The sequence below is a fragment of the Ictidomys tridecemlineatus genome, chromosome 3 (genome assembly GCF_052094955.1).
Source record: "Ictidomys tridecemlineatus isolate mIctTri1 chromosome 3, mIctTri1.hap1, whole genome shotgun sequence".
In the NCBI taxonomy this organism is placed as follows: domain Eukaryota; kingdom Metazoa; phylum Chordata; class Mammalia; order Rodentia; family Sciuridae; genus Ictidomys; species Ictidomys tridecemlineatus.
Window position 1 is genome coordinate 1,261,884 of NC_135479.1, and position 1,115,438 is coordinate 2,377,321.

The 1,115,438-nt window shown below is 54.7% G+C and overlaps 29 protein-coding genes, 14 long non-coding RNA genes and 1 other non-coding gene across 124 annotated transcripts in view; 23 read left to right on the forward strand and 21 right to left on the reverse strand.

Moving 5' to 3' along the window:
* Nucleotides 1-711: 711 nt before the first annotated feature.
* Nucleotides 712-4,258, reverse strand: Mrpl12 (mitochondrial ribosomal protein L12). Its single transcript, XM_005332659.5, has 5 exons — nucleotides 4,074-4,258; nucleotides 3,446-3,632; nucleotides 2,959-3,042; nucleotides 1,246-1,383; nucleotides 712-1,104 (listed from the first exon to the last, which is right to left on the reverse strand). Exons 1-5 carry the CDS (start codon nucleotides 4,145-4,147, stop codon nucleotides 988-990), a joined length of 600 nt encoding a protein of 199 aa, XP_005332716.1. The 5' UTR covers nucleotides 4,148-4,258; the 3' UTR covers nucleotides 712-987.
* Nucleotides 4,259-4,827: 569 nt separating this feature from the next.
* On the reverse strand, nucleotides 4,828-20,438 carry Hgs (hepatocyte growth factor-regulated tyrosine kinase substrate). 3 transcript variants are annotated; one of them, XM_005332657.5, is made up of 22 exons: nucleotides 20,305-20,438; nucleotides 18,980-19,064; nucleotides 18,601-18,676; nucleotides 18,058-18,150; nucleotides 16,462-16,585; nucleotides 15,677-15,729; nucleotides 15,021-15,089; nucleotides 14,046-14,170; nucleotides 11,574-11,652; nucleotides 11,405-11,503; nucleotides 11,147-11,242; nucleotides 10,369-10,407; nucleotides 10,151-10,294; nucleotides 9,996-10,055; nucleotides 9,235-9,442; nucleotides 8,643-8,815; nucleotides 8,427-8,567; nucleotides 8,150-8,324; nucleotides 6,110-6,243; nucleotides 5,914-6,033; nucleotides 5,707-5,793; nucleotides 4,828-5,393 (listed from the first exon to the last, which is right to left on the reverse strand). In XM_005332657.5, exons 1-22 carry the CDS (start codon nucleotides 20,339-20,341, stop codon nucleotides 5,283-5,285), a joined length of 2,328 nt encoding a protein of 775 aa, XP_005332714.2. In that variant the 5' UTR covers nucleotides 20,342-20,438; the 3' UTR covers nucleotides 4,828-5,282. The 3 variants fall into 3 exon arrangements, with proteins under 3 accessions (XP_005332714.2, XP_005332713.2, XP_021586960.2); XM_005332656.5 differs by having other exon boundaries at nucleotides 9,235-9,445; XM_021731285.3 differs by lacking the exon at nucleotides 20,305-20,438 and adding an exon at nucleotides 19,706-20,190 and having other exon boundaries at nucleotides 9,235-9,445.
* Nucleotides 20,424-23,382, forward strand: Arl16 (ARF like GTPase 16). The gene is made up of 5 exons (XM_005332658.5): nucleotides 20,424-20,715; nucleotides 20,805-20,863; nucleotides 21,227-21,340; nucleotides 21,934-22,049; nucleotides 22,196-23,382. The coding sequence occupies exons 1-5, from the start codon at nucleotides 20,655-20,657 to the stop codon at nucleotides 22,365-22,367; spliced, it is 522 nt and encodes a 173-aa protein (XP_005332715.2). The 5' UTR covers nucleotides 20,424-20,654; the 3' UTR covers nucleotides 22,368-23,382.
* Nucleotides 23,383-28,863: 5,481 nt separating this feature from the next.
* Nucleotides 28,864-34,742, reverse strand: Ccdc137 (coiled-coil domain containing 137). Its single transcript, XM_005332654.5, has 6 exons — nucleotides 34,453-34,742; nucleotides 33,994-34,127; nucleotides 31,949-32,171; nucleotides 30,738-30,820; nucleotides 30,430-30,509; nucleotides 28,864-30,231 (listed from the first exon to the last, which is right to left on the reverse strand). Exons 1-6 carry the CDS (start codon nucleotides 34,578-34,580, stop codon nucleotides 30,016-30,018), a joined length of 864 nt encoding a protein of 287 aa, XP_005332711.1. The 5' UTR covers nucleotides 34,581-34,742; the 3' UTR covers nucleotides 28,864-30,015.
* On the forward strand, nucleotides 34,691-36,112 carry Oxld1 (oxidoreductase like domain containing 1). Its single transcript, XM_005332734.5, has 2 exons — nucleotides 34,691-34,815; nucleotides 35,557-36,112. The coding sequence occupies exons 1-2, from the start codon at nucleotides 34,756-34,758 to the stop codon at nucleotides 35,929-35,931; spliced, it is 435 nt and encodes a 144-aa protein (XP_005332791.2). The 5' UTR covers nucleotides 34,691-34,755; the 3' UTR covers nucleotides 35,932-36,112.
* Nucleotides 36,113-38,704: 2,592 nt separating this feature from the next.
* On the forward strand, nucleotides 38,705-42,740 carry Pde6g (phosphodiesterase 6G). Its single transcript, XM_021731283.3, has 4 exons — nucleotides 38,705-38,941; nucleotides 40,749-41,010; nucleotides 41,861-41,901; nucleotides 42,232-42,740. The coding sequence occupies exons 2-4, from the start codon at nucleotides 40,865-40,867 to the stop codon at nucleotides 42,306-42,308; spliced, it is 264 nt and encodes an 87-aa protein (XP_021586958.1). The 5' UTR covers nucleotides 38,705-38,941; nucleotides 40,749-40,864; the 3' UTR covers nucleotides 42,309-42,740.
* A 695-nt stretch (nucleotides 42,741-43,435) lies between these two features.
* Tspan10 (tetraspanin 10) lies at nucleotides 43,436-47,970 on the reverse strand. Its single transcript, XM_005332733.4, has 3 exons — nucleotides 47,783-47,970; nucleotides 45,805-46,442; nucleotides 43,436-44,245 (listed from the first exon to the last, which is right to left on the reverse strand). The coding sequence occupies exons 1-3, from the start codon at nucleotides 47,816-47,818 to the stop codon at nucleotides 43,918-43,920; spliced, it is 1,002 nt and encodes a 333-aa protein (XP_005332790.2). The 5' UTR covers nucleotides 47,819-47,970; the 3' UTR covers nucleotides 43,436-43,917.
* A 4,001-nt stretch (nucleotides 47,971-51,971) lies between these two features.
* Nucleotides 51,972-99,898, forward strand: Nploc4 (NPL4 homolog, ubiquitin recognition factor). 2 transcript variants are annotated; one of them, XM_078041435.1, is made up of 17 exons: nucleotides 51,972-52,196; nucleotides 55,497-55,577; nucleotides 58,624-58,736; nucleotides 63,015-63,191; nucleotides 65,172-65,220; nucleotides 66,458-66,552; nucleotides 68,577-68,700; nucleotides 69,455-69,634; nucleotides 71,200-71,286; nucleotides 74,058-74,129; nucleotides 74,507-74,633; nucleotides 78,431-78,591; nucleotides 91,127-91,198; nucleotides 93,915-94,010; nucleotides 94,998-95,114; nucleotides 96,264-96,366; nucleotides 97,550-99,898. In XM_078041435.1, exons 1-17 carry the CDS (start codon nucleotides 52,182-52,184, stop codon nucleotides 97,705-97,707), a joined length of 1,827 nt encoding a protein of 608 aa, XP_077897561.1. In that variant the 5' UTR covers nucleotides 51,972-52,181; the 3' UTR covers nucleotides 97,708-99,898. The 2 variants fall into 2 exon arrangements, with proteins under 2 accessions (XP_077897561.1, XP_040124280.1); XM_040268346.2 differs by lacking the exons at nucleotides 51,972-52,196; nucleotides 58,624-58,736.
* Nucleotides 60,529-60,600, reverse strand: Trnat-ggu (transfer RNA threonine (anticodon GGU)). Its single transcript has one exon. It is a non-coding gene; the product is annotated as a tRNA-Thr (tRNA).
* A 2,795-nt stretch (nucleotides 99,899-102,693) lies between the features above and the next one.
* Nucleotides 102,694-112,354, forward strand: Faap100 (FA core complex associated protein 100). 2 transcript variants are annotated; one of them, XM_040268347.2, is made up of 10 exons: nucleotides 102,694-102,927; nucleotides 103,041-103,159; nucleotides 103,761-104,716; nucleotides 105,563-105,713; nucleotides 106,511-107,283; nucleotides 108,061-108,197; nucleotides 109,120-109,236; nucleotides 110,994-111,080; nucleotides 111,396-111,531; nucleotides 111,754-112,354. In XM_040268347.2, exons 1-9 carry the CDS (start codon nucleotides 102,763-102,765, stop codon nucleotides 111,525-111,527), a joined length of 2,637 nt encoding a protein of 878 aa, XP_040124281.1. In that variant the 5' UTR covers nucleotides 102,694-102,762; the 3' UTR covers nucleotides 111,528-111,531; nucleotides 111,754-112,354. The 2 variants fall into 2 exon arrangements, 1 of the variants encoding a protein (XP_040124281.1); XR_013435785.1 differs by lacking the exons at nucleotides 108,061-108,197; nucleotides 111,396-111,531; nucleotides 111,754-112,354 and having other exon boundaries at nucleotides 110,994-111,029.
* Fscn2 (fascin actin-bundling protein 2, retinal) lies at nucleotides 110,702-121,951 on the reverse strand. The gene is made up of 5 exons (XM_005332651.4): nucleotides 120,485-121,951; nucleotides 115,305-115,461; nucleotides 114,916-115,037; nucleotides 114,400-114,567; nucleotides 110,702-114,299 (listed from the first exon to the last, which is right to left on the reverse strand). Exons 1-5 carry the CDS (start codon nucleotides 121,308-121,310, stop codon nucleotides 114,094-114,096), a joined length of 1,479 nt encoding a protein of 492 aa, XP_005332708.1. The 5' UTR covers nucleotides 121,311-121,951; the 3' UTR covers nucleotides 110,702-114,093.
* Nucleotides 121,952-132,418: 10,467 nt separating this feature from the next.
* On the forward strand, nucleotides 132,419-135,309 carry Actg1 (actin gamma 1). The gene is made up of 6 exons (XM_078041436.1): nucleotides 132,419-132,578; nucleotides 132,907-133,035; nucleotides 133,111-133,350; nucleotides 133,614-134,052; nucleotides 134,136-134,317; nucleotides 134,464-135,309. The coding sequence occupies exons 2-6, from the start codon at nucleotides 132,913-132,915 to the stop codon at nucleotides 134,605-134,607; spliced, it is 1,128 nt and encodes a 375-aa protein (XP_077897562.1). The 5' UTR covers nucleotides 132,419-132,578; nucleotides 132,907-132,912; the 3' UTR covers nucleotides 134,608-135,309.
* A 13,535-nt stretch (nucleotides 135,310-148,844) lies between these two features.
* LOC144375926 (uncharacterized) lies at nucleotides 148,845-150,175 on the reverse strand. The gene is made up of 2 exons (XR_013435786.1): nucleotides 149,330-150,175; nucleotides 148,845-149,240 (listed from the first exon to the last, which is right to left on the reverse strand). It is a non-coding gene; the product is annotated as an uncharacterized LOC144375926 (long non-coding RNA).
* Nucleotides 150,176-167,662: 17,487 nt separating this feature from the next.
* Nucleotides 167,663-226,742, reverse strand: Bahcc1 (BAH domain and coiled-coil containing 1). Of its 13 annotated transcripts, none has more exons than XM_078041445.1 (29): nucleotides 226,551-226,742; nucleotides 222,278-222,675; nucleotides 199,869-200,048; nucleotides 191,239-191,361; nucleotides 186,920-188,647; nucleotides 186,568-186,676; nucleotides 186,302-186,385; nucleotides 186,132-186,229; nucleotides 185,772-185,930; nucleotides 185,294-185,538; nucleotides 184,824-185,154; nucleotides 183,248-184,048; nucleotides 179,630-179,832; nucleotides 179,380-179,516; nucleotides 178,830-178,958; nucleotides 176,451-176,568; nucleotides 175,792-176,066; nucleotides 174,950-175,128; nucleotides 174,564-174,865; nucleotides 174,336-174,443; nucleotides 174,125-174,266; nucleotides 173,945-174,059; nucleotides 173,788-173,863; nucleotides 173,557-173,665; nucleotides 172,875-172,994; nucleotides 172,583-172,759; nucleotides 171,243-172,417; nucleotides 170,336-170,572; nucleotides 167,663-169,893 (listed from the first exon to the last, which is right to left on the reverse strand). In XM_078041445.1, the coding sequence occupies exons 2-29, from the start codon at nucleotides 222,453-222,455 to the stop codon at nucleotides 169,687-169,689; spliced, it is 7,845 nt and encodes a 2,614-aa protein (XP_077897571.1). In that variant the 5' UTR covers nucleotides 222,456-222,675; nucleotides 226,551-226,742; the 3' UTR covers nucleotides 167,663-169,686. The 13 variants fall into 13 exon arrangements, with proteins under 13 accessions (XP_077897571.1, XP_077897566.1, XP_077897568.1 ...); XM_078041440.1 differs by having other exon boundaries at nucleotides 179,630-179,829; nucleotides 186,039-186,229; XM_078041442.1 differs by having other exon boundaries at nucleotides 175,792-176,003; nucleotides 186,039-186,229.
* Nucleotides 223,596-226,280, forward strand: LOC144375927 (uncharacterized). Its single transcript, XR_013435787.1, has 2 exons — nucleotides 223,596-225,312; nucleotides 225,508-226,280. It is a non-coding gene; the product is annotated as an uncharacterized LOC144375927 (long non-coding RNA).
* Nucleotides 226,743-227,948: 1,206 nt separating the features above from the next.
* LOC144375928 (uncharacterized) lies at nucleotides 227,949-234,966 on the forward strand. The gene is made up of 2 exons (XR_013435788.1): nucleotides 227,949-228,364; nucleotides 234,669-234,966. It is a non-coding gene; the product is annotated as an uncharacterized LOC144375928 (long non-coding RNA).
* A 23,413-nt stretch (nucleotides 234,967-258,379) lies between these two features.
* Nucleotides 258,380-268,912, forward strand: LOC110598858 (uncharacterized). The gene is made up of 4 exons (XM_078040980.1): nucleotides 258,380-258,445; nucleotides 259,238-259,295; nucleotides 262,134-263,143; nucleotides 265,538-268,912. The coding sequence occupies exons 1-4, from the start codon at nucleotides 258,380-258,382 to the stop codon at nucleotides 265,541-265,543; spliced, it is 1,140 nt and encodes a 379-aa protein (XP_077897106.1). The 3' UTR covers nucleotides 265,544-268,912.
* Nucleotides 268,913-291,166: 22,254 nt separating this feature from the next.
* Nucleotides 291,167-293,318, reverse strand: LOC144375929 (uncharacterized). Its single transcript, XR_013435789.1, has 3 exons — nucleotides 293,202-293,318; nucleotides 292,158-292,226; nucleotides 291,167-291,532 (listed from the first exon to the last, which is right to left on the reverse strand). It is a non-coding gene; the product is annotated as an uncharacterized LOC144375929 (long non-coding RNA).
* Nucleotides 293,319-295,617: 2,299 nt separating this feature from the next.
* Nucleotides 295,618-296,790, reverse strand: LOC144375931 (uncharacterized). The gene is made up of 2 exons (XR_013435794.1): nucleotides 296,524-296,790; nucleotides 295,618-296,004 (listed from the first exon to the last, which is right to left on the reverse strand). It is a non-coding gene; the product is annotated as an uncharacterized LOC144375931 (long non-coding RNA).
* Nucleotides 296,791-296,867: 77 nt separating this feature from the next.
* Nucleotides 296,868-308,279, forward strand: LOC144375930 (uncharacterized). Of its 4 annotated transcripts, none has more exons than XR_013435791.1 (3): nucleotides 296,868-297,183; nucleotides 301,147-301,354; nucleotides 302,607-308,279. It is a non-coding gene; the product is annotated as an uncharacterized LOC144375930 (long non-coding RNA). The 4 variants fall into 4 exon arrangements; XR_013435793.1 differs by lacking the exon at nucleotides 296,868-297,183 and having other exon boundaries at nucleotides 298,308-301,354; nucleotides 302,607-306,858; nucleotides 307,379-308,279; XR_013435792.1 differs by lacking the exon at nucleotides 296,868-297,183 and having other exon boundaries at nucleotides 298,308-301,354; nucleotides 302,607-303,248; nucleotides 303,389-308,279.
* Nucleotides 308,280-311,326: 3,047 nt separating this feature from the next.
* Slc38a10 (solute carrier family 38 member 10) lies at nucleotides 311,327-352,366 on the forward strand. Of its 7 annotated transcripts, none has more exons than XM_078041451.1 (18): nucleotides 311,327-311,634; nucleotides 315,158-315,275; nucleotides 319,438-319,483; nucleotides 320,536-320,629; nucleotides 322,312-322,455; nucleotides 323,742-323,866; nucleotides 326,636-326,738; nucleotides 327,607-327,789; nucleotides 330,438-330,549; nucleotides 331,394-331,500; nucleotides 340,692-340,848; nucleotides 345,871-346,038; nucleotides 346,353-346,820; nucleotides 347,356-347,475; nucleotides 347,748-347,792; nucleotides 348,553-348,576; nucleotides 350,430-350,603; nucleotides 350,796-352,366. In XM_078041451.1, the coding sequence occupies exons 1-18, from the start codon at nucleotides 311,536-311,538 to the stop codon at nucleotides 351,893-351,895; spliced, it is 3,387 nt and encodes a 1,128-aa protein (XP_077897577.1). In that variant the 5' UTR covers nucleotides 311,327-311,535; the 3' UTR covers nucleotides 351,896-352,366. The 7 variants fall into 7 exon arrangements, with proteins under 7 accessions (XP_077897577.1, XP_077897578.1, XP_077897579.1 ...); XM_078041452.1 differs by having other exon boundaries at nucleotides 350,799-352,366; XM_078041453.1 differs by lacking the exon at nucleotides 347,748-347,792.
* Nucleotides 352,367-354,759: 2,393 nt separating this feature from the next.
* Nucleotides 354,760-357,186, reverse strand: Ndufaf8 (NADH:ubiquinone oxidoreductase complex assembly factor 8). Its single transcript, XM_005332647.5, has 3 exons — nucleotides 357,027-357,186; nucleotides 356,808-356,918; nucleotides 354,760-355,006 (listed from the first exon to the last, which is right to left on the reverse strand). Exons 1-3 carry the CDS (start codon nucleotides 357,108-357,110, stop codon nucleotides 354,977-354,979), a joined length of 225 nt encoding a protein of 74 aa, XP_005332704.1. The 5' UTR covers nucleotides 357,111-357,186; the 3' UTR covers nucleotides 354,760-354,976.
* A 101-nt stretch (nucleotides 357,187-357,287) lies between these two features.
* Tepsin (TEPSIN adaptor related protein complex 4 accessory protein) lies at nucleotides 357,288-365,031 on the forward strand. 2 transcript variants are annotated; one of them, XM_005332646.5, is made up of 13 exons: nucleotides 357,288-357,474; nucleotides 358,661-358,733; nucleotides 359,109-359,200; nucleotides 359,355-359,448; nucleotides 360,159-360,226; nucleotides 360,423-360,501; nucleotides 360,632-360,703; nucleotides 361,664-361,852; nucleotides 362,058-362,232; nucleotides 362,391-362,504; nucleotides 362,580-362,658; nucleotides 362,778-362,912; nucleotides 363,647-365,031. In XM_005332646.5, the coding sequence occupies exons 1-13, from the start codon at nucleotides 357,427-357,429 to the stop codon at nucleotides 364,136-364,138; spliced, it is 1,710 nt and encodes a 569-aa protein (XP_005332703.2). In that variant the 5' UTR covers nucleotides 357,288-357,426; the 3' UTR covers nucleotides 364,139-365,031. The 2 variants fall into 2 exon arrangements, with proteins under 2 accessions (XP_005332703.2, XP_077897583.1); XM_078041457.1 differs by lacking the exon at nucleotides 360,632-360,703.
* A 3,684-nt stretch (nucleotides 365,032-368,715) lies between these two features.
* Cep131 (centrosomal protein 131) lies at nucleotides 368,716-393,031 on the forward strand. Of its 5 annotated transcripts, none has more exons than XM_078041470.1 (26): nucleotides 368,717-368,894; nucleotides 370,645-370,837; nucleotides 376,922-377,016; nucleotides 377,969-378,083; nucleotides 378,285-378,406; nucleotides 378,999-379,112; nucleotides 380,011-380,169; nucleotides 383,191-383,308; nucleotides 383,640-383,756; nucleotides 383,918-384,077; nucleotides 384,446-384,540; nucleotides 385,082-385,249; nucleotides 385,568-385,741; nucleotides 386,401-386,526; nucleotides 386,715-386,840; nucleotides 387,600-387,716; nucleotides 388,286-388,388; nucleotides 388,987-389,188; nucleotides 390,184-390,291; nucleotides 390,404-390,521; nucleotides 390,628-390,702; nucleotides 391,305-391,447; nucleotides 391,570-391,747; nucleotides 391,824-391,987; nucleotides 392,637-392,697; nucleotides 392,773-393,031. In XM_078041470.1, exons 2-26 carry the CDS (start codon nucleotides 370,652-370,654, stop codon nucleotides 392,845-392,847), a joined length of 3,219 nt encoding a protein of 1,072 aa, XP_077897596.1. In that variant the 5' UTR covers nucleotides 368,717-368,894; nucleotides 370,645-370,651; the 3' UTR covers nucleotides 392,848-393,031. The 5 variants fall into 5 exon arrangements, with proteins under 5 accessions (XP_077897601.1, XP_077897596.1, XP_077897595.1 ...); XM_078041469.1 differs by having other exon boundaries at nucleotides 368,717-368,875; XM_078041474.1 differs by having other exon boundaries at nucleotides 368,717-368,875; nucleotides 370,762-370,837.
* Nucleotides 393,032-395,635: 2,604 nt separating this feature from the next.
* Nucleotides 395,636-400,058, reverse strand: Pvalef (parvalbumin like EF-hand containing). The gene is made up of 3 exons (XM_078041477.1): nucleotides 398,276-400,058; nucleotides 397,895-398,030; nucleotides 395,636-397,657 (listed from the first exon to the last, which is right to left on the reverse strand). The coding sequence occupies exons 1-3, from the start codon at nucleotides 398,379-398,381 to the stop codon at nucleotides 397,468-397,470; spliced, it is 432 nt and encodes a 143-aa protein (XP_077897603.1). The 5' UTR covers nucleotides 398,382-400,058; the 3' UTR covers nucleotides 395,636-397,467.
* Nucleotides 400,059-410,689: 10,631 nt separating this feature from the next.
* Aatk (apoptosis associated tyrosine kinase) lies at nucleotides 410,690-444,001 on the forward strand. Of its 7 annotated transcripts, none has more exons than XM_078041460.1 (15): nucleotides 410,726-410,853; nucleotides 427,212-427,320; nucleotides 428,260-428,393; nucleotides 430,958-431,105; nucleotides 433,256-433,335; nucleotides 433,593-433,711; nucleotides 433,815-433,902; nucleotides 434,898-435,031; nucleotides 436,377-436,461; nucleotides 436,533-436,654; nucleotides 438,349-438,498; nucleotides 438,812-441,368; nucleotides 441,454-441,595; nucleotides 441,688-441,894; nucleotides 442,024-442,680. In XM_078041460.1, the coding sequence occupies exons 3-15, from the start codon at nucleotides 428,349-428,351 to the stop codon at nucleotides 442,119-442,121; spliced, it is 3,975 nt and encodes a 1,324-aa protein (XP_077897586.1). In that variant the 5' UTR covers nucleotides 410,726-410,853; nucleotides 427,212-427,320; nucleotides 428,260-428,348; the 3' UTR covers nucleotides 442,122-442,680. The 7 variants fall into 7 exon arrangements, with proteins under 7 accessions (XP_077897584.1, XP_077897585.1, XP_077897589.1 ...); XM_078041461.1 differs by lacking the exon at nucleotides 410,726-410,853 and adding an exon at nucleotides 416,243-416,257; XM_078041458.1 differs by lacking the exon at nucleotides 427,212-427,320 and having other exon boundaries at nucleotides 410,690-410,853.
* On the reverse strand, nucleotides 412,294-417,084 carry LOC120883986 (uncharacterized). Its single transcript, XR_013435800.1, has 2 exons — nucleotides 413,476-417,084; nucleotides 412,294-413,365 (listed from the first exon to the last, which is right to left on the reverse strand). It is a non-coding gene; the product is annotated as an uncharacterized LOC120883986 (long non-coding RNA).
* On the reverse strand, nucleotides 443,641-508,770 carry Baiap2 (BAR/IMD domain containing adaptor protein 2). Of its 3 annotated transcripts, XM_078041476.1 has the most exons (15): nucleotides 508,597-508,770; nucleotides 493,677-493,752; nucleotides 490,889-490,975; nucleotides 472,935-472,996; nucleotides 472,186-472,257; nucleotides 471,489-471,626; nucleotides 457,834-457,986; nucleotides 455,322-455,546; nucleotides 454,946-455,147; nucleotides 454,445-454,646; nucleotides 453,398-453,466; nucleotides 452,775-452,937; nucleotides 451,477-451,511; nucleotides 448,955-449,000; nucleotides 443,641-445,018 (listed from the first exon to the last, which is right to left on the reverse strand). In XM_078041476.1, exons 1-14 carry the CDS (start codon nucleotides 508,648-508,650, stop codon nucleotides 448,973-448,975), a joined length of 1,566 nt encoding a protein of 521 aa, XP_077897602.1. In that variant the 5' UTR covers nucleotides 508,651-508,770; the 3' UTR covers nucleotides 443,641-445,018; nucleotides 448,955-448,972. The 3 variants fall into 3 exon arrangements, with proteins under 3 accessions (XP_077897602.1, XP_005332698.1, XP_005332699.1); XM_005332641.5 differs by lacking the exon at nucleotides 448,955-449,000; XM_005332642.5 differs by lacking the exons at nucleotides 443,641-445,018; nucleotides 448,955-449,000 and adding an exon at nucleotides 449,513-451,071.
* On the forward strand, nucleotides 467,585-468,183 carry LOC101956388 (cytochrome c, somatic). The gene has a single exon (XM_040268364.2). It carries the CDS (start codon nucleotides 467,659-467,661, stop codon nucleotides 467,977-467,979), a length of 321 nt encoding a protein of 106 aa, XP_040124298.2. The 5' UTR covers nucleotides 467,585-467,658; the 3' UTR covers nucleotides 467,980-468,183.
* Nucleotides 508,771-509,154: 384 nt separating the features above from the next.
* LOC144375933 (uncharacterized) lies at nucleotides 509,155-523,244 on the forward strand. The gene is made up of 2 exons (XR_013435795.1): nucleotides 509,155-509,335; nucleotides 510,045-523,244. It is a non-coding gene; the product is annotated as an uncharacterized LOC144375933 (long non-coding RNA).
* A 7,256-nt stretch (nucleotides 523,245-530,500) lies between these two features.
* On the reverse strand, nucleotides 530,501-536,301 carry Chmp6 (charged multivesicular body protein 6). The gene is made up of 8 exons (XM_005332639.5): nucleotides 536,142-536,301; nucleotides 534,729-534,838; nucleotides 534,556-534,643; nucleotides 534,127-534,213; nucleotides 533,379-533,444; nucleotides 533,106-533,186; nucleotides 532,014-532,068; nucleotides 530,501-531,449 (listed from the first exon to the last, which is right to left on the reverse strand). Exons 1-8 carry the CDS (start codon nucleotides 536,202-536,204, stop codon nucleotides 531,394-531,396), a joined length of 606 nt encoding a protein of 201 aa, XP_005332696.1. The 5' UTR covers nucleotides 536,205-536,301; the 3' UTR covers nucleotides 530,501-531,393.
* On the forward strand, nucleotides 536,279-546,440 carry LOC144375934 (uncharacterized). 4 transcript variants are annotated; one of them, XR_013435796.1, is made up of 2 exons: nucleotides 536,279-536,849; nucleotides 539,456-546,440. It is a non-coding gene; the product is annotated as an uncharacterized LOC144375934 (long non-coding RNA). The 4 variants fall into 4 exon arrangements; XR_013435797.1 differs by having other exon boundaries at nucleotides 539,471-546,440; XR_013435799.1 differs by having other exon boundaries at nucleotides 536,279-536,749.
* Nucleotides 546,441-547,559: 1,119 nt separating this feature from the next.
* Rptor (regulatory associated protein of MTOR complex 1) lies at nucleotides 547,560-877,066 on the reverse strand. 5 transcript variants are annotated; one of them, XM_005332637.5, is made up of 34 exons: nucleotides 876,072-877,066; nucleotides 814,383-814,485; nucleotides 803,201-803,283; nucleotides 745,343-745,501; nucleotides 720,142-720,288; nucleotides 706,205-706,380; nucleotides 674,904-674,963; nucleotides 655,929-656,029; nucleotides 655,228-655,372; nucleotides 641,660-641,735; nucleotides 634,563-634,664; nucleotides 628,090-628,173; nucleotides 626,484-626,594; nucleotides 603,887-603,961; nucleotides 601,031-601,096; nucleotides 600,455-600,646; nucleotides 596,662-596,802; nucleotides 595,961-596,078; nucleotides 595,006-595,146; nucleotides 594,424-594,582; nucleotides 586,653-586,771; nucleotides 577,327-577,430; nucleotides 576,568-576,751; nucleotides 575,101-575,211; nucleotides 566,110-566,215; nucleotides 563,167-563,281; nucleotides 562,113-562,237; nucleotides 559,541-559,645; nucleotides 555,826-555,932; nucleotides 553,945-554,072; nucleotides 551,681-551,767; nucleotides 550,715-550,831; nucleotides 550,191-550,320; nucleotides 547,560-549,643 (listed from the first exon to the last, which is right to left on the reverse strand). In XM_005332637.5, the coding sequence occupies exons 1-34, from the start codon at nucleotides 876,231-876,233 to the stop codon at nucleotides 549,575-549,577; spliced, it is 4,008 nt and encodes a 1,335-aa protein (XP_005332694.1). In that variant the 5' UTR covers nucleotides 876,234-877,066; the 3' UTR covers nucleotides 547,560-549,574. The 5 variants fall into 5 exon arrangements, with proteins under 5 accessions (XP_005332694.1, XP_077897591.1, XP_077897592.1 ...); XM_078041465.1 differs by lacking the exon at nucleotides 600,455-600,646; XM_078041466.1 differs by lacking the exons at nucleotides 706,205-706,380; nucleotides 720,142-720,288; nucleotides 745,343-745,501; ... (1 more) ...; nucleotides 814,383-814,485; nucleotides 876,072-877,066 and adding an exon at nucleotides 675,132-675,306.
* On the forward strand, nucleotides 607,368-609,349 carry LOC144375936 (uncharacterized). Its single transcript, XR_013435802.1, has 2 exons — nucleotides 607,368-608,482; nucleotides 608,660-609,349. It is a non-coding gene; the product is annotated as an uncharacterized LOC144375936 (long non-coding RNA).
* LOC144375935 (uncharacterized) lies at nucleotides 650,063-653,373 on the forward strand. The gene is made up of 2 exons (XR_013435801.1): nucleotides 650,063-650,438; nucleotides 653,141-653,373. It is a non-coding gene; the product is annotated as an uncharacterized LOC144375935 (long non-coding RNA).
* A 4,415-nt stretch (nucleotides 877,067-881,481) lies between the features above and the next one.
* Nucleotides 881,482-887,171, reverse strand: LOC144375937 (uncharacterized). The gene is made up of 2 exons (XR_013435803.1): nucleotides 886,807-887,171; nucleotides 881,482-881,705 (listed from the first exon to the last, which is right to left on the reverse strand). It is a non-coding gene; the product is annotated as an uncharacterized LOC144375937 (long non-coding RNA).
* LOC120883990 (uncharacterized) lies at nucleotides 881,616-894,472 on the forward strand. Of its 2 annotated transcripts, none has more exons than XR_005726134.2 (3): nucleotides 881,616-881,737; nucleotides 885,444-886,006; nucleotides 889,393-894,472. It is a non-coding gene; the product is annotated as an uncharacterized LOC120883990 (long non-coding RNA). The 2 variants fall into 2 exon arrangements; XR_013435804.1 differs by lacking the exon at nucleotides 889,393-894,472 and adding an exon at nucleotides 886,102-886,302.
* Nucleotides 894,473-921,658: 27,186 nt separating this feature from the next.
* Nucleotides 921,659-931,054, forward strand: Nptx1 (neuronal pentraxin 1). Its single transcript, XM_005332636.4, has 5 exons — nucleotides 921,659-922,369; nucleotides 922,652-922,859; nucleotides 924,786-925,030; nucleotides 926,169-926,348; nucleotides 927,019-931,054. The coding sequence occupies exons 1-5, from the start codon at nucleotides 921,926-921,928 to the stop codon at nucleotides 927,238-927,240; spliced, it is 1,299 nt and encodes a 432-aa protein (XP_005332693.1). The 5' UTR covers nucleotides 921,659-921,925; the 3' UTR covers nucleotides 927,241-931,054.
* A 23,231-nt stretch (nucleotides 931,055-954,285) lies between these two features.
* Endov (endonuclease V) lies at nucleotides 954,286-968,722 on the reverse strand. Of its 30 annotated transcripts, none has more exons than XR_013435823.1 (12): nucleotides 968,599-968,722; nucleotides 968,294-968,465; nucleotides 965,837-965,971; nucleotides 965,579-965,618; nucleotides 964,650-964,762; nucleotides 963,356-963,424; nucleotides 962,972-963,100; nucleotides 960,636-960,709; nucleotides 960,335-960,441; nucleotides 959,596-959,817; nucleotides 954,974-955,048; nucleotides 954,286-954,626 (listed from the first exon to the last, which is right to left on the reverse strand). XR_013435823.1 is itself a non-coding variant. In XM_078041489.1 (11 exons), the coding sequence occupies exons 1-10, from the start codon at nucleotides 968,652-968,654 to the stop codon at nucleotides 959,621-959,623; spliced, it is 1,092 nt and encodes a 363-aa protein (XP_077897615.1). In that variant the 5' UTR covers nucleotides 968,655-968,722; the 3' UTR covers nucleotides 954,702-955,048; nucleotides 959,596-959,620. The 30 variants fall into 30 exon arrangements, 11 of the variants coding, with proteins under 11 accessions (XP_077897615.1, XP_077897614.1, XP_077897612.1 ...); XR_013435819.1 differs by having other exon boundaries at nucleotides 958,481-959,817; XR_013435822.1 differs by lacking the exon at nucleotides 954,286-954,626 and adding an exon at nucleotides 954,702-954,841.
* On the forward strand, nucleotides 968,699-978,630 carry LOC144375938 (uncharacterized). The gene is made up of 3 exons (XR_013435824.1): nucleotides 968,699-968,910; nucleotides 977,573-977,734; nucleotides 978,476-978,630. It is a non-coding gene; the product is annotated as an uncharacterized LOC144375938 (long non-coding RNA).
* On the reverse strand, nucleotides 971,302-1,062,800 carry Rnf213 (ring finger protein 213). 3 transcript variants are annotated; one of them, XM_078041480.1, is made up of 67 exons: nucleotides 1,062,677-1,062,800; nucleotides 1,059,281-1,059,424; nucleotides 1,053,059-1,053,222; nucleotides 1,050,956-1,051,381; nucleotides 1,049,991-1,050,163; nucleotides 1,049,413-1,049,568; nucleotides 1,048,774-1,048,979; nucleotides 1,045,915-1,046,198; nucleotides 1,044,949-1,045,208; nucleotides 1,043,456-1,043,653; nucleotides 1,040,341-1,040,563; nucleotides 1,039,685-1,039,740; nucleotides 1,037,937-1,038,090; nucleotides 1,035,279-1,035,440; nucleotides 1,032,215-1,032,304; nucleotides 1,031,482-1,031,604; nucleotides 1,027,313-1,027,493; nucleotides 1,025,900-1,026,073; nucleotides 1,025,572-1,025,721; nucleotides 1,021,883-1,022,469; nucleotides 1,020,956-1,021,121; nucleotides 1,019,856-1,020,073; nucleotides 1,018,870-1,019,010; nucleotides 1,018,596-1,018,760; nucleotides 1,016,664-1,017,819; nucleotides 1,015,756-1,015,949; nucleotides 1,015,397-1,015,552; nucleotides 1,011,183-1,014,794; nucleotides 1,009,479-1,009,615; nucleotides 1,008,857-1,008,952; nucleotides 1,007,864-1,007,982; nucleotides 1,006,872-1,006,991; nucleotides 1,006,345-1,006,472; nucleotides 1,005,859-1,005,997; nucleotides 1,005,492-1,005,630; nucleotides 1,003,161-1,003,352; nucleotides 1,002,265-1,002,410; nucleotides 1,001,050-1,001,204; nucleotides 999,521-999,733; nucleotides 999,192-999,373; nucleotides 998,524-998,644; nucleotides 995,221-995,321; nucleotides 994,927-995,109; nucleotides 994,082-994,251; nucleotides 993,891-993,990; nucleotides 991,760-991,871; nucleotides 990,725-990,938; nucleotides 990,363-990,553; nucleotides 989,322-989,444; nucleotides 988,343-988,450; nucleotides 987,514-987,756; nucleotides 987,127-987,208; nucleotides 986,233-986,267; nucleotides 984,870-984,964; nucleotides 983,179-983,338; nucleotides 982,434-982,614; nucleotides 981,289-981,380; nucleotides 980,504-980,755; nucleotides 978,059-978,191; nucleotides 977,632-977,715; nucleotides 977,160-977,340; nucleotides 976,755-976,956; nucleotides 975,600-975,677; nucleotides 974,907-975,101; nucleotides 974,430-974,519; nucleotides 974,167-974,345; nucleotides 971,302-972,139 (listed from the first exon to the last, which is right to left on the reverse strand). In XM_078041480.1, the coding sequence occupies exons 2-67, from the start codon at nucleotides 1,059,375-1,059,377 to the stop codon at nucleotides 971,986-971,988; spliced, it is 15,297 nt and encodes a 5,098-aa protein (XP_077897606.1). In that variant the 5' UTR covers nucleotides 1,059,378-1,059,424; nucleotides 1,062,677-1,062,800; the 3' UTR covers nucleotides 971,302-971,985. The 3 variants fall into 3 exon arrangements, with proteins under 3 accessions (XP_077897606.1, XP_077897605.1, XP_077897604.1); XM_078041479.1 differs by having other exon boundaries at nucleotides 987,514-987,753; nucleotides 1,005,859-1,006,003; XM_078041478.1 differs by having other exon boundaries at nucleotides 1,005,859-1,006,003.
* Nucleotides 1,062,801-1,077,897: 15,097 nt separating this feature from the next.
* Slc26a11 (solute carrier family 26 member 11) lies at nucleotides 1,077,898-1,096,757 on the reverse strand. Of its 3 annotated transcripts, none has more exons than XM_078041495.1 (18): nucleotides 1,096,642-1,096,757; nucleotides 1,095,362-1,095,597; nucleotides 1,094,646-1,094,838; nucleotides 1,094,256-1,094,341; nucleotides 1,092,421-1,092,500; nucleotides 1,091,498-1,091,640; nucleotides 1,087,977-1,088,152; nucleotides 1,087,550-1,087,622; nucleotides 1,084,606-1,084,656; nucleotides 1,082,646-1,082,706; nucleotides 1,082,104-1,082,159; nucleotides 1,081,761-1,081,901; nucleotides 1,080,759-1,080,886; nucleotides 1,080,409-1,080,508; nucleotides 1,080,031-1,080,164; nucleotides 1,079,612-1,079,684; nucleotides 1,078,725-1,078,834; nucleotides 1,077,898-1,078,042 (listed from the first exon to the last, which is right to left on the reverse strand). In XM_078041495.1, the coding sequence occupies exons 2-17, from the start codon at nucleotides 1,095,593-1,095,595 to the stop codon at nucleotides 1,078,743-1,078,745; spliced, it is 1,821 nt and encodes a 606-aa protein (XP_077897621.1). In that variant the 5' UTR covers nucleotides 1,095,596-1,095,597; nucleotides 1,096,642-1,096,757; the 3' UTR covers nucleotides 1,077,898-1,078,042; nucleotides 1,078,725-1,078,742. The 3 variants fall into 3 exon arrangements, with proteins under 3 accessions (XP_077897621.1, XP_077897620.1, XP_005332692.2); XM_078041494.1 differs by lacking the exon at nucleotides 1,077,898-1,078,042 and adding an exon at nucleotides 1,078,044-1,078,425; XM_005332635.5 differs by lacking the exon at nucleotides 1,077,898-1,078,042 and having other exon boundaries at nucleotides 1,078,044-1,078,834.
* An 8-nt stretch (nucleotides 1,096,758-1,096,765) lies between these two features.
* Nucleotides 1,096,766-1,105,321, forward strand: Sgsh (N-sulfoglucosamine sulfohydrolase). The gene is made up of 8 exons (XM_005332634.5): nucleotides 1,096,766-1,096,898; nucleotides 1,099,020-1,099,180; nucleotides 1,100,699-1,100,804; nucleotides 1,101,048-1,101,198; nucleotides 1,101,492-1,101,648; nucleotides 1,101,941-1,102,022; nucleotides 1,103,215-1,103,418; nucleotides 1,104,092-1,105,321. Exons 1-8 carry the CDS (start codon nucleotides 1,096,811-1,096,813, stop codon nucleotides 1,104,649-1,104,651), a joined length of 1,509 nt encoding a protein of 502 aa, XP_005332691.2. The 5' UTR covers nucleotides 1,096,766-1,096,810; the 3' UTR covers nucleotides 1,104,652-1,105,321.
* Nucleotides 1,105,322-1,105,505: 184 nt separating this feature from the next.
* Card14 (caspase recruitment domain family member 14) overlaps nucleotides 1,105,506-1,115,438 on the reverse strand; it is a 24,354-nt gene continuing 14,421 nt past the window's right edge. The window contains exons 12-21 of one of the 2 annotated variants that reach the window (XM_078041493.1): nucleotides 1,114,205-1,114,265; nucleotides 1,113,789-1,113,978; nucleotides 1,112,098-1,112,224; nucleotides 1,111,596-1,111,833; nucleotides 1,110,700-1,110,763; nucleotides 1,110,050-1,110,158; nucleotides 1,109,014-1,109,187; nucleotides 1,107,325-1,107,446; nucleotides 1,106,863-1,106,978; nucleotides 1,105,506-1,106,273 (exon numbers count right to left, since the gene is read on the reverse strand). In XM_078041493.1, the coding sequence (XP_077897619.1) occupies nucleotides 1,106,066-1,106,273; nucleotides 1,106,863-1,106,978; nucleotides 1,107,325-1,107,446; nucleotides 1,109,014-1,109,187; nucleotides 1,110,050-1,110,158; nucleotides 1,110,700-1,110,763; nucleotides 1,111,596-1,111,833; nucleotides 1,112,098-1,112,224; nucleotides 1,113,789-1,113,978; nucleotides 1,114,205-1,114,265 (1,409 nt within the window). In that variant the 3' untranslated portion in view covers nucleotides 1,105,506-1,106,065. Of the gene's footprint in view, nucleotides 1,106,274-1,106,862; nucleotides 1,106,979-1,107,324; nucleotides 1,107,447-1,109,013; nucleotides 1,109,188-1,110,049; nucleotides 1,110,159-1,110,699; nucleotides 1,110,764-1,111,595; nucleotides 1,111,834-1,112,097; nucleotides 1,112,225-1,113,788; nucleotides 1,113,982-1,114,204; nucleotides 1,114,266-1,115,438 lie in introns of both variants that reach the window. The other variant, XM_078041492.1, reaches the window with a different exon arrangement.

The following is a 1,115,438-nucleotide window of genomic DNA, read 5'->3' on the forward strand; positions in this document are numbered from 1 at the left end:
CACTCAGTGCCTTCCCCAGGGTCAGCAGCGTGTCTATTTGCACCCAGGCCCAGGGTAGCTCACCTTGGCTGAGGTGAAGCCAGAGATGTGCTGCTGGATACTCATTAACCTGAGGAACTGCCAGGGTCAGAGGGAGACTCCAGGTGGAGGCTGGCAGGGCAGCAAGGACACTGAAGGCCCTTGTTAGGAAGGCTGGACAGAGCCTGTCAGGCACTCACACCAAGTGGGCAGAGCTGGGTGTGCCTCCCAGGGGCCCCTTGCCTAACACTATGTTCCCCAAAGGGGGCGCTCTACAATCCTACAGCCTCTTGCTAACAGGAAGTGGAAGTCAGCCTATCTAGGGCCAGAGAAGGACACTCACTGTCCCTCTCCTAGTCTTGCTGAACATGGGATTGTCTGAGAAAAGGAGGCCAAGGGTCCTCAGAGCAAGGCCCCTGGCCATTACAGCCAGCTACACAGCAAAGGCACTAAGGGGCCTGCAGCCAGAGGGTGGGCCAGGCCTGTCCAACAGCAGCCACTGTTCCTAGTTTGGCCAGGGTACTGCCAGGCCCCTTAACCCAGGCCTCTGCACATAGGGAGCTGAGGAATATCTGCAGACACTCAGACCTCCTGGTGGAGGGGCGAAGGGGCAGGACCAGTCCTGGCAAAGTTCCGATCACACCACCCCAGGGGCCCTTCGTACCACCCACCCTGGGCACACTACTCCGCACACCCAAGCCTCAACAGTGTATTTTTCTCAGCAGCCACCAGAAGAACTCCTGTAATCCCGTACCTTCTGAGGTGGCCTCTTGTGCTCTGCACAGGCAGTGGCTTCCCTCCCCCCACCACAGCAGGTCCATCTTGTCCCCCCCAGACAGACTGCCACTAGGGCCAGTAACTCCAGCCCCCTGGAATCTCCATCTGGGAGCCTGGTGCTGGGGGTGGAGAGGGCAGGCAGGGCCTCGCCGGGTCCCAGGGACCCCAGTCCATAAGTCCTCAGAGGTGGGGCTATTCCAGAACCACCGTGCCGCCCACAGCTTCCAGGGCGGCCTTGATCTTCTCTGCCTCAGCTTTGGCCACGTTAGCTTTGATTTCCTGAGGCAGGGACTCCACCAGCTTCTTGGCCTGCCAGAGACAGACAGCAAAGTCAAGAGATTCGTGAGCCCTAGGCCACCATACCCAAGCCCACGTTGGAAGGGACCACCCCAGGTTAACTGTCAGCTTATGCTGGTCCCAGGGAAGAGGGTTCAGGCACAGGAAGCCCACCTGGACGAGGTTTATGCCCTGGATGTAGTTCTTGATCTCTTTGATCAGTTTCACTTTGTCTACCGGCTTTGCCTCTGTCAAGCGGACAGTGAAATGTGTCCGTTCTTTCTGTTTCGGGAGATCTTCCTCCTCTGCTACCTTAGGAAGCAGAAGAAAGCAGGCAAGGTAAGAAAGGACGGGGCGAAGGTGGAGCAGCTTCTCCTGGCTACCCCATGGGAAGTGCAGGTGAGCGAGGACAGGCACATTGCCAGCTTCCAGCCCCAGCAAAGTCTGGGTCGTGAGTAGACTGCCTCCGGGGGTCTTGTGACCAACCGATGCATTTCCTCCAGCACAGGCTAGTCAGGGTTCACACCTGGCTCCTTCACCTACAAACACTCCATTCCCTATGGGCCACTCTGAAGCCTGCCTCCCAGGCCGGCAGAACCCCATATCCTGTAAAAATCCTCCTCCTGAGACAGGGTGAGCAACAACAAACTGCACTGTGGTTGTGCAAGGTTCCAGGGAAGTAGTACCAGTCCCGTCCCCAGCCATGCAGGGGCAGGTGCCGATGATGAGCTGACTGCGTTGACCTCGACCTTCACCCAGCAAGACTATGGGGTAGATGGGCAATGGTGTTCCTGAGGTGACACACAAATAGCCAGGGCCACCATGAGCACCACAGTGTGAGATGCCCTAGTTTGGGCCTGCTGCCAGGTCATCAACAGCACTCTGTCCATTCTCAAAAGTACTCCAGTTTGGACAATGGATTATATGACAATCCTACCCTTGCGTTAGGTGTCGGGCCTGAATCTGGCAGCCTTCTGGGTGTTCACAAGTGTTGTAGATGGAACCCAGGGTCGCCAGCATGCCAGGCAGGTGCTCCACTACCACCTGCACCTCCAGCTAACAAGCCTTTAAGACACTTCCCAGGTCTGAGGTGGGAGTGTGAGGACGGCCCCCGTGGAATCACCACCCATCCTGAGTGTGGGGTGTTCTGTAGGACCTGGCCTGGTGCAGACCAAGGGACCTGAGGGTAGGGACCCAGATGAAAGAGGCTTACCCCCAAGCCAGCCATCAAAGGCTGGGTTTGGGCTCCTTTCAGAAATACAAACTTGCTCCCAGCTGCCCAGGGGACAGAGCAGCCTGTTACCTGCCCTTTGCCCCCTCTAGCTCCCACTCGGACAGAAAGTCATGCTTTTGCCTGGGAGCCCTCCTATCTGGCCTCTCCTCTGGAGTAGGTGGGGTTAGAGGAATATGCCAACATGGCGGGCTGGGAAGCACACTTGTGACAATTTACCAATCTCCCAAAAGAGGCCAAGACAAGGCAGCCCCCAGGCCTCACCAATCTGTCATCTGAGCTGAGTCTCCCCCTTACCTTCAGGAGTTCATTGAGCTTTGAGATCTCCAGGAATGCTTGGACCTTTTCTTTTAACTCCCTTCAATTTTCCGTGATGTTCCCTCCTAATCAAGGACTTCCTTGAAATTTTATAAACTTCTTCCCTAGTTTTTTCCATAGCACTTGCCCCATTTTACCGAGTGACACAAACATTCTTGGCAGGGAAGTCCCTGGGTGTGCAGGGAAGCCCACAGTGGGAACCTGCAGAGGTGTAGGGCACAGGGGATGGCAGCTACAGGACCCGAGATAGGACAAGAAAACTGTGCCACATAGTATGAGACAGGAGGTGAGCTGGGCATACAGAAGGCTTTTCTGTCCAGAACCTGGCCTGGTCTTACCTCAGGGGCTGCTGCAGCAGGGAGAGCCCCAGGTATCATGCCACCAGTCGGCATGAGGCCGACATCCTGGATCTTCAAGGTTTTCTGCGGGGACAGAGAACAGTCTCAGTAGATGGCTGTTAAACTCCAATTGTACTAATCGGGGGAAAGCCTAGCTTAGTCCTTGGACCTGGGGAAGCACCTCTGGGGATTGAGCCCAGAGCCCTGCACATGCTAGACAAGTGCTCTATCACTGAGCCACACCCCCAGCCCTTTTTAAAAATTTAAGACAAGGTCTTGCTAAGTTGCCCAGCCTGGCCTTGCTAAGTTGCCCAGCCTGGCCTTGAACTTGAGATCCACTCGCCTCAGGAGTAGGTGGGGTTAGAGGAATATGCCAACATGGCGGGCTGGGAAGCACACTTGTGACAATTTACCAAACTCCCAAAAGAGACCAGAGACAGGGCAGCCCCCAGGCCTCACGAGTCTGTGGTCTGAGTCTCCCGGTTACCTTCAGGAGTTCATTGAGGTCTGAGATCTCCAGGAGCGTGAGGCTGGCGATGTCCTGGACGAGTTGCTGGATCTTGGGCGGGTACTCCTTGGGAGCGTTATCCAGGGGTGCCCCCGCCAGCGCCTCACCCCTTCGGTGGCTGCTGCTCCTCATCTGTCGCACGGCACAGACACCTGGCACCTGTGGTCTAGTCGCCCCATGCAAACAGGGTCAGCCCGGGAAGGGAAGGGGGTGCGCAAAGACATGCAAGCAGGTCCTCCAACACCGGGGCGGGAGACCACCTCGATCCTTGGGCACAGCCAGGGGTGGGCGGCTTCCGAGCCACCTCGGGTTCCTCTGGGGAACCCCAGTTATTTTGTGCAGTGACTCCACCCGGAACGGCGGGTTTCTGGGCGAGCAAACTCCGTCACCTGGCCCAGGCATTTCGTTACAAGAACCCTTCCTGAACGTGGGCCCGCGGCTGGCCGCCACCCACACTGACTGCACCCTGGGGACCAGGACGCCAAGGTCGCCTAGGGCCGAGCGGACCCCGCGGCCAGGCCCAGGAGGGTGGCCGCGCGCCCACCGTCCCTTTGCCCGATCGGCCCCACCGTCCGGCCCAGTGATGGCGCCCAGGGCCCTGCAATACCTGGCGAGACGGAGCGCGGAGGCCCGAAGCCCGAGGGGCGGTCCCCACAGGCGGCGGGCGGCCGCCGGTAACATCGCTCCGGGAGCGGGAAGGTCACACGCGGCTCTGCGCGGAGGCGACGCTCTAGCCACGAGCAGGCGAGCTGGGCGGCCGCTCTAGCCCAGAGGCCTCCAGGCATTCGAGCTGGACCGGGCCGCTCTAGCCTCGGCGGCCCCGAGATTACCCACAAGGCGGCGCGCTGCGCCGCGCAGGCGCAGGCTGCCACTTTTCCCCCGCAGGGGACCGGGAGAGTCGTGCTGCGTTCTCTGAGATCCCGTGCCTGACCGCCGGGGTCTTCCGAGAGGTAAGGGACGCCGCATGAGACTCGCCTCAGAGCCCACCCACAGCGGGCCGCAGCTCCGGCCGTGGCTCCTGCGCCGCAACCAAAACCCAGCTTGTTCCACTTGCTCCACTTCCGCTATGGCGTTGAAGGTGGGACCTCCAGGAAGGAGGCATAAGGGCTCTTCCCGAGTGGGTCGCCGCTTCAGCACCTGTTGAATGCCCCTGCCACGTGATGCCCTGCGCCGTTGGGACGCCCCAGAGTCCCCATCTACAATAAAGCTAAGGCCTCCCAATTTCCAGAACCGTAAGAAATAAATTGTTTTTACTAACTGTCCGGCCTCAGGAATTTTGCTATAGCCACAGTAAGCACACGGAAGCACTGCCCAGCTGCCACTGGGGCTGATCCAGGGCATGTTGGCCACCAAACAGCAAGTACTTTTTGAAATATATTTTATTTTCTGTTCTGCGTTGGAGGACAGCTGAAAAGCAGAGAAGCCAGAGAGCCTGAAACCCTCACCCTGCTGAGAAGTGGGGGACCAGGCCTGGATAGCTCACTGCCAGCTCAGAGTGAGACCAGAGCGGGCTGCATCAGGGCTAAGGGTCCCCACTCCAGCCACCTCTTGCAGGTTCCAACACACAGAGCTGAGGACTCCCGAGGAAGGTCCTTTTCCTACCCCCTCCCGTCCCCGAGGCCCAGCCCTGGGGAAAGAAGTCAGAGACCAAAACAGGACCAAAGCTGGGAGCCAGTGGCAGAAGCCTGGGCTGAGGGCAAGGACGAGGACTGGGGCTAGAAGGGTCACACGAAGCAAGGGAGACAGCTAGTTAGACACAGGTGGTTTCGGTTGAACTGTAGTGTTACTGTGGATGGTCTGAATCTCCAGCCCAGGGTCAGTCGAAGGAGATGAGCTGGGCCTCACTGCCCTGTGCAGGAGGCCCCTGTGCAGGGGGCTGCTGAGCCACAGGGGGCTGCTGCTGGGGAGGGCCACCCGAGGGCACCATCTGTGGGGCAGAAGAGGAGAGAGACCTGAGTCACAGTTCCCAGGGGCTGCACTGCAGCACAAGGTGGACTGCAGAAGCCATCAGCATGGTGCATGGAGCCCCAAAGCTCCAGCTTTCACACAGCTCCACGGGTCTGCTGTCTACATGTGAACCTGTCTCCTTGGCTTTTACGTCCTCGTGTGTCTGACGAGAGGGACCCTAAGCATGACCTTGTCTCCCCACGGGATTGCAGCATAGGATGGCCCTACAGCAGTCAGGCTCTCATCCCTAACCCATCAGGCAACACAGGGGAGGTGGACAGGGAAGGGCTCACCTGCTGGTACACAGGCTGCTGTCCTGCGATGTAGGGCTGCTGGGGTGGCAGGGATGCATCTTGGCTGGGGAGGGTGGTCATAAGATTCTGTGGAGAGTAAGATGAAGCCAGACACTGGGAGAGTAGCACCGTGCCCAGATGTTGGGCCTCTTGGCTTGCAGCAATCCAAAGCCCAACACCAGGAGCGTCCTGCCCAGTGCACCATACCTGCATGTTGTATGGCTGGTAGCCCATGGACACTGACTGGCTTCCCATGTAGCCCATGGTGCCTGGCTGTGGAGGCTGGGAGATGGCTGGGAGGCTCTGCGGGGCCTGGGAGGCCACGTTCTGTGGAAGGAAGTGGTACAATGGGGAATGGGCAGGACCTGGGCCCAGCTGGGAGGGGAGCAGTCTTGTCACATACCTGGTAGCCTGGGGTGGGAGTGGGCTGGTAGGATGAGTAGGCTGGACTCCCAGTGGGCCCCGCCTGGGCCTGGGGGGCTGCCTGTGCCCCAGGGGCCCCTGCTGGGTACATGTAGGCACTCACCATGCTAGGATCTGTGACAAATAAGATAGATGAGTGACGAGGGCAGGGAGGCTGGACTCCCTCTTCTGAGGTTTTCTTTCTTTTCTGGATGGGGATACTGGAGATTGAACCCAGAGGCGCTTCACCACTGAGCCACATCCCCAGCTTTTTTTTTTTTTTTTTTTTGAGACAGGGTCTTTCTAAGTTGCTTTGGACCTTGCTAAATTGCTGAGGCTCGTCTTGAACTTGCAATCCTCTTGCCTTGGCCTCCCAAGTCACTGAGATTACACGTATGTGCCACTATGCCCAGCTCCTTTTCACTTTTTGAGACAGGGTCTCACAAAGTTGCCCAGGCTGGCTTTGAACTTGCGATCCTCCTGCCTCAGCCTCTTGAGTGGCTGGGATTACAGGTATGTGTTACTGTGCCTGGCTCTAAGATTTTTTGTTGTGATTTTTTAGAACTTCATTATCTTCATATTTTCAAAAGAGGACACTAAAGCCAACAAGGATGGGAGATGGTTCTAAAATAGAATTAAATAAATTAGCCAGACTGTATTTGAAATGAGAGACAGTCACACTGCAGGAGGTAGGGGGAGCTGATCCTAGAGCATTGAGCCCAGAACCTTGACACCCTGACCTCAGGTCACAGACAACAGGAACTACAGATAATCAGCAGTCCAGCCTTCTGTGTATCATGGGAACAAGCAAATAGATAACTATGTTGAAAACAAAGAAGAAACCCCACACTGTTGGATGGGGGACACTGGGATAAGCTTCTGGTCTCTGTATGGCATGAGAACGTGGGTCTCTGTATGGCATGAGGACGTGTTCACATGCCACACGGCACACACACTTCCAAGTTCATCAGCCAACAGGACTGAGAAGCAGAAGCACACCCAGAAGCCAGACCATGGCTTGTAAAAGCCACTTTCCACTAGAAGGAAGCAGGCTGTCCAAGAATGGACGGGTCAAGCAGAGTATCGAGTTGACCTGCCTCAAAGTCATAGGAGCCAGCCCAGGGCTTCCACAGGCCACCCAAGCTGGTGTGAGCAAAACCAACAGCGATAATGAAGGATTGTCTTCTGAAGGAGGAGCCAGTGAACCCATCTGACATAAAGAACAGGAATGGAGAGGGAAAAGCCCCTCCTTCCACTGGAAAGTCAACAGCACAATTAGGCACTGTCTGCCAAAGGTCAAAAAGAGCCACTGTGACGCACACCTGCAGTCCCAGATACTCAGCGGCTGTGGCAGGAGGATCGCTTGAGCCCAGGAGTTTGTGGCCAGGCCACGTAGCACAACAAGACCTTGTCTCAAACAAGCAGTCATACATTCAGGCAAAATTTAGCAAGAACTACTGAGGTGAGGCAGAAAGATTAAGGAGTACAGATATCTGCAGGTGTTCATCTCCCTCCTCAGACACCTGCTGACAGAGGAATAGACACTGTCTGCAGAGATGCATCCAGAGGCGTCAAGTGGCCATGCTGGGACAAAGCAACACACTGTGTCCCCCACCTGACAGCTCCCTCCATGCCAGAAGTGCGGCCCAGAGCACCTTCAGGCAGAACACACCTGCATGGTGCAGTCTGCTCACAGGCCAGGGCCAAACAGCCCATGTCTGAGGGATGAATGTCCTGGAGGAGCCGTACAGGGCTTACATGCAGTGAGTTGTCACTAACGCCTTCTGTAATGCCCTCCCAGCCTATGAGCGCACGCCCTAGTGTCAGCAAACATGTCTGGGTGAAGAGATCGCCTGCCCTTTACTGTCAAAGCAACTGAGGGCGTGCACATGCGGAGGAAGGAAAAAGCAGAAGAGAAAATGTTCATGTTTAGGAAATCTAAAAAATTATTTGTATCATTCTCTCAACTTTCTGTTTAAGTTGGGCTAAAATAAAACCAAAAAAAAGCTGTGGTCTGGGGCCACCTCTGCCCTGTGGGTACCTGTCGTGGTGCCAGGCATGCTGGGGTAAGGGCTGGCAGCTGGGGCTGCCTGACTCATGTACACGCTGTGCATGGGGGAACCCTCCACTGAGCCTGCTGGACTGAAGGTGCCAGGGAAGCTGGTCGGGCCCGAAGGTTGGTAGAGCACGCCCCCGGCTGTGGGCATGGCCTGGAGCTGGGGACAAAGAAGACATGTGATGAGAGAGGGCCTCAACCAGCGAGGGTGGGGGCAGATGTGCATGGGTATAGGGCAGGGGGCAGGTGGGGTGGCACATGCCTGGGCATAGGGCAGGGGGAAGGCAGGCATCTGGGCACGCATCTGGACAGTCTGCTTCTGCTGCTCCAGGCGCATCTGCCGCTCCTTCTCCTGCTCCTGTAGGCGCTGGATGGCCAGCTGCCTCTGCACCTCCAGATACTCCTGTGGCAGCCACACGGGCGGGTGTCAGGCAGGCCCAGGACCCCCCCCACCCCCACGTGGGGCCAGCCACTGCACCTGCTTCTTCTGTCGCATGATCTCTAGCTTCTGGGCTAGCTGGATCTGGCGCTGGCGCTCAGCCTCTTCAGCTGCCCGGCGTAGCTTCTCGCGGTGTTCCTCACGCAGGGCACTCAGTGCACCCCGGGCATCACGGATCTGTGCCAGCTTGTCCTGTAGCCCCTCATAATACACTGTTGGCAAAGGGTAGAATGGCCCTGACCACTACAGCATAGGGGCAGCCCTGTCAGCATGGGCTACTTCACTGGTAAATGCTGGGCCCCTGCATTTCCAGCTGATCTCAGCAATCAGCAAGGCACAGCCCAGCCCACCTCCCTAGGGGCTGCAGGCCCTGGGCTTCTGGGCTGGAGGGGACAGACAGTCCTGTGCTTGGCAGAGTACAGCAAGGCAGAGCCCTTCACTGCACTGCGGCCACTTCCCATCGCAGCCCCATGATGGAGCCCATGGCCTCAGGGAAAGACAGGAGAGGAGCGCTAGCTCTCCTGGGGCAGGTTCTGTGTCCAGCAGAGGACAGGGCTGAGCACGCAGCGCTGCTCCAGACACCCACCACCCGAGAGCTGACAACCCTGAGGTCCAAGGCGCGGGCACCTACACCTGCGCTCATCCAGCTGGTTGAGCAGCTCGAGCAGCTGCGGGTGCATGCTGGTGAGGGACTGGAAGAGTGACAGCACGGCCGAGTCGTTGGTGATGCTGCGGCCCCGCACGTGATTGCTCTTCATGCGGTTGACAAAGGTGGTGACAGCATTCTGCAGGGCCTTTAGGAATTGCTCATGGCTCTCTTCTGACCCTCCATTCTGGTACTGCTGTTGGGGACAAGGCAGACAGCTGAGCATGGCCATGATGCTGAGTAGGCCATCCTCCCTTGGGCACCGGCCAGTCTATAAGGCCTCAGCAAACCCCCTGCGGAGGTGGCACACGGGCATCTGGACAATGTCTGTTGTGCTCAGAGCCTGGAGCAGACCATTAACTGGGTCTCCAATCTGCTCTACCAGGCAGGCAACCTTAGCATCCCTGGTCTACAGACAAAGCAATGAGGCCCAAGGCTGGGCTTTTGTCCACCTGCTCAGGGACAGTCAGGTTGGAGCTGGCTGGGAGCCCCTGCCCTGGTAACATGGGCCTGGTCTGACTCAAGGCAGAGAAAGCCCAGAAGCCCCAAGGAGAGGGAGGAACTCCTCTGGGTAGGCCTGGGCTGCTCAGAATATGGGGTTCATGTTAGGTCCACACAGAGTAGACAGGTTCTCTTCTGAGAAGCCACATAGGCATAGCACGGCAGGGTCAGAGCGGTCACTGGGACTGCCGGTTACAATGGGCCCTGCAGTGTGTTCCCGGGCCCTGGAGGGAGGCATAACTTACCTCACTAAAGGGGCCACTAGAGGGAGTTATGGGCTGAGAATCTGTCTCCGGAAGGGGAGCCTGTAAGAGACCAGAGGGTTAAGGGGGCCTCCATCCAGCCTGCCCTGGACACAACCCCCGGAGACAGGCACCAGGAGTGCAGAGTGGCCTCTCACCTCAGCCACACTGGCAGGGGCTGCATGCCCCTCCCCAGGCTGGGTGGCTGGCTCCGTTAGAGGCACAGGCGCAGATGGCGTGGGGCTCTTCCGAGCCTCCTCCTGCTTCTTCTCCCAGTAATTCCGGTTAAGGTACCGCGCAAGCTGCATGGCAATAAAGGGGTCACTTTCATAGTCTGGCAAGTGTGAGAGGACAGCATGAGATGCAGGGCCCTTACCTCAGGGTCGATGTCTTCAGCCAGCGGCGCTGATGAGTTCTGGGGAGACATAGAGAGGCCTGAGGGGTCACAGTCAAGAGGAGTAGCACACGGCTCCCAAGTGACCCAGGCAGGGGCCTGGGTGGTGCCACATGGCCCTGACCCTGAGTCCCCACGCTATGCCTGCTTGGTGCTGATAGCCATGGCTTCACAGGCTCCCCGTGGTACAGGCGCCAGGGCCACCTTCTCCTCTCTGGGGTGGCACCACCTTAAAGTCTTAGAAAGGCTCTGACCTTGCCACCACTGGGCTCTGCAACATTGCTAGAAGCAGCACAAGAGGCACCTAGCTGGCACTCCCATGAATTCCCAGGGCCAGGCCAGAACAGGGATGGCCCACTTGGCCCTCACACAGCACTGCCTGGGCCCTGTCGACAGCAGGAAGGAGGAAGCGCCACAGCCGGTCAGTGGTAGGGTTGCTACTGGCCCAGAGGCCCAGCTGTGGCCCAGACCCACCAGAGCCCAAAGCTTGCACGTGACTTCCCTGACCTGCTGCAGCCTGCCTGATGAAGAGTGAGGCTTGGCTAGAGGAGCAAGGTGGCCCTGTGACCAAGGGCTTCAATGCTTGAGGGTGCACAGACGTGTGAAGGGACAGGGTCTAACCTGTGGGGCCTTTGTTCATATCCTCAGCCCCACAGGGAAGCCCCGAGCCAGGACAGCCAGGCCCTTGGTGTCCTCCCACCTGCCTCCCACCTCCCTTGAGCAGCATCAAGCCACCTGGCTGGGCACACAGCAGACTCACCACGGGTGAGGAGTACAGGCTGCCAGCTGGGGGTGCCGACGACGCCAGCGGGGTGGGATCTGCCTTGGGATGTGCGCTGTATGTTGACTTCTGTCTCTGAAGCAGAATGGGGAAATAGTGTCACTGGGCGAGCACAAGGCACAGCAAGAGGGGTGGGCACTGCACACACCTGTGGCCCCCAGGCACAGTGCGGGGCACAGCCTAGCACCTCTAGGGAAACTGGAGGTCCCCTCCTGAAGGCTGACTCCCACCACTCACCAGCCTCTCCTTCTCCTCCGCCTCTGACTGTGACAGGGCCAGTGCCAGCTGCAGTTCCTCCTCCTCCTGCAGAGCAGTCTCATCCCGCTTAGGGGGTAGCTGAGGACAGCAGGGCAGGTGAGGGAGGCCCAGGGGAGGGGCGTGGGGGGACTGTGGGTGGACTGGGTACCTGCGACTGCTGTGACAGGGGGCTGGTCAGGTATTCCGGGGGCAGCTCAGTGGTAGAGGTTGACTTTCCTTCTGCTTTCCTGGAGGCAAGATGGGATGCTACAGGTGACCGTCCACTGACACCTGCCCCATCCCCACCAAAGTTGTCAACTACCCAGAGCTTCCTACACACTGTTCCCATGAAGTGAGGACAGGGATCCCACAGGCACATGTAGCCCAATGGCCATGCTCCAGGGAACAGCAGGAGCAGTTGTGGACCCTGAGCCAGCCACAGGGCACCAGTAGGCATAAGTCATAGTCCCTCTCCTGGAAATGGTGACTCAAAATCCCACCTGGCCAGAACACCTGGAACTGCCCTCGGTGTCCTACCTGTGACCAGCAGCAGGCCTCATCCCCAGCAGGTTCTGGGAAAGGCTACAAGACCTTTCATGATCACAGAGCCAGACCAGGCCTTTTCTAGAATTCGACCTGGAGCATGCAGACCTTCTCCAGAGCAAGTGGTGGCTGAGGGCCACAGACTTGCAGTGCATTCAGAATTCCCACAGCAAGGGCTGGGGTTGTGGCTCAGTGGTACAGCGCTTGCCTCGCATGGGTGAGGCACTGGGTTCAATTCTTAGCACCACATAAAATAAATAAATAAAGTAAAGGTGTTGAGTCTGTGTGCAACTAAAAAATTTTTAAAAAATAAGATAAAGAATTCCAACAGCACATGCAGACCCCTCTCCAGAGTGAGCAGGTCCATGTGGACCAAAGAGGGGAGGAGAGGGAAGGGTGAGCAGAGTCAGACAAGTGTGGAGCCCTGAGCCCTCCAGTAGAGGACACTGGTCGGGCTCATGTGGGCTCTTGCCAGTCACCAGGTAACAGAGCTTTCAGGTTGTTGTGGTTGGGTCTGAACTGTCCCGAGACTGCTGTGCTGAAGGCTTGGGCCCCATGCAGCAGTGACCAGATCTAGGGGCTCTTACCTCATCAATGGATTAACCCATTTAGAGTCCATTTTTCTCCTTTTTGTCAGAGCTGGGGATTGAATCAAGGTTCTCCAACACTGAGCTACTAGCCTGGAATTTGTGAGCCTCCTGCCTCAGCCTCCCAAGTTGCAGGCATTACAGGTGTGTGCAACTGTGTCTAGCTGGATTCACAATTTAACAGGCTACTGGGAGATGGTGGAAACTTTAGCAGGTGAGGCCCAGGAGGAGGAAGTAGATCACTGGGGTTATGCCCGAGGTGAGATTTCTGTCCCCAATTACTTTCTCTCTCTCTCTGCTTCCTAGTTGCCATGAGGTGAGCAGCTTTGCTCCACCTCATGCTCCCTACCAGGCTGCTCTGTCACACAAGCCTAAGACAATGGAGCTGGCCATCATGGACCCAATCTCTAAAACCCTGAGCCAAAATACATCTTCCCTAAGTTGGTTTTTTCCCTCAGGAATTTTGTCACAGTGGCAGAAACCCGACAAACACGGGAAGCGATCTCCAGATCCAACACACTAAGTGTCAAGGTCCACAGGACCGGGGGCAGACTCAGACAGGGTCTCCATCTCATTCCTGGGGTTCCTGCCAAAAATGCAGGTCCTGGCCAGGCACAGTAGCACACGCCTATTAGTGACTAGGAGAGTTAAGACAGGAGCCTCCAAGGCCAGCTTGGGCAATGGAGCATGATGCTGCCTCAAAACAAGAAGGGAGGGATGTAGCTCAGTAGTTGAACAAACTTGGGTTCAACCCCCCAGTATCACCAAAAAAACAAAACAAAACAAAAAACCTATAGACCCTGAGAGAAAGTAAACTCAGACCCAGAGACATGAGACAGGCCATGATGGCTGGCACTGCAGAAGCATCTGTGTCAGGGACGGCAGGGGCTGAACGTTCTAGGTCAGGGGTGGGGAGGTACAAGGACACATGGAGTGTGCTCTGTGGGCACCAGGGGTGCTTTCAGGGTGATGGCAAAACTGAACCACCTCAGCAGAGTAGGTTTAGTGCCACAGCAAGGTCAGATGTCCCCACTGAGAGCAAGGCTGACCTGCCTCAGAGAAAATCCTCCTCAGGAGACATGTGGGAGCGCTTAGGTACAAAGGGACACGTGGGCCACAATTCACTGCAGATATGTGAACACGTGCACACACAAGCAACAGGAGGGAGGGAGAACACAGGCTGCACAGACCTGGCCATGAGCCCACAGCCGAGGAACACAGGCAAAGGCACCTGCTCCCGGGTTCTTCTGACTACACCTGCAACTTTTCACCACACCTGCAACTTTTCCAAGTTTTATCCCCAAAAGTTGAAGTACAAATAAACCAAAAACAAAAATAAGCAACTGGCCTGCTGGGGTAGTGTCAGGTGGCTCTGGGGCCCCGCCTGCCCACCTGGCCTAGGGCCTGCCCCTCCCGCCCTCTGGCTGGCATTCCCTGTCCACCTAGGCCTTGAGCTGGGGCACTCAGCCAGAGGCGGGCAGGCAGCCTGCAGAGCCCATGAGGGGACTCACTTGTTCAGCTGCTCGTAGCAGGGCTCACAAACGCGCACCTCCTTCTCAATGCCGAACTTGGGGATGGTGGAGTACTTGGAGGAGCACTTGCCGCAGAAGATCTGCCCGCATGCCCGGCAGTGGTGCTGCGAGTAGGGTGGGGTGGGCCTGGTTATAGGGCTGGGGCATCTGCCACACCAACTGGCCAGAACCACCCTGGACAACACTGAGGCTGGGCCTCAGTCTGGGAGCAGAGAAGAGATAAGGACAAGCAAAACAAATGCCTGGGAGGACATGAAGCCCCTGGAGAAACATTTTCAAGAGACTCAACTTGAGTCACAAGTTTGGGGAATATAAGGGAATTAAAAACAAAGGTCAGCCAGGAGCGGTGGTGCACTCCTATCATTGCAGCGGCTCGGGAGGCTGAGGCAGGAGGATCCCGAGTTTAAAGCCAGCCTCAGCAACAGTGAGGCACTAAGCAACTCAGTGAGTCCCTGTCTCTAAGTAAACTACAAAATAGAGCTGGGATGTGGCCAAGTGCCTCTGAGTTAAAAAAAAAAAAAATCACAAAGGTCAACAGAAAGGGTGCAGGGATCCTGAGGAACACGAGCTCTGAGTGCAGCATGTTGCTCTGGGATGGCTCCTCAGACCTCTGCACCCCTCAGGCCAGCCTCAGGGGTCTTGTGGGAAGGGAGAACACAGCCTCACGTAGCAGAGTGCACATGGGCTGTCACCTGAAGCACTGAGTCAGTCACTCAGCCCTGGCCAGGTCTGTGGCTCTAGGCCTAAGCCTTCTATAAGGCCAACTTTGGCTGAGGGCACTGACCATCTACTACATGGTTGCCAAAACCACCACATTTCAGCAGAAAGGACAGGACTGTCACAATGGGGCAGTGGCTTCAGTGATGACAGGTGACCTGATGTCTGTCCGGCTATGTGAGAAGTTAGCAGGGGCTCGGCCACAGGGCCCCTTTACCCCTTAGGGCAGGCACTCACCTTGCGGGTCACCACCCCAAATTGCACTCTGCACCGGTGGCATTCCTCAGCGTCCACCCAATCAGGTGCCTATGGGGACAGTAAAACTTAGGACCACACCCCCAGTCCCCATCAAGCTCCCAGAGGTGGCAGATCCTTCCCCCAGGTCCCACGGACAGGAAAAGGAACAAAAGATCTGTGGGGCCAGAGCAGCTGTACCCGTCTGACCCCTCCTAGTGGCCCGAGCCATAGGGCCCAGGGCTGAGCTGCTTCAGATGGGAAGCCCCCAATTGGACTTCTTTCTTTGCCAAAGGTATGGCAGTGACACTTCCACAGGTTTCTAGCTCTCCTAATATGTTTTCTCTTCTTCTCTGCAGAGCTGGAGGTGGTACCAGGGCTTTGTGCATGGAAGGGAGCACTCTCCCACTGAGCTCATCCTGTGCCCTGCGCATTTATGTTAAGTACCCAACAGCTACATTCCAATGACACCATGAACGCAGCCCTGTCCCCACCTCATCTTGCAGAGTCACAGCCACATCTTGTCCTCAAGGAATGCCTATATTCCCAGTTCTGGCCCACCCACGCCCAAACAAGACGAGGAGGCCTTCCCTGCCTGGCCAAGCCCCCTGCCCGCTTCCCCAACTCCAAGCCCTGGCCATGCCCCGCCCAGGACTCACTCTCTCCGCAGCAAACATGGCATCACTTTCCTTGAATTCCGGGAAAACGTGTCCTGAGAAAGGAGACTGCAGTCACCCTCAGGTCCCATCCTGATTTAGCTGCTTTCTGACTTCTTCAGACAAAACCACCAGAAGACGCCCAAAGCCCTCAGAACCCTGAGCCCACACCTCTACATGCATTCTCAAACCACTGCCCCGCTCTCCAGGGCCACAACAGCCAGAGCGATGCAGACGAGGGGCCCTGACACACCTCAGCAGCCACAGCCCAACCTGAACCCCACCAGTGACTTGCTGCCATACACAGGGCCATGACCAATCCTGGCCTAGCTCTCCTCTGGGTATGTGTCACTGTTTTGTCCTTCAGTAGCCAAGTGAGCTCTGACCCCAGGGCCTCAGAAGCCAATAGTTTTTGTTTCCCTATTATGCCCAGTCTTGGCACCTAGGGCAGTCGCCTACAAGGTCTTCCTTGGCCACTCATCCAGCACTGGCCCCCAGGACCACATCACTTCCCAAAATGTGGTTGTCTTTTTATCCTGGGGTGGTATGTCCCCAGGAAGGCAGGAGCTTGTGGAAGCCCACTCTCCCTCCATGGGGGCTCTCTGTGGAGTTCCCAGAACACTATCCTCCTTGCTTCCAATGTCAGCCACTCGGTGAGAACTGGCCTATCCTCTTTTGCCCTGCATCTATGGGTCCAGCTGGTTTGACTCTGCCCAGGAGGGTAGCCCTATGGCTTCTGGAGCAATGTTTCCGCCTTGGACGGGATCCCATCCCCTGCCCCAACTCACCCTCCACCTTCATGATCTGGTAGGTGTCCTGGACCACTTTGTACTTGGGCTCGTTCCGGAAGGCATGGGCCCAGGCTTGGATCAGGTATAGGATCTTGTTGCGGACGTTCACTTCCACTTGCCTCTGTAAGGCAGGGAAGAGTGGGGAAGGTCTTAGGATATTTGCACTGCCACAGGTCTCAGTGAGAGGAGTAGCTGCCCTGAGCAGACAGGACTGGCATAGAGGTGGCGGGGGTTCTGGGTGAGATGTACAGGACAGGCACCATCCTGTGCCCAGGTTCCTTGAGCAAACACTTGCTCAGGCCATGACTCTTTAAACCCTATAAATGCCCCAAGTCTGAGAGCCTATAGCTTCCCTCTCCCCACAGACCCAGACTAGCCATGGAAATCACTGGCTCCTACAGTCTCAAACAGCTTGAGTCAACTAGGCCCAGCCACAAAGTACTGCCTCAGGACCAAGAATAGAGGCTGCTCTTGCTTCCAGTCATAGCCTGGGAAATGCAGCGGGTATTGCCCAGGAAACTTCTCCACACACAGTAGAGAGACACCATCGCCACTCAGTGAGCACACAGCCAGGCCTCAAGTCTGGTGCTCTCTCAGGGAGGCTATGACATCTGACACTGAGGACAAAGGGTAGAAAGCTGCTTCCAAGAGACACAGTGATAGCATCCACACTGGGACTCAAGGATCTCTCCACAACCTGGTCCTCCAGCAGCCACTCCCTCCCCATCACCACCTTGACTCCCCAGTAGAGGGGCAGACCAGCAGAGGACCCCCACAGTACAAACAGAACACAGCAGCCACATGAGGACACCTCCCCTCCTCCAACCAGGACCACATAAGAAACTGGCCAGGGTACAGTAACGGCCTCACAAAAGCCCAGCTGTCAGCGTGGACATGCAGGTGAGCTCTGGGAAGCATGGGTCCAGGATGGGGTCTCCTATGAGACAAGGCCAGGCCCTGGGTCACAGCAGAGGAGGAGCAGCCTTACCTTGATGGGATGTCCTTTCACCTCCAACAACAGCCATATCACCCCCACTCTGCATCACTATCCACATCACAATCCCTACAGGTGGGCCTGGGGACAACCTCCCAGGGGTCTGAAAAACTTTCCCTTCTCTCCCAAAGGAGGGTATGAAACCCACCCTCTCCAGGGAGCTCCTTCCACTGCTGTCTGCCCTTCTGATTCTCCCCATGGACACAGCTACACACCTGTGTCTCCCCTGCTCAGATCTCGCCCATCCCCACATGGCTGCCGCCCTAAGCCTCCTCTCCAGGCTTCTGCTCATACAAAGCGCCGCCACCACCATCACTGCCATTCAAGACTCAGCTCCAAGCCCTGGCTCTGACAGGCCTCCCCGGGCATCTCAAGAAAACCAGGAGTCAGCCCTGTGCTCCAGACACGACTGGACTTCAATCCAGAGCCTGTGTCTTCCCAGGTCTGAGCCTAAGCGCGAGCAGTACTGGGACTGCCGCTGCTTGCTTCACACCTGCTGCTGCACCCAGTGCTGTCCCTGTCATAGATGCCCAATAAGCACCAGGAAAAGTGGAGTGACCTGCCCCCAATCCTGACTCATGGTTCCTGGGGACGCCTACCTTCAGCAGCTCCTTCAACTCTTCCATGGTCTGCTTGTTAGCTACCTCGTCATGAACTGTCTGGCCACAGTTCTTTACCACAGATTCCATGACCTGCAGACCCCAAGAAAGGGAAAGGTCAGGCCAATGATCAAGGAAGTGTCCCCTCCTCTTCCTGGATGTACCCACCTCCCCATGGGAATGCAGGCCTCCAAAAGGCCTCTCAAGACCACCCAGGCTGCCAGGAACCCTAAGCAGCAGCTTCACAGACAGGCAGCAAACCCACATACCATGACCCCTACATGGCTTGCGACCACGAACTGAAATTGAGAGCTGACCCTCAGGGCTCATGTACCAACTACATCCAGAGTACCAGTGGCATCATTTCTTCCCCTGTCACCCCTCAGGGTGACCAAGCTCAGTGACACTGCACACAATTGCGCTCAAGGCTAGAAAGGACTTCACCTGTTGCTGTGTGCCCAGAAAGGGGACAAGGCTGCCTGATGCTGGGGGTGGGGACCCTCAAGGCTGGAGGCCAGAGAATAGCAGCAAGGGTCTAGTTACCTCCAGGGCATACAAGGCTACATGTGGATTTTTATCATTGACTTTCTTCTTGATGGAATTAACAGCATACTTTGCTCTGAAAGAAAAAGACCATAGGTAGCAACAGAGAGGCGGGGGGAAACACTTTCATAAGAAAGTTAGGGATATCTGCCTACTGCTTTGGTCCCCAGAAACTCTAAGCAAACATTAACACAACCATGTATCCCTATGTTGCATGGGAAATCTCCTAATTGTTCAAAAACATCAGAACTCCCAGCATGTGGACCATGTGATTGCCCACATGAGGTCTCATGTGGTCAGCTGAATCCTGGAGGATCAGTGGGCACTCAGGGTTGTGCAGGGCTGCACCCGTTTTACAGGACAGACTCTTATCACTTACTGTGTGTCCCCCTGACGGATCAGGTCACAGATCTGTAGGATGGACTCCCAGTCGGTCTCCAGTAGGAGCTGGCTGGTGGCTTTGTCTGAGGGAAAGAGATGTCATTCAGGATTTGGTCTGTGATTCCCTAGGCAGCCCTTAGGCTCAGCAAAAAGGAAGAGAACTTGCCTCTTCCCTTTTACACATGTGGACTGAATGGAAAACCACATGAAAATCCTTCCAGAGCACACCATGGAAGGACCATCCTTCCCAAACAAGATGCAAATGGAACGCTGTGACATGCTTGTTACACATCAGGTGCCATTTCAAACACTTGATTCAACCAATTCCCACACAACCCCCTGAGCTAGGCACTACCTATGTTCCTGCAGACAGAGAAAACCAAGCAGGCAGAGGGTATAGCTTGCCACACACACACAGCAAGGATTCATTCTGAAATGCAAAGCTCTGCTGCTCCTCAGAAGACTCAGTCCTTCAGAATCCCTGTCATTCAGATATTTTAACCCTTCAACTAGATATTAGCTGAACAAGCCTTGGGGAGACATGTAACATGAACTCCAGTCCTCTACAAGGGCTCTGAGGAAGGCACAACTGACTCCCAAGGGCTCTACAGCTGACACCTCCTCGGACAAAGGCTCTCTGAGGAGCTACCACTCAACGACCGCATCACCTTCCCCAGCAGAGGGGTCCACTTGGGGACTGATTCAGCAAGCTTCTGATTCCAACCTTGAAGCGCTGAACCATCCCGTAAGCAGGTGATGCCGGGCCTGCCTGTCCCACGGGCAAGGAAAGTTCCATCTGAGGTTTCCGCCAAAAGCACGCTTCACAAGGAGGCAGCCTGGAGCCGATCGTGACAGCACCCGGGCGCCTGTCCCCAGACACAGAGCGTTTTCACCAGGAGAAAGGGCCATGCACATTAAACACACTCCCTTCTGAAGCTGGCTCTCTCCAGGAGGCTCGGATGGCTCAGCTGGCGCCTCCACCGGGGCGGAAAGGCCTTCCTGAACCCGGGGACGCTTTCAGGGCCGGCGGACAAACGGGCCTGGAAAGGTTCCGGGAGGACACCACCGGCTCCACCCTTGGGGCCGACATGCGGTCACAGGCCCCGCGTGAGGTCTGGCTCCGTCACCCACAGACTCGGCCCGGTCGGCCCCGCGCTGGCCAAAGGGGACCCAAGGCAGGCCCCGCGCCCACCCTCGCGGCGCCGCGCTCGCTGGAGCCCAGGGACGCGCCCGGCCACACCCGAAGCCCGCAGCCGGGAGCCACGGGAGGGCAGCGCCCGGCTGCCTTCGGGCCCTGGGGGCCGCGCAGGGCGGGCGCGTTACCTAGGAGACGCTCGAAGGTGCCGCTGCCTCGCCCCATGGCGACCCCGCTCTGGACCGACGCCGCGGGCGCTCCCCCTCCGCAAGCTGGCGCGCCCCCACTTCCGCTTCCGCCTTCCTGCCCCGGCGCGCGCACCCGCACGTCGCCGCACGCTCCCGGGAGCCGCGAGGAGGCCAGGCCTTCCGGGGCCGCGGACGCTGGGCGCTGATTGGGCCGCGTTCGCGGCGGCGGCGGCGGCGAACCCCGAGAACCAAGGACCAGCCCGCAGGCGAGGCCTATCCAATGGGAGCGGGGCGGAGGCGGGCCCGCCGCCGTCCGGTGCGGAGCCGCGGTTGCCTGGCGCAGGGTCTGGATGTGTCTGCTGCTGGGGGCCGCGGGCGTCGGGAAGACGCTGCTGGTGAAACGCCTGCAGAATATCCTTCCGCCGTGGGGTGGGCGGGGGCTCCGCGTGGCCCGGGGCCGGGACTCCGCCTGGCGCCGCCCTCTCCTTGACCCCACGCACAGCTGAGCTCCCGCGAGTGGCGGGGCGACCTGGGGGAGCCCCCGCCGACGCTGCCCACGGTAGGTGTCGGCCGCCGCAGGACGGACTGAAGCCGGTCACCTTTGCGGCTGACAAAGCCCACGGGCCCCGCAGAGTGAAGCCGCGGTCGGTGTTGGCGACAGCCTTCGGGATTCCCCACTCGATGAGCGGAGCCTGTCGGGGCCCTCCTTGGGGCGGGCACGTTTCCTCCCCCCTCCGGAGGGACCGCAGTCGCCATCGCCACCTGCGCGGACCCCCCTTGTGGGCTCTGGGTCCTCAGAAGCGCCTTCTCCCAGCTGGTGGCTGGCTGGGCCTCGAGCCTGCGGGTAACGCTGGCGCACTGCTATCGGGGTTTCACGCAGGACGGCGCCTGCATTACTCGTGTGTGATGGTTTTTCCTACAGATGGGTACCAACCTTACTGACATCGTGGCCCAGAGAAAGATTACCATCCGGGAGCTTGGGGGGTGCATGGGCCCCATCTGGTCCAGTTACTACGGAAACTGCCATTCACTGCTGGTGGGTCAGCATGCTTTAAACTTCTTTAGAGCCCTCCGGTCCCTGACCCCACTTGGCATGGAACAGGATTTGGGTTCTTAGGCGGCTGTGCTAGTCAAGGAAGCAGGGCACCAATCTTCTCTCTGGTGTTTGTGCCCCAAAAATGACATTAGAGCATAGGATGGGCTTGCTGAGGCCGAGTCTATTCTCTTTTCTGTCCCTGGCTGTGTTCTACATTTACATCTGATTTATACACTTCTCTGGTTGGTCCCATCCTGTGCCCTAAATTCCAGGATAGGGAACTGATGATCCCAACAATACAGATTTCCATGTAGACAAAAACAGAAATGAATGACATCCAGTTATCTGTGTTACAGCTCATTTGCCTCTGCTTCTTCCTATTCCCAAAGCTCTCTGTTTAAAAGCCACTGTGGTGGACAGGATGTGGCACAGGGGTAGAGCACTTGCCTAGCACAGTTGAGGCCCTGGGCCCAATCCCCAGTACTGGGGAGAAAAGTCGTGGTGCTCTATGTATGCCTGTAATTCCCAGATGAGGAGGTGTGGCCTCAAATGTCTTCAAAGCAGGGTGTGACTGTGCTTTCCTTCTTCCCCAGTTCATGATGGATGCTTCCAACCCCACCCAACTCTCTGCATCCTGTGTACAGCTCTTGGGTCTCCTTTCTTCAGAACAACTTGCAGAAGCATCAGTCCTGATACTCTTCAATAAGATGTACGGGTTTACTTGCTGACAGGGAACATGGTGCGGGTCCCATGGAGTAGCTGCCTTAGTGCATGTTTGTTAGTGAAGAGGTGCACCTGGGGGACAGGCAGGTTTTTGGCAGCCATCATTCTAACAAGGCAATTCTTTAACTACAGCGACCTTCCCTGTTACATGACCATTGAGGAGATTAAGTCATTAATGAGGCTCCCAGACATCATTGCTTGTGCCAAGCAGAACATTACCACGTTGGAAATCAGCGCCCGGAAAGGCACTGGGTTGGCCAAGGTGTTGCACTGGCTCCAGGATGAGCACCGAAGCAGCAGGTGACCACAGGGTGGAGAATTGTGCAAGAGGCAGAGGATGGCATTGTTGGGCCTCCACTGGAATGTTCTTATGGGTTCAACAAGGAGCCTCACACGATAGGGCTCTATGTGGAGATGCAGCAGTGGGTCAGCTGAGGCACACGAAACTAGAAGCTCTTGACGACTGGAAGAAAAGACTGTGTCCACGACTGGGAGAAGAGGACTGCCCTGCTGCTGTCCTGGATGGTGCTGTGACACAGTTTCCTGCCACCAGGAAATCTGCTTGCCCCAGGGTATTTGGACTGCATAGTGCCACTGAGACCTAGACCTTGTCTGCAGTAGAAGCTCCAGGCTTCTAGTTTCTCACCCCCGACCATGTCCCTTAAGACCACAAGGCATGGTGGATGAAGTGAGCCCAAGTCAGAAGTGAGCTTGGTTCACTTGTTCAGCAGGTGGCTATTGCTCTGAGGTGCCCAGAGCAAGCATAGGTTCTTTCCTAGGCAGGAGGCAAGGAGGGGATGGAGGCCTGGGGTCTTGGTGTGCTGCTGGGGCCTGTCACCTCAGCCAAGCCAGCTTGTGTGAGAATGCTTACTGTGCTGATTGGTGTGTCCGTGTGTTCTGAGGCTTCTTAAAACAAATGACTACCAACTGGGGGAGCTTAAGCCACAGAAATTTGTTCTCACGGTTCGGAGGCCACAAGTCCAAAGTAAAGGTGTCAACTGGTTCCTTCTGAAGTGCTGAGGGCAGTGTCCATTCCTTTCCTCTTTTCTCTAGTACTGCTGCAGTCCTTGGCCTTCTGTGGGTTGGTTGTGGACTACCCCTCTGTCTTCCTCTCCTGGGTCACTGTTCTCTCTTCTTTACGATGTCTGTAATTGGAAATCTGGGATGATACATAAGCCACCTGCAAAGAACCTTTTTCCAAATAAGGTCATGTTTGCTTGTTCTGGGTCTATGACCTGGCCATACCTTTGGGGTCCACCACTCTACCTACAATGATTGAATAAAACTCATTCTGAGTGAGGTTGTGAGTTTTATAAAAATGGCTTTGTCTGCTAATTCTTCAAGCCCCTGTAGCCACAGAAGGAACCCAGGGACCTGCCGTCTCCTCCTTGGTAAAGCCATGGGAACAGATGGGGGCCTCGGCCTCTGCACAATTCCAGTTGTTCACTCTGTTGGAGAGAGATCATTATTCAGATGAAGGGCTATGACCAGGTAGGGTAATCTCAGTGACTCAGAAGGCAGAGGCAAGAGGATCACAAATTTGAGACCAACCTCAGCAACTTGGTGAGATCTGGTCCTTAAAGTATTCAGGGCCATACTTTGGGTTCTCATGCTGTGGGCCATGATGGCAGGTCCTGGCAGAAGATAGCTACATTTTCATCTGCCATGTGACACTTCCCAAAGGGCCTCACCATACTCAGCTGGTGCCAGTATTGTGCCCTTAAAATCTCCAGAACAGTTTTATGAATGAACCTCTTCTTTTTTTTTTTTTTTTTAAGAGAGTGAGAGAGGGGAGAGAGAGAATTTTTAATATTTATTTTTTAGTTCTCGGCGGACACAACATCTTTGTTGGTATGTGGTGCTGAGGATCGAACCCGGGCCGCACGCATACCAGGCGAGCGCGCTACCGCTTGAGCCACATCCCCAGCCCCATAAACCTCTTCTTAAGTAGTCTGCCTGAGGTATTTCCTTATAGCATCAAAAACTAATGGAGTCCAAGTTGGGTTCACAGGACTTAGGCAAAGCCTAGTTAAAATCACCAAGTATTAGAGGAATCTCTTCAAAGTGAAATTTGTCCATTCTTTAGCTGAGGGTGTGAGGATCCTCGATGTGGTAGGAGCACTAGTGGTGAGTTCTGGCCTCCGCCAGGCAGCCCCTGTGGCCAGAGGCCCCTCAGTCCTTCCAGACCTTCACGGTACCAACCCATAGCTCTCACTTAGGCTCAACATGGGTTTTGCAGCAGCATTTTAGAAATAGGCTGGGGCCAGGAGGTCGGCCAAGGAGCTCATGAATAGTCCCCACAGGTCCTGTGTGCTCTGCAGCTAATGGTCTAGCATAGGGGGACTGTCACCTTGGCCAGTAATCAACCAGCCCACCAGTTGGTAGAGGGCAGTGAAACTGCGGCCACTCTACATCCCCCCACCAGTATAAGAATCTTCTGAGCAGATGAGCGTGGCCTGAGTTGTGAGGTATCACTGAAAAGAAGTAGGGCTTTTGCCTCATTTCTGCCATAGAGCATGAGAATGTGGGCCAGAGAGGCCAGGTTGGTACCTGTTACTCAGATGGGTGGTGTGAAGCCTCCAGGTCACCAAACTTGAAGCTCCTGCTTCATATCTTGCTCACGTTGTCACATCATCTTAAATGCTTCTTTAAATGTGTGGTGTTTCTTAAATGTGTGGTGATGCACGCCTGCAATCCCAGCTACTTGGGAGGGTGAGGTAGGGTATAGCAGGTTTGAGGCCAGCCTGGGCAACTTAGCGAAGCCCTGTGTCAGAATTCTCAAAAGGGCTGAGCGTGTATCTCTGGTGGAGCACCTCTGGTTTTAATCTATAGTCCCTTAAGTCAGAGGATGCTCCTTTGGCTGGGCAGGAGGGCCACCGCTGAAGAGCTCCTCAGGCACAAGAGGCGTCCTGTGTTTCAGCAGTCTGTGCTCCTGGCCAGTGCTGAGTTTCAGGCTGGCCAAGTGTGGGGGCCACTCCAAATGCACGCCAAATTAAGTCCTGATGCACCACGGGGATCGGAAAGATCACAGCAGTCTGGCGGGGTAGTGCCATGACTGGGGATTCGGTCTTTTCCCTGGCTCAGATAATAAAGTGTGGCCCGGGAGTGGCCCTGGGAGTAGGCGGCACCCAGAGGGGTTGAGCTACACTCACCAGTTCCCTTGGAATCCTTGCCCTTGCCTCATTTGAATGGCTTCTTCCCAATAAAAGGGTTCAGTAAGTGCTAGTTCTACTTGCTCTGGCACACTCTCGCTCTCCCCTGCCCCCGCCCCTGCTCTCTCTCTCTTTCCATGGACCCCTAAGGTCAGAGGAGCTGTCACAGGACCCAAAGAAAAAGGTATTTCTGTCTCTGTGGTTATGTGGTGCAGCCCAGTTCCCCTGGAGCGACCTGAGTGTACAGTCGGGAAACGCAACAGCAGAGCCCCACTCCACAGGGCCTAGCACTGTAGCAGTTGTGTCCGCCGAAAACTAAAAAATAAATATTAAAAAATTCTCTCTCTCTTAAAAAAAAAAAATGAGCCACCCACTGTTTAGCTCACAGAGGGTGACAGTGAACTGCTGAATGTGGGGGGTCCCACCAGGCCCTTTGAGGGGCCCATTGTAGCTTTGTGGGCCTCGGCCCCAGGTGTGTGCCAGCACCTCCTCCAGAGCTGGCTAAAGAGATCACTGCCTACCATCCTGTGCATGCAAAGCCTCCAGGAAGCAGGCAGGCATGGTGGCACATCCCCGTAACCCCAGCTTTTGTGGAGGCTAGACAGGATGATTGCAGCCCTAGAGTTCCAGACCACTTGGAACAACAGAGCAAGTTTCTGTCTCAAAAACATAAAGGAAAAATGACTGGCCCCACCCCCAGAACTTGTCACTCGGGGACTGGGATGTGCCCACATGTGATCAATTTCTAGCCAGTTCCCCACAGCTGCTGCTCCTACCGGCTCTGCACTCCTGGCAACCCCTGCATTGCTTCTTCCTGCCACTGCTTTGGCTGGCCAGCACCTCTTGGACCTGCCAAGTCCCACTGGCCTCTTACAAGCACTGGCCTCCTACAAGCACTCCGGGTCCAGCTCTGAAGCCCCACCCTCCATGTTTTCATTAACTTGAGACTCCCAGGCAGGCACGCCCTCATCTCCACTCAAAGGCCAGTGTGAGAAGCCCAGGTGAGCCAGGGCTTCAGGCCTCAGTGTTGACAAGTAGCGTGTGACGGGAACCTTCCTTTCCTACCTCCCACAGATTCCTGGGATGGTACTACAGAGCAGAAGAGACTCAGGGCGTGGGGACCAAACCTGGACTTGGGGGTCAGGCTGCTTTTGGCAGTGAACTTCCTTCTCCCACCCAGCACATACCCCTGCCCTGGGGATTGAGCCCCAGCCCAGCCCTTTTACGAAAACATTGACAGGGCTGGGGATATAGCTCAGTTGATAAATGCTTGCCATGCACAAGGCCCTGGGTTCAATCCCCAGCACCACACAGAAATAAAATCAAAACAAAACAAAAAACCATTATGACAGGGTCTTGGGGCTGGGGTTGTGGCTTAGTGGTAGAGTGCTTGCCTAGCATGTGTGAAGCACTAGGTTTGAGCCTCAGCACCACATAAAAAATAAATAAAATTAAGATATTGTGTCCAGGGGCTGGGGATGTGGCTCAAGCGGTAGCGCGCTCGCCTGGTATGCGTGCGACCCAGGTTCGATCCTCAGCACCACATACCAACAAAGATGTTGTGTCCGCCGAGAACTAAGAAATAAATATTAAAAATTCTCTCTCTCTCTCTCGCTTTAAAAAAAAAAAAAGATATTGTGTCCATCTACAACTAAAAAAAAAAACAAAAACAAAAACAAAAAAACCACCACAGGGTCTGGCTAAGTTGCCAAGGCTGGCCTCAAACTTGCATCCTCCTGCCATGGTGTCAAACTGATACATGCTCCTCTACAGACCTTGGGAATGAAAGAGGTGTAGTGGCCAGATTTACAAAACCATTAGCTCCCAATGGGGTGTCCTGTGAGGTGGGTGAGGATGGAGAGCGTTCACCCTAGCTGTTCTTGCCCTGGGGCTTGAGGGACTCTGGTCTCAAGCTGTTCTGGGTCCAGGCACATTCCAATGGCTCAAGCTGCCCCCCAACCATGGAGGACTGCACCACACAGGACAGCTGTGGGTCCTCAGTACTCAGCAGAGGACGGCATGATTGCTGGACGCAGCACTGACTTCAAGACATCTGACAGAATTGACTGCTGGGGGAAATCAGGGTGGAGAAAACAGGGTCCCGGGAGGCCTGGGTGCTGAACACAGAGAGACCAACCCCACCCGTGGGAGGTAGGTGGCCGCAGAAGCTCGTCTCTGAACTTCACCTCTCCCGTGGACCATCTGCCCTGGACTGACGTAGGTCCAGCCCTCGATCCCCAGAGATGCTGGGAGAGAAGGGCAAGTTGGGAAGGGAAGCTAGTGAGATGAGCTCCCTGGCTGCGCAGTCGGAGTGTGCTTCCTGGACGCGTCTGCTTTTGTCCCCTACCCAGGCTTTGCACACATTCAGTTCAGGGGACTCCCCTCTGCCAGGGTTAAGGACAGGAATTCAGACTTGGCTGCATCTGGCCATGGCTGGGAGGCCCCACACAGCCCCTCCACAGGCACTGGAACAGAGGTGTGCCTCTTGGATGCCAGGAGGGAGGGGCCAGCAGAGAGGAGGGTTCAAGCATCACATCAGACCCAGAACCGGAACAGCTGTGATTTTGTCCTGCACTAGAGGAAGCCCCAAAGGGGACTGCCCCCAAGCCTCCCAAGATGGCACTAGTTGAGAAGCCAAAGCAGCACTGAACACCAGAGTGATCTGTCCAAAGCACATTTGGGGGAACTCAGTGCTGCAGCTCATCCTGGAGATAGCAAGAAAAGGGGTCCTCTGCCTGTGTCTGCAGCCAGGGGAGGTTCAAGGTGCTCCAACTTTCAGCCAGGACACAGTGGGGGGCTGGGAGACCCCATGGCTACCCTGCATTTCCCACTCCCTCCAGACCTTGGATTTCCACGTAGACACCATGGGGCAACCAACAAGCCAGTACAAACAGCCCCCAAGGGATGCTGCACAGGGCATGGTGGCACACCTGTGATCCCAGAGACTCGGGAACTCAGGCAGGAGGATCTCAAGTTCAGGGCTGGTTTGGGCAACTGAGACCATGTCTTAAAATAAAACTTCTTTTTTTTTTTAAAGGCCTGGGAATACAGCTCAATGGTAGAGAATCCCTAGGTTCAATCCCAGTATCGTACCCCAAAAGTGGCAATGCCACCACCAGGCTGCCAGCAGGAGTACTCAGGCAAAGACCAGGCCCCAGGCTGATACAGGCAAGCAGTGCCAACTTTCTGCTGCACAGAAAGCAAGGAGAGCAGAAATACCGCCAGACACCGGACAGAGAGCCAGCCCCCAGACAGCCTGGCCCAGCCTGGCCTAGGTGTGGGGAGCAAGATTCTGTTAAGGTCTCTGAGAGAGGAAGGCTTAAGGAAGCAGAGAGGAGATAGAGTGCCTAATCCAAGACAGTGGCTATAAGAGGGCCCATCACATACATTAGGCGGAAGGTCACACTGCTTCCTGTAGACTCGGAAGCCTGTGTCTTCAACAGGACTGTGCCTGGCACTAGCGTCCTGATGCAAACTAGGAAATCAGGTGGCAAACAGTCTGACTTGTGCTTCTCTGGACTGCCCCAGGCCATCAGTGCTGCCAGGTGTATCTCCAAACAGAGCCACCCACTCCTAATCACCCTTACATGGTATGGGGATACCAGTGAGTTGTCACAAGGTGGCAAAACCACTCAAGAAGGCAATAGCTCAATTTCCAAGAAAATAAAACTTTAATACAAATAAACTTCATTCTGGAAAATGCAAGCCGGGGAAGGGCAACACATAACCAACGCAGCTCATCCTGGAGATAGCAAGAAAAGGGGTCCTCTGCCTTCTCAAGTTCTCCTGGGCCAACACGGCCTCTGCTGAGCTCTCTGAACCACTTCTCCAGGGGCAGACAGGGAGGTGTGCAGCTGGGAAGGACTGCTCACTTCCCCACAGGGTGCCACAAGGTGCTAGGAAGAAACCCAGGGCCTCACATATGCTAGGCAAGCACTCTGTCTCTGAGCCACACCCTCAGTCCAGACTTGGGTTTTAAGTCTCTCCCAATATACACCATCTGTAGCTGACAGCCAGGTATTCCCTCCTTGGATGCCAGCAGGAGATTCAAACCTGGCAAGATCCTGCCCCACATGGGAGCTCTCACCAGTCCTGCTCTCTAATCAGAGTCTGGGCCCTCTCTCGAGGCCAACTCCATTTCCCAAAGACCTGTTACGTGGCTCAGAAACCTGCTCCCACTCTCCTGACACATGGGCAGTCACCTGTCTCCAAACCACAGCTGAGCTGGGGCTCCCCCGCCTCTGTGAGGAGCATTAAGTGGGCTGGGGTCCTGATCCCTACAGACCCTGTAGGGTGGTCTAGGCGCTGCCTGTCAGCCCTGCCCCAGGGTCTGCCTGCTGCTTGCTCAGGCTGGCCCCTGCCTGTGTGGTGCTGATGAATCCACCAGAGCCTCTTACACTCTGAGCTGACCTGAATCAGCAGTTTCAATGAGTAACAGGTGTTTAGAGGCAGGTCATGGGATTGGGCCCACCCTTAAGTGGCCCTGGGTCATCTCAGGCTGGACTGTTGTATTTCAGAATGAAGCTAGGCTCAGGAGCACAATGAGACCTGGCTCACTGGCTGGGTCTCAACCAGGTACCAGCGCCAATCTAGGGGTCAATCCTGTGATCACCCCACTGGTGGTCAATACTGAAAGGACAGTCCTTAGGGGGAAGAACAAGAAAAGACCTAAAGACTCTCCTGCAAGGCCAGCCGGCATGCAGGCCTGTCCAGAGAAATCCGTCTGTGTGGCCTGCCTCTGCCTAGGTGCAGCACCCGCAAGGCAGCTTTCAGGGTTCACATAGGCTCTGGATCTCTCCATCATGGCTGTGCCCCAAGTATCCTCTGGGTGTGGCTAGGCAGCTTTGGAGGCAATGTGCTCTGCTTTTGCTGCTGCTGCTTCAGAGCTCTGTAGGCCTGCACAGCCCGATCCCGCTCCTCCTGCATGATTCGTTGCCGGGCCAGCGAGATGGTCAGGGGCTGGGTCACATTGCTGGGGATCAAAAGCTTCCTCAGCATCAGTGACTTCTGGCCAGGCTGAGGAAGAGAAGGCAGGCTGAGGTGCAGGCTCAGAAGATGGCAAAGGCCACACCTGGTCCAACACCTCCAAACCCGGTATAGAGTCCTGAATGAGGCCCCCCATCAGCCAGCACCCACAGGTCCTGGCTCTCATTCCCAGGAAGCCCTCAGGCAAATCCAGCAACTCCTCCTCTCCGTGTACCTGGTTCCCCGTACCTGGTCTCTGGTTTCACTCCTCCTGGGCTTGGCGGTCAGCTCTGGGGGCTGCAAGACGACCTCTCCAAACTTTACCGTATCTGGAGAAGCAGAGTGGACAAAGGCCTGCTGCCCACACAACCACCACAGCCTTTGTGCCCTGCCCTATCCTACAGGCCAGGACACAGAACATGGGCTTGTTCACTGGCCCGCTCCCTGGCTGTGAACCCCACAGGAGAGCATGGGCCCACCAAGAGGGCTGGTGCAAAGAGCAGGCCCAGGCCCACCCTGTTGGGAGCACCGTGGACATGGCCATTGGGAAGCGATACCTTGCAGCAGCTCCTGCTCCAGCCTATCTGCTGCCCTTGCCTCCTTCTTCTGCCGGGCTTTGTCCAGTCGTCGTCTCTGGAAACTGGGAAGAAAGCAGGATGCTGCAGAGTTCCTAACCTCTCAGTCTGCCTGAGAATACAGAGGGCACCCTGTCCTTGAGGGGGGTGCCTGGTGGCAGAGCTGAGACCTAACCCCAGATGGCCACTCCTTGCTCCCATTCCCCTCCTCGCCTCCAATCCACAGTCACCAACAGAGCCTGTTTTGCACCCACCAGGCCTCTCAGGGATTTCAACAGTGGTTCTCAGCCACAAGGAATCTTGACCATGTCTGCAGACATTATGGATTGTCATATTGTTTGGGGGTGGGGGTAGGGACACTGCTGAACACCCTACAATGCACAGGACAGCAGCTCTGAAGAGAAGCATGCTGCCCTGAGTGTCAGCTATGCTGTTAGGTCCAAAAGACAGGAAAGTGGCAACATCAGACAAAGCACCTCATTGCGACCCTGAATTTATGGCTTCGGAACAGTTGTGTAGATCACTGAAGCTTCAGGCTGTATCTGGGCTGTTTTCTGTGATGTAATTTTTTTTGGCTAAAGTGACTACAAGAATCATGAGAATTCAGAAGCAGAAAAACTCTACAAAACCAGAAACAATCTAACTACCCTTTGTAGCTTTTGGAGAAGACTCAAACAGATGTGACTTGCTGGATATGGTGGTACACACCCCGCTGCAGTCCCAGCTACTCAGAAGGCGAGGCGGGAAGAGCCCTTGGGCTCACAAGTTTAAGACCAGCCAAAACCAAAGGTGGTCCTCCTGGTACCAGCAAAGAGGGAAAATAGACAGCTGCAGAAATATTTTCTTAACTTCAACAAAAGCTGGAGTTGGTTCATTTGGAAAAGCTATGGTTATACCTCTCACAGGCAGGCGTGGGGTGGGGGAGCTGGCCCTGGACCTGGCCTGGCTATTGGACCCCTCTGATGCTTTTCCAGAGAAAGGTAAAGATAAAGCAAAGATCTTAGAGTCCAGAGTTCTCTCCCCCAGGTTAAGAAATTGCTATGACCAGGGCTTTAACTCCTGAAATTATGGTCAGGTGGGCAGGGGCTGACCTTGGCAATGAAGCGCTGCCACTGCAGAACAATTGTTGGAACCCATAGCCCCGCCTCCCTGGTGCCTCCAGGTGACCCTGACCCCACCATCCCTCAACTCACGATTTCTTCCGATCAGACTTCTCCTTCTTGGAAGCCACCTGCACTTCTGGATGACGGCTGGCCTGATTCTTACTGAGGAACATCACATGCTGGGCTTCTTGCTCCATGCGCTGGATATAAGCCCCATCAGACTCCCCCTTCCTCTGCTTGAACTTGGGGACAACAATGTCTGGTTCTGTTCCCCTTGCTTCCTTCTCTAAAGTCCTCCTGAAGGCCACCTGAGCTGAGGACAAAGGGAGACACCAGAGGAGCATGGCATGAGGGTCAGGAGGCCCAGGCTCACTTCATCTTCCAAGGTCACAGGAAGGGAAAACAGCCAGAAGACCTAAAATGCCCAGCTTGGCCATCCCTAGGAATACAACCCCATAGCCTGCTGGTACAGGTCAGACCCCACCACAGCACAGGTGAAGAAAGTCAGAGACAACTTCTACATCCACTCAAAGCTGACTGGTTGAAGGAACTACCCTGAAACAAGTCCAGGAGAGCTATGTGCAGAGATGCAGAGAGATACATACAATCCTTTGTAAATGAGTGCAGGCCATAAAATGTACAGCATGAAGGCAAAGATGTGTGGATAGATGGATATATGTTTCCAGGGGTTATACAGAAAATGAACAGTGGTTCCCTTCAAGGGGAGCCAAGGCCACACTTCACTCATACCTTTTGCAGAGCTGTTTGACTTTACTGTGTGGTGTGAGTGTGCATATATATTATGTGCATAACAAGAAACTTGTACATGAATATTTGCTTTCACAGCACAGGGTCTTACACATGCTCAGCAAATGTGCTATTGGTAACCTATAATACCAGCTTTAATTTATAAATTTATGCTTGTTTGTTGTGTGGTGCTGGGGATAAAACCCAGGGCCTTGTAATTGCATTGTTCTACCACTGAACTATATCTTAAATATATCCCCAGCCCTATTTATTTATTTATTTATTTTTGAGACACATTTTGCTGTGTTGCTTGAGGTGGCTTCAAACCCATGATCCTTCTGTCTCAGCTTCCCAAATAGCTGGGATTACAGGTGTATACATTTGGCCTGAGTTTACGTATTAAAAATAATCTAACAGCTAGGTGCAGTGTGCACACCTGTAATCCCAGCTACTGAAGAGGCTAAGGTAGAAGGATCACAAATTCAAGGCCTGCCTTGGTGACTTAGCAATATCATGTCTTAAACAAAATACAAAAAAGACTGGGGACATAGCTCAGTGGTAAGGTGCTTGCCTAGAGTATGCAAGGTCCTGGATCAATGTAGTGCAGCACAGTTCAAAATGTGCCATCCTGGGCTGGGGATGTAACTCAGTGGTGGAGCACTTGCCTACTGTGAGACCCTGGGGTGGTTCCCAGCACTACAAAAGTAACTGTCATCCTCCACTTGGGCCAGTATTTCCTCTACCTGCCCCCCTTTCCTAACTTTTTATTTCACCATCCTGTGGTGAAAAGTCCAAAGTTTACATACAAATTCTAAAACAGCACTACTGTAAAATCAGTCCTGTGTCTGGGAAAACAAATGTGTATATACATAAGATACAGCCGGGCTCCCGTGCATTCCTGTAATCCCAGCTGCTGGAGAGCCTGAGACAGGAGGACCCAGAGTTTAAAGTCAGCCTCAGCAACTTAGCAAGGCCCTAAGCAACTCAGCGAGAACCTGTCTGTATATAAAATACAAAAAGGACTGGGAATGTGGCTCAGTGGTTGAGTATCTCTGATTTCAATTCCCAGTACCAAAGAAAAGAAAGAAAAAAAAAGAAAATCTCACCGGTTACTGCAGTTTAAAACTCTCTGATAGATCTCCATCACTTTTAGGAAGAAAAATATCAACACTCCCTCCCATGGCTCTTGAGGTTCCCTGAACCCGCCAGGGATCCTCTCAAGCCTCTTCTGGAGCCACACTACCACCAACACAGGCCTTTGCTCGGTCCTCCTGCCCAGAGCACTGCGTCTGGGTGAATTTCCTGACAGCAAGGCTCACACCTACTTGGGACAGCTGGGCGACCTCAGTCCTAAAGCCTGTCGCCACCCAGCAGGGGCCTGTACATACCCTCCTTTCTCCTCTTCTTGTTGCTGAGAGGGTTTTTCATCTCCTGTCGGCTCCTCATAATCTCTCGGAGGCGGAAAGGGATTTCCTGTTCATCCTGGTTCTTGGGCTTGCAATTTACCACCTTCTCTCCTTTGCTGGGAAGGAGAATCCGGGGGTGAGGCCCGCACCAGGAGCAGCCTAAGCAGAATCAAAGAAAGGGAGGCCGGGCCTGTGGAAGGAGTGGCCCGGACACCGGGAGAGAGCCCACGCTCCCACCCCCGCCGAGGCTGTCCGGTGTGGAAGGCCCACAGCCGGCCTCGGAGCGGGAACGAGGCCCGTGCGAAGCCAGGCGCTCACGCCCACTCCCCGACGGACGTTCCCGGAGCCGAGCCCAGCCGGCACCCAGGACCCCGGCCCGGCCGCCAGGGGGCGCGCGTGAAAGCTCGTTGACTGGGTCCCCTCCCGCGTCTCGGCACCCACCCACGCTGTCCCGGCCGCAAGGCCGAGTGCTGCTGCTGCTGCCCGCGCCGCTGCGTCTGCGGCCGCCCTCGACCGCCAAACCTCGCCGACCCCGCTAAAGCCGCGGCTCGGCGTTCCGCTCCCTCCATCGCTGCTCCGGGCACTTAACGAGTGAAGCCACTTCCGCTCTCCTTACAGCCCCGCCTCACGAGCACCTCTTCCGCTTCCTGCGCGCAATCCCACGCTCATTGGAGCGGCGCGGCTTCCTGGTGCGCTGGGATTGGCCCGCGCGGCCGCCGCTCACGTCTCAGCCCGGCCGCCGCAATGCTGCTTTGGACCGTAGCGCCCGGAGGTCGCTCGCTGAGCGTCACCGTCCGCCGCTGGGCAAGTACCGGCGGGCGGGCGGGCAAATGGGACCGAGGGCTCTGGCGGGGCCGGCCGCGGAGCCCCCCGCCCCGGTCTGGAGAGGCCGGTTAGCCGTCCCGCGCGTCTGCTGAGCGCCCGCTGTTTGGAGCCCTCTGGGTCCTGGGGCTTGGCGAGGGGGAGCTGAGGCGCCTGCAGGAGGAGCTAGTAAACGGGTGTAGACTGCCCACGTAGGGTGCCAGGCAGTGACCTGGGCCTCGGGAGGAGACCGACCGAGGGCTGGGGCGGTGGAGCGGGGAGGCCGCCCGTGGGGCCCTGAGGACAGGGTGACCGAGAGCCTGGCTTCTCGGGTGACAGAACCGGCACGAGACTGATCAGGACGTTCTATCAGGAGGGGCACGGCACACGGGTTGAAGGAGGAGAGGCATCCGTGTGGCCAGGAGCTTGGGGTCTCCCCATTCCAGTCCAGGACTTCTCAGCTAGTGGTCTGAGCTGGGGTCACCACCCCTGCCCTGTCTACTGGAGTGCACACCAGATGCGGATCTCTGAGCTCAGTCCTCACACCAACCATTCTGTCAGGCTTAGGTATGGGAAAACTGAGTCTAGAAAGGTGAAATAATTTGTCTGAGGTCATGCAGAAAGTGGGGAAGTTAAGAAGGACATGGAGCCAGGAAAGTGACAGGAAAGCTGAAAGCCCCCCAGACCTGGGGACAGTGAGGCCTTACCAACTTCCTGCACAGTCATGCTTATCTGCATCCACAGGGTGTGGGCTGCATCCTTCACAGGCGCCATGCCCGAGTGGGAGCCAATGATGGCCACAGAAAGCTGGAGACCGGCCTTGTGGAGGGGGGCTCCCAAGCATGTGCAGAAGACCCCAAACAGCCCAAGGCCTCCCTACTCCTTGGGGGCCCCTCAGGACCCCCATACTCTCTGCCACCTGAACTCCAGCTTCCCACAAACTGCTGCATGAGTGGCTGCCCCAACTGCGTGTGGGTAGAGTATGCAGAGGCCCTGCTGCGGCATTACCAGGATGGTGGGGAGCGGGCCCTGGCTGCCCTGGAGGAGCACGTGGCCGATGAGAACCTCAAGGCCTTCCTCAGGATGGAAATCCAGCTCCGCACACGACGTGGGGACTGAGTCAGCCTGGCCAAGACACCCTTACCCTGGACAGAGGCCAGTCCATCCGCTTCTGTCCAGGAAGCAGCAGTGATTGTTGTTCACACCTCCTGTCTGGGTTTGATGTATCTGACGGGCTCAGGAGGAACTCTTTTATTGACTTTACCTGAGAATAAATAAAATCTCTCTAGTGGTTGAACAAGAGACTTTTGTATTTTTCCTAAGGCCTACATTGCCTTCTCAAAGAAAGCAGGTGCAATCAGGTGTGTTGGTGCACACCTGTAATCCCAGCCACTTGGGAGGCTGAGGCAAGAGCATCAAAAGTTCAAGACAGCATGGGCAATTTAGCAAGGTCCTGTCTCAAAAGAAAAAACATGGGCTGGGGATGTGGCTCAAGCGGTAGCGCACTCGCCTGGCATGCGTGCAGCCCGGGTTTGATCCTCAGCACCACATACAAACAAAGATATTGTGTCCACCGAAAACTAAAAAATAAATATTAAAAATTCTCTCTCGTTGAAAAAAAAAATTTAAAAAAAAGAAAAAACAAAGAGTTGGGTTTTCGGCCCAGTGGTGAGTATCCTGGGATTGTCCCAGTGCTGCAAACACAAGAAGAAAGCAGTGTGTGTGTTGGTACTGCACCTCTGTCAAGCAACACAGGCTTTCCAGCATGCAGGGTTAAGAAAAGACCCCATCAACTTGAATGTCCAAGTGACAGGCTCCCTCTGAGTTCCAGTATCCCCCAAGTCCTGCTGAAGACCAACTCTGGTTAACACTCCCAAGTGCAGCAGCAGAAGGGCCACTTGGGCTTGTGAGGGACTGTGATCAAATCCTTGCAGGCAGCCCATCCCTCCATCCACTCTTAGTCCCCTGCTGGGTCCTACCAGGTAGAGACTGTGGACACCCACAGGAGCCTGAGCTCTGCTTGGAACTAGTCCTTCCAAATCCACTAGGTTGAGGCTGCCAAAGTAGTTGAGAGGCCTGGGGCATTAATTCCAATGCCAGCTGCCTGGCACCAGCCTGGTTCTTAGCCACAATCCTAGCCATTGGACTTTGGCCCATGTATAGGGTTTGATCTTGGGGTCCTAACTGACCATTTCCCTCCCCATTCCATAGAACTTTCCCCACCCCAACCTCTCCCACCAGCAGTTCCAATTTCCATGTTGTCAGTGGCCAGGTTAGAACTGGGCTTGAGTGTCTATGCTTATCATTTAGGGAAAGCTGGGATTATACAGTAGCTGCACGGAAGGAAGTCTTTTCCATATCCCAGCTTCATATAGGAATCTGTGGCAATAGGACTGTGAGGCCACAAGGTGGGGTGCCTCACTAGAGGGTGATTAGACACTGTGGGTTCAGGCTATTGTCTTGAACAGCTGATGCACACCATCCAATAGCACTGAGTCCTTGCTGGGCTCGAGAAACGTGAGTGCAATGACTATTAGATCCTAAACCTGGCAAATATGTGGTCTAACCCAGCCTTATATGGAATGAGAAATGGCCCAGAAAAAGAAACAAGTTGCCCAGAAACAGGGCAGTGCTGTGGGATTTGGTGGCCCTACAGTAGTGCACAACATAGAGGGGGTTTGTCTCCAAAATAGAGACAAAAGAAGTCTTCTGCTGGGCACAGTGGCCCATGCCTATAATCCCAGCCACTCAGGAAGCTGAGGCAGGAGAATGGCAAGTTCAGCCTGGACATCTTGGCAAGACCCTGTTTCAAAATTAAAAAAAACAAAGGCTGGGGTTGTGGCTCAGTGGTAGAGCACTTGCCTACAATGCATGAGGCACTGGGTTTGATCCCCGGCACCACAAACAAATAAACAAAATAAAGGTATTGTGTCCATATACAACTAAAAAAATATTTAAAAAAGAAAAAAAATAAGGCTTGAGATATAGCTCAGTAGTAAAGCACTTGCCTGGCACAAGGCCCTGGGTTGGATACCAAGTACTAAAAAAAAAAAAAAAAGTGTTTGGAGGGGGAAATGGCATGGTGGTGCTTGCCTATAGTCCCGTCTACTCAGGAGGCTGAAAAAATAATGACTGGACTGAGATGTAGTAGCGCATATATATGTATATATCTATTGAATGATGAGGTCTTTTTTTATTTTTCACTGTGCACACATGTAAGTATGAGTACATACATCCTACCCTGCAGGTTATACAAAACCAGCCTCATTCTGGAATTACAGTGATGGTCTAATCAGACCACACAGTGAGACATCCCCAAAGAGAAGTCACTGGCCTTGCCCCTCACAGTGAGGCCAGCCCTCTCCTGGAGAACTGGCTCCAACATTGTCTTCATCTTTCCATCTACAGGTACCTACCTGCTGGGCATCTGTGAAGTGCCCAGCACTAGACTGTCCCCCAGGACTAGTAGAAATCCACCTGGCCTGCTCCACTCCAGTGTGAAGACAAAAGATAACAAAAACCATCCAAATAAGCACAAGATGTTTGAGGAAGGACAGTTCTAGCCAAAACAGGCATCTGGTCCAGCTTGAGGGGCTGCCCTGAGAAGTGACCCTGGACACAGAGATCCAGAGGCCCAGCAAGAAGCACCAGGGGAAGGGGAGAGGCACAGGAACTGCATCACCCAGGAGTAGGGCAGTGATCCTGGGTCAAGAGGCAGGAGTAAAGGGTAAGACCAAAGAAGTGGAGACAGGCCAGGCCAGGCCACATAGGCATTGGGGGCCTGAAGGCAGGTTCTTCAGAGATTGGTGGCCTGAGCCAGATCCAGAGCCATCTGTAAGACAGGCAGGTGGCGTTTGGAGGTGGAGTCTCACCCATAGGCTGCTCAGGACCACACTTCGCCTCCTGGTCTCTGGCCATCTTTTAGGCCCTTAACTGCTCCTAAGTGTCTCTGTCCACCCCTGGTATCCTGGGCAGGATCTCTTTCTCAGGGCTCCAGGCTCATTAGTGGGTGTCAGAGAGAGGAGTCTTAATCCGATCAAAGGCAGCAGGATAAGTGGCTGGACCAGCACCCTGCTGAGCCAGGTTCAGCCCTGGCACCTGTGGCTCCCTGAGACCTTACCGGCACCTGGTGAGTACTGACACACCCAGCTGCTTTTCCTGGCAATCAGGCATCTGCCCATCTGCCCTGGGGTCGGGAGAGATGATGGGCCTTCACCCGCATGGCTGAGGTCTGTGTCTTCAGGAGTCATGCCCCTTTCCCCTTGTCCTTCAGAGAAGATACCCACCAATGTCAAATGGTGGTGCCAGTGTTCCTGAGTCCAGTGATGGTCTGGGAGCTGCAGTTCCCATGTGACCAACCAGCTGGCTGGCACCAACCACAGCCTAAGCCGCCTGGGGCCACTCAGACAGCATTGCCATGGGAACAGCATTTGAGAGTTGGAGATCCCTTTGGGCCCAGAGCTGCCCATGGCCTGGGCTGGCGAGGTGGTCTGCCTGGGCCTGTGCTGTCTGGAAAGTGAGGGATGGGTACCACAAAGGTCACGCAACCAGAATCACCAGGCTTCTGAGCCCTGCTTTCTCCCAGGCTGGTGCTGGCCCCAAGGACAAGGCCTCGTGGAGGGAAAGAAGGGCCCCTGGGATTGGGTGGACCCTGCCAAGCCCTCAAAACAAGGCCATGGTCAGCCTTAGCCCTAGAGCTCCAGAAAGCAGCCAGCAGTAGCCCAAGGCTGCAGTCAGGTACTCCAACCCAAAAGATGGGGGAGCAGGAAAGGGGACCCCATAAGGTAGTCCCTGGGGCACCTGGGGTCATGGGCAGTGTCCTCTGTCTGTGCCACGTGCACAGCCTCAGCTCCTCTGGCCCTGTGTGGGACTTTGCAGTTCCATGGGAGATTAGGAGTTTCTCTCTGGTGCTAATAGGCTTAGAGAAAGCCAAGGTGCCCCTGGCCAAGGTCACAGGGGCCTGGATAGCAGCTCTGGGGAGGGGTATCGTCAGCCTTCAAGGACATCGTTCATCAAGGCACAGCAGCAGAGGCCAGCTCAGCCACGCCAGAGCCAGGGCGACACTGACCCAGAGGAGGCCTCTAGCCAGTGGAAGTGGCCAGCCTCACTGAGCTGGTGAGGCCTCGGCTTGTCCCTCCATGTAATAGAGCCAGGAGGCGCGGGATCTGGTTCCGAGATGGCCCCTTCTCCAAGGGAACCCCTGTCCTCCCATTTTGTGAGCCATTGTTTATCAGCTCCCTGTCACAACCCCAAGGGCTGACAATAAACACAGAAAAAGCCCACAGGTGACCCTAGTCAGTCACGGGTTCGCATTGACACATCAGGAATTTGGGCTTACACATGATGTAAAGAAATAAACCAGGGCCTGAGGCACAGAGTGACTGTAGGGTAGGCCTTCCTGAGAGGGAACTGGAGCCCTTGAGGGCAGCCTGGGGCAATTTGTCAGGAAGGAAAGGCCAGCGGACAGTGTGGCCAGAGCAAAGACTGGTGAGCCTAATGGGAAAGGCTTGGAAGAAGGGCTCATGGGGTTGCATCCCAGTCCTAGCAGGAGCCCCCAGAAGGCCTTCCACAGGATGACGTGGCTGGATTCCGTCACTGAGCAAAGGGGAGGGACACAGGCCTCAAGTGTCTCTAGAGCCACCTGCAGAGACCAAGGCAGTAAGGGGTCCTGGTTTGGGACACGGAGGGGCCAGGAGGACAGACTGGTTGTGGGGGCTGGATGAGTGAGACCAGCAGCACCAGGGAGACAGGGAGACAGCCTGAGTTATGGGTAGCAGTGGGGGCCTCTGGCAGGGCCCGTGGGAAATGAAAGTTCTGGGGGTACACCTAAATGGAGCTGAAGGTGTTCCCAGGGCGGGGCTGCTGTCCTGGGCACACCGAAGGGTGGCAGGTAGTGCCGTCTCAACTTCTCTGTTCTGTGGTTGTGACCCCAACAGAACAGGAGAGTTGACCAGAACCCCTGCCTGGTCTGACCTCAGCCACTCAGGAGTCCAGGTCACTCTGAGGAAATCCAGAAGCCAAGGGTCACTGTAGTGTCTCTGCCAGCCTCGCCATGAACCTGGAGCCACCCAAGGCCGAGATCCAGCCACCCACGAGGGTGGTTGGAGGACCTGTTACCCCCAGGAAAGGACCACCCAGATTTAAGCAGCGGCAAACCAGGCAGTTTAAGAGCAAGCCACCCAAGAAGGGCATCCAAGGGTAAGCAGAGCTGGAGGGGTCTCAGAAAGCGGTCCCCCAGGCTGCCCAGGTTGGGGAGATAGGGGCTAGGGAGAGGCTCAGCCACCTAGTTACTGGGGACAGGCAGTTTCCAAGGCTCTGAGCAAGCCAGAAATTCAGCCACTGCCTCACCTCAGGGATGTGTGTGCACCCCTCCGCCACACTCTCTAGGCACACACAATCATGTCACATCCCACGTGCACACCGAGAAGGGCTGCTTTTCATTGTGCAAGGAAGGCTGGCACTTAATGCTCACGGTTCTGGAGGCTGAAAGTTTTCCTGGCAGAGTTGCTCCCTCAAATCAGCCTCTGGGTAAGGGCCCCGGGGCTACATCACAGTATGGTGGATGCTGTCATGGCAAGGCTGCCAGTGATAGGGACAGATCCCATGGTGAGATGGGACACCAGGCTCCTCTGTTCTGCAGAGTTACGGCCTATTAATCCCACTGACCTAATCCCCGTCCACTCGGCCCCTCTTAAAGACCTACCACCTCTCAATACCTAATTCTGGGGACCCAGCCTCCAGCGCCCAGCCTTCAAGCACAAGCCACATCCCAACCACACCAGCACACTTGGACACACTGCCCTCTGCCCACCCAAAGGTCCCCATGCTATGCTCTTGCCAAGGCACACACCCGACCCCTCAGCTCACTCCCTCTTTGCTGGGCCACAGCCTGTGTTTGTGGAAGGGACTCCTCAGGCCCAGCGCAGCAATGGGAGGTTGGGGAGGAGACCCACATCTCTGCCCACTGTGCTCCCAGTCTGGACCTGGTCTCCTGGGAGGGCTGGGTCCTGACCTGGGACCACTGTCCCTGACTGTTCTGTCCTTGCAGGTTTGGGGATGACATCCCTGGAATGGAAGGCCTGGGAACAGGTATCCCCGTGGCTAGTGTTACGCTGAGGGTCTTCCCAGGTCCCCCCAAGGCATGCCTGGGGCCCACAGGCCCAGCAACCCCAGCTTCCCCCAGCTTCTTACCTAGGGCACTGTCCCCCTGGCCTGCCTCTGTCTCTTACCCCAACATCAAGCTTCAGTTCCCACTGAGTGGGGCTGTTCCCATGGGGGGAGCACATTTACCAGGCCTGAGGATGCAAGATCCTTGCTGCCCCTCCCCCTCAGCTGTCCACGAGGGCGTGTGGGAAATCAGGGAGATGGGGTGGGGGATTCCTGGGCTAGGGATCCTCTTTGACCACATGCTTCCTGCAGACATCACGGTCATCTGCCCATGGGAAGCCTTCAACCATCTGGAGCTGCACGAACTGGCCCAGTACGGCATCATCTAGCCAGACCTTCTGGGGTCCTGGACTCTGCATGGCCTGCTGGAGCCCTGCTCAGGATCCCTGCAGGGGGCCCCCAGCACAGCAGGCACCTGGCCTCCAGGCAGGGTGATCTTAGGCCCTGGATGCTAGTTGCCAGGAGCCCCCCTCCCCAGGACACCCTGCTGACCTCTTGTTGACCCTGGCCCACCCCCAAGCCTTCACCTCCTCCTGACTGGAACAGAGAGAGAACCCACACGTGTATGTCCCCCACCGTCAGCCCCCTGTGCTGCTTTGTGCAGGTGAGGAGGCCCCCCCTCAGCTCTTCCACCTGGCATGGGTGGGCCATGGTGGGAGTCCTGCTTTGCAATGAGAGAATGAGGCCCTTCATCATCAGCCTTTCCAAAATGACCCACCCTCCTTGTCTCCATACCATAATAAAATGAGCATGTCCCTGCTTGCCTGGGGCACCTGTTTTGTTAGGTCAGACCCCAGGGTGAGGGCTTCAAGGGCAGGAATGCACGGAGGAAGGCTCAAGGCAGGGGTGGGGCAGGAGGGGCTGGCCTGGTGGAGAGGGTAAAAACCAGAGACAACCTGTCCCACTGAACCTCGGCCTGGATGCCTCAGACTCATAAGCCATGCTTTGTCCCTCGATTACTCCAGGGACCATAGTCAGTGACGCATGTGGGTGGTCAGAGCAGGCCTCAGCAAGAAGGAGGGGGTGGACAGAGCCCCTGGCATCAGACACCATGAGGCAGGAGCTCTGTCTCCACCTCACACGGGAGGAAACCCAGGCCCCCAGTCTACACTGGGGCTGTGCCCACACACCTAGCACACATCCAGGGTGAGCTGGGGCTTCTACCCAGAGCACAGCAGCCAGGGCCACACAGCAGGACCCATGCTGGCACTCGTGCCCCAGAGGCTGGATGGTTGCACTGGGTGCCTCCTCGGGGGGGCTGAGGGTCGTGAGGCCCCTCCTGCAGCAGTGGCCAGATGAGGCTCACAGAGCGCCCTCTGTGATTCCTCCTGCAGGACATCAGACGCGGGTTTCACTGCCCCTGGAGATGAAGCCAGGGCAGGGCTGACAGAGAGGCTGGGGACTTCCCATTTTGACCAGGTGGTGGCTCCACATATAGAAGTCCTCAGGCAGACACTTGAGATTGGCAGTTTACTGAATGAATCACACCTCAGCAAGTGGCTTATCCTCCCCTAAAACAGACTTCTGGCAGAAGCCCGGCCTCACCCTCAGGTCAGGGAAGTGCTTGCAGTGAGCGGGTGGGGTCTGGGGGCGGAGCACGGGCAAGGCCCTGTGGAGTGGAAGAAGGGTGGGAGAGGCAAGAACACCCACCAGCCAGAGGCAGACGCGCCAGACATCAGCCACCGCAGCCTTTGCCAGGAGCAGGTGATTTAGGTGGGTCTTTGGGCAGCCAGAGCTCAGTTGGGCAGGTGGCCAGTCTATCTGGCCCTTGGGATGACCGGTGGCAGAGGCCAGAGGCCTGTGGGGCAGTGGCCTGGCAGGGGAGGAGGGGTGTTTCTCTGACCCCCAACCCTGCAGGTGAGAGAAGCCTGGAGCCCTGTCTATACCACAGCCTCTCCTCGGCTCTGCCTGGCGGGGAGGCCACACAGGAACCTGTGCTCACAGGGGACCAGCCTCCACAGCCTCCACTGTCTTGTGAGCAGCCAGGGCCTTCAGCAGCCAGGTGGCCAGCAGGAGCTCAGCTCCCTGGACCACCACGATGGCAATGGCACAGCCGCCCAGGGCCTGGATGTTCCTGTGCAGCCACTGCAGCATCGCAGGCCCGCAGCCCTCCAGGTGCACAACTTGCCCGGCCGCGTCCTCGTCCAGGCGCAGTGCCCCCAGACCACACTGGGTGTTCACCAAAGCCCTGTCTTCCCAGGGATGGATGCAGCAGGACGCAGGGAGGCTGCAGGCCTGCGTCCCAGGAGAGTCGCAATTAAAGGACCTGTAAGGTGCACCAAGCTCAGTCCTGAGCAGGTCATCTCCTGCGGGCTTTCAAACTCATGTCCACACACACAGGCACTCACACAGGAATGCAGGCCTGCATGGGAACACATACATGCACACACATGTGCACACACATGTGCACACACACACACACACACACTTGCACATGCACATACAACACCAGCTTCCCGGGCCCCTGTGCCTGACAGCCCTCTGCTCTTGCAGGCAGGCCTAGTGGCTGTCCGGCTGGAGGGGACTGTTCAGTGAGAAGGCGGAATGGACAGATAGTGTTTGAGGAGGTGAGACTTCCCTCCGCAGGCTGTGAGCTCATCTGAACAGGCAGGGTTGAAGCACAAGGTGGACAGAGTCCACCAGAGGCTTTCAGAACAGTGTGCACATCTCACGGGAAGTGGCAGCACTGAGCAGTGACAAGGGATGGGGACTGAGGGGAGCCTAAGGTGGTTGGGGATCACTACTGCAGGGGGTCTTGTGGCCATCTGACCTGGGTATCTCAGGGAGGACAGGCACTCTTCAGGGTGTCTGTGCACTGGGGGAAGCTGACAAAATAGATACCCAGGAGCAGTGCACAAAACTCTGCATTGAGCCTGGGGTGCAACTCTGTGGCTGGGCACTTGTCTTGCATGTGCATGGTCCTGGGTTCCATTCCCAGCAATATACACAAAAAGTAGTGCATCCTGTCCCCAGACAGTTTTTTTTTTTAATTTTTAATATTTATTTTGCAGTTCTCGGCGGACACAACACCTTTTTGTTGGTATGTGGTGCTGAGGATTGAACCCGGGTCGCACGCATGCCAGGCGAGCACGCTACCGCTTGAGCCACATCCCCAGCCCCAGTTGTTTTGTTTTTGTTTTTTGTGGTACTGGGGATTGAATGCAGAGGTGCTCTGTGAGCCAGATCCTCAGCACTTTTTATATTGAGACAGAGTCTCACTGAAGTTGCTGAATTGGCCTTTAACTTGAGCTCCTCTTGCCTCAGCCTCCTTAGTCACTGGGATTATAGGCCTTTGCCACTGCACCCAGCACAATGTTTAATCTCTCTCTCTCTCTCTCTCTCTCTCTCTCTCTCTCTCTCACACACACACACACACACACACACACACACACACACACAGAGGAGGAAAAGCTGTGGAGTCATAAGCTAGGGTGACATCCTGAGTTAACCTGAAAGTTACTTTCTTTTGATGTTGGGACAGCCAACTGTTGAAAAAAAGTGAAGTCTGTTGGTGTGGTTTCTCCATAAGAACCCTGTTTGTGCAAAGCCCTGTCTGGACCAGGGCTAAGGAGGCCCAGTGAGCCAGTGGCCCAGAGACCCTCAGGTGCCCCTGCACTTCACAGCGGGGGTGCACATTCATGTGTGAACTTATTTGGAGGTGAGTGTGTGCCTGAGGACACATGAGTGCATATGCTTATACACTTGTAAAGCCCAGGAGTGCGCCCTGTGAACCTGTGAGTGTGTGCACACAGTGTGGGCAATGTGAACACATGTAGGTGAGTGTGAGCCCGCCGGCCGTGCCCCTTCTGCCCCGCCAGGACTCACAGATTCTGCTGCCAGTCCTGGTAGGATGCCACCCCGCAGCACCGCAGCCCCAGCTGGACTTGGTCAAGGAGGAAGCGCAGGTCCGGGCTGTCCTGGTAGTGGGTGATGGCCACATGCAGGGTGTGCTCCAGGCTGTCCTGCAGTGGGCCCCAGAGGGCTGCCACCAGGGCCCCAGCCAGGGCCTCGAGCACCAGGAAGAAGAGGACAGCCCCGCAGAAGCAGCGCAGGAAACAGCTGTTCTCGCAGAGGGCGCCCAGGCAGCCGAGCAGGCTCACCGTGCTGACTGCCAGTGCCCCCAGCACCAGCCCCAGCACGGGGTCTGGGGGCACGATACCCCCCCAACCGCCCCCCAGAGACCCCTTGACAGCCAGGCCCCAGAGTCCCACAGCCAGGGCCAGCAGGGCTAGCAAGGAGAAGAGGAAGTTGGAGAGAAAGGTCAGATACTTGAGGCAGCTGTACCCAGTGGGGAGGGAGGGGGCTGGGCCTCCCCCCAGGCCTTTCTTCCAGCCTTGGTGCTTGGCCCCGGAAGGACAGCGGCAGCGACTCCAGGCCCCCACCTGGTCCTCCCTAGGTGGAACAGTGTGGCTTGTGGTGGGTGGTCTGTTTGTGAGGAGGGGAGGCTCCCAGTGGGCAGCATCCTGCAGAGGGAAGAGGAGCTCATGATGGTCAGCCGGGGTGAGGCCTCAGCAGCAGGAGTCAGGGAGGACCAGGAAGCTGGATGGTGGAGGGCGCGGGAGAGAAGAGGCATGGGGGCCTTTGGGCTTGTCCTGCTGGGCTGGGCAGTAGAAGGGACAGCAAGGGTCCTGGTCTGCTGCTGGTGTGGGCCCAGCCTCCTTTAGAACAGAGCCATGACCATATCCTAAAAGGTCTGCAGTAAAGATTCACCAGGGTGGTGCTCAATAAATGCACTTTCTCCCCTTCCCTGCATACCTGTGCAATTCAGGGGCTGACTTGGGCCTTGCCCGGGCCTGACCTTTGTAAGTCAGGCACATGGCAGGCAAGGCTGTTTTCTCTGTGTTTGAAACAGATCTGTTCAGGTCAGCAGTGACTTTGTGTAGTCACAAAGGGGGCTTCCTCACCCAGGCCAAGAAAGGCAGGCCCGAAGAGAGGGGCTGGTCCGAGTGGCTGCCCTCCTGCCTCCCCCTCTGAAATCAGTTCTTACATCCCAGGATCTATAAGGTGGCTTCATCAGCTGAACCCTCACCAAGTGTGAATGCTAGATGGGCCCTGTGGTAGAAGATGCAGGAAGGGACAGGCCAGGGTCCTGTCTGCCTGGTTCCCAGGGCAGGGAGAAAGGTAGTCAGGAAACTGGGAAGGTCATCTGTAAGAGGCAGTGCCTTCCAAGGGGACACTTGGCCTTCTAGCAGGGTGCTCAGCCAAGCAGGCAGGCATGAGAGGGGCTTCCTAGCCTGTCTGCTGGGTGAGGGAAGCCCCTCAAGTGTCCAGTTCTGCCGGTGAGAACTAAGAAGCTGTGGCCCGGAGCCTGGACCGGGATCCCATGCCAAACGGTGCTACCAGGGCGAAGCTGTCTGACTGCACTGAGACCTTGTGTACTCAAACTCGAGCGGAGCTGAAGGGAATCATCACCCCCTCCCCGGGGTCCCTGCAGATCAGTAGGAGCAAAGAGACAGGGTGCTAGAGCCCAGCTGGCCAGACTGGTGCTCTCTGAGGCAGTGGGCATCCACAATTGGCTTCAAGGAATCTTTGTCTTCCCCTTCTGCTATGCGCTGGGCCAGACTTGCCCCCAGGTGCACAAGACCTGCCAGAGGCTGGCATCAGACTGAGAGAACCACAGCAGTGGGCAGGGAGCTGGCACCTGATTAGCGAAGCCCCCAACCCCAATTTCGGCAGCTTGTCCTCTGGCATCTGTCCAAAAAAGGTCTCCGCACACAAGGCCGGGTGGGTTGGGAGCTGGGCCACCCTGCTAGGGGATTCAGGGGGAAGCTTTCCACCTCAGAGGCCATGGGCACTGGCTTACCTGGGACAGCAAGGGGCTCCTTTCCCCTTCTTCCATCCCCTATGCCAGGAGAAAAACCCTTCAGCACGGAGCTAGCCCAGGCGGCTGGCCCTGCGGTGCCACTGTGCTCCAGGGCTACGCTGCAAGCTGTGGAGTCCAGGGACTCGGGAGCTGTGAGCCCCACGCGCTTGCCAGAGTCACAGTGGGATCATGTGACGAGTCACACTCTAGAGTTAGGGCGGCCCCTGCTTGTGCAGGGGTAGATGGTCTTTCTTCTTGGCCCTGAATCCTTTTTTTTTTTTTTTTTTTTTTGGTGTGGGGGATTAAACCCAGGGACTTGTGAACCCAAGGCAAGCACTCTACCAACTGAGCTATATCTCCAGCCCTTGGCCCTGAATTCTTGGCCTGGCTTTACAGATCCCCCCAGCTCTTCACAGGTGCCTGATGAGTACAGCTGCTGGGGTGTGTGCCTCGGGGCTCTGGCCCAGGGCCCTTTTTTTTTCATGGGTTTCAGTTTTGCAGTTTCACTGGCTGCTTCCTCAGCTCCCCAGGAGATCAGACCCACAGAAATTGGTTCACCAGGGGGCTGGGATGTGGCTCAAGCGGTAGCGCGCTCGCCTAGCATGCGTGCGGCCCGGGTTCGATCCTCAGCAGCACCACATACCAACAAAGATGTTGTGTCCGCCGAGAACTAAGAAAAAATAAATAAATGTTAAAATTCTCTCTCTCTCTCTCTCTCTCTCTCTCTCTCTCTCTCTCTGTCCCCCTCTCTCACTTTCTCTTTAAAAAAAAAAAAAAAAATAGAAATTGGTTCACCAATCCCAGGGGACCACCAGAGTCTAAGTGCCAATTTATTTCCCCAGCATATGCACTGCAAGGAAGGAAGAGCCACCTGTCAGTTACCTTCTTCTCGGTTGTAAGGTACCAGGTTTGCAGTTCCACCCTCTGAGCCTCTCAGGAGCAGGACTTTGTCAGGGTCATTGTTGGGTCCTTGCACCTGGGATAAGCCTGGCCACATATTCACCAGGTGGACAAAAGTATATTCTGGGCTGGGGATGTGGCTCAAGCGGTAGCGCGCTCGCCTGGCATGCGTGCAGCCCGGGGTTCGATCCTCAGCACCACACACAAAGATGTTGTGTCCGCCGAGAACTAAAAAATAAATATTAAAAAAATTCTCTCTCTCTCTCTCTCTCTCTCTCTCTCTCTTTAAAAAAAAAAAGTATATTCTGAGGCTCTCAAGACTGGATCCCCACTCACCACCAGCTCTAGGATTCCCTGGGCTTTCTGGGGTGTGGGATCATGATGGTCCCACAGGTCCTCTGGAAGCCTCAGGGGAGGGGTGTCAAGGTGCTTCTATGGCAGGAGGAAGGGTGGCCTGCGGACCTCTTGCACATCCCGAGCCCCCCACCCCACCATGGGCTTCTCTCTTTGCCATTCAAGGCTCCTCTTCTCTTGGAGCTTCAGAGCCACATTGTTCTTTTTTGAAGTACTGGGGATTGAACCCAGGGTCCACCGCCATTGCCCTTGGTCATCACTTTATAATCCAGCCAAATGGACTGTTTGCTGGCTCCATTGGCTGCACCTGGGTGCCTTGACCTTGGTCATCCCTGAAGTACCCTTCTTGCACTGTCATGATTGGCAAGAGCTCTCCCATGTTCTCAGCCAGCTTTAGACTACCTCCTCCATGTAGGCCTCCTCTGCAGTCCAGGGAGCAGTAGTCTGCCCTCCAGTCACACATTTCATTCTTTTTCATTTTTTGGTATTTGAAATTGAACCCAGGGGTGCTTAACCATTGAGCCACATTATTTTTATTTTTTAATTTTGAGATAGGGGGCTGGGGATGTGGCTCAAGCGGTAGCGCGCTCGCCTGGCATGCGTGCGGCCCGGGTTTGATCCTCAGCACCACATACAAACAAAGATGTTGTGTCCACCAATAACTAAAAAAATTAATAAATAAATAAATATTTTAAAAAAAAATTTTGAGATAGGGTCTTGCTAAATTGCTTAGGGCCTTGCTAAGTTGCTGAGACTAGCCTTGAATTTGTTCTTCTCCTGCCTCAGCCTGTCAAGATGCTGAGATGACAGGTGTGTGCCACCAAGCCTGGCTCCAGTCACATTTTATATAATTCCACTATGTAAAACATTTACTGTCGGGTTCAGGTATGGCTCAGTGGTAGAACACTTGCTTAGCATGTACAAAGACCTGGGTTCCATCCTCAGCTCTGCTAAATAAATAAATAAATAACTAATAAACAAACAAACACATAAATAAATAAGAGTTCTTGACATGCTATGACATGGATGAAGCTTAAAAACACTGTAAATTACATAGGCTGTGTGCAGTGGTGCATGCCTGTAATCCCAGAGGCTCAGGAGGTGGAGGTAGGAGGATCGCAAGTTCAAAGCGAGCCTCAGCGATTTAGGGAGGTGCTAAGCAACTCAGTGAGACCCTGTTTCTAATAAAATACAAAATAGGGCTGGGGATGTGGCTCAGCGGCTAAGTGCCCCTGAGTTCAATCCCCGGTACCCCGCCCCTCCCAATTTATAACTGACAGGAGAAAGTGGGAAGTAGACATGGAAGGAGAGGTCAGACAGATTCTAGGTGGTTGAGAAAGTGGAGAATCACAACATCATTTAAACAAGATGGACTTTATTCAAAATGTGCTCAAAATCATTCTCTGTGTTGAGCTGGGCTGTGGCTCAGCAGTAGAGCAAGATTGTCTAGTATGTGCGAGGCCCTGGGTTCCATCCCCAACACCTAAAAAAACCCTATTATTTGTGTTAAGACTTGGCATAGCGCTGTGTCAAGCACCTCACCAGATGTGTCCTCCATCTTGACAACCCACACATCTAGAGCCCGCAAAGCTGCTCCCCCAGCAGGAATCCCAACAAACTCAATGACTGGGCTCTGGCTGGTGTTTCAGTGGGTCACTCTCAGGCAGTCCTCTCATTCCCTCAGTGCTTATTCTGGGTCCAGCCACCTTTGGACCTTGGCTGCCACCACAGGGCATTAGCCTTCTGCCCCTTCCTTAGTGTCCAATCTCCATTCAACCTCCAGAAGAGCCTCAAAAATGTAACAGAAAGCAAGTCTCTCAGCCCTCCAAAGGCTTCCCACCATGCCTAGAATAGAATCGACGCCTTCCTATGTCTGGCAAAGCTCTTCCTGATATGCCTCCCCTCAACCCCACTGCCTGCTGCCTCACTGGCCCTCTTTGTCCTGGATCCCCCAAGGGCACCTCAGGCTGCTTCACGTGTGCTTTCCCCTCCTCCCACACTGCTCTCCCTTCAGACTCCTGCCAGCATACTTTGTCGGGGACTCTGCTCAAACCTCCCCTTCTGGGAGGTCTTTCTTGATCTTCTGTTTTCTTTTCCTTTGGATGCTGGTGATTGAACACAGGGACTTGAATAGACACTCTTCCACTGAACTACACTCCCAGCCCTGCCCATCTTATTTCAAATAGCTGGGCACTGTCCCCAGTCTGCTCTGCTTTGGTAGTATTGCAACCTGACATTACAGATGGGCACGGTGATCTGCCTGCTGGTAAGTTCTACCAGGACAGAGGTCTATCTCCTTTCTGCTCTATCACCAGTGTAAAAGTCACACCACACACCGGGAAAGCAATCGGCACATTTTTGTGGATTTGATGAATCAGCCAAATATCTGCTGAAGTGGAAGTTGGAGAACACGTTATCAACACTGACATCGCGATAATAATGACTGTATCAAGGAAATTAAGAGGTGGGTGTGGGGAGGAATGGAGAATACAGTTTAATTTTCAAATAAGTACGATCTGAAATTGAACAATGAGGTTAAAAGGAAAGACTTTTCAAAAGCTCCCAGAGACTCGTAACTTTTTTTTCCTTCTCCATAATCATACAGGAGATTAGCTACAAAATTCGCAGGGCCCAGGACATCTGAAAGTTAAGTGTCAAAACGGAGCAGCGAAGAATCGGCCGGTGGACCGCACTGAAGCGGGTCCTGGAACATCTACATGAACTAAAATGCGGTTTAAATTCTGGGCAGCGCTGCTTCCCTCCGTCGAACCCACCGAGGGTTATTCTGGCGTGAGATTTCCGGCGCGCGTCTCTTCCGGGTCTTTACCGTGCCGCCCGCACTGACGTCTCTCAGACACCTGCTGCGTCGAGCCGCCGGGCCTCGGCGGTGCGGCCTGCGCCTGCGCGCGGCCGTGGTGGGGGCCGGAACTCGGTTTCGGCCCTGAGCGCCCGGCGGAGCTGATTAGGCGACGCACCGGACGCCGGCGACTGGCTGAGCCGGGCGGCGAAGCTGGAGCGACGGTGGCGGCGGCTGCGGGAGGCCGGGGCCGGGGCCGGGGCTGAGGCCGGGGCTGCGAGGCCCTTGGGACGGCAGGGGGCGGCGGCGGCGGCCCGGGGCCCGAGCGCGGAGGCCGGAGCGGCCGCCATGTCCGAGAGCATCGTGAGTGCAGCGGGCGGGAGCTGCCGGGATGAGGCAGCAGATTTGCCGGCGCCGCGGCGGGGCCCTCCGCGCCCGCGCTCGGCGTCCGGCCGGCCCTGTCCTGGCCACCGGGGAAGGCCAGCGGGCGCAGGCGCTCCGGAGACCCGGCCGGCGCCGGCGCGACTCCGCGGCCTGCGGGTGCGCCCCTCCTGCCGTCGCCGGGCCCCTCGGGGAGAGCCGGGCCCAAGGCGGCGGCGGGGAGCGCCCAGGGCCTGGCTGCCCGGCGCCGGGCGGACTCGGCCGCCCGCTTAACAGGAGTGAGAAAAAAGGGTGATCGCCAGGCTCCTCTTCCTCTGAAAGTGCAAAATGTCAGTGCAAATTCGAGGGAAAAAACCAAAGAGACCGTCGCTGGTTCACTCGGGGAGTTTGCCCTCCAGCGTAGACGTGGGCAGGGAGGTACAGTCCGGTGGGACAGTTGTGGAGCATTCGGAATTTCTGGGGTGGCAAAGCAGAGTTCAGCCTTCAGCCCTGGGAAGCCTCGCAGCTGTGCCGGGTGTCCTGAGGCGCTTCGCTTCTTCTTTCTGGATGTCTTGGTCTCTGGGAAAATTCAGCTTTTGCATTTAAGGCTTTTCTCTAAGGGTTGCCTCTCCGTCCTTACGGCTCGCTTTAGGGCTCCCTGTCCCCTCGGTGTTTCCCTGCTTGCAGATGGTGCATGAATTCGTGTTCCAAGAGAAACCTCAGAAACACTCCTTTTAAAAATAAAGTTTTACTGTCATTGGTGACTTGCCTAGAAATAGGTTAGGGTTAACAGATCTACTTTCAAACTTTCTATTTAGTTTAATAAAATTTTTTTTACTGAGTCAAAGCAACCTTGTACAGGCAAGACCATTTTCCACTAGTGAATGTAGGCTGGACTCCCACAGATAGCTTTGTGTGTCTGTAATAGAATCTTTCAGGTTGTGAGGGATTAAAGTTGACCTTTCTTCTGACATTGAGTTTAGAAGTTTAAAAACTTTTTTTTTTTTTTTTTTTTAATTCAAAGGGAAGTCTCTTGAAAATCCCTGTGGGGATAATGAGTTTTATGAAGATTTTTGGGCTGATTTTTTATCTTTTTTGAAATTTTTTTTATGATACTGGGGATTGAACCCAGTGGCGCTTTACCACTGAACTACAGTCCCTGCACTTTTTATATTAGTTTGAGACAGGGTCTTGTTATGTTGTCCAGGCTGGCCTCAAACTTATGATCTTGCTGCCTTGATCTCCTGAGTCACTGAGCTTATATGTGTTCATCAACACACCTGGCTCATTTTCTTTTTTTTGACACAAAATCTATCTCTGTTGCCAAGACTGGTCTCAAACTCTTGGATTCAGGTGATACTCAGCCTCCTCAGCAAATGGGACTATATGCATGTGCCACTAAGTCCAGCCTAATTTTCTCACAAATATGGAAACCTAAGTTACTAAGAGGCTGTGGCCAGGTCTGTCTCTTCTCTGTATTTGCTTTGTAGCTGTCAGGGTCTAAGCCAGTATATTCCTCAGTACAAGTTATGCTTGTTTTTTGTTAAACCCAAATGCTGCAAAGACAAATTAAAGTTATTAAAAAATGAGAAGGTCATTCTGTATAGGAGAATCTATGTTATTATTAATTAGTTCGAGTGGAATAGACAAAGTCCTAGTCCAAAGACTTTAATCCACTGATGTTTTATAGGGTATCCTTGGAACTCTTTTTTTGAACAATGTCTTTTGACTTTTTCATCTGCAACAGTTTATTTATTTATTTATTTTTTTAAGTACAGTGACTGCTGAGAGGAGAGAGGAAAGAATACAAGGTTTGCGTTTTCTGGCATGTTCCTATGTCTCCCCTCCCACCCCTCAGGGTTTGGCAAGAGCTGCCCTGTTTGCAGCAGGGCATGCCAGTTCGTGCTCCCTAACTAGAATGGGAGCTGGCACAGTGGCAGCATAATGTACCCTCAGAAGGGCTTGATAACATAAAAATCAAGTCCTAGAAAGTAATGCCCTTGTCCAGTAGCTGTGCAGTCCTTCTATCCTTTTCCAGTTTGCTATGAAAATGTTTTTAAAAACCTAAAGTTTGGGGCTGGGGTTGTGGCTCAGAAGTAAAACGCTTGCCTAATATGCATGAAGCACTGGGTTTGATCCTCAGCACCACATAAAAATAAAAGATATTGTGTCCACCTATAATTAAAAAGTAAATATTAAAAACCCCCCAAAGTTTACAGTGGTGTTTAAGGTCTTAATTTCTTTAACTTCACTCTTTTTGTTAAATAAATTAGGCTTTCTGTGATTCTTGTATATGTCAGCCTAATGTCTATGCATATAACAAAGTGAGATTCCAGTTATTTGCTGGGTGTGGTGGCACATGCCTAAATCCCAGCAGCTTAGGAGGCTGAGGCAGGAGGATGGAAAGTTCAAAGTCAGCCTCAGCAACCACGAGGTGCTAAGCAACTTAGTGAGATCCTGTCTCTAAATGAAATACAAAATAGGGCTGGGGAGTGGCTCAGTGGCAGTGCTTTTGCCTCATATGTGTGAGACACTGAGTTTGACCCTCAGCACCACATAAATATTTAAAATAAAAGTAACATATCCCCCCGCCAAAAAATAAAAAAGAATCCAGTCATTCATAATTTGTGGTGGGTCTTTTGAGTTTTTGGGATCCTCCTGGGACTTTGATCCTTGCTGGGATCACACCCAGCTCTTTCATGTCATTCTGTGCCAATGCAGAAGTATGTGTGCCTCCTGGGCTGGGGCTGGGGTTGGGGCTTAGTGGTAGAGCGCTCGCCTGGCACATGCGAGGCACTGGGTTTGGTCCTCAGCACCACATAAAAATAAATAAAATAATGGTGTTATTAAAAAAAAAAAAAGACAGTGTGACAGGAGCTGGGGCTCAGACTAGAGCACTTGCCTGGCGTGTGTGAGGAAGTGGGTTTGATTCTCAGTACCATGTATAAATAAATAAAAAGTCTATCAATAATTAAAGAAATATTAAAAAAAAAAGAAGTGTGTGTGCCTCCTAAGTTTGAGGAGAGAGAAGATTTCAGATGTACCTTTATAAATAAAGATTAAATATTGAACTTGTATTTTGGGGGGTGAAACTCTAAGGATTTCTCTTAGACTGCTGAATGTGTTAATGAACCTCATCCCTCTGCTTCCTCCTAGGAAGATTTGAATTGGGTATTGAGGGGATGGCAGGATTTGGTTTTCAGTTTCAATGACCCCAATGTTGAAAAACTGCAAATGTAAGTTTTGGTAATAAATCAGGCCTCACTAGGCTGTGCACTAACCATCTTGTGTCATTTATAACAGATAATCCGTGTCCAGTCTCCAGATGGGGTCAAGCGGATCACAGCAACGAAGAGAGAAACAGCTGCAACATTTTTGAAAAAGGTGTGAGCATTTACCTTAAGCTGCCACCCAGAGCACTCAGGCTGAGCATTTACCTTTCAAGGTCCAAGGTCTTGTTCATTGTTCACCCCCAATTGTTCCCACCTGTGTTTTCTCTTTTCCACATTTCCTCTCTTTCTTAAGCTTTTTTTTTTTTTTTTTTTTTTTTTTTAAAGAAGGCGGCTTGCTAAGTTGTTCAGATTGGCCTCAAACTTATGATTCTCCTGCCTCAGCCTCCTGATTTGCTGGGATTATAGTAGTATACCACTGCTATAATACACAACTTGGTCACAACTGATCACTGCTTAAAATGTAGGACCAAAAGCCAAAGTATTTTGCAAATAATATTTATGAAAGTGAATATTTGGAGGGGAATTGTTAAAGGGTAATTGTTTAAAATGTGTAGAATGATTCTATTCTGTGTTGTCCTTCAGGGCTGGGGTTGTGGCTCAGCGGTAAAGCGCTTGCCTCACCGTGCAAGACTCTGGGTTCGATCCTTAGCACCACATAAAAATAAATAAGTGAAATAAAGATATTGTGTCCAACTGCAACTAAAAAAAAAAAAAAATTGTAGAATGATTCCACTGTGTTTCAGGGAAATTAAAGGCATATACATTTCTGTATAAGCATAGAAAGTGAGTGATGTGAAACATCTGGATGTGATTCCAGCAAGGATCGAAGTCCTAGGAGGATCCGAAGTTTAAGGCCACCCTGGGCAATTTATCACGACGCTGTCTCAAAATAGAAAGGGGCTGCTCTGCCAGGTGTGGTGGCGCATGCCTGTAATCCCAGCGGCTCAGGAGATTGAGACAGGAGGATCGTGAGTTCAAAGCCAGCTCAGCAATGGCAAAATGCTAAGCAACTCTGTGAGACCCTGTTTCTAAGTAAAATATAAAATAGGGTTGGGAATGTGGCTCAGTGATCCAGTGCCCCAAGTTCAATCCTCAGTAACCTCTCCCCCCCAAAAAAGAAAACCCCAAAAGGGACCCGGGTCTTTTTTATTTTGAGATGGGGTCTTATTATAAAAGAGCAAGCTCAGTGGTAGAGTGCTTGCCTAGCATACACATGGTCCTGGATTCAATGTATGTGTGGTACTGGGGATTGAACCCAGGGTCTTATGCATGGTGAGCAAGTGCTCCACCACTGAGCTATATCCCCAGCCCTTTTTTATTTTTTATTTTGAGATAGGGTCTTGCTAAGTTGCCCAGGCCAGCCTCAAACTTGAGATCCTCCTGCCTCAGCCTCGCAAGTAGCTAGGATTATAGGTGCTTGCCACCATGCCTGTCCTAATTAAGTTTATACCACTAATTCCATCTTAAAAGCCAGGTACAGGGCAGGGGTTGTGGCTCAGCGGTGAAGCGTGTGCATAGTGTGTGCAAGGCTCTACATTCAATCCTCAGCACCATATAAAAATAAATAAGTAAAGTTATTGTGTCCAACTACAACTAAAAAATAAATATTAAAAAAAAAAAAAAAAAAGGCCAGGATCAGCAGCATGCATGAGGCAGGAAGATTAATTGAGTCTAGGAGCTGCGGCCAGCCTGGTCAATATAGCTCTCATCTGGGGTGGGGGGGGTGGGGGGGGTGGGGGGGTGGGGGGGTGGTAGGTTAGCGTATTGTAGGATGTTAGTTGTTGGTAAAGAGCAACAGGCAGAACAAGTATTAATTGTGGACAAGACTATAGCTGACTTGGAGAAGCCTGTGTAACTCCTACCTGGAGTCACTCCTGACCTGCATCATTTTTTGTCAGAATTTCTGTGATGAGTCTTTTTTTAACCAGGCACATCATTTTGTTTAGTGGGATAGTTCCATGGGGTAATTCTGAGTTATCCTCATAATCCCCATCCTGCTTGCTTTTCCTGTGTACTCTCCAGGTCTGCTTCTGTCTGATGTTTCTCCTCAGCCTGATCTATCTGGACGTGCTGGTGGCACCCTGAGGTTTTGTTGACCTATAGTTGTTTCCATTTTACCTTGTTTGAGGGTTGTTTTCACCAGATGGAGAATTCTGATTTACCAGGCTTTTATTTCCCCATTTGAAGATGTTCCATCATTTTCTGGTCTCCACTGGTTTCTGGGATTCATTGGTTTGTCTTTGACGTACCCAGTAAAGATTTTCTTTATATTTATCTTACTTTGGTTTTCTGAACATCCTGGATTTGTTGTTTGATGTTTTTTAACTTCGGTTTTTGGCCATTCTCCTTCTCTCTTTTTTGTTGCCATTGGGGATTTAGCCCGAGGTGTTTTACCACTGAGCTACATCCCCCTGGGTGCCACCTTGCCTGGTGACCACTTTCTCTTGAACTTCTCTGCCTTATCCTCACTCTTCTCCTGGTGGTCATCTGTGACTGTCCTGTGGCTGCCTCAAGTTCTGTTTGGTTTTCTTTCAATTACATCTTCAGATCATGTAGTTTTATGTCACCTCTAGAAAGGTTCCTTTCTCTTTTTGTGTCCCCACTTATCCAAGTCTGCCCCATCTGATGGTAAGATCCCTGATGGCAGGGAGGGACCTTGCCTTTTTAAATTCAGTGTTGTGTTCTCAGCACCCAGAACTCTAGCCCAGGAAGGAGGACTGTTTCATATTCGTTGAATGAATGGATGAATGTTCCCAGTATCTCACAAAATGCCTGGCTTAGTGGATATATCTTACTGAATTCGCAGTATTTTGCATTCTTATTTTCTCTCTGTAGTTTGGTTTCACAACTGAATTGAGTTTTTATAGTTGATTCAGAAGTAGAAATTAATCTCTTCACTCATGGCCGTGACTCTTGCTTGTTTCAAGCTCTTTTTTTGGTATTAGGCATTGAATCCAGGGGTGCTTGACCATTGAGCCACACCCCCAGCCCTTTTTATATTTTCTTTTGAGACAGGGCTTACTGAATTGTTGAGGCTGAGCTTGAACTTTAAGTTTTCCTCCCTCAGCCTCCTGGTTGCCGGGATTATAGGTATACACTGCTGTATCAGACTCTTCAGTGGTGTTTGATGGATGGGGTTGCGTATAGTGAAATTGAAACATTTTACTAAATCTCTGTTGTTTTGGGGCTTGTTGTAGGTTGCAAAGGAGTTTGGCTTCCAAAACAATGGCTTCTCAGTGTACATCAATAGAAACAAGACTGGGGAGATAACGGCATCGTCCAGCAAATCCCTCCACTTGCTAAAAATCAAGTAAGTGCTCACCTAGGAGAACACAGGGAATGGGAGGAATCGCCACCTCTGATCGACCTGGGGCTGCCCAGATCTTGCCTATCTCCTCACTACTTCAGTTAAGGTCCCGCTAATTGCTAGCACTAGAGGTGGTTGTGTTGCTCTGCAGGTGTGAAGCACTCAGACTGGGTCGCCTGTTGAGCGGGTTTGTTATTGCTTTGGGTTTTTTTGAGATAGGGTCCCTCTGACTTGTTCAAATTGGCCTTAAACTTGCCATCCTTTTACCTCAGCTTCTCAAGTAGCTGCAGTCACAGGCATCATCCCCTGCTCTGGGCTCTGTTGAGCTGATGTGGTTGAGCAGGTTCTGGTTGTGTGTCACCAAGGAGAGGGTTATAGTCTTGGATTCCTGTCCACACTCAGCTGCCTGTCCAGAGGGAAGGACCTTGGAGGCAGCTGTGTGTGGCAGTTACACCTCACCAGCCTGCTTGCTGGTTTAGAGGACCTCATCCATGATTGATTGATTGATTGATTGATTGATTGATTTCTTTCTAACGTTCTTTTAGTTATAGATGGACACAATACCTTTATTTATTTAACTATCCATCCATCTATCTATCTATCTATTTATTTATTTAATGTGGTGCTGAGGATCGAATCCAGTGCCTCACATGTGCTAGGCAAGCACTCTGCCACTGAGCCACAGCCCTAGTCCCCTCATCCGTGTTTCTAATGGTGGTCTTGACTTTCTTGAGGCTCTGTGTTGATCTTTCTCCACTGTCTTCTGGCTCCGTTTCTGGTGCTCAGAGTGCACTGTGATTCTAACCGGAGTTCCTTTCTAGCTTGCTGTTTTTTTTTTTGGACAGTATTCGGGATTGAACCCAGGGGCACTTCACCATCAAGCTACATTCCTGGCTTTTAAATTTTATTTTGAGACAGGGTTTTGCTAAGTTGCTGAAAAGCTTTCCTTCAATTTGTAATCCTCCTGTCTCAGCCTCCCACATATGTGGAATCACAGGTGTGGGCACCACCATGTTCAGCTCCTTCCAACTGCTTTTGAACTGGAGATTTCACTTAGGGGCACTTGACCACTGAATCATACCCTCAACCGTCAACCTTTAGAATCTTGCTGTGTTGCTCAGGGCCTTGGTAAGTGGCTGAGGCTGGCTTTAAACTTGAGATCCTCCTGCTTCAGTCTCCAGAGTTGCTGGGATTACAGGCATGTGCCACTGTAACTGGCTATTTAAATGTAAAACTTGAAAAAAAAATTCTTAAGTTGACAAAAAAAATTGTACACACTTATGAAATGTATGGTTTTAGTGTATATATACATTGTATCATTCAATTCAAGGTAAGTATGTGTAGTTTCTCAAATATGGATGATTTCTTTATGATCAGAACTTTTAAAATACCTTCTTCTGGTTTTTTGACCAACCTTTCCCCATCCCTCCCTCCTGCTCTTCCCCAGAGTCTGGTAACCATTATTCTACTGTCCACTTCTACAAGATCAGCTTTTTGTGTGTGGTGGGGAGGGACTGGAAATTGAGTCCAGGGCCTCACACATGCTAGGCAAATGCTCTGCGACAGCTACAGTCCCAGCTCCAAGACCAACTTGTTATAATATGCAACATTTTAAACGTATGTAAAAGTAAACAGAATACATGGAGGAATCCATAGTCCCCTCCCTCAGCTTGATGGACAATTAATTCATGGCCACTTTTGTCCTACCTGTTCTACTGTCCACCTCCCATATCTTTCATTGTTTGGTGTTTCTACCTCCTCCCCTTTTATTATTATTATTATTATTATTCTTTTTTAATGGTGCTGGGGATTGAACCCAGGGCCTCTTGCACACCAGGCAAGCATTTTACCACTGAGCTACATCCCTGCCCCTCCCCTTTTTATTATTTAATTAGGTGCTGGAAGCCTAGGGCAGCATGTGTTGATGTGTTTGGGCTTGTTCAAATTGGCCTCAAACTTTCCATCCTTTTACCTCAGCCTCTCTTTGGGTGGGCACCATCACACGCAGGTCAAGATGGAGGGTGCTGCAGCTACTCTGGGGTAGCCCTTTTTATTTTTTATCTTGAGACAGGGTCTTACCTTTTTAAAAACAAAAAAACCCAGGATCTTCTTGTTGCCCAGGCTGGCCCTAAACTCTTGGGCTGAAACGATCTTCCTGCTGACCTCCGGAGCGCTGGGACTGTAGCTGGAGTCCCCCGTGCCTGGCCGTCCTCACTTCTGTTTCAAAGTCTGGTTTCCTTCCCCTCTGTCTGTAGGTATTGAATGCTCAGGGCCATGCTGTCCACAACTCCTTCCGGAAAATTTCTCTTTTGCTCTTTGCGTTTTGCTTCTGCATGTTGCGATTCAAGCACTGAGTCCTTGGCCTACCTCTCAGTCTTTGTGCTGTCGTCTCTGCCCATCCTTGCTCAGAGTGCTTGTTTCTTTTGTGTCTGTGGGGTTTTAGTTTTAGAGGTTATATTTGACCAAACTTCATCTTGGGGAATTCTAAGGGTTTAATGGCTCTTTTACAGAGAAGGCTCCTGTTTATTTTTGTGGGCACAAGGGGAGCTGTGGAGCCAGGACTCCTCACAACTCTTACCATTGGGTTTTGGCCTAGGTTTCTTCCAGGATGCATGGCCCACTACCCCTGGGACCCTTGGAGGTGGCTTTTTCCATACTGTGTGGAGGGAGGCAGGCAAGATTTCTCTTTGTGTTTTGAGCCTGTGGCTTTCCCCAGTTGTTCAGATGTCCTTCTGATTTCACATGGAAGTTTCAGGCTCAGCAGCCCACCTGGGACAGGGAGGCTCATGGCCTGTCTGAGTTCCTGATCACAGCCTTGGCCCTGCGGCAGCTCTGAATTGTATCTCCTGGTTTTGTTAGCTGTACTGCTGGATTTTGGACCCCTGGGGATTTCCTTTACTTTCTTTAGAGCTCAGTTGGTTTTTAGGGTATATTTGTTAAAATTTACCTCAAGTCTGGGCCAGGACTTTGTAGCTGGAGGCTGTTTAGGACTTCTTAATGTGCTGTTAGAAACAGAAATCTCTGATTACAAGTTGGTAGTTTTGTCACCCTTGAGTTATAGAGCAAAGCCAAGGCCAGAGTGGCTCCCTTGTGTTTTGCAGTGCACGAATCCTCTGGGTTAGCTCTCCTGGCCACTGCTCTCCCTTCAGGTTGCTCCTCAGTGCTGTGGTGGGCCATCCTGTCAGTCGCCTTTCCTGTCCTCTTAGACAGCTAAGTATCTGCTAGGTGGTTCATGCAGCCTCTCTTCAGGGCTGGCCCTGTTTCAGTGCTGTGCGGCACCTTGGTCCACGTGACCTGCAGAGCTTCTGTGAACAGCCTGTGAGTTGAAATGCTCACTGGTCTCTGTTCAGCTTCCACAGATGACCATGTGTGTCTGACCATTACACACAGAGTGACAGCATACCAGCCATTACTATAGAAAATGAGGCTTATAGCAGCAGCCTTGGGAGCAGACTTAAAATAGCTGCTTCTGGGAGCCACCCCTGTGGGAGGGGAGGCACATGGCATCTGTTTGTGGACATCTATGGGCGGCAGAAGTGTCCCTCATGTTATAGGGAGTGTAAAGAAGTCATCTGAAGTCACGATCGGATAGGAGCATCTTTTATGAGGGGTGTTGGGTGAAAAGAGTATGATGTGAATGTGGTGCCCTCTTGAAGAGCAGTGACCTTGCCTCCAGTTCTGCGTGCATGTTGAGCTGGCACATGGTGTGCGGGGCCCTAACAGAGGGTTGAGGGTGAAAAGGGATGTGGGGGCTGCATGGAACAAATATGAGGAGCTGCCTAAGGCCTGGGTGACCACAGTGTTGACTCCATTCTTGTGTGTAAAGTCACACACAAGATGTGTATATGTCACCGCTTCTAAAATAAAGTGGTAAGTAAAATTATATTACAGCGGTCCTACTGCTGAAGCATGTAGAGAATTTGGCTGGGTGTGATGGTGCACGTCTGTAATCCCAGCAGTTTGGGAGGCTGAGGTAGGAGGATTGTGAGTCAAAGCCAGCTTGAGTAATTGTATGAGGTTTTTAAGCAACTTTGCAAGACCCTGTCTCTAAATAAAATATAAAAAGGGCTGGGGATGTGGTTGAGTGTCCCTGGGTTCAATCTCCAGTACCAAAAAAAAAAAAAAAAAAATTATGGTCTCTTACTTTTGGAAATTTTGTGATGTAGGAGTTCAGGACAGTGACAATTGCCTTTTGAAGAGGTCAGAGTTTGCACATCCAGGTTGATGTGCACAGCCCAGGTGGTGTACAGGATGGCTTCCACTTTTTGTTTTTTTGAACAGACATGGCGATTTGTTGTTCCTGTTTCCCTCGAGCCTTGCTGGACCCTCATCTGAAATGGAGACGTCAACCTCACTAAGGTTAAAAGGCTTTGGAGCCCCCAACGTGGTGGAGGATGAGATTGATCAGTACCTCAGCAAGCAGGATGGGAAGATTTACAGAAGCCGGGACCCACAGCTGTAAGTGCTCTGTGGAGCCCCCACCATGGTCTACTGGGTCATTAAAGGAAATGCTGCTGATAACATGTCCTGTGTGTGTGTGTATCTGGTAGGAGGTTTTGAATTTGACCATGTATTTTCAGATTAAAGTTTACTTCATATTATCTTTTTAGCTTTTCATCAGTTGAAACTTCAGAATATGTTCCATGTAAATTTTTTGGGGGGGATTGAACTCGGGGGCACTTGACCACTGAGCCATATTCCCAGCCCTATTTTGTATTTTACTTAGATTTGCTTAGTGCCTCGCTTTTTTTAGTTTTTTTTTTTTTTGTATATGGACACAATACCTTTATTTATTTTTTATGAGGTGCTGAGGATTGAACCCAGGGCCTCACCTGCGTCAGGTAAGCACTCTACCACTGAGTCCTTGCCCCAGCCCTTCAGTGAACTCTTTAAATGTATCACCCTGTAAATGTGATGGGGTGCTGATACTGAAATAGATGTTGAGGTTCCAGGTGCTGCATTAGCAGCTTTTGTGTGTGTGTTTTTTTTTTTTTTTTTTTAAATTTTTTTAGTTGTATAGGGACACAATAGCTTTATTTTATTTATTTATTTTTTTAAGAGAGAGATAATTTTATTTTATTTTATTTTTTTTTAGTTTTCGGCGGATACAACATCTTTGTTTGTATGTGGTGCTAAGGATTGAACCTGGGCTGCACGCATGCCAGGCGAGCGCACTACTGCTTGAGCCACATCCCCAGCCACACAATACCTTTATTTATTTATATTTTATGTGGTGCTGAGGATTGAAACCAGTGCCTCACACATGCGAGGCGAGTGCTCTACCACTGAGCCACAACCCAGCCTGCTTTTGTGTCTTATGTGAAAGAGTCACCAATGTTGCTCAGTTGCAGTTGTCCTGGAGCTACTGATGCCCATAGCCTGGGCAGTACACCCCTTCCGGTTCCTCCCAGGGTCCAGTGCTCACTCCCTTAGGATCTGGGCCCTCATGGCTTTGTTCAAGATCTTTTATCGTATGTGCCTGCAGTATGTTAATTCTGACCTGTCATCAGTAAGAATGTGTTTTGGGAGTAGAATGAAACGGGCATTATTACTTTATGTATGTATGTGACTGTATGACCAATGTGATTCTACAGTATGTATAGTCAGAAAAATGAGAAGTTATATCTCACCTATGTATGATATATCAAAATATGTAAGTGCATTCCTCTGTCACGTATAACTAACTAAAAAAAAATATATGTTGTTGGGAGACACTGAAGCCTTCTCCATTCTGAGATGCAGAGCTCATTTGCATTGAAGGATTGTGACCCCTTTAGTGGAATTGGCTTTGCCCCCATGAGGCAGTTTGGCTTTCCCAGCCGCCTCACCACAGCCTCCTAAATAAGCACATCTTTGCGTTGTATTACATGTGTTGAGCTTCTGAGGTCTCTTTGACTGTAAGTGTCCAGAACTCTGGGACCATACATCCTTTGTGTTTCCAAATGTGCATGAGGTGGGTATTTTACCAACTTGGGTTAATGCACCACTTTTAGGGTTTTTGCCATATTTGTGTAGTACTAGTTTTCTTCTTATTAACATTTTTATTGACTTAAGTTGACTTTAAATCCTTTTGTGTGTGTGTTTGTGTATGCAAGTGCATGTGTACTTGTTTGTGTCCTAGGGATTGAATCCTGGGCTTTCTACATGCCAAGTATTACTTTCATTTTTGGTTAGTGCTGTTTTAAATGGTTAGATTCCATGAAATTACAGATTTGTTCTGCTGGTTGTTTTTTTTCTAATAGCACATAAAAACTCATAGTAAACTATTACAAGTATTCATGTTTTAGAATTAAAACATGAATTTAGGAATTACTTAAAGTAATCCCTACTGGGTGGGGCAGCATTTTATTGAAGTGTGGTACACATTTTGGATGTAAAGCATGTGGGAGGAAGTAACCTGCACACTGCTGTGCCTTTCTCTGCCTCTGCTCTCCTCAGGTGCCGCCACGGCCCCCTGGGAAAATGTGTGCACTGCGTCCCACTGGAGGTGAGTTGCCAGCTGACCAGTGACAGCAGTGCTGTCCAAGCAGTTCTTGCTCTCGAGTGTTGTGGTTCAAAGACATATCTGTTACTGTCCTGGGCCTGCTGTGTCCACTTGAGCAGGCAGCACAAAGAGGCTGAACCTATATTTATGGGAGTGACCTTCAGTGGGGATTATGAATGGCTAGCGCTTATGTGTTGCTGTGATGAAAGGGCAGCAGGTACAGGAGCTCCTGGACAATCCTTTTAAAATCTGACACAGAGCTGGCTGTCGGTTTGTGCCTGTCATGGTTTTGATTTACCATGCCCTGAGTCTCACATCTCCCTGTTGCGTCCTGGCGAGATGGAGAGTTACCATAATAATGCTGACTGGTGATGTCCTGCACTGCACTCGGAGCAGCAAGGCCAGCCTGAAGTTCCTCTGGCTCCATCTCATGGCTATCTTCTGGGTCCTTTGGGAGTGGAGAGAATCAAACCCAGGGCTTCGGTATTATACTACTGCATTATATCTCCAGCCCCCTTGTGGCTTTTCATTTTGCAAAATTTTCCTAAAATTTATCTGGTTTAAAAGAATTTTGTGTTCTATTTTTAATTTTTTTAAAAAAATTTACACTGTGGGCTGGGGTTGTGGTTCAGTGGTAGAGCACACACCTTGCACGTGTGAGGCATTGGGTTCGATCCTCAGCACCACATAAAAATAAATAAAGGTATTGTGTCCATCTACAACCAAAACAAAGTTTAAAAAAAAGAAAAAAGAAAAATTGCACTGTACCACTGGGTTACAATCCCAGCCCCGTTATTTTTAAAATCAGGGTCTCTCTGAGTTGCCCAGGCTGGCTTTGAACTTGTGATTCTCCTACCTCAGCCTCCTGAGTTGCTGGGAGTGCAGACCGGCACCACCATGCCTGGTGTATTTAGTGAGTTAACGAAGGTTCATTCTATTTTTAACTTTTGTGGTTTTGGAGAGTAAACCTGGGGCCTTATGCACGTTAGGCAAGTGCTCTACATCTAGGCCATATCCCCACCCCTAGAAGTTCCTTTTAATATTGAAAAGATAACTAGCACATAGAGAAGTTTGGTTCTTACCTAGAACAAGTGAGGACCCAGCTCCTGACCCCCTCCCTGCCCAGTGTGGACCCTGACTGCAGAAGCCTTGCTCCCCCTTCTGCCTCCGTGTGCAGTGGGCCCTTGCCGCCCCTGCCCTGGCTGGTGTGTGACTGGTTGCTTCTCATGTGCTCTGGCAGCCGTTTGACGAGGACTACCTGAACCACCTGGAGCCCCCAGTGAAGCACATGTCCTTCCACGCCTACATCCGGAAGCTGACAGGAGGAGCCGACAAGTAAGTAGCCAGCCTGGCCCCAGCATAATGTTCTTTTCTGTGTCTGTCCAAGTTGTTGCATATAGCCACTGGGTCTGGGGATGAGAAAGCGAAGATCAGGGCAGGGCATGAACCATGGGACTGTTGAATTTTGTTGATTGTACAAGTGGGCATGAAGAGTCTGACCCTCTTCTACATGTCCACTGTTCTCAGAGCGTGGGGCAGACACCTGGCTGGTGGTGGATCCTGCCACCGATCTTGCCATGTGCACAGCAACCTGTGGGTTCGGGTGAGTGGTGGGGGTAGCCTGTTGTGCCTGTGGGTCTGGTCACTGTCTGCTTTTCAGAGAGATGGCCATGCTGTGGTAGTCTTGGCTCACCCACTTCGGCCTGTCAGCCTTTTCATCAGGTCCTGTCTCAGCTTCATTTTCAGAGCTGCAACAGGGACTGATGCGTCAAGGTTGTCTAAGGGCTGTATTCTGGTGCTGCAGGAGTTGTGGTCCACTGGCTTGGCCCGGCGGACAGGTGGGTAGCTGCAGTGGCCAGAAAGGGGTGAACTGAGAGCATTTTGATTTCTTTTAGCCTACATTGGTGCTCATTTGTGCAGCTCCCTCTGTACACTTCTGCACCACAGCGGGGTGCAGTGGACCACAAAGATGGCCTCGTCATTCCTGTCAGTGTGATAACAGGTTGTGTTGGCTGAGCCCAAGTCAGCAACATTTTGTGAAGAATATTCCATTTGCCTGATAGTAGCTTTTTTCTGAAAACCTGCTGACATCCTAAAATGACTTGTTAAAAAGTGTTAGGCCAGGCAATAAAATCCACCACAAATACACTTTGCCTGTCAGTGGGAAAGCTGTGGGCTTCCTCTACTAGGGTTTGGGTGGAGATTTACCGAGATGAGTGGAGCTGCTCAGCCTTTGTCAGTTTGGGTCAAGGAACGCAGCCTCCTTGGGCACGCCTATAGGGCTGCTTAGCTGCTGAGACATCAGGTGTGCTCTTGGCTTGTGATAGGAGAGTGATACGTAACCTGGCAGTGCGTATATTACCTAGCAATTCCGCAAGGTGGATGTATTTCAGAAATTGTGAATGCCAGTTGGGTGTGGTGGCACACACCTGTAATCCCAGCCACTCAGGACGCTGAGGCAGGAGGTCAGCCTGGGAAACAGGGAAACCCTATCTCAAAATAAAACAAAAAAAAGATCTGGGCCTGGGGTTGCGACTCAGTGGTAGAACGCTTGCCTAGCATGTGTGAGGCACTGGGTTTGATTCTTAGCACCGCATATAAATAAATTAAAAAATAAAAAGGTCTGTTGACAACTAAAAAAAAATCTGTGGATGTAGCTCAGTGACAGAGTGCCCCACCCCTGGGTTCAGTCTCCAGTACCACATACACAAAAAAGAACACTAAACATGCAGTTTTTGTAAAAAAGAAAGTATCACACTGTACACTTTAAATACACGTATAACTTTTTGTCAGTTATATCTCGGTAAAGCTGGGGGGAAGAGGTAAAGAAATTTTAGATCATTTGTGAATGGGAAGACAGTCCTGACTTACACAGATTCACCCCGGGTTCAGGGCAGGGTCTAGGACTTCTCACTGACAAACTTCCAAAAGTAGTTTTTTTTTTTTTTTTCCCTTTCCAACTAATAGCAGAGTGAAGGGATCACTGTGCTGTACTCTAATCGTGTTTTTCCTGAGTCAGAAGTTTTTGCAGCTGTATAAAATACTGGGCTGGTTATGTCCCGGCTGCTGCTAAGCTGATGGAGCTGCCCTGAGTGGCACAGGTTAAATCGACAGCCGCTTGGCCATTATTGAAAACCTCATGGTTGTTAGGGTAGCTTCTCTACAGGAAGAGAGCTTTGTGTCCCAGTGCAGGACAAGCTGGGCTTAGGCAACTTGCACTGGAGTTTTGACGGCTCGTTCTTCTGCATGCTTGGCCCCGGGGAGTGCTGTTCAGCAGGTGTGAGGAAGCTGGCTCCCATGCCCTTCCTGTCTCTGCCAGCCGTCACCACCATCAGTTTAACTCAGTTGCTGTCCCTCAGGGGGAAGTTTGTTGCCCTGGAGAACATCAGCTGCAAGATCAAGTCCGGGTGTGAGGGACACCTCCCATGGCCCAACGGCATCTGTACCAAGTGCCAGCCCAGTGCCATCACGCTGAACAGACAGGTGAGATGGCTTGTCCCGAGCTTGATTTTTGTGGCTGTGATGTGGACGTCCCCTGGGAGAGAGTCTTCCATTGGCAGATCCTCAGGCATTGCTGACTCGTCCTTCAGCCTTCTCGTGGGGGTCCTGAGCTGAGGATGTCATCTGTAGAACTTCTAGCTTGTGGCCTTGGTGCAGGAGCTTCATTCTGTTTTGTGGGCTCCTGTATTCGTGGAATGTTTTGGAAATTTTGTTAAATGCTTAGTGACTTTGCCTCTTAAGAACCTGTTCTGTGGAGGTGTGGGGGCTGGTGAGAGAGCTTCCTGAGACCGCATAGGGAACCTTTGCAGGTTCTGGGGCGAACCTGGCTCAGGAGTGCCGTATTGGCCATGTAGCTCAGCACAGTGTCCTGAGAGTGGCCCGTGCATCTGTCCCTACCACTTCTGCCCACGTCTAGCCCCTCACAGAGGGCCATGTCTCCTGACTCTGGAAACCAACCTCCTTTCCTCCTCTCCAAAACCATTTTTTACTTTTTGTCCTAGAGATTGTTAAAACCTCCTTTTTTAGGTGAAATCTCAGTGAGATTAATTTAAATTTATTGACTGGTAGTGTGCCCCCTACCCTTACCCTGGGAAGATCAGGTTCTTAGAACTTGGGTTTTGTTTTTTGTTGGTTTATCTTTTAAAGAACTATGTTAAAAAAATATTTTGGGATGGTTTGATTTAGAAAAGCAGGTTTTGGTGGACTGTTTTAATTTCGCCCCATGTTAACTCTACAGAAATACAGGCATGTGGACAATATCATGTTTGAGAATCATACCGTTGCTGACCGCTTTCTTGACTTCTGGAGGAAGACGGGGAACCAGCACTTTGGGTACTTGTATGGACGGTACACGGAGCACAAGGATATTCCCCTGGGCATCAGGGCTGAGGTGGCTGCAATTTATGAACCTCCTCAGGTACAGTGTGCAGGGTCTCAGTCCCTGAGGGCCATGGGCTTATGTCTGAGTGCTGTGCGGATGACACTTTGCAGAGGTGGCGACTTTCCCCATGTGCCTTGTTACTGGTACGCCCTGCCTCTTCACATGCACGCATGCTTGCTTCACTTTCTGAGTTACTGGAGAGAGAGACTACACCCCAGGTACCTTTCGGCCATGGGTGCTCTCTGATGCAGTGAGTCGGTAGCAACTGAAGCAGGTGGAAGCAATCACAGGCTTGACCTGCAACGCGTTGCAGGTGTGCATTTGCTGTAGCTCTTCTATCTTGTTCTGTTTCACCCCTGTTCAGGTGGCCATCCTCTGAGTGATAGGCCAGTTTCAGAGTGACCAAAATAACTGAAAACTTACCATCAAGATAGGGCTACAAAAGGTTTGAGATTTTATTAAACAAAATTTGCAGGGCTGGGAGGTTGGGGCTCAGTGGCAGAGCGCTTGCCTAGCATGCATGAGGCACTGGGTTCAATCCTCAGCACCATATAAAAATAAAATAAAGGTATTGTGCCCACCTGTAACAATAACAACAACAAAATGTTAAAAAACAAACAACAAAAGTTGGAAATAAAACAAAACCATTTGCACAGTTACAAAGTCAGCTTTACAGAATGGTATATTCCCCTTTACCTGGTTCTCTGCCTCCTTTTGGTCTGACTTCTAAAGTTTGACCTTTTTTTTTTTCCCCGTTGTACTGGGCGTTGAACCCCTAGGTGCTCTACCACTGAGCTGCATCTCTAACCTATTTTCTTCTTAGACAGAGCCTCGCTAGGTTGTTCAGGCAACTTGCCACTGTCCATCTTACCATTGTCCTGCCTCAACCTCCTGAGTCTGTGACTATAGACATATGTACCCTTCACCCGGCTGAATTTGACTTTTTCATGTAAGCAGGTGCACAGGTATGCAGGCTTGTGCTGTGCCCCTTGATTTCTCTGTGTGCCCCGTCTGCTGCCTGCTGTTTTCACCTCTCTCCTTGTCAGCCTACCTTCTGAGCCTCCTAACCCAGGGCAGATGCCTGGCAGTCATTGCTGGGATGCATGTTTCAAGGTCTGCAAATGGGACCTGGAACTGCAGAGAGTGTATTTCCTGTGGTGTGTGTCTGCTGTGCTGTGGTCCAGACTGACCCTTTGACTTGGGGTCATCCCCGGCATGCTTGCGTGTCCCTGTGCTGATCCAGGGGTGAATGCATCTTATAGCTGCAGTCTTGTCTGTCAGCAGAACCTATCTCTGGCAGAGCTGCTTATGAGACAATAACTTTATTCTCCAGTGAAGGGATCTCTCAGACAGCATGGACAGCTTTCCTGTATCCTGAACACACCTGATTCAGGACTTGGTGGCACTCCCAGCATTCAGGCCACACCAGGATTCAGCACATCACAGCCTCAGGACAGAAGGGGAATGGGTTTTGTTCTTCAGTGCTATACATCTCCAGGGAGGAGACAAGCATGCCTGTGACCTCAAAGGTGGACACGAATGGGGGTGCTGCTCTTTCAGCCTGTCCTCTGACTCCATCTTCTCCTTGTGATTCCCAATAGATTGGCACACAGAACAGCCTGGAGCTCCTTGAGGACCCGAAAGCTGAGGTGGTTGATGAGATTGCTGCCAAATTGGGCCTAAGGAAGGTACCTTCTGTCAACCAGGTGGCCTTTGGGGGAGCCTATGCCCTCTGCTGGGGAATCTAGGTGGGTGGGGTGGCCAGGCCAGATCTGGGATGCACTGTCCTCACCTGTACAAGATCAGGTGCAGGCTTGACCCATTTGGAAGCTTGCTTGTGTTCCTTGGATGCTGATAGCTTTTGTGATCATCTCACTTAGAGTGAAGTAGGGACATTCCCTTGTGCCTAAAAGTGTGACCGCAGCACAGAAGCCATCTTCAGCTCTGTCAGCCACACTGCCTGGGGGCCACTGCTTGGGAGCTGCATAGCTGTACTGCGTGTGCCTCTGAGGGGTGCCTGCCCCTCTTGGTGTGGCTGTCCTTGTCCTTGCACTTTTTGTCCATTAGCCTGTGATTCCTGCACCTGATTCTGGAGTCTACTTATTTTCCAGGACAATTAGAGGGCAGGAGGGGACTTTTCTTCCAGAGTCTGTTGATTTGGTTTGGCTTACACTCCTGATAAAGTTCCCAGGAAAGTGGGGTTTACAGACACACTGGGCAGTGCATTTGAGGTCATCTTGGAAGTTCAGTCTTAGTAGCCATGTCAGGGTTATGCTTTATCCCTAGTCAGTTTGGACAGTGAGAAATAATCTGGATTATTTTATCGTTCTACAGATACGTGGGAAGTCTGGAAATGTAATTTAAAGCCTAGGAAAATTACAAGGTTACAGGGCACTTAGGTCCTACAGCTTCCAATGGGAGACAGTTTCTTTCTTTTTTTTTTTTTTTAATATTTATTTTTTAGTTGTATTTGGACGCAATACCTTAATTTTATTTATTTTTATGTGGTGCTGAGGATCGAACCCAGGGCCCTGCATGTGCTATACACACGCTGTACCACTGAGCCACAACCCCAGCCCAGGAGACAGTTTCTTAATGTAGTGTTAGGGTCTGGTTCAAATTCTGGAAATTTCTTTTATTCAGAAGAGAAACTGGCCCAGTGAGTTGACCTGTGTTTGTCGTAATCTGTTGTTCATAACATCATGATAAGAGAAAATGTCAGGGGCTAAGGTTGTGGCTCAGAAATAGAGCGGTCACCTACCATGTGTGAGGCACTGAGTTCAATCCCCAGCATCACATAAAAATAAAAAAAATAAAGATATTGTGTCCACCTGTAACTAAAAAATAATTAAAAAAGGGGGAAATGTCAAAAGTTAAGTGTGTTTCTCAAAACACACTTGCTCTTACTAACTTTAGCGTAATTTCAGCTGCTTTATGTACTGCCTGGTCACCCTCTACATCTCCATTGCTTTTTTTTGCTTTGGAGCAAAAGCAATGAAGACATAACTGAACTTTTCATTGTTATTCCTTGGGGTATTTTGGGGCATTCTGATGATGGTGACAGTCCCTGGTGCACCCAATGGCCATGCTGAGGAAGGTGGCAGGCACCTCTCACTTGTCCCAGGGGTAGAGGCAGATACTGTGCCTGGCCTCTGGCACTGCTCAGACAGCCTCTCTTAGGCTTGCAACTCAGGAGGCTAGGTGTTATTGCTGTAGGACATGTGGAAACTGTACCCTCCCCAAACTCTGGGATTGACCTTTTGGGGTCCCTGGTGGCCGATTTTCAGATGCTGGGCCTGTCCTAGATCTTGGGCACAGGAGTGCAGTCCCCTTTGTGGTGCCCTCTAGTTCTTTTTTTTTTTTTTTTTTTTTTTTTTTAGAGAGAGAGAGAGAATTTTTTTAATGTTTATTTTTTAGTTTTCGGCGAACACAGCATCTTTGTTTGTATGTGGTGCTGAGGATCGAACCCAGGCTGCACGCATGCCAGGCGAGCGCGCTACCACATGAGCCACATCCCCAGCCCCTGCTCTCTAGTTCTTTACAGAGTGTCCTTGTCCTTTTCCCCTTACAGAGGAGTCTAGCCCCAGAAGCTGCACAGTGCTTCTCCTTGTCTGTCTGCTTTGGAGCATGAACTGTTTTACCCCACCCTGTTGGTCTCCTTCATACTGGGTTCTTGCACAGTGCTGGGCACAGTTGGTGCTGAGCATAATCCTCCACCCCACCCTGCCCTTTTTTCTTTTTTCTTTTTTTTTGTAGTGCTGGGGATCAAATTCAGGGCATGTGCTCACTACACCACTGAGTTATGCCCCTCAGCCCAGCAGAACCTTTTTTTTTTTTTTTTAATTTTCTTTTTTAATTTTTTTTTTTTAGAAAGAGTGAGAGAGAGGGAGAGATAGAGAGATTTTTTTTTTAAAAGAGAGAGTGAGAGAGAGAGAGAGAATTTTTAATATTTATTTTTTAGTTCTCGGCAGAACACAACATCTTTGTTGGTATGTGGTGCTGAGGATTGAACCCGGGCCGCACGCATGGCAGGCGAGCGCGCTACCGCTTGAGCCACATCCCCAGCCCCCCTTTTTTTTAAAAATATTTTTTTTAGTTATAGTTGTTAATGGACCTTTATTTTGTTTATTTATTTTCATGTGTTGCTAAGGATTGAACCCAGTGCCTCACATGTGCTGGGCAAGCGTTCTACCACTGAGCCCCAACTCTAGTCCCCCAGCAGAACTTTTTTAACACATAAAGAATTGAAGTCTTCATTTGCCCAACCAGTTTCTGCTAAGTGGGTTGTGGAAGCTGTGGTGTGGCCTTGGTAGCTTGGTTGGGGAGCCCTTTACAGAGTTGGCCCCGGGTGAGGGAAGTAAGGCTCCTGACCGGAGACCTCTTGTGTTTGTTGGGCGGGGCCAGGAGTCTTCTTTGTCTGTGACGTAGACCTTCTGAGACACTTTGCTGTTTTGTTAAGGTTGGCTGGATATTCACAGACCTCGTCTCAGAAGATACCCGAAAGGGTACAGTCCGATACAGTCGGAATAAGGTGAGGAGACTGGGATGTTGGCTAGCCTCACCGACCTGTACAGGCAGTGCTGACTCACGTTTCGGGGTCTCTGAACAGCGCCTGTGAGCTTCTAAGTCAAGCAGTTTTCAAGATAACCTTGATAAGTCAAGGCCAGGTCTGTGGGCTCTGCCTGTAGAGCCAAACCCACTCCCTGTGCAGACCTCTCTGGGTGGGTCCTAGTGCTTCAGGCTTTTCTGGTAGTTTTGAAGGAGCCACAGTGGCCAGAAATCATGGGGGTGTGTTGTTGTGGTTTTGGAGATGCTTAGTTTTTGGCATCTGTTATTCTCTAAAGAAGAGACGATCCCTTTTGACGTGAAGCTGTAAGGTCTGCTTACATGCTGCTCCTCTCATTTTAGGACACTTACTTCCTGAGCTCAGAAGAGTGCATCACTGCAGGAGACTTCCAGAATAAACACCCCAACGCCTGCCGGCTGTCTCCTGATGGGCACTTCGGGTCCAAGTTTGTGACTGCAGTGGCCACAGGTGTGAATGGGACAGAGTAATGTTGTCAGTGCTACTGCCCTGGTAATGCATTTTGACCTTCTCTCCAGCTGCTTTTTATCCCTAACTTAGTTGTCACAGGGTTCTGAATAGACCTGAGGGGCATAGATTCCTCCTGTTGTTTCATGGTAACAATTCCGAACTAGCAGCAGCATCTGCAGAACTGACAAAGCCCTGGAACCTCAGCACAGCTTTCCTCCTGTCCAGTGCTCTCCTTACAAGTCCAGGTTTACTTTTGTTTGTTTTTGCAATGCTGGGGGTGACCCCAGACCTTGCATGTGCTAGGCAAGTGCTCTGCCACTGTGCTATATCACCAGACACTTTTATTTCATTTCAAGATAGGGTCTCACAGTTTCCAGGCCCAGCCTTGTGAGTCACTGGTGTTACTGGCGTGCACTACTGTGCCTTGCTTTTGGTCTGAGTTAAGCCTACTGTTGATCCTGTGAAGACCTGCTCTCTGCCCTCAAAGAGGTGTGATAATCCAGTTTTTTTTAGTAACTACCCTTTTCCTGGTTCTATAGAAGCACCCCCATGTCAGACACCCAGCCTGTATGACATGTAGGGAAGGAACTAGTCCGGTTTCCATTACCATGGACCTTTGGTAGGAAGATTGCGCACTGTCAGAATTTTGTTGTTTTGCATCACTGGGTGGAGCACTGAGTTTCGCACATGGTAGGCAAGTGCTTCATGGCTGACCTGAACCTCATCTTATCACTGACAGAATTTTTAAGCTTTGCTATATGTAATGCCACATTATGTGGGGCACTGTGATGCATGCCCGTGAATCAGCAATTTGGGAATTTGAGGCAGGCTGGGAGATTGCAAGTTTGAGGCCAGCTTCAGGAACTTACTGAGACTCTCTCTCAAAATAAAAAATAAAAAAGGCTGGGGATGTGGCTCAGTGGTTAAGTACCTATGGACTCAATTCCCAGAACACACACAGAAAAGTCCCACACCTGCATTTTTTTATAAATTTTTGCTGTGGTCAAGTGCTGAAGGGAAGGATTGAGATTTTTGGCTGGGATTGAAGGAGACGGAAGGCCCACAGGGAGTCCTTTCTCATGGCAGGGGCTCTGGTAACTGCTGAGCAGAAAGTGGAGTGTGGCCAGATTTTTTTTTTTTTTTTTTTGATACTAGGCATTGCGCTCAGGGGTGCTTAACCACTGAGCCATATCCCCAGCCCTTTAATGTATTTTTTTAAAAAATATTTATTTTTTTGTTTTAGTTGGATATAGTACCTTTTATTTATTTTTATGTGGTGATGAGGATCGAATCCGGGACCTTGCATGTGCTAGGTGAGCACTCTACTGCTGAGCCACAACCCCAGCCCCTAATGTATTTTATTTAGAGACAGGGTCTCACTGAGTTGCTGAGACTGGCTTTGGACTCGCAATCCTGCCTCAGTCTCCTGAGCCCCTGAGATTACAGGTGTGCACCACTGCGCCCAGCAGCAACTGGTAATTTTCTTAAAATTATGGGGTCTGCCACCTTCAATTATAGAGGGACACCTCTTGTTTGGAGTTTGGAAACCATGACATTTTTGCTTTAGGAGTTGGCACTTACAGAAAGTACTGGAACCATGAGGCAGTGACCATATCAGTTACAGTGAACTCCACAGGCAGCATCCTTTTGCATCTGGGTGTTGCATCATCCCTTTGGGGCACTCCAGAGGGGTGTGGCTGTCTGTGGCACTGCAGATCTTCTCCTAAAGTGTGCTCCTTACCTTACTTTGGGGTCTCTTGGCCAGAGGGCAAGTGGGGACCCTGTGGAGCTGCTGGAAAATGCACCCTTGCTAGACAGCTGGGCGAGAGCCTCCCAGAAGCTGAGCCCCTGTGGCGCAGGGCTGGTGTTTCTGCAGCTGGAGCCCAGGCCCCCTTGACTCTGCCTGCTCTTCCTCCCCTTCCTTCAGTTGTACACAGCCTCTGGTGGACTGGCAGTGTGCTCAGTGAACCCCCAGGAGTATGTGGAAAGTGCCTAATTGGAGCCCAAATCTGAGTTTCAAACTGAGTTCATCATTTAGCATATACTTGGCTCCTGGGCTGTGAAGATTATGGACTCAGTTTCAGAAAGCAAAAATGCACCTGAAGTTCAAGAGCAGCTCATGTCCTTCTACCTCTGCCCCTTTTCTGGCCCTATGGTCCGTCCTGCCCGGGATGCAGGCAAGGATAGCCAGCCTCCTGACCTGCAGACATGGAGGGACATGCACTTGGTGCTGCTCTGTGGGGAAGGGGTGGTTTGTCGTCCTTTCTGGGAAATGGCCTTTGGATGCCACTCATGGACTGATGCTGCTTTTTAAATAGGCATTTGAGTTTTACAAATTCAGCTTTCCATTCTCATTCTCAAAAGGACAGGTTTTTGTTTTTTTTTTTTCCTTTAATGACCTACCACATGGTAACGATTGTAAAAAACAATGTGGGTCCACAGTAGCGCATAAGGTGGCTCCTCAACACTCCTCATCCCTCGCCTCTATGCTTCCTGAACCAGTGCTTTGTCTTTGTACAACCAGACACACTATACAGCTGAGCCTGTGTGCTGCTGAGATGTTAGGGAATGAGAGAAAGTTCTAGATTCAGTGGGGCCTTTGGAAACTCAGCATTTCACTACCAGATCTGGTTGGCCTGCTGGGTGTGAAGGTGAACAGATAGCAGCCTGCCTTGTCTGCTTGCTGGGGGCTGGCTCTGCCCGTGCCTTCCACCTTTTCCAATTGCCTGGTCATCAGGTCTGGTTTCTGATACATGTTTGAAAGCTAGATGGACTGAATTTCTGTTCTCTCATCAGTAAATTACTCTTCTTTGTTAAATTGAAATAGAAATACTGAGAGATTTGTATTCTCCAGAATTTTTTTTTAAGAGAGAGAGAGAGAGAATATGAATTTTAATATTTATTTTTTTAGTTTTTGGCAGACACAACTTCTTTCTTTGTATGTGGTGCTGAGGATCAAACCTAGGCCGCACGCATGCCAGGCGAGCACGCTACCTCATGAGCCACATCCCCAGCCCCATAGCCCTGATTCTTGGAGCACATCTGGTGGCAGAGGTCTGCCCCAGGCCCAGCTCTTCATTGCCTTGCCCACCCCCGGACATTAAAGATCTGGGTTAGCTGGCTGGGTTCTTTCTTCTTACCGGCTGTTTGTGCTCCATGTTTCTAACTTTAAGGTTCTGTGGAGTAGAGCTAGGGAGGGAGGGAGGGAAAGAGGGAAACATTGGAGGGTAGTGCAGGGGCCATGAGTGTAGGGGCCATATGTCCACCATGCCTCCTTACATGAAAGGCAGTGCTTAGGACATTAACCTTGTGTTGCCGTGCAGGTCTCTGTAAGGCAGAGACTGCTGCATGTGCAGCGTGGGTGCAGGGTTGCTCTGAAGGCCGGTTCTGTATTGTTCCTACACCTGGTACCCTGCCCACCCCAGGTGAGTTCACCTCCTGCCCAGTCCCTTCATTCCGGCACTGAAGCATGTGGAATGCAGAGCTATGTTCATTAATCCCACTGTTGATAAAAAACCAAGAGCCTGTGTGCTTGATAACACTAAGTACAACTTTGGGGGTGGCTATTGGGGATCATTAACGTTCAGTGCCTGTATTTCTGACGAACTGACAGGTGTGGTAGTGCCTGTGAGGCTGGGCAGCTGTGGAGGAATGTGCTGAGTCTGGTGCGTCAGCCACTGCCAAGTTTCCTGGAACAGACTCCCCAGCATCTGCTTCCTCTGGGTCGGCAGAGAGCAGGCATGGACTAATTCTGTATCTCCTTTAGAAGATTCTCTTTGAAGCTCTGTCTCTTGCAGGTGGTCCCGACAACCAGGTCCACTTTGAGGGGTATCAGGTATCCAATCAGTGCATGGCCCTAGTCCGCGATGAATGTCTGCTGCCGTGCAAGGATGCCCCTGAGCTCGGCTACGCCAAGGAGTCCAGTAGTGAGCAGTACGTGCCTGATGTTTTCTATAAGGTAAGATGCAGTAGTACAAAAGGAATTTGTGCACACAGGGCTCTGAGCCTGCCTGGACTCTGCTCATCTTGTAGCCTTCTGATGGTATCCGTCACTGGTCAGCCGTGATGGCCTGGAGTTCCACTTGTGGATTGAGGCTTCTGTTGCGTTTTTGGGGGTTGTTTTTAGTTACTCAGGCTTGGTGAGGCATTTAATTTGGAGTGGAACCACACAACACCAAACCAGACTATGGCAGCTGGGGTGTCAGTGTCTAGCCATGAGAAGGTGGTGAAAGAAGCTTTGGGTCTCTTTCTGCCCTCTGGAGACTTCCATCATGTGTACCTTGGCTACTTCAAATCCCACAGTGCATGCTGGTCATCTTCTTTCAGTCTCTTTTCTCTGATTCATTTTGGACAGTTGGTGTTGTTTTCAGATTCATGGATCTCTACTTTTGCAACGTCTGATCTGCTGTTGCCATCTAGGTTGTCTCAGGCAGGGTGGTTTCCCTTGACTGTCTCTCTCTCTCTTTTTTTGGTACTAGGATTGAACCCAGGGATGCTTCACCACTGAGCCACAACCCCAGCCCACCCGCAGCCCTTTTGATAATTTATGTTGAGACAGGGACTCAATGAGTTGCTTAGGGCCTCGCTAAGTTGTTGAGGCTGTCCTTGAACTAGCCATCCTCCTGCCTCAGGCTCCTGAGCTGCTGGGATTGCAGGTATGCGCCATAGTGCCTGGCTTCCCTTGCTGTTTTTGATGTTTCCCTATTACCACCTCCTCTGAACACACAGATGTCATTGTGACGACTGTTCCGGCATCCTCATCTACCACTGCTGTTGCCTGTCACTTTGGAGCAGCTCCCCTGCCCTTTCTCCTAGGCAGTTGCCGCTCTCAGGCTTGCCGCAGCTCTCCGTGTTCAGTCTCTGGTTGTGTGCTCTGTGGGCCACTCTGCCCTCTTTGTGGGGGTATTCATTGTCCTTATGTATGAAGGAGCCAGAGATTCCAGGGCCTCTTCCTGCAGCTGGGGCTCTGCTCTGCACTGTGGAGAAGTAGGTGGTAGCTGTCATCTCCATTCCCATGACAGGTGGCTGACTCAGTCTGACTTGACTGTTTGTTTTTTGGTTAAAGCCACCAATTTTTTTTTTTTATTGGTGCTTCATAGTTATGGCAAAATGAACCCCAACATTTTTTATAATTATACCAGTATGGAATGTAATCTGCTCTAATCCAGTCCCCTAGTGCTTCCCCTTCCCTCCCTCCTCCCTCTCCTGTTCTCTTACCTCCATTCTACTTGTCTGTCTTCTTTATGTTTACAGTTTTTCTTTAAATCAGTGCGGTACAGATATGCATAAAGGTGAAATTCATTGTGGTGTGTTCAGATACACACACAGGATGGTTTGGTTGATTGCATTCCTTCCTTTTCCCATTCCTCCTTTCTCCTCCTCATTCCCCTTTCTGTACTCCATGTATTTCTTCTTTTTTCTCATGGGATGCCCCTGCCTTTCCCCCTTATTTTGGAATAGCTTCTGCTTATGAGAGAAAGTCTTGGATCCTTCACTCTGTATCTGGCTCAGTTCACTTAGCATGATGCTCTCTAGAGACTTGGTTTTGGTGAGGCCCACTTTCCCTGCCATCAGAAGTGGGGCCCTAAGGTTTCCACTTAGAGGCATACAGGTTCTCAGGTGACTTGTAAGGTGCCAGCCCACCTTAAGGCTTTATCTCCTTGGCCTGAAGAGGCTGTTGGACGTGCAGTCTGTCCTTTAGAAGCCTGAGGTTTGTCTGGGTGCAGAGGTGCACACCTGTAATTCAAGTGGCTCAGGAGGCAGGAGGATTGCAAGTTCAAAGCAAGCCTCAGCAATTTAGTGAGGTCCTAAGCAACTTAGTGAGACCCTGTCTCAAAAATAAAGAAATAAAGAATTGAAAAAAAAAAAACCAAAAACTGTTAAGAATGTAGTTCAATGGCTAAATACCCCTGTTCAATCCCTGGTACCAAAAAAAGAAAAAGTGAAAGTTTGGGTTTGGCTCCTGCTTCATGAAGCCAAAATGGTGAGCATCCTGCCCTATGCACCCTAAGATTTTGCTGACATCTTAGAGAATGGCGGCATGATTGAAAACCCTGTGTCTTTGACCTTTTCACAATAGCCCTATGCAGCAGCCACAATGTCTGCATTTCCTGAGGTGGCCGCCGCCAAGAGTGGGGAGAGGGCTTCTGTCTCATTGCCATCGGCCCCTCCTGGTGGTGGTTCCTCATCTGCAGTGTCTCCACGCAGGCTCTGAGCGGGCTGTGGCCTTGAGGAACCCTGCTCACAAGGAAAGCCCCTTCAGTGCCTCTCTAGTTCCTAGCCGTGTCTGAGGTCCCTTCTGTTGAAGGAAAATCCCTCTGTGAGCATGCTCTCCTCTCTGCCATTAGTCATTTCCACAAGTCACACGGGCGGGGTTCCAGACCCTGTTTGTCGCCCAGTTCTCCTAACCCAGCTCCAGTGCCATGCTGTCTCATCATCAGTGACTCTGGCTGTTTTGCATACCCGGCTCCCTGCTTCCCCCCTCTGCTACTCCAGGGGCTTGATTCTCCTCACCCCAGTGTTTCAGAGCCAGCCTTCCAGGTTGCTCCAGAGGGGACGTCCTCCTCCAAGCCTCGCTGGGCCTCCCAGGGCCTTCTCTGCCTCCAACCCTCTCAGATGTTGCACTGGTGTTCTCCAGTGTCTCCAAGGCTTCAGGGTCTCTCTGAGGAGGCTTTGATCCTTGTCGTTCCGGATCCTTCCCAGGTGGTGGGAGGCAGGCAGCTTTGCTTTGCAGCTTTGCCTTTGGTGGTGCAGCCCTGGGTTTCTGTGCGTGCAGCCATGCCATTCATGTGCTGAAGCCTTGTTTCTCCCTTTCTCTTCTCTTTGGCTTATCTGCTCCCTGTGATTCCCCACACAGTGTCAACAGCAGTTGCTGCCAGCTTTTTATCTTAAAGACTACTTTTTTTTTTATGCGGTGTTGAGGATCGAACCCAGCGCCCATGTATGCCAGGTGAGCGCATTACCGCTTGAGCCACATCCCCAGCCCCAAAGAACTACTTTTTAGGGTTTTGTCTTTTAACTGAGTTTGCTCTGGGACTATTTTTTTTTTTTTTTTTTTTTAGTTTTAGGTGGTCACAATATCTTTATTTTATTTTTTAAGTGGTGCTGAGAATCAAACCCAGTTCTTCACGCATGCTAGGCGAGCGCACTGCAACTTGAGCCTGGGGCTGTTTTTTTTAATACATTTTGGAAATCTGCTCCCCCACCCCCAGTATTGGGAATTGAACCCAGTGCTTTACCACTGAGCTGCATCTCTAGTCTTTCTATATTTTATTTTGAAACAGGGTCTCACTAAATTCTTGAGGCTGACCTCAAACTTGCAATCCTCCTGCCTCAGCTTCCTGAGAAGCTAGGCAAATGCAGTCCTCCTGAGTCACACCAGCCCTCATTGTGCATTTCTTGCACTTAAGAATTGAGCTCTCTGGGCTGGGGATGTGGCTCAAGCGGTAGTGCGCTCGCCTGGCATGTGTGCGGCCCGGGTTCGATCCTCAGCACCACATACAAACAAAGATGTTGTGTTCGCTGAAAACTAAAAAATAAATATTAAAATTCTCTCTCTCTCTTCTCTCTGTCTCTCTTTAAGAAAAAAAAGAATTGAGCTCTCTTTGTCTTGAAATGTGGTATTCTCTTAGTCACCCTGCTGCTTTCATAGAGTGCTTATCTGCCCACTCGTGAGAGCAGACAAAAAGGGAATTCCAAATTTTTTATAGTCCTTTAGGGTTTGGAACACTCATTCATCAGGGAACATCAGTCTGAGCAATGAGAATTATGAATTATAAAAGTAGACATTTTTAGAGCACACTATACGGATACGGCCACATCAATGATTATAGCAGCACAATTCACAATAGCTAGACTGTGGAACCAACCTAGATGCCCTTCAATAGATGAGTGGATAAAAAAATTGTGGCAGCTATACACAATGGAGTATTATGCAGCACTAAGAAACGACAAAATCATAGAATTTGCAGGGAAATGGATGGCATTAGAGCAGATTATGCTAAGTGAAGCTAGCCAAGCCCTAAAAAACAAATGTCAAATGTCTTCTTTGATATAAAGAGAGCCACTAAGAATAGAACAGGAAGGAAGAGCATGAGGAAAAGACCAACAGTAAACTAAGACGAATGGGGGGAGAGAAAGGAAGAGAGAAGGGAAAACATATGGAAATGGTAGGAGACCTTCAGTGATACACAAAATAATAAGAGGTTATGAGGGGCAAGGGGGTGGGGGGAAAAAAAGGGGAGAGAATTGAACAACAGCAGAGGAGGTAGAGAGGGATGTTGGGAGGGGAGGGGAGGGGAGGGGGGATAGTAGGGGATAGGAAAGGTAGCAGAATACAACAGTCACTAATATGCCATTATGTAAAAATGTGAGTATGTAACAGAAGTGAGTCTGTATTATGTATTTGGGGAGTTCAAAACCCAATTGAGTTGAATGTATGAAAGATGATATGTCTTGAGCTCTGTAATGTTTTGAACAACCAATAAAAAAAAAAAAAAAAATTTGAAAAAAAAAAAAAAAGTAGACATTTTTAAGTAAGTCTTCTAGTCCTCCTGTGGACTTTGCAGTTGGCTTTAAAATGTGTGTTGTAAGCGAGACCTGCACCAACTGGATATAGCTGAACATTTAGTAACAAGAGGACATTGGTGCATAGTGCATGCGTGGCAGAGTCCTGTGCGGCACTGGAGGCCTGAGATGTGGCTGCAACTCCTGGTGTGAGTTAAAATGAACTGGTAGAGTATAATCCCATTTTACCTTTTTTTTTTTTTTTTTTTAAAGAGAGAGAGAGAGAATTTGAGCAGGCTGAGGTTCTGTGTGGCCACCACCTCAGGGAGCAGGAGCCTTTACTTCTTTTTTTTTTTTTTATTTTTTTTATTTTTTTGAGAGAGAGAATTTTTTTTATTTATTTTTTAGTTTTTGGCGGACACAACATCTTTGTATGTGGTGCTGAGGATCGAACCCGGGCCACACACATGCCAGGCGAGCACGTTACCGCTTGAGCCACATCCCCAGCCCCAACCTTTTTTTTTTTTTTTTCTTTTTTGCAGTGCCGGGAATGGTGGTACCCAGGGCCTCTTGCATGCTAAGCAAATGGTTTACTGCTGAGCTACACACCAGCCTCCAGTTTTCCTTGTTTTGGAAGATGTGTGGGGATTTATATATGTGTGCACACACTTTTCTACATGGTGTCACACCAGGTGGAAGTAGGGGTATTTGTGTGCACCTCTGCCCTCTGTCCTCTGCAGCCACTGAAACAGGAAGAGGAGAGGTGGGACACAGAGCTGATGCTGAAGGAGGACTTTGAAGGCCTAGGGGTGCAGCACCCCATGTGTGCTCTTTGAAAATAGGTGTGCACGAGGCTGTAAGTAGACATGGCTTTCCATGAGGACTGAGGGCTGCTGACACTCAGCTCTGACACTCAGGCTGCGGCTTCCCTGTGTTCCATTCTTCCTTTCCTCCCCATGGGAGTTCTTGTCATTGGAAACTGGCTGCACACATTCATTATGGACACTTGTTCCTCTGCAGAAAAGTAGAACATATTTTTAGCACAGTCTCTCATTTCTTTTTGTGTCCTTAAATTAAGAAGAAAAAGAAAAAAATTGTAGTTCTGCAGGATAAATGAATACATTTATTAGTAAATTCAGAATGCATTTAATTAGTGGAGTATTGATGGCTACTTGAATTATTTCTGGTTATTGTTACTAAGTGGCCAGTCTCACCCTGATGCACATGTCCTCAAAGCAGAATTCCTGGGTACTAGGCTTCTTGAGTTTTTATTTTTGTATTTTTGTTTTGTTTTTGCAGTACTGAGGATTGAACCCGGCGTCACCCAACCCTGAACTATATTCACAGTTATTTTTATTTATTTATTTATTTATTTTTTAATATTTATTTTTTAGTTTTAGGTGGACACAACATCTTTATTATATTTTTATGTGGTGCTGAGAATCGAACCCCATGCCTCTCGCATGCTAGGCAAACGCGCTACCACTTGAGCCACATCCTCAGCCCTTCTGTTGTTTTTTTTTTTTTAATATTTTCTTAGTTGTAGATGGCCACAATATCTTTATTTATTTATTTTTTATGTGGTGCTGGATAGAACCCATTGCCTCACACCTGCGAGGCAGGCGCTCTACCATTGAGCCTCAGCCCCAGCCCTTCATTTTCTATCTTGAGGCAGTCTCAAATAAGTCACTGAGGCTGGCCTTGAACTTGAAGTCCTCCTGGTTCAGCTTTCTGAGTAGTTGGGATTACAGGTGTGCACCACTGTGCCTGCCTAGAGGTTTCTGAGTTTTGACAGATGTTCTGCCTTGCCTTTGAAAAAGTCATACTGGGACTGGGGATTTAGCTCAGTGGTAGAGTGACTACCTCGCATGTGTGAGGCACTGGGTTCGTTCCTCTGCACCACATAAAAATAAATAAGGATACTGTGTAGTCATCTACAACTAAAAAAAAAAAAAAGTCATACTAGTTTTTTCTTTCTTCTTTTTTTTTTGTACCAGGTATTGAACTCAGGGGCACTCGATCACTGAGCCACATCCCCAGCCCTATTTTGTATTTTATTTAAAGACAGGGTCTCACTGAGTTGTTTAGTGTCTCACCATTGCTGAGGCTGGCTTTGAACTCATAATCCTCCTGTCTCAGCCTCCTGAGCCACTGGGATTACAGATGTGTGTCACTGTACCCTGCTTCTTCGTTTTTTAAAAATTTTTCTAGTTTTAGTATTTCTTTTTGTAATTAGGGGAAAAAAAAAAAGAACTCTTAGATCCCAGTTCTAAGTACACACATAGGTGTGTTATACGCCTGTAATAGCAGCTGCTCTGGTGACACATGAGCTGGATGGTTGCAGCAGATGGTCCTTTTAGGCAGGACACCTGGCCTCAAGAATTGCTTAGATCAGGAGGGGGGTTATTGCTCCACATACCCACCTTGAGGACTTTGGCTGCAGGGCCTCACGCAGGCCCCAGGCTGGTATGGGGGTGGTTTTCTTGGTGTGGCTGAGACTTCTTTCCTGTTTGTTTGCCAAGTGCAAACAAAACTCACCCCAGTTTTAGACCAGACATACAACCAGGTATGAAGTATTTGACTGTTTCCTGCCTTTCTCTGTAAAGATGAGCTGTTAGATCCCTAGACCACACAATCTGCTGCTTCATGCAGCTGCTCACTAAGGGAAAGCTTGATTCAGTGCCTCTTATTTTGCATTATGTCCCAATCCTAAAATTGCAGGTGTAATGCACAAAGGTTCATCTTTTCCTTTTGAATGCTCAGCTGCTCTGCTTCCAGGACCAGTGTCTCGAGGTACTTTATAGGCACACCCATCCAGCCACTCATTGCCGTGTTAGCAGCCCATCCCTGGTGGAAGGCAGTAGCCTGAGGGCAGTGCTGGGGCTCTGGTGGCATGGCGCTGGAGAATTGCCCCCACCAGAACTGTTGGCTGGAGACCACATGTGGTGCGGCAACCTGGCCCCTGTATTCTCTGCACAGGAGCCCACCTTGTACCTGCGTGTCTCCAGTGGTCTTAGAGCTGGAGCTACCTAGGGTGTGGCGGGTCTGGCGGTCCTCCTGCGCCTCGGCTCCAGGAGTGTTCTTTCCAGGCACTGTGGTGTGTGTGTGTGTGTGTGTGTGTGTGTGTGTGTGTGTGTGTGCGCGTGTGTGTGTGTGTGCGCGTGTGTGTGCGCGCGCGCTGAACATGCTACACAAGAGATGGCTCAGGCTCTGGAGCTTTGTTCTGACTCCTCGAGATGTAAGAGTGTGCCCTCCACCTGCATCTGTACTAGTGGCTTGGGCAGTGCCTCATGTCCTGCTGGCTTCACTGGGAGGTCATTCTGCCTTCCTGCGATCATTTCCATGGGAGGCTTTCCCTGAGCATGGTGGAGACAAGAAGAGGCCATCTCCCCTGGCCCTCTTTCCCCTGCCAGGTCTGGAGCAGAGGTGCCCTAGGCCCCTAGGCCACTAGGCCAGGGGTCACTTGTTAGTGAACTTGCAGGAACCATCCAAGAACAAGTGACAATGATTCACCCTTGAAAGGGGACTGGCTTTCAGTTCTGTTGTGACATGGTGATTTTGTTGACTTCTTTTAAAAGGGTCCATTTTCTTTTCCTTTAAGCAATCATCTGGCTTTGGTGAAAACAAGCTGGCAGACCCAAGAGCTGGGTGGTGTCTAGCCCAAGGATCTGCCTGCAGCTTGGCAGATCCACACAGCTTCTTCCTCAGGTTGCCACTCTTCACTGTGGCCCCCAGTGAGCTGAGAGACTTCAGAGGCACAGCCCCTGCTTGGGTGCAGATGTTGTCCCTGGGGCTGTCAATGCTGACTGTGAGCAGCTGAACTGGATTCCTTTCCTTCCCTCACCCTAGAGAGTTCCCTGGAGCTGGGGTGTTAGTCTGCTGCTGTTCAGCTCCATGGACCATAGTGAAGGTTGGCTTCTCCCTCGGGCCTGTGTCACCAACAGCACTCCGTAGCACAGACACGTATTACTGCAGAAGACCACCTGGGTCTGTGAATAGGGAATACCCAGGAAGTACTGTGCACTGTTTGGGGAGCCTCAGAGCCAGTGAGAATAGACAGGACTCCTGGCACTGGGAAGACTGCTATAGCAGAGAGCAGCAGCCTTCAATCGAAGTGGGCAGGCTGACAGGTCAGGAGTGCGATCAGGGTGGAGTTCAGTAGGGTGGATGAAGTGTCAGTTGAATCAGCCTTGTGGGTCAGGACTATCATTGCAGACAGGCAGCACTGAGACCTGGAAGCTTAGGCAAGAGATGTGGGTCAGTGATGCCAATCTCATGGCTGTCTTCATAAAATGTCCAGATCAAAGGCTGGAATCTTTGAGGTGAAGGAGACGGCATGTCAGCCACCCCTGAGAATGCTGCCCAGCAAGGGCCAGCCACAGAAGGGCCAAAGGTGATTTCCCAGTAGGAGGGGACAGTGCTAAGGTCGGGAGCCCTGAAAGCTGTGCTGAAGTTCCATGTGTTATGGGAGGACATTGTTCTTTCTATGAAAGGGGATGTCCTCAGGCTGGCAGCTTCCTAGTAGGATGCAGGTTGATGTAGCATCTGCTGGGAACAGTGTCTGATGAACTGTCCTAAACTGGTTATTTGTATGTGCTCCTAACTTCTGGGACAAATTCCTGGAGCTGATGTTACTTTGACAGATGCCACCATTTATTTAAACGGTTCTGTGCATTCTCTTGAGATTTCCTTCAGGAAGGTAGCGCTTTACCTGTTCTGGCCGGGCTGCCTGTCAGCAAGGCCTTTCTCGTTAGTTTGTAGTCTCTGCTGGCTTACTCTCAGGGAGTCCAGTGTTCGCCAGCTGTCTTCATTGTGAGCCTCCTCTTCCTGTGCTAGGTATTTATAAGATGATTCATCATTTTTTGCATTAATTTGTGAGGTCTCTGTATATTGACTGTTTGTCATGTCACAAACACATGCCAGGTTTTTATGTTCTTCATATTTTATATTTAGAGGAGCTGAAATATTGTTTGACTTCAAAAATACCTTAATCTTTTCATCATCATTTTGGCCTTGGAACTGGGTAGTAATCCCAGTTGCTTGAGAGACTGAGACAGGAGGATCACAAATTCATGGCCGGTCTAGGCAACTTAGTGAGACTGTGTCTCAAAATTTAGAAATAAATAAATAATAATAGCTGGGAATGTGGCTTGGTGGTAGAGCACCCCTGGGTCCAATCCTCAGCACCATAAGTTAATTAAAAACAAAAACAAAACAAAAACGAAACAGGAGCTAGGGCTATAGCTCTGTGTGTTTATGTACAACTAAATAAATATTTTAAAAAAACAAAACACCTCTGCCTGTGTTTTCATACATTCAAAGTAATTTGTCACCTTAAAGTTCTGTCTTTATTCATGTCTTCTTTTAGTGCTGCTATGGTTTAATTTTATTTCAAGACCACTTATGTTGTTTGTTGCAAGGGGGGAGTCTATTTTCCATTTCTCCAGATATTTGTGCACCTAACCCTGGACCATAGCACCAAGTCTCCCTAGGTTTTGACAGTGACGTAGTTGTGGTCTAGGAGGAGGCTTTTGTGATCCCTGATATCTCTTCTTTCTTTCCCCCTCCATGCCATTGGAAGTGGCATGAGTGCTGTTAGTGCTAGAGCCTGAGGCTTCAGATCCACATGAGCAGGAGTCAGGTCAGAGTGTGCCTGCCCTTAAAGCACCAGAGTTGGGTGAGGAACGGAGAGGGGTGTGGCTGAGAGGCCTGGCTATCAGTGTGAATGAACTTGCTCTGGAGCTTTCCTCTTGCTCTGCTGGCTGCCAGGTCTTGGGTATGACTAGCCCCTCGATCCTCAGGATTTGCTAGGCACAGTGGCCGTGCCTGTGATGCCTGCAGTTGCGAGGGCCAGGTGGACCTGTGCACATGGCATCCAGACTGGAGCAGGCATGGTGAGTGCCTGAGAAACTCCAGCTGTTGCTTCCATGTGACTCTGACACCTGTGCTGAGAACTTCCAGGTCAAGGGCTGATTCCACTTGTCCCCTTCTGCCTTGTTCTTAGCAGAGAAGCCTCACACTGGGGACTTTGCCATATCCTCTAAGGGGAGGCCCACAAAGCCCAGGTGCCTTGGGCTCACGCAGCCCTGCTTCCAGACATGATGTGAGGCTGGTGGTGAAGCAGCAAGGAGCCACGATTTCTGACTTGCCTCGTGTCTTGCTGCAGGTGGAATCGGAACTACTGACACTTTGGCAGCTACTAGACTCAGAATCAAGATGGCTTCCTCCTCATATGTTTCCTGACATTTGCTAACGCCATAAAAAGTGATTGCCATCAAGAGTGGTGTGTAGGGCTAGTGATTGTCTGGAAGAAACATTTGAGTGAAGACTTGGGGAAGATAGAAGTTACCTGTTTTTCCCCAGGGAAGAAAGGGAGATAGATACAGTACCTTTATTTTCTTAGGGGGAAAAAGGTACAGTTGGGTAGTTAAATTTGAATGAGAATTAGCATGACACACAAAAAAGAGAGGGCATTTAACAAGAGGATTCCCTAGAGGGGAGATTCAAGTGAACAGGTGCTGCAAGAATGTTTCTGCATATTATCATTTAATTAGATTTGAAGATGAATTCCAAATGGACTAATTATGTGTGAGTTGTTCAGATTATTTCTTGTAGGGGCAAGCATGTATTTTTGGAAATCGTAATTTAGTTTGATTGGACTTGATTCCTGCCTCTGCATGGGCATAGGATCCTGCTCCTCAGGCCCACACTTTTGGGGCCTGTCATAGCTGTAGGCTGCCTCAACTACACAGCTGCCATGTGGGGAGGGGCAAGGGGTCCTTCCCCAGGTTGGTGGGTCCACAGTCGCTTCAGCTTCAGGGGACTTGCAGAACCCAGCCCATGTTTGCAGGAAGGTGGCATTTGTCAGGGTAGGGAACAGCCTACTCAGAAAGTGCGGAATGGAGTTGGGCTAATGCTTACTCAGTAGTGGACTGGTTAGAAGTGTTTGGCCCCTTGCTCTGGAGGGGAAGGGCAAGTCCTTCAGCGGCAAACAAGGAACGGGGTCATTTGGGCAGTGACATCCTGTTAGGGAGATGAGCTTGGTTTGACTGAAGAACAGCTTGTGATGATTGTCTAAAGACAGCACAGTTCTCCATGTCCCCAGAACGTGCACATGTGCTAGTAGTGACTTCACAGCATACCTTGGGGACATATCACCACTTGAGGATGCACCTTGGCAACCAGTTCATGTCTGAGTCTCCATAGATGTAGACTTTTATGTAAAACCCATGATTGAAAATTATGGATGTATAATTTATATATGGCTCAACGAGTGATTTGCATAACATTAAGTGATGATTTAGAATGAAAATATGATCCTCTTATAAAATCTATAATAGAAAGCATGGGGAATGTACTTGGAGAGCTCTGTTGGAGCTCAGCATGTCTGACATAAATCATATCTAGTTGTCATCTTATGATTAATGAACATATGCTGGCCATTTTTCCCCATAATTAAACTTTATGTCCCGCTCATCTGACAAAGCAAAACACCTACTTTGACAGGTAGGTGGCGGGGGTCTTCCATGTCTGCATATTTTGTGTATGTGTACTTATTTGAGCTTGCTTATGTTTTATTAACGTGTGGGTACTCAGTTTCCACAGATTCTGGTTTTCAGAGGCATGAGTAAAAATTTTGAGTTGGCCTTCAGATTGTGTGACTGTGGTTTAGAGGGTGGAATGCACAGGTCAGCCTGCTGCCACCATCTCTCAGCTGGGCCTGGTGCTAGGCTAAGCCCCGCAGAGGGAGTGGGCCACGTGCTCTCCTGTGGAGGTGCCTGTGGCCAGAAGCGTAGCTGACCTCAAGTCCTGGCAAAGAGCACTCTATCTCAGTGCCGGGAGCAGCGGCAGCCACGGCATGACTGTTTGCCATCTGCTTTTCATGCACTTCAGCAAGAGTCAGGTGGTTTAAAAGGTGAGAGATGTTTTTGAAGGAGCACTGTCGCTGTCACCTTCACTCAGTAGCCACGCACCTTTGACTATTGCAGGACATCGACAAGTTTGGCAACGAGATCACCCAGCTGGCCCGCCCCCTGCCTGTGGAGTATCTGATCATAGACGTAAGTCCTCCCCACTGGTCCTGCACGGTGACCCTGCTGGCACCCAGGAGGTCAGGACTCTGGGGAAGGGGAGGGCCTAGCCACTCGCTCTGCCCTGTAGTGCTGGGGATGTCTGTTCTATCCTTGAGCCCCCAGGGTTCCTTGGACATTCACAATTTTAAGGACTTTTTTTGTTGTTGTTTCAGGTTTTTTATGTCCTTGAAAACAACCTAGTTAACTTTCTGGGTACCGTAGTTCAGAGGACCTCCCACCCCCTACCCCAGGGCTCACTAAAAGGCCTAGTCCAGTATTGCCACAGATGCTGCATGGCTGGTGGTTGCCTGCTCTGCAGCATGTGCAGGTGCTGCCCTGGTGGGAATACACTGCCACAGGCTCAGTGCCCTGGGGGCTGATCTTTCCACGCCTTTTTTGTTTTTGTCTTAATTTTTATTATTGATGGACCTTTATTTATTTGTTTACATGTCGTGCTGAGAATTGAACCCAGTGCAAGCGCTCCGCCACTGAGCCATGACCCCAGCCCCTCCAAACTGGTTTTACGAACACCTGTGACTGAATGTTCTTGAGCAGAGAGGGTCATAATGGTTTCCTGGGAGGAATTGCAGAAGCCAAGGGAGGCTGGCTCTACTGCATCTTCCCAGAGCCCCTCCTTCTCTCTGGAGGCATCACATGGTCACAGAGATGGCTATGCCATCAGCCACAGGGCAGCAAGTGCCACAGAGCAAAGCCCATGTTTGAGCACCTGGCTGCCTGCCAGAGCTCTGTCTGGGGGGGTGGTGTGGGGGGGCTATGCTGCTGCCGTACCAGGATCTGTGCGGGCTGCATTGGATTTGGGATGGGCATGTGAGTCAGGCAGTAAAACATCATTGCATTTGAAGCAGAGGGTCCCCTGAGCCAAACCTATTGATGCTCCATTCCATTGACAGCTCTCGAGAACATATTTATTACTCAGGCCATAAAGGCATCTGTTTTTTAGACTACCTGGGGTATAATTAAGATGAAAACAGATTGATGGCACATACTGTTAGGAGGAGTTGGCATGATTTAGTACTTCTTCCTAAGGCTTTCTCCCTTGCCACACCTCTCTACCCTGCTTTCCTTTCACATAGGAAGTTAAAGACTTGCCAGTGTGTTCTCTTCTAGCACCGCTTAGTTGCTGTGGAGCATGCTGCCCCGTGATTTCTAAGTCCTCTGTCCCTGGGGAAATGAGACTTAGAATCCCTTGAGAACTGGTGCCCATAAAAGTACATGTGGCTCCTGGGCAGGTCTGTAGGCCCTGGATGCTGTTCTTGAACCCAAGCAAGGGGCAGCTGTTGCAGGCAGGGAAAGTGAGAGCCAGCACTTTCTGGGCCTCTGTGCAGGTATCAGACATTGTCCAATTGATGACTCCACAACGGTCTGGGAAGGGAGAGGGCTTTAGCACAGGATAGGGTGGGATGTGGGATGGTCACACAGGGCTGAGTAGACTTTGGTCCTGTCACTGTGCAAAGGCCACTCACAAGGCTGGCACCTAGCCTCTCTTGATGTGCTAGTTTATTGAGTGGTGGGTGCTCTTCAGTCCCTCTCCACTCTTGCTGCTGCCTTCCCAAAAGGAGGGACCCGAGTGGTCCAGGCTGTTGTCTCGCAGCGTGGACACTGCCCACTCTTAGAGCTGATTGCAGCTAGGGCTGAGTACTCCTCCCCTCATCTCTGCCTCCCAGAGGAGCACGTGCCACTATGGCCCAGCACTGCGCCTTGGGCCCCTGCTGTACAAGCTTGTCTGCAAGGACCGGCCAGCTTGGGTTAGGGCACTACCAGTGGCTCCACCTGCCTTCCAGAGTGTGGATGCTGGTACAGCCAAACCAGAAACAGCTCCCTGCCTTTGCTGATGCCAGAAAACAGAAGAGAGCAATGTTTTTATTCTGTAGAAGTAGTCCTCCAGGAGCCAGAATAGCTACCCTGGATCTGGAAGGTGTTGGCCCAGTGCTGCTAGAGTCACGTGCAGAGGGAACTGCATCAGCCAGAGGAGGGTTATTACTCACACTGGATGCTCTCCCAGGGAGGGCATTTGCTAGGGGGAGTGACGCCTATGTCCACCTCAGCTTCTGCACAGTCACCACTGTACCTGGCTTCTACTGATTCAGATGCCCTCTGCTATTCCTAAGGGATGTCAGAACCAAATGGAAGACTTGGCTTACCTTTAGTGGAAGCTCTCCACTCCAGCCAGCTCATCTCCAAGGGAGAGGGGGGCTGTGATTGTCACCTGCCTGGAAAGCCCATGGGCTTTTTAGGCTGGCTTCCCAGTGGGCTGTTATCAGGAGGTCATTTTCTCAGTCCCAGCACTGGTTGACCCAACACAAGCCTCCAGGTCTGGTAAGTAAAGTTTGCGACTCCTGAGACAGCCTTCTGCCCTCTCTCTGCTGAGTTCTGTTACCCTGGACCAGGGCAGAGCACGCGTAGCAGCAGGAGTCTGACCAGTCTTGGTGCAGCAGTTAGGTGTCCGTGCCACAGAGACAGGCACTGCCCAGATGTGTGCACTTTAAACGTTGCTTCTCTTGATTCCTCAGTGCCAGTTTTCAGATTTCCCAAGAAGCACTGACGCCAACAGTGAACTTTCCCTCAGTACGAAGCTTGCAGGACTCTGGGGAGCAATGTGTGGGACATGCTGAGGGCTGGGACTGGTTGGAGGTTCGCACCATCTTTAGCACAGTTCATCACAGTTTGTGTTTTTGTTCATTAGATCACAACAACCTTCCCCAAGGATCCAGTTTACACTTTTTCTATTTCACAAAATCCATTTCCTATTGAAAACCGGGATGTGCTGGGTGAGACACAGGTAAGCTCATTGTCTCAGAAGCTGCATTTAGTGACCTGTTTGTCCAGCGACAGTCTTGCTTTACTGGAGTGTGCTGTGCTTGCAGCTTCTTTTTGTGTCCTGTATCAGGCCCTGTGCAGGGCATAGAGGTCAGGGCGCTCGCTCTAGCAAGGTGCTAGTTAGCCTTGAATCCTGGGCCTACAGACTTGCCAGGAATACCTTCTCAGTCTTGTCACTTTGTGTCCTCTGCTAATGGCTTCCTCTGGTTTGTGGGTTACAGAGCCAAACAGTGGAAGTGGTCTGCTTCCCTGCTGATCTGTCTGCCCCCAGCCCCGACACATTCCTCAGGCTCTGTCAGGGCTGGGTGGGTTGCACTGGGGCCTGGCATGTTGCTTGTGTCATGCTGGCCCTCTGCTCCCGCCACCTGCACAGTCTGAGTACTCACAGTTGTTCTTACACAGGGGGAGTATCTGTACCAAAGTTTTCTTTTAATGTGCCTTCTTTGGCAAAGCTGCTTCTGATACTGTGGTTGCTTATTGTCCATCTGCCCCAGGAACGGACATGGGATGCATGTCAGGGCGCAGAGCTGGTTTCCGGGCTGTCTTCTCAGGCTCCCATTCTCTGTCCTGCTGCCCTCCTCATTTCTCTTCCTTACTCTGCTGGTCCAGCTTAGGGGTGCCGCCAGACAGAAAGGGCCATATGGTCTCCTGCCTACCCCAGTGGGCCTTCCCTCAGCCCTCTTTCACCCTGAGGTAGAGGGATGGATTCCATCTGTCCATCTGTGTGTCCTTGCTTGGACAGTCTACATACCTCCTCACACCACGGAGGGTCAGGTGCTCACCTGCAGCTGTCTGTGTCCCTTTGTGCCCTCTCAGTAGTTCTGGAAGAGAGGTGGGATGTCTCAGTGTGTGCAGGGGTGGGGGGTGGGGCTGGTTCCTCCCAGGTCTGGCTGTGAGGACTGTCATGAGATCCCTGCATCTTTCCTTCTCTCCATCACTCTCGGTCTAGGACTTCCACAGTCTGGCCACCTATTTGTCCCAGAATACTTCATCTGTGTTCTTGGACACCATCTCGGATTTCCACCTGCTGCTGTTTCTGGTCACCAATGAAGTCATGCCTCTACAGGTAGGGCTTACTCAAGAGACGTCCCTCGTCCCACTTTCCTTCCTCAAGCCAGAGAGTGGGGGATTTGGGGCAAAGCTTGATGTGCAGGGTCATCTCCCCCTGGGAATTTTGTTGGCTGGGACCACTTGGAGAGCAAGGTGAATATGTTCTATCCTCTGGCCTACGGTCCTGGGGGTACCATGGTTAAGGCAGCCCTCAGTCCCGTAGCTTTAGAATCTCAGTCTGCTCGTTACGGACCCCTCCCTGCCTCCTGAGTCAACGTCGGCTTGTTGCCTTGGCCCAGAAGGCTGACCAGCTCCGAAGCCCTGCCAAAGAGGAGGTAGATGTTGAGCAGACAACAGTGCTCCCAAAGGGGTGGGCAACAAGTCCTGCCAGAGGCCTCAGCATGTGCCACACATTTTGGCCTCCTGTAACATTTTCTTCTCTGCCTGAGACCCCCCAGGAACACAAGGAAGGAGGGAGGAATCTTTCTGAGCTCAGTAGCGCTGACTCTGCACCTTCCCCACCGTGACAGCGGCACTCTCCCTCCCAGGGCTTGTCTTTGGCGGTCAGCCTTAGCTGTTGTTACATGCTGCCCCATTTATCTTGTGTGTCTTCCCACTGTCCCTTCCCCTCTCAGAATCCCACTGTACCTCTTCTCTCAGGGTCAGCCCTGCCATCTGAGACCAGGGGTGACAGGTGAAGCTCCCTCTGTATTGGGCCACCCTGCTTGTAAACTGTTTTGAAGTTGACTCTGGAGGTACTGAGAGCCCTTAAAGGCTTTATCAACCTCTCAGCACAGCAGCTACTTTAACTCTCTGTGCGCTGACCCTGGAAACCTAGGATATAGCACACAGTTTCCAGACAGATGGAGAAGAGAGGAGGACTGGTCCCAGTCTAGGACCAGGGACAGGAGTTTCTGTCATCTGGGCTGTCAGCCCATGGCCGAGGGAGCACAGGAGCCCCAAGGGGTACTTTGGGAAAACGTGAGTTCTAGCTTACTTTAGCACATGGATTTATAGACCTGAGCAGCAGTCTGTGTTTCATAATGATCGTCTATGTGATTTTTAAAAATTCCCTCTGAAATGTTGTGTTTATGTTAGAGAAACCTGTTAGTGAGAGTGTAACCCCATTGCAGAGCAAGGTGGACCTTCCTTTGGCTTTTTGCAGGACAGCATCAGCCTTCTGCTGGAGGCGGTGAGGACCAGGAATGAGGAGCTGGCACAGACGTGGAAGAAGTCCGAGCAGTGGGCCACTATTGAGCAACTTTGCAGTAAGTGTCCTATGCTCTACCCTTATGCCCTGGGCTCATGGCCCTGGGTGCACACTGGGGGTTGTGGTATAAGTAAAGGGACAGACACATGGCTGTGTTCATTGATGTAATAACATAATGTTGTCCAGGTCAGACCCCAGGTGTATATAGCAGATGCACCCAGCTGTAGGTGTCCCAGGAGCCTCCATTTGGAAAAGATCTGTCTGAACATCTAACATGTCCTTGCCGTTCTTATGGGACACTTGGCACTACCCCTCATACTTCGATGGTATAAAAAGAAACCCAACTCCCACAGCAGCAGGTGACAGGGTTTGGATTCATTACCTGGAGCAGCTTGTGCTCCTTGTGTTCAGTACTCACTCTCCTAAAAAAGTTGAGTATGCGATTGTCCAATCCTGTGTCTAGGACTGGTAATGGAATGATAGTGTACATTCACAAGAGCTTCACAAAACATGAGATAGCAGGCGGGCTCAGGGGCACACAACGTGATCCCAGCAACTTGGGAGGTCAATAGGAGGATTTCAAGTTCTGGGCCAGTCTCAGCAACTTAGTGAAAAATAAAATGAAGGGCTGGGGTTGTGGCTCAGTGGTAGAGCGCTTGCCTAGCAGACGTGAGGCACTGATTTGATCCTCAGCACCATATAAAAATAAAGATATTGTGTCTAAATACAACTAAAAATATATTTTTAAAAGTTATTAAAAAATAAATAAAAAGGACTGGGGAGATGTGTTCAGTGTCTCTGGGTTCACTCCCCCATACCCTTCCCCCCCCCAAAAAAAGTAGGTCCAGGTGTAAGTCCTGGGAAGCCCAACATGCACTCACCCTTGACCAGCCTTTCCTCAGCTAGGCTTTTGCCAGGAAAGGTGAAAACAGGTCTATAAGAGAGCAGGATGCTCATGGTAGCTTTGTCCTAACAACTCAGAACTGGACACCACCCAGATGTCTACAGTGGGCATGATGGTCCTCACAGAGGAGTGCTTTTCAGCAACAGAAGGAAACCATACCCACAGGTGCAGAGAAGGGCAGGTGTTTGCTGGCTGTGTGCACCATAGTTGCAGGATGGCAGCCTTGGTGCAAGGAGTAGGCATGTTCAAACTACCCTGCCCACAGTATAGAGCTCAGGCCAGGCAGAGTACCCATTCTGCAGAAGTGCTGAGTGCTTGCTTCTCTTCCCACCTACAGGCACCGTTGGTGTGCAGCTCCCGGGCCTCCATGAGTATGGTGCCGTTGGAGGTTCTGCACATGCCGCCACCTCTGCCATGTGGGCCTGTCAGCACTGCACCTTCATGAACCAGCCAGGAACTGGCCACTGCGAGATGTGCAGCCTCCCCAGGACCTAGGGCTCCGGCCCTCTGCTGGGTGGGACTGGGCCAGCCTAGCCCTCCAAAGCCAGGAGCTCAAGGTGTGCCCCGCAAGGCTCAGAGCTGGCAGCCCTGAGGGGTGGGGCCCGCCACCCTGGCACCCAGGGAAGCTTCTTGACACCAATCCCAGAGAGGGAGCTCAGCTAATGTGCTAGGGCTGAGTAAAAGCCGACTGGAAACAGTGTCCCTGCCTGAGAACACCACGCACGCCTCACCCGTCAACAGCCCCCCGCCGTGGAAGGATTGGGCACCTCCAAATAATCACTTGAAATCGGTGGTGCAGGGAGGGTTGCTGCTGCCACCCAGCTTTCTTTTCCTTCCTCTTCGATGCTTTCTGTTCTGTCCCCGCTTGATTTTTTTTTTTTTTTTTGGTTGGGAGTGCCTGGCTACCTCTGTTCTGTTGCTCTGGAGCAGAGGTCCTGCCTGTGCCGGCCACAGCCTCCTGCTCAGCCTGCAGGCTAGTGCGCTTTCTCATCTCGTACCAGGAGGAAGTTTAGAGTCTGTGCTGGTTGCAATAACAGTTTTCAGCAATTCCTTCCCAGAAGACTTTTATTTATTGTTTTTAAGATAAAACTGCACAACAGGGATATGAGAGAGACTAGTTTCCACTTCTTTCCCTCCTTCAGCGCAGCCCCTCCTGGGAGTTCAGTTGGTAGTGGACGGGTCCCACTGTCAGTCCTCCTATGAAGCAAACCTCAGTGCCTGAGACTTTTCTACCAAGTCACACAGCTGTGGCAGCTGGCGATATGGGCAGCTGAGCAGGAGCAGAGTGGTGGCCCTTGCCTGGTGGGCAATCCCTCTAGATAGCCTGGATGGGTGAACACCAGGGCCCCGATTCCCTCCCACAGCACCATTCCTCTACCCATAGCCTTGCCAGGCCTTGGTCTGGAATAGTGCTTTGGCCATTGAAACAGGACCTCTGTGGAGCCTGGAAAGTTGATAGCATGCACACAGTGTAAGGACCAGGCAATCCACAAGAGTCCTAATGGTCTCTAAGTGTCCTCCACAATAGGACTGGGGCACAGGCCTACCCCAGGCGAGCCGAGGGCATCTTGATGCCTCTTTGCCTTAACAAGAGCCAAATTAGCTGTGCTGCACCCAGGGAAAGGCCGGCCCAGCCAGACTTCCTGGAGGCTTGTGTGTCTGTTGCCTAGAGGGACACACCTACACAGCCCTCCCCATTCTTGGTCATGTAGACAGAATGCTTGCCTGCTGGGCTCTCTCATGGCAGGGCTGTGACCAGAACCCTCAGGTATACCTGGCATGGCATCCCCCCTGGAAGGCCCAGGTTTCTTCTGATCTTGGAGCCACAAGCCCATTAGGTTGGCCTGGCTACAGCAGGGCTGTAAAGCAAGCAGTCTCCCCCCATCTGCCACACATTATAGAGGTGTGGAGGGTCATCTGGTCTGCCTCCTAGGAGCTGTCTTGGCTGGGGCTTTGCCTTCCCTGTCTTACCTGGTCCCTGAGGTCAGCTGTATAGCCAAATGGCCTGGCTGGCTGCTTACCTGTCTCTAGGGCCATTCACACCAGTGGTGTTGCCCAGCCTGGGCAGGTACTGGACAGCACAGACTTGTGGAGACTCACTGCCCCAACACCTGTGTTCCTCTCCACTTGCTCTCATCTTTATCCACCAAGCTAATTTCCTTTTCTCAACCAATAGTTTTTCTCACTCTGCAGTTCTGGCATCCATGCAATCCATGTTTTCTTTTTGTCTTTTAGCTAAAGAAAGTGTTGTGATTTCGCTGCTTATGGTTTTGAGTTACTCTGTTCAATAATGCACTTTATTTTATCGTCCAAAGAGAGTCAAGCTCATGCTGCTGGCTTGGGGTGAGCCCTGCTGAGAGCACAGGCCTGGGAGGCCCAGGCACCACCTCCTGCTCAGGAGTGACCCCCGCCCATCTTGCATTCCTGTGGACATCCCCTCATGTCACCAGGCACCACATTCCAGAGGGGTGCCTGAGCACACACCTTCCCAGGCGAACACAGTGGGTGCCTGGGTCCCCTCTTGGCCCTGGTCAGTCCTGCCTACCCCAGCCCACCCCCAGCCAGTCTGTTCCTGGGACATAGGTGCTCTGCTTTGGGCTCACAGGTGTGCATCACCTGGGTTTGGACTAGCATTACCCTGACCCCAGCCCTGCAGTGGAACCTAATAAAAAGCGCCTGAAGCGACTGCCCGCTCCCAGCGTGTCCTTCCTGTGCGCTGAAAGTTGTCCACAGGCCCTGTCTGGTGTCTAATCTGGGTAAGGTGATTAGATGACTTGCCTCCAAGACTCTCATTGATGTGTTTGGGCCATTTCAAGCTGGGATCCAATTTCCCTGGCCCATTGCTCTGCTGCAGGGCTCCCGGGCACTGTTCTTCCAAGTTCGTATATGGGTGGAAGGGAGCTGTCCGGCCTCCCTGAGATGCCTTTTCTGCCTGTGAGTCTGTAAGTCCTGGACAGGCAGATGAGGCCAAGAAGGAGGTGAAAGTGTCCAGGCAACCTAACTGCACAGGTGCAGTGAGGAGCAGGGCTGGAGCTTACTGCTGTCTCCCAGGGACAGCCAGAGAGGTCTGGCTTGCTCCTGACCGGTATCAGCCTGCTTCCACAGCTCAGCACCACTCAGTCCTCAAGGCAGGGACTCATCTGCATCCTGGGAAGCCACTAAAAAACAGCAGCTGTAGGGGCTGGGGTTGTGGCTCAGTGGTAGATTGCTTGCCTCACATGTGTGAGGCACTGGGTTTGATTCTCCGCACCACATAAAAATAAATGAATAAAATAAAGGTCCATCGACATTAAAAAATATTTAAAAAAATAGCTGTGTCTGAAAGGGCTGCTCCCAGTAGGTGACCCAGCTGCCTTTGAGCAGCTGAGTGGTGCTGAGTGCTCATCATCCACAGCTCCCTGGTGTTGCTGGAGCTGCCACGCTCAGCCCTCGGTAGGGCTTGGGCTGTTCAGTATGACCCAGCAGCTGGCCTTCACAAAGGGCCTAGAAAGCCCGAGTAAGAGGGACTGGAAGTCCAGATGCCTTTGTCCTCCAGGTGCTGCAGGCCAGGAGGCTCTGGGAGGCGCCTTCCTCCCTATCCTCACCTAAAGAAGTGAGATTGAACTGCTTGGAAGTATAACTGGGGACTCGGGCACCCAAAGTCCCGGTCCCCACCCTGCAGGTTTTTGCACCTCTGCCATAATCTGCAGCTTCCACACACCATGGTTTCTCTTCCCACATCTGCCCCTGTAATTCTTCTTTCTTTTTTTTTTTTTAAGAGAAGGCACTTCTTATTTATTTATTTACAATTTTTTTTAAGAGAGAGGGAGAGAATTTTTTAATATTTTTCAGTTCTCGGTGGATACATCTTTGTTTGTATGTGGTGCTGAGGATCGAACCTGGGCCGCACGCGCTACCGCTTGAGCCACATCCTCAGCCCTGCCCCTGTAATTCCTGAGCTCCACTATGCTTGTCCTTTGTGAGGCCACAGTGCCCTAGTTTGGCAGGGTCACTGACCTCCAGTGACAGGTTCTGCAGTAAGGGGTGTGTGCACCTTCCACTCCCCTGGCAGAGCCCCCCCCCCCCCCCAGCTAGGGCATGGCCTTGGGCCCTTCCCTCATGCCTTTCTCACCCCAGGCACCCAGTGCTCAGGTCTACTCTCTGTTTAGACTGGAGGGAGCCAGGAGCTGGCCAGCCCCAAAGCCAGAGGAGTGACATACCATGAGGCCTGCTGGCTCGCCCACCTCCCATATTCACTTCCTCCCCACCTTCTCTATAGGCGTGTTTTCTCCTATTTTGGAAGCCACCTGGTTATCCTGAGGCATGTGTGAGCTGGTGACTGACAAGAACCAGGGTCAGGCTTGGAAGGTTAGACCTGGTGATCAGAAGACCCCCAAGGGATACTTGTGTGCTCTGGGGGAAATTCAGAGTGACAGGCTGCTGAGGAGTGCTCTCACTCTACCCCACCCCCATCCTTCCCCTCAACAAGGGAAGCATTTCCAGGCAAAATGCCATCAGACCAGCCCAGGAGTGCAGAGTGAGCTGAGAACCCTCACCTGGTTAGCACCTGGCACAGATACACTCGGAGCTAGCCCACCCCCTACTCACTGGGGGGGTCTGGACTGGCCACTGGTCATGTTGGCAGGTACACCGGGACTGGGTCATGTTCCAGCCTGGCACACATTCTGGACATTCTCCAGCTGGACCTTTTACATATCAGGCCTGCTGTGCCCCAGATGGCTCCTTTACTTCCGAGTGTCTGGCCTTGAGACCTTTCTGATGAAATAATAGTAACTACTACTACTATTATTATTTAATAAGAGCTATGGTCTTGCTGTGCTACTAAGTCTGAACCCCAAACTCCTGCCTCAGCCTCCTGAGTAGGGGGAAGCCCAGTCTCTGCCTGGCTTCAGGTGGAGGATCCTGGTCTTTCACTTGGGGAATTCGTGTAGAGCTGCTCTCTTCTGGAGCAAGTGGAAAGAACTGCCAGGAGGGAAAGTGAAGATGTCCCCTGGCCTCCCCCTTGCTTCCTCCCCCAATCTCAGCGGGTCATTTCCTTTGCGGTGCTCTGACCCTAACTCAGAAATCCCTTTGGCTTACCTACGTCCCCACGTGTTCAAGCGTTGCGCTTGTCTGGCTCAAAGCCCCTAGTGTCCTGAGAACCGGGTCTTGCGTGGTGCTACTCAATGAGCAGAGGGAAGAGACCCAGCCCCTGACAGAGGGCGCCGGCGTCGTGGCGAGAGGTGGCGCTGATCCCACCCTCTCGCTTGCTGGACTCCTCGTTGCCTCCCAAGTCCTAGAGATTCCAAAGCCCGTTGACACTGCGCGCGGGAGAGCCGGCAGCGGCCACTCCTCCGCGGCGCGGCGCGTCGGAAGGGCCCCAGCTCTCCAGGAGCTCCCCGCTGCGCGCAGCCCGGCCCCGCCCCCGCAGCAGGCCCGCCTCCGGGCCGGCCCCGCCCCCGCAATGCCGCTTTACGGCGGAGGCCGCGCCACGCCGTGGGCGGCCGTAAAGCGCCCCCAGGCGGCACCGCCCCCGCCGGGCTCCGCGCTGGTCGCCCGCCCGCTCGAACAATGGCTGGCGGTACGCCCCGCGTCCACTACCTGGCGGGCTTCAGCTGCCCGCTGGGCGGCCTGGCGGCGGGAAAACCCCGCGTGCTGTGCCACGAGGCGGACGTCTTCCTGTCCACCGGGAGCGAGTTCGTCTACGTGTACGACCAGGAGGGCGGGCTGCTGACCGTGAGCGCCGGGCCGCGGGCGGGCGGGCGGGCGGCGGGCGGGGCTCGGGTCCGCTCAGCAGCGAGACCCCGCCAGGCGTGCGCCTGGCCTGACCACACTCCCCTGGCGTCCAGGCGGTGTACCGGTTCCCGGACCAGGTGTGGCACCTGCAGCTGCTGGCCCCTCGCAGGGCGCTCTACGTCCTGTGCGCCCGGAGGGGCATCTACTGCCTGTCGCTGGACACCCCCAGCAGGTGAGGGGTGGGCGTGGCCCCGTGCGTCCCTATCCGCCGTGGGGCCACCGTGGCCTGCACGGTATCTACTTGTTCACACATTCCCCTGTGATCTCCGAGGACTTTATTCCTGGATGGGTCCAGAGGGACGGCCCACCATCGCTGCGCTGGAGACGGAGGGCTGTGCGGGGCGTGAAGTCTCGGCGGGTTTTTGCCACACTTGCAGCCCCTCACACCCAGCACCTGTGCTGCCGTGTTCTCCAGGAGCTCCTGCTGGCAGGGAGTCCTTAGCTAGTGGGTCCAGGAGGCACCTCCGCAGCCGGCCAGCAGGCCTGCTGTTGGTCTGGTGGCTCTGGCCCCGACCCTGAGAAGCAGATGTGCTGGCTGCTGCTGTGTGAGGTAGAAAGGCAGCTTGTGCAGCCATCTGAAATGTCAAATGTGTCCTGAGCCGTCCGTGGGAGTTGGGAGGTTGTGTGGCCAATGGCCTGTTGAAGGGCTGACAGTCATCACTGTGGAGACCCTTCGGCACTCCCTGTGAAGACCCCTGCCCAGCCTGTTCCCAGGCGCGTTTTCGTGAACAGTCTACCTGGTCCATCCTGACTGGTCCCATTGTTCCCGGAAGGTCTGTGAGCCAGGCCAACAAGGACAGTGAAGAGGATGAACTCCCTTACCCTGTGATGCCCGTGGACCCGGATGCCTGCGTCCTCCCCGATGCCACACTCTGTGCGTTCATTGTGCTGGACGACATGCTTGTTGCCCTGGCGCAGGGCCCCACCCAGTGGAAGATGCAGCTGTTTGAGCACCCCTGTTTAGGGGAAGACCCCCAGCCTGGGGGCCAGATCGGTGAGGTGGAGTTGTCCACCTATACCCCCGAAATTGGTATCCCAGGAAAGCCCACAGCCCCCCACTTCCTGCCAGTGCTGTGCTGTATGTCACTGCCAGGCTCCAGAGCACCACATGGTCACCCCCAGGCCTGTGGGGGCTTCACACTGGAGGAGGCCCTCTTTGGGCTACTCTTTGGAGCTGATGCCACCCTCTTGGAGTCGCCTGTGATTCTCTGTGGTCTTCCTGATGGCCAGCTCTGCTGTGTGGCCCTGAGGGCCTTGGTCACCTCTAGGTCAGCCCCTGGTGACCCCAAGGCCCTTGTCAGGATCCTCCATCACCTGGAGGAGCCTGTTGTCTTCATTGGGGCTTTGAAGACAGAGCCACAGACTGAGGAGGCTGTGGAGAGTGAGCTGTCCAGTATGGAGGTCCACTCTGACTGCCTTGTAGCCCTTGGTCACCATGGCAGGACTCTGGCCATTAAGGCCAGCTTTGACAAGTCGGGGAATCTGGTGCCAGAGCTTCAAGAGTACTTCCTCCCGGGGCCAGTGCTCTGTGCTGCCTGTGGTGGGGGTGGCCGCATATACCACAGTACCCCCTCGGACCTCCGCGTTGTGGATTTGGCTCAAGGAAGCATCCCCTTGGACCCTCAGCAGCCCAACAGAGCCCCTGGAAGCCTGCCGCCCACACTGTGCCCAACCAGCTTGAGTGTCTGCAGTGTCCTGACTGTCTCTGTGTCACCCAGGGCACCTGCAGGTATGAGTGGCTGTTCAAATGTGGAGACCAAAGCTGTCAGGGGCTCCCTCTTGGCACTCTCCCTACGGGTTGGCCTGTCCTCTTCTGTTTTCTCATCGGCCACAGCCTGCTGGCATGGGGCCAAGGAGCAGCATGTGTATCTCCTTCCGGGACTTGAACAGGCCACTGCTTTGCCTGGATGGACTATCATCCCTCACTAGAGTGGCTGCTCAGAGCATGTGGCAGTGCAAGAGCACCTGTGGCGGGTCTCAGAGCAGGTCATGCCTGCATGCGTCTTCTGAGGGCAGGAACACACTTTCAAGCCTGCATGTGCTTATGGGCTGCTCCAGCGAAGGCAGGGCTCTTGAGCTAGGGAGTGTTTTAGCTGTGTGTGCCCAGTGTTGGCCAGAGCGGTGTTGGGGCAGGCCAGCCTCAGCAGAGGCAGCCTTTGTCTCCTGTGGTGGCCCTGGCTGTCTGGAAGCCCCATGAGGATGGAGAGGACGGGGACCTGGCCTCCATGGAGTACTTGTATTTGAGAAGCTCAGAACAGCCTTGCTCTTTATGGTCTGTTGAGGGCAGACTGTGCCCAGAAGACATGGCCGCACACAGCGTCCTCCTGTAGCCCTCTTTTTTTTTCTATTCACGTCTAACAGAACCAGATGCTGCCACGGTGCCACCTCTGTGTTGGGCTGATAGCCCATCTCAGGGAGGCCTGTCAAATATGTCAAAGACCCATGGGCAGCATCTCCCTCCTTGGGACAGTGCCTTGGCGCTCTGCCAGTGCTTGTCTTGGCACCTGGGACAAACACTTCTGAATGTCCTCGCAGCTGCCAACCACTGAGCAGCCCTATTTGTGTCCATTGTCAGGTGAAACTGAGCTCCTGGCTCTGTCTGCCAAAGGGCGCCTGATGAGCTGCAGCCTGAGCCCCAAGAGTCCTGGTCCCACCAGAATGACTTCAGCAAGTGCAGACCGGAAAATCAAGGAACTGCTCTCCGGCATCGGTGATGTGTCTGAGAGGTGAGCAGTGATCTCCGGCTCAGTAGAGCTGGCGTTGCATCCTGAGCAGAATGTCCTTCACTGGCTGTGGTCTGTGCGGACCACTGTGGATCCCAGAAGAGAGACCTAGAGGTTCACACGAGACCCTTCTTCTCAGGTAGGGCCCCGCTCCTTTTCCCCGCTAGGGGGCACAGGAGACCCCACCACTTCCTTAGCCCACAGACTCCCCTTCTCAGAGGACTCTGCCTTCCTGCTCTTAGCAAAGGCCACCATTACTGCCAGCCCAGGGGATGTAGGAGAGTACACTCCAGCTCCATCAGGCTCCTCTTGTCTTCCCCTGGCTCCTCTGGTCCTAGAGCATATCCCATAGGCTCCAGGTCCCTGTGCCCTCCATTCCTCCCTGCCCCTGTCACTGTGGAGCCCTGGAAAGGAGACAGGCTGATTAGGAACATCTGGGGCAGCTGAGGACAGTGCCAGGTAACCCCCATCTGTAGTTGTGACCCTGAGTGTCTGATGTGGGTGGAAACTTCTTCGAACCAGGGGCTGGCCCAGCCCCACCGAGCACTGCCCAGCCCCTGACCTGCTCCATCATGTGCCTTGCCTCCTGTGGCCGAGAGGAGGGGGGGCAGCTTCCATGGGGTCTTGGTGTGGGCGGGACGAGGCGAGATGCTCTCCAGGCCTCACTCCTTAGGCTTGGCTCACACCCTCGCTCTGCCAGCTGTGGAAGCAGGTTCTGTCCCTCCCCCTCTGAAGTCCAGGGGCTTGGCTCCCTGTGGTCTTCTCCTCCCTTCCCTGAGCACCACATCTGCCCTTTGCAGAGTGTCCTTTCTGAAGAAGGCAGTTGATCAACGGAACAAGGCCCTGACGAGCCTCAATGAGGCCATGAACGTGAGCTGTGCCCTACTGTCCAGCCGGGAGGGCCCCCGGCCTATCTCATGTACCACCACCACCTCCTGGAGCCACCTGCCCCTGCAGGATGTGCTGACAGCTACCTGCCTGCTACAGAACAGCGGTGACTTCAGCCTGGACCGGGGCTGGACCTTGTGCATTCAGGTGCTCACCAGTTCCTCAGCCCTTGACCTGGACGCAGCTGGCTCAGCTGTCACCTACACCATCCCTGTAGACAGGCTTGGCCCTGGCAGTCAGCGGGAGGTGACACTGCCCCTGGGCCCTACTGAGAGCGGTGTGCTTGACCTACCTGTGACCGTGTCCTGCGCACTCTTCTACAGCCTCAGGGAGGTGGTGGGCGGGGCCTTGGCCCCCTCAGACCCCCTGGAGGACCCCTTTCTGGAGGAGCATGCCCTCGACCTCCTTCCTGAGCAGGAGGGCATCTGCCTGCCTCTGAGCAGGCTTACAGTGGACATGCTGCGGTGCCTGCGCTTTCCTGGCCTGGCCTCACCCCACACACAGGCGCCCTGCCTGCTCAGCCCGGCCCGCGACCCTGTGGACACTTTCCTGGAAGCCTGCTGTGGGCCTAGCAGTGAGCCGACTGGCCCTGCCTCCCTGCGGGCCAAGTACTTGCCCCCATCGGTGGCCTCCATCAAGGTGTCAGCTGAGCTGCTCAGGACTGCCCTGGAGGATGCTCACTCAGGTTTGTGGCACCAACTGGCTTCACCTTGGCCTCGGGGCCTCTCCCCGTCCCCCCCACGCTGCACCCCATAGCTGGCCTGTTCCACCTGCGCTGCCACTGCATTTCTCTGTTAAATTGGGCTTCTTGAACCCTGCCTGTGGAAGCCCGGCCTGAACAGAGAGTCGGAGGCCTCACCAGGGAAATTTTGCATGGCAAGCATCCAGGGACCGGCCGGCCCAGCCCCCAAGCCCATGGCCCAGCCCCTAAGCCCATGGCCCAGCCCCCAAGCCCATGGCCCAGCCCCCAAGCCCATGGTCCAGCCCCCAAGCCTATGGCCCAGCTTGGCAGGACTGTCTGGGCCCTGTGTCTGCTTTGCGTTGCCACCGGGTGTGTGAACCCTTCACTGTGGTGCTGGATCTTCTGTCAGGATGGTGCCCTGTGTCACTGCTGCCGCTCTGCTGCTGGTGGGGGGCTGGCAGCCTCTGGGGCTGGCCTGCACAGGGAGGGAGTGGCAGCCACCCCCACTGGATGCATCCCTGCAGCAGAGCTGCCTGCTCTCAGGGCCACACCTGGGCACTGGCGGGCTTCCTCCATGGTGGAGTTCTGACTCCGTCAGCTGCACCACTTTGCCACCACCCCTTGGAAAGCTGCTTCTTGGGGAGCTATCCTGGCTCTCTGCTTGGGGTGAGCTGCAGAAAACTGGGACACTTAGATGGCACTGAGAAGGGGACATTGCAGGAAGCCACCCAGGTGTTAGCAGGGCCCACCTGAGCTCCTGATGGTGCTTCTGCCCTCCAGGTGTCCCCCTTTGCAGTGCCACCTTGCAGTGGCTGCTTGCTGAGAATGCTGCTGTAGACATCGTGAAGGCCCGGGCATTGTCTTCCGTCCAGGGGGTGGCCCCCAATGGCACTGACATCCACCTCATCATCCGTGAGGCAAGCAGGGGGTCAGTTCACCTGTCCGTGGGGAATCGGCCTGACTGCTAGCAACTCTCAGAAGGGGGTCCCTGGACCAGTGGTGCTGGGAAGTTCAAGAGGAATCGGACTCCTGATTCCCCTAGGAGAAGCTGAGCCGCAGACCAAGAGGATGCCCAGCGCTTCTCTCTCACACCCTGCTCCCCCACCTGCTGGACTCACTTCCAGCAGACCCTCTGGTGCTACTTGCCACTGTCAGAAGCTGTTGCTGAGTGGTTTGGGGTGCCCTTAGAATCAAATTGATCCATTCCCCCAGACATTGCCTCCTTGCTGCCCACTACTCAGCCCCTTCAGGCCAAGGCTGGACCGGCATCTAGGTCAGAGCATCCCTGCAACCTGAGGCTGGGGTCAGGCAATAGCTCTGTCCCGTGGAGGGGTGCTCACAGCCCTGTGGAGGAGCCTGCAGTGACCCAGGCTCCAGGTCTTGCCCCACATCTGTGTCTGGAGAGCTGGTTCCTGAAGGGCACTTGGTGGTGGCAAAGACTCCGCACCTGATCCTGCTGTCAGAGGTGGGCTGTGGCACCCAGTGTGGGTGTGGGAGTGTGGCCTGCTCTACAGTGGACTTTCAAGAGCATGGGCATGGCCCAGATGTACAGGGCCTGGGCACAGCTCCACAGTGATGTGGTTTCCACAGTCTGGATCCTGAGGGTCTTCTTGGACGTGTTCTTCTCAGACAACCAAGTATCTTGCTATCAGTTCTTGGCTGTCCCCAGGCCAGGGCCCTTCTGACCCTACCCCTACCCACCTTCAGGGTGTAGAGTGGTGCCCAGGCAGGGAGTTGGGGCCGCCCAGGTCTTCCCTTGCTGGCAGCTTGGGAGGCTCTGTTAGCCTGAGCCCTCCAGGGCAACACAGGGGCTGCCAGCAAGACCTGTCTGTGTTGCAGGTGGCTGTGACTGACCTGTGCCCAGCGGGGCCCATCCAGGCTGTGGAGATCCAAGTGGAGAGCTCCTCCCTGGCAGACATGTGCAGAGCACATCACGCCATTGTTGGGCGCATGCAGGTACAGTGGGTGGTGTGGGCTGGGGAGGGAGGCTCTGAGGGCTGCAGGTGGGCTGTGGAGACTGGCTGAGCTACCACGGCTGCAGGTCATGGGGTCTGTGACCACCACTGCCTCTGCTGGCAGACGCAGTGCTGTAGAGACATGTGAGTGAGCGCTTCCTCGCAGACAGGCCACTTTGCTGTGCCATCAGCCCCATGTCACCCCAAATCCAAAGCCCACCTGCACCATGCATGCATGGCTGCTAGGGCATCCTGAGGCTTCCTGTCCTCCCCTGTTCACAGGGCTGCGTGGACTGGCACACTGTGGGCATGGGTCCCAGGATAAGGCATCTGCCCGTGCCCGGGAGAGTGAGCAGCCTTAAGGGTTTGCTGGGCAGAAGCACATGCTCTGGTGCTGTGCCCAGGCCAGCAGCTTCCAGGTCTGAGAAGCTCCCATGTTCCCATTGAGTCTAACCAGTGCCCAGAGCAGGGTGGCCTCAGTCCAGAGCCTGTGGCCCCTGTCCCCCTGTCCCAGCTCTGTTCAGAGACTGCAGTGTCCTCAGTAAGCCCGTCCTGAAGTGGGTTCTCAACTCTGGCCTCTGTGGGCCTCTCGGGAACCTGTCACCCCGACCTGCTACCTGACAGCAGCTGGGACCCAGTGTGCCAAGGTGCACTATGAGCCAGGCAGGAGGCATTAGCTGCCCTCAGAGCTCCAAAGGTCAGCCCTGGTGATCTCAGCATGTGGCTCCAGTGGCCAGTGCTGTGCCATGACCCCAGAGCCCACCCCATGCAGCAGGCCATGGTGCAGGCACAGCGTCTGCTTTAGTGCTGGAGTCAGTCCTGACACCATGACCAGGAAGAGTGGCCTCCAGGCAGTGCGCCACCGTCAGAGAAGGCGCTTCCCAGTGTTGATCTGGCCCCTGAGAACGTTGTCACCACCTCCAGACTTCCCCATCAAGGACAGTCATTGGGGTTAGAGCCACCCCGATGAGTTTGTCTTGGTCATGTGAAAGGTCCCCATCTCAAAACTCACATTCAGAGGTCCTGGGGTTAGGACTTCCACGTGTGGATCTGGGGAGCCACATGCTGTCCCTGGGTGGGACCTCAGTGTTGTGGTGGCAGTGTGCCAGCCTCCACACCCATAGGTTAGAGCTCTCAGGACTCCGCCCAGAGGGACAGCTCCCACTGCAGGCCAGCACTGCCTGGGGTGCTCCCGGTGGAGGCTCTACCGTGGGCCTCGCTCACCCCTGGAGAGGGCAGCAGGGGCCTCGCTGTCTAGGTCACTCAGGCCTGTAGCAAGCTGGGCTCCTGCAGAAAGCGGGAGTTGGCGACCAGCCCCTCGGCCCACTGAGTGAAAGGGCAGCCGGGTCAAGTTGGGCACTGGCCGAGGTGCAGCAGCAGCAGGCTCCACAGTCTGTCTGGTTCAGGGACAGAGCCGGCAGAGGGGGACCCTGGGTGTGAGCACAGCAAAGCTCTTTAGGGATGAGTGGAGAGGAAGGACCAAGTCGAAATTTATTGTCAGTAACTGATCACCAGGTGGGGCCCACGTGCCGCTGCTCTGAGAGGAGAGTCCCGGCAGGTGGGAAACAAAGAGTAGGGGAAGAGCCCACACAGGTGGTCAGAGTCAGCAGAGCAGGAGACTGTGCTGGAGGGCTGGGGGCAGCCAGAGGAGAGCTCACCCTTCTCTGATGGTCACGAGGGCCTGCTGGTGCAGACACCTTCCTCAGGACAGACAGTGGGCACCACCTGCCACATCCCCACTCCCACTGTCTCCCCCAGGCAATGGTCAGGGAGCAGGCTGCCCAGAGCTCCAGCCCACCCGACCTCCGCATGCAGTATCTTCGCCAGATCCATGCTAACCATGAGGTGAGCACCTGTGCAGGGCTGTCCCACCAACCTGGGCATCAAAGAGTGACCCTGGCAGGGCCCCTGTGCAGACAGATGCTCAGCAGTTGCCCAGCCTGGTGGGGCTGGCCTCATCCTCAAGTGTAGGCTTGACCCTGGGCAGGGCAGCGTGGTGGGGTCACGCCTCTCTCCTGCCTGCCTGGCTCCACCTGTTCCCCTAACCACGCCTGCCTGGCTGTGCTGTGTTCTTGGACCACCCACCACCTCCCAGGGAGGGGTCCCAGGGAGGGGTCTCAGGGAGAGGCAGAGGGCCTGAGCCATGCTGCTTGCCCCTAGGCACTGCTGCGGGAAGTGCAGGCCCTGCGTGACCGTCTGTGCACGGAGGATGAAGCCAGCTCCTGCGCCACAGCGCAGAGGCTCCTGCAGGTGTACAAGCAGCTGCGCAGCCCCAGCCTCGTCCTGCTGTGACCAGGTGGGCCCAGGCCTCCACCCCACTGCCTTCAGCCCTCTCCAGCAGCCAAAAGACCCTTGGTGGTTGCTCAGAGAAAGACTTAGAATACCACGGGTGACTGTCCCAGCCCTGCATATGACCTGGCCAAAGGCACCAGAAAGTGGAGGAAGTTGGTGGGAGGCAGTCCAGGGGAGCCCGAACCCCTGGCCTCCACCAACTCACTCCTTCCCTTTCTCCCAACAGCTGCTGGCCGCACTCTGCCACACTGCTGGGCACTTTCCACCCCAAGCACTGAGGCTCCCCTGGCAGCATCCTGTCTACTGAAGTTCTGGACCCCCAAGCGGCAGTCCATGAGGGACACAGGGCTTCTGGGCTTGGGACTTGGGTGGGTTCATGACTTGTTGCTGCTATTCCCCCCCACACACCCCGGGAGCACCAGCTGCCCCTCTGGTGCCACCAGGTGGGAGGGTACTCCTGCAACCAAAGCACAGAGATGTGGGGCTCCTGCAGGTGCCAGTGGCTCCTTGCTACACTGATGAAGGGCTTTCAGGGTGGCCCGTGGCCAGGATGCTCAACAGTGAGGTACCGTGCCTGAGCTGCACTGTGTGCTGCTTTTAGGGTCACGTGGGGCCAGGGGCTGCAACCCAGCATCCCCATTCCCATCCCCACCTCTTCGTTCAGCTGGGCAGTGCCCAGCCACTGGTGCTGTTTTTGCTCTGGGGTGGAGTGGCTATGTGTCTAGACGTCTGTGGAGCGAGCCACTCCTGCTGGGAGCACTGTCGGTGATATGCACAGCAGGTGCTGTGAGGTGCTTTGCTGACAAGTGACCCTTGTGTTGAGCTCAGCTGGTGTTGGCTGGTTTTTTTACCCCCTCCCCACCCTCCAACAAGTATGCACCCCCAGCTCTGCTGGACTCCTGCCAGAGCTGCTTTCTCCGTGGCCCTGGGGCTGGTAGGAGGCCCCTGAACTGGGGGACTCTCCAAGGAAGGGCACCCTCTGCAGCACCTGGGAGCCCTCAACCAGGCTGCTCAACTGAGGGTCTGCTCTGTGGTGCCTCTGGGTGGGCCAAGAGGGGTCCACAGGAGGGAGGCTGAGGTTGGAGGCGCCTGCCTGTATGAGAGCCCGGAGTCTCCACCAGATCTGGCTCTGGTAACAAGCTGGGGTGTGTAGGGAGAGCCACCTGCTCCAGGGCTGATGAGGGCTGGCCTTCTAGGGGGCTCTGGCCTGGCCTGCCCAGGCTTGTCTGCAGCTGTCCCAACAGGACAGGCAGAAGCCTCTGGCTCCAACCCTTGTCCAGTGCTCTTGTCCATGTCTTGCAAGGATGAAGAGGCCAGTCCAGCCCCCAGGATGTGCAGGGCCTGTGTTCACCTGCCTTGGAGAAGGGTGACGTGACCTAGGCTGTGCTGGCTTCTGTCTGTTCGACTTGACACCTCCCAGGCCTCCCTGGCCATCGCAGGCTGTGGGGATCCCAGAGCTGACAGGTCTGGACTGTCTGCGAGGCTCACTTCCCCAGACACCCCCTACCTCCGTCTCAGGAGCCAGAGCAGATGTCCCAAGAGACCACTGTCTCAGAGCAGTGATGCCATCTGCCTTGGCAGCCTCAGCTGGGCATAACACACAGACCCAGAATGAGATGCCCGGCCAAGGGGGTTTGGTGTGCCATCCTTGTAGAGCCAGGGCAATGCCCCACACCGCTGTGCAGGTCGAGGCCACCTCCCCGTCAGGCTGCCCTGCAGGGGTGTTCTTCAGGAGGAGTGCCCTGAGGCATCAGTGCTGTTTAGTTATGTGGAGAGGACAGTGGGACCAAAGCCACATGGTTCCAGGCTGACTGACAGTGGGGGACACCACAGACCATGGGGTACATGGAGTCTACCTACCCTCCTGGCCACTTAGCTTCCCCATGTGTGGCCCTGCCAGGGTTAACTGATCTGCCCAACACTTGCCCCAGGGATAGTCCCTCTGGACCTGGACAAGGGCAGACCCTTGTTCCTGGAACTGGGCAGATCCCAGTCCACGACTCCTCCCCTAGGACTCTGCTTGGTTCCTTTCTCTTTGGCCTGCATGTCCTCACTTCCCAGAGCCTGAGCCCCCGCTCCCAGGGGACCCTATCCTCGGTCCAGACTCCTACCCCTCGTTGGGCATCACCTGTCCTTGGGCAATGGACTCATTGGAGGACACTCCAGGCCCCAGAGAAGGGCAGGGACTGCCCAGGTCAGCTGCGGAGGTTTGGGGTGTGTCTCCTGAAGGAGGATCTGTGTGCCTAGACACGGAGGCACCTGGGGCAGGTGCGGAAACCAGAGGAGGCCCAGGGTGGTGGCTGTGCAGGTGATGGGGCTCTCTCTGGATTCCCAGCCATGGCCCTTTCCCTGAGATGGATGGGGAAGAGAGGGTGAGTGGCCCCCTGCAGGAAGTTGTCCCTGGACAGAGGATGCAGGGAGGGACTGCAGCGGGCCAGGGACAAAAGCGCCAGTGCTCAGCAACTTGGGCCAGCGACCCTGCCCCGCAACCCTTCTGACCCCCCAGGGGGCACCCGGAGCTCACAGCAGTTGTCAGACAGGCGGCTTAGAACGCGCCCGCTGATCCTCAGTACTCCCAGAGCGCGACCGCGGAGGGCACATCGGCGTCTGCGCGGAGCAGGCCCGAGGCGCCGCCGCGCAGGTACTTGCCGCTGCGCGCACGAATGGCCAGGCGGCCACGCTCGCAGAACTCGAAGAGAAAGTCCTCGGCGCTCTCGCCGTCGCTGCACACGCTGCCGTGGCTGCCGGTGTACCAGAACCCGCCGCCGCGGCCTGGGGCGGGGACGGGGCGTCGGCGTGGTCCACCCCCCACGCAACCCCCCATGCCTGTGCGCCCGCGAACCGGGTGTGTGCCCCACTCACTCCTGCGCACCTCGGATCTGATAGGCGCCGTCGCTGAAGCTCAGGTGGAAGACGTCGTAGACAGAGCGGTTGGTGTCCAACTGGTTGGAGCCTCGGCGGTGGCAGACGAAGCCGTCCAGGCCGCGCAGCACCAGGATGGGCCGGTTGATGAGCTTGAGGATGAACTCCTCGTCCTCGCCTGCAGGAGAGGGCGCTGTGGAGCTGCCCTCCCAGCCCCTTCCCTGTCCAGGCACAGTCCTGCCCGGATCTGCCATTGCCTGGTGCGCAGCCTTGGCAAGGTGCCTAATGCCGTGGAATCTAGGAGTCTCCAATTGTGCAAGGAGTCGAGGAGGTTCCCAGGGTTCCCAAAGGTGCGATGGAGAAAACCAGACCCTCTGGGAGCTAACTGTCCCCTGGTGGATTACCCAGATTAGGATGGTTTGCCCTGGCAGCAGCAGCTCCCCTGAGAGAGGGGAGAGGGCCTGTGTGCAGGCACCGGCCTGGGTGGAGAGCCTGCCCCCAGCACCTAGGAGGCAGGGATGCTCACCCACAAAGTCACTGATGGCTGCCAACTGCCCGTTCTTCTTCATGCACACATAGCGCCCATTGCTGGCTTTGAGTGCCACCCGCCGGCCACGCCACTCCACCTCAAACATGGTACTGGCAGAACTGAAGGGAACAGGGCAAGGTCCCCTCAGTGGCAAGAAATGGGGGTGCAGGCCTCCCCTTCTTCCTCAGGTTCCAGGGCCCTCCACTGACACCACCATTAAGAGCTGCCCCATCCAGAAGGCGTTCTTCCCTGACTGGGCTCCAACAGTGGTCCTCAGGTTGAGGTAGCAATGATGGTTGGTGCAGTGTGGTGGAGGTGATGGTGGTGGCAGCCATGGTGGTGACCTTAGTGGAGGTGACGGTGTGATGGGGATGGGGGACACTCACACTTGTGTGGCTGTGGCCTGAATGCCCCCATGGGTGACCAAGGTCCAGTAGCCTCCAGTGCTGGAATAGAAGGTACACTTCTTTGTGTCCTGATCAATTTGCATCAAGAAGGTCTCGTGGTCTAGCTCTTCATCCTGATTGGCTGAGACATTGACCCCTAGAGGGAGGAGATGGGGAAGTCCCTCACAACTCTCCTGGGGGGCAGGGGCTGAAGAGGCATGCTGGGGCACCCCCAAAGCCAGAGAGTCTCATCTAGAACCTCTGGATTTGGGAAGATCTGGAAAGCTCCTGCCAGGACCATGAGGCCCGGACTGCTCCCCCGCAGGGCCCCAAGCTCTTCCCAAGGAAGAGAGTCCTTTCGTGCCGGCAAATCTCCCACTCCGCTAATCAGCGGGTAATCTGCTTGCTCCAGCTCTCTTGACCCAGGACTTACGCCAACTTCTATTTATAGCTCATTTCTAAGCTGCCAGGTGGGCACAGCAGGGTTTTTGCCCTACCCTATGTATGGACCCAGGTCACTTCCAGTGCCGAGGGACCAGGAAGACCCCCATACGCACATATGCTTGGTCTCCCAGGAGCCCTAGAGGTGGGGTTCCCAGAGAGGGTGGAAGGGGCCACTCTCTGGGCTGGCAACAGCCCAGGCCCGAAGCCTCCCCGGGATCTGCCCACCCATGGCATCTCCAGCTCCCTCCCTGAATACTGCATCCCAGTTTCCATGGCGACTGGGCACTCAGTGGTATGACAGGCTGCAGGCCCCACGAGGCCCAGGGGTTCCAGTGTGGGCAGCTAGGGAATGGGAGGAATAGTGGACAGAGCCCTACCCAGTCCGGCCCCTGGGAGGAAGGGCATCAAACAGCAACTCCTAGGGTAGAGCCTGGGTCTGCTCCCTTCATTGGTGTCCAGAGGCCACCCCTGGGCCAGGTGCTACTCACACTCAGGTCACAACTCTGGTGCAGAGAAGCAACTGGAAGGGGCCTAGCATCTTTGCCACTGTCCCCACCACCACCAGCTCCCTCATCCCAGCCACAGATACTGAACTGAATGGGCAGCACCTCTGTCCCTGAGCTTCTCCTGGCCTGGGACTGACTGTGAGCCAAACATGGCCCTTGTCCTCACATGCCTGGGCTTGGTGAGCAGAGGACGAGGATATCTAGTGAGAGGTATGAGCCACTGTGGGACGGTGACAACTGGCCTCCCTGCGGGGACTGAGAAAGAAGCCAGGTCAAAGGACTGGCCAGGCAGGTCGAGTGGCCCACTGCGGCTGTCTCCCAGGCCAGGGGTCCCACGTCATTCCACGCACCACATTTAGGCAGGATGCTGTCCGACATCTTTCTGGACACACAGTCACCTGCTTCTAGGAAGCTGACCTCACAGTGGGAGGGACACAGAGTTCAGGTTGGTATGGGGGATGTTGTCTTACCCTACTCGGGGGATTGGTTGAGCCAAGCAGTGTTCAGTCCTGACCAATGAATGTAAATGGGGTATCTGCTAGGATTTAGGGGAGATATTTTACTCCTAAGAAAACAAGAAGGGCCAGTGATGCTTTTTTCTCTGGATTTTGTCTTGTCTGGATATGAGGCCTGGAGTTGCAGCAGCTATTTTATGAACAAAGTCAGCATTGAGTCAGGAGAGTGATTCGACAAGGAGGTGAGAACCAAGGCCCTCGGTGGTACCACAGAACTGACCATGGTGCCCTTCCAGGAGTTGCACCTTCCCTGAGGCCTCTGGACAGTCACGTCTGGACAGACACCAGGCAGTCTGGTCTTCCTGCCGTGCTACCCACCAGCACTGCCATACCAGTGAGGGCAGACAGACTGGCTGGCAGGCTGATGGAGGAGGGAGGGGAGACCTCAGAAGAGAGAAGAGCACACTGGGTGCTCTCACACCCCTCCAGGGCGAGGAGACAGCCCAGGGATCTGCCTGGCCAAGGCCCCGCTCTGCCGCCACTCCAGGACATCAACCGACAGGAGATGGGGCAGAGCTCACGGCTGCCCTGCCTGGAAGTCGGGCACCCGCTCCCCAGGCCTCTCCTTCCCCGCAGCCTGCTTCCTCCCACCACCGGTGCCCAAGACCATCTGACCCTCTGCGGGCCAGGCCAGGTAGCCTCAGCCTTACTGCAAGGTACCTACCTCCCATTCCCAAGGTGCGAGGGAAGCAGGTGGTGGTCCTTGGTAGGGGATCCCCTCAAACAGCAGTCAGATCCAGGTGGTGAAGAGACTAACATGACCCACGTGGCCACCATCTCTAAACCTCCACCACCACCACACCATCACCTCCACCACCACACCATCACCTCCACCACCACCACACCATCACCTCCACCACCATCACCTCCACCACCATTACCACCACACCATCACCTCCACCACCATCACCATCACCTCCACCATCACCATCACCTCCACCACCACATCATCACCTCCACCACCACACCATCACCTCCACCACCATCACCACCACCACACCATCACCTCCACCACCACACCATCACCTCCACCACCACACCATCACCTCCACCACCATCACCTCCACCACCATTACCACCACACCATCACCTCCACCACCATCACCATCACCTCCACCATCACCATCACCTCCACCACCACATCATCACCTCCACCACCACACCATCACCTCCACCACCATCACCACCACCACACCATCACCTCCACCACCACACCATCACCTCCACCACCACCACACCATCACCTCCACCACCATCACCTCCACCACCATTACCACCACACCATCACCTCCACCACCATCACCATCACCTCCACCATCACCATCACCTCCACCACCACATCATCACCTCCACCACCACACCATCACCTCCACCACCATCACCACCACCACACCATCACCTCCACCACCACACCATCACCTCCACCACCACACCATCACCTCCACCACCATCACCTCCACCACCATTACCACCACACCATCACCTCCACCACCATCACCATCACCTCCACCATCACCATCACCTCCACCACCACATCATCACCTCCACCACCACACCATCACCTCCACCACCATCACCACCACCACACCATCACCTCCACCACCACACCATCACCTCCACCACCATCACCATCACCTCCACCACCATCACCTCCACCACCATTACCACCACACCATCACCTCCACCACCACACCATCACCTCCACCACCACCACACCATCACCTCCACCACCATCACCTCCACCACCATTACCACCACACCATCACCTCCACCACCATCACCATCACCTCCACCATCACCATCACCTCCACCACCACATCATCACCTCCACCACCACACCATCACCTCCACCACCATCACCACCACCACACCATCACCTCCACCACCACACCATCACCTCCACCACCATCACCATCACCTCCACCTCCTCCACCACCACACCATCACCTCCACCACCATCACCACCACACCATCACCTCCACCACCATCACCATCACCTCCACCATCACCATCACCTCCACCACCACATCATCACCTCCACCACCACACCATCACCTCCACCACCATCACCATCACCTCCACTTCCTCCACCACCATCACCATCACCTCCACCACCACCACCATCACCATCACCTCCACCACCACACCATCACCTCCACCACCACCACCATCACCTCCACCACCATCACCATCACCTCCACCTCCTCCACCACCATCACCATCACCTCCACCACCATCACCATCACCTCCACCACCATCACCATCACCTCCACCACCATCTCCACCACACCATCACCTCCACCGTCCCTCCAGCATCACAATTTCATCTGTACCTCCACCGCCACCAATTCCACTTCCACCAACCCTCCATATGATTATCACCATCAAACCTCCACCTCTACTATCTCTCTACCATCACCTCCACATTCACCAAGCTTCCATATCTTCTCCACCGTACTCACCTTCACCACCACACCGTCACTAACATCACTGCCACCCCCATACCATGCTATCAATATCAGCACCAGTGTTGTCACCCCCCATGAGCCTCTTTCACAAGCGTCACTCACAAGCACTTGGTGCCCAGCACCTCCGTTGGATCCACAGGACACCCCCTCCACCCAGCTCCCAGGTAACTCACATTGCTGATTAAGGCCTGCAAGAATCTGGGCCTTGATGAAGGACAGGCAGGAAGGAAGGACCATCACTGTGTGTCCACCCGGCCACATGCCAGGACCAGGCGCCTCTAATGAGCATTGATGTTCTCACTGGCCTGAGGGCTCTGAGTGCAGCCCCAGCCCCCTGGGCATGGCTGACTTCTGCCATCTGGGCCAGGGAGCCAGTGCCCAAAGCCCTAAGGTAAGGCAGGTGCCCAGGGAGGCTGACATCCACAGGGTAGGGACTCGATGGGCACATGGTAGCTGCCCTTGCCTGGGGAGTGCTGGCCTGGAAGGACCTGAGTGGGTAGAAGCAGCTCTCCCCATCTCACCTCTTGTCCTGACCTCAGAGCCGCAGATCTGGGCATGCCCGGCCACTCGGGGATACGTGGAGCGGGAGCCCACGTTGGAGCAACGGCGATGGCTGGCCCGGGCCAGGGCCTTGCTCTCAGCAGCATGGTACCATTCCGAGACCCTTAGCTTCCTCGCAGGAAGTGGGGACTGCTGTGTTCACCCCACAGGCTGCTAGGGGCTGTCACATGAGATAGGTGACCAGTGTCTGGGAAATGGGGGAGCCACTGGAGCGGAGATGGGCTGTCCCACCAAGGAGCCAGGCCTGGGGCACGGCAGTGTGCCCCTGTACCCACTAGCACTGAAGGTGACCAGACCCCATTCCTGGGGCTGCCGAGGCTCCCCCTGGCCAGGCCTGCGGAGGTGCCGACCCCTCTACACTGTGCTGTCTTCTTGCCCTGCCCTGGCCCCTCCCCAGTTTCCTTCAAAGTTCAGACAGTGGGATGATGGGCCGAAGGGGAGTGGCAGGGCCTCCGTGGCCTCTTGTCCACCCATCCTCACAGCCCCAGGCTGGGCACGGCTCACCCCCTGCCCACACCTCTCTAATCTTGGAGTCAGCAGCTGCCCGACTGCTAAGACAGTCTCCGGCTGCCCGGGATAAAGGGCTGCTTGTTAGCCCTAGGCCCACTGCCCCGCCATATGCCAGTGTCCACCAGTCACACAGGAGCCCATCAGACACGCACTGGGCGGCCAGCCGCTGTGCCTACCTTGCCGCACAGAGACGTAGCGGTGGTTGGCGGCCACCAGCACCACCTGCGGGTGACTCTCCTCCAGGTCAAAGAGCTCATCCTTGCTGGGCCGCGTGTTGCGTCCAGCCTTCAGCGTGCCAGCAGGCCCTGTGGGTGCCAGGTAGCGGCCATCACAGTCCTTGAAGGCCAGCTTGCCCGCCTTGAACTCCAGTGTGTAGCAGGCTTGGGCCTCGGGCTCCCTGACCAGGCGGCCGTCACTGCGCAGGTAGCGGCTGTCGCTGGACTTGAGGCAGTACCGCCGGCTCTGGAAGATGAGGGTGAGCAGCGCCTCCACCCCCCAGGGCATGTCGCCGTCCGCTGCCATCTCGTCCTCCTGCGGGCACAGGTGCACATAGCGCCTACGGCTCACACTCAGCAGGTGGGCCTGTGGGTGGATGGCCAGGTGCACAGTCCACAGCTCAGCCGTGGTGATGGTTGTGGCAAAGCAGGACAGCTGGTCCTCAGTGCCTCCGAAGAAGCGGCCATGTGGCTCCGACTGGAGCACCCAGCGCCCATCCGGCTGGGGCAACACCAGGAAGCGGCAGTCAGGGCCCGGCCGCTCTGCTCCACAGCCCACGCGCCCGTCCTCTTCTGCTGACAGGTAGCGGCCCAGGTGGCTGCTGCGGAACAGCACGGCCGGGCCCTGCCCCGGGTCGGGCTCCAGCACCCACATCTGCTTCCTCTTGAGGCTGGGTGCCGAGGCATTGACCTTGAAGCCAAAGCTCTCCGCTGTCAGGTAGCGGTCAGTATCATTGACCAGGCCAAACTGGATCTTGAGCACCTGGTGCAGGCCGTTGGTGGGCATCTTCCAGGCAGGCTAGGCCTTGCAGGATGGGGAAGCTCCCTCTGAGTGCTCACGGGTCCTGGGGCCTCCCAGAGGCCCAGCTCTGCTCCACTGGCCTTCGGCCCCCAGGGCCTGCTGTCGTCATGGACCCCACTACCTGCTGCAGCACTGTCTGACCAGTGGCTCGGCCACCCAGGCAGCTCTTACGTGGCCAGTGGGCAGCAGAGGGCGGGTGGGGAGGACGGATCAGGAATGTGCCGGCTTAGTGGCGGTTCATTACCCCAGCCTGGACTGCAGCCTTTCCTGGCTGACACGGGGCTGGAGCAGTGCCTGGCAGGACTGGACACAGGCTCCCCCACCTTATCTTCTCCCACGGCTGCTAGGGCCCAAGTCCAGGGCCCTGTGCCCGTACCTCTTGGCCTCTCACCTTCCTGCTGCCACCTCAAGGCCCCTCGGACTTGCAGCGAGTGCTCCCAGCCGCGCAGCTCCTTCCCAAAGCAGAAAGGGCACCAGTGGAAGCCCACGGCACAGGCGCAACCCGATCGCAGCCCCCGCCGCAAGGCCACCAGATCCTCGGCAGGATCCAGTTACTGCTCCTCTGACTCTTGCTGCCAGGAGCCCAGAGCCCCCCCAGGCAGGCTCCCCACCCAGTGGCCTGCAGCGCGTCCTGGGCTGCCCTGCTCTCACCCCAGCCTGCAGTCCTGGGGCCCGGCCCTCCCTTTGGGTGGCCTGGAGGTGGCAGGGCCAGCACAGGCGCACTGCCCCCGGGGAAGGCCTGGCTCGGGAGGAGCAGCCCGCACCAGGGAGCCAGTCTCCCTTAGGGAGGAATGTTCGAGCAGCTCCCCTGTCCTGTGTTCAGTGGCCCCGCCTGTGTGGCTTCCATGTGCCCTGGGCAGGTCTTGGAGCCATGAGGCTGCTCCCTCCCTCCTCATGTGGCCTCCCACAGACCTGCAGGGTGGCCTTGGGGACCCTGTGACTGCCACTTGAATCACCAGGGTGACGGGTCTTTAGAGACTCTGTTCCCTTGGTGTCTGGCCAGCGGGGGACCCATGGGCTGGCCCTGCTCAGCCAGGCCTGTCTCCTGCACCTGCCTCAAGGGCCAGGTGCCAAGGAAGGAACCCGAGCTGCCCACCCTGGGCCGGGTCCAGACCTGGTGTCCTCTTCCTTATGACAGCGTGTGACCCTCAGGTCTCCCTGGGGACCAGGAACAGAGTGGTGAGGACTTCCAGCCACGGTGCCCAGTCCCTCCACTGTCCTCCTGGCCCTGCATCCCTCGAGTGGCCATTGTGGCTCCACACAGGGCAGCCAGGCACAGCAGTCCACTGTTAGGGCGTCAGGGGTGGTTCACAGAGGGACTGTCAAGTGCAAATCCTGCTGTCTGCACCCTCCCTGCAGGCCAACTTGGCCATCTCGAGGCCCTGGCTGTGTGGCCAGGCATCCCCCCCCATGCCCACACCCCAGCCTCCCCTCAGGTCCCAAGGGTACAGCTTGGTCCGTGTGTGTGTGGCATGGGGAAGCCATGTCCACTGTGTCCTCCAGGCGTGGACACTGGCTGCTCCTCCGCAGTCCCTGGCCTCAGCCAGGTGCAAAGGGAACTGGGAGGCCTGTCCTCCTGATGGACAGGAAGGCCTCATCGGCACTGACAGGTGCTGGCAGGCCCTCGAGCATCGGGGGAAGAAGCCCGGTGGCCAGGCACTAAGCAGCTTGGCTCTGGGCAGCCTCTGGATGGCAGGGCCAGAAGCGGCAGTGGCTCCTCCGTTATGTGGCCCACAGCTTCAGAAGGGGTGGGGCTATTGGCACAGATCCAGGTGTGCTAGCCAAGGGGACCGCTGGGTCCCAGGGGAGGGGCACTTCCATAGAGGGAAGCAGTTGGCCAGGTCCTCCACACCAGCCTTCACACAGCCCCAAGGCTCTGGTCAGCTCCTGGATAGGGGAGAGCTTCCTTCTGGGTCCCAGCAAGGTTTCAGGCACACAGTAGGTGCTCACACGCAGTAGTGCCTGAGACTGTTCAACATGGGGTCTGTTTCTTGTGCAGTGGGCTGAGCCTCTGCAGAAAGACGTGGCGTTGGACATGCATGTCTCTGTGTGTCGAGATGCCCTGAGGTGGGGGCTGGGCCTAGCTGTCACCTGCTAATCCGGTTCAGCCCCTGGAGACGCTGCTGTGGGCCCCACCTTAGAACCCCCTCAGTGCTGCTCAAGGTGATCAGATTGTGCACTGCTCAAGGGCACCTCTTTTTAAAAAAAAATATATTTATTTTTTAGTTGTAGATGGTCACAATACTTTTATTTCTTATGTGGTGCTGAGCATTGAACCAGGGCCTCTCACATGCAAGACAAGTGCTCTACCGCTGAGCCACAACCCCAGCCCTCAAGGGCACCTCTGTATAGGGTGCCAGTCACAGCCCAGATGTACCCTGCACTCAGGAGCCCACCGCAGGCCTGGCCTGGGTCCTCCGGCTTCCCTTCACAGCACCCCCACCAGGAGCGCACACATGTGTCTGCCCCGAGGCCTGTCCTGGCTGGGCTCTGGAGATGTCCAAATTTACCGGCATTTGGGAGCCCCGTTCACCACCTACCTCTAAGCCCAGAAGGAAGACAGTGGCCCAAGTGTGTGGCCACAGGTGGCTGCTGCACTGAGCCTGGACACAGAAGGTCAGGCCACCTGATGTCCCATCTTAAATGTCTGTCTTGAGGGAGGGGCACCTCTCCCTGATGGGTGCTAGGAGGTCATTTGGGTGGGTGGCGCCCCCACCCCCTACTACAGTGAGCAGCTGGTGGTGGGTGGGTGTGGTCAATGGACCCTCCAGAAGGTAGGGACCGCTTCAGCTGTCGGATCCCCTGGCGGACAAGGCCAGGCCTGAGCCTCAGCCCTGCCCCTCAGTGAGGGTCCAGCTGGGCTAGGAGCAGAGAGCTTTGCTGCCCCCAGGCCTCTGGTGCCCACCCTGGAGCTTTCAGGAAACCCGTTCTTTCCCGGGAGGCTGGGAGGTGAGCTGCCCTGTCACTCTAGGGTCTCCCTTCTCCTCCCCTCCCTGGGACCAGCAGAGGACAGACACTCACCACCTCATTTGGACTGCCAGCCTACACAACCAGAGCCCAGCTGGGCCCCTGCCAGCAGGCTGCCTGAAGCCATGGCGACCAGCACGTGCACCAGGCTGGGTGCCCGGGCAACGCTGATGCTGTTGGTGTGAGCTGGCGCAGGCCTGTGTGTGCTGGGAAGGGGCGGTGCCCTCCTCCGCTGGCCTGGAGCCCCGGAAGCTGGGAAGTGCGGCTGGCCAGGAGCCTTTTTGCTGAGGGTGGCCTTTCACAGCCCCAGGGCCCTCCCTGCAGAGACCAGGGAGAGCCCAGCTCCCCACCCACTTCCCAGGCCCTGCCTCCGCTGCTCTGGATGGCCTCTCTGCCCTGACCCATGGTCAGCCCCTGCTGGACCTTTGGTATCCCCTTGGCCTTCTGTCCCCAGGCTCTGACTTCTTCACCCCTGGGTCCTGTCACCTCTACCCTGCCGCCGGGGTCTGGCTTGGCAGGAGCCCAGGGCGGCTCCAGGGCTGCTCCTGAAGCAGCCGCCTGCTTGTGGCCTCATGATTTTTTCATGGCTGAGCTCTCTGCACCCACAGTTCTACTTACAGGGCCAGCACGGGCCAGGCTTCTCTGACTCTGGCCTGGGTAGGTTTACTGAGGCTGAAGGCCTGGTTTAGAGTGACAGGTTTGCTCGGCAGGGGGGTCTGTGTGGGAATGAAGAATATGGGGAGGGGGCTCCCCAGACTCCCAAGCTGCACACCCACCGTGCAGTGTGCACATCCTCCCCTCCACCCCACACCCCCTGGCAGGGCAGCTCAAGGAAAGAGCTGCTTTGCAGGGTGTAGTTCAGTGGTAGAGCCCAAGGCCCTGGTCTCCATCCCAGCATTGCTCACAGAAGCTACTCAAGGATCTGTTACTGACCCCCCCCCTTCAAGCAAGAGCTTTGCAGTCTCCTGTAAAACCACCAGGTTGCCATGGGGAAGAGCACCTGCAGAGGTCAGGAAACGGGGAGGGGAGACCAGAGGCCTCTGGGTTCTGCTAGAAAACCTGAGGCCCCAGCAAAGCTAAGGGTCTCCAGAAGGAGCACAAGGGAAGGAATGCGGGTGTCTCAGCAAGCCCAGCCACCCATGTCACCGGGTGATCCTTCAGTGCAACCCTAGGACCTGCTGCATACGTTACTGGGCGGGAGGGGGCATTCACAGGGGTAGTAAGCATAAGCCCCTGGCTGCATGAGGCATGAGTGAGGACCAGATCCCCAGCCAGAGGAACATGGTTGTTCCTCCCCATCGGGTGTCACAGACACAGAAGTGCACAGCACAGGTGTGCCTACACCCACTGTGCACAGCCATGAGCTCGAAGCTGTGCCCAGGCAGTGCAGCCCCTGTGCATCTGCACACATGAGCACACACACAGGCACGCTCACACAGGCACAGATAGGGCCAGACACAGAGTGCCTCCTCCATCTGCAGAGGCTCAGCTCACCCACCAGAGCCAGACTCCCATCTCAGACCGACTGGCACTTAGCAAGCACCTGCTGTGTGCCAGAAACCGGCTGGGACAAGACAGACATGAACCATTCACTGGAAAAGGGTGACAAAGGTCCTGAGCCTGGTCACTGTCATGATCTGTCATGGTGCCCATGGCGTGTGCCTCATTTCTCAGCTCCACATGTGTGCGCTGGTCTGCTTTCCAAGAAAGTCTCATCACCTACAGTTAATGTCATAAACAGTCCAGAGAACACTGAGGCCTGGGGAATTAAAAACATGAGAGTTTATGACAATAAAATGCAATACATGATTCCGGAGAAAAGGCAACATTGCAGAGATAAGGCTGTCACTGAAGCACAGGCTGCAGAGGGAGCCCTGCTGGACTGAGGTCCACCTGCCTGACTTAGATGCCTGTGCCGTTATTTAGATGGCACAATGCCTTGTTAGGGAGAACTGAACTGCTAAGGGCGTCCTGCCTGCAGCCTACTCCCTTATGGCTCAGAAACAGAGACAAAGAGAATGATTAAGTGTTGCAAAATGTTTAAAACCAGATAAGTCTGGAATTATTTCCAAACAATAAGGTTAAAACTATAATAAATGAAATGAAAAATTCCACCAGTAGGCTAGAGGTCAAGGGGAAAGCCTTCCCCCAAAAAAGACAAGGGGGGAGAAGAAAACCCAGCAGCTGGGTCTGGGTGGGAGCTGAGCGCCCTGAGCCCCGCCCCTCCAGTCCACCTTTCCCTGCTGTGCCACCGGAAATAGTGGTCATCAGGTGCCCTCTGCTGGAGGGCAGAGCGGCCTGAATGACCCCGTGGTGCCCCTAAGGCTGAGCTTCCTGTGCCAGCCGCACACACACCGGGCCGGGCCAGCCGCTATGCCCTGGAGCTCCTCAGTGGGCGCTCGGCTGACCCCGGCCCCTCCTTCTCCGGCGTCAGCACTGGCTGAGGTCACAGCCGCTGCCTGCCGCTCCCCCTGACACCTTGCTTCGGTCACCCGGGTGGCAGGTGGCGACTCAGCGGCCAGCCAGGAGCGCAGCCCCGCCCCAGCCATGCCAGTGGCCGCGGGGTCCCTGCTCCACGCCTGGCTGCCCCGCGGCGATGGCGGGACCGGCCCACCCGGGAATGACACCCGCCAGCCCCAGCTGGGTCCTCCTCAGGGCCCATGGCGGGGGCGCCATCTGCTGGCCCCTGGCTGCAGTCTCGTGCTCTGGGAAGCATCTCAACTCCCAGTCTGTGCCCGATGGGAGAGCTGTGGGCAGAGTGCCTGCGAGCCCAGTGCCCACTGGCCGCGGACAGGCCCCAGGTGCCTGATCCCAGGAAGCAGAGGTGAAGCTCGAGCAGATGGCCCGAGCCCGGGCTGTGCTCGCCTGCACCTCGTCTGGCCGACAGCCAAGGGTGCGGGAGAGGGGACGAGGGCCAGGGGCAGCGGGCTGCAGCAGCGGTGGCCCTCAGGGGGCACCAGGCCTCAGGGCCCCAGTTTGCGCCTTTTCTGGCAGGCGCACGCACAACCCCCGCCGCCCATGGATTTTGCTGGTGGTAGCCACCAGTCCTCCAGGAACAGCCGTTTCCCCAGGTGTCCTCAAAGGGAGCAGCTGAGAGATTGAGATGGAGGACCAAGATCCCGCCAGTGGGGCAGCCCCCGAGGACATGCCGCCGGTGCTGCCCCGCAAACCCCGCACAGTCCCGGTATAAGTTACCGAGGGCAGCCTCGGCTGCAGGCAGACGGAGGGCTCACCCAGGCCTCTATCTGCATCATGCAGGCCAGACCCTCTGGAGCTGAGGGCATTACTGTCCACCCCTGCCTGCAGGGCCCGCCTGGCCACATCCCTTGAGGTTTCCAAGTGGGTGAGATCTGTGCTGGGACAGGGGAAGGGGCAGCCCAGGCCAGTGCGCTCCGAGTGACCTCAGCCTGGCCCCCACCTCCCAACACTGTGCCCATCAGCGGCAGCCCTTGGGCTGGTGGCCAGTGGCTACAGGGCATTCAGAGCAGCACCCTTCCTTGCCTTGCTCAGCCTGGTGCTAGGCATCCTAGCAGGTGTGGGGTGCCTAGTCTAGCTTTGCTGTCTCCTTGGGAGAGCTCCACGTAGCCCATGCCAGAGTAGGATGTCAGAAAGGTCAACCGTGAGCCTCCTGAATCCCTCCACCCATGTCCCCTGCAATCCAGCCTGCCTGTGTGACTGGCTGAGCAGAACCACCCCTGCGGGCCAGGAAGAGGGTCCCTGGGAAGAGTCAAGCCTGGGACTCCTCTTCCAGCCCAAGAACCACACCCTCCCTGTGCAGCCAGGGGTCAGGAAGGGGTTCTGCTGCACCTGCCCCCCCACTCCCTTGTCTCCCCAGCCCCTCGGCCTGACTTCCTCTTCATCAGCCTCCACCTGGGCTTCTCACCCACATATTGGCACTGTTTTGGGTACAGACCCCAGTTTCACCAAGGACAGGGCTGCTGTGCCCCCAAGAAGTACTGCGGGAAGGAGTGGGGACACAGAAGCACCACGGGATGGTACAGGGCCTGTAGGGAGGAGGGAGCCAATGGGAAGGGCTTAGGGGCCAGAGGGCAGTGAGCAGGGTACAGTGGTGTGTGGAGGCAGTGACTGGCCAGGGAGGAGCTGGGTTCTGAGTCCCCACAGGGAGATTGATTGTGGAGAAACAGGGGTAGGTGGCAGGGCCCAGCCTGCTGTGGGAGGAACAGGTACAGACAGAAAAGGCAAGTCAAGAAGCGGGGCAAGAGGTTGAGTGTGAGTGTGTGTGTGTGCACGCGCGCGCACACGCGTGCTGGCTTCTGTCGTGAATCCAATACTGAAAGTGGAGAATGTGGGGTTCAGCCGTTGGAGGCTGGGCCTCCTGTTGTGGCCCGCAGTTATGCGGATACCACGTATGGATAGTGCTTGCCTCTGGGGCGAGGACTGGGAAAGGGACAAGGTGACTTCCTCCCAATCATTCTGTGTAGTACCTACTTACCAAGTGCACGCAGCAACTAAGTGAGGAGTGAACAATTTTAGGGCAACTGAGGCGCTCTGTGAGGCCAACAGAGAAACAGGGCCCCAGGAGTGAACCATCCTCTTTGGGGGCGGCAGCTGACCCTGGAGGTGTGACCCTGCAAGCAGCCTGAGGAGCTGGCTCTGTTCCAGGCTCAGGTCTGACGTGGAGGTGCTAAGTGCCAACTCACCACTGAGAACACAGAGCCTGGGGACAGCAAGGCTGGAGGCTTGGGGAGGGTTCTCGGGGTCACCTGATGGCCTCTGTGCAGACCTCTCACCATGCAGGAAGACCCCCTGCCTCAAGCCCCTGATGGGCCACACATGCTCACGGAGCTGAGGTGTCCTGACTCCCAGCCCAGGGTTCTTCTAGAGCCTTCTTGGATCCTGTGGCATCAGTGTGGAGATGGGACCCCTGGATAAACTCCAATGGGCATTCTGTCCTCCAAGGCCTGGACTCAGACTTCATGTGGGGTGCCCACAGAGCCCTCCATAACCTCTGACCTCCAACGAGGTGACGTGCCCTGTCTGGCTCACTTCTTTGAGCCAAGAGCCTGTTAAGCAGTCTCAGAGCCTCCACAGGTGGCTGGAACAGAGGCCCAGCCCAGGCCTCCTGGCCCTGGACAGACAGACACACAACATCCACTCAACTCTCAGCCTCCAGAATGCAGAGACCTCCAGCGGCAGGACCCTCTGGGCTTCAGTCTGAGCAGTCCTGGCCGGAGAATGGAGCCCCTGCTGGACCCAGGGGCAGAAGTGAGTGACCATGGCCTTGTCCACCAGGGCAGCCCTTGGGGTCACTGTTCCAAACAGGCAGAGCCCACTCCAGGAAGTGCCCTGGTCCCTATTAGCGCTGTGAGAGGACCCTGGAAAGGCTTTAGGAAACAGGAGCAAAGGCCTGCAAGAACTGGAAGTCAGTCAAGAGCAGATAAAGGCCAACTTCCTGGGTTTTCAAAAACTTATTTTATTGAGGAAAAACTGAAGATTTACAGGAGAGTTGCAAAGGCAGAGTGACTGCCCCAGCTGGGAGTTAACAATGGACTTACTCTTCAACGCCAGGCTTCACTTGGTCTCCCAGCTCCTCCAGTGTCTTCCCTATTGAGCCGTTGCACGGGGTGGAAGAAGGAAAGGCACTCACCAAGAGGCAAAGGCTGGAGGTGGCATCTCATTACCAAGTTCCCTGCTGTCTGCCCAACAAGAAACCAGCCAACTGGGAGGTGGTTAGAGGTGCCAGCACGGGGTGAGTGCTGGGCACCGGGTAGGGCGGAGGTGGCCTGGAGTCCAGGGAGAATCCCTGAAGGCTGAGCCCGTGCAGAGGAACACAAAGGAAGGACAGACGCAGCAGGCCCTGCCTGGGCTGTCCCACCTTTGCCACACTCCCTGGGGTGGCCACCTCCCAGGCCACTGCTTTCTCATCCACCACATGGGTGAAATATGAAATGAGTTACTGCAAGTTCACAATAGAAAGCCACTAAAATCAGCACTGAACTACAAAAATAAATCACAACGTTTCTCTGAGCCCATCTTCCTCCCCACAATGGGAAGACACACCCACTTCTGGCAGAAGTGGAATTGCTGCCCGGGGCCTCCCAGCTCACTGAAGCCAGGGGCTGCCACATCTACAAGGTCCCGTCCCCAGACGGTCCAGCTCCAGTAGGGGTAGGGGATTCCAGCACCACCTCTTCCAGAGCACAGTCCAGAACGGGCCGGCGTGAACTTGGGCGAGGTCTCTGCCAAGCTACAAAACAAAAAAATCAGTGCACACACCGCACCTCCCTCCCTGGCTAGGTGCGGGCCCTCAGCTTGCAGACCTTCCCGCTCCCGCTCCGCTGAGGGTCGCGGGCACTCGCAGGGCTGGGGGCTGTCTGCCCACTCTTGGGCTTCCCCGCCGACGCCCTTTGTCCCGCGGGCCAATGGGCGGCCTGCTTGACTAAATAAGGCGAGGAGCAGTCGGGTGCCCCGTCCGTTACGTCCGCCCGGTGACTCAGGGTGGCCGCGGACCTCCAGGCGACGGGCGGGGCACGGGCCGACTTTGCCAAATATGGCCGCGCGGCGAGCCTCCACCTCCCCCTCTCCCGCCCTCCCGCACACCTGGGCCACACCTGGGCTCCGCAGCGGGGCGCGCCCGGGAGAGAGGAAGGGAGGGGCAGGCGGCCCCGCAGGGAACGGCCAGTGCCCGACCCCTAGCCGCCCGCAGGTGGGCAGAGGGCGGGCGTGGCGGGGCAGAGGTCGCCTGGAGCCGCGCCAGCACATGCGCAAAGGTGTCCGGCAGGAGGCGGGGGTCCGAGGCCACGCAGGTGCTCCCCGGCCGAACTTGAGGCTACCTCCCACCTCCCCATGGCTCTGGTGTGACACTGCATATTAGGTCCCCGTCAGTGAAAGGCCTCAGCGCGGGTCAGCAGGCGCGCGGCTCTGCCCGGCAACCCGAGTCAGAGTGGGTTTCCTGGAAATCCACCCCGCGTCCTCCCGTGGGTGGGGCACACTTTGTAGTCTTGCAGGTGCCCCTGGAAAATCTGAGGGTTCGCACACTCAAAAGCCTCCCTGCTAGGCATAGTGGCCGTCCGCGAGGGTCTTCCGGCCAGCGGTGAGCCGCACTGCTGGGGGGGGGGGGACACGAGTCGACCTTGCAGGGCCGAAGTGGCCCAGAGACAGCGAGTGTGGAACCTTCCTGGGGAGCCCGACCCCGCCCCCTACCTGTCCGGGTCCGGCCGAGCGCCCCGTGACCTTGAGCTAGTCCCCCCGCGCCACTGCCGGCTCCTCCCCCAGCGCTCTCCCCTGCCGCCAGGCTGGTTAATTCTACCCGAAACCACTCCAGAAGCTTACGAATAAGCCCGCAGAAACCACAGGGCCCGCTCCCCCTCCCGGGACAACCAAGGGCACGCGCCGGCAGGTGCGCCAGGGCGCTGCCAAAGGTGACAGGTTCCCCGACCTGGGTTCCTAGGGTCGATACGCTCTGTGCCCAAGCCCACTCCGGTTCCGACCTCAGGTCTTGCCTAGCAACGGAGGGAGGCCGACAGTTAGAAAGTCAGGGTTCCTTCCTCGCCTCATTTCCCCGGAATGTCCACAGGTGACCAAAACGAAACAAAGCGCCCGCCACACCACCTCCTACGAGGAAGAGGGGTGGCGAGACCCCAATCCTGGGCGGCGTCCGCGTCTCGGGCCCGCGGGACCTGCGGCCTGGGCGCCCCCTCCTCCAGCGGAGGGCCGCTGTGGTCGCGCAGCGCCGGGACGGGCGGCCCCTCCTAGCGACCACGACGGGCGCCGGCTCCGCGGGCCTGGGGACGCCCACCCACTACCCCCAAGGGCGCCGGCCTTCGCGACCCAGGCCCTCCGGGGACCCAGCTGGGGAAGCTCGCGGGGGCGTCAGGGGCTCAAGGGCCCCCGCGGGCCCGGAGCCGCAGGGACTCACCCCAGCTCGGGGCGCGGCCCGCCCGGGACCCAGCAGTTTCGGTGCGCAGCCAGCCCTCCCCGCGGTGCGGCAGTCCCGGGGCGGGGCCTGCCGGTCCTCCGCGCCGCGCCCTCCCCGCGACCCCCGGAGGCCAGCCCGGCCCGCGCAGGGTCGCGGGCGCGCGGGGGCGGCGCGGGCGGGGCGGTTGGCGGCGGCGGCGCGGGCCGGGCCGGGGCCCCACGTGTCCCAGGCAGGCGGGCCAATGGGCGCCCGGCTTTCGGAAAGATCGCCATATATGGACATGTTCTGGGGCCGCGCGCGCCCCGCGCTCGCTTAAGTACCGGCGGGGGAGGCCGCGCTGGGTCTCACTCGCTGCCGCCGGCCCGCGCTCCGCGTTCTCTCGCTGCTCCGCCGTCCGTCCTCCGCCGGTAAGCGGCCCGCGTCCCCGCGTCCCCGCGCCCCGCGTCCCCGCGCCCCGACCCCGCTCCCGCTCCCGCTCCTCCGAGGGCCTGCTCGCCGTCCGGGAGTCCCAGCGGCTCCGCCCGCGGGAACAAAGGCGCGGGCCAGGCCGGCGCCCGCGGGCGGGGCGGGGCGGGGCGGCGCAGTGCGGACCCTCGGTGCCGCCGCCGGTTGTGGACGGTTGCTGCTCCCCGGCTCCCGCCCTGCGAGTCTGGGGCGGAAAGCCGACTGTCCTCCTTTGGGGAGGGGCCGTTCTTGAGCGCGAGGGTCCCCTGAATGAGTCACATCTCTGAGCAGATCGCCATGGAAGAGGAAATCGCCGCGCTCGTCATTGACAATGGGTCCGGCATGTGCAAAGCTGGCTTTGCCGGCGACGACGCCCCCCGGGCCGTGTTCCCCTCCATCGTGGGGCGCCCCCGCCACCAGGTGAGTCGAGGCCCCCGGTCCTCCCTTGTGCACCCTGTGCGCGGCAGGACGGAAGCCTGACGCCTTCCCTTGCAGGGCGTGATGGTGGGCATGGGCCAGAAGGACTCGTACGTGGGTGACGAGGCCCAGAGCAAGCGTGGCATCCTGACCCTGAAGTACCCCATCGAGCACGGCATCGTCACCAACTGGGACGACATGGAGAAGATCTGGCACCATACCTTCTACAATGAGCTGCGCGTGGCTCCCGAGGAGCACCCGGTGCTGCTGACGGAGGCCCCCCTGAACCCCAAGGCCAACAGAGAGAAGATGACTCAGGTAGGGCAGAGCCCGGCCGGCGCCCTGTTCACAGTCATTTTCTGTTGAGCCTCATTTCCTGACGGTCAAGTGTCTCTTTGCTGTTCCAGGCTTCTGTTCCTCTCCTGGCATTTCCTCCCTGAGGCCTCCAGGTTTCTTGTGTGTTTCTGCCTGCGTTCTGTTCTTTTTCCACACATCACATTTGTGGCATGCGGCATGTAGTGTGTGGGCAGGGGTGGCCTTGGGTTCCTGCCTCTGACTGAGCTGCTCCTTGTCCCCCCCAGATCATGTTCGAGACCTTCAACACACCGGCCATGTATGTGGCCATCCAGGCTGTGCTGTCCCTGTACGCCTCTGGGCGCACCACTGGCATTGTCATGGACTCTGGTGACGGGGTCACCCACACGGTGCCCATCTACGAGGGCTACGCCCTTCCCCACGCCATCCTGCGTCTGGACCTGGCTGGCCGGGACCTGACAGACTACCTCATGAAGATCCTGACAGAGCGCGGCTACAGCTTCACCACCACGGCCGAGCGGGAGATCGTGCGAGACATCAAGGAGAAGTTGTGCTACGTTGCCCTGGACTTCGAGCAGGAGATGGCCACTGCTGCATCCTCCTCCTCCCTGGAGAAGAGCTACGAGCTGCCCGATGGGCAGGTGATCACCATCGGCAACGAGCGGTTCCGGTGTCCAGAGGCACTCTTCCAGCCCTCTTTCCTGGGTAGGTGTCTGGATGGGGCACAGAGTTCAGGGCCTTGCCACCTGGAAGTCTTCAGGCTGCTAAGGGAGAGCTTTGTTCCCTAGGTATGGAATCTTCCGGCATCCATGAGACCACCTTCAACTCCATCATGAAGTGTGATGTCGACATCCGCAAAGACCTCTATGCCAACACCGTGCTGTCGGGCGGCACCACCATGTACCCAGGCATCGCTGACAGGATGCAGAAGGAGATCACAGCCCTGGCCCCCAGCACCATGAAGATCAAGGTGGGCGTTCACCTAGCCTGCACAGGCCTGGCCTGGCGGGGTTAGGGCTGGGCTCTTGTGGAAAGGGTAGCTGCTCTGGTGTGGCCCCAGGATGTAGGGAGCAGTGTGACATTCGGGGTGCTCACTGTTGTCCTTTCCCTCCACAGATCATCGCGCCCCCTGAGCGCAAGTACTCTGTGTGGATCGGGGGCTCCATCCTGGCCTCACTGTCCACCTTCCAGCAGATGTGGATCAGCAAGCAGGAGTATGACGAGTCGGGCCCCTCCATTGTCCACCGCAAATGCTTCTAGATGGACTGAGCAGGTGCCAGGCACCTGCTGCATGAGCTGAATCTGAAGTATAAATTTGCTCTGGCAAATGTATACACCTCATGCTAGCCTCATGAAACTGGAATAAGCCTTTGAAAAGAAATTGTCCTTGAAGCTTGTATCTGATGTCAGCACTGGAACGTAGAACTCGTTGCTGATTTTGACCTTGTATTCAAGTTAACTGTTCCCTTGGTATATGTTTAATGCCCTGTGCATATCTTTGATTTAAGCCTTTAGTCCATGTGGCTCGGTCACCTGGTACCTGAGGTGAGAGCGTGCATAAAGGAGAAGTTCATGGCTTAGGGAATCTGAGACCACAGCAGTGATCTGTGCAGGGTATTCATGTGTCGGCTGACAGACTTCCAGGATTGCTCGGGCTGGCAAGAGTTCCTGGGCCAGCTGTCACTTGCCGGTCTAACAGGGTGGGAAAGTCCGAGCCTTAGGACCCAGTTTCCGTTCTTACCAATGTTCTCCCGCCTGACCACCATTGGTTATGACTTGCCTTGAGTTGGAAACGGTTTGCATTTACATCTGTAAATTTATTCATTTTAATTTATGTAAGGTTTTTTGTACTCAATTCTTTACCAGATGACAAAACTTTTGGTTTTCTACTGTTATGTGAGAACATTAGGCCCCAGCAACACTTAATTGAGTAAGGAAAAATAAAGTGCTACAGTACACTGAGGGTCTGCTCCTGTGCTGGTGTGTGGGGCAGGTGGACAGTGGCCTGGGAGGCTGGGCTGGGCTGGGCTGCGCTGCGCTGCGCCGTGCCGGGCACTCAACCTCCCTCAAGCCAGAGATGGAGCCTCTGCTCTGGAGTGGAACTCCCCTCTGGAGATGTCTGATCCCTAACCGCAGAGACTGCTTGCCACCAAGAGGTACCTGAGCAGCAAGGAGTGGTGCCTTCTGAGGGCTCGGTCCTCGGTCCCCAGGTGGTGGGGCTGAAACAGGGTGGAGGTTGCTTCTGGCTGGCCAAGCAGACATCATGGGGTCACTGCTGGACGTGCTAGTTGTCCAAGAGGGATGGCTCTGACTGGCCTGCAAATTGGGCCTTGAAGGAGTCTGATCCCAGTTGAAGCCCAGGTAAGAGCAGCAAAATGTCCTTCTAGGGCAGAGCTGCCAACCTGGGGTTGGGGTTTAGGGTAGCCATGTACTTATCAACCCCCTGAGTTCAATCTCTAGCACCAGGAAAAAAAAAATTTGATTGCAATTAGAGGTGGTGAGTGGACGTGTAAATAGTCGGGATGGCGACTTCTATGTATTTTTTTACCACAGTAAAACCATATCACAGGTGCACATCTGGGGACATTTCCCAAGCACAAAAAGGCCTGCTCCTGGGGAGCCCTAGGAGTGGGAATCTGGATGAGGCAGGAGGGGTCAAGTCCAGTGGGTGCTGGACCTGCTGGGAGCTCCCTGGCCTGGTTCCTTCCCACTCCAGGAACCTCTGGTTCCAGGTTGTAAATGCCACTTGGCCTTGGCGGGTCCTGTCCCCTGCTCCAGTGCAGGTGGACCTCATGGGTCTCCTGACTCTTGAGGCCAGGTCACACCAGCTTCAGATTAGACCATCACGGTTGACCCTTAATTCGCCCTTATGGTATGGCCAAAGCCTGCCTGGCATTAGGGGGTGTATGGAAGCCACCAAGGCCAAGAGAGACCTGGGCCCAGTGTCACTCCCCTCTCCTGGCACCAGGGTGGCTCAACATGTGTTCCTAGGTGATGGGGAGATCTCAGAGTCAGAGAGGGACCTGTGTGCCCCAAAGGGACAGAGAGACTCCCACCCTGGCTCTGCATAGCCTGAGACTGACCCCCTCCGTCCAGATTTCAGATGCAACCTCGGCAGTTCTGCCAGGACTGGTGCCAAGAGGTTGATGCCCCCAGCATCGCAGCCAGCCTGTCACACCCCATGGCAGCATTCAAAGACCGTGGTGCCCGCTCCACCTTACAGACATCACATCTAATGATTCTTTTTTTTTTTTATTCTTGCATTGAGGATGGAAGCCAGGTCCTTGCACATGCCAGGCAAGCGCTCTACACTGAGATGCTCCCCAGTCCCCTCACTTTTTTTTTGGTATCAGTGATTGAACCTGGGGTACTTAACCACTGAGCCACAACCCCAGCCCTTTTAATATACCCTAATTAGGGACAGGGCCTCGCTGAGTTGCTTAGGCCTCCCTAAGTTGCCAAGGCTGGCTTTGAACTCATGATCCTCCTGCCTCCGCCTTCCCAGCAGCTGGGATTGCAGGAAGGTACCACTGCACCTGCCAGAGGGCAGATCTTTGTTCTAGAGAGTTCCTCCACTCTAGACCTTGCTGAGGGCACCCTTGAGGTGCAGTTCGACTGTCTTAACACTTGATATTCTTTCTAAACTTACAGCCAGTTCTGGCTTTCAATGTCTTCAGTGATCAGCCTGATTCAGGTTTAACATATTATTATTTTTATTTTTATTTTATTTTATTTTTTTAAAGAGTGAGAGAGGAGAGAGAGAGAGAGAGAGAGAGAGAGAGAGAGAGAGAGGAGAGAGAGAGAAATTTTTTTTAATATTTATTTTTTAGTTCTCGGCGGACACAACATCTTTGTTGGTATGTGGTGCTGAGGATCGAACCCGGGCCGCACGCATGCCAGGCGAGCACGCTACCGCTTGAGCCACATCCCCAGCCCCCATATTATTATTTTTAAATTGTTCAGTTATAGATCTTTATTTTGTTTGTTTATTTTTATGTGGTGCTGAGGATCAAACCCAGGCCTCATGAGTGCAAGGCAAGTGCTCTGCCACTGAGCCCCAGCCCCAGCCCGGGTTTAATTATTTTTAACAAGAATATGACTGGGTAGTCAGGCACAGTGGCACATCCTATAATGCCAGCAACTCTGGAGCCTGAGGCAGGAGGATTGCAAGTTCAAGGCCAGCCTGGGCAATTTAGCAAGCTAGGCTTTCAAGACAAAATAAAGGGCTGGGGTTGTAGCTCAGGGTTTTTTTTTGCCTCGCACATAGGAGGCCCTGGGTTGCCTAAAAATACATAAATAAATAAAGGTGTGTGTCCATCTACAACTAAAAATGTTTAAAAAAATAAAAAGAGGCTGGGGAGATAGCTTAGTGGTAAAGCACCTGCCTTGCATGAATGGGGCCTTGAGTTCAATCTCCATCACCACATAAAAAATAAACAACAATAAAAAATATTTTAAAAAAGAAAATAAAATAAATTTTAAAAAGGGAGTGCTGGGGAGGTAGCGCATTGGCTGAGATTCCCTGGGTTCAATTCCCTGGACCCTGAAGAGAAAGAACAAGAAGGAGCAGCCTGGGGCCCAGTGCCAAGCCAGGGCTGGGTCAGCAGCCACTGGCGCGTGTCATGGAGGCCGGCACGTGGCAGCTCGGCCTGTCTCCCATCCTCCTCCATGTGTCAGAACACCTCTGCAAAGAGGGCTGGGAGGATGGTCCACACAGAAGGACAGCGCTGGCCTCTCCCTGCTTGTAGACAGAGGAGCCTGCAGTGGCCCATGGATCAGGTCTGCCCAGCTCCCTGCTGGAGGCTCCCACAGAGACTCCATCCCAAGCAGTCCCCGAATCTCTACCCTGTCTCTGGCTTTGCGTTTCTAGAATGTCACACAAACGGAATCGCACACTGGGTAGTGTTTCCAGCTGGCTGACTTCCCTTGGCGAGGTGCGTTCCCAATCCCTGGGGCTCTGCCTAGGTGCCATGCCGCTGGCGTGCCTTTCCTGGCTAACTGGGACCCTTGGAATGGAGGGCCCCGCCAGCTCACTTGCCTATGGAACAATGTCTTGTTTCCTTGGTTTTCATTGATTATGAATGAACATGGTGACTGAGGTTTTTGTGTGAACATAAGTTTTCAAATCACTTGGGTAAAATATCTATGTGTATAATTCCTGGGTTGGACGGTAGGATACGTCTATCGTTGTAAGAAATTGCCGGATTGTCTTCCAAAGTGGCCTACCATTTCATTCCCACCAGCAGTGCGCGAGAGTTCCCAGTGTTCCGCATCCCTGAGCGCTATTGGCATTGGCGTGGTGGGCAAGTTCTTTAAAATCTGTGGCAAAGGGGCTGCGGCTGGGGCTCACAGTAGCACATTTACCTGGTCTGTGTGAGGCACTGGGTTCGATTCTCAGCACTACATATAAATAAATAAATTAATTAAATAAAGGTCTATCAACAATTAAAAAATAAAAAAAAATCTGGGGCTGGGGATTGTGGCTCAGAGGTAGAGCGCTTGCATAGCATGCGAGAGGCACTATGTTCGATCCTCCTGGGTTTGATCCTCAGCACCACATTTAAAAAATAAAATAAATAAATAAAGATAGTGTGTCCACCTACAATTAAAAAATGTTTAAAAAAATCTGTGGCAAAATGCACATAATCTAGAATCTTCCACCTCAACCACCTTAGAGTGTGCTCCAAGTGCTATTAAGTACTCTCCTCCGGTCCTGCAACCAACCTTGGAACCCTTCCTCACGCCAGACCCAAAGCCTGTGCCCTTAAACACAAGCCCTCCCCCACTCCCCGGCACCGCTGTCCTTCCGGCCTCTGGCTTCCTCTGCTCTAGGCAGGGTCCTGTGGACTATGCAGGGTTGGCTCTTTGTGTCAGTGGACTCTGTCACATTCCACGACTGAAACACTCAGGGTCACTCCAGGTGAACTGAGGGCACAGGGTCACCACACAGAGACAGAGAGACCTTTTCCTGTGGGTCCTGTGACGGCTCCTCTGACCTTAGGGGTCTGTGGAGAGAGAGAGGAGAATGTGCTGACCCCTTTTATTGGGGAGAAGCCATTCAAATGAGGCAGGGGGTCAGGTTTGGGGGGCTGAGTCCAGCTTCCTGATGTCCACTGTCAGCAGGTTGACTGACATCTAGGAAGGCCACACCCAAGGGCAGAGCAAGAGAAGGGGACACACAAAGGGCGTTTCCATGGAACACTCTATCCCAAACAGGGCAAGGGGTAGGAGGATTAGGAAAGCACAGGTGAGTGAAGCTCTGCCCCAGGTGTGCCTCCTCAGACAACTGGCCTTGCTGTCCGAGTGGGGGAGAAGACCGAGTCCCCAGTCACGGCACTAATGGCCCTACCGCGCCACACGGCAGTGATCTTTCAGATCCTGATGCATCAGGACTGGTCACTCAGTGTGGCCCCCACAGGACCCGTTTCACTGAGCACATCTAGGGGTGTGTCTCAATTTCTCCTCCACCTCTGCTGGGGACAGAGTGAGCCGCTGGACAAGCACTCTGCCAGTGAGATGCACGAGCCCATTTCCCTTTTGTTTTTAACTATTTTTTTCAGTTGTAGATGGACACAATACCTTTATTTAATTTATTTATTTGTAGGTGGTGCTGGGGGTTGAACCGGGTGCCTCACACATGGGAGGCAAGTGTTCTGCCACTGAGCCCCGGCCCAGCCCAGTTGTACCTTTTTTTTTTTTTTTTTTTTTTTTAGTTCTCGGCGGACACAACATCTTTGTTGGTATGTGGTGCTGAGGATCGAACCCGGGCCGCACGCATGCCAGGCGAGCGCGCTACCGCTTGAGCCACATCCCCAGCCCCTAGTTGTACCTTTTTATGTGTGGGTTGGCACAGTCTGGATCTTCTAATTGTGAAATGTTTGTTCTAGTCTTTTGCCCATTGTGATGTGTGTTTTAATGTGTCCACTTGACTGGGCTAAGAGCTGCCCAGTAGCTCGCAGCACATTATTTCTGGGTGTTTCTGGAAGAGATGGCATTTACTAAGAAGACTGATTTCCCTAATGGGGTGGCATCATTCAATCCTTGAGGGCCAGATGGGATGAGAACCTGGAGGAAGGGAGGACTCCTGCCTTCAGGTCTGCTGACCAGGCTGGACTGACTGCCCCACCAGCTCTCCAGGGTGTCCGGCTCGAAGATGGCCACCCATAGGACGTTTGGTGTGAATAAGCTACACCCCCAGCCTTTTACACTTTATTTTGAGACAGGGTCTCAGTAAGTTCCTGAGGCTGCTGCAAACATGCAAAGTTAAAATTTGTTGAAGTGTAATGACTTTTTTTTTAGAAAGAGAGGAGAGAGAGAGAGAGAGAGAGAGGGAATTTTTTAATATTCATTTTTTAGTTTTCGGCGGACACAACATCTTTTTTGTTGGTATGTGGTGCTGAGGATCGAACCCGGGCCGCACGCATGCCAGGCGAGCTCACTACTGCTTGAGCCACATCCCTAGCCCCGACTTTTTTTTTTTTTTTAATGAGGTCTCACTGTGCTGCCCAGGCTGTCCTCAGACTCCTGAGCTCAAGCAACCCTCCCGCCTCAGCCTACAGAGTGCAGACCACAAGGGTGTGACCCACACCCTGGCTCAATTGCCTTTTATCATTTGTGTTTTTTGTGTCCTATAGTAAGACCTTCACAATGTCCTCCAATGTTTTCTCAGAGGTTTTATAGCTGTAACTTTTCATTTAGATGTATGACTTGGTTCAAGTTTTGTGTTTGTTTTTTTTTTTTGGTGGTACTGAGGATTGAACCCAGGGCCTTGTACATGCCAGACAAGTGCTCTACCAACTGATCTATGTCCCCAGCCCCTCCGTTAAAGTTAATGAGTGTGAGGTAAAATTCTGGGTCAGGAAGGTGTCATTTGCCTAATGCAGAAGTCCCTTTGTCCCAGCACCATCTGCTGAAAAGGTTTCCTGATCCCTATCAGCCAGTCAGGCCTGTGGTGTAGCTCCCGGTGGACGGTGGGCTCCGCCCCCTTCCAGAAGAGACCTAGGACTGCATCTGTGGGCCTGTTCTTTCCCGCCCATCTGTGTCTTTATGCGAGGCTGATAGCACTCGGGCTTCACATCAGATCCTGAAATAAGGTAGTGTACATCTTCCAACTTTGTTCTTCTTAATATAATTTCATAAGCCAGGTGCAGCGGTGCACACCTGTCACCCCTGCTACTCAGGAGACCAAGGCAGGAGGATCCTGAGTTCAAGGCCAGCCTGGGTGACTTGACAAGACCGGGTCTCAAAATAAAGAATCTTGTCAGCTGTTCTAAGTCCTCTGCATTTCATGTAAATTTTAGAATCAGCCTGTCATTTCCTATAAACGAGAGCTTCCTGGGATTTTGATTAGAGTACAGTAAGCCTACAGTGGGCGTGAAGGACCGACATCCCAACCAGACCGACCCTCCAGACAGGGAGCATGGCAGTCCCTGGCCCACCCAGCCTCCCCAGCTTGCGGCAGCAAGGCCTGCGGTGTTGGGTTGAGGGTAAGGAGACCTTTTCCTCCTAGCTGCTCGAGGCTTCTTGCTGAGTTAGTTTTCTGGTGCACCTAATATCATGGCGGCTAGCACAGAGGGTAAAGAGGAGGGCTGGGGTTGGCTCACAGCTGGAAGGTCTCAGCCCCTGGCCAGCGGCCCCTCTGCTCTGCTGTGGCAGCACAGTGCCCCGGGGGGTGGGAGTGATGGAGCAAGCGCTCAGCTGGAGGCAGCCAGGAGCAGGGAGAGCAAGAGGAGGGCCCAGGCCCCAAGGTCCCCTTCAACAGCATGCCCCATGTGACTGGGGGGCTTCCGGCTCAGTGTCCACCAAGGCTACGGAACAAGCGTTCCACAAATGGCCTTTGGGGACACTTTCCTGAACCCCAGCACTCTGTAGTTCTCCTCCTCCTTCATTTTTCCTTTCTTCAGTTCTGAGGATCCAGCCCCAGGGTTGCTCCATCAGTGAGCTGCATCGGCTGCCCTCTCTATTTCTATTCTGAGCCGGGGTCTCCTTGCTGAGGCTGGCCTTACGCTGGCAATACGCCTGCCTCCGCGCCTCCCAGGAGTGTGCCACCGTGCCTGGTTCTTAGGCTTCACTTTTTAAAATATTTACTTTTTAGTTATAGTTGGCCACCATACCTTTATTTTATTTATTTTTATATGGTGCTGAGGATCGAACCCAGGGCCTCCTGCGTGCTAGGCAAGCGCTCTACGGCTGACCACGACCCCTGCCCCAGTTCTTAAGCGTTTTATGACAGGTTTTCAAAGCTTTCAGATGTCACGTCATGTGGTCTTATCTGTCTTTATCCTTCTTGGGCTTTATCAAGTTCTTGAATCTGAGGGTTTATGGTTTCTCCACAGTAATTGTCTTCAAACGCCTCTCTGTCTTCTGTCCTGGAATTGCAGCCGTGTGTCAGCCGGCGCCAGTGGCTTCTTGCTGTGGTTCAGTTTGGATACTTTCTGTTACTGTGTTTCAAGTTTGCTGATCTTGGGTTTGCTTATCTAATCAACGGTGAAGTACATAGAGTTGATTTTTAATTTCAGATTTGTTAGTCTTAAAAGTTTCCTTTGGCTTCCTTGATATCATTCCTCTCTCTTCATTGTGTTCATATTTCATTTTATTTTTTAAATTTTTTCATTTTACTTTTTAGTTATGATAGGACTTTATTTTTATTTATTTACACGTGGTGCTGAGAATCAAACCCGCGCCTCACACCACTGAGCTACCTATTTTAAATTCATGAACATAGATTCCGATTCATAGGCAGCTTGTGTATGATATAACATGTCTGTGAACATAGACTCTCCTTCAGGGCTACGTGACACTGGGACCTTCCATACACTTAGGCTGGCTAATTTCTCCCCAGACTGATTGTGCAACCAGTCTGCTTTCAGTAACTAATACCTCATAAGGTTTTGCCAAGAGAGCCACAAGTCCCTCCTGCCCTCTCCGACGTTTCCCTGACTCGTTGAATGTTCTCTGTAGGATGCCGGCCCAGGTTCACCTACCCACATCCATTGCTGTCACACCTTTGTGCTTCGACCACCTCGCCATGATGACAGGCGTCAGGTCCCCACTCCCTCCACCATCCTCAGGAGAGAGGACCTAAAACAAAGTTCCTGGGCCATGGGCTGTGGTCATTTCCTGGCTGTTCATGTACATGTTGCCATATCCCCCCCAGAAGTTGGGCCAGTGGGTGCTTCGAGCGGGCATGAGGAATTCTCCTCACTGAAAGACCATTCCTAGCTCACGAGGCTAAACCAGTCTCCTAGTGTAAACCCGAGGAACACGCCAGGTGTGGTGGCGTGCCCTGTGATCCCAGCCGCTCAGATGGCTGAAGCAGAAGGGTTACATGTTTGAGGCCAGCCTGGGCAACTTAGAGAGAACCTGTCTCAACATAAAAAATAAAAAGGGCTGGGGGTGCAGCTCAGTATAGAGCACCCCTGGCTCAATCCCCAGCACCAGCACTGAAAAAAAAAAAAATAGAATGCAAGACACTTCCCCTGCGTCCCTTGGGACCTGGGTCATGGCTCAGGCTCCCCCAGACAGGAGCACCCGTCCCCAACCTTGACTTGAAAGCACATGAGGCCAACACACCAAGCAGGAGAGAACACCAAGCTCTGGCTCTGGCCATGGGCCGCGGCAGGGCTGAGGGCAGGCATGGCAGCAGGGTGGCAGCAGGTACAGTGTATGTCTGGAGTCCTGGGCCAGTGGCACCCCTGCCCTAGATGAGGTGGCTGAGCCAGTGGCAGCAGCAAGGCAGGTCTCGTCTGTCCAGCTTTTTGGCAGGACCATGGAATACACCACCTGACCCAGAGTTCCCTCCCCTGGGTGACCAGTGAGGCCCCCAGCATCTTGTCTTGCCACCCATGGTGGGCAGCCTGTCACCCACCTGGTATTCCACCCCATCTCTTTCTAGCCTGCGGACTCCACTCTGTTGGGGCTGCCAAGCCCTAGGTAACGGAGCAAGGTAGGTCAGTGCCAGCCCTGACAGCTGGGGTCTCGCTGGCTCAGCACCCCTCACAGCATGGGTGGGCAGCTGCTCTGGCCAAGGAGCCCTGTGGGGATGCACTGCAGGGGCCTCTTGGGGGTATCCTTCCCCAAAGGGGGAACAGTGTGACTCAATGAGTCCCTTCCTCCCCCCCCTTTTTTTTTAAGTTTTAAAGAAAACTCTTTAAAGATATAAAGAGAAGAGGCTTATTTTGGATCATGGTTCCGGCCCAAGGTTGCAGAGCTGCCTCTGGTGATGAACTTCTTGCTAGACCCAAGATGGTGCAGGGTGAGAGACGAGGGCCTCCTGTCCTTTCCATCTTCCATGTCTATGGAGGTGTGTGGAGTTCCTGCAGCACCTTGCGAATCATGAGGACAAAAGCTCACCTGCTGGGGACATTGCTGCAGAAAGACTGAAGGGTCTGTGCCCCAGTGGGGACAACCCACCTTTAGATTGCTGGCTAAATGAGAAAAATAAGACCGTGAGCTGAATCCCCTGTCATCTGGGTGATTCAAGCTCTGTCCCAGCTGGTGCTGCCCTCCCACCTGGATGCTCCTGGACAAGCTGGGATAAATGCAAGTGTGTGCATCGTGCTTCCTGCTGACCCAGGCCCGAATAACCAAGGGAGAAAAGATGGATTTGGGGACAAGATCAGGTGGCCCGCTTAGGCCACTGGAGACTCAGATCTCTCCTCAGAAGGTGGGCAGGAGCCCAAGGAAGTAGGTACCCTGTGCCAAGGACACTCCAGTCAGGGGTCCTCCTTGCTCTTCATCCTCTCTGCTAGGGCCCAAATCTCTCAGTACAACTAAATTTTGAAATCCTTCCTGTCACTGTCTGGAGATTCAAAGTCTCAATGGAAACGTCTGATCTGCTGAGCGCGGCTCAGCTGCCGGGTGGGCCGTCTTATTCGCCCGTTTGGATTCAGAAGCAGGGCTTGCGTTGCTGGCCTCCAACCACCGGAAGGTGCAGGCACAGTTTGCTCAGGACTCCGCATTGTTCTGTTCTGGTGCTGGGCATGGATCCCGGAACTCATGCACACCCCAGCCCGGGGCTCCAGTTTCTCGGCTCCGCCCATCGCAGGCACCAGCTTTGCTCCCGCGGGCCCTGGCCGTGGTGAAGTTACTGCCGCACCTCCGGACCCCACCGACGCGCCGAGCTGCTCCGGAGGAACAAAAGCCCAGAGCTCGGCGCCGATCCGCGGTCGGAGGGAAGCGCGTTCTGATTGGGCGGGCCCGGCTCGGCTGCACCAATCACGCGGGAGGAGGCGGCACCGGTCCCGCCGGCCTGCGCTGGTGCCGGGCAGGCTCGCTCGGGCTGAGGCTCCGCCGCCCCGTGGGGCGCGGGGTGCGGCTGGTCCCGGGCCGCCCCAGCCATCTGGTGCTTGTGTTCCAGGAAGTCGCGAGCCGCGCTGGGAGCGGACCCAGACCCGCTGCAGGATGTCCCGGCGCTGCCGTGCGCTAGCTGTGCCATCACCCCCCAGCCGCCGCGCCTGTTCCCGGGTGCTGGCACGTCTGCCTCGCTGGCGGCTTTGGGGACCCCCGAGTTAACCTGTGTACAGACCTTGCCCCCAGAGCTGGCCTCCCGCGCTGCAGACCTGGGTGGCGCCCACTGCCCACTGCAGGGCGGGCCGGCTCCAGGGTGCGGGAAGCGCCCAGAGGATACTCAGGAGGGCCAAGAGTTCTCTGCGCAGAGGGAACCGCACCTGCAGCGGACCCCGGGAGGCCTCAGGAGGGTGAAGGAGATGAGAACCTGCAGAACCTGGGCGGGGCAGGGGTGGGGAGGAGGTAGAGCTCTGACCCAGGGCTCTGACCCCCAGTGCAGGACTTCCCAGCTGTCCATTGCAAAGAAAAGGGGTGTAGCCCCGGGATTTCCTCTTTCCCCCAGTCCTGGTGTTATAGCCAGCTCCTGCTGGATGTGTGCTACATCTCATCCAGCTTATTATTTTCTTTTTCTTGGTCTGGACCATATTCTAATCAGGTATCATAAGGTAACCCACGGGGACAAATGGGTGAGGTCTTCAGTCAGGTCCGGGTAGAAAGAGAAGGCCCCACGGCTCAGCTCGGGGACACTGGTCTCTAGTCACCGGGGCCTTGAGCCTGCCTCTCCTCTGGGCCCACTCATCTCCACCCTACTGAGTGAGACCTCCACCTTCACCTCAACAAACTGGAACTTCGCCTGACACTTGGGTGTGTCTTGCTCAGTTCTTTGTTCGGGACACCAAGGACCTGGAGCCCAGCTGGACACCTTGACAGTACACTGACACCATTGCACCAGGGGTGGTGGTAGGTATGGCCCAGGCCAAGCCTAGGAGCATTCCAGAGCTGGGGACATAGGCCTTCAGCTCAGGGCACCCATGCCATCAGCCATCTGAGGGTCAGGAGATAACTTTTCAGCTCTCTGCCCCACACAACCTCTGTGGTAATGAAATAAGCCATCTTGCCCATTTTTAAAGATAAATTGGCCAGGTATAGTGGCTCATGCCTTTAAAAATCCCAGAAATTTTGGAGGCTGTGACAGAGGATCACAAGCTCAAGGTCAGTCTGTGCTGAGAGCCACATCCGAGTAGGAATGGCACATGGCATTTGTGCCAGAATGGAGTGGTTGAGAGGTGAAGCCAGCGAGCCATTGAGATGATGATGGTTATATTAAGCAGTGTATTCAATTGTATATTAGACCCCTGCAGTCCCCCTGGGCCCGCTACTTTGGAGTTCTCGGGATTCCTGGAGAGTTGGTTGGGGAAGTGCGGTCTTTTCTGGAAGGGCTGCGTGGGTGGTGTTCGTGGGAGTTCAGGCAATAAAGGAGTTCCTGTTTTGAACCTACAAGTCCCTCCTGGCGGATTGGTTATTTTGTGCCCAGCCAGACTGCGGCAAGTCTGGGTAACTTAATGAGAGACACCCTATCTCAACATTTTTAAAAAGGACTGGAGATGTAGCTTAGCGGTGGGATGTCCCTGGGTTCAATCCCCAATACTGGAAATGAAAATACATGCATACATACATACTTACATACATTAATATAAAGCATGTTGGAGCCATACTGACTCACCTGTCATCCAAGACACGTGGGCACAGGAGGATGGCAAACTTGAGCACAGACTGGGCGACTTAGCAAGACTGTATTTCAAAATAAAAATAAGGTCTGAGGATGTGGCTCAATGATAAAAGCACTTGCCTAACATGTGCAAAGCCCTGGGTCCTATCCCTGACTCTGGGAGGGGAAAAATAAAAAAATCTCAAGGGGCGGAGAGGAGCAGATGGAGCTGTTCCTGGCTGCTCTGGCTTCCTCTGGCTGACCACATGGTGCCTGCGGGCCCCTCAATGGAGGTAGTGAGTCCAGCTGCCCAAACTCACTGGGTGCCCCCTGGTCAGTCTCAGAGCCAGGCTCCTCCCAGTTGATTTCTCAGGAATGTCAAATACTGCACTGGGGAAAGAGACTGGGAAGAAGCACAGCAGGCAGGGAGGTGGTAGGCTGTCCTGGCCTGGGAGCATCTCGGGTCCCACCCTTTGCCAGAGTTCCTGAGCTCTAGTGACCTGGCGTCATAGCAAGGCTGAGCCAAGCCTGAGGTCTGCTGCTCTCCATTCCTTAGCAGACACTTGGCACAGCCCTGTGCAGCCAGACTGTGCTACTGAGACTGTGCCCTCTCTCCTAGGATGACTCCCAGCATCGCCATGAGCACTTGCCATTACACCTGCGGGATTTTTTGGCAGCACAGGGGATGAACCCAGGGCCTGGAGAGACTGGTCTGCCACTGAACTACACCTCCAGCTCTTTCTATTTTAATTGTGAGACAGAGTCTCACAAAGTTGCCCAGACTGGTCTTGAACTTGCGATCCTCCTGCCTCAGTCTCTCAAGTCTCTGGGCTGGGACTGTTTGAATTTTCATTTCTTTGGCTTTGGAGGCTTCTTCTTCTTCTTCTTTTTTTTTTTTTGTACTGGGAATTGAACTCAGGGGTGCTTAACCACTGTGCCACTTCCCCAGCCCTTTTTTATATATTTTATGTAGAGATAGGATCTCACCGAGTTGCAAGTGCCTTGCTAAGTTGATGAGGCTGGATTTGAACTCGCAATCCTCCCATCTCAGCCCTCTTTTCCTTCTTTGGGGGCCACTATTTTATATGGAAGTGCCCCCATCTGCTTTCCCTGCTGACTGGACCCTCTGGTATTTTGGGAATGGAAACCTGACACAGTGTGGCCCAGTTTGCTGCTGCAGCAGTGGCCCTGCTATGGGGTTGGAAGGTGACCCCACGCTCAGGTGGCATGTTGCAGTGGATTTATAACCACTGCTCCACAAATACTCCTCTGGAGCTTCCCTGGGGCAAGGCAGGATACAGCAGGAAAGGAAAAGGGCCCAAAGAACCTGGAGCCTGGCTGAGGGAAGGACAGTGAGAGACAAGCCACCTGGGCACCGGGCAAGGTGACACCTGCAGGAGAACCAGAGGGAGGTACCCGGAGAGGACAGCAGGACTGTGGTGACTGGGATGGGTGAAAGCAAATTAAAGAGAATACAAAAAGAAAAGAGGGGAGGCAGACCTCAAGGTCAGGGAAGCTTTATTAAACAATGGAGGGGCACATTTTCAAGGGAAGATAGGGATGGCCACAACAAGGGTCTGAGTCTCCTAGGGTTTGGCAGGGCCTGGTCACAGGAGGAAGGCTGTTGGCAGCTGGTGGCTGGCTCATTTAGGGTGGGGCAGAAGGGCAGGTAGGGGAATTGTAGATAAGGGAAGTTCCCTGGGGCCTGTTCCCCTTTCTCCCTGGGTATAGTTATTTTCCATATCCTCCAAGGGGGTCCTGGGAGTAGGGAGAAGGTAAACCCGGAGTGGCAAACATCCTGGGGTGAGCACAGCTGGCTTACTCCTGGAGGCCCGGAGGCCAGAGACAGCACCGGGAGGCAGGCAGGTGGGCCTGGTTTCCCAGGTCTCTGTGGGTGCTGGGTGGATTGGTTGACATCTTTCAGCAGGGCAAGGCAGGCAGGTGAGCAGGATTCCCCACCTGATGCCCAGGCATCTACAAGCTTACCTACAGCCCAGCTCTGGTCCATGGGTCTGCCTGCCCCTGCCAGCGCTCCACAACACTTGGGGTTCCCGACCTGCGTGTCCAGACCAGTGAGGTTTAATAAGGTCCCTTATGGCCCACAGCAACAGGGAGGGGAGGGAAGGACGGTGTGGTGGTGAGTGTGTGGTGGGGGTCTTCACTTGGCGCTGGTAGGAGGTAGTGGGCCTGCTGGTGCTGGGTCCCTGCTGTCTCTCGTGCGTGCTCCAGAAGTGCAGCCGCCTTTACTGCACTGGGGGGCAAAGTGCCCGCATTCAGCTGGGCTCCCTAAGGCTCAGCCTCCATCTTCTCCCTCTGAGCAGAGTCGCGACTACAGCGGGTGGCCCTTCCCCAGGCTTCAGCTAACCCTGGCTTCTCGGGGAGGCCCCACCCAGTCTCAAGGCCACAGTCCGGGCTGAGTCAACTCGACCTCCGGCCCTCCCCGGGGCGAGGCCGACTAGCGTCTCGGGCCGCAGGGACTGCGCGGCGGCCTGGCGCTTTTGTCCTGCGATGACGCCGCGCTCGCCGAAGGCCGCCGCCGCAGGTCGCGGGCGCCGAGGCCGTGCCTCGTGGATTCTGCGCCTCGCTTTTGTACGGAGACGGTCATTTTCACAGTAACGCCAGTTCCGCGGCAATCAAAATGCTCCCTACTCCGGGTGCGGGTCAGGGGTGGGGGGACAGCAGGACCCCCGGGGCAAGACGCCGCCGGTCTTCGAACGCAGGCGCCGAGACACGCCTAGGAGGGGGCAGACTCTGCAGCCCACAGGCGGAGGGCGGACCGCGCAGGCCCCAGTGCGCATGCGCTCATCTTCCGCCGCGCTCCCATTGGGCATTCGTCCGCTGCCCCGTGATTGGCTCTGGCGGCCGCGCTCTCGGCCAATGGGTGCACTGCTGTTGTCGTTGGGAGGATCTGACCGCGTGGAGAGCTGCGCTAGCCGCTTGGGAGCGCCGTGGGAAGGGTGGTGAGGCTCTGGCTGGGATCCTGGCGGCCCTCGGCGGTACACCCGTGCACCCAAGCGCGGTGTGCGAGTCGTGGAGCCCTGCCCCGGGGCCAGACCGCTCCGCCTCGTCGGGCTCACGGTGATGCCTGGCCTCCTGCACTCTCTCCCAGCTTGCATCCTGCCAGTGCTTGTGGAAAAAGTGTCACCAAAAATCAGCAATGGCCATCGCTCAGATATTTGTCTAATTTGTAAATTATTTCAACGGATGTGTTGTTCGTAATGAAAATGTTAGTGCTTTATTATAACAGCTGTAAATCCGGAAAGCAAGTGTTGATGAGGATGTGGACAAACTGAAACCCTCGTGCAACGCACGCCATGAGAAACAGTTTGACTGTTCACAAAGAGCTAAGCATAGAGTGGCTGTGTGACACAGCAGTTCCATTCCTGGGTACACACTCAAGGGACTCCGTTGGAGTCCTGGATACTGGTCTTCCCTATATGCACTGCGGATATTCATAACAGGAAAAGGTGGAACTGACCCGCAAGTCTGCCCACCGAGGAATGGATATAAACAAATGTGGAGTATACACACAAACGAAATGGCCTTAACAAGGGAGGAAATGCCGACGCGCACTGCCACTAGATGACTCGGAAAGCCTTATGAAGGACACTACTGAACTGACATCTAGAATAGGAAAAGTCATAGAAAGTAGATTAGAGGTTGCAAGGGCTGGGGCGTGGGGGTGGGAAGTTCTTGGGTAAGGAGCACAAAGTTTCTGAGATGATGAAAAGTTGTGCCTATGGATAGTAATGGGGTGTACAACAAACACCGTGAATGTACTTAATGCCCTTGAATTGTACACGTAAAGGCACGCAACACACACACTGCACACACACACACAATTTGAAAATGAATGATGTCGTATACCCAGGACACGGAACTGTACATTTTAAACGGCTACAGGCTTTACAGCCGTCACACTGGGAGCAGTGTGTGCTTCAAGTCTCTGCTCCAAGCAGGCTCTGGGTGTGGCAGGATTTCGTTCCCGGAAGGGGTGATCACTTCGGGGTGAGCCAGGGAGTTGCTTCCTTTCAAGAGAATGGGTAGCAGCTATTGGGTGTGAGCTCCACCGCTGAGACTGAGCTGTGGGCCAGGGCAGGATGCCTCCCTACGTGAGGAGGCGGGGTCCATTACAGAGGGAGGACAAGGCTGCCGAAGGCCTGGACTTCCTCAGGTCACAAAGCTCCAAGGGATGGGGATAAAACCAGGCCGAGCTCCTGGCCTGCTGCTCCCCAGCTCGCGGCCCGGTGCTCCCAGCTCCTACCATCACCTAACGTGACCCTCCCAGCCCCCCCTCCCAACTTCTAACGTGCGGCTCGCTTTTCGGCCAGGAGACCTTTCCTGGCCCCGCCTCTTCGGGACCCTAGTGAGGTCGCTCCGGAGACCTCTTGCTTCTCCTGCCCCCCGCGCCTGCTCGCTCCTGAGTTCCTAAGTAGCCCACGCCCCAATCAGGAACCCGGCCTCACTAGACGTCTGGTCCGGAGGCCAGTCCGCCTGCTCTTCACCAGCTCGCTATACCGAATGAGACCGCTGGAGGGCGCCCCCGCACTGCGCCTACCAGCCGGCCGGTTGGCTCCCGCGGGAGGACCTCTGAGTCGGGCGCTGGAAGTTGATCTCCTGGTTCACGCCAGAATTGTAATCGAAGAGCCAGAGCGGGAGGCTACAGAGTCGAATTTAGACCCAAGCTGGACTCACTTGGTGGCCACGGTAAGTCCTAGACTGCACGAAAGCTCACCAAGTCACCAGATTGGGGAGAAAACAGAGAAACAGTGCTGTAAACTAAGTATACACTGTTCATTTCTCCCAGCACTTACTTGTGGACTGCTTTGGTGTCCACCCCTCCATGGGCAACTGGAGTTATGTCTGACATGCATGAGTGAGTGAGTGCTTCAGGGTGCTTGCCCGGTGGCTCAAGCATCCTTTCTCACCATTTGGCTCACCCCAACCCTGCATACCTAAACACCTTACTCAAAGGCAGAGGTGTCTCCTCGCTGGTGACTTCCAAACAAGAACTTACAGCACCACTGCCCCTTTCCCCACCACTCCTGCCTCTCCGCACTCATCCCCCCTGCAGTATGTCGTCCTGCAGCAGCTGAACCTGGTAGCCAGGAAAGAGATCAGCACCCACATGGGTCTTCTGGCCACAGACAGGACACCTGCAGAGGCTGTACAGCACTTCTCCCAGTGGCAGACAGTGGCACTTTCTAGTCCTGGTCCCCAGATATTTTCTGGACCCTCAGCCAGCCCCTGACCTCATGCTGGCCAATGCCCCTCTCAGTCTCCCAGCCTGGGGTTCGTGAGCTGCAGATGAAGGCCCCCTCTGACCATTCTATCTGCCCTGGGAGCTTGCCGAGGAGAGTCCGAGGTGACCCAGTAATGGCTACTTGACATCAAGGGACAGACCTGGTCTCACTGTCCAGGGTAACAGAATAAGGATAGCTGTTTGGCTAAATGGTGGCCAGTGGTGGCCATGATGGGGAGCTTGGCCTGCTCCCCTGTCCCACCCTAGCAGCAGTGTGAAGAGTTGCCCTTGGCCCTGGGTTTTGGGGAAAAGCATCTGAGGAGGTTGCTTTGCTGCCTTTGCATTGGGTCCGGGCCTAGGAGCCACTTGAGTGGGAGGGATGCAGCTGCAGATGCCAGGCTCCCAGGCAGTGGCTGTCCCTGGTCAGTGGGGTCCCAGCAGCAGGCATCTACATCATTCTCAGCCTGTCTGAGGGGAAGCTTCTGCTCCAGGTGGGTAACCCTGGCCCTGGCTATCACTCCTGTGATCGGCCGCCTTTTTCCTCTGCCGCCTCCCTCCCAGCTTCCAGAGGCCTCCATGTGATCCTTTGGAAGAAGCCTGGTGCCCTGAAAGATTTAAGGAGGTAGGCAGCTGAGAGGCCTAGCACTGAGTGCCCCCTGGATGGAAGGGCACCAGTCCCCACCCAGTCTCCTCCTATACCAACCACCTCTGGTAATGTGCCCTCCCTTTTGTCTCACAGAGGGTCCCCTGCCCACACACAGCAGGGGAAAGGGAGTATGTCTGAACCTCAGAGCGGGGAAGACACCCCTCACAGACCCAGCCATGCTGCCCTGACTCTGCCCCCTCTTCCTTCCCACTCACCCAGCTCCTAGCCACCCTGATGGGGCCTGTTTAATTGATTCAATTTGTTCAGCAGTAAAAACACTCCACAGATGTCAGCCTCCCAGCACCCCATCCCTGGGGAGCTGCAGACACCTGCCAAGGCCCGAGGGCTGGGAGTCCTTCCAGGGGCCACTAGCCCATGCTGCTGAGGAGGCCCTGGTCCCCGTGCTGCTTGCTGGGAGCTGCAGTAGGTGGCCCAGTGCCCCAGAGCTGAGGATAACCCTGTGGCTGGGGGCATGCTCCACCCGGAGGTATCCCGAATGCTGACTGCATTCAAACATCATTCTCATGGAACTGGGTGCTTTTACAGACTCCCAGATCTGGAAAGGTGGCCTTGGAGCTGACCCTGATTTTGGCCAAGCTGCCATCTCAGGCCCTGGGCCATCATCAGAGCTCACTCTTCTCCACCAAAGCCCCCCGGACTTGGAGGCTTTTCCAGGTAAATCAGTGTTGGCAGGGGGACTGAGGATTCCCAGTCCCTGACCTCCTTGGCTGCACACCCCCATGGGGAGATTGGGAGCCTAGGTCCAGCTGGCAGCACTGCCATCTACAGCTTCGCTGGGAAATGCTTCAGGCAGTTTCCAAGGGAAGGTGGTGGACTCTGAGGTCAGCAGATCCAGATCTGAACCCTTGACCCTCCAGCCCAGCCCAGAGCCCTTTCTCCATGTGAGGGCCCCTGGCCTCTGGGGCCACCACTTTCCACCCCAGAGGGAGGCCACTGCCATTGATTGATGGAAAGGATGATTGCAGAGGGGATGATTTAGGGAGAGTTTGCACAGCTGGCCAGGGTGAAGCAGGGGTTCTGCCCCATTCCCATCCAGCCCATCTGGGAGAAGTAGCCTCCCCACTCCTGATTAGAAGAAACGCTCACCCTGAAGACAGGCTCAGGTTGGAAAAACTTGGAAACCGCGTCTCTCCTGCTAGACAATCTCCTATGTGCCCTCTCTCTGGAAAAACCCAGAGCCTTCTATCATTAAGGTTAGATTTTAGAAAGATCCGAAGCTCATGTGGTAGGGGCAGTTCTTCGCCACAATTCCCAGAAGACAGGGATAAAACCAGGGTAAGGAAACCAGGGACAGAGAATGCAAGGGCTTGTCCAAGGTCAGGGCCCGCGCCGTTCGCGTTTCAGGAAGCTAGTTCTCGCTGGCGAGTGCGGGCTAGCCGGGGTGCGGGAGACGCGCGCAGGCAGACCCCAGCCCGGAGGGCGTCGGCGCGGGCGCAGAGAACAAAAGAGCGCTCCGCCCCCGTCCCGCCGGCCGGGCCCGGCCAGGTCCGGCCAATCGACGCGGCCGCGGCAGCCAAAGCTCGATGATTGGCTGAGCGTCAGCCAATCATGCACCCAGGCTGCGAGCCCGTGCGGCCCCACGTGGGGCGGTGCGCGCGGATACGGGTTGCGGCGCGCGTGGATCGGCCGCGCGCAGCGCGCTCGGAGGCTCGGGCCGACTCGGGCCGCCTCCAGCGTTCCCGCCGCCTCGGGGCCCGCGGGCAGTGCTGCGGCTTCCAGAGCGCCGGTGGAGCGCTGAGCCTCCTGCTCACAGGCGCGGCCGGCGTGGTGGCCGTGGTGGTCGCTCCCTGCACGCTTGGGAGACGGGCGCCCAGGGACCGCGGAACAAGGGGAAGGAAGCGGAGCGCCGTCTGGGCTTGGCCTGGAGGCCGAAGCGGGTGGCTTGGAAGGAAGGAACACGCTGCCCTGCTGTTCTCCGTGGAGGGATCAGTTCATTCATTGATGGAGTTGGTTATTGACACCTCCTCCTCTGATGCCCTGGGGACACAAATAGCAGTGGCCCCCGCGGAGGCTTGGGGGCTAGCCCCCCCCTCCCCCGCTTCCATTAGTCTCCCCTCCAAACTACTCCAAGTGGAACATGCAAGAATGTTTTTGATATGGGCAATTGACACGGTCTTACATTTTTATGGCACCCTCAGACAGGGCCGAATAAATGGAAAATACATGGGCTTAAGGAGAGGCCTGCAATACCCAGGGCCAGCGACAAAGGGGAGCTGTTATCCCCCAGACCTGAAGGACAGCTGCAGCAGAAGAAGCCCCTCTCTGGGAGCTGTGACCTTGGAGAGGGGACACTGTGACCTGGCAGGAAGGAGCCTGTTTTCCTATATGGACCTCATTTTCCTCCTGACTGCTGAGGCTCCCCATTGGCTGGATCTAGGAAGGAAAAGCAAGGCCCACTGGTATGGTGCCTGCAGTCAGCCTCTGGGGCCCAGGGCAGGTGGCTGGGGCAGGGCAGTGGGAGGGTGACCAGCACTGAAGTGTGAATAAAAGCCTCCTAGGACCCGTTGCTGTTTAGTTTTCTTTTGTGGGAGACAACTTGCCACGCAAGTGGGAAGAGAGATGTGTGTCCTCTGCCAGGGCCTGGAGATGGGCTGGTTGGGGCTAGGCTGAGTCCCTCCCTGGTGCAGAGCCTCTGGAGCCTCCCTTGACCAAGGGGGCATTCTCTGGAGGGTTCCTCATCCCTGTCAGTGAGGAGTCACAACAGGAGCCAGAGCAGTGGATGAGGAGGACCTCGGGCCTGTCAGTGCCCTGGACGATGCTGTCCAGACTGCTCCTCCTCCAGGTGGCCCTCTTGGATGTTCCATGTTCATTAGACGCTCAGCTTGTGTCACCAGGCACTATGGGACCAGAAGTCCCAGGGCAAGGGTGGATTCTGCTCATGTTGTTCCTCCACAGGGCCTGCCTTTTCAGCACGTAAGGAGGAAGCACCACCAGTTTGCTTGCACGAAGCCTGACGTGAGGGCTTCCCTCCAAGGCAGGGGACATTTATTACCTCAGCAAGGCTTTTCGGAGAGGTCTTTCTGCACCAGGCTGGGCTCAATCCCAAGGAGGAAAGGATGTGTGCAGTCCAGGGTGGGAGAGTGCAGTGGTCTAGCAGTGCAGCCACACACATGTCCAGGCTGCAGCGTCTGGAGCCCTGAGTGGTCAGGAGGGGGAGGGCTTTCAAAAAGGGGACAAGGAGAGGAGGGCGCACTAGAGGTGGCTTTGAAGGGCAGGTAGGAGTCGGGTGGTGGAAAAGGTGTGAAAGGCAGGGGTGAGGAAGTGACATCAGGGGCTCCAGCCTTGTGGCCTCAGTGGGGTCTGGTGGTGTGCACAGCTGTCCTTGGCCACATGGGAGCCAGGGACCCTGGCAAGCCACCCTCACCCTCCACACCTGTCACATGGTGATGATAACGGGCCTCTTGGGCAGGCTGAAAGGGCACACAGCCATGTGCATGGTACAGTGCCTTGAGCTTGGTGGTCACAGGCTCTACAAGCACACGGGAGCCGTCAGTGTCTGCTGTGGGCAGGGAGGTGGGTGCAGACGACCTGTGTGCAGACAGTAGGGTTCCAGGGAGGATGGCCCTCAGGGACATCATTCGGCAGAGATCACTAGACAGTCAGCCACCCTGTCCTGCAGCACCCAGAGGTGGCCTCAGAATCCACAGTGTGTTCTCCAGGCAGTCCCTGCTGCAACAGCACATAGATGACCTGTTTGCCATCCCTGGATGGACCTGTCAGAGCTTGGGATCTGGTGGCCTGGAATCAGAAGTGCTGGTTCTGGACCCTGAGGCTCCAAGTCTAAGTCTTCTCTGTTTCCTGGTTGGAAATGCATCCTGCTGGTGGGCAAAGTGCACCTAGAAGGGGCAAAGAAGGCTTCAGAAATCTGTGCTTAAGAGGAGCAGCCTCTTAGCCAGGTGTGGTGGTGCACGCCTATAATCCCAGCACTTGGGAGGCTGAGGCAGGAGGATTGTGAGTTCAAAGCCAGCCTCAGCAAAAGCAAGGTGCTAAGCAACTCAGTGAGACCTGTCTCTAAATACAACACATCATAGGGCTGGGGGTGTGGCTCTGGGATAAAGTGCCTCTGAGTTCAATTCTCAGTATCCTCCCCCTCCAAAAAAAAGAGAGCAGCCTCTGGCTTGGGGGTTCAGGGTGTGCAGGTGCTCTGCACAGCTGGGACAGCCCCACATGCTTCAGGCAGGCAGGGAGGTCCTGTCAAGGTCAAAGAGAGAGGATGGACCAGAAGAAGTGGCCAGAGCTCAGGAACAGAGGGCTCAGCCAGGGGAAAGCAATGCACAGCCACCTCAAGGAAGCTGACCTCAAGGCAGAAACCAGGCCTGCGCTAGGCAGAAAGGGACTGGAGGGAGGAGGGCTGGACGGGGGTGGAGGCCATACTCTGCATCCCACACTAAGCCCCATTTCTTTCATTTTTACTTTTTCCATAGTTGTGCTGAGGGTGGGACTCGGGCCTTGTGCATGCCAGATGCCTCGGATTCTACACCCCTGGCCCTCTCTCCTCATTTTAAAAATTCATTTTGAGGTAAGTGCACCAATTCTAAATTTAGAGATGGATGGACTTTTACACCCGTGGGAATTCCATTATCATCCGAGCCCCAGCCCCCAGGGGCTCCCTTGTGACCCCCTATCCCCGGGGCAGGATGCCCCCACTCCTAACCTGTGGGTCGGTTTTGCCTGGCCGCCACAACCGCACTAAGGAAGCGCCCTGCCTGGCCTCCTGGAAGCTCGCCTCTCTTGCTGGGCTACGGGGTCCTGGGCCTCTGCAGGTCTGGGGTGTGCCCTGCACTGCTGTGCATCTCCGCCCCGGGATGTGGCTCAGCATATCCACCCTGCTAACAGACACAGTGCTGTGGACGCTCCGGCTGCCTCTGGGTCTGTGTGGTGTCGGTGGCCAGGGAGGCGACGGTCCAGCTGGAGTGCAGACTGCCCTCTCTCCAGGAGGCTGTCCTGGCAGCATGAGGGGCTTCTGAGGTCCCCACACCCATGCCAGCACTTGGGACTGTCTGTCCCTTCCTGTTGGCCATGTGGGGGCCAGGCCACAGGCTCTGCCCTTGATTCCCAAGGCCCCTGTGGACGGGGTGCCCAGCTGCTGCCAGCCCTGGCTGCTTCTGGAGTTCTGGTCTTGAAGTTCTGGAGTTCAAGTCTGAAGCCGGAGTTCAGAAGGCGCCATGCGGAGGTGTGGGCTGCAGGAAGGCCTCCACGCTCGGAGCTGCAGCTGGAGGTCAGGGCTGGGCAGGGGCAGGAGAGGGCAGCAGAGGGGGCTGGAGCCCGTGTGACGCTGGGGAGCTGTGAGGCTCGTGGGGCGATGCCTAGGGTGGGAGTGCTGTGAGGTTTAGGGGGCGATGCCCAGGGTGGGGGGCTGTGAGGCTCAGGGGGTATGCCCAGAGTGGGGGGCTGTGAGGTTTAGGGGGTGATGCCCAGGGTGGGGGGCTGTGAGGTTTAGGGGGTATGCCCAGGGTGGGGGGCTGTGAGGTTATTGGGGGGCGATGCCCAGGGTGGAGGTGCTGTGATGTTTAGGGGGGCGATGCCCCGGGTGGGGGGCTCTGAGGTTTAGGGGGGGATGCCCAGGTGGGGGTGCTGTGAGGCTCAGGGGGTGATGCCTAGGGTGGGGGGCTGTGAGGTTTAGGGGGGCGATGCCCAGGGTGGGGGGCTCTGAGGTTTAGGGGGCGATGCCCAGGTGGGGGTGCTGTGAGGCTCAGGGGGGGATGCCCAGGGTGGGGGTGCTGTGAGGCTCAGGGGGGGATGCCCAGGGTGGGGGGCTCTGAGGTTTAGGGGGGGATGCCCAGGTGGGGGTGCTGTGAGGCTCAGGGGGGGATGCCTAGGTGGGGGTGCTGTGAGGCTCAGGGGGGATGCCCAGAGTGGGGGGCTGTGAGGTTTAGGGGGGTGATGCTCAGGGTGGGGGGCTCTGAGGTTTAAGGGGGGATGCCCAGGGTGGGGGGCTGTGAGGTTATGGGGGGATGCCCAGGGTGGAGGTGCTGTGATGTTTAGGGGGGCGATGCCCCGGGTGGGGGGCTCTGAGGTTTAGGGGGGGATGCCCAGGTGGGGGTGCTGTGAGGCTCAGGGGGTGATGCCTAGGGTGGGGGGCTGTGAGGTTTAGGGGGGCGATGCCCAGGGTGGGGGGCTCTGAGGTTTAGGGGGCGATGCCCAGGTGGGGGTGCTGTGAGGCTCAGGGGGGATGCCCAGAGTGGGGGGCTGTGAGGTTTAGGGGGCGATGCCCAGGTGGGGGTGCTGTGAGGCTCAGGGGGGCGATGCCCAGGGTGGGGGGCTGTGAGGCTCAGGGGGGGATGCCCAGGGTGGGGGGCTGTGAGGTTTAGGGGGGGATGCCCAGGGTGGGGGTGCTGTGAGGCTCAGGGGGGCGATGCCCAGGGTGGGGGGCTGTGAGGCTCAGGGGGGGATACCCAGGGTGGGGGGCTCTGAGGTTTAGGGGGAGATGCCCAGGTGGGGGTGCTGTGAGGCTCAGGGGGGATGCCCAGGGTGGGGGTGCTGTGAGGCTCAGGGGGGGATGCCCAGGTCGGGTGCTGTGAGGCTCACCTGGAGCACTCACTGGCACCTGCTATGCCATCCTGGAGCTGGATACTGGGGACACCGTGGTGAACACTGTGGCCCGTCCTCAGGTTAATGTCGCCCTGGGGGCAGCAGTTGGATGCATAACCACAGCTATGCCAGGCCCTTTGTGCCAGGAGAGGGAGGGCCTGCCGTGGGCTTGACATCCAACTGGCGATTTCAGCCTCAGAGACCAGAGTGCCCTGGGGGCTCCTGAGTCCAGTGCTAAGGCAGCCCCAGCGGAATGACAGTGGGGCTCTGGACAGAGGGAGAGGGCGTGGGAGAGGTGGGTGTGGACAGGCAGGGCTAGTAATAGAGAGCTGTGGAGCGAGGCCAGACTGAATTACGCCCCAGGCATCAGCCATGATCAGATGTAGGCACCACAGAGACTCTACAGAAGTATGGTCACTCCATAGTCACCAGGACCTGTCTGGTAGCTCTGTTGTTCCTCATGTGGTTTCCTTCTCAGGACCTAAGGTGGCTGCTCAGGCTCCAGCTATTTCACCGACAATACAACCAGCTGGAGGGGAGAAAGGGCACAGTCCTATGTATTAGGACACGTCCGCTGTGCGTGGCATCGCATCCAGTCTCTCGGCCAGAACTCAGTCACGTGACTGCCTGTAGCTGCAAGGGAAGCTGGGGAACGTGACTTGCATTCTGGATGGCCGTGTGCCCACGTGGAGTTGGGGTCTGTTACTGGGAACAAAGGACAGGGCAGGCACCGGCCCTCTGTGGTTGGAGAGGAAGGGCTGATTTCAAGGTGGAGGTGCCCTCCCTGGGGCGTACCCTCACCCTGGCACCCTTCTCTCTTCACTACCATAGATAGGAAACCAGGTCCAGTGGGCCAGGGCTGGCCCAGAGATCCCCAGCCAGGAGGCAGCCCAAGAGCAGCGGCAGGACTAGGGCAGCTCGGAGCTCCAGCCCTGGGGGCCCAGGGGTCCCTCCTCCCTCCCCACTCCCTCCTTCTCTCTGGCCCCTCCGCGGCCGGCTGTCCATGCCACCTCTTTACGTGGGGCGCGGGTGTGGCCACAGAGGTCTTCCCATCTTCTCTGTGCACTGCGGGCAGGGCAGGGCCCGTGGCCAGGAAGGCCACGCTCTGGGAGATCCGAGTGCCCAGCACTGGCAGCCCTCCGGCCACCCAGCAACAGCGGGCAGAGAGAGACAGAGAAGGTCTCTCCCGGCCTCAGCCTCCTCCCCACTGCCAGTCAGGGTCTGCGCCTTACCCCCAGTGGCAGCTGCGCTTTCTGCCTTCCTGCTGTGACACCTGCGCTGGAACTCACAGAAGGGCACATTCCATGAGAATAAAACCAGACACTCGGAGGGGGATGGTGCAGGCAGAGGCGAAGCCGGCCTGGCCATGCGCACCCCCTGCCCAGGTGCTAGGAGGCTGAGGCGGGAGGGTCAAGGAGCTGACAACCTTGAGACCCGTCTGGACATCAGAGGGAGACCCTGTCTCAAAAACTAAGGTAACTCGCAAACAAAAAAGAGAGAGAAGGAAAGAAAACAACAGAAGCAAAAACTATGAAATCCTGCTCCTGTCCTGTTGATGGGGTGCCTGCAGGACCCGGGCGGGCCTCACACAGCAGCTTCCCGGCTGCCCGCCCCCCCGCCCTCTGCCTTCAGGAGGCAGGGTCTTGCTACCCTGCCCGGCTGGCCCCCCACTCCTGGGCTCACGAGAGCCACCGTCTCCCCAGCAGCAGAGAGGACAGGCCTGCCCACTCCCGTGGACGTTCCCCATGCTCAGAACCCTTGTGCACACGCGTCTCCCTGCAGGGGCCTCACTCTCGCCGGGTCCCGGACTCTGCTGAGCAGCTGGCTGTCACTCGTGGGGTGGGACCTCAGCCATCAGGAAGTACCCGTGTGTGGCTGTGGGGTCTCCTTCAGACTCCCAGAGGTTTTGCAGGACCCAGAAGCCCAGAGGTGCTCAGGGTGTGGCTCGCCATGGCCACAGCAGGCTGTCGTGGTTTGTAAGACGGAGGAGTCACAGGCCCCTGGCACCAGGGCTGGCACCCCAAGGGTCTTTGGTCCTGATGGAATACTGACTGAAACACGTTCAGCCAAAAAGAAAGTCACCCCCAAAATGACTAGGGTCAGCTCTGGCCTCTGGGCCTCTGAGGACTTAGCTGTCTGAGTCCTGTCTGTCTGTCCAGCTGTCCCTGGGTCTCTGACTCTGTGTTGGCTTCTTTCCTTACATGGCAGGGGATGCGACCCAGACAGGGCCAGGCTGCCTCATCCCAGCCTTGAAAGGAACGAGGTTCTCCCACAGGCCAGCTGTGTGGCTGCCGGATTTGGTCTTGGGCAGCAGCTCTACCAGCACCCTGTGGATTGGGTGAGGTAGATTCCTGCCTGGGGGAGGGGGTCTGTAACCATTAGAAGTAGACAGAAGGGGGTTGGGGCGTGGCTCAGTGGCAGAGCACTTGCCTAGCAGGTGCAGGGTCCTGGGTTCAGTCCCAGCACCCCCCACAGACACACGAAGTGGCTAGGAGGTTCCAGAGCAGACCAGCTTCAGCAGTGACCCCGCCCCAGCCCCATGTGACCACATGCTCACCCTTAGCTCATGTCCTATATTCCTGGGCACCTGGCCTGACACTGTGCAGCTGTCCAGAGGTCAGCATTACTGTCCCCCAGTCCCAGGTGTTGACCCTGGCCACTTGACATGACGGTGCCCACCGTCCATGCATGCCCATCTTCCAAGTTCTGGTGAGGCTTTGCCAATATCGGCAGGTGTGGAGCACTCCTGGGCACTACCCACTGCAGCCCATCTGATGGCCCACGGCGGGCAGGGGGAGGAAAGAGGAAATAGAAACCTCTGGCCCAGGCAAGAAGTGATGCATGGGGTGCCCTCCTTTAGTTCTGAGTGGTCAGAAGACACTGGGTCTTCACAGCTCCTCAGGACTGGGCCAGCGCTGGCTTCACCATGCTGCCAGCTCATCTGGGCAAAGCTGTGCATGGAGGTTCTTTCCCTGATGGGTTACCCCAACCTTTATTTCCGAGGGAGCCTGTGGCTCCTGGCTTCCCAGGGTCATTAGCACATCAGAGAGGAAGCTCCTGAGGTCCCCACTTCCGCCCATGGCCCCTGCCTAGCTAAGGGCCAGCCTGGCAGCTGGTGATCTTCCTCCCATTCCCTGCAATGGCTTGATGGTTATGGCTCCCAGTCCCTGGACTGGCACGTTGTCCTCCTGTGGGTGCGCCGCTGCAGACCAGCACAGGTCTGATGCAGGACGGGAGGTGGAGTCCAGGACCCTGTTGTGATAGTGGGAGGCTCCGATTCCTCCAGCTCTACCTCTGGCTCCAGCTCTTTGCCCCACCTCAGAATGGTCAGCCCTGGAGCCTGGACACCAGGCCAGGGTGGGATGGAGAAGGGTCACAGCTCAGCTCCTTGCTGGACCTGTACTTGGAAATGCGCTCCTTAGTGGCAGGGGTGGGGTGGGGTTTCCTGGGCAGGCCTCGCTTGTCCAGGCCCATGGCCTGTTCAGATCCAGAACTGAGACGACTCCTGGTGAGGACAAGGTGAGGACATTCTGCCCACACCACAGTGGAGGGAGTCCAAAACCGCCAGCAGCCCCACAGCTGGAATTCAAGGTCTGTTCTCACTCCTGACATCTGCACTGGGGACCCGAGTTAGCCATGGGCACGGGGTCCTGGGCATGATCGTCCTGCCTGACCCCTGCAAGCCCTGAGCAAGCTCCGGGCTGGCTAGCTGGGTCATGTGCCCTGACTAGTAAGAACTTAACTGGCAGTTGGGCCTCTGGTGATGCTCACATGGGCCTGCCAGCTGGGCGCAGCCCAAGATGTTTTCCAACTGAATCCTGCCTGACTCTTGTCTGCCATGTTCTCCTTCCTAGTCCCTTGTGTCTGACTAGATGGCCAGGCACTACTGGAGCTCTGCACTGACCTTCACCTTGGACATGAAGACAGCTGCTCGACGTTTGTATCCTGGGAGGGTGGTGCTATAAAGGGGGCTATATGGCTCAGCCTTGCACTTGGGATATTGCTGACATTCTACAAAGAGCTATCTGTAAATGTGGCTGCTGCCTCCTTGGTCGGCAGGCTAAAGGACTTCTGAGGGGCCATGAATTTGTGGTGAGGGAGGGTCAACATGACAGAAGTGGGCTCCAGAGGCCTCCAGGGTCTTCAGCATCTGTCTGGCCTCTTTTGAGTGCACCCTTTCTGCTGGGTGATAGGCAGCTCGTGTACCTGCTTACTGGCTGTGGACAGCTGGGTTTCAGGGTTGCCAGATTTAGCAAATAAAATACAAGATGTCAGGTTATGTTTAAACTTCAGATAAAGAACGAATCATTTTTTAGGGTGAGTATGTTCTAAATATTCCATGGAACACACGTGCCACAAATTTGTGTGAAATTAAACGGAATCTGGTAGTCCCGTAACCTATTCAGCCACGCCACCTGGGAGTTCCGCCTCGGTCACTGCCCGAGCCCAGCGCCAAGCGGAGACTAGAGCCATCACCGCGGGAAACAGCTACTAAACACCCAGGTTTGCAACTGTGCTCACCAGGCTCCCTCCAAAAAGCGGGGTTAGCCCGTGGGATCCTAGGGACAGACTCTCATTGGCTCATCCTGGGTCATGTGATCACCCAAAGCCAATCACTGTGGTGCAGGGGCGGAGATACCGGGATGAGCCTGATGGCTCATGCGACCGGAGCAGCCTGGTGGTTCACGAGAAGCCGGAGCCATGCGGGTGCAGAGTGGTCCCCCAGCTGGTCGGTCCAGCATAGAGAAGCCTTTCCCCGCAGCATGAGGGACTCAGGAGCAGTGGCCTTGGGTGCCTTTTGAGGGCTTTGACACTTTGTAGCCCTGCTCGGCTGGAGGAGCAGCGGTTTTCCTGCTGGTCCTCCAGATTTGCCACTCGCCCTCCAGTGGCCCAGGCTGCCTGGGCACTGTGCGGCTGGCCTGCTCTTGTCTGTGGGCATGTGCCCCCTTCTCACCCTCCTCCCACCCTCTACGTGGCCTTTCCCTCTTGGCTTGCCCAGACCATCCCTGCAGGCTCCAGAAAAAGGGAGCCATTGTGGGGCCGTGGAGGGAGCACTGAGGCCTGGCACCTGCGGTGCAGCCGTGCAGCGGTGTCACCGCCCTGCTGGCCAGAGCTTGTCTCTGTTGTTTTGTTTGCAGCGCTGGGATTGAACTTAGGGCCTCTCAGGGTAGGCCAGCACCCCCGGGAGCTGCATCCCAAGCCTGTTTCTTATAAACCAGAACAGATTCCTGATAAGGGGCATGATCATAAACCTGTTAGAGGCTCACGCGTAGCGAGGGTGGTTTTGACTTCCCCTCTCAGCGAAGTACTGTGAGGGGGCCTTCAGACCATCCCACGGCTCTGGGGAGGGTGGCTCGAACCGTGGGGCAGGGTGGGTCTGGGAGGCCTCTGCATCAGCCTGGGGAGGACAGAGGGATGGATGGCTGAGAAACAAGCAGTGTCCATGTGGTGAGGGATCGCATGGCTGGGGTTGAGAACATGTGCCCTGCTCTGAGGGGACAGGGGTGTGGCGGGTCTGTTGGGCTGGCTGGCCAAGACCAGGGTGTTTGCAGCAGGCTGGAGCTGGTCTCCAGCTTCTTCACGTGAGCATGGCAGGTTGCACTGCTGACACCCAGGGGTCTCTCAACAGGGCTGGTTGCATGCACGCCCCATGTACCCCAGGAGCAGGCACTCAGTGAAGCCCTCCGTCCCCGAGCCACGGCCTGGGGAATCCACAGTTCCCTGGTCCCTGCGGAGCTGTGCAGCAAGCCAGGACCCTGACCTAACAGCAGGGTGGGGGCTGGCTCTCCCAACGAGGCCCAGGCCTTGCTGTATCCCCGCGGCCTGGAGGCCGAGGAGAGTGGAGGAGGAGGCACCAGGGGGGCCGTCTCTCCCTGCCCTGGCCTCAAGTGGAGTGGGTGGGTCCTGCCCATATTGGTTCGGAAGTCCCTTAGGCTGCCTGGTCTTAGGGTCGGTGAGCAATGGAGAGTCGAGGTCTCCAGTTCACAAGTGAGGACACTGAGGCCAGGGTCATCAGGGAAGCGTTAGGTGGTACCGGGGCCTAGTCTGGAAGCCAGATAGATGCCAAGTCAGCTGCGTGCCCTGCCCACCTCTTCCCTGGAGTCCAGGCAGGCGAAGGATGGCATTATTGGGGCCTCTTGGTTTCCCTGGTGCAGTCAAGAGGGGGTGTTACTGAGTAGGGGACTTGACCTTGAATGACCCACAGCCTGACCGTCTACCTGGAGCTTGTCCACTCAGGCTGGCCTCTTGTCACTGTCCCAGGCAGGTTGGAGCAGGTGGCCTTTGGTGGGGTACACAGGGTGCAGGTGCCGGGGAAGGGCACAGAAAGCCCGAGGCCAGGTCTCTGACCCTCATGGAACGGAGGGGGCTTGGCAGGTTGGGACAGGGAGCCTGAGAGGGGTTCTCCTGGAGCACCACTGCTCTGACCTTTGCAGCCCGCACCCGGAGGCCCGGGAGTGGCCTTCTCTGGCTGGCTGGGTGCTGGAGCCAGCTCCCCCACATCTGGCCTGGTCTGAGCCTCGCTGCCTCGCCAGCCCTGCAACCTGGCCTGGACCAGCAATTAAAGCCCCCTCGTCCCCGATTGGTCTGTGGTATTAAAAACGAATTGCGATCGGCGGGGCTGTCATTTCTACCTGATGAAACATCAGTCTATTGATCCCACTCACCCAGGGCCATCATTTATCTTGTTTCAGCATTTCGCATAATGCCTCGTTTGTCTTGATCAAAGTGTACTCTTACATGTTTAACCCTCAGGAATCCGCAGCCCTGTCCTTCCCCTGACGCCCTGCCCTTGGCCCCGGGCCCCATTCTGGGGCAGGAGGTTCTGGAAGGCCAGGACCACCTGCCTGAGATGAGGAGGGAGGAGGAAAGGGCAGGGATGGAGCAGAGGGTGGGAGGGGAGGGCACAGATGTTGGGGACGAGGGGGCGGAGGCCAGGGTGGGGATGGCCATGGGGCTGGGCTGTGTGTCCTCTTCCTGGGTTCACCAGACTCCTGCGGACCTCCTCAGAGAAGGTGAACCCTCGAGATGGGTCCTGCTTGGTTGGGCTGCCCAGTGGTCACCTGCCCGAGGCTCATCCCCCCTGCTCACATTCCCAGGCCCCTTGGTGGCCTTCAGCCAGGCCTCCTCCTCCCCCCAGTTTCCAGCCCTCAGCCCACCAGGCCTCTGGCCCAGCCTGTGCCCCATCTGCCTACTTAGGGTCCTTCTCTGGGTCCCAGCAGGGCAGGAGTGGAGGAAGGGCGGCCTCAGCCAGGGCGGGCCTGTGTGCACACGGCACAGCTCCACTGCCCAGCCACCTGGCCCCCCAGGGACCCCCACCCAGCGGCCTGGCCCTGGAGAGTGCTAGGCTTCCTTGGGTCTGTAGCCCCCTGGGTGGGGTTGTCCACAGCTGGGGTGTGTGCTGTACCCCATTCCCAGTGCACCCCGATCTCGGGCCTGCCTCTGGGGCTGCACAGTCCCGGGGAACAGTCAGGACTGCCGCCTTGGGATGCTGAGTGCGTGCTCCTTGCCCCCCGAGGCGGTGCCCCGTCCCGTCTGCAGTACTCATTCCCGTTGTCCAGGGCGCTGAGTGGGCTTTGGGGAACCTCCCTCACCCATCTTGTTCCCCTCCCAGGGGTGCCCACTCTGGCCATGTCGGCGGGTTCAAGTCCATGCTGGTCACACGCGCCCTTCCTGGCTGGGCTCAGCGCCCTGCGGGCTCCACTCAGGCTAACACAGAGGCAGGCGGGGACACCCTGCCCAGGTTCCCCATCGCAGGCCTGGATGTGTCCGCTGAGCCTCCAGGAGTGCCAGGGTCTCTGGGAAATCACTGTGACACACACACACACACACACACACACACACACACACACATACACAGTCATGATCCGGACCACAGAAAACCTGTACAATAGTTCATATATTTATTCTTAAGCAAGTTATCAATAAAAAATTTAATACTAAAATGCCTTTACATAGTTTGCTGTTCATAAAACTTTTTGTTTGTTTTATTTTTAGTGTTTACATTGAAAAAAAAAATCCAACCATCCTCTTAGTTACACATTTACAAGGATCGTGCTTTAGCCACGTTTAGCCACGGTGGGGAGGGGTCGCGCCAGTCGCACACACACGGAGAGAAAGGAAAGAGAGAAAGAGGTGGACACAGGAGAGCCCCGCGGGCGGGCGGGAGGGGAGCTTCACAGGCAGGAGGGAGGCCCTCCCGAGCTGCCACTTCTCGCCCTGGGGCTGAGCAGCCTGGACCCTAGAGCCAGCCGCCGGTGCCTTCCTTCTCTGGACACTCGGACTGCCTGGCCTCCCGCGGGACCTTGTGAGCACTTCCCCAACCACCACTAGGAGTGAGAGACTGCACCCGCGTGGAGACGCTGGGGGAGGGGAGCGGGAAGCTGGGTGCCGGGGGCCCTGTACAACAGCCCCGCAGAGCCACCAAGAGCATGGGGTGGGGGTGGGGTGGGGGGGACAGGCAGCAGCTGGGGAAACAAGGCTGGGGCTGGGCTCCTGGCCGGCCGGAGCCAAGGAAGGGGCGGAGAGGGCCTGACTGGGATGTGGGTGTCCACCCACACCCTTCCTTCTGGGAGCCTTCCTGCAGCTCCCAATGGGGTGAGGAATTGGTGACCAGACCTGGGGAGCATGTGTCCCCCAACACAGTTCTGAGACAAGGGCCTCTGGCAGGGCCTGGGGGGGCAGGGTGTGGGCACAGGAGATGCTTGTTCCGTGCCCCAGGCATGATCCTGCCAGGCCAGGAAGTCTGTCCTGCCAAGTGGCCACAGAAAGACCCAGAAACCCTACGGGGTGGAGCAGGCAGGGGGCTGCGGGTCAGAAGAGAGGAGAAGGGGAGGGTCCTTCCCCCCACCCCAGGGCCTCCACAGGGCTCTCCACCATCTGTGCCTGAGCAGGCCAGTGAGGTTGGCCATGGTTGTGGGCCACGGGGAGGCACCTGGAGGGGAAGGGTGTCTTTCACACCCCCCGCCTGGTGGTGAGAAGGGGGTCGGGGCTGACCAAGCCCTGCTCCCTGTGACAAACTGGCCATGTGAACGGAAATCAGAAACGACCGGGAATATTTAGGTCATAAAATAAAGACAGCGCCTTTTCTTTTCATATCTTAAAACACTTGTTCGCTTTTGTTTTGTTTTAAGCAGAGGTAAGGTACGCCTGGCCACTGCCCTCCTGGGTGGGGGGCTACGGAGCCTGCTTTCGTCTCCTGGCCCGGAATCCTTTCTTTCCAGGGGGACCCTCATTGCCACCCCCAACCCCGATTCTTCCTTTACCTAACAGATGTCTCGAAAGGAAATGAACTCCAGTGTGACTTCTGTCTACAGTCGGCCCTGAAGAGATCACAGGGTGCAACAGGTCCCGCCCGACCTGTCCCGGGGTCCCTGTCCCGGGATCTCTGCCCCCAGTCCCAGCTACCTCTGTTGACACCAGCGCCCCCTCGGGGACTCAGCTAGGCTGAGGAGAACAGCGCATTTCCATAGAAAACTCCAGAACAAAATCCCTGCACACGCTCGCGCGGACACACACAGACACAGACACACGCACACACAGACACACCCTCGTCACGCCAGTGGGGGGAAAATCCTTTTCCACTTTTTTCCATAAAACTTCCCCGCAGAAATACAATATTTACATAGAGAAATAAATAGACGACACACCTGATTTCTGCTTTCCCTGGTGGGACAGTCGGAGGTATAGGAAATATGGCTTGGATACGAATCTCGAGAACTGCCGATGCGGGAAAGCAGAGTGGCCAGGGGCCTGGGGCCAGCCTGACCCTCCACAGCAGATGGACGGGACTGGGGTCCACGCCTAAGAGCGCTCTTTCCAGGGAGAATCACGGAAAAGCCTTGGGTGGGTTTGCATATTGGCTCAGCCCGACCTCGGGGCTCCTCGCTTGGCCCAGCGGGCAGCTCAGCACAGGATGGGCACGCCCTCCGCCGTCACCAGGCGCCCGGTGGTGGGGTCGTAGGTGCCCGCCAGGTAGTAGAGGTCCTGCCGGTCCTGGCACTTGCGGCTCCGGGCCATCTGCTCGTACTGCTCCCGGGCCACCACCTGGCACTTGTGGGAGATGGTCTGCACGTCGTTCTCGTCCTCGTGGCTGGACTGGTACAGCGCGTTCTGCCGGGCGGGGCGCATGGCGTCGGGGCCGGCCTCAGCCCGCGCCCCACCACCCGGAGGGACCCTGTGCTCGGGAAGGGTCACAGAAGAGCTTTCACAGAGGCCGGGAGCCTGCGCTGGGGACCCCATGCTGTGAGACCCCCAAGGGGGCTCCTCCACAGGCCTGGAAGCTCCACTCTTCTCCAGGTGTGGGTCAGGGGCACGGGAGGGGGGACGGAGGGCGGGGGCTGCCGGGAGTCCTGAGAGTGAGCTGCTGGGTGCCAGGTGCTGAGGGGTCCCAGAGCCCTCGGGAGGCAGGACCCGGGTGCACCAGGGGACAAGGCAGGTGCCCCCCAAGGCTCCCAGGGCTCCCAGCAGGCAGGCACCCCAGAGGCCGCTCCGCTGGCCCTAGCTGCTGAGACACTGCCCCCACCGTGCCTGCTTCACCCCCACAGACCCTCACCTTCCCATCACTCTGCCGCTTCCCCAGCTTGGTCTCCTCGGGGTGGTAGAACCACTTGACCTTCACCACCATGTTGCTGCCCCAAGATTCCCACATGCTCTCGATGCGGCCAATGTAGGGCAGGTTGGGCCTCCCGGCCGACAGGAAGACGGCACAGTCCCCAATGCGCAGCACCTCCTTGCCCCGGACGATGGCCTTGTAGAACAGCTTCCGGGCCTTTCCCTTCATGCCACGTCTCTGCAGGGGGACAGCCAGAGGCAGCAGGTGAGGAGTGCCCAGGAGAGGAGAACAGGTCTAGTGAGAGCAGGAGGAACAGTGTGGCCTCTGGGTGTGGCCCCAGGGCTCCTGGGAGGGCAGAAATGCCCACACTGTGCTGCCAGGCACAGACCCTGGTCCTGGGAGTGGACCACGCCCGGGTTTGCCCTGCACACTGGGTCGGGACAGGAAGACTGCAGTGATCCCGATGGCAGAACGGGGGCAGAGTGGAGCACCTGTGTTCAGCACAGCACTATCCACAGCACAGCACTGTCCACAAGTGCAAAGGGCCCCATGGACAGCCCCAGGCACCCACGAGCAAGTTCAGGTACCAGGAACGTCCACGTGGTGCCACCTCCTGCAGCCCCCCAAAGCTGGACCCCAGTCCCCACCAACTACTCAGAAAAAGCCCCCAGAACTACCCAGGGACATGGCCCAGGGGAAGCAGGGCACAGGCACCTGCTGGGCCGAGGCGCAGAGTCATTGGTAGGACAGCATAGGCAAGGACAAAGGCAGCTGCCCCGTCCAAAGGAGGCCCAGCTACCCCAGAGCCGCACTCGGGTGTGGACAGGAAAAGGAACAGGAACCCAGTTTCTTTGGGGACAGGAGCTCCTCTGCTGGCCCTGGGCCCTGGGGAGAGGAGCCCGCCTACCTGTGTGGGGTTCCCCGACCACTTCCAGAGCTGCCGGGCAGGCAGGAAGGCTGAGATCTTTGGCCGGTTCTCCACGGAGGGCAGCCGCTGCCCCCGGGAAAGCTCTTTGGCTTTGGAGAAGCTCAAGGCCTCCTTGCGCTTAAGCTTGGATTTGCCACCACTGGGGCCGGTGCCCGCACCTGCACTGGCCACCGTGGCCCTGGACAGGAAACAGCGCTGTGCGTGGGCATGGGGGCTGCCCCCCTTGGAGCGCAGGGCCTCGGGCTGGGCCAGGAGGGCGGGCACGGGGTGGGTGAGACAGGTCTGCAGCAGCAGGGCCGGGTCCTCCCCGTCAGAGCTGTAGGAGGAATCCTCGTTGTCTGAGGAGCAGAGGCTGGAGGTGGACATGGAGCCTGAGGAGGAGGATGTGGACGAGCCGGACGAGGAGGAGGACATGGACAGGCGGGTGAGGAAGCGGGAGGGCATGCCGGCGGCCAGCCCCGGCCCGTCCTCGTCCTCGTCCGAGTAGGAGCTGGGGCAGTCGCTGTCGCAGGGCAGTGGGTACTCGGCTTGCCCTGCGTACTTGCGCAGAGCCAGCCCCATGGGCAGCGGGTGGGCGGGTGCCCTCCCCTTCTTGTCCTTGCCCATGAGGGCCGGGTGTGCATAGCTGGGGCTGGGCAGAGGGCGCCCCAGCTTGGGGCCGAAGTCCTTGTCACCCACGAGCAGCGCCTTGCAGTTCTTGTTCTTGGGGGAGGTCACACCTTCGTGGTCCAGCTTGACCAGGAACTCGCTGCCTGCCCGCCGCCGCCCGCCCTTCTCGGCCTCCGCCCGCTCAGACTTCTTGGCCCGTAGCAACTTGTGGGCTCCCCCGGGCAGGCCTGACCCAGACCCGCTGACAAAGGGTGCGTAGGAGCTGGCCAGGCTGCTGAAGGAGTCGGCGCGGAAGCCGTTGCCGAACACAGGGGCGGCCGCGGTGTGTGTGGGGAACAGGGCCTCGCGGGCCCGCAGCTTCTTGGCGCTGTGGAGCTGGAAGAGGTTCTGCAGCACCCCTGGCCCTTTGCTGCCCGCCGCCGCCGCCTTGCGCTTGGTCTGCGCCACCGCTGACCAGCTCAGCAGGGGGCTGCCCCTGTGGCCTAGGAAGTGGTCCGAGGCCCCCGTGGGGGACTTGGCACCTGAGGTTAGGAGGTCTGCTTTGCCTGGGGGGGAAGCCAGGTAGGGTCAGCGGCACCAGCTGGGTCCCCGGGTGGCCTCCACCTGCCCCTCCCCAGCCCGACCAGGCTGCCCCGGGGGTGCTCCCCCTCCCGGGCTGCCCACCCCCACGAGGGCCTCCCTGCCCTGGGCTCTTGCAGTCCTGCAAATACCAGCTTTGTCTTTGACGATGGATTTCTTCCCAGGGGTCTTTGTGGCTTCGGGGCCATCCTGTGCTTTAGGGGAGAGGCTGGGGGTGGGGGCCTCACTGGAGGGGGGGGCCTCGTTGGCTGCCTTCTTGGTCCTCCGGCAGCTGCTGGACACCAGCAAGGCTGGAGAGGGCTCTGTGCCTGCAGAACGGGCAGAAGGGCTCAGTGGGGCCCGAGGGGCACCCCCTCCTCCCTTCCTCCTCTCTGGGAGCTGAGGTAGAGCTGGCCGGGGAGCGGGAGCATGCAGGGTGCTCACACTGGATCTTGAAGTCCGGAGGCAGCAACCTGATGTTGGAGACAGCAATGTGGCCTGTGTCCCCATCGTCAAACTCCACGACCACGGAGTCCAGGTCTTCCTCCTCGTCGCTGGAGGCACCTGCCGAGGGGGCACCGCCTGAGCACGTGGCAGGAGGGACAGCGGGTGGGGGGGGTGCTGAGCGGGACGTTGCTACTCTCCAGTCCCCGCTGGCCCCGGAGTTGCCACTGGGGCGTGGCTGGCAGGTGTCAGGCCACTCCACCCCAGGGCATGCACCTGTGCAGGTGCACACACACCTCTAGCCAAGTCACCTGGGAGGAGGCCCCTTCCAGGAGAGTCCCGCAGGCCTCCGCCCACTCCTCTGAGGAGCCTCCAGCCATCCTGCCCTGGCACCAGAGGTCTGCCTCGGGAGAGCTGGTGTGTGCACAATGGATCTGGGGACCCAGCACTGGGCTCTGAGTCCGTCCTCCCAGCCCTCGGCCTGGCTGGAGATGGGCACCTCTCTGCCCAGGCCCTCCTGGCTTCTCATGGCCCCTGGGAGCTGCTCCTGTCGTGTGGCTCTAAGCAGAGGCCCAGGTGTGCCTCTCCGTCCTCCCCGGCATGAAGTTCTGTATGGGTGGGGTCCCCAGGTCCACAGGGTCTCAGAGGGAGCCTGGCCCAGGTGCTTCTTGGACATGCTTACCTCGGACCACGTTGCCTGGGTACAGGCAGCGAGACTTCTGGCTCCAGTAGGCACACACCCGGGTGCCAGGCGGGAGGTACCGGCTGGATTGTGGCCTGACGTCCAGAACCTGCAGCGAGTGGTGGTGGGCAGAGGAGAGTGGCCTGTGAGCAGGTGGGGCCTGGCCACAGGGGCTCTCTCCAGGCCCAGGGTAACCCCCAAGGCTGTCCCCCAGGCGGGCGCCTCGCTCACCGCCTCCTGCAGTAGTTGTTCCAGCGAGTAGATCCGCTGCCGATTGCCTCTCTCGCCCTCGATGACGATGCTGTAGCTGAGGGTATGGGAGAGCGTGAGGGGCCTGTGGGGGACTTGCAGCTGTAGCCCTCTCCCTCCCGTCCACACCGGGCCTCACATGTCGGGGGGCTGCAGGGTCCTGACGCTGCCCGCGTATAGCAGGCTGTCCTCCTTGGGGATGAGCACAGGCAGCCCGTCTTGCAGGTCCTCCTTGTGGATGGTGCAGGATCGAGCTGTGGGGGAGAGCGTCAGCACCAGCCCACCCCCCCCCAGCCTGGTGCCCGTCCCGCCTACTCACCCAGGGCAGTGCTCTGCTCCACACTCAGGGGGCTGCTGGCCTCCTCCTCCTCCTCCTCCGAGAAGCTGCTGTCTCGGGCGAACTTGAAGTCGTGTTCCGCAGCGAAGGTGTCCAGCAGCCGGCTCACCGCTCGGCCCTGAGCCTGGGGGCCAGAGGAGTCAGGCAGGGCAGGAGAGGCCGGGCCCGGCTCCCAGGCTGGGCGGGCTGCTACCTGGGTGCCGACAGCCTTGCTCTTCACCTTGCCCAGCTTCCTGCCCTTTCCTAGGATGGCCTTGGCGTTGCGGGCAGACAGGGCGATGGACAGGGCCCCGTTCTTCCTCTGTGGAGGGGGGGCGGAAGAGAGGGGCAGTGGTAAGGGCGGCAATGCCCAGCTGGCTGGCTTGGACGCCTGGGGTCAGGGAGCAGCGAGCCGCAGAAGTCCCCTCCCGGCTGGCCTCACCCGCAGCACGGGCTGCAGCAGTGTGCTCTTGCGCGTGGCTCTCTGCAGACGCTCACTGGCCAGCTTGCTGCCTTCCTCGCGGCAGGTGAAGGCCTGGGCGGGACTGAAGAGGGTGTCCCTGGTGGCAGTGGCACCTGGCTCTGCCCGCAGGCCGTTGTCGGCCTTACCCTTGGACTTCCTCTTGCCCGGTGCACCTGGGGGTCGCCGGCCTGGGGCCCGCTCCATTTTGGCGCCCACCTTGGCCTTCACTGTCCGTCGCTTGATCTTGACTTCGCCCTCGGGGCTGGACAGGCGGCAGGCCCCTGTGGGAGGGAGGGAGGCCGTCCTGGTTCTGGCTGTGGGTGCAGCCCTGCTGCCCGCTGCCCGCTGGCCTGGCCTCCTGTTACCTGGCAAGCCCTGCCGCTCCTTCTTCTTCTTGGCCTTCTGGTTGGCTTCCATCTTGACCACGGAAGAGGGCGAGGGCCCCAGCACCGCTGCCCCACACCCCGGGTGCAGCACCAGCCCGGGCTCCGTGGGGGCCCCCGCCGTCTCCAGGAGGGCCTGGCAGTCCTCACTGTCATAGCCGCTGCCTGGGGACAGCAAAGGGGGCTGAGCCTTGCCATCTGGGGGTGGGAGGGGGGCCGTGGGGACTGGAGGTGCAGCCTGTCGTGAACTCCCTCTGGGCTGCTCCGGGTGGAACCGGGGACCCAGCCCTCAAGCTGAGGGTGTTTGGTGGGGGAGGGGAAGGGGTTTTCTTTCTACAGCCCCAATTTGCATGGCTGGGCCCCTCCCTAGGCAGCCGTCCCCTCTGTCCCCTCTCTGCATCCTGGGGGCCCAGATGGCCAGCTTCCTGCCCCCCCCAACAGCAGGGCTTCCCTTTGTTCTCCGCAGCCCCTGGCCCTGGGGGAGGGGCTGGGAGGGAGGAAGTGTCTGTTTTTCCAGGCTCCTGGTCCTGGACACACGGCTGCTGGGGAGATAACCCCTGGGCGGACGCTGCAGGATGGAGGCCCGGGAGGGCAGAGGCTATTTTTAACCCCCATTTCCAGGATGTATCCAAGGGCCTCTTTCCTCCACAGGGAGAGCCGCTGAGCTCTGCCCTGGCCAGGAGGGCTCCTTCCCAGAGGTCCCAGTGAGAGGCCCTCCCAGGTCTGCCAGCTCCATGAGCCCTGACCTGGCTCTGGCAGTGCCCACGCCCCTGTCCCCCGCCTCCAGGCCTGGAGACCTGGCTGTGACCTTGCCCACCAGCAACGTGCCTGCTTCGTGTGCCGTGGCCCCCACTGGCATCTCCCTGCCGCCGTCACCGCCGGGCTGTGAGTGCCGGGCTGCCCTGGACACCTTGGCACTCTTGGCTCGGGACAGCTTCTTCCGGATGCGCCCACCTGGGGCAGCCTCCTTTCGCTGGAAGGGGCCGAGGCCACTGGGCAGACCCTTGCTCTTGACCTTCGGCTTCAGCTGGGCCACCTGGTGGGCCACAGAGGACCCCAGCTCACCCTGAGTGTTGCTCTTCCTGCACCGCACCTTCTCCTGAGGACGAGGAGGCCGTGGCTACACCCTGGCCCACTGTGGCCACAGCCTCCAGGCCTTTGGGCTTGCCTCTGCCAACGCTGGGCTGAAGGCAGCGCCCCAGTGGCACTGCCCTCCTTCCCCACTGAGTGGCCCCTCCTCAGCATCCTATTCAGGGGCCCTGGGGGTGCTGGGTGAAGGAGATTGGGCCCAGCAGAAGGGCCAGCACCAGGCAGGCACCCGGTGAACCCTGCATTCAGAGCCTCCCCAGAGGGTGCTCGGCCTGTCTGCAGGGGCCACCCCTGCTGGAGGACGGAGGGCATCAGGAGCAGTGGGCGTTCCAGTGTCCCTGTCCCCATGTCAACATGGCTCAGGTCCATCTTGGGGGACAGGCTGGGGACTCACCCCGGAGGACGGCTGCAGGCCCACATAGACGCTGTCCTCCAGCTTGCTCCGCTTCTTCCTGGGCTCCTCGCGGCCTCGAAGCTCTGCACACAGTAGGCTTAGGCTGGCCCTCACTGCCCTGGGGGCACAGGCAGTGGTGGGCAAGGTGGGCACAGGCATGGGCACAGCAGCTCTGCCCAGGAGCCTAAGCCTTGTTCCCACCGTCCCTGTGTGCCTAGGACAGCCCCCTGTGCCTTCCAGGATGGGTCTCTGTCGGGGGTCAGAGTCTGGGCCAGTACTGAGCTCTTCTGGACACTTGACTCCCCACCAATATGCTCTGCCTCCTGACCACAGGCCCTTGGCGATCGGGGCACCTCAGTGCCTGCACCTGCTCCCTGCAGGGCTGTGATAAGTGGGGTGCTTCTTCACCCCACCCCATCCTTCTACCCTGCTGGGGAGAAAGCTCTCAGTGGTGTCCAGTCTTAACCACTGGTGAGGCCCAGCCCCCAAGAGGAAGCCCAGCCCCCAGGAGCCAGGGCTGTGCAGCTACCTGGCCCCTGGTGACTGGGGCAGTGGACTCAGTCTTTCCACCTGGAAATCGGGACAGTAACACGGTTACTGCAAGGTTGGGGTGGGGAGCACACGAGTCCAGGCCTGGCCTTGGGCAAGTGTCCAAGGCCAGGCCCTACCAGAGCTGGGACAGAAGGCACTGGGACAGCTTCCTGAGGTCAGGGTCCATTTCAGAAGGGGTGGGTGGGGCAACAGCCACATAAACACACACTCTCCCTCCAAGTCCCCTGGGGCCCCCACAGGCTCAGCCCTCCCAGGGGGTCTTGCGGAGGAAGCTGAACCCCACCGTCCACCTCCCAGAGGGGCTGTGTCTTCACCTCCCCAGGGCCTGCAGCTGCGCGGCCTCCTCCAGGCGGGGAGCTGGGCTGGGCTGACCCAGGATCAGTGCCGCAGGAGACAGGCTCAATGCTCCCCACCACCCCACGTGCCTGGGGAAACTGGGGTGCTGTTTGCCTGCCCGCAGTTGGACAGGGGCTGGGGGCTCTGCAGCCCGTCAACCCTGCCCTGCCCACAGGGTGCAGAAGGGAGTGTGGCTGCTCGTGACACTGGGTCGCAGACGGGGACTGAGAGGCTGACCCAGTCTGGCCTCATGGGGCCAGACGTCCCTCGTCACCTTCCTGTCCAGCAAGGAGGCCGGGCCTCTGTTGGCTGAGAAGGCCAGGCAGGAAGCCCTGCAGTGAGATCCTCCTAGCCCCCAGCTTCCTGCCCACCCTGCTTGACCCTCCCACTTCCGGCAGGGCAGAGGGCCCATCCCCTGGGCCCAACTGCTGGCTGCAGCCTCGAGTCTTGTAGCGTGTGGAGGGAGAGTGGGGACAGAAGCCGGAGGTGGGGGAGAGGCAGAGACCTGCTCTCTGGGCTGGGTTTCCTTCCCGGCCCTGAGGCTGCGGCTTCTTGGGTCAGCAATGCTGTCCTGAGGTCAAAGTTTCAGGCTGGGGTTGCAGTGAAGCAGGGCGGGGAGAAGCTGCCAGGCCTGCCATGCCTCTGTACGGGCTCCACGACAGAGACCCTGGCCAGGGCCTGGCCTCCAGTGGCCCTTCCTGCCCAGCAGCCCCAGGGTGCCTGCTGGTTCTCAAAGGGAGACCCCCACTGGGAGACACCTGGGCAGGGAGGGACCACCGGGCAATGCCCAGCCATATGGTGGACCCCCTCCTGCAGCCCACGCACACTCCCCGCCCCGTAACCTTCTCTGCATTTGCTAATGTTTTGTGACATAAAGCCCTGAGATTAATTTTTTGCCTCTGTCTTAATTGAAGGAACCATTTAGTGCCGATTTAACTATTATTACCAAATCATCGGGATTGATGCGGTGCACAAGCGCGCGCGCCAATCGCGTTCTGAGGAGCTCGGAGGATTTATGTAAATGGGCCTGCCGGGAGAGGCAATTTGTAGCCGAGAAGGACAATTATGCCCGGCCCGGGAGTGCGGCGTCGACAGCGCCGGGCGGGTAATGGATAATAACCTCCGTGGCGGCGTGAGCAGCAGCGCAGCGTGACCACGACTTTATACAGTGCAGATAAAGAGCCGTTTACGCCACGCCGCCTCACACACGGGGCCAGGTCCTGGGGCCGGTGTGGCCGAACATGGGGGCCGGGGCTTCCCGAGGGTGGCAAGGACACGGGGGCTGCAGCGGGTGTCTGCACTGGCAGTGCCCGCCCCAGTGGGGCTCTGTCCCCAGGACCCTGTCCTCGAGTCCTGGAAGGGCCGTGCTGGGCCTTCAGATAAGGTGTGAAGGGCAGCTGCAGCCCAGGCAGCAGGGACAGACAGCCCTGCTGTCCAGGCCGTGAGCGCCAGCCCAGCCCTGCCCACCCTGTTCCCAACCCCCACACTCACTTGGCCTTCTTGCCCTCGCTCCTGGCCAGCGGGCCCCCGGGACGCAGGGCAGACAGCGAGCTGGAGTGTCTGCGCTTTCTGGGGCGGCCAGGCCCCCGCCGCGCAGGGCTCCGAGAGCTCTCCTCTCTCCTGGGGGCCAGAGGAGAGCTGTCAGAGGCTGCCCACCCTGCTGCCCACCCTGCAGCTCTGGCTGCAGAACCCGGCCCCTCCCGGCTCTGGGCTCCAGCTGTCCGGCCCCCAGGGCCCTGCAGGCTAACCTCTGCTCCTGGAGCCCCACTCCCAGCCAGACCGCCTTGGCACTGGCCCCCTCTCCTCGGCACCCTGTGGACTGGTCTCTGGGAGACAGCCTGCTCTGTCTCAAGTCTCACCCCCAGGTCCCAGGGCTATCACCACCACTGAGGAGCCTCGGGACCCCAGCTTCCTGGAGACCCTGGTGAGGCCCCTATCCAAAGGCAGCCAGCATGGCCTGGCTGGAATCTGCATCTGCCCCAGGTGCCACCCCAGTGTGAGGCCCTTGGGGGTGGGCGCCGCAGCTCCAGCCCCCACGTACTCATGGTCATGCCGTCGCTGCAGGCGCGCCAGCTCTCGCTGCTTCTCCTTGTAGCGCCGTTGCAGCTCTGCCAGCTGCATGCGCATCTCCACCTCCTGTGTGTCCAGCTGGTCGATGGCAGCCTTCAAGGGGCAGACCTGTGTGCAGGGGCACAGGGGCCTGAGAGCCGGGCCAGAGCCTTAGGGCAGGGCTGGTGGGCAGTGCCTGCCCTGTCATGGCACTGGCTGTGTGCCCTCGAACGGCCACTCACAGGCTTGGTCTTGGGGGTCCAGGTGTCCTTGCGCTGTAGGATCTGCATGCGGGGGGTGAGCCTGGGGCCACCAGGGTCCGCAGCAGGGGGCTGGGCTGAGGAGAAGGAGCTGTCTGGGCTGGCGGCTTCTACCAGGGACCAGGCGGTAGCCAGTGTGGCCAGGTGCTGCAGGTTGAAGGCTAGCACGTCCTCATCCTCTTCTGCTGGGGGGACAGGAGGGTCAGTAAGGGTACACACTGCCCTGAAAGAGACTCCTGATGTCAGTCCCCACTGCAGCACAGCCCCAGCCCCTGGAGGGCCCAGTCCTGAAGTGAGGACTAAGGACCAGGGCCAGGCCACAGGGAAGGTGCCTGGGCCCCAGCAGCTCAGGTGGGGAGAAGCCCCTGTGCAGGGCCAGATGGCCGGGGGCCCGAGGCTCCTGCCCTGGGGGAAGGACCCACACTGGGGAGGGCAACTGCTGCCCAGAGCCGACTGTGGTGCGGCCGGCAGCGGCGTCTCTCAGGACACAGAGCCAGCACGGCACTGCCACAGCCAAGTTCACTCCGGGGCAGACCCACACGGCTGAGCTGGGCTCGTCACGGTGGCTCCAGGGACTAGCTCACCACCTCCAGGAGGTACCCACTGCTCTCCCCTGCGTCCATGCGCCTGTCCACCCTCCTGCCAGCTTGACGGAGACCCCAGGAGCAGCTGCAGGGTGGTGGCAGTCATGGGAGGGGGGATGGCAATTCCCTTATTCCTCGTGAACAGGGCGGCCAGGCCTGGCGGGGGGGTTCGGGGGGACAGAGCAGGCCCTGGCCCGGGAAGGGTGCAGCTTCCTGCTCTGTCTCTCTTCCTGGAGGCCCCCACAGTTCCTCCAGTCCTGCCCCCAGCACTCCCTGCACCTCTCCAGGCCCCGAGGCAGGCTGGGCTGTGCCCGGCCCTTCCTCCCAGCCCACCTGGCACAGCAGACTGCAAGCTCTGGCCCGGGGTAGGCAGCAGTGGGCATGGCTGACCACAGTAAGGGAGAAGGCATAGAGGTTCACCTGGGGACCAGAGTGGGGGCCGAGCCGGGTGTCACAGGTTACCTCACCAGTGACAGCGCGACCAGGGAAACCCTGGAGTCAGGGCCAGGGAGGGACAGTCCAGTGTGCAGTCAGAGCTGGAGCTGGTGTATGTTTGGTACTTCAGAAAGCAATGACAGGAGCCAGGTGTGGTGGCACATGCCTGTCATCCCAGTGGCCCTGGAGGCTAAGGCAGGAGGATTGCAAGTTCAAGGCCAGCCTCAGCAACTTAGAGAGACGCTAAGTAACTTAGCAAGATCCTGTCTCAAAATAGAAAATAAAAAGGCTGGGGATGTGGCTCAGTGGTACAGCAACCCTGGGTTCAATCTCGGTACCAAAAACAAATAAATCATTGAGTATCAATGACAGGGACACATTGACAGCACACAGGAACTGGCCAAAGGGCTCCTCCGGCCAAACCTGGGCCATCTGGTCATCAGAATAAAGAGAGACCATCATGGATTGTAGTTGGCTGCAAAGACAGAACCTGCCAGCCGCGCTGCAGTCAGCAGAGCAGACAGGAGTGCGTGCCGAGGAGCTGTCACAGGGTCCCCAGGGTCTCTCCACCTAGAGCTCCGAACGGCAAGGGGCAGGTGGGGGGCCCACCCTGCGGGTCAGAGCAGACACAGCCGAGGGGACCTCCCGGGAGGGCACAGCTGTGCCCTGTTGAGGGCACCGGAACCCGACCACAAAGGGACGGGCGGGTTCTCGTCTTCAGGATCAGGGATGCCCCGTGCGGGGCGAGGAGGCAGGGAGCCCAGAAGACAGGGTGAGTCTACTGCAGACCTGGGGCCAAGCTGCTGGGGCTGCCCAGAGGGGCAGCTGCCAGACTCCCAGACCTCCAGACACAGTCAAGGCCAGTGGGAGGAGGGCTGGGGACTTCCCTCAGTGGGCAGTAGCAGAGGTCCATCGACAAGCCCCTTTCAGCCACAAGCCCTGGTCGCCTGCCCCTGGGGGTCACTGTGAGCCACCAGAGCCTCTCTGCTCCTCCCCTGCGCTTTCTCCGGGTGCCCTCGAGGCCACAGGTGTGCAGCCCTCACTGGCCTCACACAGATGGATCTGCAGGCCTCGGAAGCAGGGGGCCTGAACTACCCTGGGGTCTCCCCGGGGTCCGGGCCCCACGGGTCCCTCTGAATCCTGCTCTGTGGTGCAGAATGAAACTCATCAGGTTCATTTCAGCCAAAGTGGTCCCTGTACTTGTAAGGAACAGTTACCGCTGGACATGGCTCAGGAAGAGCCCATCGAAGGGATGGGCGGAGGGGGTGTGGCTGCTGCAGGGTGGCTGGGGCAGCCTGCACTCCACCACCCTGACTGCAGGAGACCTGGCCTGACAGTCCGCGCCTGCGCTGGCCTGCGAAACTTGGCCTCCTACGCAGAACACGTGCTCTGCATGTATTTACTCAATGAATGGGCCCTGGTCCAGCTGGCAGCCACAGCGTGCGCGCGCGCACACACACACACACACACACGTACACACACAAGTGCACACGTGCGCCACAGTCACTTGGTGCCCCTTAAGCCATCCCCTCAACTGCTACGGGATGCTCACCCGGGAGTCTCTGGCACTTGGCTTACCCTGGGTGACCCTGCTGTATGTGGCCAGGAGGCCCAGCGAGGTCTCCCTGGGGGTCCGGCTGGGAGTCCACTCCAGCAGGAGCAGAGGGCCCTGGAAGGGCCGCTGGGTACACCTCCAGGGCAGGCGTGTCCCCTGCCCAGGTCACAGCCAGAGTGGTTGCCAGGCCAGGCCTCCCTGCAGCCACACGCCGCCGAGAGGGACAGAGGCCTTGGGGGAAATCGGCTTTACAGGGACACTCACTCCTCCCCACACAGCACAAGAGGCACATGGGCGTGGGGAGCCTTGTGCTCCAGGAAAACCAGGGCTTTGTGAGGCCCTTCTACAGACATCCTGCAGCACCGTGCCTGGCTGGGGTGCTCCCCCCAGGAGGGACTTCCTCTGGGGTCAAAGGGGAAGATGGCACTTCTCTGGCAGGAAGAGGAAGTGGACTACTGGGGGCCGGAGGGGACCATGTGGGGTCCTGACAAGGTGGGGGCAGAGCTGGGACCTGCCAAGCCGAGGCTGGCCCTTGGGCATCTGAGGTGGTCAGGCCCCAGCCTGGCAGCGGGCCGCAGTCTCAGCTCACCCTGCTGGCCCACCGCCCTGCGCTGCACACTCTGGGGTCCTGGGTGGCTGGTGAGCCCAGGGGCTCCTTGTCCTGTGGTTGCCTGGAGCAGGAATGCCTGCTGACTCAGCGCGGAGGCTCAGACCTGGTGGTCCAGCCAACCCCTGCCTGGTGCTATGTCCCCTGGGCCTGGGAGGAGAGGCAGACGTTTCCCACACTGGCCACACCAGGCCCGGGGCCAGGAGCCATGGAGCTGAGTGGCGGGGGTCCCACGGAGGGGGAGGTTGGAGCTGACTGCCCCTTTCCTGTCACCAGGCCTCCTGGGTCTGACCATGTCCCAGGGGAAATGCAGACAGCACACACGAGTGCTGCCCTCCTCCTCGGAAACCACATGGAGGGTGGCCTGGTCCCCAGGGCCAGGCTCGGGGGCCCTGGGGGAGGCTGCAGGCAGAGCTCACCTGGCGTGGCCCGCTGGCTGCTCTGTCGCTGGGCCTCCAGGTCTGCCAGCTCGCTGAGCAGGGCGATTCCATGAATCCCTGAGCTACGGGGCAGGGTGGCGGTGCTGGGGGGCCCAGAGGTCTCGGCGGGGAGAGGGTCCAGCAGGCTCAGGCTGGGCAGGTCCCCCAGGTCCACAGTGGCGGCCACCAAGGCATCTAGCCCCAGCAGTGCTCTGGGTGGGTGGCTGCTGCTGGGAGCCCCCCAGTCCTCCTCGGAGTCCTCCACACCTCCCTCCTGCAGCTGGGCCTCTTCCGGGGCAAGCCCCAGGCCCTCCTCGTCCTCCTCCAGGGCACCAGGGCTCCCTGCTTGCTGCTGCAGGGCTTGAGGGGAGGCCCCCAGTGGGGGTCCCTGCACCCCCTCCTCTCTGGTCCTCTCTGCTTGCGCCCTTCCCTGAGTAGAATCAGCCTGGCCAGTGGCCTCAGGGGCTCCTCCCTCGAGGAGGGCCCCAAATTGCAGTTCTTGCAGCCCTTCAAGTGGGCTGGGGTCCTCTGCCTTCCCTGGGGGTCCCCGCTCAGCAGGGTGGGGTGTGGCGGCACGGTCCTGGGTGGCCTCCCCGGCCCCTGAGAGCAGCCCAGACTCCTCCAGGCCCCTGGGGCTGCAGGGGGGTGGCTCCCTGGGCAGGAACGTCCTCGCAGGCTCAGCCCCTGGGGCGGCAGTTTGCATAGTTTCGGGGTCCGGGAGGTCCGAGGAGCGCCCTCCCGAGGGCAGGGAGGCAGGGAAGCCCAGGCCAGGCGTGGGGCGCAGGTATCCTGGAGGCAGGTCTGCGAAAGAGGGAACAGGTCAGGAGAGGCAGGGGCAGGAGGTGAGGCTCTGCCTGCCACAGGACGGGGCGACCCTGCTGGGGGTCCCCGCCAGCCAGCGCTCTGGGCCTGAGGCAGGGCCTGGGCACAGCGGCCTGGGGGGCGGCAGGAGGAGAGCCCCAGGGCATCTCTGGAGGGTACAGTGTGGCCAGCCAGGAAGGGGCTTAAGCATGATGCCTGAATCAGGGCTCTCCCCGGACAGAGCCGGCAGGCGCGGAGGCATGGCGCCCACTAACTCCCTAAGAACAACACAAAACCTCTTGGGCTCAGTCTCCTCACTGTGGAACTGGGAGGGGTTTTATGTCCCACACGGGTTTCCAGAGCTCGGTTCTCAGCCTGATCCAGAGAACCACGTGGCGGCTGGGGAATGGTGGACACAGGCCCTCCTTGCTCAGACCCAAGCTGGGCTGCTGGTCGCCGTTGGCTGAGGTGCCCAGCTTTGCTGAGGCCCAGGCTCAGGGCTGGGGACAGGTCCTGGTCTGGAATCCCCAAGGGCCCTGCCACCTTATCAGCTCCCAGAGCTGGCCGCCAGGCCTGACCTTCCCCCAGCCCCCACTGCCAAGGGCAGGGAGGGAGGCAGCGGGGACCCGTCCAGAGCCAGGTGAAAAGGAGGAAGGAGGGGCAGGTGGCATTCCCCAGCGCCCGACGGGGGCTTGGGTTGGTGACAGGCAGACCCTGTCATCACCTCTGCCTGTCCAGGAGCGGGTGGGGCCAGGATGGTGCTGCCCAAGCTCACCTGGTTCCAATGTGGTGAGGTGGGCTCCGGCCCGCCGGCCCTCCCCACTCTTGTCTTCGGCGCTGGGCACCTTGGAGCTGGGCCCTGGGCTGCGGGCAGGGCAGACGGATAAAGTGCAGGGGGCGCTGGGGCCAGGTGGTGGTGTGGGACAGCTGGTAGGGGGCTTCAGGGTGGGTGAGTGGCAGCAGGGCGGCAGCTTGACCGGGCCTGCAGCGGCAGGTGAGGGGCCGCTCTTGGCCATGGGGGTTAAGGCAACTGGCTTGTGGGTGGACTTCAGGGCCTTCTCCTGGGTGGGCTCTTCGAGCTCCAGGTGGTGGTCCTCAGGCTTCCGCTGTTGAGTTGGGGAAGAGGGTCAGCCAGGTGGCCCCTCTGCACCTGTGCATCCTCTGTTGCCAGGAGGCGTGGAGGGGCTCCTGGGGCCAGCCAGGGAGGGGGAAATTGCCCACTGACTGTGGCCGTCAAGGTGGTACCTGGAAATGGGCAGCCCGCTGCAGCTCTAGGGCCTGGGCAGCCCGCTGCTGCTGCTGCTGCTGTTGCTGCTGTTGCTGCTGCTGCTGCTGCTGCTGTTGCTGCTGCTGCAGGGCGTAAATCTCCTGCTGCCGCAGCAGCTGAGAACGGGAGTACACGGGGAGCTGGCCCGGGTGCTGCATGTGGGAGGTGGGGCCCCGGCTCCCGTACATGGGGGGCCACAGTGAGGCCTGGTCCATGACGTCAGCTGTAGGCAGGGCCAGAGGGCAGTCAGCCCCAGCCGGGCAGGGGGGCCCTACCCCGCTCTTCCCCTCCCTCTCAGTCCTCCCAGCCCACCCAGTCCCCAGATGATCCACCTCAAAGTCCCACCTGGGTCTTGCCAGGCACCTGCCTCACCCTCTCCCGCTCCCCAGAGACTGTCCCCGACCAGGCCCTCTGCCAACAGCCCCAGGTGCAAACAGCCAGGCCCCAGGCCCTTACCAAGCGCGTGAGGGGTGGCGTGGGGCGTGGGCTCCGAGGGCAGGATGAGGAGCTGTGTGGGGGCATCCTGGGGGAGGGGGAACACGGAGGGCACCGAGCCGGGCACAGAGGTGGGGAAGCCAGGGGGCAGGTTCTGGTGCAGGGCAGGGTGCCCGAGGCCTGGGGAGCAGAGGTCATGGGATGAGTGGGGGCCCCTGTCACTCTCAGACATCCCTCCTTTGGAGGTCCAGCCCCAGGCCAGCCCCCACTTGCCCTCAGAGCACTGACCATAGGAATGTCCCCCCATCCATAAAGAGGGGCTGCGGGTGCGGGGCAGCCAGGGGGGGTGGGCGGGGTGGGGATGGGGGGCTGGGTCCCCACCCAGCTGGCCACCCTGCATCACGAGGTGGGGGGCCAGTTCTCCAGGGCAGCCGCTTGAGGGGTGAATCCGGGCAAATTCCACGAGGTCTTTGTTGTCCCTGTAAGATCACCAGAATCAGCCCTGTCACCTGGCTGACCCTGCCCTGCTCCCCGACCCCGTGGCCATCAACCTGGAAGGGAGCTGGAGGTTGGAGGTGACAGGTGGCCCCCGGTCCTGGGCCTGGTGCCGGAGGCCTCCATTCCCAGCAGCGGCCCTGTTGGCAGCGGGAGTGAGCAGAGCCCTCCAGGAAAGGCTCTGGTGGGTGTGGGACCCTGCCCAGGACAAGGCCACTGTCGACGTCCTGGCCACCATGCCCCTTCTCCCTCGAGGGCTCTGGGCGGGCAGGCCCACCTGGGAGGCACCCCACCCCGGCCAGGACCACAGCCCGACTCTTACTGTAGCAGCAGCTCGCGGCCAGCCAGCCCCAGGCGGTCATCACACAGCCGCGTCCTCTCCTCCTCACCCTCCAGGTCCAGGGCGTGTGTGGCACGGGGGCCCCCTCCAGCTGCACAGGGTCGGGAGGGCAGAAGGGTGAGAGGGGGCACCACTGCCGGCAGAGGCAGGCACCACCCTGTGTTGAGCTGGGAGCTGAGGCGCCAAGGGGGGCTCCCTGGCTCCGGGGGCTGTGGAGGACCTTCCAGGGGAGGGCGTGGGGGGCCAACCGGACGCCCAGGCAGAGGCAGGGCCAGCTGGTCTTGGACACCCTGGGTGCTGGGCCGGTTGTCTCCCGGCCTGTGAAGGGCCATACCTTTGAAGGCGGGGGCGGCCCGGCCCTGCCGCCCGCTGTTGGTGTTGTAGGTGGTCTCCGGCCGACTCACTGTGTCCTTCTGTCGGGCCAAGGCCACCGCGATGCCCACAGGCGGCTGCCGCACCTCCCCGTCTACCTGCGCGGCCTCGTGTTCCCGGCTCCGGGCACAGTCGGGCCTGTCCACTGCGCCTGGGCCCTTGGAGGCGGGGAACTTTGTCTCCTGCTGGACACAGCTGGCCTTGAGGCCGCCCAGACCCACGAAGGGCGCCTTCTGGCCCACAGCCAGCGCGTGGCTGCTGTACTTGAGCAGGTTCTTCATGGCCGAGACCTCGTCGGGCGGGGCAGGCAGCTCCTGAGACAGGAGGGCCGCCTGCTGCAGGCCACTGCCGAAGGGGTCCAGGTAGGCACTGCCCTGGCGCTCTTCACTGATGGGCATGGTGGTGCCCTGACCGGCCTGGACACTCCACGGGGGCAGGTGGGGACCGCCGTAGCCCAGAGAGGCCAGTTCCAGGGACTTGCGCTTGACCTCAGGCCCGCTGCCCCCCTGCTCCACCTCAGGGGTGGCCAAGTGCTGCTGATGCCGGATCCGGGCCACCTTCTGGGCCCCCGGGGGTGCTGCGGGGGCCTCCTTGTTGGCAGCTTTGTCTAAAGTGCAGCAGGCCTGGGCGGCCTTCCCACCCAGCAGGTCCTGATTACCGGGCCGGGCACAGTCCTGCGAGGGGGCGGGCAACTCAAAGTAGCCGCTCTTGTCCAGACCACCCTTGGGGAGTCCAGGGAAGGAGGCCTCGGGGCGGCTGCTGAGGTACTCCAGGCCCTTTAGCCGGGGGTTGAGGGCCGCCTCGAAGCCCCCAGGCCGCCGCTCGCCCTTGCCCTCGGCCTTCAGGTGAGTGTAGGAGACTCCGTAGGGCGCAGTGTGGTCGGGGACCAGGGCCCCATCCAGGTGCCGGTCCTTGCCCTCACCTGCCACAGCACAGGCCTCGGCCGCCTGGAAGGGGCGGCTCTTGTCGGCCAGGTGTCCCACAGAAGGCACGAAGGTGGGCCCGCTGGCCTTTAGGTCCCGGGAGACTTTGTCCTGCAGCGGGCAGAGCCCGTCGGGGCCCGTGTGCAGCTGCAGGCAGGGGAAGGACCCAGCAGCTGTGCTGAGGGGTGGGGGGGGCCCGGTAGGTAGGCCAGAGGGCACCGTGTAGGACACCGCGTGGTGCAGCATCTGTCGCCGCTCCAGGCACTCGCTGAAGGCCGGCCCGGGCTCCGGGGGGCCCACCACCTCCTTGGCCCGTCCCGAAGCTGTCACCCCTGCACCGGGCCGGCCTAGCATGCCCCCAGCGCAGCTGGCCAGTGCGGCCTTGCCCATGTCACCATTGAGCACCTTGGTGTTGAGGAGGCAGGAGGTGAGGTGCTTGGGGCGGCCCTCACAGGAGCCCCGGGGCCCAGGGCCGCCCTCCTTGCAGGGCCCGTCCACCGGCATGGGGGGCACCAGCTTGTGCCTCTCTTTGCCGCCATCCTCCTCCACTGGCCGCTCCCTGCCCTCCACTGCCTTGCTGGCCTTCTCTTTGCCCAGCTCTTTCGACGTGAGGAAGCGGTCAAACTCCCTGGGGCCCTTCGACGGGGGGCCGGCCTCGCCCCGCTCTCGGCTACAGGGGTGGGCAGGAGCAGCGCGGGCCACGGGGAAGCTGTGGTTGGAGGGCAGGAGCGTGGGCTGGGGGGGCAAGTTGCGCAGGTAGAAGTTATCTGCGAGCAGAAGGAGCTGAGGTCAGTGGTGTAGGGACCCAGACTCCCCAAGACGTCGGCTGCAGGAGTCCCTTGGTCCCCCTTGGCACCCATCAAGGTCACCCTGCAGGAAGGTTTCTGCCTCCACTTTTTAAAAACTCGTGGTGAAAATAAATAATGAGATTCGCCTTCAAAGTGTACAGTTCAGGGGCCTAAGCACATTCAGAGCTGCCCAGCCGTCTCCACCAGCCACCTCCACAGTCTCTCCTCAAACCGAAGCCCTCTCCCCACGAGGCACAACTCCTGGCTCTGCCCACTCAGGCCCAGCACCCTAGAGCTGCCCCGGCAGGGCCCCCCCCTGACTCCTGTCTGCCCGACCCTGTGCCCTGGAGACTTTCAGAGTGGGGGTGGGTGGAAGGAGGGTGAGTCTCCAGGACAGTGAGTGGCCCTGGGGAGCTCAACGCAGGGTGAGCTTGGGGCAGGCGAGGTGTACCTGTGAGGTGAGCCACCACAGAGCCAGCTGGCCAGGCACCGGGTGAGAGGGTGGCCTTGCAGCCCAGGGTCTAGTACTGTGGGTGGCCCCGGGTGTGAGCCTGCCTGCAGCCCCCAAGTGTCCCCAGGTGCCGTGTGTCCTGGGAGGAGCAAGGCTGAGGGTGTGAGAAGGCAGGATGGGCTGGGTGGGGGAGCCGCCTGGCCCCTGGACAGCTCGCTGCATCCCTGGGGCTGGTGGACACGGGTGAGGAGGGCTGAAGGAAGGAAAGTGGCCCCCCCATCCACACACCCCCAGCTCGGGGCCCAGCCAGTCTGGCCCTAGTGCCAGGCTCCTCTGTGGTCCATGGACTCGCAGCCCAGCTGGGGCCTCTGGGCCTGGGGCAAACCCTCCGCTCTTGACCAACCCTGGGGCCGTGCCCAGCAACCTGGGCCAGACCTCTGCCTCTGGGGGACCCTGGGGGCTGCCCCTTCCCTGGCCCAGCTGGGTGGGTGGGCGGCAGGGTGAAGCCCTGAGCTGAGGCACAGACGGAACCCGCCAACCCGTCCTCGGTCACTCGAGTCCTGCCAATTTCCTGCTAACTGGAGACAAGGGAAGAGGTAGCCCAGGAGAGACCTGATCAGCTCAGGTTCCAAAGCCAAACACCGTCCTTTGGATGAGGCTCCACCACGACATTTTGAAAGCCCCTAGGGCCAGTGGCTGCCTCCACATCAGCCGGCCCACTGCCCCTGGAGTCCCTGGGCCCTGGCTCAGGGGTGGGGCTTCTGGGGCTGAGTCCAGACACCTGCCTGCCCCTAACAGACTTTTGTCAAAACAGCTGCAGTCCCCCAGAGCTGATAGGAGCACGGGGGAGCTGGCCGGCTCTGCTGCCCACAGAACAGCCCCCTCAGGCGTGGCCAGATCCTCCGGGCCCTAGTCAGTCTGCAGGTGCCCACAGTAGTTTGGACGGAGTCCAGACAAGCAGGACTCTCCCTGAGTCTGGGGTCTGTGGCAGAAGGTACTGAGGGGCAGCAGGAGGCTCTCTGCACCCTGGGTTGACCAGACACCTCCAGGGCCTGCTGGCTTCTCTGCCTCACTGGGCCCCCCAGGGACGTGGTAAACTGTGCCTGTCCTCTGTGGACGGGCTGCCTCACCACTGATGGGCCATGAGTGTCCAGCGACCCAGCACCCAGGCTCTCTAGATCTAAGCTGAAGTCACCCCCCACAGCCTGGGCCAGGAACTGGGGTCATCTGAGACCATCTGCCCTCCCCTGACCCAACCCATTCCTGATGCCACCGACTCCAGCCCTGTGGGACTCCACATCTGCACTCAGGTCCTACCGCATGTAGGTCATTTTAAAGGTGGCCACTAGCCCAACACCTGCCCAGGCTCCAGGGACCACTCTGGTGTGCCCATGGTGCGGGGGGGGGGGGCGTCCTAAATGTAAAGGAAATGGCCCTCCGGAAACCCCAACCTGGAGACAGGGGGTGAAGCCTCTGGACCTGCCCTGCCCCCTCCGGCCAGGCCCCCTCTGCTGCAGGCTCCTGATTTGTGGTCCCTGCCTGAGCTGTGCCTGCCCTTTGTCATACCCAGGGCCCACTGGCTCCGTCTTGCCAGCAAAGACCCAAACTCAGCAGCCCTCTTTGGTGGCATCTGCTGCCACAGGGTAGGCAGCCCATCTTCTGTCCACAGGCCAGGGCTCTGCTCTGACCTTACCCAGTGGCCACTGTCAGCAGCCCTGCTCTGGCCTAGGCCTTGCAAGTGTGTGGGGCAATGTGGGCTTCTATGGGCTCCCCTGTCCCTCACTGAGGACATCCTCCTCTGGGCTACCTTGGGTCCCCACAGCTGGCGGAGAGTGCAGGGCACAGCCAGGTAGGCAGGAGGTGGCAGCCAGGCCCCACAGTTGCTTCCCGGGAGCTGAGCTGAGCCTGCTGACTCTCCCCGTGCGCCCCAGCCTGGGAACCCCACCTGCCCCTGGTGGTGGTCCTAGACCCAGGGTTTACACCCTCCAGGGGCCCGGCTAGGCTGGATGCCTCCTGAGGGCACCCCTGGGCTGGCTGCCCTGGCGTGTGCCTGGAAGCTTGCCACCCCCCACCCCTTGGGATGCCCTGCACCCCATGCTAGGCCCCCCGTGCCACTTGCCTTTTTGGGTTCCATAGAAACGATGCTGCCCGTAGAGAACATTGCTGTTTCCATGGTGATCCAAGTGGCTCACGGGTAGGAAGGTGGATGCCAGACTCCCCGAAAACCTGGGGTATGCTGGAGCTAGAGAGGCAAAGGCCCTGGCTGGAGAGGCAGCTCCTGGACCCCTGGCCCACACCGCCCTGACCTCAGAGAGGAGAGATGCCCGTGGGCGACACAGGAGCCACGCCCTGCCGAGCCCTGCACACAGCTGCCTGTGGGAACCCACCCATCCATACATCTTGTTAGCTCAACTCCACGCTCGCCCGCCCTCCCGCGCACACAAACTGAATTGCTGATGGGCTGGGGAGGGGGAGGCTGGAGAAGGGCGCCTCTGCTTCTCTTCCAGGAGCACTGGGTGCTGCAGGAGCTTCCGGGCAGGGCAACACACTCAGGAGGGGGCCAGATGCCTACAGAGCTCCTGGCCAAGGGAGAGCCAGGGCCAGTCCCGGCAACCTGCCTGCACCATCCACAGGACCGACCAGCAGGTAGTCTGGGGCCCAGCTCTGCTGCGCCAGAGCCCTCTGGGCAACCCACACCGCTGGGTGGTGCACAGGTGTCTCCACAGGAGGGAACTGTCCACCCGGCCCACCTCTTCATGTCCTGCCATCTACAAGGGGAGCTGGTCTCAGTAGCAACAGCACTGACCCCAGAAGAACCCCAGCCCTACCTGGGGACTTTGAGTCACCCCTGGCCTGAGGGGTCCAGCCCACTAGGACACCTGACGTTCTGAAGGATGGCCCCTGCCCAAGCACAGGAAGCTAGCCACAGCTGCAGCCGTCCCACCCTGCTGGCCTTGGGCCTCGGCGGCTCTGTTCACCTGGACACATACTCTACCCTCCCACACAGGTGAGGTCCCAGCCTGCAGGAGAGACCCCAGCCTGCAGGAGAGACAGTACTGAGCAGCGGCCTGGGGTGTCCTCCCCAGGCCCCTTGGAAAGACCCAGAGCTGGAGGCCCAGAGCCACCAGCAGTCATCGGGAATGTCTGCTTATGGCTGGTCCTTCCAGGTCCACAGGGGACACAGGGGACCTGGGCTGGGTGGCATTCATCAGACTCATACCCACCAGGCCCCTGCCCAGCTCTCCCTGCCCACTGCCGTCACCTTGGCAGCCTCTAGGACTGGGGCCTAGGTCTCCTCCAGCCTGGCTCAGGCCCCAGGGCCAGGTGTCCAGCTTCCCCTGACCAGACGCTGATGCTATTTGTTACACGGCGTGTGGGGGTTCCTGAAGCAGACCAGGCTGGGTCTGTCTCCCATGCTGGACTGGATGTCCTCAGGGTGGAGTGTCAGAGGGCTGGCCATGAGGCAGAGGCCCTGGAGCCTGCTGTGAGCCTCAGCTTCTTGGAGGTGGCCCTGCAGGCTGAGGCCAGGGGAGCCCTGGGCAGAGTGTGAGCTGGAGGCTTGGAGCGCCAGCCCCACGCACCCTGCCAGCGGCTCCTCCCACGCACAGAAGAGCTGCCCGGGAGGGAGGGCGGGCTCTGCTCACTCTCAACACTGCACACCTCCCCACGGAGGGCAGGACCCAAGTTCTCGAGAGCTTCCTAGCACTGCCTGGCTTCCCGGGGATTTCCCTGGAGGGGCAGGGAGAGGGGGCTGGACACCTGTTCTAGGTCTGTCACTCAGGATTCTGCCACCCACTAGTTAAAAGGGTGCCCTGAGCCTCATGCCCCAGGGACCCAGGCACCAGGACCCCCTCTGGGTGTGAACTTACTGACAAGTCCTGCAGCAGCGGCTTCACTTGACCTTGCTTTACTTTGTTTCCCGACTTTATTTCTGTCTATTTTTTTCCTGGTACTGGGAACCCAAGGGCCCTCTGCCACTGAACTACCCCAGAACATTTTTAAAAAATATCTATTTTTCAGTTTTTGGTGGACACACGATCTTTATTTTATTCCGAGAATCGAACCCAGTGCCTCATGCATGCTAGGTGAGCACGCTACCACTTGAGCCACATCCCCAGCGTCCCCCCAGCTCATTTAAAAAATATATATTTAAATTTTTGTTTTGGTGCTGGGCATTGAACCCAGGGGCTCTCTACCACGAAGTTACACCCCCATGGCTTCTTCCACTTTTTGAGACAGGGCCTCACTCAGTGGCTGAGGTTGGCCTTGAACTTGGGATCCTCCTGCCTCCCGGGTTGGTGGGTGCAGGCGTGACCCACGGCCCCTGGCTCCTGATCTTCTATCATAGCGCCCGCTGCTGTTCAGCAGACTCCACAGACTCCACAGAACACTCAGACACGCTGTGTGGGAAGTCAGAGCTGCAGGTCGGCTCTCCAGTCCCATGTCTGTCCCCACGTCCTCAAAAGGCTGGCCATCTGCCCTGCCAGAGGCTGAGCTACCTGGCTGTTGGGGCTGATGGAGGCCAGCAGGGCCTGGACACTCTATCTCAGCACTGGGGAACCTCTGAATGGCTGGCCACCGGGAAGAGGCCAAGAGGCAGCCCTGGGCAGGCTGAGGCCGAGGAGTGGCCAAGCCAGGTGGGTGGGCTCTGGGTGGGACAGGGAGGGTCAGGACCTTGGAGGCAGAGCTGTGGCCTGTTCAGGTGGGACAGGGCACTCCAGGACCCACAGGGGCAAGGCTGCCCTGTCTGTGGCCCCCCACCCCCACGGGCACTGTGCCCGCTGGGCACTGGGCGGTAGCTGGTGGGACCCAGCCCTGGTGATGCCCTGGGCGTTCTCTGACTCTGTGGGTCCAGGTGAACCCTGTCTTGGAGGCTGCTGAGGGAGGTCTGGGAGCACAGGACCTGGGGACCATGCCCCACCCCTGGCCTGGCCCTGCAGCCGCCAGGACTGCTGAGGACAAGCTCAGGCTGAGGGCTGGCCTGCCGGCCTGCTGTGGGGGACACATCTGCAGCAGATGTCTCCCAGATGAAGCTCAGCCCCTGGAAGGCTCGACAGAGCCCAGGACGGGTGGGAGTGGACGAGCAGCAGGCCAGGGCCTGGGGGGCTGGTTAAGCCAGCGCAGCTGTCCCCCCGTCACTGGCTGCTGTTAAATGTTTTACGGGCCTCGTTCTGGTAAACAGAAGTCTGTAAATTCCTCCTTCCCAGACGCAGTTTCCCAGGCGTGGACCTCCCTGTGCCCCCTGGGGGGTCTGGCCGCCCGCTGCTCGGCTCTTGGGGAGTAGCTCTCAGCTGGCCAGGAGCAGGCTCCTTCCTGCCCAGGCCTGTGGGGGCAGTGTGAGGGTGGCTGGCCCCCTGCCCCCCTGCACTCTGGGCCTCAGCTGGAGGTGTCCAGGCCAGGGAGCGGGGGCCTGGCCAGCTCCCAACCTCTAGCCTGCCTCAAGCCCCAACCTCGGAGGACCCAGATGGGAACTGGGGTAAAGGGGAGGAGGAAGGGGTGGCAGGGCAGGAAGGAGAAAAGCTGGGGCTGGGCAGGGAGCCCCGGGGCGGGGGACGAGAGGGACAGGGAGAAGAGGTCTGTCCTGCCCCGTGAGAAAGCCCTTTTCTTTTCCCCAAAACACTGCATATTCTCTGAACTGAGGAAGAAAATAAAAAACGGTTTTTGCGAATCAGAGCAGCTGCTCGGAGACCAGGCGGAAGGCTGGGGTGGCCGGGCAGGGAGACAACTCGGGAGACCGTGCCCCCGGTGGGGTGGCCCAGGAGCAGAGGGCCACACACTCAGGCCCGTGCTCGCGCCCGGGACGGAGCTGCTGGTTGAGGCCCAGGGCTTCCCTCCCCGAGCTGTCCTCCCTTGAGGCTGCAGCCGCTGCCGTCTCCCCAGAGGAATGGTGGCAAGCCTGCCGCCCCCGCCACCTTGGAGTCCCCGGCCATCTTGGGGAAGGAGCCTGGAGGGGCAGTGGAGGTGTCCCCAAGGTCACCTATCCTGACCTGTCTGCTCCTGCACTGCTGCGAGGCCAGAGCCCAGTCCCGGGACACAGAGGCCCAGGGGAGAAGGGGCTGAAGGACAGAAGGGCAGGAGGGCAGCTGGGGAAGGCAGGTGCGGTGGCTTGGGGTCGGGGCCCCTGCTGACCACCCAGAAGGGGCAGGTGGGCCTGGGGGAGCCTGGGCGATGGCCCCTGTTTCTTGTGACTTGGCAGGGTCTTTCTGTCACTCAGGATTCTGCCACCTGCTTCAGTGTCCCACGCTACCTCAGTGCTGGCCCTCTCCCAGCGACCTCCCACCTACTCCAGGTCACGGTGTGCGTCCCTGCAGTCTGTTCCACGACAGGGGTCAGGAGGGGGCGAGGCTGTCCTCAGAGGCAGCACAGCTGACCAGCAGGAGGGCTGGGGCGGCGAGCCTGCAGGCTGCTGGCCATCCACTCGTTGGCGCCTGCAGATGGCCCTGGAGCAGCTCCTCCCCAGGTCCCCCTGCCCAGCTGGTCAGACCCCCAGGAGACGTCAAAGTCCAGCCTCTGGTGTTGGGGGGCCGCCTGAGACCCCTTGGGGTTGGAGCACCTGCTCCTGGGCTGCTGGGGCTGAGAGGAACGGTCAGCGCCAGGGGAAGGAGCCAGGCTGGCATGGTTGGGCACCTCAGGCCCGAGAGCAGCGCAGGCCAGCTGGGTTGGCCGGGCTGGGGTCCGGGGCCACCACTTAGGCTGGGGAGGGAACTGAGAATCCTCAAAGATCAGAGCCAAGAGCAACCCGGGTGAGGGCCCCCAAACTCTGAGCAGCATCCTGGACGGCAGCTCCGCCACCCGCCTTCCACTCCGCCTCACACCTGGGACCTGCTGGCCAGCGCGCACCGTACAGGGGCACTGCTGGGGAGACCCTCCCTCAGACTCCAGGATACCAACCCAGGGAGACACCCCACAAACGACAGCCACCACAAGAGGGAAGGATGGCACTGCCGCGGGCCCTGGCTGCGTGTCCAGCCGTCTGAATGGCTGTTCCGACCCCTGGGTCCACAGAGGGAGACTGAGACTTTGGTCCAATGTGTCCCCGGGCTGTGAAGACCCCTCTCTTAAACATCTGCTCTGCAAGGGGCCCTGAGACCGTGTGGCCGCCCAGGTGTGGGCAGGGGCCATGGGTGGGCTTCCTGGCCCCAGAGCCACCTCCACACAGACCAGAGACGGGGCCAAGACTCGGGCTCTGGGACCAGACACCAGGAGGGGCTGCAGCCACGGCGGGGGTCTGGAGGCGGCTCCCCGTGCCCCTCTACCCTCGCTCTCCCCAGAGCTCCCAGTGGCCACCTTCCCCAACTGGCCAGGCCCTCCCTGTGGGCATGGGCTGGGGTTGGAGGGACAAGGAGGGGCTGGGGCCAGGGGACATTCTCACATGGAGGAAGCCAGCCAGAGAGGAAGGCTGCCCCGGAGAAGGGCCCAGCAGGGGCAGCCACCAGTGTGCCCGTCCAGGGGCGGGCGAGGGGCCACAGGAAACTCGGGCCCACCAAGGTGGGAGGACATGGGTGGACCTCTGTCTCTCTCAAAGACATGCTCTGGAACCCACTCACTCCCCAAGTCCTGGCAAGTCCTGAGGCCTCAGAGGGGACAGAGGGGACAGAGGGACAGCTGGCAGGATGCAGGAGGCTGTGGGATCCGGAACAACGGGGCATGCTCGTGGGCTTCTGCCTGTGGCCCCTGCCTCCGCTGGAACCTGGCCAGGCGCCTGTGGAGAAGGGGCCACTAGGGCAGGGGTGGCTCTGACCAAGAGGCAGACAGCCAGCACTGGCATGTGCCCATGGCCCCCTCCAGGTGGCACGAGAGACCGAGAGTGGCCTGGTGTAGAGCTCCTTGGTTCCTGCCCCCAGCACCCCCAGGAACAGAATCTCCTTTCATCGCCCGTGGGTGGTCCCAGGCAGGCGGCGGGCAGGGCGGGAGGGACTCACTGACAATAGGGCCAGCTGTGCTGCACCCACACCCGCTCTGACCCGCCCAGCACAGGCGGGGGACAGGGCTCGCCCCTGCCTCCGGCCAGTTCCGCTACCCACCCCACCCCGTGCCCAGAGCCGTCCACCTCTGTGAAAACCCTGGTCTTGGGTGATCTGTGGGGCTAGGAGGCCTGGGGGCTGAACCAGCGGGCTCTGCCCCAGGCCAGATGTTCTGGGGCGGCTCCTTCAACCACGGGGTGTCTCCCTGCACCCCCAGCTGTTCCAGGGACACAGGAAGCCCCGGCCCCCGCTCTAGCAGCTGCCCTGCAGATGGCATGGGGGGGGGTCTTCCGGCTGGCTGAGGGCCCCCCCGGCCTACAGTAGGGGGCACCTGAGGCTACCTCCCAGAGTCCCACTTGCCTGGCCCTCCCTGGCCTTCCTGCTCTTGACAGAGACCCCAGGGCCAGAGAGGGCAGGAAGAACTGTTTGCCAGCACCTGCTCCCTGCCTGTCCTGGGGGTCATGGAAGGAAGTGGGGGCCAGGCCAGGCCTCAGAGTAGACCGCCCAGGCAGCCCACTGTGCTGGCCAGGCCCTGCTCTTCGGCAGAGTCGCGTGCCCCCTGCCCGCCTTGCCCCCCGCCCTCCTGAACACACACGGCTGAGAAACAGGCCCCGGCACGCGGGAGCCAGCTGGCACCCAGTCAAACTAGCAGCCAGGCGTGCCGCCAGGGCAGCCAGCCAGACTGCCCCTCGCTGGCCCCGCCCGCCGGCCTCGGCCTCCCAGAGCAGCTCACAGCCGCCTGCACCACGTGGCTCTGGGGGAGCAGAGGGCAGGGGAACCCCCACCGGGAGGGGATCCCGGGGCTGGGAGCTTCGCTGAAGGCAGAAGGGGGACATGGAGAGGGCAGACCAAGGCACGGCCTGGAAGGTCTACGTAAGATCCCCGGGTGACCAGGACTCTCTCCTGTCCTGTTCTCAAGTAGAACCCGGCAGGACGACTGCCTACCCCACGCCAGTCTGCAGCACTGCCTGGTGCCCTGGAGCACGGGGGCAGCTCGGGGGCAGCTCGGGGCACACCCTGCTTCTCCTGGTGTGAACCCACCCCAGCTCACCCTGACCATGCTGATGGTGGAGACGGAACCTTAGAGGCAGCGTGGGGGGACCCCTCCGCTGGCAGAGGGGGGCTGCTGGTCTGAGACAGAGCCTTCTTGGTGTGCTGCTGAGGATGGGCCCACGGCGGGGCTGAGTGTGGGGGTTTGCCCGGCAGCCCCAGCCTCAGCCGTTGGCACAGGGGAAGTGAGCGCGGCCGTTGTGGGCGCCATCTGAAGGCTGTACCCACCCCGCTCTGAGCACCTCCAGGGACAGAAGGGGGCTCAGGACAGGTGGTGCTACCCACCAACGGCCTCCCTGCTGGTAGGGTTCCCAGGGGTGGGATGGAGAGGAAGCGGAGCACCTGCCCCGAGTGCAGGGCCTGGGTGGGCTGCCCCACTCCTGGGCCAGGGGATGCTGTTGGTGTGGGGAGGGGAAACACTGGACAGGGAGTGCCCACGTGCCTCAGTGGCCCTGGTTCTGTTGAGGGGTCCCTGCCTGCTCCCTCTCTCACCCTTTTCCCTCCCACAGACATCCTGGGAGGTGGATGCTGTGGCCAGGAGGTGCCCAGCAGACAAAAAAGCCTGGAAGGCGAGGGGTGGGTGGGGTGGGGGGCTGGGATGAATGATGCCTGCAGCGTCTGGGCCTCCGCCTGGCCAGGGAGTCTGCTGGGATAGCCAGGGCTGGAAGCAGGAGTGCCGGTGAGGTTTGGCCAAGGACATGATTGTGCCCACTTGGTCCTCAGGACCCCTCTGGCCTCTCCTCCACCCGAGAAGGGAGCTGCTCCTTATCGCCTGCCCAACATGTGCACTCCGAGCGGCGCCTAAAGCCCAGATTATTTTAACAACTGTCCCTCACTCGTCACCTGTCCTGTTTGGAAAACAGCCCCTTTCTTGTCGCACAAAGAGAGGTCTCTCTGGCTTCCAGCAGTGCCGGGCGCTAATCTCCCTGCCTGGAACACAGGCGGGCGGCGGCGCGATGTGTGGGTCCGCAGCGCTCTGTAAACACGAGGCCCGAGCGCAGCAGTCATTGAGTTACGGCAGTGCCCGTGCCAGGAGCAAGAGCCCTGCGTGCCCGCTGCCAACTGCAATTACCTCCCGCGTGCCAGCCAGGGGGCTTAACCCTTCCCATGCTGCGGCGGAAGGCACGGCTGAGTGGACACCAAGTGCTCCTGGGTGGGGGACGGTGGGGCCCGGGCCACTGCACAACAAGGTGTGAGGCAGACCCTGGGGAGCGAGGTCAGGCACACCCCACCTGGGAAAGGCCTCAGGAGCCCCGGGGTCCTCCCAGGCCTCCAGGGGCCCTCCCGCCAGCAGAGTGAGAGCCACAGGTACTCACCAGGCACCGACTGCAGGCCCAGAGCCGGGAGGCTGCGGCCTGGAAGGGGCTCTGTCCTCAGCAGGGCCCCGGGTGGCAGCCTGTGCCTGCTGACAACTCTCTCCTCCCTGCCCCTCCCTCCCAGCTGGCACATCTGGAGCCCACACCTCCGCAAGTCTGAGGAGTGGGTGTAGCCACGGCGGAGGGCACAGCCCGGTCCAGCCGCCCAGCTGCCGTGCACATTTCCTCAGCTCTGGAGCCTCCCTGGCCAGCCCCCACCTCTCCCTCTCTGCCCATCTGGAACACACATCTGGCCAGGACCGGTGCCTAGCAGGGCCACCCCCCTTTCCAACCAATTACCACCTCCCCAAGGGGCTTCCTTGGCGGGAGGCAGCCTCCACCAGCCGGGCTCCCGGGTGCTGCTGGGGCCCAGGACTTACCCTCATGGGAGTGAGAGAACCAGACCTGGGCCGGGGCGGGGTGGGAGCCTCGGTAGGCCTGCTCGGAGGGGGCGGAGGGGGCGCCGCCAGGGTGCGCGGCAGCTGCGGAGCCCAGGCTGCTGGTGAGGAAGCTGCCCATGAAAGAGGAGGCCGGAGAATGCCCCATCAGACGGCTGCTGGCTGTGGACACAGAGGCAGAGTGAGTCTGGGCAGTGGTTCCAGGTGCGCTCTGGGCAGGGCAGGGCAGGGCAGCACCACCCAGGACCCTCCTCCACGGGCCCTCCTCAGGCCCCAAGACCCCCCGGGCTTGTCTTCTATATCCAAATCAGAGGAGGAACGCCCCTCAAGGGCCCCGACATCTCCTGGGTTCCTCAGCCTCCCTGTCCTCGGGGGCCCTAGGACTGACACCCTCCTGGGACTGGAAAGCCTTTGCTGCTGATCCCAGCACCACCGGTGTCACCAACAAGAACCCCTGCACCACCAACCACCACCACCACCACTCTACCTGCACACCACCACCACCATAAACAACCACACCACCACCACCGTCACCACCAACCACGCCACTTCCACCAACACCACCAACACCACCACCTCCACCACTCTACCTGCACACCACCACCACCATAAACAACCACACCACCACCAACCACGCCACCTCCACCACCACCACTTCTACCTCCACACCACCACCACCATAAACAACCACACCACCACCAACCACGCCATCTCCACCACCGTCACCACCAACCACGCCACCTCCACCACCGTCACCACCAACCACGTCACCTCCACCACCAACACCAACACCACCACCTCCACCACTGTCACCACTACCACCTCCACACCACCACCCATACCACCTCCACCACCACCACCAACCACGCCACCTCCACCACCAACCACACCACCTCCACCACTGTCACCACTACCACCACTACCACCTCCACCAGTGTCACCACTACCACCTCCACCAGTGTCACCAACAAGAACCCCTGCACCACCAACCACCACCACCACCACTTCTCCCTCCACACCACCACCACCATAAACAACCACACCACCACCAATCACACCACCACCACCACCACCACTTCTACCTCCACACCACCACCACCATAAACAACCACACTATTTCCACCAGTGTCACCAACAAGAACCCCTGCACCACCAACCACCACCACCACTCTACCTCCACACCACCACTCATACCACCTCCACCACCACCACCAACCACGCCACTTCCACCACCACCACCACCACCAACCACGCCACCTCCACCACCACCACCAACCACGCCACCTCCACCACCACCACCAGCACCACCACCAACCACGCCACCTCCACCACTGTCACTACCAACCACGTCACCTCCACCACCAACCACACCACCTCCACCACTGTCATCACCAACCACGCCACCTCCACCAACACCACCAACACCACCACCAACCACGCCACCTCCACCACTGTCACCACCAACACCACCACCAACCACGCCACCTCCACCACCACCAACAACCATGCCACCTCCACCACCACCACCAACCACGCCACCTCCACCACCACCACCAACCACGCCACCTCCACCACCACCACCAACCACGCCACCTCCACCACACCACTAACCACACTACTTCCACCACTGTCACCACCACCAACCACACCACCTCCACCACCACCAATAATGACCACACCACCTCCACCACCACCACCAACCACACCTCCTCCACCACAGTCACCAACAACAACCATACCTCCTCCACGACCACCAACCACACCACCTCCAAGAACCATACCACCTCCTCCACCACCACCAACAACCACACCTCCTCTACCAACAACCACACCACCTCCACCAATAACAACCACATCACCTCCACCAACAACAACCACCACACCACCTCCACCAACAACAACCACACCACCTCTACTACCAACAACAACCACACCACCTCCACCACCACCCATAACGACCACACCTCCTCCACCATCATCTCTAACATCATCATCACCAACCACACCACCTCCACCACCACCACTTACATAACCACATACCACCACCGTCAATCACCCCTCCACCACTCCACCACCACCATCACTGGCCAGGTGCTGGGTAGAGTGCACTGAGCACTCAGGGCCTATGGGGAATAAGCTGCCCTGCAGGCCTTCCTAGATGTTCCCAGGCCACAGCAGTGGGCATCCCAAGGATCTCCACTGCGGATGCACCTGGCAGAAGGCTTTTGTCCATTCCTCTGCGGAAGGGCTCAGGTAATGCACTGGGACAAGCTCAGTAGGGGCCCAGGCAAAGTCCTCAGGCCAGCCCTGGGGGCACAGAGGTCTCCACCCTCTCATGGGCAGCAGGGCCTTTCTCCAAAGTGGGGGTCTTTATCCTTCTCCTCAGTCCAGTTAACTGACTAGTTAGACAGGGGTGTCCCAGTCCCAGGGGAGCAAGGGGAGTAACTGTGACACCTGGAAGATGGAGGTGGGGAGGGAAGAGAGAGGACAGAACTCTATGGGTCAGCTCTTAATGTCCCCTGAGGGCTGCTCAGGGTCAAGCCCTGGCCAGGCTGGCATGGAGCATCAGACAGCATTTGTCTGGGCTTAGGCAGTGGCCAGAGGCTTCCTGGGCCCGGCCAGCACTTGGCATGGCCCTGGGAAGCTGGGAGCTCTGCAGATGGAGAACCACCGCTGGCCCTGGGCCAGCTTCCAGAGTGCACCTGCCAGCCTGCAGCGTCCCTGCCCCTGGTCACCAGTGACCCTACTCCCTCTGTCCAAGTCCGGCGGCCAGGACGAGGCTGAGTCTCCCTGGTCGTCTCTCTCGGCTGCTGCTCCCGCACACACACAACACACATGCAGAGAGTGCTCTGCAAGCAGGAACACTCGGTGGGTGGTCTAGGCTGCAGCCCCCACCCCGGCAGGGTACCCTGGCACCTTGCCACCTCTGTCCCTGGGCAGCGAGCCTGGCTTGAGCTGTCCCAGGATTGAGAGGGGCGTGAGGTGGAGGGTAGGCCCTGGCAGAGTTGCAGGGACTCTGGGCACTGGGAGGTGGCAGGCCGGCCCAAGGTGAGTCAGGGCAGCTGCTTCCCGCCCAGGAGGCAGGGGAGTTGGTGAATTGGTGATGCCTCATCCCGCCTGGCTTGGTCTCGGGAGCTTCCCAGACACAGGGTGACTCAGCAGGGAGGCAGCCGGGCCAGGAGAGAGGGTGCCCCACGGGACCCTGGCTCTGTGCTTCTCCAGCTCCCCGCCCAGGGCAGCCCAGCAGCTGAGGGGCCTCTCCCAGTCACAGCCTCCGAGGAAGGGTCTGTGAACGTGGGTGGGGAGGGGGCTTCTGAGTGCAGAGAGGAAGAGCAGGCCCTAGGTGCCTGGGAGCCAGGGACTTCCCAGACCACAGGCCTGGGATGGCCAGGGGCCCCAGCCAGACCACAGGCGTGTCCAGCCAGGGGAGGGGACTCAGGGCTGGGAAGGGAAGTGTGGCCTCCCTGCCCTGCTCCAGGGACCCTGGGGGGGCATGCCTGTTGGATGAGTGTGGCCGCCCAGCTGCAGCGCTCTGCCCCGCCCAGGCCCGCCCCAAGTCCCCCGGGCCTTCCCACCCCCGGCCCTCCCAGGGAAGCCCCGCCCACCCCTTCCTCCCCAGGATGGTGGGAAGCCACCGAGTCCAAAAGTCAGGTCTGGAGAAAAAATCGCTCCAGGACCTGGGCCTGGGAACCCTGCACCTTGAGCTCTCCCACACTTCAGGCAGGCAGGGGGCGGACAGAGTCCCCCAGGGCTTCGACCTAGGGAAACTGAGGCACAGCAGTGCTCTCCCCAGGCTCTGAGGGGCACAGGAAACAAACCAACTGCCCACAGCCCCAGGGGCCATCCGGTGGGCCTGCTCAGGAGGGCTGGGCCCCCAAGCCAGAGTCCAGGAGTGGAGTCTCATCATGTCTGCACCCAGGAGATGGATCTGGGTCCTGGGAGGGGCTCTTGCTAACCCTCTGTTCCTGTGCCACCCAGGAGGGGGTCCCACTGCTGGGGGACCTTGGGGGACAGCCCTGCAGGCCCACCAGCCCTCCACCCGGGCTCCACGAGGGAGGGAACATGCCAGGGACAGGCTGCAGATGGCTGCATGTCACTTCCTGCTATGGCAGGAGACCCACAGGGAGCCCCTGGAGACTAGGTGCCCCCGTGCTCCACACCAGCCTGTCTCCCAACTTGGGGACCCTCTAGGGGAGTCTCTTTACAACTGGCTTCTGTGAACCCATTAAGGCAGGGAGCCCTGCCCCAGAACCTGGTGGCTGAGGGGTGGTGCCAGGCGGGGCCATCTGTGGGGGACCAGCACTCCTTTCTCCTCTTCCTGCTGAGGAAGGCTGGTCCCCTGTCCCCACCACACAGCGGGCTCCATTTCACTAGAGTAGGTTCAAGAATGAGGCACAAGAAAGGAGCCACCGAGACCCACTGCCCTCCGCTTGAGGGTTTCTGGGACCCACTCTCCAGTGTCACAGCAGGTGTCCCTGCGCCCCAATCCCAGGCACAGGCAACCTTGGCACTGAGTCTGCTGTCAGAGCCTCAGAAGTCCCCACACAGAGCCTGTCCCCGGGAGACCTGGCCCATGAGGGCGGCCACTGCCAAGGGCTCTCACTGCCCAGCCAGCAGGCCCACACCTCAGGACACCTGGACAGGAGCACCCAGCCCTGCCGGTCCCCTCCACCCACACTGGCCCTCTCTGACAGGGTGATGTCCCACTGCCCTGGGCCTGCGAGCAGATTCTGCAGCCCTACCAGATGGGCACTCTCCTGGTGGGCAGCAAGCCCCCTTAGGGTGGGGACAAGGACTGCTGGCTCCATATGACTGCCCAGCCCCTGGGCAGCCTGGGACAGGGCATCTGCACCCGTATTGTCACCTCTAGCTTTAAGAACTTGGGTGGTGGCAGCATGCCCAACCAGCAGAGCCAGGGGCTGCCACCTCCCCAGCCCCCTCCTCCTGGTCAGGGGCCAACCCCATACAGAGCCGGTGCAGGGGCTGCCTGGGAGCCTGGTGCGCGGGGCCTGGCCAGGGCCAGAGCTTGGGCCAACTCTGGCCGGGAACTGGGCTGAAGGCTCCTTCCTGTCGGCCAAATCCTTGCCGACCGAGTGCGGTCCAGGAGGGGACGGCCAGAGCCCTATGCAGTGGAAAGGACTGAGGGGCTGAGCTCCTCTGGCCAGGACCCAGGACCCGGCGCCCATGGTGTCGACACCTCCTGCCGACTCAGGGCCACCAGGTCCCAGATCCCACGTCACCACAGGACTGATAAGGGAGCAGGACCCGGGTGTGAGCCAGGTTAAGTGGACCTGTGTCCTCCAGGAGGTGTCCTGGCCCACTGAGTCTGCCCAGGGCCACTGCCTTGGGTTCTCCCTCACTCATCACAGAGGTCACGCAGGGGGCTCTCCCCAGAAGGGGAGGCCACCGAGGCAGCCATCTGTGCAACACATCAGCCCCACCAAGTGACCCTACTGCCCAGCTCGCAGCCCTGGTTACGAGGCAGGCTCCGCTGCCCGCTCCAGCCACCTCGGCTCTGCCCAGGACACCATGGAGGCCTGGCCCGGGCGCCAGGCTGGCTGAGAGAACGGCTCCAGAAGCCAGCAAGCCGGAGGGCCGGCTGACCGGCCTGGGCCCCATACCTGGAGGCCCTGCTGTCCCAGACCCCAGGCAAGCCCACCTGCACGGGAGACAGGTCCCACCTGGACCCTGGCTACTGCCAGCAACAGGAGGGCTGGGAGAACCGCAGGGCAGAGCGGGGCTGGGGTCCCTGGGCAGCCCGGGAATCTCCATGACCCTTCCGCCAGGCCCTAGACCAGAGGCCCACTGTGTGGAGCAGCTGCCCACAGGAGGTGGCCACAGCAGCAGCAGCTGAGCCAGAGGCGCCCCACGTGGCCCCGCAGGACTGGTGGGGGCCAGGCCTTCCTCCCGCCCACCTGCTTGCCAAGCCCATGGGCCCAGCCGAGGTGGCCAACAGAGGCTGGGTGGCTGGAGGGTGCAGGTGGGGCTCCCGCCTGGGAGCCAGGTGCCAGCCCAGAGCCCCCAGGTCGGCCTCCTGGGTCAGACTGGTTGTCCAGAGCCCTGCCCAGGGGCCTGTGGGGACCCAGCCACCAAGCAGGGCAGGGGCTTTGCCTGTCCAGGGGGCCCTTCTGCCAGGCTGCTGGCTCCGCAGGCAGATGGGTGGGGCCGAGCTCCAGGACAAGCTCTTGCTCTGAGTTCCGTGAGCCACTGACACAGCACCCTCCTTTCTGGAAACTGTGAAATGGGTTGTAAAAAAAAAAAAAAAACACGCGCTCACTGAGATGGCGGCAGCTCCTGAGAAGCAAGTCCCTTCCCAGGCTCTCTAGCTCCTGTTGCTTCCGGAAGCCCAGCTGACGGGCTGCTGGCAAGGGCCTTCCTGGCTCTGTGTCTGGCGGCTGCACCCGCCACCAGCGCCAGCTCCCACCCTCCCTCTCACACCCGCGCAGGCTCCCCTCTCCCCCCAGCGCCAGCTCCCGCCCTCCCTCCCTCTCACACCGCGCAGGCTCCCCTCTCCCCCCAGCCTCCCCATCTCTCTGAAAGGTTGTTCAGGCCCTGGGGACACCCAGCTCTGTCAGACCCAGGGGAGCTGTCCCTAGTTCTCCCAGGGGACACCAGGAGCCACGAGAGACTGGAGGTGTGGCAGCCCGGATGAGTGGCACTGAAAGTGCCAAGCGCCTCGGGGAGCAGAGGGGGAGAGGAGGAAGGACAGACACCCCTCGCCCTGCCCCACATTCCTCTCATTCCAGGGGATGGAGGGAGGACTTCCACGTGGGGCCTCCTCCTGGACACTGAATGTAGGGGGAAAGGCTAGGTCCAGCCGGCTCGGAGGCCGGGGGCGGCATCTGACCATCTGGCTGCCCAGGAGGAGGGGGAGAGGCCACAGGTGAGGCCAGGCCCTGGTGGAAGGGCCACTCTGACCCTCACCTCAGACCAGGAAACTGGAGGCTGCTGTGGGGGAGGCCGGGGAGGCCGTGACACATATCAGGCCAGGAGAGCATGTGCATGGGCCTTGAATCCCAGGGACAGCCCAGGGACACCCCGACACCACCAGAGCCCACTAGCAGCCCTAGCACAAGACCCCATGGGGAGTGTGTGCTGTAGGAGTAGGCAGGGCCAGGGTGGCACGGGCTGGTCTGAGCCAATCAGGAGGCTGAGGCAGGAGGATTGCAAGCTCGAAGCCAGCCTGGGCAACTGAGTGAAACCCTGTCACAAAAATAAGTAAATAAAAAGGACAGGGTGTAGTTCCGTGGTAGAGCGCCCCTGGTTCAATCCCCAGCACCAAATAAAACAAAGCAAATAAAAATCCCATCCCTGGGGCTGGGGATGTGGCTCAAGCAGTAACGCGCCCGCCTGGCACGCGTGTGGCGCTGGGCTGTCCTCAGCACCACTAAATTAAAAAATAAAGATGTTGGGTCCGCCGAAAACTGAAAAATAAATATTTTTAAAATCCCATCCCTGGGCAGGAACTGTGTGTGGACTCTCATGGAGTGTGTCTCAAGAGTGCACGCTTGTCTCTGGGTGTGTCTGTGACTAGGTGTATGTGCATGGCTCTAAGGTGTGCAACAGGCTCTGGCTGGACACACAGCTAGGGCCTGAGGCCATGGGTGCAAGCCTTAGCTGACTCCACTCTTGGGCATGAGGGCACGTGGGCTGGGCAGGTTCTTGAAGAAGCTACTGCCCAAGGGTCAGGCCTCCACCAGAATAATCCCCTTACTGGCTGGGCGAGCACTGGCAAGGCTCCTGGCCGTCTGCCCCCCTGTCCACCTGCAATGGGGGCAGGTCCAGGCCCACTCCTGTCTCAAGTCTACCCCAGCTTGCAGCCCAAGACCCCAGCCCTGCCTGCCTGAGGGCCAGCGCCCCAGCCCTGCCTCTCAGCCACCTCTCTGGGCAGGAAGTGGCCTCTGGTGTCTGGTGTATTCTGGAGAGCTGGCCGGGTGGCCCCTGGCCCATCTCCCCTCCCACATGGAAAGCAGGATGGGCCTTCCCCAGAATGAAAGCCCTCTCAGGCCCCCATAGGGGCAGGCTTGGTGGGACCCATGAACCCTCCATCTCTGGGCAGTCCCACCCTGAGTCTACGCCACAGCCACAGGTGTCAGTCCACGCAGCAGTGCTCAACCCGCATCTGGCTGCACTGAGCCACTGCTGCCACCACAGCCACCCTCCCCAGCTCCCTACAGGTGGCCGGAGGAGGGAGGCTGAGCAGAGCCCAGGGAGGGAGGAACAGGAGAGGGAGGGAGGCGGGAGGCAGGAAGGCCTGGAACAGCGGGTGGGGGTGGGGAGGCCAAGAATGTGGACCAGTGGGCGTGGGACACGGGTGGGCGGAGGACACAGCCGTCACTGGGAAGCCCCTCCGTCGGCCCAGGACACCCTCCAAACTCCCCCTGGCCCAAAGGAAGCCCCTCTCAGCCACAATAGGAAAGCCCTGTGGTTGCTGGGCCACTCAGCCCAGCCAGCGTGGAAATGACCGGAGGCAACGATGACAGGGGACAGGCCAACCACCTCTGCCCAGAACTAATAAAAGAAAAGGAAAATCACATCGACGCCTGGTTCTTATTAAAAGAGTAAATTTAGCTTTTGGCGAGGGTAGGGGAGCAGGGGGGCCAAGGCTACCCACTGGGGCGGCCCTGGATGCCCTCCACCTTCCAGAGTGACTCAGAGTGTCCCCAGGGCGGGTAGGTGGGGCACAGGGGCCGCCTGTCTTCTCTTCCTTGGTCATCCCGTCCTTGTGTCCCTTGCTCCCTCCCCTGAGCAGGCAGGTGTGGGAAGGTGGCGGGGGCGGGTCAGCCCCTTCCCAAGACCCACCCCCACAGCTGGGCAAGCACCCTACAGGCCAGTGCACACACTGTCCTTCCCACTGCCCAGAGGAGGGCCAGCAGCTGGGTGTGGGCCATGCCAACCAGACGCCAGGTCCCACCTGCATCAGGAACACCTGTGCACACGCACACGCACACGCCGGGCACCCCACCAGGCACACCCAGGCTCGCGGACTCACAGATACACAAGTGTGGGCTCACACATGCCCGGTGCAGGTCCCCTCAGAGACCGGCTGGAGGCTCTGGTGCAGCTGTGGGCACCCACAACACTCTCTTGCACGCATAGGACGTTCCATCTGTCAGACGGACCACCCACAGCGCACGGACCCCCGCCCCCAGCCCACTGTGGGGATGTTGGCCACACTCAGTGGAGGACCAGAGCCTGGGCAGCCTGAGGAGTCAAGAAAGTGGAGACAGGTGCAGGCCAGGGGCCACCTGGGGGCGGGCTCCCTGCCCTCCTCAGTGCCCTCCTTGCAGGTCCATGCAGCCTGGCCTGCCTGAAGGTGTGGGGCCTGCAGTCCTTCCTCACAGGCCTAGCACCTGGACTGCAATCACGGCCAGCGCTGGGCTTTGTGATGGCTCTGAGGGCAGTCATGCTCCAGACCCCGGGTACACAAGCAGCTCCTCCCCCACCGACCCCACCTGGGGTACCCCCCTGGGCCATGACCCCAGAGCAGCCCCCTGGCCCAGGCCTCCTTGGTGGTCACCCAGCCTGGCCACACAGGCACCCGCGGGACAGACCCTGGCTTGGGTCTGCTGCGCTCATGGTAGGCACCATTCCCAGGAGGGGGTCAGCTGCCACCCTGGGCTGGGAGAGCTCCCTGGCCACTGGGAGGTCTCACACCAGCTCCGGGGCAGGACCAGCACCAACGACTGACTCCCAGAATAGGCAGGTTGAGGGGTGGGAGCAGCCCAGTGGGGTGAAGGGGCACTCCAGGTCATGCTGCCAGGAGCAGCGTCCTGGCCTCGTTCCCCAGATAACTGCTTCAGGAACAGTTGGCTCAGTCACCCAGCAACTCACACTCCAGGGCTGCCCTTTCAAGGGGACTCGTCACCCTTCCAGACTTTCTTTCTCAATGACTCGCTCACCCCCAGCCCGGCCGCCCCTGAGAAGTGCTGCCTGGCCCCCTTCCCTGTGAAGCTCCCCCTGGAACTCCCCACCACCCGGGACCCTGCGCTCAGCACCCAGCTGTACACACAAGGGGCAGAACAGGAACCTGAGGGGGGTCCAGGCTGGCCCAGGGAGCAAGAACCTTACCCCTGGATGAGCAGGGGAGAGGCGGAAGGGCTGGGAAGGAAACACAAAGGCGCAAGTTAGGGTCAGGGTTAGCCTTGTGGCCTGGGGAGCGGGGTACCCTGGGCCAGGTGGCCAGAGGGAAACTGAGGCAGTGGCTGCCCGAGTCTAGCACTCCTGGACCGGAGCCTGGGCTGGCCGAAGGTGGGCTGGGGGAGCACCCTGGTGGACCTGACCCCACTTGAGCAGGCAGCCGGCACAGAACAGCTGGAGAAAGTGCTGCCCACACCAGAGGGCACACCCCCTGGTCATCCAAGCCACAGAGCCAGCCCTGAGCATTGTCCAGGGAGTGAAATTCAGTCCCCGTGCCTTCATTAGAGAGCCTCTGAATGCCCACACTGTGACAGGTCACCCCCTCGCCCTAGGCCAGCCTGGGATGGGAAGAAGCCATGGGTGGCCACCGCTCTGACCCAGGGCCCTGGCCCTCCACTCACAGTGGTCACAAGGATCCTCAAGCTCTTTGGGGGCCAACTTGCTCCCCCCTCAAGTGGTACAGTTGGGAACCCGCTCCCACAGAGGGTAAGGTGCTGCTGGGCTTAGGGTGGACACCATGCCCTGGGGCCAGGGGATGCCCTGCACGTGTCAGGGGGCCCCACATGGAGGGGACACCCAGAATGGAGGCCTGGGGCAGCAGCGATGCAGAGTTTGGAGGAGAAGAGGGGAGGACATGGAGGAGCAGGATATGCAGGGCAGCCTGGCCACACCCAGGGCCTGAACTGGAAGGGACAGAGGTGGAGAGTGAGGGGGGTTTCCAGTGAGCTCCAGGCTTGGCCTGGCCACAGGATTCCCAAAGGTGCCCAGCCAGTAGCCAGAAGGCAGGGTGGGCAGTTACAGCCACGGAGAAGCAAGGTGGCCCCCAGTTCACCCCAGATGCACTCCTTCACAGACTGGCAAAGTGAGGGGCCACCCGCAGGGCAGTCAGACAGGCTGGGCCAGTGTGCCATGCTGTGGAGTGGCCCTGTGGGCAGACCTGAGGCCCACGACAGCCGGGGACCTCCCGGTTAACCTGAAGATGCCCGCAGCCCCGGCCAACACGGGTCCCACATTCTTGACCCACAGAAGCCGTGAAGTTAGCATCTGCTGAATCTGGGAGATCTGACAAATGGCCACAGCTAACGAACACAAGGAGATGAGACCGGACACGTGGCTTACAGCATCACCACGAGCTCTGAGCAGAGGGAGCCTCGGGAAGGCAAGGGGAGGCCCTGTGGGAGGGGAGACGGTGGCACAGGGGACACGGCCTGCCTCTGCACAAGTGAGAAATGCAGATTGTGGCAGGAAGCCTCCCATGTCCTGCTCCGCTGTCCCAAGTCCCTGAGTCCTGAGTGCTGTGTGGAAAAGTGGCCCCCGCCTGCCAGGGCACAGGCACCTCCCTGTCTAGGCATCTGGGGGTACCCCACAGTTAACCTCAAAGGAGCTAACGCTCAGAGGAGCGCTCCCTGGTCCACTGCCCACCTCAGGGCCCAGTTGGCAGCCTGGACTTGTGCTGAGCATTCCCCATGATTCTGCACCTGGGCGGAGGCCGTGGAGCCCGTGTGTGGTTTCCGGTTTTCTGTGGTTTCAGCTGTGTGCACGTGGACGGGGGATCTCTCCGGGTTGGCCTGAAGATGCATTACAATTCAATTTAGATTTAATTTTAATATTAATTTAAAGCCAATTAAAAGCTTATTTTTAGGATACCCAAAGGGACGCAACAAGTCTCAAAAAGGGGAATGGCTTCCAGGCAAACTGCCCATGGGGTGCCCTGCTGGCCTGAGGTGGCCGTGGCGCAGAGCAGAGCAGAGCTGCGGATGGAGGGGCCGTGGAGTCTGGCTTCTCCTTCCCACACAGGGCAAGGCGGCCAGGCGGCCGGGCGCCCAGGGCTGGCTCACCGGCCAGGGACACAGGGGTCTGCTCTCACTGCTCCTAAGTCTCACCGTGCCCACACTTGAGGCCCAGCTCCACCTCCTACCTGCCCAGACCTGCTGGACTGGGGGACAAAGTGACCTAGGCCCCGTCAGGCTAAGTGCCAAAGCTTTCTTGATCAGGGCCAGCCGTGGGCACAGGGACAGGAACAGGGAAAGCTAAAAGGGAAGAGTGGCCCATTCCTGGAGGGGCAGGGCCGTGAGGAGCTCGTGGGAAGGACCTCACCGAGATGAGCATCTGGGGGTGGAGATGCAGGCTGGGACCGGCCCAAGCTCTGGGGACGACGGGCAGGACCTGCTGAGAGCCAGCAGGGCCGACTGGAAGGCCACTGCCGGAGGGCTGAGGTGGGGGGCCTCGCAGGGGGCCATATCCCCCACCAGCCACCACCCAGGCCACCAGCACCATGGCTCCTTGGTGCAGGCAGAGGAGAGGAAGGAAGGGGGAAGGAAGGTGGGCACCGACCCACCCTCAGACCTCCGAGACCCTGCCTCCCTGCTTTGCTCAGGATCCTCTGCCTCCACTGCTGAGGAAGGAGCCAGCCCCAGACATGACCCTCCCATCCAGAGTCCAGGTCCTTCCTAGGGTCCTCGAGCCCACTAGTCCTCCCCAAGCCTCACTCTCAGTGGCCAGGACTGACCACAGCTCTGAGCCCTGCTGCCTGGAGGGGCAGGGTCTGGGTGCTGCTCCCTCAGGCCCTATGGGGCACCCCCACCATGAGCCAGACCCTCAGCCTGCAGCAGGGAGGTGCAGGGCCGCATCTGCCCCAGGACGCAGAGGAGCCAGGTCTGACTCCCCGGCTCCCCTTCCCCAGGGGACAGCCCCGCCCTCCTGCCCTGGGGACCTACCCCAGGCCATCTGCTGGTGTCCCTGACAGCCCCCTTCAACTGCACTGCCAGGGGCTCTAGGAGTGTAGACTACCCCACCCCAGAGCAGGGCCAGGGCCCCTCTGCCATTGCATGGCTCAGGAGGAGCGAGGACAGGGGGTGGTGAGGAGGCTCCACCTCTGCACTCAAGTTTCCCAGTTCTGTGGCCACAGCAGGTTCCAAAGCCTCAGCGCCTGGAGACAGACACCAAAGAGAGGGTCCCCTCTAGCTCCTCGGAGTGACACAGGGTCAAGGGGTGCCCAGGCTACCTGTGTGGGCCCAGCTAGCTCACGTGGGCTCTTGGATCAGATCCCGTGGCAGGGAAGGCCAGCAGTGCCCACAAGGGGCAGGCACCGCACCGCCCTCTTCAGGCTGGTGAGCGCTTGAGGCGGTGGCCAGCACGTAGTGATGTCAGAGGGCAGGGAGGGCGAGTGCCCAGACCTGGACCCTTCGTCCTGCGTTCTCACGGTCCCCTGTTGGTCACGCACAGCAGATGCACACTTGGCCCCTTGTCGGCCAGACCTCTGCCCCTGTCCCCTGCAGACACCCCACGACCTCTCCAGGAGGGACTGCTCTCTCCCAGGGCCCCTCCTCACCTGCCGGCACCCTGTGGCCCAGATGAAGTCACTGGCTTTTGTCCCTGATCCTAGGTGCCCGCTCCCACTGGACCCCAGCATGAGATGGACAGACCCGGTCCTGGCCACCCCACCAGGGGCAGTCCAGCAGTGGGGTGGGGCCGTGTCTCTCCAGGAACAGTCCCTTCCGGCTTTCCAGCTTGGGCCTCTGGGCTGGCTGCACCCCGTCTCCAGCACCCCACAACCTGCTCCCACACCTCTTAAAGTAGCATGTGACCTGTGCAGACAACCGAAGGGTTCTGAGGAAGAGGGGGTGCTGGCTCAGCCCCCTGCCTGGGGAAGACCAGCAGAGGATGCCGCCGGGTGGGGCTCCTCACGCCACGGTGGGGGCAGGCACCTCCGTCTTCAATGAAAGGACTGCATCAGGCTCCAATTCAGAGCCGGGTGGTGGCCCCCTTCTCCTCTAACTCAGGTTCCCTGGCTGTCGTTCATCTTCCTCTTTTTCAGTAGGGGAAAAACCAAACAGGCCTCACCTGAAGGTTCTCTGCCTGTGGCTCTTGGTGGCTTGGGGCAGAGGGAGCCCAGCCAATGGTGTGGCCCAGCCCTGGGAGCTATGAAAGGACAGGACTCAGACTGTCCAGACTCAGGACCCGGCCACTCCACAGGAGAGCTGGCCCAATGTGGGGGAAGGGCACGGGTCTAAGCACCCTGGTCAGGCTGACTGGTCAGTGGCCCCTGCAAGGCCTCATGAGACAGTCCTGTAGAGGCAATAGGGGTCAGGGGTCAGGAGGGAGGCAGGAGGAGGGCAGGCCCAGGAGGTTGTGCTTCCCAGGAAAGCTCCAGTGCACATCAGACATGAGGGTAGAGAGGTGGCCATGTGGACGGTGGTGGGAGGGATGCGTTCAGGGTCAGGAGGCCTGAGGCCTGGGCCCCATGCCCAGGGCCCCAGCCCGGCCCTTCCCAGCGCAGCCCAGCTGCTGCGTTCCACCTGCGTCAGCATCACCTGAGGGCTCAAAACAATGTGCCCCCAGACCCCTGGACCCACTGTGGATCAGAATTCTGGGCAGGGCCCAGGCACTGTGGCTTCAGGGGCCACCCAGGCGGGGTGCTGGGGTGTGGCCCCAGGAGAGGCTGGGCCAGGGGACAGAGAAAGTGTCTGGGGACAGATGAGATGGGAACATAGGTGGCTGGACATGTGACAGAAGGAGTAGGGTGGCTAAGAGTGTGGATCTTTCAAGGACAACAGAAAGAAAAGGGCAGGGTGGCAGACAGTGGCCAGGAGCAAGGGCCATGACATGATAGCTGAGGTTTGGGGCAGGGGACCAGGGTTGAGGAGCAGGGGGAGGGAAGCCGAGCCGAGGGCTGGGTGGGGTGGAGGGACTCTGCGTCAGTGGCAGGGCCTGGGGAGGGTGCAGGCTAGCTAGGGTGGGAAGCCGGCCAGGCACCTGGGGAGGGACGGCTCACCCAAGGGGTATGGTCTGGACGTGACACAGGACATCTCAGAGGTCACTAGGGATGGGGAAGTCCAAGGCACACTGTGGGAGCGGGCAGCCTGTCGGCCCGGGGGAGATCCTGGGCCTTGCCCTAGATGGTCACTGAAGGCCCGCAGCTCCGCTCCCTCCAGCAGGCACCAGGAGCCAAGGGCAGAGCGGTGATGAGGAAGACCTGGAGGAACAGGCCCCTCCCTGGCTCTGGACAGCCTGGCTCTGCCAGGGCTGGGGGAACGTGGGTGAGCCTGCATGTGAGCGCGGGCAGCCACGGACAGCCACCTCTGTCACTGTGAGCACATGTGAGCTTCCGCAGCTCACTGCTGGCTGTGACAGGGGTGATGACGGCCAGGGACGCCGGGACGTCGGGGTCAAGGTCTGCAGGTGTGCCTTTGCTCCATCAAGGGGGTGCAGTGTGGCATCTGCAACATGGCCCCTTCCCCACCCCGGCCATGGTTCCCCACCCAGAGCTTGGTCCTTGGTTTTTCTTGTCCCCAGCTGTCCTCCTTGGCCTGCCCTCTTCGGTCCTGAACCCACTCACCCCCACCTCGTCCAGCTCTGCTCCCAGCATGCAGACCAAAGGGCTCAGTCTTGTCTGGCTCTGGGTGGAGGGGTCATGCTGCTCCTTCCCTGGACCCGCTGGCAAAAGGACAGGGAAAGCAAGCCCTGGACACCAAGGAAGGACAGGTGGGAAGGGGGTCCAAGCAGGACCAGGCTTTTCCAGGGGACGATGGCAGGCAGTGTGCTTCCTATTGAATATGCTAAGGATTCTTGATGGGCAGGGCAGGGGACCCCACGAAAGCACTGCTCCCCAGGTCACCCTCTGCCTCAGACCCAGCAGCTGCCCGGGGCCTCCATGGGAGGCACCGCCACTGTCCGCTGCCCTCCCTCATTTCTGGAATTTTCCCTTAGGAAACCAAGTCCCTGCACTGAGTGAGGGCGGGCTGCTCCAGCCTGCAGCGGGCCCAGGGGAAGCCGCAATGCCCCGCGGGCCTCAGGGCCTCTTCTGGCAAAGACAGTGGAGGCTTTGTTGGGGGAGGGCCCAGCCCACCTGTCTGCTCCCCTGGGTCGGAATGAAGACCAGCGCTGGTGGCTGGTCCGATCTGGAACCTAATCACAGGGACAGCTGCAGCCACAGCCCGCCATGCTGCCCTCCGGCTCCCAGGTTGGGGGCTGCACGCCTTCCTGCCAGGCCGAGGCCCACCGCAGACCCGGTGCGGACCTGGTAACAGGGCCTGACGCCCCCTGCCCCACGCCGACCACCACCTCTCCTGATCCCACCCGGCCCCCACCTGTCCCCAGAGCCTGCGGTGGCAGCTGCTCGCAGGGCCACGGGCGGCAGTGATATTATATATTACGACAAACAGGGGCAGCCCACTGACAAATAGGCCTGCGTGGTCTAAACGGTATATTATCCCATAAAAACGTCAGCAGGCAGAGCAACGGAGCCAAAGCCGAGCGCCGCCCCACGCCCAGGGCCCCAGCCGGGCCCTTCCCAGCGCAGCCCGGCTGCTGGTCCACTTCCCAGACACTGCACACTGGTTGTGATTTTTGTTGTTTTGCTTGTTGCTCTGTGTCTGTGGTGGGGGGAAATGAGGTCCCAGAGGTTAATGGGGAAGAGTGAACCCAGGGGGGCTGCTCCCTGCCGGCGGGCGGGACGCCCAGCAGAGCAAGCCATCCTCTGGCCTCAGACAGGGCACGTACGTTGCACACGGAAGCCCTTCGCAGTGTGTCTGCAAAGCAAGGAGAGAGACCTTCTGGGCCTCCAAGGAGTGCACTGGGCAGGAGGCTGCCCAGGAGCTGAGGGTTTCAGAACCTCCTCTGACAGGTGAGGACCAGCTGGCCAGCCTCCAGAGGGGCTTGAGGCTGCCTGTCCTGGGGCCGGCTTCTTTGGAAATCTCCGCCTCATTGGGGGGATGCTGGTAGTAAAACAGGTAGTTACTCTGTTTGAAGATATTAGGTGTGTAAGGTGCGTGCCAGGCGGGGGAAGGCCTCACCAGGGACGGCCCTCTGCCACCAAGTAGAGCCCCTGCACCCCTTCCATGACAGTCCCCTCACCCTGTTCCCAGGGTGAGCCCGTCACAGACTGAGCTCAGGGGTGAGAGACAAGCAAGCAGCAGCTGCCACAGCGTCCAGGACATGGGGTCGGGGGCAGCTCTCAGTCCAGGGGGACAGGTGGGGCCCAGAGGCCTCAGAGGGGAAAGGGCAAGGGGGCTCCAGGGATAACAACCAAGGTCCCTTTCGCCTGCCTGCCCGGAAAGCACTTATTCCCAGCGGCACTGGCCGAATTCTATCTGTGCTTGGGAATTCCCATAGCCAGGGCCTGGAAGGTCCCAGCCTGGAACCCTGGAGTTAGACCAAAGCATGCTGGGAAATGTAGTCCTTAGGGAGTCGGGAGGGCCAGCAGAGACGTGCCAGAATCTTTAGTTAGGGAACAGCCCAGGAACTGGAGAGAGCAAAGGGGACTACCCTGACCCCAATTTAAAGAGTGGAAGTTTAAGATTCCTGGGAAAAGCTGCATTTAAACATCTGCTGCCTGATTCTAGCCTCAGATAATGCCCACAGTGGTTTTTCTGAACAAGAAGTCCTGAAGCTCTTATTTTGATGGTGAGACCTGGGAACTCCCCAGGGAGGAGGGACCCTGACCACATTGCCCAAGGTGAAAGAAGCGTCCCGAGTCCCTCATTCCTGTTCTCCTTTGGCTGCAAGACACACACAGAGAGAGAGAGAGTGGGGAGCATGACAGGAGAGGGTGCCCACAGACTGGGTGCTACCTGCTAGCCTGGGCCTCCAGGAGAGGCTGCCGTGCATCCTGAGTGCTTGCCCATTATTTACGCTCACAGCCTGCTCTGATGACATATGTAAGTTGACAGCGAACATCCTATCAACTTGCTGGAGTGTATCTTGATTGTTAAAACACACTCTTAAAGGTGTACCATCATTTATCAAATTAAAATAGCCGCACCTTGCTTGTTCCTTCTCTGTCTTCCGATGAACCCCTGGCAGTCTTCCTCTTCCTCTGGCCTCCCGGGGCATCTTGCCCTAGCACTGGGCTCTGTTCCTCAAGGGAGAATGCCCCCGCAGCCGGGGACCCTGTCCTCGGCACCCCCTCCCCACCCTGCCCTGGGCCAGGGCAAGCCCACTAATCGCCAAGAAGTGACAAACGCCAGAAGCCCCACCAATTAAATTTAAACTCATGCAAAGCTCAGTGGCTAGTAAATTATTATTTTTATTAGCTTGAACCAAGTTCCCGTAAGAGAGAAAGTCAACTTGCTCCCATGAATGGCTCTTGTATAATTTATTTAACTCTGTGCTCTTTGCCAAAGCCTGGAATATTTTTAGCTCGTTCTGTTGTTGGATTTGGCTTTTTTATGTGTGTTTCTGAAGGGTATTTTTAGCCTCATCCATGTTATTCTAACAACCTCCGATGCGTTTTGTCCTGTCTGTGCGGGCTGCTGAACCCTGTCTCGCAGGGAGAAGAGGGGGATTTCTAAGAATAACCGTGGAGTGTTTGGGGGTGCATGTGTTCGGGGAGAGGTGCTGTGTGCCAGTGCTACTCCCTGCCCCCCCTCCCTAACTCACTCTATTGCTCACATGACCTGGATATTCCTATAGAACACCCTGGTGTCCTTATAGGAATAATCAGACATGGTGGCAGCACAGGAGAAAAAACCCACATTCCAAAAACGGCTGCAGCGGGGTGGGCGCGGCCACCGCAGCCGGCCCTGTCCTCAGCTGCCAGATTCCCGGAGCCCCGCGGCTCCGCTGGGCAGGGTGGCAGCTTTGCTGTCTAGCTCTGTCACTGATGGAGCAGGGTGGGTAGAGGCTTCAGAAAGTAGCTCTTTTCACACCTACTTAATGTTGGTAACTGCCGCAGAGACACTCCATCGTGTCATAGAGTTAATGAGGTATTTACGAAAATGTATTTTTTTTCTTTACCAAAAAAAAAAAAACAAAACACCCCACGTGATGAGGAAGGGGGAACCTTTGATGGGGTCTTTTCACACTAGGAAATTATTTTTTTCTCTACGGGGCGAGGCGGGGTTTTTGGTGGTTTTGATTTTACTTATTTAATTTCCAGGCGGGTCACCTCCGGGGAGCAACCCCAGCCCAGGGCACCTGGCTGTCCAGGCCTGGGCAATTCACACCCCAAAGACAAGAGAAGGGGCAGGAGGGGAATCCAAGATTATTCAAACCAAGATGTGAAAGAGCCCAATGCCTGAGTCCCTGCCCAAGGGGACAGGACAGGAGCCTACCCTGCTTTAAGGGGGAGGGGCAAGGCAAAATAGGGCTCTCTGGGTTTCTCCCTGGGCCTGGGCTGCCCTCTGTGCAGCAAAGGCGAGGTCCCCAATTGCTGCAGGCAGTAACCGTTGAGAAATCTTGGGTTGGATTTTGTTGACTCCCCTACCCTTGTTTTGCCCCCCTCCCCCCACTTCACAGCTTTGCCTCCGGACCATCTGTATTAGAGACAAAATCTAACACTGCACTAAAAATAATGGTTCCAAACATTTTAATTGCACTCTTGGTGACAAGGTGACTGGAACAGCACTTTACCATAAAACCCTACAGCCTGAGGGTAAAGCCACCAGCACTTTCATGTTTGGAAAAACAAGGGAAGGAGCCCAACAGCCCAGTATCCCCCTGGAGTCCCGCAGGCTGACAACGTGAAAGTGCTGAGTGGGAAGGGAGGAAGGTAGACAGCCGGGAGACCCTCAGTCCAGCCTGCGTGGCCCTGCCAGGCCAGGCACGGGGGGGGGGGGGGGGGGGGAAGGCAGACCAGCGGAGGCAAGGCCTGCGTCCCTGATGGCTGAACTCTCTGCCAGGGGGAGCTGGGCACACTTCCCCAGCATTTTTCATCTTCCTGTGCGGCTGGTGCAGGGAGAGCGGGCTGGGCTGCTGCATCCCTGGCCTGCAGAACGGGGCCACCCAAGGAAGCGGAAGAAAGTCCACCAAACTGGCCATTTGGAAATCCACACATGAGATGCAAAAACAAATTGTGTAACTTCATTACACATTTTTTTCCCCTCCTAGATGCTATGTAGATGAAGAGTAAAGCAAAGGGATACCGAGTGTAACTCCTTTTCTAAAAATACAAGTATCGAAATTTTTAAACCAGCACCATATCCGGGCTCTCGGCGACTGCGAGTTTGGCTGCACGCTGCACAGCCAGGCTTCCCACCACAAACAGGTCGGACATCTCCAAGCACAATTGGTCCCTCCAGTCCCCAAAGGAGTGGAAACTGGGCCTCCAGGAACAGCGGACATGTGGCCCTCTAGCCCCTAAAAAGGAAGCCCTGAGAGACCTCCAGCGCCCTCTAGGGCCCCCCCACCCCCCTGTGCATGGGGGACGCAAGAAGGATTTGGGGTCAAGCAACGGCAACAGACAACACAGGACACAGGCCAGCAGGCCCAGTGCAATCTCTCACAACCCTCTGCAGCCTGCACTCCAAGAACCACGTGGTTAAACTTAGAATGAGCAAGACAAAGGTCCAGGCCACCCCACCACACTCCCACCTGACTGGGTGTTGCCTAGGTCTGGAAATAAGGGCAGGAAGGGGAAATGGCGGCTGACCAGGAGATGGCCAGGCTGTGGGTTGGTAGATGGGGTCAGGAAGCAGCAGTGACCTGAAGTGATGGGGAACAGGGAGTAGCCTGGTCTCCCCAGGCTTCACAGCCTGGACTGACCTGGGCGCTGCTATGAAAGCCTTGGTGTCAGGAGCCTGTCCTCTCTGGTACTGTGACCTGCCAGGCTAGAGGGCACTGCATATTGGAGGGGGAGGGCAAATGCTCCCTTCCCATCCCCCATCCCCAAGGTTCAGCCTCCCCACCCCCCAGCAGGGGCCACAGCCTGCAGCCAGAAGCAGGGGCTGGTAGGAAAGCTGGGGAACTGTCCTTCCTTCACCACAATCCCCTCTCTAGCTGCCCCAGTGGGCCTGAGCTGGGTGGACAGTATCTCAGCACAGGGGCAGGAAGGGACACTTAGTAACCACAGGGACAGCAGGAAGGTGTTTTTAAATCACCAATTGCTCAGGCGAGTCCTTTTTCTCTTTCCAGTTATAAATCTAGAGGAAGGAAAAGGGAGAGAAAGAAAGAAGAGAAAGGAGAGAAAAGGGCAGCCTGGAGGAAGGCTCTAGCAGGACAGCAAGTGGCCAGTGCCAGGCTGACCCGGCAGGGAGCCCTGAGCCCGCAGCTTTGAATATCCTCTGGCTGTTAATGCTGGAAGCCCGTTAGTAATTAAGCAATTTCGAGATTTTTTTTTTTAAGGAAATGTACGTTTTGCTTTTTGACTGCCCTCCCTTCCGACGTTTCCCTTCTAGCCCCATCTCTGCCATCCGTTTTAATCCACACACTAATTGTAATCCCATTAAAGCAGATATAATTTTATTAGTATTCACAGTTCATCAAGCTACAATAATAACTGTTACTGCCAATTTTTTTTTAAATCAGCAAACAACATTTCTGATGTTTAGAACAAACTGTAAACAAAAGCAAGCCTCCCTGTGTGGTGACCCTGAGTGTCCCCCAAGCAGCCCCTAGCACTTTCACAAACTCCGCAGGAGAGGGCCAGTGACCTCCGTGGAGTGAGGCGCGGAGCTCCAACGCCCTTCCCCTACGTCCTCCCTGGTCTTTAATATCGGCGACCCGGGGTCTCCAAAGGCCTGTGGGCTCTGGCAAGGGACAGAAGCGTGGACGCCCCGCCCGGCTGCACCAGTGCCGCCCTAGGTTCTCTCCTCTTGGCGCAAACTCGCCGCGCGCACTCGCCTGCACCGAAATCCCCAGCGTAGCGCGGCGCGGCGCGGCTGCCCTCCACGGGCGCGGGCTGCTCAGCTGGCCGCACTCTGGCCACGCTTTGTCCGGCTTTAGCGGGATACCAGAGGCACTTGTTAAAGCAAATGCATCCCCTGCAAACCCATTCTCGCCCTGACACTTCAAGGCTTTATATAGAAACAGGATTTGATCGTCTTACACCAGCAGTCCCCATTAGCGCTCGCCCCGCGCACACCGCCCTAATCCGCGGGCCAGGCGCGCCCAGGCCCCCTCCCCCAGCTACACAGCCGTTTTGTTCCGCAGAAAGCTCTTCGCTGTCCCAGCCCCAGAGCGTCCCAAGGAGGTGAATGCAGAATGCAGAAAAGAGGTTTCCGCGGAATTTAGTTGTGCAGGAAGGGGTGGGGGAGGGTGCCCAGAAGCGGAAGGCTTTATTTTTATCGGGCTAGCGGGCTGCCCTCTCTCGAAGACCCCGGGGGAGACCCCGGAAAAGGACGCTGTAAACTGAGGACCCAGCTCCTGAACTAGCCGGACTCGTGGCCCTCTCGGCGGAGGGCAGGGAAATGAAACCAAAGCTTCGCGAGCTGCTCGGAGGAGCGGAGGGGCGGACACCCATTCGACTCTCGAACTCGAACGATCCCACTCCCTCTGAGCCTTCCGTCCCGCACCCGCCCAGACGGGACACTGACCTGTGTGTGAAGCCATGGGCAGCGGCGATGGGAAGTACTTCCCGGGCTGGAAATGCGCGGGGGGCTGAGTGGCGGGCCCGGCCGGAGCGAGACGCGCGGCGGCGGCGGCGCTGCGGTGGCCCAGGCTCCCGCGCTCTGAAAGCAGATGAGGCGGCGGCGCGAAGTCGCGGCCATCCATGCCGGGCCCGGGCCCCGGCCCCGACCCGCTGCTGCCTCCCGGGAGCAGCGCGGCCGGGGCCCGGGGGCGGCTCGGCGCGCGGGTGGCGCGCGGGCGGCGCGGAGGAGGCGTCTGGGGTCACCGGCGGCTGGGGCAGCGGGGCCCGTCAGCACGCGGGCGGACTGGGCTTCTCGGCTGGCGGCCGCACATCGAGCTGGCGGCCGCCGTGCAGGTCCATGGTCTGTGAAGGCAAACAGAGAGACTTGGTGAATCGGGGGCTCGGCTCGCCCGGGGGTCCCCGCCCCACCCGTCTCCCTCCCCCCGCCCTGGCCGGAGCGGTGGCCAGGCCCGGCGGCGGGGGACCCGAGCGCTCCGCGCGTCTCTTCTGCCGCACACGCGCGCGCGCCGGGCCACCCGGGCCGCCCAGCGCCAGGGTCCCCGCGCATACACGCACCATCCCGACCACGTTTGGCCTGGAGGAGCCAGGGGCAACCCGGCCGCGCTGCGCGCCACTTCCCCTTCGCGTCCCCGCGCTTCCCTGCGGCTAGGGCGCCGTGTTGAAGAGGCTGCTGGCTCCACTGGGTGATAAAAACCCAAATCTGCGAAGCCATCACGCACACTCGCGCGCGCACTCACATACACACACACACACACACACACACACACACACACACACGCACGCACACCCTCTCCCCTCCCCCGCTGCCCAAAGGTGTCTCGGAGGAAAAGGCCTGGGGTCCAAGCTCTCATTTTTCCTCTCTCCCATCATTCCGAGGTCCAGCTTTTACTGCATTCCGCTTAACCGAATAACCATGCTAATTAAGCGAGTAATTTTATTGATTGTAACTCAAGAGTTTTTTTTTATAATCTTCCTTTTCTCCCCTCTCCCATCCCCCCATGCGTCTTTCAGTCCGTTCTTTTGAATCTGTCGCCCCCCTAACCCAACGGGACGGCCCCCGCCCCCCGACACAGTGCCAGGATCCCAAGCCAGCTCGCCGGAGCCGCGGGCTCCCGCATCACCTGGGCCGCCGCGCCGCAGTGCCCGGCCTGCTGTCCCCAGCCGGGAGCTTCCTGGCGAGGCTGGAACAATCACCCCGCCCCCCAATCAAATTCGCCCAGGATCTTCCTCTGCGGATTGGGGGCTTTGGGGGGATGCTTTGAGAGTCGGAAATTGTTTTCTTTCAGGCTCCCAAATCGGCCACGACATTTCTCCATTCAGTGTCTGCCTGTCCAGGATCGCCCAGCTAAGGTCGGTCTCCGCGTGGCCCGGCGGCCCAGGGATGCGGGATGTACGGCACCGGATTTGGCCCAGCAGCTGGGGAGGATGGGTCCGGCCCAGAGCGGCCTTCACCCACGCTCAAGTCCCCGCAGACCCCGGACCTCCATGGTCCACCCACCCCCACCCTCGGCAAGGCCGACTATAAATGACCCTCGCCTGTCTTCTCTTCCACTCCCACCCACCAAGAAGCATCTACTTCCAGGCGAAATTGGGGACAATTTCAGACAAGGCAGTAAAGCAACGGAGCAAGCGATGTTAAGTGTGCACTACCCAGGGCATGCTACCAAAGGTTCTCCCCTTCTCCATTCCTCATATTTCTTTTTATTTCCTAAACACACATTGTTTTAATGTTTGGTATCACCTCCAACAGAAGGGATATGGACAAGCTCAATACTCTTTAGTTGTGAACTTTGCAGAAAACCTCGTGGTGGTTTTTTTTTTTTTTTAATAAGCCGTCCCACCATGACAACAAAGCGATTAAGATGTTTTCCATTTCGTAAATACCATTTTAAATTGCTGTATTTTATGCTTCGAGTTCTACAACGTCTTATTTGCAGACTATTTTGTGTCTGATTTAATCTATAACCGAAAACATAATGTATTAAGTGAATACATATTTGCTCAGCTGATAAGCTTTTTTAATATTTATTCGGAGAGCTTTTGCATTGTAAATAAACGGACTACACAAAGAGTTCTCTTTGTCTCGAAACTGCATACAAAGGGGTTTGGGGCTCCCTTCCCTCTAGGGATCGTCACTCTCCCCGGGTCCAACAAATAACTCGGCTCTCTGTCGCCCAGGCCGGCAAGCTAGCACCAGGCCGCCAGGACCCGGAGAGCGCAGGGCCAAGGGGCTGCTAGCTCCGGGGTCAGAGAAGGGTATGTCCTGGCCCTGCAACAGGCTTGTGAGCTCTGGCCCTGGTCGGCGCCTCTCGAGCCCCGGAGGGCGCCAGGAGGGACAAAGGGAAAGAAGGAAGGGGAGGGAGGTCAGGAACCTGCGGCTTCAAAGGCACAAGGGCCGGAGAGGGGTCGGGGGCTGTGCGTGCGGAGGTGCTAGGCTTTCCACCAGCCTCTGGGGAGTCGTGTGTGTTGAGCTTTTGTTTTGTGGGTGTCCCCCCCCCCCAGTATGAAATTTCAAAGTTGTGGAGAAAACGCAAGCCGCTGGCGATTCTCGGGACGCGGGCTCCTCTACGAAGCAGTAATTTTACTCTTCCACCCCCTGCGGGCGGATCGCGGACTCGATTGTTCCTTTCTCACCTACCCGCTCGATATTTTACGCAAACAGGGGGCAGATTAGGTCGCCGGTACGTGCCGCTGCGATTCTTACTGGACTCGGGGAGACTTTTCTTTGTGTAACCTCCTCCCGGGGAGGGATTGCACCGCGTCTCCTTGTCTGCCAGCGACTGGCTCGCGGAGCCTGGGGAACTAGAGCCAGCCAGGAACCGGACGCGGATGGCAGCCATCGCGGCCAGGGCTCAGAGTCCTGCGGCCCCGGAACTGTGGCGCCGCCACCCGCCGAGTCCCGGAGCTCCAAACCCACCCCCCGCCCAACCTCAGGACAGGCCACCGCAGAGGACGGCGAAGACTGCGCCGCAGCCCCAGGTAGGGTTGGATCAAGCAGAAAACCCAGCGAAAGCGGTAGTATGCCGAGGGCCCCCGCTCCTCCCAGAGAATCGCTGACGAGGGCATTTCGGAAAGAACTGAACCTCGGTACACCTCCCCAGGGTGGCAGGGCGTGACCCCCGGAGCCTTGGTTCCCCTCTTCCCGCGGCCTGACGCTTGTCTCCCGCGCTTCAGGATCCCGGGTTTCTTCAGGTTTGCTTTGTTTTCAACTGTGCATCTAAAAACCCGCTCTTGCTTTGGCCGCCTGCTGGGGATCAGGGCTTGGGCCGGTCTGCCTATCTCAGAACCCATCTCCCTCGCGCCAGCGAGCGCCCCGTGGCCTGCAGGCCAGGCCGGCACCAGGAGCGCACCGAGTTCGGGCAGTGCTACAAAACCCGCTCCCTGCGAAACGGCCGCGCCCACCCCCTCGGGAGACGAGTGAGAGTTGGGGTCGCGTCGGATCCCCGCGCCCAGGGACGCACCGGCCGGTGGACCCAGCCACGCGACTCGTAGTCCAAGCCCACGCGCTGCCCGGAACGCATGCAGTGAAAACGTCCGGCTGTTCTGGTGCCCATCCGCTACCCCCACTCCTCCCGGGAAATTTTTTTTTTTTTCTGAAATGAATTAGACTTTTGAAAGTGAAACCCGAAAATCTCCCCTCCTCAGCCCCTTGCTGCAGCCGGGAAAGCCCCTCTGAACAGCAGCGGTGGCCGCCACGAGCCGGCCAGTTCCTTGTGCCGCGGAGCAACCGGGCGGAGCCCATATAGACTACTCGGGCAAGTGTAGTAAGATGCAAGAGCAAATAATTGGGGTTGCTCGTGGTTCCTCCAGAGCTGGGCGCTTGCTGAGTGTCTACCCGCAGCCACCCGCGGGGCACTCGGCAGACACAACCTGGCAGTCCCTGTCCTGTCTCGATTATTTATTTTTAATGCTGGATGTCGATCGAGACAACAAGCGCTCAGAGCAAAGCAAGGACGCATCACGGGGGGAATTTTAAACCGATCGATAAGATTTTTCAGAGGAAAAAAATAGCACTCATATATAAGTCCATCTTTTAGGAAAAAAGCCTTCTCAACATTATAACGGATTTTTTAAAAAAGGGAAAATATAATAATATTTCTTAACATCACAATCCTGAATTTATCTTGCCAAAAATGTAAATCCCCAAAGCCAAAATAAAAAATAAAATAATAAAAATACAAAAACAAAAAAAAATGAAAGCAATTTCAGTTACTTACTGGAGGCTGTTTCCTGGATACAATTGAATGCAATACAATTAAATCAGTAAATGTGACTTTGTTTTGTATTCCTATTGGTATTTTCAATGTGCTGACTGTTGCACTGTAAATGCACCGCTTCCACAACAACGACTCTAGCGAGCCCATCCAGAGCGGCTCTCAAACCTGCAGCCCGGCGCGGCGAGCCACGGGCCCTGCATACTAATAAGCTCGTGCCACTCAGCCTGGAGCAGCCAGCGCGCTGATTGGACGTGCGGCCCTCCACGGCCGGGAGCTTGTGCCACTCATTCGGCGTAAACAGGCCTCCCAATAGGCTGGCGCCGGGCCAGGGTGCTGCCAATCAGGGAGCAGCAGGGCTACTACCAAGCCCGATGGCGCCTAATTCAAGCCCGGCGACTGCGCAGCTCCTTTGCGCAGATCATTGCTGCTGAATGGGAATGTGGCGGCGCTGGGCGGGAGAGGGAGCAGGGACGAGTGAGAGCGCGTGTCCAGGCCCAGGGGGAGGCTTTTTTTTTTTTTTTTTTTTCAAATCCGCAGGTCTAACGCTTGGTTTCTGTGTACAAAATGCCAGGAGAAGAAACAGCAACGCCCCTTAAAGCAGATGCCCTTTTTCATACTTGGGATCTGTCTGGCAGGTGGCAGGACCTAGGTGCAGGTAGGCCCCACCTCCAAGCCCAGAGGCCTTCTCGGATTTCCCAGACCTTCCACCACTCTGAGACTGCCGCCGCTCTAGCTAAAGCCCAGGAATGCGTGCACACCCGCGGCTCGAGCTGCACGGGCACCACCCTGTCCTCTCCCGGCCTCAGACTCGGGGAGATGAGTTCTTCCTCTCCCACCACCTATTTGCAAGCGCTCAATTTTTATCTCCCTGTGCCACACCTGTCAACGGAGCAGCAATCAAAATGAAAATCGAGGATTTGTTGCTAAGACAAGGATTATTCATTCTTCTGATTCTATGTTTTAAGGTCCTTTCACCTGATAATTTGGGGTGGGGATCTCGGTGTGAAAACCGTGCATAGCATTTCTCTGTGCCACTCTCCTGCACATCTGTTAAATTCTCACAATGGAAAGCAGCCACCGAACTATTCTCTTTATTGAATTCATATTCAAACCACTTTTTAAAATATTTTGCAAGCAAATATTTCATTTAGAATTTGATTTCCTATCCAAATGGTATTTATTCTCGAGGAATCGAGGTGATGCCTTAGTGGCGATGAATACATTATTTTTACTCCTCTTTCTCCGTATGAAAAAGGATATATAAACGAGATGCCAGCCGACTCATTCACACGCATGAGAATTTTTCCACGGTTTCATTCCGGCTGGGAGCTGAAGGAGTTAAACCTGAGGCCGGTTGTCTGGTTTCTTTCCCCGCCCCCCCCCGCCCGCTCCCCCGGGACTGCTGGGATTGGTTGGCACTTGGCCATCAGGCTGTCAATCACCGAGTGTAAACAAGGCGCTGATTGGCTGTTGTCCAGTCCGCACTGGGCCTCCTGAAAAAAGCAATTACTGGCTCCGCGGTTTCAAGGCGGCCCCAGGCCGCTTGATGAAAGGAGATAAGCTGGGGACTGTTTCCAGGATCCCCGCGGGCCGACCCCGGCAGCCCGGGAGCGGAGGTGCGGCGGAGAGCCCGTGGATCAAAGGAATCCGCAGAGAAAGGGGAAAGCGGGCAGACGGACGAGCCGGCCTTGCCCCCCGCGGGCCGCGCTGGCCCGGGGTGGGGGCCGCGGGCGGGGACTCCGGGATTTCCCGCCCGCCGGGCACCAGGCCTCTGCGGGCTCCCACTTCGGGCACTTGGCCTGGAGGAACTCCAGGTAAGCCCAGGCTTCGCGGGCCGGGCTAGGGGCGCAGAACGAGGCTCGCGAGCCTGCGCAGCCGGCCCGGGACCCCGGTTCGGCTGCAGGACCCCCGCGGCCTGGGACCCTGACCAGCACGGGCTGCCGCCCTCGGAAGCGCGGCGCCGCAGCCGCTCCGCCGGGGCGCGCGGGCGGGCGGAGAGGCGCAAGGCATCAATCCCGTAGAGCGCCCGAGATCCGATTAGCGCGCGTCTATTCATTAGGCCGGGGGCGATTGAATTAGGTCCCCGGGCGCAGGTCTGGGCTGGGGGCGGCGGCGTCTGGCTCGGGCGCGGGTGGGGGAGCGCGGACCACCGCGCTCCTGGTGGCTTCGGGAGCACCAGACGGCCAGCAGCGGCACGGGAGTATCCGGGGGAGACGCGGTCGTACCGGGTCCCGCCCGGAGGCCTCTGCGGAGGCTGCCCGCCTCCCACGCACACCGAGGAGAGGCGGCCCGGCTCCGGAGAAACTGTTCCCGGGGGGAGCGGTCGGAGACCCGCGTTTCCAGCCCTCGGGAGGGACGGGCGCGGGATGGAAGCGCGCGGCGCCCAGAATCCTGGGTCCTCGCAGGGCGCCCGTCTCAGACTGCGCTTTCCTGCGCTCCTTTGAAAGCCGAGCTTTTCACCAGTTTCTCCACGGAGTTTGTTTTCCAATCCAGGAGCCTTTTCTTCTTAAAAATTAATTCGCAAAACCCTACTTTAAGAAAAAAAAACATATGTAGGAGAAAAATATTGAATCCAACAGAGAAGACATCTTAGCGACCAGGGGTGTTCCTGAAATTGCTCCCCGAGTGCGCCGCCACCGCTCCGCAGGGTCTGAAAAGGGGCTTCGCCTCCAACCACCCTGTGAGGGAGGGGTGGACCCCCAGCTCTCTGAGGCTCTACTCCCCTCCAGAGTGCGTTGAGAAGCCAGCTGTAAAGGCCTCTGGGACCCCCAAACCATACCCCCCACAGGCAGGATATGATTTAGGGGTCCTGGAACCTGGCTGATAGGCAGGCTGTGGGCCCCAGTCGCAGTAAATACCTACTGCCCAGGAGGTGGATGATCGCAGGAGAGCACGGATGTGGGTCCTCTCTGCCCTAAGTTTTGGGTTTAGTTCCTTGTGCATGGCAGCTTCCCCGGATTCCTAAATAGTGGGTGGGGGCTGCTTCAGAATCCCCCAGTGCTGTCTCTTGTCTCTCCTGTGTCTCCTCCCAGAAGGAAGTTGCCCACGTGGGGAGGTCCTGGATGCCTTTCCGACCTTGCAGCCCCCTGCGTATTTCCCCCCCACCTCTGCAGCCCTATTCTGCAGCATTCACTTAAAACAAATTTAGTGGGCTTCCCCCCCCCCTTCCTCTCTCAATACTGTTTCAAAACAGTTGTAACAGCAAATAGCTGCAGACGGGCCTGGGCCTCTGCTGGATGTGGCCAGCGGCTGGCAGCTGCCCAGCGCAGGCACCCAGCCCTGGGCAGCTCTGCAGAACAAAATAAGCTCCCGTGTTCCCCTCCCAAGGCTTGGAGTCGCGCTGCCCAGGCATGTTTGGCTGGGCTCGATATCTGCATAGAGGATGCCTCCTTGGTGGCCCTCTGACTCTCCTGCTGTCCATAGCTAACAAATGTTTTTAATTTTAGACGAACATACTGGGATCTGCAGATCCGCCTTTTACAGGAAGAGGGCCAGGAGGGGCAAAGAGAGAAGATATTAAGCCTGAAGTCAGTTTTTTTTATTGTTGTTGTTGTTGTTGTAGATGGACACAATAATTTATTATTATGTGATGCTGAGGATTGAACCTAATGCCTCACACATGCTAGGCAAGTGCTCTACCCCTGAACTACAACCCCAACCCTGATACCAGTCTTGATGCTAGAGTGTCTAAACCAGTTCTTAGTGGACCTGGGCCCTAAGACACCCAGCCCCTGGCCCACCTGAAATCCTAGAAGCATCCTCAGCCCTCAGATCCATTCCTCCCAACAGAAGCCTCAGCCATTTCTGAAAGCCTGGTGGACACCATTCAGGGTTTCCTCTGGCTTGGGGAGAAGATGAATGGACGCCATGCATAGCCAGCTGTGCCCTGACACCGGGGCATGGCCACTCCCTGAATGCTGTTCTCACGTGTGCACACATGAACATTCATGCAATTTTGAGAGCATGCTCTTTTTGTTTTTTGGTACCAGGGACTGAACTCAGGGGCACCACTGAGCCACATCCCAGCCCTTTTTGTATTTTATTTATAGAGACAGGTTCTCACTGAGTTGCTTAGGGCCTTGCTAAGTTTCTGAGGCTGGCCTTGAACTCACAATCCTCCTGCCTCAGCTCCCAAGCCTCTGGGATTACAGGTGTGCACCATCACACCTGGTGAGTGTGCTCCCTTGATATGCACACATTCATGAGTGCTCACACATCACCCCATCCCCGCGTGTACACAAACCCACTCTGGCACATGTGGGTCTCACACAGTGTGTGACACTCCCACATGCACATGGGTATAAAACACAAAGGCAAGGCAGGCCTGGGATGTAGCTCAGTGGTGGAGTGCTTGCCTAACACGCCTGAGGCCCTGGTTCCATCCCCAGCGTCAGGAAACAAAACAAACGAGCAGGCAGAGACACTTCTACATCACATCCCAACACAGGGCACACTGCATGAGCAGAAGCAGTCCTGAGCCCTGCTGTTACAGCCACCGCTTGCGGCCTGTCACCCCCAAGCCTGTCCTGTAGGCCCTGCAGCACTCCTGCCCTGACTCTCCCTGACACTAGCAGCAAATCTAGATTTCCCAGCTCCCAAATGACCGAGGTCCCAACTGATCTGAAATCATCAAATAAATAATCATTTTTTAATATAAGGGGCTGGGGATGTCAGGCAAAATATAAAATCATGAATTATCCACTGCTCCAAATAAATGCCTTACTGGGGCCAGAGAGCAGCAGGGCCATGCTGCTGGGTAACTGTACGTTGGGTGTCCATTGTTCCCTGGGCCATTAGTCAAAGGGCAAATTAGAAACAATATCTTTCTTTTTTGGGGGGAGGTGGGTGGTACTGGAGATTGAATTCAGGGCCACTTGACCACTAAGCCACATCAGCCATATTTTTTGTATTTTATTTAGAGACAGGGTCTCCCTAAGTTGCTTAGCACCTCACTTTTGCTGAGGCTGGCTTTGAACTCATGATCCTCCTGTCTCAGCCTCCAGAGCTACTGGGATGACAGACGTGTGCCACCACGCCTCATATAGAAACAATTTCTTGAAGACAAAAACTGACTCTTAGTTCTTCCTAGCAGAGGTGCAGGGGGGGTGGCCCAAAGACCAGACCTGAGACTAGGGCCAGGGTGCTGCAGGCTGGCACGTGGAGGGGCAGACTGGGGGCCCTGGGACCTAGGTCTGAACTTCTTCAGCCTGTGAACACCTGCAGGTTGGACCCGGGCTGGGGCAGGAAGGGTGGGCTAAGGCCTGGACTCTCCCTCATGGGAGGAAAGCTGTACCCCACCCTACTCAGAGTCAGGATTCCAAGGAGAGCTCAGGATGAAGAATTTGCTCCTTTCTCTTCAAATAAGAGGGGTTAAAAAAAAAAAAGTCAACTACAGTTGCGAGGAACTGCCCTGGCTAGAGGAGTATGTCTTGGGCCCTTCCTGTCCACCGTGGGGGAGGCCTCCTCATCGGGACCTTTGGCTGCACAGTGTGGGGAAGCTCCCGCTCCTGTGCTGCAGACTCCCTGAAGCCCTCCCACGTGGGATCTTGGAGGTGCTGCTTGGAGGCTTGTGGGCGGGGGCGGCCTTCCCCTGCCAGGTCTGCTTTGGAACTTGAGTTGGTAGGCAGACTAATTTGGGTGGGACAGGAGGGTGAGGGTGCCCGAGACCCCCAAGAGCAGGGGGCTGCCTCCCCAAAGAACAAAGCTTTCAGTCCCGGCACTATTTAGCTGGGCCCAGAGGCCAGGTGTCAGGGGAAGGGGCTGTCGGCAGGATGCTGAGTCAAGGCCACAAAGAGGGAACTGTCCCAGGGCCAGGCCTGGCTGGGCAAGTCCTCTGTCACACAGCCCATCTCTCCTGAGGATCAGTCCCAGCTCCAGACTAAGCAAGGCCTAGCCTCAGTCAGTGCCCATTGAGACCCCGGGACCATCAGGGAAGCACAGGTTGTACCTCTAAGACCTCAGGACCCCGTTGTAAGTTTTAAACAGCAAGGAGAGCAGCGAGGTTGAGACCTGAAGTCCGATGAACAGCTTCCCCAGCCAGGGCCACCTCTGCTGCCCACGGCCTCTGCTTCCTCCTCTGAGGGAGGCTTCGCTTCTGTTGCTGATTTTGTCCAACCAGGTCAGGAGGCTGCCTGGCCCCCTCCCCTTGCAGGGAAGGTGCTTGTTAAACAGAGTTGTAATTTGTGGCTAAATATAACCCAGTGTGTTCACACGGAAAGTATAATTCAGGGTGCTGGTCGTACGAGGTTATCAGCGAGGAGACCCATCTGGGTTAGATTAAAGTGATTTTCATAAAGGGCAGAAGCACCATTGCCAGGCTTCTCTCTGCCTTTTTATTAGCGGCAGTATGGTTGTTATTACTACTAGAGGGGATCAAGGAAGGTGGGGAGATGCCCCGGACCCCAGGGCTGAAGAGCTAAGTGGCCCCTGCACCGGAGCAAGGAGACTTGTGTCCCCACAGGCAGTTCCTTCTGTTGAATCTGAAGGTGGCCCGGAGGGGAGAGGGCAGGCTCTCCGAAAATGGGGGAATGGCCTTGGGGGACTTCCTGAATAAGGAATGATGGATTCTCCTGGCAGGAGTCTGACCTAAACACCCTTCAATCTTGGCAGTAAGGAAAGTCCCCTGAGGACAGGAGCCAGACCCAGGAGGGAAAGCCCCATGACCCAATATACAGGAACAGGTGAGGACAGCTGGGTGGCTGCAGCGACCCTGCTGGGACAAGTGCCTGGGCAGGGCCTGATGCAGGCGGTCTGTGGTCTTTCCAGGCACGCCCCCAGGCAGAACTGGTCCTCAGGCCCCCCCTTCCAGAGCCCCTGCCCTGCAGCTGGCCACACCAGGCCTGGCTGGGGAAGGAGTGCAGGGAACTGGTTGCAGGGTGCCGGGTCTTGGGTGTGCTTATTGGGGTCACTATCAGGTTATGTCTTGCAGGACCTCCTCTGATGGAGCCCAGCTGGCTTAGGCAGGGTCCCAGCTGTTCACCAGGGCCAGGAGCAGAACCTCTAGGGCCAGGCAGCCCATGATCTAGGGAGACAGAGCTCCCGCTTCCCTTACTTCACCCCAGTTCCTCTGGCTTCCTTGACAGCCCAGGCAGCCAGTGGAACAGCACCCTGCCCTCCTCACCCCACCCACAGTGGCAGGAGGCCTGCCTCCCCTGGATTCCTTCAGTGCTCCATACTGGGAAAACCCCAGCCAGGCCAGACTCCCCCGCCCAGTACGGCTGCCCCAGTAGAGGGCCCTATTGTGTTGGGTGCTACACATGGGAACTGGTCCCACAGGGTCACAGGCCAAACCTCAGGCTCTACTCTCCTGCTGTTTCCAGAACTCCTCATTCCCATCCAGCCCAGCTTCCTGCCCTTGAGACAGCCCACAATCTTTCTGCCCTGGGGCACCCCCCCCCACTTGTATCCCCAGTGTCTGATGGGCCATAGGTCCCCTCCATGGAAAGAAATCAGGCTGGTAAGAGGGAAGACAGATGCCTCCTTTTCCTTCCCCTTATGTCTGGGGGGATTTGAGTCTTTGGCCTGGTTACCTTCTGCATTTACAGACCACAAATAAGTGGTTCCTATCAAAGTTCCCACAGAGCAGCCAGGGCCTGTGGCAGAGCCTGGAGAGCCCTCTCTTCCAGTTACCAGAGGGGCATTAGGGACATGGTCACATAACCATCCCACCCATGACTCCCACCTGCCCTGGAGCATGGCCACTGCCTCTTTTGTTAACGGGACCGTTGATATCTTAAATTAAAAATAACTCAATAGGACCTTTTTTTCTGATCTGCACAAATACATATTCAACCCCCATCCATGGGGTGTGGACACCTCTGCAGGCGGCACTTCCCCATCCAGGAGGGTTTTCAGAAGTGTTCCAAAGGAAGACTCCCAGAAAACTCCCTCTTCTAGCAGTCCGAGCAGGGGGAGAGGGACACTTGCCACTTCCGCAGGCCTTTTCAAGCACATCCCACTGAGCGGGCGAAGCTCTGCGTCTTCCCCCAGGGTCCATCACAGTGTGCCACCGCTAGCCAGACCGGCCGCTGCCTGATTCGCTGAGCAGTGCAGGGCAACAAAATGCGGGAGGCAGATGTGCTTCCCCAAGAAATTGTTTGCCTTTTTTTTTTTTTTTAGGCTGATTTTTCAGTGCAGAAAGTCTCCTGGAGCAGGTGGTATAAAATCAAAGCCCCTACATCCAAGCCAGACACAAAAGCGCCCTGAAGTACCCGGACCCGCGTCCGGAGAAGCGCACACACCCGCCGATGCCGTGTCTCGGCGGCCGCGGGCTCTGCATCCCCACCTGCTCCGTTCCGCCTGTCCCCGAGAACCAGGAGGCGGCCGGAGGCGCCATAATGGCAAATTTATGGCCTGGGTGACGTGCTTTCCTCTCCCACAATGGGGCCCCGTGACATTAAACAGAAAATTGATGAGAGGGGAGCGGAATCTAATCTCTTTCCCTCCGCGCCGCCTCTTCTCGCTTTTCGGGGAGGGGGCTAGGGCCGGGAGGAAGAGTGGTTCGCGCCAGAAGCGCCTTCCCCCAGATCCACGCTCCCGGCCGGCCGCAGTGGGGTGGTGACCGCCACCCTCGTCGCGGGGCCCCCATCCCTCCGCAAACGCATTTCGAGAGGAATCTCGGGACCTGGTAGCTGCGACGCACCGACTCAGGACCCCAGGCCCAGGCACGCGGCAGCCCCTGTTCCCCTCCCCAGTTCCGGGAGCGCCCCCACCGCGCGGGGGGTGGGGGGGTGGGGAGGACCCCGGCCGCCCAGCCCCCATGTGGGAAAAGATGGCAAGTGACTCGGGCGCACCAGGGGTGGCTGCGAGCTCTGGTCCCCTCCGCCGGCTGCTCGGCTCCCCTGCGACGCGCCCGGCGCCTCCTGGCACCGAACCCGCCGCGCTGCGTCCTTAAAGGCGCCGCCTGCTCTGCCCGCCTTTGTCCGCGCCTCTGGGAAGGTCATGAGGCGGAGAGTGAGGGGCAGCGGCGGTGCCTGGCGCAAAGCGCATCTCCCATGCATAGCGCATCTCCCATGCACAGCGCATCCCGGACCACAGGCGCGGGGCTCCAGGAAAACCTGACCCAACCGTCTCTGCGCCCCCCTGCCCCATGTCCCAGGTCTTGTCACACACACTGTGCTGGAGCACACAGCCCACTTAAACGCTGGGCCTTGGATAAGTGGGGGATCAGGAGGGTGTGCTTCTCAGGGCAGGATAGAGAGAGCCCCTGGGGACCTCTTGGGAAAAGATCATCCCCAGAGCCCCAAGGGCATCTAGAGGCCATGAACAAAGTCCAGCTTGGGGCCTGATGAGGCTCCTGGAGTGAGGCTTCTGCCCCTCCTGCCTCCACCTTTCTGGCCTATATGACATTGGTGGTGCCTGTGTGCCAGATTCTGCCCGGACACTCAGACTCTAGGCAGCCTGGGTTGGTGGTGTTGCCCATTTCACAGATGAGCACACTGAGGGGTGAATGGCTTGCTTGTTTGCTCACCTGGGGCCTAGACACTTGGGCCCTGAGTTATTCTATAAAAACCAAGATGAGGATTGATTGGCCTTTGGGTCCAAGCAGCCCCCAAAACCTTTGGAGTTGGGACTTCCACCTTGAAATGTGGGTCACCTATAGCACCTGCAGAAGGGGGTGCTTGGGCCCTGTCCTTCCTGGGCAGCAGGTCCGCAGGCCCCAGCCAGCTGGCCTGTTTCTCAGTCCTGCCATGAGGTGTCGTGAGGCCAGTCTGACTCTGCAGCTCGGAGGAACTGCTGATGCGTGGGGAGAGCCAGGAAGGTCAGGTTGCCCTGGGACCAAGAAATCACCTCCATCAGGCTGGATGCAAACCTCCACTTCTAGGTTCAAAAACCAGCTGTAAACTGCAGCAGCTTCCCATGAAGCAGGATGAACCAGAGGCAGCTGCCAGTCCCATTCAGGCAGGACCCGTCCCCCCACCCCCAGCCCTGCCCTCTCCGGTGGCAGCCTCCTTGTGAATGTCTAGGCACCCAGCAGCTGAGCCTGGCTGGGGTGGGGGTGGGGTGGGGTGGGCCCCCTCGGGATGTCTGACCCAGAGCCTCTGATGTCAGGCCCACTGGGGGAGGGGACGCAGCTGGGGACAGCAGAGAATGGGGTCCTTGTGCCACTGTTGTCAGGCCCAGGGCTTCCATGAACACAGCTTTGTCCGCACCCACACCCCGTGGTGACCACGGGACAGGACTGGGGGATCAGCGGGCCTCAGAACAAGAGCTGCAAGCGTTTTTTTTGGCTTTTTGGCCAAAGTTAACCCTTAAATGGGTGTTGGATTCGCTCTCCCCAGCCATGTGCCTGGCACCTGGAAGCCGGTGGCCGGAGGGCATGCAGAGGGGCTTCAGGCCCAAGGTTTGAAATACATTCAACATGTTTTTTTTTTTTTCCCCCTATCAAAATGGCTGCAGTCATTGGAGGAAATGAGAGGGTGCCTGGGTGAGAGGATCTGGTAGGGTGATTCTGATAGCACGTGGCCTCCCACACAGGTTCTGCTTCCACCGCAGTCCTAGCTGGCAACAGAAGTCTAGAGACAACTCCCCAGGGGTCTTCCAGAGGAGGAGGCCCCATCTGTCAACCCACCAGGGACTCTGGGCTGGGTGCAGGTGAGGCTAAGTGGAGGATCTTGCAGGAACTCCAGAGCAGTTGGGTGTGGGTGGGTCACAGACCCTGGGAGCAGGAAGGGCGGACAGGAAAGGGCCATTTGTGGGCCCCAGGACTTGGCTGGCAGCAGTGGGGTCTGCAGAGGCAGTGGGGTCTTCCCAGTACCAAGTGGATGTTGGGGGTGGCAGTGGGATCGCCAGGACACTGGGAGCCCAAGGCACTCCTCAGACTGCAGCCTCTGGGCCTGCCCACTCCCCTCAGCCCACGGTCCAAGAAGTACACCTGGGCAGTGGCACAGTGGTGGGTCTCCTCTTCTTCTTTGTGATTCTATATATAAAATCTATTTCTCAGATTTCCCTTTTGAATGGTATTCGTTTTGTAATCAAAAACAAAACAACCGTAAGCAGCACCCTGAACAGGTCTGCAGGGCAGAGTTTAGCGGCTTGCTGCACAGTAGGTCCAGTCACCCAACCCCAGGGCCACTCCTGCCCTGAAGGCCCCTCGAGCAATCGCAGAGAAGGGTCCCTCAGTTTTCCCCACACACCCTGGGAGTCGCCAGAGGAGTACAGGCGGCACCTGGAAGTCCTCCTGTTTTCTGAACACCCAGAGGGAGGTGCCCCAGGGGCTGGCATTGCTGCCCAGGAGAGGCCCATGGGCCCTGGGGAAGGCAGCCCAGCAACTCAGGAATGTGCCATGATAAGCCAAAGGCACGGGGCACCAGCAAGAGCAGGGCATACGGGGCCTGTTCCCCCAGGCTGTGGCTGGGCTTCCCTAGCGCTCTAGAGGCTGGGAGAGGCTCACAGGGATGCCCCAGAGACTCAGAGCCCTGGCCCTGAGGTGTGGCTGGTCTGCGGTGGGGGGTAGGTTAAGGCCTACCAGTCTCTGCTAGCTTCAGGGCAAGGTTGCACTCCTGCCCCCCCACACCAGGGGCAGTGCGATGAAAACCCGCCCCCAAGTCCGCCCTGTCCCTACCCCAGGATTGGGGCCATGGAGGACTTCTAGCAGAGGTGGGTAGGAGGTGGGCTCCAGGGGTCTCCAGCTCACTATAACTGGGTGTGGGGGCCTGGAGTCCCGAGTGTGGACAGTACAGGCCTAGGAGCCTCAGGGCCCAGGGAGGGCAGGAAAGTTTCCCCAACATGATTGAAGAAGGAGCCAACAGGGCAGGGGCCACTGGCACCCTCCCAGGAGCCCCGCACCCTTCCATGGACAAGAGGAAGAGCCAGGCATGGCAGGCACAGCTGTCCTGGTAAATGACTTGGGAAGGCACAGCTCTGGGGCCAGCATACACAGGAGGGAACCAGGATCAGCCATGGCAGTCCCCATCCCCAGCAAGGACTTCCCAGCATGAAGCAGAGGGGCTGACAGACAGGAACCAGGCCAGCCAACCCTAAGCCTATAAGCTCCAAGAAGTATGGGGCTTGGGCATGCCTCAGAGGGCCACCGATGATTCAGGTGGTTCAGGATGACCGGCACCGAGTCTGATGCCTGCCAAGTGCTGTGGGCCTGCCCTGAGCTCAGCCGTGGTGTCCCCCAATGCCACCACCTCGATCACTGCTCCCACCTGTGGGTCCCACTAACTCACATTGCCCTGAGCAGTGCCAACACCTGGTCAATGGGGCAAAGGAGGCAGTGCCCTGCTGTGTGGGACAAGCACACCAACCACTGGGCATGTGGGGGACCCAAGATGTCCTCACCAGGAGCTAGGCAGTAGCATGGGCAGCCACCCATCAGGTATAGATGGGGTTCCTGCAGGCTCTTGGGGCTTGACCCCCCACTCCTGCCTTTTCTGCATTCCCACCCGGGAGTCCTCTGGCCCAGGGATGTGAGGCCTATCTATCTGCATGGTGCCCACTGTGGTCCCTCAGCTCAAAGCGGGACTATAACAAACACAGCTGTTACTCTCATTCTTTTTCCTGCCTTTTGGTAATTTAAGCCCTTCTTTGTCTTAGAGACTGTCTTAGGGTTATGCAGAGAGAGAGAGAGAGAGAACCAACAGGGATAGGCCCACACCTGTATCTACATCTATGTCAAGAGATTCTTTAGAAGGAATTGGTTCACATGGTCACAGTCAAGTCCCAAGCCGTGCCCTGGGCAGGAGGCTGATGGTGCAGTTTGAGGCTGAGGGCAGTGCGTGTTCCAGTTCAGCCAGGAGGAGGAAGTCCTCCTACTCTTAGGAAGACCGGCATTTGCCTCCCATTTGGGTCTTTTTTCCAATGGATTGGATGAGGCCCACCCACTTGGGAAGGAGTGTCTGCTTCACTGAGTCCACATCCGCCAGCCAGGTCCTAACCCCATCCAGAACACCCTCAAAAACACCAGAATTAGGTTTGAGCAGACACCCAGTCAAGTTGACACAAAATTGACCCTTGTGGGTGCATTCCACTGGAAGGGGAGCCCGTGGTCCCTGCTCCTCACTGGCACTTGGAACTGTACTCAGCTCCTCCTTCCTGAGGGTGGGAAGCCTCCTGTAGCCTAAGGCTTGTTCCCGATGGCTGGGGGCCACCAGTGTTCATCTGACTGTGGGTCATTTCTTCACCCTCTGGGTCCAGAAGGTCCCTGTCCAAATGTGTTGCCCCTTTTAAAAATTGTGTTGATGTGTCTTCTTGTTGATTTGGGGGCTCTTGACACGTTGCGGACACAGATCTTGGCTAGTCACCTCTCTACACCCCTGTCGAGAGGCGCGTTGTTTGGGCTTAGACTTCACTCAGAGGCTTCTCTCAGTTGGCGTTTCTTTCTTTCTTTTTTCCCTAGAAATTGAGCCCAGAATTGTTCTGCCTCTGAGCTACATATGAGGCCTTTTCTATTCTTTTTTTCATATATATATATATATATATATATATATATATATATTTTTTTTTTTTTTAGTTGTAGTTGGACACAATACCTTTATTTTATTTATTTATTTTTATGTGGTGCGGGGGTTCAAACCCAGGGCCTCACATGTGCTAGGCGAGCGCTCTGCCGCTGAGCCCCAGCCCCGCCCCCTTTTTATTCTTAAGTCAAGGCCTCCCATCCTAAGCTGCCCCCCTGGCCTGGAAATTGCAGCCCTGCCTTGGCCTCCTGTCACCGGGATCACAAGGTGTGCAGCATCAGGCCTGGCTCCAAGTTGTTCATTTTCACTGTTGGATTGTTTTGCAGTGATGGTGACTGAACCCAGGGCCTCAAGCATGCTAGGCAGGAGCTGCACCCTGAGCCTTGTCCCCAGCCCTCTCACTCGTGTTTGAGACAGGGCCTTGTGAGATGCCCAGGCTGGCCTGGGACTTGTGAGCTCCTGCCTCAGCCTCCTGAGTCGCTGGGATTATAGGTGTGCACCACTGCGCTCAGCTTCAAATTCTTAATCCTAATGAAGTCCAGTCTTTCCTTTTATGGTTAGTAACCTTGGCATCCTACATCAGAAATCTTTGCTGACCACAATGTCTTGAAGATTCTCCTGTTTTATTCTAGAAGCTCTGGGGTTTATTTTTCACCATTTGGTATATGATGCACTTTGATTAATTTTTGTATACACTGTGACAGAGGATCAAGGGTCGGCCTTCCTGTCAGGTCCAGCTGGCCTGCCCCCTTCCTGCTGCACTGCTGTGGCCTTTGTTATAAATCAGTGGGTTGGGGGAGGGGCAGCTGGCTTTCTGAACCCACCCTCCCATCCTTGGCCTATTGGACGGTTCCTGTGCCAGTCACTGGGGCCTTTGCTGGCCACTCAAAGCCCACCCAGAGGTTTAAGCAGAGGGGCCCTTGAGGTGGGGCTTCAAGGGCCCTCCTGGGCAGTATCCACTGCTTGCTCTCCCAGGGTACAGCTTCCTGTCCTGACTGCAGCGCTTCAAGGGCCCACCTCAAAGACCCTGAGGGGCTGTGGATAAGGGCAGGGGCAGCTCTCAGGGAAGGACACATCTGGCCAGCCCCCAGCTCACAGCAGCCCTTTACAGAGGACCCTCTGGCTCAGCTGCCACATGGGCTTCCAGGGCCATTGCAGGCCCAGAGAGCGCGCATGGAGCAAGGACACCACATGGAGCCCCACACTGAGCTTGCACATTAGTGGGGCCTGGGACAGATGGTGTCAGGCAGCATGGCCCAGGGCCACCTGGGTGGGGCTGTTTGAAACGGGGTGACACTGAGCAGAGCAGAGGGGAATGAGGAGCAGACGTGCAGGTAGCTCCTTTCAGGAGGACCTGCAGGGCCCGGGCCCAGGGCTTCCAGCCAGAAGGTGGCCAAGGCCTCCTGCAGGGGTGGGAGAGGTGGAGCAGGGAAGGTCTCAGAGTGCAGGGCCAGCAGAGGAGGCCACAGCAGAGGCCCTTGGATCTGGTGCTGTGGTGGATGCTGGTGACCTGCCCAGGCCCTGGTGTCTGCTCCACCCCTCCCCCTTTCAGAGTGACTGAGTGCACAGGGCTGACCCCTCTCCAACCACAGCCTGTGGCCACTGAGCACCAGGTTATAGCCCCAAGGTCCACTCCCTGCCAGGCCAGCTAGCCCAACCTCCTGACCCTCAGGAGGCCTTAACCTAGGCTGGCCGGACTCTGCCCCATTGCCACGGGCCGTTGCCTAGGTGTTCCTGGCTGGTCCTCCTGGCCATCCAAGCTCCCTGAGATCTCCTCTAGCACTGGAAGGAGATGGCCTTGTCCTAGGTCTCATTCCTGTCACCCGGCCAGGCCACACAGTCCCAGGAGCACACATCTTCCCCCATCCCACGTTCTCCCCAATGAGGAGCCTCCATTGGCAATCACGGCCAAGCCGTGCAGCCAGTGTCCCGGCTGTCACAGCAAATGACCACAGACTGGCCAGCTTAGATGACCAGTAGGTCCAGCCAGGCCTCCCGGGCCTGCCCCTCCCCGCACTCCTGTTCCTGTTCCTTGGTCTCTGTCTCACTCCTCCCTCTGTCTCCCTTTGATTTTTTCCATATTCTTCCTGAAAATTTTATATGGTCAGATGAGGAAATTGAACCAAGAAATTATAACGGGCCACGTTTGAATTCCAGTCCATTTCACTTCACCTAACCACGAGAGACTGTCTGCCTCGGCCTCTGAGTCAGGACTTCCCCTGGGTGCGTGTGTTGGGGGCTCTCTGACTGCCCTGCCAACGAGAACCGCTGGCTTGTCATGCAACCTTCAGAAACGCGTTCCTCAGGCCAGGGTTGCGACTCAGTGGTAGGGTGCTCACCCAGCGCATAGGAGGCCCTGGCTCCAACCCCCAGGGCTGCTAGACAAGTGAATGCATTCATAATGTGTCACTGGATGGCCCCAGAAAGGACCAGCAGCTTGGTGGGCTCCTGAGCATCCTGCACCCACACCATCCCAGCCTCAGCCCAGCACACTCAGCCTCCTGATGGATGGTGGGCCTGTCCCCTTCTCCAGTGTGGCCCCCTCCCCCGCCACCTCTCTCCACACTGCCACGGGCTGTTGCCTGGGCGTTCAGGGCTGGTCCTCCTGGCCTTCTGGGCTCAGGGACGGGAGCACAGAGGGCTGGGAGGGTGGCCCACTGCTTCTTCCCAGGCTGAGGTGCAGAATGAAATTGGTCCAACTGCATCTGTTGAAAAGCAGCCCCCTGGCCGTCCTGCTGTGCCCTCTCACCAGCCCTGGGCCAGCTCTGCACTGTGCCACTAAGGAGCGGCAGTCACTCTTCCAAGTCTCCGTGACTGTGGGCAGAGCCCTGGGCAGCCTGCCCTCCAGCACTGTGCCCCCTGGCTCTGCAGCCATGTATCTGGCAAAGTGTGGCTCAAGTGGGTGGGAGCCCCAGGGTGCCAGTCTGGTTCAGCCTGGCAGAGGCCGAACCCCTCTGCACCTGTCCTCAGGCATCATATACACCTCCGGGCTTTAATTCTGGTTTCTGGAATCTTCCTTCTTGTCATTTCCATCCCCCTCCCACTGTGTGTCCCCCAGAGTGGCCTGGACCTGAGGATAGGGGCCCTGGAGAGTCAGGGCAGGTGTCCATGTGTCTAGACACCCAGGTGTCCGGGGATCCATTGCAGAGCAGGAGCTGGACTGCAGATCCCCAGACTCTCTCAGGGTCTGATTTATGGCTCATTTCTAGGTGAGGTCATCCTGGATTTAGGTCGGACACTAACTCCAATGACAAATGTCCTCATTAGAGAAAGACAAAAGCTATTTGAGACTCACCCACACTAAAGGAAAACTACGTGAAGAGGAGGCAGAGGGCTGGGCTGGGGCTCCGTGGCAGAGCACTTGCCTGGCATGTGTGAGGCACTGGGTTCGATTCTCAGCACTGCATATAAATAAATAAAGTCCATTGACAACTAATAACAAAAAAGACGTAGGCAGAGACCAGAGGTGCACCCCCCCCGCCCCGGGGAATGCTTGGGCCACTGGAGCTGGGAGGACAAGGAAGGAGCCCCTAGGAGCCTCAGAGGAAGGGGGCTCTGTGGCACCTCGATTCTGGACTTCTGGGCTTCAGAACGATAAGAGAATAAACTTTTATAGTTTTAAGTCACCAAATTTGTGGACACGTGTCATAGGGGGGTCTGGGAAAGTAATACAATACTCAAAGGTGTGGGCTGGGCTGGGGCTCAGTAAAGAGCGTTGCCTAGCACATGTGAGGTGCTGGGTTCGATCCTCAGCACCACACAGAAAGAAGATAAAGGCATTGTGCCCTCCTATAACTAAAAAATAAATATTAAAAAAGTGGGGCTGGGGCTGGGTCTCAGTGGTTAAGTGCTCACCTAGCATGTGCGGGGCCCTGGGTTCAATCCTCAGCACCACATATAAAGAAATAAAAGTATGGTGTCCAACTACAACTAAAAAAAAAAAGTTAAAAGGTGCCAGCATCATCGCCCACGCCTGTAATCCCAGGGGCTCAGGAGGCTGAGGCAGGAGGACCACAAACTCAAGGCCAGCTGAGTAACTAAGCAGACAGACCCTGTCTCAAAACAAAATACAAAGGGTTGGGGGTGTAATTCTGTGGTAAAGCCCCCCTGGGTTCCACCCCAGAACCTCAAAAACAAACAAATAAACGATAAATTCAAAAGATATAAAAGATTCTTTTTTTTTTTTAATATTTATATTTTAGTTCTCGACAGACACAACATCTTTGTTGGTATGTGGTGCTGAGGATCGAACCCTGGCCGCACCATGCCAGGCGAGCGCACTACCGCTCGAGCCACATCCCCAGCCCCAGACATAAAAGATTCTAAAGTGAAAAACCATCGGCACTGGCTCCCGCGCCCTGCTGCCCCCCAAGCACACACACATCAGCACAGAAGGCCAGAGAGGGCGCTGGGCGTGGTCGGCGTAGCCCTGCCTGCGCGTGGCTCCTGTCCTTTGACTCGGGACCTGAGGATCTTTATGCCACTCAGGCACCGTCACCTCACTCCTCTAAGTACGCGGTGCGGTGCTGCGTTAGCTCAGCGATCTCTCCCTGGTCCGGCTCCTCTGCTCCAGGTGCAGGGACAGATTCCAGTGCAGGTGTGGTGGACAGGTGGTCCCTGTGAGTGCCCTTCCTCTGCATCTGGGCGTCCTGGTGAGAAACCCCTGCACCTGCTGGGGTGCTGGTTAGGAGCGCTTCACTTGGGGAGGAATGTTGCCGGATGCCTCCCAGAAGGTCGTCCACTCCCACGCTCCCCAGCAGGCAAGCCAGCTCACAGGAAGGAGAATGGGGGTCCCCGAGCACCAGGCAGGCCCCAGGGGTGTGGCTAGCGCAGCATGGCCTCTGCTTTCTGGCTTCCTGCAGTCTGGGGCAAGCTTGGCCCTGGAGGAGCTGCCGGAGAGCTCGGCCGGGTTGGGCGTGGGCTCGGTGCTCTCCCCGGGCATGTTGATGGACATGCAATTAACCCGCCTGTGGTTATGTTGGCAATTGAACTGGAACAGGAAGTTAGCACGGGAACCAGGGCCTTTCAAGTGTTGACAAATTCACCGAGCTCCTGCACCTGTGGGCGGGGAGCTGTGCTCCTGCCTCCACGAGGGAGCCAGGGAGCGGCATGTCTGCTCCAGCCTGGGAGGACTGGCCCTTTCCAGCCCTTTCCCTGAGCCCCAGGGCCCAGCAGCCACACCTGGGCAGAAGCTGAGGCCCGTCCAGTGTAGACCCTGGTGCGTGGCTCCACATCTCTGTGGGTCTCTGTTTCCCCACGTTGCTCATGGGAGATGGTCTGCATGAGCAGCTCAGCATCATCTGATTACCTTCTTGAATTCCAGATGCTGGGCTCAGTCTGATGCTGCAAAACCCTGATGAGGATGCCGGCCATCCCCTGGCAGGAGCGAGTCGTGGGACCCGTGTTCTTCAGGAATGGCGGTACCTAGCAAGCCCACCTGCAGCCTGGGGAGTCTGAAACAGGGCCTGTGCGTGTGGGACCAGGAGCACCCTCCACGTTCCGCCCTGGACAGGTGGGTTTTGCTGGCTTGTTTTGGCAGCACTGGGGGTTGAACCTGACCCTCGAGTGTGCTGGACAAGAATCCCACCACCGAACCACGTCTCAAGCTCCCTGCGCCTCTTACAATTTTTATTTTGAAACAGGGTCTCCCTCAGTTGCCCAGGCTGGCTTGAACTGGGTCCTCCTTCCTCCGCCTACTGAGTAGCCAGGGTGTGTGCCACTGTGCCAGCTCCAGGACAGGTTTTTAAATGGCCTGATGCCTGGCGAAGCCTGAGTAGCAGTCCCCAAGAGGGGATGCCTGTGGGGCACCAGTGGAGGTTGGGGCTGAAGTTCAGCTCCTCATCATACTGGCAGGAGCCTGGGAGGTCCCGGCTGTAGCTCAGGCCACGCAGCTCTCACACTGAGGACGGCCCTGGACTGGCCCACCCAGCTGACCTCTCAGCCAGCACACTCTGGAGGGGCCCTGGCTACTGTGGAGTGAGCAGACATGTCCCTGAGCAGGGCTCCTGCCGTCCTGCTGAGTGCCTCATCTGGGGTGAGCTCATCCCCCGAGCCCTCTGGGGCCACTGTGGCCAGCACTCCTTCCAGCACCTCTGCCTGTGGCTGCCCGCTCTGTCCTTCGGGTCCCGACCCCTCCATGCCTATGCACTCAGTCTCCAGCCTGGTGTCCAGGAAGCCACAGCTGCAAGCCTGGGGCCTGTTACACACAGACTCCACCCCGCCCGGGTGAGACATGTCCCCTGCAAGACGTATTGAAGTGCCAGCCCCACAGCTGCGACTTGGCCTTACTTGGAAACAGGGTGTTTGGAGTATGAGTGGGCTAGGACAGCCTGGCTGCCCGTGGTGACGCTGGCCACAGATCTGGGCCATGCAGGTAGTGTTAGAACCCCTGCCCTGTCAGTGACAGGGGAGAGCAGTTTGCACACAGAGGAGAGAGGGCTGTGGACGATGGAGGCAGAGATGGAGCCCTGTGTCTGCAGCTGAGGGCCACAAGGACCACCAGCACCCAGAAGCTGGAGCGAGCCTGGACCCCAGCAGCCCACCCTGCACATGCCCTGGTCTCCAGAGCCAGGAAAAATACATGTCCATTGTTCAACCCAAGGTTTGTGGTCATCGGTCCAGTGGCCCCAGAAAGGTCATACCACCTCCTCCCTGCTCCAGGGACCCACCTCATGGGCTCTTGGGTAGCGGCAGTCGGCAGGAAGTGTTGGAGCTGAGCGCTCAGGAAGTGACCTCAGGACAAGGGGGCAGGCTTCTCCTTTAGAAAGGGAGCCTCCAGGGTGGAAAGGAGTTTGGAGTCAACTCCACGACGTGGGCTAAGGCTGCCGCGTTGGTGTGAACTCGGTTTCCAGTACTGACAGCCTCAGAGTGGATGTGGCGTTGAGTCCAGCTCCTGTCCAGAGACGCACAGCTGGCCCAGAGCCCAATCCTGGCTCCTGGGTCCAGCCTTCACTCACAGGAGCGTGGGCCCTTCCGGAAAGACGGAGCCCGGGGCTGGGGCAGCGCCTGCATTCTGAGCCTGGCCCGGTTGGTTGTGCCAGAAGGAGGTCAGGAAGTGCCCGAGAACAACAGAGACCACAGGGTCGTTGGTAAGGAGGAAGACAGAGGGCTTCCCTCTGGCCAGACCTGGGACGGACGGCCTGAGCAGCACCAGCCGTCACGGACGGCCATCTTTATTTACGACATAAATAATTCACGATGAAGATAAATGATTGAATACGTGATTGGGGGGAAAGCTGACTCGTAAATGTGGAAGGAATAATGGGATCAGAAAACTTCCATTTGGCAACCGGCATATTAATAATTGATTCAGGGAGGAATCAACAGCGGATGCTCCGACTGCTGGTGAAAGGTCGGAGGAAACAGGCTATTTACTTGGCCTCCAAGAGTCTGCTCTGAGAGCACTCACTAATTATTACTTAGTAATTAGTAAGTTCAAAATACTAATTAATTAACTGCACCATAGAGGAACCTGGCAGGTGTCACCTTGAGCCAAGTGGCAAAAGCATTCCAACTGGGCTTGCTGGGCGCTGCTGACCTCAGTTTGCCCATCTGCTCAACAGGCTTCCTCCTGGATTCCAAACCACTGACCCCAACTGTGGAATCAGTGTGGAACAAAATATTTGAAGGACAAAGTCACAAACGAAGATTTGAATTCTAGGTCATAGGACGGGAGAGAAGCATGGAAACAGACGGACACAGGGGCCGGGCCGGGCTCTGGGCCCACAGGAGAACTCGGGTCTGTGGCACAGGGTGGTGTCCTACGACAGCAAGGTCTGAGTCGATGGTCCTGCTGCCGAGTCTGTGGGATCTGGTCCATGCTGTAGGAAACCCACCGTCTCAGGGCACAATGGGCGTCTTGTCAGCAACGTGCTCTCAAGTGGGTCAGAAAACAGGGTGACAAGGTGCGCTGCCGCGTGGCACGTGGGGCGCAGAGGCTCCTTTCACTGCTCCAGCAAACTTTCCATACGTTGGAAGTCATACCAAAGAGTAAAGCTAAAAACAAAACCGGGATCAGAACGTGAAAAGATGAGCCACAGACCAGGAGAAGGTACCCAGGAACCACACTCCAGACCAGGGGCGAGGGTCCGAGATACACGGAAAGCTCTTAAAGCTCCAGGATAGGGCTGGGCTGTAGCTCAGGGGTGGAGCGCTTGCCTAACACGTGTGACGCCCTGGGTTCCATCCTCAGCACCACAGAAAGATAAATGAATGAAATAAAGGTATCGTGTCCATCTACGACTACCAAAACCCCTCCATGGTAAAAAAGCAAGCAATTCGGTTAGAAAATGAGCAAAGACACGAGCAAACATTTCATTAGAGAGGTTATACAGATGGCAAATCAGCACTTGAGAGGATGTTCAGCATCATCAGTTGTCAGAAAAGTGGAAATGGAAACCACGGCACCATGTCAGCACACATACCGATCAGAACGGCTAACGTAAAAATAGTCGCAAAACCCATTGCTTTGGGGGATGTGGAGAAACCGGACCAGTCATGCACTTCTGGTAGGTAGGTAACCTGATCCCATCTCTCCAGGAAGGAGTTTAGCAGCTTCCTACAAAAATAAGCACAACCACCAAACAACCTCACAATCACATTCTTGGGAATTTATCCCAGAGAAGTGAAGTTCACACAAAATCCCCAACAAAAATGTCCACTGCGGCTTCACAACAGCTGGACCTGGGGAACAACCCAGACGGCCTTCTGTGGGTGGACGGTGGAGGGACCTCCATGGCTCGAGGCTGCTGGGCCAGAGGGAGGAGCTGGTGTGGTGGCACATGCCTGTTATCCCAGCCACTCGGGAGGCTGAGGAGAAAGATCACAAGTTAGAGGCCAGCCTCGGCCACGAGGTGAGAGCCCAGCAGCTTGGTGAGATCTTGTCTCGATAGAAATAGATGAATAAAAATGACTCGTGATGTGACAATAAAGCCATAAAGCACCCCTGGGACCCCTGGGATCCATCTTTAGTTAAAAAAAAAAGGAAGGGGAGGAGGAGGGAGAAACTACAGAATCTAGATGAATCTCAAGACACCAGGACAAAAGCCAGTCCCCAAAGGTCACATACTGTACGAGGTCACACCCTTGAAACGACAGTCATAGATACGGAGAGGGTCACCGGGGGCTGGGGAGGGCTGGGAGTGAACGTGACAATGGAGGGGTCCTCTTGGTGCCGGGGACCTCCCGTCCCAGCTGTGCCCACATCAGCGACTGCTGGGAGGTTGGCCTTGAGAGATTGCAGGATTGCCTTTGGGGGAAGCCGGGGGAAGGGTACGGGAGCCTCTCCCCCTCACTTCTGACGACTGGGCGTGAATGTATGATTATTTCAAAACAAAAAGCTTAGCAGAGCCCGGGGCAGTGGTGCACGCCTGTGATCCCAGTGGCTAGGGAGGCTGAGAAGGAGGATCCTGTGTTCAAAGCCAGCCTCAGCAATGGCAAAGCGCTAAGCAACTCAGTGAGACCCTGTCTCTAAAAATAATAATAATAACACGAAATAGGGCTGGGGAATGTGGCTCAGTGGTTGAGTGTCCCTGAGTTCAATCTCTGGTACCAAAATAATAATCATACTTAATTAATTAAAATAAAAAAGCTTAACAGAAAAAGAATCATGGCAAGCTTGTGCACCTATCCACCGTGTGTGTGATCTTATGTGATTGCTAAATCACATTGTCTTTATGGCACGCCTTGGCACACACTTTAAAACTATAAGTGAATGTAAAAGGATAAGAGTCTCTGAATTGGGAAGTCCAGGGCCGGGACTGCATTCAGCAAATCCCCAGGTGGGTTGGCAGATGGAGGCCCAGGAGAACTGCAGGCCTCTCCTCCAGCCCTGGCCTCTGCTGGGCACTGCCTCTTTGCCGTTTCTCCCTGGTCCTGGGGCATGACCCTGACCCTGCACCCTGCCTTGGGGGAATCTAGAAGCCAAAGCCGGGCATGGCTCTTGTGCTGCCACAGGCCAGCAGGGGACTAGATGAGGCTCATGAGTCCAGGAAGCGAGGCCAGGGCCCCAGGCTCAGGGGATGAGGACCCATGGCCACCCTGCGCATCTCCCTCAGACCCCAGGGCTGCCTTTCCTCCAGTGGGAGCCCTGTGCCCCACCCAGCCAGCCAGCGTCCACCCCGCCCGGGATGAGGCAGGCTCTGTGTATTGGAAACGAAGCAGGTGAGCAGAGGCCCAGCCTGGAGGGGGCCGTGGCCACCTCACCCCGAGGCCCTCTCAGGGGTGGGAAAAAGGAAGGTTCTACTGATGTTGCTCACAGTCAGTCCCCCAGGAACCCCATGTGACTCACTCAAGGGAATACCCTCTGAGCCTCCTGGGCCCCCGTGAGTGGCCGCTTGCCCTGGCCAGGAATCAGAGTTTGAAACGGGTTTTCCTGGAGATAATCCGCACAGGGACAGAAATCCCTCGCCCTGGGATTCTGGCCAAGGGAAAGGAATTTGGAAGACATTCCCCTCTAGCAGCAGTTTGGAAATAAAACGTGTTCACAGATTCTCTGGCACCCCTCCCACGGGTGGGTCTGTGTCCCCTCCCCTGGCATCGGGGCTGGCTTTGGTGGCTGGGGTCCCAGCTGAAAGCTGATGACCAGGGTCAGACTCGTGGGTGGAGGAGCTTGCGGAGGACGCCAGCCCCCGGGCCACGCGAGTCCTTGCCAGTGGCCGAGGCTTCCTGCAGATGGGGCAAAGACAGGCCGTCCCTGCTGGGCCCCGTCCAGGCTCCTGACCACAGAATGTGTCAGCACAATAAAGTGATGGCTGAGCCACCAGCTCGTGACTCAGCACTAGTGGTGGGGCAAGGACTGCCTCCCAGGGTGCCACCTGCAGACCTTGGGCTCCTGCCACCCGATCCCAGGAGTGACCCTGCTTCCTTCCTGCTGGACCCTCCCCCAAACCAAACCGGATGCTTTTCTGCTAACTGCAGGAGTCCTGCATGTCCAAGTGGGGGTGGCCAAAGGGCCAGGAAGGGGCCAACGGGGCTGCAAGTTCTCAGCCCAGTGACGTGGCTGCGGTCCCACCCCACGGCAGTCACCCAGAGAGACAGGTGGAGAGGGCAGGGGGTGCAGGGCCTGTCAGAGGCCCCTGGGGGACCCACTACCGAGATCAAAGAGAGAGGGAGAGGGGTCTGCACGTCCCTGAAGGCGCAGGTGCTGGGACTCCGTCCCCAGCCGTGGAGGTGGGCCTCCAGGAGGCGACTCCAGAGGGAGGCCAGGCCTCAGTGGATCCACGAGAAGTCACCCCACAGGCAGCCTCCGACCGGCCAGGAAGCCCTGGAGGCCGTGTGGCCGTACTTCTCCCCGTAATCGTTGCACCCAGGATTTTTTAAAACATATTTTTGTAGTTGTCGATAGACCTTTATTTTTTAAATTTATTCACAGGCGGCGCTGAGAACCGACCCAGCGCCGCACACCTGCCAGGCAAATGCGCGTCCGCTGAGCCCCGGCCCCAGCCCTGTGCACCCAGTTTTTTGAATCCAAAATTTGTTTTAAAATCTTTCCCCACATCATCCTCCGGGGTGCGATGCTGGTCCTCAGGCCAGGAAAGGCAAAGAGGCCTTGGGCCTGCCAGGGACTCCTGCAGGCGCCTGAGCCCAGCCGCCAGCCTCCAGCCTGCACGTCCCAGTGCTGGGGGGCTGCTCAGAGGCCAAGGTGCCTGAGGACCGCGCCTCAGATGAGGAAACCAAACAGCCGGGCAGTCTTTGGCTGCAGCCCACGGCGGAGGATTAGCATTTGAAAATCTGTGCTTTGTAATGCAGCCGTAGTAAATTTTGTCAAGCGGTATTTTGACTATATGCACAATCTACAGCAACCAGTGTGTTCACCTTATTGTTTTTCAGACTGGAACATGTTTGCTGAACTGTCACAAAGAAATGATGTGCGTGGCTTTGGACTATTTGATCTTGACATAGATAGATCAGTGAGTATCCCCAGCATCCTAATCTTGGACCAAAGACAGTTTAGTAATAAATAACTACTAGCACAGTTAAACAAAACAAACAAAAAGCTTCACATAATGTCCACACCCCACTTCTTTGCAAAGATATTTGACATAAAATCTGTGATGAATATGTGGTAAAACACGGCCTGCTCTTGAACTTCTCAGCCTCCAGAACCTCGAGCAAAATAAACCATTTTCTTTATAAATTACTCAGCCTTGGGTATTTTGTTATAGCAACAGAAGAGGGACTAAGGTAGGGGAACAGGAGAGAGCCAAGTCAGTGAAGAAAAGAAGCAGCTGGGTGCACTGGCTCACGCCTGTCATCCCAGCGGCTCGGGAGGCTGAGGCAGGAGAATCTCGTGTTCACAGCCAGCCTCAGCAAAAGCAAGGCACTAAGCAACTCAGTGAAATTCTGTCTCTAAAAAAAGCACAAAATAGGGCTGGAGATGTGGCTCAGTGGTTGAGTGCCCCTGAGTTCCGTCTCTGGTGCCTAAAAGGAAAAGAAAAGAGAAAGAAAAAAAGCAGAAATAGTTAAGGAGTCACCCGGGGGATGGAGGCCCAAGTGCAGAACAAGGGGAGGGGGTGGCAGAGTCAGGTGGCCACAGACCCAGAGCGGCTCCAGCTGTGTCCTCTGGCCTCCCACAAGAGCCCCCTGAACTTCTGCTACCTCCTTGGTGTCAAGAAGACTGCCAGAACAGAGCGCGCGCGGGCGCTTCCCGTTTTCATAGCCTCTGACTGAGGAGTCTGCGGCAGCGCCTGTTGATCTCAGGATGGAAACCGAGGGCCTGCATTTGGAGGTCTTCGGGGGTTTTCTTCCACTTTTCTAGTGATTCGTTCTATTATATTTTACAAGAGCCTGAGCCTGCGATGGACTAGGGCAAAACAAAACCGAACCTTTCCAGATGTGTCACCGCGAAGGGGGCACCTTGGCCGGCTTGTTGGGGGTGGAGGTGGGAGTTACTGGGGAGCAGAGGACACTCTGCTTACAAGATGGGGTGGGGCCAGTTGAGAGACAGACGGCAGGGTGCGGCAGAGAGCTCACCGATGGGCAGGGGAGGAGGGATGGGACAGTGACCACCAGGCCAGGCTGGCCGAGGAGCCGACGCTCGCACAGGCAAGATGGTCGTCTGTAAGTCAGGAGAAGCTGGCACCGAGGCACGGGCCTGTAGGCCCACGTTCCAGGAGGCTGGGCGGGAGGATCGCAAGCTCCAGACCAGCCGGGCCACTTGGTGAGACCCCGTCTCAGGGTAAAAGATGAAGAAAGGTCTGGAGATGTGGCTCAGTGGTAGAGCCCCGCGTTCAATCCCCTCTACGGGGGGGAAATAGTAAAAAAAATAACAAGAAGCTCGGACCAAACATCACGAACGAAATAAAGGAAATACAGATAATTTCCTAGAGAACAGATGCTAAGATCGGCGCTAGAAGAAGCAGGAAACGTGGTCCAGATCTACCCTGGAAATGTCCCCGGGCCCAGTTGGTTGTCGGGCAGCTCTAGCAGACTCTCGGGGGTAGTGCCATGTTGCACAAACTGCTTGAAAGAACAGAGGAGGTGGGGCTCTTCCACAAACCAAAATCTGTGTCCCAGGCCCTTTATGAAGACAGACGCGGAAGCCCTAGCAACCTGCCGGGTTCTGTCCGGTGGCAGCTCCGCGTACAGCCAGGCTCAGGGGCCACGCCTGCCATCGGGGCTCAGGAGGCTGGGCGGGGGGACCTCCAGCTCCTCAGCAACAGAGACCCTGAGACCCTGAAAATGACCGGGGACGCAGCTCAGTGGCAGAAACCCCGGCATTCAATCTCCAGTACCGCCCCCCACACCAAGAGCCTGATGCATTCTTTTTAATTTATTGTTTTCCAATAAACCTACTTAAGATTCCACATTTTCAAATTTTTCCTTTGGGCTAGGACATAGATTTTGAGACTTAGGACTATACCCCTCCTTCCCTCCCTCCACCCCTTCCTTCCTCTGGTTCAACCCTAACCCAGGGGCTCCCCACCGACTGTATTTTGGGGAGAGGGTCTTGCCAACGTCAAGGCTGGCCTCTCTCTGGCCATCCTCCTGCCTCAGCTGGGATCACGGTGGTGCCTCTCACCCGGCTGGTTCAGCTCTTTACTGAAGCTTGGTTTGTGGACCTCAGAGTGCACCGACTCTGCCTTTTAGTCTTTCTTTCTCTCCTGTCCTGCCCCCTGGGCTGGGACGGGAACCCGGGGCTCCCACAGGCTGGGCAGGGTCTCTTCCCGGGCCGTAGCCAGCCCAGGGAGCCCATTGTCAAAGCATCCCCTGCCTCCTCCTAGTAACCGGCACCTGGTTCCCGGAACAGGACCTGTGTGGGGCCCCTCTCCACCTCTTGTCAGTGTTGGGGCTCCTGCGTGCTTTCTTTCTGGTGGGCATGTGGGTGGCAGAGACTGCTCAACCTGGCATCAGCCATATGGCAGTGGTGGGTGGGCCGTGCTGGGCCGCGACAGAGTCGGCACCAGGCCCCAGATCCTCCACCTCTTGGTTTGCTTTGGGGAACAGAAGGACATCAGCTCTGCCCTTGGGCCAGGTGAGGACCTGGTGGTCCCTGCAGGCTTCCCTCTCAGACCCAGAGGATCCAGGGCAAGAGGAGTGTGCCCCATCCTGGCACAGGTGCGAGGAGCCTGCCCCGGGCCTGGCAGCACAGTCCCTGGCACCCGTGTCCAGCCAGCCAGCCGGAGCAGAGCAACCCCTATTGGCCTGGACCCCTGGTGGCACCTAGTGGAGTCGGTGGACGGCTTCTCTACAGGATTACAAGGGGAACTCATCATGCTGAAACACAGTGACCAAAGAATCCGTATGATTTTTGTATGTATTTTGTATGCCTGTTTAAGTCTATCACAAAATGCTGAGGGAGACGTGACGTGCTTTATTGACACACACTGAATAACTACCAAAAATGTGGAGGGCTGATGGACAGACAGAGTATCTCGAGGTCCCTGCATCAATTGCAGGGTGATTTGGAAATGAGCGCCTGTTCAGCCATCCCAGGCTCATCCCAGAGGGAGACGACGGCTTTTTAATGAGAGATCCGTGAAAACAGTGTGGCCCTCCCTGTCCACAGAAGCCCCTGGCCCAGCTCTGCCCATGAACTGCACCTCTGGGGTCTCTCCAGGGACCACGTCAGGGGTGCCGGTCTTAGAGCAGTCGCTTGGGTTTAGGACTAACCTAACTGGAGTTGGAGTTAGGTTAACTAACAGACGGAGTCGGTCATCAACAGCAGATCTCCAGAGACACTTAACCAGGAGCCACACCCAACCCCTTTTTACACTTTATGTAGAGACAGGGTCTTGCCATGTTGCTCAGGGCCTCGCTAAGTTGCTGAGGCCGGCTTTGAACTTGCGATCCTCCTGCCTCAGCCTCCCGAGCCACTGGGATTACAGGTGTGTGCAATTGTACCCAGCAAGATGTCGACTTTTCGGGGCTGGGATTGTGGCTCAGCGGAAGAGCCCTCGCCTAGCCCTCGCGAGACCTGGGTTCGATTCTCAGCACCACATAAAAATAAAGGCATTTACAAAAAAGCTTCTCTCTCTCTCTTTAAAAAAAAGAAAGTGCTGACTTCTCACCCGTGCCCAGTGTGTGCCTCTGAAGGCAGGACTAACCCATTAGCACGTTGTGATTACCAGTGCCTTAGACATCCCCTGCAGTCCAGCTCTGGGGTCTATCGCATGTTTTCTTGCTGTCCCTGTTCCCTGCAAGAGCCCGATTCCCTGCTTTCATCAGATACATCAGGTTGCCTGTTACCCGTGGTTGAAGGCTTACATCACACTCTATTTATCTAGTGGTGAGTTAATTAATTAATTATTTCGTGGGGCTGGGGCTGGGGCTGGAACCGGGGCTTCATGCATGCTAAGCAAGCCCTCTACTGCTGAGCCCCACCCAGGCTTTACAGCTGAGATTTTTACTGTCGCCAGGCATGGTGGTGCACGGAGGCTCAGGCAGGAGGATTGTGAGTGAGTTCAAAGCCAACCTCAGCAACTCAGTGAGGCCCTAAGCAATCCAGCAAGACCCTGTCTCTAAATAAAATACAAAATAGGGCTGGGGATGTAGCTCAGTGGTTGGTTGTCTCTGAGTTCAATTCTGAGTTCAGAAACATTGGTTTATCATCATCTTGAATTCACCTCTTCGTCCCCCTGTCTAGAGGTAATTCAGACCTGTGCAATCCCGTGGATGAGACACGGACCCTCGGAGCTTTGTTTCCCTGCTCCCCACGGCCGCCCATGCTGGGGCCATCTGGCTCCACCTCTCCGACTGCTGAGCGTGTTTTCAGGCGTGTGTCTTCTGATGAAAACGTCTCGCCAGCCCGCGTGGCCCTGGTCTCCCTCTTGGGTTTACTTATTTATCTATTTTTTGCTGGAGTACCTGATCAAGCAATTGCTTGAGCTGGTATTTGTTGGAGATAAACTCCCTGCATACTTGGCACAACCAAGAACAGTGTTTGTTTTTCTTCATCACTGAATGGCTATGAGCCTGGCACAGAATTACAGGCTTGGAAGTGTCCCTCAGAGCCCTGAAGGGGCCCCTCCACCGCTTTTGAATTCCAGGAGGCAGCCCCTCGGGCTGGGCTCTTCCTGTCTTCCTCTGAAGGTACCTGTTTCCCCCACGGGGAACTTTTGTCTTTCTCCCTGGCCTTTTAAAATAGAAAATAAGTAAATGAATGAATGAATAAAAGGTGAGCAGGGCTGGGGTGTGGCTTCCTGGGGAGGCCCCGGGGCCATCCTGGAGTCCCTCGGCCTTGCTCCTTAACAGCCTGCCTCTTCCCTCTCCCCGGGTGGCTCTCGACCTGGGGCCCCTCTCTCGCTTCACCTTTCACTCTGTGCTCTGGAGAATCGTCACCTTCCAGCCCGCCGGGATGCTGGGTGGTGGTGGTGGTTATTTATTTAATCCGTCAGTTGTAGTTGGACACAATATCTTTATTTATTCATGTTTATGTGGTGCTGGGGATCAGACCCAGGGCCCCCCCAGCCCCCCCAGAGGAATACTGTCTTTACATACGTAGAAGACGTAGGATCATAGCGGCCATGGCTTGAGTGGAGCCAGTCCACTCCTTGGTCTAATTGGGCAGTTTTTGCTTTAAAACCATGATTTTTGCTTTCCGGAACTGGGGATTGAACCCAGGGTGCTCACCACTAAGCCGCATCCCTAGCCCTATTTTGTATTTTATTAGAGACAAGGTCTCACTGAGTTGCTCAGCATCTCTCTAAATTGCTGAGGCTGGCTTTGAATTTGAGATCCTCCTGCCTTGGCCTCCTGAGCCACTGGGATTACAGGCGTGTGCCACTGTGCCTGGCCCCTTGCTGCGGCTGGGGTTGTGGCTCAGCAGTAGAGCACTTGCCTCCAACGTGTGAGGCACTGGGTTCACTCCTCAGCACCACATAAAAATAAATAAATAAAATACAGGTATTGTGTCTAACTACAACTAAAAAAATATATTTAAAAAAAGAAAAAAAAGGGGGGGGCACTTGCTAAGTTGCTGAGGCTGGCCTTGAATTTGAGATCCTTCTGCCTCAGCCTCCACGGCACTGGGATTACTGTTGTACACCACTGTGCCCAGCTAACACCCAGTTTTTATTTCCCAGGATATCTAGCTGACTCGGGGCTGGGCTGCAGCTCAGTGGTAGAGCACTGGCCTAGTGTGCATGAGGCTCTGCGTATGATCTGTAGACACACACACGCACACACACACACACACACAGAAAAAAAAGAAGAGCAAGCGAGATCCAGCTGACTTTTGGAAAGTTTTTTTTTTTTTTAATTACACATGTACACATTATCTTTATTTTGTTTATTTATTTTCCTGTGGTGCTGAGGATGGAACCCAGGGCCTCACATGTGAGAGGCAAGTGTTCTGCCACTGAGCCACAACCTCGGCCTTTGGAGACTTTCTTATTAAATTGTTCTAATTTTCTCACACAAACATGATTTTACTGTGTTTTTAAATGTCTATTATATTCTCGAAAATTTTTGAATGACTCATAAAATCATAAGGAAGAAAGCAAAAAATCATGTGGGCATTCACTTCCCCTTATTCTTTTATTATGTTTTCTTCTTTTTTTTTTTTTAAAGAGAGAGTGAGAGAGGAGAGAGAGAGAGAGAGAGAGAGAGAGAGAGAGAGAGAGAGAGAGAGAGAGAGTTTTTTTTTTTAATATTTATTTTTTAGTTCTCGGCGGACACAACATCTTTGTTGGTATGTGGTGCTGAGGATCGAACCCGGGCCGCACGCATGCCAGGCGAGCGCGCTACCACTTGAGCCACATCCCCAGCCCTGTTTTCTTCTTATTTTCGATTTTTTCTCTTTTGGCCTTGGGGTTGAACCCAGGGCCTTATGCATGCTGAACACATACTGTACCGCTGAGCTACACCTCTGGTCCCAGGTCCTTGATTTTTTCAGAACAATCTTCTTTTCTCCTAAGATATCAGTGGTGTGTTTGGAAATGTGGGGGTTCAGGGGCAGCAGCAGCATCCCCCTGGGTGGGAGGAAGGATGTTCCTCACAGCCACCCAGGGTCCCAGAGCTGTCGACTGCATTGCCACCCTCAGTGTGGCTTCTGTAAGTGATTGTCCCCGCTGGCATCGTGGGGTGGGGGAGCCACAAAGGCTCCCAGGAGCTCAAGTGTGTCTGAAACCAGCACTTACGCCACATTTACCGTAAAGGACCCTGGGAATGTAATGCAGCCAGGGCCCCATGAGAAGGGGCAGCAGCTCTTGGTGGCAGCTAGGTGTCTGTCTGTCTGACCTCTCGCCTTCAGATACCCAGAAGCACCCACGCTTCTTACACCATGTGAAAAGGGTCTCACAGGGAGAAAACCCAGCCCAAAGCCTGGCACTGCTAGGATATGTGAAGCCTCTCACTGGGTCCAGATGCCTGTCCCCTGGTCCAAAGGACAGCCCACGATGTGTCCAACGATCTGCTCCCCTCCTCTGCAAGCTGATCCTTACTCTGAACCCTGCCACAGGCTGAGCCCTCTTATTTGGCTGGGCTGTCATTGTGGCAGGACTCAAAGCAATAACTAACTCTTCTCTTTCTGTTTGAGGTAGAAACAGTGGCTCTTCCCACCTGGGTGCACACCCCTGGGGTACTTGTCTTTCTCATGACACTCTGGCAAGGCCGCAAGAGTCAGCCCACCACACCCACATTCTGGCTCTTTCCCACCCCTCGTCTGGCTTGCTCCATCATCCTCAACTCAACGGCTACATCAATGCACATAGCCTAGGGTGGCCCTGGGCCCTGCATGCCGACTTCTGTATCAGGGCTGGCATCTTAGTCAGCTGTCACCACAATGCTGTTTAGTGCACTACACAAAGTGGCTTAAAACAACAACGCTGATTCTCACACCCACAGGCCTACGGGCTGGCCGAGCTTCGCCAAGCCAGTGTGGACCCTGGCTACTGGACACAGGGTAGGCTAAGATCTGCTCTGGACTCTACTCTTTTACTGATAACAAATAACTTCCTATTAATTAGCATCTTGTCTGTTCTCCATTCCTCCATGGGTGCAGTCTTCTCATGGTGGACTCCAGGCATTCAAGAGAACAAGGCCAAATTGGACAGCAAATTCCAAACCTTTGCCCCCACTTCACAATGGGTAAGAGCACACTGGCCAGAGCCAGCCACTCTGCCAAGCCCAACGCTGCCTTCCCAAAGGCCACAGGAAGGAGGTGGACGTAAAATTCAGGAACTGTGAGCAAGAGTCAGGCACAGTGTTGCACAACTGTAATCCCAGCCACTTGGTAGGCTGAGGCAGGAGGATCTGAAGTTCAAGGACAGCCCGGGCAACTTAGCGAGACCCTGTTTCAAAATAAAAGAGAACGATTCTGGGGTGTAGCTCAGAGTGCCCCTAGGTTCAATGCCCAGGACTGTGAAAGAGAGAAAGAGCTGGGACTAAAGATCTAACTAAGACAGATATTTTACTTATTCACTTATTGGTACTGGGAACTGAACCCAGGAGCACCCTAACACTCAGCAACATCCCAGCCCTTTTGAGTCGGGTCTTGCTAACTTGCTGAGGCTGGTCTAGAACTTGCAATTCTCTTGACTCAGCCTCCTGAGTCATTGGGATGAAAAGAGGACGTCGCTATGCCCTGCAGATCTAAGTTTAATTGCCCAGACGTAATAGAACTTGGCATAACACCCTAAGCAGAAGGGAAATGGGTTTCTTTTGAGAACTGTAGCTGGGTTCCAATCTGGCCTTGGTGGCTGTGGTCACCTGGGGCCTGGCTGATCGTGGTCTTGCTGTCCTCCTGAGGCTTCCAGGGTGGCCTTGGGTGTTGCCACCTGGGCTCTCCTGGGAGGGAGCAGCTGTGGAGGGGTGTGGGCCAAGTACAGAGGCGGATCTGTTTCCTCAGTTGGGCGCTGGCCACATGGCCACAGTCTTTGCAAGGTAACCTGGCAAGTGTGGTCTAGCCCCCTGGGGAGGGAGGGACCTGGTGCCAGTGGGAGCCTGGGAGCTCAGTCTGACCTACAGGTTTGGGTGCTTCTCCCCAGCGGCGATTCTAGCTTGTGCTCCTCTTTGTATGAGGTTCTCTGTGTCTATCAGCAAGTGGTCAGTTGCCTTGAGGTGTGTGGTCGGCCCTTGTAGGCTGCTGGAGTGACCAGTGCGGTATTTGAGGACAGGGGAACCCCTGTTCTTCAGGAGTTATTTGCCAGTGAGGTTTCTTCTCCGTCCACCGCCTCTTCCTGAGCACAGCCAGGGGTGAGGCTGAATCCCCTCAGACACCCCTGCCCATCACCCAGCAGCCAACCCAGGGCCCTCTGCTGTGGCGCCGTCTCTGAGCAGGTGCCCTCACAGCTACCATCCCTGTTGGAAATCTTCCCTCTGTGTCCTAAGGCTGTGGCTTCCTCTCTCCGGCCACAGCAAGGCCCCCACCCATTTCCCCAGGCACCCTTCTGTTGTCTAGTTATAATGGATTTTAAATTTTTTCTATCATTTACGGGGATTGAAGGTGGGAAGGGAGACTGTTAAGAATTGTCTAGACACTATCTTGATTCAATTCCTCTGCAGTCTCTAAATGCATTCGAGTCTCAGGCCTTATATGCTTAATCCCTCGGAGCTGCATCTTCAAGACCATATTGATGGGGGTCTGTGGATTGCAACCAGGCTGGGACAGGTGTGGCTGCTGCCAGGTACTCACTACATTCTGGACTGCTGTCAGCCTTTTGGAGCCTGATTGGGTGCTCACCTTGGGAACTCCCTTATGGAGGAACATTAAGGTGGAGACTTAGAGGGGCACCAGGGACTGTCTAGTGACTTTGACAGGGAACTGGTGACTTTAATGTCAACAGTGCAGGGGACTTGAGAATTCTCAGGTCCAGTGCTGCAGGTCTTGGGATGTTTGTCACCAGCCTGTCTCCCTTAGTGCTGTCTCCTGTACCATGATGCAGCTTACTTATGTCCAGGATTCAGCTCACCCAGGACACAGGCATCAGGCCCCACAGGGGAGGCCCCTCACAATGTCTGCACCCAGTAGTGTCAATCTGAACCAACCAAATGGCCCTGCTTCCATTTCTGTCTTGGTTTATGACTTTGTTGGGGCTAAAGTTTGCAGGATGCTGGAATAATCAGTGCTACCAACCAAGGAAAAAGATTGAAAAAACACCTTTCCTGAGGCCTGGGACCACTGGACACCCACAGGTTGTGGATTCTCCTTCTCATGGAACTAAAAGTGTGTCTGCTACTTTCCAGAAGATGCACAGGACAGGCAATGACCAAAGCCCTCTGTCTGGAAACAGGAGAGACTGCTTATGCAGGTTTCTGTTAGAGAAGTCACAACTCAGTCTTGGGGGTTTATCTCCACCCACGCTGCCCATCGCTGTCTGCCAGGGATGGGCGAGGGTACTGGTGAGGCCCTACCTTCATCCCCTTGTCCAGGGTCTGTGCTGCTGCAGGGAGGACAGAGCAGCAGGCTGCGCAGCCTGGCTGTGGTCCACTTGGGTCTGAGTCCCTGGGTAATGGCTCAGATTCCTGACATTTCCTTCCAAGCTCAGAGGGTTGGGGTCGCTGCTCAGGAGAACCTGAGGTAGCAGTCACCAATTCCAGGGCCCCTTGTAAGGCTCAGGACCTGAGAACCTCTAAAACCCTCGGCCCCCAGACTCCCGGGTGCTCAGAACGCCGGGCACCCTCCTTCCCTCCGAGGCGGAGGTGGCATCTCCTGCATTTCCCTTTGCACGTCCTCAAAGTCATGGGCGCCGCAGGGTGCGCCGCAGGCACATTAGGCTGTCCTAAGCCAAGCCCTCTTAAGCCTCTGGACTGACCCTGTTCAAGACGCCGTCCCGCTCCCGCAGCTGCGACGTCATCCCCTCCCACGTCCCTCCTGGTTCAGGAGCGCCTTCCAATAGTGAAGGGGTATTCAGAAACGCAGAAGCCCGCTGCGGCCACATTCCCGCACTCGCTCAGCGGTGCACAGCCACCAGGGCCTCTGCACCAGGGTCCAGCAGCGCTCGCGGGACCGAGGGTGGCAGCCGCAGCACCGCCCATCGCCACGCCTTCGATCCCTCCCATTGGCCAAACTGCTCACCGACTGCCCTCCCGCACGATCCTATTGGCCCGCGCCCGAGGCCCAGACAAAGGGAGCGACCGAGGCGGGAGGCGATTGGGCGGGGTCCGAGCGCGGGCCCGCGCAGACTGCGGCGCGAGTGCGCCCGAGAGATTCGGGCGGGGGCGGGCTGCTCTCGCGGAGGCGGGGCTGCAGGGGCGGGGCCCCCACGTGGGTGGGGCCCGACGCCCCCGGAGGGCGGCGGCCGCGGGGCGCGGGAATCCTGCCCGCGCGCCCGCCCCTCCGCCCTGCACCCCTCCCGCCCCGGGGCTTCTGCCCGGGCCACGGCCGCTGCCGCCGCCGCCTCATCTTCCCTGAGGGCTTCGCGTCGGTCTCCGCAGCCTAACCGTCCGGAACGCTGGAGCCCGGACGCACAAGGCCGCGCCCGAGCTCGGACCTGCAGCCGGAACCGCAGCCCCGCTCCTGGAAGCACCGCTCCCGAGCCTCGGAGTGCCCTCCGGACACGCTGGGCCGCGGGGATCCCCTACACCGATCGCGGAACAAGAGGTGGCTTCCCGGGCGCTAGGAATGGGTGCCGCGCCGGCCACGGCTGGCCGGATCTCTGGCTCCCCGCGCTCCTGGAGAGTTGGCTCCGCGGGAGTGCGTCGCCGGGGAGGGAGGGACAGGCCGTGGGGCGGCCAGCCTGGCGGGGAGTGGCTTCTGGGGGCCCCCTCACTAGCGGAGGGCCCGCGAGGCCGCCCTCGGAGTGCCTCCAGGTACGTGCGCTTTCCTTGTTTCTCGCGCGCCCAGAGCGCGCTCCGGGAGGGAACGAATAAAACCCCGGCTGATGTGTAAGAGCCTTCGCTGCAAACATGTCTTTTTGCTGGGTGCAGAGAAGGCGGCGGGACGCGGGGTAGACTCCAGCTCCGAGTTTCTGGAGCTTCCACCGCCGCGCTCCTCCACCCTCACCTGAGGTTCGGAGCTGGGCCCCTTTGGGAATGCGTGTCCTCTTTTTCCCGATCCCTTTTAATTGGCCAAGGACACCATGTGTCCTGCCTCGGCCTCTGAGCAGGGAGTACCAGGCTTTGTTTCCGCAGTCGTCCCATACCCCACCCTCTGGAAATCCGGATTCTAGAGCTGGGACGCTCAGGGAATTTGGGGGGTGGGGAACGGGGGAAGCTCGAGATGGGTGAGACTCAACCTTGACTCCTATAGGGCGGGCAGCTCCTCTTGTCCTGGAAGGAGCCTCTCCTGACCCGCACGACTCTCAGAGTTAGGCGAGGTCCTTGGGCTTTGGCTTCTTTTTTTTTTTTTTTTTTTTTTGGTCAGGCGGCGGGTGGCCGGCCTGCAGCAGGCTCCTTCCCCTCCCCCATGCCCACTTCAAACAAAAGAAACCCTTGGAGAGTAGTTTCAGGGGTAGAACTCTTCTGAATGTGGACCTGCACTTCTCCCCGCCCACGTTCTTAGGAACGGGGTTTTTACAACAAAGGGGAAGATTGGGGAGCGTTGAAGGAAAAGGGCCGCTTTTATTTCGGGTTTCTTAAGAAAGAGAATTCAGCCCGGCCTGGTGGCGCACGTCTGAAATTCCAGCTACTCGGGAGGCTGAGGACGGAGGATGGAAAGTCGAAGTCGGCCTCGACAACGCAGCGAAACCCTGTCTGAAAATAAAAAGAGAAAGGCGGGGGATGTACCTCACTGGTGGAGCGGTGGAGCACGAGGCCCTGGGTTCAATCCCCACTACTAAAAATAAAAGAATTCACTTACTCTTTCTCCCCCTCAAAAAATTAGACTCAACTGAGCGAGAACCTTCCCCTATTTCCTTACCTGATTAATTGGACTTTAGATGATGTTTTCTTGGAGCGATTTTGTTAGAAGGCTATTTCAGAAGCTATGTAGGAAATTGGAAAATTGGCTTCCAACCGGTGGGATTAAAAACCCCCATGCAGTGAAATGTGTCTTTGGCTGTTTTGCAGAAGATTGAAAATTAAGGGATTTGATGGTTGTGTGTAGGGGGGTGGTTGTGTCCTCCCCTCCCCCAATAGATTAGAACAAAAGGCCGGGCGGAGGGGGCCGATGGGCTGTGGGTTGCAAAGCCCCCCAGCGAATGGAGCACGGTATTAAAGTCCCTCTTTTCCGGAGTCCCCGCGCACACCCTGATATCTTTTCCAAGGTGGGTGGAAAAGAAGGTGACGCCTCCTCCCAGAGTCGGGTTGGGCCCTGTGCTTGGCCCTAGCGGCAGGGACCCTTCACCCGTTCGTTCCAAGTAGTGGTTTCTGGGCTGAGGAGGAAGGGCCCGGGCTTCGCAAAGTCCCCTCTTCGGGGCATAGCACATGGTTTCTATGGCCACCCTCTGAGGACAAGGGCTACAGGCGAAAACCGCTGTGTCTCTTCCAGGCCCTGCGTGGCACTCGGGGCGCAGACCCGCGTCCACCAAAGCCCTAGACCTCATTTCCCTCGAAATAAAACCCAACAAGCTGTAAAGGGTCCCTACTCCAGTGGAAAGGTCCTCAGATTTATGGTTCCCGATTTCCCCACACTCTAATTATCCCGATTTTTAGTTGACTTATTGATGGTGACCAATAAAATGATTTTACATTTTGGATTTTTTTCCCCAAAAGTGAAAAATGCAAGTTTTCTTCTGTTACCCGCTTGGGCGGATCTTTTTCCGCGCTGCAAGAAAAGAAACACGGTCTCCCTCTGCCAGGGGCCTGGCCGCCCTCACCGCTCCCCGCCTGGTCAATGGCCGTGTTAGGGGAAATGATTTTTTTCCTTCTCTCGCGCAAGGGCACCTACGGGACCCCTCCCTGGGAGCCCTGCCCGTGCGGTGCGGGCCGCTTGGGCTCCGAGCCCCACTGAAGGGTCGTGGCGCTCACCCAGCGGCGGAGCGGGCTTCCCCAGGATTCCCGCCCCAGTCCGGTCACCCCTCATCCCTAGCCCTCCCCGGGCGACACGGGGCGCGCGCCTGGGCGTTGCGGGGTCCGCAGACCGACCCCTCGGCGCGGCCTGGCGGCCCCATCCCCCATTCTCCCTTTGTTCGCCTCTCTGGACGCTGAGTTGGAGGTGGCAGGAAAAAAATAATTAGATGGAAATCAAAGATTAGACGGGGTGCGCCGGCGGTCTGCGCGAAGCCGGCCGACACTCCGCTGCCGCCTCGTAAATCTTTTTCGCAGGCCTGACAAAGCCGAGTCTTCCAGTTCCCTGGGAACTCAGAAACTTATCGATCACCTCCTGCCGGCCCCCAGACACCCCTCTTCCGGAGCGAGGGCGGAGAGCCCGTGATGACCCAGACTTTTGGCCAGCCCAGGACGCCCCCAGGCCCAAGCCCCGAGTTACTTAATTCTCAGAAACGGACGAAGGTATGGGAAGGAGAGCGGGAGACCTGGACAGCAAGTGGCCCAGGGGCCCACCCTCATCCAAAGCAGGACAACAAGCGTCTCCACCCTGTTTGTAAAACCAAATAAATATTAGGGTGCCAGTTTCTCCCGTTTCAAAGTACGTGAGGAGGTGGGGAGTTAGGAGAAGGGTGAGGGGCGGATTAACCCCTGGCTGGCGACTCCTTTGTCTGGCCTGGACACTGCGGCGCGCTGGAGCGGGGAGCGGACTTCCAGGCGCCTGGCCCCGCAGGTGTGCGGCGCGCCGGGCTCTGCTGCAGCTCGGTGCGGGTCCCCGCCTAGGTGTCTGAGATTGCTCAGCCCACGTGCGACCCACTCGCGACTGCACCCAGATACCTCCCCGCGTGCAGCCGGGGAGAGCTTGAAGTCTTGTGACGTTCAGATTTTTTAAAACTGGAATTAATTGGGAAACCAGTAGGCTCGTCCCACTGTAGATTAGAGGTGGGGTGCCTTTTTTTTTTAAATTATATCTTGTTGTGGCAGTTGTTTCTGACCTTTCTTACTATTAAAAGAAATGTTGCCACATTTAATTTTTGTTGCCATGAGATATGGAGAGGGTAGCCCAACATTTTGAAGTAATTTGATAAGCCTTCAAGTAGCAAATCTGAAAGGGAGGCTGGCGGCCCAGGTATAGTTTCTTTATAACCTGAATTTACAATGAAAGCATTCTCCTTTATGGATATAATAGATTAGATTTCACAACTTAATTCTCCGCAATGGCTCGGTTTAAGGGAGCCCCGGCTGATTTTATTACGCCAAGCCAAATTGGATGTTTGTGGTCTTAACGAAAAGCGATTGTGACATAAAATATGTAATTTTAAAGTAAAAAACAACGGGTTCGACCCCGTCTCCTCCCCGTCTCCGTCCTTCCTGCTAGCCCCCAATCCCCCGGTTTGGGAAATGCCAAGAACTACTGGTGTTCGTCCACGTCTCCCAGGGACACTGGAGCCCAGGCGGGCGGGGGCTGGGAGGCCTGGCCGGCCGCGAGCACGCGGAACGGCTTCGGGCCCGCGGCTGTGCGTCGCCCGGAACGTTGGCGCTAGCCCCGGGTCTGTCCACTCCGGCGACCGCAGGGGTTCCCCTCGTCGGCGCACGGGGACAAGGAGGCTCGCTCTCACCAGGCGTCTCTGGCTCTGCGTGGTGCAAAATAGCTGCATCCCCGCCAGCAGCGACTACCGGACTCCCAGCACCCACCGTGTGCCGCGCCCGAGCCGGTCAGGCCTGCCCTGCGCGGCCCATGGGGAGTGGGCGTTGGCGCAAGGAACTTCCCAGGCCCAGCCACCCCGTTTCTGAGCGCCCGGAGCCCGCCCTCTCAAGCCTCGGCCTGACAAGGACCAGGGTCTGAGTGGCCCCGCCCGGGTCTGGCCCGCAGCGCCCACGGCCCACTCAGCCATCACTTCTGATTAAGGTCGGCCCTGTTCCCCAGACCGCCGCGTCCCCTCCCATTTTGGCGTGCTTTATTGAGGACTGATTTTGTCCCCCCAGAAGCGGAGGGTGGAAAGCAGCATGGGCGTAGTTGACCCCTGCCCCTGGCCACTCAGACCAGGCCTGAGACCCCTGCTACGACGCTGGGAGCCAGGCCTGGTGTCCCTGGCCCTCCACAGCCGCAGGGACAGCCCGGAGTCCCGCGCGGGGAGGACACAAGCAGGCCGTGCGTGGCCCGCGGGCTGCGGGCTAGCGCCTTAAATTAAATCTTCGCAGCGCCTGACCTTGTTTTTTCCGCGGGCGGATAACGGCAGCAGCTGTTTTTTCCAGAATTCCTGCTGCTGGGGGAGGGGCGTTATTATTTTTTTTTTTTGGTTGTCACCGTCTCCTGGAAACATTCCCTGGCCTCAGAAAAGTGTAACAATAGCCCAGCGGATTTCAGGAGGAAGCCCTCTCCCCTGCTTTCTCCAGGGACTCTGCCCTCAGGCTGCAGTGGGCCCTCCTCCCCTGCTGGACCCAGCCTCCTCCTTGGCCCTCAGAACCCACCTTGGGATTCCCAGGCCCACTTTGCCCGTGGAGCCTGGCCCTGGTCACTCTGGGTCACAACTCTGAACCAACCTGGGAGATGGAGGGAAGTGGGTGGTGTCTTCCAGTCAGAGTGCCCTGCCCCAAGCCCACTCCAGGTGACCCTTCACCAGGGCCCTCTTTAAGGCACTTCCCCAGCACTTCCCCTCCCGGGAAGCCTGCCCCTGTTTGCTTGGGGGTCAGCACTGGCCCAGAGGCAGTTGGAGATTAAGCATCTTGGCATGGGGCAAGTGGAGGAGGGGGCCTGAGAGGACTCTGGCCGGCTTTTGTTCCCTCTCTGCTGGACCCCTCCCTGGGCCACTGCTGGCCTCTGCACACAGCTCCCCAGTTCAGCAGTGTTGCTGCCTACCCCACTGGAGGTCTGGGCAGTGGGTTCAAGTGGGGGACAGCCGCTGGCCCCTCTTCAGTGGGGGGAAGTCAGCAGCCCTAGTGCTAACCACAGACTCAAGGAGCCCCCATTTCTGGTTGGTGCACCCCCCTGAGGATGCCAGCACATCTATCTTTTGGAAGGAGGGACTGGCTCTCTTGGCCTTCTCCCGGCCGGGCAGGGTGGGCAGCCTCCTCCTCCAGTGCCTGTGAGCCCCAGCCACGGGACTGCTCTGCAGCCAGCTCTCAGCACAGCCCAGCAGCCACACGGGAACTTGCCCCAGTGGGACAAGGAGCCCAAAAAAAGTGATCGTGCCCTGAAGGTGCTCTGGGAAGCCAGGCTGGCCGGCCACTCTGCAGTGCAGCTGGCCTGGGCCTCCTGGGCATCAGACAGGGCACGTGTGCGTGAGTGTGAGTGTGTTGGGGGTTGCAGGGAGCTCAGGCCCACATTTCTATCCTACCTGCATGGGTGCTTGGTCAGGAAGGGGAGGCCAGCAGGTCTCGGCCACTCCCTTGGGCCTCTTCGTGTCCAGGAGTCCCCAGGATCTTCTGACCCGTTAGCACCAGAAGCAGCTCCACCTGGGAGCCTTCAGGACCTGCCCTGCCCTGTAGTGTTCGCTGGCTGGGCCTCACCCTGCCGGGGGATTTATTGACACTGTGTCATGCCAGGCCCGCCCGGAGGGCAGGAGTCGAACTTCCGTCTCTGGGCCATTGTGGCTGCAGGGGCCAAACTTCATTAATGGCTGTTACACAATAAAATATGTAAAATGACCCCTACTTGTGATTTTAGAAATGCAGTTTGTTAAATTTACATTTTTTAAGTACTTCTGGAGCTTGATGGGGATGGCTACCGCCTGGCTGGGGGGTAGGCCCAAAGCCCCTTCCTTTGGAGGGACCAGAGATGAGATGAACCTGGGTAGCAGGGACCAGCAGCCCTGGCCTACGGCTGGCGGGAGATGACTGTCACGGGCTGCCTTTAAAAGCAGCATAGAAAGACCCCTCAGTGGCCTTGTCCTCTAGGCCTGACCGCTACTGTGGGAGCTGACGGAAGCATTCCTGAGCCACACATCCGCAAGCCAGCTGGGCAGGACTGTCCCCTAGGGACCCGGGACCTTGGGCACAGTGGGTTGCCTCCCATTGTGGGCTTCTGGGCAGGTTCCTTAGGTCAGGAAGCAGCTGGATGCCCCCCACCCTCAGGAGCTCTCCACTAGATCCTGCCCCAGGGCAGGCAGCCCCTCGTGCCTGGCCTTGCGACTCCCCTCTTCCATGGATTGATTCTGGGTCTTTTCAGCCTCCAGAGAGTACTGGGTGCCATATGTAACACCAAGGCCCAAGGGCCCAGACAGCCGCTGTGGGTGTCCCCTGGGTCTCCTCCTGCACCTGGCGTCTGCCTCTCTGAGTCCACCAACTGAGCACCGTGCCCAGGCCACTCCCTGATGCCTTGGCAGGGAGGGAGCAACACCCTCTGCCCCTTCCCCAGCTACACACAGACTCGGGGTACAGCAAGAAGCAACCTCGGCCTGCCGGAGCAGAAAGAAGCCCACTGCAGGATGCAGAGGGGAGAAGCCTCCGGGAGAGTCCAGCCGCACCAGGAGGGATCGGCTATGCACCTCAGAACAGGGTGGTTGAGGATGGGGTGGAGCTCAGGGTAGGGTGCTGGCCTAGCCTGAGCTGCATCCGGTGCCGGGCTCCATCCCGATCAGGCACCGGAGAGCAAAGCGCGTGAGGCACTGCCTCGTGGAACTTCCTGAAGACCCTGGAAACGGCCCGGCCATGGCCACCACAGCATCTGCAGTCACCCTGGCTTCAGACCCAGCTGGAGCTTGTCTTCAGTGTGTGTGCATACACACGTACACACGCACACCTGCACGCACACCATCAGAGCCAGAGCTCCCCACCTCCCCCTGCCTGCAGACGCAGTGGAGCCCTGGAGAACTGGTACCAAGGCCCTTCATGCCACTCTGCAGGGCCACCTCTGAACCCCTCTTCAGGTCACTGCCAGCCAGTGGCCTTGGCCTGTCTGACCCTGGAGCTCCTGAGGGGGATTCTCTGCTGCCGCCCTCCCCCTTCCACCCTGGGCCTTGCCTCCCTCCCCTCTTATTCTGGGAGCCTCCTCCTGCTGAGTTAATTGGCAAACTTTCCCAGAAGTAAACTTGAGGATGGAAATTAATAATTTTCCTGGTGTTGCACTCCTTCTAATCAGGCCAGCTGGGAGGAGGAGGCTGGGTGCACAAAGGACCCCAGAAAAGCCATCAGCACCAACGAGATCTGCCAGGGTCCAGCCCCCCCCGCCCCCATTTAGCAGCTCTGCAGCCCCAGTGCTGGAGACAGGGACATCAGGGTGGGTCACCAGGGAAGGGTCTGAGCCATCCTCACACCCCTCGTCCCCAGGCCAGGCAGCCAGTTCTGGTGGCCACGTGGCGTGGGCCCCCCAGGTCCTCTGAGGTGCTTCCAGCCAGAACCTGTCACTCACTGGGAGGGGGAGGGAGGCCAGTGGGGCCAGGGAGGAGCCTGGGAGGAGCCTGGGAGGCAGGAGGAGGGCCACTTCCTGGCCCCTCTCGGAGCCCCTCCGTCCTGCTGGTCCTCCCGGCTCAGGCTCAGAGGTGCATGGTGTTGGTGGCCTCACTCCGCCCCAGGTCCCCATTCTGAAGCTCTGGCCTTGTCACAGGCCTTTCTATGTGCGTGGCAGGAAATGGGTGGGGGTGGAGGCCAAGGGTACTGGCCTCTGTGGCCCTGGGAGTGACAGCTGGGTCCCCGACAGGCCCGTGCCACACTCGGCTGCCTTATCAGCTCCTGGCCTTCGGAACCTTTGAGATGGGTCCTCGGAGGCCTCGAGGAAAGTCCAGAAGCCGCGGCCTCCCGGAGTCCAGCATGGGAGATGGGTGTGACCGCCAAGAACCCCAGGTGGTCCACCAGGTGGGCCCCGTCCATCCCACACCCCGGGCTGGGCTTCCGGCTGCCTGGGGGCGGCTCTGCAGGCGGGGTGAGCCGGTGGAGGTGGCTGAGTCGGTCATCTTTCCCTGTTCACGACGCTCACTGCCCACTTCAGCAAAGCTAACTCCCCGGAAGCTTCCCAGGGGGCCAGAGATGAGAGCAAACCCAAAGGGGGACTGACGGGGGACCGACGGGCCAAGGAGGCAAGAGGGATTCCTGCTGCCCTGGGTGACAGCTCAGGCAGCCACCCCATTCCACACTGGCAATGTGACGGTGTCCCTGGAGGTGCTAGGGCATGCTCAGGGGCAGGGCCAAGATGGCACAGGGGTGGGGAGGGCATGGCCTCTGTGGGCTCCAGGTCAGCACCACAGCCAGCACGTGCCACCTCAGACTCTTGGCCAGGCCCTGTCCACCTGGGCAGTGCTGACCCCTCCCAGGGCCTGGCGGCTGTGGAACTGCTTTGTCCCTCAGCCACAGGGACATAGGGTAGGGTGGAAAGGGAAGACTGTCACTGGCTAGTACCTGAACTCGGATATTTATAACAATAGCACTCTGGGGCCCCATGGCTAGGATGCCATGGAAATGACATTACACAGTGTGGATTTGTGTTTACACAAATTTTATTTGTATGATTTCCTGTTAAACCTCAAATAAATGTTTCCTTATGTGAAAAAGAGAAATAATGTTACAAATGAAAATATGAAGCCCAGAGAGGGTCAGTAATCTGCCCAAGGCTACACAGCAGGATTTGAACCAGATCTGTCTATCTGAGACACACCCTTGTCTAAGTTAATGTTTTGTGGATTAATTATAAGTCATCATCCCATCTGACAGGGCCCTCCTCCTGCCCAGGACAGTGCCTGTGGCTCTTGGCTGGGCAGCTGACCTGGCTTGCTAGGTTAGACAGGCTGGAGAGGCAGCTTCTGGGGGCCAGGAGCTCCTACCTCACCCCACAGCTGTGGGGTCTGGATCGGGCCAGGGCACTGGGGTGGCTCTGCTCAGATGTCCCTAGGAAGAAGCATGTCCTGCCTGGTTAGACCTGCCTCCTGATGGTTCCCCTGTAGCACAAGCTGGGGACCTGGGGGGACTTCAGGCTGCCCCCCTTCTCCCGCTGGGCCATGGGTGGTGACAGGCCTCTGCGCAGGTCTGGGTGCCGTGCCGACCTCAGGAGAGCTCCGGAGGATGCTTCTGGACCACACGGACATTTTGCAGGTGGCAGTCACCCCAGTGAGACCCCAGGGTCTGAGGACACCCTGTCTCCTGGGTTGGGGACCCCGGCCTCCTCCCAGCACAGCTCTGGTCCTGTCCACATGTCTCAAGGCCACCTGGTCCTGGCCTCCTGGCTCACTGCCCTCCACCAGGTTTCATCCATGTCAGGTCCACACTGCAGAGAGCCCAGAGAGCCCTGAGCCGCCCTGAACGGGGCCTGAGCTGTCCTCAGGCGCGGTCCTGCCCCGCCCAGGCTGGGGATGGCTTCCCAGGCCACATCACTGGGCACACTGAAAAGGTGCCACTGGCCTGCGGGGACACCCGAGAGCTGAGGTGAGCAGGGCCAGGAAGGCACGATGCCAACAGGTGCCCGAGCCAGCCCCAGCGGCCGGGCTTCTCCAGAGTCGGCCGTGGACTCCATCGGGCTCGGGAATCAGCTCCCGGGAGGTTTTCCTGAAGTGGAATTTGGGCCTGCGCTTGCTCGCTGACTGTGCGGCTGGGCTGGGACGCGCTCCCACCTGCTCCGGCTCTGAAGGCAGCAGGTCCCAGGTGGCTCTGGGGCAGGCGAGGGCCAGGGTGTGCAGCCCCCTCTCCACAGAGCGCTCTGCCTCTCTCTGCCCGCCACGGCCCAGCAGGGCCTCCCCACGCTGCGCTCCCAGCCTGTGGGCACTCCACTCTGTCCTTCAGCGAGGCCTCCCCAGGCCCGTCCCGGGTCTGCTTGGTGGGCAGGTTTGCCAGGCCCTCACGGTCCCAACCACGTGCCCACCTGCAGCAGCACCCCACTGGGCCTGTGGAGCCAGCACGCCCGTGGACAGCTGTGACAGCCCCAGACTGCACTGCCAGGTGCCCCCCTACCGCATGGCCCACCCTGGGACTCCAACCTGGGGAATCTGGGACGCGTCCCTTTGTCCTCTGAGCACTTCCAGCTCAGAGGGAGGGAGAGGGCTGGTCCCACCTTCTTCCAGCACCCACCTGGACCTCAGGGCCACCCCGTGCGGGGGGGGGGGTTCAGCAGGGACCCATCCCATTTTCCTTGGGGCTGGTTCCTGACAGGTCCTCTCAGGAGCCCCGGGCCGAGCCCCCAAGTCTGGGTCTGAGGGTCGCTGGGGATCAGATCCCTGGAGGAGCTACAGGGCACCTGCGTGTCCTGGCCTGGCCCGGCCCCACCCCACCTCCAGGCCAGCACGGGTCCCCTCTTCTCCCTGCCTGCCCCCAGCTAGCTCAGGTGCCCCCTGCAGGGGCCGAGTCCACAAGAGGGTCTGATGTGCCTCTGGCGTGGGAGCCCGGCTGCACAGGCCTGGGGTGGGACAGGGCCAGTAAAACGGAGTTTCGTACACAGGTGGTGTGGCCCTCCGCAGGACTGTCCAGACGTTTCCTGGGCCCGACATGAAGGCCCTGCGCTTAGAGGAGATGCCACTGCACCTAGGTGTGAAGTCCCATGGTGCCAGCCACTCACAAGCGTTGACAATGGCCAGGTGCAGTGGCCACGCCTGTCATCCCAGTGGCTTGGGAGGCTGAGGCAGAAGAATTGCAAGCTCAAGGTCGGCTAAGCCCTAAGCAACCTAGCAATACCTCGACTGTAAAGAAAGAAGAGGGCTTGGGTGTGGCTCCGTGGCAGAGCACCCCTGGATTCAAGCCCCAGGCCCCACAGCCAGCAGATGTGTGTGTCTGGTTGTGTGTTTTGTGGTGCCACCGAGGGAAACCAGGGCCTCGCCCTTGCTAGACCAGTGCTCTGTCACTGAGCCGCAACCCCAGCCCCAGGAATTGTGAATAAAGGGAAGAGAGAGATGAGAGGAAAAGGGCAGACGGGGCAAGACTCAACAGGCAGAAGGACACTTATTTGTATAGAATCATAAACATACTCCTTGACCACTGTCCAGAAATGGACTCCGGCTCACTTAGGCCATGAGTAGGTACTTGGGCTTTCAGTGGGGAGGGGACTGGCCCCGTCTCCATGGTAACAGCCCCAGAGTGGACCCTGGATGATCTCCCAGGCCAGACATTCAAATTCCAGGGAAGGATCCCCGATGACCTCGCTCTGTCTAAGGCTGTGGCCCGTGGCCCGTCCCTCAAAACACCCCTGTCCCTGGGCCGTGGAACCCGGGCCTTACAGGTGCTTCTCCACACGAGCCTGTCACACGCAGGATGCTGTCAGCGCAGTCACACCTACAGAACCTTCCAGCTCCACCTGCAGCACGCTGCAGAACGCCAGCCGTGTCCCTTTGTGACCACGTGGCAGTGATCGGTGGCTAGCTGCTGCCACCCAGCATCTCGAGGACCATGGACATGTCAGTAGCCCAAGAGGTCAAAATTCAAAGGACAGTTTTCCTGCAGCCATGGCACTTTGCAGCCCGTGGAGCTGAGAATCACTGAGTGGAACCATCTCCTCGGGGTCGGTCTGTGCAGTTACCATCTTTCTTATTTCATAGGAGAGAGTGGGGGCCTCATGGATAGAAGACGTGTGCCCAGGTCCACCCAGGGAGTGGGGGCCAGTCCTGGTCTGTGTCCCCGGCCAAAGGAGAGAGGTGGGCCTGACTCCCACCCAGGGCTCCTGCTGACCGGATGCCAGGACATCACCAGGGTCAAAGCCCACAAGCCCGGCGCCCACCCCCACCTCGTGGCTCTCTCAGGATGGCGTGGGGACGCTCTGCTGACCCGGGGCTGGCCTCAGCGAGCTGCTGGCATCCCTGCCTTTCATGTTGGCCAAATGCAAACCTCTGACGAAGGGGCAGCCAGGCCAGCAGCACGGGTGGGCAGAGATGGGCTCCAGGCTGACACAGGTGTCCCTGGACCACACAGCTCCACTCCCGGGCTCCCGGGCCCCCCTTGGCTCTGGAGCCTGCCTCAGGGACAGCACTGTCCCTGTGCTGCTGGGGACAGACACCTACTTCCTGTGAGGAGGACCAGTCAGCCCTCTGTGGAGAGGCCCCTGGGGCTCTCTGGTTTTCAGAGTGTAGGCTGGACACAGATGTGCCTTAGCTGCTGGTCTTAGAGTTGCTGCCCAGCCCAGTCCTGGACGGGGCCCCCTGCCCCTGGAGGTCCTCATCAGCCTGGAGAAGACCCCAGCTCCCCCAGAGCTCCAGGGGGCCCAGGAGGCCCTGCTCGCCCCGGGGGTCTGCCTGTTCAGTTTACTTTTCAATTAAATGACAGAGACCTTCACCAAAAAGTGACGTGGCCTCGTGGGGGGCAGGGTCCACGTCCAGCTCCAGACCTGGACCTGCAGTCTTCTGTGCGGCCTTGGCTTCCCCTGAGTTCCAGCCGATCCACCTGATCCCTCCCTGCCAGAGTCAAAGCAGGTGGGGGCACCTGCTCCTCAGGCCCCAGGCTGGGGCTGCCCCAGGCCCAATCCTGCCTCCCGAGGCCCTGCTGGCCTCCCCTCTGGGGCCTCTCCTGGTCCACTCCTGGGCACATCCACCCACAGCATGGGGCCCTGGGCAGTCCCCAAGACCATAAGCACCCCTTCATCTGTGTGTCCATGAGCAGTGGCCAGTGGGCCCAGGGCAAGGGCTGGTGTTCCTCTGGAAACGACGGCTGGGCTGGAGCCAGGAGCACTGCCCCTGCCAGACCAGAGGAGCCACTGGATGGCTGTGCTGAACCCTGGCCGGGAGGGCTCTGAGGGCACCTGCTGGTGGGACCTGGGCAGGCTTTCTGGGCCCCGTGGGGTGGAAATGTCTAACTCGACTCCCTGTCATCCGGACCTCGCCTTCCTCCCATCAGGGACGATGACCCCTGGGCACCATGTGCCCAGAGAACAGGAGCTGGGCTCCTGGAGGGAGCAGGCCGGCACCCTTGGCCCTGGACGCTCGCCGGCTGACACCCCTGACCTGTTGGCTGTGGTGGCCTTGTTCCCTGGGCTGGGAGACGTTGCTCTTTGCTCTGCTGGAACATGCTCCTGTCCTCCTCTCCCTGCAGGCCCGCTGGTCCCCAGGATGCTGGCTGTCCTCGTGCAGGGTCTCCTGGGCAGGTCCTCCCCACTGCTACCAGGACCCTGCCCTCACCTCCCCAAGGTCAGAAAAGGTAGACAGTGGGGGTGGCAGTGGCCACCAGGCACTGCCCCACACTGGACTCCAGAGGAGGGTCCCCAAGGACAAGGGGGACCTCCACCTCCCACGGGCCCCTCCACCAGGGAGGCCAAGAGAGACTGGTTCCTGGGCCCAGGACACCTGCCCCTGTGATCCAGGTAGGCAGGAGGAGGGAGCCAGGTCTTGGGGGGTGTGAAGGAACCGTCTAGAGGTAAGAACCTGAGACTCAGAGAGCTGGTGCCAGGGCCGGAAGCCACGCAGCCAACAGGCAGCCGAGGCAGGTGGCAATCTTGAGCCTCAGCCGCTCAGGTGCGCCAGTGGGAGGTGGAGCCCAAAAAGAGCACCTGAATTCCAGGTTCCCCCCGGGAGAGGTGGTTGCTGCTTCAGAGCCAGGGAGAGCACCCAAGGGCCCAGACACTGGGCCTGGAGGCCTGTGTGGGTGTGGGAGGAGGGCTGCCACCAGACACCTGCCCGCCCCAGGCCTGGGCGGGGCTTTCCATCCCCAGTCTCACTTCTCCTGGGGCCCAACCAGGTGAGTCACCCAGCCTGCCACCTGACAGACAGGAATTACCAGTGGGAAGGACGGAGGAGGATCTCCGAGGGGCCTAGAGGGCTCCTTCCCCTGAGCCCAGCCAGACCCCTCGCCCCCATCCCTCTCCCTGCTCCAGCCAGGTCCCTGCACTGTGGGAAATGGGGGACACCCCAAGCCCTCCCTGTCCAGGCCTGATTTCTGCAAACCCACCTAGTACCCACCCGACAGCCCCCTGTGACCTCACGGGCTTTGTAACCTGCTCTTGTTCAGGCTGGTCGCCAGAGCCGCTGGCTGGTGCCGGGGTTTGGGTCTCCTGCTGCACCCGGCAGCGTGAATCACGGGTTCTGGGGTTTCTTGGGGCCGTGTGAAGATCCCGTCAGGCACACCCAGCCTGGAGAACGTCTTTCGGGAACTGTGGACCTCAGAGAGGGCCTCGAGTCCCCTGGGATAACTGGGGATGCGACTGCCCCAAGGTCAGCCCCAGAGCAGGAGGCCAGGACCTGGCGCAGCGCCCAGAGCCCCCACCCTTGGACAGGCAGCAGGGTCCCACTGCCCCATGGCAGTGAGCAGGGCAGGCACAGCCCCCCACTGTCATCAGACACTCTCCCCATCTCCAAGCCCCTCCTGCATTGAGACCCCTCCTCCTCTGAGACCCCTCCCAGCCAGGTGGCCTGGGGTGACCTGGAACAGCCTTTGGCCTGTGCCTTGGTCTGCCCCTTTGGGTGCCTTCCAGCTGCGGAGGCCTCCTGACCTCTCCTGGCTCCCAGGCCTCTTCAGGACCCCAGGTGGAGACCCTGCCCCTTGTCCCCAGCTCTACAAACCTCGGGGGATGCACATCTTGCCTAGGAGCCCGGTGTCCATCAGGAAAGGTGACTGCAGCCCAGCAGGGAAATGCAGACCCGGCCAAGGGTGCTGACCAGCTGCCCGCCCTGTCCGTCTGCCATGCCTGGGCACAGGGAGTAGGCTGTCCCCCTGCCCTCCTGTCCTCTCTCACCCAAGCCCTCCCTCAGGTGGCTGCTTCGTTCGCCCCCCAGGGCCATGCTCTCTCCCTGGGCTCTGCCTCTGCCCCGAGACGCCAGGCTCCTTAACAAGGAGGGGACCCCTGGAGCAGAGGGCTGAGCTCAGCCGGGTCAGGTGACTGGGCTTGGGTCTGCTCCTTGCCTTGAGCAGGGCTACGGGTGGCGAGGAGGGACGGTTACCCAGGGCTCCTCAGTGCTGGACCTCGCCTGCCCCCTTGCTCACCCTCCTGACAGGTGGATGCTGTTCCATCCCCAGTGGACAGATGAGGGACGGAGGCTCAGAGTGAGGGGCCTGTCTGTCTGCCCAGGCCCTGCAGCCGGGGAGGGTGGAGCTGAGCCTCGGGGGTCGGGGGCAGCCTGGCCCAGACTCTCCAAGCAGCCCTGCCACAGCGTCTGGGAGGAGCAGGGGACAGGTCAGTCTTTTTCTTTGCGAAATGGTGGCCCAGGCATGGCACTCCTGGGCCAGGGGAGCCATTGCTCAATGGGGACAGGGCCTCGGCTGGGAAGCCTGGGTGGACAGGGTGTTGGCCGAGCAGCATGGCACGTGCCGCATGGGTGCTCCGTGCTCGACCTGTGCACTCCAGAATGCTCCGAGGGGCCGGGCGCGGTGGTGCACCCCTGTGATCCCAGCAGCGGGAGACTGAGGCAGGAGGATCACAGGTTCAAGGCCAGCCTCAGCAACTTTGCAAGACCCTGTCTCAAAATTTAGTAAAAATTGTAAAAGGGGCCGGGGATGTGGCTCCATGGTGAGGCGCCCTGGGCTCAATGCCCGGCACCAAACATAAAAGTTTCGAACGGCTAGTTTGACGTGGCGTATATTTTACTACCATAAAAAAGGAGGAGCAGCATGGAGGACAACCAGCTCCCAGGCCCCTGCTCGGCCTCACAGTCAGTGCTGCTTCGGCAGACCCACTGCCCACCCCACCTCTCGCTCACACTGGACGGGCGAAGGCCAGCCTCAGTGCAAACAGCTGTTCACGGTTCTCCCCATGCCCCGTCCAGGGCAGGGGTGACCGCCTGACCTCTGCCTGCTTCCAAGGGCCACCCCGGCTGCCAAGGAGGCCTCGGGCCCCGGGAGGATGCTGGTGGAAGCGACCCTCAGCGTGGCCAAGCCTGAAGGCTCCTCCTGCCCTGGAAGGGCGTCTTCTCCTCAGTCACTGCCTGCTGTGTGGCGCTGGGTCCTGCTGCCCTCTTCCTAGGCCCTGAGTCTGCGTGAGCTTCCCCAGAGTCTGTGGGAGGAACCAATCTCCAGATGTGGAGGTGAGGCCCACCGACTCGCAAGGCCCCCAGAGACCTGGTTCTTCTCCCTGCCAGGTGCCACGTGCCTGTGGGTCCAGCACTGGCGATCCCGGGGCCGGTCGTTACCCCACCAGCTTTATTCTACAGCAGAGCACAGACCTCCTCCAGGGACCAGCCGTCCCCCCGCTGTGCGGCCTTGGGACAGACAGCTAACATCTCTGAGACTCACTTAAGGGTCTCGACTTGAGATCATCCTGGATTAGCGAGGGCCCTAAACCAACCACAGGTGTCCTTATAGAAGTCAAAAGAGGAGGCACCTGCAGGGGGGAAGGCCATGGGAGATGGGGCAAGGATCGGAGTCACAATGCCAGAAACAGTGAGCACCAAGAATGGCCAGCCACCACAGGAGTGGGATAGGCAGGACTTGACCCTCCTAGGAGGCCAGGAGAACCAGCCTTGCTACACCGTGAGGCTAGTCTCCCGTTCCCACAACTGTGAGAGAATGAACGTCTGCATTTTAAGCCACCAACTCTGTGGTCAGTTGCTACGGGCCCAGGTCCCTTGCTCGGCCATCACTGTCGGCACCAGCCCCGACCACAGCTCAGATCAGGGACTCAGTGCCACTGGGGGGCTGTGGTGGAGGCCATGCACCCCCGAGGTCTGGGGCTCTGGCTTCCTTCCATAGCTGGTGGGAGTGCTGCCCACCCTGGGTGGCTAGGTGCTGGGCTCTTGGACAGCCTGGCCACCTCAGCTGCCCCAGTCATGGCGCGATGCTAGGCCATCCCTAAAACCCAGTGAGGGGCTGCTGACCGCACACGAGGCCTACAGAGGTGATACTGATTGTTGGCCCCCTTCCGGCCCCTGGACACACCACTGGACTTCCAGGCCAAGTTCCTGGGTCACTGCAGGGCCTCCCTCACTCCAAGGGGAGGGGTCAGGGCCACCAGCTGCTCCAGCAGTCCACAGCTGTGTCCTGCTGTCCCTGTGCCTGTGGCCAGCACTGTGCGGGCCCGTGTCCAGCACAACAGGCCTTCCATGTGCAGATACAGGCCGAGACTTGCAGTGGGCCTGCAGCGTCTGGGGTCCTCTGTGAGCCTTGGTTTCCTCTTTGGCTGCATGGGGAACGTCCTTAGCTCACTGGAGCATTACAGGAATCGCTCTACCAAGAGGCCCGTCTTGCTGTTGCCATAGCGGACATGACAATATCCCAGGGAGGGCTGCCGACCAACACACCATGTTGGGATGGGGTGGTCCTGCGGGGGAGAGGACAGAGGGCACCTCAGCCTATGCAGCCCCACTCCCTGGCTAACTCTCCCAGGCCTGGGCCTGCTGTGACATGAGGGCTGTCCCTTCCTGCTCTGTCCCCAGAGTGGGGTAGGGGGTCCAGAGAGGGTTGCCCTTCCTCTGTCCGTCCTCTTAATCCTGCAGTTCTTGCCCCAACAGGAAACAGGCCCTGGCGGCGGCAGCCTGGCCTCGGCCGGCCGGGGCACCCAGTTCGCACAGGGCTGCCTGTCCCGGGGTGTGGAACCGATTTATTCGGTAGCTTTGTGCTGATTAGTTGCAGGTGAGTGGATGCCACGTGGTTTGTGTTGTAACAATATTTTGGGACAATTAGATTGAAACCACATTGCTGGCGGCCTGCTGGCGGCTGGCCGCTCCCTGCACTCCCCCTGCCCTCTGCGGCTCCTGGCTGGCCCGGCCACCCCACCCCAGGGCCCCATCCTCACACCCCCAGCCCCTTCCTGGCCTCCTGCTGACCCGAGCCTCCAGTTGCTGTGGAAGGCAGCTGCAGGGAGAGTTCCCGGGCAGGTGGGGAAGGCCTGGGGCTCCGGTGGGCTCTGGGCTCGGAGGTCAGCCCCCAGCATCCTCCAGCTTGTCTCCTGTCCACCCCCAGAAGAGTCCCTGAGCCCCCTCCCCAGCAACAGCCCCATCACTCCACTGCCTCTGCTAGGCGTCTGCACCCTGGACCTGAGAGGGCAGGGAAGGCCAGGTCCACTCCCCGAGCCCAGCACACGCCATGGCAGAGAGGCCTGGAGAGTGACCTGCTTCCCCCACCCCTGTGGGAGAGGTCAGGGGCACAGAGTCCATCTGTCCTGTGAGGGAGGAGGTCCTGGAGCCAGGCCTGGCTCGGGGACGAATGTGCTGGGAGTGGGTAGCTCAGGGCACCTGAGCACAGGGCAGAGTGGAACCCGGGACCTGTCCTCAGGGCCCTGCGGCAGCCTGGACAGGAGTCCCATGAGCCCACTCTGAGCCTATGGCCCAGTGTGGGGCAGGGCACGGGATGAGGGGCAGGGGGCCCCAGGGCCTGGGCCCCGGGGACTCACACCCTGCCCTTCCCTCCCAGAGCTCAGGTCACGGAAGGCCACCAGCCCCGGCCTGGCCTTTCTGGGACAGGCCCTGGTGGGGTGAGGGCCAGGCTCCTGCAGGGAGGCCCCCTGGGGTCCTGGCTGCTCTGGGCTCTACTTCTCAGTCCCCCTCAAGGGCGTCCCTGAGGGCTGGCTCCCCTCGCCAGCCAGACCCCTTCCCCAGGCACCCAGGACCCCTCAGGCCTGCCAAGGGAGGCCAGCCGGGCCTGGGGAACGTGGTGCCTGGAGGACGCCCTGGAGGACGCCCTGGAGGACCCCCTGGAGGACCCCCTGGAGGACCCCCTGGAGGACCCCGTGGAGGACCCCGTGGAGGACCCCCTGGAGGACCCCGTGGAGGACCCCCTGGAGGACCCCGTGGAGGACCCCGTGGAGGACCCCCTGGAGGACCCCCTGGAGGACGCCCTGGAGGACGCCCTGGAGGACCCCCTGGAGGACCCCCTGGAGGACCCCCTGGAGGACGCCCTGGAGGACGCCCTGGAGAACCCCGTGGAGGACCCCCTGGAGGACCCCCTGGAGGACCCCCTGGAGGACCCCCTGGAGGACGCCCTGGAGGACGCCCTGGAGGACCCCTGGAGGACGCCCTGGAGGACGCCCTGGATGACCCCCTGGAGGACGCCCTGGAGGACGCCCTGGATGACCCCCTGGAGGACCCCCTGGAGGACGCCCTGGAGGACGCCCTGGATGACCCCCTGGAGGACGCCCTGGAGGACGCCCTGGAGGACGCCCTGGAGGACGCCCTGGAGGACCCCCTGGAGGACGCCCTGGAGGACCCCTGGAGGACCCCCTGGAGGACCCCGTGGAGGACCCCGTGGAGGACCCCCTGGAGAACCCCGTGGAGGACCCCCTGGAGAACCCCGTGGAGGACGCCCTGGAGGACGCCCTGGAGGACCCCCTGGAGGACGCCCTGGAGGACCCCTGGAGGACCCCGTGGAGGACCCCCTGGAGAACCCCGTGGAGGACCCCCTGGAGAACCCCGTGGAGGACCCCCTGGAGGATCCCCTGGAGGACCCCCTGGAGGACCCCGTGGAGGACCCCCTGGAGGACGCCCTGGAGGACCCCCTGGAGGACCCCGTGGAGGACCCCGTGGAGGACCCCCTGGAGAACCCCGTGGAGGACGCCCTGGAGGATCCCCTGGAGGACGCCCTGGAGGACCCCCTGGAGGACCCCCTGGAGGACCCCCTGGAGGACGCCCTGGAGGACCCCGTGGAGGACGCCCTGGAGGACCCTCTGGAGGACGCCCTGGAGGACCCCCTGGAGGACCCCCTGGAGGACCCCCTGGAGGACGCCCTGGAGGACGCCCTGGAGGACCCCGTGGAGGACGCCCTGGAGGACCCCCTGGAGGACGCCCTGGAGGACCCCGTGGAGGACCCCCTGGAGGACTCCCTGGAGGACCCCCTGGAGGACCCCCTGGAGGACCCCCTGGAGGACCCCCTGGAGGACGCCCTGGATGACCCCCTGGAGGACGCCCTGGAGGACTCCCTGGAGGACTCCCTGGAGGACCCCCTGGAGGACCCCCTGGAGGACTCCCTGGAGGACCCCCTGGAGGACCCCCTGGAGGACCCCCTGGAGGACCCCCTGGAGGACGCCCTGGATGACCCCCTGGAGGACGCCCTGGAGGACGCCCTGGATGACCCCCTGGAGGACGCCCTGGAGGACTCCCTGGAGGACCCCCTGGAGGACCCCCTGGAGGACCCCCTGGAGGACCCCCTGGAGGACCCCCTGGAGGACGCCCTGGATGACCCCCTGGAGGACGCCCTGGAGGACGCCCTGGATGACCCCCTGGAGGACGCCCTGGAGGACTCCCTGGAGGACCCCCTGGAGGACCCCCTGGAGGACCCCTGGAGGACTCCCTGGAGGATGCCCTGGAGGACGCCCTGGAGGACCCCCTGGAGGACCCCCTGGATGACCCCGTGGAGGACGCCCTGGAGGACGCCCTGGAGGACGCCCTGGAGGACCCCGTGGAGGACGCCCTGGAGGACCCCGTGGAGGACGCCCTGGAGGACCCCCTGGAGGACCCCCGGGGCAAGGCCCCAGCTCCTGGGTCTCCAGCCTGACTCTGGGTGCTCCTTAGAGCTGCCCGTCCCTGGTGCCTCCTGGGCACTGATGCCTCCAGTGCTTGGACGCTACCTGGAGTCCTGCTTGCTGTCCCCTGGTTCAGGGTCCCCTGGTTCGGCCGCTGTCCCTACCCGGGTCCGCAGCTCTCTCTGCCCTGCTTCCAAGCCAGCTGGGCAGCGTCTTCTTGTTCAGACTCTTGCCTCGTGGCCTGGTGGGTCCAGGGGCTGAAGTCTCAGGGGTGGGGGACGGTGGGCAGGGCTGGGGCACAGTGAGGGCCGAGGGCTCCTGCCACTGAACCCAGCACGGCCAGCCCAGCCCCCTCCCTCGTCCCCCGTCACTGCCTCCTGCCTGGGAGCCCCCAGCTCCATCTTGGCTTTGGGGACAGGCTTGGGCCACGGAGGCCACTCTGCCCTCTGGGCCTCTCCTCTCAGTGACAAGGGAGGCTGGAGAGCTCTGTCCTGATCCAGGAGAGAGAGGTGGCAGGGAGACGCCTCTGACCATGTGCTGGCTGGGAGGGGACCTCAAGCCCCCCTTCCTGAGGAACCAAGCTCCCCTCCTGGAAGGTACAGTCACGTGGCTGGTGGACGTGGCCTGTGCCCAGCCAACTCCAGCCTGCCGTGCCCAATGGCCCAGGATCCAAGCCCTCATCCAGGTAAGGACATGATGCCCAGGCAGACAAGACTGGGGGCCCTGGCCGGTTCTGGTGCTGTCTTGTCCTTGGGGGACCATGGGGGCAGGCAGTGCTGCCCCCCCGAGCCCCACACGGCGGGACCCAGGAGACACACTGACAAAAGACACCACGAGGTAGCCGGGCTCTGCTGGCCCTGCCGAGGGCCTGTGAGCAGGCCCAGGCCCACCCATGATGGTGAGGAGGTGGGCTGAGCCAGGACCTCCCTGCTCTGGCCTTAGGGAGGGGGTCTCTGAGGCCCTGAAGCTCCAGAGATTCCCCACGGCCCCCACCAGCCTCACAGGCAGACCGGGCGGTCTGCAGGGGCCCTGCTGAGTGACGGGGTGCTGGGCCAGAGGGAGGCCCTGGGGACTGCCCACCTCGGGCACCTGGGTGAAACCTGGCGAGGCAGACGCAGCCTGTGCCTCTCCTGCCCGGCAATAGGACAAAAGAGCTGCAGTGACCCCTCAGCGGGCGTCCAGGTGGCTTCCCATGGCCCAGGCACATGGACGGCCTCCAGCCAAGAGGTCAGGGCAGATCCTCAGAGGAGAGTGAGGAGCGCAGACCTGCCCCAGGCTCCAGGAGCAGGGCCTCAGCCCAGGTGCCCCAGGCCTGGCCACAGCCGCCTGCCCCAGGGCCTGCTCCCAGCTGAGGCACCTGGCCCAGGACAGCGCAGCTGTCAGTCACACTGTCCCCAGAGGAGCAGACACGCTGGGTGCCCCAGGTGGCCCCACACTCTCCTGGGAGAACCGGGGAGCAGGAGAGGAGGCCTTCTGGCTCAGCTGCCAGGGTCCTCCTGGGAAACAGGTCCCCTTTGTCCAGGGCTTGCTTGGGACAAAGGTCTTCCCACCACATCTGGCCAGGGCCACCAGTGCCCCAGGGGCTTCCAGGGGCAGGTGACTAAATGGTGCCGGCTGGAGGACCCCCTGGAGGGTTCAGAGGGGAACGGGAGGCTGGGAGAGGGTGGAAGGCCGGGACACCGCTGTGAAGGGGCGGAAGGCACAAGGATCCCTGGGAGCCCACACGTGCCCAGTGGAGGACCTTCCTCAGCCCCTCTCCGGTCAGGCTGCCCATCACAGGGCCTCCCCCCGGCCGGAGGAGCACGGCGCAGCGTGGCCAGTCAGAGCAGGCTGAGCTTCGGTCACGTGACTGGGTCTGCGCCTGCTGCTGAGCTGCCTGCAGAGGGGCACTGGCTACCTCCGTGGGTCTGGGGGCAGCCAGGACAAGACCCAGAGACCCTTGGGGACAACCTAGAGTAGAACCCCCTTCTCCCAAGCATGGCTTCCATTTCTGCATAAGGGGGTCCCCGGGGTCCTGGGAGTTGTACCCAGAAAGACCCCAGCCTGGGTGAAGAGAGGATGTGGGCCAGGCCACTGTGGCTGCCGGGGGGACACCTGGATGGGGCTGTGCCTGCCACTTCTCAAAGAGGAAACACTGTGGGGTGACAAGTAGGGGTCCTTGAAGTGGGGGACAGTGGCTCTTTCTGGGAGCAGGCAGGGGAATAGGGTCAGGAACCAGGGCCACCCCCCACTGCTGTAAAACAGGACAGGGCTGGGGAAGAGAGCAATGGACACGAGAGCCCCTGGGCAGCGGGTCCTGGGGAGGCTGGGGCACACGGGTGCTGGCACTGGTGGGTGGAGTGTGGCCCCCAACAGCCCTGCTTCATCCCCTATCTGCAAACAGACCTAACGTGGGCACTAACTGTGCAGCAGAGGACCCGGGGAAGGACCTGCACCGAGCACTCCTGGCTGGCCTGGGGCTAAGGGTGGTGCTGTCAGGGGAGACCCAGGCCCCTGAGGATTGGCCTCAGGGGTTTGGGGAAAGACCAGACCTGTGGGCTTCCTCCCAGATATGCCCAGAGACTTTGAGGAAATGGATCTGCCTGGGGCTGAGAAAGAAGGTGCCCAACCGCCTTTGCTAAGACCTGGCTCACTCTTACAGTCTAACCTGTGTCCTTCCTGCTGCCCTTGTCTCCAAGGCCTCGACTTGACAGGAAGGTGCTCTCTGGATGTCCTTTCAGTTGTAGTAACTGCCGTCTCCCCAGGCCAGCCCTCCCCATCATGTTGGGGGAGGACAGACAGGGATTGGGGGTGGAGGAGGGGAAGGTGAGTAGGGACAGGGCAGAGGAGGCCAGAGTGGGACCACTTGGCTGAGTGCACCTGGGAAACAGGGGAGGTCTCAGCAGGGCTCCTGGGCACAGACAAGGGGCCCTGGGTGGCTCTGGTGCCACCCTGTCCACACAGGTCTCCCAGGGGTCCTGGCTGCCCACACCTTTGCAAGCCCAGGGCACTCCAGGGTCACAGTAAGGCACTGTCCAGGGACCTGAGGCCAGAGCTGGGTTCCAGAAGAGGCAGAGGCCAGGCTAGCCCTTGGCCTGAGGGCCATGGGCGGCTGTCGGGTGGTCTCCGCTGCCCTGAGTGCTGGCTGCTTTTGCTCTGCACCTCTGCTCAGGGCCGCACCCGAGGGTGGAGGGGCAGGTGGGGGAGAGGGAAGCAGGCCTGGACTCCAGGAACGGAGTTGAGGCCTCCAACAGGCCAGGGCACGGCTTGGGCACCATGGGAGCTGGCCTCTTGAACAGCAGCCCAGGCCTGGAGGGACTCTGCCGCTGTCTCCCCCAGGGAACAGTCAGGGGAGGGGCAGCCCCCAGCTGGCTCCACTGTCCCCTTCCTGCCACATGAGCTTACACTCCTGGGCATGGTCACTATGGCCCTGGGGCGGTGCATAGTTGTGTGGGGGAGAAAGGGCCAGACTTGGGGGCCCCAGCCCTGGGGCAGGCAACCGAGGCCCCCTGGTCAGATGGGACCTCGCTAGGTCTCCCTTCATCTGGCCTCCACTTCCGGTCGCGGTTGCCCTCTGGCTTGTTTGGACCTTCCGGGCCTCTGGACCTGGGGAGCCTTGCAGGGACGGAGACCCTGCTGCAGGTGCACACAGGGGCGGCTGAGCCCCTGAGGGTTGGAGGCCTCAGCAGCAGCAAGACTGGCCCTGGGCATGGCATTGGCCCCATGTGGACAGTGATGTCCACTCTCCACAACCTCCACAAGCCCTGGAGACAGCCTCGGGCCTGGAGAGAAGGGAGTTGGCAGGCTGGGAAGGCTGCACCCCTTTGGAAACTCCTAAGAGTAAGTGGGGCTCAAACATCCTGACGGGGGGTAAAATGCAAGGTTTTGGGTGCAGTGGCACATGCCTGCAATCCCAGTGGCTCTGGAGGCTGAGGCAGGAGGAGCTCAAGTTCAAAGCCAGCCTCAACAAAAGTGAGGCCCTTAGCAACTCAGTGAGACCCTGTCTCTAAATAAAATACAAAATGCGGCTGGGGTGTGGCTCAGTGTCGAGGGCCCCTGAGTTCAACCCCCAGTTCTCAGGGGAAAAAAAAATGTAAGGCCCTGGGTTCCATCCTCAGTACCAGAAGGAGACGAGAAAAGGAAACTAAGCCCACCCAGCGCTTGACGCAGCCATTCCAAAGCTCGGCAAGCCCACACTCGGCGTCCCAACCGCTTTCACATCAGTAGTGTCCCACCACAGCGAGTGCTATAACGGCAGGACAGCTGAGCCACAGGGTCTGGTGGCATCAATGAGGACAGAGCTGTGGACACACAGACAACAGGGCTGAGCCCTAGGATGGTCACCCAGAGCCACAGAAGGCAGACTGTCCCACGTGGTTCAGATTGTGTGAAACACTAGAGGAGGGACAGTGGCCTACGGAGACGGTGATGGAGGCAGACCCCTGGCTGCCTGGGCAGCGACTGAGCAGAGAGGAGCTGCAGGAGCCCTGTGGGGGTGGTGGGCGCTCCGTGTCTCACTGAGCCGCGCCCGCGTCTGGTCTGCACACACTTGTCGGAACTCATTGCGCTGAGCCGTTAAAATGGGTGCACTTTCTCGTTTCTGAAGTCTGATTAAGCAGATCAGAACTAAAAACCAACAAGGTCCTAATGTCACCCATCAGATGACCAAAGTCAAAATGACTGATCATATCCCGCTTTGCCAAGGAGGCGGGGAAGCAGACCCTCATCCTTGGGCAGGAGGGAGGTGTGATTTGGCAAACTGCGGCGCAGCCTGGCAGAACCAATCAGCGTCTGCACCATGCGTACCTTTTAACCGGTGCTTCCTCTCCTAGGGATTGTATCTTCCAGACATGTGTGTAAAAGTGTTACCGCTGTTGACCGGTGCCTAGGCCGAGAAACCTCTCACCCGAGTCTTGTAGAGTGGCGGCTGCACTAGTTGCGTTTAAGTAGCCGACGGGTGCCCACTTTACCCTCCAGAAAGAAAGAGAAAGACGCACCTCAAACAGACATAGGGTGCGTAGAGAGGTGCTTACCTCGGTGCAGAATATCTCGGTATGGGACCTCCAATATGTTACCGCTGTTGACCGGTGACGAGTTCTTGCTCCCCGATGTTGAAGAATAACACCAAAGAAGCACGCCGAGGCAAGGTCAGAGTAGAAATTAGAAATTTATTAAAGGACAGAAGAAAAAGACTTCTCCCGGAGGAAGAAGGGGACCCAGAAGGTGGAATCCGTGGAAGTGCAGTTGTCTCCCCTTTTTATAGTTCTTTCAGTGATGGAATGTAGGTTGGAAGGCCTGAGGGGTGGGACACAGGTGGGCCAAAGAAGTCCTCTGAGCAGCAAGAACTTCATTATCACTTCTTTGTGATGGGCTATCTCCAAATCTGCTGGGGGCTATTCGTTAACACTTCTTCCAGGTGGACTTTGGCCTAGGGCCTTTTCAGGACTTCATTAACATTCCATGAGTTGTCCTGTTTTCCCTGAGTCATTCCCAGCATGGCCTCCATTTTAGATTTCACTGGATATTAGACCCAATTTACCTAACTACACTAACTACCTAACTTTAAATCTGGCTTCAAAAGCACAGAGATGAACTAGTGTGTGCAAGACCCTGGGTTCCACCCCCTGCACCTCAATTGAAGAAGTGATAGGGAAACATTCTTTGCAACAGTATTTGCTTTGTTGAAAAATCAGAAGCACGAGGCTGGGTTGGGGCTCAGTGGTAGCACACTTGCCTGGCGTGTGTGAGGCACTGGGTTCGATTCTCAGCACTGCATATAAATAAAATAAAAATAAGGTCTATCAACAAATAAAGAAATATTTTTAAAAAATCAGAAGCAACTCAATGTCCAACAGTAAGACACTGGCTAAGTATGCATAAGCCAACCGTGTTGGTCAGCCCCCTGTCTCTGTGACAAAATCCCTGAGATAATGGACTTACAAAGAGGAAAGGTTTATTTTGGCTCAGTTCATGGTCTCTGCTTTGCTCTGGGCCTGTGGCACCGCAGTCCATCATAGCAGGAGTGCATGGTGGAGGAGGCTACTCACCTTATGGCAGCTGGGGAGTGAAAGGGAGAGACAGGAAAGAACCGGGGTCCTAACCCCTCTTTGAGGGGCATGACCCTGACCTAAATCCCTCCCACTAGGCCCCACCGCCCACAGATCCACCACCTCTCAGTAGCTCCACAGCATGGTCTTCACGGGACGGTGGACGTTTGGACCCAACCTAGAGCCCAGGCCTTGTCCCAGGTTGCTGGGGACTGCAGCTCTGAGAACCTGGTTCTGGGGTGCCCCGTGTCCTCAATGCCAGGCTGCTGCCTACGGAACGCCGCATGGCACAGACGTGCCAGGGAGCACCCGTAAGTCAGAAAGGTGCCCCAGGAACCTCCGTGCCCACCATGGGCCAGTGTGGGTGCACATGCCCAGAGCCCAGCACCTCTGGAGGCAGAGGCAGGAAGATGGAAGTTCAAGGTCAGCCTACACAGGCAAAACCCTGCCTCAAAATAAAAACAAAAAGCTCAGCCAGGCACAGCAGCACACACCTGTGATCCCAGCAGCTCCGGAGGCTGAGGCAGAGGATGGAAAGTTTAAGGATAGGCTGGACGACTTAGCAAGACCCTGTGTCGAAATAAAAAAGAAATAAAAAGGCCTGGAGCCAGGCGCGGTGGCACACACCTGTAATCCCAGCAGCTCAGGAGGCTGAGACAGGAGGATCCTGAGCTCAAAGTCAGCCTCAGCAATGGTGAGGCGCTGAGCAGCTCAGGGAGACCCTGTCTCTAATAAAATCCAAAATAGGGTTGGGAGGTGGCCCAGTGGTCAAGAGCCCCTGAGTTCAATCCCTGGTACCAAAAAAAAAAAAAAAAAAGCTCTCAGTGAAAGAGCACCTGCCTAGCACAAACCAGAGAGGCCCTGGGCTCCATGTGTCACTGTGTCGCTGTGGAAGACGGGCAGGTGAGGCCAGGTACAAGGAAGCAGAAGAGAGCCAAGCTGGGAGGAGCAGGCAGAGCCGGGTTAGCGGGTTTCCAGGGCTCTGGAGTGCCTGGGGGGTGGCCAGCGCCCTGCAGAGCTGCTCTCTGCTCCCCGTCCCTCTGTGCTCTTGGACTGGTTGACTCTGTGTGACCTTGGATTTTATAATTATAAAAATATTTTCTGAAGGAGGTGTGACCTTGATCTTCAGTCAAAGGCAGGTGGGTGGGGCCTCTGAATCGCAGCCCCGGTCAGGCAGGCTGGGGGCGGGGAGCCCACAGTCCAGCCTCCAGCAAGGGAAGGCTGGGAGGGGAAGGGGTCCCACGCTCAAGGGCAGGTGGAGGTAGGGGATTTCTGGCGGCCTCCTCCACTCCAGCTTTCCTCCCTGGGAGGCGGACCTTGTCCAGGACGCTGGCCCCTCTTGCTGCAGGCAGCGCCTCTACCCAAACACTGGCAGCCTGGGATTGTTAAGCAAATTGACTGGTGGGGCCCTGAGCCCAGCTAATTCCAGTGTCTTAATGAGCGGGGAGATGAGGTTTTATTCATCACTGGGGCTTTAAAAATTGCAGTAAAGTGGCCCACTTTATAAAGAAAAAATCAATCGCAAAAAGAAAACAGGAGTATGTAAATGGACGGGGTGACAAAAAGCGGACCAATTACCCCCAAAACGAGACGCAGTTATGGCTCCATTAACTCAATTATATTTTCAAAAGGATTTCTTACGAGGCCCCCACCCCACCCCACCCGCACACGCCTGTAATTTTTACATCAACTTCAAGCCATTAAGTTGCATTAAATTATTTTGTGGGAGAGAGAGGTATGTTTGGGAAGAGAACGCTCCAGGCATCCTTGTCCAGCCCCCCAGGGAACAAGGCAGGTGCAGGCAGGAGGGCCCCGGCCCGGCCCGTGGTGGGGTCCCGGGGACAGGCTCTCTTGTCCAGTCCTGAAGGTCCCAGGGCGCTAGGGACTGCAAGCTGCTGTGGGCCAATCCTTCTCTCCCCAACCCCCCATGCCCAAGGCCCTGCAAACGCTGGCCCACACTGGAGTCCCTGATCTTGCTGGCGTCCTGAGGTCTTCCTTTGTCTCATTGGAGTTAGAAAGCTCAGTTTTCTGAGAAACGAGAAAGTAAACATATTTAAAATAAGAGACACCCAAATTGGGGACCAAACGGGGACACGCTCCATGCCTTTCTTCCTGCAGCCCGGACACCCTGGAAACCCAGGATCCTGTACACATTGGACATGACGTCCCTTCAGCCCTCTCCACGTGCAGGGCAGGTCCTGAACTGTCTTGTGTGGCGTGCCTGGCCTGCGGGGGGCGGCTGAGACCTGCTTTCCAGGTCAGCTGTTCCCTGGGAGCCAGAGGCCTGCCCTACATAAGCCTGCGCCGGGGTCACAGGGGAGCCAGTGCTTAATGTCACAGAGCCCAGGCGGAGTGGAGGAAGAGGAGGAGAGGCGGGCACAGAGCAGGAAGTGGGGAGAGGGGGATGGGCAGACAAAGAGCATCTTTGGTCAGCCAGGGGACGCAGGTCTGCTAGTGGTGGACAAATGGAGGGGTGGAGACCTGGGCAGGCAGTGGGTTGGAGGTGACCCGGGGCACCAGCTAGGGCCCCCCCAAGGGCTCTGGCGTGGAGAACCAGGACTGGCAGGCTGCAGGGTCAAACCACAAGACAGAGGACGGGAAAGGTGGATGGGCAACACAGAGGCAGCAAAAGGACCCACTCAGACAGGCTAACCTGGTGGGGTTGCCGATGGGTTCTGGGAGGTCCCCTCAGCGTCCAGAGGGTCCCTCCACTGGCCAGAGGCTGTGGGAGAGAAGAAATGCCAAGAAAAAAGCTGAGACTGTGGCTCAGCGGTAGAGCGCTTGCCTGGCACCTGCGAGGCCCTGAGTTCCATCCTCAGCTCCACATTAAAAAAATAAAATAAAGGTATTGTGTCCAACCACAACTAAAAAACACATATTAAAAAAGAAATGCCAAGAGGAATCCCCTCTGTCCGGCACCCAGATAATGGCCTCTTGGGCTGCCAGTGAGCTTCGCCCTCCCAGTCCCGTGGCCCCACGAGCACCTGAGCTTGCTGAGCCCAGGCAGCTGCAGGACGAGATCGGCCCAGCCCTGGATTGGGAGCTTGGGGCAGGGGACGGGTGGGATGGTCGAAGAGGACCACAGGGTTCGAGACCAGGATGCACAGAACCTCCCGCCGCCCACTCAGCCCCTCGGGAGCCTCAGGTGGACCGTGAGGCTTCTGGGCATGGCCTGGGTGGGGTGAGCAGACAGAGGAGAGGTGCCACCAGCTTGGCCGTCATCTCTGGATCTCCAGTCCTCCTTTCCTTGGCCGTAAAATGGACTGACAAGAGAACAGTTGGGCTCGGGTGGGAGACTGGAAGACACAGGCCCCACTTCCCCTCCACTGTCCTGAGGAGTGGACTGCAGGAGGCCTCCTGTCTCTTGTCCACAGTGGGCGGCCTCAGGGGCCCCTCGGGGGTTCCCGGGCCTCCTAGTACTGGGGAGATGCAGGGTCACCTTGGAGGAGGTGGCTCTCGGCCAGGGAGCCACAGCCTGCCCCGTGGACTCTGCTTCCCGCCTGCTCCCGCCCCACGGGCTGGCTCAGCGCGCTCCTCAAGGTGGGGAGGGTGTCCTTGAAGGCTCCAGCCGCCCCACACCCAGGTCTGGGCACCAAGGTCACCGCCAGCTGGGGTGCTGCCCAGGAAGGGGGAGGGTGGCTGGGCCGTTATGTCTGAGGGAGGAGGGAGGCAGAGGAGGGAAATAAAAAGAGATTACATTTTTTAAAAGGTACTCTAGCTGTCAGCTGACACCATCCCTGGTCTCCATCCGTTTTACAGCCTGACGGGATCGGGCAGCTGGGCCCCGTCTGTCGGAGGCGGAGGGCGGGGCCAGGAGCCAAGCCCCCGGGGCGGCCCAGCCATCAGGGCCTCTCCCGGGCTTGGCTTCCCCAGGGGCTGCCCGGGCAGCAGGAGCCCAGCCCCACGCAGGGCGGGTGCTCAGTGCAGGTGAGACCCCTGGGTGGAGGGGGAGCTGCCCCCGCGGGCGGCCACTCTCGCTGCCCATCTATCCCCCTGACAGGTCAATTTTCTCTCGTGTTTTACAGGAGCTTTCAGGGCAGGAAAAGTGATCGGGCAGCTGATTTATGTCCTCACCTGGTCTTTGTTCACCAGCCTTTGCTCCAGCCCCCCACACTGCTGCAGGGCCAGAGGACATCTCCTGAGGGGGGTCCCACTCTCACACCTCCTCCAGCAACCGCTGACCACCAGAACTCGGGCTGGCCCCGCTGAGATGGGGACATCCTTGAAGGCATCATCCCCGTGTTTTCTATGAAGGGTGCCCAGGCTGGTGGGGGTGCCCAGGCTGGTGGGGGTGCCCAGGCTGGTGGGGGTGCCCAGGCAGGTGGGGGTCCCTGGCTGGTGGGGGTGCCTAGGCTGGTGGGGGTCCCTGGCTGGTGGGCTTGCTCAGGCAGGTGGGGGTGCCCAGGCAGGTGGGGGTGCCCAGGCTGGTGGGGGTGCCCAGGCTGGTGGGGGTGCCCAGGCTGGTGGGGGTCCCTGGCTGGTGGGGGTGCCCAGGCTGGTGGGGGTCCCTGGCTGGTGGGGGTGCCCAGGCTGGTGGGGGTCCCTGGCTGGTGGGGTTGCTCAGGCAGGTGGGGGTGCCCAGGCTGGTGGGGGTGCCCAGGCTGGTGGGGGTGCCCAGGCTTGTGGGGGTCCCTGGCTGGTGGGGGTGCCCAGGCTGGTGGGGGTCCCTGGCTGGTGGGGGTGCCCAGGCTGGTGGGGGTGCCCAGGCTGGTGGGGGTGCCCAGGCTTGTGGGGGTCCCTGGCTGGTGGGGGTGCCCAGGCTGGTGGGGGTCCCTGGCTGCAAAGGCCCCACCTGAGGCTGAGGCCCGGGCCCAGGAACCAGCCTCGCCTGAGGGGCAGCTGTCCCCGAGGAGGGAACTGATTGCCCAGGACGACTTTTCTTTTTGAGCTCAGAGTTCTTGTCTGATGTTGCGCCAAGTCCTTTTATTACCTCTGCGGACAGGGGTGGGGGGGCCACGGGGAGACACCTGCACCCCCTTTCGCCCGCAGGATGGAGTGGCTAGAGGCCTTAGCCTCCACTTCCTGGGGCTACCTCCCGAGAGAGGACCCTCCTCTTTGTAGCTGGTGGCTCTAAGCTTTTGGGGAGTGGCAAAGAGCATGTTCAGAAAACTTCCCGCAGACCATCCTGGTGCGACAGCTGGGCTCCGCACAGCCCCAGCTCTGTCCCTCTTCTGCCAGGTGCTGTCCCCAACCCCTTTCAGGATTCTGGGAACCTGGGCTTTGGTCCCCTGGACCTCCCCCAGCAGGCGGTGGGCGCTGTCACAGACTCAGGTGCTAACCAGGGCCATACTGCAGCCACCAGACAGGTGACACTCACTGCAGCCCCCTTTCCCTGGAGCCTTGGCTCCCGCTGGAGCAAATGTGCCACAGCCCAGGGGCTGGGAGCCACCCTGAGAGAGGCCGAGTCCTGGCCCCCAGCAAGGATCCCCGCAACGTGGGGCCACGTGGGGAAGTCTGCCTGCCAGGAGAGACCCCACTCTGGGGCACTGGGCTCTGCCCTGGAGCCTGGCAGGAGCCACAACCTGATCTTGGCTGGAGGAGTACCCCCTCAGCTCTGTAGCCCCTGCTGCCCAGAAGCTGGGCTCTGCTCTCCTGCAGCCAGGATGCAGTGTGACCCAGACCTTGGCTGGCAGACACCAGGTCCCTGGGTGAGGGGTTGGCAGAGTCCTGGTGGTGTGGCTCTGGGAGCACTGGCCAGGCTGTGCCACCAAAAGATGGCTGATGCTCTGCCCCTTCAGAAGGTCCTTTTCCTGAGCTCCACCTTCAGCTGCTTCTCAGCTCGAGAAATAAGGGTCTTTCTTTTTTTTTTTTTTGGTGCCAGGATTGAACTCGGGGGCACTCGACCCCTGAGCCACATCCCCAGCCCTGTTTCATATTGTATTTAGAGACAGGGTCTCTCCGAGTTGCTTAGCGCCTCCCTCTTGCTGAGGCTGGCTCTGAACTCAGCCCCTGGAGCCGCTGGGATGACAGGCGGCTACCCTCTTCTAATCTCAACCTTTTCATGTCCTCGCTTTCTTCTTTCTCTCAAGGAGCTGGGGGTGGGACCCTGGGACCCCAGGCGCTTGCATGCTAGGCAAGTTCTCTACCAGTGAACGACGCCCCAGGACCCAATCTCAGGGATTGTTTTATTCTTTATTTTTTAATTTATTTTTTGGTACTGGGACTGAACCCAGGGACACTTAACCACTGAGTCACCGCCCCAGCCCACTCCTTAACTTTTTTGAGACAGGGACTCCCTAAACTACTGCGGCTGGCTTTGAATTTGTGATCCTCCTGCCTCAGCTTCCCAAGCTGCTGGATCACAGGCGTGGGCCACCTCGCCCAACCCACTTTTTATTTTTGTGGTGATGCTGGCAATTGAACCCAGGGCCCTGTGCAGGCTTCAATCTTTTTGATGAAGAGAGCAGGATTGCTTTCTGTTGTCAAAGACTGGCTGGAAGCTGTGGTTGATGTAAGTTCCAGCAGAATGAAGTTGACAGGGTTGAAACTCAGGGTTCTCCCTAGAAAAGACTTCAGTCATGATCACACCCACCAATTCACCCATTTATCTATCCCTCCATCCTTCCACCCACCAACCCCTCTATTCACCTGTGCCTCCATCCACCTGTCTACATAACATCTGTGCACGCATCCACCCACCCATACATACATCTACATAGTTGCACACTTACCCACCAACACACCCATCTGCATGCTATCCACCGACTGCCCCCTTCCATCCACCCATCTATCCATCCATTCCTTCATTTATTCACCTACCTATCCATCACCCACTTACCTATCCATCCTGCTCTCTAGCCATGCATCCATCCACCCATCCACACACCCATCCATCCTCTCTTCCATAATTCTACCTCTCCATACACTCATCCATTCTTTATTCCCCCTCCTGTCCATTCACTCACCTGTTCACTCACCCATTCACCTACCCGTCCGTTCCCCTTTCTGTCCACCACCTCCCTACCACCTGCCCACCTTCTTTTTGGAGTACTGACACGTTCTGTCCTGAGCTCACTGACCTCCTGTCTGTCACGGTGGAAGAGACAGATGTCCTATAACTGCCAGAGCTCTGGGCACCTGGGCAGGGCACCTGTGACCCAGGGGGGGGGGACGAGCCGTCCAGGGAGTCTTCCAGGAGGTGTTTAGAGAGGGATAAGAGTGAAGAGCCCGTTAAGTGGAGGGTCAGGTTAGGGTTAGAGGGAAGCAGGGCCTGGTTTCTTCAAGGTGCCGGGCTCCAGAGGGCCAGAGGACAGTGCTGGGCCTGGAGCCTGGCAGGAACTGGGCGGGGCAGTGGGCGGCAGCTGGAGCTCACTCCTGGGTGGCAAGAAGGGAGGGGGGTGGTGGGGCTCCTTGTGGGGCTGTTGCTGCTTCACCAGGGCAGGAGGGTTGGGAGGAGGTTTGTGATGAAGAGGGCAGGGCCACCAGTGTGGCACCCCTAATCCTGGGCCCTAAGGGAGCTTCCCAGCCCTGCACGTGTCCCTCCATGACTCTGCCTTCTCCCAGCCGCTCTCCTCACCCCTGAGCCGTATCTGACATTTGTAGGTCGACTCTTGGCCAAGAAACAAGTCTGGCTTCCTGGGTGGTGCCCATTACAGTTGCAGAAGGTGCAGACTGAGAAAGTGCCCTTGGCGTGAATGCTGCTGTGGAATTCTTATCAGATTCATCTCTGCACTTGCTTTGTAAGAGGGGTCTGGGGGGTGCTGGAGCAGGCCCTTCAGAGCTGCCATGCGCCTCATAGGGTCCCTCGAGGCCACGTCTGCCTGCAGAGTCCTCAGTGCCTGGACTTCAGGGACCAGCTGCAAGGTGGTCACCATGCGAGGTTGGGTCATCGAGGGCCCCAGGGGCCACCCTTCCTGTTGGAAATGGAAATTGCCCTGATGGAAGCACAGAGGCCGGCAGGTGCCCTGTGTCCCTTCCTGGGTCAGCCGACTGACCACCTGCCCCCTGCCCTGGGGTGAGAGGGAAGGAGGGGAGGAGAGGGCAGCCCCAGGCTCCTTTCGTGTCCTGCTGTCCTCACTGGGAAGCAGGGAAGAGCAGCTCTGTGCAATGCACACACATGGAGGAGCCAAGTAAAAACAGTCGGCTCTGGGAGGGGGTGGCCGGGGGCTAGCGGAGCACACCCTCGGTCCCATCAGAGACAAAGAAGCAAAGGAGTCGGTTCCTCTGGTGCAGTTCATGCACCGCGTTGGTAAGGAGGACACTGTGCTTACGCTGACTGCAAAATGCTGGTGGGTGTTGTCCCAGGTTTGGCCCCTGTTTGCGTTCTGAGCGGGCGTTGTACAACACAGAGATGAACAGCGAAAGCCATGCTGATCATTTAAATGTTTCTTTCTTTCTTTCTTTTTTTTTTTTTGTGGTGCTGGAGACGGAAACCACACCCTCGTGCATGCTGGGCAAGTGCTCTGCCACTGAGCTGCCCCCAGCCCTTCTTTATTTTATAATGATGTATTTGGCCAATAAAAAGAACCGTGGAGCCGTCCTGGTGGTGGACGCCTGTTACCACCGCAACTCAGGAGGCTGATGCAGGATTGCAAGTTCAAGGCCAGCCTCAGTAACTTACGAAGCCCTGTCTCAAATTTTAAAAAAGTAGGGGCTGGGGATGTGGCTCAAGCGGTAGCGTGCTCGCCTAGGATGCGTGCGGCCCGGGTTCGATCCTCAGCACCACATACCAACAAAGATGTTGTGTCCGCCGAGAACTAAGAAAAAATAAATAAATGTTAAAATTCTCTCTCTCTCTCTCTGTCCCCCCCCACCTCTCACTCTCTCTTTAAAAAAAAAAAAAAAAAAAAAAAAAAAAAAAATTTTAAAAAAGTAAATAAGAGGCGGTGGGGAGCTGGGGAAGCGGCTCAGTGGTAGAGCAGCCCTGGGTTCAACCCCCAATACAAAAAACAAAACAGGCAAGTGGAGAGACGTGGAAAGAAGGGAAAAGCTTTAGACTTAGACACTTTTGATGGCATTTTTTTCTGCCTTTAGAACAAGGCACCCCAAATTCTCATCTTGCACTGGCCCCACAGACAACACAGCAGGCCCGGCAGGTGGCCGAGCAGACTCCTCCTTCCCGGGGGTTTGCAGTGCGGAGCTAGGAAAGCCAGGCCTGGCACCTCTTGGGAATCGCCTCTTGGGGCAACTCCCACACATGGCCTTGAAATGGCCAGTTTAGGACTCTGTCAGTTGAGAGTAACCTTATGGCTCGGTTCCCAGGGCCAGAAGTCCCTTTCAAGACCTCCTGCTGGGGGCAGCTCCTGAGGCTCTGTCCTTCCCCACAGGCCTTCCCACCTTTCCTCGGCCTCTGCTGCTGCTGAGCACAGGACATTGTCTGTGGGGCCACAGGGAAGGAAGAGAAGTGGGCCTGGCACTGGGGCTGGACAAAGAGGCGGACAAGGGCAGGATGATCTCTGACTCCTAAGCCTCTCCCTGCCCAGCATGGAGGCAGAGAAGGCCCTCTCTCTGGGACAGCACCCCAGCGGGCAGCATCAAGGGCAGCAGGCCTGGGGGCTCACACTGGGGAGGCGGCAGAGCCTGGGCCCAGGGCCGCCCTGGCCTGGCCTCTGGGATGAAGGCAGTTGGCACCCGCGCTCCCCAGCCTTTGGCTGCAACCTTCCTGCTCCCCAGGCCTGTCTGTCTTCTTCGGAGTGAAAGCCTACGCAACCGTGGCCTGCGGGTGTGACCTGGAGGTCCTGGCCCGGCCTGGTCCTAGAACCAGCCTCTCTTGCCCACTGGGCACCCACCGCCTCAGCCTTCTCTCCCTGCCGGCTCCACTCTGCCCCCGGGGAGAACCTGCCTGCCTCCCTCCCCTGCTCACTGCCCCATCACTCCTCAGCTGTCAGGGGCCTTCATCACCAGGCGGCATCTGATCTGCCTGGGCCTCTGCACAGCTGGGAAGGCTCTCTGGAGCCCAGGCATGCTGCATACCTGCATATCTCCCTGGGGCCACTGTCCTGCCCAGCTGCAGGGTAGCCAAGGGCACAGGGACGGGGTGGGGGGGCTGCAGCTGCTGGAAGGAGGATCTGGACACAGCCCAACTGTGCCCCAGGACTCCCAGCTGTGTCCCTTTGATTCTCTACCCCCTCCCCATTGTAGCTTATCCCACAGCCTCACAGAGGGAAAACAGGGATTTCTGTCTCCAGGATCCAGGCCCTTGAAGGAGCTGAGTTCTAATCAGCAAAGAGGCCCAAGAATCCCCATGCAAGGCAGGGCTCTCTGAGGTCCAGTCACTTCTGACCTTGTGGGTCACAGTCTTTCCTGGAGTTAAGCCCCACTTGGGTGCACCTTTTTGGGGAGACTGGTAACATTCCTCCTGATCTGCTGCTGGGAGTAGCCAGCCCTAGAGTGGTCTCCCTGTCTTTAGTATCAGCAACTCCAGTGGCTGCCTGCGGAGGACACCCACACCACAGGCTTCCTGAGCAAGGCCAGGGTGTGGGCAAGTGAGGGGTTGGGGGCATTGCTGCCTCTCCCTTCCGCAGTAAGAAATTGAAAGTCTTTGGGGTGTCTCATGCTGGCCAGCCGGGGTGCACATATCCTACCCTCTACCCTCTGCCTGTGATGTGGCCTGAGCAGCCTGAGGTCTCAGCTGTCGTCCTGGGTGAGGCCTTGTGCTCCCCTCACTGGCCTTCCTGGACACAGGATCCCTGGACAGGGCAGGGCAAGCTGAGTGTGTGCTGGTCTCAGCCTGGATCTGCCCAAGGCTGAGGCTGGGCAGAAGGTGGCCATGGTGCTGCCTGGCCCAGAGAAGACTGAGGCCTGTACCCTACAGAGACCCTGTGCCCCTTGGTGGTCAGTGCCAGCCTGGGTGGGGTCAGCTGGGCTCTGGTGCGAGGACACCAGGAGAAGGAAATGAGATGGAGAACGTGCTCAGAAATGACCGCTTCTGTTCTTGTGCCTCCATGACCTGCCTCCTGCCCAAACATGTAGGGTGACCACGAGTGAATTTCCCAGGGGCCTGCAGGGGAACCTGCCAGAGCCCGGGAGAGGCCTGTGCGAGCTGGCTGGCCGCTGTGTGTGCGTCTCCTTGTATGCCCTCCACCTGTGTCCAGGCACAGAAATTTGAGAAAAGGGACAAAATGATGGAGGAGAGCAGGTTCTCATCTTGTGGAACTCTCGACTGGAGGCTCATGGGAAGTCCCTCCAGGTGGCCGACATGATAACCTGCAGCTCTTATCTGAGCAGCAGACATCTGTGAAGGTCATACTGTCTGGCCAGCCCCCCTCCCCGTGCTGCTGTCTGGGGCCAGGTGGGGCCCACCACCCTCAGACCCCACCCTGGAGGGCCTGGGGACACACATTTGCTGCGGGACCACTGCACCCCCCTGGGCCCGGCAAGGGCTCACATCCTGAGACCTGGGCAAAGGGAGCCCTGGCGAGGGGCCCAGCTGCCCTTTCTCTTGGAGGTCTGCAGAGGGCTGGCCCCAAGGCACCAGTTTAGCACGCAGGGGCTCAGCAGTGTGTTCAGTGTGTCCTAAAGCCCTGGCCTCCACAGGGCAGTGTAGGATGGACACTGCTGAAGGGCCAACCCTAAGTGTGGGGGTTAGGTGGAAGTGGCCCAGTGGTGTTGAAGTCACAGTGACCTGTGACCTGCTCAACACCTGGCCATACCCTTAGGAGTTTTGTGGCCTTAAGTGCATGACTTCGGTTTCCCCTGTGTAGAACGGAGACGGTCATGGCTGGGGGTCATCGCTGGCTGCCTCTGTCAGGAACCCAAAGCAACAGTGACTTGAAAACCGAGGTCTGCTCTGGTGGTGGGGTGCGGGGGCCCAGGCCGAAGCGGGTGCCTCCGTCCTCAAGCCCAAGCTTCCTTTCGGCCGTGCAGTGCCTCAGAGCTTCCGCCGCAGGGGGAGAGACACATGATGAGCAGGTGAGGGGGCAGACAGCAGGGGGAGGGGGACGTGCCCGGGAAGACCTCGGCCAGGGCAGTGCGGGAGGGGGGTCAGCGCTGCCCTTCTCCACAGATGGAGAGGCAAGGGTGGCAGGGCAGGAGGGCTGGGAAGCTGTGCTCCGTGGAGGCCACAGCCAGTCCCCAGGCCTGGGGAGGGACCTTCCGGAAGGAGTATGGCTGCAGCAGAACAACAGGTGAAGGTGCCGGGAAGGTGAGGGCAGACTGTGCTGCAAGGGCCTGGGCTGAGGAAGGCCATGAGCTGCCCCTCTGGCTGCTGCGTGCTGGCAAGACCGGGGCCCAGCAGGACAGCACTACAGCAATACAGTCTGGGAGAGAAGCCATTGTCCTGGTTAGCTTCCATCACCATACAAGAGACCTGAGTTGGTCAACTTTAAAGGAGGAAGGTTTTTACTGGCTCATGGATTTGGAGTGGCGGTCCAGGGTCCCTTGGCCCTATTGTTTTGCAGTAACCCAGAATGTCCTGGTAGGGAGTCCATGGGAGAGGACACCGGTTCATCTGGTAGTGGCAGGGAGAGGAAGAGGAGGAGGGGACTCGCATCCCAGTGTTCCCTTCAAGACCACACCCCCAACACCTAACCTCCTCCCACAGGCCCCTGCCTAAAGGTCTCACTCTCTCCCAGAGCACAGGCTGGTGGCCAAGCCTTCCACACTGGGGCCTTTGGGGGACACTTAAAATCCAGGCTCCAGCAGCAATGATGACCCAGGGTGGGGCAGAGACATGAGGGATGTTCAGAATCACAGGCATCTGAACATGGACTCACCAGCATTTCCTGACAGATCGGATAAAGGGTGGGACTGGGAAGAAGTCCAGGATGGTTTGATAGAAGCAGCCTTTGCACCTGCATTTCAGGCAGCAGGAATGAGGAAAGTGGGGAGGTAAAATGGCTCTCCGGCTGTCCACCCAAGCCCCTCGCTCACGTTGGTCGGGTCTCAGTCACATAGCCTGCCTACCCTCTGCCTGGCTGCCCTGCTCTCCTCCCACCCTTTGGTGAAGCCCGGGGCAGTCACTGGGTCTCTCTACAGATGCTCACCTGATCCTCCTAGAAAGACCCTGCCCTGTCTTGAGATCAGCCTGCCCCTGTGCTTCTCGGCATCTCAGAGACCCCAAGAGCAACCAAACAAAGCACCAGTGTCCTGGAGCTTGTCTCAGTGAGGGACCCCAGATTGGCTGGCCAACAACCAACACAAGCTCATTCTCTTCTGGTTCCAGGGCCAGGAGTCCAACAACGAGGTCAGCAGGGCCATGCTGTCTCCTGTCTCTTGAGAGGGGTCCTTCCTGACCTGCCCATCTTCTGATGACCTTGATGTTCCCCGGTGTGTGGCTGTCTCACTCCAGTCTCTGTGCTGTCACATGGTTTCTTCTCACTGGATTCAGGGCCCACTGGACATCCAGGATGCTCTCACCTCCAGATCCTCACCTTAATTACATGGGCAGATGAGGTGCATTCTGGGGCTCCATGTAGACCTATGTTTGGGGGGGCCACTGTTGACCCACTATATAAGGGAATCCCCAAGCACTGTTACCTGCCTGACAAACCCCTTCGTAGCACTCAGAACCCCTCACATCTGAGTTTGCTCATCTCCCCGCCTGCTCCTGAGGGCGTGAGCTCCAGGAGAAGGCCTGGCCTGGCTTCCTGCCCCTTCTGGCCTCATGCCAGGGCCCAGTGCACCCCTGTGCCCATGCAGCTCACCAGTTTCCTGAGCGCCTGGCTCCCAGGGATACTCGCCCTTCCTCAGTGCACAGCCCTGGTCCTGGCTGGAGCTATGGAGACCTGTGACTCCTGCAGAAGTGTGGCTGGCCCTTGTCCAGCAGCTCCACAATGAGGCTGGAACAGGAGAGACTGGGGACATGGTGAGGATGCTGCTTGCCTGCCCTGCGACAAGGGCCAGGAGCAGGGTGGGCCACAGGCAGAGGGCCCAGAGATGGTACGATTGCACAGTGGCAGCAGCGTTCTCAGAACTGGGGAGCAGCCGGACTCTCTCCATCCTCAGGGACAATGAGGCCAGCAAAGGTGAGGTGCCTACCTGCAAGTCTCCCCAAGAACGGGACTGAGCCTGCAGCTCCTGGATGCCAGTGGCCATCCAGCAAAGCAGGCAGGAAGGAGCCCAGAGGAGCCGGTGGGCGTCTGGTGGGCTTCTCCGCCTGTGGCACCTGCGGGAGGGAGGCTGCATCTTGCACAGCGTGCATCTCGCACAGCGTGCTTCCTGTGGCTCCCAGGGGCAGGGCTGCTCTGATGCTGTGAACTTGGCTCCGGGTGAGTGTGCAGTTGGGTTGGCCTCAGGGGTGGCGGGGTGGTCAGGGCACCCAGAGCCAAGGCCGGCAGTGTGAGAAAGGCATGAGGACTCGCGGTGGGGCTGGGTGCTGAGCGAGGCTGTGGCAGGTGCAGAGCTGTGGGTGGCCTGCATGTGAGCCGTGGCATGGTCCTGGGACCTGCGTGCGCCAGCACACGCGGGGCGAGGGTCCTGGGGTTGCTAGCACAAAGTGCTACGGACAGCGGGGAGCGGGGCTTGACACAACAGAAGGCATCTCAGGGCTCCGCGGGCCAGATGTCCAGTCCAGGTGGCTTCTCCTGCGCTGTGAGGCAGTAGGAGTTTGCTCTCTGCCTTCATCTGCCCGTGGCTCAGCCCCATGTGAATGTCTCCAAATCTCCCCTTCTGATGAGGACCCGCCCTACTCCATAAGGACCTCAGCCTGACCAATGACATCTGTAGAGGTCACGTTCTGAGGGACCAGGGCTGGGACTCTGGGGGGAAGGTAACCCTTGCATGTAGGGGCAGGTGTCCTGGGAGTTTCTTAGCAGGGCCTGCCCTGGCGCGCTGCAGCCTTCCTGGGCAGGTATCTAGGGGTGGGCCCTGGGGCCTCAGGGGCAGGGGAGCCTGCTCAGACTTGGCCACTTACTAGTGGCCATTTCTCACTTCCTTGTGGAAAATTCCCTTTGGTCTTTCCATCCTGGGTCGCCTCAGTGAGATTCCTGGGGATGGCAGAATGGTCCCCAAGAACAGGACCGAGCCTGGGCTCCTGGACCCCAGCTGAAGGGTGGAGGTGTGGTGGGGTCTTCCCACCTCTGGGAAAGGTGGAGGGTAAGCTGGGGCTGGGAAGGGCTTCCTGGGTGCCCTTCTTAGGTCCTAGACCCACAAAGAGGGATCCCCAACTCCTCCCTTGGCCCGTCTGGTCTCCCCTAGGGCTGGTGTCTCCCTGCCTCTGCACACAGCCCTGCCTTGGGCCGTCTTGAGGGAGGTGGGGAGGGCTGGTGGAGGCTGCCTGGCCTCCTGGGAAGACTGGGGGAAGCTGTCTGGCCTAGGATGGGCTGGGAGGAGGCAGGCCTGGCCTCTTGGGAGGACTGTTAGAGGATGGCCTCCCAGGGCTCCTGCCTCCTCTGTCTCCCTGAACCCTAGGGGTGGGCGTGCTGGAGGGCTGGCCTCCCATGTGTTTTGGCAGTGCCACCACCAGCAGTTTTTCCAACTGAGGGTCTCGTGGCCCCTGGCTGTAGCGAGAGGCCTCTAGAGGTAGGACACCCAGCAGAGAAGGTGTCCAGGCCCCTAGGCCCTGCTGACCCCTAGCGAGTCTTCCAGGCCTGCTCCACCCAGGTGCCTCCTCTCTTGTCAGGATGGCAGCATGCAGGTGTCCACCTGCCCAGCACCCCCTGGTCCTCAGACCCCCAGCCCTCCTCCCAGAAGGAGAGACACCAGGGGCATTAAGCCTCAACTCCCAGCTTGGGCTCCCCACACCTGGCCCACCTGGCTGCCCCCACCCCACCCAGCCCCAACTCTGCTCCCTGTCCCTTCCTCATGCTTCATCCTAAAGCATCTAGACAGGGCAGGGCCAAGGACTGGCTAAGCCAGGTCCTTGTCCTCCTTGGTTTGGGGGAAGTCCTGACAGAGAAGGAGGAGACCCACCCCGCTGGCCACACTGGGGGCGGCCTGAGCTAGCTCCTTCTCCCTTTCCCAAAAGGGCCAATGAATTGAACTGACAGGAGCCCTTCAAACCACACAAGGGGTGGGAACAGGGCAGCTGGGTCGGACCCCTCATCCCTCATGCCCCTACTCAGAACACGCAGGCCAGGGCCAGTGTGGGGACTGCACCCTGAGACTCCCTGAGCCTGTCTGTCCCCAGGCTGCCCCTGGGATGTGGCCCTTGGCATTGGTCCTGGTTGGTCCCAAGACCCTCTATGTGGGAGGAGTGGACTGACTCAGCACCCAGGGACTGGCCCCAGCAGCTTCCCGTCCAGCCATAGCCTCCAGGGCTGCCGATGCTAGATTAGATCCATTCTTGCCTGCTGGGCCTGCGGCAAGCTTTATGGCTCTGGGTTTATAGAAAGAGTGGGAAGCAAGGCCGGCTGGACAGAGGCCACCAGGCCTGGGACCCCCATCCCTTCAGATGTCACCCTGTGTTGGGTGGCCTCAGAGTTCTGCTGGAGCACAGAAGACTGGAAGGGAAGGGTTCCTAGAGGAAGGGGCGGGGCCTGAGGGGGGGGCTCTTGACCCCTCCTTGCTGGGGATGAAACCCAGGCCCAGCACAAGGCTCCAGGACCCCACAGTACCAGCCCACAGTCCATCCTGGCCTCTAAGTATGGCTCCAGCTTGAATTTGGAGACAGATGGAGGTGGAGGTCAGCCCACGGGAGGGCCGCTCTCACTGGACTTCACAGAAAGCCTCAAGGTCTCAGCTGTCCAAGTGACCTGGCCCAGGCCTGTCCACCGCTGATGCTCCTGGAGCGCCGGTCTCCTCTCCCAGGCATTCTTCCTGGACGTGGGCCATGGCCCTGTGTGGACTTAACGGCAGGCCAGCCTCTGTGTTTCTTTGGTGGGACACTTGAAAAGCCACAGTCACTCTGGGGACTGCACTCTTGTGAGTGGGTCGAGGATGGAGGCGTGTGAGTGGAGAAGGGCCCCGGCATGTCCTCGCCCTACTCTTCCTTAAACTGTGTCTTCAGCATTTAGGCAGAGAAGGGCCCGGGGAGTGACTGCAATGCGGGAGGGGTGTCTTGCGGATGGGGCCATACAGGGCAGATCTCAGAGGGAGGCGGTGAGTACCTCATTGTGGAAGTCACGAACATGGGTGGGGAGAAGGCTGGCCAGACAGACCTGAGGCCTGGGCCTCCCAGGTGCTTGGAGGGGTTGGTGTGAACTGTGTCTTTCAGTGCAGGTGGCTGACCCAGGAAGGAATGGAGACAGGGATGTATGGTGCGGTCACCCAGCGCACTGGGGCACACACACATCTTTTCTAGCTGTTATCTACAGACGGAACCTGGGAGCAGAAGTTTGGCAAAGGCTGCAGACACATAACGCCCAAGTCTGGCCTCCAACTCCGGCCTCCAACTCCATCCTTCACTGAGGGGAATCAGAGATCAGGGAGACCAGGCTGATTCCAGCCAGGAGGACCCAGAAAGCAAGGAGGTGCTCAAAGAATGGAGGGATGGAAGAACACAGGAACCACAGAGGGGTTCTGCAACCCAAATCTGGGTAATTCCAGCATCAAAACAGTGTTAGTTGTTTCACATGCATGAGGCCTGGGTTTGATGCCCAGCACTGAGGAAAAAAAGTCAGCACAAATTATAACCCATTGAATAAAATAGGAACCATGAATCTATACTGATATAGTTATATTAATTAATTAAAAGCTTGGTAAGAAACAAGATATGTCATTTCAAAGTACCTCCCCAGAAACCACTCATTAATTCTAGAAGAGAAAGAGGTAGATTTGCAGGGAGAGACCCCATCAGCGATGGGATGTGCAGAAGTCGTGCGTCACCAGATGGGACGGTGAAACAGCACCACCTCATAACCCACATCTCATCCTGGGGGGGTTGGCAGAATCATGGCCCCCTAAAGACGTGCACCCCTTAATCTTGGAGCCTGTATGTGACCTCATGTGGCAAAAGGGAACTGTGTAGGTGTGATTAAGGCCACAGACCTTGAGATAGGAGATTATCCCAGATAATCTGATGGACCCATCTAATCACATGAATCCTTAAAATCGAAGGGCTTTCTCCTGCTGGGTGGGAGATGCAGCACGAAGGGACCTGACTCTCCTCCCTGCGTCCCTGGCTTTGAAGATGGAGGAAGTGGGCTGTGAGCCAGGGAGGGCAGCAGCCCTGGAAAGGGCTGGCAAGAAGCGGGCTTTGGCCCGGCAATCAAGGATGCAAGTCCTGCCACTCACCAACACGCAGACCCACCCTGGAGCCTCCAGATAGGAAGGTGGCCCGCTGGTAGCCTGAACTCCGTCCAGCGAGGTCTGTGCTGGACTCCTAACCCCCAGAGCTAAGAAATAAAAAGTGGGCATCAAGCAACTGGATTTGTGGTAATCTGTTACACCAGCAATGAAAAATTAGTGGAGACATCAGACAAACCCCAATTAAGGACCACGGGGTTGCTTATCTAGAACATAGAAATAATGCCTCAAAATTCATAAGGATGAACAGCTAAAAAGAAAAATGGAGAGCTGGAGTTATGGCTCAGTGGTAGAGCCCTTTCCTAGCACATGTGAAGCACTGGGTTCAATCCTCAGCGCCACATAAAAATAAATAAATGAACCAGGCACGGTGGCACACGCCTGTAATCCCAGTGGCTTGGGAGGCTGAGACTGGAGGATCACAAGTTCAAAGCCAGCCTTAGCAATGGCAAGGTGCTAAGCAACTCAGTGAGTTGCTTTCACAGAAGAAATGTGAACAGAAAACAAAAATATGAATAGATGATTAACCTCATTTGTAATTAGGGAAGAGAAATTAAAGCCTCAGTGAGACTACATTTTATTTACCAGATTGGCCAAGCTGATGATATCAAATGTTGGGGACAACATAGAGCAGAGCGTCCACAATCCACAGCCTTCAGGCCAACTGGGCCAACTGCTGTTTTGTAAATAAAGTTTTATTGGAGCAGACACACCCACTTGTTGTGTATTGTTCAGGACTGCTTTAGTGCTGAAGTGGCAGAACTTAACAGTTTTAATAGAAACAGCGAGGTCAAGGAAGCAGGAAATACTCACCAACTGACACTTAACAGGAAGTTTGCCAGCCTCCAATGCAAACCAGGAAGGACTCTTACAGCTGCTTTCAAGAGCAATTTGGCAATTACTAGTAAAGATATACATGGGTTTGAATCTGCAATCCACCTTCTAGGTATTTACCCTGGAGAACTTCTAACATGTAGACACTGAGGTGACAAGCACAACAATACTCAGTACATCACTGTTTATAATGGCAAACAACTGAAAACAACTCAGTGCCCTTGGCAGGAGAATGGATTTATATTCTGGGCTACTTAAACAATGGCATCCATAGAGCAGAAAGAATGACTTACCCCCACCACACTGTGGTGATGGTGATGGTGAGTCTTATAAACAACGTTGAATGAGATAGTTGCAGAATGTATACAATATGATTCCATTTAGTATACAAGTAAAAAAATGCAAAAATGCTTGATCCCAATATACTATTGAGTTAATTAGGCTATAGCTTTGGCTTCATGAAACAGAATCCAAAATAACAGCAGCTTAAACCAGACAGTCTTTCTACCTTATGGAGCAGTCCAGAGACAGTAGCCTGCACAGGTATGATGGCTCTGCCCCACGGTGTCCAGGAACCCAGGCTCCACCTAGCTCCACTCCTGCCGTGGTCTCAACCTGGCCCCCATGGTCTGTGGTCCAAACAGCACATGAAAGAAGGGACAAATTCCTCCTTCTGAGGATTGACCTAGGAGTTGCAGCTGTCATTTTTGCTCACTTCCTGTTGGCTGGAACTTAGTCACATGGTCGCCCTTACTTGCAAGAGAGGCTGGGGACTGTTTTCCTCATTCTAGGCAGCCACATGTGCAGGCCAAATCCCTATTAAATTGGAATAAATAACAATAAAGACACAAGCAATAATCTTCCCCATAATTGTTCAGTAGTATATCCGTATGTGGTAAACTTTAAAGAAAAGTAATGATAAAATCTGGATAATGATGATTCCAGAGTGTTAGGGAAAAGGGAACTGGGGAGGAACTCAAAGGGAACATTTGAGTTCCTAGTGACCCCGCTCTTAAGCTCTTAAAGCTGAAGTCCCCACAGGTATTATTATTCATTACAACCTGTGTTAAGTTTCACATCTTGGGGCTGGGGTTGTGGCTCAGTGGTAGAGTGCTCGCCTAGCATGTGTGAGGCCCTGGATTCGATCCTCAGCACCATATAAAAATAAATAAATAAAGATATTGTGTCCAACTAAAAAATAATAGATACTAAAAAAAGTTTCACATCCTGAACATGAAATTTCATAAAAATTACATAATTAATCAAAAGTAGTTTATATACTGTATGATATTTGCATAAAATAAATGAGTGCAGGCATTTATTATTTTGATTTTGTACTCAGTTACTCTTAATCCTGTCATCTCCTCCTCTTCTCTTGAAGGTGGGACAGGGCATTACTTAGTGGCTGCACTGCCTGGTGCCTGAAGAGCCTCTCATTTAAGACACAAGACCCTGCATTTGCCTGCAGACGTGGCCAAGAGCTTCCCCAGCAACCTGCAATTCTCATGTGCAATTTCAGCTCAGAGGACTGGTGGGCATCACCAGATATCAGGATTTATTATGTGTCAGGGCCCTCCTTTCTTCTCTCACCTCCCCAACATCCATTTCTATAGGAAGAATTTTCATTTGTCCAAGCCCCAGCCTAGAGGCCACCCGCTCTGGAAGCTCTCCCAGATTTCTCTGGTCATAGTCTTTCCATCTCTTCCTCTCACATTTCCTTTGCTCCTTTTCATATTAGGCGGTTAGATTCCTCCCACTACTGCAGGGGCCATTCTGCAGACTCCACGTCCTGCTTCTGTCTTAGCTAAGTCTCCTCCTGCCTGTAGCGGAGTGGACCAACTCCTCGGTGCTGAAGTGGCACCCCTTTCTCCAGAGAAAAGTCTTAACTGGGCATTTCTGAAAATTTCTCCAGAAATCTTCACCATGGCTGATTTTAGGATTGTCAACAAGAGTCTCTGCAAAAGAGTTTAATGTAGATAAACTTCCTTTTTTCGTGTTGCCCTGTTTTACTTGGCTACTGGCTGAGAAGAACTCAGCACTCCAGGTGCTGGACACCCTCTTACTAGTTTTTCACAACCGTATGTATCTAGTATAGTAGTTTGTACAAATGTGCAAACTAGGCCTCTGGCCTTGAGCTGGGCTTCACAGAGATGTCTACATTTCTAGGATAAGAGAAGTTACCAATTGGGCTCCATGGTAACAGCTGGTAGGGCGAGGAAAGAGAGGGGAGAAGAAGCTCTCCCCTTCTCAGGTGTTGTCCTTGAAGGGCTACCTTGCCCAGAATAGTAAAAGAAAAAGATGCTTTTATGTGAACTTCTGGAGACTGTAAACTTCTGAGCCCCTCCCCTTATATGCTGGGTATAAAACTCTGAAACTCCCTGAACTCGGGGTTCAGGTTATTGATTGATTACAGCAAAAGCTGTGCCCTCTGAACCTGGCTGCAGCCAAATAAAAGGGTTTCCTGCTCTCTTCCGTGCCTCACCTCATCTGTCCCTACAACAGTGCCTGGGCATCTCATTTGTAAAATGCAGGGCTATTTCTCCGAACAAGATTCGCACTACCCTAAAATCAGTCCTAAGGGCTAAGGGCTGACGATGAACGCTAGAAACCCCGCTCCTCTTCGCAGGGCGCAGCGACCCCCTTTCTCTCCAGCCCTAATTGCCCTTCGGCATGAAGCTCCCAGGGGAGGAACCCCTGGCCCTCCAGCCCCATTAGTATCGGAGGAGGAGCCGACCTGGTTAGCGCCGGCTAAGTACCAGGAAGGAACCGGGCTAGCGCGCCGGCACCGCCCCTCCCGGGTACGCTTGCCTCTCATTGGCGCACACCACCCCGAGGCCCGCCCCATCGTACAAGCCCCGCCCCATCCCTCTGAACTTCCGGGACCGCCTCTCACTGGCTCGGGTCCCCCCGTGCCCCGCCTTCGCTACCGTCACTTCCGGGCAGGGAGTGCGCGGAAGGCGGAAGTGTGTGTGCTGGGGCCGGCGTAGCGGGCTGAGGTGTAGCTCCAGAGCCGCTGGCTCTTCCGGGTCGGCGCCGCGGGCCGCGAGAGCGAGCGCAGGACTATGGCTGGGAGGCGGCCGCGCGGCCTGGCGGGGTCTGGAGGCTGACTGCGCGCCCCCGCCCCGACACTCAGGATGACAGCGGCCGGCGCCTCCAACTGGGGGCTGGTCACGAACGTGGTGAACAGCATCGTGGGCGTCAGCGTGCTCACCATGCCCTTCTGCTTTAAGCAGGTGAGCCGGGCCGCCGACGTGCGAGCCGCCCGCAGGCCGCGCCGCGCCCGCTCCGGGCTGCGCCGACGCCAGGGCAAGGCCCCGGCGCGGAGAGGTGGGTGTCACCGCGGAGTGACTGCCACGTGGAGGACAGCGCCGGGTCTGCGTGGCTCCCGCTCGCAGCTTGCGCCGGCGGGCGGGCGGGCGGGCTCCCGGGAGGCCTCGCCCTCCCGGGGCCGTTAACCGTGCGCTGGCCCCGGTCCCGCTGCCGGGAGGTCCTGGCCGCTGGCCACGCCAAAGAGGCAGGCAGTGAACATGCGATGGGGCGCTGAGCGCTTGCCTGGCCTGTGTGCGACACTGGGTTCCCTTCTCAGCGCCACGTATAAATAAGTGAATAAAGTAAAGGTCCAGCAACAACTAAAAAACACATATTAAAAAGAAATGAGGCGGGCATTTTGGAGCCGGAGGTGGTGCCGGTAGTTGTTTTAGGTAAGCACTTCGTGTGCTCTTTTGGATGAAAACATCAAAAAAAAAAGTTGCGATCCAGGAATTTTCCGTCCTGCACACAGAGCTCTGCAGCTTTTTCGTGTGGGTTGTTAGTCTAACATTGTTGGCCAGTGTGGGCGGGAGGACAGAACTGCGATGTCACCAGAGTCCCTGGCTGGGGCATCCCAGTACTGTGTTACCCCAGGGTGCTTCCGGAATTCCTGCCTCTCCCAGTGTCCGCAGCAGAACTGTTGGGGATAGCGGTGGCTGTGAAATGCCTCCGTGGTTGAGACTAGGGCCCAGGTGATTCTTGTGTCCCCAGATTTGGAACACCTGCTGCGTGTTGGGTATTAGGCCGCTGCCAGAGGATGAGGTCAGCAGAGGCCTGCCTGGGAAGAGCTTGGAAGTTTAGCGGGGATCCTCTGTGCTAGCAGAGAATGAGAAACAGTCACACGTGTCCTGAGTGCCAGCCAGGTGCTTCCTCTGGACTCATCATCTTCTTCAGCAGAAGCCAACATGCTACTTGGAGAGGGGTGTGTTTAGTGTTTGGCAGCTCTGTCATTAAAAAACTTGCATTAGTGTTTCTTTTTCTCACTCAGTAATTCCGGCATTTACACACACATGCACACATATAAACATTTTGTTGAGGGCTGGGGATGTGGCTCAAGCGGTGGCGCGCTCGCCTGGCATGTGTGTGGCCCGGGTTCGATCCTCAGCACCACATACCAACAAAGATGTTGTGTCTGCCGAGAACTAAAAAATAAATATTAAAAATTCTCTCTCTATCTCTCTCTCCCTCCTCTCTCACTCTCTCTTTAAAAAAATTTTTTTTGTTGAAGTTTAATGTATAGAAAACTGTATATGCTTCAGGTATACTCAGTGAACTTTTATAAAGTCAGCAAACACAGTGATTCGCTTTGCATTGAAGAATGCCATAGTGCTAGCATCCTTGCCAGTCACTCCTGCCCACTACATAGGCCACCACCTGCCTCTGGTGCAGGAGGTTCCATTGCCTGCTTTCTGCTGACATTAGATGGAGTTGGTGTGTTTATTTCAGGATCTGGTAGTATTCTGTCATATGGAAATAGAGTTTGTCCTACCTTTGCAAGTGTTTATGGTGTTTCCTGTTTGGAGCCCTTAGGAACAGTTACCCAGGCTCTGTTGAGTGTTTGGGTGTGTACCTGGGTAGAACATCAGGGTCACAAGATGTGTGTGTGCAGTTCTAGTGGATGCTGCTGAGAGTTTCCAGGGCACATCGATGTTCTAGTGTTCACTCCTGCCAGCAGGTGTCTGAGGTCCAAGTGTTCCACATTCTGCAGTATTTGATATCCTGTCTCTTTTCCATTTGAGCCATTCTGATGAGAGGGTGGTGACATCACATTGTGTGTGCATTTATTTATTTTTTTGTGGTGCTGACAATTGGACCCAGGGCCTTGCACATACTGGGCAAGTGCTCTACCACTGAGTCCCAGCTCTTGATTTTTAAAATTTTGACACAGTGTCTCATTAAGTTGCCCAAGATGGCCTGGGACTTGCCATCTTTCTGTCTCCCCTGAGTAGCTGGGATTACAGGCATGTGCCACCATGCCTGGTTCATTTGTGTTTTTAAAATAGATAGACTTATATATTTTTTTTTAGGGGGGGGAGGAGAGAAAGAATTTTAATATTTATTTTTTTCAGTTTTCGGCGGACACAACATCTTTGTTTGTATGTGGTGCTGAGGATCGAACCCGGGCCGCATGCATGCCAGGCGAGCGCACTACCTCTTGAGCCACATCCCCAGTCCCGACTTATATTTTTTTATATTTATTTTTTAGTTTTAGGAGACACAATATTTTTATGTGGTGCTGAGGATCGAACCCTAGTGCCTCAGCATGCTAGGCAAGCACTCTACTTCTGAGCCAGAACCCCAGCCCCTAGATTTATATATATATATATTTATATATATATATATATATATTTTAATTTTTTTAAATCGATGATGGACCTTTATTTTAATCATTTATCTGTATGCGGTGCTGAGAATCGAACCAAGTGCCACATATGCGAGGCAAGCACTCTACCACTGAGCCAGAACCCCAGCTGGGATTTACATTTTTAAGTAATTTTAGGTTTATGACCAACTGAGTGGGAAGTACAGGGAGTTCCTGTAGGCCTGACCCCTTAACGCCTTGTCCCACATAGAGGTGCTGATGTTTTAAGAGTCCATTATTAAGGGATAGTTTACATGCAGTGAAACTTACCTATTTTAGGGTGTGATTCCTTGGGTTTTGATGTTTGTGTACTGTCATGTAGCCACACAACCAAGTTCCATCACCTCACAAAGTGACCTCTGTCCCTCTGCTGTCCACAATCTCCCATCCTCAACCCCTGTGACCTGCACAACTTGCTCAGGTTGTACCTTTCTTAAATGTCCTATAAATGTCACCACAGTCCATTTCCTTTGGGTCTAGCTTCTTTGCGTTGGCATGGTGCATGCAGGATACATTCATGTCAAAAGGGGTACAGTGGTTCCTTTTTTACTGCTGAATAATGTTCCTTTGCATGGATGGACCACAATTTCTTTATTATTGAAGGTCACCCAGGTAACTTTCCAGTTTTGGGATTATGGTTACACCTGCTGTAAAGATATAGGTTTGTTCAAGGACATGTTTTCATTTCTCTGGGGGAGTTACCTAGGAGTTTAGTTGCAGAGTCACATGGGAAGTGTCTGTTTAACTTATAAGAAAGTCACACATGTCATCTCTAATCTCTCAGAAGGTGTTTACCACTTATAGTTGTTGATCCAAGTAGCTAACACGTGGTGAATGTGACGTGTGTGCAGAGAATTGGGGAACCAGCTAGCTGTTGGCAATACCTAGCTGTCCGGTAGGACTTGAGGAAGGGGAAGATTCACATGCAGAATTCCCCTGCTTCAGGGCAACATCCCTCTCAGTAAGAGGAGACTGTGGTGGAGCCTCCCTGTGGGCAGAGAGTGCTGTGTGAACCCTGATGCTGTGTGTGAGGTGGAGGTGCTGGGGAGGATCTGCTTTGTGATGTCTCTGTCTCCACTCTCCAGTGTGGCATTGTCCTGGGTGCCCTGCTCTTGGTCTTCTGCTCCTGGATGACGCATCAGTCATGCATGTTCTTGGTGAAGTCTGCCAGCCTGAGCAAACGGAGAACCTACGCCGGCCTGGGTGAGTACTGGCTCTTGGAGTAGTTGGTTCAACACAGGGGCTGGGTTGAAGTCACTGGCTGGCCTTCTCTGTGCTTAAGCCCTTTCTCAAGAAGCATGACATTCTACCTCTGGGGCTGTGGGGTCTTATTCCTTTGATTTGGTTGTTTTTCTTCCATTTTGTTTCTTAAATTAATTATTATTGTTGCTATTTTTTGCTGTACTGGAGATTGAACCCAGGGGTGCTCTACCACTGGGCTCTATCTTTAGCTCTTTATTTTTTATTCTGAGACAGTCTTGCTTAGTTGTTCAGGTTGGCCTTGAACCTGTGATTCCCCTTGCCTTAGCCTCCTTACCGTGGGGATAAAAGGTGTACTCCACTATGCCCAGCTCTACTTTATTCTTAATGAGTTTCTTGGACAGCAGTGTTCTTTCTTATTTTAAAATTTAATGCAATTTAAAATAAAAGTGTTAATAGAATCACCTGCTTCGTATTGAAGTGATAGGGAAAGGTTGAGGTGTCAGGTCTCCCCTAGTGCTCTTCTGCACCCCCACTCTGAGCAGGTGATGTATGTACCCTCCTCTCCAAGTCTGGTAGGGATAGCTATGCTCACCCTCTTTAGGGCTGCCTGGCTGTGTCACTCCCCTTACCCAGAAGCCTTCCTTGGAGCTGTCGAAAGGGATTCTCCTGAACTCCCCACCTGGAAGTCTATGGAGGATCTTGTTCTGAGCTTTGGCTGTATCTGGGATTAGACGGACAAAGACGATAGGCTTTGTCTGTCTCCTGGTTCCCTTGCTGCGGTTTTGTTTCCTGTTTTCCTGTAGTTTTTTCTTCCTTTAATGTGACTTTAGTCAGAAGGAGTGAAGGCTATGCTCTCCATTTCAGTTTGGACTCTTAATACTTTGGCTTTGAGGGCACTGCCCTCACTTTCCTGTCTGCTTGCCTAGTCTGGTGTATTCAGCCAGGGTAGTGTGTGTTCTGTTCTCTCCAGGTCTCCCTGCCTGCCTTGGCTCCCTCCTCTCAGCTCTGGGGGCACAGGGAGGAGACCCGTGAGAGGAAACGGTGCAGAGTTACAGGGCTGAAGAAAGTAGACCCCTCTGGACATGCACAGTGAACTTGGGCACAGCCTCTTGTTTCCTCCCAGCCTGCCTTGCACTGGCACTGGGACACTAGTATTTGTTTCTGACTCCAGAACCCAGGGACCCCTTCCTTCTCTTCTGCTCTTGAGGATAGTGGCACTCAGTCTTTCGTTGTCATTGAGTATGTATGAGTTATTGGTGAAACTTGACCCATACTGAGAGGGCCTAACTGCTAGGGATGAAGTATGTCCCTTCCTGGTCTGCACACCTGTGACTGGTGTGATGCTTGTCCCCACTGAGGTCTTCCTCTGCATTTTATAGCAGAGACTGCAGCTCAGTACTCATACTGTATCCTGAAAGAAGTTGTGGGGCCCTCGGCTGGGAAGGTCATGGCTTTTGATAACTGGCTGGCTGATTATTCTTCGAAAGTTCCTGAGAAGTCAAACTGGTTTGACAAGATGTGAAAGATTGAAAGAAAATTGAGCAGTGCTGTGTGCTGGCCACCTGGGCTCCAGCCTTAACCACGTGGGCGACTGCTGCCCAGCTCGTCCTACTGCATGTGGACACCCTCCTTCAAGCCTCGATTCATTTCGGAAAATATACAGGCATCAGAATCAATTGTTTAGATGCCATGACTCCCATGAAACTTTCCGAGCCCTGGACGTTGCCCTGAGTTATGGCCAAATCCTGGCACGGGTGGTCTGGGCTGGAAGCTGCTTCTGCTGCAGCAGGGACCTCTGAGTTCTTGGTTGTGAGCAACCGGTGTTGCTGGTGCCGTGTCACACACATTCCATGGCCTTTGGGCTTCCTGGGCTTGTGCTGTGTGGCTTGGGAAACAGGGCTGTCAAACTGAGCTTTCAGACCCGTTCCACCCTTGGCCTTCTCCTGCTGTGTGCTGCTGGCCCTGTGTCCCATGCAGCAGTTGGATCCCCAATACCATTCCTCCCCTGGTTCCAGGAGGAGCTGTGTTGAAGTCACTGGCTGGCCTTCTCTGCCTTGTATGTGTTGTCCTTTTTTTTATGGGGGTTATTGGGGATTGAGCTCAGGTGCACTCCACCACTGAGCCACACCCCCAGCCCTATGTTGTGTTGTATTTAGAGACAGGTCTCACTGAGTTGCTTAGCCCCTCACTTTTGCTGAAGCTGGCTTTGAGCTCATTATCCTCCTGCCTCAGCCTCCCAAGCCACTGGGATTACAGGTGTGTGTGGCGTGTTGTTCTGTTTTGAACAGCACCCCTTCTTTGCCCCGTGTGTGCCCCCATCTTGCACAGCACCCCCTTCTCTCCCTTGCTGCTGCTGGGTTTTGCAAGCAGGAGAGGGTGGGAATCAGCTCCGCTGGGCAGCCTGTGGTGCTGGGGAGGAAAAGGTGGCCCTGTTTCTCAGGGTCCAATGAAGGCAGGAGACAGGCAAGTGGAAAGCCTGGGTGCTTCCCTGGTGCCAGAGCCAGCTGGCCTCCTTGTCCCCATATGGCCTGCCCTGGATGGAGGAGGGGGCCCATGAGTGTGGGGAAGGGTGTGCCCACCCACACTGAGGTGGTTCTTGGACACCTGCAGACACTGGGGTGTGGGTGAGCCTGGGGGAAAGAAGAGAGAAGAGGGGCGGCTGCAGTGACAGGGCCTGGTTTTGGCATGGCCCTGCTTGGAGTCATGTTCTAGGAGCCAGAAGAGAGCTCTGCCTCTCACTCCTTCTCTGATTTCCTGTGGGCTTTCCACTCTCCCATGTCTGGATGCAGGCATGTTCTGGAACTTTTCTGCAGCAGGGCATTCCAGTGTGAAGCATCCTGTAGACTCAGCTTTCTTTTAAAGAATTGGGGATGGGCAGGTACCATCACTTCCACCTGTGGGACTAGAGATTCTGTGTCCTGCCAGCTGGTGCTTAGGTCTTGATCAGCATTCTGGATTCTGGGTAGGGATCAGGCTCAGGCTTTGGCTTTTGTTAGATGCACTTGAAGGGTGCCAGCTGAGTTTGGAAAAGGCCAGAGTGACCCCTGGAGGCAGAAGCCTTCTCTGCTCTCAGGCTGGGCCTTTCCCAAATAAATTAAAATGACGGGATCATTCATACCCAACAGGCTGCATGTTTCCTGCTTTCAGACCTTGCCAGGGGGCCTCCGACCCCCTGTGAAGGAAATGAGCAGGAAGCTGGGGCTGCTGACATGGATGAAGCCATCCTGTCACATGCACCCGCTTTGGGCTGCTCCTTGGAGACCAGAACTTCCCCTTCCCCTCATCTGACTGGACCATAGGGAAATTGATGATGACCAGATCACCATCAGGGTCCTGGGAGGGACCTTGCCAAGTCAGCAATTTCTCATTTCTAAAATGATTCTGGGGTCAGGAAGAAAGACAGAGGCTCCGTTTGTGGTAGGGTGCCCTGTGCTGTGGCAGTGCCCACTGTTCATCAGTGCAGCATTCTGGCTGTTCACTTGGACACGGGCAAGCCCCAGAACTCTCCTCTCCTCCCTTGGTCCCCAGAGTGACATGCTCATAAGATTGTGTTTCCTTCTGCAAGTCACGATGAAGGGTGAAGACAAAAGCCCTCCCTCCTGTGCTGCAGGCTTGGAGATCGGCCTTCTGGCCAAGGGCTGGACCTGCGGGGTGCCTGCAAGCCCTGGAGACCTTTCCTCTGTGCCCTCTGTATTGGCCCTGTTCTAGGCAGGCCTCCTCATGGTCGCCATATGCTGGGAACCTCTGCTTTGTGGGGACTTTTCTCTCTCTTTTTAAAAAAATATTGTCATGTGGGGCTGGGGTTGTGGCTCAGTGGTAGCGTGCTTGCCTCTCAGGTGCGAGGCCCTGGGTTCGTTCCTTAGCACCCACATAGATAAATAAAATAAAGATATTGTGTTCAACTACAACTAAAAATATATATATTTAAAAACAACAACAACATTGTCATGTGAAAAAACAACCTGCCTTTTGTCTCCCTTGCTTTCTTTTTGTCTCTTGTGGTTTTGTTTATGGAGGGTGGATCCCCAGAATACCTGGGGCCAGAATTTGAAAGTATCCCCCTTAGATCCGTAACACATAAGACCAGTGGGTTTGGGTCACATGGTCTCACTGCCCTGCTGCTTACCGTTGGACTGAGCGCTTTTCTTCTCTTTGGTGCTAGCGTTCCACGCCTATGGGAAGGCCGGGAAGATGCTGGTGGAGACCAGGTAAGCCGTGAAGCTACACCCACCTTCTCTTTCCTTCCTCATTACCTGCAGCTGCAGATGCTGCAGATGTAGGAGGTGAATGGCCTGTTTCACATGTGGATTGGTTTATAACTTAGTCAAAAGTCTAATGTGTCTTATTCTGAAAGTGATTGCTGCAAGGTTGAAAGCCTTACACAAGTCTTACCAAGAAGTCCATAAAGCTGGAAAACTTGGAACCCAGTAGAATAGCTCTCCCTCCACTGTCAATAAGGGTCAGTGCTGTTCCCTCACCTGTAATCCAGCACTGCTGCAGATAGGCGGATTAAACTGAGGCATGTTTTTTTCATTTGGACTAAAATTTTATGAGATGAAACTGTGCTGGGAAATTGCAATTTTATTTGTATGCTTATTTTTTGGTACTGGGAAATTGTACTTTTAGCTTTCTAAATTAGGGAATTGTAAACTTTCGGGACAAGGCCTCCCTTTTTTGGGAGCAGATCATCGTTCTTTTTTTTGATGCTGGGGATTGAACTCAGAGGCACTGACCACTGAGCCACATCCCCAGCCCAATTGTATTTTATTTAGAGACGGGTCTCACTGAGTTGCTTAGTGCCTTGTCGTTGCTCAGGCTGGCTTTGAACTCACGATCCTCTTGTCTCAGCCTCTGAGCTGCTGGGATTACAGGTGTGCGCCACTGTGCCCTGCTAGATCATTGTTCTTTTAACTTGTCTTACGTCATGATGCATTTCTGCACAGCTAAAAGAACTTTGAGACCCTCCTGATGAGAGAAAAATACAGTACCACACAGAGAAGTTCACTGTTTTTCAGTCTTCACTCCAAGTACAAGAGAGTGCACCCCACTCATGCCCAAGTCCTGTGAACTTGGACATTTGAAATTGCACTCTCATCCCACCAGCCTATGCAGTCCTGGGTCAGCACAGCCCAGGGAACAGGGTTCCTGGCCTTCAGTCCTGTCCTCAGGACTTGCAGGCACCTGCTCCCTGCTTCAGTCATGACAAGATGTCCCACTCCTTCAAAATATTGTTTCAAACCCACGGTTTCCTTTGTTGCAGCATGATTGGGCTGATGCTAGGAACATGCATCGCCTTCTATGTGGTGATCGGTGACCTGGGGTCTAACTTCTTCGCTCGGCTGTTTGGGTTTCAGGTAAGGGCATCCTCATTTCTTCTGGTCTGTTGGCCTGCTGGAGGTTGTCTGTGGCACCTCGGTGTCAGATCACTCCCACTAGCCAGCTGAGATCGGTATGCTTGGCTGGGAGATGCTCCCTGGGCCCTGAGTCCACTGATGCTCCCTGAGCTGGAGCTCGAGGCCTTGCTGCGGTAGCCTCTGTGGAGGTGGCGGAGAGGCAGGACCAGCAGCTGCCGTGCTGCCCATGGCTATAGGCATGAGTGGGGAGGATGGGCAGTGGGACATCTCACACCAAGGTACAGCGCAGAGCAGGTGAAGTGGCCAGGCCCTTGTTGGCCACTGTGCTCAGGTATCGGTTAGAGTGGCCACACTGGGAGCTCTGTCTTTACCCTGCTGAGGTGGACGTGAGGGCACTGCTGCCAGGGCTGTTGGACTCATGCTTTGTGCAGTCTGGGGGATTCCGTGTGGCATCCTCCAAGCTTGGTGTTCCTGCCCCTGAGGGTCCCATCTGTGAACTGGGCCCCTCACATACCTCTCTACTTCCCTGATGGCAGCAAAGCTGTAGCCAGAAGCACATGATTTCGCATAAAGGGTCTTTTCTATGGAGAGTTCTTCATGTTTGGATGCCAGTGGGGTAGAAAAGGATTTCAGTTTGCAAAGATTATGGCTGGGGGGAGCAGTCCTCTGCATGAGTGGAATGTGCCAGACTTACACATTGCCAAGAACATTCCAGTGAGTGAGTGTGGCCCTGGTCTGTGCCCTGAGCATGTCTTCCCAGTTGATTTTCTACTTCCCAAGTCTCACCATGGACTCTGTAGACGTAGTTCTGCCTGTAGGACAGAAGGGGACCGTCTTTGTACCACCAGCTGCACCTCAGGTCCAGACGTCTCACTGATCCTGTGGGATGCACAGGAGAGACAGTGGTGGCTGCTGCTGCCTGGCAATGCTTCCCAGCAGGCCAATGTGTGCAGCACCTGTCCATCTCATCCCCCTTAGTGGGTTGTCGAGGTCACTCTGCATGTGTGACACTCCCATGCTGAGAGGCATGGGGCTGTGATAGGTGTGCAGGTGTTTGGAGCTGGGAGAATGTGCTGAGAGATGTTTTCAGAAAGTCTTGGCAGAGCCCCTACCACCCCTGGCTGGCTGCCGGCAGCTCTGAAGCTGGGTAAGCATGTATCAGCTACAGCTAAGTGACATGTCAGGTACTCCAGACCCTTGCAGGTTCTGCTAAAGTAAACAGTCTGCACTTTTGCCATTGATTTTTCTGGATCAGTATTTCAAGAGTCCTAGCCTCCTTGAAGCAAGGTTGGCTTTGAGTTGGCTTTGAGTTGGCTGGAGAAGCAACCTGTGGTAGGTTCTCTGGGTTTCTGCCAGCCTGGGTGCTAGGCTCCCACCACCTTCCTTCCCTGTGTGAAGTAGGGAACAGCTTTTTCTTTTTCTTTTTCTTTCTCTCTGTCTCTCTTTTTTTTTTTTTTTTTTCCAGCTCTGGCTGATCTCATTCTGGGGTGGACTGTATCCCATGGTGTTCAGAAATGTGCACTGAGCCACACTGCCCAGTGACCTTGAGGGTCACTTCTGGAGCCTCACCACCTTCTGCTTTGGATGCTGTTGGTCCCCTAGGCCCCATGGTGTTCCCCATACCCTTGCTAGTGAGTGAGCTCAGGGCTGCAACCCAGGAGACCCTGCTGATTCCTTTCTAGGTGACCGGCACCTTCCGTGTGTTCCTGCTCTTCGTGGTGTCCCTGTGCATTGTGCTCCCGCTCAGCCTACAGAGGAACATGATGGCCTCCATCCAGTCCTTCAGTGCCATGGCTCTCATCTTCTACACTGTCTTCATGTTTGTGGTGAGAGCCTTGTGCCCTGTGGAAGGGCTCAGTCACATGCCCAGACCTGGTTTATCTGCGAGTGCCTCTTGGGGAACCATGGGGAATTGGCTCCAAGCCTGAGAAATGTGTTAGAAAGATCAGAATGTGCATGAAGCCCACAGGTCTCCTGGCCAGTGAGCACTTTCAGCAGGAGTGGCTCTGAGACTGGTGTTCCTTCACCCAGCCTCTGGGGACTCAGGTGTAGCACCTGCATAGTTTCGTTTATTTTCTTTCTTTCTTTTTTTTTTTTTTTTTAATGACGCTGGGGATTGGATCCAGGGCTTTGTGCATGCTGGGTAAATGCTCTCCACTAAGCTACATCCCCGGCTCTATGTCTGCATTTTTTATGGAAAGACCTTTCATGTGGGATTTGTGATCCAGAGCATGGAAATTCAGTTTTTTTGTCCCATGGTGGCAAGTTATTGTTTTTTTTTTTAATATTTATTTATTTATTAGTTATTGGCGGACACAACATCTTTGTATGTGGTGCTGGAGGATCGAACCTGGGCCGCATGCACGCCAGGGCTACCGCTTGAGCGCGCTACCACTTGAGCCACATCCCCAGCCCAAGTTATTGTTTTTTTAAGTGAGCATTTTGGTGGACTAGGCTGGAAGATAAAGTGTAGCACTGACACTGAGGATAGGGAGGCTTCCCTGGGAGAGCCTGCCCTGTGAGTTCCTTGGGACCTGAGCTATTCACAGCAAAATTAGAATGGATTCTTCCTGAGGGAAGAGACCTGGTGTTTTCACAGGCAGCTTGCACTGGAGCAGCTGCAGGTTATTGGCTGGAGCTGCAGTTTTCTGGCATTTCACAGCTCTCTGAGGACTGGTCTAGCAGTCCTTGCCTTTCAGATAGCTGCCCCTCAGTTGGTTGAGCTCTTGAAAGATGCCTGTGCTCAGCATGATCCAGGGCCAGGGAAGGACCTTTCCATATTGAGGAGTCTGTCCTCTGTAATTTGATGGGCACTGGGACTGGGCAGGGTGAGTGAGCAAGGTTGTGCTTCTCTCTGGGCTGAGTGGCCCTTGTAGAAAGTGGCTCAGATGTGAGCAGGGAATGGGAATCCTAGCAGCTGGATGCATTCCTTTGGCAGTGTCCAGCCAACCTGTGGCATGAACCAGAGTGTTCTAGGGCAGGAGGCAGAGAGCCCGGGAAGGCGTGGGGTCCTCCAGCCGCAGAGTGGAATGGGAAGGGCCGCGTGCCTCCTGCCTCAGGAGGTCGGCCAAAGGAGGCTGCTCCTGACCTGTGCCTTGCTCTCTCCTTGCAGATTGTGCTGTCATCCCTCAAGCATGGCCTTTTTGGTGGGCAGTGGCTGCAGCGGGTCAGCTACGTCCGTTGGGAGGGTGTCTTCCGCTGCATCCCCATCTTTGGCATGTCTTTCGCCTGCCAATCGTGAGTACTGCTGGGGTGGGGGGGGGGGAGGGTGCAGACAGCCGTGCCCAGTGCCTGTCTTTGTCAACCACATGGAGCTAAAGAGCACTGTCTTGTTCCAGTGTGACCTGTGAGTTCTGTGTGACCCCGAGAGACTCTTGCTTGGACTGGCTGGCTGGAGCGCCTGCTTTGCCAGATCCTGGGAGAGGAAAGCTGGCTGTGGGTGCGGCAGCAGCACAGCCATCTGATTGCACAGAGTCCTGAGTGTTTTGCCAGAATTTAGCTGCTGTTCTGAGAATGTTGAGAGGAAATTGCCCAAACATTGAGTTCAGGCTGCTGCTGGGACATCTCCGGTCTTGTGTGTGCGCAGGCGGGCAGGCTCACTCTGGCACTTGGGGCTCTGTGAATGCAGATCAGGCTGCTCCGCCATCGCAGCGGCAGTACCTTCTCTACCAGGGTGGCAAGAGCTAGTGATTCATGCCTGGACGGGAGCAGTAACCGGCTGAAAAGAGAGGCGTAAATCCGGTGCGGACGGGAAAAGACCATCAGCGTGCAGGGGGCTGGCAGAGTGGGCCCCCCCATAGCAGCAGTGGGCATGTATTATGCCAATCGTAAACTAATGTGACAGATAAAATTTGCTCACACTGCTGTGTTTACACCCACATACGAGATCCAAATCGTCATTTCCCACTTACCATCTCTCTCTTGGCAGCTCGGTTTCCGCCAGAACGTGCTCCAGCCTTGCTGTTTAATGTCCCCATTATCGTTGGTGACAGAAGTTGCATTCTTGCACTGTGTACCTAGTTACCAGTTGTCCTTTCTGTCTATGTGTTTGGGTTGTTTTAAACCTAAGCCTGTGGTCTGGCCGCTTCAGTGGTGTCCACATAGCAGCCAGTGCACATCTGTTGGGTTTGATTCTCAGGCGAGTTGTGGATTGGGAGGGGGATCACAGGCAGCTACGTGCAGGTTTGTCCTCCTCCCAGAAGGGCCTAGGGCCAAAGACTTGTCCTCTTGAATACTCGAATGTTCGCCAGGTGCAGTGACAGGGTCTCTTCAATCTCAGGAAACTCTGCAGCCAGGAGCCTGTCTCTGTTGGTCTTGTTTTCAGATTCACTGTGTGGTCCTTCTGGCCTCACACAGAGAATGCTGGCTGATGCAGAACTGTCATCCTGTGCCCAGAGAGGTGGCTGTGTTAGCATTGATCATAGGAGGCCTGGGGAGGACAGACTCCCTGGAGACCTGGGTCCCAGTCCCAATAGTGGGGACAGCTGTGATGGAGGCTACTCTGTGAGGTGGGTGGTCTGGGAATACCTTTGGGTGCCAGGAGTGGTGCTCAGAGCCACGCCCTCCAGGGGAGCATGGGAATGTTGTGGAGGGGGCTGGGAGGTCTATGTCTCTGACCTTTCTTCTGTCCAGTCCAGGGGATAGTCCAGGGGTCCCTGGGAATGCAGGTTAGAGGAGAGCCTGTGACTTGGCCTCTCCACCCTGTCCATCCCCAGGTGTCCCTCCTTGTAGCTGCTGCAGCTTCCTTCCAGTAGTTCTCTGAGTGTATTGGGGGTCAGGGGCAAGCATGCATCATGGGTCTCTGGTGCTGATCCCCACAGGCTGGGTTCCTGGTGTGGTCCGGCTCTGGGCAGATGGTGAGCACTGAGAAGCTGGTTACAGGACACAGTCTTCCCCAGAGCTTTGGGGCTGGGGCTTTTGGTATCTCCCTTTGGCTTTCTGCTGGTGCCTGGGCATGTGGCTGCCAGTTCCTGCCTATCCTGACTGCTGTGGTGGCCTGTGTTGAGGTGACCTGAGGGACAGTGTGCTGTGAGCCTGGGTGAACAGCCTCACCGGGCTGGGCCTTCCCACCTGTTTGTTTTCGTCTGCTCTTCGATCTGGCTCGGGTGTTCTTTTTTGTTTTTCTTTCACTTTTAAAAGGCAGTTTTGTTATTTGGCTCAAGTGACCTTGTGCTTATCTACTTAGTAGCTGCTGATTTTCTGCATCCTGACCTCGTGTCCTTTGTGCCTTGAGCCTAGGTTGCCCTAGAGGGCACCACTGGACTCCCTCTTGAGCCTGCGTCAACCCTTGTGCCCTTACTGAGACTGCTCCCAGCATAGCTCCCACCTCCCTGTGGCCCCGTCTCCTCCTTTCTGTCTTGGCTCCCACCCCTCGCAGGCATCCTGTCCCCTGAGCTTTCCTCAGTGCTGCCTCATGTCCTCAGAGTGCAGTTGCAGAACCTGTGTGGGGCTGTCGTCCCCTGCCCAGCAGTGACTGGGTCCCTCCCATCTGCCCAGTAGCACCACACTCCTGGCACCAGGTATGAGACAGGAGCCAGTGTTCTCATCACACAGATAAGAGGCTGCCAGCTGGGCAGTGTGTCTGTGTTGTCCCCTCTCTGCCCATTCCACTCCCACCTGGCCAGAGTGCTGGGGGGGCTACAACTGCCAGGCTTGTTCCATTGGACTCTCCCTTCCCTGAGGTGTGTCTGAGCAGCTGCCTTCATCCTCAGTGCCATGCTCTCCACAGTGGGCATCTTGTATCCCCACGACACAGATGGCCTTGGCTCTGTAGTACTTGTGAGCTATCCATGTGGAACATGTTCTGGGGGCTGGTCTGGGGGCCATCACGGTGCTGCCACTGCTGTGTCGTGAGACCCGCTGGCTTTAGGGTGGTGAGTCCGTGTGTGATGAGTGCCATGTGAAGAGGTACTAGTGGCCAGGCTGCAGAAGAGGTCCTGGGAGCTGGCTGCCAGGGCGGGTGAGGCTGTGCAGAGCCTGCTTTAAGAACCTCTTGTCTCCACACAGCCAGGTCCTGCCTACCTATGACAGCCTGGACGAACCGTCAGTGAAGACCATGAGTTCCATATTTGCCTCCTCTCTCAATGTGGTCACCACCTTCTATGTCATGGTAGGACCCTGTTTGTGCCTCTCCTCTCCTGGGTCGCATCAGGTCTCTAGCCCTCGAGACCCTTCATTTTGCAGAGGTGTCACTCTCCCATTCCATGTCCGGGGGTGCACTGCTCATGTAGCCACCCAAAACAGGTCCTCTTCTCAACCCCGGTCATTACTGGGCTGGTCGTGCTAGGCCCTTCACCCCAGGCTGCGTTGACATCTCCCAGTCTGAGGAACCCAGCACCTCAGCAGCAGAGCTGCCCAGACTGCTCTAGTAGAGGGACTCTGCTTACCCTCTCCCAGAAGGTGGGGTGTGTCCACTAAAGAGAAATGAGGAGGTATCAAATAGTAGGAGAGAATACCTCAAGTCCCAATCTGTAAATGCAGTCACTGTTAGCATTTTGGTAAATTTTTCTTGCAGTCTTATTGCTCCAATTTCTCCAAGTAGGAGAAGGTTGTAGCCTCTTTCTTTTGCTTTTGTGCTTCTAGTGTTGCTCTAGGTAACTAGGGATGGTCCCTGGCAAGCATCGTCCACTCCTGCGTCTACTTCTGTAGAGGACCATGGTTCCCTGGTTGTGTTTTGGACCCAGATTACGAGTGCGTCCTCTGAAGGGTCTGGGAGCACTCTGGTGCCTGCCTTCCACCCAGGCAGCTCCGTTTTCTCCTCCCTGGGACCCTCTTGGGAAGCTGTGTTGGACTCCTCATTTAGCATTTTAAGATGCCCTCTGATTGTCAGAGGGGGACGTTTACAGAGGAGGAGCCAAGTGGCCTTTTTGTCCCTGGCAGGCCCTCTCTTGCACCAGCTTCTTTGGGAAGGGGCGTGAGGGCATTCTGGGAGCAGCCCTTCTCCCCACACTCTGCCATGTTGCTGTTTCCTCTGACAGGTGGGGTTTTTTGGGTACGTCAGCTTCACTGAGGCTACTGCAGGCAACGTATTGATGCACTTCCCCTCCAACCTGGTGACAGAGATGATCCGCGTGGGCTTCGTGATGTCGGTGGCTGTGGGCTTCCCCATGATGATCCTGCCGTGCAGGCAGGCCTTGAACACGCTGCTTTTTGAGCAGCAGGTATGGTTCTTGGGGTGTCCTCCACTGCTTGTGCTCATCCTGCTTTCGTAGGTGGTGGGAGGGGGGCTTTTCCTAGTTAAAAGTAAGCAGGCTTCATTGGAAACAGTGCTGAGCATGTGCTTAACCATTCCAGCCCCTAGGAGGCAATTTTTAAGCCAACTCTGGAAGAAAGAGGACCAAAGACGGGCCTTTGGGGTCAAACCAGGTGTGCCAGAAGCTTAGGTTGGCCTCTGATTTCCCAGCATGGATACTGTCATCAGAATTAGCAGGAATAGAAGCAGCTTTTGTTTCTGAGCAGTCCTGGGGAGGGATGGAGGAACCAGATGACCGCAAGTGTTGACAAAGACTGGAGGCAGGGCTGGGCTTGTGATACTGCTTTTTCACTTTTGGGTGACTTGGGAAATCTTAACAATTAAAAGGTTTCTGCACTGCTGTGTGTGTATTCAAGATAGCTGCCTAGGCCTTTACAAGAAAATTTCTCATACAGGTTTGAAACAGAAAGGCTTTCTTGGTTCCCCACTGCTATTGCGTGTCAAAGACATTCTTAGGATACTTGGGCCCAGGTCATTTGGGCTTGGGCCCCTCTCCAGAGTGTCTACAGGAGCCTTGCACCATCTTGGCTTCCCACCTACTTGTCCAGAGGTGCTTAGCTAAACGGTCTGCACCGAGTGAAAGCTTCTCTGTGGCAGCATATTCTGCCCTAGGTCTTTGGGCCCCACCTGTCTTGTCAGCTGGGACTCCTGGTGGCCAGGGACACAAGGTCACTTAAACTACTATGGCAAGGGGTTGTTTAGTGGTCCCAGAGAATCCAGGGGAGAGTCCAGCAGGCAGACTGGGAAGGGCAGCTGGCACAGGGCTCCCTGCCCGTGAAGGCCAGGGACATGGTTGTGGCAGAGCTGCAGCTCTTGTCTCCTTGTGGACTCTGACATCAGCAATGGCAGAGGCCTAGTCCAGAGACCAAGTGCCCTTCATGTGCTGGCACTCTGGTCTGCCTCTGTTAGCATTCAGGCACCTGTAGCCAAACAAGGCAGAGGTTAGGACTCAGGCTCTTGCAGGGCAAAGGTGAGGCTTGCTCATCTGGCTGTGGAGTCCTCCCTGGCTCACCCCACCCTGCTTCCACCTGTGGGTTGCTGAAGTCCATCTCTCTGATGGAAACATGTATTCTGTATTGCAATAGCATTTGTGCATTTGCATACATTTTATCATTTTTTTTGTAAAGTTAAAAAAAATCAATAGTGGCATGAAAGGCAGTATCAAGGAAGAAAGTTCACCTGCAGCCTTCCCGTACGTAGTACTGAGTAGCTGCTGCCCCACCTCGTGGGTCTGATGACAGAAGCCCAGCACCATCCCTCCAGCTCCTTGTCCCTCTATCTTCTGTGGGTGTGTAGGCAGCTTTTCTCTGAGAATCCTTGGAAACCTCGGCACCTGCACCCTGTGATGGATGGTTCCCAGCCTTTTCCCCTTGACCCCCTTGGGTAACTGGCTTATGAATGTGCACACGGTTCCCCTACTTCCCCTTTTCTTGGAGTATTTCTTAGCGTATTCTTGGTAAATCTGTAGTACTGGGACTCCTGGGCTATAGACCTTAAAACCTTGGACAAATTGTCGCACCAGAGTAGAAATTGTGGCTCTAGCCCTCTTTCAGTTCATCCTGTGTCAGTCTATTCTGAAAATTGGTGCTTTGAAATTCTAGTTCTGAAAGGTTCTGCAGTTGTTTCTAGCCCAGAGATCAGCATGGTTAGCCCTTCCTGTGTGTTAACTCATTGGGTCCTCACCGAAGCTTGATGAGATGTTTCTCTTGGCAGGGGGAACCTGAGGCAGGTGAGTGGCAGAGCCAGGATCTGAACCAGGTAGTCTGGAGCTCCTGGACGTGATTCTAAGGCCAGCTGCCTCTGCCTGTGCCACTCCACCTGGAAAGTGTTCAGTGTTCTGCATGCATGAGGCCGAGTGCAGGGGGCTCTGCCACTTTATACAACGCCCCCTTTTTTTTCTTCTTCTTCCCGGACTTTGAAATTGTTATTTGCTCATTACGGACCATTCAGAGATGACGGTAACTCAGCCAGGTGCATGGGGGCCTCTGCCTGAGCTCTGCAGCCTGCATTTGGGAGATGCCGGCTGCTTCCCTGCGGACCAAGTGTTGTCTGCACTTAGTGTTTGTTTTGATAATCTCTCTTGGCTTTGCTCCGAAAGTGAAAAGGAAAACGGAAGGACTTGACACTATGGTCTCTAGGCCAAATTTTAGTTTTTTTTTTTGTTTGTTTTTTGTTTTTTTTTGTTTTTTTTTTTTTTAAGAGAGAGTGAGAGAGGAGAGAGAGAGAGAGAGAGAGAGAATTTTTAATATTTATTTTTTAGTTCTCGGCGGACACAACATCTTTGTTGGTATGTGGTGCTGAGGATCGAACCCAGGCCGCACGCATGCCAGGCGAGCGCGCTACCGCTTGAGCCACATCCCCAGCCCTAGGCCAAATTTTAGGATGGGTGGTCAGCACCTGGGTGGAGAGCTCTTCAGCCATGCTGCAGGGCTTACCTGCCAGTAGCTCCCTTTGCCCAGCGTGGAGCCTGGTGCGTTTGTCAGAGCCCAGTACAGCATTGCTCCTCAGGAGAGTGAGGAGATCCACCCTTTCAAACCTTTTATTTCCTCCATATAGCAAAAAGACGGGACCTTTGCTGCTGGAGGCTATATGCCGCCTCTCCGGTTTAAGGCACTCACCCTCTCTGTCGTGTTTGGAACCATGGTTGGTGGCATCATGATCCCCAATGGTAGGTAAGGTGGGCGGCCCCTCCTTTCTCTCCACTTCTACTCCATTTTTGACGTTCCACACAAGGTCCAGGTGTCCCTGCCCTGTGTCTTGGCATTCAGCCCAGGCTCCCAGCTCCCATGCCGTCCTCTGGTCTCCTACTAGCCCAGAAACTCCCAGGCTATTTTTTCCCTTGGCCCACAGAGAAGCAGGGGATAGCGTTGGCAGCCGGATGGAGCAGCAAATGTGTGTTGACACCAAGCAGTTCGGCACCTGGGCAGAGACTCAGAGCTGGGACATGGGCCCAGTTTGTGAAGTGCATGGCTGTAAAGCTGCTGCTTCCTTACTGTCACTGTTGACTCCCAACTTGTCAACACAGTACCCAGGGGAAGGTCGGAGGCCCAAAGCAGCACTTTCAGTGTCTAGATGCACCCACTACCTCACAGACATGGTGGGTGGCGCTTGTCACCAGATAGGAACTTGCAGGTGCCCGCCCCAGAAGCCACCTGTTCAGCTTTTTGCTGGGACTCTACCTGGCCAGCACACTTCTGCCCCTGGCTTTTGTTGTGTGCTAGGACTAGTCACTGAGTCACCTGTGAAATTGCCGGCAGTATGACCTAGGCCATGTGGAGTCAACAACTGATTTTGGTAGGAAATTCCAGATGACTGGCCCTTTAGAGACTGGCAGCCAGAGCAGCCTGGTGAATTGAGCCTGGTTTGTGGAGACCTCGGGGCACAGTGGCTGCCTGGCTCCTCACTGACACTTAGCCTTCACCTTAATGCTGCCCACCTGTGCGCCGGCTGGGCGTGCAGTCTCTCCCCACCATGCTCCTTCTGGCTCACCCCTGCTGTTGCATCTGTTCCAGTGGAGACTATCTTGGGTCTCACGGGGGCCACGATGGGGAGCCTCATCTGCTTCATCTGTCCAGCTCTGATCTACAAGAAGGCCCACAAGAACGCCCTCTCCTCCCAGGTGAGTGTGTGGCCAGCCAGGCTGGCTTGGGAGAGGAGGTGGCGGTGCAGAGCCCCTCTCAGTGTTCAGATGGGTTCTGTTGACTGGTTTTGTTTCCTAGCACAAGGGGAACTTGGTCAAGGAGGCAGTTGGGCAGTAGTACAGTCAGGCTGAGCAGCCTCTGTCCTCAGTGTCCATGTGCATCCCATGCTTCCCAGAGTTTACCTTCCTGCCTGAGAGCTGGGGCTTCACTGCTTCTCCCCACTATGTGTTTCCATGTTCTCAAGGCAGCATGCACGTGGGGGTGCTTGTGTGTGCGTGCTCATGCTTTTTCCTCCTGTGGTGCTGGAATCAAACCCGCACACATGCTAGGCAAGTCCACTACAGGACTCTGCACCCAGGCCCCGGTTTTGCTAAAGCCCCTTCCAGGCTGCTTGCACAGCTGTGGTGTGAACCTCAGAGCTGTTGCCAGGAGGAGCTGCTCCCCAGGCTGCCTTCCAGGGACGGTCCATGGCCCAGGCTCCCAGGAGCCTGTCTCCAGCCTTGTGCTGCAGGTCAGCTGTTGTGGGCATTTCAGCCTGTGCAGGAATGTGTCTGTAGGAAGCATCTGGACACGGGATCTCGGGGCCTTTTGCCCGAGTGCTTGATGACCTCTCGCTCCCACCTTTCCACCTTCCTCTTTCTTGGCTTCCCTGGAGTGAATGTGAACATTTTTTATGGTTTGGAAGCTACTGGCTTTTCCTGTGGACTCATGCTTTTTCCCTCTTGATGGGGTCGCTGAGCTCTTCCTGACCCATGTGTATTGGTAGGTATTCAGCTTGACCCACCTTTGCAAAGGGTGCCCAGTCACAGAACCACCTTCCAGGTCAGGTAGAGAACATTCTGGCACCCAAAACTTCCCTCGGGCACCTCTTGACCATCCACCCTCACAGTCCAGAGGTTGCTGCTGTCTTCTGTTGATGTTTTGGAATAATTTTTTTCTGTTTTCAAATTGATAGCCTCATGGTGTGTGTCCCTGGGCGTGGGCCCTGTGCTCAGCCTTCCGTCTGAGCTCACCCCTGGGCCTGCCGAGGAGCTCGCTGCCCGCGGCTGTGTGCTTTCCTTTCTGTGCCATCACCGCTGTCCACTCACTTGGCAGGACAGGAAGCTGCTAGCCTGCTGTGCCAAGTGTTTCTTCCAGTGCCCATGGGTGTGTGGCTTGTTGTACACTTGGGAGGGCGTCCTAGGTGTGGCCTTGGCTCTGCCAAGTGGACTTGTTTTCCACAGTGGCTCCTCCAGTAGCACAGAGAGTCCCCTACACTTCCCATCTCTCTCCCTTTTTGAGAGCTGCCCTTCTGAAGGGTGGGTGTGGGTGTGGAGGTCCCTGCCTGACTGATGACCTCATGTACCTTTCCATGGGCTGTGAGCCACGTGGGTGTTGCCTTTTGTGACTTCCTTTCAAGTCTTGGTTTTTTCTCCTACTGAGTTGTCTTTTTCTTATTGATTTGTAGGAGTTTAAACAGATTCTGGCTTGGGGTTGTGGCTCAGCAGTAGAGTGTTCACCTAGCAGGTGCAAGGCCTTGGGTTTGATCCTCAGCACCACATTAAATAATAATAATAATAATAATAACAACAACAATAACAATGATAATAAATTTAAAAAAACAGGTTCTAGATGTAAATCCTTTTTTAAAAAAAAAAAAACATATTTGGGGCTGGGGTTGTGGCTTAGCAGTAGAGCCCTTGCCTAGCATGTGTGGGGCCCTGGGTTCGATCCTCAGCACCACATAAAAATAAATAATTAAATAAAGAAATTGTGTACCTCTATGACTAAAAATCTTTTGTTGTTGTTGTTGTAGATGGACACAATACTTTTATTTATTTATTTATTTTTTAAAGATAGAGAATTTTTTAATATTTTTTAGTTTTCGGCGGACACACATCTTTGTTTGTATGTGGTGCTGAGGATTGAACCCGGGCCGCACGCATGCCAGGCGAGTGCGCTACCGCTTGAGCCACATCCCCAGCCCCACAATACCTTTATTTTATTTATTTTTTTCGTGCTGAGGCTGGAACCCAGGCCTCACACTTGCAAGGCGAGTGCTCAACCACTCAGCCCCAGCCCCAGCCCCCTGCCTTTTTTTTTTTTTGCTTTTTTTGGTGGTGTTTTTGGTACCAAGGATTGAACTCAGGGGCACTTGACGGCTGAGTCACACTCCAGCCCTATTTTGTATTTAATCTAGAGACAGGATCTCACTGAGTTGTTCAGTGCCTCACTGTTGCTGAAGCTGGCTTTGAACTCATGATCTTCCTGTCTCAGCCTCCCAAGCCACTGGGATTACAGGTGTGGGCCACAGTGCCTGGTGCCTTTTTGCTTTTGTAGGACATCTTTTGTGAACAGAAGTTCTGCATTTTAGGGTGGTCCAGTGTGTGCATCTCTTTTTCCCCTTGGTGCTTTTTGATTCTTGCCTGCCCTACCTACCCCACGGTCCTGAAAACAGCTATGCTCTGGAGGCTCACATCTACACCTGTGCCCCACGGGGATCAGTGGGTGTGGGGCAGGCCGTGTGGCCCTGCCCTTGCCCTGTGTGTGTGGCCCTCAGCCCCCCTCCAGTGAGGCTGCCAGAGTCTCTCTGTCCTGAGCAGCACTGCCCACTTCAGGACTGCAGCTGTGCAGGGTGTGTCCATGGTGGGCAGTTGGAGTCCTCCTGCTGTATTCCTCTATAAAATGTTCTTTCCTATAGTTGGCTCTTTGTTTGCCCTACTAAATCTTAGAATGGCCTATCAGCTTCCTCGAAAATGACCTGTTGAAATTTTCATGGGGGTTGCATTGAAGGGTTGAAATCATTCTTCAGTGCACAAAATTTTCTGATTTCTACTTTCACCCATGGCTTCTTTAGCTTTCCAAACCTTCAGGATTTCCTAGTAATTTTGTTTCCTGCTTTCAAGCTTAGTCCCAGTGTGGTTGGGTAGTACACTACAGAGAATGCCAGTCCTTCTTGGTGAGGTCACTTCTGAGGCCTGCAGCGGCTGCGGCTCAGCGTCTCGCGGCTGTGTGTACCGCCCCTGGCTTCAGTCGAGGTTTCTCACAGGTGTTTAGGTTCACCTGTGTGTGGCTTATCACTTAGGTGAAGGTGTTGCCTCTTAGTGTGTCATTGGAACACACGGGTTCTGGTTGGTTGTATCTTCTGCCAACCTGACACTTCCCTTGTGAAGGTCCTAGTGTCCGTGGAGCTCCCGTGAGCCGGCCTTGTGGCTGCCCTAGCCCCACTTTACAGGTGGTCACTTGTTTACCTTCCTGTGTCCTCTCTTTGCCCTTCTGAGTTGAAGCCATGTCTCTGGCAATGGTGTGTTACTGGGTTTTGTTTTGTTAATAGGAGTCTGTTAGTAGGAGTGTTTAAGACCATTTACAGTACGATAACTCATTTTGGGAAGAAGCTTCTGTCCTACTCTTTGTTTTTTCTGTTTATTTTCCCATTTCTTTGTTTTGATCAGTCAGGCATGTAAAGCATTTACTCTTTTCCCGTTGTGGGTGCACTCTAACCTAGTGGTCACACTAGATACCACAAATCCTCAGCTTGGTCCACTGTGAATTTCTTTTTTTAGCCACTTCCCAGACAAGGTGCATGTGTCTCAGTAATTTCACCCTATTTGCCCTCGCAGGCCTTTGGTGCTTCTGTTCTTACTATTACCCATTTTTTAAAAAAATATATTTTTTTAGATATTGAGGGATCTGTGTTTTATTCATTTATTCAAATGCGGTGCTGAGAATTGAACCCAGCTTCTCACACATGCCAGGCAAGTGCTCTACCGCTGAGCCACAATCCCAGCCCTATTACCTGTGTTTCAAGTCCTGCCCGTTACTGTTGTTGCCAGTGTGGACAGTTCTTAGGTGGCTCAGCTTGGAGTTGGCGATGGGTGGTGGTGTGAGAGCAGTACGCACCTGGTAGAAATCCTGCTTCACGTTTTGAGTTCACTCTCTCCAGCTGGCGTTGCCTGGTGTGTTCTCCTGTGCTGCTGGGCAGCGGCCGTGGCAGTGAGCCCCGCCTCAGCAGGGCCCTGCTGATGCTGTGCTGTGCTACTCAGCTGGGGTACTAGCAGGCCAGAAGAATTTCATGCAGATGGACTTAGGGTGGTTTCATGGTGGTTGGGTTCATCAAGATGTGATCCCACTGTGTATTGAGGAGCACGCGTGGTCAGTCTTGATGCCCGTGTTCCTCTTTGGTCTCTTGATGTTTGTCGTCTGGCCCTGTCTTCTGGTGTGCTTGGAATTTTGTAGTCATCAAGGCCTGCAGAAGCTGAGGGGTGTGACTTCCGTCCATCAGATAGCTGAGGTGGCCCTGTTCTGCTTGCCCCGCCCCAGGGTCTCAACCCTGAGCTGGCCCTGCTGGTTGCTCTCATTCTCCTGCACGCGCTCCTTCTTCTGTCCTTGCTTGGTTCTTGGCTCAGCTGGTAGCCGCACGTGCCTCCAGGAGAGTGGCAGAAGGTGGCGTGGCAGCTTCTCTGGGGCTTCTTTCTCCGCATCCCGACCTCCTCCCATGAGTCTGCCTGAGTCCGTTGCCGCCCTGCACCGCCCTCACTGTGGCGCCACTGGCCCCGGGTGCCATGGGCAGTCAGCCTGGCTTGTCTGGGTGCTCTCCTGCTCTCTGGGTCTCGGCCCCTGGGGCTGAGCTGCTGCGGCTCTTCCCCAGTGCTTCAGTTGGGTGGCTTTTGGCTTTGTCTGGCTTCTGTGGCTAAGTGGGAAGACCACTTGAATACCAACTCTTGTGTCTGGGCTTGAGGCAGAAGGTCCTTAGTGAGTTTGAGGAAGGTAGCCCGTTGCCTGTCAGACTGTAGCTGTTGTCCCAGTTTTTAAGTAAGTCAAACTTTCTTTTCTTTTTTTTTGAAAAAAAAGTTACAAAGACCTTCCCCATGCCAGTAGTATTTTTAAGATTCTTTTATCATTTTGTCTAACAGTTTTGTGATTTCATTGTTTTTCATTTAAATTTTTGACCCATCTTTGTTTTATTTTGGTGTGAGAAGCAGATTACGTACTTTTTTCTAGATGGTGCCTAGCTATAGAACTGGGTTTATCCAAGTGGTCCTTCTTGGGTGAAAGGTTAACACTCTCACATGTCAAACCCTGGTGTACGCACAGTAGGACCCCGCCACGCCCGTGTCGACTGCCACAGCTGCCCACAGCTGCCGCACTGCGTTCCCTCCCACCTGTCCTGTTGCAGACCTTGTTTGAATCAGCTGATCTGATGAACAGAAGCCAGTCCCCCTGTTTTTGGTCTAGTTGGAATTAATTCATTGATGCTTTAGGTTAATGTAGGAGAATCAGTGTCTTTGTGCTTCATCAGATCTGCACTCTGTACCAGGAGCTGCCCTCTTCAGCAGCTGGGGTGAATTCAGGGTGTCCGCATGCCCCCACAGGGCCACCACAGGCTGCCCTCTTGCCCCCGCCTTCCTCCCTGACTGCTTGTCTCCTGTCATGGGCCCTGAGCTGGGATGGCTCTCAGTTGGCTCTCCTAACCAGTTCTTTTATGTGTAAGGAAGCTGCACATGTTCATGAATTTGTTTTTTACCTATTTACCTTAATGAACTCTCACTGGATCTCTTGGATTTTTTTACCTGCAGCTAATGACAATTTACCTCCTTTTTCCCATCGTCCCATGACCGTGTCTGCCTGCGTCACGCGTGCCTTCCTCACTCAGTGGGGATGTCTTCTAGTGTGTGTTCAGCCCAGTGCTCTTGGCTTGGTATAGGAGCAAGCGCAGATGGGCCCAGCTCCACGTGCACATGGACGCTCGCACACAAGGTGTTGTGCCAGAGACTACTGGGCCTGTTTCACTGCATTTCTTAAACTCTAGAATGTGCTGCACTGCCCAAACTTCTTTTTGGCCAAGTTGGAAAGATGCTGAGGTTCTGTTCTCCCAGGGAGCTGCCTGCCAGCCACCATTCTGTCTGGAATGGGCCAATGGACCAGCTGACTGGGGTGTGCCAGAGTTTTTATGTTGTGAGGGATGTGTGTTTGGAACCCCAGTCCCCCATGGGGCCAGACTCTCGATTCCCTTGAGCTCTGTATCTGCTTTGGTGCTTATTCTCTGCACAGGTGTGTGCATTGTGGATAGCTGACCAGCGTGCAAAGGAAGGAGTGTTGTGAGACTGTTCCCAGAAGAGTAATTAGAAAGCATAAAAACAGCCAAGTAAACTAACCCTGTGTGTCCTTATGAATTTCATTTTTTTGTCTTAGAAAATCAGAGTTCTTTTCAATCTTAAATGAGGGCAGCCCCAGTTCAGCTGGTGGACCCAACTCAGGGCTGCCCTGAAGCCAGCTGGCGGGGGGCGTGGGGGGGGCAGGAGCTAGAGGGAATACGCTTAGGAGGACGGTCCCTAGGGCAAGGAAGGCCAGCCCAGGGAGGCAGAGGAGGGACAGCCAGAGGGCCCCAGGGCAGGAAGTCCTGCTCTTGGAGAGGTGCCAGTACACATTGCCCTGCAGAGAGAGGTGGCCATTGTGGCTGGGCCTGAACCCTGACCCAGATGGCCTTGGGTTCCACAGGGCTACAGAGTGGCCAGAACCCCAGGCTCCAGGCGCTTGGTCCATCACTGAAGGGCAGAGTGCAATTTGTGTGGTGTCCACACAGTAGAAGTGAACGTTTCATCCCCCCAGAGGTCGTCTCTGCACCCAGTCCGCCCCTCTCAGCTGGAGCCGCCGTCACTCCCTTGAAGACTGTGGCCCCAGTCAAGGCCCTGCATTTCCAGGCCTGAGCAGAACTTCCAAGATGGATCTGCACCTCTCCCAGCTGGCTCTGTGGCTGTGTAAAGAGGTGTCGCTGCCAGAATCTCAGTCAGCAGGGTGCTCTGAGGAGACGGCTGGCAGGCCAGGCCCGCTTATCCACTGGGTCCCCTGCTTCAAAAGCAGCTTTTCTGTCATGCACTAGGCTGTGTCTCCTGGCACAGTGCTGGAGGCTGGACTGGGCATCTAGAGGCCAGGTTGGGTTCCTCCCTGAGCCTGAGGCCGCACTCGGCCGGCGGCTCCCTCCCCAGGTTTCCAGTTGTTCCGTCCCTGCTGAATGTTAGAGCTCAGAGCTTCATTCTCTTTCTTATTCAGGAGTCCCAAGGGAACCATGATGGCTCCTCTGCAAATGGTCAGCAGTTAGACCTCACATTTCAGAGCCAGGACCTTCCGTCCTTGCTATCCTTTGCCTGACATCTTTTTCTTTTAGACTGGGAGTTGAACCCAGGAGCACTTAACCCACTGAGCACATCCCCAGCCATGTTTTATATTTTATTTAGAGACAGGGTCTCACCGAATTGCTTAGGGCCTCACTAATTTACTGAGGCTGGCTTTGAACTTGAAATCCTCCTGCCTCAGCCTCCTGAGCCACTGGAATTACAGGTGTGTGCCACTGCACACATCTTTTCTCTGCCATCCAGGAGAGGCTGCAACTGGAGGGCAGGGAGCCTTGATTTAGGACAGGCTATGCAGGCAGGGTGGAGGGGTCGCAAGGCCTGCTGTCTGATGTCTTCAGTGTCCTGCTGGCCTAGGTTACCCACTGGCAGCTGCTGCTCATGTGGACTGTTGCCACTCTTCCCTGCAGGGAGCTGGTGGTCTCAGGAGGTGGATATTTCCTCCTTTTTATTATCCTAAGAAGACCCAGCTCACTGTCAGGTGACATCTTTGTCTGTAAATGTTTTTGCAGATATTCATGCAACAGCTGAGGCTGGGTCTTCACAGACTTTTAGGAAAACACTTTGGGCCCAATGGGTTCAGGAGCTTTAATCTCTGTGCATGGTAGAGCTTCTGAGTTCTCAGTGCCAGGGACCCAGTTCAGATAGCATCCCCTTGGCACCTGGGCAGCCCTGCTATTACCTGACAGGCTGGCTGGCTGCAGTCCTGCCGTGGGGCTCGTGGGCTCCCCAAGAGCTCTGCACATCCATGAGGCAGGCTGGGACTGGCCCCCTGTGCTCCAGGGCATCCGTGAATTGGGAGCAGCTCAGGGTGTCTGGTGGCGGAGAAGCGAGTGGACTTTTCCCTGAGGTATCTCCTCTGAGTTGGTCATGATCCTGCTTCAGAGTCTTCTTTCCCCGTGGGAATCTGCCTTCTGTGATTGCCAGACCCAGGTGGCCTCACCACTGCTGAGCTGCTGTTCTTTCAGGCAGCCGGCCCTTCAGAAGAGGACTGGAGTTAGGGCTCTTGAGACCTCAGGCAGTTGATGAGTGAGGGTCCCTTCAGCTGGACAGGAAGGCCACTCTCTGGCCTCTGTTGCAGAACCATCATAGCAGGAGTTTCTTCCCCTGGAGGGCTGAGGCAGGTCAGCATTAGCAGCACCCACTGGTGAGGTGGCACAGGTACGCAGGCAGAGAGCTGGCCCAGCAGGTGCCTGTTTTGCAACAGGAGTTGGAATTGGGTGAGGAGGAGTTGGTGGGACTGAAGGCCTTAGAGTCAACCGTGGGTCCTTCAGGAGGAGGCAGGGCCCCTTGAATGCAGCTCATGGGGACACTGACGGGTACCATCACACAACTGAGAAAGGAGGTGCTGTCTTTCCAAGTCTGGCCTGGCAGGGTTTCCCACCTTGCCAGCTCTGGGCATGTTTAGCCTACTGTTGGGCATCAGATGTGGGTGATGTTGGGGGACAGTGTGTCCATACCTGTGTGGCCTGCATCCTTGGTACAGGGCCCACTCTATGGGGGTTGTGCAGGAGTGTGTACCTTGAGGATGATAGGTTTAAGAGACACCTGGCTTGGGCAGGTGTCCTGAGATCCTTGCTCCTGTTCCATGGTGGTCAGGAGGCTGGATCAAGGCTTGGGTCTCTGCCTCCATCGCACGTGTAGCACCCCTGCTTTCCCGAGGCTCCTCTCATGCCTGTAGCTCTCCAAAGTGTTCCCACTCCACCCTCATGCTCCAGCCCTTCCACCCTGCCGAGGCAGCTCCACAGGCCTGACTCATGACCCAGCTGACAGGACCCATGGGCACCCAGACCACCTGGGTTGACGAGGGAGTCGTGGCTGGTCAGTGTCCCGTCACAGCCCCTGATGTCCTCTGGTTTGCGGGAGGCAGGCTGTCTCCCCTGGATGTCACTGTCGGGACCCGTGCCTACCTGTGCTGCCCTCCCAGAGGGCTGCTCCATACCACTGTCCTCCCTCCTTCCTCCCTTGCTCCATCCCTGGGCTTCCACTGCAAGAGGAAGTTTTCACAGCAGTGTGTGGGGACTGCCGTGACGCCTCCTGTCTTGGGGTTTTTCATCCAGGTGGTGCTGTGGGTCGGCCTGGGCATCTTGGTGGTCAGCACACTCACCACCCTGTCCGTGAGCGAGGAGGCCCCTGTGGACTTGGCAAAGGAAGCTCCTGGTAGCCGACATGGGGAGGTCGAGGGAGCTAAGAAGGCGGAGGTGGCCCGGCTCTCAGGTATGCGTCCAGGTCCCAGCCCCAGCCCACTGAGCCTTCTCGCGACCAGTGGCCACTGCATCGTCTCAGGGTCACGGGCTGCCTCTCAGCTCTGCTCGGGGTGTTTTACGTCTCCAGCAGCAGCCTCCATCCAGTGGGTGATAGACCTGGCAGAGGGCTGCTGTCTGGGACTCACAGACCTGGCCTGTGAAGGCCTCCTTCCACAGAGGCTGGCCCGTGTGCAGGGGCACTGAGACCCAGCACCTGGCTCCTGGGTGCGCTGGCAGGTGTGTAAATCCGTGGGGGTGCTCATGTTTGTTCATTTATTTTGAGGATGTAAATTTTGAGCCACTTTTTCCTCAGTAGAGTGAGCAATTGTGTCTCAGCTTTGTTTCCTGTTACTTATTGTGTATCAGTCATCGACAGCACTGCATCCCACACTGCCCACCAGCTGCAGGTCCCCGCAGAGTCCTGGTGGTGCTCTCAGCCCCATCTGTGGCCACATCACGTGGGGGTGCAGGGGTGTTTCATTATGGCACGTGGAGTACCCAGAAGTGTCTGGGCCAGTCTCTGACCCCCAGGCTTTCCCAGACACAGGTGGGAGGGGTAACGCAGGGAGGGCCCACAGGCTGGCAGACCCCACCCAGCTCCATGCCTGCCCAGCAGCTCCAGGTGGCATTGGGGGTGCTAGCAGGTGGGTGTTCCCTGTGCTGGTCTTCCTTCTGGGGCTTGTGTCCCTGAAGCCAGGTGCCACACCAAGGTGCATCTGTGGGTGGTCAGTCAAGAGACTTGGGTCCATACACCAGGTTTCTGTCCAGCCTGTAGCTCTGAGGAGGCTGTGCTGGGGGAGCAGTGCTCTCCGTGTTGGTGGATTCCAGGTCACCATGAGGATGCCTGTCCTTAGTGGACAGAAGACACAGGTCCGTTGAAGGGACCCCGGCAACCCGGCATGCCCACTGGCCTGCCCAGGCACTTGGAGGTGTAGCTTCAGCACAAGCCCAAGATGGCCCATTCCTGCATTCTGGGATACCTTTCCTGGGCTTCCGTAGCCCTTCCCCAGCATTGTCACCTTGTAAAACTGTCCTGGGAGCTCCCCTGGCCCTCTGCTCTGGACAGCCCTGTGCAAGGAACAGCTTCAGGAGCTTTCTTCTGTCTTCCTTGGTTGGCAGATGCAGGTGAGAAGGTTCTTCCGTCCCAGTTCCTTGCAGTCAAGAGGCTGAGAAGCAGACACGGCCTGCTAGGCAGGTGCCGAGGGAGGGCAGGCTGGGCCCAGAGAAGCCAAGCGTCGTGTTAAGCAGCCACAGGTTGCTGTGCACCACCTTGCCTCAGTGGTGACGACTAGACTGGGAGGAGGTGCACTAGAGGAGGTGGCTGGTGCGTGCCCACCCCTGTGGGTAGCCTGGGAAAGGCCAGTCTGAAGCTATCTGAGCTGTTGGGTATAAAGCAGGTGCTGATGCCCAGGGGATCTAGTGATGGGGGGTCCTGGCGACCAGAGCTGAATTCTGGTCTGCAGGGTCCCTGGGGAACTTGATGCCATGCTTTTCCCGGTTCAGTGCAGGCCTGCCTGGTGATGAGCTTCTTGGTTGGTCAGCACTGGGCTCCTGTCCTGTGGAGCTGTGTTGTCTCTGGTTGGGGACAGTGTCTGCATCTTGTCATTACGTGCTGCATGCTCACTTGAGGCCCTCCACCACCCCTTCTTCATTTCTTCCCTGAGACTAATGCGTGGCCCCTCAGAGCCTCATGCCCGCAACTCCCGTCTTCTAGCCGCCAGTCACCCCTGTACCGAAGGGCTGCCTCCTTGGGCATAGCTGAGGGCCTGGAAACTTCACCAGCCTGTGCCCATGAGCTGCACCATCAGCATGAACAGAGCGTCTGGCCTTCTGATGTTGAGGAGACCACCGATGGAACCTGCCTGCTCTGCTGAGAGCCCTTCCATGGACTCAGTCCTGCCTTCACGGGGGACACAGGGGACTGGCAGGTGCAGCCCAGGCCTCACAGAGGCCCTTGGCAAACATGGCTGTGTCCCTGAAAAGGCTCATGGAGACAATTAAGAAAAGCTGATGAGGCCATTTGCCTGTCTGGAAGCCCTCTGAGGGTCTGGGGTGCGTAGGGGTCCTGGGGTGTTGCAGCTCTTCCTTGAACCCGGCCATGTGCCCATCGAGCTACCCTCTCACCTTCCCCGCTCATGCACACTGGCCATAGTCTTGGCCCACAACCTGGTGCCTGCGCCTGTCCCCTCTCCCCAGCAGTGGGGAGGCTGTGTGCCTTGTGGGAAGAGGAGGTGGGCCTGCACTTCAGCCTGCTTGCAGCCACAGCTGCCTACCTGTGGGCGACCTCGGCCCGAGTGGGCCACACATGTGTACCTTCAGCTGGCGGGATCTCTCTCACTCCATCATTGTTTGTTCCTGATGGTCTTCCATAACCTCCACTGCTGCCCACACCCTGGGGGTGGGAGAGCCTCTGAGCACCTTTGACATCAGGGCGAGACCTGCTGTCACATGTTCCTCTGCTCTCTCCTTAACCGGGCAGTGCTTCCTTGTCCCCACTGAGCAGGTTCTAAAAGTCCTTGTTCTGACCCAGCTGGATCAGACTATTTATTCCTCTAATCCCAGCTACTTGGGAGTTTGGAGCAGGCGGGTCACAAGTTCAAGAGCAACCTGAGCAACTTAGTGAGATCCTGTCTGGTGATGTAACGCAGTGCCAGCTCCTGACCTGGGCTACCTTGCTGCCTCTGAAGATTGACCCTTCCCATTGGTCACCTGGCAGACACCCTGCTTGTAAAGAAAAGCGTGAGGGTCCAGCATCCCTCTCCTTGCTGGCACCCCAACATTGCACTGCTGGCCCTGGGCACCAGCCTAGGCCTCTGAGCATCAGGAGTCGGCCCTCTGACCCTGCGGCTCATGTAGCAGCCACATCCAGAGGCGGGTTTTTAAGGTTTTTTTAGTTTTTAGTTTTAGGTGGACACAATATCTTTATTTTTATGTGGTGTTGAGGGTCAAACCCAGCGCCCTGCGCACGCCAGGCAAGCACGCTACCGCCTGAGCCACATCCCCAGCCCATGGTTTTTAATTTTTTTTTAAAGAGAGAGACAGAGAAAGACAGAGAATTTTAATATTTATTTTTTAGTTACCAGCAGACACAGTGTCTTTATTTGTATGTGGTGCTGAGGTTAGAACCCGGGCCGCATGCATGCCAGGTGAGCGTGCTACCACTTGAGCCACATCCCCAGCCCAGGGTTTTTTTTAATATTTATTTTTTACTTGTAGTTGGACACAATACTTTTATTTTTATTTATTTATTTTCATGTGGTGCTGAGGATCGAACCCAGGGCCTCGCACATGCTAGGCGAGCGCTCTACCGCTGAGCCACAGCCCCAGCCCCAGAAGGCTGGGTAGCAGGTTAGCACAGTCACAGTGAGGAGGGCAGCAGTGGGGTAGGCTGGCTCTGAGCAGAACTGGTGGAGCCTGTCCCCACTCCATGCAGAGGCCTTGGGTCCCGAGTCTCCAATGTGGCTCTGGTGGGAGCTCGTCCGTGGGCTGCAGGGATAGCCGCACCATTACAGAGGGGATACTTTCCATGTGTACTGACCACAGGACACAGTGGTGGTGCCCAGAGGCAGAACGCTCCAGCCCTGTGGAGCTCCTCCCAGAGCCCCAGTCAGTGACCAAGCTGACTGTCTGCTCAGCCTGAGGACAAACAGGTTTGTCTCCTGCTAGAAAGCCACTGCTCAGGGGCACCTGTTCTGGGGAGAGTGGGCTTCTCTTTGTTTTACTGTCCCTCCTCCCAGCCCTTTATCAACTCTGCACTCTGCTGGAAGCCCCTTTTTTGAATTTTTCTTATAGATGTAGATGAACAGCATGCCTTTATTTTTTTTAATGTGGTGCTGAGGATTGAACCCAGTACCTTCCACGTGCACGGCAAGCACTTTGCCACTGCTACAGCCCCAGCCCTGGAAGCTCCCCTTGGCCTGTGGTTCTTCCTGTTCATGCACAGGGCTTCTGCCAGGGAGCTAATTGTGTGCTGGGGACTGGTGCGTTGTCACCTGCCTGAGTTTGTCACCTGGTGGCGCTGTAGAGCTTTCTGAGAGGCATTCCAGCACAGGAGGTGCCAGCCTCCAGTTTGTTAAGGACTCTTGAGCCCCAAATGGACGGTACCTTTACACCTGGCTCATGTGTGTCCAGTTCTGCTTCCCTTGACTGTCAGTCGGCTGCCACGTGAGGCTGATGTGGAGCTAAGGCGGCTCCCCATTTTCCCCTCCGATGGGCCCATGGGCGAATCCTCTCATGGGTCCCTGGGCCACAGCACAGCACCCATGCGCCCAGGGCCCATGGCACACTTTTACTTCCTTTTCCTGATAATTCTGGTCGGGGATGGGGCACAGAGGTGGCCCTGGGCCTCTGGGAGGAAGGGGTTCTGATTTCCAGAGTTGTTTTCCCCTAGTTGGTTCTTTGGATTCTGCCATGCTCGCCTAAAACATAGAAAGTGGCCATTTTAGGTGGAGGTGGTTCCTCCTGGGCTCTGTTGGACCCCTCTCGGTGGCCTGCTGGCCCCTGCACTGTGGCTTGCAGTGGGATGCAGCGCTAGGACAATAAAGAGCTTTCCTTGTGCTGTTGTCCTTTTGAAGTGAGTTTCCCCCACCAGCAGTAAGATGTTCACAGGATTGCAGGTTAGCACTCCTCATTTTTCCCTTAGAGGAAGGGTAGGGGAGTTTGGGCAGGTCATCCTGCAAAGGGGACCCTCTGTAGACAGCCCATCCATGGGTTCATGCTGCCACCTGGTGGTCATGGCCGAGCATTACACGGAGTGGTCTGTGCCATTAGGTGTAAATTGCATTTTGACATATTTTTGCTATGAATACACATGAAAAATGACAGTTTTCTTTGCTATTTAGATGTTAATGATTGAGCTGGGAAAAATGGCTGCCGAGGCTCTGGCACTCGACTGGGAAATATGGTCATGATCCCAGAGAGCCACCTGCCACCCTGTGCTGATTGACAGGCAGCTGGGTGGAGGGTGGTTCAGCTTGCTGTGCTATGTTTACAGTCCAGGATCCCCCAGTGAACATGGCCGAGGATGGCCGGGAGAAGCCAAAGCTGCCCGAGGAGAAGGAGGACCTGGAGCAGGCCCAGATTAAAGGTCCCGTGAATGTGCCTGGAGAGGAAGATGCCAAGGAGAAGCAAGAGGCCGCACAACTTGATCGCCCTGGTCAAGGTGGGGGGCACTGGCCACTGGGAACAGAGTGGGACTCCAGGCCTCGTGGAGGGACACTAAAGACTGCGCGCTTCCCCGGGCCCAGCCTTAGGTCCTGCGTCTGCACTCTTGGTCTCTCCATTCTCTGCTTGCCACTGCTTCCCTCGTAGCTTTCCAGAGTGGTGTCAGACCTTGGCTGACGTGGCGGGCTAGCAAGGGGGTGGTGCTGTTGGGTGCTTCACCCTGATGAGAACTGGAACCAGTTCAGGTTCCCTGGGAAGTGAAAGTGGGTACCGCTTGCTCAGCTTGACCCCCCAACCTCCCTGTCCTTTCAGGCATTGCTGTCCCCATGGGTGAGGCCCACCGCCATGAGCCTCCTGTGCCTCATGACAAGGTGGTGGTGGATGAAGATCAAGACCGAGAAGGGCCAGGAGAGAACAAGTTGCCTTCCAGACGCACGGATGGAGGGGCTCCTGAAGGCAAGGGGCAGATGGCGCTGCCCCTGCCTGAATCAGAGAGAGAGAGGAGGGAGCCTGAGAGGGGAGAGGCAGGGAGAAGACCTGAACAGGCCCAGGTCCTGGAGGAAGCAGGTGGTCTTCCCGAAAGTCTCCAGAAGCTTCCAGAAGGAAACGACCAACCAGATGTCCAGCCTAGGAAGGACGAGTATGGGCCAGGCAACAGAGATGTGCACCCAGGGCCCCAGGCTGTGATCTCTGCAGATCAGAAGGTCCTGGCCGCAGCTGGAGGGGAGCCTGCACGAGGTGCTGTGGGGCACACGGAGAAGCCTGCAGAGAGTGGCCCTGGTGGGTGTCAGCCAGCTTACCTTGGGGAGTTCCCGCGGGGTGGGCTTGGGAATGGGCAGGAGGGATTGATTACTCTCTCTCATTTCACAAGATCAGCGTGTGAATGTAACAGCCCCTTCAGCAGCTGGTGGGGAAGGAAGAATCTGGTGGCTTGACAGCTACTATAGTGTCTGTCACACAGTTGTTTGCAGACCACTAAATGTCAGGTGCCACGCTGTTCTGGTGTGTCTGGGTGCACACTGGGGACGGCTCGGGAGCGCTTGACAGGTAACACATTGTTAAGTGCCCGTCTAAGAGCTAGTTAGGACGCGGCTTGCATTTTAATTGGCAAAGGTAGTTAACATTGGCTCACTGCCACAAGCCTATGAGATTGTTAAATATTTTTTTATTACTTCCCTGGTAATCATCAGGTTGAATATAAACTGCTGACAGGCTGGGGGGAGCCACGTCGGGGAATCGTTTTAGGAAACATCTGCTGCCTCCTTTGTCCCCCACCCCTAGCATTTTGCAAAACCTGAGCCTCCTGTATGTGCAGGTGGGAAGGCGCCCCTCCTAGCGCAGAGGCCAGTTCCTGGGGCCGGCCTGCAGCCAGAGCCTCGTGAGCAGAGGGATGCAGAACGCCCAGGTGGAGACCAAGCGGGCAGCAAGCTGGAGGGTAAGGCCTGAGCATCAATCAGTCCCCCCAGTTCCCCAGGGTAAGGATGGGGAGAGGTTGGGGTGGTCCCCGGAGCCCATCAGGTCCCAGCTTCTGCTCACCTCCATTTCTCTAAGGAAGTGCCCTCTGCAGCCCTCTTCTGTCTCCCCCTTGGGGCTTTCTCCTGGCCCTTCTATGAAGAAGTGCTTTTTTATCTCCCTTCTCCCCTTCAAAAAGAACCTGCGTACGTAGTGCCTCGTGGCTTGAAATTGCCCTTTTATTTTACCTTAAAGCCGGCAGGTCGCTGCTTCCAGCACTCAGGGTTGGAGCCATCCAGGGTGGGTGTTAGCATACCCAGGTGTGAAGACTCGCTTTAAGGCTGTGCTTTGCCTGGGGCTGCCTTGTGGGGTTGTGACCCTGTGGTCCTCGCAGGGTCCCTTCCTGCCCATCTCGTGCTGTAAAGGACTGTCTCCTGCTCCCTAAAGCTTGGCCATGCCTTTCCTGGCTTTGAACCCTACCTACCTCATCCTAAGTGCTCTCTGGCAGAGGAGGAGGTGGTGGCCCCCAGTGGCCTGCTAGTGATGGCCCCTCTTGCTGACTTTGGTGAGGGACAGGCTTCTGTGCCACGTTGCCTCCTAGGCCGGCCAACTCACGTCACCATTCCCTCAGGACACAGCTGGGAGGTTGGCCCCACTGTCCTTGGGGACGGCAGGCAGCGGGTTGCTCAGCTCTCCTGGGCCGGCCTGGCACCAGCCTCAGCTGCTCTGGACATGGTGCTGCCTCGTGCTCCAGGGCCACCCTCAGGGTGGGGGGGAGAGCAGCTTTGCGCTCTGCTGGGTGCCAGCAGGCCCTGTGGCAGAAGTCCTGGAAGGCAGAGCTGGGCGCATGGTGGGTTTCTGCAGGTGTGGAGTTGCTCAGAAGGCTTTCCTTTGCTGTGGCTCTTGCCTCTCTGTTGGTTTGGCTGTGCTCATTGGTTCCAGTTTCTATGCTCTGTCATCTAAACCTATCTGATGCTTTGGTTTTTTTCTTTCTGAAAAGAGACTTTTCACAGTTTCCTATTCTGCCTTTCTTCCATATGCCTCTCAACGGGACGAACAGCTGAAATTAAAAAGATAGTAGCAGGTAGGACCTGAAGGAGTGTGTTGGGATGCAGTGCGCTCGCGGAGGGCCTCGTGCGGGTGGCGTCGGCTGGGGAGCCCACCAAGCTGGGCCCAACACCCAGTGCTGTCGGAGACTCTTTCTTCTCAGCCCTGCTGTGGCTCTGCTGTCCTCAGAGGACCACTGAATGGCTTCTGTGAGATGGGTGTGTCATGCATTCCACACGGGGCTCCACATGTGGGCAGCCACAGCCCTCTGCCTGGTCCCATTGGTTTTGGTGTGCTCTGGCTGGGTGGTCTTACCCCTCCAGTGTCTGACTTGTGTCCCGTGGGGCTTCTGCAGCATCAAGGGCCTCTTTCCTCCTTGCCCTGTCCCTCCCAGCAGAGTCCAGGGTTGGTCCTCCAGGTCCTCCAGGCATGGGGGGGGGGGCTGCACTCTTGGAACCCACCCTAGGGGCAGGAGGTTGTCAGCAGAAGTGGGACTTCATGTGACCATCATGACTTGAGACAGCCAGGGTGACGTGAGACTTGTGGCTGAGGTGGCTGGTCTGTAACCCATGGGGACAGCTCCCTGAAGGGAGGTATGTGGGCGCCACTCTGTATTACGTGGCCTTCCCTCTGGGCAGATAGTAGGGGCTGCCCCTCGTCCTCAGCCTCGGCATCCTTGCCACTGGCCCACAGGAGATCAGGGCAAAGCCTAGGGCTGTGTCCAGGGAACCCTCAGTGCCCCTGGAAGGATGCTGCCCTGAACTGCTGCAGCCGGTCACCATGTCACTCTTGGGGAGGATGGCCTGCCGCCAGTCTGTGAGGCACACCGGACCCTTGCTGGGCATTCTTCCGTCTGATGTGAGGGATTCCCCTGGCAGCCCTAACCCGTCATCTTTCAGAGATTCTCAATTTTAGTACTTGTGAAAATTTCACAAACCACAGGTGCCTGCTCCCCACAAGTGACCCTGTGCTGAAGGGTTTGCAGAAAAAAGCCAGCTCCCTGCTGACCCCATGAGTGGTGGTTGCTGGTGATGCCTGGCTCTGCATACGAACAGGGCGCAGGTGCAAGTGGACGTTTGGAGCCTCCCTCCCCTCCTGTCTGTGCTATCCCATGGCTGGCCACTTCCGTCTGAGGGTGTGTGCTCCCTTACGTGCCAGGGCTGCTGTGTGTCCAGGACAGCTATGTGCTGGCCACTGGCCTATGCCTCACTGGGTCTGGCCCCCATGCTCTTCTTAAAGGAAAACTGTGTTTATTCTCACCTTGGAGGAAACTTTTTAAAGTACCAATATATTTTTTTAAAAATATTTTAGTTTTCGGTGGACACAACATCTTTATTTGTATGTGGTGCTGAGGATCGAACCCGGCGCCCCGCACATGGCAGGCAAGCATACTACCGCTTGAGCCACATCCCCAGCCCCACCAATATTCTTTTTAAAAAGCTAGCTTGTCTCTTATTTTCTTAGGTGATTGGCTTAGAACAACAGTGTGAACAATGGGGAAACCACCCACCCCAGATAACTGCTGATCTTCTGATCTTCCCAGACTTAATTTGGTTTTTCTCTGGGCGCATTTTTTTTCAGCAAGTACCAGGCAGGGAGCTGGGCGCTGCAGTTGTGTCTGAACCACAACAGTGGGGGGCTAACTGGTTGGATGGCCCTGGCCACCAGGGTGTGGCTGTGGGTGGGAGCTGGCACCCAGCTAGTGATGGGCGGGTTTCTAGGCCTCCTTGTAACTCTCACTGGCGGAACCCTCACTGCACTGGTGCGGTTGAGGTGAAGGCGGCCTGGCCCTCCACTGCAGCTCTGGGCCTTGAGGTGCGTCATGCTGGCAGCCCACCAGGTGTCTGGCAGCCCAGCGTCCTGATTGTGTGCTGTGTGTGTCCCCACCAGAAGCCGGCAGGGCAGAGATGCTGGACCACGCTGTCCTGCTGCAGGTGATCAAAGAGCAGCAAGTGCAGCAGAAGCGCCTGCTGGACCAGCAGGAGAAGCTGCTGGCCGTGATCGAGGAGCAGCACAAGGAGATCCACCAGCAGAGGCAGGAGGATGAGGACAAGTCCAGGCCTGGTAGGCTGGCCCTGGCAGGGGGAGGGCATTAGGCATCTGGGGCTGGACCTGAGGCTTGCTGGCCTGAAATCTAGAGGGCGAGTTTAATTTGATTTGTAATTCTTAACTTCTCGCAGTCTGTTCTTTTTAGTCCCTGCATTAGCAGCTTGTATTCGTTTCTATGGCCCAAACTAACATCAGCTTTACTTGCAGAAGACATGCAGCCAGAGCCTGGAGTAGGTGTACCCAAAGGTCAGGATAAGGAGGCCCGAGATGGGCCTGCGGGGAAGATGGAAAATGCCCCTCCACAGCCCTTGAAGCCTGCACTTGGAGCTCCAGGGGATCGCCGAGCTCCACCCCGGGAACTGGGCCAGCACTCCCCAGAGAAACCCGAGGGGGCAGCGGGCAGAGACCCAGCTGGTCCTCCTGGTGGAGGACCTGACACAGAGCCGCAGGGAGCCCGGGCCAAGCTGAGAGAGGAACAGAAAGGTGCCGTGCCCGAGGTGGCCCAGGCTGTGAAAGAGCCTAAGGTGGCCCAAGACTTGGAACCAGCGCCCAAGCCACACCCTGCCGGGGCCCCCGGGAGCCCAGAAGAGCATCTTGCTGGGGAGGTCTTCAGGCAAAGCCAGGACACCTTTGGCGGAGGTTCCCAAGAAAGGAAAAAAACTGGACAGGAAGCAGCAGCCACTGGGGCCAACACACAGGAGGAGGCTGACCGGCCCATGGTAGGGGCAGTTGTAGAGGCTGGGGACCCTCATATGAAGTCCAGGCAGTTGAGCCGAGACCTGGGACCTGCCGTGGACCCCCCTGGCAGGCCAGCAGGAGTGGACCCTCAGCCCCAAGCCATGCTAGGTCAGAAGGAACCCCAGCCCATCTCTGAGGGGGTCCAAGGTGGTCACCTGGAGGCAAAAAAGGAGCCCCCTGGTGGGGACCAGGTACCTGCTCCTCATGAGCAGCCAAGAGCTGGGGAAGATACTGCCAACCAGGAGCCCAAGCAGAGGCCAGACCCTGAGCCCAGCCCCAGGATAGTTGCTCCTGCGGCTGAGAGGCCAGACAATCCCAAACCCAACCGAGACCTGAAGCTGCAAGCTGACTCTGACCTTCGGAGGCGGCGACGGGATCTTGCCCCACATCCCAAGGGGGAGCCAGCCCCAAAGGATGGGGTCATCATCAGCTTTAACCCCCTCCCTGATGTCCAGGTGAACGATCTTCGCAGTGCCCTGGATACCCAGCTCCGCCAGGCAGCAGGGGGCGCACTGCAGGTGGTTCACAGCCGGCAAATCAAACAGTTGCCTCTGGAGGAGGCCAGCTAGTGTCTAGCCGTGCGTCCCTGGTGAGTGTGAGGTCACACTTGTTTCTTCCCAGGTATTTGTCTGAGCCCCTTAGCAAGCGCTGGGAAGGCCTGAAGGACCGCCTTGTCTGCGGCATTCTCCCTGCTTTCTCAGGGCCTCTAGGCCTTTGCAGCTGTGGGCTCTGGCTGTCCTCAAGAGGAAGAGGGTCTCACCTGTGGCCTGCTGTGCCTAGTCAAGCAGTGCTGATCCCACTCTTGGCCTCTGTGACACCTGCATTCTACCATGGCCTCTGTTCTTCCAGGGGCTCCTCCCTGAGCATGCTGAGGCCTCCCCACTGGCAGGCAAAGCCCTTGGGGTGAGCCTTGGCCAGCGGTAGGGTGTAGCTGATCTGAGCTTCCTGTCAATCATCCACACACTTCATGGCCTGTTCTTTGAAATTAATTAATGATGAGATTTTTTTAAAAAATAAAATCCCCACTGATAACTGAAGAATCAAGTTGGCATTGAGTCACGTGAAGGAAAATCCAGTCAGGATTTGATGGGCCTGGGGTCTTGGAGGGGAGGTGCCCCACCCAGACATCACAGGACCCGCACGCTCATGGGGCAGGTGCAGCCCCAGAGGCTGCCTCGTGCTTGTGGCACGTGTATGCCCTCAACCAGAGCAACCTAGTGTGCCTTGCCAGCTGTGGAGTGGCACTGTTGCACCAGGTGCTATTGCCTGCAGTGGGCTCGCGGCCAGGCCTAGGGCTGCCTCGGCCATCATTCCTTTTCCACCCTTACCAGTGTGGCCACCAGGGCCTTGCGGCTGGGAATTCCGGCAGGGAGGTGTGGGTTTAGTTCTGTGCCTTTAACACTCCTGGCCTCGGGGGGGAGGGGGAGGCACTTGAGGAATGCAGGGACAAGGAGCCTGGCTTGTCTTTGGGTCATGGAAGCACCATATCTGTACCTGGCCTTGGAAGCCTGGGGAGTAGGGCTGTGTGGTGCCACCCTGCACCTGCTGAAGTCCTTAGATTTTACTGTGATCTTTTAACTTACGTCATTGGGCAGCCTGATGGCTAGAAAATGAATAGGAGTGGAGTTTCTGCAGGCCAGGCTGGGACTCCTGCTGAACGCTGCTCAAGAAGGGTGTGGATCCCAGGTCACCTCCCACCTTTCGTTCCTCACAATTCCAGATCAGCTGTGGCGTGGTGAAGCACCCTCTGGGTGACCCTGGGATCAAGCTCCACGGGTTAAGATTGCTGGGGTGCGAGTTTTCTCTTGCATCTTACCTTCACCCAGTTTTTTTTCCCTTGCTGGACGTCATACCATTCCCCCCCTGCCCCCGCCCTCCTTAGAGTCAGGGCCATCTACCCCAGTGGATGGAGGTCATGACTGGGCATGTCACAGCTGCCACTGCCCTCACCTGCCCCCTCAACACTTTCCTCCTGGCTGTCCATCTGCCCCTTCCAGTCAGCAGCCCTCCACAGGTAAGGACAGGAACTTCTTCCCCAAGAAACTGCAGACCTCTGGGTGGAGCTCTGCACAGGGCTCTGACTCCTCGGCACCAACCCCATCTGGGTCACATGACTGCTGGGAGCAGCCAGTAGTTCTGGCCAGAACTCTCAGACTGGGTCATCAATGAGCCACCCACCAAGTCAGTTGCTGCCCTTGGCAGACCACAGGGCAGTGGTGCCTACCTAGAGCAGGGACAGTGCTGCCTAGTCAGTGTACAGCACCCTGAGCTAGGGCAGGAGCCCAGAAGCATTTGGCTTTACAGAACTCCAGCTCTCCCTCGGGAACCAAGACTTCTGCCTGGGCATAACCTGAGCCTGCCACGAGAGCACCGAGGCGGTCCTCGAAGAGGGGCTTGGGTTACGAGTCACCCCCATGGCAGGAACACAGCTCTTGGGAGCTCAGGTGGTGCCTAGGTGTACATGCTCCTACCTTGCCACCTGCTAGGAGGGCAGCAAGAGGGCCCTCATAAGACACCATTGACACTGGACTTCCAGCCCCCAGAATGAGAAAGGGTTTTTATAAACTGCTGAGTCTCTGGTATTCTTTTATGGCAGCCACACAGAGCACGCCTGAAACAGTACAAGCCTAGACAGGTCATGTGAGCAGCAGCAGTCACCATTCCATCTGAGAAAGGACACTTGAGAAGTTAGTGTTTATGAGATGTGTGGCTGCCCTGTCCCAACACCCCAGCAGCAGCGGAGAGTCATGCCAGCACAATGTCCCTCTCTGGACAAGACCCAGCCTCTCTAAAGCCTTGGCACAGTGGCCACTACACCCTCTTGGAAGCCACATCTTGAAGTGGAAGGAGTTTCAGCACTTTCAGCTTTGAAATAAGGTCTAGATGCAAGGCAGAGCACAGACTTGAGTTCACAGGAGGCAGTGCCAAAGGGCCCATCCTGGCTCTGCTCTGCCCCAGGGCCCTGAGGGGTGCAAGCTGTGACAAGGACAGCATGCCTCCTATGCCCAGCAAGTGAACAGGATGGTCCCCCACAGTGATGCTCAGGCCTGTGGCTTCCCTGTGGCCTCAGGAGTGCCAGAGTTACACTTCAGACCTTTCAGAAAGGTCCCCATGAGATGGGATGGGGAACCCATGAAGGGTTGGAAAAGGCTTGTGCTCAAGAGCACCTTGGGCTCAGGTACTCGGCAGCTGCAGTCAGAACCGCCCTCTTCCTAAGTCCAATCATCTGCAGAGTGGGTCCCCTTGTGCCTCTGGACTGTTATCTCTGGTGTGTTCTGGGCACTGGCTATCAGGTTCAGGGGCTTCCTTCACTACTCAGGTTAAATGCATCTGGGGAGAAGGTTCTTAAGTGGGGACCTGGTGTCAGTGTTCCATGGCTTCTTGGGGGAGGCAAGGCCCACAGGCCACTCACTCTGTACAATAAAGCTGAAGCTGCAGGATTCAATAGTCTTTGTTGCTGGCTTGATTACATCTTAACCTAACCCAGATCCTTACATATAATAAGTTCCTGCCCACCCAAGGTTCAACCTGTTGAGAAGAAACATGCTCCAACACCCAAGAACTTCGCTGCTCCCACCCCTTCTAGCCCAAGAGTGTTCGCTGTGTGCCATCCAGTGGTGGTGGACGGAGGTCAGAGTGTAGGGTCCTTCCTAGGAACTTCCCTTCAAGGTTCTCTTGGCCTGAAAGATAAAAGCGTTTTGTCTGAGTGGCTTTTTTCCAAACTAGATATGGATCAAAAGTAACAAACCCACCACAATAAAAGCCATATTTTACCAAATACCTTATGGGTGCTGGGGGAGCTGGCTGGAGCTCACTCCAGGGCTGGGTGTCCAGTTCAGCTGTTCACAGTGACCCTGACGGCCAGCACAGACCTCACTTGCCTACCCCTGAGCAGCACCTGCACCAGACCCCACCAGGCCCACACACATCTGGTCTCTCCCCCACACACGGGCAACAGCAGTGGGAGACTATTCTCACTAGGTTCAGAGAGGGTGAAGTCACTTGTCCAGGTCACAGGGAGGGCTCCAAGGATGCAGCAGGAATTTGAGCCCAATGACCTTTCCACCTCATGTAGAACCCTGTAAAAGTGCCTTGGATCACCGGGAGGAGAGGCCCGAACCAGCTTATCGGCAGGTTTCCTCACTGTGAGAAACAACTGGGGGCCCCAGCCCAAGTGAGTGAGGGCACATGCAGGGACTGCTGTGGGGAGGCCTTTACCTGACCTTGGCAAAAGAGTGTGTGGGGGGGGTCACAGATGGCCGACAACCTAAGGGTTAGCTCTTGACCAGCCACAGAGACCTACAAACAGCAGGAGCACGCCATTCTTCATCTAACACAGAGCTGCCACAAAGCTGCCTTTCCCCTCTGAAGGGCAGTGAGGCTGGGAAGCTGCCGAGAGGAACAAAGGACGACTGCTGGTGAGTGACTGGCCTCTGGATGGGCAGCTAGTCCAGGGGCCACATGGTGGGGCTAAGCCATAAGAACTAAAAGAAGAGAGAGTTCCCTAAGCCTTCCAAAAAGGAGAACAGGAACCAGATTCCTCGTCCACTGCCATTCTGCCTAGGGCAGTCCTGAAACATCAAGAAGTTGCTTGGGATTCACTGAATCCTGTGAGTCTTAGCCAGCTATGGTTTTTTTTGGCCCAATTCCCTGCATTAATAGCTTCCAGTAAACAAGTAATCACTGGCATCATGACTCACCTCAGACCCCAGACTGAATTAGGGGTACCTAAGGTATATGCAACCCCAGAATAATGATGGCACAAGACCCTTGTGGTTAAAGCCCTTTTGGGCCCCGTGTAGTAGTGCCTGTAATCCCAGTTGCTAAGGAGGCTGAGGCAGAGGATTGTGAGTCTAAAGCCAGCCTCAGCAACTTAGCAAGGTGCTGTCTCTAAAGTAAAAAAATGCCAAAAAAAGGGCTAGGGGCGTGGCTCAGGGATTAAGTGCCCTGGGTTCAATCCCCAGTACAAAAAATTAAAAATAAATAAACAACAAAAGCCCCATTGGCAGGTGACAGCTTCCCAGTCCTGTTCTGGAACATTCACCGTGGCCCAGTCCACCAGCCTCCACGAACCCCACTTTCACCAGGGCCTTGGTCTTTCCCCTTAAAGTATGTGGCTATTTGTACAGGACTTTTATTGCATAAAGACCCATGGCACGGACCAGAAGATGCTGAGGCCCAGAAACAGGAAGGACGCAGGTGGAGGAGTCAGAGACAGACCAAATCTCGGACCAAGAACTGACCAGGACTCCTTGTGGAATGGTCAGCGATGAAGGGGGCGCGGGGCAGCGGCCACAAGCGCGTGCTGCAAACAGGACGCGGAGCGCGGCGCTGGGGTCCCTTCGGGCAGGACGGCCCTGGGTGACATGCCAACGCGAGTTGGCGCGAGCGCCTTCCACCGGTCACCGCCGGTCCTCCCCGCGGCCTGAGGGAGAGAACCCGACCCTGGGGCGGGTTGGGGCTGGGGTCGCGCCCACCTACCGCGGCCGCAAAGCAGCTCCGCAGGGCCTCGAACTCCCGCGCGCAGACGTCCTTGCTCAGGCGGCCGCCGGGGGCCGTGGAGGCCTGCACGCACCTGCCGTACGCTGCGGCCTGCAAGGGGAGGGCGCCGTCGGGGGCCTGACCGCAGCCATCGCCCCCCGCCACCGCCCGCGCGGCCCTTCTGGCCCCACAGGCACGGCCCCGCCCTCGGCTCCTTACCTCGGCCCCGCAGGCCGCCAAGCGCTCGGGGAAGGCGCGGAGGCGGCTCCGCACGCGCCCCCACACCGCTCCGTTCGCCGACATGAGCGGCTCTTCCGGGCACCTGAGGGCGCCGCCATCTTAAGCCCGCCCTCTTCCGGCGTCCAGCTGTAAATCGGTCGGCGCTTCCGTGCTTAGCTGGCCCACTCTTCCAGGTTGGAGGCCTAGAGCCCCTGCAGTTGGCTCTGGTCCTTGTCTGTCTGTGGTCTGGGACTGCGGGTTGGTTCAGACTCAAATTGCTCACGAAGCCGACCTTAGGGCCCGCCTCCCGAGAGCGATTGGCTAGCGGGGCCAGAGCCGCGCGGTGATTGGAGGACCCGGGCCTGGCGGAAGCGGGGCAGGCGGGGAGGTGACTTGGACCATGGCTGCCGCGCCGCCACTGCGGGACCGCCTGAGCTTCCTGCACCGGGTGAGTGAGGCCGGCTCGCTCCGCCGACGCCGGGCGCCCGGGGACCTTCCTGGGACCACGGGAAAGGACTGTTGAGCAGCAGGAGAGAAGGACTGAGCTCTCCCTGATCGCGGAGGATGAGGGGGCGGCGGGCGGGCGACCTCCTTCACCCGGAGGCCGCGGCGCTCCGGACGGCCCCTTGCCTAGGGAGCCTCAGGTCCTGGAGATGTCGCGTGCGGGAGATGCAGACATCTCCAGGCGACAGAGGGGAAGCTAGAGGCTTGGGTAGTGGATGCTCAGGGAGAGGTCAGGAGCCTGTGACCAGCCATTGTCCGGAACGCTGCGTCGTCCTTTGACAGCCCTGGGCCCTAGAGCACCGGGTAGTCCGGGGACGCGCGCCTCGGGCTGCTAGAAAGGTCCGGTCTCCCGCGCAGAGCCCCGGACGGGACGCTTCTGTGCAAGCTCTCCTGTAGTCCTGCAGACCCCTTCCCTCCAAGTCCCCTTGGGCGTGATGGGCAAATAGCATGGTGTGACTGTGTGTGTGTGTGTACAAGCGCTCGCGCTCACAGCCTGTTGTAACACACGTTGCACGATTTTACGTATAGTCCTGACACATGACTGCCATTCAGGTCACTGGCACCAGACATGATTCCAGTGCTTATCATTTAAAATAACTCCCAACTTGTAAGTAAGTGAATAAATAAACAAATTAAATAGCCCCCAACTTTTCCATTCTGGGTAGATACTGGATAACATGACAACATGTTAGTTTTCAACAACAGACTGGTATGATTACAAGTCAGCACATGAAAAGCAAACATGTCTGTTGATGTGTGAGCATAAAACCTAAAACTTCAGTTAGTTGTTCTCAGGAATATGGAGAGTGAATGCTTCTGATTCTTTGAACCTGTGCTCAGGAGAACTAGCAGCATTCACATTCTCTACGTAGAATGTTCTGGGCATTTTGCTCTTGCTAGTCAATAAGCAGAGGTATTATTTAAAACCATCTCACATGTCAGTAAGAAGGTTGGGAGCTGGGCCTCGTCTTGACCCAAGAAGAGAACCATCATTCCTTTCTCTCCTCCCTGTGGCCTGGGGGTCGGTTCTGGTCCCTCTTAGCTAGGTGAGGCCTATTTCTAACACCTCTGGTGACTGTGGGCCCACATGTGTAAGATGGCAATGTGTCACAGCTCTTGTTCCCTTTCAGCTCCCAATTCTCCTAAAGGGCACCTCTGATGATGATGTCCCGTGTCCAGGCTACCTGTTTGAAGAGATTGCTAGTATCCTTCCTCCATGTTCCTGGTGAGGGGGAGAGTGGATGGCAGGGGCCCTTTGTGGCTTTGAGGTTACTAGGGTTTCTGCTCTCCTGTGGGCATCCACAGCTCCTTCATCATAGGATCCAGGGATGGCAGGTCCAAGAACTGCAATACAGGAGACCCTGGAAGCCCAGCACTCCTGAAACCAGGGCCTACAGTCAGTGCCGCTAGGAAGCACACCCTGAGAAGGCCATTGGTAACAGGAGGTTGGGTTTCTCTCCTCAGCCAGTGCATCCTGATGCAACGTGTGTTACAACAGGCCGTGAGCGCGAGCGCTTGTACACACACACACACACACACACACACACAGGTTCCTTCCCTAACCTGACCGCATTCCAGAAATCTCCCATGAATCCCTGGGCAGCAGCCAGTGCCTACTGGAATACCTCCTGAACCGCCTGGACAGCAGCTCTGGCCACGTCAAGCTCAAGGTGAGTCCTTGAGTGGCAGCAGTCAGGCCCCAGTTCCCACTGTGGGTGGCAAGGCTGGAGGGGAAGACATGTAGCCAGGGTGTCTGGTAGCTGGGCTCTGCCCTGAGCATCCCATGCCAGAACCCTCAGCACTCTGTACCTGCGGACTCCCCAGGTGCTGAAGATCTTGCTCTACCTGTGCAGCCACGGTTCCTCCTCCTTCCTGCTGATCCTCAAACGCAACTCTGCCCTCATCCAGGAAGCCACAGGTACGTGGAGCCAGCACAGACTTGCTGGGGGAAGCCAGGGTGGGATGGCAGGGAGAAGGATTGTCAATTGATTGACTGTTAAGGGGTGAAAAGGGGAATTTGTTTGCATTGGAGGTATTGAAGGTACGGGCTAAGGGTTCTCCACAGGCAGCTGTAAGCCCTCATGGGATGAGGTTGAGTAGGTGAGGGGTGCTGTCATGCCCTGAGACAGGAGAGCTTGGGGGTGACCGAGTCTGGTTTTCTAGGACCTCTGCTTTTTAGCAGAGGGAGCCTGGCACAGCCCAAGGCTGGGCGCGAGTGGGGCTGAAACAAGCAGGGCCTTTCAGGCCGTGATACAGACCTGGGTTGCACATCCAGTCCCTGCAAGGCCTCTTGTGTTGCATCTGGCTGGAGGAGACTGGGCCTAAGGCAGCAGTGAGGGGTGAAGCAGTGACTTGGCAGGAGGGGAGGCATGGGTACCTGAGGAGACAGCAGCCACCACAGTGGTAGATAAGGGGCCACCACTGTCGGGTAGGTGAGGAGGGTGCTGGGGATCTGCTTGGGTGTGGCCTGCATAGGTCCTGAGGAGGGACTCCTTGCTGGCCATGCCGGTAGGGATGGGGCGTCCGTAGCCCACAGCTTGGGAGGAATGGGCTTTAAGAGCCATACTCTACAGGTGGTCAGCAGTGCCCAGGCTCAGCCACCCCTTGTTGGCTTTCTCTGCCTTCTAGTTTTTGCAGGGCCCCCGGATCCTCTCCACGGGAACAGCTTGTACCAGAAGGTGCGGGCAGCTGCCCAGGTGAGCCCAGGATCAGGGTCACTCTGAACTTGTACCAGAGCACCCACAGGGTGTTTGCCGTTCTCCTGCCACATGGGACTCCAGGCTCTGCTCCTTGCTGCCAGCCTCCAGCCCCTGTGTCTAGCAGAGCTGACAGGAATGGGGGGCCAGAGCAGCAGGCCCATGTGGACGCTGAGCGCCCTGCCTCCTCCTCCAGGACCTGGGCAGCACCTTGTTCTCTGACGCCATGTTGCCGCTGCCTCCCTCCCAGCCTCCCCGGGGCCTGGCTCCAGCAGGTACTCGTCATGGAGATCACGTTCAGCCTGTCACTGGGTTTCTTCCTCTGGAGTATTCTAAACTTGGTTGCTTGTGTGGTGGGGCTAAGGGTGGGGTTGGCTGGTCACTGACTCAAGGGTCCTCCCATAGGCATGGGCTCCCAGTCCAGGCCTCAGGGCACCCTCCAGGGTTTTGGCTACAGCAAGGAGCAAGCCCAGGCAGGTAAGAGGGTGGGGCTCTGGGGCCCCTAGCATGTTGGGGGAGCAGGGAATAGGAGGGCAGTGGGAGCAGGCCCCTGTGCCTCCCCTGCTAACCCCAGCCCCACCTTGGTGGACCCTTTCCTGGCATGGACCCCTTTGGCATCTTTCTGCCTAGCCAAGAGGAGAGCAGCAGGGCCGGGGCCACACTGGCTTTGTGGGCAGGGGAGAGAAGTCAGGCTGGGAGGTCAGGGTCTGGCCAGCAACAGCAGCAGGGGCTCAGTCCCCTGATGGGACTGAGGGCTGAGGGCAGTGGCCCGCAAGGTGGAAACAGCTGTCACCTGTGCGAGTGGTGCAGGGAGCAGTGCCTGCAGATGCCTGCGGCCCGGGATCTGTGAAGCCTGTGCTGCTGTGCAAGGCATCTCAGCTGGCCCCTGGTGCTGGCATCTGCTGGACTCTAACAGACCATCCTGGTTGCAGCTCTGGGGGTTCCTGCTGATGCTTCATTTGGCTATGGCCTACACAGAGGCAGAGGAGAGGGACTCCCTGCTGGCCCTGGGGGCAGGGCGGGGCTGGCTAGAGCACAGAGCCTGGGAGGGAAAGGGCCTTGAAAGCCAGGTTCTGTGGGTTTTTCTGCTTTAGCCCAAGAAAGAAAAGGGCGGCCCCTCCTGGCATCAGTCCTAGCATCCCTCAAGCAAAGGGCCCAAAACATTTTTGCTTCTTGGGACAAGCCTGTTGGATGCCCTTGCCCCAAGCTCCTGTAAGCTGAGGGTGTCCAGGACCATGGTCCTGGGAACTGCTGAAATGGAATATGCTGGAAGCTTCCAGGGAGCTGGGGTCCCACTAGGAACCTCTGCTCCTACCTGCAGCATGTGTCCTGTCTTCTTCAGCCCTGAGCAGGGAGCAGCCCTGGCCCCTCCGTGCTGGAGAATGTGGGGACCAGGGGGCAGTCTGGGGCTCATATGGCTCCCTTCTGTGGGCATAGGCTCTGCCAGCGAGGCCCTCTTCTCCACCATCCAGAGGGCTGCAGAGGTGGTGGCTAATGCCGTGCGCCCTGGAGCCCAGAAACCCCCACCCTGGGGAGAGACCTACCAGCCTGCCGTGACTCCTGCAGTCAGCCATGGCCTGCCCACCCCTGGGAACCAGCTCTCTGGAGCCCTCCCAGGTGTCCGAGGTACTGAGGCAAGGACTCCTGCTCTCGGGTCAGGCGGCTGCTCCTGTGTGCTGGGGCCTGGGGCTTTGGGGGTGTGGAGGCAGGTGGCAGTGCTTTTTCACTTGGGGGAAGGGACAGATAGGAAGCAGAGCTGCCCCCCCCACACACACACACCACCACCTGGAACAAAGCCTCTGAGGGTCACAACTGCCATCTTTTCTTGCAGCCACCAGACACCAGCCTGGGCAGGCCGGAGGGGGCTGGGATGAGCTGGACAGCAGCCCCAGCTCCCAGAACTCCTCCCAGAACAGTGACCTGAGCAGGGCCTCAGACTTGGGCAGTAGGTCTGGTAGTGACAGCCAGTCAGGGGCCAGCCGGGAGCCAGGCGACCTGGCAGAAAGGTGAGCAGGATCAGCTAGGGGAGGGGACATGTGGCCTCCATTCCCAGAGGGGTCTTCCCCAGGGCTCCTGCTGTCCAGGCCTCACCCCAGCTTAGGGAGGGGGAAGGGCCGTCCCCCTCCACCAGAGCTAGAGCTGCCTGAGTACTTTCCCTTCCCAGGGCGGAGGCTGTGGCCGCCAGTGACTGCCAGCAAGAGCTGAGCCTGGTGAAGACCTTGGTGCAGGGGCCACGCACCTTCCTGAGCCGGGAGGAGGCCCAGCACTTCCTCAAAGAGTGAGTTGACACCCCACCCCACCCCCACCAGCTAGGCCTGCAGGGGGACACCCAGCCATCCCCTCCTGCCCACAGGTGCGGGCTGCTCAACTGTGAGGCTGTGCTGGAGCTGCTCCTCCACCGCCTGGGCGGGGCTGGCGAGCACGAGCAGATGGTGAGAGGGCTGTGGGGCCACGGGGGCGGGGGCACGGGGAGCCAGGGGGCTGTGTGCACAGGGCTCAGCCTGGGGGTTGGGTGTGCTGTTGGGTGCTGACCCTGCCTCCTGCCTCCCAGAGGGCCCTGAGTGCCATCGCCTCCCTCGGCTGTGCTGACCTCCTTCCCCTGGAGCACGTCCTCCTCCTCTCCCAGTCAAGGTTGCAGGAACTCAGCAGGGGAAGCCCTGGACCTGTGACCAGCAAGGCCACCAAGGTGGGCAGCAACTGGGGCCACTGGCAGTGTCCCTCTCCTGGACACATGCCCCACAAGCCCCTTCTTGGTGGGCAGTGCTGGCAGAGGAAATGGAACAGGGTCCCTGCTGTCCCCTGCGCCCTGTGCTGGCTGCACCATGCTTGGGGCACGGTCACATCCCAGAACCCCAGCCCTCAGCCTCAGCGCCTGGCTCACTCTTCTTCCTCCCTCCCTCCTCGCAGCCTCACAGCCAGGGGAGCCTCCTCCAACTCCAGCCCTGGTCTGTGTCCACTTCCCCAGTGTTCTGAGTGCTGCTGGCCCCTCCCAGCCAGGCCTGGCCCCTCCATCGTCCTGGTCCCCATTTTTTCCCATTCTGTGGCTGCTGGGAGTACAGCTGCTCGTCACCCAGCCCCATCTCCGTCTGCCACTGCTGCCCGCTGACGGGCTCCAGTCACAGTGCTGAGTGAGCCTGGGCTGCACATTGCTGTGGGTGCATTTCATGTCCACCTGTTGGGGTGACCAGACATGCTGAAAACTGGCTCTTCAGTTTCCCTGGTGGTGCCCAGGAAGTTCTGAGGACAGGAATGTCTATCTGCATGGCAGTGACATAGGGAGGGCAGCGATGACAACAGGCTCCTGCCCAAGCTGGCCCAGCCTTCTAGGCAGTGTGCTAAGAAGGACATGTGGGGAGGGACCAGCTGTCCCCCAGGACTCCTGGAGCTGTGCAGGAACCTCCACTTCCTCTCTTCCTCCAGATCCTGAGGCACCTGGAGGCCTCCTGTGGACAGCAGCCCCCTGCTCCCAGGTCCTGCACCGAGCCTGGCCCCGCAGCGACCCTGGCAGGCCCATCGGACTTGCTGACTGGCCCCTCTGGCCCCTCGCCTCCCCCGGGGGGCCAGGCCTTCCTCCAACCGCTGAGCTCCACCCCAGCCTTGCCTAGGAGCCCTGTGCCCTCCCCACCCCTGGACTCCTGTCCCCTCCCAATCCCTGGAGACACCAATGAGGCTGAAACTTCTCTGGCAGTGTCTAGAGAGCAGGGCCCAGACACCCCAAACAGAGGCCCCAGTCGCTGTCGTGGCTCCTTGTTTGCTGGCATGGAGCTGGTGGCCTGCCCCCACCTGGGTGGCACCAGGGCTTCTATAGAGGCGCCCCACCCAGCCCAGCCTCCCCAGGCATGGGCCCAGAAGGCAGTGGTTGCAGAGCCTGTGGGCTCCGAGCCCTCAGCTTTCCCGTTCTTAAATGTGTGACCAGGTGGACCTGGCATCTGGTTTCCTTGTTCTCAGCTGGTGGCTCCCAGGACCCTGTGGCCTTCTGCCCGTCAAGGCATGGTTCTCCTAGGGGTCTGCTGGCAGTTTCCTTGCACCTTTCTGGCCTCTCACCCTCACCCACTGGGGCCTTGGTGTGGACAGCCACTAATGGAGCCTGTGCGGCACCTCTGCATGCCCCAGACCAGCCAGGACAGGGCGCACGTGCTGAAGAGCAGGTTTTTCTGGTGCCCCCATGAGTCATCTGTGACACCTGCCCTCCAGGCCAGTTCCCCAGCCATGCCTCTGCAGGATAGGACCCACACATGCCTTCTCAAGGGTCTGGGTGGCTGGGGGCCACCTGTTGTCTTGGGGTTTTGGCCAGTGCATCTGCAAATTAATGCTTCCTGAAGGCTACTGGCCAGTCTCCAGGCAACCTGACCAGAGAAGAGGACCCCAGGGCTATCTCAGTCTTGTCCATCTGCCTCCTTGGCTGGATGCTGGCGACTTGGGCTTGAATTCCTGTGGTGGCAGACAGGGTTTCAGGTGCTGGCCTTGGGGTCCAGAAGCAGCCCTGCCTTCAGAGTTAAGGGTTGAACTTGGGAGCAGCAGCTTGGTTCTTACTTTGTTTTGGTCCCGACCTCAGATCCTTCTCAGGCCACAGTGGCCAGAGCCCACTGCCTTGTGGGATTGGGTGCTGGTGAGGCTGGTGTGGTGCCCATGGGTGCAGCAGGCCTGGTTCCTGGGTGCCCTGCCCCAGGCCCGTGCTGCTCCCCTTGGCCCCAGCTGCCTCCTGCAGACTGCATAGGAGAAGTGGAGTGCTCCTGCCCACCCCACGAGAGCTGCCAGAGTGCTGGGGTCTACACTCTGAATAAAAACACTACTGTTTATATGCAGTTGGGCCACTTTTCCCCCTTTCTTCTGCATGTGTACATTTTAGTGAAGACACCATTAGTAAGAACACACTTTGAGGATTTCTTTTTTTGGGGGGTTATCAGGGATCAAATTCAGGGGTACTCAACCACTGAACCACATCCCCAGCCCTTATTTATATTTTATTTAAAGACAGGGTCTCCCTGAGTTGCTTAAGTTGCTGAGGCTGGCTTTGAACTCGCCATCCTCCTGCCTCAGCCTTCCGAGCTATTGGGATTACAGGTGTGCATCACCCCGTCCCGCTCACTCTGAGGATTTCTTAGGCCCCATCTTGCCACTAACCTTACTGTGTCCATTCACACCTCGATCCTGGTGGTGGTCACATCACTCTGCCCGGGATGCGAGGGCCAGCAGAGGAGATGAGTACGAGCACCGACGGAGGGATCCCTGCTTCTGAACCAGAGACCTGCAGGCTTCAGGTGACCTGTCAAGTCTCAGCCGGGGTGGAACCCAGGGACTCGCCTGCCAAGCAAGTGCTCTACCACTGAGCTGTGCCCCAGGTCCCGCTGCTGGGTTTTTTAAGATATAGTGACAAACAGTGAAAATCAAAGGAGTTAGAATAACAGGTGATCTTGAATAAGAACACACCAGTAACTGATCTCAGCACATGTGAGGCTGGTGTTGGCAACAAGGTAGATGCTGACCAATGGACCAGCACATGTGGACCATCCGTCTTCTGCAAAAGTGACTGGCCCTGAAGAAGGGGCAGCCTTTAAGACAGTGCTAAACAGCAGACATCTGCATGTGGAAAAAGGAGTAAAAAGCAAATCTTGGCCCATACCTCACACCTTACCTGTAGCTTAAATGGAGCCATAGGTCTCAACATGAAGCAAAACTGTCAAGCTTCCAGAAGAAAACAGAAGTTTCTGTGGTTTGGTTAAGCAATAGTGTTATGAGATAGAAAAAGGACTTTATTACTAAAGTTAAAAAAAAAAACTTGGGGCTGGGGTTGTGGCTCAGCAGTAGAGCACTCAGTGTGTGCAAGGCCCTGGGTTCGATTCTCAGCACCACATAAAAATAAAATAAAGGCATTGTGTACATAAAATAAATAAATATTTGAAAAAAGAATGATTAAAAAAAAAACTCTTCAGCCAGGTGTTGTGGTACACACCTGTAATCCTAGCTACTTGGGAGGTTAAGGCGAAGGAACCCAGGCAATTTAGCAAGACCCCCAGCAACTTAAACCCTGTTTCAAAATAAAAGGGCTGGGGTTGTGGGTCAGTGGCAGAGCACTTGCCTTGCATACATGAGGGTTCAATTTCTACTACCTACCATAAAAACAAAAACAAAACTTTTCTTTTGACAGTTAAGGGAATGAACAGAGACAGAGAAGATATTTTCAGGTCACTTGTCTCCTATGAAGGACTGATACAAAGACCTTGTAAGGAACACTCAAAATTGAGAAAAAGGACTCACATTACAAAGTGAACAGAATGTGAACAGATAGGTCCCCAAAGGATCTGTGTGAACACAAGGCGCACGTGTTGGAGTGGATTCTCGACGCCCCTGATCATCAGGAAGGGTCCTGAAGGCTGTGTGGGCTCCCACGACCTGCCTGTCACTGGGACTGTAGAGGAGGAACCCTGGCAGCACGGGGCCCAGAGGACTGCAGGAGTGTGGAGCTGCAAGCTTGTGGAACATTCTGGTAGCTTACAAGCACCCAGTACTGGACCCACAAGCCCCTCCCAGCACTCACCCAAACAGAAGCCACCTCCACTCAGTCTGAGCAAGTCTAGAGCCCCTGCTTCAGTGGCAGTGCTGGGATTGAGGCTGGGTCCTAAGGTTGAAGAACAAGGTGACAGCGGGGCTTGCCTGAGGCTTGAGCACTGCTGCCAGGAGCAGGGAGCCAGCCGTCCTGGGAGAACCACGCCCAAGGCTACACCATGACCTTGAAGCTGTGCGACCATAGGGCCTGAGGGCGGGGAGGGTTTGGCAGTGAGGAGGTATAGTTCTAAATCAGCTTTTCATCACCGTGACAAATACCCAAGAATAACAACCTCTGTTGTAGCTCAGCTTCAGAGCTCTCCACCCATGGCTGGCTGGCTGCAGTGTGTTGGGCCTGAGGAGAGGGAGGAGAGGGAGTGCGAGGGAGGGAGCAGGAGCCCCAGCAAAAAGTACCCTTGCAGGGCACACATCCAGTGACGTGATGTACAGCCTTGCTACAGCCCAGTAGTCTACTAAACACCCATCAGTGTGAGCTCTGACCTCCTGATCCCGTGACCCCCTGAAGGCCCACCTCAGGACACTGCAGCACTGAGGACCACACCTTCAGCACACCAGCTTGGAGGACATTCCGATCCACCACAAACACACACACACACACACATACACACACACACACACACATACACGTGTGGGTGGAAGAGTGTTTTGCACCTGGGTTGCAGAGGTGGTTGCACAACTCACACTGCCAACACCATGAATTTTACTCTGTATAAACCAACTCTTCTATTTTATTTACTTATTTATTGCAGTCCTGGGGAATGAACCCAGGCAAACAACCACTGAGCTACATTCGCAGCCCTTTTTGGTTTTTATTTTGAGACACGGCCTCATTAAGTTTTCCAGGCTGGCCTTGAACTTGTAATACTCTTCCCTCAGCTTCCCGAGTCCCCGGGATTACAGGCCTGCACCATTATTGCTCCCAGCTTCAAACCTCTTTTCTTTTCTTTTTTTTTAATTTTGAGACAGGGTCTCTCTAAATTGCTCAGGGCCTTGCTAAGATGCTGAGGCTGGCCTCTATTTGCAATCTTCTTGCCTCAGCCTCCCCAGCATCTGGGATTACAGGCATGGTCTACGTGCCCCGTTCAAACCTTTTTTAAAAGAATAAAATAATAAAGGTGTTTAAGGGGAAAAAAAGGTGGGGGTGGAGGTTATAGCTCAGTGGTAGAACGCTTGTCTAGCATGTGTGAGGGTTCGATTCTCAGCACCGCCTATAAATAAAATAAAGGTTAATCAACGACAACAACAACAATAAAAAATATATATACCTGTAATCCCAGCGGCTAGGGAGGCCGAGGCAGGAGTTCAAAGCCAGCCTCCGCAATTTAGCGAGGAGCTAACTCAGTGAGACCCTGTCTCTAAATAAAATACAACATAGGGCTGGGATGGGGCTCAGTGGGCAAGTGCCCCTGAGTTCAGTCCCTGGTACCAAAAAAAAAAATTATATATATATATATATTAATATAAAAGGTACATGGAGAGGCCAGCACTATGTTGTTACTGTAATACAACTTTTGTTGAAGAGGGCATCCGATCTATATGTCCAGGGTTCCCTGGGCAGAGTCAGGAGAGCCAGAGCGGGGCGAGGGCTCTGACCACGCAGCACCGGGACGCACTCCCGGCCTAACGCGCGCCTTCCGTGCACCGGGGACGGAGCCGGGTCCGGGGTGGGATCAAGAGGCGCGTTGGTTCCGACCGCTCCGCCCACGCGTTGGCCCCGCCCCAGAAGCTCCGCCCTCTTCCGGCCTCATCCAATCGGCAGCCCGCCGCCGTCGCGGGCCCCCAGCTCTCCGCCGCTCCTCCCACGCTGGAACCTCCCGAAGGACAGCCCAGTGGTCCAATGAGGTCCCGAGAATTCCAAAGCGGGAGGCCAGAAGACCAATCCGAAAGCGACGCTGGCAGGAAAGGCGGGCCGGGTGACGGGCAGGGGAGGCGGTGCCCGAGTGGTTGCTAGCCGCTGCCCCTCGCCCGCCCTCACGGCGCTTCATTGTCACCCGCCCGGGGGCACCGCTGGGGACCGCGGGGCGCCGGGTCGCCCGCCCGGCCGAGTCCGCGGGCCCCGCGCCCCAGGCCCAGCTCGCGCAGGTGAGGGGTGTCCGCGCAGGTGAGTCTCGCCCTGCAGGTGAGACTGGACTGGTGCCCCCGGGCGGCCCTCTCCCGCCCTCCCCAGAGGGCGACGTGGAGTACGGCCGGGGGTCTCAGGACCCCGCCTGATGCCCAGGGGAACCTGGGAGACGGGAGCGGCCCGGGGAGAAGCGGAGGGCGCCGCACTGCGCCAGGGCCCTACCCCTGCGCGTCCCCGCGTCCCCGCGTCCCCCCCCCCCCGGACCGGGGCCAGGCGGGACGCTGGACCTGACCCCTCAGGCCCCGCGAGGAACACCTTTCCACCCGGGGTGCGGTTGGCCTCCCAGGCCTCCCTTCATCCTGCCGGAGGTTTCCATGGAGAGGCTGTGTTTACCCCGGGAGCCTCGCTGGCTGCACGTGTGGCTGGGACAGCAGGGTCCGCTGTGTCCAGCTGGGCGTGGCCAGTGCCGAGGAGAGGGGGGGTGTTAAATTTCACCGGCAAGCAGGAAACGCAGAGCTGAGGCCACTGACCAGGCCAGTGGCAGGTCTGCCGCTAGAAAACGGGGGACCGGCTCCCAGACTGGGGCTGGCCAACTGTGGGGTAGCACCCAGGCAGCACTGACCCACAATAGCTCTGTGCCCTTGGCACACCGGATGCAGTGACAGGGACTGTGATCACATGTAACATTTGGGTCCTCATTCCCTCAGCACTCACCACTTGAGCCCTTTCTGTGTGTCAGGTACTGTGCCTACAAGGTTCCTGTCCTCTCAAGAGAGTCACCCAATTCAGAAAACAATCTTGTGTGGTGTTTGAAGAGGAAGCAGGACATGGGAAAGAAGAGGGTTGGGGTGGTAGACAAGGTCAGGTAGGCAGAAGGGCCAGCAGGTGCAGAGATGCTGGGATGGGCCAGCTGAGCATGAGAGTGGGCGAGGGTGGGGGTGTGTCAGGGAGCAGGGTCAGATCTGGGGTGTTTGATTCTCTGTGCCTGGAAAACTGTTCCCACCAGGATATAATGCCAGCTGGGAGTGTTCTGAAACTGATGTGGAGGGAGCCAAGAGGCCAGAGGTGGTTCCCAGGCAAGAGGGTGGATGGGAAAGAGAAGCTGGGGCTGAGCCCTGGGGGCTTCCAACTCAGAGGAGACTAAGAGCAGCCTACATGAAAAGGGGTGGCAGGGTGCCCCGAAAGCACAAGAGCAGCTGCCTCATCCAAGAGTTCAGGGAGTGCCCAGGGGCTCTGAGGGGGTCTTGGCTAGAACTTGGGGACCCTGAGCTTATTGTCCTAGGACTTTCAAGACCAAATCCTGCTGGAGTAACTTGGGTTGTTGAGTGCACACCCTATGCTAGCTTCAGGTCACACCTTGTGGTGCCCACGCAGAGGCACTTCTAAAATTCCCATTTCACTGAAGAAAGTGGCTCAGACAAGTGGAGTGCCTAGCTCAGGATCATGGTGCTGGTAGTAAATGATAGTAAATGGTAGAGCTCTGCCACTTACTACCAGCACCATGATCTTGAGCAAGGCACTCCACTTGTCTGAGCCACTTTCTTGCAGTAATATGCTGCCCACCTGCCTATCACCCAGAGGCACCTGCTCAGCCCTGTACGGGCATGGGGTTTAGAACAGCCCCCTTGTATTCCTGTTGAGGGGCTCACCTGCCAGTGAGGAGGGTGGCAGGTCCCTGGAGGGTTTGGTGGCAGGTGGACCCAGGTGTTCTGAGCTGGCAAGACTCTGCTGCACATGGTGTTTGCAGTTTTTTCGGGTGTCTCACTATATCTCTTGTTTCCCTCTTAAGGTCTGTCATGTCCACCATGAAAGGCTCACGGGTCACTAGTGGTACCCCTGAGGGCAGCCCGGAAGGTGTGGACCTGAGTCTGACTGGCCTCCCTCTGCCCATGTCCCGGCGTCCTAGCAGTGCCTCTACAGCCAAGCCCGTCACCCGCTCCATCTCTGTGGCCACAGGCGGCACAATGAGGAGGAGGGCTCTGGTGAGTGCAGCGTGGGGCCCTGGGTCCTGTTGTCATGGGTGGCATCTGGCCCCAGGGCAGTTCTGTGCAGTTCTTGGCCATTTCCAAGCAGGCATGGTCCAGGCCGTGCACACCTGGGAGCTGACCCACAGGAGGACACAGTGGCCAACTGGCCTGAGGCAGAGCCCACATCCTAGCACCAGGCCCTGTCCCTCCTGCTCTGCTGCCCTTGGATTTGCTTGGAATCTTAATCAACAAGGTTGACCTGTGGGGAGGGTGCCATGCTCCTGTGACCCCGGAGAACCCTGGATGGGCTCCAGTGTACTGGGCAGGGGTGCTCCTCCTGCACCTGTGCTGGGGCAGGGAATGAGGCTGTCACCCACACATCAGGGTGGCTGAGGGGCTAGGATTTGGACTCAGGGCAGTGCCCCACAGAGGGGCCTGGGAGCTTGGCTTAGATGCCCAGACCATCTGGGGCTCAGACAGTCTAGTCCTGGTGGGGATCCTGGCAGGGTAGAGAGTAGCCTCATGGGTTGGGGTGGTGGTTCCCCTGTGGATAAAAGCCTTGCTCCAGCTGGGCGGGTGGCCACGCCTGTAATCCCAGTGGCTCAGGAGGCTGAGGCAGGGGGATCATGAGTTCAGAGCCAGCCCTAGAAACTTAGTGAGGCCCTCAGCAACTCAGTGAAACCCTGTCTCTAAATAAAATATAAAGGCTGGGGATGTAGCTCAGTGGTTAAGTGCCCTTGGGTTCTTCCCGCCCTTCTCCCTAAAAAGGTCACTCCGGCTTTCATGAAAGCGAAGTTCTGAGGTGAGGACAACAGTCTAGTAGAGGACCTTCCATCCAAACAAGTTCCCAAAGCCCAGGACCCTTGTGATGGGGACCTGGGACGTTCTACCAGGGCACTTGTGGTGGCCACAGGTTTAAGATACAGTGTGCTGCTTCAGCGGAGTGATGGCCAACTTGGGTTAGTGTGTCACTGATACCTGCTGCCCTCTGCAGCTCCACCTTGCTCCTGAGTCACTGGATCCTGCCTCCTGTCCAGCTCCCTCCCACTGCCCCAGGAGGCCTAGAAGGGGGCATGGGGCAGGGCTGATGCGGTGACACACTGTGGCCCAGTGGTGTGGAGTTGCTGGCTTGCTAGTGCCCAGCTGTGGTTGGCTGCACCTGTGGCTGACCTGGGCACCTACCACCCTCTCCCACCTCTCCACTTGAGGGCATTCTGTTCCTGAAGCTAGGTTTAAAGACAAGGCCAGCACGGGTCCTGTCCAGGCGTCTTCCCAGCTGCCCCATTGCCTGCCCCCGTGTTGAGGGTGGAGCTCGCGAGTCCTCTTCTTGGCAGAGTGTCCAACATTTTTCCTACATTTATGATCATAGCTTGCTCCCTGGTATCCCTGGCAGGGGTCAGATGTGGGTGAAAGCCACCACCCAGCGAGGAGTGGCTCTGGTAGTGCCTGTCCTCTTGGCCACCTTGCTGCCACAGGTGTCTTGGGGTTTGTGGGGAGCACTTGCAGGCCATGGCTCCATGCCTGACATGGGGCTGATGACTCTCTTTCTCCTGTTCTCTGTGGGGCTGGAGTAGCCCCTGGCTGGGGGCCATTTTGCTGACCATCCTCCTGGTATTTCCATATCGCCTTTGTCTCCAAAGACTTCCCTCTCTCCAGGGCCCTCTGTCCCGCGATTGTCCGGGACATGAGCTGTAGTCACTGGTGGTCTTGTGGCTCAGGTGACGTCAGTGCCAGACCACTCTGCAGTTGGAGGGAGGGGCTCCTGGCTTGTGACTTTGTGTACCTTCCGAGCACACCCTTTCCACCTTGGCGCCTTCAGTGAGCACAAGACCCTCCTCCCTTCTTGACATCAGCCTCAGCAAGGAGGTGGGAAACCGCTGCCAGGAAGACCCAGGACAGACAGACGAAGCTGTCCATATCCGTCACCTGGTGCCACCGTGCTGCCGCTTTGTTTGATTGTTTTAAAATTCTACCTATGGGACTGGGGCTGTAGCTCAGTGGTGGAGTGCTTGCCTAGCCTGTGTGAGGCCCCGGGTTCGATGCTAAGCACTTCACAAAGATAAATAAAATAAAGGTATTGTGTCCATCTACAACTAAAAAATATATATTTAAAAAAATTCTGTGTGTGCTATTCTGAATGGTCACATGCACACAGTTTAAAATGCAGAGACACCAGAAGGGGGCCCATCAAGCAGCAGACCTGCCTGTCACCTCCCCGGGCAACATGTCAGGGTGGCTGTGTGGTGCTGCGGTGTTTGGTGCTGCGGGTCTTGCTGCTCCGGTACACAGACACACGTGGGCCTGCGCGGGCTGTGTCTTGTAGAACCCCGAGTGGCTGTGCGCAGCCGTTGCTCTCTCTAACAGCAGGGCAGGAGGTCCTCTTGTGGGGCTGCAGGTCGGCTGGCAGCAAACAGTGCCACCGCGAGTGTCTTCGGGCCTGTGTTTGCCAATACATACGTGATCTTGTGGAGTAAATCTTAAAGGTGGAACCACTGGGTCAGAGCACGCGGTATTGGTATTGCCAAGTGCTCCCGGCTGGTGTGGCTCAGTGGGGGCCCTGGGTGCCTCCAAAAGAAGCTCATTGTCCCCATTCACACTCACCTCACCGCAAGGAGAGTGCCACTGATGGATGGTGACACACAAGATGCCCACAGCTGTTGGTCTTCACTAATTTGGTATGCACAGAAAGAGAACTGATGGTGCTGTTTTTTAGCAGTTGTAGGGAAGTTTAAGGTCTATATTTGTAGCTTTGCTTCATTTAGATAAGCACATTAGGAAAAAAATGTAAATTACATTCTATGAAAATGTATGGAACACTTCTAATGGAACGTGGTTTTAACGGGACATGGACATGTAAGTTTAGTGTTTTATTACATTGTTAGAAAACTGTATTAGAAAGATGCAGCCAGGTGCCGTGGTGGTGCCTGTAATCCCAGCAGCTCAGGAGGTTGAGGCAGGAGGATCAAGAGTTCAAGGCCAGCCTCAGCAATTTAGTGAGGCCCTAACCAATTCAATGAGATCCTGTCTCTAAATAAAACACAAGAAGGGGCTAGGGATCTGGTTCAGTAGTCGAGTGCCCCTAAGTTCAATTCTCGGTATCAAAAAAAAATACAATGTTATTTTTGCTTATTTTGCAATCAGTATGCCATCTTTTACCACATGGCTTTGAATCTTGTTCAATCCAACAAGTTTCAAAGAATAATTTATTACATGCCTTAATAAAACATAAATACTTTCAAATTCAAATAGATGTTTGGCAATGAGAAAAGTCTACCTGAGAATTCACACGTTAGAAACAATGAGATGCCACAAGAACTCAATCACGTGTGTGGAGTGGGTGGCAGGGCCAGCCTTTACTTCTGCTGAAGGGCTTCCAGGGAGCTAGGCTAGCAGGCCACTGCATGTACCTGGACCCTGACGTAGCTGCCCTTCACTCTGCTTGAAGGAGCTTGGGGGTCACGGCCTGTGTGATTGACTGATTCTAGAATCAGGGCAGCAGAGGGGAAGGGCTGGATTGGTCCACTACAGGCCGAGGGCCAGGTTCTGTGCTGGACACAGCCTCTCACGGCACACTTTGCCCCTTGTTTCTTCCCCCGAGCTGCCGGCGTGGCAGTCCACATCTGTGTCTGCGGCGTCAGAGGCATTGATTTCCCTGTGTGAAATCGGGTGAGCATGAGCTGCAGGCTGCATCCTTACAGCTTCAGATGGAAACCAAGACTACCCACACGAGCTGTGGGTTGTGTTCTTGCGGCACTAGTGTGGGATGTTGGCCCAGGCCATGACCTTGTCAATGGCTGAAGCCCAGTTGTCACATGCCCAATTTTTGCCTGACATCTTTTTTTGGGGGGCGGGGTACAGGGGATTGAACTCAGGGGCACTTGCCCAGTGAGCCACATCCCAGCCCTATTTTGTATTTTATTTAGAGACAGAGTCTCACTGAGTTGCTTAGTGCCTCGCTGTTGCTGAGGCTGGCTTTGAACTTGCAGTCCTCCTGTCTCTGCCTCCTGAGCCGCTGGGATGACAGTGTCTGGCCTGACGTCTTTATTTTGCTCCAGGATCCCACATGGCATTGGGCCCCCTCGGCCCCCTACGGCCGAGGCTCAGCCCCTCCTCCATGACTTGAGGTGGTCTGCGGGACGTTCTCATGGGTAGGCAGATTTGGAGGACCACAGAGCTGACAGCCCTTTCATGGCATGAGGTTCCCTTTCTTACTTGCTCTCTGGAGGGCTCTTACCCATGTGGCCCACGCTTGGGGACCCGTGGGCCCTGCTCCAGCCAGAATGTCTCCACAGGTTCTTTGGGGTTTGTGACCAGTGGCTTCTCGCTGTGCCTCACGGTGAGAAGGCTCCGCAGCGCGTGCTGCTCTTGTACCCCTGCTTGCTGATCTGCCGGCTGCAGCCTTGGCCCCGGGAGTCTTGCGCTCACCTTTTGGTTTTGAGCACTTGCTTTCTTCCTTTCTGGCCCAACAAACTGCTCTGGCCTCATCTTGTGTGTTCTGCTTTGCCCAGCTCCATGCAGAGGTGCGGTGGGCACACACTGGCCCACCTCAGCCTCCAGCCCCTCCAGGTGGAGTGGCTATGTGGCCCACACCCCCATCCCACCTCACCTTCTGGGTGTTGTTGAAATCCCCTCTGTAAACCACACTGTTGGACTTGAGGCTGGCCCAGGGTCCCAGGTGAACTGGCATTTTGATCAGGTAGGAAATTCTGGGGACTTCGAGGTCACCCCCGAGACGCTGAGGGCAGAGTCTGGGGCTTGCTCTGGTGAGGTGCAGGCCTCCGTGGCCCCTCTCCCTGAGCAGGCGTGGCCCACCTCAGCCAGCCTCCCCGAGGAGGCGGGGGGTGCCCTCTGCCCATGTCTGATAGGCACAGTGCCAGGGCCAGGCAGACATTCCTGGGTCTGCCCAGAAGAGCAGTGGCCTCTCTGGGTCCATTGCCCCAGTTTCAGCCGTCGCTCAGCTCCCTTCGCAGGGTCCTGGGTGCTGGGTGCACGCTTGGTGCCCTTGCCACAGCCCTGTCCTCGGGAGCCTTTCCCAGTGCGGGCCTGGGCCCCTAGTGTGGTCCAGCTGGGACCGCCACAGGAGTAGCCCTGGGCACATCACTGACCTGCCAGACTTGGCAGCTGCCTCTGGACCGACCCTAACAGCCGTGAGGGTCGCCGCCCACAGCCCGGGGGGAGTGTGCGTCCTCTGCAGGGAAGGTAGTCAGAGCCCTGTGTCTCTGCTGTGGCCGCTCTGGCCGCTGTCCGCTGCTTCAGAAAGCGACTGCTAGCTGGGGAGACGCCAGGGAGAATCGTCTGCCTGAGGCTTCCCGCATGTGACGGGTCCCTTGGTTTTGTTTTTTGTCTTCTGTGTGGGGGGTGTTTTTAGCTTAAGGATTCGGATTTTAAAACCTGAAATTCTGTGTCTGTTTTCCGGTCTGGGGGCTCACTGTTGGGGTGGACCCCCGTTGGCGTCAGGTTGAATCTCACTGGTGATGTGAGCAGTGTGTGGGGTGGGGAGGGTCCCCCGCTGTTTCTCACTCAGGACCTTCCCCCAGAGTGCTTGATTTGGAAGATCTTAAGCCTGCGGGAAGCTGGAAGGCAGCCCCAGGCCAGCCTTGTTCCACTGACCCTTCCCCACCTGCCTCTCCCAGGGAGCCAGGCCCACCAGTGGCCCAGAGGCCACCCACGGTGCCTCCCTCAGCCTGGCCTCGGGGCTCCACATGCCCTCGCGGCACTCTCCTCCCCAACAGCCTCCTGCCCGGGACTGTGCAGACTGCCCTCTGACCCAGACTCCCTGAGGGCTTGCTGCCCACCGGTGCCCCCATCTCCTCTCACCCCACAGCAACCCAGAGCCGCCTGGCTGTGCTCCCCGACAGGAGACGGCTCACAGCCAGCCTGCTGCCCGGCCACAACCCTCCCCACCTGTGCAGGAAGTCCAGGCTCTAGGAGGTCGGCCCTGCCCAGCCCCCACACTGCCCCGTCCTGCCTACCTGCTCCTGGGCCACTTGTGTCCCAGTCCGTCCCTTTCATCTGTCCCTCCAGGGCTTGCCTGTGCTGAGCAGGCTGACAAGGGTCGGAGACTTCGGCCATTGAGTGGCTTTCTCTCCCTCTTTGCAGGAGGCCACAGGGCCTGGGGGTTCCCGGGCCATCAACAACCTTCGAAGATCTAACAGCACCACACAGGTCAACCAGCCGTGGACCAGCTGCCCCAGGTAACCCCAGCCCATCGGGTGGCCTCATCACCCCAGCTTCTCCCAGAGCCCTCTGGTAGCCCAGCCCCCAGGTAGTCCCTGTCCTCTTCTGCCTCAGCCCTTTGTCAGCTCCATCTGTGCCCCTTTAAGGCCTGGGGCCTGGGGCGAGCTCCATGCATGTCCACCTCTAGCCAGGGGCTGGGTGGGGAGGCCACCAACAGGGGACAGTCTTGTCTCATTGGCAGGGCCCCTGCAGGTGGGGTCCTCCAGGCACATCTCCACCTGCGTCCTCTGCTTCTGTGGCTGGGCTTGGTGGCAGGTGGTGGGACCTCACAGGCCTGCGCCCCACAAGTCTTTGTCCCAGCCTCTTCCACCTTCCCCTGGGGTCAGGCCTGGGTGCAGAGGCACCGGCACCCGGCACTTCCCCATCCTCCTGTGAGCCTGTGCCGTCTCCACCAGTTAAACAGCTGCTGCCCTGATGGCGCCACTCCAGTGGGAGGGATGCCCAGGGCCAGCAGCCAGCAGACCCTCAGGACCAGGGCCTAGGCCGACACCTCCTCCCACACGTCTTGTCTGCAAGAGGGCAGATGCCAGCTAGGGCTGCAGATGTGTAGACTGATAAGTTTTGGGCCAGCCCCGGGGTCACCTCCCCTGAGGAACGGGACAGTGCTGCCCGCCCAGGGTTGGTGGCCTCAGGGGTTGGCATTGTGTGTCCACCAGAGGCAATTTCAGAGCCCAGGACTGTGGCGCAGAGCAGCTGGGATACTGGCTGCACTTTTTATTTCTTCTTCTTTTCTTTTTACTTGTTTTTCTGGTGCTGGGGAAGGAGGGCGAAGGAGCCGGCTTTGGGAGCAGAAGCTCTCACTGGCAGCACGGCCCCCTCTGTCCTCTTGTGAGATGTGGCCCTGTCTTCCTGGGGCTGGCCACCTGGCTGGCTGACCTTGTCCTCATGTGCCATCCTCTTGTGACCCAGGCCTGCGGAGCCCACTGACTTCCTGGCGCTGTTCGAGGGAGATCCTGGTGGGAGAGGGAGGCTGGCCAGCCTGCCCAAGCCATGCAGTGGGAAGGGAGCCACCTGGAACGTCCTGGTGAGGCGGGCCGAGGCGGCGTGGGTCTTGGTCCTGCCACAGGACTGCCATCTGCTCCTTGTGTCCTTTTGCCTTTGTCTTGGTCAGCAGACTGTGATCCGTACACCCTGGGCACTTGGGCACCTCCATTTGTGGGTGTGGCAATGTTGGGAGGGCAAGGGCCCTGGGGTAGGGCCTCGAGGCTGTCCTGTGTGCCCCTAGGACGATCAGCCCAGGGGCTTTGGTTCGCCGGCCAGTGCCCAGAGTCCCAGCACCCTCAACTCCCCAGGGGGCCCACGGAGGAGGGAGTGTGCCCTGGCACCCAGCTTCACAGCCAATAACAGGTACCACCTCTGCAGCGTTGGTGGCGGGATCTGGCTCCGTTGGAATGAATGGCTTTCTTGCTCGAGGGCAGAGGCTGCAAGGTGGGGTCGGGGGCGCTGTTGACCACGGCTTAAACGGGGGCTTGTGCTTGTCCCGCAGGCTGTAGCCGCCATGTCCCGCAGGGAGCTCCTGCCCCTCCAGGGTTCCCTGGAGGTTGGACTTGGAGGCTCCGGGTGTGTCTCTGGTGGTGGGGACCATATGGCCTTCAGGCCCAAAGTGGCCTGCCTTGTCAGGGATGCAGTGTTCACTCTAAGGTCACACTCTGGGGACCTGAAGGACCAGAGCACGTCCGCAGGCCATGGTCAGGGTGGTAGGAGGGTGCGGAGAAGCCCCGGAGGGAGCAGCAGGCCAGCCCCAGCCTCGGCCTCCTGGGGCCTGGGGACACAGCTCTCTCCCTGAGAGACAGGAAGGGCTTCTCCACTAGGTGCCGGACATGGGGCCCTGGAGACTCCTGACGGTGCCACAGCAAGCCCTGGCAGCCCTCGACACCCGTACCCCTGCTGGCGGTCCCAGCCGCCTGCCCCCACACTCATGCACCTCCCTCTCTGGCAGGAGCAGCAAGGGAGCCGTGGGCAACTGCGTCACCAGCATGGTGCACAACCACTACGCCCCCGTGGAGCGGGCGCCCCCACTCAAGAGCTCCAACCAGACAGCCCCCGCTCTCAAGTAAGGCTGCACCGGCCCGGGAGGCACCAGGCCCCGGGCGGGGTCTGCTCAGCAGGGCACGCGGTGCACGAGCAGCAGGTCCCTCACCCTCAGTGCTGTCACCCAGTCCCATCCAGGGCCAGGCCCACTTCCCAGGGACTCACACCGGGCGGGGCCCTCCCGAGGAAGCTGCTGGCCATGTCCAGAACTGAAAGGGTGTTGCCGTGGGGTGACTGAAAGAAGCAGGGGAGCCCCTGTGCTGAGCTGCTGGCTCTCCAGCTTTCCTGAGCCACCTAGCTGTGGACTCCCGCTGCTTCTGAGAGCTTCTTACTTTTGTAAATGTAAAGAGTATCTGGCCCAATGGTACATGCCTGTAATCCCAGATGCCTATAATCTCAGCTACTTTGGAGGCTGAGGCAAGAGGATCACAGGTTTGAGGCCAGCCTGGGCAATTTATGGAGGCCCTAAGCAATTTAGTAAGACCTTGTCTGTATAATAAAAAATAGAAGCCTGGGGCTGGGGTTGTGGCTCAGAGGTGGAGTGCTTGCCTAGCATATGTGAGGCACTGGGTTCAATCCTGGGCACCACATAAAAATAAATAACATAAAGTTGTGTCCAACTACAACTAAAAAAATACTTAAAAAAAACCAGAACCCTGGATGTGGCCCGGTGATACAGTACCCCTGCGTTCAGTCCCAATACCACTTAAAAAATGAACGTGACGCCCATTTACTCGGGCGCGGGCTGATGGGTCTGTCCTAGTACAGGTGTCCCCAGGGACTGGCCAAGTAGAGGAGGAGGGCAAGCTTCCTGCCGTGCCCAGACCTCCGGCTGCTCAGAGCCCAGGGCGGCTGGGGCTCCACCGGCGCCTGGGCAGAGCGCTCCTGGGGCAGTGAGACGGGGTTTCTCTTCCGATTAGCAACATCATCAAGGCAGCCACCAACGAGGGCAGTGAGGGTAGCAGCTTCCGGAAGCCCCACAAGAACTTCAGCACTGACCGTGCGGCCCGGGGCACCGCTGGGGGGACCACCACCAACCTACTCAGGCGGAAGGAGGTGACGGAGGAGGAGGCCGAGAGGTGAGGCTTGTGGGGAGCAGGGGCAAGGGCCTGGGGGCTTTAGGGAGCAGGGGCAAGGGCCAGGGGGCTTTAGGGAGCAGGGGCAAGGGCCTGGGGGCTTTAGGGAGCAGGGGCAAGGGCCAAGGGGCTTTAGGGAGCAGGGGCAAGGGCCTGGGGGCTTTAGGGAGCAGGGGCAAGGGCCTGGGGGCTTTAGGGAGCAGAGGTAAGGGCCTGGGGGTTGGGGGAGCAGAGGTAAGGGCCTGGGGGTTGGGGGAGCAGAGGTAAGGGCCTGGGGGTTGGGGGAGCAGAGGTAAGGGCCTGGGGGGTTGGGGGAGCAGAGGTAAGGGCCTGGGGGTTGGGGGAGCAGAGGTAAGGGCCTGGGGGGTTGGGGGAGCAGGGGCAAGGGCCTGGGGGGTTGGGGGAGCAGAGGTAAGGGCCTGGGAGTTGGGGGAGCAGAGGTAAGGGCCTGGGGGTTGGGGGAGCAGGGGCAAGGGCCTGGGGGTTGGGGGAGCAGAGGTAAGGGCCTGGGGGGTTGGGGGAGCAGAGGTAAGGGCCTGGGAGTTGGGGGAGCAGAGGTAAGGGCCTGGGAGTTGGGGGAGCAGAGGTAAGGGCCTGGGGGTTGGGGGAGCAGAGGTAAGGGCCTGGGGGGTTGGGGGAGCAGAGGTAAGGGCCTGGGGGGTTGGGGGAGCAGGGGCAAGGGCCTGGGGGATTGTGGGGAGCAGGGGCAAGGGCCTGGGGGTTGGGGGAGCAGAGGTAAGGGCCTGGGGGATTGTGGGGAGCAGGGGCAAGGGCCTGGGGGATTGTGGGGAGCAGGGGCAAGGGCCTGGGGGTTGGGGGAGCAGGGGCAAGGGCCTGGGGGATTGTGAGGAGCAGGGGCAAGGGCCTGGGGGATTGTGGGGAGCAGGGGCAAGGGCCTGGGGGTTGGGGGAGCAGAGGTAAGGGCCTGGGGGTTGGGGGAGCAGAGGTAAGGGCCTGGGGGGTTGGGGGAGCAGGGGCAAGGGCCTGGGGGATTGTGAGGAGCAGGGGCAAGGGCCTGGGGGGTTGGGGGAGCAGAGGTAAGGGCCTGGGGGTTGGGGGAGCAGGGGCAAGGGCCTGGGGGATTGTGGGGAGCAGGGGCAAGGGCCTGGGGGATTGTGAGGAGCAGGGGCAAGGGCCTGGGGGATTGTGGGGAGCAGGGGAAAGGGCCTGGGGGTTGTGGGGAGCAGGGGCAAGGGCCTGGGGGGTTGGGGGAGCAGGGGCAAGGGCCTGGGGGATTGTGAGGAGCAGGGGCAAGGGCCTGGGGGTTGGGGGAGCAGAGGTAAGGGCCTGGGGGATTGTGAGGAGCAGGGGCAAGGGCCTGGGGGTTGGGGGAGCAGGGGCAAGGGCCTGGGGGTTGGGGGAACAGAGGTAAGGGCCTGGGGGTTGGGGGAGCAGGGGCAAGGGCCTGGGGGATTGTGAGGAGCAGGGGCAAGGGCCTGGGGGATTGTGGGGAGCAGGGGCAAGGGCCTGGGGGTTGTGGGGAGCAGGGGCAAGGGCCTGGGGGATTGTGAGGAGCAGGGGCAAGGGCCTGGGGGTTGGGGGAGCAGGGGCAAGGGCCTGGGGTCCGAGGACTCCAGTGGGAATCTGATTCAGTAGTTATTTAAATGGCAAGTGACAGACACATGTGGTGTGGCTCATCTGCATAAAATGCCAAGAAGAGGCAGATCCTTAGCGGCATGACGGGAGCAATGGCTGCCAGGATTGGGCAGAAGCTGGCGACACAGGGTGGCCGTTGCTCTTTGAGGCAGTGGGGACATTCTAGAACAGGATTGTGTTGATGGGGATTGTGCTGGTAGTTGCAGACTCTGTAAATTTCCTTAAAATCATGAAATTGTGTGCTGAAAATGGGCACGTTTTAATAATGTGACAGTTATTCTCAGTAAAGTTGTTTGTTAAAAGAACTTTATGGGGCTGGGTGAGGTGCTGCACACCTATAATCCTAGCAGCTCAGGAGGCTGAGGCAGGAGGATCACAAGTTTAAGGCCAGCCTCAGCAACTTAGCAAGGCTATAAGCAACTTAGTGAGACCCTGTCTCAAAAATAAAAAGGGTTGGGGATGTGGCTTGGTGGTTAAACACCCCTCGGTTTAATCCTCAATACAAAAAAAAAAAAAAGTTAAGGGAAAGAAGATACAAGACTGAGAAGAGCAGAAACCCTGTGGGGCTGTACACTTGAAGCCGCCCTTGGGGGCTGCGGGGTGGGAGTGGTGGAGCCTCTACCTTAGGATAGTGGCCCTGGCCTCCCCACTTAGCAGCTAGACAGCCTCTGCAGACACCTCCGCCTGGCCTCGGCCTCCACCCAGCCCGCCTGCCCTGCTGCAGCTGCTCAAAGCCTCTGAGGTGCCCTTGGTGGGCGGGACTCACCGAGTCAGGGCCCTGGTGGCAGACGAGTTCCGCCTGCGCTCTCTGTTAGTGTCTTTGCTGAGGGGATCTGCGCTTGGTCCTAAGGGTCAGGGTCAGCGTTTTCACCTGGTCAGCTGTACTGAGTGTGATCTCGAGTGGTAAAAGGCTTCCATGGACAGATGCACATGTGGTGTCTGTGGATACAGTGCACCACCACCAGACGGCTCCAGCACCACGGTCCCTGGAGTCCTGTCTGTCCACCCTCAGGCCCCTGCCCAGCAGTCCTGCTGTTGTGGCATGCCCGAGACAGAACCCCTCCTCTGTGCCCGGCACTAGCGCAGGTGGTTGCTCCTTGCTGCTGAGCAGCATCCTGTCACCTGTCACCTGTGCTTGCTCTGAAGACAGTGAAGCATGTTTGGATGGCTTCCAGTTGGTGCCTTTCGTGCACAGACTACCCAGGTCTGTGGACAGTCGGCACCTGCTCTCTTGGTGACCTGGGACGTCGCATTTGGGTGTTGGGGAGATGAGCCAGGAGGGCTGGTCCTGCCAGGTTTCAGTCGGTGGCAAGGGCTGTGTGCAGCCACCAGCTTGCTCTGCCTGGCTGGGCCTCCAGTCTGCAGGTTCTTGCAGGGCCTTGGGGGCACTGGACCCCCTCTCAGCCCTGAAGCCTGCTCTCTGGGCAGGTTTATCCACCAGGTGAACCAGGCTGCCGTCACCATCCAGCGCTGGTACCGCCACCAGGTACAGCGCCGCAAAGCAGGAGTTACAGACCTGGAGCACTTGCAGTCGGCCACACAGGAGGTCAGTGTGGGCACAGCCACCCCGGGCTCCCCCTGGGCGGGTGCAGAAGCCCAAGGTCTGAACTGTGCATAGGCAGTTTCTGGGACCAGTAGAACGGAGACCTGGAACCACACAGGTCACATCTCTGTGGCCCACATTGTCCCCATGAGGACCATGGTCAGGCCTGAGTGTCCTGCTAGTCCCAGGAGGCCTCTGCATGGGCACCTGACCCCGAGGCACAGTGTTGACTCCCCTGCTGAGCACCCTCGGGTTGGGGGCTCGCCCTTCATGGGGCAGACGGGGGGTTCAGGGTCATGGGGGCTTGCCTCACCCTCCCCAGCTTTTCTGGCAGGGGCAGCAGCAGCAGCTGGGCAGTGGCAACCTCCTGGACCTGCACCGGCAGAAGGAGGCGGCCAGGAAGAAGGCCCGAGAAGAGAAGGCTCGCCAGGCCAGGCAGGCGGCCATTCAGGTGCCCTTCAGCCCCCGGAGGCCAGGAAGAGCCCAGCCCCAGCCCCAGCTCCAGCACTGCTGCCTGGGTCCTCAGGCCGTGGACATGGAGCCCCAGGGCAGCTGGGCTGTGGGAGGCAAGGGGCTGGCCTCGGGGCTGCTCAGAGATGCTTCCCCTGGCAGGAGCTGCGGCAGAAACGAGCCCAGCAGTCAGGCAAGGCTGAGCACGGGCTGCCCAAGGGGAGCCCAGAAACCAGAGCACCGGGGCAGCCTCGGCCCCCCCAGGAGCCGCCCCTGACACCAGGCAGTGACGCCCGCCAGCCCCTCAAGGCCAACAACACTGGTGAGTGACCTCAAGGCCTAGGACAGGAAGGAGGTGCAGCCTTTGCTGTCATGCCCTGGCCCTCATACTGTGGCCAGGTGGGCAGCTTCTACCGCAGCCTGGGCCATGGTCACACCTACACCACCTCTGCTCCTGACCAGCTCACCTGTTTGGTTGGACTTGAGGCTCAGTCCTTGACAGCTGGTCCTGGACACAGGACCCACGGAGCATCGAGGCCTAGAGCCAGAGGTTACGCCAGCTCCCCAACCTCAGTCCCTGGAAGCCAGGGCCCCCCGATGCCTCTGCTGTGGGTCGTGCCTGCCTCCCCCTTACCTGGCTCCTTCCCAGGCTCTTCCAGGTTCAGGAACCTGCTGTGTTCTGTTGGGCAGGCACCACCGTCCACCCCACAGGCCCCAGGAACCCCTGCCTACCTGCCTCTGACTCATCCTCAGAGCACCAGCTGTCTCCAGAGGACAAGCCACAGGTCTGGGCACAGCCCACCCTTCCCTCCCTTCTGGACTTTAGTTTTGAGGGGCGTGTCCATGCCAGGAGTGGCCTGAGCCGACCTTTTCCCCGCCCCTCCTCAGCCGGGTTCCCCTGAAAGGCTTCCCAGGGCTCCTGTTCTGATGCAGAGTGGCAGGCTGGGGGGCCCTGGCTGGGTGGAGTCTCAGAACTGCTCTGGATCCCTGTAAGGTTTTCACACTGGGCCTGGGTAGGGCCTTGTGTCCCTGTCCACAGAAGACGAGCTTGAAGGTCAGAGGTGTCAGGGGACAGCGAGGCCACCAGGCTGCTCAGTGATGTAGCTGAATGGCCGAGCCTGTCTGTCTGTTCTCCTGGGGGAGGGTTGCCACTGGTGGAGATGCCTTCAACCTGTAGGGTGGGCTTGAGGAGCCACAGGACGTGGGCAGCAGAGGCCCCACCCAGCACCACTGGGGTCCGCGTTGGGCGCGAGTACTCTCTTGGGCACCAGAGGCCTTGGTGGCTGCGTCCCCCCTGCCTGTCTACTGTAAGGCATCCTGTCCCAGGAAATGGCCAGTGAGGACGTGGAGATGGTGGGCCCCACCAGGAGCAGGGTCAAGTCCAGGGAAACCCTGGATGAGCTGCTGGACACGCTGAGGCTGCTGGAGGAGGATCCCGAACCACTGTCCCATCCCAGGGTCTATCACAAGGACAGATATGCTTGGATGGATGAGGTGACTCAGCCACACGATCCCTCGCCCCAGCCCGTGCTGCCACCATCCTCACAGACCCAGAGGCCAGGGGAAGCAGGGTGCCCCAGCTGCGGGCTGCAGTTGAGACCCTAATCAGCCAGCTGGATCTCACTGACCCACTCTCCCCTCCTGTGCAGGGACCCTGAGGTGGGACACAGGAGAACCTCTGGGTGGGCAACACCCAGCTGCCTCCCGCCTCCCACTCTTACTGCCTCTGCTCCCCCAGCAAAGCACCCAGCCCCGGGGACCCCGAGTGCTCGGGCCACCCCAGCAGCACCCAATGCTGGCCCCACCCCACAGGACAGTGCCAGCTCCCTGACGGCTGACAACCTGGAGAGGTGGGGGAAACTTGGTGCACCCTGCAGCACCCTTGAGGAGGGGGCGCTGCTGTCTGAGGCGAAGCTGCAGGGCGTCAGGAGCTTCCTGGACGAGATGGAGAGGTCGGGCCAGGGCCAGCCCGCCATGCAGCAGGAGGTGGGCACCTGTCAGGCCCCTGTAGCAGCCCAGTCCACTCTGCTCTGGGGGTCGCACCTGCCTCCCCCTTACCTGAGGCCACCAGGCTGCTCAGCGATGTGGCTGAATGGCCCAGGCGGGGGACTGGCGGGACTGACTGTCCCATGCGGATTCCTCTCTGGCTGAGCCTCTCGAGCCTCCTCCCTACGCCTTGCCCAGGGAGCTGTCCTGGCACCCTGGGCCCTGGTGTCCCCTGCTGAATACCAGTGGCCAGGCTGAGGGGAGTGGTGGCAAACAGCAGGAAGGTCAGAAGTGACTGTGACCCCGGTACTGCCTTCTTCCCAAGGCACTCTGTGCCTCCCGCACAGCCACCAGTGCCCAGCCCTGGGTCTCTGGCTGCACTGGTGCCAGAGTGCTCTTTAGTGGCTGCGTAGAGACCGAGGTCACAGCCCTCATTCCCCTGTACCCAACAATAGAAGCCTTCTGGGGGAGCTCTCCCACCACCCCTCAGATGCCTGCACCTTGCTGCTCCTTCCCCTGAGGGTGGAGTGGAGGGGACATGGAGGTCCCCTGGAACATGGGCAGGCAGGGCACCTGGCACATCCCTGCCGCCTCCTGGTCATCCACCCAGTGAGCAGTGGGTGGTGGCCCACCTGCCTGACACTTGGCCACGTCTGCAGGGGCTGGCACCAGACGTGGGGCGGGGGCACCCAGAGCTGGCATCCGAGGGGCGCGTGTCTGTGATGCGGCTGAAGCTGGAGCTGGAGGAGCAGAAGCAGGCTGTGGTGCTGCTGCAGAGGGCGCTGGTGAGGCCCTTAGCATGTCACCCAGGGCTGCCAGCTGGGCCACAGGCCCCCATAGCACCTCGCTGAGAGCCCTGGGCACTGGCTTCTTCCCAAGGCACTCTGTGCCTTCCACACAGCCACCAATGCCCAGCCCTGGGTCTCTGGCTGGACTGGTGCCAGAACCTCCTTCCTGCCCACACCCCCCACAGGCACAGCAACGTGACCTCACGGTCCGGCGGGTCAAAGAGACAGAAAAGGAGCTGAGGCGGCAGCTTCGGCAACAGAAAGAGCACTATGAGGCCACCATCCAGCGGCACCTGTCCTTCATTGACCAGGTGAGGCCCTCCCAGGGGACCAGGAAGATGGATGAGGCCAGAGGGTCAGAATCAGGCTTACAGAGCAAGGGGCTGGCCGCAGGTGGAGCTGGCCTGAGGTCCACATAGCCCACTGTGTCCTGCCCAGTGTGGTGGGCTGGTGGGACAGCGGGCAGAGCATAACCAGGCGTCCCTTGGAGGAGCCAGGCAGTTCCAGAGCTAGCTGACTGCTGGCCCAACAGGGAAGTGTCCTGGACAAAGTTCAAAATTTTCTGTGCCATGCCTAGGCCATCAGATCCCTGGAGGGCCACCCTGGTCTGTTGGGGCTTCTGGGACAGCCAGAGTACCCCCAGTGAGAGCAGCAGAAGCTTCCGGGTTGCCCCTCAGCCACTATCCCTGGCCAGATCTGGAGAGACCTCTAGGCCTGGGGTTGGAAAGATGGTGGTCGCTACTGGGTGGTTGACAACAGTGTGCCCAAGTCGAGAGTCGGGCTCTCAGTGAGGCTGGTGCGGTTCCAGGAGGCTTCGTGGACACCCCTTGGCAGCAGCCTGCAGGCCCTCCTGCAGGCAAGGTGCCACCCTCATCCCAGGCTGGTGGGTGTGGTCCCCACTGGGGCTTCTCTGACATCCACCATGTCCTCCAGGTCGAGTACCCAGAGGGGCAGCCACCCCGTGTCACATGCATACACGGTCTTGTATGGACAGGGTGGCCCTGGGAGACAGGCCTCCTGCTGGGTGGGGACCTTAGTGCAGAGCCTTACCCCCGCCCCCCGCCTCACAGCTGATCGAAGACAAGAAGGTCCTGAACGAGAAGTGTGAGGCAGTGGTGGCCGAGCTGAAGCAGGGCGACCAGCGGTGTCGAGAGCGCATGGCCCAGATGCAGGAGCAGCACGAGCTGGTGAGCAGCCTGGGGGCCTGGCCGAGCTGCCCCACGGGCAGCGGACCCCAGAGCTGGGCAGGGTTGGAGGAGGGTCTCCATAGATGGGGACCCTGAGGATGTGGTCCAGGCAGGAAGGCGTTCCTCACACCAAGCTGCGTCTTCCCCGGCTGCTGTCACGTTTCCACCCAGATCCAGACCTGGTGCCGGCCTGGCCCTTCCCCTGGGAAGTGGCCCTGGACTCAGGAGGCCAAGCCCAGCCTGGGTGCCCAAGCAGCTCAGGCCCAGGACCGCTCCTGGGGTCTTCCTGCTTGGCTGCCAGGAGTGAGAGGCCGCCTCAGCGGGCTTCCCATCTGGATGCCAAGTCCCTGAGCCCACCCCAGACCAGAGCCTAGATCCTGAGTGGGGGTGGCACCAGCGTGGCCAGAGGCCCCTGGAGTCCATGGTGGCACCAGCGTTGAGGGCCGCCGGCCACAGGGGAGAGCAGGGCCTCTGCAGGTGGAAGGCTGCGGCCCTGCTCAGGACACAGGTGTGCAGAGGGGACAGATGTCATCTCATCTTCTTTCCACGTCCCACGTCCTTGTTTTTAGGAGATCAAGAAGCTCAAAGAACTCATGAGTGCAACAGAGAAAGTCCGCAGGGAGAAGTGGATCAACGAGAAAACCAAGAAGATCAAGGAGATCACTGTCAGAGGTGGGCCACGCCAGCACCGACTTGGGTGCTCTGGAAGGGAAGAGTGGCTGCAGTCCCCAACAGGAGGACTCACACCAGGCCTCCCAGCGCAGGCACAGTGTTGGGGCAGCCGCCCTGGGGTGGAAGGGGCAGGCCCACACCAGTGGGCCACCAGAGACTAGAGCTCGGGCAGCGCCCACCTCCCCTGGGGTGGGCTTGGAGAAGTCGGGTCAGTGGGCCACCAACAGGAGGCCACACTGTGGGAAGCAGCAGGGAGCGGGAGGCTGGGAGGCGGGCTCCAGGGTGCTGTCGGAGGGAGCCCAGGCCCTCAGGTGGCTCGTGGGGCTCTCCTGGCCTGGCTCTTGACCCAGAACCCTTGCTCCAGGGTCCTGGACACCCATGCTAAGAGACCTGATGGTTAGGGCAGGGGGGCACATGCCCAGGCTGGACAGGCCCTGTAGTCCCCTTCAGCTGCTACAGAGTGACTGCCCCAGGAGCAGGGACCAGGGGCAGCACTGCCCCTTCCCTGCAGCACTTCAGGCACAACTGCACTCTGAGGTTGGTGCCCTGGAGGGGTGGTGTGGGCGGGGACTCCCTGCAGCTGCTGTCCTGCCCCCAGGCCTGGAGCCCGAGATCCAGAAGCTCATCGCCAAACACAAGCAGGAGCTGAGGCGGCTCCGGGGCCTGCACGAGGCCGAGCTGCTGCAGCGGGACGAGCAGGCCGCCCAGCGCTACCTGCGCCAGGCCGAGGACCTGCGGGAGCACCTGGAGCGGGAGAAGGAGGCGCTGGGCCAGCAGGAGCGCGAGCGAGCCCAGCGGCGGTGGGCATTCGCACATCCTGGCTGCCCAGGCCAGGGGGCCCGGGTGGGGTGGGGCCATGCCCAGACCCTCATCCGAAGCAGGGCATTTCCTCTCTAAACCCTGAGGGTATGTCCTGAAGGCCTGGATCTGAGGGTCTTGGGAGGGGGAGGGGCCCAGGGTCTTGGTGCAGCTGCCCAGGAGGGCACAGGAAACTGTGGCCCCAGAATAGCAGTCCTGCCCATCTCAGCACCAGCCAGTAGCTCCTTTATGCCTGCGGGTGCAGCCCCTGCACCAGCCAGCACGTCCCTCCCATGAAGCTAGGGTTGTGACTTAGGAGGTGTGCAGACCCCCACAGCTGGCCCAGAACTTTCAGCCCCAGACAGGTGACTCCAAGGCCCCTCTGGTGCCCAGAGCAGCCTCTTGCCCTCATCTCCTTGGCCCTGTGGGGGTGGGGGTGTCACTGGTCAGAGGTGTGACCAGGCTGGGTGGGCCCTCAGACCCTAGGGACCTGATGGCTGGGGGACATGCTGGCGATGGCCAGTATATGCAAGCAGCTCCTTTTGTATGGCTGGTCCTTCAAAACACAGCTGGCCAGACCCACAGCCCTGTCTCAGGTCCAGTGAGGACACAGGCCTACGGCAGCCTGCTCCCACCATGGACCCTGCCCCTGGCCCCCCCCACAGGAAGCAGAGCTGGCAGGAAGAGGCCCTCCTCGCCTGCGGGGCCAAGCAGGATGCGGTCGGTGAGGACAGACAGGAATAGGAGATAGTAGGTGGCCGAGCCATGAGGCCATTTCACAAGCCACCACAGGGGCCTCAGCTCAGAGTCATGGTGGACTTGTGGCCTGGCTTTGCTGACCTGGGCACTGGCTGACAGGCATCAAGTATCACTGGAAGGATGCTCTGAGGACTGATGTTTGTGGCCTGTGGCTGCCCCTGCCCTGCCGCACGAGTGTCCTGGGACCTGTCCTGGGACCACGCGGCCTGCCAGGTGAGCCAGCCTCGCCCTCCCGCAGGTTTGAGCAGCACCTGGAGCAGGAACAGCGTGCCCTGGAGCAGCAGCGGCGGCGGCTGTACAGCGAGGTGGCGGAGGAAAGGGAGCGCCTGAGCCAGCAGGCAGCCAGGTGCCGCCAGGGGCTGCTGACCCTCCTCACAGTGACCCCTCACCCACCCATAGACTGCTCACGTAGTGACCCTCAGTGCCCTTTGCCCACTGACCTCTGGCCTGGCTTGCAGGCAGCGGGCAGAGCTGGAGGAGCTGAGACAGCAGCTAGAGGACAGCAGCTCAGCGCTGACCAGAGCCCTGAGGACCGAGTTCGAGAAGGGTCAAGAGGAGCAGGAGCGTCGGCACCAGGTCCCCTCCCCCATGCCGAGCCTGGCATCCAGTAGGGCAGAGGCCTGGGCTAGGCTCTGGGCGGACAGGGCTGGCTGGTGGCTCTCATGCCCTGTTCCCCCTCCAGGTGGAGCTGAAGGCTCTGAAGGACCAGCTGGAGGTGGAGAGGCAGGCATGGACGGCCAGCTGTGCCAAGAAAGAGGTGGGAGGGCAGGGCAGCTCCAGGCCTCCAGGGCTCTTCCAGTGTCATACAGGGCTCCTGGGGCTCTCCTTCCTCGGCTTGCAGGCTGCTCTCTGCCATCCTGTGGCCACAGGAGAGCCAGGAGTTGGCAGCAAGAGGACAAGGCCTGGTCAGGGCATCTTGTCCTCCATGCCCAGCACCTGCCAGCCCGTGCCCCTCGGTCAACTGCTTGCCCGCCTGTCGGGGCTGCCCTCCTTGGCCTCTGGTGTTTCCTTTTGGGAATTTCCAAATAGCTTCCAGGAACTGGCCCCATTTACCCTCTCACAGCCCCACTTAGCAATATGGCAAGTTCCTTCTTTGTCCCCAGCCTGTCTGGTGGCAGAGTGGTTTGCAGTCATCTTTGGCTATGGGTCTCCAAGGAGAGGACTCGCATGTTGGGCGCCTTATCCAAGGGCCTCCAGGACCTGGGGAGCTAGGGCAGGGCAAGCCCTCTCTGCCCGATGAATGTGTCCGTGCCCCTGGGGTTCAAAGAAGGGAGCCCCCGGGAGCCTGCCCTGTGCCCCTCCACCTCCCTTGTCCTGCACCCTCCCAGTGGTTCCCAAGCCAGCTGCCTGGCCCCGCAGGAAGCGTGGCAGCTGAACCGGGAACGTGAGCTCAAGGAGGAAATCCGGAAAGACCGCGACCAGGAGATCGAGCTGGTTATCCACCGGCTGGAGGCTGACATGACCCTGGCCAAGGAGGAGAGTGAGAGGGCCATGGAGAGCCGGTGAGGCCTCCAGCGCAGGAGCCAGCCAGGGGCTGGTGCTGGGCTGCTCTGGCCGCTGGGGTGAGGGGAGGGCAGGAGCTTGTCCCGGCCACTCTGCCAGCTGCTCCCTGCCCACCCACCAGCATCAAGCGTGTGCGGGACCAGTATGAGGCTGAGCTCTCAGAGCTGGAGCAGTCCCAGCGGAAGCTTCAGGATCGGTGCTCGGAGCTGAGGGGGCGCCTTGGGGAGGCCGAGGGGCAGGAGGAGCGCCTGCAGGCCCTGTTGCGGCAGAGGGAGAAGGAGCTGGATGACCTGCGGGCAGTGAGTGACCCCCGCCCCTCCCAGGTCCAGAGCCCACCACTGTGGGAGCCCTGTTCACCACCTTCCTTGCCTCCAGGTCAACTCAGAGCTGTCCAGGGAGCGAGGCAGCCTGGTCGAGGTGGTCCGCCAGGAGTTTGCTGACCGGCTGGCGGCCTCTGAGGAGGAGAACCAGCGGGTCAAGGCCGAGCTGACTGAGCTGCAGGCCCGCCAGCAGCTGGAACTGGATGAGGTGCACCAGAGGTGGGTAGCCAGGTTGCAGGGGCCGGAGGCAGAGGGCAGGGCAGCATGCAGCACCCCCCAGCACCACGGCAGAGGGCATCACAGATGAGGAGGGTGAGCAAGGTGAAGGCCTCCGGGGTGCAGGCCGCCTGTGGGCAGGGGCTGGCACGTGGTCCAGGTCCGAGTCCGGGAAGCCTGGACCAGTACCCCAGTGGCACTGAGTCCTGGGGCATCTGGTGCCTGGCCTCACCAGGAGCACCTGAGCACGTTGCCTCAAGCTGGGGCTCAGAGTGTGCTTCTCCAGGGGGCACCCCAGGGCCTCCTGAGGGCTGGAGGCCTGGGTGGGCAGCTGATGCACAGAGAGGGGAAGCTGCAGGGGCAACAGTGAGCCCCCAGGGACCTCATGGTCCTCCTGCCACCTGCCCACACTTGCCATGGCCCTGAGGGGTGGGTATGAGAAGTTCACGCCTGTCCTGGCACAGCCCCCCGGCCCGGGCTGCTCCAGGCACGCTCTCTGGGTTCCGACCCCCGTGAAGGCAGCTTCTCTGGGCCCAGGCCAGCCTGGGAGCTGTGGCCAGCGGGCTGGGCAGGCTGGCTGCCCCTACAGGCTGGCTGCCCCTGAAGGCTGGCCGAGGGGGGCTGTGCAGAATCCCACTGTGTGCCTCTGCAGGGTGAAGACAGCCCTCGCCAGGAAGGAGAAGGCCGTGAGCAGCCTCCGGAGACAGCATGAGGTGGGTCCCAGGGTCCCTGTGCCGGTCCTGCCTGAGGTTGGGGCAGCCCACGCCTGACTCTGGTGCCCGTCACAGGCTGCCATGAAGCGGGCTGATCATCTGGAGGAGCTGCTGGAGCAGCACAGGCGGCCGCCCCTGAGTGCCAAGTGATGCCACCTGCAGGCCGGAGGCAGGCCGGAGACAGGAGGGATGCGATAAGGAGTCCTGCTGCCGTGCCGGGCCCTGGGGCGCATGCTGGCTGAGGTGCGGCCTGCTGCCCTGCTCGTGAGCCCCGTGCTCAGCACACCGAGTCTGTGGCTGTGTTTTTCACAGTAAAAGAGGTGGTTTTTTTAGAGTCCTGTGTCCCCTGCCTGATGTTTCTCTCCTGGGCTGGGGGGACACCCCAGAGCTCAGGCCTGGCTCCAGCCCTCTCCTGCCTTCCCATCTCCCTCCTCTGGGCTGTTCAGACGGACCAGGAAATGGCAGGTGGCTAGCAGCCCTTCTGCTCTCAACGCCCCTGCCGCCCCCATCTGTTCTCTGCCTGGCCCTGTGGCCCTGAGACTCAGCTCCAGTGCCCAACTTGGAGAATGGCCCTCTGTCCCCGCCTGGCCCATAGGAGGCTCCACGCAGTCTGTGGGTGCCTGAAGCCCCTGGGCTGCTGTTGTGTTCCCCATGACTGGAAAGACTCCAGGGGAGCAGGTGGCCCTCCTAGGAGACCGCCCCCTACTGAGGTGTGACTGCCGGGAGCCCTCTGGAAACGGGGACTGGACAGGCACCCCGAGGAGGGCGGGCACCGCCAGACCCTCCCTCTGCAGCCTCTGCACTTGGCACTTTAGCTCAGAATCTGCTAGTGCCCTTCACCTTGCGGGTTGTTGGCACAGACAGGTGGAGGCTGCAGCCCTCGTGGACAGGAGAGTCCTGGAGCAATTGCAGGGAGATAAGGGTCTACTCAGCAGGCGTGTGGTCCTGGATCAGGCTTCCGTGATGGGATGCTGCCCAGCAGCCCCAGGGGGCCATCACCCCGGGCCTCTCTCCTCGCCTGCAGGTGGTGTGCAGACCCCAGGAGGCTTCCTGTGCATGTGGTTCTGCTGCTGTGTCTGGGACGGCTCTGAGGGTCTCCCCCCATGAGGGCCGACCTCCTCCTCCTGCAGGTTGTGGACCAGAGGTCAGGGCAGGGGCAGCAGGATGTCACCCAGCAGGACGTAATCCTGTGGAGCTCCTGTGGGAAGGGAGGATCTGACCATGGGGGGTCCCTAAAGTGGTGGGTCAGGTCTGGTCCCTCGGTGAGGAGGAGAGCTCCCACAGCAGGAGGTCAGGTTTTAGAGGTTCTCTTTTTGGTGCTGGGATTGAACCAGGGCCTTCCTTGTGCATGTGAGGCAGGCACTCTACCAGCCGAGCTGTGTCCCCAACCCGAGGAGGTCAGGTTTTAGAGCCTCAAGTGGACTCTGCCTAGGGAGTCCCCCTGCCCACCTGGCTGCCCCCGTGGGTTTCATATTCCCCACAGAGCCTGCGTCTGAGCCACATTCTTCTGACAGAGGCCACACCATCAGCAGCCATCTCTGTGCCCGACTTAGACCTTGCGGTGCAGACCCGAGCAGACACCGTGCCTTCCGGGGCCCACAGGCTAGCGGGGGTAATGGGCAGAAAGCAAGGGACTTACCATTTCAGAATTCCTGCCCTTTATTTTCTTCCCTCTCTTTTCTCTGACTTTAATTTTCTGTTCTTTTTTCTAAGTTCTTGGGGAGGATACTTAGATCATTGATTACCAGCCCTTTTTTTTTTTTTTTTTTCAAATCAATGCATTTAAGACTATGAATTTCCCTCAGATTACAACTTGAGCTGTACCCACCAGGTTTGGTATGTTGTATTTTTGTTAATATTAGGTTTGATTTTCTTATTTCTGTGGTGGTTTCTCTGAATCACAGGCTGTTTAGAACTGTGTTGTTTTTCTTTAACTTTTGTTTTTGATTTCTAACTCATCTTCCCAGAGGACCTGTCCCATGTTATTCCAGTCCTTTCACTTGGTTGAGATATGCTTTAAGGCCTGGATGTTGGTCAACTTTGGCAGATGTTACATCTGTAATTTGAAGAAGAATGTGCATTCTGCATCAGGGGGCTGCAGAGAACTGGCTGCATCCAAGAGCCAGCCCGTCGTACTTCCCGAGCCTCCTTTGGCACTCGGTCTCTCGGTCCCTGGGGTTGAGTGCTAAGGTCTCTCACCATATTTGTGCATCAACCCTGTCTCATTCTGGTGTGTTCATTTTTCCCGTTGTGCATTTGGAGGCTGTACGTTCAGAACCATGGTGATTCCCTGAGATTGGCCCTTTATCATGAGTCCTTCCTCTTTGACCCTAGAAGTGCTTCTTGCCTTAAAGTCTCCTTCATCTGATAGCAAAGCTTTCTCTCCTTGGTACCTGCATGTGTCTCTCTTTTTAAATTTTTTTAAAAGTACTTTTATACCTTTGTTTTATTTATTTCTGTGTGGTGCTGAGGATTGAATCCGGTGCCTCCCAGGTGCCAGACAAGCGCTCTGCCCCAGCAGAGCGTGGTGTCTCCCTGCCCTCTTTTGACTTCCAGCCTTCCTGTGGCCTTATAGTTAAGGCCAGCCCCAGGCGATAAGCACCCGGGTCTGGCTGTGAGTTGCTGACCCACTTTTGCTCTGGTGGGCAGGTGGGGAGGAGGGGCCAAGGGGCCAGGTCTGTGGGGCCAGTGGGTTCTCTCCGTCCTGGCTCCTCCTGGGGACCCGCTGGAGCTGCAATGTGGGCACCTCCTCCCTGGCAGATCCTGAACACCCAGGAGGCTGCTCAGCCCTTAAGCAGTGTCACTGGCTGGACCGTGCCTGCCAGGGAACCTGTGCCCCTCACGCTCACCTCCTGGGCGCTCTCTGGGATCTCATACCCACGTCTCTGATGCTCTGTTTGCTCATAAAGGAAAACATGACACACATGTGAAGGTCACAGTGTATTGGAAGATGGGAGGTGCTGTGGGGAAGACTGAGTCAAGAGGAGCGTGAGATTCCGGGGGTGAGTGAAAGGCAGAACGGTGGGTAGGGACCTCTCTGGGTTGTGACATTTGAGGAAAACACTGAAGGAGAAGAGGGATTTTTCATGCATCTGAGGAGCATGCCAGGCTGGGGGAGCAGCCGTGGAAAGGCCCTGGGACAGGATGTTCCTGGTGGGGCACTGGACGAGGCCACCTGCTCCCATGAGTGCACTGAGGTAAGCCACGCTCCTGGTGCTCACTCTCCACACGGATGACAGGCCAGGAGCGGGCCAGGGACAGCATAGAAATGGTGCTCACACTGAAAGGGTGGGCCAGCGTGGGCAGGGCAAAGACCAAGATGGGCCCGTGTCCCACCAGAGAGCTTGGGAGAGCCGGAGTCGTGGAGGATTGAGCACAAGGAGTGAGAGGGAGAGCCAGCCCAACGTCGAGCCAGGCCAGGGGAGGCGGCCACCTGTGCGCTCTGGCCCTGGGGGCAGCCGAGGACACCTGCAGAGCACTCTGGGCCTCACTCGCCCTGGGCTGCAGGAATCCCCACACATGTCCACACATCTGCTGTGTGAGCTGGGGGTGTGGGGCCAGGTGGCCACAGGACAGACCCAGGGCCCACAGGAAGGGGCCCTTCAGGGTTCTGGGTCCAAGAAGCACCAGGCTAAGAGAGAGGGCAGACCCAGGCAGCCCAGGGCTGGGGGGGACCTCCCTCCCAGTGCCCCCAGTGAGGTGAGACCAGGGGAGGGGAGGCCTGGACCCCTGCCCGCCCATCTGCCCACTCCCCACCAGCCCCCAGGCGCAGGGAGGCGTTCCCAGACACTCGGGCAGTGGCACCGCATTTGTTTAGAGCTCTGTTTCCTCCACTTTCTGGAACAGGCTGTGTCCACCCTTGGTCTCCTCCGTGAATGTCCACTAGGGCACATGCTCACCCCACACAGCCCTACAGGGACCTCTTGCTGGTCCAGGGCTGGTCATGGCATTACTTCTTCTTTGGAGTCTTCTCCTTCTTGATTAATTCAGAAAATTCTAGGGCAGGAAATCCATACCTAGTAAACACGTCTGCTTTCTGACAGCCTAGGCTGCTGGCCCCTGAAGGGCAGGCTGCTGGCCCTCTGATGGCCTCAGCAGTGGTGAGGCGTGCGCCTTTCTGAGGGCCCACAGTCTGGAGGATCTGACGTCCCAGCCTGCCTGAGCCCTGGTGTGAGCTGGAAGACCAGTGAGTGGACCCTCCCTGAGCTCAAATGACCTGGGTCTGCTGAGACCCTCAGAGATTCCTGCCTGACCCTTCTGAGCAGGTGCCCTGTGATCAACCTGCCTTTCTCAGTGGGGAAACTGAGGCTGGGGCCTGAGTCCTGCACAGCCCCTTGGCCAGCCATCCTGTTTTATGCCTGGGGCCTCCCCTGCACTGAGGGCTGTGATGTGGCACAGGTGGGTAGGGATGGGCACACACCTGGACAGTGGTGTCTGGGGCGCTGGGCCGGTTGGCCCTTTCCTGGTGGCCACGTTGCCTGCCCTCTGCCCCAGTATCATGACAACGAGTGGCGGCCAGAAGTCTAGGGCAGCCAGAGCCACAGGCAGCCTGAGCCCTGCCGCTTCCCTGGTCACAGCCCCACCCATACTGTCTGCCCAGCCAACCTCCCCAAGCCCACCCAGCACCCAGCTCTGCTTAGTGAGACACCCACACACTCAGCAACCCCCAGACTGGTTCCCCACATTGAGTTGGGGTGCTGAGAGATCTGGGGTGGGGTGGCCACTCAATGCTATGCCTGGATAGTGCGTGTCCAGCACTGGCAAGGGCCATTACTGTGGGGCCAGGTGGTCACATGGGGTGGGGCACTGGAGGAGTCCCTGGGGCCCCGTCTGGCTGCCCCCACCTTCGTAGTCGATCCTTCCATCCCCATCGGTGTCGGCTGCCTGGATCATGGCCTCGGCCTCCTCATCCGTCAGGGGGGCAGTGGGCATGTTACTGGGGATGGTGGTCAGGATGTACCTGGGCCAAAGGGGGCTCAGGTCAGGGCCAGGAGTGCCTGACCTTTGCAGCTGCTCGACCCACTTCACAGGTGGGGAAACCAAGGCCCAGAGTCCCCCACTCTCTGGTTTGGGTCCAGCACTGACACTGTGGCCCTGCCAGTGGGGCTCCAGGGGGCATGTCAAGTCTGCTGGGTGCATGGGGGCACCGCTATGGCTGGCCAGGGACACCAACACCCTTCCCAGCCCCTGCCGTTACTTGATCTCGTTCCACTCAATGAAGCCGCTCTTGTCCTTGTCCAGGGTCTGGAAGGCCTTGCGGATGGCGCTCTCCAACTGTCCCGAGGCCTGGAACTTGCGCATGTACTCAAAGAACTTGAGGTAGTTGAAGGACCCTGGAGCCAACCGGGCTGGCATCAGAAGGGCCAGCTGTGCACAGGGCTGGGCAGGTCAGTGGACCCAGAGATGGGGTCATCCAGGTCCACTTCTTTTCTTCCCTGCCCACCAAGGTCATAGCCCTGAGCCCATCAGCCCCAGGAACACAAATCAGATGTCCCCTGCCAGACCTGGGCCCAGGGACGGGGCAGCCGTGTCCCATTCCCCCTTCCCAGGCTGGGGCCGGGCCCAGAGCTGGCTGTACCGTGGTGCCTCATGTCTGAGGGCAGAAGCTCTATGTCCTTGTCTGATAGGGATGTGCCCATGGCCAGGGCCATCTTCTTCATCTGGGAGGAGAAGTCCTCGTCCATCCTGTCCTGGGGTGGGCAGAGAACAGCCTCTTGGTGTGTCCCTGCCCAGGTGTGCACTGCCCGCCCACCTGGGCAGCAAACATCACGACTTTGACATGAGGGGCAGCCCCAGGCTGGGCAGAGGGGCAGCTGGTGGAGGGGTTTCCAGTCCTCAGTTTCCCCACGGAGAAAGGCACCTGCTCTCGGGGGCAGTCCCTGAGCCTGGGTGGCCCAGGAGGTGCAGGCATCAGTGTCCGCCCTTCACGGGGCAGCTGGGCAGCCTGTGCCCTCATGGCAGAGCCTTGTGACCTGTGGGCTCTCAGGTTCTTTCCCTGGGGGGTGTTGGGTTCCGGGATATGAGTGGGAACAGCTGTTTCAGAGTCCAGGGCTGCGGGCTAGCAGGTGTCCAAGGCCCCTGAGCCCTCCAGAGAGTCCCAGGGTGATGGGGACATCTAGAATACCTGGCCCCACCAGGAGGGGCAGTGGGCACTCATGGCCCTGCCAGGGGCTGGGCAGTGGCTAGAGGCCTCTCTCCTCTCCTCCTGAGAGGTCAAAGGTTGCAGCCCCACCCTGGGGCCTGGACGTGGGGAGCACTGGATGCAGCCCCGAGACTGGATCCTGCTTCCTGCCCGGGGTGGCCCCCCTGGGGCAGCCCCTATCTTCTAGCAGGAGGGAAGGGTGGTGGGGCCTGGGCTTTTGCACGTCTGATGGGCTTAGAGCTGCATCCCCCATCGTCACCTCAGTGGCTAACTCCTGCAGCAGAGCAGAGGCCCTACCACCCCGGGACCCGACCTGGTCCCTGACTCCCCTCCCCGGGCATCTCAGTGTCCGTTCTGGAACAGGAGAAAACCGTCTGCCCACTTGGGGTCCTGCTGGGGGACCTGCCACCTGCTTCCATCAGGAAGGGGCCCAGCCAAATTCTAGGCCCGGCCCGGCCCAGCCAGAAGGTGACCTCCTGTCTGTGCTCCTCACCTGCCCCCTTCCCACCTGGCTGCTGTCAGGGTCCCCACCAGCATGCTGGGGCCGGGACGGGGGCCAGGGCCGGGGCCGGGGAGGCAGGGTCTTGGGCTCCTGTTTATTTATAGCCCCTGCGTCCAGACCTGGGAGGGGGTCTGACCAGTCCAGCCTGATGGGGCTGCAAGGCCCAGGCGAACAGTCCCCGCACTCCTCTCAGCGCCTAGAGAAGTCCTTCCTCTTTCCTCCCTGCTCAGGCCTCCTTTCCCCTCCGATCTCCCGGCCTCCACCACCACAGCTGACTGAGCTCCGAGGCCTGCCAGTGGCCGTGTCCCCAGCACTGCCATCAGCTGGACACCTTTGTGCCCAACCACTCCACACCACTCACATGGCCTTCCCTGGGAGCGGGGGCTGCCCCAGCACCCAACCTCTGCCAAGGACTTCCAGGTTCAGACGCTGCAGTGGAGGACTCACTGGTGACCAGCGGATAATGGGCACAGGGGATCCACGGAGGGGCTAGGTGAGGGGCCAGAGCCAGCTCAGGGCTCCTGGGTCAGGAGGCCCTGGAGCCACTGCCCTGTGCACCCCAGGGCCCAAGGGTGGTGGCCGTCAGCCCCTGTGCAGTCCTGGCTCACGGCCACCCCCCGTGGGCACACGTGCGGACCCGGGCCGCCCCCCCCACCCCCTGTGGACACACGTGCGGACCCAGGCCGCCCCCCCCACCCCCTGTGGACACACGTGCAGACCCGGGCTGCCCCCCATGGGCGCGTGTGCGGACCCAGGCCCACTTGGCTGCCTTTGGAGCAGAACTCCCTTGGGGCCAGTGGGGGCTGCTGGCAGAAGAGCTGCCCCTCTCCTTCCTCCTGGACTTTGCTAAGTTCCTTCCAGATCCCAGGGCACCTCTTTGTCCTGTGTATAAAGATCAGGCCCCAAGCTCCTGCTGTCCAGCTTGGGCAACTCTAGTCGGGCCTAGCGCCCCGAGCTTCCCAGCCGGGACAGCTTACCGCCTGGCTTTCCTCGGGGCTCTTGGGAGGCAGTCAGGCCGCGTGTTAGAGGACCAGGGGACGTCAGGCTTTATACCTGGGAGCGCCCGGCTTGTTTACATCTTGCGACTGCAGCTGTCCTCCACCCCTCCCGGGCACTCCAGCCTGGCACTGGCTGCCCCAAGGGGCTTGCTGGCACTTGGCTAGCCTGTCCAGACTGGGCAGTACCTGGCCTTAACGGGCACAGCGTGGGGATGGGGAGGGGCAGGCAGATGGTGCAGGGCCAAGGGCCTTGCCCAAGGTCACAGGATGGAGCCGAGACCTGGAGCCTCCACCACACTTGGAGACCCAGGTCCTGATGGCCCTGGACACTGGAGCGCTGGGCCGTGAAGCTCGAAAGATGAGGCTGTGGCTGTGGCCTGGCAGCCGTGGGCCGGTGGGACCCTGGAGAGGTGGTGCTGTGGCACGTTGGGGACTTGAGCCAGGGCGAAGGCTCAAAGTTCAGCAGAGCCTGAGGCCAACGGGCAGCTGGGGAGCCTCCAGATGGCACAGGACAGACCTCCTCCCAGGTCACAGTGTGTCCCCCTGCTGGGGCAAGGAGGGCAAGGGGCTGTCCCTGCCTGGTTCTGAGCACCAGGCACATCGTCACCTTCTGCCCAGGGCAGGTAGCTGCAGTCAGCTTGACCCTGTGAGGTGTCCACGCTGGGGGCAACAGGCTGTGCGAGGGCAGGAAGGAGCCGTCAGAAGGGGCATGCCTGGGCACAGCACCTGGTCCTGCTGGTGGTGTGTCACCCTATGAAGGTGACGCAGTGCCATCTGCCCTCGGGCACCCTGCTGGCCAGTTTGAGAGGGTCTCAGGGAACCCTCACAGCAGCCGCCCGGAGGCTCTGTCCCCAGAAAGTGGGAAAACGGCCCCCAGTTCTGTTGGCTCCAGGCTCAGGTGCCAGGGAGCACCTGGAGCCCCAGGGCAGACACTAGGCCCAGGACAGCGAGGGGACACCAGTGTGTCCGACAGCTCTCTTTCCTGCAGGGCTGAGCCAGCTCTGTCCACAGCAGCTAGGACGGGGGAGATCCTAGCGCCTCGGGGTCCAGCCAGTGTCCTTGCTTTACTGGGACCACGGTGGGAGGGTTACTGCAGCAGGTCTGCAACGTGGAGAGCACACAGGGCAGGCCTGGCGGGAAGGGGCCACCAGAAGCCCTCCCGTGGGCCTCTGGCTGCCGAGCTTCCTGCTTCACGGTGGTGGAAGGCGAGCGGGCGGCCTAGAGCTCTCCAGCACGACTATCTTCAAGGGCACCGCTGAGCAGCTGTGAGCACGTCACGGCGTGGCCACCACCACTGTCCCCTCCAGAACCCTTCATTCCAGACTGAAGCCCTGCCCCCCGGCACACTGACCCTCCTCCCTGCGCCCAGCTGCTGGCCACCGCATCCACTGTCGGCATGGACGGGGGTCTGGGCACCTCCCGTAGGAGGCCTCGCACGGTCCGTGTCCCTCTGTGACTGGCTCATTTCACTCACCGCGAGACCTTCGAGTTCTCCCGTGTGGCTCGGGTCAGATCCTTTTTTTCTTCCTGGACATGATACAGGATTCATCAGTGGATGTGATCAAGGGCACAGGGGAGTCCTCAGGAGTGCAGGGTCCCGTGTGTCTGGGGAACCCTGACTGGGGCGCACTTGACCCTGTAGCCTTGGGGGATGAGCCACCACTCAGTCACCATGTCTTCACATTTGTCTGCACTAAACTTGGTCAAGTCCCCCTCCTTTAAGATGTGGACCTCTGGCCGCCGGGAGTTGAACGTGGCCCTGAGTGGCCCTCAGCCATGTGCTTCTTATCCTGCAACGTGACATGGGTGGGCAGGATGACTTGGCCACTGGGCCCGGGGCTGGAAGGCATCCACACCCCCGGCTGGAGCCCTCAGCCCTGTGAGGGTGGCGTCTTGCTGATGTGGGGACATGGGCAGCGTGGAGTGGCCCTGGGTGGTCTCTGCGGCAGCTTCTTACCAGGTGCTTGTGGCACAGACAGGGAGCCTCCAGGGCCGGGTGGGGAGATGCCCTGGTCACCAGACGCTGTGGGGCTGCAGAGGGGAGCTCACCCTCCTCTGCCGATGGACCGGGGCGTGTCCCCTCCTGCAGGCTCTGTCAATGTGGGCAGGAGGCATGCCCCCTCGTCCCGCCCTCGGTTCTTCTGGGGATCACCCAGAATCAGAGCTGCTGGGCCTCACGGAGGGGCCCCAGGCCCTGCTCGGCAGCTGGGCGTGGGGTCCAGCCTCTCCACACCGCGGTTTCCCGATGGCAGCCAGCCTGTGGGTGTGAGGGGGACCACTGCGGTTTTAGTTGGCGTGTTCCTTGTGACCAGTGGTGCCGAGCGTCTTTGCATGTGCTCTCTGGCCATGCATGCTCTTGTTTGAGAAGCGTCCATCTCAGTTCTACCCATTTTTGAGTCATGCTGTTTGACTTTGTTGAGCTTTAGGAATCCTCTCTGTGCATTCTGCATACTAATTCCCTATCAGACAACGATTGGCAACATTCTTTTCCATCTTTTTTTTTTTTTTTTTTTTTGGTACTGGGGATTGAACCCAGCAGCACTCTACCACTGAGCACATTCCCAGCCCTTTTTATTTATTTTGAGACACGGACTCGCTAAGTTGCTTAGGTCCTCGATAAATTGCTGAGCCTGGTCCTGAGCCTGTGACCCTCCTACCTCAGACTCCTGAGCTACTGCACCTGGCTTTTCCATTCCTTGGACTGACTTTTTTCTCCGTTGATTGTTTCTTTTCTGCACATTAAAAAAAAATCATGAACTCAAATTTGTGTTTTCTTTTGTTGACTGTTGTGGGTGTCAGAGCCAAGAAGTCCGAGCCAAACCCAATGCCATGGAACCTTGCTCCTCTCTCCTTTAATAGTTTGTGGCTTTACCCCTGGTGTTCAGGTCTTGGACCTGTTGAGCCAGGGTTTGCATGTGATATGAGGAAGGTCTGACTTCATCCCGTCGCATTTGGATGCCTGGTTTTCCCAGCACCATTTGTCTTTTGTCTTTTCCCCAGTGAATCGATCATCTTAACACCCTTGTCAAAGACCATTTGACATGGGGCTGGGGCTTGGCTCAGTGGTAGAGCCTAGCATGCATGAGGCACTGGGTTCAATCCTCAGCACCACATAAAAATAAAATAAAGACATTGTATCCACCTAAAACTAAAAAGATGAATTTTTGAAAAAAAAAAAAAAAGGGCTAGGGATATGGCTCAAGCGGTAGCGTGCTTGCCTGGCATGTGTGCGGCCCGGGTTCGATCCTCAGCACCACATACAAACAAAGATGTTGTGTCCGCCGAAAACTAAAAAATAAATAGTAAAAAATTAAAAACAAACAAACAAACAAACATTTGACAGCTGGGCCCAGTGGCCCACGCCTGTGATCCCAGCAACTTGGGAGGCTGAGACAGGAGGATCGAGTTCAAAGCCAGCCTCGGCAAAAGTGAAGCACTAAGCAACTTGGTGAGACCCTGTCTCTAAATAAAATACAAGATAAGGCTGAGGATGTGGCTCAGTGACCAAGTACTCCTGAGTTCAATCCCCAGGACCACCCCCCACGAAAAAGAACCACCATGGGTATTTATTTGTGTGTTGACTTTATTTCCTGCTACTTTGCTGAATTCATTTGTTAGCTCTAATAGTTTGTGGAATCTTTCAGGTTTTCAAAACATAAAAGTATATTATCTGTGAGCAGAGATAGTCTTGACTTCTTCTTTTCCAACTCGAAGACTTTTTCTTTTCTTGCCTAATTGCTTTGGCTAGAACTTCTAGTACTGTTGATTATAAATGGCAAGAGCAGGCACCCTGGCCTTGATCCCGATGGTAGAAGCAGCATTGAGTCTGCCCTCCGACAGAGCGTGGTGCTTGCTGAGGTTCTGCACAGACGGTTTGTGCTGTGTTAAGGTAGTCTCCTTCTACTCTGTTGAGTGTTTTGCTATGAAAGGGTGTTGAATTTCATCCAATATTTTTTCTGCCTCAGTTGGTGCGTCACTTGTCCTTCATCCTGTCAAAGCTCTGTGTGGCATTGATTCACTCCCTCCTTGCATTCAGGGAGTGAATCCCACCTGGCCGTGGTGGATGACCTTTATAACCTGCTACTAAGTCCAGGGGGCCGGGGTTTTGTCCAGGACCTTTGCATTCATGTCCAGGAGAGATATTGGCCTGTAGTTGTCTTTTCTGTGGCCTCTGCTGACTTTGATATCAGGATAATGCTGGCTCACAGGAGGAGTCAGGAAGCATCCCCTCCTCTTTTCTTTTCTGGAAGAGTTTGGTTGATGTTAAGCTCTTTAAATATCCGGTAGAATTCAGCCGTGAGCACACAGGGTCCGGCGCTTTTCTTTATGGGTGTTCTGATCACTGGTTCAGTCTCCTTGTTGGTCATAGGTCTGTGCCAATTTTCTCTTTCTCCGTGATTCAGACTTGGTAGTTTGGTATTCCGGGTATTTGTCTGATCCTCAGTGCTTTCCTGGGCACTGCCAGGTGACCCCGGAGGAAGCAGCTGCCCTGGCTTTCCACTGTCAACTAGGGCAGACGACTAGCTGCCCCTGGGCCCAAGGTCCACCCTGACTGCTCATGGAAGCTGTGTGTGGTGCCAGGAGCTTGGCCTTCTGGGCATGGCATGGTCTCCCGGTGGGGACAGGCTGGCCAGGGTGTCAGAAGAGCCCACAGAAGAGCCTGGACATCTCCGCCTCCTCCGGTGATGGGCAAGGCGGAGCTGTGGTCCTTGTGGAGGTCCACAGTGGGTGGAGGAGAAGGCCCGTCTGGCCCAGGGGGCTCCTGTGAGCACCTCTGCTCCAGGCAGGGCCTTCGCAGAGCTGTCACCAGGAGGACCTTGGGGAGTGGAGCAGGGACACTTCTGAAAGCTCCTGGCCTGGCCAGCCTGGAGGGAGACACTTCACCATCCGTTTCTTTTCCAGGCCGAAGACTTTTAGCCTTTTATTTTAGAAACAGTATTGTACCCCAAAATGACAGTAACAAAGGGAAACCGTTTCCCAGCCCCTGTCCCCAGCTCCCCTGGGCGCAGGTCATGGGCTCTGAGGGCGGCACCAGGACCAGGCACCCTCCAGACCCACTGGTCCCCGTGTCTCTCTGCCGGCCACTGCGTTCCCTGTGACAGGAGGTGAAATGGCTCCTCACTGTGACTGAGGATGTCCAGCAGCTCCCCTGAATGTCCATCTGCTGGGCTTCGGGAAGGTTCCAGAGCTTCTGTCTTTAGAGATGGTGGTTCTCACCTCTGAACCAGAACACGTCCTCCACCTGGCTACGTCCACAAGAGTGGACGACACGGGACACCGTGGACGAGCCCCTGGTCCCGCCAAGTTCTTCTCCAGGAGAGTTTGCCACAGCCTGGGTGTCCCCGGCACCTGGGTGTGGCACCCACAGCGACATGTGGACAGGCCAACCATGGAGCCTGTTGAGCCACACGAAGGGCTGAGGTTCTGACTGTCCACTGGACGAGGACTAACCCCCTGTGTGGCTGTCACTGCAGGAGCACAGGGACATGCGCCGAGTGGAGAGAGCACTTTTAATAAGGCCAGGAGCGGGCTGGGGGGAGCCCGGCATGAGCAGCCAGGCCGCTCGGCTCACAGGGTGGGGGAGAGGCCGCCGGCCGCTGGCCAAAGCTCCTGGAGCCAGCACCTGCCCCGAGCTGACAGATGGCCTGTCCCCCGCGGCCCCTCAGGTTTCACTGCAGGTCAGAGCAGCTCCTCCTGCCCCGGCCTGGCCCCCCTCTGGGTGGAGCTGGCCTGCAGGGGCCACAGGCACCACCTCCCAGTGCAGGGTGACCCTGTCCCACGACCATGGACACTGCCCCCTGCAGAGGCCCCTCAGGGGCTGGCACTGCCCAGCCTCCTGTCTGAAGCCACTGCAGGCAGAGTGGGGCTGGGCCTGCCGCTTCAGCCTGCACACCCCTCCCAGCGAAGCCCAAAGCCGCCCCCGGGCCTGTCTGGCTGAGTGTTGGAGAAGGAAGAGGAATTGGCTCCTCTGTTGCCGGGGCCATTTGAGTATAAGGCCAGAGGACTCAAGCTGCAGCCTCCTCCTAGATCATGGGGTGGCCTCTGTGGTGGGTGGGCGGCCCTTGGCCACAGCTGGGCCTCCTGTGGAGGCTGGGCCCCCCCTGCCCACTGGTGTCTCTTTGTCAAATGCCGGAAGCCCAGGCGGAGCACAGCCACAGGGTGGGGTTCAGGGGTTACTCCAAAGCTGAGGGGTGTCCTAGAAGACTCTGTGTAGGGGCAGAACTGCCCTGTAGCCGTTCCCCTCCCCAGCACCCCCCAGTGGGTACAGCTGTGGCTGCAGCCTGCAGGTGAGCTGGGTCCCGGGTGGCCTCCTCTTGTCCCTGTGTTGTGATCAGGAGCGCAGCCCTGGCTTGGGGGGCTGGGGTTGGCGGCCCCAGCCCCCAGAGATGCTGCTCAGACCTGGCAGGTAGAGCTGGGGATGTGACTCAGGGGCAGGGGCCCCCGTGGCCCACTGTGGTGGCAGCCCATGGGTTTCTGAGCGGAATCCAGGCTGCCCGGTTCATGGGCGGGAGTGTGAAGGTGGCCTGTCAGGATTAAAATGCTTATGGGATGAATTTAGGAAGGGGATGACCTGTCCCCGTGCTCCCCACTCTGCACTCCCTGCCCAGGCCCCTCCCTGCTGTAGTGAGTTCAGTCGTCGCCCCTGGTCATGGTGGAGTGGCCTCACCTGGACCCAGGGTCTCTGCAGGTGTGAGGAAGGGTCCCCTGGGCTGGGGTGGCTCAGTGGTGGAGCCTGCCTGCAGAGCACCCAAAGGTTCTGGGTTCCGCCCCAGCACTGGAAAAAAAAAAAGCTAAAGACTTGTCCAGTGAGGGCAGGTCTGTCCAGTGATGGGCGGCTCTGGGGGATCTCCCCAAGACCACCGAGGAGGGGTAGGGTAGGGCTGGGATCGAGCAAAGCCCTGCCCTGGAGCCGTGGGTGGGAACTCCATTTCAGACCGAGAGTCCTCCCGGGGCCTCCCCACCCTCTGGCTCCTCTTGTCTGCCTCCCTCTGCCCAGAGCCCCTCACTAGCGCCCCTCCCTGCGCCCCTGGGTCCCAGTTTGTGGAAGGTGACCCTGCTGGAGTTCTCCAGGCAGGAGGAGCGTGAGGCTGGGAAGGCCAGGGAGGGGACAAAGACCACTGTGTGCTCCGGCTGCCCCCCCCACCCCGTGTCTGGCACGGCTGGATCCAGCACGTGGGATGGGACCCTGGGCAGGGGTGGCCAGGCTCCAGGGGCCCGGCAGTCTTTGTGACCCAGGCTTTCCTCACAGCGGTGTCATTTTACTCATTGTGAACTTTTCCACACTGACTTTCTGTGTGCGTGATGCTGGGAACTGGAGCCAGGGCCTGTGCGTAGCAGGCAAGCACTCTACACTGAGCCACACCCTTTTATTTCCCCTGAGACAGGGCCTCACTAGGTCGCCCAGGCTGGCCTCGAATTGTCCATCCTCATGCCTCTGCCTCCCAAGTTGCTGGGATTACAGGTGAGTGCCACCAGCCACCCTGCCCGGCTCTATTAATTCTGACTCTTCAGAATATTGCATTAAAATATTGGTTACCTTAACTATTAAGTTTATTTTTTAAAATATTTTTTAGTAGATGGACACAATATCTTTTTATTTATTTATTTTTATGTGATGCTGAGAATCAAACCCCGTGCCTCACACCTGAGGCAGGTGCTCCACCACTGAGCCACAGCCCCAGTGCCGACTAAGTTTACTTTCATCAGCTTTATTGAGATATGACTCTCACATCATGAAACTATCAACTTGAAGTCTACAATTTGGTGTCACTTTTTTTGTTTTTGTTTTGAGACAGGGTCTTGCTCTGTTGCCAGGCTGCTCTCCTGGGATCAGGGATCCTCTGTCTCTGCTTCCTGGGTGCTGGAGCCACGGTGCACCCCAGGACCAGCTCAGCAGCGCAGTGCGTTTCAGCATATTCACGAGACCTAGGACATTTCTCATCACCCTCAAAGAAGCCAGCAATCACTTACCGTCTCCCCCTCCCCAGGGTTCTGGCACGTCAGGCTACTTCCTGTCCCTGTGGACTTGCCCCATCTGGACACTTCATATAAACAGAATTGTACCCTCCCAAGACTGGCCTCTGTCCCTGAGCACCATGCATTGTGGCTCATCCCTGGTACAGCACCTGCCACAGCCTGGATCTTTTTGGGGAGCAATACCGTTGCACCGTGTGGACATGCCCTGCTGTTCACCACTCACCTGAGAAGGACGCAATCCCCCAGCTTCCTGGTGTCCCCTAAGCTCTACTCCTGAGTGCTCCCTTGCCCCAGCCTCCTCCAGGTCTAGCCCTTGCCACCCTCTGACCCCTGGAGGCTCCTCCTCTGCATCTCCCCTCCCCCCAGGAACTCCTTCCAAAGCCTGCTGGCATCTGCCTCTTGGACGGCAACACCCCCTCACCAGGCTAGGCCCCTGGAGTCAGCTCCTTTGGCCACCCTCCACCCCTGGCATCTACAGGACTTAACAGTACCCTCTAGTGTCAGCAGCTGGCACCTCTGTGACCCCCACACTGTAGGCTGAGGCCCACTGGGAGTCCTGGTCACTCAGGTGGTCATTTTCCACTGTTAGGCAGGGCTCCTGCAGAGGCACTGAAGGGTCTGGGGTACCATGCTCTCCTCCAGGCCAAGAGATAGGGCAGGGCTACATCCCCGGGGTCCTCTCACCTAGGGGTGCTAGCCGACTCTGCCCTGGAATGGGCAGAAGCCTGTACTTGGACCAGTGGCCTGTGACCACCCCCAGAATGGCAGGCCCATCTCTGCTCATGCCATTCCTGGGGACTCAGGTGCACCTGAAACTCAAAGGCTTCCGACCCTGTCTGGCCCCCTGTGTACATGTCTGCACACGGGCTCACAGGCAAATCCTGAACCACTGTTCTTTCCAGGTGAGCCATCTTAGACCTGGTCAGGGGGCAGGCCACATGGGCACTGAGAGTCTGGACAGAGACTCCCTCTCAGCCTAAAACTAGCACCCACTGGGGGTATTGGACTTTTCCCCTGCCCAGGTCCAGGTGTCGGGGGTACCTGCCAGGCTGGGCAGAGGCTGGCCCTCCATATAGGGGCTGAGCAGTGTTGCTGCAGGGTATCTAACCTCTGTCCCTTATACTGGTGCACTCCTGGACAACAGCCCTCAGGGGGCCACTGCAGCACCCCGTCCCCAGGGCTGTGAACTATCTCTGCAGTCCAGTGTCCTCTGGTTCTCCTGAGTCCCCAGAAGGCACAGACTGGACAAGGTGAACAGATAGATGCCTTTTGAGTTGCTGGGGGCTGCTTCACCCCTGTGGCTCCTTGGTCCACAGCAGACTGGGGCAAAGCCCAGAGAGCATCCACCACTTATTCTGGGACAGAAAGGAGGTCTGGACAGCCCAGCGTCCTGGGCAGGCTTGGGGTGTACCTGCCACTGCAGGAGACCCCTGAGATCTGAGGAGACAGAGAAGGGTCCCTTGCTTGGCACATGAGAAGTGGACTTTCTGCACAAAGATCCACCCTAGGAAAAAAATGGGTGAGTCCTGGAGCCCTCTCCCAGCCCTGCTGACCCCTCTGTCAAACCCTGTCCTAAGTCTTCCCCCAGCCCGGGCTGCTGCAGTCCCCTGTCCTCCAACAGGCCATCCAGGGGCTTTGCAACTGGCCCAAGCATCAAGGAGCAGGAGGTACAGGAGACCCAACTCTACTAGTCTCTACTACTAGTTAGGCTACAGCCGGCTCTGCCCAGGCCGGGCTGCCCCCGCAGCGCCACCGCAGCGGGGCAAAATGGCTGCGGGCGGGGGAGGGGCGGGAGGAGGCAGCCCCTCGCTGTCGCCCGCCGGAGCGCTGTTCACTGCGGCGGGGGCGGCCAGTTCCTTCTCCACGGCTGTCGCAGCGTGGCACAGCCGCAGGCGGTCGTGCAAAAATAGCCCCCCACCCCGCCAGCGCAGGCGCCGCCCAAAGGGCACGCGGGGGACCCCGGTCGCCTCCGAAGCCTGCCTTGACCCCCGTGCCGCCCGGACCCTGCGTCGGCGATGCCAGCCCCCGACGCCTCCACCCCTAGCCTCCCGCCCCCTCCCAGCCTCCGTGTTCGCCGACCTCCGTGCCGCTCCTAGCCTCCGTGCCCCTGGCCTCCGCTCCGCACCCCCCCACCTCTGCGGCCCCGCTCCGCGCCCCTGCCCGGTGCCCCCCGCCCGGTGCCCCCGGCCTCCGCGCCCGGTGCCCCCGGCCTCCGCGCCCCCCCCCCGCGCGCGCTCCCGCGTGTTTTCGGACTGCACCAGCCGGAGCCCCGCGGCGCCGCGGCGGCGGGCGGAGGCGCCTCGTCTGTCGCCGCCCCCACCGGTGCCCGCGCTGCTGCGGTGGCTGGGGGCGCTGGGCGCGGGGGCCGCGCGCTCCGCACCTGCGGCGGCCGCTGGGCGATGCCGCGGCGCGGGCCAGGGCCGCGGGCGTCCTGAGCGCAGCGCCCGCCCGGGGGATGCCCGTCGCGCTGCTGGCCCTGGCCATGTCGTCCTCCTTCTTCAACCCCAGCTTTGCCTTCAGCTCGCACTTCGACCCCGGTGAGTCCGCGCCTGCCCCTGGGCCTGCTGGCTGCATCCCACCCCCACCTGCCTCCCACTGCGGGCAGGGTGCTGCTGCGGCCTGGGTTTCCCATTTTGCATGGAAATTAACCCCTTTTCTGCCTGGAGCCGGCACAGAGGAGCAGGGTCAAGCTTAGCAGGACCCCTACAGGTCTGTGGAACTGGGCAGGCCCTGGGGCCCAGACAGGGCACAGCTGGGCTGGCAGTGGTGGCTGGGTCCTGTGTCCCTGGGATGCCTCCCCAGCACAGGTAACTGGGGAGGGCTCGGAGGGCTCAGGTTGGCCCCAGGTGTGCAGGAGAGGAGGTTGCCATGGCTCAGAGCCCTTAGGGAGGTGCGTGGAGGGGGGTGGCATCTGGGCTGGGGCACAGGCCTTCTGTGGACCCTTGCTGGCCTGTAGTCTTGGTTGGGGGGCTCCTTACCAGGCCCAGAGCTGGTTCTGGGGCTCCCTGTCAGGGGAGGTGGTGGCTGGCCTACCAGGTGGAGGCTGAGAGTGGGCCTTGGTGGGGCCCAGGCCCTGGGCAGCAGGTGAAGCAGAGGTGGGGCTGTCAAGCTGGCTGCCCAGGACTAGGTCCAGGCCCCACCCCCACCCCGTGGACCCAGCAGTGACATGTTTACCGGTGGTTGCTGGGCTATGGTGTGGCAGCTGGGTGGGCAGAGGAGGTGGACAGCGGGCAGTCCCAGGTGTGGCTAGGAGGTGGCTTTTCCTCTGCTGTCTCTAGCTCCCAGCCCCTCTGAGCCCAAGTGGGGGATAAGCCCCTGCCCAGGGGCCTTGAGTCCCACCTCCACGTCCCTGGGGCTCTGGCACGAGCTGATGCAGCCCAAACAAAGCCAGGCTTGCACATGATGGCTCTCCTGGGTCTCCTCCCTGGAGGGGGGCCAGCATGGGCAGTGATGCACGGGGTCCCCTGGGCAGACCAGGTCTGAAGGCATTTGTTCCTGGGGGAGGGCTGTCTGCTTGGCTAAAGGCCATGGGTATCACTTGCTTGGAAATGACTTCCTGGGGTGACCTGAGGGGCTCAGAGACCACAGTGCCACCATCATCAGATGGCTCAGAGCCCAGCAGCAGCAGCAGTAACTGGTGGGCTGAGGTAGGGGCTGAGCCTCCCCAGGCCACACACCAGCATCCATGCCAGACGTTGTCCAGCAAGCCTGGGTCTTCCTGCCGGGAAGCAGGTCCAGGCTCACATGGGCGGCCTTGGGACTGCTGGGGAGTGGAGGTGGACGCCAGGACTGACCCAGGAGGGAGGAGCCCTTCAGCCCATCTCAGTCTGGCTCTCTCTGTTGGGTGCAGACTTCTCCTGGTGGGGTCTTTGCACCCTGACCCTGAACCAGGTGTCCAGGGCAAGAGAGACCCTCCCCACCGTAGGGGAACAGCAGCTCTGAGCATGGGCATAGACTTGGTAGGCAGCTGTGATCAGTGTCATTACAACGTGTCCTTTTAATGACCTAGGAGGGAAGAAAGCTGCTGGGAGGAGGGAGAGAGCCCCGCCACGACTGTACCCCGGCACCGCACCTGTCCTGGGGCTACCCAGGAGGTGAAGGGATGGGAGAGAGTGCTCCTGCAGGGGTAACCCACAGGCCCAGAGGGCTCCGTGTGTGGGGAAGGAGAGGCAGGAGCCTCTGGCTGTACTTAGCCCAGCATCCAGAACCTGCTGTCCCCCACTGAGATTCCTCTGTCCTTCCCTGACTCTCTGGGCTTCCATTTTCCCGTCTGTCCAATGGGACAGTGCTGGAGCCTGGGTTGGGGGGGGGTGTATTGCTTGCTGCTTGGCAGTCTCTGCTCTGGAGGCATGCAGGTACGCCAGACAGTCTTGGGGCACAGCCTGGTGCCTGAGGCTCCCTGTGACCACAGTGGCTCCCTGTGACCACAGTGGCTCCATAATGGAGAGAGAGATGGTCCTTTCTGAGCTCAGCTGGCATCTGTGGGTGGTCCTCTGGGGCCAGCAGAACCCAGGGAAGAGGGGGCTCATGTTGTCAATGGTTGCAGTTTGTTTATGGGTCACTCACTGGTCACTGCAGCGCCAGGCACAGGGTCTTGATGGTCTCCAGCCTATGCCCTGTGCCCATGACCAGCTCTTGGTCCATCACAGGAGTTGGTCCTGGTCTGCACGGAGGTGACAGCAGTCTGATGGGACAGGTGGTGTGGGCAGATGTGTCTGAGACTGCAGAAGCTGGGCTGGAGGTGGAGGCCGTTGGCACTTGCTGGGGTCTGCCTGGGCCCCCTCCACCCCCACCAGCCATACTGGGCAGGACAGGGTGCTTAGGGGACAGGCCTGGATGCTCACTCCTGGGGTGATATGGGCCAGCGCAGGGGAGCCCAGGAAGAGTTGCTCATCTGGGTCTGGCTCTTCCCTGGCTTCCTGACACCCAAGACATGGGTGACTGGGGAACGTTCCATGGCAGTTGCAGTCAGGTGGCTTTTATGCTGTGTGGTCTTGGGCCAATCACCCAGCCTCTCTGAGATCAGCTCTGCACAGGTGAAGCCTTTTCCTGGGTAGACCAGGTGGGCAGAGAATGGAAACCAAGAAATGAAGGGTGAGGGGATTGTCTTAGGGGAACAGGGGCAGCTGGAGGGGGCTGGGAAGGAGGTAGTGATTGACCTTGAGGGGTGGGGTTACTGCTCCTGCCCGGTGCCCCAGGGCAGGGGTGACCCGTTTCTCACTCCCAGCCTCTGGATGACCGGGGGCCTCCGTGGGTTCCTGCTGGTTCAGGCCTCCATCAGGGTGCTGTGGTTCCTGGGCCTGGAGCTGTCCTAGGTGCTGGCAGCGCTGGGTGGCAGTGCATCGCCCCCAGGCCTCCGGGCACGGCTCGGGCAGCGCTGGGCCAGGCTGCCCAGAGTGTGCTCACCAGCCCCCTCCTGTGCACCTGGCCCTGCCTGTGCCTCCGTTTCCCGATCTCTAAGCTGGGGGCTGTGGTATCCTCCCTGCTGTGGAGCACTGTGTTTGTCAAGGCTGTCCCTGGTCAGTGTCTTGGACCAGTCGGCAGCACTTGGAGTGTGTGGAGACTCGTGGAGGACAGGGCAGCTGGGCCAGCACCTTCCCCACTTCCCACCCCATCCTCCAGCCCCTCGGCTCACATCCTCCTCTCTGGGGAGGCCCAGCCTCACCAGGACAGTGGCTCCTCCCAGGCCCATGTGTGGCCAGGCACACAGCCAGGCGCACCAGGGCCCACAGTGACCATGCAGCAGAGGAGGCCGAGGCCCAGACCAGGCCTGGTCGAGCAGCACAGGGGTGAGGGACTCAGGGGGCTCAAGGGCCCGAGAAGGTGCCCTGGGACAGCCGGGTGTTATCCCAGTCCTGCTTCCTGGCTCACAGATGGGCCCTGGAAACCAGAAAGCCGTGACCCCGCCTCCTGCAGCCTGGGGCTGTGGGGCTTGGTGAGGGCAGAGCGTCTCCTGGGGACAGGAGCCCTGGCCGTGCGGGGGACGGGTCTGGGAGCCCAGGAGGGAGCTCATGAGGCCCAGGGAGGAGAAGTGAGGTCCCAGGCCCTGGGCAGGGAGGGAAACCCCTTCTCTCCCTTCTGGCACATTCTCCAGGAAGTGGGGTGTGCCCTTCCCCCAGAGGGGCTCTACCTGCTCCCACCCTGCCCGGGGCCCAGCCACCCACCTGCCCCTGCGGGCTCATGCACCCGTGAACACGTACACACATGCGCCCCTGTGCCTCACGCCCACTGATCCCACACACACCTGACGCGCACACCCGCACCTGGGCACACGCAGGGGCAGTGGACGCCCTCCGCCGTCTGTACCTGTGGCTTCTGTGGTCAGAGCCCAGGCTTGGAGCCGCCTTCCCTGGACCTTCCCAGGCCAGACCCTCTCTCGGGTGACTTGAACTGGGCCGGCCGGTGCTGCTGGCTTTGGCGTGGGCCTGAGTCCCCCAGATGGCCTGGCTGGACCTGTGGTGGCTGTGACTTGAAACGTGTAGGCAGGCTCTGCCTTGTGCCTCTGTGCATTTCAGGGTGCACAGACCCCCACGCTGTGCCCCAGCCCTGACCGCCTGCGTGGACTGCGTGACTGTGGACGAGTGAGTGTCTGGTGAGATTCGGCAGCCCCTGCGGTGGGGTGGCTCCCGAGACTCTGAGTCCCCTCACTCGCCTGTGGCCTGGGAGCCTGGTCCCTGGATGCCGCCGTCCCTCCCCAGGGCTCCTCTGGAGGTGTAGGCTGGTGGAAGGGTGTCACCCAGATTTGTGCCCACCCAGGACCTCGGAGGGGGCCACATGGGAACTAGCTCATGGAGACGGAATGTGTGAGGACGAGGCCAGGCCAGGCGGGGGGCCACCTGAAGAGGGAGCACAGACACTGGCAGAAAGACGGCCACAAGAGGACAGAGGCAGGGACGGGAGGCGAGGACCCTCCCCTGGACTTTGCTGGGCAAGCGTGGCCCTGCGGGCTCCTGGACCTGACCTCTGGCCTCCAGAACCGGGGGAATCAGTCTTGGCACTTTGCTAGGCAGCCCCAGGACACTGTGCAGACTGTCCCCCTGGTCCCTCTGGGGCCAGAGCTGACGGCCTTGCCTGCAGCCCACCCAGCTTCAGCCTCAGGCTGGCCGCAGCCTCCTCCCTGTACAGAGAGTTGTGACCCCCCCCCCCGGAAAGGGACATCCATGCAGTAGAGCAAGGGGAGGTGGCTGACCTGACCCCAGTGTGAAGGGGTGCAGCAGGAGGCCCCCGGAGCCACTTGCCCTGCTGGGTACGGCAGGGGTGGGGGGTCCACAACCCACCTGGTATGCTCGGACGTGGCATGGAGCTGAGCAGGGATGTGTCTGGGGCATGGCTGTCCCCAACACCTGTCCTGCTGGGGGAGCTCTTCCCAGCCCCCTGCCAGGCCCTCCTGGGCTCTGAGGAGGCCTGTCCCTCTTAGAGGCTGGCCCTGGGGGCAGGACCAGGTGGGCCTGAGGGAGCCAACCCAGCCTTGCCCTGGTGGGTGGGAGTCTGGGCAGCTCACCTCAAGGGAGCTTGGCCTGCTGCCCGGAGCCTTGGGTCGCTCCGTCCTGTCCCCAGGTGGGTCCTTGGTGGAGAGACTCGCGTCACCCCCCCCAGGGCCACGGTGCTGGGAGGGCTTCAGCGTCTGGCCCCGCCTGCTGTCACTGAGAACCAGCAGCGGCAGGACCGGCGGCCATGGCCTCCCCACCCCCAGCAGAGGAAGCCGGCAGAGGAAATGAGGGCAGCGGACAGGGGCCGGAGCCAGTTCCCAGGCCGCCTGTCTGGGCCACGGTCGCCTGAGGACTGTCACAGCAGGCTGGTCACGCGGCTTACCCTGCCTCCTCCAGGGCCTGGGTTGGGGGCCGGGGCCGCGGGGGCAGGTGAGGGTGGGCTGCTGCTCCTGGGCCACGCTCTGGGGCGGAGCCGCAGCCGGAGCCACCAGGAGCCACGGGCTGGAGTCTGGTAGGTGGGGTGGTGAGGCTGCTCCGCCGTGCCAGCCTGGGGCGGGCAGGACGCTGATGCCAGGCCTCTGCGGGGACAAGGACCCTGCCAGAGGATGTGGCCACACCTAGCATGGGCAGAGCCTCTGCAGGGGGGCTTCTGGGCAGTGGGGTCACCTGTCACAGGTGGTAAGGGACGTGGGAGGCAGGTGGGGTTGAAGGCCTGCCCACCCTGGGAGGGTGGTGCTGTGGCCTTCCTCGCCTGCCCCGGGGAGGGCAGTCCAGCTCCATCCACCCGCGGGGCCCTGGGGGCCTCTCCTCCCCACCACTTGGGCGCAGGGCAGCAGGCAGATGGCCTCAGGCTTGCTGTGGTGAGGGATAGGGGACCTGGGTCCCAGAGCTGGCCCAGGCCACCTGTGCCCTGAGGCTGTACTTCAAGGCCAGGGGTGGCGTCCAGGACGCTGTCTTGGCTTGCTCCTAGGTCCCCTCTGGCTGTGCGCGCAGCCTGCTGTCCTGCACTCTCCGTGGACTGAAGGAGGGGCCTGGCGTCTGCAGCTGCCGGCTCCTGCCCCCATGGGGCCCAGCCCAGGGCCAGCAGGAGGGGCATCCGGCGGGCAGACAGGTGGAGCAGTGGCTTGGCTCTGGCCATCGGCTGGGTTTCCTTTCTGTGGAGTGTCCACGGTTCCGGTCAGGCTTGCTGGGGGCGGGATGTCCTCTGGTGCCCCATTTCCTAGTCAACCTGCACACACACAGATGGGCTCCGTCCCCAGTGTGCGGCTCAGTGGGTGTCCCATCTCGTGACAGTCCCCTGCCAGCCGCCCTCTTGGCCCTGTCCCCAGGCTGCTGTCCCTGGGCTCTGCAGGCCGAGGGTCTCCCGTGCCCTCTAATGAAGGCTATTCCACCATGCGAGGGGTGGTCAGCTCCGTGGGGCCAGTGTTCAGTTCTGCCCGACTTGGGCTGCCCTCCTGAGCATTCTGGTGGGCCTCCTCCTGCCCTCCCTCCTTCCCTTTTCTGAGGTCCCTCCACGTGGAGGGTAGGATCTGTGGCTTTTAGTGTTCACGGTCACGCAGCCACCGCCACCGTCAGCTTGGGACTCTCCTGTTCCCCTAATAAAAGCCCCGTGCCTGCAGCCATGGCACCCCATGCCCATCCCCTCACCCCGCCAGCCGTGAGTGCTAACCCCAGCCTCCTGGGGTGCACCTAGCCCTCGGCGGCCTCGCTTGCATTTCCCCGATGCCTGCCGGCCTTTCGTGCCTGTCCCAGGGCCCACTGGCCAGGCGGAGTCCTCTTCCCAGACTGTCGGAGGCTTCCTGCTTGCTCTGTGCACAGCACTGACGTCTGGCAGCCTTTGCTCCGGCCAGACAGGACGCTGTGGGCCACTCATGCCAGGGGAGCCGCCCACCCCTCCTGGGCTCACCACGGCCCCAGGCCTTGCCCGCCCAGAGCTGCCGGAGTCTCTCTGGCCCAAGGCTGTCATTCCTGAGCACAGTTCCTGCCTCTGGGGTGACTGGCTGGAGGGTGATCGTGCTGGGACTCTGTGTGGACACGCAGGCCTGGACTGGCCTGGTCCCTGCTTCTAAGCCCCCGGGGCCTCCAGTCTTGCTCTCCGTCCCGTGGGGTCCCAGCGAGGATGGCACCTCGTCCAGCTGCTCTGGACCCGGGACGTCCCTCTGGGTCTTGTTTTTCTTCCTGACACGCAGTCCTACCGGTTGTGGCTAAAAACAACGCACCGGCGTGCGTTCCCGGTACTCGGGGGTCTGGCCAGGACCTGTGGCTTCCTCCGCAGCCCTCGGCTTCTGCCCAGGTGCTGTGTCAGGGCTGGGGGCCCGAGGTGGCCAGAGTCTGGGCCGAGGGATGTGTGTCGGCAGGCCGAGGCGGGGGCCGCGGTGAGATGACACTTGTGCAGAGAGGACGATGGCGTGTGCAGCAGGGCACTTCAGGGAGGGAGCGGGGGACTCTGGGTGGCCCTGACCTTGCCTCCCCAGTGAGCTGGCTGCCCTGGGGCTTCCTGTCCGGCACCACCCCACCCTTGGACGGGCCTCAGAGGGCCTGGGGGGTCAGGGAGCATGGTGGGGCGTTGGAGGGAGGACACCAGGCAGGACTTGGTGTGGTCAGCACAGGGCTGTCGCTCTGGCCGCTCTGGCAGAGCTTCCTGCTGTCCCTAGGCCTCTCCAGCCGCCAACGCAGGGTGGCCTGTCCAGGGCCGGGCAGCAGCCTTCGGGTCCCGGGAGATGCGGGACCCTGTGGGCCCAGGACAGACTGCCCTGAGAACTGCCGTGTGTGCTGCGGGGTGGGCGTGTGTGAGCGTGCAGATCCTGTGTGCCAGGTGCGTGCAGGCGCACACAGGTGGACACGTTCATGCCTGTGTGCACACCGTGTCTGTCGGGGTGGGTGTGTGTGTGTGGGTGTGTGCAGCTGTGTGTTCGTGGGAGGGCACAGGTGTGTCGGGATGTGGGGATGCGTGTGCGTGGGTGTATGTGGGGCTGGCTGTGGAAAGCGTGTGCCCAGCTCCTCTTTGGCCTGGGCCCCCCTTCCTCGGCTCCTCACTGGCGTTTGGTGTAGGTGACATTCTTGCCCCTGGCCCAGGGTGACGATGGAGGAGCTGACACCAATCTGGTCAACCGTGGGGCCCTCCTGGAGCTGGACCTGGGGTCTGGGAGTGGGCCACCTCCATTTCTGCTGTCCACCTGCCCACAGGCTGAGCCCACAGCTACTCAGGCCCATGGCCTGCCCTGGCTACGTCCACCTCAGTGGGTCTCCCCTGCTGGCAGGGCAGTGGGCACAGCACCCAGTTGTCTGGACATCACGGGAGCCTCAAACCCCTGGCCAGGCAACTAAGTCCTGGTGGCCCTTAGCAGGATGGCACCTGCAGGACCCTGAGTTTGTCACTGTAGGTCACACATCTCTTGGCTGAACGTCTACTGACTCCGTGTCCTGCCCAGGGGAGGCTGTCCAGGCTCTGGGGCTGAGGGGATTGGGAAGGTCGGGCGGGCAGGGCCAAGTCCTGGGCCTTTGGGGCCTTCAGGGTGCTGTCTCCTCCCTCGGTGCCCCTCGGGCTGCCTCTCACCTGCTGGAGGCTCCATGGAATCTGGTGGCCGCCTGCCCAGCGCCCAGCTTCTAGTGGTGGGCTCCTGGGGCTCGGGGCCGTCTGGAAGCTCTTGGTGTGGAGGTGTCCACCAAGGCTGGACATAACCTTGGTCCTGGGAGCTTCGGGAAGAGGGCCTAGATGACTGGCCGGCCGGGGAGGTGCCCGGGACCTGTGGCCCTGCCACACGCGTGCCAGCCCTCTTCCCTGTCTCCACCTGGGAACAGGACTGTCCCCTTTCTGGGGAGTTCTGTTCATTCTGGAAGGAGCCTCGGGTCTGGGCCTTGGTGCACTTTCTCAGAAACCAAGCCGCTGCCCCACAGCTCTGCCTGCCCTCCAATGGCCCAGGGGGGACAGGGCACTGACCTTCTCCCCTGGCCTGCTGTGGGAACCCCAGAACCCTGCTACTTACTCTGTGGGAGCTGGAAGGGGGCATCTGTGGCATCCTGGAGACCCCAGGCTCCCCGGGGCACTGCCCCTGACCTGGGAGTGCAGCCCGCCCCTCGGGTGCCTGTGGCCGCCTCAGCTCAGCACCCGGGTTGCGCCAGTTCCTTCCTGAGCGAGATCCCATTTGCATCACCAGGCGGGTGTGGGCCTGGCACCGGGAGGTCCCGACGCCCCATCCGGACCTGTCCAGCCACTGGTGGCCACCGTGGCTCACCTCAGGTGGTGGTGGAAGGGGCTGAGTGTCCAGGATGGCCACGCTGTTCTCAGGGACCCACAGTGCCTGACTGACCCTGGGGTGAGCTGCAGTGGGGTCTGGCCAAGGTGGGGCCCAGGGAGGGGTCTCCAGGACAGAAGTCTGTTGTGACTGTGGCCCCTGTTCCAGGAGGGTTTGGGTGTCCTCTGGGTAGGAGCTAAGGACACCAGGGCCGGAGGAGACCTGGTGTTGGGGAGAGCCGGAGCTCCCGGGGGCCAATGACTGGCCGGCCGGGGAGGTGCCCAGGGCCTGTGGCCCTGCCACACGCGTGGGGCCAGTTGGGATGGTCTGGGCTGGCCACAGCTTCCTGTGGATGGCGTGGGCACTGGGTGTCACCGTTCACCATGGGGACGTGCTGAGGTGAGGCCACAGACTCCACCCTCCCTCGTGGGCAAGTCAGCGGCACTGGGGTGTTTGCAGGGGCATAGCCACCACCTGTGGTTCCAGAAAGTTCCTGTCACCGGGGGCCCCATCCTTCTCCAACCCCAGCCCCTGGCCTCCGTGGCCTCTGTGGACAGCCTGCGTGGCACGGCCTCAGGCGCTGCACGGAGCCCATGCTCGGCTGTCCTGGGTGTCTCCGCCGTGCAGAGGCCTGGTGCCCATCATCCCCCCCCGAGCCTCGTCCTCTTTCCTTCAGAAAGAGCCACGGCCATCCCCGTGGGCCCGGTGGCCGGGGTGGCCGGGGTGGCTCGCTCCTGTGCCTCTCACTCATTTCTGCCCTGGCTCCCCCCGTGGGCGCGACTGCTGGTCACTGGCCTGGTTTGGCATCTCTGACGTCTCTGATCATGAAGGGACTGGGCGCCTCCTTGGGGTTGAGGACTTGCAGTCCTCACTGGTGACGAGCTTGCCCTCGGTGCGCGGGGTCCTGGGGTGCCGAGTGGCGCCTTGCTGGTTGTGCTGGGTGTGAGGTGGCCTCAGCTCTTGGACACGCTTACCTGAAGTCATTTTGGCGGCTGTGCTGGGTGCCTTTAACTTGGGGGCTTTTTAAGTATGTATATGTGTGTTTAGTCGAGGGACACAAAACCTTTATTTTGTGTATTTTAGTTCTCTGGGGATCTGGGGATGGAACCCAGGGCGCACACCTGCCACCCTGAGCCACTCTGAGCCACAACCCAGCCCCCAACTTGGGGCTGTAACCCCTCAGGCTCATTATTTGACTGCGGTACTGGCTGCTAGACCTGAGGCCGGGTGGGCAGGCGCCCTCCCGCTGGGCGGCCCTCAGCCCTTTCTGCTCATGCACGTAACCTTTCGAGACAGGCCCCCAGCTGTCGGTGGCCCCCAGCTGTGTTCCGCTGCCTCAGCCTCCCGAGGAGTAGCTGCCACCGTGGTGGGGCCACGCACTCAGGCCCGTCACTAGTTCCGACGTGGCCAAACCCTTCAATCTTTTCTCTTGTGAATCCTTCCAGCATTTTTTAGCTTAAAATCCTCGGTTGAGCTGGGCACAGTGGTGCACGATCCCAGGTCCTCCCACAGCTGAGGCAGGAGGAGTCCGAGTTCAAGGCTAGTGAGACCCTGTCTCAAAATATCAGTCGACAGGGCCAGGGCATGACTCAGTGGTGGAGCCCCCGGGGGGCTGGGGTGAGGTCAGCGGCAGAGCCAGGCCCTGCTTCTGTCCCCAGCACCACAGAGTCCAAAGACAGAGACAGTGTGGACCCATTTTAAGATGCTGAAACTCGACAGGGACACCCCAGAGCCACTGGTGGAGGTGGCTACTCGGTGGAGGTGCGGCAGGACGGTGTGTGCCCAGCACAGCACGCCGGGTCCTCGTGGCCTTTGCTGAGGTGGCCTGGAAAGGCCAGCGTCCTCTGCTCCCTCCTTCCCAAGCCTTCCAGCCCCCCCAGGGCTCTGTCCACGGCGTCGTTTGCAGTGGGCGCAAACACAGCTGACTCTGGGGCCCTCTCGGGAGGCACGGGTCTCTGCAGGTCCCCACAGAGGACTGTGTCACTCTTACCAAACAAACAGAAGCTTCCACGATCAGGAAGTGTTAGCAGAGACGGCCTGGGGTGGCCCGGGGACACGCCCCTGCTCCCAGGGAGGCCTGGGGCTTCCCCAGGTCACCAGCCCTCCTTGAGCCTGTCTACCCACAGGCACTGTCCCTTGGTTGTGTTGTCCACCCTCTTGCTGGGTCAGTGGGGAGGGAGGGCTCCCAGGGTGTGAGGAGCTATTTCTGGGTGCTGAGGAGGGGCTGAGGACGTGCACAGCTGGCCAGCAGCAGGGGCCTGGGGGAGTGGACATGGACCCCATGCGGAGAACCTTCCAGCTCCCAGAGCAGCTGTGTGGGTCCTGGGGACAGTCACATGGAGCAGGACCCTGGCTGAGCAGGCAGGCGAGGCCTGTTGGCCCTGTGGGTTCCTGAGATTCGGCCTGGGAGGTGGGCAGGCCACTGCGGCCAGGGCTTCCTAGAGAGGTCTCCTTGTTAGAAAGACCCCTGACCCCTGACCCTGACAGCCCCTTCCAGAGCTGGGTGTGATGGGTGTGGTCAGGGCCCTGGGCGTGGCCAAGTGGTGTGTCCAGAGGGGCTGAGGGCTCCAGCAGTGGGGCCACCTCGGCCTCGCCAGGGCACTCCCCAACCCACCCTGGGCTTCGGTCTCAGGACTGGTCACACTACGACATCGGCAGGGCCTTCCCAGGGGGGAGGGGTCTGGGGCCAGGATGGAGCGGGCTGTGAGTGCCCTTGTCCTCGAGAGCCAGCAGTGTTCCGTGTCCCTGGCTCCTGGGACTGGGGGTGCAGAAAGAGGCCCCGGCGCAGGAGCTGGCAAGTGGCTGTGTCCACCCTCTGAGTCTCCAGCGAGCTGGCTGCCAGGCCTTGGGGCTCCGGTGCTGCAGGGTGGAGCCTCGGCCTCAGCCCAGAGGATGAGCACTGTGTCTAGGGCAGCAGGTCCACCACTGTGCCCCGTCATGCCTCAGGGGCTCTGCCTGGCAGAGGGCTCAGAGCACCTGCTGCCCCCGTCTGCTGTCCCGTGCTGGGGACAGTTCCTCTGTCTGACCTCCACCCAAGGCAGGAGGTCAGTGTTACCGGGGCCAGGTGGGAAGACATGCTCAGATGGCCGATGGCTGGGGGACGTACAACCTGTGGAGACTGGGGGTCACACAGATGACCGGGTAGTTGGGCCTACAGTGGGATCACACAGAGCTTGGGCCAGGCGCCTGCTGACCTCAGCCACCAGTTATAACCTCAGGCCAGTTATAAGCAAGTGTGTCTGGCTCATCCTTCCGTGGAAGCGGGGCCTGTGCCTTGGGGCCTTGGGGCCCAGGTCACTACACTCACAGTCCATTGTCCTTCTTGGGGCTCAAGGTTTGGGCCCTAGGCAGACAGATCCCTGCCTGTGGATGCTGTCCCAGTCTGTCCTGCAGAGGGCAGCAGGGGGCAGAGACCCAGTGTGGGGCCGCTGCGGGCCTCCAGCACCTATCTTCTGAGAAGACCCCAGAAGGTGCAGAGCAGGGCAGGACCCCAGCCCCCCAGGGCCCACGGGGCTTGCTTGGTGGTGGAGAGGTCTCCTTGTTAGAAAGCCCCTGACCCCTGACCCTGACAGCCCCTTCCAGAGCTGGGTGTGATGAGTGTGGTCAGGGCCCTGGGCGTGGCCAAGTGGTGCATCCAGGACGCCCGAGGCCCGGGAGCTGCTGCGGCTCCCCAGAGCCCCAGGAGGCGGCCTCTGCTGGGCCCTGCGGGCTCTCTGGCCTTCGTCTCTGCGTGGAGGGCAGTGTCTGGGAACAGGCTCAGGGTCTGTTGGTGACAGCCTTGGAGGGTTTGTCCTGGAGCAGATGTGACAGGCCAGGGAGGCCTGGGATCCCCTGGCAGGGCAGGCAGAGCCAGGTGGTGGCCCCCGCTGAGCAGGGCTGAGCAAACCCAGCTGTGTGCCAGGACTGGGGGTCTGCAGCCCTCAAACTTGGGTCCCCAATCTGTGCCCCCTCAAGCACCTGGTCCCCAGGCCCTCCTTACCTGCCGTGCTCCTGGGAGGCCCTGGCCTTGCTGGACCTCGTGCGCGTGTGAAGTGGCCAGAGAGTGCCCCCTGGTGGAGACTGGGGGTCACACAGATGACCCGGTAGCTGGCCTGCAGTGGGATCACACAGAGCCTGGGCCAGGTGGCCTGCTGACCTCAGCCACCCTGGACTCTGGGCTACTCAGCAGGGCAGGGCAGGGCCACACAGGTGAAGTAGGGCCCTACCTGGAAGGGCAGAGCTCGCAGGCAGGGCCACACCAGGCCGCAGGGTCAGACTCAGCCAGGCTCACAGTGGGGGCTGCAGGGGTCCCGTGAGGGCTCTGCTGGGCCCTGGGTGGTGGGCGAGTCTTGGTCCCGTGGCTGTGGAGGGTTTAAGTGGTACTGGTTTTAAGTCCTAATTTTGTTGGTTAAAATGGAGGCTTTGGAGGGCTGGCTCCTGAGGCTCAGGGAGAAGCTACTCTTGTCTTCTTGGTGTTAGGGTCCCCATGTCAGGGCCCCTCTGAGCATGGTGACTCTGCTGCCCTGTCACACCTCTGTGACCCCGGCCTCCCAGCCAGGGACTCTCGTAGTGGCCCTGGGCTGTCCTGGTAACCCAGGCTGCTGTCCCATCTCAGGCCCTTCCCGGTCATGTCTGCCAAGTCCCAAGTCCTGGGGATCAGGAGGTGGACAGCTCTGGGGCCATCTTTCTGCCCAAATCTGGGTGGAGCGAGACTCAAGGTAACAGAGACACCGGCACAGCCAGCAGACCTGGGAGTGACCGCCGTGGCCTGGTGCTGATGCCAACAGCAGGAAGTGGGGCGGAGGGCCATCCGCCCTGGTGGAGGCCAGCAGAGGGGAGGGGGGAGGGAGCCGCCACCCTCGGGTCTGAGAGGTGGCAGGGTTGGGTGCAGCGGACGTGGCTGATCCAGAGGTCTCCTGGGCCGCATCTTGGAGTGTCCCCTACCTGTGGGCGGTGGTCTTGGGAAGCCGAGGCCTGCGCACCCACATGGATATTGCTGCTGCTGACCATGGGTCCCCAAAGCAGCCCCAGCCAAGCTGTTGGTGACATGGAGCTGCTGTGGAGGGCCAGGGGCTGTTGGGGTGCCAGTGCAGGGGTCTGATTTGAAGGGGCCTTCCAGCGCAGGTTGGCGTGGGACTGAGGATTGGGGGCCTGCAAGGCTGGGGAGTTTGGGAGAAGCCGCCGGAGGGCATCGGTCAACGATGTTTGTTCCAACAAACCACATGTGCCTTTTGTGTCCCTGGGCATGAGGTCCTGGGATGAGGGAGGCTGTCTGGGTGCATCAGGGGGCAGCCCACCCTGGGAACAGTTGGGAGAGGCGTGGCTTAGGGAATCTCTGCTCCCAGGCCCCGGTGGACAGAGGGAGGAGGTCAGTGGACACAGGTACCGGGTGCCCCCTCTGGGCCAGTGGGAGTCCCTGAGCATCTAGTGCTTCATAACCTGGACTCATGGACACCTCCAGCTCCCGCCCTTACCCTGGGCCCCCTCTGCTGCCCTGTCCATGTCTGGATGCCCTTCCCCAACAGGGACAGGCTGGCCCCTCTGACCAGCTATATAGTGACTTATTTGGTAAGTCACTGACCCTCCCGCCTGCCACCTCTGCGCCCTCCCTCCACACCCTCAGCCCAGGCTTCCTGTCCCCATCTCTGTCCCCTGCCCTGGCTTCTGTGCAGCTGCCTGAGAAGGCCCCGTAAAAGGCCAGACCCCAGGTTCTGTCCAGGGCCTGTCCCCTCGGGTCCCACGGTTTCCTTCCCCTGTCAGTCAACATGATGATGGGTGGCTCCCAGACCACCAGGAGGTGACCTGGACCAGTGGTCACCTGGCCAAGCGCTGAGGTTGCGAGAGGGGAAGAAGGGAGGGCCCTGAGCAGAGCCCCCACCCCCCTGACTTGGGGCAGGCATGGCCTGGGGGTGCTGGCCTCCCGCCTCCTGGTGGTGGAGAGCAGTCAGGGGCTGCCGGCCGTGGCCACTCTGCAGGCGCCTTTGCAACGCCCCGAGCCTTGGTTTTCTTACTTGGGAATTGGGGAGGACGGAGCCGGCTTTGGGGGACAGAGGGGTGTGTGTGCACCTGGTGTGGGTGCGTGCATGTGGACACGTGGGTACGTGTGTGGCAAGTGTGCACCCGTCTGTGAGCACACTCCTGTGTGGGCCAGTGTGCTCATGTCTGCCCGTGTGTTCGCAGTGTGGTTGTGTGGGCACATGTGGGCACATGTGGGCAAGCGCGAGCCTGTCACCTGGGCAGGTGTGCCTGGCCCTCGGGTCCTTTTCTGTCCCAAGAGCCGATGCCTGTGGGCAGACAGCTGGGCAGCACAACGGGTGCTCCGGAGCCTCAGTCGAGGGTGTCAGGTGCCCAGAGCAGGGGACCTGGGCCCAGCCAGCCTGCAGCCTGGGAACCAGCTCTCCCTGGGGGCACCTGTGGCTGTGGGGGGAAGGGAGTGGCCTCTGTTGACCTGGGCCTCTGTGTCCTCGTCTGCAAACCGTGTGGCAGTGAGTCTGCAGGAGGGTTCTGGGGTTGAAGCCACCGTGGAGGCCGTAGTCTCTGCTGTCTCGGGAGCAGATGCCCCCGGGGTCCCCTGCTTGCTCTGGCCAGCCCCTCTGGCCATCCCCCACCCACACATCCGACTTCAGGGACGTGGGCACTGGGCAACAGGGGAGAGCACTCGGCGCCCGTCTGCCTGCCCTCCGTGGCTGCTTGGTCCAGCTGTGAGTGCCCCCCACCCTGCCACACCTGGAGGTCAGCAGGGCCCCCATGGTGGGCCTCTGTAGGACGTAAGGGCCTGGTGACGGAGGCGGAGGCCCAGCACGGGCTTCTTGGGGCTCCTCTGGGGTGAGGGCACCTGCCTGCTGCCATCAGCCCCAGCCCTAAGGCCACCAAGGGGACTCAGTCGGCCAGCCTGTCCCGCGCAGCAGAGGTGGGTGGAGGGGCACACTGAGGAAGCTCGGTACCAGGTGGAGACAGGAGGTGGTCACCGTGGTAACGGGCGTTCTCTGTGCAACACCTGCACGTGCGCATACACACACACACACACACACCCATAGGCATCCACGCAGGGCTGCAGGTGGGCATGGCCATGGGTGTGCCACCCTCTGTGTGGGTCTTCACCACAGGATTTGCTGCTGACCTGCCCTCTGTCCCCTGGCCCTGCCTGTCCCTGTCCTGGCTGCCCAGGCCCCTCTCTGCCTCAGGAGTGGGTGTGGGAGTGGGTCTGGAGCCCTGAGGGGGACGCCCAGGCCACATCTGCTGTCTTTCCAGGCCCTCGGGCTCCCACCGCCTCCGGGCAGTCCTCCCAGATGCCCCGTTAGGCGAAGACCCGGCAGGAGCACAGTGGCCCTCACCTGGCTGACTGCTTCCTCACCAGCGGGTAGAAATGGCTGCTACCTCAGGGGTCCTGGGGCAGGCGACAGGGTCTGAGGGGACTGCTGTTGGCCGCGGAGAGGTTGAGGGGGTCCAGAGACCTTCAGGGCCCATGGGGGCAGATGGTCACAGAAGGCCTCTGGGTGGTGGGTGGGAGCCTTGGGTGTGGTGGGGCAGGCCCAGCATGGAGCTGCTGGCCAAGTGTGTCCCCTCTGTCCAGGGGGTGTCTGGGCCGGCCTTGACCTCTGCCTCGGGCCACCAGGTGACGGAGGTCCCCTGAGCCAGGCTGCGCGGGGAGGCCGCCTGGGAGCCGACGCTGGCTGGGCCTTGGGAGGGTGTGTCCTGCTCTCCTGGGCCCTGCAGCGTCCCTGTCTGGGACGAAGCAGCTCGTGTGGACCAGGTGCTGCAGAAGGGGGTCCCTGCTGCCCCCAGGACAGAGTGGTCCGGAGAGGTCTGGGTGGCAGGTCCAGCAGGGCTGACCCTGTCACATCTTGGAAGCAGCTCTCCCCGGATCCTGGCTTGTGGTTGGTGGCCAAACCCCTGACCTCCCCTGCTCGGCAGGGTCTGTGACCCACCCTCCCAGCCTCAGAGGGACAAAGTAGGACGACCCAGTGTGAGGGTCTCCCCACAGTCTCCAGGACCCTGACCTCCCAGCAAGGTCTCCCTGAACCCCAGAATTGGGGGCAGGACCGGCTCCAGCCAGTTTATCAACCCAGTGTCCCATGATGAGGTCAGAGTGGCACCCAGTGGTCAGCCACAGAAGGGCAGGCTCTGTCCACTTGCATCAGCTTCCCGGAGGCGAGGGTCTCGGGTGGGCCTTGGGGCAAGGAATCGGGGGCTGAGGCTCAGCCCAGCTGCAGCAGGTCCAGGGTGGGCTGAGAAGCTGGGTGGGTCGGTGGGCGTGGGCCTTGGGCCTGGGCTGCCCCACAGTCTCCTCTCTCCACAGACGGAGCCCCGCTCAGTGAGCTCTCCTGGTCATCGTCCCTTGCTGTGGTGGCTGTGTCCTTCTCGGGACTCTTCACTGTCATTGTCCTCATGCTGGCCTGCTTGTGCTGCAAGAAGGGTGGCATTGGGTTCAAGGTGAGGGCTGGGGTCCCCAGGGCTGTCCCTGGGACCTGGAGGGCCTGGCCTGAGTTCTCTTCCTTCCTGGGCCCCCCAGGTGGCTGCTGGGGCCGTGGCTGGGGCCACCTGGGACCACTGGGGACCCTTCTGATCCCTGGGCTGGGGCCTGACTCGCCGCCTCCCCACGGCTCTGGGGATGCTCGGGATGGCTGAGCGTGACCTGAGAAGCTGTTCCCGTGGGCGTCCCCAGTCCCCTGCTGTGCCCCCTGGCCCTGACTGCCCTGTGCCGTCCCTCGGTTTGGGTATCTCTGCCCCTGGGGACACGGAGTGCAGACTCTGAGAGCCAGGGCCCTGCTGTCACTGACGGCCACCGTCACTCCTCTGGAGCGTCTGCTGAGGGTCCAGTTAGCCCTTGGGTGCAGGACTCCTGAGCTGAGGCCACCCTCCACGGACAGTTGCTGAGGGTCGTCCCTTGGTGCTGTCCCCCACTCTGCAAGCCCCCACGCCCACCTGGCCCTGCTGAAGCTTGGATCAGGGACAACTGGTGGAAGGCGGGGACCGAGCCCTGAGCTGAGGCCCCGCCCTGGGTGGGGGGCAGTGACCCCGATTCTGCCCATCAGCACATTCCCAGCAAGGCCTGGCCACTCTGGCGCCCACACTGGGAGTCCAGCCACAGATTCCAGTGCGTGGAGATGGCAGGGTGGACAGGGCCCCTGTGGCCCACGCTGTGCCCCTTCCCACCAGGTGACCCCCACCCAGCCTCGGTCGCCCCATTTTGGAGTCCCAGCACCTTCCTTGCCCCAGAAGCCCCAGAAGCCATGTCACGCAAGCCCGTCCCTGTCCCTCTGGCCCCCTGGCAGGGGAGCAGCAGGAGCGTGGCCTTCCCTCTCCCAAAGCCGACATTTGCTGGCCGGCTCACCTGCCCAGAGCCCAGGGAGCCGCATCAGCAGGGAGCTGGGGGTCCGAGCGGCAGGGCTCCTGCCCAGGTGCCCCGTCCCCCAGGGACATGGCAGGCGAGCCCAGGCCAGGCTGGGTGTCGGGAGGATCCTGAGGCCAGAGCCTCAAGGCCGCGTGGGCAGGGTGGGGGCGGGGTGGAACTTACGGGCCATTGTGTGCCGCCCCTCCTCGGGGCCCTGGAGAACAAGGCCTCACACAGGCTGGCAGCCCCCTCCTGCCCATGCCCTCCTCACCTCCTTGGACACATGGTGCCCGGAACATTCCAGCACCAGCGTGCCTTGGTGGGAGGGCCGTCCTCCGTAGCGGGCTCCCTGGCAGCTCCCCTCTGGAGCCGTGCTGGGCAGCCCCCATGCTCACTCTGTGCTACCTGATCACCCGCTGCTCTGGCAGGACCCCGCGGGCCTCCAGGCCACTCGGGCAGGTAACGGACTGCGGCCAGTGCTCACCTGAGTGAGAAGCAGGCACCTGCAGAGGCGTGGGAGTTAGAGGGCCGCGGAGTCCTGGGGTGGTCTCCCGGCCCTGGAGAGGGGGTTTCCACAGGCTCCAGCCCCCGTCCTGTCCCTAAGTGGCTCTGTATCTGAGGGCAGACCTGACTGTCCACAGGGACACTGACAGAGCCCAGCCAGCACTGAGACCCAGGAACTCGGGGGTCCGGGGGGCAAGGAGGCCGGGCCTCTCCCCTCGTCCAGCTGTCTGTCCACAGGGCACTGTCCTGAGTGGGTAGCCAGGCTTCAGCTTCTCAGAAGTCCCTCCATCCCACTCGTCTTTTCCCACTGGGCACTGGGGGTTGCCGGAGGTGGGGGGACAGTGTGGCTGGGACAGACTGGACCCTGCGCTTGTTTTAAATCCAGCCTGGGAGGCGCCCAGGGACTGCGCTGTGCTCTGGACCTGGCCTGGGGGGTCCTCCCTCACAGCTGGGGCAGCTGCATTTCAAAATAGCCCCTGGCCAGGAGTGGCTGCCTGGTGCTGCCCAGTGTCAGGCCCTGGGAGCCTGCGGCAGGTGAAGGCCAGAGGCCGCCTGTCTGCAAGGGGCAGGGGGCCCGGATGGCCCTTGGGGTGAAGGTTGGCAGACTCGTTGCTCCTTGTCTGGCCAGGGACGCGGGGCTCCTAGGTGCTTCTCCCAGATGACTTTGGTGGCAGGTTGGGGATGATGTGTTCCCTATCTCCAAGGCTGCCCCAAGGCAGAGAGGACGCCTGGCAGGACCCAGGGTGAGGGGCTTCTGGGTAGGGCTGGCTGAGAGGTGTTGGGGTCTGACTCTGGATGGCCAGGGCAGCTGGCCTCAGTACGGCCTCCTCTCTCCCTTGGACTCTGCCTTCAGCCCCTTCTTCAAGCAGAGGTGGGGTCCGGGTGGCCGGGGCTCACGGTCACTTCATGGAGGCTGGATGCGGGGGCTTTGGCTTTGCCTTGGGTCCCTCCAGGGCTCCGGGAGGCAGGGGGCGAGGAGCAGGGCTCTGCAGGAGGAGATGGGAAGGAGCCAGCCAGGGCCTGGGGGGCACCAACTGGGGCTCAGGTGCCCCACCCCCACTCCACCTGGCTCCAGGGAGAGGGCCCCCCAGAGCCCTGCTGCACCCTCTGCTCTGACCCTCCTGGAGCCCAGCTCATGGCACGTGCTGCCGGCCCACAGGAGTTTGAGAATGCCGAGGGGGACGAGTGTGTGGCCCACAGCTCAGCGCAGGGCTCCCCGGCCGCAGCAGCGCAGAACGGGCCTGATGTATACGTCCTGCCCCTCACCGAGGTCTCCCTGCCCATGGCCAAGCAGCCCGGCCGCTCAGGTGAGTGGGACAGGTAGGGAAGGGCCAGGCTTCCACCCTCTCTCACCTGTGTCCTAGTGTTGGACACAGGTCCTCTGGGGAAGCCTGAGCACCCAGCTGCAGGGGTGGGGACACAGAGGGCCACATGCAGAGTGTCGGCCCAGGGTGCATGCAACCTTCTGGCCCTGGGGACCAGTTGTCCGCAGGTTTGGGGACAGCCCTGCCTGCCACTTCCACATCTGGGGGTTGCTATGCAAAGGGTTGGTGACACAGGCCAGGTGGCTGGGCTCTCTGGTCCTGGGATGGCCGTCCTTCTCTGCTGTCCCCAGAACGCTTGACCCCAGATTCCTACATCCTTGGGCCTCTACCTTGCAGGAACCTGGGCTCCACGGTGCGTGCCAGGTGGAGCCTGCACCCGGGCAAGGGGCTCTCGTGGGGCTGTGGGCGTGGGGCCAAGGACGGCCTTTCACTCAGGCCTGGAGTGGGCGGGGGGAGAGGGTGGGAGGGTGCAGGTCAGGCAGGGCCTTTTCTTGTGCCTCTCTTGGGCTGGGATGGTGCATGTTCCCTCTTTGCCCCCATCCTGGGCCAGTCGCCCTTGTTGACCACCCAGGAGCAGTCATGGGACCTGGACCCAAGGTGATGGTAGATGGCAGAGGCCCTGGAGCCCAGGTTCTGTCCTGGGCAGGGATGGGGTCCATGGCCTCCAGCCACCTCCCTGGCGTCGGGTTTCAGGCCCCTCTGCCTGGAACTTCTGGCCATGGGCTGTCCCCTGGCTGCCCACCCCCAAGACCTCTGGGAACACTGAGGGAAGGGATGTCAGGTCAGGAAGCCCTACCGGTCCCAGGGGGGCTCTGTGGGCACAGAGGTGTGTTTCTGGGGGTGAGGAGCCGACCACCTGCCCTGGGCTGTGCCCTGCTGGCCTTCCCTTGGGCCTCCTCGCAGGCCTCCCTTCCTCCCAGGCTGGGTCTGGGCCTGCAGAGCAGACCTAGGGCGGGCCTCCAGCAGGCCTGCAGCCTGGGCCTCAGACTCCATGCCGTCCTCCTGCCCCCCGTCTCCTGGAGCAGAGGTCACTGCTCAGATAGGAGTCCAGGCGCGAGGCTCCGTTAGGAGCACATCTGCCCGCTGGCCTGAAGGCCTGTGGCTCCCTAGCACTCCTAAAGGGCAGGTGGGTGGGCTGCATGGGACCCGGCCCTCCTGGATACCATGGGGTTCCTGAGCCCTGCACAGAGAGGAACAGGGACCCCCTGGGAGCACTCTGCTTCCACAGAGGGGAGAGACTTGGGATTGGTTGGGTCTGGGAATGGAAACGTGACTATCCAGCGTCCCCCGTCTCAGGACGACAGGGGAGGATGGCTCAGGCCTGCCCTCCACCCTGCTCCTCCTGCCTCTGTGGCCACGGCCAGGACCCTTGAGCTTGCACAGGGACAAGGAGCTCCTGAGGCCTCAAAGTGGGAGGGAGTGTCCAGACAGGCTGGGCTGCAGGTGAAAAGTCCCAGGCACAGGGACCAAGGACCGCGCCCCAATGTCTGCCTCAAGCCAACATTCCCTGCGGCCCTGGGCTCTGCTGGCAGCTGGTCTCAGGCCCTGCCCTCCAGGATGCTGGCGTGGGAGCAGAATTTGGGGAATCTGTTGGGGCATGAGTGGGTGCAGCTAGCCCTGGCCCCTTCTTCCCGGACCCACACTGACCCTTCCTGCCTGCTGACCTCACCCAGCCTGGCCTTCAGGGAGAATGGGCCCAGTGTGTCCCGTACGGGGCTGTGCCAAGCAGCCCCCAACAAAGGAGCCTTTGGTGTGCTGGGTGACGGATGCCAGCCTGCGGCAGGGTGGGGCGGGCGTCTGGTGCCTCCCCAGGCCTCGGCGTGAGCTCTGGCCCCAGCCACACGGCCGGCTCCGTGTTGCCCAGGCAGTGGGTCCAGCTCGGGGCCGGTTGTCTCTGGCCTGGTTGGTCCTGGTGGCTTCAGGCAGCCCTTCCCAGGCCTACCTGGAGATGCCCGGATGGAGCTGGAACCCTGGCTCTCCCGGGCAGCAGGTGCCCTGCTCCTCAGAGACCTTGGCCCCTGATGGCAGCCCCCAGGTATGGCCGGTGTCTTTTGTGGGGACGGGCCTGGAGGGGCAAGGTGAGGACGGGAGGTGGAGGAAGTGGAGGGGTCCTGAGTCCCCTGCCCTTACAGTGCAGCTGCTCAAGTCCACGGACCTGGGTCGGCACAGCCTCCTGTACCTGAAGGAGATCGGCCACGGCTGGTTTGGGAAGGTGAGCGCACTCACTGGCGGGGGTGGGGGCAGGGGCTGCTGGGGGAGGGGGAGCAGTCCTGTGGCCCCAGCTCCCCCACCCCACCCTCTGCCTGGACGCTGGAGCCCGAGCCCGAGAGCCAGGGCCTGGGGAATAGACACAGGCATAGAAGGTTCCCAAGCTCATCCTGCGAAGGAGCAGAGCCAGGCTCAGGGTGGTAGGACTTCTCCGAGGCCTGAGCTGCTCTGGGAGGGGAGGGTGACCGGCCTGCCTGACAGGTGTTCCTGGGCGAGGTGCACTCGGGTGTCAGCAGCACCCAGGTGGTGGTGAAGGAGCTGAAGGCCAGTGCCAGCGTGCAGGAGCAGATGCAGTTCCTGGAGGAGGCGCAGCCCTACAGGTGGGTGGCCCAGGGCCCAGGGCTGGGGTGGTGGGAGCAGGAGGCCTGTGCAGGAGCAGCTGCAGCCCCGCCCGCGCCTCAGGGCTCCTGTGGGCTCTTGCAGGGCCTTGCAGCACAGCAACCTGCTCCAGTGCCTGGCCCAGTGCGCTGAGGTGACGCCCTACCTGCTGGTGATGGAGCTCTGCCCGCTGGTGAGTGGCTGTGGAGAGAGGGGCCGCCCATCCCCAGCCCTCTGCTGCGGGGGTGGGGGCTGGGCTCAGTGGGGTCCTCTCTTGCCCTGCCTCGGCCTCACAGGCCTCACACCCCCTACGGTGGAGTCCCAGGAGGCCCTGCTGAACCACCGTCCAGAGGCAGCTTGCACACAGAGGTGACCTGCCAGCACTGGGCATGGCTGTGGGCTCAGGACAAAGTGGGCCTGGGGCTAAGGCCCCCTGTGCCCCAGGGGTCTCCCTTCTGCCTGGGAGCAGCCTGGGTGGCGGTTGAGCTCAAGGTGTCCTAGCGGCCGCGGGGCTCGCGGCACTTCCCTCAGTTTTGATCATGAGAGCCTGGGACTGGCCACCCTCCAGGGCAGACTCTGCGTCCCTGCCTGCAGACTGTCCCCTTTGGGCCCCTGTGCATGCTCACAGCTCCAGCACCGAGCTGAGGTGTGCCCGCACTGAGGCTGCCTGTGGCAGAGCTGGCATCCGGCAGGACACTGGCCCTCACCCCTGGGTCTGGACTCCTGGCACCTGGGCTCCCAGGAGCAGCTCTGTGCTGCGCTCAGGGCCCGCGGCCCATCCTCTGGCCACCAGCCCCCGTTCCTCCTGGCTCATGTGGTGGTCAACAAATCCATTCAGGCTCGTGTTTTTGACTCTCCAAAGGGATATGGCCCTAGAGACCCCACAGGGCCAGTTTAGAGAAAGCACTCTGAAGGGCCACCTGTGGGTCATTCCTGTTGGCCCATCTCTGGGACACAAAGTCCTCTCCAGAAACAGCTTGGTGCCGAGCGACGGCTGCTGTGGGGCAGTGCTGGGCTCCTCTGGGCAGCCGCTGCCTGGTGGCTGGTGGGCAGCCCCGGCTCAAGGGTCAGACCTGCCAACCCAGCAGGTGGGTGGGGAGGGTGGGCAGCAGGGCTCTGGAGCAGGGCGGCAGCCTGCACTGGCAGCCACTCCCCAGCTGGCAGGCGGCTCTGTGCTCCTCTTGACAGGGGGATCTCAAGGGCTACCTGCGGAGCTGCCGGGTGCCCGAGTCCATGGCGCCCGACCCCCTGACCTTGCAGCGCATGGCCTGTGAGGTAGCCTGCGGTGTCCTGCACCTGCATCGCAACAACTATGTGCACAGGTGAGGGGCAGGTGGGGCTGGTCCTTGGATGGGTTTCCTCTGTGCCCACCGCCTGTGTGCCCTGCAGAAAGGGCACCTGGTTCCACCTCCTGGGGCCTTGGGAGGACTCACTGGGCAACCTCTAACACTTTGAATAGTGACCACGGGAGGGTTACAGACTTTTTAAACCCCGCATCAGCCCTGCCCTGTCTCCCCCAAGGCAAAAAGGAAGGGCTTAGCTGGCCCCCAGCAGCGGGAAGGCTCTGTCCTACCTCAGCAGTCAGAAAGACAGGCCAGGATGTCCCCCCAGCCTGAGGGGACGTGCTGGAAGAAGTGGTGATGGACAAGTGGCCCCTGCCAGCCCTGGACGCCGCATGGGCCGTCCTCCCCAACAATATCCTGGTGCTGAGTGGTGACACAGGCAACTCCAGCATCAGTGATTTTGTTGAAGAGGGCAGCTGCCAGCTTCCTGACCCCTGCGCACCCGCCCTGCTACCCCACCCCAGGCATGGGCACACAGCTGTGGCCCAGGACACCCGGCTCCTCTGCAGCTGTCCCCTGGCACACAGACACAGGGCTCCTGGGGTAGGGACAGGCTGGAGCTGCCCCATCCCCACCTGAGTCCTTGGCACAGCTGCAATATGGAGGGTGCAGCCCACCTTGTACTGCGTGTCCCTGGACACACACTGGGATGGAACCCAGTCCCTCACACACCCTCCAGCCAGGCAGGAGGGTAAAACTCCACCAGAGCCAGCCACTGGGTTGGAGGTCACTCTGGGTCACCTGCATGCTCCACCCCACCCTGGGGCCTCAGCTCCCACCCTGTGTGGCAGGGCAGGACCAGGGTCTGAAACATGGGCTCTGGCCACTGGTAGGACCCCCGGGACACTCCGGGCCTCAGTTCCCCGTGGATTCTCGCCTCCCAGAGAGCTAGAGTGGTGATGTGGCACAGGTCAGAGGGAACATGGCCCTGGGAGGAAAGCCGCAGACCCACAGCAGGGCTTGCTGTGGCCTCAGGTCCACTGCAGGCCAGGCCAGCAGAGGTACCCCAGAGGGGTAGGAGGGGCTGGGGTTTGGTGTGCTAGTGCTGGCCTGGCAGTGCCTTCACTGGGGACCCTTAGGCATGTCCTGGCCCTCTCTGGGCCTCGTTTTCTCCATCTGCGTTGTCAGTTTAGAGGCCCTGTCCACGCAGGCTTTCCAGAGTGCCCAGGGCTGGGGCCAACCTCTCAGACGCCTCTTCCTGCCTACTGCTGGGTGGAGCCCAGGACACCTTGGGTGACCAGCTGTCCAGCTGTGGGCAGAGGACCCTCAGTGCTCAAGGCCCCTAGCCTGGCACACCCGGCTGACCCTGCCTCCCACCCCGCAGCGACCTGGCCCTGCGAAGCTGCCTGCTCACAGCTGACCTGGCGGTAAAGATTGGCGACTACGGCCTGTCTCACTGCAAGTACAGGGTAAGTCAGGGTGGGCGGGGCCTGCAGGGGGCTGCGTCTGGCAGGGCTCACCCGTCCCCGTGGGCCCACAGGAAGACTACTTCGTGACCGCTGACCAGCTGTGGGTGCCGCTGCGCTGGATCGCACCGGAGCTGGTGGATGAGGTGCATGGCAACCTGCTCGTGGTAGATCAGACCAAGACCAGCAATGTGTGGTGAGTGCCAGTCCCCAGCACAGAGGGCGTCTCGGGAGGACTGACCTCCCCTTGCTGCAGCTCAGCCTCGGGCCTGCCTGGTGCTTGAGTGGAGCCTCTAGCAAGAATGAAGGGTTTGCCTGGGGTGCGGTGATGTGTGCCTGCTACCCCAGCAACTCAGGAAGCTGAGGCAGGAGGATAGCAAATTCAAGACTAGTCTTGGCAACTTAGGAAGACCCTCAGCCATCTAGGGAGAGGTCCTGTCTTTTTTTTTTTTTTTAATTTTATTTGTAGATGGACACAATAACTTTATTTTGTTCATTTTGTTTTTTTATGTGGTGATGGGGATCGAACCCAGTGCCTCACGAGTGCTAGGCAAGCGCTCTACCACTGAGCCACAACCCCAGCTCCCCCCGAAAAATCCTATCTTTTAAAAAAGGACCAGGCTCAGTGGTAGAGTGAACCCTGTTAAATCCCCAATTAAAAAAAAAAAAATATATATATATATGGAAAGGACACAAGGTTTGCAGGCCTGAAGGGTCACCCCACCAGCCATCCAGCCATCCCCTGGCCTTTTATGGTGAGATGCAGGCTGGCCACTGCAGGAGAGTCTAGTGTGAGATAGCATCTTGTGTCTGCCATACTGGCCTCAGGAGGTCATTGGGAGCTGGTGCCCACCTGCTTTTGCAAATGCTAGTGGACTGAGCAGGTGTAGTTGCTGGGGACCCCATGCTGGTGCAGGGACTTCCCTGACTCTGGGCCTCCCAGGATCTACTGGGCTGACATCCAACAATAACAGTCAGAGTGCACACGGAGTTTCAAAATGCCGCTACAAGCAGCAGCGTGGGTTGTCCTGTGGGGTGTGGGCCTGGATCACACCTGTGCCCCTGGGGAGGTGGGGGTGGGCTGCTCGCTGCCTTTGGGCAAGTGGTGGTCAGGCCATGCTGGGCGGAGAAGCAGATTGGGAGGGGTGCTGGGGGTCCCCCAGGACTGCCTCCTGGACGTCGCCATTCTGAGCCCCAGTGCCCAGCTGGGCAGTGGCCACTCTTTTCATCCTGGCTCAGCAGCCTTCAGAGGGACAGGGCAGAGCTGCTCTGGTGACCTGGAGAGTGCCGGCTTTCACAGTTCTGGGGCTGCCTCCCGCCACAGAGGTGCTGGACCAGCCTCTGTGGTGACAGTCAGAGCCCACACCCCTGGACCAGCCACCTTTCCTGAACTTTTAGGGGCCTCCCCTAGGCCTCTGAACCATGCCCCCATCATGGCTCCACCCCCTCTCCCTGTCTTCAGTTCTCTGTCCAGGTGTCCCTCTCAAGTGTGCCCAACCCACTGCACTCTGGCTAGGGTCCCCAGGCACAGAGCTCTGGCCAAGGTCAGTAACTTCTCCATCGCCACAGTAACTCTGTCCTCCACTCCCCAGAGCCAGGTGAAGCCATGGCCCTCGGGAAAGAGCCCCCCGTTGCTCTCTCCCAGCCCCACCTGCACCTGGCGCCCCAGCTTGTTCCCTCAGCCCCACAGGGGTGTTTTACAGTCTGGCTTTTACTAACTAGGCATCCTGGGGCTGGACTCGTCCTGGCCAGGGTGACCATGATCTCTTCTTGGTGGGGGTGGGGTGGGAGCAGCTGTGTAGTGGCTGGCATGATGATGGAGCTGCCCTAGGTGTCCCTGAGTCCTGTAGGGGCATGCCCAGCCCCATCTCACAGTGGTTGGCCCTACAGGTCCCTGGGTGTGACCATCTGGGAGCTCTTCGAGTTGGGTGCACAGCCTTACCCCCACCACTCAGACCGGCAGGTGCTGGCTTATGCTGTCCGGGAGCAGCAGCTCAAGTTACCCAAGCCCCAGTTGCAGCTGACCTTGTCTGACCGCTGGTGAGGACCCCACCATCCCTGCACAGGAAGTCTCAGAAGTGGGGGATGCTCTAAGTCCCAGGGTAGAGGTGGCTCAGTACAACTGCTGGGTTCAAGGTCTCCCTGGCCCCAGCCTCTGCCCTCTCTGGGGCCTCTGCACACCTGTGATCAGGAAAGGGGGATCTGCTCTCAGGCTGCCGGCTTCTTGGGGGACTGGGGTGTGGGGGAAGTAAGTGGGAGACCCCTTTACTGCCCTCAAGTAGCTGAAGTCAGGGGAACAACTTCCCCGTGGGGGGCTGGCATGGCCAGGTCCACCCATGGGGCCTCCCGGCAGGTACGAAGTGATGCAGTTCTGCTGGCTGCAGCCGGAGCAGCGGCCCACGGCCGAGGAGGTGCATCTGCTGCTGTCCTACCTGTGCGCTAAGGGCACCACGGAAGCCGAGGAGGAGTTCGAGCGGCGCTGGCGCTCACTGCGGCCAGGCGGCGGCGGCGTGGGCCCAGGGATGGGCGCAGCGGGCCCCGCGCTGAGCGGCGCCCCAGAGCTGGCCGCCACCTCGTCCTTCCCGCTACTGGAGCAGTTCGCAGGCGACGGCTTCCACGCGGACGGCGACGACGTGCTGACAGTGACCGAGACCAGCCGCGGCCTCAACTTTGAGTACAAATGGGAGGCAGGTCGCGGCGCCGACGCCTTCCGGCCGACGGGGGGCGCTCCGAGCCCGGGCCGCGCCGCGCGCCTGCAGGAGCTGTGTGCCCCCGACGGAGCGCCGCCAGGAGTGGTGCCCGTGCTCAGCGCGCACAGCCCCTCTCTGGGCAGCGAGTACTTCATTCGCCTGGAGGAGGCCGCGCCTGCCGCGGGCCACGATCCCGATTGTTCTGACTGTGCGCCCAGCCCCCCCGCTGCTGCGGACCAAGACGACGACTCCGACGGTAGCACCGCTGCCTCGCTGGCCATGGAGCCGCTGCTGGGCCACGCACCACCAGCCGATGGCCCCAGGGGCCGCTGCAGCCGCTACCAGAACAGCAGCCGAGCTGGGGATCTGCCCTCCCCGTCACGTTCACTCTCTCCTGGGCCCTCCATGCTAGCAGAGGATGCAGACTGGGGTGTATCCGCTTTTTGCCCTCCATTCTTCCAGGACCCACTGGGGGCATCCCCCTCAGCGAGCTCCAGGGCCCAGCCATCCCCTGGTGGGGAGGAGCTGGGGGAGGCTGAGGCACAAAGGGCTGCCCAGCGTGGACACTGGAGCTCCAACGTGTCAGCCAACAACAACAGTGGCAGCCGTGACCCAGATTCCTGGGACCCAGGCTATGTGGGCAGCTGCGCAGACCACTGCCCCAGCCCAAACCAGACCCCACGAGCCTCCCCTGAGCTGGGCCAACCCCTGGACCAGGAGGACCCCAGGGAGCCTCTGCTTGGGCCACAGACAGCCTCCCTGGGCCAGGAGCCAGGTGGATGCATCAGCCCACCCCATCCATGCCAGGTCACATCCCCCTGCACAGAGACTGCTGTAAATGGGGGTGACAACCCTCAGGCAGAACCCAAGCTTGCCCTGGAGGCTGAGGGCTCTGCTGGACCCCAACTGCCTCTTCCTTCCATCCCCTCCCCATCCCACGAGGGAGCCCCACTTCCTTCAGAGGAGGCCAGCGCCCCTGATGCCCTGCCTGCCTCACCCACACCTGCTACCAGTGGCCAGGTGACAGTTCTCAAGCCAGTCCCAACTCTGGACAGCAGCAGTAACTCTGCCGCCCAGAAGGCACCCCGTGGTGAGGAGGAAGCCACTTTGGGTGTCTTTACTGACTTGTCTAGTGGTGGCCCTCAGGCTGAGAGGCCAGGTGTAGTGCCAGCCTTCCGATCTTCGCAGACGCAGGTGGGGACCCCCGACTCCCTGGACTCTCTGGACATCCCGTCCTCGGCCAGTGATGGTGGCTGTGAGGTCTCCAGCCCATCAGCCGCTGGCATCCCTGCTGGGCAGCCCCGGGCCCTGGACAGTGGCTATGACACTGAGAACTATGAGTCCCCTGAGTTTGTGCTCAAGGAGGCCCATGAGTCGAGTGATCCTGGGGCCTTTGGGGAGCTGGCCTCCGAAGGGGGGAGTGGAGGGCCTGATGTGCAGCTCTCGGCTTCCCTGGGAGGCCTCAGCGAGAAGAACCCCTACAGAGACTCTGCGTACTTCTCAGACCTGGATGCTGAGTCTGAGCCCTCTGTGGGCCCCCAGAAGTGCAGTGAGGCCCAGGCCCTGGGGCTAGAGCCAGACCTTAAGAGTCCACAGGGTCCTGGGCCATCTGTACAGGCTTCTCCCCAGCCTGGGGTGCTCCAGGAGGCACCGGGCACTGGCCACCAGGAGGCGCTTTCACCTGCGGAGGAGCCAGATGCCTGCTCCAGTAATCCCAAGGCAGAGCCTCCTGGGTCCAAAGGTCCATCAGATGTGCAGACCGTGCCCAGTAACAGCCACTCCAAATTTTTCCTGCTGACCCCAGTCCCACTGAGCTCAGAAGGTGAAGGAGCAGAGCTTCAGAGGACCCCAGGACTGCCAGGGAGGTCCCCACAAGGGCGGACAGGGGGCTCGGGCACCTCCAGAACCCCGCTCTGCTTGGCACTGCCTGACCATGTTGGGGCATCGGAGGGCCGGTCGGAGGAGGAGGAGGAGGACAGTGAAGACAGCGACGAGTCGGACGAAGAGCTCCGCTGCTACAGCATCCAGGAGCCCAGCGAGGACAGTGAGGACGAGTCCCCAGCTGTGCCAGTGGTGGTGGCTGAGAGCCAGAGCGCGCGCAACCTGCGCAGCCTGCTCAAGATGCCCAGCCTACTGTCAGAGGCCTTCTGCGAAGACCTGGAGCGCAAGAAGAAAGCTGTGTCCTTCTTCGACGATGTCACCGTCTACCTCTTTGACCAGGTGGATAGCCGGCACGAGGTGCATGGGGAGGGTGAGAGTTGCTGCGGCTCCTGGCCTGAGCCACGTGATTCTCTGGTCCCTCCAGGAGAGTCCCACCCGGGAGCTCGGAGAGCCCTTCCCCGGCGCGAAGGAGTCGCCTCCCGCGTTTCTGGAGGGTAGCCCCGGCTCGCCCAGCGCCCCCGGACGGCCGCGGCGGGATGACCGCTCGGGTGACTGCTCCCAAGACGGTGAGCTAGCGGGGCGGGGCCGTGGCGTCGGGGGCGGGGCCAGGCCCTGCGCGGGTGCGAGGGACGCGAACGTCTCGGCGCCCGGCTTGCAGGCGGCGGGTTCGAGTGGGACGACGACTTCCCGCTGGCGCCCGCCAAGGCGGCCGTGGCGGCCGCGCTGGACCCAGCCGCTCCCACACCGGCCGCACCCCTCACGCCGGCCGCGCCCACGGCCTTCTCGCGCTTCACCGTGTCGCCCGCGCCCGTGTCCCGCTTCTCCATCACGCACGTGTCGGACGCGGACGCCCAGTCCGTGGGAGGTGAGGCTCCGAGCGGCGGCGCGACTGGGAGGCAGCTGGGAGGGACGCCTTCCCGGGCCTCGGCTGCTGTAGCAGTGGCTTGCCCGCCTCCGAGCAAACACTCGGGCTTCTCCTTCTCCCTCCTGGCAGGCCGCTGGACACTGAGCACCCTACCAACTTTCCCCTGCTTGGCCCTAGCGCCCCCAAATCAGCTGCAGCCTCTGCCACCAGACCCTTCCCCGCGCTAGGGCGCCATCGCCTACGGCCCCCCACCCCCACCTGCTGGCCATCCCAGGTGGGAGGTTCTCCCCAGGCACCGGTGGGATCGCATCGGCTCCCTCTTGGAGGAAGGGCCCTAGACCACCCCTGCCATTCACGTCCCAGTCCACTGCCAGGTCCCCCCTCCAGGCACCCTTGCCCACTGCTTGACAAGTCCCTTCAGATCCTCTAAGCTTCCCTCAAAGCCCACCTCCTCCCGGAAGCCTGCCTACCTCTCCTCCCCCAGATAGACCCAGCCCCTACAGCTGTCCTGGCCTGGGCAAGGGCCTGCCATCATCCCCAGTACAGACAGGCAGATGACCAGGCGGCGATTGCATGACCTTCGACACCCGCTTCCCACGGGCGGTTTCCCCATCTGCAGGAGGACGTGGAGGGCCTTTGCTTAGCATTGTTGGGCCTGGGTGGGGGAGAGGTGGTGGGAGGAGAAACAGGCCCACCTAGACTCTGACTTGCAGGGAAGAGGCCTGCCCCTGGCCCTGGTGGGAGTGTTGGGGAGGGGCCTGGAGCCTGGGATGGGCGGTTCTTCCAAATGCTCACTGCAACCCCCCTTGCCAGGCCCTGCAGCCAGTGCCGGGGCTGGCTGCCCTGAGGCTTGAGACCTGAGCAGCTGCCCTCATGAATGCTGGCGTCACTGAAGGCCCTGCCCAGGCAGCAGCAAGGATGGTGAAGGGGAATGGGACTCCAGTGCCATAGTGCCCCCTGCAGCATTCTGGAGAAGCCGGTGGACAGAAAACTGGCCGTGCAAGGACATTCGCGCTGCCCTGGGGGCAGAATGTGACTGGTCCCAGGTTTGCTGTCGGCCTGGGGATGCTTATGGCGCGATGGATGTCTCCACATACATGCACGCTCCAGAGGGGCCCACTCCCTGGGCCTAGGTGGCCCACCCTGCGGCCACCCTTCTGCCTGGCTGCTGCTGTTGGACTGCTTGGCCTCAGGCCTGGGGACCCACCCTTGGCCACGGGCCTGCATGCCTTGCCTGGCTGGCTTCCTTCCTGTGTTCACAGGACATTTGTGTCCTTGGCCAGGCAAGGCCTGGCCCCAGATGAGGTCAGGCCTTCAAATCTTCCTGCACCCTTCCACCTTGGTCTGGGTTTGCTTGGTGCAAGAAGAGACCCCTGGGCTCAGTGTCTCCAATGCCCTTATCTCCGAGTGACTGTTTCCCTTCACTGCCTCTGCCCACAAGGCCCTCCCCACAGGGTCTGGGATGCTCCCTCTTGGGTCCTCCTGAGCTGCAAAAGGCAGCCAGAAGCACCAAGAGGGGCTTCCAGGCCTCACCCCACTACTGGCCCTGTTCTAGAGGTGCCCTCGGCAGGGTGGTACAGGTAGCTCCCCCCCTTGGGATAGTGCCTGGCCCCGGGCCCCAGCAGTCAAGGGATAGTGGGGGCTTCTGCCACAGAGAAATGGGGAAGAGGCGGGGCCGGGGTACGCAGGCAGCACAGGGAAGTATTTTTGTAACCAAGGTTGCTGGAATGAATGGAAATGGGGTGATTTTAAGTTATTGTTGCCAAAGAGAAAGTTTATTGTTGCTTTGGGGGTGGGGAAGGGACATTTTTTAGTTTGTGTGTGTGTGTGGTTTTTTTGTTTTTAATTAGTTTGAGGCTTCAGAAGCTGGTGCAATGATTTTCTTGTTCTTTTTTGTTTTTTTAAGAGAAACCACGCTAAGAAAAAAATCTTGTGCTCAGTGTCTTCTTTGGTGTCTGTAGACAAAGCCCTGGGGCGGGGGGGGGGGGCTTGCCAGCCACCAGCTGTCTGGGGATAGGAGGCACACCCTGGTGACCTGGCACCGCTGTCAGGGCGGGAGACCCCCAAAAGCCCCTCTTCCTGGGTGAAGAGGGTGGACCCAGACCTCCCTAGGGCAGTCCCCCCACCCTTCCACGGGCTGTGCCTGCCCCTTGCCCAGCAGTGGGTAGAAGAGGCAGAGGATTTGGAGGAGCGAGGATTTCTGTGCTCCTGCGGTTCCATGTGCCACCTGAGCTATGGCGCAGCCTCCCGTGTGCAGCCTCCCGTGTAGACAAGCCAGGAGCTCAGAGCCCTCCTTGGAGGGTCTCTGAGGAGTGAGCTCTGCTCAGGAGCTTGGAAGTTTGTATCCAGCAAAGGCTCAGCCCCTGCAGGAAGCAGCTGGGGGGTAGTCCCGTCCCACCCAGGAGTCCTGGGCAGAGTCAGGACCCCACCAGCCAGCAGGCACACAGCTGGTGACCCCGGGCACACTGCCAGCAGCAGAGTTCTGGATGGGAAGTAGGGCTCAGGCAGGGAGGAGATGGGCCTGGAGAGAGGCAGGATGGAAGCTGGGCAGAGCCCACTCAGTCCCCAGGAACAGCAGGCGGAGCCTGGGGGAAGCTTGGTGCTAAGATAAATCACACTGGAGAACAGGGTCCACCAGGCCCACAGATCACACCTGGCCCAGGGGGCAGCCGTTGACTGAGCAGGCCCAGGGGGTGAGAACAGCCCGTGGACTGAGCAGGCTTGGGGGGTGAGAACAGCAGTAGGCGCCCTTCCAGCCACAGGTGACCCATTTCTTCCTGTGACCAGGGGCAACTAGAGCTCTTGGCCTGGGACCAGAGGTGCCTGCCCTAAGAGGACCAGCCTCTGTGCCAAGGCCATGGCAGGACCAGCAGGCCTAGAGTTCTCAGGGTCACCCCCTGGTCAGTCCCGCCCGTCACCAATCCCAGGAACAGCCGAGATTCAGATCCAACTGAGCTGAAGGGGGCTTGGGCCTTGGTCTTCCCAACAGGAACTCGCAGGTGGTGACAGAATCAGGTGTATGGGTGGCAGAATGTGGCACTGCAGGCGTGGCTGTCAGTTGAGGAGGGGAGCAGACCTGTCATTGGTCACCGTTGGCTTCAGGTGGACATTGGCAAAGGGGTTCCTGAGGAGAGAAGAGTGATTTCAGTTGGGGACAGTTGCTCTGGACAAGTCGTGCCACCCAGGCTGCCCTGGGACTGCCAGCAAGGACTCCCACAGCCCACTTCAGAACTCAGAGCTGTGGACAAGGGGGGTGCTGGGGCCAGAGCCAGGCATTCTCTGCAAAGCCTGCTGACCCCTGGTGTAGCCAGCCTCTCTTCACCCCACATGCTCTGGACAGGGCACCCCCACTTCACACTGGCAACCGTCCCAGAGAGGAATGGTGGGGGTACACTGCCACCCTTCCAGCTCCAGAGGGTACCATCAGGTGAGCCCCCACCAGGCCAGGCTGAGGAGCAACTGGGCTTGATGGCCCATCAACACATAGGACACAGCTTGGCAGGCGACAGGAGCTGGCCCAGGCATGCAGGCGTCCTGTGGAGACACACTGCAGACAGGCAGACACAGACACGAGGTGTGCTGGCACCTACAGGCTGGGGGTGGGCGTGGTGGCCCCTGCCAGGGGCTGGCTCTTTCTCCACTGGGCGGCGGTTTCCCCAGGGAGCTGAGCCCTCCCCAGGGGTCCCCGGGCTGCAGTTGATACACAAAGAGGACTCAAGAGACAAGAAGTGGAAATGGCACGAGATGAGCACAGAGGGCACAGCAGCGGCCTGGTCCCCTGGGAGCCTCTTCTCGTCAGTCCCTGTCAGGCTCGAGAGGACCTCCCCAGGCTGGGACAGCATGGGGCGGCAGGTGGTAGGTCAGGCAGCTCCACAAGGGACAGCACAGATGGCGTGTGAACACAGGACTCGCAGGCACAGGACTGTGCTCCTGGAACGTGGGCTGGGCTCTGGAGCCGTTACCTGGAGCGGGGTCACCTCTGACCCAGCGGGTCCTCGGGAGCCTGGGTGAGCCAGCAGCAGGCCTGTGGGCAGGCACTCCATCCAGCATGCCCAGGAGGACGCCCGCAGGCGGGGGCATCTCCCTATGCTTTCCCAAGGACTTCGTGTTTTCTACAGATTGGAAACACTGTGAGGCTTGGAAAAGATGAAACGAGAAGACGGACAGGCCACGTGGTCTGGAGGACCTCAAGACGGCGTCGCTCCTCCGGCTCTGATGCTGACTGACCGCCTTTGGCTCACAGCATCCAGAGTCCAGGGCCAGTGCCGGCTCTGCTGCAGCTGGGGGCTCTGCCCAGGGCTGGGCTTCTCTTCAGCTCAGGGCAGGCAGCTTCCCACTGCTGCCCGGAGGCCAGGGAGGGCCGGGGTGCGACGGTCAGGCCTACCCGCGGACCACGCCGGCTCCCGAGAAGAGCTCCAGGGCCAGTGGGTGGAGCAGACCGTCCCAGGTGCCAGAGCTGCGGAGGCTCCAGAGGAGTGCCCAGGCAGGACGGCCGAGTCACCCACAGCACGCCGCACCTCCCTCTCACCCAAGCTGTCCCCGACAGACACGGCACCAGTCAGGACGACCCGGAGCTCAGGCTCAGGGAGCCCTCCTGCGAGGGTCTGCACTCTAACCCACATTCTCCTTTCTGCGCCTCCAAACAGTGGAGCACACAGAGCCATCCAGACCGAGTTTCTGAGGAAACAGGGTCTTGGGACCCTGTACGCTGTCATCTCACCACCCCACAGAAGGCCACCACCTCCAGGAGCTGGAAGAGCAGGCTCTTGAGTGACCCTGGGGAGCTAGCCTGGGTGACTCCTTGGGGCCATGCAGCGTCTCCCTGTACATGTGCCAGCAAGCAGATCCCATGGACGTCTGCCCACGGGGCAGGAGAGGCTCCCGTCTGAGCACGGTTGGTGGACAAGCAACAGAGAGAGTGTGCCAGGCCAAGGAAAGTCACCAAGCCATGTCCAGGATCAGGGGGACTGGAGATAGGGCATGCCCAGCCAGGACACAGGAACACCTGAGGACACCAACATGCAATGGCCCTCTCCCAGGGCAGAGCAGGGCTGCTCGCTGGTCAGGGCTGAGAGGTGGGCAGCAGGGTGAGCCACCACCTGGGCAGAGGTCAGGGGAGCTCCATCTTGCAGATGAGGGCCCAGGACCCGCCTGAATGGTCTGGCGGCCCACAGGCTGGGGCGCAGGCAGCCGCCTGTGAGGGACACTGTCACCAGGAACTTAAACAGTCTGAATCCCTGAAGCCACGTGGCTCGCATTCCAGGCTGACAGAATTCAAGAGCAGCATGGACTTCAGGTCAGCAGGGTCGTTTTCTAAGCCAACCACTTGCATGAGAAACAGGGAGTCTGAGAGCAGACTGGGCTGCCTGGAGGACAGAGCCGAGCTCAGAGTGCCACATGAGTGCCTTCCTGTGTCCAGAGTGGCAGCACCCACAGAAGCTGTGACTAGGAATTGAACCCCAGGGGCTTCTACCATTGAGCTCGTCCCCAGACCTAAGTTGCTGAAGCTGGCCTTAAACGTGGGACCCTCCTGCCTCAGCCTCCTGGGTCTCTGGGATTAAGGTGTGTGCCATGGTGCTAAGCTCTGGAGTTGGCCTTAGAGTAGGTGGTGCCTTGGCACTTGCCTCTCCATTCTCATGCCAAGCCCCCTCTCAGGGCCCTAAGCTAGGGAGGAGGGCACTTGTCGACCAACTGCAGATGGCCTTTGACCCCACCCAGGGGAGCTGAAAGGCCAGGCAGACACTGGCTGGGAAATGGCTCGACATGCCACGGTGTGGTGCTGGCTGCTGGCACACTCGCATCCCCTGACGCCCAACAAATTCCCTGGTCCATGCCTCAGTCTAAGTGAGGGATGTGGGTCCAGGCAGAGTCTTCCAGCCTCCTGGGCCTTCAGGTGAGGACAGCCTGGCCACCAAGGGGCTCAGAGGGCCCAGGGCAGGAAGGTGGGCAGGAGGGTAGGCTTCCCAAGGAGCACTGTGGGAGGGCGACAGGACAGGAAGGGGGCAGGAGGGTAGGCTTCCCAGGGAGCACCTGTGGGAGGGCGACAGGGCAGGAAGGGGGGCAGGAGGGTAGGCTTCCCAGGGAGCACCTGTGGGAGGATGACAGGGCAGGAAGGGGGTATGCCTTCCTGTCCCCAGACTTCAGGAGCTTTTGCACAGAACCTTCCACAATCATGCTGCAATTCCCCAACAGAATTGAGTCCCACAGGAGCCCGGTCCGGGACTGCCTGAATGGTCTGGCTGCCACGGGTTGGGATATCCCTTGTAAGGGATGCAGGCCCTGGCCTCACAGGCCACCCTCCTGCAGTGTGGGGTAGGAGGGCAGCAGGAGGCCCCCTCCACTTGGTGGGTGTGTGCACAGCAGGGCCACGTGATACAGTGAGGGCTGAGGAAGACCCTTCCTGTTCCCAGCTGCCTGTCTGCTCCCTCCGCCAGCAAAGGAGCCATCACCAGCAAAGGGGCTGGAGGCTGATGGGGGCGCCCTGGGTTTGGTGGCAGAGGGCCACTCCTGGGCAGTCTCCCCAGTGTCTTGGGACTGGCTGAGGAGATGGGGGGACTTAGAAAGGTTAAGATCAGAAGGCAGTGGGCAGCAGGCTCCAGACCCTCTTGTCTCCAGTACCCTGAGCCCGGGCCCAGCTCTGCCCAACTGTGATGCTCACCGGACAGGCTCAGAGCCCATCACCCCCTCCAGAAAAAGACTCCTGCTGGTGCTCTGTGGTCAGTCTCAGCTGCTTGCCAGGGCCACCCTGTGATTGTGGCTGAAGCACCCAGCAGGGGCAGGAGGAGACAGACAGAGGCAGGGCAGCCCACATAGTGAGGGCAGCATCAGGGTGGACAGGACAGAACCGCAAGCCTCCAGGGGAAAAGGGAAGACCCAGGAGCCCAGAAGGGAAACAATGGAAGAAAGGCCCGGAGCCCCGAGCTAGGCAGCTGGGCAGACCCCCAGGCCCTGCCAGGAAGGTGGGCCCCTGCCCACCAGGCTACCCTGGCCCAGGCGGGGGGTCCATCCAGATTCACTGCAGATGCAGACAGATGGGCATAAGAAGACCAGGACAACTTACTAACTAGTCAGGGGCAGCTCAAAGTCTGGCCACTTCCACATCCGTGCTGCAAGGAAACACAAGGCTCAGTTGGTGGGGCATGAGGGAGCAACAGGTGGTCAGGGGACTCTGCAGGGAACTGAGGCCAGAAAAGCTGGGGATACCAGGGGCCCAGTGCAGGCTCCAGAATCCTGGAGCCCAGAGCACCAGCTGACAGGCAGAGCCGGCTGCAGCACCCGCAGGCTGCCTTGCTATTCAGGTCTGCAGGAGGCCGAGCAGGGGCTAGAGGGCCAGGCAGGGGCTACCTTCCCCACCTGGAGCCTGCCCAGGCCCCACCAGGATCTGCTCTCTCACCTGGGGCAGCACCACCAGTGAGCCCAGTGAAGAAGGGTGGTAGCAACGGCGCTGGGCTCAAAGGGGTCAGCACTGTCCACAAACCTAGGTCCTTCCAGCAAATGACCCCAAGGTGCCCTGCAAAGCCCACCGAAGAGGCTATAGATCGGTGCCTGGAGGCGTGGCCTGGCCAATGAAGCCTGGACACATGCCAGGGACTGGAAGGAGGCGCCAGACCCAACTTGATGCAATAAATAAAACTTTTATTCAAACAGTGAATGAACTGCAGTACAGGGCACAACTCAGATTAAAAAAAAAAAAAAAAAAAGGAAAGGAGAAAGGAAAAATATCTCCAGCACTTTACATCTTCATACAGGTTTTGTGTGTTGTGTCTACATTCATCCATTGCGCATGGAATCCCCTGGATTTGAAATCTTTTAGCAAAATGGGACACGGAAGGTTCTTCACACAGTCCAGGTTCTGGCTGTGCTCCCTTTAGCATCCTGGGCTGCCTGTACCTGCAGATGCGGATTGCAGACACCACAGCCGCATCCCAGTCCTCGGCAGTGTGTGGAGGCTCTGGCTAAACACCTCCAACAGGCCTGTCTGCAGCTTCGTGAAGGCTCCCAGCGGCCACAGGGCCCAGCCAGCTGCACCTTGGCTCAGCCACTCAGAATTTAGTGTGTGAAGAGACAAAACCAGTAGCCACTGAGTCCAGTGTGCTTGCTTCTAAGGTCACCAAGACACACAGAGAGACGAGAGTGTTTAGGAGGAACCGGGGCAGGGGCTGCCTGCTCTCCACAGTGGGAGGCGCGAAGCGCCTGCCCAGAGCCCCCTGGGTTGGCCTTGCCAGACCAGCTGCGCATACCCTGCCCCTGCAGTCCAGGGGCCACAGGGAGCTGCGACGCCCTCGCAGGCTGGTTAAGGAAATGGCTTCCAAAAAACAGGGAGGGGTGGTCTCTGGAGGTCTTTGGAATGTCCACGTGCGGCCAGGAGCGCCTGCTCTGGCCCCTGCTCCTGCCAGTGCACTGCGGGGGCAACGCCACCCCACTACTGAGACGCCACACACTGCTCTGTGTACTCCTGTCCAGCAGTGTCCACCAAGGAAAGAGGCCCCTGCCTGGTCTGGTGGCCTAGCAGGGCAGGGCCTGGGGTTGTGGCCTCCCTCACAGGAGTGGCCAGCTTCCTCGGGAGGCCCCCCTGAGCTCAGCATGAGCCCCCTTTCTTGGTGTGGCCCTTGGAAGGGGCTGGGTGGGCTGGGGCCTCAGGGCGGAGCCTCTGGGCCCGGAGCCTGTGCTGGGAGACCCAGTGCGCCAGGGGCAGATGCACAGTAACAGTGCGGACACCGAGGCCATGCAGATCTTTTTTTTCAGGAAAAAAAAAAAAGTCCTTTTTCCTGTTTTTCTATTTTTTTTTTTTTTTTAAGGTTTTTCTTTTTCTCTGAGCTCTAGACCTGGCCCGTGGCGAGCCTCACAAAGGGGTGTGCATCGCAGACACCGCAGGGCCAGGCAGCGGGCGAGGACACTACACTGCTGCCCGGCCAGCAGGCCCCCCTGGCCGTTCCTGCTTGAGGCTGGGGACACACAGGTGGGGGTGTGAGCGCGGGGGCGCAGGGAGCAGCACCATGGACCCTGGGGGATGGCAGAGTCTGGGGTCACCAACCAAAAGGCGGGGGCAGGTGGGAAAAAACAACCCAAGAACAAACCGACGAGAGCGGAGGAGGGAACCGGTGGAGGCGGGGGCTCTTCAGAGCAGCTGCCTGTGGTCAGCGTCCTCACACTGTGGACACCAGCGTGCCACTGCCACTGTGGAACAAAGTATAGGACAGCTGCCCAGGTGCGCACCATGCTAGCCAGAGGCAGCAGGCCCACCGCCGGCAACAGCCTTCTCCATCAGCTCTGGCTGGCCAGAGCCTGGCCACCGCCTCAGGAGTGGGCAATGTAGAAGCCCAGACAGGAATGTGTCCTGTGGTGACGAGGCTGCCCGGGCTCAGGAGTCGAGGAGGTAGGCAGGCAGCCCTCTCTGACCCTGCTGGGGTGGACGGGGCCAGCCGGATGCCAGGGAGAAGGAGCAGGGCTAATACAGGGTCCGACTCTGGTGGAGGCTGAGCCCCAGCAGGGCTACCCAGGAAGAAGAGACTCAGGTCCCAGCACCCCTATTGAGCCACTGGTGCACCCGCCCAGCCTCAAGAGCCGTTCGAAAGCCCTTACCTGCTCATGGACCGCGCCCCGTAGTCCTCCAGACCCTGGGGAAGTGAAGGCATATGGTCAGCCTCGGGATACAGGCCCCTGGCACTGTCCACAGGGACTTCTCTGCCCCGGGCTGAGACTGGGCTCTGCAGGCCCGCACTTGTCTCCACCCGTCTCTGGCTGCAGTGGCTGTGGGCATCCTGGAGCCCTTGGTTCCCCGTGGTGACATGGGAACCTCCCAAATTAACGGGACACCTCCTCATCTAGCCAGTGGCCTCCTGGACTATGTGAGCTGTTGGCACATGAAACGCCCTCCTCACAATGGGGCCTCCCCGAGAGCCAAGGCCCAGAAGGAGCACTGGCCGTTCAGGTGGAGGACAATAGGAAAGGCCAGGGCTCTCTGGCAGTCTTGGAAAACAGAGGCCTCACCAGGAGGCCAGACCTTAAGCAAGTGATGTGCAGAGGCTGGCCCTGGGGGTAGGTATGACCAAGGTGGGGGCGATGGACGTGTGCCTGTAGAGGACATTGGGCAGGCAGAGGCCAGTGCGGGGGAGGGCAGCTGGTAAAAATGGGTATCTGGCCAGGAGCCTGGGCTAGCCTCGGGCCATTTGTCCCTCTGAGTCCCAAACCATAGCTTCCTAGAAATGTCTGGATCCTGGGGAGACAACACTGTCTAGGCGTGAGGCTGGGTGGGGATGGCTATGGACAGCTGTCTCACCTCTGCCAGCCTGGTCTGACCACTGGACATCAAAGGGTGGTAGCCTCACCATCTTTGACTCTCCTAGCCTTGAATCAAAGCTCAAGACCACAGGGACATGAAGGTGACTCCCTGCTTGGAGACTGGCTTGTGCCCAAGGCCCGTGGGCTTCCTGCTGTTGCCACATGCTCTAAGCATGGGCTCCAACACATGGACACCCTGAACAGAGCCACACCCACCCCCTGCCAGCGAACCATCCAGGGCCCAAGACTTCAGCCTCCAATGGCAACCTCTGGTCTCCAGTACTGGACGGCATGACCTCCAAGGCCACACTGATGGAGGGTTCAGGCAGCAGGGGCTCCTGGGACCACCTGAACTCTCTGGGAGAGGAGCCTGGGAATCTGTTCTTCCGTCCTCCTGAGCAGTGCTGGGTGCCAGGACAGCCTTGAGCCAGCCACTCAACCCGGTTACCACAGCTAGACCAGGAAAGGACAGCGAGCAGCCAAGGCTGGAAGAGGGGGCTATGTGGGGCTGGCACCAGCAGTCACCTGTAAGATGTGTGGACACCTGGCCCCTCAGGGGAGACTGGCACAGGGACGCCACCCGAGGTCCCAGCACTCACCTGGGAGAAGGCAGGCACAGCCACGCTGTAGGGTCTCTGCTTGAAGGTGCCAGCTGTCTGGGTGGGGAAGGCCCGGGAGGACGTGCCGTAGTCAGGGGGCGGGAGGGCCAGGTCGTCCTTGTCCAGGAGATTGCCAGTGCTGCTGCTCTTGCCCTGCTGGAGGCTGTGGGGGTGCAGGGCTCAGGGGAGGCCAGGCAGCCCGCAGCCCAGCCCCCACGGCCCCCACAGCTCCCACGGCCCCCCAGCAATGTGGCTCTGGTGCCTTCACATGGCGCACTCTCGCTGGGCCCTGCCAGGCTGCCCCAAGACCCGGCTGCAGCCATGCTAACCCAGTGGGCTTCCCTGCTGGCCTCCCTGCTTCCAAAGATAAACAGGGTATGGCCCCTCTCATGGTGGATCAGTCAAAGGCTGCCCACGCAGCCCCAGTGCCCTACCGCCCAGAGCCCGTGGGGGCCAGGCCAGCCCCGAGGCCCCACCCCACCCACCTCACAGGCCTCAGACAGGCAGTGGGACCTGTGATGGCAGAGGAGCGGGGCCCAGCCGCACTCCCTGTGCTCCCACCACAGCACTCTCCAGGGCCGAAGACCAGGCGCCCCCATCTGCGACCAGGGTGGCATGCTCACCTCATATGCAACCTGTCACTGCCGTCACTGTCCAGGACCCGGGTGTAAGAAAAGGGAAACCAGCCCCGCCTGGAAGAGAAGCGCCGGTGAGAGGGTTCCCCGCTGCACCGTAGGTCTTCAGGCCAGCAAATGAATGGCATTCCGGCCTCTGCCAATCACCATCAGACTCCAAATCCCACCCGTCTCCCAGCCTGGCTCTGCCGGCTGTACCCTGGTCCCTCGGCCCATGCTGGATCCACACTCAGCCCTGAGGGCAAGATAGCTCCATGTCCCTCTCTGATGGAGCCATGGGCCTAGCTGCCACCACCACAGGCTGGGCAGGGTCCCTGTGGAGTCCTGGGCACAGCTGTGCTCCAACTGCCACATAGCCCCTTGCCAAGGCTCCAAAGCCAGAGAAGCCACCGGAAGAGGAAGATGGGATCTCCTGTCCTCAGAGACCCCTCTCCTGGGCCATGGTTGCCCTTGAGCTAGAGCAGGGCCAGGACCTCAGACCACCTCAGCCGTCTTCCCTCTTGCTACAACACACCTGGACAAAAGAGGCCCTGGGACAGGAGCCCCCAGGTGCAGCAAGAGTGGCATGTTGGCACAGGCTCTCTGCAAACAGGCATTATCTGTGATGGTACAGCCTGCAGGACATGGTACCACCACGGAGGCCAGGCCAGAGACGCAGGAGCACAAAGGCTGGGGGGTCTCAGGCTGGACACGTCCTGCTCTGTCACCTGCCTGGGAGACCACAGGCCTTGCCACCGGGAAGCTAGGAGTGCTACAGAATATATGCATCCAGAACACCACTCAGCATGCCAAACTGAGTGGCCAGGAAAGATGACGCAGTGGAAGAGGGGACTGTCAATGAAGACAGCTGTGAAGGCTGCTGCCTCACATGGGCAAGCCCTCGGGTTCACCTCATCCTAGGAGGACCTAAGACCTGGACCGTCCATCCGTCCCCACAGAGAACCAGCACTGTGAGCACATCTGAGCCGCAGAGTCCCTGTGCTCACTAAGGGACCAGGGTGCCTGGAGCCCACTCTCGCCCCACTGGATACTCACATCTTGGTCTTCTCACTCTCGCCGTAGTGCCAGCCGTCACGGGCCTCAGGCACCAGCAGGGTGATGAGATCGCCCTCCTTGAAGCTCAGCAGTGTGCTGTTGTCCCCAGCCGCGTGGGAGAAGATGGCTTTAACCCGCATGCGGCCATTGCGCTCCAGGCCGGCTGCCATGGAGCTGGAGCGTGGGAGAGTCTTGTTCTCAGCTGTTGGGACAATGGGGGCCGGTGTGAGGGGCTATCCATGGCAGAGGGAGCCTGTGGCATTAGCCAGGGTGCCTGAATGCTGGGCAGATGTGAGGTGCTACGTGGCTGAAGGAAGCCCTCCTGAGCCCAGGGACAGGGCTCTGCCTCCCTGCACACGTGGCACTCCCAGCCTGATGTGTACTGCAGGCCCTCGCTCGGGAAGCCCCTGCAAGCACGTGCACAGGCCTCTGACAGCTCAGGGTCTCCCAGGCCTGCCCCTCTCCTGGGCAGGGTCCCGCCCAGCACCCTTGGGGCCTTACTGGTGGCGTAGCTGTTCTTCGGGGCCACGCTCTTGCGCACGGGGAGTGTATTGGAGTAGGAGTCGCTGAGCTTGCTCTGCGACTGTGGGGGAGACAGGGGCTTGGCCTGAGCAGCCTTGCGGTCAGCCCAGGGGCTGTAGTCCTCGCTGTCTGGGCCTGTGACACCATTCATGATGGGTGCATTCTCCTGGGCAGACATCCGCTGGAGAGAACAGGAGGCAGGGGTGAGGTGTTATGGGACCTCATGAGATAGCCCTTTGTGTCCCATGGGGGGCCCTGGGCTTGGCACACTGGGGTGTCCCTCAGAGAAGGGGCAGCCACCCCAGCAAAGGGGCCCACCCCCATGTCTGTACACTCCAGGAGGTCCAGGACTCACCCCCACAAATGGGGCCAGTTCAGGGGGCACCGGCAGGGGCTTGGCCCCAGGAATGGGGTCCGAGATGACCAGGTTAGACTTGGAGGCTGACAGGGCGCTGGGGAGGATGGAGCCATTGCTGCTAGCCATCTGCTGCATCAGCTGGACGGCACGGTCTGGGATCTTGTTGGGGTCAGCACAGGCCTGCTGCCACAGCGGCAGCTTCTGGGCCAACAGGTCCTTGCCCTGAAGTGGAAGAAACAGGACAAGGAGGAACTCAGGCAGCCACAGGCTCCTTGTGGAGGGCAGAGCCCAGAGGCACTGAGCACCATCACATGACACGTGGTCTCCCTCCAGGCACCGACGGCTGCTCTTCATCAGGTGCCCCGGAGTGAGACAGGTCACCCAGGAAACATGGCCTTGTACAAAAAGGTCTACCATGGGCTGGGGTTGGGCTCGGTGACAGAGTGCTCGCATGGCACCTGTGAGGTTCTGGGTTCCATCCTCAGCACCACATAAAAATAAATAATAAAGGTACTGTGTCCAACTACAACTAAAAAGAAGTGGTTGGGGGCTACCCAGCCGGGGCCTGGTGCATTCTCACAAGCTGTGAATGGGGAGCTTCACGGGGAGAACCAACTGAGGCTAAATCCTGGGGAGACTCCCAGGGGCCTGGAGCAAGAAGTGGGCAGGGGTTCACACAGCCACCCCAGGACACACGGCTCCTTCGTGGGCAGACCACGTGTCACTAGGGAAAGAACCACCAAGAGGCAGGAGAGGAAGCTGACTCGGGGCAGAGAGGGCCCAATCTGGCCAGGCCTGGCTGCTGGAACTGAAGGAGAGGACAGTACTGGGGCTCACTGCTCCTGTTCCCTCCCAGGGCCAGAGCCTGGCTCTGCCTGTGGAGGACACGGGTCTGCCTGGGATATGCCCGTGGGCATGAGCACAGAGGGTGGACGCCGGGCAGGTAAACCACAGGTGTTAAGCTAAGGTCTCCTTTAGGGAGTCCTGTGTGTAAGGACCTCCAAGCGTCTGGAGCAGGCCTCCCTCTCCCTCCCTGATCCTCACAGGGCCTGGCCCCCACTGTCGCCCTGCAAGCACCACATAGCCCAGCTTGGCTCTGATGCTGAGGCAGGGCAACCCGAGGCAAGTGGGAGGAGGCATGGCCAGCAGTGTCCCCGCCCCTTCCAGGGGTAGAGATGCCACCTGTCCAGGCAAGTGAGGATAGGAACCTCTGGAGGGAGTGGCATTTGTGTCCTTGATGCCCCAGGCTACGGGGACTAACGACACGGCTCTAGATTGTGTGTGTGTGCAAGCCTGTGATGGGCAGTGCACGTGTTGGTGTTCACTTGCGGCCCCCTTGGCGTCTCCTTCACTTAGGGAACACAAGCAGGGTCTTCCCGGTGGGCTCAGCTGCCCAACAGGTCTTCTGAACTCTTGGAATGTTCCAGGGACATAATCTGAGTCCATCTCAGCTCTTGTGATGGACTAAGGGCGGGCGAACAAGGGCCCCGGGAAGTCTGGTGCCTAGGCCTGACTCCCCTGGGGGATGCATCAGCCCTCCAGCCCTGTCCTTCAGCCCCAGGTCATCCAAGGAGGAAGCCAACTGCAGCCCCTGAGGAAACCCTCCTTAGAGAACCCTGCAGCCGTTTCTGTTGAGCAAGGCTGGACCGGAGCCTAGGACTCAGAGCCTCCCAGGGGGAATCTCCCCACCCCTCAAGGAGCTGCGGAGTGTGGCCTAGTGGAAACAGGAGGGTGTGAGCCCCAGGCAGTATGGGGACTGGGAAGGAAGCATACTCCAGTCCCATCAGGACACCCCGTGGCTTGAGGGAAGAGAACAGGAGAGGTAAGGAGCCCTCTCAGGAGGACCATGTGACAGGTCTGATTCCCTATAGTAGTGTGAAGCAGGGGCGAGGCTATGAGCAGGGACCTGGGTGCGGCTGGGCAGGTCTGGGTGGGTGACCAAGCCATGGCAGCTACTAGACATGGCCAGAAAGGCCTGGGGGTTTGTGGCATGGTCTTGGATGGCCAGGACACCTGGCCAGAGTCAGGGAGCCTTCCACACTGCAGGGGGCAGGGCCACAGGCCCAGAGACCATTCCCAGTTCAGTTAGAGGGGCCCCCAGGGGCAGAGGTGAAGGCACCGAGCCCATGCTGCAGGGTGGCCAAGCAGAGACCCCCATCCCACTGGGGAGTACTGTGGGCCACTGTCCAGTCTGCCACCAGCCCATGTCTCACCAAGAACGTTCTAGAAGGCCCAAAAAACGCATCCTCAAGCCCTCCTTAGTACCTGAGCTCTTGAAAAGCACCCAGCAATTTCTGATGCAGGTCTTCAACATGTCCATATCCTTTGATCTGGTAATTCTCCCTCTAGAACTCTGTCCCCAGGAGAACAGGAGTGTGCAGGGATATTCTAACTCAGTATTACTGGACCACAGCTGGAGACACAACACTCCTCGACATGGCCCTATTTAGTTCACGTCCACCAGTGGCCCAGCCGCAAGCAAGCAGAGCTGGAGGCCCAGACCGCTCACCTTGGAGTGGTAGGCGGCAGAGTTCTTGGCCACGGCACACTGCTTCTCCACCAGGAAACAGAACCTCCTCCGCTCCTCTGTGAGCGCCGTCTTGTAGCCATCAGACACGTAGTTCTCCAGCTCGCCCTGCTTGCTGCTGATGGCGTCGATGTACTGGGGGCATAAAGGGGAGAGGGCTGAGCCAGTGAGAACTCACAGTGGGCTGAATCCAGGCAGCCCCACGACGTAAAGGTCAGGTCCTGTTCCCGCAAAGTGGAAGCTGAAATAGCTTGGCGTCAGGGCCACTCAGGACAACTGATGACCCCGTCCCCTGCAGCCACTCCTGGCATGCCTCTTCATGCCAACAGTGTAACCAAGGGTCCTGCCTCCCACAGGGGACCCAGGTGGAGGGGTTCGGCTTGTCTCCTTGAGCCACATCTTGCGTGTGAGTGGCAGGCCAGCCTCTTTGTGTGGCCTCGGCCATGGCATAGAAATGCACATGTGGAGCCACCCAGCATCCCGGCCCACAGCCATGGGGCTGCTGCTTTGTCCTCCTGCATCAGTCAGTGTTCCTCGAGCAGGAGGCGCAGACATCGGCAGTAAGGGGACACCGGGCAGCCTGCTGTGGGTGGGAAGACGCTCTGAGGCTCTTCTCCCACCAGGCCCCACCTGAGCAGGCCAGGAGTGGGGACAGAGAAGCCCTGGTGGCCTGTTCTGCCAAAAACCACATGGGAGAGAGTGAGAAGCCAGTTGTGGGGAGGGGAGAGAAGCTGCTGAGAGGAGTGAGAAACAGCGGGGGACAGGCAGGCCTTCCTACCTGAGCCCTGACAGGACACGCGCTCAAGAATAGGACGCATGTGGTTGCAGGGTCCTAATGGGAGAGGAGGCCACCCGTGACCTTGACCTTTCGGTTCAGTGTTACCCAGATGCCTACCCCTGGTGCCTCCTCCGGAGAGGCTGGGAATGTGTCCCGACATGGTGGCTTGGAAAACCCCTCAGCCTCAGAGGTGCTCTGGGCTCAGGAAAGACAGGTGGTGAAGCCACACCACAGAACCCACAGGAGCCAGCGGCACCCCCACCCCAATCCAAAGACCCAGCCCTCCATACGCCCCAGTGGCTATGAATGTGGCTCCGACTACCAACACCTGTCCTGCCCCAGCTGTGGTGTTTCCTGGGGGACCGGTAATCCAGCCAGGAAGAGTGCTTGACAAAAAAACCCCCAACCCCAGTGGAACCTCACCCAACCAGCCTCCAAGACCCCAAGGCTGCACACACCAGGACGAAGGGTCTCCCCAAAAAATGTGAGCATGGAGAAGTCAATTCAGAGAGACAGTCCAACAGGGGCTGGGGGTGTGGGCGGGCCAGTCTCTCACATGAAGAAGGTTCTGGAGGTGGGTGCAGGGATGGTCAGTGTCAGTAAGAAGGTGCTTCACGGCCCTGAACTGTACACTTAAGAGTGACTAAGGGACGTATATTCCATTATAATTTTTTAGAAAAATAGTTATCAATGGGCCTTTATTCATTTATAGGTGGTGCTGAGAACAGAACCCAGTGCCCCACACACGCCAGGCAAGCGCTTTACCATGAGCTGCAACCCCAGCCCTGCATGACAATTTTAAACAACCTTAAAAACCAGTACAAGCAAACCTACCCCAGAGAGGCCACTAGGCACACAGTGCAGGGCGCTGTCAGGGCAGGAGCTGGGGGAAGAGCCACAGGGGCAGGAGCACAGGGGCCAGCAGGGCGCACTGAGCCCAGGTCCCAGCCCTGTAGGTGCTTTCCCCGAGGAAGTGACAGGCACCCAGCCCCAGGGCTCTCTACCTCAGTCCCTTGGGGAGGAGTGCATCCACCTCTCCGACTTCTCTGCTATCCCTTCCATGACCTGGTTGGCAGGGATGTGCCCGAGGCCTGGTAGTGTGCGGCACTAGCACAGGGGCCATGGCTGACCTCCTGCAGTTCCTAATCCAACAATCTAAAGCGACCACTTCAGTCTCCCGGAGCTCAGCCTGGCCTTATGTCAAGCGTCTTTGGTGCGCCAGGTCCTTAGGGCTGGGGGACTTAAGGAAGACAGCAGAAATTTCAAGCACCAAACACAATAGGCCTGTGGGTGGAGGTCAAGGTCTCTAAAGCCCCCGAGGTGGGTGCCCAGACCCCTCCCCTCCCACTCAGGCTTCCAGAGTGCCTGTCTCCCCTCACCTCCACTGGAGCCGGCATGCTGCCCACCCCTGCTCCAGAGCCTGACCAGGCCTAGAGCTGCCCAGTGGCTTTTGCAGCATCACTTCCTGTCCTCCAGCAGGGGGCAGGCCCCCGTCACGAGGGGCGCCTCCCGTCTGACTCACAGCCTTGCCTCATGTTGACTCAGCGTGGGTGGGCAACGGAGCCCGTGGGCGAGGGGATCCAAGAGCAGGCTGTTCCCTTGGCGCCTCTCCACACACGGCTCAGCTTGGGGGTGGGGAGGAGCCCAGCTGGGTGTGGGCCTGTCCCCAACATGGCCACCAAGGCACACTTCTGACTCCCAGCGAGAGCGGGACAATGTGTCCCCAGGTCCAGGCCTGCCCAGGGCTGACACTGAACACAGACCCCTGCCCTGAGCGCAGCCCTCCCCTCTGGAGGGCAACTGAAAGGGCCCAAAGTGGCTGGCTCATCACCTCCACCACCAAATCCAGGCCACATCCCGAGGAACAGGCTGTGCTCCTCCCAAGTGGCCGCAGGGCCTGCCGGTTGGGACACAGGCTGGCAGGCGGGAAGCAAGATGCCTGGACACCAAGTGAGGGCCTGGGGGCCTGATCAAGCTGCTGCCTCTGGCTACGCAACACACGGGATCAGCGCCTCCTACCCCTGCTCCAGAGCCTCTATGCACACAGAGGCACCCTCTCCAGGCAGCAGGAGAACAGCACCCCAGGGGTGTGGCCCAGGACTCCAGGAGCCACAGAGGAGGGTGCCCAGGAGACTGTGCCCAGGTCAGCCCAGGTCCTTTCCCAAGCTTCAAGGTAGAGGAGCCCGGACAGGGAGAGGTACACACCAGCACCAGCCTGTTGCCACCTGGAAGATCCACTTGCCCCGCCCCATGAAAGTCTGTTGAGGACTTTCATGTTTCAACCTGGCCACAAAGAGGGCACCTGCCCTGGTTCTGAACTCACACCACAGAGCCGCCTGGCTTGACAGGCAGCTCTTAAGCGGATAGCTCGGGAGTGTACGAGGTTCCTATGGGAGAGGGTGGGAATCCCAACGCCATCTGTCCTCAAGCCACCATGTACCCCTCCAGTCCCGGAGACTGCTCTACTCGTAGCCAGGCCTGGAGGTCGGCTGTACCCAAAGCCCAGGCCAGAGGCGGGTCAGCATGAGACCCAGAGCCCTGGAGGGCAACTGAGGTGCTAGCGAAAGGAAAAGCTGGGAGAGGACGCCAGCGCCCTGCCCCACGCCCTCTCGTCCAGCAAGCCACTGTCTACGGGGACTCTGGAGAAGGCAGGGCACTGCTTGGAACGGTTACCCCAACACAGAGGACTAAGCCAGGACACGAGGCCCCTGGGTCCTTTGCCCCAGGAACAGCACCTTCCAAGCCAAGGCCCTGGGGCCGGCCCGCTGCCCACCCGACAGCTGGTTTCTGGGTTTGTAGGCTGGTGCTGCCCCTGCACAGCAGCCCTCGACTCCCTGTGTGCACACAGGCACTGGCCTCATTAGCAGGGTCTGGCAGTCTGTGGTGTCGGGAGGGACTGGTGCTTATTTTTGAGATTTCCACCTACTCAGGAGCCTGAGAAGGGCTGGAGTCACACAGGTCACAACCAGGAGCTCAGGAAGGGGAGACAGCAAGCAGCACTGTGGTGGGAGCTGCAGGAGCTCCAATACTGCCTGTGGATCCCACTGCCTAGGGGAGTAGTGCCTGAGCCACCTGCCCAGGGCCAGCTAGGAGGGTCACAAGGACATGGGGCAGTTGCCTGCTTCAGCCTCCTGTGAGTAGTCAGCTGCTCTGAGGCCCTGACATGGCACCTGGGCTGCAGCATAGTTAGGCCCGCAAGCAACGCTCCGCATTCCTGTCTAGGAACAGCCGACTCTCCTGACCTCCTTTTCCAGGCTACCTCGTCATGGAGGTCACCACTTTGCTGGGAAGATCCTGGAAATCTAGGCCAGGGAAGGAGTGTGGCCTCCTGAGGAGGGCAGGGAGAGGAAGGAGGAAGTGGCCACCAAGGGGCTCCCAGCTGCTCTGCCCTAAGGCCCATGCCCTGTGTGTGGAGTGCTCGTCTCCTGGACCGTGCAAATAACAGAACACAGCCTGGGCCTGCCGTGCTCATGGTTCAGCCACTTAAAATGGCAGGAGCCGGTCCCTCAGAGGCCAGGTCTCCCAGTCCCCTCCCTGCTGCTCCTTGCTGAGCTGGGTGCTATGGTGACAGTACTGCAGAAACGCCCAGCCGAAAGCACCAAGACCACGGTGCGCGCCCACTTAGTCACCCAGGCACAGCAGCCCTGTAATCCCGGAAGACAGAAGGGATCCGAAAGTGCACCCTCTTCTTGCAGAGTGCGCGGTGACTCAGACGGGGGAAGGGCATTCTGGAAAACTCTGAAGCCCTGTGGTTCACCTTATCTGAAGCTGTGGCGGCCTCACCCCATTTCTCCAACTCCTGGGCTGCCCCTGAAGGCCTCCTGCAGCTCACGGGCATCACCCAGGGCACAGCGGCCCCAGCGTGGAGTCACTGGGGGCCTGCTCTGCCGCCAAGGGCTCCCCTGTTCTGAAAGGGCCTGCACTCAGGTCAGTGTGTGATGCTGGAGCACTGGGCCACAGGCAGCAGCGCAGCAGGTGGCTCCAAGGGTTGCAGGCGCTCAGCTTAGCCCACATGGCTCAGGGCCACACAGACAGAGCTAAGCAGGGGGCCGTGCTCCTGCGTACAGGCTGGCAGTGGAAGGGCTGGCCGTTCCACTCTGTAACATTGTTGAGGGCCAGAAATCTAATCTCCGAGTCATCTGGGACAGGCGGGTTGGAGGAGGCCCTGGGGGCAAGACCCCCACGATGGTACCAGTGGTGAGAGGAGAGACAGACAGACCCGAGCTGGCACACGGCTCCACCTGACGCCACAGCAAGGCCTCGTCCAATGCCAGTGCTGTGCTCTTGGACTTTCCAGCCTTCAGAACCGGGAGTTAAACACATCCCCATTCTTTCAATTACCTGGCCTCAGGTGTTCAGTTATAGCCACAGAAAGCCGACTCAGGCAAACGTGTTATGGGAACACATGAGGTGAGAGCACAGCACCGCTGGCAGATCTCAGGGGCCCACAAGCTCTACGGTCCCCATGTTCCTGGGGAAGCATCCAGAACTTTATCAGACCACAAGGGATATTCAGGAGCAGCAGGTCCCCATCACCACCCCCCATGCTGTCCCAGACATACAATGCCAAGGCACCCCGCCCAGCACCGCACACTCCCAGAGCCATAGGAGGGAGCACGGCCTCCTGTCCACACCTGCAGCACACTGCCAGGGCTGGAGGCTCACAGACCAGGTGTCCCTAAGGGCCAGGTGAGGCGTGGCTACAGTGTGCACGTGGCCCAGCCCTGAGAGAAGCAGAGTGCTCCCTCCCTGGCCGCCTAGTCCTCCAGGAGGTCAGGGTGGTCTGTTTCTCTCCAGCAAGGACCCCAGGCGACAGGCCATCTTACTCCACAGAAGGGGGGCTCCTCCTCCTCACAGCGAGTGACGGTCCTGCTGTGGAGCAGGCTGCCCCATCATTCTTGCTGCGGGCCCAGCCTCCACTGCCATCTCAGAAGATGGCATCCCGTCTTTGCTTTGTTAATCACACACCCCTTTAAACAGAGCAAGTCTCTCTCTCAGACCACCATCAGGGAGTTTGGGCCTAAAGCACAAAAACCAGTACAGGGCACACAACTGAGGACCCTGGAGGAGCCCAAGTCATCTGACCAGCTCCCATGTCCTGGCCAACAGGGGAGGGGACAGTTTTCCAGGACCTAGGGACCCCCACCCCAACAGCCTCTAGAGCAGGCGTCCCACCCTGGACACGGGACCACTCCCTGGCTCTCACATGGCCAGTGGCAGGTGCTGTACCTGCCTACCCTGTCCACACTGTCTTGGAGGGGACAGTGAAGGCTGACCTAGGCAGGGAACCTGGTACCCTTACAGCAACAGCATGCTCCACCTCAGCCCAGGAAGGCCCCAGTGGGTGGCCCCAGAAGCTCCAGGGACTGGGCTGCCCAAGAAGCCCACCAGGTGGGTCAGGCAGGGCTGTTCCAGGGCCTGTGCACCCTGGGCTCAGCTGCAGGGTCACTGATGCCTCAGGTCATTCCAAGCAGGGTCAGGCCCCCCAGGCCTGCTTCTGGCTCGTCCATCTCCCTAGGTTCCCATGTGGCTCGGGGGCCCAACGTGGGGTCTTAGCTGCCCTTCCCTCAGTGCCCAGAGCCCGTCATGGGTGAGGGAGGACAGGCCCTACTGCACCACACCCCAGGGCACACTGCGAGGCAGCGTGACTACAGACTCCCGACAGCCACAGTGCCCTCGGCCTGGCTGGGGGTGTCACCTCACCCAGCGGCTGCTACCTGTGCTCAGGTCCATTTGCAGGAGAGCCAGGCTGGGGGAGGGATCAGACGGGACAGAAACATACTCAGGAGAAATCTGACGCTGAAGGCTCTGCGGGGGACCTGCACCAGAGGCCTGGCTCCTCCTGGTGCAGGCTCCCCAAATGCTGGGGGGGGGACCCTGCTGAAGGGGAGGCAGAATGGAGCCCTGGAGACACTGGCCAGGTGGGGACTGTCAGGGGCTTCGAGAACAGTGGGGCAGTGTAACACCCCTGAGGGAGACACAGGCTGGCCAGGTGAGCAAGGGGCTCTGGAGAGGTAGGGTGGGTTACAAGCAGTCAGGGAGGAGAAGGGGAGACCATGGGTGCAGGTATGACCTGCCCTATCCCATGGTGGGCATCTTGGTGCAGAGGACACCTGGCTTCCCCAAAGCTGACACTACCCACCAGAAGGACCCTGCCTGCACCAGACTAGCAAGGCCACCAGTCCTGAAGAGAACCAGACACTCCCTTCTCCCACCCGGGCTGCAGCTGGTGTCCAGGGAGATCCTCAGCCCCACGGCCAGCCCGAGTCATGGCCCCTCTCGTCCTGCCCTGGCTTCCATCTGCAGGTGGGACACAGGCACACCCCTTCTCCACCCCAAGAGAAGGCACCTTCTCCACCCCAAGAGAAGGCACAGACTGGGCTCACGCTGAGGCCTGTTCTGTCACTTCCAACCTACTGGACACAGTGTGTCCTTCGCCCTTTGGGGTCCACCATGCCCCAGGCTCCACGTGGTTAGACTCCTCCCTCAGCCTGGATGGCTGGCCTGGTAGTGATGGAGTAGCTGGGGAGCGAAGCCCGTGGTGGTGCAGGGTGACCGCAGGCTGTGGGTGTCTTGCTCACGCCCTCCTCTTATGTAAAACTCTCCTGTCCCACTTAGCGCCCCAAATGCTCCTGGGCTCCTGCTCCCTGACCTATAATTTAAAGAGCTCTTTTTGTGGAAATCCCAGCACGCGCTGTCTCGAGCATCTGCTGAGTGTGGCTGCTGAGCTCCTGGTCTTGCTGCCTCTCTGGGCAGGGACTGGGTAACTTCAGGCCCCAGGCAACTTCACCAGTTCCTTCACCAGCCTGGGCAGCAACCACTGCTCTGGACCTGGCCTGCCCGCAGTCCAGTGAAGGCCACAGGCCTAGCTACTGTGGCATGTGTACAAGGCTCTGGCAGAGTCCAGCAGCAGAGAGGCTGTGGGGAAAGCAGCCACGTGGGTACCCCCAAAGACACAGAGCTGCTCCCCCATGAGCCCCTGAGCTCAGCCCCAACCTGAAATAGCCCCGGGACCTCCCTGGTGAGTTTCTGCTCTCAGGAGCCCCTGGACCCAGGTGGCAGAGGCCAGAAGGACGTCACGGCTAGCACCAGGCTCTAAGCACCCCAGTGACCTCAGAGACGATTGATTCTCAAGACACATAGTCATACTGCAAGGAACACAGAGGACCACACCCGACTACACACAACCACTGCTCCTCCCACTGGCCTGCAGCCTGTGGTATACCTAATGAGACCAGGGTGGCCAGGACTCAGGCGGCCTGGTTCCTGAGCCTCCCCCTCCCCCTCCACCAGCAGTGACCATGGCCAGCAGAGGCTCAGGCTCCAGCACTGCTCAAGCACCCCAGGGTGACCCTGTGCCAGCCACGAGACCTCTCATACACAGATGTCCTTACTAGTCTCCACCTGCCTTGCTGCCCACAGTCTGTACCATGGCTAGGCCCCCTTATGTCTGGCCCACCAGGTGAGGGACACACAGAGTCTGAGAGATAATGGGGACACAAAAGGGCATCTCATAGACATGAGGAGGGGGCCTCTGTGGGGCGGGGGAGTGACTGGGGAACTGAGTGGAAACCTCTACTTATCTGCTATACATACCCCAGGCCCAGGATGGGCCAGGTCACTCCAGGGCCTGGGGTCACCACCACTCCCAGTGGTCCAGTTGTCCCACCTTCCTACTTAGCTCTAAGAAGTAGTCCCAGGGGTCCAAATAGGATAGCACCCAGCTGCCACCCCAGCAACTGGGTGTGTGCACCTCGGCCTCTCCAAACCCTGCTTCAGGGGCGAGAACCACTGTTCCTGTCAGGGGTGACCCCACAGGCACACCAGACACGGTGGCTCCACTGGCACAGAGCAAGCAGGTCTAAGGGCTGCAGCATCCCGAGGGCCAGGCAGGGTCTCCAGGATGGTGCAGGGAACAGCCCTCTGGCTGGAGACTGCCCCAGCAGGGCCCTGTGGAGGCCTTGGCCATTGGGCCTCCCTGTGGGCAGCTGGGAAGCACTCAGAATCTTTAACAAAGGGGAAAACATGGGGAGAAGGTCTCTGGAAAGCTGTACTTCCACATGGAAGGAAAGGTCCTCTCCCTGGTAACAAGGACCTGCGGGGGTCTTAGACCCACAAAAAGCGGTAAAAGGCCAGCCCAGAGGGGCAGGGTTGGCCTGGCGGAGGGGCAGAGCCTGAGTGGGACTGCACAGGGGGTGGGCTAGGATGTGTCCTCCCTTCAGAAGGGGAAGGTGCTGCTGTTGCTGCAGCGAAAAGCCCCAGGGCCCTACCCAGCCCCAGCAGTCACCCTAAAGCAGGGATTAGGCCCTGACCAGATTTACAAAGGCACTGAGAGCCAATAGGAGTGCCCCAGGGGCAAAGGTCCCCAAGCAGCTCCTGACCAGCTCAGAGGGACCCAGGGGAGCTGAACACCAAGTACCCCATCTTCCTTCTCGAACTCGGACTCCAAGGGCTCCCTGGCCTGGCCACTTGGGCTTCTGCAACACTGGGGTCAGGTGACGCTGCTCAGCGGGTCCCTCTGCTTCCACTCTTAGAAATCCAATGTCAGGGTGGAGCGGGCAGCTCAGGGTGCAGCGCCCACCTCGCTGGCACGCATAGGGCCTGGGGTTCCGTCCCGCAGCACAAAATAAAAAGACAAGAACTGAGACCTGTAGGTCGTCAACTCTGTGGTCGGCCTGTGCCGGTGCTGTGCTGGGTGCTGCAGAAAGGCAGGACCCATCCCGTCCAGGGAAGAGCACAGAAAACAGACACCTGGCTACTTTTCATAAAGAGGCAAGAGAAAACTTTTGAGAAGCAGAAGATGGGGAGATCTGGGAGAATTGTGACGCCGGGGGAGGGGATATGTGTGTGTGTACGTGGGGACCACACAGGCCCTTCCCGCCCTGCTCAGAGGAAAGAGAGGCCAGAGCGTCCCCCAACCAGACATGGAAACTGAGGCTCAGAGAGGATCCAGAGAGAGTGGGACGTCCGGCTTCTGATCGGGATCCTTCTTTGCTTCTTTGCGCTAGCCACGAAAGAACGAATTAAAAATGGGTGATGTTGAGAAAGGCAAGAAGATTTTTGTTCAGAAGTGTGCCCAATGCCACACGGTGGAAAAGGGAGGCAAGCACAAGACTGGGCCAAATCTCCATGGACTGTTTGGGCGGAAGACAGGTCAGGCTGCTGGATTCTCTTATACAGATGCTAACAAGAACAAAGGCATCACCTGGGAAGAGGATACACTGATGGAGTATTTGGAGAATCCCAAAAAGTACATCCCTGGAACAAAAATGATCTTCGCTGGCATTAAGAAGAAGGGAGAAAGGGCAGACCTAATAGCTTACCTCAAAAAAGCCACTAATGAGGAATAGCTACTGCCTTATTTATTACCAAACAGAAATGTCTCTTGGCTTTTTTATGTGCACCATAATTTAATTGATGTGATACACCAGAAATCAGATCATGAGTGACTGACAAAATTATTTTTGTTGAACAATCCTGATTTAAGTAAAACTTACTTGTAGTTAAATTAATATTTTGGTTATATTCCTACTTCAGTAAATTCTATCACTGTTTCCCCTTTTTAAAGTTGTAGTTGGACTTAATTAGTAATGTTCAGTATTTCACAAAAATGGTGAATGTCATCTGAAAACTGGTTTTATACTTAGTTTTATAGAACTGATTATGTGACTATGTTTAAAATATGGGGGAAATCCCTTCACTCTCTCAGAACAGAGCATGATTCACATTTGTTTCAATTTGTGTTCGTTAGCCTATTAAAGGTTGAAGATAAGGAAAAAAAAAAAAAGAGCGAGGATCCAGAGGATGTGCCCAGTTGACGACAGGCCAGCCTGGGGCCATCTGCAGTGCATGGAGAGGGCAGTACCAGGCAGACAGGGCTACTGTGTGTCTGGAAGCTGGGGTGGCTCGGGACAAGCCTCGTGGCAGGGCAAACAGGCCAGGCTGGGAGGCACACAGCTGTACAGAGAAGAAAGACAAAGGGGCAGCTTCACACCTGGGAGGAAAGGTCAGCACTGGACATCTGTGGAGAGGCGCTGTGAGGCCAAGCCCTCACGAGCGTGGCTGAGGCAGACAGGGGACAGCCCCTCCAGCAGGGCCGCTGGGCCAGAGGTGGAGCTGGGTGATCTGCAGACCCGGCACCTGGCCCCTCACACTGGGCTCTACCCCTACCAGCTGCTCCAGAAGCCACTCTCTCCACAGGGGCAGGAGCACCACTGACCTCAGCAAACTCTGGCTGGGCAGGCACCACCAGCCAGAGGTCACCGTCCTTACCAGATGCCCCAGCGCTTAGCTTCTGTCCGTCAGGACAGACAGCCTGGAGCAGCAGCAGCACACCTCCACCCTCCAGGCCTGCTCGAAGCCCACCCCTGAGCCAAGACTGACAGTGGCCGCTGCCTGATGGACAGACACCACGAGCACTTACTGTGGAGGGGGACACAGTAGGTACAGCCACCAGGGCGACCCCACCACGGCAGCTTCAACACAGGCTGCTCCTGGTGCCTAGGACATCCTTGCTGGCAGCTGGAGCCACCCTGTTTGTACAGCCACCCATTTTACAGAACCTACTTTTACACCCAAGAACGTACAGCCACAGGCGCTCATGCAGGACTAGGTGTCCCTCAGGTCACATCTGTGCCCAGCCCCCAGGAGGTGAGCCCAGGCAGCACTGAATACTGGAGGGGCCCATGCAGCCCACCTGGGAAGTAGGCACCAGAATGGTCCTAGAGCAGACCTCCCCAAGGCTGGGCACACCAAGGCTCACAATCTGCCAGGAGGAAAGGCCTCTGGGCATGATGGCGCATACCAGCCACTCGGGAGGCTGAGGCAGGAGGAGCACAAGTCTGAAGCCAGCTCGCCAACTTAGTGACACTGTCTCAAAATAAAAAATAAAAACAGCTGGGAATGTAGCTCAATGGTACAGCACCCCCGTTTCCATCCCCAGTACGGGGGGGCGGGGAAGGGCCTCCACTGCTGCACAGATGAGAGGCCAGTGAGATGCAGTGGAGGGGCAAACCCACCTCTGGGCCTGTGGGTGGAAGTCCAATCAGTCAGAACATGCAGAACAAGGCACTCTAGCCACAAGGCAGGGTGGTGCTGTGGGCAGTGGAAGGAGGCAGGACATGGGGTGACTGCTGATGGGCTTGGAGTGTGTGTGCGACCAGTGAGCTGCAGCTACCACTTTTTTTTTTTTTTTTTTTTGAGACAGGGTCAAGTTGCCCAGGCTGGCCTTGAACTTGTGGTCCTCCTGCCTCAGCCTCCTGCGTCACTGGGATGGCGGTGTGCACTTCTGTGTCTGGCCAGGGCATGGGACTCCTCCTGGGTGGTGGAAATGCCCTGAGCTGCCTGTGGTGATGGTGGCACAACTCTACAGATGTGCTCAGAACCACCCCACTGTTGGCTCTGGGAGGTATGAAGACTGTGTCGCAGTGAGGCTGTTACCAGGGCAACACAGAGTGCTTTGAGGAGAGGGGACCACAGGCCCCAGCTCCCCCCAGCGGGCAGCCATCCCTTGGACAGCCTTGGTGTCCTGTCACCAGGCTGGAAGGCTTGCTCTCTCATGCACTCTCACACCTGGACGGGTTGCCCAGGAAGGCCAACAGCGATCACCTGCACTGCCTGCCCCTGCACTGAGGAAGCTACCACACTCCCGTCAGCGGGACGCTCTGTATGCGTCAGGCCTTCAGAAGGCAAAATGGCAGCCAGCATCAAAGATCCAAGAGGACGTAAGACACGTACTAAAGGGTGCGTGTCGGGGTTCACCACACTCCCACTCTGAGGGCCCTGATCGCAGACTTTGAGGTAGTCAGGGCAGCAATCTGGGACAGCCCCAGGTTGCACACACCCTTAGAGGCAGCTGCGGATCGTTAAGAATGACCAAAACAGAGATTCTGAGCACAGAGAGATGCACCCCACATGAGGAAGGCAGGGACTGTCGCTGTCACCTTGCAAAGCACACTTGCGTGATCAGGAACCTGCACGACAGGGCCACTGGCAGCTGCCACTCCTGCTGTGGCACTTCTTCCTTAGCGGTCTCAGCTCCCTGCCCAGGCCTACCAAGTGACCCCCACAGGGCTGCACGCTGCTGAGGCCCACAGACCTGCTCAACTTCAGTGTGGACACCACAGCTGCACACCTGTGCACACACTCACTTAGGCAGGTGTGTGCTGAGAACAGCAGGCAGGGTGGAGCCCCCAGATCAGAGACTAACCCCAGAGCCACACCCTTGCCTTCCCAGAGCATTTCCGGAAACTTCTGTCATGGTTGTCTGGGGTTTTCCTGGTGTCTCCTCCAAACAACTGGTGTCCTGCTTTGTCGGTCCTCCCTGCCTGTCTATGGCGACCTCTGCGGTGGGCGTGGGCTTTCTGGCCCACTGTTTCAGGACACCCGCGGGAGCTCTGCTATACATTCTGTGCCACTCAGGACCCAAGCCCTGCAGGACACAGCACCTGCGCTTCTCGTGGGATGGTGAAAGAAACAGCAACAACAGCGGCCTCTCAGGAGCCATCGGCCATGCTGCCATGACTAGTTGATGAGGGTGACAATCTGGGGCAGAATCCAGAGCGACCAGGGAAGGATTTAATTTGGATTCCTGCTCCTGTGGCCAAGAACCTTCTGGTGAGCAGGTCATCCTGCCAGCCAGGGGATGCTGGCGCCTGCTGGGAAATCTCCCAGGAGAGCCAAGCAGCCCTTGCCCACTTCCACCAGGGACTCATCCTGTCCTTGGCCAAGACGGGGTGATCACTTTCTTGCTAAAAGTGTGAGGTGCTGCTCTGTGGAAGAGGCCCTACATGGAGCTGTAGGCTTGCCTGGTGGCCTGGTGACCTGGTGACCTGGCACCTGGTGGTGAGGGCAGACCTACCTGCAGCTCCTTGTCTGAGTATTTCTGTGGATTCTTGCTCCCCTGGCTCTTCTTGCGGAGCTTCTTCAACTCAGCCTGACACTTGTCCAGGGCGTCTCCCTTGCCCCTCTGCTCCGTCTGGTATTTCTTCAGCGCCGCCTGAGGGTCCACAACGAAAACAGAAGCTCGAGAGCTCAGCAGCAGCTCGGCCCCTCTCCTCCAGATCCTTCCCAGGCTGCAGGCATAGCAGGCCCGGGGGCAGCACAGGAGACATGCTCAGCTGCAGTCTGGATCAGCAGGCAACCTCGGCCTACCTGCCCACAGCAGGTCTCTACAGCCCAAAGACAAAAACCGGACCTGGGAAGGGCCCTGGTCCTCAGGCAAAAGCGTCAACCCATGGGGTAAATCCTGCCCGGAGGTTTGCCTCAGCTTCCCGGCCAGCTAACGGCAAGGACAGGAACAGCAGGCCAGAGGCACTCGTAAAGCTCTGGGAGAGCGTCACAGCCGTGTCCTCGGCTGTGCCACAGTGGTGGAGAGGGGGAGCTGCCCCTGGTGCCTTCAGTGAGACGGTCACCCCAGGGCTGCGCGTGGGGCTCCCGGGGCGCTCAGGTGGGGGAGCCCTCTTGCACAGGAGGCTCAGAGGAGCCGAGAAGCTCCCCACAGCGAAGGTCTGAGAGCAGAGGGCAGCAGCACGGCGGGGCTGGCAAGGCGTACTTACACTCAGGTACCTGGAGTCCAGCTCCACCTTCTGCTCCAGCTGCGTGAGCAGCTCGTTGTGGAAAGACTTCAGCTGGACACGGGAGAGAACACAGACCTGCATCAGCTCAAGGCAGTGCAGGAGCCCTTGGACAGGGCACCCAGTGAGACCTGGGCCCCACGGAACCAGGAAGCTGCTGGAGTGAGCACTGGACAGAGGTCCCAAACGCTAAACAAACTGGCCCTCCTCAGCTTTAGAGGTCCACTTTCCCAGAGGGAAACAAACACCCCCACTGACCCATGCTGGGGCCAGAGGAGAGCAGAGCAGCTGGGCCTGAGAGGAAACGGGCGAGACCTCGGCGACCCCTTGCCTCGGGCCAGAAGCTCCTAACCAGCACCCCCCACAGAGGAAACCAGCGTTCTGGCCATCACCACAAGGCACTGGGTCCTGGCAGGGCTGGCGTTCAGAGCACACATGGCTCCTCCCGGGGGCTGGCGCTGACTGACCCCACCTGGCTCCTGAGGCCAGCCCAGGGTGAGACCTGGCCTAGCCCATGCACATTGTCCCCAGGCCACTCACCATGGCTCATCTGACCTGTGCCCAGAGCCCAGGGCCCATCTCTACCTTTGAGTATGGTCACAGGACTGTGGGACAGTCCCACATAGGAACACAGCCAAAGCATGTAGCCAGCTCTTCACTTCAGCCTGCCCACCCAACCCACCTGCATTTGCCTTTTACACCTAGGAGCGGTCACTAGAGGCCGGACTCACCATCTCTTCCAGCTGGTTCTGGATCTGCCTGTGGACTTCAGCCATCTGGAAGAGGACATCTCCTGGGAGAGCAGGAAAGCAGGAAAGAAAGAGGGTTAGACACTCAAAATCATTAGCTGCTCCTCTCCCTGGAGCACCAATGCTGGCAGGCCATGCTGGCCTTGGGGCTGAAGGAGGTCCTGCCTAGCCAGTTCTCATCTTGCTTAGGGAAGCCCCATGACCTCAGGCAGAGAGCCTCGGCGGGGGGAGCAGGGGCAGGAGAGTGGCTGCTGAGGGGAAATGAAATTCTAGAAAGACAAGGGACTCTGATCCCAAATGCACAGAATGCCTGGCATCTCGGAGGTGACCTCAAACATCTACACTGAAGTAGATGCTCATGGCAAAGAGAAGAAGTAGGGACAGCCATGTGGACCTGCTTCACGCCTCTGCACAGACCTCACACTCAGACACTGACCATCACCTGCCCAGAGGGAGCCAGGCAGAGGGATGCACCAAGCCACACAGCAGAGTGGGCAAGCCTTCCTCAGGGAACACGGTGGGCACAGGTGCTGGGCACAGGCCACATCCCTCTCTGACCCCGAGAACAAGGAGGAAACAGGTGGCATAGCTCAGCACTGGGACTCCATGCCCTGGAGGAGTGGGCACACCAAGGCAGTCTGGGCCCACAGCCAGGTTCCACGCACGTCTTTCCAGGGCAGTGGCCCTTCAGGGATGCTGACGTCCCCTTGACCCACTTGCAGAGGGCAGAGGAAGGCAGGAGAACTGTGCAGCATGGAGCGAGCAGTGGCGGGCTATTCCCAACCTGGATGTCCAGACCCGGCCCCACCCCAGCCTCCACCCCTGCCCAGGAAGCACGTTTCAGACTCCCACTCCAGATGGGCAGGGTTAAATGGATGCTGGGCTCCCTGCCCCTTACCATGAAGGGTCGGTGGGAGTATGGCCAAGCACCATCCCACTTGCCTCCTGCTCCTGTCAAAGAGGACAGGGCCCCCAGGATGGCTTCAGAACACTTCTTCCTGTTCAGCCAAGTGAGATGTTGGCAGAACCCACCGCCCACCCCAAACAGTGCCTGAGGAACTAGCTCTGAGCCAGGAGCACACACCCAGGCTGGTCTCGAGACCCCACACTGCTTCTCTGGGTGCTCAATGTCTCCACGAGCAACGGGGTGCTTCAGCCCCATGACCACAGGGACACTCAACGTGGAGGAGGACCAGGTGCTTCATACACTTACTCCTTCCATCAGCACAAGCTGCAACCGGGATGTGCCGGCCTCCTTGCCCCAAACATGTGGCTCCACATCAACAGGAGGGACAGTGGCCAGAGCTGGGCCTCAACCCCAGTCAGCTCCCGCCTGCAAAGCTGGGGCTTCCTGCAGCTGGCCCACAAGACAGCCCTGAGAGCCATGTGCAGACCACCGACTTCAACTGCACACACCCACACAGTGCCAGGGTGTGCCCAGAGCCAGAAACCCATCCCTGGAGAGCACTTCCAAGCCCACAAAGCCCTAGCATGACAGGGCCCTGGATACTACTGTGTGGGCCAGTACCATAGGAGGGCACAGCAGAGGCCCCAGGAACTGCACTCACAGATGAGAGCACTGCTGCTCTGCTGTGACCTTGGTGTTGCAGACAAGGCTATGACCACCAATGGCTGCAACCCGTCCCGGGCCTGGAAGGAGGTGAGCCTGAGGCCTGCCAGCCTTTGTGGCCCTCCAGGGGCTCAGGGGAGGGGGTAAGGATAACAGGGGGACAGAATTTGGCATGAAGGGGCCTGGTCCTCACACCCTGGGACAACTAAGTGGGTAAGTCTGAGGTGGTGGACACAGAACCCCAGGGAGAGGGTGCAGCTCCTGCCAGCACACACTCAAGGCCACACAATTCAGTCATTCCTCTGAGCTGCCTAGCTGCTGCCAGCCATCAGGGCACTGTCCTGCATATTGAGAACAGGGTACACAGGAAACCCAGAGCCACAGACCAGACCACCCCCCGCCCCCACTCAGAAGTCGCAAGGGCTTCATCTGTCAGCGGGGCCCATGAGCAGCAGCTTCAAGGTTTCTTTTGCTTTTCCTCGTCTGTAAGTCTCAGGATGACGACTGCTGCCCAGACCAGGAGCCCCCGGGCAGGACCTCTGGGTTTTGTTTAATGGGGTTCCTGAGGCGGGGGGAGTGGGTGGGCCTCAGATTCACCTCCTGGCTCTCAGGGTCCCACCAGCATATAAAGTGGCTTTATCCAAGGCCAAGGTGACACAAGGGCCTGAGGTCTATCCTGTGCAGGGTCCTGCTCAAATCCGTGGTCTTGCTGGGCCTGCCCTTACCCTTGGAGTGTCACGTGCCCCACTCCCACTCAAGTGGGCCATGGAATCCACGAGTAAGAGTTGAAGCACAGGGCAGAGGCTTCCAGACAAACTGGACACACTGCTGGAAGTCTCCCTGGGCAGTGGTCTCCAGGGCTCTCGCCACATTCTTTAGACACCTGAACTATAAGTTAACATCAAGTCCAAACAGGAAACGCACACATTCTGGAAGGCGACCACACCAATTCGACATTTGGAAAACAAAGTCATAAAACAGCAAATCCTAGGCTGGGGTTGTGGCTCAGTGGTAGAGCACTTGCCTTGCGTGTGCGAGACACTGGCCTCAATTCTCAGCACCATATATAAATAAATAAAATAAAGATCCACTTACAACTAAAAAATATTTTTAAAAAATAAAAATATAAAAAAACAAAATAGCAAATCCTTTAGAAAAGAACTAATGATGCCAGGGTCAAAGAAAGCTTCTTGAAGGATCTCTGCCAAGTGACAGGAGTCAGAGACCCAAAGGACAGCTGCCACCATTGCACCCAGGCTGTGCTGACACTCGGATGTAGACCCCAGAGTCCCTGCCAGCCGGATCCCTCCTGCTCAGAGCCCAGCCAGCAGTCCAACCCTGCGGCCCCCACCACGCAGTGGGCACACATAAAGGATACCCAGAACCCAAGCTGCAAGCTGGTGCATGCAAAAGGAGCCACACCAGAGTTTTAAACTAGACTTCACCTGCAGCCACAGGATACCGTGCACATGAGGCCATCAGCTGTGACCCCAGCGAGGCCACCAGCACACCACATCAGCAGAGGATGGCACCCTCCCTCCTGTGCCCTGCAACCTGACCATCAGGGAGACACTGCTCACCAGGGGCAGTGACTTCTGCCAGATCAACAGCTAGTCAGTCTCATCCACTCTCCATGTCCTTTATGGGTCTGGAAGACACGCTAGTGAAGGGCTTCAGGACCAGAGGGGACCACTCTTTGGAGAGAGATGAGGCTGAACAGTTGTGGGTGGGCTTTGGGAACACTTACTCACCAGGCCCACCCTGCCGTGGATGGAGGAGGGGGCTGCTGGTCTTCCTAACTGGCCTGTGATGCAGACACCACCAAACTCTTGGGGAACTGGTGTTTGGGGCCAGAGCACAGGTGAGTCCTAAACTGGAGCAAGTGGGTTCAGAGGAAGGTGAAGTCCAGCTGGGCCAAGTGGTAAGGGAGGCCAGGCAAGCCCGTGTGCAGAGCCACCACGTGATGGACTGCCAGAGCACTGGTGTGCAGATCATGACCAGCAGCAGGGGCCCCACCCCAGGGTGCTGGCGTGGGAAAGAATGAGGCGGGAGGAGCCCCCAGCACACCCAGAGCATGAGTCAGCCTTCTGCTGCCCCAGGCCTGGGCAGAAACCTAGGGGCACAAAAGGGCTCTGGTAGGGATCGGGTGATTGGGGATGGAGGAGGGTTTGTTCCCTGAGCATCTGGGAATTGGGGAGGTAAGAGAAGGGCACACGTAATGCAAGTCAGTTGGGATGATCTGAAAGCACACAGGCACAGAAAACAAGGCACCCCCTCCCTGCCAGCCTCTACCCACCCAACCCAAGCCAGGCAGCTGCAGGCCAGCACGCAGTCACCTGCACTTGACCCCACCAGTTCTAATTTTTAAAGATTTTCATATCTGGCGCTTAAGAGTGAAATTCAGTCCTCAAGGAAATGTCCCTCCTCACAGGAGAAGAGGCAGGGGTGGGACTGCCAGGTGCAAGCCAGCAGAGCCATCACACCCCACGCAGCAGCACACACAGGTGTGCACCGTATACACATGCAGAACAGCCACAAACCCCGAGTTTCCTCCAGATCACGGGACCTGTGGGGAACGTGCGCTGACCCTGGCCAGCTGTGCTTTGTGCAGCTACACAGGAACCTCACCACTGCCCTCACTTCTCATACCATCTGACTAGGAGGCTTAGCACCCTAGGAACCAGCAAGGAGACCACACCAGAGCTGGACGAGGCTGGACAAAGCTGTGGGTCCAGCACCCAGGCATGGCCCCTGCAGGTGCCTGGTCACCTGGTGGAGCAAGTGTTTCCCCCGCACTGAGTCCCAGCTCCTCTGCAATCACATCAGGCCAATGGGACCCACACAGCCCCTCCCCCATCCAGGACTGGACTGTTCTGGACTTTATTTTTTTCCCTTTCTTCGTAAAAATATTTTTTTAGTTGTTGAAGACCTTTATTTTATTTATGTATATGGGGTGCTGAGAATTGAACCCAGTGCTCCACACATGCCACGTAAGTGCACTACCACTGAGCCCCAGCCCCAGCCCCCTGCTCCAGACTTTCTACACAAAATGGCATCGTGCAACACGTGGCCTTCAGCCCCTGGTTTCTTTCACTAAGCACAGTGAGCACAGGCCCACCCATGTTGCGGCACCTCCCCTGCTGACCACCGCTGCACTGGACGGAGAACCCGCACCTGTCACCTAGGCATCTACTGCCAGCACTCGGCTGCTTGCTCCTTGGGGCGACTACACACAGCGCAGCCACAGCAGTCGGTTCTGCACCGCCTGCAGTTAGCCCTTCTGATTCAGGCTCTCTCCTCTCCCTACAGGAAAAAAAAAGTCCTCCAGCAACCAGAACCAAGGCAAGTGGGCAGACTGGGGTGCAGCCAGCACTGGAAACCATGTGGGAGGCCAGAGCCTCAGAATGCTCAGGGGGCCTACTCTGATGGAGCAGGAGCCTCAGTCGGGGCCCCTTCTAGGCATCTGCCTACCAGCTCTCCCTGAGAGCCTGTCCCTGTTCCTGCCCCAAGCTGGTCCTAGTCTGCTGGGAAGACAAAGCAAGAACATGGTAAGTTGCTGATGCTCACAGGACCCGAGTCTCTAAGGAGGCCCTGCCTCCCCAGTAGGGAGGGTGACTCAGGTCCATCCCAGCAGGTAGGTGGGCCTGGCTGTTCTCACCACATCAGCGGAGCCTCAGTCTTGGCTGGCCACTGCCCCAGCAGCAGGTGGCTTCTGCTGGACCTTGGGATCCTGAGCAAGAAGCATCACCAAGGCTCAGTCACTTCTACTTCTCTTTCTCATTTTCATTCTTGCTGACCAGGGGAAAAAAGTCCCAAATGACCTCAAAGGATATGCACAGACCCTGGCAAGAACTGCAGTGACAAGACAGGTGCAGGTGCCCAGGTGGCCCTGCAGAGTGCCCAAGACCAGCCAAGACAAGTTCACCTGGAGGACTGAACACACCAAATGGAGGAAGCAGAGACGCTTGAGAGCCAGCACCTGCCACCATCTGGTCACTAGTGAGCACAACATGGAGAGGAAGGGGCTGGCACCAGAGGACATGTGGACACAGAGAAAGCGTGGTGAGGTGCCTGCACTTAAAGAGCAAGGTTAAGATACAGGAGGAACAAGTGGGAGAGGGCCACACCAGGGGGACAGCCGGCGGACAAAGACTGAGCTCCCAGGAAAGGATCTTGAGCGACCAGAGCAGGCGGCCTCTCACGAAACCCTGGGCAAGGTGAGGACCCCAGGGAGACCAGGTGCTGTGGTGACAGGCCAGTCACACGGGCAGACGCTCACGCTCGGCTTATAGAGCTTCTGGAAAAGGGCACAGCCGCCACCCTGAGGCGACCGGACCCGGCTCAGGCACTTCAGGGATGTCGGGTGGCCTCTGAGGACACTGGGAGGCCACCAAGGCTGGAGGCTGAGCAGAGACAGCGCCTTCGCCTCACCTCCCACTTGAACTCAGCCAGCACCAGGAAGTCTCCCAGGACTCCCCAGGGGCAGAGCGGGGACCTGCAGCCACACCCGGGCACCCAGGATCTAGAGGGCAGAGCCTGGCTCTGCAGCCTGCTTCGCTGGGGCGTAGAAGACAGGCTGTGTTCTGGCCCAGCCCACCTGTGAGCACCGCGAGAGCAGCACAGGGAGGCAGCTCACCTGCCACGGCCCGGAGGCCAAGGCTGGCCCTTCTGCTTCAGCTCTGCTCTGGTGCACACCTGGGCACACGCACACACCTCTTCTGAGACAACTGGGACTCAGGAGCAGACACTAAGGCATCGCCCCTCCCAGCACCTCAGCCGTGTCCCAAGAACAAGGGTCTCTTGTTATGTTACCCCGTCACTGTCCTGACCCTCAGGAACACTGCCATGACACACCCTCTTCTAATCCACAGTGCACACCCACGTCCCCAACATGGAGTCTTCTATAGAGCACACTGAGGCCTGCGGCGTGTGGCTGGCCGCCTCCTTGGCACTCTCCACCTGACCTGCTTCAGCCACACTGGGGCGGGGTGGACACCCAACCTCCAGCACACCAAGACGCTCACTTTCTTCCAGGTGCCAAGATGCCTGGTCTCTCATCTAAGTGACCCCTCACACCTGGCTTTCACAGGAGGCGTTTAGAATAGTCACTGTTCTTATAACATGCAGACGACAGGAAGCGGCGAGGGAGTGGGACCTGGAGACTGAAGGTGGTGGGGTGGGGAGGGAGCCTCAGGCTGGGCTCAGCCCATGCAGGCCAGGGGGCAGACTGCACGGCTCCCCATCCTGGTCTGCAAAGGCCAGGTGGGCTTCCCCTGAGGCCCCTGCAGGGCCCAATCTTCCTGAGCAGTCACTTCACTTGGGTTTAAGAAGGGAGGCATTTCCTCCAGTGCAGCACAGGTTCCAGAAGACAGCAGACCAGACCGTGTGGTGAAGCTGGGCCACGTGGCAATGTGACATGTCTCTGGGCTGCCTGACCACAGGGCTGGGCACACTGTGGAAGGCCAGGATTCCCAGACCAGGGGAGCCTCACACTCAGCAATTCACACAGAGGCAATTTTAGAATTTGCTCTGCACTGTGGGCTCAGCTCCCAAGAACACAGGGACCACCATGGGATAACGGGGCTCTAAAAGATCAGCGTTAGGAAGGCCAACCAGAGGGCAGAAGTCCTGAAACCCACTTAACCCAGAAACCGTAGAGGAAGCCAGGACCCCACGTGGAGGGGGGTCTGTAAAGCAGGTTACACTCTGAGATGCACACCCTATCTGAGCTGGGGGTGCGGTGGGGAAGTGCCATGGCTCCTGCTTCCAGAACCTACCACCCCCACATAGGACCACCCCAGCAGCAAGGACCTCCATCTACCACCTGTGTGCTGGCTGAGGCTGTCCTGATATGGAGTAGGTGGCCTGGGGAGACAGGCTGCTAATACTGCTGGGTCTGTGGGAAGAGTCCAGACCTGGACGCCCTTGCAGACGGCCCTTGCATACCACCTCCTCATGGGTAGAGGGCTGCTGCACCTGGTGCCTATGAGCAAGTCAACAAGACCCAGGTCTCAGGACGAAGAACAGGCCAGTCTTCCCCAGGACACTCAACTCAGAGACCTCTGAAAATGCCCCCCCACACACACACGTACACACACACACACACACACACACACACACACACACACACACGGAGGGCCACTCCTCTGACACTCCTACTCTGAGCAGGAAGGGCAGGCAAAAGGGTTAGAGAAGGTGGCCAAAAAGGTAAGAGACCCAGCCTACAGGCTGGCCAGAGAGCAAGCCCCACGCCCAGCTGCCCCCCAGCCCCTCCAGAAGATAGGGGCTGTGCTCCACAGGCTTAGAGGAGACAGCCCTCTGCTGAGATCCTGCCCTGTGCCAAAGTCAGATAAATGTGGGCATCAAAGAAGGAGGGATCTGGGCCAGAGCTAGAGAAGCACCATGAGGTCACGAGGGTATGAGCCAGGCCACAGCCACTCCGCACCTCACTGAGGAGCCCATGAGGGATGGCAGGAATGGAGGAGACACGGACGTGGAAGAAGACGGGGCCTGCAGCTGGACTGGCCTCTGCCCTCTAGGCACCAAACCTGGAAGAAGGGAATGCGGGCTCAGGAAGGTGGGATGTGGTGGATCAGCTGACCTGGGCCTGCTCTAGCCCACAGAAGCCTAACCTAGCTGACATCTGCTGACCAGCCATGACCTAGAGGCTGTGGCACTGGCATGCATGTGTCCACACGGCACTGTGCTGGAGGGGCCAGGTCTGGGCACCACAGCCCACTCAGTGTGGCAGGCCTCAGATGGCAGAGGATGCAAAAACATTCCTTGCAGACCAGCAGCCCCAGAAGGAGCTGGAGAGCACAGAGGGAAGGTCCCTGCCTGGCCCTCTGGGCAATTCTACCAGTGCTACCAGCTGCTACGGAGTGGCCACAGGCACCAGGACACTTGTTCAAGGAAGTACCAGAGCTGTCATGCTCTCTGCCAGGGGCAGACAGGCTAGGCTATGAGCTCCTAAAGGGTCCGCTGCCACACTTGGCTGTGAGCACGCACACGTGGCAACGACGCCCTCCTCTCCACTGCCCTGGAGCCTCCAGCGCTCCTTTGGGGGAACTGGGGCTGTTGTCCCATGTACCAAAAGGCCAGAGCAGAACGTGGCGGGAAGAGAGTAACGGAATATTGGTGGCTGTGTTGCCGTGATGACAGCACTGCTACCAACTGAAACAAAACAAGTCCAAAGATGTCACTGTGGTGTGAAAGTAGTTCCTTGGACACCGGGGGCTGAGGGGAGAGAGGGGAGGAAGGGCCAGGGCTCCCCTGCTCTGTGGTCAGCTCTGCTCTCACCCGAGAATCCCCAGCCACCTAAGCTGGTCATGGTCCTCAGAACACCAACCAGCAGGCCCTCAAGGTCCTCACACACTGGAGCTCCAAGCTCAGAGGCCACTGGTGGGGTGGCCAGGTGGGCTGCTGCAAAGGCCCCAGCATGCACGGAAGTGGAGACAGGGCTTGGGGGACCAAGTTGAGGTGATGTGCTCCCCACATAGGCCAAGCAGCCAAAGGGCTTAGCACCAGGAACTGGGTGCCGAGTGAACCCTCAGTGGACGGGTACCTGTGTACCGGCTCTTCTGCAGAGGACCCAGTGGAGGAGGGTCCCACAGTCTGTGTTTCAACAGAGAAGGGGCCACTGCAGCCACAGGAGAAGACCCTCTGAACACCGAGTCCAAGCTGGGATCCCAGCTAGCCCCAGGGTCTGCCAAGTCCCATCGTCCAGCTCGGGAGTGGGGCTGGGACACACAGACCATTAGATGCACATATCTGTGGGGGCTGCCGCTCTGTGGACCAGCCACTGGCCACCAATGCCCCATCTTTCTGTGACCCCTGCAGCCTCAGCACTGTCCCTGGCACGCGTGGAGCAGGGCCCACACTCCTGAATGGCATTAGACTGAGGCTGTGTGTGCAGCGTGCCCTCACCCGGCTGAGATGCAGCCCGGCAGTTCCCCGTGAAGTAGCTGCCTGTGTGCAACTGCTGGCGACCGCCATGGGAGGCCTCCGCCATGCAGGATGTCCCAAGGACAAAGCATAGCAGCTCGGGACCCATGTCCAGATGTTCTAGGAAACCAACGGGAGGGCTCCCTTGAGCCCCGCCCGCCCCTCCAATGGGAGGGCTGTGTCCTGCAGCTGGGGGATCCTGTCCTGGAAGTCTCTGTGCTCATGCTTCCCAGGAGCACCCTGATCACTCCCAACAAGCAGGGCGGGTCTGCAGAGGCCTGGGAGAGTCGAGCTCGGCAGCCAAGAAAGCGCCTTGCTCTAGGAGGGGAGCTGGGTGCAGCCAGGCCCTCCCTTTCATCTTTTGTCAGCAGGCAGCCACTGCCAAGGGGAGGCCCAGGACCAGGCAGGACCATAGTGTTGGGCCCCTCGGGGACAAGAAACTGACGTGGCTCCCACAGTGTGGCTCTAATTAAGACCTTTGAGCAGTGTCTGTCAGGAGAGTTTAGCCGTCTCCAGAGATGGGTCCCTGCTGCTCAGTCTGACAGCAGGTGAGAGCCAGCACTCAGCTTCCCACACCAAAGGGGACGCCAAGGCCACAGCCTCCACCCTGAGACTGGGGCTGGCCACACTGCTGCTCCTTGGCCAGGTGCGGATGGCTCCACCCAACCTGGGTGGCAGCACAGCCAGGCCACCACCCCCACTCCCATCTTCACCACAGCCTACAGCTGGAGCGGTGGCAGCATGGGGTGGCACCTCTGAACCAGCTCAGCCAACAGGAGCCACTAGGAGGCCCTGAAACCCCCTCAGGGTTCCATGCCAAGGGTGCTTATTCCCTCCTGCCTGGCCTCACATTCCAGAGAGACCAAGAAGAGAAGAGAAGCAGACATGGGAAGAACACAGAAGCCTGCAGACACAAGCTGTCCCCCCAGGCGGGAGCTGGAAGGCCGCCTCTCCTCCTCGGGGTGATGGAGTACACACCACCAAGGCTGCACCACATTCAGAGTCACTGACTTGGGGTCCAAAGCCTAGTCCACGTTCTAGGCGGAGTCGCGGGCTCCTGCCTGTGGGCATCCCCATTCTGAGGCTGCACCCAGCACCCATCTCCTCCATCTGCCCAGGTGCCCCGAGAAGCCAGGCATATGACAAGGGCTAAGCCCAGGGAGCCTGGCATGCATGCACATGCCCTGTGATCACAAACAAGGCACCGCAGGCCCTGGCAGGTACAAAGCGGCCCTTCAAAGGGAGGAAGGAACAGGAGAGTCCTCCAGAGACAGAAGGCTGTGCCTACAGCCCGCTGGCCCCAGCCTACAGTAGAGCCTCGCCCACAGGGAACACCCAGCCAGGGCCTCTGGAGGACGGCCCAACAGGTGGCGCAGATGCACGAAAGCAGCGAAGGTCTCTCAGGGCAGGCTTCTCCCCCTCCACTGTGTGGTGGCCTTATTTCTGACAGTGTGCCCTTCTGAAATGTCCACAGCACTGCATGAAGCCTGGGATGTACCAAAGAGCAGGCTACCTGGCCTCCTCACCTGGGTGAGGGTGGCACAGAGCACTGGAGCCCCCTGCCCAGTGTGCATGCCGGACCAGGAATGTGAGGACTCTGGCCTCCTCCTGCCACCTGTTCCCTGTCCTGGCCAGTTTGGCTCAGCCCAGTTCTCTGCATCCTGAAACTTTGTGCCAAAGAGCCAGGGGCAAGGCTGCAGGTGGCCGTCCAGCAGTATAGACATACCATGGTCAGCAGCCTCTGGAAGGTGCTATGAATGAGCACAGCAACCAGGCAGCAGCCTGGACGGCCACGCGTGACTGCCCAGAGCACCTCCAAGGCCCACAGCAAGGCAAGCTATCTGCCCGCCTCTGCCCTGTGGCCACAGAGATGGCAGAGAGAGAGCAACAGCAGGAAACAGGAGCCGCAACTACCTCCTCCTGAACCCTAGAACCTGCAGAGGGCTGGGAACAGCACAATGGCAGCTTCTGACTGGGTGTGGCCCGCCCTCCCTTGGACCACCGGCTAGGCTCAAAGCCATGGGAAACTCTGCCTGTCCTCGTATGCCAGCAACTGGCCCAAACACTTGGTTGGCAGGACACACACTGCCCCAAGCTGCTGCTCAGTCCAAGCTCCAGGACCCTCAGGAAGCCAGCTGAAGTCACACCCAGTTTACACGCATCCAAGTGGCCATGAGCAGCAGCACTCACCTCGCACCTGCAGCCTCCAGGGACCCCACAGAGGCACGCCCCAACGGACCCAGGGCCGAGAATCGGGGGACCTAGCCAAGCAGCAGGCAGAAGTGGGAGTGGCTGTGGGAAGACACAGGATGGTGGAGCCACCTCCGTTCCCTGACCAAGCAGCCTACAGACTCACTCACCGCAGGGGAACAACATCCACGGGGAGATGACAGGATTCTCTCTCCCAGCCTCAGGCCTGAGGCCGCCTCCCCGCTGCAAGGCCAGAGCTGTGGTTCTGAAAGACCAACGGGACCAAAGGCAGAGCCTGCTCTGGCCACTTGCAGGAACAAAGGGGCTGCTGCAAATGCTCGTTTGAAGCAAAAATGACTCCCTGGGCTTTCATGACTGTGGGCCTGGGCCCGAACCAGGGCCCAGCACCAGGAGCATTTTCTCTGATAAGACTTCTGAGCAGCATCTCTGGCTAGACATCCTCCTACCTGTGGGAAGAATGAAGCTCCAGTTCTAAAGGGAACTGGGTGGAATGGGAGAGGCAGCATCACCCTCAGCAATCAGACCAGGTCTGTGCAGTAGAATCCTGCCCCTCCTAATGGGGCTGTTGGTTTAGTAAGTACCACAGGACTACAGGGGGCTTCCTGCATGTGAGAAAGAAAGCAGGGCCAGAGGCTGAAAGGCCACTGCTTCCTGGCAACCCCTGCCCCACAGCCAGGTGCCATATACCCAGAGGCCAGGAAAGAGTGCGGGCTGCAGCCCTGCTTTGCTGGCATCAAGATTAAATCACTAAAACCAGGTGCCAGGTAGCATGCCTGCAGTCCCAGACATTCTGGAGGCTGAGGCAGGAGGATCATTTGCACCTAGGAGTTGGAGATCAGCTGGGGCATAGTAAAACAAAACACTAAGATTAAAGAAAGAAAATCAAAGAAAAAATAAAGAAAAAGATCAATGAAAACAATCAAGGATCCAACCAAGGACTAATCTGGCTGAGTGCCCCAATAATTGCATAGATCCAGGTCTCCTCTCCCCAGGACTCCATTCCTCAAGGGCTCTGGTTCACCCCCAAAACAGCAGAGGCATCACATTTCAGGAATGAGCAATACTGGGGACAGGAAGACAAGGAGAAAACTAGGTCAATATCAAACAAAACAAACTAAAAATGAGACCCACTGGTCTAGAGCAGGCCACCTCATGGTAATAAGGTTCAGCTTAGCAAAAAGACATAACTATACAACACATATGCATTTGATAACACAGTCTGCAAACACATAAAGCAAAAACTACCAGACAAAATGGCGAGCCACCATGCTGGGAGAGAACAAAGCACGTTCTTATTTCACAAATGGCTGCTGCAGAATGACATAGAACCTCAAGGACATTCATCTTGCAGGAAAGCTCAGCCTCACAGGTCCCACAGACAAGCTTGTTCAGAACAGCAAAACTCAACAACTAACTCAACTGCCAGTCAGGAAGAAAATGCAGACACAAATGTGTCTACAGAATATTCTACAGCAATAAAAATAAATGTACCCACTGCTGGCAACCGTATAGATTAATAAGAGTGAAAAAAGGTACAAATCCACCTTTCTATGGCTGACACTCAGAGGCCTACGGCCCAGGACTCCCACAAAGCCCTGGTGAAGCTCTGTCTCTCTCCGGGCCTTGCCACCCTCCTCTGTTTCAGACCCTCCCCGTTTCTACAAAAGAACCCTGTTTTGTGTACCTTGCCCCGTTGCACATGCCTTCTACTCCCCTCTTTCCCAGAGCCCAGTTTTCCTCTGGGTGGGGTGGGAAAGGCGGCATCACCCTCAGCAATTAGACCAGGGTCTGGGCAGTGGAATCCTGCAGGGACTTCTGCTCGGGTGGCCCCTGCAGACTGCACACACCCCTGCCATGTGTGATGTCTTGTTCAGGGGCCTCTCCACCAGGGACACTGTCAGGAGTCTTCAGAACACTCAGGACAAAGATCGTAAAAGCTTCCAGGGAAAGAAGGCCAAGGCCTCCTTTTTCACACAGCAGCAGCAGCAGTGTCAGATGGTGCTGGAAACAGCAGGGCTGGAAGTTAGAGGGCAACACGGTGACGCCGCCAACCTCCCGGCAAAGATCACCCCAAGTCCAAGTCCCCCGTGGAAGGTAGGAAACCACCTGCAACATGCAGTTCAAAAGCATTTCCCCCTTTCCTGTTCAGGAACCTTAAAGAAAAAACAAGATGACTCTCCGATGGGGGGATACTGGCACAGAAAAGACCGAAGACCGGGGTCCAGCTGGGAGGGAGCACCAGGAGGCCCCCAGGGGACCGTCCCAGTGGAAGCCCAGATGATTGGAGCTGGACAAGGGGACTCCAAAGAGAACCCCAAACTACAGGAAACAAATGGACAATGGACAGCAAAAGGGTATGGTCTGTGGATTTGGGAACACGTCCATGACATCAAAAATGACACAAATGAAGATGTGAGTCCAAGGGAAACAAAACTGTCACGTTAAGAACTGTGACCAGAGCCCAATAATAGAAATCCAGGAACCATCATGCCAAATTAAAAAAAAAAAAAAAAAGAAAATCAACCCACTGGACTTTATTAAAAGCACACACCTGACAGGACTCACACTCAGAGCGGGATGATCTGTAAGTCAGTGAGAAGGACAGGAGGAAAGACCTGCACAGACGCGCCCCGGGAGACAAGGGCACACAGACCAGCCCATGAGAGACGTGTCGCACTGTGAATCAGGAAACAGCTCTAGAAGTGCCCAACCTGAAAGAACTCCGCCCACCCATCAGGGCACAAACAAAGGGCCACCCAGACCTACGTGAGGCCGGCTCAGAAAGGCAGCACCAGAGTCAGGGGTTCAGGAACACAATCCAGCCACACCCACAACTCCACTCACACGACTCCTGGCACTCGCACCTAACCTTGCCACACAGAGCAGATCAGTGGCTGCCTAGAGGACCTGGATTCTGGGAGGAAGGACAGGTCCAACACCTGGCCTCCACACCAGCCACTCAGCTGCCTGAGGCAGAGCTCATGTGCAGTTGGCTGTGCTTCAATTAAACCCCAGTAAGAGGGACACAAGTCACTGGGCCAGGCTGAGTGTCTGTCTCAGCAGCAGAAAGGTCATGTCGTCACCACATAAACAGCACGTGTTGACATCAGCCACGATCGTGTGGATTACACCAGCCAGGGTGAGTAATGGCATAAAAAAGCCAAATCCATATTTTCTACCTTAAGAACTTATTAAATGTCTAAACTTAAAAAGCAATAGCAGCCAGCTGTGATGGCTACGCCTATAATCCCAGCAGTCTGGGAGGCTGAGGCAGGAGGATCACAAGTTTGAGATCAGCCTCAGCAACTTAGGAAGGCCCCGTCTCAGAATAAAAAATGCTAGGGAGCACCCCTGAATTTCATCACTAGCCCCCAAAACAAAACCCCAAAAGCAGCAGCAGCAGCAGCATAAACTTATCTGGTAGACGTGCAGAAGCAAACAGCAAGGAGACACGCAGACATCCAGCAGATGGGCAGCAAGCAGGGAGGACAAAAGGACAAACTTTTTTTTTTTAATTTTTTTTTTTAAAGAGAGAGAATTTTAATATTTTTTAGTTTTCGGTGGACACAACATCTTTGTTTGTATGTGGAGCTGAGGGGAGCATGCTACCTCTTGAGCCACATCCCTAGCCCCCCAACTTCTTTTTAAAGCAAAGGCATGTTGCTTTGGTAAAAGTCCGGCTTCCAGCCAGTGGCCCAGCAACCCCAATGCCAGGTGCATGCCACTTTTATGTCCACACAAGTACTGTTCCACGAAACACTACTCCCAACAGCTGAGAAGAGGAAGCAGCCAATGTCCACTGATGGATGGAGAAACAAAACCGGCCTGTCCACATGGTGGAGTATCATCGGGCCATAAAAAGGAATCCTGGAACATGCCACGACATGGACCGACCTCAAAAACCCGCTCCACGGAAGCAGCCAGATGGACATGGTCACAGGTTGCTCAAGGCCACGGCAGGCAATGTCCAAGAGAGGCAAATCCATGGACACAAACCCACGAAAGGAGGGGCTGCTGGGGCTGGTGAGGGGCATGCAGCCGCGCTCCTTCTCCCCCCAGAGCTGGACAAGAGTCCAGCCTGAACTGGACGTGCTGAAAGCCCTGGAGTGTTCATGATGAACGGATGAACGGCATGGCACCAGCACAGCTGTCAAGACAGCCGTTACCAAAAGAGGACGTTCTGACGGGGGAGCCAGGCAGCACCCCAGCCACTCTGCAGGCGCAGCAGGCTCCACTCTGCAGATGAGCCCAGGAGAGATTTCAACACAGCCCCATGCAGACAGGAAGCTCCCGACTCAAGTCGGAGCCCTGACACCAACCTTCCCTGCTGCCCACCTGGGCCTGCAGTTCATCACCCGCCCCAAGTCCGGCAGCAGGTAGTCCACGAATCTTGTCGTGGTCTCAGACATACCTGTCCCTCACTGTGGGGCTGCCCAGGTCCTGGATTTCCTACAGGCAGATCCTCACTCTCTATGGGTGAACAAAAGATAAAGCCCTGATCCTCTATCACCGGATGAGAAAAACTGCCTCCACAGACACACGGAGCTCAAACAGTGCCTCAAAGATGGCTTCGCAGGCGTTGGGAAGGCCAGGCTGTGAAGGAGGGTACCTTCTCTAAATTCTAGACCAAAACTCCAGTCCAGAACTCTGGGGGACCCACATGTGGTACTGGAGTCGCCATTTCCATGACCTCATGTTGTCCACCTCACCAACCAGCTAAGTCTACAAGGCAGACTGAAGCAAGGTATCCAGCATCCCAAACAAAAGACCTTCTGTCCTCACCTTCCCAGGGCTGCCAAGGGCCCCAGGTCAGCTCTATAACCACAGTGCAAGAGGGTCTCCTCCGAGAGCCATCAGAACTGCTGAGGCCAAGACAGCCTTCCTTTTAAACGCCCAGGTGCCGTGTCCACAAGAGCCCAGCCCCCTGCACGGACTCCTCGTCCTGGTCTGCCACTTCACTGGGCCACATCCACATGCAGCTTTGTTCCGTTCCCCCAGAAAGGTCCTGTGTTTGCATCTGACAACCCAGCAGCATCTCGAGAACACTGGAGGCCACAAGAATCCTGAGCCCTGAAACACAGCAGCAGCAGGCCTGGCGCCTTCACCGGAGGCTGACTCTGTGCAGGTCTCGAGACACAGGACAGGGCAGAGCACAAGGAGAGAGCAGGCGGAGCTGGGAGAACGGCAGCCCTGCAGAGGGCCACGGTGGGGGAGGCAGGCCCCTTCTCAGCACCCCAGCCTGTGAGTGCAGCTGGGGCCCTGCACTAGCAGCAACCAGAGCTCAGCCTGCCCTGCACGCTCACGTCAACCTGCTGCAGTCTAAGCATCTGCACCTGCTGCCCTTGCTGGCCAAACATGAGGACAGGTCCCAGGATGGCAGGGAAGCTTCCACAGACAAGGCAACCAGAAGAAGAAAGTCAGTTCTCTGTGCCCAGAGGCTAGTGATTCTTGGCCAATTTAGGTTTTCTCACTGATCCAAGGCCAACCTGCTGGCCACAACCTGCTGAAGAGCTGTGACCGAGGCCAGACCAGGCCGCTCCAGGCCCACCCCCAGCCACAGCATCCCAATGAGGGAAGGCAGCACACAGCCACATCAACACCAGTGCCCTGAGTCAGGAAGACCACAGAAACTGGACTCCACCCAAAGCCCGGCTTGCACCAGGGCTCAGGGGCCTGCACCCCCCGACTGTGTGAGTGATAGAATGTTCCCAAAGCCAGAGCCCGAAGAAAACAGCCATCTGCCCAAGAACCCCACCCGTTAACACACTGGGTCCCCTCCCTCCCCCTCACGAGGCATGGGCACACATGGCACATGGGGGAATCACACCCCCCGGGGGCTTATACCCTTGTCACTTATTTGCACAGCAGGAGTGATTCTGCAAGTCGGCAAGCACCACCAGCAGAGTACCCTGCCACACCTGCTCACGAGGTTGCCCTTCAAGTTCTGCTGTGCCTGCACACCTCGGCCCAGCCACACTCCTCAGGGGAGAAGGCCACCACTGTGCCCCACGCAGCCCAGTGCACTCGCTTTCCATGGGGTGCCTCTCACCAGCTCTGCAGGGCACTGTCACTTTAATATCTTTTCTTATCTGGTAGATAACTATGACCCCAAATGGAAGAAGGGCCAGGCACAAGACCAGATTCTAGACCCGCTTGGGTACCTCCTACAACTTAGGGATCTCGAGGCTCTCTATGGGGCCCAGGGTCTCACCAAGTTCCTTGGAGCCCTGACTCTCGCTGGCCAGCTCTCCCATCTTCACCAGGGCATCGAAATAGCCTTTGGCAGCGAAGGTCACACCTGAGAAGAAAGGAGAAAGCAGTTACTTCCCACTCAAGGTGCTTGCAGCAAAAACACGGCCACGGCAGCTGAGGCCAACCCCGCCTTGGCCTGGATGTCACCCTGTTGCTTGTTGATGTTATTTCACTCCAATCGTAAGGACTCCTTTTATTTCTTAGAACACAGTGTTCTGTGCAGCTCCAGGGCTACTCCCCATCACGTGCTGTTTGCTGACCGGGAGAAGCTCTGCTGTAAGTGCACTTCACAAGAGCTGACCCTGGGCAAGAGCACCATCAACCTGAAGCTAGGAAGCTACGGGTTCACTCCCAGACACCAAGCCAAACCCACAGAGCGCGAGCCATTTCTTGCTGTTCCTGGATCCTAGCACAAGGCCCAATGGGAGTAGGAGCCACCATTCAGAGCAGCTTCCAGGTACCCCTGGGCACTGTTAAGGCCAGAGATGCCTCCTGTCTGTTACCACAGAAGGAAGGAATGCCCATTTGACACAGTGGGCATGGAGAGCTCAGCCCTGCTGACCTCCATCCCAGGTTGGGGGAGCAGCAGCACACAGAGGAAGTAGCAGTCTAGGCCTTCCTCCTGGTAACTCATGGGACCTTCTCCAACACTTGCTGTGCCTGACAAACTCCTGAATGTGGGGAAGGGCCTGCCCAGGCTGCACAAGGAACAGGGCAAGTCATAGTAGCATAATTACAATTTCTAATCTGTGTGCTAAGCCCAGCTAGGGGCTCATAACTGGGTCTTTGACCACATTTTGCTTATAGTTCTCAATTAAGTGCACACAAGTTGTTCTGTGGCACAGAACCCTGTACAGGATCCTCATGCTTCTGCTGTCTAAGGAGTGGGCTTCTTAAAATAAATGGGACAAAACGCAGCAGAAATCAAGCACTAGGGAGGCCAAGGGCAGCTGAGGTGCTGTGGCTGGCCTGGGTGGCAGAGCTCTGTCCTGGGAGCACTCAAGGAAAACAGGAAGAGGAAGTGGCCCTCCCCACTGTCCACAACCACCAGTAACCTTGCGAGGGACAGCAGAAAGGCCAGAAGGAAACTCACGTCCAAGCATCAAAGGCTGGAGGGTACAAATCAAAGTGGAAACCACAGGCTGCAGCTGCCACTGAGGTGATCAGTGACAACTTCCAAAAAGCAGGACACCTAGGGACAGAATCCACCAGCCAAGGGAGAGCCACACGAGAGTAAGAAAAAAATCCTTCATGGTCTAGGCCACCAGCACCCCAGACGATGGCTTTGAAGAGGGCAGCCCTAGGGGCTGCAACATCCAAGTTCCACGTCCCACCTCCTCAAGGTAGAGCCGTCCTGGACCTTTTGAGTGCACAGGCCAGGCCAGAGGCCAGTAAGGAGTGAGAGGTTGGTGACATTCAAGGCACACAGGAATGAGTTTTGCTTGGAAAATCGGATTGCACATGCTATGCCTAAGACAAGCAGCAAACCTGGCCTGAGACCCAGAGCCTCTTGCCATAGTCAGACTCAGCCCAAAGGCAGTGGCTCTTAGGACACCGTGAGCTCCAGGCAAGTGGCCCTACAGCAGGGGAATGGGACGGCTGACACCCCCAGGAGGCCAAGGGCACACGGCACCACTTCCATGCCCGAGGAGCTCCTCCTAGGGGATGGTGTCCTGAAGACCCTGAAGGCTGGCTCTCCACTTGAGGAGGACAGGACAGGACCCAAGTGCACCAGCAGGCAGCTGTTCTCTGATCTGGGCCCTGGTGGGCTCCTGGGGCTGTGCTGCTGGGCTCAGGACTACAGAGGGACAGAGTGAGGATGAAGGCAGCCTCCCGGCAGCCACAGGAACCCTGCAGCGTGTTCTTCTTTTCTCTCTCTTTGCAGTACGGGGGATTGACACTGGGTTGCTCTATGACTGAGCTACTGCCCCAGCCCTTCATCTTGAATCAGGGTCTAAGTAACCCAGGCTGGCCTCAGACGTGCCATGCTATTGCTATAGCCTCTTGAGTCACTAGGATTACAGGTGAGCACCCCCACCACCACCCAGCTGGAACCACGGCTGTGCACACTGCAGGCAGAGGGCAATTCAGAACATGGAAGCCCTGTGTTTACTGGCCAGTGCCACTGGCTCCAACAAAGTAGGGACCATAGGCCACTCTCCTGCACTCTGAAGGGAGAGGTTCTTCCCTGGCATGGCCCAGTGACCAGGAGACTGTTGCTACTCCTCGGGGAGGGTGGGTCTGCAAACAGCACAACTTAGCCCTGCTGGGTGGAAAGACCAGGCCTACCTAGGACCCAGTGGTATGGGAAACCCATACCCCTCCCTGGGCAGAGGGGATCAGAAGGAGCTGAATTCTCAAGGGTCTAGCACTACTACCCCCAGATCCTGGTCCTCAGTCCCAACACCTGGGGCAGAAGCTGCAGAGTATCTGCTCACCAGGGAGAGGTGGCAGGGCCCAAATCTAGGGCCACCACAGTATCAGTGGCATCCTGTACACCCTAATCCTAGTTTCCATGTCATCCTGAAGCCCTGGGACAGGACCACCCCACCAGCAAGGAGGTGCAGTCACCATGTGCTGGACATATTCAGGGCTCAGAGAGCTACTCCCTCGTTGGGTTTCTAGTTAGATGTCGTTTCTGGAAGACATGGCTCCCCATGGCTTCCACCCAGAACCCAGGGCCCGAGCTGAAATTCGCCTGCAGGTCAGGGATGGTGAGCCCACAGACAGGGGCTGCTGCTCTCTACCTGCCAGAGCTTTCTCGTAGTTCTTCCCCATGGCGATGAAGTTGCGCAGGCTGGGGTTAAACTGCTCCATGATGGTCTGGAAGAGAGCAGAGAGAGTGGTGTCACCAGTGCTGTCCACACATCCCTCTGGGGTGGCCACCCATGGGGAGGAAGTCCAGGGTGGGTATCACTTCCCCAGCTCCAATCCCAGCTCTGGACCTTCCTGAACACCCTCGGGTAAGTGAGCCTGAGCCTGTGTGCACATCTGTACCATTGAGGTGGGCACAGACCCTCGTGCACAGGGTGTCTGCAGAGCAGCAAGGGAATACTCTATGGGCCACGCAGTACTCAGTCGGTACTAAGATGTGTGGCCGCCCAGGCACCATTACCCAGCTGGCAGCGCTGAGTCAGCCCTAGGAGGCCGCCCGCCGGCCACACACAAATGCTCAGCAACGCCCCCCACGCTAAAACCCTAACTCAACACATCAATTACCAAACATCAACTCTGATTAGTACGATCCACAGCCTGATCTGCAAATACCACGCTATGAATAATCCAACAGGCTCCGGATCTGTTTGCCTGACGGACTGCAGTCTCCTGCCAATATCAGCAGTTCTTAGACTCAAGAAATTAGATTTTCCCTGTGAAGGCCAAATAAATGTTTTAATTACAAGGCGTAAAAACAGGCACACACAAACAGAGCCAAATGAGAACTCTACCAGCATAACACGCACGACTACCGACAGCCAACCCAGCCAGGGAGGACCCTGGGAGCAATTCTGAAAGAAAGCCCTGTCTCGGCCACATCCTAAGCCTTCCGGTGGTTTGTCATGCTGGGAGTCTGATCCTTCCTGAGGATAACAGGAAGGGAAGCTGCCTGGCTCTGCTGGGGCGGGAGGCTGTGGGGCCTCCACCCACCCAACCAAAGCCTGTGGGCAGGGGCGAGGGCAACCCTGTCCCAGCTCCAGTCTAGGCCGCAGGACCCGCGGGGCAGGTGAGGAGGGCATTTGAGGACAAGAACACCACTTTACACCATGGGACCTGGCTCCAGGAAATGCACTGACACACGCTCCACCTACCTTCCTGAGGTATGGCGGCACTGAGACCTGTGTTCTTGAGGACAAGGGCTCAGCTCTGACCCACCCCTACATGCTTGCTGTCACAGGCTTGCTGTCCCCTCCTCACTACACCAGAGCCCACCCCTCAGCAGCAGGGACACCTGCACGGGTATGGGCACAGACCTGTGCCAGCCCAAAGCCCATGTGCACAGCGAGGATGCAGCAGCCACCCAGCCTGCCAGTGCCCCACAGATCCGGTCTCTGGAGGGAAGGCGCAAGGGGGCATACGCAGAGGCAGGGCCAGAGGTACTCAGCAGCAGAGTGAAGACAGGAAGGAAAGCAGGCCTCCCCAATTGTGGTAGCTTCCCCCAGGCAGGGCAGGAAGCTGGGGGTGGGGGGAGGTTGAGCAGAGGCATGTCAGTCAGCAGGCCGCTCAAGCTTTAGTGGAGGGCCCAGGTGGACACTAGGAGGCACCCCAAGAGGCTGCTCAGTCCTGATTAGGAACAGGAGGAAAGGCAGTTCCAACAGGGCTGGATTCCTGAGCACTGCACACGGAGCACTGCCATGTGGACACAGGTAGGGTGAGTGGAGGGGAAAGGGTGGCCACACGCAAGCCTCTGGTCTGGGAGGGCAGGTGAAGCGTACTGCACACAGGATGGGGACCAGGGTCTGCACCAGTGGGATCCAAGGGGTGCCTGGAAACGGGCAGGGATACCCCACGGGCAGTGGGATGAGCCATGTGCAGTGTCTGGGGGCATGGGCACAACAAGTGCTTCTAAGCATTTTGGGAGGCAGTGGATGAGCTCTGAGCTCCCAGCAGCAATGTTCAAATCCCGCCCCCCCAGACCCAGGAATGCAGAAAAACTCCATGAGTGGGACTGCCGTTAGAGACAGGAAAAAGTGTGGCGCTGACCTGGCAAGGGTGCATGTGACTGATCACGGTGTTCTGGTGCAGGCTCCTGCACGTTCACCTGTGCACACGTGTGCACTGACTGCATCAGACATGCTTCTCACTGGCTGAGACTGACAAGTCTGAGAGCTGGCCCCAGAGGCTTCCCTGCTCACAAGACCCCAAAGAGCCTGGCTCCAGGCTCATGGCCCCCATGTCTCCTGCAACCCCCGGGGAGGAAGAGAGACCTAACCCGGGATCCTGAGCCCTGTTAACACCCTGAGTGACAGGAGAAAACACAAGAGCCGCCCAGGGCCTAGACAGACAGGTCACTGAGGTTTCACTTCCTTGGTGCAGCAGCTGAGCTCACACACAAGGAATGTGAGGAAGTGGGCAGGGCGGCACGGGTGCCAGCCAGGCCACCTGAGCATACTATGGCCTCCATCTGCTGAGGGACCAGCCTGCCAGGACACACAGGTGCTGCCGTCTCAACCTGGAGGTGGTGGCAGAGGCAGATACCCTCAGCTAACATTCCGAGAGGGCTTGACCTTGCTGAGGAAGGCAAACTCTTCCTCCCAGCTCTGCACACTGATACCCAGGCCTGGCCACAAGAGTGGGGCTTTTGTGGAGCCATGTCTCAGTGCTCCTGGTGAATGTCACCAACCCTCATCTGGGTCATCCATCTCTTGGCAATCATGGGAGGGACCCAGTGGTTGGTGAAGGGACCAACCCCTCTGGGAGGAATCCATCTCTGGTAAAAGGACATTTTTCTGAGCTCCCAGGTCCATCCTATCTTTCTAGGGCTCACAGAGACTATTTTAAGCTAGTGGGCCAAGCTGTCCCCATGAGAAAACCAAGACGTGCCCATCCACCCTCAGAAGCTGAGTGGAGGCTCCTGCCCCGCCTCACACAGCCCGGAGGGGTGAGCGCACGCCAGGCCTGCCCTCCCTGGCTGGCTCCCAGGCCAGCGGCCTGTAGAGTGTCCAGGGGTACTTACAGCTGGCAGGGGCTTTAGAGTATACCTGGGGTTCTTGTGAGGGGACCATGGGGGCCAACGAAAGTGGGAGCAGCCTCACCTCAACTACCTCCTCCCCCGGAAAGGATGCCAACCCCACAAGGAGTGGTGTGGAGGGCAGCCAGAGCAGCTGCAGGACTGCCAGGGCGAACTGCACTCAAAGATCTGTTTTCTTTAAAAGGGGAAAAAGGCAACTCCTGGGATTCCACTGGGCAGTCTAGAGGGTGACCATCTGCCAAGCCAATGAGGACAAAGAGCAGAGAGCAGCTACCCTCACCTCCCCCTACTTGAGGGAACAGGGAGAGGGCCAGAGTATTTACAGAAAGGAGGTACGCCAAGGGACTTTGCCCTCGGGCTGCGGCACCCAGGTCTGCAACTGCCAGCCCAGGATCCTGGCCACTCTTTGGCCTTGGCTCCTGCCACAGTCCCCCTCCAGCACTACCTAGGAAGACCAGTCACTCCTAGTAAAGGACACAGGGGGTGTCTGGCCACCTCTCTGTGTGCTGTGCTTGTGTATGCCACCTGCACGTGCAGCAGGGCTAGCCACAGCTCCTCCTCATCCAGAGGACACTCACAGAAAAGCGGACATTGGAGTCTCCCTGGCTGCCTGGGGTCCTCTCCAGATCCATTTTACAGGTGGACAAAGTAAGGGTCAGGGTCTTAGGAAGCCTGTCCCCACCCTAGTTCCTTGTAGAGCCAAGTCCTGCTTCAGCACTGGGCCAACCAAAGGGCCAAACTCACCCCCTCCTCAATGGCCCCAAGGCAATCCCCCAGTAAGTCACACTCCAGTAAAGTCAGAAAGAACAGGGAGGGTGGGGCAACAGGCTCCTCTTCCAGAGGCCAGTGCTCAACAGCTCATCCCAGGACGAGGGCCTACGCCTGCCCACCTGCTGCCAGCAAGTACTAGCTCCTACTTCCCAGGAGCCCAGGGCTGCCCACCATCACTCCCATCACTGCTGGATCTCAGCAAGAGAAACACACACAAGCTTCCAGGCTGCAGCCCTAGGGAACCTTTCTAGGTCTCCCATGGTGCCACTGCCCAGGTAAGAGGGTTGTGCAGGCAGACACAGACCTCATGGCACCCCAGTCCAGGTTTTCCCAGAAACTCTACCCAGGATTCCAAGGCTCCCATGGAAGGGTGGGCAGGACAGGGACACACAGGAACTGATGATGGAGCCCAGCCTGGGAGCCTGTGGCCCACGCATCCAGTGCATGGGTGGTGTATAGACAAGGCTCTCCCTGGAAGACTTCCCAGGGCTCACTGTCCTCGGATACAGCCTCAGTCTCCCCACTGTAGGAGGTTCAGGCAGAGAAAGGGTGGATCCATCATCCATGGGACCACCTGCTGTGGCCTCTCCCACAAGGAGCACTGACAGGCTCAGGATCCTGGGCCAGGGTGCTGTTCACAGTACAAGAGAAACTCGTGTGTGTGTGTGCGTGTGTGCGTGTGTGTGCGTGTGTGTGTGTTTTATCTTATTCTAAAAACTGGGGGGAATCTTTATTTTTATAGTACTGGGGATTTAACTTAGGGGTATTTTACCCCTGAGCTACATCCCCAGCCCAACTTTTTATTAAGAGATGGGTCCTGGGGCTGGGGATGTGGCTCAAGTGGTAATGTGCTCACCTGGCATGCGCGGGGCGCTGGGTTGATCCTCAGCACCACATAAAAATAAAATAAAGATGTTGTGTCCACCGAAAACTAAAAAATAAATATAAAAAAAATCTCTCTCTCTCTTTCTCTCTCTCCTCCCTCCCTCCCTCTCTCTCTTTCTCTCTCTCTCTCTCTCTCTCTCTCTCTTTAAAAAAAAAAAAGAGATGGGTCTTGCTAAATTGCTGAGGTTGGCCTCAAACTTGCAATCCTCCTGCCTCAACCTCAGCCTCCTGAGTTGCTGGGATTGTAGGAGTGAGCCTGGCAAGCACTGAGGGCTGCCTAGAAAAGGGAGACCTTGAGCCACACCTCACCTGGTTACCCTCAGAGAGGTAGGAGTGAGAGTGTGTGTGTGTGTGTGTGTGTGTGTGTGTGTGTGTGTCAGAGAGCAAGCAGACGCACACGTCCAGAAAGAACAGGGCCTTTACTGTGGGGAGGTGTGTGAAGATGGCAGGAGCCTAAAGGTTCCAGAAAAGAGCACGGCAACCCAAGTGGAGCTCCCCTCCCTGCACCCTGCCCCTTCCTGGCCAGCACTTCAGCCTGTGTGATAGCAGGGACCCGCTAGAGCAGAAGGAAGGCCCCGGCAGCCACACTGCCATGCAGTGCTCTCCAGGGCCACCTGCTGTGTGTGAGCCCCAGTCCTCAACCCAGGCGGAGCAGCCTCATAAGTGCTCTGAAGCGGCGGGTACCAACGCCAAGAGACCGGCACCTTTCTGGAGAAAGACACCCTGACCACTCTGAAGAGAGAGGGCTGGAGTCCCCACCCCCGAGAAAAGGGAGGTCAGGGGCCACCGGGCTTGCAAGGGCAGCTTCAGGGCCTCAGGGAGGTAGGCTGGTTTCAGGGAAGATGGATGGGTTGATGGCAGAGCCCAGGAACTTCTGAAGCCAGGAGGCGGACCAGCAGGGTGGTGGGGATGGGTGCTATGCCACACCTCCAGGCTCTGGCAGGGCCTGGGTAGGAGACACCTGCTGTGATATGGTGGTTCCTTCTCAGCTCTGGTGCCTCCTCTGGAGAAGCTGCCATCGTTAATAAAGAAGCTCCCCTCGTCTCTGGCCAGGTGCCTAGACGTAACAGTCGGGAGCAAGGTGAACTCTATCAGCAGAGGTCCAGGACAGGTCCTCCTCCTGTCCTCCCTGCCTGCCCCCACCAGCTGGGTCTGGGAAGCCTAGGAGAGAGACCACCCGAGGGTGCAGCAGAGTCCGGGATGAAAACCACAGGAGACTCAGTTCTGGAAAACTCTCCAGCAGGGCCTGTCCACAGACCCCTGCAGAAGGTCCACCATGAGTGTCACACAGGCATTCAGACTTGAGGCCCCCAAAGTTCTGAGTGCCTACTTTCCTTTCAGAGGCCTCTGACACCTACGCTCCTGCACCCAGTTTTTTCCAGGGGTCTAGACCTCTCATGCATGAGGTCCTCAGGGGAGGTACCTAAAGGAAAAGCCACACCCAAGGCCCTGAAGGGCAGTCACCTGAGTCAGGCCCCACACACGGAAATCCAATGTAGGCACAGGCTGAGGGGTTCAGCTGGTGGGTACCAGGTGAGTGAGGGTGGAAGACGGGCCTCTAACTCCTGCCCTACTTCAAGAGCAACCTCCACAGGAACTGGACAACATCCATCACTCCAGTAGCCACAGGGAAGCAGGGGCCAGATATGGGACCAAACAGCCTGGCCATGACCTTCCTGTCTGAGAAGCATAGCCTGACCGTCCCAACCCCCATGGGAACAGGACCCCAGCAAGCCTCGCAGACTCCCTCCCCCAGGGTCCAGCCACACTGGCCTGGGTCACAGACTTCACCCCTGGGAGTTCTGCCTGTACTGGGGAGGTGCACACTCAAACCACTTTGTGGATAACCTCAAGTTGAAGCCATGCTCCCAGGTTGAGTGCTGTATGATGACATCACAGCATGGGCACTGGAACCCCACTTTCATTAGATGGGACTACAATGTAATAGAAGTTGGAAGGGATTTGAAATAGGATCAGTAGACAGGTCACCACCATTAAGGCAGACAGCACCTAGGACAACCCTCCTACACCAGACCAGCTCAGTGTACCTCCACAATGGGTCAGAGGGTGGGATGGGATGAACTGCGTCCCTCCCAAAACTTGTGCTGAAGCCCTAACCCCAGCACCTTAGTGACAGTACCTGGAGATAGGCTGGCCTCAAATTTATGATCCTCCTTCCTCAGCTGCTGGGATTACAGGCCTGTGTCAGTTCCTGGCTGGAGACAGAGTCTTCAGAGCGATCAAGAGTCACCAGGGTGGCCTCTAAGCTAATCTATTGGTTACCTTAAGGTCAGGACACAAACACACGAGGACCCAGGAGGAGATATCTGTCTGCAAGCCAAGAAGAGAAGCCTCAGGAGGAAGCAGCCTGGCCACACTGAGCTCAGGCTCGGGCCTTGGGGACTAACAGGACAAACTACTGTTTTAGCCATCAGTTTGGGGCTGGGTTCTGCAGCCTGAGATGACTGTCACTGGGCCATCCTTCCATTGTGGAGAGGCCCCACAATCAGTCCTCCCGTCACCACTGATTACACAAGGGTCCTGGTGACTGCTTAGCTATGAGGACAGCCAAGGCCACTCACTGAGCTGTCCTCCCCACGAGAGAACTGGCCAGGTTCTACAGGGTCAGGATCACTGCTGGGAAGGGACTACTAATGAGCAACCAGAAGGCAGCCCTGGAAGGCTATGGGATGGTCTGTCCCCACACTGACCTCGGGTCAAGGCTCAAGAGTTGCTGCCACACACAGCACACAGGACCCTCTGTACCCAGGAATGGGATGGCCGTCCCCACCTCTACTGACCGTTCTCTGAAGAACTTTCCATGCCACATGCTGATAGCCCTGGCCACAACTGACCCAAAACTCTATGTACTAGAAAATATTCTATCCTCTCCCTGAACTGCTGGTGAGAAACAGTGACACAGGAGCGAACCATCTTGCCTGAAATGCCAGGGGCTGCTGCAGCACAGGATGGAAGTGGCACCCAGGGAGCCAGAGCCTAGAGTCCAGCCTGGTTCAAATCCTGGCTCAGCCACCTATCAGCTGACCAGTGTGGAGATGCTACTTCATGTGGGAGGCTCCCACACAGGTCCCCAGGACCCTTCATGAAGCAGGTGTGAGGATAACTAAAGCCACGTGCTAGGCCTGGAGTGAGCAGCAGGGAGACCCTCCGAGATAGCCTGCAGACTGCAGAGTCCAGCCTTTCTCGATGACGTTCTGCCTCCTCAACACAGAGCCAGCCTGAGAGGGCGGTAACATGGTCCAGGCCCAGGTGCCCGACTTCACAGTCTCCTCCCTGGGTGGGATTGGGACTCCTGCCTCTGGTCTGACCCCAGTCAGGGCTCCAATCCTCCTACCACCACCACTCCAAGGAACATCAAGGCCCCAGACCCCCAGTCCAAGAACAGGATAGACCTTCCATGGGCAATGATGGATGGGAGCAGTGGACGGTAGGCCTCTTTTACCAAAGATAGTCATCCAGGTCAAAGGAGGTCAGCAGGCCCCTACCATAGGCAGAGAAGAGCCAGGTATGTGGAGGGGCCCAGTCCATCTCTGCCTCCACCACATGCTGTAGGATAAAAGCCCCATCTGGAAGCAACAGGGCTCCTCCGCCTGCTACGGACAACTCCACCCTGACCACATGTGGCTCCAGCAAGACAATGTTCTTCTGAACAGAACTCCAGCTCCCAAGGTGGGCACCGTCTCCCCTCAACATCCCACCCCATCCCAATGCCAGAATAAGGATAGTTCACAGCAGACACCTATAACGTCCCTGCATGTTACAATCCCTACATCTCAACACTATCACCAGCAGCAGTGAGACATGTGGGTGGTCACCGGGACAGGTGTCCGTTCCTTGTCCTTTCAGTCCACAAACGCTGAAGGACCACCTGAAGAAAGAGAAGGTCTACTGTTAGCTGAACACCTTCAGCTCATCAAAAAAATGCCAGGGACAAGAAGAGCAGAACTGGCTTCCAGAGGCTTGGAAGAGAACTCAGGGCATTTTCCATCAACTACTCCAATGGACTCGGGTAGTGTTAGGGACTCCCAGTTGCCGACAGCCCTCTGATAAAATGTAGCTCAGAAGGCTCTGACTGCAAATGCAAAATAGTTTTGGCAGAACTCTACCCATTGTTTTAAATATTTTTTCTAAATATTTTTTTTTTTTGGGTAGTACTAGTGATAGAACCCAGGGTCTTGCACATGCTAGGCAAGCATTCTACCACTGCGCTATAGCCCAGCCCCCAAATAATTCTGAAGGGTCTATTTCTGCAAGTATTAAATAAAAATTCTAAGCAAGAAGGAAGCACTAACTGGGCCTTGGTGTCACTGGGGTCTTTGTCTCCAGGCTTTTTCATCTTGGCCTGCACAACTCACATCCATGCCCCATGAGACAGGATGGGATTGACCTTGTACAGGAGAGGACATGAAGATGGCTTCACCAGGTCCTGTGGCCTCCAGGGACCCCAGAGTCATCCTATGGCCCAGCAGTGAGATTCAGCCAAGGTCACACAGACAGGGAACAGGGGGAAAAAGCTGGGTAAGGTTTCTTCTAGCAGCCCCTGCAGGAAGAGTAAGGACCAGGCAGGCTTTCCAGGGCTCAGCTCACAACCCAATCTGGAGCAGGGCAGAGGTGGCTCCTGCAAGGTGGGTCAGAGGGAGGAGCTGAGACAGGGTCCTCAGGGAGCTGGCCAGGGACATCAGGCACCAACCACTCCTCAGCAGAAGTAAAGGCTCCTGGGCTGGGGATGTGGCTCAAGCGGTAGCGCGCTCGCCTGGCATGCGTGCGGCCCGGGTTCGATCCTCAGCACCACATACAAACAAGGATGTTGTGTCCCCTGAAAACTAAAAAATAAATTAAAAAATTCTCTCTCTCAAAAAAAAAAAAAAAAAAGAAGTAAAGGCTCCTGCTCCCTGAGGTGGTGGCCACACAGAACCTCAGCCTGCTCCAGGTTCCCAAGGTGAATCACTGGACACCAGTGACTTGTGCTCTAAAGGGCCTCTTCCCACCCTCTCCATGCCGCCCTGGCCACTCTCGTCCTACTTGGGCTTTCTGGTCTGCCTGACAAAGGATGAATCACAAAAGCCCCCAGGCCACAGCAGGGCAAAGTGTTTCCCATTAATATCTTAGCCTGCTTTGGCCAGTCTTGCACGTGGGCCACATGTCCAGGGAGCCGAGCACAGCTGAGCCACTGCTCGACAGCTGGAGAGAGCAGACCTACACCAAAGGTAGATACTGATTCCAGTATGACCTCTCCAGAGATCTCCCTATGGAACATGGAACTCCCTCACCCCCAAGTACTGACTGGTCTCTGCCAGGCCCTCGGTGTCAGTGAACCCCTGGGCACCAAGCCAAGTGGGTCCTCAATTTGCAAACATGGGTCTCAGGGATACACTACGTAGCAGGAGAAGGACTCCATGTGAAAAGCCTGGTACACCCAGGCTACTCCTTGAGGACCTGCTGCTAGGGCCACTGGGCACAGCTCAGAGGTGCAGCTGTGCCCGTCCCCCTCCCCTACCCCCACTGTGGAGGCCCCTCCAGTCATCTTGCAGCTGTACAGGCACAATCAGAAGCCAGGAATGACTCAGAACTGAGGGGTGGCAGGAGGCTGGAGGAAGGTGCCAGCTCGGTCCACGCCCGGCTGTAATTACTCCAGGCGCAGGCAGCGGATCGCAGCGCAGCGCTGTGCGGGGGAGGCTGACAGCCACTCTGCCGCCCTAAGTGCAAGCCTTCCAGGGAGCACAGGCTTCTCCACCATGAGGCCTCAAGGAGCACTGCTGTGACGGTGGGGCAGCACAGGCAGGTCCTGGCCCAGCTGACCAGCTGAGAGAGAAGACAGAGCCAGCCACCAGTGAGCCAGGGCTGGGGCTCCCCATACCCAACCATGGCCTGGGTGTCTCCACCTCACAAATGACAGCCACAGGCAATGCCACTCAAGGGTAGCCAAAGGGGAGAGAGCAACATGAAGCTGAGAGGGGACACATGGTACAGGCCAGACCTGCCCCTTCCCACTGTTCCTGCAGTGACACTGAGTACTCCCTGAGCAGGGCCCAAGCCACCACCAGAGCGAAGGGTGATCTGGGTCTCAGTGGGCCTCCTCATGCTCCTCAGCAGCCAGGTCGCTTACCAGCCTTTCCTGCCAGATCTGGCTGCCTGGCATTGCGGGGCCTGGACCTATGGAAGCTTCAGTCCAACAATAAGAACACAGCTTCCAAAGTACCCACCTCTCTGTGCCAATGGTGCCCCATGAAAGCCCAGAACACCAGCTTTCATTTTGACCTTGAACATCAAGGCCAGTCAGCCCCACTGATTAAGCTGAACTCCCCAACAAGTCACTCACTCGAGGCAAGAGTCACTGGGACAGTAAACACAGGCAAAGCACTCCCCCAACCCAGGCCAGATGTTGCAGATGACTATTCTCCATAGCCCCAGCAGCCCAGTGACCACCCAGGCACATCCACCAGCACACCAGAGACCGAGTGCCTATGAGCCACAGTCAACACCTATAGGACATGGCGTGGGGACAAGGGCTATAGAGGCTGGTCAGCTGGGAGAAGCAGCCTTTGCTGCCCTGGCTGCTCCACAAAGGGGACGGATCCAAACGGCCATAGCTCAAATGCTGGTGATATGCCAGGCAACACGTGGTAACAGGTGCTGCAGGGAAGAGAAGTGCAGGCTGCTCTGTTCCAGACTTGGCCATCCTACTAATGATGGTATCGCAGGGGCTGGCCCCAAAATTGCCTCTAAAATACACACATAGCACCACATACACTTGTACTCATATGCTCATGTGTGCACATGCACACACATCAGAGCTCCACTATCAAATCAGTACCTGTCACTTCACCACCTCTTCCGGGGCCTGCAATGCTTAAAAAAAAAGGGGGCAGACCCCACTGGGGTCTGAATCAGTTGCACAGTCCCAGAGGCCCCATGCTGCCCACAGCTCCCTAAGATACCCACCTGAAGAAGCGGGTGGGATGAGCTGGGCAAGTGGATTCCTTTCTGCTGATTGCCTGTGCCAGTACTGGCCAATCACACCAGCTCCAGGAACCCTCTAGCACCTGCTATCTTCATAGGTCAGCTGCAACACAGCCAGGCCAAATTCCTACCAACAGCTACAGGGTGAGGAGAACAATCAGATGGCCTCTGGTGACCAGCCCAACCATGCTAACCCAAGGCTCTGGCACCACACACCATCAAGAGCACCTAGGGACTTGCCCATGCTAAGCTTCTCCCCCACCCTGCCACATCAGAGAAGGCAGACAGCACTATCCCTAGAGAAGGTGCTGGAACTCTCACCCTCAAGAGTCACAGGTCACCCCATGCTTCTCTTGAAACACAAGACTATGAGAACACAAGAATCTGACCATCTTTCCTGGCCCTACTGGGATTGATAGCCAGGTGCTAAAGAAACCCCCTTATGCATGCAGGGACACTTTGAGCACCCCACTTGAGGGAAGGCCCTTAGGTATCATGCTCCCTGAATTCTGAATGGTGCACCAGTCATCCAGTGGCAGTAGACTCTCCACCCCTGCCCCAGCATGCTGTTCCTAGATCCAGAGGCTGTCAGGACTGGCCCTGGGCTCTGCCTCCTGTGACAAAGAGGGAGGGGCCTTCTTCTCTTCACTCTCTTGTTCTCTGCAGGGCCCAAGGCTCTGAGGGGGAGTTCCCAGTGGACCTCAGGAAGCTGTCTTTGTTTTTTCTCCCCTTCATCTTCCATGAAATTCCCCGAGGACATGGCTCCCAAGGGAACTGAGCCACCAGGAAAGAGGTCAAAGTCTGTGTTATGGATTCTTCCAGGAGTAAATCAAAACTGTACATTTTATTCTCAATTTTTAATCAGCAGGGTCAAGGACAAGCTTTCTTTGCCCAGGTAGACACCACTTAGAACTGCAGTTGAGGCAGCGAGAGGGCCACGGCAAACAGCTGAGCTGCATCGCAATGACTCTGAGCAGAGCCACAGCTTGGCCTTTCCAAGAGGCACTGCCAGCACTTCTGCAAGCGCCAGGTCAGGACCAGGACCAGCTTCAACAGGAGCTAGAGTCAGTGTGTCCCAGGAGAGCACAGAGCCCTTTGGTGCCTGACCGGCCCAACCGGCCCAGATCAGCATATGGGTGGCTTCAGCTGTCTCCTGACAGTGCCTCCATGTGGGCTGGGTTTCTACCTGGCCAACATGCCAACATGCCCAACCTGTACTAATACTGTCATGGCACTATGGGCTCCCCAAAACACAGAAAAGTTATAGAGCACAGGACTGGAAGACTCGGAAGTCAGCTCCAGAGGGTAGTGAGAACCACCTACATACAAAACCAAACCTGATACTGTGCAGCGGCAGTAGAGCTGGTCCCTGGGGCAGAAGCCCCCAAGAGGAACAGCCTCTCAGACACCCGCAGCCTGTTTGTATCCAACACACAAAATTCTATTGAGATCTCATCACCACCTCCTCGCTCAAGAAACACCAACCACTAGCCCACCAAATGCAACACACAGAACTTGTGTACTTATTGTGAACCCCAAACCTGCTGGGCTACAGCCAGAGGGGTCCCTAGTCTTGACAGTTTTTCTGCCACTGTGACAGTTCTCACTTCAGATGTCCAGATGAATTATAGCTGCACATGGGTAAAGCCACAGAGCTGTATCTGCAGACTGTCTGCTCCAGTGACCAATACTATTAAGGATGACTATGGATCCCCCACAGGATCCAAAGCCAGAACAAAGCCAAACCATGCACCCTCCTGAATCTCAACATTAAAGTTCCTGTTTAATGGTTTCAGCATAGAAGCGAGGAAAAAAGACTGGCCAGCAATTCTCTTCTACCTCCTGCAATAATGAGCAAACTGTAATGGAACTAATGACTAATAATTTAATAAACCTCCCTCCCTTCACAGCATGTGCTTCTACAGAGGGACAAGGCCAGAAACATATGCCACAGATTCTACATGATCCCAAACATAAAACCCTAAAGGCTGTTGTGAATCCTGTTTACCAGCAACTCTAAACATGGCTTCAGAGCTGCTTGAGCCCTCCCCCCCATCACCCGCCCAGGATTCCTCCAGACCCATGTAACTGCAACTTTAAAGCCTTTATTAAAAGCTGTATTAAAGTATAATCTGTCCCTGGACTCCAGCTGAAACCAAAGGGGCCACCCCAGAAGCCTCCATCTGGCTATCGGCAGCCAGAGAGAACAAGTTAAGAGGGTTTCACAGGCCACTGGCTAAGAAGGCACAGCCATGGCTGGTTAATACAATTAGAAACTGTTGCTGTGAGAGCGGGTCGCAATCCCATTCAGCGGCCATGAACCAGCCACTGCACGCAAATACCAGCTACTCTAATCGGCAACCTTTCACTTAACCTTCAGACACAGTTTTGAAATAAAGCACGTTTTTGTAAGAAGTCCGCCGTGGACCAGCCAGGACAGGGATTTTCTCTTGAGAAAATGCCCCGGGGAACTGCAGTGGGACTGGTGCCATTGAGAGCCCAGAGCTGAGTTGTTGGGGGTGGGAGCCTTGCCTGTGAGAACCACGCTGGAGAAAGAGAAAACCAAGGGCCTGTCCATGTGCACACAAGGCACAAACACGACTGGGAAAGGGGTGGAGAGGCTTCTAGGGGCTCTGCCGTTCTTAGATGGGAAACTGTCATTTTCACAGATGAAGATGTGAATGCGACTCTTAACACATATCACAAGCAAAGGCGGGCGCGTCAGCCTCCTACACAATTAGTCTTCTCCCTCCGCGGTTACATAAGATGATGGATTATCTGTCCACCCAGCCAACCTACCCGCTCGACCTCCCACCTTGGGCCACGTCCATTAACACCGGGAAGGAGCTGAAGAAAGGGAAAGAAAGCCTGTTGAGAAGTGCCCAAAGACTGGCTAACCGCGCCGGGAAGAGTCCCACTGTGCCACCGCACCAATCAGGCGCAGGGCAACACGCCGCGGCGGCCTACGGCTCCCACGCGGCCCCCTAGCCCCACGCTCCACTCCGGTCTACAGTGGCCGGGACCGGTTGCGAGGGCTCCCAGGGCCAGGCGCTGCTCCGTCCCCCAGGACGCCAGGCAGGCGCACGGAGGGGTGCGCGGGGGCCGAGCCGCGCCGTCGGGGTGGGGAGACCCAGCATGGACTGAGACTGGGGGCGCTGCGGGCAGCAGCGGGCGGAGGAGTCTATGGCGGGCGCGGCCACCTGTGACCAGCCCGAGCTGGGCTCACCACGCTAGCTTTCGGAGGCCCCGCAGAAAGACCTCCGAGGGCCCCAGCCACTCTGCCCAGGGGTCGCCTGGTCGGGCCCGAGCGCACCAGGACGGACAGCCCAGCGCTGGGGGCTCACCTTGTAGACATTTTCTGTAAGCCGGTGCATCTCCTCCGAGCGTGACAGCGACATTATTCTGGGTCCCGGCTGCACCACAGACCGGAGCGGAGGCGCAGGCGGCGACAACGACGACGCGGAAACTGCAGAACAAGGAAGCGCGCGGACCCGAACCACAAAACGCGGCGCCAGGCGGCAGCCGCATTTATAGACACCGCATACCCCGCCCCGCCGCAGGCCCCGCCCACGCGCCCCGCCCACGCCGCGTCCGGATCACCGCCCCCGGCCGTCCACCCCCGCCCAGTCCGTCGCTGCTAGGCAACCGCTAGGCCCGCTCCTGCGCCGCCCTTCTCATTGGTGAGTTATAAAGATGGGGGCGGGAGGCGGGATCAGAGGCGTGGCACTGTGACCAGATCCAGACGGCGATTGGTCGATGGTGGTGTCGTTCCGGAGGAGGAGGCGGAGGCGCGGCACGGGCTGGGGCCCCGGCGCAGCCTGAGGGGGCCCGGGCGACAGCCGGGCTGGGGGCGGGGAGCGGGGGCGGGGCGGCGCAGGAAGAGGGAGCAGAAGGTGGGGGGAGGCGCGCGGGGGGCGCCGGCGCGAGCGCGCGTGGAGGCGGCACTCTACGGGGCGGCCGGCCTGAGGGGGTCGCGGCCTGGCGCCGCAGAGGGTCCCGCCATCGGACGCCTCGCCGGAGGCGCGGGCTGCGCGCGATGAGGGAGAGCGCCGAGCTCCGGGCGCCAAGAACGTGGGCCCGCGGGTGAGTCAGCGCGGCAGGCGGTGACCCCGGCCGGCCTTCTGTGAGGAGGGGACCCAGGGAGGACCCTGGGGAGGGTTTCTCGGGCAGGACCTGAGGTGGGCGGGCGCAGGGGCAGTTGGAGGTAGGACTCTGGAGGCTGGCGGTCTGGCAGGAGGACCCTGGTGAGGGGGGACCTGGGGGCCTCTGCGGAGAGGCGAGGCGGGTGGGGGAGAGCACCCGGGAGGCAGGGAGGAGGGGGCTGACCGGGGCTTAGCGAAGGCCCTGGGAGGTGCAGCTGGGTGGCCACCGGGACGTGTTGGCACACGGGGTTCCTGGTACGATTCCTTTGGAGAAATATTTACATAAATTAGAGGAACATAGAGGAGTTATTTGCCTTACATTGTAAAACACCAGAGCACGCTCCCCTTTAATTACGCCTGACACCTCTGCCAGCGTCCTGTTCTTGGACAGCCGGTCACCCATTCATCCCTTCAACAAGAACAGGCACCCAGAGGACAGAGGTTCACACGCACATGTCAGACTCCCAGACACAGCAGGGGACTCGGGCAGGCCCCCTGCACTGCCCTGAAGTGGGATTCAGGAGCACAGGGCCACAGCTTGCCTCCTCTCCCTTGGCGTCTTTCCTTCCAGCTGTGGGCCCCCACCTTCCCCTTTTCTTCTTTGTCACTATAGTGTTTTAGAGTCCATCCCTGTGTGTTTATTTTCTCAGATTTTTTTGGTTGTGACAGAAAACCAGCTCAAAGTGGCTCTTACAAATGAGGGCATGTATTGATTGGCTCCTGAGACTGCTAAGTGTCAAGCGTCACCTCTTTCGCCTTGCTGTGGACCATCGTGGTGCAATGCATGTACACCCTACGATGTTAACACCTGGGCCCTAGGACTGACTGACTTTTGCCCACCTGAACTGGGTCAGGGACCAATAGAGGCAGGAACCCCTGCTTATCCAAGGAAGTGAGGGTCCGGGACCAGAATGACAGATGGAGGCTGGCAGCAAAAACGGGGCAGGAATGTCTCCTCACCACCTGGGGAGAATTTTCTTGCACTTTCTGCCCCCAGGAGACATAAGACAGGAGAGAGAGGAGAGCCCTTCCAAAAGAGCTCCCATAGCCCTGACCCACTTCACCTTCTAGAAGCTCCTGGAGTACTGTCCTGGGCTTGCTCCCCCTGTGGCCACCCTGCTCCTCTCCAGGGGTAAAACACATTCAGTGACCAACTTGGAACCCAGCGTGCCTTCCAGCATCCTCAGGCCTGGGCTGTACCGGTACCTTCATCTAGCAGCTGAGCAGGAGTCTGGACAGCTGGCACAGAAGTCAGTGGTGAGAAGAGAGCCCATGGAAACCCTGCAGAGAGTGAGAATGAGCACATATCTCACCTTCCACTTCACAGGCTTGGGGCAGGACTCCCTGGGCATGGAGGACAATCAGGGCCTGCCTCTGTCTGTCCTGCACCTCCAGCATCCAAGGACATGCACCCACAGTGTGGGTGGCCCAGGTAGAGGTGGTGTGTACCAAGGTAAGAACTCAGGCCTGCGAGTGGTAGGTGGGCTGACAGACTGGGTATCTCCAGGTAGCCTCCACCAGCTTGGCGTGGTTAGGAGGCTGTCCTTGCCCCGACCCCTTTTTAATTTGGGAGGCATTCAAAGGTCTTTACAAACCTCACCTTGTTCCTTTTTCCTGATTCTGAGAGTGTGTCGGGCAGCTGAAGAATCTGCTTATTCTACTAAAGATTTGGCAGTCAGCATGGCTAGAAACTTTTGGCCCATGTGTGGAATCTCACCCATCAGCACACCCTGTCCACAATGAGCAAAAGGAAGCCATGTCAAATGTCACAGTGGAGACGCTTTGCTCTTCCTGTATCCTCTCAGGAGGAATAGCCTCAGGAGAGGTGTCTGGGTCCACAGAGACGTACAGCCACACACTATCCCAGATCCACTGCATGGCCCAGGTCTGGGCCTTTCTGCACTGTGCTGGGGGTGGAGTACATAAGCCCAGGTTCTTGGGGGGGGGGGGAGCAGTTTTTTTCAAGTGAGCAGCTTGTCAAGAATCACTGAGGGCAGAGACAGACGGGAATCCACATGCTTCTGGTTTTCCCTCTCTCTTGTGACTGTCCATCCTCTTCTGGGCAGAGCGTCCCCAAAGGGCACTGTAGCCATGGAGCTCTGTAGTTCCCCAGCTCTGGACTTAGAAGGTCTGCTGCCCTGTGCACCAGCAACAGGCCTTCCATGTGCACTGGCACCATACTGAGGCAGAGTCAGATGCAGGAGCAACCTTGGACCCTGAATCTGACCCACAGAGCTTTAGCTGCTGACCCCAGGTCAACAGCACCACAGGTGGGCAGCTCTGGAGAGGGGCTGGGGGCAGGGAGCGTCAGTGTGCATGTCTCCACCAGTTTATTTTTAGTTGTGTTATGTAAGTGGCTTCATCTCAACGTCACGTAGGAAGGGGGGTCTCAGATTTAATTGCAGGATGACAGCCTTTGCATCTCAAGCAAGCTGTTCCCCTGGCAAGGCAGCACAGTGATTGGGAGTTTTTGCTCGACAGAAGGTCCTTTATGAAGTGACCACCCATCGAAGCCTTAACCTGTTTTCTTCTCCATCTTCTTCTGACCTGCCCAGCCAGCTTCAGCTGAGCTTGGTCTGAGAGGGTAGTCCTTTGCAGAAATCATAGGGGACTGTGAAGGGATGCTGACTGGCTCGCTGGGGGCACTGGCTCCTCAGCCTGAAGCTTCGTCTCTCTCCAAGGGAAGGGTCCACCCAGTCAGAATTACTACTCCCTTTTCTCACCCCTGGATTGAGCACTTGTAATCAGTAACCAGAAAGTTCGAGAGCGGTAGAGGCCAGAAGACACAGGAGCTGGTCTGCATGTTTCCAGGACAGAGTCAGGAGGGTCCTCCTCTACATCCTCTCCACCCTTGCTACCCATTTCCTCCCTGCACAGCAGGTCCCTTGACCAGGTCACTAGGCAGAACTGTGTGGGGAGCACTGTTTTCCTGGTTCCTGAACCCACAGGACAGCTGGCTGCCTTCTTCAGACCCACTGACCAGCCACTTAATCAGCAAGAACACACTGGGCTGGGTGGGGAGTTCTCTGCCAGCAGCAAGGCTGTCACAGCTGCCTCCAGCACATTCAGCTTTGTCCAGCATGCAGGGCAGGGCCCCATTTCTGTGTCAGGCCATTGCCTGCCAGGGCAAGAAGGACAGGGTCAGACAGGGTGTTGGCAGGCCTAGGGTGCAACACAGGGTCAAGGAGTCAGTTCCAGGAGCCATTTCCTCTGCATGGCAGCATGGGGCTGCTGCATAGCCCTGTTGGGAGGAGTCAGGCCATGGAGGGGCATGAAGAGTCCAGAGAGCTGGACCTAGAGCTTAGTGAGCCCGCCGTGTGTTAGGGTTAGACAAGACATGAGGAACACTCAAATGTTGCCCAGAGAGTTGGGAGAGAGGCTATCCTTTAAAAAGTGAGGGTACCTCAGGGAGGTGGAGCCCAATGGACTAGGAATCCCATGTCACTGACACTGCCAGGTAACAAGGGCAATACCAGCAAGAAGTCACGGTGACAGCATGGACCCTTCATGTGACATGACAAAAAGGGCACATTACCTATTCCATTTCTTCCCTAAACCCCAAGCGCCTGTCCAGTCATGAGAAAAACAGGTAAATGCCATCAGAGGGCAGGCTATAGAATCCATGACCACTGCCCTCAACTTGTCAACCACTGTCAGAGACAAGGGAAGTCTGCAAAACTGCAGGCCCACAGCGGCTCCAGGAGACAGGAAAACTAAAGGTCACGAGGGATTCTGGACAAAAAGAAGACACAAGGTACAAGAAATCTGGATAAGCTATGGACTTCAGTTAAGCCTAATGGGTCATTATTGCATGACAGTGAGGGAGACTTTACAGTAAGTGTGCAAATATAAAACTGGTGTGGGATTCAGCCTGCTAAAAGGAGGCAGCAGTGTGGACACAAGCCCCCAGTTCGCCTGCACTCCACCCTGGAAGCTGCCAGACCCTGCATCCCTTCTCTTTTACTGTGTGATCAGAAGTTGGAGCAATGACCCCTGTGGTCCTGTACTGCTAGACAGACAGCACCCTGGGGGTAGCACTCTGCAAAGGGGTCCTGTCCAAGAGGTACATGGGGCCTCAGGGTCTTGGCCTTGCAGCTCATAAGACCTCAGGTCACAGGGCACCAGCTGTGGTTCCAGCTGGTGACCTCTCCCTCCCACCCTCCAGGTATAAGCTCCTCCCACCCTTCTTCCTGACCACATCTTAGGTTTTCTGTCCGTGACCTGACTTGGTTCCAGGGCTTTCTTCCCTGACCACAACATGGGCCACATTTCTGGCCATAGATGGTGCAGATCCAGCTCAGCACATCCAGTGATCTCTGGTGTTACCTCCTCTGGGATGGAGACAGAGTGCAACTGGGAGGAAAATGCAGGGCAGGGCTGTCTCCAGGGAGATTCCATGCCTGGAAGGTATGGGCATGGCTTCCTGGGCTCTTTAGGGTCCTTTGTGCTTGGTCCAGTTGAGGCTCTTCTAGAGAGATGGCCTGGAAAGTTCCGACCCAGGCTTGCTGCGGCCTCCACACAGGCCAGGCTGGGAGGGCAGAGGGCCTTTCTGCTGAGGGTGGAGGGGATGGAGCTGTGACCTCCTACTGGAATCTGCCCTGCTGCCCTGGGTGGGGGGGGGTGTTGCTGGAAGAGGTTCCCCAGCAACCAGCCCCCTTATATAACCTGCACATCGCATCGGCGTGACTCCAGGTGCCGTGGGAGGCAGCGTGGGGGTGAGCACAGGGGCTTGAACGAGCCTCGAGCTTCCTAGGGTGCTGCTGCTCCTCTTGTTGCATCCCAGCGTCATCCTGCGTCTGCCAGCTCGGTCACCCACTTACCTATCAGAATACATTAAGTGACAATGCAGACTTAAATAACTCCCGCAGGTGATAGGCCTGCCATGGAGCCCTCTACAGCCAGGCCCTCCTGTGCCTGCCAAGGTGAGGCAGGGAGGGCGAGGTCCAGAGGAAGGACAGGCTGTGCCTGAGGAACAGCACTGGCTGCTTTGGCCACGAGGGTAGAGCCAGGCCAGGCGTTGGGAGGAGTGCATGGCAGGGTTAGGTCTCGGCCCAGGCTTTGGTACACAGCACCTTAGGGACCACAGCCAGGTTTGGAATGAAGGTGGTGCCATGGTGCCATCTGGATGGGAAGTTGACCTCTGGGCAGACCACCTGAGACTCTGCAGCCAGCTCATGCTGGCTTTGCCCAGTGACTGGGTGGGCAGGAAGACTGAACAGGGTCAGCGCCTCTGTGACTGAGCATGCTGAGAGGATAGCAGCTGCCCAGCATGGGGTGTGCTGGCTCGGCGCACCTGCTTCTCACAGGGCCCTCAGGATTGGGTGGTCACTCAGCCCCCGGGGCAAAGATGAGAGAGGAACTTGGCTTCACACCCCCGGTATTCCTTCATTTGCCCCCTGAGACAGATGCCATCTGATCGCTCTGCCTCCTAAATGACTTGCAGTGCTTCAAAAGTGGTTGAAGATATTTCTGGGTGGGGAAAGGGATTCTGCTCTTCAGAATATGGAGTTGGAGGACACCCTGGGAGAAGTCCTGAGCGTGTCCCCATGGGTCCTTCCACACCGGAGACAGCAGAGCTGTACCTGCCATCACCAGCTTTTCCTGCCGGGGTGAGAAGCCCAGACATTTCCATGCTGCTTTACAGTCACAGATGGCTTCCCTGCCCAGGGCTGGCTGCTTCTAATTTCGGCTGCCGGAGGCTCCTTTGCTCGCTCACTCGCTCTCTTTTTTTAATTCCATGTTTATTTAAAGCCAGATTTTGAAATGTTGTCTTCAGCCCTAAAATCTGACTTTTTCTTCTTGCAATAGATCCTAAAACCCCCCTAGTACCCCAAAGGGTGGGGGAACTTTTGAAGACAGATCCAATTGCCCCCTTGTACCACACTGTGAGTAAACATTTGGACGGTCGACTGGTGTCCCCTTAGAGCCGTTCAGTAGAGTCAACACAGAGCACAGGATGTCCCCTGTGTTTGGCCTGTGTTTACAGATAAACGAGGAGAGATGGTGTGGGTAACTCCAGTGAAGTGCAAGAAGCACCCCGTGCCTACTGCTGGCTGTCTGGTCTGGTCTGTCCTGTCCTGTCATCTCCTGTCACAGTCATGGTGCAGTAGGGCCAGGCACAGCCCAGGCCTGTCACTCCTGGAGGTAGGACAGGGACGAGATGGGCAGTTCCCGCTGGAGGGGTAGCACCGGTGCTCGGGTGGGCTGTGAGTCTCCCATCTCCCTCTTCCCGGCAGTTGATGCTTTCTTCACCCAACCTGAAAACCACCCAGTTTCTTCTTGCTCCCTGAGAAAGCTCATCCAGAAGAGGTCTTCCAGATTAGAATAGGGAGTAGGACATGTGTCCACTCATGTATGGACAACACACTGGACTGCTCCAACAGGAACACCATAGACAGCAGCTCAGCCTTTATTTGCTCAGTGTCAAACACGGCAGTGGGATTCTTTCCCTGGTTGTGGGACCCTAAAGACTCAGCCCATGGGTGCAGGTGTTCTGGAAACACGAGGGTCTCTTGCCTTTGACACACTCCAGTGCTGCCCTTCTGCAGCTTATGCTAGAATGTACTTGAAGGGCCTTGAAGAAAGGGTGACCATTTCGGGGGACTACAGAGCAGAGACAACACCAGCTCCCAGGAGTGTGAGTAGGGTGGGCACCAGCAGGAGGGAGGAGTGTATTTACCTGGCCAGATGCTCCTGAGGAAACAGGCTGGAGGCTCATGTGCTTAAAGTGGGGCCCCAGCGCAGCAGACTGGGCAATAGGGCTACCCTCGGGACTGGAGCTGGTGTGCTAGGGGTGTGCAGGCAGGCACAGCTGGGACAGCTGCCCAAGGGCTGCTGGGGACACTGGCAAAATCCCTGCATGGATGCTCTGCCAATCTCCATCCAAACTAATGCTGGAGCTATGGGGGCCCAGAGAGGGGTAGGTGCCATTTCTAGTGAGGGTCCAGCAGTTTCCCGAGGCTGTGGATTCCTGCCAGGGCTTCTATACCCTGAGAAGTGCAGAGAGCTGGGATGGTGTCCCTGGCATGTCTGGTCAGAAACAGTAAGATTTTGAGAAAAAGAGTGTGAGTGTTAAGCTTGAGAATGTCACTTCCCAGCAGGCTCCTCCTCCTCCTCACAAAGCTGGAAGAGACAGATCTTTTTAGAGGTTCATGGAAAACTTCAGCTGTTCCCTAGCTGTCCAGATGAAAAGCATATTCCACCCCAGGGGGAAAACAGCACCTCTGAATGAATTCGGACAACATTTTACCCTCAAGTTTCGGGAGGTCCACTTGGTGTGACCTTTGCAAACGTCTCTCTGCTGTCAGCTGAAAGAAGAATACTGCAAGGTTTGGCAGCTCGCCCCTGGAGTCTGCTGTTAGTTCTCACCCAGATTTGGAGATTTTTCCTTGTGGCTGCAGGAGCCAACAGAGTCCTTTGTGCCTCAGGACTCAGAGCCCCAGAGCCCTGTTGTAATTTCCCTTCCTTCTTTGGTTCCTAGAGTTCCCACAGGAAAACCCTGTGCTCTCGATTCGGCATCAGGAACATAGAAGCCAAGACTGCGGCAGGGACACAAGCTTGCTACTACAGGGCCTTAGTGCCACCTTCAAGGGAAGTGTTTCCCTGTGGTTGGGGCAGGTCTGGTTCTCTGAGTGGCTGTTGTCCCAGGAGGAGAGCCCGAGGGTGCTTGTGCTGGAAGGGACCTACCCTGGGGCTTCCAGCCTAGGTGTGGGACCCAGCATCAGTGCATTTGGGTTTTAGAATAGGCTTTGCTTGGTGGGAGACCCAGCTTTAGCCTCATGGCCCCTCACCTGGCATCAGTCCTGCCACTCTGCCCACCCCTGGCCCTGACTGGGAGGGGTGGTGAGCTTAACACTACACTGCCACCTGGTGGACAGCCAGAAAAAGGCGCTGTGGGGTACCAGCCCCAGAGTGGTGGGACAGGTTAGCAGGGACAAAGCAGGAGGCCACAGACTTGTGTGGACAAGTACAGGTGCAGAGCAGATGTACTTGGTTTGTAGGACCAGGCTGGAATCTGGACTCTGCTTCTGGAAAGTGCACCCTTCAAGCTGGCCATTTCAGAAGGGAAGAGTAACACACTCCCCTAGGGCCCAAGAGGAGACTGTGTGAGTTACGGTTCTGCCACGGAGCAGTGGAGTGATTAGCCTGGACCTGCAAAAGGAATGTCTGGGGATGGCCTGTGAGCTTACCCTGCAGAAGTCTCCTGTTCACGTTTCCAAAGGGCCCCGTGACAACTTTTCTTTTAAATGGAGCAAAACATCGCCAGCAAGAAGTTAGCAGTTCCGTCCAGTCTTGTGGCACTTAGCGCACTCATGGTGGGGGATGGCCGCCAGCTCGACCTGGTCCTCATCATTTCCATCAACCCGGAGGAGCCCCACAGCATGAGCGGTCGTATCCCACCCCAGCCCAGCCTAGCCCGGCCACCGCCTGTCTGAGAAGTTGCCTATCTAGATGTTTTGTCTACAAGGCCACATGGCACTACCTGCAATGTCCAACTTCTCACTGGGCAGTACAGTGAGGGTCCCCTGAGCCTTCACCCTGTATGCTGAGTGATGTTCCACTGCATGTGCTTGTGACAGTGTGATCTTCACGTGCCAGCTGGTGGGTTTGGGGTAGACATCTGGATTTGGAACTGCTGGTTCACATGGTGACCACCTCCAGCTTTTTCAAGATGTGGAGAAACGATCTTGTGTAGTGGCCACACCACTTAACGTTCCCTCCAGCAGTGGACGAGGCTCCCAGTGTCTCACATCCTTACTAATACTTAATTTCCCTTTTTGTTTATTTGTTTTGTCTCAATTCTAGCTCTCATAGTGGGTGTGAAGTGGAAACTGTGGTTTTGAGTCAAATGTCCCCGATGACACACCTGAGCATCCTCCCTGGTGTGTCCTGTCTTAAAGGAGGAAGAATCCTCCTTAGAATTCCAGTGTCTTCATTCCAGTGCTCACTTTGGGAAGGGCCTGGAAGATGCCTCAGTGGCCACCCAGCTCACACCCGGCCTGCTTTTGAGGGGCTCGAACCCAAACCTCAGCTCCCCCACTGAGCTGCATCTCCTGCCCAAGCAGCGTTTCAGAAGCCCTGGGGGCAGTCAGGACTGTCCCTGAGTGATTCCTGCCTGCCTTGAAGCCCACGCCATGCCGGGGCATCTGAAGAGGGTGATGTGCACTGTGCTGTGAGCCCCGTGGGGCCTAGATGGCCCCCCACCTGCATCACCTCCTGGTGCTCTTGGTAAGAAAGCATGACACATGCCTGCCACCACAGACGTAGGAACAAAAGTCCCCCCTGCTACCTGCAGAGACGGCGTGGAAGCCCAGGCCAGTGTGGCTCTGTTAGGCAGACAGGGCTAAGGTTGTCACAGCCAGGAGCCAGGGAGCCAGGCCACTGCCTGCCTAGGATGGTGGGGCTGGCCCTGCATCAGCCTCTCAATACTGGAAGGGAAGCAGAGGTCCAGAGCTGGGAGGGGCGTTTCCAAGGTTGCAGGTGATGGGGTGGAGGGCAGAGCTCTGTTGGCACCACTGGTCCCTTCCTGGCACGCAGCAACCACACGCACCGGCCTGGCAGAGTAGGAATTGTTGAAAAGGCAGGGGTCACTGGATTCTTGGGAAGGCTGAAGTGCTGCCTGAGAGTGACGGGAAGAGCTCTGTGGCTGGTCCTGGCCAGAGGACCAGCCTCTTTCAGATGGGGTCCATTGTGGCTCCCCGGCACAGCCATCGCTGACCCTGTTGTTGCTGCTGTCACCACACCACACCACACCACTCCTCTACCTGTGACCAAGGCCCAGCAGCAGCAGAGGAACGGGCAAGGGTGCTCTTTGGCCCTGCTGCCTCCTCTGCAGCCTCCCCCATCAAGCCCAGACTGAGGAGTCTCCCATGGCAAGGGTGCTCTGACCACTGTGCTGCCCTGCTGAGCCCCTGACTGCTCCCTGACCTGCCATATTTCCAGGTCTCCAGGAGCAGGCTAGGAAGGGATGTGTGGCTGGTGTTTTTGAAGAGTCAGAACTCCTGTGGCCTCCTTCCCCTCTCTGTTAGCTCTGTGCTCACGTGTCTCACCTGCTCCACCCAGAGATATCGGCCCCATGGAGAGTCCTAGAGCCAGTTAATGCTCAGGACAAGTGCAGGAAGGCACCCACGAGAGCCGGGACAGCATTCCCAGCTCGAAGGCATTTGTTTCCTTAAAAACTGATAATGCTGAACTATCTTAAGTGAAATGCTAAGCCCAGACCTGCCACCTTTCCAGGTCCCCAGGAGCAGGCTGGGTCCCTCCAGGGACCCAGAGGGCATGTATGGCTGGAGATGCAGCTCAGTGGGGGAGCTGAGGTTTGGGTCCGAACCCCTCAAAAGCAGGCCGGGTGTGAGCTGGGTGGCCACTGAGGCATCTTCCAGGCCCTTCCCAAAGTGAGCACTGGAATGAAGATACTGGAATTCTAGGGAGGATTCTTCCTCCTTTAAGAAGACAGGACACACCAGGGAGGATGCTCAGGTGTGTCATCGGGGACATTTGACTCAAAACCACAGATTCCACTTCACACCCACTATGAGTGCACCCAGAGTGCACTGTACATTCTTGGTGCTGAGCCAAGGCTACTCAACCGCTCCTCAGGCTGTTTGGTGACCCCACTTTCATGCCAGGAAACAGGCTTAAGGGAAGAACAGCCTGAGGGGACATGGTGCAGCAATGCAGATACCAGGAGGTGGTTCTGGGGCTGGCTCTTCCCTGTCCCTTCAGGGACCCAGATCATGGGGCTGGGTTGGGGGTCTATGGGTGCAGCCTCACCCTGACTCCCCTGGGCAGACCAGGATGGCTTTCACCTCTGCACTTCCTACCCTGCCCTCTCAGCCGAGCCCCAGCTATGGCTCCATCTGTCCCCCAGACAGTTCCCAGCCAGGCCTCTTCCAGTTCTCCACTTGGGTTACTGTCCTGCTGCATTTCCAGTTAATGAGCTCGGGAGCTGGGGGCCCCTCCTCCTGTTTCCTCTTCCTCCGCCTTCCTCTACTAACCTCTAGCCCAGAACATCTACCCAACATCTTGCCAGCTTTGATCCCCTAAATCTCCAGTCTGTCCCACTCTTGCTGTATCTGCCACCCTGGAATAAGGAAGTGATCTCGTACCTGATTTCCTGATCCCCCTGGCTCATCCTTACTAGCCTCCATGCCAGTGAATTGATGTCCCCCCCCCCATAACGGAGCTTGAACTCGGGGACACTCCACCACACCATTGAGCCACACCCCAGCCCTATTTTGTATTATATTTCGAGACAGGGTCTCACTGAGTTGCTTCATGCCTTGCTTTTGCTGAACTGCAATCCTCCTGCTTCAGCCTCCCAAACCGCTGGGTTTGCAGGTGTGTGACCCTGTGCCTGGCTCACCAGGGAGGTTTCAAGGTACAACTCTGACCCCATGGCTCCTGCTGCAGCCCTGCGGTGGCCATCATGGCTCCAAGGACAAAGACCTGCATTCTCACACAGCCAGCACAGCCCCCGCCCAGTGCCTGCTCACAGGCCCCCTCGCTGAGCTCCTGGGCAAGAGAAGTGACTCAGGACCCACAGCTCCTGCCTCCCCTTCCCCAGGGCTGTGTGGGATACCTTGATACCTTGTCAATCCAAATAATAATCAGAGATTCTCCAAAGAACCACCATGCTTCCTCAGGAAGAGCAGGGCTCCACAATGGGAACACACTTGCCATCGCAAGCCTCGGTGTCCTGGAAGAGACAGTGGCAAGGCCTTATTTTTTTTCTCTTTTTTTAAATAGATGTGCTCTTCAATCCATAAGCTCCATTACATCAATAGAACAAAGTGGCTTAGCATTTCACTTAAGAAAGTTCAGCATTGTCAGTTTTTAAGGAAACGAATGTCTTAGACCTTAACAAATTACAATCATGCTGATGAAGATTTAATCTTCTTTGAGGGTTATGGCCAAAATTCAAACTGCAGGACAGTGTTCAGAAAACTTGAAGTGTGAAGTGTTGAGTTCAGTTTAGATCAGGGTCTTCATCATCATCTCCAGTGTTATCAAGTGAGTTCCGTCCTCATCTCCAGGAACAAATGCATGTTCCACTGACTCCAGCTCCGGGCTCACAAGCCCTCAGCCGTCCAGCTTCAGACTGCCATCAGCCTCATTGTCCTGGTGGTCTTGGAAACCAACCAGTGGGTCTGGGGCATTTCTTCAAACCCTTTTCTCAGTTTCCCTCTGATGTCATTTAACCTCCGTATGACATAGACGTCCGTTTCCCAGCCTGGATGCCCTGGGCATGAGGTGCCAGCCTCGACCAACAGCAGCTGTTTTCAAACTCGTCCTCCTTCTTACTCTGCTTTGTTTCTCCTCCTTTACCTCTGCTCCTGGGCATGGCAGTGAAGGTGGCCTTGTGTTGTCTCCAACTTCTTTCCAAGGGGGCACAGTGGAGGAGGCAGAGCCTGCTGGGTGACACCAAAGAGCACATGGGACAAAGCAGGCTGGCAGAGGCTGAGTGGCCTTCGCAGACAGTCTCAAGGCTGGGTTCTTTCTCCAGAGGCCCCAGGGCCTCCCAGCACTGTTAGGCATTACATGGCTTCTGGCCACTTTTGGTCACAACAGCAGCTTCACCTCCTAAGTGCTTGTGAGCAGGATAGTTGCGACTTGGCCTGACAGCCGGAATGAACTGCTCTCTCCCTGCCGGTGCTCGGATCTGCACAGCAGGAAGCTCAGGGTTTGCAGAGATTCTTAAATGTCTGTGCTATGCAGATTCAGATTCTTTGATGAGACTCTCTACCATTAATCTACTTTCTCCACTGTTTCCTCTATTTGAACAAAACACGATGATCAAAGGGATTTCCAAGCTCTTGTCTGCCGCCTCCGGTCTGTCCCCATCCTGCCTTCTCTCCTGGTTCCTGCACTGTGGTCCCTGAATGCTGGGTGTCAGAACTGCAGATGGAGAGTCAGCTGCAGGCCAGCAGCCTGCCCTGGAAGCGGAGCTTCACTGTCCACACGCTGGCCATGCTGCTCTTGCCCCACAACAGCAGAGTTCAGTGGACAGAGGCCACTACTGCTAAAATCCTTATTCTCTGGCTCCTAAGGGAAAGCGTGGCAAGCCCGACCTCAGTGGCACCAAGTGGGGGGGCTGGCTCACCGTCTGCTGTGTTGGCTCCTGTTTCCAGGGCCCAGTCCTCAGGACAGTAAGCCACATGCTTGCTGGGAACACGGGAGCCCTCCCTCCTCAGCACTGAGACCAGCACGACTCGGCTTTCACTGAGCTCTTGAACACCCTCTCTGCCTCCCAACTTGTCAAGACTTGAAGGGAAGGCCAGCCCTCAGGTCTACGCTCTCTCATGATCAGACGCCCCTTGATCTCTGGTTGGTCATTAAACCAGCATGAACAGAAACTTGGCAAACGCTGGCTGCAGATGGCCGGCTCTTCTCTCCGTGGGCTTCCCTCTTTGAATCATAACCCTGTCAGTCTTTATTGCTTCTGCAGCTTTCTGATGCCTTTGGAGAGATGCCTTCTGTATCCGTGTCTGGCTTTTCTAGGTTTTTTTTTTTTTTTTTTTGTGTGTGTGTGTGTGTGTAGTCGTAGAAAGGCAGCATTCCCTTGTTTTATTTATTTTTGTATGTGGTGCTGAGGATCAAACCCAGTGCCTTACACATGCTTGGCAAGTGCTCCACCACTCAGCCCCAGCCCCAGCCCTGCTTTTCTAGAATCCATCCACCATAAACCACTCCATTCTACCTGGACATGAACGACTGCTACTCATGTTTAAAATTTTGATTTCAGATTCCAGTTGTTCATTGCTAGCAAACAAATATGTATTGGATTTTGTACATTAACCTAGTATTCTGTGACTTTGCTGAACTTGATTAAATGAATTCGTTCTAATAGATTTCTTATTGATTCCTCTGATATTTTCCATGTAGACACTCACGTTATCAACAATGCAGAAGGCATTATTATTTCTTCCTTCCCAATATATACATATTTCATTTCTTTGTCTTGCTTATTACCTTGACCAGGCCTCAATATGGTGCTGAGCAGAAGGAGTGTGAGAGTAGCCACCTCCTTGCTATCTCGTAGGCAGCCCACTCTGCTCTTCACCCCCGAGTGGGACGGGTTAGGGGACAGGTGATGGGGATGGTGGGAACACGAGGGTGAGAGAATGATTCTATAAAGTGGGCCCAGTGTCCTGAGCCCCACGCCCTTGCTTTGCCAAAAAGCAATTCTCCTGCAGCCTGCCTGGCTAAGTGGACAAGATGTGTCCCATTCCTCAGCCAACTGAGGCAGGGGCAGAGGTCAGGCGGTCAGTGTAGGTAACAGGGTGGGGTGGAGAGGGTGGCGACTAGTTCTCAAGTAGAGAAGGAGGGTACGAGAGGCCTCCAGCGCCTCGTACCCTACAGGAAAGAAAGGGAGCACAATAAAGAGGGGCTCCCGGGGTCTAGAAGAAAGCAAGTCACACCTCTTCCCGTGGGCTTTTGGTTCCGAGGACCCCTCCTCTTCAAGGGAGTCTGTCCTCTAGAACTTTCTTAAATTAAACTTGCTGGCTACGCTTGCCTTGGTGTTTCTCAGGTGTTTATTCCTCAACACACGGGAGACAAGAACACATTACTGATCTGCACCAGACCAGTATCAATGGCGTCTGTAGGGATTTTGTAGATCTTCTATAGAGGTAGGAAGTTTCCTTTTACAGTAGTCCATCTTGTCTGAGGGGGACATGTTCCAAGACCCCAGCAGATACTTCAGTAAGCTCTGAATCTTACACTTCGGTGTCTTTTCCATCTTAACCAAGCACTGGCATGCATGGCAGCAGAGCTCTGCAGTTTGAGTTGCAGCAAAACTAGCCTATGCTTCCATTTCAATGTTTTGTTATTGTTATTAGTGGGAATTGCTGAATTGCTGCAGCTGACCTGCAACTTGAGATCTCCTGCCTCCTCTAGCTTCCTGAGTTGCTGGGATTACAAGCATGCACCACTCTGACTGGCAGCTGAGAACTGCCATCATAAATAGATACTGAATTTTGTCAAATGCTTTTCCTGCATCTGTTGAAATATCATAAGGATTTTCTTCATTAGTCTGATTTGGTGAATTGATTGATGGCTGAAGGTTGAACCAACCTTGCATTTCCCATTTGTTTTACCTTGGAATAAATAGTAACTTCAGGATAAAGACCTCGTCTTGATGGGGATGTTACCCAGTGATACAGTGCTTGCCTAGCATGTGTGAGGCCCTGGGTTTGATCCCCAGTACTATAAAACCAACCAATTGGGCTGGGTTTGTGGCTCAGTGGTAGAGTGCTTGCCTAGCATGTGTGAGGCATTGGGTTTGATTCTCAGCATCACGTAGAAATAAATGAACAAAATAAAGGTCCATCAACATCTAAAATTTAAAAAAAAAATTTAAAAAACCCAACCAACCAATCAACCAACCAACCAACAATATGTCATCTATTGCTGGATTCAAACACACACACACGCACAGCTCTCCATATTTCCCAGGCTGGTCTCAAATTCCCGAGTTCAAGTGTTCCTTCCTCCTCAGCATCCCAGGTAGCTAGGACTACAGGTGTGTGCCACCACATGTCTGGCTCTTCAATTTTCTCATGTTTTGTTGAGGTTTTCGGGTCTATGTTCATGAGGGATACTGCCTTGAGGTTTTCTTTTCTTGTAAGGACTCATGTGGTTTTCATATCTGGTAATGTTGGGTTCCAGAAATGAGCTAAGGGTTCATTCTTCTATTTTCTGTAACAGTTTGGAACTAGAATTAAGTCTCTCTTTTCTGTTTGTAGAATTTTTCTGTGTATATTTATAACCAGTTGGTCCATCTTTTTATTCTAGTATCTGTTATTTCTAGTTTGTATCTTTTTTAATATTTATTTTTTGGTTGTAGTTGGACACAATATCTTTATTTTTTTAAAGAATTTCTTTTTTAGTTGTAGATAGACACAATACCTTTATTTTGTTTATTTATTTTTTATGTGGTGCTGAAGATACAACCCAGTGCCTCACACATGCTAGGCAAGTGCTCTACCACTGATCCACAATCCTAATCCCTGTTTATTTATTATTTTTTTTAATATTTATTTTTTTAGTTTTAGTTGGATATAATACCTTTATTTTATCTATTTATTTTTTATGTGGTGCCGAGGATCGAATCCAGGACCATGCCCATGCTACGCGAGCGCTCTACTGCTGAGCCACAACCCCAGCCATCCTAGTTTGTATCTGTAGGGATTTATCCTTTTCATCTAAATTGTCAAATCTATGAGCATAAAATTGTTTGCAGTCTTTCCTTAAAATCTTTTTAATGTCTATAGGGCCTGTAGTAATGTTCTCTCTTTCATCTCTAATATTATAATTTGTATCTTTTTTTTCCTGATCAGTTGAAAATTATCAAATTTATTGAGGTTTCCAAAGAACCAAGTTTTATTTTTGTTGATTTGTATGGTTTTTTCCTTCCTTAATTTCCATTTATTTCTGCTCTTTCTTGCTTCTATTATTCTGTGGCTTTGGCTTTCCCCACTAAATACTTAGTGTGAAAGTTGAGATGGTTGATTTGAGACTGCTTTTCATTTTAATGTAAACATGTAATTTTTTTTGAGAGAGAGAGAGAGAGAGAGAGAGAGAGAGAGAGAGAGAGAGAGAGAGAGAATTTTAATATTTATTTTTTAGTTCTCGGCGGATACAACATCTTTGTATGTGGTGCTGAGGATCAAACCCGGGCTGCACACATGCCAGGCAAGCGTGCTACCGCTTGAGCCACATCCCCAGCCCCCTTGGTTCTCTTTTTAAAATTTTTAATTTCAAACAAGTTCTAAGTTGCTGAGGCTGGCCTCAAACTTGTGATCCTCCTGCCTCTACCACCCAAATCACTGTGCCATTGGGACTGGCTTAGGATTTCCGTGTCATTATCTTACATTGCTCGCACTCTTTAGTGGGAAGTTCTGCTCTTCCATTTGCCTCAAGTGTGTTGGCCTTAGCCACATGTGACATGATTGTGATAACTGCTTTCAAGTTTTTGTTTGATAATTCCATCACCTGGGCCATCTGAGTTGGGTCTGTTGATCATACTTTTTTAATATTTATTTTTCAGTTTTCGGTGGACACAACATCTTTATTTTATTTTTTTGTGGTGCTGAGGATGGAACCCAGCGCCCCCGCATGCCAGGAGAGCCCGTTACTGCTTGAGCCACATCCCCAGCCCTGTTGATCATCTTTTCCTTTGGAAATGAGTCACATTTTCATGATTCTTTGTACGTCAAGTAATTTGGGGTTGTAAATTGGACATTTTGAGAATCCGTTATGTCATTCTCTCCAGAGAATTTCTCTGGAAAATGTTGGGTTTTGTTTTCACAGCGGGTCAGCCTGGTTAGTTCAGACCACAACGTCTACTACCTTCAGTGGCTCATGGTTCCAGTCCAGGTGTCATTTGTAAAGCTTCTCTCAACCTGTGCCTCCCAGGTGTAACAAAGCTGTCTTTAAGCTAAAGGACAGGCATGTAGATCAGCGGAGAGAACTGAGAGTCTGGGAATGAACTGATATTTGTGACCCACTGATTTTTGACAAGGATGCCAAAGTAGCTTAATGGGGAGAGAACTGAGTTTTAAACAAGCGGCCAGGACAGTGGGCCACTGCCCAGAGCAACACAAGGCCCACCAACTGCACACCATACACAGAACTCACTCAGTTGACCACGGATCTAACAGAAAGAAATAAGACCATGAAACTCTTGAAAGGAAATCAGGCATAAATCTTATGACAATGAATTATGCAAGGTTTCTTAACTATCACACCAAAAGCAAAAGCAACAAGAAAAAAAAGATTTCCTTGGCTTCCCCCAAATTGAAACATTTTTTTTTAAAGAGAGAGAGAGAGAGAGAGAATTTTTTAATATTTACTTTTTAGTTATCGGCAGACACAACATCTTTATATGTGGTGTTGAGGATGGAACCCGGGCCCCACGCATGCCAGGTGAGCGAGCTACCCCTTGAGCCACATCCCCATCCCCCAAATTGAAACATTTTGAATTCTTAAGGACACCATCAGAAACGCAAAAAGGCAGCCCACGCAATGGGCGAGAATATTTGGAATTCTTAGAACTCAACGAACAGGCAACTTACCCAATTTAAAATGGGCAAAGAATCTGCATAGACATGTCTCCAAGAAGACTCCAGAGGGCCACAGCACATGAAAAGGGGTCACCCTCACTGGCCATCAGAAAGGTGCACATCTGTGCCGCGTGGCACGCCAATCCACACCCGCTGGAATGGTGGACAGGCACCAGCTTGGTGAGAGGTGCAGCAGTCACAGCCTCATTCCTGCTGGCAGGGCGGGGACAGGGGCAGCCCCTGTGCTGGTGAGAAGACAGACCTCCCCAGCAGCCCCGCGCCGTGTACCCCAAACGCACGCTCTGATGCCTACATCGGCACAATTCACACCAACAAAAATGGCACCCACCCAAACGGCTGCTGCACAGATGAAGGAGTGAACAGGGAGTGCTCCACCTGTAAGCGGAAATCATTCCGCCACCAGACAGAAGCCGCACCCTGCGACAACGTGGGTGAAACTGTGCCACGTGCACAGCCAGCCTCACGGCAGACATGCCATTCCACCATAGCAAGCCTACAGTGGGGCTCCACGGTGACAGGCCAGCAGCTGCCCAGGGCTGGGAGAGGGACAGGACCTGGCCAGGGGTGACAACTAAAGAGCACAGGGCTCGGAGGCTGCTGTCCACACCTTTTCCATGGGCCAACCCACGTACAGTGTGGCGTGCTTCTCCACCGAGCTCCGGCCACAGAGCACCAGCCTCCAGCGGGCCTCCCCCGAGGTCACTTCACACCTGCCCCTCCAGCCCTGCCAGAAGCCAGCCAGCCCCTGCACAGGCGTGTGGAAGGCTGTCCCTGGGATGCCCAGGGTGAAAGGTGTGGTAGCACACCTGGGGGACCCTCAAAGACCCAGCATGAGGTCACATCCTCCAGGGGGATCTGGACACGGACAGCTCAGGGTTATCCTAAGTCCTCAGGGTTGTCCCAATCCCTGAGGTCCTGGGACCACAGCCCCTCCCTTGCCCACCTGGCAGGCCCACTCAGACCTGAAGAGTGCTAAGCAAGGGTGTGCCTGGTTGCAGCTGTCCCCTGGGAGAGGAGGGGAGGGGCTGGCAACCCCTCCCCCCTTGTCGCCAGCCCTTGCTACCTTGTCCTTCCTGTCGGAGGCTCCCCAGGTTCTGTGGGGGCATCTCTGAGGGATGGAGGGTGGTGGGGCTGTAGGCTTCCTGCTCAGCTGCTGCAGGCTGTGCTAACTCCCAGGCCCGTTGCAGGACTGAGCCTTCCAGCAAGGTCCAGGTCAGAGTGGGACAGGTGCCCAGGCCCAGCCTCAGGGCAGCACAGGTTGAAGTGGTGAGGTGGCTACAGCCAGGGCAGCCAAAGCAACCACCCAGAGTGCTGGGTGTGAGCCACAGCAGTCCAGGAACCCAGGCTTCCGGAGGAGACACACCTGGGCCCACCACGCCCAGGAGGACTCTTGGGTGCCTCGCAAAGGCTCTGTGAAGTGACAGGTCCGAGCACTTCCAAGGTAGGGGCCCAACTTAAAGTAAATGAGCCTGGGGGCGGGAAGAGTGGAGACACCACCCTGGATCTCACACACCAACAGCTGAGGCTGCATGGATCACAGGCTGTCCCTCACCACTCCTACCCTCGGCTGCCCGCAGGAGCTTTGGGAAACACTCGGGCAACCTCCCCGCCGCCCCAGCCTGTGCCCTGAAGTTAGGTATCCCCCAACTCCCTTGAACTCACCACCCTGCACTCCCCTGCCCTCCACACCCACCCAGCAACGGGCACCGCCACGTGGCCCGCTCCCAGCAAGCAACCATCAGTCCTGTCCTCCTCTCCAAGTCCCCACTCACTCCACAGGGCCAGTCCTGCCGCAGGCTTTGCACCTGATCTTGCTCATGACTGTTTTGGGTCCTGTGTCCCACACTAAAAGGAACTCGGGTCAAGCTCTGGTTGTCACTGGGCTCCCGCGGCTGGCCCCACGCAGGCAGGGAGCTGCAAGCCAGGCCACGTCAAGGCCAGAGGGCAGGAATCAGCTTAAGGTCATTCTGGGCGCCAGCTCTTGAGGTTAAAGGGCAAACTCAAAAGATTAATGCTTGAGGCTTAACCTACTGGGCAGCAGAAGGGGATGTGGCCCCTGACCTCTTCTCAGTTGCCCCACCTGGCTTGGGTCAGAGAGCCGCATGCTTGGGGCTGCGCGGAGCCTGGCCCACAGAATGCTGCAGGGACCTGGCCTCCCTTAGAGATGCCCACTGGCTAGAGAGTCCAGGGTCCTTGAGGAGGCCAACAGGCAGGAGGGGCCACCCTCTTGCCCGCAGGAGCTTTGGGAAACACACGGCAACCTCCCCACTGGTGAGCTGTGCTCGAGGCGAGGCCTGGGAGTCAGAGCAACCTCGTCGCTCCCTGGACCTGCTGCAGCAGAGGGCCAGGGTCATGGGCCTGGACAGGCCTCATCCAGGATACCACCCTCAGGACCACCACGTGCTCCCATGGCAGGAGCTGGCGGGCAGCCTCAGGCAGCAGCTTCTGCAAGTCCCCCTCCTGGCGGACATGCACACTTCAGTAGGTGGGGCTTGGCTGCCACCAAGCCTGTGCTCAGTGCTGCCTGACTCTGGAGAAGACCTGGCAACATGGACCAGTATCTCCCGGCAGGGTGTGGAGGCCATCCAAGGAAAGGGACCTGCCCACATTTCCCTGGGTCTCAGGCTCCCCAAATCGGCTTTGTGACCCCAAACCATCTGCCCTCACTCACGAGGATGCATCTCAGGCCTGAAGCAGGGCAGCCCAGATATCTGGCCACCAGCCCTAGGAGCCTCACAAAACCACCAGAGTAACAGCACACACTCAGCAGGCCGTGTGGCCAAACTGCCCCCACCTTGAGGAGGGCAACTGCCCAGAGGTGACCATGAGGGCCCAGGCCACACAGAGCCCCTATGTCCTCCTAGGTACCCAGTGCCTAGACCTTGGCTTTGCCCAGTTGTGCTGGTCAGGGATTCCTCAGTTACGGTTAAGGGCAGGAGCCATATTCCAACCTACTTGCACAGCCGGGGCTAGGCTGGTTCCCCCAGAGCCGGCCATGCTAAGATGCTGACCACACCAAGTCCACGAGGCAGCAGGCCAGGAAGGGGCCAACTTTAATATGGGGGCAACCTGTTTGGGGTTAATGAGGAAGCTCCCTATTCCTGGTGGCCCCTGCTCTTGTGCTGTTCATGGGCCAGTGAGACCCCGGCCAGGCTGTCTGATGGCGAAACAGGGGCCTTGCATGAGCAGTGGCTTCAGGCTGAGCCTGCTGTCCCGGCAGCTGGTGGTTGGGGCCGTCCAGGACAGCCACGGCTGCTACGGCGAGTCTCACCATCCCCTTCAGGATGTCTTTTCTCAGCAAGGCAGAGCCACTGTGTGGGGGCACGGCTGGGGCTCCAGGAGTCAATCTAGCAGCGACAGCCCCCGGCCCAACTCTCCCAGAGGCTAGAAGCTTGCCTAGGGTGTCAGGTAGAGGTGCCAAGAGGTTCTGGGGTGTCTGCCCCTACCCCGCAGGGAAGCTGAGGCATGTCGGGGCCCGCTGGCCGATGCTCTCCACCAGCTCACGGGACAGCAAACAGCAGGAAGGGCAGGAGGGGCTGAGGCCTGGGGCTGCTTTCCCACAGGCACCAGGGCTGCTGAACAGCACCAGGGGCGGGTGGCAGGCCTGGGCCTCTGCCACCATGGAACCACCCCGTCAGAAGCCGGGCCTGGCCAAGGGTCTGCATGTCGCTGTTTAATCCAGAATGAGAGCAGAACAGCAGCGTCACTGTGCAATCAGACTGAACCGTGAAGGGACACCCAGGAGCCGTCCCAGCACGTGAGCCTGAGTGCTGCTGTTCCGCCCGACAGCACCTTCCGTGCTGGCCAGTCCGGCCACGCAGGCCGGCCTCCTGGGAGCCCTCCGGGGCCGCCACACACCCAAGCTGCGTGGGTTTATCCTTGTAGAATCCTGCGAGTCCTGTGAGGGGCTGAGCTACGAGGCTGCCACCAGGTCTGCGGGCCTGGCTCTGACCTTGACAGGGTCTTTTTCTGTGAAGGAAACAGACACATCTGTGATATGGAAAAGACCACGGCAGACGCTTCCAGAAGACGAAGTCAGAGGCCACTAGAGAAGGCCACTATGGGAAGGTGTGCCCAGCCAGGGGAGGCAAGGTACAAACAGGAAGCCAGCGGGCCCACACAGGGCAGGGGAGATGGCCCCCAGACCAGCTCCAGTGAGGGGCAGGGCCCCTGGAGCCACAGAGGATCAGGAAACAGGAAGACCAGGACAAGAGAGTCAGGCCTGCTGGGGTCTCTGAGAACCTGGGACAGATGCCACCGCAGGGGAGCCACCCTCAGCTGCACAAACACCCCGGCAGGGCCTGCACCCCGGCAAGGCCTGCGTGGCTGATGAGCCTCTTCCCAATCCTAGCATCTGGACGTGGCTGCGACTGGGCCTGGCTCTCCGCCCCAGCTCCCCCCCAGCCAGCCACATCTGCAGGCTGGCCAGTCCACTGCACTGGGAACGCTGGCCAAGGGAGCGTTGTGTTGTTCCCTCCTAGGATGCGCCGTCCTGCATCCCAACAAGCTCAGAAGGATGAGGCAGGGAGGTACCTGGGAGTGTTTTAGGAAGGGGCTCCGAAGGAACCTCCGGTAGCTCTATTTGTTCCTGTAAAAAGCAGAGGGTAAGGCTGTAAGGCAAGCGGTCTCCGAGGAAAGGAAACAAGTACTTAACTAGCTATTGCAGTCAGACTTAAAGCAGGACAAGAGCCCTCCTGTTCAGACCTGAGTCTGCAACCCCCAGCTCCAGGCATCTCTGGAGATTCAAACCGCCCCAGGTAAGGACACAGCTACTATAGCAGTGGCTTCTACAATGATCCTGGGGTCCTGTGGAGCACAGTGGCCAACTCTTGGGCTGTCCCTAGAGGCCCCAATTCCCAAGGCTAGGCCATACCAGGACCACGGGTGTGATATGGAAAAGATATGGACACCCAGGCTGTGTTGGTGTCCACGGGTCCAGAGAACGACAGTGGCATGACTGCTGGGAGGTGTCAAGGAGCTGTCACCCCAGGGCAGTCTGTGGGGGAGGCCACCTCCCAAGCTGAGGCCTCTTTACCTTGGGGCCTGTTTTCCTATGCAGTTCACTAGGCTCTCAGGCCCCAGTGGGCAGGAGGTCATGGACCCTGGAGGGCTAGGGCAGTAGGCAGCTCTTGGGGCACAGGGAAGCCCTGGCACACTGAGGCAGGGGCCCACAGAGATGGCGCACTCTGCACAGATGTCTGGCAGAGGAGGATACGATTGCAGAACAGACCCCCCTGGGCCCAACCTGCACATCAGCCCAGACACAGGCGAGGGGAGAGACCCACATCATGGCTGGGAGGCCTGGCATCTGCCCTATCCACACACAGGTCACTGCCTGTGCCAGTCCTGGGGGTCAGCCCTGGAGACCACTCATCCATGCCGTCTCTTCAAACTGCTGCTAGAGTTATAGAGAAAGGCCTCTGTTTGGCACAGGCCCGAGTCATTTTAGGAAGGAAAAGCAGGTGCAAAACCAGGACCCTGTGCTCAAAAAGACAGCTGCATATGCCACAGGTGGAGGCCTACTGCATCCTGTCACCCAGTAAGTGGGGTCTTACTGCTTAGGCAACCATGCCTGACCCTGGGTCTCATCACCCAGCAACTGTGCCCAGCCCTGGGGTCCTGTACCTGAGTGATTGCATTCAGTTCCTCCAAGATGGCATCTTCATCCTCCTGGGTGAAGCTTCCTGCTAACAGCTCATCTATTTGCTGCAGAAGAAGGAATAGCAGTTAGGCCTGTTAGGTTGGGGCCCAGGGACAGGAGACAGCCTGTGGCTCCAGGCCTCCTCTGGACAGCAGCAGCCGTCATGTGAAGAAGGGCGGTTTGCCCCCAACGTCCTCCAAGCTGGCAACAGCACTGGGCAGCAGGTGGGGGAGGCCTCGGTACCAAGCAACACCTACCCGCTGGTACTCCACGGCCTCCTGGGTCTCGTCCAGGATCCTCTCCACTTCCTCTATGGACATCACCTGGAGGTCACGAGGTTTGGAAGCGTGTCAGTGAGGCAGACGACAGCCCCTTCATCAAGGGCCACGCCTTGGTGCTCTGCCCCTGCTTAAGTGAAACCAGGCGAGGGGGCACCTGACCAGTCTGCTGGCCAGTCTGCAGAGGCAGGGCCCTGGCCTGGGCTGCCAGAGCTGTCAGACCTGACTTCAGAGGCCTTGGGCTGCAGGGCCTAGACCCCCTTCCCCTGAGCCTGCCCTGGCATCATTCTCTAGGTGGGTGATTTGATTGCCAGGGGTGAGTTCAAAATGGCGTCTCTGCTTAGCTGGCATACATACCACCAGGACCACACTCAGCCAAGCGGCACTCAGGAGCTCAGCTCTCCCACAGCCCACCTGCTGGCCCACTCATCTGAGCAGGAGGGAGGAGGCCCACGCTGGGCTTCCTGAGGCGAAGAGGGAGTTTGCTGCCCCTAGGGAACCTTCGAGGTTACTCATCACGCTGCTCTTTACCCTAGCCAGACCTCTGGTCACTAGTACCCACAGACCCAGCCCACATAGCACTGTGCAGCACCCTCCTTGGTCCTTTTGGCCCAGAGTGCCTGTGCCAGCCACTGATGGTGCCCTTGGCCCAGCCCAGGTGCTGGGCAGGAAGCCCTGCTGGCTCTACTGGACCCCCTCCTCCATGCCTCGCCCAGCAAGGACCTACCTGGTGCATCTTGTTCAGACACTCATTCCCCACCTGCAGCCCCTCCAGCACCTTCATCTCGATCTGGGTGAACTCGATGCTCTGGACCTGAAAAGAACCAGCCCCAGGAGGTCAGCAGCCTGCCTGTACTCCTGACCCAGGGGCAGGGTTCAGGGCAACAGCATGCTGACCAGGGGCTTCTGGACATTAGGACAACTTCTGCACTCCCCCTTCCTGTCCCCTCCCATGGCCCATTGGAGACAGAGGACAGAGAAGGTGCCAGGAGACATGTGAAGGATGTCTGAGTGCTCAATTGGTGGCTCAGGCTACCCAGAGTGGAACCATGCTGCTCGGGCCATGCACACTACCAGGGGTGGCTCAGCCCCAACCCTGAGCACGCATAGTGCCCCTAGGACCATGTAGCTCCGGGCAGGGGTCCTGCATGCCTACCATGGCCTCTAGGCTGCTGATCTGGCTCTCTGTCCTGTCCAGGAGCTGCTCCCGGTATCGCTTCTTCTTGAGCAGCAGCTTGGCACGTCTGCAAGGGAAGCCGGGGTGAGTGCTGTGGCCCTAGCTGGTCCTGCCCACCAGCTGCAGGCCACCTCCCCTCCCCACCCACTCACTCCTTCCGGCCATCTCGCAGGAGCTGCCGGGCCAGGGCCCGCTCCCGCTCCAGCTGCTGCGAGACCCTCTTCTGGTACTGCCTCAGCTTGTCCCGCTGCTGCTTCAGTTGCTGCAAGAGAAAGTGGTCTGGTATCGGGCAGCCCACACGACTGGGCCCTGGCCAGGCTGCCTAGCTCTGCCCATGCTGGCTGGGGACTCACAAAGGAGCTCTCAGATGTAGGCCACCCTCTAAAACAGCGACCTCTGTGGGGCAGGACTCTCCCAGGGATGTGTGGCAACACCCAGAAGCACTTCCAATTTCATGATGTGGGGTGCTGCTGGCATCTGCTACCTCCCATGTCCACTGTACCAAGGAGAACCTCACTCTAGTCACCACAGCCTGGCCCAGGACACAGGAGGATGGGCTGTGAGCAGTACGTGTGCTCAGGGCCAGGCTGGGAAGCAGCCACCAGTCAGTCCCTGGAAGGTTCACATACAACAAGGAGCAGGCAGCTGAGGGCACCTGAGCCCACGGCACTCACAGCCCAGCGGAGGCTTGGGCCGTCCCTCCCGCCTCTTAGTGTGTGCTTAGCTTCCCCCTTTCACTTCTGTCCATCTGAATGGAACACAAGCTGCCAGCAGGCGATGTGCCCATCAACTAAACTCCTTTCCACCTTGGCTGCCCAGAGGCACAGGCACTGCCCCTTGGTCTCTCTTCCCTCCTGAGGTCATTTCCTAAGATGAAATGGTGGTGCCGTGATGAGCAGCGTCAGGGTAGTTCGCACACTCAGGACGCGGCCTGCAGGATGGTTCCTGCTAGTGAGCCCAGTCAGGCTCAGGGAGTAATCATGGTATACACTGCCTCCCTCCCGGTGCTCGCCAAGGGCCGGCCCTGCAGGGCCAGGAGGGAAGGTGCCCACTGTGCAGCCACCACCCACAGCCCGCAGGGGAGACACGGCCTCAGAGAGTGGAGGAGCCCACAGAAGGCAGGGCAGAGGGCAGGGGCAGCACTGTGCTCTGGGACACCGAGCACCTCGGACCGCGAGGGGCGGGCAGGTCCGAACCACTCTGAACCGGCGGGGGTTCTGCTCGGAGGGCGGCGGGGCGGCGGGCGGCTTCGGGGCTGAGCTCATAGTGACCGGCTGCTGCCGGCGCTGCGGATGCCCCGGGGTCCAGAAGCCGGGTCAGAGCCGCCTGGCCCCGACCGGGTTTCCACGGTACAAACGGAGCCCACTTCGAGGCAGACTTAGAGGGGAGAGTCGGAAGCCAGCGGCCACGTCTGGGCGCCTTCTGGAGGCGGACTTCGCTTCAGAAACAGGTCGCTGTGGCTGCGCGTCCCTCCCCGGGGCCCGCGGGGCCCTCCCCGTCCCCGACTCCGCTCCGCTGGAGAGCTGGGCACTCGGCCGCGGCCCAGCCCTCCCGCCGCGACTCACCAGGATGGCTTTGTCCTGCTCGGTGACCCGGCTCTGCTTCTTGCGGCCGAACAGATTGCCCATGGCGGCCCCGCGCTCGCAGCCCGGCCGAGCCGCCGCCGCCCTGCGGCCACCGTACCTGGCGCCTACGGCGGCCGCGCAGGGCCCCGCGCCACAGAACGCGCCTGCGCGTCCCACCCGGTCCCATCGGGTCCGCCGCAGGGCCGGAGGTCGCGCTCGCGCGCCGCCTGCTGGACGCGCGGAGAGGAGCCGGCCAACGCAGGCCCAGCGGCCTTGGTAGTGCGCTCGGACCGAAGAAGAACCTCCTACTTAGAGGGACCTGCGGGTCCACTTAACGCAGACTCCCCGCGGCATCACTGTCCTGCGAGCTCTGAGCGCTAGAAGCTGCACTTGGTGATGTCCATTCGACGTGCTGGATCTGAAAGTGTTTGTCCAAGCGCTGCGCAGCAGCCGCGCCCCTGCTATTTGGTCTGGCCGCTTTTTGCTCCCCTACTGGGTTCTCGCTGTGCTCAGACACAGTGGCGTGGCCAGTCCCAACTTCTTGGTGGACTCTGGCTGTGCCCCTGGCCGAAGGCTTCCTCCCTTCGGGGACAGAAGCATTCCCGCGGGTAAGGGACAGCTGCTGCTGGGAATATTGCAGCCCTGTAACTTTTGCACTAAGCCCAGGGATTCTCTAAAACCATCTGACCTCTCGCCTCCACCCCACAGGTTAGTTAAATGGGGTTGTGATAGACACCTGCCCAAGGGCGTGGCACTAATCTCCGAGGCACCTCCCCCTGCGTGGCGTTGCCCGTTGCCCATTGCCCATTGCCGGGGTAGGTGTACTTCCCCAGAGGAAATACGGGGACTGTGCTCGAGGCGGAGCTTAGTGCAGAGAGCGCTGAGAACTGGGCACCAGCTACTGCAAGGATCTGTGGGCTCCCTGGCCCCACTGAGAGTCGAACTTGAGTTAAGACCACACGTCATCTGATGGTGTAAACCCTCTCTGATGGGGCATCTGTGTCCCCTGGAATGAGCAACCATTTAAAGGCAGCGTCTTGTGATTCCAGAGCTGCGTGCCCACCTCCTTCCTCTGGGTCACAGTACTCTCCTGGCCCCTCTGGGGGAGGCCTGGAGACCAGCTGCTCTTACCTGCAGCAGTGCTTTCTGGGTTCTGTCCAGATCCTGAGCTCCAGGTTTGTGACTTATGCCTGGAAACAGGGTAGAGGCCGAGTCAAATCCATTGTGGTGACTTAAGTCAGGTTTTGGCCACCAGGCCTAGACCGTCTCTGTGCACAGAGTGAGCAGTGTTCTAGGGGACTGCCCACTTCTTTTGCTCCCAGGGACCATCTGAGTAGCTGGGGTTCCTACAGGCCAGGACACTGAGTACCAGGCTGGCTGCTTGCTACAGGGCTTGCCCACCTCAGCTTCAGCAGCTCTGGGTCACATCATCCCTGTGACATCCAGAGCCCATCTCAACAATGGCACTCCATCCCCATGGTGAGCTTGGCAGCAGGCCCAGAACTGATGGAGAGGCCTCCTGTCACTTGTGGGGTCCCAGGTGGTGTCAGCCACATGCAAAGGTTGTGTCTTCGACCTGTCTAGTTGGGGTGTAGGTGTGCAGGTCACACTGGATGGACCCAGATCAACAGTCGTCTCTCTGTGGACCTCTGTACTCTGGTCCTCACAATGCCAGGGACACTCCAGCATCTCACACTCACCCACTGAGTCCCCTGTTGAGTCCGAATTTCAGTCAATCCAAAAAGCAAGCTGTGGCGGGCTCCAAGGGCGGGTCTAGGGGCTGGGTGCACGGATGGGCAGTGGGCACACCTGCCTCAGGAATCCAGCTCCATCTGGGCTCTGTCTCAGCCTCCTGTCTCACACCCTGGAATCCACTTCCACACATAACTAACTCCCCAGGTCTCTGCCAACATAGATTTGAAAATCTTTGAATTCTTGTAGTCTGTAAACCGGGGTTTGGCAACTGCACCCTGTAAGCCAGGTCTGGCCTGGAGCCTACTTTGTTTTATACAGCCTGTGAGCTAAGAATGGTTCACATTGGAAAGGGTTGAGAAACACACACACCCTGCCACCACCAAGACGGAGGAAGGAGGAAGAGGAGGAGGATAGGAAGTGGACAGAGATCCGTGTGTTGTGCAGAGCCTTAGCTGTAGACTATTTGGTCCTTACAGAAAAAGAACCCCAGCCCTGCTCGGAGTGGTTTCCTGCAGTGTCCCAGGGGCCCTGCTCTGAGGGTTCACCGCAGGCTGTGGAGCTCCTTGAGGAAGATGGGAACCCCTGGAGGACTTGCAAATGTGGGGTGCCAGTCCCTTGGGCCACTTCTACTAGGGCCACGGGAGAGGCTGTGAGTGGCCTGGGAGACTCAGGAGGTCAGCTTTTGTTGAGATTCAGCACTGCCCTTTGAGTTCAGGGTCATCTTTCTATCAAGGCCCCAACTTTGAAGCCAGGAAGCTGGCGAGGGTGTGAGTGGTGCACGCCTAAGGTGTGGAGCCACAGTGGCATCTGCCCAGGGGGAATGGTCATCCCTGCTGCCTGGGGCAAGGGTGGAGGAAACAGTGACTCCCATAGGCCCAGGCCAGTGGCAGACATTTCCACTGTCAAGGTCAGCAGTGCAGTGCAGTCTAGCCCCAGGTCAAGTCCAAAGCAATGCCCATTCCACCTCGGAAGACCTGCATCCTGGAACCAGCCCTGGGACCAGACTTCTGTTTCGTGCGGTCCCGGTCGGCTGGCAGAAGCCACAGTGGTCATGTGGACAGAGAGTGGGAGGGGAAGACCTCTAACCAGAAAAGGACTTGAACTATTAAAAGGGCACATGAGAACCCGAAGAAGACAGGGATAGCAAACGGGGACAGAGAAGGGGGGGGAGGAAACAGGACCTGGGGGAACAATCCGTCCAGGACAGGGCAGACCCTGCTGGAGGGCCCTGCAGCCTGCCGTGGGAAGGGAGCTGCCAAGGGTGAGAACCAGGGTCACCTGTGGGGAGACCACCAGTGGGCCACGGAACCCAGAGCGGGTGCGATGGCCAGGAACTCCGCCAGGCAGCTGAGAGCGCGACTGCATTTCCATTGTCTGCCGTACACAGTGCTGTACCCCGCCCCGCCAGATGCAAGAAGCAGCCACAGGTGGCAGAGCAGGTTGCCAAAGAGCAGGGCCAGGAGGGAGCAGGGCGGTAGAGCAGGTGCCTATGGTTGAGGCTGGGCCCATCCCCCGCACCCCGGACACAACAGAAAGGGAAGCCCCTGCCCCCGCTGGGCAGACCAAAAGCCCTTGTGGCCTGGCCCATCGCCCGCTCATGCCCAGCCCTGGCCTCTCAGCCTCTGCTATTCCAGGTCCCTCCACCAATCCCTGGCCCGAAGGCTCCTCACCAACAAGCCCACGGAATCCAGGGCAGGTATGGGATCCACAAATCCAGCTGGCCAGGTGGCTCTGGTGTGGCTCCCGGCGTCCACCTCTGCACTATTCTCCAGCTGGAATCAGCAAAGCCTTGATATCTGTGGGGGAGGCAGATGGCCACTCATCTCCCGGATGCACCTGGGTCTCCCTCAAGTTAAGTGGAGGAGAGGAGGGGTGACGGCTCCCCCTTGAGGTATGGTCAGCAAGTGAGGGCAGCTGCCCAGACAGGGCACTGCTGCTCCTGCTGCTGGGAAGGCGGTGGGACGACGGGGAGGGTTCCAGGTGGACACTCAGCTCTCTGCAGGCAGCCTTTCCCACTGTGCTCTGACTCCAACAGGAGCCATCCGGAGGCCCCCGCCACCTCGGGGGAAGCCTGGGGGAGGGTCTTCAGATGCAAGGGTCCTGCCCCGAGGAACTTGGTTTATTTTCTAGCAGCCCCACGTTTCCCGATCTTCTCACTCTCCTTGACCCGAGGATTTAAAGCCCTCTCGGTGTCATTCCTGAACTTGGGTCTTTGCAGTGCCCTCGGGAGCCAGCGCCCACCTGCAGTCCTCACAGTCCTGCTTCCTCAGTGATGTTGCTTTGAGCTGCTTCTGGATCTCCCAAACGTGGCGTTCCAGAACCGGTTCTGGGCCATGACAGCGTTTTGCCACACAGGCAAAGATGACCACCACCTGTGCTGGCCAAGCTACAGAGAACCACGGACAGGGCCGCGCAGAAAACACAAGTGTCCTGTGGCACTGTGGGGCCCAGAGGCCTGAGGTCAGGTTTCAGCCGCAGGCCCCCCTGGGCTCTGAGGGAAGTCTGTTCTAGACTCTCCCCGCGCTGGTGGCGCTGGCAACCCTTGGCTGCTGGTCTGGGAGGAGGGCTAGCGCTCAACGTGAGTTTCAGGGTCCCAGCTCCCACTGGAACACAACAGCAAGGCTGTTGCTGAGCTCCGTTCCTGTTTGAGGAGCTGCTTCCTGAATGACTTCTGACACTGGATACTGGGCTGTGTGTTCTCAGGAAGGCAGGAGCCTCTCTGGGCATCCCAAGCAGGAAGGTACGTGCTGCAGAGAACCAAGGGCTCAAAACCACGGAAAGAGTAGGAGGAATGAAGACTAGGGAATCCCATCCCTGGATGGTGGGGACAGCAGCATTGGAGTCTGGGGTCACTAGATCTGCAGGAAGCCCTCTGTGGTGTGAGCAGACATGCAGAGGCCATCCCACAAATTGCAGGCCCACCAGGTGGACTGCCACGGCCAGGAGATGGTGACAAGGACTCCCCACCTTCTCCACCTCTAGAGAGAGCTTCGCAATAGTAGGAATTAACCTGTATTCAAGCTCGAAGCTCCAGCCTGTGCGGACCCGGGGTAGCAGCAGGCTGGGAAATGTGGGGCAGGCGCTGGGGAGGCAGGAGGCAATCAGGAAGTGGCATTCCGGTGGCCTGGAGATGACATGTCTAGAAAGAGGCAAATGGTGTGAAAGGGGTGTCTGTGGGAGCCAGTGCTATAAACCCCACGTCATTCAGGAGTCATCTGTGTCCAGAGGCCCACCAGGCTCCATGCAGGGTGGGCTAGGCGCCTGGGACCCCAACGGGGTGACTCCAGTCCGTTTGGGTGCAGGAACTGGCTGATACCACAGCAGTGTGCAAGCCATCGCTGAACACTCTGTGGCCCTCATCTCCACTTCTCAGTCCAGGAGGGCCCCCATCTCCCAGGCCAGGCTCCCTCCTGGACAGGAAAGCACGTGTAGCGAGAGAGAGTGCCTCGCCTTCTCAGGCCAGGAGGCGCTGTCAGGGGAGAGCTCTGATTGGCCCAGTTTAGGCCAATCAGCTGTGGTCTTGGGGAGTGGTGATGAATGATTGGCCCAGCGCAGGAGTCCTGCCCACACCTAAGCCAATCCTCAGTGTCTGGAGAGGGGCCAGAGGGGCAGAGGGAGCATTAGCCCCCAAAGGGACTTTTTTGTCTTGTCTTGCCCATGTGCGAGACGTGTCCAGGGCACATGTTGACGCCTGGCTCGGGCCGAGAGACCCCAGGGAACTTGTGATGGGGCCGCTCTTGGAAATGGAAAGCGCGCAGGCCGTGGGATGCAGGTGGACGCTGGGGAGGGGCGGTGGGGTCAGTGGCACCACGGAGAAAAAGGGATGAGCCCAAGGAATATTCTGGAACGAGTCCCCCAGAAAATATCGGTCCTGGGCAAACGAGTGTCAGAGGAAACCGCTCGATTTGACCACACCTGGGGGTGTCGGCAGCGGGGGCAGCGGGGGCAGCGCAGGACCCCAGAGGGAAGGTGTCCTGGGGCTGCCCTGGGGAGCAAAGGCCCTGCTGGCTGGTGACCTCGGCGACCCTCGGAATGAGGGACGCCGGCTGGCAGGGATGCAGGGCTAGGACTCCCAATGGGGCCGTAGAGAGCAGGGGGAGGATTGGGGCAGGGAGGGGCTGCAGGGCCTTGGGCCACTGACCTCCCTTCAGGAGGCCAGGCCCCGCCCGACTTCCCGACTTGTGTGGTGACCCCCTCAGCGACCACGCGGGGGCGCCGCAGGACAGGCGGTCAAGGAGCTGGGGCGGCAGGCCCGGGTGTGCTCAGAGAGGCCCCTCCTGTGCGGACTCACCTCGGGAAGCCCGCGGCGGTGGAGGTTTGGGAGGCCCCTGTGGGGTCTGTCGGCTCTGAGAGTCCCTGAGGGGTTTGCACGTGGCTGAGGAGACACTGCCAGGTGGGACGTGGCAAGGGTGGAGGGTGGTGGTCAGGGAAGGCCTCCTGGAGGAAGTGGCATCAGATGCCAGGAGCCTGAGCACCAGACAAGAGGCCGCGAGGGCTGGTCTTACTTGGGCCTCTCAACCATCCCTCTAGCTGCTGTTCTGAGGGGTGAGCTGTCATGCTGAGAAATGGGCTTGGGGGCCCTGGAGGAGTTCAGGTGAGAGTCAGTGGATGGGGCAGCGCTGCATATCTGGACTTGCGGATGGGTGAGAGATGGCCACGAGTGGACAGGGCATTGGGCCATCATGCCCCTAGGTGGATGCGGTGCCCTTCAGAAGGGAAGGGCAGTCCCGCTCCAGCCTGTGATCCCAGGACAGGCCTTTCCACTGGGGGGAACTGAGGTGCACAGGAGTTTGGTAGCCTGCCTGAGGTGGGCGGGCACTCCCACACAGGTGGAAAGTGGGAGGAGGCCCCTGGGGCCTGGTGTGGGGTCCCTGTTGGGCAGGGTGCTGAGCTTTGGATTGTGCTGTGGCTGCAGCCTGGAGCTGAAGGACACAGGCTGGTGCCTGGGCAGAGGCCTGGGAAGACAAGTGCCACAGGAGGCTACAGCCCTTGAGTGGTCCCCTCTGCTCTGGGCCAGTAAAGCAGGGCAGCAGTGATGGTAGGTCATGTCCAAGGCTGGTCCTTGAGACCCAGTGGCTTGTCTGAGCCACAGCTTGAGGGCCACTGCCTGGGGGACCCCAGCCAGATGCCCAGTGGAGCCGCCGACTCTGGACCCCTGACCCTGAGATGCAGACATCTGCTGCCCAAGCCGCTGGGTTTGGGGTTTGTTTGGAGCAACAGGGAGTGACACCAGCGCAGCCATCCAGCCCAAGCCCAGCTGTCGGCTCAGCCCATGCCAACGTCTGGCCAGGCCTGGAGGCCCTGCTTGGGCACTCACTCAAGCTCTGTTCCTGGTCCTGCGGCCTTCCTGCAAGACTGCTCGCAAGGGGTCTTCCTCCAGAGCCCCTGGCCCAGTGCAGAGGTCAGGCCAAGTTGCCAGTATTGTGCCCCAGTCCTTGAGGCCTGGGATGTTCCAGCCTGGCCCTCTGTTCCCCGAGTCCTGGTCTCTTACTGTCCCTGGCACTTCCTTGTGCCTTAATATGTTCATGCTGTCATTTAGGCAAAATGATAGAATGTATTTCTCCCAGGACTGAAGACTGGGAAGTCCCAGGGGAAGAGGCTCACGGACTTGGGTTCTGGTGAGGACCGGCTGTCGCTCTAGGTGGTGCCTTCAACACTGCATTCTCACCTGGTGGAAGGCAGAAGGTGAGACGGGCTGGAAGCTACCCGAAGGCCTTTCTGTAAGGGCCTTGGTCCTGCTTAGCAGAGGAGCTGCTGCTGCTGCTGCTGCTGCTGATTTTTTTCTTCAGAGCTGGGGATGGAACCCAGGGCTTCATATGTGCTAGGCAAAGTGCTCTGCCCCTGAGCAGCACCCCGGCGCTTTTTAAATTTTATTTTGAGACCGGGTCTAAGTTGCTTAGGGCATGGCTAAGTTGCTTAGGTTGGGCTCCAACTTGCAATCCTCTTGCCTTAGCCTCCTGAGTGGCTGGGATAACAGGCCTGGCGACTGCTGTCAGTGCTTTTGATATATTATGAATATTGAACTTTATCTGTCCCATGATTTGCAGACTTTCCCCCACTCCTGTAGGTTGTTTTCCACAGTCTTGAAGATGTTCTGTGCATGGAAACTTTTATTTTTATGAATTCTAGTGTATCATTTCTTTTGTCATGTGCTCTTGGTGTCAAATCTAAGACTTAGTTGCTATATGTAAGGTCATAAATGTGCACCCCTGAATTTTCTTCCAGATGCTTTATCATTTTAGCTTGTATATTGAGGTCATGGGCCCACTATGAGCTTGTCCTCCTACCTGGGGTGAGGTGAGGGCTCAGCTGCACTCTCCAACTGGCCCAGCCCCATTGGAAGGCTGTTCCTAACCCACAAATGGTCTGTCCTCCTTCTCAACAATCAGTTGCTCAGTCAAGTTGGGTCCTTGGGTTTGCTTACATGCTCTCCACTGGTCCCGCTGGCTTGTCCACCTGCCCTTATTTCTGTACCATGAGGTAGCTTTGAAGTGAGTTGAAGTTAAGTGACATGAATCTAATTCTTCCTTTTCTGTGTTGTTGGCTACTTGGGGCCCCTGGCAGTGCCATATGAACTTGTTCTTCTATTTCTGCAAAGAAGGCAGGGGAACTGGGCCGGGGCTGGTGTGAAGTCTTGGGTCCCGTTGGGGCACCGCCGTTTTGCCATTATCAGGTCTTCCAACCCCAAACTGGGCTGTCTCCTCATCTGCTCGGGGCCTGTGGCTTTCAAATCTGTGCTTAGGTATTTTGTTCTTTTGTGTTTCACTGCAAATGGAATTGGTTTCCTAATTTCCTTCTCAAATTATTCAATGCTGAGGTATCATTTGAATTCTCCCCCTTCACTGGCCTCGGAATGGGAATCCTCACGAGGCGGGCTCTCGTGGAAGAGCCTCACCTGGGTTTCCCTCCACCCCTCCCAGGGACCCCTCCTGGAGTCACAGACACTCAGGGCCAGGTAGGAGCTCCTTGTGTGATCCTGCTCCTGCTCACCCGAGGCCAGGCTACAGTTCTTGATCCCACAGATAACCCCAAGACTGAGAGCCTGGGCCGATGCCTTCCCCGCCCTCCATTACCCCTGGGGACCCCTGTCAGCCAGGGCTGAGGAGGGAAGGCTACAAAGCCAGAAGGGACTCTGCCCCTCCCCCAGATAGGCTGGGTTCTGTTGGCCTCATCAGGTGTGGGGCTCTGGGTGGGTGTCCTTGGGGGAGGACAGCCTCTTGGCCCCTTCACCCATGGTGCTGTGCCCAAAGTGATGCTGGCTTCCGGGCTGGGGGCCTGGGTGGTAGGATGGCTTGGGAAGCCTTGGCTCTGGCCTTGGTGGCCATGCTAACTGGAGGACAGCCCTTCCTCTCGGGGCTGGGGTCCTGCGTGGTGAATGGCCTGTCACTTCCTTGGCCCCTGGAAGTCCCTGTGGGGCCTCAGCCTGTTTGGAGGATGCTGACCTATCCCAGGGAGAAGAAGCAGGTTCTGGGGGGCGTGGCAACCATCCTCCTAACTGCCCTGAGCCTGCCTGGCCAGGGTAAGGCCGGGTCTCATAGGTCAAGGACCCAAGTGGTGGTTGGAGGTGGTGTGGCTTCCGGGGAGGGCTGAGGGGCACAAGAGCTGCCTCCCTGGCCTGGGGACATGAGGCCCAGCCCGCCAGGTGGGGCCAAGAAGGCTGGGCCCCAGGAACATCCAGGGCTGCCACCACTGTCCTCAGGGCCTCCCCTCCCCCACAGTGCTGTTGAGAAGGCCCTGGGGACACTGGTGGCAGCCTGGGTGTGTTCCCCACCCACAGGGAGCACCTGGCCACGGAAGTGCAGGATGGACCTTCCCTGCAGGGCCCCACAGCTGCCCTCAGGAGGGGAGAGCTGGTAGAGAGCCTCTGGGAGCAGCTTGCCCAGGGCCAGCCTGCCCAGCATGCTCCTGGCTCTCCTGCTACAGCATCTCAGGGATGGGTGACCTCCCCAGTCACTGGCCCCACTTCTTGTCACCTGGTGGGCAGGCGGGGTCTACCCCAACTTGGCCTCTGGGGTGCTGAGGCAGGGTGGGGCCAGAGGTGACTGGGCTGCAGCCACAGGGACCTGGTGTCCTGGTGTCACGGGAGGGCACAATGGCTGATGTGAGCATGCAGTAGGCTGCCATTTCCACTGCCTCATAGACTCTGAGGGGAGCTGAACCTGGGACCTTGAAAACAGCTGCCTCCTGCCGAGCGCTGCCCCCCAGGCATGGCCTTTCTGTGGGCCTCCTTCCAGGACCAGCAGCCGCGGGGCCCCATGGCTAGTGGGGCAGTAGAGGCCAGGGAGGCTGACCCGTGGAGGGAGGCACTGGAGGCTCTGGGCCTGGCTCACCTGTCAGCACCCCACAGGGCATGTTGCTCCTGTCCTGCCTCCTTGTCCTGCGGGAGTCACCTGAAGCTGGCCATTTGCCTCTTCTGCTGGGCACATGAGCAAAGCCAGCCTGCAGCCGGCGCCCTTGCCCTGCCACAGGCCTGGAGTGGCTGTGGGGATCCGACTTGACGTCAGACCTCCTTCCTGAGACTGCCTTGGTCCGTCCCCCGCTGTTATGAACACCCGATTTGTTCTCAGGTCGTGCGGACAGAAAAACTGATGCTAATAGGAAAAATATCATTCTTGTAACCAGAGCTGACCTGGCACAGCCCCATAGCGCTGGGCACCTCTCTTGTTTAGGATGAACCCTGACTTAGCAATCCCAGCGCAGGAGCCCTCCAGGTCTCCATGGCAACGGCTGCCTCCCCCTCTCTGGCAGGCGTGGAGGACTGGGAGCTGCGGCTGTCTGTGTCACAGGAACCCACCTTCTCAAGGCTGCACCCATGGCCAGGCCCCAGGTTTGCTGCTCATGGCCGCAGGCAGCCCCCAGGGGCCATTAGATCCCAGGACAGTGGCCAGCACAACGCCAGGAGCTCCACAAGGCAGGAGCCGCGGCCGTGCAGCTGTCGGGCTGCAACCTTCCTGGTTTCTCTGGCCAAGGACCCTGAGCCTTTGTGGGTTCTGTCTGGAAGGAGGGTCTCTGGCTGTGGACAGAGGGGGAGGTCCGCTGAATAATGCCTCCAAAGATGTCCACACCTCAACCGCAGGGCCGATGACTATGCTTGCCCCTCGTTAAAGCCGGTTTAGAGCCTGAAAATTGGTTCATTTGAAAATGGGATGGGGCTGGTCACCCAGGGGCCCAGGGTAGTCAACAACACTGAAAAGGAAGTGATGTCAAAACAAGCCCTCCCCTTCCCTGGACCTCCAGACACAAGAGACACTGCTGGCTCTGGAGAGAGGAGGGGCAGACAGGCCCCCCGGAGGGGGACAGAGGCGGAGCTTTCTCCCCAGCAGCAATGCTGCCCTGGGACACCTCATTCTCATGGACTTCCCATGAGGGACAACGGCTGGCCTTGTTAGAGAAGCAAGTGACAACACAGCGGCAGGAGCCCCCTGGAGCTCGGCCTTGGAGAAGAGACTGTGCGAGTCGTCTGCTCCCAAAGGGAGGGCCGCACTGGGTTGCTGAGGCTGGCTTTGAACTGTGACCTTCCTGCTTCCGCCTCCCAGCTGCTGGGGCCATAGGTGCAGCCTTCCCTTGAACAAACTCCTCTCACAGGGACAGACGGGGCACATGATGTAAAGCACTGTGCTTTCTTTTGGGGCAGCTTCAGAGGACTTAGGCGATACCCCCCCACCCCAAGGCTCCCTGCAGGCAGATGTTGCTTCCTGGGCAGAGACTGCCACCAGCGGCCACTTATGCATGTCTTTAGTTTTTATTAAGTTTATTATTTGTCATTGCTCTTAGCTTCACATTACGATTCCATGTTTTGTCAAAGTTTTTTTCAATTCTCATTTTGGTAAAATAAATAGAGATAAAGGAACTCTAGGCGGTGCTCTCTCGAGCCTGTTAACTTCATGATTGAGTTTTCGCATCAGCCTGGGAAGGCCCCGCCCACGCGGTGCTAGGGGATGCACAGCATGAGCAGAGCTCCAGCGGACCAGAGGGGAGGGCCTGACCCCTCCAGAGCCATCTGCACTTTGCCAGTGGTGGTTTTGCCTCAAAAGTAACAGAAATACAAGTTAGGTTGCAATCGAGCTGAACCTCAGCTACGGGAGGTCAGCAGCTCTGTGGGTGAAGCTCAGTTTCCAGAAGGTTCCAGGGTTTCACCCACAGGAGATCCCCACAGAGCTTAGGGGGTGCAGGGGAAAGGGAGAACTTGTGGGGGAGTCAGGACTTTCTAGGGCCTTTCTGACTCCAGGCTGCTTGTGCTCCCACGTGAAGGAAGGGCTTTCACCCTGGAACCTCCTGGTGGACAGCTCATTTCCTGGGGGCAGCAGAAGGGTCTCCTCCTCCTCCATCCTGCCTTGTCCACCCATCTGGCTCTGGGGTTGGCTCCGGGCTGCCCTCAGGGCTCCATCCACCTGGAAGAGTCTTGGCCAAAACAGAGCTATGGCCCCCCACATGAGGGGCCTGGCCTTCCTGTCCTGACTCACTCAGACCCCACTATTATTGGTCTCTGATCGGCAGAATCAATTAAGCCGTCTCATTCCTCATCTCTGAAAGATCCTGATTCCCAAGGAAAATGGAAACGCTTTCCAAACGCCATCATTGTGGTTGTGCCATGTGTGTGCAATCGGCAGCAATTCCGAGCTCCCTCCCATGGTCCAGCCGTCCACAAGGCCCCTCTGGAACTGCACATGCATGCGCACGCACACACAAACACACACACACACACACACACACACACACACACACACACACACACACACACACGCCGGGCAGGCCAGGCCAGGCCTCCAGAATGCTTCTGCATCACGGACTGCAAGATGCAAGCCTTGCTCACACCAGCGTAGGGCAAAGGGCTAAAGACCAGCTATTGCTGCCCACAACCCCTGGGGCTCCGTGCACCTCAGCACCTGCGTGAGGTGTGTGCATGGCAGGGAGGCCATGGCACCCATGCACACATGCACCCCAAGCAGGGACATGGAGGTCCTGGCCATGGTCACTAGAGCAGCACTTCAGGGATGAGCCTGCAGGTTGGGACGGTGGCTCATTTGTGAGGACCTCATTGTGTCTACAGCAGCAGAGCCAAGGGGCCCTCTCCTGCGAACGCCTTCCTGCGAGAAGGACCCAAACCAGAGCCCAAGGGCCTGGCTGCACGGGGGGTGGGGTGAGGGTGGCGAGCGCCCCTCTTCGTACCACGACCCCCTTGACAGGGAGGCCTGCAGATGAGCAGCCCTGGAGGGCCAGCTCGGGGCTGCTTCCTCCTCACTGCTGGCTGCAGGGGTCTCCCTCCCTGTTTTCTGACACCTCAACATCCTCTAGCCTGTTCCCAGCGGCTCCAGGCTCAGGCCTCGAGAGGACAGTGGGGCCAGGCCAGGCTGGTGGGGGCCATTCTGGGGCCCACGGGAGCCCCAGTGCTGCTTCTCTGTCGGGGCTCTGTCGTTTCTGTAGCTAATGCTCTGATTACAGGGAAAATAAAACAAGTCTGTTCCCTTAAAAAAACCTCAGAAGGAAAAGAGGCCAGGAAGGGGCCACGGTGCACAGCTGTGTGTCGGGAGTCTCGGAGCCTGGGCACTGGTTCTCTGCGAGAAGTGATGTCAAAACAAAGCCCTCCCCTTCCCTGGACCTTCTAGACATTACAGCGAAGAGAAAAAGGAAAGCGCGTGGCCCTTCCTCCGAGGGCAGCAGCTGGGTCAGGAGCCGACGTCTGCGGCGAGCCTGGGGTTCACTGTGTGTGTGGTGGCCGCAGCAGGAGCCTGGTGCCACTATCTGACGCGCTTCTCCACCGAGTACACGGAGATGTAGTAGTCGTTGCTTCCCACGGCCAGGTGGGGCTGTGGGGCGAGAGAGCAGACGGGGCATGAGTAGGGGCCACAGGCTGCAGCGGGCAAGGTCATTCCCGCAGCCTACCTCTGCACTGAGAGGGCTCGGGGAGGCGGCCTGTGAACTGCCAGGTGTTGGCAGGATGGGGCGTTGCCCGTATGCCAAGCACAGGCAGAGCGTGCACTACCCACAGGGCCCTGCTGGCACCTGGGCAGAGCTGTAGGCAGGTGGAACCCCACACTGCAAGGTGCAGGCTGGCAGGTCCTAACTTGAAAACACAACGGCCTACGACCCAGGGGCAGAGTGCATGGACAGGCCTGTATCACACAGACCTGCTGCCTCACCAGGAGGAACATGCCTCAACCCTTTCTGCTGGAGGTTCCCCTGATGGCATGTGTACAGGGGCCAGAGGACACTGCTGCTGGCCCTCTGCTCTGAGCAGACCTCCATTCCTCATGTGTTCTGGAGACTAGGAAGGGAAGGCCCAAGGCTTGTGGGTCACTCAGGTGGCCCTGTCCACTACCCCCACTGCCCCCACCCTGGTGTGAGGGCACAGACCCAGTGTGGGTGGAAGGCCAGGCAGCTGATGGCCCCGACTCGCTGGCCCATGAACCCGTCGTAGTACTTGATGTTGTTGATGAGTTCGCCGTTTCCATTGTAGATGGCGGTGAACTGGTTCATGGAGCCGCTGCAGCAGGAGGAGGAGAGAGGTTCAGCAGTTATGTCCCTCTCCTTTGGGCTGGGAGACAGAACGGCCCCCAGAAGAATGACTTAGGGACAGGACGGCTGGGGATGGGGCTGGTGTGGTGGTGGGGACAGGTCAGGAAGTTGGCCCAGGGTCCCCAGACACAGAATGGCAACTTGTCTGGATGCCCTCATGTGAGGACACAGGCCTCCATCCCTGGAGACCCCTCAAGAGTGTTCTGGGAGAGAGATGCGGCAGGGAAGAGGTCTGTTCTCAGTTCATGATGGTACTTTAATCTTCCACCCATCTTTCTCCAAAAGGCACAGAGGATGTAAACGTGGCAGGGCTGGGGAGAGGTGGCATGGTGGAGAGGGGGCTGCGGAGAGGCAGCACCTACCATGCGATGAGGTTGGCCTGGGGGTGGATGTCCAGGGACGTCAGCCCCTTCACAATCTGTAGCACATTCACAGACTCAGGCATCCGGGGATCAAAGAAGCGCACATCTCCATTGACACTGCAAGAGAGGGCCGCAGTGAGGCCTGGGGGCCAGGCCTGGGGATGCCCTGCTTGTGCCCTGGCTGGAGGATGATGGCCCTGGACATGTGCAGTCTGACACCCACTTGCACCCACTACTGGAAGCCAAAGCTGCCTGGGAGTGCTGTGCTCTGGTGCTGGGCCCAGCGGCCAGGCCCTCACTAAGCTCTCCCAGAGCAGAGAAGGGTCGCATGTGGTGCCGAGGGCCACTGCTGAGCCTGCTACAAAGCAGGACACCCATGGGGGATGGGAATGGCTGTAAGTCAAGGTGCAAAGGAGTGAGCTACTGGTCACCAAGATCAGATTTTGGGCCACTGGGGCCCAGGGTGGTGGGAGATGGAGCTGGGTGGGGTCACGCTGCCTGCAAGGAGGGCCCTGCCTTCCACCTCTGTAGGTGTCCCTCCCAAGAGCGGGGTTTTGTCTTTATATCACAAACAAGGAAGAGAGGGCATCTCTTTGAAAGAATGGAGGCTTTGTGACAGTAAATCACACTCTGGTGTTCCTTTCACTGGCAAATAAATATTCACTGCTCTCAGCACAGTATTTACCGAACAGCAGAACTGAATTTATGCACAGACAATGATGCGTGGCAGCAGGCAGCGGCAGTCCTGCTGGCCACGTGCCTGCAACAGCATGTGGCCCTGCTGCCTGTGGGGAGGAAGGGGGCCACGCCACCCAGGGCTCCTTTCTGCTCGGCAGGTGTCTGACCACCCTCTGGCTCTGCACCCTGACTTTCCTGGCCAGTCCCAGTGCCGGAGACAATTACTGCCCTGAAATGCCAGCATCCCTGTTTCAACACCAAGGATGTCTCGTGACTATCCCATGTTACCTCACGCTCACAATGTGGCCCTCGGGGTGCTTCTGCAGGTGGGCCTTCACCACCCAGGCTGTGTGCTCCCGGTAGGTCATGACGCGGCTGCGAGGAGGAAGGTGTGGTCAGGCAGTGCTGGGCAGGGCCAGGCTCAGCTCCTCTCCCAGCCCACTCAGGGCTCTGGGCGGACAGCCGTGCTGGCTCCACAGCAGGAGGCCACACATGTGGCCTTGGGTCAAGAAAAAGGAAGCATTTGTGGAGAGTGTTGAGCTGCCTCTGCTGCAGGGCCCCAAGTAGCCCTGCCCATGCGGGGCCCCAGCCTTTTCCTGAGTCCTCCTCTAGTGGGCACCTACTGTGCCCTCCTTGGGCTGGCTTTCGGCCTTGGGCCACTCTCAGGCCCACACCGACACCACGCTGTGTCACACTTCCAGGCCCCATCACTGGTCATAATGTTGCCCATCTGTGTTAACAGGCGCATTGGGAGCGTGAACCCCAGCCCTAAAAGCCCTAAAGCTGTCCAGGGGTTACTGACCAGGAGCCCGGGTGGGAGCTGCTGGCTGTATGGACCAGGGCTCCCAAGGGCCTCCAATGCCTGGCGGGAGCTCTCAGGACCCCTCACATACTACCCACAGGGAGGGTACCAGCTGGTCTCCACCCCTAGGCCTCAGAAGCAGCAGGGCCAGGCCTGCTTGGGGTTCCCCACTCAGCCCAGCTTTCCAAGACCCCTGTGTCCCTGCCTGCTGGAGCTTGGGGACCAGCGGCTAGGGCCTGTGGGCTGCCCACTGCTGCCCTGCAGCTTGGGAAGTGGAAGCACGCCTCTCCTCTCCTGCTGCCTCCTGCCATAGTCTAGAGAGCTCTCTGAGCCATCCTTACACCTGGGAGCCACTGCCCATCTTGGGGGGAGACTGACCCCATGCAAGATGTAAATAGCAACATTCTCAAATACCCGGAGAGGGCCGAGGGGCCTGGCGGGAGGGGCTGCAGGGTAAGGCCAGGAAGGGACACTGCTGTGAGGCGGGTGCAGGGAAGGGAGAGAGGAGGGAGGGTGCTGGGGGACTGGGTAGGGCAGAACTGGTAGGGCCAACACCTGGAGGGCCAGAGCCTGTGTCCCCACTCCCAGCTGAGAGGTCGAGGGTGCTGGGCTTGGGGTGAGGAGGGACCACCACGAACCCAGCTTAGGTGCGTTCTCAGGGCGAGGTCGGCACGGAAGCTGCCTGACATAGCCAATGCCCGGGGAATTGGGGGAGGTGGAGATAGGCGCTGACTTCTCTCCCAATCACCAGGCCTGATGGGAGCAAGGCTGCCTTTTGCTGGGTGAGTACTGAGGGGGACCCTGCCTGGGGCTGGGGGCTTCCTGGGATCCTCTGGCCCTCTGTGGAGCCAACTCCCAAGTTCAATGCCCGCCTGCCCAGATGGGTGTTTTTGAGGGGACAAAGATGGCTTAACTAAAGGTCTGGAGACAATGGACGTCCCATGAGATCCACTCTGAAGTGCAAGATTCAGCTGGCTCCAGTGGACTCCAGCTGTTGACCTGCACCCCTGGGAGCAGTCTACCAGCTGCCCACAGTGGTGCCTCTGGGGACAGGTTGCCTGTTCTGGCAAGGACCTCCCACCAGGGAACATGAGAGCCTGTGGTGCCCTGGCTTCCCCCTGTCCCCAGGAGCTGGTGTCTCCTGGGTGCCTGAGTCAACACCCATCTCAATCCTGTCCCACTGTCCTGGCCATGAGGATATTTCATCTCTGGTGGCCACTGCTGTGACTCCTGGACTGTCCCTGTTGGCACCAAGCCTACTTCCCAGAAAGCAGTGGGTGTACAAGAGACACCAGGAACAGGACCACGGGGACGCCTGGCCCAGGCTGTGGATGCTCTGCATCCCCTGTTGAGGGCCTTAGGCCTCAGCCCCCTGTCACCTGCTGAGTGGCAGCACCCAGAACAGCAGTGACACCTGGTCAGCCCATGCTGGGCCCACACGTGCTCCCTGACTCCTGACGCTCCTGCTCACAACCCATGTGAGATGGAGGCTGAGATGGTGGGGCCTTTCCAGGACCCCCCCACTGCCGTTCTCTCCAGGCACAACCTCCAGCATGCCCAAGGCCGCCCACCCACTTCCACGGCCACGGGGACTGGCCTGCGTGGAACATGCCTGGCTGGAAACCTGCTGTGGGCTCCTGGGGAAAGCATTATGTCCCACTGAGCAGCTGGGACTCCTCGGTGGGCAGTGAGGTGACTGCTGCTGTGTGGAGGGGCAGGGGCCACAGGCACGGGGGTGGGGGTGAGCTACCATTCGCTGAGCGCCATCCTCCTGTCGTAGACACGGATGGAACCATCGCCAAGGCCAGCCACAATGAGCGAGCGGTGGGAGTCGCAGGACAGACTTGTCACGCAGCTGTCGGCGCCCGTGGGGATGTCCTGGCCCAGACAGAGAGGGCTGAGATGGGGCACCGCTACCCCAAGCCCACTTGGGCCTCACCTCCCTCCCTGTGGACTGCGGCCTTTGCCTCCACCTGCCAGAGGCCATCGCAGGCTGAGGAGCTCAGATGGGAGGGAAGGGCAGGGGCACATGGGACTCGGTGCAGCCAGATCTCCCTGAATACCTGCCCTGCACCTGCGCACTGGCCAGGGCAGGCCGAGCTCCAGCAGCATCCTGGAGGCACCCAGGGCCACCTGGCTATTGGCCAATTAAACTTCCCAACACCATCTCCCTTTTTCCTGAAGAGAGACAAAGTACACTTTGGCAAGGAGAACTCCTATTAGCTGCCCCTGAGACTCCTGATCAGTCGAGGGCAGAGCGGAAGCGTGGACCCTGCTTCTCCTGGTGGCTGCACACAGCAGGAGGACTGGTGAACGCCAGCAGGGGGAGCCACAGGCAGCAGATGGGCCTGTGGGGGCAGGGACGGACACGTGCTTTCCAACCCCAGTGGGGACGCTGCGGGAAATCTGCACATGTGGACTCTGTGTGAGGGGCAGGCCTTTGCAAGAGCCCCCCCTCACTTCTCCCTGCACCTTGAGGCAACAAAATACCCGCGAAGGCACCAGGACCACAGCTCTGGGCGAAGGCAGCTGAGAGTGGGGGAGGAGGTGGGTGGCCAGGGACACACTGGCTCTGGAGGCCCTTACACTCCACAAGGAGATGGATCTGAGCATTAGGGTCTCCATGCTTTGCCCTTGAGGAGTGGGCACCTGTCAAGCTCCCCAGCAGGAGCACAACGAAAGTTGTTTGGTGCCATCATGGGATCTGGGCCCAGGACAGCAGGAGGCCGAGCACAGTAATTGTGAGAGGAAGTGACCTCAGGCTGCAGCTCTCCCGGGCGTCACTACAGTGCCTAACAGTGGTGAGGTCCAGCCTCATGTCCAGCTCCTGTCACTCCTCCTTCCTGGCTCAGTTCTGTAGCAATGTGGAGCAAGCAGCCTTCCTGCCACCAAGGGGCCAATGTCTCTCCATCGGTAGGGAGGACAGGAGAGGGTGGGGAGGTCTCTGCCCTGTGCCTCTCCAGGGACTCTAGAGAAGGGTGTCCTGGACTAGAACCCTCAGGTGCATCCCTGAGGTAGCTGTGGTCTTGCCTCTGCTCCTAAAGCGGTGGGCACAGCTGGATTTTAGCAGGCGGCCTGTATGGCCCTTTCACAGGTGTCTTAGGCAAAACCAGTGCAGATCCCTTTCTTTATTAAAACTAAAAAGAAAAGATGCTTTAAGCGGTGGGGCTGTAGCTTGGTGGCAGAGCGCATGCTCAGCACTTGAGAAGCCCCGGGTTCACTCTCAAAAAAAAAAAGCTTTGAAAAGCACACGAATAGTTAATCTTCTAATTTAAAATATTTCACCCCGCTGATTTCTGATACTCCCTAATCTGCCAGATAAGACAATATTTAACAATGATCAGGATTAGCTTAGACTTAATCATGCTGCAGCGCAGGGTCAGGTGCATAATTAATGTGCAGCCAAGGCGGTGATCAGCTCCGAGGCTGGGAGTCTGTTCTCGCCAGCAGCAGGCGCCATCTTGCCCATCTGCTTCCCTGGAGGGCTGAGACGGGCACAGACTGAGCTTGCTCTGGAGACCTGGGTCTGGGTTATTTGAGCAAGGGGTCTGTTCTGTGCAGGGGGAGAGTGGAGAGCCTGGGGGAAGGGGCTGCACAGGGACCAGGTGCTTGTGGGGCCCACCATGGTTACCTGCACCTTCGTTTCACGGTCGGTGTCCCAGATCCGGACAATCCGCACATCCCCTGAGCTCATGAGGAGGCCAGTTTCTTGCTCCCAGTCCACCACCATCCCAGCTCCTGGGGAGGAAAGCGGGACACGGGGTCAGTCCCTGGGGCTACTCCAGGCAGCCACTCAGTCAGCGGCTCCAAGGAGCACTGCCACCTCTCCCACCATTGGGCAGGTCCCCACCTCCTTCTGAACCCAGGCTGGGGCTCCCGGGGCAACGAGCTCAGGCTGCTGCGGTGGTGGCAGCCTGCCCTGGAACCCTCCACACTGAGGCATCTGCGAGAGGGAAGAATACTGGGGCCCAGCCACTTGGGAGGCTGAAGTGGGAGCACCAAGTTCAAGACTGGCCTGGGCAATGCAGAGAGGCCCCGGTTAAAAAGAGAAAGGAAAGAAATGAGGGTGTCCTTTTCTGTCTGGAACTGGACACTCGCATCATAGTTTCTACTTAATACAAAAATATTTTGTGTGTGTGGTGCCACGCATGGAACCCAGGGCCTTCCACATGCCAGGTGAGTGCCCCACTGCTGACCGACGTCCCCAGCCCCACACGGCTTTAACTGTGTAATTATAAAGGTTTTAAGCATACACGAAGGAACACGGTGAAAATAAACCCTTACAACCCCCACCCAGATCTAACAGTCCCCAGCAGTTTGATTTTTGGGGGGTGGGGCTGGGGGGGCCCAGGGCCTCGTGTGTGTGGCACCCGACTGCCCAGCTGTGCGCCTGCCCCAGGAGTTACACTGCGGCCACGTGTGCGCGTGCCCCTGGGCTGCAAAGCCTGCCTCCTCCACACGGAGCAGCACAGTGCTGCGCGGGAGTCCGACCTCCCGCACTTGCTCTTCCCTCTGATGTCCTGAGGGTCTTCCGACCTGGTCCAGAGAGGAAGCTGCCATTCAGACATCTGTGTGGCACTCCACCGACAGTCATATTAGCTATTCCCTCGTGGAAACCACATCTCAAGCCACATCTAAGTGTGTCCTCTCGCGCAGTAAGCAGCCCCGGAGGGGAGCTGTGGGGCCACGTGTGCTCTGCAACACATACTTTCTCCAGCTGTGGTCGCCTCATAACAAAAGGGAGGGAAACTGAAGAGGAAGTGTCCATGCAATCTGGCCGGTGTGGTCGGCTGCCTGGGCACCAGGCAGGCTAAGGTCCAGGATGAGGGTCTGTGGGGACTGGCACCTGGTGAATGCTGAGAGAAGCAAGGAACCCACAGCACATGAGTCACCCTCTTTGGACCAGAGACTTCTCCCAGGACACAGCTCAGTCTGTGTCCCGGCTGTCCTGTGGTGCCACCACCTCATCCTCCTGTGCCCTGAGCCTTCCAGCTGCTCCTACCGCCTGCTTCCAACCAAGGCGCCATAGCCTCATGCAGCCTGGGCCCCACCCTCTGGCCACTGTCCTCTTTTCTTCAAATAGCCTCCGTGGAAAAGGAGAACACAAGTAGGAGAGCCACAACATTGCTGGGACCTGGATGTCCCTGGAGGGAGGGCATACCTGTCCCCATGTGGAAGTCATGTGACAAGGTACCAACCACATGGCATGGGGTGGGGGCAGGTGGGCTTGATGGCACCTTGTGCAAGGCCAGAGCCCCACATCTAGGTACACCTGGACAGCCAGTTTGCAACTTGAGAGACCCAGCTGAGTAGAAATGTGGAAGTCCTCTAGGACAGTGCTGATGTCTGTCCATCTGTCCTACAGAGGGAAGCAAGCCCTAGGTCCTGGGCAGCCAAGCCTGCAGCGTGGAAGTCTTGGTGGAACAGAGGAAGGGATTCTGGAGGGGAGGCTGCTGTGCCCAGGTGTGTGGAGCTCGCTGAGCAGGAGCCATGGGGGCACCATGTGCCAGTTCAAAGTGTGCTTGTGCCCTGCTCACCCTGGGTACTGGACTGGGAGACACTGCACTCCCCAGAAGGCAGAGGTCCGATCCCTGCTTGATGAATCCTGGACACAGGCCTTGGATGTGTGTCCTGATACACAGCCTGACCAAAGAGCTAATTCTTTCCTTAAAACAGGGAGACAAGGCAGGACAGAGCAGAGAGCGTGGAAGTCAGACCAGCCACCCACATCCCAGGCCTGGTAGTGGAGAGCCAAGCCTTGCCCTGTGCTGCCCTGGAGCACAGCTGTAGATTTGGTGCCTGCCAGCCAGTGGCTAGGCGCCCAGCTTTGTGGCCAGCCCAGAACTGACCTCTGCGACTTGGGGAGCTCTGCCTCTGGCTTGTGCCTCTGCATGGCTACCTGCCCCAGCCTTGGGGCTGCTGCTCTGTGTACCTCCTTGGATGTTCTAGTTAATGAATAGTAACCACTGATCAAAGGCTCAGGTCAACGTTCACAGGCCGAGGCTGGACCATCGCACTGCTCTCGGGGCCAAGGTGGTGGGACAGTCTCGCCCTGGCAGCCTCACGCTCCACCCTGGGAACGGGGCCCTCCCTGACCGACAGGGTGTGGAGGATGGTCTGGTTCTGCCTGTGTCTTCACAGAGACCACTGCTGTCCTGTGGCACAGCTTCTCACGTACGTGGGAGGGCGTAACCAACCACTGGGATAATGTAACGAGGACACCCCCGGCCTCACACAGAGGAAGGCCTCTGGTCTTTCTTTAGGGTTTCAGAGACGGTAGTTGTATTGCTCTTTCCCTGACACCTGCCCCAGCCCTGGGTTTAGTTTAGTTTTCTCTGGGGAGATCGGACACTGAGTCTCCATATAAAACTTTTACAGAGGTCAAGGTTGAGTTTTCTCAATCATCTTGAGTTTTCTCACTCATCTTCCCTTTATCTTGAACTTTTAATATAAGAATTCTTACAAAACACTAAGATATGAGTCCAGAAGGTTCCCTGGCACATCCCTCCAACACCTTGTAGGCCCTGTGGCCCGAGGACAGGCAGCTGTGCTCCACATTAAAGATGGGCTAGGACAGAGAGCTCTGGAAGGCAGGTCTCCCTGTGAACATAGATTCTGCAGCCGACGACCCAGAAACACACTGGCTACGGGAGGAGTGAGGTTCTACTTGCTTATAATTTGTCTGAATAGCAAGGTCCAGAGAGAAGGGGCTCATTTTGATGTTCTCTGCAGGAGAGAAGGGCAGGGACAGAACTGAGAGAACCCAGAGAGGCCCCACACAGACAGGGGCTGGGAAGAGGACTCGGATGGGGCTGCGGAAATCACAGGCAGGAGGAAGAGCAGCCAGTGGTGGGCACAGTAACCTCACCTGGTGTCACCAGGGTCAGAGGGCTGTGCTCACGGGTGGCCATTCCAAGATGCACAGAAGGCTCTGGAAACTCAGGCCTGGAAAGTCTGACCTCGTGGTCCTCCCAAACTGCTTGATGGTGCAAAGCCATGCCCAGAGCTGCTTTGGTGGCTGCCGATCTCACCAGCCTGGGCAGCCCACCACACTGGTCCTCAAGAACATGTGACATTTGCTGCTCAGGGCCAGTTAACCACAATGTGTTTCCAAGCCACATTCAGCTTCACACCAGGACAGGTGTGACCAGAGCTCAGGGCCATACCCAAGACTCAAAGGCACTCAGAACCCTGGGCCTGTAAGCCTCGTGGCTATCAGGGGAGGCCACCTACTAATAAACTGCGGACTCTGTTGCGAATGGGTGGCTGGTAGGGAGCTGGTCCAGAGGCCTTGGAACAGTGACCCCTGCCGCTCTGGATTTCCTCCCCGAAGAGCCCAGACCCACCTCGTGTGGTGGGCAGCATGTCTGAGAGCCCCTGCCATGCAGTCACCATCTCTGGGTTCTTCTCCAAGTCAGCAAAGTTCTTCCACACCCTGATGGCGCCATCATCTGAGAAGGAGAGAGGGGGACATGATCCTCTGCCCTGTGCTGGCCTCGCCTGCACCCCACATGGGGTCAGATCCCTGTCCTGGACATCATGCTCCACCATGCCCAACAGTGGGCCCTGCACAGGGCAGCCAGGCTCTCTGGACACCTGTTCCCATGTTCTCGCAGTGTGGGACTCCGTGCTCACTTCCTGTCGGGCAACCGGGGAAGGTGGCAGCAGGGCAATGGGACCTGTGGTCTCTGGGCATCTGGAAGCCACAGAGCTTCTCTGAAGCCGGCTTGGGATCCCTGCAGGGGAGCTCTGTGGCCTCCAGCTTGTCCCTGGGGTGGGAAAGAGGACTTGGTGGAAGCTGGGAGATGGGTCGGGCCTCACCTTCTCTGTTCTTCCCCTTGAGTACTTCAGTTGCTCATCTTGTGCAGACCCATTCTCTCCAAAACCTTTAGGCCTGCACCTTGTCCCCAACTGCCTCGGTGCTCTGCGCACACACCAGCCTGAAGTTGGAAGGGAGGGTGGCCCAAGGGGCTCTCACACAGACACAGGAGGCCCTCTGCCTTGTAGGTGCCCTCAGCATCCTCCAGCAGACAGGCAGGGGGTCAGCTGTGTGTGGTGAGCCTCCCTCCCCAGGACCGACTCTTTGGCCTCAGTACTGAAGGTTGGCCTCCTCCACCTGTGTGCCTGGCTCTCAAGGCCACCTTGCAGTGAGTGCCCTGCTCTGTGACTCCCCACAGGGGTCCACTCTTAAGGAGCCCTCCAGCCTTCTTGCCTTTGGTGATAAGAGAAGCTCATGTCTGAATTGTGCTGCCCCTTGGCTGGGCCTTGCTGGGCCCTGCCCACGGTGCCGACGCCTACAGGGAAGGACTGGCTTTGGACATGGGCTTCCTTCTACCAGGCTGAGATGGCTCTCTTGGAGGAGCAGCTGCTAAGGGACATTTCCTCATGGTCAGGTCAGTCACAGGGAACCCACAAACACTTCAAAAGAGATGTCACTGACAAGCAGGAGCCTCGGGAGCTCAGATGCTCAGGTCGGGGACCAGGACAAGACAGGGCGGATCGGCCCAGGGCGGGTGAGCCTAGATGCCTGTCTCCTCCCTCCGCTACTGACACTTTCCTACCCACACAGCTTGACCTTGGCTTCTCGTTAGCAAGAAGGCATCATGGAGTCAAAATTTTCTTTTAATTTTTTTTTTTTTTTAGTTGTAGATGGACACAATACTTTCATTTTACTTATTTATGTATTTTTGTGGTGCTGGGGATCAAACCCAGTGCCTCAGACGTGCTAGGTAAGCACTCTACCACTGAGCTCTAACCCTAGCCCCCATGGAGTCAAATTTAAAGTGCCAAATGAAATGACAGCCAGGGGACTGGGGTTGTGGCTCAGCAGTAGAGCGTTTGCCTAGCACGTGTGAGGCCCTGGGTTGATCCCCAGCAGCACATAACATAAATAAATAAGATAAAGGCATGTGTCCAACTATACCTATAAAATAAATATTAAAAAAAAAAAAAAGAAATGGCACCAGCCCAAGGTGACTGGCTTGGAGAACTACTGCTCTACAGTAAGAGTAGGATGATGATGTTTCAGGCCAAAATAAAAACCAAGAAAATCTCCAGTGTGAGATCCACGGCCACCGCTACCTGATGGGCACCCTTCCAGAGAAGCCTAACTTGCAAAGAAGGGGGATGCAGGCCTGGGCCATCATAGCCAGGCAGTGAGCTGCTGCCCACTGCGTCTCCCAGGAAGGCCAGGGGGCAGAGGCTGGTGGTGGGATGTTTCCTGGAAACATGGAAGGGCCAGAGACCCAAGGCGAGAGGTCACTGTCCAGGAGTCCTGCCAACACTGCCATCTCTGCTCCTGCCCTGGGACCACACCCTTTCATAAAAACCCCCATTTTTAAAAATTTTTTCTTTGGTACCAGGGATTGAACTCAGGGGCACTTGACCACTGAGCCATATCTCTAGGCCTATTTTGTATTTTATTTAGAAACAGCGTCTTTTTTTTTTTTAGATATTTTTTTTTTAGTTGAAGACAGACAAATACCTTTATTTTGTTTATTTATTCTTATTTATTTTTATGTGGTGCTATGGATTGAACCCAGGGCCCAGCACGTGTGAGGCAAGTGCTCTACCACTGAGCTACAACCTCAGCCCCTAGAGACAGGATCTTACTGAGTTGCTTAGGGTTTCGTCCTTGCTGAGGCTGCCTTTGAACTCGTGATCCTCAAGTCTCAGCCTCCGAAGCTTCTGGGATTACAGGAGTGTGCCCCTGCACCTGACAAACACCCCGACTTTGAAACTTCATTTTTACTTTTATGTGGGGCTGCTTTGGAACCCAGGGCCCTGCATGCGAGGGAAGCAGCTCCACTACGAGTGCCCCAGCCTCCGAGCCTCCCTGGTCTGAGTGACAAACTGAACAGCGTGTCTCATGGCCCCCTTGCTCTGCGCGGCTCAGGTGCGTGCAGCCAGGCCACTCACCTGTGGCTGTCAGGAGAAGGGAGCAGTCCTGGCCGTTCAGGTACTCCATGGCAGTGACCCTGGTGTAGCGAGGGTTCCCATTGTGGAAGTAATCCAGCTTTTCTCCTTTCTCCCAGTCCCAAAAACTTGAGGGGATAAGAGGAATGAGACCGACCATCAGGGGAATGCAAACAGAGTCACAGCAAGACACCGGTCACTCACACCCACGGGACGGCTGCCACCAAGAGCCAAGGTACCCACGAGGGGAGTGAGGAGAAGCTGGAGCCCTGAGCACCGCTGGACACAGAAGGTCAACCCCTCCTCCTTTGGGCCCATCCAGGGATGGAGAGATGACAGGAACATGGGGCTACACGTCCACCCCCGTCCACTGCAGTGCAGAGCCAGCTGGGGGCCCAGATGGGGTGGGGGAGAAAATGCTTCTCCTTCCAGTGGAAGAGGGCTCAAGGCAGCTCCCGCTCCTGCCACGCCACGGCAAGTTGCCGTGGACACTGCTGTGTCACGTGAGCCAGGCACGAGAGGGCAGTGCTGTGCAGTCACTTCTACAAGTCCCTAGAGTTGCCCACCTGGGGCACAGTGGGGGTGGCCAGGCCAGGGAGCAGGTATCTGGGTGTGATGGGACTGCGACAATTTGGGAAGATGGGGTGCTCTGGGGGCAGCATGGAAACGTCCAGTGTGGGCAGCCTGGACGTCATATTTCACCACAACTGAAGCAGAGTGGCAGGTGAGGACAGTAGGCGTCACGACACTGCCCCTGCCCACCTCACCACCAGTGGGCACCCTGCACCGCACAAGCCAGGCTCGCTGCTGTGAGGCCCGGCTCTCGGGGCCGCGCCTTCTCCTGGGTGCTCTTCTGTGGGAGCCCCTCAACACGCTTCTTTTTCATGGAGCAGGTCTGGAGGCTCCTGTCCCTGTCCTGAGGCCTATGGAACTAGGGACCACCTTCAGTAACATGACTAGAGCGGGGCACGGGTGGGTGGGCAGGGCATGGCGGGGAGAACGCAGGGATGCTGGGCACTGGTGCTGTCCCCAGGTAGGGTCCGTGGGTGAGGCCTACCAGATGCTGTCCTTGTCAGCCACGGCGATACATGGTGTGAAGGGGTGGAACTTGACCACGGAGGGGACACCAGGATTCCTGTTCAGAAATATCTGGTCGTCCAGTCTGGTGATGCCTGCCGGGGTGTGGGGGGAATCAGGATGAGCCAGGGCTGGCTTGTAGACCGCAATACCACATGTTTTAGAAAGGCCAGTGTCAATGCTTGTGTCTGGGGGCCGGGAGAGGCACAAAGGAGACCAAGGCAAAGCAGGAACCAGAGGGGGCCAGAGCACACCCCAGGAGGCAGCATCCCAGGGGCAGGGGTGCTCTGCTCACAGCAGAGCCCCTGGCTCAGAGCCGATGCTGGCAAGTGCTCCATCAAGGCCCTCAGGCCAGACGGCAGCAGTGTTCATGGCAGTGCAGGTCTGTGGCTGAGGGGTCTATGAAGGGCGTATGGATTCAGAATGAAGCCCCAGGGCTCAGGCCTGGGACAGGGGCACCACATTCAAGGGGTCTTCCAGTCCAGAGAGAGGCTCGCCAGGAGTCCATGACCAGAGGACACAGACTCACAAGGCTAGCCAGAGAGGGTGTGGGTTCCTCACCAGGCCTCACACCAGCACAAGGAAATACCCGCTTAGGGCTTTGCAGGAGCCCACCTGAGAAACAACCAGAAGAGGCAAGAGACACAGTTGGGATGGGCTGAGATATGCTTCTGTTGGATAACGGGGGTTTGCTTAGACCAGGTGCGGGTCCCTAGCATGGGGCTCTTCTGCACAGCCCTGAGGAGAAAGGCAGCAAGGCCAGCTCTGACCACAGACTCCTGTGTGGCCCTGGCACCTGGGTGCTTTGGGGCCCACATGCCTCCTTAGCTGGCGAGACCATCTCCAGGGTGGACAGAGAAAAGCCGGTGGCTCTGTGTAGCTGTGCTGGTGTGGAGCAGCGGGGGAGCCCAGCAGGAGGGCAGCCCCCACCTGGGCACAGCTGATCTGTTGTGGGTGGCTGGGCTGACTTTGGCTGTGGGTCTTACACGGCAGCCTCCTTCCCTTGCCCATGCCCTATGCTGTTCAGGTGGCCCTGAGACCACAGTGCCAAGGGCTGCAACCACAGAATGTCGGCACTGCTCAGTGCTCAGCTGAGTGAGTGGCTCGGCCAACTCCTCCATCTTCCAACTCTTCTTTTTTTTCCCCTTCTTTTTGGCACCAGAGATTGAACTTAGGGGTGCTTAACCACTGAGCTACATACCCAGCCTTTTTTATTTTTTGAGACATGGTCTCACTAAATTGCTCAGGCTGGTTTTGAACCTTTGATCCTCCTGCCTGAGCCTCCCAAGCAGCTGGGATTACAGGTGTGCACTGACTCTTCTTTCTTAAGTCAGCAAGCAACAGAGGCCGCACTAAGGAGAAGAGAGTGTCTGTGGTGGGAGGGCTCTGCCCAGGCGAAGGGCATGTGTCGGTGGAGCCAGCTGCTGTAGCCTGAGATGCCTTCTTCTCACCCAGGGAGTTTCCTTTTCTTTTTGTAAGAGAGAGCCAAAATAGTGGGCATGGCTTTGAGCACTGAAAGATGAAGGGAGACATCTAAAAGCAAACACAGAACCGAGCTGAGGACGTGGAAGCTGGCGAAGGCAGAGCTGGGGTCGCCTTGGGTGGCCTTTCCTGGCTCCTGTCCTCTGGCAATGACTGTGCTTCTCCTGTTGACTGCGTTCAGCCACAGGCACTGCATTTCTACTTACTGTTTACATCTTCCCTAGCATACAGGTGGCTCTTAAATAAAAACAGGCACAGTGCGCCCCAGTGCTGAGCTGGCGGTGCCTGGAGAGGGTGAGACTCTGCTCACCTCAGCGGCTCTCGGGCCATGTCCACGGCGTCTCCCTGCCGTGTGTGCTGCTGTTTCCAGCAGACCACCAGCCCCTCTCCTGTGTTTTTGACAAATATCTTTTTTTTTTTTTTTTGGTCACAAACACTGGAAAAGGGAATTCCTAACTGGTTTATAAAGATATTCTTCTTTTTATGTCTAGAAATCTTGCTTTTTGTTTCATGACCAGAAATGCCAGTCACATACCACCTCTACAGCTGGGACCAACTGCTGGTATGAGCAGCTTGAGGTCCCCGGCCCAGCCACTCTGTGGGCAAGGGTGCCCGGCTGTGAGGTCAGGGGTGGGGGAGGCCATGACCTCTGCATCCCAAGCCGTGGGCTTGCGCCCTGGGCTGAGGCTGCCTGGCTCTTATCCCTGCTGGCCCTCGGGGCCTCCTGCTCACTGCCTCCATCGGGGGCCGCCTGCAGCCCAGACCTGCTCTTGGGAGCTCCCTCTGCCAGTCCTCCTCAGTGGCGGCAGCCTGCGGTCCTCAGTCGCTCACTGCCTCCACCCCATGGTGCAAACGAGGTGGTTAGCAAGGGGGTGGTTTCTGGCATCTGTTGCTAATTTGGGAGGTTTAGTGCAAATGGGACTGAAAGCAGTTCGGGATGGACTTGAAGACTGCTCCAAGGACCACGTGGAGATACTGGGTGAGGCCAGATCTGTATTTGTTTTCTGTTCCCAGGAATGGACACCCTGTCAGCTAGGGAGACATGGACCCCCAGGGCTTAAGAAGCACTTGTACCCTCCCTCTGGAAACACCACAGTGCAGAGGTCATGCTCCCCCAAAAGGCTGCCAGTAGCCAGGGCCTTGCTGACAGTCTCCCCTGGAGTGACCATGCCCATGGAAAGTGCAGTCCCAATAGCCCCTCTGCTCCGAGGTGCCCCTGTCCCCAAGCCAGGTCCTCCCTGCTCCCAGCTCCAGTCTGCACAAGCCTGCTGAAGGACTTAACTGCAAGGGGGGCACAGGGGTACTCTGGGTGTCAGCGGGGTGGGGGCTGTACAAGGCTGCACATGGGTTTGGCAGGTGGGCTGCTCACAGGGCACCCTCCTGGGCCTTCTGCTCACCATGGAGAACTGTGCGCATGCCCCGCCCCGCTGGCTGCTCTTACCCTTCTGGATGACCTGCTGCGCCTGCTTCCTGACGCGGGTGTTCCGCAGAAACCGCCATTCCCGCTCCTTGCGGATCTGGCTCTCCAGGTCGTGTTCTTCAGGGATCTTCAATGACAGAAAATATCCAATTACACTCAGCAACTTGGAAACGGTCACTGTGTCGATAAGAAGGATGTCTTTCCCAGAAGAGGCAGCTCAGGGCCACGCATGCAGGGTGCTCTCCATCCACGCCTGGGCTGGGTGACCCTCTAGCCAAGCTGGCTGAGGACATGGCTAACAGCTGCAGGGTGCAAGCTGAGACCCAGGAAGTGCCTCCCAGCCTGCGCCAGGCCAGAGGCCACGCTGGCTTGGACAATGAGACCATCCATGGGGTGTGGGAGTGTTCTGCACCTCACACCCAGGGTGGACCCGCTGGTTCCATTGGGAAGTCCTCCAAGATAGGCGTTAAGTAAAGGAGATCAAAGCCTGCTTCTTCCTGGCTCAGGGAGCAGAGGCAGGACCTCCCACAGCAGCCAGGGCCAGTCAGGACGGCCATGCGGGTCAAGAGCACATGTATGTCATTCTAAAAGCTGCTCCTGAGGAGAAGTTCGAGGATAAAGGGCACTGAGCAAGACAGCCAGGCTTGCGTCCCTGTGTGCATGGCCCAGCAATGGGAAAGCCACACACAGAGAACACAGGAGGCTTGGTGGCTCTCGATGACCACGCGGCAGCTCTCTCTGCCTGGCGTCCCCGTGTGGGCAGGCGGCCCACGGCTTGTTCTCAGCATTTTATCACCATGTTTCTTTTTCTTCTTAAAAATCACAAAACATAAACCCAACAAAAAAAGCAACAACAAAAAGGAGGACATCCAAACCCAGCAACAGGAAGAGGTACCCAGGGCTCCCTGGCTCGGGCCAGCCGAGGAACGGCCCCAGGATGGCAGGGGTGGGTTGTGGATTCATAACAATGGGTTTCTTTTGTGACAATCCAGAGCTTATTCGGAAAAAAACCAAAAAAACAAATGACCAGAAATGTAGAGCAATAACAAGGAAAAACCTGGAAAACGAGTGAAGCCCGTGCAGAGGAGGCGAGGAGCTGCTCTGCGTGCGATGCAGCTCTCCTTTCTCCAGGAGCAAACTGGAGAAGGAGGCCTAGTAGGTGCTGAGGGGAAGTGAGGGGACCGAGTTCCAGGCCCCTGACCAGCTCTCTGTGGTGGGGGCACCTGGAGTGCATCTGAGGTGGCCAGGCCATCTCCAACCAGTGGCATCCAGAGTCTCCAGGCCCCAGACTGCAGCTTCCCCCAGGCGAGCCCTCAGAGGGGAGCCTGCAGGCCCACAGATGGAGGGTAAGAAAGGACAGAGGAGGTGCAGGGGGAGGCAGGGAGACGGTGGGTGGGCAGAGAGATGGGAGGCGACAGAGTGCGCCCTGAGGACAGTGGCACCAACTGCTGGGGATACTTCAGGACAGAAAAGAGGAAGTTGGCCAAGAGATTATTGTCCTTTGTGGTGGTTCTTAATCCCTGCTGTCCCTCTTCCTCTGTGTCCCTCTGGGAGAAAGCGCTCTGGTAAACAGGAGCAATGTCCCCCCGCCCCTCAGAGCTCCTGGGGGCTGTGGGTGGAGGAACAGTGCTACGTGATTAGGATCATGACACCGCCGACTTTGGCACCTCTTGGCTTCTCCTCAGACAGAAACCAATTACAGTTCCGCAGCCTCCCACGGAGGTGCGACAGCTGAAAGCCAGGAAGCCAGCTCCTTTCCGGTTGCAAAAAATGGGAAAACCAAATAGAAACCCTTGGGCTTGTGATCTGAGGAAGATGAGGGGTCCCAGAAGGCTGTGGGGCAGCAACTGGGGGCATGTCACAGAAGGGTCCTGGCAGGAGAACCTGCACATCTTGGAGCTGGGTCTCATTTTCAGACCTTTGCATTTAAAAAGGCTCAAGGGGCTGGGGTTGTAGCTCGGTGGCAGAGTGCTTGCCTCCTACGTGTGAGGCACTGGGTTCGATTCCTAGCACCACATATAAATAAGCAAATAAAACAAAGGTTCATCAACAACTAAAAATATTAAAAAAAAAAAGGCTCAAGGGGCGAGGGGTGCAATTCAGAACAGAAACAGGACTGTGGAGAGTGGCGAGGCTCGGGTAAAGCTCAGGGGAGAGGGACCTGCTGGAAGGACACTGGTGCTTTTCCAGGGGCTGAGCCCTCAGGTCGACACACCAGACATGGGGGAGCACGTGACCCAGTTCCAACCCTCCATCCTTTACAAGAAGCCACACAGTGTGTTTGCAGCTGTAGCAGGCAGCAGTGCCCACTGACTCCACGTCCTGCCTGAGCCCCTCCTCCAGGAGCACTGCTGGAGGGGGCCTGTCGGACCCCTGGGGCGCACGACGTCTATACCCAACAAGGGCCCTTACCTCACTGGCTATGCTTTTCCTTAAGTATGACCTCGCGTAAGAGAAGAGAGCGCCTATCCCCTAGAGTGTGGCTCACAGAGATCCAATGCACCTCCTCTAGACAGTTGTGGGTTTTGCAAATGCCAGGATCCTAGAACCACCCCTGCTCAGGACAGAGACAGTTCCTGCATCCCTAACGAGACCTCCCTTCAACCCCAGGCCTGTTTTCCAACCCTGTTGTGCCTGTTCCGGGAGCTGTGTGAAGGGACCACTCCATTCGGGCCTGTGATGGCCCTGCTGCTGTGCGTACCAGCAGCCCTCTGGGACTCGTCTGCTGACTGGTAGCCCTTGCATGGCTGTGTTGGCTCCTCTGTCTGCCGGGGGTGCGCGTCTGAGTTGCTTCTAGCTTTGGTGACAATGTACATGGCCACTGTGAGATCTACATATAGGTTTCTGCATGAACTTCTTAGGTTCCTCTGTGGGTTGCTGGGGTGTGCTCCTAACTTTATGAGAAGCAGCCAAATGTCCCCCAAGTGCCTACACACCCGTGTTGGCCAAGAAGGGGCACACCAGTGGCTTCCCATCCCTGGCTAGTCCAACCTTGCCTTGAGTGCAGGTTGGTCCTGCGGTGGTCCTCCGTGTGATCATCTGCCACTTGTGTGTCTCACCTGGGCAAGGACCATGCAAGTCTTTCGCCACCATTCTTTAACTGGGCTGCATTTTCCCAGTTGTGGGATTCTGAGAGTTCTTATGCATACCACATGCAAGTCTGTGTCAGACGTATGCTTGGCAGTTTTCAGTCATTGCCTGTCTTTCCTTTTCTCAATGGTATGTTTCAAAGGTAGTGTTTGATTTTGATGCAGTTCAATGTGCCACTAGACAGTGTGGCTTATGCCTCTTGTATCTTAATGCAAAGTCAGGAAGGTTCTCTTGTTCCTTCTAGAGGTTCTAAGGTCAGGAGTCTTGCAGTTGGGGTGTTCACTTTGTGTAGCTGGTGTGCAGGGGTGAAGTGTGGAGCGAAGCCCTTTCTTGGGACATAGCACTGCTTGCTGAAAACTTCATTGAACGGCACTATTTTCACACATTCCTTGAGAGTCAACTGAACATGTCTGTGCAGATCTACTTCTGGGCTCTCTGTTCTGTCCTGTTCATCTGTGTGTCTGTTTTGCCCCAATCCCACACTGTTCTGATCAACTTTACACAGGGTCTTGACATCAGAGTGTGAAGCATCTAATTCTCCTTCAATTTCAAGGTTCTAAGGTTATTTTAGTTTCTTTGCTGTTTCCTACAGATTTCATAATAAGCTTGTCAATTTTTTAAAAATTTCATTAGCATGTTGACCGGGACGGCCTGCATCTACCATCAGCCGAGGGAGTTCTGGCATCTCCACATCACTGTCTTCAGGTCCATGTACGTGGTCCCCATTTATTTAGGTCTTCTCTGATTTCTTTCATCAGTGTTCATCAATTTTAGCATATGGATTTCCTTTTAAATTTATACCTAGGTTTTTGTGGTGCTTTTACAAATGGTACTGTTTTGGAGCTTTTTGTAAGCAGTACTAGTTACTTCTTATAGAAATGCCATTGATTATACATAATACCTGTATTCTGCAAACTTTTACTAAACTCACCACAGCTCCTTTTGTAGATTATCTGTAACTTTTTAGACACAAATAACGTGTGAGAACAGAGAGGGTTCTTTCTACCCTTCCTACCTGCAAGCATGTGTTTCCTTCTATGCCTCCCTGCCGTCCAGGACCTCTGGTAGGCTATTAAACAGTGGGATGAGATGGCCTGGCCTTGCCCCTGATTTTAGAGAAGAGGCACCCAGTCCTGTGCTGAGTGCCCTGAAGAGCACTGCTGGGCAGGTGTCCTTTACTCCTAGCTGGTGAGCTCTTACCATGAATGGCTTCAGGTGACCATGTGGCTCTTCTTCAGTCTCTGCTGAGCCAGCTTTGTCTCACGGGGAGAGGGCCCATCTGGTCACCACAGCATTGCTGCTGCTTTGGACTTGTGGATGTCACGCTGAGGATTTGGCCATGTTCACAAGAGACGTTGGTTTTCAGCTGTCATTCTTGTGATTCTTGGTCTGATTCTAGTGGGAGAGGAACGCTATCTTCCCAGAACGAGTTGGGGAGTGTTCTCTCTTTTACTTTCTGTGTAAAGTGGGTATGTCCCTTTCCTTAAAGGTTTGGTGTAATTTCAGTGAACTCCTCAGGTCTAGAGCTTTCTTCATTGAAAGGTCTTTAATTACCAATCTCTGTAGTTGGGGGAGTTAGCTGTGAAGCCACTTTTGTGGGAAGGTCATTTGAGATGTAAGAAGGTGCCCAGGGTTGCCATGGAAATGAAGAATGCGGGCTGCAGAGAGCAGCCTGGACCATCAGGAGGGGGAGGAGACCTCAGGAGCAAGTGCACACCTGTACTCGAGGTGACCTCCACTTCCTCTGTTTCTGTTTTCCCAGCTTTTACTAATGCACCTGAAGAACCAGCTTCTTGGATGCAGATCTAACTGACGGCAGGGCAAGTTCTGCAAGGACCCTCAGGGCCCACGGTGGTGTTCTGAGCACAGGTCGGGGCGTGAGGGCCATGTTCCTTATGCAGGGAGCACCAAGGGGGTCGCTGCTCAGCTGGGGTCGGCTCTACTCCACAGGTAGTGCCTTGAAATAACTTTACCATCTCTTCAAGCTCTTTTTCTAATCAAAATTATATTTTAACCTGTTTTAAGTTATAAAACTAATAAATGTTTTTCTAAAAATTTCAAGTCACCCAGAAGTTTATAATATAAACCCAGTCCCTGTCCCTGACTCCTCCACTTCCAGGTGACTAGTGGCTGGGCTCGTGGACAGCTGCGGCATGTGCCCCAGGCTCCCAGAGGCACACATGGATCTCACAGAGCACGGAGCTCTACTACACAGAGGCAGCATTTTGAATGAACTCTCATGTTGACTTTGGCTATTACAAGCAACGCAAATCCAATGTGGTGAGTGTCTTTGGGCAGATGTTAGTACACATGTATCTCAGAGGTTTTAAGTCCTCAGAGCAGGACTGCTGGTTTTGAGAGCATGCCCACTGGCAAGTCTTTCTCTCCTCCTGGTTTTTTTTGGTAGCACAGGGAACTGAACCCAGGGTGCTCTACCACTGAGTTACACTACCAATCCTTTTAAAAACATGTGAGATTGGGTCTAGGTTGCCCAGGCAAGCCTCAACTTGCCCTGTCACTTGGGATCACAGGCGCACACCCCCGCGTGGGCTCTTTCACGATTCTGACAGCCGTGGCCAAGTGCTGCTGTGGAGGCGGCATTGCCCACATAGCCACAGCACCAGGGCACCTATGGCCCTGCCCCTTTGTGAACCAACCTTGGGATAGAATCAATCTTTGAAATCTGCCAACTGAGAAAAAAAAAGTCATATTACTTTTATAATCAGAACAAAATTCAATAAATCTTTTTCTCTAAGCAGAGAGCAGACAGTTTTTAACTGGGCTCTCTGGTCCTGTGGTAGGCCCGAGCTTTGACAGACCACGCTGCAGGGAGGAAAGCTGCCTCCTCAGCTGAAGGTGAGCCACGCCATGACAAGGTCCTCTGGTGGCACAGACCCGTAAGAAACTGATCCGAGTGGTGAGGGCCCGGCAGTTGCTGCCACGGGGGCCACGTCCTGGGTCCTCATCCCACTCACCATCGGACACCCTGCTGTCACTGTGGGCCACATCTTGTTCCCTGGTGAATGCTCAGTTCTGTACGCAGTCTGATGTAGTCTGGGGTTTGGGTTCCTCACTCCTCTTGATCCAATCTTGGCCTTAGAACTATTTTTATTTGGCTGGGGCTGCAGCTCAGTGGTGAAGCACTTGCCTAGCACGTGTGAGACACTGGGTTTGATTCTCAGCACCGCGTATAAATAAATGAATAAAATAAAGGTCCATCAACAGCTAAATATATATATATATATACACACACACACACACACACACATACACAAAAAAGCCCTATTTTTAGTTTACCTGTGAAAAAGCAAGCAACTAAAAAAAGTTCTTAATGCATTTTATTACACAAACATGCCACTAGATGATGAATTAAATTAATAAAAAGAATGCCCAAAAGCCTACCATTCAGAGAAAGTAGAAAATGTTCCTGTAAAAAAAAAAATCACAAGATAAAAAATGCCCCGCTCCCTCTTGTGCAGTCAGAAAGGTTTCTAATCCCTGTGAAGGAAAGCCACATTGGTCTCTAGCCCTAAGACTTTGGTTGCCAAGGTGTGATAGACACACTGACAATGAGGGTGACTGTGCTCTTAACTGGACAGTGGTCATTTCAAGCTGCACCCACTGACAGCATGTGCTCATATACCTGGCAGGGTCAGAGGAAAACAGTGGCTTACTTATTCCACAACTACTGCCTGCTGCCTTTGAGTGGGGCAGGAGTCCTGCAGGGGCCCCTCAGCTACTCTCATCTGCAGTGTCCAAGCCTCCGACCTCCTGTGGGAGGGAACTCAGACACTCCTGCAGCTGGTGATGGTCCCAGGGTGGACACTGGCCTCATGTGCACGGGAGCAGCGCTCAACACTGCTGCAGGAAGCACTCCCGGCAGGACCAGTCGCTTTACAGCCCTCACTGCTGGGAACCTGCCCCGCCCTGCTGCTGCATGCTGGGCGGCTCCCGCTCCTTGGTGCCCAGGAGAAAAGCCAACCCTTTGGAAAACGTCAGTTTATCCCAAGTTCAAGAGAAACATGCTCTGGGCACCTAGACCATTCCTCCTTCATCTTTCGTCGATGATGAAGAAGAGGCAGCATCCAAGCACTGCCTGAAGAGCTGCTCACTGCCTTCCAGAAATCGCCACCACGGCCACCACGGCCACCATGACCACCACAGTCACCACATCCACCACCACCATGCAGTAATAAGGGCAGGCCTCCAGGTCCTCAGCTACCTTCCAGAAGTCGCCACCCCCCGAGGCCTGTTTCAGGAAGCCAACCTCTGCTACAGGTGAGCGTGCTGGCTTCTGAACAGCACCACCATGGCTCTAAGGACGGTTCTCTGTCCACGCCAGGTCTAACTGGCTACCCTGCTTGCTCAAGACTTGCGTGGATGTTCACTCTGTAAGTTCCAGTGGCTGCTTTCTCCTTCCTGTCTTGCCTCTCGCTTTCCCCGCTGCATATACACGTGCTGACGGCCAAGGCACTGAGCCAGACTGCCCCAGCCCGTGTATCACTGCAGCACAGGCTGCACTTGCAGTCAGGGTGGGTTTCTCTAGGACCGTCCTGGACACAGGGCAGCTTCATGCTCAGTACAAATTGCAGAAGGCAAAAATGTGCGAGGCAGAAACCAGCTCAGCGCCTCCAGGCCATGACGACCGGCCCTCTGGGAGCTCGCACTCAGGTGCCGCATGTACAATAAGGGCTAGGTTTTAGCCTGCCTTCTTCCCCCCAAAATCTTATCATGAGCATTTCCTTATGCCATTACTTATAAAGCTCACCAAACATTAAGTACTTTTCAGCCATTCAACCTTACTGAACACTAAGTGGATCCCAGTTCCATTCCTGAGTGGTACAGGGACCTTCTGCGTCTCTGATTATTTTCGTAAGGTAGCACCTAAGCAAACCAGCCGCAGGTTGAGGGGAACGGCTGCTGGGGGCTTCTGATGCTGACTGTGGAGCTTCTTTTTGGAACGACTGGGCCATTTTACACTCTCTGTTTAGAAATGGAATAGTGTACCCTGCTTCCCTCAGCAAGGGGCTCCAGGGACTGGGGCTTTGCTGCCACCACAGGTGCTAGTGGTGAGGCTGTATTTTTTAAAAAATATTTTTTATTTTGATTTATTTGTTTTCTTTTATACGTGGCGCTGAGGATCGAAACTAGTGCCTCATGTGTGCTCGGCAAGCTCTCTACTGCTAAGCCACAACCCAGCCCCATGAGACTGTGTTTTAGGCCTGTGTCAGGTCCACTGGGGTGAGAGGGGAGCAGTGTGGAGCTGGGCCCAGAGAACAAGATGCACCCTTTGTTCTCAGGCGGCCACAGGAAGGAAGGGGAGAAGTCCAGGAATGTGCTCTATGCTCACGGGGACCATCACACTGGAGGTCATGCTGTTGGTAGACCCTGTTCCTCCTGCGTGGGAAGGGGGCTTGAACCAACAGCCACAGAGCCATCGTGAACACAGGACACATCTATGCTATGGCTGGAGTTGAATCAGACTCCAAAGCTGGTCCTGAGGAACAAGCCCGAACGTGCTGGTACTGGTCCAGCTAGCGTGGTCTTAGCATCCTCAGAGTGGAGTGTCACCAAGCACGGCCCTTGGAAGTTGTGTGGCCTTACCAATGAGGATGGAGTGACACCTGTGGCCTGGGACAGTGGCAAGGCAGCCTGCTCCTCCCTGAGAGGACAGGAGGGAAGCACAGCCTGCTCCTGGGGCTGTTCTGTCTTGCTGCTCAAGCACCCACCGTGACAGCAATGGGCACCACCTCCAAAGGCCACCAATGTGGCACAAAGGAGTCACAGAGGCCAGCAGCGAGGCTGGGGCAGCAGAGGGGACTCCCTGGGCCAGGGGCCAGGGGCAGGACAGGGATTTGGCTGCCAGGATCACTGGGAAAGAGTGGAGGTCAGGCTCTGGAACCGCCCGCACTGGGGACGCACCTTCATGACAGGCTGTGCGAAGTAGCGGGCGCTCCAGTCGCAGAAGCCCGTCTGCATGGCAGCGCAGACGAAGCTCTTGTGTCCAGTGGCATCATCGGCATCATCTGCAGTCTTCAGGGCATCAGGAAAGGGGAGGTTAGCCAGGAAAGGAAGGCGTAGTCTCACTCTCCCTCCCTCCCTCCATGCCTGTGGGAGGTCCTGGCTAGGGACAGAGGTCATGGACAGCTGGGCATGACTGCTAGGGATGGCCCCTCTGCCTCCTTCTCACTTGGGCATCCTGGACCAGGTGTCCCTGACCGTCTGGACAGGAACTGGGGGTCTGGGTGAGAAGCAGGACCGGCATCTGCCCCGCTGCCCCCGGTTTGGCCAGTAGAGCCACAGCCCCTCTCCTGGGCCAATTCCCATGGCTGGCATTGAGGGGCAGGTGGGCCTCGTATGGTTTATCAGTTCCTCAGTGCCTGGCCAGGGCTGCTCCCCTAGCTGAGCCCAGCTGGGTGTGGGTGGGCTGGGCTGCTGATCTCTGTGCCCTGATGCCAGGGGCCGCTATGAGCCCTGTGCTCTGGCTGTGTCCACCAGGTGCAAGGCGGCCCTGTGGGGAAGGCTGCAGCAGTCCCCTGTGCCCCGGTGCTGGGGTGGGTTTAGGCCACTCACACCCCTCCTGGCACAGAGGAGCCTGGGTGGGGCCATGAGAGGTGCCCGCTTCCCGGAGAGCAGTGGCTTTGGCTCTGGCGAGCCCCAGGATGGGTCAGGTGGGGGCCGCCACGATGCTGCACCTCTCTGCCCCCAGCTGGCATCAGGGCCCAGCCAGAAGGCTGAGCACTGACACGGAGAACTGCCGGTCACCACAAGGGAAGTCTGAGTCCAGGGCCAACCTGCAAGGCAGGGACTCTGGTGCCCCCTGGACAACAATGAGAGGGCCAGCTGCAGAGAGGCGCTCAGCACTGTGGGCGCCTGGGGCAGCCAGATGCCCTCAGCACGTCCTCCACACCCTTCTTTGGTCCTCCTGTCCTTGATGAGAAAGTGGCAAACAGCCTGGACAGGACGGGAGGCCTGGGTCAGCCACACTCCCATGGCTCTCAGCCTGGAGGGAAAGCATGGACTCACCCACCGGATCTCCTTTCCGCTGAGGAAAGAGGAGCAGGGTGCTGTGTGTGGAGTAACTGGAGGTTCATGGGAAGCAGACAGCCCCCAGCACCACACCAGAGCAGCTGCCACCCGAGAGGAGGCGTCGCTGCTCACCCAACAAAGGGAATGACAGGTCAGCTCACGGCTAGTGCTGTACCGAGGGGTCGCCAGGACTCGGGGACAAGAGGGGGGACCAGGCTGAGGGCAGAGGGGCACACAGCGAGAATGCCAGGACCCAAACCCGAGGCCTCGCCCTGCCCTGCCCACCAGAGGCCAAGCCCTCCACCCGGTCAGGATGCTCGGTGCTTGAGCTCAGAGCTACAGGAGGCGCAGCCTTCTCACCTGATCTGGACCCCTGTCAAACATCTTCCGTGTCCGGGGGAACTGGTGGGAGTGAGGGGTGTACTGTGTCCCTGGGGGGCCCGTGGTGCCCGGGCGGCCTGAAGGCAGGTCCCGGCTGACTGGTTGCTTGGCCACATCGTTGGTCAGGCTGCAGCTGCTGGTGCTGGATGCTGGTGGGGAGCCTCTGCATTGGGAGAAAAGCCGACAGTGAGCTTTACGGAGGGCCACCACTCGGCGACAAGACTCCCTGCCACAGATGCTGCTAACATGGCGACTGCCGTCTTTGGGCAGCTGCTGGAGCAGGCACTTGCTGGACACGCACAGCAGAGAGGATGGTGACTGAGCCCGGAGCAGGCCTGCAGGGAGGAGCCTGAGGCTGCTTGCGCTGGGGCAGTCAGGACCCCCGCTGCCTCTGGGTGTGAACACTGCTCTGGTGTGGCAGGGCAGAGCCACTCTGCCGCCACCCACGTGGGGAACTAGGTCCCTGGTGAGATCCCAAAGGCCAATAAATCAGGCTGAGTTCCTCTCTCAAGTCCTACTATGTGCAGAACAAGGCTCCTGAGGCAGGGCTACTTCTAGGAAGGGCTCAAGTGAGACAGATGTGGGGCATGGGGGAGATGGAGGAAGGGAGGAGACTGGGAGCAGGGAGGGGAGGGGAGGCAGAACACAGGGCAGCGAGGGGGCGAGAGAGAGGGGGGCTTAGCAGTGGCTGGGCGCTGGACCCTCAGCTGGCACAGAAGCTGGCCCCAGGCCACTTACCCGACCTGGTGGATGTGCATGCCCTTGTTGGTGGGGCTGGCCGGTGCCGACTGGGTCAGAGAGGAGGTGTCCAGGATGCGCTGGGGCCGGGCATTCACTGTGGCCTGAAAGAAAGGATGTGTGATGTGGGGGTCGAAAGGCAACAGCCTCTGATGCCACAGGCGCACGAGGTTGGTGGCTGTGTGTGTGTTGCTTCACGATGGTGGAAAAGGCTTTTGGCTAAGGAAATCTGAAACCCCAACAGAAGGCCCCCATCAGCCCCCAAGAGCAATGCCCTGGACCAAGAAAAGCTGATGCTCATCTAGAAATGGCGGGCTCCGCCTGGGGCAGGGCTGGGGAGTGGTCTGTATGACGTTCTTGAGGCAGACCGCGGGGCACCTTCAGGACCGTACACGGCCACCTCCGCCTCCTCCCTAGAGTCCAGCAGCCCTTGTGCAGGAGCCGTGGGGCTTTCAGGGCCAGGCAGGGCAATGAGAGTCAGGGAGCACCTCATCAGTATGTGCTGCCCAGGTGGGCTCTGGGGTGGCCACCACCAGGGCAGCCCCACGAGCACAGTGCTGTGTGACTGCCGGTGCCTCCCGTGCTCAGGGTCCAGAAGATGGTGGAGGCCGGGAGGGTGTAAGGCCTGTGGCACTCCTCTGCCTCCAGGGGCAAATGGGGTCTCCTGCCCTGGCCGGCTACCAGGCTGTGACCGTACAACCTCCTTAAGATCTCCCTCGTCAAGGGCCTGGGAGGGCAGCTCGGCACAACCCCGAGTCCCAAGTGACGTCCCTGTGGTCATCTGCACTCAAGGAGAGAATGTCACCACAGCCTGTCATTCCCATGTTCAGGGGCTACCCAAAATAGCTTTTCAAATGTAGCTCTATGGATGAAGAGAAGGTCATAGGTTCCGCAAGTGTCCTTCCCAAAACATTTGCTGGGCTTAATTCCAATACAGGAAGCTTTGCGCCGCTGGGATGTGGCATCTGGGGCGGTGGTCCTGCTCGATTCTCAGTGGACCTTGTGCAGGTATGGAACCCACCATTTGCTGGGAACCAGGTGGCAAAGGCACTTGGGTGCAGCCACCTTGCTGCCCACCCAGGGCGGCTGGTGTCTTCTTTGTCAGGAGGACGGGCCCACTGACCCTCATCAGGATACCCGCTGAGAGCCAGCTATGCCAGGCTGCCTCTGGAGGTTGGGCACACATCAGGCCAGAAGACAAGAGCCCCCACTGCGAGGACTTTGTTCTGGGGGCCCTCCTGGCCTCAGGTCTCTGAAAAACTCGACTTGCCATCAGGAATGCTGTTCCTAGTTCCGCCAGTAGACATAAGTCAAAACAACCATAATGGTCTTTATTTACTTTATTTAAATAGCGTCGACATTTCCCAGGAAACCATCGGCTTTGCTGGGCTCATGGCCACACCTGTAATCCCAGCAGCTAGGGAGGCTGAGGCAGGAGGATCAAGAGTTCAAAGCCAGCCTCAGCAAAAGTGAAGTGTCAAGCAACTCAGTGAGACCCTGTCTCTCAAAAAAATACAGAATAGGGCTGGGGATATGGCTCAGTGAACGAGTGCCCCTGAGTTCAATCCAGGTACAAATGTGTGTGTGTGTGTGTGTGTATATATATATATATATATATATATAAATGACGGAACCAGCAGGAAAAAGGAGCCAAGACTGGCTCTTGAAGGCTGTTTCTCATGTTTTGATTTAAGAGTAATGTGTGTTCTTTGTGAATTTGTTTTGATTTTGTATTTAAATCATTCAGTCAATTCTGTGGCACACACACCCTGCAAAACCTGACAGCCACGATTTTATAAGTTAAAAATGAGAAAAGAAATTTAAAATTAAATCATATGTGTGATATGTGTCTTCTGAAAATTTCTGGAGAAACAGTGGGAGTAATGGGGTGACGAAGCTTCAGAGGTTACAGCAGACCTCCACAAATCCCCAGCCCTCTCTCGAGCAGAGCAGGGGAACTCGACTGTGGGCGGGCTGCAGGGGACTTCAGAACCATGACTTGCAGCCCAGGTGCCCCTCTGCCTCTGTTCCTGGCAGCTCCTGGGGAGCCCCTGTGGGAGCCCGTGGCCCTCAGCTCTGCCGAGTGCAGCCTGTAGAAGGCACGATGCTGCTCACACCTGGGTTGCTGCTGTGAGGCCCCCATTTTGAATCATTTTCTGATTCTGACAGATGGACCTGAATGGGGAGGGAGGCTCCCAGGGTCTAGGTGAGCAGGCTTCATGCTCGGATGGAGCTCTCTTCTGCTCTCTTCCCAGTGTGTCCACGTTTGGCACTGGTTACGTGGCTGGGTACAGGTCACATGGTGAGTGTGAGTGGATACTCCAAGGAGGGGACCACTGTGAGGACAGAGGATGCCAGAAGTAGGGGACTATGGGAGGTTTCCTGCATGTCCTGTCATGCGGCGGGCCTCTTGCTGGGCAAGTTCTTGGTAGAGGACCAACAGCACGGCATATAAGACCCAGCGCCCTGTGTGAGCCCTTCCTGATGGCTCTGCTGTCATTGTCACCTGGCACACAGATGCACCCTCTGGGAAGACCAGAGCTACATTCCCTTGTGGCAGTGGGTCTGAGCCCTACATAGCATGCAGCGGTGAGAGGTGAGGGCATGATGCCCAGCCAGCTTTACAGAGGTAGCGTGACTTTGTTAAAGGTGGGTTTCAGGCAGAGACGCTGCAGGATGGAGATGCATCCCCCCGGGCAACGCTGGGGCCTGCCCCAGGAGCAGTGAAGCCCACTTCTACCTCTAGCCTCCAGCATCACAGCTCTAGGGGTTCTCTAACCAGACCGTCACAGGACACAGAAGTTGGGCCCAGGGCAGAGAAACAGCCCCGGGAGAAATCTCAGTGGCACAATAGGGACTCCCCCTTCTGGATCTGCAAGGTCAGGCTCCGGCTCCAGTGAAAACACCGCTGCTCTATGTGGGGAGGGTGTGGGTTCCAGAAATGTTCCTACTAATTCCACATCAGAGTTCTGCATTCACGTGTGAGGGACTCTCAACAGGAGCCCGCCGCAGGGCTTGGAAGCCCCCCAGGCTGAGCGAGAGCCAGACCTGCTGTTGCTCTACTGCTGAGGAGAGACGGCGGACATAGCGCTTCTGCCTCCACAGGTTCTCCTGCAGACTGTTTCCTGAATAACTACTTGAGACTTCTCTTTTGGAAATGTAAGTCCTGGGTATGACATTAACTGTGTGTTCGCTACACTCAAAGCTCAGTGCCCTAGATCCTGAACACTGCAGGAAGGGACCTTGAGTCACCTAGGACCCTCTGTGGCTGAGGCCAAGGAATTTCACCCTGCTGGCTCGCTCCCTCCCTTGTGGACCTCGCAGGAGGAGAGGCAGGGCGCTCCTCCTGGGGCTGTGCTACCACTAATGCTCATGCTAATGCATGTCCCCAAAGGGTCAGCCCAGGGACAAGACCAGCCTCACAGCCTGAACACTGGGAGGTGGGGGGAGGTGGGAGGAGCTGGCAGAGGCCCAGAGCCAGGAGAGTCCTGGCTACGCTTATGCTGACCCCAGGCTGGCTGCTGCTCCCAATGACAGACCCAACCTGATCTTTTCTTAAAATTGGGAGCCATCTCGCCACAATGCCATGAAAAGATAATTTCGGCTTTACTATAAATTACTGCAAATTCTGAACCTGCTTGGAATGCCTACCCGTGCCTTGAACTCACCCATGCCTGGCTCTCTGACCAGATAGCAGCCCTCTCTGAAACTTTAGTGACGCCTCATAAATATTGGCCTTCCCTGGCCAGACAACGACCCTCTCTGAGGCTCTAATGGTCTTCATAAATTCTGATGTTGGGGCCAGCAAAAAATGTAAACTACCATTAGTGTGATGCTTGTCAGAGTTCTGTTATCTGTAACCCCCCTTTTGTGGAACTTTCTGGGCTATAAAGCTGGACTGTAGGAAAGGTGAGGGGGCTGTCTTGTTCCCGCCGTTTTGGAAGGGAGAGGCAGCCCGGCGGGTCGAAATGATAAGCTTGCTTTAATTTGATTTTAATTGGAGTCAGTGGTCTTTTCTTTCGTCCTGGTCTAACACCAGAGCCTCTCCTCTGTGCTTGTTCTTATGTGGCTGCCCTGAGCGCATAGCAGAGTCTCAGGGAGAAAGGTCCCTGGGCTGCCACCCAAGAACCATGGAGCTGGTCCCAGGCATGGCCCACCTAGCATCTTAGTTTAGAAGGTCTTTCCGGGGGGGCTTCTGCAGGGAAATTCCACACAACACCATTTAAAAGGACCTTCTTGGTGAGTAGCCGTGCTGTGACCCAGCAGGCTTGGCAGTGCCTCTCAGTACCTTTCCTGAGTTTCTCAGTCTTTATCTCACTGGTGGTTCAGGCCTTGGTCTCCCTCCCACTTGGACATTTTGCCTGGGTTAGGGACATGAACCCCTGGTTTCTGACACACCTGGTCTGCCCACATTCCATACAGGCATACGATGCCAGGGGTTTCTGGGGCCATAGCCACAGCCGGTTCCTTGGGGTCTTTGTTCTCCTCTTTCTACTTCCGCAGGGTTTCAGGTTTCTGTAATAAACACTAAAGCAAAATGCAAGCCTCGAGCCACGGAAGAGGGTTTGCAAACCTGACAGCAGGCTGCAGCTAGGGAGGGGGCTCTTTCACACAGGCCAGCTCGAGGCCTGCATTTGAATGAAGAATTCTAAGGGGCATCCCACAGTAATAAGGCACTTTCTGATGAACAAAATTTGGCCTCAGAATTCATCTAAAATAGGCTCATTTCTCTGTAAAAATGAAATATAATCCCTTCAGTTCCTGCAACGGAAGGTAAGGCGCCTCTTGAAATTAAAATGAGAACAAGAAAAATTCCCTTAATACTTATGCTTCCCAGTCTTCCAGAAGCCGTGTCTACCCGGAAACCCACGCACGTGCAGTGCTCGCACAGACACAGGTGGCGCTGTGCTACTGCAGGGTCTCCAGTGAGGCCATCTTGCTCGGGTTGTGGTGTGCCTTCAGGGTGGCGGTCACGTGCACGCTGGGTGTGTGCCACCTGAGGCCAGCCAAGCAGGCAGAGAGGCCAAATGCCACTTTGCTGGGGACTCCAGGACTCAGTCAGGACATGTCAGGTGATTTCCTCAGGGAGCTGCAGCTTGCCGACATGCAAGGTGACACCTAGGAGGCTGAGTCTCCTTGACCTGGGGGCTTGGGCCCTCCTGGCTCTAAGCTGCAGCCTGAGCACACAATCCAAAGGGCCCGAGGTGGGTGGCGGTGCTGCGCCTCTCCTGGCCTCTCCTGCAGTGCAGGGAGGACAGCTCCTGGGCAGCACCCAGCTCCCAGAGGTCGGATCACAGCAGTGGGCTTAACACCAGGCTCCAGGATTGCAGTGCGACATGATCCAGGCAGCTTTAGCCAGGGCAAATACATAAGGCCACTGGAAAACACACAGGCTGAGTCCTGAGTCTCCATGACTAAAATACTCAAGAAGCCACAGTAGCTGGGACAAAGTGACAAGCCCAGGCCTGCAGCTGGGCTGCCAGGAAGTGCAAGGGGGGCCCTGGCCAGCAGGCCAAGCTGTGCCTCCAGGAACAGTAGAGAGGGCGTGGACACCTGTGTGTGCCAGAGGCTAAGGCAAGGAGGGGGCCAGCCAGCCTCTGCTCTCTGAACACAAATTCTAAATTTACAGCATTCATTAACATCCATACAGAGCTTTTAAAATGATTCAAGTGAAAACGATTCTTTCCCCGCCTTCTTTTCCATTTCTGTGAATAAAACCCAGGGGCTCACACATTCTAGGCAAGTGCTCTACCACTAAGCTACACCCCCAGCCTGTTGTATTTTTCAACTCCTAAAATTCTGAGATAAGACCTGATAAGTTGTGCAGGCTGGCCTTGAACTAGTGATTCTCCCACCTCAGCCTCCACTCCTGGTGAAAACAATGTCTCAAACCCACTGTTGAGCTCTGGCACTACTGGTGGAGCCTGAGTCAGAGGCTGGCAGAATGGATAAGTGGTAGGACAGGCCTTCCATGACACGCTGCCCCAGCCTGCCAAAGCTTCCGCTGCTCTGGGCCCAGGACCTGCAGCTGACGGGGTGGGGTGCTGGGCACAGGGCCCTGCAGCCTTCCCTCAAGTTCCTTTCCTCCTCTCTTCCTGCCTATTTCCTTTCTCCCCTCCCTCCGTCTCAGACCATAATATAAAACATACATTTTTAAACAGTTTTCTACTTGAAGCAATCCTATTCTCAGTTGAGAAATCAGATGATTGGAGCATGTATTGGTTCTTTTTCTTTCTTTCTTTCTTGCCAGGGAATGAACCCAGTAGTTTTCTACTAACAATGAAAATGTTAACTTGATTAGCCATTTTCTGCAGGCAGTGATGAGCACAGCGCCAATGCCCTCGTCTCGCAGGCCGCTGCAGCTGGTCACCCAGTGGCGAGGGACTGAGCGAGGCGGTCAGAGTGCTAGAGTGAACGATGCAGGCTCTCCCCAGCTGGGAGGGTGGTGCCTGATGCTGTGACACTAGGATAAGTTCTGTGGAGGAAGGGAATGAAGACTCGCTGCACCAGTGAGTGGATGCTTCTAGGGTTAGGGTGCCAAATGTGAGCACATCTTTTGAGCCCAGGACCAGGACTTACTTCTGCATTGTTCTTGCTGTGGCTTTAGAGAAAATGGGACTGGAGACTACTGCATTGGAACACTGGGGAGCCACGGGGCTCTGTCACTACCCCCTGAAGGACAGCCACAGCCGCTGTCAGAAAGACAGAGCTCAAGCAACAGGAGCAGCTGTGGTGTGGAGGGAGGCCGGGCAGCAGGCTTCCAGCGCAGGGGCAGTTGCAGGAACTGGAGTCCAGCAGGTGCTGGGCGCTGGGCAGGGCTGCAGGACATGCTGGGAAGGAACAAGCAGGTGGGCTGAAAGCCACGGTCCTGGTCCTCCTGGGCCTCACAAGCAGCACCTAAGGACGGTCCTTGCTGTGCTGGGGCCAGAGGCAGGGACTGGCACCTGGTCTGGAGTGGGTGCCATCAAGCTGTAAGACCTGGTGACCTTTCCCTGTACTCTTCTTGCAATTCTTCTGTAAGCTTGAAATTATCAAAAAGTTGCAAAAACATTTTAAATGCTAAAGTCAATAACCTCTACCTGCATTCATAAAAGCAAAGCTGCCAGGTAAGAGTGTAGTTGTTCAATAAGCAACTAGAGTACCAGAAAGACTTGCTCGACTGTTTTTAGATGCTAGGTGTTGGGTACCTTGGGTCTGAGGTCCCGGAGTATGCCCTACAAGCCGCTGCCAGCCAGTCCCCAGCTGCAGTGTAGAGGAGAGAAACCCAGGTGAGCCCAGCACTCTGGGGAGAGAGGACACAGAGCTGAGCTCCAGGGAGGCGTGGGCGCTGGGATTAGCTGGGTAGAGAACAGGGAGGGGAGTTTCCAGGGTCTTAAGGGAGGGCCCTGAGCTTTCGATAGTCTTCTGCTCATAGGTGGGGCAGCCTCCTGAGGCTGGGCAAAGAACACCAGGAGGCGGGGTAAAAGGCACAGGTCCACAGTCCCAGCTACTCAGCAGGCTGAGGAGGAAGAATTCAAGTTCAAGGCCAGCCTCAGCAACTCAGTGAGACCCTGTCTCAAAATAAAGTTAAAAGGGCTGAGAGCGATGCAGCACTAATCTCTGGGATATATAAAATACTCAAAAAACTTAATACCAAAAAACCCCCACAAATAACCCAATCAGTAAATGGGCTAAGGAACTAAACAGACACTTCACAGAAGAAGAAATATAATTGATCAACAAGCATGAAAAAATACTCATCATCTCTAGCAATTAGAGAAATGAAAATCAAGACTACTCTAAGATTTCATCTCACTCCAGTCAGAATGGGAATTATCAGGAATATAAACAATAATAAGTGCTGGTGAGGATGTGGGGAAACAGGCACACTCACACACTGCTGATGGGACTACAAATTGGCGCAACCACTATGTAAAACTATATGGAGATACCTCAGAAAACTAGGTCAATGAAACTATTGACCTAGCTATCCTGTTCCTTGGCTTATACCCAAAGGACTTAAAATCTGCATACTACAGTGATGGAGGCAAATCAATGTTTACAGCAGCTCAATTCATAATAGTTAAACTACAGAACCAACCTAGATGCCCTTCAACAGATGAATGGATAAAGAAAATGTGGTCCATGTACACAACGGAATATTACTCAGCCTTAAAGAAGAATGAAATGATGGCATTTGCAGGTAAAAGGATGGATGCTAACTGAAATCAGCCAATTCCCCAAACCAAAAGTTGAATGTTCTCTCTGATAAGCAGATGCTGATCCATAGTGGGGCAGCAGGAGGGTGGTGGGGGAAGAATGAAAGAACTTTGGTTTGTGTAGAGGGCAGTGAGGGGAGGAGAGGGCTGTGGGGATGGGAAGGACGGTAGAAAGAGACAGACATTACCACCCTACATACATGTCTGATTACACTACTGGAGTGACCGCAACATGGACAGCCGGAGGAACGAGAAGTCGTGCTTTAGGTCCAAATGCCTTCTATTGTAAAACATAAGTAGGGCTGACGGTGCGGCCCAGTGTGGAGGGACTGCCCACTTGCCATGAGGCCCTGGGTTCCATCCTCAGTACAGGGGAAAAGAAAGAGCAACAAGAAACTAGAAGGCATCAGGCCAAATTCCCAGGACTCACAAAAGAACCAGGGACTGTCTATACTCCCCGAAGACAGAACTATCAACCCATGCCCTGTGCTCTCCCTCGAGCACGAGAAGAGGAGCAGACGAAATTCAGGGAGCAGAGGGAGGGAGAGTGCGGAGCTGCCAGCCACAAAACTGAAAACGGAGGACAACAGGAGCCAGCCAAGCCAGGAGCCAGGTCTCTGAAGTGTCCTTCGCCACAAGAGCCAGGAGAGGGGCAGTCGCCACAGGGACGTGAGGAACAAGGCAGGGACGTCACCACGGAGCACACAGATGCGACGAGTGTGGGAAGCAGTGAGGGCCTCATGACCCAGCCACGTGCAGACAGGTCGGCCATCCCATGATCCAGGTTGACGCATTTTGCAGGTGTTTTTTTTTTTTGTCTCAGGGATTGAGCTCAGGGGCACTGGACCACTGAGCCACACCCCCCAGCCTTATTTTATATTTTATTTAGAGACAGGGTCTCACTGAGCTGCTTAGCGCCTCCCCTTTGCTGAGGCCGGCTTTGAACTTGTGATCCTCCTGCCTCACCCTCCCGAGCTGCTGGGATTACAGGCGTGCACCACTGCGCCCGGCCTGGGTGGTGTGCTTTTAGACTAAGGGGGGTCCTCAACCTGCCTGGAGATTCCTGCTTGAACTCCCATGACGGGAAATGAGCTCCGCGTGCGACAGTGAGCGACCCAGCGCACGTACCTTGTAGGCGATGCTGTTGAGCACTTTCATGGCCAGATCAGACACCTCTGGGTAGGGGTCGGCAGCCAGGTGCAATAGGACTCTCCAAATCTGAGTGTAAACACTGTTAAAAGAAACTCCTAGAAAAGAAACAGGAGACGTCTTAGTGGAAACAGCTCCTGCACACGCATTGCTGGTGTCTGAGGCACTGTTTTCTGGACATTTAACCATGGTACCAAGAGCAAGGGTTAGGGAAGCTCCCCAGTGAGTTCTCTGGTCTTGGGCCAGGGAGTCAAGATTCCCAGCGGTCAACAGACCCCTCACCCACTCTCATCTTCTGAGCCTAGGTCTTCCCAAAATGAAAGCTGGGATAGGAAGGGCAGATTTACATCTGGGATGCCCCTGCAGACCACAGAGGACCGCTGGTCCCCAGGAGGTGTCTGAGCTCCAGTCCCAGATGCCAGGAGCTGCTGTGGCCCTGGCATGGTGTGTGGGCTCCGCTGGTCGCCCCACACATGGCGCTGCACCGAGCTCCTGGAGAACATGAGAGGTGTATGTGACATGACTCTGCTCCAAGGTCTCCCGGCCTAATGGCCAGCACTGACCAAGAGGGTGCCAGATGCCCACAGCACAAGGCCTTGTGCTGCAGCCCAGGTGCAGAGACAGGTGACACAGGAGCCACTGGGGCCCAGGCGCGTCAGAGGAAGACACACTGCTCAGGGCTCCCAGGTGAGGTCAGCCCCCAGGGTGGAGGCTGCAGGGAGCAGGGCCACACCACAGCAGATGGGAGAGGCAGAGGGGAGCCTGAAGCGGTGAGGTCTGAGCAAAGGCTGCCGTGGGATGTGGCTGGTGGGGAAGGAGAGGCTCGTGCTGTGGCAGACGGGTGCTGGTTTCCCATGGGGGAGCCAGAGACGAAATGCTCCCAGGGGCTTCGGGGCAGGGAGAAAGCCACACATAACTGCATTCTTTTTTATTTTGGGAGAAGCTGGACAATTTGCTGAAAAGCACATGTTCTATTCAACAACAAAAAGGGATTTGAGGAGAATTTCAAATAAGCAGTGAACCTATGACCCTTCCCCAGACAGCTCTAGTGAGCCCCTGGGTTGACCAAGGAGCTGAGACCAGGCCTCCCGTGGAGAGAGGCTCAGTGAGCACGCCGTCAGTGGGACGGGCTTCGTGAGACACACTGAAGCCCCAGACCGGAAGGAGGCTGAGGTGGCCAGAGCCAGCCCTGCTCAGGGGCTCCTCGGGGTGTGTGCTGTGTCGGCTGCTCACCGGCCCCCGCCCTCTCATTTATGGACACAGGGTGGGCAGCACTCACCTCCATCACCCTCGCCTGCAGAGGAGACTGGGAGGGTACGACCCCACGAGAGCTTACCAAAGCCCCTGCTTCCTCACCATTCTGACTGGGGGTAAGCTCTGTCCCTGCCCTGGAGGCCCAGACCCATGGAAGGCCACCCTGCCTGGCAGTGACTGCGACCTGTGCTCACTTGCACTCATGTGGCCAGCAGCCCCAAGCCTCTGTGCTGGCCCTGCTCACAGAGCCCTGTGCCTGGGAGGAGCCAGGAGGCCTGGCTGCAGGAGTCCAGCTTGAGGAGGCCTACAGAGGTGTGGAGGACCCCAGGGAAACCTGGGCCCGTTCAACCCTGCTCTCCTTCTACCCGGCTTTAACTCAGAACAGAACCTCCAACCCCAATTCCACAGCTCCCAACAGCTGCCTAGATCACAGCCAGCCCTGAGGAGAATGTTTGGTAAAATCATCCAGAATCTCTGTGGGAACACTTTCTCAAACGGAGCCCACATCCCTGCCCCAGCAGATGGCCTGTTTGTAAGGACCATGCTCTGGGCCCTGGGGGACCCCCAGGGAGTGCCTGCATTTTGTCTTTTCAAGAGAAGGCAGGCAGGAGGAAGGTGCTCCGGAGTCACTCTCGAGACAGGCCCCTGATTTGTGACGCAGGCGGAGGAGGGAAGGGCGCTGTGTGGCTCTGCGCGCAGCTGCAGTCAGGAAGCAGGTGGCCAGCCCAAGAGGAGCTGGGCCTCCACCAAGCCACAGGAAGTCCTCACAAAGGTGCCTCTCGATCACCACAGCCCCCATCCAACACCCTGTCCCCTCTATTATTTTCGGTCTCACAGGCGTCCTCTGGCCGAGTGACGCATCGGAAGTGGCTTCCTGTGAAGCTCAGTTGCCGTGTGACACTGAGCTGTGAAGAGACCGTGGTGCTGACAGTAAATCTCAGCTTGACTCAGATGACAGACCTTCGTCACAGAACAGGGGGGTGGGATGAGGGGAGCGACACGCGGCGGGCAGGGAGGGGAGTGGGCACGTGAGGACGCAGGCTGCTCATCCCTCAGCAGATGCCAAGCCAGCTCCTTAACTGAACAGGTGCCGCTGGCAGGGGTGTGGGGTCCCAGCTCCACCCCTTTGGAGCTGTGGCCCCAGGCCTCATGTGCTAGGTGGAGGTGACAGATGTGGATCCCCAGGGGGAGGTGGCCAGCTGGGCCCCAGCAGGAGGGGCCAGCACCACAGGGAGAGAGAGGGAGGGTGATGCCTATTAGCCATTATTATCATTTATTTTTTAGCAACTTGTCTTTATTACTGTCTTGACTTTCTGGCAGACTTTGACTTTGATGTAACACTGTTCATGACTCAACAGGGAATAAAAAAAATCTAATTTTTGCTAGTTTCTTTGACTATAATGGATAGTATAATTATTTACTAGTAAAAACAAAACTGTGAGAAGGAATTGGTCTGATTATTTACCTTCATTTCTCTGCTTGGCCAGGATAATGATTCTCTTAGGTTCCCTGTTCTATGGATTGCTCCAATTTAAAATCTGCTGTCTCCAAAACAGAGCACAGCCACCTGCCTGCTGAGATAGAGGCCACTATGTGAACCCAAAGCAGGACACCTGAGGCCTGCCGGCAGACCCCGGCCATGTGCCGGGCTCCTGCCAGGTGAAGAGAACCTATTTTCACGTCTAGACCAGAAGTAATAGAAGACTGTGACAAACGTTTCCAGGATTTATTTTTCAGAGCAAGGGCCCCAACTTTCTGAAAAGCATATGACGTAGGGAGACCTACTCAGAGCTCTGTGGCCAAGCCTGGGCCCCGGAGCCCTGCCCTGCACTGCAGCATGGACAAGTGGGGACAAGCGCTCACCTGGGTCTCAAGGACCCAGGTTCCACGTTGAATCTGGGGCTGTGGGTGGCCAAGAGCCTTCCACCTCTCTTTAGAAACCAGTTCCCAAGCCGAGGTGGTTCTATGCTGTCCCTTTCCTGTCCCTGGTGCTCCAAGGGGCTCTCTGGGATTGCCCGACTCCTCAGAGGCTGAGCCACGACCAGAAGCAGCTTCCCGAGAGCCAGGTCAACACTATGCTGCCCTCCCTTCTCCCTCTGCCAGCTGTGGCCCCAGCTGCTCCCAGCAAGGACAGAGCCCCACAGCCTGCACCACCTCACCAGCCACGCCCCGGTGTGCCTGTGTGTGCTCTCAGCAACAGCAAGAGGGTTTGGGTTGGGGGCTTTGGCTTTAAAAGCAGTCTGTCTTGAGCAGGGGGGCCAGAGCCATCCAAGGTCTCATCACCCTTTTCCAGCCAGAAGGGTGGGATCCCTGGGTTGCTGTGCTCTGCTGCTTTGCTTCCTTGCAGCTGAGCGCAGGGCCTGTCCATGGAGGAGAAGGCAAGATGATACTCTAGCCAGACCAGGCCTGGCAGGTATCGTGCTATGAGGCCTAGAGCTGCATGCAGGCTGCCAAGGACCCTCCCAGCCAAGGGGAAGAAGGGAAAGAACAGAGATGGCTTGGAGGTGGTCATGTCAGGCCACAGGGCAGGAACAGCATAGGAGGCCTGGGGCTGAGGATGGTGTCTGGGCTCTTCTCCAGGAGTTATTCTGTCTTGGGATTCTGAGCCGGGCAGAGGGCTCGGGACTTGGCTTTCAGGCCATCTCCTAGGCTTGGGCTATGGTCTGACTCCGACTGTGAATCCTGGAGGCTCCTCCTCCTGGCGAAGGGGTGACAACCGGGTCTTGAGGACTAGGGGCTGGAGGATGGTGGCCAGGCTGGCTCCAGGCTGCTGCTGTGGTCCCTCTGCATCCTCCCCTCCACCAGCATCAGCTCCACCTTGGATTTGTTATATAGGGATGCATTTCTAGCTTGGTAAAAAATGCCACTGCTCAGCAAGGAAGACCTGACCCTGGCCTCTAGTTCCACCCTAGGCAGTGCCTCTGGGACAAGACTCCTGTGGCTGGTAGCAGGCCACTGTGCCCCTCTCCATCAAGCCCTGAATGGCCAGTGGACAAGTGGGGACGGAATGCACCCAGGGACATGCTCCTGGGGCTGGCACTCTGGCCTGGGCATGGAGAGGAATGTGGTGCAGGGACCACGTGCACTGTAGCCACTGTCATGTGGGGTCCAGAGGGTGCAGCACAGCTGGGCCCTCATTGTTGGATGCAGGCCCTCTCCAGTCTCTGTCCACCGAGCTACTCAACTCCCACAGAAGGGTTTCAGGAACATGGGGAGGCGAGACAGGTGATCCTCGAGAGGAACAAGCGAGGAGGCAAGGGCCCGAGACCCTGATGTCTATGCTTTCCTCTCAGTCTGCGTTCCTCAAAGGAAAAGATCCCTGACCCAACACCACAGGGACGGTGTACAGGACAAGTCAGCGCATCAGGGCCAGAGCCAAGGCCCAGGCAGGCGTGGGCTGGGCTCTCCTGCTTGCCGAGGAACCACCTCCAGACCCTGGAGCTAGGGAGCACTTGCCCCCGGCCTGCACCACCAGCTAGACTCCCTGGGCATCTACCACTGCACCATGGTTGCGTTAAAGGTGCATTCCAGTTCAAAGGCACATCTCACAGGTGACAGAGAACTGTGCTCCGAGTGCCTTAGGCACAGGGCGTGTCAGCAAACCATCAAAGGCCCAGGCCCTCAGTGCTGCTTGACAAAGGGACTGGCCCTGTGAGTTGGCGTGGTGAGCGGAGCACCTCCTTCAGGTCTCACACCCTGGAGGGCGTGGCAGCCAGACCTGTGTGATGCTGGTCCTCTGGGGAGCAGCTGGTCAGAGCCCTACAGAACCACCAGACACACTGCCCTTATAGGCAGGACCAAGCAGGTCCCCTGAGCCTTGCGAGGTGGTGGGGCCAGTCCTGAGGCCTCAGGTGTGGCCGGGCTGCCTTCTCTCCAGCTCGGCCCAGCCAGGAGCCAGATATCTCACACTAACATGTGCTGGGGGAGGAGTTCAACTCTCAAAGCATCATAATGGAAACCGGAAAGTAACCCAGAGCTGAAGAGCGAGAACCCTGCCCGTCAGCGGGAGGGGTGGAGATCAGAGGTCCTACAGGGGCTCGCAAGTTCACACTCTTCATTAGGAAGGAAGGAAGACTCAGAGTTAATGAGCCGTTTTTATTTTCACTTCAGAAATGAAAAAGAACAAGAGAGTAAACCTAAGGAAATAGGAAGAAATAAGCTGCATACAGTAGTGCACACCTGTAATCCCCGCGACTCAGGAGGCCGAGGCAGGAGGACTGTAAATCCAAGGGCAGGCTCATCAACTTAAGTAAGCAACGTAGGGAGACCTTGTCTCAAAATAAAAAATAAAAAGGGCTGGGGATGTGGCTTAGTGGAAAAGCCCCTGGGTTCAATCCCTAGAAGTGTGCACGCACGCGCACGCGCGCACACACACACACACACACACACACACACACAAGGAAGGAATAAAGATAAATTAGAGGAACACAAAGTGAAGAAGTAATCACAAAGAAAATCAACAAAGCAAAGTTAGAACTTGAAGACACTAAAAAATTAACAAATGTCATCATAAGACTAATGAAAAAAGAAAGAAAATCGAACCCAGCCACAGGAATGACAGGGGGAGGGGCACGTGAGGACAGCTGGAGCAGGCCGCCCCACAGTGCCAGGCTGGAGTGCCAAAGGCTGGAGGCCCAACCGCAGCGCGGTGCCAGGGCTCCCACTGGCTGAAGGATCTCCCTTAGTCACAGTGGGAAGGCCAGGCACAGGTGACATGGAGTGTCAGTGGAGGAAGGAAGAGGAGGTGGAGAGGGACAACAGGTGCCACCGTGGGAAGCAGCCAGACTGAGTCTCACAGAGAGAGCACTCGATGTAGGAGCTGCTGAAGATGCACCATGGAAAAGGAAAGCTCCCAGTCTGTGTCCGAGACACGAGGAGCGCCGGAGACGCAGGCGCAATCCTGAGGAAGACACACCCAGGCCTCGGCTGAGCGGCACCCACACAAGGCCAGGGGACAGACTTCTAGTGGGTCACCAGCTGCGCGCAGCACCAGGGTTAGTAATGGACTCTGTCAGACTGACAAGGGCAGCGAGTGTACAGGAGCCGAGGCCACCTCCCATTAGCTCCTGCTCTCAGCCAGACAGCCCCTTAGGACCACGAGCGCTGGCACTGAAGCAACGGAGCTGGGCGCCCTGAACAAATGAGCCACCACCCCTCACACAGCCCTTCCACTCAGGGGCCTACAGGAGGCACCGGTGTGCGCACACCACCTTGGGCTGGACACCCGCCCTGTGCCAGCACGGCATGAGGAGGGCTGGGAGGCCCAGCAGACCAAACTCAGAGACAGAGGGCACGCCTGGCGGTGGGCTAAGGGACAGGGAATCAGACATGCGTTCCTTGGGTGTGGGCAGGGAAGGCATCTATGGAGAGGCCATTTGGTCAGAACCCTGAGGAACTGGGCACGGGCAGGAGGGCCTGGAGCCCGCGGAGGCAGGTATGATGGGGAACAGGGAGTGGGGACAGCACCCCAGCAACCGGGGGGTAGGGGGCAAGTCCTGTTTGCTTATAGAAAAAGAGGCAGCCACAACTCGCCTAGTGTCGCACACCCAACAGCAGAGCAAGGATCGGACTCTGTGGCGTGAGCAGCCGGCAGAGAGGGTGCCGAGGTCAATACCAACACCAGGCAGCCTGCAAGGCCCCGAGCCGCCGGGCGGCTGTGGCATCAGAGGCCTCCAGGGCGGCTGTGTCTGCCAGGGGTTCAGGGACAGCAGGTTGGCAGGGCTCAGGCTCCCTCCATGATGCTCAAGTGGGGATGCAGCACACACAGGTTCCACGTGCTGGTCCCTGTCACTGTGGTACATACAACGTGTTTCTACACATTAAAGACACCCTGTGAAGACTGAGACCAGCTGGAGGTCAGAATGGGAGAGGAGGAGGCTGCTGGGTCAGCAAGAACAGTCCCGAAGAGAAAACACGGCAAGTTCCTATTTCCACCGACACCAGCGAGCAGGTAGCAGAACCTGGAACCAGGGGAGGCTCTGCAGGTGGCCCGAGGGTTTTCCCAGGAACAACGCCCTCTGCCTCCTGCAGCAGGCTCTCACCTCACTGGGTGCAGCTGGCCTGGGTGCTGTGGCAAGTCGGCCAGTGCCCCTGGCCTCCGCCCCCTTGATACCGGCACCCCAGTCACCCACTTGTGACAAACAGCCAGTCTCCCAGGGTGCAAGAACACATAGCTGGAAACCAACAGGACAGGTCCATCCAGTGCAGACAGACAGAGAGACAGTGATGACAGCCCTCCTACACCATAGAGCTGAATGGCTCCCCTATCCCTGGACTGGCCCATAAAACATCGTCCTATCAAAACAAAGTGACCCCAGGTTCCCTGTGTCCTGGGGCAGATTGTTTTTACCTCCTCGTGGTTCAGTCAACTTTGATTCTTTCTTGTTCAACTGTGATAGTCTTGGCCCACTTGCCTGACCTGGACCAAGGCCTGTGCTGTCCTGGGGAGTGGGCCGGCCCGTGGGTTGAGGAAGGAGGGCAGAGTGGGGTGGCTTACCTATGAGGGAGTTGAGGGCAGAATAGGAGCTCACTCGGCGCATCTTGTCGATGGTCTCGAAGGACAGGATGTACTCCTCGTTCTCAGGGCTGCCCAGTGTGCTGCTGGCGCTGCTGCTGGTGCTGAGGTTCCCAGGGGAGAAGGCCACCGAGCTGCCCGCTGGCCGGGACACATGGGGCAGGTCAGGGTGGTGCCAGGGCCTGCCCTCTGCTCTGACAATTAACAGCCTGCTGAGGTGGGCTTTTCTTCTACAACACGAGGCTTAACGCACACAGGCACAATGCATGCACACACCCTCATGGTCTCCCGGGGACGGGAGTCATGGCACCCAAGCCTTGACTGCTGCTCCCTGCAAGTCTGTGAAGTGCCCTCGGCTGTCTGTGTGCTCAACTATAACAGCCTTCCTGCACCTGTGACTAGAAGGAGATTCCCTAGAGAGCTGGCACGTCGCACCGCAGACAGGAAGTCGGGGTGCATGTCTTGGCAGAGAAGGGCTGAGGCAGAGTGGTACTTGCTTAGATAAAAGTTTCTTAAAGTAACACCCTGAACCTTTTCCACCCACACCGAGTTCCAGGATCTTACATTCTTCCGTCAAGCTCAGATTCTGCAAAGATTTGTTCAGGCTCCTGGCTGTGGTGACAGCCCGGATGTTTCCATAGGAGCTCACAGAGCGCAGCCTGGGGGTGCACGGACTGTCTCGCACTGGGGTCAAACTACCCCCCTCTAGGAAAGAAGAAAGAAAGATAGTGACAGGCTTCGTGGCAGGAGGCCACACACCCTGCACACCCCCCCAAGTCTGCAGGTGCAGCAAGAAGCCAATAGCTGCCACTGGGGCAGAAGGAATGCAGAAGAAGGGCTTTTTATCTCAGTAGATCTGACATGAGCCTGGGACCCAGCTGGACAGACAGTGCACAGTCTGAGAGTGAGCTTGTCCCCACGAGGTGCTCAGGGGTGCGGGCCATGGACCCTGCCTAGGAGCGCCAGCAGGGCTGAGCTCCATCACGCTGGTCTGCTGGGGGTGCCTCCCTCCATGTCACTGGCTGCTTTGGTCCAGCAGCTCATTCTTCATCCTCCCTGATGGACAGAGAGGAATACTTTGCTGGGGGTCAGAGCCCCTTCCACTGTGACCTGGAGGAAGAGGCAGTCCACCAGGATGAAACACCAGCGTCAAAAACCATTGTGCTCCAGCGAGCAGAGGCTGCTTCCGCCTGACTCACTGAAACTCGACCAACGGCAATGCGGCTGCATTAGTCACCACAGGAAGATGCTAATGCTCTTCTCTGCAGGCCCCAGTGCCACAGTTTTGCCATCCTTCAAGATTTCCATGAAATTGGTTTCCAAAAAGGGTAATGAAGGAAGGAAAAGAGTAAGAGGTTCAGAGTATGGCCCCTTTTCCTGTTCTTTATATTTGGCTAAATGCCCAAGACAATGGAAACCCTGGGGGCTATCCACAGCCAGTATCAGAAACCTCAACTCAGATCTGGCCCAACTAAGTGATGGCTGATGTTGTGGCGAAGGCCAGGGTCACCAGCTGTACCTGTGGCTGCTGGAGACGGCAAGGGGTAGTTCTTTTCCTCCTCCATAAACTGCAGGGCTACGGTGCAGAAATTGCTCTCATACTGCACCACAAGATGACTCAGAGCCACCACCAGCTCCTGTCGAGAGGAAGAAAGGACAGTTAGGCTCATGGGAGGTGGAAATCCACTGGATCACAGGCCTGTGAACTAATACCTGCACTGAGTTGCAGGAGAACAGAGTAGAGCAGGACTATAGTTGGCATCAGATACCGGCACGGGCACAAGCCATGAGCAAGCAGATGGCCGTTGAGGCACGAAGGGCCTCCAAAGAACACTGTGTGCCTGCCAGACTTAGCCTGTGGAAGCTAGGTGGGAGCAATGTGGGACTTCCTGGGGCCACCATGTGGGTGCACAATTCCAGAGTGGGCAAGGTATCAGTCCTGCCACCCTGGGCGGAAAGGGCTGCTCTATTCGACCCCAAGGTCTAGTGAGCCAAACCGAAGCAGGCTATGCTGCCAAGCTGCAGTGCGTCCTCTAGAACATTCATAGCTATGTCAGCCTCAGCCCCTAAGAGGGAATGAGGAGAGTCCAGGAGTGCTCAGAGATCTGAAAAGATGTGAGGAAACAAATCAGGATTTGTTTACTGGCCACTTGCACCAACTACCCAAATCCCTGTCAGACTCTCCCAGTGACCTGCAGAACACACCCCACCTCACATTACCTTCCGGACCATGGGGCTCCCGTCATTAATCAGCTGGGCAAGCATCATGGCCACGTTGTGGTCAATGGTGGTGGAGTGGTCTGTCCTCTCAGCAGAGTTGCCCACAAATGTGCCAAGGGCGAAGACAGCTGCACATCGGACCTACAAGGCAAGGGATGGGGTCATAGTTATGCCATGGCTGGCGTTTGCTATCTGCCGGGAGAAGCCTGCACGTCAATCCAATCCAGTTCAGATAAGCTCAGCTCAACTCAATTTCACACGTGCTCATTGAACAGTACTCTAAGCCAGAGCTACACTCATATTGATGGAGAAGAGATGGGGAAGTCCAGGGGAACCAAAGAGGGTCATCAGGGCCCCAGCTTCAGGCACAAGGAGCAGGTTGTAGAGGTGGGAGCTGCATTTCCTCTGGAGTGGAAAGAACCCCTGGGCACTGTGGAATCTGTGGTTGAACAAGACAGGTGTATTGGGGAAGGGGCTGGACTGGGCTTAGAGGGAAGGGGTAGTATGGGAGACGGCTCTGAAAACACAGTGGAATGGAGGCCAGGGTAGGCTGAGTCCTTGGGGGTCCAGAGGTAATGAGGGGAGCACCCTGGGCTGGCATGGTGTCCAAGGGTCTTGGCTCAGCTTTCCTGCCTCCAATATCTCGTGATCAACCTCATGCTGCCCATTTCCTCGTCTCTAACATAGGAGTGGCAGGAAGATTCAAGGAAATAACTTGAAAAATTCCAGAATTTCAATAAAAGTTGGTAAGACTTCTGTGGGCGTGAGTAGTCTGTGTGGGGGATCCTGGAAAATGCTCTAGATGCATTTGGAGTCACAGTAGGTAGAATGGGAAGGTCCAGTGGGTCTCAACCCCTGAGCTGTGAGCCCCTGCCACTCAGAGCTCCACAGCACAAACTGAGGTCTCCAGGTCCTGAGGAGGCATTTCCCAATCTGCAGATGGGGTGCACTGCAGGTCTGGGGCCGTGCTCCTGAGCCCCCACACCTCACTCTCCTTCCGTCCCACAGTGGCTCTGCGCCCAACAGGACCATAGCACGGGAGGACTGGGGGATCAGGACTCCTGCCTAAGACAAAGACCAGCATCACCAATAAAAACCAATTCTGGACATTTCAGATGCAGATTTATATACTTCTTGTGTTTTTCCTAATCATACAAAACCTAATCAAAAATAATCTGTGGAAATTAAGGGAAAAGATTGGTGCCATCACCAGAGACGGGCAGGGCGCTGCGGGAGCCTGGGCGTGCTCAAAGGCTGCTTGTGCAGCCCTCAGTGGGCAGGGAGGGTGCTGAGCAGTTGCAGGCCTTCGTAGCACGCTGAAGAAGCTGCCTGCCGTCAGCTGCACACGCGCGGCGCACACAGCAGCCCATGCTCCTGGGCGGGCACGCTGGTGCAGAGCTCCCTGGGAAGGAGAGGGGCCACCTCTGCCGGCAGCCAAGGCAGGATCTGGGTCCAAGCAGGCGGTCGAGTGTCTGGAGTAGTGCTTGCCCTCTCACATGGACAGCCAGGCCCTCCCGCTGCTATTCAAGTTTCCTCTCTGGGCAAACTGCCCACCCATAAGATGTCTCACCAAGAGGCTTTGTTCCTCCAAAAGGCAGGTTCTGCTCTCTGATAACACAGGAGGTGAGAGATGATGTTAGGGCTCTCCAAAGCCATAGGGAGACCTGAGACCCAGATGGATGGGCACAGAGCATCCCTGAAACAAGGGCTGGTGTCTTTGGGACAGGTGCCACTGCTCCCTCCAAGAGACTTAGCTCAAGTCCCACTGAGGTGTGAAGTGCACAGAGGGCCGCCACTCAGAACCCTTCAGCAAGCCAAGAGGACAGTGCCCTCCACGCAAACCCGGAACAGTGGCAGTTTCAGTTTAGACCCTGAATTATTGACAACTATGCAGTAATAATCTTTGACAAACATTGTAGGGTCCCCTGTCCCCATCAAAGTCCAACAAATAGCCTCCAGAGTGAGCCCTGAGGTCACACAGGGGATATTGCCACCGTGTGACAAGGGGGACTGGGCAGCACCAGCAGCCGGCAGGTCTTAGTGAGCTGGGCAGATGGTTGCACCTCTGCGGAGTACCCTCCACATGCAGATCATGAGGTGCACCAGGATCTGCCCCAACATTGTCAGCCAACACACACCCGTGCTCTCAATAGGAGGCCATCCTTAAGTACTCAAGACGTGAGGGCAGAGTGCTTTATCAGCAACCTGGGGACAAGCAGCCCAGGTGACCAGCATCATGATAAGCAGATGGCCACGCAGCAGGAGAAAGCAGGTCAGGTCCTGTGTTCCACCACCCAGAAGGTCCCTGCTCCAAAGCTCCTACTCACTATCCTGCCATCAGGGACTCTGCTACCCTTCCCTAGCCACCTGTGTCATCAGGGCCCACCTCTCCCTGCAGCTGGCCACAATGCATCAGGGTCTACTTCCTGGGGCAGGAGGGCACCAACCAGCAACTGCATGTACCACATCCTAGCTGTGGTGTGACCTGCAGAAATGGAAGCTTTGTTCTGAATGAAAGCGCCATCTGGCCTAAGCGAGCCCTGCCAGCCCTGTTCCACAGACAGTACTTGGTGGCCCCTGCCCTGCCCTCTGGGCCTGGTACGTTCACAAATCCTTTCTAAATGGGCTCTGATACTTTAGAGCCACATTTGGTCTTCATATCTCAGGAGCACTGTTCACATTTATAGGCACTGTCCCAGGGATTACATGGTCTGGGGGAATGACATTGGTTTTCCATCTGGTTTGAGTCCATGTGTAGTGGACATGAGGAGGCTGGCCTGTGGGCAGTAGCTCTGGAAAGCTCAGGACTCTGCCCAGGGCCCCATACCACACATGAGAACCAGCCAGGACATCCCATTGGCCTCAGGCTGAGACTACTGATTGGCCTCTGACCACCAGCCCTCAGTCACCACAGGGACCAAGGCCTGGGGAGGCTGTCTTCCTGGCTGAAAGGACACTCAGACCAACTCCCTGGCCACCTATGGCAAGCTTGCCTGGGTCCTGCTTCTCTTCTGGCCTAGTCTTTGAGGGGACATCATGCCCAGCGTCTGCTCCCTCCAGCTCCTCCTCGGCTCTCCACACTTCTAGTATTATGTCACCTTGTTTCTTTGAGAACAAATTGGAAAGTGAATTAAAGATATTTCCCCGAGGATTTATTCCTGAGGACACCTCCCTTTGAGAGGCTTGGAGAACTCCTCCCGCCCCCAAGGGCAGTGAGGGCACTTCTGGCAGCAGGCTTCCTGCACCAAGCTCTATCCCCCAGAGACCTACCCTGAGGGCAGCTGGAGCCACCATAGGTGCTAGGTCTCAGTCCATTGGGGGGGGGGGTCTGGGAGCCTCATGGGCTCCATTCAAGCTGATCCACAGGATGAGGAGGCAGGTGGGGTCCTGGACAGTCTGCCTCCACCCCCATGGCCAGCCAAGGGCTGTGTGGCTGACGTGCATAATGCCTTTTCCTGGGAGCAGGGGCTGGGGGTGGGTGCTGGCCGCAGGCTGCTGCAGCTGAAGCCTGGCCTGGCCCCACAAGGTGCTACAGTGCAGAGCCTGGCCTGCCCGCAGTTGCCCCTTGGACCTCAGAAAGGTTGTCAGTGCATGACTGCACCGAGGTCCCAGGGTCCCGCTTGTGTGATTTCCATGTGGCCCTGGAGTCTTGGGACACAAGGCCACGCTCAAGCCTGGGCAAGCCTCTGAATTGTTCCAACATGATCTTTCCATAGACAATAGTAGGAACATGGGCAGGAGGCACCCCAACACCCAGGTCTGGCTTAGAGCAACCCACAGGAGGGCAACTCACCTCAGGGATAGGGTCAGAAAGGAGGCTGTAGAGCTTCTCGTGGGCACTGTCCCTCACCCCACACCATCTTGCTGAGTCAAAGTTCTGCCAGATCCGCCCCAGGCATATGGCCACCCACTGGCGCAGGAGTGGGTGGGGGTCACTGAGCTGTTCCAGGCAGATGGCAATCAGGTTCCCTTGAAGGCAGGCTTCCTGGACAGGGCAGGACAACACAGACAGGTGGTTCTCTGCCTTCAGACTCTGGGCCTGGATGGCAGCAGCTGCCATTTCTTGGGGAAGACTTGCTCAGTCACAATACAGGATTGCTCCACTTTCCTCATTTTAAACCCCATGGATTCAATCCGCCCCCACAATGGTGAGCTAAATGAAGGGACGGGCCTCTGCTGACCGTGCACCAGCAGCCCTGGCTGGTGTGCCCTGCTGGCCCACTTTCTGAGGCTGACTGCCAGAAGCACAGTGCCCTTTGCAAACATGGCAGCCTGGCTGAACGTCAGCTCTGTGACATGTGGGGTGAAACAGTCTCCTCTGTAATGCCAGGGGAGGGCTCAGGGGGACTGCAGCCACCGGGACACTCACCTGCCCTGTGGCATAGCTGTTGACGATCACAGCAAGAATGAAAGCCGTCATGGTCCTGTGTTCAGCCTGGAAAACAAAGCCAGCCTTGGTGTACATTCCCCCAGAGTGGCTCCTGGTTCCCTAGCATAGCAGCACTACCTTGCACATCCTCAGGGTGGCTGAGGCATGGCTGAGAATGAGGGCCACCTTGGTACTGTTTTTTTTTTTTTTTTTTTTTAAAGAGAGAGTGAGAGAGTGAGAGAGGAGAGAGAGAGAGAGAATTTTTAATATTTATTTTTTAGTTCTCAGCGGACTCAACATCTTTGTTGGTATGTGGTGCGGAGGATTGAACCCAGGCTGCATGCATGCCAGGCGAGCGCGCTACTGCTTGAGCCACATCCCCAGCCCCTTGGTACTGTTTTCTGACTTGGGATGAGCAAGACCCAGAGGGCAAGAGCAGCTTTGGGCTCGCCTGGGTGGGCAGACTGCACCCTTGACCTGTTAGGGCCATGAGCGGGGCCAGGGAAGGCCAGCAGAGAACATCTTAACTTGACTTTATCCCCCTCTGGCTTCCTATGGGATGCTCAGCCTCCATTCCCCTCTCTGCCTGTGCTCATCTTCTGCATGGTGCCTTGGGACGTGCACTCGCTGGAAGTCTTGTGTGAGCTGCACCCCTGCTTGTTGCGGCCCAGTGCCTTGAATCCCGCGCTCTGCATCTCCCCCTCTACCTGGTGGCAACTGACATTCTTCCAGCAGGTCTACCACTGCCTCTGCTGCTGCAGCCTGCTCTTCCCTCTGGGCTCTCATGGGCCTGCTGGTACCTTCTGGGAGTTAGAAGTGGGAAGTGTCACCTTACCACCCACGGGCTGGCCCTGCAGGTGGCCTTCGTGGTGGTGGGGGGGGCTGGCCGCTTCCAGAACTTTCCTCCATGCCTCTGACAGTTGCTACTTGGATTAAAGTGTGTCTTGGTAAATTTGTTTTCACTGAGCTTTCGGGGGACTCATTGTGCTTCTGAAATCCCAAATCCCATCTTTCCTCCAGATCTGGCGAGTTCTCACAGTGTGCTTGACTGTGGCTTCTCCTCTGCCTCACCTCCCCTGGCTCTGGAACGATATGAGCCACAGTGGACTTGGCACCTGCGTCTCACCCTCTGGGTCTTGCTCCTCCCAGGCCAGTCTTCTCTAGCTCGCCCGCATCACACCCCGTGGCTTCTCCTCCATCCACTCCACCTGCTGAGTTCTCAGCGACAACAACGGGTCTGTTCTTCTGTTATAGGTTCCACTTTTTACTTTCCCCCAGATCTTCCTATTTATTTTTGAGGACAGGTATGAAACACAGGGCATTTTTCTTATGTAGGCATAAAACTATTTTGAAAAAACAACACCTAGATCTACCATTGGTGTAGTTAGACCAAACTGCCTTGGGCCTTTGCCACTCTCATTTATGCGGACTCAGTCTCTGCAGGGACTCCATGAGCCTCCGTTCCTGGGTGCAGCTCTCCTACTGTGGCCTGGCCAGTTCTCCTTCCTGCTGCACCTGACGGAGGCCTTGAGGGCAAGCCAGCTTCTGGGAGAGTCCCCAGGCCTTGGGCAATAGGACTGGTGTTGGTATCTTCCAGGCCCCAGGAGACCCAGGAGTGGCCCTCATGACTTCCGGCTGTGGAGCTCACGCACTTCCCCATAGGCTGAACAGGCCCAGGGCGGTCCTTCTTTTCCTTCTACCCAGACATGGACAAGCAGTCCTTCTCAGAAGCGGGGCAGCTCTGCTCGTCCTTGTTAGTGAGGGCACAGGGCACGCCTCGAAGGCTCCTGGCATGAGCGCGGCTGCAGTGCTGTCTGCTCAGGGCCTCGACTTGCACAGGTGCAGGGTCTGTGTGGAGTGTGGTATCCTGGAGGCCCCACCAGGGCTCCATGGGTCTCTCAGTTCTGACATTTGACAATTTCTTCTCTTTCAAACCTGGCTATACCCTCACACTCGCACACACTGGAGCTGCGGCCTGTCCACAGCACCTTAGCCCTTTCTCCTTTGCTAGATTGGTTTTCCTACTTGCTCTGAGTAACGGGAAGGTTTATTCCAGGACTCATGTGAAGTATATCAAACCGCCTGTGGGAATGTTTAGATATGTCACTGAAGTGAAGCACACAAGTACCAATGACCTGCTGTACAACAGTTCTGTACTGTTTGTGTTTCTCTCTTTTATCATTTAGTTTAGAAAAACAAGTAGAGGGTGAAATTACATACAGAAGTTCTTTTACACAACCAAAGTGACCTGGAATGATAATATACTTAAATATTCTGGCAAAATTACTTTAAGGAATTACCTGGGGTGTCTATTCTGTCCTCATTCCTATGCTAGGGCTGGAGGTAGGAACAATGACATTGATCTTAAGACGTTATGACAAGTTAGTATATATCATATCCATGAACATCTAATTTTTGAATAATTTAATAATAAAAATATTTAAAATATAAGCTTTTAAATAATCTCTTCTTTCTTCCTCCTGTTTTCCCTCCTTCCTGAGATCCTGCCATGCTCCAGGGCTTCCGAGGCACCTGAGTCACCTTGTCATAGATGTGAGAGTGCCGACAGGGCCATCCAGTTGGGTGGATAGGTGCTAGGGAGGGGACAAAGATTCGCCAGTAAAGGGTGACTGGCGCGAGCCCACCAAGCCCCCTGGGATGCAGGTCAACTTGTCCTCTCAGGGGCAGGAAGGGCACCGCACGTTCAGGACATAGCTGCCCACACCCCAAGCTCCATAAGCAAGTGGCCACAGCCACCTTGCTCCTCGCTAGAGAGCTGCACAGATACACATGTGGGGGGAGGGAGGGGACCCAACTCCCAGGACCCTCCAAAAGACAAATGAGGTCGGTTCTTACTGGCATGTATGGGTCAGCCAAGACGGAAAGGAAGTACTTGTGGCCGTTGTCCTTCACGAGGTCAGCTTGGCACGACTGGAGGAGAAAAGAGACAGAGGAAGAAGTGTGTGAGTGTGGCTGGGCCCCTGTTTCTGTGAGTGTGGCTGGGCCTCTGTTTCCCATAAGTACAGTGAGGGACGCACGGAGAGTCCTGCTCCTTGAGAGGCATTTTCCCTTGGGAACAGCTCAGGTATTGTGCATGGATACGCTTCTTGAGCTAAGGGAAAGGGGCTGGGTCCAACAAACCTCCAAAAGGGCAGCACCTGAGTGCCTCTGGGGAAGCCCTCCGCCATTGGCTATCAGCTGCTGGACAGGTTGCTGTGCTTACAGTGGCTTCCGCCTCCCCAGCCCCCAACCCCCAGACCTGGTCCTGCTGCGTCATGTCCAACACTGAACACCACTTGCTTTTACAGCTTCCCGCCTGCTGAAGCTTTTCAGGGGATTTTGCTTGGCCTCATAAAACACAGGGAAAGTCATGCACGCCGATACAATACTTATGGATTTCATCTCATGGTCATGTTTTAACAGGAGCCTCCAGAGGTCCAAGTCCCTGACCAAAGGCAGAGCTACTCAAAGGTAAGTGCTGGGCCAAATGCCTGGTGCACAAGCAGCTCCAGCTCTCAGGGTCACTGGAACACATGAACACGGCCAGCTGTGGTCATTGTCTGTCACACTTTTTGAGGCCTACTACGTGAGCACAGGCCTGCTCCTGGAGACAAGTGTGATCATGTCTACTCTGCTGCTGGGAGACAAAGGAGCTGACAGCCCACGTACAGGTGACCCGAGCAGGCATGACCAGAGCCACAGGAGCTGCGGGTGGGTGGTCTGCAGGAGCTAGGCTGAGGACTGGGCAGGTCTGTCTCAGAGTGGAAGCGAGAGCCGGGGAGGAAAGGAACGAAGGGAAACAGGCAGAAGCAGCAGGTCACACAGGGCCAGGAGGCGTGGAAGGGCCAGCAGAAGCTGAGGCATGAGGGACACGCAGCAGGGCCCCAGGTCCAAGGTCTCCTGCAGTGGCAACAAAGGCTGGCTGGAAGGGGCCAGACTAGAGCTGAGGCTCCCACTCGAGGGCCACATCGTGGGGCTGATTCCATGAGGTGAGAGGTGCTGTAGAGGCAGGGGAAGGGGAGCCCACCTCCTGCACTACTGCCTAAAGAGATGGGGGACCATTTGGTACGGGGTTCTAGGGTGGGAGCCCTGTGGTCAGCATTGGAGGTGCCTGTGAGACACAAGGGAGCCACTGAGCAGGAGGTGGACACAGACCTGAAGCTTGGAGTGGGACCAGAGTCGAGTCGCAAGGGCACTGGTGGAAGCTGAAGACCCCCAAGGGGAGGGTGTGCTCCAGGGTGGAGGGCAAGAATGAGGCCTGAGGATGGAGGAGATGGGTGCCGGGAGGAAAGAGGCTTCCTGCCGTACCAGGCACACAGCTTCCTGGGTGATGTAGAGGAAGCAGCCTGGCTCAGAGGCTGGTTGGAGTTGGTAGCCCAACCTCCACACGGGACGGGCTGATTTGGGGGATATTTTGCAATTGCTGATTCTTCGTAGGAATGAAATGATCATGCTTTGGACATTCAAGGGTTGAGGATAATGTCTCAGAAGGCTCCAGGCCCACGGAGCTGAGGAAGAGAGGAAAGGGAGCAGGATCTGAAACAGAACCCAGGTTGAAGGCCAGGCTCTCCTGCTTGCCAGCTGGGTTTCGGGAACCTGTGCTCAGGGGTGCGAAGACCAAGGAACACGTAAGAGCCAGGCAAACGCTTTCATGTGGTACAGAGGTGAGGAAGGGACCTGTGAAGCACGGACCAGATGTTAAGTGGTCAGCCTGGCATGACAGGGTCCAGGGTCTCTGTGCAGGAAAATCCATTAGGACATAAGGATAATGCGCCCACAGAGCGAGACGCCCTTCACCAGCTCCCAGAGGCTCTGCTCTTGAGGACAGAGGGAGTGCCCCTTTCCTCAGGATCCCTTCTCACAGAGGAAGAAGGGCTTTGCAGGGGGAGTCTGCTGGCACCTGCAGCCCAGAAGCTCTCTGCCCAGCCCATTGGTCAGCATGCTGTTATAATGAGTTCTCTGGGCAGCACTAAGCTGATGAGGTGGGACACTGGCCTCCTTCTGCTGAGGTGGGAATTAGGCAGGCTGGAGAGGGGGCGTGGGCTCCGGCTGCTGCTTTTAACCTGAGCGCAGAAGCCAATTAAGCCTGCAGTTTTTAGGAAACCAGAGATTCCTCGCCTTAACTGAGGCTGCTGACAAGACTAAAGCGCATGGTCTTGTCCTCCCTGTAGATGCCCCGCCCGAGGGCAGGAGTGAGCGGCAGATGTCCTCAGCCATGGGAAAACCTTCAGAGAAAGGAGCTGCTTTTCTGGGTGGCAACCAGAAGACTGAGAGATCAAATCAGAGCCCACCCGCGGATGTATAGCACCTTAACCATGTCTTTCTTTCTTTCTTTTTTTTTTTTTGAGAGAGAGAGAGAGAATTTTTAATATTTATTTTTTTTAGTTTTCGGCGGACACAACATCTTTATTTGTATGTGGTGCTGAGGATCGAACTCAGCGCCGCGCGCATGCCAGGCAAGTGCACCACCACTTGAGCCACATCCCCAGCCCCCTTAACCATGTCTTGCTGAAGAATGATGACGCATCACTAAGGCAGAATCTACTAATTCTGAATCAGCCTCTGGAGCCAGGGAACCTGAGACGCCAGTTTCACGTGAACAGTAACTCCAGATCTGGGCCTGGTGATGATGAGGTGCCTATTAAATGTTCTCCCTCTGGATGAGGCTGTTACACGGTGGAGCAGTCAGCAGTAATGATACTTTCAGACATCTACCTTCAGTTTCAGTGCTCAGCAGGTATCCTTTAATCTTGGTTTATAACACTCAAAATTCTGTGCCCCTTCCCCAGTGACACCTGCCAAAGGGGTAGGGTGCAACCTCCTCGGGCCTGTTAACCCTGCCAGTGACTGACAGGTAGCAGAGAGACATAAATGGCAGGAGCAGGGGGTTAGGGAGATAATCCTATAGACTAGGCATGCTGTACTAACCACCCCCACCCAATGCTTTCTTTTAAAAAGCAATTTACTTAAGGTCACTCTGGCCCTGCCTGGCTCAAGTCAATAGACACATGCTACACTTTCAGCCAAAAAACAAACAAACAAACAAAAAAAGACAAAAAAAACCTATTATCTGTAGGAGGAATGCCAGCCCAAAGCTCCTCCTTACTGATTAGAAGAACAATGAAGGGGAGGGGGACTTCTGTGACCTTCACAGACCACTGACCACAAAATCTCTAAGAACAATGTATAGGCAAAGGTGACCCAGAACTGCCTTTCAATCTTTTTTGTGTGTGTGCTGGGGATTGGGCCCAGGGGCGCTCAAACACATCCCCAGCCCTTTTTATTTTTTATTTTGAGACAGAGTCTCACTAAGTTGCTCAGGGCCTTGCAAAATTGCTGAGGCTGGCCTTGAGTTCGTGATCCTCCTCCTGAGCTGCTGGGGACTGTGACAGGGAAAGGCCCCGCCTCCGTGGGCTCTGCTTGGGTGCCTCTGGGAACAACCTGCACAGTGTGACTTGGAATGTGGTGCAATCCTGCCTTCAGTCAGAATTTGAGAGGTGGAGCTGGGTGGGACTCTCTGGAAACCTCCCTGGGGGAACTGAAGGGCACTAGTGGAAGTGGGGATGTGTCCCTTTCCCCCTTTCCTTTCCCTTCTAGTAGACTCCTGACTACTATTCTACATGCCTTGACTGAAACCCTTCCTGTGGATTGGCAAAGAACTGTGCTCTCAGACTCCATGGTGGCTCAGCCCCACAGATGGGGGTCTGGCCCTGCAGCAGTGCCAAGGGCCTCATTAACCTGAAAGGAATGCAAGGCTTCAAACTACAAGGGCAGGCGAGACAGACAGGTGCTGCGCCTTGAACAAGCACAGGCTGGTGGAGAGGGTCCGGCCCAGCCAAGGCAGGGCTCCAGCTGCCTCGCATCAGCAGGCAGCACCTCCCCAGGCTCTGCCGTGCTGTCTGCGCTCTCCCGAGATCAAGCACGGCTATGACATATTAAGGCCAGAGTGAGAAGAAGTGGGAGCAGAGGAAAGAGTTGAAAAAGGGATGGTTTCTCAGCGACCCTCCCCCACCACACTGAAACCAATCTTGCTCCTTTGGGTCTCGGTGCACTAGGATTTCAGGAATTAGGACACACAGGCAAACACGGGAGGACTGGTGGCAGCAGCTTGCAAACAGACCCAACAAAGGAGCAAAGAGTAGGAGGAAGCCCAGCCCAGGCCCTGGGCCCTGCAGGTGACCAGGGAACCAGGGAACGCTTATAGACTTCCCTCCAAAGGATCTGGCAAGAGAGGCATGGGGAAAAGAGCCTGCTTCAACTCTCCTTCTTACAGAGGATGGGACAGCAGGAAACCTGGAATTGACACAGACCCATAGGCAGCCATGCCTAACGAGTGGAGCATGATAGCAGCGTGATGACGTGGGGAGCCTGGAGCGTGGGACTCGGGACCAGGCACGGCCCCCGGGGAAGAGAGTTCACTGTTGCCCTGAGGAAGGACCTGCAGCCTACAAGGTAAGGAAGTTCCCAGCAAGAGGAGAGCCCTGCCGGGTGAGCCCCTGGGGGGCTGCGCCAGGAGCCTGGAAGACAGAGTGGCTCTGAGCTCTCAGGTTGTTAGGCCAGTGGGTCCAGCAACAGTAACAGGTGGTAGGGGTTCTGCTTACTGCTCACCAGGCTCACTGTTGCTCACAGACTCAGCAGGACACCTACCAGGAACAGAAGACACCCTCCTCCTCACCTCAGCCCCCAGGTTCCCTCTCACCAAGCACAGACATGGACACTCCCATTTTCCAGAAGTGGCCAATAACTTCAGATACTGAGAAGCCCTTTGGCTGACCTCTCCTACGTGCCATCCAGGGTAGACATCGACGTGGAGCGAGATGACGGTGCGGCAGCTGACAGTGTGTCAAAGTCACTCCTATGTGCACAGACTTTTGTGCTTTAGGTCTGTTTTTGGACACGTTATAAGATGTGATACTTTCAAGGTTAAAAAATCAAAATGATAGAAAGGCATTGATGAAGCTTCCACTCTCCCTGGCCCTGTCTACTTCCTCTGCCACTATACATGATCAGAATTAAGTTTCCTATTTATTCCTCTAATTAAAAAAAATTATATATATATATATTTTTTAGTATTGAGGATTGAACCCAGAGGTACTCTAACACTGGGCTACCTCCCCAGTCCTTTATGTTTTGAGACTAAGTTGGTGAGGATGGCCTCAAACTTGGAAACCTCCTGTCTCAGCCTCCCGAGTTGCTGGGATTATCATGTAATGGTGTGCCATACCATAACCAGCAAATGTTTTTCTTTATAGAATGTAAACATGGATATATATATACATGGCAACCCTTTTCTTAAATAAAAGGACCTACCACATCCAAGTTCTGTGCCTTGCTTCTCTTTCTTTTTGAGATTTTAATTGGACCTGTGATGACATACTCATGGGGTGCAGTGTGGCAGTCATACATGTTACCTGCCTTCCACAGCTGACAATGCACCCATCCTGGGAGTGTGCCACTTGGCTTATGTGATATTTCCCTCCAGGTAGCCTTCTTACTTGAATGCAGTCAGGTTTGCTACTTTTCAAAGACATCTAGGTTGAGTCTCGGCTTTCATCACTTGAAGGTTAAAACAGAATTTGTCTAGGCTGGGGCTGTAGCTCAGTGACAGAGCGCTTGCCTAGCATGTGTGAGGCACTGGGTTCAATCTTCAGCGCCACATAAAAATTAACAAATAAAATAAAAGCATTCTTTATACCTACAAATACCAAAACAAACAAAAAAACAACCCCCAAACCAGAATTTGTCTGGTGTTAGGTTTGGCCCCCCCAAAGCTCTTGTGTTAATAACGCAAGGATGTTCAGAGGTAAAGATTAGATTATGAGAGCCGTGACCTACTCAGTCCCATCCAGTTTAAATGGACTGACTGGTGGTATCTGTGGGCAGGTGGGGTACAGCTGAAGGAGGTGAGTCACTGGAGTGTACCCTGGAAGGGTGCACCTTGTGGGCCCACACACAACCACCCCCAAGCCCCACGGCCTTTCCAGGTTGCCATGGACTGAGCATACTCTTCTGCCATGATGTTCTGTCCTACCTTGGACCCAGAGCAATGGAACTGGCCCACCAGAGTTACATAAATTACTAAAATCATGAGCTTAAAATAAACTTTTCCTCTTCTAAGTTGTTCTTGTCAGGCATTTTGGTCACAGTGATGTAAAGGTGACTAACACAGAAATTGGTACTGAGAATTGAGGTTGTTGCTATGACTAACCTAACCATGTGGTTCAAAATCCTTTGCAGCTGGCCTGTAGGAGCAGTTCGGAAAAGTTTGGAGATACAGGCTAGAGAGGTCTTAAAATGTAAGCAGAGCTTAATATGTGATTTTGATGGGAGCTCAAAAGACCAGAATGAGAATAGGAATGCATACGATAAAGACTGTGCTCATGAGGATTCAGAGGAAAATGAAGATTATTGGAAATTGGATTAAAGGCCATTTGTGTTATATTCTGACAAAGAACTCTGCTACATTTTACCCATGTCCTGCGACTTTGTTTGAAGCTGAATTTAAAAGTGATGAACTCATTAACCTGGTGGAGGAAATTTCAAGGCAGCACAAGCAGTCAGTCAGTAGCATGGATTTTGCTGGTAGCAAAATCATACCCATTGCAGGCTCAAAGGGAAGAATGCAGACACCACTGCATTCCTGATCCCAGGGAGCCCAAGTATTTGCATAGACTGATGGTAGACCTTGGCAATACCCACATGGTGCTGGTTCTGCAGGAACGCAGGATGCTGGAGTTAAGGGGTCGTCGAGCACTCAAAGGAAGACCTGGGAGGCCAGGCAAAGTGTAGCAGGGTCAGAATCTCCGCGGGCTGCCCAAGTGGGCGATGCATGAAACTGTGAAGGTGGAGCCGAAGCTGGAATGGAAACTCTAGGAATTAAGCGATGCTAGTGATGTGGACTGTCTGCCACAGAACCTGCTGGCTGCGGAGAGAGCCAGGCTAAGAGGGGCCATGAGGGCCACAACCGCTAAGGCCAAAGAGGTGGGGCAGCCCCACTCCTGCAGAGCACGCCCTGCAGCCACGTGTCCTAGATGCTGTACAAGGAGTCTGCCCAGATGGGTTCAGTCTTGTTTTGGTCTCATCTCTTCTTTCTGCACCCTTATAGCTGTGATTTGGAATGGGAATGTGTACTCTGTGCCCCTCCATATTGCATATACGTAACTTGCTTTTGATAAGTGCTCAAAGCCAAGAATTTATCTTGAGTCTCCGATGAGGTTTTGGACTTGGACTTTTGGACAAAGCTGTGCTGGGACTATGGGACTCCTGAAGAAGGACTAAATGCATCTTGCACTGTGAGATGGACATGAGCTTTTGAGGCCAAAGATGGAATGTTGTGGTTTGGATGTGAGGTGTCTCCTCAAACCTCCTACATAAACACAGAAATATTCAGAGGAGAAATGATGAGATCGTGAGAGCTGTGACCTGATCAGTCCATCCTAGTTTGAATGGACTAACTGGGAGGCAACTGTGGGTGGGTGGGGCATAGCTGGAGGAGGTGAGTCACTAAGTGAATGCAGCCAGTTTTGCTACTTTTCAAAGACATCTAGGCTGAGTCTTTAGTCTCCAGGATGCATCTTCTCTGTGGCCCTTCCCTATCCCCAGTTTCCTGGCTACCCAACTTTTCTCCATGCCCTTTTGCCGTGATATTCTGCCTAACCTTGGTCCCAATGGAGTTGGTCCACTGTGGACCAAATCTCTGGAATAGTAAGCTCAAAATAAATGTTCCCTCTTATAAGTTGTTCTTGTCAGGTACTTTGATCACAGCAATGAAAAAGCTAACACATCTGGGTTTTCTTCTAATACTTTTATGGCTTTGTTCTTTATATTTGAAGACACTTGCTCTGTAACTCTGGTGTTCAGGATTAGCCTCTGTGTCAGTGTTCCACTCCTGTGACAGAATACCTGAGAAAATCAATATACAAGGAGGAAAGATTTATTTTGGCTCATGGTTTTATTCTGTGGTTGTTGGTTCCCTTGCTTTTGGGCCTATGGCAAGGCAGGATATCATGGTGGAAACAGATGGTAGAGAAAGCTACTTACCTCGTGGCAGCTGGGAAGCAAAGATGGAGGAAGTGGGAAGGCTGGGGTCCCACCATCTCCTTGAGGGTGTTCCCAAAGACCTAAGACCTCCCATTAGGCCCCACCTCTTAGAGGCTCCACGACTTCCCAATGGCAAAGGCTCGGGGAACAAACCTGTAACACATGGGCCTTTGGGGGAGATTTAAGATTCCGACTGTAACTGCCTCCGGTTATCCTAGCTCTGCCATCGCCACCCCAGTGGCCTAAGTGACATCTCCATCATGCATGTCTCATGCCTACTCAGGTCCGTGTCTGGTGCTCCATGGTACCGTGTCTGCCTGTGGCCCAGTACCATACTGCCACTGATTCCTGAGAATTCATGGTGAATTCTGGTATCTGTCAGGACTACTTCTCCATCATTATTCTTCCTATTCAGAATATTTCTGCATTTCCTTATTTATTTCTCCACATGGAGATTAGATCATTTGTCTAGTTCCAGAAAAAAAGTCTGCTGGTAATTTTATTGGAATTATATTAAAGTTATAAATTAACTTAGGGAACACTGACATATTTATGACATTGAACCCTTCTGTAAAGAACAGGCTATGCTTTTATTTGTTCAAGTTGATTTTTGGGTCTCTCAGGAATGTTTTTAAGGTTTTTCTCACAGTGGCTTTTTATGTCTCAGGTTAAGATTATTCCTAGATTTATGATTCTACTATAAATGGGTGTTCTTTTCCATTTTATCTTCTACGTGGTTGCTGCTTTTGATTTCCATATATTAATTTTAAGCCTCCATCTTAGTAAGTTCTCTTATTAGTATTTAATTGATCCCATTGGGTTCTAGGCACACATTCCTGTCATTTGCAAACAGTGACAGTCTTATTTTTTTAGTTTTATGCCTTTCTTTCTCCCATCCATAGGAGGTGCTGATAATGGCAGTGTCCTCTGGCAGTGTTCCTCAGTGGGAATGCTCTCCTGCCACCCTGCCCCTGTGAGCTGCTGCTGGGTGGACGTGAAAGCTCTGTGTGGGGAAGGAGTTCCTGATGGCTGTGTATGCATGCTTTATTCTTCTATGAGAAGACGCTAGATCCTTCCATCCTCACCTCAGTAGCTTCCCTAATGTTGGGCCATCCTTGTATGCCTGGACAAATCCCATTTTGTCAGGGTGTATCAGCTATTCATTTGCTGCATTATTCCAAATATTTATAAGTGAATATATTAAAGTTTGGTTTTTTGGTGCAATCTCTTTCAAGTTTTAAAAACTGTGGTAAGAGACATACAACACTCCACCATGTTGACCATTTTCAAGCGCAGAGCTGAGAGGCAACCACAGCTTCTTCCAATATAAAAGCGCACTCAGCCTGCCTCTGTGTGAGCAACGGAGGGCGGCCTCCTCCACACAGCTCCTCCTGGGCAGTGCTGCTGGGGACAGCCCACTCAGCCCCTTCCCTCTAGGCAGGGCTCTCAGGACCTCGATCCTGCCAGAGGGAGAGAGCAGCCAATTCCTGGAAAAGGCGCCTGAGCTGGTGCTTCCAAGGCCACACAGAAAGCCCACCTGGCCTCACGTCACGCCAGTCAACTACGGCTGCCCTTCCCACCAAAATGACAAAGTCGGGGGAGGGAGGTTAGACAGAGAGTTGGGGGACACGCACACAGCCCAGCTAGGTGCTCCACAAGGGCCTCCTGGGAGCCTCCACTCCCTGGCTGGAGTCAGGTGTCTGAGCTGGTGACTGAGAGTGGCCTGACAACCAGGCTGCCTTCTGCAGACTCGAGAGCGACATAGAAGGGCACAGTCAGCCAGGGCAAGATGGTCAGTGAGGAGGTCGGGTAGGACCAGAGCAAAACAGCATGAAGAGGGCCTTCCAACAAGGTCAACCTCCCAGTTGACAAACGTGCTCGTGGACACAAGCGGGGACCCAATCGGACAGACACTTCTGTACTCCTAAGTGCGGGTCCAATAGAAAAACTAAAACAAATGCATGGACAGAGAGGAGATAAGGAGAGGATGAAATTCCAATGGCCAAGAAAGGAACCAGCCCACACTCCCCTACTGGTCGCTGGCTCTGGCCCTTCTCCTTGGAGCAGATGGGAACCTGGCTCCGGTGGGGCGGGGTATTGCCTTCCTGGCCCACAGTTTTCCAGGGATGGCATGAGGGTGCACTTGGATCTCCCCCATCTGAGGGATCCTGAAAAGCAGCCCCTCCCTCACGTGCAATTGCAGTTAAGAGGTGGTCACTGTGTGTGACAATGAAAACGACACTGAGAAGAGCACGCCCTGCCCGCGCAGCCTCTGACGTGCATGCTCCTGACACTGCACTCTGACGACTTTCTGCATGTTGCAACTTGCAGTGGAGGATGCAAATGGACCATCAAGGCAGCTCAGGCAGGCTAAGCAGGGAGGCGGGAAGGAAGGACCACGAGGCCCTAGGGGACTCTGGGCTGGAGGCTGGTACCCGAGGACTCTCCCAAGCCTTGCCTACTCTGACTGGCAGAGCTCCCGATGTTAGGGTGGAACTCACTTAACTCTGTCCAGTCACTTCTGGTTGGAGGGGCGGGCAGAAAGGCTGATTCTATGAGGGGCAGTGAAGGAAGCAGCCACTGACCGGGGCTTCAGAGCAGGCTGAGCAGGCAGGGAGGGACGTCGTGAACCAGGCGTGCCCCGAAGACAAGCGAGCCACGCTTAGAGATGAACGCCAGCACATCCCAGCATACAGTCAGCAGGAGCCAAGGGACCTCAGGGGAGAAAGCTGGCAAACACCTCCTCAGCCAGGCGCCACACCAACAGCCACGTGGGCACACGCAGACCAGGGCATGTGTGAGATGCCCCTCGCCTCCAGGTCTAACCACAAGGAGAGCACTGGACACACTGCAGTGGGCAGCAGCCTACCAAATATCCAACCTGGCCAGTGCTCCTCCAGCTTCCAGGGCCAGGCGAAGAGCCCAAGGAGACAGGAGGACTCGGGGACTGCAGGGACTCTGGTGGGATCCTGGACACAAGGCTGAGGCAACGCGAGACCACAGCCCCGATGAGGACAGACACCAGCATGGCGCGTCAGTGGCCAGGCACTGCACAAGGCCAGTGGCGGGGGAACCTGGGTGTGCTACGTGGGAACTCCACGTCCTGTCTTCTCCAAGTTTCTGTGATCTACGACTCGATGGTTTTTCAGGTTTTGTTTAGTTGCAGATGGACACCATACCTTTATTTAATTTATTTTCACACGGTGCTGAGGACTGAACTCAGTGCCTCACACATGCCAGGCAAGTGCGCTACCACTGAGCTACAGCCCCAGCCCCTAAGACTGTTCTTAAAAGTTCATTCCTATAGAAAGCATGGGAACAGGAGCCCAGGACACAACCAACAAGGAAGAGCCTGGCCCAGGAGGTCGCTCTCACAGGTGGTCACAGTCCACTGCTGAGGGCCACCAGGGCCCCGGGCTTTGCGCTGTCAGGGTGTGGTGCTGGGAAGCCAGCCTCACTGACCCCAAACACTGCCTCAAATGAGTCTGTGTGTATGTGTGAGGAGGGGACGGAAGGGGCACAGCGGAGGGATGGGAAGAGAGAGGCTGTGGAAATGTCCCACTGAGTGAACTGCAAGGGAGCCACTTGCAGTGGCAACGGCAGCAACTGTGAGACAGGCAGGAGGAAGAAACCCTGCTCTTCCTGCGACTGCCTGTTACTCACTGTTTGACCCTTTCCTGGGACCAGGGAAGCCTGCACATGTGGCCGCGTCTCTTCCCACCCCCATATGTGGATTCACTTCACAAATGCCAGCTCAGAGTGTTTTTCCACATTCACCGACACGGTGCCCTTGGTGTTCCCTAGTGGTACTATAAATAAAACTTTATTAACTGTGACGAGGAAGGTCTGCCTGAATTGTATATTAATTGTGCCTACAAAAAAAAAAAAAACTCAATTAACTGGAACCCAGCTATAGCAGTCCTTAATTAACTGCCTCCCCTCCCTTAATCTTCTTAATTAGCAGAGAGAAAAATGGTAACAACAGACTGGAGGAATTTATTAAGAGCCACCAGCACCCCCATCTTCCCAGAGCATGCACTGTGACAAGATGGATCTGGCCACGTTTCCTGTACTTCTCATCAAGCAGTCACGTACCGTGACCTCTCATCACACGGCCTTGAGGATAGTTAAACAAACATTGTGCCCCATCGCCTCCCACCCTGCCCCTGCCCTCTTTTGCACTGTGAAAACTGCAGATAGCCCGCTGCTCTGCCCAGAGATGTTCCTAAGGAAAAGGACATTCGTTCACAGCCACAAAATCATTACTGCTCTCAAGAAGTCCAACGGCGATACAGCACTATTGCCGCTATCCAGCCCCCACTCCAACTCCTGCTAGGCACGAGCCCTTCCCAGCTCTGGATTTGGCCTGGGGCCTATGCCAAACATCTGGCAGTGGCATTGCTCAATGGCTTCATTGAGGAGGAAGGGCTACACGAGAAGCTTATGTGCGGCCTGTGAAGCCCCGGCACAATGAGGGCAATGGATCCAGCCCTCATAAGCTATCTCCGCCTTTGGCGACCCTCCTGCCCCTCCACAGCCTGCTCTGCCTTCTGCATGGACCTGCACAGCTGCAGCTTTCTGCCACTGGCTTCCTGTCCTCAGGGTGTCGTGCTGGGGTGAATCCTGCTTTCTTACTGCTGAGTAGGATCCCCTTAGTGGCAAACCTCCTTCACCTATTCATTCACCGGTACTACCGGTTTTGGGCTATGAAACCTGACCATGCTGCAGGTCCCCCAGGTCTCCCGGGTGAGTACAGCCCGTATGTGGAGGGGCTGTACTACGGGCGAGTGTGTGCTAACAACAGCTGTCCTCAGAGGTCCCATGGGTGTGGGAGACCTGATCCGGTGCTGATGCGCACCTCTCCCGACTGGCAGTGCCCAGCATGTCTCCACTTGCATGTTGCCCACTCCTGCTGCTTTAGTGCAGCCTCTGCTCAGACCTCCTGCCCACTTTTCTTGGCATTTTTTTTTTTTTTTTAGGTTCAGTTTGGGGAGTTCCTACGTGTTCTCAGGATACGTTTTTTTATTAGAGACACAATCAGCACACACTTTCCCCATCAGTGAACGCTGTGCTCATTCTCCTGATGTACACATTTTCATTTTAATGAAGACCAATTTGTTAATTTGTTCTGTAAGGACTCTTTGAGTCTTGTGAGAGATCTTTGCTTAATCCAGGGGTCATGGAAGTCTCCTTATATTTTTGTCTAGAACCTGTGTAGTTGTAATGTTTACATTTCCTGTGATCCATTTTGAGTTAATTTGTATGCAATCTAAGGTATGGGCTCTAGTTTATTTTGCTTGCATATGGATATACAATTGCCCTGGTACCATATAGTTGTAAAGACTGTCTTTTTTGCACTGAATTGACTTATCTTTGCCCCTTTGTTGGAAATCTCTTGTCCATGTGGACAGCTGGTCTCATGTTTTTGAGATGGGGTCTCGCTCTGTTGCCCAGGCTCAAGGGTACCTCTTAATTCAGCTCCTCCCAGGAGCTAGGACTACAGTGAAGTGCCCCTGCTCCCAGGTTTGGGTGGGTCTATTTATTGACTTCCTTCTGTTCTATTATCTATCTGTCTTTCTGATGCCATTTCAGATCTGAGTCCTGGAATCTACAGCTCAGTCCTGGGTAGGTAGGTTAATCTTCCAGCTTTTCTGCTCTATTCAAAATCGTCTTGTCCTTTCCAGGTGCTCTGCATCTCCATATGGACTCAGGAGCAGGACTCATATTAATGGAATAGGTTTTCATTTACTTAGTTTTTCTTGATTCCTGTTAACAATTATTAGTGATTTTAGTGTATAGATCCTGCGTACTTTTGTCAGACTTTATCCCTAAGTTATTTCATATCTTGATGCTATTATAAATGTCTATTTTATTTTTTATTTTTTTATTTATTTTTTATTTTTTAGTTGGCGGACACAACATCTTTGTTGGTATGTGGTGCTGAGAATCGAACCCGGGCCGCACGCATGCCAGGCGAGCGCGCTACCACTTGAACCACATCCCCAGCCCCATAAATGTCTATTTTAAATTCAACTTCTAATTGTTCATTACTAGTGTATACAAATAAACTGATATTTGTAAATAGATCTTGGAACTGCCAAACACACTAAACCTATTTATTAGTTACAGTGTCTTTTAAAATAGATTTGAACAAATTTTCTGCATAGATCATGTTCTTGGAAAATAAAGGTAGTCACGTGTCTTCTTTCCAATCTGTGTCATTTATTCTTGCCTCACTGTGCTACTAAGAAATCCCAGTACAACAGCTGGGCATAGTAGCTTCATGGGTGACAAGGCCAGCCTGGGCCTTTTAGCAAAATCTTGTCTCAAAATAAAAACTAAAAAGGGCTGGGGATGTGGCTCAGGGGTGAGCTCTCCTAGGTAGCAAACACAGCAGAAGCTGTACTGACAGAAGGCGCGGGGCAGGGTTGCAGGCTGTGGCAAGGGCAGAGCCCCTGGGCTGGGGCTGTGGCTGCAGGTTCCTGGCAGGTGCTGTCGGGAGGGTCCCTCCCACTGCTGGTGTGGCTTCTTGCTTCTTTAAATTGGAGGTGGATCTCTCATCTGGTAGCTGGTTCTCTGCTCTCGTCAGTATGGCCATGGCACCAGTGTGCTCCTGCGGCCAGTCTCACAGGTCAAGCTGCACTCCTCCTGTTAGCTGCTGCCTGTGCCTGAGGGGCTCTGTGGAGAGGCTGCTCTCTATGTTGCGAGAGCATGCGTGTCTGCAGCTCTCATGTCTCTGACGTTTGGTATCAAGGCAACGCTGACGGAATGGCACGGGATGGGGTGTAGTGCCATCCACGTCTCCTCCTTAGTGTCTTAAGAATTCCCAGGGACACTAAATGGTTGTGCAGTTGTCCTTGTAGGAAAGTTTTAAATTACAAATTCGATTTCTTTAACAGACATGTGCTATTCAGATTGTCTCTTCTTAAGGAGTGGCGTGTGTCCAGGCATGTGTCTGAGTCCTGTGTCAAAGTTACAGGCTGCTCCAGAGCTTTGCTGTCCGTGGTGTCTGCTCCCATCCTCTTAATGCCTCTGGGCCTATCAGGGTTGCACCGTCATTCCAGACACAGGGAATCTGTGTCTCCGGTCTGTTTCCCTCGCAGGTGTGGCTCATCAATCTTATTGATCTGTTTGAAGACTGGCTTTAGTTGAATTGATTCTCTACACTGCTTCTGTTTCCTTTCACACTGATTTCTATCCTGGTCTTGATTACTTTCTTCCTCCTGCTCCTTTGGGTTTTCTCTTTCTCTTACTAAGGTCTTTGCAAGCTGGGGCCACAGCTCGACTCTCCCTATGATGTGTGTGAGTAGCCCTAACACCTCCCCTCTCAACCCTTATCAGCTGTACCCCCACATTTTGCTATGTTGAATTTTTAATCTCATTCAATTAAAAAAAGGCATCTAAGAAGTTTCCCTCATGATTGTTTCTCTGAAAAATGTTAATATTTTCTTGATTTTATATCTTAATATAAAAGGTATATGTATTTAAACATTTTGATTACATGTCCTCAATCTTAAGTCACACATTACATGAAATAACAGATTATTATTCTAATGTGCTATGGGTATGTACTCATATTTACAATTTCCGTAGTTACTTGTGTAAAACTCCCCTTCACTTCACCTCTCCCACGGACCATCATGCCTGCCCTCTGGTCTAGCGGCCTTCCCCCCCACCAACGCCGCACCTGGCTGCAGAGCACACTACGTCTGACTTGTCCGACTTGGTGGGGAGCATGCTGTGGCCCCTCAGCCCATGTGGCTGCCGTGCAGTGCTCTGTGCAGGGAAGGTCGATGGAGCCCGCTCTCCGTGCTGGTCTCTCTCCTGCTTCCTCCTTCCAGGGCTGAGGTACTATAACTATGAATTCCCTCGTCCCCCTGCCATCCTGCCGCAGTGTCCAGGAGCCCTTGCTACTGGGGGAACACGCACCGTGATCCCAATGGACGGGCTCCTTTTCACCCTGAGATGCCCTTGGCCATCGCAGGGCACTGCGGCCCTCCTGAGCCTAGTGGTGGAGGGCAGATCTGTCCCAGCCCTTACTTTTAACTCACTTGCGTCTCTTTACTTAACTGCTGTGTGAAAGTGCGCTTTTGGTGGGCAGCGTACAGCTTTTCTTCCCTCGTTCTTTCAGTGACGGTCCCTCGACTTCTTCACCAAGGCTGCTCGTGTGACAGCCTCACACCTACCCTCTTACTTCTCCCAGGTGCCATGTCTAGTCTTGTTCTCCCCCTCTTCCTTCCTTCTCTGGAGTGAGTTCATGGGCAGGACTTCGAATCCTCTCCCTCAATGCCAGCTGGTTCTTCCTCAGCTCTGATAGGAGCAAGATGGCGGCTGAATCTGGCTGTTTGTAAAGGAACTCGGTGCCCTGCACAGGAGCAAGTGCTGTTTCACTGAGCTGCCCCCAGCCTAGACTCCATTCCTAACTCTCAAAACTTGCCTCCAGATGACATCAGACCACCAAGTAAAAAGCTGAAAGACAGGACCCCTTTGTCCCCTCTCCTCCTAACCTTCTGATGTCACAGTTATAAACTGCACAGTGCTCTGCTGTTACTGTTGTTCAATCAATCATGTTTTAAAGAGATCGAAGTGGCGAGAAAACAATCACCATTTATCCACACAGACTCTGCGGTGCTTCTCCTTCCTTTCTAGAGATCCTTGCTTCTTTCTGGTAACACTGTCCTTCAGCCTAAAGGGCTCTGTCCAACATGGCAGCAGTGTAGGTCTTCAGTGAAAATTTTGCTGTCTAAATATTTTATTTAAAAATCTTTTTTTAGAGGGGAGAGAGTATTGGGATTGAACCCAGGGTGCTCCACCAGTGAGCTACACTTTCAGCCCTTTTTGCTTTGAGACAGCATCTTGCTAAGTTGCTGAGGCTGGCTCTGAAGCTGTCCTCCTCCTGCCTTAGCCTCCCGGGTCACTGTGATTGCAGGTGTGTGCCTCTGCACCCAGCTAAAAGTCTGTTTTTCTCCATCTTTGAAAGATATTTTCACTGGTACAGAACTGTAGGTTGACAGTTCTTCCTTTCAGTGCTTCAAAGATGTTGCTCCAGGGCTGGGACATAGCTCAGCTGGTAGAGTGCTTGCCTTGCATGCACAAGGCCCTGGGTTAAATCTCCAGCACCAAAAAACAAAACAAAATAAAAAAAAGATGTTGCTCCCCTGTGGGTTTTTCCATTGATTCTGGTAGAAATCTGCTGTTGTCCTTATCTTTATCCCCCCCACTTTCTTTACTGACTGCTTTTTGGATTTTAAAATTTAACACCAGCTATGAAGTATATGATGTAGTTCTCTTCACGTTTCCTGGGTTCGTGGTTTACTGAGCTCTCTGGACCTGTGGGCTAACAGTTTTCATCAAATTTGAAAAACCCTTAGCCTGCCTCTCTCCCTCTTCTCTCTTTTCTGGGATTGAGCCCGGGCTGCTTACTGCCAGGCCACGTGTCCAGCCATTACTTCTTTCAGCACTGCTTCTGACTGTGTCACATCTCCGGCGGTTTCCACGTGACTCGATGACGTGCCTCAGATTCTCAACTCTCTTCTCACCATGCTTCTGTTTGGGTGGTTTTTACTGATACTTTCTCCTGTGACATGCCATCCATTGTTGACCCTGAGGGGTTTGTCCCTCACGTCTCAGACTGCCATTTCCATGTCTACGAGTGAGCTGGGTGCTTTCTATAGCTTTGTCACAAGCCTTTTGAATATGCACAGCAGACATCCAACGACATCTGGAAGTTCTTGCCTGCCAAGCCCAACACTGACAGAAGGGGACATGGTGGCACACTAACTTCCTGCTCCTCATTATGGAACTGCTTCTTGACTCCCCCTGTCTGGTGGTGAGACATGAAGCAGGGAGTGACTTTGGAAGACCCTCTGGGATAGGATTCCTTGGAGAATTCAGAGCTTGGAAGAGGCTCTCCTTGCCCTGGGCCTCACTGTGTCAGATCAGTGTCTACCAATACACGCTGCCCCATTGACCAAAGAGTATGTGGTTCTGTCCAGCCTGTTCCTCTTCCTCAGGGCCTCTTTGCTTCTTCCCACAGCCACTTCTGGAGGACCAAGATACTTGCCACCAACAGCATGAGTTCTCTAAGAGCCTTGAGCAAGATGGTGAACAGTAGCCCTCAGACACCAGTCGGCCTAGCCTGCAGGGGCCTGAGCTTCTCAGACTCCCAGAGTATGCCAGGGGGACTGGCTGGCTCCAGCACAGGGCTTGCTCAGAACACTGGGGTCTGACAGCCTCCTTGACCTCACATGCCTCCAATTCACATGAGAGCAAACTCAAGTCACTGGGGGCCACTGAACTTGGCAGGGAGAACTGAGCAGGCCAGCGACACAGCCCTGACAGAGGTGAGAAGAGGAGAAGCAACAGCTGAAACCCACACTGAACTTTAATCTCTGGGGACTATGACCAGGGCAATTACCAAGAAGAAGGACGAGAGTCAGTTTCACACAGAAACATTTCAAAAGGCCCCTCAGTGGGAAATCACTATTACATGAGCAGGTGCAACAGCTGGGGAACACATCAGTTTGCACACTGGGCTTGGAGCCTACAGGCACTGCAAAACATAGCAGGGAGGGTGTTTCTGGCTGGGCCACGGGCAGTATGGTGCACAGGATAATTCCTTCAGCAGCTGTAGACAAGAACCACCAGCCCTGCTCCTTCAGAGAAGCACTGTGGCCTGAGCCGATGGCCAGCTCTGTCCGTGGGCCCATGCAAGCCACATGGGAATGAGAGGCAATTTCAGACTCCATTCCCTGCACACTGTGACAGGACAGTCAGTTGCAAACTCGGGGACAATACAACTGTGATGTGCAGTTACAACAGGCCACCTGTCTTCAGACACAGACACTCCCAAAATGACGAAGATGTAGACTCCTTCTAGGCACTAACAGGTACTAGAGACTGGTAATCATGGGAATCAAAGCTGGCTTAAATGTTTAATGCAGCACTGGCAGGCCTGGAGGTGGGCCAAGCTCAGTGTCCTCAGCCACACGTCCGCTATCACAGTGGGGGCCTTTTCTGCCCTCCTCTCTCCCTGGGATTTGCTCCACGTACCCAGCAGCCTTCCCACGTGGTATCAGGGCCAGGTAACAAGTAATGGTGCCAATAAATTTCTAAAAGTGCCAACACAGAAGACAAAGAAAAGGGGGTAGGAAAGAAACAGCTCCAACTTTTCCCGAGGAAAGCCCTCTGTTTGCGTGACTGGGCTCTTCTGTGAATGTGAAAGGAGGGTCGGGGGAATGATCAGAAAGGACAGCTCCATAACAGAGTTGGGCTGGGCAGACACGGGATCCGTATGCTGTCCCCTGAAGGTCCCTATTGGCCATCACTCAAGAATAGCTTCCCTTGGTGGCTGCAGGAGGAGGGCGGTGTGAGTATCACGGCCAGGACCCAGGTGGAGGGTGGCTCAGTGGGAGAGAAAGGCCTGCTGGAGCAAATAGGGCAACGGGCTCAAGTCCAGTGCTCGACTCCTAAGCCCAGTGTTGACGCCAATCTCCTAAAGCATTGGAAGCTGGTTTAATGAACATGAAGGTAAATATTTTGTTGAAACACAAGATTCTATTTATTATGTAAATATTCACTATTCTGGTTATTATAGAACCAACAGAAGCATTCATTGGTCAGAGCCAGGCAAAGAGCATGGGGCCCAGCAACAGTCAGGGTGGAACCAAGTTCAAGTTGGCCCAGATGGGCAGCTCCAGCATCACGGGGTCAGAAGACCAGGGCCTTGCAGGACGCAGTGCCACAGCTCCAATACAGCAGGGCCAGAGTCCTGGGGGGTGGGGGTGGGGTGGCACACTTAGCCCAGAAAATAAGAGACCCTACAGCTGGAGGAGAGGCACAGGCTGCATGTTTCAGGCAGCATGATGGTCTACATAGAAGTCCAAGAGACCCTACAGGTAAATAATTAGAACTATCAAGAGTCCAACAGAGTTCTGTGTAAGATCAATAAAGAAACACTAGTAAAGGTCCTGCCCCAGCCCCAAACAGACGTGCAGTGAAGGCAGCACTTGCAGCAGAAGCAGGGGTTCCTGACTGTCCACCTGTCAAGCCCCTCAGCACAGCCTCAGCAGGGGTCAGCCCAGCTCTGGGTCTCCAGGCACACCTGTATGAGAGGAGGGTCTGAGCGGGTGCCAAGGGGCCCCCAGGGCCAGGCTGGACTCCAGTCCAGAGGCTTGTTGGTGGGGCTTAAGGAGTGGGGCATGCTAGTGGCTCTGCTAGTGCCACTGCACAGGACCCTCAAGAAGAAAGCACAGGTGGAGAGACTGGGCTTGGAGTGGTTGCTGATCTATTCTGCTGCCTCTAGTGCTTGGAGAACAGGGTGCAGCAGGAACAGCTGAGCCCAGTCCAAGGCCACAGGTGGCCTGAGGGTGATTCCAGTGGAGCACAGGCAGATCCTAGCCACCAAGAGGGAGGGGACCAAGAGGGACGCTGGGTCTTGGCTTTGGTGACTAGAGGGCAAATGGAATGAGGCAGATGGGCAGATGGGCAAGTCAGAGCCAGGTACACACCTGCCTGAGAGGAGGGGCTGAGCAGGTGCCAAGAGACACACAGTGTTGCAGGGTCTTCTACTCCCTTCTGTTCTGCCTCCCAAAAAAGGCAAGGTCCTTCTGGGCTACAAGACCATGACCTCTCCACCCATCTGAGCTGGTGCTTCTGCGTTCTCCCCTTCCCACCTCCACACGAAGCCTCAGGGCCAAGCTCAGCCACTGGTCACGCGCAGCCCTGGGCCTCGGGGCCTCTCTTGTGAGTGCCTGCTTATCCATGACTATGCCACAAGTGCCCACTTGCTCCATGGGGCTGAGGCAGGAATGCTTTCAGCTGGAAGTCCTACTGCAGGTGTCACCCACACACAGCCACACGCAGAGGCCACTGAGGTCCAGCTGGGAATGTGGACCTGGTTCTTCAACTGGACACTGTTTGGAGTACTGCTTCCAACATATGCTAAAGAGCAAAGCCAGCCGCCTGGTCCGCCCCCATAGCCCCTTGGGCCACCAACCTCATCCCCGATTCCACTCTCCCGCAGGCTCTGTGCCATGGCAGCTCCAGCCCGACTCAGAACCCCATGCTGCCTGGAAGGCAGAAGGCCAGCACGGAGGCTGCTTCCCGGACGTCTCTGTCCCTCACACCCTGCAGAGGGTAACATCCCTCCTGTGCCCTGCACACCCGTCACTCTGGAACCTCCTGGATGCCAAGGCCCTCCCTCCTTTCTCCTCTCCATGCCTGTGCTTCTTTCTTGGCTCCCCAGGACAGCAGCTCAGCCTCAGAACCTGCATGCACAATCCCTTCCAGGGCCTCATGGCTACCACCAATGGAATCCCAACCCTCAACAGCCTCCTTCCTAGACAGGCTTCGCCCGCAGGCTGCTACTGGGGTCTGAATGAGCTGCTGCCTCTGCCATGCTGGCTCCAGCCTCAACAGCGGCCCAGGGCCACCTGGCCACCCTCTCGCTCTTCGGGACAGAGCTGCCCTCCCCTTCCATCTCTACATAGCAATTGACTCTACACTGAGGCCAGGCAGTTTTTTTTTCAACCAGGACTTGGTTTTTATGGTTTTTTTTTTGTTCCCAAATCATCAGTCCCCACAGCCTGGTAACACAGCAGACCCGTCACTCCAGCTGCAGGCTTCCTCTTGTCTCCAGCCTGTCACTGCCAGAGCTCCTGCCCCTTACAGTCCCGTGCTGGAGCTGACTCTCCATCCTCCGGCCCTCCGCCTCCTTGCACCCGTCAGTCTATCCTACGTGCCCTTGAAATTGGTTGAAATTGGTACATGTGCAGCCCTACCCATAAGATCACTCAGCCCTCCTCCTTCTGAAACCTCCTGTGTGATGTGACTTGATCCACAGGACTGAGCCTATGGGACAGCAGACCTCTGTGTCACCTACAGATTGGCATGGAGTTCTGAGTAAGGGGCCCTGGCCAGGTCTCTGTGGAGAGAACAAGAGACCGCCTGGCCAGCAAGAATGAGGAACAGGGACAATGTGAAGAGAGCAGAGGAAGGCAGCTGCAAGTGGAGAAGGACCCTCGACTGGGACCTCAGCCAGGACCACGCTGAGAGCCGTGGTAGCAGCTGGGGCCTCGGCCAGCACTTGTATGTTGAAGTGGAAAAGAGCCCTGGTGGGAAGGCTGCTAAGGCTGGTGAGGTGCACCCAGCTTTCATCAGGGGCACAGAGAATGGCCTTGAGGACAGGTGGGGGTGGGAGGACAAAGCACAGGTGCTAAGGGAAGCAGGACAGGTAAGCTGATGGCGGGGGTGACAGAGACCAGCTGCTAGGTGCCATGTAGGGTAGGATGTGGGACAGGAAGTGCAGCAGGAGGGCCAGCCCCAGCCCAGGCTCATTCAGGATGAGTGGCCTGGGGTCCACACTCAGGGCCTTGTTTCCCTGCCCACCAAAGGACAGACAGAAGTCACTCACGCTGTCCACGGCGAGGATCTTGGCCCAGATGAAGACGAGCAGTGGCCGCAGCTCTCGGGCTGAGCTCTGGAGCAGCTTCAGCACGTATGGGAAGATGCCCACTGACAGGGCCTGGGGCGGGAAGGACAGTTGGTGAGGCCCTGCCTGGCTTCATGGGCTACAGCCCTGGGATGATACCTCACTTAAAGCCTGCCTCACCTGTAGGTAGACCCGTCTCTGATTTTATTCCTAGAAGGTGTCAGTACTTCTAGCCTTGACCAGGACTGACCTAGAGACGGCCATCTCCAGGGAGCAACGTGCTGGAAGAGTGCACACTTAGTTATTCTTCCTACTGGTAGACTCCCTCTCTCCTCTTCCATGGTGGCTGACTAATGACACTGTGTTGGCAGTATCCAATTAGGGAAAGCCCTGAAGTGGACCTCAGCAGGCAGCCTGGTGTGCTCGCCCAGTGCCCTGGCTCCTTCTGCCCACCTGCTCCCCTCTTGCAGTGCTCTCAAGCAGGCTGGACACAACACGGCTGCACTTGTGAGCACTCAGTATGTCACTCAAAATGGACAGCTGCTCTTTAATAATGTGCAACACCCAGTGTTTATTTCTTTCTTTCTTTTGCAGTGCTAGGATCGAATGCAGTTCCTTGTGCGTTCTAGGCAAGTGCTCTACCACTGAGCTACATCCCCGGGCCAGTTCAATTTCTAATTGTTCACTGAACATAAATTTTCAAACTTCAACTTTTAAAATTTTATTTGCAAACAGAACCAAATAAGATCTACGTACATATTGCAAATGTCTCCTAGGTCCCTGTTTCTGGATACTGGGGAACCCAGGAGCACTTTAGCACTGAGCTATATCTGCAATCCTTTTTACTTTGGGATAGGCCCTAAATTTCCCAAGCTAGCCATGAACTTGCAATCCTCCTGCCTCAGCCTGAGGAATCTCTGGTATTACAAGTGTGTGCCACCGTGCCCAACTTGGGTGATAGGTCTCTTGAATCTCTCTTCATTACATATTTTTGAATTTGTTCTTTTTAGTATACATGTTGAATCTCTTTTAATGTAAAAATTTCCCCAATTTTCCTTGTGATATATTTGTTGAAAAAGAAAACCAAAACCAGATAATTTCTTGATTCTATTCATGCCAATATCTTCTGCTTTAAATGGCCATTTCTACTCTGCTATAGAATGAGTAACCAGAAAAGCACTTCAGAACTGTGCCTAAAATAATATGAAAAGGCAGTGATGAGCATTCAGAGACTTCCTGAGAGGGATGCGTGCGGCTCTGTGGCTCCCTGCCTCTTGGCAATGGCAGGCAGGCCTCCTGAGAAGTGCCCCGCCAGCAACACTTCCTCCCTCAGCACTGATTCTAACATCAGATGGGAACAAGGGCAAAGCAGAAACAAAAGACCCAACATGGTGCTGCTAAAAGCTGTGCAGGAACGGGAGGTGGTCTCCAAGGCCTCAGGATTTCCTGGACATCCCGCAGAGGACATGCACTCTAAATCATGTGGCTGGGGCACCTTCCAGAACACTGGCTAAGTTCAGACTGTCATGTGGAAGCTGATCTCCACCCTCCCCCAGCCCTGGGCCCAAGGAAGGCAGTCAGCACGCACCAGGCTTACCGCCCAGGGACCCAAGTCCAAAAATCTTCCCAGCAAGTCCAAGGCTCTCAGCCGGTGCACTTGACTTAGCAGCACCTGGAAAGATAAGAACAGAAGGGCATCACGGCAAGACTGTTCCATTGTTTCCCCGGAAGCCTCTGCCTCTGACTGTGGCTCCAAGCAGGAGCCTGACTGTCTTTCCATCTGTCTGCTGGTTCCTTCTGTCCTCCACAATTCACACTCCTAGGTTAAGAAAACACTCTTTTATTTCTTCTTCATGGGTTAAATATGCTCACTGTAGAAAATAGCAGAACACTTCAACTGCACTTGAAAAGGTAACTCAGTGGTGGCACTGTGGTTTATCAACTGCTAAACATTTGTCTTGGACCCACACACATCCCTGACTGATCCCAAACTGGAGAACACATTATATATTATATCTATATCCATGTCTCTTCCTTAAACTGAACACACAGTGGTCATGGCTCCATAGCCCTGGACATGACTTGCCAAGTCATTTGGAACGGAAGCCCAGCATTTCATTTATATGAACGAACGTGAGCTTCTAAAAATGATTTCCCACTGCTAGATATTTAAATTATCATAAAATGTTGTTATAAATGATGCTGTGATGAATCTCCTAACCAGCACGACTCTGCACACCCACAGGAGCTTCCCCCTAGGATAAACTTAAGAAGCAAAATGACACCGTCAAAGCTTCTGTACTTGTGTCACCAAACCACTTGCCAGGGGGGCCACCTGCCCTCCACACAAGCAGTACCAGCTCATGGGGCTGTGGCCCTGGGAAGGCACTTGACCTCAGAGACCAATTTGGCAATTTATGAAACAAGGGCAACATAACACCCTCCCACAAGGGCCTCATGAAACTAAGTGATTAAAGCTGGGGCTAACCCAAATTATTATTATTGCTATTACTCTAAGACAATATGGTAGGTGAAACTGTCCTTTGAAGCTGAAATTTTTCACAACTAGTAAAATTACTTTCATAGGTTATTTCTCTAGTAAAGCAGTAATACATACCTTTATTTTTCTAATTACTTTTTTTAAAGTTGTAGGTGGATGCAATACCTTTATTTAATGTATTTATTTTTATGTGGTGCTGGGGATTGAACCCAGTGCCTTACACATGCTATGAAAGCACTCTACCATTGAGCCATAACTGCAGTCCTAAATGTTTGACTTTTTCCTAGTGATAAACAGTACTTAGTAAATGAAAAGAGAGTGCCCTTTGCAATCTATTTTGTATGTATTTTCTGTTATATCAAAGTTTTACTTCTCTCTCTCTTTTTGCAGTACTAGGACACCCAAGTCTTTGCACATGCTAGGCAAGTGCTCTGCCACTGAACTGTATCCCAGCCATTTTTATTTTTTGAGACAGGTTAAGTTGCCCAGGCTGGCCTTGAACTTGAGATCCTCCTGCCTCAGCCTCCCAAGCTGCTGGGATTATAGGCATGTGTCACCACACCCAGGTCAAAATTCTATACATTTTTAAAAAAATAATCTTTAATTCAGGGCCTTATGCATGCCAGTCAAGAACTCTAACATGGTGCTACATTTCCAATTCTACATTTATTTTTTTAACTTGGAACATTTTACTTCACCTTCTTAAGACTCATCAGCACATACATCACTTTGACCACTTATCTTGGTGTGCCAAAAAGCTGTTAGACACCTGAGGTCCTCATGGAGACTGATTCCTCAATCAGGACAAGGTATCTGAAAACCCCACATATGCACTGTCTCCCTGTCACTGTTCTGGGGTTACATCTGCCTTAAGTCCACAGCTGGCCAGTTGGCAGGTGGTGGGAGCTCTGTGGCATGCACTAGCAGGGCAGAGGCTGCAGGGGACAGCTCCAAGTTGAGTCATTTATAATGATTTTTTCCTTCATGGTGTCTATGCTGGAGGACATGTGTACCAAGTCCCTCAGACCCACAGCATCTCTGTCCTCTGATGTGCTGTCATCCAGTTAGTGGGTGTCATCCAGTTAATGGGGCACTCGCTTTGTGTAGATACCATGCTGGGCAGTGGGGCGGTGAGCAGGGACAGTTAGGATCCCTGGAAGTCAGTCACTTAGCCTTGGAGACAAGCACTAACAGCCTTGCTCACTGCGCATGGGGGTGATGGGCAGTGCTGTCAACACACGTACGTAAGCAGAGGTCTGAGCTAGTTGGGGGTTTTGGAAGGGTTTCCCTCCCAGCTAGAAGGTTGCAGCCATATCCTGGAGGGTGATGTGCAGGGATTACAGGGTTCCAACAGGAAGCTGAGAAAGATGAAGGCATCTGGGGAAGGGCAGGTGGCTGGTCTGAGGTGGGCAGCCGGGGGAGGGGGCAGACCACTTGGCAGGTCCTTAACATTGTGCATCCTATGCAGGGAGGAGCCGCCCGAGGTGCTGATGCCCACGGTAAGTTCTTGCCAGCCCACTTCTGGCCAGCTGTGGTATCTGAAGTCCTTGGGCAACACAGGAGTCTGTGCTGCATGATGTATGCTTATTTGGAAATAAACATCAATGAAAAGTATTGGGAAAAATGGTATTTTTTTTTATTCAAACATTATATCCTTTCTTTCTTCTGTTGATCCATATATTTTAAAAAAATAAATCCAAACAGAAATCAAAATTAGTTACAAAATATAGAGTGGCTCCTTTGGTCTGTATTTGTACTTTAAACAAACAAACAAAAAAACCCAAGCTAGAAGCGGTGGCCACACCTGCCATCCCAGGGACTCAGGAGCCTGAGGCAGGAGGAGCCCAAATTCAAAGCCAGCCTCATCAACTTAGTGAGGCCTTGTTTCACAATAAAAAATAAAAAAGGCTGGGGATGTGGCCCAGTGGTTAAATGCCCCAGTACCTGTTTCAGGCTAGCCCAGGAAGTACGGAAATCACAGAGATAAGTGACAGTCAACAGAGGCATTGCTGGGGTTTTCTCCTCCTCCAGGGCAAGCCAGACTGAGGACCAAGAGTGGCTATCTGAAGACCAGGTAAAGCAGAGCTTGCGGAGGCAGCCCAACTCCACCGGCCAGGTGTACAGAGTCAGTGCTCAGGTTCTGGCCCAGCCTGGGACTCCAGGAAGCAGGCTGCTGTGGGGATCATATGTCAATGCACACATATGTGAGCACACGTGTGTGCAGAGTGTGCATGATGACAGCACCCTAGGCCGCTCTCTGCTGTCACCTAATAACCCTGTTCTTTCAGACCCAATATTTATTTGAAATAAAATGGTACATTGAGAACAGAGTTCTCGTGAAATGCTCTCACTGATTTCCAAGGTCCATGTAGAAGTACAAAAGTTTTACCCTATGAAATCACTCTGTCCTCCTTTTCTGCAATATTGACCTTCATTCTTTCACCTGGGCCATCTCTGCTCACCTGCCACCTGGGGAGGAGGCAGACAGGAATGGTAAGCCCCAGGCAGGTTGCAGAGCCAGAAGACCCAGTACACCATGGAGATGCAATGTTGTGGGATTCCAGAGCTCTGCACAAGATGACCGTGGTCAGCAGAAGTGGTCAGCAATGACGAGGGGAGAAAAGTGCCCTCAAGAACAAGCAACACCTTTCTCCCCAACCTCAGCTGACCTGCAGTTTGAAAGGTACAGAAGGGACAGAGGCTGGCTGGAAAGGTGGTATTTCCATGTTGACCTATTATCAGTGGGCCTTTGAAACCTCTCACTGGACCCTAGATGCCCATCAGCTGATTTCTCTGAGGTGTAGGTGGGAAAAATTTGCTCTGGCTTATGGGAAAAGTAGTGGGGATCTGATAAACAAGTAGTCTGTATTAGAAAGCTCTTCCCTGAGTTAAGAATGCCCACTTGCCAAGGCACTAGAGGAAAATTTATAGATGACAGGGTGTGGGCTCTGGCAAATAACAAAGGGGAAGTGACCAGCTGGGAACGAAGCTGGCCTCGGGCGCTCCCACCTTCTTCCTGGCTTCCTCCTTAGTTAAAGTTTACCATCCATCCTGGCAGGGCCTGGGGGAGAGGCTTCCCCAGTGATGAAGAGCCTGCTGCTCTGCATGCCTAAATTATCACAGAGAGATGCTATTTCCCCTCTCTTGGCATCAGGGTTGGCTCCAGAGGCCCTCTCTGTCTCTGAGGGACATGGATTATAAATGGAACATTAGGAAAAAAGTCAATAGAAGGCCATTTATAAGAGGGTTATTTGGCAAACCCAAAGAACTAGGTTTCACACACTTGGCATGGAGCCCCTGCTTTGGGCCGGGCCACCATCACCTCACTGCACTGCAGGAGTAAGAGCAAGGGCAACGGGGAGCAACACAAACATGGCCACTTCCTGTTCCCATTCAATGAGGACACTGGCCTCCACTGGACATCCAGCTCTGCTTTGTTATTGTTACTGCTGCATTTTTGTTTTGTTTTGAAAATTTGTTTCCTTTTTTGTTTATAGGTCACCTTGCTATCCCAGGATGGTCTTAAACTAATCTAAAAGCACAAAAGGGGAACAGTAATTATTTCAAGGGGAACAGTAATTATTTTTGCTTTCTTTTTTATAACGTCAGAAAAAAAACAGTGATAATATACAAAATGCACCAAAAATATCTACAGTGAAACATGACACACAGTTCTTTGTTGCCCACTGGTTGGTAATGCCAGCGCGAACAGACAATTGCTACATTTTACCACATTTACATAGGACCCTTCCAACTCGTTTTTTACTGGCTGGCACCCTCAGGGTAAAGTCCTAGATGAGGAGAAATCGCATTTTGTGCCAGGTGAATAATCTCTCAAACCCCCAAAGCTGGCTGATGCAGCACAGAGCAGATTCGAGAGAAGGGAGGGCTGCCGTGTTCCACAGCATGACAGAGAGAAACCCATGCCTGTTTTAAATGACCTTGTAGAAGTGGGAGCCACTCAGGGAAGCTTTGGTCCAGTGAAGACGGACTATGCTGCCCATTACGTGGGGTTAGCAGCTTTAGTAAGGAGGAGGAAGGTGGACGTCCCTGCACAGGTAGCCCATGACATGGCCCTGCCTGGCGGTGGCACCATGACTTGAGCCCACCTGGGGGAACAGTGCCCTTCCACCTGGAGGGCCTTGGATTTACCTGGACACGGGAGGGACCTCCTCCCTGTCCTGTGCTGGCACAACCCCCCAGACAATCACCACAGCTTCCCCCCAGATCCAAACGCTGTACCCTGATTACAAAAAATACTGTGATTAGACCTTGGTGTCTGTGGTGACAGGAGTGGGTACAGCCAATTCTGCATCCTTGAGTAGAACAGCTTCTCCCAACCAGGACCCAGTAGATACATGCTAAGACAAGAGCTTGGAGAAATCTTTCTAATATCACTATTGTGATGAATCCCAGTATTCCCACCCTATCCTGTCTTTTTAACCAAAAAAATCAGCTGGCTGGACACCCAAAACTCATCTCCCAACTGGGTGTGGTGATGCACACCTGTAGTACCAATGACTCAGGAGCAGAGGAAGGAGGATCCCAAGTTTGAGCCAGCCTTAGAAATTTAGTGACACTATGTATCAGAATTAATAAAAAGGGATAGAGATGCAGTCCAGTGGTAGAGCACCTCTGTTCAACCTCCTGCACTGCAGAAACAAATAAACCAAAACAATCTGATATCCTGCTTGAGTGGGTAACAATCTACTGTGAGTGTGACACAGGCCGTATAAGTGACTGGCCTCTCCTCTCAAAGGCTCACTCAGAAAGTGTCTATTTCTTATAGCAAAACACTGACAGACCCACAGGCAAAGGAAAGCTGGTGGCTTCCAGGGCCCATGGTGCTCCAGCTAAAGAAGTTCACAGGAACATCTGTAGCGACACATCATGGCAGGGCGCGGTGGCCACGCCTGTAATCCCGGCAGCTTGAGAGGCGGAGGCAGGAGGATCGTGAGTTCAGAGCCAGCCTCTGTAAAAGCGAGGTGCTAAGCAACTCAGTGAGACCCTGTCTCTAAATAAAATACAAAACAGGGCTGGGGATGTGGCTCAGGGGTCAAGTGTCCCTGAGTTCAATCCCAGTACCAAAAAAAAAAGTAGGGGCACATCTGTAATCTGCCGTGCATCCATCTCTCCTCACAGGTCTAATCCACACACCTTGGCTTCCACGGGGGGCGGGGGGGGGGGGGCTGCGGGAGCCTGGGTGGAGTGCAGCTTGCTGGCACCAGTACTTCATCAATTCCCGAAGTGCCAATGGGAAGGGAGGGCGGCAACTCCACCTCAGATTTATCTTTTCTTGGGGGTGGGGGAAGGAATTCAATGACTTTACTAGGAAAGCCCGTTGGGAATAAATGTGCAATCAGCTCCCGGGTCTTCTGATTGGATCTGTGTGATTTATGCACCATCTGGCCCAGAGCACAGCCACCACAGAGGGCTGGTGTTCCAACCGCTATCATGGGACACGCAGGCAGCCGAGGTAAACCAGCCCTTGGGGACTCTGGGCTTTGGCTTGCTTCTGTGATCAGATGCCTTATAGCCAGGCCTGGTCTGAAGCCACTCACCTGTAGAACAATGGGCAGCTGCTCAGGGGGACTCCGGTTCTCCACGCCCATGGTGAGCCACACCTGGAACGCAGTCAGCTGCTCAGCGAAGAAGGGGCTGTGCTGTGGGATGAGCAGAGGCATGAGTTAGGGACCCTGGCCTCACCAGCACCCTGATGGGTCGATAGAGCACTCACTCTGTGGCTCTGACCACACAGGGGAGGGACACAGCAGCGCTCCAGCCCAAAGACAAGGTGGAGCTGCAGGATTTGTGAGCAGCCTGGAGATGGGCAAGAGAGGGCCCAGCTGGGCCCTGTGGCCACGCCTGTGGTCCAGAGACTCAGAGCCTGAGGCAGGAGGGTCACAGTGAAGTGGACCAGCACTAGCCCTTTTTAAAGTTTTATTTTCATGTATACATTTAGAAAGTTGTAGGTATCTTATACATAGAGGTTGATGGATTTTTACCAGTTGAATATGCTTGTGTAAGCAGCATCAAAATCAAGTAGCAGCACACGAGCAACCCCTGGGCCCCCAGCCCCTGCCACAGCAGCCTTCCTGGGTGGCCACGTCCTGCCTGCTTCTGTGGGCCGAGAGGTAGAGCCACACAAAGTGAGGTCGAGTCTGGCCACCTCCCATTAGCATGGGGGCCTACAGGTATAGCTGTGGCTCTTGCTGCAGGTGAAACACCTGCCCCTTCCACCTCCAGGGGGCACCTCGAGTTCCTGTGGTGGCCCTCACAGTGCAGGCCCGAGTACAGTGGAGCCTGAAGCACAAAGAACAGCCAGTTACCCTGGCCCTACCTTCACTTGAAATGTTAACGTTTTGCTCCCCTCCCTTCCCCACCATCCCAATTTGATGAAATTATTCCCCAAAGCAGAATTTTGATTCCAGAAATGATGTAACAAGATTCTTGAAAAGGTCCTTGGCAAATAAGCCTGGCACTGGAAAGAAGAGTTCCGCCCAAGAGGAGCACACATGCCAACGGAGGGACCTCTCCTGAGGGGGGCGGAGAGTTCCGATTTCCTGCAAACACAGAGGAAGCCGCCCAGAGCACAAAAAGCTAAGACCTTGTGAGGCTTTCCAAATGCCTGTCAGCAGCAAAGGCCCTGTCCTTCCTGCAGGAGCCAAGGTCCTCGGGCTGCTCTGGCTGGGCTGGAAGGTGGGGAAGTGGTGGGGCAGCCTCTAGGGGAGGCTCGTGACTATGACAAGACGTTGTCCCTGTCCACACCTGTGGAAGGTGGGCAGGCAGGCCTTTGTCTGTGAGCCTATGGGCATACACCCGGCACACACGGGAGCCAAGGGCATGGAACAGCCAGGGCTCAGGGCAGTTTGCAGTACGTGAAAAGATGTACCAACTCCAGCCCACAGGCAGATGGATACATGAGGGCAGTGCGGGTGGACTCGGTGGTGGGGGTGGGTGCTCACTGCAGAAGGCGGTAGACAGGCAGAAACATGTGTGAGAGGGCAGTGTGGGTGGACTCGGAGATGGAGGTGGATGCTTGCTACAGAGTTCTTCCAACTCTGCTCCATCTTGAAACTTTTTACAATAAAATGTTACCGAAAAATTTTAAAAAAGCAAAAAACGGGGGAGCGATCTAAGACAAAAAGGTCAGGGAGGTCCTCTTCAAAGGCTCTTGACTCAGTGTAAGGATGGCCTTAATCTAAGAAGGACCTTGGCCTGAGTAACTCCACTTTAAAATAAAACTGCAAGTCCCTACCGGGCATACCTATGGAGCCCTCCAATATTGACATCAGGCACAGCCTGATAAAATAAGTCACTTTCCACAACCCTGATAAAACTCAGAGTGAAGTCACTGTCATTTGCCTTCACCTTGATAAAGGCAGAGGTGAGAGATAAGGGTGGAAACCACCAGACCAGATGGCTTGACACAAAGATGTCACCAAGAAACCGCTAATAGGGATTGAAAGGGCGACTAGAAACCCCGAAATTTAGCATAAATAGTGGAGCAAATGAACAGACACTCAGCCAGCCGACACGATGCCCACATGCTGGAGAGCCCAAGGAGGACCTGGCTGACACCCCGACTCTTCTCGTGGTTGGCCTGCTCCTCTGCATCATCCTCACCACTCTCCAACTCCACAGCCACATCGGGACCCTGCTGAGAACAGCAACTTCTCCTTAGGACCCTCTCCTCAGCTGGCCGTCAGCTCCACCCCAGGAGAAGCCTGCCTCCATTGCTTCCTGACCTGATCACTGCGGCCTGAGTGACCACGCATCTGCTGGACTTCCGGCCTAAGACTTGAGACTTAGATCTGGCACTTGAGCTGGCATGCAGAGGGAATGTCTGTCACAAGTCTGTCATGATTAAGTGTGTTTGCAGTGCACAGAATTCACTTAGAATCACTTGCTCTGAATTGATTCTATCTATTGCAGTGCCCAGCATTAAGGATTGTCACTTTTCTTGATTAAGAACCTATAAAGGGGCTGGGGCTGAGTGATAGAGCACTTGCCTTGCACTTGTAAGGCACTGGGTTTCATCCTCAGCACCACATAAAAATAAATAAACAAAATATAGGTATTGTGTTCATCTACAATTAAAAAACAAAACAAAAAAAAGAACCTATAGAGTGGACTTGGACTGAGTGATGTGAGTGTAAAGCATTGAGAAGAGCAGGAGCATGTGGACCTTCTTTATTTCTTCTCCTGACTGCACAAGTTGCACCTTTGCCCCTCGGGGCACCTGGTCATTCCAGTCTTGGGGTGCACCGAGACCACTGGGGAGGAGAGTGGGTGGATTTAAGATGGCGGTTAGAGGAAGACTGCATCTGTTGCTGGGTGGCTTGGGATTCCCTTTTAGGAGCCAAGAAGAAATGGGAAAAAAGACCCTTGGCAAACGCAGTGACCATCCATTTCATCGACAGCATCGGCAAGCTCCGAAGGGACAATTCTTTCAGTTTTCATTAAGAATCCCTTTTTTCTTTTTTCCTGTTGTTTATTTTGGTGTGTTTCTGTTTCTCTCCTTTCTTGTCCCTCTAATAGTCAGATCTCTTGTCCTTTTCTCCCCTTTACTCACTTTAGTTTTTCTCCTCATTTACAGCCATCACTAGCCGTCGCTCTTCTGCTTTCTCTGTTCACATTGAACCTTCTAAACTTTCTGCTACCTCCCCATCACGTTTCCTTTTCTCTTAATGAACTGTGTTCTACCATCTTTTAGAACTGTTCTGTTTACACACTCCTGCCCCCACTATTCACGATGTGGTTATTAGTACTGTGGACAGCAGAGTTGGGACCTGCTGTTTCTTCAATGCCAGATTGAGTTCATGGTTATTTGCTATTTTGCTCTTGGCAACTGCTGACCCCACCTTCCTGTTTTCATGATAATTAGTGCTGTAGAGGTCACAGTAGACACAGGATAGTTATTTTAATGCTGTATATTATTAGCATTGATATTTGCTATTGTTTATTTTGCCCTATTCTGTGAGGTTCTGGGAACCTACAGGGACACCACAAGTTCACAGGGTAGAGACTCTGTTGTTGACCTAAACTCAGCCAAAAGATAGCACACTTTGCTCCGCACACAAATTGGCCACTCTGAAACTTCAGCTATACTTTAATACAAAGAAGAGAAGAGACAAATACCCAAACTAATACTCAGGCCCCAAGTAGGAAGAACTACAGGGTGCCCATTGGTCCTACTCACAGACATCCATGCCAAGAGCAAAAACAGAATTACACAAAGGCTGTTGACCCCACACAATGACCCCACACAAGAGTGCTTGATCACTGACCCACATTCTCAGCCCCTTTTTATATTTTATTAGAGACAGGATCTCACTAAGTTGCTGAGGCTGGCTTTAAACTCACAATCATGTTGCCTCAGCCTCCTGAGCTGCTGGGATTATAGGCATGCCTGGCACAATGAGGGATTTTAATCTATATCACTCTAACACACTTTGGCAAGAGAAGGCCATGCCATAAAAAGGCTCACACATAAGAATGGAAGATAATTCCATCCCAACAGATGCATAAAACCCAACACAGGAATACAAGAAATATAAAAAACAAGGTAACATGATACCTCCTAAAGTTCATAATTTATCAGCAACTGAACCCAAAGATACCAAAATGGATAAATTCCAGATAAAAAATTCAAAATGATGATTATAAAACTAATCAATGAATTCTAAGCGATTATAGGAAAACAACTGAATGAATTAAGAAGTCATTACAGGATATGAATGAGAAACTTAATAAGGAGATGGAGATATTGACAAAGAACCAAATAGAAATCTTGAAAACAAAAGACACAATAAATCAAATAAAATGTTCAGTTGAAAGTCTCTTTAATACAGTAGACCATGCTGAAGACAGAGTCTTAGAACTGGAAGGCAAGGTGGCCAGCCTTGAACATCACACAGTACCAAAGAAAGGAAAATGAGTAACCATGATCAGACTATACAAGAATTCTGGGACATTAAGAGACCAAATGTAAGAAGAATCAACAAAATGGAAAAGCATTGTGAGATGCAGGCTAATAGCATGGATAACTTCCCCAGGAAATAATATAAAAATTCCCAAACCTTGAGAATAAAATGAACATCCAGATATAGAATGCATGCAGAACCTCAAATAGACACAGACAAGATTAAAACAAAGAAACAAACAAAAACCTCTCTCCATGACACATTATAATTAAAATGCAATTTTAAAAGCCTCAAGAAAAAAAAAAAAAACCAAATCAGGACACATTTAGAGGCGAGCCAATCAGAATCACTTCTGATCTCTCAGCACAAACTCTAATATGATCCAGGAGGGCTTGGAATGATGTGTTCTAAATCCTGAAAGAAAATAACTGTTAACCAAGACTACTATATCCAGCAAAACTATCCTTCAAAATCGAAGAAGAAATAAAGCTCTTCCAAGTTAAGCAGAAACTAAAAGAATTCCTCACTCCTAAGCCAGTACTACAGAACTTAAAGAAGAAATAAAAACCAAACTACAGAGCTCACAAATGGACAAATTTCCATTGAAGAGTAGCCAAGCAGATGAGAAATGTTTATTTTACTAAACATTAGAAATAAACTAAAATGGCAGGAATAAACTTCTGCCTATAAAAATATTGAACACCAGTGTTCAACTCTCCAACTAAAAGACACTGCCTGGCAGAACAGATTAAAAAACAAGACCTAATGTTGTTTGCAAGAGACTAAAAGTGAAAGGATAGCAATGATGTACCACATGAATCAAGACTGAGAACAAGCCTGAGTAGGAATAAATGGATAAAGAAAATATGGCATATATACACAATGAAGTTTATTCAGCCACAAAGAAGAATGAAATTAGGTTATTTACAGGAAAATAGATGGAATTGGAGAACGTTATGTTAAGCATCCTGGTTCCCAGTGGGTGAACCAAATCTCAGAAGGTCATATATTTTCTCTCATATGTGAACTCTAGGGAGGAAAAGGGAAAAGAAAGGTGGTGGTGGTGTTCTCAGGAAAATCAAAGGGAGATCAGTAGAATAGAGGAAAGAAGTATGGCGGGGAAGGGCAGGGGAGTGATACTGGCCAAATGATATCGTCATATTGTGTGCATGTGGAAACATTCAACAACAAACCTCACCATTATGTACAATTATAATGCAACAATAGAAGAAACATTTAAAAAAGTGCACCTGGCGATTTAACACACCCCACATGCACGGCTCTGAGCATGCTATACATGCATGCATGTTCACATACACCACAGGCAAAGGCCTCCAGGCCATGGTGACAAGTACTAAAGGTTACAGCACCTTGGTGGTGAGCTGAGCTCTCCCTGGCCTCTGGTGCCTCCTGCCTGATTTGAGGGTGAGACACTCTGGCCTCTGGTGTTTGTAAGCAGCGATCTGACTGTGAACATGCCAGGGTCCCATCCTAAGCCCTTTGGGTATACAAACTCATTTTAATGCTCTAGGCCCCTTGGATTGAATGAGGACACTGAGGTACAGGGAGGTTGTCTAACTGGCCCATGGCGATGGTGCCAGGCTCTTGGCTATGATGCCCAACAGTTTCTCAGGTGGCAGGAGAAGACTCCGTCTTGTTGACCCAGCCTCATGCTCCCCTATGTCATCTTAGCCTCATGGATGGCCTGAGCATGTGATCACCCAATGGGATCACCTCTGCCAGCCCCTACCCAGGTCTCTATTCCTGGGCCCCTGGGTACCTATGGTGGCCTCCTGTTTTCTCCCTTGAGCCCTGACTTGACATGGCACCTCTTCTCTTTTCACAGATTCTTGAGGATAGGGACAGGGTTATTCAGACTTGATGCCTCACATCACAAAGGCAAAACCAAGTGGGCCTCTGGGTGTTGCAGTGAGGACCCTGGTATCATGTCCAATTCACTTGCAGGTGCTGTGAGTGAAGCCAGCTGCAACTTATGCAGAGCCAGAGAGACTAGGCTTCTGCCACCTGCGGTGTGGCTTGGGGTTGGGATGCCTGCGTGAGGGGAGGGAGCCCTCAGAGGTTTCCATGTGCGAGCCCCTGTGCCCCAGGCTTAGGGAAAGCACGACTCAGCCTGCTGCGAGGGCAGAGGATGAAATGAGGGCTGCTCTGGGGAGGAGGCCATCTGCATGAAGAAGAGCAGACTCTTCAGAGCAATGCTTTACACTAAGATCTGTGTTTTCTTTTCTTGGAGGTACTGGGGTTGAACCTAGGGGTGTTCTACCACTGAGTCATATCCCCAATCTTTTTTATTTTTTGTTTTGAGTCAGGGTCTCACTAAGTTGCTGAGGCTGGCCTGAAACTTGCAATCCTCCTGCAACAGCCTCCGGAGTAAGTTTTTAAAAGGTGACCACTTCAAAATCTAACTTTATGGGCTGGGGTTGTGGCTCAATGGTAGTGCACTTGCCTAGCATGTGTGAGGTACTAGGTTCAATCCTCAGCACCATATTTAATAAATAAATAAATAAAATAAAGGCATTGTGTCCATCTACAATTAAAAAAAAAATTAACTTTAACCCTAGGTTGACCCAGTCTTGTAAACTTTGGTCAGTATATTTTTTTCCCAGGTGGGTGAACCAAATCTCTGACACCCACACAGACTGAGGTTTTTATGGAGCAGGTGCCCAAGAAGCAACAATCACAGCAGATGCCCAGGTCGCCCTGGAGGGACTCACCCTGAAGGCAGTGCCTTCCTCAATGATCGTGGGCAACTGAGAGAGACAAATGTCCACAGCAAGGTCCCAGGCCTGCCTGGGGAGAGAACAGAGGGAGCATCAACAGCGTTAGTGTGTAGCCTCTGGCGAGGGGTCCCACGGGCAGAGGAACTACCAGGTTCTTGCAGATGGTTCTGGGGAGAGGCCTGGAAACTGGGAGGCTGTGCTGGGCTTGTCCCGTCGGCCCCAGCTGCAGGCACCACTGGGACTGCTATACTCTGACTCTGGCTTGTCTGCTTTCTTCTAAGTGAAGCAAAAAAATACAGTGGTAGTGGCCCTCCACGGTGGCTCCCAACTCTGATGTGACCCTCTGTGGCACACAATCTGCCTGCTCCAGGCTGCAGTGCCCTTGTGGTGGAGCTGGGGCCAGGCAGCTTGGCTGTGGACCTCCATCACAGGAGCCTTGGCAGTGTCAACCTGCCCCAAACCTTGCAGTAGGACTGTGGCCCTGGCTGCCACTGGCATGGTCTGAGTTGTTGGGCCTGGGCCCTGGGTGGCCAGGAGTGTGCTGGTGGTCCTTCAGGACAGGACAGGTGGTGCTTGTTTGAGGTAAAAGGGGATTGTCCCCGTGGTAGACTTGGCTATTCTCACCAGGCTCTGGGGGTGTCAGGACTCAGCTCAGCACATTCACAGCCGCATGTCCTTGGCAGTGCACCCTGGTCTGTCTGGAGAGCACAGGCTGTGACCCCACTAAGCAGATGCCCACACCCTCTCCCAGCTTCGAGCCAGCCCTGTGTGCCATTCTTCAATAATTCCATGGCTCAGGCACACAAGCCCATTGCAGGGTGATTTATGTGGCTTCATAAACACCTCCTCTTACATAATCAGGGGAACGGGGACTTGGTGTCTGGAAGCAGGCTGGCTGCTCTTATGTAAGGCTCTTCGCCAGGTCTCTCTCTTCCTTACTGCTTCTGAAGGACCCAAGAGCACAAAGGGACAGGAGAACTTGGGGCTGAAGCCACACAGGTCAGGGTTTGAGCTTGGCCTGGGTGTGATCTGGGTGTAATTTTGTTGATTCTTATGAACTATGAGCCCACAGGACAAGTTTAGACTTGTAGGGAAGCCACAGCAACAGGGATTCCCTCCCTGACTGTGGAGCCAAGGCCAACCCCTCCTGAGAAGAACTGTGCAGGCTCAGGCCAGGGGCCATCTGGCTTGGCACTGGGACAGCACAGCACCGTGCACGGCTACAGGTGCCCAGACTCCTCCCAGCCCCCCTTCAGCATTGCTGACCTATCACCCAGGGTTGCTTCAACCCTGCAGTCCATGGGGTGCCTTCCCCTCTGTGGCAGAATTGGCATCCCCCTGATCTCGCACGGAGCCTTAACGGGTGGAGCAGCCTGTGGGGCCCTGAGACCTGGCCCTTTCTTTCCTTCTTCACTTTACTGTGTCCAAACCATGGCTATTGACTTCCTTTTCTAGAAAACAAATGGAGGCAGGCCTGTGGCTGAGGACATGGAACAAAAGGTGCAAGTGATGGCCTGGGAGCTGCTGATGTCACCCTCTGTCCCAGTTTCTCTGCAGGGGCCACAGACACTGCCTGCAGATGTGACACAGAGGGCAGCCCCCTTCCTTAGTGGGGAGAGTGCTCAGCATGCCCCGGCATAGCTCACAGCCCCTCCACAGGATGAGTTGCACCTGGACACCGAAGGAGGACATAGGGAGGACAGATGTCCTTGGGCCAGCTCCACTGGCTCTCCCTTCCTGCTGGGGACTAGCTGAGCTAAATACTTGACATGACATGTGGCTGGGCACCCAGCATTGCCTGCCAAGCATATCAACCCGCAGCTGGCCATAAAGGATCTGGAAGCCCCTGCTTGCTTTCCCAGCTTCACCTTCTGCTTGGTCCCTTGCCCTCCCTCCCCTCTTCCAACCCCCTGCAGTCACGGAGGTAAGACCACAGGGACAGGAATGGCAGTCTAGGAAAGGTGCTTGCTCTGCTCACTCATTAACAAGGCATCTGGAGGGCGGGATCCAGGAGGCCAGCCCCTTCTCCAGCAACATTCTGCCATGCCTAGGGAAGCAGCCCACACCCTGCAGGCTCCACCTCACTGTTGGGTGACGATTCTCCATGGAGGCATCACCAGAAACCTCCCAGCTGTGCTGTTCTCTGCCTCTCCTCTGCTCGGATACATGCAGGCAAGGCTAGGTAAAGAGATCTGTCTGAGGACAGAGCTGGCCACGTGGAAACTGAGGGAGAGGAGGAGCGAGGCCAGGGGCTGGTTTAGCCTGAGTAAGCTGGACAAAGGGAGCTGAGCAAGTGACCAGAGGTGACAGCCTAGATCCTGCAGGTCATAAAGTAGGGTGTTGTGTGGGCCCTACTGCAGGTGAAGGTCTGGAGAGTGTGATGGGTACCTGGCACTGGAGCAGGACTAGGGCAGGGGTCTGTAGGGAGGTCCTTGAGGTCAAGTTCTGAGATGTCCACAGTAGGGCTTCTAGGATTCTAGATTTCTTCATGACTTCCCTCACCTCCCTTCCTCTTCCTGGACAGAGCCAGCCAGGCTTCTCAGCAACAGTGTCCCTTCACCCATCACGGGAGCACCCCTGTCGTGTTGACATGGCAGAGGCTCTGTCCCCTCAAGAGTACTCCTGACTTCCTAGGGCTTCCTTGGCCCCTTTGTCACAGTGAGCGCTCAAGCAGCTCCTCTGCAGGCTGGGGCGGCCTTGTCCTGCACACTCACCCTCAGGCAAAGTGTTTGGCACTACTGGCTCACTGACGCCCCAAGACGCCATTTAAAACAGACTTTCACCGCCTTGATGGCTCCAGACCCAGAATCCATTGCAGGACCAGTAGTAGGTACAACTGAACCGGACCTAGCACCTCCCAGCCAGTCCCCAGAGTCCCTGGACTTGGCCGTAGCTTCACCTGGCGTCCCATTGCACTCCCCAGCCTTCACCTGCCCTCCCTGCTATCTTGCTGCTTCTGCAGGAGCCAGTCTTCTCTGCTGGCCCCTCTCATGCCTTTCCTCAAGCCTTGACAGCAGCCCTGAAGCTCCCACCACTCTTGGCCTTCACCAGGGACGAAAGCTTGGTCGTCCCAGTGCCTCCCAGCTTCTCCAGTTCTGTGGCTCTAGCACCAGCAGATACCCCAGTATCCAGCCATGCCTGATTGCTTGCTGGGTTCCCAGCACACAGTAGGTCTTCAACAAACATTTGTTGAATGAGAGGGAGTGCAACTGCTGTGCCCAGAGCAGCCGGCAGGGCTTAAAGAGAACAGGATGGGGACAGAAGCAGCCGGACCACAGGGGCTGCCTGGCTCATGCCCCGCTCTGCCACGGCTGGGACAGCAGACCTTCCCCCTCACTCCACATCAGCAAGAGGCAGGTCTTCAAGGCCACCATTTGTGTGAAGCCACACAGTGACCACACAGCAGGCTGGGCTGCACCAGGCTCTGGGCCCAGCCTTTGGCTCCATCTCTCCAGGACCAGCTTCCCCATCCATGAAGGGGTAAGGATGGCATCTCCTGCACAGGTCCTCATGAGACCCTGAGATGATGCTGAAGGTCTACCTGGCTTCAGTAGGCCCCAGGCCCACAGGTGTGCAGGTGCCTTCATCCCTACTTGCCCCTCCTTGAGAAACACTTTCCTGCAGAAACCACGTGGGGATGGTTTGCTGGGTTTCCTTCTGCACAGCAGCATCCTCTGGTAACTCCACAAGACTCAAGGACCCAACCTTTTTTATTTAGACTAGTGAGACGGCATGCTGGCAGGCAAAAGGGCATTTTCTGTCTCTAATAAAGGACCAAAACAAGAATGGAAAAATTTAAGCTGAACAAAGGGCCTAAAGAGCTCCTTTTATCTTCAAAGGCCTGAACGGCACCCCACCCCCAGACTGGCCCTCTGCACAGCAGCCCCTCCCTGCTGACAATTAAGAGGCAATCAGGAGATAATCAAACACAGCTCCCACCCCAGGCAATAAATAGCTCCCATATGCTCAATAAACCCAGATTGTAGGCAAATGGTCCTCGGCTGCATTGAGGGAGGTATCTACTCTGTTGAGACAGAAGCAAAGTCAATTATTGCAATTAAACTCTATATGGATGCCTTGCATTTAATCAAATAAAAGCTTCAATTTCAGGAGTCAGAAATAAGTGTACAAGTTCAGGGAATGCTGATGAGAAAGGGACACAGTGTGTCTGACCGGCTCTGAGCCCAGTATAGTCTGGCGACAGTCATAGCCAGGGCTAGACACCAGGGGCACTGTGCGTAAGGCCAAGAATATTCACAGGCCACCTCGCAGTGCAGAGCTGAAATCTGCTTGGCTTTGAAATACTCCGGCAGAAAGAAATGGAATCCATTAGCAAGGCCCAGCAACTGTGAGATCCTAGACTGCACTGTGGACACACACTTCTCACATCCCACCCTGCTGGGGAGATGGCTCCTGACGACCTGAGACCCCACGTGCATCCCACCCAGGAGCAGGGGCTGAGCCTGCCACATTTCCTGCACTGGGAAAGCAGCTCCAGATGGTTCTATTCTCATCTGTGTGAAAGATGTGGTGGGGACAAAGCTGAGGAGGGGCTGTGGCTTAGGTCACCGACCCACAGAACAGCTGCACAGGGCTGTGGACCAGAGAGCAAGACAGGAGAACCTTTGCTCAAGGTACCGAGAAGAAAAGAGGCTGACTGAGGACACCCAGGACCGCTGAACAACAAGTGCCAAGAGAGTCACCAGAACACCTGCCCCCAGGCCTCCACAGGGGACACATGCGGGCCTAGGCCAGATCCCTGGCAGAGGTGGGACTGATGAGGCTTGCTGGGCAATCTGGCACTCTCTGGGCCAGATTAGATCATCTCGGTGTCACCATCAAACTGTGTGAGAACCGTTTTGACAGCAGAGCAGTAGTGCTCTCTGAGGAGCATTAAATCAGTTGATTAAAACTGGCTGCATTTTCTCAGATAAAACCCAACTGAACTTGTAGTCTTAATTTGGGATTCTCAGCTACAGACAAGTGGGAAAGCAGGTCCTATAAAAACCTGAGACTGTGGCAGTGGGCAACTGCAGCAGCCAGTCTGCTGCTGGCACCCAGGCAGGAGCAGAAGCTAGGCCGGTGGCAGGAGGTGTCTGTGTTTGCACCTCCCACAGTGGGAGGCTCTGCGTGGGATGCAGGGCGGGTGCTCAGGAGCCAGGCTGGCAGGAGTCTGTGCCCAGCTGAAAGCTGGACCAGGCTCCCCCCTTCCCCAGCAGCAAGGAGCAGGGGACTTTCTAAGAGCTGGTTGCTGCGATGAGTCACCCGCCTGGAAGACTGGGTTTTCGGGAAACAGGCCTTGGATGGCAAGTGCCCAGGCAGTGGGCTCAGGAAAACCTCCTGGGCCGGCGCGGCCTCCATCTGCACTGATCAATCACAGCAGAAAGCACAGGTTATTACCGCAGAGAAATGCAAGGTTTCAGGACCCCTGAAATTGAGAGTGAAGGAAACGACTCCCTGATGGCTTTGCATCAAAAATTGAACAGGAAACGGGCTCTGAGTACTTCATCACCAGCTCCCCCGCCTGAAGCAAAGTGTAAATGTACATTACTTTATGTTTTAACCTCAATTTTTGTTAGGCTTTGTTCTCTTCCCCCCCCTGCTAAAAATTCAGCCTCTCCATCACCACCCAAGGAATACAGTAACTAGATTTTGAATCATCTACTCCCAGTGCTCTTTCCTGCGTGCTCCCTGGGGATGCACGTGCTGTGGAGTCTTTATGAGGAGAGAAAGAACCCCATGTGCTGCTTAATTTCATCACTGGAGCAGCAGACGGCCCTGCTGAAAGCCCCTAGTCACCCTTCAGTGGTGAGGGACCCACCCCAGGTGAGTGTTGAGTCTGGTTCTGCATCCGCTCAGTGGGTACGATTCTGTATCTGGGTATGATGTTCTCCCTTCTGCACCTGGGACATGCCACTCAGGAGGAGCCACACTGCCAGCTCCCTCGGACAAGGCTAGACTAGATGTCACGAAGGCACAGGGTGGCCCAAGCTGACTCGCCTGCCCCTTGTGGCCTTTCACCTTGGAGTGTGGTTCTGGCAGGTGCTGGGGGAAGAGAATTGCCACAGGAGACCATGGGCCTGCAGGATGGGTGCAGGCCTAGGTTGCCGACACTGTGGAACCATCCAGCCTGCGCTGCTAGCACACGGATGAGATGGGGAGAGGAGGGCCTGCCCGTAAAGTCATTGGATTAGGGTTACAACTAGTCTGTATCTTAAAGGTGTCTAAGACCCTCTAGGGCAGGAAGGAAACAGCTGTAGAGGGTTTCCACACACCAAGCAGTGTCTCCTCAAGAGGGCTTGGCTGTACACCTTGGAGAGAGCAGAGCCCAAGGGTCTCTATCAGGGGCCAACATCCTTCTTTTCTCTGATTTAGCATAAAAATGGTAAATAATTTTATAGAGAAATCAAAGGTACTGCCATGCCTGACTCTCTAGATCTAGAACATTATACTATGGTTGAGTAGACTGGCTTTCATTAAATGGAGTCCAAGCAGAGGACAGGGACAGGCTGCCCTTTGGGGAGGGTGCTGTGCGGAGACCTCACATGTCAGCCTCCAGTGTGGGCGGGGGCTCCTGTGCACCCAGAATGGCCCCGTGTTCTGCTGCACTGAGCTGTTGTGAGACTGTGATGCTCAGGGTAAGCAGCCTTGGGGCTCTCCAGTCTTCCAGAATGCTCATGCTTGTGCCCAGACCCCTGACTCGCTGGTAACAGGAACTGTGGTGGTTTCCTTAGAGTTACACTAGTGAGCACCTGGCATTCCTAGTAGAGGGTGGGGGAAATCTCTAACAGTGGGCACACCGGTCTTATAGAGTGGTGATGGCTACTGAGAAATCATTTGAGCCAGCCAGGGCCTGGAGATCAAGCAGTGCTGAGGCCAGTCTCTGGGAAACCTAAGTGCAAACACAAGTCTGGAACCCTGGAAGAAAGAGCAAGTGGTGCAGGCACAACGCTGTGCACCTGCCTCTCCTCTTCCCACACACACCCTGTGCACGGGGTCAACTCCCACAGGAAGTGAAGGCCTCTGCAAAGCAACATCCCCAACAATGGACGGGAGGGGGAAGGCAGGGAAAGCCACTGATGGTGACACCTGGTCTGAGGCAAGCCATGCTGCTCGTGGAAGCCAACCATGCAAGGGGATTGGAATTTTGCAGCTCTGCCTTCAGGTCAGGTTTAATTCCAGGCCCTTAGAGCTGCCCTGACCCCAGGAAGCCAGGAGGAGGCCACCAGAACCTGGTGGAGAAGATGCTGGCTGTGAGCCTGTTTCTGTCCTAGCCCTGTCCTGGTGTCCCATCAGAGGCTTGAAGCCTTTCTCTGACTACAGCTGACTACAGCATGTTTCTCCGTTAAGGCTAAAGCCTGATTTCTACATTGGAATTCCAATCAAAGCAGATTCATGGCATTGTTCTCAGCATCTAATGGGACTGACTTCAGATTCAGGCTGGCACCATCCTCACCAGGGAGGACATGTCAAAGGCGTGCAGTTCTCCTCCCTACAGCCACATCACCCCGATTTCTGCATGAGAATCCTTTGCTTTTATGTATTTGGCACTTCCCAGCATGGAGACAGAAGCTGTGACATCAGGTCTTGCAGTAAGGGATCCCAACCTGGAAGAGGCCTCCAGGTGTGCATAGTTGAGACCTGGGGTTCAGGAAGAAGGTAGACAAAGACTCCGGTGGAGGTTGGCCAGGGCTCCTGTGGACTCCCTCCTCTCCATGCACACAGCTGCTGAGCATACCTGGGGATGGGGGCACTGTATGGGGAACACGGCATGAAGTTCCGTCCTCAGCATCCACAGCCTGGCTATTTTTGAAAAAAGATTTCTTAATTTCTCTCTCTCCGCCCTCCTCTCTATTTATTTATTTATTTTTATGTGGTACTGAGGATTGAACCCTGTCCCTCTCATGAGCAAGGCAAGTGCTCTGCCACTGAGCCACAGCCCCAGCCCCTCACAGCCTGGCTCTTAATGCACACTCTGCAGGCTGCTTCTTGTCTATGAATAGGTTTAGTTTTGCTTTCAGAATGTTTTAAAAATATTGTATTAAGTTTAATATCTAAAAAATTAGATAATTATACATAAAAACATGAATTTCTGGCTCCTGTGTGAAAACCGGGTGCTTGGCTTCTGGTATTTGAAGCTCTGAGTGCAGCTGCTGATGGGGCTGTTCAGAGCCCGTCTCTGCCATAGCCACACCACGGCCAGGGAGCTCCCTGAGGATCCTGGTGTCTGCTCTGCTGAGACACCTACTTCCTCCTGCCTGTGTACCTCCCACCCTCCTCTGAGCCACCTCCTTCGGCCCCTCAAGCCAGGGAAAGTTCTATCAGTGACCCACTCACCCCCCAACCGGCCTGGTGGTGTGGCCTCCTGTTCCCACATGCGGGAGGCACAGGGCCTAAGCAAGGTTTGCTGCAGGAATGAGTCAGAGAAGGGAGAGGCTCAAGGCTGCCTGGAGGCCCCAGCTGTGGTTGACACTGGATCCACCTGGTGGGAAGCTGGTGTGCTTGAGAGCTCGGGCTGCTTCACGCCTCTGCAGGGTTCTGAGAAAGCCATCCTTTTCATACCCCTTCCAGAGGAGGACTCTGCCCTTAAGAAGCACAGGCCCCCGTGCAGAGAACACACTGGCCTGCCTTCCCTGGAGTCTGCGTGGGTCGGTGACACCCATGGAGCTTTGTGCCAGAGCTTGACCTGGACCTGATGAGGCAGGGACTAATTCCAGGCCTGTTTCTCTCAACTCCCGTGGATGTGCCACCTGCCCAACTCCAGGTGGAGCAGGTAAGCGTGGGCTTTCTGGAAGTGAAGTCAGGGTCTGAACCTGCCTCTTGGCCAGGTTGCCCTGGGCTTTGGGCAACTTGCATCCTGGTGAGGGGCAGTGAGGCCTGTGTGTTGACCTTCTGGGAGAGGGTCTGGGACTAGTGGGTGCTCAGTGGGCTGCCAATGTGTCCTCATCTGGATGTTGGCTCCCCAAGCCTGTCCTGAGTCCCTCCTGACTCTATGCTCAGCTTCTCGCTATCCACTGGCTTCACAAGAAGTTCCAGCACTCTGCCCATTCCTCCCACTGTGCCCCACTGTCATCAGTAGAGAAGCAAGAGGCCCTGATCTCCAGCCTCTTGCAGACTCACCAAATCCCATCAGTGCCAAGAGGAAACACCTGTGAGACCTGAGCCCTGCCACCACCCAGGCCCAGGGCTCTCCTCTCTGACTCATCTCCAGTCGCTGTCTGTGGGGCTCCCTGGGGTGGGCCAGCCACTCCTCATCCACTACACCACAGTCCCAGACCTCCAGCCACAGCCCTGCTCCCTGAGGCCCTTGCAGAGTTGTCTCTTGGCACTTGTCACCATCAGGTCAGAATCTGTCTCCACATCCCACCTCCACCACTCTCACTTTCTAGGGAACCATCCCTGACCCTATGATGTCACTAGATATTCTTTCCTCGGGGCACCATCCCCACTAGCCTGTCCTTGCTCCTAGTGGTGATCCCTGCCCCAGGCTCCCACACGGTGGAGGATAAGCCATGGATGTCTATGCTTCTGTTTAAACCAGCATGCCACACCCGCGTGCCCATATTAGCCTTCCATGCTCATGAAGACACAGGGAAGGCACAGGAAAGGACACAGTCTTCTGCACTGAGCTCCTCAGCCAGGGACGGGGAACATCTGCAGGACAGGGAACTGAAGCCAGACAGGGACTCAGGATCTGGTGATGCCCAGGCTGAGAGAGAATAAGAAAGGAGGACCTCAGCCTGCATGCTAAAATGCCAGGCCAGGCAAGGCTGGTGGATTATCAGCTGTGACTCACACAGTGCCAGCTGGATAAGGTCCTTGAGCTGAAGTCCTGCTGACACCCTGGTGTCACTCTGCCATGTCCAGCTGTGTGGTTTTCTTGCAAAGGAAGGAACCTCGGGAAGAGCTGAGGGCTCCAGGGCTGGGTCACTGGCTTTCTGGAACTCCTAGGCAGCCAGTGTGAGCCAACCTGTACAGAGGCTCCTGAGGACTGACCAGCATCCCAGGGAGCTGGCCTGGTACATCCCACCATGCCCAGCAGTAATGGAAGCACTGGGCTGTGCTCAGGGTACAGTGGCCCTGGGAGATTGTCCTCCTCTGGCCACACAGGGCAAATCAGAGACCAGCACTGTCTGTCTAACTGGAGGCTGGACAGACTTCCTTTAAGAATAGCTCTCAGGCTGAGGACGTAGCTCAGAGGCACAGTACTTGCCTAGCAGGCATGGGGCCCTGGTACAGTTCCCAGCACTCAGATGAGCCCAAGCCCAGGAAGGTAGCGACTGTATCCTGGATCCCACATGAGGTGAGCAGCCCCCATGGTCCAGGCTTCTCCAACACCCTTTGGATCCTCACACCCTTTACCAGCCTACCCAAACGAGTGCTCAGTGCACGGCAGGGGTGCAACTGCTTGAATCACATTACCTCAGTGCTGGGCTATTTCAAAAAGAACGATCCTGTGGGCTGCACTGCGTCACACGTAGGAGTCAGTCTCAGGTACGTGAGTGTTGGAAAGTACCATACCATTTAAAAAACATCAAATGAGATCAAATCCAGGTATTGAGCCTTAGGGAATTCTACCAGTTATGTTTTTGTAATGTAAAGAAATGCCCAGTTAAAGCTGGGAGTAGGAGGCACACCTGTAAATACCAGTGCAACTCCAGAGGCAGAGGCAGGAAGGTTGCAAGTTTGAGGCCTGGCTCACAAACTTATTGAGACCGTCATTCTAAATAAAAAATAAAAAGGGCTGGGATATACCTCAATGGTAAGGTGACCCTGGGTTCAGTCCTCAGTATTGTAGGAAAAAACAGTAGAAATGTCCAATTATCTCGTTTCTTTTCAGTTTTATAATCATGACAAACAGTGCCTACACCATAAGATTCCTTTTTTTTTTTTTTTTGGGTAATAGGAGCATTTAAAAAATAGAGCCATATTCCCAACTATTTTTATTTTTTATTTTGAGACAAGGTCTTGCTAAGCTGCTACTGGAGTCTGGATGTGAGATATCCCCCAAAAACTTATGTGTGAGAAATGACTGGGTTATTAGAGTCTTAACCCAATCAGTGAATTAATCCCCTAACGGGATTGAGTGGTAACTGATGATGGTAGGGTATGGCAGTAGAGGTGGCATTGAGGGCGTGCCTTTGAGGTACAGATCTTGTATATGGTGAGTGGCTTCTCTCTGCTTTCTGATCATCATGTGAGCCACTTTCCTCTGCCACACTCTTCCCCTGTGATGTTCTGCCTCACCTCGAGCCCCAAGAAATGGAGCTCCAAATTAACTTTTGCTCCCCTAAAATTGTGGTCACAGTAGCAAGAAGCGCTGACTAAAACAGTTGCCGAGGCTGGCCTTAAACTCATGATCCTCCTGCCTCAGCCTCCAGAGCCACTGGGATTACAGGTGTGAGCCATCACCCCCAGCAAAGATTCAATTTTCAAAAGTAGTTTTTTTTTTTTTTTTTTTTTTTTTTTTTTTAGGGCTTTGCAGGCTTGGAAAATCTACAGGTGAATTTCCAATTACAGAAGGGATCTCTGCCAGACAATACAACAGCCAGCTGCCACGTCAGTGCCATCCACACCTGCCAGGGCCCTGCTTGGCAGTGCCCTCCATGTATAACAGGGTTTAACAGAAAGCAGTTACACTACTGATATAATGCAGTGTTGGGTTTTGTCACTAAATACAAGTAAGAATAAAATTTTAAGATTGCTTACATTCTGCCAAAGTACCCGTACTTTAACTTATGCCCCTATTCTGTAAGGTCCCGGGGTAATTCCTAATTTGTTCTCACAAATGGCTTCTTTTATCAAAGTCTTTCAGAATGTCTCCTAGCCATGTCCTTTAGTTTTCCCCTAGGGATGCTTATCACACTCCCGAGCTGGGTCTCAGCAGCCACAGGGCCAAGTGCAGGGAGATGCAGGGGCAGCAGGACACTGCAGGTGAGGTGGATGAGACCTGGCTGGTCAAGGTGTGGCCGGGGATCCTGAGGCCAGCAAGAACATGATCTTGGGCCAAGGCAAGATTGGCAAGTAGGATATACCACGGAGACTGGGCTCTAGAGCAGGCGCTGCTCACTTCTTGGCTCAACATCCAGCTGGAGGGCCGTGGGGCTTTACCTTTGGGAGTGGGGCTCACTGCAATGTGGGTGTAGGAATGGGGCTGCCCTAAGGACCTGGGTGAAGCTCTTTACCCCTCCTGGAGATTCCAGGCTGCTGGCCAGGTAACAGAGCTGTCACTCCCTGTCACCTGGTGTCTGATGCCTTCCGCAGTGCTGTGTCCCCTGAGCACAGCAGTGATATGCAGCGGGGGTGGCAGCCCCAAGCTTTGTGCCCTGATTCAGTCATTTCCACCCTGTATGCTCTTGTCCCAGGGATGTATCTAGACACACCATCTTGTCCTCAAGTCACGGCCCTCAGCCTTGCTGCTTGTCCCCTGGAGACTTCCATTCTGTCTGTGACATGGAAACATCACTAGACCTATTCACAGCATTGCTACAAGTGCAGACGACACCCGGGAGCTCCAGGACATGCTGACACACAGCAGCACCTGATGTATGAGTCTCTGGAATCACCTGGTGGCCTGTCCCCTCAGCATCACCACAGTGGCCACTGCTCATCTCCCGTCTGCCAAGCTGCCCATGGGCCCCAGCTGAGTGCCTTTAGCAGTTGGTGAAAGCCTCACCCTTGCGAGGTGCTCCCTATGGTGCAGACACTCCAGTGGTAGCCCCATGACTCCTGTCTCCTGCTGAAGTCTCCTCCCTGGTGTGTTGGTGGGGCTGTGACTTCTGATCAGCAGAATCTAATAAAGGTGGACAGCTGTCCCTGACCACATGTAGCATGACGCAGGCTGTGTGCCCATCTGCCAGAACCTCCACTCCCTTGCTGACTAGGTTGCAGAAGGCCACAATGGGCCATGTGGGAGGACAGTGGGGTCCCTGGCTGCTTAGAGTGGCCTTGAGCCAGGCAGGACCCTGCAGGTAGGACATGCCCCCCAGAAGCACTGTGGTGCAGTTGTTTGAAGCTACTGAGCTGTGGCAACACTGTTGAACAGCCACATGATACTAGTGATATCATGGATGATACTAGCATAAGTAGCAGCAATCGGGCAATTGGAGAAATTATAATCAACAGTGAGTAAGATTACGCTCTACACTCTGTGCATGTGTGCACGCATAAGTATATGAATTAACTTGTCACAAACCTAACGGTTTTAACACTCAGAGCACTCTGATGTACTCTGCAAGTTCAGGAGGCAATTTCTTTCTCAATTTGAAGCTCTAATGAGGCTACGAGCCCTGTGTGCAGTGCCACTCTCCATGTGGGGAATTGTGGGGCCTGATGCCACTGGCCTCGCCCACCTAAAAAGGGTCTCAGTAACCTCATTTCTGCAGGAGGCTGGCTACCTGCTTCTAGATCCTCAGGGCGGCTCTCTTTAGCTCTGTCTCAGTCTGGTGCCACGCCTGCCTCCCAGGCACACACAGCTCCTTGCATGGGCACTGCTGCAGCAATGGGAGCATGCCACCAGGAGAGCTAGCCACTTGCAGCACTGTCTGGCCTGGGACACTTACCACATCGCATGCATGTAAGTCGGCGGGAGTCGGGGGCTGCTGACAGGGGTGCAGTTGTATGACCTCATGATCCTTTCTGCCAGTAAAAAGTTTCGAAACAGACTCGCCACCAGTAGGTCCTGTCTGAAGAGCTTTTGGAAGAGATCTGAGTGGATAAATAATAAAAAGAGTCTTCAGGGACCACTGCTCAGCACTTACAGCCAAACCCACATATTTACTTCCATCAAAAATTGAACATGCACAATTCCCACTGGACACACAGATACATACACATAGACACACTGACGGAGACACACACATATACACATATGAACACACACAGAGACACAAACACATATACATAGACACGCTCACAGATACAAAAATACACATATCCACATGATCACACACACAAGCATACATGTCCATATATACACATGCAGACATATTTGTGAACAAATACCAAAAATACAAAGCAACCAATAGCAAAATATAGAAGCAAGGCCTACAAGAAGGATTCTGGCTTTGCCAAAGCTCATGCAAAAAGCCTTGCTCCCTGCCACCACTGTAGGCACTGACACCTGGCCACTCATTCCAGCCACACAGGGACCTCCTTAGGCTCTGGCCTTTGGCTTCATCACTGCCCCTGCCCCTCCCCAGCTCTTCTCCTCTGTCTGTCAGCCTTCTCTCCCCACACCCGGGCAGTGGCCAGGCAGCCTCACCGCGGGGGAGCACGTTCCACGCGATGGTGTCTGTAATTGCTGTGAAGATCCAGTTGAGCTCACCCAGAGGAGTCCTCCTGTCATTCAGCCGGCCAGGGATCCTAGAAAGGATGGTGCACTTTATTAGCGCCGTCAAGGTAATTAAAAGGGTTTGTGCAAAGGAGGAGAGGGAGGTTAGAGGCTCAGAGCAGAGGCAGCAGGGGCCAGAGGCTTCACCCTAGAAAGTCAGCCTCCACCTTCCTCTTCCTTCCCCTCCACATCTACACAGGGAGCCTCTTCAGGTGCCTCTGGATGGAGACCCAGCTGGCCACACTCAGTTCCACTGAGTCCCTGTTCCCAAGGGTGATCCTGTGGCACTTTGCTAAGAGAGGTCTGTATCATGTTTCACAAATCCCCTTCATGGCCTCCTCTCTGTGGCTCCAACTTTGCAGAAGGGCCCTGACAACCCTAGAGCGTGGAGGAAGGAAGTCCTGCCCCCACATACAGGGCTGAGCACAGGGCCTGAGCTCAGCAAAACCTGCTTCCAGGGAGCTTACAGTTCAGCAGGAAGGACTGATGAGCAAGCAAACATGGGCTTGTGACAGGTCACACTGTGCGCACAGCAGACACACCTCACAGATGAGAGAGGAGGCCCCAAGAATGCTGTGTTCTAAGGGAGGTCGGGGAGGCCTGTTGAAAGCTGACCTTGGAAAGAGACCTGCCTCTTAGGAGATGGTGTGGCCCTGAGATGTCTCAGGAAGAATGCATCTGGCAGAGGTGACCATGAACGTGGGGCACTCAGAGTGGTTTCTTGCTGCTTCACAGCAACTTAATTTTACCCTGTGGAAAGCATTTTAATTTTATCTGACCGGAAGCTCTCTTTCTCCCAGAAGGAAAATGTTCACAGTAATTTGGTTGAGAGACTCGAGTGTAATTCCTGCCACTTATAAGACTGAACAGATCAATAGCTCCCATCACAGTCACCCATTTGGTGGCACTGTCTGCTAGAGTGACACTCGGGGAGGTTGAGCCTCAGAGATGGGGAGCAGGCCAAGCAGATGACATGATTCTGCAGCACATGTGCCGTCTCCTTCCCCTGAAGGCCTTTTCACTTTTTGCATCTTCAAGAAGGCTTAGTGATAGGGCAAGAAAAGTGAGATGAAGAAACGAGTATTATTCTCCAGGGCTGAACTGCTGCCCAAGTGGACAGCTTTCAAGCTTAAGAGGAAGCGCCCACACGCAGGCAGATGCAGGCTCCCGTAAGGAGCTTCAGACAGTGGCCCTAAGGCTGGCTGCAGCTTGGATGGTGCCAAGATTCCAATTGGCTGGGCAGGGTTAGGAGAGACCCACCACTCACTAGGAAGCCCAGGGCCTTGCAGACTGCCTGTCACCAGCCCTCCACATGGCAGGGTGGGGCTGAGAGCCACAGATGAAAGAGCTTGTCCGCTCTCCAGCAAGAAAGCTGATGCAGCTCTGCCACATGGGCTAGGCTAGGGCACGCTACCCTGCAAAAGGACAAGGTACTTCTCAAGGCACAGACAGCTAGGGCACTTCTCCAGAGGTCAGCCAGACCTGGAGTGCTTGCCCACATCTGGGTGATGAAAAGGAAGGGATATGGGACACCCCAGGGCTGGTGAGGAGACCTATGACAGTCACTTGTGTCCTGGGTCTGCAGATGAGAAACATATGCTAAAAACCTTAATAAACAGACGAGACTGTCAATAATGTTCAGGATGAACACTGCCCCTTTCTCAGCTTCAGGCCTGCTGGGTGCACCCTCTTCCTCAAAGCGACATGGAGATGTCTGGTTGCGAGGCCAGAGCTCACCTGGGATCATATCAATGCAGAGTGTGGCAGGAGTGAGGATCACTTATCTCGAGTACCTTCTCTCGGCTTGCTGGGCGTTCCTGAGACTGCCCTGCTACTGCGTCAACTCCAAGTCCTGGGTTCCCAGACCCCGCTCAGGCTCAGTAGACTCCAGCAGGGCACAGTGAGAGCAGTTCCACCACAGTCCCCATTTATCACACAGAACGCAGATCAGAAGTCAGACAGGGGCAGGTCGGGTGCAGTGGCAACCCAGAAGCCTGTTTTGAGCTAGGTAGAGGCACCACAGTCCACAGTGCAGTTTGACTACAAACATGAGATGCCTCCACTGCACTGCACAAGGGCCCGTCTTCATCTTCCCCTGGGCAGCTTCCAGCCTCTGCCCAGGTGGTAAGAAGGGACAGAGTTGACTGTGGATCAACTGCCAGGGAGTGGCAACCAACTGTTAAAAGGTCCTTGGTGGATATTTGAACAACATGAGGAAATGCACACATCCCAACAATACGCAAAGAGATGAGTCCACCCTGAAGGGGCAAGACAACGGGAAGGGTGAGCCACAGCTACAGTGGTAGAAAGGCCCTTCCTGTCCTCGAGTTTGTGTGGTGTCCACACTTACCCATGATGACTGGCCCCCTGTGAACCAGAGGCACAAATAAGACCCCGATCCCCTGCCTGCTCAACCTTGGCCCTGTGAGGTTTAGGGGCCCAATGCAGCAAGCAGCTGGTGGGAAGCAGGACAGCACCGTCGGGGGGAGTGCAGGGGCTGTCAGAATCAGACAGACCATCTGACTACCGTCCATTTCCAAACCTGGACAAACACGGGCTCAGAGGAGCCCATGTCCTTGAATCAAATAACACTGATACACACCTGGCTGACTTCTGGGGCCTGTCTCTGTTGAAAGCGACTGCATTTTCAGAAGAGGACCTGCCTACAGACCACCCACCATGGTACCCTCACTGGACAGTTAGGTCATTGAGAAGAGAGGCTGGCTGAGGGTCAGTGTGCAATTAGTGGTGTTTTTAAAAATGTTAATCCTGTGACAATCACTGGTGGAGAGATGAAGAGCTAGGCACTCACATGAGGTCCTGAAAGGTCCACCCGGCTCACCCCAGTTCTCCGTGAGGTACAGGCCAGCCATGGCTGGCTGGTGGTGGCATCTCTGCATGCACGCACACACCTGGGTGCTTCCCGGAATGACGGAAGGGGTTGGGCTCTTCCCTTGCTCTTGTGTCACTGAGAAGAGACTCACCACAGAAACCATCTGGGGTTTCCTTTCTGCACCTGAGACCCCTGGAGCGAGACCTGGAGAGAGCCAGGCAGCTGGAGCACAGCCCCAAAGACCACACTGCACCAAAGCTCCCCTAACCTGAGAACCTCATGGATGACAAAGTGACTCTAAGATTAAGGACAGATTTCTACGTGGAAGTGGGAGGAGCTGTGGCTCAGGGACACATCATTTGACGACAAGATGAGAAAAGCTGAACTCCAGTCCCAGCTGTGCTGTGGTTGGGAAACTTCTCATCCTCTGCCTCTGCTGAGTCACGAAGGCTAACCTTATGTGACACACAGGGACTAAAATAAAATGGGTCCCACTTCCTCAGCAGACACAGCCACCAGCCAGGAAGCCTCCCCCGGCACCACCGTGCCGCACAAGGGCCTGTCTTCACCTTCCCCCGGGGCAGATTCCAGCCTCTGCCCAGGATCCACCTGCCTCAACTTCCACACCAGGGCTGGCGCTGCCACCCGGCTCTGCTGCGCACTGACACGCTTCAGCGCCCACACTCCCATGGGCATGATGACCAAGGGCACGAGGCCAGCTCTGAAATGCCCACTTGGCATTTTTCCTCTTAAGCCCCTTTGTTCTCCCTAACACTTCCTGATGGCCACAAGTTTGCTGCCCACTCTTGGCCTTTCGCAGTCCCTTCTCCATGAATTGGGTCCTGCTCCGTCATTAGCCACCGGCTAGGAGACTGAATGACATCTGTTCAATGACTGGCTGCCCAGCTTTCTATCTCCCTTTGACTTCTCCTGGTCATCACTCCGTGTCCCCTTGGGTTCCTAGTCTCACTGTGGAGCTTTCCTCTGGACTCTCAACAGGCCCTGACAGCTCCTGCTGCACCCCAAGCGGGACTTCACCACCCCTGCCCATCGCATGGCCACCACACATTGTCCATGCATGCAGACACCGGCAGGGCTCCCAGGTCTTGCTTCAGGCCCCGCCTGCCTTCCCATCCCCCTCATGGCCATCTCTTGCTTCCAGCTCTCCCCCTGGATGTCATTCCTTCCCCTAGATGCTGGTAGCCTTTTTCTGTCCACTGCAACAGCCTCCCTCAGTTACGATGGAGTGCCAAGGACCTGGAGAACCATGGCTGCAGGCAGGACACATGCTTACGGGCTGTGGCCTGGACTCCACGGGGCTCCACAAGCCAACCTGAACTCAGAGACTGAGCCCGGGGCCAACCCAACTCTGACACTGAAAGACATGGGCTTGAATCTCGGACCCTGGGTCAGCTGTCGGACCTCCCTGTGGCTCTGGGCCTTCTGGGCAGAGACTGAGCCCGGGGCCAACCCAACTTTGACACCGAAAGACATGGGCTTGAGTCGGGGAGCCTGGGTCAGCTGTCTGACCTCCCCGAGGCTCTGAGCCTTCTGGGCATCAGCAGTTACATCTGCCTCTGCCAGGACTGATGTGTGCCAGGTGCCACCCACCTGCTCAATCCCACAGCTTCCCTTCACCCCACATGGGCTCCACGAGGGTGCCCTTAGTGCTAGACACAAGTGGAGGACGACCCAGCACAGCCAGCCTCCCCAGTATGACTGCAGACCCGGGAAGGCCACACTGTGGGATGTGGGGCTCGGCAGGGGCAGGCGCAGAGGGCCCTCGGGCCTTCGTGAACCTGAAGCTCCTTGTGAGCTTGTTCTCAACTGCTCCGCCTCCTCCAAGGCTAGGTGGTTCCTCTCTGCCCTGCTCCTGACTCGGACTCGGCCGCCACTGAGCTCTGGCCGCTGTCCTCACACCTGCGCTGCCCCTCAGCCTGATTCCAATGCCCACCCTACCGGCCTTTTGAACTCTCCCACCCATTGGCCTTGTGACCTGGGACATGCTGTACGCCCAGCACTGTGGGCCCACCTCGGACCTGTTGCTGGGCAGCCAGGTGACCCCTCCCAGGACATGTGGAGAGGTGTTCCTGTGCCCGTGTTCCTTCACAGCTCGAATCTAACAGGATTAACACCAAGCTCAACGCTGGCACCAGCACTGTCACCTTGCTGCTGTAAGTCCCTGCTCCACAGTCTCTTCTCAGAGGCTCAGAATGTTGGAGACCCACTCAGTGGTGCGTTCTCAGTCCTCAACCAAGCAGCTCAGTCTTCCTGCAGGAACCCGCCAGCCAGCCTGAGAAGCTCCCTACCTTGGGGACCTTCGAGCTCTGTTAATGGCTCCAAGGGTTCTCTATCCATGGCTGCAGGGGCTTGCAATTATTTTTTGCTGCCTCTACTTGAAGTCTCACTCAGGACAAAAGGCAGCACAACTCCCCGGCTGAAGGAGTGTAGGCCGAGCGTCCCCATGGTCAGGCCTGATGGGTGAAGGCTTCTGTCCAACAGACTAGAACAGAAACTGCCCGTGTGGCCTCTGAACTCTTGATAACCAGCTGATGGGATGTGAGAACTTGCGAAATGTGTTCCAGCTGCCTGCCTTGGGCTCCCCCAGCCTTCACTCTGACACACATCATGCTCTGAGGCTCCATGGGGCAGCCTCCAGTCGCAGAGCTGAGCCCAAGGCCCTGGGGAGCCTCAGAGACGTGCAGACCTGGCCAGGAAGCCCCCACTAAGCCCCTGCTCACATTCCCAGGGGCAACGACTTTCTTTCCTCGATATATATCAATCTCCCTGTAGTTTTTGGCAGAGTGCTAAAGCACACTGCATAATCTAAACAGCCCACAAATCTGAGTCACGTTATTTCTACTTAAAAAACAACTGCTCCCACTCATGCAGACGGCTCTCTCTCCACCGCCCCACGAAGATAATCTCAACTAACTCCATGGCAGGGTGGAGGCTCAGGAGGCCGCCCAGGTCCTCCAGTTGTGCGGGCTCAGGGTCTCTCTCAGCTCGTGGCAAGGTCGGGCTCTTCTCTGGGCAGCCACCCCAGGTCTGCAGGGGCCAGCATCCCTCCTGGCTGTGCACAGGTGCTACTGCTTGATAACCCTGCACCCTACAGTCCAGCAGCAGTCCCTGGAGCGCTGGCTACCATAGATGACAATGGAAAAGCAGCAGGCCCCACATCCACTCTCCTCATATTACCTCCTGCCTCTCCCCATCACCTCTTCCTCCTGGTGCAGAACTTTCCAGCACCAACCAAACGTGCCTGTGCTGACTTCCTCCTCAGCAGGACAGATTCGCCTGGTATCTCCTCCTATCCCGCCCAGGCCCATGAGGCTGCTCTCCTTCCTCTGCTGTTCTCAGAGTAGGGTAGCATCTCTGTCTTGATGACACCTGTCCAGGCCATATCTTCACTGGGGCTGGGGGCTCTGTGAGGGCAAGGGCTATGCCATTCCCCAGCTCAGCACAGAAGTACCTGCAGGAGGGCGTCCATGTGCATCTGATGGCCCAGTGCTGGAATCCCACCGAAGGACCATAGGCCAGGTGTCAACACAAGGCTCAGTGAAAAACTATGGTTGCTAGCAAAATGCCCAAGTGGAAATAAAAAGAAACTAAGAAGATGAGAGAAACAGCACAGGTTCCATCATCTGAGAGATGCTAGATGCATCTTGGTGATCATCCCTCTAGGTATTTCTGTGTAAAAATTGAATAACTTGAAATGCACTGAAATAATTCACTTTACAAAGAAGTGGTGCATTTTTGTTAAAAACACCTACGGATATACTTAGAACCGTCTGGAAAGGTATGCAACAGAGTATTAACAAAAATCGCCTTGACAGGGCAGATATCATTCATGATTTTTAATCCTTTCTGCATGTCTACATCTAATAATGCATTTGCTAAAAACATAGCCCTTGTAAAATGAAGAAAAATAAAACTTTTTCTTTTTTTTTAAATAAGAGGGAGGCTAGAGCAAGTACTTCAGCAAGGAAGGACATTCCAGAAGGGGGCTGCTTTCCACATCGGTGGCCTGGACCGAGTTCACTTGCAGTAGGATGCACCTTCTCTTTGCTGGATGGAAGTGACTTGAGGAAGCAACGGTGCAGGACAACGGGCGGTTCAGTCCCTTCACACGAGTCCCTACTGTGAAATGCTGCCCAACAAGGAGCATGTGGAGGTAAGCCTAGCAACAATGTCTTTTAAAAGCAATTCTTAGAAATGTAGGTCAGCACATGGTCAGCTCTCCAGTAGGCAAAAAGCTCTCTGCTCCAGGCAGTGACTCAACCTGCGGGACTGAACTGAGGGGAATGACGAGCTCACAGAGATGTTGTGGGAACCCGCGACCGCATGTGTGCAGAACGGTCCAAGTACACAGGCTCTCCATCAGTGCATGCTGCCTTGAACCACATGTACAAAACACGCACATGTATTTTCTCAATTGACGCAAAAATGCCACTCCATGGGGAAAGAAACCTTGAAGGCTGGAACTAATGCACCAGACAACAAAATTGTGAGATGTATGACAATCTGTTTTAAGCTAATATTCTCCTCGGCCAAATGCAGACACACACCTATGATATTCGTTTCAGAATCTCCTTACTTAAAATGGCATACAATCCAACCATCTTTAATGTCACCTGAACCTTTTTTTCCCAGAGCTAGGGGCCAAACACAGGGCCTCGTATGTGACAGGCAAGTGCTATGCCACTATGCAACAACCCTAGCCTTATTTGAATTTTGAGACAGGGTCTCACCAAGTTGCTGAGGCTGACCTTGAACTTGTGAACTTCCTGCCTCAGCCTCCTGAGTTGCTATGATTACAGGCAAGTGCCACCACCCTGGCTATCACCTGAACTTACATATAGTGCTAATATGCTAGTCACTCACAGATGTCATAGTCACATCCAAGTGTAAACAAAACCCGTGGTTTACGAATTGTAACACTTGATATCAGTCAGAATGTTCTGTGATTTTAAAGCCAGAGGAGTTTCTGGGCCCACTGGGCTGCAGAATGTGCCTGAGCAGTGTGCGGAGCAGGGCAAGGGAGGCCTGGGGAGAGGCCCAGAGGGCGTGGAGTCACATTTGTTCAACACACAGGGGTCCGGCTGTGGTTTCCAAGGCTGCTCCCACAGACACTCAAGTGTAGCCCCTGAGCAACAGGCAAGGCCTGGGGCGTGTGGTTCCAGGGTCCCTTGCGTTTCAGTGACAGCTGACCACTGTGGACCGGTGACTCCGTGTTCTTGCCCGCAGAACAACAAGAAAGGCTGCCGGTGCTGCAGGGCTGTGCAGTCAGCCTCCTTCCTCTCTGTGCACACAGAGAGACAGCCCAGGACAGAGAACAACGGTTTCTGTCGGTTTCTGGCCAGCATCTCACACACCCTTGGGCCAATCTTCCTCTTCTTCTTCTTTTAATATTTTTTAGTTGAAGATGGACACAACATCTTTATTTATTTTTTTATGTAGTGCTGAGGATCAAATCTAAGCTCCTCACATGTGCAAGGCAAGCATTCTACCACTGAACTACAACTCCAGCCTGAATCTTCCTCTTCTAGGGCACTAGTCCCACCATGAAGATCCCACTCTTAAGACCTCACTGAGCCATCTCCAAAGGGCCCACCTCTGAAGCCCAGCATGCAGGGCATCAGGGCTTCAGCATGCAAAGCCCAGGCACATAATCCAGTCTGCAACACACAGGGTGCCACAGACACACAGCAAGGCGACTGCAAAGGATGCCCGTGTAGGCCCAGCCAGACAGCAGTGCCAAAAACCCAAAGAAAGACAAAACCTCAAAACAGTGAAAGAAAGAAGTACAAGTAAATTTCAAAGGAACATGCACTAGTGTAGATCTGGTCAGGAGACCAAATGCACACCAGTAAATTAACTTGGAAAATTTTAATATAAAACACTTTAAGTTGACAAGGATAATCTACTAAGGGGGATGAGAAGCATGGCATCAGTTGTAGGGAGCACACTCCCTCTAGGGGGATGATTCATAGGGAAGAGATGCACTAGTACAGGCCCGGCCCAGCTGAGGTCAGAGCTTGGAGGGCGTGGCTGTCCCCAGCGGCAGAGAAGGCACAGGTCAAGTCTTAGAAACATCAGTAAGTGGAACTCAGCAATGTATCAAAGAGTAACACATCAGGACCCCGTGGGGTGAGCCATAGGGATCCGAGATATAACATTTCAATATCAAAGACATAATGTGGCACATCAAGAGAAGGAAGGAGAATAGCACACCATTGTCTCAGCTGCAGGGAAGCACTAACTTCTTCACATCGGCTCAGGATGAACACTCCTGCAAAGCCAGCAGGTGGGAGCGTCCTCAATCTGACACCCGTGGAAAAAAAAACCACAGCCCATGTTCCACTTAAGGACACAGCACAACACATTCCCCTCAAGTGATCCTTGAGATCAGAGCTTAGCACCAGTTTTATTGCTTGTATTTAACAAGGCACCGGAGGCATCTGGTGGCACCACAAATAAAGAAAAATAAATTAAAGACATAAAAGTTGGAAGGAAAGAAGGAAAACTGAGTATTTGCAGATGACATAATTATACCTATATCTACAAAACAGCTATCAGAACCAATATGTGAGTTCAGCAAGTTTAGAGGAAATGAAATCAGTATGCAAATATCAATCACATTTCTATATACTATTCTTAAACAGCAACAAAACCTGAAAATTAAGTTAATCGTATGCAAGATGCATACAGTTGTAACCACAAAGCACCAGGACACCTAAATCAGCACGTGGTGATCAGGGAAGAGGATCACACTCGCCCCTTATGGAAGCACAGTGGATAATGTCAGTTATGGGGACTCTGGAATCAGGTAGGGCAGGACGGAACACACCAAGGCTGAAATGAAGGCCAGACTGGAGCCCTGGGTTTGATTCTGGGACTTGCACCCAGTATTTGCACAACTCCATGTTTTTCAAGCATGGTTCCTTCATCTGTGAAACGTCAGCAAGGACACTTCACTGGATTAGGTAAGTGGGATGGGTGTGTGAAGCACAGTGGCTAGCAAGATCAACCACAGCACTCAGTACTAACCCAAAGGGGAAAGGGCATGTGCAGACAGAGCAAGGGGATCAACAGGGTGCACATGTGCCATGCCTCCAGGTCCCACAGGTGCCTGCAGCACCTCAAACTCCAAGCCCCAAATGCAACAGAAAGGCTTATCCCAGAAGGAACATGTCACATGTTCCAGTCACTCGCCTGGGCTCCCTGTTCCCCCCTGCTGACCACACCCCAGTCAGAATCAGCAAAGCAGCCTTGGGAGAGTGACGGCATGGCTGTGGCAGGCAGTGCCTCAGAACCCACTTGAACAACCCCTCCATCCAAATGAACACCCCACTGCCGCAGTCTGGCTGGGCACAAAATAACCGAGCCACCACAAAAACTTGTAGATTCCAACAGCAATTCTTTATTCCCGAACTCATACGGGCACTCTACATACACTTTCTAGGAGAATCCACTCCTCCACCGGGCTCTGCATCCCAAATACTCTCTGAGTCCCGAGAGAACTCAATGGGAACTCAAGGAGCGGGCACCTGGAGGCAGCAGAATCCGCCCTATTCCCAGCAGGATACACCTTAAACCCAGATAGCCCTAAACCTGGATCCGCCCTGGTCCTTGAGCAGGGTCACCTTTCTCAAACATTCATGCAATGTCACTGCAAATGACCTGGGTCCAAGGCAAGCCCTTTTCCACAATGGAGAGTCCTCCCTCTAGGCAACATGGGGTAGGCTGACAAGGAAATTGCCATGTGTCATTCCTACTTGGCTATGGCTCTCAGCAGCCCACTTCACAATTACCACAGCAGGAGATGCCCCACAGCAGTGGCTGAGTTGACACGATGACAAAAAGAAAAAAAGAAAGGAAGGACAAACAGAAAAGAGGAAGGAAAAAAGAAAAAGAAGACAACAACAAGACTAGAGAACACTGCTGAGACAGATGTGAAATCTTTAAATATCTGTATTATGTTCATGGAAAACAAGGTGAGTACCCTTGAGACAATACTTGCCCCAAGTTGATCCACAGATTCTGCAGGACCCCAGTCAGAATCTCAGCAAGAGGTTTACGTACGATCCATAAGCTGGTCCTGGCTGATGGGAAATGTGAGAGGCTAGAAGAGTCAAAGCCACTTCACAGAGGACAGTCTACAGCACAGCTACTGTGACCAAGAGAGTGCAGCACTGCCTGAGGACACAAAACCCATCAGCAGAGAACGGGTCCAGGGAACTACAGCATCAAATGGCCTCCACCCGTGGTACCCAACTGTCTCTTCCACACGTGATACTGGGACAGTTCAATACCCACATGGAAAAAGATGGCCTCTGACTTACTGCATACTGCACACAGAATAACTTGGATGATCACAAACTTTAACGTAAAATAAACTCTAAAAGTTACACAAACATACAGGAGAAATCTCTACAGCTCTGGGTGGAGCAGGCAAAGATTTCTTAGGTGGGACACAGAAAGTACAAATTGTAAAAGAAAAAAAAACTGCTAAGTCAGACTTCATCAAAATGAAAAGCTCCCATTCTTCAAATGACTGCTTTGAGGAAGCACAAGGCATAGGCTGGGCAAAAATGCTCAACGATCCCCAGATATAAGATCATGTCGAAAACACAAGGACACTCGAAGATAGCACAACTTTAAAACTGGCAAGAGACTTGAGCATACATTTTCCCCTATAGAAAAAGCTTTATTTTCATTGGGTCCAGGCTTGGGTGGGGCTCACGGTGGTTAAAAGGCTGCCTAAGGGTTGGAGGGAAAGGCTCAGGCCAAAGCCCTGATGCCAGGAGATGCAAAGGAGCCCCATCAAAGGCCACTGCATTCCAGGGCCTCTAGTTGTGCTTCAGGGTGAGTCTTTCAAAGAGATACTCGCCCAGGCCAGCCTGGGGGCTTGCCAGACAGTGAAGGTTAGTCAAGTGGTCTCCCATCTTCTTGATAAGCTTCAACTCCTCATCAAGGAAGTGGTTCTCCAGAAAGTCACAGAAATGTGGGTCTGTGCTAGTAAAATCCTGGTGGCCATGCATCCAACAGAAGGGAGGCTTTCCTCCTCCTGCCAGGTATTCTGCCCACACCTAGACGGCCTCTCTTTTACCACATCCACATGGAATCTGCCCCTTGAGACTAGTCATGCCTTCCCTTGTGAGAACCTTCCTGATGTGTCCCGAGCCCAATGTAACCTCTCTCCCTGTGAACATCCCAAGCCCTACCACAGACCCCTGGTTAAGAGGTGCTACATCCACCCTTTACCCAGGGCTGAGATGGGATGGAGTCACTCAGTCCTGTCCACGGTGTATACCCCAAGCAGAGAACGGTGTGGCTCTACCACCCACCTGTAGGTGGTCTTCATTGTGACTGCTCAGGCCACTCACCTGCTGTACACCTCAGTCTCCCTAGTTTTAAGAGGCAGATGACAAGAGCAGCACCCTTGAAGGGCCTCGTGAGGATGAGAAGAGGGGACACAGCTAAAGCCTGGCTCCTACCAAGGTACAAATCCGATTATGGTTTCAAAGCCAGAACAGAGCCCCACCTGGGCGGGGGCTTGGAGCCCAGCAGCCCTGTGGCCTATGAGCAGCAGCTGTTCTACTCTAGAGGCTGGACTGCCGGCCCCTGATAATGCGTGTTTATACAATCGATGCTGATCGTGAACGATTTTTGTATGCTCTGGGGCTTCTGTGATCAGAATACTAACTAAGGGCTTTATGGAATGGGCTCAGCACCCTCGGTCCCCAGAGTTTTCCAGGACCCCATGTTTCCGGCACTGTGTAAGCCCTTCATTGCCATCTGAGGGCTGAAGAATGTTCCCTAATTTCTAAGCATGAATCTCACTGCCACTTTCTCAAAGGACACAGAATATAAATAAGCAGTGTAGCAGAACAGGCTTATTCATCAGGCAGCTAGGTGAGCACAGATAATGAGAAAGGGGGGGGGGCGGCTCAAGGAAGGCTGGCCCTGATTCATTTCCACCAGAGACAGACGCTTCCCAGCTTCAAAGACTGCCAGACAATCACATAGACACACAGACACACACACCTGTCACATCTTGGCTCTCATCTGGTGCTGGGGCTCTTAACAAAACACCGTACATGTCTGAGAGCAGTGACAAAGGCTAGGAAGGGCTTGCATCTGGGATCCTGGGGAACCTTCACCTGGAACAGCTTTAGGGAAGCAGCCATTGGAACAGACCTCAGCTACTGCAGAGCCACCTGCAGGGTCTGAAGCAGGGGGCTCTTCTGAGTCAGGGTGCAGGAGAGTCCTGGGCCCAAGTCTGACATGGATGTGCCAAAGCCAAGCTGCAAGTGCCTCGGCAGTTTCCCTCACGTGGCCCAGGGCCACAGGCACATGTCCTCTGTCCACATGACCTTGCCCTGTGCTTCCAAAGACATCCTTCTCACTGTCCACCCATAGTGTGCCAAGGATTTGAGGCCAGAGGATTTTGGAATTGGAGCCTGGGCCATGTGTTGGCGTTTTGCTGCCCTGCAGGGCGTGCAGCAGATGACCACATGGCAAGGGGCCTTCCTGGGAAGCCTTGGCTCTGTCCCTTGGCACTGAACCAACCCAGGGCCTTGCACCAGTGCAGGTCATCCAGCCAAGGTCTTGGCCTTGGCCACCAGCAGGAGTCTGAAACAGGGAGCTCTTCCTCTTTTCCAGTGACCAAAGGAGAAGGTTACAGTGTGCCTGCAGCTGGACACTTGCGTGCTGTGAAGACGAGAGGAGGTCAAGTGGCCAAGACCATGGCTGGGTACCCTGTACTGGTGTGATGAAGCTGTTCTTAAAGCGATCCACATGGGGAGCTGAATGAAGGAATAAAACCATATGCAAAACTAAGCATTCAGAGTCCTTAAAAAGTTGGCAGAAATCAGGAATGCAAGTGGAGCCCAGCTAGCACCTCACTAACGCTCTGCACAACACCCAGCATCCCAACAAGCATGCACCCCACGCCTCTGCACCACACCTCAGCCCACATGGACACCACGCTAGGGTCCCAGGGGCTCTTCGAATGCTGTGCTGTTCGGGGGGGATCCTCCCACATTGGTAGAGCTTGGGATTTTGTTCAGAATAACGAACAGCTAAAGAATAAGGAATGAGACCAAGGAACTGAGCAGAAGAGTCAATTTCTGTTTGTTCCTGTACCTGCAACTGAAAGTATCTCGGCTACCAGTTAACCCACGCCCACATAGGCTTCCATGCTCTGCACATGAAAACCACACCAGGCGGGACAGACAGAGAGAGTGGCACCATGCCACCACCCTAGGAGTCAAGCTGATGGGTGGATGCCTTCTCTGTTCCAAGGCAGATGCAACACACACAGCCGGAAGCTCCTCTCTTGGAAAGTAGGCCAGGAAGCAGAGACACAGCGACATCACCCAACCAATTACACAACCCTTTCCCAGCAAACCTCCTGGACAGCTTCACCAACATCACGCAAATGTTTTTATTCAAATCTTGACTATTCAAAAATTTATATGTTTTAATAGGGTTCTTGAAACATTAACTACATATAAATTAAAAAAAAAAAAAAACAACCACTCATGCACCTCTGTTCCCACTTGGTTCCGTCTGGCAGTGTGAGTCTCTGGACTCACTGTGGGAAGGACTACCCTGTCACTTCCACCCCGACTGTCATTGGATGGGAGATGTCTCCAGAGAAGACCAGACTTCTTCTGGCTCTGAGTGGGGACAGTCTTGGATGCTCCCAGTGTGAACCCTGAGTCAGGGAGGACCTACTCTGAACCAGCTGTAGTAATAGTCCACCTGAGGAGAAGCCAGCATCCATTTTCTGACTACTTCATTTTAGGAAATTTTCTTAAAAGACAAAAGCATTTTTTCCCCCAAAACACCTTCTACTTGTCAGTTGAGGCCCTGGGAGCTGGCTGGGCCAGCTGACATCACACTGTGACACCAGGGGGCTGGGCCCAGGGCTGCTAGAGAGCTGCAGCCCAGCAGAGCGCCCTCATGCTCCCAGCTCTGGGAGGAGCCTGTGTTCTGGGTGCCACTTTCAGGGAAGGATCTGGGGCACTGTGCCACGTTGGTGACAAGTACATTCTGTCACGTGCCAGGATACCCGTCCTGAGCACAATGGCCCAGCACTCTGCCTAGTGGGACCTGCTGCCTGGACCACTGGCGAGGTAGATATGCGAGCAGGAGCCCAGCTGGCTGTCCAGAGGACCTCCTTGAAGGGCACAGCTGGAGAGCGGCCTGCCTGGCACCATGTCTGGGAGTCCCCTGTGCCCACCCTTTCTATCTGAGCTCCATTTCCTCTACCCTCTTACATCTGACAGCAGCATTTGCTACAGTTTGGACGTGGGTTAAGTGTGTCCCCCAAACCTTCCTGTGTAAAAAATCTGATCTCTACTGTGAGGTATTAATTAAGAGGGAGGAAACTTAAAGGTATTTAAAGCTGAGACCTTTGGGAAGTGATTAGAATTTGATAGGGTCATAAGGGTGGAGCCCTGATAAAGTTTGGTTGTAAAGTGTCCCCCAAAGCTCCTGTCCCCACATGACTCCTCAGAGGGGAAGTGAATGGACTGTGAGGCTGCAGTCTAGTCGGTCCACCCTAGTTTGAATGGACTGGCTGGTGGTAACTGGACAGCTGGGGTGTGGCTGGGGGAGGCGGGTCACCTGCAAGGGGAGCAATTGCCCTGGGCCCTACCCCTCTCTCTGCTTCCTGACTGAGTAGCTTTCCTCTGCCCCTCCCCTCGCCTCAGGCCCGGAGCAGTGGAGTGGGCCGGCCATGGACTAAGGCTGAGCCCCAGATAAACCTTCCTTCCTCCAAGCAGTTCTTTTCTGCATTGCAAAAGCTGACTGCAACAAGCTGCTGTGACTGAACCCTGGTGGCTGTGTAAGAAGTCAGACAGATACACACACACACAAGACCCTCTCTGCCTTGGGAGTCTACCAGCAAGGTCATCACCAGATGTGGCCCCTTAATCTCGCACCTCCAGAGTGGTGAGTCAATGTAAGACTCGTTTCTGTAACTTGCCCAGTCTGTGGAACAGAAAAAGGGCCATCACAGGATTCAAACCTCTATGCGAATTAAAACACAAGATCACAACATGAAAGCCCGAGTCTGACCTGGTCTCTGCTGTGTGCAGCCCCAGGCCATGGGCAGCTCAGCTGTGCCTGCCACACATGGTAGGGAGGCCACGCAGCCCACAGCCGAGGCCAGCTCCACGCTGTAGGAGCATCGCTCATGTGCACAAAGCACTGCTGAGATCAAAGTACACAGCCAGACCCTGCTGGAGGACTTGGACCAGGAGCAAGGACCACACCTGTGGGGAGGAGGGAGACCCAGATGGCAAGAGGCCCCATGGGGTTTGTAGAATGCTGGTTGCTGTGGGAGCCGCACTGCACCAAGAGGGAGACGGACCTGGTCTTGAGTCCCTGAGACAGTGAACCCAGAATCAGACTTGGAGCTGCAGGTTGTGGAAAAAGTGTTGGGATTCCTAACTGATTGCGCAATGGCTTTCCAAGTGGCTCCGCCTGACCTGACATGTAGGTCAACGTCATCAGTCTGTGTGCTCTGGTGGTGCGGAGCGGAGAAGAGGAGTTGGCATCAAGGCAGGCCTAGCAGGTGGCAAGCTGCAGAGTTCACCAGAACCAAGATGAACATATTCTGAGATAACATCTCCAGAAAATAATAATAAAGCAGGTGAAAATAATGTGACACTTATTCTAGGAAATGTTCTCTGAACAGGAAACTCCCAGCAGCAAGAGAAGGGGCCATCCAACAGCAGTGGGCTGTGCGGGCTACGAGGCTTTCTGATTCAAAATCACACGTAATAACTGAAAATCTTCCTTCTTATGAGACCATAACATAAGTGGAAAAAAATCTAAAAGTTTATAAAATGATAGCATTTTATTTTACATGGAGACATCTTGCAAATGACTTGTGCATCCACTCAGAAACTGATCTAGCAGTTGTAGCTGGGCAGCTTCTGGAGCTATACATCTGGATTTCTCCTGGTGCAGAATAATTCCCAAGTACGGAATCAGTCGTGGCATAAAAATATAAGCATAATTCAACCACTCACAATTTAACCTCTGCCGAGCCACAAGGGAGAGCAGCAACATGGGATTTCCAGCTACAGATGCTGACTTGTGTCCATTTCATCTGACTCAATTCAGTGTCGAGCACGTCTGCTGAACGGTATCAGGAGAGGAGAGTGCAGGCCTGCTCCCAGCAACCTGGCTTCAAAAGTGACTCACAGTGAAGACTGGGGTTCTAAGTGTCTCAACAAGCTTCTAAAACAGCAAACCTCTCTGAACCCAGAACTGTTTTTCAATTTCACAAGTGCACTTCGATACCCACTTTTCCAAAGTCCCAATGGGAACATTCAGCTGGAGGAGAATGAGCAGATGTATGAGGAACACGTTTCTCCTTTGGCCTCTGAAATCTGAAGGACTTCAGAAATGTGAGGGGACATCACAACTGTAGACTATTTTGCATACTATGTTTTTCTAAAAACACTAAACAAGTCAGAACAGAAATTATTTAGAGTCCTTCAATGCTGCTCCTCCCTCTCCTTTTTCCAAGTTCCACTTTGCTGCCCAGAGTAAACTACATGTGTTTTTTTTTTTTTTCCTGTTTTGATTTTATGGTGCTGGGGATTGAGCCCAGGGCCTCGCACATCAAATATCCACTCTGCCACTGATCAAATACCAGCCCCCGCGTGGACCTAGTTGTGCCTTTTATAACATGCACATTTGCACGCAGTTTGTGTCATTTGGATAATGCATCCTACCAGGTTATTTTTTACTTAAGGGTATAAGAGACTGCCTGTGTGAGCACAAGTGCAGTTCCTGCATTTCTGCCACCGGAGCTGCGAGCATGCCACTGTGGGAAGGTAGTGTGACTGAGGGCCTCCTGTGTGAATTGTTTCCCACACACAAGGCCAGCGCTATTCCAGGGAGAACTTCAGCCAACGCTTGCTTTTCTGACCTAATGTGGTAAGCTCAGGCCTCAGCCACTGCTGCATACAATTCCATGACTGGGGCCCTGGAAACAGCCCTCTGGCAGATCAACTCCAGAGCACAAGGGTTCACTCAACTCCCCATTTTTTCCACACTGTCCAGGAGTTACAAGCACATAAAAGCAAATAAATGCAGGCTAAGTTTAGCATTGGATATACTATTTCAGATCCTAAGAGGTCAAACAGGAGATGCTCAAGGAACCTGGGAAGCCTGTGGGCGTGTGCACAACATGGTGCTTCGTGTGGGACACCCTGGCCAGCTTCTGGAACCTTCTGAAATCAGTCTGTTCCAAACAGTAAAACGGGCAGGGGATGGGAAAGTTACAGAACATCAAAGGGCAAGTTTAAGTTTGAGGAAATGGGTCAAAGCGGAGCTCTGAGCTGGCTGCTCTGGGAAAGCGGAGGTGACCTGTCTTCTGCGTTGGCTTAGAGTTTGGAGGTTCTTTTTAAAGTTCAAAAGAATTCGGCTTTTTATTATTTTCTTCTAATATGGCCTCATGTGAGCTACCTCCTACACTGAGCATAACCCACACAATCTCAGAGAACAAATGGATGTTCCCACACGAAAGGGCAAGATGGCGAGTAAGGAGGTCAGGCGGGGCCAGAACAGAGGAACATGGAGAGGGTCTTCTAATGAGGTCAACTTCTCAATTGACAAAAGCTGGACACAAGCAGGGACCCAATCAGACAGACACTTCTATACTTGTACTCTTAAGTGTGGGATCCAAGAGAAAAATTAGAACAGATGCAGAGAGGACACCAATGAATAATAGCGAGGAGAGCGTGGACAGGAGGAGATAGGAAAGGAGGAAACTCCAGGCACCATAAAAAGAACAGACCAAAACATCCCCCACTGGAATCTCAGCTCTGGGGCCGCCCTCCTCTTCAGAGAAGTCTGTTACCTGGCTTTTACAATAAACCTGTTGCTTGCTATCTTTGTGTCCTGTTCTTCAACTCTTTGCTGAGTAGAGACAATGAACCCAGCACTCTTAGATGGTAACACCCACAGGGTAGAAAGCGCTCCAGGAACCAAGAGTCGAGAAAGGAAGCGACCCAACCACAAGGGCTTCACAATCTACTCACTTTTCTATCAAGTCCAGTGTGACTCCAGGCACCAGGCTGACACATTTCTGCATGCAAAACCTGTAGAAAAAGGAAAGAGTGTGAGAGGCATGAATGGAAAACCTCATGTGCACCATGGCCTTCAGCAGCAGGGGGTTGAAGGCAGGTGGGCATGGCCATGGTAAACAAGCCAGCCCAGCTTCCTTCCTTCCCAAGGCTTCCGGGCTTTTAGATGGAAGAAAGCCTCACTGCCGAAGCGGTGCGCTGTCAGCAGGAAGGCACTGTCTGCAGTCCATGAAGCCTGTCCCTGGAGAGGAGCTCTGAGATGCAGCAGGAACTAAATACAGCAGGAGTCGACTAGACTTCCAGTTTTTTCCCTTAAGAAAGTGAGCTGGGGAGAGTCCTGGAGAAACGAACAAATAACCTCAAGGGACATAAGGGAAGCCAGGGGAAGACAAGCAAACACCAATCCAATTACATCTTTTTAATCACACAAAATCCTAGGTGTCAGGGCCAAGACTTCCTGCCTGCATGCAAACCCTGTCCTCAGGAGCTAGTGCAGAACCAGCAAAGCTTTGTCTCATTTGTGTGTGGTGACAGGAGGCAGGAAACCATTTTTCTTTCCTCCTGCCAGGGCACTGGCACAGAGCAGGACAGAATCGATGGAAACGTCACACAAAGGCAACTTAATGTTTTTAGCACAAGAAATATAAAATGCTTGATTTATCTAGGTTTAAAATTAAAAATAAGTAACCCTCTTTCAAAAACTGAGGGTCCCTGACTTATTAGAGTCCAACTTGCAATCTCCCAACTTCGTGACAACTCGAGGGCAACAACGCAAGGGTAACAACTGAGGGCAGAAGCTGCACTTTGCGTTCTGATCTCTTCCGAGGGGGAAACAACCAACACTCGGCAGAGTACACTGGCCACACGGCTAAGAGAATGCTCGGGGGCCAGCTGTATTACCTGTGTTTGTCTGCTTGACCATGCTTTGAACTTACAGTGGCTTATTGGGACATTTACAAAATGCACTCCCATGTCTCACTTGTGGATAGTGGGCCCAGGAGAAGGACAGGACAGGACCAGGCCACAAGCGGGGTAGAACTGGAAGTTACCCTTTATAGAGGTGAGAGAACTGGGAGTATACAGACAGCAGTGGGATGAGAGGACAGAGAAACAAAGAGGAGCAGAAAGACTCAGAACCAGAAAAATAAGATACAGTCATGCAGTGTTTGCTGGGCAAATGGTGCCTCCTCTGTCCACCCTCTTGAATGAGACTGCCCAGGAACCACGGGAACAATGCCTGGCCATGTACTCTGCTCAAGAAGCAAGGCCTGCTTGGCCTGGAGAGAGGTTGTGGCTGCAGCATTCAGTGGGTTACTATTCAAAGAACAAAAGAAGTCAACGCGAAAGCTGTGCTTTCCAGTGGCAGCGAGCAGACTCTCCCTGTGAGCATACAGTCATGGCCGTGATGCTCCATCAGCCGATCAGTACTGCGCAGTCCCTTCTGCTGACTTTCAGAGGGTTCTGCTTGGCCCACTTCCAGGTGCCTTTGCAGCCTCATAGCCAGGGTAGACACACACGGCCCCCACGGTGGCTTTGTGGAGCACAAGAGCTCATGGTGGATAAACATGATCCATAGGAAATGCAATCTCAGGCCTGAGCCCTACACAAACCATGCTACTTTGTCGTCAGTCTTTTCATCCATAATGTACTTATCGATTGGGATTTCTAGAGTCCAGTAAATGACAGAGTCATTTGTATCACACTAATCCTTTTGCCAATAATAATAATGAATTCTGGACAAAATATAAAAAACAACCATTTGAAAATGCCAAAGAACAAACACAGGTAGAAACTGGAAGTGCCGTGACCCTTACAAAGAGGATCTCTCTAGATGAGTCACCCCAGCAGACACCTCGACTCACGCAGCACTCAGCTCAGGGGCAGCAGGCTGGCTGGGCCAAGGAGCTGGAGGTCAGGGGTCCAGGCTGCCAGGAAATTACAGGGAATAACTTTAGAAAGGAAGGAGCCAAAAAACAAGCTTTCTGCAAGGCCTTGGCTGACTCCCAAACCACACGCAGGACAAGACTCCAAGGATTCTACAGCAGACAGCGGGGAAGCTGAAAATGTGGGCGAAGATTTCAGGATCCCCTGCCTCTCAGAAGAAAGGGAGGGAGATCAAGTCCTGCCGAGTTAGAAGGCCTTTCCATGGACACACGAAGGGATCAACCCTTAGTTACAAGCCACATACAGGGTTAAGAGCTGAACATCGAACTAAGAGTGCAGCTGAAGGGAGCAGCTCTGCGAGCAAGCCTCTGCAAAACCAGCTCATCTCCTGAAAGCCCAAGTCCAGCCCTGGGACCAGACCTCTGCAGGTTTACCTCGCCTCCTGCAGAGCTCAGAGAAGAGAGCACAACCGAGAGCCTGTAATGCCTGGTTTCAGACAGCATGCTATCAGAAACCAACGGAAAAAACAGTTTGTACAAGTAGATTCACAGGTGGCCACATTTCAGAACTGGCAGATGAAGACCTTTTAAAATTATGTATATAAAAAAAGTTGATTACTGAGAAAATAGCATGATCAAAAAACACTGAAAATATAAATTATCTCTTTTTTTTGGCCGGGGGTGGGGGCGGTACCAGGGATTGATCTCAGGGTCACTTGACCACTGAGCCATATCCCCAGTCCTAGTTTGTGTTTTACTTAGAGACAGGGTCTCCCTGAGTTGCTTAGCACCTCGCTTTTGCTGAAACTGGCTTTGAATTCACAATCCTCCTGCCTCAGTCTCCCAAGTCACTGGGATTACAGGCGTGTCAGCATGCATGGCTGTAAATTCTCGTAAATGAGAAATTAAAACAAAGACATCACATACACAACTTTAAACTACAGACAGTATGGTTACTTGACTAAGGGTGGCACGGCCAATTCAATGAAATCTACAAAACTTACTTCTGCCAATAACACCTCTTCTCACAGCATTAGAATTGTAACACCTGTTTTCATTTTTCACACTCCTTCCTTCCCTTGCACAGGAGTATCGCTGGGCAATAAAAGGCTCTGCGCAAAAGTAGAGGTAACAACAATGGCTCAAAATACCCACAAACCAGGTTATTAATAATGAAGGAAACAGCTGATTCTTTTTTTTTTTTTTTTTTTAGAGAGGAGAGAGAGAGAGAGAGAGAGAGAGAGAGAGAGAGAGAGAGAATTTTTAATGTTGTTTTTTTTTTTTATTGTTTAGTTCTCGGCGGACACAACATCTTTGTTGGTATGTGGTGCTGAGGATCGAACCCGGGCCGCACGCATGTCAGGCGAGCGCGCTACCGCTTGAGCCACATCCCCAGCCCCCAGCTGATTCTTGTTAGTTCTTACTACAAGCATTTGCTGTTCTGTGTTTAATTCTCACAACCTTCTGTGAGGGATTCCATCTGTAAATTAGGAACATTAAGTGAAGCTGGGGAATACCAAAGACAGGTGCAGAGGTGGAGGCTGAGGCAGGATGGCTGGGGCCCAGGAGCTCAGGCCAGGCATTTGGCAAGAGCCTATCTTAAAATAAATAAATAAAGTATGAAAGAATGAAAAGACGTGGAAAGCTTTCAGAAAGAAAGATCATTTTTCAGGTAAACAAGAGTCAGATTAACATAGGATTCAAGAAGGCAATGGAAGAGTATTTTAATTTACTAAAGAAAAAGAACTTATAACCCAGAATCTCATGTCCAGCCAAACTGATGTTCAAATGTGGGAGCAAGATAAACTATTGTCAAGCACACAGGCTGCAGGGGGCTTCCCATCAAGACCCCAGGGAAGACAGCCTGGGACAGCAAGCTCAGGTCAGAGGACAGAGACCTCAGGTGCAGGTCCCATGTGCCAAGAGATGTGAAGAAAAGATGACGTGCAAGTTGGCCTGTTTGCTGTCTTAAAACAAGGTGCACAAAGCAAAGGAGCAGGGGCACCGTCTACCATAACCTGGATTGAAATCTCAGATAACGAAGTGTCAGGTGGGGGATACCAGCAACAGAGGACTACTCTTACCAAGGTGTGTCCACAACCCCTATAATCAACACAAAGAGCACAAAAGGCCAACAGAAGAGTGGCAAAGGACATGATCAGGCATCCCAAAGACAAGGAAACAGATGACCACTAAACACACAAATGGATGTGCAGCAACACAGACAAGAGAAATGCAAGCCCAGGCCACATGGAGTCTTTTTACACACTGTCAGTCAGCAAGCGCAAAAGCTGAGTGACTCTGTTGGCCCTGGAAAGGATGGTGGTCTGCAGCACGCCTTCAATACTGCCACAAGAGAGGAAGACAGTGCAACCATTCTGCCTTTGTATCCTAAGAGCGAAGATTCCCTTCAACTACAACCTCCCGACTCAATTCTTCAGTAGGTAAGAAATTCTAGCACATGTTAAACAGAACATGTGAAAAGAATGGGCATGGCAGCAGGCTCCTACCAGCAGAAGGAAGACACAGTGCTTAGTGTCCAGCCGTGCCAGGGGAAGCCATGTCCCTGAGCGAGGATCAGTGCACAGCAGCTGCACACCCAGTCAGAGTGAACACCAGCAATGCAGCTCGGCGAGCACACAGCCTTCACCACACACAGAGTCTGGACAAAGGAACAGTTGCAGTGAGACAGGCACAAGGAACAACGCACCCAGCACTCGGGTGGGGAGGGTAGGGCAGGCAGCCTAGGCACGAATGAGGAGGTACTACCGAGGTCTGGGTTCAGGGTGGGCAGGGGGCTTGAGGGCGTTTATCAGACGATGAAAACAAGACTTCACTCACTCAACAGCTGGAGTCAGGCCAGCTAAAGATCGGAGATGAGCGTGACCTAGAGGACCAGGACAAATCCAGTTGTGTGCATCAACCTTCAGTGACATCAGGAGTGGGAAGGCGCCCAGGGCCACCTTGCAATCTGTGAAACTCTGACCGCTGTACTCTCGCCTCCCTTTTTTGCATTCAGATGATCAAAAATGGCTCTGACTCTGTCTGTATATAATCCGTCACAATCATAAAGCTTTTGGCAGCCCAGAACTCAATCTGTGAAGTATGCCATATACAGAGAACACAAGATTTGTGAGTCTGAAGATTTAGAAAGTTAAGGCCCTATAACCAAGGCCCAGTTAGGAAAGGGGGGCGGCGTTCCCAAACCAACAAGGCCTGCATGTCCTCCCCAAGGCCCTAGCCCTCGCCCTCTACAGAGGTTGCTTCCTTTCCAGGGCGCCGATTTGGATGTACGGTCCACCTTGTCATCAGCCACCTCACATAAATGGATTTTATTTTTGTTTTTTGCAAAGTTGCGATTTGAATCCTACATCAGTCATGTAAATTTGCTGCCTCTTTAGAATGTGTACAGGCCTTCCCCTTCCTCACCTGATCATTTCATGGACCAGCACCGCCGGGAGAGTCTGCCCAGAGAACAGGAGTGCTGGTTACCATAGTGGACACCTCACTGCAGGGCACTGGGCCTCAGGGCAAGTGCTCTGGCAGGAGGAAACTTCTGGCGGAGGAAGTATTTATTCCACCATGCTAATGCCACAGTTTTCATTAAAATTCACTTTTAGTTTTATTGAAAACATCTTCTCTTTTGACCCACTAAGACAGTGAACTGTACTAATGGATGGACAAACGAAGTCACCCACACAGGTTGATGTGACTCCATGGGGCTAGCATCTGGGATTCCCCTGGCATACTGCAGGAGTCCACCCACTGCCGCCGAGCTGGTCCGGGTCGGTGCGTGTGTGTGAATTCCTCAGGCTGGATATTCTGGTGAAGGTAACTTTAATAGGGGAGCTTACACTTATTGAAATATGACATGCTTAAATGCTGTTTCATTACCATTTGTTCTACATTTCAAGAATAATTATCTGTATGAATCCTCGTTGCTTTATTGTTCTTGCTTCTCATTTTTTATTACTTTTCATTTCCCGTAACACCTATTCTACTGACAAGTGATCTTAAAGTCATTTAAATTTTGCAACCGAATTATTTGATTTCTTAAAGTGTTTCCTTCTCTTTGTTGGCTCTCTTCATCTCTGTATTATCCTGCCATCTATATTAATATTTACCTTTTAATTCCCCACAACCCCCCTTCCTGTGACTTCATGGAGGGGACAGAGCACCTGCTGCCTGAGACCCAGCTTCAGGACCCCTTCCTCTGGTGCTGTGCTGTATCATACTCCTTTCTGGATGGCAGGGCGTTTCCATGGTTCTGTGTCCACATCCTTTTTCCTCTCTGGCTGTCCTAGGTAGAGGTATCTGTCCTGGGTCTGCTGGCTTGTCTAGTGTGACCTGTTCACTTACGCAGAAGTGGTCGGGCTGTAGAAGCCACTCAGCACATGAGTGGCAGGACGTCCTCAGGCCACCTCACGCTCTGGGAGAGTGGGCCTGTAACTGTAGCAAGGAAGGTGGAGACCACGGCCCCACAGGCCTGCCACAAATCAGGGGGTTCCGTGTGGTTTGTGGTGCTGGGCTGGAACCCAGGGCCTCGGTGCCAGGCCAGTGCTCCACCACTGAGCCACCCAGCCTCACCAGTTTTGAAGGTCTCTGTCCACAGGGTCCTCTCACCCCTGCCATTCTCACAGGGAGGAAGGTCACACAGCAGCACTGCGTCTGTCCTCGGTGTCTGGACCTGCAGGACCTCACAGTGTGTGGCACACAACGTTGACATACCTCCCTACCCCACCCTGTTAAAAGGCTTCCCCTTTCCCCTCGCTTCCTCCCGCTTCACCAGCATGGGGAGCCGTCCTTCTCAGATTTGGCCACTGCCCGTCTCCACACTATAGGGTGACTCCACAACGGAGGGTCCGCAGTGCAGTTCCACTCTGACCAGCTCAGAGTCAAGAAGACTTCAGGGAAGGGCTCAGTCCCACAAGATAGCCCCACTTCAGATACCAGTTGCAAGACCCAGGCCACCTGAGCTTCTGATCCCTAGTCTCCTCCTCCGATTTGCCAACATGTAGGAGAACTCACAGAACCCAGGAGGGCCCCTCACCAACATTAACCGGTTGCTATAACAGACACGAGTCAGGAACTGCCCAGTGTGTTGGAGTGGACGAGGTATGCGGAGGAGTGCGTGGCTTCCACACGCTCCAGCTCTTCCCTTAGAGGTTTCAATGCAGGCCTCACCGTGCAGGCTCGAATCACTGGCCACTAGCAGCTGCACTCAATCTCCACGGCCCCCACGAGAGGCAGGACCTAAGGTCCATTCTTCTAGCCTCGCTCAGTCCTTCTGGTCATCAGCCCCCAGGGAGAAGCCATCTCAGGAGGAAAAGCCATCTTGCTAGCATACAAAAGCCCTGCTTGCCCCAGAGGTCTCCATGTGCCAGAAACCTGGGACAAAGACCAAATCCTCCTTTTAATCACACCACGGGGGTTACAGGAGTAGGCGGTAGGCCCTGCACAGCGCTTCTAAGTGCTGATGAGTTTAACTCACTCCATCATTTCCTGCCCCAGCAGCAGAGGACTCACAATGCTTTCTGCTCTCCACCAAGGCAATCTAAGAGCCCTTTTGCTGGCCTCTAGCTGGATGGGAACTGCAGTCTGGCAGGGACTCTGTGTTTCTGCAGGACAGTTGCCACATGCTAGCAATCACCAGGCCTATGGAGGCTGTGGGTCCCTGGGCCAGTGGAGGTACTGACACCCTCAATCTTTAGCACGTTCCTTCTACACACGGCCTAGTCCTACAAGTGTCCAGCCGGGCCCAGGAGAGACCCAGTGTTGCTATTAGGTGCTAATGACCATCTTGGGGCCATCAGAGCTCTTTCCAGGTCTGTGGAGAGGCACCTAAAGTTCTCTGGTGTTTTCTACAGATGATGTGTTTCTGTGTGGGGGTAGAAGAGCAGAAGGTATAAACTGGGGAGGGAAGACAATCAGGGTTCAAAGACATTCTCCACCCCTCGCAGCACTTGCTGTTTCAGACTGCAGCCATGACTGTGATCATCTGCAGCATCTCCAACTCCTCAGTGTCCCCTGGCAGGAAGGCCAGGCGTCTGTCCAAGTGCTCACCTGTGGTCTCTGGCTCTCCTCTAGTGAAGGATACACTCAAATATTTTGCCCATTTATTTTATTTTTTATTTTTTATATATTTTTTATTTTTTAGTTCTCAGCGGACACAACATCTTTGTTGGTATGTGGTGCTGAGGATCGAACCCGGGCCGCACGCATGCCAGGCGAGCGCGCTACTGCTTGAGCCACATCCCCAGCCCAAATATTTTGCCCATTTAAAAAATGTTTTTGTTTTCCTGTTGGGAGGGTTCTACATTCCAGTGAAAGTCTTTTGTCCTGAAATTTGCTGGTATTGCCTCCCAGAATGACAAAGCAAAGACTGTGACAAACTCCAGTTTATTATCATTTTCTTTTATGAAATATGCTTTTTGAAGCCATACTTAAGAACTTCTAAAACAAAGGTTGACTATTACGTTCTTTTTTCTCCTCTTTTCTAAAATCTAGAAGATTGCCTGGGGTTTGATGGTGAGGTCTAGAGTCCACCTTGAGTTAAACTTTATATGAGGTATAAGTTACAGAGCAAGGTTCATCTTCTCACAGAGATAGCCAGTCATTCCAGAAACACTGTTGAAAATACTGTCCTTCAATGACTTATCCTTGCAGCTCTGCTGAAGTCAGCTGGCCACTTCAGCACGGATCTGCTTCTGGCCTCTCTATTCTGCTCTACTGGCCCACGTGTCTGTCCTCTTGCCAACACCACACCATTTTGAGTTCTAAGGCTTTATAGCAAGTTTTAAAGTTGGATCGTATCAGTCTTCAAACCTTATTCTTCTCTTCCAAAATTACTTGGGAAACTAATTCTTTAAAACATTAAAATCAACCTATCATTGTTTACCTAAAAGGCTGCTGGCATTCTGATTAGATCAGTGTGGTAAAACCTGGCATCTCGATGACAGTGAGTCTTGCCTTCTGTAGACTACTTCCCCATTCATACAGACCTTCTTAGATGTCTTTCTTTCCTCAGGGTTAGAAGTGTCCAGGGAGACACTCTTAAGTACTTTGTAACTTTTGCAACCTTACAAAGGGTTGCCCTGTGTTTTGCACATTAAGACTCAGGGTCTAGGTTAGTTGCGACTTTAATTCTGATGAATGCCACTATGCTCTGGCAGCATCAACTCCTTTTGAGACTTCTCTTGTACACAAGCTATAGCTGGGCCAAGTGGCTAGGTGGCAGTCACCTTGATGAACGTGCCTGGTATGAAATTCTGAACCCTCCCTTCCAAAACAGGTACCTGGAGGCTGAGATAATGCACTGTCTGGGACTATAAATGCCAGTGTTTTCAGACCGCCATTGAGACACAGCTGGTGGTGACCCCCTGTGAAGCCTCAGTCTGAGACCTTTGACTCTGTTGCAGCTTGTTGGCATTAAGGACCTACATGAGTGCCACCCTAAAGAGACTGGTCACCAGGGCAATTTCTTCCATGCATTCAAGGGAGTTTGGTTCACCTCCAGCCCAGGTACTCAAGGTATTTTCTTTTACCTATTTTTGCCTATATTTTCATCTGTTTATTTGGTTTATTTTTTTTTTCTGCTTTTGTGTACACTACAGCAAACTGACTTATTCAGGAGTCATGCCATGCCATGCTTGGCTGATCATGTAATGAAAGGCTAAAGGGACCAGCCCCTACCAGAAGAAGCAAATCTCCAAGGTTTAAGTGTCACCTGGCATTGGAGAACTGGACACAGCTGGCTGGTCCAGCATAACAAAATGCTACGTTCTTCAAATTTGGATTTCTGTTAATGCCAAGTACAAGGAAAATGTAATTCACCTGTTTTTCTATCCGACAACCTTATTACAATCATTTACCAGTTCTAAAACTGCCTTGGTAGATTCAATGGATTCTCTAGAAATGAGTCAGTCACTTGCAAGTGTGTATGGTCTTCTAGCACCATGTTGGACAGAGTTGTCCAAGTCCTGTCTCATCTAAGAGCTCAGTGGGAGGACAGCAATCAATTCTCCCAGTAAACACTGGCTGACAGTATATTTCATACATGCTTTCCATGAGGCTGAGAAATCCCTTTGTATTCCTGGTTTGCTGAGTTTTAGACAAGGAAGGATGTTGAAGTGTTCAGCTTTTATCTGCATTGAGATGACATGAGTTTTTCTTTAAATTGTTAAGGTGGTGGATACCACTGACTTCTGGTCAGGGAACCAACCTTGCATTCCAAGAGTAAGTCAGTCCTACTTGACTGGAAGTGCTGTCCCTCTTCCCCACTGTGCTGTAATGAGTATATGTTAGTTTTCTGACCCAAGTTCCTGGCCCTGAGCAGTTAAAACTCCTGGAATTTTCTGATTAGAGTATCTTTTGTTTTTCATATCAAGCCCCTTTTGACCCCACCTGCTAGCAGGTAACTCAGAGGGTCCTAATGGCTGTAGAATGGGGCTGGTCCAACAGGGAAATGAACTGCATAAAGGCTCCTGAACAGGGGACCCAGAGCTCCTCCTTTGGCAGGTAAGCGCAGGATGGGGTGGGCATGTGGCGCGCCCTCTGGCTCTCTCCAATAGGCAGGAGACCCCTCCTGTTCTGCTCTGTTCTGCCAGTGCCAGTTTGGGACCTACACTCATGGCACATTGGAGACCAAGGAAAGGACCAAGCCCTGAAAACCTGTCCCCACTAGTCATTCAGTTCCCATGCCTGCTCCCCTCAGTCCTCAGGCCATGGCTGTCTGGGCTGGGTACAGTGTGAAGGGCTACTCCTCCTCCACCAGTGGGACTGTGGACTGGCTCCCACCAGCCTGCAAGAGTCCCTGGAGGTCTCTGCTGATGAGTGTCATGAAGCCCCCACAGCCAGGTTACTCAAACCATCCTCCCGAATACAGAGCAGATGGACAGAGTGTGCGGGTGCCAAACATCACTTAACAGCAACCCCAAACAACCTGCAAACAATGCACCGCTGGAATGAAAACCAGCAAACCCCTCCAACTCTCCAATTCAATCGGTTAAAGGGGCGGTGGGCAGGGGGGCTAAAAAATCAAAAACCATCCTACTGGGACCCTGGAGCTCTCTGCTTCCTGGCTGCCATGCCCTGAGCAGCTTCCCTCCCAGGCTCCCTGGCTGGGATGTGCTGCTCAATTCTGGCTCAGTGCTCTGGAGCCAGCTGACCATGGGCTGAACTTCTCAACACCTGAGCCAAAAGGGAGTTTTCCTCCTCTAAGTGGTTCTTGGGAGGTTTCCTGGTTGCTGCAATGCAACACCAGGCAAGTGCTCTACACAGAGCTGGTCCCCCAGCCCAAACCTGTTTTTGAGGAATCTAAGACTTCAAGGGAGGCTCCTGGACTCTCTCACCTTGCTGCCCTTGAGGTTACCAATGACTCATGCTGACTTGCGAAGCAGAAAACCAACACCCCTTCTGAAGAGGCAAATCTGTCCCTAGAGGCAACTCTCAGGATACCAAGAGCACAAGGAACTGCCAGGAGTGCTCCACCGACAGCTGTGTCTACCACTCTTTAGTGTCGTGAGGCCTGCGTACGTTAAATGCCACTGTGTACGTTTAGAACCTAGCTTGTTTGGGACAACTTCAAATTCTTGCTTCTCAGCCTAGGATTCAAGTCTCAGTGTGTTTTCATCTAATAAAGTAAAATCACAAGGCTGTGTTTACACTTCATACTGACAAAGAAAGAGGTAAATAGATACCACACTGCCTGGAGCCAGGCAGACAGGAGGGAGGGCCACAAAGGACAGAGCTTCTCATGGTCGCCTCCCCAGCGCCCCTCAGGAGCCCTGGCTGCCTGTTTTAATTCAGGTGCCTGAATGATGGTGGTGCTGAGCAACAGTGATGAGGTGGTGATGCTGCAACCCCTGGGAGCCACGGTGCTGTACTGAGAGGAGTAACAAGGAGGGCAGCCGAAGGGGCACGCTGCCCACCATGTGCACCTGCACCTCCACTCACTCCCTGTCTGGGAAGCAGGGTGGTAGCGTGGCACACCCATCACACTGTTTCTTCAAGACATTTGTAATTTTTTTTAAATTACAAAGACCGGAACACTTAAGTTACAATCTTCCACTGGGCTTACTCTTATCATGGTTCTCTCTTGCCATCTGATTTGCTCTGTCTATGTTAAGAGGACATGCCCTTGACCCCCACCTTCCCCTTACACTCTCCAGTCAGCCCTCATGGAGCCAGAGACCAGTCACCTCTGGAGGTGGCTGCAGTGGCCCCAGACTCTTTCCCACTCACCACTCACCACTCACCCACTACCTGGAAAGGGTAACCCCACTTAGAACTCGGGCCAGTAAGATTCTGGGAGCAGGGCTGGGGATGTGGCTCAAGCGGTAGCGCGCTCGCCTGGCATGCGTGTGACCCGGGTTCGATCCTCAGCACCACATACCAACAAAGATGTTGTGTCCGCCAAGAACTTAAAAAAAAAAAAATATTAAAGATTTTCTCTCTCTCGAGGCTGGGGATGTGGCTCAAGCGGTAGGGCGCTCGCCTGGCATGCGTGCGGCCCAGGTTCGATCCTCAGCACCACATACCAACAAAGATGTTGTGTCCGCCGAGAACTAAAAAATAATAAATATTGAAAATTCTCTCTCTCTCTCTCTCCCCTCTCTCAAAAAAAAAAAAAAAAAGAAAAAGAAAAATAAGACTTTGCAAGCTGAGGGTAATGGCACATTCCTGTAATCCCAGCAACTCAGGAGGCTGAGGCAGGAGGATAACAAGTTCAAAGCCAGCCTCAGCAATTTAATGAGATGCTAATCAACATAGTGAGTTGTGCTTGAAATAAAAAAAAAAAAAGATTTTCTCTCTCTCTCTCTCCTCTCTCTCACTCTCTCTTTAAAAAAAAAAAAAAAGATTCTGGGAGCAGCAGAGCTCGTGAGCTTGTGCTGGCAGCTTTCCATGGCTCACTGTGCAGTCAGTCTGTCCCCATCACAGGGACAGAGACAGATATCGCTGCAGAGCTCTGAAGCTGGTGCACGTTTCCTGGCCAGTAGCCAAGACCCGAATGCCAAAAATGAGGGAAGAGGAGATCAGCTGGAAGGAATTAAAACAGGTCTGAAGCAGAGCAGAGCCCCAGCTTCTTCGCCTCCAGACACAACAGCAGCCTCCAGCAGAGAGGCAGCCGGGGGACTTCTCACCAGTTCTCCTCTTCCTCTGCCAAGGGGTCTCCCTCTCCAAGCAGGCTCCTGAAGGACGAGAGCTGGGACAGACACTTGGCTACCTGGGCTGACCACATCCCTCCTTAGTCGGGATCCCAGGCCAGGTTCTATTCAGGTCTCCTAAATATCCAACCACCTCAGCTGCCGCGCTCCCACTCGAGACGGCACCGCAAAGCGTACTCTCAAAAGCATCCTCAAATGGGGCTATTTTTGAAGATGTTTTCTGTTTAAACCTGGGAAGTTTTTCCTACTATAATTCTGGATATTTTGCAGGTACTTTTCTGCTACACCAGGTTTACCTCTTAATGACCTTAGGCGAATTGAGCCATGCAAAAAGGAAGGGCAGGCTGCTTCTGCTGCTTGAACTTGAGGTTGTGTGACCAAAGACACTATTTTTAAAAAATCAAAAACTCTGAAATGCACAGGTCTCCACCTGCCAACATTCTTGCCCCTCCTCCCAGCTCAGAATAGAGGGTTCAATAGGGACCACCCGGTCACTTAAGTATCTTTTGTGGCAGGCAATTTATATGTGTTGCTCTCATTCCCTCCGAGAGGGGACAAAGGGTTCTGACAAGAACCCACCTCCAGAGCAGAAGACCGGGAGGAGCCGAGGCAGCAGCCCTACATAGTTTAGAGGACTTGATGATCTATAATTGTACACGTTTTGCTCAATGATAGGTCAGCGTATTATTGCAAAAACTCAATTCATGGAAGGGGAAGAAGAGAGGAGGAGGGAGCAGTGAGGCGAACCCGGGCAAGGAGAAGTGGGAGAGCACGCAGCTGCTGGGCCCGCAGGGGGTGGGAAGGGGGCAGCTGGCTCCGAGGGGGGTGCACCTGCTCTGTACTGGCATGTAAGATGGAAAGAACCTATAAACCACATAAGAGGCAAGGAACAGAGATGCGAGTGTATCCTGGGTGGCAGTTCTGCTGAGGAGACTCACTCTTTGCAGCTCCACCTGCCCAGCCCCTCTGTGCTGGCAGCCAGTATCTGTGTAGACAAACCGCTATGCACCAGCTTCTATGCTGACGACTGAAGCTTCCGTGGTTCTGCCTTGTCTAGTCATGAAGACTTCATGCATGTCCCTCTCCTCTGGTCCCCTTCCGTCACCCACAGGATTCTCCCCACTGACTGCCTCAATCACACTTAGGAATAAAGTGCCAGAGTGTTTCTGAACCATAACAGCTCCAACATAGCATTAGCTTCTTGTGAACATTTATCAATTGTGCATTTGATAAGTACCAGACATTTCAGCTGCTTTATGACCGTGAGCACATTAACTTAATAGAAGCAGATGGACATGATGACAACATGCTGGCTTGAGGATTTCACAGGGAATCTCGCCAGATATGAAAACTTCCACCAGAGCAAGGTGTCCACAGCAGGCGAGGCCAGCAGTACAGGTCAGGTGAAGAGGCAAAGCCAGGCACTTCCCACTTCTCTCCATCCTCAGCAGCACTGGAAGCAAAGTGGGGAGGCCCATGTGGCGGAGGCAAGGAGAAAGAGCAAGGACCATAAGCACCAATGCAGAGCATCCTCCACCTGACTGTTCCTCAGTTTGCACTTGCCCCATGGTGAGGAGAGACTGGTGAGCTCGCACACTGCCCCACTTGCTGATTGTGTCTGCTTGCCCCTAGTCTGTGATTTACACAGGAGGTCAGCAGCCAGGGACGTAGCCCTCCGTTGGAATTCTCTACAAATCAGCTCTCGAGGTTCCAGAGGCAGATGGGCCCACTGTGAATAAGGGGCAGCCTGGAGGCCGTGGGATTTTACTAAGGGAGCCATAATGTGAACACTGATGGAGAAGGAACAACCCAGATGCTGCTTCCTCCTGGGAGCCCTGGCTGAGCCAGATTCCCCCCTGCAGGTCCCCAGAGCACCTGCATGCACTGCTAGTCACAGGACACAATGATAGTCCCAGGGCTCTGTTCAGACTTTCAACAAGGCACCTGGAATACACTTAGAGTGTCCTGTGATTCATTTTCACTTACTTTCATGAATGGTTTTGTGTTTTTATAGGAAGAAGCCCATATCCATGAAAGAAAAAAAAAAAAAAGCCAGCTCACAATGGTGGAGTGTGCAGACAGGAGCTGCGCTTCTCATTCCCAGTCCTACCAAGGTCCTTAGCCTGCGTCTGCGAGGAGGGTGAGACAGGTATGGGCTGGAGTGTGCACCCCAGCATGTCCCCGTTCTTGCATAAACTCGTGGTCCTGCTACTCCAGTGGCTGTGGTGGATGCAAACTGCACAGCTTGGTCCAAACACTGTGGAGATAGCCCTCAGCGGTGGACAGCCGCTGCCTTTCGAGCTGAGAACACTCACTGTAGATTGGACTTTGTGCTTTTGTTTTTTTGCTGAAGTAAGTAATTTCACCATCTATTCCTGAAGGAATGCTCTTTTAAACATTGAGACACAAGAAAAAGGTGATGAATAAGAAATCAACAGTAATGTTATAACAAGAATGAAAATCATTAAAAAGACCATTTCTTTGGCTGGGTTGTGGCTCCGTGGTGGAGTGCTCATCTAGCATGTGTGAGGTGCTGGGTTCGATCCTCAGCATCACATAAATATAAAATAATAAAACAAAGGTATTGTGTACAACTACAACTAAAAAAAAATAAAAATAAAAGACCATTTCTTGGTAATCTTTTTTTCTTTTTGGTACTCAGATTAAGCCCAGCTTTTTTTTTTAAATACCACTGAACCCTACCCCTAGCCCTTTTAATTTGTTTTATTTGTTAATTTTTAAATTTGGGTTTTGTTTTGTTTCTTTTGGAATCCAATGGTGCTTTACCAATAAGCCATACCCCACCCCTTTTTTATTTTTTTTAATTTTGAGACAGGGTCTCCCTAAGTTCTTAGGGTCTTGCTAAGTTGCTGAGGATGGCCTCAAACTTGTGATCCTCCTGTCTCAACCTCCTCAGTCACTGGGATTTTAGACATGTGCCACCACCCCCAGCTTTCCTGGAGATTTTTCTAATTGTTATGTTCAAACGAGAGGGTGGCAAGGCTTCTGGGAGGTACAGGTGTGCCAAGGACCTGGGATTTTCTTCCTGGGGCTTGGCTCTCAGCCAGCTCATTAAGGAAGAATGTGGCCTGGGAAGGCTGTGTCCTAATTCTCACCTGCCACTGAGATCAGGATCCTGGAGAGATGGCTGGCCCTGACATCTGGTGGCATGGAAACAGTGTGATTCTGGTGGTCCTAGTACTGCTTGGGCTGAGATACAGCCCAGGGGTAGAGTGTGTGCCTGGCATGTGTGACAGATTTGATCCCTAGCACTGTAAAGATAAATAAAGGTTTGCTGGTGATTTGATTAATCCATAAAAGGAAAAAAATATTTTTCAAAGTTGTTATATGCTCATAGTGCTGAAATTGCAAACATTTTGGAGTAGATACAAATAGTCCTATTCTGACTTTTCCTAATTTCAAAAACTGCATAATTATTTTAAGTTCTACACAATAAACTAACCCAACAGTCCATCGAATGTTGCTGGGATGGAAGCATGCTAAGCTGAGGCTCCTCCCTCTTTGACCTCTGGGATTCCTTGTTCTTCACCTACACTAGTCCAAAGTCACTCCAGTAGAACATCTGTGATTCCTCTGAAGACCTTTCTCAAAGCCAAACACACAGACGACACCTCTGCACCAAGTTTCCAGATGGTTCCGTGAATAACCATCAGTAAAGCTGAAGGGAACATGACCCTGACACATATGCCAGATCGGAAGTGCTCCATACTAAGGTGCTGACTGAGAGACTGCCTGGCTCTTGGGGTCAGCCCAGCCCTGACTCAGTCAGGGGCACAGCACTCGCTCGCTCGTGTTTACCTAAGGAATCTGGTTGTTGTGTCACCTGGGGCCTCCTTTCTCTGACTCAGTGATGGTTTTTCCTCTCAGTGACTTATAGACACACAGAACAGACTTTGCACTTTCTCCATGCAAACACAACACTTCACACCTATGAGCCATCTGACAGGCAGCCTGACCTTTCAGTAGAGAGGTTTGGTGACAGCTGTTGCATGAGCTATGCCCTTTGACCTACTAATCCCATTTCTGAAAACAGTTGGAGAAATGCTCCAAAACAAAGAGAAGAGGCTCTGCAAAGACAAAAAAAAAAAAAAAAAAACCTGTAATTTTATACTAACAGGGAAATCCTTAAGTAATTGTGCCCATAAATATGATGAAATATTGAATTTGAAGCTAAAATACTGGGTGACAACATAAAATGGTAATCTTAAGTAGTTTTTTAATTTTAGAAACAAAATACAATACAATTGAGTAAAACTATGTACATATATGGACAGAAAGGATCAGGATCTCCAATAACAAAAACAGGTGGGACTCCGAGTATGTTTTCTTCCATTGGCTCCTTTTCATGGTTTGCTCTCATAATATTGTTTGTGCAGTAAGAGGAACGAAAAGAAAGGCTCACTCTGGGGCTCAGTGAGAACACTGGGACCATGTGGCTGAGGAGGGAGCCATAGGCCGTGCTCACCTGTGGGAGACCAACCTTACACGAAAGTGAGTCACACTCCCCAGCTCGGTGCTGAGGCGCTCAGTCACAAAAATGTGGCAGAGCTTTCCCCATCCTTCTTGGGTTCGAGGGTCAGTGTCTAGTGCATGGGTGTGTCTTGCTACAGCCCCATGGGTGAAGCTACGCTCACCTGTTCCTTTGTAATATAACCCCTTGCCTTGTTTAGGGTAGAATCTTCCATGGAAGTGCCTTGTGTGTGTCCCCTTTTCTTACTGTGCCCTGGGGTGTGGCCTACCCAGGTGTCAGTCAACCTGCTGGCAGTGGACATCATGAAGGTAGACTCAGCCCCCTGAAACCTGACCCCTTGCCTCATTTGAATAGCTTGTTCTCAATAAAAGGGGTCAGCACATGCGCGAGCTCGTGCTCTCTCTCTCTCTCTCTCTTCCTGCGGACCTTTAAGGTCAGAGGAGCCGTCACAGCAACCCCAAAGAAAATTTGTGTCTCTTGTGTGGTTATTTTGTGCAGCCCAGTTAGCCCAGTTTAACTGGAGTGACCCCTGAGCCTTTAAGTCGCGAAAACAGAAACCTGGCACTCACCTGTCTCGCAGCCTGAGCCCTCTGCTCCCTCAATTGCACTGCTCTTGCTGCCTTCCATGTTCTCAAGCACCCCAAGAGGGTCTGAGAAGAGGAAAGCAAACCAGGGAGCCCAAGATCAAGGTAAAAAGGAAACTAGGAAGCAGCCAAAGAAGATAAAGAACACAGAGGAGAGGAACAGCTGGAGATGGAAGAGTGAAAAGCCTGCCCCTGGCCTTTCCAGAACCCTGCAGGGTTGGCCCTGACCCACCACGTGCCAAGGGACACAGCGGGAGAGACCAGACTTTGAGAGAACAATTCAATTACATGCAAACTTTCCAGGCTAGAGAAAGGAAAAGGGAAGGCTGAGTGAGGACACAAGCTGTGTCAGGGGCCACCCTGATTCTTGGTGGCACTTTACATACCCTTGCAGACATCAAGGACTCTCAGCTAGGACTGGGATGCACAGTGCCATTCTGCCTGGACTGAGGCCTTGGGGCAGCATGCATGGACATCAGCTCCTGCTGGCAAAGGCGGAGTGGGCTCCAGGGGAAAGTACGCAGGTTTGGGGTCCAAGTCCTGGCTCCCATTGGGCTCTGCTGTACATTAGGCTGAACTGCTAGGTAGGTGCATGCTGAGCATCTGGTCCCTGATCAATCACACATGGATGCTCCTGCATTAGCTCCGCTTTGACTGCTCCTGGGTTATTAGCAAAGGCAAACTGGAAGCCATATGGGAAAGAGCGTTGTGAATTAGAGCATTTTCTATCAGTACGTGGAGCCCCGCTCACACTGCTGTCTCCACCAAGACCCTGTGTGGTACGCCTGTCGTCTCTAGTGATGGGAAGTGGAGCAATCTCACAGGTTCACCCAGAGAACCTGATGGCTGGAGAGCAGCACGGCACACTCAGGGTGGGAACAGGACCTGTGGTGTGTGTGTGTGGGGGGGGGAGGTGGGGTGCAGCCAGGCCTCCTTATACCTGGCTTCCTCAGGGACCTAGTGTCCACATTCACTGACACTAGGAGCATATCCACCAGACACAGAAGTGTGTGTAAACTCATGGCGGGGACAGCGCCTGCAGCCCTTCCTCAGTATCCTTCCCAGCCCACCTCAGAGGAGGCCTGTGTCAGGGCACTATGCTGCCCCGAGGCAGGCCCACCCCAAGCCCAGGAGCTGCCCAGAGGGGACATGGAGAGCCAACACCTGGGGAGACACAGCACAACAGAACCAGTGCATGCAGCACAGTGTTCCAGAAAGAACCATTTACTGACACCATCATGACAACATGTCCTGAGCCTCAGAAGACTGCACATCAGGTCACCAGCCTGCTCAGGGGTCTACCCACAGAAGGGTCCTGTGCAGAGAAAGCCAAGCCAAGTGACACCCTGCAGCCACCGTCCTAGAGCAAGGCCACAGTGCTCACTGCACAATCCAGATGCTGGCCAGGCAGTAGTTAATGGCTCTGACCAAGCCCTCAGCATGAAGCACACCCCCAGTGGCATGCCTTGGAGCACTCTGCAGGCATAAATCAAAAAAAGGGAGGGCTTCCCAACACACTTCAAGCCTAACAACTGGCATGTAGTGAGAAAGAACAAGGAAAGCTGACCAGTAAAAGGAAGAGACAGTTGAAGTGGCTGCTTCCCTGCGCTCTCAGAATACACTGCTCAGCTCCAATGTGGATGGTAGACCTACTCACCAAGGCACATGAGGCTGCGGCTTTGCCTCTTCCAGTTACTGATTTGGGGGCTGGCAGAAACCTCCCACCAGCCAGTTTCACAACCCCTCAGGACTCTAGTGACAAACTGCAGGTGGAAGAATAGTGTCCTCGCTGGCCTGGCACCGAGATGCTGCCCCTCAGGGCGGCCCTTGTCTCCCATGAGGCTACACATGTGGCCAAGGCACTTTCACTGCAGGGGACCTATGAAGGAGTCTGTGTGTCTCCACCTCCCACTGTGAGGGTGTTCTGTTGTAGAGACGCATTTATCTGAGGAAATCTGATTTAAAGACTTCCATTTATTAAAGTCATGTGAGTGGTGAGCACAAAGAGGCAGGACAAAGTGACAAAGACCAGAGCTTCTGCTCACTCATCAATATGCCTTTACAGAACCGGGGCTGGGCACCTCCCATGGATAAAACAAAGTCCAGGCCTCTGACTGGACTGGTCTTGATGACCACCAAGGGGCACAGCTGGGCACTCCGCCAAAGGGCCAGGGCAGGAAGGGCAGCTTACAAATCAGACCTTGGGGCATTCCAGGGCTTCAGGAAAACTCTAGATAACACTCAGCATTCGGATGCAACATTAGGGAAGAAAATCAAAGGCAGAGGCCTCTCTTTACTTAAAAATCAGCACAGAACCACAGCCATCCATCAACCACAGGACTGCCACCCTGGCCCACTGGAGGTCCTGCTGCATGTCTGTGCCGCAAGATGGCTGCTGCTCTGGTCAGCCTGCTGTTCTCTCCCAGCACCGCCTGGGTCAGCCCCACTTCTACAGGGCAATTTTCTGGGGTGAAGCCCTGGGGCGCGAGCCGAATATGCGGGGCGAGCCAAACATGCGGGCTGCTGTTCCTCCCATGGTCTAGGAGCTTCCTCCTCTTGTGTGTTCATTTCATTGGCTTATTTTTTTCTCTCTTCCTTCCTGCTTTGTTTATCTTGGGGAGGGGGAAAAAAATGGAAAAGAAGGTTCTATAAGCTGATCAGGGAGTGTCAGAACCGTGGGACACTCAGCAGCCTGGAGCCCTCTCAGCACTGGCTCCTTTCAAGGAAGGACACAGACGATGCCTGCCTCTCCAACCTCTCCCAGCAGTAAGATGTTCTTGGGAGTTCGGGTGGGCCGAGGTCACAAGATCTCCAACCAGGCCTCACACCCCTTGAGCCAGTTCTACACAGCAAATGGTTTCTTGAGGGACTATTCACAGTGATTATGGTACCCTCAAATAAGAGAGGTGGGTGATAAAAATACCTGAATCCCCCATCTTATAATCAATTTTTGTAAAAACTTATGGGTTTACATTCAAGCATCCACTGGTCAAGAGTTACAAGCCCATGTGTAGAGATGGCTGAGTGATGGTAAAGAGGCTGCCAGTTCCCTCCCCTGGGCAGCCTGCTCATCTGCTGAGCCCTGGGGCTATTCTGCTAACACCTGTCAGGCAGTCGTTCCCTTAGCCCTCTCCTGCTGCCTTCATTGTCAACTTCTCTACAAGGTTCTTCAGGTACCTTAAATAGGCCCCTCATCTCTGGGCCCAGAGCCCATGCCATCCATCTAAGCATGCTAGCGCCACACATGTTGCTTCTTATAGGGCCACTGTTCCCAGCAAAACTGACAGGCATCAAACGCTTCTATATCCTAAAACTCCCCACCTTCTGTAGTCATAACACAGAAGCAGAGATGACCACACTGAGAACGCCAGTCACCACAGACGTGAGGAAGGCCACAGCCATGAAGGCCAGCTGTGCTGAGCACACCTGCCCGAGTCCCCCTGCCAATTACTATACTTACAGCCCACACTTCCTCACTATGAACGCTGGGCTAGAGGTGGCTCATCCCTACACTCCTGCTGCAAGGGCTGGGAAAGCCGATTTCAGTGATGCAAATGATGTGCAATAAATGCTAGCCAATAGCACTCTCGCAGTCCTAGCATTTCAGCCACGCTGCAGGAACAGGTAGATGAGGGGCAGGTGCCACATTGGAGAAGACACTGAGTGCTAATCCTTGCTGGGCAAAGCAGCTCATAAAGCAGCCTCAGAAAGCACAAGCTGAGGTACCAGGCACCCTAGAGACCAAAACAAGTGTGCTGGCAGAAACCCCAAAGGGTGTTAATGGCCTCGGGTCCCTCTCACTGGCTGGAGCTCTGGAGGGCATCAGTGAAGACAGGTGGAGGCAGAGGCACGAGAACAGCTGTGGGTGTCTGCATGTTCAGAATCCCCCTCCTCACATTTCAGGTACCTAATACATTCCCCTGGCTCTTCAAGGTGAATGTTAATTTTTCTTTTACATTTCAATCTTTTTCAAACTAAAAGTGATCCTGCTGAGCTGCATCCCATGGGTAAGAAATGCTTTTCTTGTCATTCAGCTTTGAGTATTTCATCATTTTAAAAATACTTCCTCTTTAATCCAAGGTTTTAGTTTTCAGAGTTTTAAAAATGTCATCTTTTCATGATGGAGTTCCAACTCTACTGGGTGGTCTGAGAGCAGAATTCACATCCTGCTGACTCGTCAAGATTATTATAGCTTCATCTGTATTCGGGTACACATTTTGTGAATGGCCCATATGTGCTAAAACATGATGTGCATTTTAAAAAAATACTTATTTTTTAGTTGTAGTTGGACACAATACCTTTATTTATTTTTATGTGGTGCTGAGGATGGAACCCAGGGCCTCACACGTGCTAGGCAAGCGCGTTACCGCTGAGCCACAACCCCAGCCCCATGCTGTGCATTTTTTGTTTGTTGGACACATGACCCTATACAGCTCTATCAGGTATGGCTGATTAACCTGCTATCAACTGTGGGCAGGTGAGGTGTGGCTGGGGGACAGGGTCACTAGGGTATGCCTTGGAAAGACACATCTTCCCTGGAGCCCCTCCTCCCTCTCGCTGCTTCCTGGCCACCATGAGCTGAGCAGTTTTCCTCCACCTTGCCCTTCCACCACGATGTTCTGCCTCATCTCAGGCCCATGGCAATGGAGCCAGCTGACCGTGGACTAAACATTTGAAACTGGGAGCTCAGAATGAACTTCTCCATTTCCAAGTTTTTCTTGCCAGGAATTTTGGTCACAGTGACGAAGAGCTCACTGACACACCTTCTTTGCTTCTTTTTACCTACGTGGTATATCTGAGATCCTAAGTACATTCCTGTCTTCTTTCAGGCCTCACTTTCTGTTTGTCAACAAGGACTCATGGTCAGAGGCACATAGGTCATGACCAATGTCCTTCTTGATCTTCTCCACTTTTTCTTTTGTCCCTTTCAACATTATCTCAGATTCTGCTTTGATTCATATCCAAAGTGTCAACCCATGAAGTTCGCCAATCCCAAAAAACCAAATGCCAAATGTTTTCTCTGATATAAGGAGGCTGATTCATAGTGGGGTAGGGAGGGGGAGCGTGGGAGGATTAGACAAATTCTAGATAGGGCAGAGGGGTGGGAGGGGAAGGGAGGGGACATGGGGTTAGAAATTATGATGAAATGTAATGGACATTATTATCCAAAGTACATGCATAAAGACACGAATTGGTGTGAATATAATTTGAATACAACCAGAGACATGAAAAATTGTGCTCTATATGTGCAATAAGAATTATAATGCATTCTACTGTCATATGTAAATTAAAAAATTAATACAAAAAAAGAAATAATTTACTGAGATAATCATAATTTTTCTTTTTTGTTTGTCAATCAGGTTCATTACAAATATTAAACCAAACTTGAATTTCTTGGACAAATCTCCTTTCGTTATAATGCATCTTTTTAGAATATATTGTTGGATGGAATTTGTAATTTAAAAAAAACTGTCAACCCAACTTTGTTAGTTCATATTTTTCTTTTCATCCTTTGATTTTAACCCTTCATGTTTGTTTTAAATGTATCCTGACTTTGCTCAAGAAAAAAACTTGATTAGCTCACAGACAAAGTAAGCAGCCACTTCACCTCGAAACTCGCTCTAGCCCCTGACTTCACAGTTTCCACTTGTTGCTCTCCTCCTGTTCCAACTGCTGTTGGTGAGAAGCTTTCTCTCCTGTGGGAAGCCCCACTTTCATGCTGACCTTTTGGGTCAGATTCTCAGCTGAGTCATCAAGAAAAGAATATATAGCAAACCTCACAGCAGTGTCTGAAAAGAACACGCACCATGCACAGCGGCCTGGCCAGACAAGGTGATCAAGCATATTCACCTACCTAGGACTTTGGCACACATGCACTCTGCCAGCTCCTTGACTGCTGTTCCTCTCTCACACCTCCAGTGCTACCTTTGGTCAATGTGAGTATCTCTGTCCCCACTGGGTCACTTCTCTTCTGCGAGAGAGGTGAACAATTCTTTCCTTCCTTCCTGTACCCTCACAGGGGGCACGTGAGAGCAAGACTCCCCATGTTGATATGTGCATGAACACCACGTCATTGACATTTGAACTCCTTGAAATTCCTCAACTTGATTGAAAGGAAGTATCCTGACCTCTATTCAATCCAAAACAGTGTCTACCATCCTCACTCCTGATGTCAGAGCTGCAGGCTGCACGACACAACAGCATTCATCTAGTTCACAGCAAGCCCCACAGCACCAACACGCACCAGACAGGTCATGATCAGCCACACACAAATATGCCCAGAATGAATCTTAAATGGCCGAATGCCACTCAATCACAGGGGGACAGGAAATAGCCAAAGGGAAAACACATTTGTGACTCTTACACTGCACAGAGACACATGGCAAGCAAGGTGACGATGTCATCGTTCATTCTGAATTACCAAAATCAGTTTCTGAAAATTAGAAGGACTGAAACAAAAATGGAAGGAGAAAAGGCAAAGTCTTCCAAGAACTATTTCATCATTGAATAAGAGTCACAAGTAGCCCTGCCCCGGTACAGATGAACATGTGCTGCATATGTGAAGCAGGGCTGTGTCTGGTTCACAGAGCAGACAACTTCTTTAACGACCATGCCTAGCTTTCAGAACCATTATCTTACCAAGAGAGAAAGAGTTGGGAGAGACCTTCTGGAGAGTTAATGACCAGAACAACTGAGGTCTCTCGTGCTGAGGGCCATTGCCAAGTAGGAATGACACATCGAAATTTCCTTGCCAGTGTACCCCATGTTAAATGGATTTGCCTTGGAAATTCGTTGTGACATTGCATGTGTGTTTGAGAAAGGTGACCCTGCTCAAGGACGAGGGTGGATCCAGGTTTAGGGTGTATCCTGCAGGTTTTAGGAAGTATCCCGGTTTAGGATAATTTGGGTTTAAGGCGTTCCCAGTTTAAGACAATCTGGGTTTTAGGACAGTTCCAGGTTGAAGGTTATTGCTGCTGGGAATAGGACGTATCCTGCTGCCTGAGTTCCCGCTGAGTTCTCGTGGAATTGAGAAAGTATTTTGGGATATGAATTGTGCGGCAGAACTTGGATTTCCCCAGAACGTGTTTGTAGAGGGCCGGTGTAAGCTCGGGAATAAAGAATTGCTGTTTGAATCTACAAGGTGTGTGGTGACTCGTGATTCTGTGCCCAGCCAAGACTGCAGCAGTCTCATTCTCTCTCTCTCTCATGGTTTCATAGATTTGAGTCCACAGCTGGTCAGCTCCCTTGTTCTGGGCCTGGGGTGAGGCGAGACACGTATGGTGGAAGGGCATGGTAGAAGAAAGCTGCTCAGCTCACAGTGGCCAGGTACCACAGAAAGGGAGGAAGGGAGGGAGGGGCGAGGGGGCCGGGGACAAGAAACCCTTCCAGGGCATGCCCCCAGTGACCTCCTTCCTCCTCCTAGGCCCCACCTCAATGAGCCTCAACTGCCCTCCAGTAGTCTATTAAGATAATGAAGCCATCAATGGATTAACCCACTGAAGAGGTCAGAGCCTTCAGGATCCAGTAACCTCCAACCACCATCCCAAGCCCTACTGCACTGGGGACCAAGCCTCTAAGGACACTTCATATCCACCCAGGACATGAGCATTGTCTTCTTCTAGGTCATCTACTGTCCAATAGATAAATAAGACAGTCATTTACAGCTCAATCCTGGCTCCATTTTCTGGAGCAGGAACTGGCAAACTATAGCCCTGGGGCCAAGTCTGGACCCTGATGTGTGGAGAGCCAGGCTGCATGCTGCTCGGAGTACCTCTAGGGTATAGCAGCAGTCTGCTCAGAGCTACTCCTTCTGCGAAACTCAAAAATGCTAAGGCAGAGTGGCTTGGTAACTTGTCTGGGCAGACAGACAACTACTCAATGTTGGACATACAGAGTTTATCAAAAGCAATAACCCAAAGGTGCACAGCATACTCAAAAGAACAAATAATAAATTGTGCTAACAAATATGGGCCACCTGTGAACTTCCTGAATCAAACCAGAAAAGTATGGCTGCCTGGGCATTATCCAACCCATATCAGAAGAATCAGCCATGAGCTTCTCAGTTACCAGGTGTGACCCCTCACCTGAAACCCAGAGGAGGAGAAAACCCCATGACTGGGCAGAGCACATACACCTACCTATCAGCAGACCACATGATGAACCAACCCATCAGGAGATGGACCAGTGATGGCCCTACAGCCCTCTGCCCCAACCCTAACCCCAGTCTTCAACCCAGCTTCAGCTCCCTGCTTCACATGTGGTCTACTTCTGAACTGCCTGTCATCTGGACCCTAGTCTATGGTAAGTTCTGGGCTCTGAGCAAGTTTTTAGGCTGGTTCATAATCTTTTCTGACCATCTGCAGTGACTTGATTTTGTATCTGCTCCCTGCCTTTGCTCTCAGAGCAGCCTCCTAAGACCCCGTGACCACATTTTGGAAATCCACACATCTCACTGTATAAAGCATAATGTGTGACTTGGGTGTTACAGATATCAGAAATTAAGACTGGAACAAAGGAAACTGTGTTGGTCCAGCCGATGACTGCCAATGATCACGGGCACTCCATGAACTGCAACTGCTGAGAGTGAGTGAGGTGGCGTGTGAAATTGCTGCTGCTGTGGAAAGACAGAGTGTGTCTGGTCTGTGCTGATGGCCCCGGCTGCTCACGGCAGCTTGTTCTTGTGGCTGTACTGAAACACAGCTGTGCTCACTGGCTTGGCACTATGTCCTCAGCTTTCTTACCACAACAACAGTGCTGCGGCTTTTGACCCAAAAAGCCTAAACCATTGACGATCTGAGGCGCCACAGAGAAAGCCTGCTGACCTACCCTGAGCTCTCCAGCCTTTATGTTGGGAGATCCTAAATCCTAAAGCTGGGGCATTGGTTAAGCAGAGCACAGGGCACTGACACAGCTTAAGTGGGAGTGTGACACTCGCCAAGTGCTTCCAGCGGTCTAGGACACTTCCAGTGGTCATGGCCTGAGGACGCTGGGGCTTCTGCCTGTGAGATGGTGACAGCCTATGAACACCAACATCCAAAAGCACACACAGAGAGAGCTTGAGAAGCAGGCCACTGAAAAGTTAGCCCTTGCTGACCGTTCAAGGTAAAATCTTGGATTATCTTTACTTTTTAGTAAATTTTCTGCAAAGAATATATGATCCATTTAAATTAGAAATTACTGACTTTTTGTGGGGTGGGTACTGGGAACTGAACCCAGGAGCACGCTACAACTAAGCCACATTCCCAGGCCTTTTTATTTTACTTACAGCCAGGGTCTCAGTGAGTTGCTGAGGCTGGCCTGGAACTTACCATCCTCCTGCCTCAGACTCCCAAGTCACTGGGATTACAAGTGAGCATGAGTGTGCCTGGCTTAAGTAGACTTTCAAATGAAAAAAATAAAGCCCTTAACTCTGACAACATGAATAAGTACTGTCTGACAAACTATATTCCCTCCTTCATTTATAAGAAAAAAGTTTTAAAATTCATCTCTTGCCAAGAAGTGCACAGTGCCCCTTCTATCATCTTGAGCCTAAGGGCCTAGCAACATGTTCTCTTTAATCTGACTTCAGCACCTTGGTATAGCAAAGCATGGTTCATGGTAAAAGATCTGCCCACCCAAGACACTGCTTGATTGTTTTAGGCAGTGGCTATCTGAAGACAACTGTCTGCAGCTGTGGCTTATCGGATCCCAAGTCTGCCTTATGGTAACTGTATTAACTTGATTCATCTTTCACTGCATGTCATATTAAATGTGTATTTTAAAGAAATTTAATCATATCCTCACTCCAAAAAGAATTTTAAGCAGCTATGGAGATAATGCATCATGTCTTGGCAGACAGAAGCACATCCCTGGGGAGGGCAAGGGCCTGCCCTGGAGCCAGGAGACTGGCCTCCAAGCGGAAGTAACTCTCTGGAGTACCTGGCCACTCACGAGCGGAGGCCTGTGCTTGCTAACTCAGGGTGCAAGAACACAGTGCCAGGGAGGAGCTCACCAACTCTATGAAATGGCCTGTGTCTGGCCACAGGATCTGGGAGTGGCGTGGCAGAGCAGGCGTGGGCAGGTGCGGAGGCCGTTCCAGCCTCCACTGGTGTTGTTTTCCTTTCTCCCTCCTCCCTGCACGTCCATTCAGCTGTCTTGATCTGGGAATCCCCGACCCCCAGTGAGCCCTGGGTTGGCAACAGAGAGCGAAGCTGCAGCACAGGGTCTATTTTGGAGCTGGCATGCACTCAGCAGTAACGGCAAGGAGTCCATGAGGAGAGGCGGGAGATGAGTGGCCAGGGGCCTGCTCCCCAGTAGATCCATGTGCTCCTGCAGAAGCTCCTGCCTTCCAGTTGCACTGCCTCTTTTACCTTTCATTTTATTGTTTCTCTAGAATGTGCCCGTGAGGTCTGGTATGGTTACAGCCAGTGAGATCCCAGGACTCCTGTGGGCACCTGGCTCACCTTCACAAGCATGACTCTACATGAGTAGATATCTACTCATGTGAACAGCTCAGGGGCTCTCCCGCAGAGCTGCAGGCAATGAGAACATTCTACGCCTCAGCAGTCACCCCAGGCCACCCTCTGACGTCACCCATCTCCTCTGAATCCTCCCTGTCCAGAGGGGCTGCCCTTCTCACTCCTTTGGGATGCTGCCTGCACTAGGCACATCTGTCTGGGAGCTACCTCTGCTTCCTCCAAACTTGTGCTGTCAGTAATGCTCAGATTCCACTTTCAGCTCATGCAAGGATACCTCTTGGATCCCACAGCCCTAGTGATGTCCCTGAACTCTGGGAAAACAACAGGCCCTGGCTTATGTTGGGTCATGCACTGCCTTGAGAAGCTCAGGGTTTCTCTGCCTTGCACAAAATGCCCACTGAAGCCCAGGTGAGACGGGGCCTGCCTGCAATCCTAGCACTCAGGAGGCTGAAGGAAGGAGGACTGCAAGTATGAGGCTAGCCTGGGCAATTTGGACGCTGTCTCAAAAATTAAAAATAGAAGAAAATACTAGGATGTAACTCAGTGGTAAAGTACACTGGGACTCAATCCCTACTATTAAAAGAGAAAGAAAATAAAAATGCCCATTTAAAAAGTGTATTTTTGCTTTAGGGCCACATTTTAACTTCAGCTGGAAGATGAGGGCTGAGACAAGTCTCTGTGTGCCCTGTGGAGCTCAGTGTGGGCACTCGGCACCCAGCTGGAACTGGGCAGTGACTCACTGCATGAGCTCCTGGGTCACAGCAGGAGCTCATGCAGTGGGGCATAGTTCACACAGTGCGGACGGGGAAAGAACACTGTCCTTACAGCCTGAAGAAGGCAGATACCCTTGGAAGGGAAAAGGGGCCGAGAGTGAGTCAGAAGGGTGGCATCCCCATGCACCTTCTTCCTGCGAGTGTCTTCCGTCTCCTCTTGTTTGGCTGAAGCCCCTTTCCCAGTTCTGGGTAAGGCATCTTTGTGCCCCGGCACTTTCTCCTCTGCCACATTCTGCTCCCAGTGCAGATGCTCTTCTGTGTGACGGCACCCACCTTCCTCCCGCGTCCTGGCCCCTCTCCTTGTGCTCCCTGGTGAGGGCCTCTGTAGACCCAGCTGCCGTGCTCTTCGTTTCAAAGGCTGCAGAACCTCTGTTTCTACTTGGTCCTCTCTACATTCCTGTCTCCTGCTCTGACTTCTTGTTACTAGTAACCTCCCTTTTCTCCTCCACTCGGTACATTCCCACTGGACAATGGTTCTCTCACATAGTCCTCTGGTCCATTTCTGTCCGAATTGTGGTTGTGCTCCTTGGGTGTCTGGCTTGGCCACATAAGGCTGTGTGTTGGGTTCAGAAGACAATGGCCCTGGCGAGACCCCATCATTGTTGGCAGTGTGGAGGGGGGAGCACAGGCGGCAGAGACACACCAGTACCCTCTCTACAGCCCGCCCAGGCAGGCCCTCTTCTCCTCCTAACTTCTCAGAGAGAAGTAGCCCTAGAAGGAGGCCCTTCCCTGGTAATCGCAAGTCCTGGAGTTGGGAGAGAGTGGGAGGGAAACTGAATGGCTGGGGGCTGCCGTCCAGCCAGCCCCACTCTCTTGACCCCTCATCCCAGGGCTGGGATGGACCTGGACTTTGCTGCAGATGCACAGCAGGAGGCCATTTTCCTCCAACATAGCACCTCAACAAGCTCAGATCACCCCTGCCCCAGGCTGTGGCACCCTGAGGGGTCTCCAGAGGGCTGATCACTTTGTTGTCATCATTAGCCCCCAAGACCCACACTTCTCAGTAGCTTCTCTAGTCTGGGTAAGAGACCAGAAAACAGAGATTGGGTTGCAAGGCTGACTGGGCAGAAACCCCAAGAAAGAAATCCCACAACACTATAGTGTGTGCTGCGGCTGCACAGCTCCCGCCCGAGCACTAGGAAATGTTTATCTACTGGCTGGGGGACACTGGCTGCATGCAAGCTTTTCATCAAAACGGAAAGGATTTGTTAAAGAAAGGCACAGAGGCACAAGGACCACAAGTTTTAGGCCAGACTGGGCAAGACTTTGTCTCAAAGCAAAATGAAAAAAAGGGCTGGGAGTGTGGCTCAGTGGTCAGGCCCTTGCTCAGCATGTATGAGGCCCTGGGTTCCACCCCACACCACCCCCACAACAGAAGAGGGCAGGATGGCCTGGGCAGGAAGTTGGATTGTCAGCAGCACACACACACAGCCCTCCGTAAGCACTGCCAGAGACATGGGTCTCAAGGGCAAGCTCACCCATCTGGGTAATTCCCAGAATATTCCCCAGTGTTCTGGACTCTGAGAATTGTGGTGGGAAACAGGCTGTGGCCTTCTTCTTTACTGATGAGAATACTGGAGATTATACTTGGACAAGAAATGAAATGGATTCTTTTTCATAATAGCCTTTTCTCCCCAAACGCAAGCTGGTTACCAGAACTACCGATCTGATGGCAACAGCGCTTCTACACTTTAAAAGATGCGCACAAGGTGTTCTTAGAAATTGCAAAGTAGCCAGCTGCATGTGACCTGATCCAGAGGAGAAGCACCTTCCACTCACAAGCATCTGCCTGGAGTCCTGTGAGTCAAGGGAGACTAGCATGCTCCTGCTGTATTGCCTCAGGAGACCTGGGCTGCAGCCTCAGACCCTGTGACTTGGGACCCGGCCCCAGCAGGCTCTTACCAGCGCAGAGCGATCTTGATGGGAGTGGTGAGACAGGATGTGAACAGGTCCGCAGGAAGGTCGGGGATCATGGGCAGAAGCTCGTTGGCCTCACAGGCTGCCAGCTGAATGCAGTTTTTCATTGACGGGGGCAAAGGCATCTGGGCAAGCGGGTGGTTTGGGTTAATTGCAGCTACCTATGGGGAACACAAGGAAAAGAGAGCGGCTTAGCTGACACACTTTGGGGAAGGTGGGCATGGGATGAAGAGGAAGAGTGGATCACTAAGGACTGAAGTTTTGGGTTTTTACTCCAAGTCCATCTGAGGAGGCCTGAAGGTTGTGCTCTCTCCTGGAGAATGAAGGCAGGGACGGGAAGTGTCCACATCACTCCCCAGGACCTTCCGGTGGCAGAACATCACTCTGCCCTGCCAAATCCTTTTTCCTTTATGGTTGTGCTTTTCCTTTGTTCATTCTTTTCTTCCCCTCTGGAACTAGGCGTGGAAGGGACCCAGGGCCTGTGCGTGCAAGGCAAGCACTCTTCACCCCAGGCTTGGTATTCCAGGCCCCTTTCGATTCCATTATTACTTCAGTGTCCACGCATACTTTGCCAGGTCTGTTCTGGTGTCCTATTTACTTTAAACATTCCACCATTCATCCACTGCAACCTTATTTTTGTGTGGTGACTGACACAGGAAGCTGTTGAGAGCATATGATATCAACACCAAGAGCAGAAGTCAAGGCCACGCCTGCGGCCTCCCCGCCAAGAGACTGAACGACAGGTGCAGGTGCACTCCATGCACGCACGGCAGGGGGCTGTATCAAGAGTACCGCTTTCCTACTTCCACCCATTTCTTAAATGTTCTACAACAGGCATGATTTTGTAACCAGGGAGAAAGGTATCGGGTTGTCTAAATTAAAAAATGTTAATGTCCCTTCAAAGAAGGATAGTAGCACCAGCTTGATATTTACCTGGACAGGATTTAGAGTGGCAAAGGCCCAGGAGAGGCTGCACCACACCTCGGTTCCCAGAGAAAAGGCTATATAGGGCTAATTGATGCACACTCTAAGAATGCCACAAAATCTCACTGTTGACTTAAAATCTAATCAAGTGTGTGAATCTTTAAAGTAATGCAGCACATTCAAATGTTTTTAAAACAGGACAGAACTGACAGGCAGGTATCCTCCACACTGGCCAGCGAGAGCACGCCGCCACCAGCAAAGCAGCGGCCCTCACGTGAGCACGGCGCCACACACATTCCCCTTCCTAGGCCTCATACAGTGCATGCTTGTGACAACATCTGAATCCACCAAGTTTTTAATGTCATTTCAGAAATAACGAAGTTCACAAGAATTCATGGCGTTTTGGCCAATAATATTTATTAAGCATGATGCACGAGGGACTGGGCAGATGCTACTCTGCTGCTCCTGAGAATAACTGTGAAGAGAGCTGTCGAGTTCCACGACCAAAACACTCGGGGTCACACCAGGTGAACTGGGCTCACGAGATAATCACACAAGAGAGAGATACCTTTGTCTTCGGGTCCTGTGATGGCTCCTCTGATCTTAGGGGACTGTGGAGAGAGAACATTCTATCCCAAACAGGGCAAAGGGGTAGGATTACGAAAGCACAGGTGAGTGTAGCTCTACCCCAGGGTGTGCCTACTCAGACAACTGGCCTTGCTGTCCGAGTGGGGGAGAAGACTGAGTCCCCAGTCACGGCACTAATGGCACTACCGCGCCACACTGCAGTGATCTTTCAGATCCCTGTGATGCATCAGGACTAGAAGGCGTGGTCACTCAGTGTGGCTCTCCACAGAGCACAATGTCAGAACTGCTTCATCCAAGAAAGTCTCCAGCTTGGGAGGCATGGCAGTGAGCCACAGTGAGTCTGAGAACCTGGGTGCACCAAGGTCCGGGGGCGAGGGGGTTCCAGGTGACCCTGATGCCTCCCCAGCACTGCCACGGTATCCAGCTGGGGACAGGCCACAGGATAGAGGCAAACCAAGAAGACACGGGAAGACTGCACTAGTTCCTGAAGAGAGCACTGCATTATCTCTAGTTGGCCTGAAATACGGTGTCTGAACATAACAAGACATAACACACACCCAGATGGCGCCCGACAGGGCTGGGCACAGTGAAGAGCTATGTGTGTGGTGCCCCAGTAACCCAGCCACCTCAAACCCGTAGAATGAAGTTTAGTGCAAGAAAGTGCTCTTTCCAATACAGACTGACTTATTTACCACATGGTTCAGCAACAGGGTCCAGAGAATCGTGTTACAGAATGCTGCTCATTCAGCTTCCAGAGCTTTGAAGGAGCTTGTTCTTCAAGTGAGTTCTTGGGCTTACGGCATAAATACCACAGGACATGATGACATTCCTTTTTTGGATAGCAGCAGACCTCTGAGAAGGATAGGAACTGAGCATCCGCAAGGATGGTAAATACTAAGGAGGGTGCAACAGGTTGGGGAGGCAGGGCTTTTAATCACGATGGCCACACATTTGTTTCCTGAGTTGTAAAGAACACTTATGCTCCTTAAATTATTAATAACTAATAAGTCCCTCTAGTTCCACAGTTCCTAATATTTCCCAAATACCTTTCACACAGAGTATCTCATTGGCTTTTCCCAGCATCCTCATGAGGTTACATGATACAAGTGTCTAACAGGTTGGTCAGCACGAGCGCCAGAGTGCTACCATGCTGCAGCTGGCTTTAGGGCTCCTCTGTGTCATGTTACCATCTGGACCCTCTAGAGCCCATGCAAGTACCTGGAACTCTAAGACTCCAAAGAGCACACCCGGCACCCTTCCGTCACACAAACGAAGTTGCATTGGTTCCCAGGTGCCCAGCTAGCAAAAGGGCGCACATGTGCCCTTGCTTTCCTGCCAGTAACCCTCGCCTGTGGCACTGCAGATTTCTTACACTGAAGGTACTACAGACTGGAAGTGCCATCAGTAACCTGGCTACTGCAGGAACACAAACCCCAGGTACCAATCGGACACCAGTGTGCATGACAGCAGACACAATACAAACCTTCTGAGAAAAACTGTGCTTTCTGGAGGAATGTACTGAATTACATGTGATGTAAAATTTGCCATTACTTATTTAATTTTTCCCCCAGTGTTGAGATGGAACTTGGGGTCTTGCGCCCGCAGGGCAAGCACTCCAGCACTGAGCTGCACCCCTAGCCCCATGTCAACTCCTTTACATGCAGGATGGAGATATATATATATATATATGTTGTAGTTGGACACAATACTTTTATTTTTATTTGTTTTTATTTTTACGTGGTACTGAGGATAGAACCTAGTGCCTCGCACATTCTAGGAGAGCTCTCTACCCCTGAGCCCCAGCCCCAGCCCCTATGTGCAGTTTTGTTGCAGGAAACAGACTGGTCAAGAAGCAGCAAGCAGCACTCGGAGAGGAGAACTCCAAACTTTATTATACACGAGTTGGCACAGAGGAAAACAAAACTCTAAATTCTGAGCCCTAATCCACAGTTTCTCACAACACATAAACGTTTATAGGTTTATAGGTTATTTGGCATCATCTTAGACCCATCTTATTATTGGGCTTTTTCCTTAAAAAAAAAAAAAAATTCCTAATCTATGTGGCCTTGAGCAGGGACTCTAACATAAGGCACTTGCACAGAAACAGATAATAAGAAGAAAGGGCTCTTTTCACAGGCATCTGTTACATTTCAAAAGGGAGTAGTCAGAATCCCAAGTGTTTATTTACACTTCAAAAGGTAGGGACCCATGGTTAAATAGGATTCCTGGAGAAAGGCTGAGAGAGGGGAGGGGAGGGGAACCGATCCTCTCCCCAGTACCAGTTTCTCACCATAACATTTTTACAGTTTCATTTCACAACCAGGACTGGTTTTGCCAACACAGTTGAAAGTTCAGCGGCACCGAGTGTGTTCACGTGATTCTGCAGCTACTGAGGTGTAGTGGGTATTTTTAAAGTAGAGAGATGAGGAAAGCTATAGTAATGTCTGGAAGCATTTCCTGGGCTCTGGCTGCAGAAGCTGAAGTGGACAGGCAAAGTAGCTAGCCCTGTTCAGGAAGATCATCAGTGGTGAGTCAGGGGTCAGACAGGGCTGGTGGGGCAAAGGCAGAGGCCATGGCAAACACATCTGGGCTGGTGGCAAGGGGCCACACCAGAGTAGGCTCCAAAAAGGCTAGGCCCAGCAGGACACAGGTAGGCCTGGGGTGAAAGACAGTCCCGAAGGCGTCTTTCTGGAATTGCTGGCCTATGGTATTGTTCTAGCAAGGCTACTAATTGCCACTCGGCATGGGATATGCAAAGATGGCTGACCGATGATTTCTGGTCATCAGAAAATGACTTTAAGTGGGAAGGAGCAACCACTTTTCCAGACACCAGATTCAAGAGTCTTGCTTTCCTTTCCTGGGGGCAAGGATCTTCACAGCAGAAATCGGGTGCTTTCCCAGTCTCGGCTTTCCTTCCTCCACTCAGGCTCCTTGTTAACCTTCTGAATGGGGCTGGGAACGGACACCAGGTCCTCCTGCCATGATCTCCGCCATGGCTGCCTGACTGCACCACAGCACTGAGATCTAGTTCCCTGAAGAGATGAAGCGGACCTTTCTACCCAGCCAGCTGCAGAGCACAGGACCACACCGAGGTGCTGCAGCCACCGCAGACCTGTGTGGCATGAAGAGGGAGAAGCGTCCTTAGGGCCAAGACACCTGTGTCCCATCTGGCTGAGAGGAGAAGCTCCCATGTTCAGATGCTGGGGTTAGGTGTATCCACCTCAGTGTGTAGCTCACGGTCCACTGGCATTTGGTCCAATGCCAAGGGAAGTATCCAGGACACTATGGACACTCTGGATACTGACTGAGGATATGAGACCATTAGACACGAAACATCTTCATCCCAAATACATTGACAAAAAACATTGAGCTTCTCAGTTCAAAATGGCCAATCAAGAGATAAGCTCAGGATGCCCAATCACTTAGAAGGTCCTTGCAGAGTGCGGGTGTGTGACCCAGGGAGGGCAGACCTTGTGATGCAGGGGATACCCTGCATGGCACACACAGGACAGGCCTCAGACTCCACGGCCCCTGTTCGCCTTGCTCAGTGGGTCGCATTCCATCACCCTGGCACACCCTGGGCTGTGTGGAGCACAGGACAGCTCTATCTCGAGGCCATCAGAGCCGGTGGCATCTTTCAGAGAACATCTTGACATTCAAGGCAAAGGGCTCTACCAAGAACACTACTTTTCAGTCTTGCTTCCCCAGAGGAATCTCATTTCCACAGCCTGTTCGATTCCTGTACTATTCTAGTTTTGCATTTATCTAAGACATTGACCCTCTAATTGACATGATTCCTTGCAGACAGGCCTATGTGCCAGGCTCACTACCTGTAAAGGCAGCTAGCTCAGAAATGGATGCTCCACCACGCCAGAGCCTCTGGGCTGAGCAGCACGTGCACCATTAAGCTTCTCCAGGAAACTGAAAGCCAAGAACAACAATAATTTCATCCTCATGAGCCCAGAGCCTTCTGGAGCACTTGGGAAGTATCCAGAACAATACTCTAATGGATTTGCAACAGTAGGACCAAGGACAGCATCTGCTGCATCACCCACACAGAGGAACCGAGCAGCAAAACTGCTCAGGGTCACAAGACATGGCCACAGGCCCCAGGCTGCCGCAGTGCCTGCATTTCTCCTGTCCAAATCAGGCACTGACACTGAGTCGCTCCTGTCTCCTAAAGGACATCTTCAGGAGGTAATGAAGGCAGAAATAACTTCAGAAGACTGACATGGATTTCTTTTTAAAAAAAAAAAAATTATTTTTTTTTAGTTTTAGGTGGACACAATATCTTTATTTTTTATTTTTATGTGGTGTTGAGGATCGAACCCAGCCCCCCGCGCATGCCAGGTGAGCGCACTACCGCTTGAGCCACATCTCCAGCCCTGACGAGGATTTCTGAAATCAGCATCTTGGCAATACTTTAGTTCTTTTTTAACAGAGACTTTTGTTCTCAATTCAACAATAGCCAGTTATACGGGGCACGTCTGAAAGTTCAAAGAGATGAGCTCAGGATGCCCCTGCTACTGGCCCGGTGTGTGACAGACACTGCACCAAAATGCAGACACCCAACTACCGTGGTCCTTTTAATACATAACACATGCCACTGTATAAATAAAGCTTTCAACAATAAGTTAAAAATCAAGTGGCACCTACTCTTGGGAACTGTGAGAGGCTGCCAGGAGAACAGAGGGTGGCTTCTGGTGGATGATGACTCCATGTGCTGCCTTTCAAAAGCCAGGTAGAGCCCACTGGCAAGTGTCACCATCATCCTGGGTTCACCCGAGTGAACTGTCTACTACTATAAGGCCATTCAGCTGCTGGCAACGCAACAGCTTCTAAATGCTCATGACTGTTCACAACTCAGTGGAGGTGGCTAATTAAAATCAGAACAAACTCCACTCCTGACTGCTCTTACCCCGAGTCAACAACTAAGAAGCAGTGCTTAGTGTTCCACAGCCCTGCTTGTCAGGAAGAGGCTCTGGAAGGCACCACAGTCTTCTTGCACTGTGAGGTGCCAGCTAGTCAGGGTGAAGGGTACTGCCGGGGCTCCCGCCCTGCTCTAAAGCCTGGGTACATCAGCAATCAAGCCCCTCTCTCCTGGGTGAGAGCTGGAAGGTTTCTGTGCTGCATGTTCATGGTCTGAAAGTTACAATCAGAAAATTTCTTTTCAAAGAGCCCTGAAGCTGGGTTTGCAACAGCAAGAGAGGGTGCTCACTAGGAGACAGCCCAGCCTTTAGGTTACACAGGCGGAGCCAGTGGTGCTGTTGAAGACCTGCTCTAGGACTGTGCACACATGGTCCAGGTGGGTGCAGGACACACTGTGAGGTGCTGTGGACTGCCCCATCTCAAGCAGCTCGGTACCCTGGCCTTTCCTTGCACTCCATCTTCTCTCTCAAAAGCCCTTCCTATCCACACACAAATCTTTTCTGTTATAAGATTTGGAGCAGATGTCACCTTGTGAGGACCAAGCCTCCCTTGGTCCTCACAGCTTCTCTGTCTGCTCACTGGAAATCTGAGAGAGCCCCTGGCCACCCCATCCAGGGCATTGTGCCTGTGTGCTGGGATAATCCAAAGGGGCATCCCCTCCTGCCAGGCAAGGACGCTCTTGGGGGCAGGGGCCACCTCTCCTTGCCTGGGATCATGCTCGACATGCACCAGCACATGAGTCCGTTTCTTGCATTTCTGAGTTGACCAGCTTGTTTCAACCACATGGAAGCATGCTGTCATCGCCCACTATGTCTCCTCCAAGTTAACAAAATGAGCCCAGTCATGGAATCCTGGCTGCTTCAGAGAGTAACAGGAGCACAGGACGTTTCCATTTCTATTAGCCTGTGGAAGGGAGAAGCCTGAAGGCACCTGCTCCCCAGGTTCTCAAGCCCAACTGAAGACCAGATCCAGCCCCAGGCTCTGGCTCCACCTCTGAGCCCACAACCAGGGAGGGGCAAGCTGGATGCAGCAGGGACATGCTACCGCACAGCATGAAACACATGTGCAAGTGGAATGTGCGGAGGTTACATGAGTACGAGTGCATGTGAACTACTGTTTGTGTTTATGCATGTGGAGTGTGCTTGTGCGTGTAGTATGTTTTTATGTGTGTGCACACCTGTGCCTCCTGTGCTGGCTGTCCGTCTTCACCTCCTTCTGGCTGTGGACTCTGCCTCAGGCACCACCTCCCTTCCTGATGACCACTGACCACGCTCCTCCACATTCCCCTTCATGTCCTGGCTCCTGCTCCCTCTCACACCAACTTCAGGACCACACCCACTCCCCACTCTGCCAGAGTACAGCTGGCCCTGGGTGTCACCACGCGTCCATTTCCCATTCCCTCTAGTAGCCTCACAGCCATTCGTGATCCCCACCTGCGCTGGAAAGCCCAGGCCAAGCCTCCAGGCCCGCCCCGTGCAGCAGGCCCACCTCAGTCCTCGCCTCGCATTTCTCGGCACCCACACACTGGCTGGCTCCCTGTGACTGGGACCCCCCTCACCCTCCCCCCAGAGACACTGCCCTGTCTTCCTGCCTGCTTCCGGCCAGCAGAGAACTAAGGCACAGGCCGAACTCTCCTCTCCAGTCACTTCACTGCAGCTAGGGCCACAGTCTACACATGGAAACCTCTAACGCCTTCCAGAGCCCCCCTGCGTGGCCAGGGCAGGGCCCTCACACCCACCTGCACCTCCCTCTAGCCCCAGCCTGGTCGTCCCAACTCAGGAAATGATGGCTTCACAACTGATGAGAGTGCCTGCGGTGTGTGGGCAGAGCTGGGAGGAGGGAGAAGCCTGTGCCACAACACCAGGGGTCGTCCTTAACCCAAATCTGTTCTCATATCCTGCATCTATCAGTAAGTACATCACTCTTCTTTGCAGAAGCACCCCAGAGGCACATATGGCCTCCACCTTTGCCACCACCCAGTCCCAGAACCATTTCCTCCAGTCATAGTCACCTGGCTTCTCCCTCTTCCCAGCTCTGTCCGTACCCAGGGAGCATCCACACACTGCCGGGATGAATTCCCTGCTCCAAGCACTGCTGAGTCAGCAGATTTTAGCTGCGTGCTAAGCACAAGTGGGCGCTCTGCCCCGTCTGCTCCCTGTTCCCAGATGCAGTGCTTCTCCCAGACTCAGACTCTCATGAGGAAATCCCAAGTGTCGGAGGAGATCTGGAAAGTTCTACATAAGTGCTTCTCGTGGCACCCTGAGGCTGAGTCCCAGGCCACAGCCAGTACAGCTGCCTTTCACAAGTGGCCTCTGAGGGATAGGCAGTGACGGAAGGTTTATTTTTCCTCCCACACCAACAAGACTCCAGTATGGAAGAATCTGAATGAATTGTTAAATCCTGGAGAAAATGGATAACTCAAAAGAGTGGAGGACATCTTTTTTAAAACCAAAATATCAATACCACTAAAAATTAAAGAAGAGAATGAGGATATTACATAACCAAGCGGCTCACTTCCCTACTGCTCACAAATGACCACCTGGGGCACGAGAAGAGTAAGAGCGGAGGATGTGAAAATGGGGCTTCCACAGAGGAGCCAGGAGAGGCTGGAGTCCAGAAGGGCTACACGGGGGCCCTGCCCTGTAAACCCAGCACACAATGAGATGCCAACTGGGAAGCGCACCCCTAGCGGGAGACTAGGACGAACGTGGCTCTCAGAACCTCAGGCAGGCCTTGCGAGGTGGCAATGCTAACTGCATAGCGGTCGCCGTCCCGGCACAGTCCCATGGCAACGCAGTGCAGAGCAGCCGCGGCACTGAACACCAAGGCCTGGGTAAGGGGTACGGTGCCTCCCGAGGAGACCGCACAGCGCAGGCACTCTCATCAGGATCGCTAGTGGTGAAGAGCAGCAAGGAGGAGACTGCGTCACCTGTCGGCTCACACCCAGGATGTCCAAGAGGACAACAGGCTGCAGAGTCCAGCCTGAGCCTGCCAGGAAGACCAGCAACCATCAGCGCTCTTGAGCTGCAGGCTGGACCCTGGATGAGCATTAGACAGCATCTGAATGTGTCCCACAGAACGCAGAGTGTGTGGGGGCCACACGAGGAGAGCCGAGCCATGGGCGCAGAAGAGTCCTGACTGGCCAGCCCAAGTGCAGTGAAAGGCTCTTCCACAGCAAGGTTCCGTTCTCTGCAGAACTTCCCCCAGGCCCTGCAGGGCCACCTCCAGGAGCTGTCCACACATCAGTCCTGGACCCAATGAGGATGGTGGTGCTCGGGACCGGGTCTGATGGGGGCACAGCTGTGCTCACTCCATCTGTGTGAAGAAAGGCACCGTGGTCCTCTGCTACTAGCCAACCTCCTCACTTGCCTCTAACAGTAGAGAGGGACACCTTGCGCAGACCCAACCCTGGCTGCCCAGCTGTCTCCTGTGGATGTGAGGGGACAGCCCCAGGAGCTCCCTATAGAAGCAGAAGTGACAAGGGCTCGGAAGACCACTCAGGGAGGGTGGCTTGCCCTTCCCCCCCGGCCTTCCTCTGTGGCTTACAGACCAACACTTCACGCCCAAGAAAGGCTGCAGGAAGGCTCTCGACTCTCTTCCCCTCCAGCCCCTCCACACACTCCTCTGGTGCAGGCGGAAGTAGCACCTTTGGATTCTTGGACCCAGCTACAATGAGGGCAGCTGGCAGATTTTTACACATTCCCAGCAATATCAAGATTACGACAGTTTTACAGGTGAAACAGCCCAAATGTCCATGTATACCCCATTAATAATGTATAGAGATGAAAGCTCACACGTCCCATGTGGTGGCCATTCCTCACCAGGTAATCCAGGGCCAGTGCCAACTTTATTCCCTTTTCTACCCTCCTACCTGGGGGACCAGGTGCAGACAAGGAGGTCTAGAAGAAAGCCTACATTCACCTTCTCACAAAGGAGGCAGTTGGGGCCAGCACTGGCTTCCCCACTCCTTCCCACCATACACAGATGAAATGCCTGGAGCTGAGGTGGGCAGGGGATAGTAAAGGAGTCAGAGCATCAAATGGAGAAGGTTGTGGAGCAGAAGGTGCTACAGTCGGGTCCACGAGGCACTGCTGAACAAGTCACTCGTGTGCCTCAGAGATCCTATTAGTGAGAGAGGCAAACTGTTGTTGAAAAACCAATAGTGTGTTTTTCACTGGTTACAGCTGAAGGCTGTTCCAAGGCAAATGCTTGGGCCTGAAGGAGTCTGCTATCACTCCTTTCTAGGCTGGAACTTGAGGATGTGCCCTGGAAGAATAAAGGAGAGCACCAGAAAGAGGAAGTCATGTGTCCAGAGCACAGTGGATGTATCCAGGAGAGCAGGACAGCAGCGAGGGCAGGCCGTGAACAGCCATTGGTGGTGGTGGCCACAGGGACCTTGAGGAAGGCATGTTTCAAGATCTGATGCTACCCTTGAAAAGCTGGAGACGCAGGAGGTGTTAAAGATCTGTAATTCTGGAGAGTCCATCCCCAGGAACACAACTCCTATAAAACTGGGAATTGCAGCACCTTGTCCAGCCACTCACTCCACAGACGTCTGCGTGGACATGAGCAGACACCAGTTCCCAAGCACCAGGCACAGAGGGTGTGATGACAGCCAGAGAACAGAAAGTGATTACAAAAGAAAGAGCACGGAAGACGAGAGCTGGAAAGATGAGGCAAAGGAAAGCAAGAGGCCTGGAAAGTAAAAGGCATGAGCTCCTGCCAATGCAAACAGGAGGAAGCGCTGAGCGCGCCGAGCACTCGGAGCCCTCAGAGCCCAAACGCAGCGCTGTTCCGGGCGGCAGGGGAAACAGGAATATGGAGACTGATGACACACTAAGTATGCTTTTGCTCGAGTCTTCACTACCGGAATCCAGCCCCATCTCTCCAGTGCTCAGAGGCAAGTCCCTGGTGGACCCTGAGTCGGTGTGTCACGGCAGATGCCCGTGGTAGCCTAAAACAGGTGATGAGGAACAGCAGTGTGCTATGCTACCTCAGCCATGGGGAGAAGGGCTGGCAGTGGCACCCTGTAGCAACAGAGCCCAGCCAGAGTGATGGGGCCAGGCTCTGGGGCTAGGGCCTACTTTTCCATTATAAATAAACCTTCTGCACCATTTGATTTGTTTTAAACCATGGCATATACTAATTTGGTAAAAATGCTTACTTACAAAAGATTATTGAAAAGCAAAGAGACTTGAAGATTTTAATTTTTAAATGACAAAATATGACATGATGAAAATATAAGGAAGATTCCTGAGTGACAGGTAGGAACTTTCTGTGTTGAAATCGCAGCTGTGTGCAGCTAGGCCCGGTGTGCTTCATGCCAGTGTTCCTGCAGGGAGGGGCATCCGGCACGGCCACCCACAGTCCCGGGACAAGCATGGTGCCCCCAGCAGGACAGAGGCTAGAAATCAGCCCTGAAGACTGATGTCACTCTTATTTGGGTGTGTGCTAATTTATTTCTCAGAGGCTTTCTGGTCCAACTAACCTTTTTCTTGCATTATATTAACCAGTTTTTTTCCTCCTCATCCCTTTTTATGCATAGGTAGATTTCCCCACGCAATCTGGGCTGCCACAAAGACAGAAAGCACAGGAAGCGCGTCTCTCTCATCCTGGTACAAACCAAGAGAACAGCAGCAAGTCTCTGGGTTTCTACACACTGACACAAACCACTCGCCAATTTCATTCAGGTCACATGTTATACAACAAAAAGTATTAAAATATATTGTAAACTGACAAAGAAATCGGCTACTTGCAGAGGATAAGAATGTCCCTCACAAGCCATGTGGGATCGCTGTTTCTACAGCAGATGGTAAAAGGACTAAAAACAACGCTACAGTGTTAGCTGGGAGCCAAATTCATCACCTCAATCTCCACTGTTTCTGAAGAGACAAACTGAATGGTGGCCATTACCGGCAACTGTGACAGAGACACTCAGACTGACTCACACTGTGGTCATACAAAGAGCAAAGTCAGAAGGTAGAGCTAACTGTAAGACTCGAAGCTCAGCATTGCTGCCTTGCCCTTGCCACCCCAGTGGACCTGTTATTCCTTTTTATCTAAATTCATGAAGGATGAGGCGACTAAATAAAACTTTCCAAAAAAGACACATGCAAACCTTTTTGCTGCACACAATGAGGTGAATAGCATCTTAGGCTGATTAATCCTGGCAACATATAGGACACACACCGACACCCCACGTGCTGCAAGCAGAGTTTTGCTGGGTCAAGCCAGCAAGGTGCGCCTTCTGCAGGACGGGGTAGGGTCTGCGCTCCACCGCTCAATCAGCTGCCCTTCCCTCAGCCACTCCGCCACTCAGACATGGAATGCAGAAATCAGCCAGATTCTTTGGCATATTTATTGACATATTACAAATGCAAAATATATATATATTCTTTGCTATGTTTATTACTTGATGTGAGCAGATGCACATGGCCTCTTAGTGCTTTGGGTGTTTCTGTATCACCCACCCCTGGGTAAACACAGACAAGAATAGGGTAAAAATTTGGTGAAAGGAAACTTGATCTTTCCCTTCTCTTTTTACAGAATGCAAAACAAACAAAGAAGCCAGCAAACAAACCTGTGGCTCCTGGTTCAATTTTCAAGGATAAAGGGCATTATATTTATCAGTCACTCCTATGCAATGTTCTGCCTGAGGACTTAATTTACACACATAAAATATTAAACTGCAGACATGTTAACTTAGTCTACCAAATAGAATTTCAAATTTTGTTGCTGAATCTCTCAGCATTATCCTCTGATGAAATGTGAAAAACATAACAATACATTAAAATTGGATGGACCCAAAAAGTCTTGAGGAAACATACCAAAGGCTGTTTTTTGTTCCTGGATGGAGAATTTCCTGCACTGCAACCAATCAGAATTCGTGACGCCCCGGGGGCTGAGGGCTATTTTATTCCGACACTCCTGCTTGGGTAATGGGATAGAAGCCTCTTAATTGAAAAGCGCCACTTCGGCTTCTCTTTAGAATCCACCATTTAATTCAAGTGTCAAATATTAATTAAAACAATCAGAACAAATATCACTCCATTAGCCCAGCACCACACAGGCTCTCCAGCCCCTCCATAGGAGCTACCAGTGGAAGCTATTTGGGTTTCAACCATTTAGCTTGGTGGGTTTGGTTTAAAGGGAAAATAAGTTGGACAATAACAAAGACAGCGCAGCAATAAGAATGAAACTGAAGAGACAGGTCCATTTCTCCAAAATCAGAAGCATCTGTACCATCTTGATGGTATCTTAGAGGTGAAGACTGCTACAGCACAAATGGGCTCTATTAATGTTATTGCTTAATTACTGCTTCAATTAGAAATGAGGCCAAGTAGAAAGAAAGATAGGCCCATCCACATGTGCCACCCACAGCCCCAGTTCTGGAGCCCTCAGCTCTAGAACGCCACCTGATTCAAAGATGCCCAACATTCCCAGCTTCCCACCAGCCTCACCCTGGGTGGGAGAGCCCTCACCTCCAGCTCCTGCTCCCTCTGCAGAGCAAACTGCTTGAAGGACTTGACGATCAGGCCAGCATTGGAGCAGTCATAGACAAAAATAGACGGGCTGCCCATCCAGGTTTGCAGGTCGTATATAGACAGAGGGATATACTGAGTGTAGTTCTGAAAAACAAAGAAAGAGCACTGGTTAGATGTGTGTCCCCAGCTCTCGGGCTGCTGCCAGCTCCTGTGCGACAGAGAAGGCACAACAGGCTGCGCCAGCTGGTGGGCAGGCTTTCCCCAGTTACCATTCATACCAAACAACAGGTGACAGCAGACCAGACTCCTCCAGACTCACAAGGGCACTGACTCCAGCAGTGCCAAAGGCTGGGCAGCTGTCACATCTGCAACCCTACTGCTGCTCTGTAGGTCCCTGCCCTAAGCTGCTTGCTGAACCTTAGGAGATGTGTTCATGCCCGCCACGTCCCTCCATGTGTCTCCCAGGCATCACTCAATGTGCAGATGTGTGTGTGTGCCGCCATGCACCACGCTGCAGCTGGCCCTTTCTCTCTGCAGCTGCCCTCTGCTCCCGTCACATACACCTCCCGTGCGAAAAGGGAAGTCTGAGGAGCTGTATGATTTCACTGAGGCCCAAAAGCATTTCAGCCTCTTGGTGACTTCCTCAAAGGGACACAGTGGGTTTGGCCCTGCACTTTCACTCCCAAATCACAGAAGTGATAACCTATGAACACTAATTGGCTAAGTGAGACCCTGTTGCCAGATACTGCAGTGTCCCCTGGAGAGGTCTGTGACACTGTTCACACAGAGGGGAACACGTCATCTCACTGAAGAAGCACGACGTGCACCTTAGTGGCATCGTAGGGCAGTGCTTCTTGCTGAGTGCCTTCACTTGCCTGCCTTTCTTGGACATCAATAGCGTCTGGGACAAGGCTTTGGCAGAAATAAAATTCTACACACTTAAAGGCGAGTTTTCTTCCCAGGAGCTCAGCATAAATATGGCTTCTTTTTTTTTAATTTTTTTTTTTTTTGGTAGATGGACACAATACCTTTGTTTTATTTATTTATTTTTATGTGGTGCTGAGGATCAAACCCAGTGCCTCACACATGCTAGGCAAGCACTCCACCACTGAGCCACAACCCCAGCCCTAAATATGGCTTCTGATGCTATCTACAGGTTTGTCCATGGCTCGACAGGAAGGCCAGGCAAGGCCTGGGGAAATGTGACCAGGAGGTAGCCCCAGAAGCTGCCCAAATGCGCAGACAGCACCAGGTGTGCAGAAGCCCCCCAACAGGAGGACAACATGAGCCACCAACAGAGGCCGGCTGCTCACACTGCCGTCTCCTCTGGGAACAATGTCCCCTGTGCACAGTTCACAGTGCTGCACTCTGTAGGAGAACACCTGGGAATGTCCTCTCTAAATAAACTCTCCCTGAAGGGGTCTAGAGACGCCCACCTTCCCGTGAGAAATCTACACCGTCAACACAGACCATCAAAACACCCGTGAGGTTCTTCATTTAATGGAATTTGACAAGCTGATTCTAAAGTGAGTACAGAAGAGAAATGCACAAGATTAGAAAAAAAGCTTTAATAAAGAATAATGAATAGAGACTTGCACCACCGATATTAAACAGACTATAAATGTATGGTGATTACAGGCTGGCACCAGCGAGGGTGAGACAAACAAGTCAACAGAAGAGAAGGCCCAGAAACAGACACACATACATAACTGTAACGAGGGTGGCATTTTAAATCAGCTCAGGAAGAGCAAACCATTCAATGAGTGATGCCAGTAAGTCGAGCTGGTGGGATACTGCCATCTCTGACTCACCCCAGAGCACGGTGGGTTACAGACCAACTGAAAAAACAAAGGTTTTTACTTATTTTGGTGTAAGAAAAACATTCTTAAACAAGTTAAAAAAAATAAAAGTCTTAAAGAAAAAGACAAACAGATACGATAAGATAAAAATTATATAATCCTGATAAAAACACATACCAATGACTGGCAATTACAGAAGAAAATGGACACAGAAGTGAGAGAATTTATATCTGGAAGGTGTGCACAGACACTGCTGCTGCAGATCAACAAAGCCAAAACAACAGCAAAGGCCAAACCCTCAGGCAAAGACCCAACAGGCAGCTCACACAAGAAACAGTCCACCACGACCAGCAGTGTCGTGCTGCTGGGCGACCACGGAAGTGCAAACTACAGTTACAGTCTGTTAGTCTATTCTACGCGTTCTCACACAGTAAGCCAGAAAGAAAAGGACGAATGATACTGCACGGTGAAAAGCATCTGTTTTACAGGGCGTGAAGCTTTTCTGGAAGCCAGTTTTGCAGCGCTGATAAAAGTTTTAAGTGGACTTTGATTTGACCACTTCTGTGCTCCGCCCCGCAGGAGCACTAGTGTACACACACATACTTCCTCCTACAGGGATGATGGCGTCCATACCTGATGCCACTGTGACAGACACTGCTATCTGGTGTCTGTTTTCTCCTTCTGCTTCACCAAGAATCTTAGTTGAACACGTTGTTCAGATTCCTTTGCAGCTAAATCCATCCAAGTGACCAAATTTTCAGCAATGGCACATGACCAAAAGTGAAATGCCCACATTAAACACCCTCAAAGCCCCCACTCTGCTGAGATGTGGACGTGGGGAATCAATACTGACCTTGAAAAGGACCACAGCTAAGGGCCAGGAGAGCTGGGAGTGGAAGGAACCTGGCCTCAAACAGTCTACAGGGGCTGTAACAGGGAAACACATCAAATTCTACTTTACATCTCAAAGAGAATCCCCTAATAGAGTGGCTGAACCTGGAGCCCATCCTGGATCCCAGCATATCCAATACAAGGAACCAACAGGTCCTCAGGGAGTGGGGCACCTGCAGTTTCAGCTACTGGGAGTCAGAGGGAGGAGGACCCTGTGGATAGGAGCTTGAGGGCAGCCTGAGAGGTATAGAGACTGTTTCAAATTAAAAAAAAGGAATCAACAGGCAAAGTAGGGTCCATACATCCATATGGGAAATACTATGCCACATTATAGACTGAGGTTATTTTCATAAGCACTCACATGGAAAGACGTCAGGGGCTTATTTAAAATGTAAGTCTTAGAACATCATAGATTGTCACATGGGCTCATGCTGTATAAAGGATAAGAGGAGCCATGAATGTAAAGCACCAAGCTGTCACTGCCTGAGCCCACTTCACGCGGTGGAATGCAGCAAGGGGTCACAGATGGGCTACAAGAGCGAACACTAAACCAACACGGCCGTTCCTGGGGGAGGTCAAGCCTCCCTTCGTACCTCTGTGATGCCGGAGCTCCAAGGCTCAGAGGGAGGGCAGGGCAGCCCCTGCTCTCAGCAACAGCCCTCTCACCCTCCCCTCTTAGGGCCCAAGGCTATAGTTCCTGCAAATGGGAGGACATTAGCAAGCGCCACATCAGACAGGCCCTGAACCAGCCAGCAGGACGTGTTAAGGTCTCCCTGGGTTGGGGCCAAGATGCACCCTCTAGTTGGGCAGGGCCCCTACACTACAGGAGAAAGATGGCGCCCGCATCCTGGAGAGGGCACATTTATCTCTGCTGAAAACTGCGCTGTTCATGCACCTCCCACGAAGTTTCAGGACCAGGAAGATTTTGAACACAGCTCACCCTCCGGGTCCTGACCCTGCTGGCAGCAGTGCCACCCCTGCAACTGTAGTGATGTGAGAGATGCTGTCATCATCACTGCCTTCCAGGTGAAAGTACACAGGTTCCATGGGTAGGAAAGAATAAAACAAAACAAGTCTATTTTTTAATTTTGCCAAAATCTAGGCACAAAGTTAATCAAGGCAACTCATTAATGAAGTACTGATACATTAGGAAAACCATTCATGACTGTATTTTCATCCTCCGTAATCCACTGGCAGCTGAGTATGGGCCCCAGGTGGATCCCATTGCCCAGTGGCACCTGGGCTGCAGCCACCGACCTTCCACTTGGGCCTTGGCCTCATGACTTAAACGTGAGGGACTTCTGTCACATCCCACCACCAGAATGCCCCACAGAGGGCTAAACAGATGCCTGCATGGTGTGTGGTAGCCCAGAAGGAAAAGCTTCTGTGGCCACTTCCTGGACAGCATGTCTTCTCTGCGGCACTGTGGAGGGCCATATAACTCTGTGGGGTGTGGCTGTGTGCTGCACCTGGTCCAGCGGCAACCCTCGGCTTTACACACCTCAAGCCAGAGCCACCTACTCCCTTGCCCAGCATGATAATCAAAAAGGTCTCCAGATGGTGCCGAATGTCTCCTGAGGAGAAATTCTGCCTGGATGGGAACTGGTACCCAGGAAGAGAAACAATTTCATTTAATACTTGAGCTGCATATGTTAAGTTTAGAAAGATTGCCTCACTTTGGAAGTTGATACCCCTCAGGGAGTATGAAATCAACTCCATTAAATTGGAGTAAGGAAAATGACCTTTGAGAGCTACTGCTTATTAGAACAGGAGCCTGTGGGCCTCACTTCCCACCTCGGGATGGTCCTGGGTAGTCTGTCAAGCTCCAGGCTACAGTTATGGCCTTACAAACCAGCAAAGGGCAGTGGCGAGTTAAAGCCACAGCTCTTCAGGAGGAGCCTGCAGAGGCAGGCGTGAGCAGAGGAAACACATCTGCAGCCAACTGTCTCTGTCCATGGACTCTTCCCATGCAGACAAACCTGAGCATACAAAGCCCTGCGCATGTTGAAGGCCTGCTTCTACCCCTACCACCACCCCCCAAAAAAAAATGAAAGTGCAGAGAATTTCTAATCAAAGCTTCTTTCCTTTCTCTTGAAAAACATATTAAGGCCATGTTTTTTATTTCAAACAAAGAAACAGAAATGGGTTTTAGATAATTTATTCATTAAAATCCACTTTATCTGTCAGGTTATATTAAACATCAGAAGAAAAAAAAGCCCACTTGCTTCATCAGACAGCCACTGCAGACCCTGCCAACCACAAACATAGCCGTTCCACAAAGGCCCAGCTAGTACCACCTCCCTCATAGGCGGACACCTCCCTACAGCGGCTGGGCCAGCTGCTTCTGTGAGCCCGGAGCCTCATGTACTGCCACAGCCTATGGGTTTGTGGTGAAGGGAGACGCTGGGTTCTGGCTTAGAGATGCAATGTGAGAGTTCCCTTCCTTTAAAGTACAGAGTAGAAGACAAAAGGTAAGCTGCCTCATATGCCTGGCTTTTGCAAAAAGATGGTCACAAGAGGAGGGCACAGCCTGTCACCAACAAGGCACCCTGAAGGAAGGGCCTGGCAGAACATTAAGAGGACAAGGTATGGAGAAGGTGGCGGTGAAGTCTGTGGCCTGTGGTTGAACAGGCCAGGACAGCACAGCAGCACCCAAGCTGCACCCTGGACGCTGCAGCAGCAGCCACTGTGTGGGAAGGGGGCCCGGCCCATGGAGGGTTGGCCACAGGAATGCAATTGTCCTACAGTCCCTGGAGTACTGCTTTGGGACATGTACTTGTCATACCTAGGCTGCAGGACAGATGGCCAAGCTGGCAACACCAGGTCCCCAGGTGGCTCACCTAGCTGCACACCATCCCGCCTGACAATCAACTACGGTGGTGTTTTCCTAAACATAAATAAAGCACCAAGTATATCAGAAGTGGCTACTGCAAAAAAGGGGGCATTAACACGCCCTTGTCAGCCCTGTACTGACTTCCACAGGAAGCGACAGGACAACAGTAGATTCCCGTCACCAGTCACAGCCTGGGCTGAATTTTGCCTTCCCTCCTTCCCGCCTTGGCTCCCTGGTCTCCCAGACCAATGTGCCCAGTCAAAGGTACATTCTCTGACAGGAACTGATTTTTGGGTATTTTCCCATTTCTCATACTTTATTCTACTAGTTTAAACTCTATTTCTTCTTTGGTCTCTCCCCAAACCCCCTCCCATCTACAAACTTAAGTTTCTTCCTCCCAATACAAAACACTATCTGTGGCCATTCCTGCTTCAAGGCATCACATAACAGCCTCCTCAAATCACATACTGTTATTTTTTAATTACAAAATTCTCGTTACAGAGAAAACTAGAAAAAATATAAGCTTCTCAACAGCATCCCCCAAATCCTTGAGATTAGCCTATTCCAGTCCTTATTTCTTGCCTATCATTTGACCACAGAATTAAGATTCAATACTTGCAGTCATGTGCATTGTCACAGGTTGGTCCTGCTCTGCCCACAAGAAGGCCTACCAATACTGCCACGTCAGTGGCAATGAGCACACCAAGAACCCACGTAGGGTTTGCTAAGCACCAATCCAAAGAGACCCAGGATCCTTGAAATGTCTGGTGCCAGAGAGGATTGTAAGGAAAATACTAGAGGCCCTGGAGCACTGTGTAGGGCCGGAAAGAAAGTATTCAAAGAATTACAGAGATATAGCGAAAGGACACAGGTGACAGTCTAAAGGGGTTCACACCGACTACATGTGGGACAACCTGAGAATCAAAACACCTTAAAGAAAAGGTGTGTGTGTGGGGAGGGGTTTAAAATTGCACTAGGGCCAATGCAGAAGAGCTATCCATACCCAAGCTGGAACAATTTGAATGTAATAAAAAATGATAATATTAGATTATAACTCAAAGATAAAACAAATATTCATCAGTCCATAGTAACATTAATAAATAATTAAGTAAATAAGTAATAGGAGGAAGAACAACTCTCTCATAGGTGAGCATTCTGGTTCAGACCTGTGGAAGAGCAGGGGGGCAGAATGTCTCCATTAGAACAGGAGGGCAGGAATACGCTCAACGCTGTACCTCCCCAGTCACCTACTGACAGAGGAGAAAACAGCAGCCTGTGGTTGGGAAACTGCAGCACCCTCTTAGCCAAGCCATCAGAGTGGCCTGACGGCAATGAGAGCACCACCACCCATACCAACGCAGTGCACTAAGGGAGCCCCATCAGAGTCATTCTGTCCAAAACTCCTAACTGCAGTCTAACCACAAGAAGATACAGACGAGCCTGAGCTGTGGGGCCGCCTCCAGACACCGGAGCAGGACTCTTCAAGGTGCTAACCTGTGACAGATACAACTGAACATCTGTTACACACTGGGGAAGACTGGAGCAGGTGACTCAAACAATGTGGGATCCTGGAAGGATCCCAGGACAGAAAAGGATTACTGTGTGAAATCTGGTGTCACCGAGTAGCCTGTAGTCTAGGCAACAGGACTGCAATGATGTCCATTTCCTCAGTCAGTCACTGCATGAGGTCATTAAGACACCCCAGGGAAGCTGGGTGAAGGTTCAAGAGCTCGGCACTGTATCTGCAAATCTCCTATATGCCAAAAATTATTTCAAATAGCAAATATGAAAAATTTAAATCAAGTGTCAATTTCAACCACTCTCTAGAAATGACTGAAAGCAGAGGCAAATCTCCAAACACTTACCAACAGCCTCCTTGGTATCCCTGGCCCATTTGACATCTGTCAAGCACCTGCCCTCAGCCTGCACCCCTCCCCTGCACCCCCACTGCCTCCAACAACTCCTCGCTGCTTCCTTCCTTAGGAACCTTCCCTCCGACCTGCTCCTCAAAAACTGGCCAGCAGCAGCCGGCTCTTATGCTCATGTGTACTGCAGGATAATCAAATGCAAGGCTACTGCTTTCAAACCTGCCTATTTTCCTCAACTTTTGTGTTGCGGCGACCAAAATCCCAAAATGAACAACCTGGAAAGAGGAAAGCTTATTTGGGGCTCGGGTTTCTGAGGCCTCAGTCCATGGATGGCCCACTCCACTGCTCTGGGCCTGAGGTAGCAGCACATCACGGGGAGGGGGCAGCAGAGGAAAGCGGCTCAGCTCATGGCGGGGTCGGGAAGCAGGGAGAGGGGAAGGAGCCACAGGGAAGAAGCACTCTTCCAGGGCAGGACCTCCTCTAGCCACATTTACCTGCTGGTTACTGTGGCTTTTGTCCTGGTGGCTTAAACACTCAGAACTTTTACCCACCCAAGGACACCAATTGCCAGGTTGCATGCGACTAAAATACTCAGGGGTCACTCCAGGGGAACTGGGCTAACTGGGCTGCGCAAAATAACCACACAAGAGACAGAAATACCTTTTTTCTTTAGGGATGCTGTGATGGCTCCTCTGACCTTAAGGGCAGAGAGAGAGAGAGAGAGAGCGCGCGCGCGAGAGAGAGCGCCCACATGTGCTGACCCCTACTATTGAGGAGAAGCTATTCAAGTGAGGCAAGGGGTCAGGTTTCGGGGGGGGGTTGAGTCTAGCTTCATGATGTCTGCTGTCAGTAGGTTGACTGACATCTAGGAAGGCCATCCCAAAGGCAGAATAAGAGAACGGGACTCACAAAAGGTGCTTCCATGGAACATTCTATCCCAAACAGGGCAAGGGGTAATATTACAAAGGAACAGGTGAGCACAGCTCCACCCATGGGGATGTAGGAAGGCAAACTCATGCACGAAGACACAGTCGCTGGAGCCCTTGAAGACCGGGGCTACCCAGCTGCATGACCGCCGGATGCCACATGGCTCAGCAAGAGAGTCAGACCCAGTCACGCGCTAGTTTGCCTCCCACAAGTTACCTCCCAAACTAGATTGGACTGATTAGGTAATGGCTCTCACAGTCCCATGACCTCACCTCTGAACAATCCTGCATTAACAGGAGTTTCTGGGGGATGTCTCACGTCCAAATCAGTAACTGCCTAACCCCTGCAGTTACAAACCCTCAGGGCAGCTGCCACTCTCTGCAGAGGTGGTCACTTTTCATTCTCTTGCCCTAAAACAGCTTAAATTTAAAGTCTGAGAAAAAAATAAAATAAACGTGACTTGGTCTTTTAATCTTGATGGTGATGATGACATTGCTGCACAACATGCCAAAAACGTTATATGAGTTCTATGGAAACCGTGTTTTCCACGCATCATGACCCTATCGTTGCCCATTCCACAAAGGAAGGGCCCAAGGGTCAGAAAGGCCTAGCAAGCTGCCCAGAGGAACTGAGGTCAGAGTGGCACCACGTGGGCTGTTTGACCTCAGCGGTGCACTCCCGGCTACAGGTGACCATCTGCCATTCACCCACCTCACCAACTTCCACCGTGCCTTCTGCCCCAACGTGGCTGGTTGTAACTCCGGCCAACTCCTCATGCAGCCCTTCATTTGTCCTGTAATAAGCCCAGAACTGGAGCAGATAGGGCCATGCAGGATCCCGGTCATGGGGTGCTCCAGTCTGGTTGGGGACTGCAGGGCAGGTCAGCAACATGATCAGGACAAAGCAGGGAATAAGGACTCCTGGGGCCCATGTAGGCCTGGCCAGGGCAGGAAGGTGGTGTAGGGGTGGAAGTGGTATCTGAGAGAGGTTTTGAGGAAGGTGTCGGCGTCCGAGAGGGGAGGGGAGTCTAGGAGTGAGACTTGTATTTATGTTCCTGGCTTATTTCACTCAACACAATGTCCTCCGTTCCATCTATGTTGCTGCATGACAAAAATTTCAGCCTTTGGGCAGTATATCTTCCGTGGCCTTTGCATGTCTCCTTACCCGAGGCTACACAGGAAAGACCTCTGTCTTTTCCAACAGGTCCCATCAACGGGTGGTCATCCAACAGTTCCTCCAAGCCCCCAGAAGGCGTCTCAGTGATCTGAACTCACGGAGGCTTTCCCGTGCCCACGCCCAGAGCCAAGGGCAGGGAAACCAGATTCCTGACTCATAGGGGATGGGAAGACTGAAAGGGACCAGCAGGAAACAGACCCATCTTCAATGTAGGAACACCGTGACTGCAGGGTCAGGGGTCCCTGGCAACCACCGGAACGGCAGGGCCCAGGCCTTGGGCATCGTCAGTTTGGAGGTTTTCCAAATAGTGACAGTGCTGCCAGAAAATGCTGAGTTTGGGGCCACCCAAGGCCCTGTCCACCTGCACAATCCTAACCCTAAGCATACAATGTGCTCCAGAAACTGACTGCTGAGGTCAATAAAAAAGGACAAAATCTCTCATATATACCAACCTTGAGTGTTGAAGGAAGATTCGGCACTCTTTTTAAAGCGCCCTTGTTTCAACATAGCACGCTGAGTGGCTCGGCCCCACGAGTTCCAGGTTCCACGCTGACTCTTCCTTGGGCTAAGTGGCAGCAGTCCTCCCACTGTGGCTCTTAACCAGCCTACACAGAGGTGGCCTCAGCGGGTCTGCATCCAGGCCACCCCAGCCAAGAACCCCCCAACCAACTCCTCCTGCCACGTTTCCCTAAGCACAGTGTTCCCCAGGACAGCCACAGACCACAGGCACTTCTTTAGCCCTTCTTCCTATCTCTTCTTTGATCCAATAGAACACCCTCAGGGGAATCCTCGCCTGAGGGTCTTTGTGACGGGAAATTAATGAGAGCAGCGCACCACAGCATGGACCACAGCATGGACCATGTGAGCCGAGCTGGAAAAGGCAGTGTGCTAGACGTGAGTCATCTGTACAACACAGCAGCAAGCAGAATTCACCAGTGCATGGCAAATTTATATTTTTTTTTAAGCACAAAATTAAAGATTGCACATTTAAGAGTAAGGCTCATCCAAGGAATGGGCTTATGAAGAGGTCAAATCCTGCCCAGAATCAATGTTCAAGTCCTACTCATGGGCCAGGGGTTCACAGGATACCAGGTCCTTAACTGCTGAAGTCTGGACCTGGAAGGCCTCCAGAGGCCCATGTGTTAAAGGCCTGCTCCCCAGAGTGGTGCTACCGGGAAGTGATGGAGTCTTTAAGAGGTGGGTCCAGTGGGAGATTTGAGGACCCTGGGGATATACCCTCCAAGGGAGCCCTGGGATCCTGGTGTCTTCTTTTCTTTCATTCCCAGCCACAAGGTGAACAGGCCTCCTCTGCCACTCGCTCCACCCTGATACATGGTGCCCACAAAACACTACATGCTGAGATAACAGGGTAATCTGTTAAGGAATTAAGCCCCCCAAACTGTGAGCCAAAAGAAATCTTTTTGAGTTGATTGTCTCAGCTCTCCTTACAGTAACAGAAGCTCACACTAGCCTACACATGACACACACAGCCTCCTGTGCACGTACACACATAAGCACACGTGTGAGAACTAAATACACACAGCGGAGTCCATTCTAGGTACTCTTTAAAAAACTGCACACACCTTGCAGGCTGCAGCCACTCTCAGGGAACCAAAAGAAGAGCTGGGCTACCTCCAGCTTTTCCTGTATACGGAGTAAAATTTCCAGTTATATAACTAATAATTCCTAGAACAACAATACTACAGTAAACGTATTACAAAATAAGCATGCATAATAAAACACAGTATTTAAAATGAAATGTGAATCACAACACAGTGTCCAAATGCCTAACTCACACTCATTAGCACCCAACGTACACATTCACTTCCTGCCTCGGAAGTGATGAGTTTGGTGCCCCTCATCATCAGCTGCTGCCAGCCCATCCCCCACCAGTGACATGCTGCGCATCAGTTGTATAAGCCACCATGAGAACCGAGCTTAGAGGAAAATTCATTCTAAGCACCAAGATGAATTCCCCACTGCATGGCTAGGAACCCTTCAGCAGGGAAGATGAGCCCATGGAGCTACCCCAGCCAGGGGCGGGGCCTCTGCACAAACTAACAGAAGTGGAGAAGCAACCTGCCTACCCTGAGCAGGGATGCCACTCCTAGAGAAGGCTAACTGGTGCACACGATTAATGTTTAGAATCACACATCCAGCCTGCACGGTGGCTCATGCCTGTAGTCCCAGCTGCTTGGGAGGCTGAGGCAGAAGAATTTTAAGTTCAAAGCCAGTCTAGGCAACTTAGTGAGGCCCTTAGCAACTCAGCAAGACCCTATCTCTAAATAAAACAGAAAAAAGGGCTGGGGATGTGGGTCAGTGGTTGAATACCTCTGGGTTCAATCCCTGGTACAAAATAACAAAAACAAAAAAAAACCATACATCCATATGTTCAAAGAACTGACACCTGGGGATGATGACGCCCAATCTAGTCAGCAGCTGCCACTGGAAAAAAGAGCAGAAGGGAGTCCCGAGGGAGCCGACAGGGCGCACTATGGGTCATGCGGTACTTCATGAGCTGGACAGGCACGGGGCAAATATATGATTTTTCTAAGTAAAATGTTTAACTGAAAAAATACTAACAAAATTTTAGAAGCGTCTATACATATTTTAAAAATAACTTTGGCATTATGAATTCTAAGTACTTCACCAAACCCAAAAATCCACATGGAAAGATACTGATAAATTTGATTACATAAAATTTTAAACTTCTGTACTGCCAAAAGAAGGAAGAAAGAAAGAAAGTGATGGGACGAGTGGAGGGACTGTCTCGGCACACGCAGGCTGGCACACAGACAGCCGTCGTAAGCCAGCTAAACGCCTGCACCTCCGCTCCAAAGACAGCGTGCGGCAGACAGAGCAGGAATCTCAAAATCAAGACACCAAAGGTCAGAGCGAAGGAGTCTACTCTCAAATGGGGGTGGGAGGAGGCCTCCACTTCCATCTATGGCAGGACAGAGAGGCGAGAGCAACGACTCAGGGATGGTGGAAAGCACCCCACCTCAAGCAACAGCGCCATGGCCCTCATGGGTACATGGCTCTCACCTCGGGACGCCACTTCTAGAGACACAGTCAACCAGACACGCAGGGATACGGGTCAGCCATTAGCACAACACTGCTCGCAAGACCAAAGCCTTGGAAACAGCCCAGTGGTTACCGCAGGGGCTTCATAAATCATGTCTGGCATGTCCATCTTTTTAAAAAGAAAATATTAAGAAGAATAAAAAATACAGAAAGTTGGTCAAGTGAATTAAAAATGGAAGTTAAAAACATTACATAGATTGGGCACTATCTACCCACCTACTTTCCTTCCTACCCACCTACTCACCTAACTATCTAGCCACTCACCCACCTACCTACAGTGGTAGAGTGCTTGCCTAGCATAAGTGTGATCCTAGGTTCCATCCCAGTACCACAAAAAATAAAAATCATTTCCTCTCTGATAGGATACACAAGATATGGTGGAAATTACTACTAGGATACAGGGCAGGAACCAGGAAGGAAGGAAATAACATTTTTTTTTTTTTTGGTGCTGGGGATTGAACCCAGGGGTGCTTTTACTACCGAGCCACATTCCCCAGACCTTTTTATTTTGAAGAAGGGTCTCACTAAGTTCCCCAGGCTGGCTTTTAATATGTGATCCGCCCACCTCGGCCTCCCGTGTAGTTGGGATTCAGGTATGGGCCACTGTGCCTAGCAAGAGGAGAATTTTTATTGTTCATTGTATGCTTTTTTTGTACCACCTGAAAAATACAATAAATTTTATAACAAAAGACTTGAAAGCTAGTTAAAAGAAAATCTTGCTATGTGTCTTTTCATCTTCAAATAACTGAAACAAAGAACACAGTTTCAATCCCTGTCTGCAAAGTCTGAGTCCCTTCTGGCAACACAAGCCACCTTCAAGGCACAGGGAGAGCTGCTGGACCTCTGCCCTTGGCTTAATGAAAACCTCAAATACAGAGAAAGAAAGCCACTGGGTGATAATGGGGACTTGCTCTTTCTTGGCTGGCAGTAATGCTCTGGCAGGGATTTCTTCCTGCTTCTCTCAAGCTATAAGACAAATAACAAAATAAGATCAGCTAGTTTCCCACCTGGTGCCTTCCCAAAGGATTAACATACCTAATCCTCCTTCCCAGTTCCCTGAGGGATGCCTCCTGCGTGCTTGCAGGGCAGGCTGCAGTGGAGGCTGCAGGCGCCCCTGCAGACCCCAGTGCCCAGGGGCTCTGCTGCTTTGCTCATTTCCTGGGCCAAGGAGTAGTGTCCCAGGCGCATGAGACAGGAAGAGCCAAGGTCTCTGGTGCTGTTGCGCCAGGTGTGGGTGAGGAGGGGATGACCCTGCCTTGCCCTCCTCTACACTGTGACCCTGCCCCTCTTCTCTTCTCCAGGGGCTTCTACTTCTTGTTGAGGGGCTCGGAAGCAAGGCCGTGTGGGCCATGCAGTCTACACAACACCGCTCTGCACTGCTGCGCCTTGTCATGCTTTGAACCCTTTGAACCCTAGGACGACAAAGCATAGGAATGCACGGCACCTGGCCCCACAGCCTCACCAGGTCAGAGGGGACTGCAGGCCCCACCTGTTCAAGGGCTCACCCCCACCCCCACATCGAAGGCAGCTGAAAGGCCATCTCTCACCTCCTCACACCCTCCCTCTGCCCTCTTCCTGTTCACCAGGCACAGCCTCCACCCCAAAGTAGACAGGAGCTGTGGGTCTGGGAGAGCTCCTCCTCTTGCAGCAACTCAGGAGCCCCACATTGGAGGGTCCAGAGCCTTTGCACCCCGCACCCTGCAGCATCTTGACTGGGAAGGCCCAGCCAAGCCTGGCAGCAGCTGCCTTTCCCATGAAGGCATGAGGAAAGGCGAATGGCCGGCCCCATGCAGATCCCAGGTGGGGCAGCCCTGTGGTGGTCCTGAGGCCTGTGGCTCTCTAATGAGAGTTTTCGGGAACAGGCCACTTGAGAAACTGGCATGATATGGTCTCAAGTTTTATACCCTTTAACATCAAGGAAATAATTTTTTTAAAATAGTCTAAAGTTTTCTACCACTTCTCCAAAGGAAATTAAATTTTGCTGATAGTCTTCTGCTATAGTAAGCAAACATGAAATGCTAGAAATTCTCAGAAAAGAGGGTTCAAGTTTACAATAAAACTAATGGCCTTTTTTTCTTGGACTCTACTGCATTCTCACTATGGAAAAAGTAATAATTTTAGTACATCGTAGGTATCATCTGGTATACATACTGCTTCTGTAAAAATCACAAATATATTTTCCAGATACTGTATGTTTAAGAACCTCATGACCTGTGTCGTGGCAGCAGCAGTAGTTCACGACATACTGCAGCAGACTAAGAGCATCGAGGGGTGCCAAAATGTCAAAACCACCCCCCCCCCCGCAGGGGAACAGTGTGGAGGCCAGCCCAGGAGCAAGGGGTTAACCATAATAAAGGTCAGTCAGAGGCAGTGTTGAGGCAAAACCCCAACCCATACAAAGGAGGTGAAGGGGCTGAAGCCGACTGTGAGCACCCTCCAGGAGCGGTTGACAGCCGCGTCTGCTCCACAAGTACCACTTCAGGGACACTAACATTTCCGGGCCATTGGCTCCTGCTGTTGGATGCTGGGCATGCTGCAGAAGGGAGACAAATCTCTCTGCTCTGAGAACAGCACATGCCCATACGCCCACAGCCCAGGGAAGGGTGGTGACAGATCCAGATGAGACTACAGTTCCCACCTGTGAGTTAAAGGAAGCTTCCTCCTGGAGGTGCTTGACAGGAACCAGCCCTCGGGAGGATGCCATAACAATGTGGCTAAGAACTCTGATTCACATTCCCAGCTCTTTACAAGAAGATGTACTTAAAATTTCTCAGAAATTGGGAGTTGATTCTTCATAACTGAACTGCTTTCCCTGAAAAATCAAGAGCTCTTCTTGCCCAGGACCAAACTCCTTTTGGTATTAATTAGATCTCATCTGCATCCACTGGGGTAGGCCATTCCCTCAGGCCCACCCAAAAGCTGCCCCTCTCTGGGCGTCCTCCACACAATTTCTTCCCCACTGTCCTGCCTGCCTTAGTCTGTTTGGAGCTGCTGTGACAGAATGCCACAAACTGGATAACATATAAAGAAAAGGAAGTCATTCCCACAGTTCTGGAAGCTGGGGGCCCAAGGTCAAGGTGCCAGTATCTGTAGGGCCTCTTTGCAGCATAACCAGGCAAGGGCTTCGCAGGGTGAGACAGCGAGCTTGTGAGCTAGGGTTCCTGCCCCCCCCCCGCCCCCCACACCGCCATGCCACCACAGGGCCCACCCTCATGACCTCATCTTACTCTAATCATTCCTAAAGGCCCAACCTCCAGATACCTTCAGCATATGGATTTATGGGTTAAGTTCCCAAAACAGGAGTTGGGGGTGCATCTGAATACAGCTCCACCACCTCTCTGATGCTCACCTACCCTAGCTCCCGTCACTGCAGGCAGGGGTCTCCCCACAACACCACCGTCCCCACTGCTCAACTTCACACTCAAGCTCCAAGTTTAAATTCCACCTGGCCATCCATGGCCACAGCACCTTCTCCTGCCACCTCTTCCAGGTCACGGTCTAGTCTCAGCTGCCTGCTCTGCCTCACCTCTCTCCCTAGCCCACCACGGTGCTGCCCAGCGACCCCTGAACACTCCAGAAGCTCATCCACTGGCCTCTCTTGCCACCCAAACCCACCCTTCACACCACCGCAGTGGGAGCAATCCGTGACCCATGTGTGAACTAAAACAAGGTGGAGGCCATTAGGCAGTATCAGGAACTCCCTGATGGTGTGAGAATGCCTAATTCATGTGGCTTCCTCCCTAGCTCCACCACAAGTTCAGCACAGCACCTGGAGATGAGCGTGACCCGTTAAGAACCAAACAGCCTGCTCACAACCACACCATCCTGTGTTTTTGTGAAGAAGCTCTTATTGATCCCTTTTGATCTGTACCACTACATATAAAGCAAGCGAGGGTTCCTTTTGTTAGAAGCTGTACCCCTCTGGTAGGCCTAAACCATCAGTGCTCCAGGTCTGAATACCCATTTCTGGTCTCTCGTGTTTATTTCAGGGTACTATTTTCCTAGCTTTTATTTCACAGCCAGCCCATCCCTCCGACGGGAACCCTTTCCCTGGCCCACGTGAGACATGAACGAGGAAAAGCCACCTGATGCGCTAGGGGCACGGTCTGCTTTAGTACCAGCAACCTGCCTCTCCTTCTCTCTCTCTAATCCCTGGATTGGACCCTGGGCTCTACGGCTGGGAGTTCCTTATTCTTCCCCCCAAAATGCATGCTGGCTTCTGAGCCATTAGGTTTCCCCAAGACCTCGCCTCCACCTTCCTGTGCAGAGGCTTCCCCTCCTTCCCCTCTTCATGACTGTGGCAGCATCCCTTCTCCAGGAGGCCTCCTGGGACCCCAGTGCCCACCACTGGCACCTGGTGCAGCTCTACAGGGCTATGTTCTCTCTGTACATCATCAGTCTTTCTGTTTGACCCAGGCCTGCAACCAGTTATTACCATTAGTGGTTATGCTTTCCATTTGTTTTCTCCTTGGCAACAACCTGCTACTCCCCAGTTAATGCCCAGAATGTGTAAGACCAAGAGTTTGGTCTCTGAAAGTATTTCTGGCATAGGTAAATAAATAACAGGGATTCCAGCGGAAAATGAAAAATCATCTTAAACTGAAATGTAAAGCCACGTAAGACTCCAGCTCCATGTTCAGTAAATCCAGGAGGGGAGGAGATGTGGGAGTAGCCTATCCATCCCAGGTGAGGTGGCATGGGCTTCATGCAGACATGAAGGCCAAGGATTTAGCACCTGTATGAGCATGCAAAGAACAGAGATGGCCTCAGTTGTAATGGACTTGATAGAGCAGAGGGGGAGGGAAAAAAAAAAAGGTACCAAGTGAGGAAACCCTTCTCTGCAAAGAGGGAAAGAGGAGTCCAAAAGCTAGCTGGGAGTCCAAGCAGTATGTGGCCCCTTCTGGCCCACAGCATACTGCTGTGTGGATCCTGATTAATGGCCACAGTTCCCAGTCCCACTGCCCGAAACAAACCAGGGAGTGGAGAGGGCGGAGGAATCAAGACAAGGATATGCCCCATGCCCAGACCCTGGCTTTCTGCTGAGATGGAGAAAAGAATCGGGGGCAGAATAAAATGGATTACAGGAAAGATGTCTCCAGTCAAGACTTGCATGCTCCAGGGCTTTCAAATCCCACACTGTGCTCCCTATAGGGTATATGTACATCAGTGCTTTGCTTTACTGGACAGAGTAGGTTTTAAGATAGAAAGGCTTAGTCACAGGATTGCACAGAATCATGTGGCTTTATGGTTATCTACCTACAAGAATAATAGCCGTCTCTGGTGGCCTCATGAAGGGGGAAGTTAAATCCATGGAAGAAAGAACAAACAGGACAACAGCCAAGAAACAACTGGACCAAGACTGACTGAGGCCCAAGAGACCCACCTACTGTTTTTATGACCTTCCCATAGCCTGGTCAAGCTCCGACTGGCCATCTGACATGCGTGGATGTGTGGTCTTAGAATCCAGATCCAGCAATTCAGAAAAGAATACCTGGTTCCCATGGAGCTCACGTGTGAATGGGAACACAGAGACGACCCATACAGGCTGTGAGAAGGTTGGGAAGAAAAGGAAGAGACGAGAGGGAGCAGGTGCGTGGCACATGTGGAGGCCAGGAAGCACCTGCTGGCAAGATGACACTGAAATAAGAACACCTGTATCTCCATCCAGGAGCAGATACTGGGTATCTGCAGAGAAGGCCGTGGGCAAGAGAAAAGGTCCTACCCTGTGGGGAGTGGCTGCCTGGCATGCCTCAGGTGAGAAGGTTCTTCTATGAATGCAGATTTTCCACTTGTCCATTTGATTCAGTTCAACTGTAATTAGCAGTTTTCTCCTCCTGAAGGGCTCGACTGCTGAGCTATGGTGACACGCCTGTCTCACTCCTGATGCTAAGGAAGCCTGTGCTACCCAGAGAGGGAAGTGCCAGCTGTGTTAGTCCTCTCTCTTGTCCTGTCTCTATTCTACTAATTTCTGTTCTTCATTATCTCTTTCTTTCTATTCAGAGTTTAATATGCTCTTCATTTTCTATGGTCTTAAGATGGAAAACAGACTTCAGTTTTAAAGCTTTCTCTTTCTTGATGTTTTCATTTATCATTTTATAATTTATCATATTTCTTATATTGAGGAATTTTACTTGTACCTTTTTACTGACTCTCAAAGTGCACTTTGGGATACAATTATGAGAGCTTAGAGCTTGATTCTAAGAATGACAAAAAAGAAAAAAAAAGAAACAAAACAAAAAACAAGAAGAAAGTCAAGGAGAAAAGCCTAATGCAAAAAAGAATAAATAACATTTCAGCAAGTAACTGAAGGAACAGAAGCACTGTGTGTGTCCAGACGTTTCTGAGAGTCACAGGTTCAGTGACGTAGGTAGGCTGCTCACTGCCTCTGGGTGGAGTCCAATCAAACAGCTGATGTTACAAAACCTCACCTATTTCCAACTGTTAGGATTACAGGTGATAGTGTTTCACTGTCTGGATGACAGAATGTCCATCCAGTTGAACTTCTGTGTTAATCAACTTTGTGTCGCTGCTTTCTAAGAGTTAAAGCTATGCTTCCATAAAGCCCTGTTTTAACTGTACAATACAAGTTTTGACATCATATTTTCATCATCATCTTGTTCAAACTTTGACTCATGTTAGTTCATCTCCAGGTACTCGGGTCTTCCCTAGATGCACAATTTCAAGTCTCACAGTCAGGGAACACATTGTACACTTCAGTCCTTCACACTACGGAGGCACCCGTCTGTGCACACTGCACCTTAGAGAATGTGTGCCTGCAGTGTGTGTGTGTGTGTGTGTGTGTGTGTGTGTGTGTGTGTGTGTGTGTGTGTGTGCGCGCGCGCGCGCGTGAGTTGGGTGCGGGGAAAGGGGGCGGTCTCCATAGTGTTTGAGGCAGCATGGTTCAGAATACTGCTCAATTTGCAGGAGGAGTAAAAAATAAATAAATAAATAAGTTAGGCCTAAGTTTTCCTCATATGGAACTTAACTGTTAATTTAACCTATCAATTCTAAATTTCAGTTGAAATCTATTGATTATGAAGGAGGATATTCACAATTCCAGCGAGGCCTATGTATTTTGCTTATTTCTCACTTAAGTCTGTCTACTCGGCTGTGTTTCAAACTCATGTTAAACATATGAAGGAATGGGATGGCTTGGGACAGCATGGCCTGTCCCTAGGAAACGCCCCCTTCATCCCACAGTGCAGAGTGACTTGGCGATTAATGACACAGCCGGGCCAGCTTCTTCCCCGGGAGCACTGGCAGGACAGAACTCTCCTTTCTTTTCAGCCTTCCTAAGTCTGTATTCATAGTGCACCTCTGTGGACAGCAGGACAGTTCGTCTTATATTTTGATCCAGTTTGACAAATTCATAAAGAAGCAAAACAAGTAAACCAGAGCTTGGAGCATTCTAGCAAATAACTGGTCTTCAAAAAGTCAATGTTCACTGTTCATAAATAAGATAAGAGTCATATATCTTATAAAGGACTGATATCTAAAATGTATAATGAATTCTTAAGACTCAACAATAGGGCTGGGGATGTGGCTCAAGCGGTAGCGCGCTCGCCTGGCATGCCTGCGGCCCGGGTTCGATCCTCAGCAGCACATACCAACAAAGATGTTGTGTCCGCCAATAACTAAAAAATAAATATTAAAAAATTCTCTCTCTCTCTCTCTCTCTCCTCTCTCACTCTCTCTTAAAAAAAAAAGACTCAACAATAATAAGATTTAAAAAGAAAACAAACAAAAAACCTGTTTTTAAAAATGGGCAGGGTTGGGGACATGGCTCAGAGGTAGAGCACTTGTCTGGTACACACAAGCCCTAGATCTGAATAGGCACCTCACCAGAAAGACATGCAGGTGGTAATTAAGCATATGAAAAGATGCTCAATGTAATATATCATTACAAGTTGATGAATAATGAGAATTACATATCAAACAATATTAAGAAACCACTACACACCCAATAGAATGGATAAAGTCCAAAACATCAGCACCACCAAATGCTAGTGAGGATGCACACCACCGGGAACTCTTGCTTCATGCTGGTGGGGAGGCAAGTAGTACAAACACTTTGGAAGATGGCAGTTTCTGACAAAGCTAAACACACATACTTACATAATTTAGGAATCATGCTCCTAAATTAACCAAATGAGTTGGAGATATGTCCACATGAAAACCTGGAAGAGACGGAGATGTCGCTCAGGAGGTGAACACCTGAGCTGGGGCACACCAGATGGGAGTACCAGTCGGTACTAAAAGGAAATGTGCTGTTGGGATGAGAGAAGACACAACCACCACAAACCAGAAGAAAACAGATACACACCCGTGTCTAATAAAGGCCAGTATCTCAGATGTGCAGGAATTCCCTCAGGTACCACCTGCATGTCTTTCTGGTGAGGTATCTGTTCAGATCTAGGGCTTGCAAGACAGGCGAGTGCTCTACTCTGAGCCATGTCCCCAGCCCTGCCCATTTTTAAGGTCAGGGGTCTATCTTCTTATTGTTGGGTCTCCTCACCAGCTTAGAGTGGGGTCCCGGTGGTCCACACCCCACCAGCATTAGATGGTGCTGGTGTTTTCACTCTGTCCTTTCTTTTGAGAGTTCTGAAAAGACAAACCACAGCGAGGCGGGAGACAGCAGGGAGAAGCGTGGGGAGGCCCAGCACAGGGGACTGCAGGGCGTCTCTCCACAGCCAAGACCCCAGGCGGCCTCCCTGAAGCTGCCCCGCCATCCAGACAGCAACCAGCAGGCCTTCCAAAAACTCTCACAGTGTGTGTGAAGGCAAGAGATGTCCCCAACTTGCTTCCTCAGGTCACGGCTATACTGAAGGGTCAGAGTAGGCAAAGACAGCAATGGAGAGAAAACTCCAAGCAACCCTCATCGAGAACACAGGTCTAAACTATCAAGCAGAATACCAGCACACAGAGCTCAATTCATAATGACGAGCAGGTTATCCCAAGAATGGAAGGCGTGTACCATGTTATAAAGCCACAGACTCTCACTCAACACAGTATCAGTATCAGGGAGATAACCTCTTGAGGAGCCTACCATACAGACATGGAACAGTGGCTTCAGAAACACCCTCACCAGCTCCTGACTTCTTCTTTTTTTTTTTTTTTTTTAAGATAGAGAGAGACGAGAGAGAGAGAGAGAGAGAAAGAGAGAGAGAGAGAGAGAGAGAGAGAGAGAGAATTTTTTTTGTTTTGTTTTTTTTAAATATTTATTTCTTAGTTTTCGGTGGACACAACATCTTTATTTTATTTGTACGTGGTGCTGAGGATCGAACCCAGCGCGCCGCGCATGCCAGGTGAGCACGCTACCGCTTGAATCACATCCCCAGCCCCGAGAGAGAGAATTTTTAATATTTATTTTTTAGTTTTCGGTGGACACAACATCTTTGTTTGTATGTGGTGCTGAGTATCGAACCTGGGCCGCACGCATGCCAGGCGAGCGCGCTACCACTTGAGCCACATCCCCAGCCCAGCTCCTGACTTCTTAAAAAAAAAAAAAAAAAAAAATCACACTGGGAATAGAACCTTCTTAATCTGATAAAGGTATTTCTTTCTTTTCCACAAAAGCAAACATCACATGCCAACAGAGAAAGCAGCAGGCACTCCCGAAAACACGAGCTCGGGCAGATGCGAGCCAGCCAGGAAACCAGCACAGTGAAGAGGCCCAGCTGGTTGGGAGGAGTAAAACTGTTACTGTTTGCAGATGACATCACAGTCTGTTAGGAAAGTTCAAGACGATGTCCCGAAGAATTAGAATCAACAAGAGAGTTGGAAGGTCAGCAGATACAACACAAACCAACTGCCTTTCCACGTGCCTGAGGAGAACATCAGGAAGTGCAGGTCTTGATGAAGAGGACATGAAGACAGGTCTGGAAGACGGACACTGCTGCAGTGCGACTCCTCCCAGACCGGCTACCAAGGAACATGGTGCCAACAGGCTGTCTCCAGGCATATGGACCAAGGATGATCAGAGGACCAAAACTGGCCAGGGTCCCACTAAGCAGAGCCAGTCGCGGTAGAAACTGAGACTCACTGCAGGGGACGCTTGGAACAGAGTGGGAAGCTCAGAGACACACCCCACAAAAGCTGGTTTACTTTAAAGCAGGCACTGAAGGACAACAGAACAGGTAGGTACTCACTTACAAAAACAAATCTGGATCTCTGCCTTACGCTGTGTGGAAGAAATCAGTTTTGAGTGATGACCTAAATAAAATGGAGAGAAAAACACAAGATCCCCAAAGGGATACCCAGGGGACACTTCTGACCTTAACATAAGGCAAGTCTTCTTCCAGGAGATAAAAAGTATGCCACACCACATAGGAGAGAGGGAGGAACACCACCAGATCACAGTGAGCCACTCCTGTTCACCAAGGGACACCACAAAGAGAACGGGGAAACAAAGCAAGCCATAAATTCAGAGAAGACAGTCACAATCCAAAAGAATGACAGAGAATCACTGTCTGGAATGTAAAAAATTCCCTAAAATAAGTAAGCAGAGGGCCAGCAGCTCAAGTGGAGAGCCCAGTGGTATGCAGGAGAGGTCACCCACACAGCCAGCATACAGATCAGAAGGTGCCCAACTCAACAGTCACCAGCAAAGTTCAAACTCCAACACACCCACCCAACTCGTACAAATATACACAAATTTTGGTGGCACCCAGTATTGGTAAGGGTTGTGGTTTGGGTCTGGACTGTCCCCTCAAGGCACGCAGCAGGGTTTGAGGTGGGCTTTGGGAGATGACTGAATTGTGAGGGCTCTGAACTCACAGTGGTTTGACCCATTGGTGGATTTGGACTTTAAAGAGCAATTGGGAGGCAGGGAAACTTTGGGGCCTACCCGGAGGAAGTAGAGGGAACAGAGTGGGAAGCTCAGAGACACACCCCACAAAAGCTGGTTTACTTTAAAGCAGGCACTGAAGGACAACAGAACAGGTAGGTCCTCACTTATTGGATGTGTGTCCTTTAAGGGCATAATTTGTCACCTGGCCCACCACATTCTGCCATGATGTTCTGCCTAACCACAGGCCTCAAGAAAAGGAGCCAGGTGACTGTGGACTAAAACCTATGAAACCTGGAGCCAAATAACCCATTTCCCTGTTTAAGCTGTTTACCTCAGGTATTTTGTCACAGCAAAAGAAAGGTGGCACACACAGCGAGGAAGGTGAAAAGTTAAACACTAGTGCCATTTTGCACAGGAAAAGATGGGGCCCATTTGAAGTCCCCAGCTCAGAAGGCACTGAGATGGCATGGCATGGCATCCATAAGTGAAACACTCTTTCAATCCGCATGCATCACAGGCCCACCTTGGACCACAAGGGCCACTCTTCAGAGCAGAAGTGTGTGTGTGAAAAGCACGCGTACAATATCACCTGCAGGACAGTCCCAATCCATCTACAGAGACTGGGCCCCAGGCCCCGTGCCTACATGTCCAACAAGCAGGGAAGACCTACAAAGAACAGCATGGTGATGATAGGCTCAGAATTCTTGGCACCTCACTTTGTCTAGGAGTAAGTCAAGGAGGGCATGCAAGGAAGGTGGGCTCCTTCCTGAACCAGCCAGTGGGTGCCTGGCAGTTCATTGTGCCATGTTTCCTTCCATTCTACTACTGTCATAATTACAGTTTTGAACCTCTGAACATTTCATACAAAAACTTAGAGGGCACTTAAATACACCTAGGGAGAAACAGCAGCCCCTGCAGGCAGAGCTGGGCCTGGCATCCTCCAACTGCCCTGCCTGCTCTGCCTCTGTCCAGGGTTCTGAAGTCTTCCTCTAGGCCTCTCCACACCACCACCTGGGCCAAACACTAGGAAACAGGACACTCCTGCAATCTTTCAATCCGCATTTGGTCACAGGGCCAGGAAGTTTCAGCGCTTGTCCAGATCCTAAAGCTAGTAAGCAGCACCACCTGCAATCGGGTTTGCTGGACCACCAACCAGTGGTGGACTACACAATGGGGCCCGCTACATGCCCCCAGAGCTACCTTTGTGGAGCATGGAGACAGCAGTGCAGCCAGCTGCTGTGTGGGAACCAAAAGCTCATGCGGGACGGCAGAGATGGAATGCCTGCTCAGCCCCGGAAGGTGGAAATCCTGCCCCAGCTTCGAGAATTACAAGTGATTGCAAGTTCGACATCAGAGAGGGAAGGCTGAGATGGCACTTGCAGGGTGGCTGGGCATTGGCTCCTTAGATAACTCAGAATGTTTTACTTTCCAAGAAAATCACAGATTCTCAAAACGAATTCTTGATAAAATTGACCAACTTGCAACTGTTGAGACTATAAGGAAGTGTTCTTTGGCCTCTCCACAGGGAACTGCCAATAGCCCCACGCATCAAGGATACTGCACACGCATGTACTTTAAGAATGACCAGCGTGTCCTCCAACAGAAACAGCTCCTGTGCCTGATCATCTATCAGCTTTAATCACTAAAACAGAGATGATCCCAAAACTTCCAGCCAGGGAACTGGCCTGTGGTTCCTGTCTATCTGACTGCTCTCTGGTTGGCTGAAATACCACAGTTCAGCAGGAGCTACGGGGAGTTCACCTCTGCGACCACTTCAACTGACAAGCCTCTATCTAGCAAGAGGAAGGCAGGGTTCTCAGGGTGGGCTCACCTTGTTGAAGACCCAGACCTCGCCATTCACTGTGGGCCTGGGCACGCCGTGGCCATTGTAATGGAAGAGGACCCGCTCCTCCTTGGCATTCCGGCGCAGGGAAGTGCACAGCTTCTTGACCTCATCCACAGTTGGGTCCAGGCTCTGCTTGTACCGGGCCTGTGGAAAGAGAAGAAATGAGAGGCTTACCACAACCCAGAACAGCCAGAAGGCACTCTATTCTGCCAGAGTCTGTAGCTAGTAGCGTGTGGTTCCAGACACAACCCCAGCCTCTGCCTTGTGCACTGGACAGAAACTCCCTTGCATGACAGGGCAGGTATACGCACTCATTCATTTAACATACCGTCATTGGGAATGACTTCAAAGTCCAAAGGACATCAACACAGAGAGCCTGTCGCATAGAACACAGGCCAGATACAGCTGCCACTTAAGTACTGAGTACTTGTCAGAAGAGGGAAACCCTCCTGAGAGCACTTCCACAACATGGAACAGAGACAGCTTGGTCAAAGGAGGGTCTGCAGTGCACATGGCAGCAACGGCAGAGCTAGGAAAGAGGCACAGCAGAAAGCCAACTGCCTGCCATATGCCAGCCTCATGGCCTGCTTGAGGGCCTACACCCCTGCCACGGCCTGGACCTAGAAGCCCATAGAATAGAACTCAAGGAATAAACAGGATCTGAAACCACCACACAAAAATCAGACAAACAGCCAGTTGAGTGGTGCACATCTGTAATCCCAGCAGCCCTGAAGGCTGAGGCAGGAGGATAGCAAGTTCAAAGCCAGCCTCAGCAACTGTGAGGCGCTAAATAACTCAGAGACCCTGTCTCTAAATAAAACACAAAATAGGGCTGGGGATGTGGCTTAATAGTTGAGTGCTCTTGAGTTCAATCCCTGATACCCCCCAGGCTCCCAAAAATCAGACAAGCAATGAACAGGGGGCATTGTGGCAAAGAAAGCCCTCCAATACAGCAACGAAGATTAACTACGTGGGGAAAGCAAGATGCGTGTAAAACCTGGTGGTGGGAACTTGCCATACTCTCCTGGGAAACACAGGAAGCCTGGGCAAATGCAATGGTGTCCCTGCACGGGCAGAAAGAAGCTCACCATCCTGAAGGTGTCCACTCTCCCCAGGGTCGTTCACACATACCGCGCAGTCCTAGTCAATATCCTAACAAGCTATTCTAAGGAATTCGACAATCTGCCACTGAAATCCACATGGGAAAAATACAAACAAGAAAAGCCAAGGAAACCCACGGCAGGGGGGCAGGGGGCAGGGGGCAGGGGCTCCACAGACAAGACCACAGACTGGAGAACTAGCAGAATCAGAAGACAGAGCCACAAGACACCTGGGCTTCTCACAGCAGCAATCACACAGTCAAAACACAACAAATGCTGACTTAGCTCAATGTTGTGCTGACCTGCAGGCACTCTGGGTCAGGAAGGTGGGCGAGGGCAGCAAGGAGCCTGGTCAATAACAATGATGCTGAAGCCAATGATGAGGGTCTCTGCTTCCTATTTATCTGTTCTTGTTTGGTCACAAAGAACTTTTACTGGTAAATCACAACAGAGAAGAACTGGAAGAGCAGAGCTATAGGGACCCTGGGTGGTGAAGTGGAAGCAATAAGTAAGAATCCCGGCCACACCAGGAAGTCAGTTAGAAGGTCCATGGACAGAGCAACACCACGCAGCGAAAGCATACTCTTCAGAAAGATGGCATCCTAGGAACACAGCGCAAGGGTGTGCCTGTAGTGTCCACTGTGCTCTCATCTTAAAAGCTCGTATCTGTTCACTACTCTGAAAAGAAATAAAGTACATAAAGCCCACGCCATGATGCAATGTGAGGGAGAATGCAGCACAGTAGGAACGTGATCAAAGAAGGGCCTGTGAGGGAGCAGCGGGCCTGCGCACAGCTCTTGGCCAGGCCAGGCTGGCCAGCACTGGCTGCCCTGAGCCTGCCACTGCTCCCAGAAGGGCAGAGAGGGGAGGCGAGCCAGAAGACCAGGGAGGCAGACTGCTCAGTTCCAGGTATCCAGGCCTTGGGCAGAAAAGCAAGGTTACATGTGAGGGAAAAGCAAGAGACAGGGGCCCAACCTCGACCTGGAGTTGTCGGTCCATGTCTGACAACAAAAGCTAGGATGGCAAAGCAAACACTCTTCACAGGTTCCTTGAATTTTTTTGCACCTGGAAACAAAGCCCATCCAGAGACCACAAACCAATTCACTAGAAGCAGCCCTTCCCGTACTCAGAGCAACTGGGCAGCCCTGTACTGGTGTGGCAGGGTCAGGGTACATCGAGATGGAGCCCCTCTTAGTGCTTCCTCCCTTCCGACTGGAATGCTGTTTGCAGAGTAAACAGTGTCACAGAGAAGAGCGATTTAGCAAGTAACACCATGCAAAGTGTTCAAGTTCATTTCCACTCATCAGGCAAGGTGTGTTGACAACCAAATGGGGGCTTGGTCAAGGCTGGTCCTCAGGAAGCCAGACCCTACCTGGAAGGAGGAGGTGTGCCAAGGAGCAAAGAGTTGCAGGGGTGGAATGCTGGTGCAGGGCAGGGAAGATGGGCATCGCTGCCCCGGAGACCAGCCACGTCTAACTCACAGGTTCCAGAAGAGCCTATTCAAGGCCCAGCTCTTTGGCAAAATTCCTTCCTGGACCCTGTCAGAAGGAAGTGGTCTTTTCTTTCTTTGAGCTGACATGAGCTGTTCACTGCCCACTTATGTGACACTGAGGCAGATGCCACTGACAGCTGAGTGTGCCCTTCAATGCAGGGCACCACGTCCTCTCCACACAACAACACACTCAGTCACTAGCAAGTAGTTTCTGAGTGACTATCAGACTGCTAATGACATTGATTATGAAAATCAGTAAAGAAACAAACAAATCAAAGTGATGAAATCCTAAAGGATGCTGCCGTGACATGAGTGAAGGCCAACAAGATGTTGGAAAGTGAAGACACCTGGATGTGGGCACACTGTGCCCTTCAGGTCCACACACTGTGCTACTCTCAGACTCTGAAGTAGGAAGAGGGCTTGGCGCAGTGCCTCGGTGGAGCTCCCGGTGGCATATGCAAGGTCCTGCAAATAAGGGCCTGCAGTGCACATGGCAGCTAAGAAAGAGGCACAGCAGAAAGCCAACTGCCCGCCATATGTGTCTTCACTTTCCAACATCTTATTGGCCTGGGGTCGATCCTCAGCACCAAAAAATAAAAGCTAAAGTGTTAGGAAAAAAGTAGGGCTGGGGATGTGGCTCAAGCAGTAGCACGCTCGCCTGGCATGTGTGCGACCCGAGTTCGATCCTCAGCACCACATACAAACAAAGATGTTGTGTCCACCAAAAACTAAAAAATAAAGAATATTAAAAAAAAAAAAATTCTCTCTCTCTCAAAAAAAAAAAAAAAAAAGAGGAAAAAAGTAGAGAGAAACACCCTTGATCGTCACTGATCCATTGTTTGTTTGTGCTGGGGGCAAGCCTGAAACGGGATGCTGAGTCTTACAAATCCTGCAAAACAATATGAGAACAGATGACAAATGAAAACCTGGTTCCAGGGGAAACAGGGGACATTCTCTCCACACACCTCAACCTTGGCTACGTGCCCTCTGCAACTACATCCACAAAGGCAAGTACATTCTGAAATCAGAAAATAAATTTGAAATGGAGAGAGCTAGACATTCTCTTTAGATAACAGACACAGGGGACAGGTCAATCTGTGGAGACTCATGCCAAAGCGCACAGAGCAAGCTACCTCCCTGGGCCCCAGAACAGCAAGCACACAGAGGATCGGGAACCCACTTGCCCCGCCAAATCACCCCAGCCAGTGGACAGGACCCACAAAAGCCCAAAACCTGGAGCTCCCTCTGACTCATGGCTGCTATGGCAGTCAAATAGATCAGCAAACCACATCTCACTTGGGCAGATATTTTGCTCTGGGCCTTATGTAAATCACACGAATACCTACACATTCCTCATCCAAGTGCTCCGTAAGATGGAGCAGCTCAGGAGGGTACTCAAAACACACGTTAGCAGGAAAAGCCACAGCTATGAGCTCCAGGACAGCTGTGCTTGGAATGCTGGTACAGGCAGAGGTCCTGCTTCCATTAAGGCACTTAGGGGTCCATGCAGGGAATGGCCCAGACAGAAAGGCAGGACTCAGCAACATATTTTCAATTAGTGCTAAAAGGAGTCTGAATTTGCTATTTATTTTCTGCAAGCATAGAAAATCTGACAGCAATTTTATTTACCACCAAGGGAAATGCCAGGGAAACTGTATGGAGAGAAGCCAGTTCCTGTGAGCTCAGTGGTTTCTAGTTGTCTGTGAGCACCCCTTGGAGAGTGGCAGGACTGGCTCCATGAGTTTTGTGCGGTGTGCCCAGGACACTCTCCCCAGCAAGAACATTATATGTGGGGTATGTGGGCACAAGCCAGGGAATAGCACCTCTGCCCTCAAAGAAGCCAGGAGGAAGTGCTAGGAAGGGACCTCCTTTCCCTGCACCAGGGGCATTTGGGGATCTGGAAGCTGACAACGGGAGGACATTTCCCTTCTCCCCAACAGGGACAGCCAGGGCAGGAATGACAGGGAAACCTCCAGAGAATGCAGCCTCTTGGCAAGGAGGGGAGGCCACGCGCCTTCAAGCTGTTTCTCCCTCACAGTCTGGCAAAAATGTCATACCTCCAGTGTCATTGGCAGTGTCACTGGACAAAGTGACAAAAATAGCAAGTGTGTCTTGGTGAGCATGTTTACTCTCCACCCATGGGAACTTGTTTCCTGATGGTTCCTGCATCCTACAATACCAGAAAGTACAGGAGTGTGGCTGTGAACCATGCTACCTACCATTCAGAGCACCATATAAAGCCACCACCCAAACAGCAACGCTGGCCAGCTGAATCCAGCTTTCTGAGCAGCACTGCCCACGCCTCGGGCTCAGGCAGGAGTCAGGCGGTGTCAGTGTCTCACACACACAGCTCCACCAGGGAGACAGGTCACCTGGTTCTACCCTGCAACCCCAGGAGAGGGTCTGCCTTGAGATGGCGGACACTCGCCTCTCCTCACCCACTGACACCACTTACTCCTCACGAACAAAGGACACATTTCTCAGAGTCGAAGAACTTGTAAAGTCATCAGCTACAGACAGACCAGAACAGAAGGTGCATAGGACTTGCCACTGGCAAGTCACAAAAAGAAAGAGAAAGGGCCCAGACCTGCGCCCGTGGTGCGGGAGCTTCCCACGTTGGGTGTCAGCTGGCTGTAACTGCCTTGCCGGGCTACAGAAACCCCCATGGGAAGTCAGGAGACTGGGGTCTTGAAAGACAAGCCACCCCAAATGGGAACAGGCCCCACTGCTAAGACCACACAGCTGCCCTGGGAGGCCACCCCCTGCGGGGCAGTTTCAGCGAGTTGCTGAGCACACCCTCTGCTGCAGCAGGGCTCTGCTAGGTTCCACTCTCCCCCGCACAGCCCTCCATCTAGGGCCCATGGAGTCGGAGCTCCGCTGAGAACCCGCTGCTCTGTCTCCTGAGATCACTCCTAAATAAGAGTGCCGTTCTTCCCAAACACATACCAGGCCACAGAGCAGGGGTCACTCAGGGACACCAGTGAGATTAGGGATTCGTTATTTCTGACCTTGGCTCCAGCAAGGTCTTATCTTTGGGGATTGGGAAGGAAAAAAAAAAAAAAAGATTCGGCCTCATTGTTGCTTCCTTACCTATCACAGCAAGGGGACACATTAATGGACCAGCCTGAAAGGCACCTCGGATATTAATAATATGCCTCCCGGGGTTGACAGGAATTAATTAATATTTTTAAGAGCTTTGAAATGAGAAACACTAAATTAAATGTCATGGCACTGTGGTGAGGCTTTGTTTCAGTGCAGGAGCGCAGGGTGATGGCTCCCGGCTGGGAGAAGGGAGAGGCAGTCGCACCTGGTCGTTTGGGGAGTTTACAACCATTTTCACTGGGCACACAGAGTGACAAAGCAAGTCTCTACATCACTGCCTGGTGTGCTAGATGTGGCTCCGGAAAAGCTAAATCTCAAGATGTAGTAAAATGTACGCACAGGGACTTTGAAGCTGGCAGTAAAGAGAATAAAAGATAAATAACTGAAGACGCAAAGAAAGCCCACTCCTCGGTTTAACAAAGAAGCAGCAGCTCCGAGTGAGTCCCAGTTCCTTCTCAGTGATGGTCTCCTGCCCCAGGGACACCTGGCAACACACGATGCTAAGGAGGGTAAAAGGGTCCCTGGCATGGGATTCTGCAGCCCATGCACAGCTGCCCGGCTCCCACTGAGGACAGCCTCCAGGCACTGCAGGGCCAGTGCGGCAGGCTCTGTTCCCCATGGTGCAGGTGGCAGTATGGGACCTCACACATGGTGATGTCACCTGAAGGAGAGCAGGGCCATGCTCCATTCAGTGGTCCTCTCTGTGGACAAAATCCCACCACAAGAAGCCCTGGGTGGCAGTGGCAGCCAGATCCTGCTTCCGCAGGGCCTCTGGCACTGGCGTCCTGCTGGACCAGGAAGGTGAGCACAGACAGCTATCTGCTAACCTCCCACCCCTCTACAGCCACAGGCACGTTTAAAGTTCAGATCCAAGGAGCTGAAATGCCTTCAAGATACTCTCAGAACTGTCCAGGAGGAAGAAACAAAGTGTTAGAACTCAGGCCAGCTCTGCCCAGGCTCCAGCCACTCTCCCTCCCACCAGCATGCAAGGACTTCTGGGGAAATGCTGGGTAGGGAGGACCTATGAGCAGACCTGACCCTGCTCCCTGGCTGCTGCGGCTGCTCCTCCCACTTCCGGTGTTAGGATAAAAACAGGCAAGATCCTTTTCCCTTTTTTGGTACTGGGGATTGAGCCCAGGGTCCCTTAACAACTGAGCTACAACTTCAGTCTCTTTAATTTTTTATTTTGAGGCAGAATCACCCTAAGATGCTTAGGGTCTCTCTACATGCCCACAGTGATCTCAATCTTGCAATCTTCCTCCTTCAGTACCCCAAGTCACTGGGCTTATAGGTATGTGCCACTGCGCCTGGCTGCAAGATTCTTTCAAAAAGACAAAAGAGAAATGTTAAGATGGTATCTTACAGTTTACATGGAATGTCCACATGCTCTACATATAAATAAACCCAAGAAAATCCACCTTTTGCCCTCTCCCCAGATTCCATCCCCAGTGCAACCCAACAGGGCCATTGAGATCTCAAAGACCACAGCATCTGTTCCCAGGTGCGAATGAATTGGACATTTTACCAGAAAGCAGGTGTTTAGGAGGCAGACCTCCTGTCTCTTCCCTCCTAAACCTATTCTTTCCTCTTCTCTTCCAAACAAAGCTGCCCACCCACAGCTGGACACCAAAACCAAGACTCATCCTTGACATTTCCTCCCCTTCCTCCCCTCCACATGATCACCCTTTTCAATCTCGCTCTCAAAATCCTGGTTGCATCCGCTCACCTCTTTCCATCTGCACTAGCATAGCCATCACTTACCAGGCCAGCCACCAACTACCACCACCTCCACCACCATCACCACTGTCATCGTCACCATCACCATCACTACCACCTTCATCAATCATCATCACCGCTGTTGTTGTCACCATCACCATACTCTTACCATCCCCACCTTTGTCACAATCATCACCCCTGTCACAGTCATCATTGCTGCCACCAATGTTATCACCACTGCCACCTTTACCATAGTTATCACTGCTGTTGTCATCACTGATGCCATCATTGTCATCAGTCACCATCACCATCATTACCACCACTGTCACCACCATCACAATCATCATCTTCATCACTGTTGTCATCACTATCACCTCATCACCATCACTAGTGTTATCATCGTCACCTTTGTCACAATCACCATCACCACCACTTAGTACTTAGATTAATACAGCGAATTCCCAACTAATCTTCCAGCCTTGCTTTGCTCTCTCTAAATTCAATCTCAAATTTCAATATGTATCTCACTCAAGGCTTCCCACCGACTATGCAATACTTCACAAAGGCCTACACATCCTCCAAGACCCCCAGCCCTGTCAATTTCTGAGTCTGCATTCTAAACAGAATTTATTAAAGAAAGTATCCTTCAAGTCTTGGACTGGATCATATTCTCACCTACCTTTCCTCTATGCCCAGTTCTAATCTCTGCCTGGACACTTTTTTGTTCAGTCGTCAAGTGCAAGGTTAAACAAGCCAATCTTGGATGCCCTCATAGACAATGGAGGGGGCTCTCCTGGCCCGCGGCACTCCATGTCTCCATTTGCTGATTCTCTTCTCAAGTCTGTCCTCGTGCCCTAATAAGGACACACCCAGCTTGCCTCAGCATCACAATGCCAAGCACACAGTTGGCGCTAGGTAAGTATGTGGGAATGGGTGCATGAGCATGGGCAATGATGAGCAGACACTTCCTACAGAGTTCTCACAGTTCATGAGCCTCTCTGAAGAGCAGAGGTCCAAGGAATCTTCTCTCCTAGATTCCGACAACTCTGTCTGCGGGGTCAGAGTGCAGCAGCAGAGCAAGGCCTGCACTTTAATACTCACCCGCCATAGGCCCTTCACTGCCCTGGCAAACTGACCTGCTATGCCAGACAGGCAGGCCCGAGGGCCAGCACCGCCTCATCAGCAGGCTCCCTTGGAACCCAAGAGAACTGGACAGAACTCCATGGTGAGAGCACTCCTGTCTGTCTGGCATGAGGAACCAGGAGAGCCTTCTAGAAGCAAGGAGGAGGAGGGTGAGCAGGATGTGTTTGCCTCTCAAAGCTTATAGCGGCCTGACAGTCAAGAAAGAACAGTCCTTCTTCCAGACAGGGGAAGAGAGCAGCAGCACATACTACAGGACAGGTCACTGTATGCAGGGACCTTCCTGAGAGTAAAGTTTAAGGAGGAAAGAAAGGTGAAAATGAACGGGGAACAGGGCAAAAAAAATGGACCGGACAGCTTGGCGTACAGATGCCTCCCACACAGTGGTGCCCATGCTTTCCTCCACATCTGCTTCCCTCCCCGGCCGCTGTCCATGTGTCCAAGGTGTGGGGAAGGGCTGGCGCAGCATCTGTGCAGGGCAGGCAGTGCTCAATGCCGAGGCACAGTGGTGGTGTGTGTGTCTATGCTCTCGCTGTGCTGTGCTCCAAGCTCTCTGGACATCATCGCCAGAGCTCAGCCTGCTCCTGCTGGACAGCCAGCTCCTCATGACCCACCCCAGCATGGAGTCTGGGTTCCCTAGGTGACTGGTCTCCAGCACAAGACATAGCTCCCTGCTATCCACACCACCCGCCTTCTCTCAGTCCTCCTGCCCTCCAACCACTCTGACTGCTGCTCCTGCTCCTCATCTCAGGTTGGGCCAAGCGCCTCCCTCAGAACCACAAGCTGTTGTGCACTAGCCCATGGCTCCCGTGCTGCAGGGTCTCCTGTGCACACCTCAGTAGATCCCAGGCCAAGGCCTGCCTCACTCCTGCCTGCCCAGCCTCTGGGCTCCAGGCCCCACCCTGGACTTAGCCACCCAAACTAGAACCCCCAAACCTCAGGCCTTCTTTAGCTATTCCTCTTCCACTCAACTGGGTCAGTGGGTTCCCAGGGCAGGTCCCTCCAACTCAGCTATACGCCTCTCTCTTCATTCAGGCCAAATGCCCTACTTTCAGGCCTTCAGGTGAATCAAGCTGCAAAAACCCCATCATTCTGTCAGCGATTTCTTCCAGACAACTGCCTCCTGAAAACAAACCCCTGATGGATGGCCACAGCCTCCAAGGCACATGGCCAAACCCAAGGATGGTTTCCACCTGCCTGGCCACAGGACACCCACATGCCCACCAATCAGCCCAGCATTCTCTCTGCAGTCCCATCCCTGCTCTGGAGATTCTGTGCCTCTGCACAGCAGCACCTCTTCCCAGACGTGGCCCACATCCTTCCCATGGCTGAACACACCCACTCCATCCTCTGCGAGGGACCACCCACACAAGGAGGCGCTACAGCTCTTCAGCTGCACATGGGCACGTGGCCTGCTATCCCAGCTCCACAATCCTCAAGTCCACAGCAGTGGAAGGAAGCCTTCTCCTCAAGTTCCTCTGATCCCATCTCTGGATACAGACATCATCCAGGAGAAGTGTGTGGGGTGAACTACATTTGCTTTATCAACTGTTTACCTTTAATTAACTACAAGCCCCACAATGCCTGTATTATTCTGTCTCAACATGAATCTCAGGACCCACATGATATGGCACTAACTCGATGTCCCTTTCCACCTGTGTTTTACTTCGCCTTAAACACCTCCTTGTCCAGGTGCTGCTCAGTTTTCATTATGAGACTATCCTCCTCCCCAACCCCTTATTAAAAAACAAAATAAAACACAACAAAAGCCACCGTTTGTCCTATAGGTTTAGATGGAGCCCTGGGTCTTCAGAGTGGGAGAGGGAGCCTGAGCACAGCTGGTGAGCCTCCCTAAAGACCAGGCTTTACCCCAAGGAATCGCATGCCAAAGCCAATGCCAACCACCCAGCAGCCGTTGTGTGGGCAGAGTCAGGGCAGCTCCGTGTGAAATAAAACTGTGTCCTCTGCAGGCTCATCACAGGAAGCTGGCTCCTGAACACACCCAGACCAAACAGCCAATCCTGGCCCGCAGCAAGGCACACAGTGTCCTCAGTCTTGCCTCAGCCAGACCCTCGCTCTGACCTGACCTGGCTCCTTGCAATCTGAATTATTGTCACTCTGCATGTGTAGGGGAAAGTGCTTTCTCAGGAATAAAAGAGGTGGCCTTCGAAAGTCTGCAGACACAAAAACCACAGGCCCTTCTCCCACTGGTTCCAGCACCGTTCACCAGTGTTTTGAATCTCAGGCAACCGCCTTGTGTTACTCTTCTACACACCACCTCACATGATGGCTTGGGAAGGTCCTAGCTCCAATAGCAGCCAAAGAAGTTCTCTTTAAATGCCTGGGCGAGCTCTTGCTCTGGGTGTGTGCAGGGAGGAGATGAGCTAAAAAAGAAGTGTGGCAGATGGGCCTTCAGTGTGTCACCCACCTGGTCTCTCTAGTGGAGACACACTGGCCCCAGGGATAGAAGACTTTAGGCTCCACCCCAGATCAATGACTCACCAGTTGTTCAACCTGGGAGGTCAGGAAACAAGATACACTGCAATTTTTTCCTCCTTAAAACAAATGCACTAATGCTGACCCTGCCAGCCTGTGAGGGCAGCAGAAGAAGGATCCCAGGTTCAAGGCCAGCCTCAGCAAATCCCATCTCAAAATATAAAGGGCTGGGGGTGTGGCTCAGTGGTAAAGCACCCTTGAGAAGAGTTGGGGAAGAAGAGCAGGAAAAGGAGGAGAAGGAAAAAACGCATGACAGAGTACTCTCTGGGCAGATGGATGGACGGCCAGGCCAACAGCACCCCAGCTCCTGCCACAGGCCAGCTGCTGTTCTGAGCACCCACTTCCTACCCCACCACCCTCCCTCACCACCAACATGCAGAGAAGGCATTACCATTACTCCTGTGTCATAGAGAGGAAGTGGAGGCACAGAGAGGACAGGAAATCCCATAAGATCACACGCTGGCCGGTGGCAGAGCCACTTCAAACCTCCAGTCTTCATGGTTCACTGCCTGCCACCCTGAAGACACTGATGAGGACTGGCAGACCCCTGGCAAGCATCCTCTGGCTGTGTGCACTGTGGACAAGGCGCAGATAGGCCAGAAGGCTTGTCTACCTGTGATGTCCACGGGCATGTGGTTCATCCTGTTTCCCTATGGCTGGCCCTTGTACTCTGCCTCTCTGACTCCACTAACAGGCAGACCCCTCCACTGAAGTAGGACCAGCACCTTCCACAAGCCTTGAGGGAGGGACCAATTTGATGAAGGACAGCAATAACAACAGAGCTACCTGTTGCAGCAACTGGAGCCCCTCACAGCTCCCAGTCTTGCCAGTTTCCAACTGACATCATAGTAACTCTACAAACACTGCTCCCTCTTGGCTTCTCTGCCAGGTTACCTCCAACAGTGATGGACAGTTGCTGGTTACTAGAATTTTCCATATCTGCTCACCTGCCTGGCAGAGACAGACATTGGACCCAAGTCACCAGGACAGGCATTACTCACTGGACACAGGCACTCAGACCCTTGGTCGGCCCTGTGCCTCTGCCATTGCTCAGAGAACTCCCTGAGATGTTCCCACTAGGCCATAGTGATGAACAAGGGTGAGCTTGTTGAGAACACCAATCAAACACAAGAGAGAAGAGAAAGGACCCACATGGGCCTCACCTGTTGGGAAATAGATTTTGTAAAACTGGCCAGTAGAGGGATCTCAGGGCCACACCCACACATTGCCACTGGGACCAACCTCATAGAGGCCACTCGAGGAAAACCATGTGCAAAGGGACTCATGAAAAGAGGTAATCTTTCACCTGTGCATGCACCCTAAAAACAGTCCCAAAGAGGTACTAAGCGGGCAGCAGCAGCAGACAAGAAAGCCAAAATGTGGGGCCCACCTTTGTGTGGGCTGCATCTGCAAACTCAGATCTTGGCCCTCACAGGAGCAGTCTTCAGGATGAGACTTCTATCTCTTGAGATTTCATAAGAGATTTCTTTTCAAGTTCCTGATGACCCTCAGGAACTAATCTGATTTCCGTGTGGAGCATTAGAAATCTGGGCGTGAGACAATACAACCAACAGGCATCTCCAATGACCACAGAAGTCTGCGAGCCCCCCCCCCCACCTGCCAGCTCAATGTTCAAGGGGCTCCTCGTCTCAGGTGCATGCTCACGGGCCTGCCACATGCTCGCTGGGACACTGGCTCAGCATCTCACTGGCCCTGCTGGGATGCTGTTTCTTTCTGCCATCACCCAGGAGTCCATGTGGAAGAAGGGCTGCACCTGTGGTATACAGGGTGGCATGGAAGGTCCTGGCTGGCATGCACTCACAGGTAAGAAATCGCAATACTGACCTGAGAGAAGAGCAATATCAAGGTAAGTCCTCATGTGTCGACCTCTACCTTCCCAGGAAGAAGTTTTCTGTGAAATTTGTAAAATCGCCACTCTTTCACTATGTATTATGTGTACTCCTTTCTTAATTTGCAAAAGGGCCAAAAGAGATCTAGAATAGCTGGTCTAGAAATAGAAGCCACGGCTGTAGCTGGGCTAATCCATTTCTAAAATAAGGGCTCAATAGGCTTGCAGACCTGCCACTAAAGTCACTGTGCTAGGACAATTCTGCCTATAGGAAACTTGCAAGGGCTGTAGATCGGCTTGGTGACACAAGTAAAGTAGGGTCTCCCAGCACCTCATGGCCCTTGGCAGGCCAGGGGACCTGCCAAGCCACCTGCAAGTATTCCCACCACATTGTGGGAATGATCACCACCACAACAAATTTCCCAAAATGGCAATAGTGAAAAAGGAAAGAATGAAGCTTTGACTCTGATGAAGACACGCAGATTCACACCTGATACAGTGGGGACACAAGGTGAAGAAAAACGCGTAACACACTACCACGTGCCCAAGACAGGGAAGCCCGTGCGGATGCAGCTGGGCAGGTCAACATGCACGTTTTTATTTACACATACAGTCGTTATCAGAATGTTCAAGTGGTTGCCTACAGAAGGAAGGAGGGCACAGCCTGGAGACGATAAGAAGAGCAGCCAGACTTCTGTGAATACATTTGTTTGTGTACTTAACTCTGGAGTTGTGAACTCCTTCACATAACCACAAAGCGAAAATAACTTTTTAAAAAAGCAGCTCTCACAAACCATAAGCAAAATGAAACAAATGAGCTTAACCCTGAATCCATGTGGAGAAGGAAGACTCTTCTAAGACCTTAAAACGGGATAATCTGCCCTACATCTGGCCTATCAGGGGGGCAGACACCACAGGAGTAGCTCCAGGGGTTAGTGATGAAGAGTCAGTGCTGCTCTCTGAGGCTGCTGAGCACAGTGCAGGAAGAAAGAAATGAGCAATGTTGCTGGTGTCCAGGAACAATCTGAACGGCTGGCGTGGGAGGAGGACTCAGCAGCCAGACCAGGAGGCGGAGGGAAACCCATCGCTCTCAACTTGAGTCAGCAAGCACTTCTGGTGGGTTTTATCATGATCAGTACATTCTAAATACCACTTCCCGCAAAAAGAAATAGGGTTACCTTGGAGAACTAGCTGATTTCAGTCTTAGGACAGAGGATGTGCAAAATGAACACAGAAGATCCTGACTAGTCACACCAGATAGAAAAACAGCAATCAAAGACCACTAGGCCTGCAGGGAGGAAAGATACAGTCATGTCCACTCCGGGCTCTGTGATCCCCAAAGGACAGATCCAGAGTGATCAAGAGGGAGAAGATGACCAGGTGCTCTATCCACACAACAGCAAGTACACAGCACCATTTGTGAAACATCCCAACTAAACAGGACTGTCTCTCTGCCACTTAGAGGAAATTGAAGACACAGAGGAAAGCACAATTTGCCATGGGTTAGAGGAGAGGAGTAATCAACAAAATTCAGACCACCTTCAAGTCTACAGGACTCACGATCTGGCTTATTCCACTAATACTGCAGGAAGAGACAGACATGCACGGCGTGACTAGACTGGAAGTGATGTTCAGATTATGTCTATGGGTCAGAGTGATGAGTCACAAGGCCTCACCTTACCTGTATCCTGAGTCAAGGAAACACACTGTGTGTACTGAAAGCCATACTCATCTTCAGAGACACTGGGAGACGTAGGTGAAATGATGCAGTGTTTGGAATTTGCTTCAAAATCAGCTCAGGAAGTGAGGTGAGGGTGAAGGAAGACTGGGACTTTGTTTCACTAGACTGCTGAAGACAGAGAGTGGGTTCAGGGTAAAATTTCCCAATATAAAAAGCTTACAAGTAAATGAATAAGCTATAGAAACAAGACAACCGTTTCCGTGACAGAAAAAGCTCCCAGAGCACTCTCATAAAGAACTCAATGGTAAAACGTCCTGCTCTGGCTGAACTGTGCTTGTGTGAAGCATGTTCCAAAGTGTGGCCAGACATTTTTAAAAAGTGTCTAAGCAGGTTAAAAAAGTGTGTCAGCAATAACCCAGATGGCTATCACATCTGAGGAGACATTTGACCAGTGCACACTGGTGCTGATACTCCCAGTCTCACACCGTCCTCACCCATGTCACACACAAAAATGTATAAAGGTGTGTGGTGGGGTGGCTGAGATGCAGATGCCCATTGTCCTGTGCATCCCAGCTAATGGACTCTGGGCTCCTGGAAGGGGCAGCCCACTCCCAACCTGGAGGTTCCTGGAGTTAATAGCACTTCTGGCCACAGGGCTCCTCCACTGGCATTAGAAAGAGCAGATCTCCCTGCAGAGGCCTGAGATGGCTGGGGAGACAAGATAGGAAGCAGAGGAGTCCTAACTCATGCTCCAGGGCAGAATTCTCAAACCAATTTCACCAGCCCTGCAAGTATATAAACGTTTATCACAGATTCAGAGGTGTAACTTGTCCCTTGTTGTCGTGGTGGAACACAAAAGTGACTGTTCTCTGCTGATCACCCTGTGGCTGTCTGGGGACAGAAGAGTACCTCCTGACCTCATAAGGACATCTATTGCCTTAAAATGCCACACAGACATGTTGTGAACAAATGCAATCACCTGATAAATGTTTAGAAACACTGCAATACCATTTTTAGGCAACTCATATCCAAAATTCAAAATGCAACTTTCTAGTACCTCATTATCATCCAATCTATCAAAACCACAAAAGGTCAGCTGCTATTTTACACAGCAGGCCACCATACAGCCATGTCTACCTGCACTCTGGGAAGACCCACCGGCCCACTAGAGCTCAGCTAGGGAGAGCAGAGAGCCAGACCTGCACCAGGTAGCAGCCCTGTGCTGGCCAGACTGCAGAGCCCATGCTGTCACTACCATAGAGACACAACCACATGTCTCCAAAACAGGAATAGCTAGTAACTGAGAAGGGAGTAATCCAGCTGCCTTCCCAATCCGCCTCTCCCCAGCTAGCATGGCTCGGGAGAGGCTGAAGGCTCCCAGACGTCCAGCAGACAGTGGCATGGAGAGAGATCTAGCTGCAAGACTTCTGGAACAGGGCTCCTTGATAAAATAAGAATGGGTGTTCCTCTTCCCTCCTATAAGCACACGTATGTGGATGTGGTATTTGGAGCTGTAGCGATCATCTTGTCATCATGACAGAAAAGTCAGGACAACAGAGAAACACACTCAGACCCTGCAACACGAGGCCTTTAAACAGCCAGTCTTATGACCATTTCCCTGAAGACTTTGAACAGCCTTTTATTTGTTGATCCAGAGGGAAAATAAGGTACAATGGTTGACAGCATGAACTCTGGAGCTAGAGAAACTCCAGTCCATAATAGCTCTGTGACCTGGCAAACTGTCTAATTTCTCTGAACCGTCTTTTCTCCACCTGTGGAAGGGGGTTTGAATTAAATAAGTTAGCATAAACAAGTATTCCAAGAAGCTCCTGGATCATGGCAGAGCTCACACAATGCTGGGGGGTGCTGTCCAGCATGAGGGGCAACTCAGGCTGCTGACAGCTAGGCTCCTATGCACCAGCACTGGGCACACACTCAGGCATCCCTTCTTCCTGCAGCCCACATGCACACTCTCCCTCCCTCTTCATGTGCTTTCCTGTGGCCCGGCCTTGTATCTACAGGGCTCCTGAGCCCCCTTCTGTGAGCCCCCCAGCACTGACCCCAAGAATGCTGTCCCTCCACACTTGCGCATCTCCCTGGCTTCCCTATTTCTTTGCATTTCTTCCACAATGAGCACACTGACTCCTTCATACTGAAAAACCTCTTCTTATAAATGAGCACAAAGAAGAACCCTGAATGAGTACCAACAGCTATGTGTTGGTAAGCCTCTAACACATACACCATTCTCCATAAGATTAAAACTTTGAATGTGCAACATTTGGAGCCAAAGTATAATAAGGAACGAGAACACAGTGAACTCTAGCCTAATATTTAGGGAGCCATAAGCCTGAAGCACTGGGCCCTGCACATCAGGGCGCAGACTGGCTGCCGGGTCTGGGAGAGTGCCAAGTCTGAAATGAGTAGGGCAAAGGTGACTCTTCCAGAAGCACCAGACCATGGATCGGCCACAGTATGAAGGCAAAGGCCTAGGCAGGGACTAGGACACTGAGCTGCCTCATGGAGACAAGAGGTCTGGTGTAGACCTGGGCACACCAGCACCAGATGGAGTCCCAAACATCCCACCTCTGAGCTTTCCACAGGTCACTGTCACCCACACTTCATGCTGTGTGCGTGTTTAAAGTTTAAAAGTTTAAATTTTCTGCAAGGTGGAGCTGCTCCTTCATCCCAGATGGGGATTCTCTGAAGCAGAGAATAAAATAGTGAGGTGAACAGCAGAGATGACCTCTTCATGTCCTCTCTTCTAAACTGCAATTCAGTGACTACACTGCAGCACTCACATGGGCTCACAAGCATGACACCCCACATCCCCTCAACACACATGGTGAGGAGCCCCGCCTGCACAGCAGTGTAGGACAGCTATGCAGGGGGTGGGGCCAACTCCCCACCACATGAGGTCCCCACCCTGAGGAAGCAGCGGTGACAGAGAAAGGAACACAGCACAGGCTGAGTGTTAGGACCAAAGTGAACACAGCACAGGCTGAGTGTTAGGATGCAAAGAAGCTCAGAGAAAGTTTCTGTTTGCAGGGTAAACCCAGTGTGGCCTGACTAAAATCACAGCCCAAGGCGTCACCCACCACATCACGGCGCGGGCCAGTGGGAACCTGATGAGAACCTGAAAGCAGGCCCTAGAGGACATCCAGCAGAGGCCAGTCAGAGATGGTGCCCTCAGGGTAGCAATGGGTCCCTGGTGGAGTACACGCCCAGGGGAGAGAAGCAGCACTCCAGGAGGGAAGGGGCCTGTGGAGGAGTGTGGTGTGGAGGCCAGATGCGCAGGCTCCACCCCAGCTACTGAGCTGAGGGAGCCAAGGAGCCGGCCGGCCGTCAGCTCTAACTGCAACTGGCAGGTACAACGAGCCCTGTGGTTTCAGCCCTCACAGGCCCTGCTCTTAAGGCTTCCTGAGAAAATAAATTTCACTCAAGATTTAAAATAAATCACAAGCAAAGGTCCAAAGTCTGGGCTGCAGGAGCTCAGGAGGTGTGCAGCAAGGATGGAGGCCTGCCACTTATCCTTTTCTGACTCTGGCACCCTAAACCCCGCAGGCGCCAACTTGAGCTGTGTGGCCTCATCAGGCAGAGTCTTTCTTCCCAGCCCTCCTGGAGGAAACGCTTACCACACCTGCAGGGACACCTGAACTACGTGGCAGGAAGAGCATGTGGAAGGAGCCAGTGAGGCCGTTCCTCTCCTCTCCATGTCATGGCGGAACACAAGCCGTCTCACAAGGGTTATAGCGCTGCAGCAGGACACTGAGTTCTCCCTTCTGACCCTCATGCTGGTGTGGTGGGTTTGTGGCTCCTGGAGCTCCTGTGAGGACAGCTGGGCTCCTACACACCAGCACTGGGCACACACCCAGACACAGAAGGCACTCTGGAACCATCCCCATGGTAAGTCATGATACACACCCAGGACTTTATCTCTGAGACACACAATCTCAGAAATACTCAGCATTGTTTTGGGCAGCAGGCAGCACAGAGAGAGGAGAGGCCTGAATTCCTTCCAGGAAACTCCTGACTCATAGCTGTCCCCAAGAGGCTTCCATTCATCCGACATAGGACAAACCTGCCCAACCTGCTGGAATCCCCAAGCTTTGCTCTCCAGAGGACACTGTTGGCTGATCTTATCCTCTGTTCCAGAAGGGGCTACACAGGAGGAGGCAGCTGGGGACACGCAGAACTAGGAGACTCACCCAGGAATTCAGAAGCTACACAAATAAAAATTACTCTGAGACAAAAGGGCAAAAGACATGAAGAGACAATGACAATGTACTGCAAAAGATATGGAAGTGGCCCTGCGTGTACAAAAATATTTGCCTTCTCTTATATTAAATGAATGTGAGTTAAAAGCACACTGGGGCTGGTCATGGTGGCTCATGCCTGCAATCCCAACAGCTCAGGAGGCTGAGACAGGCGGATCACAAATCCAAAGCCAGCCTCAGCAAAAGCGAGGCACTACTAAGCAACTCAGTGAGACCCTGTCTCTAAATAAAATACAAAATAGGGCTGGAGATGTGGCTCAGTGGTCGAGTGTCCCTGAGTTCAATCCTTGGTACCAAAACACATACACACACACACACACTGAGGTGGCACTTTTCACATAATAACTGCAAAAGCCGGCACACACTCCTCACAATCACTCTGTGAAGAGAGGCTTTAAGGTGCGGCTACAAGGGCCACACAGCCCTTATCTCAGGAAGGGAACTGGACAATCACCAAGAACTACACTAGTGACATTTCAAATTCGCTTTGAAGATACACCCTGAGCAAACACAAACCACACCTGCACAAGGCTCTTCAATATAGCGTCATCTGTCACTGCAAAACACTGGGGTCAATTTTCATAGCATTTGCAAGATGCATTAACACCAGAATACAAAACAGCTCCAAAAGGACCAAGAAGGCACCCAGAAGTAGTGTGAGTAATCTCCAGGGTACACCATGCTGTGGAGAAGGAGCAGAGTGCAGAGGAGCATGGTCATGGATGTAGCCTGCCTTCTGCCACAACAGCACCTGAAATTGGGAACACACCAGAGATCTGCCACGCCAAGTGTGACTTTTTACACAGTTCGATTTATGGACCCATGTCAATATTCTACATTCTCAAAAAATAAAATTAATGTAAACAAAAACGAATGACTCCATGTCTTGCAAATTACTAACAAAGGAGAGAAAGGAAACAAGAACCATGCCAAGAGGCCTGTGAGCACAGAGGTGAGCACGGAGCCTGACTACAGGTCTCGCCCCACACAGAAAACCTGAAACAAGGACTGAGCTCACATGGGAAAGTCTGTCTTCCAAGGTAGAATGGAACAGCAATTCTAATGAACACCATGCACTACAGGACAGAGCCTCTGGTCACTGTGCAAGTAAGGAAGGCACAGCGGAGTGCACACAGGGCCCAGGGTCTGGCTGTCAAGTGCCTGTCTTCAATGACTGGAGCCAGGGCTCTCTAGGAACTGAAAGGTGCAGGGCTCAGGCAGGGAAGTACCAAGAGGTGGGTGTGCCTTGTTGTGCTAAAAAGCAAGAGAGTGCTCAAAAATGAAGAAGATGTGCACCCATATGTGCATGTGTGTCCAGACACATAAGAATGAGTTTGAAGAAGGAACTGATGGCCAAACCTGGGACAATAGGACCATAAAAATAAAAGATGGTAGTAGCAGACTATGTACAGAATAGGAGTCCTTATTTTAAAATGATATAAAGGAATAAATGAATGAAGGTAAAAGAAAACCTTTTCTAATATTTTTTATTTGCGGTTGGATACAATACCTTTATTTTATTTATTTATTTATTTATTTATTTATTTATTTTTATGTGGTACTCAGGCTTGAACCCAGGACCTTGAGCATGCTAGGCAAGCACTCTACCGCTGAGCCACAACCCCATCCCAAGAAATCCTTTCTTATAGATAAATATGAACTAATAAATAGAGATTAAAAACTGGTACATTGCCAATGTCTCGGCTTGGCACTGAATCACGAGCCACTCACAGCTTTGTAGATTCAAACAGCAATTCTTTATTCCCGAACTCACACCAGCCTCTACACAAACACTTTCTGGGGAAATCCAAGTTCTCCCGCACAATTCAAGTCCCAAAACTTTCTCAATTCCAGAGAACTCAACGGGAACTCAGGCAGCAGGCACGCCCTACTCCAAGCAGGAATAACCTTCAACCTGCAATTTCCCTAAACCCGGGAACGCCCTAAACCCAAATTGTCTTAAACCCGGATACTTCCTAAAACCTGTAGGATTCACCCTAATCCTGGATCCACCCTGGTTCTTGAGCAGGGTCACCTTTCTCAAAGACACATGCAATATCCAAGGCAAGTCCATTTAACATGGGGTTCGCTGGCAAGGAAATTTCGATGCGTCATTCCTACTTGGCAATGGCCCTCAGCAGTACATAGCAGTCATTACAATAATAACTGATTCAGACAAGAATCATCAACAGATGCAGAACTGGTATAAGGATCAGGATATATTTACAAAGCCTCAAAATCTTCCCCACAAATTACTTGTTTGGTACAAAGGGAACAACATAAATACGTGTTGGAGCTACAGGACAGATACCATCTTCATCAAGGATTAGAGGGAACAAATAGTACACCTGGAATACTGTGGCACTAGGATCCTCCCATCGGATCTAAGAAGACAACAGCTTCCGGCCAGCCCTACTCTCGCCAAGAGGAACAAGAAGAAAATGCACACCTAGGATCAGAAGAGAACCAGTTGTACCTGTCAAACATCCAGATCAGGGAAGCCGGGCTCACGCCAAAGAAAGGCAGAGCCCACTGCAGACCATGTGTGATCTGGCTCAGCTCCCAGGCCAAGGGAGGCAGTTCCAGCCAGCACTGGAACAACAAGGGGCAAAAATCTGACTATGAAACAAATAGACCACAGGACTGAACCAAGGCCACATTTCCTCAATTTGATCAAAGTGTTGAGGTTACATATGAGACCGTCCTCGCTCTCTGTTGGACCCAGGGGTACTTTACCACTGAATCGTATCTCCAGCCCTTTGTATTTTGAAACAGGCCTCAGATTTGCAGTCCTGCTTAGCCTCCTGAGCCACTCAGACCTCAGGCATGGGCCACCATGCCTGTCTCCTAAAAATGACACATACTTAACACTTAGAAGATCAAAAAAACTCCACCAAAAAGGCTGTTAGAGCCAAAAACCAAATTTGGCAAAGTTGCAGGTTACAAATCAACATATAAAAATAAATAGATTTCCCTTATACCAACAACAAAACTGATGAGAAAGAAATCAGGAAAACAATCTCGTTCACAATAGAGAAGAAAGGGAGGAAGCGGGGAAGGGAAAAGAAACAAAACGAAAGGAAACCTAGGAATAAACCTAAACAAGGAGGTAAAGATCTCTACAATGTTCTGTAGTTTCCATATTGATGGACAGGCAGAATTCATATTGTTAAAATGGCCACACTACCAAAAGCAATATACAGATTAAATGTAATTCCCATAAAAATACCAATGACAATGTTCCAGAACCAGAAAGAACAGTTCTAAAATTCGTTTGGAAGAATAAATGACCCAGGATAGCCAAAGTAATTCTATGCCAAAAAAGCAATGCTGGAGGCATCCCAATACCTGACTTCAATTACACTATAGGGCCAGAGCAACAAAACCCACATGGTCCTGGTATAAAAACACACAGACCACTGCTACAGAACAGAAAACACAGAACAGACCCACACATGTGCAGTCACCTGCTCCTTCACAAAGGTGCCACACAATTCACTGAAGAAAAGACAGCCTTTTAACAAATGGTGCTGGGAAAGCCAGGTATCCACAGCGGGAAGAATGAGACCAGATCCTTGCCTCTCACCGTGCACAAAAGTCAACTCAAAATGGAGCAAAGACCTAGGAATTAGACCAGAAACCATGCAACTCCCGGAAGAAAATATAGGGTCAGCACTCCGGCATGTAGGCCCAGGACTCTCTCAAGAACACTCCTAAAGCTCAGGAAATAATGAGAGCTAAAAAATGGGATGGCCCCCAGTTACAAACTTCTGCACAGCAAGGGAAACAATTAGAAATGTGAAGCAGAAATCTACGGAATAGGATAAAATCTTTGCTTGCTACTCTTCTGACAGAAGATTGACAACCAGAAAAAAAAAATTTATTTATATATATATATAAACTTAACACCAAAAAACAAACAACCAAATTAATAAATGGGCAAATAAATTAAACCAAAACTTCTCAAAAGAAGAAATACAAGCGGCCAACAATTATATAGAACAGTGTTCACCATTCTTAGCAATCAGGAAATGCAAATCTAAACTACCTTGAGGAGATCCAAGATGGCAGGCCAGAGGGAGGCGGCATTCTGTGTCCCTTGGTGACCTGGGACTCCTGTTGTGAGAATACTGCTTCCCAAGTGATATTCCTGCTCCCACAATACCCATGCAGAACTTTCAGCCACCCACCCAAGCAGAAATCACCAATATCAACCCCACATAGGACAACTGGCAGCTTCCCATACACAGAAACTCCAGACGCCACTCCCTTGCGGGCCCCATCTACCAACTTGGGACTCCACCGTCAACTGTAAACATCTTAATAGCAAGCGTTTGTTTTTAGGGTGTATAGTGTTTTTATAGGGATCTGATAACATTATTTCCCACCTCAAAGAAGAGGTACTGGATCCCTACAGGGGCATTATAAGCCTATAGGGTAAAAAAAAGGTAATGCCTCGGATCCACAGTGCTAGAAAGGAAGACACACAAGCAATAAGACAAGACAAGAGAAGAAAGACATATCAAGATACCACATGATTAAAAGAAGAAATGACAGAGAAAGAGTTCAGGATGTACATGATTAAAATGTTCTGCAAATTAAAGTATAATATGAGAGAGCAAATTCAGGCAGCAAAAGAACATTTCAACAAAGAGCTACATAAATAAATACAGGAAATAAAAGATGACTTCAATAGGAAGAGAGAGATACAAAAAAAAAAAAAAGAAAGAAACAGAAATCCTTGAAATGAAAGAACAATAAACCAAACTGAATGCTCAGTTGAAAAGCATCACCAACAGATTAGACCACTTGGAAGACAGGACCTCAGACAATGAAGACAAAATATATAATATTGAAAAGAACATAGAAAACACAGTGAAAATGGTAAGAAACCACGAGCAAAAAATTCAAGAAATATGGAAAAACATAAAAAGACCAAATTTAAAAGTTATTGGGATAGAGAAGGGAACAGAGTTCCAAACCAAAGGAATGAACAATCTATTCAATGAAATAATATCAAAAAATTTTCCAAGCATGAAGAATGAATTGGAAAACCAAATTTAAAAGGCTTAAAGGATGCCAAATGTACAAAATCACAATGGATCCACACCAAAGCACAGTATAATGAAAATGCCTAACATACAGCATAAGGAGAGAATATTAAAAGCCACAAGAGAAAGGAATCAGATTACATATACCAGGAACCAATTATATTATGTGCGGAGTTTTCAACACAGACCCTGAAAGCTAGAAGATCGAGGAACAACATATATCAAGCTATGAAAGAAAATGGATGCCAACCAAGAATCTTATATCCAGCAAAATTAGGCTTTAGATTTGATGATGAAATAAAAACCTTCCATGATAAACAAAGTTAAAAGAATTTACAACTTGAAAGTCAGCACTACAGAACATCCTCGGCAAAATATTCCATGAAGAGGAATTGAAAAACAACAATGAAAATCAGCAAAGAGAGGTATTACACTAAAGGAAAAACTAATCCAAGGAGTAACAAAGTCAAGTTAAATACCAAAAATAAACAAAAATGGCTGGGAATACAATACAACATAATACTGAATATTAACGGCCCAAACTCACCAAACAAAAAACATAGACAGGCAGATTGAATTTAAAACAAACAAACAAAAAAAAGACCAACAATATGCTGCCTCCATGAGACTCATCTCATAGGAAAAGACATCCATAGACTGAAGGTGAAGGTTGGGAAAAATCATACCACTCACATGGACTGCAAAAGCAAGCAACATCAAATAAAGTAGACTTCAAGACAAAGTTAATCAAAAGGGATAAAGAAGGACATTTCATACTGCTTAAGGAAACCATTCATCAACAAGACATAACAATAATAATTTTTATGCCCGAAATAATGAAGTATCTAGGTTCATCAATCAAAGTCTTCTCAAATTCAAGGGTCAAATATACCACAACAGAATAATTCTGGGTGACATTAACACACCTCTTTCATCACTGGATAGATCATCCAAACAAAACAGACAAAAATCCAGGCAAAGCCAATCAAAGGAACTGCAAAACTCAATAATTTAATCAATAACTTAGACTAAACTGACATATATAGAATATTTCATCCTTCAATGAATGAATATACTTGTCAACAGAACATGGATCCTTTTCTAAAATAGACTATATATTATGTCACAAAGTAACTCTTAGCAAATATTTAAATAAAATAGAGATACTACCCTGCATTCTATCAGATCATAATGGAATAAGATTAGAAATCAATGATAAAATAAAAAATAAAAGTTACTCCAACACCTGGAAATTAAATAATATGCTATTGAATGAACAATGGGTTGCAAAAGACATCAAGGAGGAGATTAAAAATTTCTTAGAGGTGAATGAAAACACAGTTACAACATATGGAAATCTCTGGGTCACTATGAATTACTAAGAGGAAAGTTCATTACATAGAGTTCATTCCTTAAAAGAAGAAAAAGCCAACAAATAAATGGCTTAACATTACATCTCAAAGTCCTAGAAAAAGAAGAACAAATCAACACCAAAAGCGATAGAAGACAGAAAGTAATTAAAAAAATCAGAGCTGAAATCAATGAAATTGAAACAAAAGAAAAGACTGAAAAAATTCTCAAAATAAAAAGTTGGTTCTTTGCAAAAATAAATAAAATTGACAGACCCTTAGCCATGCTAAAGAAGAGAAGGAGAGATAAAACTCAAATTACTAACATACGGGATGAAAAAGAAAATATCATGACAGACACTTCAGAAATACAGAAGATGATTGGAAATTGTACTCCAATAAAATAGAAAATATCAAAGGCATTGACAAATTTCTACAGTCATATGATTTGCCCAAAATGAATCAGGATAATATACACAATTTAAACAGATTAATTTCAAGCAATGAGATAGAAGACGCCATCAGAAGTCTACCAACCAAGAAAAGCCCAGGACCCGGTGATTACACAGCCGAGTTCTACAAGACCTTTAAAGAAGAACTAACATCAATACTCTTCAATGTATTTCAGGAAATAGAAAAAGAGGGAGCACTTCCAAACTCATTCTATGAGTCCAGTAGCACCCTGATTCCAAAACCAGGCAAAGACACATCAAAGAAAGAAAACTTCAGACCAATATCTCTAATGAACACAGATGCAAAAATTCTCCAAAAAAATTCTGGCAAATCGAATACAAAAACATATCCAAAAAAAAGTGCACCACGATCAAGTGGGGTTAATCCCAGGGATGCAAGATTGGTTCAACATACAGAAATCAATAAAAGTAGTTCATCACATCAACAGACTCAAAGATGAGAACCATATGATCATCTCAATAGATGCAGGAACAGCATTCAACAAAATACAGCACCCTTCATGTTCAAAACACTAGAAAAACTAGGGATAACAGGAAAATATCTCAACATTGTAAAGTCTATCTATGCTAAGCCCCAGGCCAACATCATTCTAAATGGAGAAAAACTGAAAGCATTCCCTCTAAAAACTGGAGCAAGACAGGGATGTCCTCTTTCACCATTTCTATTTAATATAGTTCTTGAAACACTGGCCAGAGCAATTAGACAGATGAAAGAAATTAAAGGGATACAGATAGGAAAAGAAGAACTCAAATTAGCACTATTTGCCAACAATATGATTCTATACCTAGGAGACCCAAAAAAATTCCACCACAAAGCTTCTAAAACTAGTAAATGAATTCAGCAAAGTACCAGGATACAAAATCAGCACCCATAAACCAAGGCATTTCTGTACATTAGTGACAAATCCTCTGAACGAGAAATGAGAAAAACTACCATTTACAATAGCCTCAAAAAAAAGGGGGGGGGGGAATCAACTTAAAAGAGGTGAAAGGCCTCCACAGTGAAAATTACAGAATGCTAAAGAAAGAAATTAAAAAAGACCTTAGAAGATGGAAAGAACTACCTTTTTCTTGAATAGGCAGAATTAATATTGTCAAAATGACCATACTACCAAAAGCACTATACAGATTTAATGCAATTCCGATCAAAATCCCAATGACATTCCTCATAGAAATAGAAAAAGCAGTCATGAAATTCATCTGGAAAAATAAGAGACCCAGAATAGCTAAAGCAATCCTTAGCAAGAAAAGTGGAGCAGGTGGCATCACTATACCAGAACTTAAACTATACCTCAGAGCAATTGTAACAAAAACAGCATGGTATTGGCACCAAAATAATACTGGTAGACCGATAGTACAGAATAGAGGACACAGAGACTAACCCACATAATTGCAGTTACCTTGTATTAGACAAAGGCACCAAAAACATACACTGGAGAAAAGATAGCTTCTTCAACAAATGGTGCTGGGAAAACTAGAAATCTATATGCAACAAAATGAAATTAAACCCCTATCTCTCACCATGCACAAAACTCAACTCAAGTTAGATCAAGGACCTAGGAATTAAACCAGAGACCCTGTACCTAATACAAGAAAAAGTAGGCCCAAATCTCCATCATATCGGACTAGGCCCCAACTTCCTTAACAAGACTCCTATAGTACAAAAATTAAAATCAAGAAATAATAAATAGGATGGATTCAAACTGAAAAGCTTCTTCTCAGCAAAAGAAACAATCAGTGAGGTAAATAGAGAGCCTACACTTGGGAGCAAATTTTTACCACATGCACATCAGATAGAGCTCTAATCTCTAGGGTACATAAAGAGCTCAAAAAGTTAAACTCCAAAAAACAACAAAAAAAAAATTAAAAAACCAAATAACCCAATCAATAAATGGGTCAAGGAAATGAACAGACACTTCTCAGAAGGTGATATACAATCAACCAACAAATATATGAAAAAATGTTGGGGCTGGGACTGTGGCTCAGCAGTAGAGCGCTCGCCTGGCACAGATGGGACCCGGGTTCGATCCTCAGCACCACATAAAAATAAAGGCACCTAAAAAAATAAATTTTTATTTAAAAATAAAAGAAAAAGAAAAAATGTTCAACATCTCTAGCAATTAGAGAAATGTAAACCAAAACTACTCTAAGATTTCATCTCACTTCAGTCAGAAGGACAGCTGTTAAGAATACAAACAGGGCTGAGGATGTGGCTCAAGCAGTAGCGTGCTGGCTTGGCATGCGTGCGGCCCGGGTTCGATCCTCAGCACCACATACAAACAAAGATGTTGTGTCCGGTGAAAACTAAAAAATAAATAAATATTTTTTAAAAATTTTTAAAAAGTAATACAAACAACAATAAGTGTTGGCAAGGATGTGGGGGAAAAGGCACACTCCTACATTGCTAGTGGGGCTGCAAAGTGGTGCAGCCAATATAAACAACAGTATGGAGAATCCTTGGAAAACTGGGAATGGAACCAGCTACTTTCCTCAGTCTATACCCAAAGGACTTTAAAACAGCATACTATAGGGACATAGTCACATCAATGTTCATTGCAGTACAATTCATAACAGTAAACTGTGGCAACACCGAGATGTCCTTCAGTAGATAAATAAATAAAGGAGATGTGGAATATATACACAATGGAATATTACTCAGAAATAAAAGAAAATAAAATCATGGCATTTGCAGGTAAATGGGTAGTTGGAGAACATAATGCTAAGTGAAATAAGCCAATCCCAAAAAAACAAATGCCAAATGTTTTCTCTGATATAAGGAGGCTGATTTATAGTGGGATTGGGAGGGGGAGCATGGGAAGATTAGACAAATTCTAGATAGGCAAAGGAGAGGGAGGGAGGGGACAAGAGGGTTAAAAAAAAGATGGTGGAATGAGATGGACATAACTCCCCTATGTACTGTATGAAGAAGACATGAATGATGTGAATATACTTTGTATACAAGCAGAGATTTGAAAAATTGTGCTCTATATATGTAACATGAATTGTAATGCATTCTGCTGTCATATATAACAAATTAGAATTAAAAAAATTTTAAAAATTTATACTGAGATTTCATCTCACTCCAGTCAGAATGGCTGTCATCAAATATGCAAACAAAAATAAATCCTAGAGAGGATGTGGAGGAAGAAGACACTGTTGGTGGGATTGTAAATCAGTACAACCGCTGTGGAAATCAGTATGGAGGTCTCTCAGGAGACTAAGCATGGAACCTCTGGGTACATACGACCCAGCTGTACCACTCCTTTGTATTTATCCTAAAGAATGAAAGTCCGAATACTACATACAGTGATACTCACATACCCATGTTTACAGCTGCACAATTCACAACAGCCAAGCTGTGGAGCCAGCCTAGGTGTCCACCAATGGATGAATGGATAAAGAAAATGTGGTTTCTGTCCACAATGGAGTTTTATTAGGTTACAAAGAAGAATGAAATTAGGTCATCTGCAGGAAAATGGATTGAACTGGAGACCATTATGGTAAGTGAAATTAGCCAAAAATCAGAAGGTCAAAGGTCAAATGTGTAAGCTAGAGAGGAAGAGTGAAGGGAAATAGGGGCATCTTGGAGACAGTGGCGATGTGGAGGGACACTGGAGGAAGCAGACTGCAAGATTAGGTAATATGCATTGTAGGTGACAGTTCTCATAGGGCCCAATTAAGCAGTACCTATTAGAATCCATCAGTGCTGACCACTGCTACGAAGCCAGCCCCGAGCCAGAAGTTCACTTTACCAGAAACCCTTCTCAGGAGGCACAGCCCTGCGGTGATATCAAGATGCAAAGGAAGGAAGCACTTCCAGTTCACACTAAGAACTAAGAACTGCGGGTTTCCTGAATTTTTTTCCTCTCCCAGGCCACAAAGTCACCACAGCTTTGCCACTGAGGGGTGGAGAAGTGCCAGTGAGACCGAGCTCCACCAGACCACAACCACGGGAGCATGGGCAGGTAAAGGAGATGGGTTTCTTCACACATCACCACAAACTGTGTGACTGGAAATAACAGAAACTTAAGCTCTCACAGCTGTGAAGGCCAGAAATCCAAAGGCAATGTGTGCAGTACCACAATGCCACGGGTGGCTCTGGAGCAAACCTCCCAGCCTCCTGCTACTTTAGAGACCCCCATCTGGGCCGCCTGGAGCCAAGCACCCACTTATTTCCCTGTCTCCACATCACCTTCTCCTCCCTATTTGACTACAGTGCCTCTGTTCCTGGCTTGCAAGGAGACACATGCCTGCACTCACCCAGTCCAGAGTAAGGTCCTCCCTTGAGAACCTTGGCTTCATCACCTCTGTCCAGACCAAGTGAAAGCAGAGGCTCTGGGACAGAGCACGTGGGCAGATGTCCGGTCTCCCTGGGGCCACAGGTCAGCCTACTATACCACTGTAAGTAGCTGTCAGCCCATGCCACCCCAGGCATGGGCTGCCAATCACCTGCAGGTACTTCAATACACTGACAGGATATTTGGACAGATTCATTCCTCCTCATTGTTCATGTTTCAGGAAAGCAGATCACAGCTATAATTTTTTCTTTATTATCTAACTATTCAACCACCAAGTATAAAATCCAACCTCACGAGGCACAGAGACTCCCACTGGTGTTCATGATACAATTGGTAAGACTGGCCCCCAGAGCTGATCTCCAAGCTGTACATCATCAGCCCTCACCTCCCTGGAACAGAGAACATCATACTCTGCTTCTACGTGGACACTGTCCATGCAGGACTGACCACATGTGTGACTACATGCTAGATGTCACCTATCTGGGCATGGCAGTCATGTTTGATATAAAGAAGCCATCGGCAGACACTCACCCCAGCAGGGCAGTGGGACAAACAAATGAGGCCACAGCTGCACCTCTTGGACACTAGTACCTATATCAGAGTGGGCACTCCGCTCCCAGTCCAATCAAGGTTCCCTTTCTAAGCAGCTATCAATTTAGACCAAAAACTAAGATGAGCTGCCAGGACACTGATGTTTAGAGACAATATTTTCCTGACAGAACAGTGACAAACTCAGCAAAGGTGCAAACCAGTCCCTGCCCCCAAGGCCTCAATTCCAGCAGGACAGGCAGCTTGGTCCACAAATAACAGAGTCATGGTAACTATCCCCCAGAATTCAAAACAGGTTCAATGAGGGGCTTGATCCTTGATGACCCTCCTCCTGCCTTGCTGCATCCCCAGGGGACAGAGTGAAAACCAGGTGCAACTAGACTTCTAACCCCACTGCTGAGTCTGGAGAGGTGCCAGAATCACGCGGTACCTGTGTGTGGTGAGAGCCATCTCACGCTTGCCACATCCATGGCCACGGGACTTTACAGGTAGGTCTTCAGATGGCACAGGAGACCACTCACAGGGGACTAGATCTTTGCTGTCACCAAATAAACCCCCCTGGGATGCAGCACACAACATAGACTACATCGTTCACTGACTAACCAACAACTGCTGAGCCCTATTATTTCACAGAGGCTGTCTGAGTTATTTTAACCAAACATTCTGGAGAATAGCAGCCACATTTGTGGTTCTCAAGAGTCAGAAATTGTGTCTACCATGGCACCAGGTAGGGCGAGGCACTAACCCATCAAACACTTACTGGGTTATCGCCTTAAACTCTGCACAAGAGTCAAACCAAGGGGACAGTTGATGGGGCACTACTGCAATGCCAATACAAAGGAAGGGGCTGCACCTGCACCCCGGTGGAGAGTGGACATCTGGACTGAGAACATGATTACCAAGCTAGTCCCCTGTCACTCACCAAAGGCAACTCCACCTGGCAGAGTCATCATGGATGGCAGGGGCTCAAAACCCACTTCTCATCAGGAGAAGGTCAGGGAGCCCATGTGCAATGAGGGGCAGAAAACCCGGGATCCAGACCTGGAGAAGAAGGGACACTTGGAAGAGAGGGAGAGAAAAGACAGGATGAGGCCGCGTCCAGTGTGGCAACTTCTGTCGCAAAGAACACCTGGGCCGCTCAAGAGCCAGAGCTAGGGCAGGAAGAAGGTGCAGATTGGAGAGAAATTCACAGAAAATCTGAAACACACAGCTGGAGCTGGGGGAAAAGGCACAGCATGGGTGCAGAGCGGGGAGCACAAGTGACAGTGCCACTCTGGGGGTCTTAGAACCCGCTCCGAGGGTTATCTCCAGGGCAGTCTCCATGGGCTCCTTGTCACTGTGGACTTTACGACACCAAAGAGCCAGTGGCAGACTGGCATGAATTTGGCCAGGAAGCTGACTGCTCAGCACCCGTCAGTGAGCACACTGGGGGAAATGTTGGTGAGAGAAGGAGGACAGGGCGCAGGCAGCTGGACACAGAACTGTGAACAGCTGGACTGGACTGAGCCTCAGAAAATGAACACTGATTCTGAAGACACCTCAATTCCTGTCCTGCAAACTGCTTACAGTTTCCTTGCCCACAATCTGCCCCTTTCAAAATAGGATTTGTAAGTTATTTTCACTATAATAAAAATTAATAACTTGCAGCCTTACAAATCAAGATAAGAGAAACAAAAGGGAGAAGAAATGACAAATCCTTAATTCTGCATATATCCAAGTGAGCCTCAAAGGCATCTTGATATTCCTGAACTAAGAAAAAAGCAAGAATTCACAATAGCCTGATTAACCACCACCCAGTGCCACTGCTGGGGCAGTCTTCCTCCTGCCTGGCCCAGCCCTGTCCTACAGGAAGCATGTCCTGCTGTTCCCTCCCTGCCCTGATCTCACAAGACACCCAATTTTCATCCAGAGGAAGGAAGGGGGAAGAAGAATCGGCCCGAGACAGTGTGAGTATCCAGCAAAGGCAGAGGCTGCTTCTTGTGAAGTGAGAGGGAAGTGCTGGGGGAGGTAAACAAAGGCCCTGTCAAATAAAGCGATAAAAAGAACCTCCACCCCAGCCAGACACAGCAACCAGAGCCACTGCCTTGAGAGCAAGGGGTGAAGGCAGCAAAACACAGCCTCCGAGGGCTGTGACCCATGGCGGGAAAGAGGGGAGTGGGGAGCAGGGGGTGGGGTTTGAATCCATGATCCTGGAGTCAAAGTTGGAAAACACAGTGTGTGTGTTGGGCACTATGTCAGGCACTGTAAACCGGCAACTCTTGCTTGCTTCCTTCCTTTATTTCTTTCCTTTTACTTTTTTTTAAAATAAAAAACTAGTGTGGAATTCTGATCCAGCCTTACCCCAGGATTCCCTCAGGTGAGGTCATCTGTAAAGATGGAATAATTACTGAAAACGGAAAGTGGGGCACAGTGCCATTAGCATATGGGGCCAGAGCCTGAACTTCCCCAGTGGGCTGCTCCACTCTTGTCACTGCCTGGACAGCACGATGCATTCACAAACTGGCCTGCCTGGTGTGTTAACCTGTGGCAGCCCGCGCCTCTCCTTTTCGTGAACCTCCCAACTGTGAACAACACTGCAGGGTTACAGTGGGCAGAGTCCCTCCGTCGGGGCACTGCTGTTAATCCCCACTGCACGGGCTTTGCAGCATCTCGACAGGAACCTACAGAAGTGACCAATGGCCATCTGGGTACCTGGCAGGTGGGCAATGGTCACTGATCACTGAGTAGAGTGGAGGCAGTCCAGCTTCTGACCTGAGGGCCTACTATTTCCCCTTATAGGTCAGCAGCAGCTCTGGGGAGAGGACTTGGAGACTTCACCTATCCTACCCTGTCTCTCAGCAGTCCTTCCAGACCAACCACTCTTGCTCTTACATAGAGGCCAAAGGAGCAGCCAGAGCACATCTTAAGGAAAGGTGAGTACGTGAGTACCTGGCCTGGCACCATCCAGCCGCCCTGGCAACAGCCTTGCCAATAGAAGGTACCGTCACCTTTCACCATGCTGCCACCTGGAAAGTGCAGGACAGCACAGTGGACTTCTGACCCAGTGTTCCCCGACTGTGGGCCCTAACCCTTTCTTGCATTTAAGGCCATGTTTTGTGTGTGTGCACAGTCCACTCATGCCTTTTTCCTCTTCTCCTTCTTTGGCCCCTTGGTCTTCCTGGGCAGTTTGTATGCTGGGGATCCTGGCCCTGGGCCCACACATGTGTATTGTGTAGGGAAAAGGGCTGCCTGCGCTGAGGCGGGGCCTGCGGTGCTCCCTCAAGACTCCATTTGGGCTCTGCCCACTCAGCTCCCTACCACCCGCAGCCTCTCCTGTGTGTGAGGTCTGGTCTCACCTCACCTCCAGGAGTGGCAGCTGCCCCAGCAAACCCATCTTTGCCTGGACAGGATGCGTGGCTGCGGCACCTGAACCTCCTTGTGTGCTGGGCGTGTGCTCAAGGGATGTAACACCCTCCACTGCACACCGTCTCCTCACAGCAGGCAGGGCTGGCTCCACACCAGCACCCCTAGCGGCTGCACCCGTCCTGGCAGGCTGGTCGCCAGGTCCTCATGGTTCAGCACTTCCTCACTGTTCCTCACTGTGAATTTGTTTTCTCTAAAAACTCCAGAATCGACTTGTGTGACCCTATTTTTTAGAAAGCATTGGCATCATCATGGTCTGCATGAAACCCACCAGTGATCTAGGAGAATGGAAACCTTCTGAAGACAGGTCATGCTCCCAGACAGCACAGATGCCTCGATTTGCATGAGTCACTTCTGTGCTCTGCAGGAGTGTTTTGGAGTATGACTCAGCGGCATTGCATGTTTCCAGGGAGGTGATCTCTGCTGTGCTTCTGCAGTGCTGTGGTTTGTGTGAGCTGCGCAGAAAGCCAGAAAGCGCACACACAGGTGGGTGTGACCACACTTTGGCAGAAATTTATCTGCAAAAAAGCAGGTGGTCAGAGGAAGGTGCACCTCCCCACCTGCGTCTGCCTTCACTGCCTCACAGCCTCCTGTCTTACGTAACCTCAGGCGGGCCGCCTAACTCACACTCTGCTCCACCTGGACACCTGCTCCAGCAAAATCTGAGGCACTCCACAGCTTCCCAGTAGTGGTCCCAGGGCCACCACCAGCTCCCCCATCCTGCCTCCCCTTGGCCTGGGCAGGGCAGATGTGGGGACAGTACTAGGGACTCCATGCTGGGCTGGAGTATTTCCCTTCTTGCTTCTTTCCCAGTTCAGTTGCAGTAAGCCCTTCAGGCTGAGGGCATGGTTTCCATGAAGTGTGCTTCTCTCTGGTTCCTCTGTTGTTTGGAGGGAAGATCTGCAGATAGGAACATAAGACATCACTACTTCTTCAGGACCTGAAGCCACCAGTCCTCTCCACCAGTCCTCTTTTCTTGACACCTAGAAGCTAGCTGCAATGCTGACATCAACAGAAAGCCACGGTGTCACACGTGCACTGCACCTGATGGAGTGAGGGTACTATTCTGTGGAGAGGACAGGAGAGGGCCTCTGGGGTTTTCTTTAGGTGGTTGGGATTAAGGATCCAAGAACAGCTTCAAAGGGAATGGCACTGAAGATGAAACCCGAGGCACCAAGAGAGGACTGGGGCAGAGAAAGGGAGGCTGTCCCATGGGGCTGGCAGGAGAGCTGGGACCAGGGACCACATCAAAAGCAATTTTTCTGCCCACTTGAAGAGCTGAGGCTTTGTCCTGGAGCCAAGGAAAAGCCATTAAGATGCTTTAAGCAAACCAGGAGCCCTCTGAAACAAAACCTGTCACGTCCTCAAAGAGGAGAATAAGTAAGAGCCACACGTAGGAATTACAGTTTTAGGGGTACACTTTGGTTACCACACTTCAAACACACAGAGAAAAGGCACAGAATTCCTAAGTACCTCCAGGAGCACAATGCAAAGGTGAACCTGAAGCAACAGCCACCCAGGGCACTCGACACGGCTGGCACAGCAGAGACCAGGAAGCACTTGTCATCCCACCAATCCAGGCAACCTGATGCAGTGCCTGGCCACACAGGTGCCCTGGCCATATACCTGTCTTGAAACCCTATGAGAATAAATGTCCTCCCTGCTGAGCTGGCCGTGACTGTGGGAGGCCTGGGCTGAAGACCACCACACCAAGTCAGTACCTCCCCTTCTTGCTCTGGCCCCCACAGTGCAGAGACAGCCAGCCCCAGTCTCGATGAGACTTGCAGAGGAGTCCATGGCTACCAAGGTATGCAGCTCTGTGTGACAGGCTCTCAGTTCAGGGTCACACAAGTGTCCAAGGCCTGAGAAAGTTCCCTTGCCACATGCGCCACTTCATGTTCTATGACCTTTAACTAGATGTCTCTCTTTCCCTGAGTTCATGCTTATGCAAAGTTCCTCTGACCATCTGGCTGACCTTCCGAATGCTCTCAGCTCAGCTCGCGCCACAAGTGACCAGGCCAGAAACAGAGCCCTGGCAACTGCTGCCCTGTCACCTGCCCTTAGGAGGCTCCGTTCAGAGTCCATGGGAGGCCCTGACATGTCACCCAGGGGCCCCAAGGCTTGCTACACTTTCTCATGGAGCAGGGACCATATCTTTCTGCTGACACCTTCCTGACACCCATATCAACCAGGGCAGTGACTACCTATTCTGTAACTCACATCCCCGGGAAATTTTAGTTAAATTCCATTCAGCAGTCACCTGTATTCAGCTAGTGCCCATCTACCAGAACTTCCTGCATCAACAAAGTGGATAGAGAGAGTTACAAGTTTTCACTGACACAAGCCCCTTGCCGCACTCTAACACAAGGCTGGCTAGGCCACAGACATCCAGAATCACCTTGACTCTTGGGTGAGCTGGAGTACAGAGTCACTACCCATGCTAAGTCCCAGACAGTGAGCACATGTGGTGACAAAAACACCAGGGAAGCACTGGCAAACACAGACAAAAAGCCCAGTTTCAACTTGAAAATTAAACTAGCGACAGCACAGGAGCAGAGGCTGCTCCTTCACAGATGGCAGGGAGAAGGTGCAGAAGACACAACCGCAGGGCTGCACCACCGCCTGACACAGAGGACTCGGGGCTTCTCCACCCGGGCCTCCTCCTCTGCTGCATCCTTCTGTTCTGCAGGCCTCACCAGGCAAAGCCAGACACTGCGCCCCGGCCTGCAGACTGTGCAGAGGGAGCAACACCAGGCTGTGTCTGGTCCCAGGTCCAGCCTCACCAGACACCGTGGCCAAGGGAGTCTGAACTCAAAATTTTTGTGTATTAGAAAGAAAGTAATGAAAGCCAGGCACAGTGGTACACCTACTGTCCCTGCTACTCGGGGGACTGAGGCAGGAGGGTATCTGGAGCCCAGGAGTTTGAGGTAGCCTGGACAGCACAGCAAGACCCCATTACCAAAACCAAAAAAATTACATAATCAAACTATCACATGGTGCCTCATAAGCATATTTAGTTTTTATTTTTATGTTAAAGTTAAATAAGTTTAAATTAAAAATGACTAGCAGCCTTCACACAGGGGACGGCTAGAGAGCCTCACAGCTAGCTAACAGAGACAGAGAGCTTTCCCCACACCCCAACCTGGGCAGCAACCTAGAGATGAGCGCTGTCCTTACCCTCATCACACAGATGGAGAAACCAAGGTGCAGGAGGGTCCCATGGCTGAGCAATGGGCTGGCCTACGCCCACCACGCTGCCACCACATGGGGTAGTGCCCAGGAGAAAGGACATTCTCTTATTCCAGAAAAGCCATCCACTGCTCTGTGCCCCCCAGGGGGCGTGGCCTCACTGGCACTGAGAACCCTTCTCAGAAATGCTAATAAGCAGATCAAGTCAAGGCTTCAGCTACTTTTTCCAAATTTACAATACCAAACACCTGCAGGGGGAAACCCACAGGGCATGAATGGCAAAATGGCAAAGATGAGCTGCAGCCACAGAAGCAGCATTTGGCCCTGTGGCCTCCAGTGTGGCACTCTGTCCAGAGTTGCTAGCCCTCCTCCAAAGTGCAGCTGTCCCCTGCTAACCTCCATGGCCCCCAGTCGTGCCACAGGGAGACCCTCTCTCATATGGTTAGTCTGTACTGGGTCGTGGCCCAGACTCTTCATACTCAGAACCAATGCAGAAGGGACAAAGAAAATTCCTAAGCAGATCCCTTCTCTTCCGGGTAAGTGGCGGGACTGTAGAGAACAAAGCACCCAACTTCAGAGAGGCTGGTGCCTAGGCCAGCATGCAGGTTCTCTTCAGTATCTACCCACCCTTGCCCAAATGAGAAGCTTCCATCTTTTTTTTTTTAATTCTATAAATAGCCTCATGTCACTCAGGTCTGCTTTTACAGCCAATTTATGAGCTTTGGCACCAAATTATGAAAAACTTTTATGTTTCTGGAGTTTCTGAATTCCAGTGATGGAGGTGGTAGTGTAGCTAGATGGTCAAGCACATGCTTAGCCTACATGAGGCTCTGAGTTCAATCCCCAGCACCAAAAAGTTGGTGGGGGAGATGTAAGTGAGGAACTGTACCTAACCCTCAATTCTACTTTTTGACAGCTCTTTCTGAATCCACAGGAAAGTGCCACATGTCACTTTGCATCGATATTTTTAAGGGAAAGAATAGGGTCTTCCATACATCTCCCTTCCTGCAAGGTGAGAGGTATACTTGCAATGGCTGGAGTCCCACAGCCACGGTGGCCAGCTTCTGCTACTCTGAAGATCTAGCACACTCCCCTGAATGACTGCTTCTGGATAATCCTTCAGTGAGTGAACACACTCCAATTTTATTTACACTGCTGTTGTTTTTTCCCTTGTAATTCTCTGCAGAGCATTAAAGAGATCTTAGCATGACCATCAGGAAGAAAAAGAAAACAAGTTCTTCCAAAGTATCTGAATCTGAACAGACTCCTTCATTACTAAGGAACTGCTCAAAAACCTATTTGGTAGTATCAGCCCTTAAAAAAATAAAAAAAAAGATAAATCTACTAATGATTATATTTTAAAAGACACCATGGAGTCAATATAGAAATGAAAGCAATTATTGGAATACAGCCAAGAATATTTAACACTCCAGCTGCTACTTTGAACTTAACCCTACAGTTAGGAATTAGACAATGATGGCCTCCCTGACAGCCAGGGTCTCTGAAGCACGTCATACCTTGCAATGTTACTATTCTGTTCCTGCGCTGTCAATCTTGAGTAGGTAATTTCACAGGCAAACAGAATGACTAAGGGCCAAAGAAGACAAGAAACCAAGACTGCCAGGTGTGGTGACCCATACCTGTAATCACAGCGGCTCAGGAGGCTGAGAAAGGAGGATCGTGAGTTCAAAGCCAGCCTCAGCAATGGCAAGGCACTAAGCAACTCGGTGAGACCCTGTCTCTAAATAAAATACAAAATAGGGCTGGGAATGTGGCTCAGTGGTCAAGTGCCCACAAGTTCAATCTCAGCACCCAAAAAAATAAACAACACTAAAACTGCACACAGGGGCCCTGGAAGTGTGTTGGCTGCTAGAGTGGTGTTCACGGCCCCTCAAAACCTCACAGAGTCCTCCATGGGGACTTCTGAAACCATCCCCTTACGTAAGCAGCCTCTTCAACACCTATTCTTTTCAAAGGGTTAAGCCATTTGGAGCTGCAGTCTCCTTGACGGCATCGCTGAAAGGCACACGCACACATCGGGGGTCCAGGGAGGGAGAAAAGAAACCCATAACCAGAGAGTGTTGCAGGAACGCCCTACAGAGATGCACAAATCTCACTACCTAGAAACTGCAGGAGTCCCCTGCTCTGCGGGGGTGCCAGGACATCGCAGGGGCTCCACAGTCAGGGCCTCCTGTGCAGCAGCAGAGGCCCAGGCACTAAGGAAAGGAAGGGCTGCAGGAGAGGTCAGAGAGGATGGGCCTAGAGAAGGCAGGTAGAACATGGATCCTGGGGGACAGCAGAAGTGGTCTTTTAACCCCTTGGCCAGAGGCCCTCTGGCTCAACATGGGGGCAACAGGGCCGAGTCAAGGCGGATAAGTCCAAGGTCACAGCCCTTTCTAGGTGGAGAGAGAAGAAACAGCAAGTGCTCCTCTGTAGGTGGGTCTGGCCCCTGACAGAGCAGACTCCGTGGGGGGATGGTTCTTAAGAGAATCAGGTACACGAATGGAAAAAGGGGTGAGGCAGTGACCGCAGCCCCAACAAACCCACAAGTGTAGTGTGCTACTTGTGCGTGTCCATGCACCATACACACAGCAGTTTTGAAGGCCGGGTGTGCTTCATCTGGACACAGAGGCACCTAAGACCTGAGCAACAGCTAAGGACACATCCACAATCACACAGGTGACAACTTTCACCACCCCACTGCTCACTGCAGAGCAGGGAAACACAAAACCCAACACACACAAGAACTGCACAGCACACCAGAGAGACGCCTCAGGAAAAAAGAACATGTAGGACAAGAGCCAGAGACTGCCGCGTGGCCACGTGCCGCAGCCATGCTCCTGAGGGAGTGCCCTTCAAAGTTTGAAAGACGAAATCCTAAAGGCAAAGAACAGCAGGAAAGTGAGTCTGGAGGGTCTGCACCAGGCAGACCAAGGATGGGTGGAGACGAGAGGCCTGGTGAGGCCGGACAGCAGCAGGAGGGGCAGGGACAGTCTCAAGCTGGTGCTCTATGCATGGTGGTTGCAAAAGAAGGCGTTTTCAGGAAAACAGCCTCCCTGTGAAACCTGGGCTCCTGTCCCCAGGGGCATCACTAAACAGGCCACCTCATCTGACAGATGAAGACCATGATTATAAGTCATTCTTTAGAGCCCTTCCAGACCTAAAGCCATCTAGTGAAGGGTTGAATTCCACTCAGACACAATGTATCTAAAACACCCCAGCAAAGTGACATGAGGCACTGTCACAATCGTACAACCTGGGTAAAGAGGCAGGCCTAGAAAGGTATTCAGAGATCACACCCCTGTGAGCTGGAGGAAGAAGGATGGATTCTGAGCAGCTATTGAACAGAGGCGAGGGAGGGCCGTGCCAGTCTGGAGCCTGGTCAGCCGGTGTGAGCCATAGTACTGACCTTCCATGGAAGGGCTTAGGGTCACCAGTACAGGGCAGAAACAGACCTCAGGTCACTTCAGGAATGACCTACTGTACCCAACAGGGACGTGGCTCAGGGACTGGCAGGCACCATGGGGCTACTGTGTGGAAAGGTCTGCGACAGCAAGCGTTGTACAACTCAGGTCCCTTGGATGCCCGGGGGCGGAACTGGATATCAGAACAACTGAACCAGGACAGCAGGCAGCCCGTAGACCATGCCCACTGCAGGCACACACAGCACAGCAGCAGAGGCCTGGCTGCAACAGCCACTGAGGCAGCTAGACAGGTGCTGAGCTAACCTACAGCACTACCAGGCTGGGAGTCTCACTCCCCTATTAGTCATCCATAAACTACGGGACAGGGAGTGAAATCTGACATTTAAGATAGTCATTCTTCTCTGAGATCAAGGAAAAAAGCACTTCCAAAGCTCGGCTCAAATGTGGAGAAGCCTGTCTGAGGATCACCCTGTCTACAACCGCTCAGATGGAGCTCTGCCTCCATAACACCAAAACAATAGTCTAGAAAGATATACAGCCAGGCCCAGCACCCAGCCAGACAGCAGAAAATGCGAAGCATTTTCTTTTGACAGAAGTCTTCATTTCCTCTTTCAAATAAATGGAGGGAAGGAGGCTCTGCGAGTTGCTTGCAAACGTTTAAAGAATCTGCAGAGAAAATCAGGAAGCTGTGAGTGATCCTGTGAGTATGCAGGCATGGGAAGTGCCAGCCCTTCCAACTCAGGTCACACCTACTGTGCTGGACAAGTCCTTCCTCCAGCAGCCAGAGCACAGCCCAGGAGGATGGCCAGGGCCGAGCTGGCTAAAGAATGAGCGCATGCCAAGGGGAAGGCCTGAAGAGCTAAGGCCACCTCCTATCAAAGGCCTTGGCATAACACCGAGGTCTGCTGTGAACACAGATGGGTAGAACCTGGTCCTTGCAGCTTATGAATATGATGGAAACTGAACTCAGTGCTATATAAGGCTGCTCAGCTGCACAAGAGAACGGAGTTAGGAAGAACCTATTATCAGGTGCAATTAGCAGCATGCAACAGGGACAGAGGCCAGTGTGTTTAGCAGGTCCACCCTTCCTCCCCAGCCCTCAGACATCCTGCACCAATGGGAATGGAAGGAGCTGAGCTGTCACAAGAACTGATATCTGCACGGGAGGACTAACCAGGGCAAACTGCCCCTCGAAGCAGAGCCCCGTTCTTCATGACTTCCCGTGTCCGTGGCACCATGCTCCCACCTGCAGGCTCTCCTCTTGCTCTTCTGTGGGGAGTCCTTGGAAGGTCAGCAACCTGGGAGGTCAGCCTGTTTACCACCAAGAACCCAGTAACAAAAAGCCCCATTTTCATGCTCACAATTACACTGCTCATTTCACCTTGATCTTCCGAATTGCCTCTGTGATCTTGCTCCGCAACAGCAATTAGTGTAAAGCAAATGAAGGGGCCTCCACATCTGTCCCAGGAAACCTGAAAGAATATTACAATTCCCTCTCATTCGTCAACAACCTGTTATCTCAGCCCAAGAGGCAGAGCCACACAAAGGTCGTGGGCTCAAGGACACACTGAAGACAGAGAAGGGCTTGCAAAGAACAAGTTAGGCAGAAACGACCACAGAATAGCTTTTAAGTAAGAAGATAAGTGAGTCTGTCCATCTTAGTCCCAATGGACAAGAGAAATAAACCTTGAAAATTACATGAACCTGTAGGGAAGAAAACCTAGTCCTCATGTAACGCCTACTTAAGCATCTGCTCCTTATCCACACAGGCTATGGATAAGAGCGAGCCCTGGGGGCCTGATCCTTGCTACCCCTCGCTAGAGTGCCCCAAGGACTTGGTAGCACATCCCAGAGCTGCTTCTCCTACCAGTAGCTCTTCTTACTTTTTTCCCACTTTTTACTGGTGCATTATAGTTGTGCATAACGGTGGAATTCACAGTTACTCGTTTGTGCATGCACACAATACAGCAACACAATTTAGCTACATCATTCCCCCAACACTTTCCCTTTCCCTCCTCTTCTTCCTCCCCTTGGTCCATGTCCTTTCCTCTACTGATCTCCCTTCAATTTTCATGAGTTCCAGCCGATTTCCTGCAAATGACCTAATTTCATTCTTCTTTGTAACCTAATAAAACTCCATTGTGGACAGAAACCACATTTTCTTTATCCATTCATCCATTGGTGGACACCTAGGCTGGCTCCACAGCTTGGCTGTTGTGAATTGTGCAGCTGTAAACATGGGTATGTGAGTATCACTGTATATAGTATGCGGACTTTCATTCTTTAGGATAAATACAAAGGAGTGGTACAGCTGGGTCGTATGTACCCAGAGGTTCCATGCTTAGTCTCCTGAGAGACCTCCATACTGATTTCCACAGCGGTTGTACTGATTTACAATCCCACCAACAGTGTCTTCTTCCTCCACATCCTCTCTAGGATTTATTTTTGTTTGCATACTTGATGACAGCCATTCTGACTGGAGTGAGATGAAATCTCAGGGTAGTTTAGATTTGCATTTCCTGATTGCTGAGAATGGTGAACACTGTTCTATATAATTGTTGGCCGCTTGTATTTCTTCTTTTGAGAAGGGTCGGTTTCGTTCATTTGCCCATTTATTAATTGGGTTGTTTGTTTTTCTGGTGTTAAGTTTTTGAGTTGTATATATATATATTCTGGTTGTCAATCCTCTGTCAGAAGAGTGGCAAGCAAAGATTTTATCCTATTCCGTAGATTTCTGCTTCACATTTCTTTTTTTTTTTTTTAAAGAGAGAGAGAGAATTTTTTTTTTGAGAGAGAGAGAGAGAGAGAGAGAGAGAGAGAGAGAGAGAGAGAGAGAGAGAGAGAGAATGAGAATTAATATTTATTTTTCAGTTTTCGGCGGACACAACATCCTTGTCTGTATGTGGTGCTGAGGATCGAACCCAGGCCGCATGTGTGCCAGGCGAGCACGCTACCGCTTGAGCCACATCCCCAGCCCCTCTGCTTCACATTTCTAATTGTTTCCTTTGCTGTGCAGAAGCTTTGTAACTGGATGCCATCCCATTTATTAGCTCTCAGCTTTATTTCCTGAGCTTCAGGAGTCCTATTGAGAGAGTCCTGGGCCTACATGCTGGAGTGCTGACCTATGTTTTCCTCTAGGAGTTGCATGGTTTCTGGTCTAATCCCTAGGTCTTTGCTCCATTTTGAGTTGACTTTTGTGCAGGGTGAGAGGTAAGGATCTGGTCTCATTCTTCCACTATGGATACCCGGCTTTCCCAGCACCATTTGTTAAAAGGTTGTCTTGGGCTGGAGATACAGCTCAACTGGTAGAGTGCTTGCCTCACATGCACAAGGCCCTGGGCTTGATCCCCAGCACCACAAACACACACACACACACACACACACACACACACACACACACACACACACAGGCTGTCCTCTCTCCAGTGAATGTTTTTGCACCTTGGTCAGGATCAGAGGCTGCAATTATGTGGGCTCATCTCTGTGCCTTCTATCTGTACCACTAAAGACCAACAGCTCTTCTGACTTGCTATATCCTCCCTTCCCTGCACACCTAGAAAGCAACAGGCTGTGCCAGGAAGATCCACTCACACCTATGGAGTAACCCAGCAGAGACTCTTCTATGTCCTGGCACATGGAGCTGGCTCTGGGAAAATCATGCCCTATTAATCATGCCCCGGCCATAGAAAAGGCACTGGGCAAATAGCATCTGCCGCCGTGCACTTCAGTGAGTGTATAGATGCCAAGTATGACTGGCACAGCTACACAGCCTTCTCTAGGGACATGGTGTGAACATGGCCATGACCCTTTGGGGCCTCTCACTGTCCAAGATTATAGCCTGGGCTCTTTGATGGGGCACTGCTCTCAGCTCATCCTGTTGGCTCTGCCACTAAGGATCCCATCAGGCTCTGCTCCGCTGTGACAAGGATCACATCTGGTTTTGCTCCCAGAGGTGGAAGCAAAGGATGACCTGATAGGCATTTATGGGATGATAAGCATAGGAACAAGAGCCTATTTCCTGATAAGGCTTGGGATTCTTTGCTAGTAGGAAGAGTCTCTAATTTCATATTCACAGCAATTAGCAAAGTATCATAATTTTGGCAAAGAATTCTTAAAATTTTATTGGATTGAACTGGATGGTGAAGACTGTCATCTCCTGTCCCTCCTGAATGCTGACCAGGGTTGTGATAGCACTTAGGACTCAGGGCGGCTACACCTGAACTCACACTCCCCATGCTCACAGCAAGACATCAGTGATTAATCCCAGCACCTCTGCTAATCTCTATCTCCTTATGTCTTCAGCAGACTTGGCAGAAAGGAGAAACAGTCTTCCCAAACTCTAGCTAGCAGGAGAGACAGAATAATATATATAATTTATTTTCACAAATTTGGAGAAAGGTAACCTTTTTAGGTAACACCAATTGACAAGTTTTTTTTTGTGTTGTTTTTAATATTTCACACTAAAAAGACAGAAGAAATGGCTATTCTCAGGAGAGTCACTGAAGATAAGAATGTGTCCTGCCTCCTCAGCCTGCAGGTTCCCCTCAGGGGAAAGAAGGAAGGGAGAAAGGCAGGCAGGTGGTCTAAAGGCCAGCGGACAAGTGCATACTTCCCATAAGGGTTTTTCTAGAGCTGTTAATAGTTTATATCAGTTTTAAAACAAGAAGAGTGCTTAGGAGGCACCCCACAATGAGGCAGAGTCACAGGCTGGGAGCCTCCCCTGTGCTCCTCAGGAACCCTCTCTGGCTCTGAAGAGCAGAAGCAGAGACGCACAGGGATGCGTATGAAGTTGACAGGGAGCCTGGAGAACCCGCCTGTAGACAACAGGGACACCCTTGATTGGCACTGGAGAAAGGCAACAGTTACCTGCTTCCTGACCTCCTTTCAAATACAATGCAGAGGAAAGAGAAAGCAGGGAGGGGAAATGTGGGTCCCCAGCTCAGGAACACATAGGGATTTTTTTTTCCTTTTGAAAGGCACCGTCAACTAACTGTTTAGACTCAAAATTTACAAAAGCATATTGTTCACCTTATAACAAGAAAAATTGTAAGAAAAATTCCAGCTCCTCCTGCAGAACCAAGGGCTCTCTACAAGTCACCTCAGGCGTTCTGCAGTTAACCCCTGTGGTTATAAATGTCCGTCTTCCAACTGAGCCACCTCCAGAGTGGAGCTCCTATGGAGACCCCTAGGTCTCCTCATTCCCAGCCCTCTCCAAGCCCTCTGAGGAAGATTCTGAGTGCTCAGGACTTCTTGGAGAACAGGTAGGAGGGGAGGAGGCAGGAGAGGAGGGATAGGGAGAAGACAGTGGCTATCCCCCCCAGTCCCTCAGCACTGAAGCAGAAAATGATTCTTTGGGGTTTGCTTCTGCTACTCAAACTGGGAACACAAGCAGACACCACTGGCATACTTGTGCTGGGCCCTGACTGTGGACTGGAGTTGCTACAGAAAGGCCCCCTACCCTTGTCCTTTTTAGAGGCCACCAAGACTAGGCATGGTAGGAGGGAGACCCACAGTCTGCATCAACAGCCATGCAGGTGTTTTGCTCCTTGGCCATCGGCCACGCTGCACGGAGCACACTCCACTCTGCCGTCATTGGGGATCCCCTGCAGAGCCGTGGAAGCTGGGGAGACTAAGGCAGCCCAAGGCAGCCCAGACAAATCTCCACACAGGACTATGCAAAGCGCACTGTGTACAAGCAGGCGGCAGGTCCCAGGCACCCTACAGAAAAGCAAGGAGGTGCAGCCTAGTCCCACATGGCCTCCAGAAGACAGGAGGCTATGAACAGGGTGGGCCCTGGAGCTTTGAAGACATAAGTCACTTCTGTTTCTGAAGGCAGTCAGGGTAAAGCAACTATTTGGTCACCTCCTAAGCCAGACTCCCATGTGTATGCTCCCACTGTGCACTGAGGCCCTTGCAAGAACGGTACCGTGAGGTGAGAGTAAGTTGCCAGCTCACCTAAGCATTCATCTAAAGTCAACCCAACATCGCTGACGTTCATGTTTCCACACCTCCAGCGGAAGGAGAGAAACTGCTCCTGGGCAGTGCCTGCTTGGCAGAGAACAAGGTGCCTCTTGGCATTCTCTTCCCAACTTGGAGCTGCCTGCACAGGGTTCCTGGAGACACACGCTGACCTGCAACCCCAAGCCCAGTTACTCAAGAGGACGTAGACATATGCCCACATGGTGTCTTACCCAACACGCACAGCAGCCTGATTCACAACAGCCAAAATGTGTGTCTGCAGGAAAATGGAGACACATTCTGGTTCATCGGACAACAAAGCCACTTGGCAGTAAAGAGAAGCAAACCACCCACATAGGTGACAGCATGAAGGGAGCTCAAAGACACTGTGCGGCTGCAAAGAGCCAAGTAGAAAGCAGCCAGCGAATGCTCATCTGCCCAAAGCCCAAGGACAGGTCAGACCTGTCCAGAGACGAAGGGCTTCCAGAAGGTGGACAGCCTTGACCAGGAGGCACTGCCTAGGAAGGGCAGAAGGGTGCCTTCTGGAGGCCAGAATGTTCTTTATCTTGATAGTTTTCAGTGTATTAAACAGAATTGCACAACTGCCAAACTCAAACCAAATGCTTAAGGTCTGTGCAGTCCATTGCAGGTACATGACATCTGAACACGGCTGGAAAAAGTGTGCAGACGGCTACTGGAACCCCACTCACCCAGGACCCATACAGAAAGTAAGACATGTGAAGAGACATGGAGTACATAAACAGAAAGTAGAACAGACTTGGTGCAAGTCCAGCCCTGTTGTCCTGACTAAGGGCCTGAGGACCTGGTGTACAGCACTGTGCATCTCTGATGCACAAGGCAGAGCCACACACCACGGGATGCTCAGCATCACTGACCACAGCCATCACATCAGGGCCATGAACACAGGGCCTGTGCTGGGGAACCAGGAGCCCTGTGAACAACCTGACAACCAACAGGCGAATCCATGCACCTTCTGAAACCCATGGCAAATGGCAGGGAAAGAGACAGACCCCTCTCCCACAGGAACACAGCCTCTATGGTGTTGAGCCAGGAACACGTGAAAAAATCCTCAGGAGCAAACTCAGGAAGAAGCAGGCCCCAGCCATGGTGGCAAAAGCCCAGTACAATTCAGTACTCTCCCAGTCAGAGTTCCACCAGGGAAGTGGCCACAGTGAGGCAGGGCTGGCCAGGAGTGCACTCTGGTCTGGGCGGCCCCTTGCCTCCTCTGAAGGCCCGAGAGGGTCCTCAGCCTGCTGCCCCTCCTTCCCTGACTGACACCTAGAGGGAATCCTGTGTGCCCCACCATCACCCCTGGTGCTTTGATCCAGAACCACCCTCCCCTCCCCACTCACCCAGGACCCATACAGAATATGAGAACAAGTCTCTTCAAACAGCCCCCAAATGCTAGCACACCAAGTGGGCCACAGCCCAGCCTGACCATCCGCCATCTCCACTCCTGAGCGTGGGCCCGGGGTTGACGCACATAAGGCAGCACAAAGGAGAAGCCTGAGTGGGTGGGCGAGCAGTGAGCACTGGCTAAAGAGGATGAGCAGGGGACACAGGGTGAGGAAGCAGACAGGGGGATGCAAGGCAGGGAAGAAAAACACACCCATGAGTGGCCGGGGGGTGCGGGAGGGAGAAGTGGCCAGGCCAGAGCTCAGATGCGGCCCTGTTTTTACTTGCTTTCAGTAAGTGAAGAACAGAACCATGGTGATCCTTATAGGAAGGATGATTTGAGGTGGTGTTTGGGGGCATATAAAAAGGAAATGGAAAATGAGGGCGCGGGTGGCTGGGAGGCAAAGGGGGTTCCGGGAAGAGCTGTAGGAGAGCCTAAGGTATCATCAGCTCATCATAGAGCTCCAAGCTGTCCCATCTCTGCTCCTCTAAAGATGTGGCTGTGATTTCCACTAGACAGTCTGTTTTCTCATAGAATGAAAGGCGTCAAGGACTGTCTGCTGCGTCGGTGTTTTATGTATCATTGTGGGGGAGATGTTCAACTGGAAGCTGAGGCGGACACTCGATAGAGTGACGGTGAGCCGGGAGACCACCTAGTGCTCTCATTCTTGACCCACACAAGGGGAAAGCTGAGAGGCTGAGGGGCTTGAGCTCTCCTAAGGCTTCTCTCCCTGGTGTTCAGGAGCCCACTCTGCTGGGCCAGCTTCCCCCCTTGGAGCTTGGGTTTGCATGTCATTCAGGGCACTCTGTGCGCCCGACTGTGGGTAGTGTGGCTTTGTGTTCTGGGGATCTTTGGGGCTCTTCCACATTACAGACTCCCATCTGCAGGTTCGGATGCTGTCACTGGTACTGCACAATCAGGACTCAGAGTCCCTCCACAGGTGGGCCTCATGGCCAGCTGTCATGGCACTGAGTTCCTACTTTCCTACTTTCACCCTACTTACAAAGTCTATTTTACAAAACATCTTCCTGTCCTTGTAAAGCCTCCAAGTCCTACTCAGAGTCCACCAGCTCAAACCCTTCCCAACGAGGGTCCACAGAAGGCATGTTCAAACCACACAAGGGTCCCTAGTCAACCTCTTTCTCTATCTACCTTCATTTCAAATGCAAAGAATTCATACCAGCTGACCAAATAGAAGCACACTCAAATTTAAATAAGCAACATAGAGCTAGGAAAATAAAAGGATTTCTAATCTTCAAAAATGACAAAAACTCTGAGCGAAACTGAGTTAAAATGCCCATGACAAGCTCTGCCTTTTTCATCTTGATGTTGGTAAACAAAGTAAAAGGGAACAGGCTGCCACATGGGGCCCTCCTGATCCATCCACTGGGCCTCTTGAGCTAGCACAGGCCCCACAGGGCAATGCCAACCATGGAATAAATCAGCATGGACTTCTAACCACAGCCTCCATGTCTTGGAGAAGGGTCAGGAAGGAAGGCAAGAAATGCAAAGAAGACAGGCAGGCCCCACACTGAAGCCGCCCAGCCTACCATGCTGCATCCTGGCACAGAGGCAAGAAAGAGGGTAAAAGCAGTGGAACAGTACACACAGAAGTCCCATGTCATCTCTAAGATGACATGGGAAGGACAGATGTTTTAAGTCACCTGCCTATTATTCAAGTAAAACATGATCAGGATTTTTAAATGTAAGGTATATGGCACTCACCCCAGAATAATCATAGTTTATTCGGGGGTCAGATTCTGAAGTCAGAATAGAAGATTCGAAACAAATTTTGACCCATCAACACAGCAAGACATCAAGAGATGAGCAAAAACTGAGAAAGACCAAGGACAGCACTGGCTCCGCTCTCTACTCCCACGGTCACTGCAGGGGACCTGAGTGAGCAGAAAGACAGGCTACCAAGCTACCACTCTACCTACTTGCCTATCATCCTATCGTCCACCAATCCTTCCACCCATCCACAGGTTTACTGAGCTACGTACCATCTACTCTATCCACCTAGCCATCCATCTACCTACCCTTCATCCATCCAACTACCCTCCCATCCAGACACAGACAGACACACAGAGACAGACAGACAGACAGACAGACACACACACACACACACACACACACACACATTAATTTGATAAGCAGAAAGAGTTGATGTCTAACAGTTTTATATGCATACATGAAGAAAGCTGAACAACTTTTTTTCTTTTGTACCTTGCTTGTTGGACATCTTGCCATCACTGAATTTAAGACTCAGAAAGTTTGAAAAGTTTTGGAAAGAGGAGTAGAAGAACCCCTTGAGAACATTCTAAACTTCTGTTTACTGAGTTACTCTTAATTTTGAGTTACTTCTTTTTCTGGGGTTAATTATGGTCATTTATATTTTCCTAGAAGTTATATATCTCATACAGATTTTCCAACTTATTTGCAAAGTTCTACAAAACATTCCTTTATGGCTCTTTAATCTCCTTAAATCTTGCATTATTTCTCTTTGGTTATCAAAGTTTCTCCTTGGATTCTTTTGGTAGGTAAAGATTTTGTCTATAAAACAAAATTTATAATGAAAACTCCCACATAAAGATGGAATGTGGTTTCTTTTCAGCAGTGATCTAGAGGTTCTGGAATTAGGTAGTACTGATGGTTGCGCTAAAACTAAAAGCCACTGCATTATACAATTATTTTTAAGAATCCTACACTGTGTGTCACCAACATGTACATCTTTTTTTTTTTTTTTTTTTTTTTAAAGTTTGGGGGCTGGGGTTGTAGCTCAGAGGTACAGCGCTTGCCTGGCATGTATGGGGCCCTGGGTTCTATCCTCAGCACCACATATAAATAAATAAAATTTAAAGATCTATTTTTTTAAAAAGTTGTAGATGTACACAATGCCTTTATTTTATTTATTTTTATGTGGTGCTGAGGATGGAACCTAGTGCCTCACTCATGCTAGGCAAGTGTTCTACCGCTGAGCCCCAGCCCCAGCCCAACAAGTACATCCTGATGCTTCTGAGGGAGGTATGCAGAAGCCTTGGTGAACACCCAGAGGTAAACATTTGACACCTGGGTCCCTGCAGAAGGCAAGCATCATGAAGCTTCTAAGGGGTTGACCCTCCAGTCCACTACCAGTTACCCCTGCTTCAGCACTTCCTCATCTGGCTGCAGTGAGATCTTATGACTCCTCTTGGTAGCACACAATAAGCATATGGGACACAAATCAGCATCCCAAAACGTTTCTCACTTCTGCCTCCTGTCAGCACCTCCAGACCTGGCCCTGGCACCTCCTGTCCTTCAGGGACATTTACCCATCACTCCAGACCACAGCCCCCAGGTTCACTACAGAGGCCCAGCTGCAGTTCAGTGCTCAGACTGACAGTACGGGGTCCCGCACACAGACTACTTCCTTGATAAAAGGAACAGGAAGAGAAGGCCTTGTTAAGGACAGAACTAAGCCCTATTTCAAGCCAGCAACAGTGTGCATAAAGGAGTTTGATTAGCAGAGGAGGGGTAGGAAGCAGATGCCCAAGGAGAAGGATGACGTGGGACACAAAAGGTGGTAAAGGCAAGAAAGCAGTCCTCTTGGGCAGAATGTTCTGGAGTGGCAGTGGGCACCTCTCATCTTGACAGTGAGAAAAGGAGGACTGGGAAGCCACTGCCACTGCCCTCTGGGCCCCTCCTGGTGCAAACACACTAGTCACTTGCTCTCCCCAATGACCTTCAATTTACATTTGCAAATCTTAAAAGGTCCAGTAGTACTGTGCCAAAGTGACATTTCTAGGAAGTAGCAAAGCCCAAAGTGAACATGTCCTTATCTGGCCATAGCTGCTACTCCATTACCCAACTCCCATGCCAGCACAGCAGCAGAAAGGACCCCCATCCTGGGGAGCTCCCTGTCAGGCAAAGGCAAATGCCAACAAAGGGCGGGGTGCAAATGCTCACAGCTCAGCAAGGCTGTGGGCCTGGAAGAAGGAGGGCCACCGACTGAACCAGCTGAGAACAGTTCTGTTGATGCACCACTAAAAACAGCAAGAAATTCTAAGTGGACAGTCATGAGCCCTGCCAGCTGCCCTAGAGCGCAAGAGTCCAACAAACAGTGGCAAAGAGGTGCGCCTTCCCAGAACAGCTTAAGGGACTGACATCACAGAGCGTTCACATTGCCCTACAGGCCAGGCACTCTCTGGACAGTACAAAAGGAGTCCTTCTTTTCTTCTGTTTTAAAATGTGTATGGTTTTTTTTTAAAGAATTTACAGGTGGTGTCACTAAGCTGCTGAATGGTGACTGAGACACACCTGCATGCTCTCCTAGAAGGCAGCAGGAGGGATTCCTGCAGAGTCTGGTATAAACTGGTTTTCAGAATGTAAGCTCCTCTTCCAGGAGGCTGCTCCTACCACAGCCTCTGGGGACCTGGCAAGACAGGAAGCGCGTGGGCAGAGCTGACTAAGAAGGCTCCCAGCTCAAAAGTATAACTCAGAATCCTCCCTGAACACAATGCGTGGAAAAGCTGCCAGGCGAGAAGGGTGGAAGAGAGGGCAGAAGATGAATGAAAGATGGAGCATGATTGAGGCCAGAGCAAAATTACAAATGAATGGTTGTCACCAGTACAGTTCTTCACATCTGGGCAGGAAGAGCTAAAGAGAGCAGTCAAAACATAATGGTTAACCCCAAGACAGCCACAAGTCAAGTATACACGGTCATGCAAACTTCACAAGAACAAGATGCCAAGTGCTGCGCAACCATGAGCCATCTACCCACAGCTCTGCCTTTTGCTAGGATTCCTCATTTGCAGTTTGTCACAAAAAGCAAACAGGTACATGAAGCCCAACCTCGAACCTCAGAGAAGGAAAACCAGGCTGGCAAAGGCAAAAGGAGAGAGAGCCGGCCAGGGCTGTCAGCCAGACCAGGAGGACAATGCTGTGACACCACCTTGGCAGCACATCAGGATGACACCCACACAGGAGCATACTTGCCAGCTGAGCTGCACTGTCAGTTTGGACTAATGTTAATGCGCCTGTCCCAAGCAGAAGGTACTATAGAGTGACAGTGCACACTGGAGTGCCGCCCAAGTCCTATAGAACCCGTCCTTAGCTTCTTCCTACATTACCCATACCTGACTCTGAAAATCCTAAGAAAAGAGAGAGCTCAATTACGGGTCTTTACTGCACCCTGTATAAAATTTAATCCAGAACATTGGGATAGGGGGATGGAGCCAAGTAGGAGAGCTAGTGATACTGATAGCTACTGCTCCGCCCCTACTCCTGCCTCCAGAGCAGGTACCCAGGACCTGTGGATCTTGGGAAAGATGATCAGCCCAGGGAAAGCAGGAATCTAAGAGACCCCCAACAGCAGTCTCCAGGGCCCAGTCAGGACTGGGCTGAGAGCATGCCTTCCTAACCCTGGCTCTCTGTTCCTCATTTAGCAGCCACTGATCCCTCCTCTAGCCTGGGCAGGTCCAGCAATCACTTCACTGCAGGGGGAGAGTGGGAAAGCCTAGACTCCAGCTGTCCTTAACTACCACCCCATGGTAATACAGAATTCCATACAAACACCAGGTTCTGCCAACAACTCCTACCCAAAATCCAAAGGACAAGTCTGGAAATGACCAAAATGGAAATGAGAGTGTGGGTGCCCAGCCTTCCCAGGAGCCTCAGTTCATTCCATGAGGCTCAAGAGGTATGTGAACAACTCCACACCGAGAGAGGAGGGCTGCTCATACATTGGACCCAACGGTAGTTTCTACTCTAGTGCTTTGTTGGAGAGACTTTTCTCTGCTTGGCATAAGGATCTGAAAAACCCATATTTATCTAGTAGGAAAATAAAACTTTCATTCCTTGACCACAAATCATCTCACAGATCCAGGAAGAACGATAAACTGAAGAGAAGCTAAAATCTAAAACCTGTTCAGTATAATCCACCAGTTCTTAGGGGTCTCAGGTGTATGACCCCTAAGAACTGCTAGGCATCTCAAGAGGCACTCAAGTGGACAGTCGGTGCCTGCAGACCCTGCAGCTACTGCAGAGGAAGGGCTGTCTTCACCACTCATGGCTGGTCAAGAGGAGCAGGGCTCCCAAGCAAAGGGCTTCACGACCAAAGTGTCTTGCCTCTTTGATGGACACAGGGACTTGCTGGTGGCCACCTCAGATACTTGCCCACAGTGGAAGTGTCACTTCCTGGGTAAATGATAACTATCCCATGTGAATGTATAGTTTTTTTAGTTGTTTTTGTGCTTTTTTGTAATAAGGCACTTAACCACTGAGCCACATCCCCAGCCTTTTTATTCTTTATTTTGAGACAGAGTCTCGCTAACTTGCTGAGGCTAGCCTGAAACATGAGATCCTTCTGCCTCAGCCTCCAGAATCGCTGGGGTTATAGGCTTGTGCCACCATCACCGTGCTCAGCATGAACTTGTTTTTAAGCCATCAGAAAAATGAAACTCACCCGAGCAGAAGCGTGAGGCCTTCTGCTCCTGCTTTTGAAGAAAGAAGACCTAGTGAGGGGGCTTCTTCCTGTTGGCCACAACCCCCAAGAGTTTGTTGGACAAACTCTTAAAAGGATAAGTTCTTCACTGTATACGCCCAGCTTTATGAGCTCCTACTCCCAGCTCCCAATAAAACTTTTGCTTGAGGCTCATGATGAAATGAGGGAGGTTTTACTGCAGAATTTTCAGCTGAAACAACAGTTGGCATTTTTCCTTCAATCTTCTGCAGAACACAAATTTATGTACCTAAAGGTAATAAGGCAAAGTCTTAAATTTAACAGAAGAAATATTTTACCAGTGGTAAACTGATAAATTATTTAGAAAAGGGCTCAATCAGCCAGGCAAGGAAATCAGGGCCAGATAGAGTCTGGCAGCCTTCCAAAATAAATATAATCGCTATGGTTCCTCTAAATTTCTTCCTAAACCCAAATCATCCTTATCAAAAATATCTAATTTTGAATTTTCACAGCTAAAAATGTAAGAGGAAAGAAGTCTGAGCATCCCAGAACAAGTAAGGAAATCATTCATCTGCAGGGCAATGCCCAGGGGCGCTAGGAGGCTGCCCGGTAGGTCTCCTGCACCTCCTGGATAGGAGCTGTGTTGAGGTCAACAGGCCCCCTCTCTACTCCCACCTACGGCAGTGTGGAGGCGGGCACCAATTTCAGCAAACATTAATGAAAATGACCTTATTGCAAATTGCCCAACCTTTGTGAGTCTTGCAATAAAGCACAGAGAAAGAGAAAACCAGATCTATGGGTCTTTACATCAAAGATTTAGGAAATTTAATAACGTCCCCATTGTTTTGTTGCAGATGGCACATCAACCTCTCTTTATTACTGCAGAAACTCAAAAGCCCTGCAGAGTACAATAAAGCAGTGCGTGTTTAGCTTTGCAATGTTTCAAAGGACCCTGATTTACACTGGGATCAAACACCTTGTGCCCCATGCAGGAGCCTGGTAATCGCCTCCTGTCTGGTTGCAACCTTGTCAGGAAACAGGAGCAGCACTGATGGATGCCAGGCCGGCCTTGCTCTCTTCTGCAACCCACATGAAATCCTATGAATGGAAGAGTGTGCCTCGTGCAGCAGGGCAGGCACTGTCCTCACCAGGTGCTTGTGGCACAGCCCCATGTTTCACACCTAACAAAGGGGACTTCAACCTTAGGCTTGTTTCTGAAATAGACAGGTGTTAAAACGGTTTGTAGTGGGAAATTTTAGAACATTTTTAGCATACTTACAAACGAATGCTAAATAGTAAGTATGCACGGATGTGCTTTGGCTTGCTGAATGCAGGAATGGATGCAGGGAAAACCCTACTTGGTTGGTACGCACAGCTTTTTGCTAGGCTGCAGCCAATACTTCATTCAGATTCCACTTTTTGAACCAACCCTGGAGGAATCCCATCTGCGCTGGCAACTAAAACCTCTTTCTAAACATTCTAAAATCTTGAAATAGCCTCCATCTTACTGACCCTTCAAACCCTCGCCTTTTCAGAAAACCAGATTGCAGCTCCAACAGAGCTGCTCACTTGAGCCAATTTCCCATCTGAGGACCTCACCCTCTAGACCTGCGTCCACTGTCCCAGAATGGCTATGCTGCTATCCCATCTGACATGATTCCACATGCTATCTCTGTCCAGCATCCCTTCTATACACAGTGTGCCCTGTCTTACACCACAAGGCCTCCTCCAAATGCCAGGGAAGAAAGTTGCTCTTAGAAACTCAGAATTAAAAATAACAATAGGTCCTCCTCTAGAAGATTCCATTTGCCAGCTGGACCATCTGACACCTGCCAAGCTAAACTAATGATAAGGCTAGCAGTAATCAACTCTTAGCAGTCCAAAACACTGTGGATCATATCAAATTAAATAAACATTGACATCCTGAAGTATCAAACATGTATGTTACGAAAACTACCTTTTCTTATGAAGTAAGCCTTTAAAAGGAAGAAAGTAATAAAAACAACAAAGAACAATGGGAAGACCTGAATGTATCTGGTTACATAGATCCAAAATTACACTCTATCTTAAATATACCCAGCAAAACTCAATCACAGAAAGTCAAAACCAGGAGCTGCCAGAAGCAGCTGAGTCAGAAAGGGCTTTCTTTACATTCATACAATGCTAGCAGCTTCCAACATTGGTACTCTTACCCACTCTCCCTCAAGTGCAGTCTCATCTTGCTGAGATCCTCCAAGAAGCTTTTCTCACTGAAATACTAAGCATCTCAACTATCTTTAAAGGAATGCACACCATTGAAATCCCTCCTGTCCTCATCCAACCCCTAAAATGGGCTATATTCTCAAGAAAAGGACTATAGAATTTCTCTAGAAACCATCAAGAGGCAACGGATTTGAGAGAGAAGAAAGCAAACGCTTTAGGCACATATCAAAATAAGCACTGAGAATCTGCCTTCTGAAAAATAAAGGTCCATTATTATTGACTTGACCACAGGAAATGCAAAGCACAAAGGCATAGGACTGTTTGCTAATAATGAGTCACCTGGCCACCAGAGCTAGAGCAGGAATGACAGCAGGCCCTGTTATTTGAAGAATGTGAATGGTAGATAAGAAACCCCTAAATTCCAGATTTGTGGAATAAACATCCACCAATCAAAGACATAGCAGGCAAGTGTTAAGCAGGCTCTATAAGTCCATTGTTTCCAGGAGGCCCCCGACCTAGGAGGGTGGGTTTGAAACCCAGTTGGGGTGCACAGCCAGGCCCCCTTCTTCCCAACACTCCTGGCAGGTGATTCCAGAATCACGCCCTGCCACAAGCATCCCAAGTTTCGGATTTCCTAAGAAGTTTATGAAGTCCTCAAACCAGTTAATGAGAAAGGACAAAGAAATAGGTCTTTGGGTAGTTTACAAATAACCACGATCTTAAAGGCAATTAAACACAGTTGCTTTTCTTTAAAAAGAAAAAACTGTAAGATATAAGCAACTAAAACACACTAATTGGTAGCTAGCTTCCTAAAGAGCCTGACTTCTGAATCAAAGACTAAGCATATGATAGGTGTCAGCCTTTAACGTTGGGTGCTTTTTCCTCCTATCTAAAAACTGAAGACTGGAAGGATAGCGCTACCTGGTTACAGAAACTACATTTCCTGTGCAAAATAAAAACCTTGATTTAATAGTAATATAAAGGATATTTTCTCTTCTAAATATTTAGGGGAGGGGGATTACACAAAATAGTCTACCCCAAGCATAACTCAGCGACATGTTCGCCGCCGCCGCCGCCGTCAGAAACCACACTAAAGCACACCAGCAGGCAACAGTGCCAGGCAGGCCTGCAAGGAGGTGCCGTCCCTGGAGAGTCTTGCTTGGATTCAAAGATGGCTTGAGACCAAGCAACTGAAGTTTCCTTGTAAGAAAGAAAAGGAAGAACAAATACAGCAGACTTACCCTCGGCTGCCAGTTCTCATACTGCTTCTGTAAATTTGCACCGATGGTTTCCAGAGCTTTCTGAGGACCCATTGACAAAGGATCTGCGGGAGCAATGAAAAGGAGAAAGTTCTTTAACAGGCATTTCCTCTGCTGCCAAAACTTCCCTCCCCAGAGCATCCTCTTCCCACAGTTCACTTCAAAGTCACCACTACAGCCTCAGGTCTATCAGCCAGCATTCATGGAACTGCAAGTGTGCCCAAACAGGCTTGCTACCATGCTCACAAAAACACCGTTATTAAAATCACCGGCACAGTGCTTGCTCTCCTCCAGCCCTGCTGGCCTGTGTCCCTGCACCTGCTGCTTTCTGGTACTCCCCTTGTCCTACTCTCCTGCTCCTGTCCAGGATCTGTCATAAAAGGTCTGGGTTGCACCTTTGTCAGGACAGAGACCTACACAAAGGAGTCCTCCAGGGACAGCACAAACTCAGACCACAGCTCTCTGGTGTGCAGGGACAGAAGAAAGAAAGAAAGAAAAAAAAAAACGAGTAAAGGGGTGGCACATTCTAATAATTTCCATCTGTACTCTTGAGTTCTCCCACAAAACCCAGCCTTGCACACACACATACATCTGTGCCTCGCTGCTTACTTCCCAAGTGGCTTCTGGCACTAGGAACTCCAAGCCTGTGGCTCTCAAACTTGTCTGTGACTGAAGACCCCAAAGAGCCTTTGTTTATGTGGCTGCTTCTTTCAGTGTTTACTGTACTAGAAACTAAGATGAGAAAATTTTTCCTATTTCTTTATTCATTTTTCAAAGACAGTACAAACCCACTATATTTTAACTTGAATATTTCTGATGAAAAATAACCATGGTTTCTCAAAAACCATTTAGTAAGAAGTGGCACAGCACATTTCACAAGGTTCTTTAGGGCTGAGTTTACCAGGCAGCAGCTGGCTCTCCTGGCAGGTTCTGCATTTGCCCACATCTTCCCACGGCCCCACCTCACAGGAGTCACCACTAGAATAGGGGGGATCCTAGCTTAGCTAGGCAGGCTTTCCTCTGACACTACTCCAGGGGCCGTAGCCTCTGTGAGGTCATGTGTGAGGCAAAGTCATGGCAGTGGGTATCTAGTGGCCACCTCTTCCAGACGACTCTGCATCACCGGGCACTGTCCACCTGAAAAACATGGGCTCACTGTGCAGCACACCTTACTAGCTCCCTTCTCTGATATTTTCAAACACCGACTTCAATGACTCCTCACATCTCACCAGAAGTCCTCCAAGACTGAGAAGCCACCAACTCACAGTGGCAAACACCAGTTTTCAAATTCCAAATTTTTTTTATTTCACTTGTTTATTTTTTTTTTTAATGTGGTGCTGAGGATCAAACCCAGGGTCTCGCACGTGTAGGCGAGCACTCTACCACTGAGCCATAACCCCAGCCCCAAATTCCAATTTTTTTTGTTTTAAAACTTTAAAATTTATCACTAACAATAAATACTATCAGTTGGTCTACTTAATGTGACAGGCTCATTGCATTCAGAAATGTCTCCTTCAGTTGAACACCGCAGGCCAGGAAGGGCACTCACGGCTGCCCCTGCAGCAGCTCCAACACCCACAGCTGCGCTTCCAGAGACGCCCAATTCAGCACAGTAAGTTATGGAAAGCACACATTTGACAGATGAACTTTAACAAAACTAATATGTTTTTCTGCTTTATCAAGGGCAATCTTCATTAAAAACTGATTTTTTTTTTTAACTTGCAAATGACTAGCAGCAAACAAAATGACAGCAAAGAATTGCTGACCCTGCTGGCTCCAGTGGTCTTTACCCTCAGGGCCTTTCTAGCCACTGCAATCTGTCATAGGGGACAAGAACATCCTGATGTCATTATACAGTAGGTCTCATCTTGGAGACCCACTTTGTGAATGACTGCAAGTTTGTTTTCAACAGAGATTCTGGTTGCAAATTTGAAAGCAATCTTTCAAGGGAACAGATCAGACTGCTAGACAAGGAGAACGCTCCTCTCCTGGAGACTCCTTCCATAGGTGATCTGGGCTCCCCCAGAAACCAAATTCATCATTGCCCACCCTCGTGTGTTCAATCTCTCCCACAGCAGAGCCCCCATGGGCTCTGACTCAATTATGCACACTGCATTCAGAAATGTCTCCTTCAGGTGAACACTGCAGGCTTGGACAGTCAGAGTGTAACAAGACCTCGAAGCACCAAGCAGCTGTCCCCTCTCGCACCCTCAGAAGCAACCACTTCACTCCAGCAACCAGGGCCTCTGACAGGGCCTCCATCCTCCTAACCCTTCTACACTCTCTGATCGTAGCAGTGGACACAACTCTTCCCTCTTGCATACGTACCCCGACATCCCCTGCCCCTGTTCTTCCAAAGTCGCTACACCACACACACAGCAAAGTCACGCTCTGCACTTTATGGGGCGACCCACAGGTTCCATGCCAAGCCTGGGGGCATATACCACAGCTCTGCCCAACTCCCCTCCCAAGCAGCACCTTCCCCACCTTTCCTTCAGCTAGCCTTTCCCCCTTCTTGGCCACCTGCTGTAAAACCCCACAGAATGAGAGATTCCTCTTTGTGCAAAGTAAATGGCTCCCAAGAGGGGAGCCTGCAGGAAACTGTGGGCAGCAGCAAAAGGACTGGCATCCTGTTGTCATGTCCTCACAGTCACAGGCTGAAAGCTTCAATAGCTTAAAACTCCCCACATTTGCCCAAAGAAGCTCAGTGAGCCATAGACAGGATAAACACAAAGGCATCCACATCTGGACAGGCCACAACTACACTGATAAAACTAGCCACAAAGAAAGAGCCCAGGAGAAAATCAGATCACAAACTAAGGGTCAAGAGTTAGGAGAGCTCTGGACTGCCTAATAAAACTGGAAGCCAGTCAAAACAGGGCAATGCCTTCAAAATTCTCAAAGAAAGCAATTCCATTCAATTCTGAGGTAGTAAAACAGAGGTCTTTTCAGACATGCAAACATGCAGAGTCTGTGTGTCACATTTCTTAGAAAGTAAACCATAAAAGAAAATAACAAGGACTCCAGAAAATGGGGGCGGGCATTAAGAAGAGCTGAGTCCCTTACAACAGGTCTGGAGACCAAGCAGTCCAACAGGAGCAAGAGGAGAGGTTAAAAAACAAAACTAATAGATATTTGAACATTGGAAAAATTATTGTAACATCTGACAGACGAACTGTCACACATGTAAAAAATAAAATAAACTCATTACAGGTTCACAGAAAAACTGGCAATAACAAATTACTAGAAAACTGGTGACTACATGGAAAAATCATATACAAAGAACCAGACGCCACTGGAGAAGGGCAGGACGCAAATATTTTTAATCACAGCATTCCATACCATTTACTTGCATTACTTTGATAAAAAATAAAAATAGGAACTAATGATAACATCCCACAGGCCAGGACAGTACAACTGGAGGCACCTCCTCTAGGGTACATCTGAGGCATCCAGGACATCTCCAACCTGAGGCACCAGGCCCTCCCCTCTGTGAGCTCCAGTTCACAGCTCAGGAGAGCAGCTCTGCTTGAGGGAAACTGAGTAGAAGCCAGGCTCTAGCACCTGCAGTAGAAGAACCGCAGTAACATGCTATACTCAACAAGAAAGAAGATGCTAATTTTCATTTCTCTTTGTTCTACAGAACAGAGGTCTAAGACTGCAGCACAATTATAACAACCCCAACCAAGTCAGCTGAAACCTGAACAACAGAACTGGTGAGGGAGGGACGGGATCTGAAAAATGAAAATTAGGGGCTACCTAAGCACATAAACAAAGAAAGGGGAGCAGAACATAGTTTTAACAACAGAAGCATTTAAAGAGCAGGGCCTGTGCATGCGTGATGGATAGCGCATCACACAAAATTGGCTAGAAAGCCCGATCCCCTCCTACTGTGCAGGGAGGGTGGCCAGCAGCTCACAGCCCCAACAGTGGTAAAGGGAACAGGCCAGGCACAAGAGCCAAGCCTGTGATCCCAGCAACTCAGGAGGCTGAGGCAGGAGGAAGACAAGTTTGAAGCCAGCCAAGCAACTACTTATTGAGATATTATCTAAAAAATAAAGAGAATGGGGATGTGGCTCAGTGATAAAGCACCCCTGGGCTGAATGCCCAACACCAAAAAAAAAAAAAAAAACAAATTTCTTTGTAGGAAGAAACAGGTGTGGGTACTATTTTTCATGCTTTTAGTCTCTAAATTTCCTAATTTCTTAAAATACCCTACACATTACTCTTATAATAATTTTTGAGATGGAGGGGGGAGGGAGGGAGAGGGGTGTGCCCAGGCTCGCCTGTGCCAGCGGCATTCACTACACACTGCACTTCCTGCACACGCTCTTCTGATGAACCACATCACAGGGAGGGAGGTCCACCTGTCCTAGAAAGGACTGGAACTACCCCTCCCCCTTGAACTTCACCCTGGGAGGTGAAGGCCCTTCTCCCCCACCACCCTCCGCATGTGGGCACAGAGGAGCTGAGGTCATCCTTCTGGGTGCGCCTCACAGCACCTAGCAGAAACTCCTCCTAGAGGAGGCAGCCTGACAGTGGGACTGCTCCCACTCCAGGCCTGGGATCAGGACACCTTTGTATCCAGAGGGAGGGCCAACAAAGTGGGCTATCACCTTAATCTACTGGGAATTCCTGCAGTCAAATTGATGGCCTCCCCCCAAGAATATGAAGATGAGTGGGAGAGGGGAAGAAGTGTGAGGGAGAAGGCAAGAGCAGGGAAGGAGTGTGATGGAAACGATGCGTTGAACACTACAGAGACGATTCCCATACACTGAAGCTGACTTTCCTGTGGGATGGGGAAGACAGATTTAAAACTGTAGCTATTTTAGCCCCTACCTTCCAACACCTTCTTGGTCTCTATTTTGTTTGTGGGGAAACCGGGAAGGCTCTGAAGAGTGAGAGTAAATCAATGAACGTGTGGTGGGTAGGAAGCAGATGTGTCACCTGGCATATAACTTTTCACTTTTTAAAATTTTTCCTACCTGCACGATTTTCAGCATAACCCCTTTGTATTTCATGTCACATCAAAAAGAACATGGTTGGGCTGGGGATGTGGCTCAAGCGGTAGCGCACATGCTGGGTTCGATCCTCAGCACCACATACAAATAAAGATGTTGTATCCGCCGAAAACTAAACAACAAATATTAAAAGATTCTTTAAAAAAAAAAAAAAAGAAAAGAAAAGAAAAGAACATGGTCTGTGATCAGACCATCTCCTAACCCATGAGCTTAAGCGAAAGCTCTCAGGTGTCTTGGCCCGAGGTCACAGAAGGCATTGGTGGTGCTGGCACTTAGCAGACAGGACCAGGCAGAATATTCTCCTACCTCCCGTCTTCTTCAGAGATACACAACCTGATAGACAAGCCACCCTCCTTTCCTCCTTAAAGAACTACGCTCTTCTATCAAGCACCAACTGTGGTCCCACACAGGCTCCTGAGGTCTCCAAGGGACCCTACCACTGTCTCATGGGCTCCTGAACTTGGTCCTGATCCTGAAGAGAAGAGGTGGGGGCAGGGACACCTAGAGACGCGCACAAGTGGATCTATCCACCCCAGCACCTGCCAGGTGACAGGAAAAGGGTAAGACTGGGCTTCTGGGCCACAGGTAATAGGGTTCTGGGTCTGGGCTGCATGGATGTGATCAGTTTGGAACACTTCTTTTTGACAATACACGTGGGCTAGGTGCACCTCTCTGTATGTAGGCTATCCTTTAATGAAAACTTGAAAGAAAATACAACAGAGCTCACTGCTCAAAGAATCTTAATAGTTCTTTGTACCTTATATCTAGTGCACACTTAATAAGCATTTGTTAATTGACTTATTAACTGAGTATTGCCTACTGGATCCAGTGTGAATTTCTCTATGGCTTTTAAGGACTCTGCCACTAATTAGTTGTGTAACATTGAAGAACTAATTTTTGAGTGAGAAAATACATAATGGCAAAAAGGCTACTTTGAAACTAGGAATGACTGTATCTTCTTAATCATAATATCATCTCTCTGTATTTCATAAATAGTGAGGGGCTGAGCAAAGTCTGGAGCTACACGGCTACACAGAGGCACACGGATGGCTCTGGCTACTGGCAGGACTTGCAGCAGCCCTCAAGTGTGGTAGGGGCATAAGGAGGCTGCCCTGCCAAGACAAGTCTTTATGTGGGGCTAAGGTCGGTCTCAGCCAATCCCCATATAGCCCTGCATAGCTGCACTTCACAGGTGAAGAAATCAAGGCTCTAAACAGTCCAGGGAGTGCAGCATAACTAAATGAACAAAGCTGGAATCTGTAACAGAGCACAAAGTGCTAAGACCAAGCGTGAGATGCTGACCTGCTGCCTTCTGAACAGCAGCATCTTAGTGATTTATGAGGCTGTGCCAGCTACGGTAAAGAGGCTTCCTCTCCACCCCTCTGCACTATGACCTGCCATGCAGCCTGGGTCCCTGTCACTAGCATCCCCTCTCCTGGCCTCACCAGCCATGCTACTGCATAGCCCTCAGCCTAGTTACCTTCACACTTCAGGCCACTGCAATCCACCAGGCCCCAGCTCACAGCTGGGATGATGCAGGCCAGAGCTAATCCGTGGACCCATCCAGGCTCCCACCCCACACTGCCCTTCTCTGCACCTTCTCCGCGCCCTCAGGGACCTGTTTCCCTCTCTCTGGTCTCAGGCCACACCAAGCAGGTGGCCTCCCCAAGTCCCCAATCTGTAGGGGGCCCCCCTTCTCGAACCAGACCCACTTTCCCAGCTTTCTCCTGGAAGTTGACTCCACACTGAGGATTCCAGAAGCAGCTTTCCATATACAAAATGCAATCCCATCATCTCTCCAGATGGGCCCTGACTCATGGTCTGGGGTACTGGAACATCACCACTGCCTGGACTGGCCATGCCTGAAAACCAAAGCAGTTGATGAAAATGTTAAAATCAACAATCCTAGAGCCACAAGGCAAGGCAGGAAGGCATATCTGCTTGAGGATGAAAGAAACTGCAGGGCCCTAAAGTGACCTGTCAAGTCAGGGGTCAAGGCCTGTGCAGAGGAAGCACAAAAGGCACGTATGCCACAAAAGGCTGGCCTGGACAGGGTGCTGGCCACGGGCAATGAGGAGGGCAGACGGGAGGAGAGACAGCAAGAAGTTACAAAGGTGGATGGTCCCCACAGGGTTGGAGCAAAGGATGAGGTAAACTGAAATGGCCTTCAGTACAGACCACTTGGTAGAGAAGTAGACAAAGGCACGCCACACAGAAGTGCAGGCACAAATTACACAGGCACACGTGGGCACTCTGCTCCGCCCAAGGGAGAGGTCCTGGGAGCCACGGGCCAAGTTCTGATGACACCAACTTGGTTTCTATACACTACCTTCCACTAAGAGGAACTGAGTCTAGGAGTAGGGTAGGGAAAGAACTGGGCAAGACAGGAAGGAAGGAAGGAAGTACTTAAACATGATGGAAGCACTGAGCATGGTGGCCACGCCTGTAATCCCAGTGGCTCTGAAGGCTGAGGCAGGAGGATCTTGTGTTCAAAACCAGCCTCAGCAACTTAGCAAGGCCCTAAGCAACTCAGTGAGACCCCGTCTCTAATAAAATACAAAATAGGGATGGAAATGTGGCTCAGTGGTCAAGTGCCCTGAGTTTAATCCCCGGTACCTCCTGAAAAAAACAGAATGATGGGAACAAAACAAAAGGCTAGAGAAGCCAGCCAAAAAGGTCAGACTCCCACTGCCTGGGTGGGAGTCCAGCTCATTGCTCGATAATGACACCTGGATTATGAAATGCACTGAGTGAAAAAGGAAACAGGACCTCCAGTAGTCTCCGGCCACTCATCCAGGAACACAGCTCCACTCCAAAGGCAGTGCAGCCCAGCAGGTGCCAAGAGCTACAGCAAACTGGAGAGGACAGATGAAAACCACACCCTCCAAACAGGGCACCACATCAACACAGCAGCTCTCTCGGTCCTCTAAAAGACATGGCCCAGAATGAATTCTCAGCAGACATCAAACATTCTACAAAAATAAAGCATACCTGTCATGGGAGCTGAAGAAAAGCTGCAGGCCTTCTGCAGGTTAGAACATGTTTAAGGCAACCACGACACTGAGCAGGCCCCTGTGCTACCAAGGATGGCACTGGGCCACTGGCAAGCCTAAACAAGCCAAGGCTTCTGTGGCAGCCACCGCCCACCAGTGCTTGATCCCAAGGATTGCACTGTGATTCTGAACAAGAAAATCCATTTGCAGGAATTACACATTAAAGATTTCAGAAGTGAGCCAGGAACAGTGGCACATGCCTATAATCCCAGGAACTTGGGAGGCTGAGGAAGGAGGATCAAAAGTTCAAGGCCAGCCTCAGCAACTCAGTGAGGCCCTCCCTAAACAACTTAGTGAAATCCTGTCTCAAAATACAAATTTAAAAAAAAAGGTTTGGGATTTACTCAGTGGTAAAGTACCCTGTGTTCAATCCTTAGCACCAAAAAAGAATCAGAGGTGATAGAACAGCAACTTATTCAAATGAACCAGGGAAACTGCTCACTACTCTACTTGCAACTTTTGAAACTTGCTTTCAAAATAAAATGCATACTGCCAGACACCACTGCAAATGTGCTGAAGCGAATCTTTAGGGTTCTTTATTTCTCATACCACATTGTTAAAATCATCATCACAGGACCAGGTCTACCCACTTTTTAATAAAGGACAAATGAAAAAATTTCAGCCTAGAAAAAGCACATGCCATCCTGAACTCAAAACTCCTTTGAGCCCAGTGTAGTGGCGCAGAATGACTGGGACACCAGAGGGAAACTTGACCTTGGCGAGGGATGCACAGCCCCCACATAGGAAATGGGAGCAGGAACAGAAAAGACATCTTCAGTCTCACTCTTCAAAACCCTCCTGAGTGCTAGTGAGGACGTGGAGCAATCATACACACACCAGAAATGCAAAATGGTTCAGTACAAAACAGCTGGACAGTTTCTCAAGGAACTGAACACAATTTAACATGCGACCTGATAATCCCATCATAAATATCTGCCCCCAAAAAAGTCCATACAAAGATTAAGTACTTTCAGAAACTTTATTCATAACTGCCAAGAACTGGAAACAACTCAAAGCTGCATCAACGGATGAACAGGTCAACAAACTGTGGCATCTCCATACAAGTGGGACAAACAGGACAGGCTATGTCACACTCCCAGTGCAGCAGCATGGCTGCTCTGCCACACACTCTGTGGTGCGAAGGGAGCGAGGCTCAAAAGGGCAAACTGCATGGTCCCTGAAGCAGCCTTCTGACAAAGGGCAAGGCAGGCACAAAGACCAGGGCTGGCTGCCAAAGCTAAGGAAAGAGGGCACAAGGGAATTTTCTCAGTATGATGAAAATATTCTATCCATTGACCTAGTATTTGTCACATAACTGTATGTTTTTGTTAAAGCTCAGAGAAATATATTACATTCAAAAAGGTGAATTTTACTATATATAAATGGTTTCCAAATAAACCTGATACTAAAGTGGGGGAAAGTGGATACATTGTGTAATGGTTAAAAACACTGTCACTGATGGAAGAAAATATGTGCAAATCACAAGGGACTAATATCCAGAAAATAAAAACCTCCTACAATTAAACAACAAAACCCAATTCAAAAATGGGTTAAGGACCGAATAGATATTTCTCCAGAGAAGTACCCAAATGGCCAATAAGCACATCAAAAGATACTCACCATCACCACTCACTCAAATGCAAATCAAAACCTCCATGAGATACCACCTCACACCCACTAGGATGCCTACATCACAAACACAAAACAGTACGTGGAGGAACTGGGACCCTTGCGCATTGCTGGAAGTGATGGAAATGGCGCCGCTTCTAAGGAAAACAGCATGGCAGCTCCTCAAAAAGTAAGCACAGAATCACCATGTGATGCAGCAACCGTACTTCTGGGACTAACTCAACAGAATTGAAAGCAGATACCTGTACACCATGTTCACAGCAGCGTTATTCACAATAGCTAAACACTATTGTGAGGAAAGCTAAAAGGTAGAAACCAGATGGGGCTGGGGCTGTAGCTTAGTGGTAGAGCACTCGCCTAGAACATGTGAGGCACTGGGTTTGATCCTCAGCACCACAGCACCACAAAAGAATAAATAAATAAAGATGCTGTGTCTATCTACAACTAAAAAAGATTTTTAAAAAAAGTCTATTGATGAATAAATGCATAAACAAAATGTGGCACAACAAACACCAACAGAGTATCATTCAGCCTTAGGAAGAAGATTCTGTTACCTGATACGGCATGAATGAACCTGAAGACCCTATGCCAAGTGAGATAAGCAGGCTGGGGATGTAGCTCAGAGGAAAAGAGCATTTGCCTGCATGCGGAAGGCCCTGGACACACAGCAAAAAAAAAAAAAGAAGCAGCAGCAGCAGCAGCAGCAGAAGCAAATATCATATGAAGACACTGATCTGAAGTCCCTAGAGTGGTCCAACTATACAGCCAGAGTGAATTTGGGGTTGGGAGGTGCTGGGGAACTATGTAATGGGAACAGTTTTGGCTCGGGGTGGTGAAAAGGTTCTGGAGGTGGATGGTGGTCACATCTGCCCAACCGTGGAATGTGCCTGTGCCATGGACCCCATACTTCAACAAGGCTGGGATAGTGCTTCACAGTATGCATGCTTTATACCACAAAAGAAAACAAAAAACGAACCGTCTCTAGACTTTGTATGGGTTCCAATCCCAGCTCTGCCACTTACGCACAGGACAACTTTGAACAAACTCTCATCTCTATGTATCCTCTTCCTCATCTCTGAACTGGAGCTCAGTGATAGAACCTACCACATAGGGTTGGGGAGATTAAAACAGTTCACACCATGAGCACTCAGCAGATACCAGCAATGGTGAGCTACAGTGTTTCATGTGATTCTTTGCTGAAAATGGCTCAATTTGCTTTTTCGGTAAATACAAGCTGTATCATCATTCAATTTTTAAAAAATGTATGTAGCTATTTTGTGTGCCAAATGCAGAGCAAATTTAAAGGGAAAATAATCATTATTTTATCAATTTTCCTTGAAAACACTTTCTCTGCTACAAAATAAAAGTGAATGCATCTAAAATCACTTAGAGATTACATAACTCTGAAAAGAAAGAAAATCCTGGGATTTACCCAGCAACACAAGGAAGACTGGAACTTACCGATCCAGCACTCTAAGCGGGCACAAGGCGTGGTCTTCACCACGTCAGGAGGGTCCACACCGACATTCAGGCACAGAACTAAGGCCACGCTGACTGTCTTCATCTGGAAGCACAACAGAAACACATCAACAAGGACTCGGGGGCTGCCTAGCCTACTCACCCCTCCCCCGCACCCAAGCCTCCAGCTACTGTGGCAGGAGCAGCTGTTCTCAGTTTCCTTACCATGAATCTCCAGAAACAGATCTGATCAGAAGACATAACAGCTTAAAGCACTTGGTGGGTTCTGCCAGATCCCTTGCAAAATTGCACAAATTATTATTTACAATTATTTACCATTTCACGAGGAAAACCATCCTGTGGATTTAGTTTCACTCTTCCATATTGTGAAGGTGAATATTTCTTCAAGTATGTTTTTACTATCTGTATCTCTCACCTTTTGTAAATTGTCCATTCACATTGATATGGCCACTCTCTTACTGTCATCCTGACTTTCTCTGATTAGTTTTCACATGCACATGACACAGAAAGGGAAGGCTACACCTTCCTCCATGGGACACCCCAGGCCATCACTTTCTGTGTCTTCCTCCATACATGCTCCTTTTCCAGTGCTCCAGTAATAGGAAACAGCCCCACCCACCAGCTGCTTAAGCCCAAAACAAGGGGAAGGCATCCTTCACCTGCTCACTTAGTCAATACATAATGAGCACCTACCAGGGCTCAGTCACTATTTACAGGGGCTAGGGAATACATCAGTAAATCAAAGAGAGAAAAATACCAGAGATAAAGGGCTGGAGGTACCACTCACAGTGCCCAGGGAAGGGCCATGAGCCGGGCACCAGCCCTTCCTCCTCCAGTCACCAGTACCTCACACTCAGCCTACCACCTGAATGTCTCACTTCTTTCCAATACACTACCAACTCGTATGCATGTGTAAGTGTGCACATGTACACACACGCGCCCATCCCTTGACACAGTGCAGTGGAGTCAGGCTTACATGGTCCCTCCACCTGTTTAAAGCTGTCCTGGAGCTACTTGGGAGCTGCATGTCCTGCTGCTACAGCTCAGCTCTCCATCCAGGGTAGCGGTGCCTTTGGTCCCTCCATGTCCTCCAGGCCATTCAGCCGTCTCTGCTGGGCTCCCCCGTCCCCTGCCTCACCTGGCCCCGTCTCTCCTGGGGTCTCAGCCTCCTTAAGCCCCCTCCAGCAGTGCCTTCCCCCAGTGCCAAGCCCACCTATGCTCCATGGTCCCAGGCTCATGGCGGACTCCCACCAATGTGCCTAAGCACAAACCTGGCACAGGTCAGGCACACAGGTCTTTGTCCTAGTGTTTTGTTTATTTTTCTGTGTTAAGGATAGAACCAAGGGCTTCACATGCATATGCCTGTGTAGCCACTAAGCCACACACACAGCTAGTGTTTTACACTGGATTATTATTCCCTCTGGGTGTTATACCGATACATGATACAATGAGGATTAACTATCTTTCAAAACTCTGGCCAATTGTGCCAATTCCCCTAAGCACTCTCCCCCTAACTCAGTTTGTGGGCCTTCAGTGTACATTAATTCTTACACAAACCAAAGTCTATACTGGGCAACCGAATTTACCCACTAACCCCACACCCCACACCTCCTGCCCCACCAGCCAGTTCTTCTAGCTTGAGCTGCTTGTTTAAACAATTTAGCTTCAAATTTCATAATAACTTGCAAGGGTCAGTTTTTCTTGCTTAAAATATATTTTAAAATCTTACTTAGCCCATTTTATCTTCATCCTTTTTTCCTAATTAATCAATTATTTGATTTTTAATCACACTGAGGTTGTGATTAAAATAGCACTAAGTATTTAAATCAATTTGGTAAGTGAAATCTTCATAATATTCTCCTGAAGAAGACACAGCATGTTTCCCCATTTATGTCTCCTTTTAACTTTTTCAGCAATGTTTTTAGTTTTCCTCACCAAGAAATCCTGCACATGCTAAGATTATCCCCTGACATTTCACCAGACCCAGGAACAGGCATGTACTTCTCTGAAACCACTTCCTGTTGACACAGGGATGGCCTCTATGCACTTGGCTAAATGCTTAATCACTTGTCTGTTCTGCAGCAGTTCTCTTTAGGTTTGGAAGTGAATAGTGAGGGCTCTGCCTCATGCCAACAAGTCATTCGTCATTCTGTTTTAGGTCTCACCGTGTTGTTCAGAATTTCTAGAACAATGCTACTAAAAATTACAACAGGATGGCAGGGAGATCGTTGCCCTTGATTGTAACAACACTGGGCCGCTAAGAACAAGGATGCCCTTGGTCACATTCAGGTATGCTTCCACAGTCCAGCAGGATACTGAAGTTCTGTGGGAAAAGGAAGCACCTTTGTCCTTCCTCTCCCAGCACTCCCTTTGCACAGGAGCTGCCGCACTGCCAGCAAGACTGGAGAACAGCATCTTCCCACAGAACCAAACCAGGGTCTTCTCACTATGAAGAGATAAGTGGTCCCTTGGCCCACTGCCTGAAGGGGCTGAAATTCAGAGAAAATAACAGTGACTACATTTCTTAGTTGTCTTCCAATACTTAAGTGATTAGTGTCAATAACTCCATGGAGCTGATCACTTATTTTACAGTAAACTCAAACTTTGAGGATAAGCTCCCTAAATACCTAAAATGGAAATTTCATGGAAATTTTCTCAATTTTGCTGCAGTCACAGTGGACAACCACTAGCACCCGTCTGCCTGCCAGTCTCAAGCCATGGGAGTGCCTCCCACCCACCATAACATGGAACCACCAGGTCCCAGCAAGGCACCGAGCCAAGCCCTGGAGCAGGTGCCAAGCTGCTTCCTGAGAAAGTGCTGGCTTTACTCACGGTCCTCACAGGCCTCCACAGAGAAAACCACCGTCATGGCTCAGGTTCTCAAATATTCAAAACACAAGCGATCCCCTTGTCTGCAGTTTCCATTAACCGAGGTCAATTGCAGTCAGATATAGTATGTAGAAAATTCCAGAAATTGATCATGAGTTATGCACTGCTGACTATTCTGAGCATCATGATGAAATCTCCATCCTGTGAATCAGGATGTTATCCACCTGGTATATGTTACCCACCCATTAGTCATTTAGTAGCTGTTCTGGGCATCAGATCAACTGTCTCAGCACTGCTGTGCTTGTGTTCAAGGAACCCTTGTTTTACTAACAGCAGCCTCAGAACACAACGGGAGAGATGCTGGCAATTCAGATGTACCAAAGAGAAGAAATGAGATGCTTCCTTTAAGTGAAAGATTAAAATTTAAAAAATTGAGGGGTGGGGCAACATGCCTATAACTTTTATTGTAATAAACTACTCTAAATGTTCTATTTTATTATTAGTTGTTATGAGAAGCTACTTGGGAACCAGGTGAAATGATTAGATTACAAGACCTGTAACCTCACCATTTGATGGATTAATAATTTGAATGGGTTACTGATGGTAACTGTAAGCAAGTGGGGTGTGGCTGGGAAAGTAGGTCACTGAGGACCTGCCCTTGGGAATCATCTGGTCCCTAGCTTCTTCCCCACCCTTCCAAGCTGAGCAGTTTTCCTCCACCATACCCTTCTGCCATGATGTTCTGCCTCACCTCTGGCCCAGAGCAATGGAGCTAGCTGACCATGGACTGAGATCTCTGAAATCATAAGCCAAAATAAATTTGTCCTTCTCCAGGTTGTTCTTGTTGGGTCTTATGATCACAGAAATGAAAAGCTAACACACTAGTTGCTCTTGTTAACATCTTATTACACCTGATTTATAAATCAATCCTCATCACAGACATATGGACAAAGGAAAAGACACACTACAGCTACAGCTCGGTGCTACCCAGGGTCTCAGCATTCACTGGGGTCTTGGAATATGTCCCCACAGATAAGGATCTGCTGTAGACCATCTGCTTCACCAGCTAAACTAGTTCCCAACTGGTTTCTCATTTTGTTCTTAATGTGCAAAGACAACATCCTATGCACCACAGGAAGAAGGGGGAGAGTCATTGGGCTGGCGCCTACTCAGTCATTTGCTATTTGGGGATATAGTAGTGGGGCAAGGACATTCAGGGTCCTGGTGAGGCACTGACAACATTTCTGATTCAAACAAAACATTTCTGAGTAAATAAGTAAGCTCTAAGTTAATTACAAAAATTCTCTGACGCTCAAAACATTAGTGGAGGCCCAGCAGTCACTTGAGCCCCATGAGACGCTCAGGGCCTCGCCTCCGTGTGCCTGGCAACAGGACATCTTTGCTCACCAAAGGCACTTAGAGCAACAGTTTCTCATTCATTGCCCTAAAAGTGAGCAGAGGAAGGGCCTGGCCTGCAGAGTGTGAGGTGAGCTGCACTGTTGAGAGCCAAGGCTGAGTCAGAATGGCCCCTGGCATTTTGCCAGAAGTAATGGTTGAGAGGTGAGCCATTAAGATGATGGTGGATTGAAACAGGCTGTGTATTCAATTGTATATAGACCCCTGCTGTCCAGCTGGGACGCCCTGCTACTTTGGTGTTCTCACCAGGATTCCTGGGAGTTCCCATTGGTTGGTGAGGTTCCAGTGCAGGGAGTTCCAGTTAGTGTGTGGTGTTCCTGGAAGGGCCGTGTGGGTGGCATTCGTGTGAGTTCGGAAATAAAGTTTGTTCCTGCTTGAGTGGCTCCTGATTTGTGCCCAACCAGACTGCGGCACTGCACAAGATAGACAGAAGACCAGGAAGAAACCAATCTGACACACGCTTGCTTACACAACACCCACCGACCCCAATTTCCTTCACCATACTCCTTACAAAAACAAGAAAAAAACTGCAAGAACACACTGGCACAGAAACTAGAAACACCTGTTTATTCAAACAACTAGTTAGCAGCTTAATCCAAAACTGGGCAGGAGTACTGTTGAGGGCCACAGCCGAGTCGGGATGATGCATGGCATTTTTGCCAAAAGTAGTGGTTGAGAGGCGACGCCAGCGAGCCATTAAGATGATGACTTTTGCGTTCTCTTGGAGTTCCCATTGAGTTCCCGTTGAGCTCTCACGGGGATTCCTAAAGAGTTCGCATTGGTTAGGGAAGTGCTGGAGGAGGGATTTCTGGTTGGTGATTCCTGGAGGAGCCTGTGGCATTCAGGAGAGTTCCTGGGGAGCGTGTGTGGAGTGTGCTGGTGGAGTTCAGAAAAAAAGTTTGTTCCTCTTGAGCAGCTCGTGATTTGTGCCCAGCCAGACTGCGGCAGAGTACTGCTAACTATCTTTAAACCAATCAAATATATCTGATTCCTCTATGAATTTTAACCATGCTGCATAATTTATAACATGGGGGTTGGTTCCTAATTGTTACTAGGAATTGAACTTCAGGGCACTCTACCCCTCAGCTACCTCCTCAGCCCTTTTCATTTTTCATTCTGAAACAAGGTCTCACTAAGTTGCTAAGGCTGGCCTCAAACTTGGAATCTTCCTGCCTCAGACTCCCAAGTCATCAGAAAGTGCTAAGTTTTAAGTTCTTAGCTTTACCTAAAATGTCTTTCTGATATTTTATTTTTGTCTCTGTGACCAAACTTCTAGATGAATGATTTTTAATAATATAGTCATAGACTTTTTCATGTAAAGGCTATCAAATTTAATGTACTCCAAACTGAATAGCATTTAAAATAACCATTTTGGACTTTAAAACACTTCTCTGATGCAACATGATTTAAGATGATATACTTAGTATTCCAAAAAGTTAATTTTGAATTTGAAAAAAATATCATTCTAAGAAGTGATAAAACTTCAAGCCATCACTGAGGTGTGGTTAACTCTCTCTCTCAAGCAAGTGTGAAGAAGGTCAAGTTGAGCCCCTAGGTGTCCAGGGCTTGTGGGTCTTGGGAGTGCTGCCTCACAGCTGGACCCCTGGCCATGGTCCCTCTGGCAGTCCCCTTGGAGGATAGACAGACTCCCTAAGATTCTGGGCCCCAAAGATCTTGAGGGCACCCTGGAATCACGGGAGAGGGAGCCCCAGTGGGCAGCAGGGTCCGAGAAGCCAGGGCACTTTCCCTTGAGTCCTCTGGTGCCAGATGTGTTCTGAAAGTCAATTTTTTTCTTAAGACACCCAGGCAGCTCTGGAGCAGCCCAGAGTTCAGAAGCACCACATTGACGAAAGGCACAGGGACCCTGCCTCTGCCCCACCCAGCCACACGCTGCCCGGATGAGCTGAGCAAGCAGGTCAGGACTCAGGGTGCTGTGCTTTCAGAACTGCATAAACCACCCCACATGAAGGCCTTACACCCCAGGTGCAGGCCACCTCCCCAGTTAGACATGGAACAATGCCTCTCATCATCAGAAGAATGCAAACCAAATCTCAAGGGAGATCTTCACTAGCACCAAATCACAAGGGATATCTTCACTGACACCAAATCACAAGGGATATCTTCATTGGCATCATCTTACTTAACTGATGAGGGAGTCTCTTTTTCTTTTTTTTCTTTTCTTTTTTTTTTTTTTTTTAAGATACAGGTAAACTGGTGGCACAACCAAACTCAAAAACCACAGGCGACGTGCCACGACCGTTGACTTAGTGCCATACAGGAGAAGAAACCATGAGCACTTCAGCCTACCCATCAGATGGTCTGTCCCTGTGTTGAGTGTGGCCCACACAGACAAATGAGTGTGGGGAACAGACAGCAAGCCAGGGCTGGCTACCCATGTCACAACACGCACTGTGCCCCTGCTTGTCTGAGGACAAAGCCTCCCACTCCCAGGAGCCTTCATTAGGATTCGGAGCATCAAGAAAAACTGAGCAGAGCTGAGGCTACACAAATGCATAATTTATAAAGAAAGTCAGAAACTAGAACATACAGCGAGAGGAGAGGAGAGAAGAGGGGAGGAGAGGGGAGGGGAGGGGAGGGGAGGGGAGGGGAGAGGAGGGGAGGGGAGGCAGATAATCAAGGTGCCTCACAAAAAGGGAAAACTAGTCTGCCCCGACTCCCACCCCAAAGCCTGTCAGACAGGCGGGAACAACAGGTCTGGCAGGAAGACATCAAACTGAATTTCTGTAACAAAACCTGTAACACAAAACAAGATGGCCTTGCCAGCAGCAACTCGGTATATTGGCTTGGGAAAGTCCCTGTTTTTTATATTCCCTTGTTCCTTTCAATGGGAACTGGAAATGAGGGAAAGAGATTCTGGAATTTATGAGTTCAGTCTGTCACATTGAGCCAGCACCAAAACTTAGGTTTAAGTGTGCTTTTCTTTAGGCCAAATTCTGTCTATATTTCACTAGTTTAAAATCTACCTCTACCTGTAAAACAGCCTACTAGAAAGAAAAGGACAATAGGCAAATTTTCAACATCCAAGTCAGGAAGCCTCAGCCACTGCTGCCATCTCAAACATGTTTGTCACAAATTGCTCAGGAGTTTCCTCCAATATGGGAGACCTTTGAGAAGTTGAGGTTTCTAAAAGTTGAATAAAGAAGTACATATACAAAGTTTCAAAAAAAGGAATCAGGAAGAGCTTACTTTAAAGGTGCTGGGTTTTTACAGGGAAGGGACTTACTAGAGAGAGCATAACCATTTAAACAAATGCCAAGAAATTATCTTCTTAATGGATTTCTATGCCAAATACACTTTGGTGGTTCTGTAGTGACAATGATGCTGTGTCCCTACCTGGGTGACTCGCCCAGGGTCTTTAAATGAATTGCCTCCACCCTGCACTGCCAGTCCACTCACAGTGGCAAGCAAGGAATGGGGAGCCTATTTGCCTATTCTTGTAATGCCCGCAGGACATAATCAAATGGCTTGTTAAAGGTAGTGTTTAGAACAGAAAGCTAAACAGCCTACAAAAACCTGCTTTCAGGTTGCACAACTGTTGTTAAACTCGTGTGGTGAACAGGTACATTCTGTGGGTTGTGAAGTGTATCTCTACACAGCTATAAGACATATTAAATGGCATGGACCTGCACATAACTGAATAAGGCTGAGGGATTCTGAGTATTCATTTCAAATGTCTTCATCAAATGCCTATGACTGCATCAGCAACAGCCCCAGGTCCCATGGATGCCGGGATGAACGAGACACTGTCCTGTCCATTTCAGACAAGGATAGACATACACTGGATTTCCCTCCAGAAATGTGCAAAGTCCAATGAGACCCAAAGGAAAGGCTCAAAGCTAACCTTGTCTGACAGAACTAGGGAACATGTTGCAAGGAAGAGCGACACTTGAGTGTGGGGAGAGAATTCACGGGTAAATGAGCAGCAATGGGCAGAACAGCGTACCAAGAGCAGAGGCTGGCAGGGGACCAGGGTGCTCTGAGCAGAGCAAATTCAGAAGCTAGACTCCCAGACCACAGACATGGCCTTCTTCTTAGAGGCAATGTGCCCACAGAGGGCCCTGGCACTGCCCCTGTGCTGACACTGGTAGACGGAGAGCTCTGGGACATTTTGTATAAATATACACATACATGCTCATACACATTCATATTCACATATATTATTACCCCTTAAAATTTCCACCCACATATGGACCTACATATTTGACAAATGATTTTCAAATCAGCTTCAATTGAAAGTTCAAAGAAAAGTACTGATACTTTACTTTAAACTATAACAAGACATGGGCTTCAAAGAAAAATTCAGTTACTATAGTTTCAAGGTTGAATGACCCCAAAAAACTCACAGGTTAAAGGCTTGCATCAAGGTAGAGGTGCCAGAAGATGCATGGTTCTTTAAGAGGCAGGGCCTGACAAACGCCCGGGGCAGTGGGGGTGTGGGGGCATGCCCTGAAGGGGCCTCTGTCCTGCTTCTCTCGGCTCCTAGCTGTGATATGAATGCTTTGCTTACACCACCAACCCACCGACCATTACCATCTGGCAATCTCATCACAGGTCCAAAGCATCAGGCCACCTGAACTTGGACTGCAACCTCCAGATAATAAACCCATTTTCTTTATAAGCTACATGCCCAAGGTAGCTCACTAGAGTCATGTGATTACTATAGTCATAAAGAAAAGGCTGGGATTCAGAATGGCTTCAAATACCTCCACACAGAGGCCAAGCAAACCAGGTTTCTAACCTAGAATCCAACACACAAATAGTCAGTTAGCACAAAGATAGAGTCAAATTAAACTTCATTTTAAAACCTGCCCTATTTTAAGATGATAGCAAATTTTTCTTTTTTAAGTTAAAAATTGAACAGTTCCTGGTGTAAAGAGGAGTGAGAATCACCAAACTTAGGTGCATTCCTGTCAAAAAGGCTTACTGTGGTCTGGTTACACCTCAGGCTGAGCTCCCAGTTTACAGGATATGCGGGAATAAGAAAAAATTCAAACACACCACCAAGGCAGGCGGCTTCAGCAGGACACTGTTGTAAAACCAGCCCCCAAGAAGTCAATGTCACTTAAAAAAACAGGTTCCTAATTTGGAAAAGACTACACAAACAACGATAATGAGCACATCTTGGTTAATTTAAAAAAAAAAAAAAGCTATCAAAGATGCCATTGGCACTGCAGGCAGAGAGCAAATGGAGATGATGGGGTGGACACTGCCAGTGTTCCTGGGCATGAGGTGGGTGCCGAGATCCCATGGGAGTAGGGCCTTCTCTTTTTGTGAGCTGCTCTGGTGGAAGTCACCCCAGGTTCTGCTGAGGAGCACATCTGCAAGTTTCCCTGAACATTCACCCCCTCAGGGGGAGCAGCCCAACAAGGGCCATCAGCCTCTGTCCTTCCTTATACTTAGGAGACTGCAAATGTATGCAGGAAGAAGGTCAGAATGTGCACTATTTCAAATGACTCAAAATCAAACAACAAAATACTGTGGCTCAGTGGTAGAGCACTTGCCTAGCACCGGCAGGGCCTGAGTTTGATCCTCAGCACCTCATTAAAATAAAAGTATTGTGTTGTGTCCATCTACACCTAAAAGATAAATATTTAAAAAAAAGAAACACAGTCAAAAAAAATAAGTGAGATGGCGCAAAGTGTAGGCATTGTCAGGTTAGGCAGAGGGCAAGAGATATTCTCAACTCTTCTGGTTGTAGGGAATTTTTTCCCGAGTGAATACCGGGAAGCAATCCACATTGCCAAAAACAAAACCAACCACAACAAGAATCCAAGTAAAACGCACTCTATTGCTTGAGACTAGTTTCCAAGTAATTAAAAGCATGCAAGTTTCTAAGAAAGGACAAGTTCTAAAAACTGTTACTCAACAGACTGCAAGTACACCTACGCCACTTGAAAACCCAGTCGGAAAACCAGAGGAGCAACGATATCCAGACGCTGGCCACATTTGCTGCCACTCTTGCTAAACTGACATGGAGCATGATGGTGCCTTGGGTGGAAGAAGTGTCCAGGCTTTCTTTCCTTCAAAAAAAGTATCTGTACCACTGGCCTTCTCTTTCAGTGAGCCACTCTCACGGAGGTCAAGCCAGGCTCTGCAGAAGGACCACATCTGGAAGTTTCCCTGCACATTCGCTCCCATCATGGGGAGCAGTCCAACAAGGGCCATCACCAAACAGTGCCATTCAGCCCTCAACCTCTGCTCCTTCCTAAGCAAAGTCGCCATGTGACACCTCCAGAGGACATAGTGAACAGAGCCCTGCCCGGCACCATTACCTGACTGGCCTCATCACCTCTGCATTAGCAGACAGGCAATCAAAGCCCAAGGAGCCCTCCAGTCACAGCAGCTGACAGTAATGAGAATATTACACACTATGTGAACACGTTCAGGAATGTCTCTGTCTACACCATCATTATATTGCATAATTGAGCTTTTGCTACACATTCCAGGAATAGGAAGTAAAATATTTTCACATTTTGCTTGGCTGAGTATATAACAAATGTGATGAAACTGAACAAATAGGCGGTGGAGAAGGAGGAGATGGGCAAGGAGGGGAGGAGATGGAGGGAGGCAGGGGGCAGAAGAAGGAGGGAGGTGGAGGCAGAAGAGAGCCGGAAGAGAAGGGAAGGTGGCAGAGATGGGTGAGAAGGAGATGGAGGAGGAGGAAGAGATGGAGGGTGAGAAGGGGGGGGAGGCAAGAAGAAGAAACAGGCTGCAGAGGGAAGGCAGTAGAGGAGGGGAGGAGGAAGAGAGGCAGAGGCAGCAGGGAATGCAGAGGAGGGGAGGAGTAAAGGTGAAGAGATAAAGAAGGAAGAACAAATGAGGAAGATGAGGAAGGACAGTAAGCAAACAAAGAGAAAAGCCACTTGCGGGAGGGGGTAGAGCTAGGGCCGGAGCCCAGGATGCTCTACCACCGAGCTAGATTCCCTGGCCCTTTTCATTTATTTATTTTTGAGACAGGGTTTCCCCAATTTGCTAATGCTGGCCTTAAACCTGTGACCCTCCAGCCTTAGCCTCTGAGTACTGGGGTTACAAGCGAATGCCACCACACCTGTCAAGAAAATCAATTTATGAGCATAGGCCCAGAAGCCAAAGACAAGAAAACCCCATCACTCTCCCTGACTGCCACACCCAGGACCCCCGATGTGGTTCCCAGGGCAAGATAGCTGCAACAACGAAACATGTTCTGAACCACTAGCTATGCTTTTCACTTGCCTCAATGTTACTTTTAAGGTACCAATTTTAACTTTGACTTCTTTTAAAGTCTATTACTACTGGCCTATAATGACATCTCTTAAAATTTTTATTTTAAATTTAATCAAATTATTTATATACACACCTCCTTAAAAGACATCACCAGTGATTTCTGGCTTAACACTAGTTCATCTGGAAGCTTCCAGTCACAGGTGGTCATGAGTCCAGTAGTCTCTTTCTGGGAATCCACCCCTCCACAAAAGGAAAACCATTAAATGTAGAACATCTGCCACAAATTCTGGACAAAGCACGTCATTTCTATAATGCCGCTCATGTTCTGGTCTGCTACCAGTAAAGATCTCTGAGCACCTGAGGCCGGAGAGCCCCACATATCCAACATTCTGAAAGCATTCTATGCTTGGGGCCCAAAACATGGTAAGGTTTATGACAACAAAACATAATGCTTCCACAAGATTGAGGAGCACAAGACACACACTCATGCAGAGCCAGGAAACATTTACCATGCACTTGTCCAAATTATTAGCATCTGCTTGTTTAAAAAAGGAGGAAAAAGAAAAATTAAGGGAAAAATCAAAGTCAATAGAAAAAGAAAAAAAAATACAAACAGGCAGATTCCAAAGGAAAACCTAAAATGGCAAGATGCACATGCAAACCTGCAGCAACAAACTCATTCAGGGCAGCCAGAGGAGCCCCACGCACCTGACGCTGGCAGGGATGCGGGCAGAGGAGAATCTCAAGCACTCCTGTACACACAGCATGAACTGCAACCATCTTTTGAGAGAGGATTCTGGAAACATGACCCCCTTGAAGAATATACATACACCAAAACTCAATTCCTTTTTTTTTTTAATATTCATTTTTGGGGTATAGATGGACACAACACAATCTCTTTATTTTTATGAGGTACTGAGGATCAAACCCAGGTCCCGCGAGCGCTCTATCGCTGAGCCACAATTCCAGCCCTTAATTCCATTTTGACAAGCCATATACTGCAAGGAAATATCAGCAGACCATGTGTCCCACAAAAGTACAGCTGCTGTGAAAAGCAGTTCTGCAGTTTCTTAGAAAAACAAACATGCAGTACATGACCCAGCAAATGCACTCCTGGGCATTTATCTTAAAAAAATGGAAACTCATGTTCAGAAAAAAAAAAGTGTATAAATGATCATGGCAGCTTTATTCATGATGGAACCAACCCAGATGTCCTTTAGCAAGTAGTGCTTCACAAGTGTGCTCCATCCACACCTCTAAACACCACCCAGAAACAAAATGGGATAAGTAACCTCCACTCACAATTTAGACGGCTGTCCAGAGAATCATGCTGAGTGGGAACAGAGCCAGTCCCATATGTATGATATGATTCCATTTATAAGACACTCTTGATATGACAAAGCTATAGAAACAGAGGACTTCTAGTGATTTGGGGGGCTGGGAGCGGCATCTATCAGAAGGCAAGGAGGGATCTGTGTTGGTGGAACATTCTGCATGGATGCCAAAATCTGAGCTGTGATGCTACAGCAGAGTTTTTCAAGATATCAGCACTGGAGGAAACGGGGTAAAGGTATATGGGGTCTCCATCATTTTGCATACTGTAAAATCTGCAATCATCTTAAGCAGTTCATTTAAAACAGAAGAGTACTCAGTCTTGCCTAACTGAAAACCTACCCTTAAATCCTTAGCTCCAGGTATCTGAGAGCCTGGATGAAATATGGACCACAACACATGGATTAACTATTACTTACAATGTTGTACTCAAGTTCATTTTTTTAAAAGTCCACTAAATTCATGTTTCTCTTTGCCCCACCCTAGGAATGGGCCCATCTGCCTTCAGAAGCTGACTGAAGCCCAGCTGGACCTAGGGAGAATTGACACCTAAGGAGCTCTCGATGGCGTCACCCACCACCTGCATTCACCTAGGCGTGCAGATGTTCCTGTTTGCAATGGACCATGCGCTACACAGATGGCCATGAGGAATTCAGCCAACACCACAGGAATTTACCTTTCAGAATAACAGGGAACAGTGTCATTAGCTACTCTGTTCCAGAGACAATTTTTTCCTTCTTTGTCTCTTCCATCTAAAGACTAGCCTATTATTTTGCTTAATAATATTATCCAAATTTATGAAGACTAAGAAAACTACTTTAACCACTTTTGCAATACAAATACATTTTATAGGTACTTAATATTTAATTACAATTCAAGGATGTTCTCACGAAAGCAACTCTACCAGCATTTAGTATGTATACAGCAAAGCTCAGGAAAGTTCAGTTTCTACCCATATTTAACATACAATTCTAAAGAAGTAAGTCTTTCTTCTCCCCACTTACCTTCCACTCACCCTTGGTGACTACACCTACATCACGTGTCACAGGTCAGTTGGAAACTTCAAGCAGTGATACATGTGTCAGTATTTGCTCTTTTGTCTTTTACCCTTTAGTTTTCCCATTCTCTGTATTTTAGAAAGAGATGTCAATCCAAAAGAAAAAGGTAACTGGGTGCCTGCACAGAGAGGACCTAACACAGCACACCTAAACTGTCCCCAGGAAAAGACTGCATGCAGAGTGGACCCTCGGCTAGGGGCTGGGTGCTGGCAGCCTGGACTTCTGGGCAGCTCCCACCACCTGGTGATAAGAGTGGCTCACTGAGCCTCAACCATCTGTACAAACAATATGATCATGCCTTCTGGGAGCCTAGAGTTTTGGTATCTACCAGGTAGAGAGTACCCCCAAGACCAACACCCAACAGAAATACTGGGGACTAAGTCTCTAATGAACCACTTGGTTGGCAACACGTCATATATGCTGCCCTAACTTGTTCCAGAGGAATTAAGCCTGTCTGGTGGAATTCCCTAGGAGAGGGCACTTGGAACTTTGTGCCTAGCATCCTACAGACCTCAGCCCACACCACTGTTCCCTTGACTTGTTTGCTTCCGTGTTCTTTCACTGCAGTACACCTCAGCCATGAGTACCCATGGTGAGTCTAGCACAGCCTCTGCTGAATCATCAAAGCAGGGGGAGCCTGAGGGATTCAACACAGCTCCACATCTGCACAACCAGATGGTAACCAACTTTCTCCCCATCATTCCCTTTTTAACCCAGGGGATGCACCAGCCACCACCAATTACAAGCTGCCTGACAGACAGCACTGGGTCAAAAACATACCTTTCCACCAGTCCCAACACTCAGTGCCTGTTAGTACTTGATTACAGGCTGAGCCTTCCACTAGAGCTGATGCTCTCAGGCTAACAACTACCTATGGTGAATGCTCCTCGCCCTGAGCTCTTGCTCTTTTGCCATCCCTTATAGATTCTAAGAAAAACTAGATTTTAAATTATTTTCAATTTTACTCAACAAAGTTCATAGGTCATATTGTGTAAATAAAAGTGAAATTATTCTTGTTGAATGAAATATTTTCTTCACAAAAACAGGGTGATGAGGGAGGCAGACCACAAATCCAACCTCCACAGTGGTTCCTACTTTTCACTGCACATCAGGGAAACCCATACAAGTGGGGAAAGGAGCAGGTGCAAAGCATAAGCCTGGCATAGTCGCTGGATGGACAGCCCAAGAAACTACCGCAAAATTTTCAAGTTAAAAAAAAAAAAGTAAACTTCCCTTTGCTTTGGTAAACCTGTGACATGGGCCAGATCCCTGTTGCACTCCATAACTCTCAGGCCAACCTCTGAGTTCATGTAAATTACATAACAGAATCAGCACCATTAGGATTAAAATACCATGGGGCTTTCCTCCAAAATGCTTCCTCACTCAGCCAGAGATCCCAAATACAGACACCATAACACCATCCTAAAGGATAAAAGAATAAAAGGAAAAAGTTACACAACTTTAGAAATTTTAAAATGTCAGATGGACATCCTTCTCATCCCAACAGAGAATTGCTCAAATGGCCCTAGCATCAGCCATGAACTCATGCATACATAACGCTCTTACCCACGCCCACAATCCTGGAGAACTAGCTACTAAGACATCTGAAACAAGAAGTTGGAGCTCTATGATGCCTGCCTGAGGAACCAGGGGAAATGGAGCCTCAGGGCACCTGCCAACTTCTGAGGCACCTCTGAAGAGCAGAGAAGGAAAACTCAAGAACAGAATACTATAATAGATTTAACTAAGAAAACAAGCAGACTTTTCTTAAGTTTTTAACATTCAAAGGTGCTGATAGGTCAATCCCCTACTTATTGATTCCAATTTCAATAGGAAATTTTGAGCATGAGAACACAGCAGGAATAAACTGGTTTCCTTAAAATAAAATGGAAATACTAATGAGAAAAAATGCGAACACCATACCTGCCCCAGATGACCTGCTCCCAGCACACTCCAGTGTGCATGTCTGCCCAACATGTCCATCTAAGTAGCACTCCCAGGAAACTAACCACCCTAGTTCCACCTGGTAAGATGAAAACTACAGCAATGGAAAAGCTAACAAGACTCAACTTGCATGGGTCCAAAAGATAGGGATAAATTCCATCACATTTTACAAAGTCCCCAGCAAGATCTCCCCAAAACCCTGTACCCTGAACACAGGGCAGCTGTCTGATGGTGAAGGCATGAAGGCAAAGCAGACCCATGCAGTATTGATTATGTTAAGCTAAACCAGCTCATCAGGACATGTAACTGCAGGAAAGACCCTGGGTATGCCTTTCCCTCCATGCAGAAGCCATGAAGACCTTTTCAGAAGCAATGTCCCTCCCATACCAACACTGGAAAAGAGATCACCAGAGACTAGTCACTGGGCTGTAGCAAATCTAAATTAAACTCTGAAGCAATGCTCATTTCCACAAGCTTCTACCTCCCTCATATAGTGACATTCCCAAAGTTTACTACCCCAGTCTAGGTAGCCATCTGCCTACCAGTCAATCCTTCACATATTTACTGTTCTGGGTGTAAAAGTATATAAGCATCATGCTTTGGTCATTTCTTCCAACTTCAATCTTGTGAAGATCCCCAGGTACATATAAAATAAATAAAATTTCTATGCTTTTCTCTTGTTAATCACCTCTTATATTAATCTGGTTCCTATATTCAGCCAAAGAGCCCACATAAAAACCAAGGGGAGTAGAGGGGATCTTTCTTTGCCCTACAATGGCCAGAACTCATGTATGACAAATCAAAAGAGCTTGGCAACACTGGTGAGAAGGGTGAAACCAAACCAAACCCAACACCTCTTAGCAACAAAGGGGGTACTCACACTTCGGAATACCCCTGCCCAGCTGCTGCTGCCCAATGCACCACCCACCACCTCAGAAGCAGCAGTCTGTGCTCTCAGTGAGGAGCCCTGGGGTTATACTAAAAGATTGGACTTCTATTTCTTGTGCTTTGACTTTTCTTCTACCTAATAAAATAAAATGTTTTAAAATAAAACTTGGGGACTGATATAAAGGTCAATTTCCACAAGATCAAAAAACCAATATACACCCCCTCTACTACATTGCAGTAGGCACCCCCCCCCAAAATCAACCCACTCAATAAACACAAAAATGTTCATAAATTCCAACACCCTTCCCCTGATCTGAATAACTTTTTTACTACAACCACTTCAAAGGCAAAAAGGGCATATACACAAGGAAGAACAAGGGATCATTCATTACCTGGAATACTTTTGCCTATTCCAGTAAAACAATGTTGGCAAAGAAAGTTGACATGCTCTTGATGGAGATTTCCTGAGATTACAAAATGGAACCCTGTCTCCAGGCAACTCTGGGATTCCTCTCCCTCCAGATCAATTCAGTGGTCAATCCACCCAACAATCGGCCCAGGAGCAAAGCACGGTTGAGTGGGGAAGGGTGCCCATGATGCAGGCGCTGTTTTCTCCCCACCCCAACTCTCCCCATCTCTGGCTCTCAGTCACACACAACAGTGCAGGCATTTCCTGAAGGTTCTTATAACCTTTTATCTCTAACTTCTGAAATATACATAAGCCAAAATTTAAAAGGGAGGGACGGGAATAGGAAAGAAAGTAGAATGAATCGGACATACATTTCCTATGTTCACACGCCACATCGTGTTCAACCACAAGAATGGGAAGTTATACTCCATGTCTGCATGATATGTCAAATATACTCTACTGCCATGTATATAAAAAGAACAAATAATAATGATAATGATGATTTTAAAAACTGCTATTAGGTAACAAAAAAATAAAAATAAAAAAGGGAGAGTTGTCATGAGGACAGACGTTGCAGGGTTTTATCTGAAAGCACTAAGAGGAAAAAGCCCTACTCGCCAACCAACAATTACGACAGAACCAGAGTGCAACCACAGTTTATTAGCGTTTGCCACACTTGAGAAATAAAGGAAAAGAAGAGCCACTGGGTGATGGATATTTTTAATTAAAACACTCACTTTTCAGCACCGGCTGCTTCCCTGTGTGGTGCTTAGGGCTTTGCTCTTCTGCAGGCCCTACAGTCCTCCAACAAGCTCTCCTCCCACAGAGGGGCGTGCGAGGTTGATTAAGAGAAGAAATCAACCTCTGCACTGCACTGCGCTGCACTCACTGCTCAGACAGACCCGGAGGCCAAGGGGGTGGTCGTGTCCACACTCCCTCACAGCCTGCTGCGGAGCACTGACAGAGACATCCGCCTCTGCTGGCAGGAGGGGCTGGTATCAAACTGAAACGCCCGGCTTTACCAAGAACTACAAGATCACTAAGTATTTTCTTTTCTACAAACCAGCAATTCTCAAACTTTCATTTTCTAGACACTTTTATACTCCTAACAATTATGGAAGATCTGTAAAAGCTTTTGCCAGCTATAATTATCAGCTTTTATCATTTTGAAAATTAAAATGAGGGTTTTTTTCATTTTTATTGATTTATTTTAAATTAACAATAAAAAATTAATCACAGCCAGGCATGCCTATAATCCCAGTATCTGGGAAAGCTAAGATAGGAGATCATAAGTTCAAGGACATCCTCAACAACTTAGTGAGACCCTAAGCAACTTAGCAATACTCTATCTCAAAATAAAAAATAAAAAGGGCTGAGGATGTGCTTTGTAGTTAAGCACCCCTTAGTTCAATCCCCAGTACCCACCCCCCCAAAAAAGTTACCTGTTAACATAAATGATATTTTTATTTTTAATTTTATAAAATTTTGAGATAGGATCTTGCTAGATTGCCCAGGCTGGCCTCAAACTTGCCATCCACCTGCCTTGGCCTTCAGTATCACTGGGATTGTAGGTGTGCCCACCATACCCAACTTGGCATTTTAATATTTTTTAAAAATAACTATTTTCAGGCTGGGAATATAGCTCAGTTGGTAGAGTGTTTGCCTTGCATGCACTAGGCCCTGGGTTTGATCCCCAGCACCACAAACAAAACATTTTAGTGAGCTGGACCCAGTGATGCACACCTGTAATTCTAGCTACGGGAAACTGAGACAGAAAGTGCATAAATTCAAGGCCAGTCTGGGAACTTCACAAGACCCTGTCTGAAAATAAAAAATAAGGCGGCTAAGGATGTAACTTAGTGCAGAGCACCCATGGGTTCAATCCCCAGAACCAAAAAATAAGAAAAAATGCAATCTGCACAATGTGTTGCTTCAGCTGAAGACAAAGAAAATCCAGCCTTACATACTAAATGCAGTCTTTTCAAATAACTGTCAATACTTTTCTTTTCAGGACTGAGGACCAAACTCAGGGCCCCTTGCACATGTAGACAAGCACTCCGCCAGTGAGCTAAATCCCTAACCCCAATACTCTGCTACTGCGCCAAACCTCAAGTAGGGGTAGCTTCTTTTTTTTTTTTTAATATATATTTTTCAGTTTTAGGTGGACACAATATCTTTATTTCATTTTTATGTGGTGCAGAGAATCGAACCCAGTGCCTCATGCATACCAGGCAAGCGCGCAACCACTTGAGCCACATCCCCAGCCCCTAGGTTAGCTTCTTAAAGGTCATCTACAGTACAGAATCTGAAACCATTTCAATAATTTTTTCACACTGTTACATTAAAATCTATTATTCTACCTCATACTTTAAGTGATTCTTTTACCCACACATGGCATGGTGTGTTGGTCGCTTTTCATCACTGTAACTAAACTATCTAACAAGAACAACTCTAAGAAGGACAAGTTTATTTTGGTTCAGTTTCAAAGGTTCAGTCCACAGTCAGCAAGCTCCACTGCTCTGGGCCTGCGATGAGGCAGAACATCATGGTGGAAGTGCTGCTGGAGAAGATCAGCTCTGCTCATGGCAGCCAGGATACAGAGAGAAAGCAGGCAAGGGACCTGGGACAAAACATAATCCCTAAGGGCACACCCAGTGACCTGCTTCCTCCAGCTTAACCTAGTTGCCACCCAGTAATTCAATCAAATTATGAATCCATCAAATGGATTAATCCACTAATGAGGTCACATCTTTCATAATCTCATCATTAAACATTCCTGCATGGCCACGTGAGCTTTTCAGGAGGACACCTTATTCTCAAACCAGACAACATGGCTTTTTAGGTTTTTGGTGGGTTTCTTTTTGTTTGTTTTTTGTTTTTTAAGATATAGATGGGGCACAATATCTTATTTTATTTACTTATTTATTTTCTTGTGGCTCTGAGAATCGAACCCAGTGCCTCACACATGCTAGGCAAGCACTCCACCACTGAGCCACAGCCACAGCCCTCACTTCACCCATTTTTTGAAAACATTATGTCAGTCATTCTTTCAGGAAAAGCAGTGCTCCGTGGGGAAGAAAACACAAGCCCACTGCAGTACCAAACACCCAAGGGAAGCCCTTCAGACACCCAGATTCCTCCACGTGTGGCAGAAGTGCTTGAACACATTAAAAACACATGTAACAAAAGTGCAAGATTTAACAAAATAAAACTTGTTATCGAAAGTGCAAGGCTGTAACAGAGCCCCCACCTCCCAAATTTCCTGATCCATTGTTTTTCTGCAATTAAACTTTCCCACACTGAGAATGGGAAAAGAGGAACTGACTCCAAAGACTGGGAGTTGACAGCAAGGCTGAAAAACTGGACCACAGCTTGCTAAATCCACATAACTCCTGGCTTTTGTACCTATGAATTGCAATGTTCCTGTAGGATGGACAGAGGCAGATTAGCTGTCACCCCAGTTTGGTCCAAACTGTGATTAAATTCTTATGTTTGTGCTGTTTTCTTTCTTCTTTTTTTTTTCAATATTTATTTTTTATTTTTCAGCGGACACAACATCTTTGTTTGTATGTGGTGCTGAGGATCGAACCTGGGCCACATGCATGCCAGGCGAGCATGCCACCGCTTGAGCAACATCCCCAGCCCTTTCTCTCATTTCTGATGCACGCAGGCAACTGAATCCAGTCGGTGGGGACCCCAGCAGTACCTCTGGCCTGGGGTGCTGGTAACAGGCTAGCAAGAATGCACGGCTGGTGCCATTGGAGCCACTGAGACACCAACATCTTTGCCCATCATGCTTTTGCACCCAGCAGCAACACTGACAGGGGAAATGCAAATCCCCCCCTCAAAACCCTGAAAGCGTCCTAAAGAACCCCTGAGGACGGCCAGCAGACCTTGAGCACTGGACTACACTGAGTGTGTATGACCTGAAACCCCCTGAACCGGGCTTTCTATGTTTCTGATAAGCATCTCAGGAATACTCAAAGTTAATGTTCCTAGGACCTGTTTGCCTAACTAAAGCTCCTGTTCTGTAAGACACTGAATGATCATGGAAGTAAGTGAAAAATTATAAAGCTCCGGTTTACTGTGAACTGCTAAACAACAAAAGACAACAGTCAGTTGACAGGCTGTCCAACAACTGTACTCAAACTAATGTTTATCACCTCTACCACAACAGAACCCCAGATCCACTCCTCCCTCAACCTCAACTCAGGACCACCCCCAGCATCTCACCTGTGTGACCCTCCTGTGAGGTGTTCACAACAGAACAGGCTATGCGTCTGCTTGTGTACCTTGTATAATCCCAGCTACTCGGGAGGCTAAGGCAAGAGGATCCCAAGTTTGAGGCCAGCCATGATCTCAAGACCCTGTCTCAAAATATAAAGGGCTGGGGATGTAGCTATGATAAAGCACCCTTCAGTTCAATCCCAGTAACCAAAAAAAAAAAAAAAAAAATCCATAGGGGAATAAAAAAAAATCAAGATCTGGACAACAAGTTCTACAAATCCTGCTAAAAGCCAGAGAATAGGAAAAATAAGAAATCACTCCCAAAATCATAATTCTGGACTAGAATAATGTTGGTATAAAAACTGTACCAAAAAGACAAAACTAAAATCAGTGAGTCATTCTCATCATTCTCATCAATAACAAAGGGCAAAAATCTTAAATAACTTCGTTACACAGAAAGAGCTCAAGACCTGTGTCCCAAAGTGGAGACAGCCAGGCTCAACCTGCAGAGCAGCTCTGCACCTGAGATCATGCTCCTCCACTGCAACAAATCCAAGCAGGGAAGGCTGCTGGACCAACCCACCCAGGCAGGAAAGGCTCTTAACCAACCACACACTCCTTATCAAAACAACTCTCACAGCAAGGAAAGGGAACTCCCTTAATCTGATCAAGCCTATCTATAAAAACTCTGCAAAAATTGCCATTTAGTAGTAAAAGACTAAAACCTTTCCCTATGAGGTAAGAAGACAGTCAAGGATATCCCCTTCTATTCAACACTAATCCTAGATGGTGTGATATAGTTTTAAAAAGAGAAAATGTAAAGATGGAAGAGAGAAACTGGCACCATTTGCAAAAGACGATGGCTGTGTTTTTAGATCCAAACAAATATGAGGATAAATATCCAAATTATAACATTTGGCAAGGCTGCTGCATGCAAATCAGTTCATAAAAACCAACTATGTTCCTCTGTGCACCAGAGCAAATGAGAAAACATTTCTAAGACATCATCAAAATAGCATTTAAAACTTTAAATAACTAGGAATAATTCTAATAAAAGATGTGAAAGACCTCCACACAGAAAATTAGAAAACTTATCATTGAGATCAAGTCTCTGGCTGAATCATCTATGCAGACTCCGTCAGAGCTTCAGCAGGGAAATCAGAGCTGCTGATCCCAAGATGTGTATGCAAGGCAAAGGGAAGAGGCAGAGAGGTCCTCCTGAACACCAGATGCCACAGCTTGCTTTTCAGATCATATGAAGCCACAGAGATTAAGAGTGTGGTGCTGACACAGAAAGACACACCCAGGGCAGCACAGAGTGCCAGAGGCAGGGCCAGTGGCACGCCGAGCCAATGCCAGAGACCACTGTAGAGGAGTAATCTCGGTCCATGGTATCGGAAAAATGAATAGTTATATGGAACAAAGTGAAACTGGACTCCTCCTTCACTCCATATGCAAAGCCCAATACCAGTAAGTAGTAGTCGGTGCAACTTGCCATCCACGTGGGGCACTGTTGAATGAAAAAGGATGATATGAATAATTATGCCAAGAGAGCAGGCATGACACAGAACTTCCAGGCCATACCAGGAGTTATTGCACCCTAGTTACCAGACCTAAGCGAACAGCACCAAACTGTAAAGCTTTAGGACACGTTCTGGGACAAATCTTGACCTTAAGGTGAGAAGATTTCAACACAAGCACAAGCCTCAGGGAAGATATGCACACACATGCACTGGGTTCAATCCCCAGCACCACAAAATAAAATAAGTATAGATATTATGTCCAACTAAAATATTAAAAAAAAAAAACAGTTGTGGGTTCTTTTTGTTGTTTTTGGTTTTGTTTAGTAGTGCTGGGGATGGAACCCAGGGCTTCACACATGCAAGACAAGTGCTCTTCCACTCACTGAGTGTAACCCCAGCTCCCCAAAAAGTACATTTTAAATGTTCTCACCCTGTGATGGATATGCTAATTTGCTAGATTTAATCATTGCACGATGTGTATATATACCAAAACATTATCACATTGTACCCCATTAGTAAATAACAATTTCGAAAAAGAGAAAAATTTTAAATTTAAGGAAAATTAAAACCAAAATACCATACCCATAAAACGACTGAAATAAAGACAAGTGTGCTGGCAGAGAGCACAACGGCAGGCCTGTGTGCTGCTGGTGAGAGCTCACAACCTTCTGAAAAGTCACTGGCAGTTATCTTCTAAAACTGAGCCCTGTCACCCTGCAATTCTATCCTTAAGCAACCACCCCAAAATTCCACTTGTGAAGCAGAAATCCTATACAAAAATGCCTAAAGCAGCATTATTTACAATATGCAAGGGCAACCCAAATATTCAACAAATGCATATACTGGCAGGTGGTGCACAACAGTGACTGTAAAAGACCCCAGCTGCACCAGACAGATCTTCTGCAGGTGCGGGAGGCACACGGGAGCACGTGCAGTTTACAGATATTCAGGTAAGACTGAGAAAGGAAAGCCAGGGGCAAGGCTGGTAAGTACAGCATTGGGAGGGAAGCTGTGGCCTAGGGCCTGCCTGCAGCCGCCAACATTGCCTTCCAGGGACTCATTTCACCATGTATTTGTGTTATGTATCTTTGTGCTCTTATGGTACATTTAGAAATACTGACAAAGGTTACAAAAACAGAAGAAGTGGTCCACAATAGGCTCATGTTTGCATTCCACAGATGATTTCCGAGGACATTCTCACCCTTGAGATTGTTGAAATCTGGTCTGCAGAACAAGGACAACCAGGGCACACAGAGCAAGTGAGGAAGACCACAGAGACATAAACCCAACCCAGCAGAATCTTCAGCTCCTGGGCCAGACCCCAAGGAGCTGGAAGCATCTGAATACTCCTACTCAGGAATGACCTTGCAGTAGAAGGGACCAGGTGGGACAAGTAAAGAGTCACCTGAAGGCTGCTCTCTGGCTCCCCTCTGGGGATGGAAACCACAGGAGAGAGCTGACCCAACACAGATTCCATTAGACCAGAGCAAAGTGAATTCATCATTACTTTCTCAGGAAGAAAATTTAGGCCTGGCACTGTGGTGCACACCTTTAATCCCAGCAACACCAGAGGCTGAGGCAGGAGGGTTTCAAGTTCAAAGCCAGCCTCAACAACTTAGTAAGGCCCTGTCTCAAAATAAAAAAGGAGTCAATGACAGAGCACCTCTGGGTTCAATCCCCAGTACCTAAGAGGGGCAGGGAGTTAAGTGCTGGATTTTGGTCATATATTAGGGGAAATGAAAAACAGAAACTCCCATCTTAGAAGGCAGCTCTCCTGACATGTTCCCCGGGATGACGATTTGACTGCTACATAAGGGATCACCTGGGCAGATAGAAAGCATCCAATCAGCTCAATGAGTCTCAATCTAGCAAAATCTATGACAACTCCAGTGTGGATTTTTGTCTCTCAGGTTCAATTTCAGAGAAAAATAGACCTGTGTAAAGCTAGCATCTGTGGCGAGATCAGGCAGGGTTGAAGCAGAAGTTAACGTATGGCTTCCCAGGCGAACCAAACAATTAAATCTGTGCCAGAAACTGAGGATTGATGTCCTCACAGATTCTCAACATCCTGCCTCAGCCCCTCCATCTGCCTGAGCACAGAGCGCCTTCTGACAAACTGCAAAAAGCATTATGATCTATGCTGGAAACGTAGCTCACAGCCGCCACCACCACGGACCAGCTCAGCAGCCTCAAAGCAATGCTGAAGGCCCTATGTGAGGAATTTTGAGCAAACTGCACATATACTTGGACTATAAAGGGAAGTAGATTCAGGATGAATATTTTTCAGAAATACTGCAAATTTTGAACCTTTCATCACTATGGAATTTGTTTGTTTCACAAGTATTCCAATTCTTTAAAACCTAAACCAAAAATTATATTATACATTATAAAATAAGTGTCTTACTTCTGAGCCATATGCAAATGATTGCAAGTACAATTCACCTTGACAAAGACAATTGCCCCTAAACTATGCAATGTTTTAATGAGTGCCCAGGGCAGTGTGCACACTCAGGACCACCCTGCTGCAGACTATACACACAGTGCCCCAACTGCCCCTGGCGGACAGAGCAGCCCCATGTGCTTCAGAGTGCTAAGGGAAAAGGCGGACAGAGCAGCCCCATGTGCTTCAGAGTGCTAAGGGAAAAAATAAACTGGAGCAACAGAACAGTAATAGGAGGCTGTAAAACTAAGAACATTCTTCCATAACTCAGGCTTAATTCCATTTCCAGCTGACACCCTTCTCCAGCTTTCTACACCTGTTCACATAAAAGCACATACTCAGTCTTTTGAAGTGAGGCAGGATTGGAGAAGGATGCAGAATCCAGCCCCAACCAGCTCACGCTCTCTCTGTATTTTATGAGTTCATATAAATAATGTGTGGCTCACTTTAAATGTCTCAACTCTGGTAACACAGTGTCAGTAAACATCTAACACGTCTGAGATCATTTGTTTTAATAAAGTTTCATGACTCACCAGCTACCAAAGCCTTGATTGAATTCAAAGTTCAAAACACAATTCCCATTTTCTCATGATACAAAATTTTTCTAAATAAATAATAGATCAAAGCAGTAACACACTGATGGCATCCATTTTCCAAATGACAGAGAAGGGATATGACTGGTTACACAGTGTACCATCATCGGTAAAGGGCAAACGGTGGTGAAATAGAAAGGGTCAGGAAGAAAGAGCACACCTGGAAAAAGACCTCCTCTGTCATCAGAGCAGAGTCGCACTCCCCGGACGGCAGGCTCCCACAGGATCCGATCCACCCACAGACGGGACTGCAGAAGTCTTCATCCTAGTGGCCTCTTTCTTCTATGTGGGCAGGAAAACCTCCACAGGGCTTTCCCCAAAATGAATTCACTCATCTTGAAAGGCAGTAAGTTATTTATGAGTCACACTATAAAGTTTAAATTTTTTTTTTAGCTCCCCTGAGTTCTAACCTTATAAGTTCAAAGAAAAACTTTGCACGACACAACCCTCCTCTGAAACCCCCAGATGAATAGTTTTTCTGTAGTTCTCAGTAGAATCTCAATGAACAAAAGTAAACTTCATCAAAGTGCAATTCAGGATGCTAATTGATTCCCTTCCCGACAGAGAAAGAACTCAAGGAACTAAGCATTCAGAACAGCAGCAGCAACAACAACAACAAAAAAAAACTAAAGATAGGATCTCCTTGGGCCTGGCCTAGCCTGACACTGCCTGGCTCATTCTCCCATCAACCCCAGCTGCAGAGCAGGCCCTGGACTGGCAGAGGAGATAGAGTGAATTAGGGAGACCCCACCCCCAAGTCTTTCCTTTCAGTAACAGAGATTCCTAAGCAAGGGTCTTACTCTCTGCTCAACAGAGTCCAAAAAAGAAAAATCGAAATCCCGTTTGCCCACGGCCAATGACAGGCTGGAAGGTCCAAGTCACCTGTGCCACATGGTGAGCCAATCATGAGGGAACATGTAACTGTTTCAGAGTGCCTAGTTACCCCTCCATCTCACCACCAGGATCAGGAGACCAATACCATCATTCCCATCTTACGTAGTAAGAACGAGGGACAGAGGAGCAGAAACAGCTTGAGCAATGGCCTCAGATGCTACCCCGAGCCTCTGGGCTTACAGCATGGCATGCAGGGCAGAAAGATGCCCTGAACATGGATGACAGGCACCATCTGCTAATTTGCAACTTGGTGGGCAACTGCTCTATAAGTACTGAATGTTTATCTGAGGCTAAAAATTCTGACATGCTTTAAAAACCAACCCATCAGCCTTCTGTCACCTTCACCCAAAGGCATAAAGAGAGTCCCAGAGTCAGCTGCAAGACCAGGTCTACACAGGCAACCTTTAAAGAAAGGGAAACAGGTGGCTCCAGCAACATCACCTCTTTAGATACACACATCAATTGTGGGAAGCACACATCAATACCTGTTTTGCAGGAAATTAATGTTCTAAGTGATTTCAGAATCACTAAGTCAGGAACCAGGTACCATGGCACACACCTGCAATCCCAGTGACTCAAGAGGCTGAGGCACAAGGATCACATGTTTGAGCCCAGACTCAGCAATTTAACAAGGCCACATTTTAAAATAAAAAAAGAAAAAGGGCTAGAAATGTGGCTCAGTGGTAGAGCACCCTGGGTTCAATCCCCAGCACCCCCCCAAAAAAAATCACTAAGGCCACAAGTCTAGGAATGAGCTGAACTATTCCCCTATTCCCTGAATCAGGTCTACCTGGTATCCTTCCTTCCATGACAGCAAGCATCCTCCTAGCAACACAGTAATCCTCAATCGCCTAGGAGTGGCCTCCAATTCCTCCTGACAGATCTCCAGTAACTGTGAGGTCTGTCCTGTGGAGGAGTTTATGTGCAATGACTATCAACAAGTACAAGTCAGTCCCCAAGTGACCAATGGTCACCCTTCTCAGCCTGAGTGAGGGTCATCCATTCTTCCAGAGCCTATCTCCCTTACTCAATATCCCCCACTCTCTGCAACTCACAGAGGGGCACAGGGTCACTTAGAGACCTCTCAGGACCACCCCCTATCAGGTCAGTTCTGCGAACATCGCTCAAAAAAGAAGATCTAGAACAAAATAAGATATTTCACCTGCAGCCTCAACTGCACAGAGAGCAGAGGAGTCTGAGCCAAGGTGGAGACCCATCAGGGGCTGCACACTCAGCTCTGTACTCCCCAGGGTGGTCACAGGGACTCTGAATGTCCATCATCACTTAGGCAATTGGCAGGAAACAAGGGGAGGAAGGAAAGAGAGAATGGTGGTAAAGAAGGAAGAGAGGGAGAGTGCAGAAGGGGAGGAAGCGGGGAGAACACTACAGGTAAGACTTCCTACACCTCCCTTTAGTATCTGAGCACCTCCAGCAGTCTGTCCTTCAACAGCATGATCATGGTGATTTTCTCATCCACGGTACTACCTGGGCTTAGAAAACTTGGTAAGCACACCAAATCCTTACCCAAGGCACTGACACACACTGATCAGAAAGGGTTGGGACCTGAGCCCCAGTCCGCACTTCCCAAGGGGCCTCCCTCTAGGTCCTCAGAGTTACAAAATAATTCTCAGAACCAGGCGGCTGCAGAATCCCAGAGTATTAATATGGTGCAGCTCACCTTCAACTTCTGTGTTTGGAAATAAGCAAAAGAGATGAAAGAATAATAAAAGAAGCAATCATAGTGACTCATAAACATATGCAAAAGAGTTCAGTGCACTTATGGTAACACTAATAATTAAAACAATTAAATGATCAAATCTACGTAACTGCAAAGACTTTTTTAAATGACACTGCCCATGGTACAAAGAAGGAAACTCTCTGATCCCATTAGTGGGCATGAAAAGTAGCCCAGCCTTCCTGAAAAGCAATTTTGCAAATCACAGCAACACCCCTTACAAGCTTCATCTCCAGTTTTTTACATCACTTCTAAAAACTACAGTAAGAAAATAGCCAGAAATCTGGACCAAAGGTTTAATATATATCATTATTTATAATACTGAAAAATCAGAAGCAGACTAAATATCTAACAGTAGAAAAATTGTTACATAAATTACAGGTATATCCCAATAGTAAATATGTAATTCCAGAGAAACTACAGTCAGGAAGCAGACTGACCACAGAAAAGCAGGCTTGCATATGGTGGGCAGCCCTGGCTGTTTTGAAGAGCAATAAAAAACTATTCTAATATTCTGGTTCTCCTTCTGGATACAGAAGCAAAGCATCATGGATTCGATGCTGTGGCTTCTCTTCCTGCACAGCACTACATCAAGAATAATCTCACAGTCATAATCTATTACGAAGAGAACAAACGCTCATCAAAGAAGCTAAGGAACTGAACTGGAACCTTCTTGATTCTACAAATGGAACTTCACTACTCCACATCCAGATTTTTGTGAAGAGTATGGTTCCTAAGAAGGTTGCACATTTTTCAACCACATGGATCATGGACATCTCTGAAACATTCTTGAATGTTTCTGAATTCTGAATGAAATTCATTCTTGATTTTTAAAAAAATTTCTAGTGCACTGCCAGCAGGCCCAGATGTGTAGTCATCACTTAAGAGAATTAAATGGGGCTCTGACCCCTGCCTCTTGGAGAGAGAAATGTGAGATCCCCATGTGGTCCATGATGACCATGTGCTTCCCTAGGCATGAACCAAGACATGCTTCATTACAAAAACCTCTGGCCATAAAGGAGTCCACAGAGTCCATGAGGCCCTTGTGGGCAAGCAAAGAGGCTCATTAGGTGGACAAGCCAGCAGGAACTCACTGTGTGTCTCAGCTATTCACCCTCCCTCGGTGGAGGCTCTGTGTATCAGATGGTTACAGAGGCACAGCAAGTAGAACCACCACTGCTGCATGGAAGTTTCAAGAATACACAGAACAGGTAGGGGGGGCAGTTGTAGCTGAGCCGTACAGCGTTCGCCTAGCATGTGCGAGGCGCTGTGTTCGATCCTCAGCACCACATAAAAATAAATAAATAAAATAAAGGTATTGTGTCCAACTACAACCAAAAGAATAAAAAAAAAAAAAAATACACAGAACAGACAAACTGATGCTACTTGTCCCAAGGAGCAGCCTGCAATGGGGATCAAGGAGCCCACTCTCCAGATGCCCTCCTAGCCTCTGCTGGAGATGCAGACACAAGGAGAATGCAACTCCTACCTCTATTCCAGAGAATTTTCTATTGGATTCTGCCATCAGGAACACCAGAGGAAGACTGCCGACAAAAGAACCGTGCCCCCTGCACTCCCAGCTCCTTGGTGCCCCCAGGACCCACCTCACACCCAGGCACATACACAGCACCACCTGGCTGTTTCCCAACCTCTGCAGTCCCAGCTCTAGTTCCCCAGGTCTTCTCTATTGCTTCACTTTGTCTCCTGGTCCTAGAGGTGCGAGCTGCCTCCTCTAGCTACATTCTGCCATCTTAAGCTTTCTTGTCTGTCTTTCTAGCCTCCAATTCCCATGAAATCAATTCCCTAACTAATGCCCTCTACTGAAGTACCCAGAAGGTTTCCTATCTTCTTTACTAGATCCTGACGGATATTTCCTTATGCTTCAACTCAAAGGGAAAAGACACAATTGAGCATGTTGGTGCACATCTGTAACCCAGCAACTCAGGAGGTTGAAGAAAGGAGGATCTGCAAGTTTGAGGCCAGCTAGGTGACTTGGCAAGATTCTGTCTTAAGACCAAAGAAAATTTAAAAGTCTGGAAATGTAGCTCAGTGATAGAGTGCCCCTGAGTTCAATCTCCCATGCTGTCAAAAAAAAAAGAGAGAAAAAATTACACACATGATCTAAAGCTGTTCAGAGCACTTAGAGCAATAATGTCTGCCCTGTTGCTTGACAACACTGGGACACCGGTCAGATTGTGCTGATCAGAAACTCCCACCAGAGAATGTCTCCCCTCGTTCCCCAGCCCACCCTGCCACCTTGCAGACAGCCAGTTCCGAGTTCAAATTACTTCACCTCTCAAACCTTCAATTTTCTCCTCTGTTAAGTATGTGTAAGAGCAGAGCCAACTCCTCGTGACTGTTGACATCTAGGAAGCCATTCACCCGTCTCACTTGCCCAAGAATACTCTGTGTTCTAAGTTGAACCAATCCAACTGCTTGGCTGAATCTCCTTGGAAGACAGGGTTTTGAACCCCTCACTTCCTGAGCCTTGCACCCTGAAGAATTCTAATTTCATATACACTCTTTTTAAAAATAATGATGTTAAAAAAAAAAAAACAGTTCATAAGCAGGAAAGCTCTCTCCTCCTTATCTGGATGCTGGAACCTGTTAGCACAGCCAGAAGTTGATAACCAGGGTCTGATCCATCTATTCTGGCAGCATTTCACAGTGCTGGGCCACTTTTTGCCTTCAATCAACTAAAACACCTAAATGTGTTTTCACGGACATGAAGGTGTCTGAGCCTACCATGTCTTCATTATATGTAAATCCTCAAATAACGAAGGAAACCCTTTCTGCTTCTTAGCTATTCACCCTCTCCCTCCAGGAAGGCTGTAGATTTAAAGCCCTTCTGAGAAAATAATGATGGAGACAGGCATGTTGCTGAAGCAGGACACAGGAGAGCGTATTCTACAGATGAATGCTAGTCTCCAATCACTGCACCCTGACCACCCTGTTGCACCTTTATGAATTACCTGAAAATGGAGGGCACAGCAAGTACACTTACCTGATTCTTGAATGACTTAAGCAGAGAAGATTGCAAATAAGCTCCAGGAAGTAATCAGGAATCCAGAAAGATCTAGCAAAAGCCAAATGAAACCTAAGACAAAAATCTCAGAAACCAACCACAAAGCAGAGAATGGGAAGCAGTGGTTGAGCATGTATAAAAGGAGGCTCAAGGAATTTCTAAGAAAGCACAGCAGCAGGACAAGCCCCCAGGCAAGGGAACAGACTCAGGCCACTTTTAGCCAGCAGTCTGCACCCAGAACTCAGATGATGGAAGTGACCCCCTACCACCGTCCACTCTGGAGGTAGGAAGTTGGAGGGCAGCCAGGGCGTGGGAGTCCACTGAGGTTCCATCCCAGCACTGCAAAAACATTTTAAAGTATACCAAGGGGAACAGCTGTGGGAAGTGAAGAAAGAGAGAAAGGCAACAAGCGCTCCAGGCAGGTAGAGGCTCCAGGCTGGTCCTCCAGCTTCACTCCCACCTCCCACCGGGGTTCCATCATCCTCTCACCCTATCAGCTGACTCCCCAGACTCTAAGATAATGAGACAGTCCAAGCACAGGAGGGATAGGGGCTATACAGGAAGAAACCTGAATATCCAACAAGAAGCAAGTGTGGAAGTGTAGAATAACAAGAAGATGTTAAAAACTGGCAAAAATAACATTCAGTAACATGGAAGAACTGCATAAGCAAACAAAAAAGAATGCGACACAGAGTTTGTGGCTCCCTGAGAGCAAGGTAATGCACTGGGGAAATGGCAGGAAAAGCAATGCCAAAGCTCATTTAAGTGGTTCCTAGCATTATTTCATTATCACTATTTTAATACTATCTGCTTTGGTTTTTCAAATCTATTATATTGCTTTCTTGCAAGTGGCAAACAATAAAACAAAGGTAACTTGTGTTCCAGGGTACAAAGCAGTACAAAATGCTATGGGGCTTAAAACAGGAGGTTAGGACAGGAAGCAGGAAGAGGCTGGATCTGAAATAAACCATACAGGTGTCAGTTTGCTGCGGCTAGGAAGCAGGCACACTACAGTAACCTTTTTTCACATAGGGCCGTGAATATGTCAGAATAAGTGGAAAGCCTAGAGTAAAAAAAAATGCAATGCAAAAGTAACTCCATTTGAAAAACGTGTGGCTCTTTCTATGCAAGTAAATACACTATAAATTTTGAACTTAGAAATATATTATTAACCTCATTTTCATTTGCTGTTAGCTCAGTAAACGTGGCTTTTTTTATTTTTAATGTAGCAAAAGTGCTGTTTCATGCATTTTATTGCTGGTGCCTATACTGAGATCTCACCCCTCCTCTCTTTGTGTACATCTGGTGTCTTTCCTAAGCCATATCCTTTCCTTTTCTGTCCTTACTAAGAAAGGCAAACAGCTAAGGGTGATTCACAAAAACCAATGCTTAATATACTTAAGCAGAAACACTAGGAAACAAAAAGAATAAAAACTGTGTTTCTATAGTAATAATTACTGCAAAAAAATATTTTCCTTATTAAAAATTCTAACATACCAATGCAACTATTTTATTTCAAACACCACTTACACCTTACACATAAAAATCAAACCAGTTTCTTTTTTCTTTTCCTCTCTTTTTTTTTTTTTTTTTTTTGGTGTATGTGGGGGTGGGGATTGAACTCAACGGCACTCGACCACTGAGCAACATCCCCTGTCCCATTTTGTATTTTATTTAGAGACAGGAGCTCACTGAGTTGCTTAGTGCCTCTCTATTGCTGAGGCTGGCTTCAAACTCCAATCCTCTTGCCTCAGCCTCCCAAGAGGCTAGGATTATAGGCGTGGGCCACCACACCTAGCCAAAATTAGCTCTGTTTCTAAAACTATTCTGGTAAAACCAAGATGCAGACTTCCTTGAAGTATAGGATCAGACAGGCTGTTTCTACCCAGTCCCAGCCTCACCCCCATTCACCAGACCACTTGTTTAATGTCACCTGTATGATTAGAGATGACATTAACATATAATAGAGAAAGTGGCCCCACTCCACAGAAAGTGTGATGAGTCAGGAGAGACTGTAGGAAATGAGGGAGCAAAGGAAAAGACCTCAAGATCCAGGGATGAGGGCCAGCTGCTGGGGCCTGCCTTTCACATGGGGAGGTGGGGAAAGTGCAGAGGAGGAGTAAACTAGACCAAATACCAAATGTTTTCCTTTCTTTGATTTAAATCTCAGTAAAAACACAGAGGAGCTGTCCAGAGACTATGAACTAGAAGGTCAAAATCCAAGGAGAAGAGTGGGCCCCCGCAGACCTAGAGAATCTTCTGATGAGGGGAAGACTCAAGGAGAAAGCAGCCGAAAGCAGGAACCGGGATGAGAGTCCCAGAATCCAGGCACAAGGCCGTCCCCACAGACCAAGCGCCACCTCCATACCCACACCCCAGGGAACCTGGCAGTGACAAGAGCATTAGAGAAAAGACACAAAATCATGGCCCTGAGGACACAGAATCACAAGCAACCTCATGCATTTTTAACAGTTTATTGAGTTATGCTGCCCCCAACCTGTGCGGGCAGCTGAACTTAAGGTCGCTCTGTGAATTTGCAGGGACACCAAATAAAAGAAACACACTCTACCTTTACACAAGCTTCAGGGTGGCTTCTCCATTCTCGGCCTCAGGCCCCCCAAGAGGGAGAGCAAGAGAAAGTCCCAAGAGGTTGGCGAGAGCGAGCACATTCGGAAGTAGGCTTTTACTGGGGGGACTCTTGTTCTTTAGAAAGTTCCATCCAAAAAAGATCAGAAGGAGCAGGGTTACCACGGACAGATGACTGTAACTCAACCCTGGGGACACATCCCACAAGAAGACCATCTTACTATCGGAGCTAGACTCTGCCCTAACCAGAGCGAAGGCAGTGGTTGGTCAGAATCTGAGGCATCAGGACTGGAAGAGTGCGGTCATGCATTGTGGCTCCCCACAGAGTTATACTTTATATATCATAAAAGTCACCTGTAATAAGTATACAACTGTACACTGATTTTAGAATATTTAGAGTTTTGCTAAATCTAACCACACGATCTAATATCTAACATTTGCATCACCGAAAAAGAAGCTGTCAAGCTTTTTCTGAAATCATTCTTCACTCCACACACACCCCAAGAGTCATCCCGACACATCACGGGGAATCACACTAGGTGATTTCCTGTCAGCTTCATGCACTTTTGCAAGTTGGGTTCCCAAGTCCAGATAGCCCAAGCAACTCTGAGCCACGAACTTGTTTAAAGTGATCCCAGACTGGAACCAAACACCTGACAAAAGCCAACAAGAATCCGCTCTGGTCAGAGATACCTTCATCCCTTATTATTATTCACCTAATTCCAACAAATAATTTTCCAAGGATGAAAACAGTGAATAGTAAGAAATAACAGCATATAAACAAACACACTGCACGGGGTAATGAATAACTAAGCAACAAACAGAAGATCCAAAAATTCAAAATTGGAATTACCAAATAATACAATGCTATATTTATTCAAGTGAAGTAAAAATGGCAAATTGAAAATTTGCTGCAGCTGGGAAGCAGGCACACTACAGTAACCTTTTTTCACATAGGGACGTGAATATGTCAGAATAAGTGGAAAGCCTAGAGTAAAAAAAAATGCAATGCAAAAAGTAACTCCATTTAAAAAATTCTTTTAAGTAACCTATTAGAATACAACAACAACAAAATATATATATATATATATATATATATATATATATATATATATATATTATTAAACTCAGTAGATTGAGAGAACTAAACAGAATATAGAATGGGATGGGGGGACCCAGAGCCTTCTAACAGCAGCTTAAACCTGATCAAGAGAGAATCTGTGAACTCAATAATGAAAAACAGAAGAAAATGTCCACAATGAAGCACAGAAAGCCAAAAAGGTCAAAAATATGAAGAAAAACATAAAAGAGAGAGAACATACATCTAATTAGTTTCAAAAACAGTGTAGAATGAAATAGGCAACATCCAAAGTGACAACAGCTGTGAATTTTACCTGATGAAGGGCTCTAAATCAGACTCAAGAAACCCAACAAATTTAAAGAAAAAATGAGCAAAAATCAAAGCTGGGGAGAGGAGCCAATGTGGAGAGCAGGCACACCAAGCCAGCTGAAGCACTGGGCAGGTGGCTGGCAGCTTCCAGGGCTGCGAGGAAATACCAGACGACAGCCCACACCCAGGAGAATGAGAACTGAAGGAAGACGTTTTCAGACTAACAAAGAGAACTGGGCATCAACAGGCCCTCAGGAGAGGAAATTCTAAAATATCAAAATAAGTGATTTCCTGAGGTCCAAAAAAGGTGAAGAGCAAAGAGAGGCATAAATTTTATGTTGACCTGAAAAGACAGTGACTAGATAAAGTAAGAGAGACCCAGCCTTGTGGTGCTAAAAACAGGAATACCAACAATACTATCATATGAGAATCAAAGCAGTTAGTGATTTCCAAAATTTTGAATTGTCCAGGAAATGGACCAAAGGTCTTGATCTACTTGATTTTTTTTTTTTTAGCATTCCTACCACAATTTCTAGGGAACTGTTATGAGAAAGAGAAACAGTGCATGATTTCCAAAAATCATAGTAAAGGGGAAGAAACTAGATAAATATTTTCAATCCATAAAAAAAAAAGTAAAGCCAGGTGTGGTGACAAACACCTGTAATCTCAGCTACTTGGGAGACTGAGGCAGGTAGACGGGAGTTCCAGGTCATCCTGGGCAACTTATCAAGACCCTGCCTCAAAATAAAAAGGACTAGGGTTGTAACTGATAGAGCACCCCTGGTTCAATTCCCAATACTCCAAACAAACAAAAAGTACAGGCAGGACAAAAAAAAACACAAAATAAGATGGTAGGTTTTGGTCCAAATAAGTGTAAATAGACTAAGTGGTCCAATTAAAATAGAAAAAGCACCAGTCTGCATATTTTTAATCCAACTGTAAGCTGTTTACAAGAGACATAAGAAACACAGGAGCCAACCTAAAGAGAGGGAAAAGTAAACAGTGTAAACAGGTATAAACAGCCACCAGGAGAAAATTGGTATAAGCACATTCCTGACACCAAAGAAACACAGAGCAAAAGCACCATTCGGGAGAGGGCCCCTCCAACAGCAGGCTCAGACTCCAAGAATACCTAGGCATTCTGAGCTGACGCAATGCAAGAGCATAACTTCAAATGAGGAACAGAGCCTCAAATGCGAAGCACAACACCAGGGCCCAAGACTGCACAGAGCAGCAAATGCAGACCATCACTGCACTGCTCAGAGCAGACATGCAAGATCACAGGGCAATCACAAGGCAAAGTTAGCAGCAATGTGTACTATCACAGGGTGGGGCTGCTGTTGTTGTTTCTTTTTTCTTTCTGGAGGTCCTGGGATGGAACCCAGGGCCTTGTGCATGCTAGACAAACACTCTACCACTGAACTACCTCCCCATCCCTGGGGTGGAGTTTTAACACAGCTCCCCCAGTTATTGACAGAAGTAGTCAAAATCAGTAAAGACAGATCCACAGTATCTGACTTAATGGACACATAAAGAAGGTGGCACCAACTGTGGATACCCATTATTTCCAGTACATAGTGGACACTACAAAAATTGGCCATATGCAGGTCCACAGAGTAAATCTCAACAAATTTCAAAATAAGAATTGTGCAAGTTGTATGACCCACAACACTAGGGGGCGCCATCCGCATGTGACAATAATGTCAATGGCTCCCCCTAGCCAGGCATGCACACAGGCTGCCCTGCTGAAATCAGAGGCACTCTCATCAGATGCAACAAAGCCAAAAGTACATCCTGGAAAACTATGTTTCAAAATTCCAAAACACTTTTAAGCAGCAAATCAATGAAGTCAAATGAAAAACAAAATAATTCAAAGTGAATATTAACACAAATACTTCAAAACTTGTTGAATGCAGCATAGCATTTAATTCCCAGAACTAAATACATATATCTTAGGACAGGCAGATGGCTCAAGACTGATAAGTATCATAGATGTCCCCCTCAAAAAATTGAGGAGGAGGGCTGGGGATGTGGCTCAAGCTTGCCAGGCATGTACGGGGCGCTGGGTTGATCCTCAGCACCACATAAAAATAAAATAAAGATGTTGTGTCCACCGAAAACTAAAAAATAAATATTTTTTTAAAAAAGAAAAAAAATTGAGGAGGGGGATAAAATGAAGCCATGGAGGGTAGAGGAAAGAAATAATATATTAAAAAGTAAAGTAATGTCTGCAATCTGCATTTGGGGTAAAATTGGGAGTTCATAACCCACTTCAATCTAATGTATGAAATATGATATGTCAAGAGCTTTGTAATGTTGTGAACAACCAATAAAAAAAAATGTTAAAAAAAAAAAGTAAAGTAATGAAATATAACAAACACAAAGAGTCAAGAATGCTAATTACTTGAAAGGTTAATAAAATAGACAATCCTCTGGCAATAATGGAGATTAAAAGGGCAGATGTGCAAATACAGAATGCCACGACTGAAAAAGGAACATTATTATAATCATGGAGACAGAATATCATGAACAACTTTATTCCCTCCCATAAATTTAAAACCTAGATGAAATAGACAAAGTCCTCTAAAAATGTAACTTACCAAAACTAACTTAAAAAGAAAAACAAATGCAGAAAGCTATTAAAAACCTAAATCTGGACTTTAAAATTTTTTTTGCACAGACCACTTTAGGATTCAATGGTTTCATTGGCAGTTCTCCTGAGCATTCATAGACCTGATCATTCCAATCCTGGGCACCAACCCATTGAGCTCAAGAGCTATCATGAAGTGGAACCCTCCCCAGCCAAGGAGAAGATGACCTAGGGCTGACTTCTCATGGCCCTGACTTCCTGGGAATGCCCCTAAGGCAGCTGGAGAAGCTGGTGCCAGGAGCCCTTGATCCACCCGGCTCTGTGGTTCTAGAATAGAAGACAGGAAGGCAGAATTCTTCGGTGCCCACTGCACACACTTATACACGGCCTGGCACCCCTGGAGGTACTGCAGGTCGGTGCAGCGGGGAGAGGGCGAGAAGCTGCATGCACTGCTGCTGGGGGTCTCCATGAGATGGGGACACTATGAATGCTGCATCTAAAACAACATGCAAAAATAAATTGTATTCTCACCTGCCAACAAAAACAAACAGCTAAAAATGCTTTTTGTTCCTTTTTTTTTTTTTAAGCATCAAGATAATATTGAATGCCTAAAAGAATTTCCACAGAAGACAGGCAAGCTCTCTATAGGGAAAAGTATGATTTCATTCAGGGGACCTACATATCTAAATATAAGAGATATGCCATGCTCATGGCTGGAAGCCTCAATGTTGTAAAGATGTCAATTCTCCCCAAATTGATGTTCAGGCTCAATGCAGTCTCAATCAAACATCCAACAGATAATGTATAGTTGAGCTTTGCAAGCTGCTACTTAAACTTATATGAAGCACAAAAGAACAAGATGGCTAAGACATTCTCAAAGAAAACTAGTGTGAGATCTGCCTTCACACGATTTTCTATAAAGCCCCAGCAATTAAGAGAGACCAGCAGAACAAGCACACAGCCTCAGGCAGACCTCAAGTACACTGCAGCTTTGTACGTGACAGAGCAGTGCAAGAAGGGAAAGGACATGCTCCTCAGCAGTGTTAACTAAGAACTCTAGATCCACCCGGGAAAAGAGAGACTGGAGCCCTGAATTGCCCCCAAGAGGGAAGGCAAGACACAAAGCTGCTGCAGAGAACACAGAAATTACCTTCACACTCAGGAAAGAAAAACTTATAAACAAAATATAAAGAAGCACTAACTCTAAAGGGAAAGACTACCAAATCTGACATTAAATCTGAGAGTGTCAAAAGACCCTACAAAGATCATGAACAAACAAGCTTCACAGTGGAAATGTATTCATAGTACAAAATATATAAAAGCTCCTAGAATCGATAATAAAAAGATAACTCAACAGAAAATAGACAAAATACCCAAATGGGCATTTTTTTTTTTTAAACCATGCAATTTCCTTGTGCCCTACACATGCTTGCAGGCACAAGGACAAGCAAGAAAATTCACTCCATTGTGATTTGGTAGCAGGAAGGGTAAGTCAGCTGGGTTGTGCTCACGTATCGCAGCCTCACAGAGGGGAAAGGTGAGTTAAGCACACACACCACATATTCAACACCTGGGAGAATCCACTGAGGAAATGAGCAACACAAAAAAAATAAATGCAGCCTATCACTTAGATAAATCTCAAAGTAGGTAAAACTGAAGTGCATTTTCTAGAAATGCATGCATGGATAGGAAAGCATTAAGAACCATTAAAAAAGTAAGAGCAGGGGCTGGGGTTGTGGCTCAGGGGTGCGAGGCACTGGGTTCGATTCTCAGCACCACATAAAAATAAAATAAAGGTGTTGTGTTCAACTACAACTAAAAAGATATCCCCCCCCAAAAAAAAAAAAAAGTAAGAGCAAGTTTGCCGCTTAGAGTGAGAAAGTAGTGAAGATCAAAGGGCACATCAAGGGCTTTTAGGGTGCTGAAATGTTCCCTTTCCTGACCAGAAGTTCACAAATGATTTTTAAAATATTGATTGAACTGTAAATAGATGTCTCATTATCTTAAAAAGGAAAGAAAATCAAGTAGGAATAGGATGGATCTTCTTAAATAAACCAGGTAAATGAAAAGAGCTGTTGGACTATTCCTTGCAGGGCTCCAATGGCTGTTAGCACCAAAGAGGATTTTGTATAATTAACTAAGCCTTCAAGGTAGCAAGTCAAATCCAGAGCCCTGAGACTGCGTGACAAAGTGCCCAGTTTAGATCTGTAACACCAACCAGGAGAGGATTTGATTCTCAGAGCTTAAATCCTGCTGCATGTTTAACAACTATTTCAGTTTCTCCTCTGACCTTCCTAGCTTTCCAAAGCCCAAATGAGATGCAAATGCCTCTCTCCCTTCCAGCAGGGAGGGGCTCTCAGAGCACTGGCAGGCTTCTCACCTGGACGGGGCAGGGGCGCTCCTGCAGACATTCATCTGCACTATTTATTGGATACACCAAGTCATCTTAAACTTTAATGGCATATTTAAGTTGGAAGAATACTCCACTGTGAGAAAATTAGGTCCAACAAAAAATAAACCCAATAATGAACAATTTATTAATTACAAAAAATCAACTATCAAGAAATCAACTACACTGTGGCACACATGTGTAATCCCAGTGCCTTGGGAGGCTGAGAGGGGAATTCCACGTTCAAGGTCAGCCTCAGCAACTTATCAAGACCCTGGAATTGGTGGGGCAAAGTACCTGAGAGAATGCTCACAGAGAAGGGACTAGACTCCAGAATCCCACACAGAGTCACTTGGAGTTCCTGGCTGAATGACAGGCTATGTGCGCTCCTGGTGAGACTCCAGGAAACCAAGCAAAGAACAACTACTGGGGAAGAGGAGGCTAGAAAAGGCCAAGAAAACCAGGTTCCAACATATGGAAAGAAGAGAGCTGGGAGGACACCAACAGACAGAGCAAAGCCACTGGGCACAGGGCTAACCTAGACCCAGAGTGAAGGCTCCTCCAGGCAGAGGTCTTCAGACTTTTTATGCAAGTGCCAGAATCAAGATTCCAGTCTTCAGGGGCCACACAGTCTATCCACCTTGGCCACTGCAGAATGAAAGCAGCAAACAACACAGGAATGATGTGGCCGGATTCCCAAAGACTTAAGCAGGGGCCACATTTGGTCTGCAGGCCACAATGTGCCAATTCCTAACCTAGTTCTGTTTTTAAAAAGAAAGAAAACGATCCTTGAAAGAATGAAACTGATTCACAAGTAAATGAACTTCCTGACAGAATAAAACTCAATGCTACCATTTTAAAAAGACAATAAAACCTGGATCCTCAAATTGTAACATTCTTTAGACTATCACTATGGTCCATCATGCAACCAAAATCACTAGATGTAAGCAAAAGCAGGAAAATGTGGCCCATAGCTGTTAGTCAGCTTTGCATCATTGTGACCAAAAGACCTGACAAGAACAACTACCAGATGCCATTGAAGACAGCACAACAGAAACAATCCAAACTGAGCAAAGAAAGGGGTCCTCAGCAGAACAACATCAAGCATCTAAAATAAGCATAACCAGAAACTGAAGAGGAGCAGGAAGAGGAATAGAAAAAAATGGAAGAAACAATGGCAGTACATTTTACAAACTCTTGGTAAAAACTGTACTCCTACAGATCTAAGAGTCAGAATAGGCACATCATAATCAAACAACCAAATTCCAATAATAAAGAGAAAACTCCTAAAAGTAACTGAGGAAAAAAAGACTCGTTACATTCTGGAGGGAAAAAAAAACAATGAGAGGCTAGGTATGGTGGTACACACCCATCATCCCAGCAACTCGGAGGCTGAGGCAAGAGGATCAAAAATTTGAGGCTAGCTTCAGCAACTTAGCAAGGCCCTAAGCAACTCAGTGAGACCCTGTCTCAGAATAATATATATATGAATAAAGTCGGAGACTGGAAATGTTGGTTAAGTGGTTAAGTGGTTAAGCTCCCCTGGATTCAATCCCCAGTACCAAAAAAAACAAAAAACTCCCCAGTGAGAACCCTCCCCAGGATGGTACAAACCAGGGACAAAAGAGCCATGCTAGAAGGAGAGCTGCCAACCACAAATTCCACATCCAGGGAAAATACCCTTCAAAAATGAAGGTGACATGAAGACATCCCCAGAAAGGCAAGAGCTGAGAGAACATGCTGCCAGCAGACCAAGACTATGAGAATGTTGGCATCCTCCAGGCTGAAGAAGACGCCAAACTCACAAAGGAGCGCAGACTGGAAATGGAAACATGGGAAGTGTGAAACATTTTCTGATTTTGTAATTTCTTTCAAAGATAACTATTTTATACAAAGATAACACTGTAGCATGGGGTTTATAACATACAAGTAAATCAGATATCCATACCAAAAAGAGAGACACAGAGGGCTGGGGCTCAGTGGTAGAGCGCTTGCCTAGCCATGTGTGAGGCACTGGGTGTGAGTCTCAAACCACATTAAAAAAAAAAAACAAATAAAGGTATCGTCTCCATCTATAACTAATAAAAATATTTTTTAAAAAAAGAAGGATGGGCTGGGGATGTGGCTCAAGCGGTATCGCACTCGCCTGGCATGCGTGCGGCCCGGGTTCGACCCTCAGAACCACATATACACAAAGATGTTGTGTCAGCCAAGAACCAAAAAATATTCAAAAATTCTCTCTCTCTAAAAAAAAAGAAGAAGGATGCAGAAGTCTGTCATCTCAGAGTTCTCATGTCACAAGGAACGGGGTGTGACATCTTAGCAGACAAACTCTGATAACATTTAAGTTAAGGATGTAATGCTATAAATCTGATTTGCTATAAACCACCAAAATATTAAAACAAGAGAAACACATCTAATACACAACAGAGGACTTATAATAGGGCAATTATTTTTAACTAACATTAAAATCATCTTGCAGGTTTTAAGTATTATAGTGCAGAAGCTAATGTAGCTCAGTGCTTGCCTAGCATGCACAAGAACTCCAGCCTAGGGGGGGAAATTACAGTACAGGAAAATGCAAACTTTTTTTTTTTTTTTAAAGAGAGAGTGAGAGAGGAGAAAGAGAGAGAGAGAGAGAGAGAGAGAGAGAGAGAGAGAGAGAGAATTTTTTTTAATATTTATTTTTTCAGTTCTCAGCGAACACAACATCTTTGTTGGTATGTGGTGCTGAGGATCGAACCCGGGCCGCAGGCATGCCAGGCGAGCACGCTACCGCTTGAGCCACATCCCCAGCCCCGCAAACTTTTTTAAGTCTATCTATCCTACCTCCCACTCCTGTCCATCTGTATCTTTGCATACATTTTTACATAGATGAACAATTATTTTATAAATATATGCGCCTAAAAAAAAAAAAAAAAAACAGGATCACTAAGAAATCTTCCAAATTAAAAAGTGAATTACAACCCTGTCAGAGGACACCTGGAATGTGGTCTTTCAAACACCTCTTTAAAAACCCTCTGATGGGCAGACTCACGGACTCTGGAACAGGAGTCCCCTGTGCTTCTCCTTTGCTAGCAAAGCAATAAAACTTCTTTTTCCATTTTCTTAAGATAATAATAATAATTTTAAAATAATAAAAATAAATAGGAACATATCATATAGTCTGTTCTGTCTCATTTGTTTTTATTTAATAAAATATCTTGGAAACTTCCCATACCAGCACATATAGAGTGTAACTCCGCTATCTTTACCAGCAGCACTGAAATCTACTGACTGATGTACCACATTTACATGATCCCCTCTCTACTGATGGCAGAGTTATTTGCAGTTTATTTGCATTCAATAAATACTAAGTAAGCAAGTGAATGAGTGCTGCAATAAACATTCTATGGAAAATTAGGATAAAAGCCAGTTTTCATATTTGCTTGGATTTATTATTCCTAGATTTTAAAATAGGCTTACAATTGTGAAAAGACAAAGACAGAGTCATTCATTTTTTAAAATATTCACTTTTTTTAAAATATACTACTTTCAAAATGCATTTCTATGGAAGTCACCAAATGAAAGAAAAAATAATATATAGAATCTCCTTAGCATAAAATGTCTCTCGAAGAAAATTCTTTTGCATAAGGGACAATCGGACCACTCCTTCTCAAATACATATAGTTAAGTGAAAATTACAAAAAAAAAAAAAAAAAACTCTAATATGGTAATAAAATAGATTACAAATTAGGAGTTCCTGCCCAAAATTAAGAACAACAATATAAAGCACTGACACAGCACCAGGACATCTGATCATCAACACAATGTTAAGGCAATAAATAAGCAAGGGCCAGGGCTCAGCCCTACTCAGCAGGACCAGAGAGTGTCAGGGATTGAGGACAAGGGAACAAAGCCAGCTCCAAGACTACTGTAACCTTCGGACACACTTTTGGCACCTGAGCTCCTTGAGGGCACCTGCAGCAGACCCAGCACCTGAGCTCCTTGAGGGCACCTGCAGCAGACCCAGCACCTGAGCTCCTTGAGGGCACCTGCAGCAGACCCAGGCCACTCCGTGGTCATCCCTTGATCCCTTTCATCACAGGACCCAGGCAAGGGTAAGAAGGTACCCCAAACACAAACACAGAAGAATGTGAATCAAACCAAAACTCACAGGTGAAATTCAAGTTCTAGAAATTAGCAACAAGTTCCTAGGCTTTGCTTTCAGAGAAGGGAGTCCCTGGACAGAATAAAGAAGAAGCCCTGCAAACAAGATGAGGAAACAAAAGACCCAAATCCAGGCGGCAGGAAGTGTGGCTTCAGACCCACTTCCATATTCCAAAGGTCAGCCCCACATCTGCCGCCAGGTGAGAATGGAAGGATTTCCTACCTAAAGCGAACTTTACCTGGAACAGTGCTGGGTCAAGGGAATGTCAATGTTCAAATGGGGAAGTGACAAATGCAGAGCAGAAGAACCAGAGAGGCACATACAGCAGCAAATAAGAGTTTTTAGGACATGTCCAAAAAATTCCCTGTTAAACTCAAGCAGTTCACCTCACAGACCACGAAGTAGAGCAATGAAAATGCTCACCTTGGTAGCACCTTCATTAGAAATAGGGCTACAATAATAACTATCAGATCCTGAAAATTCCACCCCAGTTAGATCCTGAAAATTCCCAGAACTGTTTGAACAAGAATACTCATTCTGAATGAAATTAATCTGACCACTAAAGAAAGTGTGAAAGCTATTACTGGATACCTAATATCTGGAGTGATGGCTTATAAGAACAGATTCATTTTCCGTAGAGCATTTACAAACACTAACCTAAAGAAAATGTCATAAAGTCTAGTTTTTTTAAAATTTGTTTTGTAGTTGTTGATGGACAATACCTTTATTTTTATGTGGTGCTAAGGTTTGAACCCAGTACCTCACACATGCCAGGCAAGCATCTGCCACTGAGCTACAGCCCCAGCCCATAAATTTTATAGTTTTTGATGAATCTGTAATACTTTCCCTTCATTCAACATGAGCAAATAGAACAAGGATCTTAGGAGAGCTCCTGCCCTAGGCCAAAAAAGGGGAAAGATGGAGAGAGAAATCTAAGCCATCCAGCTTGGAACACCCACTAGGATGGTGTTTGTTGAAACTTTTGCCCCCCACCAACTGATAGAAATCCTAGGTATCACTAGCTGCCTCAAAAGGCTACAGTTTCTACTCTTTATCTTCCAAATATCCAATCACTTACAATATCTAAGCCACCATACACAAATAGAATGGGGTGGATTATTAGCTTTGCCACATTGAGCATGTGGACAAAAATACAAAGAGGCTCAAGCCAGTGCCCTCAGAACTATAAGGAAGGCCATTTACTGGTCCCTTGTTTCCCTGCAATCCCAGGTCCTTCACAAGTATTACCCCCACTAAATCCCAACACTGCACCATAAGGCAGGCACACTAAGACCCAGTTTGCACATGTGAACACTAAGGCTAGAGCAGACAGCTAGAGAGCCACAGAGACAGCCTGGACCAAGGTCAGCCACAAGCCAAAGTACATCTCTTAGATTAAAAAACTCTGCAATCCTCGGAAAAAGTTCAAGACAATCCACCTCTACATCAGGAGAGCCTTTAGAAACCACAAAAGCTGCACCCTGAGAATTAACAGGGAGCAGTGTGGGCACTAGGAGTCCAAGTTGTGGGGCACTAGGCTGGGACTCCTGGCTTTGTTACTTAATAGTAAAAGAATTCCTAAGGTTGGCTGCCCTCTCTAAATAACCTCGGGTTACTCAACTAGTGCTGGACTAGATAGATGGATCCATGCCGAGAAATGTTTGCAGATTTGAAAGGGACACAGAGTGCAGAGTGAGATGGCTCTGAGAACTGAGCCCCTTGCCCACCTCCACCCTCAGTGCAGCTTCCCCTGCCTTCCTGTGCCTTTAATCTTTCCCCTCTGCTGGCTCCTTCACAAGGAAGCATTTGTTTACTGTCGCCTCCACAGATACTTACCACTGTTGGGAGGGGGCTGTACCAACCCTGCCCTCCCCTTGCCTCCTAAACAGCTAGTTATTTCCCAGTAATCAGCTTCTACTAAACTACATACTCCATAAAAACGTATGTAGCAAAATCACCAAAAGCACATGATTAAGTCATGCAACAAATGGTTACAAAGTTTCTACTATGTGGCAGACACTTCCCAGAAGTGCAACACACCTGGGAGAGAGCCTTCATGCTTTTTCTACCCGGCTGCTTCCAGCGCTAGCCTTGCAGAACCCAACTCCACGCCACACTGGGAAAAATGCAGATGAGTGCAACTACCTTGAAACAGATCAGTGGAGTCCACTGAGGCTGAGTGCATGTCCCCAGCCTTCTGCTCCTACACTTTTACCTAGGAGAAATCAATGTGCAGGTTCCCAAAGGAAGCATAGAAGAAGGGTCACTGCGGTACAGTCCTAACAGCATACATGCTAGACGCACAGGAGAGGCCAGCCCGGGCTGTAGACGGTGGACGGCACACTGAGCTGAGAGTGAGCATCTTACACAGTGCAGCAAATGAGTCACGAGGTTCAGGGGAAAGGACTGGACTGGCAATCTAGGCCAAGAGGGTGGCTTCCCAGGACGGATGGTGACTAGGGAAGACACAGAAAAGCCAGGAGGCTGCAGGCTGTGCCTCGGCCTGGCGGCTGGTTCCCAGTGTGCTCCTTCTGTAGCAATTCCTAAAGCACCTGCCACGCGAGAGGTGTTCTTGCCAAACCCAGGTACTTAGGGTCCCTTAAGGTAGACTCTCTTTAAAAAAAGCATAAAACCAAGTCTGACAAATATCAGGATCTCAAGAAAAATCAGAAGATAAGGCCCTTCCTTAAAATGTTTACATATTTTAGTAAATCTCATTGAAGTGAATATGAATATCGTCTCCCACAAACGCTTCCCGTCTTACCCTGGACCCCATGCACCCCAGCGCCCCCTCTACACTCCAACCAGCCAATCCCTCCTCCCTCGGGGTGCAGCCAGGTTCTCCCTCCTTCAGGGAAGCCCTGTGAGCAGGGGTTCCTCTTCTGAAACCTGGTTCAGCTGCTGCTGTGCCCTGCAGGGCTGAGTGATGTAACAACCCTACACAACTCCGAAAGCGTCTCAGGATCAGAACCCTGTGGCAGATTCACTAGGCTGATCTGCAGCGTAGTTTATAATTCCTTTCAGGGTTATGAACTGGGTCTATACCTTCATATTCCCACAGAGGAACTGGTACAGCAGAGGCACTTACAAAGAAGTCAATAAGTAAAGCAAGAAGAGGTCAATACCCAGCTGCACGACAAAACAGTTGGAGTGCCGGCAATGGCCTAGCATTTACTGGCACCTGCATTCTTCCACAGGCAAGAATGCAGGACCCAGAAGACTGCCTGGCTCCAAACCTGTGCTCCACCCTCCACCAGGTAGGTGACCCTTAGCAAATAATTTAACCTCCTTGCCTCAGTGTCCTCAGTGTAAAAGTAGCTGATAGGACTGCTATAGCAGCTAAAGGGACTGTTGTATGGAAAGCCTAAATGATGCCTGACAAAGGATGTACTACCTCAAACTACACCAAGCTTACTAGGACCCTCCAGAAGCAGGAAAGATGATAAGAGCTAGCTAGTGTGGGGGACAATCCAGTTCTCTTCCTAGTGTACATCTTATTGTAATGTCTTTGCTCTTACGAGGGCAAGGATATTAAAAAGGTACAGTCAGAAGAGCTGGGGGTGAGGTCAGGTGCAGTGGCCGTGCATGTAATCCCAGCTACTCTAGAGGCTGAGGCAAGAGGATGGCAAGTTCCAGGCCAGACTCAACTACTTAGCAACAAAACTCTGTCTCAAAAGAAAACAGAAGCCAGGCGAGGTGGCACATGCCTGTAATCCTAGCAGCTGGGGAGGCTGAGGCAGGAGGATCAAAGCCAGCCTTAGCAAAAGAGAGTCACTAAGCAACTCAGTGAGACCCTGTCACTAAAAAAATACAAAATAGGGCTGGGGATGTGGCTCGGTGGTTGAGTGCCCCTGAGTTCAATCTCCCATACCCCACACAAAAAAAAAAAAAAAGAAAAGAAAAGAAAAAGGTCTAGGGATGTAGTTCAGTGGTAGAATATTTGCCTAGTGTGCAGTATTGCCTAATATACCCAAGGATTTAATCCTTAGCACCACAAAAAAAGAAAAAGGAAGACAGGCACAGAGGTACACACCTATAATCCTGGCAATTCAGGAAGCTGAGGCAGGAGGATCACAAGTTCAAAGCCAGACTAGGCAACTTAGCAAGAACCTGTCTCAAAATAAAAAATAAAAAGGGCTGGATGGGCTCAGTGGTTAAACACCCCTTGATTCAATCCACAGTACCAAAAAAACAAAGAAGAAACTACTAAAAATATATACAGTCAACTTTTCATATCCTAAAATTCTGCATCCATAGACTCAACCTTCCAGGATCAAAATATTCAAAAGAGGGCTGGGGATATAGCTCAGTTGGTAGAGTGCTTGCCTTCCACACTCAAGGGCCTGGGTTCAACCCCCAGCACCACAAAAAAAAAAAGAAGAAAAAAAGAATATATTCAAAAGAAACATCTCTATTAACATGTACAGACATTTCTCCCATCATTATACCCTAAACAATGCAGCTGAATAATTATTTACATAGCCCTTACATTGTGTTAAGCATCATAGGTAACACAGAGGTCATTCGAAGTACACGGGAGGATATGTGTGGGTGATTTGCAAATACTACACCATTCTATGTAGACTGAGCTTCCTTAAAGTTTGGTACCCACATAGCAGGGGGTGGTCCTGGAATCAATCCCCCATGATCCAACTACATTCAAAATTGCCCACACAGTATGACCCTGATCTTGGGGAGTGGAAAGTCCTGGTTCTCTAACAACATCCATTTGTTATATGGAATACATAACTGAGTGCTGGGGTGGTAGCAGTGCTGATGATAAGAAACAAAGCCAGGTCAAGCCACACAGTAACAGGAGCGGTGGGAGAAGCACCAGAAGCAGCATCTCCTAGAAGGCCTTGGGAGAGAAGGTGAGGCCTGGCTCTGGCTCTCACCCCCTGCCTCTGTTCATTCTACTCTCTTCCACGTACTGCCTCAGAGCTCTTCTGTCCACCCTCACACTCAGCTGCCAGGGCCACTCACACCCTGCCTCCTGATTTGTGTCCACATCTTCCCCAGGAAACTGGTACTGCCTGAAGAGCAGGAGCTGTTGGTTGTGGGTACAGCTCAGTGGTATAGCATGTGCCTCGTCCACACAAATCCTAGCACACACACACAAATCAGGAAGTATTCACCAATGTATCTACCATGGTGCTTGGCACACAGCAGATTCTCAATAAATAGTAGCTAAACTAAATTCCACAAGTCAATTGTTTGAAAATTAACTGACCTTTTCCTGTGTTACTCCTAAGTACAGAGATTTTCATCTCCCCCACCATGCACTACCCACTACACCAGCAGGGGGCTCAGGCAGGTGCCCTGTGCACAACAGATAACAATGAAGTCCAATAAGCAGAACTCCTTAATCATCACCTTGTCAATAAATGGCCTATGGATAATTGCTGCATTGTGCTTCCACTTGACTTTTTTTTTTTTTAACAGAGAGAGAGAGAGACAGAGAGAGAGAGAATTTTTAATATTTATTTTTTAGTTCTCGGAGGAACACAACATCTTTGTTGGTATGTGGTGCTGAGGATCGAACCCGGGCCGCACGCATGCCAGGCAAGCGCGCTACCGCTTGAGCCACACCCCCAGCCCTCCACTTTGACTTTTTATAAGGATATGATTTTTCTCTAATAAAAATTCCTCAGGGCCATAACCATATCTTATATCCTTTTATGTCCCACACCGCCCCAGGTTCTGTCCCAGACTTTATATGCAATGGTCCTATGATGTTCACAAAAGCAGTGATCTTAGGACTGGGGTGGTGACTCCGTGGTAGAAGAGCACTTGCCTACGATGTGTGAGGGACTGAGTTTAATTCTCAATGCCGTATATAAGTAAATAAATATTATTAAATAAAGGTTCATCCTCAACTAAAAATATGTATATTAAAAAAAAAAAAAAGTAATCTTCCCACAAAACACTGACAAACCCCAATCCTCACCCTCTAACAGTGCAGGTGTGTGCACTTCGCTGTACATACATTTACCTCAAACACCAATACAAATAAATATCAACTCCTTAGTGGTTTGATTTCCCAAGAGGCATGGGTTATGATTCAGAGACTTCTGTACATGCCAACTTGAGCAAGTGAGTAGATGAGGACCTTGGAGTGGCTTCTCACTGGCAAGGAAGGACAAGGCAAGCACAAAAGGGGAAGAGCAGAGCGTGCCCTGTGGGAAAGGCTGCACTAAAACTATCTCTGTGCTCAAGGTTCCCAGCATGGAGTGAGCATCCACAAACCCAGACCTCTCCATGAGACCTGTTCTGCTGAGGTTCTGCCAACAATGCGCCCTGCCAGGAATTAATTAATTAGTATTAATTAATGACAGGAAAGGGAAACAAGGAAAACTACCCCACTTACAATGGCCTCAAAAAAATAAAAAATAAAATACCTGGGAATCAACTTAACAAAGGAGGTGAAAGGCCTCCACGGTGAAAATTACAGAACGCTAAAGAAAGAAATTAAAGAAGACCTTAGAAGATGGAAAGAACTACCTTCATAGGCAGAATTAATATTGTCAAAATGACCATTCTACCAAAAGCACTATACAGATTTAATGCAATTCCAATCAAAATCCCATTGACATTCCTCATAGAAATAGAAAAAGCAGTCATGAAATTCAACTGGAAAAATAAGAGACCCAGAATAGCTAAAGCAATCCTTAGCAAGAAGAGTGAAGCAGGTAACATCGCTATATTTAAACCATACCACAGAGCAATAGTAACAAAAACATCATGGTATTGGCACCAAAATAGACTGGTAGACCCATGGTACAGAATAGAGGACACAGTATGATGGCTGGGTAAATTAAAACCTGTTATCAATGACTGTCTCCTCACCAGCTGTTTCCTGTTCTGCCTCTAAAGGTACAAAAATTCTCTGCAGAGTCACACCTTCCAGTGCCTGACAAGTTCAAGGTTTAACAACTTGTTATGACATCAATGCATATTGATTAGACAAAGGCACCAAAAACATACACTGGAGAAAAGATAGCCTCTTCAACAAATGGTGCTGGGAAAACTGGAAATCCATATGCAACAAAATGAAATTAAACCCCTATCTCTCACCATGCACAAAACTCAACTCAAAGTGAATCAAGGACCTAGGAATTAAACCAGAGACCCTGCATCTAATACAAGAAAAAATAGGCCTAAATCTCCATCATATTGGATTAGGCCCCAACTTCCTTAATAAGACTCCTATAGTACAAGAATTAAAATCAAGAATTAATAAATGGGATGGATTCAAACTGAAAAGCTTCTTCTCAGCAAAAGAAACAATCAGTGAGGTAAATAGAGAGCTTACATTTTGGGAGCAAATTTTTACCACATGCACATCAGATAGAGCACTAATCTCTAGAGTATATATAGAACTCAAAAAAACAAATAACCCAATCAATAAATGGGTCAAGGAACTGAACAGATACTTCTCAGAAGGTGATATACAATCAACCAACAATATATGAAAAAATGTTCATCTCTAACAATTAGAGAAATACAAATCAAAACTACTCTAAGATTTCATCTCACTTCAGTCAGAAGGACAGCTATTAAGAGTACAAACAACAATAAGTGTTGGTGAGGATGTGGGGGAAAGGCACACTCATACATTGCTGGTGGGACTGAAAATTGGTGCAGCCAATATGGAAAGCAATATGGAGAATCCTTGGAAAACTGGGAATGGAACCACCATTTGACCCAGCTATCCCTCTCCTCAGTCTATACCCAAAGGACTTAAAAACAGCATACTATAGGAACATAGCCACATCAATGTTTATAGAAGCACAATTCACAATAGCTAAATTGTGGAACCTACCTAGATGCCCTTCAGTAGATGAATCGATAAAGAAAATGTGTTATATACACACGATGGAATATTATTCAGCATTAAAAGAGAATAAAATCATGGCATTTGCAGGAAAATGGATGGAGTTAGAGAATATAATGCTAAGTTAAGTTAGCCAATCCTAAAAAACCAAATGCAAGTGTTTTCTCTGATTTAAGGATGCTGATTCATACTGTGGTGGGGAGCGGGGATTGTGAGGATCAGATGAACTCTAGATAGGGCAAAGGGGAGGGAGGGGAAGGTAAGGGGCATGGGGTAAAAAAAGATGGTGAAAGGAGATGGATATAATTACCCTAAGAACATGTATAAAGACACAAATGCTGTGAATATACTTTATATACAACCAGAGACATGAAAAATTGTGCTTTATATGTGTAATATGAATTGTAATGCATTCTGCTGTCATATATACCAAATTAAAAAATTTTTTAATTTTTAAAAAATATCAATGACAGGGCTGGAACTGGAGCTCAGTGGTGGAGTGCTTGCCTTGAAAGTGTGAGGCACTGGGTTCTATCCTTAGCACCACCTAAAAATAAATAAAAATATTGTGTCCATCTCAACTTAAAAAAAATATATTAATTAAAAAAAATGACAAATGTCTTGGTTTTTATAACTGCACTGGGGTTACATAAGAGAATGACATGTTCCTAGGAGACATCCATATTTAGGAGTAAAAAGAGACAATGTCTCCAACGAACTCTTCAATGATTCAGGGAAAAAATATGTTTTCACATATGAAAATGGAGACTCATAAATCAAGCAAGATAAGAGGTAATCAACTGGTGAATCTGCCTTAAGAGTATAAGGAAGTTCATTATGCTATTCAACAAACTTGGTTTTTTTTGGGGGGGTACTGGGAATTGAACTCAGGGTACTCAACCACTGAGCCACATCCACAGCCCTATTTTGTATTTTATTTAGAGACAAGGTCTCACTGACTTGCTTAGTGCCTCACTTAGTAGCTGAGGCTGGCTTTGAACTCACTATCCTCCTGACTCAGCTTCCTGGGACTACAGGCATGTACCACGGCGTCCGGCCCAATAAATTTTCTATAAACTTAAAATTACACCAAAATTTGCTGAGGTTGTAGCTCAGAGGTAAAGTGCCTAGCATGCGTGAGGCACAGGGTTCGATCCTCATCACCACATAAAAATAAAATATATTGTATACACTTATAACTAAAAAATAAATGTTAAAACAATTTTTAAAAATTACACCAAAATTTAAAAATACAAAATGGTACTAGTCAAGAACAAAAATCATCTGAACAAAGTATGATGGCTGGGTAAAATTAAAACCTGTTATCAATGACTGTCTTCTCACCAGCTGTTTCCTGTTCTGCCTCTAAAGGTACAAAAATTCTCTGCAGAGTCACACCTTCCAGTGCCTGACAAGTTCAAGGTTTAACAACTTGTTATGACATCAATGCATAATCCAATAATTTACCAAGAATGGCATTTTTCTATGTATTTAATTAAAAGAAAAAGGTTCAAACTTCACTCTGCTGAAACACAGAGACCCCAGTACCCTTCTGGTGTGTTTGGAGTAAAGGTGGAAAGTCAGCAACCTGGAGTCACCACCCACATGTAATCCACACACCACCTTGTTAAGACTGTAGCTTTAGCATCCTACATGGCGATAATGAGGAGGAAGCATTCATATCCATTTCAGGACTCTTCTACAGCACATTGCTCAAAATGGAAAATGGCACATTTTCGTTAAGCAGGGTTTTTTTAATCTAGGTGGATGGTTTTCTTTCACTCCTGAGACTCACCCGAGACACACTAAGAAAAGTTCACATTTCAAGTACAATGAAGAGAGTGACAAGACCACCCGGTCCCAAGCTCTGTCCACTCTTGAAGCCCCACATTCTGACCAAACTCCAGTGATTCTACCTTCTCCATGTCCTGTCCTCCGGCCTTACTGTGATTGCCTCTTTTCGGGTTCAGTGACCTCTCACCTGGAACACCACAGCTCCCTCTCCTCTTGGGATCACCTCTCCCCAAAGCCTCCACTCTACCCATAGCCCCTGAGGACAAAAATCATATTTGGCATTCCCCAGCTTAAACCTAGAAGCAGCTCCCCAACCACAAGCACATTAAGTCATTGATTACTGAGTTTACTACTGGTCAGTATGAAAGCTTTATGTTTCACAGAAGTACAACTCAGATGATTTCCTACTTAACATAAAACCAAGGTGCTCCTGGTAATAGCGTCATTCTCCCTGCAGACATCATAACCAACACATGCATCAGTGTACTATAATTAGCTGCTGGCTCGTCTCTGTCCTCCTGGGCACAGCATGCTGCAAGTGAAGTAAAGACTTCTGTCTGCCTCCTCACCAGATTGGGTCGATTCTCCTCCACTCAAAGATCCTACTGGGTAGCAAGCAGTGATACCCCATTTGGACACAGTGGAAGTCTAGAGGCCCTGCCTGCACTGTAAGGCTACATGGCAGGCAATGCCTCTCCAAGACACTGACTCTCCGGAAAAGCACTCCCAGCTCCAAGTCTGAAGCCCCCAACAGTTACACAGGCAAAGAGAGAATGGAAAGAGTGCACATTATTAGGTCTTCTGGGTTCCAATCTAATGTCAGTTTCAGTCACTGTCTGACATTTTGGCCAACCATCTCATCTCCTCAAACACTACCACTTGGTTTACATCTGATGCCCACTCTTTTAACCATGCTTACAACTCTCAAACTTTTGCCAGCGGCCTCTTTACACTCTTAAAGATTCCTGGAGGGGCTGAGGTTGTGGCTCAGTGGTAGAGTGCTTGCCTAGCATGTGCAAGGCACTAGGATCTATTCTCAGCACCACATACAAATAATTGAATAAAATAAAGATCCATCAACATAAAAAAAAAAAAAAGATTTCTGGAGACCCCCAAAGACTTTTTTTTCATGAGTTAATATTTATCATCATTTTCCATGTTAGAGGTTAAAACAAAAAAAAAATTAATTCATTAATTCACTTAAAAGTAACTCTATAAACTCATTATGTATCAAACAATATTTCTATGCAAAAAATATCTTCAGAAAGTGCTAGTGTGGGCTGGGGACATGGCTCAGCAGTAGAACACTTGACTAGCACACACAAGGCTATAGGTTCAATCACCAATGTTTTTTTGTTTTGGGGGGTTTTTTGGTGCTAGTGAGATAAGCAGCACTGCTACATTCTTCCAAATCTTTTTACTATGTAACTTCAGAAAATACAGCTGGGGTGGCTGGGGTTGTAGCTCAGTGATAGAGCACTTGCCTTGCATGTGTGAGGCACTGGGTTCAATTCTCAGTACCACATATAAATAAATAAATTAAATAAAGATCTGTCAATAACTAAAAAAAAATTTTTTTAAAGAAAGAAAGAGGGCTGGGGATGTGGCTCAAGCGGTAGCGCGCTCGCCTGGCATGCGTGTGGCCCGGGTTCAATCCTCAGCACCACATACCAACAAAGATGTTGTGTCCGCTGAGAACTAAAAAATAAATATTAAAAATTCTCTCTCTCTCTCTCCTCTCTCACTCTCTCTTTAAAAAAATTTTTAAAAAATTAAAAAAATAAAAAAAGAAAGAAAATACAACTGAATTCTAACATTTGCTTCCACATTCAATTTGTTATGATATGCTATTTTGGTTGAAGCATAGGAAGAAAATCTGACCTCACAAAGAAAGACACATGGTTAGAAAGGGCAAGAGTATCAGAGTGTCCAAACAACTAAGAGCATTCTCCTTTGATTTTTATCAACACTGAGTGAGAGTTTCTTAAACTTTTGTTGCAAAATCTATCAATGTGAAAGCCTATCAGTGAATAGTAAAATCCACTGTTCTAACTTTGAATGGATTACTTGCCTATGAATGATTTTGCATTTTCATGGATTGGTCATTTTGAAATACTGGTTTGCTGAATCATGCAGATGTTTTCAAATGTGGACATAATTCATTATACACCAGTCAAAAAATCACATGCATGGGCTGGGGTTGTGGCTCAGTGGCAGAGTGCTTGCCTCTCACATGTGAGGCACTGGGTTCGATCCTCAGCACCACATAAAAAATAAAATAAAAACAAACAAAATAAAGATATTTTAAAAGTTACATGTATTAATATCACCATGTTGTCATCATAAGCTCTTTAAGTATCAGGGAGTTGGGGGGCTCACAGGAAGAGATACAAGTTTTCCAAAACTCTAATTGTCATTTGAAAGCTCAAATTTTCTCATTGGCAACAAATATTGCCAGTTGTTTTTCTTAAAGTGACAGTTCACTTGCTCATATCTGAACATGTGCCTGTCAACTGCCAACATTGATGTCCAGAGCAGGCCTGTCAGCCCTCCTTTGGGGCACCTGGTATCCAGGGAAGCAGGAGCTGGCCTGCAGCCTCAGCTCCTCCTCCAGACAGCCACTGGGCTCACATGTAGCAGAAAGGTCATTATGCCAAGAATTGAAAGGTTGTGGGCTCCAGAGTCGAGATTTAGTAAAATTAATTATTTTCACTGCTTTATTAATGATATTCTCACATGAAACTAGAATTTTCTTCACTGTGAGTGCATGGCAAAGAAGACAGGAACCACGGCTACAGTTTGCATGCTGCCTGGAGTCGTGCTAAGACACCACAGTCTGATTCACTGTCACTTTTGCACCATCAGTGCCAGAATGGGCAGGGTGTAAAGACCAATCATGTCTTCTGTTACCATGAGACAGTCCTGACGCAGGAGCCCTGGGAGTACAGGGAACACTCTGCAAGTACACTAGGCTAAGCTTGGTCTCCAGCATCATTCCCAGTCTGCTTAACACTGGTCTCCCATTTACTTCCATGTCACCATGGAAGTTGCCAGGCTGGTCTCAGACTTGCAACCCTTGCCTCTATCTCCTGAGTCACTGGGATTACAGGGTGGTCACCATGTCTGGACCCTTCAGTATATTTTTGCTGCATCCCTACTATGCACCAAGCACTGTACTGTAGACTAACATAGAGTAGGGAACATGGAGGATGTCAGGGAAATTTAGTGATCACAAATGGCCATAAGTGTCTGGGTAGCTGCTTCAGATGGGGCAACCAGGGAGGAGGAGTCAGGTGTGCAAAGATCCAGAGGGAAGAGCATCTCAGGTGTCACTATCCAGGAAACAGAAAAGGCAAGTAGGCGCCAGACACAAAGTCTGCCGCCAGACCAGAAGACTTAGTGAGCCAGGAGAAGAGTGTGCACTCTGCCCCAAACTCTTAGAAAGCCAGGAAAACACCAGGAAGGAAGTAACAGAATCTGATTTAAACCTTTAGAAGACCACTATGTGCAGAACAAAAATCAGAATGTACCTCCAGTCATCCAGACAAGAGATGGTGGAGCTTAACACAGCAAGGACACAAAATGAAGGAATATATGTTTTGGGGGTAAAGGTGATAGGATCTACAAATGAAAATGGAGGGTGATGAGGAGAAAGTATCAATGATAAACTCTAGATTTACAGCTTGAATAACTGAATGAATAGCAGTGTGGCATGTTATGAGGGGGATCTGAGATGGTGATGGAGTCAGAGCATCATGGGCATGCAGATGGCATTGACATCACGACCCTGATGAGGCTGCCACTCAACAGAACTAGCCAATTAGGTGTCAAACAATAAAGGAAACTGAGGAAGAATCCAGAGTTTCAGGGAGACACTGAGGCCAAGTGAGTAAAGAACTGTACCAGGGACAGAGTGGTCAACTGCGTGGAAGGCTACTGAGAGGTCACATAGGTTAAGACAGAGAAGGGGGCTGGGATTGTGGCTCAGTGGTAGAGCGCTCGCCTAGCATGTGTGAGGCCCTGGGTTCAATCCTCGGCACCACATATAAATAAATGAAATAAAGATATTGTGTCCAACTACAACTAAAAAATAAATATTTTAAAAAATTTTTTAAAAATTAAAAAGACAGAGAAGGGACCTTGATTCAGCAACAAACAATGACCACATAAAGAGCAGTCCCAGGGGCATACAACAGAGCTTCCCAGAGCAGCTGAGGGGAGGGTGCAGGGAGATGCAGTACCACTCAGAAGAGGGCCTACCTCGGGACTGCCCATGTGCTGTTTCTTGAATGTGTTCTCTCTGCCTCCTCCAAGCAAGGTTTATGCTCACAGGATGGCCACAAAGCAGCGCCCCTGAGACTAGACACATGCAGACAGAACACGTGGGCCAGTGATCCTGCCCACATGCACACACATTTGTGAACGCCCAACATGCATGTAAAGGGCATGTTTATCAACGGTCCCACACACATGCAGAGTGTGTCAATGGTTTATTTCAGAGCAACAGTTTTCAGGCCTCCCTGATTCTATCCCACATCTTCCAGGCACAAGATTCATCTGAAACCAATTATCCCCATGCCCACTTTCCAGTAGGAAAACAAACTGTAATAACTATAAATTACTGTAGCAAAACACACATGGGGGAGATACATATATTTATGTACCTGTTTAGCCACAAGTTTATGAATGATTCATTTTGAACTGTAATTTATGTACGTCTAGTTATTTATAAATTACAAGCCAAAACACTGTTAATACATGTATGCATCATTCACTATACACAGAATTAACCAAACAACAAACTAATTTGACAATGACAATATCAAACTTAGCAATTAAAATGTGATAATAGAAGTATCTGAAAACCAGACTGACTGAAAACAAAGACAAGCAATCCTAGTTGAGAATGAACATGTGCCATAGCTGGAAGGCTAGCAGATACTGAGGGGCAGGAAAGTCTCTTGGAGTCATTAGTCAACTTTGGTGAAGCTATAAATTTAGGAATCTGTAACAAGGACACTAACCAGGACACAGTATCTAAGCACTAACATATATATAAAAACTATATAGAATCCACATCAGTCTCAGGAAGCAGAAACTGAGCTTGCACACAGGGCAGTGAACAGTCACCAGGAAGTGGTACCTGCAGCTCCTCATACAGCACAAGCAGATCCACAGGTGCTGCTTTACAAAGGCCCTGCTCCATCAGGTTGAAGGAGCCCCAGCACAGGTTGGCCAAGAGGCAGGTTGCTCACAATGGTCAGAGTTAGACCAGCTGCCAATCATTGCAATGATAGAGCAGAAGTCATACATGGGTAACCCACTGGACAAAAACTGCCCCACAAATAGGGTTTGTTCTGCCTGTAGTGTATAACTGCTTTTGTTTTATAATATCTGAATTAGTAGCTAAGATTTCAAAACTGGAAAACTTCACATTATTTTAAAAAATAAAAAAGGCTAACCAAGGCCCAGCTGCCCCTTTAGCTATGACACATAAGCTCCAGAGCTGCAATGTTCCCACCTTCCAAAAAATGATTATATACCACCTCAGACATCTGCAGCCATTTACCTTTGAATCTGTGCTATTATTCTTCTTAAATCTGGCCTGTTTCATTCATTCATGCTACCTTCCTTCAAACTCTTAGTATCATTTGGATTTGCAACCTTTGTCCTAGCAGGGCATGCTGAAAAGTTCTCATGGTCTACCTGAGGAAAGAGACTACAAGAACTCTTTAAGACACCAAACTCTCACTAGCTAAAAATGTTAGCTGTTGATTTTCTGTTTCATTGCAAAGGTCACAAACAGCAAACCTTCTCACCTGCTCTTTTCTAAATAGCAATCTTGGTAGTTACTAAGATTCACAGAATCCTTATTTTTCTTAATAAGAGCTTCTGAGGGGATGTTGACCATTTATAAATTAATGTTTAAACTAAAAGATCGAAAATATATCCATTAATCAGTTTTGAAAAAAGTTTGAGCATAGGTTTAATGTAGCAAAAGGGACAACATTTCAAAAGAATGACATAAGAAGGCTCTTTGAGTAGAACAGGAAAAAATTAAAGAGTTGCTTTAAAATAAATTTCTTTCCATATATGCATAGCAACCACAAATGTTTTTAACTATATAATTAGTACTAAAGATGTCCATAAGATAGACTTATACAGCCTTTCACAATGACCAACTTTACTCTTTAAACTGCTTTTGGATGAAACAAATTTTCCTAATCTTTCAAAAGTAAGCCAAAACAACAAATGAAGCACTGGTTAACAGTGAGTGACTGAGCCAGGCTCAGTGGCGCACACCTGTAACCCCAGCATCTCTGTAGGCGAAGGCAGGAGGATTGCAAGTTCAAAACCAGCCTCAGCAAAAGCGAGGTGCTAAGCAACTCGGTGAGACCCTGTCTCTAAATAAAATATAAAATAAGGGTGGGGTTGTGGCTCAGTGGTCAAGTGCCCCCGTAAATTTTCAACATCATATACTAAAAAAAAACCAATAATCCTCTATAAAAATATACATAAGCCTAGAGCAAGTCACACACTGTCAGACTAGCTTTTCCTTTTATACCACTGAAATGTTCACACAAATAAAAGCAACTTAAAAGAAAACAAACCATAAAAAGACATATTATAAGTGTACATAGGTGAGATACATTAGCACTCTTTTGCTTTGGAGACCAGGGAATAGGTAAGGGTTGGTGAAAGGCAGATTCAACAAAATTGACTGTTTCTTTCGTACCTACCACCTACTTGTGGTCACTGTCCACAATCCAACACCATGAGAACTCCTAAGACCTAGACCCAAACGCCAACCCACCACACCCCAGACTCCCTAATTTCCACTGGAGAAAATGTGTCCAAGTTATAGCAACAAGAAAGCACATATAGGGAGTAAAGTTTAGAAGATAGGATGAAGCTCACTGCAACTTTAAAAGAAGTTTGCATTAATTTGTTACCAGTTAAACTTTTTCCAGTAGTCTCCCAGTTTCCTGGCGTAACTGTACCAAACTTCTGCACTTAACACTACATGGGTGAGAAACTTAACACTACATGGGTGAGAAAATTTTTTTTCCAAGTTGTCTTTCTTCTAAGTATTAACAGCAATAAGTATATCAAAGAACATGTAGTACTTGCAAAGCTGTATTTTTTTAATTTGCTTAATTTTTATTGTCTGAATTAAAATTTCGTTTCCAGCCAGTGAATAACAGTTAATCAAAATAGCCTTTCTCATTTTCAACCAAAAACTGGAATCAAATAGTTTTTGCTCTTTGGTTGGTTTGCAACACGGGTTGAGGGCTGGGGGAATAATACTGACACTTTCTCAGCGACATTCAGATTCTAAGTCTGAACTTTCTTCCCTGGAAAAACTACCAAGTGCAAGGGGTGCCGTGAGAATCCACTTACCCGATCCTTCATCCTCCAACTCTGAGCTAAGGATTTGGAGCCTTCGATTTTCTCGCAGTGCCTCTTTTTCATAAAAGCCAGAGGCAGGTTCCAATCTGTAAGATCGGCCTCGTCTTCCTCCCCGAGTCCCAGAAGGGGCGACTGCAGCATCTCGGACTCCATCAGGGGGGGAGGGGGTGGGGGAGTCCTTGGCAGCAAGCGCTCGAGAACCTCCAGCCTTAAAAACTAGTGTGTACCAGGATCACTGAAATAAGATACAGAAACAGGGGGGGTCGGAAAAGAAATGGATGGAGAGTTTGCGGAGATCCTTATTCAGCAAAAAGTCCGGGACCCTTTCTCTTAACTCTGCGCGGGAAGTCGAAGTGGGGAGGGAAGAGCCGGTGGCAAGTGGGGCAGCCCAAGGAGCTCCGCACAGACACTCGCACACCGGGGTCCCAGGCGGCGCCGGCTGTCCGAGGCTCTCAGCTCCCGGAGGGGCTGCGAGCCCAGCTGTCAAGGGCCGAGGGCCTCCAGGCCTCGCGATGACCCCGCTCTCGGCCTCCAACGCCTCGGCAGACCCGAGGACAGGGACGGGCAGGCCGCCCGCCCTTGGTGCGGGTTCGCCGACTGCGCCAACCGGACCGAGGCCTCCGGCCGAGGGGAACAGGTTCGGCGCGCCTCGGGTCTCGCGCGAGCAGTCTCAGCCCTGCGGGTCCCGCACTCGCCGGAGCTGCTGCGGCAGGAGCCAGGACCGGCCCATCGTGCTCGCCTGCGGCCGGCTCCTCAGCCCCGGGTCCCCGCGGCCTGGCTGGCGCTGGCCTTCGGCCCCGTGGCTTTCTCCTGCCGGAGGACGAGTCCCGAGAAGCGGGCGACACCGACCTGCGGAGAGAACGGGCAACCTGGGCTTGCTGCGCTAGGGGAGTTTTGCCCTCTGGCTTGGAGCTACAGTGAAACTCCTCTCATCAGCACATCAAGGAGGACGCCATATTGCCAAGGCCCGGCGTGCACCGCGGTCTACGGCGTGGCCGGCGGGCCAAGCCTCTGGGAGCGTTCTTGCCGCGCTTCCCTGAACGCGGACGAGTATCCAGAGTTCCCATCCGGTTACCCTGGTTACCGCGGCGCCACTTTCGTTGGTTCACCGCAGAAACGGGCTGCGAAAGTCAGTCGTAGTGAAACTATGTCCGTTGAATTACTTCTTTTAAAAAGGTTTTTATTATTCAGATGGAGGTACACGCTTCTAAATTAAATGAATCGACTACCTTGCTTTTTCCAGGTTTTGAAAAGGCAACGAAAGCTCCCGAAAAAACCATTGAAAATATGATAAAAAATTATTTTTGGCACACGGTATCCCACAGTATCGATCATATTTTTTTAATTTTTCCATAGAAAACCAAGTGAAAAAAAATTGTATAGGATGCAATTTTTTGTTTAATCCATTTTATTTTCTGAGCAGTTTATTCTTATTTTGATACAGCTTTGCATGTGAACGATGGAAGCTGTAGATTTGTGTGCATGGAGACAAGTCCCTTGGGACTTCATTTTTCTGTTTCAATTCAGTCAGCTTTGCTAGAACTGTGCTAGTACAGCCGGGAATATAAAGCCACATACAACAAGCAGTCCTGCCTTGAATAACCAGGATGCCTAGGGAAAGGCACATAGAGCCACTGGATAGAGCCTCCTCTCTGCAGGCTTTGGTGCCAGGTGGATTGAAGGGTTGGCTATATTGTTTTCCAACTCTATGACCCTTAACTAGCTCAGAAATGTTTCTCAAACTCCAGAATGTGGATAATACTACCCATCATGAAGGGTAAAATTAACTGGTGGAGGTGCTTACTTACTGTATAGTGAGTGCCAGGCCAGTGTTGCGCTGATAGGCTCTATGACTCCGGTGCAAGCACCCCCATGAGTCTGGCTCATCTAAAGCCTTAGGCAGGTCTCTAACAGGTACCATTTCTCAGGGTGGTCTCCCTGGTTTGGACACATTCTGGTTCACAGAATGTGACAGGCCCTGTCAAAATCCTACTGTGCCCCTTTCCACATGAGAGTGAATGCTGCAGTTCCAGCCTATAACAAGTGGTTAATGAAAGTTCCTGCATTAATTACCATTTCAAATATTCATTTAGTTATACATCCCACAGAGCCAGATTCTACCATTTGAACTCAGGGCAATGCATCAAAACACCAGAGGGGGCTTCACCCTCCCTCCCCCTGCTTTCTGTTGGCAGAGGGAATAGCAGCACAGTCAGAGCAGAGGTTTCTGGGCTGCAGGGTCCCAGAAAGACCCTATTCTCACCAAAAGCATGAAAATAACTCCTGCCAGTGCCTTCTCATCCTGCCCCTCCCTATCTTGTAACCCTGCAGCAGGTACCAGTGCAGGCAAGGGCCCTCCCTTCAACCTTGGCTGCAGGTAGCTCTGCCCCAGCCACTTTTGCAAGAAGCCACAGCTACAGCAAAGCAATTCTTCTATTCCTGCCAGGTGTGGTGTGCATGCCTCTAATCCTAGAGACTCGGGAGGCTGAGGCAAGAGGATCACACTTTTGAGGCCAGCCTCAGCAACTTAGCAAGACCCTGTTTCAAAAGTTTTTTTAAAAAAGCTGGGGATTTAGGCCTGGAGTCATGGCTCGGTTGTAGAGCACTTGCCTGGCATGTGTGAGGCCCTGGGTTCAAGCCTCAGCACCACATATCACATATAAATAAATAAAAGATCCATTGACAACAACAACCAAAAAAAAAAAAGAAACTGAAGATCATTTTATATATATATATATATATATATATATATAAATTTATAAATATATATAAATATAAATATATATAAATTTTTATATATATATATATATATATAAATGCTGGGGATTCATCTCAGATGCAAGACCCTGGGTTCAATCCTCAGAATGGCGCGGAGTCAGGGTGCTTTTCCTTCCTGTGTCTGGAAAGCCATTTCCTCTGTTTCCTTGCCTATAAATGCTGTGACTTTGGGAGAGCCACCTACTGCATTAGGTGTTTAGGTGAAGGTAGTGAGTGAACCTGTGAGAGTCCAAACATGGCAGATGGTCAGGATCACCCAGAAAACTGTTTAAAAACGAACATGCCCAGACTCACCCCAGAACCCCTGAATGGGGAGAGCAGGAAGACAGGAATTCAGGGTCTGGATTTTCTATTCAGGTAATACTCATGATAGTGTAAACCACCCACAGCATGGGGAACATGAAGAAGGTTAATTTCTAAGGGTATTTCTGGTACAAACTGTGATTCAGGTAAAACCCAGAAGGGGCTGGTGAGAGCTCAGTCCCCAGCCTGAAGGTTGAGGAAGGGGCTTGACAGCTGGGTGTTTGGGCTCATTCCCGTCGTCCCCGCCACTCAGGAGGTTGAGGTGGAGGATCACTTGAATCCAGGAGTTGCCTCGGCAGCAAACAGGACCCCATTTCAAAAAAGAAAACAAATGGGGGCTTGGCCTATGGCATCATGATTTTCAAGAAACCCCCTTCCGGTGTGTCTTGGATGCTTCTATTTAGACTCCAGAAAAGTCCTTGGAGGAGCACCCCAGCCTCTACAACCAGTGACAGGCTGTAGGTTTAAGTGCTGACATTTCTCGCCTGGGTGATCCCTGCCCCGTGGTGCATGCTGTCAGCTGGCTGCTTGGGCCTGCGGCCCAATTTCCATGTCTCCAATTCTTCACAAGTAAGGACATCCACTTCCATTAGGCCTCTAAATGAGATAATTTAATCCTGAAAACAAGTGTTATGGATCTCAGAAAAAGCAAAAAGCCTGAACTGATTCAAGCCATGAAAATGGGGGAGGGTATTAATGATAACCTGCTCCTTGAGTCTCTTACACTCACTTCCCAAGACATGCATGCTCCTAAGCATGTTCGCAAGCCAAGTGCCCCTGAAACCATCCCACCAGTGGACAACAGGTACAGGTCCTGGGCTTGGGAGGGAGAAGGGGCTTCCAGGCCCGTCTCTGATCCAGACTAGCAAGATAACCCTCCACCTGCCTGACAGGGGCAGGGACCTCATCTTACAATATGAAGGTAGGTCCATGACCCCTTCCAGCCCCAAAACCCAGCAGCTTGGCAACCAGGAGCAACAAAAGACAAGAGACAAATAAAAGAACCGGAGAGTGATGGTCACATACAACAGGATCGGGGAAAGTGGCAGCAGGAAAAGAGTAGGCCTCAATGGCCCAGGTAAACAGCCTTTTCCAGAGGCCGAGGGGTTCTGGATGTGCACAGCCTCCAGGCTCAGCCAGGACAGGGAGGTCTCTTCTCAGGACAAGGCCCGGGCAGGCTGGGAGAGATCCGTCCTCCAATACTGCAGGTTCTCTGCTGGATCAATCAAGGGCACTGAATGTGTTTTGTCATCAAGAATGAGGAGCAAGACTGGAGGTCAGGAAAGTCAGAAGCCCAGTGCTCGCTGAGCTATGGCTCTCTGTGCAGGGAGACCAGCCAGCTCCAGCCCCTTCCAGAGAAATCTGTGCTTAGTGTTAAAGAGACCAAAATAGACAGAAGCTACTTTGCTTTTGTCTGAGTGTCATTGCTCTGTTTTTAGCAAAATTTAAACCACCCCTTGGCAGGTCAGATGTTTTGTTGACAACAAAGTGAGAAGATGGGGGGTGGAGGTAATGGGCCTCAGCGTCACCTCCAGTCAGAAACCCAGGCTGCCGGAGCCGGCAAGTCTGTCTCCCTTTCTCTTTTTCCTACCGGTAAAAATATGGTGATGTTTATGTATGTGATTTTCACCCTCTACGTTGTACCTGTCTATTTTATTTTTACAATGAGCACGTAGGTTTGGACAAGCAGAAATAACATTATTCCCATTTTTTGAAAGAGGTCACCCTCACCAGCAATGGTGCCTCTTGTTGGATGAATTGAGGGCTGTTGCATAGTCCCAGCCTCAAAGACCCACAATAGGACCAAGCCAAGAAGGAAGTGCACCAGGCAAGGGAGCAGAGGCCAGCAGAGGCCAGAGGCCAGCTGGGCCCAGCTCCGTCCTTCCCACCCACGCTGAGAGCTCTTTTGTGGAAGGTGGTGAAGTGCCTCTGTGGGAGCTCAGAATTTGGAGCAAGACACAAGAGCAAGAAACTCCAAGAGAAGGTGCCCAAAGACCAGTCCTCACTGAGTCTAACTTCCAGCCCAGGTACCCTGACCAGTTATAAGGGTCCCATCCCCAAGACTTTGTGGATCAGACACGCCTGTCCCCAACCCTTAGGAACTCTGTGGAGGAAGAATGGAGGCCGGCGCCCTTCCCAGGTGTAGACTCCATGAGCAGCGGTAACCTTCCTCCCCCAGGACACTTGAGGTGGAATCACAAAGACAGGGGTCGGTGCTCACTGCAGGCAGGGTTCAGACAAGAGAAAAAAGCGGGGAAAGAAGGATTTTATGATGGAGACTATATTGAGAGAATTTGTTATCTAATAAAGAAATGCAAACTGAATTTTTATGATCTTTTATTGTAATAGTGTTGCCTACAATGAGAGTATACCTTTATGAAAATACAAATGATATGGCCATCTCCTCTTAACCCCTCGCTTGTTCTTTTACGTAGTGTTTACAGGTCAGTGACTCTCAAGAACTGTGCTGAACACGAGATCCCGGGAGACAAGGCTCACCCAGCCGTCGCCTCTGCCGTTCATGGGGAGATTAGAGAAACAAGCCTGGAAGTGAGACATTAAAAACCTCATACTTGGTGAGTGTGGACGGGAAGCCAAGACCTTTTAGTGAGAATTAACTCACTTAATCCTTCCTGTAATCCCATGTAAAAGCTCCCATTTTAAGAGGCTGGCTGTGGCTTGGTGGCTGAGTGCTTCCCTAGCCTGTGCAAGCCCTGGGTCCCATCCCCATGCAGCAAGAAACAACAGAACTCCACTTTAGATCCACTTTAGCATTAAGGAAGCTGAAGCATAGAAGATTAAATAGCTTTCTCGAGACCCTTCGACTCGTGGGGGCTAGGCGAAGGTTCCAGTCAGACCAGTCTGGGACTAGCTAGGCCCAAGCCCTCACAGTGGGCAGCACAGGGTCCAGCATGGGGCAGGGGCTGCCTGTTGGCAGCTGGGGATCCCACCAGCCCCTGCTCATACTGGGAGACACAGTCTAGGTTCAGATTCTCACTCTGGTGTTTCCTTGTCCTAGACTCTGGGAAAGGAACTTGGCAGTAAAATTTTTAACTCGATCCCCACAGCACAGGCTGGAGATGTAGCTTGGTGGTGGGGCACTAGCTTAGCATAAGTGAGGCCTTTGGTTCAATGTTGAGGGCCACAGCCGAGTTGGGATGACACATGGCATTTTTTGCCAGAATGGAGTGGTTGAGAGGTGATGCCAGCAAGCCATTGAGATGATGATGGTTATGTTAAGCTGTGTATTCAATTGTATATTAGACCCCTGCTGTCGGCCCTGGCCTGCTACTTTGGAGTTCTCGCAGGGATTCCTGGGGAGTTTGCATTGGTTGGGGAAGTGCTGGAGGAGGGATTGCCGGTTGGAGTGGTGTCTCCCAGGAGAAGGCCACGTGCGTGATGTTCGGGGGAGTTTGGAAATAAAGTTTGTTCCTGCTTCAGTGGCTTGTGATTTGTGCCCAGCCAAACTGTCGCAGTTCAATTCCTCCATACCACCTTTTTGAAATTATATACATATATATATCCACAACACATCTTATTGTACCCATTTTACAGATGAGGAAACCAAGGCACTGGCAGATTAAGTAACATGCCCAAGATTATACAGCTAATATGTGGCGGAGCCATGATTCAAAACAGGTTGGCTCATGGCAGAGATTCTCGAAATTTGCTGTATATCAGAATCACCTGGGGAGGTTTTAACATTCCAGATGCCCAGGTTGCACCCATACTCACAAGCATGCTGCAGCATATCACCCTGGAATTCTCAGGCGATTCTATTTGTGGGACCCAAGTCCTTGAGGTCTGTTTAGCCTTGTGTTACTCAGTGCAGGGAGCTGGTTTCCAGCCCACTGGCCCTGGAGGAGGCAGGAGGACTGCTTCCACAAGGACAAAGAGTCACTCAAGCCACGGAGAGATGCAGTGCTGTGTCACCTTTTCTAGGCTGTGCAGTGTATGTGGAGCTGTTGGTAGGGTTGTGCCAACAACTGAGAGGGGCTGGTCAGAGAGGGCCCATCAGAGGTGAAGTTGGGTTCTCTCTCGGTGATTCTGTGTCCTGGTTTCTTGAGACAGTCTGGTGTCCACCCACTGCTCTAACATGACTATCAAAAGTACCTTATTTCATCCTCAAAAATCTCCTGGTTTGGATGACCCACTCATTATGCTGCTGTTACCCGTTTCCTGGGACCCTCCACTTTTTTCTCATTGCATGCGTCATTGGTCTGATTAAACACGTGTTTGTGTCAATGTCCCTTTCCACCTGCTAGGTGGAAGCTCCTGGAAGTCAGGGACCACGTGTGTCTTGTTCACCACTTCTGCACAGCACACAGGGCCCAGCATGAGCACGCAGCATCGCTAAGCGTCTCAGGCGAGGGGGACCTCAAGGAGCCACTGTTGGAGGCAGATTCAGGGTCAGAGAACAAGCATCCGCAGCATGGCCTGGACAGCTCAGACTGCACAAGGCACACTGATGACGTTTCGGGCCACCACAGCTAGAAGTGACCCTTTGGATGGAGCAACCCGTGGGGCAGACCTGGGGAGACTGCAGGTTTCCTTAGAAATTCCTAAAGCCACCCCAGAAAGAAGAGCTGCGCAGAGATTTTTGTTGTTGTTGTTATTCTAATTAGTTATACAGGGCAGCAGAATGCATTTCATTCCGTTGTACACAAATGGAGCATAAACTCTTCATTTCTCTGGTTGTACACCATGTAGAGTCACACCATTTGCGCAATCATACATGCCCAGAGATTTAAAGGGTCATGCTAACCTGAATACTAAAAGAAGAGTGCAAACTGGATGATTTCCATAAGCAGAGTGAATGACAAGGGCCAGGAGAACATCCTTGCCCATGAATATCAGAGCAGATCTGTCTCTGATTATGTCCCTGTGTTTTCAAGGTGTGCTGAGTGCTGGAACACCGACCCACAGCGTCATTTCTCACCACACCGCAGTTCAGTAAGGCACCTGGGCATCTCTCTTCCCTTGGAAGTCTGCACCCAGCCAGAGGGAGCTCCCCTAGAAGGGAGCACAGAGCTTCTGTTGGTCAGGTCTGTGGCCAATGCCACTTCTGACTGAATTCTATTGGCCAGAACTCAGTCACATGGCCACAGCTAGCTGCAAGGGATACTGGGAAATGTAGCCTAACTATGGAGAAATTCAAATGAGATTTGCAAGATTTCTTTCTAGAAATTAAAGGGTCAAACAGGGCATATTCATTGGCTGCTATAAAAAATATCCCCACAAATTTGGGGCTGGGGATATTGCTCAGTTGTTACAGTGCTTGCCTCACATGCACAAAGCCCTGGATTCAATCCCAGCACCACACACACACACACACACACACACACACACACACACACACACACACACACGCACAGAGATTCCCACAAAGTGAATGTCTTAAAATAACAACCTTCTAAGTTCATAGTTGTAGAGGTGGAATTCAGAGGCCCACCTGTCAGCAGGACCGTGCCACTTCCAGCTCCAGGTAACAATCTAGACTCCTTGGCTCTGGCGGTCCTTGCTGTTGTAGGCATCCTAATCACTGCCACCTCTGTCTCGTCGTCACATGGCTTCTCCTGAGCATCTCCCCCTCTGTGTCTCTCTCTTATTTTTTTTTAGTACCAGGGGTGATTGAACACAGGGGCACTTTACCACTGAGCCACATCCCTAGCCCTTTTTATTTTTATTTTGAGACAGTGTCTCACTGAGTTACTTAGGGCCTCACTAAATTGCTGAGGCTGGCTTTGAATTTGAGATCCTCTTGCCTCAGCCTCCTGAGCACCTAGGATTGCAGCAGTGCACTATCGGGCCCAGCGCCTCTCCTCTTCTTATAAAGACAGCAGTCATGTTGGGTCCAGGGGCGCCCTCTATCATCTTGGCTTGTACCTTACTTATGTCTGCAAAGACCCTGTTTGCACATGAAGCCGACATTACAGCCTGCTGTTCGAGCTTGGATGTGTATTGTAAGGAGACATAGCTCCACCCACAACAACCAAGAGGTAGAAACTTTATTCTGGGAATGGCACCCAGGGCCTCATGCATGCTAGGCAAGCAGTCTACCCGTGAGCAATGCCCTCAGCCCCAAAGACATAAACACCTTGAAATTCCCGAGACACTTCCACAAGAAATCATCCAGTTTGCAAACACACCAGTGTGAGAGTCTGCCACCATCCCACCTTCTCAGAGCCCAGCGCCTAGGGTTTGCTTTCCTTCCTTAGTTCTATTATCGGGATTTTTGCAAATTTGGTAAGTGAACAATGACTTCTTATTTCTGTTTTGCAGTGTCCCCCACGGGAGAGGTTCAGAAATTGCAAGCAGTGCTCAGAGCCACATCATCCACCATAGCTAAAGAAAGACGTGTCCTGGACAAAGGGCTGGGGACAGAGCCGGGCCGGCCACGGGTGTTCACTGGGCAATAAGCAGCCATCACATGACACCGAAAAGCAGGATTTAGGGACATTTGTCTGGCAGTCGTTAGCTCCTGGTTCTCCTCTTGCAGAAGGCAAATATCAGAAAGCAACGAGGAAAGAAAAAAAAAAAAAGAGGACAAAAATTTCCATTTATCCATCTGAAATTAATGTCCCATCAAGAAGGCCTGGTGGCTTCTGCAGACAGCCCAGCTGCCGCTGCTGAGTCCTGTCTGGGTCGCTCGTCACCATGGCAGGTCCAGTAGATGGCTGCAGGGGCTGAACGCAGCCGGGTAGCTTCAGGAGCCCTCTCATCGGTGCCACCCCGTCAGAACACTCCGTGCCGAGGCCGGAGCCCGCCCCCGTGAATTATTCATACCAGCCACCTTACCAGAGGCATCTATCCCAGGCTGACGTCTGTCAGCCCGGGAGAAATCTGTGAGTATAATTTGTATTCTCAATTTTTGTCATAGCTGTGGTCGTTATTTCTCCCCATAACCTTCCATCTTCCTCCCATATTTTCCCTCCTCTAGTTTTTAATCAGAGGGATATGTCAAGAGTGACTTTGAAAGTCCTGCCTTCCCCGGAATGTGTTCTCTCGTGGCAGGGAGAGCTGGCGAGGACCGCAGCCTCCGTCTCTGAGTTTATGTTTGTGATACTTATTTTTATTACCTTTGAGTGAAAGTGATTGCTATGGTTATCTCCTTCTTAAATATATTTTTCCCTTTCATTTATTTTGAGTACAGTTTGAATTTTTATGCCTCTTCTATCTCATGCTCCCCAAAGAGGTGGGGAGGAGCAGCAGGGAGACACGGCCCCCCCTCGCCCGGCAGCACGCAGCCCCTTTACAGCACCCCTGCCTTACGGGGTTTTCTGCGGCTGTCACTGAATTCCTCAGTCTGAGTGGCTCATAAAGAATAAAGGTTTATTCAGCTCAGGGTTCTGATGGCTGGAAAGTTCAAGGTCTGGGAGCCACATCAGCAAGGTCCCTGCCAGACACAGGGTCACTGGGCAAGATGGAACAAGTGAGCCAGCTCGGTCCCTCTTCCTCTCCTTACAAAGCCGCCCTGCCACCACAGGACGGCAGGTCCTCGTCTGTCCTGATTACCTTCCAAAGGCCCCCCTCCAAACACCATGAACATGGTTTAGGTGACTGTTTCCAACTGGACCAAGCCACAGCAGCCCCCAGGAGAGAGCATCCCCCCCACCTCTCACCCCAGGGCACCCCAGGAGCCTACCTATAACGGCAGCAGGATTATGGGTTGAACCGGGGCCTCCACCACGGAACTGCATCCCCAGCCTGAAGGCCTTTCGGACAGAGATGAGCCGGGCTCTGGGTGGGCTCAGAAACTTCTAGAACCAAAAGCTGCATCACGGAGCTAAAAACATCCAAGGCTAACAGCCTCACCATGCCCCGTGTCTGGGTCTCAGTCTGCCACTCAGAGGGCACACCTGGGCTCCCTCCTCCTCTAGCCTTTCAGCACAGCCACAACCACCCCCTGAACCCCGGCTCGCAACCCCGGGCCCTAGCTGAGACCTCAGTGTAACCAGATCCGGGTGGAAGGCTATATTTCTCAGGAGCAATAAATAAATAAAGACACCACCCTCATTCTGACCTTGGCGCCACCCTGTCCTGGCCTGTGGGAGAGGAGAGTCAGCCTTGTCCTCAGTCCTCAGTGGTTTTTTTAAAAAATATTTTTTTAGCTGTAGATGAACAAAATACCTTGACTTTATTTATTTATTTTACGTGGTGCTGAGGGTCAAACCCAGTGCCCCACATGTGCTAGGCAAGCGCCTCACCACTGGGTCGCAGCCTCAGCCCTGATACTTTTTTTAAAGCTAAAATCAGATTAGGGATCCTCAGGACTCATCACTGTCACCCCCAGGCCTACAGCATCTGACCCATAACTCTTGACCTTCCACTGCCCACTGAGCTCCGGCCACACTGGCCTCCTCACCCCTTTGGGGACACCCAGGCAAGCTCCTCTCACCTCCAGGCCTGGGCACTTGCTCCCAGATGCCCACGAGCTCTTCTGCCAGTCCTCCCGGTCGCCGCTCGCGATGCCATGCAGAGAAGCCTTCTCCAGGTGCCCCGAAGACCCACTGCCCTGTCCCCCTCTCCTGCTCGTGTCCCTGTGCCACCCTCACTGCTGCCCGGCCCATCTCCCACTTCCGTTTGTTGTGAGAGGGAACCAGTAGGGGAGGGTGGGCCGGTGGCCGTGGTCTGCGCTTCTCTTGCCTTCGCCGCAGGGTCATGATTGTTGGATGAGTGACCAAAGGGGAACCGATGGCTGGAACACTAAAATGGAAACTTCTAGAACAGGCTGAGCCCAGGTGTTTGGGAGACTCACATCCCATCAACTGGATGTGGTCCCCGTCTAGAAGGGAGAGGGACAATAGGCCTCCAACAACAGCTCAGTGTGACAAGGCCAGGGACCCCAGGAAGGGACAGTTTTCAGGAAGCCCTGAGGAAGGAAAGAGAAGGCTCAGGATGCTGGTGACCGCTTGGAGAGGGGCAGGCAGGTGGGCTAGAGAGGGGGCAGCCTGTAGGGAAGGGGGGTTGCCGGGGATCCCCAGCAGGGAATCGCGCAGGGTCCACTGTGTTCTCCAAGGGGCTTCTCTGGCCAGTGCCACGAGCAGAGAACAGCCAGGAGGCGGGGGACACTGGGGCTAGACTCTAACACCAGCCGAGGCCGGCCCTCCGCCACCCTCACTCCCACATCCCCAAGACACAGCAGTCCCACCTCCCACAGCAACAACCAACCATTGAGGGGTCTGCAAGGTGATCCTGATAAACTGATGCCGGCCCAGCCCTGGGCTGAGGTGGGAGGGGAGAACAGGTGGGGCGTGGGCTGTTTTGAGAACAGATGAGGTGGAATCCACGGGGGATTGGCTGGAGGTGGAGGCCAAGGGACCCAAGAGCAATTCCAAGCTCCCGGCTCAGGCACTGAAGACCCAGGGCCCATAGGTGGGCATCCCTGCCACCCACTGGAGTTGGACCACCCCTGTGTCTCTGTGCTCTACAGCCACGCACAGGGCTAGGGTGGTGACTAATCTAGGAGGGGACAGTCTGGTAATAAGGGGTGGAATTAATGTTGGTGTGAGCAGAAGGTGGCTCTGCCGTGTGCAGTGGAGCACAGGCAGGCAGGTGGAGTGGACATCTGCTGCAGGAGATGGGCGGGGCAGGGGGTGGTTCTGGGCTGCTTGGGGACCAGGTGACACAGTGTGGCACAGTGTCAGGTGACAGCTTGGGCATGTCCCGAGAAGCACAGGGGCATGGTCCCTGGCTCTCCTCTGAATGTCCTGATGGGGGAGGCTGTCTTTTGGGAGGTCCTGGGGTAGAATATGAAGCCACAGCTGGCCAGCAGGAAGCTGAGAGCCTTCCCTGGTGACCTCCTGCAGGTCGAGCTCATGCACAGCTCCTTGGGGACATGGGTCAACCCAAGTCATGATGGTTAATTGTGCATGTCAACTTGAGTCCATGAAGTAATTCCTAGAGAACTGGGAGGCGTTACTTTTGGGTGCGTCTGGGAGGGTGTCCACAGGGGAGACTTGAGTGTGGGTGAGACAATCTGCCCTAACTGTGGCTCACCTGTCCCATCAGCTGCGGCCTTGATGGAATGAAAATGCAGTGGGAAGGGGGCTGGGGATGTGGCTCAAGCGGTAGCGCGCTCGCCTGGCATGCGTGCGCCCGGGTTCAATCCTCAGCACCACATACCAACAAAGTTTTTGTGTCCGCCAAAAACTAAAAAATAAATATTAAAATTCTCTCTCTCTCTCTCTCTCTCTCTCTCTCTCTCTCTCTCTCTCTCTCTCTTTAAAAGAAAATGCAGTGGGAAGGATCCCTTTCTCTGTCTTGAAGCTGGGACACCTCTTGGGCCTTCAGACATCTCTGACCTTTGCACTCTAGGACTTGAACCATGACCTCTGGATTCTTGGGCCTTCAGCCTCAGTTTACACCATCAGCTTGCCTGGTTCTAAGGCCTCTGGCATCCAGGATCTGCAGCCTACAGGCAGCCTGTGGGCTTCTCTGCCTCCACGGCTGCATAATGAGCACATATCGACATACATCTTCCATCAGCCTGTGCCTCAGGAGAACCCTGACTCAGGCACCTGTCATTGGAGTGGGGATTGCAGGTCCTGTGGGTACAAGTGGGGCAGGAGGGGAGGCATTGGGGAACTGCTGTATGTTGTGATACTTGGCCAAGCACGGTCGACGTAGCTACTCATACAAGCCAGACTGGTGTTACAGTTTGAATGACAGTGTCCCTGCAAAAATCTATGTGCAAATCCAATCATCAATGTGATAACGTTAAGAAGTGGGCCTCTCAGAGGTGAGTAAGGACTGGGGATGCAGTTTGGTGGCAGAGCATTTGCCCAGCATGTGTGAGGTCCTGGATTCCATCCCAACACGGGAAAAAAAAATGGGGATGAGGTCAAGAGAGCCTCGTGAGCAGGGTCAGCCTCTGATGTCGTGGTCTGTTCTGTGGATTTCTTCCATGGATCCTGGCTCATCACTCCCTGCCCATGGCAGGTCATGGAAGCTGTAGTGGAAACAGCTTCGCCTTTTGTTGTCCATAAGAACATTTCCAGACTAACCTCATCTGCCAGTTAGCTCACAATATTCTTCTCATTGCCCAGTGCCCAGGAGGGAAGGATGCTGAAGCCCTCCCCCATTGATTGGCACTAGATGTCCCATAAAGACTCCATGAACCCCAAGGACAGCCTCGGGAGCTTCAGGAGAGCTGAACACAGGAGGTTCTGATCTGCACCCCCATGCCTTGCCCTAGGCCTCTCTATCCTTTGTAATGTGCTTTGAAATCAATGGGTAAAAAGAAGTGTTTCCTGAGTTCTGTGAGCCACTCCAGCAAATTGAGGGACCTGAGGAGGAGATGTTGGCACTCTCCATTTAGAGCCAGTGGGTTAGAAGCACAACCTGGGACTTGTGACCTGCTTCTGCAGGCGGGCAGTCTTGGGGCCTGAGCCTTCCACCTGTGGGCTCTGACGCTGGCTGTTCCATGCAGATGGTGTCAGGACCGGCTTAGATCAGGACAGCAGGTGTCCGCTGCTGCAGGGTCACAGAGCTCTTCTGCGTTGACTGCAGCATGGAAACAGCGGGCAGAGTTTGGTTTTCCTAACACGTGGGGCCTTACAAAAGGGCTGGAGAGAGGATGTTCTGTTCCTCTCCCACACAAGGACCCCCTCTACAACAAGCTGCCATCTTGGAAGTGACACCAGGCTCTCACCAGACACCCAACTTGCTGTACCTTGATCTTGGGACTGGGTATCCCAATCTCAGAACTCTAAGAAATGGGTTTCTGTTCTTTATAAGCTACCCAGTCTCAGGTATTTTGTTATAGCAGCATAAATGAACTAAGACAACACCTTGTCACATACAACTTGTACCTGAGTTCTCAGCCTTGACACTACTAATATTTTGAGCAAATCATTCTTATTCTTTTTAAAATATCTTTATTTATTCAGTTTTATGTGGTGCTGAGGATTGAACCCAATGCCTCACTCGTGCCAGGCAAGCTCTCTACCACTGAGCTATAACCCTAGCCCTCTTTTTTTTTTCTTACATTTTAGCATGTTTTAAAATCGTGGTTAAACATGTATAACACAAAATTTACCATCTTGGGGCTGGGGTGGTGGCTCAGCAATGGAGTGCTCGCCTAGCATGTGCAAGGCCCTGAGTTCCATCCTCAGGACCACATAAAAATAAAATAAATGGAGGTACCATGTCAAACTACAACTAAAAAATAAATATTAAAAAATTGCCATTTTCAGTGTAGAGTTCATTAGCATTAAGCATATTCACATGGTTGTGAAGCCATCTCCACCATCCACCTCCACAACTCCTTCATCTTCCCAAGCTGAAAACCTTTCCCCGCTAAACAACTCCCTCTCCCCCAGCCCCTGGCCACACACACTCCCCTTTCCGTCTCTGTGAGTTCAACTGTTCTAGAGATCTCGCACTCAGCGGAATGATGCAATATCCATCTTTTGGGTCTGGCTTATTCCACTTGTTTTCAAATCCCTCCATGCCATAGCAGTGCCTATTTTGTGTTGGTGTAACAAAACACCACAGTCTGGGTGATTTTTTAAAAAAACAGAAATCTATTCGTCACAGCCCTGGAGGCTGGGAAGTCCAGGGTGAAGGTACTGCAGGTTCCGAGTCTGGTGAGGGCTGCTCTCTTCCAAGATGGCTCCCTTTCACAAAGACAATCCCCTCCAGGACAGGAGCTCTCAGGACTATGTCACCTCAGGCCCTACCTCTTGATGCCATCACAATAGCCTTCAAGTTCCAACATCTGAACTTCGGAGGGACACACTCAAACCATTCTGTCCTCAGAATGTCCTTCCTTTCCAAGGCAGAGTGATATTCTGAGCAAATGATGCTTTGCTGTGAGCCGTCCTGGGTTCTGTAGGATGCCCAGCAGTGCCCCTGGGCTCTGCCCACTGGATGGGATGCTAGTTTCACCTGCCACCTCCCAATTATGATAACCAGAAATGTCCCCAGATTTTGCCAAATGCCCCTGGGGGACCAACTCTAGCCCTGGTTGAGAACACTGCTCTGCACACACATCTGTGAAATCCTGAGTCTCCCCTGGTGTGCCTCCTCTGGCACAGAGAACAGATCTCCAGCTCAGGGCTCAGCCAGGGCCGGCGCAGTCCGTGAGAGCCACACGCGTCTGCTGTCAGCAACACTTAACAACATTGTGGAAGATTTTCACATAGCCAAACATTAAGGTGGGTTTTTTCCCTTTAATTAAAAAAAAAAAAAAAAAACACAGTACACACCTCTCTCTGAAATCCCCATTAAGCTTACAGCAAGACCCACGCAGGCTGCACCGTCTCCTGCAAGCCTGATGAGGCTTCTCAGTTTGTTCCTCACATCTGGGGAGACATAAATCCTACTTAGAGTCAAACCTCAGGAGATCCGTGAGGCATGTAAAAACCAAAGATAAACAGGCCTGCTTTGCCACTGCACACACGTGAGCTGGATTTTCTCCAGTAATCCAGGCCTTTCACGGAAAAAGCCAAGAGCAAGGAACTCTCAGCACAATCCACAACACACAGCCAGACCCGCCAGACCAACGGCCACCGCCGCAACCCGGGCAGGGTTTCAGAGCAGCCTCCTCCCAGGCGCTGCCATCCTCGCACATCCCATGCAGCTCCCCGGGTTCTGCCGGCTCCCAGAGCCCTCAGACTTTTTTTTTAAATATTGTTTTAGTTGTAGATGGACACAATACCTTTATTTTCTTTATTTATTTTTATGTGGTGCTGAGGATGGAACCCAGGGCCTCACACAGACCAGCGCTCCACCACTGAGCTGCAACCCCAGCCCCCAGACTTGTTTATTTCCTAGTAAACCTTGGTGGGGGGAGGTGAATTTGTAGGGGACTCAGGAGTGAACAAGAGGGCCCCTCGGGGTTACTGGGCTGAACTAGATTCTGTTGGCTGGCCATTGATTGGGAGTCACAGATCTTCAGAATTGGAATCAGAGAAACTCACAGTAGGAAAACGTCCCCCTTCCTGGGGTAGGAGGAGCAGTGGCCATCCAGCTTCTTTTGGAACATTCCAGAAAAGCAGCAGATTTGCCCCAGTTCTTTGCCCCCTCTTGGTGGCCCTGCCCTCTGTCTTGTGACTTGTGGCTTTTGCCATAGAGCTTGGACATCATCCCTGACCCCTCAGTGCAGGCCTGTCCACTCCTGTCCAGCCTTGAGACCTGCTGCGGCCCACAGACATCTACAGGGAATGAATCCGGAGCTTGGGAACGCGCTGGCTGGGCTGGGCTCCCCCTCGAGCCGCTGCTATCGCCTGCCCACGAGCCAGGACTTGGATCAGAGCCACTGGTGACCCATCGTCATTGTGCCAATATCTGCCCCTCCAAAATGTGGCCGCGCTGCACTCAGCCAGGTGGCCTCTGGGAGCTCCACATGCCCTCACATAGAACCAGCTGGCCGGCACACACGGGAGTGCTACACCGGGCAGTACAGGCCCCGTCCTCTCTCAGCGTTCTTTGTTTGTGGACCGTGACCCTTCCTGGTGAACCAGCCTTTGCCTCCTTCTCACCAGGGTGTAGGTGGACCTGAGCCCTCCACAACCTAGAATAAGAGTAAGCAGGTCTGGGTTTGGTTGGCCCCAGCTGTGCTAGGTAGCCCTGAGTCTCCCCAGATCTGCCTGAACTTGGCACCAAGGAGGCTCCAGACAAGGGCAAGACTTGGTCCTGGCACCAAGGAACAGTCAGGTCAGGGACAGGAGGGGTTATGGCACCCAAGTGACCCCATAAACAGCGAGAGACAATCAAGCCTCATTGCAGGGAGAGCAACAGCCCTGCTGCTCTCCACTCACCCCTGCTGCCCCTCCAGCCCTGCACCCCTCCTGCCCTCCACACCTTTCCCCTTCTCGGCGCCTTCCCAAAGTGGCCAGTCCTGGACCCACGTGTGCCCACCCACGTTCACAACAGCACTCTGCACAACCACCCAGATGTCCTCCCAGGGGCGACTGGACACACAGACTTGGCCCATCCACACGAGGGGATACCATCCAGCCTTAGAGAGAAAGACAGGGCTGAGGTGCAGCTCAGGGGCAGAGCACTGGCCTTGCACACGCAAGGCCCTGGTTCATCCTTAGCACTAAAAAAGCAGTGTGTTTTAGGGACCTCTTACAGGAGGTCCCTAGACTCATCAAATTCATTGAGACAGAAAGTAGAATGGGGTTGCCAGGGGCTGGGGGAGGGAGAATGGGAGTCATGTTCAATGGGAATGGATCTTTGGTTTGGGAAGATGGAAGAGTTCTGGAGGCAGGTTGTGGGGATGGTTCTACACAGCAATGTAAATGTGCTTCAAGCCGCAGAACTATACCCACAAAAGGGACTAAAATGTTGATTTTATGTAACATATATTTTGCTTTGTTTTTAAAAAGCGCCCTGTTCTGTTTTCCAGCTCCCCGAGTCTCTCACCAGGCCGTTGGCTCACCAGGTAGCTAAGTCTTGTGTGGCCAAAGGCATGTAATGTGCCCTGTGTCCCCCACAGTGGAACTCTCCAGCGTCCTCATTGCTTTAGTCAAGGGAGATAAGGCAGCATGACACCAGGCCTTGGGGCAGGCTGGGAAAACACTGGGGACAGAGAGTGGGCCCAGGCCTCCTGTTCCCTAGAAAAAGCCACCCACCCTGCTAGCGGCAGACCTGCGATTGCACGCGCTCAGTGACAGGAGCCTTGGTCAGCTGGAAGGTGGGCACGTGAGCAGGTAGGATGTGCCAGGGAGAAGAAGAAGGAGGGAAAGCAGTGAGCAGAGACAGTGGAGGAGGACCAGGGAAGGGGGCTGAGGGGCTCTCCTGCCACCAGAAGGCCTGGATGGGATGACCTGTCCTGTGAGGTGCTCTGTGCACCTACCTGGGACCCAGACTCAGGGAGCCCTCTGTTCAGCAGCCTGGGGAGCAGGGTCCTGTCAGCAGCCACACATGCACTGGAGGAAGGGCCTGGCCCTTGGAGCCCTGGGATCACGTGGCCTCGTGCAGGGCTCAGGGCCAGAGGGACCCATGTCACACTAAGATTCTGATTGACCAAGACGGTGAGATGACAAGTAAAGTTGTCTTGAGTCACTAAATTTGGGGACAGTCTGCTCCAGAGCCATGCACAGTGACTGTGGGCAGCTGTTTCTAAGCCGGCGAGACAGTTCTCTCCCGGAACCCCACCGACGTCTTGGGCAGACTCTTCGATGGCTCTCTCCCTGAGTCCTCACGTTCTGCACCCACCCCACGCCCAGCCTCCGACTCGCAACCCAGAGCCCACGTGCAGTGGGGCCTCGCCCCGCTCCACCACTCTGCCCTTCCAGCAGGAGGGTCCCGAGCCTTCGCCACGAGAGCACCTGCTCCCCGCTCCTACTCCACTCTCCTGCCGAGCCCAGCCTGCCTTTCCCTGGCTGCTGAAGTGCAGAAGTCGGCCACCTGCTCTGTCCGCTTCTGGGTACCCAGGAATCACAAGTGTGTGCTGCTGGCACGCCGTCTGGTCCCAGTTCCGCCTCTAATTTGGTCCCCAGGGGACAGACGGTCTCATGGCTTCCAGGGTCTTCCAGCTAAGTTTGGGCCCTGAGTGCCAAGGCTATGGGGGCACTGGGCCACATGGAGAGGGAGGAAAGCCCGGAAGGAGTCCTGGACCTGAGCTCAAGTCCAGTTCTGCCTGGACAGTGAGCCTCAGCCACAGTCCCTCCAGCGCCTTCTGTGAGAGGCTCACACCAGGTCATGCATGTGCAGGGGCCCTCTTCTGAACTCGGCTGTGGTTCTTTGGACCTCCGCCACTACTGGACAGAAGCACATGGCCGTCAGGTTCACCGTTCAGTCTCTTGTGAGTGGGTTTTTATGATCTGGTTCCCCACAGCCTTAGCTCCCAAGGCCTGGGGGTGCGATCTGCAAGGCAAAGAGCTGTCACACCGTGCTGGCCCTCAGCCTCCGGGCACTGCCCAGCCTCATCCTTTGCGACACCATCTTGTATCATCACAGTGTTCTTCTCCTGCTGCGACATATCCACCTCTCTTGGCCCCGCTGCCCAAGAACTTCCCTCTAGAAGTTTGCCTGCCTCTCAGTGTTGAGGGAGGCAGAAATTCTCCCATGGGCTTTCCCAGAACTGGGGATACATCCGACAGGGCTCAGTACTTAGCATGGGGCCCCGGGCTCCTGGGGCTCCTGGGGTGGGAGCTTTCCCAGAGCCTCGTTACCTGCAGTCACACCAACGCCCCCAACCAGCCACAGGTGTTTGTTACAGGTGCCCTGGCCTTTGCCCGTCCCCCAGCTACTATTGGGAGAAGAGGCTGAGGGTGAATTTCTGAGGAGAAAATAAGCTGCCCCCGTGTCATACAGGGGCCACACAACCCCCTGGGCTGGGATTTCTTTGAAAATCAAGGTCCCCTCTGTCCTCCAGTGCTTAGTCATGGGTCTGGCAGATGCATGTAGAATGGGTGGGTGGGCATGGAGGGATGAAGGATGGATGGACAGGTAGGGAATGGATGGTTGGGCAGATGAGTGAATGGGTGGGTAGGTGAATGAATGGGTGGGTAGATGAATGAATGGGTGGGTAGATGAATGAATGGGTGGGTAGGTGAATGAATGGGTGGGTAGGTGAATGAATGGGTGGGTAGATGAGTGAATGGGTGGGTAGATGAGTGAATGGATGGATAGATGAATGAATGGGTGGGTAGATGAATGAATGGGTGGGTAGGTGAATGAATGGGTGGGTAGGTGAATGAATGGGTGGATAGATGAATGAATGGGTGGGTAGATGAGTGAATGGATGGGTAGGTGAATGAATGGGTGGATAGATGAATGAGTGAGTCAGTACAGGGGTGAATGTGTGGATGGGTGGATGAATAGAAATGTGGATGGTTGAATGGGGCAGAGGGGTGATGGGTAGATGGATGGGTCAATGGATGGATTGGTGGATGGATGGATGGATGGATGAACAGGTGCATAAAATAATGAGTAAATGAATCCCTGGCCAAGAAGCAGAAATCCATGTCAGGGTCCCACCACTCACTAGCTTTGTAACTTATTTTGTTAAATGGAGTAAGGGTAGTTCTTTTTCTACTAATCCCATAAGACTGTTGTGAAAATAAAATTAGATGATATAAATAAGAGTTCTTTGACTACCTACCTAGAATCATACCCGCAAAAGGAGCCGTTTTCTTCCTTCAAACTCACACTCTGTTTTTAGGCGAGCTCATTGATTCACGAAATCTCTTGACGGATCCTCTAGAAGGAAGGGCCCTTTCTGGGTTCTCCAGAGGTGGGAACAGAAGAGCAGAGGCTCTGTTAGAGAAGCCGTCCCCGTAGCCAGGAGGTGAAGGTCGCAGGCCTCCTTCTGCAGGTCTCCTCTGAGCCACAGGGTCAGGGGCTGCCCCTGAGCTCTGGACCTCGTCCTGGATGAGTGGGTCACAGATACGCTTGAAGACCTGCTTCCATCACCTGGAAGTGATGGAGTGGAACTCTGGTCTGAGCCGAGTCTTTCGACACGTCTGAACTGAGAGGTTGACATCTGACGTGGTGCTTTACCCACCGAAGCCACGTTTTTAAGACACACTCCGGGTCTAGGTGACGGAGAGCGGGGAACAGGGAGAGCGGGGAACAGGGAGAGAGGGGAACAGGGAGAGAGGGGAGGGCAGTGGGCTGCGGCCTCCTACCTCACCCTCCTAGGTGACACCATCCATAGGAAGCATCCAGCCTGGTGACCACTGGTGGAAGTGCTCTGGACAGCAGATTACCGGGGTGATTACTGGGATTCAGGCCTGTCACTTGGTGACGCGGGAAGCAAGCCCAGGGGTCCTTTCCCCCTTTTCCTTTCTGTGCCTCCTCTCCCTTTGGATGGGGCCAGGAGGTGGTAAGGGTGGGGCCAGCTGGAGGAGGAGCAGGAACCTGTGCTCACAGGCCTCTGTCCCCTTTCCCTCTTCCCACGCTGGGCATCGTCCAGCCCAACCACAGCGGCCTGCAGCTGGAGGCAGAGTGCTGTGTGTCCACCCAGCACAGAGCCGACCCCCCGCCCCGGGATGGGGCTCAGGACCGGAAGGAAGCGGGGTGACTGTCACAGCAAGCACTGCCCTGCCCCACATGCCAGCAGGCCCCACTGCAGGGCTCACTGGAGGACAGGAGCTGGGAACACAGTGACAGCTCTATGAAAAGGGCACAGCATTTACTTCAGCGAACCTGAGCCTGGGGACTGGTGAACTGACCAAAGTGGGTAAATATCAAGGGTTAAAAAACAGGTCCCCACTTCACCAGCCCCGAGGCTGAGTCGCATACATCACCCTTTAGAAAGGACAGGCACCGGGGGTCAGCAGGGACTCAGTAGCCTCCAGAATCCTAATATCCCGGTTTGGCACTTTGGGAACGCCATGAGACAGTTCTATTTTAGCCTCCCACAGCTCCCAGGAGCTGGACCCCAAATGATCTCTAATTATTACAGAAATCTCTAATTTCTGGGCCAGTTTCCAAACCCATTATTGAGGCTGTTCATCAAAGGCAGCCAGAGCTGGGGACCCACGGACTGGACATCAGGCAAGTTAGACCCAGATGTCCCATGAGGCCCCACTGTGGACTCAGGACTCCCTGCGCCCCTCTCCCTCCTCTCTCTGTATTGAACCCAGGGCCTCCCGCATGCAAGGCAATTGCTCTGCCACTGAGCCTCATCCCCAGTCCAGTACCCACTGTTCTCTCGAGGACGGGGGGAAGCCGTCCCCTTAGCTTGAGACGTTCAACACTCAGCTGAGCAGAGAAGCCAGGCAGAGCCTAGGGTCCTAGGTGGACGCCAAGGCTTTCCGGCCCCTTCATGAAAGCCTTTTACCCGGGAGAGCTCTGCACCCCCAGAAGTCATGCAGAAGTGGGGTGGCAGCTTGGTTTTGATTGTTACATGATGGGGACACTGCTGGTACTGAAGAGGGAGGACCCAAGGTACCAAATGTCCCAGAAGGAGCAGATGGCACTACTGTTATGGTTTATTTTGTGGGTCAACTTGGCCATGATATGGTACCTAGTTATTTGGTCAAAGAACAATCTAGAAATTTACATGAAGGTGTTATTTATATGAATTTAACTTAAGTCAGTAGACTGTGTAAAATGATCCCTTTCTGTGTGGGTGGGCCTCATCCAATCAGATGAAGCCCTGAAGAACAAAGACTGAGTTTCCCAGAAGAGGAAGGAATTCAGTTGGCATTTGATCTCAAGACTGAAACATGCACTTCTGCAGATCTGCTCTGCAGATCCAGACTTGCCAGCTCCGTGACCAGGTGCGCAGGTTCTTTTTAAGAAGACCGATCTGTGTGTTGCAAGCACCCTGTCTTTGATTTCTCTGGAGAACCCGGACTAATGCAGCCACTCTGCCTGACAAGCCACCAGGGTATCCCAGAGAGCCACAGAGTGGCTGGGCTTGTCCTTCCCAGGTCTCCTGCTTTCTGTCTAAAATGAAGGGACAGGATGGACAGAAGGCCACCCTACATGAAAATTCTGCGATTTACACTGAACGGCAGCATGTGAGAAAAGCCCCAACCCTTCTGGACTCAGAGTGGCCACTGCATCCCTTCCCAAGCAGGTCTGTGTGCCTGCCCTCCTGCCTCGGCCTCCCAGGCCTGAGGAGGCTCACATCTCCTGCTAATCAGGAGGCTGCCTTGTTTGGGGCAACAGGAAACCGGGGACTGTGACGCTCCCCAGAGGGGTCTGGCCTGTGTTTGCTGGCAAAGCCTCAGGGCACGGCCTCAGTGAGAAGCTCAGGAGCATCTTGAGCAGGTGGAGTTCCCTGTTTGTGACTCCTCCTGAGAGGCCTCAGGTGATAAGGCCTTGCAGCGGACCTGGGGACCTGGGTCCCGAGCCCCTGACGTCAGCTGCACAGACCAGCCCTCCCTCCGGTCTGCGGAGCCTGGCCCTCCTGGGTGGCTCCAACCTTGACGCTAGGGAAAGTTAATGTTTTTCACTAAATAACGTGTGTTGGGTTTTTCCACTGCAAGCTCCACGTTCCCTTATTCCCCTACAGAATGAAGAGGGTGTGCGGTGGGTGGCCACGCCTGTAACCCCACTGACTCAGGAGGCTGAGGGAGAGGATGGCAAGTTCAAGGCCAGTCCAGGCAATTTAGTAAGACCCTGCCTCAAAAGTAAATAAATCAATCGATGGATAAAGGGCTTGGGATGTAGGTTAGTGGTAGCGTGCCTCCGGGTTCAATCCCCAGTTTAAAAAAAAAAAAAAAAAAAATTGACCTGGTGGCGCCTGACGGCAAGGAATCTACAGTCTGTTCACTGCTCATTACGGGAGGTTTGGAGTGTCTAGAAAAAAAAAATGTAGAAAGGAAAAAATTGCCCATAACCCTCCAGATTTAGGTCAATTTCTCTCTGAGCTTTTCTCTGTTTAATATTTGTAGTTGTGGTTTTGAGACAGGGTCTTGCTATGTTGTCCAGGCTGGCCTTAAACCCCTGGACTGAAGCCATCCTCCTGCCTCAGCCTCCCACGCAGCTGGGGCTCCAGGTGTGCACCACTGCCCCTGGACTGTTCCTCACCATGGGCTCCAGGGCAAGTAATTAACCCACCTGAGCAGAGGAGAGCATGGTTCCTGTCCTGGTCACCTGGAGGGAGCCACCTTGGCTCTGAGAGGTGGGGGGAGAGAGAGAGACAGACAGACAGAGAGACGGGGGGGGGGGGGGGGAGCGCTTGAGCTGTTGGACTGTGGCAAAGCTGCTTGCAGCAGCCCTGGGGCGTGAGTGTGGTAAGTGCAGACGGGGTCTCAGACACAGAGGGCTGCAGGCCTCTCAGAGCAGCAGCCCGGAGGGTGGAGGGAACTGGGGCTGTGGCTGAGGCCCTGCAGACGGGCCTGGGTTCTTGACTTGGGACATTTGGGTGCTGGCCATTAACTTCCTTGTGGGTGTGGACCAGCCTCCCTATCTGGAAATGGAGGCATCAAGGTCTGGGTGATGGGGGACCCCCAAAGCCACTGTGATTCTGGTCTCCAGGGCTCTGCCCACTGCCCTGGAGCACACAGCCTCCGGTGCCCAGCCCTGCCCCACATGCCTTGCCCCACAAGACTCACCAGGACTGGACAAAAGCCTGGGTATGAGCAAGAAGGTGACCCAGGAGGCCAGACCCAGGACAGAGGTCCCAGTTAGAAGGTCATCCATGGAGGAACTAAAAACAGAGTAATAAACTGAGTGAGCAAAGTCCTCATCGGCCACTGCAGGGAGTCAACAGAACATTTCTTTTTATTTCCTTCTGTGAGACTGGGGATTGAATCCAGGTGCTCTGCCACCAAGCCACATCTCCAGCCCTTTGCTTATTTATTTTTATTTTTGGAGCTGAGGATTGAACTCAGGCACACTCTATTACTAAGCTATGTCCCCAGCCTTTTTTATTTTATTTTGAGACAGTCTTGCTGAGTTGCCCAGCTGGCCTTGAACTTGTTATCTTCCTGCCTCAGCCTCCCATGTTACTAGGATCACAGGCACCATTCTTCCTTTTTAAGGCTGAGTAATATTCCATTGTATGGATTAACCACTTTTTCCCCCTGTACTGGGGTAGAACCCAAGGCTTCTTGCATGCTAGGCAAGTGCTCTGCCCCTGAGCTGTACCTAAGTCCTGGGAAGATGGCATTGTGTTTATCCACTCATCTGTCAGTGGACATTTGGGTTGCTTCCACCTTTTAGCTATTGGGAAGAGTCCTGCTGAGGACAGAGGTGTACAAGTGTTCTTGGAGACTGTGCTTAGTGCTGGAAGCCTCAGTTGTTCATATAACTGCCCCCTATTCTAAGGCCCCTAAAATCCTAAGCAGGTTTTTTGTCTGGTTTGGTAGCGGTGCTTCAGATAGAACCCAGGGCCCCATGAATGCTGGGCTACATCCCAGCCCCCAAGTCGTTTTTAAATCCAGAGACCCCCTTGAGCCCTTAGTAAGCAGAATGAATGCATGTCAAGCCCTGCCCAGCAACAGTGCGTGAATGCAGCAGACCTGCCTGTGCCTTTCTACACGTGCCATCCGCGTTGTAGAAATGAGGAAACTGAGGCAGAGAGGGGGACAACCTTTGCTCAAGCTGTACAAGAAGTATCCAGCCAGCAAGTTCTGAACCTCTGATGCCAAGCCTGTGTTCTGATCCACGTTGCTTAATGTCTTCAGTGATCCTGGGAAAAGTGGAGGGGCAGGGGACACGTCATCGTGTGGACAGACTCAGGCCGGACGAGCTGAGCGGTTCTGAGGGTTCTCTGATTCCCGTCTGAGTCTTAGAGGTGACCAGCCATCCTCCTGTTTCCCCACCACCCTTCAGACGCGCCGTCCCTGGACGCTTCCTCTCTCTGAATCCAGTTCCATGCAGCCGGCCAACAGCACAACCTCCCAATCGCACAGAGGCAGGACGTCTGCTGATCCCTGAATGAATCAGACAAGGGAAAGGTTAGGAGCCAAGGGGAGCTAAAAGCCCCTAAAAGTTTAACGAGATCCTGCCAAATGGGTGATTGGCTCCCACTGAGATTAGTTTTAATCAATTATTAAGCAATAGTTTAATATTTTAAGAGTTTGTGCAATCACAGAGAAATGAAAACATCTCATAATTTCCCCTTACCTGGTCCAAAAAAAAAAAACTAAAACAAGTACACCTAGGTGGCGTGGATTTTTTAAATATCCCTTTGTTGACGTAATTTTATGCCTTCATTTTTATTTCATTTTCCCCACATTTTTTAAAAAATATTTTTAGTTGCAGATGGACACAATATCTCTATTTTATATATGTATTTTATGTGGTGCTGAGGATGGACCCCAGCCCTTTTCACGTTTGTGTTTTACCCTTGACTTGTTTTCCCCGCCAAGCCCGAGCCTGTGCGCCAGAGTGGGTGCCTAGTGGACCCAGGGGCAGACTGAGCTTGGGGACCAGCGCACGAGCGTGGGCTTGTTGGAGGGGCCGCGGGAGACCCCATGGCCTTCCACACGGTTCCCGGCAACCATCCTCCTCGAAGCCTCTGCGCATGTGGGCAACGCCTGGCCCCTCCTCTGTGGCCTCCACTGTCCATCCTCCATGGGTCTGGGACAGTCCCTCTCCTTCCTGGCTCCTAAACCCAGTCTTTCCAGAGTCAGGAATTCAGGAGCTGGGGTGTTTCCGGCAGGAGAGGTGGGGGTCAAACAGGTCACCACCTACCTGAGCATCCCTGAAACCACAGTGGTGACGGCCCCCACTGCATTCCGTGACTGGCTCCACCACCGCAGTCTAACACACACGCCTCTCCCATCTGAGCGTCCCCCCGAGGGTCCACCCAAGTGTCCACATGCCCACCAGCCCTCTGCCCGGCCAGCGCTAGGCCAGGGAGAGGAGACAAACCTGCAGCCCTGCATGCCGCCCAAGGTGCTGGCTTCTAAACCTAAACATCCTCAAGGTTTGCCGGGCACAGAGGGAGCCGGTGGCCTCTCCTCCGAGCAGGTCCTCACGGAGGGGCCTCTGTGCTCAGTCGAAGGAAGCCACAGAGGCCCACAGCAGGACAGCTGGGATGTAGGTGCTACGGTTTAGATGTGGTGTCCCCAAAAGCTCACCTGTGAGACAACGCAGGAAGGTTTGGAGGAGGAATGATTGCGTTACAGCCTTAACCCAATCAGCTAATTAATCCTGATGGGATTAACTGGGTGGTGGCTGGAGGCAGCTGGGGTGTGGCTGGAGGAAATGCTCCTCGGGGCGTGGCTCTGGGGCACATATTTTGTATCTGGTGAGTGGAGTCTGACTCTGCTTTCTGATCATGGTGTGAGCTGCTTCCCTCTGCCACACTCTTCCACCCTGATGTCCTGCCTCATCTAGAGCCCGAAGGAATGGAGCCTGCCTTCTGCAAACTGTGATCTCCAAAAGCAGAGCCCTGGAATAAACTTTTCCTCCTCTACAGTTGTTCTGATGGGGTCCTTTTAGTCACAGCACTGAAAAACTGACTCAACAGTGGGGCTGTGGCTCCAGACAGAGGGGCCCACCTGAGACGTGGGCCCTGGAGCCTCGTGTGGCCCTCGGTCCTGGCCCAGCACCCTGTACCCCCAGTACCCAGTTTCCAGCCTCTCCAGCTGCAGAAGGAAGTCACCTGCAAGTGGTCTGCTTGCTGGGAAGCCCCCAGCACTTCCTGCCTGCCCCTGCCCTCCAGGGGAGGCCCATGGTGAAGGAGGTGGGGTCAGAGCATCAAGATCCATCTGTAGACAATTCAAATCCGTTTGACATTTCTAGATCATGTCATGTCCTAATTAGTGCAGACCTTCAAGATTGTTCTGTGTTTGCAAAGTTTTCTGAAATGGGCCAGTGCTGCGGACTCCCACTGCCTCTGCCTCCCACCGAGCGTTCTCCCCGCCCACCGCAGCCCCCAGACACCTGCTCTGCTCACGGCGGAGGCCTGATACATAGCAGAAACCCGAGCGCCTGCTTTGGACTTGTCTGGACTCCAAGCCTCACTAACCAAGGGCATTTTATAATCCATCTGCCTGCATAAAATTCACAGGTGACGAAAACGCCCGAGAATTTCCAAGCCGCTCCCGGCTGCAGGTTCTGCGGTTCCAGGGTGGCTGCTGCCTGTATCAGTGGTGGCTGCCGCGTGGGTGGACTTGAGCCGAGCTGCGGCCACAGGAACACGCTTCGCAGAGCTGGGCTAAGCCTTTCCTGCTTCCATTGGGTTCAATAACAGGGTTTGCTTTAACTCTTCAGTCAGGGAATCTGTGTGTCCTAAAGACAGTATGTAAAATATTTATTAAGAAGAATATCTATTTTTAACCAGGGATGATTTCAGTTCTATTATTCATGCCGCCTCCCAGGGCAGGCTTCACGCTTGTCTGCTTGCAGGAGACGTGGAACAGAGCAGGGGCGAACCTGAAATCAGAGACCAAGGGCCTGCGGGGTGGCAGGGGGATTCCAGGCAGGAGGGGTGGAGAGCAGCACTGATGTCACTGCCTCCTTTCAGCCAAACCTCCACAGCGGGTCACTCTGCCTATGGGAGTGAGTGAAAAGCTTTGGCCTCGTTTTAAAAACCAAGTCGTCTGCACCCCTGCCAACGCTTTCCAGCCTCCCTCTTCTGGAGAGATGGGTGCAGGCCGCGTGGGAATCATGCAAACACGGCCCCTTTCAACCTGCGGAGCCCTGAGCCATCCCTGGAGAGGACAGGCCTCTGCTGACACGGTCTTGAAAAACAATGCTTGCCCTTGGTGTGAGTGAGAAGGAGGGTCTCCAGGGTTTGACCCCTTGCTTGCATGGTGGGACTTACCCTGGATAACGTGTGTCGGGCAAGGTGCCCCAACTCCGCAATGGCTCACCTTGTCTCAGGTGTCCCTTCTTTTTCCTGAGATGGGACTAGTGGGGAGCTGTGCCTCAGATGGTCCTGGAGAAGCACGGGCACGCAAGGTGCCCAACCTGTCAGAACCTCAACAAGAGCATTCACTGCCCACTGAGCCAAGAGCAGGGCAGCAGATGGCCAGCAAATGCACAAGGGTGACGACCACTGAGGGGCAAGCTTGGGACACCTTCTGCTCCCCCTGCACAACTGGTCACCTGGAGGGCAGGCCCGGGGGGGGGGGCAGGCAGACCAAGTATGGGTCCAGGGCCCTTTGGAAGAGCTCTGGGACCCAGAGCCAGTTCCTTAGCTATTCTCAGGCTCGGTGCTCTTGACTGCAAATGGAGACCCCAACAGCCCCTGCTTCCCAGAGGTTTTAGAGTTCATGGAAGAGCCAGGCGTGTCTGTAGTGGGCCCACGCTATAAACTCCCACTGGCTCTGCCTCCCACCCAGCTTTCTCCCCTGCCCACTGCAGCCCCCAGACGCGTGCCTTCCCTCTGCTCACGGTGGAGGTCTGATACGTAGCAGAAACCCAAGCGCCTGCTTTGCGCCACACATCTGTAATCCCAGCAGCTTAGGAAGCGGAGGTAAGAGGATCATGGGTTCCAGGCCAGCCTCAGCAATTTAGGAAGGCCCTAAGCTATTCAGCCAGACCCTGCCTCTAAATAAAATATAAAAAGAGCTGGGGACGTGGCCCAGTGGTTAAGTGTCCCTGTATTCAATCCATGACAGAGACAGAGAGAGAGAGAGAGAGAGAGATCATAGATACTGTGCCTGCGTGTCCTGTTCCTCTGTCCTGCAGACTGGGAGGTGGCAGTGGTCAGGAAATGGACAGGCAGACAGATATTTTCATCGGGTGCCACTCCTTATGTCCGACACACGTTATCCAGGGTAAGTCCCCGGTCTGTACAGTTTTCAGTGTTGGTGCCACCATGCAGGCAATCCCTGGAGACCCTCCTTCTCACTCACACCAGGGACAAGCTCAGGGAGGAGGCTCCCTTCTGGTCAATGCTCATGGAGGCAATGGGACACCTTGTCTCAGGTGTCCCTTCTTTTTCCTGAGACGGGACAAGTGGGGAGCTGTGCCTCAGATCGTCCTGGAGAAGCACAGGCATGCAAGGTGCCCCAACTCCTCCACGCCTGCCTGTCCTGGCCAGTGGAATGGGACAGCTGATGGGGGTGGGAGGAAAGGGGGTGCAGGCTCTGGGGGGCTAGACCTTGGGGCGGACATGGGGAGGGGAGGGGGTTGGGACATGGAGTCCAGCGTCAGAGGCCTGTGTAAAACCCCATTAGATGTGCTGCTGGAAGGGAGCTGAGCATCCTCACGGCCTCGGGGAAGGTGGCCCCGTCAGACTGGCTCTGGCCTGTGTCCCAGGCTCTTGCGACTCAGATCCTCTGATAGCCTCCCGGGTCCTTGACTCCATGGAAAAGCAGGAGGAAGGAGGGTCAGAGAGCCCCCTTTGTCTCAGCACTACCTAGGGAGGGAGAGGCACTTGACCTGTTCTGGGCACTGCCGGGCTGCCCCCCAAGTCCTGCTCCTCCCTGCTCTGTGCCTGGACAGCACACAACTGCTTGAGCAAACCCATGCACAGGGGAAACAAGCCCCAGCCCGGCCTGAGTCTGGGACATGAGGGCGAGGTCAGGATGGCTCCCAGCACCCTCCCTCGCTGCTCCTCACTGTTGCCTGCACTGCCTTCTGTCCCCGCAGCCCCCAAGTTCCCCTGTGTCCTGGAGTGCCTTGGAGCCACAGGGTCACAACTGAGGGACCTTGGGTGAATGTCTGTGCGGTTTCAACTGTTTTACATGGGCGTGTGTTCTGTTTTGTTTTATATTACTGGGGACTGAACCCAGGGGCGCTTGACCATCTAGCTGCACCCCACCCCTTTTTTAAATTCTATTTTTTTGAGCCAGGGTCTCATTAAGATGCTGGCACTAAACTCTCAATCCACTTGCCTCAGACTCATGAGTCACTGGTAATTACTGGTATACACCACCAGGCCCAACTTGCATTGTCTGTTGTTTTTTTTTTTTAATTGTTATTAAATAGTAATGAAAGTGTACCTGTAGGGCTTTTTTCTAATGTATTTTTTACCTTTATTTTATATAGTTGTCAATGGACCTTTATTTGATTTATTTATTCTTTTTTAATATATTTTTTTATTTTTTAGTGGTAGTTGGACAAATACCTTTACTTTATTTTTATGTGGTGCTGAGGATCAAACCCAGGGCCTCACACATGCTAGACGAGCTCTCTACCCCTGAGCCACAACTCCAGCTCCTATTTGATTTATTTATATGCAATGCCAAGAATCGAACCCAGGGCCTCACACATGCAGGCAAGGGCTCCACCACTGAGCCCCAGCCCAGCCCCACCCCCACCTAAGGCCTTTTAAAGAAGGGAAGACAGGGGCCCAGGACTGGGTGAACAGTGTAGAAGAAGTGGCCTGGGCACTCAGGGTCTAATGAACCTCAGCTTGATGCCAGGTCCCACGCACACCCCACTGCAGCTGCCCGGCTGCCCGGCAGCCCACCTCCCCACCCCTGCCTCTGTGGAGCTCTAGGTCTCCCTCCTGTCAGGAAATTAAATCCTCTGGAGCTTTGCAGGCAGGTCAGGGGTTCCCTCCCATCTCTGTCCTAAGGCGGCCAGGGGCCCCTCTGTGTTGGGATGCAGGAAGGAGGGCCTCGGGGGCACAGGGCTGCACCTCTGTGCGGAACAATCCAGACAGGATGAAGCTGAGGGCTGCGTGCCCGAGACCCTGAGTCAGGGACTGTAGGCTGAATGTAGCTCCTGAGATCAGGGACAGCGCCGTCTCTGCTTGGCACATGGCATACTGAGGCTCAGAGGTCAGGGCAGCTGTCCAAGGCCCAGGCAGCGGGCAGACCCAGGACTGGAGCTAAGGTCGGTGCTCTCCCTCAGCTGCGGGACCTAACTTGGACATTCCATGTGCAGCAGTGGGGGAGGAGGGAGGGTATGAAGCAAGTTCTTGTCCGCGTCACCTCTCCCTTGCCTCCCACTGTTTCTGTGTCCCTCCCAGGGCTGGCCCGCCCACTCCTTCCCTGGCACCAGGCTGGGCACATTCCCTTAGCCCAGAGGGGTGAGGCACCTGACCACAGTGGGGAGCTTGAGTCTCAAGGGCTGCCTCGCAGAATGCCAGGTCCCGGAAGGAAGCGCCACGTGGGCCTCCCGATGGCCAAGTTATCGCCTTTATTTATGTCCCTCTGAGGAGCCGCTTGAGGCTTCCCAGCAGCAAAACACTTTAAAGCAATCAAGAGAAGCCAAGATCCTGACCGCGGGCAGCCGGAGGCCGAAGCCTCCAGAGCCCACAGGGGCCTGTGCAGAGGGTCTGCAAGGGCGGCAGGTGGGAGCAGAGGAGGGGTCTCCGGCAGAGGGCTGAGCAGGTGGCATGGAGGAGACGGAGCCCAGGGCCGTGGCTGCAGGGTTGCCGCACCGTGTTGGGGGCATGACTGGGTGAGCTGAGTGGCTCCTGTGTGTGACACTGTGCCAGGCATTGTGCAGAATGCTCTCGGGCTTCCCAGATCCCTTGTGCACTGTCACGGCCACGTCTCAGACATGCTCACTGGAATCTAGACAGGCCAATGTGCAGGGACCCCAAGCTGGGAATCGAGGTGTTAGGATCCAAATCCAGGCGTGGGGCAGAGGCAGGGGAAGACTGTGCCCTCGACCATTAGGCTACCTGGCCTTCGGGTGTGGAAGTTCCTTTAGCACTCCCCAACACACGCAGCCGCATCACTCCTTCTGCAGCGGCCTTCAGCCTCAGCCCCCGCCCCTGCCCACGCCTCCTGGCTGCGGCCCACAACCTGCGGATCACATCTCAACAGCTTCCTCCTCTGGCCAGGCTGTCGTGCAAAGAGCAAAAACTCCTGGGGGTGGACTTGGCAGAAGACGAGCCTGGGAAGGGCACTAGTGGCCTTCAGATGAAGCAGAAGCTGATCCACGGTGCCTGGGCAGGACCCCAGTGGGCAGGCGTGGCACTGTCACAAAAAGCCCAGAGACAGCTGCTTTAACTGCAGCCTTGCTTTCCGGCTCCTTCCTACAACATGGTCACATGCCCCTCGGATCAGCAGGAGGCTGCTCAAGAGTAGACCTGGAAGGTGTTAAATGTTCCAGCCGGAAGTGACCCATTCCGTGGCTCCAGGGAGGGGTAGGGGCTGGAGACTGGGCTGCTCATGGAGGCCCTGGATTCTCCAGGTCTTGCTATTGTCGTGGAGCTCAGGGAACCTACAGGACAGGCTCAGAGCCGCAGGCTGTGGACACACCAGGTGCAGAGGAGGGCAGGGAGCTGGGCGCCTCTGTGCCTTGGAGGTTCCTTAGTGGGTTCTTTGTAACCCGGCGGTGGCAGCCAGCACAGCTCTTCCCTGCGTCCTGTGGCCCGTCCAGCAACTTGTGGAACCTGAGGAGGGGGCTGTGGGACCCCTCGACTTTCAGCCCAGTGACAACCTTGGATTTGCAACTGGGTCTAAAGTGAGGGTTCCTCTTGTCACAGAACAGAGCCCATGATGGGAGGTCTGCAATGACTCCAGGGAGTTGGTGGCAGAATCAAGGGGGACTGTGGGACACCCGGCTGGGGTCCCAAGAGGTGGAGAACTGGCTGGTGTAGGGGGGAAAGTCCACGTATTTGGGTCAGAAGTTTGAATCAGAACAGTGCAGAATGGCAATGACACTCTCCTGGTGTATCTGTCAAGGCTCACCTATTCCAGAGAACTTTCTGGAAGGCCTAGAATGAATGGGCACAGAGAAGCTGGGGCAGGGGAGGGCCTGGGCCCAGCAACCAGCAGGTTGGGTCAGAGGTGGCTGCTCCTCACTGGTGAGGCAGGGCTCCCAGGCAGGCCTCAGAGCCCTCCCGGACAGCCACGAGGTCTGCATCTCTGGAAAGTGGGGAGACTGTGGACCAGCAATTGCGCTTTGGAGGTTCACCTAAAAGAAGTGAAGCAGGGGGGGCTGGGGATGTGGCTCAAGCGGTAGCGCGCTCGCCTGGCATGCATGCGGCCCGGGTTCGATCCTCACCACCACATACCAACAAAGATGTTGTGTCCGCCGAGAACTAAAAAATAAAAATATTAAAAATTCTCTCTATCACTCTCTCTCTCTCCTCTATCACTCTCTCTTTAAAAAAAAAAAAAAAAAAAAAAAAGAAGTGAAGCAGGGTCTCCTGTGTTCAAAGAAGCCTAATCACAACAGCCCAAAGTGGACGCACAGACAAGTTCTATAGGACTCCACTCACGAGGTCCCTGCAATATCCTAGTCTCGCAGACAGCGCGGTGGCACACACCTGTAATCCCAGCCGTGCAGGAGCCTGAGGCAGGAGGATCAAAGTCAGCCTCAGCAACTTAGCAAGAGGCTGTCTCAAAATAAAAGAACAAAAAAAGGGGAGGCGGGGGATGTGTCAGCGGTAAAGCACCCTGGGTTCAAACCCTGGCACAGGAGGAGGAGGAGGAGGTCCAGCAGTTCATGTTGAACAGGGACAGAGTTTCAGTTTGGGAAGGTGAAAGGTCTTGGGGATGGGTGGTGGGGACGGTGCACCTCCCTCTGTGCCGTTGGACCATCACTGAGACGTGGCCAAGGGGGAAATTTTTATGCTTTATGAAATTTTAACTGAAATTCAGAGGGGGCTTGTCACGCAAGGGTCCAGCCTGTGGTGCTGCCCAGAGAGCCCTCTCTCCCTCCTTCCTCCTGGCTTGGCACTGACAGCCCCCAGCCCTGTGACCACTGCCACTTACCCCTGGTCACTCCCCTGTATTATTGCTAACCTCGGAGCCCCTGGGAACGGCAGTTATCATCGACCTGTACGAAGTGCTTCCTCGGGCCAGCACCACCCTAAGAGCTTTGTGGAGCTGTGCACTTCACCCTCACCACGGCCCAGAGAGGTGAAGTCACCAGCCCAGAGTCTCAGAGCAGCTGATTGAGCACAGAGGCTGGGGTGGCTGCTCTCGCTGCTGTGCTCCCCTGACCTTCCTCTCACTGACCAGTCCGTCCTGTCTAAAGAGAATCAAAGCAAATGCTGAAGGAGGAGAAGGCCACCAAACCAGGAGCACCCCAGAGAGCCACACCCCTCCCTGGGCTGCTGTGAGGACCCTCCCGCAATTAGAGCAGTCCTTTGTGTTTCCTGGGGGGCCGGCCAGCCACGCCCTTTAGTGGGGAAGGGTCCTCTGTCCCAGCTCTTCCCCTTGCCCATCATCTGAGGGCCCATGGGGCTTCGAAAACCATGACTGACACGGACAGTGCTCCTCTTGTCCTGTTTCCCAGAAAGGACAAAGACAGCTGTGTGTCAGGAAGGGCCACTAGGGGTCAGGAGCCCCTGGCCCAGGGCTGGCTCAGCCCGCGTCTCCACGTGCCCCTCTTACATCACTAGACCCCAACCCTCAGCTCTAGTCTGCACAGGATGGGGCTGCAGTGTGGAGACCAGGACCTGGACATGTGCACTGAGGTGAGCAGTGCTTACCCAGATGCTGGCCTGGGCCCACTGTGTGACGCAGGACAGGTGACGCATGCCAGGTGCAAGGTGGGGGGGGGGGAGGACGCCCACGCAGTGGCCTCACACTGCGGGCACAGCCTAGAGTGAGCTGTAAATGCTTCAGCAGCAAATCAATTCTACAAAGCAATTTGTCCTCTCCTCCAGGGGGCCCCAGGAGGCTTAACTTAATCACTCTGGGACAATGTCAGAGATAGCCAGGATGCACAAGTCCCGCCTTCCATGGAAACAATCACAGCCAGCTGGGAGCAGGCGGAAGCGAGAGCCCCTGAGCAAAACCACCTGCCTTGTGTGTCAGGGCTGGAAGCAATGTGTCCACACTGGGAAGGAAAGCCCAGGGTCTGCAGCTGCTTCCATGGCAATGGCCGTCTTGCACGCTCTTTGGCACAAAGTGAGTGCTGAAGACATTAGTTAGCAGAGCCTTTTTGGCCTGTTTCTCTAGCAGGGGCTCCTAGTCTGGGGTCACACCATCCTGCCTTATGGCCACAGCTGGGTGATGGTGACACTGGCTAAACTGACTTGGGGCTCCATTCTACTGTCCAGCCGCATCAATCTTACTATGGGAACCACCGCATCAACCTTACTATGTGCTGGGGCGCCCTGTGATCAGAGAGGGCAAGTAATTTGTCTAAGACCAGACAGCCAAGAGTGCAGGGGTTGGATTGCAGCTCTGGTCTTTGGCTCTGGAGGCACAGAGAAATACCCGTTTCCTTGTCCCCTGGTCCTCCCCTAGCACCTGGGTTCTCAGGAGCAGCCCTCTCCAGGAAAAACAGGACAAGCTTTGGAGAAACATTTTCTATGAATGGTTCAGTCCCCCGCCCTGCAGTATCAGCAGCAGGCCCACACAGCAAGCCTGGCAGCCTGGCCAATCAGAGAGGCCGCTGCTCCAGTCAGGGAAGGCTCCCTCCCTCCCCTGGGGCTTGGGATTCCTCCTCCTCCCCCAGATCTGCTCACCCCCAACCCTGTCCCTTCCTTTTCCGTCCTCCCCCTATCCTTTTAAAGGGAACACTGCAGATTTAAACCACAAATTAAATTTTTAATGAAACCACATAGGAGTAGTGCCCAGCGCGATGCAATATTTATGAGATCACAGTGTCCGGCCAGCAGGAAAGCTTTTTAGGATGTTATGCAATAGGGGACCAGATTAATTATTATTAGCATCAAAGGGCTCTGCACCTCTGTAGTGCTGAGGGAGCCCAGCGAGTGTGATGCTTTCATTGTTGTGAGCTCTGAATGGTAGTCACAGGGCAGGAGACAGTGACTTCACAGACCCAAGTACCAGACTTAGAGGCCAGGGAATGAGGGGAGAGGGAACGCGCAGGCACGGGAGACTGCAGGCAGGAGGGACAAGGATGCAGGAGTCTGCCTGGGAGCACTTCAGCCCACAGTGGATTCTGCAGCAAATGCAGCAAATTTCTTCTCAGCTGCTCTGGAGCTGCCGGTGCTGCCTCCCCACCTGCTCTCCCAGGCAGCCCTTCACTCAAAGGAACAGTGGGGTGGGGCAGGGCCACGCCTGGGTGCAGACACAAGAAGTGCCCAGTCTGGCCATCAGAAGGTGAGCTTCTAGTGGCCAGGGCTTTGTCCTGCAGACCACTATCCAGTAGCACCTGGCTTCAGCTCCATCATGGGTTCCCGTCTGCAGAATGCCTCCAACTTGCCCAGGAAGAGATAGGATGTCCAGGCAGCTCAGCCTCACCAGGCTGGCCTAGCTGGGCCTGCACGAGCCTCCATGGACACCCCTGGGTAAGCAGTGTGGGCTGGTTGGTGGGAAGCTGCATACAAAGCGGCTGGAGTGTAGGGGGTTCCTCTCCTCGGCCCTGCTCCCCCAGCCAGCACCTAGTGACCTTGGGACCCCTGGTTCCAGCTCTGGCCTCCCGTCAACGTGCTGCAGCTTTGACTGGTTCTTGTTCCAGGGGGCCAAGAAAGGGCACCTTAATAGGTGAGGGGTCCCAGCTCTGGAGTTGGAGGGACTTGTGTGGGGTTTGTACATTGGAGACGGTATACTTGGGCCACTGCTCCCAGTCACCACACTCAGCACCATGCCTGGGCCAAGGGCACCATGGCCACTTGCAGTCATCTGAGCTACTGACCACCTGTCACCTGTAGGACCCAGGGGGCTGCCGTTGGCCAGGATGGTACTGGCACACCAGGGAGGCACAGAGAGAAGCCACGGTGTCCCAGGGGTGAGGCTACCAAGGTGAGCGTCTGGCCAGTCACTGCAGCCCTGTCGGCCACGGTTCTGTGCAAGTGCAGCAGGAGTGCTGGCTCTGCTTCTGTCCCTGGAGCGTCTCTGAGCTCACCAGTAGGAATGGGTCTTCACAGCGACATGCTGGCCCAGAAGTGTGCCACCCTTGAGCACGGGTGTGAGTGGACAAGACCCTCCCTCTCCCTCCAGCACCCACAGGGGGATCCCTGGGATAGTTCCCAGCCCTCCTGGAGGGCTCCACCGGGCTGAGCCCAGTCACCCTGGCAGAAGCCAGCTCCTGACTCCCTTCACAGCCCCCTCCAGGCTCTCTCCCCCTTCCCTCATCACTGCCTGGACCACTCCCCAAAACAACCCCCTTCCAGCCTCAAACCCAGTACCATCCTGGGCCACGAACAGCACTGAGCCAGAATCCACCGCAGGAAAACAGAGTGGGCGGGGCAGCAGGGCAGGCAGAGCAGCCAGCAGGGCTGGTGAGCGCAGCGCCACTTGGGCAGTGGTGGGTTCCTCCAGGAGGCAAGCGGGCCTAGCCCCTCGGGGCCTTGGGGCCATCACTACTAAGGTCAAGCTATGAGCTACAACTGGAGCCTGTCCATGGCTTGAGACCCTGCTGAGTGCCCAGTGGCTGTCAGCGGATGGGACAGTCCAGAGAACAGAGGCGGGGTGAAGGCTGGTTTGTCACCTGTCCCAGTTTCCTGCTGCAGAGCACACTGCAGAGCACTTCTGTTCCTATGAAGAGCAGGAAATGAAACAGGAAATGAAAATCTTCCCAGAAAAGGAGTCTGGGGACCCCACGACATCTCCTAAGAAGAGTCTCATCCCTCTTCTGCCTTCTTTCCAGCCTCCAGAGCTGATTCAGTTTTCTTCTTTCTCCCCCTCTGCCTCTCCTGAAACACACACACACACCCAGGGTGACACCCCAGGAGGGAAGGAGGAACCACACCCCTGCAGGTCTGAGAGGTCTGGACACTGACTCTGCACAGTTTGGGCAGTGAGTGGGCTGCCTGCTCCTGCCTCCTGCATGCTGCCAGCTGGCTCTGAGACCTCCCTGGACAGGACTTGACTGGCCCAGCCCTGCGGACACAGCACACCTGGGACAACAGTCAGTTCCCACTGGCGCCCACTGGCCAAGGCCGGCACTCTGCTGGCCACCTCCCCTGCAGCATCTCACAGGACCCTCACATCCTACCCAGAGCCTCACAGCCGGGTCCTCAGTGCTGAGACGCCAGGGCTCACACGTGGAACCTCCTTCCCCCCCTCCCACCTCTCTCTGAACCAGAGGGTGCCCGCCGACTGCACCAGCTTTTGATGTTCTTATGCAGGGTGGAGGCTGGCCTAGGGCCACAGGGCTTCCTGAGGAACACCATAAAACCTGCCTGAGTGAGCCATAGGCCATTTGGGCCCAGCAAGATGCCACCTTAGAGGGATCTTAATATAATTACGGGTGGCAGATGCCAACGTTTTAAGAGAAATGTTTGAAAGAAAAACTTGAAACCAAGAAAATTCTATCAATCAATAAAAAAAAAAAAATAGACGGAAACCTTTTTGTGTCCCATTATCCGGGAGAGCTCCTGGCACCTAATCGGCCCTGGAAGAATGTCCACCCAGTACGTGAATAAGTGAGTGGATGAAGCTCCCAAGGCCAGCCTCCTCGTGCCACTGGAGTTGTGCTGCTGGGGCCACCGCACCAAGTGTAAGGAGCTGCCTGGCCTCGCCTGCACAGGGTGACACCGAGGAGCAAGCTGCCCACTGCGCCACCTTGGAGGGGCCTCACCAGGTCAGAGAAGGGAGCAGAGGCAAAGACACTAATTCTTTTTTTTAAGAGAGAGTGAGAGAGGAGAGAGAGAGAGAGAGAATTTTTAATATTTATTTTTTAGTTCTCGGCGGACACAACATCTTTGTTGGTATGTGGTACTGAGGATTGACCCCGGGCCGCATGCATGCCAGGCGAGCGCGCTACCGCTTGAGCCACATCCCCAGCCCCCGAAGACACTAATTCTGACATGGGGAAGCCCTCGATGCAGCCCCGTGTATGATCCTGGCACCCAGCACCCTGTGGTCTGTGTCCGCCAAGCCTTCTCTAGGGCTGCCCGACACCTGGGGGAGAAGGCATGAGAGATGTCTGCTGCCTGTTGGAAGGAGACCACGTGCTCCCCTCCCGGGTGTGAGTGATGGCGGGCGTGCACCGGCCCTGTAATAACTGTAATCCCTTGCCAGTTCATACCATTTTTATTCCGAAACACTTTTATGCCTCAACTCATTTTATATGTCACATGCCCTCTCCTGGCGTTTGGCAGATGGTAAATTGATGCGCCAGGACACAGCAGGCTGGTGGCCCCAGCACCCATCGCACCGAGCAGATGCCACTAACGTGAAGGAGCATCCTCTCCCAGGAACAAATTGATGCCAACTGGGGTGCTCAGGGGTAGGGGAGGTTCCAGGGCCATTCTATTTTGCATTTACAAGCTCGATGTCACGAAGGCAGGGAGGAACGAGGGATTGAAAGAATCGTAAGTCTGGAAAGCACCATATAAATCTGCCATCATCACTGTTGAATGCAGAGACCAGGAGTCTTAAGGCAATGGTCCTTGGAATACTGGAGTCCCAGAGCTGTCCGGTGGTCTGCCTCACTCTCCACTCACTGCTTTGCACTTTCCCCTCGACACACTGAAGCCCCCACCAGCCCCCACCACTGCGTAGCTTGTGCCTGCTGCCTTCCCCGCCTCCTGCCACTCTCAGACCCCTCTGGCACCACTTCATCGGGAGACACTCCTGCAACCCCCACCCCCGCCCTGGCTGCCACTGTTTTAGGCATCTCCTGTGCATCTTGTTATAGGTGTATTTACACCTGTCTCACCCACTAGAGTGAGCCTCTGAGGAATGGGTGTCAGTGTTTTATTCACCGCTGGCCCTGGCAACTGGCCTGCCCCTCAGCAGATGCTCTGGAAATATTTGCCCAACTGAAAGCAAACGTTATGAATATGTACACTGTACTAAATGCCCAAGGCCCTGCCTGGCACCAGGAAACCCCTGCTTGGAGAAAAGTAAGACCAGCCTTCCCATTTTTTGCCTGCAAACTCCTTTTTATTGGGAACAAGAAATCATAGATCAAGAGCTCAGTCCCATCTATGGAAGGACAGGGCAGGGCAGAGAGAGACCATCCAGTTCTTGCCCTCTTCCAGACTGGGCCAGCAGCTGCCCTGGCTGCTCTGAGGAGGAAGGGCTGGGAAGGAAGGAGATCCTCATGTGGGAACACTGGGATGGGTACAGAGAATCTGGAGAGGGAGCCAGCTGCTTGAGACTGCAGCTGTCACAGGTTCCCTTGAATTTGCACAGTGGGCATGGACAGGGGAGCCCTGTGGAGCTGCAGGGCTGACGGCTGAGAAGCTCTGAGCCCCAGGGCTGCAGACGCAGCCTGATCTGCCTGTACTCTGGGGGTGAGTGCACTGAGGCCCAGCCACCCCTCAGGGCTCCTGTCTTTGAGGTCCTTGTCTGCACAGGTGGTCACAGAGTGTGCGGGCTCGGGCTTGACCCCCCACCACACCCTCACTGGAACCGTATGACATTGGGCTTTCCTCAGTGTCCCCATCTGTAAGTGAAGACAGTAGCTCGTCTATGCCTTAAAATGCATGAATGTGGACAGAGGGTTTTGGAAAAGGACAGCTGTTAGTTTGTAGGATGTGGTGATGACTACAGGGATGTCCATGGAGAGGACAGAGGAGAGCAAGCCAGGGAGCAGGTCCTGTGTTCTGTCACACAGAGCTGGTGGGTAGGGCCTGTCAGGCGAGTGACTGAGGCACAGGTGGGTTGAGGCTGTGACTCAGAGGCCTGTGAGGATGGCTGCTGTCAGAGCCGGCCCACACCCAACCCTAGGCCCCAGGGACTCCTCACATAGGAAGTAGGGTAGGAGTCACGAAGCTGGCTGCGTCCCTGGTGATGCTCCCGTGGGGCAGCCTGCAGCACCCCTGCTCTGCCCCGAGGACACCTGAACACCCCCACACCTGGTGTGAGGCATTAACCACATAGAGAAGTGCCCGTGGTACCTGGAAAGCCCAATGAGCTGTTACAGTGAGCTGTTGAATGCAGAGACCAGGAGTCTTAAGACAATGAAACCTGCTCTCAGATCCAGAAAAGAACACAGTTTGCACCTAGGGGTTGCTGAAAAACAAAGCAGACCCCGACACAACCTGAAACCTTACAGGAAAATGAAAACACCAGCTGCTTACTTGGCTGCAGGTTGTCCCCCATCCTCAACAAGATGCCAGCACATCTAAGGGTGGCTCGCAGCCTGACCTCCAGAGGCACTTCCACCAGCTCTGTGCCAGGGTGCACCATGTCCCAAAGCAGTGATCTGTGAGGACTCCTGCTCCTTCTTTTCATGGGGAGGGGGCTGTTGGCCATTCCCCCTCCCCTTGCCTCTCCCAGGCTCATCCCTGCAGGGGTAGCTATTCTGAAAGTCATCGGGGACCCTGATGTTAGAAGGGCTCAGAAGCAGGAGGAAGGATTATGGTGTCCCTGTCCAGCACTCTCCCAGGCCCTCCCAGCATTCAACTGTTGCCTGCCCAAGGGGAGCTCTTCCCTGATTGAGGTGGGGGTTCTAGACCTGCTCATGGTCTTGGCCCTAGAGGAGGACAGGCCTTGGAGATGCTGCATGATGGGGTTTAGGCACACCCCTGCTCTGACTGTCCACCGGGTAAAGACCCTGGGTGGGCACTGAAATCCTCATAATGCCACCCATTTTCCCTGGTTAGTCTTCTCATGCCTGCGTGCCTTTTCCACACTGACCACCAGTCAGGGCTCTGAACCAAGTGAGAAGATGTCCCCCACACCTGTGTTGTGTTGAGCCAACAGGTACCAGATGATTATTCCATTTTCTGGAATTTTGCAGGCTGATTGACAAATAACCATCTTAACGTTTAAATTATATAAACTTATAGTTAAATAAACTACATTAAGCTAATACTCAAAACGCATCACTTCCTCATTATTTTGTTCCATTTAATATTGCCTGTGCTTTTGAGATTACTTACATCTATGGTACCAGCCAAGTCGGCCTGGCTTCCCAGCTCGGAGTAAGGTCCTGTTCATGACTTCCCCTCCCTCACCTCGCCTTGCCTCCTGGATCTGGGGTGTGGGACCCCGGGCAGGCACAGAGAACTGGGTGTCCACGTGTGCGCATGCCTCTGCACTGGCTGTCCCACTGAAGAGTCTGGCCCCTTGCTTTTTTTTTTTTTTTTTTTTTTTTTTGAGGGTTTTGGGCAGGGCGGTCCTTCATTTGGACTCCCTGGCCCCCTCCGCTCCCAGATACTTCCAGAACACTGGGAGGTAGAAAGAACCCTAAACACGACAGGATGGACTCTCCACCTGCCCAGGGTCTTGAGTCCAGCCAACAAGGACTTAAAGGCCTAGGCCCTCCGCTGGAGCCCCCACACCGAGCCGCAGGTGTTTCGCAGAGCGCCTCCTGGCGGACAGAACGCTTCACAATGGCGGATGACTGGACCGAAGCGTCCTGCCCTTGGACGCTACCCTACCTTCTCCTCCAGGCTCACACTTCTCAGAGGTCCCGGGAATCTGTCCCAGGGCCCTCCCTCCACTTCCAGTGCCGCCCGATCCCGTACTCTGCGGAGGGGTGACCCGACCCCCAGTGCCCTGGTGCCAAGCCGCCGAGGTCGCCTTCCTGACGACAGACCTCAGGGTCCCCGGCCGCTCCTGGGCTCAAGACGGAAGGCCTGGCCAGGAGTGCCTGCTTGGTGCCCTCAGCCAGGGGAAGGGCGGGCCGCGTCCGCGCCCACGAGCTCGGGGCCGGATCACTCGCCGCGGGCCCGGCCGGGAACTGCCTGGGCTACACAGTCGGGGAGTCGGGGGGCCCGCCGCGGACTCTGGCTGGGAGTTAGGGGCAGAAGTCACAAAGCAGCGCAGCGCCCCTCGCGCCCCGGGCCCAGGCGCTCCAGGCTCACGCCCGCGTGGGGAGGCGCGTGGCTAGTCCCTCCCTCGGCCAGGAGGGGACTGGAGCGGTCGCCCGGCCGAGAGCTGCTGCGGGTTTCGGCGCCTTTCGTAGGTATTGAGACCCGCGGGGCTGGGAAGCCCGCCAGGCCTCGCCGCACGGAGCTGAGGACAGCGGCGAGTGGACCGCGGGGTCCCTCTGGCGCCCGGAAGCTGCGGTCCGAGGACGCGCGGGACGTGAATGGACCGCGCCGCCTCGCAACCCCGGCTCCGGGAGGGTTAAAGTCTGAGATCCGGAAGGCAGGCTGCGGGGGTGGGGGGTGGGGGGAGTTTGGGGGTGGGAGACGGCCGCGGAAAGGGGAGGAGGTCGCGGTCTCTCATAACCACTCCCACCCAAGCATTGAACCCCCAGTCCCAGAGCTGCCGGGGGAGCTGCCTGTGGGTCTCTCCGGGTTGGGGGCCCCAAGGTGGGGACCCAGCATGGCCCATTGCAGGGCGATAAAAGGCTTCGGGGAGTAAAGGAAGAGAGGAGTGGGGCGGTCATCGGGCCAACCAGGCGGTGGCTGTAGCCCGGGCTCCACTTGTCACCTCGAACCCAATTTGGAATCCCCCTGCCTGCTTCCTTCTGTATACCAGGGGAGCTGGCACGAGTAGATTTCCGAGGAGCTTTTGGCTCTGACCCACGCTGGTCTGAGCGGCGGCTTCGGCCCTGGTCCCTAGTCCCCAGTTGGGCTTAGGAACAGGAATCGGGGAGCTGAGCCCCGGACCGCTGTCCAGAAAAAAAGGTGTGAGTCTGTGAATGGCTGCCTGGGGTGCCTGTGAGGAAAGGGCCGGCGAGCGGAGTCCACAGGTGTAACGCCCCCTGCCCACTCTGAGACTCTTGCCACTGTCCGTGGGGCCCAAGAAATGAGAAAAGCTGGGGCGCACGGAGAACAAAAAAATCCAACAGGCACACACAGACACACTCGGGAACCTAGACAGGAACACACCGACACACCCAGAGCGCACGCGGGCCTCCGGGATGGGAAGGCGCTCCGCGAGTGCGGACCGGTCTTCCCGCTGGGTCCACTTCGCTAGCGCCTCCAGCTTCTAGGGCGCCGTCTGTCCGGAACTGGGTGGGCTCAGGTGGTAGCAAAGACTCGGATTCCCGAAGGCCGCTTGGGAGAAGTCCCCAACGCCCCGCCCGCACGGAGGACGATATTGGATCCCTAAGGCCTGGGAGCTGGGGGAGGGGAAAAGCAGGAGAGATGGGAACTGTGTCGCGGGAAGTCCCCAGACTCAGTGGTTTCTGAACCTCACCCGGCATGTTGGATTTGAGGTCTTGGGTGGTCACCAGAGAACCGGACTTCGCGGGTGCTCAGTGAAGCCGAGCCAACAGAACCGAGTTCTGTCGCCTGGCTTTGTCGTGGTCTCTCATCCGCCCGGAGTTCCGTCGGAGATTGGGGGACACCACATGTAGCCCATCTTTGAGGCCAGGCCCGCGGCCCGATATCCCACTTGTCCCTGGGCTCTCTCAGCCTTCGGGGAAGCGGCGCTGGCCGGGGCGGGGGCGGGCCGGCAGAGGCGGTGGGAGGGGGCGGCGGCGCGGGGAGGGGCGGGAGAGGGCGCGAGGAAGCAGCCCCAGCCGCGCTCTCGTGCGACCCCCGCCGCGCGGCGGGCCAGGGCCGCAGACAATTAAAGCGGGATTCCTCCCCCGCTGACGTCGGCTGCGCCGAGGCCCCTCCCGCGGCAGCATAAAAGGCGCGAGCTCCGCAGCGCAGGCGGCAGTGGGGGCCGGAGAGCGCGGCGGTGTGGACCGTGCGGCCAAGGAACTCGGCTCCCAGAGCGCGGGCCGCCAGGGGAGCGACAGCCCGAGCCCGGTCCCAGCCGGAGCCGAGCCCCACCCGAGCCGAAACGGGTCCGGCTCTCCAGGTGCCCGCAGCCATGCTGGCTGGCCGCGCCGCGCGCACCTGTGCGCTGCTCGCTCTTTGCCTCCTGGGCAGTGGGGCCCAGGATTTTGGGCCGACGCGCTTCATCTGCACCTCGGTGCCGGTGGACGCCGACATGTGCGCCGCGTCCGTGGCCGCTGGCGGCGCGGAGGAGCTCCGGAGCAATGTGCTGCAGCTTCGCGAGACCGTGCTGCAGCAGAAGGAGACTATCCTTAGCCAGAAGGAGACCATCCGCGAACTGACCACCAAGCTGGGCCGCTGCGAGAGTCAGAGCACACTGGACTCCGGTCCCGGCGAGGCCAGGGCGGGCGGCGGCCGCAAGCAGCCCGGCTCGGGCAAGAACACCATGGGCGACCTGTCCCGGACGCCGGCCGCGGAGACGCTTAGCCAACTCGGGCAAACTTTGCAGTCTCTCAAAACCCGCCTGGAGAACCTCGAGGTCCGTGTGAGCCGCGGTTCCCCCTCCGGGTTTTATGCCCCCCCTGCCCTCCCCCACTACGTCCCCGACCTGGCCCGGCACCCCCCACTCCAGTCTCGGTAGCGAGCTTCTGCCGAGCCGGCGCCTCGCCGAGCCTGCGGGGACCCGCGGGCGGCCACTCGCTGGAGCTCCTCGCCAGGCCGCCCCCGCAGTCGCCCGCAGGGGACCGCGCCGCGGGCCTCTGGCAAGGTCTCCCTTCCTCGTGTAACGGTGTGGTTTTCCCCTGCCCTTGTGCCCCCGCAGCAGTACAGCCGCCTCAATTCCTCCAGCCAGACCAACAGCCTCAAGGATCTGCTGCAGAGCAAGATCGATGACTTGGAGCGGCAGGTGCTATCTCGGGTGAACACGTTGGAGGAAGGAAAGGGGGGCCCCAAGAACGACACCGAGGAAAGGGTCAAGATCGAGAGCGCCCTGACCTCCCTGCACCAGCGGATCAGCGAGCTGGAGAAAGGTAAGGGTTAAGAGGGGGGCCAGGCTGCCTGCTCGTGTCTCCCTCCAGGGACCGTGTGAGACAGACTCCCTGCACAGCCCAGTTCAGCCCTTTTGTAACCCCGACTTCCTCCACTCCGGAAGCCCCTCCCCAGGTTCTGATCTTCCAGGCTTGTTCCCAGCTTTGCTGGTACCCTGGGCTGGAGACATCTCCAGGGACAAGAGGCTGAACAGAGGAAGATATTGCATGGTGCACCTGTCCCCATCAAGCTGTACTCACACTCTCGAATTTTTCAAGTCTGATTTGTTTAATCTTCAGTAACTTTGCACAGTAGCTGTGGTTGGCCCAGCCCTCCCTGGTTAAGAAAATCTGGCTCTTGCTGGTCTCTGTCACCAGCAAAGAATGAGGCATTAGCCCACTTGGGCCTGGGGTACATTTCCTCCCAGTTGCCCTGAGCCCCCGGTGTTCTCTCAGGATCACCAGGTTCCCCCTCCCACCCAGAGCCAGGCTCCTATCTCCTTTCTGAGTGACCCCAGCTTGGGCATCTTGTTCACTTCAGCAGCTCCCAGGTAGTCAACTCAGGCTGGCCCAAGCACAGCCCCGCACAGATGAGCTCTGCCTTCAAGTCGCAGAAATCAAACAAGGTTGTAAAAAGGTGGGGGGGCACCTAGGAGTGGAGCAGGGCCACGTGACCTTGCTTGGACTGCAAACTGTGCCGGATGGATTTAAACAGTGCCATCTTAAGGCACGTTATGTAACTGAAAAACAGATCAGGGGAAAGAGGGACCTCAGGAGGGAGGGGGAGGGAAGGAGGAGAGATGCTGGGAAATTACACCATTCTAGAGAGACACCAGGGGCTGGATCTCCCCACTGTGGGCTTGTATGTGGGGGGCACTGTCTTAAAGGGGCCAGCCGTGCTCTGCTATCAGATACCTGGCTCAGAGGCGAAGTGGATGGCTGTCCTGTCCAAATGCCTTCCAGCAGTTCCCCTTAGCCTGAGGTACCAGGTCTGGGCTCTGGGGTAGGAGCACAGGTGGGCACCCAGGAGATGGCAGGGTGCTTGTGTTCCTGGGCTCTGATATGAGTACTCAGGGGGCTGGGTCGGGAGTCAGTCCCACACCAGGCCCAGCCCAATAGCCAATAGCCATGGTGTGTTTGTCTATTGGGGTGAGGGGTTTGGACATTCCCTGGAGACATGGCTGGCAGGTTGGAAGCTGATGGCAGTTTAAAAGGACTGCAAACTGTGCGGGATGGAAGCTCATGGGAGACTGTGTGGCATCCTCAAAGTAGTCACTCTGCCCCCGCCCCAGGGATGCCGCCCACTCCTGCTGCCCTGCCCTGCCCTGCCCTGCCCTGCCCTCTCAGCAGGGCTCCAGTCTGAGTCCCTGGAAGAGCCTGGGGGAGGGGACAGTGCTTTCTTCCAAGGGATGAATGGGATTGTGGAAATGGCCCGGGCTGCAGCAGGGGTGGGCCTGGAAGGATGCGGCCGGAAACCGGGGCCTGATTATCTCCTTGGGGATTAAGAGACACTGACAGGAGTGGTGAGGGGTTCTGAGCACAGTCACCATCCTGGAATCAGGTCGGTCCCCAAAGGGGCTGTTCTGTGGGGAGCTAGCCTCATTCCTCCTTCCCCTGCAGCCACCTTCTCGGTCAGTTGACAGGATCCCACCGACCTGAAGGCTGGCCCTGCCTTTCCCATGCCCACCTGGCAGCCCAAGGGCGGATGCCCACAGCCAGCCTGTGTTCCCCCTCCACCCCACCTCCCCAGGGTGGCACCATGTGGAAGTGAGTGCTAGCCAGGCCTGGAGTGCAGAGACCTTGGGTCAGCTTTTTTACCATCTGGCCCCATGCCCTGTCTGCGTCACAGGGTTTGGTGGGGACCAAACACAATTCAGATGCCAGCTAAGCCCTGGGTCATGGTGTCGAACTGGGTTCTGTCCTCCCCAGGTCAAAAAGATAACCGCCCTGGAGACAAGTTCCAGCTCACATTCCCGCTGCGGACCAACTACATGTACGCTAAGGTGAAGAAGAGCCTGCCTGAGATGTACGCCTTCACCGTGTGCATGTGGCTCAAGTCCAGCGCTGCGCCCGGCGTGGGCACGCCCTTCTCCTATGCTGTGCCCGGCCAGGCCAATGAGCTCGTCCTCATCGAGTGGGGCAACAACCCCATGGAGATCCTCATCAATGACAAGGTAGGGACTGCAGGACCAGGCCTTCAGGCCCAGCTCTGTCAGGTGGCCTTAGATGCTGCTGTGGCCCTTCTACCCAGTGGGACGGGGGAGGCAGAAGGTGAAGGACAGAAGTAGGGAGGGGTACCCTCGCCTGCTCTCTGCTCCAGAATAGGGAGAGCTGGAATGTTCCAGACAGAAGCCTCCTGTGTGGGGGTGGGGGGAGGCGATGGGGACATCCATCCTGCTGATGTGATCCTGGCTCCTCCGCTGTTGGGCCTAAGACTGTCTGGGCTTCTCCATATTTGGTGGTCCATAGGTGCTCTGGGTGGGGAATCCAGGTGCTCTGGAGATCCTTTCTGAGTCCACATCTATCCCCCCACTTAGCCCCCTACTCTCAGGAGAAGGCCAGTTCCACCTGTTCCCTGTTCCAGGGCAGACCTTTCCCTCTAGTGACCGTTTCCCCGTCTTGTCCCCTTCGTTTGCCTGGGAATTAGCTGCCAACTTTCAAACCCCTTTATCTTCATGTCCTTCGTGGTAGTAAATGGGTAAAGCTGGGAATCGGCTTCTGGCCCCTCATCTTGAAGCTGTGCCCCAGAGAGGGTGGTGCTTTCTGGGCTCCATTTCCCCAAGTGGGAGGCCGGTAAGTTCTGTGGCTGCACCATCCCCTGCCTGGAGCGGAGAGGGGGAGTGTGAGTCTGTTGCCAGTCTGAAAGCACAGTGTCATCCCCTCATGGCATCCCCCAGGCTCTCTGCAGGGGCCGGCTGGGGTGCAGACCTGAGGACTAACACCTGGAGATGGAGGGAGGGAAGAGAGGAGAGGCCTGGCAGGGGGAGGCAACAGGAAACTGCTAGGGATGCTCCCTCCCTTGAGGGCTTGTTTTATAGACCCGCTAGGAGGGAGGAGGGCACGTAGGAGGGAGGAGGTGTGTGCCCAGATGCATCTCGGGGCTCCTTGGCAAGGCATTGTGTTTCCTGTGGGATTCCCTGACCCACCCATGGGTGGGGCTGATGGATGCTGAAGTTCAGAGGGGAAGGTGCTAGAGGAATTCAGTATTTTGAAAGTGAAGTGAAGGAAAAAAAAAATCACAATTGCCCCCGTGAGATCACTGATTCTGAAAGCTGTCCTCAACCTTATCTCGTGGTGTGCTCTTCTTCCCAGGTGGCCAAGCTGCCCTTTGTAATCAATGATGGCAAGTGGCACCACATCTGCGTCACCTGGACCACCCGGGACGGGGTCTGGGAAGCCTACCAGGACGGCACCCAGGGCGGCAATGGCGAGAACCTGGCACCCTACCACCCCATCAAGCCGCAGGGCGTGCTGGTGCTGGGCCAGGAGCAGGTACTGGTGGGGGAGGGGAGAGAGCTGCAGCCTGGGGCCGGGGCAGCGCCGTGGGATTTGGAGAAGTAGGAGGGCAGTAGTTGTGCTGGGGTTTGGGCCCAACCCCGGCCTGGGGGCTTCTTCAGGGACCTGGGGCAGGAGCAGCTCTGCATCCAGCCCTCTCAGCACAGCAGTGAGGCTCTCTTTGGCATGAGGAGGCCAATTCTGCTTTTAACAATGAATAATTTAGTTCCCAAGAAGTGGTTCCTCTCCTCCCTTGGGCACCTGGGAGGGAGGGGAAGGGGTGGAGAAGACAGGGCTTCTGTTCCTGGGGGAATGTAGTTAGCTGGAGCTGGCCAAGAGTGTGGTCTGAGTAGGGCCCCGGGACTCTGTTGCCATAGTTGTCCACAGCCCCACTGACCCCTCACTTGCTGGCTGAGGGACAGGATGGGCAGAGCCCAGAGGCCCCCAAGCAGAGATCCCCAACCAAAGCAGAGGGGGTGCCCTCAGAGATTGACAGATGTGTGGCTGAAGACTCAGGGCCAGGAAACAGAAGGGTACCAAGGACAGACAGAGCAACCCCAAATAGGAGAGACAGACACCCAGACTCATCCCCCAGGGATAGGCCCCTCCACCTGGTCCCTGACCATCTGGCTGACCCTCAACCTTCATCCCCTGCTCTTCTCCAAAGGACACTCTGGGTGGCGGGTTTGATGCCACACAAGCATTTGTGGGTGAGCTGGCCCATTTCAACATCTGGGACCGCAAGCTGACCCCAGGGGAAGTATACAACCTGGCCACCTGCAGCACCAAGGCCCTCTCTGGCAATGTCATCGCCTGGGCAGAGTCCCACATTGAGATCTTTGGCGGAGCCACCAAGTGGACATTCGAGGCCTGTCGCCAGATCAACTGACAGCTTTCGGCAGGGCTGAGCCCCGGCCCCACACCCACCTACCCTGCTTGTGCAGTGATGATCCATCGTCTCTTCTTTCCCTTTCCCCAGGAATGAATCAAGGCCATGGCCCCTGCACACGCACACGCACACACATGCGCACACAGCCTGGTTTTGCCCTTCTCATGCACACGAAGCAGTCCCGGCTCTCCTCCATTCCTAAGGAACCCCACTTCTCCCTAGGAGCCCCGACTGTTTCCCAGGCGTGCCCTACTCACAGCGAAAGAGGTGACATCAGCATTCTGGACAGTGCAGAAGTCGGTGAAGGGGGGTGTGTGTGTGTGTGTGTGTGTGTGTGTGTGTGTAGCTGGGGAGGACTTTCATTCTAGAATGAATATCTGGTTTCCTCCTTTCCTGGTGGCTTTGGGAAACCTCGTGATGGGTCAGAACTCTGAATTGCCAACTCTGTCCGCTCCTGTGTGCCTTGGGGCTGGTGCCGCTTCTCCAGCACACACATCTGTCTTCGTTTGCAGACCTCTTTTGGAGCAGCTTAGCTCTCTAGTGATGTAGGAAATGTGGTTTAATGGTTTTCCAAGGCCAGGGGGACCTTTCTACAGAGAGTTTTTACTCCATATTAGAAGTGAATGCTCTCTGAAGGTCGGAGGCTCCTGTCCTGGGGTGGCATCGCCTTCCAGTCCTTCCCTCACCCTGCCTGGTCAGCGTCCCTGCTGTCTCACCTGAGGGCAGTGTGGGCCTGGGGGTCTGGCCTGCATGCCCCCTGGGTGGCTCTACCCCAGGACTGGGCCTCGCTCCTGGGCCTCCCTGCCTCTTTGCATCCTGTGGAGCTGGGACCTGTCACTCCCTTTCAGCCACCCATGCTGTCCTGCTTGAGCCCAAGTGGCCCTGAGAGAGGAGTGTCCCATGAGCCCCAAGATTCAGAGGTCTAGTGCTTTGGCCCCCACCTCTGGTAGTTGGAGACAGGTTTCAAGTAGTGTCCTCTGGACAAGGAACCCAGCCCCAGAAGGCAACAGAGACTCAGCCCAGCCGGTCCATGAGAAGGTCTTCCCCTTGGCACTTCTGACAGCCATAGCCCTCCCAGCACCCCAGGCCTGGATACGCTGGCTCAGGGACCGCTCAGATGGAGCCAGTCCCGGCCAGAGCAGGGCCTGCCACCCTCTCCTTACAGGGCTTAAGCAGCCCCCCATCTGCCACTGGCCCGTGACTCTGAGACCTGACTCACCCAGAACCTCCAGCTTCTTTTCCCCATGAGAAGCAGCACAAGCATCCCCTTCTAATCCTTCCTAAGAGGGGAGAAAAGTGTGCGTGTGTGTGCGTGTGTGCACGTGTGTGTGCTTGTGTGTGAGTGACCGAGAGCAGACACCCAGGAGGTCGTGCCCAGGATGGGGGAGCCCCTGCTTGGTCCTGCCAGCTGGTGGGCCAGCTCCAGGGATTGACTGGCAAGAGGTGGGCGGGTCTGTCTAGAGGTCCTGCACACCACCTGCCTGGCCTGCAGCTGCACACGTTCTTCCGAGGAGCAGGCGCTGCCTGCTGTCCCTCCAGGGGCACCTGGCTCCTGCAGCGCAGGCCCGCGTTGTGTCAGAAACCCGTGCATCTGTGTGTCTGTGTTGGTGTCTCTGTCGCTGTGCTCATTGTGTCTGCACGGTACCGGCTGCCGCTCCGCACTGCATCACTCTGGCCGAGAGGGTGCGGGTCGGCACGGCCCTGTGTGTTCTTGTTCAACAGTGGCTTTTTTTAGATACTCGTGCTTCCTCAGTGCCCGTCAGGTCGTGGCTTTCTCGGATCTGCAGGGATCTTCTCTGTTTGCATGTTCCTCGGGTGGCGTGTTCCTTGCTCCCTGGTCCGATGTGTGTTCCCTTGCCTGCATGGACTTCTCCGGTTCTGTGTTGTGTGCTGAGTGCCACCCAGTGTTCTTTGACCACCCATGCTACTGAAAATGGCTGGGTAAGCAAGCAGGGGTGTCCGTGGAGGACTGGAGGGAGGTCAGCGCTCCCCTCTCCTCCCCGCCCCCCAAACACACCAAGAAGCAACTTTAACATGTAGGCTGAGAATGAGCCTGAATGATACCCGTGGTTGGGAGAGAGCAAGAGAGCCTGGAATCACCTTTCCAGAGCAGATGGAGCCCCACCCTCACTCCAGCCGCCTGGGAGCCCCGCGTGGGCAAGGCCCAGAGCCGGCTGTGCCAGGTGCCCTCCTGCCAGCACCTTCCACCAGCCCCTGCCCCTGCCAATACCGGACCCCAAACCACCTCTGCCCACAGTGGGCAAGGTGGGAGCTGTCCGTCCAGGACCACAAGCCATCCTCTGCCCTAGCTAGAGAGGGCAGAGCATCCCAACTCACACCTCTGTCCCTCCAGCCTCCCGACGCCTCCCTTCCCTTCCCTTCCCACTCCCTTGATGCACCCATGGTGCCAGACACGGATATTTAGCTCCCGCCCGGCCCTCACTGGAGTCAGTGCCAAGCCCCTCGACTCCCTCACTGTGTTCACACTTGGCACTTTGCTGGCCCCAAGAAAGGTAGATGACACAGCCGCAAATCCAGTCCACAGTCCCATTGCCTCCTTGATCTGACTGATGTTCCCTCTTGCACTGAATTCTACATGCCTCTCAGGTAAGCCATTTTATAAAATAAGAAGATAAAAAGCACTGTCGGCACAGTGTCTGCTTTTGCCCAGCTGGTGTCCGACAGCTCCCTGGGTGTCCGGGTGGGACCGCTACCGAAGGAGGCCCCCGGGCCCTCGGGGGCTGAGATCCCACTTGAATCGTAAGCCTTCTTGCTTTTGATAACACAGTATTATTTCTCTTACTGTAGAAGAAAAAGTTTATTACCAAACAAGAGTATTTTTATGAAAGAATAGGGCAAACCTATAAATTATCTCAACCTATATCTCCCTGGAAAACACTTTCAGGCTCCACCAAAATGTAGGACTGAAAGCGTGTATTTTGGAAGAAAGAGATACATTTTGTATGCTTTCTTTTCCTTTTGTAGATTCCCAGTTTATTTTCTAAGACTGCAAAAATCACTTTGTCACCAGCCCTGGGACCTGAGACCAAGGGGGTGTCTTGTGGGCAGTGAGGGGAGGGAGTGCAGGCCTGAGGTTCACGGTCATTCCAGTGAGTTCCAAGGCAGGCCACTTGATCTCGAAGGCCTGTTGGGGACAGGAGGTCAAAAAAGTCGTTAATGGTGGGACCTTTGTCTTGGAGCTTACTGGTCGAATAGAACAAATGGAGGACTTGGATATCAGTTCTAACCTCGATAGAAGCAGCTAGGGTTACATGGTGTCAACATTAAGAGGATCGACTCCTTTGAAAGCCTGTGGCAACTAAAACATGGCTCGAAGCAGTTGTGGTATCATCTCTTAAAACACAGTGTGGAAATTTATTCAAATAACATTGGGAAATGTCTCGCTTCTGTGCACAGTGGACTTAAGTGCAGTGCAATTTGTTAAAAGGGAACAAGTCATTGAGGAGAAAAAAGCCCAATACTAAGAGTCCCAATTTTGTCTTATTTGCCAAAAAAATAAAATAAAAGCAAACCCCCTGAAGTTGATATTGTCATAATGTATATAATGTAAAATATGAAAGAGAATCGATGTATCTTACTTTTTCATTATTTGCTAACCAAAGCTGTACATTTTTCATACAATTTGCAGCCTTTTGGGTATCAAATGGGTCAAAACCATGGGACCTGCCACCTCCCATCAGCAATTCTAGAAATGCACTATTTCTACTGGTATTCTTGCTTTTTTTTTTTTTTTCATGCTGAAATGACATGAATTGTTGAGTTTATTTTTACACAGTAAAGAGTGAAGAAAGACTGTGGTCTCCTTGGACTGTATGTTTTCTAGAACTTGCCAATGTCATCAACCTGCCTGGCCACATCCCTGGGCTCACCTTCCTCACCTGCAGGGTGCAGGTGACCTTCACCTGTAAGGAACTTGGGTTTGCATTGTACTGTGTCCCTCAACAGCTCCAGAAACCCCTGGGGCTCTGGGGTGGGGGGTCCTCATTTCCCAAGGGCCGCTGACACTGAAGCAGACAGAGGTGAAGTGATTTCCCAACTTGGGGAGGTCACACTAGCCCTGGGATGAGGAGTCATTCCCGGTTCCCTGCTAGGCCTGGGCTTCGAGTTCCCAGGCCACCCTGGCCACTCTCCTTTGCCGCCTCCTGCTGACAGATGCCCCACACCCCCTACTCTGGAGTTCTGGGCCACTTTTCTGCACTCAAATGGAGGGTGTCCCCACATCCACATAACAAAGAGAGTGGGTACCCTGGGTGCCCCGGGCCTGGGGAAGTCCTTGCTTTCTTGACCAAGCTCTGGATGTGCACAAAGCTTGTGAGCTGCTCCCTTCCAAAGAACACAGTGCTGAGGATCTGAGAGCCTGGTGTTAGAGACCCCAGGGCACTTACAAGCTGGGGCCAGGGAACATGGAGCCCAACTAGCCTGCCTGCTTGCTTGGTCCCCCGCCACACACACACCATACATACACCCTTGCACAAGCACAGCAGACAGGCTGGGTTGGGTGGGGGGTGGTTTTCTGCCGGATGCCTGGTGTTCCCTGGCCAGGAACTGGGTTTGGTTGGTGGGGTGTGAAGGAGTCCTGTTGCCTGGCAAGGTGGAGGGAGATGTAGCAAGGCAGGCGGGTCCTCCTCCTCACACTCAGGAGCCTGGTTGGCAGAGAGCAGCCCCACTGAGCAGGGTACTCCTGCCCCTTCCCTCCAGGGCCACCATGGTGGGTGGGTGGCTCCAGGAGCTCCTGCTTCCCACCCAGGAAAGGGAACAGCTAGTGAGCTGCTTCACACTTAGGTTTCTAGCCTCCTAAGGGAGCTCATTCCAGACTGGGTATCTTGACTCACATTAGGAGCTCGCACTAGAAGCAGCTGCTGGGAAGGAAGATGCCAGGCCCTGCAGCTGTGCAGGCTTCCGTGTCTGGGCACAGGGACATGGGCACAGGATTCCAGAGCCTCTCGGATACATACGACCGTTCTCAGCTTCCACACTTGGGGTGATGGGGCTCACTACCTACAGAGACAGTGCACGTTTTCAGACAGACCTGTCAGCAAGCTCTTGCTCACATTTCTACCTTTTCTCTCTTTTACTGTGCTCAGTACACTCAGCTGCAGGGTCCCCCCATTTGTCCACACACATGAAGACAGCGAGTGACCACGCTGCCCCAGTCATCCAGTCTCATCAGTCGCACCAGGGCAGGGCCAGCCTGTCAGACCTTCGGGTGCCTCTAGCTCTTCTCTGGCAGAAAAGATGCTGCATCTGAGACCTGGAGAAGGTCTGTGTTGGGACAGCCTCGAGGGCCATCTGATCCCACTGCCCCACTTTTCAGAGTACCCAGGCTGCGAGAGCATGTGCAGCCTGTTCAGAGCTGGGCAGCTCGACTGCGCAGGCGCTGGAACTGGGACCCAGGGTTACAGACACCCAGCTCGGTGCTCTCACCAGGCTGAACCACAGGGGCCTCACCCGTCACGGGGGGCTGCCAGGACTTACCTCGCGGGGCTGTGAAAGCAGGATGAAGTGTGTGGCCTCCCCTCCCCCGCCACCAGGACCCCAGATTCCTCTCAGGGTCATCATCACTGATACCCTGCCCCCGACCCGGAATGCTGAAGTCCCAGAGGGGGGAGCATTGATGGCCTGAGTGACCCACAGGTTCCCTGCTGGAGGGCTGGTGTGCAGCACGGCCAAGTTGGGAGGGGGACATCAAGAGGAGGGACCTCGTGGGATGTCCTTAGTTCACTGGGGGCAGGCCACAGGTGACTTCCTGTTTGCTGATGTGACTTTCTCTCTCACACGGGCCCTCCACCAGGAGGTCCTCACCAAGGGCTAACACTGTCTGATTTTGGACTTTCAGTCTCCAAAAATGTCAGCTAACTAATCCTCTTTGCCATGTTAAGTTAGCCTGCCCCAGATATTTGGTTTTAGTAACAAAACATGAACTATGATGGGGTCTTCCTGAAGGTGGGCTGTGGGAGAGCCTGGCTGCAGCTCCTGGACTGCAGCATCCCAGGGAATCTGGTCAGTGTCACCTTCTCCAGTTCTCAGCTCCTGGCCAGCTCTCAAGGACTGTTTTCCCCTCCACCACTCAGGAGGGCCCCCCAGTCCTGGAGTGTCTGGGGTTGGCTGGAAACAGCCCCTGTGGGTGCCAGGGCCTTGCATGTCTTGCTCTGGTTTGTCTCCTGCCCCACCCAGAGCCTTGCACCCAACACGAAGTCTTCGGTGCTTCCGGAAGCTGGCCTACTAGAGATCCCAGACACTTACCATCTGGGGTCGGTAAGCCTGGAGCCCGGTAGCTTTGCTGCCCCACCCCCACCCCCAATGACATGCTGGGTTAGCAGAAGGAACCATCCGCTCTGGTTTCTTGCTGGCCCTGTCCAGAGATTTCCTGCCGGATGCCTGGTATTCCCTGGCCAGGACTCAGGAGCTGAGCTTGGAGGGGTGTGAAGGAGGGAGGTTGCCTCCCAAGTCAGGCAGGTCCTCCTCCCTCACAGCCAGCCCTCCCCCACAGAGCAGCCCAGGAGGAGTCCTGACCAGCTCTGTCCCATGTCCTCTCCATAAAGTGGCCAGGGGGCTTGTCCTGGCATCCCCCTCCCGCGCTGAGGGGAACAAGCATGCTCCATTGGCTGAGGGGTAGTGCTCTGGGCCCACCTCCCGTGCTCAGGTGAGTTCCTGCAGGCTTGGCTTCCCCAGGCTCAGGAAGTGTCTCCTCTCCCAGGCTGTCCAGGCCCAGCCCGCCTGCTTAGTCCCTGGAAATGCCACAGACTCCCTCGGCGCCCACTGGTGACACAGTCCCCTCATGTTGGGTATATAGACAAACGCTTCTAAGAGTGGAATTCTCTGGTTGTTGAGGTGCTGGGGGTTGAACTAGGGCCTCAGGCATGTAGGTGCCGTACCTCTGAGCCACACCCCCAACCCAACAGTAGGATTCTTAAGGCCTGGAAATCATTGTGTCCCTTGGTGCCTTCAAGAAGGACACTTGCATTTCCTGAGACTGACCTGGTCACTTGGGGAAGTGGGAAGCAGTTGGCCCCCCACAGCCCTGGCTCAGATAGTCTCCATGGCCCACCAGGCTCTCCCTGGAGTCTACGGCCTGGCCTCCTCAGCCCACGGATGCCAGTAGTGCCGCTCTGCAGAGGTCATCTGACCCTCCCTGGGCAGAGGTCACCTGACCCTCCCTGGTCAAGCTGTCTCCCACCTCGCACAACAGGAACTCTGGCCCCTGCCTGTCCCACACCAATAGTCAGACTTTTCCACTGCAGACCTTCCTCTCAGGGTCTCTGTGGTCCTTTCCAGAATCTTCAGGCCAGACCCCTGCCCTTCCTACCACACTCAGTGGTGGCCCAGAAGCTTCTCAGCTACCATTGCAAGTGAGGGGTGCAGACAGGTCCCAGGGTGAGCCCTCCATTCATCAAGCTCCCTCCTGGGAAGGGGACAGGGACTGGGCAGAGGAAGGAGCACAGGAGGGGGCGCAGGAGATGAAATCACCTCTGAGACCTTCACAACACATCCCTCACGCATTCGTCTAGCTCCTGAACACTGGCCACAGCAGGCACCTGGGCCAGGTGGCCAGGTGCCCACCTGGGGTTCTGCAAGGCCAAGGAGGAGCTGTCTTTGGAGGCCCAGCTCCGGCACCTGGGCAGCCCCAGTGTGTAGCCAGGGGGAAGCTGGCTGCTGGGGTGGGGAGGCAGGCGTGAGTTTGCGTGCTTATGTGCCTGTTAAGACACTGCCAAGGAAGCCGTCTGTCCCCTGTTTGATTTCTGTACTCCTCAATTCAGGCCAAGGTGGGGGGCCATCTGCTCAAGTGGGCACAGAGAAAACATTTTCACTGTGCAGAAAATTGGCTTTGGAGGGGAGGCTGTGTTCAGCACAGAAGCAGCCTAGAGCTGTGCAAGCAGACAGAGCCCGGGCTCTGCCTGCAGAGGTGCTGCGCAGGCAAGGCTGGAGCAGGGAGAGGTGCCCTCTACACACCCCCCCTCTGCTCCCACCCTACCCTCCAAGCGGCCTTTGCAAGGGGGCTGCATTTAGGAGCCACTCTGTCTCTTTAATGCTTTTAATGAGATATAATTCACCTATGTAAAGTATACAATTCAACAGCTTTTAGTATAGTACGTAATTTTTAAAAATTGTGGTGAAGATATACAACATAAAATTTGCTATTTCAGGGGCTGGGGTTGTAACTCAGCAGTAGAGTGCTTGCCTGGCACGGGTGAGGCCCTGGGTTCGGTCCTCAGCACTTATTTATTTTTACTTATAAAAATAAATAAGTAAAATAAAGGTATTATGTCCAACTACAACTAAAAAATAAATACCTAAAAAAATTGCTATTTCAAGTGTACATTTTAAATGTATGTTCTGTGGATTAATCACACTCACAATGTTATGCAATAATCACCACTATCTGTCTTCAAAGTGTTTTCATTACTGCAAACTCGGTACCCTTTATGGGAAAAATGCCCATTCTGCCCCCACCCCTCACCCTGGTAACCTCCACTCTCTATGGCTATGAATTCATCTCTTCTAGGGATGCCCAGGAAGTGGGATCAAACTCCATTCTTCCTTCTGTCACTTACCTCCTTGGCTTGGCGTGTTTTCAGGGTTCTTCCATGTGTCATTACTTCCTAACATTCATGGTGTGCAAAGAGCGCTTCTTACTTACCGTTCATTATTTGATGATGGGCACTTGGCATGTTTCCATCTCCTGGCTGGTCAGGACATGAGTGTGTAAGTATTCCCTGCCCCCACTAGGGATTGGGGAATGACCCCAGGGGTCCTGGACCACTGAGCCACATTCTCAGTATTTTTTATTTTTAGTTTTATTTATTTATTTATTTATTTGAGAGAGAGAGAGAGAGAGAGAGAGAGAGAGAGAGAGAGAGAGAGAGAATTATTTATTTATTTTAGTTTTCAGTGGACACAACATCTTTGTTTATATGTGGTGCTGAGGATCGAACTCTGGGCCTCAGGAATGCCAGGCGAGCACACTACCACTTGAGCCACATCCCCAGCCCCTATTTTTAGTTTTTTGAAACAGAATCTCAATCTCACTGAATTGCCCAGGCTGCCTTGAACTTAGGATCCTCCCGCCTCAGCCTCTTGAGTAGCTGAGATAACTGGTGTGTGCCACTGTGCCCAGCTGCAAGGATCTTTTAATTCTCTGCTTTCAATTCTTTTGGGTATATACTCAGAAGTAGAATTGCTGGATCACACGATGATGCTATGTTTAGCTCTCTGAGGGACTGCCAGACTGTTCCCCAGCGGCTGCACCATTTTACACTCCCAGGAACGGTGCACAGGCTTCCAGCTTCTCCACATCCTCACCAACACTTGTTATTTTGGGCTTTTTGACCATAGCTGTACTGAAGGATGTGAGGGTGTACCATGTTTTGTTTTGGACTTGATCCCCTGATGATTGGTCAACTTCTCATAGGCTTATTGGCCCCTTGGATGATTTTCTCTTGAGAAATATCTATTCAAAGTCCTATTGCCCATTTTTTTAAGAAAGAGAGAGAGAATTTTAATTTTTTTTTTTTTTTTTTTTTTTTTTTTTTTTTAGTTCTCAGCGGACACAATATCTTTGTATGTGGTGCTGAGGATCGAACCCGGGCTGCACGCATGCCAGGCGAGCGTGCTACTGCTTGAGCCACATACCCAGCCCCCCTATTGCCCATTTTTTAAATTGAGTTGTTTTGTTGGTGGTGGTGGTGAGTTTGTAGAAGTACTTTACGTATTCTGAAATCTTTACCAGATAGATAATTTACTAATATTTTCTCCTGTGGGTTGTCTTTTCATTTTGCTCCTTAGATGTACAAAAGCTTCATATCTTTATGAGTCCTCTATTTTTTTAAACATCCTCTATTCATTCTTTATTTTTTAATTTATCTTTCTGCCGTGCTGAGGATTGAACCCAGGGCCTCACACCTGCTAGGAAGTGCTCTGTCCCTGAGCCCCAGGCCCAGCCCCAGCCCCTGTGTTTTCGTGCATTGCCTGTGCTTTGGGATTCATATCCAAGAAATCATTTACTTGACTAACTCCTACCTGCCTCTGCTCCTGTCCCCATGTGATTTAGTCCCTGCTGCTCTGCCTCATCCCACTGACCTTCCCTTCCAGTGTGAGCCGAGTTGGATGGGTCTGGCAGCTGGGCCTGCCCACCAGGCTATGAACTCAGTGGGCAGAGGCCCTGTCTGTTTTGTTCCTCTTAGAAATCCCTTCTGGCTTGAACATTCTTGGCTCTGGGTTTTGCTCTTCAGAATTCTGGTTCTCGAAGAATCACAGAATGTTAGCACAGATGCAGAAAGGAGGAAAAACAGAAATGCTCCTTGAAACGAACACTGGCTGCTGTCACACAGGGGACAGTGTCACCCCAGGCCAGCCTGTCTCTAGGAAAATACCCCAGTGGTTTTCCTAGGTGCCCCTTGCCTCCAGGGGTCCAGGCTAGAAGGAGACATGAAGGGAAGAGAGTGCTCAACACAGAGGGATCCCTGGCTTCCACAGACCTCCTGGGAGAGGTTAGAGCCCCAAGAACCCAATCAGGGAGGGAACCATGTGGACGGTCACCGCCAGAGGCAGATGGGGGTGGGGCTGCTCAGCCACCAAGAGATGCTGCACTGTCCCTGCCAGGCGCTGCCACTCCACACACTAGGAACGCTTGCCACCCAGGACTGTGCTTTGTGCACACGTAGGAGTCGAGGGGAGTCCAGTGAGGACTGCCACCCAGTGTGCAGCCAAAGCTGGGAACACCGAGGGAGGTGGGTGCAGGGCATGTGCCTCCCCCAGCAGGATGCATTCTCCCAGGGGTGGACAGAGCCACACTGTTCCCTGAAGTCATGTCCATCCAGAACCTGTGAGTGGGGCCTCATTTGGAAATAGGGTCTTTGCAGATGTAGTCAAGTTAAGATGAGGTCATATGGGAATCAGGATGGGCCCTAAACGCAATATGACTCGAGTCTCACAAGAAGACACAGAGCAACACGGGATGCATGCCATGTGACCATGAGCCTCTGTGAATCAGGGGCACCCAGGACTGCTAGCCGCTGCCAGAGGCTGAGAGGTCTGGCCCAGACCCTTCTGCAGAGCCTGTAGGAAGGAACAGCCCTGCTGACGTCTTGGTGTTGGACTTCCAGCTTCCAGGACTGAGGGAAAGCACGTTCCCATTGCTGTGAGCCACCTGTCTGTGGCAACCCAGGACACTGATAAGGAGCAGAAGTCCTCCTATTTTAATAGCAAAGGAAAGGGAGGCCCTCAGGCCAAACCACAGGACAGGGCCAAGTGGCTGCGTGCGTGGCTGGCTGTGGAGGCCCTGCTCCAGCTGGGGGCTGACTTCTGATGCAAAAAGGAGACAGACCACTTTGGGCAGGGCAGTAGGTGGTTCTGAACTCTCTAGGGCTCTGGGAACACCAAGCCACTAGTGCCTTGGGTCTGATGGTGGAGAGGAGGCTGCGCTGCTGTCTGGTCAAAGCCATGTGTGCATTCTGTCCCATCTGCAACCCGCATTGGTATTGAGTCCTCTGGCAGGGAGGACAACCCAGAGCAGGGCAGCTGACAAAGAAGAAAGCCCAAGTGGCTCAGAAAGACAGCTGCATGCAGGCACATGCCTCCCATGGAAGTCGGTGGTGGGATGGAGAGAGGGAGGAGAGGCAGGGACCGGAAAACACAGGACTCCTGTCGGTGCAAAGGCAGGTGGTGTAAGAGCCATGAAGAACGGCAAGTAGGATGGACAGACACAGAACAGAAGAGACAAGAGGGAAGCCAGGGGACAGTCGTGGGGACCCTGGAACTGCGGCTACAGGCAGAGTGACAGCTACTGAGAAGGGAGAACATGCTCAGCCTCAAAGGTGACTGGACAGGCAGGGACAGCATGGACAAGAGGGACAGGGAGTGAAGGAGCAGTTGGGGTCAGAAGGAAAATAACTGGCTTTGCTGTCGCTGGTCGCTGGCCTGGCAACAATTTTGTAGCTCAAGAGTGTCACTGGATATCAGCATCAGACAAGGCCCCTCTGTGACCAGTATGGATGAAGACAGACCTACTGGGCCCCGTCTGGCCACGGGATGTGAGCAACATCCAAGCTGGGGCTACCCCGCGTCCCCTCTCCTAGCCAGTGGGGTGAGGGCTTCTGCTCCCCTGTGTTCTTTCTGCCTTGGCCATAAAGATGAAGACCCCAGTCAAAGCAGTGCCCTGGCTTACTGGCAGGCCCCGACAGTCCTGCTTCCTGAAACCTTGCCTACTGTTCTCCCAGCACAAGCCCAAGCCTTGTAGGTCCTAAGACCCTCAGGCTGAGATGCTACAGTACCCCCGCCCCCACTCCACCCCCATGTGGCCTCGCTGGTTGCCAGTCAGTCTTCCACCTTGACTCCATTGCAGTGCATTCTGGGAACTTTGGCTGGACCATAATACACACCTCCTACACCATGGAAAGATCAGGTTTTACTGAGTGAGATGGGAAGCCCCTGGGTGGTTTTAAGCAGAGGATAAAAGGGAAGTGATTTTGGAAAGAAACACTCTTGGGAAGCAGCGGAGGCTGTAGAGGGGCAGAGGCGTTTGGAGCAGTTCCCCTGTGGCTGCTGGGGATGGTGAGGGCTCCTACTGCCCTGCAGGGAGGGGGGCAGGTCATGAGGACAGGAACCCATAGATGGCTTCTAGTGCCCAAAATTGTTTTCCAGAGGCCTCTGACAGAAGAAGCCAGCTGCACCCAGCTGGATAGGGCTGTTTGCTCCATGGGCTCCAGACAGCCTGGGAAGGCCAAGGACCCTAGTGGAGGAGGAGTACGGAGAGGCCACCTCTTCCTCCACCTACTCCCCTTGAGCAGAGGGACCATCATGTTCAAGACCTCTTTAAGACAAAATGCTTGAAGTACCAGCATGCACCAAGGAGCCAAAACCCATGGGGCTGCGTGCCCCCACCCTCTGTAGTCATTTGGTGTCAGGGGCAGCATGAAAGGCTGCCTAGGAGCCGAGGCCATTCCCGGGACCCTGGAGAAAAGAGTCAGAGGCCAGTGTGCTCCTCAGAGAGGAGGGACCAGACATGAGGGTCCCTGACAGCTAGGAAAAATAGGGTTCAGAGCACAAGCACACTGCTTCTGACGTGGGCCAAGGCAGCCAGGAGGGCCTTCCCTGGGGTGCCAGGATGTGTGCCTCTTTCCTTAATAATGGTGAGATTGTATGTGTCTTCCTTTGGTTTTGGTCCTGGGGCACCCCATGGCCCAGGGAGTGCAGAGGCAAAGTGTTGGCAAGGGCCCCTTGTTGCCTCCGTTGACATGCTACTTCTGCTTCCTCTGGGATCCTAGGCACTTGGAGGGTGGATCCCTCTGTTGGGTCTGCTTGTTGAATTTCCCTTCTTCTCCTGGTCTGGTGGTTTCCTCAAGCCTCATTGCAACCCTCTCCCCACCAAGTTCACCCACAGGCATTCCCTAGAGCCTCCTGTAGGGGAACAGCAGCTCTGGGACCCAGAGGCCCCAAAAGTGTCAGCCAAATCAATGCACAGTCGTCTGCACCTACGTCCCTGGCTGCTACTGTGTGTTGGAGGGAGGAAGCCAGCATGGAGAGTCTGAGAGGAAAGCAAACTTCATGAATCACATCAAAAGCCTGTTTCCATTCACACAAGGGTCCGTCGGGTGGGGCATACATACTGTAAGGAAGAACCGTAAATGCATTAAGAAAAAAGACTGGAAGAAAGCATTCTGAATATTAAAGAGTGTTTCTACATGGCTGAGGGATCAAGGATTTTCATACTTTCAAGTGTTTCCCTAAGTTTTCTACCCTGAACACGTGTTAGTTACATAATTTAAACCTTATTTATTTATTTTTAAACCAAATTCTCCAGCCAACTGTACTTTTCCCCAGTTGCTGTAACTTTCCTTTCAGCCAGATTGCTGGATGAACCGGAGCAACAAGCCTCCCTCCGAAGCTCACATTACATCACATTCACGTTGTCATTCTTTCTTCGATAGACGCTGATTCGTTGGGACCGCTCTGCGGGGTCCAGCATTCGGGCTGAGGCCACGCTTCCGTCCCTGTCCACACGGGGCTTGCAGCTCGTGGCATCTCCCACTTCCCTGCGGCTGGGCCAAGGCGTGGGCCCTGACGGTCTGAGCTGCCAATCTCGGGTCCTTCCTCTGGCTGACCCCAGACCTGAACTTGGGGGTGGGACAAGGGCCCGCCGCGCTCTGGGTGCCTGAGAGCCGCCCCCTTCAGGGAGGCCCCAAGACCTCTGGCCAGGGCTGGAGGAGAAGGCGCGGGGACGGGGCCCAGGAAGACTCGGTGCGGGAGGGGACCGGAGGCGGGGATGGAGTCCGCGAAGGGCGCTCGTGGCTTCTCCGCACCAGACCGGGCTGTCCGCGGTCCCTGCCCCCGAGCTCCCCGGGAATGGGCCTCTGGGGCAGAGGACGTCCGCGACACCAAGTCGCAGGGCGGGAGCGGCGAATCTCCCGGAGGGCAGGACCCGGCCGCAGCCGCAGGGACCGGGACGCAGAACTGGGTTGTCACGGCAACGCGGTCAGCCTCGCGCCGATTGGAGGAGTCGCGGGGGCGGGGCTATGGGAGCCTCGCGAGAGTTCGGTCTCGCGGGCTTCCGGTTGGTGGATGACCGTGGGGGCGGGACTTCCTGCTTGAGCCGGTGGTCCCTCTGCGTACCTAACTGGGGGCTCCAGCCCGTCAGTCCCTCCTCGCAAGCAGCCTCGGCGTCACCCGATCCTCACACCGCACCGCCGGCCTCGCTGCCTCTGCCGGCAGCGGGGTCGAGCCGTCTGTGTGGCCGGGTCACTGCCGTACCCAGCCGGGTCTCCCTGCCCCCGCAGCCAGAGTGACCGCGGGGAAGTAGGCAGGCCCCTCTGGTCCCCTGCGCCCCTCAGACAGCCAGGTCCTTAGCCCGTCTGCCCCTCCGCTTCCTGACCTGCCTGCTCCGCCCTTCTCAGGGCCTTTGCACTTGTCCCCTTTGCTAGGGATACTTCTTCAGATGTCTTGTGGCTCTCACCCTCAGGACGATCTGAACCGCCACCTCCTTAATAAGGTGAGCCCCTGTTTAAAGCTGCACCCACAGCACACTCCATGCTTTGCTTTATCTCCGTAGTTGTTGCTGCCATCAAATATGGTTGGTGACATGTTTGTTGTGCAAGCTCTTCGATGGCAGAGCTCTGTCCGTTCAGGTCAGCTCAGTGCCCAGTAGCATAGTAGACTTCCTTTTCCTTTTCCCCAGGAAAGGGCACAGAAGAGGCCCTCCAAGGAGGAGCTGGATTAGAGGACACTGCCCGGATTCCAGCAGGGATCTTAGGCCCCTTGGTTGTTCTTCTGAGGGAAGGGGACCCACATGGGTTCGGCGACTGTTCATGTGCCAAGTGCCTTGAAGAGCCCATTTCTATAGGAGGGCCTAGGCACTTGGGGACGTCCTGCCCTTCAAACATAGTCACTCAAAGCTTAGGGTCTTTTGGGCCTCGAGATACTGATGTGGAGGCAACCCCTCTGTGTGCTGAGCACACCAGGTGCTGGTTTGGTGACACTTTTAAAGTTGCCTTGGTCTAGGAGAGTGGTCACAGCCATGCAGAGGGAGTGCAAGGCCCACTGAAGGAGGAGGGTGGGGTCAGTTTCTAGGGTAGGTGTCCCTTGGAGCCACCTCTGCCTGCAGCAGCTGGTATAAAGCATGTTCTGTGGACAGAATGGGAAGGAGTCAGCTATTGCTGATTGCTTACTCTGCTTGATGGGGCTCTAGGTGAACTCCATTTATATGACAGACCCTTTACAAACAGGAAGGGTAACCCCTCGTGTGAGATCACCCTGCCAGTGGGTGCAGGGTCTGGCTCTTCAGCATGCTCTCCCATCTTTGACTTCTCTTCCTGGGGTGCCACGCGGCCTCCCAGCCAGACAAGCCTCCCGGGCTGCCCAGAATGGCACACTAGTGTCTGGTCAACCGGCTTCCCTGTGAGCCCCAGGAAGCCAGAGAAGAGGGCTTTGCAGGCATGTGGCTTGGGCATGCCAGGGCAGCCATATGCCAACCAACCTCACAGGAACACAGCAGAGGCCACTCGGGCAGCAGATGCTCCTGCACTGATATGGGACTCTCAGTGGCATTTCCTTCAGGAGAAATGTCTAGCTTCTCTTGGCCCTTCCTCCCGCTGCTGCCTCCCTTGGTTCCAAAGGTAGGGCTACGTCAGCAAGGGGCTATGCTGGCTCAGTCCTTCTGGCAGGAAGCATGGTGGCCAGAAATGGACATCTGGTCTGCCTTAGCCCCCATGGCCAGGACATCTGTGGCCCCGAAGAGCTTGGTAGCATGGAGAGCAGGCACCAGGGAAAGGCCACACACGGCAGTGTGCCCACCAAGTGGTGGAGTATCCCTGACATGGTCCAGCTGGCATCTACCCTGGGCACTGAGGCTTCCTGAGAGCAACCCTGGCCTGGAGGGCCCTTCCATGCCAGGGCTCTCCATCTGCCAGGTGGCACTGAGTGAGGGAGGAGCTGGGCATTGGTCGTGACTGACAGCCAGACCTGTGGCTCTAGACTTGAGGATGCTGGAGGAAGGGACAGTTTCCACCCTGCCCTGTGGCATGCCCTGGGCATTGCTTGGGCAGTGGCATCCCTCTGCTCTGCACAAGTTGGATCTACAGATATGGCAGAGGGAGAGGCCTGAGACTTTGTTTTGTAGATGAGGAAACTGAGGCCATAGGGGGTGGCAAGCGTGTGCTGGGCATCGTTCGCTCCATTTTACTAAGGAGGAAGTTGGGCTTGGAAGAAGCAGTGGTGCTTCTCACTTCTGGTGAAGTCACTTATCTGGCCCTGGCCAGCACGGAGACTTAATCAGGCCCCAGTCAGCGTGCATACTTACCTGCTGTCCCACAAGATGGGAGGTGCCACAGAAGCCAAGCTGAGGGGAGGCCAGCCCTGGGGCCACAGGCGGACTCTTCCCAGAAGCAAGATGGGCTGGGAAAGCCAGGAACTGTGTTTTAGGGAGCCATTTTGCTGGCCCCAGTGTCAACATGGAATTAGCCCCCCAGGGATACCCCAAAAGCTGCTTACCGCAGCCTGACTGCCCCAACTGGGCTCCTCAGCCTTTAGTGGTCAGGGCACCCTCAGGGCGCTGTGAGAACAGCCTTGGAAGGCCAAAGGTTTCCCAGGAGAGCCTTTCTGGACTTGGTCTCAGGAGAGGTGGGACCTGGCTGCATCCTCTGTCACCTCTGGGGGTATCAGTTAGCTTCAATAGTGTGACAAGTTACCCCAAAGTTTGGTGGCTTCAAACAAGCAACATCTCTGAACCCACAATTCCTGGGTGGCCATTTCTTCTGCTTCGGACTTATCTGCTCAGGCAGCTCCATCCCTGAACCCCAAAGCTGTGACTCTGCAGCTGCCAAATGCAGCTGGGTCCCTTTGACCTCTACTCAGAGGCCCCTGCTGGGGGTTCAGACTAAGTCCTTGGGTGGCTCCTCTCAGCCTCCTTCCTGTCCAGATCCACCCTGCAGACCTTTCCCTTCCTGGGTGTCAACCACGGAGACTACCCACAGACAGACCCCATGCCATTCCAGCACAGGGCACCCAGATATCGTCACTGTCATCACCACCCATTGTCTCTTCTATGCATGACCCAGAAAGGAGCAACCTGCACCAGGTAACCCAGCAGAAGAGAGGGGCAGAGAGAGGTGCTGTGGGCACTCTCCCATCCACGACAGAGAAGACAGGGAAAGGTCCCATCCCAAGTGGGCGGAAGGCGCTCTGGGCCTTGGGTTTGTCTTAAGCTGCATTGCGAGACAGAGTCCCAGGGGAATCCCAGGTGTGAGGGGGGCGGCAGGAGGGGAAGGTGGCTTTGGGGGCCTGATCTGGAGGGCCTGGAAGCCAGCTGAGCAGTCTGAACTTGAGAGCGTCGGGAAGCACTGATGGGCTTTGGGCCCAAGACTGACAGTAGCACATCTGAGCTCCAGGAAGGCTTTCCAGCAAGTGCCTGGGAGTGTTCTTGGAAGCAGGCTGAGTATAAATTATAAATAAACAAACGAGAACTCTGCAGCAGGGTGTGGGCCAGCGGGAAGAGGGGAGACAGGAGGAGGGGCCATGTGGCCCTAAGGCCCCTCCCTGGCCTGGTGCCCACCGGGCCCTCTTGCCTGCCTCTGGGCTAGGGGGCCACTCTGCTGGGGCACCTGCTGGGGGCTCATACTCCTGGGGCAGGCTACAGAAGGGAGGCCCTATGTGCACCCTCGTGGGTACTGGGGGCCACCTGCCTCACACAGCCCCAGGCACAGTCTCCCTTGGACCAAACAGGGCCCCAGTGGACACTCATCTGTGTGGGAGGTGTCTTACCAAATGTTTGAAGGGGAAAAAAAATCCCGTTTTCTGAGTTTTTTTTTTTTCCTCTCTATTTTTGGATTATTTTTCTAGATGACTTCATTTCTAAGAAGGGGTAGTGGAGAGGAGGATGGAGGGAGGAGGGAGGGCCCAGGCCCTGAGCTGGGCCGAGGGAGCTGGGGCAGGGGTGGGAAGAGGACTGAGCACTTGGGAAAAGTGGAGGAGCATGGACCTCCCTTAAGTAGGGAACGGTCTCAGGAGCCGGGAGTGTGGCCTTCCTGCTCTCCCAGTGCCCTGGGTGCAGCAAGAGCCAGCCCCCAGGATGGCCTGCACCCCACACCACCTGCCACTGGCAGAACCCACTCTGCTGGCTACGGAAAGGAAGCACTGCTTTGTGTTAGGAGGCTCGGTGACTCTTCTGGAGAGCTGCAGAGGTGGCCTCAGTGGCCATACAGCCAGGATCCACGTCCCAAACACATGGCAGGGACCCAGCAGCCCACACCTGCCGCCCGGAAAGCCAGAGCCCTTGGTCATGCCCTCACTGGGTGAGGGGCGTTGCTTCCCTGGGCTGCTCACTTCTGAGAAGCGGGAGCCCAGGTGAGCTGCCTGCACCCTCCCGCAAGGAAGGCAGGGAGCCACAGCTGCTACTTCCTGAGGAAGTGTGACTTCCAGGCACAGGAAGGGTGCTCCAAGGTAGCAGCCACCTCAGCACCCCTTCCTGTCCTGAAGGGCTTTCTGAGATCCTCAGCTGCCTGTGGCTGCTGTGGGGACCACACCTGGCCAGGCTCGGCGTGAGGTGGGACTGGGCCTCTGTGAGCTCTGAGCATCTGGAGGGCAGCAAAGCCAACCATGCTGTGGGGTCGCCCCCCGGGGTGGGGGAGCCAGCGGGTCTGGGGTGGAGCACAGCTCTGTGGCCCCTCCGCACCAGGCCTTTCTGCCCCCCTCCAGAGCTCTGCCCTCAGCTCCTCAGGCTAAGCCCCTGGAGCCTGGCCGGGGAGAAGGAACAGGACACTGTGGGGTCACCACCGAACTTCAACAGAAGTTCACTCTCACTGCTCTTGAGGCCAGAAGTCCAAAATCAAGGTGCTGGCGGGCTGGGTCCTTGGGAATCCACCCAGGCTCTCTCCACTCTGGTGCTGGGGACCCTTGGTGTCCCATCCTGCGGTCACTCCACCTCTGCCGGAGACTTACCCCAGCCTCCCCTCTGTCCCAAACCTTTCTGGGCCTTCTTTCTTCTTGAGATATTTAACTTCATGTCCTCTGCAAACTTATCCCATAAGTCATAGTTGCAGGTTCTGGGTGGACACAGTTTAGTCCCCTATACGAGGCATGAGTCCAGCTCAGAGCAGGTCCAGGGGAAGGAAGGGGGAGCAGGAGAGGAAGGGGCAGCAGGTGGGAGAGAGGTGTGAGTTGGATGTAGGGGCCGCTGCCCCAGGCTGCCCGCAGCTCTGTCCCCCTCTTAGTCATTTATGCCCCACATCACCTTGTGAGGTGTTGCAAGTTTCCCGTGCCCCCAGGACCTCTAGTTCCCCTCTGTGCCTCATAACCCTGTTCTCTGAGTCCAGAAGGCAGGAGAGACCACCCGTCCCTCTCACCCAGCCCTGCTGCTCCCTGGGGTCATGGGAAGGACAGTGGGTCCCTCATTTCCCAGCCCTGAAGCACTTCCTTTTCTCCTCCCAGATACCTTTGGAGTGTAGGCCACTGCTTCTCAGCAGGCCCCTGTGGGCAGCAAACATTCTCAGAGATGGAGAACCTTCCAGATGCAGGGTCAGAACTGGGGTCTGACTTGGCGGCTCCCACTTGTCTCGTTGGCACCATAGCACTGCCCTCAAAGGGGATGCTTATTCCATCTCGGGATGAGAGAGACAAATCCTAAATGAGTCCACAGACTAAACACAGGCCTCAAGCCCAACATGGCCGACCTCCACTTTGAACACAGCACCAGCTGCACCACACTGGGCCTGATCCTGAGGAGGATCCCATCAGCATCAGGCTGTCCTTTCCTGCCCGGATCCCGAGGACAGGAGGCTCAGCGCCTCTGCTGCCCGAGCTGAGTGTCAGGGAAGCTGTCCTCTGGGGAGAGCCCTTCTCCATGTGACCCCCAGCCTCACATGGCACTGACCCATCTCATGAGCCTTTCCAGGGCAAATTCCCGTTTCTTACCCTCCCTTGAGAAAGGGGGCTCTGGGATGCCCCTCCCTTGGAGGGCTTCTGGCCTCTTGGTCCCCAGTCCACAGTGTCAAGGACATTGGGCCCTTGAGTTGGGAGGCAGCTGGGGAGGGTGACTTTGGACAGGTGTCCAGCACCATGCCTGAGTCAGGTGGACCTGCCCGGAGGCCACAGAGTCTGCCCGGGACTACAGTCCAAGGACACCGTGTCACAGGGTCTGATTATCAGCCACTGGCCAGAACAAGCTCGGGACACTCCTGGGTACTCTTGGACTGAGGCCTGAGGGACCCTACCAGTGCTGCAGGAGTCACCCTGCCATGGCTCAGTGGCGATGCCATACTTTGGAAAAGTTGAAAAAAATAAAAAGGCAGCCACAAGCCAACGGGAGGCTGAGTAACAGCCGGGCTGAGTCACGGCAGGCAGAGCATCTGCACATGGTCGGTGGCCGGGGGTGGGGAGAGGGGACAGGGGCCCACCTGCCATGCTTCCCTGGACTTCTGGAGGCAGCAGGCAGACGGTCCAGAGAACGTGGGTTCTTCTGGCTGCACACCCGGGCTGCCTAGACGCTGCCCAGAACCTGGGTTCATAGCACATCTTGGCACTAAGCAGCCCCAGGACCTGGGCCACTCAGGCTTTCTTAACCTCAGTCTCCTGTCTAAGGTGACAGTAGCTGCTCCTACTGTTGTGTGCAGGTGACAGGAGGCTAGAGCCCGGGGCTCCAACTCCAGCACGCTAGGACTGCGCGCAGGCCACCCTGCCCTGATCTCTGCCACCCAGGAGAAGTGCTCATGGCTGGATGGGCACTGCTCTAGCGCAGGGATTCTGGGAGTGCCATGGGGCCTTCCTTCCAGCCCCAGGCCCTCCTAAGCAAAGCAAGCCTCTGGGACAGAGCCATTTCCTCGATGACATTCCACACCTCCTCCTTCCTTGGGGCCCAGTGTCTCTGAGGGGTTCTGGGTCCAGTGGTCTGGGCTTTGGGGGCAGCCAAGGCAGGCAGGGTCTCCCACTTCAGTCAGCTTCCTGCCTGGCAGCCTGACAGATCCCTCACCGTGTGGCTCCTGCTGCAGCTGGGGGGCTGAGGAAAGCTGGCCAGGGGTCTTGTTTTGCATGGGGTCCTCACTGACAGCCACCCCAAGCTCTGTGGGCGCCTCAGCCTCTGAGTGCAGGGTGGAGGCCCTGTCCGCACACCTTGGTGGTGTCTGGTAGGTGTGCTGGTGCCCGTCACCTCCTGACCAGAGGGCCCTGCAGAGGGCAGGCCTCTGTGCTAAGGAAGCCCCCGTCCTGCTGAGCTCAGGGTTCAGGAGCCAAAGGTGTCTGAGGACGTCAAACCACTCTCCTCAGGCCCTGAGGAACTGGGAGGAAGGGGACTTGCCCAAGGCCACCCGGCCAGGCACGACAGGGGCACGCAACCCTGACCTGCAGGGTCCCACACCCTCTCTGAGGCTGGACCCAAGCTCCCTGAGCCCTGTGTCCAGGATCTGGCTCCTAGGCCCCACCCCAACCCTGGAGCCCATGTGGTCCCAGCCCCCTCCCTCTGATGTGGTCCCTGCTCCCCCCACAAGCGGGTGCCTGCCTCTCCCGCCCCCACACTCCCTGCGGGAAGGGGTTCCTATGGCACCCCTTCCCCCGCACACACTTAGCTCACTGGCAGCCATCTGCCCCGAGACGGTGGCAGCAGATGCCTTGTTGCACAGCGGTGCCTGAAATGCGGTCGGCCCAGCGCCTGCAGCGGATGTGCACGCTGTCAGCCAGGGCCAGGGCCAGGTGGGCCCCCAACACTCTGTTGGGACAGAAACACGTGTCCTGGGCAGGTCAGGACACCTAGGTGACCCTGGGTAAGGGTGCTGGTGGGGCTGGAGTCAGAGCTGCCCAGCAGTAGCCCCTCACTCCAGCTGCTTGGGGAATTGATGGGGGCCCCTCTCTGGCAAGCTGCACCCTTGAGGGGCAAGCCTCTCCCTCTGCTTGACTCCCTGGGGAAAGCCCACAGTGTTGAGGTGCTGGTTCCAGGCCCCAGACACACTCCTGCCAAGAAGGAGCAGGTGGACCCCTCAGTCCTACCCCACGAGGCTGCCACTGCAGAGAGCAGGCGGAGGCCTACGGAAGGGGTCCTGAGTGTCCTAGTGTCCCCGAGGCGCGGAAGCTCAGCGGGGCCGAGGCAAGCCCGTCCCCCAGCTCTTCCCCTGGCAGCTCTGGCATTGTGTGTCCTGGACTCCATCTCCATCTCCTCTGGCTTCTTAACACTGTGGGGGCAGGTGGAGTCCTGGGTCAGGGCACCTGGACCTGCACGTCCTCAGAGGTGGTGGCCATAGACCTCAGACCCACTGGTCATGTCCAGGGTGCATGCAGCCCGTTGGTGAAGAATCCTGGTTTCTAGGCAGCGACCTCCAGACTTCGGAGAAAAGGCCTGCTGAGGACCCTGAGACCCTGGCCTTTGGCCTGGCTCTGTCCTCCCCAGCCCCAGGAGTAGGGCTTTGTGGTGGTGGGTCCCCAGCTGGGCACTGGAGGGGGAGCCAGCATGGAGCAGGGGCCTGGTGGGGAAAGTGCTGGTGGTTGGCAGCACCTCCACTGATGTGGGGCCAGGCTGTCCCCAATAAACACAGAAGATACTGGCCAGGCCCAGAGCCCTCAGGACTTTGGTTCAATGTGAGATAGAACGTCCCGGCTGCAGAAAGAACTAGAAGAACATTGCAGGGATCTGCTTGCTGGGCAGCCGAGCTGTGGCCTCTGGCTCAGCGTTCCTTGGTGTGAGAGAGGAGGGGAGGTGATGGGACCTCCTGCCAGCCGAGTTCTTGCTGCAAGCCAGACTGCCTGGGCCAGGATGGACAGCCCAGTTCCTTAGGACCCCATTAGCTGAGGCTCCGGGATCCTCTGAGACCCAGAACCCACTGCCAAGCCCCACAGCCTGCCCCGGGTGCCCCCTTCCCTCCTCCCACGCCCCCGCAGCAGCACGCAGACACACACACAGGCTGGCACACGCACACACGCGCGTGCCCGCCCCCGGGCCGCCTCTGCTCCCTTGCGTCTTGAGTTTGTTTTGCTTCGGCAGGGCTCGAATGGGGACACGCTGCACTCTCTCAATTGGCAGCTTCCTCGGACCCCCCCATGGAGGTGCCATATGTCAGTGTCATGAATAGACATGAGGCTGGGGGGCTGGGAAGTGGCAGCTGCCAATCATTCACTGACTAGACCAGGGTGGGGGCATCTACTGCACCCGAGGGCGTGCCGGGGCTCCACTATGACAAAGCTATGGGTGGAGTGTGTGAGGGTATGTCACTGGTCCTCATCTGGGGGACATGTCCCAGGCACCCAGAGCACATGAGTGTTGCCGGTCAGAGAGGTCACAGCTGAGACTGGGACTTGATTTCTGCCCACCAAGTGCCAGCTGACCAGCCCACACTGCCCTCCCAAGGATGCCACCCCAGGCACGCACCCTGGTCTCTGGTTCTGACCTGAGCATGTTCCATCAGGCTTCTCCAGGGTGGGGCCCAAACCACACTTGCGGGAGGGGCAGAGGGGACCAAGTTCAGTCCGCGCCCGCTCTGGCCCTGTCCATGTTCAGAGCACTCCTGGGAACTGGGCTGGCATCCTCATTCTAGGAGGAGGAAACGAGGCTCTTCAAGGGCTTTAGAGGCTGCGTCGGTCTCACAGCTCCCCAGCAGCAGGGGCCAGGTACTGCCCTGGACTGCCAGGGTGTGTCCTGTGGTTCAGGCGGCCTGTCTCTCAGCCATGCCAGGGCTGCTCTGCGCCTCCTGACCTCCCCACCCCATGTCACCCTGGTCCCTGGGCCCAGCACCCCCTTCCCTCCTGTCAGCCCTCCTCCCTGCCCTGAAGATGCTGTCACCCTTGATCCCCACAGAGCTGCACACACCACCTGCCTGTACTGCTGTCCCTCTTCCTCCTCAGTCCCCTCTCAGCCACCACTCATTAGGGAGGTGACTGAGGAGTGAACGAAGGGACTGAGGCAGCACAGGCCAGAGCCATGCCCAGGCTAACGCTGGGGTAGAGGGAGGAGCGAGGCCCGGCCTCCCTGGCCCCCACAGGCCCCTCCCTCCTTCCTGGCCCTGCTGGAGGCTGAATCCAGATCCGATTGACCGCTCCAGGTTAATTGGCTCTCTCTCCCTGCCAGCATGACGGATCCTGCCTGACATTTCCCCAGATAGTTAATTGATACCCAAGTAATTTGTCATGGAGACCTCGTTATATGCCAAGTGGGTCCCCTAAGCCGTTAGCGTCTGTGCCCCAGAAACAAGATTGGCAAGTTAATAATGGGGTCTTAATCACACTGTTCCCTGCTGGCATTGGAAGAGAATGACTGGGAGACGGGATAGGGAGCTGGTGGGAAGAGACGTTGCCTTCCTGGGGCCTTGGATGAAGCTTCATGAGTCCCGGAGCTCCTGCGCTTCTGCAGAAGGCCCAGCCTCCGTTCCGTTCCACCACCTGGTGTTTCACCTCTGGCAACAGAGCCTGGACTTTCCACTGAGAAGCCCCCTGTCTCCATAGGTGGGTGGAGGCTGGCTCCGCCCTGGCTCTGGCCACCCTGAGCCACAGCGACAGGCACAGGGAAGGCCCGGGCCTTCCAGGCACACCGCCTGGGGCTTCTGCTAGAGCTGTTCAGCTAGAGCCCGGGCTTGCAGTCACTAGATGCAGGAGTGACCCACCTGGGGCTGCTGCTGCCTGCTGAGCCCCACGGGGCGGGGCTGGTGGAGAGCCAGGAGGCAGCCAGGCCGGGCAGTGCTGGCCCACCCTGGCATGGAGGACCCCGTTTGCTTTCGGTGGTTTTGGTCACACATGACCTGGAGCTCTGAATACACACGGGGCCACTTGGCTCCACACCTGCACACTCTTGCTCCAGGGTTTGCTCCCTGGAGAGGCTGTGAGGAACGCTGGGGAGGACAGCAGCCTGGTTAAAGGCCAGGCCTGGAGCAGGGTGCGTCTGAGGATGGCCCCACTCTGCTCTCAGGGGTCTGCTCCCCCTGCGGGGGCCACGACGGGAAAGCCAGTGAAGTGCAGGAGTCCTGGGCACCCAGCAGCCCAGGCAGACAGCCCAGCCCAGTGGTTTGGACTGAGTGTCCCCGAGAGGCCTGCGTGTCAGGCGTGGTCCCCAGCCCACTGCACTGTCCGAGGGGTTGGAACCTGTGGAAGGTGGGCCTAGTGGGTGGGGTGAGGTTGCTGGGGGTGTGCTCCCCAGGGGACAGTGGGCCCCTGGTGTCTTCCTGTTTGCTTCCTGGATGCCATGAAGGGAGCAGCTTGGTTCCTGCCATGACATGCTACTCTGTCACAGGCCCAAAAGCAACTGGGTCAGGTGACCGTGAACTGAAACCTCTGGAAACATGAGCCTGTCCTCTTTCTAAGGCAATTTTCTCAGGTATTTTACCACAGATGGTCTCAAACCACACAGCACTGGCCGGAGGAGGAGTCAGCAGGCCCTCTAGGCACTGGGCTTCAACATGGTGACCTGTGACATGCAGTTCATATCCAGGCTGTGGACAGACACCTGAAGTCACATACCCATGTGCCTTAAGACTTGAACAAAACAGCTCCACTCCCAGGCCTTCCTGCTGGAAGATCAGGGCTAGGACGCTGGCTCTGAGGCAGGGGCAGGATAGGCGGATACTCTCAGTCTTAAACCAGGGAGCTGTCCAAATTACAGGGCTGTGTGGGATGTGGGAAGGAGGGGTGCCACCAGGAAGTGGATGGAAGGACTTCCCGGGCTGGAGGGGTCCTGATGGTGGATGGTGCTGAGGTCTGAAGGTTACTGAGGTGCCTGAGGAAGAATGGCTCTGGGTGGCTTATCTTCTGCTGTGTAACAAGTTATTCCAGGACAAAGAGTTACTATGGCAGTTTCTGGGGGACAGGAATCTGGAAGCAGAATGGTGGAGGATTCTGGCTCTGGGTGTCATGAGGTTGCTTGAAGTCCAGAAGACGGTTGGGGCGCCATCCTCCCAAGTCTCTACGGGGTTGGAGGTCCACTTCCAAAATGGCACCCTTGCATGGCTAATGGCAGGATGCTTGCGCGCCTAGCCAAGTGGACCCATTCACAGAGCAGCTTATGATGGGGCAGGAGATCTCCCTCAAAGCAAATACCAAGAAGGGGAGAAGGAGGCAAAGGACGAGAATGAGGGAAGAGACAGCGAGAAAGGGAGCGGTAGAGAAAGACGAGGAGAAGGAGAAAGAGGGAGATAAAGACAGAGAGGAAGAAAGAAAAAGGAGGGAGAGAGAAAGAAAGAGAGAGGGAGAAACAGAGACAGGGAGAGAATAGGAGGGGAGATAAAGAGAGACAGAGATAGGGAGAGAAAGAGGAGAGGGACAGGGGGAGGGAGAGAGAGAGAGAGAGAGAGAGAGAGAGAGAGAGAGAGAGAGAGAGAGAGAGAGGAAAAGAGTGATAAAGGGAGAGAGAGGAGACAGACAGACCACCGAGGAAGAGTCAGAGTGCTCCGTAACCTAACCTGGAGCCAGGGAGAGAGCCATGGCTTCTGCTGCCTCCCTCCGTTGCTCATACAGACCCACCCTGTGACACTCAGTAGGACAAGGACACCAGTGCCAGGAGGGCAGATCACTGGGCCATTTTGAAGACTGGCTACCACAAGCTCCAGAAAAAATAAACACATAGATGGCCTGATGTTCTCAGCACCAAAGAGATTCATGTTCCATTTATTCCATGGCAGAGTTTGGGGATAAATAAGTAATGGGCACATAGAACACCCCCCACCCAAATGAGGCAATTATTCAGTCCAGGAAACACAAGAGATTGTACTGAGGTGTAATTACAACATGTTCCTCAGCAGTGACCAGTGTATGCAAAGAAACACCTTTTTTTTTTCAGTTGTAGATGGGCACAATAGCTTTATTATGTTTATCTAGTTTTTTTATGTCGTGCTGGGAATCCAACCTAGTGCCTCATGCACACTAGGCTAGGCAAGCACTCTACCACCAAACCACAACCCCAGTCTGCAAAGAAACATCTTTTTTTTTTTTTTTAAAGAGAGAGTGAGAGAGAGAGAGAGAGAGAGAGAGAGAGAGAGAGAGAGAGAGAGAGAGAGAGAAAAAATTTTTTTAATATTTATTTTTTAGTTTTCAGTGGACACAACATCTTTGTTCGTATGTGGTGCTGAGGATCGAACCCGGGCTGCACGCATGCCAGGCGAGCGCACTACCACTTGAGCCACATCCCCAGCCCCTGCAAAAGAAACATCTTGCACATGCTAATCCTGATTCGTGGGGACAGGAGGAAGCAGGAAGCGGGTGGTGTGCAAGGTGTGTGTGTGTGTGTGTGTACGCGCACACACATCTGGGCTCCAAAAGTGCTTACACGTGTGTATCTGGGCTCCATGAGAGAACAAACTTTCAATCCCCACAGCGGAATATTGATTGGTAATTTCTAAATCTGAAAAGTAAAGGGAAAAGCAGCAGTAACATTGCTATTCAGAAGTAAATGCTGAAAGAGCAGCCGAAATACCAGGGGGAGCAGGGGACTGCGAAACAGCCTGGGTTCCATCCCAAGCCCTGCAGAACGAGCTGATCTTCCAAACTGTGCACACTTTGTTTAGTAAATAACAAAAGAAATTTGAATCACCAAAAACAAAACCAAACAAAAACAAAGCACACTTCCCGCCACACCCAGCTCCCTGCAGCCTGGGCAGGAGCCCAGGAAGCCAGGCCTCTTCCTGGGCCCCCCAGTGTCCTTCTCCTCCTGCAGGTGCCCTGGGTCTTTCTGCTCTGTCCTGGTCCTCAGCTTGCACCCCTGGCCTGCCACCACCTGGAGCTGCCCTCTGCAAGGTTGGAGGAGCCTGAGAAAGGGAGGAAGCCAGAGGGGTAGGCAGGCAGGACACCACCAGCCCTCACTGGCCTGCAGCGGGTGTGGAGGCTGAAGGGCTTGGTCCCTTGGCTGGGGCGGGGAGCAGACTGTACCATCCTTCCACGCTCCTCGCCCACCACCCACCTGCCACTCACGCGCATGCCAGCACAGCCGCCTCTGCTGTTATTAGTAATGGGCAAAACTCCATGAGGGCCCTGGCCAGGGGAGAGCGGTGGGACCACTGGGCTGCTGGGGCTGCTGCTGGGGCTGCTGCTGGGGCAGGTGGGCCAGGCTGGAGAGACCCACCTCAGGCAGGCCCTTGGTGGCACCCCACGTTCCTCACCTCTCTGAGGGACCCGAGACCAGGCTGCCTTGGGTAGGAGAGGGGTGTCTGCAGCTGGGGCACTGCGCCTGGAGGGGAGGGAGCAGCCGGCCCCTCGTGCTCCCCAAGCAAGCAGCACGCAGGGCAGGAGCCCGCACTGGAACCTGCACACAGCTGTCCCCACCAGACACAGGGCTCCAGGCAAAGCCCGTCAGCTCTCTTCTGGGCGTGTGCAGTCGCTGGGATCTAAGGGGTAGATTGGTGCCCCTGCAGCCTGAGCTGGCCCTGGGGCCCATGGCTCTAGTGAGATGCTGAAGAAGGGACCAAGGGGCCCAGTGTCTGGTGCGGGTGGACTGGGGCTGGCCTTGGACAGATCCTACTGGTCATTCCAGCCCTGGCTGTGCCCACAGTTCCTGAGGTCAGAGGAGAGCCCTGAGGGGTCCTGGGTGAGACCCAGCAGCCAGGCCAACCCACTGCTGGAAGCCACCCCTTTCCAGCCCCTAGGCAGTTTGGGGGGCGGGGAAGGGGCACAGAGGCCCGCAGGTGAACTGGAAAGTCTATTTGGATCTGACTTCAATTATTAAGAGGTTCAAAAATATTCTCAGCACTGAAGAGCTGTGGTCTGCTGAGATGGACATCACGGCGGCCTATTTTTAAGGCTCTGCGGGAAGGAGCCCAGACGCCACTGCACTTAGCCCCCACCCACCCTCTGCTCAGGCTTGGTGTCTGGCTGCCCACCCAGCCCCAGCCCCAGCCCCAGCCCCAGCCCCAGCCCCAGGCCCCAGCCCCAACTGAGCCTGCACCCTGCTGCTTCTGTTTGTGCCCTTGAGCGCTACTCTTTGCAGCCTCATGAGAGGGGTCTGCCCCACTGTCCCTACCTGTGGCCTGCTGGCTAGACAGCCATTACCTCTGGCCTCTGTGGACCCTGCTTCTCCAAAAACAGCCTTCCTCACTGGAATCACCACGCGCCAGGCCTGAGCCAACCCTTACGTTCCTCTGCGTGGTCCTCCCAGTCCCAGGGAAGGCAGGACAGATATCGTTCCCTCCTGACGTCTGTGTTGTGCCCAAAGCACCAGTGAGGCAGTCCATTCCTCAGCTTCAACCTTGTGCTTCCAATTTCTCTGACCGTGGTTCCTGATGGACCTCTGGGAGGGAAAAATCTGGAAGAAGGGCTGGGGTTGTGGCTCAGTGGCAGAGCACTTGCCTAGCATGTGTGAGGCCCTGGGTTCTATCCTCAGCACCACATAAAAATAAATAAGTAAAATAAAGGTGTTGTGTCCAACTACAACTAAAAAAATAAATTTAAAGAAATCTGTAAGAAGCTGGGAGGATGGGTGGTAGGGCCAGGGGGTACAAGGTGAGTGCATGTCAGGGGTGTGGTGGGCAGCCGGCCAGGGCTGTGCCTCCTGGGGACTCTGATGGCCTGGGGCACCCTGGCAGGGGTCCTAGGCCGCAGCTCAGACCCTCTACCTCAGCAGGTGGGTGGAATAAGGTGGCAGCTTTCCTATGAGCACGCTGGGAAACCGGAATCTGGACACTGCTGGGGTCTTTGGCAGCTAGTCACCCCTGCTCAGGTCCCCTGGAGTCCCCCTAGCTCCCTGCCTGCCCCCCCGCCCCCGCTGCTGCTGATTTAGGTGCATTCTCTCCCTAAGGGCCAGGCAAGCCTCTCCCATCCTCAGTGGGAAGGGGCCCCCAAAGGTGTGCCTCTCCCTGGGCTTGGGCGAGAACGCCTCGTTCCTGGCTTTCCTGTGTGCAGCGCCTGCACGGGCTGTGGCAGCCATGTGTCTCCTGGAGAGCCTTGCCCAGGTCTGCTTAGGGCAGTGACATGAAATTTTAGGGGGACAGCCCTGAGGGCTTCTACTATGACCCTGTTATCCTCACACCCTGGACAGGACTACACAGGGGTCCTGGCCAGGAGGCTGACCTGTGCACAGGTGCTCAGTGGGCAGGCGCCACCCTCCACCTACCATCTTGTTCCTGGGACCAGCCTGGCACTCATCCACACTTCACTTGCTGGAGATTTCCTGTGTCTGAGACTTGGTACGTACCTGCCATCTAATGCCCCAAACCTGATGAGGAAAACAGGTTCCAAGTGGGAGCTGGTGCTCAGCTATCAGAGGCTGCTGTAGACCCACCCAGGGGGGTCCTCAACACCCACTGCAAGCTGGCTTGCCTAGGGGCCTGGCAGCTTGACTTCACCTGATAGGACGCAATGGGCTGTCCCTTGGGCTCAGCAGGAACCTGTCACCCCCAGCCTGTGCCTGAGTCTCTTTCCCTGCTGCCCCCCTGTTTGGCCCACAGCCCAGCTGCACTAAGGGCACTGGGTCAGGTTGCCTAGAGACCCTAGGAAATACCCACAGATGGTGTGCAAGACACGAGTGTATTTTTTAATTTTTATTTTGGTACCAGGGATTTAACCCAGGGGTGTTTTACCATTGAGCCACATCCCCAGCCCTATTTAATATTTTTTTTTAGGGACACGGTCTCACTGTCTTGCTTAGCACCACACTTTTGCTGAGGCTGACTTTGAACACTCCCATCCCAGCCTCCCGAGCCACTGGGATTACAGGTATGTGCCACTGCACCTGGTGACATCAGTCTATTGAAAGCTGCTCATGGGGAAAGCCCAAGGCAGCAGGCTGGACAGGCGGTACCTGTCCCTCACAGTGAACCTCCTGTGTCTCCATCTCTTTCCACACCTTGTCCAATGGTAGCTGGCTGGACAAGAGGAACTTGTCATCTCCATGGTGCCCCCAACACCAGGGCAGTCACCCAGGGAGGGGGGTTTGCCAATCAGGCCACGGAAGTGACATCATTAGAGTGCTCCATTGAAGATCAGCGTCCCAAGCAGCAGCAGGCCTGGTGTGTGTGCAGGAAGGCAGCTCTTACTGATAACGCTAGTCTGCCCATGTACCAAGTATGAGAGTCAGTGTCCCTCAGGATGGCATTTACCTGGACATTCTGGTCTGGACGTAACATGGCTTGGGAATAGACAGGGGTGTTTCAGGGTCATGATGTCCCACCATCCTCCATTTCTTTAAGGACAACCCCCCGCCTCTTCTTCTCCATTGCTGGCCACCTTCCTCCAACCTGATCTGGAACTAGGGAAAGGGACCCACGGGATCTGGCAGCCAGCCCTCCACCCTGTCCTCTCCACTCTGGGAGCCTGGAGTCTGGGAGCAAACTGGCACATGAAAGACCGGGATGAGGCAGGCTCCAGGTGCCACCCACTGTGCCCTTCCTCTCAGTTGCCACTCCAAGCCCATGCCAAGAGAGGAAGTGGCCAGATGGGTCTGGGAATGAGCTGCCTTCCCACAGTGGAGATGGGGCTTGAGGCTATGCCTTTGGGTGGGGATGGCAAGAGCATCCTGGCTCTCCAGAGGTGGGCATGGGCCTCAACTGGCTTCCTGTTTGGAATCCTCTGAAACCCTGGGTGCCTGTGCCCACCCTTGGCTTCGATTCAGAGTGAGGACACTTGTGGGAGCTGAAGCATGGCCACACCAGTGTGGATCCCCTCTGTGGCCCACGATGGCTGGAGGGTATTCAGAGGAGTGGACGGGGCAGGAGAGCCAGGGTGCTGGCACAGCCTAGGCCAATGGACACGGGAACCCAAATCCTCCCCCTGTGCTCTAGGAGGACAATCGTAGGCACTTTCTGGTTTGGGACTGACCCTGGGAAGGTCTGTCCTATTTGGGTATTGTGGCCACACCCACCAGCCAGTGCTGGAGAGAGTGGGCTGTCATTGACCAAGCTGGGCTGTGCTTGGCCATCAGCTGGCTGTTCCAGGGTGTGTGTCCAGGGCCTGGGCCCATACCTGTGGTTAGGTGAGGTCCCCACAGCTACTGTCCTGAGGCGGGAGTGGGAAGCCAGCAGCCCGAGTGCTCACGACACCCCATCTCCTCCACTCCAGTCCCGGCTCTGCTGCTCCTGGGAGCCTCCAAGTCTGTCCTGGGGCCTCTACTGTGGTCCTGAGGGGTCTGTAGGCTCTCCTGGACCCCCTTTGGGGCATGCCTTTGGACAATGTGCCTTCTGACCCCTGGTAATGACATGGAGAAAGGGCCATCATCAAATGCCACAGCCAGCCCAGAAGACCCTGAGTGGCCCCTGGAAGGCCCACGGCACTCAGGCTGGCCAGCCCCGACTGTGGAACTCAGCAGTCCAGCGGCCCATCTCTCAGTTCTCAAAGTAGCTTAGCAAGGCCTAGGAACAGCCTCCAGGAAATGAGGGCAGGGGGGAGACGGGCACAGAGGAGGCACAGCTCCCGAGTGCTCGGTGCTGCCAGGCTTGGGCACCTCACAGTCTTCCTTTGGGGAGGGAGGAGTGCCAGAGGCAGGTCCCGAACCCAGGATGCCACTGCGGCCTGCGTTGCTGCTTATCAACACCCTGGGCCTCACCTTCCTCCACCTAACAGCATGACTGAGTACCTGCCTTTTGGTGAGACTGCCGTCAGGCTTTGCTACCTGCCCACAGTGCTTACGACAGGCCTGCACTCCGACCCCCGGCACATGAACTACTGTGCTGCCTCTAGCGGTGGAAACTGAGGGCCAGGGTACCTGTGATGTAGCTGTCTGTGTAGGCCTTCCAGGGCCCATGCCATTTCTGTGGAAACCGGGCCAGGGTCCCATGAAGGTAAAGCGGGCCATGAGAAGCCGGGATAGCCCTGCTGGGAGACAGGCCTTGGGCCAGATGTTTCCAGAGAGTTCCCTCCAAGCCAGGAGTCTGTCTCACTCTCCTCCCCCTTTGGGATCTCTTCTGGGTTCCTGGCCAGTCCCAAGACACAACACTGAAGCAGGGAGAGGCTGGGCCACTGCAAGCCCCCACCTGTGGGCAGCATGAGCCTTTCCTGGTGCTCACCTCGCGTGCCCTGGTTCAGATGGCCTGAGGTGTCCCAGAGTCCTGCGAATGTGTTCTCGAGAGCGGATGTCAGCCTGGAGGAGACAGAGCTCAGTGAGGTGCTGGCTGATTCTGAGCCAGACTCTGGACCCATCGTTCCTGCCCAGCAGCCTAGGGACGCCCCCACACCTCCCACAGAGAGTCCTTCTCAGGCCCAGCCTTCTGGGAATCAGGACGAGCAGGCCCTGGTGTGTGGGTGACAGGGATTCCAAGAGCCTCAGTATTGAGGCCCTGAACCAGGGGAGGAGGGTCCTGGGGTCCCCACGGGAGCAGCTCTGCCTGGCTTCCCTAGAGACGCCACTCAGCTCTCTCCTTCCAACTCCTGCCATCTCTAGAAAGCTCAGCCAGGTTACCAGAGTGAGAGGGAGCTGCGGGGCCTAGGTGGAGACTGGGACAGACCCTAGTGGGGAGGGATATGTAACAGGGCTCAGTCCCAAGTGGGACCCTGGCCTCAGGAAGCCCCCCTGATCCTGGCTCAGATGGGTTTAGCTTAGCTTTGGGGCCATGTGACTCATGGGTGGCAGCAGCTAATCCCCAGATGGTCCTGCTTCAGTTAGCGGGGAAGTGGGTCAGGGTGGGCAGTGGGTGGCAGCAGAGGCGGGCAGCAGCCCTGCGTGGCAGGAGCGACTGCACCAGACACAGGCGGTGCACCAGCATCTACGACCAGGGAGGGAGACTGAGACCACACCCATCCCACACACGGGAGCTTCTGGAGGGTGCTGAGGCCAGTGGCCCAGGAAGAAAATGGCAGGTCTGGGACCCTCACCCGTCCCAGCAGGCGCAGGGACCATGGGCTTCTGGGGACAGGTGGCTCTTCTCTGAAGTGTGGGTTCAAGGCTTGGTGGGGGCTCTTCTCCAGCTAGAGGCACATGATCCTATTCCTAGGTAGTCAAAGCCTTTTCAGGTGGCTGACCCCCGAACTGTCAGAAGAGGGGCCACTCTGTGGTAAGCTGAGAAGAGGGCAGAGACCTGCCCAGCAGGCCTGAGACAGCACAACCCAGAGGTCTAGGGCTGAGGGCCTCTGAGAGAATCTCCTGGATTTTTTTTCTCATTAGGCTACTAGGAAAGATGGAAGAGGAAAGGCCTCTTGGGGCTGGGGACACTCACAGGTTTGACAGCCCATGTGCCTAAGACCCCAGTGACAACCTGGATGGAGAGAGAGCAAGGCTCTTGCTAGTGGACGCCCACAAGCCACCTCTTGGCACAAACGCCCCAGGAGCACAGCCATGGTGGTGTGCAGGCTGCTGCTGCCACCTGGAGGCCACCCTGCACTCTTGCAACCAGGCCCAGGCAGGATGAGGTCCACTCTCCACAAGCCTGGGGCCTCTGCTGGGTGGCTGCCTCATCCACCCAGCAGAATCTCCAGGGCTGGGCTGTGGAAGGCAGGGTCTCAGGTGCAGACCATGCCCCAGCTCCTCCCCAAAGGCCTGGTAGCACACAGGGAGCTGCTGCCCCAAATGGCAGATCTGACCTGCCCATTGGTTGCCTAGTCCCTGCAGATGAGGTCTACAATCTGAAAGCTCAAGACACCAACTGGCTACTGGTTGCTTTACCCCTCCCTGTTCTGGCTGAGCTACTTGTGCACATCAAACTCCTTCCTGCCCCAGGGCCTTTGCAAATGCCATTCCTGAGCCAGAAATGCTCTTCCTGAGGACAGTTTCTCCTTTTGGCTTCTGTGGAACACATACTGGCATGTGACTGATGTTCCCGCATCATGATTGAAGGCGAAGGTGAGCTGTGGGCATCCTGTGCTCAGCTGCAGATTTGATTCCTTCTCAGCTGAGCCATCTGGCTCATCTCAGTGCTGATACCCTGACCCCTGAGCACCAGTTCAGGTGCTGGGTACCTGGTGTAGCCACACCCTGGAGTTCCTGATTAGCACAAGCCTTCCTCAGCCCCTCCCCCAATGTTCCTGCAAGGGCCTCCAGCGAGGGCTGCTTCTTCTGGGCTCCTGACTGGGGACTGGTGGAGCACTCTGACATCAGAGCTGACATCAACTGATCCTCCAAACAACCTGGTGCCTGGGGACAGGAGGCTCAAGTGAGGGAGAGGCTGAGTGTTGGGCACAGTGGCCTCTAAGGCATAGGTAGGCAGTCTCGGGAAGAATTCCTGGGAACTCTGCATCCTCTTGTCCACCCTCCTGCCTCCAGGGCCCAATAAGTCCACACTAGGCTCTCCAGCAAGGAGCCCATGGACCTGCCCTCAGCCCAGGGCCATCTGGTCCTCAAACCACTACTGTGTGACCCCAGCTGAGCTGACAAGTGGTGAGAAGTAGAGGGGCATGCGCTGGACCCCACCTGGCGCACAGGCTCTGGGATCCGGAACCTGCAGCAGCATTGGGTCAGGCGCACGGCTGCCTCCAGGCTTATCTTGTGGCCCACGGAGATGTAGAGAGGCTTGGTGCTGTGGCTGTGGCTCTTCAGGGCCTAAGCATGGAAGGGAGGTCAGAGAGCTATGAGGACACAGGCCCCTGGGTCCAGGCCAGCCGCAGGGGCTAGAGGCGCTGAGGAGATCCTGGGTGGCATCAGGGGGCTCTTGGACTCCCATCCCCTAGGCTCCTTCCCATTGCCTGTCCCGGGGCAGCGTGGGCAAGTGCTGGCATCAAAGAGCCTGGGGTGCACGTGTGCGAGTGCACACACTGCCCTGACCTCCAGAGCAGGGCCAAGGCCCAGGCCACTCACCATTCCCAGGACAGTTCCAGAGCCTCCCATCAGAGGAAATGTATCTCCTCCAGCCTGCAGGAGCCGGATCTGGAAAAGGGGGAGAAAGCTTGCAAAAAATGTCTTTTCTTGGTGAAGGGCTGAGGCAAGCCTCTTCCTGTTTAAAACCCAGTCAGAGCTGGGTGCAGTGGTGCACACCTATAATCCCAGTGGCTCAGGAGGCTGGGGCAAGAGGATCATAAGTTTAAAGCCAGCCTCAGCAACAGCAAGGCACTAAGCACCTCAGTGAGACCCTGTCTCTAATAAAATACAAAACAGGGCTGGAGATGTGGCTCAGTGGTCAAGTGTCCCTGAATTCAAACCCCAGTAGCAAACCACCGCCCCCCCCCAAAAAAACAGTCACAGCCAGGGAAGGGCCCTTTCTTGGATGAATACTATACCCGAGCAAAGCCATTTGCTGAGACAGCCCTCAGTGTGCCCAAGGACCCCATCTGACTTGAAAACAGGGACTTTGAGATGGGCAGCAGTTCACCTGGGACCACAGCGCCCTGGTAAGCAAAGGAGGGGGCCAGGGCACACAGGGCCACCCTGGCAGCAGGCTGTGGCTAGGACTGAGCTTCTACCTTCCTCCTGCTTCCTTTCCTACTAGGAACTTGGGCCCGTGTAGGCCACCTCCACACTTTCCTTTGCAGGGAAGAGGATGGGCCCACAGTGGGTTGCACTGGCCTGGGTGGTACCTGGACCCCCACCCACTTCACAGATGTTTATGGAATGAGTGCTCCACACAGTGCCTGAGCTGGAGGAAAGGACAGATAGGGTCTCTGCTCTTGGAATTTGGTGTCCAGTGGGAAAGCCAAAATGTTAACGTCACCTCCTCAGTGCAGGCTGTGGAGCCAGAGAAGGGAGATGCAGGGATGAGAAAGGGTGTGGATGCAGTCATAGGCAGGAGCAGTGGCCCAGAGAACGGGGGTGCACCGTGAGCAGGGCCTGGAGGCTGAGCTGGGTGAGCACCCTGGGGGACAGGCGACTGGGAGGCACGGGTGACTGGAGTACATGATCTACAGTAACCTATAGGCGTGTGGCAGCAGCCCAGAGGTGGAGACAGAAGAGGCAGTCCTAGAAGGGGGAGGAGTCCAGGAACCCCAGGGGCTGCAAGCCACAGGCTGGGAGGCACCCAGAGCACACCAGACCCGCTTTATTCTGGGCCAGGATCCAGGGACACAGAAGTGTCTGGGAGGTAGCTGACCCATCCTTCCCATCCCCAGGGCCGCTCCAGCACCTGCTGGCTGAGCCCAGGCTGTCCAGGCCTCCTTACCTTCTCCTTGTGCAGGGCATTGTTCTCCAGCCCATCCACCTGCAGGAGTTTCTTGGCCACCCCAATGCAGGGCAGCTCTGTGAGGACGCCAAGGTGGCAGGCCACCCCAAAGCCTGGCAGGGGGCAGAGGAGGGTGAACTGGGGCAATGGGGTTGGGCAGCAGTAAGCCACGTAGCCTGAAGATGGGTGCAGGGTGAGGATGAACAGAACCACACCCTCTGCAGACCAGCAGAGCACTCAGGGACCAGACTCCAAGACCCTCTCGGCTCCGAGGTCCTGAGTGAGGTTGAGGCAGAGGAGGCCTCCTGCCTGGCAGGCCCAGTAGCCTGATCAGCATGCTCACAACACTTCACCCTCTGCTTCCTTTCATTTTCTGGCAACTTCCTTCCTCCTCTCCCTTTGCTGCTGCCCTGAGGCCTCTGCATATCTTCCCAAGGCCTGTGCTATGCCCTGGAGCAGCCAGCTGGTTCCAGCACTAGCATCCAGGTCAGCATGCATTTACCCTTTGGCTTTGGGCCAGGATGACCATCAACCTCAGCACTCTCCTGGGCCAAGGTCCCTTCATCTATAGGAAATGCCACTCCCATCTGATTCTAGTCAGAGGCCTGACTGTCCAGCTTGGGGACAGTAGTGAGGGTGGGGTGCCCTGAGCTCAGACCCACGACTTTTCACAGGCGACAGGCTGCCACTAGACCAGGGTCCTGGAGAGGGGCCTGCGTAGGGTACTGTTGGGAAGAGGAGGGTAGCAGTGAGGGTGGGGTGAAAGAGGGGCTCTTCTCTGGGTGGGGATCTGTCCTGATGGTGAAAACAAGCCCAGAAAGCAGCCATCAGTGCCTGGCTGGCAGATGCTCTTGCCGTGGGGTGGGAAGTACCCTCTCCCAGTCTCTCCCAGCACCCACCCTGACCTTCTCTTTTGGGAGCAGGATTACCTCGGTGGTGAAGCACCCCATTTCCATCCACAAGAAGGACCTACAGAGCCACAGGGGAGTCACAGTCAGCTAAGCTGACCCTTACTCCTCAGGTTGGGATGTTCCTGGAGCTGCAGGAAGGGGAACTGCCACAGGGGTCCAGCTGTTTTGAAAATCTTCTTTTCTGGCTATGGTGGTGGTGGTGGCTTGCAGGGGGCCTTCCCTCCCCCAGGCAGAAGCAGAGGGACAGCTTTCCTGCCCCTGGGATGGGTCACTTACCTGAGGCATGAGGTCTGGCTCCTTCTCCTGTAGTCGCTGCACCAAATCCAACAGGAAGGGCACCTCTCGGAAGGCCAGGAAGCCTGCCACGTAGGGGGCCGTCAGGCTGACCATTCGGCTCTCTTCATACACCACCTGCCACCAGGCATGCAGGTCAGCAGGGCCTGAGGCCACCTGCTTCCTCCCTTCATTTTCTCTGCCTTGTTGCCCTGTTAACTGCCAACAATCAACCTTCCCTCTCTGCCCCAACCACGGCTCCCTTCTCTGCCCCACCTATGGGTGGGACATGCAAGACAATAGGTTTGAAGGAAGGGACAAGATAACCTTCCCTGAAAATGGTGGTGGGGATTGAGTGCTCACTCCAGACCTGGTGAGTTTGAGGACCCCTGGCCCCTCTTCCCAGGAGCTCTTCTAAGGGTGGTGACTAGCCTCACCCCTAGGTGCCCCTTGCCCTTTTGGGCCTCCTTGTAAGTCAACGCTGACTGCACCACGTGCATGGGCCACTGGAGGCTCAGAGACAAGGCACAGGAAGGCACTAGCACGAAGGCAGCATCCTGTGGACACTGGGAGGGATGGGAAAGCCAGGTCTCCTGGAGACTGGGACAGTACGGTTGCTACACTGGCTTTATGAAAAGACCTCTAATCATCTAGAAAGGCGGGCATGCCCTCAGAGCTAGGAAATCTAAGAGAACCTGTGTCTCCAGAGACAGGAGAACTTAGAGACACAGAGGGAGGAGGGGAGTGCACACTGGGTGGAGCCACAAGCTCAGCAGAAGAACTGACTGAAGACCTTGCACACACTGCCAGGAGGTGAGGAGGACAGAGGGCCCAGAGGACCCAGGCTTCCTGAATGGCTGGGAACAACCCAGAGAGCTTTTAAAGTTAACTCCCTTTCTTAGGCTTCTCTGGCAAAGAGACTGTTTCAAACCCAAAAGACCCTGCCCCACAGGGAAGAGGGTTGCTGGTTATAATCTCGCAGGGCCTGTAGGTCAGCCTCTGCCTAGAGCACCTGAGGGCGGAGTCTCCCCAGCCTGAGTTACTCTGTAGCCTGGTGGGTTTCATTCCCCACCAGGGGGCACAGTGACATCTCTGACAGGCTCATCTTATCATGGGCTTGGGAAACAAAAAGGGGCTTTCCTTTCTTGTTGCTCTATCTGGTTTTTGGAGCTTGTGTGAAGAAATTCTAATTAAGCAGCCACCATCATTCTATGGGGACACAGGATGCACCTTGTGTCCCTGTGGAAGGTCATCTGGAGGCTTCAGCCATCCATCCTGCTTGGGTTCATTAAGAATCAGTTTCTCTTGTTTACCATTAGAGTGGACCCACCCCACTTTGAGTCATTTGTAGGTAAGTTTCTTACTGAGTTACTGATAAAAAGGCCAAGAGACAAGTCCCAGACTTCCAGGCTAACACAGAAGAATCAGTTCTCGTAGGTGTGTTTAGTAGAAACTGTAACTTGGGAGCTATCACTAAGACATCTGGAGGATTCAATAACAAAAATGGGGGTGAGGGAGGTAGAAGGTTCTAGAGAATGTGTGTGTAGTAGGACTCTTGGACTTGCAGCCTCCAGAACTGAGAGAAATAAATCTTTGTTTATAAGGCACCCAGTCTGAGGTATTGTGCTATAGCAGCCCAAATGGACTAAGACAAGGGTGCAGGGGCCACTCCTGGACTTGTGGGGTCAGGGGCTCTTTGGGTCCTAATAGGGAAGTGGGAGCTGGCTAGGTGAAGACTATGCCAGGAGAGGAAGTGTGCCTGGAAAGGCCAGGTGGCACAGCCTTCGAGGGAGCAAAGCTGTCCTGAGAGGTTGTAGTGTGGGGAGTGGGGAGTGGGAAGGATAACAGTGGTGGGAGCCCAGCCTACAGGGTCATATCAAGCAGAGAAAAGATCACAAAGGGCCTTCAAGCGCGAACTTGATTTATCTTGAGGGCCCAGGAAGGACACTGAAGTGCTGTTAAGAGAACTCATGGTGACAATGATAGACTTTATCTTTTTAATTTCTTATTTTTAAAGGAAATCACTTAGGCACCAAGGAGCAAGACTTGGGGTGGGGAGCCCATGACAATTCGGCTCAGAAACCTACAGGAGCAGAGATGGCAGCACAGACAGGGTAGGGGCCAAGGGGAGGCAGGCAAGGGGCCAGATCCCAGCAAGATTGAAGAAGCTGAAAATGCGAGCTGACATCCCACAGGATGTGAGGGGAAGGGGAGTCCAGGAAGGGACAGCTGCTTGGGCAGCTCTGGGTGCGTGCTCCGGCCAGGCTCGGAGGTCCAGACCACGGGCGGTCCCTACCGGCCACAGAAAGCCCTCGGCCTCTCTCTTTCTGCTACCCCTCCAATGCCTCTCGCCTGTCACTGGGGGGTAGGGCTGTCCTGGCCTGTGCCGAGGAGGAGAAAAGGACAGAGGAAAGGCCACCAGTCCGCTCCCGCCTTCGGCCCGCGGTCCCTCCAGGTTACCTCGAGCTCGGGGAAGCTGAGCACCACCAGGGAGGCACAGGCGCTGACGCTGTCCCCTTTCACGAAGGACACGTCCACGCCGCCGACCCTCTGCAGACCCGAGAAGGCGGGGTCCCGCTGCCACGCCTCCGTGTCGCGGTCCACCAGGAGAGCCTTCAGCCGGTCCTGCTCCCTGGGAGGAAGAGGGGTCAGCCCGGCCGGGCGCGGGCCCCGCCGTCCCCGCCGTCCCGCCGCCGGGTCCCGAAGCCGCAGGGCCCGCGAGCGCCGCGCAGCCCCCGCCCCGGCCGCGGCGCGCCACCGCTAACCGTTTCCACAGCGACAGCATCTCCTCCGGCGGCCGCCCCGCGACCTCCTGGGCCATGGCTCGGCCCGGCGCTTCCGGCGACGTCACTTCCGGCGCGCCGCGCAGGCCGAGCACGGCCGCGGCGCTTGCTCCAGAGGCCGCCGCTGCTGGAGTCGGCCTGGGTCGCGCTCTTCGGCGGCGCCGCGCGGATCGCAGGACCGTTTCCAGCGCAGGGAAACGAGGGGGCGCGCTGCACGTCCGGTCCCACGTGGGCCGGCCCGTCCTGGGTGGGAGGAACGCGTCCTCGGTGCTCCAGTGCCTGGCGCTGTGCGAGGTGCGGGGCGGCACACCTCGAGGGGCTTCCCTGGGGCAGGAAGCTGGGTGAATAGATGGCGCAGCTGCGGCGGCGCGTGACTGCGGAGTGACCTGGAGGCCCCGGGCGCTGGCCTGGACCCGGTGGTTGGGAAGGGTGTTTGGGAGGGACCTGAAGGGTGAGTGGAGAGCGCAGGCCCTGCGGAGGGAACAGCGGTGTAAAGGTTCTGAGGCACGGAACGGCAGCCAGAAGGCGGAAGCGTAGCAGTGTAACCCGTGCCTTATATTCCATGAGAACTTAGAAAAGTGTGTGCCTAAGTCATGTAGTGTGAATGTAGATCTCAAGAGGACGATACAGAACACTGCATTAGATTAGACTAATTAGTTTCAGGTGTGGGAAAGACTTCCTGTATGAAAGTGGGCAAGTTCCCGCCTGGGGGAGTGGGGGTGTCCCATTTCTTGAGCACCCACCCCATGCCAGGTCCCCAGTTCTCACTACAGAACTGGGAGGCATTTTGCACGTCAGAAAATGGAGGCTGAAAGACATCAAATGGCTTTTCCATGGTCATTGAGCGAGCAAACAGGAGAGCCAAGACCCATCCTCATGTCCATTTGGGCTGTGATGTGTCAGCCTGGTTGCGTTAGATTTAGGGTTCTGAGGAGGTGGTTGTGCTCTGGGCTGAGGTTCCATTGTGCCTTGGGATACAGGTGGTGATCAGTAAGGTATACTGACCTTGGTGGGTCCACGTGAAGGGAAAGGCAGCAGACTAGGGAGCCCCCAAGCAGGAGCAGCCTCAAGAGCAGTGGGGGCAGCCTACACATGCAGGGCCCTCCCCAATTGGCTCTCTAATAAAACACTTCCACCAGCTGAAATGGAAGCACGCTCTTGTCCCTACTGGGAAGGTGTGAGTTTTGCTAGTATTTTCACTCAGGAGAAAGCACTTGTGCTTTTTTTTTTTTTTTTTTTTCCCAGCTGGACCTGGGATTCTGAATGCTTGAGCATAGGCTTTATCAATTTGAAGGGGTCAGAAAACTGCAGAACTTGTGCCAGTTGTTGCTGGAACCACTGGAACCCAGCTCCAGGCCTCAGGGTTTCTCCTGTCCCACTGAGCACTCTGCAGGCCCATTCTGGCAGCACATCAAGGTGCAGTTGGTAGCTGGAGCTCTGATGTTTTCAGTTAAGTCCCTTTAAGCAGAGGACACCCTCCACTCCCCGGATGAGGCTTATGGTTTTTCTACTGTGGACATGCTGTTCTGCTGTTATTCTGTCCAGAGGAAGTTTACTATCTCACGTTCTAGAGTGGCTTTCTGTTCTGAACTGACTGCTTCACAAATACTTCTGCAAGGACATTTCCACAAAAACCCACAACCATTCCCACAGCCTACATGCTGTAAACGGTAGCGTGGCCCACAAAGAGAGGGATCTTTTAGCATCAGAAATCAAGTTTATTAAAAAAGCATTACAAGTATAATGAAATTTACTTTTGCCTCTGCTCCAGTGTATTTTTGTATAAATCATACTAGATATGACAGTTAAGGCTTTGAAAACATAGCATCTAAAATAAAACAACAAAAAAATGCCAAGGTCAAAGGGAGAAAAAGGGTCTTCACATCAAGGACACCTGATTCTATCTGTGAAGGTGTGGCAGTGAGGACCTGCTGGCCCTGGCAAGCTACACCCTGACCCCCAGGCACCCAAGGCCAAGTGCTCTGGTTCTGCTAGGCAGGGATGTGGTGGGAGGGGAAGTGGAATGTTCACAGCTCACTAAATGCAAGCACATGTTCTGTGAAAGCAGCTACTACCCCGAGGTCCATCACTGCACTTCCTTCTGCAGATGCTGGGGGCTCATTCATGGAGAGGAACTGCAGTTGCTTCTATGCCTGCCTTTGCAGGTGTGCCCAGGGAGGTGCCTTGTGAATGTGGGGCAAGCACTACTGAGTTGTGCCTTTCACCCCTCTTGCATTTCTGTAGCTCAAAAGTATAGGCCTGATTGGATCCCTAACTTATCTGGAATGTACATGAAAGACAGGGCCTCCAAGGTGTGGATGACTGGTATCCTGATCCTGCTGCAAATGGGCCCTGAGCTGTGAGGAACAGGAATTCGCCCTGAGGTTTCAAAAGGAGACAAAACTTACAATGAAAAAGGCAGCACAAGATCAGGGCAAATATTTTCCCTTTTTCAGAAAGGGAACTGGTTTTGTACTCTCTCTGAGGCTCAGTTTTTATGGTGCGGTGGAGACCCAAAGAAAGTACTGGGAATTCACATACTCAGGGAAGCTGAACTGGCACCAAGACTGCATGCTTACATAGTACAACACCCACAGCCAAAACCTCCCCATGGCATCACCAGGAGCTGCCTCTGATGAACTTCATTTATACGCTCAAGATACAAAAACCAGAAGGAGCTCTGACTGACAGTAGACTCCATTTTATTCATGGGGAAACCGAAACCCTAGCAATGTCCTGAATCCCATGCTCGTCACAGATTTGTTGGCTCTGACCTTTTGGAATCTGGCAGTGACTCACAGTCTGGTTGGTGTTTGTTCATGTGGTCTTAAGGCAAGTGCGGACACCCTGGCTTTCCTTGTGTTAGTGAGAAGATGAATGTGGTGCTTTTTTCACATCTTAGAACCCAAGAAATATGGGCACAGTATGCAGAATTTCAGGGACTGGAAGAGAAAAGAAAAACAGATTCTCCTCTATGTGTGCAGAATAGAATAGAGAAGAAAAAAGACCAACATGCCTGTGTTCTGTCTGTGTGGCAGTGGGAGGAAGAGGCTACAGGCCCGACACAGGTCTCTGCTGGTGTGCCCCTTTGTTTCTGTTCTTCAAATGCACAGGGTGGCAGGTGATTTCCATTTCCAAATAATTGCCATCCTCACCACTTACTGAACAGTATTCATATATAACACGAGAATTCTGGAATCTGCATGTGTTCCAGAAATGGCTTGTCTTTCAAAAAAGCTGTAAGCTGGCACACGACGTGCTGGCCTTGACTTCAGTGCTGTGCCAACACTTTCCTCCCAGGTGCCCCCAGGGGCACAGAGAGGGGAGGGAGCCATGTCTGCAGTGTATCCAGAAACAGAGTGGACAGTCCTATCTTGCTTGCCGGTCCTGTTTCCGTGCAGCTGCTGCTTTCCACACAGACACGCAGCTAGACAGCAGGATCTCTTCTGGGAACTGGGATTCCACTTCTGGAAGAATGTCACTGTCTTTGGTTTCCATGTAACTCACCAGAGTGTCCCTCAGGCTGCAAAGTCAGGAGAAGAGAGAGTGTTTAGAGCTTCAGGAGCCCACCAGCTGCCACTCTTTCCAGGCATTGACAGGTCTGAAGTGCTAACTAAGACCAGAAACCCTGAGGGTCAGCTTAAAGTCAGCCTGGACCTGGAGTCCAAGGCGTAGCTTCCTCAAGGATGTCCAGCTGGGCCACTTCAGGCACTCCCCTGACGAGCCTGTCTGGCTACATCAGAAATGGGGCTTTGCCATTCAGAAAAGGCATGCATTCCCTCCCATGGCAGATTCTCTAGAAGGGGAGCTCTGTTGTACACAGGCATGTGCCATATGGCCTGAGGGCACACACGGCCAGGGTGGCCTGACTATCCATCCAGAAAACTAGTCAAGTGAAATGCCTGCCTCACACCACACATTAAAAGTGAACCAACGAAACAGACGTGCAAGACAGAACTATAAAGGTAGCAGGAGAAAGTGTGAGGCTGCTTTAGCACCCCAGGATGCAATAAGGAGGGCCTCCAGAGTATGTCCCCATGGTGGCCTTTTCTGTTTTCTTTTTCATACTGGGGATTGCACCCAGGGGTGCGTTACCATCTGAGCCACATCCCCAACGCTTTCTTATTTAGAGACAAGGTCTCTGAGTGGCTTAGGGCTTTACAAAGTTGCTGAGGCTGGCTGTGAACTCATGATCTTCCTGATCTTCCTGATCCATCCTCCCAAGCCGCGGGGATTATGGGCGTGTACCACTGAACCCAGCCCCTCAAGGCTTTATGAAAAACTCCTCCATCAGCTTTGACTTGTAGACTAGATGATGTGTGGATCAAAGATTAATCTGTTCTATACAAAGAGCTTTTACAAACCATTAAGAAAGAAACTCATCAAGGACCATTACATGAAGATCATTGAGAAAAGCGGCTATCAGGCCCTGCCCTGGATTTATTATATCACCCAGAGTGGCAATTATCAACTTCGTACCAGCTAGGTGGGAGAATTGGGGGTTTGAACATGAGGGCTCCCTCTCCTCAGGGCCCCACTGCATATTTTAGAGAGGGGCTGGAAAGTGTGGTGGGGTGTGGGGGCAGGCCACTGACTTAGCAAGTTTCCTGCTCCCAGCACCCACCCCCTGCTCCTTGTCTCTTTTACTCATGGGCCAGGAGGGATGGTCTCTTTGCCTCCCTTACTCTTGGGGCCTCCCCACCCCGATTTTATATGAAGAAGTATCAGAGGGGCTTGAAGCCCCCCTCATGAGTGCCTCTTTGCAGTGTCCTGCCTTAGGGTATACTTAGGACCCCTCCTCCTTCACAGCTCCTGAGCCCAGAGGCCCCTCTGGCCCGTTACTCTGAACTTTAGGATGTCATCAAAATGATGCACCTCAAAAAAAAGAGAGATAAGCTGGTCAGGTGTGGTGGCATATGCCTGTAATCCTAGCAGTTGGTCAGACTGAGGCAGGAGGATTATAGATTTGATGCTAGCCTCAGCAGTAGAGGCCCTGTCTCAATATGAAAAATAAAAAGCTGGGGATGCAGCGCAGTGGTTAAGTGCCCATGGATTTAATCCCTGGTACCAAATGATAAAAAAGAAAGAGATCAACTGCCCTGCCCAGTAACCAAAAGCTACCAAGAGATGATTCAGACAATGATTAAAAAATGGTGATAAATTTTAAAATGTGCCAGCCACACAAGTAGGTAGGGAAACACAAATGAAATCAAGATATCATTTTTTGGCCATTAGATTGACAAAAATGTAAGCGTTTAGATAATTTTGGGTATTTTTAGACTTCATACATTGTTGTGGCTTTTTCTTCCTAATCTAAAATGCATCTCTTTGACATAGTTAAGCATACTTGTTATAATAAGAATAAATGATTTTTTAGTTATTTTTTTAAAGTAAGTCCCCAAAAGATTAAAACCAAAGAAGCCAGCCCCTAGTTGCTCTTGTGATGGAGAACAGTAGACAGAGGGTCCCGTGTAAGACAGAACTACCATCGCGTCAATGGGAGGGGCAGGTGTTCTGCACACCTGCTGGCTGGCAGGGTACACACCGTACCTCCACTCGGGGTTGAAGCTGTCCCGGGTCTGGGTGTTCCTTAGTTTCAACACCATCATTTCATGGAGCTCCAGGAGGAAAGCATCCAGGTCTGTGTGATTCAGGAAGGTGCTGAGGAGCTTAGCACTTTCTGGGCTGAGGTCGGCTTTGAACACAGAACTGATTTCCCGGAAAGGATCCTAAAGAAGGTGAACAAGCACAACATCAGAGCCTGGGACGAGGGTGTGGCTCCCTCCATCTGGGCAGAGGCAGGGCAGACTCACTTTCTTCAGTCGCAGCAGCTGTTCCGACTTATAAGCAGAGAGGAACTGCCAGAGGGCAATAGCGTGTTTTAACTGACCCCTGCTTAAGGCCTGGAAGAGGAAGAGAGTCTTGAGTAGGAGGTGAAGGCACGCAGACTCCCTTGGTGCTACCCAGGGCATTTCTCCCTGTTTTGCCCATTTCCTGTCATGAGGCCACCTCTACCTGTCTCGTCTTCCAAATATCTAAGAGTCTCCCCTTCCTGTAGTAACTCGTGTCTCAGCATCACACAGTGAGCAGGCAGCCAATGTCCTTAGTCCCCTGTGCATTCTGCTCTAGTAGGTGGTCAGCACTGAGCATCCCTGCCTCTCCTGGCACCACTACTCTGTAGACTGACTCGGGGTGGGGGTTCCTGACCACTCCTTTCCAGGGGTGTCTACATGGGTGCTCCCTGCATGGTGGCATTCTCGCAGGAAACTTGAAAGGCACACAGGACCCACCTCTAAAACTGGAGTCGTTTGATCACCCATCCGAAGGATATCTTGGACGTACGTGTTCAGATGCATATTTGGATCCCCACCAGCTGTGCCTAGAAAGCCCAGAGTGACCTCTATAACAGACAGGGCTTCACAGGCATCGCTGTAGGACTGCAGTTGTCCACTGATGGCACCTATGGCCGAGCTGGGGAGGGGGCTCTGAAACCAAAAGCAGGACAGAGGCTTGGGTCAGGCTATTGCTTCTCCTACTTGGTAAGAGCCTAACTCTGAGCTGCCGGCACAGGCAGGCCAAATGTCCAGCACTTGTGGTAAGAGCTGATTCCTGTGCTTGCCCAGTGTGCCAGTGTACAGACTGTGCATAGGCACAGGCCTGAGCTAACTGAATCCTCCAAAGGCCCAGTGAGGACGTGGAGAGGCACAATAGCCTCTCCATCAGTTGACAGCAGAACCTAAGGAGCAGGAGAAATTGAGTTCTCCATCTGTGGCACCCTGATCAGGACATCATCAAGACAACAACCCCCAAGGCGTCAGAAAGTATTATGATCTGCTTGCCACTGGCTTGCCTCTCTTCTGGAGCCCCTGGGGTCCTTTGGGAGCCAGAGAGCCTGGTGCTCACAGTGGACACCAGGATGGGACCAGACCGTCCTTATGTATGTGGGTGGAACCACCCTGCAGGTGAGGGATTATCATGACCACCTGTGCCATTTTGTTCTTGATGCCCATGAAGAGATGTTCGAAGTTCCAGTCATGTCTGTACACCAGCGTGGGTATCCCCTGAGGTGAGAAAGAAAAACAGCTTTTGGAAATTAAATTCATAGTGGAGGCTTCCATGTGATGGCAGATGTATTCTTCAGCAATGACTCAGAGGAAGGACCAAGGCAGACAGTATATTCCTGGGCGAGGCATGTAGCTTTGCTGCCTCCTAATGCTCTGTTTAAGCCACACTCTTTGGACACAGTAGTGTAAGAAGTCCAGGCTGGCTACAGCGGCCATGCAGATATTGCCCTGTAGACCAGTGTGTCTGAGGACCACAAGAGCCCAAGAGTGTTGGAGGAGCAGGAATGGGAATGGGAATGGGCACATTGGTGAGCTCTCCAGCAACACTGAGCAGAGACCATGCACAAGGCAGCCACTGTCAGGATGAATTAAAAATGGCTTTGGACTCCAACAACTGACAGCCTGATTGCGGGCAATGAGGGAATAAATAAGCTGAGTATGACACCTGACTGGACCTGAAAGGATGAGTGCGGCCACAGACAGGGACAGTGTGGAAGTGCTACCATGTTCAGGGAGTCAAGAGGCAGGTCACAGGTTTGAAACAGCAAGTGAGGCAGGGGGTGGAGACAGCTTGAAGGTTGGTCTGGGGCCAGGTGACAGGGTTTTCTGTGCCAGCCAGGGGAGTGCAGTAGAGCCCATGTAGCACTGTCCACATAGCATGGTGCTGCAGGGAGCACTGGGCAGCTGGACTGAAGGCAGAGTGCTCTGAACTGAAGCCATGGCAGTGGCAGTTACAGGACAAGGGTGTGGGGAAGGCATGGTGGTGGTTCCTGGGCACGGGCTGCATGTGAACTGAAGGGACGGCAGCCATGACAGGTCTTCTGGGTGGTGCCAGTAACTGTGGTGGACATCCAGTCCACTGAGACTTGAGGCTGCCCTGGGGACATGTGCAGATGGGGATGTGGAAGAGACCTGGGGACACCTCCCAGCCCAGAGAAAGTACAGGGACCGCAGACCACCAGTGGGGGAGATGACGCAGAGGAGACCTTAGGCGTCCCCTCCGTCTGTTCTCCTTGAAACCCACAAGGACTGTTCATGCCTGACAAGCCAATCATTGTAGAGCGCCCAGCCTACCTTGAGGGTCAGCAGGGGCTTGCCCTGGAGGAAGCGGCTGCTAATCTGCTGCTGGATCTTCTCCAGGTCGAACTCCTGTGAGGTCTTCCCGCCTTGTTCCACTTGGTATTGGCAGTTGGATAGAATCAGTGGAATCAGGTCCCGCTCCACTTCATAGCTGATGACATGCAGGTCAGTGACCTCAGAGGCATCCACGGAATAGCTGGGGGACAGAAGATGTCCCTTGGTGTCCGGGGCAGGTAGGGGGCATGTGCTCCTGCTCCTGCCCTCATAGTGTGAGCAAGTGAAAACCATGTGCAAACACTGGGCTTTGTGGAGGAAAGCTGAGGGGGACTGGGGATGGAGCTATTGCTGGCTGGAGTCTGCAACCAGGCTTGGTGGCAGGGGTGGTGGGATGCGCAGTACCTGTTATTTTCCTTGGAGAACTTCTCCACTGTGTGGATGATTTCATTGTGTAGGTTAATCAAGTAGCTGACTAACGCAGTTGAGCAGAGACCAAGGCCCTGACGCCGGGGCAGGACGACCTCAAAATCTGTGTCCAAATCCAAGTCGGAGCTGCAGTACTCTTTGGGTAACTTGATTTCACCTTTAAAAGACAGGGTCATTTCTAAGCAGAGGATTCTGCTTTAGGCATTTGGGTCACAGCCTGGAGGTAGGGTAGGAGGAGGGCAGTGTGGGCAGCTGCCTCCATAGAGCTAGACCCTGACCGTTAAGTTTTCAGTGGTCTCAAGTCCTTTCTGATTCCATATTTATAGATTCCAGAGGACTGAGGGTTAGGTTAGAGGCTGGTTCACGTAGCTCAGCACCTCTGTCCACAGGTTGCATTGCCAGGCATACAGCAGGGTGCTGGCAGAACCAGGTGGAGGAGGACACTTACCGTTGGTCTCCAGTGATCGCCTCAGTGCATTCCACGTGGACAGGAAGATGGAGATCCTGTTGTGGAACAGCTGCCTCAGCCCATCTAAGGAGCAAGACACTTGGTAAGGTCCCCATTGGAAACAGTGCCCTGGCCAGGGTCAGTCCACAAGGCGTGCTCCCGAGAACCTGACCCTGCACCTACCCAATATCAGCAGCACACCTGCATTTCACGTTTGAGGTTGTGTGAGAAGGGGTGTGTGTGTGTGTGTGTGTGATGTTTCTAGCCACAGCAGCAGCTCTCAGTATGTCTCTGGGATTTGGCATCCTTTTTACCTCACACTCTAGCTTAGGACCTAAGCCCCACCCTTCTGCCCCAACCTGAATGATCCTTTTGTACCACCAAATATGGATGTCCCTTATCTTGTTGGAGTAGACAGCAGTCATACCTGAACTGTGACTGCTAATAAAACTCCTGATGGTACTGTATTCATCTTCTGGAACATTCTGGAATTGTTTCACCAGATCCCTTTGCAGGGCCAAAATCTCAGGCAAGAATTTCACCAGTCTCAGTTCTGCCTCCTGGAGAAGGGAAGATGGCTCAGTAACACTTCCACTATGTAACTGAGAAACGACATGGGGCTTATAGACTTGGGGCAGGCTGGGGACTTTGAGTGGTTTAATCTGGTCAGTGGATTGTTTTATACGATCACACCCTGCAAATGGGAAAAGGGCCAAGTACGGAGAGAGGGCCTTTGATACGGTAAACATGCCCTGCACTCAGGGATGTAGGATGACAGGACCAAGTCCTCGCACTCCTCCAACGAAGAGCTGCTGTGAGGACTGAGCTGGGCCCCGTCTCTCAGTTTGCACAGGAATCAACTCTAGATGACCAAAGACCCAGATGTAAGACCTGACCTCTGAAGCTACCAGCAGAAAAATAGAGGGAATATTCCAAGACATTGGCACAGACGATGGCTTTCTGGATAGAACCCCCAAACCACAGAAAGTAAGAGCAAAATGATTACATCAAAATTAAAGTCTCACACCAAAGAAAACACCCAAAGGACAGAGACAGTCTATAGAATGTGAGACATAGCTGCCAACTATTCACCTGACAGCAGGTAAATACCCAGAATATATAACTGAAAAAAAAAAAAAATCAAAGTAATACATTTTAAGATGAGCAGATGATCTGAATAGACACTTCTCAAAAGAAAAAATAAAAGTGGTTAACAAATATATGAAAAAATGTTCAAATATCAATAGCCATCAGGGAAATGCAAATCAAAACTACAATGAGATGCCATCCCACCACAATTAGAATGGCTCCTATAAAAAGAAGATAGATGTGGTGGCACACACCTGTGATCCCAGCTACTCTGGAGGCTAAGGCAGGAGGATCACAAGTTTGAGGCTAGCCTCAGCAAGTTCTAGTCCAGTCTGGGCAACTTAGCGAGACTCTGTCTTTAAAAAAACAAGGGCTGGGGCTGTAGCTCAGTTAGTGAGCACTTGCCTCGCATATGTGAGGCACTGGGTTTGATCCTCAGCACCACAGAAAAATAAATAAATATTGTGTTCATCTACAACTAAAAAGTGTGGAGGGCTGGGATGGGGCTGTAGCTCAGTAGTAGAGCGTTGCTTGCCTAGCATGCCCAAGGTCCTGGTTCAGTCACCACTATTCCCCAACCCGCCAAAATAAATGAGCCCCAAAACATAAAATAACAAATGTACGCACAGATAAAGAGAAAAAAGAAGTCTAATATACTCCTGGTGGCAATGTAAATTAGTACCTCATAATGGAGAACAGTATGGAGGTTTCTTAAACTAAAAAAAGGTTTACCACGTGATCCAGATAGCCCACTCCAAAGGAAGTCAGCCTATCAAAGAGGTACTACACACTATGTTTACGTGACACCATTCACAATAGCTAAGACATGGAACCTCCCTGAAGCCCATCGCAGATGAATGGATAAAGAAGATGTGGTTTATACATAATAGCTAAAAATAATTCAGCTGTAAGAAGAATGAAGTCCTGTCATTTTCAGCAAAATGGATAGAACTAGAGGACGTTCTGTTGTTAAGTGAAACAAGCCAGACACAGGCGAGATCAGCACATGCTATATGCATACATGGAAATATCACAATTCCATTAATGTGTACAACTAATTAATTAATAAAAGTAAATAATTAGGGAAAAATAAAAAGAAATTTGCCTCCTAGGCCCACTGTTGGGTGTGAGGCTGCTGGAAGGAAACACCAAGACCCCAAGCAGTGGTCGCTGGGTTTTGTTCTGAAGAGCCAGGATCCAGCATCCTCAGTGAAATGAAACTATGTCTTGATAAGAGATCACAACACTAGCACCAAGTCCTTCCGAGTGTGAGCACCAGACCTTTCCAAATCATTCTGCTCCCTGTCAGCTATGGTAATGACGGTCCATAAGGGAGGAGGTGAGAACATCTGCTGTGGCCCAGGAGAGCTCAAGTGGGTGAGAACTGGGGACCACTTGTGAGCCTGGCAGTATAACTACATCATGCAGCACACAGCCTCCTCCCTGCAGGGCACAGGGAGGCCCCTGGTTGAGCAGGCACTTGCTGGTGACCATCTGCTCAACTTCTGGGGATGAAGACAAGGTGTCAGAGCTGAGTGACCAGGGTGGTCCCTCCTGGTCTTTAAGTTCCTTACAGAGCACCACTAAGCCCCCTTGTGCATATTCCACCTGTGACTTCAGCAGATGTGTCTTTAGACCTCTGCGCTCTCCCTGAATCACAGTGCTCATGGGAAGGTTAGGGTTCTGCCTCTAGGAATGATGATGACTCTGAAGCCCGTCACAGCCTCCTGGTCCTCAGGAGAAGTCTAGCAGGTAAAGGAGGCAGACTGTGAGGTGGACACACCTTCTGCAGGAACTGCCAGAGCATGGGCACCATCTCCTTGCCGTTCTTCTGCTCCACAACATGCTGGAGGTACTCAACTGTGATCTTCTTCCTGCAGCTCCAAATCTTTGAGCAATGAACCACATTTTTCTGGGGCAGTCGGGGCAGGAAGTTCGCTGGGTCACCATATATGATTTTGGCCACGGGGTTGGAGCTGACACGTTCATCCTGGCTGATGAGCGTGCTCACAGTCAGCAGGGTCTTGTCTAGATGCTGGGTAAAGAAATGACACAGCATTCTGCAAGTGGGGCACTGACCCAGAAAGCAGGGCGGACGCCACAGTGGCTCCGCAGGAGTCTGCCTCTGCACCCCAGACGCTCACTTTTGCTCTCTTTCACTGTGATTCAGGGGTTCCTTGTTCCTAAACAGAGCAGGACTCTAGGGCCTGTATCTCACCACCCTTCCCTTCCTGACTTCCCTGTCCTGCTGTGGACAGTCGGCTCTGATGTTCTCAGCGGAGCGCTCATGAATCCAGAGTGCCCGTGCATTTCTGGAGGGTCTCGGCCTCTTACTTTCACAACCTGCTGTAAAAGCAGTGGAGAGCAGGCTGCTGCCCGCCCTCTGAGAACTCCTGATAATCCTTGGACTGACTTATGACCAGTACAGGAGGGACACCTGGGGACAGCAGGAGAAGTGACTCCAGGTAAGGCCTCTGATGGCCCTCCAGAGGACAGTGGGCCAACAGTGCTCAAATAAATGGGACCCTCCTGGACAGAGCTAAGGATTGGTCAACACTTGCCCCTTACCTCCAGTTCAGGTAGAAGAAGAGATGCAACATGTTTTTCCCAATTGTTTCTCCATTCTTTGGTTGACAGTTCTGCATCAAAATTTAAATGTCCTACAAAGAAAAAAAAATGTCTGTTACCCAACAAACAAAAAACAGCAATCTCCATACAGTAAGCACTGAATGACATTAATAGAGATAGTCTTCCTTCCTTAAGTTAACCAGGTACTGCCAACACCAGCCTCCAGACCTTGTGAGGATGCTGTAGTCTCTGGCAACCCTCCAGGCCATAGCTGTGATTTTTTTAATCTTTTTTTTTTGGTGGTGCTGGGGATTGCCTCCTTTGTGTATAGGAGGCAAGAACTCTACCAACTGAGCCGAGTCCCCAGGTCCCTACAGCTGTGGTCCTAAAGTCATTCCAAACAAATGGCTGAGGACAGGATGAGAACTTGACAGCCACACAGAGCCAGCTCACTGCTGCCCCCAGGCCCGTAGACAGAGGTGGTCCCGTGAGCTGGCAGCAGGTTAGGGCTCCCGGGTCTGTGTGCTATAGAAACCACACCACAACAGAGGCACTCGGCAAAGTTGGTCTCGCTAAGGTGGGAACTACACACTAATGCTGTTTTCTGGCAAAGACACTCTGAAGGGGAACAGATTCTCTGGCTGTAGGAACATTATTGAAATTGTAATTATCAGTAGGCTTTTGAATAACATTGTTCTACAATGGTCATCATGATTTTTGCAGGTAAATAACAAACTGAAATCCCTCCTATTGCTACCCCGATAACCACTTACGAAGTCCCCTTGCAAACCTTTGCTTTGGGCATGGATATAAATGTTTAGAAGAGTTAGTCGGGCAAACAGTGTTTGTAGCCTCCTTTTGTTCATGTTACAAATTGTAGATGTGAATATACTAGGTCAGGGTACAAGTGTGACATCTTTGGGAAAACAGAAGTGGGACACATGTCACTTGCTGGGGTGCAACATGATCCCGGGGCACAGGTTAAGGCTGTGTGCACATGCACCAGGTGTCTGTGTGGAGGAGTGCGGTGCCCTCCAGCCCCTGCAAGAAGAAGAGAGAGCTCACTTCCACTCCTGTCACCGCTCAGCAGGAGCCAAGGGAGCCTGGCCTCCTGGGAGTCGTGCCCAGCCCTGTCCCTTGCTTACTCTGGCCAGGGAGTGAGCACTGCTCTTTGAGAAGGCAGCGCAGGATGAGGTGGACCACGTGGGTGGTCTCGTCGGCACTCTTCCCCAGTGTCTTTGTTAACTGCTTCAAGTCTCTCTGGATGTGCTGCTGCAGGAATCCTTTTGGGTCCCTCACTGGAGGCTTGATGATGTTTATCAGGGCCTGTGGGGGCAAGGACCAGGCAGAGGTGAACACCACCCACTGGGAGGGGGTGGTTTCTAGGTGAGGCCAGGGTGCTCTCAGCATGACGCAGGCATCAGGGGACAGAAGGCAGGTGAGTGCAGTGAGAGACTGCTGACTGATGTCTTCGGGGTGTGGCGGGGAACACCGCCTTGTACCTCCTGCAGCCACCATGAGGTCACAGGCAACGAGGTCCCCTGCACTACCATGCCCAGCTGTGGGCCGAGGACAGAGCTGTGCACTCCAAGTAGACTTTATGATCTGAATGTTACATCCTATTATACACATGCAAGGATGTCACACTGTACCCCACTAACATGCTGTGTGGCAGTTAAATAAAACAGATTTTGAAAATTACAAAATGAAGTGGAGTTTCCATAATCTGATGAGTAGTTGCCGCAGTGGAAAAAGTGGGGTCTGTAACTCTTGGAGCACTCGTGGACTAGGTAAACCCCCCAGGGGCTAGGACTTGGCAAACAATGGACTGATGCAAGGGCAGCTGGCTCTTCCCATAGCACCTCGGAGTCTGGCGGTAGCGTCCTGTACCTTGGGATTTTGGGTGGCTCCCAGAAGCATAGCCAAATGAGTGAGTAGCCGGATGAGGATGAAGACCACAGGGGACAGCTCTCGGTCAGACACCACTACGACACCTCTGTGCTGCGGGTGGCCCAGCACATGGCCAGTCCTGGTTCTGTCTGTGTTGGCTCTGGAGAGGATAAGAGAAGGCAGTGAAGGCTAGAGACAGCTGCTTCTCCTCAGCTGCAGGGGCCGTGCATCTTACAACCAGGTTCCCAGTTTGTTTTGTTTGTTTTTTGTTTTTGGTACTCGGGATGGAACCCAGGGGCTCAACCACTGAACCACATTGTCAACACCCACTTTTTTATTTTTTGAGACAGGGCCTCACTGAGTTGCTGAGGCTACTTTGAATTTTTGATCCTCCTGCCTTAGCCACTGGGATACAGGTGTGCCCCACCATATTTCCAGTTTTTTGTTTTTTGTTTTTGTTTTCCAGTGCTGGGGATTGAACTCAGGGCCTTGTGCATGCTAGGAAATCACCCTACCAACTGAGCTATACCAACCCCTAGGTTTCTAGTTTTAAAGAAATACTAGATATTCTACTTGCCTAGACCACCTGCCTCAAGTCCTTCTCTCTTTAGACCCATCTGGCTGGCTGGCAGGCTGGCTGGCCAAACCCTACACATTCCCAGTGTTAAGTAGCTGCACAGTGTGGCCATTAGTGCAGGCTGTCAGGATGGAGGGCAGGATGGAACCCAGGGCCTTGTGCGTGTGAGGCAGGCACTCTACCAACTGAGCTGTATCCCTAGCCTTATATTTTTATTTTTGAGACAGGGTCTCACAGAAGTCCCCAGCTGTGTTCAAACTTTTGATCTTCCTGTCTCAGCCTCCAAAGTAGCTGCGATTATAGGCTTGTAGCACTGCCTAGCTGAAGGTCACAATTTTATATGGTTTCTGAGTCTGGTACAGTGGGCTGTCCTTATCTGTGGATTCAACCAACTGTGAATCAAAATTTTTCAGAAATGACTATGTCTATACTGAATAGTAACTTTTATTCTTCTTCTTATTTTCTATAAAGTATTATAAAGGGACTGGGCCTGTGGCTCAGAGGTAAAGCGCTCGCCTACCATGTGTGAGGGTGGATTTGATTCCCAGTACCACATAAAAATTAAATAAAGATATTGTGACCACCTATAACTAAAAAATATATATATATATATATATATATATATATATATATATGGCTGGGGATGTGGCTCAGTGGTTAAGACCTGTGTACCCCAAAAAAAAAAAAAAAGTCTACGGGATGATATTTGTAGGTCACATACAAGTACTGTGCCACGACATATAAAGGATCTGATCACCTGGAACTGAGTAGATGTGGAGGGCAGTGTCCTGGGAATAGTCCCCACAGAAAACATAGGGAGGGATGGATGTACTTGATAAGACTGATTACATGTGTCTTTACTTTTCTCAAATTAAAAAAAAGAAAAAAAGAAAAACAGGGCTGGGGAGTAGCTCAGTTTTAGAGCACTTGCCTGGCACATGAGGCCGCAGGTCCTGTCCCTAGCACTGAAAGCAAAAAAAAAAAAAAAAGCCAAAAACCAAAAGGGACTGCAGGTGTGCTTGATGTGACTCCCCAGCACAACCAGGGCGCAGATGTGCAGCAGTGGACAGCCCAGAGCCCCAGCCTCTGAGGGAGGGAAGCTGAGTCCACATACCTGATGCTCAGGAAGCCGGCGTGAGGTCTGTGGTCGACACCTCCGATGAGAGCACCGCAGTCAACACAGGAGCCCTGCTCCATCGGCATGCCACACTGGGACAGAGAGGGGACCCACAGTGAGCTTCATGGCATACATAGAAGCCACCCTGCACAGGAGGTGGCCTGTGCTGCTGGGACTGCATCTGTGCGTATGTGTGTCAAGGAGGAACAGGAGCCTGGCGACAGGGTGGGCACTTAACCAAGTGTGCTATCCAGCGGCAAAGGTGGCTTTATTTAAAAATAATCAGCATGACAGTTTTTCCTCCCAAGTAGAGTGACAAGTGTGCACAACCCGGCTCCCATCCTCACACTCACCACCTCTCTCTCCCTACATCTTGCACACCAGCCTCCAGACCTCCTCACCCACTGGAAAGAACCCAAACACCTAACCACAAGATCTGCCCCTACCAGGTCTGGGGATATGGCTCAAGTGGTAGCGCGCTCGCCTGGCCCCGTGCATGCCAGGTGTGCTTGATGTGACTCCCCAGCACAACCAGGTTCGATCCTCAGCACCACATAAGAATAAAATAGATGTTTTTATAAAAAATAAATATTAAACAAAAAAAAATTCCTCTCTCTTAAAAAAAAAAAAAAAAAAAAAAAAGATGCCTCTACCAAGAGCCCATGTTTCCAAGTCACAGGGTACCACGCCACATGTGAACCACAACCACAGCAGACCCTTCGCTGCAGGCTCTCAGAACAGAGATGTCCTGGAACCTGTTCCTAACTCACTTCACAACAAGGAAGTGAGTAGGTTCAGGAGGTGAAGTGTCTCCTGTTCACTTTATGGAGCAACACACTTGAATCCAGTCCAGCAGCCTGTTGCTCAGCAAGCGCAGATGCCATGAGCAGCCCAGAGACGCCCTAGAGTCCTGGAAGAGCAGCATCCACTCTTCCCCCAGGGCTCATCACTCACGCCCCTGAATCTTTCCTGTCCTCGCCTGTCCTTTGGTGTCTAGCCCACACTTTCTTTCTGGCTGAAGGTCTGTGTGGCAGGGCCAGGGAGGGAATGGGGCTCCCAGCCAGCAGCACCATTGTATCCCAGGGACTTGGGCAGTGCCTGTAGATTCACTGGTCCAGGAAGTGCTGCTACTGGTACCCAGTGAGCCGAGGTCAGGCATGCTGCTAAATATCCTACAATCCAATAAAGACCTGCAGTAAGAATAATGTCCACAGTGCCATTTAAATGCTCGGTTGGAACACCATGAGCAGCCCCCAGAATGAGCCTGTATCTCCCAGAAGGTCAAGACACTTATTCTTTGCACCCTTCCACTTCGGATGAGAATGCACATTTTGAGCCTCCCCCAAATACCAAGACTCACCTCTCCGACAGAGCACGGATGACCGTTGGGACAACCTGTTCAAAGGACAACAGGACACATGTTAACTAGTTAGCCTCCACCAAACGACCTATGTGGGAAGGGGAAATTGCTGCCCTCCTCTCTGTTCCTGACCAAAAGGACCCACAGCCTTCGTCCTGAGCTCCTCACCAGAATCCTTGAGCCATGCCGTCAGCTAAGTTACTACACATGTTCCTGGAGTTAACTGAATTCGTGCCACCAGTGAAAAGTGCCTGACCTTGGCTTTACACAGCAGAGAGGTGAGATTCACACACCAGGGCCACCTGGTGGCAGAGGGGACAGTGTTTTGTAACTGTCTATTCCCTTGGATTTTTTTTTTTTTTTTGGCAAAACCATGTTTTATAACAATTTTAAAAACTAGTTATTGGGGGCTGGGGATGTGGCTCAAGCGGCAGCGCACTCGCCTGGCATGCGTGCGGCCCGGGTTCAATCCCCAGCACCACATACAAAGATGTTGTGTCCGCCGAAAACTAAAAAATAAATATTAAAAAATTCTCTCTCTCTCTCTCTAAAAAAAAAAAAAAAAAAAAAAAAAAAAACCCCTGGATTATGACTGCTTTTGAATGAGCCTCAGGATGGTCCCCAGGTCTCCATTCTCCCAAATGACATTTTCTGGAGAGCAACAATGCAGCCCAAAGGTTTTGTCCTATGACAATGCAGGAAAACGTCATCTAGCCAGCAAACTATGTGGCTCTCAAGCCACATGGCTCTGCCAATTGCCAAAGGCAGGAGGAGGCAGGTGACTTGGGCCTTCAGCAGAACCCTATGAAGCCCAGGACCAACCCCAGGTCTGGCATAATCAAAGGATGCTCTTATAAGCTGCAAAGCGTGACCCCTTCAGACACCAGTACTCACTGTACCAGCGGACGCCTTCCAGACCCCTCCACTTCTGGGCTTGAGCTAGCAGGTCTTCAGGCATCGTTGGGAGAAAAGCATTCTGAAAGACCAAGAGCAGAAATTGCCCTCCTAAGCAGGCATGTTGGCTGTGGCTGCTAACCAGGAAGAGGCACACAGTGAGGAAGTTTCTACTCAGCTCGAGAGCTGTTTACAGAGGACATACAGCAACTTCATGTGAAATGACAGCCACGGCACCAGCACCGTGCTGAAGAACCAAGTGGGGCAACAGTGCAGAGAATCTAGAAGATGGACAGGTTTGACGGTTCCCATGGCCACATCTCATGTTGTCATGTTGGCTGGATCTCCCAACATGACAAACCACTGAAGTTTCACAGGGCTGCTTACCGCCATGCTGGCCGGGGAGAAGGCCAAGTTCCTCAAAGGCGCTAAGATTTCGCTCTGTCCACACAGAAGGACAGCTGCAGCATGAACAGCCATTTCTGTCACTGTTCCTTCAAGGCTCTCGTCACCAGGGCCCGTGCTCAGCAAGGGCAGACTGTGGTCCACGAGGGATGCTGCGAAAGGCCTGACCCCCGGAGGAGACAGGACCCTGCTGTCTTCAATGAACCGGCTCACAGCCTCGCACTGCTGGCACAAAAGACGTTTTTCACATTAGGGTATGTCAAAGAAGAGCGCTGCGTGAATTCAGGGTTTTCTCTTTGAAAGTCACACATTTCAGTATTGAGTACTTATCAAATATCAAGGTAAATATAGTTAAATGATCACCAAAGGAGGGTAAATTAATCAGAAAAGAGAAAGTTCAAGGCTGGGGTTGTGGCTCAGTGGTAGCGTGCTTGCCTAGCATGTGTGAGGTACTGGGTTTAATTCTCAGCACCACATATAAAACAAATAAATGAATAAAGGTCCACTAATAACTCATAAAAATTAAACAAGAACAAAAAAGAGAATGTTCATATAGAAACACAATAACCACATTCTTGAGTACAGATTTCAATACTCTGTTTTGGTAAACATTATGTAATGTTCCTGAGTCTATAAGCTTTGGGTTAAACAGAAAATAGTTCTTCTACATAACAAGGGTACACCCTCTGTCCTATAAAGGAAGTTTTGGAAGGTCATACTATAATATGCAAATAAAAGTTATGACTTTTACTGTGCTCAGAAAGTCCTTCCCAATCATGAGACTAAGTGCAAGCTCCAGCATGTCACTCACCTCTGGCTTAGGATGGAGGTCCTTGTTGCGGGAGCAGTGGAGAGCAGCCACTTCTCGGTACAGCACCAGCAGCAGGTAGACCACCTGTCGAGGTCTGTTCCTGCAGACCTGTGGACGGGATGTGGAGCGAGCATTCAGAAGCTCCACAGCACTACCTGGAGCAGCCTTCCCAAGGCCATGCACCAGGGCCTCCACACACACGCCGGGGGCTGTGCGTCCATGAGGCATGCTCAGGTTAATCAGGCAGCCTCGCCGGAGGAACAGAAGTCGGCACCTGTTCCCCTCCAGCTACCTCACTGATCTTAGCAATGTTTCCTGAGAAGAGACAGCATTTTCTATTTTCTCTTCCCAGCACAAGGCCAGGATAAAGAGTGACTCAAAAAGGAAGCAAGACCCGAATAAGTTAAAGGTGACAATCCTGGGGCTTGGTGGAGAGCACTTATGTCGTGCTCTTTTTTTTATAATGTGAGCACCACATAAAAAAATAAATAAAAAAATAAAGGTATTGTGTCCATCTACAACTAAAAATACTAAGAAAAAAACCAGAATCCTAAAACCCTGTATTAATATCAGAATAGACACATAAGCATATACATGGATTGTGAATCCACATAGCTATGGATTTGGCTAATAATGCTGACATCTTTCACTCACAATAATCCTGTAGAAAATTATTTCTCAGCAAGGTCTTAAAGAGATAATGCACATAAACAAATAAAAAGGAAGTGGCTGATGGCCTTGGCAGGTGCAGCAATTGTATGAGCCCAGCTCAGTTGCTGTTGCACTACTGTTCCAGCCATTAGTTCCCCCATGCTGGCCAGTGCACCATGCAGACCATGGCCATATGCCTCCTGGCATGCAGTGTGATTCTAGGGGCCGTTCAGAGGCCCTCTCCATCACACCTGCATCCTTGAACATAACCAGAGAAGATGGGGCACAAGGGTCCCCTGGCAGCAAGGGAAGCTGCATGCCATCCTACCGTCAGAGCAGCCTCGAGGCTGGGGGCCTTGCCCTTGAGCATGGCTTTGCCCACCGCGTCACGAAGTGCCTTGTATTCATCCCCATGCACCAGGTATCGGTCCATCTGGCCCGTGTGGTCCTTCTGCAGCCCAAGAGCAGGGGGTTAGTCACAGTGGGATGGGGTGGGATGTTCTGTAAGAACCCTTCTCCACAGGCAACGCAAGGCACGAGGCACCACTGGAGGCTAGAGGCAGCTGAGCTGGGTCACCCTGTGGGGCCTGCGCAGGACACTCCTGGGGTCTTCAGGAGCACGGCCTTCACAGGGACGGAGAGCCCGGAAGGAGGCAGGCTAACCCTGGAACTGCTTGCTTTCTGTATATATAGCACCATACCAAGCGAGGTGACAAAACATGTCATTCTGAGTCCCACGTGGTCATGCTAAAAATGCCTAGAGGACTGGGGCTGCAGCTCAGTGGCAAAGTGCTTGCCGAGCATGCGTGAGGCACTGGGTTTGATCCTCAGCACCACATAAAAATTACCAAAAAAAATAATAAAGGCATTCTGTCCATCTACAACTACAACAACAACCACAACAACAAATGTCTGGAGTTTCAGTGCCATTTTGTGACCCCCCAGGACAGTAAGAATTTACCAATTTCTGAGCACTAGGAGCTGAGAAAGTCAAACCCATGGCAATTATCTCTCAATTCTCACCGGCCTCTGCCTGGCAGAGAGCCCAAGACACCACCTCTAAGCTGAATCTCCTTATAATTTGCTGGAAGCAAATATTTAAAAATACTCATTCACTTTCTCTCGTCTAATTCAATTAGAAGTGAAGCCTGGGTAAGCTGCAGGTGAATGAGAAACACTTGTAAGTGAGCACCCACACGTGTCCATGCCTATCTTTGCTCTCCAGTACATGGCCTAAACCCACGTTGAAGCAGAGACCAAGGACCAGATAGATGCCTGCCAGTGCCCTCTTGTCGTGAGGACTGGGAGGTGGGGCAGGGTGGGGAGTGGTGCCCGAAGCTTGCCCGCTCTGCCAGGGTCCTGCCCTCACCTGCTGTGCAATGACTCCCTTGGGAAACACCCACTGGTACTGACGGCCCTGCCTGGAGAGGCCCTGCACAAACTCCATCCCACGCAGGCTCGCGAGCCTCCGGACCAGGTACACGCGGTGCCAGTCGTTCCCCGCTCGGGTGCAGAACTGCTCGACGTGCCGCAGGTAGCACTGCTGTTCCTCAGCCAGCTCTGAGAATGCAAGGACAAAACTGGTCAGGGACTGGGGACTGAGGCCCTGCTTCTAGGGAACTCAGTAAAACACACTCAAGAGAGGGGAACATGGAAAGGGTCAGCAGGACCCTAAGGAACTGTCCAACTTGTCTAGGCAGAGCCAACTTCTCCCAGGTAGGGAAGACCTGCCTGAGCCCTCCTGAAGCTCCAAGAGGAGGTCAGAAGCCCTGTCCAGACACAGGCGGGTCCTGGCCACCTCCTGCAGGTACTCTACAGACGCCGCAGTGGCAGGTCCTTGGCCTCGTCTCCCCGAGGAGCAGGTCAGGAGGAAACGGCCTTCCTCCCTCAGGCACTGGAGTTCACTCTGTGTGCAGGCAGCGCTGGTCTTCTCCTGAATTGAATCCTGAGGAACAGAGAACAAGAAAGAAAAGAATATTATGCTTTTTAATAGGCAAGTCTCTGACCTTCTGAAATTGCTGGGAGAATTAAAGGGAAGATAAAGACCGCCATTGTAGAGCAGAGTATAAATTTTTTGGATCATAGGAAACAATTGGAAAAAGCAAACCTGTAAAGGAAAAAAATGTACAATTTAAGATAAAAAGAAGAAATCCACATGTGTTAATGATGTTTAGAAGAGTGGCTTTGTTTTATATTCCTGTAATTCGCGGAAGCCTAGTTTAACAGAAGTCAGCTGACTTCCTTCATCTGCTTCTGATGCCACATTGAGGCATATGAAGGAATAAAAATATGAAGAAAATAAAAATAAAAAGGATTCATGATCTCACCAGCTGGGGACAACCCTGGCTAACCCTGTGGCACAGTCATCTAGGCTGCGGTTCCTTCTGCTTTACACAAACGTGCGCACGACTGTCAATAGTTACGTACTGTTTAACAACAGGATACCTTCAAGAAACGCATCCTTAGGGGATTTCACCGCCCGGCAAATGTTGGACAGCTTTACAGGCTAGGTGGAGATCTCACATACCACCAGGGCGGTGTATGACGGTGACAGAAATGTCACCAAACAGCTCCTGACATGTGTGTGACACTAAGGACAGAGCAATGTCTTTGAAACTTTTTTCTTTTTCCACGTGGGAAAGAAACATCTGTTAATCGCACTGAGTAAAGCTACATCCTGTCAGTTTTCAGAAACTCTGCCACTGAGTAGACCACATGGTTCAGACAGTTTGCAGAAGCAGAGCGACGAAGCAGCGGCCGGCTTACCTCCAGGCAGTTGATGAAGAGCATGTACAGTTCGGTCTTGTCTTCAGTGATGAACGCCTTCTTCTCTAACAGGGACAAGTAGGCCTGGATGTAATCTTTCACTGCATCGAAGCTGTGGAAAGAGCAATATTATTTCTGGTTATATCAGGATGGCAGAATCACCCTACACAAAAGAACATCTACTAACCAATCATCTGCCCATCTATTTTTCCCTGTGTGTATAAAGGTATAATACATACATATGGGAGTATATAGATTTAACAGCTTTTTATTAAAAATGTTGTCAGAGTCTCGGAGGAATATGGAATTCCATATTGCAGACCAGCTGTTCTTAAAATTCATTGAGAACTGCAGACAATTTTTTGTTTATTTAGGTCAAATCTTTCAATGTTTATGGTACTAAAAATTAAAACTGAAGTTTCAAGAGTATTTATTAATTCATGTAAGACAAAAAGAATAAACCCCCATGTTCTTGGAAGCCTAGTTTAACAGAAGTCAGCTGACTTCCATCACCTGCTTCTGATGCTACATTGAGGCATATGAAGAAAATCTGGCCTTACAGACGATATAGTTGGAAAAGGAGAAAATGTTTAACAGTCCTTGCATATATTTGGGGCTATTCTTTTTCAATACTGTACCAACCCTTGAAAAGTGATCATTTCTCAAAGCTGGTTGTGGGGCCTGAGACCACACCAGTTCTGTTTTCACTTTCAATTATGTGACACCCACACAGTCTACTCTGCTGTGGATTGTTCCCAGTGTTACAGAAGGAACCCAGGGCTTCCCTGGGGGCTAGTTAAAGCCGGACGACTGAGCTGCATGCCTAGCTGCTGGATCATCTTTGACACACATGATTCTGTGACATTAGGCATTGGTCATTTGGAAAAGCCTTGGTTTGCTGAGCAAGGCAGATCGTGAGAGGTTGGCATCTTTTTTCTATGACCTGTTGTTGTAGATACCTACCTATATTCATTAACCTCACTACAGATCTGTGGTCTGGTAGTCATTGGTTTAGGCAAAATGGCGAGGCCTGAGGGTAGCAGCCACTCTAAACCGGAGACCTTTAGGAGTGGCATTCTTTGAGATAACCACTCTCCTCTGCTATGCAGCTGGAGTGCTTCTGGTCTATTTCCTGCTGCTACACAACATTAAAAATTGCAAACTTAATGGTCAAGATTTAGTGACTCCCATAAGTGAAACTGGGATTTTAAAAATTACATGTTCAGGGGCTTAGACTGTAGCTCAGTGGTAAAGTGCTTTCCTCCCATGTGTGAGGCACTGGGTTCAATCCTCAGCACCACATAAAAACAAATAAAGATATTGTGTGTCCATCTACAACTAAACAAATATTTTTAAAAACATGTTCACAGTGGAGAAGTAAACCATGACTCTGGTTATAATTTCCTTCATGCAGAGAGGCCCACAATTCACCCATCACTGCTTTGGCAATGGCATCACATGGCAAATTACTGTCTCACTTTTTTAAAATATATTTTTAAATTGTAGATGGACACCATGCCTTTACTTTGTGTGTTAATTTTTATACAGTGCTGAGGAGCAAACCCAGTGCCTCACACATGCTAGATAGGCACTCCACCACCGACCTTCAACCCCAGCCCCACTTAGTATCATTTTTAAAAATTCAGCTCAGGGACCCCTTCCCCACCAAAGAGTCCCACCATCACTCTGAGAACTGAAGCCTGATGAACACACAGGATCAGCTTGCACAACAGGACAGACACCATGTTTGGACAACACGGACCGCCCATCTAACCAAGAAAACACAGAGCCCATGCGCCGTGGAACTGGACTTGGAGGAAGCCAAGGGTGAAGGAGGTTCTGAGTTACTCCCCCACAAATCATACTCTGGGGTGGGCTGTGGAGCTAGGGTCAGAAACACCCCTCTGGATGCAGGGGTTCTGCATACTTTACCACGCCAAGGACCACCCCCCCCAGCACTCTGTCTTCTTGCTACCTACACGCCCTCGGCCAGGGCCAAATCACATGCCTCCCGGGGACAGTGTCCATACATAACCATGAGCTAGGACAGGTGGCAGCACGAAGACCAAGCATGGCGCACCCAGAGAAGCCAAGGCCCTGGAGAAGCACGCGCTCAGGGAGCCGCTCCCACCTGTACTTCAGGAGCAGCTTCAGCACCACGGAGCGAATGACGGGAGTCTTATCCACGGCATCGTCAAATGGCGAGAGAGACTTCGTGTGTTCCCGGTGTCCTTAGCCAGAAAGAAAAAGATGCTTTCGCTCATATCATGGCACCAAATGGAGAGGAACTGAATCTAGGTTTGAAGGAAGAAAGCAACTCACGTTGGGGAGCATCTCTCAAGAGCTCCTTCTGCACGAAGAGTAGAGACAGCAGCCCATCAATCACGCTCTTCTGAGGAGGGGTATTGTCTTTGAAGCATACAGTAGAAACCAGGTCCACAAAGAAACTGTTGCACATCTGCCGGAACTGGGCGTGTTTCCCAATGGCCACCCTGAGGAAATGGTAGCAAACCCAGTCAGAAGGCTCAGAGAGCGTGTTCCCAAATCCCTGCATGCAGAAAGATTTGAGATTCAGACATCTGATTTTACGCCATCAGATTCAAGTGTCCACTGCCGTTGATCTTTGCAACTGCAGACAGCATCTACACATATCTCCTCCAAGAACAGCTCCACTATTGAACCAGCCCAAGCATGTCACAGAACCCCTCGGTTGGGAGGAAAGATGGAAAACCACCACTGGTGGAGCAGGACCGCGGTCTGAAGCGCACAGCGCTATGGCTCTCTTCCCTACCCCCAGAGGCTGGGCAGAGAGGTTGTGTGGCTTTGTGGTAGAGGGCTTACTTGCCAAGCACGCACCAGGCCTGGGCTCCACACGGCACCTGTCACCCACGCAAAAAGGAGGACAGAGAAGCTGGTTTCTCTCACGGGCTGCATTTCATATTGTCTGAATTTTGCTGTCTCAAAATCTTGCTGGACATGTGATATCTTGGAGAGACAGGGATTCTGAGGCACCCAATGTCTAAGAAGTGCTCAAGTGAGAGCCTCACTTTAGACAGCTCTCCAAAGCCAGGCTTTTACCAGATGGAAGAAAAATTGAAGTTCTGAGTATTATTTGAAAAAAAGGATAGAGAAAAGAGGAAGACTTTAAAAGAGATTGAGTGTTTTACCTGTGCTCTTGGGAAACTGTCACAGAGAACTTGTCAGGCAGGTCGGTTAAACAGTAGGGGCAAATCATCTGCCCGGGGACGAGCCAGCTCTTGATGCAGGGCAGGCAGTACGCATGGTCACAGGGCAGACACACAGGGTCCTGAGCATCTCCCAGGCAGATGGGGCACGGCTGCACTCCAAACCTGGAATCCAAGCAGGCGATGGGCCAGGCAGACGCTGGCCTGGAGCACCAGGGCCCCCCAGGGCCCCCGAGGGGCAGCGCTCCCACCCCCCTGGAGCCCAGACCCTCTCACCTGGCCAGGCTCTTGCTGGCTTGCTCCTTGCACTCGCAGAGTGTGGTCATCACAGCCATAAAAGGCCTCTGGGTCTTGAGGTTGGAGTTCTCTTGAAGACACTGGAGAAGAAAGTCCTGGTGAGAGGCGGCACCCAGCGAGGGGGAGCAGGGGTCCCCCAAGTCAGCTTTGCCCTCGGGCAGCCCAAGGCCTCAGGGGATCTTCGAATGTCCCAGGCTGTCTACTCTCTGTGGCCTGCTGCTTTTTAAAAACAAGGACTAAATTACCAGGTCTCTTCTCCGCTCCTCCTTTCGGGTCTACCCCCTTCCCTCATCTGGTGTTTTCAAACATTAAATAATAACGTCATGGCCTTGCAGACACACCATTAAGCTTTAAGAGACCTGGGCAGGTTTTGAAGATTTACGTAGACCTTGATTGGTTGGATGGGTGATTGATTTAGAGACAGGGTCTGGCTGTGTTTTCCAAGCTGCTCTCAAACTCCTGGTCTCAAGCGGGGACTACAGCTGTGCACCACCACCCCTGGCTAGAGCATGTTTTAAAAGAACGTCACATGGAGACCCAGTGTGGCTGCACGGCCGCCCTTCTGGTCAAGTCCCCTCCACTCCCAGGTAACCACACGCCTAAGCTTTTCCTCTGAGGGCACAGGCACCTGTGTCATCACCCTGCCACTGTCCTGCATGTTCTCCTTTAGACCCAGAGGCCTGGGAGGCCCCACTGCAGGCTTGCTTCTGCGACTTCCTGGTCGGCTGCTCAGCTGCAGCTGACGGGTGTTAACTACTGTATGGCCGCCCCCACGACTCTTCCAGATTCCTGTCATGGGCATTCAGTGTGTGCTGGGGCTTCTCAACTCTGAACTGTGAGTGCTTCACTAACAGTCTTGGGTACATCTGCTTCAGTAAACACAGGAAGTTGGGCTGGGGAGCACTTTCCTAGCATGCACGAGGCCCTGGGTTCCACCCTAGCACCACGAAATAAATCAAAGTGTCTCTAGGACACAGTTAGAAATGCACATCTCCAGCAGTGCAGGGCAGTGATCTCATGATTCAACCGCTGTTTCTGAGTTTGTGCTCAGGCAGGATGTTGGTATAGACATTCCTACAGGAAGTTTCTTAAAGGGTAGTTCCTATTTCGACTTTGCATAGGGTATTTTTTAAAATCATAAATCATGTCAAATATTCTGTCTAGCTTTTGAAGTTATCATTTAGAGATAACTTTTTAGCTTATATCACTGATGACATTTATAGATTTTTTTGAGCCATCCTTGAATTCCCAGGATTGATCATACTTGAAAATGATGTGTGTTTTATCCTGATAAACTTGATTTGTTAAGTAACAACCCAACTCAGCAGCAGGCAAAAGACTTAGACATTCTTCAAAGACACATAAATACCAGAGACGTGTACGACAGTGGTCCTCTTCCTGCATTGGATACAGCCCTTGATGCTCTAAAGCAGGCTTATTTTTCTCTCCTCCCTCATCTTAGGGAAAACAGGATTCCTTTGAATGGCTCTTTAAAAACCCTCTGGTCCCATATCACTCCAGTCAGAATGGCAATTATCAAGAATATAAGTAATAAAAAACGTGGGTGAGGACTGGGGTTGTGGCTTAGCAGTAGAGCACTTGCCTCGCATGTGTGAAGCACTGGGTTCCATCCTCAACACCACATAAAAATAAATAAATTAAATAAAGGAATCATGTCCATCTACAACTAATAAAATAATATTAAAAAAATGTGGGTGAGGTTATGGGGAAAAAGGCACACTCAGACATTGCTGGTGGGACTGCAACCACTCTAGAAAGCAGAAAACTTGGAATGGAATCACCATTTTACCCAGTTATCCCATGCCTCAGCATATACCCAAAAGACTTAAAATCAGCATCCTACAGTGACACAGCCACATCAATGTTTAACAGCTCAATTCACAATAGCTAAACTACGGAACCAATGTAAGTGCTCTTCAGAAGATGAATGGATTAAGAAAATGGGTAGGTATACATTATAGAATATTACTCATAAAGAATGAAATTAAGGGATTTGCCAGTAAATGGATGGAAACGGAGCCTATCATGCTAAGTGAAATAAATCAATCCCCCAAACCAAAGGCTGAATGTTTTCTCTGATATATGCTGACGCTGACTCACAATAGGTGGGCAGGGTGGGGGTGGGGTAGTGGAGGTTCACCAGATGAGATAGGTGGAAGGGAGGGGAATAGGAATAGGAAAGACAGTAGAGTGAATCGGACACCACTTTCCTACGTTCGTATGTGAGTCCACGGCCAGTGTAACTCCACATCGTGTTCAACCATATATGTCTGATAGGTCAGAATGCACTCTACTGTGACATACAACTACAAAGAATGACAGCAACAAAAAACAGGGGGGAGCACTCTGTTTTTGGGGAGTCACACCTTCTGGGACACAGTCGCTGTGTTTCTCTTTTGCTATTTATTGCAAAGCAATAAAATGTCTTTTTCCAGTTTCAAAAAACGCAAAAACAAAAACAAAAACCTCTCAAGTTCCGTGGTCCATTAGCACACTCTGTGAAAGGTCTCCTGTGCTTTCCAGCTAGACCAGGAACTTAGTTCAGGGCGATGAAACATGAGCTGGAGCGTGCGTGGGTCCTGGGTGCAGCTCAGGGGCCAGAGCCAGCCCGCATGTGTGAGGCCCTGGGTCCCAGCCCGGACAGCCACAGGCTCTACAGCAAGAACAGCCTTTGAAGACCAGCAGCTGGAAGGTGGTTGTTGAGGAGGCCAGAGGGGCAAGCAAGAAGCAGTGTGGGCACCTGACCCTGGGAGTGAGCAAGCCCTGGCCTGCACAGACCATCCTGCACAGGGCCTCGGACATTCTGGAAAAGTCGGGGTGCGCTGGCACTTGGCATCTATGCCAATCTCCTCTTAGAGCATCTGCCTGCATTCAAAGGCTGCACACCTGTCTGCAGTGGCCTTTCACAGACACCCTGACAGAGGGCACTAAGGAGGCCAATGGCCTTCTACCCACAGGGGGTACACAGGACACAGTCACAGGACCAAAGTCATGTTGTGCTGAGTGGCCATTGTTGCTAGACAGCCTGGCCACAGAGATGGTGGCTTTCTCTGGTACTGGAAGCAGAGGCTCAGTGGTCTTCTGTTCCCATAGTCCCACTGATTACTCCAAGGTCATCCTAGAGGTCGGTGGAGCCCATTCCTTTAGCCCTTGCAAAGCATCCACAAGCAAGTTCCAGACAAAATACGTGCATTCCCTATGCTGCTAGGTGAGAGCCCAGCACTGACCTGCATCCCACCAAGACATGTGCCCAGTGCTCACCTTGTCCAGTGAGAAGACGTACTTGGTCACCAGCTGGCACAGCTCAGGAATCTGGCTCTCAGTCCCCAGGAGCACGTGCTCCACAAAGAGTGCAAGGGGGAAAACCCGATTCCACTGGGTCCTGTAAAGGAGGGTGTCACACTCAGCTCTGGCAGAGGACTCTGAGACAGGAGGAGGAGACGAGAGGAGAGGGCAGGCTCCAGGCGGCGCAGGAAGGTGAGCTGACAGGAGGGGTTACCCCCAGCCCTGCCCTCAGCAGTGCTCCTAGCAAGCAGGACTTGGGGTCTCCCTCTGCTGCCTCAGCACACACTGCCACTGGGCCGGCTCTCAGTCCCGGGCACAGGTTGAAATGCCCTCAACCCTGAAGGCCTGCCCCTCTGCTTGCCCTGCCCGCCGTGTCCTTCCACTGGCTCCCTGCCACCACTGTAGTTCAAGGTGCAGCTTAGCAACCTGCCAGTCTTTTTGGGCCCCGGGGCACCACGGCCTATCTGCATGTGGCTCTCCTGTCTCCAGCACCTGTCGACAGGCTTCGTCAAGGCACAGTGAGTGCACAGAGCCCCCCTGTGTCAGAAGCATGTGCCCACCCTGCTGCGAAGTGCCTCTTGACCTGGAGTCCATGAGTGAGCACAGGCCCAGCGGGCCAGGGACAGGCGGGCCCCAGGTCTCACCTGAGCTCCGCAGCGACAGCTCTGGCCACGCTCCCGCTGCCTTGTAAGTACCCGTCGGAGCACACGAGCTCCAACGGCATGGCCAGCTTCCTCACCAGCTGCAGCCAGGCCTGGGCACTCGGCTTCAGGGTGTCTCCCGTCAGCATTTCAGCACAGGCCATGGCAGCCAACACATCCAGTGTCTAGGAAGAGGACAGCGCTCGTGTGACCCTGTGGGATCCCCGCCCTCCACCCACCCTCTTCTTTGCCTGTGGCTCCCATGCCCCTGAAGGGTCTCCTTTGCTCCTGGGGATGGGCCAGGGCCTGGGCCTCCCACAGGGCCGCCCTACCATTTCACTGCCAACGATGTCGTGCTTCTGTGCCGCTTCAGTGAGGCTCTGCAGAACCTGTGGGTGGGTGGTCACGATTCTGGAGAAGTTGTGCAGGCGCGTCCTGAAATGCTGATAGGCCAGGTGTACCCATGGCAAGCAGAGCCTGTCCTCTGGCCTCCCTGAGGCTGCTCGCAGCTCACAGACGCAGGACCACAGGGCCATCTGCAGAAACTGGGGTTTCGAAGGGTTTTAGTATGCATTTTTAAATTATAAAGAGATGTTTTACTGTGAGAAATCAGAACTATTCAAAAAACCACGGAAAAGAAAAAATTACAAACCAGACTTCACATCTCCCGACTGCTTTTCAGTAGAGCCTCTGGCCATTTTCCTAGCTACGCCTTAGAATCATCCACAGATCAGGATCTGAGGATTTTTCCACTCAAGATTAGACTAGGAGAATTACTCTATCACTCGTTACTTGTGGAACACATCATTTTCAGTGGTTGCAAAACGACCATTTTAAAGTGGCCATACTTTAGTTTGTCCCTCCGTTGTTTATTTGGACACTTATTTCTTTTTTTTTCTTTTTTCTTTTTTTTTTTTTAAAGAGAGTGAGAGAGGAGAGAGAGAGAGAATTTTTTTAATATTTATTTTTTAGTTCTCGGCAGACACAACATCTTTGTTGGTATGTGGTGCTGAGGATCGAACCCGGGCCGCACGCATGCCAGGCGAGCACGCTACCGCTTGAGCCACATCCCCAGCCCTTAATTCATTTCTAATTCTTCATAATCAGAAACAAAGCTGGAAGAGCCTTTCTGGGACACCTATCCAGGCTCTGCTGGCTCTAGCAGGATGGCCTGCAGCTGGCGACGAGGCGCTGTGACCACCTGCCACATAATCGCTGCTCAGCACCTGCCCAGGAGGCCTCGCAGTTCCACCATTCCTTTTGAAAACTTGGTTTTGCCAAATGGGCAGGTACAAGTGGCATCTGAAGACTGTCTATGCTCTCTTGACTTTGGTGGGTGGGGGCTGAGCAGGGGAGCAAAGCTTTCCAGACCCCCACACAATTACACTCTGTGTAGCTGACTTGTAGCTTCTACCTGTTTTTAAAAATCAGGAAATATTCTGCTGATTCCCAAGAAAACCCTGCCGACCTTCCGTGGCACTGGCTGCAGTATGTTCTCCCACACCCGCCACCTCCTTTCACCATTCTGAGTGTGGCTACCAGGCAGCCGGGTGGATTTTCTCCAGAAACAGAAAAGTATCAATCATTCCACTGAATTTCACTTATTATACTCATCTCAGGAGATCAGTTACATTAATTTTGTCAAGAGAAACTCAACAATTTAAAGAGGTGCTCCAGGAAAACTGGAAAGCTTCTCAAGGTGCTAGAATGTCCCTTCCAGGAGGTGTTGGGGAGTGGCGAGGCCTGGCCTTGTGGTCTGAGCAGCTCAGGGTACATTCTCAGCCTGGCACCAGCCCTTGGAAGCTGTTTGTCCCTAGTCCATTCATGCAATTTCTACACTTGACCTTGAACGGATACCTACCTCCAGCTCCTCTTGGTTGGACACTCTCATGGTCAAGAGCAGGAAGTCCCTTGAGTAGCACTGAACCAGCTCTTGCTGCTGATCTTCAGGAAGTTGGGCAAGAAACATGCCCAGGGGAGTCTGCTGGAAAATTTCCACTAACTTCTCTGACTGCCCTGCAGGGAAGAAGCCAGAGTGGCTTGAGAGAAGCAAAGCCACAAGCTGAGAGAAGCTCGTTGCCCAGAAGGACCCACAGGCTAGTACAGCCCCCTGGGGCAGCGTGGAGACAGGGTCCTGTTGGCTGCTTTACAGGAATAGAGAATGGAGATGTACAGACCAGGGGACCCGGAAAGGAAGGACACACTGCCCCAACAGGAAAGCACATCTGAGGTAGCCTGAGTTTTGTGCTACACGTCTGTCAGGTGCAATGGGCCCCAGGAGTCCTGGGTTCCCAGGGCATCAGGACTGAGTGGGCTGCTCTTCAGGGCTGGGGTCAGAGCCTGCACCACCCGAGGTTTTCCTCCAGCAGGTGGGGAGTCTGCACACTCCGGGGACCAGCAGGAGTAAAGAAACACCCTCTCAGCAGGAGACAGACTGCTTCCAGGGGACAGCGGGAGAATATGGAACCGGAAAAGCAAGTTCACTTCGAGTGTACTGACTGGTTCTCCAAGTAAGTGTTGAAAAGATGACTTCACATGTGAAGCATGACTTCTCAAAAAAGTCATTTCCAAAAAAAGCACTGGCATTGGCTTTTCAGGAATGACTATTGCCAACCCTCACCCCCAGAATGTGACAGCGGAGCACGCTGTCTAGCTCGTGTGACTCAGGAGGGAAGAAGGAGGACACGCCCCCTTGGTTGCCAGCAGCTGTTGAGAAAGCTTAAATGGGAAGTTTCCCGGGTCTGAGCCTCAGGACAGGACAGTGAACTCGCAGCAGGTAGGAAGCTCCGGCAGCTGCTGGAACGTGCTCCAGTTCACCAGACTGCCAGCCAGAGAGCTACCACGTCACCTAAAGGCTCCTTCACAGTGGGACTTAAAGGCTTCAGCAGAAATTCCAAAATGAAAAAAAAAAAAACAAAAACATGAACTTTAGCCTATTCCGCACATAAAGTATGAAAACTAAAAGTCCTGGAATTTCAGGTGCTAGCCACTGTCAGCCCGATGATGGCCAGGCAGCCTCTCTTGGGGACAGGCTGCTTGACAGGGCTGAATCAGGCCCGACTTAAGCAGGGCTCACCTTTTGTATCTGTGATATACTGGGCCTTGACCCAGAGCTCGTCCAGATAGTCCCTGATTCTCCAGCTGAAGGGGACACTGTTGCAAGCACCCTCGGGAAGGCTCATATGGTTCTGCACCACGATGGAGGACATCTCACTCTTGGATCTGCAGTGGGGTGAGGTGAACAAGAATTGGTTCCTGAGACGGTGCTCTGAATACCAGAGGACGTGTGACTCAGTCCTCAAGAGGTGCTGTGGGGGGGCTAGTGTTGTGGCTCAGCGGTAGAGTGCTCGCCTGGCACACGCAGGGCCCTGGGTTCAATCCTCAGCACCACATAAAAATAAATAAATAAAATAAGCGTACTGTATCCATCTACAACTTAAAAATAAATACCGTGGGCCAGAGTTGGCTCCATGGTCGAGTGCTTGCCTGGCACGTGCAAGGACCTGGGTTCCATTTCCCAGACCACACAAAGCCAGTCAGGGACCCTGCTGTACAGGAATTGGAGACTGCCTCACAACCCGTGTTTACAGACAGAACGGAAGCAGGCCACATGGGCAGGCCCAGGAAGGGCCCAAGCCTCTAGCAGAACCAGGTTTCTGGTGCTGGCACCTGTGCCTCTCCTGCATCTTATCTGGCTACATTCCAGAACTGGAGTCTTTGCAATCTGAACAGGAATCTGGGGGAGGCTCGACAGAACTGGGAAGAGCACAGGGGGACACGCTCTCTCAAAAGGGCAGTGTCCCCACTGCACACGAATGGAACCTGGCTTTCTCACTCTGACAGGTGCCCTGAGAGAAGGAACATGGAGAGAGGACAAAGCTGCCAGGACACCTGGCCTCTGAGCTGGATCCAACCATGTTCCACTTCCCCAAGTACTGGAGCAGCTGAGGTGCTGCGTGGATTGTCACTCACCTTGTGTTATTCATCACAAGCGGAATATTCAGGAACTTAGTGTCACGGAAAATAAACATCCACATGTCCTGGACCCAGGCTGGGGAGTGTGCTCTGATCAGAAGCTCAAGGTTGCCGTCTCTGTCGATGAAGGAGATCAAGCTGGCCAGCAGAGGGGTGACCATGCCTTGGACTCGCTTCCAAAGGGTGTGCCTGCAGCAGGGGCAGACAGAGGACAGGGGACAGTGGCTTAGCACAACAGCCACTTCTGTGATCTTGACGTCTCCTGAAGTATAACAGACTCACAAATACAATTTCCTTAAGTTTAGAAGCAACACAAGAATGGAACTTAATTCTACATCTAGTAACAGTAACCAGTATTTTGAAAAAGTAGAATAAATATTTGCTGTTTTTAATTGTTTTTAAATATTTTTTACTTGTCCATGGACCTTTATTTTATTCATTTATATGTGGTGCTGAAAATCAAGCCCAGTGCCTCACATATGCTAGGCAAGGGCTCTACCACTGAGCCTCAGCCTGAGCCCCATGCTGCTTTTTTATAATAGTGATTTTTCAGAACAAGCCATTGAGGTTCTATAAACAAATCAAATAATGATCAAATTCACTAAAAATAATAAATATTGCAAGAAGAAAAATCAGCTGTAGATAAAATATAATAAAGATGAAGAGACCAAAGTAAATTTGATGTAGATAATGCTAAACAAGAAAACATGGTCATCTAGAATTCAGCCTTTGTTGTTGGTGTTTCTGTAACTAACCCTGAGTACTTCAGAGTGACTGTGGTTAATTGGTTGAATTAACTACATTTCACTTTCATATTAAATTGTGCTTTTACGTAACAACAAAACTCCCACAATTTCTTGTGGTAAAGGACAAGAATTACAAATTAATTGTGTTTCCAAAAAAAAAAAAATGAGGGCTTTTGTATGAAGAAAACATTTCTGAGTATACAATATCCAGTATTCTAGAAGGATTTAAAAACATCTACTGAGAGAACAAATATCCTATTATACAAGGATATCACTTAAGACCCCCAAAATAGAACATGCACAGAGGATGGTAGGGTGACGTGAAAGGGGCCCTGGGCTGGGCACAGCTGAGCATCCTGGGAAGTGCTCAGAGTAATGCAGTCCCCTCAGAGGGCCTCCAAGGGACGAACTCAAACAACCTGAGAATCAAAAAGAATATCAAAAGCAACAGGCCACATCACAGGGTGAACTAAAAACCAGGACTTCTGATGTAGAGGACCCCAAGCAGCCAGCTATCTAGCCCCGAGGGTACGTGACATTAAGTCCCAGATACACAGTGCTGGTAAAGTGTCAGGACGTCTCATGGCCCTGCCAGCCCCAGGTGCAGCTGTTCCTGGACATTGCAGGTGACCGCAGGGAGGAAGCCTCTCCTGAGTGCTGTGGAGTCCACGGGGCAATGAAAACAGAGGCCAGCAAGGCCAGAGCAACAGCGGCAAAGGGGCGACGGGAACGGGGCTTGGACGTGTGCTAGGAAATGGAGACCGTCCATTGGGGAAGCCTAAGATGTTCAGTGTCGGTCTCACAAACCCCTCTAGGAGGCGTGGCGGGAAGGGAGTCAGGAGCACAGGAGAGAAAACCTAACAGAGGCTCCCGCAGAGGGGAAGCCTGCACCCCGGGCCCTGGCTGCCCACACTCTGCCTGTGCCCACACTCCCACTGTGGCCATCCGGGGAGAGGGCCTGGTGCCAGGGAGTCGGGGGAGACCCGGGGGACCATGGAGGACCTCAGTGGCCTGAGATATCTCTGCCAACAGGCGGGCTCCAGCACCATCTGAGATCCCATGAACATTCCTGTCCCCTCAGCACAGGGTCTTCAAAGGTCATCTCAAGTCTGAAGAAAAAGGTCCACAGCCAATAAATGACACTCCAGGGTCCTAAATCTGTTCTTCTGTTACTTCAAGAAGTAGGCTGGGAAGATAATTTCTGCTACTTCCCTGCACACCACCATCTCAATTTTAATAACCAAAGGCAAACTGGCTGCGGTCTATGGCATGCTGAAAAACATCCTGCGAGAACATTTTTTTTGTTTTCTATTATGAAAAATATTAAGCAAACAAAAGCAGAAAACAGAGGTCAACAACCCCCATGACCACCATTCATGACCACCACCAGGTGACCAACAATCCCCCATGACCACCATCCAGGGGACCAATACCCCTCAAGACTACCATCCAGGTTTGCTTTCGGCTCTTGAAGCAGAAATAAAGCTCTGCATGCTCAGAGGTAGAGAAACACCTGCTGCGCTCCCCCAGCTGGGGGGCACAGAGGGCACGGAGGTCCCCACGCCCCGGCCACCCTCCGCACCTGAAGGTGCCGGCCTCCTGGAGCGCATCCTGGTTCGCGGCCTCTCGCCCCACCCACTCCTTCAGACTACAGAGCTGGTTCTCCTCTTGCTTCTTTAGAAGGACATAGAGGCGCATCTTGGATATCCGCAAGAACGCAGCTGTGAAAAGACAGAAGGGACAGAATCGGTTCCACACAGGGGCACCAAGTTGCAGGCTCTGTGGTGCTGCTTCTCTGGCTTCCCCAAAGAGGGAAGCCTCGGGTCCTCTGGGCAGGCCAACTCTAGAGCAGAAGTCAGGAGACGGCCTCGGATCCCCACTACACCGGCTGCCCACTGCTCAGGAAGGGTCTGCTGGAGCAGGGTGAGAAGCTGGGCCCCGACTCGTACCACTGCACCTGCCGACTCCGCTCAAGAGGCTGAGGAGGACGGTGACTCTCCTCACGTTGCGCGGGCAGCTCTCCTGGTCCCGGAGCATACCCACGGCACTTTGCACACAGCTCCGCAGCAGTCGGGTGGTGTCCAGGACCTGTGCCTGCCAGGGAGACAGCACGTCGTCTGCTGCTGCCATGGCCAGGGAGGGTGAAAGCCAAGCTACCCGAGAGGATGGCCTCATGTGAGTCTCCAAGGCGAGGCCGACCTACCGACCTCCCTGGGCTGGGACCCGTGTGTTGCCTGACCCCCTGAGGACCACTGGCAAGGTGGTGGCTGACATCAGGGATTTCGTCAGAGGTTAAGGGAAGGGGCAGAGCTACCTAGGGGGCTTCATAAAGAAGGGAATGGCAGATCTTGTCCTGGTGAGTCCTGACAAGTGGAGAGAGAAGTCAGGGGTCAGCCTGACCCCAGAACAGCTGCTCGGGCTCCCCCAGAACTCACATCAGTGTCCCTCAGATCCGCAGCCTCACACCCCATCTCCTCAGGACCTTCCCTTTCCAATTCCTCTTCTGTCACCTCCCCTGACTTGCTGGTTTCTACCTCCATCACCTCCTCCTGGTTGCCTTTCGCTGCAAGTGAAGGAAACACGATCAAGTTACCACTTGGAGAAGGAAGTGGGTGGGTGGTACCACATCTGTGCTTCGGCTGGGTTTCGCCAGCATTTCCCCTGTCCCAAGCTTCCATGGCGGCCCCAGATCCTCCAGATCACCACAAAATCCACTGGTCAGTTGGCCCACAGCCTGGGCTGAGAGCTGGCACATGACCCACAGCACACCAGCTGGTACACTGGGTGCGCTCGATGGCCCTCCCGCGGCCCTGGCGATCTGGACTGTGAGCCAGGCACACCCTGAGTTCCTGCAGAGGACAGGTGCTGAGACCAGAGATGACTCAAGCACCACAGAAGGCTGCAAGCTCAGCTCCTTCCACCTGCCTTCCCCCACCTCCCCAGACTGCCACCTACAACTCACGCTCAGGGCTGCCTCCTGGCACGAACAGCTGGCTGATGGTGAAACTCTGCAGCTTGGTCACATCAGAGGCCATGACTGTGGACCTCCGGAGGTCATCGATGTGCACAGACCTCCACAGTCCTGTGAGGAACAAGGCCATCAGGTCTTCTCAAGTCTTTGCGGCTTTCTTCTTACCAGTTATAAGCAGGGACACACCTCTGTCCAGATTTTTAATCACACTACTTAGCCAGAGGGACAATTAGTACCTCAGAGTCTATGCTCCTGAACACACCAAAACCCACCAGACCACTACATCCACACCAGCATGCTCACCATCAACATGATACTGAGCCTGATTAAATGGTGTGCAAAGGCTGCATGGATCCAGGGATTGAACTCAGGGGCACTCGGCCACTGAGCCACATCCCCAGCCCTATTTTGTATTTTATTTAGAGACAGGGTCTCACTGATTCGATTAGCACCTTGCTTTCATAAAGGGTGGTTTGGGACTCTCGATCCTCCTGCCTCAGCCTCCTGAGCTGCTGGGATTACAGGCATGTGCCACTGCACCCGGCTCAGTTTGTGGTTCTTTATGTGCATCTTACTGTACTTATTGTTTCATACTTAGAAAGGGCTACAAGGTGCTGATGGGTTGGCTTTCCACCTATGAAATTATAAGACTATTTCTCTCTTTCCAGAATAACAATTGTCTTATATAATCCAGCTGGTGACCATTCCACAGAAAAAGAGATGGGCTGATTTGAAGATAGTGTTTCCCCAGAGCAGGCGCAAGTGAAGAGCAGGAGCATGAGCACATGCTGTGTGCTCCTGAGATGGGCCAGGCCATGCTGACACAGCAGTAGATCCCAGGGTGAGGGCTGTGAGCAGTGAGCCTGGGGCGGCGGGGGGCCCAGAGACAGCAGGGGTTGGTATCTGAGCTGGATGTGGGCAGCCTGGGACCAGAGAAGCAGCTCAGACCTACTTAAAGACAGTCACTGGTATTTTGGCCCTACCTCCATGGAATCCCACGTAGGATGCTCCGCTCCCCATGCGGGACAGTTTTGTGATGAAATAGAGGAAGACACAGCCCTGAGTTCCTTGCATTTTGTGGACTTCATTGATGGCAGAATACCTATTGAGAGAACAAAATCAAAACAAACAAAAGCCCAGTCGTGATGTGGCTGCTGAATGTCCCAGGAGCTGTTGGGGTTTGGCCACATTCCACAATGCCAGGGGCCACCACATCTCTGTGACAGGAGGAGGGTGGCTTCCTATCGGCGGGCTCACTTCCTCCCTCTCATTGCTGACCAGAACCCCCACGCAGCACTCCTCAGGGGCCACACGTGCCAGAGCAGGGGGCTTGCCACTCTTGCCATTTCGAGAGAGTACCCTGTGGTCCTGTGTCCTTGCAGCCCCCCTGTCGGATCAGGCTGGATCGTAACTTGTACTAGGGTCTCAGTGCTTTAAAAAGGCAGAAGTCACTCTTAAGTGACATAAGGTGACAGAACACAGCTAATTCTGAAAGCATGACATTTCCTCTCTGGACACTATAAAAATGTACATAAATATTAATTTATTGACATAGTCTTACCGCCCTTAAACCTGTATTAAGTGATTTCCTTTATATGCAGTGCTGGAGATCTGACCCAGGGCCTCAGGCATGCTAGGCAAGCGCTCTACCACCAAGCTGCACCCCACACTGTCCTTTAATTCAAATTGTGCAGTTCAAAACCAAAATGACCCAAACATGCCTGCAAACAGGCTTTAACGCATTCTTCCACCCACCAGAAACATTCCATTATTGACGGGTCTTGTATTTCACACCTTTGGGCCATTCCTGGCTTTCCCCTTCATCCTTTCCTCTCTAGTGTCTCTAGCCCATGTCAGGGGCTGGGAGGGAGAGTCTTTCTTGTCTCCACACCATTTTTCAGGGAGGAAATTCTCTAAGAGGTCCTGGGTAGCTTTTGGCTTACAATGATTTTCTGAGAAAAATCCCAAGAACATACTTAGCTGACGCAACAAGCTGAGCACTGTGAGCGCCGTCGTCAAAATCCATCTGGACGATGAGGATTTTACATCTGGCTGTCTTCACTAAGCTGCTTCTGAAAGAAAAAGGGATCACCCAAGTGAGCCCTCTATCCTAAAACACGGGAGCCACAGATCAAGGGCTGAGGCAGGAGGGCCGCAAGTTCCAGGCCAGCCTCAGCAACTCAGCAAGATGGTGTCTCACAATCTAAAATAATAATAATGAAGGGCTAGGGACGCAGCTCAGCGGTAGAGTGGCTGGGTCCGATCTCCAGCACCACGGGTGAAGCAAACAAAAACGTGGATCACAGCTCTCCACAAAGCGAATGGAAAGTCAGGCCATGCAGAACCCAGCATCTGGGTGGGGTCCCCCTCCACAAGTGAGGATGCAATCCACTGGCGAAGAAGAGGCCTAGGCAATGCTCAGGAGACAGGTGGACACGACTGTAGACAAGGCCACTTACAGCTTGGGCCAGGGGGTCATACCAGGGGACCGAGCAATGACCCTCTCAGAGTTCCTGACAAGGGGTTACCACGCCCTGGCACACAACACCTGGAACCCAGGACACAGGCCAAGGGCAATGGCCAGGCAGGGCACCTCACCGGACTTCCTTGAGGAACGAGTACTCGGTGTCGAACTGCTGCAGTGACAGGATCACGGGCTTCGGGGCCAAGCCCTTCACCTCCGCCCCTAGGGCCTCGCAGTCATGGCTCGTCAGCAGTCTGGAGAAGGTGGTGACCTGCAATGTGGGCACACGAGCCATCAGCTGAATTCAAGAAAGGGCACAGAGCTCTGGGTCCGAAACCGGGGTCAGTGCGCATTCAAACAGAAAGAAGCCCGACCCGGAGCAGCTTTGACATGCAAGGGTGGCAGAGGCGAGGATCTCCAGGATCAGCAGAGAGAAGACTTGCCCCGCCCCAAAGATGCCTCAGTCTCCTTCTAAGATGCCAACGTCTCTCTTCCTGCTTTGGTCCCCAGCTAAAAGCCTCCTGATCCTTTAGGGCTCAGCTAAAAACTACAGTTAGCCTCCACCAACTCACCCTCCCTGGTACTTTGCATTCTCTGCCATGGACCACACTCCATAGTGCAAACCCAGCTGTTCCCGGCACACGGGACCTCAGCTCTCCAGACCCCTTCTTTTTCTTTCTTTCTTTTTTTTTTTTTTTTGTTTTCAGTACCAGGGTATGAACACAGGAGAGCTTAACCACTAAGCCACATCCCCGTCCTTTTTTATATTTTATACAGAGACAGGATCTCGCCGAGTTCGAGGGCCTTGCTAAATTGCTGAGGCTGGCTCTGGACTCTCGGTGCTCCTGCCTCAGCCTCCCAAGCCTCTGGGATTATCAGTGTGGCCTTCATCCCTGACTTCAGATCCCTTCTCTGGGTCTGTCCTCAATGACCAGCTTCCAATTCTCACATTCGACCACAGCAGACACACAAACTATGCCAAACAGATTCCACCACTGGCTCCTAAACCTGTTCCTACTTTCTGGATTCTCCATGGCAATTGCGCAAAGCTGCAGTGAGCTCAGGAAGACTGTCCTCCACCTCTGTACCCTCCATGGAGTTGGTGACTACCTCGGCCACACTGCCTGCTAACCGTCTGCAGTTTACACCGCGCCAGCCGCCTCTTGACACGTCTATCCTGTCAGTGTCAGTCTCCTGCTCCACTGTTTTGCCATCGCCCAAGCAAGGGGCACATCTACGCACACCTTCCTCCACAGCTCCTGTGCAGGCAGGACCAAGGTCAAGGCTGCTGACAGGCCTCCATGCATCTCTCCACCTATCCCATCCCCAGGACCCAGCACTCACAGCCTGAACTTCAAGCTCGGTCAGTGGTCCCCTCCTCGTCTCCGGCATAGATACTGATTCAGACTGTGCTCCACGGAGCCCTCTGCCTCTGACGCCTGCCAGCCAGCCCTCACAGCCAGCCCAAGAGGCCTCTCTGAACTGCTTGTGATCCGTTCCCTCACCTGGCTACACAACATTGACCTATGACACTCAGGGCATCTGTTGGGAGGCATCCTCGTCCCTTACTCTAACAAGGTCCAAGGATGAGAAGCAGGCTAATCAACTGACACCCCGGGAGGGCCGGCAAGTGAACACTGAACCCAGTGCTGCTCTCAGAGCAGAGCGCTGCTCACCCACAGGCAAGCGAAGCCTAACTGAGCTCATCCTCTGCGACTGACACAGAGGGGACACTCCCGCCTCCCCTACCATGCGCTGACTTAATGGAGTTGAGACGTCCCGGCCCCAGATCAGGACTCTTGGATGAAAGAGGATGGGGAAGCTATGGGGACAGTCACCTCTGTGAAGATGGCATGGCGCTGCAGGTCTGCGGTGCAAAGGTGGGCTTGGAGGAAATCGGCAAAGGAGTGGTGCTGCTGCTTGTACCAGTATTCCTGCGACAGCGACTGTGCAGCAAATGAGCCCAGCGCAGAGGTGCTCAGCCGCACCACGGCATCCGGCGTGGCACAGTCCAGCAGGATCAGCTTGGCCTCCTCGAACACCCTGTGGTACAGCTCCTCGGACGGGTCCCCAGGGCCTTGCCTCTCCACAGCCTGCAGCACCACGGAGGCACAGGCGTCGGAGTGGAAGCCGATGAAGACATCAGCAGGGGTATACTTGTGCCCAGGCATGAACTGATGATGGTCCTTTACATTAGCAAACTGCTCTGCCCACCGCGTGAGCTCCTGCACGATGCTCTTCTGCCACCCCTGCAGCACCGAGCTGAGGTCCAGGTAGTGCTTCTCCAGCCGGTTAATGAGGGGCACGGGGAACTGCTCGTACACCACATTTTTCTCCTCGATGACGATCAGGCGGAAGTCGGGGTGGACCCGACACTTGACGCGATGGGTGCCGAGCCCGAGGTCCACGTACTTCTGGCCCCCGAGGTAGACGTAGTACTGGTTGAGCGCATCGTACAGGCTCTCGTAGAGGTGCTGCAGGTTCAGCAGCACCACCATCTTGCCGGTCTCCATGCAGATCTTCACCCGGTTGATGTTTCTGCAGATCTGGGTGTACTCCTGGTCCCGGGGAAAACTGGAACCGAAGATGATCTCGGGCTGCTGGTCCTCACTGAAGAATGATCGCTGCAGGATCTGCAGGGCCACGTAGTTTTTGGTCAGCACCAGCAAGTAGCGGGATTCAGCATCTTCCAGCTCTCCAAGTGCCCCCCTTGGAGAGCCCCAACAAATGTTCTGCTTAATGAGCTCCAGGGTGCTGACCTCTCCCATGCACCTGGCCGCAGGTAAGCTGGCCGTAAAGATGTCCAGAGCGGGGATGTCATCTTTGCCACTGAAGTTCCGAAGGATCGCCTGCGCAATCTCCTGCGGGGAAGGCTTCCTGTTAGATGCTCTGGCGGTGGCGAAGACCATCTTGATGAGGCTGTAGTAGTCGCGAAGCCCGAAGAATTCCTTGTCCTGCCTCTGGCACACCATCTCATAGGCTTTGGCCAAGGGAGCGAAGTACCCTTGGACCCTGTCCTGCACCAGGCTGTCTGAAGAGCAGATCCCCCTGGCACTCTCTATGAGCTCCTTCTCACTGGGGCTGCCGCGGGACACAAAGATGCCCCGGTTCATCTTGGCAGGGTCGAGGGCCCAGTTGGAAATACCTATGAAGCCGACTTTTTTGTGGGGGGCCGGATGGTCTTCAATGCACCCGTCTTCCAGCAGGGGGTGCAGAGTCTTCAGGGGCATTTTGGGGGAATCTTCTGCCAAGCCGACCTCGTCCAACACCACCACAGACACGTACTGCTGCAGGTCCTTCCCCTGCTGGAAGCGAGCGCACTGCTTGAAGGTGTTGATGATGCCCTGTGGGGTGGAGTGGGGGCTACACTGGAAGGACACCAGGTGGACCTGCTTCAGGCTGCGGAAGAGAGCGGAGTGTGCGGCCTGCCCCTGCATGGCATCTGCCACGATGGTCTTGGCGAGAGATTTGGAGCTGCCAGGCTTCCCCACCAGGAAGAGGGGGATCTTCAGCTCAATGCAGATGACCATCATGAAGACGTTCTCCTTCAGAGCCAAGTTCCTGGCTATGGTTTTCCTCAGAGGCACCCCACTCAGGAAAAGATCCTGTGCGTGCGTGATCTCGTCCAGGATGACCCTGCTGTCGTCATATGGTTCTGGAAAGGACCTGCAAATGGCTCTGCGGTAGGACTCCTTGTCCTCTAGGGAGGCGTGGTAACAGACCCCCACTGCCAGCACCAGGGACCAGAGGACGGGGTCTCTCCTGAAGTTATTTTTGCTGGCACGGGACTCGCAGAGAAAGGTGTTCAACTTCTCCAAGAGCATCTCGCTGCGGCCATGAAACCACGTAAACACCTTCACACAGCGCTCCACGTCCCGGAGGCTGACGAAACTGCACTCACTTTTAGTGTTCCTCATGAACCTCTGAGAGGCAGAGAGCACTTCCGTGATCACACGAGTCTCGCCCTCGCTGATCCTGACGTGGTCCACCAGTCTCTGCACAATCTGCTGGATGTAGAGCTTTTCTGAAGTGTCATTCAGCTGCCCAAAGTCCCACACCAGAGGAATCAGGCTGGGGGGCAGGGCGTGGACACGGTACACCAGCTGCCTGAGGGGAATGGAGCCCAGCCTGTCTGCCGTCTCCTTGGCACTGACCCTGTACCCCAAACCAGCCGACTCCAAACGGCAGATGGTCTCCCGGGAGTGCTTCCTGTAAGGGTTGCAGGCAGCTATGATGTGCAAGCCTGAGTCCTCCTCCAGGGGCTGGCCATCCACGGTCCGGTCACACAAGACTTCCTTGATACAGCTTATGGCCTCTGTTGTGTTGGCTTCATCAAAGAACAAGATGGTGTCCAACTGGTCTTGGTCCTTATTGGAGAAGGCAGTAACCTCGGCTTCCCAGACTTTGGAGTGGATCATGGCTGCAGTTGTTCCTCCATGGACCTTGACCAGCTTCATGGTCTCAGCCTGGGCACCACAACGCCGCAGATCACTAAGGAATTTAATGAGCCTGGTTTTCCCACAGCCAGTTTCTCCCATGATGATAACTGGGATCCCGCAGCGGAACCGCATCTCAATGGCCAGGATCTTGAGCATGTTGTCTGTGGTGAGCTCGTAGGTTTCATCGGGATCCAGGGCCCATGGGATTCCCAGTGCCAGGCAGAGTCTCAAGAGTTTCTCGTGTCTGGGCAGGTTATCAAAGTCAACATTGAAGGGCACCCTCTGCAGCGACAGCCCCCTGTACAGTTCTGCTGTCATGACATCTCTCTTGATTATCTTCCCGTTGAGATGGTTGATGGCATCGACACTGCCCTTGTTATTGGGCCGGAGATGGAAGCCTATGAATGTCATTGTCACACGGTCGCCATTGAAGAACACATATGGGTGCGGCTCTGACTCCCACCTCCTTCGGAGTGTAAAGGGGGCAAGGTCTTCTTCATCAACCCCATCCATGGTGACCGTGTGCTTCCCTGGGCTCTGGTCAGAGGTGTGAAGTGTTGGAGTCGCAAAGTCTCTTGCCATGAAGATCATGAAGGTGACCACAAAGTTCTTGAAGCCCCTCAGTGTGTCTCCCGTGAAATCTGGGTTGCAGAACACAGAGGCCTCACAGTCCTTCAGCTGACAGTTGAGGAACCGAGCAAAGTTCCGGAGCTCTGACCAGGAGGGGTTGATGACCCCACAGTAGATGAGGAGGTGCTGGATGCACTCCCCCGGGGTGCCTTCAACAGACCCTTCTTGGTATTGAAATGTGTCCAGGTTTTGCTTTTGATGGAATCGTTTTAAGTATTGGAAAGGTCTTTGGAAAGTGGCACTGCGGAATTCTCGCTCGTCCATTCCAGGCTCCAGGAAGCTCCTCTCGGGGTTCAGCTCCATGTCTATCACTTCTTTGGGAGGTCTGCAGGTGACTTTGGGGAATATGTCAAGAAAACTGAACTTGGGGGCATGTGGATTCTGCAAAGAAGAGACAAAGAAGTGAGAAGGTGATTTCCTGGAAAACGCCCGAGTTTACCCTCCACGTTCTGCCCCGGAAGGGCCTCTAGGAGAACCTCACTTGGCAGCACGTAGCCTTCCGCAGGCTCTTGTTCACAGAGGCTGGCATCTGCACCTTAGGGCATCACAGAAGCCCAACCACAGCAGCTGTGTTATTAACCAGGAAGCCTTCCAACCCAGCCTCCTGCGGCTCCATCTCCCACCAATCACAAACACCCACGTGACCACAGAACTCCTTCCTGACAGCTAATGGGGTCCCATGCATGAAGTCTCCCTGCCATCTTCACTGGCAGTGAAGGAGATGGTGGCTGTCCGTGGAGGAACCTCTGCACTCGGCACAGCTGGGACTCCACCCTGTCATGATCTGACGCGTACAGAAAAATCCAAGATGCTGCCAATCAATAAGAGCATTCTCCAACCAGTGAGCTTTAAGACCTATCTCCAAACATGTATTCCCGACACTTTGCTCACTGCTTGCCTAAGGCAAGAGTGGGAAACAACTAAGACGTGTCACCCAGGCCACAGATTTTTTGTGACCCCCTGCAAATGCCCCATGTACATACCAGCTTTAAAGACCGCTTTAGCAGTCCTGAATTTCCTTCTGGAATTTCAACGATATATAAATGGCGCGGGTTCCGAAGCCACATTTTCCCACTTACATCCATCAGGTATTGTAAAATGAGGAGTTTGAAAAGAAAGACCCAAGTTCCAGTCTGTACCTAGAAACAGAGGAGCACAGGTTTGTAAAGACATAATTGATAACCACTCCTCCCAAGCCCCTGGACCCTCTGTCTTGTTCCTTGAGAGAAGGGTACTGACCATGGGCAGGTGTAGAAGGGAAGGACTCTTCGGACAGGGGGAAACAGGTGGCCTGGGAATCACATCTTCTGACATGGCCATCCAGTGGCCACGTGGCACTTACCGAAGCAGTCACATCCAAGTGGAACAGCATGGGTGCTTTCTGGTACTGAGCATCCAGGAAAGGCAGGAGGGAGCCCAGGACACAGCTCTCATCCACCTGAGCCTCTGTCAACCGGATGATCTTTAAAGGCACCTTTTTGCTGTTTAACTTCCTTTTCAGTTGCTCATGCAGTCTCTTCACATAGAGAGATTTCCCTGTAATGTTAAAATAAGGGAATGAAACCCCAAGGCTATGGACCAAGAGAAACAGGATCCAGAGACTTGAAGTTACTTCTCAGCAGTGGCACACACCTTCAGAGGCTGAGGCAGGAGGATCGTAAGTTAAAGGCTAGCCTCAGCAACTCAGTGAGGAACCCCTGGGGTAAATCCCGTTTTAAAAAAAAGTATTTCATGTAAAATTCATAAGTGAAACCATGGAACACCAGATTGGAGAACAGTCCACCACGAAGCCAGAGTCCCCGCCGCACCGGCAGCCAGGCCACTAGCAGGACCGCAGTGGAGGTGAAATAAAGTAAAGCAGAGGCATGTCCGCAGGGAAGGGGAGCCGGCTCGGTCCTGACAGGGCGCAGTGGAGGGAGTCCAAGGAAGCCTGGGGAGAGCGCGAGGCCCCGTCTCCTGGGCCACGCCCTTGCGCCTCTGCTCACGCCAACACGCCAGCCAGGAAGACTCGGGAGAGTCCACGCAGGAAAAAAGTGACCTGCACAAAAGGGCCCCGGGGAGGAGCAGGGCTCCAGGAACTGCAGCCTGGGACAAAAGGAGGAGCCCTTCTGGGGAAGCGCTGACTGCAGGGCGTCAGACCCTCCTGAGACTCACTTTCCCAGCTGCAGAGGGTGTCATCTGAGGCGCTACAGAGGAAGGGGTCACTGGGCAGCCTAAAGGACTGCCTGCCCACCCCAGAACTCTCATTACCAACTCCCGCTCTCTCCGAGGACACGATCCCCACACACATCCGGTCTCTGAACACAGCGGCTGCGGACAGGGTCTGTGCTGGGACCTGGTAGTGACGTGCCAGGTAGGCCTGGATGGCATGGAGGGACGAGGCCTGGGGGATGAGGTGGGCCTTGTGCTGGCTGAAGGCCGAGGGCAGGTAGCAGCGCTCCTGGGCAGCGTCGCAGACCAGCACCAGCTGGTAGTCCTCCCGGGGACACTGTGTGCACAGGCTGCGGAAGAGGGCCTCCGCCTGGCAGGCCACCTCGTAGCTCAGCTGATCCGCAAACAGCAGGCTGTAGACCTTGTGCCCCTGGGAAACCGGGGCCAGGCAGCGGCGCAGGAGCAGGGCCACCTCTTCTAATGTGGTCCCCGGGGTACAGAGCAGCACCTCATCAAAAGTGGGCAGGGGCTGGCCAGGGGCCTGCATGTAGATGGCCAGGGCAGCCAACAGCACCTCAGAGTGGCCACACAAGACCAGGTTGGGCTGGCCAGCCTGCAGACCCACGGGGAGAGACCGCTCCACAGGAGGCCTGCCCATCCTGGCCAGGCGAGCCAGACAATGGCCCAGGGCCTCCAGGTCCAGGCAGCCAGGCAGAAAGACACTCATGCTCTCCAGGGACTCTTCCATGATGGCCCCCAGCTTGGTCACCAGGCCGATCTCAGAGGACTGCAACGGAGGTAACTTTTCCATCACTGTCCTCACGCGGTGTCTGGGGGCCTCACTGAACCCCTCGGTGGCCCCTAAGACGTCGGCTGGCGTGCAGTGGTCTTTGATGAAGGACAGCATCATGAGGGCAGCTGTGCTGGGACTCTGCTTCCGGAGCTCGGTGCTCAGGAGGACCAGCTGCTCGGCCGTGTAGAAGTTGAGGTAGAAGTGCTCCCTGCGCTTCCTGCTCACCAGCTCCTTCCAGTCATCCAGGAAGCGCTCCATCTGCCTGCAGAGGGCTTCCAGGAGCAGGGGGACGTCCCCACTCTCTGTCAGCTGGCTCACCAACTCCAAGTGGAAGTCTATGCGGATGGAGACGCCGTTCCTGGGGCAGCAGTAGACCTCGGCAGTCCAGGTCCGGAACAGCAGGTTTCCCGCCGAGTACAGGTTCAGGAAGGCCTGCGTGAGCCGCTGCACGTGGCAGAATACCTGGGGGACACAGGGGCATGAGGCAGACCTCACAGTGAACTACTGGACACACACGGGTTCAAGGGGCTTGGGTCACTCCTCCCGCCGGGTGACTGGGAAACACGATCCGCCTCAGGAGAGGGCTCCCTTCTTCTGGAAGCCATCAGTGCTGGATAGGAATGTCGACCGTGGGCCGCGCTCGGTGGTAGAGCACTTGCCTCGTATGTGCCGGGCCCAGGTTCTACGCCCAGCACGGGGGAAAAGGTCAGATGTGAAATGCAAATAAACTATAAGGAAAGAAGCTATAACACAAGCAAGAGACCATCACACAAACCAACAACCTGTGTCGACCATGACTTCAGGGGCGCTCTACCATCGAGCTGTGTCTCCAGCCCTTTTTATTTTCAGACAGGATCTCACCAAATTGCTGAGGCTGGCCTCTAGCTGGCAATCCTGCTTCAGCCACACAAGTGGCTGGTGTTACAGACATGTGCCACCAGAATCTTGAGGGGTTGACTTTGCCAATTTACATCGTAAATGAAGGCATTCATGCTTCTTCCTACCTGGTCACCTCCTGTTCCACGCAGCTAACTCACTACCAGCTGGTGACAGATCCTCCTGGGGGACCTAATACCTCCAGGACCTATCCCACCTCTGATTTCGCTCCAGGCAAGGTGCACCCTGCAGACCACCAGCTCCACTCTCTGAAGCCCCTTAGGCCAATCCCTGCCCCTGTCCCTCCATGGGCAGCGGGCAGTGAATGTGCCCAGCCTGAGGCAACAGCGGCAGCCGCTTACCTCAGAGAACTTTTCCACTTCCATATTCTTGTGGTCTTTCTTGCCAGACATCAGCATCAGCTTGTTTAAAAGATCCTTCAGCTCTTCCAAAGAGTAGGCGCGCTCTGGCTCCAGGCCACTGTGACCCCCAGGGAGGATCAGGCGCAGGACGGCATCTGGGGAGATCTGGGAGGCACAATATATTCAGAGGTCATTTTCTGGTGGCTCAAACCCCGACTTGGCAGCGGGCCAGTGCAGGCCACCAACACCACACCTTGCATCTAGGAAGGCTCACCTTCTGGTCACTTGTGGGTGCCCTGATCTCATAGATGCCTCTGCTATTGATGGCGGCAGCCAGGGACAGGGACGAGAGCTCGATGGACCCGTGGCTTTCCTTCACGGTCTTCAGCCACCCCAGGTTCCTGGCAGAGTCTCGCTGTTGGGACAGAAGCAGAGAACATGGGCCACGGTGAGAATGAGGTCTTCCTCCCTCCTGCCTCTGCCCTTGCTGGGCAAACTGCACCCACCCTCCTCCAGGGCTCCGGGTACAGCTGCTCACCCAGGGTCACTCCCTCAAGACCCTGGTCACTTAGTGTGGCTTTGCTGACGTGGGTTCCTAGCTCACCCTTGGAATGCATGTGGCCTGCACTGACGGATGTTTGGGTGGAGAGCCAGAGGCTGCGCTCCCAAGAGGGAAGCCACCGACTGCTGGGTCCCCAGAACAGAGGCCCAGAGAAGAGGTGCTTCACTGAACAGCAGCCCTGTGTTCTTCCTGTCCTGCCATGGTCCCCAAACACCACCAGAAGAACTTAGGAAAAACTGCAACAGATGTGAGCTTCTGGCAGAAAAACTGCCAACTGCTCTCTCTCTCTGCATCTCCCACCGCCAGCCACTCGCAGGGGCAGACGTCCTGAGCCTGTTCAGGCCTCTGGACGTCTCTGCTCACTGGGCAAGTTATGCAGCACCGTGAACCCACCCCCTGCACATGCACTTTACTGCAATGTTGTCTTTCTTCTGATAAAAAAAACCACTGCACACCCTTTCACATGCTTCCTACCTTGCTCTTTCCACACCTGTCCTGTAGGGCGGACACTGCTCTTGACCTGCAGTTCTGTAGCTCCCTTCCCACCCAAGACAAAGAAAGCATTTCCATAGGTGAAAGCTGCTTTTAAACATACGTTCAAGCAGCTGCCTACACGCCTCCATGCCCCTGTGCCCTCAAAGCACAGCTGCTGCCCAGGGCTGCAAGTCACCAGGCCTTAGACCAGGAACAAGACGTACCAGCTTGCTGGGCAGGTGAGGGTCGTTTTTCAGAGCCTTCCACAGCTCCTTCAGCAGCTCCATGAACTCGCTGAAGCCGGCCTTCTTGTCCAGCTTGTACAGCAGGGACGCATAGCCCTGCACAGCATCGTGCAGGCAGGCCACCCGGTCCACGTCAATGTCACTCTCTCCAGCCGAGATGGAGGCCAGGTCCACAAACACCTTAAGCTCGGTGATGCCTGGGGACAGAGGAGTTCAGCACAGGACCATGCCACGATGCTGCACAAATCACACCTGGGGCACGGTCCTTAGCGAGGCCATCAGTGGACACTTAGTAAACATCTAGGGCCTGCTCCACTTCCTGCCTTCAGTTCCAACTCCAAGACACTTTGACTTTTGCAGTACATGATCCCACCACTGACCAACAACTAACCTCCACCAGACAATGTCCCAGGCACTGTACTAGGCTTGTGTGGACCTTATTTCCTTTAATTCTCAGACATCATTACTTAAACAAAAACAGGTTCAATTGGTAAATAATATGTGGACAATTAATTATTTTAAAAACTGAGCTAATTCTCCTGGGGTTAATTATTAATCAAATAACATACATCAAAGCAGACTCAGGAGTAGAAGGTAGAGTCAGCACAGTGGTGGATGAGTGCAGAGCCAGTGCAGCCTCAGGGCCACAAGGAAGCAGGCCCCAGGCCTCTGTGGTGTCAGTGCTGTCCCTCTCCACCTCCGGGCCTTTATTTCCTACCTATCCCCCATCCCAGATTGAATCCACACAACCATGCAGGGCCCAGCCCTAGGCTGGGAAAGAAATGCACACCTTCTGCCAAATTGCTGCACCAAGGGCCCCTGCAGGCAAGAGCTTGCCCAGGCCACTGGCAGAATGAGCTGGAAGGATGCTCAGGAAAGCGACGCTGGAGTCCACAGATGGAGAGAGTGGCTCAGGAAACGGTTTGACCAGAACCCTGAGAAGCTAGCCTGAGGCAAACTCTCTGAGGGCCTGGAGGCAGCCACTGTCCCCCAACTGACGCACGCCCACGATGGAGGTGGGATGGCCTCCAGTTCAGGAGCCCCACTTGGCAAACACCTGAAGCCGAGCTTCCCCGTACCTCCCAGCGCCTCGTGCAGCCAGTCGACCAGCTCCTTCTGCAGAGCCAGTTCCTGCAGACACTGGCGGCGGGGCTCACTGATGTCCTGCAGCCGCTTCTTAGCCCGGATGAGCTGCGGGCTGATCTGGTCCAGTCTCTCATGGCGAGTGGCCTCAAAGTCATCAATCTGCAAGACAAAGCTCTGTCGTGGGCTGCACCAGCGACCACCCATGCTTGCCCTCCTGTGTGCCTGGACCAGCAGCTGCTACAGCTATAGAGTGACACACTCTTGCACAAAGCAGAGCATGACCTCCACTGGCCTTCTTGCTGGGCTGCAATAGCTACTGTTCACGGACCCAGGTCCCATGAGGAAGCTTTCATGGACTTTTGAAACCTGCTCCTCACAGCAGCCCCACCAGGTCCAAATCATTGACTTCTCTGTTTGGGGCAGTTACAGACGTGCTGACAGGTTCAAGTTTAGGTACGGACCATACCACACTCTGCTAAGTTTTAAGCACTATCATGTCTGTCTCTCCCGGAACATGAACCACACACCGATAAACCTGGGGCTAGGAAACAGGACAAAGAGACGCGGGCCTGAGCCACAGTGGGAGCAAAGTACTGTTTGAAATTCCCACGTGAACTAGGAGACGTACCTGGACAGATGGCAAAACATTTCCTTTTGTGATTTTATAAAATAAAGAGAAGATATTTTTCTGGGAAAGGGGATGGTTTCTCTATCCTCAATTTTTGGTTCTCATATTGATCCAAAAAAACTCACTCACTCAGGAATAGTCACACTATCTCAAGCAAAAGTAAAAACGCAGGCCTCAGAATGTTCCAGTGCAGCCCAGACAAGAGTCCTTGAAACAGGATGCCACACTGTCCTTCCCAGAAGCCCTGGGGTAGCTACCCCCACCTCACAGGAGTCCCCAGTAAATAACTTACAAAGTTTACTAAAGTGTAAAGAACACTGAAGTCGCCAGTCAATCCAAAATTATTTTTGACATCCAAGATGACCTTGGCCGAGCTGATGGCCTGGTGCAGGCTATGGTACTCCTTGATCTGCTCCACGCGCTCCGAGATCCAGCCTCTCTGGGCCTGGGGGTCTACTTTACACATAATCTGGAGGTCTGAAGTCAGGTCATTGTATTTATCTACAAAGTCCTTGAAGATGACATCGATTTCTGCAAAGGTGACCTCTCCTGACTTCAGATCCTGATACAGTTTCATGAACCTCTGGTAACAAGGCAAGTACAAGAACTCATAGGCTTCTAGAAGTTCAAGGGTTGGCCTTTCAGATCTCCTTCTGGGATGACTCAATGATTCTGCAGCTTCTTCCCAGAAAACCTGGAAGATGTGGCTGTCTATCAGCGAGTCTATCCTTCCAGCTATTTCCTGGGCTCTGAGATCCAGGTTGTAGTGCGTCATTTGCTGGAAGGCCAAGGACGATGGCTGGCTCACTATTATGGCTTCATTCAGTCTTTTGAGGTTCAGGTCTTCGGAGTGTCTTGCTTCAATCTCTCCAAAATCCACTTTGGACACCATAAGGAAACATAGAAGTGAGACTGCTAGTCATGTGGCATCTTATTTTACTTTCCCAGTATTTCCAATCACTTTGTTAAGAAAACACAAGTGAACACCATTGCTGACAATTCTTTCACAGGAAGATTCGTCCCTCCTCCCCTCCACCCCACCAGTGGCTTGTTCATCAGTTTTCATGATAAGAGCAGACTGCAAGCTCTTGTGTGGACAGGACACTTGGAAACACACGTCCATCTCCTCCCACCCAAACCTCACTCCAGTGATGGATTTGAAATTGTTTTTAAAAGACCACAACCAGCAGGGACCAGAGGAGCAGAAAAGTTGCCCAAGAGCAACAGGAGCTAGAAGTGGAAAGACGGCCACACCAGAGGCAAAGGAGACTTGGGGCCTGAGTACACAGACCCTGGGGACACAGTGACATGAGCTCAGTCAGGCCTGGCACAAGCTCCTGGCAAGCAAGGACACTAGCTGTAAGGTCACCCTAGACCAGGGGAGGCAGAGAGGGATCAGGAAGCGGGTTCCAGGTGTGTTTAAGAAGCAGTGAGTGAGAGTCGCGGGTTCCAGGTGTGTTTAAGAAGCAGTGAGTGAGAGTCCAGCCCCACCTGGCAAGGTCAGGGAGGACCACCTGCAGGGCTCTCGGGCCTGGAGGCCTCTCTAGACACAGACCTGTCCTAGGCAGCTACCGGGGACGGGGAGGATGACGCGGCCCTCAGGGAAGAAGAACTGGAGTAAAGGTGGGCTCACCTCCTCCTCTCCCTCTTGGCTCCAGGAACCTGGCAGCCGGCAGGGGCTGCAAACGGGAGACCCACAGGAGAGGCCCTCGAGGACCAGGTCAACACCAGGGCAGCCACAGAGCGCCAGGGGCCATGCCCAGAAGCCCTTAACGTGTCAGTCCACAGACACAGACAACAAAAATCTCTAAACAGAAGAGGGAAATATATATATATTTTTTTTTTTGGGGGGGGGGGCGGGGTACTGGGGGATTGTACTCAGGGCACTTGACTACTGAGCCACATCCCCAGCCCTTTTGTATTATATTTAGAGACAGGGTCTCACTGAGTTGCTTAGTGCCTCGCCATTGCTGAGGCTGGCTTTGAACTCACAGTTCTCCTGCCTCAGCCTCCCGAGCTGCTGGGCAGGAAAGTCTTTAAAATGCAAAACAGACACCCAAAAACCCAACAGTAGCTCAGAGGTAGCACGCTTCCTAAGCACGTGTGAGGCACTGAGTTCCTTCTCAGCACCACATACAAATAAATGAAAAATAAAGGTACATCAACAACAACAAAAAATAAAAAGAAAAAAAGAAAAAAGAAAAGCCTAGGTTCTGTTCCCAGCATGAAAAAAGAAAAGAAAGCAAGCAACTTGGACAAAACAAGAAACAATGTGAGGAGAAGAAGACCTTCATAAACACCAATAATCTCAGAAAGATAAGATACTGAACACGAGGGCTGGGGATGTGGCTCAGCGGTAGCGCGCTCGCCTGGCATGCGTGCAGCCTGGGTTCGATCCTCAGCACCACATACCAACAAAGATGTTGTGTCCGCCGAGAACTAAAAAATAAATATTAAAAAAAAATAAAAATAAATAAATTATAAAAAAAAAAAAAAAAAAAAAAAAAAAAAAAAAAAAAAAAAAAAAGATACTGAACACGAGAACACCACAGTATGTAAACGGATCTCTCAAGAAAAAAGGAGAAGGGTTGGGGTTGTGACTCCGTGGTACAGCACTCAAGAAGCCCTGGGTTCAGTCCTCAGCAGCACAAAAGATAAATAAATAAAGGTTTTGTGTCCATCTACAGATAAAAATTATTAAAAAAAAAAAAAGTGCCAGGCACTCTGCTGGCTGAGGCAGGAGGATGGAGCCTTCGCAGCCAGCCTCAGCAAAATCGAGGTGTAAGCAACCCAGGGAGACCCTGTCTCTAAATAAAATACAACATGGGGCTGGGGTGCAGCTCAGAGGTCTAGTGCCCCGAGTTCCATCTGTGATATCAAAGTAAAACGAACAAAAGGAGTGAGAGAGCTGAAATGAAGACTTCAAGGCCCGGCTGTGTGAGGAGGTTGATAAGGCTCAGGAGAGGTGTCACAGGAGCTGGAAACCACACCAGGAGGCCCAGCAGCTGCTGCTGTGAACCCAGGAAGAAGGAAAGCACAAACAGCCAGTTCAGGAGCAAGCCCTCGAGCTGTAAGACCAGAGCTCCAGCTGAGGAACTCGGGAGGCCCAGGAGACAGGAAGGAGGTGGGTGGCAGAGTTTTACGACAACGTCAGGACACGAGGGCCAGAGAAGACAGCGAGCCCCATGCAGAGGGTGAGCAGCGAGGCTGCATGTGACGTCCCCACGCAGCACCCAGGCGGCACTGTGATGGACATTCTGTCCCTGGCCCAACGGTCAACCTACAGCAGGAGCACAGTTCTGAATCTGGCCTCCTGTGCCCCTTCCCGGCAAGCAGAAGATGCCACGCTCTGTCCAACAGGAGCCGAGGGCAAGCCCGGGATGCGGGACTTGCCCCACCAGCCCAGAGGTCGAGGCAACCCTGGGAGATGAGGGGAGATGAGGGCCACCTCCCCACCCGAGAAACGAGCCCTCCATCCTGGAGACCCTTCAGAGACGTCCGCTCAGACGGCTGGTCCAGTTTGAATTAGAAAGAAACACAATGGAAAAGGGGAAAAGGAGATAACAAGACAAGCAGAGCGATTCCACCGCTACAGAAGCTCTGCCGGAACGTGGGGTGGCCTGTGAGTCCTGTTCACGCCACGGCGAAGGCCTGGCCCGAAGACTGCTCCAGTAACTCAGGGCACCACTGGGCGTGACAGGGCAGCAAGTGACCTCGTGTGCTGGGCCCAGACTGGAGAGAGATCCCCCCCACCCCACCCCACAGGAAGCTGGCACAGGACGCTGGGAACCAGGGATGTGGACGGGCTTGGAGGCACAGCAACAAGAGCGAGAGCAGAGCCTGCTTCCCCCGGCAGACTCATGGAAAACTCGGCTAAAAATGTATTTTAAAAGCTCTCCCCCCAAATAAGGCCCTGCTCTCTGTGGCCCTCTTCCCTGCCCCAGCTCTCAAGGGTGTCCAGAGCAACTGCGGGGCCAGTACCTTGGACGAGGTGCTTCACCTTCCTGCTCAGCTTGAGGAGGCTGTCCACCTGTCTCTTCTCTCTCTTCAGAAACACGACTTCTCCCATCCTCCAGTCCAGGGTCTCTTTCATGTCACATTTTCCCTCTTGGAATGAAAAACTCTTTTTCTCTGGAATACAATGACAAAGTCACCAAAGGCAGAGACACTTCTCCGTGACACCCCCTTCTCCCCTGGGAGTGCCCTGCAGTCACCATAGGAAGACAAGAACTCCTCCACTTGGTGGCATGGAAGAGGACACCCAGCACACGTGTGAACGCAGGCCTCACACCAGCCTGGCCCAGCTCACCTAACTGCCACAGGTCCAGAAACTGGGTTTTGTGCTTTAGGATCAGCTCCAAGTGTCCGATCAATATGGACCCATCCAGGACTTCACCAGCAACCTTCATGAAGACAGAGTTGGCAGCAGCCATCAACCTCTTGGCGTCCTCTGTGAGGTTGTCTAACAGCTTCTCATCCGTCCCTGAACAGACGAGGAACATGGTGAGCCCACGGGCCCTCCGCCTGCTTGTTCTAGAACCTCACCCCAGCACCATGCCACCTGACACTGGCTGCATTCACAGTGTTTCCAGTAGTGCTGCCTCCTCACTCAGCTGCTCCCATACCTGTCTTACCCCAGTGCTTCTCCTGCTAGACAGAGGAGACCCTCCCAATGGCCAGTGTTAGCCAGGAGAACCACAGGGTTGAAGGCCTGAGCCTTCACACTCTGCCTATCTTGGCTGCAGTTCAAAACTTGGAATGTGAGCTTTCAGAGGACCTCAGAGGCCGACGTTTTAAAATGTGCTTGGTTTACCTGCCAAACTATTTATCTCACAGTAGTATGAGGCTCAGTTAGTATCATGGACAACAGAGTTACCTTTACCATTAAAAGCAAAGATGGCGGGGGACTGGGGTGCAGAGTGGTGGTGTAGGGTGCTAGTCTAGGATACCCAATGCCCTGGTTTTGTCCCCAGCACCACACACATGTGCGTACATGCGCACGCACACACAGTTTTATTCCTAATTACAAAAACACAGAGGCAGCTGAGATGACTTCAGTGGGAAAATGGACCAACCCAGGCACATCTAGACAAGGGTGCTTTGGTCAGCAATAACAGGAACAGAGCTGTTGGGCCTGAAACCTTAGATGCATCCTGCTGCGTGCGCAGAGTGCGGACATTCAAAACAGAAGTGCACTTCTCTCCGGCAAGCTGCCGGGCCAGTGCACACAGCAGCCACCTTCATGACCACGCGCTGCTCCTGCACTGCTCCTGCCCCTCCTGTGGCATGGGGTGTGGCTGATTTTGCTGAGACCATCATCTGCCCTGGGTTGTATTGCCATGCCCAGTGCTTTCCCACTACAAGATCTGAATCTAGCAATTTACACATAACCCTGCAGAACAACTGGAAGGTGACGCTGAAGAGTCACATTCGTCATGGTTGATAGAGGAAGTCTCCAACACCCTGGGTAAGCAACTTGCCCCAAACACTTTCAGAGGGGCTGCTTTAAGGACAGTGTGTGCCCCCAGGAGCACATGTCCAGCAGGCACTCAGCAGACAGTGGCTCTGCCGTTAGATGCTCTTTATCACCTGCCTGGGCACCCCGGCCCATCCTGCCTTTACCAAACCTCAGCACATGTAGGCTGAGGATCAGGTCATCAAGCACCTTGCCCTATTCTGCTACCTGAGAAAGGACAGCAGACCCAACCATCCCTACACACACCATACAACTTGAAGAGCTGCTTCACATCTGGCCCCGTGAGCAGGTGTTTAAGAATCTCATCCAGGTCGTCCACGGCCTCTCCATTGTTCCTGGGCCAGGACTTGGTGATCACGGCAGACACAAGGCTGCCAAATTTCTGCAAATCATGACAAGAGACTCCCTCCAGGACACTGGTCTGAGACTAGAAGAAAATGAATTAAAAAGAATTTAGAATACAAATCAGTGAAATCTTCTAATGACAAGTTAGTACCCATTAGCATTTCAAAACTCTACTGAAGCTAGTTTTTTAGTGCCTAAAAAAAAAAAAAAAAGTTTTAGTCATCAGTAAAAAAAACACAGGGTGAATAAACAACAGACACTTTTTGACGTATAAAAGGACAAAAGAAAACATTAACAAGCAATGCATAAAAAGTTATAGACCATGATGAAGTGAGATTTATCCCAGGAATAAAACCATGTTTTAACTAAAAAATCGGTCAATAAGCTGGGTGTGGTGGCACACGTCTGGTGAGGCTGAAGCAGGAAGATGGCAATTTGGAGGACAGATTCAGCTACTTAGTGAGGCTCTATCTCAAAATGAAAAACAAAAAGAGTGGGCTGGGGTTGTGGCTCAGCCGTAGAGCGCCCGCCTAGCATGCGTGAGGCCCTGGGTTCAATCCTCAACACCACATAAAAATAAATAAACAAACAAAATAAAGGTATTGTGTAAACAAAAAAATAAATAAAAGCTTTAAAAAAAAAAAAAAGAGTTAGAATGTGGCTCAGCGACAAAGTACACCTGGGTTCAATCCCCAGTGCCACACACACAGACACAAAAACATGACTACATCATACCAATAGAAAAAAGAGACACGCCCATTTTAATAGATACAGAACAAGTATCAGACAAAACTCCAAGAACAAGACCAGGATGGCCCATTTCACCCCTCTGACTATCACAGAGTTGCTATTCGGTGCAATTAGGCAGGAGGAAAAAAAAACAAAAAACGATGTTGGGATTGGAAAGGAAGTAGTATCCTCACAGGCAGATAACACGGTTGTCTATAACAAAACCTCAAAGGCGATGCACTCTCCCATGTACAATAAACGAGCTTGGGACGATGTGCAGCTCTATTTCCATATGCTAGTGATGAACGACCCAAAAACAAGATTGGGAAAATAATTTCTTACAAAGGAATAAGGTTATTAGCGAAGGAATAAAGTACTTACGAATAAATTTCACAAAAGAAATGCAAACCTCACCATCTAAAAACTGCAAACCATTGTTGGAAGAAATTAAAGACCAAAATAAATGGGAAGACATTCCAGGTTTAGAGATCATGAGATTTGACATTAAGAGGTCAACACTCCCCAAACTGACCTACAGATTCAAAGCATGCAGGGAAGCCCTGGGTTTCGTCCCCAGTACTGCAAAAAAAAGGAAAAGAAAACAAAAACTATGTGTGTCCGAGAATGTTTCCATTCTCCTGTGGCTGGCTCCTTATGTGAGATAAGGAAACCTCAAAGACGAGGCACTCTCCCATGTACACCCCAGGAGAGCCAACCAACGAGCTTGGGAGGACGTGCATCCATCCCTGTCGGAATCCCAGCGGTTTTCCGTGTAGAGACTGACAAACTGATTCTAAAATTCATATGGAGGCCAAGGGATCCAGAATAGCAAACGTTGCCCAAAAAAGAGGAGAACAAATCAGGAGAACTCATGATTTGGATTTTATGACCCATTGGAAAGCAGTGGCGGTAGGGACATGGGAGGATGTGAGGGGACCCTCACGGTGGAGTCAGCAGACCTTTGACAAGGGGTGAAGCTTAGTGCCTTTGTCGAGTTGTCTGGGACAGCTGGATCTCCACCAGCAAGGGAGCAACTGGACCCAACTCCCACCGTGTAGAAAAAGGAACTAGTGTTAAGAGCTTTCAGAGGGGTCACTCCATGTCAGAGCTCGTGCTGAGAGTGTGGTCCAAGCACCAAAGCACTCAGCACCAAAACAGCAAAACAAACAGCTCTTAGAGGAAGACACAGGTAAATCTTCATGACTAGGAAGTGGCACAGAATTCCTTGATGTTGAAAGTACCACCACCAACAAAAAAATAGACACACTGAATTTCACCAAAATTAAAAACCTTCCCAGGGCTGGGGTTATGGCTCAGCGGTAGAGCGCTCACCTCGCACGGGCGAGACCCTGGGTTCGATCCTCAGCACCACCTACAAAAATGAACAACTGAAATAAAGGTGTTGTGTCCAACTACAACTAAAAAATAAATATTAGAAAAAAAAAAATCTTCCCAGGTGCAGTGGTGCACAGCCATAATCCCAGCTATTCAGGAAGCTGAGGCAGCAAGAAGATTGCAAGCTTGAGGTCAGCCTGGGCAACTTGGCAAGACTGTGTCTCAAAATAAAAATTAAAAAGGGCCTCAGGATGTAGCTCAGTGGCAGAGCACCCCTGGGTTCAATCCCTACTACCACAAAAACAGAGGAAAAAATTTAAAACCTCTGTGCCCTAACACAACCACCAAGAGTGAAAACAACCCAGAGACTGGAAGAAAACACCGGAGATCACTTATCTGACAGGAGATTTGCAAACAATAATCCAAAGAACTCTTACAGCCACAATAAAAGACATACAGCCCAATGAACAAATGGGCCAAAGATCCAAACAGACAATTCTCCAAAGACACAAAAACCAGAAATAGCCAAGAATCCTGGGAAAAGGTGCCCAAGGCATAGCCATCAGAGCACCTGAGAAGCCACTCCACACCCCAGACTGCGCCACAGGGCAGAGAGCACAGGCTGCGGAGTGTGGAAGTCAGGACTCTCCTCGGCTGGCAGCTGACGTTGTGGAAACGGGCCGACAGGCCTTCAGATCACACAGGCTCCAGCCACTCCACCCGCAGGCGTAGGAAGCGTGAATAACATGGCCACACGAACCCGTGCCCGGAGGTCCACGGCAGCAGATCTACCACAGCCACCTCAGGGGGAGCCCCGATACCCACCAGGGGACAAAGCCCAGCACACTGTGTCCATATGAAGAGCAACAAGTAGCCATGAGAAGGGACAAAGCGTGACAGGAGCTCCAGCGTGGACAACCTGAACAACGCTCAAAGAAGCAGGCACCCAAGGCCACCTCTCATTCCTGAGACGCCCGAGTGGCCTCTGGAGGAGGAAGGAACATGAGGTGCTGCTGAGGAGGGCCCTGGGGCTGGTGTGGTGAGGGTGGACGTGACAGCTGAAGGGCTGCGCTTTCTTCCTGAGCTGCTGAGAGTGTCACCCAGTTGACAGTGGTGGTGGCACCCACACCTGAGAACACACCCACGGCCCAGGTGCAGCTCCCGAGGGCGAGTGACAGGGCACATGAATTCCACCTCACTGACGCCCTGGCACGCAGGAGGACTGGGTGCCATCCTCAGCACCACAGAAATGATATAAAACAAAATGAAGGTATCTGGTCCATCTACAACTAAAAATATATTGAAAAACCAAGAGGAGGCAAAAGACTTAGAAAAGACAAGAGCCCAGAAAAAGGGACCTCTACTTCTTGGGACCCTGCTGGCCAGCAATGAAGCTCAGGCCTGTGCAGGGCGGGAGGTGTCCATCCAGTAGGAGACAGAGCAGGGCGTTGGGGCCAGCACGCAGCCTGGTATTGTGCAGGGACAACGCCTGCCAGGCTCTGGGGAGAACCTCCTCCCACTCTGCAGAAAAAAGCCAAGTGTGCGAATAGACTGTTCCCCCTCCTTTTTGCAGTGCTGTGGATAGAACCCAGGGCAAGCGCCCCGTCCCAACAAGGATGGAGTCTACTGGACTATTCCTTCCACAGATGTGCTGCTGACCTTTGGGGTCTTTTGCTGCATATCTGCTGGGCAAGAGTTAACAGGCCATAAACAAACCAGTGGCAACGATCCGATGGGCAGTCAGAGGTGCAGCCTGCCAGGTCACCGGCATCGAGGCTTGGGAGCGCCACTGAGGTTTCACCAAGTACGGAGCCGCCTCTGCAGCAGGAAGCCAAGCTGCATCTCCAGGAGTGGGCACCTCACACTGCACAGCAGCATGGGGCCCAAACCAGGGAGGGGCTGCCCAGGACCCAATGCTTGGAACCGGCAGGCACTTAGAGCTGGCGCTGACCATGTTGGCAAGCAGCCGTGAACCTAAGCATGTTTCTTAGGAAGAGATCGGTCACCTGGCAGGCAGAGCTCACAGCTTCCGTGACACACTTCTCAAACCTCTGGGCCACACTGTCCCGGAAGCCAGCTGCATCCCAGAGAGTGCTGCAGAAGACAGAGATCTGGAAGGCAGGCCGCTCCTGGAACACACAGGTGGGTGGGCGTGAGGGCCTGGTGGCTCTGACTCCCCTCCTGCATGCCCCACCCTACGCATGTCCTCCCTGGCCATCACCAGAGGAGCAAAGATGAAACCGAGTTGGTCTCTTTTCCCATACTGGGAAAAAAAAGCAGCCGGAATAGCTGCTTGCAAAAACATGGAAATTTTGAAAAATAAGCTATTTTTCCTTGCTTTTGTCTTCCTAAAAAGATCCATTTGATCAGGCCCGTATAGAACACTCGTATCACGTAGAAACCAATCCTCGTGGGTCACAGGCCTTCATTCAACATAAAGGGTAGTTTTTGAGTTCTCCCTGTCACAGTATTTAAGAAGGCCAGGTCCCTGGAGCCTGCACACGGAGGGTTTGATGACATGAGTGTCTAGAGCCCCCAGGACAGCACAATTCCATCCCCTGGCTCTTCTCAGGAACGTCACACTAGTGTTTTGGGGACAAACTGCAAAGGACTGATCAGAAAAAAAAAAAAAAAAAAGGAAAGCTGGGGTGGATCCAGGGCCTGCACATGCTGTAGCACCCGGTGCTGCCAGCAGTTTGGGCTCACCACCACTCTGAGGGTGTCCCCGAGGTCTGGTACCTGCTTGAGCCTCCCTTCCATGTCGCCCAGCAGCGATTCCTTCCAGCCACACTCTGCAGGAAAGTTTATTCCCACCAGCCGCCGCCAGACCTGCAAAACCCACGTGTTAAGTGACAGCCACAGGGACATCCTACAGAAAACACACAACAGCCAGGCGCAGGGGCACCTCTGGTCCCAGCTGCTCCAGAGGGAGAGGCAGGAGGATTGCGAGTTCAAAGCCAGCCTCAAAAACTTAGCAAGTCCCTGAGGAACTCCGTGAGACCCTGTCTCCAAATAAAAAATAAAAAAATAAAGGGCAGGGATGTGGCTCAGTGGTTGAATCTCCTGGGCCCAATCCCCACTTAAAGCACTTTGCTAAACCAATTGAAGGCACCAAGCTAACAGGTCCCCACACCATGTCTGCTCGGGAGAGGCAGCATTGGGAGGACAGGAGCCTGGAGCAGCTGCCCCCTCCCACATGGCTCCATATGTCCACCTGATGTCTGGATCCAGGGTCCACCTCTGGACACACAGTGCATTTACTGATCACGTCTCTTTTCTGGAGAAGTTCGCTGCCTTATCTTTCCTTGACAATTTAAGTTCAGGGCATTCTGTAAACTGTCTCTTGATCCCACGATTATGACAGGTTTGGTCAGGACACTATGAAGTCAAACCATAAAAAAAGTGCACTCGGTGTAGGTCAGGTGTGGCCAAACGTCTGCACTTGCCACAGCTGCCCAGCCAAACACCTTGGGCCTGACTGAGAGGCCCATGAGACCTGCTGTGCCATCAGGGCTGACAGAGAGGCCGGCCTCGGTTCAGGCCTGTCCGCCAGCTCTCCTCACTGCCATAAGGGCTTCTGGGCTGAGCCCTGGGAATCCTGTGCCTGACTGACCTCAGGATTGTTGAGTGATCCCTGCCTGCAGCAGCTACTGTGCCTTGGTCACAGGGTGACAGTGTTGTATTGCAATTATTCCATCTACATTTCTTAGCTACCATCTTTAACAGAAAAATTTCAAATTTTTTTCTTCTCTGTTTATCAATTAATTTTATACCATTCCTATCATTTGGCCTTTTAATAATCAAATTGTACCAGATTAACTAACGTGAGCATCTTCAACATGTTTCTTAAAGCATGGAATAGCTTTAGACTTACAAAAATGCCAGAGGTAGCCCAGATAATTTCTATGAACTCAGCTTTGTATTTATTTTTCAGTTGTAGGTGGGCACAATAGTCTTCATGTGGTGCTGCGAGCACTCTACCACGGAGCCACAGCCCCAGCCCAAATTTCTATGCACTCTTGACCCTAATACTGCCATCGTGACCATGACCACCCCTCAGCTGTCAAAACTGAAAAGTTCGCAACAGTAGACCATCGTCGACAACCCCTGACTCCACACGGGTCCTCGTGCCGTCCCAGCACCGTCCCAGGAGGAGTCTGCACTGCCACGTGCATCCACCCCCTCCCTCAGCGCTTCCCGACGCTGCAGCACCACCAGCTCTTGGCCCCTGTGCACCTCCATTGTCCCGGGGAGGCGGCTCCCCTCCAGAAGCAGCGTTGTAAGACGGGAGAGAAAGTTAGAAGGCACAATTGGGCCATGTGTGGTGGCCATCTGGGGCAGGAGGGTCGCAAGTTGCAGGCCATCCTGGGCAACCTAGCAAGACCCTGCCTCAAAATAAAAAAAAAAAATGTCTGGGCTGGGGATGTGGCTCAAGCGGTAGCGCGCTCGCCTGGCATGCGTGCGGCCCGGGTTCGATCCTCAGCACCACATACCAACAAAGATGTTGTGTCCGCCGAGAACTAAAAAATAAATATTAAAAATTCTCTCTCTCTCCCCTCTCTCCTCTCTCACTCTCTCTTTAAAAAAAAAAAAAAAAGTTGTAAGGTGCCCCTGGAATCAGTCCCTAGTGCTGCCCCCCCCCCCAAAAAGCCATGAAGTGAGGTAGGTGAGGTCAGGTCCCAGAGCATCATTTCTGTAGGTGCTGATGGTCCCAGGGTGCCCCTGCCACAGGGCTCTGGGGGGACAGAGCTGACAACTGTATGAATCGTGAGTTTCACTGCTGTCTCCAGCTCCTTCCATACACAGAGCTCTTGCCACCCTTCTCCTAGTGAGAAAGAGCCCCCCTTCCAACAACATGTTCAGCTCCCCAGACCCACCAACTTTACTTGTAAAACAGCAATAACAGCAGCAACTACCCCAGCACAGCTGCTTAATTAATTTCCATTTTTTCTTTATCATTACGACGACACTTAGAATCTTTCTTTCTTGTCTGTGGCTCCACGGCTATCCTTCACTATAACTGAACGCCTGGGGATTATACAGCTTAGAATCCTGGAATAACATTTAATAATCCAACTGTGTTTTCCTGGGATTTTAGTGTGTTGATATAAAACTTCACAAAGCAGTTGAGGGGGGATGACTTTTGTCTTTGACTGAAACCTACGACCCTCTGGCTCTGGAGACACCCTGGTCCAGTTGGTTGGGGTACCCCTGCCTCATATCACAATGAGTCCGGCCCCTACTCTATGAGAAGACCACAAGCAGGTCCACAGTCTCCCTGGAAGACCGTGGCTCAAGGGGACAACCCTCCACTTCTGAGACAGGAGAGCAGACCTTTACTTGTGGGGACCTCCCACCTCAGACTCCCCCTGCTGCAGCTCTCTAGGGACCCAGGCTCCTGGGTCTCAGGCGCTATACTGTGGAATCGCCACGTCCAAGGCTTTGGGGGCGGAGTCCATCTTGTCAAATGGCTTTGCTCAGCTGCCGGCTGGCATCTTTACCCTACTGTCACCTTTACCTTCCATTTCCAGTGACACACAGCGGGCTTACAGCCTCAGACCTGAAGCAGAGCCCGAGGGTCCTCCTGGCCACCCCTGCCTCAGTGTGACCACACCCCATCGCACTGTATCACACTGTACCTGGCGCCACCAACTCCCTGCCAGGGAAGGGCCAATGTCCCTTCCTGGAGAAGGGGCCAAGGCTCAGGATGAGCCTGGGCCTCCAGACTGTGGTCCTGCTGGTCCAGCTCCGGGCACCCCACCCTGGTGCCTGAAGAGGTTCCACAGACTCAGGCAAAGCGTACCTGGATCTCCTCGGGATACGACAACTGGACAGTTGAGCGTTTCTGGAACATGCTCTTCACAAACACCCCGCGTAGCCAGGATCTAGTGGTGGCCAGGACACCCTGCAGGACACTTGTCACTGAGCCTTTCCAGGCTGCAGCTCCTGGGTCCTCTGCCATGTCCTGTGGGCACATGAGAGAAAGTCACCTGCTCTGCGCTGCTCTTCCCAGCACCGAGCCACCGCCCAGCTCTGTGCTGGATGGAAACCTACCTGACACAAGCACTGCGCTCCCCTCAGAACCCCACGCTCCCCTGAAAGGGGCGACGAGGGAGAGGAGGGGAGAAGGCATGGGTGTTACAGGTCCCTGTGCAGACCCCACCTCACCAAGAGCCCCCAGCAGGCAGGGCACATGGAGCCCTGAGCTTTCTCCAGCTCAGGTCAAGAATGCTTCCAGGGAAGCCCAGCCAGAGGCCATGCAAACCCCCGGCCCCCACTCCTCAGGGATGGGAAGCAGCTACTCTGCTGGCCTGGAGGCCAGCCCAGTCCCCTTCCCCTGGGCACATTGTGGGGACAGCCCCTATCTCTCTCCCTGAACTTCCACCACCACACCCACAGAGCCACCTCCTTTTGGGGACTCAAAGCCTCTAGTGACGCGACCCTCTCTCTTGGCACTGCAGAGGTATCTGCCAAGGAGCACACGCATCAGAGCTCACTTTAGAGAGGCCTCCCCTGAGGCCCTCAGCACTACACGGTATGTGCTTCCATGGATCCCACCACACCTGGTTCTGCCACCTCCTCCCCTTGAGGCTCACGGAACCACCCTGGTCCTCCGCCTCAGCAAAGCATCAAGGGGGCCAAGCAGACGCCATCCTGCCGTAGGGAACCAACTTGAGTGGAAGAGACGGCCCTTTCAGACAGCATGAAGAGCGTGGTCTGCAGACACAGTGAGTGCAGAGGCACAGGAGCACAAGGAGCCGGGGAGGCAAGCCAACGGCGGAAGAGGGGACGTGGGCCCCAGGCAGGGTAAGCAGAGCACAGGGCACAGGCCAGGGCAGGCCAGGACAGCACTGGGGGTCTCAGGGAAATCAAAACAGGGGCCCTTGCATGATGTCCCTGAACGGCACAGAACCTTCCAGAGCAATCTGGATGCCTCAGCGGGCATGCATGCCCCTTGTGCCCAGGCATTCTACCAACTCCCAAAAGTGGCCCAGCCAAACACTGGCCCATCCTGGTGTCATCCAGGGCTGCACAGAAGTGGTGAATAAAGGAACGGCTGGGGGAATCCCGAGGCTGAGCCACCCCAGTGCCCTGACCTGTGCTCCAGGCCCCACGGGCAGCCGCCCAGCTGGGCTCCCAACGAGAGGCTCCCAACACTCGCCCCAGCGTGTTTTCGTTCTGGTCAATGTTGTCACTGCAGAGCATTTTTATTTTTGCAGCAAAGATGGAGTATCTGTGACCACAGATCTGGGACACTGAACGACCGTGACAAGTAAATCCAGGCTGGGGCTGGGGCTCAGCGGCAGGGCGCTTGCCTAGCACATGTGCGGCCCGGGTTCGATCCCCAGCACCACATAAAGATAAATAAAGCTACTGTGCGCTCATCTACGACTAAATAACTATTTTTAAAAAGGCTTGGGATGGGGGCTGGGGATGTGGCTCAAGCGGTAGTGCGCTCGCCTGGCATGTGTGCGGCCCGGGTTCAATCCTCAGCACCACATACAAAGATGTTATGTTCGCCGAAAAAATATTTAAAAATTCTTTCTGGGGCTGGGGATGTGGCTCAAGCGGTAGCGCGCCCGTCTAGCATTCACGCGGCCCGGGTTTGATCCTCAGCACCACATACAAAGAAAGACGTTGTGTCTGCCGAAAACTAAGAAATAAAATGTTAAAATACTCTCTCTCTCCTAACTCTCTCTTTAAAAAAAGAAAAATTCTTTCTTTCTCTCTCTCAAAAAAAAAAAAAGGCTAGGGATGTTGCTCAGTGGTTAGGCACCCTTGGGTTCAACTCCAGGACCAAAAAAAAAAAAAAATCATTCTTAGAGTGTGTCTGCGGTATCTTAAAGAAGTAAGGCTGTAATGAATAAGGTGAAGACAGACTCAATCACTTCCATCGTAACCTCACAGTCCTGATGCGCAAGGCCAAGAGCAGAGTCTTCCACAGACACAGCCCAGCCAGAGGCTCAGGACCCACCGTGGAGAAGCTGCCGCAGAAACACTGCCCCAGCAAGACTCGGGTGAGAGGAGAGAGGGTGAAGGCCGGGGCAGCGGGTCTCCAGAGGCAGGAAGCAGAGTCATCGTCCCTCTGGGGCACGAGAGCAAGGATGACTGCAGGCCTAGGGGTGCCAGGGCCTGAGCTGGGCAGCTGGGCCGCAGGGCCCAGGCCCCACAGCTGTGCTGTGCAGCAGCAAGGATGGAAGACCTTGGGCGGGGAAATAGGCCCTAGATTTCTGTGAACAACAGAATCAAGGGAAAAAAAGGGGTCATCTTCCTGGTGAGGCCAGGCGCGAGGTGTGTGGTCTGCACATGGCTGAACCCATCCAGTGGGTGCCTGAGAGCTGACTCGATCATTCTCTCTGCTCCAGGCATCCCAGGACTCCACACGTTCCCTTCCAAATCAGGCTGCATGGAGTCAGATTCCATGGATGGGAATGGCGTTTGGTACCTAAATGCCACTTACCACAGCAGGACCAAGTCCAAGGACTCTGCCAATGACACAGGCAGACAAGGCGGGGATCTCAACATACTTCGGGGTTTTGGTGATCTTGCAGACAGCTTCATGAAGCTTCAGGCACACGGTCAAATAGGACTCTAATGATGTCTTCTCCAGAATCCTACCCACCAGGTATCCAGAGAGATCAGTGAAGTCGTGAGGAAATGAGGAAACGATACCCATTATGAGTTACCAGTCACTTCCCTTTTAAAGACCTACAAGCCAGGACTCCCAGCTTCTCAGGAGGCTGAGGTAGGAGGATGACCAAGTTCAAGGCCAGCCTAACAACTTGGCAAGACCCTATCTCAAAATCAGCAGAAGGGCTGGGGATGCACTTCAGGCTCAATCTCTACTACTATCAATAAATTACTTAAAATAAATTACCTACAAGGAAAGCATTTATTTGATCTCCTCTAGGTAACATTACAATGGGTCTAAAAGCGGTGAATAAAATAAAAAGGGAACACAGAGTAGGCATCATGGCACACGCCTGTAATCCCAGCTACTTGGGAGACTGATGCAGGAGGATCACAAGTTAGATCCAAGCCAGCCTCAGCAACTTAGTGAGGGCCTAAGCAACTCAGTGAGACCCTGTCTCCAAATAAAATGCAAAAAAAGACTGGGGATGTGGCTTAGTGGTTAAGCACCCCTGGACTTAATCCCTGTTACAGGTAGCACCAGGAAGACATTCCTTTTGTTTTAGTTCAGCAGTTGGAACTATTCTTATTAAAAGCAAGTTAAAATACTTGCAAGCATATTCTCTTATTTAAAAAAAATAGCAAGGAATGAATATTTCTAATCATTAAAATAAGATTACACTTGGAAAAAAATTCAGAACATTACAGGAGGGAGGGGGATGCTAAGGGAAGAATGTACACTGCTCACAGAATGTTTTCCACCTGGTGAGACCCACGTTTTGTATTGATGACTAACAGCATGGTGATAAGAGAAACGTCACTTCGAAGTCACAGGGGCTTGCCATGCAGGGAGACCCTGTGCATCACCCCAAGTCCCGACACCCTGGCAGCATTCATGTGCTCTTCCTTCAGGGGCAGAGGTCGTGCACAGTGCAGGAGTAATTGTTCTGCAAGGCCACTTTTGATTTTTGTTTTAAACTGGCCTGACTTGAAAAAAATGTAAGAACTAAATGTTAAAGAAATGCAGAGCACCTACATTCACACTGACAACAATTGTTTACAAATAAGTGATTATGACCCTATGTGTACATATGAGTATAAACTGGTGTGATTCCACAGCATGCACAACTGAGAACGAGGAGTTCTACTGCAATGTGTCAGAGTGACATGTCAGAGTGCACTCCACTGTCGTGTGTAACTAATTAGGACAAATAAAAATAAATAAAAACCCAAAGGCAAAAAGGTTGGGTGGGCGAAGCAAAATCTCAGCACCTGTGAGTTGTTATTTCATTTTTTTTAAAATACTGGGGACTGAACCCAGACCTTGCACATGCTAGGCAAGCGCTCAACCCCTGAGCTACATCTGCAGCCCCATTTATTTCCTTTAAGGAGAGAGAAAAAAAAAAAAAACAACAGAAAACCCCCTGGATGGCTGAGTTGGCAACTGAAGAGGACATCAGGGCATTTGCTGGTGTCCGACCCCCCACTTTGACAGCACACCTGGGACACTGAGGACTGCCGGTGGCTCCCACCCCATAGGAGCCCGCGCAGAAGAGGCTGCAAGGCCTTTCTACTTACATGCCCTGGTAGATGTCCACGAGGTGGATCAGCATATTGAAAACACGCTCGACATCCTAGGGCCGGGCAGAGAAAGGGCCGTGTGAACAGTCCAATCAGGAAACAGCCGTCCGTGCCAAGAAGGGCACAGGACTGACGCATCCTGTTCTCCCTGTGCACAGCCTTCAGGGCTCAAGGGCCATCTTCATCTTCCACCAGTGAAACCCGGGCCGTGAATCTGCCTTTTTTTTTTTTTTTTCCTTTTATGGAATAGGGGATTAAACCCAGGGCTTTGCATACACGAGGCCAGTGCTTTGCCACTAACCTACGTTCCAGCCCTCATACCCTAACCCTAACCCTAACCCCCAAACCCTAACCCCCAAAAGCTAAGGAAAGACAGTAGCTACAGAACGTGTGACATTCACAGTGCCTTCTAACAGTCGTAAAGAACCAAAGGCTGCTGTTCTCTTGCACTCTTCTTACTAAACCAGAATCGAGTCTGGGAAGTCAGACTTGAACCCTCAGAGGCGATGACCTCTTATTTCAGCAATTCTGTTATTGGTTCTCAGCGTTTTCCTCAGCCCGTTCTTCAGGACAGAAGACCAGAGCACTCAATGCTCAGCTTGTAGTGTGTTTTGGCTAAGCAAGGACCTGACACCCTACTCCCAACCACAAACCTGCATGTTTTGGTAAGAGATCTCCTGAAGCCCTTGCAGCCTGTAGTGAGTCCCTAGGAAACAGTCGAGGACCCGAGCGGGAACGAGACTCAAGTATTCCGTGGAGTTTTCCATATAGGGAACCAGGCTTCCCAGAGGCAGCAGAGTGAACCAGGATCGGAAGAGGTACTCATCCACACACAGCAGCTGCTTCCTGCTCTCCATGAAGCTAAGAAACTGGTTCCTGAGTGAAGAAGCCGGGACAGAGACCAGGGCATCAGAGAGAGCATTGAACGGACTCAAGGCAAGGAAAAACAAGGCTGGGAAGGTCCAGAAAGCTCAGCTTTTTAAGATGACATGAAAGCATCATGGAAACAGACATGGAGTGAATCAACGAGAACCAAACCACCACCAGGCACGGCGGCACACCTGCGATCCTAGCAACTCAGGAGGCTGAGGCAGGAGGATCACAAGTTCAAGGCCAGCCTCAGCAACTAAGTAAGGCCCTGTCTCAAAATAAAAAATCAAAAAGGGCTGGGGATGTGACTTGTGGTTAAATGCTCCTGGTGTCAATCCCTAGCACAAAAAAAAAAAAAAAAAAAGAATCAACAACAACAAAAAATTTGAATTCAGCTTTCATTTCAAAAGGTTCCAAAAATAGACCAGAGGCGAAAACAATTGAACTCATTGCCCTCATCCCTAAGGATGGCAGGTTACCTCCCAGTGGACAGTAGGACAGGGGACAAGAGGACAGAAAACTCAACAGCCGACTGAAGCACCTACCTGTGTGTGGAAATGAGTGTGGTGCTGTCTTCAAGTTTAATGATTCAGATTTAAGTTTACTACTTTTTAAAACATTTTTTAGTTGCTGATGGACCTTTATTTTATTTATTTGTATGTGGTGCTAAAAACCAAACCCAGTGCCTCCCGAATGCTAGGCAAGCACGCTACCACTGAGCCACAACCCCGGCCTCTTTTTTGTGGGCTGGGGCTGTGGCACAGTGCCAGAGCACTCGCCTAGCATGTGTAGGCACCTCATAAAAATAAATAAAATAAAGGCATTCTGACCTTCTACAACTACAAAAAAAAAAAAAATGGTGGTGTCAGGGCAGCCACCCAGGGCCTCCCCGATGCTGGGCGGCCTCTGCCTCTGGTGAGCCCAGCCCACCACCTTCTTTGCAGCTTGTGCCTTCCAGGCCTTCCCTGAGAACCTCTCCCACTCCCAGGCCAGGCTCCTTAGAAGCAAGCCGCCAACATCAGGCAGCTGCGCTCAGGACCCTCGTGCTTCGACTGCGGCCCCTTCAGGGCCCTGAGAGTGGTCCAGCTCAGAAGGCAGCCCCTCTTGCTGCACGGTGCCCGCCGCATGCCCAAGAAGGACGTGTGTCCTGCCATGCTGGGCACTGAGGCCCCTGGGCGCCACCTCGGTCTGGCTAGTCCCCAGCTCTCTCTCCAATGTCTGATCACTTTAAGGTCTTCTTTAAACTACTTTCAAAGTAGATGAGAAGGCAAAGGGCGGTAGTTAACTTGTAGAAAGCAAACAGAAGGAAGCGGGTGGCTGGAAACCACGTCAGGAGAAAAGGCTTGATGGGACTAACTCCTGACAGGGCTCACTGAGGTTGATGTGAAGCCAGGAATTACAGCCGAGGGGTCTCCATCTGCCTGGGAAGGAAGACTCCTTTAGGAGCGCAAGCGCCCTGAACTAACTTCTGACCAGCCACTGACCCCAGTGCTCACGTTAACACGGGATTGACTTGTGCATGAAGCCCCTTAAATAGGATGGGTCCCCTGGACGGTTCCGGAGGGGACCAACTACAGTCAAAACTCCACCCCCAACATGAAGAGCTGAACACTGACAGCAGAGCGCGCAGAGGGGGTCCCAGCTCTCCTGGTACAAGGAATAAGCTCGGAGACAGCGTTCTCTGCTCAGAGACGTCCCCTCTCTCTCAAGAGTGCTTTCTGGGGCGGGGGACACACTCAGTTGGAAGAGAATTTGCCTGACATACACAAGGGCCTGGTGCAATTCTCAGCACCAAAAAAAAAGAAAGAAAAAAGACGCTGTCCAGCTGAGCCTGCCTTGCTTCACTTCACATTCAGGTGCGTGACTTTGGTGCTGACTGTAAACTTTCCTTCATGGCAACCCCAGCGCCGAGGCCTCGAGTTTTAGCTCCTGCTCTCCTGACACCCCCAGTTTCCACCCATCTGCCCATGCCAAGGGCCGGCCTTGACCTTTCCACCGTTGTTCTCAACACACTCCCTGACCCCCGCCTGGACGTCTTTGGGTTTCACCCCCGTGTCCTCGCTGGCCCTGGAGAGGCCTCGTCTCAGGTCAGGGGTTATGAGGGAGGGGCCAGGGGTTTGCTGTAGCTTCAGGGAGACTCGTCCATGGAAAGGATCCATCCCGAGAGCAGGGCCATGGTACCCGTCAGAAGCCAGAGCCTGAGTGCCCATGGCCACTGGCTCCTCTCTCCTGCTTCAGCGAGCTCCTTGTGTCCAGGTCTCAGGAACAGTGACTCTTCCTGTGCTTAGTCCCTGGCCACCCTGGATGGCCACTGTCTTGCCCACACTGCAGGACCCAGTGAGCCCACGGTCATTGCCTCTGTACTCTTGCCCACCCCAGGCAGAACACTACAGGAGGCCTGAGCCGCCCACCCACAGGGCAGCTCTGTGCCTTCACAATCAGTGCAGAGAGTGGGGGGGTCCTCTGCTTCTCCCGGCCAGTTCTCTGGCCTCAGATTTATGGCCAGCAAAAGGAGGTGCCTGCTCTAAGCCCTGCCAAAAATGTGCTTACCACCCCCCCCACCCCCCCGGCTAAGGCCAGGTCTGAGGCCGGGAACTGAGGTTTGCGGTGCTCAGGGCTGTATCCTGGGACCCTGAGCACACAGAGGTGCTCTCTAAGTGTCTGTCATACAAATAAGTGGACACATATTAGTACAGGCATAAGACTGTCCAGTACAGTGGCCACGCATGTGACCCCAGCGGCTCCAGAGACAGGAGGATCACCAGTTCAGGCCAACCTGGGCAACTTAGCAAGACCCGTCTCAAGAACTAAACATGAAAAGGACTGGGACGCAGCTGGGGCAGAGTGCGAGGGTCGGTGCTCCAGGGCGCCCTAACACAATGCAGCTTCTCAACTTACTCATTTGGCATTTTTTTCTGAAACTGTGAGAAGGAGATTCCCTCGAGGGCAGCCCATGTGTCCTCGGGCTGACTCACAAAGTCCTTCCTGGGGGGCGCCAGCCGCATACAGTAGTGCAGGACGGGGAGGATGCCCAGCCAGTCGATGACCTTGGCGTCCATGCACCTTTGGCACAGGTTGACCAAGTACTCTCGCCATCTAGGAGGGAACCAGACCCACTGTGAGCTGTGGAGGGCTGTGTCCAACCCACCCTGGGGTCCTCTGTCCCAGGACGGAAGGGACGGCCACATGCACTTAGCACAAGGAACCTGCTGCAGGCCTGGATGGAGTCCCCAGACCCAGAGACACAGGGTGGCCAGGGGACAAGTTCCCCTGCCCCTGGAGCACCAGCCCCACACCCCGCCCCCTCGCCCCAGCATCATTCCCACCCACAGCACACAGCTAAGGCGTTGAAGTGCGGTTCCAGCCAGGCGTTCACACAGGGCCTGTTGAACCAGCCAGTCTGGCAATGGAGGCCTAAACACAAAGCAAACTTTTTTTTTTTTTTTTTTAAACTGGATTTTGAACCCAGGGACCCTCCTCCCTAAGCTTCATCCCCAGCCTTTCTTTATTTTGAGGTAGGCCTCCCTAAGTTGCTGAGGCTGGCCTCGAAATTGCGATCCTCCTGCCTCAGCCCCAAGTTGCTGGGACTACAGGCATGTGCCACTATGCTCAGCTACAAAGTCACTTTTTAAAAGGAATGTCACATGGAGTGTCCCCCACAGGCATAGAAACTGACGCTTCTCCCTCCTCTCACACCCCTGCCCGCTGTTTGTACATTCCTTACCACGACCCTCTTTCATGGAGGGCACAGCAACTGCCTGGTCTTTAGAACGTAGGAAACCCACAGGCTCTCAGGAAAGGCCAGCTGACGTCACCCACGCTCCAGCAAACAGAAGCAGAAGAGACCCTGACCTCCGAGCGCAGTGGCTCAGAAGAGGTCACCCCTCCCACATGACAGGCTGTCTGACCCTTCCCCAGGACGCAGCAGGCACACAGTGCTTCACGAGCTACTGCGCGGGGGCTGCAGCTGTCCCAGGCGACACCAGCAGGCAGGCCTGCGCCCCGCCCCGCGCGCTGTGTGTGCAGAGGGCCCCCAGGAGCCCTCTGTCATGTTGCACTTTGTTTCATTTGTTTTTTCCAGATGGGGTTCCACCAAGTTGCCCAGGCTGCCCGAAGCTCTTGGGCTCCAGCGATCCTCCCGACTCAGCCTCCCAGGAGCCGGGATGACAGTGCCACCAGGGTGCCTGGCTATGGGAAGCTCCTTGAAGGCAGGAGAACCCAGAATTCAACAACACCAGCAATGGCACACAAGCCAGGAAATGACAGGAGCAAGTGGTGACATGACTGTGGTTTTATTTCTCCCCAGAGTGGGCTCAGCCCTTCTCTGACAAGCCCTTAACTCTGTAATCAGATAAAAATCATGACAAACTTCAGACAAAACACCCTGGTACCTCTCAGATGTGCCTAGGATGTGGCTGAGGTCGCTGTGCAGGGTGTCTGGGGAGCAGGTGCTGGGGCAGAGGATGGAGCACAGCGAGGTCAGGTCACCCTCCGACAAGTAGAGTTTGACATCTTCCACCAGGAAAAGGACCACCAGGCCCATCCTCAGCCTGCTCCGCACAGGGCAGCTTCCAGGCAGGGCGTCCCCACTCTTCCCTTCCAGAAACGGTCCCATCTGCTTTTTCAAATACTTCCACAGGTGCTTCTTCACCTGACGCAGGGGGAAAGAGGCACAGGCCATGGAGCGCATGCCCTGGGGCCTGGAGAACCCCTGGGCAGGGGACTAAGGCCCTGAGGCAGGCGACCTCGGGGGAGGGTCCCATCTGCCCTACTTCCCCACCTCCCCAGCACCCTGGGGTTCTGGGCAGCAGGCACACAGTGATGCTCAGTCCCCAAACCTGCAGTGAGGGAGAACGGGAGGCCCTGGGTGCTCCTGAGAGCTCAATGTCAAACTCGGAGGGAGCGCCAGCTCTGTCTCGGTGTGGCTGGAGGGGCAATGGTGGGCTCCACCCCTTCTTTTTTTTAATATGTAATTTTTAGTTGTAGTTGGACACAATACCTTTATTTTATTTATTAATTTTTATGTGGTGCTGAGGATGGAACCCAGGGCCTTCCACATACTAGGTGAGCGCTCTACCACTGAGCCACAACCCCAGCCCTCCACCCTTTCTTTCAACTCTGCCCAGGCCGGCGAAGAACTCAAGACCAGTCCCCGGAATGAGGCTCCGAGGTGCCATCAGGAGGAAGCACGTGGGGGGAGAATTCCCAGGAGGTGGTGCAGGAAGAAAAGAGACGGAAAGGTCCTCCTGCCCCCCTGCACCTACCCACTCAGTCACAGGGTCTCCTGGCCTCTAGTGGATCAGGGGACCCTGACCACCCACTCCAGAGCTGCTGGGGACCACGCCGAAGCCCGATACCTCTGGCTCTCCAAGGCCCAGGCTAAGCCAGGGCTGTGCTTTCCCCTCGTAAATCATGGGCGCTCGGACAACAGAATAAAACTGCCGGAACTGCGTGAAGAAGTTCTTCAGGTTGATGGGGTTCCAGGTCTGCAGAATGCTGAAGATGCGGCCCAGCATGATCTCGGCCGCCATCTGCTTGCCCTTCACCAGATCCTTCTTCGTCTTATCATTGAAGAAGTTCTGTAATTTCTGTAATTTCCCAGGAGGCTTCATGCAGATTATGTCATCATACTGATGCCAATCTATGAGTAACAGCAAGAAAAATGTCACACGGAAGACCCCAAAACCCACCATTCCTGGGCACCAGTCTAGAGGACAGAAACACAGGGGAGCAGCCAGACACAGTGGCACACGTCTGTAATGCCAGTGGCACAGGAGGCTGAGGCAGGAGGACCACAGGCTGGAGGTGAGCCTCAGTAACTTAGGGAGGCTTCATCTGAAAAACAGAAATATGGGGGACTGGGGTTGTGGCTCAGCAGTAGAACACTTGCCTTGCATGTGCAAGGCCGTGGGTTCGAGTCTCAGCACCACATAAAAATAAATTAATTAAAATAAAGTTATTGTGTCCAACTACAACTACAAAAAATAAATATTAAAAAAAAAAGATGGGCTGGGGATGTGGCTCAAGCGGTAGCGCGCTCGCCTGGCATGCGTGCGGCCCGGGATCGATCCTCAGCACCACATACAAACAAAGATGTTGTGTCCGCCGAGAACTAAAAAATAAATATTAAAATTCTCTCTCTCTCTCTCTCTTTAAAAAAAAAAAAAAAAGAAATACAGGAGTGCAGAGGATAAAAGAAAGGAAAATAAGAGGACTCTGGTAAACTGAGGCAATCGGATCAGAACTTGCTCCATCGGCTGCCACGGCAGGACACACCCCTACAGACAAAACCCAAGACAGCCCACAGTGATGAGCTCAAAGCCAAGTCTCTGCTTAGCCATGCAGCTGAGTGAGCCTGGTAAAGCTTTGAACAGGACCACGCGGAGGTTAAACATTTTATACCAAAACTGCGTCTCTCACTAACAACTGCGCCCTGTAAGTGACTCAGGGTGCAGGCATTATTTTCTCTGTGCCTCCTGGGAACAAGAACCACCACCCCAAAGAAGGTGGTGCACATTCCCCAGCAGATACAGAGTCCCTAGCAGGCGCTGAATTCAGGGCTCCCTGAGGGCCAGCTGCAAGAGACACAATTACAGAACTAGAAAACCCATGGGGCTGGGATTGTGGCTCAGCTGTAGAGTGCTCGCCTAGCACATGTGAGGCCCTAGGTTCGATCCTCGGCACCACATAATAATGAAATAAAGATAATGTGTCTAGGGCAGGGGATGTGGCTCAAGCGGTAGCGCGCTCGCCTGGCATGCGTGCGGCCCGGGTTCGATCCTCAGCACCACATACCAACAAAGATGTTGTGTCCGCCGAGAACTAAAAAATAAATATTAAAATTCTCTCTCTCAAAAAAAAAAAAAAAAAAAGATAATGTGTCTAAATAAACTAAAAAATAATAAATAAATAAATAATAAAAAGAACTAGAAAACCCAGAAATGTAAAATAATCAGAAAACCCAGTGGTTAGCCAGGCACGATGGTGCGTGCCTGCACTCCCAGCAATTCAGGAGACTGAATCAGCAGAATCAGAGTTTGAGGGCAGCCTGCACAACTTAGCAAAACCTGACTCAGAATTTAAAAATGAATACAAAGACACAGGGATGCAGCTCACGGGTAGAGCATTTGCTTAGCATGCATGAGGCCCTGGGTTCCATCCCCAACAGTGTCAAAAAAAAGAATGAAAAGAACAAAAGGCCAAAAACTTATGGTCAGAGGCAGCTGGGCATGGTGGTGCATGCCTGTAATCCCAGCGACTCTGGAAGGCTAAAGTAGGAGGATTGCAAATTCGAGGCCAGCCTCAGCAACTTAGGAAGCCCTAAGCCACTTAAGGAGATTTTGTTTTGTCTCAAAAAAAGAAAAAAAAAAATTTTAAAAAGGGCTGGAAACATGGTTCAGTGGTAAAATGCCCCTGGGTTCAATCCCTGGTCCCAAGAAAAGCCCTGTGGGTAGAAAGACACAGCTGAGCAGGGCTCCTGAGGCCTGGAGCGGGCGCTGCACACACTGCTATCCCATGCCTGGCCCTGCTACCCCAGTTCTGCCCTGTCCCTGCCAGGGGGTAGTTGGCCAGGGTTCATATGGCCTCCTGGGGACCTCTGACCCCACTCCAGCCCTCCCTCTGTGGCTCTTGTCAGAGCAGAAACTCCATCTCTACTCATGGAATTATCTGATGAGGTCCAGTCTCCCCTCAAAGCTGAAGTCCTCGGCGTACATTACTGTCATTAAAAATTTCGTGTATAGCCAGGTGTCTTAGGGCACCTGAGCCAGCGACAGGACAAGGTGGGAGGACCCTGGGTCCTGGGAGCTGAGGACAGGGCTGGGTGCCCAGGCAGGCCAGCACAGCCAGTATCTGCAGATGGTCCCAGAGGACCTGAGGAGGTGCATACAGTTCTTCCAAGGACTCAGCAGGTTGAACATGGAAGCCAAAGTGCCACCAGCAAAATGTGACAAGGACAAACAGCATAGGACCACAGGGAGGCTATGGACACCTTGTCCTGTTGCTGGTCACCACCTGGCCACCTCCAGGAAGGGCCAGCCAGCAGCTTCCTATTCCAGCTTTGTCCCACTCTGCCCGCAGCGCCAACCCTTCCAGTTTCCTCCCTGGCAATAGTTCAGCCACAGCAGGGGCAACACACAGCAGAGGACCACACAGACCTGGCCGGCGCTCCACAGAGCAGTGCCCAGGCCAGGACGCAGGTGCCCTGGGGCCCTTACCTCCGGAGCGCATGAGGGAGGCCTTGATGCACAGGCAGCGGTTCACGTGCTCGCCCGCCCTCTGCGGCTGCTTGTAGATGTACTCGTACTCCACCGCCTGGTTGGGGCCGCGGTGCAGGACATATTTGTAAGGGATGGCTCTGTCCAGGCTCCCCCGGGGAATGACAATGCTGCCCTCGATGAGAGACCCGTTCTCCTGCAAGTCCCTGCATATCAACAGACACCAGCGCGTTATCCAGAAGGCTTAACTCAGAAGACTGCATTCGCAAACACACAGGGAACACAGACCCAAAGGTACAGCGGACACTGACCAAGACGCATGTCTAAAACAGAACAAGTGCCCGGCAAACAACACAAAGAAATGCATGCTGGGACTATCACACACACTCCCCAGGGAGCAGGGGCCCGGGACTGGCTGATCACCTCTAGCACATGCCTGGGGGGACCTGGGACCCGGGACTCGCTGATCACCTCTAGCACATTCCTGGGGATCCTGGGACCCGGGACTCGCTGATCACCTCTAGCACACTGGGGGTACGTGGGGACCAGGGAATCACTGATCACCCAGGGGAACCGGGCACTTGGGAACTCACTGATCACCTCTAACACACTCCCAGGGGACAGGGGACGGGGACTCACTCGACGTAGAACATCTCGCAAGCGTCACTCCACGCGGGACGTCCGAGCTCCTCTCCTCCCCTGACGAACACGGTGTGCAGCTCGGGGTCAAAGGCGAAGTGCTTGGAGATGATGGCGTGGAAGTACACGGTGACCCCCTCCTCGGGGCTCAGCAAGCTGGAAGAGCCAAGGGAGCAATGTGGATGCCCACCTCCTCCTTTCTCTCCTGCTCTCCATCACACCTGGCCCCTGCCCACCACGAGCGCTGAAGCCGAGGAGCAGAGGGTCAGCAGGAGCAGCCAGCATCCTCTGCGCTTGGCCGGGCCTGGTACCTTGGGGAAGGGGCCTGATACCTCAAGGGCATGGCTTGGTACCTGGGGGCCCGGGCTTGGTACCTGGGGGCCCGGGCTTGGTACCTGGGGGCATGGCTTGGTCCCTGGGAACGCGGCCTGGTACCTCAGGGGCATGGCCTAGTACCTCGGGGCATACTTTCGTACCTGGGAGCATGGCTTGGTCCCTGAGGGGACAGCCTGGTATCTCAGGGAGATGGCCTAGTACCTGGGGGCGTGGCCTGGAACCTCAGGGGCGTGGCCTGGTACCTGGGGGGCTCGGCCTGCGCGCTGGCCTTCTGGTTCTTCTGTTCCTTCTCCTTTTTCACAGCAGCTGCGGAATTTCTGTCACTCCCTTCCGGTTTCCTAGGGTCTGTGGGCTCTGAGCTGTTTTCGCCCGCCTTTCTTCCAGGAGCAGCCAACCTGTCCCTGGTCTCACCTTCCTAGAACAAGTAACCAAGCCCCAAACTGAAAGCAGGGACTTCCCGCCTGCCCCTCAGCCATGCACCTCACAGGTAGACCGTCCAGTCCTGCCAGCCCACTCCCATGGCCTTGGAGCACCCTTCCCCAGTCCTGTCCCGGCTTCTCCTCCCTCTCTCACGCCTGGGACCCTAGTTCCTTCCCCTGATAACAGGCCACCACAAGCCACCCCAGGGTCTTGGCACGCCCATACTTTTGTCTGGACCTGTCCCCAGGGAACCCAGGGCTCGCCCCTCAGTCCCTCTAGCCCCTGCTCCCCCAGCCCCACCCTGGAGGCCTCACCCAGCGACCCAGCTGAGGGGCCACCTTCCCTTGAGGCACAACCTGCACATCCCCGGGGACCCCCCACATTCGACTCTTTCCCAGCCTCAGTCTCCCCCTCCGGCATGGGAACCCCCTACAGGCAGGCTGGGTCTCCTACGCACTGTCCCTAGCACTCCACAAACATGGGCCCCACACCAGACGGAAGACAGGCTGGCCGCGGGCTGCAGCAGGGAGGGCCAGAAGGCCGAGCAGTGTGCCCCAGGCCCAGCCCGTCAGGAAACCTGTACCTGGCGGTGTTCCTTGGCAGCAGGGGGACTGACCGAGATGGGCACCAGCCTTCAACTGCGTGTGGGGTCAGCAGTCCTTTCCCGCCCCCAGGGCCCAAGTCCCGGCTGCCCTCCCAGATAAGGAAACACGTCTCACCCCCCACACACACACACACCACAGGGGCTAGGGCCAGCAGCTGCCATGCCCCCATCCCTCACACTCACCCCAGAGGCTGGGACCCCCGCCTGCTGCCTGGCCCTCTGGGCTTCCTTCTGAGGCTTAGAGTCCCCCTGGGACTCGGGCAGTGGGAGCCCTTGGGCAGCACCTTCAGCCTTGGGGTGGGCTTCGCAGGCAGAGGTGGGTGGGTCAGACACCTCCTGGGAGGGGCCACTATCCCCAGAGGACGCGGCGGTGTGGAGGTCCTTTCCTTCAGAGTGGTCCTGGAGCACTGGGCTGTTCTGAGCCTCCTCTGCACCCTTGCCCTGGGCAGTCTGTCCCTGCTGGGCTTGGCTTTGGTCCAGGGCTGTGTCCGGAGACCCAGGGTGTGAAGGCGAGTCGGGACTCTGGGGACCGGAGGGAGACAGGGCCAAGGAACTTGGCTCCGAGGAAGCAGAAGCATCCTGGTTCTTCTTCTTTTTCTTCCTTTTGCTCTAAACAGAAGAGACATGTTAACCTTACCTCGTGGGCTCCCTCCAGCCTGTTTCCTCCCGTCTCCCCCATTTCTCAGGTCCAGCAAGCTCGGCTCTGCGAGCCACTCAAGCATCACCCTGCAACTTCTTATCTCGGGTAGAACTGAACATAAAAACCAAGGGTGTGCGGCAAGGGGGCCAAGGTAAAGGAGGCCCGCGAGAGCCTCGCATGCAGTAGCTGGGGAGGTCTCTGCGAGATCGCCCTTGGACACTATGATGTTCCAGGACTTTCCACATGACACTCTGCGCATGTGTCACAACAAGAAAACCAGAATCCAGAGGAGAGGAGAGGTTGCTGCTGTGCCCTGGAAGGCTCTGGAAGCTCCCTGGCAAGGTGCCACACTCTGGCTGGGCACAAAGGGAGACCAGTGAGATCCTAAAAAACAGGAAGCCAATCAGTGCACATTCTACAAAGATGGGGGTCACTGGAAGGAGAAATGTCTCCCTATGCTGCTGAGGCTGGTCTCAAACTTGCAATCCTCCTGCCTTGGCCCCTTATCCTTTTTCTGTTGAGACAAGGTCTGGCTAAGTTGCTGAGGCTGGCCTTGAACTTTGGATCCTCCTGCCTCAGCCTCCTGGTCACTGGGATCACATCCATGTGCCACCTGCCTAGCTGTGCTTCCTTGGCTATTCTTGCTCATTTTTCTCTTCCAAAAAGATTCTTCAACTTACTCTACGAAGGTTTTTTTTTAAACCTTGTCCTGCTGATCCCTGGAGGATTTTTAATCACCACGCCAAGTGTCTTTGTGGTGACTCACTTGAAGGTTCACCCAAGCCTTCAATATCCCTCAAGGCTGGTTTGGGTAGCCGTCCACACTGAGGAGGCAGTGACCCCAGGGGAAGGTCACAACTCTGCACCACACACACACACACACACACCCCTCACTGCCTGCACACACAGGCCCTGCACCCTGACACACAAATACACACAGCCCACATCATACACACAACACACATACACACCCCACGCACCCGCACGCATGGACCAGAGCGCTGCAGCATGTCCCTGCCACACGCTAGACCACAGAGCACCCCTGCAAGGAACCTCTAAAACCAGCCCCAGCCCAGGCACAGGAAGCCACTATCCCAGGAGGAGGCCTGGGAGCAGACCTCAAGCTCTGGGTGTCTGTGAGCTGGAGCTGAGCTGGGGAGCGACCCCGCTGCTCCTGGACACTTGCAGGGAGCTCCCCAGAAGCCTCCCGGGGCTACAAGCAATAGTCCCCCAGTGTCTAACACCTCCCAGAGGCTGATGGGGCCTCACCTCCGAGGAAGAGCACCTGGCGGTGGGGAGGACCTACCCGTAGGCCCTGCAGCACAGCAGAGGAGCCCCAGCCCCAATCCTCCGCACGCAGACCAGCAGCAGGACCCACGCCACCCCAGCCACCACTCCTGAGACACGCATATGGGGTCTAGGGCTGGAAAAGGAAGGTGAGGCCCACAGCCTGGAGCCCATAGACTCCTGGGGGATGAACCAGGCGCCAGGGGCAGCCCTCCTGATGCCAGCTGGACAGCTGCGCAAGAAGGTTGCCCAGGAAAAGCCAGGGGCCGGGAGACATGGCGGCAACAAGGGGGACCCAGCGCTGGCCCAGCTCAGCCTCAGGGAAACAGGGAGGGGTGCGTGCAGCACAGATCACTCACTCTTTGGACAGTCCAGGTCCCGTCATCACAACTGGGCTCAGCATTTTCCTGGCGATCGCTGGAGCCTGGGGACAAGTGCAGGTCCCCATTTTCTTTCAGCACTTTTCCACACTCCATCTCTTCCTCCAGGGCCGGGGCCACCACGGAGCTGTCGTTCTCAGACTCTACAATGCAGAGGGATGACAGGTCAGATCCCCAACCTGAGCTGTGGGACTCAGCCCCTGTATCAGCCCACAGGCAGGACTCGGCCCCCATATTAGCCCACAGGTAGGACTCGGCCCTGTACCAGGCCCACAGGCAGGACTAGGCCCTGTACCAGGCCCACAGGCAGGACTCGGCCCCTGTACCAGGACACAGGCAGGATTTGGCCCCTGTACCAGGCCCACAGGCAGGACTAGGCCCCCGTACCAGGTCCACAGGCAGGACTAGGCCCCCGTACCAGGCCCACTGGCAGGACTAGGCCCTGTACCAGGCCCACAGGCAGGACTCGGCCCCTGTACCAGGACACAGGCAGGATTTGGCCCCTGTACCAGGCCCACAGGCAGGACTAGGCCCCCGTACCAGGTCCACAGGCAGGACTAGGCCCCCGTACCAGGCCCACTGGCAGGACTAGGCCCTGTACCGGGCCCACAGGCAGGACTAGGCCCCCGTACCGGGCCCACAGGCAGGACTCGGCCCCCGTACCGGGCCCACAGGCAGGACTCGGCCCCCGTACCGGGCCCATAGGCAGGACTAGGCCCCCGTACCAGGCCCACAGGCAGGACTAGGCCCTGTACCAGGACACAGGCAGGATTTGGCCCCTATACCAGGACACAGGCAGGACTAGGCCCTGTACCAGGCCCACAGGCAGGACTAAGCCCTGTACCAGGCCCACTGGCAGGACTAGGCCCTGTACCAGGCCCACAGGCAGGACTCGGCCCTGTACCAGGTCCACAGGCAGGACTCGGCCCTGTACCAGGTCCACAGGCAGGACTCGGCCCTGTACCAGGCCCACAGGCAGGACTAGGCCCTGTACCAGGACACAGGCAGGACTCGGCCCTGTACCAGGCCCACAGGCAGGACTAGGCCCTGTACCAGGACCCAGGCAGGATTTGGCCCCTGTACCAGGCCCACAGGCAGGACTAGGCCCTGTACCAGGCCCACAGGCAGGACTAGGCCCTGTACCAGGACCCAGGCAGGATTTGGCCCCTGTACCAGGCCCACAGGCAGGACTAGGCCCTGTACCAGGCCCACAGGCAGGACTCGGCCCCTGTACCAGGACACAGGCAGGACTAGGCCCTGTACCAGGCCCTCCAACTGCCTACACACAACACATTACTACAAAGCTACAGTTGGATAAAGATCTGCCATGTGCCACAGCTGCAGACCACGTGCCACAGCTGCAGACCACGTGCCACAGCTGCAGACCACCCACAGCTGCAGACCATGTCCCTTTGCCCAGGAGGGGCCTCCCTCCTGCTATGCCAGGTGAATGGGCTCTGCTGAACCTCATCCAGTCAGAACCTGTCATCTGCCCTGGCTGAAGGGGAGGTCTCAGGGAGGCTCCAGGGCTCCCTGTGGAGCTGGGCACCCTGCCCCGGGGTCCACCATGGTGGGCTGGATTTGGACCTTGGCGTCCAGTTCTGCGTCCAGCCTGAGGACAAAGCCAACACATGCAGAAGAGCAGTGCTGCCAGGACCAGAGAAAGGAGCGCGAGCCCCAGGCACACCCAATCCCTGCCACCAGGCCCTGGCTTCCTGGATCCTCCAACACCAACAGCCCCAGGTCTGTACATCCCAACAGCCAGTTCAAACAGAACCAGATACAGCAGCCATCTCATTTCAGCAAAGACCACAGGTGCCACTTCCGCCCATCCCACGGGACCATGAGCAAGACAAGCACCCCCAGTGCTGGGGAGGGTGTGAGCGGAGACAAAGCCCTGGGCACACTGCAGCCAGGGCAGCGGGAGTGGGGGGGCTGGCAGAGGTGGCCCCGGGAAGCACGCCAGTCCCGGGGGCAGCGTGTCCTCCAGACAGACTGGCTGGGGTGAGAAACCTGCCTAGGGAGGCGGCGGGGCGGCTGCAGGTGAACCAGTGTCCAGGCCAGGTGCCTCGCAGCAGGTGGCCCTGCCAGGGTAGAGGGCTCCCGGCTGCTGAGCACACCGATTTTCTTAGGAATGTGCAGAAGAGACAGGTGTGGTGGCGCACCCCTGTAATCCCAGCCAGAGGAGGCTGAGCCAGAGGATCACAGGTTCAAAGCCAGCCTCAGCAACTTGGTGAGGCCCTGTCTCAAAATATAAAAAGGGCTGGGGGGCTCTAGGGATACAGCTCAGTTGGTAAGGGTGTTTGCTGGGCATGTACAAGACCCTGGGTTCAGTCCCCAGCACCACCAAAAATAAAAAATAAAAATTAAAAGGGCTGGGGATGTGGCTCAGTGGTTAAGCGCCCTGGGGTTCAATTCCCAGGACCAGAAAAGAACTGTGTGAAGCACACACCCACTCATGGATGCGAGACAAGCAGGACCACGCCCCAATGCTCCACTTTAAGAGATCAAATGCCAAAGGCAGGTTATCATAGTCTTGTTACCATTCAAAGCAGACACACCAGGGGACAGCGCAGCAGGCTTCTCCAACCCAGAGGGAAGCAAAAGCAGATGCCTCCGCCCAGGCCTCTTCCCACCCTGGGGGTCCCTCCCACCTGCGGGGCCCATGTCACTGGGGTCAGGTCAGAGTCAACCCAGGCTGGGCCTCCACTGCAGGCCCCTGGGAGGCCTAGCCTTCGCCCTGGTTAGCCAGGGTCTCACCCATCCAAGCCAGGGGCTGGGGGAACCCCCCACCCCGGGCCCCAGAAGCAAGGCTGCTACCCCACTGCGAACCCACAGCACCCCTGCCTCTCTGGCAACACTGGGCACACTGCCCCCTCAGAGGTGCTTCCTCCAGGAAAGCAGAATAAAAAGGAGACAGGCTCCCTGGAGCCTGGCGCCCCCCCAGGAGCCTCCCAGCATGGTCCCTGGGGGCGGGGACCTGGGGCACGGAGGGCTGGCCCACAGCTCTCCAAGCCCTCCCCCACCCCCCTGGGCAGAGACCCCAGGTGTCCCCAGGCCTGCATCCCTGGGGAGAGCACAGGTACCCAGGGTGGCCCCAGGACTCCTGTCCCCCTGCAGCACTGAGCCTGGGGGGGGCAGTTTCAGTTTCCATTCTTGTAAACAGTTAACCACAGGGCACGAGGAAGCCCAGCCAGCCCGCAGGAAGGGCGGGGCCAGGCACACACCTCAGGGATCATTCAGGAACTGGGTGATGCCCCCCAGGGACCCACATTCCTGAGCCACTGGACCAAGGAGGGGGCTGGGCTTGTGTGGGTTACACTGAGAGGTGACGTAATTAATGAGCCTGTCAGCCTGGGCCTCAGGAATTGGGGTCTTTTGTTTTTACTGGGCAAGATGGAGGGCTGAGGGTCAGCGGCCAGGATTTATTTGGGGAGAGACTGTCGTTCTAGGTTTGCTGGCCACCTTCCCCCCAGGGCTTGTGGAACATACTGGTGAAGCCAGATTTAAAATCAGGTAGTCAGTGTAGTTAGGTAAATCGGGTCTAATATCGAGTGGGATCTAAAATGGAGGCCATGACAATGAATTCCAGGAAAAGTTGAGCAACTCTTGAAATGTTAATGAAGTCCAGGAAACAGCCCCCAGCAGATTTAAAGATAGCCCATCCCAAAGAAGTGATAATGAAGTCCTTCCCGCCCAGATTACTTCTTTGCCCTACCTGTGCCCCACCCCTCGGGCCTTCCAATCTATGTTCCATCACTGAAAGAACTATAAAAAGGGGAGACAGCCGCACTTCCCCGGATTCCACCTCTCAGGTCCCCTTCTTCCTCCGGGAGAAGTCTTTTCTGCTGTCCTTTAATAAACTTCTAATTTTCCACTCTGACCTTGCCTCGGCGTGCTTCTCTGGTGTTATTCTTCAACATTGGGGAAGCAAAGACTCGTCACTGGTCAACAGCGGTAACACTGGGAGGCATCAGTGCTATGAGTTATGGCTTCTGTTTTTACTCCTCCTCCCAGGCCACCCTGATGGGGGGCTGTCATTTTCCATACCTCATAAGTGTAACGGATGATGTAAAATGAACTATATGGACACTGTCCTGGGGGGCTGGGGCTCAGTGGTAGAGCACTTGCCTCCCGCGTGAGAGACTCTGGGTTTGATCCTCAGCACCACATAAAATAAATAAAGATATTGTGTCCACATACAATTAAAAAAGTATTTTTAAAAAAAAGGAACACTGTCCACTGTCCTGATAATTAGTGCCGGGGCAAGGGAGATGTCCCACCCCCCCACTCAGCCCACCTCCAGGAAACCTGGTTAACACCTAACACCGTGCACCCCTATCTTTTGGATTGTAAAGAACTTCCTCGGAGAATCTAATGCTCCTTTGAAGTGTAAAGGCCTCTGGGACAGCTCGGGCCAAGGCCAGAGATCTACAAAAGACCTTGAAAGAAGAGCCAGTCCTTCCCCTTCTCCTGCTTCTGGGATCACTAAAAACCCGGTGCTCGGCCACACGTCGTGGAGACTAGGAATCTTCTGGCACCAGACAAGCCTATAAATGTCGTCAGAAACCGGAGGTGGGGGCTGAATCTGGAGTCTCATCCGCCTCCCCGACAGGACTCACCCTGAGAAGCATCATCGGCGTTTGGTGAAAGGCCACTGGCCCTGTGCCCCGGCAGATCCCCCTCTGTGCTGTTGGCAAGTGGCTCTGATGCCCTCTGCCGTCCCCGTCCCTCACCCAAAATGAAAAGAGGGGCAGAGACCCTTCAGGGAGGCCCTGCAGCATGATGAACATGGGGTTATTCATCGGTCCTTGTCCCTGATGCCAATTCTTGCCAATTTAATAATGAGGACACAGTTTTGAGAAAAAGGAAAAAGGTTTGTTGCTTTGCCAGCAGAGAAATGGGGGCGGGGGCGTGGGCTCGGGTCCTAGAGGCTGGGTGGGATTCTGCGCCTCGGGGAAAACAGGGCCTTTTCAGCTCTTCAGAGGCTACACTCCAGGTGTACCTGGGGGGAGGGGCGGGGAGGGCCTGCGGAGGGCCCCCGGAGAGTTAGGCTTGGCATGTTAATTTGGGAGATAGTCACCTCAGTCCCCAGGAAAGCCAGTAACACAGGGTAATCTGGTTCCCAGCCCCCAAATTAGGGAGGGGGAGAAAGAGAAGAGGAAAAGGAAAAACATCTCCCTTTTAAAATACCCAGCAATGGGGCTGGGGATGTGGCTCAAGCGGTAGCGCGCTTGCCAAGCGCACGGCCCGGGTTCGATCCTCAGCACCACATACAAACAAAGATGTTGTGTCTGCCGAGAACTAAAAAATAAATTTTAAAAATTCCCCCTCTCTCTCTTTAAAAAAAAATTTCTGATAATAAATAAATAAATAAATAAAACACGCAGCAAGGGCTACCTTCAAAAGGTAAAGTGGACCGCTATTACCGGGTCTCCACTTCCCAAAGGGATAGACTAAATGAAGCCCCCCAGCGGCTCTACCTGCCCACTGTCCTTCCTGGCCACCATCATAGACCACCCTGTCCTATCCAGTAATCAATTTTTTTTTGTTTGGTTGGTTGTTTTTGGTACTGGGAATTGAACTCTGGGGCACTCAAGCCACACCCCCAGCCCTCTTTTGTGCTGTAGAGACAGGGTCTCACTGAATTGCTTAGCACCTCGCTGTTGCTGAGGCTGCCTTAGCCTCCCTTGGGATGGGGAGATCCGTGCAGCCCTCTGGAAGCTCTGTGCCCCCACAGGCTCTGGGGCAGTGGGGTAGGAGCAAGGGAGGATGTCTCTGTCTCCCTGCCCTCAGCAGAGAAGGCCTATCTGACACTTGTCTCCTCCTGTCCCTCCACTGACAACCTGGGCAAGCTGCACGGACCTGCACGGACCCCTCCCACGGAATTGCAAACGCACAGTCTTCCCCCTCCCGCAGCCTCAGACACCTCGGGGATGTGCTCTGGAATGTCCAGGGCCCTTTAGCTCAGCCAGAGGTTCTTATCCCCAAGGCAGAGGAAACCTCAGTTCCCTCAAAGGAAGGAAACCAACACAGGTGATTCCAGCAAGAACTTCACAAAGCCGCTGGGGAAAAACGCCCCCCCCAGAGTTCTGCCAGGGAGGGGCGGCGGTTGAGGCTGCCTGCTGGCCCAGTTCCCGTGGGCCTGGAAGGCACAGCTGGCCCCCCTCCCCACTTGACCCCAGCACCCCTGAGACTTGCCTGGTCTGGGGGTTGCAGGAGGCAGCCTCTGTCCACACTGGCTGCAGAACTTGGGGGCCTCCTCCTGGGAGACATGCTGGCACTGAGGACACTCCATGCCTCTGACTGGAGGCTTCTCCAGCCCGAGCCCCTTCCCCTGCAGGTCTGAAAAGGAGAGCAAAAGTCCTCAAGGCAGCCGCTATAAACCGTGCCTCCTGTCACATGACCACAATCCATTTCAGTTTCGTTTTCTGAGAAAGTGGAATGCTGTAACCAGAAAGGTCCCCTGGTCAATCGAAGCCGGACAGCAGTGTGTCCCTGAAGCTGGCCCTGCAGCAGGGCTCCACTGGACACTCTGACTAATCTCTTGGCGTTGAAACTTACACATTTTTTCCCTAACCTCTCCTTCCTGATTTTCTTTCCCCTGGGTTTCTCCTCCCAGATCTCTCCTCCCTAATCTCACTTCTCTGCATCACCTCTACACAATACCCCTGTTCCTGCTGATGGGCAGAATCACAGCCTTTGGGACAGGAGTCCCCTGCTTCTCCTTCTCTATCAAAGCAATAAGCCTTCTTTTTCTTTATTCTCAAATCCATGTCCCCGTTATTGGGTTGGAATCAGGGACAAGGACCGAGCTTTCGGCAACAGCCACTGCTCCATCCCAAGTCCCACTCTACCCAGGATCCTCTCCATCCGGTAGCAGCTCCCGCCCTGCCTGGCTACCATCCAGCAAGGCTTCGGCCAGCTTCTCCAGACAAGCCCTGAGTACTTGGGGGGGCAGGCCGGGGTCTCTGGTGCAGCTGCAGCCGGGGCAGGACCCTGAACCCACGGACACAGGCAGCCCCTGGCAGCCTGCAGAACTGCTTGGAAAGTCAATCTGGTGCCGGGGTGCCACCGCCTGCCAGAGGTGCCAGGGTGCCTCATCTTGCTCCCCTGAGAGAAGGGACAAGACACCTGCCCCACAGTAGCCCGAAGAACAGGTGAGGGGTGAGGGATAGGTGAGTCATACAGGGACAACTTGACAACACTAGAGAGGTGCTAGTGGCCATGGTCACCTCTGGCTGAGCAGTGCCTCCTACACAGGCCAGCCCAAGCTGGGTAGCCCAGGTCTAATGAGCTGGGGTTGGGGTTCCCAATAACTTGGGGACACTGCCATCTATGGAGGCCCACTCCTCTCCTTGACCAGGTGGCATCCAAGAAGGAAGGGGGTCACAGCCACTCCAGGCCAAGTTCAAGATGGCGGGCCTGGGCTCTAGCCTAACCTGTGAATCCCAAGGCACGCCTACCCATCCACCACCCTTTTCTGCTGGTTGTACAACAAAGAGCTGCAGAAGCAGTGGCTGGAGCAGTGTCCCCTCACCAGCTGGAGGTGCTAGCTGAATGCAGACTTCCCCTGCTGCAGCCCCCTGCCCCTCACACAAGGTCTGCACCGGAGGGCCAGCTCTTCCAGGTGCTTCACCCCAGCCCCAGTTCCCATCAAGCCCCCTCCCCTCCACACACCCTGAACCAAAAATACCACCAAGGGCTGGACACTTCCTCAAACACTTTCAGTGACTCCCTACCACACCCCTCCCCAAGGCTCCTTTCCATGGAGAGGAGCAAAAACTGGCTTCCCTCTACCCTCCTAGGTTCTTTAGCTGGGCTATGGATTAAATCCACATCAGACAGACTAACAGAAGGAAAATTATGCACATTTAATTATGTACCTACCCACAAAATGTGAGTTGGAGAAGGGTCAGTTGACTGTTACCCAGCACCAGAGCTCCTGGAAGGGACAGAGCTGGGGTGGACACAGTCTGGGAAGGCCAGGGAGGAACTGTGATGTGAATGAAGGTTGTTGCGCAGTTTCCCAGGTAGTGGAAGACTCTGGGAGCAGCCCTCTTTTCTAATGCAGATTTCTTTCACAGGGGCAATTTCTTTTACAAAAGGACAGTCTACAGAGCTACTCTGCAACTCCAGGTTTTTCACTAGGAGTTCTGCCTCCTAGTGAAGCAAGAACAAAAGTTAGGCAGTTAGTGTAGAGAGATGATCTGGTTGGAACGGAGGGGGAGGATGAGTCAGTGGAAATGAAGTTAATACCTTCAGGACGTACCCCCTCACCCGCTGCCCCAAATCACCTGCCTCCCAGCAGGGACTTGTTAATGGGGATTCCGTGGGTGGCTCCTTTCCTGCTTCTCAGGGAAGACACTGTAAAGTGGGGAGAGGTACCCTGAATTGTCCCCTTGCCCCCACATGGGCAGGACAGAAGGAGGGGGGCATGAGGAGTAAGAAACCTGGAAACTAATAAAAAGACAATATTCACCCCCGCCCCCCCCCCCGCAGGATGGAAAAATCTGTGGAAAAATCTGTCTCTGTTCTATTCTTTAAATAAAACTTGCTTTCTACGCTTGCCTAGGGCCAATCTTCAACACCCGGGGAAACGTAACTCTTTCTTTGTCACCCGGAACACTAGGTCACATTTTGGGGCAGTGTGTCCTGGGCCCGTCAAACGTGAATGAAGTTGTCTAATGCAGTGCTCTCCTGGCCTACAGACCAGAACTTCCAGAGTAGGGCTCAGGACACCTCTCCAAAGCACTCCATCGTGTAAGTCTGCACCCAGGACCAAAAGGCAGAGTGAGCGGCCAGGGCACCCCACTCAGCTTCCGTCCTTTCGCCAGTCACCAGCCCGGGACAAAATCAGGCGCGCCCCGTCCCAACCACCACCAAGGAAAAGCCGGTGGGGGCAGGGGTGGCTGACTCGCGGGGTCTGCGCCGAAAGCCGCCACCCTGGCCTTGACTCCTGCGCAGGAAACTGGGAGGGCGCAGCCGTTCTCCTAAAGTTACAGGAGTTGATCCTAGTGGCGGCGCAGGATGCGGGGCCGAGCCGCAGGCCCAGACCCGCGCGGCTCCGCTAGGCGCTCCCGCCGCAGCCTTTCCACCCGGCAGCGCCGCGGGGGAGGCTCCTGCGCTCCCCGGGCAGGGGCGGGTCGGGAGAGGGCTGACCTCCAGGGAGGTGGCGGGGACTCCGGAAAGGCCTGCAGCCCAGCCGCCGGGCGCCCAGACAGCTGGGGGCGGGGCGGGCTGGACCCGGTACCCCGAGGCGAAACCGAAACTTGGAACCAGCAGGAAGAGGCGGCCGGCGCCTCGGGACGCAGGCACCGCCCCCACCGGGCCTGGCACCCCGACCCGCCGGACTCTCCGTCCCCCTGGGCGACGCCCAGCCCAGAGAGACTCTGGCCTGGCGAACCCGCAGCTGCATGCCGCATCACCGTCTCTGGAGGCCCCTCGCGCCCAGGAGACCCCAGACCCCTACCCCGCATCCCTGCACCCTACCCAACGGATCCAGTACCCCGGGAGGGAATCCTCGCCACAGGGACCCCAGTGGCCCACAAGACCCGCACCCCCGCATCTCTGCATCCTGCCCAGCGGGATCCGCACCTCGGCCACCAGCGCGTCCACCGCCTGAGGCTCGCACCTGCCGCGCCTGACCGGGCTGCCGGCCCGCGCGCTTTCCTCCACGGGTCACGCGGCCCCTGGCACCGCCCCTCCGCCAGCCCCGCGCTCCACTGGGCACGCGTGGGCGTGACCGGAATTCCTCGCTGGGTGGCGCCCTCCCGGGTCACCTCCCAGGTCACCCCCCAGATCACCTCCTCTAACCCAGAGGCCTCCCCAGCCGCTGTGCGCTGGTTACTTGTGATGGACCGGGTCTCCCACCGTGGCCCCCACCCACTGAGGGCAGGGAGTGCCGCAGTCTGGCTGGGCACAAATAACCCAGGCGCCAGGAGGCACTTGTAGGTTCAAACAGGAGCTACTTTATGGCACTCCATGCGCACTCCCCGGGAATTCTCTCTGCCTCAACCTGGCTCCGCCGGAGAACTCAAGGAACTCTGCGAGGACTCAACGGGAACTCAACACAAAAGTAGTGGCGCTGAGGCAGCAGGAGCCGCCCTATTGCCAGACAGCAGGGGTCTATGTACAACTGAATACACAGCCTGTTTCAATCCAGCATCGTAAGTCACAGCAGTTATACACAGCTTAACTTAATTATCATCATCTTAATGGCTCGCTGGTGTCACCTCTCAACCACTCCTTCTGGGTCCCCAGCCCCGGGCACCCAGCACCTTGGACAGTGTCCACCACGGCTGCCTAGGGGCCTAAAATCCTCAGGACTCGCTCCTCCAAACGAGTCTTGACACCATTAAGAGGCTGGGCGTGGTGGCACGGGTACACACACACACACACACACACACACACACACACACACACACGCCTGGGATCCCCAGAGACTTGGGAGGCTGAGGCAGTATGATGGAAAGTTTGAAGGCAAACCCTGTAAGACTCTGTCTCAAAATAAAAAATAAAAAGTGATGGGATGTGGCTCAGGTAAAGCGCCTCTGTGTTCAATCCCTAGTCCAAAAAAAAAAAAAATTAATTAAATCTAACGTTGGAAAGAAAAATGGGGGTCACCATCCTGCCCAGAATGTATCTCTTTAATTCCCAATTCAGTCTGTGGTTCAAGATAAATGAAGCTTCAGACAGGATTATCAAGTGACGGAGGGTCAGCGGCCAGAATTTGTTTGGGGAGAGATCTAAGCTTAAGTCTCTTCCCAGAGACTGTCATTCTAGGTTTGATGGCCACCTTCCCCCCACCCAGGGCTTGTGGAACGTCCGGGAGAGCATCAGTGCTATGAGTTATGGCTTCCGTCTTTACTCCCTTTTCCAAGGCCACCCTGAGGGGGGCTGTCATTTTCTGTATCCACAGAAAGGAGACGTCTGCCTGGGGATCAGGAAGTGAATGTCTCCCAACACGCCCTCAGGGTGCCCTGGGACACTGGAGCCCACCTGGAAAGCAGCCCTTGGGGAGTGCCTTAAAAGCCCCCTCTGTTCTCCCTGGGGCAGAACCCCAGCCTCTGGGAGAGGAGTTCCCTTGGTTCTTCTTTGTTAGCAAAGTAATAAGCCATTTTCCTGTTCCCCAAACCAATTCATTATTAAATTGGCATGAATTGGCGTTGGGGACTAGGACTGCGCTCACAGGCCATGACAAGGGTTCCCAGACAAGTGCAGGCAAGGCCAAGAAGGGCTGCCATCCCTGTGTTCCGGGGGTGTTCCCTGCACATGGCCTCCTGGAGCGGACGCGTGGCGGTCAGGAGCCCAGACATCGGAAGAGCCACATCGTGAGGATGGTCTGCAGCCCAGCGGGCCAGTCTGAAGGCCGTGAGTGAAGGTGCCCACAAACGCAAGACCAAACTTGACCCAACAGGCTGCGGCCGACTCACTGATCCTGCCAACCATGTTTAAAGTGAGAAAAGAGTAAAAGTATCATATGTGGCTCAAGATTTAGAAAACAAGAGGGGAAGTGCCGAGGTCCAGCCCCGGCAGGGGGAGTGAGGGACCAGGGGTCCTAAGGAGGAGTGGCATTGGTGAAAGAAGAAGAGTCAGGAAGACAGGCTGCAAGTGACCAGCAACCTCCAGAAGACATCTCTCTGTTCCTGGAGGGACCTTCATTTTTATACCTTTTTTACAGGTGTTTTTTCATGTAGTTAATGGACAGCTTCAAAGCCCAAAACTTTTTTGATTGGGCTGGGGATGTGGCTCAAGCGGTAGCGCGCTCGCCTGGCATGTGTGCTGCCCGGGTTCGATCCTCAGCACCACATACCAACAAAGATGTTGTGTCCACAAAAAAAAAAAAAAAAAAAATTGAAAAATAAATATTGAAATTCTCTCTCTTCTCTCTCTCTCTCTCTTAAAAAAAAAACTTTTTTGATTTACATAATTTTCAAGAATTACAATCTTTTCTGATATACCATGATCACCTAAAATATTGAGTCCATTGTTCAGAATATTTTTCTGCAACCTTAGACAATCATGATCAAGCTTTTATGTTTTCTCCTCGATCACTAGGTGCTGGGAGACGAACTAGACTACATGACTCCTGACCTACTATTCACTTCTAACTTTAAAGCATACCTATAATTATTTCATAAACCTTTAACTTTAAAGCATACTCATGATCATTGGTAAGCTTTCTTACTTCTAAACTAAAATCCCAGTAAAACACAATTAAAGTGGTGAAAGTCTATCATTTAAAAGCCTACTGCTCTGAAGTGCCTCTGAAATATACCTATGTAAATTTTACATTTTTCTATTTTAATTTCCAAGGTAATTTCCTTTTCCACTTTCTTAAAGAACTCCCTTGATCCTTGGTCAAAGCACACCAATTCTTATGTCTTTGTGACCTTGAACTAAAGGGCAGGCTTTGCACCTCAACCCATTTGTCATTTACATGAACTATGTGTTTCCCATTCTCATCATAAGTCTCTGGGTACAGCAAAGGAGGGTCTGTTGGTTGGGGAATGTATTTTTATTAGCCTCTTGTCCTCGAGGGGATACCACAAGCTACCTCCGGTGGTCCTTGTACTGTGGGCACAGCCGTCGTTTTTCTGTAGGTAGGTGTTGTCCAGGTTGTGGTTTTAGGAGGCGGTGGGGGGGCTACTGTAAATTGTCAACCATGGGATAAATGTTTCTCGTTGCTCAGGCTTGAGGGCTAACACCATTGTCTGTATCCTGAGAGACACTGAAACGCGCCTCATGGCCTTCTCCGTCGTATCCTTAGTCTCATTCTGGGAATTCTCCTGCCATCTCAGGCGATCCGCACTGTTATCATTGACTCACGGCTCCCTGTTATCCATGGGTATCACAAACAAGACACTTGACCTTCCTAATGGTTCCAGTTTCCAGATGGCGCGGCCCTGCCTTCGGGAAGGGATCCCCCACGCTGTGACCCTGTGGGACAGTGGGTGCAGGACCGCCTTCACCAGGAAGAGAGAGCTGCGTAGTGGGCCCAGGCAGCAGCAGTTTCCTGTGCAGGGCTGGCGCAGCCTGGAGCAGAGGTGAGTGTGGAGCAGGAGGGCGAGGGAGCTGGAGGACATGGCCAGGGCTTGGGGGGCTTCACCTGCAACTTTGTCCCTCAAGAGGTGATGACTAAGCCTGTTATCCCAGCGACAAAGGAGGCTGAGACGGGGATTGCAAGTTTGAAGCCAACCTTAGCAACTTAGCAAACCCCTAAGCTAATTAGTGAGACTGTTTCAAAAAAAAAAAAAAATTAGAAAGTTTGGGGATGAGGCTCCGTGTGAAGTGCCTGCGCTTCTCTCCTCTCAGGAAGAAAGACCCCTGTTCACAAGGGGCCTTGGAAGACCTGTTTGAGAAGCCTGCAGGGGAGCAGGAGGGAAGCCGTCCCCTGTGGCCACCGCTGCCCAGCCACTAGCCTGTTCCCCAACACAGGCCCTGAAGCCCATCCCACAGAAAAACTGGTGTCCCAGAGAAGTGTTTTGTGGGGAAAGAAAGGCTTTATTCAGTGGCCAAAGAATGGAGAAGAGCGAGCGTTGCTCTCCATCAGCTTCCCAGCTCCAGGGCCTGCAGATGCAGGACAGGACTCAAGAGGCCAAGAAGGGGCAGGCAGCTCACGTCCTTCCTGGGGTCAGGGGGAGCTCTCCCAGTACCTGGGTGCCACTTTTAAGAAAGACATTTTAGTTATAGATGGACACAGCTTTGTTATTCCATGCTGAGGAGCAAAGCTGGTTCCTGGCAGGGGCCACGGAGCCCTCTACCACTGAGCCAGGCCCCGCCCGTGGGCTGCCTTCTTCCCCTCTTTTCTGGGGTTTCCCTCATGGGGGCCGGTGGGTGGAAGGCGGCCAGGCAAGTCTAGGTCCTGGAGAGACACTTCTCAACAGCACCGTGTCTGCTGGCCGCAGTGAGCAGAATCTGGCCGGAGGCGAGGACCGCAGAGGATCAGACACGGTGTGAAGGCACAGGTGACTTCCTGTCACTCCTTGGAGACCTGCAAGCCCAAGGGTCAGTGTTTTCAGCAAAAGCAGGCTTCAGAGCTGGGCACAGTGGCGCACGCCTATAATCCCAGCGGCTCAAGAGGCTGAGACAGGAGGATCCTGAGTTCAAAGCCAGCCTCAGGAAAATCCAGGCCCTGAGCCACTCGGTGAGACCCTGTCTAATAAAATACAAAATAGGGCTGGGGCTGGGGCTCAGTGGTTCAGTGCCCTGAGTTCAGTCCCCAGTACCTCCCCCAAACTTAGGCACACAACCCAGCCTTCGTGTCCCTGAAGGGCAGCCTCGACCACTGCTGTCCTGACCCCGTGTCACAGGTGCCATCGACCCCAGTGCTGGCGGAGATGGCGGTGCATTGCCCAGCCGCAAACTGCCCAAGGCCGTGGCTTAGATCAATCAGGAGCAAGTGAGGAAGAGGAGTCAGCTTTCCCCCAGCAGCTGGCCACAGTCCTTGTCTTTGCAGCTCTCAACACACTGAAGGAGGTCCTTCTTGACTTAGACCTCTAAGGAAAGAACCAAATGAGGAAACAGAGAGGGAGGTGCTCCACAGTAGCACAGGTCGATTCAGGACAGACCTACAGAGGGGTTCCCAGCAGAGGCAGGGACCTGTCTTCACTTACACCCTAGGGAAGTTATCGGGGGTGTCAGGGAAGGGTCCTGTGCTGTCACCTCCATACTTTGAGGTGGTCACAGCTCCTTGTTGACCAGGTGTTTCCCAGGATTCCAGTCCCAGGTAACAATTCCCTTCCCTGTGGGATAGTGGGGTATTGCCTGGGTTTAGGTCAGGCTGAGTCAGGGTGACCAGGGTGAGGATTTTCCCAATGGAGCTGCCTGTGTCAAGTTCTTCCTGACGTGACCAGACTGCAGTCTGCAGCCCAGCCTGCTGCACTCCTGGCCCAGGGACGGACCGTGGGATGCACCGTGGGAACCTTGGCCTTCTTGCCACCTCCAGTGCTGGTGGACTGATTAGATCTGACCCAAAACATGCGTGGGACGTGACTTTGCTCCTCTCCTGCATGTCTTGAAGGTCCTAGAGTCTCCTCCAGGCTGCTTAGCCACAGAACGGTTGCAGGACATGGAAGGGTGCTCTCCTGCCTCTGTGTGTGTGTGTCACGGGTGGCTGGGGCTGGGCGGGCGCTGGAGGTGTGAGCTGCAGAGAACAAGGGCCCTGTGAGGGAAGGCGTGGGAGCAGGGCTGGCCAGCTAGGCTTGCTGCTCCCTGCCTGCTCTGGCTGGGTCCCTGGGCCCGCCGCCTCCCAGACCCAGATATCTAATGCAGGGCTGTGTGCCAAGGCGGGGTGAAGAGAACGCCCACATCTCCTCCCGGAGTGCCCCCAACTGCGCACCAGAACCGGGCAGAACCAGGCGGGCCTGGAGCCCCGGCAGCTGGCTGCAGGAGCTGCTTCCCAACTGTCTTGGGATCTTGGGGCTTTGGGTAAAAGCCGACTGGAGCCAAGTTGGCCGAGTGGGGTCAGCTCTTTTCTGAGCCTGCGTGTTCCTACCTGAGGATCCTGCTCCTTTAACTCTTAACATAACCATGTCCCAGAGTCCATCTTGGCCTGGGTTAACACAGGTCCTGATGCAGCTCTGACACCGTGCGCTGCAGGCTCAGACCACCAACCAGGAGGGTGGTAGCCTCTGGTGACCTCTCACGGCCTCACAAGGACCTGTGACCACGGCACTGAACCCATCTGGGCTCCAGTGGCATCACTGTCCTGCCGTTTGGGCTTGGGGCTCCTTAGTGTGGGAGGTTGGACGTGGATACTTCCCTCCACCCACCGCCTCCTTTCCAGCACCAGCTCCCAGAGCAGGGAATCTTGGAGGAGAGGCCCTGGTGGGATGAACTCTGTCCTCGAGTGCGTGGGAGATTCAGTGGGGCCTTCCACTGCACTTACTTGCTGGTCACTGACACAAACAAAAGCCTTTGGCTAAGACTCTGATAACCTGAGAGGCCACTAATGATTGTCACTGTGTAGTGAAAAAACCCTGAAATACCACTGACTCTAGAGACTGAGGCAGGAGGCTGGCAAGTTTGAGGCCAGCCTCAGCAACTTAGGGAGTCCCTGTCTCAAAAAAAAAAAGTAGTCAAGCACCCCTGGGTTCAACCCTGCTTATTCCCCCCCCAAAAAAAAACCTAGCCCCTAAGCTGCTTAGGAGGAACCATTGAGAAGGACGTAACTGAATACTTGAGGCTTTGGTGTTGAAAAAGGAGGGGGTGAGGGTGGTGGGGAAGGGGCTCAGAATTGCCAGGAACCTTTTCTTCCTGCCAGAGGACCTACTCGGTGCTCCAGGCCCCGGTATTTTATCTGGCTTGTGCAGGTAGTTCCTTCCAATTATTCTTTATTTTTCTTTTGGTAAAAAGAAATTTGTTGTATGGTGACCCTGGAATGTCAATGACTGAGGATGGACCCAGGGCCTCTCCCACTGAGCTGTGTCTCCAGCCTTTTTTATTTATCTTTAATCAGGGCCTTGCTAAGTTGCTGAGGCTGGCCTTGGACTTGTGATCCTTCCGCCTCAGCCTCCAGAGTCACTGAGATTGTGGCTGTGTGTCATGCGCTTGGCTTTCTTTCTTTTTTCTTTTCTTTTTTCTTCTTCTTATTAAATCAACTTCATTGACCTGTAATTTATAATCAATAAAATGCCTGTTGTAAGTGCAGATTCTGTGAGTTTTGAGATATACACCCCATGCACCGTGACCACCCAATCAAGATACAGGATAGTGGTGTGGCCCCAGGATGGCTCCTGAGGTCCTGCCCCGGAGGTCCTGCCCGGCTCCAGCCTGCGCCCTCCAGCCCGCCCAGCACCCAGCACCCAGCACCGTGGGGTTACAGATGACTTCACCTGGCTCACCACTGTGCCTACCAGAACCTCAGGACCCTGTGTGTTTCCTGGGTGGCTTCTTCCAGCACAATGCCTCTAAGACTCCTGTGCTTTAGCAGGGCCAGTCAGGTGGGGGCCCAGCCATGAGTGGTACTTAGGGAGAGGACGGGGAGGGTGACCGAAGGCCACAGGGAGCCTCTCCTCAGCCTTCATTAAGAAAAACTGCCCCTCGGGAATCTCCTGTAACCAAGTCTCCAGGACCCCCCCCCACCATGTCCCTGGTCACCCTGATGGCCAGGACCCTCAGATGGGGGCTATGCAAAGGGTAATGAGGGGCTAGGGCTGGGGCTCAGCAGTAGAACGCTCGCCCGCCTAGCATGTGCGAGGCCCTGGGTTCGATCCTTAGCACCACATAAAAACAAATCAGTAAAGGGTAATGAACCGACGAAGGGGAGGGGGATTGAGACAGACGGCGGGACAGGGGGACTCAGTTTCCTGACCCTGAGCACCACCTTCCTCCTGGAGGCAGTCATGCAGCCCCAGCTGTCAATCAAAGTCAAGAGGAGTGGACTTGGGCGGACTCTGGAAGCTTCCTGGTGAATAAGAGCAGGTCTTGGAGGTGAAGGTGTCCTTGGGAGGCAGAGACCACACAGCAGACCAGCCCTAGAAATATTAATGGGCGCCACTTTTCTCTTTTTGGCACCTGGGATTGAACCCAGGGGCACTTAGCCACAAAGCCACAACCCCAGGCTGCTTTTAAACCTTTTGATCTTGTGATAGGGTCTTGCTAAATTGCTGAGGCTGGCTTTGGACTTGCGATGCTCCTGCCTCAGCTTCCTGAGCCACTGGGATTAGAGGTGTGTGCCACCATGCCCATCTGGTCCCTGGGTTTTATTCATCAATTCGTGAGACAAGAACCCAGAAGGAAATTGGCAAGGCAGGGGATCTAGTCTCACCTCAAAACTCCGGTTTCACCAGGATCCCCCCAAAACTGGAGAGCTGGAGAGGCGCACCTCCCTCTCCTCTCTGAGAGAACCCACTCTCTGTCTGGGAAATAGAAAGGCCCATGGTCCATTCCCAAAATATAGGCTGAATTGGATCCAGTAGTAGCCATGTTACGATGGCCCTTTGCCGGGGTCCTGCCCCAGCAGGGTCCAGGGGGTCCTGAAGGCTGAGTGGCGTCGGAGTAAAGAATGAGAAGATGGTCCTTCCGTTGGAGCGCTCTCCAGAGAGAGAGAGCTCTCCTGCAGCTTTCTCCGGGTCATCTTTTATTACAATTTTTCTCGTCATTATGGATTCAGAATCATTAATAGAATATGTCATCGATATTACAATTTCCAGATATTTCCAAGATGTGACATTCCCTTTGCAATCAATATCGATATAGAAAAATGGGTCATCGATTTACGTTTTCCCAGGATGTAACATTTCCTAAGACCAATCATTATGGGTACAAAATCATTAATAAAATGCGTCACTAATTTGCATTTTTCAGATTTTTCCAAGATGTACTATTTTCTTAACAGATGACAAACTACGTAACTAGACTCTAAGCTCCCAACCTATCATCAACCTTTAAGTTCTAAGTACACCTGACTTTGTTTCTAATCTAAGATCCCCATCTAAAGAAGTCCCCTTAAATCTTACACTTAAAATATCCTAAAGTCTAAAAACTTTTCTTAAAGCATCTTTAGGACCCATATAGCTAAAAACTTAAGAATTCTAAACTTAAGGATCTAAATAAAATAATATTTCTAACATTATTCTAAAAATGTGTCTTTAATTAATTTCTACATTTATTTAGTTTCTACATCTATTTAGTTACTTTAATTAATTTCTACATTTATTCTCATGAAACTGGTTGAGCTGCTTTCTCAAAGAGTTTCTTTGTTTCTTCGTCAAGGTGTACTAGTTCTTATATCTTGGTAATCTCTCTCCCTGAAAGGCAAGTTCTGAACATCAGTCCACTTGTTGCCAATATTAACTATGTTCATCATAAGTCCCCAGGTGAGGTAAAAGACGATTCATAGAAAAGAGGGAATGTATCTTTATTTGCCTTAACTTTCCTAAGTGCCTAACATAACTTTCCCTTAATCAAATAAAATGACATGTGGTGGGTTTGTGCACTAAGCACAATACTTGGGCTTTCTAAGAGGCGGGGATATGGCTTGGGTTCTTAGTTGATGTAATCAATGTGGTGCCTAAAGTTCTCATGACCTTTCGGAGGAGAAGGATTGTTGTCCATTGCCAGTTTGTCCTCAGTGGGCTGAGATGGTAGAGCAGCCCTCTATGTTGTCCCCGATATGCTGAGAGGTAGTGGATCATCCTTCCAGGCATGAGCTACCGGTTCCCTTCTAGCCATCTGAAACTTCACATGCTTCCTGTCAGGACCTTGAGCATGAAAATGAAAAGTCCCAGTTCCATAACAGAGGGTCTCAGGGTTTCCTTTCCCACCAGGGGGGCTTTGCCAGCGCTTACCTCACCGTGACCTTGTGGAGAGTGTGGGAGGGGGAGCGCCTTCACCAGCCCTTCCCTTTGCCTGCCCCAATTTTAAATCATCCAGTCCTGTAGGCTGTGACCCGAGCTCCTCCAGCCAGAGGGCAGGGTGGCTGCATCAGGTTAGAGGTGGAAGCAGGTGGACCGCCTCCCGGGCGCTGGCTGGCCGGGTTCTAGAACAGCCCCTTCGGGAGTAGAGGCTGGCTGTGCCGCCCATTCTGGAGAACTCGTGCGTCCAGGTATTCCCCACATCCCCAGGATGGTCCCACTCCCCTTCCCGTCCTCTCTGATAGACTCATGCCTGTGACTCTGAGCACCAGGTCTGGATCTCCCTGACCCGATCCAGGAGCCCCAGCTTCCCGGAAGGCCCAGGCAGTTTCTGGCCTCCCTAGCTCGAGGCGCAGTCCCCTGCCCAGGGACACGGGGGTTGCTTGTGTGTGGTTCTGGGGATGGAACCAAGGTCCCCCACGTTAGGCAAGCTCCTGCCAGGGAACTGCGGCCCCTGCCCGGGAGGAGCCTTTACTGTTACACCTTTTTGCAGGTGTTTTTTTGAGGTGGTTAGTGGATAGTCTCAAAGCCCAAAGCTTCTTTGACTTACAGAATTTTCAAGAGTTACCTTCTTTTCTGACATATATCGATCACCTAAGACATTGAGTACCTTGTTTAAAACACTCTCCTGTAGCCTTGGCCAGTCATGATCAATTTGACCTCAGTAACTAGGTGTAGACTACCCACTCACTGTCTCCTGACCTGTTATTCACTTTTAACTTTAAAGCATACCTGTGATCAAGCTTTCTTACTTCTGATCCAGAGTCCCAGTAAACACACTTAAAATAGGGAAAGCCCACTACTCCGAAGTGCCTCTGAAATACATCTGTGTGAACTTCACATTGTTCTTTTTTTTTTTTTTTTAAAGATTGGGTATTCTTTCTTTCTTTTTTTTTTAAGAGAGAGAGAGAGAGAGAATTTTAATATTTTATTTTTTAGTTTTCGGCGGACACAACATCTTTGTTGGTATATGGTGCTGAGGATCGAACCCGGGCCACACGCATGCCAGGAGAGCGCGCTACCGCTTGAGCCACGTCCCAGCCCCATCTTCACATTATTCTATTTTCAGTCTCCAAGGTGATTCCCTTTCTTCATTTGGCCTATTTAACTGCTTTCTTCAAGAGTTTCATGATCCGTGGTCAAAGCACCCCAAGCCTCTGGACTTTTGCTCTTTAACTAAAGGGCAGGCTCTGCACCTCAACCATTTGCCATTAGTATTACTATGTGTTTTCCATTCTCATCATGAACCCCTGTGGGAGGCAAAGGAGGGTCTGTAGGTGGGGGAATGTATTGTTATTAGCCTCTTGTCCTCGAGGGGAGACCATGATCCTCCTTTAAGAAAGTAAGTTACCCACGGTGGTCCGTGTCCTGTTGGCCAGCACTTGTTTTTCTGTGACTAGGCTGTTGCAGAGCTTGTGGCTTTAGAAGGGGGTGGGGCTTAGTGTAAATCGTTAACCGTGGGATCAACATTGTTTGTTGCTTAGGCTTTTCTCAGGAACCTTGATTTGCAATCTTTTCCACGTGAATTTCTTGAGGAATAACACTACTGTTTGTGTCCTGGGAGATACTGAAACACACCTCAGGACATGTCTTAAATGTACCCTTAGTCTCATTCTGGGAATTTCCCCGCAATCTCAGGCCACGCTTCCTTTAATTTCGATGGATGTATGCCCTGTTATCCATAGCATGAGGGGGTATCATACACAAAACCCTTAACATTCCCTGCGGTATGGGTCCCCAGATGGCAGGGCCTGCTGCAGCATCCCCAGGCGGTGACCCTGTCAGGCGGCGGGTGCAGGACCGCCTTCACCACACTTCACTGCTGAGCTGCATCCTGGTCCTCTCTATTTTGACACAGCCCCACCACGCTGCCCAGGTATCCTGAGCTTGTGACCCTCCCACCTCAGCCCCCAGAGTGGCTGGCATTACAGGTGTGGCCACGGTGCACAGGACTAGTTATATTCTTAGTGCAGGCTGCAACGCCTAACTGGACTGCATGGTCAGCCAGTGGGTCTCTGCCCTCCCTCACAGGCGTCTTATGATGCCAATTCATTCATTTCCTAAATATGGACTGTACAGACATCAGAGAAAATCAAGTAGGGACCGCTGAGAACTCTCTCCCCCACAAAACCAATGAGAAAACTTGCAAAAAAAAAAAAAAAAAAAAAGCCCCAATTGGCTTTTTAAGAATTCTGGAAATTAACCAGAGGTTGCAGCGACCTGGGAGCATTGATTTAAGAAAAATGGTGGGTCCTTGTAAGGACAGTGACTTCTGCAGCATTTTGACTTGGCTAACCCCCTTACGCCCCACCCCCTCCAATTCTGCAGCAGCCTTGAAAACAGCAGGGCCTGGGACTCCCTCGCTGGGTCCCTGGGAGGTCAGCCTCCTTTGTGAGGCTGCATTTCTTCCTCATCCCTGTGTCCTCCCTGAAAAAGGAGGACAATTGAGCACCATGTCCTGTAAGTCCCCCTCTCTTTTCACAAGAACCTGGCCCCCCCAAGGCACTAAGGAGAGCACACCTGGGCCAGATGGCCACCTGGACCCTGCTGCTGGGAATCAGGGCAAGTTAGTGTGTCTGGGAAGGCTGCTCTCTCGGGTGCTTGCCAAGTTCCTCGTGGGCTGGTCACACCGCGGGACGAAGCCAGCTAAGCTGCTCTGCTTCTGCAACCCCTCTACCCCTTCCAGGGAGGGACATGCGCTGGGGAATGAGCCCTCTTCCCTGGACAAGCCCCAGGGCACCTCTCCAGCCACCTCCACGGGACCTTCTGCAGCCCTCCTCAGGAAACCTGTCTCACCCGGCTCCAGGTGTCTTCAGGGGCTCTGGGCCACCTGTCCCTCCGCCCTGGCCAGCTGGGACTGCTGAGAATGAACCCTGATTTGGTTCATTCAAGACTCAAAAGCATTTCCCCTTCTGGGTCATTTGCTGAAAACGTGGAGGGGGCACCCGCTTACCCTCATGGCTGCCGAGGGCAGAGAACAGGGTGAGGGCGGGGCTGCAGCTGCGCCACGGCGGACGCCTGGGCTGTGCACGTGTAGGACTGTGGGTGCCTGGGGAGGCAGGGATCTGAGGTAGCTGTTTAATGGTGATAGGGCTCTATTTGGGGTGATGAAAATGGCTTGGAGCTTGACCAGGGGACAGCTGGGAAAAATCATGAGCTGAAGTTCCCCGGATTGTTACTTGAAAGAGTTAATTTGTTTTGATGGGGGGCTGTACCGGGGATTGAGCTCAGGGGCACTGACCACTGAGCCCCATCCCAGCCCTATTTTGTATTTTATTTAGAGACAGGGTCTCACTGAGTTGCTTAATGCCTTGCTTTGGCTGAGGCTGCTTTGAACTTTCGATCCTCCTGCCTCAGCCTCACAAACTGATGACAGGTGAGCGCCACCTCATCCAGCTAAAAGGGTTGATTTTAGGCCACGCACAACGGTGAACCCTTAGGATCCCTGCTACTTCTTAGTAGCCTCTCTTGAGGCTGGAAAGCTCAGCAGTAGAGCCCTTGCCTGCCAGGCACAACGCCCTGGTTCAATCCCCAGCACCACAGAAAAGGGGAAGGCAATTTTATAAAATGTGACTTCACCTCAATCAAAATTCTACAGCTACTGAATCAGACAGTGGTGTGTGCTTGTGGACTCTGCTACTCGGGAGGCTGAGGCAGGAGGACAGTTTGAGCCTAGGAATTTGAGCCCAGCTGGGGCCAAAACAAGAGACCATCCATTAAAAGAGAAGCCAGGCGGCCTAGTGCGGTGGCTCATGCCTGTAATCCCAGTGGCTTGGGAGGCTGAGTGGGAGGATCTCAAGTTCAAAGCCAGCCTCGGCAATACAGCAAGATGCACCCCTGGTACCAAAAATAGTTATTATTATCTAAGAGATAATTGTACACACCTGCACTGGAGCACTCACACAAGGTGTTGGGACACCCGCCCCTGCACACGACCCTGACCCTCCCACTCCAGCAGCCAGACTCCACCCCAACCCCCTGCCCTCCCCACACCGGTCACTGACATTCAAGCAGGGCAGAGCCCTGGACGTTTGAGCCGTGTCCCAGGTGTGCTGCTGGGTCCACTGTCCCTGGGTGTCCACCTTGTGTGTCTGGGCTTCTCGGTCCCTTCTCACAGGGACACCACTCGTGTGAGGTTCAGGGACTGTCCTGGCCCACTACGATGCACTCAGAATTAAACCAATTCATCTGCAAAGACCCCATCTCCAAGTCAGGCCAGTGCACAGCCCCCCCCATTAGGAGCCCCCCCCCTGCGGACGGGCTGGATTCAGCCCAGGACAGGCAGCAGCCGCGAGCCTTGGTGGGAGTGCTCTGGGAAGCCCCCGGGGCCGGCGCGAGGGCACAGGACTGGGATGGCTTCATCTCCAGGCGGGGTGGGGGCAGGCGCCCAGCCAGGTGACTGGCTGAGTCTATAAAGGGCACAGCCACAGAAAACACATTTTATAACAAGGATTTTTTTCCCCAAAAAAATCATGCTTCAGTCAGACACGGGTGTTCTCCTCATTCCCATCAGCCCCGGGGGTCCACTCTGGTGGCCTTCATTTCTTTATTATTAAAAAAATATTTTTTTTGGTCCTGGGGCTGGTACCCCAGGGCACTGCACCCCTCGGCTACATCCCGGCTCGTTTATGTTTTCCTGGAGACAGGGTCTGTCCAAGCTGCCCAGGCTGGCCCGGAACTTGTGATCCTCTGGTGATCCTCCACCTCAGCCTCCAGGCACCGGAACCACAGTGCACCACTGAGCCCGGCCTGGACTTTGTTTTCAAGGAGGACGGAGTCAGGGTGACTCCATGGACGTGGAGCCCAGGACGTGGAGGGTGCAGGTGCGCCTCCCGGGGCACAGAGAAGAAGGCGGCCAGGTCGCCAGCTCGGCCACACTGCACACCTGCCTGGACCTTCAGCTCAACCCAAGGTGCAGCCCTGGGGAGGATCCTCTAGGTGTGGAGGTTAAGGGTCAGAGCGAGTTCACACCACAGCGGATAAGCTGGGACCCCTGCCTCAAGCACAGCCCTGGGCAGGCCTCCCCCTCCACCCCAGAGGCTGACTTTCTTGCAGCCCAAGGTGTGAATGAAGATGTGCAGAAGAACCTGCTCGGAGCAGCACCTGGATCCTGGATGGGAACACTCCACCACTGCGCTGTCCCTGGCCTCAGCCATGATGTCCCCCGACTCTGGGGGTGGCTGGTCCAAACTGAGATGCTCTGGGCTTATAAAATTCACACTGGGTCTGCCATCCAGTGACTCAGGAGGCTCAAGCAGGAGGATCCAAGGTCAAGGCCAGCCTCAGCAACTTAGCCAGACCCTGTCTCAAAATTTCTAAAAAAAATCAATACAAAGGGCTGGGTGTGGTCAGTGGCTCAACACCCCGGATTCAATCCCCAGTACCACCAAAACAATCGCACCCTCAAAATAAAACAAAAACCAACAAGGATTTTAAGCAAAACATTTCAGTCCAAAATCCAGGTACAGCACTCCTCGCCCACCAGGTGCAGCAAAACCCTGTTCCTTCTCTGTCACTTGGTCTGTCACTCTGGAGGGCTCTTGCCAAGCCACTCTTCCAAAAGGTCCATTCCCCAAGGACAGGCAGAACACGGGAGTCCCACCTGGGGGTCAAGAACATTTATTCTGACACTATTCGTCATCACAGTAAGTAATTCACAGTAAATGACAGGAGAAAGTGGGTCACAGAGCACCATGAAGGGAGCACGGGGAGCCGGGAGCCCGCCCCGGTGCTGACCCAGGTGTGTGTTCCAGGGAGCAGGAAGTTCTGGGTGATCACCAGAGTGGACCTGGGGCGGTTCCTGCATTTTTTACAATAGACGTTTATGATTTTTACAAAACACCAAAGCTATCACTTAAATTTAAAGAACAGAACATCTCCAACAGACTTGAAGTCCTTGCACCCCTCGGTGTCCTCGGGGCCACAGACGGATGCCGCATCAAGATCTGCCATCCAGACACGGCCTCCCACTCCTCCCGGGAGCTCCTGCGGGAACCAGGGCAGGTGCTGGGACAGCACTCCTCGCCCACCAGGCGCAAACCCTGTTCCTCCGCTGTCACTTGGTCCGTCACTCTGGAGGGCTCTTGCCAAGCCACTCTCCTACAAAGGTCTGTGCCCCGGGACAGGCAGAACACGGGAGTCCCCCCTGGGGCTGTCCACGGGCTGCCTCTCCCTCTGGGGCCACCTCCGCCCTTCTCATCCCCTTCAGGCCAGCGTGACTATCAGACGACATCCGGTATCCAATCACAGTGACAGGGACCTGCCGGGCGGGCGACCTCCCACACCTGATGCGCCCAGGCTGGTCACGCCTTCAGCAGGGCGACCTTGTGCTCGGGGACAGGGTCTCCACAGCTGTTGTAGGGCTGGGTCCCTGCGTCCTGCTGCAGGTGATTCTCTGCAAGACACAAGACGTTCAGGCTCTCAAAGGGCAGAGCTGAGGTGGCTCAGTCGTGCAATGGCATTAAAGGTGCCCTAGGAGGGGTCCGCCCAGGGGGCCGGCATCCCCGGCCCGAGGCTCCGAGCAGGCCACCCTCCTGCGTGGGCCATCTCTCTGCTGGGAGACACTGGCTTCCCGTAGCTGTGCCAGCCTCCCTCACCTGCTGGGCCTCAGCGTTTGAGCTGCTTCTAGTATCAGCCCAGAGGACTCTGGCAGGGATGTGAGAACTCAGGAAGCCAGGCACAAAAACACGGGGGCTGGAACCTAGGGCGCTGAGCTGGATAAAGCTCCACCCTGAGCCACGTCCCAGCCCTTTTCCACATTTACAGGATCTAAGTTGCTGCGGCTGGCCTTGACCCTGCAGTCCTCCTGTCCCAGCCTCCTGAGTTGCTGATTATAGGTGTGGGCCACCGGGAAAGTGGTCCTCTCTGTGGGTGAGTGCATGAGGACAGGAGGAAACTTTCTAGAATGATTGAAATGTCATTTTTTGATTGGTGGATGCACAGGGGGAAATTTAAGCTATTTCTTTGTTTTCAAACACACACACACACACACACACACACACACACACACACACCCCTACAGAGGAGGAGGGCCCAGGGTTCCACCTATGCCCCTCGGGCTCTCCCCTTTCCCATTTCTGGCTCCCTGGGTCCTGTCCTGCCCTGTCTTGAGGCCTAAGGGTATGGACATGCTGGACAGCTCAGCCCCCTGGAGAATGTCCCCTGCACCCACCTGCCTCCTCCAGAGTGGAGAAGTACTGGAATCCCTTCAGGTCAGCGGCCAGCAGAGTCCGGAGCACTGGCACCTGGGGACAGACGCGCTCCAGTCCAGGGCACAGCGCTCCCGACCGACATGCAGGTGGGCAGCCTGGCTGGACAAGCCTGAGTGTTTTGGGATGGGGGGAAGGCAGCCTGCCCAGGGGCTGCTGCCAGGGGAGGGGTCTCTACACGAACGGTCTCCGGAGACCACCAGGAGGAGTGCTCTGCAAACGTGACGGCCAGGCGCGGCGGCTCTGGAGCCAGACGTCCCCAGCAGAGTGCAGCCCGGCTGCAGAGGCAGACCAGGCAGCAGGGAGTGGCCCCAGAGGACAGGCGGAAGGGGACGGTCAGGCAGAGGGCGACCAGGTCAGAGGCGGGTCAGGCCACACCTACCTGCAGGCCCACGAACACCAGGGTGGCCCCCTGCCTGCGGAAGTCCTCCAGGAGGTCGCCGAGGCCCAGCACCACCGTGTAGTCGATGCTGCAGACGTGGGTGCACTCCAGGACCGCGCAGCGCCGTGGGGACCCTGGGGGCAGGCCACTCAGTCACGCCCAGCGAGGACATCAGGGAGGCAGGACCCACATGCCCCAGGCAGGCACTGTGCTTCTGGCTAAAGCAGAGAGCAGGTGGTCTGGGGCCCAGGGCCCACGGGGGACAGTGGGAGCAGGCGAGTGTCCCCCTGATGGCTGGGCTAGGTCTCGGGTCCTGACAGCCAGGGCCAGGTGACAGAGGTGGTAGGAGTTCCCAGTGACCTCGGCCCAGCCACGTACCTTCCAAGGCCTGGCTCAGCATCGCCTCCCGAAGGGCCTCGATGGCAGGGAAGTGCAGGCCGCTGGCCGGCTGTAGGACAAGAACCGGCCCCTCTGACACCTGGGAAGGGAGAGGGAAGAGAGTCCGGAAGGCAGGTTGGACACAGCCTCTGCCTGGCCTTGCGGGTCCCCAGCTGCAAGCCCGAGGGGAGCACAGCGGCGGGAGGACAGCAGGGAGCACTAGCAGGAGGCCAGGACTGTGGAGGCCGCCTCGGCCCAGCGGTGACTGCAGCTGGGGGGGGGACTCAAGACACCAGGACAGCTAGGCAAAGACGCCCACCCTCGTGTGCCCACCCCGCCCCTGCCCGCACCTGGGTCTTGGGCCTGGCCACGGCGTGCAGGAGGATAAGCAAGGACACCAGGGTCCCAGCCAGGATGCCGTACTGGACCTCCCAGAAGCACAGCAGGAACGTGATGCTGAGCGGCAGCAGGTCCAGCCCTGGGGGAGGAGTCCACTGAGGGGTGCCCTCCCCCGGGCCCTCCCTACCCAAGCCAATGTGCCAGCAGGGTGGCCCCTGGCCCTCAGGCTGCTGCAGCCAGGGTGGTCATGGAACCAAAGCACCCCAGGGCCCTCAGGGCAGCAGCCACGGGCCTCAGCTGGTACCCGGGCCTCCGTCAGAGGAACACAAGACCCGCCTGGGCCTTCCCCAAGGGACCTCGGAGGGAGGGGAGCAGGGGCTCATCAAGGGGCCATCAAGGACCCAGGAGAGGCGGGGTACAGGGACCACAAACCCCAGACTTGCAGATCTCCTTCCCGAGGAGGCATCCCGAGGGCAAAGTGCAGCCCGAGTCCCCCCAACACATGTCACTCGGACACGTCCCACCCCCGAGCCTCGGTTTCCCTTAGGGAGCTCTTAAATTGCACGCAGGTGTGTCAGCGTGTGCCAAGGTACCCTACGATGAAACGTGACGTGACGGGAAGCCCTGGGACACAAGAAAACCACCACTCCTTTCCCTGGTGACTCACTGGGGCCCTGGGAAGGACACACACAAACGGCCTAAGTTGTGACTTCTTGGGCAAGATAACAGAGTGGACTAGTGGGGGTGAGCGGCCGAGGTGGCCCTGGGGTTCGAGACACAGAGCTGTGGTGCTCTCTGCTTTTGGGCCAGCACATGATGTTTCTTGTGATTTTTGCAGCGCTGGGGACTGCACCCAGGGCCTCCCGCTGACCGCACCCCCGCCCTTCCTTCCCATCTTGACAGAGGATCTTGCTAAATTTGCCAGCTGTTCTCCAGCTTGCCCTGCTCCTGCCTGAGCCTCCCGAGTGGCTGGGATGACAGGCGTGGCCACCGATGCTGGCCCACATACATACTCTTAACGCGCCAGAGTGTCCCAAAGATCTTGGTGTCGAACAGTGGGGCCACCGCCATGATGATGACGGCAGCCAGCGCGGCCTTGGGGATGTAGTAGAAGAGGGAGGTCAGGTAGTCCAGGGACAGCAGCACCAGCGCACCTGGAGGGGGCAGCACTCAGGGGCCAAGTCCAGCCCCCCGAGGGTGGGGAGCGAGCACTGACCGCCTGCCCCACGGGCCCCAGGGGCCACTGTCAGGTGAGGCTGACTCAGTGGCCAGCCAAGCAGGGACCCCTTCAACTGTGGACTGCCACCCTCCTCCCCATGCCCCCAGACAGGGACACAGGGAAACACAGGGGCTCACCAGTCACCAGGCCCCCTGCAGGGGTGCACACCCCCGACTGGGCGTTCACAGCTGTCCTGTAAGTCAACAGAGACCCATTAGTAAGGAAGGGCGGGCGGCTGATCTTCCCAGGGACCTGGGCTGGGCAGGCGCCTTCCCCTACCCAGAACAGTGAGAAGGCCGCGCTCTCCAGGGCCCTCTGCTTTGACCCCCACCCCACCCGGGCCCTGCTGGGCAACGCTTCCCACACTTGGCCACTACTCAAGGACAGCCTGTGGGGTCTGGGGTGGCCTCAAGGCCAATTCCAGGGCAGAGCCTCAGTCCTCCACCTCCTCTGTCGGGAGGGGGCACCTGCATGTGGGGGAGCCCAGGTGCCGCCTGAGGGCAGGCATGAGCCCCACCCACCACTGCACACGTGGTCACAGCTGAGTGGGAAGTCACGAAGCCAGGCGGGCTGTGACAGGAGAAAGGAGTCCCACGCGGCCAAGTGCCCAGCTAGGGGAGAGGGGTCCTAGGCTGGGTCCTCCCTCAAGGAGCAGAGAGGGAAGGACGCGGTCACTCACCTCCCAAAGCTGCCAGTGACGGGGTAGGAGGAGACGAGGGAGCCCAGCACGTTGGTGAGGCCTGGGGAGAAAAGGAAGCCCGCGAGAGGGGAGATGGAGGACAAGAGCAAGGCCAGGGACCTGGGAGTGACCGGGGCCTGCGCCTGACCTCCACAGTCCCCCTCCAGTGGGCCCAGGCGAGCACCTGCCCCGGAGCCAGCCCCTGCTCCAGGTCCAGCCTTGTCCGGCCACTCTGAACCCGCTCCACTGTGATGGGACTCCATCTAGAAGGAGTGTGGCCACGGGAGGCAGTACGTGGAGGACACAGCGGCCACCACCCTCAGAGCTCTACTAGGGTCCTCTCAACCCCTCCGCTGCTCTGCTGCTCTGGCTCACCAAAGTGAGGGACCTGCTGTCTCCCCCAGGTGGCACGGACGGACCACACGGGAGAGCCCAGGCCCCCAGCCTCACTGGTGTCAGCCCACGCCAACCCCAAGCTGCCCACAAGAACCCCCCCACACCCCGTTCACAACCACCACAGTCTCCCCCACTCTGCAAAGCCCACGATGGCGGGGGGCAGGTTCGAGGCCTGCCCTCAGGTGGCTCAGGCCTGGCTGCTCAGCACAGGGCCTCCAGGTCACATGGCCCAGGGCATGTCCCGAGAGCGAGGGGCCCAGATGTCAGTGGCCGTGGCAGAGGCCATGCCCTGACCGCAGTCTGCTCAGGACTGCCCTCATTCCCGGTGGTTTCCAGTCCAGAATGGAACTCTGCTGCCCCTGGCGGACAGTCCCCCCAGCTCGGGCTTCCTGTGGGACCCAGGTCAGCCTCTCCCTGTGCACCGGATGGAAACTGTGGCCCATTTCGGACCAGGAGGCATACATTCCCTCAGCATCCTGGCCTCCCGTGGCCAGTGCTGTCTGGGCTGCAGCGGGGAACTCCGGTCCCGTGGAAGGTTCCGGGCCACGAGTTCTTTGCTGCTGCTGCTGCAGGGGGCTGGACGTGCTGTTGGGAGTGATGGGTGTGGGCAGCTCTGAGAAGCCCGTGGGGAGGTCTAGTGCTGGGGGTCTGTGGGTTTCCTCTGCTCACGTGCAATTCCTGGGAAACTGAAAGTCCACCAGCCGCCGGGGCACTACCCCATCAGTGGAGCTTGGACAGCATCCCAATGCCCCCTTGAGACCCTCAGAAGAGCCCAGACCTGGCCAGGGAGCTGGGTGTTGCTGGCAGTCACCCCTGGGAAGGACCATGGGTTGCCCAGGCCGGACTGGTGCACATCTCCCAGGGTAAGGGATGGCAGCAGGCCGGGCCCACAACACATTAAACAGCACAGAGAAGCTGGGCGCAGTGGCACGCACTTGTGATCCCAGCAGCTCGGGAGGCTGAGGCAGGAGGATCGCGAGTTCAAAGCCAGCCTCAGCAACAGCGAGGCACTAAGCAACTCGGTGAGACCCTGTCTCTAAATACAATACAACATAGGGCTGGGGACGTGGCTCAGTGGTCGAGTGCCCCAGAGTTCAATCCCTGGTACCCACCCCACCAAAAAAACCCAGCATAGATTAACTAAATTTAAGATTCATGCCTACGGTCTCAAATGTCCCCCTGGAGAAGTCAGTTCACACAAAGGAAGCACAGGAAAAGGCAGCTGTAACCTGGACTTGGGGCACCCGCCTCCCACTGACCCACCCGGCCTGCCTGCAGGAGGGGCACTCGGGAGCAGCTGTCTGGCCACCCCCTTCCCCAGCCCTGGCCTGGGGTGCCCCTGAGTGGGCATTGCAGGAGCTCCTCAGGTGTGGTACACAGCAGGCACTGAAGGGGAGGAATCGAGCGCGTGTCCACCCTATTCCCGGGGATTAGCAGAGCCTCTGGAAACCTGAGAATGGACCCAAGTTAGTGTTTCAGAAGGCCCCGCTAGCTCATCACGCGCACCGCCACCTCGAACCACTCAGCAACATGAGATGACAGTGCTGGGCTGTGGGGCACTCACCGATGGCCAGTAGCTCCTGGTTGGCATCGATGCGGTAATTATTTTGAGAAGCTAAAGAAAACAAACACGAACACTGTCACCAGATACCAAAACTGCAAGGAAAACTCTCACGAGGTGACCACAGGCACTGCACCTCCGCCTACGACACTCAGCCTTGTAAACGTGTATGTTGAAACCCACACGTAAGACTCGGCCTGCACACACGGAATGGAGAGATCCAACCCCACTGTGTTCCAGAGTCCAGAACTTTTCAAGGGCTCAAACAATATCCTAAAGCCTTCGGACGGTGCATCGTGGCCTTTGGATCTTTGAATGAAGGATATTCAACCAGTGAAGCCTACGTAAACATTCCAAAATCTGAAAATCTCAGAAATCTGAAACGTGGCTGCTGCCAGGCGTGTGCGTGTGGGCCCTGCACACAGTGTGCTCGCAGGTGCTGCATGTGACACAAGAGTGCCATCTTTTTTTTTTTTTTTTTTTTTTGATACTGGGGATTGAACTCAGGGGTACTCGACCACTGAGCCACAATCCCAGCCCTATTCTGTATTTTTTTTAAAGACAGGGACTCGCTGAGTTGCTTAGCGCCTCACTTTTGCTGAGGCTGACTTTGAACTCAGGATCCTCCTGCCTCAGCCTCCTGAGCTGCTGGGATTACAGGTGTGCGCCACCACATCTAGCAGAACAACATAATCTTAACAGTCAACCAGGCCAGGAGGGACAACAGGTATTTCTCTCTCTTTTCCACAACAAACTCACATTGCTTCTGTAAGACCCGAATATATTAAGCCAAAACGTCTGATTTCAAGTCAGATGGCTTGAAAGCTCAAGGCTTGGAATCAAGGCTGAGGAAGAGGTGGGAAAGAGTCTGGGAGAAGTCACAGGTCACAGATCTAAGGACAAACGGCTGGGAGAGGACCAGCGCATTCATGTTCCACGCTCTGCAGGTGTGAGTCTCCCCACCTGCTCTACTGTGGGGCAGGCAAAGGGGCAGAGGAGCAGGGCCGAGATCCAGGGCAGCCCCTGAGCAAGCTGAAATCAAGCTCCTGGGTTTTCCATGAAGCACAAATTATTATTATTATGTTCTGATTTTCCCACCATTTACGAACATAAAAATCATTTCGAGGTGAGTCACCAGAGGTGGGGGTGCAGGGACCACGGCCTGACTGCAGAGCACACAGCCTTGCAGGTTAGGCAGGTGGTCGGGGGCAAGTGACAGATGAGAAGGGGAAAACCCCAAATGCAGATCCAGGAAGGACGCTCTAGAGAAAGACACTCAGAGAAATAGAACCGAGCAAAGAAGTCAGGAGCTGTGGGTGGAAAGCACTGCAATGTGGTGTGGTTCTGAAGAGCCGCGGAGGTTTGGGAGACCCTTCTGAATGGATGAGTCTCTTCTGAATGGAGAGAGCACAGCGCTGGGGGAAGAATGGACCCCAGCACACCAGGCTGGGCAGGCACTAGCCCCGAAGGGTCAATCACGCTGGTGTGTGTGTGTGTGTGTGAGTGTATTTATTTTTTTAGTGCAGTTGCTCATGCTGGGCGAGGCTCTGCCAACTGGGCTCCAACCTTCAGAATCAGCCTAGGCCCCCACACAGGGGCCGTGACGGGAACAAGAGCACCATCCGCATCAACGTGCAGGAGGGAAGCGGAGGTGCTGGAGCAGACGCAGGTGCTGAGGAGGGAGGGGACCGCCGGCTGTGGGAGCCAGCAGGAGGCAGAGTGCTGTCAATCCAGCAGGCTTCTCTGGGCCAGTAAACCAGAGCTGTCCACCACACGTGACCCTCGAGCTCTCTGCTTCTCAGCCTGACCCGACCTCCCCTTCCCACCGAGGCTCCTTACGTCTACAGGGAGTGACCACAGTACCTGGGGGAGGCAGAGGGCGGCTAGCGCCCATCTCTGCCCAACCCGTGCCCAGGCTGCTCACTCAGTGATGTCCCTGGGGGCAGCCAAGGTGGGAGCATTTACCCTGAAAGTCGGCAGGTGCTGAGGGCCATTGCCAAGTAGGAATGATGTATCGAAATTTCCTTGCCAACGTACCCCATATTGCTTAGAGGACATTCGATGGGACATTGCATGTATGCTTTAGTAAGGTGACCTTGCTCAAAGACCAGGGTGGATCAGGGTTTAGAGCTGATCAGGTTTTAGGGAGTATCCGGTCCTTGGGTTTAGGGAAGTTCCAGGTTTAAGGTGTACCCTGCGAGGGAATAGGGCATATCCTGCTGCCTCAGACACGCCGGATCCTTGAGTTCCTACTGAGTTCTCGTGGAGAGAAAGTTTTGGGACGTGAATTGGCGGCAGAACTTGGATTTTCCCAGAACGTGTTTGTAGAGGCCGGTGTGAGTTCGGGATAAAGAATTGCTGTTTGAACCTACAAAGCTGTGTGGTGGCTCGTGATTCAGTGCCAAGCCGAGACATTGGCATTTGGTGGCCCGTACGGGGAACGTCTGACGCATCAAAATTTCCTTGCCAGCATACCCCATGTTGCTTAGAGGACATTCGATGAGTCATTCCTACTTGGCAATGGCCCTCAGCAGGCAGGGGCCGCACGTCAGCACCTTTCACGTCCACACTGAACAGGCTGCTGGCATGTGCACCAGCACCTGGACAGCTGCTCAGCACCGCAGGTGAGCGTCCCTTACCCAGAACCCGGGGAACCAGGAGCGCGTCAGGCCTTGGAACAGAGGCACAGACTTCCTGATGGGGAACCCCCCAGGCCTCGCCAGCTGAGCTGACTCACGGCGAGTTGGCACACGCCACGGTTCACACTTCTGAGCGTTTCAGATCTTGGAGTTTCTGCGCGCGCGCACACACACACACTTTAACACGTGACCACGGGTTACTGAAATAAAAATTCTAATTTTAAAAGTTAGAGCAGATAAAAGCAAGCAAGAAGGTGGCAGGCCAAGAAGGCGGCAGGTGAGCCTTCAGGGCCGGGGGAGCATCTTACCGAAGGCTTTGGCCACAGCGATACTCTCCAGGAGGCCCACCAGGGGCACCACAGCCAGCCCCGTGCCCATGTCCTGAGAGAGAGAAGGGGACAGTGAGCGCCCAGGGGTGCTCTCCCTGACTTCAGGAGGGAGGGGCGGGTCTGGCCAGGGAGGGACCTGCCACACAGGACCAGTTCTTCCAATGGCGGCAAGGGCACCCGTGTACCCACCGCAGGACCTGAGCCCACCCAGGTGAGGGGTGTCCCCTCCTGAAGGAAGGAGCAAGCCACTGAGGGCCGCCAGGCAAATGCAGCCCGCCAGCGTCCAGGGCGGGAGAAACACCAGGCTCCAGGCAGGAAGACCTGGCGGCCCAGGGGCTGGTCCAACCTGGGACTCTCCCGTTCCCCAGAGCGAGGCCCACCACGCTGCCCACCCCGCTCTGCTCACCTGCACCATCTCGGCGAAGAAGGTGGTCCCGTTGGCTGTGGTCAATGAGAAGGGAGGGGCCCGCACTGGGGGGAGCCCCTCGGCCGTCTCCCCAGTTAGAACGAAAGGCTGGTATCCGGTCACCTCAAAGGAGTACGCCACCAGGGCCGCAAAGGAGACTACCAGGGCGTTGCGAGCTGGGACGGGGAGACGCGAGACCCGGTCACCGCGGGCACGGGGAAGTCACCGGCCTCCACCCAGTCGCACCCTGTGGCTGCAGCGTGGGAAACGTGGCCCAGATACACACGGCCACGAGTCAGCAAGTCCAGTGGGAGCACACAGGACAGTGGGACGGTGACAAAGAGAGTATCTTAAAATCAGTGGAGAAAAGGTCACACAGAACGGCAAAGCTAGGACAGGAGCATACCTGGGTCTAACAGTGCTGGCCAAGGACAGCAGGTGGCATCTGTACCGTGCTGCACACAATCAATCTACACGATCCTTTCACTTTTTTATGCAGAGTTAGGTTTTGAACCCAGAGCTTTCAGCAAGTGTTCTACCACTGGGCCATACCCTCAGTCCTAAAAACCTAGACTTCTACATCCAGCTAAACAATCTTTGAAAAACAGAGACAAAATATTTTTTTTTCCTCAGGCATACAAAAGCACAAAGAGCTGGGTACAGCGGAGCAAACCTGTAATCCCAGCGACTCAGGAGGCTGAGACAGGAGGATCACAAGGTTGAGGCTAGCCTCAGCAACTTGGTGAGACCCTGTCTCAAAACAAAAAAATAAAAAGGGCTAAGGATGTGGCTCAGTGGTTAAGCACCCCTGGATTCAATCCCTGGTACCAAAAAGAAAAAAAAAAAAAGTAGAAAGAAAACCAGCAAGAATACACTGACCTAGAATTACCAACTCAACTGACATTGACAGAACACTAGTAACACCTGAATACATATTTTCAACTGCACCAAGAACAATCACTAAGACAATATTCTGGGCCATACACTTATCTCAATAAATGTAAATAGACTTACTCATTCCAAGTGTATTTTCTGATCACAACCAAATTAAATTAGAAATAAACAGCAAAACTCTAAGCAGAAAATCTCCAACCATTTGAAAACTAAATTCCCACAGTTCAAATGAGAAACCAAATAATCCATTTTTAATCAGTCAAAGGAGTAGTCAAAATGGAAATTAGAAAGTACTTAGAACTGAACAGAAATGAAAACGGAACACATCACAATTGTGGAATGCAGCTAAAGCAGTGCTGAGAGGGCGATTTATAGCAATCCAGCATCTGCACCGGAAAAACACAGATGTCGAACCAGAGACCTCAGCTTTGACCTTAGGAATGTGGGGAAAAAAGATTAACTCAAAGTAAGTAGAAAAAAGGAAATAGTAAAGATCAGAACAGGAATCAAGGAGGTCTAAACAAGAGCCATAATCAATGAAACTAAAAGCTGGTTCTGCGGAAAGATGGATAAAAACAGGAGGCCCTAGACAAACCAGTCAGCAACAACGCGGAACGCGGGGACGGGGCCAGTCCTCCTTCTGCCTCCTCCAGTGTGGGTCCAAGGGTTGTTTAGTTCTTACCTCTCAGAGCCTCAATTTCCTCGTGGGAAAAATCCTCAAGAATCACAAGCAGAGATGTACACTTTTATTAGTTTAAAGCTAACAATTCTACATGCTCTGGGGAGAAAGCAGCCTGTAGAGTGTGATTTTTTTGTCTGTTTGTTTTTGGTACCAAGAATTCAGCCCAGGGGTGCTGAACCACTGAGCCACATCCACAGCCCTTTTTATTTTTTATGTTGAGACAGGGTCTCACTAAGTTGCTGAGGCTGGCTTTGAACTTGCCATCCTCCTGCCTCAGCCTCACAGCCACAGAGATCATAGGGATGTGCCACCATGCCCCGCAGCATGACGTTCTGGCGTTTTGAAAAACCCTTCTCCGTGGGGGGAGACGGCAGCCCCCAGGGCTACACGATTCTTAATAACCAGGGGCGAAAGCCAGAGGCGTCTGTGACATGCAGACTTGGCCAGTGCCCGCAGCAGGCAACATCCTCCGCCTCAGTCATCCCCAGGCCAGCCGCTGGGCAACTGGGGACCACCCTAAGCCGAAGCTGGCTGAAACCTCTCAGCTGGCTGCTCCACCGCTGGCCCTGCCCAGCCTCACCTTCATCCCACCAGCCACCATAAAGGCCTGGCCCCCCCTCCCACCTTCTTCCTCCTGGTGGGAAAGAGTGTTTTTCCCACTTGGTTGAGAGGCCCGCTGCACCCCCTGCTTCAGGACCTGTGACCATGACCAAGTCTGGGTTTCCTTGAGCCTCTCCTGCCTCCTCCCCTGGCCCCACCTGACCAAGCCTCTCACAGGAGAATACAAAACAAGTCCCCGGGAAACTCAGGGCAGCACTCCCCACACTCGGTGTGCCTGGGAATCTCCGGGGGTCCCCAGCAGATGCAGAGGTTAATTCTGCCCCCTGGGTGGGGCCTGAGGGTGCCAGGCTGCTGGTTGGGGCCACACTGCAGCATCCAGTGTCAGACAACAGCATTTCCACAGGGGCTACTGTCACAGATTCACAGACCACTGAACTGCGGCTCAGAGACTGGTGATAGTCCCCGCAAGATCAAACACAGGGCTACACTGGGATGGGAAGCCAATGCTTCCACCCTTAACCCAGAGGTCTTGCCCCCACCAAGCTCTCGCCTTTGCCCACAGCCTCAGGTCTGCGGACAGGACCTGGTAAGTGACCACAGCAAATGGGAACCAGCCTGAACAGCGGGAGGTGACCCAAGGGCAGCCTCCCTCTCCCTCTCCCTCTCGTGGCCGTTGGATTTCTCGGTACCCCAAAGCAACCCCCAGCTTGGGCCATTCAGAGACAGAACACTTCCCAGTCTTCCTGGGTGGGCCCCCCTCCCTGGGCGCCACTGACCAGTACTCGGCCACAGGACCTCTATGCCCATCCTGGCAACCAGAGCACAGAATGCACAGGGAGAGGGTTCCTCCTGCGTAAAAATGGCCTTTCAGCAGCCAACGGCCGCCCCTCCATCACTCAGGCTTCCCCAGTAGGCCTTTCATTGACTATGACTCGCCTGCACACTCCATACCTGAAGCCCCTCTCACTCCTGGCCAGCGCAGCTGGAACAGCCACTAGCCTCGGTGGAATCCGGTCCCCCAGGGACCCTGCAGACCAGGTGTGAAATCCCAGCAGTGCTGGTGCTTCTGCTGTGTGACTGCTGTAGGTGGCTGTGTACCTGTCACTCAGGGATCCCTGGCCTCTGCCCGCTGGATGCCAGCAACAACCTCCCAAGTACTGCCAACCAGAGAGGTCCCCGGACATTGCTAAATGTCCCCTGGGGGCCAAATCGCCTCTGACTGTAGCTCAGGACGACGCGGGGCTTTCTAACACCCAATGCTCACAGCAAGTCCAGACCCTACATTCTCCAGGAGGTGGGGTGCAGGGCTCCCTGGGTGGCCCCAGCATGCGGCCCAGGGTGCACACAACCTTGGTGGAAGCCGTTCCTCACAGAAGGGCCCTACCTGTGGTGGCAGTCCACACCAGCCCATGGCTGAGCCGCACGCCAGGCGGCATCTCAGGATGCACGGGAGGCACGTGATCCCGCATCAGCTTCAGCACCAGCAGCAGCACCATGCAGACCAGCCCCAGGACGGCGTCACCCACCCTGCAGATGGAGGACCGGTCACCACCCAACCCAGCAGCCCTGGGTCCCACTGTCTTCCTGGCTTTCACTGAAAGGCTCTCTCTCAATTGCTCTTCCTGTGTTCTCCCAACCGCTCTGCGTCCCCCTTCTACTTCAGGACGCCATTCAGATCTCAGTGAGCACACAGCCCTGTGCAGGATGGGGTCAAGGGCCTGTCATGGTGATAGCACCATGGTGATAGCACCCGCCTGGTGTTCAGTCACATGGCTCCCTGGACTGCAGCCGCTCAGTGAGCAGGGGGTTTGGGACTATGCAGTCGGTGAGGCCCCTTCCAGTCTGAGACTGACGTGCTGAGACTATCAGTCTTCACCTCCATGCCAGCCGGGGGCCGACCCCTCCTGGACAGGCGGGAAGCCAGTCAGCAGCAGAGGGGGAGGAAGCCATCCAGATCTCCCCCACTCCCTCCACTGCTCCCCCAAATCATTTCCTCCTCTGACCCCCTGGCAGGAGAGCTGGAGAGGATTCCTGGTCTCCAGCTGGGACCTGCAAGTCTACCTCTGCGTGTCCTACTGGCTCCCAGCTCGGGTTTGAAGACCTCTGAGAGCTGCAAGGCCACCTGGGGTGAAGAAGAGGGACTGGGAGGGGCTGGAAGGATGAGCTTTCTCAACTGGGGAAGAGATAAAGGCCAACAGGACGGGGAGGGCTGGGACACAGCTCCGCTGGCAGAGTGCCTGCCTTGCATGCACAGGGCCCTGGGTCCATCCCCAGCAGCGCACACACAGAGAAGAGCCAACAGGGTACCTGGTCTCTCCGATATTCAGGAAGGTGTGATACACCTGCAGGAAAAACTGCCTGGGGATGTTCTGCAGTCCCAGCAGATTCTGCAAACAGAGATCCGGTCCAATCAGAGGCCCTGCCCAGGGCCCCTCCCACGCACCCCACTCCCCGCCCCCGGTTCCAAGCAGCCTGCGCCGGGACCCCAGACCCCTCCAGGAGCTCCGGGGGGACCACCGGCCCGTTCCCGTGGCAGGAGGTGATGGTTATTTCCGGGGAGGGGACCTCACAATGTTTGGGTCCGTGGCACCTTTCTAGGTCACCCCAAAGGGGTCTACAGTGGCACCGGCAGGCGTCCCGGGACCAGGCCCGGAGCCCGCCCACTCCGCTGCCATTGGCCTGAGGCCCCATCCCTCAGCCACAGGCCCGCCCCGCCCTGCGGCCATTGGCCCGAGGCCGCGCCGGTCACTCCCAACACCAGCCCTGCCGGAAGGAAAAATCACGCCGCCGCGCGGAGCACTGGATGGAGCTGCCGGGGCGGGGCGCTGGGGGTCCGGCCAACGTTGGTCTCCCCCCGACCACAGCCCTGGGGTCCTGGGGAGAAGGGGCTCCCCTCCCAGCTCTAGCTTGAGACTGTGGGGCCTGTTGGAGGGAAAGTCGAGGCTCAGACTGCCGGGGGACCCTGCCTGACGCCCCAAACCTGCCCGCAAACACGGAGGTGGGGCAACACGGCCCACACTGACCGATTCTGTCCTGTGCAGGTCAGGTGGCTGCAGGTCACCACCTAATCAAGGTTTTAGAAACTTCGTGGGGGCGGGGTAGGGTTGCTCCTAGGAAGGCAGGGAGAAGACACCCTCCACTCCAGCCCACAGAAGCCTTCCCCAATTCCCAGCACCAAACCACACCAAGCCCAAATAAAGGCAGACCCTCCCCCACCACCTGTGCTAAGATAGCTGGATGTGTGTGCATGGGACATACACGCTAAGTTGTTCCCTCCACCCTAACGCCAGCATGACAGCCTGCCTCCTGAGGAGAGGCAGGAGACAGTTAAAGGCACCCCAAGTGTAACCCCGTGCTTAGCACAAACACCGGGGCCACCTCCCGTGCACGTTCTCCTCTCCCTGGCTGCTCCCTCGGCCTTTATCAGAGGATAGCCCCAGTCCTGGGAGGTGTGCTTTGTGGAGGTGCTGGTCACGAGGCAGGGGTGTGGCCCTCAGCCCTGAGTATACCCTTGGGGGCCGCAGGGCCCCACCTGCAGGACAGAGTTCATGTCCACTCCACACAGACTCCATTGGGTGCTCACCTACTCCACACCATGAACAGGGCTGGGACCAAGGAAGGTAAGACCCAGTAAGGGGAGTAAGTTCCTTCCTGGATAATGGAGGGTCAGGGGGTACAGTGACTCTTATAGGCATTTAAACAAAAGTGTAAACCATAGCATTTAAAATAATATCAAGCAGAAACTGGGAAAAACACAACGACCACGCTGTCTAACCAGGGTCAGGAAACCACCTGCTGGGGGAAGCCTGGCCCCAGACTTGTGACCCACCAAGGAACGGGTCAAACAGAACCAGCCTCTAAGCCCACCAAGCATCCTGTCCCGGAAGCTGACCACCACTCCACATCTCCCCAGGTGGGTCATGTACCACTGGGGGGACCCCACAGGAGTACTGGGTGCTTCTCGTCCACAGATAGGCCATCCCAAACAGCGAGACATTCACCTCCATCCACAGACAGGTCACCCCAAACAGCGAGACGTGTACTAACTGTAAACAACAGGATGGGCTTGGCCCTGCTCCTAGGTACCCCTGTGCTGACTGGCAGTTGTCAGAGGGCAGAGTCCTGGTGGGCAGCATGCCTACCTTGATCTGTCCGAAACCAATAGTGACGGTAGCAGCGGAGGTGAACCCCTTAATGACAGGGCAGGAGATGAAGTCCAGCAGGAAACCTGGCAGCCAAGAGGAACACTGAGCTGGCCCCAGTTCCACCAGGTTCCAGAGAATGGGGAGGTTCTAGGCTGGGGGAGTGATGGGGTGGGCCTGGGGAGCAGACACTACAGCTATGGACTGATGGATGGCACACCACGTGTGGGGCGCACCAAGGGGACCCTGGGCCCTGAGGGTACCCTCTTCACACACCCACATAAGGATGGCTCTTGGAATGCAAAGGAGAAAATGCCAACCCAAGGGGCCTCGGTACCCTAGGAAAAGCAGAATTGGAGCCCCCCCCCCGCAGCAAGGGGGCAGTCTCACCCAAACGCAGGAAGCCCATGGCCAGCTGGATACAGCCCGACAGGAAGGCCAGCAGCACAGCATATGCAGGCTCGTGGAAGGTATAGAAGGACACCAGGAGGGACATGATGGCCGTGGGGCCCAAAGTCACATCCCGGGATGTGCCCAGGAAGAAATACACAAAGCATCCCATGAAGGCAGAGTAGAGGCCGTACTGTTGGGGAGACAGTGGTGAGCACCCAGGAGGCCCAGGCCTTTAACACACGTACCTGGTGTCCAGGTGCAAGCACAGGGGACCTGTGGTGCCAGCTGTGTACTGGGCAGGGTGTACCTCCCACCCTCCACCAGCCACACTACAGACTTGAAGTAAAAATGGGGCGTTTTTTCTATCTGCACCATCTTGGACTCAAGTTGTTGATGACCAGATGAAGAGTGTGTGTGTGTGTGTGTGTGTGTGTGTGTGTGTGTGTGTGGTGGGGGAGCTAGTGCTGCCTGTGTCTGGAGAAGTGTTCTTAAGACCACCATGAGTCACCCCTCTGGCCCCAGCTGGACGCCGAGCTGGCTGGGTGCCCAAGGCAGTCACATGTTATAGACCAGGGGTTGCGTGGGGGCCTAGGGTAGGGCATGTGCTGGTGCCTGGACTCAATTTTGCTCTGCTTCAGGGTAGGCCCCGAGGCTGGGAAAGGTGTCAGGCTGTGGACAGGGGACATGGTTGGCAAGGGGGCCAGACACCTCACCTGGGGTGGGAGTCCAGCCACTTCTGCATAGGCCAGAGCTTGGGGGATGACTGTGAGCCCAACCGAGAGCCCAGCAATGAAGTCCATCTTCAGCCACTGCAGGGAGTAGTCAGGTAGCCACGCCAGGATGGGCAGCCTCCGCTGCATAGCCGCAGGGGAGCAGCAGCAGCTGTCTGGGGCCATGGTGGAGTGCGAGGACCTGGCCTGACCCAGAGCCTTCACTGAGGAGGGCATCCCTAGGGGGGACAGGTAACAGAAAGCAACAGTCAGGGACCCCAAGAGAGGGACCTTGGGAGAGCCCAGCAACACCAGCAGGGGTCCCGGGGCATCAGGAGCAGGCACTGTCTTTCCAGGGGTGGGGTGGGGTGAGGGAAGTCCCAGCCAGAGGGGTCAAGTTCCCCAGAGCCCGTAAGAGAAAGCCAACCCCAGAGGGGCCTGGACCAAAGGCGCAGGTCCATCCTGCACCCTCACCTCTAACTGTTCCTGAATCCTACTTGCCTAAATCTGGGGTGCCCCTCCCTCCCCATCAACGACTCTTACAGACAGCAACCTAACAAAAGGTTGACAAATGGCTTCTTCCTGGAAGCCTGAAGATGAATTTCTCATTTTTGTTTTCCCTCCCCAGGGAACGTAACCAGACTAGTGCAGACAGAAGCAGGGTCCTGGGCGGGCGCCTCCCGAGGCTGGCAGGATGCGTGGATGGGGGCCTGTAGGCCCTGATGGGGGGGCTCTGAGATTTCCAAGTGCGCAGCATGGTGAGCTCCACCCACTACTGCGGACTGCAGCGCAGATGGGGGGCGTCTCTGGCACCGAGGCCACTTCTTAGCCAGCCACCACCTGTAGCATTCTTGGCCCTAGAGAGGCCCCAGGGATTCTAGTTGGTTCTGGAGAATGACACAGGCTCCTTCATTAATTCAGGGTGCGCAGCATCCTCTAGGGTCCTGGCGCCCCCTACGCGCAGAGCTGGCTCCAGACCCCCACCCCGTCTGGAGTGCGCCTCTCTGGGCAAAATCCACTCCTCCCCACCCACCACGATGCCACTAGTCCCCGATCCTGGGATCCAAATCGCGAAGCCCGCGCTGGCTGACTGTCCGCAGCAAGCGGACCCCGAGTCCGGCCGAGGGCCCGAGGACCTGGGAGGGGACGCTGGGGGAAGGGTCCCGGTGGGAAGGGCGCTTCCTCGGACGCCCCGGTCGGCCGTCCCCGCTCCGTGATCTCGGCCCGCCCCTACAGCCTTCTTCCTCGGACCCACTCGCCGCCCGCCAGTGGCGCGAACTCACCCACCGTGCGCCGTAACTCGGGGTCGCCTGGCGTCTCCGCAGCCAGGTCCGCAGGAATCGCTGGGGGTTGGGGGTGGAGTGGGCGGAGCCGGGGCGGGACCTGTAGTGCACGTGATCGCGGGGCGGGGCGGAGCCCGTGACCCGGCAGAGCGCGCGGACCGCGGTCGCCATGCACAGCCTCGGGCCCGCCTGCTGCGCGCTGCTGCTGGTCTTGGGACTCTGCCGGGCGCGCCCCCGGAACGTGCTGCTGATCCTAGGTGAGTGCAGCCACCTGGGCACTACTATTCCCACGGCCACCTGTTGCTGCCCCACAAAGCGGCCACTTGCCCTCTCCCCAGCAGTGCTCGGTGCTGACCCCAGCGTGCCCGGCTGTACAGAGTCACTGCCGTTTCCCACCCCATCGCTCCTCACTGCTGCCCACAAACTCTTCGTGGTTGTCTCAGTGGAGAATGCAGTGGGGTTTGGAAGGGTCAGCTCCCTTGCTCAGTACCCCGACTTCTGTCCCTATTCCCGTCTGGCCTTGCAAATCCCCTAGCAGTATCCAGAGCAGCCAAGGCTGCCCTATAGGGTGCCAGCAGAACCAGCTGGGCAACAGGGGTCAACAGAGCCCAGAGGGCGACTGGAGACCTCTCAGGTGCCCCTCCTCACCCTGTGAGCTTAACCTTCCCCTTTCAGGCTCCAAAGGTGTGGCTCAGCTTTCCAGGCCCCCACAACCCACACACCCTCTCAGAAACCCCAAGTTCCTGCAGGCCCTGCTGCTCATGAGACTTCCTGTTTGGGTGACCAGGACTGGCATGTGACACCTCAAACCCTTTTGAGGTCTGGCTTCCTGCCAGGCCCACTCTCTGATTAACTTTGTGGTCTGGGGCAGGCCGTTCAGCTAATTGTAAGGTAAACAGCTCTCTTGTCAGCCCCCCTCCCAGGGGCAAGGGAGAAGAGTCTGCCGGGGGATCTGTCCTGTCCAGACCGGGATTAGTGCTGCAGCCTTCCAGAGCCCAGACAATGGGGCCCCCAGGGTTGGGCCTGCCTTAGGTTGGGCTGCAGTAACAAGGAGCCGCAGACCAGCTGTCTGACAATCCGACAGTTATTTCTCATGATTCTAAGGACCCCTGCCAGCAAGGTCAGGTTCTGGGGAGGGCTCTCCTCCTGGCTGGCGGACGGCCACCTTCTTGCTGTTTTCTCACATGGCAGGGGAAGGCCTCAGTCCTTAGATTTGACCCCACCCTTAGGACCTCATTGAACCCTCATTAAAGACCCTGTCAACAGTCACATTGGGGTTGGGACTTCAACGTATGAATCCGAGGTGGAGCTTGTCAGTCAGTTGCTGGGTCATAGCCAAGTGTAAGGCGTCTGAGTGGGCTTGGACCAGGGCAGTATTTCCTCCTCGGCTGTGGCAGGATGCATTCCAAACGGCAGGACCTCAGCATCCTGATCCACCCTCCCAGGCTGCCGGGTATGCCATCACTCATGCCCAGTATGTCCAGCAGGATGGAGGATGGTGGCCCAGCTGGACCTTGGCCATTCACCTCTGTTCAAGGAGTGGGCAGCCTCTGAGGCAGGTGTAGAGGGGGTTGCCCTGGGGCTCCCAGAGCAGAGGGAAGAACTTGGTGTGGCTGAAGGAGCTGGGAGGCCTGTCCCCACTGCCCACTGCCCCGCTGTGTGGACATGGGCTCTGCACCTCACCTCTGGGCTTCAGTTGCTTCGTGGTCTCTAGGCCTTGGGGAAGGGGGCTGTGTATAAGTGAGAGGCGGGGATGGAAGCACAGAGGAAGATTCTCAGAGGTGCCCTGGGCCAGCTCTCCTGGCCACTGCCTTGTACAGCTATAGAGCCTGGGATGCCCAAGCTTGGGTTGTGGCCAGCAACCCCCTGTGACGTGCCGGGTTGCACTGTGCTGGACTATCACGCACCCATGGACGTCAAGCTGTGGGGTTGTCCCGCCCCACGCGTAGCACGTCGGCCCCCTTCATAACATACCCACCTGGGTGCCATGCTTGCTGGATACCAGGCCCGCCTGGGTCTTACCCCTGCCTGCTGACACCCCCAGGCATCCTGCCTGCCAGGTATGCCGCCTGGCTGTCATGCCCGCCTGGGTATCACATGTGTGGGGTGTCATGCCTGCCCAGTTTCATGTGTGAGGTGTCATACCTGCCTGGGTGTCATGCCCCCTGGGTGTCACATGTGAGATGTCACACCTGCCTGGGTGTCACATGCCCTTGATATTATGCCTGCTTTGTATCAACCACTCAGATGTGCTGCCCGCTGGGTGTCTTGTCCTCCCTGGCATCTGTGACCCAAGCCTCCACAGTAGCACCCATCTCCCCGCTCCCACACACTGTCCCTCTGACCCAGCCCCATGCCCTGTCTCCTGCCTCCCCCAGCGGATGATGGAGGTTTTGAGAGTGGAGTGTACAACAACAGTGCCATCGCCACCCCTCACCTGGACGCCCTGGCCCGCCGCAGCCTCGTCTTCCGCAACGCCTTCACCTCCGTCAGCAGCTGCTCGCCTAGCCGTGCCAGCCTCCTCACAGGCCTGCCCCAGGTGAGGGCCGCCAGGGGCCCATCAGGACCCCCGCCTCCCTAGGGTGCTACCACTTCCTTCCCATCCCCAAGGCAGGCACAGTGGCCAGTGTCAATGGCAGACCCCAGTTCTGACTCCCCACCCACCAGCAGAGCAGGCTCCAAGGCTCCTCCCTCTCTGTGCCTCAGTCTCCTCACCCTTAAAGTGGAGGCCCAGCAAGACTTGGCTCACAGGGCCTGAGGGGTTGGCCGAACACGGCTCTGTGGGCAGAGCATGCAGCAGCCTGCACGCTCAGCCCAGCTGCTGCCCCGCAGTGTGGGGCACCCCCCGTGGCAGGACCTGTGCTGTTAAGACGCTTGCTCTTTTACTGTTGTGAGAAGGACGTGACTTTGACATCCTCACGTTTATTTACTAGTCTGCAGTACTAGGGATGGCACCCAGGGCCTCACACTTGCTGGGCAAGTGTTCTGCCACTGGGCCACACCCCAGCCTTCTTCCAGTTTTATTTTGAGGCAGGGTCTTGCTCAGCTGCCCAGGCTGGCCTTGAACTTGCAATGCCCTGCCTCAGCCTCCTGCGTTGTCGGGAGGTCATGCAGGCCACGTGCCCGGCCGCGTGGCCCATGTATCCCGTGGCACTAGTGCGTGCCTTCACTTTGCTCAGCCCTACCTGTTCATCTTCAGAACTTGCTCCTTTTCCCAAACGGAGACCCTGTCCCTGTTGAACAGTGACCCCCAGGGCTCCTCCCCCACCCAGCACCCCCCTTCTGCTTTCTGTCTGAATTCGACAACTAGGGACTCCCGTGGGTGGGACCGTACAGCATTTGTCCTTCTGTGACCAGCTTGTTTCACCTAGCATGTCCCCGAGGTTTGTCCCCATTATAGCATGGGTCAGAATTTTCCTCTTTTTTGAGGCTGAATAACGTTCCCTGGTACAAGTGGTCCCCTGGTGCCAGTCGGCTCTGTCGGTGCACGCGGTGGCTTCCACCTCTGGCTGCTGTGAGGGGAGCTGTGTGATTGTGGGCGTCTGGGCTCTTGTCCTGCGTGTGCGTCCTGTGATAGTCCCTTGCTGTAAGCAGGTGTGCGCGCTCCACGTCTGCCCCGGGGACGCCGTGCTGAGCAGAAGACGCTCATGGTCACCGTGGGTCTCCTGAGGGGTGCCTGGCTTCTGGGCGGGGGGGGTGGGGAGGCAGGGCTCTTCCTTTCTTCCTCACTGTCCCTCTTCCTAGACCAGCTGCAGCTTTAACGTGTGTGGTTTCTTTGACAGCATAAAATGACAAGGTGTTCCCTCATAACCTGCAAGGTGTGATGGTAGCGGAAAGGTGGAAGGTGCAGGGGCTCACAAAGAGGGGAGTGAAAGCCTCCTGTCCCGGGCACCTCCAGGTTCTCTTCCTCTTGCCCTGGCCCTGCTGCCATGGAGGGGCCTGTTGGCAAGAAGCAGGACGGGGAGGAAATCTCCCTGGGTGCTGGCCATCTGAGAGGGGCGTGGGTGAGCCGCGAGAGCAGGAGCTGGGGCCCAGCCTTACGGGGTCCTTCCCGCAGCACCAGAATGGCATGTACGGGCTGCACCAGGACGTGCACCACTTCAACTCCTTCGACAAGGTGCGGAGCCTGCCGCTGCTGCTCAGCCAGGCCGGCGTGCGCACAGGTGAGGCACCATCCCCCTCTGCCCTGTAGAGAGAAGTCACAGCCTGGGAAGTCCACCCCTGAGCTACCCTTAGTTCTGCCCTGGGCCCTTGTCCCAAGGACCTGGGCTGCAGCCTCCTGGCTGGGCTGGGGCTGCACAAGAACCCACCAAGGGTCTGGGCTGCCTGCCTGCCGCTGTAGCACACTGGGCTAAGGGTGTCGGGGGGACAGAGAGGACCCTGGACCAGCCTCTGCCCACCCCCAGGCATCATCGGGAAGAAGCACGTGGGGCCGGAGACCGTGTACCCGTTTGACTTTGCGCACACAGAGGAGAACGACTCCGTGCTCCAGGTGGGGCGGAACATCACCAGGATTAAGCTGCTGGTCCGGAAGTTCCTGCAGACTCAGGATGACAGGTTCGGGGAGGCCCCCTGCATTGCTCTCCCTGGTTAACCTGGACATCCCAGAGTCTTCAGTGGGGATTCCTGGAGCCCCCAGCTGCTGGGGCGGGTGGGGAGAGAAGGTCCCGGACACTCAGGGCAGAGGAAGAAGGAACGTGGGGAAATCGAGGCAGTGAGGTGATGGAGACCCTCAGACAGAGGAGTAGGCGAGGCCGAGAGGCGTCCTGGCTGAATAGCACAGGGCCCTCAGGGTGGTGGGCCCAGCTGGCCGACCTGGACCTGGACACCGAGCCCTCCCCCACATTCAGGCCTTTCTTCCTGTACGTTGCCTTCCACGACCCCCACCGCTGTGGGCACTCGCAGCCCCAGTACGGAGCCTTCTGTGAGAAGTTTGGCAACGGGGACAGCGGCATGGGGCGCATCCCAGACTGGACACCCCAGGTCTACGACCCTCAGGATGTACTGGTAGGAGGGGTCCCTGCCGTGACCACCTGAACCCAGGACCCTACCCTGCTCGCGCCCCTGGCCCCAGATGATGAGACTAGCCCAGAGGAGGAGACCTCTGCCTAAGTGGGGTTCAGACCCCCTCCGTGGGGCCACAGGGCACCCTGGAGACGGGAGGTGACCCTCCAGAGCAAAGCTGTTCCACTGATCCATCCACGGGAGGAAGATGGTGGCTGGCACCTGTGTCTCCTACCCCAGTTCAGTGGTGGGTCCCCCAATCTGAGCCTGACTTCCCACCCTCCTACCTCCCCAGGTGCCTTACTTTGTCCCCGACACCCCAGCAGCCCGAGCTGACCTGGCTGCTCAGTACACCACCATCGGCCGCATGGACCAAGGTGGGTTCTAGGAATGCAGGTTTCGAACCCTGCCCTGGGTTGGGTGCCCCTCAGCTGGGTTGGGTCAGCAGAGGAGGGTCCTACCCACAACAGAGTGTGAGCAAGGGTCGGTGTGGAAGGCCCTGTGCCAGGCTGGGCAGAGCTGGGCAGAGCCTGCATTCAGGCTTGGGCAGGCGCAGGTGGCCCTGTCTCCAGGGGCACCTCAGCCTTCTCTGAGGTCACCTACTGCAGAAGTCTCCTGGCCAGGCCCTCAGGTGCCCCATAGGCTAAGTGAAGACTCCAAACACTCTCCCAGCAAGGGGGTCCGAGTCAGGGTTGGGTTGGAGCTGCCTGGATTGTGCTGAGGCGGGACCCGGGAGGTGTGCTGGTTTTCTGTGGCTGCTATGACCAAGTACCACAAATGGGGGTGCTTAAAGCAGCAGAAATTTGGAGGCCAGAAGTCCGAGGTAAAGGTCTGACTGGCCTCACCCCCTCCAAAGGCTCAGGGGTGTCCAGCCTGTCCAGCTTCTGGGGCAGGGAGCCCTTGGGGTCCCTCAGCTGTGGGAACGCTGCTGAGCTTCAGCCTCCACCTCGTGTCCCTTTGCTGGGTCTTGTCTGTCTCCTGTTCTTACAAGCACCCTTGTCATGGGGTTTAGGGCCCACCTGGGGACTTCAGGATGCTCTTGTCCCCAAATCCTTAACTTACATCTGCAAAGTCCCTTTTCCAAATAAGGTCATCTTCTCAGGTTGGGGGTGGACATATCTTTAGGGGGCGCACCTTCAGCCTGCTGTAGAGGGTGGGGGCTTTTATCATGTCTCCGCTGGTGCCTTTAGGGGTCCCAGTAATGGTGGGTGAAGGGAAAGTCTGTCTTCAGGCTGTCCCTCTTGACTTCACTGGATAGATATGAAATTCCAGAAAATACAGAAACCAGTGAGGGGCAGGAGCAGCCGATGGTGACAAGGGATGACCAGGTCCCTGGAGGCCCCTGAGCAAGAGGCCTGGGTTGGCAGGAAGGATCACAGGGGGCTCTGGGGAGGTAGCATGCTCCAGCCCTGGGCTTAACCCCCAGTATGTGGGTGGGGGGCACCAGGGGTGTTGGAAGTCCAGAAAGTGACAGAGCCCAGCGGCCAGGTAATGAGGTGCAGGGTGAGCACACTTGTCCAAGTCCCTCTTCACGCCTGCAGCTGAGCCTGTGCCCCTGCACCCCAACAGGGATCGGGCTTGTGCTTGAGGAGCTGCGTGGAGCCGGGGTCCTGAACAACACCCTGGTCATCTTCACATCCGACAATGGGATCCCCTTCCCCAGCGGCAGGACCAACCTGTACTGGCCGGGTACCGCCGAGCCCTTGCTGGTGTCCTCTCCGGAGCACCGGCAGCGCTGGGGCCAGGTCAGCGAGGCCTTCGTGAGCCTCCTAGGTATGGCTGTGTCTGCCTCGGGCAGGGGAGGGTTGGAAGTGGCCATCTGATGGGACTGCTACGGGCCAGGCCCGACTCTGCAGTGTGACCCAGGCAGGGAAGGGACAGCGGCTCGTTTACATGCATGAGTACCAGAATCACCTGGCACGCGAGTTAATGTCCAAATCACACCCCAGAGTGCCTGACCAGTGCCCAGGGGTGCCAGCACCGTGGGCCTGGGGCCCCACTTTGAGAAGCACTTACCCATGGTGCCCTAAGGCGGCCCTGGGTTGTGCAGTTGCGTAGGCAGAAGCACAGGTGCAGGAACCGGCCGTGCTCTGCCCTCTGCTCACAGGAGCTGCAGGCAGGCTGGTCAGGGCAGCTGGGCCCCTGGGTTCCCTCCAGCTCAGGCCCATGTCTCTCTTAGCCCCAAACCCTGAGCCAGGGACGCTGTGACGGCATGCTGCGTGAAGGGCTCTCTGCCTGGGGCGTGCACTTCCTGGGTTTTAGAAGGACTCCAGTGTCACCAGGCTATACTAGTAGAGACCAAGTGGCCCAGGGATGGCCAGACCCTGAGGGTGTCCTCCCAAAGCAGCACCCCTGCTGGCGGTGGCTTCAAGGTGGCTTAGACGCAGCTCTTCCCCAGGCTCTGCCCTCAGGGACCCTCCTGAAGCGCCCTCTCCTTTGCTTCCAGATCTCACGCCCACCATCTTGGACTGGTTCTCCCTCTCCTACCCCAGCTACACCATCTTTGGCTCCAAAACCATCCAGCTCACGGGCCGGTCCCTCCTGCCAGCACTGGAGGCAGAGCCCCTTTGGGCCACCGTCTTTGGCAGCCAGAGCCACCACGAGGTCACCATGTCCTACCCGATGCGCTCCGTGTACCACCAGAACTTCCGCCTGGTGCACAACCTGGGCTTCAAGATGCCCTTCCCCGTGGACCAGGACCTCTACGTCTCGCCCACCTTTCAGGACCTCCTGAACCGCACTGTGGCCGGCCAGCCCACGGGCTGGTACAAGGACCTGCACCACTACTACTACCGCGACCGCTGGGAGCTCTACGATGAGCACCGCGACCCCCGCGAGACCCAGAACCTGGCTGCCGACCCCCGCTTCGCCCAGGTCCTGGAGGCGCTGAAGACCCGCCTGGCCAAGTGGCAGTGGGAGACCCATGACCCCTGGGTGTGTGCCCCCGAGGGCGTCCTGGAGGAGAAGCTGTCTCCACAGTGCCGGCCCCTCCACAATGAGCTGTGACGTGGGGTGTCACACGGCCTCTCCTCTCCTGAAGGGGAGACCCCATATGCCCTACCTCCTCCCTTGGGGGGGGATGCCGCCATAGCAGGGGACACTGTTGTCCTCGAGTCTGAGCCGTGCCCTGGCACAAGAACTGTGGGGGGTAGCCTGGGACAGGGTGGGATCCCCAGCCCAGGCTTTCAGGGTGCGTTTGGGGATCCCAAGACAAAAGGGCAGGGACCTTGATCAGTGTGGGGCACCAGGGACATTTCTGACCCCTCCACTGGAGGCAGCCGGACATGGCCTCTGGCGTTACCAGCCCTGCTTGGCTCCACTGCCTTCCTTTGCCCACAGCCCCGCATCCGCCCCAGGGGGTTCTCACTGGTTCTTGGTGGTGACAGGTTTAGTCCTGGGACCTTGCTGGGCAGAGCTGGTCCTTCTTTCTGAGCTGCTGGGGACGAGGTGTGAAAGGGCACCCTGTGGCTTGGGTTGTTTCTTGTGTGACACCAGGGTCTGGCTCCATCCCTGCCTGCCTCTGCGTGCCCAGAAACTCAGCCTTGAAAAACTAGACAGAGGGTCCTCTCCCTCTAGTGGGGTCCCCTGCACTCGACTCCATATGGGCCTGGGGTGGGAGGAAACCACAGCCAGAGCCCTGTAAAAGCCGTTCATTCCATAAAACACACGGAATCCACTTTCTGAACTCATCTGTGATAGTAGCAACCTGAATTCTAGGACAATGTCCAGTCCAGGGACACTTTTTGAAAATGACATTCGGTCTACAACAGCCCCAGGAAGTGAGTCAAGTCCAGGTAGGGGCCCTTGCCTAGTAGTCCAGGGCCGAGCATGGAGGCCACCGGGCACAGACCCCCTGAGAATACTGTTTAGGAACTTTATTTACAGGTGCACATGCAGGTGTCTGTGACCCAGAGGGACTGACACAGCTCTCAGCCCTCAGGAGCTGAAAAAGTCAGCCAGGGCCACATGGCACGGGGTCTGTGTCTCTGCCCTGGGCAGGGGTGGCAGTAACCTTGGGGACACTGAGGCTCCCAGCCGGCTGCTCCAGGGGCTGTGGGAGGTTCCCTTTGACATCTTGAAATGTGAAAGGAAGGGCAGCCCGTGATCAGATGGGGAGTTTTTTCAGTTGTCCCAAGAGGCTGGGGCCCCTGGCTCTGGAGAGCCCACGCACACACTGCAAAAATGTCCCCAGGGCCTCTGGTTCAGCCCATGCCACGCCCTGGTGAAGGGCGGAGGGGTCACAGTGGGTATGGGTGACCACTCTGTGCCCCACCGTGGTGAGGGTGCAGAGTGAGACCCCAGCCACAGGGGGAGCCGGGCCTGCATGCTGAGCTGTCCCAGCTGTGCCCCGAGGCTCTGGCAAAGGACAGAATGGCAGTGACATGGGGGTCCTCACAGCCCAGGGAAGGATGCCTCAGCGTCAGTAGGGGCTCTCCTCCGTCCACACCACCTTCTTCTGCTCATCTGCGATGGCCAGGCGGACACAGCCCAGCAGGACGTCCACGTCACTCCAGGCATCAGGGGCCAGGCTGCTGTACAGGCAGGGCACTTTGTCCAGGTCGGCCTCCTCCTGCCTGGCCGCCTCCAGGAGCTGCTCCTCTGAGGTGCCCAGCCGCTGCAGGCCTTTCCTGGGTGGCAGAGACCGTGGGGCTTCAGGGCAGAGCAGGGTCACCTGGCTCCCCCAGAGAGAGCCAGAGGCACAGCACCTGCCCAGACACCCCTGGATGCAGACAGTGGCCCACCTTGAGGGGACCTCGTAAAGAAGCTAGGACTGAGCCGGGCACAGTGGCACACGTCCGTTTTCCGAGTGCCTTGGGAGGCTGAGGCGGGAGGATCACCAGTTCAAGGCCAGCCTCAGCAACTCGGAGGCCCTAAACAACTTAGACTCTGTCTCTAAATGAAATATTAAAAGGGCTGGGGGTGTGGCTCAGCGGTGAAGAGCCCCTGAGTTCAATCCCTGGTGCCCCACCAAAAAAAAAGCTAGGACTAGGCCCCCAAGTGATTTCCACCAGTGGGGGCAGTCGAGCTAGGCCAGGAGGCAGGTTCTCATCTGGAGAGGGCAGGTAGACCTTCGTCCTGAAGTTGGGGGTATGGTGTTTCCAGGGCAGAGCAGCGTGAGCTCTGGAAGCCCCTCAGCAGGCCCTGAAGCTGGACACCTGTGCGTTCTGAAGCTCAGTGCCCGTCCAACCCCACTGCCAGCCCCCAGTGGGCACCTACTTGAGTTTCTTTGCATTCTTCTCATTGATGGAGACATGGACGATGATGGGGAAGATGTCCATCTGATGCAGGCTACGGACGCTGTCCAGTCGGACATCAAGGAGAGCGTGAGTGTTCTTAGGGGGAGAGAGAAGGAGGAAATGAGTCAAGATCCTGGGTCTCGGGCCTTGGAGGAGCTATGAGGTGCAGAGCCTCGTACTCAGCTCCTCCCAGGGACCGTCTTCCTCGCTTGAGCCTCGAGCACCGGAGCATCGGCGTCTCCATTCTATTCATGCATTTGCTAACTGTCTCCTGAGTCAAGGGAGCTGAGGATCAAGGAGTCAGCTTGCCAAGGTCCCATGGATCTGGGTCCCTCCCATGGAGCATCCAGCTAGGGTGTCCAGGGCCCCAGAAGTTGTCCCCAAATCCTCCCAGCCCAGGAGGGAGCTGCGGACCCTGGAGCAGCCCCAGGCCCACCCCTACCTCTTCCATGAGGGACTCTACAGCTTGGCGTGTCACCCAGCAGCGGCCATGAGATTCCTGTCCCTCCTGGATGATGTCCCCTCTCTGGCTCCAGGTGTCATATTCCTCCTGGCTCAAGTACTCTAGAGATGACATCGGGCAGGGCCGTCACACCTGGCTGCACAGGGATCCTCAGGGGACCCACGTGAATACCCATGCCCATGGGTGCCACTAGCCAGCCCGAGAAGCTCTAGGGTGGCCACTTCCCACCAGGAGGAGTCTGTGCTGGACACTCCCACCCTGAAAGACCTGGACACTGCAGGGACACCACCAGGGTAGGGACGCGGAAGGGATGGGCGAGCGGATGGATGTCCAGCTTCTTACGGCTGGACGTTCCCTCCTTAGATCACTGTTGTTATCCAGGGGCACTTTACCCTCAGGGGACATTTTCAAGGGCTATAGCTAGAACAGGGCTCTGCTATGACATCCAGTAGGATGAGGCTGGGGTGCTGCCCAACACCCTCTAACCCCCCCACAGTGGACATGGCCTGGCCACGCGAGTCCTGGTGTGCAGCTGAGACCCCGCTGGGAGCAAACCTGGAGCCCTCCGGGCCCTGCTCCTGAGTGGCTGTCCTTGTCTGCCAGGCCCCAGCTCAGATCTGCACCCCCTCCTCCTGACCACCCCCCCACCTCAGCACCCCTGATCTGGGGCTGCCAGGTGCCCTTCCTCCCTGCTGAAGCTTTGCCAGCACCTCCCTGGCCCAGCGGCCCCGAAGACCCTCTCTGGGCTCTGCTCTAGCCACGTCCCATTCTGTTTTCGAGACGGGCATCAAAGGTCAAGCCCCCAGGTCTTTTCGCTGACTCCCCGGGCCTCACCCGTCCCGCGTGCAGTGGCGCAGGCCTTGTGCCTTTCCACATCTGCCCACTGCCTGGGGATTGGCGGCTCCCCCCTAGAGCTGCCCCTCCTGGCTGGCCCCCACCCCTCCCACACAATCCACCGCTACCCCTTTGGGCCACTTACGGGGCTCTGCCCCTCCCACGGGCCTGCCCCAGGTGTGCCCAGGCAGCTGTTTCTGAAGAAGTGGTGGAACTCGGCATCTCCAGCCGCCCCTTGGAGCCTGGCCACGGTCAGTGCTCATGAAGGAACCTCCTAGACCGCGCCTGCTTCCTTTCCTCTTGGAAAGCCAGAGGTGGCAAAGACACCGGGGTGTAACCCAGCACCTGCCAACAGCCTCTCCTGCTGCCCGGGACTGGCGGCTCCCCTGGGAAACCGCCTTGAGTGGCTCGGGGGCAGGTGGCCCTCCAGCTGCGCTACCCCAGGGGGTAGAAGCCGGTTTGCCAACAGTGACTGTGGGGGTGGAACAGTGCCCCCCATTCATGTCCACACAGAACCTCAGATGGAACCTTAACTTGGAAATAGGGTCTTCAGAGCAGGCCAGGTGAGGTCTTGCTGGATCGGGGGGTCCTAAACCTGATAACTAGTGTCCTTACACGAGAAGGCCATCTGAAGACCCAGGGACACAGTGAGGCGGGAGCCGTGCAGACACAGGCCAGGGAATGCCAGAGGTCCCCAGAGCTGGGGGAGGGAAGGGGGCACCTGACCTGGAGCCCCGAGGGGCGTGGCCCTGCGGAGGAAACCCACCCCGTGACCTTCACCTGCCGCCTCGGGAGCAGACAGAGCCTTTCTGGCAGGGCCAGGTGAGAGCGCACCTGCTGGGCACTTCCCAAACCCCTGGAGGAGGCAGAGCTTCCTGCTCAGGATCTTCCCGACCACCCTGGGCACCAGGAGCACGGGCCGGGGCCGGGCGGGCCTGTGGGGGTGCACCAGGCTGTACGGCGCCAGGGTAAAGCAGCTCTCGGCCCAGAAGCACGCACTGGAGCAGTCTGTGGAGGAGAAGGCTGGTGAGCAGGGGCGCCAGGCCGCGGCCGCCCCTGGAGCCCCGCTGCTGCCCCAGCACCTACAATAACAGGACTCAGTCCAGCACCACTGATCACGCCTTCCACCCCACCACCAGGCCTCCCAGCATTTCTCTGGGCTCAGTAGTAAACAGCGGGAGGGGGAGGGGGCCGCTCTCCAGGCTCAGGGCTGATGACCCTGACATCCTGTTTGACCCCAGAGGTCACAGAGGAAGCAGATTTTCTCCTTCCAGAGGAGGATCTGGGAGAGCCGGGCCCCTTCCCCAGTCCTGCCCCCAGGGCTCTGGGTCCCCAGCCTGCCCCTGGGCCCTTCCCTCTACTCCTGAGATACTTGTGCTGCTCCCGGTCCTCAACAGCCACCTTGTTCTGGGCACTGAAAGAAAACTTCAGGGGGAAAATAAACCAAAATGATTCCTCTTGCTCTAACTTGGCTTCTGAGGGTCTCCAGTGAGCAGTCTTACCTGCCTCGGGGTCTGTGCCAATCTGGCCTCTACCATGACCTCGTGCACACACTGGTGGCTAAGTGTCCACCCCAGGGTCCACTGGCTTGCATGATGTTGGTGGGTTTCAAGTTTTTACTATTCCAGAAAGACGGCCATGGATAGGGTTGTGCCAGTGGCATCTGCACTATTTCCCTGGGGCAGGTCACAGAAGTCACGGAGGAGGGAGTGGCAGTTTGGAGGACATCACAGATATGTAGCTTAGTGGCCTCCAGAAGGGCGTGTAGACGTCAAATACAGTTTTTAAAAACAGACCCTGGCCTGGGCAGGAGGCCTCAGGCTGAAGAAGCTGGCCCCCCAGGCCAGCAGTGCAGCTCCCCGGGCCTCACCTTCTGCCCTGCTGGGGTCCTGGCCCTCACCCAAGGATGAGCACAGAGGACCATCCTTGGCTCTGTCCATGCTGACGATGCGCACCAGCTTCTGAGTGCCCCCGGAAGACTGCCACGGGAAGGGAAGAGGGGTGAGGAGGAGCTGCTGACGCCACCACACGGGCCTGAGGCCCAGCCCCCCAACCCTGCCCCCAAGCAGATCCAGTGTGGTCTCTAACCATCAGGCTGTGCCCAGCGGACAGGGGCAGGAGGCAGGGGAGGGTCCCCAGGCAGTCAGCCTAAAGCAGAGGGAAGAGCAGCATCCCCACACCTAAGCACTGCCGGCTCTGGGACAGGACCATCCTAGCTGCCACTTGGTGACAGATGGGTACTCAGCAACCCGCCCCATGCTGTGTGCAGAGGAAGGAACGGGAAGACCAGCAGCCAGACGGGGCCAGGCAGGTGAGGCACGGAGCAGCTACGTGTGAGAGCAGGACCCACCGGGTTTGCACAGCGTGTTCCAGGGCCTGCGCGCAGGGAGAGGCATGCAGACCCCTGCAAAGGTCTGGAGGGCCCATGGGGACAGGCGCTGCCCTGCTCAGATCAGCTCACACCTGCCCACGGGACCCCGGGCCCACACCCACACCCTGGCAGCCCACCCAGGGCCTCACTTTGCGGGCAACCGTCCGCTGTTGGGTCACGTCCTGGATAAGGGTGATGAGCTGCTGCTGAGCCCTGAAGGGACAAGGAGAGGCCCCTGCCCAGCTGCCATGGCTGCTCTCGCGTCCAGGAGCACCAGGCAGGAGAGGTGTCCCTGCCCGCTGGGCTTCTAGCAGGAGTGCTCGACCCTGGCAACGTTCACAGTCCCCAGGGCTTAAAAAAGACCCCAGGGCCTAGCCCCCTCCCCAGATGCTCACTCAGGGGTTGTGGGGGAGAACCCGCGTACTCTAACGAGTGGCCAGGCCCAAGGACCTGCTCGGGAACCTTGCCACGGGCACTGCGGGCAGCCCATGTCACTGAGAGCTCGAGTCAGACCTGCCCACGGGCAGCCTCTCCAGGGCCTGCTGGGGCCCTCACAGCGGACGGGCGAGAGGTGCTGGACCGGAGTGACCTCTGTGCACCTGAGCCTCCCAGGTCCCCACAGGTCACTCTAGGACGTGCTCACGGCGGAGGGTGAGCAGCTCTGCCCAGTTTTCCCAGGACTGAGGGGCGGCCCTGGATGTAGGGCTTTGGGTCTTGGGCAAACCAGGGGACATTTGGCAAGGTGTGGGGACACTTTTGACTCTCACAACTGGGGGTGAGGCGTCCCTGGGGTGAAGGCCCACCAGGGTGACCAGCCCCAGTGTGATGGGGCCAGGGCTGGAGCTAGAGCTCGGGAAGACCTGAGGTCCCTCCTTGTCCAGGGCAGAGCCCCGATCAGCAGGAGACCCCAGCAGTGATCTGGGCCACAGCCCCTTCTGTGGAGTGTCCACCCCTTCCTCCCATCCTGAGGAGGGGCTCTGCAGCAGGGGCGGAGGACAGCATCCCCCGGGCCTCTCCGGGACGAGTGGGCTGGACGGCTCCTCACCGTGGGTAGTTGGGGATGGCCCCGTGCTCCGCGTCCCTCATGGTGTAGGGGTTCACACGGTGGGCGCACCAGCAGCCGTGGCCCTGGAACACGGTGTCTGTGACGTGCAGGACCTCATTGCAGTGCACCTGCAGCTCCCCCGGCCCCTTGGCCTGCATGGCCAGGTTGACCCGGATGTAGAAGGAATCTCCTGAGGTCACCACTTTGGCCTCCAGGTCCTGGACCAGCTTCTTATAACCTGATCAAAGGGACTGATAAGCTCAGGTTCCAAGGAAGGTTCTAGAATGTGAAAGTAGGACAGAAAGAAGGGCCCTCCCCCAGTACCTTGGAAGATAATTAGTAAAGTCAGCGGGTCGGGGACTTCCAGCTTAGGGCCTGGGGACTCAGGACACAGCTGACTGAGCAGCTCTGGGGAGTCTGGGTGCCGGGCTGTGGCCCAGCTATGGGCCAAGGATGGGGACGAGCTGGGTGGCTGAGCAGGAGTGAGGGGCGGCACCCTTACCCTCAGTGTTGACCTTCACAGACAGGCAGCAGAAGCCGTCCACCCTCCGGAGGAGCCCCAAGGCCTGCTCCAGGGTTGTGTTCTCCAGGGTGGCCTTGAATGAGGGCTCCGTGGCCTCGTGATCCACCTGAGGGGCAGTGCCGGGGTCAGCACCTTGGACCAGGACTCTGCAGTCACATTCTGAGTTCAGAGAAGCTGGGCAGGGGCTTGGGGCAGGCATGGTGCACCCCTGCAGAGGGATGCTCTGGCCTCCTCGGCTGTCCAGGCACCTTGCCCAGATGCGGCCACAGCACTGGAGCCTCGTGGCAGGCTGTGCAGCAGGACAGGGAGGTGGGTCTGGAAGTTGTGTGGACTGCACCCAGCACATTCCTGGGCCCTGGGGGCCACCCACCAACCCAGCCCCGGCCCCTCACCCCTAAAGACCACATATCTTTGTGATATGCAGTTTCCTCTCTTGAAAATAGACTTCTGTTCTAGAACATTCCGGAGTGTTCCAGACCTGGTCTTGTCAGGCTTGAGACTCCTCACCAGGGGAGGGGCTGGCCCACTCTCTCCTGGGGGCTGTGGGTGTGGAGCAGCATCCTGGTGCTGACCTCTCAGTGGGAGGGCACCCCCCGCCCTCCCCACCTGTGAATACCCCCAACAGGGCCTCCACTTTGCTCTTGGGTTGAGTTTAGGAGAATGTGCATTTTTGCTATGAGATAAAAATTAAGCCATGTCTTAGGCCATTAGGACTGAGCTGGCCCAAAGGACACCAGGACTGTCTCCAGTACCACAGAGGGACTCTGCTACTTTACCACCCAGCTGGTGGCTGGGACTCCTGGGCCTGCAGAGATGTCACAGGGGCCTTCTGCCAGGGGTGGAGTGAGGGATACCTAATGGCCTCCTGCTAGGAGACAGGTGGCTGTCCAAGCTAAGGACAGCTTCACCGTGGGCGGCCTGTGGCAAGAGGCTCAAAAGACACTTCTGCCAGGGCACCGGCCCATCCTGCCTGGCCCTTCTCTGGGCCCTCACCAGCCCCTGTCTCCTCCTGGCCCACGGTGAGCCTTGGGCAAGGGGGAAGCCTGCTTTGCATGTTTCTTGGTATAACATTGGTATATCTTTAATACTTGAAGTTTAATAATTCTGCTTTTGAGGTCACATCACAGTCACCCTCCCTGCCCTGTGTACTCCATCAGTACATTTATGTTCTCTTCTGGTTTGCACATTTTACAATAAAAAAAAAAAATTGCTGAGGATCACAAGCCTCAGCAACTTAGTGAGGTCTTGTCTCTAAAATATAAAAGAGGGTTGGGATGTGGCTCAGTGTTAAGCCCCAGGGGCTCAATCCCAGTACCCCCCACCCCCACCAAAAAAAGAGTCCCTGGTCAGGGCTGGGGCACAGCTCAGCGGTGGAGGGCTTGCCAGCGCCCAAGGCCCTGGGCTCAATGCCCAGCACTGAGGGGGGAATTAAAGACCCTGTTCAGAACCACCCCAGGAGCCTTCTCACCTGTCCTGGAAAGTCCCAGCTTTGAGCTCCAGTTTCCCAGAGGCCAGGCTCCGAGAAGCTTGGCCTCCATCCTCCCCAGCCTCCCCTGGAGATGAGGGCACACCTCACGCCAGCCTGGTGGGGCTGCGAATCCACTCGCATCGCATCCTCCCCACTGTGACTTCGAGGAGGCTGGCGGGCGTGGGGCCTCGCCCGCTCTCACCATCATGATCTGGGTGCCCGGGCGCAAGGCCATCCCATCTGCCGCTGAGCCTGGAGTGACCCGGTGAATGAAGATGCCCGTGAGGTTTCCGCCAATGACACGGATCTGCTCCAGCAGGGCACGTCCCTGGAAGGCCAGCACCGTCACCTGGCTCAGGATCTTGCGGGCTGGCCTCCGCCGCACAGGGGCGCTGCTGCAGTGGGCAGAAGCCGAGCTCAGGTGCTGCCCAGCACAGGGCAGCCAAGGCTGTTTCCGCATCGCACCCCCATGCCCCGCCCCGGCATCTGGAATTCTCCTTCTCCACCCTCAGTGAGCCTGTCTCCTTGGAAAGGCTGTGCCCTCCCCGTGGTGAGAGGACATGGTGGTCACGCTGGACTCTCTCAGCCCCCAGCTCTGGTTCCCCAGGCACAGCTCACCTTTCAGGGCTGTCCAGGCTCCTGGAGGACAGCTGCGGGCTGCCCTCAGGCTGGGGGAGGTCTGGGAGGAAAGTGGGAGCTTAGCGGTCACAATTCAGGGTCCCCCACTGCTGACCCCACTGGCCCTGTGCAGCCCCGGCACCCCACCCCCACCTCGACCCCGCCGGTTCAGCACCCCCTCCTGGTCCCCCCCTTTGCTGACCCTGGAAGGTCTTTTCCTCCTCCTCGTCCTCGTGCTTAGCACCTGATCTCACCTTTCCTAAAACCAGAGGGAGCACTGAGAGCTGTGTGTCTCGGGACACCTGCATGAGTGGCCGACATCTCTGGACCTGGGGATGTTTCTCCCAGAACCTGGATTTCTGATTTCACTTAGAAACCCAATCCAGCACGACTTTGGCTGGGCCTGCCTCTCCACAGGGCATTTCTGCACAGCTGCATCTCAGGCTGGCCAGTGGCCAGCAGACCTCGGCAGGTCAAGGACTAGATGCTCCCCTGGCTCCCAGGCTCTAGCCATTGACTTTGCAGCCCGTGAGCAGGAGGCAGGTGCCCTGGAGCTTTGAGCCTGTGTTTCTCACCCTGCAAATGGGCGGCGAGAACCAGCGGAATCCTCACGGCTGTCTGCTGTAGGAACCTGTGCTCAGCTCAAGGCAAACATCTATTTGTGATTGTGCTTAAAATCCCAATTAAATCAATCATCTGTACTCTGGATGTATGGGGGGTCAATGCCACTACAGTGTTTAAAACTGAGGCATCAGGCAGAACCCTGAGCGACAGAAGCAAAGAGGACCCAGCACTTCCAGGTCATGATCTCACAGCCAGCTGCTTGCCTTGGGTGCCACTGATACAAATAAAAACATGTCTGAGCCTGCAAGGTTAAGGTTTCTGTCACTGGCACCCACAGACCCACAAGGCCACCTGTGCAGAACAGTGTGGGGCACTTGCGCCCCCTGGTGGCCACAGGGTGCTCTGCAGATGGGAGCTAAGCACCTACTGTGCCGGGAGCCAGTATTCTCAAGGGGCTCGTGCACCTGGGAGGGGGAAGGGAGCAGTCCACTCACAGATATGAGGAATAAGCCCCAGGAGAATCAGAGACCAACACCCAAGAGCGGGGATGCTCCTAGCAGGTGGACCACAGCCTGTGGTGTGCCCCGCCAGGAGCAGCTGGCCACCTAAGCCTGTTAGTCGCCCCCTGACAGCCTGGGAGGCCCAGTGGTCCAGAGTAGAGCAGTGGGGG

What these genes read in the sequence shown, in the direction of transcription:
- Actg1 (XM_078041436.1), top strand. Translation starts at nt 132,913, where the DNA reads ATGGAAGAGGAAATCGCCGCGCTCGTCATTGACAATGGGTCCGGCATG. An exon ending in TGGGGCGCCCCCGCCACCAG is followed by an intron (nt 133,036 to 133,110) that starts GTGAGTCGAGGC and finishes CTTCCCTTGCAG; the next exon opens with GGCGTGATGGTGGGCATGGG. An exon ending in ACAGAGAGAAGATGACTCAG is followed by an intron (nt 133,351 to 133,613) that starts GTAGGGCAGAGC and finishes TGTCCCCCCCAG; the next exon opens with ATCATGTTCGAGACCTTCAA.
- Slc26a11 (XM_078041495.1), bottom strand. Translation starts at nt 1,095,595, where the DNA reads ATGCCCTCCTCAGTGAAGGCTCTGGGTCAGGCCAGGTCCTCGCACTCC. An exon ending in CATGGGCTTCCTGCGTTTGG is followed by an intron (nt 1,094,342 to 1,094,645) that starts GTGAGACTGCCC and finishes CTTGGCTGCCAG; the next exon opens with GTTTCCTGCTGGACTTCATC. An exon ending in CGCTGTGGCCAAAGCCTTCG is followed by an intron (nt 1,084,657 to 1,087,549) that starts GTAAGATGCTCC and finishes TGTTTTCTTTAG; the next exon opens with CTTCTCAAAATAATTACCGC.
- Ndufaf8 (XM_005332647.5), bottom strand. Translation starts at nt 357,110, where the DNA reads ATGTCGGCGAACGGAGCGGTGTGGGGGCGCGTGCGGAGCCGCCTCCGC. An exon ending in TGGCGGCCTGCGGGGCCGAG is followed by an intron (nt 356,919 to 357,026) that starts GTAAGGAGCCGA and finishes CTCCCCTTGCAG; the next exon opens with GCCGCAGCGTACGGCAGGTG. An exon ending in GGAGCTGCTTTGCGGCCGCG is followed by an intron (nt 355,007 to 356,807) that starts GTAGGTGGGCGC and finishes TTTATCTTTCAG; the next exon opens with GCCAAGAGAACCTTGAAGGG.
- Rnf213 (XM_078041478.1), bottom strand. Translation starts at nt 1,059,377, where the DNA reads ATGGAGTGTCCTCAGTGCCAGCATGTCTCCCAGGAGGAGGCCCCCAAG. An exon ending in CTCCCTCATGCGCTCCGGAG is followed by an intron (nt 1,046,199 to 1,048,773) that starts GTAAGGGCCCCA and finishes TGTTACTCATAG; the next exon opens with ATTGGCATCAGTATGATGAC. An exon ending in CTACGTGGGATTCCATGGAG is followed by an intron (nt 1,006,992 to 1,007,863) that starts GTAGGGCCAAAA and finishes TGTTCCTCACAG; the next exon opens with GACTGTGGAGGTCTGTGCAC.
- Ccdc137 (XM_005332654.5), bottom strand. Translation starts at nt 34,580, where the DNA reads ATGGAGGGAGCGGAACGCCGAGCCGCGGCTTTAGCGGGGTCGGCGAGG. An exon ending in TTGCGGCCGGGACAGCGTGG is followed by an intron (nt 34,128 to 34,452) that starts GTGGGTGCCGAG and finishes TCTCCTTCCCAG; the next exon opens with CAAAGGAGAGAAGGTGGTAA. An exon ending in GGAGTGAAACCAGAGACCAG is followed by an intron (nt 30,232 to 30,429) that starts GTACGGGGAACC and finishes TCTCTTCCTCAG; the next exon opens with CCTGGCCAGAAGTCACTGAT.
- Sgsh (XM_005332634.5), top strand. Translation starts at nt 1,096,811, where the DNA reads ATGCACAGCCTCGGGCCCGCCTGCTGCGCGCTGCTGCTGGTCTTGGGA. An exon ending in GAACGTGCTGCTGATCCTAG is followed by an intron (nt 1,096,899 to 1,099,019) that starts GTGAGTGCAGCC and finishes TGCCTCCCCCAG; the next exon opens with CGGATGATGGAGGTTTTGAG. An exon ending in TCCTCACAGGCCTGCCCCAG is followed by an intron (nt 1,099,181 to 1,100,698) that starts GTGAGGGCCGCC and finishes TCCTTCCCGCAG; the next exon opens with CACCAGAATGGCATGTACGG.
- Slc38a10 (XM_078041451.1), top strand. Translation starts at nt 311,536, where the DNA reads ATGACAGCGGCCGGCGCCTCCAACTGGGGGCTGGTCACGAACGTGGTG. An exon ending in TCACCACCTTCTATGTCATG is followed by an intron (nt 326,739 to 327,606) that starts GTAGGACCCTGT and finishes TTCCTCTGACAG; the next exon opens with GTGGGGTTTTTTGGGTACGT. An exon ending in CAGGGTTGGAGCCATCCAGG is followed by an intron (nt 347,793 to 348,552) that starts GTGGGTGTTAGC and finishes CGGGACGAACAG; the next exon opens with CTGAAATTAAAAAGATAGTA.
- LOC101956388 (XM_040268364.2), top strand. Translation starts at nt 467,659, where the DNA reads ATGGGTGATGTTGAGAAAGGCAAGAAGATTTTTGTTCAGAAGTGTGCC.
- Mrpl12 (XM_005332659.5), bottom strand. Translation starts at nt 4,147, where the DNA reads ATGTTACCGGCGGCCGCCCGCCGCCTGTGGGGACCGCCCCTCGGGCTT. An exon ending in TCCGCGCTCCGTCTCGCCAG is followed by an intron (nt 3,633 to 4,073) that starts GTATTGCAGGGC and finishes TGGGGCGACTAG; the next exon opens with ACCACAGGTGCCAGGTGTCT. An exon ending in ACCTCAATGAACTCCTGAAG is followed by an intron (nt 3,043 to 3,445) that starts GTAACCGGGAGA and finishes CTGTCCCCGCAG; the next exon opens with AAAACCTTGAAGATCCAGGA.
- LOC110598858 (XM_078040980.1), top strand. Translation starts at nt 258,380, where the DNA reads ATGTTCCTCACAGCCACCCAGGGTCCCAGAGCTGTCGACTGCATTGCC. An exon ending in CCACCCTCAGTGTGGCTTCT is followed by an intron (nt 258,446 to 259,237) that starts GTAAGTGATTGT and finishes TCACACCCACAG; the next exon opens with GCCTACGGGCTGGCCGAGCT. An exon ending in CCCTGGCTACTGGACACAGG is followed by an intron (nt 259,296 to 262,133) that starts GTAGGCTAAGAT and finishes AGCCCTCTTAAG; the next exon opens with CCTCTGGACTGACCCTGTTC.
- Pvalef (XM_078041477.1), bottom strand. Translation starts at nt 398,381, where the DNA reads ATGGACGAGGACTTCTCCTCCCAGATGAAGAAGATGGCCCTGGCCATG. An exon ending in CTCAGACATGAGGCACCACG is followed by an intron (nt 398,031 to 398,275) that starts GTACAGCCAGCT and finishes GGTTGGCTCCAG; the next exon opens with GGTCCTTCAACTACCTCAAG. An exon ending in ATTGAGTGGAACGAGATCAA is followed by an intron (nt 397,658 to 397,894) that starts GTAACGGCAGGG and finishes CCTTTGGCCCAG; the next exon opens with GTACATCCTGACCACCATCC.
- Cep131 (XM_078041470.1), top strand. Translation starts at nt 370,652, where the DNA reads ATGTCCACCATGAAAGGCTCACGGGTCACTAGTGGTACCCCTGAGGGC. An exon ending in CTCCAGAGGACAAGCCACAG is followed by an intron (nt 384,541 to 385,081) that starts GTCTGGGCACAG and finishes ATCCTGTCCCAG; the next exon opens with GAAATGGCCAGTGAGGACGT. An exon ending in TGCTGCTGCAGAGGGCGCTG is followed by an intron (nt 386,527 to 386,714) that starts GTGAGGCCCTTA and finishes CACCCCCCACAG; the next exon opens with GCACAGCAACGTGACCTCAC.
- Nploc4 (XM_078041435.1), top strand. An exon ending in CTGCAACATTTTTGAAAAAG is followed by an intron (nt 55,578 to 58,623) that starts GTGTGAGCATTT and finishes GGCTTGTTGTAG; the next exon opens with GTTGCAAAGGAGTTTGGCTT. An exon ending in ATGAAGTCATGCCTCTACAG is followed by an intron (nt 95,115 to 96,263) that starts GTAGGGCTTACT and finishes GGCTTTTTGCAG; the next exon opens with GACAGCATCAGCCTTCTGCT.
- Faap100 (XM_040268347.2), top strand. Translation starts at nt 102,763, where the DNA reads ATGGCTGGCGGTACGCCCCGCGTCCACTACCTGGCGGGCTTCAGCTGC. An exon ending in ATCGGTGATGTGTCTGAGAG is followed by an intron (nt 105,714 to 106,510) that starts GTGAGCAGTGAT and finishes TGCCCTTTGCAG; the next exon opens with AGTGTCCTTTCTGAAGAAGG. An exon ending in CCTGGAGGATGCTCACTCAG is followed by an intron (nt 107,284 to 108,060) that starts GTTTGTGGCACC and finishes TCTGCCCTCCAG; the next exon opens with GTGTCCCCCTTTGCAGTGCC.
- Rptor (XM_005332637.5), bottom strand. Translation starts at nt 876,233, where the DNA reads ATGGAGTCCGAGATGCTGCAGTCGCCCCTTCTGGGACTCGGGGAGGAA. An exon ending in AGGTCTGGGTCTTCAACAAG is followed by an intron (nt 720,289 to 745,342) that starts GTGAGCCCACCC and finishes TTTGTTTTTCAG; the next exon opens with AACTACACTCAGTATATCCC. An exon ending in ATGCACATCCACCAGGTCGG is followed by an intron (nt 576,752 to 577,326) that starts GTAAGTGGCCTG and finishes CTCCCAATGCAG; the next exon opens with AGGCTCCCCACCAGCATCCA.
- Oxld1 (XM_005332734.5), top strand. Translation starts at nt 34,756, where the DNA reads ATGCTGCTTTGGACCGTAGCGCCCGGAGGTCGCTCGCTGAGCGTCACC. An exon ending in GCGTCACCGTCCGCCGCTGG is followed by an intron (nt 34,816 to 35,556) that starts GCAAGTACCGGC and finishes CTGCATCCACAG; the next exon opens with GGTGTGGGCTGCATCCTTCA.
- Hgs (XM_005332656.5), bottom strand. Translation starts at nt 20,341, where the DNA reads ATGGGGCGAGGCAGCGGCACCTTCGAGCGTCTCCTAG. An exon ending in TAGCCTTGTATGCCCTGGAG is followed by an intron (nt 18,151 to 18,600) that starts GTAACTAGACCC and finishes TGGGGTCTGCAG; the next exon opens with GTCATGGAATCTGTGGTAAA. An exon ending in TGCTACGAGCAGCTGAACAA is followed by an intron (nt 11,653 to 14,045) that starts GTGAGTCCCCTC and finishes TCTTGCCTCCAG; the next exon opens with GAAAGCAGAAGGAAAGTCAA.
- Endov (XM_078041489.1), bottom strand. Translation starts at nt 968,654, where the DNA reads ATGGCCCAGGAGGTCGCGGGGCGGCCGCCGGAGGAGATGCTGTCGCTG. An exon ending in TGGGGTGCTTCACCACCGAG is followed by an intron (nt 964,763 to 965,578) that starts GTAATCCTGCTC and finishes GCCCCCTGCCAG; the next exon opens with GCTTTGGGGTGGCCTGCCAC. An exon ending in TCTGAACCAGGGCACGCGAG is followed by an intron (nt 960,442 to 960,635) that starts GTGAGCACCAGG and finishes GTCTCCCAGCAG; the next exon opens with GGCTATCCCGGCTTCTCATG.
- Pde6g (XM_021731283.3), top strand. Translation starts at nt 40,865, where the DNA reads ATGAACCTGGAGCCACCCAAGGCCGAGATCCAGCCACCCACGAGGGTG. An exon ending in CCCAAGAAGGGCATCCAAGG is followed by an intron (nt 41,011 to 41,860) that starts GTAAGCAGAGCT and finishes CTGTCCTTGCAG; the next exon opens with GTTTGGGGATGACATCCCTG. An exon ending in AATGGAAGGCCTGGGAACAG is followed by an intron (nt 41,902 to 42,231) that starts GTATCCCCGTGG and finishes TGCTTCCTGCAG; the next exon opens with ACATCACGGTCATCTGCCCA.
- Nptx1 (XM_005332636.4), top strand. Translation starts at nt 921,926, where the DNA reads ATGCTGGCTGGCCGCGCCGCGCGCACCTGTGCGCTGCTCGCTCTTTGC. An exon ending in CCCGCCTGGAGAACCTCGAG is followed by an intron (nt 922,370 to 922,651) that starts GTCCGTGTGAGC and finishes GTGCCCCCGCAG; the next exon opens with CAGTACAGCCGCCTCAATTC. An exon ending in AGATCCTCATCAATGACAAG is followed by an intron (nt 925,031 to 926,168) that starts GTAGGGACTGCA and finishes TCTTCTTCCCAG; the next exon opens with GTGGCCAAGCTGCCCTTTGT.
- Chmp6 (XM_005332639.5), bottom strand. Translation starts at nt 536,204, where the DNA reads ATGGGCAATCTGTTCGGCCGCAAGAAGCAGAGCCGGGTCACCGAGCAG. An exon ending in TCAGCAGCCTAGAGGCCATG is followed by an intron (nt 534,214 to 534,555) that starts GTAGGCATGCAG and finishes GGTTCTTTTCAG; the next exon opens with GTCCAGAGCATCGAGTTCAC. An exon ending in AGGCCGTGGAGTACCAGCGG is followed by an intron (nt 533,187 to 533,378) that starts GTAGGTGTTGCT and finishes CTTCTTCTGCAG; the next exon opens with CAAATAGATGAGCTGTTAGC.
- Bahcc1 (XM_078041437.1), bottom strand. Translation starts at nt 222,455, where the DNA reads ATGGATGGCCGCGACTTCGCGCCGCCGCCTCATCTGCTTTCAGAGCGC. An exon ending in GTTCTCTCACTCCCATGAGG is followed by an intron (nt 191,362 to 199,868) that starts GTAAGTCCTGGG and finishes TTGCCTCTCTAG; the next exon opens with CTCCAGCATACCCCAGGTTT. An exon ending in CAGCCAGCGGGCCACGCCAG is followed by an intron (nt 179,833 to 183,247) that starts GTGAGCTCTGCC and finishes CTGTCCCCCCAG; the next exon opens with CAGAAGAGGATGAGGACGTG.
- Arl16 (XM_005332658.5), top strand. Translation starts at nt 20,655, where the DNA reads ATGTGTCTGCTGCTGGGGGCCGCGGGCGTCGGGAAGACGCTGCTGGTG. An exon ending in CCCCGCCGACGCTGCCCACG is followed by an intron (nt 20,864 to 21,226) that starts GTAGGTGTCGGC and finishes TTTTTCCTACAG; the next exon opens with ATGGGTACCAACCTTACTGA. An exon ending in CTGATACTCTTCAATAAGAT is followed by an intron (nt 22,050 to 22,195) that starts GTACGGGTTTAC and finishes CTTTAACTACAG; the next exon opens with CGACCTTCCCTGTTACATGA.
- Aatk (XM_078041458.1), top strand. Translation starts at nt 410,772, where the DNA reads ATGCCCGTCGCGCTGCTGGCCCTGGCCATGTCGTCCTCCTTCTTCAAC. An exon ending in GCCACGGCTGGTTTGGGAAG is followed by an intron (nt 433,336 to 433,592) that starts GTGAGCGCACTC and finishes CCTGCCTGACAG; the next exon opens with GTGTTCCTGGGCGAGGTGCA. An exon ending in CCGTCTACCTCTTTGACCAG is followed by an intron (nt 441,369 to 441,453) that starts GTGGATAGCCGG and finishes TGGTCCCTCCAG; the next exon opens with GAGAGTCCCACCCGGGAGCT.
- Tspan10 (XM_005332733.4), bottom strand. Translation starts at nt 47,818, where the DNA reads ATGGAAGAAGGGGAAAGGAGCCCCTTGCTGTCCCAG. An exon ending in GGAGCCCCTTGCTGTCCCAG is followed by an intron (nt 46,443 to 47,782) that starts GTAAGCCAGTGC and finishes TTCCCTCTGCAG; the next exon opens with GATGCTGCCCACTGGGAGCC. An exon ending in CAGGACTGGCAGCAGAATCT is followed by an intron (nt 44,246 to 45,804) that starts GTGAGTCCTGGC and finishes TGCACCTTACAG; the next exon opens with GTCCTTTAATTGCGACTCTC.
- Tepsin (XM_005332646.5), top strand. Translation starts at nt 357,427, where the DNA reads ATGGCTGCCGCGCCGCCACTGCGGGACCGCCTGAGCTTCCTGCACCGG. An exon ending in CCTGTTTGAAGAGATTGCTA is followed by an intron (nt 358,734 to 359,108) that starts GTATCCTTCCTC and finishes ACCGCATTCCAG; the next exon opens with AAATCTCCCATGAATCCCTG. An exon ending in TGACCAGCAAGGCCACCAAG is followed by an intron (nt 362,913 to 363,646) that starts GTGGGCAGCAAC and finishes CTCTTCCTCCAG; the next exon opens with ATCCTGAGGCACCTGGAGGC.
- Fscn2 (XM_005332651.4), bottom strand. Translation starts at nt 121,310, where the DNA reads ATGCCCACCAACGGCCTGCACCAGGTGCTCAAGATCCAGTTTGGCCTG. An exon ending in CAGGCCACAGCCACACAAGT is followed by an intron (nt 115,038 to 115,304) that starts GTGAGTGTCCCC and finishes TGTTCCCTTCAG; the next exon opens with TTCTGCCAGTACCATGTTTG. An exon ending in AGCCATCAGTGACTTTGTGG is followed by an intron (nt 114,568 to 114,915) that starts GTGAGCATCCCT and finishes CCTCTCCTGCAG; the next exon opens with GCGAGGACGAGGAGTTCATC.
- Baiap2 (XM_005332641.5), bottom strand. Translation starts at nt 508,650, where the DNA reads ATGTCGCTGTCACGCTCGGAGGAGATGCACCGGCTTACAGAAAATGTC. An exon ending in CTACGAGAAAGCTCTGGCAG is followed by an intron (nt 490,976 to 493,676) that starts GTAGAGAGCAGC and finishes CTTTCTTCTCAG; the next exon opens with GTGTGACCTTCGCTGCCAAA. An exon ending in CTGTGCCTGCCTTCTCCCAG is followed by an intron (nt 451,512 to 452,774) that starts GTGAGTGCTGGG and finishes TCACTTCCCCAG; the next exon opens with GGTCTGGAGGACTACGGGGC.